Genomic DNA, 1,153,433 nt, shown 5'->3' with positions numbered 1-1,153,433 from the left:
AGGCTGCTGGCGCAGGACGCCTCTTAGTTCCCATCTTGAACAATTACCAAATAAAGAGACGGGCGCTGGGAGCAGGAAAACAAGAACAGAGTTTTATTTCTCATGAGGAGAGCCTGTCATTTCGGACACTCGCATAGTGTCTTCAGGAGGTGCTCTAACAAGTTTCTCTGAGGCTTCGTCTTTTATACACATGTTTATGATGCACAAACATTCCTTATTGCAATAAATACGCTTTGAAGTAGGAAAAAGCATGCTTGGAATCCCAGCTTCAGGCCTATTCCCATACCAGTCGCTCAGATGTCATCCTCCCCTCCTGAATGTAACAAGAGATTGTGATCTCTCAGCCGGACATTCCTACAGGACACGAGGGCAGGAGGGGATGATCAGATCAAAGGTTGGGCAGGCGATAAGATCGGGCACTTCGGTTGGTGTATCACAGTTTTGTTATGTTGGGCAGGAAAAGGGGGGGGGGGTGTACATCCACGAGGCTTGGTCTTAGGACTTGGGACCGGGTCGAAAGGCCAAGTGCAGCTGGGGGGGGGGGGGCTCGTCAGCTGAGGGGAAGGGTGTTCTTGGGAGGAAATGGGGGGTGTGGGTCAAGCAGGAGTGTTACTTCTAGAGCAGGGTCACGCAGAGGGAGAGGGTTTTATGGCCGATGCATGAGCAGTGCGCGCGGGGTGGGGTGCCGGGGGTTTAACAAACGGGCAGAGAGGCCATGGTGCCTAAAATGGCTGTCGTGTACGTGTGTGCATGGGTCTATGCTGGCGGGATAACACAGTCAGTGTTTCACGATATCCGTTCTGCTTACAACAAGGGGTACAGTGAACACAAATGAACGCCGCTTATGTGCATATACATTTCCATTTTCAACAACCATGTGTAATGTAATCTGGTGCTCATGTGAAATGCTCCAATGCCTTTAGACCTTGTTCGCAGTACTCAAAACTACACAACTATTGTACATGTTTTTACAATCTGAGAACAAATAGTATGTCAGCTAAAAAAATGAGTTTAGTTGTCATCTCGTGTGAAGTCGAGGCAAAGCAGCCCTGATTTAGGTTTGGTAGGATTCATGAAAATGCTGTTTGAAATGTGAACTGAGCGATTGACTATTCATTGGCTGCTTGTCTGGAATTTAGGAAATGTGGTATATGGGTATTATTATTTGTGTTAACAGCACATCAGCACATGGAAAAAAAACGCACCCGGAGTTGAACAATCTATTAGGTAGAAATTTTGACAGATGATCCAAGCTTTGTTCAGAATGCTAAAGGACCCCTCTGCTGCAAATGAGTTGCGTTCAAATCAGAAGCACCTTAAAGGGGCTGTAACTGGTTGGAAGGTCAATTACTTCCCCAAGAGGCATATAACAACGGTTCAGGCTTAGCTGGATGGACTGCGGACCAGATTATAGAACATTCGTGGTATGAGTACTAAACTGAAGGAGAAAAAAAATATATATATGCTTACTTTAAAATGTATTTATATTGTGCCCCTGGGGAGGCGTTATACTTTATTTTTTTGCTTGTTCCAATAATCTCCAGTAATAGGCCTGAAATTGCAGAAAAAAAGTCAGTAGAATAATGCTTTTCCAAATGGAGCTGCTGCAGCGGATTCTAACATTTACTGCCAACGGGAAGTCATTTTTAGCCTAAACTTAATTGACACCTCTTTTCATATATCAGACAGGCAATGTTACTGGAATTTTTCTGAGGCGTGCTATTAGGAAATATACGGTCAGATCAATTTACTGCCCTTTGGAAAGACATCATACCAGAGGTTCATGCTCCAGTTGTGCCTTACTACATTAGTGGGGAATATCTGTATTCCTGTACTTGACTCATTGGTAGATATGTGCTCCTCAGACAAAAAAGTTGAATTGTGTGTAGGGAACTCTCCATATTTTTGGCCTGCTGGTACACTTAGAGAGATACTAAACATTCTCACTACAAGATCCATTTTACAGGGTGTGAGACCTAGAACCCAAACAGGGGTGGTATTTGTGCCAGAGAAGAGGGCAAGCAATGAATGGGCCAATTTCCCCCTGCTACTGAAACAGAAGATTAGGTGTCCTCGCCAGTGGCTAAGGGTAAAGGGTCATAAGGGGTCTTGTGAGTTCTGGTTACTCTTGTATAGGTTTCATCTCTGGTTACTAATTTCTCTCCCTCGTTGCCATGGATAATCACAATCTTAGCAGAATTAGGCCACAATGAAGACCCTTGTATTTGAAAGAGACTTAGAATGGTGGTTGAATTACAGCAATTTGTCGAAGGGCACCTTGCTGAACCTAGTCCTTGAGTCATAATAATGACAGATACAAGCAGTTGGGGTTGGATTATAGTTTGGTCGCAGGCAGCTAAGAGCCAAGGGCCAAGAGCTTCTGTAAAGACTTTCCAACTAGAGAGAATTGGTAGGGATTCTTAGAGTCCTTTATGTTTTCTATCTTCATACATAGTCATAGGCATTTAGGTTTGGACAAACAAACATCAATCAATCACGGTTATAAAGTACTGCTACTCACCCATGAGGGTCTAAAGGCACTGGGGGAGTAGGGGGGGGTCGCTGATCCGTCTGAGCGCTGGGGTTCAGTCGAAGAGCCAGGTCTTGAGGTCCTTCCTGAACTGGGTTAATGACATGTATTGCCTAGGATGGAAGGGCAAGGTGTTCCAGGTCTTAGCAGTGAGGTAAGAGAAGGATCATCCTCCGGTTCTAGTCTGTGGATCCGAGGGGCGGTGGTTACAGCCAACTGGGCAGAGCGAAGGCATTTGGTGGGTACGTGGAATGAGAGGCAGTGGTTCAGGAATGCTGGTCCTGCGTCATGTGGGGCTTTGTGGGCATGGTGAGGAGCTTGAAAGTAATTCTTTTGTTGACTGGGAGCCACTAGAGTTCTCTGAGGTGTTTGGTGATATGGCAGTGGCAGGGGATACAGAGAAGCAGTCTACTTGCAGCATTTTGGACATTCTGGAGTTTCCTGAGGAGTTTCTGGGTGACACCGGCATATAGTGCGCTGTCGCAGTCGAGTCTGCTGCTGATGAGTGTGTATGACCATTTTTCTGGATTCATGGAAGCATGATTAGGAGACGCTGTTGATCTGAAGTTCATTGTGAACAAGGAGGCCAGTATGATGCCGAGGCTTTGTGCGTGGTCAGTGAGGGGTGGACAGGGTTCCCAGTGTGGATGGCCACAAGGAGTCATCCCAAGCTGAGGGGGTGGGTCCCCGGATGAGGACTTCAGTCTTGTCCAAGTTGAGTTTGAGGAAACTGTATTTCATCCAGGTGGCGACAGCCTTCATCCCACTGTGGTAGTTGTTTTTTGTCATTGTGGGTTTGCTGGTGAGGGAGAGGATTAGTTGGGTGTCGTCGGCATAGGAGACAATGTTGAGTCCGTAGTCCTTGACGATGGCTGCAAGAGGGGCCATGTAGATGTTGAAGAGGGTGGGTATCAGGGAGGAACCCTGTGGGAGTCCACAACTGATTCCATTGGGTCAGAGAGGAATGGAAGTAGTCTGACTCGCTATGCCGGCATGGTGGAGTCTCATGATTAGGGTACAGTGTGAGATGGTGTTGAAGGTGGCAGAGAGGTCCAGAAGAATGAGGGCTGCAATTTCTCCCCAGTCAAGGAGGGAGCGGATGTCGTCAGTGGAGGCGAGAAGCCCGGTCTAGGTGTTGTTGTTGCTTCTGAAGCCATATTTGGAGATGCCCAGGATGTGGTTTGTTTCGATAAACTCAGAGAGTTGGGGGCTTATGGCCTTCTCGATGACCTTGGCTGGGAAGGGCAGCAGGGAGATGGGTCTGAAGTTCTTGAGGTCTATCAGGTAGGCGCATGGTTACTTAAGCAGAGGGTTGATCTCTGCATGTTTCCAGTAATTGGGGAAGGTGGTGGTTCTGATGCAGCAGTTGATGGTGCAGCAAAGCTCGGTGTGATGCCGGTGGCTGCTCTATGGAAGAAGTGGTGAAGTCATGGGTCCGAGGGGACTCCGGAGTGGGTGCTTTTCAAGGTCTTGAAAGTATTGTCTGTGGTGAGAGGGGTCCAGTTGAGCAGGATCTGTTGGGGTGTCGCGTGGTTGGGTACAGCTGTGTCGGGCTTGGTGGGAAGGTCATGCCTTTCGGTACCTTGCGCCACGTTGTTGGAACGATCTCCCTCGATCTTTAAGAATGGCTACCAATCTGCTAGCCTTTAGAAAGGAGCTAAAGACCTGGCTTTTTTCTTTGTAAATTCTGCCCTTTCTTGGAGCACTGCTATGCTGTATACTTTTCCTTGTTTCTCTCTTCGCCAAAGTGCCGGGACACTCCTTGGAGTAGCCGCGCGCTATAGAAGAGCCATTTTAACATAACATAACATGGGTGTCGATGCTGTCATAGATCTGCCTGATCTTGTAGTGAAGAAGGCGCCAAGTTTGTTGCAGAGGTCTTGGGAGGGTGGGACGTCAGTGGTTTCACTGTTGGGACTGGCAAACTCCTATACAGTGGCAAAGAGTTCTTTGCTATTGTGTACATTGGCATTTTTACTGTCCTAGAGGCCTGTTTTTTGTGGTTTTGAGGAGAGGATGGTGTGTGGTGATTGCAGCTTTGAAGGTTGTGTGGACTTCCGTTTTTGTTTTGTTCCCACCTATCTTCTCTAGTAATCTGCAGGTATGTCTGGACTCGTGGAGGGTGGGAGTGAACCAGCTTGCTTTCTTGGTGTGTTGCTTACTGGGTGGCTTCTTGAGGGGTGCCAGTGTGTTGGAGCAGTTGGAGATTCATCAGTGGAGGTTGCGTGCAATGGTAGTGGCGGATGTTAGCAGTGTGGTAGTGCTGAAGGAGGCAGTGAGCTGTGAGCTGTTCTTCAGTGACCTTGTTCCAGTGACAGCCGGGGGGTTGGTGAGGGCATTGGGGTACAGTGGGTTTGGTGAAGGCAAAGTGTATGTAGTGGTGATCGGTCCAGAGGAGTGGTGGTGTGGCTGTAGGTGATTTTTTCAAGAAAAAGGGATGTGGTGTTCTGGTCCTTGGGGTTTTTCAGGTGAAAGTTGAAGTCGCCGAGTAGAATGTAATCGTGGATGCCAGAGCCTGGGGTGGCGATGAAGTAGACAATGGCTTAAGTGAAGGGTGGGTGGGGGCCAGGTGGTCTGTAGACAAGGGTGCCATGGAGGGTTGTATTGAGTTTGGTCTTGATCTGGAAGTGGAGGTGTTCTATTAATGTTGTTGGGTCGTCCAAGTGGGAGGTCAGGTGGGGAATGTGTTTGTGGACATAGGGAATGCCTTCTCCAGGTCAGTTGATGCAGTCCTTGGTTGTGATCTTATAGCCCTCATCGATGGCAGTGGCGATGTCTGGGTCAGAGCTGGAGTTCGTCCAGGTTTCCGTGAGAAAGGCGATGCAAAAAGAGGCTGATACGAGGAGGTCACAGATATGTGTGGTATTTGTGGAGGGAGCGCACGTTGAGGAAGATGCAGCCGAGCCAGCAAGTCTGCTGTAGGTCAATTGGGCAGCAGGGGGAGCTGGAGTGTGGAGGTGGGAAATGGTGCATCTGCAGTTACAGCAGGAGAAGGGTCCTTGAGTGTCCTCTGGCCATGCAAGGTGGCAGGCGACGTGGCGTCCCTTTGTTGAGGGTGAAGAGGGTGCTGGCGTAGTGTCGGTGGCAGGTCCAAGGACCAGGGTCCATGGTTCTGGGCATGGTCCAGGTGCTGACGGGCACAGACGTGCTGCCATTAATTAGTGTGCGAAGTGGGCTGGACAGGTGGGAGAAGCGGGGAGTGGGAAAGTGGCACTGGAAGGGTCAGGGGATTGCATCAGCAGGTGCAAAGCACAGCAAAAGGGCACAAGGAGAAAAGAGGAAAAAGAGGAAAAAGTGACAAAAGGATGAAAGGAACAGAAAGTAAAGCCAGAAACAAGGAGAGAAAAGAGAGACGTAGGGCAGTCTAGCGGCAGAGCAGTGACGCTCTACCACAAGACCACCAGGGATGAGGGAGAAAAGCAGAAAAGGAAAAAGGAGAAAAAGCAGAGAGAAAGGCAGAAGGAAGGAGACAAAATAGAGAAAGAGGGCATGTGACTGCTTTAGTATGAATCATCAAAGGGAGTACCAGCTCCAGCCACCTTTTAGGTCATGGAACCCTATTCTGGCGGTGACTGGAGCACCTAGTACCCCTAGAAGGGGCTCATGTGTAGAGAAGAGCAATATTTATGTGGATTACCTCAGTAGAGTATTTGTATCACCTCCTGGTTTGTCTTATTCTATAGGCATGTTCAGGTAATTTGTTGCAAGTAAAAACTATTGTGTCAAGTTTTACATGCGACCTTTGAAAGTAATTTGCTGCCCTGTTTTTGGTCTTGTTTCCCAATTCCTGGGCGCCTGGTACAGTTGCCTGAAGAATTTGCTTTACACCTTCCTTACCTAATGTTTTAAACTTTAAGATGCAGTTTTTGTTCAAGCTGCACCTTTCTTGACAATTACTTCATAGTTTTCCTTCAAGTTCAGATGACAGTGCACCTCGAAACTAGTATAACTCACTGGTGTACAGTTCCTAAGTGTGCGTGGGAGTGTTCAGGTTTGTGAAGAAGTGCCCCACACACCCCGAAGGATGTCATGCTTCATCATTGGGTCGGCTCCTCATCGGGCCGGCGCTGCAATGCCCGACGGGCACCCGCGAAGGGGCTCTTTAGCTGAGATCTTTTTTGATGAAGCCGTTAGGTGCATGTGGGTGTGTGGACTAGGTAGTGCGGTGAGTGCAAGGTGGTGTTTTAAATAGGTCTAGGGCATCCCTATTGCCTACATTTTATTCCTAGGGTACACTAACCTAACTAACTAACCTAACTAAAAGCAGGAAGCCCTAACTGGATATAATGGTCCTTAAGGGCATGTATGGTGCAAAAGGTCATCCTTTGGGGTGTGTGAGGGCACTTCTTCACAGACCTGAACACTCCCACCCACACTTAGGAACTGCACGCCAGTCAGTGGGAGTACGTGTGCAGGACCTGTTTAAAAAGGTCCTAGTTCCTCTTGCTTAGAGAAGAAAAAAAGGAAAGTGCAACTAGAAAAGCATACTACATCACGTCGCCCTCCAATAATTTTTCTATGAACCCCTTCTCCCACTACAATGACTTAGATGGTTTGGATGTTAGAGAGGTATAGTTGCAGCAGAGAAGTCTCTCCCGTAAACCTTCAGTTGTGACAAGGGAGAAACAGATGCCACAAAGCTCAAAGACCAGTGCTAAATGCTCTAATAATGTTAGTGGGACACTTCTCAAAACAGAAGCATCTTTACATGGTTTTTGCACACGTAAATATAACTAAGCAAACTTGAGGGTGCACGGTCAAGCGACATAGGACATCACTAAACTGATGTTATCATCCTGAACATTATACTACTCACAGAGGGTCAAGCCATCAAGATAAACGCAAAAATAGGTTCAAAAGCTGTGATTCCATGTAATAAGTACTTAACATTTTGCAAAAACAGTAAACACTCAAGGGGACACATTTCAAGTTACCTACATTGATTTTGAAGGGGCAACCATTTTCATATTCCATCATATGTTGCGGCTTCGGTCTACCGGGATTAAAATAGAGGGAGGGGACCTCTTAGAATGACCCCATTTAAGCCCAGCTCCAAAGTTTACTCAGTGGAGCAGAGTGAAGGAAAGCTTTGCAGGTTGAAAGAGGGTGAAGTAAGTAATGCCAAAGCCTAATTCATACCAAACACGCCCTTTAACCTACCTCACACAACCTGCTACAAAGATTAGTGCTTAATTTCTTTCTTTTTTTTTTTTTTTTAAGAAAAACGCATTATTGCTGGTGCCCAGAAAGTTGTTGCCCACCACCACTCGAACTGCCCAATTCCATCGCTGTCGTGGGTATGAATCTTGATATCACTATGCAGTGTCGACGTAGTCCTAAAATGGCCGTTGTCCCAGCCACGGCTACCAATAAAGGCTGCCATTGCCATCCCAATAATAATGTGTGCTTCTTTCAAGTCTAACAGGATGTGCCATGCCTAAAATCTATTTTCTTCATCTCAGTGACTTTCTGGGAAGATACTATTTTTCTTCTTTATATTTATTTCAGGTCTTCTTCTTCTTTAGACAGTTTCACCAAGTATGTTTCTTTGACATGTGTCTACCCTGCAGGAGAAAAAAACTTGCAGTTCCTTTTTCTCCCCTATCACACCCATGCAGAGCTTGGCCTCTCCTGCTACTCACTTTTGGCTGTGTATGGCCGCTTACATTTATTTCGGAGTCGCTCACGATGAAACTGGTAATTGGTCTATACTCGTGATTGTCAAAGTACGGCCTCCTGACCTTTACATGTGCTCCCCTGGTCAACACCAGCACCGAGCTGCTGTTTACTCAGCTATAAACGGGAATGCATTTATTTATAGGTTAACCCAAGTTATAGAAAAGTAGGTGTCCTGCTCCACTTAACTTTAGGAACACCTTCGTTTTTGAAGAAAATTTTCAGCAAAAATGTAAAAATATGAGAAAGTCTCTTCAAAATTTCAAAAGTGTATTTCATTAACATCTGAACCTTTCACCTTAGTACAGCAGATTATATCAGTGTATTCGGAAGTATTTTAAAAAAAATGTTTTCAAACATGATTTCAAAAGCATTCATGTCACCCCACCTCCGACACAACAATGTCAATAGTGAACTAAAAAGCAAATCAGTTGTTTTATGCACCCTTTAGTTGGCCTCGGATGCTATTATATTTACATAACATTATAGTTTATTAAATCAAATATAGGAGTAGGTTTTGTACAGTGTGCATCCTGAAGTCATGCATTTGAGGTTCTCTTATATGTTATAATGATGAAAAAGGAAAAAAAGAGAAATTTGAGTAAGTGGGGTTGCAGGGATTAATGCAGGTTTTCTGGTTTCACATTATGCAATTCAGTCACTAGGGGCCTCATTTATGAGAAATGATGCATCATTGCGTGAAAGCAGCGATGCGTCACTTCTCAGTGCGCACTCCTTGCCACATACCTGATGCGTCATATTTAATGTATGACGCACCATGTCGCAAGGAGTTACAGCTACGTCAGTATTTCTAACGTATCTGTAAGCGCAAAAGTGACGCATTGCTGGAGTGTGTCACAAAGGTGACGCAACTCCAGCAATGCGTCCTTTCACATGGGGAAAGCCCCATGTGAAAGGGCCTGCGTCAGTCTTACGCCTGCTGTGAGGCAGGCGCAAGATTGTGACGCAACTGCGTCCTAGAAGTGAAGTAGTGAAATCTCATAGATTTCACTGCGTCACTTCTACGAGGCTTTTTGCGGGGGAACGCCCTCCCTGCAAACATTATACTTGACGCAGGTATAATGTAGCGCACGGGTTTATAAAGTGATGCATCTGCTAGATGCGTCACTTTGTAAATAGTGCGGATTCCATTGCTGACGCTGACCCTGTGTGAAGCTCTCGCTTTTCCAGCGAGGAAGCAGCCTCTGACACTGTTGTTGCCGCCAAGCCTCGCCGGACCCGCTGCGCGGGTCCCGCTTCGCGGTGTGAAGCACTTTTCTGGATTTGTGAAGGGGCACTGTTCTCGACCTACCGGCAGGGCTGCGAGCATAGCGGTGGACTCCGAGGACCAGGAGTCCACGCGCGCCCTTACTCCAGCTGGGCTGCTCTCCCTGCCGGTCCCGCCCTCCCGGTAGCTAGCTGGTCATCTTCATTAAGGACCCTCCACTCCCGCAGCGCGGGAGCGCGCGGGAGGGCGCCGGGAGAAGCCCGGGACAAGGGCGGGACCGTCTGTGGCCGTCCGGGGCCGAAGGAGGCCGGGCCGGGCCTACCCCCTTAATCCTAGTCTCCAACATGAACAAGGTAATGCCCTCGCCACCATTACGAGAAACTCCATCAAGGGAGGGGGCCTCCAGTACAGGAACTTTGGACAATTATTTTAAATCTGCTAAGGGAGATGCGGGCAAGGAAAGCTCACTAGAGAAACGTAGGGTGGAGCGCAGGCGCTCCATAGAATCTATGAAAAACAGACTGTTGAGCGACATTACCCCTTACCCCAGTTCTCAAGAGGAAGGTACGCCCCCTAGCAGCTCTAATAATGCGGCCCACGAGGACTTTCCACTTTTGCTAAGGGAAATCCCCTCTACCCCAGGGAGAGTGCCCGGAATAAACATAGAGCCAACCCCCCCAGAGTCATCCCTTACTCCTGTTATTTTGGTAACCCAAACTTCCCCTATGCAAATTGGGAAGAAGAGTATACCAAAATCACATGTTGTAGTAGAGGTGCACAGGCCTCCGCCTAGCAAACGCGCCAGGAAGTCTTATGGGGGACGGGGGAAATCTAAATTATCTCACCTTGATTTTGGCAAGAAACATACTAATATACACCTACCGGGGAAGGCAATTGAGATAGCACCTACCATTCCACCATCTAAGGCTCAAAGCCCCACCATACCTGCTACCACTGAGGAATCAGAGGCTAACACACCGAATATAATCCTTCCACTCACAGCCATAGGGAGTATCGAATTTTTATTCCGCTCCCTTCTGCAGCCCATTAGCGATAGTCTGAAAAAAGTTGAGATTCGGCTCACTTTATTAGAAACATCTCTTACTACCCTGAACACCTTAGTTAGTAAGCAAACTAAGCTAGTGGGAACTTTTCCTTCTGTTGGGGACCCCCCAAAAGTAGGGGCTGTATCAATTGTCAATGAAGCCCCCCCTCATAATGTGCCATCTGCCCCCCCTTTGCAACCTCTTATGGCCACCCCACGTCAGGCACAACACAACAACCAAATTAATAGACCCACACAATTACTAGACCATGCCCTTTATAGATCTCAAGCAGAGACTAATGGAAGCTCCCAAGAAGAGGTCAATGCCCTCCCACACTCTCCAGTTCGGCCAGCGCCAAGACCACGGAGGCCAGACCTCCCGCCAGAAGCCAATAGCCTAACGGTGGTTTTAGAAGGTGCCCCCCATTTAAGATCAGGGGAAAATGAAGATTATCAATCCCTTAAGAAAAAGGTCATCAAATGGCTCAATTGGAATCGACCCCTACCATCCCATTTCAACAACGAGATTATTATGGTGAGAAGGGTCCCTTGGTTAGGGAAGACCAGAAAAACCATAATAGGGGATTGTATTCTGGTAACTTTTAAAGACCCGGGCACTGTTTTGCATATCTGTGGAGGAGTAAATAGATCACTGGATTCCACCATACAGACCCTCCCAGTATCTTTTTTCTTCCCCCCCATTCGCATGCACCAGGTCCCATCCCATGATGAATGGACAAGGGTGGAACGCAGACGTAGACACAAGGTCTACGCACAACGCCCGCATTTTCAACCGCCGGATACACCCTATTCCCATTTTAATCGCTTCAGCTGCTTGAATGGCTTGGACGGGGTTGATTGACTTACTGCACACAACCCAGTGACCTGGGATAATGGCTCCTGCGGACTTTCTGAACCCCCTACCGTGGCCCCTGGCATAACCCCTGGCCTATTGAACGATCTAGTGGCTCTCGACTACGACATCAGAGAATCTTCCCATCCATCCGCTGTTAATGCAGCCATAGCTGAGGGGATAGCCAAGGACCTTTTTCTGGTGGATACTGGTGCGCTCAGACTCTCGGAGTCACTTACACCCCCTGCTGCCCTTGCCCCAGGCTCTGCAACAGAAGTGGGGCTCGGAACTATCTCCCCTAACCCCTATGGCATGGCAATTGACACCCCCGAATATTTGAAGTTAATTTGCTGGAACATTGCGGGATTGGCCAACAAACTGGATGACCCTGACTGGGCAAACTACATCGAGACTGGCGACATATGCATGTTCCAGGAAACCTGGGCCAGAGAGGACTACGGACATCAAGGCTATATATCATTCTCCATCCCAGCAAGGTGGGAAGGCAAGGGCCGCCCATCAGGGGGGCTCACGACGTGGGTAGCATCTCATTTGGGTTGCGTGGCCATACGGTGGCCGTTTAATTCTGATGATATCCTTGTGGTCTCACTACTATGGCCAAACAAAGTTAAACTTTTGCTGGTTAACATCTATTCCAGGCCGATGGGAATGGCAAAGGAATCACCAACCATTGATGAACTTTCGAATTTTTTATCTGAACTGCCGACTGATTCATACTATGTGGTGGGTGGGGACTTTAATTCTCATTTTGAGCCACTCCCCGGCCTCCTGGAAGGGTTTTCATCGGAAGAAGAGGCTAGGTGGGCAGTACCCTTGGTGGAAGCTCCACTCCCGAAAGCCTGGACCCCACTAGCACTGCAAATTACTGCCCTTACTCTAAGGTTCGGACTCAGAGCCTGTAATGGGCGAACAAAATCCGACATACCCAGTAAAAATACTTACAATAGACGGGGGAGAGAGTCCCATCTGGACTATGTCCTGGTCCAGCTAGTGAGGTGGCCGACAATACAGGATTTCAGGGTGACAGAAAGGACCGACAGTGATCATAATGCCCTTGAGCTTGACCTTGTCCATCCAGGCCCCCAAGCTTCAGTGGCTAAAGTGGGAGGGAACAACCTAGTGCTTCTCCTGGATAACAGCAGGAGAAGAATCAGGTGGGAGCACATGGTCACAAACAAGGATAAACTCCCTCTGCTTTACGCGGAGATCACTCCCATCTTGGAAATCGTGGGGAGCATTGACATCGAGGCAAATAATAGAGACTCACAGAGCAAACTGTATGAAGCCCATGAGGAACTAATAAAAGCTGCGGCACCTCATTTTACTTGCAGTCCACGAAAGCCAAGGGAGAGGCGCCAAGGCAAAACACAGTGGTATAATGTAGCATGCAGACGGGCCAAAACAGAACTTCTTGGAGTAATTAAGGAGGGTATAGGAGGGGACCGCCTTAAACAAAGTAGGCGAGACTATAAAAAGCTTCTTGCCCAGGCTAAAGTAGAATGGGAAGAAAATCAGTGGGAAGAACTCACCAAGGCCCTAGCGATTCAAGACCAACGCCTGTTCTGGAGGACCGTCAACGGGGGATCAGGGAGTCTACATTCGGCACTAGAGCCCAATATAGCACCTGGAGTGTGGCAGGCCCATTTTCAGTCCCTATACAGCTCTGAGCCGGGAGAACTCTCCGCTCCTATTGAGGTGGATTGGCCGGGCTGCCATGGGGATCCAATAATATTAGGTGAGGTTACTGCTGCTATCTCAGGTCTGGCTTCGGGGAAGGCGCCGGGATTGGACGGGATACCAGGGGACCTGTTTAAACAGGAGCCCACCGTCTGGGCGCCCTATCTTGCTGCCCTCTTCAACAGTGTTCTCTGCGGGATGGAAATCCCAAGTACTTGGCTGGGGGCTGAGGTGGTCCCTATTTTTAAAAAGGGCTCGCCCCTCCTCCCCGTCAACTACAGACCGATTAGTCTGATAGACGTATCACAGAAGCTGTTCGGCAGGGTTCTGTTGAACAGGCTTCAGGATTGGATGGAGGAGGTGGGTGCCCTTAGTCCCTACCAGGCGGGGTTTAGGAAGGGGGTATCCACAGTGGACCAGGTTTTTAGATTGAATCTGATTTACTGGAGGACAGCAAAGTTCGAGGGCGGCAGTTTGTACACAATTTTTGTGGACCTACGGGCCGCCTTCGACTTGGTTCCCAGGGGGAAACTTTGGAGCGTCCTGGCAGAGATGGGTGTACCCCCAGACATCCTACTGATCTTGCAGAGGCTACATCACAATAATTATGCCCGTGTGAGGTGTGGGAGATCGGGGGAACTGACTGACAGATTCCCCGTGGGCAGAGGGGTAAGACAGGGCTGCGTGCTGGCGCCGACCCTGTTTTGCCTCTTCGTCAACGGGGTAATCGCCCACCTCAACGCCACCGATTATACTGACGCCCCAAAATTAAATGGCAGCAGGGTGTCCGCGATTATGTTTGCGGATGATACACTGTTGCTATCTAAGACCCCCATGGGCTTACAAAGGATACTTGACTCCTTTGTGGCTTTCTGCCTTGTTAGAGGGCTAGAAATCAATGCTAAAAAACCCAAATTCATGGTTTTGAACCCGAGCCAGAAACGGCGCCCGAATCCACACCTGGGAGCCGTCCGGCTGGAAAGAGTAGCCACCTTTGAATATCTTGGCGTGACCCTCAACGAAACCATGACCTGGGGACCCCACCAGAGTAGGGCAAACCTCAAACTAATACAAACTACTGGGGGTATCTGCCGGATGATGACCGGCTCGTCCTACCGCCCTTTGGGGGCTTTAATCCAGATATATAGGGCACAGGCTAGGGGGGCGATTATGTACGGGGCTGAACTGTGGGGCCATATGCCATGTCGGAATCTGTCCCTAACAGAAAATAAGTTTATAAGACAGATAGCCGCACTTCCCCCCAGCACTCCGCTCCTCCCCTTGAGGCTTGATCTAGGGCTACGACCACTTGCTGACGAGATAAGCTTGAGACCCATTGCCTTCTGGCGCAGGCTTTGGAGCAGCAATAATCTCGCCGACTATAGGGCGGAACTGGTCGAACTACTGAATCACCCCAAGGCGCTTATCATTCCCTGGGTCAAAAACATTCAAGTTACCTGTGTGGAATTGGGGCTCCCCGATTTGTGGACCAAGCCGGCGGATGCTGCACCAAACATCTCCAAGAGGTACCTGGCGAATTTGTATCATGAACACAAAAGGGCAAGGGCCCAAACTACCCAGTCAGAGGGGTCCTTATCAACTGTATTCCTGCAAAGCAAGGATCTCTATAGATTTGAGAAGGCACTGGACCCTATATATCCCACACTTGCTAGGAAGTTGTTCCTCCAATGGAGGTATGGCACATTGCCCTTTCGGGCCTTTACAAGTTCTTGGTCATTGGTTCCCTCCACAAAGTACTGTCCTGTCTGTGCTGACAAAGAGGAAAACGACTTTCACGTGGTGTTCTTCTGCCCAGCTTACAAGGCAGCTAGGAAATTCTGGCTCCTCCCCTTGATAAAGAATCTGGGTGGCAGGGAATATGCACCAATGTACAGGATTTTAAAATCCGATGTTTCCGGCCCAACTGTTTTTGCACTTTCCAAATTCTTTACTAATGTTTGGTATACGCGTACTCGCTTCTTAAAAAATGCTGGGTAGTATCTAGAAATGTTTCTCCTTTTTAAGATGTTTCTGTATAGATTATTTTTAACATAAGTACTTAATGTTTTATCTGTTTATGGCAGAGTTACACTGATTTTATTTGTATTGTGTATCTTTTATGACCGAATGGTCGAAATAAAGATTGAAAATGAAATGAAATAGTGCGCAACAGGAAGCATGTTTTACGCCGCCGATGCGTCACAAAAAGTGACGCATCGGAAGCGCAAAACTGACACAAGGGCTCATAAATGAGGCCCTAGATGTACACGCTTTGCGTCACTTACATCGCCTTCCCGCCCTCGATTGCCCCCCTGCTGGCATTAATACGGCCCTGGTCTCATCACAGACAAACCTTTTGGCCCCTGGGAAAATGTTTGCGAGTACCTATGGTTTCTCCAAAAAGAGGTGAGGTAATCTGCGAGGTTGTAGATCAAAAACTAAACAGAGGACCCGATTTACACAGATTTTATTGTGACAAACTCTTGGCTGCCTCATGAAATCCGGAAGTAAACCAGGAGTACTTCAAGCGTAAGTCAAACATACTCAGACTGCAATCTTTGTGAATTGAGCCCAGAGCGTTAAGCAACGAGGCCTAAACCTAAAGTGTGATTATCAGCTTTAAAGCAAGCATGTCACTTCCTGCATGTTGCAGCGGTAACAAACAATCTGTCCCACGAGGCGCTTCCTGCTTCGTTTATTGCTATTTATTGAATGGTGGCAGTGGGACTCTATTTATAGTCAAAGAAAGGAAAAAAACCTCACTGGAGGCAGGAAAACTATGTTGGGAAAGAATAGGAGGAAATGTGCCTGCTACTGAGTCCAGCAATCCGGAACAGCGCTAAACTGGAAAACGACGCCGCACGCCACAGCTGGCATCACAGGGAGGCGTGAAGAGGACCCTTCGTCTTGGGTGTGCATCTTGATAAACAAAATATACATTGGATAGGTGAAGGGGAAAGAAGCAGGCACATATTCATAGCCCTACTGATGGTTGCCAAGGATATGACGTAAGGCTGGCGGCTTGTACGGAGAGAGGGAGGCTCAGTTCCAAGGCCAGGTAAGTGCAGCTAACTTCTCAAAGTGGTTACCACCGGCTCCTTCGAGAAATATGGCCTGATACCAAACGATTTTGTTGTCACTTAATGTTTTAGTACAACTTGCTTGCTCCTGGAATTTAGAAGAAACCCAGAAATATTACATGAGTACCTGACATCTACTCACAGCAAAATGTTTGTGACTCAAACCCCCAATGTTCCAGCCCTGGGGCTTCATTTGTTTTACATAACTGTATAATTTATTTAAACTGTGCATTTGCTTTAATTGTTTGTTCAGTTATCAGATTACGAGGTTTTGTGAAAGAAAGGGTCCATTTCTGGAAATCTAGTATCGTGTTCTTGCGGACGTGTGTTGTAAATCTACAGGAGAAATCAGTTTATGTTTAATATGGAACCTGTCTCGGTGCGAAACTGTGTATTTCAACTAGGAGACAGCTACTGCACACTTAAACATAGAGTTTGCAAAATGAATCAATTTAACTACAGACATACATAGGGCCACTGCACAAGGCTCTGCTGCACAGCAGCGAGAGAATTTGGGCCGGATTTAGTAAGATTTTGCTTCGGGTTTGCATTACTTATTTGTTGCAAAATCCATTTTGGGATTTAAAAAGTTAAAAAGTCATTTAAATTACAATGTGTGTGGCTCTGTAAAAAAAAAAAAGTATTGCAATGCAGGGCATAGTGCTGCCTTTCGTTACCTTGCATCAGGTAGACGTTACAGGGGTGCCGCTTGCACATTCCCATGTATTTTGACACAAACCCATATTTCCAAGGACTTTCAAGCATAGGTGTCTGTCAAAATTCTATGCTTACCCGAGAAGGGCATAATGAGGAGAAATATCTATATTTCTCCTCATTATTTCCTCTCATGTGTGCTGCAGCATGCAGCACACATGCAAAGAGGAAATAGCCTCAAAGGTTAGTATATCATGACCATAAGTCTGGCACCCTTGCACCGTGATACAGGGATGGCTGCATTGGCGCTAGGCAACCACACGTGCACCACCACTAGGAGAGAGCAGAACTGCGCCATATCTTTGAAAAAATGGCGCTGTTCTGCTCTCCAGCTCCTTCACGCAGCACAGAGAAGCGACGACACTTGGGGCCATATGTATCAAGCTAATTAGCATTCGCAAAGGCGAATTTCGGCCTTTGCGAATGCTAATTAGAAAAATGGTATGTATCAAACATGTTTGATGCAAAATAAGGAATAGCAAAATTTGCAATTCCTTATTTTGCGATTGCACTTAAGGAATCGCAAATTTTGCGATTCCTTAAATGCAATGTATCAAACAAAAAATATTCAAAAAATGCCATTAAGGATTCGCAAATTACCACCAACTTCTAGTTGGTGGTAATTTGCGAATTCTTTTCAAAAATCATTTTTCCAAAAAACAAAAGTTGCCATATGACGCCCATACATGCCCTTAGGGCATGTATGTGCGCCTTATGCCCCCAAATGTCTTTTTCAGGGGTGCAGCAGGGTGTTCTTGAGACACCCCTGCACCCTTGAAAAAATTCCTAATTTGCGATTAGCTAATTGCTAATCGCAAATTGCCCCTTCATTCCTATGGGCCTCCTGGCCCATAGAAATGAATGGGTAATTTGCGATTAGCAATTTGCTAATCGCAAATTAGGAATGGTAAGGAATCGCTATTAAATAGCGATTTTGTACATACATACCGTTTTGCGAATTCCAAATAGCGATTCCTTAAAATTCGCTATTTGGAATTCGCAAAACGGAAGTATGATACATATGGCCCTTGCTGCGCCACATTGGGTGAAATGTTCGTAAATATGCGCCTTTGTTTTGCGTGGTGCGTCATCCATCCTTACATTGAGTTCACATCATCAACAGTCTTATAAGTGCAAGAAGGTCTGTGAGGGTTTGGAAGTGGCTGTAACTCTTAAGCCATGGAAAATCCCATGTATTGAACTGAGGTGAATTTTGCTTTTCCGTTATTCGCACTTGGGAATTGCGTTGTTCCAATCGATTCTTTGTGATCATTGGTCATGTAAGGAACTGTAAACCCAACATTTCAGATCAACTGAATGTTGCACTTGCAGTATTATTTTTGTAGGGCATTCTCGTCTATGTATCTATACATTTAGTATAGCGCCTACTACATTTCTTCTAGGCGCTATCAGGAGACCAAGATGTTAAGGTATTCTCTTTGAGGAGAGGGCAAGAGATTAAAACAGAATGTTGCTTTCTGAATACTATGAGGTTTTTGGAGTTGTGTACATGTTAAGGCAGGTTCTTCCACAGGCGAGGTACAGACACTGAAACGCTCCTGTCTCCACGGGGCATGCAGTCCATTTTATGAAATGCAAGGAAGTTAAAGATGTTGAGCAGAGGAACCTGATCCTTGCAGTTCATTCCATTCAGAAACATGATCGCAAGCTTGAAGATGCAGCACATTACACACATCATACTGTATGTTGCACTGAGTGCAGTGGAGTAAAGCAAAAGTAGTCCAGTCCATTGCAAAATGTGGTGCGAGTTTCCTTAGATACAGATTCTGTATCACAGAGTGTGGCTTAGCGGCTAGGGTGGCCGACTTTGAAGCTGAGGAACCAGGTTTGAGTCTGGTGGGAAGTGCAAACATCCTGTTATTCTGAGCAAATCACTTACAGCCTTATTCATCAACGGCCCGTTTTGCGAGCCCCTAATAGCGATTCATAGCGAATCGCTATTAAGGACTTGCAAAACGGGATTCATGTAGGAATTGCTAAATAAATAGCGATTCCTACACATTCCTTATTTGCGAGTAGCAAATTGCTAATCGCAAATAAGGAATAACTCCCCATTCATTCCTATGGGCCAAAAAGCCCATAGGAATGAATGGGGAGTATTCCTTTTTTGCGATTAGCAATTAGCTACTCGCAAATAAGATAGCGATTTAAAGGGTGCCAGGGGTGTCCAAAGGACACCCTGTAGCACCCCTTAAATGCAAATTGAAACAGGTGTTGCGCACACACATGTCCAAAGGACATGTGTGTGTGCAACATGCAACTTAGAAAAATGCTTTTAAAAGCATTTTTCTAAGTTTTTGCTATTTACCGAGAGGTCTGACCTCTCGGTAAATAGCGGCCCAAAATTGCGAATAAGCAATTTAAAAATGGTTGATGAATTGCATTTAAGGAATCTCAAATAGAGATTCCTTAAATGTAATTCCTCGCAATTTAGAGAAATAACAATTAACGATTTTTGCATTTGGGATGATGAATCCCAAATGCAAAAATTGCGCTTGCAAAGGGCCAGATTCTCAGAATCTGGCCCTTTGCGAGCGCAATTCGGCTTGATGAATCAGGCTGTTAATCTCCCCATGATTACAAATGAATGTGTCCTTGTGTAATGCAACTGGTGCTCGTGTAATGCACTCTGATCCCTTTGGGTCAAGTTCATGCTATATCAAACTAAAAATATATATATATACACTGTTCCTAATCTGATCAAGCAGCCTGGGAACTGCAGAGGTCACTTGCACTGCAGGGACCCATGTTGCAATATTTACAATGAACAAGCCCAGTATAAAGGTGGCTTGAGCCTCAAGGCTATGTTATGTCTTTTACATGGAATGTACATTTATCTTACCACAGTAACCACATGTTACATTTCACATAAAAAATGCAACAATGGCGTCCTCTAGGATGCTTCTGCTGATGTCTTGCCTCTTGCGAGTTAAAAATGTTGGAGAAAAATGTCTGGAATTGTTTATATTGGTTTAATAGAAAGTACCAGAGATGGATCGTTGTGAATATGAATAATGTCAGTCGGTGCAGGTAAGAGTGGGGCGGCGGGGGGAGAGGGAGTCGACAGACAACAGAATAGGGAGAAAAAAAAAGAAACAAGTAAATCACTTCCCTTGCACTCGTCGCATCGCTGACTCAGCGATGCTGCGAGTGCAAGCCAAGTGGATTTTTTAATTTTTTTTTTTTTTTCCGCTCTTACCTGCATCGTCCGCGCCCGAATAATGTGTTCCTGATTATGTGTCTTCAGTAACGTTTTTTGAGGAAATCTAATATGACAACTCAATAGCATTGACAATTTAAATTCTTTTTGAATTGATGACCAGACACCCCCGTAAATTTTATAATTTTCCTATCCGCTGCTCTTATCCCTGGCGTGCCTCTCTTTCTCTTCACCCATTTTATGAGACACCCAAGGCCCTGCTTGACAGTTCCAACACCTGTGCTGTTTTATGAGTGATCTGTGCAAAGAACCCGCTTTCTATTTCTCATTCCAATATTTGGTATCTTATGCTATGAAAACGTATAGAATGTTCTTGGCGCTGTAACAACCAAAAGAGAGGGGAGAGAGGGCTCAGGCTAATTAAACCTTTGCTTAAACAGCCATGCCTTCAAAAGCTTCCTGAACCTCAGGAAGTTTAGGTTCCAGCCTGATTGAGGAAGGGAGAGAGTGCCAGAACATGGGGCCCAGTAGAGAGAAGCTCCTGCCCCCTGCTTTTTGCCTCTTGATAATTAAATGCAAGCTATTGTTTATTGTACAGCATGAAAGACATTGGTGTTAGTGGATGCAGTTCTGTGCTTCTGGAGCTCGCAGCTTGTTCTGTCTTTTCTTACTTTCCCAGGGTGTGCTTCACTATCCCTCGTCATCGGTCTTAGCATGACTGTCTTCGTTCTGAATTGAGTTCCTTTCACATTATTTTGTCTAGTAAGGAAATATTCTTTTACACTGGATTTTCTTCATGGACGTTTTTTTCAAAGTGGATTTCTTCGTTGTAGATTTATTAAAGTGCAGTGATCACCAACCTCCAACTGGTAGTACTCCTTTCAGGAAACAACACTACGACAGACCTCCTACAGGACATAAGGGTCAGCTGTAGTAAAACTCTGTGCCTGTGCAAAACAGGCACAGTGGACGGCTGCTGACTATCACTTCCGTCTTAACGCGTGGGCACGCTGAGCAGCTGCCCAGGGGCCCGACGGGCATAGGGGTCTCATGCAGACCAGAATTTGACACTCATTTTCCGTTAAACATTTTTAGTCCTGTGAGTGGTTGTGTAGGCAGGACCCAGTGCACTGCTTTGCCGGGGCGTCCTATAATACTGCTAAGAGGGTGCTGCTGACTTATGCCCATACACGAAGCAGTAGGCAGGGGCCAGGCACAACGCTCCTTTCACAGACATTAAGGGGCAAATTAGCAAGAACCTCGTTAAAATTATCGCCGTTTTAGCTGCAGAAAACTGCCGCTAAAACGGCGATAATGGGCTTGCTAATATCCGTTATACAATTCCAATAGAAGCCCAGGTTAGATGTTCTGCACATCTAACCTGGGCTTCTATTGGAATTCTATAACGCACATTAGCAAGCCCATTATCGCCGTTTTAGCTGCAGTTTCCTGCCGCTAAAACAGCGATAATTTTGACGAGGTTCCTGCTAATATGCCCCTAAGTTCTTTTGCGATTTACAGCCCCAGAGCTGACTCCAGGATGCTGGATCAGGGAGGGCCACGAAGGAGCAAGGGTGAGCGATGAAGATGCTCTAGGAGATAAATCTCAAAAACGCACATAGGATTTGGGAAGACCTACTTTTTTTGAAACAGTGAAAATCTGTTTAGTATGTGAAAATGTGGACTTTGAGAATGTTGGTTTTGTTTTTTGTAAATTTATATTTATTAGAAAATAATCATAATACGTTCAAGTTCATACCCTATAGGTAGGTATTTTCATGCTACCAAATATAAAATCATCTCCTGTTAATATACAAGCCTAAGGAATAGGTTTTTGGTAGTTTTATTAGCATACGAATTTTAAACAAAATAAAACAAGACAAAGAGGATTGTACTCTTGCGAATACATGAAAATTGTGGCACACTAATGTCATGGACACAATATTGAGGGGCAATATATTATGAAATGTAAGTATGCAGTGGGAAATGTAGATTTACTATTCTTAACTCCATATCTATCTAGCTTGAAGATTGAAATAACTTTAAGTTACATACATGTGGGGTTAGGCATAGAAATGTATACATAGTTCACTTTTGGTGTTTTGTCCCTTAGTGTTCTGTTCACCCTATTAGTGTCTCACAAGATCCTGGACTCGATATTCAGGAAATGCACCAGCAAGAGAGAATACGTAATTGGGAGAAAAGGTGATGAGATATAGTGTGTGTATCAGTTTACAGTCACATTTAAAACATGTTAACTCATGCTGTATTAAACATATTCATACAATTAAAAAAATGTATTCAAAATTACATTACACGTGAACCCTGCTGCCACAATAAGAATTTCTATAAACAGCTAATTTAAGACTTGGATCTAATTTTTGAGATACATTATTATAGCTGATTGCCTATTCTTAAAAGTTCTCTTTTGGCTACCAACTCTTGTAAATATTTTTATGAGCCCAGTTATGAGTTGCCCTTTAATTCTGATGGGGTATTAACAAGAGTTAATGACACTGTCGTAATTATATGGTTTATGAATTTATAGAAGGCCTCGTAAATTGTATCTGGGGATTACGGCAATGGAGGGGAAATGAAGGGACACGGGGACAATGGTAAGTTAGAGGAGAAGTGGGATGGCGTCTCACAAATTCCCCCATAATTAATTATTTCTCAGGAAAACCTCAGGGTTCAGCCTGTAATATACCACGACCTAATCTGGGGTACTTGTAATAGGGCCCTTTGAATTGCCATGACAGTTAATTAATTAAGTTGCAACCTGTAGCAGGGTAACCATGTTTTAATTTTCAATTTTTTGCATCCATGATCAACTTAATTCTGTCAAACACCTCAGACCAAACTCATGATGGCCTGTTGAACAAATATGAGGAATGGACATTCCTGTGCTATTGACATTTAGAGATAAAGTTGGCGAACCTCACTGGAATTGTTGGCTTCATCTCACCTCCCCTTGACTCAATCCAGTCCCATCTGCTCCTGTAATCTTTGTTCCTGTAAGGCACAATGAGGGTTAATGTTGGACATAGGACAGCTGTCCCACAGAAGTCACTGGTCCTGGAGTGACAAAGTGAGGTTTGAGACTTGAATGGATATGTTTGAAGGAGTCTGATGCCAATACCCAAGACTCCGCTCCTACAGAGTAACGTGGTTCTCAGACGCAGGAGATCAGAGCAAACACTCTGGATTGCATTAACCCAAGAACTGAGAAGCAGATGAAACAAAATGACACAGCAATTGAGCCAGAGGAATATTAAAGGACAAAACACTGGAGGAACATGGCAACCAAATAGATTTGGAGCCTAACTGATTTGGTTAGATAGCTGTTGAAGGAGCAAGGAAGCGTACGCGCTGGAAGTTTGGGATGCGGGGTGCTGCACCATCCCCAAAAACAACCAGGCTAGACTCCAGAAGGTGAATTATCAATGAAGATGACTTGAAATGTTGTCTTTAATTTGGTAAATTTGCTATGTGTTCAAAGCCAGATTTGAAATGTCAGGCTATGTCCTCCTACGAATTACTGTTTTTTTGTTTAAGATGGAGATTGCTGCTTACCTTTCATTATCGGACAGCAAATGCGAGGATTTTTTAAAGTGGACTATGCAGCAATCTTACTTGAGTACAAGGAGTGTGAAAGAAAAGGCTGTAGGATGTCACTTATTTCTAACACAATAAAATGTAAGTCATGTACATTTATTGTACAAATATTTCGAAATATACCAGCAGTTAAGAAACCACTAATGGAATACTATTTTTGAAATAGTATCAAAACAAATCAAGACACTGTACTGAAAGTCAATTTCCACATGTTGTTTGTGCGTATATATTTTTATCGGCAAAAAACTGAATGTCTGTGACAATGATGCAATGGCCATTTCATTGGAAAATGTGTTGTCTCTAAATGACATTGCAGTACCAAACTATGCACTGTGATTATAATTCATGGGATTCTGTAACCACTCTATAAATGGCAGTCACTAACTTCTTTATAATCTGTGACTTTTTACGCATCATGTTGTCGATTATAAAGAAAAGCCATCAGAACTCGACTATTATAAGGCTATTACACCCAAGGTCTGACATCACAATACTTGCTGCCAGAGCCAGCAGCCGAGGTGAAAGTGTTGCAGGGATTAAGCAAAATCACAGAACTATGCTTGGGGCCATAAAACCTTAGTGGGCATGGACTGAGTTATGCTACCTCCTTAGTACCCATGAGCCCAGGACTGACTAGCTCTAGTGTCTCACTGGCCCTCCTGCTCACTCACAGAGGAACAAGTGATTAGACACCCCAGAACACAACACTCCTGACCCTCTCAGTAATCGCAGTCACATAACACACCCTTTGGCACTCACACTCTTACGTGTCCACAATAAGATCTGACAGAGACACAAGAAAAGTTTAAAATATTAATTTTAACTATTGTGCTCTAGTATGCAGTATAGGTGTCACAGTAAGTAAGAAATTGGCTAAAACAAATACAGTCTGCATTATAAGTAATCCATGAATCAGAAAAGGAGCTGTCATGACATTATATAGAGTAAGTTAACCTCCCTCCCCTTCTAAAGAAGCAAGGTGATTATATATCAGAAGATCTCTGGGTGTTTACAGCAGACCCCATATCTTAGCATGCACAGATGAAAGTTCTACATCTCAGGTGTAGTTGCGATCTCTTCCGTGTAATATCTCTACAAAGTGTGTATTTGCATGTCTGTGCATAACTTTATGTCAAAGTTATGCACAAACTCCAGCTGCATTTTTGTGTTTTGTCTAGGTGCTAGAGCCTGGCCAAAACAGAATAACAAGGGACATTGTTCTTTGACATTGTTTACGGTGTTTAGACTAAATCTCAGGAAAAAACAGAACTCAAAAACAACAGCAAGGGTCTATGTGAAAGTACAGCGTGGCACAAAGCAAAATACACTTATATAGTAATGTGTGCAAAGCAAAGAGCAGCCTGCAACAAGCCCATGCTAACATAGGGGAACCGACAATGGGCCTGCACTGGACCTATGACAAAAGGCAGGACAAGTCTCACAGCATAATTAAAGCAGCTGTTTAAAGCAACAAGTAGAAAATTGCTTTTCTGTCTTCAGCTCTATGTTAAAGGATTACAATGACAAGCTGATAGAATATATTTATTTTTTTGCACTCCTTAACCTTTTCCATGCTTATGACGAGCTGAGCTCGTCATGAGGCACGGTGCTCCGGTGTCATGAGCCGTGGAACGCTCAGGTGCGGAGAGAATTCCACGGGAGCCGATGCACCTGTGACGAGCTCAGCTCGTCATGAGCACAGGAGCGCTGTGCCTCATGACAAGCTGAGCTCGTCATGAGCATGCTGGCGCTGTGCGCGCGCCCCTTCCCCCCAGCACAGCGGGGGAATTACCCCCGCAGCGAAGGGGTTAAATACAGAAAACCTAGAATCTTCCTTCATGTTTCTAATATCTGTTTTCAAAAAATATCTAACACGTTTTTGATGTGTTTAATTTGCACTAGAAATGTTATTTTTATTCCTCATGTTTGGGAGCATTTTCTCTCTTTAATATGAAAGTGTTACGCACCAATGTTTTAAGTGGTTTGTGGGGAAAGTGATGGTGCAACCATGCATTATATGGGATAAAGTACATCCTGGTGTACATGATTAGTATATTGCAAGTCACCTTCGGCTTATTCCTCTATATGGTTATGGAACTCCACAGTGACTCGCAATATCGTTATAATGTATAGCAGGGAGTACTTTATCCCTAATGTATTTGAAACAGTGTGTTCCAAAATACTCCGCCAGCGACATACCACACCGTTACCACTCTCCTGCTGTATGCATGTGGCTCATTTATCGGATTTGTTCTTTGTGAGACGCTTAGATTTTTCACAGTCACCATGACTTCAGTGCTGTAACCCTGATGGCAGTACCCCCACTCTGAAAATTGTTCCTGCACCACTGCGGGAAGCCAAATAAAGTAGACACTGTGGAGGGAGAAAATAAGGAAGGTAAGTAGGAAAACAACAATTCAAAAAAGCAGCAAATGGTGGGCAATAAATACAAGTTTGAGAACCATACAGCACTGCATGTATGAGGCAAATAATACTGTTTCTGATAGTTCTTGACCTCGAAGGCTTGCCTGTTACCGCTGTTCCCCAGCCGCCAATGATCAGCCCTCAAAATCCTTCAATCTCGCTTCTCGCTATCTTTTCCAAAGCATGCCTGTCGCCTGCTCTAGTTGGTCTTCTGCCGCCTAGTACCCCGATCATGGCACACAGCCCACCTCATGATTATTGAGATGGGGCTTGTGAAGCTCCCTTTACCCAGTCGAACTCCATCAAAAAATCAGACTGGTCACAGCTCAAGATAATTCCGTGTTTAGCTGCACCGGAAACCACCAGCACATATGATCTAGGCTCAAGTAATTTTTTAATAGAAATAGTATTTGTATCATGCAAAAAGAACCTGAATACGTGACCTCAACGGACCTATTGTTAGAGAAAGAACAAAAGAGCAGCTGAATGATAGAATATGGTGAAACCATCAGTGCTTCATTCACTGAACCTTTTTACTTCACCAAAATTCCCCATGCGCGATATATGATCTATCGCTTGCACATCGTTGTAGGGCAGGCCATGGTGTGAAATAGCTGCTGGACGGATACTTCTGATTTACCTGATTGTTCATTAACAAACAACTGTAGAATGGAGGTTGGACAGTAGTGCAATGGATATTTCACAAGATATTGACTGCATTGAGTGCCCCCCAGACACATAGATAGCAACTGTCAGTTGGGGGGGAGGGGATGTTACACTCTAGCCTGCATCTTTGGAGACTCAGTCTAATTAACTTATAAAGACTTTTTTATTAAAGCAATGCAAAAAATAAGCTATTGAATTCTCTTTGAAAACATTTTGGCTCTATAATCTGTGTTTACATTTTTTTTTCATATGTATACATGTGTTTTCACGTTATTTGTTTGTTAGCACTGCAAACAGTATGGGGAGCATTTAAATATAAAGAGTAACTCAGATTGTTGCTCAGGTCTGGGTTGTATTGTCTTTTAACTTTTATCAAAGACAATAAAAAGTATAATCTTCATCGGCACATTAATTAAGTCTGTGTGCTGTTATAAACAGTAGGATATCCACTGATTATAGCTGACCGTGGGACATCATCATGTATTTTTTTTCGTGGTCTCAGCCCCAGCAGTCCTGAATGGGCCAGACCCTTGGATTTGTCGTATTATTTTTTCAAACTTTGTGACGCTGCAAGGTTTTAGTTTTTTTATATTTTTTAAGTGTGATGTTATGCTGCATATGACTTCACACGTCTGCACTCCCCTACTTGTAATGGGTTGCCAAAGCAATCATCTGATGATGGGCTTTTAACTAGCTTTGCGATTTCTTTAAATTCTTTGGGCCTCATTTATGAAAAGTGACGCATTGCTGCGTGAAAACAGCGATGCGTCACTTTTCACTGCGCTCTCCCTGCGACATGATTGATGCGTCATATTTATAATATGACGCATCATGTCGCAAGGAGTTACAGATACGTCAGTATTTCTGACGTATCTGTAGACGCAAAAGTGACGCATTGCTGGAGTGTGTCACAAAAGTGACACAACTCCAGCAATGCTTTCTTTCACATGGGGAAAGCCCCATGTGAAAGGGCTTGCGTCAGTCTTACGCCTGCTGTGAGGCAGGCGCAAGATGTTGACGCAACAGCGTCCTAAAAGTGACGCAGTGAAATCTCATAGATTTCACTGCATCACTATTACGAGGCTTTTTGCGGGTGAACGCCCCCTCTGCATACATTATACCTGACGCAGGTATAATGTAGCGCAGGGGTTTACAAAGTGACGCATCTGCTTAGATGCGTCACTTTGTAAATAGTGCGCATCAGGAGGCATGTTTTACGCCGCCGATGCGTCACAAAAAGTGACGCATCGGAAGCGCAAAACTCACGCAAGGCCTCATAAATGAGGCCCTTTATATACACCGTACTCCACTTTTGTTGGAATCCCTTGGCATATGCAATGTTTCTATGTCATGGGATACCCCTTACCACCGCCAGGGCGTTTATTCAACAAATCAGTGCATTCTACGAGTTGTTATCATTTAGCTGAAGTGAACCAACTCAACTAATAATGGTTTGCAAAAAGAAACATGAGGACTGAAAAAGCAGTTTCAGGGTGACATTTGATGATCCTATGTATGTGCCTTGCTATTACACTTTTTTGAGTATAAGACTGTTGTAACATTTTACAAATTAACTCAATGCCCACCAGAACTTTCAGATTGAGAGTAGTGCGAAAACGTGTGTGCCTACTGGTTAGGGAAAGTGGGCAATTTCCCAGGGCGCCCACCTTCCAAGTAGGCCCCGGGAAAATGATATTCTTTTTCTTTATCTCGCTTGTGGCTATTTCTTAGTCTCAACTACTCTCCTCTCCGTCTATTTCTGCCTCTCCCTAACTTTCTCTCTACCCAGTGTAATCCTAAGGATGTGCGAGGCACTGGGCAGGACATATTTCAGCTGTTTTATGTGATCCTTCTCTGAAAATTCAATACTACTTTCCACCATGCAGGATTGATGTAGCAGCAAATGTGAATTACAAATTACAATTCAAAGTTGATTTGAAGAGGGTGCCACATAATGTGTCGGTTGGGCCTCTAAAATCATCAAGATGGCACCTCAAGGGTGGCAAAGAAGTTCACAATTTCTGGCCATTCCCTCATTCACTTCACTCCTTGGCATGTTAACAAGAACTGCATGCAAATGCAGCAATAATACCAGCCGTAAACTGCATCATCTTCTTTCACATAGTGAATATGTCCTACAGGGGCTTTTGTACTGATGAACCTACATTGGTCACATGACGCAGGGGCATGTATGAAGTAATTTTATGTGTCCTCAGCTCTCACAGTCTAAGCACTTCCATGGCACTTTCAGTAGAGACGTTGCAAGGCAATTCACAGAGACGCTCCTATATAAAGTGAGTGCTCTCTCCAACTTCTGTTGCTCTATCTCAACCTCTCCTGCTCTTTTCTAACCACTACTTCTGACTCTGTCGCTCTATTACACTCTCTTCCTACCTGCACCCGCCGACTTCTCTCTGCCTTTCTAGCTACAGTTTTTTCTCTCCTCCGTTATCTCTTACTGTCTCATCTCTTTCAACCTACCTAATCTCACTCCTATTTATGTACCTCGTTAGTCCTTTATTTATCTCCCTCTCCCTGCTCTTCACCTCATCTTCGTCATAAATTCACGTTCTCTTTTTCCTCTCTCTCTACCTTCTCTTTCTACTTCGCCTTTCTCTACTTCACCTCTCTCTATTTTTCTACTCGCTTGCAGCTCATCTCTCTTTATGTCACTAATCCCTAAATCCCACCCGTCTTTCTACCTCACTTCTCAATCTCTATATCTCTTTCTCTCTCTAAACAAATAAATGTCAAATCTCTCTCTCTCTGCTAGCCTTTCCCTCTTTCTCTACCTCAGCTATATTTCTTCCTTGTTCTTCTCTCCGCCTTTCTTCTCATCTCTCTATTTTTCCCTTTCCCTTTCCCTTTCTCTTCATCTATGTGCCTACATTCTCTCTTGGCCTCAACCCTCTCTACCTCACCCTTCCTTCCTCACCTTTCTCTCAAATACTGTTCTCTCTACCTATCTTTTATGACCTTGAGGTACTGGGTTTTTCAGAACCGGTACCGAACCGGTAACCCAGTGGTGTCAGGGTACACACCCAAAGACCTCGAGTACTTTCCTGATTTAGACCACAGAAACTCAGAGTCTTCTAGGTGAAGTCAAGGATCAATTTTATTGGCTGCAACCAAGGTAACAGGCGTCCTAGAAGTACAACAGCACAGGATGTATATTCTCAGGAGACTGCTCAATCTTACAAAACCAGGCTTCTCTTTTTATACAAAATATTGTGCTTCAGGCAAACATTCTTGGATTTACAGTATACCATTCGCATATTTTCACTACAAAGGAAAAAGCAGAGTCATGATGACAAGCCCACATTTCAGTTTGTCCAGCCCACAACAAATTACCCGGCAAGGCCCAACATTTCATCAGATATCGGTGGACCCCCAATAAAAACGGGCACCTCCCCATCATAAAGCAAGTGAGAGAGAAAAGAGCAGGGACAGGTGTGAGCAAGATTCGGCAGGGTGTGTGTGCGATGAAAAGGGTTTATGACATGTTGTGCCTTGATGCTATCTCGTTCGGCCACTGGGAGAGGAACTGACCAAACAGGTTCGGCCTGAGACAAAGGTTTCAGCTTGCCCAGGTCAGAGAAAAGTCAATCAAGGTGTACGCGTCCTTTGATATCGAATTTAGCTGTATTATAAGTCTATGTCAGGGCAACCCACAAAATGGCTGCCGTACACAAAATGGAAGCCAAGGGTTCAAGACGAAAATGACGATTTCGAGGTGAAATCGTCACTCGAATATGACGAAAATGCTTGTACATAGTGTACTAGCCATTTTCGGTCTTTTGATATAAAAATCGTCATGCTATGATGAAGTTTTATTCACGAGTCCAGAATTTTCAGAACTACAAACCCTCCTTTTGCCCTTACATAGGCAATTTAACCTAATCTCATGCTAATCTGAGTCCAGGTCTATATTCCTAAAGTCATTGAGATGTTGCTGTAACATCATTCTAGCACTTAGCTCGTCTCTTGATACAGGTTTCCTTACACATGATGTAATACAGAGGCCACATATTGCAGGAGCACACTGCACGCACAGACAGAACAGGAAAAGAATGGCTAAGACCATCCCAATGACCATCAGAATTTTCCATCCCCAGGCGGATATCAGTTCCCAGAACCATCCCATTAATGACCAATCTCCTTTATCCACATGAATAGATTCGGAAATCTTATGCAGTTTAGAGATGGCCTGGTACACTGTTGGAGCGTTATCTGGAATGAAAACACAGCAACTCGATTGGATCAACCTACATACCCCACCTCGGTCTGCAAGTATGACATCTAATGCGACCCTGTTCTGAAGGGTCATAAGACGATCAGACTGGAGCTCAGCAGTCAAGTTACTAAGGGCACCAGCAGTTTCAAATACGGTGGACTCAACCACCCTTGTCAATTGCCTTATGTTCCTGCTGTTAACCATGGGTCCCCAGAACGGCAGAAAACCCTTTGCGAAGTCCCCAAATTCTTGTCCTGCAGTGTCCTCTTTACTCAAGACACCTCTAACTATCCTTGTCTTGTGGTAATCTGCCGCTGCTGTGTAGGTGGGAGGCAACAGGAACGAAACAAAACATGTGCCCAAAAAGTCAGGGGGCAACCATGTATAGGCTCTATCATGGCAGATGAAATAGGTACCCTTAGCTGCTAAAAACGAAGGGGAAGTCTGGGCTGCAAAAACATACGTTTTAGTGCAGATACTCTTCCCTAACTGAGCTCTGGGATTCTTGCCATTACCTTGCAGACACAGGTGACCCTGATGGGGTACAATTCAAATCAGGGAAGATCTCTTAGCTTGCTGTTTCTCACTCAGAGTAGCTCCATATCCGGTTACGTTCATCCTATGTATACTAGTGTCTCATCTCTCGGGATAGTCTCATAAGAAATATCTTCCTTAATCATGTCTACTGTACCCTTAACTAGAGCACTATTCTTAGGATTGTCTGTTACAGAACGTAGGGGGTAGATTTCATGTGCATATATGAACATGGTTCTGTATGCCCACACAGAACCATTGTGGCTGAAAGGCAGGACCAGATAAGGGATACCTTTATCCATTGTGTGAGGCATAAGACCACACACCCAACAGTTAGTTGTGTTCATTACAAGTTGGTGTTGGTGCAAGAGCTGAACAAAGGAGTTATTAATAAACTCTAATCTCCTAGCTGATTTGTGTTCAGGAAGGGGTTGAAAAGAGTGTGGGGAAACAGTAGAAGGAGGAGGTATAGGCGATGTAGTGGGTGCAAATGTTACTCGAAAAGAGAATAACACATAACTTATTAAAAATATTATCACACTGAATAACATGAAAATGCACAATATCATAAAGCTTTTCTTTGTCATTATTTTACATATTCGGTTTTTAAAGTTCACAGTTTTGGCAGGTCTCTCCATCTCGAAAAACTCCATCCTCTCTAAAGTGCTGCCCGCGATGGGAGGTTGTTTTGCTAAGGAATGCTTCTGTCAGTCCAGGGCAACTCCCTTAGACCAACCAGAACTGTCGACCTAACGTCGTCAGCTGCACCCCAAAGACTTTGGGCAATCGCGGCCCTAGCAGCGGAACCCGGATGGCAGTTCAAAAAACAAAAATAAGCAAGTTTCTCAGATGGGAGAGCTGCGCTTTCAAAAATAGTACTTGGAGGAAAAAAAAAACTTTTATTAGTTCGTATTTCTCGGCCTCAGATTATACCGTTGTTTTCCTGGTATTGTATTATCTTGGAAAAGGAGTTCAGGTTCTGTAGTGTCCAATCGAACTGATGGTGATACAGCTGGTTGCAAAATTTTATCACTCTCTTGTTCAGTAAGTGTTCCTTTTACTCGTGCATCACTGAAAGGCAGAAAACGTGGCACGGTTTCAGTCTCTGAGTCGGCGACACCCTCCTGGACCCACCGGTCATATGGCAGAGGCAGAGGGATCCGCTTGCAGTGGATCCCGTGGATCCAGTTTTTCTTCCCCTCCACTCGAACAGCTGATCTTGTGGAAAGAAGGACGAGGTGCGGTCCGGTCCACCTTGGCTGGTCGTTCTTGGTTCGCTGGAAGTTCTTCACGAGGACCCAAGATCCAGGGTCGATCTAATGACCTGGAGTTTCAGGGACCGGAGGCAGGGTGTCATGGACCTGTTGATGCAAAACACGCAATTTAGCCGTCAATTCGTACAAATAATCAAGCAAAACAGGGTGTTCAACTTCGCTGAACTTTGTGGGCCTTGGCACTCCCCATATGTTGTCGGGCGGCCAAAAACTATTTCGTAGGGACTAAGTCCCACTCGCGAATGAACAGTCATTCTGGTGGATAGGAGTGCTAGGGGTAGAGCATCAGGCCATTTAAGACCAGAGCTCGCTTGGATTTTGGCCAATTTAAGTTTTACAGTGCCATTGTAGCATTCTACTAATCCAGCTGATTGGGGGTGATTTGCAGCGTGGAACTTTTGCTGAATGCCTAGCCCTTCACATACTCTCTTCATCACACGACCCACAAATTCACTCCCATTGTCACTCCAGACCATTTTAGGCATTCCGAACCTGGGGAAGAACTCTTTCACAAGGGCTTTAGCTGTGGATAAGGCAGTGTTGTCTTTTAGGGGATAGGCTTCCACCCATCTTGAAAAGGCACAAACAACAACGAGTATGTATTTTAAATTGTTGCACCTCTCCATGTGGATGAAATCTAGCTGCAAAACCTTGAACGGATACGTAGGAGGTGCAAAATGACCAGCTGGAGTTGGGGTTCCCCTACCAGGATTGTGTTTCAGACACACCATGCAATTCTTGACGACATTCTCTGCACACTTGGGAATTCCTGAATTTTGCCATACTGGAGCCAACAACTTGCAAATCCCTTTCACGCTGATATGAGCCATTCCATGAGCCATTGTAACCACTGCAAGCACATATGCATCGGGTAACAACCATCTCTGATGCTCTGACAATTCAACCCAACAAACATTTGCATCCATTCTACCCGTACTTTCTCTCCACATGTTCAACTCTTTCTCTGTAGCCTCAGCTTGAATAGACTTCACCCTCTCTATCGTGTCTTCACACATTCCAACATCACCAACCCATCTTGCAGGGCCTGCAACACATTCCTTGCAGTTTCTTCCGCGATTTCGTCAGCAAATGCATTTCCACGACCAACATCATCAGTCACCTTCTTGTGAGCACTGCATTTCACAATCGCCACTTGCAGAGGCAAGGTCAGTGATTCAAGGAGCTCATTCACCAACTGACCATGCTAAATCTTAGCTCCATGCGAAGTCAGGAACCCACGTTCTTTCCACAATCGTCCAAAACTATGAGCCACACCAAATGCATACTGACTATCGGTATAGATAGTCACTTTCATTCCTTTTGACAACACACATGCTCTTGTAAGTGCAATCAATTCTGCTGCTTGAGCTGAATTATGTGGAATACGTGCAACAATTGTATGTAAAGTCGTGACAGCATATGCTGCAGTCGCGTCACCATTCGGGAGCTTGAAGCATGAACCATCCACCCATAATGTACCATCACATTCAGCAAGGGGAGTATCTAGGAGATCTATTCTCCCTTTCGTTTCTTCTTCTGTTCTAAGAAAACAATCATGCTGTTCAGAAGCATCTAGTTCCTCTACAATTGGCAACAACGTAGCTGGGTTGAGAGTGTTGCATCTTTTTATGTGCACATGACTTGCTAACAAGGTTAATTCGTAACCTGACAATCAAGCACTAGTTAAGTGCTGTGTCTTGGTTCTGTTTAACAACGTGTCCACTGCATGTGGAACCATCACAACTAGCATGTTATTCATCACTAAACCAGCAGACTGTCGAATAGAAACAGCTGCTGCCGCTGTTGCTCTTAAACAACTCGGCAATGCTTTAGCTACCGGATCCAAAGTCGACGAAAAATATGCACATGGATGCTGCTTGTCCCCAAACAACTGAGTCAACACTGATAATGCACAACCCTCTTTCTCATGGACATACAATGTAAAGGGCTTACTGTAGTTGGGTGTACCTAACACAGGAGCCGAACATAATGCTGTGCGCAATTCAAAAAAACTTTTCTGACACTCTTCAGACCAAGGAACGGGATTGGGTGTATCTTTACACGTTAATGCCACCAAAGGTTTGGCTAATAATGAAAAATTTGGTATCCATTGCCTGCAATATGAGGTAATGCCCAAGAAAGCACGTACTTCTCTCTGTGTTCTTGGCACACTCAATTTCGCTATTGCCTGAATTCTTTCTGGGGTCAGTTTCCTTCCCTCCTTCGATAAGAGATGACCTAAGTAGGTCACTTCTTGTCGACAATATTGCAATTTTGAGAGAGACACTTTGTGGTGCAAATCACACAAATGACGCAACAATGACAGCGTGGCTTCTTTACAGATTTCCTCAGTATCTGCAGCAACAAGCAAATCATCTACATACTGAATAAGAGTAGCGCCGTCAGGTAAAACAATCGTATCAAGCTGTGTTTTTAAAGCTTGACTATATATTGATGTACTTTCACAGTAGCCCTGGGGAGCGCGTTTAAAGCGGAAGCTGCGACCTCCTAAACTGAAACCAAAAATATCCCTGCTCTCCTCAGCAATCGGGATGCTGAAGAAAGCATTCTTCAAGTCAATCACCGAAAACCAGGTGGCAGAAGCTGGAATCATAGTCAATAGGGCAGTAATGTCAGGAACAACTGGAAACTGTGGCACAACTATTTTATTCACCTCTCTAAGATCAATCACGAATCTGTAAAAAAGTGGCTGGGAAGGGTCAGTTCGCTTCAAACAGGCAGAACAGGACTATTGCAAACGTTGCCTCTTGTCTCTTCAGTCACATCTTTTTCAATCAGATCGTAAATGATCGCTAACAACGTTTTTTCACCTTCACTAGAGATTTTGTATTGGGGAATTCGTGGCATTTTAACATTGGCTTTCAATGTTACAACATATGGTGGTATTTCCAAAAGACCCACATCATTAGGACCAGTAGCCCAAAGAATATTAGGGAGAGATGACAATTCTGTTGGAAGTTTATCCCTTGACAAATACATTGGAGAAATCACTTTCTTACCCAGTGTAAGTTGTCCTCCAGAAGGAGAACAGTACAAAGTCGCATACAGTCTTTTCAGCAAATCTAATCCTAGCAAGTTTTCACCACAACCTGTTGTCAGAATAAGGGGTGCTTCGAATTCACAAGGTCCAACAGAAAGGGACAAAGGGTCAGAAATCGGATTTCTAACTGGGGCGCCAGAAAAACCTACTGATACATTCGTTTCGCCAGACAAAGGTGCGCCAGGGAGTTTTGAGTGCATAATAGAACTCTTTGTAGCACCAGTATCCAACAGAAAAGGCTCTGACACACCTGATGTAATCACCTCAACGTATGGTCCGCTCTGATCTACTGGAACTGAAACAACTCCCTCTCTTTGTCTATGGCTGTCCTAGCAATCATTACCTTCCATATGCTCATCTTCTGCATAGTAATCATCAGCATAGTACTGAGCTGTCCTACCAGATGCGTTATTCTGCTGATCAAACCTATTCATAGAATTTTGAGGTGGAAAGGAACGAGCGTTCTGGGGGAAATTTCCACGTCCTCTACCTCTAGATGCTTGTTGAACACCTCGACCTCTTACACCAGAAGCACCATTTGCACGCTGTAATAAAATAGGACAACTATACTTAAAATGACCCTCTTCCTTACAATATGAACACTGATTGGGGCCTACAGGGACACGTGGTTGAGTATACTCGACTCTTTGCGAGTTCCTCTGATACTGTTGAGGCTGCTGATAATTATTCTGATAGTTACTCTGAGCACCACTATTTTGACCACCACGTGGCGGATATGCTTGCTGTAACAAAACCTTCGTTTTCAACTCTTTAGTTTTCTTCTCTGCTCTATCTTTCTCATCTTTGTCTCGATTTTCGTAATATTGTGCAGTAGCCAATATCTGTGCTGAAGAGGAAACTGCCCAAGAACTCTCTGAATCTTTTAACTTTTTACACAACTCGGGAAGAAGATTATGCACAAATTTATCGACGAACAATCGCTGACCACCTTCTGTGCTCATATCTTGACCACTGTGGTCGACAAACGTTTCTTCAAACCTGGTGAAGAAATCTGAGACCGTTTCATCTTTCTTCTGCTTACATGCAGACAACTTATCCCAATTTACACGCATCGCAGGCATTATAGTTTTCATGTAATCAATGATCTTACCAGGAAGTTCTGTTACTAAAGGCTCGGGTTTAGCACCACCAACTTGTCAGGCATCTGCAGCAGTAATATTAGCCCATGTGTCACCTAACTCTTGATCATGATCTGCATGACAAATCTTTCCCCATAAAGGTTGGGGAACAACATTCCCAAACAACATGTCTATGTCAGCTAAATTCATAATGCAAGAACCTGCAGTCTGTGACAATTCCTTGTAATACCCTGTAGGATTCTTACAGGGATCAGGCAATGTCTGTTTAAGGGCCAAAACTTCAGCTCGCTTCCAAGGAACATGTACCCATACACGCTGAAAATGAGGCTGGACAGGTGGGATAGCATTCGCGTCCCCTTCCCTCCATTGTGGGGGAACTTCTCTCATGGGATACTGTCTTCCCTTCTTTTTACCAGAAGAATCAAATTCAAACAACGACTTAGAAACCCCTTCAGTCCTAAGCGACAACAACGTCGCAACTGCTTTCTTAACATCTGAACCCACAATTACGCCTTTTGAAAACTCAAAACATACATGGCTCAACTCGGGCGGATTAGAGTCCAAATCATTTTCTCTAAATCTTCACATAGAAAAACACACATTTTCTCAAAAACGTATCTCTGCTTTGATGCTTCCCACTGGGTGAAGACATCCATAACACATTCTAAATCATATTTTTCCGAGTCAGCAACCCATTTATGTGCCAAATAATTCCACGTTTCTTTCTCCCTAGAATCAGGCTGTTGACTACGCAACTGTTTGCGCTCTGTGTCAGGAGTTACACTCGTTGCACCAAAGAGAGGATGCAAAAAATTAGCGACAGTACTAGCCACTCTCTGACGAACAGAAGGAGAAGTCGATGAAAAGACAAGAGGGAAAGCAGGGTGAGACAAGGCAGATGCAGAGGCAGTGTCAGGAGAAGTACCAGGAGTGGTAGTCGATATAGTAGTCAAAGTTGTAGGAGGTAAAGGCAGAGCAGATGTCAAAGTCGGTGGCCCTTGAGCAGGCTGCACCGGAGGAGCAGGCGCCAGCTGAAGAACAGCTGGTGGGTGCTGTAGAGGAGCAGGGGGCAATGCAACCACGGGTTGCGCCACTAAAGGTTGCGGAGGTGCCGTAGCATTTTGTGCCTAAGGGGGTGGCGAACTTAACAAATGCGCCATTAACGGATCTTTTTCTAGCTCTTTTGCTGCATCTTGCTGAAGAGGCAGCAAAACTGGATAACATTTATCTATTACCATTTTACGTTGCCTGTGCAACTGCTCACTCATCTGTTCTTCTTCATTGTCTTTATACTGCATAGCAGCTTGCATTATCGAAATACCCCTTTCTCTCTTATTTTTCTTTGCTAATTTAATTTCCTTCTGTTTGGCTTCCTTGCGCCATAGGCGGAAAGAGTCAAACATCGCCGGCCGGGCTTTCTTCTTAAAAAGTTTAACTTCGAGATTGTCTAAAATTTCCGTGTCAAAGCTACCATATTGGGGCCATTTTAAAACACCATCTTTTCTGGTGTATTTGATCCACACTTCATTGTATGTGATGGGGCCTACTCCATGTTTCACATACAGTTCATAAGTTGGAGTTCCAATCGGAGGAACCGGACACGAGTCCTCCAATCGGGAGTCCCTATTATTACAACCAAGACAAAACAAATTTCCAAGTCTGCTAAGAACAGGCATCTTCGCTCACTAGTCTAGCTTCAAACTTCAAAGGATTATCGATTACAATATTTGTCGTGAATACACAAGTCCTTCGGTTTTGGCACTTGCAAGTTCCAAAAAAAAAAAGTGATCCCAAAAGGGGATACCCAAACTAAGACCAACTAAGGACTGGGAGACGCTCCACTTATACTTAACTGAGATATCGATGACGTCACCAGAAGACTCGTCTTATCGTTTCGCTCTACCAAACTTCAAGGGTCCAAATCAGGGCGATAGCCAGGGCAGCAGTCCTTTGTAGCCGTCGGGAAGCGGGGAACCTCGCAGCAAAGACTTTCGGACCACGTCGACATGCAGGGGTCGATGAAGTGGTTGGCCTTCCTCCAGAATTTTCACACGAAGCTCCTCACGAACCTCTGGCTGGACCGGTACCGCTGGTATCGCCCCACGTGGGCACCAACTGAGGTACTGGGTTTTTCAGAACCGGTACCGAACCGGTAACCCAGTGGTGTCAGGGTACACACCCAAAGACCTCGAGTACTTTCCTGATTTAGACCACAGAAACTCAGAGTCTTCTAGGTGAAGTCAAGGATCGATTTTATTGGCTGCAACCAAGGTAACAGGCGTCCTAGAAGTACAACAGCACGGGATGTATATTCTCAGGAGACTGCTCAATCTTACAAAACCAGGCTTCTCTTTTTATACAAAATATTGTGCTTCAGGCAAACATTCTTGGATTTACAGTATACCATTCGCATATATTCACTACAAAGGAAAAAGCAGAGTCATGATGACAAGCCCACATTTCAGTTTGTCCAGCCCACAACAAATTACCTGGCAAGGCCCAACATGTCATCAGATATCGGTGGACCCCCAATAAAAACGGGCACCTCCCCATCATAAAGCAAGTGAGAGAGAAAAGAGCAGGGACAGGTGTGAGCAAGATTCGGCAGGGTGTGTGTGCGATGAAAAGGGTTTATGACATGTTGTGCCTTAATGCTATCTCGTTCGGCCACTGGGAGAGGAACTGACCAAACAGGTTCGGCCTGAGGCAAAGGTTTCAGCTTGCCCAGGTCAGAGAAAAGTCAATCAAGGTGTACGTGTCCTTTGATATCGAATTTAGCTGTATTATAAGCCTATGTCAGGGCAACCCACAAAATGGCTGCTGTACACAAAATGGAAGCCAATGGTTCAAGACGAAAATGACGATTTCGAGGTGAAATCGTCACTCGAATATGACGAAAATGCTTGTACATAGTGTACTAGCCATTTTCGGTCTTTTTTTATTTTTATTTTATTTATTGGTGTAAGAAGGTCTATGCACCGTTCATCACATACAAAAAAAGAAAATCACATACAGTGTATTCGCCTACAACCGCTATGGGCCGGCTATGTGTGATCACATCCGAGATCATTCTCAGCAGTTGTACACGGCCCATCAGCCGACATCCAGCGGACCGGCGGCGTGTTATCTGTTAGCTCCCATTTGTATGTCAGTGCCGTACTTGCTTATTTATACATCAGTAAGCTTACATTTTCACATTTTTAGACTTAACTAAATCAAACATAACAGTGTAACACCCAACCTGTACTTTTTCCCTTGTTACAGTCACTCTGCATCACAGCATCCTCCCTCCTCAAAGCCATTAGTATAAAATTTTTCGCTTTATTTTGTCACCTTCAGATGTATACCTCACTCTACTTCCGCTTCTGATTCTGTCGCACCATGTACTAGTAAATAGGCACGCAGGTACCCCCAATAGTCCTTAGGCCTAGACCCGCCCGGCAACTCCTCCTCGTACGTGGTAAGCGTGTCTCGACAATAAACCATATCCTCAATCCAGTGCTTTACTTCCGGAGCCCTCTTGCTGTTCCAGTGGAGAGACACCCTTCTCTTAGCCAGCAATAGCGCAATAGCACAAAATTTACGTTTCAAGGCTCTAAGTTGCGGAGCAATACCCAGCAAACAGATTTTCGCGTCACACAGCATGGAAACCCCAAGCATATCGTTCAAGATTTGTATGACTTGTTCCCAATATCCCGCCACTTTACGACAGTGCCATGCTAGATGCATGAAGTCTGCATCTTCTTGTTTACACCTGCAACATTGTGAATCTTCCCTCAGCCCATATTTATACAGTCTCTGAGGTGTGTGGTACACCTGATGTAAATATTTATAATGTATAATTTTCAGGTTCCCGTTTGATGTCAGCATACCTGTGAGCATGCAGGAGGATTCCCATTCTACATCTGTTAGGGGTTCCGCCAGCCCAGCGCTCCATTTATCCCTGGCCTTGTGTGTATGTTCCCCCACCGCCTCTTGTATAGTTGCATATAGTTTGGACACTAGGTGAGATGCTGTGGGTGTAGTGAGGAGTAGTCGCAGGGGTGCAAGGGTAGGTGGCTCTTCTGGATGTGAAGGGTAGTGTTCCCGAAGTGCTCTCTGCAGCCGATAGTAGTTGAAACTAAAAAGTGGGGATGGGTTCCTGATGTATTGTAGCTTGTCTAGTGTCTGGAATACGCCATCTTTGTATAGGTCCCCCAGAGTGTCTATTCCCGCCCGTCTAAACAGATCCATGCTGACCCGCTCCTGCGTCACCGAAAGGGCCGGGTGATGCGCCATTGGAAGTGTTGGGGCATATAGTGGTAGGCTGTTTGCTGCTTTACCCATCAGTCTCCACGCCTTTGAAGTTGCGTTAACCGGATTAATGTCACGGTCGTGTAGCCTTGTACGTTTATGCGGCAGTATACTGGATAGTGGGATCGGGTCTGCGTCTCCCGCTTCCACGGCCACATGCGTCAGAAAGGGCACCTCGTGGTACCAGAAGTGTGCGTATTGCGCCTGAGCGCATAAGTAATATAAGTAGAAGTCTGGCACTTTGAAGCCCCCCCTAGCATACGGCAGCGTCATGGTGCGCAGTTCCATCCTCGCCTGTTTCCCCGCCCACAGCAAATTAAGTACTAGCGTTTTGATATTTCGGAATACAGCAGCTGGAGGTTTTATCGGAATGTTGTTAAATAAATACAGGAATTTCGGCAGTAGCACCATTTTAACAATTGCTGCCCTGTCTGCCAATGATAGAGGAAGTCTGTTCCATCTTTTAATTTTTTCTTCCAGGGATGAAATGGTCCGCCCGTAATTCGTCCTAATGACCAATTCCGGGTCTCTGTGGAACCATATGCCCAAGTATTTAGTGGGTTCCTCCTGCCATTCCAGCGGATAGTCCAATTTTGTCGGACGTGTGCTGTCCGTCAGGGATAGGACAAGGGATTTATTCCAGTTTATCTGCAATCCTGATTGTTGGCCAAATTTTATGTACTCTCTTAGGAGTGGATTTAGGTGTTGTTCCGGATGTTTAACATATAGCACCATGTCATCCGCGTATAGCGAGATATGAATTGGTCGGGAGGGCATTTGAATCGCCGAATAGTGGTGATGTTGCCGGATTTTACAGGCCAGTGGCTCTAGCACTAATGCGAAGAGCATCGGCGAGAGTGGACAACCCTGTCGAGTACCCCTGCATATTTGAATGGGTTCTGATATGTACCTGTTAACTCTGATGCGTGCCGTTAAGTTGGTGTATAGCATCGCTATCCATCCCAGAAATATCATTGGAAATCCCATACGCACCAGTACTGCTTGGATAAAGGGCCAGCCAATAGTGTCGAACGCCTTAGCGGCGTCAAGCAGCACTGCCACGGCTTTCGTCTCTGGGTCCAGATAGTGCGCCAATGCAAACAGTGTGCGGGTGTTATGCGTGGTGGCCCTGTCGGGGATAAATCCAGATTGATCAGGCCTGATCACCAATGGCATAAGCGGTTTTAACCTGTCCGCCAGCAAACTAGCTATTATTTTGGTGTCTACATTTAACAACGAGAGGGGGCGGTATGAATCACATTTATCCACTTCTTTACCTGGTTTCAACAACGTGATGAGCAAGGCTTCCCACAGAGAGGCTGGTAGTGTCTGGGCCTCATGTGCCGCCCCATAGAGTTGCACTAGGTGCGGGGCTAGCAAGTCTGCGTATGTCTTATAGAATTCCGTTACGAAGCCATCCGGCCCCGGTGCTTTGTTATTTGGTAAGCGCTTAATGGTGTCTGTAACCTCTTCCACCGTTATAGGTCTTTCTAAGTATTTCCTATGCCCTTCAGCTAGCCATGCCATTTCTATATCCTCCATATATTTCAATAAGTCTGCCTGTGAAGGTGATGGGCGTGCCTTATATAGTGCGCCGTATGTGTTCATAAATTCCCTCAGTATCCCCTTGGTATCAGTGACCACCTCCCCGGTGTCATTACAAATGGACGCTACAGTCTGTGGCGTTCTACCTATGCAAATCTTCGCGGCCAGTTCTCTACCGGGTCTACCCCCTTCTCCATATCTTCTAGCTGTTGCTCGCTTTGACACATATCGAAGCTCGTCAGTCGCAAATTTATCGTGCTCCGTTAATAGTGTTTGAATGTCCCCCAATACTTTAGTGTCCCCCGTCTGGGTGTACGTGTGTTCCAGTGTCTGAATGGCCTTTTCTCGCGCGTGCAGCTGCTCTCGGATATCTCTGAGGATGCCTGAGGTTGTACTGATACAGATTCCCCGAATCGTAGCCTTAAAGGCCTCCCACAGCAAACCCGGGTCCTCAGTTGATGGGCCGTTAAGATCAAAGTAATCCACTATCGCCCTCTGTATGGTGTCAACATATACGGGGTCTCGCAACGCAGCTGCGTTGAAGCGCCAAGTGAAGGGTGGCTGGTCGTAATGTGGGATGGCTATTTCCAACAGTACCGGACTGTGATCAGATAGTGTTCGTGGTAAGTGTTTAATATCCACAACCCATGATAGTACTTCTTGTGTGCCCAGCCAGTAGTCTAGCCTAGACCAACTGTTGTTTGCCGCATGTATGTGTGTCGCTATTGTCAGCCCTGGGTTGCGTGCCCTCCACATATCTACCATATGTAGGTCTTCCATGGCGTCCTGCAGCATTGTTCTGGCATTCCCATGTTGCTCCAACGTATGTGCTGCTCTATCTAGAGTGTCTCGCAATGTAACATTGAAATCCCCTCCCCATAGTACGTGAGTTGTCTGCATGTCAGTGATGGTGTGCCATATCGTACTGAAAAACCCCGGGTCATCCACATTAGGACCATATGTGTTCACTAGTAGTATCTTTTGACGCCTAACCGTGCCAGCCACCGCCACGCTTCTCCCATTTGAATCTCTGTGTACGTTTGTGATCTCAAAGCCCGTCCCCTTTCTAATCAATATGCTCACCCCTCTTAAGTAGGACGAGTAATTCGAGTTGGTTACAGATTCAGCCCATTTAGCTCCCAGCGTGGATGTGCCATCACGCACCAGGTGCGTTTCCTGTAAAAAAACTATGTTGATTTGCAATCGGTCAAAGTAAGCAAACAATCGCCTGATTTTTTTCGGATTTCCTAGACCACGCACATTCCAAGTGAGAAATTTTAGCGTACTATTACTTGCCATGAGCATGCATGTGGAGAGTAATCACGCACTTCAGGCATGAAGCCCGCATCCTGCAGTGTGAGTGCGCCGTGTTACATCTTACTGTAGTTGAAAGTGATAGTGGTATACTTTTTATGCTAACATCATTCGCATGACAATGTACGACTAAGGAGTTCGCCATGCGTCTCAGATACAGAGGCTGCAGTTGGATAGATCTCAAACTTCCCGCCCTCCCCCCGCCCACTTCAGCTCCCAAACTTTGCCAAAGCCATCCCGGAACAAACTTTAACTTCGGTATCGAGCACGTTTTGGGGTACACCCTCTTGGGGGTGTCACCAGGTTCACACATCTCCATCCACGTAGTGGATGTGGACGGTCGCATGTAGATAGATCAGTATTGTACATGTGTGTGACTACCTCTAACCCCTCAACCCCCCCCACCCAATCAGCATTGATGAAACAGTACATTGACAGTCTACCATACTCCCCGCATTCACATGTGGTGGTGCATCAGGCATGGGGAGCCGTGTCATGGACCAAGTCTTTCTAGCTAGATGAATTGTATGATGACAGGCCCAGCCAGGGTGCCTGTCACCGGTCAGCGGCCTTACTCCCCCCTCAGCCAGCCCACCCAGCTTCCCTCATTGCTAGTAGCACTGTCGATACTCACACCCTGAGTGTCTTTTCTGCGGCATAGCGCTTTCACGATCCGTACTCACAGTTAGTTCGTAAATGCCTCGCCAGTCTATCATTTGCTACATTCGCAGTCGCCATGGCACGATGTGATGCCCGCCGGTAGGTGCAGTTGCCGCTAGCTGCGTCATGCCTGTGAGCATCGTAGTTCAGGCCAGCCCGTGCACAATCAAATTTAGTCATTCCACATCACTCGTTGGTTCATTCCTATCCTGCTGTTTTCGTCGTTTCCCTTGCTGTTTAACATATTCCTGCGCCGCCTGTACCGTCTGAAGTATGACCGGTTTCCCGCCGGTGATGATTTTGAGTTTCGCCGGATATAACATGGCATACTCCAGGCCAAGTTCCCTCAGCTTCTTTTTTACCGGAGCGAATTCCTTCCGAGCCAGTTGCACCGCCATGGTGTGATCTGGATAAAATTCCAGCGTGTTTCCCTGATGTGTAATTTTACCCAATTCTCTGGCCAGCCTCAAGATCGTGTCTCTATCCCTGTAATTAAGCATGCGGGCAATGACCATGCGTGGGGCAGCGCCAGGCTTTGGGACAGGCGCTAGTGACCGATGAGCGCGTTCCACTAGGAACACAGGGGATAGTTTCTCTATATAGGTCTCCATCTTCCCTGTGTTTGTGGATTCCGGTAAACCCGAAATCCGTTGCGCCTGGACCTGGCTTCCTGGTCCTCCACCCTGGCTCGCAGGCTTTCCACTGTCTTTTCCAGGCCACTGCAGGACTTGGACGTGGTTCTGTGGTCATCTTCCACCTGTGAGATTCGCTGTTCGGCTTCCATAATGCGCCCGTCATGCTGTTCAATTTTCGCCGCCATGTTGTCCACTCTCTGCACCACGTTATCAAGTTTTCCGTTCATTTCCTGCAGGCTCTGCTGGATCGCCCGTAGAACTGACTCCATGCCTGTGCTTTCCGATGGTTCTTGGCCCCCTTCCGCTTCGAGGTCAGGCATAGTGTTTTTGCTCTGTTTTCGCGTTTCGAATTGGAGCTTTGTTTGCTGCCGGTCCGGCTTCCCCATGTCGTGGAGTTGTTTTGGCGTACTGTGCCCGCTCGACTTAGGGCTGCCAGCTGTCGTCGCACTTGTCGCGGAGTTGGCGCGAAGTGTGGTTGCTGCAGCCCCCCACCGCGCCGAACGTGCAGTCATCAGCTGGCAAATGCAGGAGTGGGTATGAGTTTGCCCGCGGCCAAATAGCGCCTTGTAAATATAGCGGGTAGCGTGGCCTAGGGATCCCTTAGAGTGCTGTAGTAACAATGGTCTCTTGCTAGCGTAATGGCTCCCTCGAGATTAGTGGCGTTGGCTTAATGTTATTGGCAGAGCCCACATGACTGTGGCGTGGTCAGGGATACTTTGCATGGCCTGCGTGCTTTATCCTCCGTGTGATGCGCAGATCGTCTCTCCTACCTCGCTGGTTCCCAGTCACCGGCACTTGGTCTAGGGGTTTGACGCGCAGCACAGCTATCAGCGAGGGTAGGGAGCCCCGCTCAGTTACCAACCTTCAGTGGTCCACTTAACCGCCGGGCAACTATGGGGGTCTTCACCACATCCGGCGTCCGGCTCGGTCGATCGCCGCCGCCGGACATTTGCGTTCCACGGGTGCCGCCATCTTACCTCTGGTGGAACGCACGGCAAGTCTCTGCTAATTAACGCCCTGAGTTGGCTTACATCGCCCCACAGCCTTACATGGTGGTCGGCATCCGCATTCGTAACTGTGCCGGGTTAGCTCCCAGCCCCATTCCGCCTGGCCGTCTCTCAAGCGCTGACCAGCCGATCTCCATGAGCGGCCATTTTGAGGCGCCGTTGTGTGAAGGTCGTCTGTCGGGCTGGATCAACCTTATTCAGCCGAGTCGGCTTCTCCTTTGTGCAGGACAATGTCGGCCGTGATTTCCGATGTCCAATGCACCGTCTGTTACTGCATACGTGGAGGATCCAAGGGGTCAAAGGCCGCTAGGCGCGCGACCGTCCGGCGGAGCTGACACACTAGCCAGCCATTCCGCAGTGCGCCCTCTAGCGCCCCTCCATTTTCGGTCTTTTGATATAAAAATCGTCATGCTATGATGAAGTTTTATTCACGAGTCCAGAATTTTCAGAACTACAACCTCATCTCTCCTCTACTACTCTCTGTACCTACCTCGCCATCTAAACATCTTTATACCATTTCTCTCTCTCACCCTCTCTCTCTCTCTCTCTCTCTCCCTCTCTCCAGGTTAGACCGATATTTATATCTCATCTCCCAGACTCTTTCCTTCGTATATTGCACCTCTCGTTCAACCTGTCTTTGTATTTACCTCATCTACCTATATTGATCCCTTTCTCTACACCTCATTTCTCTCTATGTTTATCTCACCACTATCTGTGCCTCATCACGCTCTTCCATGTTGTTCTCGCTCCACCCTAATTCTCTCTACCCAGATCCCTCACCTCATCTTTTTCTACCCCACTTCTCTATCTCACGTTCTAATTGTTTGGTTTGCCTCACCATTAATTTGTTACTATTCCTCTCCACCTCCCCTCACTTCCTATCGCTGTTTACTCTACTTCACCTCTTCCACTACTCAACCTATTTCCTTTCTTGGTACCTCTTATTGCTAGCATTTTCCTCTTTTTATAATCTGTTATATTCTCCTTTCCCTCTCCCTCTCTCTCACTGTCTGTCTCTGTACATTTCCCTAACTCACTCTGCCTTATTTCTCTGTCTCTAACTCAACCCTGTCTCTCTACCTCACACTCTCTACCACTATACTAACCACACACATCTTTCTCTACATCTCTATTTTACCGCTTTTTCTCTCTGTTCTACTCTCCACCACTCGCAGTAGACCTTTTTCTCTATCTCACTATTCTCTTTCCCTGACCTGTCTTTCTAAACCTCGTTTCTCATTTCGATCCTTTCCTCTCCTTAAGTCACTTCTCTTTCTACCTTACATTTCTCTAACCTTGTCTGACCACCTCTCTTCTCTGCCTCTTGTTCCCTTTAACTAGCCTCTTTTTCCACATTACCTCTGTCTACATTTCCTTATTCCTTTCTCTGGTTCTTTCTGCTTCTCTACTTCACTCTAAAACCTTCCCTTTCCCTCTACCTTGCATTCTCAATGTACCGTTATCTCTTTCCATCACTTAGCTTTCTGTCAGGCTATGGTACCTTTATGATGTGTCACTCCCTACCTTGAATATCCTATACCTCATCTCTACCTCTGCCTTCCCTTTCCCTCTGCTCAGGGCGGACAGGCCTTTTAATCCACCAGGCACTTCTCCAGTGCACTGGAGCCCACGGAGGCTGCTTTTTATTTGGGAAGGGAGCTGCTCCTGGTGCCTCTGTCACTTCCCCCAGCTCTCTGAGGTTAATTACAGCAGGCAGGGGTGCTTCAAGAGAGAGAGAAAGAGAAGGAGGGAGTAGAAAGGTTTAGAGAAGGGGATCCGAGAGGGAAAAGAGAGGGCAAGACAGTGGGGAAGCTAGCCCCGGGGCTTTAAGTGTGCCGGGTTTCAAGGGGTCTGAGCACCGACAGTTTTTTAAAGGGGGCCTCGAAACGGGTCTCTATTGGACTCTGTTTTGAGCCCTGGCACAGGCGGTCCGTTTTTTTTTCCGGACTGCAGTGACAGCTATTTGCTGTCACTGCAGTCCTGAAAAATGTGCCAGGGCGCAAAACAGCCCAATAGAGACCCATTTCGAGACAGCAGGCACATCGATGTGCGCTGCCCACACTGCTCACTTCTCACTAGTGGGGAAGTTACGGCATGACGTCATGCCAGGTGAGCGTTGTGGGGCAAGGGAAATCCTTTAAAGAGTCATTTTTTTTCTGGATTTCCCTTCTCTTTCTGAAATGCAAGAGCAGCAACATTGTGGTAGGGTCACTAGGGCTTTTATTGGAAGCTTTTTTAATATTATATGTAACAATCCATAGTTGCAGCTTATTTATCTTATGCAACTAATAACCATTGACAAAGCCAATAGTCCTTACTTGTTGTAGGTATAATGTTACTTTTTGTCCCACATCTCTGAATGCAATGACAGAAACAGCAAAATACAAGTCGGGCGGCACACTATGCTAAACACAGATTTTGCTCATAAGTATGTTAAAGCCACGCCCCTAATTACATTGGCATGCCCCTTTAAGAGACCCCCCCCCCAGTTTTTTTATCCCACTTAAAAAGCCCTGGCTAGCCCCCTAGCTGCCCGTGGCGGTCCCTTTGTTTGCCGCCCTGCGGCGGCCGCAGTGAAGATCGGGAGGGAGGGTGCTGGCGAGAGATTTCTCAGTAAACGCATTGAGGAACATGGGGGTGCTATTGCCAGCCGAGTCAGTAGGTAAGAGCGGGTGAGGTCACGGCCCCCAAAACTCGTGCCGCCCAGGGCAGACCACCCCCTCCACCTAGCTATGCCACTAGGGTGAGAGAATGGATGTAAAGAGAGAGTCTGCGTGGGAAAAAGAAGGGAACACGGCGGGTTTGAACATGTTAGCTAGGTCTGCTTTGGTTCCCCAGCCCGGCTCTGCCTCTGCCTCACATCTCTCGCATGGCCATCCTCATTACCTAATTATTTACAACAAGGGGTGGTGATGGACAGAGTCTCTGAATTAAGCAGAGTACTCTCACCCAGTCAAGAGATCAGGGCTAGATCCAACACCGTTTTTTAGCTCATTGCACCATCCCAGTTTCAGAACCTGGCTGTATGCAAATTAGTCTGTCCCTGGCCAAGTGCATCATGGGAACAGGGCAGACCAGACTACAAAAGCCAATTCTTACACTGGGAAGGAAACAAGCTTCCGGGGACCGGTTTCTGGCATTTCAGCCGTCTTCGGCCCGGCTTGCTTGAATCCTGATGGTGCAATGAGCAAGGGACTCACATCTGAGTATACCCTTCCACGCTTAGGGTGGACAAAATTATTTACAACAAGGGGTGGTGATGGACAGAGTCTCTGAATTAAGCAGAGTACTCTCACCCAGTCAAGAGATCAGGGCTAGATCCAACACCGTTTTTTAGCTCATTGCACCATCCCAGTTTCAGAACCTGGCTGTATGCAAATTAGTCTGTCCCTGGCCCAGTGCATCATGGGAACAGGGCAGACCAGACTACAAAAGCCAATTCTTACACTGGGAAGGAAACAAGCTTCCGGGGACCGGTTTCTGGCATTTCAGCCGTCTTCGGCCCGGCTTGCTTGAATCCTGATGGTGCAATGAGCAAGGGACTCACATCTGAGTATATCCTCATTACCTGTCAGAGGCCACTGTCCAGAAAGAGAAGTTTACAGTTAGACAGAGGAGAGAGAGAAAAGACAAGATATGGAAAGAGAATTGACAAGTTAATTACCAGATTTCACACAATGGAGTGGTGAAACAGTTCAGAACACTGTTTTAATTTTCACTGAAAAAGAACTCAAAGAGTTGATGAGTGGGCGGCTTGTAGTCATCTCAACCAGTGGAAATCACTCTGGGCTGCATTCCACTCCATTGTTTTCACCACTGAAGCCAGAATGGCAGTTGTGAATGGGAATTTATGAATCTTTACGAATATCCAGCGATTAAAGCTGCAAGCTCAAGAGCTATGTGCATGTGTTTCATTTTAATAGCATCCCAGTTCACTAGACAGCCATCAAGCAACCCTCCCTGTGTCTTTCTGACAATGGGAGGAAGCGGTTGATTTGACACTTGCGCCACTTTGTGTCATTCTTCCCATGTCGCAATGACGCAAAAGTGGTTGAAGGGGCTTGTAAATCTGCCCTGAGTTCCAAGACAAATGAAATTGGATCAGCACGTTAAACTTTGTTTTAGTACTGTTTGGTTGATGGGTGCTGAGCCACTAGAAAGTTGAACACATATTTCAATATTGTTTAGCATCATGAGGTCTAGCGTAAGCTGATTATGGGTAATACTTTTTTCTGTACAAGGGGGCCCAAAATATGGTCTTGCTTGGGTCACAAAATATTTTTAAGATGGCTCTGCCTCCATAATGTTTCCTCTGGTAACTGCTTTCTCCTATTGGTGATGAATATATACATCTAATGGTGACTAATTTGAGTATTCACTGTGTTAAAATGTATGTGAGGCAATCTGTCACCACAGTATACCATTTTTCTGTTTTGCTTATCTTTATCTAGGTATGGTGGGGTCATTTGGGTATACCACTGCAGAATGATACTTGTGTTCGACTAGCCGTGGTAACCTGTAGGTGAAAGACTCACTTATTAGCTGCTAAGACTTCCATACTTTCACTAATGCAGAACAAGGAAGCAAACAGCTTGGATTATAGGGAATATGTAAAAAAAAACAAATTCCTGTTTTCAGGAGCAGCATGACTTAATTAAGCTTGCTTAGACACTCATCAGTGAATTACTGATGTATTGAATTACTGGTGTTTTGGCTCTTTCCTTGGCAATACAATCACATCCTTTTTCATAAAGAGTCGACTGGAAATGATTCATGCTATTATTTTTGTACAATAACCATCAGAACAATTACACGTCCTCTTACTGTAATAATACCGCTGGTGAGATAATTGCTGGAAATGCAATAGGGGAAGTATGCGTGTTGTTGTGTTGCAATGAATAGAGCCAGGGCCATGAAGGGTCTGTGTTTGGTACGAGATTACAAATAAAAAAACGTGTCCAAGACAATTCTGAATCAACATTGGCAATGAGAGGCCATTGCAAAAAAATAACATTTGAACCCACTAACCTGTGCAAAAAGGACATATGGAATATAGTACATCACAACGTGATGCATTACATCGCAAGCTTTTACAACGCAGTTGATACAACGCCTACGTTGTTAGTACGTGACGCATTTACATCGCAGGTGATTATAACAACTTGCAGTAGGGGTGTGCTGGACTTAGGAATAGTATAATTTACAAGACTTAGGAATAGTATCATTTACTAGACTTAGGAATAGTTTCATTTACTATTCCTACTCCAGTTTGCGCAACAGTAGAGAAGATGTAGGAATTAATTTCCAATACAACAGTGCCCCCTACAGCAAGTCGTTGTAATGACTTGCAATGTAAATGCATCGCGTACTAACAACACTGTCGTTGTAACAACAGCGTTGTAATAGTACCACGATGTAATGACAGTGTTGTAAACGCTGTTTCCCTCGTAGGACATATTAAATATGTGCCTTGCTTAACCATCTATTTTCACAAAATGTTAGAGACAACCTGCTGAAGACAAGAAAAAAGATAAGCTACTGATTGGGACAACGTGCTGCATGCTTCACCTGTTAAAATGGCATGTAATTGAAAAGCTGTCATTCTAGCAGTTTCAAATAATTTTCATGAACCCTTGACCTATAATCACCAAACCGATCCTTCGCTTCTAGCTGTTGGTAGCGATTTTTCATAATTAAAAATGTTGCTTCAATATCGACATTCACATGTCCACATGCAAACAGCGGTGCAGCAAGGGTGCCATGGGCAGGGTGCAAGCAAGGTAAGTGGCCCAGTTGACTAGTTAATGCAATAAACAGGGTTCAGAGGGCCCCTAAAGCCTCTGGGCCTTAGTGTTACTGCACCTGCTGCACTAGAGATAGCTACGCCCCTGCATACAGATGAATGTGCTGTGTGTCGTTCATGTTTGAATTAACTATATGCCAAGTAGGCCTCATTTTAAAATGGCTAAAGTATGGTTGCCATTTCTTCCATGCCGTGTATCTTTCTCTATTTCAGGAGAAGCTGAACCAACAACTTGGAAAGTTGTATGTTTCAGTTGTGTCTTTTCTCATGTGAAAATGCTTTCTTTATGCAATCCTTGTAGAGTGTATGAACGAGCTGTTGTGATGCACCTGCACAGTGCAAACTAAGAAAGGGTTTCTCGTTGTGTTACAGAAAACTGAAAGTTTGAAGGATGCTCGGAGAAACTTCATTCTGCCTTGGATTGGAACAACAATGAATTTGCTTTATCTGGCCTATCTCTAACCTGGCTGGTTTCCTTCTTGGTCATAATGGGGATTATGTAGCCTTACGGCTAGAGCGGTTGACCTCAAAGCTAAGAACCTGAGTTCGAGTCTTGGCAAAAACGTTCAAGATCCTGTGATTCTTGGCACATCACTTAATCTCCCCGTGCCCAACCAAAATGAATGTGTCCATCTGTAACGCAATTGGTGCTCGTGTAAATCGCTCTGGTACCCACAACTGGTGCCAATGTAAAGTGCTCTGATACCTGATAACTTCGGGTCTAGTTGGCGCTATATAAAACTCTAAAAAAATAGTAATAATAGTGTGTAAGTGTCACAAAACTTTAGAACATTTCTGACTTAAGCTAACGCAATTTAGACAAGAGACCAGCTCTCTCCTCTGATGCGACTAGAAGCTTGTTGCCCGTGTCTGAGGGAAAGCTCCTTTCCCATTGCTCTTGAGCAGATGCCTATGACTGCCACTCAGAAGGTCTCTGCCAGAATTCTTTGTCCTGACTTCTAACCAACTTCTCAGTCTTTCCCATACAGTGTAGGGAGATCTCTTTATGAGAGAACTGGTTTGCTATATTCCGTTTGAGACACATTAATAACAGTTAGTCTTTGCTCTTGTGATTTTTAATTGCTTTGAACATATTGATTAGTGTATTCGTGTATTAGCTACTGAATTACACCTAATGATTATGATTTGAATTTGTAACTTTGCAAACCCTTTAATAAGCCTTCACGGTTTTGGAACTTAACCCTTCTCTGTCTTGCTTGTGGAGCCAAATGTGCTTCACGTTATTCAAATGTACTGATTTTGATGTCTAGTCTCCGTCTGAACTAAAGATTTATTGGAGGGCGCAGTTTGAACCTGAGTTTCCACCAATGTTATGCACAGAGCAAAGTGCCTTATCAATAAAAAACCATGGCCTTTAAAGTAATCTGTGTTGACCATACCTTATCCATCTTTGATTCATGCATCGTTAATAACACTGGTCTTGTAGCTGGTCTGTCCTGACATCCTCAAAAGTCTGGAAAAGGTGGTGGCCCATCAGCTTCAGAATGGTGTGAAGGAATAGGGTATCCTACACTAATGATTCCAGGACCTATGCCAACCAAGAGGGTCTTCATGGCTAACACCTATTACGTCCTGGCACAGGCAGGTGATTGTGGTATGTCACTACTGACTGCAGATTATGTCATCCATTTGGACCACCTCATCTTAGTCACCCAGGCGACTGAATTATCCTTAAAATGGTCCCATTCTTTTTTGGTAGGGCGAGCACAGTAGGCATTAAAGAAGGGTGTCTGTTTTCTCCTCATTGCACAAGTTCATCAAGGTCCCCTGTTTTCTTTTTATTCGTCAACATCTATGTCAGACCAAATAAGAGGCTGCTCAGGGCCCAAGCATTGCAGGCACTGCAGTTCCACACTTGTGCTGAGCACATACCAGTTCATCTTTGTGACTTTGAGATTCAGTAGTGGCTTTTACATGATGTCTTAGGCTTTTGAATAGGTAACTGAGGTTCCGTGAATTCTGAACCCGTTTCATGAAAGGTCATGGTTTCGTTACGAATTTGATGTTAGCGAACCGTAACTAGTTAGTGCGGCAAGTATGAGTGCTTTCATCACGTTAGACCGATGGATTCACTACGTATTTAGGGATTTCGTTTTGAACCCTTGGGTTCCATTTTGTGTATGGTAGCCATTTTGTGGTTGCCCTCACATAGGCCGATGACTGTGGCTGAACTAGTCTTTTTAAGGACATGTACACCTTAGCTCCAGTTCGTGCTGACTTCTGTTTGACCTGAGTGAACTGACCCTGTTGCCTGAAGCTGACCATGTTAAACCAGTTCCTGCCCTTTAGCTGATCAAGATTAAGGATCAGAGCACAGGACATCATAAAGTTTTACTGCACACAAATATGCCTTATCCTACTCTCACCTGTTTCTGCTCCTTTCTTTATGGTCTATTTATGATTGGGTTGTGGCCTTTTTTATTATGGGTTCGTTTGACCTGTCTAAAGAAGAATGTTGGGTTTGACCGATGATTGATCATGGGCTGGGCAACTGAAAAATGGGTTTGTCGTCATGCAATACTTTTGTTGTAGAAACATGTGATTGGTTAAACTGTAAACAAGGAATGTTTGCCTGAAGCATAATGTTTGGCATAAAAAGGGATGACTTGCTTTGTAAAATTGAGCGGTCTCCTGAGAACTCATACCGTGATGATTTCTAGGACTTCTGTTATTGGCTGCAGCCAATAAATTTGATCTTTGACGCCACTCAGAAGTATCCCATGTCTCTGTATTCTAAGATAGGTGAACCCGAAGACTTTGGGCGTGCCCATGGCGCCGCTGGGTTCTAAAACCCGGTTCTTCAGTTGGCGCCCAACGTGGCGCGACTTCAGCGGTACCCGTCCAAGCCTGAAGATCGTGAGGAGCTTCGTGAGGAAATTCTGGAGGACGGCCACCACTTCATCGACCCCGGCATGTCGAACGTGGACTGAAGGTCTTTTCTGCGAGGCTTCCCGCTTTCCTGACGGCTACTAAGGACTGCTGCCCTAAACTGTCACCCTGTCTTGGACCCATTTGTGATGCTTTGTACGGCGAGACGATAGACGGGTCTTCTGGTGGCGTGACTGATACCTCAGTTAAGTATAAGTGGGTCGGTCCCAGTCCTTAGTTTTTGGTTCTTTGGTTCTTAGTTTGTTTGGTCCTTAGTTTTTATTTGAAAATTGCAATTTCCAAAGCCGAGGGTCTTGTATATTTACGAGTGTATCGGTAGAGATAATCCCTTGAAGTTTGAAGCTCGATTAGTGAGCCAAGATGCCTAATCGTGGCAAATTTGGTACTTGGTTTGGTTGTGGTTGCAACAGGGATTCCCGATTGGAGGATTCGTGTCCGATACCTCCGGTTGGAACTCCGACTTATGAGCTCTATTCTAAACACGGCATGGGTCCCATTACGTATAATGAGGTATGGATCCGCTACACTAGGAAAGATGGTGTCTTACGATGGCCCCACCACAGTAGTTTCAATACTGAGATTTTAAATAATTTGGAAGCTGCATTATTCAGGAAGAAAGCCCGGCCGGCAATGTTTGACTCCTTTCGCCTTTGGCGTAAAGAAGCCAGACAACGAGAAATTAAACAAGCTAAAAGAGATAAAAGTGAAAAGGATGTATCAATAATGCAAGCTGCTAGGCAGTTTAAAGAAAACGAAGAAGATAAAGCAATTGAGGTGTCAGATAGGCAACGTTGCATGGCCATAGATAAATGTTATCCGGCCTTGCCGTCTTCTCCTCCGAAAGCGATTGAAGATCTTGAAAAAGATTCTTTGATCTCTCATTTACTGAGATTGCCACCTCCTTATGTGCAGGGTGCTACTGCGCCTCCATTACCACCGGTTGTTCCACCCTTTGTTGTTCAACCTCCTGCTGTTGTTCAGCCACCTGGTGCTCCACAGATGGTTTTACCTTCTCCTGTGCAACCCGCTCTAGGGTCGCCATCTTTGCTACCAGCTTTGCCTCAAGCTCCTTTGCCTTCTACTTCTGTTTCTTCGCCTTTGACTGTTCTTATGCCTACACCTTCTTTGCCTCAGAATACTTGTTCTCCAGTTCTTATGTCTGCTTCTTCTCCTTCTGCTCGAAAACGAATGACCGAGACTGTTGTTAGTCTGCTGTCTCCATTGTTTGGGTCATTGAATATGACCCCTGTTTCGAAACGTACACGGAGTCGTAGTCAGCTTCCTAGTTCCGAGGAACGGACAGTGTTGGATTTGTTGGCTCGTAGATGGATTTTGAATGCTTCAAGGTATAATTTGCCAGCGGTTATGGATGTTTTCTTTCAGTGGGAACCGCCTAAGCAAAGGTATGTTTTCGATGTGATGTGTACTTTCCTGTGTCAGGAATGGGAAGATAATGAGTTGGGTCCGATTCCGCAGGATGTGCTTGATGTTCAGTCAGATTTTGCTAAAGGGATGATAGTGGACACTGATGTTACAGATGCTGTAGAGACAATATTGGCTTTTAGATCTAGACTTCCGTCTCAGACGTTGTATGAACCGGATCCCTCTGTTAGGAGGAAAGTGAGACAGTATCCAATGAGAGAGGTTCCTCCACTTTGGAAAGAAGGAGACGCAACTGCTAATCTGCCTGTTTTCCCTAATTTTCAGCGAATATGGGTACATGTCCCTTGGAAGAGAGCAGAGGTCTTGGATCTTAAGCAGACCTTACCTGATCCTCGTAAGAATCCTGCTGTTACTACAAAGAGTTGTCTCAGACAGTAGATGCGTGTATTATGAATTTAGCCGACATCGACATGTTGATGGGTAATGTAGTTCCGCAACCTTTGTTGGCGAAGATTCGTCATGAGAATCATGCAGCAGAGTTAGGTGATACCTGGGCGAATATTGTTGCTGCAGATGGTAGACAAGTAGGAGGTGCTAAACCTGAACCCTTAGTTGCAGAATTACCTGGTAGAATTATTACTTTGATGAAGACGATGATGCCTGCTTTACGAGTGAATTGGGATAAGTTAGCAGCATGCAAGCAGAAGAAAGATGAGAGTGTGTCTGACTTCTTCACTAGGTTTGAAGAGACGTTTATTGATCACAGTGGTCAGGATATGAGTACGGAAGGTGGTCAAAGGTTGTTCGTGGATAAATTTGTCTTTAATTTTCTTCCCGAACTTTCTAATAAGTTGAAGGACTCTGAGAGTTCATGGGCCGTTTCTTCGTCGGCCCAGATATTGGCTACTGCTCAATATTACGAGAATAGGGATAAAGATGAGAAGGATAAATTAGAGAAGAAAACAAAGGATTTAAAGACGAAAGTTCTTTTGCAGCAAGCTTATCCGCCTCGTCAGTATCAGTCTCAGTTTCAGCAACCTCCACAATTTCAGAGATTGTTACAGAAGCCTGAGCCTTATGTTCAGCGATTCTTTCCTGGCCCAAATCAGTGTGCTTACTGTAGAGAGGAAGGTCATTTCAAGAATAATTGTCCGACTTTGTTACAGCGTGCGAATGGTGCACCTGGTCAGAGAGGTCGTGGTGGTTTTCAGCAAGCGCATAGAGGAAGAGGTCGTGGTGTGATCCCCCAGAATGAGCTTTCCTCTTTCCTACAGAATTCTGCGAATTATTTTGATAGAGTGTTCCGAGTGGTCAGTCTCCTCAGTACTATGTTGAGGATTACTATGTTGAAGGTAAGAGTGTTGGTTATAATGATAACCAGGACAGCCATGGGCAAAGTAAGGGAGTAGTGTCAGTTCCAGTAGATCAGAGTGGACAGTATGTTGAAGTGATTACATCAGGTGTAGTAGAACCTTTTCTTTTGGATACTGGTGCGACAAAGAGTTCTATTATGCATTCTAAACTCCCTGGCACACCTTTGTCTGGCTTAACTAATGTTTCAGTAGGATTCTCTGGCGCCCCAGTTCGTAACCCAGTTTCTAGTCCCTTGTCTCTTTCTATAGGGCCTTGTGAGTTGGAAGCACCTCTCATTTTAACGACAGGTTGTGGTGAGAATTTGTTGGGTTTGAATTTGTTGAAAAGGTTGCATGCAACATTACGTTGTTCTCCTTCGGGAGTACAGCTTACCTTGGGTAAGAAAGTGATCTCTCCGATGTACTTGTCTAAAGATCGGCTTCCACCGGAATTGCTTTCGCTTCCTGAAACGCTTTGGGCTACAGGTCCAAATGATGTTGGCCTTTTGCAGATTCCACCGTATGTTGTTACGCTAAAGTCGAATGTTAAGTTGCCTCGTATACCACAATACAAGATCTCGAGTGATGGTGAGAGAGCTCTTTTAGCGATTGTCTATGATCTGGTTGAGAAGGGTGTGGTTGAGGAAACGAGAGGTAACATGTGCAATAGCCCGGTTTTGCCTGTTCTTAAGCGTACAGATGCTTCTCAGCCACCTGTGTACCGGTTTGTGATCGACCTTCGAGAGGTCAACAAGATTGTCGTGCCACAGTTTCCCGTGGTACCTGATATTACTGCATTATTGACTCTGATTCCTGCTTCGGCAGTTTGGTTTTCTGTCATCGACTTGAAGAATGCTTTCTTCAGTATTCCTATTGCTGAGGAGAGTAGGGATATTTTTGGCTTCTCATTAGGAGGACGAAGCTTCCGATTTAAGAGAGCTCCCCAAGGTTATTGTGAAAGTCCCTCAATTTATAGTCAAGCGTTGAAAACTCAGCTTGACGGGTTTGTGTTACCAGTTGGTTCTACTCTTATTCAGTATGTCGATGATTTGTTGATTACTGCTGATGACAAAGAGATTTGTAGAGAGGCTACTCTTTCGTGGTTGCGATATTTGTCTGACCTTCATCATAAAGTGTCGCCTTCGAAGTTGCAATATTGCCGCCAAGAGGTAACCTACTTAGGTCATCTCTTGTCGAAGGAGGGAAGGAAATTGACCCCAGAAAGAATTCAAGCGATTGCGCAAATGAGTGTGCCATCGACACAGAGAGAAGTTCGTGCCTTTTTGGGTATTACGTCATATTGTAGACAGTGGATCCCCAATTTTTCACTGTTGGCGAAACCTCTGTTAGCATTGACTCTGAAAGATACTCCGTATCCTCTTCCTTGGTCTGATGAATGCCAGAAAAGTTTTTCTGAATTACGTGATGCATTGTGTTTGGCTCCTGTGTTGGGTACTCCAGACTATAGCAAGCCTTTTACGTTGTATGTGCACGAGAGAGAAGGATGTGCGTTGTCAGTGTTGACACAATCTTTTGGGGACAAGCAGCATCCATGTGCGTATTTCTCAGCAACATTAGACCCAGTTGCTAAAGCATTGCCGAGTTGTTTGAGAGCTACAGCCGCAGCTGCCGTTTCTATTCGACAGTCTGCTGGTTTGGTATTGGATAATACGCTGATTGTGATGGTTCCGCATGCAGTGGATACCTTGTTAAACAGGACTAAGACACAGCACCTTACTAGTGCACGTCTTTCAGGCTACGAGTTGACACTGTTGGCTAGCCATGTTCACATTAAAAGATGTAATGTGTTGAATCCAGCTACGTTGTTACCGATCTCTACAGAGACGGATGCTCAAGAACAGTATGATTGTTTTCTTCGTACAGAGGAAGAAACAAAGGCTAGAGTGGATCTTAAGGACACTCCTTTTGAAAATGTTGATGGTACGCTGTGGGTTGATGGTTCATGTTTTAAGCTTCCGAATGGTGAAACGACTGCAGCAAATGCTATCACAACGTTAAATACAGTTGTTGAGACAGCACGCAAACCTCAGAATTCTGCGCAAGCAGCAGAGTTGATTGCACTGACTAGAGCGTGTGTGTTGTCGGAAGGAAAGCGAGTGAATGTTTATACCGATAGTCAGTATGCGTTTGGTGTTGCGCACAGTTTTGGACGTTTGTGGAGAGAGCGTGGGTTCCTTACTTCTCATGGAACTAAAATTCAGCATGGGCAGTTAGTGAATGAACTTTTGGAATCTCTCACTCTCCCAAAGCAGATTGCAATTGTGAAATGTAGTGCGCATAAGAAAGTTGTGGATGATGTTGGTCGAGGGAATGCGTTTGCGGATGAAGTAGCGAAGGAAACAGCGAAAGACATGATGAGCCGTATGTATGTTGCAGGACCAGCAAGATGGGTTATGGCTGGTGGAATGTGTGAAGACACGATAGAAAGTGTGAAGATGATTCAGGCTGAAGCTACAGAAAAGGAAATTAATGTTTGGAGAGAGAGTACGGGTATGTTGGATTCTACAGGTTGTTGGATTGAGTTGTCGGAACACCAGCGATGGTTGTTGCCAGATGCGTATGTGCTCCCAGTGGTTACAATGGCTCATGGATTGGCTCATATAAGTTCGAAAGGGATATGTAAGTTGTTGGCTCCAGTTTGGCAGAATGCTGGAATACCGAAATGTGCAGAGAACGTGGTGAAACATTGTATGATCTGTTTGCAATATAATCCTGGTAAGGGAACTCCAACTCCAGCTGGTCATTTTGCTCCTCCGACGTATCCGTTTGAGGTGATACAGTTAGACTATATTCACATGGAGAGATGCAACCATCTGAAATATGTTCTTGTGGTTGTTTGCGCCTTTTCTAGATGGATAGAGGCTTACCCCCTAAAAGATAATACTGCCTTGTCTACAGCCAAGGTTTTGTTGAGAGAGTATTTCCCTAAGTATGGATTACCGAGAATTGTATGGTCAGACAATGGGAGGGAATTTGTGGGTAGAGTCATGAAGAAAGTATGCTCTGGATTGAGAATCAGTCAGAAGTTCCACGCAGCGAATCACCCCCAGTCTGCTGGACTTGTTGAATGTTACAATGGTACGCTTAAACTGAAACTAGCTAAGGTACAAGCGAGCACTGGTCTTACATGGCCAGATGCCTTGCCGTTGGCTCTTTTGTCAACAAGGACGACTGTGCATTCTTGAGTGGGACTTAGTCCGTATGAGATTGTGTTTGGTCGTCCAGCGAATGTTTGGGGAGTGCTTTGTCCGAAAAAATACAGCAGTATTGAATACCCTATGTTGGTGGATTACTTACATGACTTGACTGCTAAATTACGTGTTCTCCACCAACAGGTCTATGACAGTTTGCCGACAGCTACTACAGATCCAGGCCACATACTTGAACCTGGACAGTACGTTCTTGTGAAGAATTTTCAGCGTACCAAGAACTTGCAACCTAGGTGGACCGGCCCCTATCTGATTTTGTTGGTTACTAGAACCGCTGTTAGAGTAGCAGGCAAAAAGACCTGGGTGCATGCCACCCACTGTAAAAAAGTTCCTTTGCCTTTACCATATGATCAGTGGGTAAGGGATGGTATCGCCGATTCTGATTGTGAGAAGGTCCCTAGATTCGTTCCATTTAGTGATGCTCATTTGACATGGACACGGTCTGAACGTGAGGATGATGATGTTCTACAAGCTGCTGTGCCTCCTCATCTGAAGATTGACCCCACCAATCCAGATCTTCTATTCAAAGATCAGACTGTGCCAGACAAAGAACGCTACGCTTTGAGACCAAGAAATATTGTACATATGGACAAATAAATATTTTCTTTTTTATGTAGTGAATTTACACTTTGGCAGATCAAGAAACTTTTTTGTCTTTTTCTTTTTCGAACCACCATCCGGGTTCAGCTGTAGGGTCGCGGTATAAAGACTTGGGATTGCAAGCCATGTAGACACAAGGTCGACGGTTCATGTTGGTCCAAGGGCGTTCCCTAGACTGACAGGCGCATTCCTTAGCGGAAGAGAACTAACTGCCGCGAACAGCACGGTTAGAGGATGGAGTTTTTTGACGCTGCCCAGAATGTTAGGAAAATGGACTCTAAAGTCCGAATATGTATATTGGTTCGTAGCAAATGTTTTTTAATAATGTGTTTTTTAATGCTTTTAAATATTGCATTAGCTTGTGTGGGTTTGGTTTTCTATGCCACACAACAGCCGTTTGCACCTACTTCCCAACCTATGTCTTTTCCTACTACTGTTTCTTTACATTCTTTTCATATTTTACCTGAACATGAGCAAATTAGAAGGTCGGAATTTGTGAATAATTCCTTTGTTGAACTTCTCCATCAACACCAGTTAGTAGTGAACACCACTAATTGTTGGGTGTGTGGTCTTTTGCCACATACTATGGATAGAGGTATTCCTTATCTGGTTCAGCCATTCAGTTACAATGGGTCCGTATGGGCATATCAGACGATGTTTATTTATGCCATCAAAGTCTATCCCCTGCGTTCCATGAGAAATAACTCAAGTAATAAAGCCTTGGTGAAGGGAATTACAGATATGAGTAGAGATATCGAAACGTATAAGACTATTCCCAAGGATGAGTTACTAGCATATGTTGGTTGGAATGCAACCGGATATAGTATTAGTCTGGGTGAGAAGCAGAGATGAAAAAGGTCACCTCCGATTTGGATTGTACCCCATCATGGTCATTTTTGTCTGCAAGGGAAAGGCAAGAATCCGAGAGCTCAGTTAGGGAAGAGTATTTGTACTCAGGCGTATGTTTTTGCTTCCCAAACTTCCCCACTGTTTTTAGCAGCTAAGGGCACGTATTTTGTCTGCTATGATAGAGCATATACATGGTTGCCCCCTGATTTTTCGGGAACATGTTATGTTGCATATTTGTTGCCTCCTACGTATACTGCTGCTGTAGATTACCACAGAACTAGAGTAGTTAGAGGTGTCTTCAGTAAGGAAGATACTACGGGACAAGAAGTGGGAGACTTTTTCAAGGGTTTCCTACCGTTTTGGGGACCTATGGCAAACAGTAGAAACCTACGGCAATTAACGAGAGTGGTTGAATCCACCATAAATGAAACTGCTGGTGCCCTTAGTAATCTGACCGCTGAGCTTCAAGCGGATCGCCTTATGACATTACAGAATCGACTGGTTTTGGATGTCATACTTGCAGATCGAGGTGGAGTATGTAAAGTGATCTAATCAAGTTGCTGCGTTTTCATTCCAGATAATGCTCCTACAGTATACAAGGCTATTTCCAGACTGCATAAGATCTCCGAGTCTATACATGTGGACAAAGGAGATTGGTCGTTGACTGGATGGTTTTGGGGACTGTTATCCACTTGGGGATGGAAGATTTGGATAATCATTGGGATGGCTTTAGCGATTCTTTTCCTGTTCTGTCTTTGTGTGCAGTGCGCTCCTGCTATATGTGGTCTCTGTGCTACTACGTGTGCAAGGAGACCTGTCCCAAGAGAGGTACTAAGTAATAGGATTATGCTCCAGCAACATCTTGATGATCTGATGAATATAGACCTGGACTCAGATTGACGTGAGTTTAGGTTATTGCCTATGTAAGGGCAAAAGGAGGGTCTGAGGTTCCGTGAATTCTGAACCCGTTTCATAAAGGTCATGGTTTCGTTACGAATTTGATATTAGCGAACCGTAACTAGTTAGTGCGGCAAGTATGAGTGCTTTCATCACGTTAGACCGATGGATTCACTACGTATTTAGGGATTTCGTTTTGAACCCTTGGGTTCCATTTTGTGTATGGCAGCCATTTTGTGGTTGCCCTCACATAGGCCGATGACTGTAGCTGAACTAGTCTTTTTAAGGACATGTACACCTTAGCTCCAGTTCGTGCTGACTTCTGTTTGACCTGAGTGAACTGACCCTGTTGCCTGAAGCTGACCTTGTTAAATCAGTTCCTGCCCTTTAGCTGATCAAGATTAAGGATCAGAGCACAGGACATCATAAAGTTTTACTGCACACAAATATGCCTTATCCTACTCTAACCTGTTTCTGCTCCTTTCTTTATGGTCTATTTATGATTGGGTTGTGGCCTTTTTTTATTATGGGTTTGTTCAACCTTTCTAAAGAAGAATGTTGGGTTTGACCGATGATTGATCATGGGCTGGGCAACTGAAAAATGGGTTTTTCGTCATGCAATACTTTTGTTGTAGAAACATGTGATTGGTTAAACTGTAAACAAGGAATGTTTGCCTGAAGCATAATGTTTGGCATAAAAAGGGATGACTTGCTTTGTAAAATTGAGCAGTCTCCTGAGAACTCATACCGTGATGATTTCTAGGACTTCTGTTACTGGCTGCAGCCAATAAATTTGATCTTTGACGCCACTCAGAAGTATCCCGTGTCTCTGTATTCTAAGACAGGTGAACCCGAAGACTTTGGGCGTGCCCCTGGCACCGCTGGGTTCTAAAACCCGGTTCTTCATAACCAGACGAATAGGCAAAAGACGCTCATCCTCTGGAAATTCACCTAAGATCTGGAACTCACTCCCTAGAGATCTCTGCTGCAACCCCTCGGTTTCCTGCTTCAAACAGGACCTTAATTGAATATATAACTTTACAACGCAAATAATTACAACGCATGCTTTTACAACATGGTTTTTACATCGCAACTAACATTACATCGCATGATTTTACAACGCATGCCATTACAACGCATTTTAAAAAGCTCCCATTACAACGCATTCCATTAAAACCCATACCTTTACAATGCATACCATTACAATGCATAATACTTTTAGGGCAACAGAAGGGCAGGTGTTAGATAGTGTAGGGGTGCAATTACTATTCCCACTCCAGTGAGTGCAACAGTAGGGTAAGTTTTACATAGTGTAGGGGTAATAATTACTATTTCCACTCCATTCAGTGCAACATTAGGGAAAGTTTTCGATAGTGTAGGGGTAAAAATTACTATTCCCATCTACCCCAAAACTCATACTCACCCTAAAACTAAAAAAATCTCCATTACTTACCTTAGAATGTGTTGTAATTGCATGCGTTGGAATGGTATGCGTTGTATTGGCATGCATTGCAGTGACATGCGTTGAAATTACTGCATTGTAATGGCATGCGATCTAAAGGCAGTTGCGATTCAACAGTTGCGTTGTAAAAGCAGTGTGATGTAATGAATGCCTTGTAATGGATGTTTCTCCCTTAAATACCTACTGCTCCCACAAACTGAGCTATGTTACCAAAGCTCCCCCCAAATCCAACGAGACCCGTTGTAGCAGTTGATTAATTGTTTCACCTGTCCACTATGTCATTTACTCTCTTAATTTATGATTTTCTGATGTCTGCATGTTGTAACTATTTTGACAATTTTCTTAGTCTGTAAGTATGTATGCACTTTAATCAAACGATATTGCATTGTTTGTAAAGCTGTGATACCGTCTGATCTAGCTAGTGCTAGGTAAAACCTATACATAAATAAGTGGGCTTTATTTAAAGAGCCAACACTGAAATGCAAGATGCTATTACTATGAGCTCCTTAGCCCAGATGCCATTTACTTCAGTTCTGCTTTTTCAAGTATCTTTTTTGATCAGTGATCTAAAGCCTTGGAGCCATATGAAGCAGTGAGAGGAGCATGTTCTCACAGGTAGCAGCCATGGGAAAGAAAGGTTTTTTTCAGAAAACACAATTGCAGCATGTGCTTTAATATAGCTCTGCAGATCAGCAAAAAGTAGACAAAGGTACATGAGCTGGCGTAATGCTGGAGTACGAAAATGTAGCCGGCTTTGGTCTCCTGTCCTATGGAAACTAAAGACTAGTGACATCTATCATAGGTACCGACAGTGTAGATATGTTTATATAAGTTTTTTGCTCCACACTTTGCTTCTTCAAAAGGAGCCACAGCCCCCTTCTGTAATATGGACCATGCACTTATGCACCTGCACCATCCTGAGGGACATTTTACTAATTTGTCTCCCTAAAAAGTGTTGATGATGGTGATCAACAAGCCCTTTTGTTAGGCTGCAGGCTCCATTTTACATAATTCATCTCTGGGGTGCTCAAAATGTTGCTTCACGACTCATTGGGGAAAAGAAAGTGAAATACTGCCTCCTGCTTGTTGAAAGCCCAGCATTAGTTGGCAGTAAGGAACAGAGAGGCATATTTACATGGGAATTGCGCCACCTGAACGTCACTTTTACCGACGTTTCCATGGTGCAACGCCCTGCTACATATTTACAAAGGGGCGTTAAGCTGCTTTGGATGTATTAACATTGCATTTTAAATATGGTACCCTTTCACGCAGGTATCTGTGTGAAAGGGGCGTGCCATGGGTGTTGCTGTGGGCACTCCACTGCAACACCCATTGCGTTTTGATGCTGCCCCAGACTTACAAGGATCTGTAAATGTGAGGGAACGCCAAAAACTAACGCCATGAAAAAGAAGGCGTTAGATTGGCACAACGAGGAGAAATATTTTCATTTCTCCTTGTTTTCACTCTTTCTATGTGTGCTGCATCACACATAGAAACAGCAAATTTCAGTGAAATAATGTTTATGTGCAGCGCAGCGCGGGCACCCTTGCACTATGATGCAAGGGTGTCTGTGTTGGGTCTAGACAGCTATTTTTAGCGCCAGCGCAAGGGAAAGCACAGGGGTGCACCATATTCTTATGAATACAGAACATCCCTGTGTTTTTTAAATGGTCTAGCGCTGCAAGCGTTGTTGCAACAAAACAACCAGAGATGCCAATACTGATCACTATTAGAACTACTTTAGAGGGCACAAAAGCAACTAGTCAACATGTACCATATTAACTCAATAATCTTTATTTGTATGAAAACTGCATTCTTATTTAGTCTTTTTTTCTTTTTTTGCTAAAATAAAACCGCGCCACATTGACATCAAATGTTAGAAAAATGAAAAACACCACATCTAAAATTCAAACCAAATTGATCAATGTACAAGAAAATATCACACACCAACACATCTATTAATGACTTTCCTCATTAATGCAAGCTTTACTGCAGCATCAGGCTTTGCATTTCTTTGTAAATATACCCCAGGGTATTTTACATAACTCTTGTCTGCCATACTGGAAGCTTCAAGGAGCAGCCCCTCACTCATACCTCTCATCCACCTGTCTCTCTGAAGGTTATGGCTGGATGGTTTTGTAATATTATCCCATTGAAATAAATTGAGGGAAATATGATGATAAGGCTAAGGGTGGTTTTCGGGGCAGGTGATCCCACTGAAGTCGATGTAACCAATGTTCTTGTTTGGATGGTGAAGATGAGCCTAACCAGGGTGACACCCTCCAAACAAATGTGAGGTGCAAGGTATTCACTGAGTACTTCATTTGATTTCATTCTAAATTAGTGCACTGATACCCAGAGGGTTCCTGGAACTATGAATTAACCAAACACATGGAGAACCGTGAGTTTTGGGTTATTTCCTGAAAAGAATGGAGCTCAATATTGGTTTCAGATGGAAAGGAAGTTGACTTTCTTGCAGTCGATTGCAGGTTTTTACTCCAATAAATCTAAAGGAACCCCCTCGACACCAAACTCACCTTTTGTTGGCACTGAGATTTGTAGCAACATATGCCCTTCCAAACGCAATCATCTGGCAGCGTCGTAATGCCTCAATACAACTGGAATGTATATCATGGACCGTATTAAACAAAGTGCCCCAGGGGCACAACAGGTGTTTACGCCCTTGGGGCATTTTGGTATTACTGAAGGGGCCGCAGACGGTTGTGCGGTCCCTTCTGTTATACCGATAGCGCTGGTGCACATAAAGCACCAGCGCTATCTTCAGAGGGCATTACCTCATTTGGCAAGGGGGCATGTCCCATGCAAATGAGGGAATCCTTTTGCCTCTGCACCCACGCCATATTACAGATGCAGACACAGAGACAAAGAATGCTCTTAGGAGGTGCCCCCTGACAACCTCCCTCTGGATAGGGAAAGGGGTCCCATGGACTCTCCAGACATCCCCTTGCAGGTGGGTGCCATCACTGACTGTACCCTCCTGCAAGGGGATCTCTAATTCACTTTAAATGTGCAGGCGGGTTGCTGCCTGCACTGTGAAAAAACAGAGCAGCTTCTTAGCGGCCTATCTGGTTTTCACATGAATGCGCGGCCCTGAATATGATGCATTTATCTTCATTGCCTTGGGCGCACCTTTTAACCACTTCCGTGCTGATGACGGAACCGCTCCGTCATCAGCCACGGTAGCACTGTACTGATGATGGAGCGGTTCCGTCATGGCCCATCGGACGCGCCTGTGCGGCGCTGATTTCGCGCCTACGCGGCGCATTCTATTGAGCGGGCGGGGCCATAACGGAACCGCTCCATCATCAGCACAGCTCAACCGGGGCTGGTGATGGAGCGGTTCCGTCACCAGCATGGGCACACCGCGCGGCCCCCCCGCCCTTTAGCGCTGCGGCGGAATAGCCGCTGCAGCGAAGGTGTTAAAAGGTCTGCCCAGCACAATGAAGGAAAATGTGCTGTGTGAATAATGTAGCCCCAAGTGTTTCTGATTACGATTCATATATAAGGCATAAGCACTTGCATTAAATCCTCTGCTCTTGCGGCAGCCAGTGATGTCTCCTCTGTGCTCTTCTACTGTAGAAAACAAATCCAGCTGCCCCATTCTGCTTCCTTTGCATCTTTACCTTTATCCCTGAGGGGGAATACCTAATAATAAGCCAATACAATGGTCTGCTTTCAATGATACACAATGATACACAAGGAGACTGAAGGGGCGAGATTTTGATCGATACCTTATATCTATTGATCCAAACCTCGATCTGGTCGACTGAACCTTTATTGCCTGTCTTGGAAGGAAACAGTACACCTATCTGCAAGTTAGTTCACCCAATAAAGGACTCTACTCTTAAAGATCACGGACAACTTCTAGGTTTCAAAAGTTTATTGTAAAGATATAATGAGCTGCAAATACAAGCATCTCAGAATGAGATTCACGAGGTACACAGGTCCAATTACATACATGTGCTCTCGAAAAGCCCTCAGACGAGCAACAGAAATCACTAACACAAGTTCTAAAAATAGCAAAGCTATCAGCATAGACGCATATCTCTCCTTCATTTAGGTTGGAGGAAAACAAACACAGGTTAGGCGTCCCTACCCTGTTCTAGATGGTATCCCTACTTAACCAAATCCCAACCTAACAAAGGTGTCAGCAATGAATGACCCCCAAGGGAAGTCACCCACTCTAAGTCTCTTGGTGAAAACCTAAAGTTCTCCAGTCATGACCCCTCACTGCCTACCCATCCGCTCTCTAAAGGGTCCTCAGGTCTCTGCTCTAACTCCACCCAGGGGTGCTGTCCCTAATACAAAATAGTCAACAACATTTGAGACGCCCCTTGCGAAACGCCTCTCACGTGGTGCAACTCCAGGCTTTTTCCATGATGCTTTGTATTGGGCCTCAGACGTTAGAGTTGACCTTGCTTCTCAGTCTCTTCTCCGGCCCGCTGATACCCCTTAAACATTCCAGAACCCTCCTCCATGTCTGGGCCGTCTACTGAACAGGCCTCTATTCATTCACTTATAATTGGATCCCCCCTTTCCTGTTGCAGACAGATATCTGCCGCCAAGAACCCAACTCTCATAGACTTCTAAAAAGGCTTGCAACATTTCTCAGCCCAGACATTACGTGTAAATCAATGCTAAAACATTTCAGGCCTACAATATTTCACATTATGATTATAGCATTCTATTTCTTCATTTAATTAAAGCATGCTAAAACTCTTATTCTATTATTTGGAAAACATTACTCTAAATCATGGCCCATTAATGCAATGACCAAAAACGTTAAACAATCTGTGTCGTGAAAAGAAACACCTTCCCTTTTAGCTCCAGCTCTGGCCCTGAGGCCTACCACGTTCTGCGTTTTACCACAGACCATCTTATATGTTAACAGCTACACGACATAGATTCAAAATAATCACGTCTAATAAAATCATATAATGTCACACATTTCTGTATTAATTCCACTTCTACTTAAATCTCTATATTAGCTATACATTTAGAATATAATTTCAAATACTATTAGCACTCATGGCATTTCTCTTCATGAATTATGCTCTCTATAGGTAAATGTGATGTACTCATATATTTATATCAGTTTGCGCTCTCTCAGTTCCCCCCTTTGATGACCTCTCGGGGTCATCACTAACATTTAAACTGCAGTTATTGCTGGCATTCTCTGCGCTTCCAGAGCTCTCAGGCTCCTGTACTGATTATCTTGTATGGCAGCCAATCTCTGCAACTGTTCTCTTTGGGCCCTTTCTGACCTTCTTGCTCTGTACCATTTGAATACCCTCACCAATCCCCACAATATTATCCCACCGATCAATATTATGATGATAGGCTTTAGGATATACCAAATAAAGCTTTTGCCTAAGGTGGAAAACCACCCTCCAACTGTACTCATTCCATGGCCCACCTTTTCCCAGACATTTTCTCTACTCAAGTCTTCGATCTCTTTGTGTATATTAGTTATGTTCTTAATAACTTTCTCAAGGGGCTTTGAAAGGTCTGGAATGTAAGTGCAACATTCCTGAACCTTCAAAGCCTTACAGACTCCGCCCTCTTTTGCTAATAAGACATCTAATGCAAGCCGATTTTGAAGAACCATAGCCCTTATCGATTGCATCTCTCCTTCTACCAGCATTAAGGACTGAGCAGTGCTGGCAGACAACCTGTCGACAACTGTTGCCAGTCGTCTAATTTTAACATCATTAAGGATTATTCCCAAAAGAGGGAACATAGCTCCAAAGACATCTCCAACCATTTCTGCATCGCCTAAATCTCTCCTTCCCCTCGATGATATCTGGCCCTCATTGATCAATAAGTCTTGTGCATGATATATTTTGGGGAAGACAATTGCCAAGTAACATGATCCATACCAGTTGTCAGGTAGTCTCACGTAAGCATTTCTTCCACATACAAAATACACATTTGGAATCACTTGCATTCCCTTCAGGAAATCCTTAGTGTAGTACTCTAAATTAAAAGCATGTTCACAGTCAACTTCACCCACGTATACATTTTCATAATACGTTTTGGCTCGGTGAAGACATAACTTTCCTTTCTGTGCTTTATCTAACGCTATTGGACCACTACTACCCTTTCTCTTATGTGACTTCTCTTCCTCGGTCCAATCTAATTTCCCTTGTCCTGATTTTTTCAAAATCTTTTGTCTCCTGTAACGATCATCCACCTGCCCTATGAACTTTTTCTCGACTTCGGACACCTTACATGTCAGGTTATTTCTACGGGCATGTGAAGTATCTAAGGTAATCCAAGGAATGAAGAATTTGGCCAATCTGTCTTCACTCTTCCAGTAATCCCATTTATTCATCTGCTTATAATTCGGGACTTCTGGCAACACAGAATCATAATTGGAGAAATAGTATTCAAAACTATCTCTCTCATAAAATATACTAAGCAATAAGCTACATGTAATGCCATATGTCAGAGGGAGGTGATGATATCGAATTCCTTCATCTACAGACGCAGGCAACTGCATGCAGACGTAGCAATCCTTAACCTCCATGGCATCCACGTATTCATACAAAAGTTTAGCATAAGCATTTGACCTAAAGTCTCCTTGGGACTCGTCTACATGTAACCTGCGGGCTTCTGCAGCCAATAACGCTTTCTCTTGAGTGTTTTCCCTTTTCTCACCTGCAACAGTGGGTGTAAGTGTTACTACAGAATTCGCATCAGTTACCTTTACCTCTTCCTCATGTCCCTTTACATAAGAAATTGTTACCACTAAAGCTATTAATATTATCACTCCTACTATTAGTGTACCTATTATACATTTAGCTCTGCGGTTCGGGGTGCCGGCCTCCATTTCGTCAGACAATCTAGCTTTTCCCTTTCTCTTTGCAAAAAAAGTTCTTTTCCTCTCGTTCCTTTACAGTCTCTTTCAATCCTTTTTTATCTTTAGAATCCACACAGCTGGAGGCTGACAGCCTTTTTCGCAAAAAGTCCTTTCACAATTCAAAAGACAACCCTAGCCCTTCTCCATCCACTCAAGGGGTTCCCTAAAATTCTCTGCTTCCTGGGCGCTAGGTAATCTTCTTTTCTTCTGCTTGCTTTATTTACAAAGTCCTTTAACAATCGACTATTAGATTTGTGGTTGCAGCTTCAATAGCATAGTTCAATATTTCCATGCGAAGAGTATGCTCTTCATGTGCTGTTATCGTGGTACCAAAGTCGGGGAATTTCAATTCTGTAAGAAACATGTGTTTTAACTTGCTGAGGCGGGGAGGTCTGGGGAGCACGAATGTTAGTGACCCTTCTTGTTCGACACCGGGTACCAACAGTTGTATTTCCACGGTGATAATGGGCTCAGAACTGGACACCACCACCGCTCGGATCCTCCCTGTCTCCGGTTTCACAGACATTTGTCGCCAGATATGTCCACTCAGGTGTGGAGTATCTTCTGTTAGGCACACGCACTCTTCTTGACCTTCTTCGGTCTGGTGCTTCAGCGCCCTGAGCACCTTCTTCTGGGTCTGAGTCTTCTGATATCGGAGGAAGGGTTGCTTCTGGAGTTGACCTCAGGCTAGAACTTCTTCTTTGCGGCCAATTTGCTTCTCCACGTGCCCTTCTACTCCTTCTCCTTCTGGTCTGTTCTCGCTCTCTTTCAGACCTGTCAGGGTCAGACTCGTACTCCCAGCTGTCTTCTCCTTCTGTAGCGTCTTCTGTTTCGCTGTTGTACTGACCGTCCTCAGCTTGGTCAGACTCGTTCCCTGCTTCCACTGGCACCTCTACAGCTTGGCTAGCCCCCTCTATGGCTTCTTGGTCCTCAGCTGGACGTCCATCCGAGAGAGGAGCTGTTTCCAGAGGTGCTGGAACCCTTTTCGTATGCGACGCGTGTATCCAGTTGGGCAGGCCTCCCACCTTTACAGCTGTACTTGTGATCAGGATGACCTGGTAGGGCCCACGCCAACGAATATCCAAGCAGCTTCTTCTCACATGTTTCTTCACCAGGACCCAGTCCCCAGGATACAGGTCATGGCAAGGGCCCTGGCACGCTGGAACCTCTGCAGCCTGCACCTGAAGGGACACAGAACGCATGGCGTCAGACAGCCCCTTACAATAGTCCAGGATCATATCATCTGTGATATTTAACAGTGCAGTAGCTGGAATAGATGGCAGTCTCATTGCTCTCCCCATTAACACCTCATGTGGTGACAACCCTGTTCTTCTGTCTGGGGTACTACGAAGGCTCATGAGTACTAATGGCAGGGCGTCAGGCCAATTCAGAGTCGTTGAGGAGCAAACTTTCGCTATTCTGGACTTGATCGTGCCATTAATTTGTTCCACAATTCCTGAGGCTTCTGGTCGGTAACTGCAATGGAGCTTTTGGTCTATATTCAGTGCAACACAAATCATCTTCACAAGCTCGCTGTTAAAATGTGTTCCCCTATCTGATTCCAAAAAGGCCGGCACCCCGAACCGAGGGATAAGTTCTCTAAGCAGTAACTTAGCCACTGTGAGGGTGTCGCACCTACGTGTAGGGTATGCCTCAACCCATCTGGAGAACACACAAACAACCACCAGAACATAGCGGAGGCGGTTGCATCTTGGCATTTCAATGAAATCTATCTGCATTCTGTTGAATGGACCTCCAGACCTTCCTATGTGACTTAGTGCAACTGGTGTTCTTTTCCCTACATTCAGCTGCTGGCAGGTCACACAACGCTGGCACACTGCTTCTGCTGCTATTCTAAACTTAGGATTGTACCAAGTCTGTCTAAACACTCTCAGCATAGCATCTCTCCCTAAGTGTACTGGACCATGTATGAGTCTAGCCATTGGACTCACCATCTCATTGGGCAACACTGCTCTGCCGTCTGCTGAGACCCAAAAATGAGTCTCACCCATTACACATCCTGCCTTTTCCCATGTTTCTTTCTCAGAATCAGGAGCATTTTCTTGCATGGTTGACAATTCATCCCAAGTATCAACAGTTTCCAGTATCATGGCTAATTCAGTTCTTACATTTATTCCACCCACATCCACCTCTGTGAAAGAATAACCTTGTTCTGCGCAATACCGCGCAACTTCATCAGCATATCTATTGCCTTTTGAAACAAAGTCCTCATTTTTGGTATGTGCGATGCACTTTACAACTGCGATACTTGCTGGACATTGCAATGCTTCTAACAACAAGCGCACAAACTCTCCATTGCGAATGGGAGAGCCTGAAGAAGTCATGAACCCTCTTTGAGACCATAACTGCCCGTAATCATGAACTACCCCAAACCCGTATTGGCTGTCGGTGTAGATGGTGACTCGAATTTGATTGCCTGCTAAGCAAGCACGTGTTAGGGCAATAATCTCGGCTACCTGAGCGGAGTTTACTCCTTCCAGGCACCCTGCTTCCACAACTCCTTCAATTGTACAAACAGCATAAGCTGCTCTCAACTGCCCAACTTCGTCTCTTACACATGAGCCATCGACAAAGAAAACTTCGTCTGGGTCGGTCAGTGGCTCATCTACGATGTCGGGTCTGGGTTTGGTGCATAGTTCAGTCACATCGAGACAGTCATGGTCTGTATATTCATCATCATCATCAATATCATTTGGAAGTGGCATTAAGGTAGCAGGGTTCAAAACAGAGCATCTCTTGAGGGTCACGTTCTCTGCAGCAAGAATAACTTGCTCATAGCGCGTGAGCCTGCTATTGGTCAGATGCTGTGTTTTGGTCCTGGTCATCAACAGTTCAACAGAATGTGGCACGCACACCTCTAACGGGTGCCCCATGACGATATTTTCACATCTCTCAATGCTGACACCCGTTGCAGCAACGGATTTGAGACATCCGGGCAACGCTGCGGCTACTGGGTCTAAAGTAGCTGAGAAATAAGCAACTGGTCTACGGGCATTCCCATGGATTTGGACCAACACAGACAACGCACAACCTTCTCTCTCACAACAGTAAAGAAAGAATTGTTTATTGTAATCAGGCATTCCCAATGCCGGAGCACGACACAGGTCCTCTCTCAGCTGTAAGAATGCCATCAAACAGTCTTTGTCCCATGGTACCGGATCACTCACCTCCTTGTGCGTCAGTTTTTGCAAAGGTTTTGCTTTCAGTGAAAAGTTCACGATCCACTGTCGGCAATAACCCACCATCCCTAGGAACATCCTGACCTCTCTCTGTGTCTGAGGCGCGTTCATTTTCATGATCGCCTCTATCCTGTCTGGTGACACCTTTCGTTTGCCTTTCTCAATTCTGTGTCCCAAGTACTGTACTTCTGTCAGGCAGTACTGCAATTTTCCCGGGGACACCTTGTGCCCATTGGCAGCTAGGTGATTTAACAAAGCAATGGAGTCTTCCCTGCAAGCTTCTTCTGTTTCTGACGCCACAAGGAGGTCGTCTATGTACTGGACCAGAACTGACTTCTGGGGCAGCACTAGACTTTCAAGATTTTTCTTCAGAAGCTGGTTAAAGATCGATGGACTCTCTGTATACCCCTGAGGGATACGACACCATGTTAGGACGCGATTTTCCAGCTTAAATGCGAAAAGAAAATGGCTATCTTCGTCCAAAGGGATCGAAAAGAAAGCCTGACAAAGATCTATCACAGTGAACCACTCAGCTTGGAATGGAATCTGAAACAGTATCACTGATGGATTCGGTACCACTGGACAACATGAAACGACTATGTTATTAATCTTTCGAAGGTCCTGCACTATCCGGAATTTCCCATTTGGTTTCTGCAGACCCATAATCGGGGAGTTACATGGACTACCCACGATTTCTTTCAGTATTCCCTGTTTAATCATGGACTCGATCACGGGTTTTATGCCTGCAATCGTTTCTGGAGTCAATTTATACTGGGGTGTTCTTGGGAACTCAGCATGCGGTTTCACTACAATTTTCACTGGGTCCACCCCTTTGACCAATCCAATCTCTTCCCCAGTGAAATCCCATACCTCTGATGCCACTGTCTCTCTCAAATCCCAGGGAAGCTCGTCTACTGTCAAAGTAGGGTACAGCTCCACACATATTCTTGAGTTTGCAACTTTGAAATCTGCATCATCATCATTAGTCAATACCTCCACTCCCTGGGGTGTACAATATATAGTACAATTCAATTTGCACAACAGGTCTCTTCCTAGCAGACACACAGGGCTTGAATCGCAAACCACAAATTGGTGCTCATCGCTGTACTTCCCTATTTTCACCTGTACCGGTTCTGTCAATTGGCTGGTTATTCTCCTGTTTGCGACCCCTACCACCTGTATGGTCTCTCCAGACATGGGCAGGTCTGGAACTGCAGCTGATCTGATCGTGGATCTAGTGGCTCCTGTGTCCACCAGAAATGTCGTAGGGCACCCTGCTACTTCTGCTTCAACATAGGGTCCCCTCTGATCTACCTCTAAGGCTGCCCCGAGGGTGCAGTCTTCTCTTTCCACTCTCTGTCCAGTTAATGGGTCCACATAATAGCATTCTTCACCTTCCACAAACAGGGGCATTTGTCTATAGGTCTTACCCATACTCCCTACTCGAGGAGGTTGCGGGAACTGGGCTCGGGGAGGAGCCCCCCCCCCTTTGAGCACCTTTCCTTGGTATGGCGTCGCCCCTCTCATAGGTGCGCTCTGGACCTCTTCCTCCTCTATCTCTTGCTCTCCGATCTCTACATTGTAAGGGCACTCGCGTTTCCAATGCCCCAACTCGTTGCACTGGTGGCACCTAGTCGTTTTCTTCAAGGTAGCTATGTCTACTCTGGGTCTAAAGGTAGTACTCTCCTCATTACCCTTGTTCTGACTGTACTGCTTCTTACCTCCTGTACCTGTCCCTTGCTGCTGTTGTTGCGGTCCCCCCTTCCCTGCTGTCTGCAATTGTACCACCATCAGCTTCTCTTTTAGTTTCTTAGCCTTGGAGTCTACCTCATCACAGCAGTACCTAGCATATCTCAATATTTCATCTAGGGGTCTACTTTGCCAACAAATCGAGTGTTGCTGAATCATTAAACTAATATCCGGTCTCAGTCCCAGGACGAACTTGGACACGAATTGCCCTATGTCCTTTGGATCCATTACATCCAAGCCGCTATACTGTTTAAACGCCTTCAGCAATCTCTCGTAATATTCATGGACTGTCTCTTTGGGTTCCTGTCTCGTTCTGTCTATTCTGACCCAATCTATGTCTTGCATAGGCACTTTTTCTTTCAGCCAAGTCATCACTCTCTCGAATTTTGCCATCACGATCTCGGACGGCCCATTAGTCCTAGCATCTCTCTCTGGCTCCGTTGTGGGCCACTCAGCGCTAACCTTGCATGCTGTCCACAGATCTCCTGGTACTACAATGTCAAACAGCGTGTTCAGATCTATCCATAGGACTTTTGAGATCTTTACAAACCTCTCGACTTGCTTGTACCACTCCACGGGGCTCTCTCGTAACTTGGGGAAAGATGTGGTAAAAGCAGCTAAATCTCCCCTACTCCAAGGGACATGTACATAGCTCCCATTGGCAACTTCACGCAAAGGGTAAGCTTCTATTCCCTGCTGTCCTGGTGTTATACCAATCATGCTTCTCCTGCCGGTCCCTTTCTTGGACCACCTCTCTTCCCATTTATCTAGTGCCCTCCATGTCCTTATTCCAGTAATCAGTTCCCTTATGTGTGTTTTCAGCCCAATCGTTCTCCTCTCATCTAGGTCTCGATCTGAGTAATGTAGCCTGTGGTTACCCTGTAATGCTTTGGTTCTTGACAAGTCCACCATATATTTGCCTGCTAGTTCGACTAACTTCTCATGGACTGCTCTCGCCTTTCGTGTGATGTCCTTTGCCATATACAGTATTTCATCCTGTTCATACATTTCCATTCTTTCCAAAGGCAGGGTACCATCTACCATGTCATCCAGATCTGACCTTAAGCTGGAGACATCAAGTCTCTTGGCTTTTATCTCAGCTCGCAATATGTCTTTTGAAGGAGGCTCACTGGTCTCCCTCCCATCCCAACTTCGAGCTCTGCGTTTGGGCTCGGGAGAGTTAATGGGTGGTCTCCCTCGCTCCCATCTCTCCAGGTCCCATGCTCGGCCATCCGATCTTGGAAGGTGATGGAACACGGGCCTGTTATCCCTACTCTCTCTCTGCCCACTCTCGTCTTCCTCTCTCCTCTCACCGCACATCTCTCTGTTATTTTCCCTCTGGTCGCTACACTCCCTTTGCCTCGTATCGCTCAGTATCCGATACGATCCTTCCTGGTTCCCCATATTCCCTGGGCTGCGCTCATTTCTGTCATCACAGGGACTATGGTGCGACCTCTCACAACTCCCATTCTTTTCTCTGGTGCCAGGTACACAGTGTGGACACTTAAAGCTGTTTCTGTACTCTTGCGCTCTCCTCTCCTCTTCACTGAGTATCGGGCACGCCACCCCTCCACTCCCGGGGCCCCCGTTCTCCAGGTCTGTTCTACCTCCACTCCGGGCCCAATGGGTGACTCCCCTACTCCCTCTACAGTCCCACTCCGGGCTACTCTCCCCAGCCCCGCAGTGAGTTCGTGCTCTGCTGTCCTGACTTTCTCTTTCTGCTTCCGCAGCATTGATGCACTTTTGAGCCTTCACTGCCTCATCCCACTGCTTCATGTACTCATTTAGCTCTTGAAAGGATCTTCGTCCAGATCCCCTCAGATCCATTGGCCATCTAGGGCCCCCAGGATCTCCTCCTGGGTCCCCTGCTGTGTGCATCGGGGTGCTCCACTCTCTGGGTATCGGCATCTGACTTGGGGAATTAGTGGTATCGTTCCTCCTTGCCTGCTCTGCTCTTTCTCTGTCTTTCCGCTTCCGTTCTTCCCCTTTTGCTCTCTCTTGGTCATATATCGATATTATAGGACCTATGGTAACAGGTACCTGTAGTGCATCTGGTAATGGGTAGGATGTGGCGCTTTCCGTTTCCGGCGCTCTTTGTACCACAAACCTACCGACTACCTGTTGCACCTGACTAGGCTGGAGCAACTCTTTCTTTGGCTCAGGATCCCACTCTGTACTGGGAAGCGGTCTATGCTCTCCTGCATTGCCCCCCTTTTCTCCTTCAGTATTCTCGACCTCTCCCCCTGCTCTATTATACGGGGGTGGCCTGTCTGTCAGTAATCTGTTTATCAGGCTGTCCTCTGTTTCGCTCTCATCATCCTCTTCTAGGGGGCTTTTATTTACTGGCGCCTCTAACACTGGGTACAGTTTATTTATTTCCAAATTATGCACTCTCCATCTTTTAGCATCCGCATCCCACCTGGCATCCTGTACTGCCCTTACCGAGCGTTTCACCCTTTCTTGTCGTCTGTTCATATTCCTTTCATGCGCTGCCCTAAGCCATGCTTCAAGGGCTTCAAACTGGGTTGGTCTAGGCAAGGGTCTCTTTGAGGTCATGACTGATTTCAATCGATGTAACACCTCTAATCTGAACGTCCCGTACTTCGGGAACGTCAGTTCCTCGTTTCCTTCAGTAATCTTACTCCACTCTGATATCCAAAGGATCGTATGCAACCCAACATTTACTGCCATATAACGAGCTGGCGTACCCTCCGGCGGGGCTTCTTCCCCTTCATACGATCCTCGCCTCTCTTTCTTAAACAGCGCTTTCAACCATTTAAAACACTTCATAATTATGCGCACAAAATTCAGCCTCGCTACTCTGTTTACTTCCTGATGACAATCCACCAATCCTGTCGCGGCTTTGCTAGCTTGGCCTATCACAGCGCGGTCTTTCTCCTGTTGGCCAATCACGTCGCGACCCTGTATGACGTGTTCGCTAGCTGGCCTATCACAGCGCGGTCTTTCTCCTGTCAGCCAATCACTGCGCGACACCACCTGACGTCTCTTTTCTCCGCTTCGCAGCAGCACCCCTCCTTTCTCAACTCGTCTCCCGGTTATGCATGCGTCCCATTCATACACTGAAAAAATGACTACTTCCGACCAAGCGGTCACTTCTCTCGACTGTACGTCCACAGTCTATCTGTAATTGTCAACACAACTGACGAGATGTCTATCGTCTCTCTGATAGGTTACTTACACACACAGTAACTTCCGACCAGCGTCCGTTACTCACGCACTCACTCTTACGTTCCCCCTATCTCGGTCTCTCGGGTGATCAATGGTACCTCATGACCCCCTTCACACTAGTTGACAATTACTCTGGGTGTCCGATACACCCGAACCACTTAAGCTCTCCTTGAACTTAAGATTTCCACCGGTTGCGCGCGCTCACAACCTGTTCCACAGTCACTCTACAAACATTCAACTCCGCCAGACATTACAACATAGATATAATACAAAAACACCGCAATCTAACACGCATAACCCTTTATACTCACTCTCAACCGATACTGCTGCTTTTTCTGTCTCACGTCATCCGGATCTTCATCTGCGGGCTGTTCTTCCGATCATCGATTTCTAGGGGCCTTGGGGTAAGCTAACCTGGCCTAGGTCACCGTCCTCAAGAAGGCAACCATCCTCTATAGCTACCAACTGAAGGGGCGAGATTTTGATCGATACCTTATATCTATTGATCCAAACCTCGATCTGGTCGACTGAACCTTTATTGCCTGTCTTGGAAGGAAACAGTACACCTATCTGCAAGTTAGTTCACCCAATAAAGGACTCTACTCTTAAAGATCACGGACAACTTCTAGGTTTCAAAAGTTTATTGTAAAGATATAATGAGCTGCAAATACAAGCATCTCAGAATGAGATTCACGAGGTACACAGGTCCAATTACATACATGTGCTCTCGAAAAGCCCTCAGACGAGCAACAGAAATCACTAACACAAGTTCTAAAAATAGCAAAGCTATCAGCATAGACGCATATCTCTCCTTCATTTAGGTTGGAGGAAAACAAACACAGGTTAGGCGTCCCTACCCTGTTCTAGATGGTATCCCTACTTAACCAAATCCCAACCTAACAAAGGTGTCAGCAATGAATGACCCCCAAGGGAAGTCACCCACTCTAAGTCTCTTGGTGAAAACCTAAAGTTCTCCAGTCATGACCCCTCACTGCCTACCCATCCGCTCTCTAAAGGGTCCTCAGGTCTCTGCTCTAACTCCACCCAGGGGTGCTGTCCCTAATACAAAATAGTCAACAACATTTGAGACGCCCCTTGCGAAACGCCTCTCACGTGGTGCAACTCCAGGCTTTTTCCATGATGCTTTGTATTGGGCCTCAGACGTTAGAGTTGACCTTGCTTCTCAGTCTCTTCTCCGGCCCGCTGATACCCCTTAAACATTCCAGAACCCTCCTCCATGTCTGGGCCGTCTACTGAACAGGCCTCTATTCATTCACTTATAATTGGATCCCCCCTTTCCTGTTGCAGACAGATATCTGCCGCCAAGAACCCAACTCTCATAGACTTCTAAAAAGGCTTGCAACATTTCTCAGCCCAGACATTACGTGTAAATCAATGCTAAAACATTTCAGGCCTACAATATTTCACATTATGATTATAGCATTCTATTTCTTCATTTAATTAAAGCATGCTAAAACTCTTATTCTATTATTTGGAAAACATTACTCTAAATCATGGCCCATTAATGCAATGACCAAAAACGTTAAACAATCTGTGTCGTGAAAAGAAACACCTTCCCTTTTAGCTCCAGCTCTGGCCCTGAGGCCTACCACGTTCTGCGTTTTACCACAGACCATCTTATATGTTAACAGCTACACGACATAGATTCAAAATAATCACGTCTAATAAAATCATATAATGTCACACATTTCTGTATTAATTCCACTTCTACTTAAATCTCTATATTAGCTATACATTTAGAATATAATTTCAAATACTATTAGCACTCATGGCATTTCTCTTCATGAATTATGCTCTCTATAGGTAAATGTGATGTACTCATATATTTATATCAGTTTGCGCTCTCTCAAGACAACTGTGGCATGAGATTTTGTCTCGCATGAAAGGGAGAGCCTGTCTTAACAGATGCAATGTGTTGTAGCCGCACTACCACCTGCATTCATGTGGGGCTCCAAGAAGAGTTTATTATGCAGGCCCACACCCAGAGCCTTAGTCCTTGTTGCTGGAGAAGGTGGTTGGCACATACTTATTGGCCACTTAATGCGCTTACAACTTTCCTTATTATTGCTTACCAACAATAGCTCTGTTTCGCAGGCATTAAATTATAGGAAATTATGAGCCACCCAGGTTTGTGTCACCTCACAACAGCCAAAGAGAGGCTTCTGAGAGAATGGCTGCTTCTGATGATTTAAGTATCATTAGCATTAGCAAAACTGTAGCTTGCCAAATGCAGAATATAGTTTATCAGAGATTGCACATACACATAGTACTTGAAAGTTAAAGTCTACTCATATAACAATTGCACATTGTTATCATGAGCAGTAAAACTGCTGCTCATATTACTTACCAGTAATTGCATTACACCAAGTCCTGCTCATTCATACACCCTCCTGGAACGGAGTAGCTGTGTTGTTTTACATGTCCAAGCTTGATAATCACCGGGGTGGGGGGAGAAGATTTCATATGGGAAGTTTGGTATGGGGCATCAAGAGGAAGGACCACCTCACCTGTAATGAATGAAGGATTATGAGGATTACCGCTACCTCCCTCCCTCGCTTTACTTCATTACAGGTGAGATGTAACAAGCAATGACACAATGGACAACTGTAAGTGTATGCAACTATCAATGCTCTTTAACTAAATCAAATACTTCTCTGTGTTGCTTTATAGCGGATAGTACTTTACTACCCAATACATCATCTAATTCAGATTATGTGATGTTTCACAAAAGTCAAAGGGTCGCCACAGTATCAACCCTGCATTTCTCGGCAATCAATGTCCCTTGCAATTCAGCCATCATGGAGGACATGCTCTGAGTAGACCTGCCCTGAATTTCCACTTGGTCAATCTGTCCTCTGCATTAGAAGCTATGGAAATAAGGGCTCTGACCAGTATGCTTGTGGTTGATACCTTATCCCCTTTTCTTGTTGGCCCAAAGTTCACAAACAATAATTCTGTCTTCCCAAATGGCTAAACTATGTCTCTCTCTCTAAATAAACTAGAAGAGCCCTTCTAACATCCAAAGAGTTTAACCTCCATTTCTCAGGTAAAGGAGATGGACACAACTCAGGCAAAATCATTTTGTTTTTATCTATGAAATGTGGAAAAATGTTTGTCACAACGGATGGGTTTACTGAAAGTACCACTCTATCTGGAAACATTTTAAAAAATTGAAACTTGCAAGAAAGCACCCTAAACTCCTCTAAACCGCTAAATGCCTGGCAGAAGTGATTACTACAAAAAAAACGTTTTGAGAGCGAGAGGTTTCAAATCTAGGCCTTTCAAAAAAGCTCAGAGGGCGGTTTAGAGAAAGCATCCAAAACCAGAAGTAAATCCCAGGCTTAGAGGGAATTTGGAGGAGATGGATAAATATTCTTCAGCCCTTTAACAATGTATAGACACCAAGACATTTTCATTCCTTAAATTCCTCCACGAGCTTCTGAATACTCTAAATGCTGCCCACTGGATCCTAAACATAGCAACCTTCAAACCCAATTTAGATCTGTCTTGTAAGAAGTCACATGGAGCAAATCAACTGTTTGGGATCAAGATCTCTAATGGTACCCCAATTAGAAACAGTGCGCCACTGTCTACTATAGGATGTGAGAGAAGAACATCTCCTAGAGGCTTGCACAGTCATTGTCAAATATTCTGGAACACCGAGAAGAGTTAAGTGGATTGTGGCCATGCCAGAGAAATCAATATCACCTTGGCATATTTTGACCTCAACCTCACCAGGAAGGACCTGATTAACAGGAATGGAGGGAGGCATACAGAAGACCTGTAGGTCATACTCACTCGAGAAATACCTAAACACTTTGGCATGCATTGGCGAGGCATAACGATCCAGGACTAGCTGGATACACTTTTCATTCAAAATACTGATAATGTCTGGATGGGGAGACAAATTCTGCTGGGATGGGGGAATCTGCTTACCAAGAGTGTCTGCCCTCTACTTGGATGTTCCCTGAATGTGAATTGCTGTCAGTGAAATGTAAAACCTCTGAGCCCAAAGAATAATTCTTCGAGCAATCTTCACCAAGACTAGGGACTTTCCCTCCCATGATCTTTTATATAGGGATTGGTTGTCATATTGTCCGTGCAAATCCATACTGCCTTGCCCCTGATTCTATGCGAGAAGAACCTGACGGCTAGTCTCACAGCTTCCAATTTCCTCCCGTTCAATGATTTCTGAGACTCGCTTATTTTCCAAAGACCCTGAATGTTATGGTCTGCAAACCACGCCCCCCCAAGCTGACAGGCTGGTGTCCGTTGTGATACCTTTTGGAGCTGGATGAGCCAGCAATACTCCTTTCAAGACGTGGCAACCCCCAACCACCAAACCAGACTCTTCCGCACTCAAGAGGAGAATTGGACTGATGTTGTCAAGACTAAAGATTCTGGGGACCCTATGTCTGTATGGAACCTGGCTCCTTTAAAGTCCATGTCCTGAGAGGGTACCAAATTTGCCTGTTTTCAATTTATGCCATTCATCGAGATAGGGATGTAGGAAAATTCCTTACGAGTGTAGTAAAGCCACATTAGAAGCCAGAGCCTTTGTAAAAATCCTAAGAACAATTTTAAACCAAAAGGAAGGTTCCTGAACTGGCAGTGATCATAGCCTACTGCAAACCTCAGAAATCTCTAGTAAGATTCTTGAATTGGCATCTGAATGTACACATTCTGCAGGTATATGGACGCTAAAAAATATCCTGGCTTTACTAGAGAACATATTATCTGAACGATCACCATGTGAAAATGAATTGTTTTTATCCATTAATTCAACCAATCCAGGTCTAGCCAAAAACAAAATGAACCGCACTCCTTTTTTTATCAAGGACAGAAGGGAGTCCACTCCTTCTACTCTCTCCTCCTTTAGAACTTTTATTATAGCCTCTATACGAAGAAGAGTGTCCATGTCCTTCAAGAGAGCTCGGCGCTTTACCTCTTGTTTTGGTATCTGAGTCACAATGACATCTATTTCTGAAGGGAAACTTGAAAATTCTATGACATACCCATCTCTGACTATGCTCAGTACCCGCCTGTGTGCAACAGTTTTCTCCCAGACCTGAATAAACTGTGAATCTTTCGTCCAAATTGATTCAGCGACCTCCCCTCTTTGATTGTCAGGATGTCTTCTTGGCTTGTCCAGCACCTTTGAAAGAATTTTGCTTTGAAGAATACCGCTTGGATTGGGACTTTCATCTTCTGTAGGTTGATGAGCTGTATTCTATTTTGAGAGAAGACTTGGAAGAAAAGATCAAAATTTGATGAGAGCCAGATTTCTCCTTGTTGGGCATAGCATGCTTTTGATCCTTAAATGCTTCGAAATTCATTGCATCCAATTGTTCTCTATAAAGCATGCTCCCCTCAAATGGTATTTTCAGCAGTCCTAACATTTCCAGTGCCTCAATCTTCCAATCACTCATCCACAGACTCTGCCTTACCCCTAGGAGTGAACCAGAAGATATTGCAGAACTTTCTAGCATGTCCAATGAAAAGCTCTCTAAAAGCCAAGTCTGTTGCTTCATTGCAACCAAAAGCTCTGACCATTCTTGACCCTCCTGAATTGCTATGGCCAGTGAGGCAAAATGGTTCACTAAAGACTGAGCTATATAAGCCTATTAGGTTCCAACTTTAACAGAAACATTAATTGCAGCAAAATATATTTTCATAGCTGAATCCACCTTTTTTTCTGAAGCATCAGCAGGAGTGGAATCTTCCGAATTAATAGAGCTTCTGACATTTAATGCTGACAAGATTGCATCCACCTTTATATTATGAGGAGATAGTCCTCCCTTCCAACATAAACACCTTCCATAAATATCCTGGGGTAGAGGATTTATCACCCTTCTTCCACTCCGTCAGCAACATATCCTTAATTCAGCCATTAAATGGCATTGCCATTGAAGAAGGTTTTACATATCGCTGTTATAATTAATTATCCCTATAATCCAACTGAAAAGGAGGAAAGCCCAAATTGTCCTATCTCTTCTCTTCTCACATATTCCTCAAAGGACGTGGACAGCTTATCCATGTCAGAGGAGTATGGATTATCATAACGATAACCACCAGAATCTGAGTGTCATTTAGGTGTGCGTGCTATAGATTTTGTGACTGCCTCCTCAATCATATTCTTGATCTCACTTTGGGTTTTGGGAGGAGGAACATATTAGCATGAGGAGAACCATCTGCTCATGACTGTCTTGCAGAAACAGGGACCTCATCATCAGAAGAATATGACAGGATATGTGGCTATTTAGCTGCTCACTTCCCATCTATTGTCAAAGAAGAACAAAGGAGAAAAGAGTGGAAATGGTATTCATGGAAAAAACAAGTACAAAGCCACCAATCCCTTGTCCTGCTTGTAGTATACGCAAATCCTAAGTAGATTTCAATGAACCAATTAAATTCATGAACTTGAAGCTGCAAGATTCATACCAATATAAAGTATCATAGCTGCACCCAAAGGGCCATTTACCCTACTGTCGCCACTGCAGAGGGCTGGCAAATCTCATCACTGCTCAAAGCACCTTGAACTCTGTTACTTCCTAAACCCAGAAATGCAGCCCCAGTCACTTGGTAGCTGAGCCTACATGTCACTCACATCCTGACTGTATCGCTGCTCCTAGCCCCGCCAGGGAGCCAAGAGACAAGAGAACAGCCCAGCCGCTACCTGCTTGGCCAAATCACTGAACATCCCGCCATGCTACCATAATGTGTAACATATTACAATGTCTCTGTGATGGTTTGGCACCTCTCTCTCTGGGAGTTGAACCAGAATTACCAGTCACTCAATTAGAATGTCACAAAGTATGAGTCTTTATTCACCAACAGCAGTCCTGACAGTTTGAGTATCTCACAACACAACTCGGGGAAAGAACTACATAATCTAGGTGTACTGTCCATTAGGGGAAGGTTGTCTTCTTCTTCTCCTGCTTTCCTCCTCCCGTACTGCAACCAGGACCGGTGCTTCCCAAAAGGCAAACAGAAACCAAGGGACACTACTGTCGCTGTCAGTCTGCTAAACTTATAGGTCTATAATGTGCTCCCCATCACCAACAAACCTGGGCCACCGAGCTTAGTGCAATATAGTCAGAGGTTGGATGAAGGGCAGGGAAAGTGAGGGTTTGTGTGGGGTTTAACACTCATTCTGGACCTAGTGCTCTATTTGTGCCACAGTCCCCACAAGCCCTTTCCCGCCAACCTCCTCCTCCACCCTTCCCTCCACATCACTTGCCTGGGGCTACGGACCCCCTGGACCGTAGCAGTGGGTATCTCAGTGTCCTGGTGCCTTGAGGGACTACCGGATACTAGCGTGGTGGTTGTTGGGAAATCCTCCCTCTGCCGCTTCGCGCTGCTCTCTTCAGTCCTCCCGTCGGTCTCCTCCGGCCCTCGGGGTCCCTCGCCGGTCTCTAGCTCCTCTTTCTCCATGACATTCTGCCTCTCCGCTTCCTCTCGTGCCTTCCTCCAATCACCCGAACTCCTGCAGCTGGGTAAACCGTCCTTCTCTTCGTCTTCCCGTGACGTTCTCGCCTCTTGCTGTTGGGTGACTAGACTGTTCACCTTCCCCCGTAGGGCACCCAGCCAGGCACCATCTTGGAAATCTCGGCTTCCTCGGTCGGATACCAGCCGATATCACTTTGCCTCTCTTCTGAGGATGGATGATTGGGCCATTCAGATGTAGGGAATCTTGACAGATAATCCACATTTCCTTGAAATTTCCTGGGCATGTGTAGAGTCTGAAAGGAAAATGGCTGTAAAGCTAAGAACCACCTTAATATTTTAGCATTAGTCTCCTTGTTGGTAGCTAACCAAGTCAAAGGGGCATGATCTGTTTCTAAAAAGAAGGTGCGCCCTAACAAGTAGTATTGTAGTGATTCCATAGACCACTTTATGGCGAGGCATTCCTTCTCCATGGTAGCATATCGGGTCTCCCTCGGGAACAGTTTTCTGCTCAGAAACAACACGGGTTTAAGCAGTCCTTGAGAATCCGGTTGGGATAATAATGCTCCAAGCCCCCTATCCGAGGCGTTGGTTTGTAGTACAAATGACTTCTTGTAGTCAGGACAATTGAGTATTGGGGCATTGCACAGTAAAGTCTTTAAAGCACCAAAACTTTTTTCCTGTAACGGGCCACATTCAATTTTGGCTCTAGAGGATTTGTGTCTTAACAAATCAGTGAGAGGACTGGCCACATCTGATAGTTGAGGGATAAATCTACTATAGTACCCCACTAATCCTACGAAAGCTCTTACTTCTTTTCTAGTGGTGGGTCTAGGGATGTTTTGGATCGCCTCTAACTTATTGATTTGGGGTTTAAGGGTTCCCTCACTAATAGTATACCCTAAGTAGTTTATTTGGTGAGTACCCAGTGTGGTCTTCTTTGGGTTCATGGTCAATCCTGCTTGAGTCAAAGTCTCAAATAGGTTCTGGAGGTGTTCTAAGTGAGTCTTCCAGTCAGCACTGTATACTACAATATCATCTAAATAGGCAACTGCATACTTTTGGTGAGCCCGGAGCAAGATGTCCATAAGCCTTTGAAAAGTAGCTGGAGCTCCATGGAGTCCAAAGGGCATTACTTTAAAGTGATACAACCCTGATGATGTTGAAAACGCTGTCTTTTCCTGAGCTGAGTTGGTTAGAGGAATTTGCCAATATCCTTTTGTTAAATCAATGGTGGACATGACTCGAGCTTCCCCCAATCTCTCTATCAATTCGTCCACTCGGGGCATTGGGTAATTATCAAATTTAGAGTGAGCATTTACCTCTCTGAAGTCTATGCAAAAGCGGATGCTCCCATCCTGTTTGGGCACTAACACAATAGGAGAGCACCAATTACACTTGGAAGGTCCAATTATACCTGCCTGAAGCATCTTTTCTATTTCTTGTTCTACCGCCTCTCTTATGGCCTCAGGTATGCGGTAGGGTCTTACATTCACCACCTTTCCGGGTTGAGTGACAATATCATGGGCTACCAAAGACGTCTGCCCAGGGTTGCCTGAGCTGAGTTTTGGATACTGATTCAGCAGTTGTTTTAATTGTTGTCTTTGTTCTAGGGACAACTTAGATCCCATGGAAGGTTGTTCCCTTTGTTCCCTACTCCCAAGTCCCTGGGGTAAGTCTAAGGTTTTATGTATAGTTACGTGATTTATTGCTTGAGCCACATTCTGGTCTTGGGGTTTACTATTGGGTTCTTCCCATTTCTAAAGTAAATTAATGTGATACGTTTGCCCCACCTTCTTAGTATGTGGTACGGCGACTCTATAGGACACCGGTATCACTTTCTGAGTTATTGTATATGGTCCCTGTCAGGTAGCTAACAGCTTCTTGTCAGAGGAAGGAAGCAATATCAGCACCTTGAACCCAATAGTCAACTCTCTCAACTGGCTCTTACAGTCATACTGTTCTTTCTGTCTGCTTTGAGCTTTGTCCATGTTCTGGTGTACAGTGTCCCAGAGGGTGGCTAATGTTTCCTTTAGGGTCTGCATGTACCCTAGGAGGGGCTTTCCCTCATCTTCCTCCTCTGTCCACTGTTCTGCTGCCATGTCTAGCAGAGTACGTGTTTTTCTTCCAAATAACAGCTCAAATGGGGAGAACCCTGTAGACTTCTGTTCATGGGTTCTAATGGCAAACAGCACCAAGGGTAGTTTCTGGTCCCAATCCTTTCCTGTCTCTCCTAATAGTTTCTTCAGGATAGTCTTAATAGTTTTGTTGTACCTTTCCACCAGGCCATCTGTCTGGGGGTGGTACACTGCTGTTCGAATCTGGTGAACTCCTAAAAGATTACAGACTTCTTTCATAAGCTTAGCCATGAAAGGAGTTCCCTGGTCTGTCAGCAATTCCAAAGGGAAACCTACTCTGGAGAAAAAAGACACCATAGCCTGAGCGACCGTTAACGTGGTCATACTAGTGAGAGGTATGGCCTCAGGATATCGTGTGGCATAGTCCACTAGAACCAGTATATATTGATGCCCCCTAGCTGAGGGAAGTAAAGATCCTACTAGGTCCATCCCTACACGTTGAAACGGAACATCAATAATTGGCAAGGGACATAGTGGTACCTTCTTTTCCTTGGAGGGATAAACTAACTAAACTAACTGACATTTGGGACAGGTCACACAGAATTTTGCTGCTTCTCTATAGACCCCTGGCCAATAGAATCTGTCAAGTAAATATTTCAAAGTTAGTTCCTGCCCGTAGTGACCCCCTCCCGTTTGATTATGAGCTAACGGTAAGGATTGTTCTCTGAAAGCTACCGGGACTAGTAACTGTGCCATTTTTCCACTCTGCCCCTCACTTGCTCGGTAAAACAATCCTTTTTTTATGTAAAAATAGGGTCCTACCTTCTCTGGGTTGACCTCCTGCACTTGATTCCAGGCATTCGTAAGGGTGCTGTCATCTTTCTGGGCCGCACGAAAACTCCGGGCTGGAGTGTCTCCATGTTCTGGAGAAGTGAGTAAACATGAGGCAATAGATTGGCAAGCATTTGTATATCTCTCTTTATCTATTCTTTTCTCATTTTTGGATTTTCGTTCTCTATGTCTAGGTCTATCTATGTTTTCACTAGAAAAGGGGGCCTCTTGCAGCCATTCAACCCTAGCATCCTGTTCGGACGCCTCCATCAGATACTCATGAAACTGGGGTAAGTCTGTACCTAAAAGTATATTTTCTGGGAATGTTGGAACCACCCCTACTCTCCGTACTTAAGGATATCCATCTATCTCGAGCAACACTTCTGCTAAAGGATACTCCTTAACATCCCCATGAGCACATGAAACTAGGACTGTTTCTCCCTCGCATACAGAGTTCAATGGGACTAATTCCTGGGCTACAACTGTGTGGTGACAACCTGTATCAAGTAGAGCCTCAATAGGCCGACCGTTGAGTCTAATGGCCTTCTTGTATCTTTTCCTACGTACTCCAGTTACTAGAACTCGTCCTCTGGACCAAACCACCTCCATCGGTTCGGAACCATCATTGGTTAAAGGGCAATTTCATGATATGTGTCCCCACTCTAAACACTGGGGTACCATTTGAGTTTGTGGGACAGCTTTTGGAAAAGGCTTAGGAGTTGGTCTGGGAGTAGAAAAAGGACGTTTGTCCACACTCTCGGTGGAGTTTCTTGATGTAGTTTTGGGAAAAATAATAGGAGCTCTTCCTGTAGGGGCTTTAAAATCTGGAGATCTATTATAAGCACAAGCTAACTCAATGGCAGACTGGGAAGTTAGACCGGGATGTTGTTTTAACCAGGCCCTGGTGTTATTAGGCAATACCTCCAGATATGGCTCTAGGAATATTTGTTCAGTGACTTCTTCCATAGTGGAAGCATGAGGCTGAAGCCACCTATTTCCTAAGTCTCGAACCGGATAGAACAATGCTCGAGGATTATCCCCTGTGACCCATTTTTCCTTACGAAAGCGGGTTCTGTAATATTCCTGGTCACAACCTAATCTTTCTAGGATTGCTCTCTTGATATCTGGATAAGGAGTTACTCCTGCTGTATTGGCAGCTTGGTAAGCCGCCTGTAGTTCTCCGGATAGTAACGGTGCTATGTATTGGCCCCACCTCTCCAGAGGCCAAGTAGCGGTGGTAGCTACCTTTTCGAAGTTTGTAAAAAAGAAATCTAGATCTTCTCCTTCTTGAAACTTCTGCAACACACTGTCAGGTATATTAGGATGTACTCGGGCATTAGAAATAGTATCTGTGAGGCGTAGAATGGCAGTGTCCTGTACTTTCTGGTTGCTAGTTAGAAGAACTGCTTGTTCCTTCATGGCAGCGTGGAAAGATTCCCTTTCTTTTTGAGCATTCTGATTTTGTTGCTCTAATACCAATTGTAAATGTCTCTGCCCTTCTGCTAATTGAGTTATCATATCCTGCACTGTCACAGGTTGTGTCATCTTGTTTCAGATGATGATATTCCACTTCTGACACCACTGTGATGGTTTGGCACCTCTCTCTCTGGGAGTTGAACCAGAATTACCAGTCACTCAATTAGAATGTCACAAAGTATGAGTCTTTCTTCACCAACAGCAGTCCTGACAGTTTGAGTATCTCACAACACAACTCGGGGAAAGAACTACATAATCTAGGTGCACTGTCCTTTAGTGGAAGGTTGTCTTCTTCTTCTCCTGCTTTCCTCCTCCCATACTGCAACCAGGACCGGTGCTTCCCAAAAGGCAAACAGAAACAAAGGGACACTACTGTCACTGTCGGTCTGCTAAACTTATAGCACTATAATGTGCTCCCCGTCACCAACAAACCTGGGCCACCGAGCTTAGTGCAATATAGTCAGAGGTTGGATGAAGGGCAGGGAAAGTGAGAGTTTGTGTGGGGTTTAACACTCATTCGGGACCTAGTGCTCTATTTGTGCCACAGTCGCCATAAGCCCTTTGCCGCCAACCTCCTCCTCCACCCTTCCCTCCACGTCACTTGCCTGGGGCTACGGTCCCCCTGGACCGTAGCAGTGGTTATCTCGGTGTCCTGGTGCCTTGAGGGACTACCGGATACTAGCGTGGTGGTTGTTGAGGAATCCTCCCTCTGCCGCTACACGCTGCTCTCTTCAGTCCTCCCATCCGTTTTCTCCGGCCCTCGGGTCCCTCGCCGGTCTCTAGCTCCTCTTTCTCTACGCCGTTCTGCCTCTCAGCTTCCTCTCGTGCCTTCCTCCAATCATCCGAACTCCTGCAGCTGGGTAAACCTTCGTTCTCTTTGTCTTCCCGTGACGTTCTCGCCTCTTTCTGTTGGGTGACTAGGCTGTTCACCTTCTCCCTGTCGGGCGCCCAGCCGGGCGCCATCTTGGCAATCTCGGCTTCCTCGGTCGTATACCAGCCGATATCACAGTCTCATAGGGTATTATTCATCAGACAATTCCTAAGGGAAAAGGGTGACAATAATTTGGGGAGACAAAGAAACTTTTTATATATAATACCATATATTTAAAGGTAAAGAAAGCACTGTGTTATATTAAATGGCATGTAACCTGTGTTATACTGCGCACAAGTGCTCGTGAAATGGTGAATGGCTCAAGTGACTCTTGAGGTTGTATGTACAGCGAGCACAAAACAAAACCAAGTATATACAAGGTGTATTCGTAGTAATACCAATACAGTAAATGCAAATTAATTCAGGGTGATTTGGATGGATAAACACGAGAGAGGCGCCATAAATTTTGCTGTAAAAAAGTTGACGGCGTTTCAGCCTATGTGCAATGTTAGACCATCATCGGGACCAGGTTACAGATAATGACATAACAGTGTGGCAGCGAGCTAATCGCAGCAGAGATGGAGTGGTCCCAGGCATAGGAAAGAGTTGATCCGGTGATAGTACACCAATAGGGTCCCTTGGATTTGATAGGTCCAGGTAGGACAACTGCAATAAGGGCAGGGGGAGGATAGGAAGCATCAGGGTATGTCCATTGGAAGGTAGAGCATTCCTGTTGTGAGGGTCCGGTTACTGCAGGCCAACCTGGGCGCATGGAGTAAGGTCCTCAGGTAGGAAGAGCTGCAGACGAATCAGTGGTGGGATTGGAGGCTTCACAGCATGTCCATTAGGTCGGTTCAGGGCTCTGAAAATGCGGGGATCCTGTTGCTGAAAGGCTTTGCAGGCGAGTGGTGTTAATCCCAGGATGAATGGGTACAAGCGTTGTGAGTCCAGCAAGTGCTACCTTAATGAGCAGGTGCCACTATCTGCTGCCCGCTAAGGTTAAGCATCTCAGGGATGAAAAAGCACAGTAGAGGTGGCGCGGGAAGGAGTTTTCATGTGGGAAGCTTGGTATTGACTATCATGAAGCGGATCCGCCACACCTATAAAGAATTAAAGTGTTTTGAATATTTTATCTCCTAAGAGCATTGAGCGATTATATGTTCACAGTGCACACCATATACAGAAATAAGATATAGAGAAATAAATAAGGGACAGCAGGCCACTTTCAAGCCATGGCCAGTAGAAGCTGTAAACCAGAGGACGAGATAGCCATAAAGAGAGCATGACTCTGGATCTCGGAGGCCATTTTTACCCTGAACTATGTGAAAGCACAAGAAATCCCAGTTAGGGAAGGCAGCATCAGTGTCAGATTAAACATGTCATCAGCACAGAAGACACCAAGATATGTCCTCATGAATCCTAAAAGTATTAATTTAGACCAGGCGTTTCCAACCTTTTCTGTAACAAGAGCTATTTATGTTCAATGAAAATCCTCCTCAGCTATTAATATTATAAGCAATGTAATAGTTATCACATCAGACAAGATTCTATTAGTGGCCACAGGATGCAAAGAATACCAGCAGTGATCAATCCAGTGCATCAAGCAGTGTTGCCAGGAGTAATGTAAAAATGGGTTGTCAATGTGGAATGCCTTTACATGGGTAATAAAGGACAGTCATTGCTGAAATGACCCTACTACCAAGTTATTATTATTAGGTATAAGTCTCCCCAACACCTTCTGATTGTTATCACTAAATTATCAACTTTATGGGGCAGATTTACAATTACTGGCGCATCCTTGCATGTCGGCAGGGATGCGCCAGTAATTGTGCGCCGCAGCTCCGCCACCCATGATGCGCCGCATTTACAATGCAGCGCACCATGGGGCAAAAACGGCACAGATGCGTCACGCATCTGTGCCGTAAAAGCGGCGCATTGCTGGAGTTGCGTCACAAGCGCGACGCAGCTCCAGCAATGATCAGGGGGGCCCTATGTGCACAATGCTGCGTCAATCCTTACGCCTGCTTCAAGCAGGCGCAGGGTTTTGATGCAGTATGGGCCCAAAAGTAACTGAGTGAAATCTTGTAGATTTCACTCAGCCACTTTTGGGGGGCGTTCCTGTGCCCAAACGCCTCCCCCTGCGATGGTACGCCTCTTCTGGCGCAGGGCTTTACAACGTGGCGCATCTGGGAGATGCGTCACATTGTAAATATCCCGCACCATGGTGCATCTTTTGCGCCGCCGCTACGTCACAAAAGTGACGCAGCGGCGGCGTAAAAGCGGCGCAAGGGGCTTGTAAATCTGCCTCTAAGAATATTTTGGATATTCAACCATTTTTCTCAAAGCATCAGTTTATGAGCTCTGAAAATACACACATTTTCATCTCAACTACATGCTTTATAATTTTGGTATACAAATATAAGTCAACTAAGAAAAAGCTTTTAATTATCTAGACTAGGCTGCACATAGGAGAGCTGCTTCCAAGTAGCTGGAGAGCAACCAGAAGCTCACGAGCTACTGGATGAGAAGCCTGATTTAGACCAATCCCTACTGTCCCTCTTCCTCCAGCAGAAATGCACACATCATGGCAGGCGAAACCAAAAGAAGCAATTAAAACACATTGACACCTGATGTCTTGGAAATATACCAACAGTATGCTGTCCCTTCTCCTCGTCATATTGGACAAAATCACAGAAAAAAAGTAGATCTGTACTCATAGATTTATGGCAACCGATTGAAGAGAAGTTACAAGCATAATGCAGGCATATTTTGTAGTATTTCTATAGTGTTTCCTACCTGTTATTGAGGATAAAAAGCCTTCTCCTACAGGTCGAGTACGCAGTTACCCAATCTTACAGTTCATAGATGAGGAAACGTGTCGGTTACAGTGATGTATTAGTGTTTGTTATGTATGAGGCACAGATAGTGTGCACCAGTTTTTGTGCAGTAGTGTTTAGCAGTGTCTTGGACATGAGGGGTAAGGGTAATATAGTGGATAGTATCACAAGCAGCATCTACAAACCAGTAAGACTTGAGGTCTGTTCTGTCATATTTTGGTGGCATCCAAGTATTTCCTTTGCTATTCTGAATGCAGTTAATGATGACTATAAATTAATAGAGACAGATTTACGTTGCCTGACGCATCTCTGCAAATCGGCAGAGATGCGCCAGGAAAGATACGGCACGCAAGTTCATCCTTGCGCCACCCATGATGCGCCGCATTTACAATGCGGCACACAATGGTGCAGGAATGAACAGATGCGTGTTGCATCTTGGGCGTAAAGTTGGCGCAGTGCTGAAGTTGTGTTGCGTGCGGCACGCAACTCCAGCACTTTTCCAACTTGCCCTATCTTTAACGTGGTGCGTCAAGCCTTACGCCTGCTTCAAGCAGGCGCAGGGTTTTGACGCATCAGCGTTGGGAAAGTGACTCAGTGAAATCTTGTAGATTTCACTGAGTCACTTTTCAGGGACGTTCCTGCGACGGAACGCCCCCCCCCCTGCACCGGAACGCCTACATGAAACCTGACGCAGGTTTCATGTGGCGCAGGGCCTTACACCGTGACGCATCTCCATAGATGCGTCACGTTGTAAATGCCTCGTAGGGATGCGCCACGTTTACGCCGCCTTGCGTGACGCAACAGCGGCTTAAACGTGGCGCAAGGGGCTTGTAAATCTGCCCCATAGTATTCAAGGTGCTCTAGATAATTCTAATTCTTTAAGACCCCATCACACTTATACATTTCTTACTTTCAATCAGAGATTTTGACTGCTGAAAATAGCTGGAATCTCCGTGTGAAAGTTTAGGGAAGAATGAGGTAAGTCAGGGAAATCTGTAAATCCAGTTTCCATTCACAGTGTAATTCCTTATTTCCTAGTGGGCCAATAGGGTGCAATTCATAATGGATACGCTTTTCCCTATCCCTATATTTACGATTATTCCTGCATTATTAACTCCAGTGGTGGACAAAATTTGGTTAATTTCTCTGGGACACTAGTAATAAGTGCAAAAAAGTAATATCAACATTGTAACAACAATTGAGCACCTCTGTATACAAGAGTGACCAGTCATAAATAACAATGCTTTAGGGAAAAGACACAGAATGTTCCCTCTAAACTATTATAATACCCCATAGGTAGGTGTGTGTGCGAGCACCTGCATCCATGTGTGTGTGTGTGTGTGTTTGTCTACTTCACTAGAAGCGGTAGCCCTTATTTTTTAGGACAGAATCCCTAATCCACAAAAGGTATCCTATGCAGGAAAGTAGTATCTGCTTCTTATGGTTAGCCCTACTTTTTGCTGATGTCACACTGTTTTTTGGCCTAGTCTGACTGGGATCCTGCTATCCAGGACCCCAGTCTATCTGCTTTCTCCTGTAAATTGATATGCATGTACTTTAGGTACAATACAGATTGGATTCTGGGGTACCCTGATCAGTCCCTAGAATATGGTGCACCATGTACCCAGGGCATAGGTATCCAAGAGCCCTCCCATGGGCTGAAGCATGTATTATGCCACCCATGAGAGGCTATCCAAATTGACACGACAGGCCTGCTACTACAGACTGTGTAAGATGGTGCTTGCACCACTTACAGAGATATAGGTTCATCATATCTCTCTAAATCCCTAAACTTAAATATCTATCAGTCACCCCTATGGCAGGCCCTAACAATCCTGAAGGAAGGGAGCTGGGTTTTACGTGAGAGGGTGTGCCCGCATGAGCAGAGCCCCTCTGCAGCCTCCGGAGACCATTCTCCGGGGTTGTCTGTGATGCAGCCAGACATATATGTTTAAGTGCATTATAAACTTGCGGTAAATGCTAACTTTAAAACGGCTGCTTAGAAACATGTCGTGTTTGGTGTCAAACACCTTCGAATTCCACCCTTCTAAAGGGACATATGTTGGTCACCGGTATACCCGGTACCAGCTTTCTCGACCTGGGCAGCACAAAATGGATACTACCAGCCACAAACACAATTCTGCTCTCCTGCTTCTGAGCCAAGCTCATGCAGAGGAAGGCATGACAATAGGCATCCTGTCACAGGGAGGTGTAACCACCTCCCAGACAGGATTTAGCGTATTGGGGCTGGGAGGGTGCACTCTTAGAGTGCCAGAAAGTCTACAGTGGAGAAGCGTGGCTCAGTGGTTAGAGGCGGCAGACCCGGAAGCTGAGATCGACCATGGACCAGGGTTCGATTCCCCACCTCGGCGGGTCTCGGGCTCTAAAAAAAAAAAAAAAAAAAAATTCCACGGACTCGACAATTCTCGCTCCGGTGCCTACTCGACTCATGGGGTCACACTCTGCGACTCTGGGCAATAGCTTGCTTAATCTCCACTACGGCCCTTCGCGGCGGGATGCCTGGCTTTCACCTTGTGGACACCCTGCTGGGGTTTCTCACAGGGGAATACCAGGACGGGTTCCCTAAGCAAGCGCTTAGATACCGTGTCGGTGATTTGCGCTATATAAATACATGTACATTTACATTTACACTGGGGTCACATTTGGTGTCCCTGTGCATAGTCCAGCTCAAACCAGTTCCATGGAGCCATTTGCTCCTTCTCTGGCATGAAACTGGACAAAGGACATGGGTGTAGCCACCCCTCCGTCCTGCCCCTCCCATAGGAGGGTCCACAGAATCTTTCCAACCCCTTTCCATGGGTATAAAGTGGATTACCTAGCTACAGGACTTTAGATTTTACCTGGATAAGATTTTTCTAAGAAGAAACCAAGTACATTGACTGCCAGCGCAATGCTGGACGACTGAAGAATCTCCCTTGGAGTAAAGGAGTTACTCCCTTTCAAAAGCAGGCACCTAAATGCATCTGACCTTTTTGCTTCTCCCAAGCTCCTGAGGAATCCAAATATTTCAGCAACACAGGAGGGGGGTTTCCGAAGGTCCCTGAAGCTGATGTGCCCTTTCAGTGACTATGAGACCAGTATCCCTTGTGCGGACCGTGTAACCCGAACCCCTCTGCACTGCGTACTTTTGCAAGTGCATGTGCTTAGTGATGATTCCTGAGCCTGTGCTATGGACTCTGTGTAGTTCTGACCCTGAGCAATATTTGCACTGAAGATTACCGGCCTCCACTCTCCGAGTGTCCTGTGGGCTGGTCCTTTGCAGACTTGTTCGAGGTCTCCTCGCGATCCCTGGTGTGTTGGCCTGTGAGTCCTGGCAAGGGTCACCTTATTAATTCTTGGGCTTACCTGAGTGCTCCAGGTGTGCCCTGACTCTCCATTGCTTGGAGAGTCCCCTGGACCTTGCTTGTCCACACCGTAACCTGTTTCCTTTGACCGTGTGGGTTGCAGTTGCCAAGGTTTGTTAGTGCTCCAGCAGGACACCAACCCCTCAGCCCTCGACATCTTTTGTGGGACACCTCACCTTTGGATTATGGTTGTTCTAGACATCTTCTGGTTCCCGTGGCTACAGAGTCAACTAACCCTTCTTTGCACCTGAAGCACCTGACATCAGTGGGCATTCGACTACCGAGCCCCTTGTCACCAGAAGTGACCCAGACTCTGTCTCCTCTGCTTTCAGGTTCCTCTCATCTTGAATCCAGGCTTGGATTCCACTGGACACTCTTCGCCTTCCTGGCAGCAGTACTTCTTTGCAGCTCTCTATTAAAAATGACAAAGGTTTCCGACGCCACTTGACACCTATGCACAGGGCTCCTCTGGGTTAGGTAACACGAGTACCTTGGTACTCACTGGTGGGTTGGCCTTAGAACCTCCTATGTTCCAAAGGGTTTGCTTGAAGTCCTTGTAGAAGTGTCCTTAAACTTTAAATTTGCAACCGCAACTTTCCCATAGAGTTGTACGGGGCACGCGGTCGTGTTTCCTCACTGCACCCATTTTCCCCTGGCTCCCTGTGTCACTCCTCTGCATGATTCCTTGGGGTCCAGTGATTCTATGTGCTCTAGACACTATGTCTAGACAAGTTGTTGTTGTTATACCATTTTCTTTGTATATGGGTTGGCCTACCCCTGGAGCCCGCTGCGTATTGTGCTATTTACGAATGTTCTGTTGATTCAGTATTGTGTGCTTTATGTCCTAGTCTCCCATAGAGACTAGTAGAGGATGCTATATTAATAAATACATATTTTTATATCAACACTGTGTGGTCCTCCTTTCATTTAGTCATTTAGGAGGTGATATTCTGGTAAAACAAGCTGCTTTACATTCCTTCAAGATTAATCCTGAAGGCTGCTCTCCATAGCTACCACGAGGATAGCTTTCCATAAGGTTATCTTTGATCTCATACATCATAAGGGTTGTGTGGACTGGTACAAGGTACCCCCTTTATTTAGTGGACAGCATATACACACCCACCTTCTAACATTGGTGTGCAGCGGTCGGGATTCAAGCTTCCTATTGTTTTACCAAATAAATCTCATTGAATGATTAACTGAAAACCACTAAAGTATTAGTTACATATAATACAACCAATATTAGAATAAAGTAAGTTCTACTGAACTTGGAGTTGGGTAAGTTAAGGGTCCAGCACACCCTTTTCCAACTGAAGTGAGTTTAGTCTCCACTAGGTTAGGTAGGTGCCTACACCCCATAACACTAGCAGGTCTTCTAGAGAACAGCCCTGTTGCTCTCTGCCAACTAGGTACAAGTGTATTGCATTTTTAGAATTGAAAGCCATGTGTGTGTCTAGGAAGTTAAGGACAGAGAGAAGTGCCAACACTCAACGCCTCATAGAGATATTACTTATAGATGACCTCAGAAAGACCCCAGGGCTGATGAGGTAGGTTAGAGTGGGTGGAACAGGGAATGAGGAAAGGCCAGAAAGTGAAATCTTTTTTGACCTGGACTCAAACCCTGACCAGGAGAATTAAAATGATTCTAACCTGGGCAACTTAGACCTTCCTTTAGGTGGGGGAGAAGGCCCCAGTGGCCCTCTCTTTACTCTAGCGGGAAGAATATTGAGTTTACCTAGAAGATCCAGCACTCCCTCTGTGGATTCTAATCACTCAGGTACTTATGTAGGGACTTCCATATCAAACAAGAGGGAATCCTCTTATGATAATCAGTGCCAATTTCTAGAGCGTGAGAGAGTCAAGCTCAGGCTCAAGGAAAAGCAATTGGCCCTAGACAGGGAATCCCTAGAGCTCCAAGGAGCAACAAGAAGATTGGGACTAGAGTCCCATGGTGACAGCAACAGCATATAACAACCCTCCTTCTCACATCCTGCTTCATCATTGGGCCCTCATCAAGCTGAAATGCCAGTGTGGACTACAACCCTCCTCAGAGGGAAGCCCCTAAAAGAATGGAACAGAAGAGGGTACTTCTTGCGCTCCCACCATGCACAGTTATCAGTGATGTAATTTCCGATTTGCAGTCGTTATCAATGATGACATAGATAATGCCAAGAGTGATGTAATATGTGGATAGTCAGCAGTGCATGGTGAGGTGATAAGGTATATTTCATTTAGGGCATGAGCTATAATTACTGGAGATTACTAGAACAGGTGAATTCCAGTGTTATTGTTTAACTTTAAAACAAAACGTTGTCATTGAAATTTTCACCTTACCATACCAAGGGGCCATTGGGATTATGCGAATGTGTGTCCGCTGTGATTTTTGCATAATTATAGGTTTGCCGCATTTGCCACATAGTGGTAAACATAATGGGGCAACCCGGTGTCCCTCAGAACCTGCGTATACGTGTTTTATAGGCAAAATTGTTCTGTTGGGGTATCAATTACTTAGGACAAGTAGCAACAGCTTACTTATAACCAATATGAAAGATTTACAAAACAACAAAAAAAAGAGATATAACACACACCAAAATTATTTTGAATCAATAATGTATTAGGAGAAAATCAAATAATAAAGGCTGTCACAATTTACAATTTCAATTGCAATGTGAAGTACGTGACTGTGGTGAAACTGTGACATGTGGTGAATGATGCTAAATATAGTCCACTATATACAGAAACAATTGTGCAAAAAACGGGGAGGGGGAGGGAGAAAGATTTCATAAATGTCCTTATTATTAGCACATATGCTTAATGATCCAATGACGAATGAGACTGTGATCACAAGCGTTGTGTAGACATATACAATACAACGACGTTTCAACTCTGTTTATTGTGCAAGAAGTGAAAATGCGTCCAGGCGGGTCTTCCTCAGGGCAGGAGGGGGGAGAGATGGCAGCCCATAAGCAGATTCCTAGGTGGCCCTGTGAATAATTTCTTGGTCAGGTGTAGGTAGGAAAATAATTCATTAGGATCTCCACCAGCCGGTTTGGAGCCTTTAAGGTAAACTGTATTTGACTTCCACCAGTCAGTTGGAGTCGTATTTGTGCCAGTCCGATATGTTTCGTGTCCTGGAATTCAAGCCTCCTTGCATCCGTGGTTTATTTCAGAAATAAACCCTGGATGAAAGAAGGCTTGAATTCCAGATCACCGACGGGTGGAAGTCAAATACAGTTTACCTTTGAGGCTCCAAACCAGCTGGTGGAGATCCTTATGAATTATTTTCCTCTCCTATACAAGATAAAGAAATTATTTGCATGGCCACCTAGGAATCTGCTTATGGGCTGCCATCTCTCCCCCCTCCTGCCCTGAGGAAGACCCACCAGGACGCACTTTCACTTCTTGCGCAACACAGGGTTGAAACGTCGGCATATTGTATATGTCTACACAACACTTATGATCACAATCTCATTCGTCATTGGATCATTAAGCATATGTGCTAATAATAAGGACATTTATGAAATCTTTCTCCCTCTTCCTCCGCATTTTTTGCACAATTGTTTCTGTATATAGTGGACTATATTTATCACCATTCACCATGCCACTGTTTCACCACAGTCACGTACTTCACATTGTAATTGAAATTGTAAATTGTGACAGCCTTTATTATTTGATGTTCTCCTAATACATTATTGATTCCCAAAAAATGTGGGTGTGTGTTATATCTCTATTTTTTTTTTGTAAATCATGCATTTGCCACATAGTCCACCATCTGCCACATATTGTGCAGATTTTAACAAAATAAATGTTGTTTCTAGCTCAAACGCTTCAAATGTTACTAAAGACAGTTAAACAATCCTGAAGGGTCACTGTTCCTATATTGTGCCTTAACAGGTTTCTGTGACTATTGGGACAGTCTGTTGGGCTAATATCCTTAATTGAACTTGATGCCCTCACACACCCATTAGGGTGCCATGCTTAATCATCGGGCTTTGCTCCTCATGGGGTCAGCGCTGCAATTCCCCACGGGCCCTTTGGAGGAGATCTTTAGATAGTAAGTCATGATGGTGAGTGCAGTTGTGTGGGGAGTGATAGGTGGTGAGTTAAAACTACCTCAATGTATTAATTTTATTCTATGGTCCTTGTAGTAGGGTTAAAAAGTGAAGTGCATAGATTGGAAACTCCTCGTAATAGAGAAGGGCAATCTTCTCATATGTGTAAGATCTGGGTCTTATGTTTACGAATACAGTGACACATGTTGCTGCGCAGTGGGAGACCTTTGCAAAGCTGTACTGGTCACCTTTCTTTTGCTTTTAGCTACATTTGGGTCTTAAACTGGTACTTATGATGTGCAAAGAATGCTGAGACAGTGTTACCAAGTTTAAAAATGACAAAAAATGAAGTAAAACTAATACAAAATGGTATGCATTATACTGCATAATTTTACTTTTCTTGCTGCATCATTTACTTAATCCTGCCGCATAATTTGTCCCTCCCCTGATGCATAATTTAGGTGGCCCTGAATATAAACATTGCTTTAGTCACATGAATTTTGGGACCCCTACTATGGTTAATTTAAATGACCGGGGATGAGAGAGGACAATGCACAAATAATACTAATGAAATTCCCCCATGGTCAAATCATAATTTCTTGTGTGGCAAAAACTCACAACAATAAAACGAGATCCTTCAATTACGTACAGGCACAACAAAAATCCCTTCTTTCATTTTGCATGTTTTATTACTTTTTTCGTTAGTTTATCAAAAATATTTTTTTCATTTTTTTGAATCTTTACTTAGTAAACGGGGGAACCACGGGGAAACCACGGGGGAATTTCATTAGTATTATAAACATTGCTTTAATCTTAGTTTTTTCAGGGAATTTTTATAGTTTTTTATAATCGAAAGTAAAATATAATTACATTTCCTAACTCAAATGTCACTTTAACCTTTGATTTCTTCAGTGAATTTCTAGTTTTTGTAATGTAAAGTAATATTTTATTATCAAACTTAACATCAACCACACTCAGTGCACAGGCTTTGGCCATATGCGTCGAGGTGTTTGGCACAGGGCCCAGTAGCATCAAATGCCTCGCAGGCAAGCAACCCCACATTGTGCACAGCCTCCTGGCACCCAACCCCTCGCAGACAAGCAATTCAGTGCTGAACAAGGCTTTTTGGCATGTGCTGTGTGGGGTTGGCTGCAAGGCCTGGCTGTTCAACACCTCACCGACAAGCAACCCCACACTGCGAATGGCCTTCTGGCATATGCAGCATACAATTGGTCTTGCAGGTCCTGCCATACTCATGGAGACTTACTGACTTTGTCCAAGAGTCACAATACCAAAATATTACCAGTGGGCCAATTGGCTTTATCAAGGGGTCAGCATATCTGTATATATAAAGCAGATCCATCACCTTTCTCTGGAAATCACCAATATTATATTTCAGCATTTCACCCATTGCAAAGTTTATTAATATTAAATATTATAGAAAATATAATAAAGTTTTAAAAGTAAAGTATGTCTGTGACTCTTACCATGTATATAGTTTTTAATATTACCTTTCTAGGATGATTGATTCCGGTCCAGGAAAGACATGGTTTGGCAGTTCGGGCTGGACTGGTCCTATGAGGCACAGGGTCAAGGCTGATTTGCATATGACCATGTCTGAACTGGGGTTGTGTGGAGTGCAAACAAACGATGGATTAAGGCCCAGATCTCTGTACTGGGGTGAATGTATGACATTGTTCTGCATTCTGTCCATCAACTGTTGTTTTTGCATTTGTCACCCCAAGTGGGATGGGTATGCTCAGACGTGAGTCCCATGCTCTCCACACCACTGGAGTCAAGCTATCCTGGCTGAAGACGACTGATAGCCAGAAACCGAACCTAGGATGCTTGATTCCGGTCCAGGAAAGACATGGTTTGGCAGTTCGGGTTGGACTGTTCCCATGAGGCACAGGGTCAAGGCTAATTTGCATATGAGCATGTCTGAATTGGGGTGGTGTGGAGTGCAAAAAAAGATGGATTTAGGCCCAGATCTCTGTACTGGGGTGAATGTATGACATTGTTCTGCATTCTGTCCATCAACTGTTGTTTTTGCATTTGTCACCCCGAGTGGGATGGGTATGCTCAGACGTGAGTCCCATGCTCTCATACCACTGGAGTCAAGCTATCATGGCTGAAGACGGCTGATAGCCAGAAACCCGTTTTAGGATGCTTGATTCCGGTCCAGGAAAGACATGGTTTGGCAGTTTGGACTGGACTGTTCCCATGAGGCACAGGGTCAAGGCTGATTTGCATATGACCATGTCTGAACTGGGTGGTGTGGAGTGCAAAAAAACCATGATTTTAGGCCCAGATCTCTGTACTGGGGTGAATGTATGACATTGTTCTGCATTCTGTCCCTCAAATGTTGTTTTTGCATTTGTCACCCCGAGTGGATGGGTATGCTCAGACGTGAGTCCCATGCTCTCCATACCACTGGAGTCAAGCTATCCTGGCTGAAGACGGCTGATAGCCAGAAACCGGTCCTAGGATGCTTGATTCCGGTCCAGGGAAGACATGGTTTGGCAATTTGGGCTGGACTGTTCCCATGAGGCACAGGGACAAGGCTGATTTGCATATGACCATGTCTGAAATGGGGTGGTGTGGAGTGCAAAAAAAGATGGATTTAGGCCCAGATCTCTGTACTGGGGTGAATGTATGACATTGTTCTGCATTCTGTCCATCAACTGTTGTTTTTGCATTTGTCACCCCGAGTGGGATGGGTATGCTCAGACGTGAGTCCCATGCTCTCATACCACTGGAGTCAAGCTATCATGGCTGAAGACGGCTGATAGCCAGAAACCCGTTTTAGGATGCTTGATTCCGGTCCAGGAAAGACATGGTTTGGCAGTTTGGACTGGACTGTTCCCACGAGGCACAGGGTCAAGGCTGATTTGCATATGACCATGTCTGAACTGGGTGGTGTGGAGTGCAAAAAAACATGATTTTAGGCCCAGATCTCTGTACTGGGGTGAATGTATGACATTGTTCTGCATTCTGTCCATCAAATGTTGTTTTTGCATTTGTCACCCCGAGTGGATGGGTATGCTCAGACGTGAGTCCCATGCTCTCCATACCACTGGAGTCAAGCTATCCTGGCTGAAGACGGCTGATAGCCAGAAACCGGTCCTAGGATGCTTGATTCCGGTCCAGGGAAGACATGGTTTGGCAATTTGGGCTGGACTGTTCCCATGAGGCACAGGGACAAGGCTGATTTGCATATGACCATGTCTGAACTGGGGTGGTGTGGAGTGCAGAAAAACAATGGATTTAGGCCCAGATCTCTGTACTGGGGTGAATGTATGACATTGTTCTGCATTCTGTCCATCAACTGTTGTTTTTGCATTTGTCACCCAGAGTGGGATGGGTATGCTCAGACGTGAGTCCCATGCTCTCCACACCACTGCAGTCAAGCTATCCTGGCTGAAGACGGCTGATAGCCAGAAACCGGTCCTAGGATGATTGATTCCGGTCCAGGAAAGACATGGTTTGGCAGTTCGGGCTGGACTGGTCCCATGAGGCACAGGGTCAAGGCCGATTTGCATATGACCATGTCTGAACTGGGGTGGTGTGGAGTGCAAACAAACGATGGATTAAGGCCCAGATCGCTGTACTGGGGTGAATGTATGACATTGTTCTGCATTCTGTCCATCAACTGTTGTTTTTGCATTTGTCACCCCGAGTGGGATGGGTATGCTCAGACGTGAGTTCCATGTTCTCCACACCACTGGAGTCAAGCTATCCTGGCTGAAGACGGCTGATAGCCAGAAACCGGTCCTAGGTTGCTTGATTCCGGTCCAGGAAAGACATGGTTTGGCAGTTCGGGCTGGACTGTTGAGCTTATGTGGAGCCAGAGTGGAGCAAAAGATCAGCAATGTGACAGGCGGCAGATAAGTTATTATTTTTTATGTATTTTCATCATTGGTGATTTCTCCCGCCTGGCTACTCTGCTGTGACACAAGCTGCTACTGGCTCAAGACCTTGGGGCATATTTACAAGCCCCTTGCGCCACTTTTGCATCACTCTTCCCATGTTAAAAGGGATGCAAAAGTGCCGTGAGGGGCTTGTAAATCTGCTACCTTGAATCCAGTTAAGTGCTAGGATAATTTCTGCACAATTAGGGCTTGGTATATCGATGTCGCAGGAGAATAGTAAGTGTAGTAATCACACCTAATTTATAAGTTAAATAGTAGTTTAATAACAAAAAACAAGTTACATATAAAGTGCATGCAGCACAGTAGTTGGTTAACAGAAGAATGAATCATAACATTCCTACAAACCTGCACTGCACAATACATTCCATTACATATGCATAATTCCATTACATAGTAAATATTCTACTAAGCATCTTAAAGAAACATGCAATCACTACACATCCCCCTTCTTAATATAAATGATTAAAATAATAAGAAAAACAATATTTTAAAAACTGACAAAATCATCATATTTCTTTGGAGTAAGAATATGTCTTCCAAATTTACTTAATCTGTTCTCTCCCATGATACCTTCAGACACTGTGTTAAATTGTGCACTAGAGTCTCCCACAGATACAGGAAAATCTACACTCTCACTCCCCTCCAAACTTTGTGGAACTTGTGGAAGTTCTGATGCACCAGTATCAGGTACTTGAACTCCCGACTCATCCCCCTTCTCAAAACTTGGTAGGATATCTGACCACCAATAATCTTTACCCTCATCAATAATGCGTTCTGATTTTGCAAAATAATTTTCCTTTGATAATGCAATACAACTCATATGATGGACACTTCCATCCTCAAATTGAACTGTGTTTTTCATGACTTTGGTAATGACCTTTGGATCCGAAAATGTAGCTTGTAATTTTCCAGATTTTTTCCCTAGTTTAATTCTGATACTTTGTCCCACTTCCACACACACATCTTTGGTACCATGTTTGGTGTCAAAATACACTTTTTATTTTTCCTGTGATTTAATGATGGTCTGCTGCACTCGTTCAGTATCCCAATCGTACCTTTTGCTTCTACCAATCCATTCAGGGTTAATTTTGCAATGAGGAAACCTTCCACGTATCAAACCAAACGGACTTTCTCCTACAGTATCATGTATGGTAATTCTATATGACCAAATCAACTTGTTAAGTACATCATCCCAATTCTTGTTTCCCTTTTTTGCCAGTTGCAAAACCCCTTTCAAAACTCTGTTCACCCTTTCTGCAACCGAGTTGCCCCTACGATGATACAAAGCAGTAAACTTCTCTTCAAAACCCGTAATGTGAAGAAACTTTTTTATTAATTCAGATTTAAACTGAACTCCATTATCGGTTAATATTGACGCTGGAAAAGACTCCCTTAAAAACGTTTTTTTTTTTAAAACTGATGACACCTTCATGACTACCTCAATTTCCAACCATCTAGAATAGAGATCTACAAGGACCAAAATTTATTTGGAGGTTCCATCTTGCCAACAAACAGGTTCCAATATGTCTAACGTGACATTTTCCCATGGTAAATTTGGACAACCAAGTGATGACAAAGGAGGATTTAGGGTTTTTCGTACTTTGTCAGAATTTTCACAATTGATGCAAGAACGTACCAGCCTTTCAATGTCTAAATCAATCCTAGGCCACCAATACAAAACCTTGATGTTTCTTTTGGTGCGAGAAATCCCTTGATGTCCCTCATGGCCAATATCCACAATTCTTTTCCTCATGCCTAAAGGAGGTTCAATTTTCCCTCCCCTACAAATAAAATCCTCTTCAACACTCAACTCATCATGCACTTCCCAAAAGGCCCTCAAATTAGAATCAAGCTTGGACTCACTGGACCACCCATTAATGATCCTGTTTTTGACAGTCACCAAAACGTCATCTTTTTTGTATTCTTCATTCCAAAGGCTTTTAGGTAAACCAGCAGTGTCACCAAAAACACCCGCTACACAAAAATCACTCCAAGGGTCATTGTCAATCTCCTTAAGCGGTAACGAAAACCTACTAAGGAAATCAGCAATAACATTCTTTGCTCCGGGAACACATTGCACTTCTTAAACAAAGTCCTGAATTCTCATAGACATCCTGGCAATCCTTCCTGACACCCTGGACAGACCTTCGGTAGTGAGAAGTTTAGTCAGGGGTTTATGGTCAGACCTCAAAATAATTTTTTTACCCCATATGAACTTCCTAAAGTGCTCCATGACCCATACACACGCCAATGCCTCCCGTTCTATGACCAAATACTTCCTTCAGCTGGAGACAAAGAGCGAGAGGCAAAAGCTATAACAACTTCTTTGCCCTCATCAGTTGCTTGTGTAAGAACACCTCTTAGACCTGTCGCACTGGCATCAGTAGTAACAATGGAAGCAGCCTGTGGATCAAAACCCTGTAGTGTGGGAGCATGCGCAATGGCTTCTTTAATGTTATCAAATGACTGTTGACAAGAATTGCTCCATTCAAAAGTAACCGTATTTTTCAGTAACAAACGCATCTCTTAAGTTTTCTGTGACAAATTGTTGACAAACTTTGCATAAAATTCTGCTAACCCTAAAAAGGATCGTAAGTCGTCCTTAGACTTAGGTGCTGGTGCATTAAGTATGGCTTCGGCCAAACTACTTTTGGTTTTAATATCAAAAGCCCCAATTTCATGTCCCAAGTATGTGACTCGCCTTTCTGAAAATTTGCACTTACTGCCTTCAGCCACCAATCCGTTATTCTTGAGAATGGACAAGACTTCTCTAAGAATAGAATCATGTTGAGCCTTGTCCTTTCCCATGACTAGAATATCGTCTTGGAAAAAAACAACTTCACGAATGTGGCTAAATAGGTTTGACATCAGCCTCTGAAATACTGCAACGGTTGATGCCAAACCAAACGGCATGCGCTTAAATCTATAACAACCAAAAGGTGTACAAAAAGATGTAAGGTGTCTGCTGTTTTTATTCAAGACCACCTGGTGGTAGGCAGCCGAATGATCCAAGGTAGAAAACCATTTAGCATTATGTGTCAATGAGAGAATTTCGTGAATTCTGGGGAGTGGAAACTGGTCGACTAAAATATTGTTATCAAGGTACCTCAAGTCGACACACAAACGGGCTCTTCCATTGGATATTTGGGCTACGACCAATGGAGAAACCCATTCGGCTGCCTCCACAGGTTCAATGACCTTATTTTCCAGCATCTTTTCCAACTCTCCCTTGACTTCATCTTGAATTATAAAAGGAATGTTTCTGGCTTTATGAACTTTAGGGATGGCTCCTTCCTTTAAGTGAATCTGATGGGTGAAACCCTTTAATTTTCCCATGCAACTCACAAACACTTCAGGAAATTCCTTTACATCCATTTTTTAGTGTCCTCTGCCTCACACGAAACTAAGACTTGCTCCTTACTGTTTGGGTTAAGGATGATGTCTAACAATTTTTGATCCCTCCAACCCAACACCGATGGACCTTCCTTAGCAATGTATAACTTTCCAGTGGACTGTCTCTCCTTGAAACGAAAGGTCAATGTTCTAAAACCCAACATATCAATTGCTTCACCCGTGAAGCTTTCAGCAGCTACATCATTGGGTTCTAGCCATCCTCCTATTTTGTTAACAAACTGATTCTTCCACACATCTTGAGAGACAATGGTGAAAGGAGTCCTTGAGTCTGCAGCTAATTGGACAGTAATTCCACCAAAAGAAACAAAGGTTTAGACAAAGACTTACCCGAGATATTCAGTACCACCTTCTTTTTTTGGACAAGGTTAACTTGTACATCATCATCAGAAGTTGATGAATTATCCCCACTCTCGTCTTGAACACACGCAATCTTGCCCTTAACTTTCTTTTTAGATTTGTGGTTACAAACTCTCGAAAAGTGACCTACCAAACCACACTCCATGCATTTTGAGGATTTGGTTGGGCACTTTTCATAAGCTGCCGAATGTGAATAGCTACCACATCTGTAACATATAAGGTTGTTAAACTTTTTCTGTTCCGAATCCTCCGACTTTTTCTTTTCAAAACTGTTAGCTTTCTTTTTGTCAAACTTTACACTTTTGTAATTCTTGTAAGGACCTTTCTTCTCAACAACTTTCCCCACAATTTCGTCTGAACTTTTCTTGTCTTGTGAAAGAGTTACTTTAGCACAACGCTTAGAAAGTTCTGCTTTTTTCACAATAGCCACAATATCTTTTAAACAACCTTCACCCTCTACCCCTAATGTATTCTGTAAACTTCTATTCTTAGTGTACTTGACAATTTAGTCGCGTATTAGTTCATCGTGTAGTTGCGCAAATCTACACTTACTGGCTAATTTCTTCAAAGCTGAAACATATTCTTCTATAGACTCATGTTTTTTTTGTTTCCTGTGAAAGAAAGAATGTCTGGTGACTGCAATACAAACTGAAGGGGAGAAATGATCATCATATCCAAAATTGCTGCTTTAAAAACATCTACATCCCTTTCAGATCTTTCATGTTTATGCATTTCATTAAATATAAGTAACCCTTTAGGCCCCAATGAATACAAAAACATTCTTTTTTCCTTTCAGGAGTAAAGATACCATTCACATCTTCCAAATTTTCAATATAATTAAGGAAATATTCCTTCCAGTCCAACCATGAGACTACAGGTTCTCCAGGAGTCGACAAAAACTATTTCGGAGAATTGATTTGGAGGTTGGATACGTTGGCATCTCTTGATGGGTTGGGTCTTGATGAATTTGCTTCCACCGACATGTTCTAAGATGTCCTGTGGAACTGAGTTCAAATTGAGAATGAGGTGCCAAGAAAGTCACATTGTGGGTGGTGAAGACCAAAAAAAAAAAAAAACTACAGACTGGTACAGTTGCTCAAAAAATAGACCTTGTGAAAAAAATAAACTCCAAGTCACATCAAAAACCACTTCACAAAAATATCGTAAACAAAGCTTACAGAATGAGTTGTTGCATGCACTTGACCAGGATAAGCACTTCCTTACATCCTTGTGCACAACTTTAAGGCATGAAAAACTACTGAACGAGGGCACAAGTCAAAAGAAACATCCTTTAAAATTCTTGTGCACCAAATTAAAACATAGAACACTTACTGAAATGTGGGCAAAAGTCAAACGAAATGCCACCGAAACGCAGATCTTCCTGAAAACGACTCCTAAGAGATGAATAACACACTCGTGAATGCGTTGTCATGGAAATCCAAGATGGCCACCATACGTGGGCGTGGTGACGTTTGCTGATCGTGGGCGTGGTGACGTTTGCTGATCGGGAGAGGTCACTTTTAGATCAGTGCGTCATATGCGTCGGCCACAACTTGGAAAGAAGACATTCTAAATGCGGGACTTGAAATTGTCAGGAGCGTGCAGATCACAGCGTCCGTTGCCGCATGCAAGAGACGGTAAGCGTTAGTCAACAGTTTTAAAATACAACAAAGTTTGCGCTTGACCCTAGACAAGGGTTTTGAAGATTGCCAACAACACGCTTCTGCCCATAAAAAAAAAATCCACGCTATCAACGCTTCGTAATCCTTTCTCCTTTCTTTGTGAATTCTTAGTTCTCCAAAAATTCACAACGACCACCACACGCGAAGGTCACACAGCATACAAGTAGTCCATAAAAACCAATCGTGAAGCTCCTCACAAGTCGAATTGCTTCAGGTACTCACGATTTCCAAACAGTACAGTCCTTGTTCGTGACAGAAACATTCCTTAAAGTTCGTTTCCATCTATTAGGGAGATCTTGCTGTGCCCATCCTCGTCGCCAAATTTGTAGCGATGTCGCAGGAGAATAGTAAGTGTAGTAATCACACTTAATTTATAAGTTAAATAGTAGTTTAATAACAAAAAGTAAGTTACATATAAAGTGCATGCAGCACAGTAGTTGGTTAACAGAAGAATGAATCATAACATTCCTACAAACCTGCACTGCACAATACATTCCATTACATATGCACAATTCAATTACATAGTAAATATTCTACTAGGCATCTTAAAGAAACATGCAATCACTACACTTGGCCCTGTTTAACACACCAATGGGTTGGCCACTGCAGAGCCTCTGCTAAGCGTGGGCTTTGAGAGGCTGGAAGTGGCTGGCTATGCCCCTCTCTATTATCTGTCAAAGATCATTATTGTGTAACATCTCACGAGGGTAACAGTGACTGAGTACAATGTAAATTCCACTCCTTCTCCACTTAATGTTCCTGAGAAGTGAAATAGCAAATTATATTTATGAAAAAACTCACTTTTGATCGAGGTGTAAAAATTGCTCAGTGCTAAATTAGAATGGCGCATTAGCTAATTCTAAATGTTTGCATAATGTAAGTCTTCCAAGAGAATATTTGCTACAGAATATCTACCTCCTCTCTGGAGGATTATGTAATCAAGATATAAAGTAGAGGCTCCTCCTGACCTAGGGGATTAGTTAGCATGGAATTTTATAACAGTTTGACATTTCCATATGCAGGTTATTCCACGTGGTGAAAATTCCATAAAGACAAATTTTACGGATTGGATTACTATAGGAAATCTACCACTTGTGTAGATTTCCTGCAGTGCTGCTCTTGATAACATTTTGAATACTTAGATAGTCAGATATATGCCCAGTAGGAGTAATCCTGTGTGAGGACATTTCAGGCTTTTGACTTTGTGAATCAGGCCCTATTTAAATTAATCAAAAGCACTAAGAAATTCTGCAATTGGTATCTTAAAATTAGGATTTCAGTACAAAATTAAAAACCTGTTTAATTCAGACTTTTTTCTCTGGTGATGAGCCCTGTGAAGGTGTCAAGGAGCTCCTGACCACCAGGACAAGGAACCAGAGTGGCATCCACAGCAACAGTCAAGCATCAGGAAAGTCCTAAAAACTAAGTGGCAAAAGTAAGGGAAAAAACACGTACCTGCACACCGACTGCTTCCTCTCTGTCCTTTTCAGCTCTTTGGTGGAATCCAGGAGCAGGAAGGAAGCAGAAACCAGGAAGCCCCCAGAATCCCCGAGCCAATCACAATACAGCATTACAGCAGCATTATGATTGGTCTGAACGCAGTAGTTCGGTGCCTAGGTAGGGACTGGGAGGCTGGGCATGTTCTCCACCCAGGCTGTGTAATACAGCCAATGGAGAACATGCAAATTGCGCATGACTGTGTGGCTGGCCCAAGACGGCCGGCCAAACCGTCATGCGCATTTAACAGTGCCACCACTCCTCCCCCTGTTCCTGTGACATCCAGCCACACCCTGTCCCTAACCAGCTGAGCCAGGAACAGAAAAACAAAATGATAATAACTTTGAGTTATTATCATTTTATTTTTCCTTTCTCAACTGCTCATAGAGCAGTGGGGCGATGCTCCTCCGCTTTGGCAGAGAAGCCGCCTTTGGCCTTTAATAATCTTCCAAATTTGATTTCAAAGTTGCTAAATAAACAGCTCAGATGGTTTACCCTTTACAAGTTGTCTCGGAACACAAGAGGTTAAATAGTGCAGTTTAGACCACAATTTACCAAATTCACAATCTAAAATGGCATTTGATTTAGAGGTAGTTGTGATGTGGAAAGAATGAAATATTGGCATATTTCAGGGGGCTGATCAATGATACACAAGCAGTATTTCTGTTATATTAAATGCTTATGTTTCTGTCCATAAAATGAGTGTGCTCAAAACAAAACAGTTTATGTAGCCCTCATTACCATTAGGGCAGAATGGGTGAGCTATTGAGCATGTGTGACTATTTAACTTACAAATGAGGCATAACATGTGGAATCAGTATTTAGCACACTATATTCTGCATGTTTTTTTCTTTTTACAAGCTTTTTCCACCATTAACTTTGTGCAAGTTGGAACTGCCGGAATTTATCAGGAAAAAATTTCAAGTGTGTGATAATTACCATACAACTCTGATTCCTAGGCAATAGTGTCTGCACAGAGATCCGCATTTGCCCATGCACGTGTAATCGCACTTTATATGTAATTCAGGTAAACATCTCTGCACTCGGAGCTATGGTGCCAGAGTGAAAGTGTGCATCCATGTAAAATCATGTGTCGAGATAAATAACATCAGTTGTAAAGACGGCGTAAGGATATAACGCACATCACTGCATGTGGATTCCATTTGGCAAATGTTTGGAAACATGAGTATTAATCTCAGTACCGTAGTCAGAAACAGTGAAGCAGGAGTTTCTGATGCTGTTGCATGGATGTCAAGTATGGCAGTCAAGTGTAGTTTTTGTAATACCTGAGGAATTCTCGGCTACTTTTGCATTCTTATCAGGGTGGATCAGATTATTCTACATTTAAGTGGACCTACATTTGAGGCCTCAATAATTCACATTGTCCTCATACATCAAGGCATAAATACCAAATCACAAGCATGTTATTGACTACTACACAAACAATGCAATGCTTCAATACTAATAACTACAACATCCAAGCTATCTTCTAAACAAGAAGTATTCTGGTTGAGGAACCTAACCCATATTTTAGTGGCACATTTCATCATAGGCAACCTCACCGCACCCTAATGTATGGCTATCAGGGTGGATTCAACCTCTACTTGAAGGAGTGTCATATAAGATGGGGCATGGTGATTCAATTGCATTTAAAGAGGAAGTAAAATCACTTTCATTGACTCTAGTTTGATCTGTTCCTCTTGTGGGCAATAGGTCCAGCCACACAAGTGGGACAAGTGGGGAATCGCTGGGTGGAAGGAGTTGTGTGGATCCCTGCTGATTAGATCACAGAAATGAAAGGAAAATGTGCAATTTGAGGCATTGCGTGAGGTTTGTAGGGCATTGTGGGTAAGAAAACCTCCACATAAGGCACAACACCCTTGACTTTCCAGGGTGCCTTGTGTTTAGAAATGTCTGAGTTTGGTGGGTTTCCCTGGCTGGCCACTGAGCCTGGATACAAATACACCAGATACCCACGTTATAAAATCAAGTAATTTTTTATTGGAAATGTTGATGTCTCCACATTGTGCTTTGGGTCCTTTACTGTTCCTGGGGCAAAGCCCACCCACACGATTGAGTTACAATTTTCAGGCGAGACATGGGGAAAACTGGTTGGGAGAAAATGTGTGGATCGACACAGATTCAGAACTTTCCCTCACAGAAATATGACCCAAGCATTGGCAAAGCCAGTAGGTCTGGTGTTGGCCTCCAGCATATTGGCAATTCTTGTTTTGTTTTGTCATGGTTTTTGCAAAGATTTATTTTTCAGGAAGCTTTCTGGCCTACATCACCCTAAACAAAAACATTGGCTACAAGCACAAAATGCTGTTTGGTGTCAATGAAACACATATTGCAATACGACTCCCTGGCACTGAAGGGAACTACTTTGTGTGCTGATGTGCTCTTGGAGAAAGGTCATCAAGCTGTAACTCATGGTGAAGTCAGCCAATGGCTCATGTAGACTGACACATTGCCCCTTGATGCATGCTGGAGTGGTTGGAAGAAAAATGTGAATGGCACAACTACAGGCTAATGGACAACGTTTTTGCTGAAAACCACTATAGGTAACTCTGTTATACACATTATATTAGTAAAATCATAAATTATTGGCTAACAGAGATTGAGAAAATCCAATCAGTCTGGCATTGGCTTCCAGCCTCTTGGCTTTGGGAAACAAAGAAAGAAAGAAAGAAAAAGAAAGAAAGAAAGAAAGAAAGAAAGAAAGAAAGAAAGAAAGAAAGAAAGAAAGAAAGAAAGAAAGAAGCAAAGTGGGAATAGAAGAATGCAGGAAAGAACGAAGGAAAGAGTAAGGCAAGAAAGAAAAAGGGAAGACAGAAAGGAGAAAATAGAGGAAAGACAGAAAAAGAGGAAAGAAAAAAGAATGAACGAGGAAGAGAATAAGGAAGAACGGAAGAAAGAAGAAGGATAGAAAGAAGGAATGACAAAAAGGCATACAGGTTTGAAAAGGTAAAGCACCCTTGTGAGCTTGTATTCAGAGTTCATGTGAGCTGCTGGTGTATGAAAAACAGCAGTCAAATAAACAAAGGCCACTTCTAAAGAAATTTAGAACAGCTGGAATGTGCTCTGTGGTTCCATCTGCAAGAAAGCATCCTATCACATCAAGCTCTACAAACAAAGACAACACTAAAGTAACAATAAAGTGAAAACAAAAACACCGACCTAATGGGATTCACCTTGTGTGTGGATGTGCCCCTCACAAAAGGGCTAAATGCAGTCACTCAAAAGTGAAGTAAGCCCATGTTTGAAGTAGTCTGCTCCATTGCCCCATGCTGTATGCTGTAGTGGGTGGAAGCAAAGTGTGATTGACACAAGCAGACCAATGGATGGAGAGAGAATGTAGCCTTATGGCTAGAGCTGTCGACCCGAAGCTGGGGAACTGGGTTCGAGTCTCAGCAACAACGCTCAACATCCTGTGATTCTGGGCAAATCACTTAATCTCCCCGTCCCTAACAAAAATAAAAAAATTAAAAGAAAATGAATGTGTGCTCATGTAAAGAAACTGGCTCTCATGTAAAGTGTTCTGATACCTGATGTCTCAGATCTAGTTTGCGCTATATAAAACTCAAAAAAAAAAAGAGGTGGCTAAAAGATACTTTTATGTAAATATATTATACATATAATATCAAAAGGTCTTTGCTAACCCCAGACCTAAAAAAGCTTGAATTTTGTTTGGAGTAATATGATGGCTTTAGGTCACGTTTTGGAGCATTTGGTGATGCAGGCGCTAGGCCCAGCCAAACAAGTAGGTAACGTACTTATTGGGAGACGTGTGGGAACACAGAATAGGAGAACATTTGTTATTATCAATTGGATCTCTATGCATTTGTGCCTTCCTAGTGTAAGAAAGTGTGCAAAAAAGAAGACATATTTGCAAAATGCTCTCTAAATCACATAATTGCATGGGTAACCACAAATTCAAAGGTGCACAAATAACCACTGTTTTAAAGTCACTATCTTTGGCACATTTTAGGAATACATATTTCCCTTCAAACCCAATTACATTCTTTACATTTTGCCATAAAAATTGATGTAATAGTGGTGCACAAAGAAAAATAATTTGTAAGGTTCAGCTTAGTTGTTGCCTCTGGATGTTATGTTTTGGAGAACCTACAAGTCCTATACATCACCACAGCCAGAAAGGTCTGTCATATGTAACTGTGTATTGCTTTGGTATTGTAACAGGAAGTAACACATGGAAATGTCACAAATGGATGGTTCTCCTACTAATTTGTTCTATATTTTAATTAAAACTGTTAGTTTCTTTGGGGAAATCTTGAGGGATCAACAAAAATTTCCCATTGCTAAATTCAAAATAAATGTTGCCTATGCATAGCTTTCTGGGATCACCCATTAGGTGGCACCTGTTTCCACCACAAACTGCAAATGGGTTTGGACCACAAAAATTAGCTAAACTCTATCACCTCTTAAAAAAAAAACTGTGGTAAAACGTGTTTATTTATACAACTGTGCATGTTACTGAAAGCTGGAAAGCTGTGAAGATGGTGATCCTAGCACAGCAAACTGTTTGTTGAGTCCATGTTTGTAAAAACCATAAGCTTTCTTGTAGCACTTTTTCCCATTTCTTCACCCAAAAAACAAAACAGAGTTATAACTTGGCTATTTTATTTGTCCCCTGCAAGAGAATCCACAAACACAGGTTACCCTTAGAATCCCCAGGCTGTTGGGGAGATATTTGCAAATTTGGCAATGGATACCTTTCATGGATAAAAAGTTATGAAGATTTACACACGAGCTACCTTTAAATCCAAAAAAGGTCTTAGCAGTCAGGAGGCTAAAACTTTGTGACTGTAATACAACAGTTATGCAGAAGAGGGTACTGCTGTCTGCAAACTCCACAGCAAATTCCCCAGCAAAAAAATATTTAGTTTGACACAATGAAGGAGCTGTTTCCAGACACAGCCCAATTAAAACAAAGTTCAATTCATGCACGTCAATTGTATTCCTTTCTGAGGCGCTTTGCATTGACAAAGGAATTTGTGTTCATTGCTCCAGTGAGACAAAAATCACGTTACTCTCAAATAAAAAAAGGCGGTTTAATGCTCGCCAACGATGTCTTCCAGGCATTTGTTTTGTTCGTCTAAAGATAATTTAAAATGTATAAATATTTAGCTCGGAATGCAGGATTGTGGAATCTTTTTATTAGGAGACACTAATTTTACCCAGTGATAAAAATGAGCTAACAGAATTCTCTGTTGGCCATCAAGGCGATTGTCGGTTAACTGAGGTAAGTAAATGTATGCTACGGGAAGCTGAACATGTCTGACACAGTTGACAGGGGGGAGGTGTTGTTATCGAATATTCTATATGAAAGAATGAACACCCATTTAAAATAAAGCGCAGAAAAAATTAAATTTCCTATGAGCGTAAACTATTGAATGTTACAGTATTGCCATCGCATGCAGTTCCGCATTAAGGGGCATATTATGAAGTTGGGCGAAATGAAATTATTGCAGCTTTTGCGGCCGTTTTCGGCCACAAAGCGGCAATAATTTCATTGCCCTATTAGCAAGCTTCGCTAACATCAGTTAGCAACAGCTTTGAGGCGATAGCGAGTGGTTTGGGGCCCACTTTGCATGTCAGCGATATTTATCGCTAATGACATGCAAAGTGGGCGTACCCAACCTGTTAGCGACTGAAAGCAGTCGCTAACATCGCTATCGCCTATTATCAACGCAGGCGTAGCAATAAAAAAATTCACGCTAAGCGCAAATATCGCTGAAAACAAACGCATGCTCAGACCAGTTCTTAACCTGTATATCCAATGGGAGTTGGATATTCAGGTTAAGACCCTATTGGCGTTAATGCCTGAATATCGCTGGATTCCCAGCGATATTCATGCATTTTGCGGCTATCGCCGGATATTTTATCACTCGTTGCTAATAGCACATTATCTCTGCGATAAAATCCGGCGATGCGCGGCGATAAAAAAAATATCGCTAGTTGTTGATAATATGCCCCCAAGTTCACTAAGACAGATGGTAGTGGGAAGACTACTGGAGACTGTCAACAAATGTCCCATAAAGTTGTTCTCCGCTGCTTGGAGATTAGCCGGATTACAAAAGCCCCATACTCCAGCCCCATACAAGGTGACAGAACACAAGTAGACCGTATAGATATTGATTATTGAATTGATTGGTCTTGAGCCTTGCTGGATATACAGGTTAAGAACTGGTCTGAGCAGGCGTTCGTTTTCAGCGATATTCGAGCTTAGCGCAAATTTTTTTGCGCTACGCCTGCGTTGCTAATAGGCGATAGCGATGTTAGCGACTGCTTTCAGTCGCTAACAGGTTGGGTACGCCCACTTTGCATGTCATTAGCGATAAATATTGCTGACATGCAAAGTGGGCCCCAAACCGCTCGCTATCGCCTCAAAGCTGTCGCTAACTGATGTTAGCGACAGCATGCTAATAGGGCGATGAAACTATCGCCGCTTTGCGGCCGAAAACGGCCGCAAAAGCTGCGATAATTTCTTATCGCCCACCTTGAGAATACGCCCCTTGGTTTTATCCCTTTGTCCTCCTGTACATAAACTGCACCAATTTTACTGCGGTATTCAATTTGGGTAAAGGAGGAGCCAGCTCTTAATCGCGCAATTATTTAAGACTGTTTTAAACTTGATTACATGTGGAAGATACCCTAGGTTAGTTATATAAAAAAAACAGTTGGAGTCAATGGAGCGGGTGGAGCGAACATTCCTAAGACCTAAAAAAACAAATTGAAAAAAGACTTCTTGACCTGTCTAAAGCTGTATAGTGAGCGCCGAGAGATGGTAAAAGAGAGAGTATTGGAACACTCGCTTCTAGTACGTTCCGCAAGTGTTGAGCCTGATCTCTATTCTTATTTCGGTCACACTTAGGGGCCGACTTCGATCTCGGTCGGAAGGGCACCGAATCGGTTTCGGCATTAGTTGATCCGATTCGGAGGCTGAATTTCCGTCCGAGTCGAACAAGGGTCCGGACGTCGAAGTACGATGCGAACAAGCACGGAATCTCCATCCGATTCGTTTCCGGGTTCGAACTGCTCCGTATGACTCGGTCACAAGCAAACCGTGGCGCGCAATGGAGATGTTTCACAACCGAGCTAATACGATGCTCGATCAAGTCGGAGCGTCCGGCTCGCAATAGCTCCCAGAGTTTGACTTCGGGGGTCCACGTCGGACCCCCTGTTACCTGCAGCCTTACGGCTCAGACACAGGGGGAGACCCATGGGTCTCCCCAACACAGGCATGTATGGTGTGGATGGCACCAACGCGTACCCATTGTAGGTGGTGCACTTATCCGCGATCAGTCAATGGGAGCCCATGTACGCGTCGTACGACCGGCACCCATTGACTTCTATGGGAGTCCAACCGAACCAAGCCTGACAGCATACGGCCGCATCGTACTCACTCGGTCGGACTGCAGGAGTCCGGATCGGTCGGAAAACACCCCGGATCCGGCTCGGTAGGAGTGCTTTCCGACCCAGATCAGAATCGGCCCCTAAATTGTTTTATCTTCTTCGATTCAGGTTTGGCATCTCGCACCTTCTGGTTTCTTATCCCCGTAATGCTTATTGTGATGCTAAACTGGATCTTTGTCCTTTTGACTCTAAATCTACATAGAGCACACTTCACTTCCTGTTTTTTTGTCAACTTTATATCAAGCCAAGGCGCAATTTTATTATTCCCCTTTTAACATTTTTTAAATATTAGGAAGTGTGGGCCAGCTCAACATCATCTACAGCTTTTAATTGATAAATTCACTTGTTTAATGGTCTATAGATATATCTCCACAGCTGTCCGTTTATGTAATATTGCTGGGAAATCATTTCTATTATTCGGTTTTTAATGAATTGCTTCTGGATGTTATGGCCCATGGGACAGGGGATTATTACAGAAGTTTGTTATACACTGTTTCTGGTTCATGCTGCTATTTCATAGAAATATTAACTTAATTAATTACCTTTATTACACCTCAATTAGGAATTATCCCTGTCTTGAAATTTATTATACATTGTTTGAATCACATTTCTAATTTGTGATGTATTCTTTTCTGGCTGCAAGTCAGCCGAATAAAGATATTTGACTGACTGAATGAAATTACTTCCCTCTCTTTCCACCATTTACACCTATAAGCGCCACAATACACACCTAAAACTAATTACACAAATACCATAATTAATTGCCAAATAATTAATAAAAATGAATTCACAACAAATTATTAATTCATTCATAATAAATCACCTTACAAATGTAACACTATAATATCTCAATTAAACAAATATTAATCGCAACTAAAAATAATCTATACATTTAATATAATTAAATTACTTCCCACTTTATTCCCCTATAAATCCACAACCTGGTACTGAACTAAAAACGCAAAATTCTAACAAAAAAATAATAACTACTAAAATTTTAACACATATAATCAAAATACAAACAATTCTTATATAAAAACACATCCCATACATATTAATTATATACTAAAATATATAACATTAATAAAAAAATCAATATTTTTAACAACTATATTTTTGAAAATGATATCAAACACTTCGATATTTTAAACATAGATATTACTTACCTAAAATCGATATTCTTGACCACGATATTTCGTCTGTCGATATTTCTGACCCACGATATTGTTACCTGGATATTTGTGCAAGCCGATATTTTTGCATCGATGTTCTGTCTCTGCACTAAAATGACTCATCCCTGTGCTTTGAAAGTGACGCCGCACTGCACAGCCAAATGGCTTGCAGTGCCGTGCTGCATCACTTTCTTGTAAATAAGGCCCATTGTTTTTAAATGTTCTATTTATTTATTTGTAATTTGTTATTTTAAATTGTAATATCTAAGTTAAATTAAATATAACACAATATATGGCAAAATCAATATACATAAAAAAAAATATATATATATATATATATAGATCTATATATATCTATGTTAATGACACGTCATGTGATCAAGCCTCGGGGAAGAGGCGAAACGCATCATGACGGACTGTTGGACGATATTTTATGCATTAATAAAGCACTGAGAAACTACACCTACTTGCGGGTCATCTCATCGTCATTTTCCGGGATTGGAAGTGTTTGTGTGGCGAGAACTTTGTTATCTCTACGTTCCAAGGAGCTTCAGTGGTATGAGTGAAACCCCTCTTCCGTTGCGGGCTCAGCGACAGGAAGCTGTTGGTTCCGGGACCTGGAACCAGTTCAAGGATACTCCGGCGGGAGGCAGTCGCAGATAGCCCCTGCGAACTGTGTGCTAATCCTACAGGACTAAAGGAGTCAGCGTTTACCGAGTCGGCAGACTGAAGGTGGTGCGGGCAGCCTGGTCCAGGTAGGGCGATTTACAGACATCACAGTGAAGAGTGTGTTCGGATTAAAGCGCCGTTATTGTTTCTGACGCTAATATCCGGTTCTCAATGCTTTGCTCAAACGCCATTACAAATCAGCAACTATGTCCGTTGATGTGTTAAGAAACAGGGAGGAAGCGGTGGAATCTGTGTTCACTGACTCCCCGGCTGGGGAGGGGGCCATCTCCAGGCATGTCGAGACAGGCAATGGCAATCCTAACGTAAGGGAGATGTTTCATAATTTGGAGAAGTTAATGCGAAAAGAACAAGCTAAGTGGTGGGAGAACAAGTCACAGTCCTGCTACCTACAGGGGGACTCCGTATTACTCTGGCACCTAGCTATGACAACCCGGACACGGCTATGCTGGTGGAGTGGGCGGAAGCTAACTTGGAATCTTCAACTCAATTGATGGGTATTCTAGTGAAATTTGCGGAGAGCGATCGTGTGAAACTCCAAACTGAGAATGATAACATGGAGGCAGAAATTAACAAAATGGAGACTAATGACCAGATGAAAAAGTGGAGAGATGAAATGATGATAAGATTGGGGAAGGATGAGGACGTTATAAAGAAAAGAAAGGCTTTTAAATTTGAGCGAGACCGGTTGGATTACCAGAACGGACACATTTTTACTTTTGCCCGGAGATACGACAATGTGAAAGCTCGAGTGGGAAGAATAGAACAAAAAACACGTGATGAGGTACCAACATCAGCCTCATCCACAGATCTCAGCTCCGAAGTTGAAAGCGAGCTTGAGGGGGACCCCGCAGGTATACAACGAGTGGGGTTTATCAAACTATCCCTGGCGCAAGAGGTAAGCTGCCTTTGTCGAAATCGCCGGGACACGCTGAGACCCACAGTGCAGGCTGGTAGCAAACTGAGCAACAAAGAGCCAACTACAGGCGGTACCAGCGACGTAAATCACGCAAAAGGAAAGAAAACCAGAGAAAAGAAGGCAACCCGGGGCAGATGGAACAGGTTCCAAAACCGACCCCAACCGTCAGCATCAAGTCAATATTAAATATTACAGATATGAAGTTAACACCAAAAGATGAAGCAATCTTGGGACTGGAACTATCGTATTGTCCACCTTGTAATTTCAATTATGCCAATACACGTATGGGCGCTTTTCGGTTTGTAAGAAAGTTAAAGCTTAGCAAGTTTCATCTTCTGCAACCCCGCAAGAAAAAACAAAGTGAAATACCTAGGAGTCCGTCATTGTTAACGGTGGCAGAGCACCAAAATTGTGAAGATATCTGGTCACTTCAAAACGAGGGCAACACTCTGGACAATATATCGGTGTCTACATCTACAGTTGATGTGGGGTTATGTATGATTCCATTCAAACCAAAGTCAACATTTCAACCCATCATGATACACGACAATCTTGATGTTTACCAGGAGTTAATCATACAGGATCTGAAAAAATTATACATTGCCACAAATAAAAAACACTTTGCCATTAACAAGCAGAATCAATGTTATAGACACATGATTAAAAAGTTGGAATCAGACCAGAATAATATTGTGCGGCAAGCAAACAAAGGTGGGAACATTGTCCTGTGGCCACGCAATATGTATATCAAAGAAGCAGAATCTCAACTGGGTGATCCTTTGTGCTATAAAAGGAGCAACATCATGGTGATAAAGGAAGCTTGGAATGATCAAAAGTCAAAACTGGTGGCATGGAGAAGCGGCAACTTAATTTCAGATGAAGAGTTTCGCTACCTCAGAAAAGAACCTCCTGTGATTCCGACATTTTATTTGATTCCAAAAGTCCATACGGACATTAATACACCACCTGGTAGGCTGATAATTTCTGCCATTGATAGCTCCACTGAGAACATTTCCAAATATATTGACTTTTTTTACAGGATTGGGTGAAAATTTTGAATTCTTTTGTTCAGGATACTACTGATTTTATTCGGAAATTGGAAGATGTGGCCTGGAATTCGGATTGTCTATTGATGACTCTAGACGTGACTCATCTATATACATCAATTAGACATTGTGATGGAATGAAATCTGTTGAATATTATTTGAACAAACGTCCAATGAATTTCTTTAATCACAACAGGATGATTTTAACAATGTTACAGATGTGTTTGGAGCAGAATTATTTTCTATTTAATGGTCAGGTATTCCAACAAATAAGGGGTGTGGCTATGGGGGCCTGTTTTTCCCCCAGCTTTGCATGTTGGCACATGGGGCTGTGGGAGGAGCGGGTCCTCATGGACCAACACAAATAAATCATGATGAGCAACGTTGTATTATACCTGAGATACATAAATGACCTGTTTTTGGTTTGGAGGGGTTCCCAGTGCAGCGCTGAGATCTTTGTGAAAGATGTAAATGACAACAGCTTTAATTTGAAATTTACATCTGAAATTAATGCTAAATCATTATGTTTTCTTGACGTAGAGGTGTTCGTGGATAGTAATGGCTTGGCCACAAGATTGTATAGAAAAGCAACTGCTGGCAACACGGTGTTGCATGCGGCTAACCAACATCTGCATCATCTGGTTTGCAGCATCCCCTATGGGGAGATGCTGCGCATCAGACGAATCTGTAGCTCGGAGTTTGAATGTGCCACTGCGCAAGAAGCTAGCAAAAAACGCTTTTTGGAGAGGGGTTGCTCGGAGGAGATAATCAACAATGCCATTGCAAGAACAAGAAATATTTCAAGACAACAGGCTTTGATTCCCAGGAGCGCTGCAATTAAAATTGATGATTCAGCAGCACAGATTCAGTCGAGAGTCATTTTAACCTATAACAGACAGAATTCTGAAATCAGGAGAATCTTCTACAGAAATTGGAATTTGGTGAAGGGTGACCCTGTGATAGGCGGTTTGGTGGCTAATAAACCCGAACTGACCTTTAGAAAATCTCCTTCGATGGGTAATGCCTTGGTCAGCAGCAACCTTGAGGTTCCAATTTCAAGCACATTGGTGGCGTTAAGTAAGGGTTATAAAAAATGTCCATCTTGTAAGGCTTGTCGCTTCGGTTGCAATATAACTTATTATTCTAGTCCGTTCAAAAGTCAACAATACCCATTAATATAAGATTAACTTGTAAAACTGAATATGCGGTATATGTGTTGCAGTGTCCGTGTGGGCTCAGATATCTGGGCAGCACCTGTCTGCCCGCCCACAAACGGATCCTGCAACACATTAGAGCCATTTCAGGAAAAGATCAAGTGCACCCGGTGGCGCGTCATTTTGAGTTGAAACATGACAGCGACCCCAAATTACTCCAATATTTTTTAATTGACTTGATATTACCTTTAAAACGTGGAGGGGAAAGAGAAGCGAGATTGCGTCTCCTCAAGACACGTTATATATTGGAGATTCCGGAGTTGGGAGCACACCGCTGACCTCTTCCGCCGTATCGCCCCACTGCATCATGGTCTGTGCAGTTCAAGTATTTATAAGAACAGTTCAAAGTTCAATTTTCAAAGTATTTCACCTCAATCGGTGCAAGTAAATACTTGTATTATGATCATCTCTAGACACGAGCCTAGCTCGTGTTTTGGGATTGATTCCCTCATCAGTAGAGATAGTATTCGGGGTTGCAGGACAGGTCGCCAAACATCCGTCACGGGCCTCGTTGCCCCTCTGGCGCGCAGGTGCATCTCCAACAAGCTCGTCAGCTTACATGGCTACCGGGAGCCAAGAAAAAGGGGATTCCGGAGTTGGGAGCACACCGCTGACCTCTTCCGCCGTATCGCCCCACTGCATCATGGTCTGTGCAGTTCAAGTATTTATAAGAACAGTTCAAAGTTCAATTTTCAAAGTATTTCACCTCAATCGGTGCAAGTAAATACTTGTATTATGATCATCTCTAGACACGAGCCTAGCTCGTGTTTCGGGATGGATTCCCTCATCAGTAGAGATAGTATTCGGGGTTGCAGGACAGGTCGCCAAACATCCGTCACGGGCCTCGTTGCCCCTCTGGCGCGCAGGTGCATCTCCAACAAGCTCGTCAGCTTACATGGCTACCGGGAACCAAGAAAAAGGGGATTCCGGAGTTGGGAGCACACCGCTGACCTCTTCCGCCGTATCGCCCCACTGCATCATGGTCTGTGGAGTTCAAGTATTTATAAGAACAGTTCAAAGTTCAATTTTCAAAGTATTTCACCTCAATCGGTGCAAGTAAATACTTGTATTATGATCATCTCTAGACACGAGCCTAGCTCGTGTTTCGGGATTGATTCCCTCATCAGTAGAGATAGTATTCGGGGTTGCAGGACAGGTCGCCAAACATCCGTCACGGGCCTCGTTGCCCCTCTGGCGCGCAGGTGCATCTCCAACAAGCTCGTCAGCTTACATGGCTACCGGGAGCCAAGAAAAAGGGGATTCCGGAGTTGGGAGCACACCGCTGACCTCTTCCGCCGTATCGCCCCACTGCATCATGGTCTGTGCAGTTCAAGTATTTATAAGAACAGTTCAAAGTTCAATTTTCAAGGTATTTCACCTCAATCGGTGCAAGTAGATACTTGTATTATGATCATCTCTAGACACTAGCCTAGCTCGTGTTTCGGGATTGATTCCCTCATCAGTAGAGATAGTATTCGGGGTTGCAGGACAGGTCGCCAAACATCCGTCACGGGCCTCGTTGCCCCTCTGGCGCGCAGGTGCATCTCCAACAAGCTCGTCAGCTTACATGGCTACCGGGAGCCAAGAAAAAGGGGATTCCGGAGTTGGGAGCACACCGCTGACCTCTTCCGCCGTATCGCCCCACTGCATCATGGTCTGTGCAGTTCAAGTATTTATAAGAACAGTTCAAAGTTCAATTTTCAAAGTATTTTACCTCAATCAGTGCAAGTAAATACTTGTATTATGATCATCTCTAGACACGAGCCTAGCTCGTGTTTCGGGATTGATTCCCTCATCAGTAGAGATAGTATTCGGGGTTGCAGGACAGGTCGCCAAACATCCGTCACGGGCCTCGTTGCCCCTCTGGCGCGCAGGTGCATCTCCAACAAGCTCGTCAGCTTACATGGCTACCGGGAGCCAAGAAAAAGGGGATTCCGGAGTTGGGAGCACACCGCTGACCTCTTCCGCTGTATCGCCCCACTGCATCATGGTCTGTGCAGTTCAAGTATTTATAAGAACAGTTCAAAGTTCAATTTTCAAAGTATTTCACCTCAATCGGTGCAAGTAAATACTTGTATTATGATCATCTCTAGACACGAGCCTAGCTCGTGTTTCGGGATTGATTCCCTCATCAGTAGAGATAGTATTCGGGGTTGCAGGACAGGTCGCCAAACATCCGTCACGGGCCTCGTTGCCCCTCTGGCGCGCAGGTGAATCTCCAACAAGCTCGTCAGCTTACATGGCTACCGGGAGCCAAGAAAAAGGGGATTCCGGAGTTGGGAGCACACCGCTGACCTCTTCCGCCGTATCGCCCCACTGCATCATGGTCTGTGCAGTTCAAGTATTTATAAGAACAGTTCAAAGTTCAATTTTCAAAGTATTTCACCTCAATCGGTGCAAGTAAATACTTGTATTATGATCATCTCTAGACACGAGCCTAGCTCGTGTTTCGGGATTGATTCCCTCATCAGTAGAGATAGTATTCGGGGTTGCAGGACAGGTCGCCAAACATCCGTCACGGGCCTCGTTGCCCCTCTGGCGCGCAGGTGCATCTCCAACAAGCTCGTCAGCTTACATGGCTACCGGGAGCCAAGAAAAAGGGGATTCCGGAGTTGGGAGCACACCGCTGACCTCTTCCGCCGTATCGCCCCACTGCATCATGGTCTGTGGAGTTCAAGTATTTATAAGAACAGTTCAAAGTTCAATTTTCAAAGTATTTCACCTCAATCGGTGCAAGTAAATACTTGTATTATGATCATCTCTAGACACGAGCCTAGCTCGTGTTTCGTGATTGATTCCCTCATCAGTAGAGATAGTATTCGGGGTTGCAGGACAGGTCGCCAAACATCCGTCACGGGCCTTGTTGCCCCTCTGGCGCGCAGGTGCATCTCCAACAAGCTCGTCAGCTTACATGGCTACCGGGAGCCAAGAAAAAGGGGATTCCGGAGTTGGGAGCACACCGCTGACCTCTTCCGCCGTATCGCCCCACTGCATCATGGTCTGTGCAGTTCAAGTATTTATAAGAACAGTTCAAAGTTCAATTTTCAAAGTATTTCACCTCAATCGGTGCAAGTAGATACTTGTATTATGATCATCTCTAGACACGAGCCTAGCTCGTGTTTCGGGATTGATTCCCTCATCAGTAGAGATAGTATTCGGGGTTGCAGGACAGGTCGCCAAACATCCGTCACGGGCCTCGTTGCCCCTCTGGCGCGCAGGTGCATCTCCAACAAGCTCGTCAGCTTACATGGCTACCGGCAGCCAAGAAAAAGGGGATTCCGGAGTTGGGAGCACACCGCTGACCTCTTCCGCCGTATCGCCCCACTGCATCATGGTCTGTGCAGTTCAAGTATTTATAAGAACAGTTCAAAGTTCAATTTTCAAAGTATTTCACCTCAATCGGTGCAAGTAAATGCTTGTATTATGATCATCTCTAGACACGAGCCTAGCTCGTGTTTCGGGATTGATTCCCTCATCAGTAGAGATAGTATTCGGGGTTGCAGGACAGGTCGCCAAACATCCGTCACGGGCCTCGTTGCCCCTCTGGCGTGCAGGTGCATCTCCAACAAGCTCGTCAGCTTACATGGCTACCGGGAGCCAAGAAAAAGGGGATTCCGGAGTTGGGAGCACACCGCTGATCTCTTCCGCCGTATCGCCCCACTGCATCATGGTCTGTGTAGTTCAAGTATTTATAAGAACAGTTCAAAGTTCAATTTTCAAAGTATTTCACCTCAATCGGTGCAAGTAAATACTTGTATTATGATCATCTCTAGACACGAGCTGTTGGAGATGCACCTGCGCGCCAGAGGGGCAATTGAGGCCCGTGATGGATGTTTGGCGACCTGTTTGGCAACCCCGAATATATCTCTACTGATGAGAGAATCAATCCCGAAACACGAGCTAGGCTCGTGTCTAGAGATGACCACAATACAAGTACTTGCTTGCACCGATTGAGGTGAAATACTTTGAAATTTGAACTTTGAACTGATCTTGAAATTACTTGAACTGCACAGACCACGATGCAGTGGGGCGATACGGCGGGAGAGGTCAGCGGTGTGCTCCCAACTCCGGTATCCACTTTTTCTTGGCTCCCGGTAGCCATGTAAGCTGACGAGCTTGTTGGAGATGCACCTGCGCGCCAGAGGGGCAACGAGGCCCGTGACGGATGTTTGGCGACCTGTTTGGCAACCCCGAATATATCTCTACTGATGAGGGAATGAATCCCGAAACACGAGCTAGGCTCGTGTCTAGAGATGACCACAATACAAGTACTTGCTTCCACCGATTGAGGTGAAATACTTTGAAATTTGAACTTTGAACTGATCTTAAAATTACTTGAACTGCACAGACCACAATGCAGTGGGGCGATACGGCGGGAGAGGTCAGCGGTGTGCTCCCAACTCCGGTATCCACGTTATATATTGGAGTTCGATACTAAGAACCCGGCGGGTCTGAACACCAGCGAATATTTATACACCTGTCTTTGAAATAAACTGGGTGAACTTAGGATATTATGATAATGGATTGTCAATTGTAGCTTAGCTATGCCTGGAAGGTAGGTCACGATGTGATGAAATATTATTCAGGAGAATGTGACATCTTCATTTCCTGAAATTTTTTTTTTTTAAATAATGAATTTTATATAGACACGGTTCTGGTACTGTAGGGTACTTTGTATTATTACGCACTAGCACATATGTTTGTTTGGGTTATTTTTATCTACAGCACCCCCAGGAAGGTAGGTTAAGAGTGCCTTGTACAAATGCTCATTAATAGCTAGCTCAATTTATAGTTATGCCCACTGGGGCGTGATTTTTGATGGCCATAGGATTATATGATATGTATTTAATCAGTGGTCTAGTGGCTGATTGATTACAGGAATTTAAATACAAATGTGTTTGGACATTGTCATAACATAAAAACATCAAATTAGATTCATGGTGGAAATATGTTTATATGGATTTATCTTTCTGTAAATAATCCTGTATATATTGTATATATATGAAATTAAGCATTATATGGATGATATTTATTTATTTATTATTTGTAAATATGACATTTGAATGAATTTTAGACACTATGTCTTATATTTAAACTAAATGTTTACAAACACTATAGTATTTTTTCTATGTCCATTTTGAGATGTTGAATTCCATTGAGCTGCTATTTCGCGCACTTTTTTGCACTTTAAATACCCTCTTCTATGTTAATGACACGTCATGTGATCAAGCCACGGGGAAGAGGCGATACTCGTCATTGCGGACTGCTGGGCGATATTTTATACCTTAATAAAGCACTGAGAAACTACACCTATTTGTGGGTCCACTCATCGTCATTTTCCGGGATCGGAAGTGTTTGTGTGGCGAGAACTTTGCTAGATCTATGCCTATAGATATATATATATATATATATATATATATATATATATATATATATATATATATATATATATATATATATATATATATATGTGTGTGAAGTATGGAACTATGGGTAGTTTCCAAGTTTAGGTGGAGACCAGCTCAATATAGAGCACCCTACAACACCAGCGACACTCTGAATCTGCTCGCCAAAGGATTAGAGCAGTGCCATCCAAGCCATGCTAGAAAGTGACAAAGTCTCTTGCCATTTTTACAGCAAAGTCTTTAAGCAGAGGATTAGCTACTGCTATCCACGCCAAGCTGAACAATTTCAAAAGTATTTTACCACTCCAGGCATAGTATTACAACTTTGGATGAGTAAAATGCCATCCAAGCCAACCTGTTGGCACTAATCCTATGCCTAACACTTTCCTTGAAAAACAGACATTTGGGGTGAGTGTAGTGTCATGCGAGTTAACAATGACAGAGCACTTTTGGCTCCTGATGAACTCCGTAGAGCTATGACATAATGAATAGAGTGTATTACAGTAAATACTGCTTTAGAATGTTGAGTTTACAGTTACACGCAGGCAAATAAAGACATGTGAAGCAAAGCTCTGTGTGAGGCATAGTCATTTGTGGATACCCCGGCTGGCAAGATGCTACAAATGGCGATGAAATAGTGGAAAAGCAACCCAAAGATTGAACAGTGCTTTCTCAGAGTTTGTCTTGGTCCAGGCAAACTACTATTGCTTGCCACGTGTGCTGTAGCTGGAGTACAGAAATTATGCTGAATGCATGTGGAGTCAAAGCACAGTTCCAGCCACTGTGAAGCTGTTGAAAATGAAATCATTTACAAGACATCTGCATGTGGTTGGTCGAGAACCTCTTGATCAGGCCATATATAAAGGTACCATGCTACTACACAACATAGAACAGTATAATAATGTAGAATAGTATTGAGTGATAGTGCTGCGATTACAAGTGCTGCCAAGCAGAGGTCAACTTGATGTAACAAAGTGCAAAGCGACAGCCAAGCGTAAGATAACGCTGCTATTACAAGTGCTGGAAGGCACTGATCAACAAGGTGTAAGCAGGTGCACCAAAGCGCCAGAAGTCAAGCGGCCTAGATGCAAAAAATGGTTGTATGCCTACCAGAAGAGTCTTCATACTGCAGCACTGGATGTGGCAGCCCAAGGAGAAGTGCCCAGGACTGTGCTTATGGAGCCGTCCATACCTGAAGAGCTGAGCCACCAAAGCTGATGAGTGGGGCTCAGAACAACTCCGCAGTCTTTGAAGAGTGAAAGTCATTGAGGAACCTTGAAAGTGGCAGGTTGTTGTTCCCATGGATACCAAGAAAAAAATCAAGCTTCCAGTTATCATCAAGGATTATCCATGCCTCAGTATGTTCCACACTGGTCTACTATGATGTCGTTTTGTTAAAACCACCATCATCATTCGATACTGCAAAAAGAAAAATATTTGTGACCGATGAACTGCATGGATAAAGACATTTGAAGAAGATTTAATTGATGCACTTGAAGAGACTGATAGCAAAAATACTGCCAAAAATACAAAAATTTTGCTGGTGATGACGTAAAGGAAGTCAGGAAGAAAATGCCATGAACTGATGAAGAAATTACATACAGACAGATTAAAGAAACCTTGAATCTTAAGTTCAATCCAATGCCAAATGTTGGCTATGAAAGATATATTTTCAGCCAAGAATGACAGAACATTGGTGAAACCATTGAAGAATTTGTAAAGGGACTTAAAAATGTATCAAACACTGTAAATTCAATTAATTAAATGATGAAGAGGCCATTTGTCTCAGGGTGATGATGGATTTTTATTTTTTTATTTATTTATTGCTTTCTATAGTGCGAACATGACCTTGCGAGGGGTATCAGAGCGCTTTACATCCGTGTATCAACATTAGCACCATTTGGAAGCATAGATTGCAATTTACAAACTCTATACAACAGTACACTTCAGGGAAGTGTATAAACAAATAATGAATCAGCAATTAAATCAGCAATTGAGATAGTAACGATCGCATTAAGTCACACCACCACATGCGAGAGGCTGGTGGATGACTGGAGGCAAACATGGAAAGATTTGATCCATATGTACTACTGCAAGGTCTTATTGTAGAAATTTTCTCATATAGAATAATTTTTCTTGTCTGATACATTCAGACAGCAAATGCTGGGGAGACTCTCATTCTTAAATGAGTGTTAATGGCTGGTAGAGAAGGCCAATCAGCAAGCTGCTGACATGGAGGCCAGAGGTGCCCAGAATGAATCAGCTGTGTGTGTGAAGAGGAAGTCAAAGCAAAAGACTGAAGGACACATGGTAATGTTTACATGTAAAAAGAAGTTATGTTTTAGATGCGGTTTTTCATTTCCATACAAGGACAAATGTCCAGCCATTGGACAGGTAAAAGGGTTGTGGGAGGGAGAACCATTTTGACGGTATGCAAAGCAAAGGGAAACACAAGTGCATAATGGAGCGAAGGCAAATGGCTACCGGAACGTTCCCAGAAGCAATGTTCGATGCGCGGTTGTATGTCTAAACAACTACTGCCTAAACCACGATTGCCTTAACCACGAAAGCCTAACCACGATATATTTTTAACCACTACCTTTTTAAGCACGACTTCCTAAACCACTAAATTAAACATCTCGTGTTTGGCCATTAGATGGCACTATTCTACTTGCAATACTTCTTGCGTGAACCAATTTTTTTTTTTAAACTGTTCTAAATGTTCTATCTTTTTATGCTTTGACAACGCATACCATTATTTATTTTTAATTTATCCTTTTTTGGGGGGGGGAGACCCCCCACACCCCCCTTATCTTCCCTTAATTATGAGGAGTGATGTTATACAGGACACGTAATACTTCGTTGTTCAGCCGTTCGTTGTTCCGGCCGACGTTGTTCATCAGTGTTCGTTATTCTCTCCTCGTTGTTCAGGTGAGTCGTGGTTAAATCTTCGTGGTTTAGGATGTTTCCCTCGATGCGCACCTACAAGGCTCAGTGGAGACATCAGGTACGACAAATCGACAGTAAATTAAGTCGATTGTCATCTAAATCATTGTCAAACAGTTCCTCCATATCGGTGTCAAGTGAAGAAGATTGTTGTGGCATGTCGATGTTTACTTCAGAAAAGCGCATGCATGTTGGACTGGCCGCATGCCAAGAAAAATCTCAGTCAAAGACAAGTCGAGATGCCATAGCACCAAAGTCACTCAAACATTGTCTGAAAAGTACACTGAAAATAAATGGTTGTTTGACACCTTTCATCATTGATAGTGGTGCGTTCAGGAACAGTGTGCCTAAGGAGAAATATAATGAATTGCATCCCTTACCACAGCTTATGCCATTGTAAACCAAAGTGTGTACATGGGCTGCATCAACACCCTGACAGAGTCAAGGTTCATTTGTAGCGACAATGAATCACAAAAAAACAAAGGTACAAGCACCCATCCAGGTGCTTCAAGGGACCACGTCAAGTGCCTGTCTACAGAGCTTCACCACAGCTGATGATATGGGACTAATTTCCGAGAACTACAACATGAATGCTCACCATGAAATAGTAAGTCAGTTCCCTTCATTGTTTCATGGTTTGGGAAAACTTAAGACTATGAAAGTAAAGTTGCATATTAATGAGGACGTCTATCCTGTAGTTCAGAGACTTTTCATTTCCAATGATGCTTTTGAAAAGGAACTTGAATTGTTACTGAAGCATGATATCATTGAGTGTTCTACTGGGCACACACCATGGGTTTCTCCCATTGTGGTAGTGCCCAAAAAGGACAGTGAAGGAGTAGTACGCATATGCGCTGACATGAGTCAGGCAAAAAAGGCAATTGAACAAGATCGACATTCAAGTCAACACATTGCTGACATGATAACGCAACTAAATAGTGCAAAGGTCTTCCCTCACCATGATTTAAATAAAGGTTAACATCAGTTGGAACTAAAGAAGCTTGAAGTTACATTACAACCTTTTCTTCACATGTTGGTCTGTTTTGATGCAAAAGACTAAGTCATACTGTGCCATCCACTGCAGAACTGTTTCAAGACGTCATTTAATATATCATGCATCCTTTCATGAATCGTTCAATTACAGAGATGACATATGGGTTTTCAGAGCTATGCAAAAAGAGCATGATAAAGCTCCTACCCAAGTATGTTGTTTACTTACTGAAGCAGGTTTGACTTTGAATGCAGACAAATGTGAGTTCCAAAAGACAAAGCTAAAATGTGTTAGCCTGATGAGGGTATGACACCAAATCCTGCTAAAGTACAAGTGCTTTCAAATGCTGATCCCCCACAAGATGTTTTATGGTGTGTTTATTTCTATGCATGTCCTGCTACTGTTCTAGATATATACAACACTTTGCCACTGTAAGTGCTCCATCAAGCGAATTTCCGAAAAATAATGTTTTATGTCAGTGGTCCCATGATTGTGAGAACAGTTTTAAGAAAATCACATAAGCCATTGAGAATGCAAGCAAAATTATTTTTTTCAATTTAAGACTTCATACAGGGGTTGTTGTTGTAGACAATAGCCCAAGTAGGCTATGTCCTATCCTTGCACAGCACAGCAGACACCTGAATACTCGAATGTAAATGTAAATGTATTTTGATTTATATAGCGCACAAATCACCCAGGGGTCTCAAGGCGCTTGCTTAGGGAACCCGTCCTGGTATTCCCCTGTGAGATACCCCGGCAGGGTATTCACAAGGTGAAAGCCAGGCATCCCGCCGCGAGGGGCCGTAGTGGAGATTAAGCAAGCTATTGCCCAGAGTCGCAGAGTATGACCCCGTGAGTCAAGTAGGCACCGGAGCGAGAATCGTCGAGTCCATGGAATTTTTGAGTCCGAGACCCGCCGATGCGGGGAATCGAACCCTGGTCCACGGCTGATCTCAGCTTCCGGGTCTGCCGCCTCTAACCACTGAGCCACGCTTCTTCACTAGCGAAGGCATACTGTGGCATATGCAAGTAGGATTTTGTCCCAAGCAGAACGTGTTTACTCACAACCTGAAAAAGAAAGTTTAGCTGTGGTGTGGGCAAGTGAACACTTCCAAGTATTCTTGTATGTAAAGCCTTTTACTCTGATAACTGATCATCAAGCTTTACTAACAATATTTTGCAATCCAAAGGCCTAGATGCCTCCTCACATTGAACGTTGGGGACTACGGCTACAAGAGCACAATTACAACATTGTGCATCATCCAGGAAAGGATCAGAACCCTGAATTACTTTTTGAGAGTGCCCTTTCAAGGAGATTGCACTCTATATAAGTTAGCTGAAGCTTTTATCAACTTCATCGTAAAATCAAACACACCAGCTGCCATTTTGTTAGCCCAAATCATCACTGCCACGAGCCATGATAGTGACATGCTAAAGTTGAAAGTTATATTTACACATCAGCCATGGAACCACCACACTCAACTTCTCAACAGTGAGGATGAATATCAAAAATATAGAAATGGCAAAGATGAACTGTCCATGACGCAAGATGGATGAGGATCTTGTTTCCGGACAGTCAGCGGCAGAAAATGATTGAACTGGCCCAAGAAGGACATAGTTTGATTTCCATACCTGGATGAGCTAGTTGAGGACGAATTAAAGGCCTGTCATCTATGCAATTGCCTATCTCCAAAAGTTACTCCACACACCCTAAACATGTCAAAACGTCCAAAGCATGCCTGGGAGAAACTAGACATTGACTTTTTTGGTTAACCCTACAACGGACATTACCTGATGGCGATTGTGGACGAATACGCGTGAAATCCATTTATTGAGACTCTCTCATCCACCACTCAAAAGCAAGTCATTTAGGGCCAGATGCAGGTCGCCCAATACCGGTCGGTAACGGCCGAAATTAATGAATTTCGGCCGTTACCGACCGGTATTGGGCTTTTTAGATGTAGGTGGCATTTTCGTAGGATTCTGTATTTTACCGAATGGGTAATTTAAGGATTCGGTAAAATACCGAATTCTTAACATACCGATTCAGTAAATTACCGAATACAGGATGTAGGGAGCACTCAAGTTAGTGCATTCCTCAGTTAAGGATTCATTATTTACCACCAACTACAAGTTGGTGGTAAATAATGAAAAACTTTGAAAAAGCATTTTAGGGCATGTATTGTCTGCAACATGTGAACCCATACAAAATTGAGGGGTGCAACAGGGCGTCAAAGTGACACCCTGCCACCCTTCAATGTTTTCCCCCTTTTACCAAATCGGTATTTACCGATTCGATAATTAACATTCATTCCTATGGGCCTTCAGGCCCATAGGAATGAATGCCAATTACCGAATCGGTAAATACCGATTTGGTAAATACCGAATTTTACAGATTCAGTAAAATTTACCAAAAAATTACCTACATACTATTTACCTATTCTTAAATACCGAATCGGTGTGATTTGGTATTTAAGAATAGGTAAATAGTATTTACCTACATCTGGCCCTTAGAGATTGCATGGCATCTTTGCGCCATGGGGTGTTCCAGACATACTAAAATCAGACAAGGGCCCACATTTTAATAGTTGGGAGTTCAAAGACTTATAGAGCATCTAAGTATAAAGCATCAAAAGACCACTCTTAGGTGGCCGCAGGCCAACGGACTGGTTGAGAGATTTATGGGTACTCCAAAGAATGCAACATGGTACACTTGAGAAGATCAATTTACAAACTGTATTGAACACTACATTGTGAGATTGCCATTCAACACCTCACTTGACCACCTGTGAAAGTCTGGCAACATTGATGTTCAGGAGAGCAATGCCAACCCCAGTGGACCAATCAGAGAGAAAGAGTTGAGAATGCATCTCGTACAAGGGGCTTGTTTTAGAAACTAAAGCTAAAAGCATATGCTGACTGAAGAGGGCATGCAAAACATTTTCTTCCAGAGAGGAGACAGAGTGCTCGCACAGCAGATGCAGGAATAAATATAAAATTCTTTTGATGCAGAACCTTTCCAAGTGGTACCCACCAAAGGACACATGGTGACTGCCCAGAGGTCCGGGAAGCACCCGCGTAGCTAGGGGGGAGCGAGGGGGGCGGTCCGCCCCAGGCGGCACTATTTTCAGGGCGGCTGCCACGTGGCACTAATGACCCATGATGACGGCCTTTATAATTTATTTGGGGACACTGACAGACTGTCAGAGTCCCTAAATAAATTATAAAGGCCGCCGTCATGGGTCATCAGTGCCCCTACAGTGACCGATGTACAGTGCACCCCCACACACACTTGCGGCTGTTACTTGTGCAAAAAACGCGAGACGGGCGCAGTCCGCTGCGGCCCCCACGTAATGCGTTTCAGGCGAGAAACAGTGGATTGGTTGGCTGGGTGCGGCTGAGACGACGGTGTTTCCCCTCTGCAGCCAGTGATCGAGTTGCCGAGGCCGGGTGGCCTAACTGTTTGTTCATTTCGATGATGGGGCCAGCGAGATGGCAGCGGATGGCTGCAGAGTCAGACCCTGGTGAGGCATCCTGCTCTGTGGTGGGAGATCCGGAGCGGGTGCGGAGGCAGTGCCGCTGCCTAGCCAGTGAGGTGAGTGAGGCTAAGGGGCATGCCATAGTGGGGCCCCAGGGATCTGGCGTCAGTGCCTGTGTGCGGCTGAGCGCCTGGAAGATCGTGGCAAATTACTACCACTGAAATCCAGCCTAATGTTAAGAGCCGCACTACCGGCTGGTGGTGCAGCGGCTCTGGATCTGTACTGTGCTGCCTGCCTGGCTGCCCGCACGGGCCTGGATTGCCTTGGGAGGGGGAGGGGTGCTGTGCTGTGCTGTGAACACACGGGTGCCGCAGCGGCGACGTATCCCCGGGGGTGAGAAGGTGCAGTGATTTGCGACATGCATAGAAGTGTGGGAAAGTGTGTGTCTGAGGCCTTCTACCCGAGGATGCATATTTTTTGCCTGCCATCTGAGTGTGCATGTGGGCAGACTCTCGCTACGCTGCAGGGTCTGCACTCAGCGCATGCTGCGATAGCAGGATGCGTTTTCAGTATCCTGCCAAGTTCCAACAGACTTGGGCCCCCAGGAAATGCTGCCGCCAGCCGAGCTTGACTGTGCCCACTAACCTCAACACCAGGACATTTCAGGGCAGCCCTGGGCATCATAACGTGCGCCAGGTTTCCCTCTCCTGACTGTATTTCATTTTACTTTTACATCAGGCAGTGGAGAAGTCTGTGTGCTTAGTATATTACAGTAAGCGATGCAGTGCTGGAGCGCTTACGTTTCTTTTCGAGCTCCATCTGCAAGTCAGAAGCTACAATGGTTCATGTTCTCCCTTCTCTTTGCTCAGGAAGCAATTTAAATGTCAAGATAACTCTCGGGAATAATATTCCTGCTAAAGCCAGATACGCGTTTTGTCTAGTGGCAGTTTCACCCATCATCAAATAGCGCAGATGGTCAATGTACCTGCTGCACAGAACATGTGCCAGACAGATCCCTACACTGCATTTTATGTGGCAAGCTCAGGGGGTTACTACTCTTGTCACAGAGATCCTTTTGTTACTTGAAGTTTATGTTACAATCCTAATATAACATATATACATATGAAACACAATCAATGAGCTGCATCTAAACTGCATGGTATAGGTTAGAAATTAATTTTTCCACCAGGTTTTCATTATCCCAATGTTGCTAACAGGGTTAGGTGGGTAGAAATACATTATTTTTAATAAAACCAACCACAGTGGTACATTTAAAATCCTGCGTTTGTGCCTCTCTGGACCACACACACTTAAAATATACTGCCTGCTAATAAGGGTGATGTGTGATTCCTACAACTTGTAGCGTAGAGCATGATTGTGGGGGTTATTCCCAGCTAGGGATACAGCCGGATGCAAAGAGGCAGTCTGGTTGAGAATGGATCTTACGTTTAGCTTTAGGATTAATACTGCTCAGTGTCTCGAATTGTCTTTTTGAAATAATACAGCATAGATATCTAGCCTATGTGTTCCTCAGTCAGCCTCTTCTCCTGAGGCTTGACCCCCCATCATGCCTCATTGTATTGTAATGTAATTACTTAGACTAGCCATGCAACTTACTTTCAGCCTCAGGTTAATATAGCTGGTGGCGCTGTGCGCAGTGCTGTAATCAACTAATTATTTTTTATTTAACTGCTCAATATGTCTTTTGAAATAAATAGCATCATTATGCATAGCTGCCTAGGTTTCAAATTGCTGTGTGTGACATTTTTAGAATTTCAGTGTATTATGAGTGACATTTCAACAACTGTGAGTGACACTTCTGCGTGAGCTAAATCAAGCAATAAAGATGATGGAAACTTATAAAAATAATAAATTACACCCAAACTATAAGAAGATCTTAAAACGGCTGGAAAGCACCAGAAATGGATGGGCACGCACATAGCTAGGGATCGCAACCCAGGCTGGAAGGTACTGAATGTGGTGATGAGGAATGAGGGTAAAAATACATGATAACGGGGTGGAGTAATGGAGTATGTCAAACGTTAGGACGTAAAGCATGCCAAGAATGTCAGAACACAAAAGCAGTGTGGGATTTCGCGAAGACACTAGGCCTTGTGAGAAATTAACTTCTATATATCAATAACAAGCTGGAGGTTTTTGGCGCAATAGAGCCAAGCTACACTGTTGACTTCATTGGGGGCTCCGGAGCAAATATATCCTTTATTCCCAAGCCCCTCTCTCCCCCTCCCGCTATCGGTCATGGGCGGCTATCTGAGAGATAGCCCCGGGCGCCAGAAGCTCTAGCTACGCCCCTGCCGGGAAGTGTATTGCCAGAAGCTCTTCTCACTTTCGGCATTTGAGTCATCGTTCACCAGATCTGCATGATTAAGGAGACACAAATTCTGAAACACCAATGACTGATGCTGCCTTTTCACCATCCAGCAGATCTTGGATCTTGATTGTAGCAGGTTTTAACTTCACACGACACGATCAGGTCAAACAATTAAAGCACAAAATAGATTAATTGAAGAGATTTAAATGTATATATGTGTATATCTATTGTGTTGATGTTTCCATTTAACAGAGGGGAAGATGTAGTGTCTTGTGAGTTAACAATAGCAAAATACTTTTGGCTCCTGATGAACTCCATAGAGCTATGACGTAGTGAATAGAGTGTATTGCAGTGAAGGTGGCTTTAGAATGTTGGTTCGCAGTTACATGCAGACACATAAAGACATGTGATACAAAGCTCCATGTGTGGTGTAGTCATTTGCAGGTACCACTGCTGGGAAGATGCTACAGTGAGCAGATTCAGAGTGTTGCTGGTGTTGTAGGGTGCTCAATACTGGAGCAGCCTAAGCTTGGGAAAGACCCAGAATTCCTTGTTATTTTTGCATATATATTTATATTCACTGATAAAACAAAGGTTGCAGGGACATTATAGTTAGGCTTAGATTTCAATCGTACAAGACCAATTAAATTTAGCAGTTATTGTTACCTGAGATAACTATAACTTACACCCCCTGCAATGCACTGCTTATGACCTCACATTTTACATCACTCATGACATGGTCAGTGACATCACTGAGGACAGCTCAAATTACATCACTGATGACATCATTCACTGGGTGTAAGTATTTCTTAAACGTTTCTGAGACTTAAAGATATATACTAAGCCACAGCAGTAGTAGACTTTCTGTACTACTAATGGGTGCTACTGTTTGTAACATATGTCATCTGAGTGGCTATGTGATTGTCTGTATCAGGGTGTGAGTGGGTGACTGAGTGACTATATGGTTTTGTGAGTTGGTATGTGAGTGGCTATATGGATGGAATTAAATTAAATGAAGATTATTTTTATATGGGGCAGTACTGCCCGAAGGCTTCTAGATGGAAGAGCGAAAAATTGATGAAAGAAAATCCTTATAAGGGGAAGAAAGAGAAAACATCTATTGATTATAAAGCCATGTTTTCATGGCCTTCCTAAAAGCATGAATATCTGTACATTTCTACATATATAGAGGAAGGGCGTTCCATCTCTTAGTTATGCAGTAAATTAAACTTCTCCCACCCCAATGAATTTGCTTGGCTTTGTGGATCATTACATTCAGGGACAGAGAGGACCGCAAGATTCTGGACAGGTGGTACCAATTACATATCTGTTTCAGATATTCATGGTCAAGGCCATTCAAAGCTTTAAAAGTGATGCAAAGTGCCTTGAAATCAATTCGCTTGCAAATAGTTTGCTAATGAAGGTGAGCTAAGGCTTGAAAGCCGGAATGATGTTTAGGGATCCTGAGTATAATGTGCGCTGCGGCATTCTGCAGGACTTGTAATTTGTTTAAGATCTTCTGCTGCAGGTTATCATATAGTGCATTACTGTAATCAAGTTTCAACAGCACAAGTGTGGATCTGTCACCGGGCATGTGAGTGGTTGTATTGATCTGTCAGTGGGTGTATTGGTCTGTGAATGGGTTTGTGAGTGCTTTTCTGGGTGTGTGAGTGGTTGGATGGGAGTGTGAGGAATTATATGGGTGTGTGAATAGTTGTATGGGTATGTAAGTGGTTATATGGGTGTGTGAGTGGTTGTGAGGTTATGTGAGTGGGTGTGAGTGGTTGTGCCGGTATGTGAGTGGGTGTGAGTGGTTGTTTGGTTGAGTAAGTGGGTATGTGAGTGCTTGTACGGGTCTGTGAGCAGTGTTGTGGGCTTGGAAGTAGGTATGTGAGTGCTTGTATGGGTGTGAGAGTGGGTGTGAGTGGTTGTATGGATTTGTGAGTGGTTGTGTGAGTGGTTGTGTGGGTGCGTGAGTGGGTATGTGAGTGGTTGTATGGATTTGTGAGTGGTTGTGTGAGTGGTTGTGTGGGTGAGTGCGTCGGTATGTGAGTGATTGTATGGGTGTGTGAGTGGGACGTGAGTGGGTTTGTGGGTGGTTCTGTGGATGATATCACAAGTGATGTCATTTGAGATGTCATCAGTGACGTCACGGACCATAGCATGAGCAATGTAATATGTGAGGTCATAGGCAGTGCATTGCAGGTGGCGTAAGTTATAGGTAGCTCAGCTAACTATAACTTCTGATTTTCCCTGGTTTTGTAATAGTTAAATCTGAGCCTAATTTTATCGACCCTGTGACCTTTGTTTTTGTCAGTGAATTTTGGCCGCATTTTAATATAATTTCCTAACTATAACGTCCCTACATTTCCAATATTTTTACATTGTATTTCCTAAGTGTAACCTGTAACCTTTGTGAGTGGGTGTGCCATTGGCTGTATGGGTCTGTGAGTGGGTGTGTGAGTGACTGTATGGATCTGTAAGTGGGTCTATGAGTGGTAGTCTGGGTGTATGAGCAGTTTTCTAGGTGTCTCAGTGGTTGTGTGAGTGACTATGGGTCTGTGAGTGGGTTTGTGAGTGGATATGTGGATATGTGGGTGTGTGAGTGGGTGTATGAGTGACCCTATGGGTATGAAAGTAGCTTTGTGAGTGGCTGTGTGGGTCTGTGAGTGGGTGTGTTATTAGCTATATGGGTATTAGTTGTTGTGTGGGTCTGTGAATGTATGTGAGAGGGGATGACTGGGTGTGTCAGAGGAGGTGTGAGTGTCAGTGTGGGTATATCAGTAGCTCTTTGAGTGACTGGGTGAGAATGGATCCTCTTCTGCCCCTTTATCGAACAAGAGTCTACAGTTGTGCAGAAAGTCTACCCAACAGTAGCATTTCCTATGGGTTAATTAGTAAGTGCTACCTCGTTGGGTATTAACTAGTGCGTATTCTACTAGGAGGGGGTGGGCGCACACTGCCTCACACTCCAGCACTCAGTTTGCCCTGATGCGTCATAATAAATGCAGTGCATGATTACACTTTCTTCGGTGTCAGGCTTTAGTTTCTCACCCTTGTTGGTGCAGCCAATGCTGTGTATCTCTAGACACGTGTTTCAGGATAATTGTCCTTCTTCAGTAGAGAGCAACACTTTTTTTGGAGGTGCTAGAGATTCTGCCCAAAGTCTTCTCAGGTCTCAGTACCACTCGCTGGGCGCAGGTGCATCAACCAGAGATTGTCAGCTCGTTAGCTCAAGGGAGCATTTTCAAATAGGAGGTAGGTGGGCGCACACTGCCTCACACTCCAGTACTCAGTTTGCCCCGATGCATCATAATAAATGCAGTGCATGATAACACTTTCTTCGAAGTCAAGCTTTAGTTTTTCACCCTTGTTGGTGCAGCCATTGCTGTATATCTCTAGACATGTGTTTCAGGATAATTGTCCTTCTTCAGTAGAGAGCAACACGTTTTTGGGGGTGCTGGAGAGGCTGCACAAAGTCTTCTCAGGTCTCAGTACCACTCGCTGGGTGTAGGTGCATCAACCAGAGCTCGTCAGCTTGTTAGCTCAAGGGAGTCTTTTTAAAGAGGAGGGGTGTTGGGCACACAGCCTCACACTCCAGCACTCAGTTTGCCCCGATGCATCATAATAAATGCAGTGCATGAAAACACTTTCTTCGGTGTCAGGCTTTAGTTTTTCACCCTTGTTGCTGTGGGTATATCAGTAGCTCTTTGAGTGACTGGGTGAGAATGGAACCTCTTCTGCCCCTTTATCAAACAAGAGTCCACAGTTGTGCAGAAAAAGTCTACAAAACAGTAGTATTTTCTACTGGTTAATTAGTAAGTGCTACCTCTTTGGATATAACTAGTGCATATTCTACACTAAACAACGTAATGGACCACGAGAAAATGACTCCAGTGACCTTGTGTGTATGTAATTTTGGCAATGTGATTATTCCTCAAGCGTTTTGATCCACAAATCTGTGATAACATGAATCTTTGTCTATAGAAGAGGACGAGGCTTTTAACAAAGGGAATCTCCACCAAACAAGGGTACTACCGCCTAACTATATAAAGTAAGTGCTTCTTTGTATGACGGGAGATGTCCTCAAATTTCTTCTGTATTAAGAATGCGTAACCAAAATCAGCGGGGAAACACACTTGTGGGCCATTTGATAAGATGTCCATCAACATGGGAAAAGCCGAGAATACCTTTGCATACTACTAAGGAAAATGGCCAAATGTGCATACCTTGCAGATGATTTTGGGCATTTGCATAGTCAGGGTAATTAAAAGGGAGAACCATGTACTCTGCTCTAAAGACAAGAAAGAAAACATGTGTGACAGTCACTAGAGATTAGATTGCACTCCAATAGATCAACAATGCGTTCACCTCCATGAAGGGTTTCAGATTGCTTTTCAATGTGGATATGAGAAGGAACACATTTGCTTTGCCTTCGCCAACCCAAGAAGTTAGGATCATTTGTATTTTACAGAAGTGGAGCTTCAACTGGGGCACCTACTGTGTTTATATTTCTAAGTGCTTTCCTTTGAGATATAATTTCTGTGAAATGAGCAACTTTGCCATAACAGACATTTTGATTACACGACGATTCCACAGTTTGTCCAAAAATGTCTACCCAAATGGAGTACTTTCTACTGGTTAATTAGTAAGTGCTACTTCTTTGGGTAAATGTATGATGCATATTCTATACTACATAGTCGAAGAGGACCACAGGGTACTACTGCCTTATTTTAGAGGACGTATGAGTATGAGTGAGTATGTGTTTGCTTTATTGAACAAATGTGTGAGTGTGATGTAGGATGCACTTGGACCATTGTGGTGTTATCTTCACTATGTTTTTTTTATATAAAGTCTAAAATTATATTCACTAAATAAATTTGATATTTTTGGTAATCATTGTTTTTTTTGTACCATATTTTGGAAAGCCAGTTTTATAATGTTTGTGATATGGCATCAGTGACTATTAACACATTCTGACTTTGTACACAGGCAGAGTATTGTTGTTATGACTATAGTTTTAATGTCTCCAGTGTGCTTGTGTGCATTTAATTTCAGCAATGTGATTGTTCCCTGAGCGTCTTAATTCACAAACCTGTCATACCATAGTTCCTTGTCAAGAGGAGACGACTAGACTACAAAGAGGTAAGGCTTCAACAAACAAGGGTATTTCCTCTTTATGCTTGAACTAATGGGGAGGACGATTTTGGCCCTGGGGACCCTATCCTCGGGGCTCAGCTTCTTGAACCTGGGTGTCCTGGAGCCCACCCATGGCACAGAGTGTGCAACATTGGGGACCGCAGGGGTAGCCTCAATGCCCCCTACTGTCCCTGCCAGTGCCCCGCCTCCAGTAAGACACAGCATTGCTTCCACACATAGGGAGCAGCCAAAATGTAAGGAAAGTGTTGTCAGTTTTCCGACCCTCACTCCAATCTGAGCAACAGTAAGGAAAGTGATGGATTTTGGAGGGATCACATTCGCTGGCTCCAATCCTTATTTTTTAAATAAAACATTTAAATGCATGCCATAAAAAAACTAGAATTATAAAATATCTGTCACTTATAAACATAACCCTTAAATCTAAAACAAATAAAATGTAATTGATACATTTTTGTTGCAAATAAAGTCTGAAAAGAAATTGGCAATATTTTAATTTAAAACACTTCCCACGTACTACCCCAAAAATGAACACAACCAAAATAATAAACACATAATATAAAAAAGATCTATTATGAATATTACAAAAGCATTTAAAAGAAACATTTTAATTATTAAAATAAACATAACGTTAATTATCACAGTTAAAACCAATTACATTGATCACCCAATAACAGTTAATTACAAAGCAACAAATATTTAAAACAACACTTAATCAACTCAATCAACTAATTATGTATTTAATTATTTTTCAATTAATTAATATACGTTAAATAAAAAATAAATATAATTTACATGTATTAAAACTTTCTATTCTAATCCCTGAGAAACACTAATGAATTTCCAATTTCTAATTAAATTACAAAAATAAGTACAATTCACATAAACATACAAAATATACTAAAACTAATTAAACACAGATTTTAACAGTAATAATAACGTATTATACTGAAATTAGTATGATTTATCAAATTGGTTTAAAAACATATTATATACATTTTAAGAAAGATATTAAATACCTAAAAAAATTAGCCTAATTACAACTTTGGCTCTGTTGCGCCAGCTGTCTGCCGACAAAGCTGCCCCAAAGCCGCGCAAGACCGCCTGCCTTATTACGAGCTGAACTCGTGTAATGCAGACTGTTCTTTGCTTTTTCCAAAGTGCTGCCTGGAAAACAGGCACCGCCATGGAAACAGCAAAAAAGTTCCAGTACGGCAGGAACGGTGATGCCCATGTCATGCTGGAACTTTGGGGGAATGCAGACAAGGGGGCACATGTTGTGCCCCCCTGTATGTATCCACATGGTGGGGGGCATGAGGGTCCTGTAGGGCTCCCTTTGCTCCTTCACCGCCAGCCTTTTCATGGCAGGGCTTCCTCCATGAAATGGCTGGCGTTGGGGGAACTCGTAATATGCTGAGTGGGGCTGCACCAGTCCTGCTGAGTATCTTACACTGTTAGTAACAAATAGGGCCGGCTCTAATCAGTAAGGCTGAGCCAAAAACGAAATACCGAGAAAGAATTGCCAATACTGATCCTTAAATTCAAGAGAATAAATCAACAGATATAAAGACCACAGTTCAATGTATCTGTGTGCTACTGAATAGCAGTTTATTTGAAAAAAGAGTTTTTTTGGATGAACACACTTTTAAATCAATACTAATGTTCAAAAGACAACACAATAGGAAAGGGAGAATAATCAAAGAAAGGACACTAGAATAAAATAAAAATACTCATTCAAACCATCATTCATAATTTTCACACATCTCACAGTCATACCTGTTACATTCAAAACACAATCATACAGTGCGCTCAGTAGCCACTGGTAAAGGATTTGTATAAACCAGTGGGATGAGTGCTAGGTCTGCTGTGTTACTAATAGATTTTCCTATTATTTGCAAATAAACACTTTAGTACACAAAATTGTAAGGTTCACAATGTCAGTTAATACACGGACACGGACACTAGAGCATTTCTTCACGACCGGTTCAATTCCGGTAAGACAGTGTTGCCTTTCAGAATGTATTTCCTATTATACAGCTTTTTTCATTATTGGACAGTGCCTTCATAGTTTCATTCCTTACCTTCCACAGGCTAGTTGGTTTGAGGAACCCACTTTTACTCTGTGAATTTGATCACATGACCTCGACTCTAGTCACTGATTGAGATAAGACATTACACTGCCCCCTGTAGTACTGACCTCACACTAAAGGGCCCCCTACAATTTTCTGTTTCCCCTTTTTCTTTTCACTTGCGTAGGTGACTTAATTTTTCTTTGCGAACTGATTCAAGATCTTTACTAAAGAACTATCTGGTAAGCTGAGTGGATATTGTGGTGTCGTGGCGCTTGATTTGATTCTCGATTCCGTTTATTGGTATTAGAAATTAGACAATTGTTTTTCCTTTTCCCTACAGAGCTTGTTGGCCCTGATGAGAATCCTGTTAATTCGTGGGATTCGAAACGCGTAGGCTCTTCGGTCTGCTGTTCATGTCTGAGACTTTTGCATTTAGACCTCTGTTTAAACTGTATTAACTGACATTGTGAACCTTACAATTTTGTGTACTAAAGTGTTTATTTGCAAATAATAGGAAAAGCTATTAGTAACACAGCAGACCTAGCACTCATCCCACTGGTTTATACAAATCCTTTACCAGTGGCTACTGAGCGCACTGTATGATTGTGTTTTGAATGTAACAGGTATGACTGTGAGATGTGTGAAAATTATGAATGATAGTTTGAATGAGTATTTTTATTTTATTCTAGTGTCCTTTCTTTGATTATTCTCCCTTTCCTATTGTGTTGTCTTTTGAACATCAGTATTGATTTAAAAGTGTGTTCAACCAAAAAAACTCTTTTTTCAAATAAACTGCTATTCAGTAGCACACAGATACATTGAACTGTGGTGTTTACATCTGTTGATTTATTCTCTTGAATTTAAGGATCAGTATTGGCAATTCTTTCTCGGTATTTGAGTATCTTACACTGTGGCACAGCTCTGCCAACACCAGGGAATGACTGTTCCCTGCCGCAGCCAGTAGTCCTCCACCGCAACAACTTTAAAGTCATAATGCGACGGAGAGTGGACAGCCACTGCTGTGCCACCATGAGTAAGGAGGTCGGAAGACCGCTGCACTCGAAATCAGACTCAATGTTGTTATCTTAGATATTTAGTTCCATGACATCCTTGAAGTCATATTTTGACCAAGCTACTTGTGACCCATTGCATTTTTGATTCGATATTTTGATCAAACGCCCCTCCTGTCCATCAAATACTCACTTTTCCAACTTCTACTCACCCCTCCCTTATGCCCCAGCCTTGCCAGTATAAAAACTGAAAGCATCACTTCCAGACCTCCCATTCTGATGAGCTTCCTCGTTGGCTCTCACAGACCACATAACCCATTTGCTGTGGCTACCAGCTCATTATCAGCTTCAAAATCCCTCTTTCAGCCCTCTTGTTTCTTTTAGCGGACCTTAGAGTCGCATTATTTGTGCCAAGAGCCTTTGTACTTGCCTTTTGCAGGTCATTGGAGACTTTCTCCTAACCATCATAGTCCCTCTAACCCCTAGCTCAGCTTAAAATCCCCTTATCAGTATTCTAAGGTCTTTGCCAGACTAATCAGCCAACACTAAGAACACTACAGCCAGCCTTGACATTCAGAACTTATATCATGGTCTACCAATCACTTATGCACCCCATTATTGTCAACCCTTCAACTTGGCTTCTGAGGTTCACAGACCATTCTAGAGGTGCTCAGACTCTGGACTTGGCTCTCTTTGTTATCACAGTTGGCCATGAATATTCTCAGTTTTTTTATCTAGTCCCTTTGCAGGCCATCTGAGCGCATCCAGTTTCTGCTTCCCTAAGCCTCTGATCTGGTAATCATAGCCTTTTTCTGGTCCTTAGCTGCCTGTTGCTGTTCGCACAGACCCTTAAACCCATTTGTTAGCCCATGACCACATTTTCTAACTTCATCCACAGGGCACCTCTAACTCTTCCTACCATTTCTCAGACCATCATAACCACCTACACCTTCACTGTACCTCTGTACTTCTTTTGCCCCTCTGCCATTTTCAGACCCCTACAACTGGCTTTGTCCATCTTTTATACTCTTTTAGCCCCGGTGTCATCTTCCAGATCACCACAACCACATTTGCTATACTCCTCTGATCCCCTTCTGCAAGTTTCCCAGACCCCGATTCACCATAGATGCAAAGTGGCCTCTTGTTATATGTGATAATATCAGCCAGTCTTGTCTTTTTATTTAACACCACTATGCATATTGTGATTGCTTACATTTGAATTTGTGTGCATACTCATGTGCATAAGTGTGGGGTCTGCCATGTGAGACAACCATTATGTGCAATCTGGGTATTGTGCACAGGAAGCCTGGCACAGAAGAAACTCTTGAAGCGTTGCTGTTGACTTGGACCCGACCGTATAGTATTGGTGGTTATTCATAGATAGGTCGGTAGGATGTATTGAAAGATTTATAGTGCTTTTACTGTGTTATACATATAGACGAAATCTGTTTTAAAGTGCAGTTTCACTGAGCTTACACAATTCAGCAGGGTGTCAAACTAGGGAAAAATATGCACACCTGAATGTTCAGGTTCTAATGACATACATATACACCTTATGGGACATCAAGAATTGTCAATTTTTTCTTGCTCAGCTCATAATCAGATTCCAGGCCTTTGTCCCACCTGCTGGGTCTTGCTAATTACTCTGCTCTCCAGGAGAAAGAACAAAGGCCTCCCCGCAAAAAAAGAGCTATTATCAGTGATTGACCCAGTTCCAGGGAGAGGGAGAGGCAAGCCCATATCTAATACATAGCTGTTGCACTGCACTTGGTCTGGGACAGTCCAGGTCCACTGAACAGAGGAGCCAACACAATGGGGGTTTCCCTTTGAAGTTTTGGTTAGAAAGACTCTGGCAATCATGTCAACTAGGGTTGGAGCTGAGGCCATTAGAGGATCTCTCCACAGAGAAAACTTGATGGCGCCATATTGAATTGTCTAAAAATTCTGTGTAGGAGGGTTGGGAAAGTAAAGAAGAACAATGGTTGTGTCGGAAAACACATTTACATTTAAGATATACTGTATATACAATTGTGAATAAAACGAATTCTAAGGAGAAATAGTGAAAACAAACACCTGACCACAAAAGAAGATATAGGCACATTTTTTGTATTTTAGCCTTCTTCACGGTTTGAATCTTTTGAATCTGTCCAGAACATACAATAAACAAACAAAATGTACACTTGAAAAGTGAGTCGTGACTGGTGACTGGGTGCTCAACGGAAAATTAGACAGTAAACAAAATCATAAAAATACATATATATATATATACAATATTTAAATCTCATGTGTCCACTATTAGTTACACTTGTTTCAGAATGGTTAAATAATTTCTTTAGTTCGTTGTAACTCTGTGAGGACCAATACATAGACAGAACGTCGACGTTTCGACCCTAGATATGATGCGCTGATTTGTCTGCATCTAAAAGCGGGTCTTCCTCAGGACTGCAAAAGGTTGGACAGCCTATGAATGTAAAATATACAGGGTCAGGGTCTAATGCTTGTCAGTGCTTAAAATACGCTCAGTTGGAATGCCAGAACGGCTTACCTTAAAAGAAGACGGTATCAACAAAATGGCTTCAACTGTAGGGAGGAGGATGTCAGCTGACAAACTCCAATTCATATAGGGTAAATATTCCTACGAAAAGAATTAAGCATGGGAAGCTATTAGGGCTTTTCACCGGAGTGGCGAGTCATATCGTATGGTTGATGTGGTAAGGGCTATGCATACCTTCTTTGATTGTAATTGGTCTTTTATTTCTGTGCCGCCTTGGCGATCATCTGAAAGGATAGAGTGCCATTCTCAATCCTCAGCAATAATTACGTCCTAAGATTTTAAAGGTGACTGTGGTGAACTTAAATCGACCCGTGATGACTAAGGGTGACCCACTCTGACCTAAATGACATCATCAATGAAGCAGAGGGCTATTCAGAATCATACTTATAAATATAAAAGAGGCCAAGAGTGCAATCAGGGCTAATACGCGACTGGCAGTGTATTAGCGGGTTTTAAAACGAGTGTCACAGGACATGCGTTTCTATTACTTAAACAACTAATGGTGCAGACAAGACTAACTGCACCTTCAAAGAAGATGGTTGTTTGGAGGCATGTTATTTTAATATCTAGGGTCGAAACGTCAACGTTCTGTCTATGTATCCGCCCACACAGAGTTTCAACAAACTAAAGAAATTATTTATCCGTTCTGAAACAAGTGTAACTAATAGTGGACACATGAGATTTAAATATTGTATATATATGTATGTTCATGATTATTTTTACGGTCTAATTTTCCGTTGAGCACCCAGTCACCAGTCACGACTCACTTTTCAAGTGTACATTTTGTTTATTTATTGTATGTTCTGGACAGCTTCAAAAGATTCAAACCGTGAAGAAGGCTAAAATACAAAAATGTGCCTATATCTTCTTTTGTGGTCAAGTGTTTGTTTTCACTATTTCTCCTTAGAATTCATTTTTGTCACAATTGTATATACAGTATATCTTCAATGTAAATGTGTTTTTCCAACAGAACCATTGTTCTTCTTTAGTTAAACTACCCAGATTCTGATGGTTACTGGGTTACCCATTATGTTTAATGGGAGGGTGGGGAAAGGGCTGGAGGGATGATGTGGCATCCTAGGTTTGGCTAGGTTCACCAGGCATCTAGGACTTTACACCCCCACTTATAAACCCTTGCACAAGGGAGAGACAGAGAAGATCTTGGACCTGGGAGGCAACAACAGTGAAGGAAATGGCCTGCTGGAAAAAGGAGATATGTGATACCCTGCAAGACAAACTAAGTACTTTGGGCCTGATGTAATGGTTGGTTCTAAGCATACTCCATTGCAATGGTGACTGAATATGCTTACCGCCAATGTAATGGCCCACCCGTCCGATTTAAATGTGGGCAGACCTTTTGTTTAATCACAATGGAGACCACTCCATCTCTGCTAAACCCCTCTGATGGTCCAACAGAGTAAGGGCTGTCAGAGATTATCATCAAATATCATTCACCTAATTTAGATGGGCAGAGTTAGAAGCCAGTTTTCACTGCTTGTCACTATCAGGAAAGCCCTGGTGATAACGGGCAGGGAGAAGTGCTAAATGCTCTCCTCAACATGGGAGATAACTTCCATGGCAAGGGGAGAGTTTTATATATATTTTTCAAATAGAAATCCTGCTTTGGGATTTTCTTCGGAAAAAAAATACATTTAATGGATGGCTCCATCATGTTGACTGAGCCCTGTACTAAACTTTAAACAACATTGATGGGAACCGCTGTGACGGTGGATCCTGCCAGTACTTTAGAAATAACCTCCAGCCTGGCTGGTTAGTTCTAAATATGGCAGGTGGAGTAATCTCTGCCAGAGCAAAAGATATTACTCCATTTGCCAACAATTAAATCATACCATTGGTCTGGTGCCTTTTTGCTTTGCCCTCCTAGTCCTGGTCTCCCTGGTCCAAATTCTCCTTGTTATGTTCCTTGGGATCCAGATCACCCTTGTCCTTGTCTGCCTTCTGCTTCTATTCCAGTCACTACTGAAACCCTTGGCCATGGTCGTCCTGGCACTTGCTGTGCTGGCCTACCAGTACCTGGTTGTCTTGGCTACCGGGACCTGGTCTTCTTGGTCTCCATCTTTTTAGTGTTCCTATTCCTGGTCCTCACAGCTCTGCCGCCCATGTTCCTGGTTCTTCTGGTTGATGCCCTGCCAGTTTAAAGCCCCCTGGTCCTCATTGTGCAGGTCCTGATCTCCTGGTCCTTCTGGTCCTGCTTCCAAGGTTCCTACACCCCTAGCCCTCATCCTTTTACTCCTGGCCATGGTACACCTGATGTCACAGGTCCTTTTCACCCTTTCTCTCTGGACCTCCTGGTTTGCCTCTTTCTGGCCCTCCTTGTCCTAATCCTAGTTGTTCTGGTCCTCACCTTTCTGACCCTGATCACCACTGAGCTGGTCTTCCTGGTACTAGACCTCCTCGTTTTGATCTTCCTGGTCCTCCTAGCCCCCATGGTCCTTGTCTTTCTAGTCCTCCAAAGTTCTTCTTACATTCTTGAGACTACTTATCCAGGACTTCTTAGTCCCCATAGTCCCTTTCTCTTCTGGTCATCTGGTATTCTAATCATCCTGGCCCTACCTCGTGCATGCCTCATGTTTACATCCTCTGGGTCCTCATTGGTTCTGTTGATTCTTTTCACAACATTCCTGGTCATTCTCACCATTGTCCACATTGACTAAGTTTCCTTGGTAGTCCTACATTGTTCCTTCTTGTAACATTTATCCTGGTCCTCCAGGCCCTGGCCTCTCCTGGTCTGCATCTGTTACTTCTGGTGCAATTCTTTCAACTACTGTTGCCCCTGCTTTTCTTGGTCTTCTACCCATGGTCCTGGTCCTTCTTCTCCTGTTCCTCATCAATGCCGGACTGGGAAGGCCGGGCACCGGGCAATCCCCCGGTAGGCTTCCAGGGGTGGGGACCGGTTTTTGGTCCGGGGGGCGGTTTTGTTCCAGGGTGGGGCGGGGGGGGGTTGTACTGCGCTCAGTACATACTAGTCACTGCTCATTGCTGCGCTGGCTGCAACAATGAGCATTCATTATTAGAGCGGCATATCTAATAAATGAATGTTTGCTGCAGCCAGCGAAGCAATGACTAGTATGTACTGAGCGCAGTACAAAGCCTGCTGGCCAGCTGGCACGGCATTCACGTGACGTGGTGGAGTCACGTGAATGCAACTACAGTGTGCGCGCCACTTCACTAACAGAGCAGTTAGCCGTCCAGTGCAGGCCTTGTGTCTGCTAAAGAGCCGAGCCTGCAGAGTCATGCAGCCTGCTTCGGTAGACTGGGTTCACGAACGTGTCTGTCCAGTGGGTTGAAATTGAGAAACACGAGGATTACAGCGTGTCTTAGCTGCAGTAAATATGACCTCCGGCCACACCAATTCAATTGCCGAGGGAGGGAGTGAGTTGCGTGGCAACAGTTGGTAAGTCAAATTCACAGAGTTGGTGGAGTGTAATATCGGACCTGATCATCTCTTATGAAGCCCCAAAACACTTCAGTCTCATATAGATTACCAGTCATTGCCCCCCTGCTTGGTCGAAGAAGGTTGTCACATCACACTAGCTACTCTCACCGGCTCTATATTGATATATGGGATTGCACTGTATTTTTGCCTAGTCAAAAGAATACTTGAGCACTTCCAAGGCACTCACACCATACAATTCGACTGATAATAGGCTATCCCAGAGTTATTCGTTTATTTCCCTTTCTGGAAAAAATCACTGTCTCGATATTAGAGCCAGTCTTGTTTAAGGTCGTTTAAGGTTTATCTGGGGTATCTCTGGAAATACCTAGTCTGGTATTTGAGCCATTGTGCTCATCTGATTCTCGGCTGTTTTAATAACGCAATCTTCAGCTGCAGAATTTTTTAGCTAGGATCTTACTTTGCAGAATTCCGTTCTGGTTTCCGGTAGGAGTAAGACAAAGCTACCCTCCTTTAGAGAACTGTGAAAAGTGTATTATGTTGTTGCCTTGCCCACACTGCGTGAGACTTCAGTCTTTTTGCTTTACCTTCTGTTACTTATCGTTCCCCACAGCGCTGTGAAGCCCTTTCGCATGCTACAATACAAAGGGAAGTTGAATTAAATAGGATAACACTTGTAAGATTTGCTATAATATTTTAGGAGACCGTGTAAAGAATGTGTGATAATAAAGGATGTTTCTTAGGAGCTCTGCATGATGTTTGGTCACGAAGCAGGTAACAGGGGCACATATAAGCTGTGGGGCAGCACGACAGGGCTTAGGTGGTGTGCACGGTAGGTGTATTAGGAAGCAGCTACACAATGACATGCAAAGAAGATTACTGTATTATTGTTGGGTGGGGTGAAGCAGTTTGAAAGGGAAGGTGGGAGTATTAAACTGGCATCAACTCAGGCAGGCAGCCTGTAAGTGTTGCCTAAATCAGCTTCCACACTAACTGTGAGGTCCAGAATTGGTCAGTATTGTTCATGTTCATCGTTGTACTCCTGGACAAACCAAATCAATCTCAAATTGTTGCTTTGACTCTCACTCGGCCACACGGGGTTTTAAACAATATTATAATTCATGTTTTCAATACCTCTCCGTTTCCATACCATGAATAACTCATATGTCCACTCCCAAATTTTGGAGTCACATGCATGCTTTACATTTTGGGTGTCTATGGCTCCCCGCCATGTGCAGTGCTCCCACTGACATTCAAGGAGTAACTTGAATAAACTGTGAGTGGGGTTCAGAAGCAGCACAGAAACCTGAGAAGACTCTGAGCAGCATTTGCAAGCATACCCAAAGCCTCATGTGTTATTCTCTGTGGAATGACGTGTCCAGAGATACACAGCACTGGCTGCACCAACAATGGTAAATACTGCAAAGACTTTCTGTTTCAACTAAAGTGAGTGTTATCATGCCCTGCATTTACCACAATGCACTTGGGAAAAATATGTGGTGGCATGCCAGGCTGTGTGCTCCCTTTCTAAATCATATTTGCATGACCTCTAACAGGCGTACAGTTACTTCTACTTCCCAGACTGCATTCTCAGGGTACCATCCTACATTCAACCCAGTAAGTTCCAGGACGAGGCTGTTCTTATCTCCGGAGCTGTGTTGGATGCCCTTGTACGAGTCGCTGAGCATCTTCCATGGGATCTCAGGCTCCCGCCACTTCTCTCACCATGTTCTCTGTCTTAGACCCAGTTCCATACTAGTTCAGAGGAAGAAATGTGAAGATTCTCCATTCACTAGTCCGAGTCTCGCAGGGAACCATAACATACACATAAGACCCAAATGCCTAAGTTTCTTCGTAGTATCAAAACTGTCTCTCTGGTGATGTGCTACTCTGGTTCAGTCTATCTGCATTCTCATAGCAGATGAGTCCAGTTCTCCTGCTTGCCTGATGAATAGCAACTTGCTCACTATGCAAGTTTCCAGAAGAGAACAGGGTAGTCAGTCCTTTTGGCTTCAAGTATTTTAGCAGACTTCAGCTAGGCCCCTCCACCTCTGCCCGCTCTCGCGCCTGTAAAAGACCAGTACTGTACTACTGGTATAGTAAGCTGACCAGCCTGGCAAGTGGACTGTCTCCACATTACATCAGAATAAAACCATGCTAAAATGTGAATATGAAAATAAGGTTTGAATAAGCCATACTACAGATATCCCGGAATCCCTCGCTTTGATGCTGTAAAACGCCTTGGTAAATATCTAGAAATACATATTCCTGAAAAACAATTGCCATGGGTTTGTATGCAGATCTGTTTAAAACATCGTTTGTTGGAATTAAGTTGGACATAAATGCAGTTGTTTCAGTGACTTAAGAAAGGATACAGTTTATTTTACACATTTCTCACCGCCTGCAGCTCATAAAAAACGATTGCATTAAATCAGTCACTAGTGTGTACCGAGGGACTATGCTCCTGTTTTCACCCATTTTGCACGTTACGGTGTACTGTGATAACAAACAGGCTTCCTTGCGTGCTGAAGCGTCGCCGGTTTGCATTTCTGCCGTTTTTGCAAGCGACAGAGACTGAGTCAGTGTAGTGCAATCACTTCTTGTGAAGGCCCCTTTGTAACACTTCGGTCTTGTGCATGTAAAGGACCAGTACTGTAAGACTGGGACAGAGACAGTTGTTCTGCCTGGCAAGTAGATTCTCTGCGCACAACACCCATATCTTGCCATAGAAAACATGCTAAGACAGCTTGTCTGGAGTCACAGTGCACAGAATAATTCTTACAAATGGGTGCCAACATTTGAATATGAAACATAGGATTAGACTAAGCCACTGTACATTGTTACTATGATAACAAACAGGCTTCCTTGCCTGCTAAAGCTTCACCAGTTTGCATTTCTGCCATTTTTTCATTGCCAGGGCCCATTATATGTTCATTTACTCTCCATATGGCAGGCCTGTGATCGGCAGCTGCCTGCAGCCAGTGGGGTGCCAGTCCGGTCATGACGTGTTAAATTCACTCCGAAGTTCTGCATTGGCATGGCTGCAGGCGTGGCTGCTTGTAGAGGCCCAGGCTGTTACAAGTGTGTGTGTTTACATTCTAGCCACCTTAAGTATGCCGTTTATTTCTCAAAACTACATGGGGGTACTTTTAACACGTTTTCAACAGTTTTGGCTATGTTGTATGGGAGATTATTGCCCCAGCCTATGAGGATAATGGAGAATGGTGCTCAGCCTGTCCTCGCGTGAGTCAGCTCACTGACTCTGTGACAGGCAGCTGAGATACCTGGATCCCTGTGTAACTTGTCTTGTTCATGTTGGAGCCTCACACATCCTTCCTGTTGGGCTGGGGGTCCCACGTCACATGGACACAGAGAGGCCCTGGAGTCCTGATTGATTGCTGGCAGGTAGGGGGCCCTAGGCTGGCAATGATTTCTGGTGCTTTGCTGCAGTTTTCAGATTTTCTTTCTTTTCTTGGAAATTCTTGTTGCTCAAATGGGTGTAATTTCAGATATTTATATGTTTCCCCGGTGTTCATTGCTTCATTTTGCTTGCGAAAAAGTGTCACTCATAGTCATTGAAATGTCACTCATAATTACACTAAAATTATGAAAATGTCACACATAGCAATTTGAAACCTTGGCAGCTATGCAGTATTGGGCACAGGACTGCCTCGACCGGGGATGACAACAGGCCTGGTTGTAAGTAATGACTGTGACAGCCGTGCCGCAGGCGGGAATTTGAATGCAGCCCAGCAGGATGCATGGTAGTAGGCAACAGTGAACGAGATCCTTAACGGTTTCCTGAGCCTGCTGGCGGCAGCGCCGGGGCAGGCAAGTCTGCATGGAGCAGAGCCGGCACGCTAGCAACATGACAATGTATTTCAGTGCGGTGATGCGGAACACCACACTGAATTGCGTTATTGTCACGACTGATGCGTGATACTTGGCAGGCCTGGATCGGACTGCCTCTGGTGTGTGCTGCAGGACTCGTAGCAGCACCAGTGTGTAAAATGAAAATCCAGGGTTAAATGGAATTCCAGTGACATGGACTCATCCTGCTTAAGCACTTAAAAAGCAATGTTTTAACGAGCTTTTGAAGAAAGTGATTGCGGCCCTCTATGTTAGATTCATCGTTAACACTCACAGGAAATAACGCTCCATTTTGTTAAAATCATAAATGTTATGTTAATGAAACAGGTACCAAATTTACTAATACACTGGAGATTACTGTGTCCTAAAATGCCAGCTACAATTTGAACTACTGCCATTTAGAAATACACCGAAACCCTTAATCCAACACTAACCTGTGCTTACGTGTTGAAATATCAGTAGTCCCTACAGATCTAATGCTTCCCATCGTGATGCTGAAGTCATGTAAGCACAGTCCGGCCGAGCTAACAGGTGTGTGTGAATTCTGATTGTATTGTTGTAAATGCTTCTTTTTACAGTCAGTCTGATTCTGTAACTCTCAGCGGTGCTCTCAGCTGGTGCCGCGGAAATGTTAGTTAAATAGTGGTTAAAAGGCAATAAGTGAGATCTGCGCTGGTGCCTCTCAGCCTTCTTATTCGGTCCCAGGTGGACAGAGGCTGCCTGGTCAGACGCAGTGATGCGTGGATTAATGGATTGTGACTCCTGCAAGGCGCCTCACACCAAGGAGCTTTGCATTTAAGTAGCCAGCGTGCGCGCTCCATCTGTTACAAATGCCGGTATCTCAAACAGGCAGCAACATTATTTTTGTTTTGGGCCTGGGCCGGGCGGTTCAGCCGAGCCCTGCATCTGTTTTTGCTCCAGCCTCCACTGACTGTAACACGTAGTTTCACAGCCTGGTGCGTGGTAAATATAAGTAATACAGGACCTGGATGCATCTCTTTTATATTCAATTTAGAGCGTCACTTACTGCCTGACTGACACCATGTTACAGCTCCTCTCTGCTCATTGCTCTCTCAGGCTGCACAGAGCAGCGCCGCTCAGCTCTGAGCATGATCCATGTTATTTACTATTGTCTCATGTGATTGAATTATATGTAGGAGTCAGACGCATTCTGCTTTCCGTTTAATTCTGGTCAGGTGATGTCCAACTTTCGAACCAATAGTACATTATATTTAATTACAGCGTAACTGCTCTGCCTGAGCCTGTACACTGCTCTCAGGACGTGCTAGTGTCCCAGACCTCCACTCGGCTGACACAGTGAGTGCAGTCCATACATTATTATTTATTAGAACTAAAGGTCTAAAATATTATTACAGCCTGACTAACCCTGTAGCACACTGACTGAGTAATGTAATTATAATTAGCAGCTGGGATTCTCGCTGGTGCCTCTCAACCTGCTTGGTCAGATATTACATCCGACAGAGCCTGGACAGACTATTTGTCAATTGTTAGTGCCTTTTCATTTCTGGTGGTTTACAGCAGTTTCAAGATCTTCTTAGAGTTTCTTGCTGCTCAAATGAGTGTAATTTATCATATTGATATGTTTGCTTGGTCTCCAATGTTTGATTTTGCTCGCGAGAGAGTGTCGTTGAAATGTCACTCATAATTCCACAGAAATTATGAAAATGTCACACATAGCAATCCGAAACCTTGGCAGCTATGACTTACTCACTGTGAGCTGTACTGCTGCATTTGCTCCTTCTCACTATCTCCTCGCTCCGTGGGAAAAAAATATCTCAGTGGTGGATAAATAATGCAGCAGCAGTTTCAGGGCCATTTTAGAAGGTGGTGAGTGCTGAGACAAGGTTAGATAAGTCCCTGTTGGCCTCAGATTCCTCCAACTTCAAATACAATTTCATCTGCTTTATTACATCAAAAAAGGTAATTTTTGTTGACTCTTAGGGCTCAGTGCACTTCACCACCACTAACCAGTGCTAAAGTGCTTGCCCTCTTTCCTTTCAAACATGGTAAAATTGGCTTACACCAAATTGGCAATTTTAATTTACTTGTAAGTACCTAGAAATATGGTTCTACATGTAGCCAGGGACTGTACATTAAATGCTGCTAGTGGGCCTGCAACACTTATTGTGCCACCCACTTAAGTAGGCTATTCAAAGATGTGTCACTTCAAGGCCAGGGTCTTTGTGTTGATCTTTCATGCTTTCTGGACAGGGTGCCATTTGAGACATTTCCATTGCTGCTATCAGCCTGGGTGCTTATGTGTGACGTTTCCATGCTTTATGGCCTGGGTGCTTAATTATGTGTGCTATTTCCATAGTTTCTGGCCTCAGTGACCTGGAGCTGGAGGCTCATGTGTGACATTTCCATTCTTACTGGCCTGGGTGCTTATGCGTGACGTTTGCATGATTACTGGCCTGGTGGTGGGACCAGGCCTGGCTCAGTGCCTAGGTGCTTATGTGTGACAATTCCACAGTATTCTGGCCTCAGTCAGTGGCCTGTGTGCTCATGTGTGACATCAAATGTCAGTGCTTAATGTGTGATAACACGAGGGACAGTTTTACTATGCTTTAAAAGTTAATACAATCTACTATGTAATGAAAAATGTTTTTAAAAATGCTCCGTTTTGGCCATTCTGTCTCAAATTTTCTTGGGGGGTTACTCCCCCTAGTAGTGGTTGCTCACTGTGCTTGCTCACTACACACCATGTGGGAGACTGGTCACATTTTTACTGTGTTCTCTCTGATTCACTACTTGTGTCTATTTTTGGTGCTCTCTGAAAGAATGTCTATGGGTACATATGACTGGGTGGGTAACCTGGTGCTCTTTAAGGTCATTATCTACTATTTACTGTGCTTTGAAAGTTGATACAATTGAATATGTAATGAAAAATGTGCTGTAAATTTCGCCATTTTGGTCTGTCGTTTTCTAAAATTTTCTTGGGGGGAGAACCCCCCCCAAACCCCCCTATACGTGGTCAGGCTCGCTCGCTGTGCTCGCTCGGCGCCCGACGGGGGCTGGTCTTCAGAAATTTGCCAGGGCTGCTTTCAGATCCCAGTCCGGTCCTGTTCCTCATGGTCTTGTTGCCCTGTACCTGGTGCTCCTTATCCTCGTTCTCTTGAGCTTCTTAATTGTCCCAAACTTGGTTCAGGATCCAGTGCTCCTTCAGGCACTGGTATTCCTCCCTCTAGTCTATCTAGCCCAATCCTCCTTGTTTGTCTGTTCCTGATCATCTGTGTATTGGCCTTCTGGTTGGGTTAATCCTGGTCCTTCCTACTTGGCATAGTTCCCCGATCCTAGTTCACCTGGTACTGGTTCAGGATCCAGTGCTCGTTCAGGCACTGGTATTCCTGACTCTAGTCTATCTAGCCCAATCCTCCTTGTTTGTCTGTTCCTGATCATCTGTGTATTGGCCTTCTGGTTGGGTTAATCCTGGTCCTTCTTACTTGGCATAGTTCCCCGATCCTAGTTCACCTGGTACTGGTGCTTATAGGTCTGGTCCTCTTGTCCCTGATACTTCAAGGTACCCTTGGCCCTGGTTCCCCTAGTTCTACTGGCAGTTATCCCTGGTCTTAAATGTCCTTACCATGCCTGATCCACCTAGTACTGCTGACCTTTCTGGATCCTGATAGCCCTGGTCCTTCTAGTTGACCTTACCCTGGTCCTCTGGGCACAGATCTCACCAGTCCACAGCCTCCTGATCCTAATCCCGAGGTCCTCTTAATCCTCTTGACCCTCCTCTCCCAGGTCGTGGTACTTTAGGTCACTTAGACATGGCCCCACTGTTCCTGACCAGCCTTGCCCTGGTCACCTTGCTTCTGGATACTCAGGACATAGTCCTCCTGGACCTTCTCGTCTTATTCCTCCTCCTCCATCCAGTCGTCTTTGTCCTCATTTCAGTGTTCCTCCTTCTCCGCCTTCTTGCTCCATTTCCCTATCCCTTTGTGGTCAATATAGGTATTGCCTGCATGTCTTTGACTCAAACATTTTTTTATTTGCCTTCTGGATTTTGATACTGAGGGAAGGCCATCAAGGACTGATTTAGATGTCATGGTGGAGACCTGTCTCAACACAGTGTTTTTTTGATTTATGGTAGGAGCCAGCCCATCTAAACAATCCGTATTATGTTAAAAGCAAACCTCCCAGCATTCATTATAAAGGGTTTCGTATTGAGATATTGACTACAAAAACTACAGACACATCGTGATTCCCAGTTGTTGTGGCCAAAACGTAGATAAACAAAATATGAAGAAGGTAGTTCTGAGTAAGTAAGTGTAGATTTACTATTCTTAACTCCACAGGTGTTGAAAATGGTCCTCTATGCACAATACTGATGCCTCAGCATCAGGAAACAGATTAACGTAGGGGAGGGCAGAAATGAGAAGACGAGGGTCAATGGAATAGGCAAGCCCGCACACTGATGTTGCAGTTGATGTATGAGACAGTAATCAGTTGTATTCATTGTTGTTTTTTAATTTCAATAAAAAAGATATATAAAAAAAATGAAAGGAATGTTACTCCGGCATAGGTTATTATTAGCCAACAAGTCTGGTAGCTTAGTGGGCTAATATGCCCACTATAGGGGCCTGTGTTTGACCTCATGGTCACTGGTTCAAATCCCTGCAGGTCCATTCAGCCTTTCATCCTTCTGAGGTCAATAAAAGGAATACCATTGAGTTGGGTGACAATCAACATCTGTTATTCGGCGCCAAGATACCTGTAGCGGTGAACGTGCACTTTACAAATACATGTTATGTTAATATGCAAACACTGTGCCTGCGACCGACTCTGTCAGTCATTAGAGCACCCAAGACACAGATGCAAACTGATGACACTCAGAGATCCTCAGTTAACCCTAACAGATGATCACCTCTCATTACTGGCTCTGAAATTCCGTCCATCCGCACTTTGGGGCACCTCTGCCAACCATCAATGGACAATGACTTCTGCTGGTTGTATCATAGTCCAGCCAAGCCTCTCTGCAAGTCAAGCAGCTTTCAGCTGGCCATCAGATCTTTGGTCAGCCTTCAAGCACTTACGGGCTGATTAGGATAGCGGAGAGTCCACCACTGACAGGCTGTTGGTGGTGGTCTCCTCACCATCCTAAGCAGTTTTTCTGTCTGCCAGATTTTGATGGTGGGCACAAAGCCTGACCGCCACGCATCCGACGGGCTCTTTGAGCCTGCCGGTGCTGCAGAGGGCCTCCCAATCCCTACAAAGGTGGCGGTGCCTACCAGGCACCCCCGTAGGGATTAGGTTGGTCCCTCCTTGCCACCCTTTACATGGTGGTGCACCCGCTGTGGAAAGACTGGAGGGGATCCACATTGGGGGCTCGTAGCAGGCCTCCTTCACCAGGGCCCTTTTCTTTGGGTGTGGAGGAGGCACCAGATCCCGGTACCAAGTGACAGGCAGCACATGGTGCCTGTCACATAGAATAGGGATTTGTTACAAATCCCTTTTTACCACTGCAGCTGGTCCTGCAGCCAGCAGCACCCGCTTCAACGGAAGACCTGTATAATGCGACCACCACGGTGGCGGTCGCATTATAAGTTGGCCTTTGGGACCCCAACACTATGTTGGGCAGTCCCTATCTCCGTTAGGGTCCACCTGCCATTCTAATCAGGCTCTTAGTTCCACACAGACCCGAATGTGCTATCAGTCAGATCCACTTAATTCTCCTCCCACTTACTAGCCCTTTGCTGACAATCACATTACGGGTCAGTTGGCCATCATACCATCACTTGAATGAGTCTTCAGCCTCTTACGCCCACTGTGCTGTCAAGCGATTTATTCCACAACACCTAACATGCACGTTATCATACACCTCCTCTCTGCAATGGGCCTAAATGCCTGCTTATTCAGAGCTGAATGACTGACCATACCGAAAAGTGGACGCAACTTTAGCTGTGTCATTTCTCATGGATGAAATTCTGCAATTGGCCAATGCAAGTAACTTTTGACACAGCTGTCACATGATCTAAGCTCATTGAAGTAAATAAATAGTGTGCAAATGTGCTTATATTTAGCTAGCAACTGGATGAAAAGACATTTCTTTAAATACTCACCCGTTTGCACTCTGGATCCATACAGAAGAAGCTTGTGAAGGGAAGTTCAGTAAGCACAGGTTCTCCCTGCAAGTGACAGCTATCTTCCTCCACAGACTACAGAATTCCTTTCACTGCCCTCCCTGGTTTCAACATCCCTTTTAACTCCGTTTATTCTCTTTAATACTTTCCATCTACAGTGCAATTAGTGACCTACAGCACACTCCAATTTTAACCTGTAGTAGTCAGAACACGTTTATTTTTTTTATCTCTGTTGATGTTCTCTCTTTTCGTTCTACTCTCTTATTTTCTTTTCCGCTTGGGTAGCTCTGCACCATTTTTGTGCATTGTCTGCTTTCTTTTTGCTACACATTTCTAGCTCATTTAATTTCCACCAGTTTCTCTTTTAGCCTTTTCCTCTATTCTTGTCTGTTTTTCTGCCATTGATTGAGCTTGTCATTTTTCGGTCTGAGATAGTGACAGTGATAGTTGTCTCTTGGAGCCTTTAAAAATAATACATAAAATATAACGAAAATCATAACAGAAAGAGAGGATTTCTATCAGCCCGCTTCAGCCAAAGGGATGGAAACGCAAAGGGTCTTTTCACCAAGGTACATTTACACGCAAGTAAATCTACATGTGTAAATTTACTCTTACACAGCATAGTAAATGAATGGCTAATGGTTGTCCCCCATTTCTGAGTGTAAATTTACTACAATGTCTCCACTCCCTGAAATAAGTGGTGGAAGTGGAACCAGTTCTACAAATGTAAAGTTACTACTAGTAACTTTTCACATGTACGCAGAGTTCTCCACCACTTGGGAGCACATTTCACTATGCTAAAGTATAGGGAAAATTTAAAAAGTGTATTAAATTTTAAAAGAAATTAGTAAAAAGATGTTTATGTTAAATATTAATGCAAATTGATTTTCTATATTTAATTTAAATGTAGAACAAAATAAAAAATGCGGCAGCACTAGTAACTTAATTTTCACTTAAATATTTAATGTATTAAATATGATGAATTAAAATATTATTTTCAAGTTTTATGAAAAAATATCCCACTTAAAGTGAAATAACTTTATGACTAGACACGATTTTTGTTTAGAATGATTTTTGGTTGGAGTTTTTAGTTCAATTGAAGGTTTCGCATTCAATTATTGAATGAATATGAAAATAATGAAAACATTTTATTGTGTTTCCTTGCCCTTTTTTACCAGGTTGTTTTTAAGTATGTACGGAACTTATGTTACTTTAATAGGAAAGTACACAACATTGCTAGTTGTTCAGCAGCCAAACCTTATTCATAGTAGGCTGAGAACTCTAAAAAATTTGGTATAGAGATGTCATTGTAAGCTACTTGTTTACTTGGTGTTTGTCATAACATTTTCAGACCCTAACACTATGGGGCATATTATCAAGTGGGGCCGCTTAGCGGCCGAAAACGGCCGCTAAAGTGGCGAAAATACTATCGCCCTATTAGCAAGCTGTCGCTAACAGCAGTTAGCGACAGCTTGCAGGTAATAGCGAGCGGTTTGGGGCCCGCTTTGCATGTCAGCGATATTTATCGCTAATGACATGCAAAGTGGGCGTACCCAACCTGTTAGCGACTGAAAGCAGTCGCTAACATCGCTATCGCCTATTACCAACACAGGCGTAGTGTTGGAAATATTCACGCTAAGCGCGAATATCTCCAAAAACAAACACCTGCTCAGATCAGTTCTTAGCCATTATATCCAATGAGAGGTGGATATAATGGCTAAGACCCTGTTAGTAATAATGCGTGAATATCGCTGTATTCTCAGCGATATTCACGGATTTTGCCGCTATCGCAGGGAATTTTATCGGTTTTGAGATAAACATTGCTAATAGCACGTTATCTCAGCGATAAAATCCTGTGATGCGGGCGATAAAAAAATTGCCGCTAACCCTACTTAGCGATAAATATCGCTATTTGTTGATAATATGCCCCTATCTTCTTAACAGGTGTGCCAATTAATATAATGTTCTCCTGCTGTAGTTTAGTTCTAAACTTCATGTACTATATTCATACCTTTCCTCTTGTAGAATATTTCTGAAGAGTTGCACCAGAAGAATGAACAGGTGCTGTGTATTTACGGCATCAGATGTAAGAGTACCATCACTTACAACATCCAGCTTAGACTACATGTGGCCCATATTTGTTGACAGACAGCACGAGAGCCCGTATGTGCCTTCTCTGCCTCTAAACCTGTTTCTAAGCACATTGTCTATGACTCTGGTACATATCAGTGTATTATCTGTGGACATATCACACAACATACGGTTGTTGCCACAAAGAATGCATTCAAATAAAAAGCCCAGATCTATTGACTTTGCCAATGCCTGTTTAATTTTACACTCCCATGTCTTGCTCTGTCCTCGTTTCCCATCTATTTTTTCTACTTTTCTCCTTTCACTTCCCACTTCTCCCTTTGTTTTCTTCTCATGTTCTCAGCTGCGGGGGAAGTGATAAGTGCACCAGAATGTTCTTCGAGGAGCAGCGGCATTTGAGCTCCTACAAATGTGTCTCCAGCAGCAAATTAAAAGATCCTTTAAACCAGTGGTTCTGAATCTTTGACTTCCATGTACCCTGTGTAGTTAATACTGGAAGCTGGGGCCCCCAGCTTAAGCTATCCCAATGATTTGTACCACACAACAATACACAAAAGTACAGAGACAAGCCTTCACCAAATACACACACATTGACATATTTTGTTTAATTCACTTAATGCAAATATAAAACATGCCACATCCATTTTATTGGGAAGGTTGGAGGTTTTCTAAATTCAATTGAGGCCACACATCATTCACACTATGCTGTTTGTCCCACTGCTCCAATAAATCAGTCTGAGCATACCAGATCAATGTTTAGTCTAAAATATAAAATTCCTTCACATTTACTGAATGTTTTTAAATTTTCATTTTTCAATTTTGCTTCTTTATTTATATACACTTGATTAATCTGTTAATATAACTTTAGTTTTCCAAGCAGCCATAGACACCCTGAGTAGGCAGGCATCTTGAACCCCCGGGGTCTCTGGGCAACCGGTTAAGAATCGCTGCTTTAGACAGTATGAGACACAGACCTGTCCTTGGGGCATACTTGGTACTTAAGGGCCTTTCGAAGCAGTAATTTCCCCTATATGTGAATGTATTCTAAGTTTGATGAGGGCTTAAATTAAACCTGGTCTTTCCACCCTCTATCGCCTCCCATCTGCCTGTTCTCAGCAAATCTATGTTAGGAATTTGACTGTGATTACCGTGAGCTCCATAAATATTGAGTCAATAAATACAAGTGCATTTACATCTACATTTGAGATTTTCATAGGATGTTTTGTGAGTCCTGATTTGCAAGTGGTTTTATGTTTAGCTAGATACCAGGAACCCCTAGAATTGTCTCCTTATCTCTTTTCCCACCCCATATTTTCTTTTGGGTGACAACCATAGCTTTCACGCTGTATTCTGAGACCTGCATTTGTTTTTTTTTACCTTTGTAAGTACAGGTTGGAAATTCCTACAAGCAAAGCATTTTTGCAGGCTGAAAAGCCAGATGTGCCTGAAAGTAGGACAATATGTTTTTTTTGGTTTTCTTCAAAGCGGAGTAGTACTTTTCCAATGCTGTTACTGTTTGATCCTTATGTAAAACCAAATATAAACCCACTACACCTTTGACAACACCATGTGTTTTGAGATTACACTCGAGAATAAAGATTTTCTTTTAGCAAGCATTATTAACAAGCATTACAGGTATAGCAGGGGCATAGCAGTGCTAGCGTCTCTAACACAGCGCAAGCAGATTGAAACAAGTATTTGCAAGGCAATTGGTCTCGCCTTTGGGACCTTATATGTATTTAGCTATGCAGCGCATTAGCTTGGGTGCTGAAACATCTACTGTTCTTTAACATGGAGGGAAAGTAAGCATCAAACTGCGTGACACACCAGGTATGGAAACACATGGAGTGAAATATTGCCTTTCAGCAGGAAATGGTATAGTCCAAAGCTCTGTTTTTAATATAAAATCAGGTCTTTTGGTGGTCATATCACTGAAAATACTAGATTTGTATAAAATATTATTGTATAGGGGTGCTTGTGGAAGACAATTTCTATGGACTGGAATATAGAGAATGCTAAAGTGATTCTGGTGTTTTACTAACCTCTGCTGGTCGTTTTCTATCAAGAAAGTTAAATAAAAGAAGTTGCCAGAAAAATTTAAAAAAAGAAAGTCCTGAAGTAGAAAGCAATTCTAGTATTTTACTGACCTCTGCTTTTCTATCAAGACAGTTAAATAAAGGCAGTTGAACAGAAAACAAAGGGCCAGATGTAGGTAGGCTTTTACCGGTCGGTAATAGCCTTTTCCTATGTAGATGTCATATTTACCAATTCGGTAAATAACAAATCGGTATTTACCGATTCGGTATTTACCGAATCATCATTTACCGATTCGGTATGTAGGAAGCACTTTAAAGAGTGCTTTTGTGCTTTAAGGATTTGTTATTTACCACCAACTATTGGTTGGTGGTAAATAAGGAATTCTTGTGTAAATGCAAATATGTGCATTTACACCTGTGCCATGTGACAGACATACATGCCCTTAGGGCATGTATGAGTGCCACATGTGCACACAAGCACTAATCAGGGGTGCAGCAGGGTGTCAAAGTGACACCCTGCCACCCTTGACTTTTTCTCAATTTTAATACAGATTCGGTAAGGACATTCATTCCTATGGACCATAGGAATAAATGGCAAATATTGAATCGGTAATTACTGATTCGGTAAATAGCGAATCTTACTGATTCGGTATTTTTTACCGAATTTTTATCTACATAGCAATCACCGATTCGAAAATACCTAATCGGTAAAATTCGGTATTTTCGAATCGGTAATTTACAATTACCTACATCTAGCCCAAAGTCCCTAAGGGGAAGCAGGCAAGTCCTAGGGCTGATCTCTAGATCCCACAAAGTACATACAGATGTAAGTATATAATGAGTATATACTAAAGTATATACAAGAGGTTTCGAATGCTCGACCTAAAAAGGGATGTGACAGCGTGGCGCCAGACCATGTGTGTGAGAGTTAGAGAACATGTGCATGTGTGTCTGTGAGAGTGTGTAAGAGGGTGTGAAAGTGCTGTGAGTGTGGGTTTGAGTTCATGTGAAAGTGTTATGAGGATGTTATGCTTCAAAGTGTGCTGCAGGCCCTGATATACTAAAGGTAATTCTTAAAGTTTGGGGGAGGCTACTAATGGCATATGGGTGTGTGGGGTATTACCTGTGTACAAAATGCAAGCCCTAGCATATTGTAGGCATTTCTTGGCAAATCGGGTACCCCATGGAAAAATTATGATTTTTATATATTGGAGATCATTTTTAGTATAAGAGTGGTCACGCATAGCATGCGGACACCATGCCATCATACTGGCCCTTCCATACAGTATTTTATTATTACAATATTGGGCACCCATGGAATATGTGGGCATCCATGGCAAGATTCTGCCAGTGGTATATTGGGTGTTATTCTTGGCATGTGGGTTTCACCCATGAAAGAATTCTCAACTTGGCATACTTAAAGTAATTCCTGACATACAGGGTGATCCCATGTCAAATGTAGAAAATAATGGGGTCCCCTTCTGAGAAGGCGCAAGATTCCTTGACACATCAATGAAGATGTTATGAGTGCCCTTTCACTGTCTATGGCAAGCATATGAGAAAACTGCAATTTAAACTGGAAATTTGAATTCATTTTTTGGTGGGGGGGAGAATTCTTTAAACCCTTCTAGAAGAAGTCTGGCTCACTCATATGGCTCACTCGCCAGAATTCAGGGCTAGTAATATACATCACATGTTTTAAAGATAATTAGGCACCCAGCAATGGCTCATCCTTAAAGGCAGAGGGGCAATGCCCCCACCTTTTAGCCAGCATAAAGAGTGTATATTAGGCTGAGCATACTCTTTATTCGCATACTCTTTATTATCAGGTCATGCAGCCAAGAGCTAGACATACGCTAAATGCAAGGGCTTCTGGCCAGGGGCACAGCTTCAGTAGGGGTGTTTGGGATGTTACACCTCCCCTAGTGCATGTATTTTCTGATAAATAGTTGAGTTCAGGTGCTTTCAGTTGGGTATGATGAGATGTTGGATTTCACCTGGGATTTTTACATACACACAGACAAAAACACACACACAATCTCTCCCTCTCTGTCTTGAAAGTCCTTTATTGGTTATTTTACAAAATGTTATGTTTTCTCTCTTAGTGCTCCTGTCAATCTGCATTTCTCTCCCTTTCTACTGCCTCTTAGGCCCCTCTGTTGCACTCTGCTTGTCACATAATGTATTTAAACATTATGGGCATAATTAAGATGTCGGTCGGAGATGCCTCCGACCAACACCTTTTGTGAAAGGAACCGCCCGGCCATAGTTTGGTGTGTCCGACTACCCCACGTGGTGCGGTCTCAAACTTCCATTTTGCAATATGAGCTTGTGCGGCGGGACTAAACTGTCTGCAGCGCAAGCTCCCATTGAAAAATGGAAGCTAGTAAACATTTCTGCACTGTGTGGCATTAGGTGCCTGCCACACAGTGCAGGGATGTTTAGTGGGTTACCATCGGTGCCCTGAGCCAAATGCGCAGGACTGGGGAAGGGGGCCCTGCTAGGGGGCCCCAAAGTCAGTTTCTGACAGCCAATCCATGTGATAAAGGCCGATGTGGATTGGCTGTCCGAAACCGACATCATAATCCCAAGGCAGAAATGCCATCCTTAAGGGATTATGGTGCAGTTCCAACTCGGAACCGAGTCGGAGTCCCCCGCTGGTTTAAACCAACATTGTAGATTTAAACTCTGATCGCTACATTAGGATGAGGATGGTCAGAGTTTAAATCTACAATGTCGGTCTGAAAAACTCTGACCAATGGTCATAAGCTTTACTAACGGCATTGTAATTAGGCCCTTGTTGTCAGCCTGATTGTCAGAAAATCTGAAGCTCACAACATCCAATCTTACTGGCCAGGCTACACCCCTGCTTCTAGCTGCCGGAGCTGAACTTCGCAATGGCTAAAGATGTCACAGCCCTGTAGACGGGACATCTTCAGCCTGGCAAAGCACCTTGAGGCCATACCCCTTGTGACGAAGGGTAGTGTCACATATAACCTCGGACCTGGGTGCTTCAGTTTTAAGCCAATCAAGAATGCTGGGAGGTGAGACACACCCTGCGGGCAGGAGCACTTTGCAATAGCGAAAAGTTAATGGGCTGATTGAACAGGATAAACAATAAGTTCATAAAGCTTCAATGTAATCTTGACGATTATTTTATTTAGATAATCAATTTTCATCCATGAAACCGTGCGAATTTTACATCGTCTTGTATTTCAAATTATAGGCAAGACAATTTCTCATATCCCAATGCATTTCGGGTCAGAAAAGGACCCTTCAGAAGGGGTCACTTCATAACAAATCGGTGCGCTGCCGTCGATCGCGCTTTTGCGCCGTCAATGCTTCAGTTTTAAACCCTGAGGTGCCACGGGCTAAGTGTCTATCATTGACGCCTCATCACAGAGTGGGGGTAGGGTCAGCAGTCTCAGTGACCACATCGCACTCTGTGATGAGGTAGGAACTGCTTCCTCCTATCATTGTCTGACCTAGTGTGAGCCAAAGAGAGGAGGCGGCAGTCCCAACCTTTCAAGAACCAGGGAGGATTCCCTCCCCAAGATGCTGCAGAAGTAAGTGTTATGTTTTTTAAATGTTTGGTGCTTGCTTGCATGTATGAATATATGTGTATTTGTGAGTGCTTCCTGTGAAATGGTGGTGTGTGTGTGCTTGGAAATAGTGGGTGTATGTGTGCACGCTTGTGAATGCATTGGGTGTGAGTGTGGATGAGTGTAATGTGTGTGCATGTGGCCCGCACCCTCATGCTGGAACTATCGGTCACTTATGCAGACACTACGTGTAAGTGGCAGTGGCAGGGAGCGGAGTGGGTATTATGTGTGAGCAGAGGTTGCAGTGGCAGAGATTTAGCAATGCAATAAAGAGGTTATAATCAATAATTTTGCTTGCATTGGACAAGTGAATAATCCTGCCGCACTGCTATTCTACATGAAATTGTTCACAAATATATATTTAAAACTGGGTGACGTGTGCTGGCCCTCATCCTCATTTTTGTCACAATTATATATTCAAAAGTAGGTGACGTGACCTGGGCTGCACCATCATTTTTCTGAACCTGGTGTCCATACACATTTCAGTGGTACAAACACCCGTAAGTACATCAGCGGAGGGGATATTTGGAAAAGAGAGAAGTCAAAAAGGTAAAAGGTTGGTTAAGGAAGATGGGGGCAATGTAACAGCAGCATTCAGTGTTTATTTGTAATGTGTGAGTGACAATAGTCACCTGGTCACTTTGAAGGTGCAAAACATGTTTATAGTGTTTACATCTGGATTCCAAGCAGTGTCTAAGGATATTCTTTGTGTATAAAAATGGAATAGGTTCCATGCAACTTTAAGCCACAGGGTTCAATACTGTCTGATCCCCTCAGACTTTCAGACTCTTGAGGTCAATATAATTCATAAGTTATCGGTCCTCACCAAAATATGGGAGAAGAGCATGTGGACTAACGGCCAGAGCTGCCGACTTTGGATTTAGGGAACCAGGGGGCATATTATCAAGGGTGGCGATAGGGAATTTTTGCCGCTTTAGCGGCCGTTTTCGGCCGATAAGCGGCAATAATCCTATCGCCCTATTAGCAAGCTGTCGCTAACAGCAGTTAGCGACAGCTTTTAGGTGATAGCGAGCGGTTTGGGGCCCGCTTTGCATGTTAGCGATATTTATCGCTAATGACATGCAAAATGGGCGTCCCCAAACTGTTAGCGACTGAAAACAGTCGCTAACATCGCTATCGCCTATTAGCAAGGCAGGCGTAGCGATGGAAATATTCGCGCTAAGCGCGAATATCTCCAAATACTAACACCTGCCCAGACCAGTTCTTAGCCATGTTATCCAATGGGAGGTGAATAACATGGCTAATGCATGAATATCGCTGTTTTCTCAGCGATATTCACACTTTCGCCGCTATCACGGGAAAATGTATTGCTTTGGAGATAAACAATGCTGATAGCACGTTATCTCAGCGATAAATTCCGGCGATGCTCAGCGATAAAAAAATCATCGTTAAGCCTATTTAGCAATAAATATCGCTACTTGTTGGTAATATGCCCCCAGGTTCGAATCTTAAAGTCGGCCCAACATGATTCTGGGCAAATCACTCAATCCACCCAGGTCTACCAAAAATGTATGTTTCCTACTTTCCTTGTAAAATGAAACCGGTGCCCATGTAATGCGCTCCAAAGCCTTCGGGTCGAGCTTGCGCTATATAAAACTGCAAACAAATACATATGTTGCCCTGGGTCGCCCGTTAACTCCTTTGTCAGAAGTCCTTCAGGTCTGCGTCGCCGAGTTGAGCTCCTGTCAAACAGTCTCCCTTAACTTCTCAATTTCCATTCCGTTTTTTCTCCTTACATAATTTGTCAATGAGTCGGGCCTCTCCCATGGAAAAAGAACGCTCTCTTCCTATAAAAGGTGTTCCACGGCACACAAAGAGCAGAGCTAGGGCGCTTCAACTTTCCCACGGGTGCATGTATTTACACGTTCTTTTATTAAACGAGGGTTGATGAATGTGACGTCCCCTATCAATGATTAAACCTCACGTTTCCATTGCAGCCTTGGTATTTGTGCACGAGCAGCTAGTGGTTAAAAATAAACCACACGTTTGTCATTTTGCTATTTTCGGAGAAAGGCGTCCAGCACCACTTGCTGCTTGATAAAGCTTCGAATTCCATAGGACCAGAGTTAACATGTACAGCAGCTTCCCGGGAAACATTCCACTAAGGAAAAGAAGCAATCAATGAAGCAAAAGGTTGTTTTTAGCAGGTTCTCCGAGTCCCGTTCCAATCCTTACCTGAAATATTGACCTTTCCACTAACCACGAGTGATTCTTAAAGGTACAGCACCAATATGGCCGCCACTATAAAGCCTCACTAGACTTCCTATCAGAATTTCAGCTAACTGTTGGCAAATGAGGCCATATTAACATTCGTGCAATAACACAGGCAAACTATTTCACAGTTTGTGCTGCTTATGTAATACAGAATGGAGTAAACAGATTTTGCTCCAGTCTACATCATGGAAATAGGCAGGTAATTGATTGTTTTTGTGATTTTATTTTTTATTTTATTTTGCGCATGAATACCCGGAGATGTCTTGGCGCTAGGACACAGGTAAGCTCAGAAAAAGGATCTAATTCTGATATAGCCATGTTTTTAGACCCTTTCTGAAAGAGGTCAGTGAGCTAGCATTTCTGATATCAATTGGAAGTGTATTCTATAGCTTTGCTGTGCCGTAAGAGATACCTCGGCCTCCCCAGCATGTGGTTCGAATCCTTGGAACCCTCATAAGTCTGGCGCCAGTGGACTGTAAACTGTCTGACTAGATAGTACCAAGAAAATAGGTTTTTGAGAAAGATTTGTCTGATGTTGTTCAAGGCATTGGAAGCTAAGCAGAACACCTTGGGCCTCATTTATGAGGCCTTGCGTCAGTTTTGCGCTTCCGATGCGTCACTTTTTGTGATGCAGCGGCGGCGTAAAACATGCCTCCTATTGCGCACTATTTACAAAGTGACGCATCTAAAGATGCGTCACTTTGTAAACCTCTGCGCTACATTATACCTGCGTCAGGTATAATGTATGCAGGGGGGGCGTTCCCCCGCAAAAAGCTTCGTAGAAGTGAGGCCGTGAAATCTATGAGATTTCACTGCGTCACTTCTAGGACGCCGTTGCGTCAAAATCTTGCGCCTGCCTCACAGCAGGCGTAAGACTGACGCAAGCCCTTTCACGTGGGGCTTGCCCCACGTGAAAGGACACATTGCTGGAGCTGCGTCACTTTTGTAACACACTCCAGCAATGCGTCACTTTTGCGCTTACAGATACGTCAGAAATTCTGACGTATCTGTAACTCCTTGCGACATGATGCGTCATACATTAAATATGACGCATCAGGTATGTCGCAAGGAGTGTGCACTGAGAAGTGACGCATCGCTGCTTTCACGCAGCGATGCGTCATTTCTCATAAATGAGGCCCCATGAACTTAATACGATGCGCTACCGGAAGCCAGTGGAGTCTTCGAATTTCCTTAGCTACTGACTCGAATTTAGGGAATCGAATTTAGGGTTATTTAGTAGTAGTCTTACTGCAGCGTTTTGTATCATCTTAGTTTTTCCAGGTGCTCTTTCTGCATATTCAGGTAGAGTCCGTTGAAAAACCATATATAACGTATGAGTTGCTCATAAATCAATGAGTTCTCGATATTTTCACAGCAAAATTCCTTTAGAAAAATAGAGCTACCTGATGTTTCACTGTTTGTGCATCAGATGTGATACAAAAACTATGGGGCATATTATCAAGCCTGTGCGATAAAATTATCGCCGCTTTATCGGCCGAAAACGGCCGATAAAGCGGCGATAATGGGCTTGATAATATGCTCAATGAATTCCAATCGAAGCCCATGTTAGATGTGAAGACATCTAACATGGGCTTCGATTGAAATTCATTGAGCATATTATCAAGCCCATTATCGCCGCTTTATCGGCCGTTTTCGGCCGATAAAGCGGCGATAATTTTATCGCATAGGCTTGATAATATACCCCTTTGTGCTTCAAACACAATAGCCTTTCACATTTGAAAATTGGAGAAAAAACTACTCTAATTTGTACAGTGACTGCATAGTAAAATTGTGTATAATTAATTTGAAGAATATTTGCCCTCATGCCAGAAAGTAGTACTCGATCCCTATTATATAAGCAGCAAATGTGGTGGAAAAGGAAGTGCTAGTTTTTTTCATTAGACAGGCAGCTTTAGTTCTCTTGTCTAAGACCTATGCTCTATAGTAAAATACACATACTGTAGGCTTTGGTCAGCCTCTTGTTCGTGACTAGAAGGCTTTCTTTTCTATTCAAGCTCTATGCTCTTTATTTAATTACTTTCTTCAGTTTTTTTTTATCCTTGGAGATGTTGCACGTTAGATCCGGTTCCACTTGTTTTGAGGAACGACATTGCCCCTTATATGTCTGAGGAACATTTATTCTTTAGTAATGGAGCCAAAAGATAAGAATTGTCACAGCAGGGGCAGCTAAACTATGAACTGAATATTAGGATATCAAGCCAGCTTGCCACGAGCGAGCCACTAGAACCCAACGTTGACAGAGAAATTACTTTATTACATATTTTTTCACTTTTCATAACGATGAAAGATTTAGGCCCAGATCTACAAAGCTTTTGCATCGGGTAGAGTTACTTTTTAACACAAGCCAACAGAAAGTATTATGTCGGTGTTTACAATCCAATCTAAACTGTTATTTACGTTGCATTCTAACCCAAAAATAATGCAATTTTGCACAACGTGCTGCCTTGTATTACTTTGCGTCAAGAGGGTGTGCCACTGGTGATGCATGGGTGTTCCCATGCGACCACCCATGGGTTTTTGCTCAAATCAAATTCCTAGCTACAAAGAACTGTAGACGCCGGTTTGCGCCAAAACCGTGTGTCGCCTCGAAGAAGGCATAACAAGGAAAAATGTTTTCATTTCTCCTTGTTACTTCCTTTGAATGTGTGGTGCATTCCACAGCCCTCACACAAAGTGGACAAGCTGCATAATGTGCACAGGGAAAGATTAGACAAGCACCACATCTTAGTACATATAGCACTGTTCTGCTCTGTCCCATTTATGCAACACAGGGCAGGAACTTTACCTCCTTCACTGCGTTACATGATTTCTTAGAAAATCTGGCCTCCGGTCTATATTACATAACAGCTTCTTAACATGAGCGTTAGAAAGGAGCAAACTATATTTTCTCTCTTTCTTTTACAGTTTACTCTACATTCCTCTTATCAATGCAGCATACATTGTGCATAATCATTTTTTTTTCAAATTCATCTTTTCTTGAATCTCTTGTTGCTACATTGGCCCAGATTTATGAAGAATTCATGCAATGAAGCACAGCGACTAAGCTGCTGCTCTGCATTGTGTGTAAGAGTGGGGGCAGAACCATGCTACATCTCATTAGCTATGGTGCTGTTTTTCACTCTTCTTGCACTGGAGATCTTTAGGCTACCATGCGCCAATGGACACACCCTTGCACAATAGTGCAATGGTGTGTGGGTTCTGTAAGAAATAGTTTTTGTATTGGAAGTAGCCCCTTCCAGTACAAAAACTATGCTTTAACCCTTTTCCTGCTTTGTACATGTGCTGTACAATGCAGCACACATGCAAAGAAGGAAAAATGTGAAAACGAGAAGAAATGAAAACACTTCTTCACATTACACATGCCTCAAGGAGGTGTAAGATTTTGGAGCAAATTTCAGTCTACTTATGTTTGTAGATTGGGACTTATGACAAAACCCATGTGTGGTTGCATGGGAACACCCATACGATGCCCATTTGATGCAATGTAACACAAAGCATCTCATAGCACAACTTTGCATTACTTTGGGAAACTATCAAATGCAAATTTTGATCTGCTCCATACATGAGGTTGATGTAAATAGAATTGTCAAAAGGGCAAATTCATCAGTAAAGGTTGCAAATCAGAATTTCACAGGTTGAGCCAGTGATGCAGCTATCATTAACACAACAGGTGCAGTTGCACCAGGGCAGGAGATCAAGAGGCCCACTGCTCCAACTTATGCTTGTTTTGCAGGCTACAGAACAAAGGGATGGCGCCCACTGTCCTTGCTTGCAATACAGCCCATGGAACCCTAACTGCAATACTGGGTTGAGCGGTGCAACATACACTCAAGGAGTGAAATACACAGAACTTATGCCTGACTTTTGAATAAGCATGACTCAGTTAAATCACCTGTAAGCATCAAAGAGGCACATGCATTTGTCAGTAGCACACAAACTGGACAAGGTAGCCTAGACAGTCCCTTCAGTCATATTCAAAAGCCAGGTGTAGGCTTGGAGCACACGTGACCACATTTGCAGAGTAATTGTTGGTGTATCAAGGAGAAGGGTACGCAATGTTTCCAGGGCCCTTTTTAAGCCCCTATTTTTTTATTATCTGAAAGAGTCTCTATGTTCTATTTTTAGGAGTTTCAGCACGTTGTGTAATCTTCAACTCTGAGCTTGCTTACATACACATACAGCTCAGATACACATACAGGGAGCTCAGAGGTTTTGTTTATTTTCCATTGAACTAAGCACAAGGTAGATCAAATGAAAATTTTGAAATGGCCCTGTGGCAAAATGTCTATAAAATATACCTCACTAATCCTAAAACAGTACTGTTCCTGATGAATTATCATCTCCAAATATATATGTTATGTTGCCTCCTGGTAGTTATAGTTAGGTCTGCTTTTCCAAGAGAAAGATAATTTTTTGGTTTGCTGATAAATTAGCCCACATTTGACGAGTCTTCACAAAACGTTCCCAACACAAAGTTCACCCACCTCAGCTTCTTCCTTGGACGCTTTGGGGTTATCCATTAAGCGGGGGCTGAGACAAAAGGGGAATCCCAAAACACAAAATCCTCATGCATTTTCCATGGACTTTTTTAGACAAGGTTACAGTAAAAACTGCTGAATGGAATTACACCAAATTCGCAAGACAGCTAGATCATGGACCACAGATTGTGCTTTTTGTCATGTGGTATAAATCCGTTAAGTAGTTTTTGAGAAATTTAGGGTAAAAAATAATTGTGTAGCTATCAGTTTGGTCAGCGAGAGTCTTGAGAGAGTCTCTTAGGATCACCAATTTAAAATAGAGCATTTTGATTGGTCCAGGGAGCGTTATTTCCCTTGGGCCATTTACCGCCTGCAGGAGTCATACTTCCGCAAGCACTCCAATTGGCTGCCAGCAACATGAGAAAAATGGTGCTGGCAGTCATTACAGGACTCAGAGACTTAGCCTTAGGCCCCAGAGGGACTCTTTCCTGGGTCACAAAGGGAGATAAATGTCAAAATATGCTGCAATCCCACGGGTCTCTTGCAGGATCAATAAATACTGAAAAAAGTCAAAATGTTGACAGGCTGCATTTATTATGTTTATGCCCTAGGGAGCCTAACCTCCGGGCTGATTTCATAAAGGAGAGTGGGACTGCATGGCTCCCCTCCTCAAGACTCAAGAGGCCATAGGAAGACCACCCCTAGGGCTGAAATGTAAGCCTGAAAAGGTCCCAGCCTGAAAAGGTCCTGGGAAGCCCTTCCCCAGGGCCGGTTCGCAAGCTATGTCCTGGGGAGCCCACCCACACCGGAGCGGGAGGAGAAACCTCTGTTTGCTCTCACTTGGCATGAGCATTTTCAAATCTCCCGCCAAGCAGGAGCAAACATCAAGTCCACTTCAGTTGTCAGAAGCTTCAGAAATGCTCCCTCCCCAGTGATGCGGGCATGGAAACAGACCAAAATGTCGCTTCTGCCCACAGGGAGCAGCATTTTATTTTTGCTCCCTGTAGGCGGAAGCAATGCCGGCTCCCGCTGTATGCAGGGGCCAGCTGGGGCCTTGGGGGTGCCTTGGTGCTCCCCCCACAACCCCTAATAACCTTATGGTGGATGCACTGGGCACCCACCTTTTATTACACTGGGCTCCAAGGGCCCCACGGGATGGGATAGGCAGGGCTCATGCCCCCTCACCCTAAAGATAGATCCCGGGCCATAGAGGAATTAGAGCCTTGAGCAGAAATCAGCCCAGGAAGGGGCTGCACGCCCCCTACCCCTAGTAAAGGATGATGGGCCTTGGAGTATAGGGTCCTTGGGGCTGAAATCAGCCAGGGGAGAGGGGCTGCGTTTCCCCTCCCCCTAAACTTGTAACTGGGCTTGCAGGGATGGGGTCCACAGGACGGAAATCGGCCTGAGGTTGGGGGCCACACACTTTCCCTTCCTTTGATTTAAGAGTATGGCCCTGGGGAATGGGGTCCCCAGAGCCTAACTTGGATAGGGGAAGGGGGGCAATGTGGACAGATGTTTTAATATAGCTTCAATGCCTCAAAATCTTATATTTTTATGAAGAGATTTACTTTAACAACACGTTGTACATTCTGTTGTTTTTTTGGTATGTTCAGGTGCCATTTGGGTTACCGATTGCTCCATTTATAGTTGCTGGTAGCTTTGCTCTTTTTGTAATGCCGCTATACATTAATAGAGTGTAGGTTGGTTCTGCCTACTGTGGATTGCAAGGCATTGTGCCATCCTTCCACTGCGTCATTTGTTTTGGCTTCCAGTGCCAAGTTGCTGTCATAGACATTCCACCATGGTATTTGGAATTTGGGTTGGTGTATGTGTCTGGAGCTTAGTTTGTCTTCATTTTTCTGGTTGAAAGGGTGTTCTTTTATCATATTTCACATGGACCTGTTGCTTTGGAGCTCACCTCCTGTTTATGACTAACCATTACTGCAACATGAACATTGGCAGGGTGCAATAAGGTCTGGATGTGGGCCCTGTTCCAAACCTGCTGTTAGCTTCCAAATCTGCACATCACATGGCCATGTAAAGCAGGGGTTGGCTGAAAGGCATGCCCTAGAGCCAGGCCCAGGATGACTAACTCCATGAGCATTCACCCCTGTTGTACACAGCCTTTGGCCATTCACAGCATGGGTTGGCCATAGAGCCTAGACTACCTTGCACACTATATTGTTTGCATGTCACAGAGTCTGGCATGTACACCATAACTCGGACACAAAATACAGCACTCATTACCTCACCCTTTGTGGAAAAGTAAATTTTGCCATGTTATATGTGCCTACGTGTTCCCCATGTTATGTTATATGTGCATGATCGATATGCATGTATTCCCCTCTGATCGATTAAAGACGCAATTACAGTTGTGTCCATCTCTAGTATGCCAGTTCCCAGTCCTCGTGAATACAACGAATATTAGGCCTATGTAAAGCTACGTTGCCACGTTTCACAGTGTGCACGTTAATTCATTGAATTATCCCCGTTTCTAGGCCTCAAAAGGGCCCGGACTCAGATTCAGCTCCTGTTTCCTGAACCCTCTCCGAGGAGTGATACAGCCCCCACCTGTATCCCTGACCCTTAGCTTACTTTCATGCCTCGCAGTGCCCGGCTCGGCCTGGCTCTGCCTCTCAGTCTGCCAAGAGTATGTTATGTTTCTAGTTATTAGTCCAGCCCTCCTTCTCTGCATTCCTAAGCTACTGAATCACATCAATAGTTTCCGTAATGGTCTAGCCTTTATGTCTCCATGTAAGAGAAATACTGTATTAATATTCATAGAATATTCCTCGCACACACACTACATGTAGAATTATGCATGCACCAGTCTTAATGCCTGTTAGCCTTTGCCCTGATAACTTTTGGATTCTATCAACATGTACTCTAAACACCAGATACTAGATATGCCTGGGTACATGTCGCTCTGACACTCCAGACTTTAGTCTCCTCTTCTAGTGCAGAAGTCATAGCCCCCCAGTTTTTCCTGGTAACACGTCATTGTCAGTTTGCGCGCACCACTAGGTTAAAGGTCCCAGCTGCTCAGGTAGCCCCCTCCATGTTTCCGCCCCATTTATGACATATTCTGTTACGTTTACATCACATGTCTATGTATACGCCCTGTACACACCTCTTGTTACACCCACTTTATGCCTTATCTTTCGCGACTGCTACAAACTCCGCCTACTGCTACGCCTACTGTATTGAATGTAATGTATTTGTTTAACTATAAATATTGTGCACTGTTATTAAAAGTTACCCCTTATGCTCCCAGATCCTGCCCCCGGCAGCTGCCATCCTATTCCCATGCAGGCTGTCCTGTTCCCGTCCTTTTATGCTTAATTAAAGCCTGTCAACTCCAGCTACCTCGAATCTTGACTCTTATTTATTGAGCTACCTGTTTATTGGTTATAGTCAAAAAATAGAACCGGTAATTAATTATTTATTTACCACATAATGGCGCCCGAATAGGGACTTGCCCTTTCCCCACGCGCCGGAGAAGCCACGCAGGCCCCCTGATCCTCTGCAGCCGTGACGGAACCATACCGGCCACGTGCAGATATTTCTGCTTCAAGTATCCCTCAGGCCCACGGAGGAGACGGAGGTTGCGGTCCAGCGTCCAGACGAGGCGGTGGAGGAACGCGGCGAGTCCCGACCAGAGCCCAAGCCGAGAGTCCAAGGTCCGAGGTATCCGGAGGCCCACCTGTAACTGAAGTCCGAAGTTCGTCCGTCCGTCGTCGTAGCAGTCCAGACCAGTCCGAGGCCTTCCGTTCTTGCTGCCCGGTGAGTACCGTTGCTGGGGTAGTATCTAGACAGGGTCAATTAATTTGTCTCTGGTCCGTGGGTTTGGGTACACAGATCCAACACGAAGTGTCCACCTAGGTGGATGCGGGTCCTGACGTGTCTCTTTATGAGACCGGTAAGTTTCGTACTGCTTTAGCAGTGCATCTAGCCATTCTAGTAAGTTCTGTTCTCGAGAAATTCATGTGTTCTGTTTTCAGTATTTCAGGTAGTGTTCTGTTCGAACTGTTATTTTAAATGTTATTCCATGTGTTTTCAATGTCGTGGTATGAATGATTCGTTTTTCAGTTATTATTGTGTTTATCGTGTATTGTATTGTGTCCAGACTCCAGTCTAAGCCATGCCTCTGTTCTCAAAGTTACGTCAGTTCAAAACTAGAAAAGGTCTGCTCGAGGAAGCAGTTCCTGTCCCGCCTAGGGACAGTCCAGGTCATTTTATGTATCATAAGCATGGCATAAGTGCCATATTATATCTAGACTTATGGGTCGAGTATACTAAAGATCTAGAAGAGAAATATAGATGGCCTGTATCAGGTACATGGGATGCCGAGTGCATCATGCGAGTAGAAGAAGCATTATGGAAAAAGAAAGCCAGACAGTCCCAGAAAGATGCCATAGAGTTATGGCGCAAAGAATCTCATAAAAGAACCGAAAAAGAAATCAGAAAGTCAGAATTAAGTAGAGAATCCTCAGAAAGAGCCCAAGAAAGGGAATTAATCGAAATAGGTGAACGAGTTAAAGCCGAACAGTCAGACAGACAGAGAAATGCCCTCATTAAGGGTATGTATCCTCTTCTTGCCGAGGGCTTGCCGAAAGCAACCCCGGAAGCACCATATAATTTCCCGCCGCCATTAGTTCCGATTAAGCTACGTCACAAACCGACCGCAGCTGATATTTTTCTCTCGTCCTATTTGGACGACACAGTCCCAGAATATGCAAATCCTGCTCCGCCAGCTCCTGTAAATAATGTAATTCCTGTTCTTCCAGCCACCGGGTCACCTGTTACAGCACCTGTTACGGTACCCCCGGTCCAGCCCATAGTACAAGTTCCCGCTACATCGGTCACTCTGCCAGCACGAAGAGTATCGGTCGACGATTCCAGTTTAGGGGCCGCGGGGGGAGGTCCTCCTGGTACCCCGCCGCCACACAAACGTGTAACATTAGTCGAGTTACATGAACGTGCGTTACAGCGTACGCCCAAATATCAGTCCGTTGCAGATATCAGACGAGCTCTTACCGAATGCCGTTATGATCCAGTCCCAGGCGATGATAATATGGTTATATATTCATTGCGTGTAAGACGGGTGACCGAGTATTTGGACACCCTACCGAATATGAAAGAAGATCTAGACAGAATATATCGTTTCATCCGTACAGGAGAAGACCCAGAAAGTATTGGCGAAATCATGTCTCTAAGGAAAGCCGAGACCCAGCTCATGCTATTAAAATTTTTAATTAATTGTTTAATAAGGGAACAAGATTGTCCGACTAAAGATCCGACCGAAATGAAAGTCCTGACAAGGTGGAGTGATAATATAGCTGAGGGTAGACACAAGACACTCAGTAGTGTAGAAAGTATGTACAAGAAAATTCGTAAGGAAATAATAAGGTTTCACGACAATCGTACAAGAAAGAAGACAACACTGATACTGAAGAGGTAGACGACGAGAATCCTACCAGAATAGCGTATGTAGGTAAATCTAGATTTCCAGACCGACATTCACGCCTAGAACACAAGAACGTTTTTCACCTTCCAGCACTAGAACAAGAGAATCTTGAACAAGTATTTCAAGCTACCGATCACATTCTGAAATCACGTATCGGTTATAGTGAACTTAGTACCATGCATGAACTAGAACTAGCCCGATCAGCAGTCCGATGGACTACTGATTCTACCACTTTTCCAGATGAAATAGTGGCACAAATGTTTCTGAAACTGCCCCCAGCCGAGCAGCGACTGGTGGGTATGTTTATGATCCAGCACCTCATTACACTGTATGAGGGACAACATTCTGATCCAGGTCCGTTACATGATGTTCTGAACGAGTTACTCCAATATAGATGGAAAGGTCTAGGTACCGATTTAATTAGTGTCATTCTAGAACAGCGCCACAAATATAGAATGTTTCTGAACCCGCATTTTGTTCACGTCTCACCTCCAGAAAGTAAACCATTCTACATAGATAGACAGCATCCGTTACGAGAAGTACACCCAGTTAGGACACCGGATGGTGAAATGCAACGAGTATTTGTTTACACCCCTATTACAAAGATGGAACTCTTAGAGATGAAGAAATTAATTCCCTGTCACGACAAAGATCCAGCAGGGTTCCATCGAGAATTAAAAGACATGCTCCGTATGGGAGAATACACATATCCTGATATCATTAAAATGCTAAAGGTCCTGTTGCCCGCAGGGGTATATGAGAAACTCAAGGAAAAAGAATGGGAGGTGGGAGAGAAAAAGATTGATTGGACAGCTCTAGAAGCTGAAGATAAAATACGAGTACCAGGTACCGGTCTTGGGGAGAAATGTAAAGAATTGCCCGAGTTATTGATTCAAGTTTTGCCAAGATTACTAGCCACGAAAAAGGAAGATTGGGATGCAATCTCAGCATGCAAACAGAAACAGGATGAAGACACTAGTGATTTTTATTCTAGATTCGAAAAATGTTTCATTATCAACAGTGGTTTGAAGACAGGTAGCGAGTCGTACCCTCATCTTTTTGTTACTAAACTAGTCGAGAATTCAAGTCCACAAGTTAAAAATCGAGTTTTGAAAGTCGAAAGTACCTGGCAAGCTAGTACCCCGTCACAAATGCTTCAGATGCTCCAGTATCACCAGAATAGAATCAGGGAAGAGCAAGAACACGAAAGGAAACGTATGAAAGATACGAAAATGAAAGTACTAGTTGCACAATCTGTTCCACAAGACAGTCAGAAGAGGGGTCCGAATCAAGCCAGTCATCCTGCAGCTCCCGTTAAAGGGACATGCAATTATTGTAAACAGCCAGGTCATTTTATAAACGGTGTGCAGTTCTGAAACACAACATAGCAACTGGTAAGACTAAAGAAAGACCACGTCCGCCTAGACAAGAACAAGTTTCACCGACTTCTCAGCCACTACAGAATGCACAACAGACAGTTCCAGCACTGCAGCCTATCGCTGCAACACAGCATGTTACACAGCAGATGTACCAGTATGCCCAGACAGAGTATCCAGAGTATCAACCGTATTCATGAAACAGCCTAGAGAGGGAGGTAGGCTTGCCTCTCATCGAGATACCTGTAGATCAAGAGGGTCCCTATGTACACAGTCAAGTATTAGGGAAAGACAGAAAGTTTCTGATTGATACAGGGGCAAGTAGGACTACTATCAGTCATGACGAGGTTCCAGGGGCTCCGCTCTCAGGCTCTAGAAATGTTTCCCTTGGATTTTCAGGAAAGCCTATTGTAAACGAGATTTCAAAACCAGTTTCCCTAGAAGTTGGTCCATTGTCCCGAACTACTGATTTGTTACTTACGAAATCGTGTCCAGAAAATTTGTTAGGTATTAAAACATTGAAAGAATTAGGTGCTGTTATTTGCTGCTCCCCAGAAGGAATCCGATTGTTTTTGAGAGACTTTAAAGGTCACTATGTATTACGCGATTTTGATCCAAGATTATCAAATGTACCACAGCATTTATGGGCGCAAGGTTCAACTGATGTAGGTTTTATGCAAATCACACCCCATCGTGTGACTCTCAAGCAAGGTATAGTCCTGCCACGGATCAGACAGTACAGATTGCCACCTGAGGCTGTAGCAGCCTTATCCAAAATTATTGACGAGCTCATTGCTCAAGGAGTGGTTGTAGAAACTGACTCCAATGTATGTAATTCTCCTATCATTCCAGTCATGAAACGTACTGATCCAAATGCACCTCCAGTATATCGATTAGTGATTGACCTTCGAGAACTTAATAAATGTATCGTACCTCAGTATCCAGTAGTCCCAGATATTTCATCCCTATTAACAGCCATTGATTCTGAAGCTACATTTTTTACTGTAATAGACCTCAAGAATGCATTTTTCAGTGTTCCCATTCATCCAAACAGCCAGTACCTTTTCGGTTTTTGTTTAAATGGAAGGAGCTATACATTCACACGAGCTCCTCAAGGTTTCACAGAAAGTCCTAGTATTTACAGTCAAGCACTTAAGAGACAACTAGACAACATTCACATGCCAACAGACACTGCCCTGCTCCAGTATGTCGATGATCTACTGATCACAGCCCGTTCTGAACGTGACTGCGAGCGAGCGTCACTTACAGTTCTGTATTTCCTAGCCGAGATGGGGCACAAGGTGTCCCCTTCGAAGCTTCAGTTCTGTGTCCAGCAAGTGATCTACTTAGGCCACTTACTGTCCAAGTGGGGTAGGCAGTTGACACCAGACCGTATCCAGTTAATAGCGAGTCTTCCACAGCCCAAGACACAGAAGGAGGTACGTGCTTTTATCGGCCTAACTTCTTACTGCAGACAATGGATTCATCAGTATGCATTTCTAGCAAAGCCACTGATACAGTTAACGACACAGGAGGCAGCCGTATCGACTGTTCTCCCTTGGACATCTGAACATACACTTAGTTTTAATGAATTAAAGAAAGCCTTATGCCAAGCACCTGTTCTAGCTACACCGAACTACAGTAAGCCTTTTACACTTTTTGTCACAGAACGTGATGGTACTGCATTATCTGTTCTCACACAAGATCAAGCGGGACAGTACAAGCCTTGTGCTTATTTCTCGAGCACATTAGATCCAGTAGCCCAGGCTTTGCCTGCGTGCCTCAAGTCAGTTGCAGCCACAGCTCTAGCTATCAGACAAAGTGATTCCATAGTATTAGGACACTCCTTGACAGTACAAGTTCCACACTCCGTGGAAGTTCTTTTAAACCGAACACAGACACAGCACTTGACAATTGCACGTTTAACAGGTTATGAACTGACATTGTTCCAGCCACACATAGAAATCAGACGCTGCAACGTTCTGAATCCTGCTACACTGTTACCGTCAGTTACTTCAAATCCTGCCACACATGACTGTGTGGAAGTCATTAATACTATGACTAAGCCAAGACAAGATCTGACAGACATTGCATTACCTGATCCCGACCTGACACTTTATGTGGATGGTTCATGTATGAGAACTAGTACAGGAGAACTAGTAGCCGCGTATGCAGTGACTACTGAAACTGAAGTTATAGAAACACACCGTATTGACACCCTGTCTGCTCAAGCAGCAGACCTAGTTGCTCTGACCCAAGCCTGCATACGTGCCAAGAACCTGAAAGTAAACATATATACAGATTCACGTTACGCATTCGGAGTTGTACACGACTTCGGAGTGCTCTGGCAGGAGAGAGGTTTCATGACTTCTCATGGAACCAAGATTCAGCATGGTCTCCTCATTCAAGCTCTGTTAGATGCAATACATTTACCGACAGCTATCGCTATCATGAAGTGCAAGGCACATACGAAAGTTACTGACATCATTTCCCAAGGTAACGATCTAGCAGATCGAACAGCCAAGCTTACAGCTCAGACACCAGACATTCCAGTTAACAAGACACAGACATTCATTACAGAACAGACTACATGTATGACAGTTAAGGACCCTACACAAGATGTCATAGACATACAGTTACATGCTACTCCTGAAGAAATCAAGAAATGGTCCGAACAAGGAGGGGTCCAGACAGATCAGGGATGGGTGACGAAGGGAAAAGCCACATGGTTTCTCCCCGACTCTATGGTTCAAGTCATTATCAATACCGCACATAGTCCAGCACATCTAGGAGAAAAAGCCATGTTAGATAGTATACAGAACCTTTGGTTCAACAAGCACTTGCGAGCTGCAGCCAAGCAGAAAGTCCGTACTTGTATGATATGTTGCCAGTTCAATCCAGGTAAAAGTGTCCCGGTGGAACAAGGTGGATTCCAACCTCCTGACCACCCTTTTGAAGTCCTCCAGATGGATTATATTCAGATGGAGCGATGTCGAGGTTTCAAGTATGTCCTTGTAGTTGTATGCGCTTTGTCCAGGTGGACAGAAGCATATCCAGTTCCAGATTACACAGCCGCGACCACTGCCAGGCAGTTGGTTCGTGAATTCTTTCCCCGTTATGGACTCCCTAGGGTCGTGTATTCTGATAACGGCCAGCCATTCTCATCTGAGTTGATGAAACATGTTTCCCTTTTGTTAGGGTACCAGTGGAAGTTCCATTGTGTGCGCCATCCTGAAGCAGCCGGTCTCGTAGAGAGACATAATCAATCCCTGAAAATCCGTATTGCTAAGACATGTAAAGAGAAAGGTGTAGACTGGCTAGTTGCCCTGCCAGTTGCTTTATTCTTTATGCGCATGGTTGCACATTCCAGATCAGGTCTGTCCCCTTATGAGGTCGTATTCGGCCGCCCCCCAAACATGTGGGGTACACCTAGACCCCGCAGTATTACAGATGTTTCCAGTAATATGTTGACAGATTACCTAGCTTCCTTGATGTCTGCCCTACACTCTTGTCGTTCACAGGTTGCCGCTGCATTTCCAGATAATACCGAAGTGAAACCGCATGAGGTCATCCCAGGTGACCTAGTACTGGTCAGGAACTTTGATCGTTCAAGTCCGCTGGAGCCTCGCTGGAAGGAGCCGAGACTAGTCCTTCTGACCACCCGTACGGCCGTGAAGATGGAAGGCCGCAAGGGTTGGGTCCATCTGTCGCATATCAAGAAATTTCATGGAATCCGAAAAAAGACTTTTAATGACAATCCCAAAGACTGTTCCATTTCTAAAGACTGCCTGAAACAAGACTCTAAATCAGACATTAATCTCAATCCCGAACTGATAGTTCCTCTGTTAGAGAAAACTCCGCAGCAGGAGTATAAGTTAAAACTCCGGTCTAGTAAAATAAGTCAGCCAGTTTAATTGTCTAAGTCCCCCTCGGGTGAAACGGTTAGACAGGTATCTGACATGTATGAGATAGACCCCCATAGAGAGAGAGTTAGTCAAAACTCTATCAGATGTATCGTTTTTCTAAGTTTCTTATTGTTTCTAAGTTTGATGGTTACCTGCACAAGTTATGCATTGCATTTATGTTTTCCAATTTCTCATGTAAATAAGTTTTCTAATGCTACAGTAGAGCACACATTTAGTGATCTGCCTCCTCACGAGTTATCCTATCGTCTTGCTATGCGTAATAATACATTCATCAGAATGTTACACTATTCACACCAGACCAGCAATGCCACTAATTGTTGGGTGTGTGGTCGACTCCCCCCTTTCCAGACACCGAAGGGAGTTCTGCCACTCTTTCCTTATCCGTTTTCACATAATGGTTCGTGTGGAGCATGGTCCATGTTAACGTCATCTTCAAATGATATGTCCCTTCTGAATAGAACATGTTTCCCAGACAAGCAAGGTCTCTCCCATAGAACAGGGTTAAATCTAGAAAATGAGGTTTATAATTTAGGTAATTATTCTTCGAATTTTATGGTCCTGAATGTTCAGTCTGATACTACTCCAGACTTACCTGCTATTTCAGTACTACCAGTCAAAGGCGAATTATGTGTCAGAAATAATGGTTCCGCACATGTAGGACATAGTGATTGTACTACTACTGTCGAGTATAGTGACAGTGGGAAATCTATTTTCAAAGCCTCACGTCATTCTTATTTTGTTTGTGGTCAGACCGCATATGTTCGTCTGCCCCTCGATTGGGATGGAACATGTTACATTGCCTTCCTACTGCCACCAGTTTTTCTAGCCCCGTCCGATTATCACAGAAACACACATCTAGTACACGTCAGACATAAAAGGGAGATCGAGTCCCCAATTGTCGATCAAACTGAAACTGCTCTAGAACAGTATACAGATTTCAATAAAGGTTTCTTCTTCTTTATAGGACCTGTCCAGAATAGTAAGTTAATACGTAGATTAACCAGAACCCTTGAAGCAGTAGTGAATGAGACTACTTCTGCTCTAGGTAATTTAACTGAAGAGCAATCTGCTATGAGATTTGTCGTGCTCCAAAATCGTCTCGTTCTTGACGTCATACTGGCCGATAGAGGAGGAGCATGTAGAGTCATCGGATCTAGTTGCTGCATTTTCATTCCTAATAACGCGCCGTCTGTTTATTCAGCTATAACCAGACTTCATAAAATTGCCCATCAGCTACACCAGAATCCAGGCACCTGGACATGGTCCGGTTGGCTCTGGAGTATCATATCTGCCTGGGGATGGAAAGTATTGTCATTCCTAGGTATTGCAGTAATGATCATATTCAGTTGCTGCCTCTGTATACAATGTGGCCCTGCGATTTGCGGCATTTGTGCTACCTCTTGTATTCCTAGTCTTAAATCCCGTTCCAAGACAATTCGAGACGAGCAAATGATGCTATGTAAAGAAATGATAGATGGTATCATGAATATTGATGTTTCCTGATGGAAACGTAGGGCACAAGGAGGGAATGTGGAAAAGTAAATTTTGCCATGTTATATGTGCCTACGTGTTCCCCATGTTATGTTATATGTGCATGATCGATATGCATGTATTCCCCTCTGATCGATTAAAGACGCAATTACAGTTGTGTCCATCTCTAGTATGCCAGTTCCCAGTCCTCGTGAATACAACGAATATTAGGCCTATGTAAAGCTACGTTGCCATGTTTCAAAGTGTGCACGTTAATTCATTGAATTATCCCCGTTTCTAGGCCTCAAAAGGGCCCGGACTCAGATTCAGCTCCTGTTTCCTGAACCCTCTCCGAGGAGTGATACAGCCCCCACCTGTATCCCTGACCCTTAGCTTACTTTCATGCCTCGCAGTGCCCGGCTCGGCCTGGCTCTGCCTCTCAGTCTGCCAAGAGTATGTTATGTTTCTAGTTATTAGTCCAGCCCTCCTTCTCTGCATTCCTAAGCTACTGAATCACATCAATAGTTTCCGTAATGGTCTAGCCTTTATGTCTCCAGGTAAGAGAAATACTGTATTAATATTCATAGAATATTCCTCGCACACACACTACATGTAGAATTATGCATGCACCAGTCTTAATGTCTGTTAGCCTTTGCCCTGATAACTTTTGGATTCTATCAACATGTACTCTAAACACCAGATACTAGATATGCCTGGGTACATGTCGCTCTGACACTCCAGACTTTAGTCTCCTCTTCTAGTGCAGAAGTCATAGCCCCCCAGTTTTTCCTGGTAACACGTCATTGTCAGTTTGCGCGCACCACTAGGTTAAAGGTCCCAGCTGCTCAGGTAGCCCCCTCCATGTTTCCGCCCCATTTATGACATATTCTGTTACGTTTACATCACATGTCTATGTATACGCCCTGTACACACCTCTTGTTACACCCACTTTATGCCTTATCTTTCGCGACTGCTACAAACTCCGCCTACTGCTACGCCTACTGTATTGAATGTAATGTATTTGTTTAACTATAAATATTGTGCACTGTTATTAAAAGTTACCCCTTATGCTCCCAGATCCTGCCCCCGGCAGCTGCCATCCTATTCCCATGCAGGCTGTCCTGTTCCCGTCCTTTTATGCTTAATTAAAGCCTGTCAACTCCAGCTACCTCGAATCTTGACTCTTATTTATTGAGCTACCTGTTTATTGATTATAGTCAAAAAATAGAACCGGTAATTAATTATTTATTTACCACACCTTAATGAAACAGATATAATTATTAATGTTGTAAATCATCTCATAGATGAGTTTACATACCACATTATTCATACCACTTTGACTGAGATAACTATGAATGTAGTATCAAGTGGCAGGAGAGACTGGCATGCAGCCTGGTAGCTCATATTTAAATTATTTTATAATTGTTGTGAACCCTGAAGTTCCCAGACCAAACATTGGCTGGAGATTTGAAAAGAACACCATGAAGAAAAACCTATTGTGCCCAATGTGGGGCTTTTATTTTTACACCTAGGGCCATGGACACTCTGCAAACCTGAGTTCAAGAACTTTCAGCAGACTAGCACATCAGATATCTTTAAGTTTTAGCCCTTTCAATCCCACTGACACATTACGCACACACACACCACACACACACACATATAAATGTGTGTGTGTATAAATATATAAATGCACACACGCATATATGTATATATATATATATTTATATACATATGTGTGTGTACATCTATCTATCTATCTATCTATCTATCTATCTATCTATCTATCTATCTATCTATCTATCTATCTATCTATCTATCTGTATTACCTACTCGTGGTTGCCAGTAGGTAGTTTTGGTTAAGACCATGTTTCCATCGGAAAAGCGTTTTTTTTTACTTGCTTATAACTTTGGTGCCAGTTGACAAATCTTCCTGAAATTTCCCCCAAAAAATGTACTGGTAATTACCCAAAGGAGCTTTGAACAGGACTGCATCCCGAACCGCTGGATGGAATTACACCAAATTGTGGCAGGAAGGTAGATTTCGGTTCACAAATCATGCTTTCAGTTATCCCATGTAAATCCGTTCAGTGGTTGTTGAAAATTTTAAGGAAATTCAAATTTGTATCTGGGATCACAGCTAGTTTGTGATGATTTTGCAATAATTTGCAAATGTGTGCGGCAAGAGGAAAGCCTTGATTGGCTAGCCGCACCTTGAGCAGAGAGTTTCAGCTGCTATTTTAGTTCAACTGAATAGTTCCCAGTGTGGAAACTAAATGACAGAAAGTGGCATAAGGTGTCAGGTTGGACGTGTTCTGACCCCTTGAGAGGAATATAGGGATGTTTGTGGAACCCCTTATAAGTATAATAAGCAAAAAATCCATTTCTCCCCACTCATGATATTCATGAATTTGCTGCGTCTGTCAGCAAGGCCCCATGAAACATTATAACAAATTCACGACTATGCATTGTGACAAAGTCACTGAAAACAATATTTTTATCCACCCACCCTCAGTCTCACTAAGACACTTACACATCCACTTACAGACCCACTCTGAGACTCACAAAGCCACTCAAAACTCATGCACCCACTCACAGACCCAATCAGAGACTCATGGGCCCACTCACAGACCCACTCGTATTCCCTTGCATCCACTCACAGACCCAGTCAGTCACTCATGTACCCACTCAGAGACCCACTCAGAGGCTCACACACCCACTCACAGACCTACTCAGACACTTATGCACTGACTTTCTCACTCGCTCAAAGGGTCATGTACCCACTCAGGTCCACACAGACACTCACGCACCCACTCACTCACCCAATCAGAGGTTTATGCATCAACTCACAGAAACACTCGGAGACTTATGCACCCACTCATAGACCCACTCAGACATTCATAACCTCACTCACATGCCCATTCAGAGACTCATGCACCTACTCACAGACCCACTCAGATACTCTCACCCATTCACAAACCCACTCAGGCACTCATGCACCCACTGATGGACCCACTTAGATACTCTCACAGCAATTTACAGACCCAGACACTCAGGTACCCACTCAGCGACCCACTCAGACTCTCATACAACCATTTACAGACCAACTCATAATCTCTCATACCCACTCACAAACCTGCTCATAGACTCACGCATCAACTCATAGACCAACTCAGAGATTCACGCACCCACTCGAGACCCACTCAGACACTCACTCATGCACCCACTCAGGCACTTACACACCCACTTGGATACATATTCAGACACTCATACACCCAGTCACAGACCATACAGCACTCACATACCCACTCACTGACCTATGCAGCCACTCACACACGCACACCCTCAAAGGTTACAGGTTACAGTTAGGAGTTAAAATTTAAAAAATCTGTAGAAATTAACACAAAAACAAAGGTTATAGAGACATTATAGGTAGGAAATAAGAGTGAAAAATGCAGAATTTCACTTAAAAACACATGGTTCCAGAGAAATTATAGCTGAGAAATAAAATGTAAAAAACCTTAGAAATTCACTGAAAAAATGAAACGTTATAGGGACTATAAAATTAGGCTCTGATTTTACACGCACAGAACAGGTAAAATTTAGCAGTTATAGTTACCTGAGCTAACTATAACTTACGTTCCCGCAAATCACTGCTTATTACCTCACATATTACATCACTCATGACACGGCCAGTGACAACACTGATGACATCTCAAATGACATCACTGATGACATCATCCAGTGAGTGTGTTTCGTAAACATTTTTGAGACTTAAAGTTAGACACTAAGCTACTGTATAAGTTAAATAACTATCCTTTCCTTACTACTAATGAGTGATACTATTTCTAACATATGTCATCAGATTGGCTGTGTTACTGTCTATGTGACTGGGTGTGTGAGTGGTTGAATGGTTGCATGAGTGGGTGCTTGAGAGGCTGTATGAGTGAATAGGTGTGTGTTATTAGCTATTTGGGTAAATAAGTGGGTGTGTGAATAGCTGTATGGGTAAGTGAGTGGCTGTGTGAGTTGCTGTTTTGGTGAGTGGGTATGTGTGTGAGTGGCTGTAAGAATGAGTAAGTGGCTGTGTGAATGGCTGTACGGGTGACTGAGTGTGTGTGTAAGTGGCTGTATGAGAGAGTGGCTTCTTGAGAGGGTGTTTGGTTAACTGAATCAGTGAGTGTCTGTGTGAGTGAAGTATGTCTCTACTTGTATATGTATTTGTATATGTCTTATATATTTGAAGGTCCCTGATGTATAACAAATACGTGTTGTTGCTTTTTTTGTGGTAGGCTCTAGATTGTGAGTAGTAGTAGAATGGTGATGATGCAGCACAAAAGTGTGGTTTAAAAGATGTTGAGATAAGGTATTAGTAATTAGACTACTTTTTATAAGTCTCTAGAGAGGTACAGTTGACATCTGCCACATAATTGTTGGTGTTTGCTAGAAATTGGAAGTTTGTTCTGTGAATTTTTGAGGTGTGCATATTGTTATGGTACAGACATATGAATGCATGTTTTAAGGAATATGATGAGACTTATACCAGTGACGGTAAGTAGTTGTAGAATGGTAAAGCAGTGGCACAAAAGTGAGTTTTGAGATATGTTTGTAGAGATATTATTTATTAAAGTAATTTGTATGAGTTTGTGGAGAGGTATATTTCAATTGTACCGCATAATTTTCACTGTCTGTTTGAAATTTGAAGTGTAGTCGTTGAAGTTTTTAGCTGTGGATGCTGCTGTGACTGAGGTATGTCTCTACTTGCTTATGTATAATGGTACATGTTATGTGTCTGAAGATGATAGATGTAGAAAACATAGGTAAACATTTATCTGTATATTACTTTTATATATGATGCTGCTAGCAAGAGGTACAGACATATGCATGTATGCTTTTCAGAATATGGTGAGATTTACAGTAGAGATATCTCCTCCAAATACCCTGTCAGGATCTTTGCACTCTTCCAGTACCTTTACACATCTCCAATCACTGGCGCACTACCACAGTACTTCTCTCATCACCTAGGCAGTACCGATGTAATTATAAAATCACCCAGGCACTTCCTATGTACTCTTGTAATCCCCCAGATATTACCTTTAACTCATGCAATCACCCAGGTATTACCTATGTACTCCTTAATACCCAAGACATTATCCCTGCACTCATGTAATCGCCAATTCATTAGCTATACAGTAGTTCAATCACCCAGGTACTATCCTTCCACTCCTCCAATCATCCTGACAGGATCTATGCACTCCTCCAATCACTTAGCCAGTACCCATGCACTTATAGGATCACTCAGTTACTACCTATGCACTTATGCAATCACCCAGGCACCACCGTAGTACTCCTAGAATCATCCAGGCACTACCCTTGTTCTCATACAATCACCCAGGCAGTACCCCAGTACTCCTCCATTCACCTAGGCAATGGCCCTGCATTCCTTCAATCACCAAGCCAGTCTCTACTTGTATATGTTGCTTTTTATGTGGCAGGGTCAAGATTGTGAGTAGTAGTAGAATGGCGCAGATGCAGCATAAAGGTGTGCTTTAAAAGATGTTGAGATATGGTATTAGTGACTACACTACTTTTCTATAAGTCTCTAGAGAGGTACAGTTGAAATATGCCACATAAACTTTAGTGTTTGTTTCAAATTCGATGTTTGTTTTGTGAATTTTTGATTTGTGCGTAGTGTTGTGATACAGACATATGCATAAATGCTTTCAGGATGTTGCACTTTTCACTCACTCAGGCACTACCACAGTACTGCTCCAATCACACAGGCATTTCCTAGGTACTCTTGTAATCTCCCAGATATTACCCACAACTTATGCAATCACCCAGGCATTATCTATGTACTCCTTAATCCCCCACACATTGCCTTTGCACTCATGCAATCATCAATGATTTAGCTATACATTGATTCAATCACTCAGGCACTGCCCTTGCAGTCCTCTAATCACCATGTCAGGATCTATGCACTCTTCCAATCACTTAGCCAGTACTGATGCACTTATAACATCACTCAGGCACTACCTATGCAGTTATGCAATCACCCAGGCACTACCATAGTACTCCTTCAATCACCCAGTCACTACTCCTGAAGACCTTTGATCATCCAGCCACCACCTATGCACTTATAAAATCAACCAGCCCTAATTTTGCTCTCCTTGAATCACTCAGGCACTACAATAGTACTACTCCAATCACCAAGGCAGTATCGATGCACTTATTAAATCACCTAGGCACTTCCTATGTAGTCCTGAAATCCCCCAGACATTACCTGTGCACTCATGCAATCACCAGGCATTACATATGTATTCCTCTAATCCCCCAGACATTACTCCTGCAATCATGCAATCATGAATGCCTTATATACACTGGTTTAATCACCCAGGCAGTACCCTTGCACTTCTCCAATCACCCTGTGAGGATCTATGTACTCTTCCAGTCACGTAGCCAGTCCCCATGCCCTTATAAAATCACCCAGGCAGTACCTTTACACTTCACCAATCACTGACACATTATCACAGTACTTCTATCATCACCTAGGCAGTACCGATGCAGTTTCAAAAACACCCAGGCACATCCTATGTACTCTTGTAATCCCCCAGATATTACCCCTTAACTCATGCAATCAGCCAGGCATTATCTATGTACTCCTTAATCCCCCATACAGTACCCCTGCACTCATGCAATCACCAATGCATTAGCTATACACTGATTCAATCACTGGGGCACTATCCTTGCACTCCTCCAAACACCCTGTCAGGATCTATGCACTCCTCCAATCACATAGGCAGTACCCATGCACTTATAAAATCACTCATGTACTACCAATGCACTTATGCAATCACCCAGGCACTACTCTAGTACTCCTCCAATCACCCAGGCAGTACATTTGGTATCATCCAATCACCCAGGCACTACAGACTGCTCTTTAGATTTGATTTGGGCAGCAAAAGAGAAGTCCTTTATTTGTGCTCTGTGATTCTGTTGTATAGGTTGTGATGTCTTCTAATTTTAGGAATTGTGCAGTGTCTGACATAGCTTTGCAATGCAATTAAAAATATTTCTTTATTTATATATGAGAATATTTGTATATCATTATTTTAATAATTTTACATTATTTAACCATAGTATTTAAACTGTTCTTTGTTTTCAATATTCACTATTATTAGTAATAAAGATTAAGTAGTAAAAGATCAAAAGAAAGGAAAAGAAAAAAACAGTACTATTTAAAGGAAAGAGAAAAGCAGAAATTAGATGAAGTACAATATGTGACATTGACGAAAAAGACTTCTGGTAAGAGAACTAAACAATTTGTCAAAAGACTTTTAAAGAATGTAATGACTTTTCAAATTAGGTAAAAGAGAAAGAAAAGTAGTACAACCAAACAGAAGGAAATTAAAAAATTAGAAATTAATGGAAAATCAGGTTATGGGAAAACAATCTATGATGTAAGAAGGATGAAAGAATTTAAAGACATTAGCAAGTGAATGTATAAATGTAGAATGCTACAAAATTGATTGAAAGGTTGCAAACAATATAAAAGAAAATCAGCATTTTACAAGAAAAAACAAGAGATTGAAAGTGTTGTTGAAAAGGCTTTTGAATTGAAAAGAAAATTGTTTATATTTGTATTGAAGTGAATGAAAACATTAAACAAAACAATGCACTTTATGAAGAAGAAAAGCAAAAGAAAAAGATAGGTTAATAGAACTAACTTTTGCAAAACAAATTCGGGTGAATGGAAGCACATTTCTAGTAAGCAATCTTTTTTCAAGGAAGAAAGATATTTTCAACAAAATACATTAGTTCATGCAGTTGATTCCAGTGGTCATTGCTAGGAGGTTAAAAACTGTTGTCCAATTGAGAAGAGAAAAGATGGTTCCTAGAAATGTTGAAGAAGTGATAGCTGAAGAAGTTCAAGGGAAACGTAAATAAGCTCCAGTGTATAAGTGGGATTGTAGTAGTATTTGTAGTATACAATAGGAATCTATTGGTATATTACAAAATCTCTCTCTCTGATGTGTATTTAAAAAGAGGAAAGGAAAACAAGAATAAGTGGGAGCAATTAGGTGCTTATTTGTTGGTGGAAAGTCGTTTTGAGTTGGGTAGTGATCAACGTATTTGTAAATATTGTTACAACTAATTACAAGAGAACAAGATGCCAGCTAGAGCTGTGCATATTTAACCTAGAGTTGATAGCTATTTTTCCAGAACTTGTAGATTTAAATATGTATGAGTCCATTCTTATTCAATATGTGCACCCGTTTCAGGCTATAGTTTGTATGGAGCCTAAAACAGGTAAGCTGCCACCAGCAGATTTATGAAGTGGCTTAAAAGGAAGAGTTGTGTATTTACCTTTAGATTTTAAGAAACATATTGAAACTGTTAGTAGAGAGAGGAAAGTGAACCTGTAGTTATTCTAGTCAATGGTGTATCAACAAAGAGTCGAAAAATATAGCAAGAGTTAGTAGATGTCACCAAACTTCAAAAGGTGACATTATATCTCGTACAAAATAATATTTATTATAAAAATGTATATGTGGAAGAAGAAAAATATCTTTAGTAGATAAAAGAGAAATTTCAACTGGCCAAATAGAAAAAATGGATAACTCGAGGAGTGAAGAAATTTATGAACATTATAGTATACATCCTCCACATTCAAAAGAAGTGTTAGGAAACACTAATGAATTGTTCCAATTGAAGAAAGCGAATGGAACTCCCATGAGTGTATGGGAAAAAAGTTTGGAAGCTCGTCGTTTCCCACAGCTCTTCCCCACTGGAAAAGATGGACGATATGATGAACGACCCATGAAGATTCCAGCTTCAGAATATCGTACAACAAGATTGCTCTCAGAAGACAGTGTATTCCATATTTATTTCATCTTCTGTTTGAAAGTGACTTGTCTGGACTTTCATATGCAGTGAACCACATACTAAAAACAGGAGTTCATCTTACACATCTTTCTGAAAAGGAATTTTTGGACAAAGTTCAACAAAGAGATGATCTTTTAGAATCTCAGTTTATTAATTTGATGGCGTGTCAATGTGGTACTAATGAGTATTGGTATCCTCGTCACAGAGAACTTAAATGTATGTTAAGGAACTTGGGAACCCCTACATGGTTTGTTCTGCTTAGCTGTGCTGAATGCGCATTGGACGATTTACTTGAATTTCTATGACAAGCAAACTCAAATGTAAAAAACATTGAATTGAAGACAGCTGGAAAACTGTGTTCTTTAGCTGGACTGTTTCCATGAGGCACAGGGTCAGACTGATTTGCATATGGTCATGTCTGAACTGGGGTGGTAGAGTGAGCTAAAGAATGATGATGGATTAAACCCAGATCAGTTGACTGAGTGTGAGGGTTTGATTAGCTCAAGCGCTCCATCCATCATCTCCTTTGGTATCGCTTTGTTCGCCCTAAGTTGGCAGGATATGCCCAAACCAGGGTCCCTTGCTCACTTTGCCACTGGATTCAAGCTAGCCTAGCTGATGATGGCTGAATGGCCAGAAACCGGTCCCAGGATGCTTGTTTTCGGTCCAGGGAAGACATGGCTTGGCAGGTTGAGCTGGACTGTTCCCATGAGGCACAGGGTCAGACTGATTTGCATATGGCCATGTCTGAATTGGTGTGGTGGAGTGCGCTAAAGAATGATGATGGGTTAAACCCAGATCAGTTGACTGGGGTGAGTGTTTGATTAGCTTAAGCGCTCCGTCCATCATCCCCTTTGGTATCACTTTGTTTGCCCCAAGTTAGCAGGGTATGCCCAGACGTGGGTTTCTTGCTCACTTTGCCACTGGATTCAAGCTAGCCTGGCTGATGACGACTGATTAGCCAGAAACCGGTCCCAGGATGCTTGTTTCCAGTCCAGGGAAGACATGGCTTGGCAGTTCGGGCTGGACTGTTACCATGAGGCACCGGGTCAGACTGATTTGCATATGGCCATGTCTGAACTGGGGTGGTGGAGTGAGCTAAAGAATGATGATAGATTAAACCCAGATCAGTTGACTGGGGTGAGTGTTTGTTTAGCACAAGCGCTCCGTCCATCATCCCACATTTGGTATCGCGTTGTTCGCCCTAAGTTGGCAGGGTATGCCCAGACGTGGGTCGCTCGCTCACTTTGCCACTGGATTCAAGCTAGCCTGGCTGAATGATGGCTGATTAGCCAGAAACTGGTTCCAGTATGCTTGTTTCTGGTCCAGGGAAGACATGGTTTGGCAGTTCGGGCTGAACTATTCCCATGAGGCACAGGGTCAGAATGATTTGCATATGGCCATGTCTGAACTGGGGTGGTGGAGTGAGCTAAAGAATGATGATGGATTAAACCCAGATCAGTTTACTGGGGGTGAGTGTTTAATTAGCACAAGCGCTCCGTCCATCATCCCCTTTGGTACCAATTGGGTTAGCAGCACACAACATTAAAGGGTATTACATTACATCATTTACTCATGCTACCAGTTGAACATGAAAATAAATTGGAATATCACAAGCTGTCTGGAGAAGCTTGTTAGGAAGTCTCAAGAGTACTAAAGAAAATAAAACTTCTGATCATTGATGAGGTGAGCATGGTCTCAAACTTAATGCATGTTTATGCTTGCAGTATTGGATGATGGAGGAATAGAAATTGAAAACTTGTTTGGACTGGGTTACAGATGGGCTCATAAATGTGAAGAGTGTTCATTTTCTTCTACCACTGAAATAGACACTGAACGATTCATATATTTGACAATACCAGATTGCTAATCAGTGTCTTTTAACAAAGTAGTAAAATCAGCTAATCAAGATATGAAATGATCTCATTATAAATCGGAAATGTTGTCAACGTTATATACAGAAAGATTTGGAAAATATGTCATTTTAATGCTACAACACTGTAGAGCAAATGGAAGAAAACTGGAAACCAAAATTAAAACTTTTGTGGCAAGTCAACTATCAATTTCAGGAAGAACTTTTAAAGCTGTGGCTATTATTTTCCATGATGGACCTACTACAACATCTGGACACTATACTGTGTGTTAAAAGTGTAATAAAGGATGGACACATTGCAATGATGCCCATTTGGAATTCAAATGTAGGTTGCCTTTCGAATGACCAGATTCATATCTGATATTTTTGATGCCAAACGTTTGAAAACTATGGGGCCGATTATGATGGCGGACGGATGCATGGCCGCTGGGCTGGAGGCGGCAGAAAATGTACCTCATCGTCTGCCAGCAGCGGGCCTTCCGTCCGCCATATTAGGAAGGGGAACTGGGCACATTTATCGTCCGCCGCGTAAAAACGTGAACCGCCGCGGGAACACACCAGACACCACGGCGGACGGAGCCAATCCAGGCTCACCGTCGTGCGGAATGAAGTCCTGACCGTCCGCAATATTACGTTGTCGTAAACAAACCAGAACACCGCAACGGAAACACCTCCTTCTCACTGACGGCGGAAGCACCACAACATAGGGGAAAAGCAGTGCCACGAGACCCACCGCATGGAACTGACCGCCATGGACCCAGCCCTACACGCCTTCCCTGTTCCTACTTCACTACCAGAAAGTCATGCACAGTCGTGGACGCCACCGCAGGTACGCAAGCATGCAATACATACATACCACGCCACAGCATGCATGAACACTGGTACCTGTCCACTCCAGCAGTGTCGGATTGGTAACGAGGGCACTAGGGCAATGCCCGAGGGGCCGGTGTCCAGTCCCAGATGAGGGCTGCTCTTTTGGGCAGCCTTGGTGGACCGATTTGGGCGGTTACTGCATTTTCAAACGACCGCCAGCAGCCCAGAGGGTGCCTGAGAGGCCTTTCTGGAGGTAAATGGGCGTCCATTGCCACCCTCTCATCAATGGCAGAGGTGTCACTCCCTTCCTCTTGCTGGGCCGGCCCAGTAATATATATGTATATTGAGCGGTGCAGGGGGCATGATCAAAAGTCGCCTCACTTGTTTTCAGGTGCGCCACCAGTGTTAACTAATCCGTGTTTTTTTTTAACTCACCCCCCTTTTGTAATAAAATTTAGTTGAAGCAGTGCATACATGCCAACATTTTAGGACAGGGACGTGGGAGATTTAAAATAAAGCATCGGGAGAATGAAAATTCCCCATTGATTTATATTGTAGAAAATGCAATTTCAGGCGGGAGACAGCTGAAATAAAGCCATTTGTGGCCTGAAAAATCAGTAGTCTCCCGCCTGAATTGGGTCTATTGGCATGTATGGCAGTGTTTTGCAAGGCAATATGCAAATGTGGGCCACTTTTTATTTGGCTCCCCGGGCCGCTTGTAAATCCCTATACAACCCTGCACACCAGACACCCTGGTGGGGACAGGAGCACACACAAGTGCACCCACACCAGTCCCACCTCAGCACAATCACCCCCCGCATCAGGCACACGCCGCACACGCAACACCGCAGCCAGCCCACGGACATCGTACCGTAGCGGCACACACACCAGAACCCAGGTGTCCAAGATACCAGCCAGGCAGACAGGTGGGCATGGCCAGTCCACTCAGCCCACAGGCCCTTCACCCCACCACACACACAGAAGGCACACCACACACACAAGGAGACATGCAGGAGCATCAACAAGTCCCCCAGCCCCCCCCCCCTCCCAGGCAGCTGCACATAGGCCATCCCTCACCCCCACCCCAACCAGCTGGACATGTACAGAATGTTGGGGTGAACATGAACACAAGACACCCAACCACAGGGCAATGGCAACACAATCACCAAAAGGCACCCCACATCGATGCCAAGTACATTCTGTACAATCACAAATACAACACACACATCGCACATGAACATCAACCACCACAAACACACCACCAGACCATACACAAGCCACCAATACCCACAGCCAGACACACATATCAGAAGCCAGCTGTAATGGAGAGCATGCACACAGATACTAAAAAGCTAAGGGGACACTCAAGAAAAGGCATATGGCCAACACAAAGCATGTCTACAGCACATACAAGAGAAGCAACATAGCACAACACCACCGTCTAGCAAACAACACCTGGATGGCACAGTCAAGCAATGCAAACCACAGTGAACTGTGTGCAACAACAACTCTGGGTGACAAGAAGGCAAGTCTTGCAGAGGCACAAAAAGCATAGGAAGTGCACAAAGTCAAATGCAGAAGATCAGAAGGATGCACATCAGGGTAATGCAAGCCAAAATACACTCACAGCACTGCATGCATGACAAGTTGTGGGAGAAAATAAATAGATGCACAACCGCACATCACAGGGTCACACAAAGTACCTCCACAACACTAAGCAGCACACAGACAACATCACATCCTCGAAGGGTAGTAGTGCCACTGTAGACACGCAGACGACCAGCAATACACTTACACAAGCAAACCTCAGGAACACACAGGTGCCAACAACATCATCAGAGCCCAGTGCAGCAACAATAGTTGGACAGCATACAACCTACAAGCATTGCAAACCAGGACAAGAACCTGACATAAGAGCAAAGGGACAAAGGACACACTGGCACATTGGCCCTGTGCACAGTCCTGCAACACAAACACAGTGGAATAGATTAACTGATGGTGAGGCACACACACTGGCAAGCTAAGGGGATAGGACACACAACACACAAGTGAACTGTAACTCAGAACCGAACAGGTCAACAGTGCACCACACACAAATACAAGGAGCAGCAACACACAAAGGGGATGATGCACATACCAAGAAACAGGATAGAATGAGCACATATCACACATACCATACTGGAGATCAAACACACACAGGTGACACCAGTGAGAGACAACACCCCCCACCATGTCAATGGAATGGAATAGGACTGCACACTGAACACACACTGTGAGCAGACACATATCCCATCAACAACACAGACTTGCCTGTCACACACCCTGCATACTCACAGTTGCCAGCAACAACAAGTAGGTGGACCACAGGACTGCAACGAAACCACAACACACTGCACTACCAGAGCACCCACATGTGCACCCAAGCACAAGACACACAATGCAAACAGACTGGCACACAGCACCTGGCTCATACACTGCACAGCTGCCAAATGTAGGAGCATACACACCATCACCACAAAGTCTTCCCCTCACATCCCATCCCATCACATTTGCACACATATAACTTAGCACATGTGACTAGGAAAGCAGGCCATCACCAGAAGAGCATACATCCACGTTGCTGTACACACATCAACAACCATCACACATACATGATGGACCCTGGACTGGCTGCCTGTCTATGATGGAGATAGAATCCCCACCTTGATAGCAACAAAATCAGTTATTGACACATGTACAAATAGGGAGTGTATGCAAACTGTAGTTGGACTAAAAGATCCCTCTGAGTCCACCTGCCTCTGTCACACAGACAAGACAAAATCTATTGCCTGTTACAGCTGAAAACAAATACAGACCATTGCTCATGTGAAAGTGGTAGACAGGGCATGTTGTAAATCACAAGAAATACACAATGCAAGTACACAACAAGCACGGACACTGACAAAGTACACAACATGAGTAACTGACTTTATTAAACATCACAAAGATAGCACTCTGATGTACCCAGGAGCCAGCCCAGTGGCCAGTACACATTGCAGAGCATATCCATGAGAAGCTGCGCAACCAAGGGGCAAGAAGCAGCACAGTTCCAACCAGGGCAATGAGAGAGTGCAGAGCATGTCCATGAGAAGCTGCACAACCAAGGTACAAGAAGCAGCACAGTTCCAACCAGGGCAATGAGAGAGTGCAGTGCATGTCCATGAGAAGCTGCACAACCAAGGGGCAAGAAGCAGCACAGTTCCAACCAGGACAATGAGAGAGTGCAGAGCATGTCCATGAGAAGCTGCACAACCAAGGAGCAAGAAGCAGCACAGTTCCAACCAGGGCAATGAGAGAATGCAGAACATGTCCATGAGAATCTGCAAAACCAAGGGGCAAGAAGCAGCACAGTTCCAACCAAGGCAATGAGAGAGTGCAGAGCATGTCCATGAGAAGCTGCTCAACCAAGGGGCAAGAAGCAGCACAGTTCCAACCAGGGCAATGAGAGAGTGCAGAGCATGTCCATGAGAATCTGCAAAACCAAGGGGCAAGAAGCAGCACAGTTCCAACCAGGGCAATGAGAGAGTGCAGAGCATGTCCATGAGAAGCTGCACAACCAAGGGGAAGAAGCAGCACAGTTCCAACCAGGGCAACGAGAGAGTGCAGAGCATGTCCATGAGAAGCTGCACAACCAAGGGGCAAGAAGCAGCACAGTACCCACAGAGCCAGTGGGCAGAACAGAGCATGTACATCTGAGGCAGCACAAGTCAGTGCCACGTTGCATCATAACTCAAACAGGGCCAGTGGCCAGAACAGAACCAGGTACATCTGAGGCAGCACAAGTCAGTGGCACACTGCATCATAACTCAGACAGGGCCAGTGGCCAGAACAGAAGCAGGTACATCTGAGGCAGCACAAGTCAGTGGCACATTGCATCATAACTCAAACAGGACCAGTGGCCAGAACAGAAGCAGGTACATCTGAGGCAGCACAGGAAAATGTGGTGCACATACACTGCCATGGACAACAACACAGCCAGGGTGCCTACAATGGACAGTCCAGCCAGCAATGTGCTAGAGATATGGGTGAGGGGGACTTAAACTCACACCAGAGAATAAGGTGGACTGTGTTCTATCGGAAATGCAGATACACTGGCAGCACCTGACATAGGAGACCGAACAACAGACACAGCGCTAGCATCTGATACATGAGAGATAGCTCAATACACAGTGGCAGTACCTGATACAGGAGAGTGAACAACAGATACCATGCTATTATCTCCTACATGAGAGTGAACCACAGATACAGTCCTAGTATCTGAGACAGGAGAGTGAACAACAGACACAGTGCGAGTATCTAATACATGTGAGTGAACAACAGACACAGTGGCAGAACCTGATACAGGAGAGCGAACAACAGGCACAGTGCTAGTATCTGACACCTGAGAGTGGACAACAGATACAGTGCCAGTATCTGACACATGAGAGTGAACTGCAGCTGAGGTAGTGACATCACTGTACTGATGACCCACTGGGCTGTATGGTCCAGGAGGCTGGGTAGCACTGGGAGCTGGAGACAGCTGTACAGGAGAGACAGTATGAGGCTCAGTTGTTTGCGGTGTGTGTCTACGCTTTTTGGGGATCTGTGCGGTCGGTCTGGACTTGATAGGATTGGGAAGTGGTGCTGGCTCCACAGACACACATCCCATCAAAGGTGGATTATGTGCTGGTGGTGGTCTGCTCTCTGGGGGCGTGCTGGACCCTGTAGAACGCTTGCTCTGGCCCTGCCTCCTGCCCTCAAACACCTGTGTAACAGGGGACCCCACAACACTGTACTCCCTCCTCTGCTTCACCGGGCTGGTGTTGGGAGTCGAGGTATGGGGTGAATCTACCTCAGAGACATGTATCTTATGATCCCTCACCAACACCAGCTTCAGGGGAGGCATGGCTGATGGCTGAATGTCCTCGGGGGATGTCTTGTCCTTGGGAGGTGCCTTGTCCGTGGGAGGTGCCTTGTCCTTGGGAGGGGCCTTGTCCTTTGCGAGGTGCCTTGTCCTTGGGAGGTGCCTTGTCCTTGAGAGGTGCCTTGTCCCTGGGAGGTGCCTTGTCCTTGGGAGATGCCTTGTCCCTGGGAGGTGCCTTGTCCTTGGGAGGTGCCTTGTCCTTGGGAGGTGCCTTGTCCCTGGGAGATGCCTTGTCCTTGGGAGGTGCCTTGTACTTGGTATGTGCCTTGTCCTTGGGAGATGCCTTGTCCCTGGGAGTGGACATGGATGGGGATGCCTGAGTGCCCTGCTTCTCATCTGAGGGGCAGCTTACGTCGTGCCCTGCGCTGCCTCTAGCTTTCCCAGAGGATGGTGTCTGTGGCCTGTGTTGCTTTGCCTGCTGCTTGTGTTGGCTCCGTGTGCCATATCCAGAGTGTGAGACAGGATCAGAGAGGTCACTCTCATCTGTTACAGCCTGTGGTGTGGACGCACGGACAGAAGCTGAACTATTTGCATGTGACAGCTGAATGGCTGCCGTCACTTTCCGAGGACAAGGACTGGACAGTCCTGTGTATACCAGCCACATCCCCATGCATCTCCTCCATGAAAGCTACCACCTGGCCCAACTTCCTGTCGTGGTCCAGGAATGCATTTAGCATGTTAGTCTGACCCACAAACAGCTGGCGCAGCAGGTCAACTGCCTCAGCACTGAGGGCAGTTTGGCTCACAGGGTCAGGTGCAGCGGTGCCTGGACCAAAGGACACTCTGCGTCTCCGACTCTGGCGAGCACCGGCAGTACTTGTTGCAGTTTGCGAGAGGGTGGGCTCTGTACCTGTGTGCCGGTAGAGAGGATCGATTTCCCACTCCCTGTGTCACCTAACAATGAAAACTCACCCCCGCTGTCGGATGACGAGGATGTTGGTGTCTCAACACGTGAGCCCTCATGGACACCACTGCCAGCCTCAACGATGCTGCTCACATCTGTCTCGGCCGCATCCTGTGTTACATCAGAGCACAATGCATTGTCACCAACTGCCTCTGTTGTCTGTCTGACACTGCCCTTGTCCAATGCTGAAAGAGAGAGAGATGTGGGTACACGTAAGTGCCAGAGTCCCAAACTTCATAGGCAAGTTGCGGACAGACCTGGAAGGCCAAACAACATGTCGCTATGTGCCTGGCGGGCCCCTAGACTGAATGGGCATGGGCGGTCAATCACCGCCGGGGAACAGCGGTGGGTACCGCTATGTGCCTGGCGGGCCCCTAGACTAAATGGGCATGGGCGGTAACTCACCGCCGGGAAACGGTGGTGGGTACCGCTATGTGCCTGGCGGGCCCCTAGACTGAATGGGCATGGGCAGTCACTCACCGCCGTTCTCCGGCGGTGGGTACCGCTATCTGCATGGAGGGACATACCAACTGCCATTTCACAATGTAGATTCAAATGTTGTGGAAACGTGCCCCGCCCCCGCGGTATGCGTGAACCTCCATCGCGGTGCCGGACACTGGATGCATTTGAAAGATGCACCCTGGTGGCAGCGCACGCATGACCGCGCCAGTGTGTACCCGCCATGGCACCCTATTCAACAGCCAATAGGAACTGCCTTTGTGGAAGCTAAATGCAAGTTTTGAATTTGCGGCAGGCGTGCACTGCCAGCGCAAGGCCAATAATTGCATGGTCAGGCACACATTCCGTGTTGGCAAGGGGATATGGGTGGCAGAGCAGGTACATGGTACCTGCCAACACATCATGCAGTGGCGAAGGGCGCTGTTCAAGGGTGTCCATTGGCCACCATGATCATGCAACAGGGCAGTGCAAACATTGCAAGTTACCCACCTAGACCAGTGCTGTGTGCACATGCCAGGCCAGTGCACATCAGTGACAATGTTGTGATGTGGTGGCTCACATGTGACATGGGTTGTTGGTTAACATTTACACAGTTCAGTGTTACCATGGACCTGCAGATTGTGCTCCATGGGAGTCTGTGCTTGGTCTGTGCAACGACATGTGATGATGTGATGGATGCACTTTGATTTTGTTGCTGTGTGATGTATGCTTGATGGATTGCCCTCTCATGTGTCCATGTCCAGCCTATGCAAGTCTAGCCAGAGGTGCATGACCTCATGGACTGTGTATTTATGTATTGGCGTGGTGCAGCACCTAGATTGGGGCCTGTGGGGATGCAGTTCCCAACGAGGTGTATGTTGCACACTCAGGGCTGTCTGTGCTACATGTGGAAACGTGCCTTTGTGCATACTCATGGCCGTGATGTCATTGTGGGGATGTCAATGTGTGGCAAGTCTATAGGTGTGCCATTGTTGTGTGCCAGGGCCAACCCATGTAGTCTGTGGTACCATCACTGGTGATGTCAGTCATTGTTGTTGCTGTGTCTGTCATGATCACAAATGTGGTACAGCTGTGTTGTGTTTACAATTGACAAGTGCTCCCATCGTAGGAGGGCTCTGAATGTGCACCGTTCATACACTGTGCTGGAGGACATGGTGGCCGACGAGGTGATACACAGATTCTGCTTGGACCGTCCCACATTGCAGATCCTGGTTGCCCAACTGGAGCCCCACCTGCAGCCACGCAGGGCATATCCCGGTGCAATAACACCAATGGCCAAGGTGATGGTGGCACTTCACTTCTTTGCTACTGGCACATTCCAGCACACAATTGGTACAGCAGGGGGGATGTCCCAACCCATGTTTAGTGTGGTACTGCATGATGTCCTGGCAGCCATGATGCTGTTTAAGGATGAATATATCCATTTTCCATGGGCAGCTGAATTGCCAGCTGTGAAGGCTGATTTCTATGCTCTGGGTCGGATTCCACATGTGGTGGGTGCCATTGATGGCACACATATTGGTCTGGTTTCACCACAGGCACGTGAACACATTTATCATAATCGGAAGCATTACCACCCCATCAATGTGCAAGTGGTGTGCCAGGCCGATCAGATCATCTTGCATGTGTGTGCCAGATTTCCAGGCTCTGCACATGACTCCCACATCCTGCAGAGTAGCATTGTGCCCCAACTGATGCCGGATCTGCATCCTGAACGTGCCTGGCTTGTTGGTGAGTTGTAAGTGTCAACCACTGTGGTGTATGTGTGCCCTGCTGACCCCCACCACAGTGGTAATGTTGGATGTGCCTGTCCACCTCGCCCATAGGTGACTCTGCATATCCAAACCGCCCATGGATGTTGAGCCCAGTACGGAATCCCACTACCCCAGGCGAACAGCTATATAATGTGGCACATGGCAAGACACGTCGGGTGGTGGAGCGCACATTCGGGCTGCTGAAGTCAAGGTTCCGCTGCCTGGACAAGACTGGAGGGGCCCTGCCTTACTCACCCGCAAAGGTCTGCAAAATCGTGGTCGCCTGCAGCATGCTCCACAACCTGGCCCTGCGCAAGGACATCCCCCTGATCCTGGACCCTGCAGAGCAACAAGTGGCTCCGCATGCTATCCCGCCCGTGTCCAGTGATGATGATAGTGGAGAGGAGGAAGGTGTGGATCAGAGACGTCAGCTCATTGAGCGCTACTTCCCTTGAAGGTGTGTGTCAGCGTATGGTGTTGACATGGTATGCGGGAGGGGTGGTTGGTGATGATGTCTGGATGTGGGATGCGAGTGCTGCCTGTAGTTGGCTCCGTGCTGGATGCCAATGTGTGTGGGACATGGTAGTCATGCACAGCTCCAGAATGGGTATGTTGTGACTGGTGCAAATTGTGGAATGGGTAGATAGCACGGCCGTGAACTGCGGTGTGGTGTGATGGCTGTGATGCAGTCTCCTGACATGTGTATGTTGTTCTCTTGTTCTCCCTAGATCGCTTCATATTCACCATGAGGTCAGACAGGCATTGCTCCTTGGACATGGTAACGTTTACATCATTGTACACCCTGTGATTAAAACATGGAGTACACACGGACATGAGTGTTTCAAGGGTGTTTATTTACAATAGTGGCAGTGTTAGGGGAGTGCATATTTACAAGATGGGGTGGGGATCAGAAAGTTGAAAGTCATGACGGATGAGAACATTGTGTAGAACCCACATTGTTGTGGGAACGCAGTACAACAGATTTATGCCATGGCCTGGCGGTGTGGGGGAGGATAGTCAGCAGAGTGAATCACAGGCTCAGGGTATGGTAAAGTCAGCGCTGGCTCCTCTTCTGGCGGCTGGCTGGTGCTTTGTCACTGGTTTCACCTGGCTGTTTCCTCGGACGTCCCCTCAGTATTTTGGCCGGAGGGGGGGCTGCTGTAGAGGCAGCTTGCTCGGCGAACACATCCCTCTCTGTGGCCTCAGGGGATGTTTGTGAAATGACATCCTGCAGGCCACTGGGGGAGAGGGAGGTGGTATATGGCCTGCAGGCTGGTCCCTCCGAGCCGCTGCTTGCTGCCCCATGAGGTCCACCAGTTGTGCCATCCTGTTGTCGATGGACCTCAACAGCTGCCGGTGATCCAATGCGTCTTGGCGTGCCTGTGCCTGTGCATGCTCATATACCTCCACGACCCTGTTGATGGCATCCAGGGCCTCGGCACCACGATTGGGTGGGTCTTGCTGGCCACCTACCCTTGCACCTGCCCTCCTGTCCGGGACCTATTGCCTCACCTGAGTCCTGGCCCGGACACTCTCCCTGCTCTCCTGGGATGTGGAGGGTGTTTCATTGTCCAATGGGTCTGGGAGAGTGGCACAGGGAAGACTTGTTGCAGTGGTGGTGGTGGTGGTAGTGGCAGTACAGGTCCCGACGGCAGAGGCCACTGTTGGTATTGTGGTCAAGGTGGTGGTGACAGCAATGTCCTGGGACCATAAAGGCACTGTCAACACTGGTGTACCGGCTTCATCCACAGCATCTGAGGCGTCAAGGTCATCTGCACCGGAGAGTCCATGGTCTGAGGGGGGTGCCTGGTGTTGCAGGTTGCTGACATTTCCTGCCAGTTCACGATCACCTGTTGTACAAAGGATAGAGAGTCATTGAAGTGTACTGCACAGGTTAGTTGTTGTGACGATTGGGATGTCATGTCATGCAGCACAAGATTGACAAACTCATCACATTGTTGTGGTATACAGTACTGGGCATCATGAGGGGGTAGGGTGGCATACGCCACTTGGCTAGGTGTCATACTGTGGTGCTTTACTATGGGACACCTAGGTATTGTTTGATTACATGGTCATGTCCTCATTGTTGATGTGGCAATACAACATGAACATGGACATGTGTACAAACGGTTCGGAATACCCTGGCTTACTGTTGTACATGGGGGAGTCGTTGTCATCTGATGCATGTCTGGCTTATTTCATGTTGTTGGCCTCCATGGAGTTATGTGCCATGCTTCAACGGTGCATACTGGGGCCTGGTATCCGTGCACACATGGCCATTGATGGTGGCTGTATGTCCTGTTAGACATGGTGCACTGACCTTCCATGAATACAAAACAAAAAGGGGACCCTGAACCTCATCAAAGGATACGGGGGAACAACCCACCAGGGAAGTCAATAATAATAACAACATGAACGGGAAGTTTCCATTATTCTAGAGGACAAACAAATTCCAATATAAACAATTGCCCACAGAACAAACTGCTGATGTCAAATTATTTTATTCTCATATATATAATTATTTATATTTCATTACTTTAGAGTTTCTATAAACATACAAAATCAATATAGTGTCAGCCCAGAACAGCAAGGAACAATAAAAACATTTTATTTACAATAATCACTCATACCATCAAGCATACATACATCCAAAAGTCACCACATACATCAAAATACTAAAAACTACAACCACATTCTCAACAAACAAGCAGAAAAAAGCGCCGACGCGCGTTTCGGAACAAGTGCCACCAAAGGTGATTCCTTCATCAGGGCGCAAGTGATTTATTTATATGTGGCCATCGCGGTCTTCCAATTTATCGCGGGGATGAACTTTGACTCGATTCCAGAGTTACTGGGCACACAGCAGAATTTCACAGTGTATCTGTGGGCAAAAACCAGCATTAGGATTTTCTTAAAAAAAAGGAGAGGGGGACAGGTCAAACTTGGAGTGCACTAGAAACATAGTACATATCATACATTAAATAGACATATCTATAGGCAAACCAATACCTCGCAAAGCAAGATGAAAGTGCTGCTATATCTGGGTAATCTCCCATTACACCGAATAAATACAAAAAAAAATTAAAAGAAGAGGGGTAGGAGATTTATTAAGGGGGAAATGGGTTGTGAGTCTGAGTGAAAACGAGATGAGAAAGATAAAGAGAAAGAAAGAAAGAAAGAAAGAGAAGCCACTATTTCTTCAAAAGCTACCATCGAGTGACTAACCAAGGGGTGGTCTTAACATATATTCGCCAATCACATACCGGGGAAAGATCAGAATCTGAACCTTCTAGACTGGAACCGGAAGGTGACTCAAAAGTTAGCTGCTACCTGAAGCAGAAGGCGAATAATAAACCGGATTCTGGGGAGTGAATACAGAAGAACAAAAACCATGTCTAATAATACCTCCATTCCATATAGCTAAGGTGGTAAATGAGGTATGGAAGAAAATAAATAAGAATGAACATAAAAATAAAAATAAAAGCTCCTCACCTATATTTTCACATTGGCATAAACAAGGCCAAAGGACAAGGATGCAGCTGTCCAGATACACTGGGAGAACACACGTACAATAAAGGGGGTGCTGTGGAAAGGAAATAAATGATATGGCACTTCCCGTTAAATTTTATAGAGAAAAAGGTTAGTTAAATAACAACCGAATCACAATTGCAGTTTGAATTAAGGAAGCCATAAGGCACGTATTCACAAGGGGGCTAAGAGAACCTATACAGCAATAAACTGCACAGTGAGAAAAAAAAACACAACACTTAGGGGTCGATTAGGATGGCGGACGGAAATGGGTACTGTCCGCCATGGTGGGGGAAATTTTACTCCCGGCTGCGCCGCGGAGATTCCGCGGTTGGGATTAGGATAATCATGTCACGAAACTCCGACCGCGGCGGACGGATCATAACCAACACCGTCCGCGGTGGGCGGAACACATCCAACTCCGTCCGCGGCGGACGGAGTCCAATGAACAACCACTGCCGCGGACGGAAATGACCGCGGAAAATAACACATGTACCGCCATACCTGTGAATACTCCGTGGCCGCAATTAGGATAAATCCGCCCGTACCACGGAACTCACAGCCATCCACGTCTGCGGCGGAAAGAATGCTACGATAAGCACAGCATCACTGCGGAAGGCCAACACGCACAACATCCCTAGCGGCAAACAAATGTTAGAAAGTGTACCGCAAGTCCAAAGCAAACATACGAACATTGTCAACGCCCCCCCCCCACACACCAACACCAAGCACAAGCCACCATGACACGTCCCAATTATCCAATAATGCACACTAGTCAACACGCCCACCTACCACCTGACTGCCAACAACCATTGAGACACGACTATAAAATGACAGCCACACGCTACCACAATCCTTTGCATCACAGCATTGCTGCTAGCAAGAGGCCCAATTCGAGATACTGCAAACTCACATAGAAGACACCCACCCACCACCCTACCACACCCACCACACAAACACCCACCACACAAATCCTACACATCACACACCACACACCTGCACCCCCCAACTCACTCAACTCACACACTGAGCACCACACACCATGGCACCCAAAAAAAAACCTAAATTCACGGAGATAGAGTTGAGGGTAATGGTAGATGAAATAATCCGTGTTGAGCCCCACATCTTCGGGGCCCAAGTCCAGCAGACGTCCGTGGCGCAAAAGCACCACATGTGGGACAGGATCGTCACTCGGGTGAATGCGTCGGGGACTGTGCCGAGGACGAAGCATGACATTCAGAGGCGGTGGCATGACCTGAAGACCAGGGTCAAGGGCATCCGAGCTAAAAACTTTGCTAGAGCCAATCATACTGGCGGTGGCACACCCCCGGAGCCCATACCCTACACCGATTGGGAGGAGAAGGTGCTGGTGATACTACACCCAGAGAGCCTAGACGGACTTGACGAAGGAGAAGAGACTGGTGAGTACAAACCAAGCACCACGATCAGCACGACATGGTCAGGCTCACACAACTGAGAAGAAACATCTCCTACGCCCCAACCCATGCACGTTGGACACCAACTCACTAACATGTCCATGGCTCCCAACAGGCCCCCATGTTCACGGGGAGGGTGGTGGTGGTGGTGGTGGAGGGTGGGGTGTGTGAGAGGCCCAAACTACAACTCCCAACAGGCCCCCATGTTCACGGGGAGGGTGGTGGTGGTGGTGGTGGAGGGTGGTGTGTGTGAGAGGCCCAAACTACAACTCCCAACAGGCCCCCATGTTCACGGGGAGGGTGGTGGTGGTGGTGGTGGAGGGTGGGGTGTGTGAGAGGCCCAAACTACAACTCCCAACGGGCCCCCATGTTCACGGGGAGGGTGGTGGTGGTGGTGGTGGTGGAGGGTGGGGTGTGTGAGAGGCCCAAACTACAACTCCCAACAGGCCCCCATGTTCACGGGGAGGGTGGTGGTGGTGGTGGTGGAGGGTGGGGTGTGTGAGAGGCCCAAACTACAACTCCCAACAGGCCCCCATGTTCACGGGGAGGGTGGTGGTGGTGGAGGGTGGGGTGTGTGCGACAGGAAACAGAAATGTCTACAAATCTATATAACCATGTAATGTCCACATTACTGACCAGCTCTATCTTGTCCCTCAGGTGATCGTCAACTGACTGGGGAAACCAGTACCCGGCCGCCAGCCTCGCCTCCCACACCTACAGGACTCTCTGGTGACGAGGACACAGGCAGCTCCGGTGCGGAGGATGGAGCGGGACCAAGCACGCAGCCAGGGCCATCTGGCTCACAGGGACTCCCGGGACCGACCAACGTCGCATTTGTGACTCCAGCGACACCTGTCTCTGTGATCTGCACAGTCCCCACCACCACCAGTACCACCACTACCACCAGCACCACGACTCCTGCCGGTGCCACCCAGCATAACCCAGCGCACGACGCTGGTCCATCGGCCTCACACACAAGCAGGGTGAGTGGGCCACAAACACAGGCAACGGGACATCAGCCAATCAGGCGAGCCACACACCGCCGTGCAGAGGAAGGACAGCTACCCCATCCAGTGGCACAGTCCCTACAAGCCCTTGCCAGGTGCCAGGCGTCATACGACCGGTCCCAGGCAAACGCTGATCGTGCACACCAGGACTCAGTGGACAACACCAACATCCAGCGCGAAATCTGTGGCATCCTTGGCCAGATGTTGCAGATCATGGGCCAGCAGGCAACGATGTGGAGGGAATGGGTTGGCCGGAACAACCCCCCCCCCTCCACCAAGTGTCGTAGCGCCACCGCCACCGTCACCTCCGCCTCCACCGCCACCTCCGCCTCCCCCGCCACCGTCACCTCCGCCTCCACCGCCGCCACCACCACCTGTGCCCCTGGCGACGGATGTGGCCCATCAACAACCTGCCCTCCCAGCTGACTCTGTTCCACCTCAGAGACGGAGGGGCCGGCCGAGGCAGGAAGTGGCTGAGAGCAGTGTTGGAGCGCCATCCACACGCTCCAAGAGGGGACGACCATGACAATGTCACTGCCTGTGCCAGACATTCACCCAGCTAAGTATCCTGTCCCACAGACAATCATTCCCACTGGTCTGCTGGACTACCCTGACACCCCCCAATGTGGTGTCAGCACGGACATTTCATCTGCCATTACCTTCAACTCCAACTCCCTCCACCCCACTTACTTGTAAATATTCACCAGCACAGAAGCACAACCTGTAAATAAATTGCACTTACTCACACAATGATGTTTTGCCTCCATGTTTATTCACATGATTGCCTTCAGAAACAGACGTAAACAGGTTCAGGGATCACAGTCGTACATGATCATGGCGCTGCGGGAGTGACCTAGAGAAAATCAGAGACAGCAAACACACGTCAGGAAACAGATTCACACACATCACAACACAATGCACAGCAACATTACACAAACGACAACCATCACAAAAGCATGGGATGAGAGCACACACATCATGGAGACTTGTATGTCCAAAGACATGAAGACACACATATGCAACCATCACAAACAACACACAGCTGATTAACCCCACATCCACACAACACCAGCAAACATACATGAGGCATTGTCAACCGCCACTAGAGGTAGTTACTCACATTCAAGGGAAGTAGCGATCTATGAGCTGGCGCCTCTGGTCCACACCTTCCTCCTCACCACTATCCTCATCAGTCGACATGGGTGGGATGGGAGGCCGAGGAACTCCTTCGTCTTCAGGGTCCAATAGCAGTTCAATGTCATTGCGTACTGCCAGGTTGTGGAGCATGCAGCAGGCAATCACGATCCTGCATACTTTTCCTGGTGAGTAAGGCAGGGCCCCTCCGGTCTTATCGAGGCACCGAAACCTAGACTTTAGCAGTCCAAAGGTACGTTCGATGACTCTCCGTGTCCTTCCATGTGCTTCATTGTACCGCATTTCACCCGCTGTTCTCGGATTACGTAGGGGACTGAGGAGCCAGGGCCGGTTTGGGTAAGCCGAGTCGCCTATGTAGGGGGATGACAGAGACAAACATCACAACAAGATATGGTGGGTACCCCATGCAACACAGAGATCACAAGAGTCCCCACTGCACACTCACCAACAAGCCGCGCTTGACCGGGTCGCAGATTTGCCATGAGTCGTGGGACAATGCTGCTCCGCATGATGTGGGCGTCATGTGCGGATCCAGGAAATCTTGCACACACATGGGAGATGATGTTGTTTGCCAGGCACACCACCTGCACGTTCAGCGAATGGAAGTGTTTGCGATTCCTGAACACTTGTTCCCGTGCCCGTGGTGGAATGATAGCGATGTGTGTGCCATCAATTGAGCCCACAACGTGAGGTATGTGGCCCAGTGTATAGAAATCAGCTTTGACAGCTGGCAACTCTTCCGGCCGTGGGAAATGTATGTAGTCATTCTTGTACAGCATCATAGCTGTTAAGACACCCCGAAGAACCGTGCTGAACATGGCCTGTGACATCCCCCCGGCATGTCCAACTGTGTACTGAAATGTGCCAGTAGCAAAGAAATGTAGTACCGCCATGACCTTTGCAGTGGGTGTAATCGACCCAGGATACGTCCTACGTGGCTGCAGATGAGGAGACAATTGAGCCACAAGCTCCAGCAACCGACGTCGATCCAGCCGGAATTTCCGAATCACCTCCTCGTCAACCATATCCTCCAGCACAGTGTATGGCCGATGAACATTTAGAGCCCTCCTGTGTGGGAGAGAGATGTAACTTAGGTCAACTTACAAACGACGCATACGTGTACAACTCCATCACATGTGAACCTTACTGACAAAACTTCAGTCTTCACCCTAATGTTTAGTAGCCACATCACAGACACACATGCAACTGCATGCACACAAACGGTAATTATACACACGCCATGTCATCAAGCACAAATGCCAACACCAATAATGATGTGCATACGGTAATTACATGCATGGTGACACAACGTACAAAACACATACACGGAATGCATGTGTACCACCACCACTGTAGTCACCTCGCCAGAACAAGACACTGACAACAGATGCATAATTTGGCCACACAGCCGTGATGTACTGTGTAGTTGTGAAGATGTAAGAACGTCTGTAGGGTCACACCCGACGTCAACACGTACAAATGCACATCTGTTGCCCATTGTGTGCCGACCGATGGGCATTGTATGGACACACATGCTATATTGTATGACATATGACCTTTCCCTATCACGCTCACATCCCTCATGACGCAACTGCACACAACACATCACGGTGCAGCGTCTGACAAGATAACATAATTGGCGCCGCCATGGCGGTGCTCAACTTCCGCTACTTCCCAAAGGCCATACGCGGCCAGCGGCCCTCTTCCCATTGGCTGCATGTGCAGGGACCGTCACGGGCACACATCGGCAACCGCACGTGCAAGCCTCAGGCACGGATGCTTCAGTTGCAACAATGTTCTATCACTGGCGCCTCCATGGCGGTGCACGTACTCAGCGGGGGAGGTGCAGGCCTATACACCCTGTAGATGTACTCAATGGACATGCCAGTTCATGACCCCCCTTACAGTCACCTTGCATCATCCACCGTACACCGGCCGAAGCGGCCGGGCCTAGGACGGCCGTGCCCGGCCATGTACACAACCGCCGTGCCCAGCCATGAACACAACCGCCGTGCCCGGCCATGAACACAACCGCCGTGCCAGGCCATGTACACAACCGCCGTGCCAGGCCATGTACACAACCGCTGTGCCCGGCCATGTACACAACCGCCGTGGCCGGCCATGTACACAACCGCCGTGCCCGGCCATGTACACAACCGCCGTGCCCGGCCATGTACACAACCGCCGTGCCAGGCCATGTACACAACCGCATGGCCGGGCACGGCGGTTGTGTACATGGCCGGGCACGGCGGTTGTGTACATGGCCGGGCACGGCGGTTGTGTACATGTCCGGCCACGGCGGTTGTGTACATGGCCTGGCACGGCGGTTGTGTTCATGGTCGGGCACGGCGGTTGTGTTCATGGCCGGGCACGGCGGTTGTGTACATGGCCGGGCACGGCCGTCCTAGGCCCGGCCGCTCCGGCCGGTGTACGGTGGATGATGCAAGGTGACTGTAAGGGGGGTCATGAACTGGCATGTCCATTGAGCACATCTACAGGGTGTATAGGCCTGCACCTCCCCCGCTGAGTACGTGCACCGCCATGGAGGCGCCAGTGATAGAACATTGTTGCAACTGAAGCATCCGTGCCTGAGGCTTGCACGTGCGGTTGCCGATGTGTGCCCGTGACGGTCCCTGCACATGCAGCCAATGGGAAGAGGGCCGCTGGCCGCATATGGCCAATCGCAAGTAGCGGAAGCAGTGCACCGCAACAACAGGGCCAGTCATTGGCCCATTTCACGATCACGCTTCCAGGGCTGACCAATTGCTGGCGACGTATGCCACTGACACGTGCTGAGGGCCCTATATATGTGTGTTGGCCAAAATGACACTTCCTACCCTGGGGACCAGTGCTGCCTGTTCACCTCGACCTGCTGCTGCTGCTGAGCTGACCACCGACTGCTGCCTGTGACCATCACCTCGACCTGCTGCTGCTGCTGAGCTGACCACCGACTGCTGCCTGTGACCATCACCTCGACCTGCTGCTGCTGCTGAGCTGACCACCGACTGCTGCTCTAGTGCCATACTCCGTGATCTTGCCATGTCGAGAGGCAAAGAGATCCGGTCTCGACCCTTCACCGCCGCGGAGCTTGATGTCCTCGTGGACGGTGTACTCCGCAACTATGGACGCCTCTACGGCGCACCAGGACGGGTGGTAAGTGCAGTGTGGGACATGTTGGTGTGCATGAGGGGGCCAAATAATCTGGCCTATTTCTATTTTAGCTGTGTAGTGTGGGCTAGACATATGTTCCTGATTGTGCATGGCTGCTGACAGTTACGTCTTGCCCCTATGTGTGTGACAGGCCACCTGTCCACTGACTTAAACCCTTTTGTCTCCCATCATGGTAGGTCAAGCTGCACCTTCGCAAGGACCTGTGGAGGAGCATAGCACGGGAAGTACGGGCATTGGGGGTGTGCAACAGACGACATACACACTGCCACAAACGCTGGGACGACATTTCCAGGCTGAGCAAGAATGTAGCGAAAGTAACACTGGGCCTGATTCCAAGGACGCCCCGTATGGCCCGACGCTCCATGACCCCTCTCATGCACCGTATCATTGCAGTGACGCATCCTGAACTGGCCGAACGTCTGAGTGCCGATCAACAGCAAACTAGCGGTGAGCATACTGTCTGTGTAGGAAACCTGTGAGTGCTATGCATGTATTGGTGCACAGACACACTATTGAGTTCCGTGTTGCGTATGTATGTCTGTGATGCCATTTTGGTCCCATTGGGTGGTTCTCATTTGACATCCAGGTCCGCCATGTTGACACGCCACTTGCTTAGTAGTTGAGTGTTGAAGCACATCCCCTAGTGGTCCATGGCCCCATGGCAGGAAATGTGAGGATGACTGGTAGAGGTGGGCCATGTGCAGGATGAGGGCTACAAAATCTTTGTCAGCTATGTAATTTGGCAATCCTGTTCCTTCTGTACGTCAGTCTGCCCATGACTCACACATCTTTTATGTGCATTTCAGCTATGACAGAGGACACTCAGCCACAGACGGTGGAGAGTAGTCGAGGAAATGAGTCCGGCTCAGACTTCGCACACACGCAGACTGACACAGAGGAGGCCAGCGCCGGAGAGGGGGACAGGACCGTCCCTGAGGACTCGCATGTGGAGACACCATCGTCCTCCTCGTCGGACACTCTTGGTGAGCCTGCACTGTTGTCACAGACTGGGAGTGGGCACTCATCACCTTCTGTCGGAAGACAGCACACAGGGCCCACACTTCTGCCAACTGCACCATGTACTGTTCGTGGCCGGAGGAGTAGGGGGAGCAGAGTGGCGTTCGGTGCAGGCACTGCTGCCCCTGCCACGGTGAGCCAAAATGCACTGTGTGCTGAGGCCGTTGATCTGCTGCGACAGCTGTGTGTGGGGCAGACCAATATGACAAATGCTTTCCAGGACCATGATAGGAAGTTGGGGCAGGTGGTGGCATTCATGGAAGGGATGCATGGCGATCTTGCAGGTCTACACAGGACAGTGCAGTCATTGGCAAGCAGTGTGTCGTCTGCAATAGTACAGTCGCATGAACAGGGTGATAGTTCTGTTTCCCCATCTACACCACTGGATGTCTCAGGGGATAGTGATTATTCTGAGCAGGACTCAAATACAGGTTATTGCACTAGAAGCAGCGTCAGACAGCACGTCAGGGCACGCAGGGCACAGACCCCATCCCCTAGATCAGCTAAATCTGTTCACGTAGACGACGTCAGATACACTGGAGTACACACACAGGATCCACAAGTGTTGTTGGGGGACATGCCTTCAGGAGCTACACAGGCATTCAACACAAAAGGTACTCCCAAGGCAAGGGATACTCACATGTCCATGGACTGTACCTTGGACAAGGCCAGTGAGAAGACAAAGGCACCTACTAAGAGCAGGGAGACTCCCAAGGGCAGGCCCACAGCAGAGGAAAGGGACACTCCCAAGGACAGTGAGAAGACAAAGGCACCTACTAAGAGCAGGGAGACTCCCAAGGGCAGGCCCACAGCAGAGGAAAGGGACACTCCCAAGGACAGTGAGAAGACAAAGGCACCTACTAAGAGCAGGGAGACTCCCAAGGGCAGGCCCACAGCAGAGGAAAGGGACACTCCCAAGGACAGTGAGAAGACAAAGGCACCTACTAAGAGCAGGGAGACTCCCAAGGGCAGGCCCACAGCAGAGGAAAGGGACACTCCCATGGGCAGGGACAAGACAAAGGCACCTACTAAGAGCAGGGAGACTCCCAAGGGCAGGCCCACAGCAGAGGAAAGGGACACTCCCAAGGACAGGGACACACACAGAGAGCAGGTGTCTACTGGAGACAGGTGCACCACAGACGACAAGTCTGCTGGCAGGAACAGGGCGGCGACCAGGGCACAGGCTACATCCAGAGACAACACTCCACCTAAGGATAAGGCACATCCTACGGACAAGGCATCTAGCATGGACAATGGCGCAATCAAGGACAGGCATACTTCACCCCTGGCTGCACTGAGGCTGATGTTTTCTACTAAACGCCAAACTGATGTCTCCGCGGCGGAGTCCCCCCATACCTCCACTCCCATCCAGGCCAGTCAGAAGCAGAGGAGGGTGTCCCCTGTAGTTGCATCCCCCATTACACATGATTCCGAGTCCAGGCGGCAGGCACAGAGCAAACGACAAGCAGGCTCCAGCACGTCCCCAGAAACCAGATCCCCGGCAGCAGATGCTCCACCTATGGTGGGTGGTGATTCTTTGGAGTCCCCACCACTTGGCAGTCCTGTCCTGTCCAGGGTGCACTCACACATCCCTAAGAAACGCAGACACACACCATTGACACCTGCCAACCCCGATTTGGCTCTAGGTCAGCTATCCCCAGCTCCCAGGCCCACCCTGCCTCCTGGCCCATACAGCCCTGTGGCTCATCATTTCAGTTGTCCCAGTGGCGCTGGTGCAGTTGACTCTCATGTATCAGATGGTGGCACAGTGTCAGTTGTGCCCTCTCCTGTTGCAGGTCCTGGCAGTGTATCTGGGTCTATGGCTCACGTGTCAGTTAGAAGATCTGTGGCTGTGTTGCACACTCCTGTTTCTGGTGCTGGCAGTCTGTCTGGGTCAGTGGCTCACGTGTCAGTGACTACATCTGTGGCTGTGTCTCACACTCCTGTTGCTGGTGCTGCCAGTGTGTCTGGGTCCGTGGCCCATGTGTGTGTCACTCGGGCTGTGGCTGTGTCTCACACTCCTGTTGCTGGTGCTGCCAGTGTGTCTGGGTCCGTGGCCCATGTGTGTGTCACTCGGGCTGTGGCTGTGTCTCACACTCCTGTTGCTGGTGCTGCCAGTGTGTCTGGGTCCGTGGCCCATGTGTGTGTCACTCGGGCTGTGGCTGTGTCTCACACTCCTGTAGCTGGTGCTGCCAGTGTGTCTGGGTCCGTGGCCCATGTGTGTGTCACTCGGGCTGTGGCTGTGTCTCACACTCCTTTTGCTGGTGCTGCCAGTGTGTCCGAGGCAGGTAGTTCACGCAGTCCCCCTGATTCTGTGATGTGAGGTGCTGAACACTTCACTCAAATGTTATTTCACATGGTGTGTCCATTGAGAACTGCGTGGCACTCTTGTGGTTCCTGTGACGGGTTGGTAGGGACACGTACTTGTGCAGCCTATGATGTACCTGCTCTGTACTCTACAATGCCCTGTTGATGCTCTGATACTGCATACTGCCCTCTCGTTACCTGCCTATGATGTACCTGCTCTGTACTCTACAATGCCCTGTTGATGCTCTGATACTGCATACTGCCCTCTCGTTTACTGCCTATGATGTACCTGCTCTGTACTCTACAATGCCCTGTTGATGCTCTGATACTGCATTCTGCACTCTCATGTGCTGCCTTTTATCAACCTGTTCTGTGCAATGGACTGTTGATGCACTTAGCCCCTCTCACGTGCTGCCTCTGATGGACCTGTTCTGTGCAATGGACTGTTGATGCACTTAGCCCCTCTCACGTGCTGCCTCTGATGGACCTGTTCTGTGCAATGGACTGTTGATGCACTTAGCCCCTCTCACGTGCTGCCTCTGATGGACCTGTTCTGTGCAATGGACTGTTGATGCACTTAGCCCCTCTCACGTGCTGCCTCTGATGTACCTGCTCTGTACTCTACAATGCCCTGTTGATGCTCTGATACTGCATACTGCCCTCTCGTTACCTGCCTATGATGTACCTGCTCTGTACTCTACAATGCCCTGTTGATGCTCTGATACTGCATACCGCCCTCTCGTTTAATGCCTATGATGTACCTGCTCTGTACTCTACAATGCCCTGTTGATGCTCTGATACGGCATTCTGCACTCTCATGTGCTGCCTTTTATCAACCTGTTCTGTGCAATGGACTGTTGATGCACTTAGCCCCTCTCACGTGCTGCCTCTGATGGACCTGTTCTGTGCAATGGACTGTTGATGCACTTAGCCCCTCTCACGTGCTGCCTCTGATGGACCTGTTCTGTGCAATGGACTGTTGATGCACTTAGCCCCTCTCACGTGCTGCCTCTGATGGACCTGCTCTGTGCAATGGACTGTTGATGCACTTAGCCCCTCTCATGTGCTGCCTTTTATCAACCTGTTCTGTGCAATGGACTGTTGATGCACTTAGCCCCTCTCACATGCTGCCTCTGATGGACCTGCTCTGTACTGCACAATGCCCTGTTGATGCTCTGATACTGCATACTGCCCTCTCGTTACCTGCCTATGATGTACCTGCTCTGTACTCTACAATGCCCTGTTGATGCTCTGATACTGCATACTGCCCTCTCGTTACCTGCCTATGATGTACCTGCTCTGTACTGCACAATGCCCTGTTGATGCTCTGATACTGCATACTGCCCTCTCGTTACCAGCCTATGATGTACCTGCTCTGTACTCTACAATGCCCTGTTGATGCTCTGATACTGCATACTGCCCTCTCGTTACCTGCCAATGATGTACCTGCTCTGTACTCTACAATGCCCTGTTGATGCTCTGATACTGCATACTGCCCTCTCGTTACCTGCCTATGATGTACCTGCTCTGTACTGCACAATGCCCTGTTGAAGCTCTGATACAGCATTCTGCCCTCTCGTTAACTGCCAATGATGTGGCTGCTCTGGTGCCCACTTTGCCCATGCTCACGCATACACTGTGATTATACCCCTATTTTGTACAATAAAGGTAGTCTATCAAGTCTCGTGGTCTGTCGTTGTCATTCCTGCTTGCGTACTACAAATGTGTATTCGTATATGCTTCTCATCAGTGGTTTCGGTAACATGACACTCCCCCTCCCTACGTCACGTCCCTTGCTGGTATTCCCCTCCAGACAGCCAATGGTTTGTGCCTTACCTGCGTCGTCGTCCATAGTGGGCCATGACTAGGACGTGGTGGATCGCGAAGAGCATCGGGAAAGCGTGTAGCGCTGGGTCCATGGTGGTGGTCAGCTTGCGGTGGGTATCTCTGCTATGTCACCTATGTTCGCTGTGGGGATTCCGCCGTGTTCAGACAGGTTGTTTTTCCGCTGCGGTTTTATGTGTATTTTCCGCCATCTTGATTTGGGGGACGGTCTTAGACGTCAGTACGTACGGCGGGGCCTCCGGATGTGTTCCGTCCGCCACGTGGTCGTGTGTAGTTCGGCGGCGGTGCGTGCTTTTCCGTCGCGGACGGAAATGTGACACGTTTTCCTATCCTGATATGGCGGACGGAGTATCCGCGGCAGGCGGACACGGAAAAGGCTTTTTCCGCCTACTCCAGGGCCGCGGTGGCTCTTCCGTCCGCCATCCTAATGAGCCCCTAAGTTACTCAAAAACCAGCTATGCATAATTACCTCCAAGATTTGCTGAAAATACGTGCGCGCAGGGCAGCCCGGTACAGGTTACATCCACTAGGGCAGGCCGGGTCGAGGGTCGGAATTCGCGCTTTTAAGGGTATTTTCTAGAAAAATATTTGAGAGCGCACAATGTAAATGCCAGGCTTCGTAAGTAACGAAGATCAAACTAACTACAAGGATATGGCATTTCCTGTTTCATTTTATAGAGAAATTGGTAGGATAAACAAGTGAACCTAGCAGTTGAATTAAAGAAAGCCAAAAGGCGCATATTCACGAAAGAGGCTGAGGGAACTTAATCAGCAAAGAACTGCACAATGAGAAAAAAACACATAACTAAGTCTCTAACAAGCCAACTACGAGTGATTACCTCCAGAGTTTCCTGAAAGTAAGTGCGTGCAGGGCAACCCGATACATGGAACGTCCACTCGGCCAGGCCAGGTCAAGGGCGGAATAGCGCTTTTAGTGGTATTTTCTAAAAAAATATATAAAGCGCACAGTGTAAATGCCAAACTTAAAAGGAAACGCTGAATAAAACTGACTACACGGAAACGAGTTTGCTGCCTGGGTGGAACTTACTTGTCAAAGAATGGCGGAGCTCATGAAGAATATCTCAGACCGGGAGGCCCTCTGTTTCAAAATGGAAGGAGTGTCCCCTGGAAAACGGACCGTATATATACTGTGCTTACACTGAAGAGTATGTGTAGCACCTGTGAAAAAACCGGTCAAGCAACACTAGACCGATAACTCCCCTTCCGTATGATAAAGCGACCCGGGAAAGGGGTAGCGCCATATTTAGATGGTGTTTGGACAAGCGAGAGGCTTCACATGGAAACAAAGAAATAGACAGAGGACTCTCAAATGACGGTGAGTAAGTACAACGTCTATAATGGAAGCCAATGAGGCACCAAAAAAGACCCTCCCTCTTTCACGAAAAGTTAATCTGAAGCTAATAGAAAAAAAGGGGTAGAGGATACCCGTTATTACAGGAATTTAATTGTAACTGACAACACACAGAATATTTATGGAGAAATGACAGAAGTAAAGGTACTGGAAAGAGCAAATAGCCCCTTAAAAATAAATCAAACATTGTAGATAACAGAAAGGGGCAAAGAAAAAGGGGGGGGGGCAAAATAATGAAAATAGATTAAGAGAATATACAGAAAGCCTCAATGTACACGTACATAGGACGATAATAACTAAGGGTGTAAAGAGGAATTATAGGTGTAAAAGGACTAGGCAATTACAAAAATGTATTGAATCGCTTTTTCCCATGGAATGTATTCATTTAATCCGGAGACAGCCGTCTCCAGAGTGAAAATCCAGTATACTTCCCTTTTACTTCGCAGGGCGTCAATATTTCCATCTTTCGGACAGTGGATACGCTCAAGAATGAGCCACCTAAGATCTTCAATCTTATGCCCAAGATCCTTCCAATGGGCCACAAGAGGAGCTCCCGGCCGGGAGTTTCTGATGCATGTTTTATGTTCAGAGAATCGCTGACGAAATTCTCTGCTTGTTTCACCCACATAGCCCTTAGAGCAAGGGCAAGTAAGTAGGTAAACCACGTTGTTGGTCTTACAATTGGTCATCTCTTTAAAATGTATGTTCCTTTTGCCCCATTTGAGCTCAAGTGTACAGATAATTTGGTCACAAGCGTGGCATCCGCCACATTTGTGGCTACCCGTAATAGGATTAGTTCCAGTGATGCTTCTTTGGACAGACCCTGTAGACTCAGGTACCGATGCCCTTACTAAGAAGTTTCTTAGGTTCTTATTGCGTTGAAACGCAAAGATGGGTTTATCTAATTTGTCTGAGGTTCTATCTAGATTGAGAAGATGCCAGTGCGAGTTAATTACAAACCTTAGTTTGTCGTTGAAATTTGAGTGAGTAGAGATCATCACAAGTTCATTCTCATCTTTTTTGTCTTTAGATTTTAGTAGACTCTCCCTGTTATAATACTTCGCTCTTTTGTATGAGTCTCTGATGAGCCTCTTGGGGTAACCTCTGTCTATGAATTTCTTTTTCATAATTCCGGCATGGTATTCAAAATTGCTCAATTCAGAACAATTTCGGCGGAGCCTGAGAAACTGGCTGAATGGAATGTTATTTCTCTGGCTCCACGGGTGGTAACTGTCATACAGGAGCAAAGTATTACGAGCAGATGGTTTAGTATAGAGAGATACCTCAATATGATTGTTATTTTCTAAAATCCAGACATCCAGGAATTCTATTTTACTCGAGCTGATATTAGTGCTGAATTTGAGGTGTGGGTCGCAAAGGTTTATCCACAACATCAACTCATTCAATTGTTCTAAGGAGCCTTGCCAGATAAAGAAAATATAATTGATATATCTATTATACTGGGTAACATTTTCGTAAAATGGGGTAAGTTTGTTATAGATATGTTTTTCTTCGAACATCCCCATGTACGCATTGGCTACATTCGGTGCACATGCCACACCCATGCTAATTCCCAGTGTTTGTTGGTAAATGGTTTTATCAAATTCGAAGAAGTTTTCTTTCAGTACTACAGCAAGGCATTCAAGAACAAATAATTTTTCAAAAGGACAGTCAGCACTGTCAAGCATCTTTTTCCCTACTTCCAGTGCCCCTTCTTGTGGAATATTTGAATATAGCGCCTCAATATCCATTGAGACGAGGAGGTCAGTCTGTGGATTAAATTCTAACCCTTCAATCTTGGAAATCAGATGCCCAGTATCCCGTACATAAGCAGGGAGGCGGCTTATAAAAGGGGCAAGGCAGGCATCTACAAACTTAGAGAGCGGTTCTGTTAGAGACCCAATGGTAGACACAATAGGTCTAAAAGGTGGTTCTGTAAGATTTTTATGAAGTTTTGGGAGTCCGTATAAAACCGGTATTTTGTAGAAGGTTTTATTGAAATAGTCGAACTCCTGACTACAAATAGAGCCTCTAGATAGAGCGTCATTGGTGATGTCAAAGATTTTTGTCATAATTCTTCTCGCCGGGTAATTGGTGACCTTTGTAAAGTTTTCTGGACAGTTAAGCATAGATAGAATACGTTCTTTATATGTAAAACTGTCTAACACGGCAATGCCCCCTCCCTTGTCACAAGGTTTAATGATGAGAGAATTGTCCGCCGACAATTTCTTGAGGGCTTGGTACTCATCATATCCAAGGTTGTAAGATGGTTTGGGGACATATTTAGCAAGGCTTTGTATTTTAGTGCCCACCGCTTTCTCAAACACACCGACCTCAGGACCCACCTCATCAAGAGATGGTGTGAAAACCGAAGGAGGTCGGAAACCTGAGATGTTATTCGAGGGTCCGATCTCTCTATTCATAAAGAATTTTTTGAGCCTGATTTTACGGAAGAAAGATTGTAAATCTTTATGTAGTTCAAACAGGTTAAATGGAGCAGTCGGGACAAAAGATAATCCACGGGACAAAAGATCCACAGTGATCTTTTCCATAGGCTTCTTAGATAAATAAAAAATAGGAATGGTGGAAGTATCAGCTGTACTCGCTATTCCCTCCAATACTGGTTCCGCCTGGTTTCCAGAAAACGTGGGGGATTCTCTGCTTGTTGATACCCACTCTGTTGGTATCCGCTCTGTTGGTAGCGTGTGTTCTCCTGGGGTCTGAATCTTACTTGTGACGTGCCTCGACGATTCCCCAAAAAAAGATTTGATCTCTGGGGTCCATTGAATCGTGCACGTCTATTTGAAAAATTCTCACTAGAGCTTGATGCGCCTTCATTGTCGGATTCTGACGTTTCTGAGAAATTCCGAAGTTGTTTATTGGACCAGAATTGTTGGTCTCCCTGTTGTAATTCTCTAGAGGAGTAGTATTGGGCATGAAGGTAAGGATACACTCTTTCTTCTGAGAAATAACGAATATCTTTTTTAAGTTTGTCGGTTTTTCTACGAAGAATGTATTCGCTGAAGGAATCTAGTTCCAAATTAACTTCCTCTAATTTGCGTTTAGCATCACCAACTGCGTCATTTTTAAGAAGCAGATTTTCCATTTCAACAATTTCTTTCAGGAGACTGCTGGCTACTTCCCTGGCTGTTTCGATAATTAATAACATCAGGTCTCTAGAGCAGCGGTTGGCTATAAGGGACCATCTTTCGAGGAACAGGCGGATTTCTGCAAATAGGCCTGGAATATTCCTCACACGGAGGCCATTTGGGATAACCCCGGCTTTAAGATATTGAATCATGAACTCCGCATGAGATTCGGTTCTCTTTGCTTTTTTCTTAAGATTAAGGAGTTTCAGCCATTCGTCGTTGGATCCTTTATTTAATGAGAAGGGTTGTTCTGAGGAAGAGGATGGCCCCATAAGGCGATTAAAATCCTCTTCACTAAAGTCAAATGTTTTAATGGCATCCATTTCGACTCACTTGGACACAAGAATATGACAAAAATTAAAAGACAAAAAGGAAAGGAAGAAATATAATAAAAATAATTTGATATCAGCAGTTTGTTCTGTGGGCAATTATTTGTTTGTCCTCTAGAATAATGGGAACTTCCCGTTCATGTTGCACTGACCTTCTACTACATGTGTTCAGAGTGCTGCCAGTATTTCCCTGATGGCATTTCCATGTACTAGGATGTGTGCAGAGGTGACATGGCTAGTGGATGTGTCACACATTCAAATTGTGGTGGCACCTTATGTGGTCCAATGGTTCTTGGTTGTACACAGGAATTTGCGGTCTGCAGGGACTGTGTACTTACCTGTTTAAGGGTTGTTTTCTGGTTTTGATCCTGACACCTCTAGGATGGTGTGTGGTACTTCTTGCTACAGTGTTGCATGTCAAGGGGGCCTGTTGGGAGTTGTAGTTCTGGCCTCTCAACCAGGTACACCCTTCCCTGTGAAGATGGCTACCTACCTGTATGTTTTGGTGAGAGGGGTTGCTTTGCTAGCACATGGTGGAGAGACTCCACCTTGCTCAGCTGTGGGTGAAGGGGGCCTGTTGGGCGTTGCAGTGCTGGCCCCTCAACCAGGTACACCACTCCCTGTGAAGATGGCTACCTACCTGTAAGTTTGGTGAGGGGGGTTGCTTTGCTAGCACATTGTGGAGGGACTCCATCTTGCTCAGCTGTGAGTGAAAGGGGCCTGTTGGGAGTTGTAGTGCTGGCCCCTCAACCAGGTACACCCCTCCCTATGAAGATGGCTACCTACTTGTACGTTTGGTGAGGGGGGTTGCTTTGCTAGCACATGGTGGAGAGACTCCATCTTGCTCAGCTGTGGGTGAAGGGGGCCTGTTGGGAGTTATAGTGCTGGCCCCTAAACCAGGTACACCCCTCCCTGTGAAGATGGCTACCTACCTGGAAGTTTGGTGAGGGGGGTTGCTTTGCTAGCACATGGTGGAGGGACTCCATCTTGCTCAGCTGTGGGTGAAGGGGGCCTGTTGGGAGTTGTAGTGCTGGCTGTTTAGCCACATGTGGTTGCTCCGTTTGTGGGTGTTCATGGTGGATGCATTGAAGCCCTGGCATTCACACATTTGGATGACTGTGAGCTCCACATGCATGGTGTGGGCCCTAGGTGGAGTATCTTAGCAGTTGTGCAAGGCAGTACTTGGCATTGTGATTGTGGTCATTAGGTTGTACTTACCAGCCTCCAATCCCTCAGCTATTCCTTCCAGCCTCTCCGGGTGCAGGATTCCAAGCACCTTCTCCTCACATTCACTGTAGGGTATTGGCTGGATGGGAATGCCGGCGCCAGTACGCTCTGCCCGCACGCGGTTCTTGGCTCTGATTGACTTCACCTTTGCCTTGAGGTCGTGCCACCACCTCTGGATGTCTCTTTTGGTATGTGGCGCGGTCCCTGATGCATTCACTCTGGTGACTATCCTTTCCCACATTCTGGTTGTGTTGTCCAGTGTGGTCTGTTGTACAAGGGTTCCAAACAGGTTTGGTTCTACATGTATAATCTCATCTACCATGACTTTCAGCCTACTCTCTGTGAATTTAGGCTGTTTCTTGTGGGCCATGGTGTGTGCTGTGCTTTTGTTGGGATGGTGAGGTGTGTGTGTTGACGTGCAGGTTGTTGTGTGGTTATTGGTATATGTGATGCTGTGCTCTGCTGTGTGCCTCTTCCTCTCAGTTCTGCTGTGATGCAAAGGATTGTGGGGATGGGAGGGGCTCCTTTTATTTTCTTATTTGTGTCTGTGTCCCAATGGTATCTTGCAGTCAGGTATGTTGTGGGTGTGGACCCTTGCCTGTCAGGTTTTCCGCCATGGGGGTGTGTTTTTGATGTGGGTTATTGGGGGAGGGATGTGTTCATGGTAGGTTTGGGTCCTGATTTGCTGGATTGCATGGTACCTTGCTGCCGCCATTTGTTTAGCGGTCTGACCACCGCGGTGGATTGGCTTTGGCCCTTCCGCTGATACTTGCAATTGTCGATGTTATTTTCCGCTACGGTCGTGGAGGGTGATTCTTTACGTTACCCTGGCGGTGTTATCCTAATCGTGCTGCCGGTCACTCCGCTGCACTGTCGGCGTTTGGGCCTGTTACCGCGGCCACTCCGTCCGTGGCGGTCGGGTTTTGTATGGTCGTGTCCGCGGTCGGCAGTCTTTGGAGACATCCGTCCGCCGCAATCGGGTTTTCTATGGTTCCGTCCGCGGTCGGCAGTCTTTGGATACATCCGTCTGGCGCGGTCGGCTTTTGCTGGAGGGGAATCCTAATTGCACCGCTGGTTTCCCCACGGTGCAGTCGGACAGTCATTTCCCACGAGACTGGCGGTCCGGACGCTTTCCGTCCGCCATCCTAATGGGCCCGATAATTCGGCCTATTGGGAAAATGTAAACACAAATGAATGAGTTTATTTTGGATATTTTCAATGCAAGTTGATTTGAAACCATTATTTGGCTTTTTGGGAAGATGTGAAGAATTCCTGTTTGGATTATTGTTTGTGCTAATTCTTATTACATTTGCAAAATTGTGTTTGAAAGAAATAGTTTATATATTTGATCTCTTTATTATATGCGATGTAAATGAGAATGTATTTTTCAGAAATGTACTTCAGAGAAATAAATGATTTATTGTAGTTGTAGAATGGTATTTAGAATCTGTAGATAGGTAAACAGATAGTTGAACTTGTAAATATTTTCAACGCAGTTTTTTTGTTTTTTACAATCTCATTGATTGTATTTTTTCCCCACTGTTATACAATGATCTTCATTGAAATCACTGTGTATGGTGAAATTCAGTAGAATCTGAGAACAGCAAAAAGGGGAAACTGAATATGTTATCTAATTCTAAAATGATGTTGTGTTCTTAAAACTATAATATTATATGCAATAACAGTTTTTCTTCTTTTTTACAGAAAGTAATACTAAAGCTTGAAAAGATTTTAAATTCTGTTTACAATAAAACTACTATAAAATAGTTTCAATGAGTTTGGTATCTACTTTAATAAAGAAGGTAATGATGTTACCTTTTGAAGTTTGGTGACATCTATTAACTCGTGCTATATTTTTCGACTCTTTATTGGTACACCATTAACTAGAATAATTACAGGTTCACGTTCCTTTCTCTCTATACCAACAGGTTCAATATTGTTCTTAAAATCTAAAGGTAAATACACAACTCTTCCTTTTAAACCTCTTTATAAATCTGCTGGTGGCAGCTTACCACTCCTTCAGTCATCCAGGCATCATCCATGCACTCCTCCAATTTAGCAGCCACTACCCATGCACTTATAAAATCAGCAAAGCACTATCTAGGCACTCGTCCAATCACTCAGACACTACCCATATACTCCTCCATTCACCCAGACATTACCCTTCCATTCATGCAATCCCCCAGGCACTACCTACACACTCATTCAATAACCCAAGCACTATCCATGTACTCCTCCAATAACCCAGGTACTACCCATGCACTCCTTCAATCACTCAGGCAGTGCCCATGCAGTCATACATGCACTCAGGCACTTCTGCAACACTCATGCAATCATCCAAGCACTACCCATGCAGTCTTCCAATCATCCAGGCACTACTACTGCACTCATGCAATCACCCTGGTACTATTAATGCACTCTTCCAATCAACCAGGAACTACCCATGCAGTTCCAAATGCACCCAGGCACTACCAACACACTCTTGCATGTATCCAGGGATTACCCGTGCACTCCTTCAATCACCCAGACATTACCCCTGCACTCATGCAATCACACAGGCATTACCCATGCACTCCTTCAATCATCCAGCCAGTACTCATGCATTTACAAAAATCACCCAGATGCTACTTATACACTTTTGCAATCACCAGACACTACCAGTATAGTCATGCAATAACACAGACAATACTTTTGTACTCATACAATCAGTCACACATTTCTCATGCACTCCTTCAATTAACTACATATTACCCATGCAGTCGTACAATCACTCAAGCACTACCCCTGCAGTCATGCAATCACCCAGACACTGCCTATACACTCATGGAATAAACACAGGCACTACTCTTGCACTCCTTCAGTCATCCAGGGACTATCCATGGTCTCCTCCAATCAGCCAGACACTACCCATGCACTTATAAAATCACTGAGGTGCTACCTTTGCACTCATCTAATCACTCAGACACTACTCCATTCACCAAAACAGTACCCCTCCATTCATGCAATCACCCACACATTACCCATGTACTCCTTCAATATCTCAGGCAGTGCCCATGCAGTCTTCCAATCATCCAGGTACTACCTATGCACTCATGCAATCACCCGGCAGTACCTATACACTCATGCAATAACCCAAGCACTTTCCATGCACTCCTCCAATCACCCAGGCACTACCCATGCACTCATGCAATCACTCAAGCACTACCCATGCAGTCTTCCAATCATCCAGACACTACCTGTACACTCATGCAATCACCCAGGTACCTCTTATGCACTCCTCCAATCATCCAGAAACTACCCATGCACTGCTCCATGCACCCAGGCATTACCCATGCACTCATCCAATCACCTAAACATTACCCCTGCACTCATCCAATCACTCAAGCATTACCCATGCACTCCTTCAGTCACTCAGGCTGTACCCTCGCACTCGCTAAATTACCCAGACATTACTCATACACTCCTCCAATCACCCAGACATTATCCCTGCACTTATACAATCACCCAGGCATTACACATACACTCCTTCAATCATTCAGGCACTAATTATGTACTCCTCCAATCACCCAGGCACTACCCGTACACTCATGCAATCTCCCAAGCACAACCTCTGCACCCATGCAATAAGCCAGACACTATACATGCAGTCTTCCAATCATCCAGGCACTACCCCTGCACTCATGCAATCTCCCAGGTACTACTCATGCACTCCAATCACCCAGTAACTACCCATACAGTCCTACATGCTCCCAGACACTACCCATGCACTCTTCCATGCACCCAGGCATTACCCATGCACTCCTTCAGTCACCCAGGCACTACCCATGCACTCATGCAATCAATCAAGCACTGCCCATGCAGTCTTCCAATCATCCAGACACTACCCGTACCCTCATGCAATCACCCAGGTACCTCTTATGCACTCCTACAATCACCCAGAAACTACCCATGCACTCCTCCATGCACCAAGGCATTACCCATGCACTATTACATGCACCCAGGCATTACCCATGCACTCCTCCAATCACCTAAACATTACCCCTGCACTCATGCAATAACCCAAGCACTACCCATGCGCTTCTCAAATTATGCAGGTAGTACACATACACTCATACAATCACACATGCTCTACCCATGTACTTTTCCATATATTACACTTGCTGCAATTCAAACAACACATAGAAGTTTTTTTTAACCAAATAGGCGGGTCTAACAAGAACCATTTTTTTTGCTTCTTTTTTTGTTTTATACATGTTTTGTTTTCTTAACTCTTTTTGTATTTTTTATTTTTTTTTACATAAAATGAACAAACAACAGAAAAAACGGAGAATACTTTTGTCTAAAACTTTTGAACTGAAAAAATCATTGCAAAAAAATAATTAATAATGGTGGCTTTTCGCAGCAAGAACAATTGCGTTAACAGACTGCTTACCTTAGCAAATAAGTTGCTTGCATTTAATATATCTTTGTTCTAGACCAGCAAACTCTGGTCTAATATCAGGTCCTCTGCTTGAAGTTGATGTACCAGCTGAGGTGATAGGTCCTGCGTTGTTATCCCCTTGCTGGGCTTGTTGTTCCAGCTTTCGTCAATGTTGTTCTTGTGCTATCCAATGAGGGTGCATGGTTTGGAGGTGCTAGAACATCGACGAAGTACAGCACAAGTATTTTTTCTCAAAACCCGAGATATAATTTGTTCGCAAACAGTGCAGGTCACCTTTCTCGCGTTGATCTTCTTTTCTCCAGGTGGAAAAGTGAAGAAGGCCCAGACGATACTCTCCTTTCTTGTTTTTTTTTGGTTCCTCCAAGTCATCTTCTTCACCAAGGATTTCACCTAGTGGATTTGAAGATGCCATTTTTTGTAGTTTTTCCCAAAAAACTACAAAAAAAATGCAAGAAGAGCAGTGAACACAAAAGGTATGTCTCCTGGCAATGTTGTTGGAGGAATGAGAAATTTGGGTGGGGTGCTGTAACTTCTAGAATACAAAGGTTCTTAACCAGTTAAATGCTTTCTTTTGAGACACATGGGTTCATGCACCCGGCACGAATCTGAGAAAATATATTTAACAATAATATGCCTTTATTGCAGTTACAAATATTTGATATTTACAATTATGTAAAATAATCTCTTGATATAATATATATAATAAAGTAATATACATATACTTTTAAAACTTAAAGATTTGCAATGGATTTGCGCACCTGGCGCGACCCCTAGAAATACATACCTGATGTTAAGCAGGGCCGAGATCCGCACACCCTTTGCATACCGAACGCGCATCCTACACGTCTTACCCAATGTGGCGGCAAAATTCTTGGATTCGCGCACTCACCGAGACATGTACGCAATCGGTACGCAAATCCACTTTTAAAAACAAAAAAAAATTATATTTATATTTTAGAAAAGAGAAAACATTACATTATGTTTATTACAATTAAAAACTAACACAAAGTATTTTTGGAACATTATACTTAGAAATTAGCATGTACCAAACCTTAGAAATTCACTGAAAAAACACATAGGTTTTAGGGGTGTTATAGTTAGTAATTACCATTTAAAAAACCTTAGAAATTCACTGAAAAAAAACATACGTTTCAGGGAGGACATTATAGTTAGTAATTAGCATTTAAAAATCCTTTGAAATTCACTGAAAGAACATAGGTTTCAGGGACAATAGAGTTAGAAACTTAGCATTTAAAAAACCTTTGAAATTCACTGAAAGAACCACAGGTTTCAGGGACGTTATAATTAGTACTTAGCATTAAAAAACCCTTAGAAATTCACTGAATAAACCGTCGGTTTCAGGGACGTTATAGTTAGAAATTAGCATTTAAAAAAACCTTAGAATTTTACAGAAAAAAACACAGGTTTCAGGTACGTTATAGTTAGTTGGACATTTCACTCATAAAAAAACAGAGAAATTTGGCCGTTATAGTTAGTTGAGCTAACTATAACTAGCGCCACGCAATGCACTGCTGATGACGTCACATATTACATCATTCATGACATGGTCAGTGACATTAGATTTCCAAGCTCCTTCACCACCAGGCACCCAAGCACCCTTAGGTGGCCATGCCATATTATGCATACCCTCTGCCTTGTGCAGAAGTCTTCATAGAGTGCCTTCTCCCTCCAGAAGAGCCAAGCTCCACCTACACACATCCTTCACCTCCAGACTGCCTAGCCACATTAGGTTGCCAAGCCCCTCCTATGCACATATGCACACCCTTTACCTTGTACAGATGTCTTCACTGAGAGCCAACTGCCTCTAGACACCCAATAGGCATTAGGTGGCCAAGTCTTTACTACACATACCTGTCACCTCCAGAAATCTAAGCCCCAATAGGTGGCCAAGACCCTACTCCACACACCGCTCGCCTTGTACAAACTCTTCATGGACAGCCCACACCCTCCCAACCCCCAAGCTCCATTTGGTGGGCAAGGCCCTAATATACACACCTTGTGCCTTGTACTTAAGTCTTCATGGAGAGCCCACTCCCTCCACACACACAAGTCCCATTAGGTAGCCAAGCCACTAATATGCCACCCTTAACTCTGTGCACAGGTTTTCATAAAGAGTCCCCTGTGCCCCAACATCTAAGTTCCATTAGGTGGTGAAGCCCCTACTACAAGCCTACTCCCTCCAGGCAGCAGGTCCCTTTATCTGGCCAAACCCCTACTCAGGGCCACTGGAATTATGCGATTCTGCGGCCAGGGAAATTTTCACATAAATATGGATTTTTCGCATTTGCCCACCATCATGTGCTGCACAATATGATGATTTTAACAAAAAAATGGATTCTGGCTCAATTGGATCAAAAGTTACAAAAAATGTGGCTACTCGGGTTCCTGCTCACTGGAACACATTTCACAAAGGTTGACTAATCATTTTTCATTTGCTTATTGCTGTACTTGGGTGTTAAATCGGTACTAATTAAGGTGAATTATTTTCACAGACACTGTTACCAGATGTAAAAATGTCAAAATAACGAAGTAAGATTATAAAAAAATGTGCTGCATTATGCCGTAACATTTGATTTTGTTGCTGCATAATTTATTCATTCCTGCTGCTTAATTTGGTCCTCATCTGCTGCATAATTCCAGTGGCCCTGTCCCTACAATGAGCACCTTTCACCTTGTACAGAAGTCATCACCAAGAGCCCATTCACTCCAGACAGCCAAGCCCCCTTATGTGGCCAGACTCCTACTACACACACCATACTCAATGTCGCCACTGCACTGACTTTCTACAGGCTTCCGCCACCACAGGCACATTTGCGCCATAGCAGAAGGTTGTCTCCATATTGCTCAATATAGTTTATGTGTAGGAAGGGATCCCTCCAGTGACATAATCTACCCTTTCAGACATTTTTCCTTTATGTATACATATATACAAAGAGGAGAATTTGATGCGAAATAAAAGTATTTCTCCTTGTTATGCCAGCCTCAGAGACGGAGTTTTGGCACAAATCCATTCCTACAAGTGATTGTAGATATGGATTTGCATCAAAATCCATAGAAATCCATACACCATCCATGGAACACCACTTGATGCCAATTAATGCAAGGCGGAGCATTGCACTGCATTGAATTACTATTGGCTATAAACCAACAGAAAAAGTGATTTTTGTTAGTTCATAAATAGAAATAGAAACTTTGTGTTGAGTTTGCATTAAAAAAGTAACATAAACCTGATGCAAAATCTTTATAAATATAAGATAAATATACTGTTATAAGTGTTTTGGTTTTACTTACGCTTATAACACTAGCCTTACCTTTATAATATTAAGATTAGATTGCTGTAGCAGACTATCATGAGATACCAACATAAAGGATATACCAACATAAAGATGCATACATGACAAACAATCTGTTTTTTTTCCCTATTTTTAAACCAGAACACGCGCTTCTGAAAAAACAAATACACTTTTTGTAAATTTTTAATGGTTATTTTTGTTAGGTGTTTTAAAAGAATGTAACAAAAAACTGAAAAGGGCATAATAACTTGAAAAGTGTAAAAAAATTGACTTCTTGGCACACTGGTGCTCAATCACAAACTTATTTCGGGAAGAGGTTGATTGCTCCCTGACCAACACTATCTTTTTGCATTTTGAGCAATAGGTGACCATATGCTAATAAACAAGTATGATGTCAGCTACCTGCTGTAGGAATTGTGGTGAGTCACTGTCCCCAGGGCTACAGAGGGTCCAATTGAGGAGGTTGCATGTGTTTTCACATTCTATTTGTGGCATTTAAATAGTTTTCGCAGTACCACAAGATAACAATTTCTTACATATGCAGCACTTCACAGTTTTAGCAGAGAATTGTTTTTCCTGAAGGGATGGTAAAAAAAATACCACACAAATGTCTCTTTGGTGACAGGTGGAGTCTCTTCCTGCTCCTCCTGGAAACCCCCACTGTCCTGATGCCATAATGAGCTGCATTCCCTTAATAAATACAAACAAATCCTAAAAATAAAGGAGGGGCCAGCCAGCATAGCATGTTTTCACAGACAAGTGCTATTCCCAAATGAGGCTAAAAGGGTGGGGAGTTCATGTTATTGGAGGAAGACAGTGATTTTAACCAATCAGATGTCTTTTACGTGTGTTATATGTGTTGCTGTACTCCTGCAATACATCCACAGTATTCCCACTGGATCACAAAAATTGCAAACAAGGCAAATTTTACAGAAAAAAGCTCAAAGATCCTCATTATTTGACACAATAAAAGAAGCTCTAGATTCAAATGTAAGCAGAAATCACTCTTATATACTAAACACAGCTTAAAAAAAATGATTAGGCAGTCAAATCCAGAAACACTAGTTTATTATGCACACATAGGGCCATATTTATCAATATGTCATACATTGCAGCTCAGCAAGTCACCTTACTGCTTTTCTTGACAGGGCAAGGGCAGGTAGCCGTCATATTTATCACAATATGGCACATTCCTGGCTTTTTCCAGCGCTGGTGCACAATGTGCTGCCTAGTGCCAATGCACCATGATGTAGGGGTGCAAGTGTTGTTAGCAGATGTGTTATTGCGCAGGAAGGAGCATGCATAGAAAGAGGAAAAAACAAAAATAAATAAATATATTTCTCCTCGTTATACCACTCCTTGGGATGCATAGCAGTTTTGGCTTATTCCCATGTTTACCACCTATGGTAAATCTGGGAATGCATCAAAATACATGGGATTTGCGTGGGAACACCCATGCACCCACCCATGGAACGCCTCCCTGGGGCAGAGTAATACAACACAGTGATTTGCACTGCATTACATAACTCTGGATTAATCAAACCAAAAACAAGGAGATGATGGACGGAGCACTGAAATGTTTCAGACACTCATCCCCAGTAACGGATCTGGGGTGAATCCATCATCATTCTTTAGCTCACTTCGCCACCTTAGTTCAGGCCCAGCTATATCCAAATCAGTCTTGACCCTGTGCCTCATGGGAACAGTCCAGCCCGAACTGCCAAGCCAGGTCTTCTCTGAACCGGAAACAAGCATCCTCGGACCGGTTTCTGGGTAAAACCCTTCATCGGCCAGGCTAGCTTGAATCCAGTGGCAAAGTGAGCAAGGGACCCACGTCCGGGCATACCCTGCCAACTTAGGGCAAACAAAACAAACACAAGGAGATGATGATGGAGCACTGAAACTTTTCAGACACTCACCCCCAGTCACAGATCTGGTTTGAATCCATCATCATTCTTTAGCTGACTTTGCCACCTTAGTTCAGACCCATCTTTATACAAATCAGTCTTGACCCTGTGCCTCATGGGAACAGTCCAGCCCCAACCGCCATGCCAGGTCTTCCCTGAATGGAAACAAGCATCCTGGGAACAGTGCCAAGCCAGTCTTCCCTGAACCAAAACAAACATCCTGAGAACAGTTTCTGGGTAGCACCCTTCCTCAGCCAGGCTAGCTTGAATCCAGTGGCAAAGTGAGCAAGGGGTGAAAAAGCAAACACAAGTAGATGATGGACGGAGTGCCAAAACTTTTCAGACACCCCCCCAGTCACAGATCTGGGTTGAATCCATCATCTTCCTTTAGCTCACTAAGCCACCTCATTTTCTTTTCTTTTTAATTGAATTTTACACTGACTGACTGGTATACTTACAAAGCGCCCAATTGCCAAGGCATCTCGGCACTGAGGTGAATTGGTACCGATGCACAGACTCACTAATCTTAGCACTTAAGTGAAAAGCCAGGTCTTAACCTGTTTCCTAAAGGTAGACCTATTGGATTGTACTCTAATCCACAGTCAGGATGGAGTTCCACAGCTTGGCTGGTTGGTAGAAAAGCTCTTGCCACCCCATCTAACTTTTTTTATCTTAGGGACCAGTAGCAACCCTGTATTAGCTGACCTCAGACTCCATTGTGGCGAGTACCAGGAACATAGATTTTGGATTTCCATGGCACCTTCTCCATATAGCGCCTTGTGCACAAGGCAGAGGGCTTTGAATTTTACTCACTGAGGGACTGGGAGCCAATGAAGCCGTCTAATACTAGCAGATGTGGGGTGATATTTGGGGAGAGCAAGCAGCACGCGAGCAGCCACATTCTGCAAGGACTGCAGTTTAGCAGTCTGGCCTTTGTCTATATTTAGATATAATGCGTTGCCATAGTCGATTCTAGAAAGAATAAGGGCTCCAATTACTGTTTTCCCGAGAGTTAGTGGAATAAAAGGCAGGATTTTACGCAGGACTTTCAAAGTGAAGAAGCAAGGGGAGGTTAATTGATTCATTTGTTTTCCAAACTTTAGTTAATCGTTGAACATAAATCCAAGGTTCCTGGCCTTAGTCACTGGAACAGGACAATTCCCAGCCTCGGAAGACCACCATAGTTGGCTTCATACTGAAGGACCCTTCCCAAACTCAATACCCTTGATCTTTTCAGTGTTGATTTTGAGAAAGTTTGAGTTCATCCAGGCCATAACTGCATTAAGACAGTTACGAAAGCAGACGGCTGTACTGTCCACCCTCTACATAATCGATACCACTAGCTGGGTATCGTCAGCATATGCGACTAAGGTAAAGCCATGCTCTTTAATTAATGTGGCCAGAGGGGTGACATATATGTTAAACACTGTTGGTGACAAAGCTGACCCCTGTGGAACTCCACACGGGAGGCACAAGTTTGCTGAATTAAGACCATCCCAATGGATCAGCTGTTCCCTGGATGTCAAGAAGGATGATAGTAGGGCTAGAGCCGTCACTCTAATACCTACTGCCTTCAGCCACCGCTGCAATACCATATGGTTAACTGTACCAAATGCTACTGATAGGTCAAGCAGGATGAGGACGGCTCTAACCACCTCCCCCCCCCCATCCTTCAGTTTTTGGATTTCTTCTGTGGCCATTGTCAAGGCAGACTCAATGGAATGTTGTTATCTGAAGCTGTGTTGGGTGGAATCTAGAAGGAGCATTACCATGCCTATCCTTTCCTATGATACATATCAAATTCAAAGGTTTTGTTTGCACTGACTGTTTTTTTTAAGATATACTTTCCAAAATGTGAATCCTTAAAATAGGCACAGCACTTTAAGTCACATGGATGTCTTTGGCTCATATTATGCTTGCCAATTTTGATCTCTAAGGACAGAGTGGCCTGGCAGAAGATAGTCCTTATCTCAACTACTGTCAGTCTGCTGTCCATCTAGGAGGGCAAATGAGGTAAGAAAGCAACCTCACCAACCATAGAAAACAATGAAAAAGTGAAAAGAAGATAGAAACAGGCCCACATATGTCTGGATTGTGTTGAGGATATTTTCTCTCTTTACATTTGATAGACAAGTGTTAGATTTGGGGGTCTCTAGTTGACAATGGTATTCACCTTTGTCCAAATAGGGACCCTTAGTTCTAAGTCAGGATAAGGGGATTACACTCCTTAATAACCCCTGCTCACCCCCTTGGTAGCTTGGCACGAGCAGACTGGCTTATCTCAGAGGCAGTGTGTTAAGCATTTGTGAATATACACAGTAATACAGTGATAACACTACAGATGGACACAGCACAGGTTTTATAAAAATAAGTATTCTTTATATAGACTTAACCCAAGACCATAAACGACAAAAATCCACAATACTACACTAAAGATTACTTAAAAGGTGATTAAAGTCTCTTAATTCGAATTGTTGGTAAATGCGACAAAGTTCACAACAAAGTACCTGGATGCGTAACGCAGAGTGAAAAAGGGTAGGGGACTCGTCGTGAGCCTTACCGGTGCAGAGGTGATGCGTAGATTCTCGGCTTGTGGGCCCGTTGCGATGCGCAACATGGCGTCTTGATGCGATGCGATGATCCGGTTGCGATGCGAGAAGATGGCGCCCTTGATGCGGCGATGCGATGACGATGCGATGATGCCCTGGCAGCCTTGCGACGACTCTGTACTTTGGAGCCACGACAGGCCCTGCGACACGCTTCTCCGGCGATGCAATGGCGACTCTCTCTATGTTGTCACGCTTCTCCGGTGATGCGACAGCAGACGGCTTCGATTAACACACGTTTCCAGGGAGATGCGGTGAAAGCTCGCTTCTCTGGCGTTGCGATGATTTCAGCTGCGGCGGCGACACGCTTCTTCTCGATGCGTCGCGCTTCCAGCTCCCAGCGGCACGCAAGTGTCTGGAGTCAGAATTCCCAGCAAGGAAATTCAGGAGGGAGCTGGAGGTGAAGTCTTTTGTCCCTGAGACTTCAGCAGGAGGCAACCACAGTTCAAGCCCTTGGAGAATATTCTGTAGATGAAAGTCCTTACAAAGTTCCTTCTCCTTTTCCTTGGCAATGAAGCAACCACTGCAGGCCAACCCAGCAAACAGCACACTGGCAGAGGCGCAGTCCAAACTCCTGCAGCTTCCTTGGTTCATCTCCTTGGCAGAAAGGTTTCTTGTTCCAGAAGTGATCTAATTTCTTGGGATCAGGGTCCCAATATTTATACCCCAAAATCCTTTGTTCTCTTGGAGGCAGAGAGGCCTCTGCCTAGTTCAAACCAGTTCCTGAGCACTTTGTTGACATGACTCTCTTCTTCCTTTCACTGTGCAGTGCTGAGACATCAGACGCCCCACAGGAGGTGGAGCCAGCACAGGGGAGGGAAAATACAGCTCTGGAGCACTCTGTTGACATAAATCCTCCTCTCTCCTTTCACAGTGCAGGGCAGAGACATCAGACAAGCCACAGGGGGTGGAGTCAGCATTGTAGAGGGAAGGCCCAGCCCTATTCAGGTCCCAGGTGCATTCCTCCCTCCCATCTGGATGTAAATCTCTCTATTCACCACTGGGCTGTCCCAGCCTGTCTCCTGGAATTCCCCAGCCCTGTCACTCACAAACCCAGACAAGGAATACACAACCCAGCAGAGGCAGGCTCAAATGATTAGGCACGCAAATTCCTGCTTTCTAAAAGTGGTATTTGCAAACACAGAATATTAAAATAAACTTTACTAAAAGATGTATTTTATTATTCTGAGTTCAGGCATATTAAATTCGAATTTTCACCGTGTTCCCTGAGTCAGTTAGGATTATAAGGATGTAATAATCTTAACTGCCAATTCTGGCCTATGAGAACAGGTAGCCTTCAATAGTGAAAAACGAAAGTGGCTGTAATTCACTATTAGAACATGCTACACACATCATAGCATGTCCTACCTTATACTTACAATGCACCCTGCCCTTGGGCCTACTATTGGGATGTCTAATATGAAGCAAAGGGAAGGTTTAGGGACTGGCAAGTGGGTGCACTTGGCCAAGTCGATATTGCAGTGCTAGACTGCACACAGACCTTGCAATGGCAGGCCTGAGACAGATTTTACAAGCTGCTTCTGTGGGTGGCACAATGAGTGCTGCAAGCCCACCAGCAGTATTAAACTTACAAGCCCTGGGCACACATGGTGCACTGTACTAGGGGCTGACAGATAAATCAAATAACCCAATCATGGAATCCAATCGTATATCAATTTAACATGGGGAGCACTTGAACTGTGGCACTGATTAGCAGTGGCACAGTGCCCAAAGCATAAATCCAGCAAAAACATATCAAAACACAAGAGGCAATCCGTCAAAAATGGAAGGGAGACTCACGCCAATGATACCAGGTCTAACACGTGTCCCCTCCAGCTGAAATGTGGGGAGAACTACCCTTCCCCTTGGGAGTTCTCTTCACTAAGGCGGAACAATCTGGACAGACCATCAGCGTTGGCGTGTTCTGTACCAGGGCGGTGTTCCACCGTAAAGTCCATACCCTGTAGGGAAATGGACCACCTCAACAACTTTGGGTTCTCATCCTCATCTGCATAAGGCATCTGAGGGGCCTCTGGCCGGTCTGAACCCGGAAGTGAGTCCCAAACAAGTATGGTCTCAACTTCTTTAGTGCCCAGACCACAGCAAATGCCTCACGCTCAATTGCACTCCACCTCTGTTCCCGTGGAAGTAACCTCCTACTGATGAAGGCTACAGGTTGGTCGAGGCCCTCTTCATTAATCTGTGATAGAACAGCCCCCACACCATGCTCTGAAGCGTCCGTCTGAACAATGAATTCTTTTGAGAAGTTGTGCACATGGCATTCTTCAGGGCATCAAAAGCCTTCTGACAGGTGTCAGTCCAGTTCACTTTCTTGGGCTGCTTCCTTGAAGTCAGCTCAGTCAAGGGTGCAACAATGTTGCCATACCCCTTGACAAACCTCCTGTAGTACCCCGTGAGTCGTAAAAAGGCTCTCACCTGTGTCTGAGTTTTTGGGCGTTCCCATGCCAGGATGGTATCAATCTTGGGTTGTAGGGGCGCCATCTGGCCGCTTCCTACCTGGTGACCCAAGTACACAACGGAGCCCTGCCCGATCTGGCACTTACTTGCTTTGATCGTGAGGCCTGCCTTTCGCAGTGCCAATAACACTTCCCAGAGGTGCTGCAAATGCTCTTCCCAACTGGTGCTGAACACTGCAATATCATCCAGGTAGGCGGCACAGAAATCCTCCAACCCAGCCAACACCTGGTTGACCAACCTCTGAAAGGTGGCAAGTGCATTCTTCATCCCAAAGGGCATAACCTGGAATTGGTAGTGCCCATCTGGTGTGGAGAATGCTGACCTCTCCATAGCCCCATCAGTCAAGGCAATCTGCCAGTACCCAGACGTCAAATCAAACGTACTAAGGTACCGTGCTGCCCCTAACCGATCAATGAGCTCATCAGCTCTGGGGATGGGGTGTGCATCAGTCCTGGTGACTGAATTGAGCCCGCTGTAGTCCACACAGAACCGGAGTTCGGGTGTGGCACCCGGTGAGGCAGCCTTTGGGACCAAGACCACTGGGCTGGGCCAAGGACTGTTGGAGGACTCAATGACCCCTAAAGCAAACATCTTGGAGATTTCCTCCTTAATGTAAACCTGAACCTTGTCAGTCACTCTGTAGCCTTGTGCTTCACAGGAGGACTTTCACCAGTGTCCACATCATGGACGCACCAGTCTGTGACACCAGGAACCAAGAAAAATAGATCTGAGAATTGCCCCAACAGCTGGCGACAATCTTGCTGCTGATCAGGGGTTAGAGAGGCTGACACCATCCACTGACCCATCTTGCTCAGTTGCAGACAGGAGGTCAGGAAGAGGCTCAGTTGCCTCCTCCATTCCATCATCTGTCGCTAGGAGCATGCCCACTTCGGACCTTTTTAAGTGGGGCTTTAGGCGGTTCACATGCAGGACCCGCAAGGGGTTCCTGGGAGACCGCAAGTTCACCAGATAAGTGACCTCTTTCTTTATCATCTTTATTTCGACAACATTGTCATAAAAGAAGTCGCATTACATTCAACAATATAATTTAGCATACTTCTATTCAATTCATTAGATTAAAAACATCAGTCAAGGCATCTCCGTTGAGCTATATCATCATTGTAAAATACAAGAATCCATAAAAAACATTTAAAAACATGATCATTACAGCGCCCCGCCTTTACTTAAAACTCTCTGGGGCTAGATACATATATGTGCCGCTCCCACTGGACTAGACATTCAGATAGTTCCGTCTCTTATTCCACATCGCTGCTAAGAATTTTGTTACAGCAAAGACTATTAATGGAGAAAGATCAGTGTTTAGTATCCGGAATGATTCGGAGCACTGTCTAATCCTCAAATTCTTACAGATTGGAACTATCCACTTTTTCCTTGGAATCTGATATCCAGGGCAGAAAAAGACAACATGCAATTCATTTTCTGTATCCGCAGAACAGCCTGGGCAGTTTTTTGGGGTAGATGGGCACCATTTGCTTGTAAGGGCTCTAATTGGCAAAGAGCCGTGTCTCCATTAGAGATAGAGCTTCCTATAGCCAGGGGGGCTAATATCATTCAGGACAGTCTCCAGTTTATAGTAGTCTTTCGTGATAAGGAATGTGTTAGACAAAGTTCCTATTTGGGCATTCGCAAGGCGGGCAGATAAATTGTGTTCGAAATACAGATTAGCCAGCTGCTTGCGTGATATACTTGAACATGCTTGCTCCGGGTAACTCCACATAAGAGGGAGGCTCAGCCTCTCAAAATCCTGTCTTATGTATTTTAACCAGGAGAGTTTCCATGCATTAGGCATTTTTAGAACCTCCACAAGCTCTTGCCTATAATTATTGAGCTCTGGAGTTACCCAGAGTCACCCAGAGTCGCCTCCAAAAGGTTAGGGGTTTAAGGCCCAATTCCTCATTTAGAGGTCTGAAGCCCAAATCGAGCCTTAGGGGCAGCAATGGCGTACTTGGTGGCAGTGATACCAACTGCCTGAGGAACTTATTTCCAGTGATAACCATCGCGGGGGCACAATTGTGGCCCAACAATTCACCGCCATAAATTAACGCCCGTGCCTGCAATTTATAAATTTCTAATGGTGGTCCAATTGGCTTAACTGTGGCTTTACTTAAAAGTTTGAGAATGCCCCCTGCCTTTTGAGTGAGCTTTAACTGAGATTTTATTTGATGTTGAGCCCAGGTCATACTCTCATTAAGAGTAAGACCCAGGTACTCGAATGTCTGCACTCTTTCAAGCCTAACACCACCGATCAAAGGACTTGGGTGCGTTATTTTCGGTGGATTAAAAATCATAAATTTCGTTTTGGAGGTGTTAATTTCCAGCCTCCGATCGTAATAGAAATTAACAAAACCGTCCAAGACCCGCTGGATACCCATGGGAGTCTTCAAAAGCAGTAGGGTATCATCCGCGTATATAATCGCGGAGACCCCAACCCCAGCGAGCCTTGGAGCATCTCTGTTGGGGACCGCATTCAGGTGGGCGATTATCCCATTGACGTAGAGGCAAAACAGGGTGGGCGCCAAGACGCACCCCTGCCTCACCCCTCTGCGAACGGGGAAGCTGGAGGACAATTTGCCTTCTCTCCCACACCTGACCTGCGCGAAATTGTCAGTGTGGAGTCGGATTAAATTGTGCAGAAGAGGGGCAGGAATGCCCAAATCTGTAAGCACACTCCACAATTTCCTACGTGGGACCAAATCGAAGGCCGCACGGAGATCCACGAAAACAGTATAAAGTGATCCGCCCTTGATTTTAACAGTTTTCCAAAAAAGCATAGTTAGTCGGAAAATCAGGTCCGTGGTCGAGACATTCTTTCTGAAACCCGCCTGATATGGGCTTAAAATTTCAAACTCCTCATTCCAGCCCTCGATGCGGTCTAGAATCAGCCTCGCGAAAAGTCTCTATGAAACATCTATTAGGCTGATCGGCCTTTAGTTGACTGTGACATCACTCTTGCGCTCCACCACCTCATATGGACCGGTCCACCTGTCCTGGAGCGTACAAGGCTCCACAGGGGCCATGACCCAAACTTTCTGTCCAGGCTGAAGCTCATTTAGAGTGGCGTTCTGATCGTACCACCGCTTCATCTCTTGCTAGCTGGCTTCCAGATTCACCTGAGCGAGATCTCTGAAACACCGAGTCTGGTTCCTGAAGGCCAGCATGTATCTATATACATCCTGGGGAGGTTTCCTGGGAGAATGCTCCCAGCCTTCCTTGACCAAACTCAAAGGTCCTCTTACCGGGTGACCATACAAAAGCTCAAAGGGCTGAACCATAGAGACTTTTGTGGCACCTCACGGTAGGCAAACAGAAGGCATGGCAAGAGGATGTCCCACTTACGCCTCTTTGGTTCTTCAGGACCCATGATCATGCCTTTAAGGGTCCGGTTGAATCTTTCAACCAGCCCATTTCCTTGTGGGTGGTAAGGAGTGGTGAACTTGTAGGTAACACCACACTCCATCCACAGAGACCTCACATAATTGGAAATGAAGTTTGTACCTCGGTCAGACACAACCTCTCTGGGGAACCCCTCATGGGAGAAGATCCCCATCAGTGCACGTCCCACCACGGGGGCCGCCACTGTCCTGAGTGGAATGGCTTCCGGGTACCGGGTAGCATGGTCCACCAAGACCAGGATAAACCTGTTGCCCATGGCTGTCTTGGGGTCCAGTGGCCCCACAAAGTCAATGCCCACCCGTTCAAAGGGAGTAATGACTACATGGAAAGGTTGGGGAGGGGCCGTGCGCCTCCTTCCACTTTTCCCACTTGCCTGGCAAGTTTGACAGGTCGTACAATGAGTATCTGAACTCTTCCGCATCTGGGGCCAATAAAAGTGGGAGACAAGACTTTCAAAGGTCTTGTTTTGCCCCAGATGACCAGCTAAAGGAACATCATGAGCAAAACCCAGTAGGAAGGCTCTGAAGCGCTGGGGTACCACCAGCACACGGGCTGACCCACGCTCAGCAACCTTAGGCTCGCTATACAGGAGACCATTCTCCCAGTAGATCCAATGTGATCCAGACTGATCACCTGCTGCCTGGTTTTTGGCCTTTTTGCGTCAAACCCACAAAAGAACGGCACTTCTTCTGCTATTCACAAAATTCCTCCCTGGAGGGACCCCCTTCTTGCTGCCAATGGGTCAGCTCAGGTAGGTTCCCCAGTTCAGAAACTTGCTCCCCTGTAGGTTCCAGGGCTTCCCCTCAAGGTCTGCCTCCTCCTGGACCGTGGGAACAATGGGGGCTGGTTTCCCACGCCCCCTACCTCTTCTCTTTAAGGCAGGTCCCTGGGCCATACTTTCAGGCTCCAGGGTCTCTTGAACACCCTTAGCTGCCATAGACTGAGTGGTCACACATGCCCACTCAGGCAGACCCAACATCTCCAAATGCGCCTTCCTCTCCACCTTAGCCCAAGGGGAGCTTTCTAAATCATTGCCTTACAGACAATCAACAGGCATGCATGGCCTCACAGCTACTTGAAGAGTACCAGAGACCCCCTCACTCAAAGGGAACTTGAGCCACCTTGCAATGGCTCTCTGTGTTGTCAGCGGCAACAACTGGGAAGAATGCATTGGGGACTACCTGCTCTTCAGAGACCAAGTGACACTTGACAGCTGTCACACTTGCTCCGGTCTCTCTGAGAGCCTCCACTTTATGGCCATTGATGGTCACCTACTTCCTGTATTTGTTAGTGTTCTCAGGCAGGTGAGTTTTAGGGACCATCTCAAAATCTCCTAATGAGACAAGGGACATTTCTGCGGGACCCCACCCACTTTGGGCACCCCTCTCCGCCCCACCCAGGGCTACACTGGCCATCTGACGGGGTGGTGCACGGGGGCACATACTGTCCTTTCTGAGGACACTGGGGATCGTACCAACAGTGTCCCACCTGCTTATACTGAAAGCAGGTAACAGGCCCCCTATGAACAGGTTTACCTGTCGGGGTCCTGACTTCTTTTCAGGGGGAGGCTGGGAACCCTTACCTTGGTTCCCTTGGGAATTACTTTGGGGACCTTTTTGGAACTCCCTCTGTTTACCCTTGTCCCCACCACTCTTCTGCTGGGGACCCTGCCCACCTTTGGCGGAGTCTCCCACAAGACCCTTGTGGACTCTGATACTGACCCAGCGGTCCGCCTCTTCAGCAAGCTTTCTAGGGTTAGTCAACTTGCAATAAATAAGGTGATGGCGTAGCTCTGGAAAACAATTAGCAGACAAGTGCTCCCTAGCAATCAAATCATAGAGCGCTTGAAAATTATCAACATTGCTACCCCTCACCCAACCATCCATAGCTCTGCAAAAGAAAGACACATATTCTACCCAAGTGGTTCCCTCCAGTTTCTTATAATTCCTGAACCTCTGTCTATAGAGCTCTGGAGTTAAGCCATACCTTGTCATCAATGCTTCCTTCATGTGGTGATAAGACATCCTATGCTCACTGGGTAGGTCTAACAAAGTATCCCTCCCCTCAGTCAGAAAGCGGCCCCACAACCCCGCTCCCCAATCTTTCTCAGGGACCCGGTGGGCCAACATTGCTATCTCATAGGCTGCAAACCACTGGCCAATATCTTCACCTTTGTGAAAATCTTTGATTACATCCTTGTGAATATGTACCCTGCCTTCTGAAGGCACAGATGGTGCGCTGCCACCAGAGGGATTGATTTCTAAGTCCTTGGCCTTGATCTCTAACTCCCTCAACATCCTCTCATGCTCCATTCTTATTCTCTCTCTTTCCAAAGACAACCTGTTATTCTCTGTTTCCCTCTGACCCTCCATCTTAAGCTTGGCCAACTTCAGCTTCAGTGCCCTATTTCTCTCCCTGTCCTCCGGCTGTCTGGGGGACAGGCCTTTGGAAGAGATGCTGCTGCCAGGTGGGGACGGCACCCCTCCCCTGGCTGGAAACACAGGCCCATCAATTTGCCCATCTGCATCCCCAACTGGCTCCACCACAAGATCAGAGACATTTTTTGCTTCTACCCAGGCCCTCGGCGCCTTTTGGTAGTCTTCCTTTTTAGAAATGCCTGGTGTAGCAACTTTCAATTTCCTGCAGAGATACTTGAGCTGTTTAACAGTGTAGGTTTCCAACCTCTCTTCCTCAAAATCAAGATCCATAGATGAAACAGAGGCTGCTTTACTCATTGTAGTAAAAATTTGGAGTCTTCAGGAAAAACTAACAGTCCAAGGAAAAAGGTTCTATCTAAAAAAGTATGTGGTCGCGTTTGGTCTGCACTCACTAGTAGTGTGCACCAATCACTGTATATGAAACACAAATGCAAAGTCCAAATCCTCACCGCTGACCACCAATTTTGATCTCTAAGGACAGAGTGGCCTGGCAGAAGATAGTCCTTATCTCAACTACTGTCAGTCTGCTGTCCATCTAGGAGGGCAAATGAGGTAAGAAAGCAACCTCACCAACCATAGAAAACAATGAAAAAGTGAAAAGAAGATAGAAACAGGCCCACATATGTCTGGATTGTGTTGAGGATATTTTCTCTCTTTACATTTGATAGACAAGTGTTAGATTTGGGGGTCTCTAGTTGCCAATGGTATTCACCTTTGTCCAAATAGGGACCCTTACTTCTAAGTCAGGATAAGGGGATTACACTCCTTAAAAAAACCCTGCTCACCCCCTTGGTAGCTTGGCACGAGCAGACCGACTTATCTCAGAGGCAGTGTGTTAAGCATTTGTGAATATACACAGTAATACAGTGATAACACTACAGATGGACACAACACAGGTTTTATAAAAATAAGTATTCTTTATATAGACTTAACACAACACCATAAACAACAAAAATCCACAATACTACACTTAAGATTACTTAATAAAAGGTGATTAACGTCTCTTTATTCAAGTTGTTGGTAAATGCGGCAAAGTTCTCAACAAAGTACCTGGATGCGTAACGCAAAGTGAACAAAAGGCTCGCAAAAGGGGAGATGCGTCGGTTCCGTAACCCGGGGGAACAGTTGCGTCCTTCCTCAATGCTTGCGCAGAGTAAGGTACTCGTCTTGAGCCTTACCGGTGTGGAGGTGATGTGTAGATTTTCGGCTTGCGGGCCCGTTGCGGTGCGCAAGATGGCGCCTTGATGCAATGCGATGATCCGGTTGCGATGCGAGAAGATGGCGCCCTGGATGCGGCGATGCGATGACGATGCGATGACGCCCTGCCAGCCCTTCGACGACTCTGTACATTGGAGCCGCGACAGGCCCTGCGACACCCTTCTCCGGCGATGTGATGGCGACTCTCTCAATGTTGTCATGCTTCTCCGGTGATGCGACAGCAGGCAGCTTCGATGAACACACGCTTCCAGGGAGATGCGGCGAAGGCTCGCTGCTCCAGCATGCCATGAGTTCAGCTGCGGCGGCGACACGCTTCTTCTCGATGCACGCTTCCAGCTCCCAGCGGCACACAAGTGTCTGGAGTCATTCCCAGCAAGGCAATTCAGGAGGGAGCTGGAGGTGAAGTCTTTTGTCCCTGAGACTTCAGCAGGAGGCAAGCACAGTTCAAGCCCTTGGAGAATATTCTGTAGATGAAAGTCCTTACAAAGTTCCTTCTCCTTTCCATTGGCAATGAAGCAACCACTGCAGGCCAACCCAGCATACAACACACTGGCAGAGGGGCAGTCCAAACTCCTGCAGCTTCCTTGGTTCTTCTCCTTGGCAGAAAGGTTTCTTGTTCCAGAAGTGATCTAATTTCTTGGGATCAGGGTCCCAATATTTCTACCAAAAAATCCCTTGTTCTCTTGGAGGCAGAGAGGCCTCTGCCTAGTTCAAACCAGTTCCTGAGCACTTTGTTGACATGACTCTCTTCTTCCTTTCACTGTGCAGGGCAGAGACATCATATGCCCCACAGGAGGTGGAGCCAGCACAGGAGAGGGAAGATACAGCTCTGGAGCGCTCTGTTGACATGATTCCTTCTCTCCTTTCACAGTGCAGGGCAGAGACATCAGACAAGCCACAGGGAGTGGAGCCAGGAGTGTAGAGGGAAGGCACAGCCCTATTCAGGTCCCAGGTGCACTCCTCCCTCCCATCTGGATGTAAATCTCTCTATTCACCACTGGGCTATCCCAGCCTGTCTCCTGGAATTCCCCAGCCCTGTCATTCACAAAACCAGACAAGGAATACACAACCCAGCAGAGGCAGGCTCAAATGGTTAGGCAAGCAAATACCTGCTTTCTAAAAGTAGTATTTGCAAACACAGAATATTAAAATAAACTTTACTAAAAGATGTATTTTATTATTCTGAGTTCAGGTATACTAAATACGAATTTCTACTGTGTTCCCTGAGTCAGTTAGGATTATAAGGATGTAATAATCTTAACTGCCAATTCTGGCCTATGAGAACAAGTAGCCTTCAAAAGTGAAAAAATAAAGTGGCTGTAATTCACTATTAGAACATGCTACACACATCATAGCATGTCCTACCTTATACTTACAATGCACCCTGCCCTTGGGCCTACTATTGGGGTGTCTAATATGAAGCAAAGGGAAGGTTTAGGGACTGGCAAGTAGGTGCACTTGGCCAAGTCGACATGGCAGTGCTAGACTGCACACAGACCTTGCAGTGGCAGGCCTGAGACACATTTTACAAGCTGCTTCTGTGGGTGGCACAACCAGTGCTGCAAGCCCACCAGCAGTATTTGACTTACAAGCCCTGGGCACACATGGTGCACTGTACTAGGGGCTGACAGATAAATCAAATAACCCAATCATGGAATCCAATCAGTATATCAATTAAACATGGGGAGCACTTGAACTGTGGCACTGATTAGCAGTGGCACAGTGCCCAAAGCATAAATCCAGCAAAAACATATCAAAACACAGGAGGCAATCCGTCAAAAATGGAAGGGAGACTCACGCCAATGATGCCAGGTCTAACAACAAGGATTAACGTATTGTTCATTAGTAGTGTGGCTCATTGGTTAGAGGCGGCAGACCCGGGAGCAGAAGTCGGCCCGGGACCAGGGTTCAATTCCCGACGCGGCAGGGTCGTGGACCTGGGTCTGCGGACTCGATAATTCTCGCTTCGGTGCTTACTCTAATCAGGGGGTTCCACTCGGCAACTCTGGGCATTAGCTTGCCTAATCTCCACAACGGCCCCATCAATTCCGGGGATGCCTGGCTCCACCTTGGGGACTCCCAGCAGGGACCATCCCACAGGGAAAGCCAGGACGGGTTCCCCAGAGTTATACAGCACCAGGAAACCTATGGACGTATAGCAGTGCGTTTTACAAGCTCAAATACATTTACATTTACATTCATTTTCCTAAACCTGCCTTCCATCCCCACTTTTGGGAGGTAACAGGATACACAACTGTGTCAGTTTTCAATGGAAATCCAAAATTGGAAATGGCATGTAAATCGGAGAAGTGTTTCAAATATTCAACCTCCAGACAGATATGATGCCAAAGAATCTCCTCATCCTCACCCTTTAGCAGCCATACCAAGAAAGGAATTGGCCTGCAACTTCATCTCAATAGTTCATCTGGCAAGCATGAGCATCAAGGTCCCAATTAATATCACTATTAAAGTGTGACAATCATCCACTGACACCAATCATGTCAAAGTCTAAGTGGGGATTGCTTAAATTATGACAACATTGCTATCATCTGTTATACAGTAACCGCACAAGAAAAGCAATCATGTGACAGACACCTTTCATAACATCTGCAGTGCCAGAAATGACTTATAATTAACATCATGACATTCTGAGGGTGTTTGAAGACTTGAAAAAATAAACATTGGTTGGAATGCATTGGCAGAAAAAATGACAACAAAAAGTCAGCAATCGATGAGTGGGTCCTAAAGCACTAAGAGGCTTATTTACAAGGCCATTGCGCCACCAGTGTGTCACTTTTTTGGATGCACCGGCGGTGCAGCGTGGCTGCCCATATTTACAAGGCCAAGTAAAGTTACCCTGTGTGACTTTTCATGGCCTTGTAAATATCGGCTCCTTCCATGCATTACGCTGCATGAAAGGGGTGCTCCATGGGTGTTGCTGTGGGTGTTAACACGCACCATCCATGGAACTGAGGGCATTCCCAGATTTACAACATTTTATAAACCTAGGAATGCATCAGAATCCTGCACCTTCCCAGCGCAGACATAGGAATGGACAACAAGGAGAAATACTTTTATTTCTTCTTGTTTTTTCCCACTTTCTATGCTTGCTGAATTCTGCAGCACACATAGAAAGAGGAAAATGCCATTAATTATTATTTTTATGCAGGAGGGTGTCCCTTCCTGCACAAAAACAATCATCTCCGCCGGACACAGGCACCCTTGAAAAATGACGTATGGGTGTCTGCGTTGGCGCATTACAGCCAAATGTGCACCAGCACAGGGATGAGTCCTACTGTTGTTATTATGACGCATCTTTGTGCTTTGAAAATGACAGCACAGTGCAGCTAAATGGCTGCAGACTCAGCGCTGCACCATTTTCTTATAGTTGAGGCCCTTCATGTCCTCTGGTGGCCATATCAAAACTATAACAGCCACTGTTAGCTCACCCCAGCCGCCACAGCTTCCCAGCAATCTTTGACAGAAGGAGGAAGGCATCAAAAGGGAGACTTAAAAAGAAATATAACCACTGTTGACAAACCCAATAGATCTGCTTTTATATGTAACCGGAAGTGCTTCTTCTTTAATTGGGAAGTTTGTGTGTGGCTGAGTGGAAAGGTCAGTGATTAAATGTGAGAGTGACTCAATGTGTGAATGTTTGAGTGAGTCTTTGAATGGACAATTGGGTGAGTGGCTGGGTGTTTTAATTCATCAAAGGGTGGATAAGGTATTGGATGAATAAGTGAGCAGTGGCAGGATGGTAGAGCAGCTTAGTATCACACAACCCGACTGCATCCATCCCAAGTGATAGTTACTCAGCAATCCATGCACTCATTATTATCGTTGTCACTTATATATCTGTTTGTGAACTCATCCATTTGGCCAACCATCAATCTATGTTCATCATCATCAATAAAGCTTTATTCCATACAATATGGGGATATGAAGTCATTCAAGAATACTGGGAAGGTGTGTTCCTGGAACTAGAGGACGTACTGGGGGTTAATCGACTACCCTATGAATACGCCACGACTCCTGGTGGGGCGGAAAAAATATACACCGCAACGATAAAATCAGGATGTCTATGAGGGTTTTCGAGTACAAACCAATGGTTCTGTAGATACTAGTGTCCATTCTATTTTTGATTATTGACGTACTGGGGGTGGACATACCACGTGACCCTAGATTGGCACTGCTGGGCATGACCACAGAAGTAGACCTAACCCGCCCCTTGATTATCTTTCTGGTATTGGCTTTAGTGGTGGCGAAAAGGGACATCGCACGACGCTGGGGGGCGTCCGAAAAACCAGATTTGGAGGAATGGAGGAGAGGGTTGGATCTGTACATGGCGGCGGAGAGAGTGACTTATAGAGCCAGGGGTTGCCCCAAAAAATTTCGGAAAGTATGGGCTAAGTGGAGACAGTACCATGCACTAGAATGAGACATTGCGGATTAGTAACATGAGGTCGAGGAGCCCTGGACGGGATAGTATGCACGTTGGGGACCCATGTGTGATACACGTGTACTTTAATGCCCGTTCTTATATACGAGATTGATGGGTGCTCCAAAGCGGAGGGGAGAGGGGACCAGGGAGGGGGAAGAGGGAGAGGGGGGTTGGTGGGCTGCTGTTTAGGGGATTATTTTGGTTACTTATATTTTCTTTATGTTGCTAGTTTAAAAGCAAAGTGTTCTACTGAGGGGTATGACATGCAGTAACAAAAGAAAAGTTGCGTGACTGACGGCCAGGGCGGAATGTTGACGCTCTGCCGTATGCTAATTTATTACATTTGTGATACTCCTGATGCAACAATAAAATAAATAAAAAATAAATAAATAAATAAATAAATAAATAAAAAAATAAAATAAAGCTTTATTCGAAAATTTGTCATAAAAGCATAATCCATTACATAAAACAGCCAATAAAACAAATAAAAATGAGTAGTATCTTTCAGTTATAAAACATCTGTATAAAAAGTTATAAAAACACCAGGACTAAAATCAGTAATCACTCATGAAATCCCAGCTCATAAAGGCAATAGAAATGGAACAATAACATGTTATTCATTTAGGGGCCATGATCGTATATACATTCTTATATATATATATATATATATATATATATATATATATATATATATACAAGTCTTTATAAGATTTAGGAACGTATACACAATATACATTGATCATGATGCCACGATTGCTTTAGCTCCTATAATCCATGTCCAGCCTAAATACTTGGCTACGGTGATGTTAAGTGGCAACCACATTTCGGTGCGAATCAATCTTAAAGCCTCATCACATTTCCTTGTCCCCAGTGCTCGGCAAATGGGGGCCATCCATATTCGCCTTGGAACTATATAGGCGGGGCAGGCAAATAGAAAGGGAGCCAAAGACTCAGGGCTTTCATTGCAACTGGGGCAAAGAGTATCCATTGATGCCTCCCACCTTGCAGAAAACAATTTGACTGGAAGCGTGCCTACTCTTAATTGAAACAGGAGCTTTCTATCTTGTTGCTTTGTAATAGCATCCCAGTAAGGTTCTAGTTTTTGGACTGGTTTAGCCATGAGGAATTGACCCGGCAGTGTCAAAGGGTCACTATTCCTAAATGTATTGGCATCCACCCATCCCCAATACATTTCCTTCATTTGCTCTCTGGACGGGAACCGGGCATTCTCAGGGTTCTCCCACAAGGCCACCAGACCAATATTTAACAAAAGCGATCTAACCTGCTGTAACCAAGAAATCTTTTTTAAACGATCACAGCGTATCAGATCTTTAAAGCCCTCAGCATAATGTGCCAGTTCCGGGGTCGTCCAGATTCTCCACCAGTACAACAGGGGGTGTAGTCTAGCACCATCCGATAATGCCTTCCTTCTTAGATCATGGAGCAGGGGCTTTACCGGGGTAATTTGCGGAAGGTTCACAATTTTTCTAAAGAAACTATTCTACGCTACAACCAGTTTAGACAGATTTTTAAAGCCCCAAAGTTCCGCCCCGTATAGGACTGCACTGACAACTTTCATGTTATAGATGGTCAGAGGAGGACTCACTGGCTTGGTAAAAGATGCATTAAATTCAGATAATATGGTACCCGTTTGCTGGCGATGTTTTAATGTAGCCATGTCCAGATGCTTACCCCAATTCTTGTTATCCTGAATAATAACACCTAGGTATGTGAAATCGTTCACCTTCTCCAGGGAGCGGTATTCAATAACATTACTCCTCCTGATGATCTTTGTGGGTTGAATGTCATATATTTCGTTTTTGAGACATTTATCTCAAGACCACGCGTGTGACAAAATTCCTCGAAGAGTATTAGTGCTCGCTGTAAACCACTCGGTGATTTCGCTATTAAGAGGTATCATCAGCGAACATAAGAATCGGAATTCTTATGCCTGCCAATTTAGATACATCTGTTGGGGTATCCTCCGAGAATTTTGCAATGCCATTTATAAAAATAGAAAATGAGGTTGGGGCCATAACGCAGCCTTGTCTCACCCCCCTGCCCACTCTAAATGCGGGAGTAACCTGGTCCTGGCTTCCCCATCTAATCTTCGCATAGGTGTCCTCGTGGAGTCTAGCAACAAGAGATAGTAAGTCATGGTGCATCCTTAAATCAGACAAGACTCTCCACAATATACTTCGAGAAACGAGATCAACTGCTGCCCTTAGATCTACAAAGGCAGCAAACAAGCTACATTTTTCCAAGACCTCCGTTTTCCAATAGAGTGAAGCGAAATGTCTGATTAATCGAGCTTATGCCCGAACGAAAGCCTGCTTGAAAGGGAGATAGAATGTCCTGCTCGATAAGCCAATCCTGGATTTTATCTAATACAAGACGACCCATGATCTTTTGAGTTGAGTGGATTAGACGTATTGGTCTGTAATCCCCCTTTTTAAATATTGGGATGATCTCAGCACCTTTCCAGGACTCAGGAATCGTGCACCCTTGGCAATTTCGTTCATTAAAGTAAAATGTAGCGGCTCCATGTAAATCTATCATGAAGAAAAATATCAGCTGGGATGCCATCAGGGCCTGACGCTTTGCCTCCCTGCAGGGTGCCCAATGCAATATCAACATCCGCTTTACTAAAGGCAGAACCGTTATAGTAGACACATGGGGGATCGGATTGTTCCTCCTCATCATTACTGCACTCATATTGTGATTGAAAGTGCTTTACCCATTGCTCTTGGCTTACATAATTGATTGGTTCTGCATGGGTCCCACCTCTTCCCCATTTTACTACATCCCAGAGTAATTTCTGGTTTTTATTTTCACAGGCGCTTTTAAGTTCCTGCCACCTCTTTTCATCCCAGGATTTCTAGGCAACTTCCTGGGCTTTCTTATATTTCTGCCTAGCAGACCGAACCGGAGCATGTCGCCACATTTTATCGCTATCCCCAGGGAGCTATGGGTCTCCTTACATTCCTTATTAAACCAGACACTTCCCTTCTTCAAGATGGTACCCTTATTTTTAACAGTCTTAAAAAAGTTGGTGCAAAGTTGTCTAAAGAACTCCGCATGAAATCCAATAACCTCCTCAAACGAGGCCCTATTAAGCAAAAGTTTCTCCAAGTCTGAAGTTGCATTAATTGCATCTACTGCCAACATTGCTTAGACTTCAGGTTCAACATCTACATGAAACCTCTCGCAGCCATCGCATGCCAGCACAACCTCAACATCATCTCTTACGCTGACGACACCCAGCTGATCCTCTCCCTCACCAGAGACCCCGACACCGCCAGAACCTGCCTACACGAAGGGATGAAAGACGCCGCCGAGTGGATGAAGGACAGCCGCCTGAAACTGAACTCGGACAAGACGGAAGTCCTCATCCTGGGATCTTCGCCCTCCGCCTGGGACGACTCCTGGTGGCCCCCAGCCCTGGGCACCGCACCCAAGCCAACCGACCACGCACGCAACCTGGGCTTCATCCTGGACCCCTCCCTCTCGATGACCAGACAAGTCAACGCCGTCTCCTCATCGTGCTTCAACACCCTGCGTATGCTTCGCAAGATCTTCCGCTGGATCCCGACCGAGACCAGGAAGACTGTCACCCAGGCACTCGTCACCAGCCGACTGGACTACGGAAACACCCTCTACGCCGGAACCACAGCCAAGCTACAGAAAAGACTCCAGCGCATCCAGAACGCCTCCGCCCGACTCATCCTGGATGTCCCCCGACGCAGCCACATCTCCAGCCACCTGAGGAACCTGCACTGGCTCCCCGTCGACAAGAGGATCACGTTCCGGCTCCTCACCCACGCACACAAGTCTCTCCACGACCTGGGCCCCAAGTACCTCAACGACCGCCTGACCTTCTACACGCCCACCCGCCAGCTACGGTCCACCAGCCTCGCCCTCGCAGCCGTACCACGCATCCGAAGAGCCACCGCCGGAGGAAGATCCTTCTCTTACCTGGCTGCCAAGACTTGGAACTCCCTCCCCATCCACCTTCGGCTGACCCAGGACCATCTCGCCTTCAGGAAACAACTCAAGACCTGGCTGTTCGAGCAGTAGCATACCCCTCCCCCCAAGCGCCTTGAGACCCTCCCGGGTGAGTAGTGCGCTATACAAATGGCATGATTGATTGATTGATTGAACTAGCAGGTTTGCCCATTTCAGACCCCTCATATTATTTGATGGAATTAGATCAAGGGTTATTAGATCACCTTCAGGGTGGGATGTGGCTGTGTCTGCTCTGATTTTGAAAACCACAGCTAATGGGTTGTGATCACTTTCGATACAGTCAACAAAACTCATATCCCTTGGTGTGTTCCATAGCTCATAATTAATTAAAACATAATCAATACGGCTTTGACTAGAGCCAATATTGAAAGTGGGTGCACTGTCTCTGTCTGTCTGGGTTCTGACGTTTATGGCCCTCAAACCTTTCTCCGTACAGAGGGAGTTCATCTGAATTACGGCTTCGGTCCATTTTTTTACTGGAGTTAGATCTAGTTTCGGGATACTCCACAGCTCGTCTTCAGCATCATAGAAATTAGAGTTCCCATTTAAGAGGGGTTCAAAAGTCAGGTTAAAATAACTTGCTATTATTACATCTGTGCCCCTGGAATGCTGGTCAAGCAATGAATCTATTGCTACCAACACGTCCGACTTCTTTCCCTTGGTAACCCTCGCATAGATGTTCTACGCATTGTCCTCACCCCATGATAATGTAACTGCTAGTATGTCCTTATTATATAACTCTAAAACCTGCACCACAAAGCCAATATCTTGGCGGACCCAGACTGATAGGCCACCCGATGGTCTGCCTTTTCCCCCTGTGATCATCGATACATAAAAATTCAAATAGCCTATACAGTAAAACGGTTCCATTGCCCAGGTTTCCTGAAACAGACACACATCATACCCAGAGACAAAGGACTGCCATTCAGGGTAGCAAGTCTTAGAACGCAAGCCCGCTAAATTCCATGACAGCACAGACAGGGAGGTCATTAATGTCCTCCCTGGGGGCAATATAGGCATAACATTTAATGGACCACTAGGTATACCACTAACTCCCCTATACATCGTTATACTAACCTCATGGGCAGTAGGGCTCAAAGACTTATCAAAATCTGTTAGCCCAGAGACTTCCATCGAATACAATAAACTGTTAACTAACGGCATAGTGCTCAAATTGATTGTCTCCTCTCTAGGCTGGTATAAGATGCTACAACCGTTTATGCCAAATTGTATAGCTCTCTGTGGTTCTATATGCTGTCAGTCATTGGAATCAAGGTTTGAGGTGCCTTCTAGGGAAGGAACACCTAGCCCAGCAGAGGAGCCAGGAACAGAAGAGGAACGTCTAAATTGTATTTGAGAATTGTCTGGGGAGGATGTATGAAACTCTAGAGCCAACAGATTCTCGACCAGGTCATAGTCCTTTAGTGTTAATTCAATAGAATCAAGAGAGTTCCCTGGAAAAGAGAGTCTACGTGCTCTGAGTATGTCTTCTCTAATAACAGAACAACATCCCCTGACATGTCGAATCCAATGGATTCCCTTGTTTGTGAGGGAGTCCCCGCTTTCTCTTATATTCCCGCGTACACATTTGGGGACATTAACCATAAAGATCCTTGGGGGCTGGTGTACCTCTCGTTCCACGAATCTACTTAGATCATAGTACCTATATATATTTGTAGGAAACCCTGCACCCGCTGATGTGTGCCTAATTTGATTCTGTAATATGTCTGGTTTTAGGGTAGATGCATAAGTGGGACCACCCAATGGTTTAGGTTCTTTTCTAAGACCGTTTATTCCTCCATTGACTCGGCTAACTTGATGTGGGGCAGTAATCTTAGGCCAGGTATCCTGAGCGGTTAAGGCAGTATGACCTCCCTGGCTAGGTCTTTGATTATGTTGCTCCAAATGATTTGCTCGGTGGATGCAGCTTCTTGAACAGGGAGAAGACCTATGAGATAGAGTCTCAACCTTCAAAGAAAGTTCTTCCAATTTCTGACGTATTGAAGTAACTTCCACTTTTAGCTCAGCCAAATGAGCTGTAGTTCAACAGTATTATGGGTTTGAGGTGGTGAGGGAGTGCCACATGGTATCACTACTGGGTTGGTTGTAATCTCGTCTACCCTATCATACTCCTGCAAATCTGTAAGGGGTAAGTACCTGTTTGTGCAAACAACCCTTATATTCTCTTCCTCAGAGGGACCAGCCTTACTTTCCCCTATAATACTACCTTTCCCGGCCTGTACTTCTTTATGGGGCTCTAACGTATCTACTCTAATCGTTTTGTGGAATATTACAGGTCTTGTTATCTCTTAAGCTATGGTGTTTTTAGCTACAAGGGGTGAACAGGGGGACATATCTTTACTGAGAATTTGGGTAGATGTTTCACTAGATAGGATATCCTCGCATTTACTTATCAGTGAGTCTATCCTATCCAGGGTGCAATTATTTGCCCTTTGCTTTGCCTTTAGCGATTTCCTCACCCTTTTTCCCTTACAGTCTCTACCACTCTGCCCCCCTCCCAGAGCTCCACCGGTCCCATCCATGGTTTTTCTTTTTCCCATACTTGAACTCAGCCCTTATAAAGATAGTATAACAGTCTTAATTTCTCAATCAGTCGAATATGGGCGGGAGACCGGTAAAACAGGATGAGACTCCTTCCTTGAACTGGACAAGAAAAATAATTGAATGCTCCAATACAGCTTCAAGTCTTAGGGAATTACAGAAGAACTCACCCAACTCGGGGGATATAGTACCGACAATTTTCACTGTTCCCACTGCCTTCCAGATGTTGGGTTGCAGAACCAAGAGCCCTGGCCCAGCCCAGCCTCCTCCGGGCGATGACGGGCAAGGACGGGCCTGCCCTTGGCCCACGTGCGTCCCGCACTGCGGGAGCTGTGCAGCGCTTATGTGGCAGTGGCTGCAGGCGCTCAGGTGACGCTGTGTGCCTACGACGGCGGGAGGGGGCTCCTGGGGGTTGTAGTCCCTTCCCCTTGCAGCAGTGAAGATGGTCTCTGTGGCCGTTGCACTCACGGCGGTGCAAGTGACCCAGGAGCCGTTTCCCTCACGGCAGGCGTCAGAATGCTGGTAAGCGCGTCCCGCACTGCGGGAGCTGTGCAGCGTTTATGTGGCGGTGGCTGCAGGTGCTCAGGTGACGCTGTGTCCCTGCACCGATGGGAAGGGGGCTGCTGGGGGTTGTAATCAATCTATGTAATCACTCGCCTATTCATCCATCCAGGAACTCGCTCGCATATTTATCTACCATTCACTCTTGCTAGGTGGCACATTCTTCCATCCATTTTCTTACTGAGTCATCCTCTCATTCACCAACTCATCCATCCATTCAAGCACACACATAAACTCACCAATTGATGAAAAAGTGCTTTCACTTTTAAGTCACAGGTATTGGCATTGTCAATTTTAGTTGTATTACTTTTCAAACACCCGCCTGACAAATGTTTGTTAGTCACATGTCTAATCTTACCTCATGGTTGCTAACATTTTATAAAGCATATCATTTTTAATTTTTTGGTTAATGAGAATTGCTTACATTATGTTCTCCCTTTACTCCTAGAATATGATTCCTGGCACATGGGAAATGTTTCATTATGTATTTTTATTATTTTTGTTTGACTATCAAGTTCATTCGAACGCTCACACGCCATCCTAGGAGTCATACTTCATCATAGTGTTGTCTACATCTGCCCGACAATTAACATAGTGTGGCCCAACAAAATCTAATTTGTGTTGCTGGCTGCAGGTTGTGGGTAAAAGCACACATTTTGGGGCCCAGAGGCATTTTCCATTGACAGAGTTGGACCAAAAGCAAGAGGGAGAAAGACAGAAAAGTAAGAATGAAAGGGGAAGAGAAACCTAGGAAAACTTTTTTTTTTTAAAGGAGGAAGAAGAAATAAAAAAGAACATGCAAGATGGAAATAAAGACACAGGAAGTATAGGATGGTGGAAGAAAAAGACCAGAGGGAGAATCTAGACGAGGCAGAACTGTAATCAAGTAACCCTGCCATTCAGAAGTCGCAGTATTGGTGGGCTACTTTTATTATTATTTTTGCATTACAAGTTAAGCACTAATGTCAGGAAAATATTTTCACGCGGTCAGAGGGATGGAGGGATGGAGGGAAACTAGAATAGCATGCTGCACGAAAAACAACAACAAAGTACAGAAGGCCCCTGGAAGCCAAATACAGCTTTCAAAATGTTAATACTTTCAGGAATGCGCCTGGGACTGCGTGACTGGGATATACCAAAGACTGCAATGAATAGAACGCATTGTAAAAAGAATGTTCGAGCCCGGTGGAAGGCCAGTAGATATTTTAGATGCTGTTGGGCGCGTCCATTTGCACCGCCTATTTTTCCTATAAACGATATTTGGGGTGGGGTGCTTGGAGTCCAACATAATGGCGTTCAGTCTTGCTACTAAAAATAATTTCTCCTATGCATATTTTGTAGGGTGTGCCTGCAAAGTCTCTCTTTACTGCTTGGTATTTTATTATCACTAAATAACTGCAGACCAATTGAAAAGCCGAGGTGCAGAATTCATTATTATATTACAAAGCGTCAGTGACGCATACTCCAATGCATGGGCGAGAATTTATGATTTCTGGAAATTCAGAAATATTGTCAAAAGCAGACTTGGATAGCTAAGGCAATGAGGAACAGGTGTGGCCAGCACACAGGTAAGTGTGGTGGTTTGGCAGGGAGGGGGATTGTAGACAGACTACGGGATACGTAAAATTAAATAAAAAGATTAATAAAACCACTCGGGCGATGCGGCGAGCGCAAGCTAAGTGGTTTTATTTTTTTTTTAAATTTCATTTCATACCTATCCCATCGTCTGCCGACTCCCCCGCCCGCCCCACTGCCACCCCGCTCCACCGCCCGTCTCAGTGCCGGCCCGCCTGTTGAGGAATACAAAAAAGTGATAAGTAGAATACTTGAAGTAATCTCAGCCACTGTAACTACTGAGGGAAGCATCATAGTCTATTGTTTTTTGCCCACTATACCACCACAGACAGGACCCAACCATATGCAAATCAGCCTTGATCCTGCTCCAATGGGAACGATTTAGCCTGTACTGCCAGGTCAGGTCAATTATGAACCAGTACCTTCTTTAGTAGGGTGCATCTTGGTTCCAGTAACACAGTGAGCACAGAACCTACATCTGGCATACCCTTCCCATTTAGACAGAAGCAGGTTCCAACTGTACTACTGGGACTGTGATATGACACCTTCTAGTCCCCCAATATGATATCATATGAAGGACACAACTCTGCTTTGAAAAAAACATTGATTAGTGTCCAGCCATACAAATATTTTTATTTTCTGGAGAAGACATGGAACTGTAGCGTGAATGCCACTGTCACTGTAGTAAAACTAACAATCAAACTATGCAATGGTCTGAAAATAGACCAGCTAATGGTGGCACCCACGGTACTTAACGATTCATTTATCACATAAAGAACAAAAAGGTGATACGGATTAGGGTAGGGATAGTGTTAGATGGAGTAAAGAAATATAACTGCTAAATAGAACAACGTGGAACTCTTTGTAGATTATATTGAGGAGTCGCGGTTGGGCTGTCAAGCGCGAAATTAGAAATAAAATATAATTAAATTTATATCAACTGTTTGCACAGAATTGCAAGATTCGGTTTGCTTCAAGTTCTTTATATTTTTGTTGCACCCATAATTAACAAGCATATATCTCGCGGGTATGCAAAAGACTTATCGAGAATTAGGCTGATGCACTGAGCTGCATTGTTTAAGATGGAGATAAAATCCAGCATTCTTTGAAGCAAGGAGGATTTCTGAGCGATGGAGAAGCGAAGGTATGCAGTGAAATATGTGCTCTATTTACAAAGGAAACAAGCAGACGTGACTCTAATTGACATGTCTTTATTTATTTATTTTATTTATAAAGCACACTTACAAGGATGAACGTTATGGCGTAGCGACAACCCAGAAAAGAAGAAAAACAGCAGGATCGAGGTTAATAGAAAAAAAAGGTTTATAAAGTGTTCCTGAAAGATAGGTTGTCTTCATTGCTGTGCAAAGTCAGCAGATGGTCGTTCCAGAGTTTGCAATATGGTGAACACCTCCTTGCAGGTCATTACAGACACTGTCGCCAGTCCTTCACGTTTGTTTGATAGTCTAATGCATTCTGGGAGTTGTAGTCTTGGTTTCACCTTCACTGAACTAATTTGACTAGCACACCTAAAATCAGTGCTTTACTTTGCTGGCGACTCCATCTTCTTCTGGCAGAGCAAAGTGGGGTTTAACCGCCTGGTTTAAAATTAAGTTTGGTTGCTTAGTTCTACCTATCTATCAGGAACTAGGTGAAGCGCAGGGTTTCTGCCTTAGCTGGAAAGACACGGGCGCTGGGAGTACTATTGATTACATTTTTACATCCTGGAGCATGTCCTGAATTGTTAAAAACTGGGAGGTCCCTGTTCAGACCTATAGCGACCATAACCCCATTTTTGCCAAGATATAGTTGTCATATGTGCAATCCAAGTTAAGTCTCTGCCTCCCCATGACATATCTACCAAGGATGCTGGGCTTAGGGTGGTTTGGCGTACTGCTAACCTGAAGAGAATTATGGTTCAAGTTGTATGCAATAGTACTGATCTGGTGAATAGCTGCAATTGTGTATCTTGTGACCCGGCCCTCATTGTAACTGACTTTTCAAATCTTTTAGCTAAGATAAAAGAGCTCCTTTCCAGACCCAATGTTCAGCCCCGTCGCCATGTTAAATCTTTGTTTGTTTAAGCATGCAGAACAGCCAACGATATCCTACGTAGGGCCCTAAAGCAAATCCCCAGAGATCAGTGTGCTATCAAGGAAAGTAGAAAGTTATACCAGCAAGTTATCAAAAGAAGGAAGTCAGCCATGAAGGAGGAGAAAGGGGAATCTATCATGGGAGCTTGCCATTTGAAAGACCCACAAGCTTTTTGGAAGGCTGTGCAGTCTGTTTTATCCCCTGTATCACCAATAGATAAAGTAACAACCCATATTTCGGCTGAGACACGGGTGATGCACTTTACGGGGCTGTATTCTACCGACTGTCAGGTTGCCGATGCTGCAGTGCAGTTGTCCTCAATGTGCACAAAAATTATTGTTTTTAATGAGGAAGAGGTTCTCAAAGCAATCGCAGACAGTAGATGTAAGAAGGCTCCAGGGCCAGATGGAATCCCACTTGATCTATTCAGGGAAGACCCAGTGTTCTGGTCCCCGATCCCTACTTCAGTATTTAATTCTATCTGAAGTGTGGGGGTGACCAGATCATGGTGGTCATCTATAATCATCCTGATTTAGAAAAAAGGAAACATACATGATGTCAATGTTATCGTCCAATATCCCTTCTGGATTCATCAGTTAAAATTATTGGGAGAGTTGTATTGGATCGTTTACTGGATTGGATTAATGTGAATAGCATACTTGCACCAAGGCAGTACGGGTTTAGAAAGGGGCTCGGGACAATTGAGCAGTACCTCAACCTTCACCTCATTATGGCAAAATACAAATACGCCAAGGGTGTCTCCACCCACTTGGCGTTCATGGACCTGGCCAGCACATTTGATTATGTTTCCCTTTCAAAGCTGTGGGTCATCTTAGAGAACATGGGATTTGACGCGGGGCTTGTTACATTCCTAAGGCACCTCCATCATAACCTTTCTGCCTCAGTCAGGTATGGAAGTGCCGGGGAATGCACAGAATGGTTCAGCATTAGGTGCATGGTGCACTAGGGTTGCGTCCTTGCCCTATCCTCTTTCTTCTCCATATAAACAACTTGGAGAAGACTTTGTTTTCTGTTGGGGCAGAGGTTCCGCTTGTGGAAAAAACAGCGGTGCCCCTGCAGTTTTATGCTGACGATGCCGTCCTCCTGGCAGGGACTGCTAGCGGCCTAAAAAAACTCATTGTTAGTTACGTTCGTTTTATGAAGGAACTGGGACTGGAGCCAAACTTCAAGAAAACATTCACTATGATATGTGGCCCAAAAAACACCAAAACACGATCATTAAACATAGGGGGCAAACCCCTAGAAAAGGTCAGCTCTTTCCCCTATTTAGGCCTGGATTCCTATGAAGTCTGCACGTAGCATGTGTGCACCAAAAATAGAATAACTCGTTACACCCAAGCAGTAGGTACTACCTTCTCGCTTGCCATGTCCATTGGAAAAAAAAACATCGCTCCCTATATAGAATCTTCCTAGGTTCTATCAAAAATCAGTCCAGCAATCACTTCCAGTCTAACTAGGCTCTTTAACCTCTCACTTCTACATTCGTTGGTATCCATAAGGTGGAAGGAGGCCATAGTCAGACCCATTTTAAAGAAACCTAAATCTGATCCTGAACAACTAAACAACTACCGACCAATATCTCTTCTTCCTCTGTTTAGTAAAATCCAAGAGTCTTTGATAATTAGTCAACTAATTAAACATCTAGAAAAAAATAGAGTGCTGGATCCCTCTAAGTCGAGGTTTCGAGCTTTTCACAGCACCAAAACAGTACTACTCGATGTGGTGGATAGCATCAGACTCTCTTTTGACAATCGAAGGTTGGCCATCTTAGTCCTGTTAGATCTGTCAGCCGCCTTCAACACCATTTCCCATTCCATCCTTTTGGAATGCCTGAGAGAAGCTGGTGTCGAGGGCCCCGCATTGGCCTGGTTCAGGAGTTATCTGAGTGACTGCACTTCCCGAGTCCAAATTGGTATTTTCACTTCTAAGAGCCATCCCATAAATAGGGGCGTCCCCCAGGGAGGGATCCATCTTGACCCCTACGCTCTTTAATCTATATGTATCTCCCTTGGCTAAAATCATCAAGGATCACAGCTTTGACACAGTCGTACGCCGATGATACACAGCTGTTAATTACTCTTGGACCCGATGTCACCAGTACTAAACACAGATTCGGACAATGTATGCTGGAGATAAACAACTGGATGTCAACAAACAACCTCCAGCTGAACGCATATAAAACGGAAGCTGTTCTTTTTGGAAATGCACAGACGCTATGGACAAATGATTGGTGGCCTTCTAACTTAGGTACCTGTCCCATTCTGAAAGAATAAGCCCGTAATCTCGGCGTAATGGATGACAACTAACTCTCTATGCGTGATCATGTCAATCAAATAATACGCACTTTTTACGGGATAATGCACGCCCTTCGCAACATTTTTAAATGGGTCCCATTGCCTTCCCATTTGCCATTGATCCATGGTCTGATTGTCAGTCGCCTGAATGATGGGAATACTTTGTTGGCCTCCATAAACACAGAACTCCTTGATAAGCTCCAGGTTCTGCAAAATACATCAGCTAGACTGGTCTTGAACCTTCCCGCCGGCTCTCCCTCTGCACTGAGCCTGAGGTCGCTTCACTGGTAGCCTGTCAAGAAGCGAATAGATTTCAAAATGAGCTGTCTCGTCCATAAACCCCCAAATGGACAGGGCCCTCAGTACCTGGCAAATAAACTGAAGAAGTATCAGCCATCAAGGGTACTTCGCTCTGCAAACAAATACTTACTAATAATTCAGAAGGTTTGAACAGTTAAGCATGGCAGCAAATCTTTTTCGAAATTGGCCCCCAACCTCTGGAACTCCCTGCCAATGCACCTATGTACAGAGACTGAGCATAACAAGTTTCATAAGTCCCTTAAGACCTGGCTATTTTAATTTGTATTCATTCATTTTCATTTTCATTCTTTATTTCGATCGATTAGATCATAAAAGATTACATCCAGAATTAAAAAGCGCAATTAATTATTACAAATCCATTGAGCATGAATTAAAAGAGGACAATGCAGTTTTCATCCTAATATACAGATTCAGGCTGTTACTATAGTTTGCCTATCACAAATCGAAGTCAGATTTAAAAGATCATAACTTGATTGCACTGTATTTCAATTAAGAGTCAACAAAACATAAAAATTGTTGTAAAACTTATACCGAGTCTGTATCAAAATTCATGCAACGGGTACGTATGTGCCACATGGCAGTTAAAAATGTGGCTACCGCAAACACAGTCGGGGGTGATACGTCCGTCTGTAATATTCTGTAAGCAGGCAAGTGATGCCTGAACCCTAAGCTTTTAAGAAGGGGAACAAGCCAATACTTTCTGGGTTTCTGGTAAGCATTACAGAAGAATATGACATGCAAATCATTTTCCTGTTGGTATGGGCATGCTGAACAATGCTCTGGGGTAGGGGGCTGAGACCAGGTACAGCAAAGTGCTCTAAGAGGGAGTGTGCCGTACCTCCACTGTAAAAATAATTTTCTTGTCAGGACAGGGCTAATTCTATCAAGGACGAGTTCCCGGTGATATGAGTCTTTAGATTGAATAAATAAATGTGTTAAAGACCCCAGGCGTGGATTCTGTAGTAAAGATGTTATTTTAGAGTCATAATAGTCCTTTGATAGAGATTTGCGTGAAACCTTGCTACAAGCATTTGCTGGGTCTAACCACAGTTCCGGCCTTCCCAGACTCTGACATGTCTTTTTTATATATTTTAGCCAGGGAATGTTCGTTTTGTTTGGTAAGGATAAAATCTCTTGCAACTCCATCCTGTAGCTCATGAGCTCTGGGGTACTCCAGATTCATCGCCAGAAAGTTAGTGGTTTTAATCCCAGTTCTTCCTCAATTGTTCTTAGGCCCAGATCTAGTCTGAGCGGGAAGAGTGGGGTGCTTGGTGGTAAGGCTACCATCAGCCTGATAAATTTATTCTCAGTGGTTGTCAGGTTTTGGGGGGGTATGTGCCCCCACAACTCCCCCCCGTGTGTGACTGCCCCCGCGCCTGCATTTTATAAATTTGGAACACTGGGCAGAGGGGTTTGTAAGTTGATCTGTTTGCCATCCTGGAGATACCACCCGTTAGCTGCGCTAATTTAATATTAGCCTTTGTCCGATGTGTATCCCAGGTCAGATTTTGATTGATGGTCACCCCTAAGTACTCGAATGTGTGGACCCTCTCTAGTCTCAGTGTGCCTATGGTGGGATTAGGGCGTGTTGAAGGTGGAGGACTAAGAATCATATATTTGGTTTTCAGGCATTGATCTCCAGTCCCCGCTCAACACAAAAGGTTTCGAACCCATCCAAGACCCGTTGTATTCCCATCGGGGATTTGGACATTAGATGGGTGTCGTCCGCAAACATAATAGCGGGCACCCTGCTACCATTAAGCTTTGGGGCATCAATGTCGGCTATCCTAGTCAGGTGGTCGATTACCCGTTAACAAAGAGGCAGAACAGGGTGGGTGCGAGCACACAACCCTGTCTCACCCCCCTGTCAATGGGGAATCTTCCTGAGAGCATCCCATTTCTACCACACCTGACCCGTGCATAGTTCTCTTGGTGCAGTCTTGTCAAGATGTTCAGGATGTCAGGGGGGATACCCATCTCCGCCAACACGGACCACAGTCTGGATCTTGGGACCAAATCGAAGGCGGCACGCAGGTCTACAAAGACCGTATATAAGCTGCCTCCCTCGATTATAGCAGTTTTCCAGAACAAAAGATTCAATCGGAAAATCTGGTCCGTTGTTGAGGTCTTCCTTCGGAAACCTGTCTGATAGGGGCTGAGAAAGGAGAACTTCTCAATCCAGTTTTGGAGGCGATCTAATATCAGCCTGCCGAATAGTTTTTGGGACACATCGATAAGGCTGATGGGCCTGTAGTTGGCTGGAAGCAGAGGCGATCCCTTCTTAAATATAGGGACAATCTCCGCTCCCAGCCAAGTACAGGGCACCTCCATGCCCCTCAAAACGGCGTTAAATATTGTCAGCAGGTAGGGAGCCCATATATCCGGTTCTTGTATGAAAATGTCGCCCGGGAGCCCATCTAGGCCAGGCGCCTTTCCTGAAGCCAGCCCTGAAATGGCCGCCCGTACCTCCACCTCTGTGAAAAGATCCCCCTGCAGCAGTGTACCAGTGGTTGGCAATACTTTGGTTGGGCAACAAAAATACAGAGATACCTCTAGTCTGACCTGTATGGTTTTATCCAGTGATTAAATCACAAAATATTTCACAGAGGCTGCAATATGTAGGAAAAGACTTTTATTTTATTTAGACATGTTATTTTTTTACTTTTCCATTTTTTCTTTTTTATCTTATTTAGTACACATTCATTTCTTTATATAAAAGGATGTTATCCACACTTCATATGGACCAATCTATGTAACATATATATTGTAAGAAAAATCTTTATGATAAGAACCCCATAAAGTCACCATAAGTTCATACCACTCATTCCGTCATACATACTACTTCACTCACTACCCATCCTCTAACAATACTAATCTAACATATAGGACATAAATTAATACACATATAACAAAACTGCTGAGAGTCCCCTATAAGTTTTGCAAAGTCAAATATTCAGAATCTTTCACTTACGTTGTTTATACGTTTTCGATTCTCATTGTTTCTTTTCTTCTTTTTCCTTTTAATATTATGACTCTCTGTGTAGGGGTCTCAGACGTGTACGGCCTATGTACGTTTCGGTGATTGCTATGAATTAGTTCACCTTCTTCAGGGCAAACAAAAGACTAAACAACAAACAAATATATACACTCTATGTAAAAACAGGGGGTTCTTTGGTGTCTCAATTTCAATTCAAGAAGAGATCACTCCATGACCTATTTACGTGCTGAGAAGCTTTGAAACACGGCGGTGGCTAAATCCTGTTTTGAGAAGGGATCCTACATGATAGAGATACTGTTACTGTGGTAGGATTGCCTTTGCCTTTTCTATGCTTCGTAGTTCGCAAATGCTCCGTGTATATCAGTCTTATTTTTATTTAAAATCTGTAGATGAGCAAATTTAAATGTTGCTAAAAGCAATTTCTCTTCTCTTTTCTTTGCGTGCAGGAATCTGCGACTTGCATCGTAACCTGGTTTGGAAAATAACAGCACGTCCCTGGAGAGGCGTCCGGCTTTCTTCACCGCCGCTTTTATCGGCAGGAAAGCACAGATAATGGACTTGATAATATGCTCTATGAATTCCAATCGTAGCCCATGTAAGATGTGAAGACATCTAACATGGGCTACGATTTTCAATCGTAGCCCATGTAAGATGTGAAGACATCTAACATGGGCTACGATTGGAATTCATAGAGCATATTATCAAGCCCATTATCGCCGCTTTATCGGCAGTTTCCTGCCGATAAAAGCGGCGATAATGTAACGCCCCTACTTGATAATATGCCCCTTTATTCTTAGTAAAATTAACGATTGTAACGATTGCCTCGCAGTTGGGAATTTTTTTAATCACACTCTAGTTAAGTGTATGCTGATTTGATGTAAAAAGCACTGTAGCGATTTTAATAATTAATGTTCCTGATATGTTTTTCAAATGATTAAGCCGACTTCAATTTTTAAATATTTTTAGTTATTTGCTATTTTATAGTACCTCCAGGAATCAGAACTAGATTATTGTACAGTCACTTTATTTGATGTTAAATTAGATCTTCTTGCACTGTCTCTTTATTTATCGTATATTAATATGAGGAGCTTATACGTCAAAAATAATGTGGCAGTTCTTAATTTACATAGTATGGACTTTCGCAGGATTTGTACTATTTTCCATATGTGGTTGCCACTTTTTTAAATACGTGAGGCTGTAACAAATCTTGTTTGTTTGTTTTCTTTTATTGTTGTGTATATTTTATGATCTGTCCTTGGAAGATCGAATAAAGACAACTTGACTTGTGACTTGTGATTTGTAGGGGAAACGTTCAGGACTGTTGACAGTGTCTGCAATGACCAGATGTGAGTTGGTCAGTCAAATTTAGATACAAGGTGGCGAAAGTACCTGCCTTCACTAAGAGATTGTTTTACACTTGAAATTTAACCATTACACGAACAGAAGGACGGAGAGAGTGACAGGCTCCATAGTGTTCAGACTGAGGCAGCGCAGAATTTTCTTGCCATAATATATCTTGCAACAGAGAGGCAGGCACTTAAATTGAACTCCGTTTTTCACACACAGCCAATGGAGGCCCTTCAGGCTCAAAAGTGTGTAAGTAACTAACTAGTCTGACTGCAAAACTGTGGAACCATTGCAGAGGGTTGTATGACAGAGACACGTATGCTAAACCATGTGTACCTCTACTGCGTTGCCTAAACAACGAATGCGTCTGATCAACTCATTCCTTTACCACGCATGTCTTAACTGTGCAATTTCATGGTAAAGGGCATGACTGATAAAGGGATGTGTGGTAAAGATCACACCGAGGTCACCTGCCCTCAGCCTTAAAAACTACCCGAGCCCTAAAAAGTACTTCAACCCCCCAGAGCCCTAAAAACTTCCCTGCCCTGAGCTCTAAAAGCTACCTGACCACCCTGAACTCTACCAAGCACACTGACCCCCTCTGAGCCCTTAAAACTACCTGACACCTTTTCTCAGAGCCCTAAAAATGACCCCTACACACTTGAACCAGAAAAACAACCCCAACCCCCTTCGAGCCATAAAACGTATCCCGACCAGCCCTGAGCCCTTACAACTACCCGTCCCCCAGGCCCTAAAAACTACCCCAACCACCAACCCTGAGCCCTAAACACTACCCCAACCGTTAAAACCTACCCCCAAACTTCCTTCACCCCCCCTCTGAGCTATAAAAAGTACCCCAACCCCCCGTAGCCCTAAAAGCTACCCAGACCCCCAACCCTGAGCCCTAAAGCTACCACAACCGTTACAAACTTCCCTCTGCCCCCCAAAACACAGCTCCAACCCCACTAACCAGTTTGCGTACTCTTCTGATCCTTCCGCTTCCTGTGCCCGCCTATCTCAGCATCTAGACCGTGCACTGCCTTAACCATGCATATGCGTGGTTTAGTCATATATGTGGTTAAAGCAAGTGTGGTTCCACTTGCGGGGAAACAGCACACATGGCTCAGCCCACGTAGTTAAAGCCAATTCCCATTGCAGTGATAAAAGCAGGTGTATAGGGTGGAAGAGATATAGACCGTTACAGTACCCTTGTCTAGAAAGTATGCTTGAGGGAACCAGTAGGGCCTGGGGGAATTTTAAAAGGAACGTTAAGGCATTCCATAACATCCAATGTAAAAGGAAGCAAAAGCTCACCACTGAATCTACCTATTTTTCATAAGGAAGGCTGGTGGTCAAAGAAGACTCCGAGGTAAAGTCCTGGGCGATGCACAAACTCATATAAGTAGACCGGTGGGAAACATTACAGTGTTTTGGATTGTAACCAACCAAAAGTAATTTAAGACCTCATTACAATGACGTGGACACCATTGCGGTTTTGGACTGCCCAACCTTAGGTCTGACCACAGAATTAGGATGTGACCAACCATAGGGCGGTCGCAAACATCCATTTTTCAATGGAAGCTTGTGCGGTGGGTGGAAAAGGCCCACAGCACAAGCTTCCATTGAAAAATGGACGTTTGTAAACATCCCTGCATCGTGTGGCTGGCACCATGCGTTGCCATGTGTATAAACAAAAAGAGAGGTAGGGAGAGGTAAATAGCACTCTTATTCCCTGGTTATATTTGATCAATACAACAAAAGAGTGTTGTATGGTTATGTGAGACCACACGTAGGAGCAAAAGAGGAGGGTAACCGGCCACAATTAGGTGGGTTAGGAAGGCCCTCAATCACCACCTAGTGGTGACATGCTTCATCATTGGGCCCCACTAAAGAGGCAGAGTGCCTCTTTAGTGTGCTGCGACGCCAGAATTACTGCAGAGCAGGATTTGTGAGTTTTAGGGCATGTAGTGAAGATAAATTAAATAGTGGTGAGGGGTATAAAAAAGTCTAAGTGTAACCAAAAAATGATTTATTATGTGGTCACTTAGAACATAGATTTAAAATTATGTGTTGGGAAAATCGTCCACAATTAATTGTGTGGTTATTTCCAATAGATATCGTCAGTCAACATGTTTCTGCCTATAAAACGGTGTGAGGTTACCAGGCATTCTTCAGGACTTTAAAAAGTGTTCTAGACCCTGGTGGTATGGACGCGCTAAGGCCCACCCTTACCTAGGGACGTGAAAGTGAAAAATTGGTGTAAAAAAGTGCAAAAAGGAAGAAAATTGGTGAAATGTGTCTTCCTAGGTAACTCCTGGTTTAGGAGGCTTCTACACATTAGGTTTCTGCACTTATATGGTGTAACGAGGGGAAACCATGGGTCACAGGAGGGGGGTGGGAGCGTATTTGGCACACCGCCCTTGACGCTCTGCACCCGCAGTGTACGGGTGGGCCTTAGCGCGTCCCCCTCACCACTATTTAATTTATCTTCACTACACGCCATAAAACTCACAAATCCTGCTCCGCAGTAATTCTGGCGTCGCAGCACACTAAAGAGGCACTCTGCCTCTTTAGTGGGGCCCAATGATGAAGCATGTCACCACTAGGTGGTGAGTGAGGGCCTTACTAACCCACCTAATTGTGGCCGGTTACCCTCCTCTTTTGCTCCTACGTGTGGTCTCACATAACCATACAACACCATGCGTTGCCAGCCACACGGTGTAGGAATGTTTAGGGGGCACCATAGGTGCCCCAGACCCCATAGTAGAGGCCCAGGGGGGTGGTGCCCCTTCTAGTGGCCCCCAAAGTCATTTTCTGACAGCCTTTTCATGTTGGAAAGGCCAACATAGAAAGGCTGTTGGAAACCGACATTGTAATACCAACAGCGGAACTGAAGCTGGCTCCACTCCCAATCAAGGGATTACAATACCGCTCCTCTTCTAACAGGCTTTGTGAGCCCATCGGAAGAGGAGTGGAATCCGCAGCAGGTTTCCCTCCATCTGCTGTTATCATAATACGGCGGTCAGAGGGAAACCCTGGATGTTGGGTAGAAAGCCTCCAACATACTGCCAGATGGATTTCTGCCCAACATCTAAATCGGTCCCCAAGTCTCATTGGATTGAAGTTAAAGACATTTTTAGTCAGATGTACAAATCATATTTGAGGTAAAAAAACAGCCCGATTCAGGGGCATATCATCAAGGCGACACTATGAAATTAGCGCCGCTTTTGCGTCCGTTTTCGGGCAAAAAGCTGCGATAATTTCATCGCCTTATCAGCAAAGACACGCTATTGCGTGTTTTGATGATTTGAGCCAGTTACAACAATGTCCAACTTTGCATTTCTAATGAGATGCAAAGTGGGCGTTCCTCCCCGAAATAACTGGAGAAATGTTGCTAACCGACATTTCTCCAATTATCAAGCTGCACGCTAACAGGCAGAGCGATAAGAAAAGTAGCGCTAATCTCTGTTATCGCTACTTTCCTTACGCCTGCTTGTAATCTGATTTATCCATGTAATCCAATGGGAGGTGGATTACATGGCTAAGAACACCCTGCCCTATCAGCAAGGTATCGCCGGTCGCAGTGCGATCACACTGTTTTCTAGCTAACGTTTGGATTCCTATTGCATTGGAGATATGCGTTGCTGAAAGCACGCTATCTCCGTGATAGAAACCAACGTTAGCCGGCGATAATTATCCTAGCGCTAAGTGCGCTTAGCGATAATTATCGCCTGGCCTTGCTGATGTGCCCCGCACAGAATCAAGCTGTTTGCCACCTCCAAAATGCTTTTTATTGTACTAACCTTAAATTGTGATTCTGTAACTAGTTACCAAATCGCAATTTGAGTTTGCAACTCCCTACCAATTCAGCATTTAAAAGAATGGTGTTTAGGGCACACCTTCCAAATATCGAATGGTTGTGTATGTGTTAATGTTTTGCCAGTATGTATTACTATTTTGTGACCCAATTCTGGTCGCATAGCATTAATATTATAACACCCTTTCAAAGGAGGTCATAACCCACTAACAAATTAGTATGATTAGTAAGATATTTTTAATAGCTGACTGTGGTCCCACAAGCCATTGCCAACTCTTAAAAAAATGAAATTGAAGCATTTAAATTTCTTTAAAAAGATACTTTAATTGAAAGACATCACAGACATGGCAGTCTGCTGAAACCAGCAGGTCACCATTCCTGTGAAGGCAATTAATTCTGGTAGGTCACAAATTGCACAGATTGCAACCTACCTCGTTAATATTCAGGATCTATTTCCGACCACTACAAATCGCTAATTATGAAATAAGGGCCTGTAATAACTTTAGGCATTAGTATTGCTCTGCATCCCGTCTGTCTGATAAGTTAAAAAAGGGAGCATCTATAGGTGTAAGCAGGAGAGAGATGATCCTTGCTAAACTCCGTGAAGAGCTTGGCCCTTAGATCTTTACAGGGAAGTGACACGGTCTGGCACTAATCTATTAGGAACAAGGTAACCAGTTTAACATACTATCTTCTATCTCAGCTACTTTCTGCAAATCATTAAAACAGGATATCAACATCAATGGTATCGAACGCTGCAGGGTAGCCGAGGAGGAAGACTCCTGCAGAACCTCCAGCATCCATGATTCCTCTGATTCCATCAAGTGCTGTGAGAAGAGCACACTCTGTGCCCCTATCAGATTAGAAACCTAATTGCCCAGCATCAATGGCATCATATTGTTCTGGAAATTCAAGAGCTGTGGGACACTATTTGTTCCTGGCATTTGCATAGAGCTGGCAGCAGAGTAATAGGCCGGTAGTTGATAGCATCTGCTCAATCCAGATTGGTCTTTTTAGTAACACTGCTCTTCCAGCAGATGGCTAGAATCTCTTTGTGGAAACTGGTGTTGATAATATCTGTCACTGATCCACAGACGCGAGGGTCGAGCATTCTCAAAGACTTAACAGGACACAGGTCAGCAGGTAAATTCAACGTATTTGTAATAATTCTTCCTAAGGTGACTTCAGATGGGACCTGGATAAACGTGCCTCAGATCAAGCTTAAGCAAGAATTAAGGATTCACAAGGTTTTGTCTCAGCTGTAGAAACTGTCCAGATGATATTATAGATTGCTATTATCTTAAAAAAATAATCTCCCAGGTTATCAAAATAGATCTGGTTAACAGGGGAATTGCTGGAAAGCATTGATGAAGTATTTAAAAGCACCAAACAATTGCTTAGGTTTGTCTCTGGCTGTCCGGATGCCTTCCCATCTGTAGAGAAGTGTGTAGAGAAGAGAATATGCGTATAATGAAGAGGAAAGAAAGCTTCACTACTCAATGCTGCAGTGAAGAACAGATCCCAGTTGTTAGAAGTTAATAACAGATTTACCTTGGTCGTGTATTTCCCCATGGATCTAGTATTTAGAAGCCCCCGCAGGATATGCTGTTGCTGTTTGTCTTAGTGGAGATTTGTGGGTTACTTGGGCTGTTTCTGGTGTTAAGAATAGTGGGGCATATTACCAATGATTAGCGATATTTATCGCTAACTAGGATTAGCAACGATTTTTTTATCGCTAAGCATCGCCGGAAATTATCGCTGAGATAACGTGCTATTAGCTCCGTTTATCTCCAAAGCGATAATTTTTCCGGCGATAGCGTGAATATCGCTGAGAATACAGCGATATTCACGCATTAGCGACTAAATGTTCTTAGCCATGTTATCCATCTCCCATTGGATAACATGGCTAAGAACTGGTCTGGGCAGGTGTTAGTTTTTGGCGATATTCGCGCTTAGCGCGAATATTGCTATCACTAAGCCTGCCTTGCTAATAGGCGTTAGTGACTGCTTTCAGTCGCTAACGGGTTGGGGACGCCCACTTTGCATGTCATTAGCGATAATTATCGCTAACATGCAAAGCGGGCCCCAAACCGCTCGCTATCGCCTCAAAGCTGTCACTAACATCAGTTAGCGACAGCTTGCTAATTGGGCGATAGTATTATCGCCGCTTAGCGGCCGAAAACGGCCGCTTTAGCGGCGAAAATAGCATATCGCCAGCATTGATAATATGCCCCAGTATTCGTAGGCAGCAGAGGTCTGTAGTGGAGGTACCTGCTGGGCGGTGACGTGGGGAGGGGCAGGTTGGGGGGTAGTAAACTATGAATTACAGAGGTTTACAGGTAAGTAAACATATAAATAAATAAAATGAATATTCGTTGTGTGCACTGCATCCCCAAATGCGATGCAGTGCGTGCAACAACATTTGTTTTATTTATTTATATGTTTACTTAACTGTAAACCTCCGTAATCCATAGTTTACCACCCCCCAACCTGCCCCTCCTCCTCCCCACGTCACTGCCCAGCAGGTACTCCTACTACCAACCGCGGCTGATCTTAGGGACTATACAGGTGCATTTAGCGTTGGGGCTAAATTTAGGCAACTCTTTGCTAGAGTAGCTAATCCTCATTTTACCTGGTATAGGGTGTAATCTGAAACCGGAAGCATGGCTGCACTGGCCACTTCCAGGATGCTGATGGATGTAGATGGGCTTGCCTTTGGCGCGTCTTTGGCGCGCACAGTGCACCATCGCACTATCATGCCGCTTAGGTATCCCTCTCTCCTTGATTCTGCTAAAAACAACTAGCCCGCTCACTTTTTATGACCTCAAAATGGACCAGATAGAGCAGGGCGGGTGTAGCACTCACAATTGCTCCTGTCTTCCTTACTGCGCACTACAAGTAGGTACACTCCAGATTCAATAGCACAATTATTTAGTCCAATGTTATTTCAGTGAATATTTCCAGAATACACATTTGAATATATTATAAAACAATTTAAAAGACCCATCCTATTGACTCTATTTCTTGAAATTATTCCCTTCCTTAAGATGCTTTAAAAATGTTTTTTTGCCTTCTTCCTCAATCGGTATTTTAGTATTTAATTTCAATATCTGAAAATAATCTTTCTGCTTGTTACCTGTGCGGTCGCGCTACCATGCCACTTATGTACTCCTCCCTCCTTGATTCTGCTAAAAACAACTAGACCGCTTACTTTGAGGACCCCAAAATGGCATCGGTCAATCGGTTCTGCTAACGCGGGATTTCTGGCCTGTTGTCATTAATCCAGATCCCAATTCAGGTCGACTAAATCGTTGGTACCTGTCATTGAGTAAAAGGCAATCCACTACTAGGTTAATCAAGAAAGAACTTACGCCACTCTAAAGAACCACTTACCACTGGAAAAGGTTTAAAAGTTTATTATAAAACCAAAGCTATCTGGAGATACAGACATCTCAAAATGAGGTTCAAAAGATATACAGGTGTCAAGATAAACATAAAATCCCTAAATGCTCGTAGTCGACAGAATAGAATTACCAAGATCAGCTCAAAGGTCATTAAAGTTGCGAGAATAGCTACGAGTTGCAACTTGAGAGTCATTTACAGAAAGGAAAATACAGGTTAGGCTGTCCCTACACTAGACTAAGTGACATCCCTACTTAACAAGATCTTTACCTAAAAAGGTGTCAGCCGTGGTGACTTCCAAAGAAGATCACACACTTCCCTTAGTCTTTGTCTCAAAGTCGAAGTCTTGCAGTTCCCTATCTGCCTACCCATCCGCTCTCTTAGGTTCCTCAGATCCTCTGCTCTAACTCCACCCCGGGGTGCTGTCCCTAATACAAAATCACTTTTCCAATAGGAACGCCCCTGGAGACGCCTCTCACGTGGTGCTGGTTCTGGCGGCAACTTCCATGCTAGTACTCCTCGGGACCCTTCGTTAAAGTTGACCTTGCTTCCCAGGCTTCTCTCCGGCAAGACGGTACCCCCTAGAAATTCCTGAAGACTCCTACAGGCCTGTGGCAGGCGTCTCTGAACAAAGCCTATTCATCATCTTCCTGATTAAACCCCCTCGCACCTGCAAAAGACACTTTCTCTGTGGTCCCCAAAATTCCGGCCTCCACCATATCTTGAAGTCGTAAACCATTTGAACAGGCTTTACAGTTTGTGCCTAACACGACTTTTCCCTAACGAGCACATACAGATCAAAGAAGCGACTTTATCTATTCAGGCCTACTAAAGTTACATGAAACGGGCCTCTACAATATGCACATTTAATTTCTTTGTTTAAACAGTATTCTAACTAACACACATTACTATAATGTAACACATCTATTTAAAACATTTCAATTCTATGATTAATAATACTTTGCAATAAAATGACATTAGAATCCAAGTTACTTAAGAGTGTAGCAGCATCTTTCGTTTCTTGTGAAATGCCCTGTGACCTACACATTTCCATGGTTTGCAGAATTACATTTCTTTTTCACACAGCCCCATAACGTGAGACTCCAACATCATTCTAACATTTCTACAAATCTCTACATTAGTTTTTCACACTGATATATGTATCCCTATTCAAATTAAACACTCACATATATCTTCACTCTATAAGTTTGACACTCTTCTGTATTCTATTCTAAACTAATACAACGTGCTTGTAAATATGGTGCACTTCTATATTTTTCAGATCTGTGCTCTCTCAATCCCCCCTTTGATGACTTCCAGTAGTCATCATCATCACAACACCCTCTCTAAGGTATAGAGTATCAAACTGAAGTCGTTGCAATATTCCCTCGTTTCATCTCCTCTAGAGCCCTCAGACTCCGGTACTGATTCTCCTGCATCGCAGCTAATCTCCTCCCCTGCTCTCGCATGGATCTATGCAACCTGTTTGCTCTATACCATTTGTACAGTCTCACCAACCCCCACAAGGCGATTACACAAATCACTATTATGATGATAGGTTTCAATATGTACCAAATGATATTCTTTCCCAGGTTGGCAAACCAACCTCCAACTTTACCCATTCCTTGACCTACTTTTTCCCATACTGTTACCTTTGTCAAATCCTCTATCTCATGGTGTATTTCAGTAATGTTTCGAATGTACTTTTCTAGAGGTTTTGAATTGTCTGGAATGTAAGTGCAACATTCCTGGACCTTCAAAGCCTTACAGACTCCTCCCTCCTTGGCCAACAGAACGTCTAGAACAAGTCGGTTCTGAAGAACCATTGCCCTTATCGATTGCATCTCTCCCTCCACCAGCATTAAAGATCTAGCAGTACTGGCGGATAGTCTATCTAAAACTGTTGCCAGTCTTCTTATCTTAACATCATTTAGTGCTATCCCTAAAATAGGAAACATAGCACCAAATACATCTCCAACTACCTCCGCAGCGCTTACATCCCTTCTTCTTCTAGTTTGTTTCCCTCTCTTTTTGGTTTCTAAGTCCTCAGCATGGTATATTTTGGGAAAGACAATTGCTAAATAACATGATCCATACCAATTATCTGGTAGTTTCACGTATGCATTTCTTCCACAAACAAAATACACATTCGGGATCACCTGCATTTCCTTTAGGAAATCTTTGGAGTAATACTCCAATTAGAAAGCATGTTCACAACTGACTTCTCCCACAAACACATTCTCATAATATGTTTGACTTCTGTGTATACACAGCTTTCCCCTTTTCTCTCGGTCTAAAGCTATTGGGCCATTGCTACCCTTCCTTTGATGTTCCCTTTCTTCCTGAGTCCAATCTGTTTTCCATTGTCCTGAAGCTTTTAGGACCTTTTGTCTTCTATATCGATCATCCACCTGCCCTATAAATCTTTTCTCAATTTCGGACACTTTACAAGTCAAATTATTTCTTCGGGCATGTGAAGTATCTAATGTTCTCCATGGAAGGAAAAATTTCTGTAGCCTGTCTTCACTCTTGTAATAATCCCATTTATTGAGGTGTTTATAATTTGGCACCTCTGGCAATACCGAGTCAAAGTTCAAGAAGTAATACTCGAACCCCTCACGTTCATAAAATATGCTCAGCAACAAACTACATGAGATTCCATAGGTCAATGGAAGATGATGATACCTGATGCCTTCATCTACAGAGGCTGGCAACTGCATGCAGACATAGCAGTTCTTCGCCTCCATGACATCAATATATTCGTAAAGCAATTTGGCATAAGCATTTGATTTAAAATTCCCCTGTGATTCGTCTGCATGTAACCTCTTAATCTCAGCATCTAACAAAGCTTTCTCTTTCGCTATGTTTTCCCCCTGTTTGCCAGCCGTGGGAGGCTTCTGTGTTGATACACTTTTTGCTTCCTTTTCTGCTTTCACATCATTTTCATGTCCCACTACATACGATACAGTAACCACTAAAACTATGAGAGAAATCACTACTACTAAAAGTGTGCCTATTATGCATTTTGCCCTGCGGTGCGGGTTGCCAGCCTCCATGGTCTCAAGACAGTGTAGCTCTGTTTTCTTTCACAGTACAAAGTCTCTTTTCATTGCTTCTTCCAATCTTTCGAACCACACCTGGAAACTGAAAACCCCTCCGCAAAAACAGTCTCTAAGTTCTGTAGCAATAGACAACCTTAGTCCTTCTCCATCCTCTAAAATGGAAATCCCTAATTTCTTCTTCTTCTTCTTGGCGCTAGGTTATCTCTCAATCTGTATTTACAAAGTTCTTTGCAAGGTCTTTAGCAATCCGGAATTATGCGTGTTCCAACTACTCCCATCACTTGCTCCAATATTTCCAAACGAAGAAGGATTCCCTCAAGTATTGGACACCTTGAACAGCAAACCGGAAATTCAACTGTGTTTAGGATCAAGTCTCTTATTCCGCTCAGAAGAGGAGGATAGACGATGTTGAGTGTCAGCAGCCCTTCGACCTCCGCTCCTGGTATCAGCAGCTCTACTTCCACTGTTATAATGGGGTCAGTTCTGGTCAGGGTCACTTTCCTCACCCTCCCAGTTCTGCGTGCTTCGGACATTTACAGCGAGGTAGGTCCACTCAGGAGTAGCGTATCTTCTGCAGGGTACCCGCACCCTCCTTGATCTTCTCGGACCTTCCTGTTCTTGTCCTTGTGCACTTTCTTCTGGATCTGAGTCTTCGGATATAGGAGCAAGAGTTTCCTCTCGAGCTGGCTTCAAGCTTGGCCTCCTTTTTCTTTCAGGCCAGGTAGCTGCTCCACGCCTTACTCTCCTAATTTTTGTCCATTCACTTGGTTCTTGATCACTCTGGACTTGTTCTGTCTCTGAGTTGTTTTCACAGCAGCTTTCTCCTTCTGTGGCAACTTCAGTTTCACTGCCGTTCTGTCTTTCTTCTTCTTCTGGATCTGTGACACTCCCAACTTCTTCAGACACCCCCACAGCTTGACTGATCCCCCCTTGTGATTCTTCCTCCACAACTGGATTTTCGTCTGTGAGAGGAGCTGTTTCTTCAAGGGGTGCTGGAACTCTTCGAGTATGGGAAGCGTGGATCCAATTTGGCAGCCCTCCGCACTTCACGGCAGTGTTCGTCGTTAAGATGATCTGGTAAGGTCCTTTCCAGCGTACGTCTAAGCAGTTCTTCCGGACGTGCTTCTTCACCACTATCCAGTCACCTGGACACAGGTCGTGGCATTGATCTCTTGAAGATGGAACTTCTACGGCCTGTACCTGAAGAGACACAGAATGAATGGCGTCAGACAACCCCTTGCAATAATCCAGGATCAGGTCATCTGTAATGTTCAACAATGCGGTTGTTGGGACAGTTGGAAGTCTCATTGTCCTCCCCATCAGCACCTCGCGTGGAGAGAGACCTGTCCTCCTGTCGGGTGTGCTACGCATGCTCATAAGGACCAAAGGAAGAGCATCAGGCCAACTTAAGGAAGTTGATGAACATACTTTAGCAATTCGACATTTCAGCGTCCCATTTATCTGCTCCACGATACCTGAAGCCTCTGGTCGATAGCTACAATGCAATTTCTGATCAATGTTCAATGCAGAGCAAAGCATCTTCACAACTTCGCTGTTAAAATGTGTTCCTCTGTCCGATTCCAGAGAGGCAGGCACCCCGAAGCGCGGTATCAACTCTCTAAGCAACAACTTTGCTACTGTGAGTGTATCGCACCTGCGTGTAGGGTATGCTTCAACCCATCTGGAAAATATGCATACTACCACCAGAACATACCTAAGGCGGTTGACTTTTGGCATTTCAATAAAATCCAATTGCATTCTGTTGAAGGGCCCCCCAGACCTCCCAATGTGACTCAGTGTAACTGGTGTTCTTTTCCCTATATTCAACTGCTGACAAGTAACGCATTGCTTACACACTGCTTCTGCTGCAATCCTAAATTTTGGGCAATACCAAGTCTGCCTGAACACCCTCAGCATGGCATCTCTTCCCAAATGCACTGGACCATGTATCTGTCGTGCCATTGGACTCGCTAACTCCTCGGGTAAAACTGCCCTTCCATCTGCTGAAACCCAAAAGTCCATTTCGCTTTTCACACAACCTGCTGTTTCCAATGCCTGCTTCTCAGATTCAGGTGCATTGTCTTGCATTTGTTTCAAATCTTCCCAAGTATCAACAGTTTCTAACATCATGCTTAGTTCTGTCCTTTCCTGAGCCCCACCTACTTCCACCTCCGTGAAAGAATAACCATGCTCCGCACAATAGCGGGCAACTTCGTCTGCATATCTATTTCCCTTTGACACAAAATCTGTATTTTTCGTATGAGCTACACATTTCACAACCGCAATTGCGGCAGGACCCTGTAATGCTTCTAACAGCAGGCGAACAAATTCCCCGTTTCTGATTGGCGAACCAGAGGAGGTCATGTAACCCCTCTGAGACCACAATTGCCCGAAATCATGAACTACACCGAAACCATATTGGCTATCAGTATATATGGTGACTCTAATTTTACTACCTGCTGTACAGGCACGTGTTAATGCAATGATTTCGGCTACCTGAGCGGAGTGTACTCCTTCCAAGCAAGCGGCTTCCACAACTCCAGTAATGGTGCAAACAGCATAAGCTGCTCTCAACCGACCAGTATCGTCTCTTAAACATGAACCATCAACAAAGAAAATTTCATCGGGATCAGTCAGTGGCTCATCCACAATATCTGGTCTGGGCTTCGTGCATAGTTCAGTCACATCAAGGCAATCGTGATCTTCACAGTCTTCGCTTTCTATGTCATTAGGAAGTAGCATCAGTGTAGCAGGATTCAAGACAGAGCACCTCTTAAGGGTCACGTTCTCTGCAGCAAGAATAACTTGCTCATAGCGCGTGAGCCTACTGTTAGTCAAGTGCTGGGTCTTGGTCCTGGTCATTAACAGTTCCACAGAATGAGGTACATACACCACTAACTGGTGTCCCATCACAATGCTTTCACAACGCTCAATGCTGACACCTGTTGCAGCAACGGATTTGAGACATCCGGGCAACGCTGCGGCTACTGGATCTAAGGTAGCCGAAAAGTATGCAACTGGTCTACGGGCATTTCCATGGACTTGCACTAAAACTGGCAAAGCACAGCCCTCCCTTTCGCAGCAATAGAGGGAAAATGGCTTCTCGTAGTCCGGCATCCCCAGAGCCGGAGCACGACACAAGTCATCTCTCAGCTGTAGGAACGCCATCAAGCACTCATTGTCCCATGGTACCGGATCACTCACCTCCTTGTGCGTCAGTTTCTGTAAGGGTTTTGCTTTCAGTGAAAAGTTAGCTATCCACTGTTGGCAATAACCAACCATTCCTAGAAACATCCTGACTTCTCTCTGGGTTGTAGGCGAGTTCATCTTCATGATTGCCTCTATTCTATCTGGTGACACCTTGCGTTTTCCTTTTTCTATCCGGTGACCCAAATACTGTACTTCTGTCAGACAGTACTGCAATTTGCTCGGGGACACCTTGTGTCCATTCTCAGCTAAATGGTTCAACAAGGCGATGGTGTCTTCCTTGCAAGCTTCTTCTGTTCCTGACGCAACAAGTAGGTCGTCTATGTACTGGACCAGAACCGAGTGCTGGGGCAGTACCAGACTTTCAAGATTTTTCTTCAACAGCTGATTGAAAATTGATGGGCTATCTGTAAATCCTTGAGGGATTCGACACCATGTTAAAACGCGATTCTCCATTTTGAAAGCGAAGAGATACTGGCTCTCTTCATCTAATGGGATTGAAAAGAAGGCCTGACAAAGATCTATCACTGTGAACCACTCAGCTTGGAATGGTATCTGAAACAGTATCACTGATGGATTCGGTACCACTGGACAACATGAAACAACAATGTTATTAATTTTTCGAAGATCCTGTACTATTCTAAATTTCCCACTAGGTTTCTGCAAACCCATAATCGGGGAGTTGCATGGACTTCCCACGATTTCCTTCAGTATTCCCTGTTGAATCATAGAGTCGATCACAGGTTTTATTCCTGCAATCGTCTCTTGGGACAGCTTGTATTGTGGCGTTCTTGGATAATCGACATTTGGTTTCACTATGATCTTCACTGGCTCTACCCCTTTGACCAATCCTATCTCTTCTCCTGTAAAATCCCATACTTCCGATGATACTGCCTCGCGTAAGTCCCAAGGAAGGTCCTCCACAGTCAGAGTAGGATACAGTTCTATGCATGTTCTTGAATTTACAATTTTGAAGGTAGCGTCATCATCTGTCGTCTCTACCTCTACTCCCTGAGGTGTGCAGTATATGGTACAGTTCAATTTGCACAATAAGTCCCTTCCTAACAGACACACAGGACTAGAATCACACACCACAAACTGATGTTCATTCATGTAGTTTCCGATTTTCACTGACACTGGTTCCGTCAAAGGGCTAGTCATTCTCTTGTTTGCGACTCCTACCACCTGAATTGTTTCCCCCGACATTGGTAGATCCGGAACCACTGCTGATCTCAAAGTTGATCGAGTAGCTCCGGTATCCACCAAGAATGTTGTGGGACACCCTGCCACTTCAGCCTCAACAAATGGTCCTCTTTGATCCACTTCCAGAACTGCCCCGAGGGTACAGTCCTCTTCTTTGCTTACACGTTGTCCCGTCAAGGGATCAATGTAGTAACATTTTTCCTCATCTATGAAAAGAGGCATTTGTCTAAAAACCTTTCCCCCTGTCGAAATCTTTGGTGGCTGCGGAAACTGAGCTCGTGGAGCCGAAGTCCCCCCTTTGGCCACCTTGATTCTTGGCACTGTCACCCCTTGAACTGGAACCTCTGGAACCTCCTCCTCTACCTCTAGTTCTCCGTTTTCAGGGTTATAGGGACACTCGCGTCTCCAATGTCCCACCTGATGACACTGATGGCACTTTGTCGTTTTCTTCAACGTAGCAATGTCAATTCTAGGTCTCACGTTTTCCTCACTGTCCTTATTCTGATTGCTCGATTTCCGTCCCATTGTCCCCGTCCCCTGCTGCTGCTGTCCGCTCTTTCCAGCTGACTGCATCTGCACCACCATAAGCTTCTCTTTTAGCTTCTTTGCTTTGGAATCTATTTCGTCACTGCAGTACCTTGCATACCTCAAAATCTCATCTAATGGTCTGTTTTGCCAACAAATTAAATGTTGCTGAATCATCAAACAAATATCAGGTCTCAACCCCAAAACAAACTTTGACACAAACTGTCCTATATCCTTGGGGTCCATTACATCGAGTCCACTGTATTGTTTGAATGTTTTCAGCAATCTCTCATAAAACTCATGAACTGTCTCCTTGGGTTCCTGTCTTGTTCGGTCTATTTTTACCCAATCTATGTCTTGTGGTGGGACCTTATCCTTCAGCCAAGTTATTACTCTTTCATATTTCAACATTACAATTTCAGACGGTCCATTTGTAGCAGCATTCCTTTCTGGTTCTACCGTTGGCCACTTGACACTAGTCTTGCATGCTGTCCACAAATCTCCTGGCACCACAATGTCAAACAAGGTGTTCAAATCAATCCACAATACCTTTGAGATTTTCACAAACCTTTCTACCTGCTTGTACCACTCAACAGGATTGTCCCTTAACTTCGGAAATGAGTTGGTAAATGCAGCCAAATCTCCTCTACTCCAGGGCACATGTACATAGTTCCCATTCGATATTTCTCTCAAAGGAAATGCCTCCATCTGCATTACCCTTCCTTCCGGAGACATCACACTCGTGCTCCTCCTGACAGTACCCCTTTTGGACCACCTCTCTTCCCATTTGTCCAGATCTCTCCACGCTCTTATTCCTGTTATCAGCTCCCTTATGTGTGTTTTTAATCCTGTAGTTCTCTTCTCATCTAAGTCTTGGTCTGAATACTGCAACCTATGGTTACTCTGTAATGTCTTTGTTCTGGACAAGTCTACCTTATACTTCTCTGCCAGTTCAGACAGTTTCTCATGAATTGCTCTTGCCTTTCGGGAATATCCTTTGCTATAAACAGTAACTCATCTTGTTCGTACAGGTCAATCCTTTCTAAGGCTAACGTCCCATCTATTATCTCGTCCAGATCATTTTTTAAACTAGTGACGTCAAGTCTTTTGGCCTTTACTGCAGCTTTCAGTATGCTAGCTCTAGGGGGTCCATTCACATCTCTCCCATCCCAGCTCCGAGTCCTACGTCTAGGCTCAGGCGAGTTACATGGGGAGTCCTCCCATGTTCCCATCTCTCCAGGTCCCATGCAGTTCCATCCTCTCTGGGTGTATGGTGAAACACTTTCCCATTTCTCATAGTCCCACAAGTCCCACCCTTCATGGTTTCCCTAGATGCATGGTAAGACGTTCCGTTATTCCCCCTTTCCTCATCATTTGCCGGTGGTCTCTGATCCCTCGACCCATGGCAAGATCCTTCACTGTTCCCCATGCTCCCACGACTCCAGTGCTGTACATTATCATTAGGTGCATGGTGAGTACATCTAAACCTATCCCTGTATTCTTGTGTCCTTCGGTCTCCCTCACTTGTAATGAGACGGGACGTCTCTCCACATTCTGTACTTCTCTCACTTCTCTCCTGCCCATTTCCACCGTCTATATGACGTATAACTCCTCTACTCTCCGGACTGTTACCATCCCACTCCTGACTGCTTGCGCTAGCCCCGCAGTGAGACAATGTTCCGTTGCCTCGACTTCCCCACTCAGCCCCTGTTCTTGACCTGTCGGTTGGTGCTTCTGTGGACCCATCCCATTCTCTCAAGTCGGCCCTCAGCTCCTTAAAGGATTTCGGCCGCGGTCCCCTCAGGTCCATCGGTCCTCTCTGACCCCCCTGTTCTGCTGCGGGACCCACTGCTGGATCAAATGGGGTGCTCCACGTCACTGGTCCTGGCAATTGCCTCCAGGCATTTGTCATGTTATTTCTTCTTTCCATTTCAACTCTCTCTCTGTCTAACCGTATCTGTTCTTCCTCTCTGTCTCTCTCGGGGTTGTAAATCGATACTATAGGACCTATGGTAACGGGTACTTGTAGAGCGTCTGGCAACCCGTAAGACTCAACCTTCTCAGTGGTTGGCGTCTTCTGTACCACAAACCTTCCGACTACACTCTGTACTGTACTATGTTGAGGTGTCTCCTCACCTTTGGTAGGTGTCCAGTCCGATATAGGGAGTGGTCTATACCCCTCTATGGCAGCCCCACCTTCCCTTGGGAGTTCCTTACTTTCTGTCTCCCCAACGTTCGGAGGCGGTCTATCTATTAGCAATCTGTTTATCAAGTTGTCCTCCGACTCGCTCTCCTCATCCTCTTCCATGAGCCTCTTTTCTCCTGCCACCTCTCTCACTGGGTACAACTTATCCACCTCAATAGCCTGTACCCTCCATCTCTTGGCGTCCGCATCCCATTGGGCATCTCGCACTGCCCTTACTGATCGCTTCAACCTTTCTTGGCGCCTGTTCAGATTTCTGTCGTGTGCCGCCCTAAGCCACGCATTAAGGGCCTCAAACTGTGTTGGTCTAGGCGAAGGATTCAAGGAGGACATAATTGCTTTCAGCCGATGTAACGCCTCTAACCTAAACGTTCCATACTTAGGAAACGTCAGTTCCTCATTCCCTTCCGAAATCTTGCTCCATTCACTAATCCATAGTATAGTATGCAAGCCAACATTCGTTGCCATATAGTAAGCTGGTGTACCCTCTGGCGGTGCCTCTTCCCCGTAATAAGAGTTCCTTCTTTTTCTCTTAAAAATCTCTCTCAAACATTTAAAACACTTCATGTTCAAAACCTACAGAATTTCTATTTTCTCCGCGTTTGTTTACTTCCTGATGACAATCCACCAATCTCTGCACGGTTCTCGCTAACTGCCCTATCACAACGCGGCTTTTCACTGACGTCACACCAACCGCCCTATCACAGCACGGCTTCTCACTAACCGGCCTATCTCAGCGCGGCTCGCGTTGACGTCACTCGTCCCCCTTCGCAGCAGTTCCCCTCCTTACTCAGCTCGTCTCCGCGGTCATGCATGCGTCCCATTCATACTCTGAAAAATGATTACTTCCGTCCAAGCGATCACTTTTCTTGACTGTACGCCCACAGTCTATCTGTAATTGTCACCTTAACTGACGAAATGTCTTTCCGTTTACGTCCAGACAATCGCCTTCTCTGATAGGTTACTTACACACAGTAACTTTCGACCAGCGTCCGTTACTCACACTCTCACTCTTACACTCCCCCTATCACGGTTCTGCGGGGGTCAATGGTACCTCATGACCTCCTTACTCTGGTCGACAATTACTCTGGATGTTCGATACACCCGAACCACTTAAGCTCTACCCCGAACTTAAGATTTTACCAGGTTGCGCGCGCTCACAACCTTCTCACAATCACACTACAGGCATTCAACTCCGCATGACATTACAATACAAATACAACACAAAACACCGCAATCTGTCCACGCATGACCCTTGTTATACTCACTCTCGTCCGATACTACTGCTTTTCTCTCTCCGTCAGCACCTTCTTCGGCAGGCCACCTCTCGATCTCTAGGGACCTTGGGGTAAACTAACCTAGTCTAGATCACCTTCCTCAAGAAGGTAACCATCCTCACTCTTCGACCAACTGCTAACGCGGGATTTCTGGCCTGTTGTCATTAATCCAGATCCCAATTCAGGTCGACTAAATCGTTGGTACCTGTCATTGAGTAAAAGGCAATCCACTACTAGGTTAATCAAGAAAGAACTTACGCCACTCTAAAGAACCACTTACCACTGGAAAAGGTTTAAAAGTTTATTGTAAAACCAAAGCTATCTGGAGATACAGACATCTCAAAATGAGGTTCAAAAGATATACAGGTGTCAAGATAAACATAAAATCCCTAAATGCTCGTAGTCGACAGAATAGAATTACCAAGATCAGCTCAAAGGTCATTAAAGTTGCGAGAATAGCTACGAGTTGCAACTTGAGAGTCATTTACAGAAAGGAAAATACAGGTTAGACTGTCCCTACACTAGACTAAGTGACATCCCTACTTAACAAGATCTTTACCTAAAAAGGTGTCAGCCGTGGTGACTTCCAAAGAAGATCACACACTTCCCTTAGTCTTTGTCTCAAAGTCGAAGTCTTGCAGTTCCCTATCTGCCTACCCATCCGCTCTCTTAGGTTCCTCAGATCCTCTGCTCTAACTCCACCCCGGGGTGCTGTCCCTAATACAAAATCACTTTTCCAATAGGAACGCCCCTGGAGACGCCTCTCACGTGGTGCTGGTTCTGGCGGCAACTTCCATGCTAGTACTCCTTGGGACCCTTCGTTAAAGTTGACCTTGCTTCCCAGGCTTCTCTCCGGCAAGACGGTACCCCCTAGAAATTCCTGAAGACTCCTACAGGCCTGTGCCAGGCGTCTCTGAACAAAGCCTATTCATCATCTTCCTGATTAAACCCCCTCGCACCTGCAAAAGACACTTTCTCTGTGGGCCCCAAAATTCCGGCCTCCACCATATCTTGAAGTCGTAAACCATTTGAACAGGCTTTACAGTTTGTGCCTAACACGACTTTTCCCTAACGAGCACATACAGATCAAAGAAGCGACTTTATCTATTCAGGCCTACTAAAGTTACATGAAACGGGCCTCTACAATATGCACATTTAATTTCTTTGTTTAAACAGTATTCTAACTAACACACATTACTATAATGTAACACATCTATTTAAAACATTTCAATTCTATGATTAATAATACTTTGCAATAAAATGACATTAGAATCCAAGTTACTTAAGAGTGTAGCAGCATCTTTCGTTTCTTGTGAAATGCCCTGTGACCTACACATTTCCATGGTTTGCAGAATTACATTTCTTTTTCACACAGCCCCATAACGTGAGACTCCAACATCATTCTAACATTTCTACAAATCTCTACATTAGTTTTTCACACTGATATATGTATCCCTATTCAAATTAAACACTCACATATATCTTCACTCTATAAGTTTGACACTCTTCTGTATTCTATTCTAAACTAATACAACGTGCTTGTAAATATGGTGCACTTCTATATTTTTCAGATCTGTGCTCTCTCAATCCCCCCTTTGATGACTTCCAGTAGTCATCATCATCACAACACCCTCTCTAAGGTATAGAGTATCAAACTGAAGTCGTTGCAATATTCCCTCGTTTCATCTCCTCTAGAGCCCTCAGACTCCGGTACTGATTCTCCTGCATCGCAGCTAATCTCCTCCCCTGATCTCGCATGGATCTATGCAACCTGTTTGCTCTATACCATTTGTACAGTCTCACCAACCCCCACAAGGCGATTACACAAATCACTATTATGATGATAGGTTTCAATATGTACCAAATGATATTCTTTCCCAGGTTGGCAAACCAACCTCCAACTTTACCCATTCCTTGACCTACTTTTTATATGTATCCCTATTCAAATTAAACACTCATATATATCTTCACTCTATAAGTTTGACAATCTTCTGTATTCTATTCTAAACTAATACAACGTGCTTGTAAATATGGTGCACTTCTATATTTTTCAGATTTGTGCTCTCTCAGTTCCAACCAGATAGAGGAAGGCTGAAGTACCACTGGGATTGCTCCTGCCTTTCTAACTGCGCGCTACAGGTAGGTTCACTCCATATTCAATTGCACAATTATTTAGTCCAATGTTATTTCAGTGAATATTTCCTAAATACACATTTGAAAGTATTATAGAACAATTGAAAAGACCTGTCCTATGAACTCTATTTCTCGATCGTATTCCCTTCCTTAAGATGCTTTAAAAACACTTTTTGAAGTATTTTTGCTATCTTTCCATAATCAGTATTTCAGTATTTAATTTCAGTACCTCAGAATATTCGTTCTGCTTGTTACTTGTTTTAAGGAAATTGTGTTTTTTAAAATTAGATGCTCTTTCAGCAGCCAACAGAATTATTTCCATAAGTCATTTCACTTCCTCATTAGCATTCCAATTTTACCACAAAAACTAGCAGGTGTGGAGGGATGTGCATAGAAGCAGAAATCGGCTACTTGATTCACGCGGCATAGACAGAAGTGCGTGGACCTGCAAGTGAGGCTGCAGTGTGCATGACACATCACAATCCTCACTGTGTAAAGAGATTAAATTAGTTTCCATTGGCGTTGGGGCTTGGTGGGTGGCCCCGGCTCCACTGTGTGAAATGATAGCGGGATAGGTAAGATTGGTATTTACACCACGTAATCTTGGAAAAACTGTGATCTCCGCCATGTCCACTAGGATAGGCATTTTTCTTGAACTGAGGCTGACATAAAAAAAATTACAAAAGCATTTCAACAACAGTGAAGCAAATGTTGCCCCTGAGTAACAACAGAGAGGAGTACGTTTGCAAACACGAGGCTTTGTCAGCAAATTAGTAAAGCTAAAATCTCAAATCAAATCAATTAAGCATAAATCAACAGTAACCTGAATACAGAATATATGAATATAATACAGGCGACTGAAATCGAGAAGTGCATCCTATTAAAGACAGTATAAAGAAATTGAGACAAAATTCTGATCCCATAAAGGGAAACTCCCTAATGCTAAGCTAGGGTTATTGGTAAGTCAGGGATTTGAGAAACAGCAGGTTTCAGCAAATATATAGCATTGAAAGAAGAACCAAATAAAGGTTCCAATAAGAATGAGAAAGAATGTGCAAGGATATCTCCATGAGCAGGAAAATAAGGACCATTGGGTCTCAAAAGAGGAAACGGGCGGCCGCCTACAAAGGTAGATAGTGGCAAATCCTAAGTAAGTCAGCATCGCACAGTTAAAACGTGATTTCCATCTCATGATGTATTCTACAGGATCTCACTGAGAAAGACTAACCAAAAAACAGTATTCCCTCTGTACTTTGTATCAGCCTCCTTCTCATGAATAATACAGTGGCAACTTCTGCCACTATCTCAGCCATCACGATATCACACAAAGGAGTATTTACCTCCACTGCCTCCCATCCCATGCCGGTGCTGAGAAACATCATTCAAGTGATCAGTTGTACCAAACATGGCCTTCCCATAGTAAGCTAGCAGAAACAAATTTTAAATGAGAACACAGCACCTCTGCGGCCTAAATCAAGTGAATTATGCACAGCAAATAGCAATGCAGCGTTTACTTTCCAAAATAGAGTTAGGCACCTCGGCCCACTCTTGTCAATGTTGAAATGTCTGTACCCTTTCTGTAGCTAAAAAAACATATACATCATTTGTTTCACTAAGTTTAAGTGTAAAATAATGCTCGCACATATGTAAGTAATGGTTATGCATGTTACAGATTAAGATTTCATTGAGTTTAAATGAATAATGGTAACACTGAGTCACCAAAATCCAGCATAGCTGCATCCCTGAATCTCCGGAATCCCAGCCCCGAATTATTTCAAGTTACTCCTTGAAATCCCAGCCCAGGTGCTACTTTTGTTTCAATTAAGGCATGGCCAGGGATGGACAGGCCTTTTATTCCACTGGGCATTTCCCTGGGGTGCTGGAGCTAATGGACACAGGTTTTGAAAGCAGAGGGCAACTCTTGCTGCTGCTCTCACTTTTACCAGCTCCTTGTGGTTTACGGATTCAGGAAACAGGAGTTCTCAAGAGAGAGAAAAAGAGAGGGAAGGTAGGGAGAAAAAGCAAAACCAAAGAGAATAATGGACAGAGTGTTGCATATTGCAAGCACTCACCCCAGTCAACTGATCTGGATTTAATCCATCATCATTCTTTAGCTCACTCCGCCACTCCAGTGCAGACATGGCCATATGCAAATCAGTCTGACCCTGTGCCTCATGGGAACAGTCCAGCCCGAACTGCCAAGCCATGTCTTCCCTGGACGGGAAACAAGCATCCTGGTACCGGTTTCTGGCTAATCAGCCGTGAACAGCCAGGCTAGATTGAATCCAGTGGCAAAGTGAGCAAGGAATCCAAGTCTGGGCATACCCTGCCAACTTGGGGCGAAGAAAGCAAAACCAAAGGGGATGATGGGCATTGCAATGTTGCAATGCCCATTGCAATGTTGAACATTGCAAGCACTCACCCCCAGTCACCTGATCTGGGTATAATCCATCATCATTATTTAGCTCACTCCACCACCCAGGTTCAGACATGGCCATATGGCGTAATGCACCCACCAATGCCAAAAGAGTGACATCTTCCCCATGCAGGTAAAATGGGGTCTAGCGAGAAGACCGCGAGTCTGAACACACAGAAAAATCTGCATATTAGCCGTAGACTGTCTGTGTGAACTAGTAGTGGCACAGACTGTGGAACTGGTCTATACATTAGTGAATCAATCAACGACTATGCCCAAACAACATTAGAGGCACTGTAGACATTATAACTCCTAGAGCTCAAAGAAGGTGTCGTAGGAAGTGTAGTGCTTTACTGAGATTTGTAGTAGAGATTAAAACTTGATAAACGGTTTTGAATTTGAAAGGTGCAATATCTAGTTTTGCCTTGATATTAAAGTACTTTCAAGTCACTAAGATAAGCAGAGGGCTGGATAATACCTTATTGTGTCTGATGGTTGACTGTTTTGTTGAGAGTTGTTGTGCGCTGAGAGTTTTCTCTCAGAAATAGAATCAATGCATGATGTTTTCAAATATAAATAAAAACTTGCATTTAATTATGGATATATTTGCTTTATATTACTATAAGCTGCATACGCCCAATTTGTTTGTGATTAATAATCACAATAAAACATAAATAGTGTAAACCTTGTTGGTTTCTTCTTTTTAAAATAATCTGTTCAAGAAATGGTGATGATGAAGCTGGATATATGGTCGCCCAGTCAACTGTTTTGATACTTCTAAAGTCCTCACCCAAAAAGTAAAATTGAATATGCTGAATATGTTTTATTACCTAATATTGACTGCCATAATAAGGAAAAATGTCATTTGGAACTTGGGTAGAAACTCTGCCAGTAACTATGAAATATGCAAGCAATGTAATTGGTTTAGCACCAGGCTACTTTGCCACCCTTTGTGTTCTTTGTGTGGCTATGTTGAACCCAAGTAAATGTGAGGATATTGTTGGTGAGATAGTACCAGTTTCTTCTGTGGAAAGTTTTCTGTTCTATGATTACATTCAAGGAATCTGGTCCATTGAATTGTGTAGCTCTAGCTGTTATTGGAGGGATGACCCTTGCAGTTCATACACAGAAGATCATACATAGGTCAGATTAGAGAATGATGGTACGCATCCACAAGTTTGACTCCATTTATCTTACATTTTTCTACCATATTCTATCTGCACACTTTACTTAAAGATTGTTGTCACATAACATTTCTCATCTACAGAATGCAATAAATACAATATTCACATTCTTTACTCCCTCAAACTCAACTTCTCGTGGTGATTATCCTGACAACATTTCAAATGTTTCTGTAAGTTTCCCCTTAATACATTCTTGAATACCACAGCCACCACTACACCGTTGTAGAAATGGAAGAAAAGTTTCATTGCCAGCCTATGGGACACAGAAACTGGCCAACAGAAAAACTACATACATCTTATTTACATGGAGAAACATAAGAGGTATTGAGACTAAACCTCCACACACATATATCACTACATTTGTTGAATCTGTAGTCTGAATACTGGCTGTATGAAATCAGTGCTACCTTGTTTGTTAAAAAATGCAAAAATATTTTTAAAAAGGATAATCAATACTCACAAGTTTGTAACATCAGCTGCACAAATAGTTCTACAAAAGTAATGCATAGATTCTGCCTTTTAATAATCATATATTTCGAAGTCGGACTATGCAGGATATGTCCTTGATCCAATGTTCCTAACATAAAAAAAAAGGAATTAGACTTGAATGGTGATGCCATCACCAACCATGTAGTTGTTTAGTCATATGGAATACTTACTTGCCAAAGATAGCTGCAAAGGCATCTGACAAAAACTTTAAATTACATTTGTGTAGGTACATGGATTCTAATTACTTAAAATATATAGCTTTTCTTCTGCCATGATATTGGAATGAAGCCTCTCAAATACACTGGATTGGTGATTTGCATAAGGGGCTCTCAGCCCTTGATTGTATTTTGAAAAGATCACCCCAAATATGGGATAGAATCATTTCACTGGAATACAACGTTTCTGTCTTTTGCTTTAAAAATTATTGTTTTTCGGTGTTTTAGTCTGATTTGCTTAATTGACCTGAACAGGAATTACTAATTCCAGAATGCAGTGATTTGATGCATGAAACCTCAAGACAGAAAATAGGTGGTTTGATAACATAGAGCTTTTTTGTAACATCGGGCCTGATTACGATGACGGTCCCTCCACTATTATAATGAAGATTCCCGCCCGCTACATTATGATGGCGGGCAGATGGGTGGCAGTCGTAGAGACTGACCAACATGGATTTGACGGGCTTAAGGAGCCAGTCGCACAATCGGAGGGAACTTCAATCCCTACAATGGTGGAGGTGCCTGGTAGGCACCACCGTAGTGATTATAATGTCCCTCCCCGCCGGCCATTTCATGGCAGTTTACCCCCAATGAAAAGGCTGGTGGAAAGTGACATTGGGGGTCTGTAGCAGGTCCACCTTTCTCCCTGGCCCTCAACTTTGGGGGGCACCATATCCCTACACATCCCTGCACCATATGGCAGGCATTACATGGTGCCTGCCACGTAGTGCAGGGATAAGTGCAATGTCCATTTTTTGTACTGCAGCTTGTGCTGCAGCCCAGCAACCTGCTGCAATACAAAATATAGACATTGTGACAGCCGTGGTGGTGGTCGTGTCCTAATGCCTATGGCGGGTCCGCTGACAGCCAGTCGGGCGGTCCCATGTACGAAAAGATGGCAGTCGGATGAAAGTCAGACCTTCATCATGAAGAGGCCCCTTGTATCTAGCTCTGGTACATTGCCTTGACTTTATGAGTAAGAGACGTACATAGCTGTTAAAGGGTGTACAGCTTTACCTTGTCTTGCAACAAATCTAATCAACTTTATAATTAGCCACGTCCTTGGGTAAACTTAAAAGAGCAGAAGCATTTGTTGAGGATTAGTTAGCTTCATAATGGGCATCCCAGGTTGCTGAATCCTGACCCTTGGTATAATGGAATGGCATTCTTTACTATGTGAAAGTAATTGGGTTAGAAATATTTGAAAATTCTCTTTGATAGTTATTGGGACCTTTAGACCTATAAGGTAGTGTTATTTGGGGAAAATTACATCTAAGACAGGTTTAGCACTATCTTGCACAAGGAGATGGGTGTCAATTGTGTTCTACCTGGTCTGTTGAAACCTGTGGTTGGTATAATAATACACACTTTCCACTGTTTAGACAGAAGGTGGGTTGATAGTGAATTGTCACTGCTATTTGCATGGCTACTCATCTAATTGAGCCTACCGTCTATCACTTAACCAGATGGAAGACAAATAATGAATTTTCTTTGCATATTTGAACAGCTGCTGGATAAACAGTATAGGCTGCCTGGTGAATAATGAAAACTCTTTGCTATTTCCAAAGCTGCCATTCACATAATACAAACTGTCTGCTATTTCTGCTATTCTACATTTGTGCTGCTAATCGTATTTTGCTGCCTGATTCAGTGTCTGTGGCCCGATCTCGCCCTGCATCACCTTGTTGTTGTTGTTTGCTGCCATTTTGTTGTTTTCCTGCCCTCTCTCCTCCCCACTCCCAGCCGCTGCTCCCCCGCGGCCCCACCCCCGCTCCCTACAGCACCTTCTATAGATCCCCTCCCCACTCTTCACCCCGCTCCCGCCTCCCAGCTGCTCCTCCCTCGCTCCGCCCCCTTCACTCCGACAGAGCCACTTACGCGCAGCGTTCACGCACAGCAGACGCACAGCAGACGCTCCCCATGCGCGCCGAAGGCGCGCCAAAGGTAAGCCCGTCTACGCCCGTCCGCGCCTGGACCGCGCCCAGCGCAAGACCCCCTGTCCCCCGTAAAATTCACTCTACCTGCCTAACATACGACGCCGCAACCCTCTCTGTACTTAACACCGGCCGACTCCCCAACTGCCACCAAGCCGCCCCAGGACGCACCCATGGACCCTTCACCTGCCAATCCTGCAAGTTCTGCTGCATCAGGACCCACACTGCAACCACTACCACCAAACAGAGCCCAAACAACAACCACCTGAAGTGCATCCTGCTCAACATGCGCTCGGTCCACAAACACGCCATTGAACTATGGAACCTACTCGACACCACATCACCGGACGTCGCCTTTCTTACAGAAACCTGGATGAACACCTCATCAGCGCCCGACATCGCCATAGCCATCCCGAACGGGTACAAGTTCATCCGAAAGGACCGCATCAACCAAACAGGAGGAGGCATCGCCATTGTCCACAAGAACACCATCCGCATCACGACCAGCTCAGACGACACCCTCACAGTCGCCGAACACCTTCACTTCCAGATTCACACCGACCCCAAGACCACACTTAGAGGCACTCTCATATACAGACCACCAGGACCCCGCACACAATTCAGCGAAGACATCACCGACTTTATCAGTCCACACGCCCTCCCCTCCGAGGACTACATTATTCCTAGGGGACCTCAACTTCCACCTGGAGAAGAACAACGACAGCAACACCACCACCCTTCTGGACAACCTCGGTTATCTCAGACTCAAACAACTGGTAAACACCCCCACCCACCACGCCGCACACACGCTCGACCCAATCTTCTACTCCAGCAAGCATGTTTCCTTCAATCACGCCACAGGACTCCACTGGACATACCACAGCTGCGTCCACTTCAACTTTAGAAAGACCTTGACCCACCACCACCCACAACAAGTCCCCCGCAGAAACTGAAACAAAATTACCACCGACCAGCTCACCACATCTCTAAACGAAAACCCTCCCGCCAAATCATCGTACCCTAATCAAGCATCCATCAATCTCGCACAATGGATCACCCACTCCTCTGCCGAATTAGCACCCCTGAAAAACCATCACAACAACAAAGGTAGCAAAAAAGCCTCCTGGTTCAATGACGACCTCAAGAACTCCAAAAAGAACTGCCGCACCCTCGAGAAAACCTGGCGAAAAAACCCAACCACAGACAACATGTCCGCCCTCAAGGACGCCACCTGCAAACACCACCAGCTGATCCGATCCTCCAAGAAATCAGCATTCAAGGATCAAATCGACAACAACGCCCACAACAGCAAGGAACTCTTCAGCATCGTCAAAGAGTTTACCAATCCCAGCGCCGTCTCCAACGACATCACCCCCTCTCAAGACCTCTGCGACTCTCTAGCCTCATTCTTCCACAGCAAAATCGCTGACATACATAACAGCTTCGGCGACCAGACCACCCCCTTACCACCAAACTAAAGCCCCCCACCACCACCCTTTGCTCCTGGAACCCGATCAGCACCGAAGACACCATCCGCCTGATGAACTCCATTCACTCCGGATCACCAACCGACCCATGCCCCCACCACATCTTCAACAAGGCCGACTCCATCATAGCACCCCATCTCCGAGATATCATCAACTGCTCTCTCAACACCGCTACCTTCCCGGAAAGCTGGAAACATGCCGAACTTAGTGCCCTCCTGAAGAAACCTACAGCAGACCCCACCGAACTTAAGAACTACCGCCCCATCTCTCTCCTCCCTTTCCCTGCCAAAGTCATAGAGAAGGCCGTCAAGAGTCAGCTCGCCGCCTTCCTCGAGTCCAACGACTCCCTTGAACCCCTCACAGTCCGGATTCCGAGCCAAACACAGCACCGAGACCGCCCTCATCGCAGCCACAGATGACATCCGAACACTATTAGACAACGGGGAAACAGCTGCCCTCATCCTCCTGGACCTATCCGCAGCGTTTGACACGGTCTGTCATAGCACCCTAGTACAATGCCTCAGCAACGCAGGGTTACAAGGAAAAGCATTAGATTGGATGATCTCGTTCCTCGCCGGAAGAACCCAGAGAGTCCGCCTCCCCCCTTTCAGATCAGAGGCCTCCGAAGTCATATGCGGCGTTCCACAAGGATCTTCGCTCAGCCCCACCCTCTTCAACGTCTACATGAGCCCCCTCGCACCCATCGCACGCCAGCACAACCTCAACATCATAGCCTACGCTGACGACACACAGCTGATCCTCTCCCTCACCAAAGACCCAAACACCGCCAAAACCAACCTACATGAAGGGATGAAAGACGTAGCCGAATGGATGAAGAACAGCCGCTTAAAACTGAATTCTGACAAGACGGAAGTCCTCATCCTAGGATCATCCCCCTCCACATGGGACGACTCGTGGTGGCCACCAGCACTGGGCAGCGCACCCAAACCAATGGACCATGCTCGTAACCTGGGATTCATCCTAGACTCCTCCCTCTCAATGACCAGACAAGTCAATGCCGTCTCATCATCATGCTTTAACATATTACGTATGCTCAGAAAGATCTTCCGCTGGATCCCCACTGAAACAAGAAAGACAGTCACCCAAGCACTTGTCACAAGCCGACTGAACTACGGAAACACCCTCTACGCCGGAACCACAGCCAAATTACAGAAAAAACTCCAACGAATTCAGAACGCCTCCGCCCGACTCATCCTAGACATACCCCGCCACAACCACATATCCGATCACCTAAGAGACCTCCACTGGCTCCCCGTAAACAAGAGAATAACATTCCGTCTCCTCACCCACGCACACAAAGGTCTCTACGACCTAGGACCCAAATACCTCAACACGCGCCTGACCTTTTACACCCCCACCCGCCAACTCCGATCGTCCAATCAAGCCCTCGCCGCGATTCCACGCATCTGAAGAGCTACCATGGGAGGAAGATCTTTCTCCTACTTAGCGGCCAAGACCTGGAACTCTCTCCCCACCCACCTCCGCCTTACACAGAACCACCTCTCCTTCAGAAAACAACTCAAAACCTGGCTATTTGATAAGTAGCGAACACCCCCTCCCTGCCCTCAAGAGCCTTGAGACCCTCTGGGTGAGTAGTGCGCTATACAAATCTTGAATTGACTTGACTAGCCAATTAAATGGTGCCATTTATGTGCAATATGCAAGGCCACCGGCTAAATAGTAATACATTTCTGCCATTTTGTCAACTGTCAGGTAAATACTGAAGTCGTTTGGCTATTTGTATGGTGATGATCAATTGTACAAAACCCTCCAGACTATCTAGAAATTCCAGTAGACTACTGCTTAAACCACAGAGAATCTTCAAAAAGAAAACCTACAGAGGAACCTTCTCTAGCATTGCCCCGAGAATTTGAAACTCCCGTCCCCGAGCTAATACTGAACCCCTCTCTGACATCCTTCAAGAAAGAAGTTAAATTGCTATTCATAAACAAATGTTTGTCCCAGACCCTAAGAACTCATCTTGTCTAGCATTTTTTGACGAGTCATCTACACTCGGGATTACTGTTATCTGGGCTATGCTACCTGTTTCTACACTGTGGTGTAGTTGCCCTTCCATGGGATGTGGCCGGGCCTGATCCTGATCCGGTTCTGTTCTAGATTATGATATCAGGATTACTGCTTGATTGTTATGGTGTTGCTTTTTTTCTCTATCGGTTTTGACATTTTGGTGTCTCCACCCTCATCTGGGGTGTTGCCTTAACCTATATTGTGCTTGTTTTTGTAATTATTATTATTACTCGCTTGTCATGTTATTGTCTGTTGACCTATCTGCCTTAAGATTGAATGGATCAACTCCTTCTTCTGGGTTGTCACCTTATCCTGATCTTGTTTAGGATGCTATGGGTTCTATACGACTCTGCTCCCTATCTTTTGTAAAGCACTCTGAGACCCGCAAGGGTCCTGTTCGCGTAATATAAAACTTTTCAAATAAATAAATAAAAATAATTTGCAGGTGAAGGGTAAAGTCTCTTGTTCATCTGCACAGCCACTGTACAAATAGTGCCTAATGTTTGCTATTTAGCGGTTGTTTGGGTGAATAGTGAAGTTTATTTGCTATTTGCTTGACCAATGGCCAAACAGTAAATAATGTCTGCTATTTAGCCACGGGCCACATAATTATGAAAGTTTCTTTTCTATTTACATGGCTACTGGCCGAACAGTACATTATCTCTGCCATTTAGCCGGTGGAGAGATAAACAGTAAAGATGCGTTGCTATTCAGATGGCCGCTGGTCACACAGTGCAGAATTGCTAATATTTAGCTAGCAGCCATGTAAATAGTGAGATTGTTCTGATATTTGCATGGCTGCGGGACATACAGTGCAGGATCTATAGTACTTAGCCAGTAGCTGGGAAAATACTAATGTTTCTTTGCCATTTACAAAGCCACCGGCCAAACAGTAAATAATTTTATCTATATAGTCAGTGGCTAAGTACACTTTATAATTTGTAATTGAATTTATTTAGTGCTTACTACCCCTGATGAGGCGTTGAAGCACTTGTACGCGGATAGCACGCTACTCCGGAACCCAAAATAGATTAGTGGTGGATTAGTATAGGGAAATAATAGTTGTTAATTCAATTGGTGGACCATAATCAAAAAGAATTCCACAACATTAGTCTGTTAGTTGGATTGAATAGGATAAAGGAGGGATGGAGGAGGGAAGAGTCTAGAAAGTGTTTTAGGGAGGTCATAATAGTTCAATGAAATCTGAGATGAGTCAAAGGAAAGATACATGGTTATTAGGGGGACCATAGTAAAACAATTAGGTTTGGGATGAGTCAAAGGAGGGATAGAGGAGTAAAGAGTCTAGAAAGGGTTATTAAGGAGGTCATAGTAGTACAATGAGGTTTGGGATGAGCCAGAGAGTGGAAGTAGAGGATAGATTAAAAGAAAGAGGTATAGAATGAGACAGAGTAGTGAATTAGAGGAGTTTAAGTTTTTTGAGAATAGGAGTAAAGTAATAAACATATTCGATACAAAGCCACATAGACAGGTATACATATGTATGGAATTTGATAAAGATATATAAAGTTGTATTATATAAAGCCCCATATGTACATGTATGGACAAATAGTTAGAAACTCAGATGTTCAAGTGCTGCTTTACATAACGCTGATTTATTTATGTATTGTTATTCATTTGTTTTCTATTTTTCTTATTTTTTATGTTTGATTATTTTCATTTAAAATATATAAAACATAGACTCATAAGTATATAATCAAATAACATATGTAAATTATGCAGTGACATATACATCTTAATCATTAAATAACTTTTATATTTGAACAAAAAGTATTATTATTTGTAAAGCAGACCTATAAGAATATCTATACATTTTTAAACCATAACTACTATTTATAATTCTACAAAGAACTGCACATATCTAAATACATGCATATAATCAAATTATACATGTTTACATGCATAGGCATACGCTGTACATGTGTGTTTTGAGCATGGTGGTCATATAAGAAAGAGACAACTCTTGAGTCATTTTTTGAAGATAAGGTAGTTATCCGTGGATCTTATCTTTGAGGGTAATGAATGCCACAGTATTGTTGCTCGAACAGAGAAAGATTCACCACCCATATATAAATAGCAGAGGAAAGTCACAGTTTCCAGTCTAGCTACAGTTCCAATTAGTACACAAACTAGCCACAGTAGATTGCAGATAACCATGTCCTGGAAACACGTGGCAGTTTGCAGATCGTTTCAGTCGCTGGTTTTAAAGGCTGTTGTGATGGAATTCCAATGTACCTATTCATGGCTACTTTTATTTTCCGTTTCGTCCTTCAGATGCCCGCGAACCAGTCAACCGAACGTGCAAATAAATGGCTGGAGTTATTTATAGCACGCCCTTCGATAACATGTAGTGTTTATAAAAATAAAAAAAACTCTTATCTCTGATGAAGGTTTCCATGTTGAGTGAGCACCCAAAAAAAACCACAAAAAAAACCCACATAACAAATGAATAACAATACATAAATAAATCACTAAAGTCATCGGCCAGAACCCAGAAACAAGTTTCAAATATCCATACGACCTATGGCTAAGCTGTGGGTACCAAAAATACCCTTTTGCTTTAAAATATCAGGGCCAGCAGAGTTTTAAAATCGCACATTATCAGCGAGACACATTTCCGACTGAATGTAAACATTTTGCACATATGGCAAGCAGACTTTTCGTCCCAGATTCTGGTTTAACTTGATCAGGCAGAAGACAGGTAAAGCCTTCTCATTGTATATGTGGCCATATGTATCCCTGAATGTAATTAATTCTTTAACGGCTTTTAACTCTATAAGGTGCCTCAGGGTTTACAGTATCATCATACACACTGTAAGCCCATGTTAGAATATTTGAAAATAATTTTGCTGCATTAAAAAGAACATAACATTCATGGTCCAGCGTTGGCAATACAAATCATTATTATGACATTCACTGAATGTAGATTCCTGCCAAGATTGTTACCCCCCAAATGATCTTGACTATAATGATCGCCTGCAGCGCTTCGAGGCCGGCTTTTAAACTCACAGGCAAAGATTTTCGGTATTGCTTGAAATCTAGCACAATAAGTTACATGTTTGTTACTTCATTTTCCATAACACAATTTTGTCATGTTTATGAGCTATAAATAACATTTATACACAAGTTGTCCACTTAAAAATGCTGGAAAACCGAGTCATCCTTACCAGGAGTTGATCTTGTGACCCGGTGCACATTGTGTGTTGTAGTGGTGATCAAGTAACTCACTGAGCCATTCTGCTTGGTGAGCTGTAACTATTAATGCCTTGTGGCAATGTGTGTGCCTTAACGTTGATTGTTTTGTGTTCCAGCATTCTGAAAGAACTTGTTTAAAAATAAACACGCTTTTGCAGTCTGATGGCTCGATTCACAAAGGTAAAATTAGACGAAAGTCTAACTTTGCGACTCTCAATATTCACAAAGGGCATTTACGAGTAGTAAATGCCCTTTGCGAAATCCGAAAGTCGTAAAGTTCGACTTTCGTCTAACTTTGCCTTTGTGAATCGGGCCCTGAGTTTCTTTCCATCTGTTGTGCTCAAGTAACAGCAGAGACCAATCCCAGAGTGTTGTACAGATACACATTAATATTACATCATACCTGGCACAGTTGTGCAGACAGTCAAGTAAAGAACATACTTTACAGCAATGTATCAAAAGGTCAGAAGGTGGTAACCAATCACAGCACTAATATTATGTGAAGCTGTTATTCCTTTCACCCTACAGACACGACTGCAGTAATCCACCACTATCTCTATGCAATTCATTAAATCTACTGCCTTGAATGGGCTATGATAGATTTAAATTAGTCTGAGGTTGAGCTGCTTTGGTGTGATACATTGTCATACTGTAATTCATATTGATAGCGAGGTCCACCGTAAGCAGATCTCCTAACTACCTCTTCATCCAGCCTATACCTAGGCTGATGGCCCGTAAAGAATATAAAAATGCAATTGTTAGAGCAAAGGCCTCACATGTCTCTGAAAGAATTCTTTCAGCCTGTAATAAATCTAAAGAAGTCTTCAAAATTATGAACGACTTCTCATCGGATCACAGAGTTCTCCCCATCCAGGCCCCGACCCAAGAAACCTGTAATGCGCTCAATATCTTTTTTATTCAGAAAATTGTGGATATTAAGAACACCATTTCTTCCCCCATCTCTGCTAGTCTGTTAGACTCTCTCCCTCTTAACCATTGCTCCCTTACCCAATTCTCAGTTATAACCCCAACACTCTCTCGGAGCTCACAACCCGTATCAAATCGGCGTCTCCCAAGGATTGCTGTCCCCCTTCAGTTCTTAGAGCGGTCTTTTCCTCCCTACCTGACAGCATTCTCCCCCTCCTGAACGCCTCTCTGAGTACTGGTACGGTCCCCAGTGCGTTCAAGGAGGCCATATTAGTTCCCCTATTGAAAAAACTGGGAGCCGACCCCGCTAACCCTGCTAACTACCGGCCTATCCCCCTCTTGCACTACATGTCTAAACTTCTGGAGGCCCATGTAACTACATGCCTGTCGACATTCATAGAGAACTCCGGCTTTCTGGAACCTAATCAAGCTGGCTTTAGGCCAGCGCATTCCACCGAGGCGGTTATCTTGAAAGTCTTGGATGTTCTTCGGGGGAATGCAGACAGGGGATCCCCACAGGCACTAGTACTCCTGGATTTGTCGGCCGCGTTTGACACGGTAGATCATGACATTCTTCTCCACCGTGTCGGACAAGCTGGTATCCAGGGCCCTGCCCGTAAGTGGATCAAGTCCTTCCTCTCGGGCAGAGGGCAAACGGTCCATCTAGGCCCCTTTACAGCAACTCAGGTGTCTACGACATGTGGAGTCCCGCAGGGATCCTCCCTTTCACCTTTATTGTTCAATCTGTATCTCCGGCCACTGATCCACTCACTGAGAAATTGGAAATGCACTGTCCTCAACTATGCTGATGACATGCAGATCATTTTCCCCTTGGACTCCCTTGACGCCGCATCTGATTTTCAGGCAGTGGTGCTCCACATTCAGCAATGGATGATCCATAATCAGCTCAAATTAAATCCGGAGAAAACGGAACTCATCCTGCCTGGCAACAGTGTGGCTTACTGGGGCCCACAGTTCTGGCCAATAGAGCTAGGCACATCTCCTAGCCCCGCTGGCTCGGTTAAGAGCCTGGGCGTTACCATTGATTCCGATCTCTCTCTTAAAACCCATGTAGGAGCTGTTTTTTATGCCAGTATGTTTCAGCTACGAAAAATTCGCAAAATCTCCCATTTGCTCTTGCATGAGGCACTAGTGAAAGTCGTTATTTCCCTTGTTCTTCCCCGTCTTGATTTTTCTAACTCCCTTTACATAGGCCTCTCCAAGTCCCTAATCCATCGTCTACAGATTGTGCAAAACCAGGCAGCAAGGCTCATTCATAAAACCCCAAAATGGCAATCAGCAAGACCCTTGTTACACAAACTGCACTGGTTGCCAATTGAACAGAGGGCCGCTTTTAAGATTGGCTGTTTAATTTATAAGGCCCTTCAGTGCAAGTGCCCAGATTTTCTGAAGTCACTCATTGTCACGTACTGCCCGGTCCGCAACCTTCGCTCAGCCCATCTTCACCTTCTGGTCACCCCTGGGGTTAAACTCAAAAAGCTGGGAGGCCGCAGATTCAGTTACTTGGCACCCAAGTTGTGGAATTCCCTCCCCCTGGTAATTAAGACCTCTGACACCCTGATGAGATTCAGAAAGAGTCTGAAAACCTGGCTCGTCTCTAAGTCCAATTAGTCTTTCTGTCGCCTCCTTACAATCATCATTTAGCACCAGGAAACTTATGGTGTCAGTGCGCTTTATAAGTTTAGCTTAACATTAACATTAACATTAACATTAACATACCTCCTGCAGACTATAAACAGATACAAATATCTCGGAATGGACAACTCTGTGCATTGCCAGCTTAGCCGACTGCAATAATAAGAAATACTATAAAGTGACCTGCAGAGCTGATCAAAGCTGCCACCTTAAAGAAAATCATAGACTGCATGCCTGCCTCTCACATTTTTTCATCCATCACACTGCTAAGCACTGTGTCCTATAACACGATAACTGCAACTCTTTGCATGCAATACATGGAAACATTTGCTACATATGATCAAATCAAAGAAAACATCCTTCCAACTAGTGCTCGAATGTCCTACATAGGCATAATAAGCGCTATGTAAAATATGCTTGAAAGCCTAGCAAAATATTTTTTGAGGCTATATGTAAAATAATATTTTAGTGCCTTTGTTCATAACAAGTTAATTGTAAAGCACACTTTCAAACCTTGGGGCCTCTTGACACTGAAACACAGATGTTTATTGTAATGCAACAAAGTTAGTGGTTAAGGTAAAAGAGCATTGTACAGGCTTCTGTGTCCCAAATTGTCGTATTGGGTGCTTAACTTCTGGAGGACTAACAACCAATTGTCACTCCTACAACCAAACTTAAAACTGATCTCAAAGGAGAAGCATTCTCTTAGCATCAAAATCAGATATATTACAACACAGTTCCTTTGTTAGGTCTAGGACTCCCAATTTTTGATAGTCATTCATTACACTCATTTTGAATTCTCGTAGTTTAATCCAAAGAAGAACAGCTATAATCTTCATATATTGAGAACACAAATTCATTATTGTCTATTATATTATGGGCTTTATATAGGCAAGTGTAGTACACATAGCCCAGTCAACGCCTTTCTTCCCCTCATGGGACTTCATAAGAGCTGAAAAAAGAATAATCAAAAGGTTTTACACTATGTAGCGGTCTGGGTAGAAATGGGCAGGAGGCGTGTTTTGGTAAGTGCAGGTTTTATTTGTTGGTATACAACGTCAGTACAAGTCTTCCTGACCGGAGCCCTCCTCGGAGATCGACTTCTCTCTGTTCGGCGTTTTCTCCTGGTCCCCTCCTCCTTCCTCCATACGGGGCTCCTTCGCGCGTCGACCTTGTCCGTCTCCGTGGTGAAGTTCTCTCCGCCGTGAGGGAAAACACAAGAGAGGCCGTAATCAGTCCCGAGTCGGACCACAACACCGGAAATCAGGAAAGGGAGTGAATGGACACCAGTCGTGACTATTTACAACGAAGTGAAGGGACGGGGGTGTAGGAAGGAAAAATCCGGGAATACGTAGGGTATTCGGTCACTGTAAGGACCAACCCCTTCTCCCAACCCAGCTCGTGATACGATTTCGTACCTCGGATAGCCACACACCTTCTGGCGTGCGGCTGGGCGGCTCGTGTTGCCATTGGCCTCCAGGCTCCCGCGCCGCCGACGGGTCTCTCCCCTCGTCCTCCTCCTCCTCCGCAGATGTAATACCGGGTCCTCTGCTCGCCTCTCGCGTTTTTCTCCTCTCGCTCCACGCCGCTCCTCTCCACTCTCCTTCCGTTCCTCCGGTGTACAAGCACACCTGAGTGCTTTCACCTGACGTATTTGAGGCGTAGCCAGGCTCCTCCTCTTCACCAGTCCCAGGCCAGTTAAAGGGCCCGCAGTCGTCTTCTTCAGTGTCACGGCTGTACTGTTCGTCCGGCAGATTCCAGACCTGTGGTTGCGGTGGCTGCAAAGAAAGGAGGGGGGTCACAAGGTGAATACCCACACGGGGTGTAGGGCTCGTAGAGGGAACCGGAGGCGTTCCGTCCCCGTTACACACTATAAATATGATATAGAATATATATATATATAACCCCCTCTTGATTAAAGTGGAAAACAATTTAAATAGAGGCACCAACAATTTACGGTTAGGATTTTGACTTTTAGTGAAAAATAGTAAAAGGTGTAATAAGAAGTGGCGCCCCCAAAAATCTCACAAATATAGAACTCACAAGTATTTCAGTTGGCTGAAAAGCTTAACATATACACTGTAGTAGGGAAAACACTCAGTCAAAATGTAAAGGCTAAAGTGCAACATGCCTCTGCTAAAATTGCGTGAAGATATGTCTCTATCCCCCACATATGCTTGGTAGAAAGGTATCGGGCAGGCCATTGTGAAGGTTTCGCAAGTGTAAAACGAGATTTCAATTTGTAGGAAATAAATGAGTCCTTGACTTTAAAGCTGGTGTCAAAAAGTTATTGTGGCTGGATTGTTACTTAAATTACTGTACCCAGTGCAGTCAAAATTATTTTGTCATAAAGTGCCCATGCAGTGTTGGTGAGTTTGGTAGAGTCAGATGTTTCAACTAAGGCTCTTAGATACATTTCTCCATATTTGTTTCTGTTTAGTTGGAGCAAATACAATACGGGAGCAGAAGCAATACCATCTGTTATGGGGCAAATACCAAGCTCCAAGAACAGGCGGATAAGGGACGTTACAGTCCCAGGTTTTAAGAGAGCTCTTAGGAAATTGTTCTCCATTTTATTCAGTTGTTTGGAATTGCTATATCCCCATAATTCAGTGGCATAGATCGCTGATGCTACAGCTTTCTGCCTCTATATTTGAAGGGTAACACTCAATGAATGACTTCCAATTTTATTTTTGAGCCGCATAATGGAGTTTGATGTATGTTTGTAGATAGTTGCTGCCTTGTGGATTTGGTCACGCCAGTTAAATTTATAGATGACACGAATGCGCAATTAGTCATAAGACACTATCAGGGAATTGTAGCCAACTCTTGGAGAGCTCTGAAGATTAAGACAGTTGTCAAGAAGACACTAAGGGGTTGATTGCAATGCCATCCAGAAAGGCTCAGAACAGCATTCAAATAGTCTGAATCCGATTCAGAACCCGCCTTTCGGTCTGTCCAGTACACATTTCCCAAAGAGCGATTACGATGGCTGAGAAGCGTTCAAGCTGTCCGACTCTGTTCCGAAAGGCACTGGGAGTAACCAGGTTGGTTGGGGTCGAATCAGAGTAGTCTACGGACCGCGTTTCCAGCCAAGCAATTAGGATGTCAGATTCCAACAGTCTTTCTAAATCGGTTGTCCTGAAATGAATTGACTATGGATTCTGACTTTGGGGGTCCATAGCAGGACCCCCTTCACCAGGGACCCTCTGAATCAGGAATATGGTTGTACCCATGGGTCCCCGCTTCCCATGCATACACAGTGTGGCAGGCACCATGGGGTGCCTGCCACAGGGTGCAAGGTTTTCCCCAATCACCCCTTTTGCCAATGGGAGCCTGTGTTCTTGTTCGGAGCACAGGCTCCCATTGAAGTCAATAGGAGTCCGACCAAATGTTATCTGGAAGCATCGGTATGCATCATAGTCGGACTCCCCAGATCCAAGTCATATGAAAAGTATTCTGGAACTAAATCGGTTGGAATTGTATTGTATTGTATTGGAGGTTTTGTAGCGCGCTCAATTACTCAAGAGTATCCTGGCGCGTGGAGATGCAATGAAGATAGAAAAATCTAAATAAATTAAAATGGTAGTTTGAACAAATGAGTTTTGAGTGCTTTTTTAAAGAGAATAAAATCCTGAGTAGTGCGAAGTGATAGCGGCAGAGTGTTCCAGGCCGTAGCTGCCTTCACCGTGATAGACTGGCCATCAAGATGAGAACGATTAAAGCGGGGAACCGCCAACAGATGTTGAGAAGTGGAACGTAAAGTCCTCAGGTACGCAGGTCCTTGCTCGTGGATGGCTCTGTGCGCAAGGGTGAGAGATTTAAACACAACCCTTTGTTTGACAGGGAGCCAATGTAAACTGCGCAAATGCACACGAACACTAGACTGCCTAGAGATATTAAAAAGGAGTCTGGCCGTTGCATTTTGTATAACCTGAAGGCGGTTGATAAGGTAGGCGGGAATACCAGAATAAAGGGCATTAGAATAGTCAAGACGAGAAAGTATAAGAGCCCTTGCCACCGACTCTTTGGCAGCTCTAGGCAGCAGGGGAAAAAACCTACGGAGAGATTTAAAATTGCCAAAGCATCCAGATGTGAGTTTTTTTAATATGCTCCACAAATTTAAGAGCTTCTCCGAACCAGACTCCTAGGTTCTTGGCTAATTTGCCAGTCGAACTCGAGAAAGGAACATCCGGTGGCCATAGGGACTCTCTAAAATTGGGGGGATCTGCCCATAGAGGAGGATTTCAGACTTGTTTTTGTTACATTTTAATTGGGCTAGAGCAAGCCAGGAGAAAACTGAAGAGAGGCAATGCTGGACAACCGAAGTATCCAGATCCCCACCCGGCCAAGTAAACAGCAGCTGCGTATCGTCGGCATAGGCTATTATTTTTGCCCCAAGTTTCTCGGCCAGAAATACCAGGGGGGTCAAGTAAATGTTGAACAGCAATGGGCTTAAAGTATACCCCTGAGGTACCCCTGTAGAAAGCAGTTTGGCCGAAGAAACATAGGAGGACGTCCACACCTGCTGGGTTTGATTGGTCAAAAACGAAGTCAGCCACTCTAAAGCAGATCGAGCAATGCCAATGAATGCCAATTGCGAGATCAGCTGTTGATGTGGCACCGTGTCGAAGGCGGCAGAGTGGTCTAACACAATCAGAGCTGCTCTGCCGCCTCCGTCCAGGCACTCCCTTATAGCTTCGGAGATCTCAACCAAAGCGGACTCAGTGCTATAGGTGGCACGGAACCCAGACTGTGCAGGATGGAGTGCATGTGAATCTTCAACAAACGCATCCAACTGGCGAAATGCTATTTTTTCAGTGACTTTGGTCAATACTGGAAGCAAAGAAATGGGACGATAGTTGGCCAGAGTATTAGAATTAAGCACTGATTTCTTAAGAAGTGGCAGGAGCTTAGCCTGTTTCCAACAGTCAGGGACAGTGGACGTCCTAAACGAGAGGCCAATGATCTCAGCGGCCTCGGAACAGACTACCTCAGCCACGCCACCCAAAATAAGGGCCGGACATGAATCAGTGGGGGAACCGGATTTCATAGATTTAAGAACAGCTAAAGTAGTTGCCTCAGTAGGAGGGGGAAAGGCGTAAAAAGCAGGGGAGATAGGGGGGCAAAGATCAAGGGAATACATATCCTGGATACTCTGATCCGGGCAAATCACACGCAGACTGTCCTGAATTCCCACAATTTTATCCATAAAAAAAGAGGACAAATCCTCACACCATTGGGCGGAAGATGGAATCAGGGGTTGTTCAGCCTGAGGGGAAAGGAAGCTTTTTACAATAGAAAAAATCTCCTTGCTGTTGTTATTTGCCCTAGAAATCCTGTCTGCCTAAAATTCCTTCTTTGCTGTTTTTATAGCATCATAATAAACCCTCTGAGCGGTGCGTAGGGCCTCCTTAGCAGAGGGACAATATGCGCGTCTCCAACATCTCTCCAGCTTTTTACAGTCGAGCTTTAGTGCTTTCAGCGCCTGTGAAAACCAGGGCTTGGAAGGAGTGGCGCGCTTGTTAGGGCCAGAGCCCTGTTTGGCTGAGGCCTGCACCCCGAGCTGATCCAGGTATCAAGTTGCTGCACAGCAGCTATAAGCCCGTGGCCAAGCATAGGACGACTCTGCTGAAGAACATTAGACAAGGCTAACACATAAATCTTCTGATGGCAAGTGAAAGGGAGGGTCGGAGAGGAAAAATTGATTAGAGGCCAAGAGAACCTGATGAGTTTATGGTCCGACCATGAAAGAATTAGGGGGTTGGAAGTAGTCAAAACAAAATTGGAACAAATTAGGTCCAAAAGATGCCCACCCGAGTGTGTGGGTAATTTTACCCACTGGGTCAGCTGGGCCAGACTGAAAGTTTCTAGCAAACTGAGAGCATCAGATGACTCCTTCATGTCAACATGAATATTGAATTCGTCCAGAAGCAGAAACCTTAGAAAACCTCAGCGCTCAGGGTACAATCACCTCTTCTAGTGCCTTAAGAAAAAAAACACAAGGGCCTGGGGGGCGGTAGATCAAAGTGTCGCCCAGAGTAAAATGAGGCGTAAGAGCAAGGGAGAAGTGAAGAAATTCCCCATCTCCCAGTTCGCTAGAAGACTTGATGAAGGACCATGTGTCTCTAAAAACAACCGCCACCCCTCCACCTCTCCCCACTGCACGGTCGGCTCTCATAATTTTGTAGCCCTGCGGAATAGCAAATTCAACCACAGGGGCGCAAGAGCTGTTGAACCACGTCTCTGTGATGAATAAGATGTCAAGGTTGCCATCCGATAGCAGCTCAAATATGTCCGCAGCATGTTTCTCCATGGAGCGGGCATTAAGTAATGAGGCCGATACCGTGTCTTTGATGTTAATTCTAGGAGCAGATGGAGGTGGGGTTGGGGGTAAAGTAAAGTTGAATTTACAGAGAGAGCAGATTTTGTGGGCGCAGTCAGAGACCGCCCATGGGTGTATCCCTTTACTGACATTATGGTTGAGAGCCAAGAGCTATGAGTACACCTTAGTAAACCACCCACAGACAAAGAAGGGAGAAGGGCAGCCTGACCGGTGCTAGGCGTGCCCGAAGCACGGACTGGCGCAGACGGCAGACCTTTGGCTTACCTTCGGCTGGGCGCTCGAAATGGCATGGTCAATTTATGGATGCACGTCCCTCCCCCAGCTAGAACGCTGCCACTGGTCTAGCAGGGTCCGGGACTACACCTCAATGCCTTCCGGACGAGATCGTTATCAACCACTTTGATGAAAGCTACCTACAGGATTCTGGTAACAGAAACAATTAGTTAGACAGAACTATAAATCACAGTCCAAGGCACTGACGAAATCTGGATGATGAGGAAGTAGTAGCTATCAATTAGCATCAGCTACTTGTGGGATGTATCCCTGTCATCTAAGTGTATTCTTGATAACTGCCCTGATGATGGCCCAGATCAATTAAACCATTGGGTTCAAAACACCAACTTCTTCTTTTATTTAATAAGGACTGCATTAAGGGGCCGATTAGGATCGCAGTGAATCCGCATTCTCCGGGCCGGCGGAAGCCACCGCCGGCCCGGAGGATGCGGATTCACCGCTGCGGAGGCTCCAAAGACCCACCACCAGATTAGTATGGCTGGTGGGTCAGGAAGACCGTCCGCCGCTTTTCCGCCGCGGTCGCATTCCGACCGCGGCGGAAATGCTCTGATATGGTGGCGGTGTCTATCAGACACCGCCAGCCATATTAGGATGGGGCAGAAGACATGCTTTTCCGCGTCGGCTTTTCCGCCGTGGAAAAGCATGTGGTCTTTCGTTTTTGGGGGCTCGTTGCGAGCCCCCAGGGTTTTGGGGGTTGGGGGTGCACATGGGGGGTACCTATGGTACCCCCCTGCATATGCATGCATAAAGTGGCAGGCACCGCGCGGTGCCTGCCGCTTTGTGCTTGCATATGCAAAGCATGCACTTTTAACCTTGCGGCGGGCACTGCTTCAAGCAGCACCCACCGCAATGTTAAACATAGGGTATGTGACCGCCAGGGTGGCGGTCACATCCTAATCTGCATGGAGGGAACGCCGCAGCCCCTACGGACGTTACCTCCACCTCAGGGGTGGCGGACGGGCACAGGTCGGTCCGCCATCCTAATAGGCCCCATAGTGTTCAAATTAAAATTAAATTTTCTAGGACGTCTCTTTTTAGACCTATGTTAAATCACCTTGTGATGCAGAATATTATGCAGCCTAATATTTTTACTTGTTTTATCTCTTGTTTTATTGCAATTGTAGAGCACCTTATCCTCACTATTATTGCACTGCGTTGTTACACCATATGCACTGCATTGACAGACTAGCCTGTGTTTGTAATTGATACATTTACTTTTAATTGATTTGTGTAGCTCTTCCTTTTGTTCTTTATTCTGTATAGTTGGGCTTGCCATTTATCTTATTCTATTTTGTTTATTGTTTTCCCTATCCCAGATTGAACCATTGTTATTGATATACTTTTAGGAAGTTGGCATTTTACTGCCTAAACCAAATACACCTTTCTGTCAGTGTGCAGGTTCATATGACTGTTAATGCTATCCTGTGGTGTGATGTGTATTTCTTCCTGACAAGGGTCAAAAAGGGGCCTGGGTGTGGAGGAAGTGAGTCTTCCTGGGAGGTTGGCTGGGGAGGAGTTTTGCCCAACTGTGATTGCACTGCAAAGGAACCTACCTACAGTACACACAAAAGAATCCGACACCAGGCCTGCCCTTGCCTTTGTCCCGCTAGCAATGTTGGAGACGAATCCAAGGAAGAGGAAGAACTATGCAGAATTTTTTTGGTAGTAGGCCAGTGATTGCCTCACACACACATGCTCTCAGTGGGTAAAACATTGGCACCCTCAAAGTCTCTTGGATTTGTGGAGACTCTGAAGAAGGACTACCTTGCTGTCTGAAGTCTGAAGAAAGACTGGGCCTGCTTGCCTTGAACCCAGGACCACAGAAGTGACTCCAAGGGTCAGTTGAATTACCTCCTGCTTGAGCTACAGGGACACAATAAGCTTTAATAGGCCTCTCACTGCAATGTCCAGCTGAAGAATGCCAACTGGGCCTGCCTTAACTCTGCTGGGGAGAGTCCTAAACCCTCAAGAGCTGCCCCCAGGTCAAGAACCCTTGGCTGGTGTTAGAGCATACTCCTCCAACCCTAGAACTGCAAGAACTGCAAGGTGAAAAATCAGAAGTTCTGGGCTCTTTGCTTTGAAAATAACTATCCCTGGTCTCCTTGTGAATGCAAGCAGACTTCACCAAGGCCAATAAATTTCCTGCCAGCATGAAGCATCGATTGTCAACCATCTCTTTGTACCAACGATGACCGCACGATCAACACATAGTTCCGACTGAGGCCTGAGACTTGAGCAACCTGCAATTCATGAGCCCCTCTCCCGACCTAGCTTGCAGCTCAGCCGCCAATGACCTCATGGACAAGTGTTTCTTGCTTGTAAAGTGGACTAAATTAGAAGGTTAACTTTCCTTCAGGATTAACTTGGTTCCGGTATTTGACCCAAGCTCCATTGCGATCAGCCTGAACTTTGACCTGGTCCAGCCTGAACAGATAACAGCTATTGGTGCTTTATCCTTCTAGGTGCTATGTTTCCCTGAAACTTTTTAAAAAGCCATACCACATGTTCTACTTATTAGATTTTCTTTGTTTTGGTGTTATTTTAATCATTATAATTTACTCTGTTTTTCTTAATTAGCTTTGGATTGTTCATTTGTTGGGTTTTTACTTTATTACTCTTTGAGTGCCGCATAAATACCTTAAACATTGCCTCTAAGTTAAATCTGTTTGCCTTTGTCCAAGCAGCCAGAGGGTTAAGCACTGGTTTATTTAGTGACTTTTGCCGTTCTCCCTGACAAAGACTGTGTTTGTTACTTGACAGGGGCTCTTCCTTCTCTCAACTATTAACCCAATTTCCTACACTTCCTTACCTAAACAGGAACAGTATACTGCATAAAATGTTAACTTCCATTAAAACTTAAATAAAGATATGTTTTTGAAAATAAAAACTGCAACTTGTATATATGGGGTATTAAAATATATATTTCAAATAAATTAATATTAACAACATTAGAGTGCATCAATGGAAAATTCAAAAAGCATAAACTACTAACATTATATCTCCTTCAATAAATAAAAATATTAATTAACAACAAACCAATTATATATTATTCACAATTCATGAAGTAACAATTCTAATCAATTCCCACACAATAGCCCAAAAAACAAGCAAGCTACTACTGAAATGTCAACTACTTAAAAAAAATCTAAAAACAAATATTCTGTAAATCATTAACAAATTATGAACAATCATTAAAAAAGTTAATTACAAGACAAATAAATAAACAACAAAAAACAATTACCATGAATATAAAAGCATTTAATATGAACAAATATCACAACTTATATTTTCCTACAAACCCAAAAATAATCAACTAAATTTTAAACATTAAAGAATATATTAAAACTAAAAATCGTACACACTAATATGACTATTAAATAATAAAAACAATTTTTAAATACTAAAAAAATAAGAAAAAGAAAAAATATATTTTACAATTTAAAATTGACCATAAAATTAAATTAATTATAATTGATTTACATCTCTCCCTATTTCACTACAAATCAAACAAGCCACTATAACTTTACAAATTATTAATTTAACTTGAAAAATTAATAAACATTTTTACATTTCAAACAATAATTGTAAAAACAGAAAAATATTCACAACTTAAATTAATATTCTACCTAACACTTCATAATAATGTAAACACAATATTATCCACAACTATATTCAAGCAAACGATAATAAAGAAAATTATATTATTGAAAATTATATTAAATAACTAAACACAATATAATTGATGATGATATTCTTTTACATGCTATTTTTGTTTTAACAATATTCTTGACATGATATTAATGGATTACGATATTTGTAATTCGATGTTTTGAGCTATCACCATCGCCTTTCTACTGCCTCAAAAATAATTTTACTTCTGTCCTATTTACTAGTATTACATGTGGGTTCAACTTCAATGAAACTCTGATTTCCCATTGATATAGACATTTAGTAGTGAAATGCCAGTTTAGCTCTTCAGAAGAGACATTTTAACAATGGACTTGTTGCTGATTTCTGCTTTAAATACCAAGAATATGTTATTTTTTACGTTTTTGAGACAAAAAAACAGAATGACATTCCTCTATTCCAAATTGTGAGTAGCATGTTATTATTTATAAGCAAAAAATAGAGAGGTTCTTTGGACTGCTTCTCTGGTCACCATAGTTGACATTTTAAAATGCAGGGCACTGCAAAGATTGACAATGGCAAGCTAGCAATGCTCAATATTAAGCTTAGTGCCTACCATGACAACCTTGATATCATGATGTGAGGCAGGTTTGCCCTCAACCAGAAACACCCAGAAACTATGAGACTAACATGAACAGGGAAGAGAGTTAGGTGGGGTGTTTGTCGCTAACCATCAACAAGATTTAGACCTTCTAATTATACCTTCTCAGAGCTCCAGGAGAATTTTTCCCACACTCAAAAGTGCCACAATAAAGAGGTCATTTGTAGTGGTACAGACACGAGAAAGGTGCCAAAAATCTGTGTTTTTGCTCTACGTCCCCATCGTAGGTCCCCAGCATGATTTAGAGGTGGACACGCATTTATTTTCCCATTGCGTAGCCTTGGTGGCTCTGTCATCACTAATTCTTTGCCAGTAGTCCATCTACTCAGGGCCGTAGGCTTAATAGTGTCAGAAAGTGGGCCCGCCTCCACTAGACCAGCAAAGACGACACCTACAATGCTCCGGAAGCCTGGAAAGTTCAAGGTAGCAAGCTCACTCTCCCCATGTTATAAATTACACCCTACATTGCAAAATATATTAGAAAAAATTAACACATTTGGATATACTGATGTCATATTCTCAAATGTACATTTTCATATAGTAATATATGAGTACGTCTGTGCCCTGTCACATTTTAATGCTCATTCAGAAGATTCCCTACATATGTACACCCATAGATGAACTAACAGGACAGCCTCCTACTACATAGGAAAGTGAGAGGTAAGCACAGTTTTTTTTCAAAGATCACAGCCTGAGTTGCTATAACTGGCAGAGTGGTAAAAAAAATTCTGTGCTAATTTGCTCTCTGTTGCTATGCAGCAACAATGGCATAATTATACGGGGGTTGTATGTTGTTAAATTTTTTGTATTTTGTCATCTGTAGACAGTTTTTTAATTGTACACATCAAATGAATCAGTAAACTTACACTCCCCTTCTAAATACAGAAATACTATTTTAGAAGGGGACAGCTATGGGCATCCCTGCCAATTACAGACAGATTCGATAAACAAAGCATAAATGTTTTGGTACCAAAATCCATTTGCAAAACATTGAAAAGTCACTGATTCCCAAGATGGAGTGTTAACCCATTCACAAAAGGGAATGGATACCCTTGGGATTCTCTTCCTCTTTATGATTTTTTTTAAAAGTGTGTCTGGTCGAGAAATCACCACAGCAACATTCTCTGATAATTCCATCACAGAGCAAATCTGGCAGCAGCAGGTTTTATTTGCTAAATGGGGTATAGAATTAAATAAACTAGTTCCCATCTGCTACCCAACTCCGCTACAACAATTAAAGCACCAGAGGGCTTGTTGAGAGGCCCGAAAGGCCCAGAACAAAGCCCACAAGGGGCACAAACCAAGAGGGGAGAAAAATTACCATAACCTTCGCCCACCCCGAAGCAGGCAAATACACAGGGCAAAGGAAACTGAATCCAGCCGGAACCCGCCAATGTACGGCATGAACAAACTCAACCAAAGCTAAAACAACAGACAACGGGTGTAGCATCTGTTCATGGAATGTAACCGGCCTAAACTCAAAACTAGAAGATCCGGATTTCATGGAATTTTTCAAACAGCATGATCTACTCCTCCTTCAAGAGACATGGCAGACAAATTGTTCACCAATAGTAGGATACAAAGAATACCTTTACCCGGCCCACAAAGACTCGAAATATGGAAGAGCTAAAGGAGGCCTTTCAATCAACGTCTCGACCCACATCTTATGGCAGGCCTCGGAAGTAAATTAAGAAACAACATGGATGCTATGTATCAAACTAACGGCCTCTAACTTCTACATCTTACTAATACTAAACATCTACATACATCCTTCATCCAAACAAAAGAGATCGAATATCGATACTCTAGCAGCAACATTGGACACTCATAAACTTGCTCACCCACACACCAATATCATTCTATCAGGAGATTTCGACATGAATTTACTAAATCTCAGGAAGGAAAGTCTAACAGGCCATGTTCTACCTAGCAAACAACGTGATACACACGGTAACAGATGCGCATCCCTGCTGGAAGAACGATCATTTGGTGTGTTAAACGGACGAGTAACATCAGAGAGCCTCCCAGCATATACCAGGGTCACACAGAAAACATGCTCAATCATTGACTATACATTAACAGACCTAGACTTTCTCCCACACATCTCTAACTTCGAAATCAAAGATAGGTCAGAAAGCGACCACCATCCTCAAACCTTTACTCTACTCTTAAATATGGCTAACTCAATAACAGATAAATTGATGTCCCAACAAACGAAATGTTACAACCTGAGACGTTTAATTTGGAAAAAGGAAAATATTGGTGACATCATGGCCACATGCACAGCCCTTTTAGAGAGTTTTAAAGTCACGTATAAAGGCCTGGGAATCCTTTGCTCAAGATCTAAACAAAGAATTCTCAAAATAAGGAAACGGCCGTAAAGCAGGCAGACCAGCAGGGGCAGGGTGGTTCACCAATAGTCTAAGGAAACAAAAAAATCAACTGAATAAACATCTAAGGCAATTGTGAACTAAAGGCCCAGAATCCTCTCAGGATATTCTCTCACTAATATCAAAATTAAGAAAAGACCTCAAAAGAGACTCCAAGGTGGCTAAGAAAGACTTCAGAGAACATCTCTGGGCAAAACTCCTCCACGCCAGTAAACAAAGAGATTCCAAGCTCTTTTGGGATATAATTAACCAGCTATCAAACGGCAAGAACCGACATTTCAAGTCGGACGTAATGGAGGACACCTGAAAGCACACATTGATCAAACATATAACAACACCCCACCATCAGGAGCTACAAATCTTGAAATTTCTACTGCAGGAATAGCTCACAACACATCTAAGATTGAACTGCCAGAACTCCCCCCGCAGATTTCACAAGAGCAGGTCCTTAAAACCATAAAAAACCTAAGGCCTGAAGGAGCTCCAGGACCCAACGGATTGCCTAACGCACTATTCCGGCACAACCCTTTATTCTGGTCCGACATCCTTACTCCGTTATTCACACACATACTATCATCAGACACGGTTCCAGATTCCTGGAGAGGAAGCATCTTAAATCCCATATATAAATGGGGCTCACGTTCAGACCCAGCCAATTACTGATTGATCGCACTAATCGACGTTGAAGCCAAGATTTATGCCTCGAACCTGCTGGCAGATTTAGAAGACTGGGTGAGTCACACAAATTTGATGCCAAATACGCAAACTGGGTTCCGGGCTGGAATGGGCACCCTCACTAACATCTCTGCGGTCACACTCCTAGCCAATCAAGCTATGACTAAATCCCATTCCCTCTACGCCTGCTTCATTGACCTCAAAGGCGCATTCGATAAAGTACAGAGGGCAAAGCTATGGGCCAAAATGCAAAGCTTGGGGGCACCAACAAAACTTCTGGAGGCAATTATCAACCTTTATTCAGATACATGGGTCCAAATAAAAAAAGGAGACGGGCGCAGCATAACAAGTAAGATCCAAAAAAAAACGGGCTGAAACAGGTGTGTGCTGGCCGGGAAACATCCTTTACAACACAACTTTTACCACGCATTGCTTTTACATCGCAACTTTTACAACGCAAACCATTACAACGCATTGCGCTGGGGGGCGCTCTAGGATAGGGAATAGATTTAATTAACTATCCAACACCTTCCCTACTATCCACGGGGACTGGAGTTGGAATAGTAAATTAAATTATTCACTATCCAGCACCCCAAAGCGCTATGCGTTGTAATGGTATGTGTTGTAAAAACTGCAATGTAAAAGCATGCGTGGTAAATGCATGAGTTGTAATGTCATACATCCGTGCTGGCCCCTTGCGTCTGCAACATCTATACCGCCGACCTCGAGAACCACCTTCAACAAGTTCAAGCTGACCCCCCAAAACTGGGCAAAACACTAATCTCCAGCCTGCAATATGCAGATGATATCGTCCTTCTATCACAAACACCGATAGGCCTGCAGCGATCAATGACCCAACTAGGAGCCTATACCATTGCAGCCCAATTAACAATTAGTCTCAAGAAAACTAAGGTGCTGTTCTTCTCAAAACAACATAAAAAAGGGTCAAAAGGCAAATTCATCTGGAACCTAGGTGACAAACCAATATCCTAGGTGGAGTCTTATAAATACCTAGGGTTTCAACTTGATCAAAACCTCACCTTTAAACAACAGCTGAATCAAAGGAAAACGAAAGCAAAACAATTTCTCCACGCCTTCAAAACTTTACATAGGAAACTAAAAGGCTGCTCAACAGGGCATCTGCTGAAGGTAATCGCAGCAAAATTTATACCAACAATATCATACGGGTTGGAAATAATGTACACAAAAGACGCAGCCGCCCTAAACCAAGCCCAATCGAGCTTTTTCAAGAGGTTGTTCTCAATCCCTCAGCACATTTCTCAAGCCCAGATTCCACTGGAATACAGGCTTAAAAACCAGAAACCAGCCAGACAAGGGGTGGTTGTCAAATACTATTGGCGGATGAGGCAAGCAGAAGACAACACACTAGCCCACTCTTGCTGGGAAGAAATCGAAAAGCAAGCGAGGCTAAATAATTCCATCGCCACAGTTCTAAAAGAATCACTCAAGGACCTACACCTCGAAGAGGCATGGCATACAAACAACTCTTATTCTGGCTTTAAAAATGCCGTAAACAGTGCAACCAAACAAATCTCACAGCTAATGGACAAAACTACATTTTCAAAGAAAAATCACGCTTGGGCAGTGATTCGTTCTTATCAATCGTTCAGACCACAACCATATTTGTTAGAACACTTTTCACAACATAAAAAGCATTATCTGACAATGTTACGGTTGGGGTCATTCCCCATGAAGGATTTAACCCCAAAATGGAAACAAGTATGGCTAACAAAAGAATGCCGGTTGTGCGGACAAGGAGAAGAGAGCCTTTTACATCTCCTATGCATCTGCCTCTTACTTTTAGAAATTCGGAAAAGGGTCCTCCGTAAGCTGCTGATAAAAAAACAGCTACGAACATGCAGAGCCGCAGTCATACAATGTCTTGGTGGCCGCTCCATCGAACTATCTTGTAAAGCCATGACGCTCTGGAAAATGGCAGCCAAAGAATTAGACAACAAACATGAATGAACTGGAGCGGTCCCATCAAGACTGCTTGGACCTTTTTCTTCTCTTGCACTGACATTATTTCCGGTCTCCTTGCTCACAGCATCGCCTCGCACTGCTCAAAATTGCATTGACTATAAAAGTTCACTTTGTGTGCTATCCATTGATGATGATTCAGTACATGACAGCATCATGTTTTTATGTTTCTGCACCTTTTCAACCCTCATTTCTTTAACATCTTTGTACTATTGTGCTTTATCCACTCTTTTAAGATTTTTAACGAGATCAAATAAAAGTATTTTTGACTGACTGACTGAATGACTGTGTTGGTTAGTACGCGGTATGTCAGTTCATAAAATTCTTTACTGTTGCAAAAATACAGGATGCTAATTTTTGCAACCAGACCTTTGTAACCTGGCCCAAAGTTAGTTGCGAGCTATGGTTATTTTTGTGGCAAGCTACAATAAATATCTCGTTTCATGACTTGTCACCTATTTGAAGCACTTGTATCAACATTTCAGGGTATTTAAAGTACATACATGATTTTTTAAAGTAACTAAATACACTAATTTACCTTTTTTAAACTTTCCTGTTGTATAGTAATTCCACATCCTTCATAACCATAACTGCAGTTGTAAACTGTGTTATTTTTCCTGCAGCCTTGATGCGATAACATCTGTCCTTCAGTGTTTGGCCAGATCAGAGCATAACCTAGGCATTTATACTGAGCTAAACCTGCCTCCAGAAACCTGAATGGATAGAATAGCAGCAGATTTTTCAGTTGAAGGTACTTGAAATAATGTTTCCTTTTGTAGATCCTCGCTTCCCCATATCTGTGATAAATGCTGTCATTTTATCATCCAATGACTACTGGAATTTTGCGTACCTGGTTCATTCAGAAAATGTATCAACCATTAGCAACAAGTATGGAATAGTGCTGCCTGGTGATGTTGCTAGCATCTGCAGAAAAGATCATCTTTCCACCACTATCATCCAGAAGCCAAATATGGAGAATCTTGACTATTCACGTGTTCCCTTCAGATTCTTACTTTTTTGTTGTTGCTTTTATTGCATTGAATTTCTGACATATCTTGACGATGAATAGTGGGAGACTGATATAACCCTCCTGCCTGTGTTCATCCCCCTAAATATTGTCTATAATTGTCAATATTAACTGATGTGTTTGACTTTATGTAAACCCTCTGCCAATAGAGAAGTTTTGAATGGGTGAATTACCATTGCTACGATTATCTCCACTAGCAATAAGACATGCGCTAAAAACAAGTACCTCCACAGCTAAGCTAAAACGATTTAGTTTTGTTTTGAACCTGATAACTGCAACAAAGGTCACAGAAGAAGTATGGAGTTAGCTTCATTGCATCCCAGAGGAGGATTATGATGTCCAGGCCAAGGACACTAATAGCCAGCTACAGATCAGAGGCAACCAGAAGCTCACAGCTTGCTGGATTTGATGCACCTTCTAAGATGGGTGATGTTATATGCCAATATACTGAAGTTGACAGTGAAGACCTGCAATACTACTGTTTCCAGTACATCGCCAGAGCACTATATGCCAAGGTAGATCTATGTTACCTCTTCTTAACTCCACCCATACTTACCTTGGGAGTTAAGTATAAGTAAAGTTAAAAGCAATCAATAGATACTTACCTTACTGTGTAGTGATAGGTTAATATAATGGATGAGATGTTATTGTTATGCAATATAGTGGGATCACATGAGATGCTGTGACCACCCCCAGTAGACCCAGATTAAAATAGACAGAAAAAAACTTGCCAGCATCTTTCCTGGTGGGCCAAACCTAGCAGATCAATCCAGTGGTTTTCTTGTAGCAGTCTAGTGCTTTGTGCTACACTTCTCTAAAGGCCTCCATCATCCATTCCCCATTATACCACTGCTTTTTTCATCAGTTCCCTCCACCAGTTCCTTTTTGTAGCCTGAAGAAGTGATAACATTTTCTAAAGTCATACCTAAAGTAGTCAAAAGGTGCACGTTCTGGCTCAAAATAACTATGAAAATTAAGGCCTTCATCAAAACTACCCAGAGAAGAGCATGGAAGAGAGCTTTCATCATACCTTTCAAACTTGTGTAGCAGGTTGACAGGGTGAGACTCTCAATTTAAGTAGTTCTCTCACAATTTGCTTAAACAAATTCTGGCATCACTTTACATGTCTGTGAGTGTCTGAAAAGTTTCATCACTCCATCCATCTTCTCCTTCTGTTTGCGTTGTTCACACTAAGTTGGCAGGTTATGCCCAGACATGGGTTCCATGCTCACTTTGCCACTGGAATCAAGTTAGCCAGGCCGATGAGGGGTGTTACCCTGAAACCGGTGCCAGGATGCTTGTTTCCAGTCCAGGGAAGACATGGCTTGGCAGTTCGGGCTGGACTGTTCCCATGAGGCACAGGGTCAAGACTGATTTGCATATAGCTGTGTCTGAACTGAGCTGGCAAAGTGAGCTACAAATGATGATGGATTCAACCCAGATCTGTGACTAGGGGTGAGTGTCTGAAAAGTTTCAGCACTCAGTCCATCATCTCCTGTGTTTGCGTTGAATGCCCTAAATTGGCATGGTATGCACAGACGTGGGTCCCATGCTCGCTTTGCCACTGGATACAAGCTAGCCTGGCCACGGCTGGACTGAGAACCAAAACCAGCCATGGCAAAGTGCTTGGCCGGCCCTCCCACCCCCCGGGGGGGGTTGGGGGTGCGACCGCGCTCGTTGCCAGGGCCGGTTTTCGGCCGGTTTTGTTACAGGGCCCCAGAGGCCCAAAACCGGCCCCTACCCTTGCGGCGCACCGGGGGCTTGCCCGGTGCCCGCAACAACCAATCTGGGCCTGAGCCTGGCTGATGAGGGATGTTACCCTGAATCCGGTCTCAGGATGCTTCTTTCCAGTCAAAGGAAGACATGGCTTGGCAGTTCGGGCTGGACTGTTCCAAGAGGCACAGGGTCAAGACTGATTTGCATTTAGCTGTGTTTGAACTGGGGTGGTAAAGTGAGCTAAAGAATGATGATGGATTCAACCCAGATCTGTGACTGGGGGTGTGTCAGAAATGTTTCAGCACTCCATCCATCATATCCTTGTGTTTGCGTTGTTCGCCCTACGTTGGCAGGGTATGCCGAGACGTGGGTTCCTTGCTCCTTTTGCCACTGGATGCAAGATAGCCTGGCTAATGAGGGGTTTTACCATGAAACCGGTCCCATGAGACTTGTTTCTGGTCCAGGGAAGACATGGCTTGGCAGTTCTGGCTGGACTGTTCCCATGAAGCACAGGGTCAAGAATGATTTGTATATAGCAGTGTCTGAACTGGGGTGGCGAAGTGAGCTAAAGAACGAAGATGGATTCAATCAAGATCTGTGACTGGGGGTGAGTGTCTGAAGAGTTTCAGCACTCTGTCCATCATCTCCTTGTGTTTAGGTTGTTCACCCTAAGTTGGCAGGGTATGCCCAGATGTGGTCACTTGCTCACTTTGCCACTGGATTTAAGCTAGCCTGTGAGATGAGAGGTGTTACCCCGAAACCGGTCCCAGGATGCTTGTTTCCTGTCCAGAGAGGACATGGCTTGGCAGTTCGGGCTGGACTGTTACCATGAGACACAGGGTCAAGACTGATTTGCATATAGGTGTGTCTGAACTAGACTGGCAAAGTGAGCTAAAGAACGATGATGGATTCAACCCAGAACTGTGACTGGGGGTGAGAGTCTGAAAAGTTTCAGCACTCTGTCCATAATTCTCCTTGTGTTTGCATTGTTTGCCCTTAGTCTGCAGGGTATGCCCAGACGTGGATCCCTTGCTCACTTTGGCACTGGATTCAAACTAGCCTGGCTGGTGAGTGGTGTTACCCCGAAACTGGTCCCAGGATGCTTCTTCGCGATCCAGGGAAGACATGGCTTGGCTGTCCTGGCTGAACTGTTTCCATGAGGCACAGGGTCAAGACTGATTTGCATATAGCTGTGTTTGAACTGGGGTGGCGAAATGAGCTAAAGAACGATGATGGATTCAACCCAGATCTGAAAAGTTTCATCACTCCGTCCATCATCTCCTTGCGTTTGCATTGCTTTACATGTCTGCCATTTATTTTAATCTGTATATTTATAACACACTAGATAAATAAGTTTGGAATTGATTGACATATTTAACAAAGTAGAGCTTACAAATCCGCTTCATATTTTACTTTTTTTACCAAATTTTAAATAACAACCTGCATGTTGGAGAAATAGCTCAATTAGTTAAAAAATGTATTAGAAGAATATGTTAATGGGCAGGTCACATAACACATGTCTGAATCCTGACATAGCCACCCAGCCTTCTATCTTCCCAAAGTTAACATGGTATTTACAGCACCTGAATCGCTCTACGCAGCAGGGTGGGTGAAGAAGAGTACCTTTATGTAGCTAGGTGGGTAAAGAAGGGAAACAGGCGGGTTTGCAACCCCATCCTGCGGGAGTTGAGTGGAATGGGTTTGATTATATTCAGGTTGGGTTACACCAATGGAGTACATGTAGAGTAGACTCCAAAATGTATTCAGCAGAGGAGATAGAAGCATTTCAGAAAACAAGGATGAGACCATATTAGGCGTGCTCCTATCACAGAGGCACACTTTTATACAAAGTGCAACTGAATGTGCTATGCATGGTCCATGTGTGGTTAAGGGACACTCTAGCGTTTTAAAATCTCCCTTTGTTATGTAGGTGTCAACATATGTCCGGGAGAAGTCCAAATTTTCAGTTTACCAAATAACTAGGTAAAGTTTCATTACGATTAATCATATGAACATGTATCTTATCTGGAAAGGCTTAAGATTGCCAGTGTCTGCTAGGGCTGGCCAGTGACAAAGCAAGAAAACAGAGATAAAGCAAGTACCCTATTGAGTCGTCCATTTCTGTCCTACAACCGCAGAAGGAAAACGAGATATCTCTCTTAATTTCGTCGCTGGTGTCCCAGCACCTATGATACTTTTCATTCCACTTGAAAAACCAAGTTATCGTCACTTCTTACTTTAAAAGTTTCCATGTAAAGCATTTTATTGATTATGTTCCAGGTTAATGGAGCTCTATAAACTGTTAAATAAATATCTTGTAGCCTGCAGATATTGTGAGTCTTGGTCCAGTAAGACTGTATTCATGAATTTGCAAGCACAGAATTCTACTTCAAATGCATTTGCCTATGCCCTTAATTATACAGGCCTCTTATACAGGTTTACTAGAAAGCTTCTTAGGGTGCACCCTTTTTAAAATCCTGAACGTTTTCATCCCACTTATGCACTGGATATCCTGAAACTTGAACATCTGGCATAAATCCTGCCCTCCAGTGCCTACACTGAATGGTCCTGCTTTACAATAAATAAGTTCACTACATGTCAGTAATCACATCAAGGTATACAATGTTATGGCTTGCAAGACGTAGGACAGATGAGAATGCTCCAGCATTCTAGGACGTTCAGCTTTGAAATACTCTCACGGGATGTATTTACTAATAATCCACATTTGTACAGCGCAAAATCACCCGTAAGGGTCTCTAGGCGCTGGGGGCCATCGGGAAATTTAAGCAAGCAATTACCCAGAGTCACATGGTGCTGTGCTAATCTGCCGCCGGTGCCAGGGATCGAACCGTGATCAGCAGATTCCGGAGTCAGTCAGCCTAGCCGCGGCGCCACACCCTTCCTATTTAACACTTAGAGACCATTATAATACATGGGACACTTCAATTTCTGTAGAAAAGCGCATCTCTAATTTCCTTTTCACAGTCTACTTCTTTCATCTCTTGTAGGCTGCCATAAAAAATGACATAGCTGCTGAACTGCAATAAATTATTACAATTATGTTGTGATGTCATTAAGCCTTCTGTAGGAACCATCAGCTGAGGTGAAAACAGTTCACAGATCATCAATACATCCGAATTGTACACCAAAAAAGAATAGGCTATTTTATTTTCTGATCTGTTTTTCTAACAAAATGAGTGAAAAGAAAAAAGGAGAAATTTATGACAACTTGTTTATTTTTCTGCACAATGTAGGACAATACAAGAAAAATAGAATCTCTGAATGTTTCTACATATTCTGAGCTAAAGTATTATTTAATCTGACTTACATTAAACTGCTTCTAATATGTTTTTGCAACAAAATTTTAATTGTTTTTTGGTGTGTTTAATTTCAGACCATGCATTTGTAATCCTCATATCTTCAATCATAGTATCTCTTTCATATGATAGATGCCAAGCATTTAAGAGTTTTGGACCTCGTTCTACATGGTAATAGAACAACCCTGCAGCCTACGGAGTCCATTCTCCTGGGTTGATAGTGAAGCAGCCATTTACAACATATAGGGCCAGATGTAGGTAAAATTATTTTACCACCTCTTAAATACCGAATCATACCGATTCGGTATTTAAGAAGTGGTAAAATATAAGTACCGAGATGTAGGTAAATACAGATGTGCATTTACCGAATCGGTAAAATTCGTTAACGGAGTGAGAGTCATGCGGTAGACAGACCCCCGAGGACGGCCTCTGAAACAACAGAGCAAGAATATCAACTCATCCCTGAATAACTCGTTCGCACAATTGGAAATAGCGTGGCAGCTGAAATAATTGTAGCAGCACCTGGGCCCCCCGCCGCACCTCGCACAAAACAACAACCACCGCGGAACACGCTGCAGTCTTTTAACCAAGATCGCACTGATGTAGTGAAGAACTAGATGAAAATAACATACAAATAGTGGTGAAAACCCAAGTTTACTCGATGCCCCGTTCTGAAAACAGCGTCCTGCATTAACGTGAAACAAGGTACACAGCCCAGCCCTGATGAAGAACCCCATTGATTAAGAGAAGGGTTTGGAAACGCGTCGGCTATTTGGCTGTTGGAAAGAGACGCATAATAGCATAGGGCAATGTATTTAAGAACATATGTACCTGAACAAGCTTTGGTGTACATAACTCACAGATGTTGGTTACATTTGAAAGTCAAAGTACAACTGTTTGTGAATTCTTTCTATTTGTTTTTTCGTTTTAAATGCTTTGAAAACATTGTAATGTATGTAAAAAGCCCTTAAACTGCATCCACAGCTTAAGGAAGGTTTCTTCCTATGAGGATTGAATGAAAATGTAAATATGTTTTGAAATGTTTAATATATGACAAACGCATACCTTCTTGAATCATTGAAAGGAAGGTTTACACCAGCTGAATAAACAAGCTTTGGTGGTTCAAACCCGAGCCCTGGCACCTTATTTTCTTATTAACATAGGAATGATTGGGCATTTACCGGTCGGTATTTACCGAATCGGTAAATACCGAATTTCACAAGGGTGCAGGGGGTGTCACTTTGACACCCTCTAGCACCCCCAAAACGGGTTCAGGTGCCATGTGGCAGGCATACCTGCCCTAAGGGCAGGTCTACCTGTCATATGGCACAGGTGTGCATGCACACATGTGCATGCACACCTGAATCGGTATTTTACCATCAACTTGTATTTGATGGTAAAATACCGATTTTGTAGGGCTTGTGGGACTCAGAAGAGTCCCACCTACATCTCGATTTTACCGATTCTGTAAAAATACCGGTCGGTAAATTTACCGACCGGTATATTTACAGATTCGGTAAAATTACCGAAATGGCCTGTTTTCAGGCACCTACATCTCAAAATCCAATTACCGGTCGGTAACGGCTGAATTCGGCCGTTACCGAGCGGTAATTGGCCACCTACATCTGGCCCATAGAGTGGTTTTATTCAACCGCGTGATTACCAACTCTAAAACAGCTGAAACAAACGTTATCGTGTTTGGTGTCAAACATGTTGGAATAATTCCCCACCAGTAACCGGTGTGGAAGGTATGATTCCACCCCTCAGACGCGAGCTTTGTTGGGTCCCTGGTGTTCCTGATACCAGCCAGTTGAGGTCAGAATAACTCATAGGGGCTGCAATACCTGAACCCCTGTGCACTGCATACATTTGCAAGTGCATATGCTTGTTGGCATTACCTGAACAAGTGCATTGGGCTCTGAGTAGCCCCAACCTCTGGAACCATTTCCTACCAGGAACCCTGGCCTCATCACAGCAAGTGCTCCGTGGGCTGTTGTTTGTTGAAATTGCTTGAGGTCTTCTTGCGACTCCTGTGCCTCCGGCCTGTGGGTCCACTTGAGGGTCAACTTTGCTTTTCTTGAGCTCCCCTGATTGCCCTGCCTCCCCTTGGTGTGGTGCATCTCCTCGACATTGCTGGTCCGAACCATACCCCTTCTTGACCTTCTGCTTGGGTTGCCGTTGCCAAAGCTTGTTGGTGCTCCCGCCATACACCGACCCCTCAGTACTCAACATCCTTTGTGGGACAGCTCCTATCCAACTCCTAGTTATCCTCAACATCTCCTGGTCCCCGTAGCTGCAGAATCAAGAACTCCCTCAATGCACCTGAAGCACCTGACTTCGGTGGGCATTAGTCTACCGAGACCCTGGTCAGTCCTGAGTGACCCAGACTCTGTCCCCTCTGCCTTTAGGTACTCTTTGACCAGAATCCACTTTTGGATTCCAACTGGCAATTTTCTTCCTTTTAGCAGCGGCTCTTCTTTGAAGTCCTCCATTGGGTTCGACGGGGGTTTCCGACGCCCCTTCAGACCGATGCACCTGGCTCACCTGGGATAGGTAACTCGGGTACTGTGGTATCCACGGGTGGGATGGCTCTCCAACCTCCTAACTTCCACAGGGTTTCTTTGAAGTCCACTGGGAAGGGTCCTTAAGCTCTAAAAATTCAGCCGCGACTTCCCCATAGAATTGTACGGAGCACGCCATCATGTTCCCACACTGCACTTTTCCTCCGTGGGGTCCCTACTTACTCGCCTTGGGTGGTTCGTTGGGGTCCCAGCGATTCTACAACCTCTCAACACTGTCTTGACTCGAATCGTGGTTCTTATACCACCATTTTAGTATTTGGTTTAGTCCCCTCCCAGCCCACTGCGTATTAGTGCTGTTTACTATCATTTCTGTGCTTAAGTATTGTGTGCTTTGTGATTATCTCTGTGTAGGAGATATTGTGTCATACTAGATAGTGTTATAGTATTTTTATAACTACTGTGTGGTTCTCCTTTCATTTAGCCAATACTATAAGGTTGCCTTCTGGTAAAACTAGCTGCTTAACATTCCTTCAAGACTAAGCCTGAAGAATGCTCTCCACATCTACCACCTGGATAGCTTTCCAAGGTTATCTTTGACCTCTTAAATCACCATTAGGGTTGTTTGGACCGGGGCAAGGTGCCCACTTTAATTAGTGAAAGCTAACAAAAATATCCCAACTGGATTCAATGAGGAAGACAAATACATAAGCATGTACACGACATTGCAAAAGGAAGAAAGGGAGACTCCTAATTGTTTGTATAAATGTGTTCATGGCATCATATATTTAGAAAACACGGTTTATCCATTACAGTTTCAACAGCACTGTGAGCATAAATTGTGGTGGCAATCAAGGAGACAAAATGCACGTTGTGCTCGTGACAAGAAATTGACGGCGCAAGTGACTAGTGCAAAACACAGCGGGCGGCGCAGAGTGACAAGGTGGCAAAAAGCTATATATTGTGATCAATGGTTCAGCACGAATAGTTCTATACAATGACTGTACAAAGTTTTTAATTTTGGAAGAACCAAAGAGAGAAGTGCAACTTAAGTTGTGCTGAGGGAGAGGTCGACGGCGTTTCGGTCCTATTCATTCAGGACTATCATCAGGACCGGATTGCCAAAGTTAAGAAGTGCTGCGTAACAGCCAAGACTTATCAGGGCTGAAGGGGACCTCGTAGTAGAGCAGCGAGAGGTTCGCTCGATTCCGTGGTAATGTGCTATCAGGAATTCCTTGATAGCCGTGTCTGCAGTGTCGGAGCCCGATCGATTGCAATGGTTAAATCAAGGAACCATTGACAGAGTCACTCGTTTGGTAATGGAAACAACTCAGGAGAAACCATGAGGCAGGGTCGGGTCCCCGATCCGCTGTACCGGTCCACCTGGTGATACCGTATTTGTAGTTCAAGGGCCAGCTCGAATCAATCAGAGATCTGGCAAAGCGCGGAGTGACTCAGGAACTGCCATGGACGTGTGTGGTGTTGGCCATTTTACGTCTTACTCACCCGGATCCCAATCTGGTCTACGGGTTACACTCCTGTTGTTATTTACTACCACTTTAATTAGTGGACAGCATATACCAGGCCGTCTTCTCACAGTCAGAATCTGGGTTATGGGTTCATATGTCTTCAAGTGTATTTTTCCGTCTTAAATCTGTAACTTGCAAATCAATTATTGTTTGCTGTTTGTAATGAACCATTGTACAATCAGGTATAAGAAGAGCTGCCTGTGAGCGGCAATTTGAGAAAGGGTGAGGAAGTATGAAGTGCAGTCCGTGTTGTGTGTATTGAAGTTCTTTCTCCCTGTCATGACAGTAAATAGTTGTCTTTGCATTGCTAAGAGCAGTCTCTGTTTTCCTTTATTTTTGAAGGTTTTTGTCACCTCGCAATAGTTGGGAAGACTGCAGGTACCGGAGGACCATCTACACCCCGGTGCAGAGACAAGTGCACACTTTATCATGAGCAAAGCAGACACTGTGTTCAACTGAAGTTCTGCCTGTGCACGGGGGTTGGGGAGGATCCGGGAACTGCTGTCTTTTAAAGGTGAGGACAGAGCAGAATATATATGATCCTTGTTTATGTGTGTAACATGTTTTTCCTGGCAATACTAAACGTAGATGTAAATATGATGTAAATATGAGGTTATAAGAGACATAAGAGTACCGCATATCAGATTTTGTATTGTGCACGTGTTGCTCAATCGTCAAGTGCCTACATAACTGTTTAACTTGATATCCCCAATATATTGTTTGAAGTGGTCAGTTTAGGTAATTTGAACTTGAAAGCACCAATATGTTTTCCCTTTGACTCCGAGGGATAGCTGAAAAGCTGGTGTCACTAAACTTTACCTCTGGATGAGACCCGAACACTCAAATTACTGCCCTGGACCTAATGACCATAAAGTCACTCCATGGTCTCAAAGAGGTATGGTTTGAAAGGAATCCCTGCCAGTTGCATTTACCGTAAAGCAAAATAGAGATGCGATTATTGCACTAGAGCAAGTAGAAGTTTTTATATTTTTTTGTTAATGGATATATGACGGTACCACGCGTACTTTTACAACGCGTACCGTTACAACGCTACTTTTACCACGCAAGTCGTTACAACGACTTGCGTGGAGGGGCGCTGGATAGTAAATTTTTTAATTTACTATTCCAACTCCAGTCCCCGTGGACTCTAGGGAAAGGAGTTGGATAGTAAATTAATATATTTACTATCCTGGAGCGCCCCCCAGCGCAAGTCGTTGTATCGACTTGCGTGGTAAAAGTAGCGTGGTAACGGTACCGCGTTGTAAAAAATGCGTGGTTACCGTTGTATACCGTTTAAATGAAATGTATGATGTTCTTACGCAATATCATATAATACTCATATTTCTGTTTGAATATACATTACATAACCGAAAAAGTTTGTATTGTAATGTGCCACTTATTATTGGTGAAATAAAATGTAAGAGTTTAATGCACTTCGCATTAGCTTTAAGGCAGAAAAGTAGATGCATTTTTCAGCTTTTAAGATTCATTTAATCTTTTTTGAAAGAAGTGATATTTGATCTGGTAGAAAAAAGGTTAAATTCATTAAGTATTAAAAATATGCCTAATCATGGAGACTCCCTTAGCGCATCTGCAGAAGGTTTTTTCAAATGCTATAACGAAATTACAAAAGTATAAACTAGAGTGGTGTAAAGCCACCCAAAAACGTAATTATCCCTGATCAAAAGATGGAACAATCAATGATAAAATAATTGAGGATGTTATTACATACCTCAGAAGTAAATTTGCATGAGCAAAATTACAGAAAAGGGAAGACACTGTGGGGCATATTATCAAGAAAGGGAACACATCTAACATGGGCTTCGATTGGAATTCATAGAGCATATTATCAAGCCCATTATCGCCGCTTTATCGTCAGTTTCCTGACGATAAAAGCGGCGATAATGTAACGCCCTTACTTGATAATATGCCCCTGTAGCTGTAGGGGGAGTCCTTTGCGAAAAGTCAAAGACTCCTCAAAAGAGAATACCACTAGTACCCCATCTGTTCCCCCACCCCCATATGATCCTATGAGCACCTCTTCCAAGTACCTAGTATCTACCCACTAGTGCAGTAACATGAAGCTGCAGTGGTATTTGAGAACCCTGAAATTAAAACCGCTCCGCACTCTCCAAACTACCCCAATGTCACCCCAAGAACCCCAAAGTCAAAACATGCGAGTACACCTAAGCAGCAAACAAGGGTAGGTGACTCCCTATATTTAAGACAACTAGAAGTGCAGTTCTTACTGCATCTAGATCCATCCCCTCCCAAGCACTGTAAAAGCGTGGAGCGAAGTCAAGGAGATAGTGATGATACCAGTCACTTATATTGTCAGCAACGTCACATTTGCTGCAGAAAAGGGACGCTAAATGAAGGGAAATTAGAGAGCAAGTATCTACCCCACAGCGAGGAGATGCAGATGATACAAGTTGGGATGACTCTGTGGAAAGGGCTCTAGGTATGGCACATAGGAATGATGAGATTCATTGATATTTGACGAAATGGAGGGAGGATTACTTAGACATTTATTAAGAAGGCAGTGGCGACATACGGTCACAATTAGCGGGAAAACGTTGAAAGCGTGATTAAACAGGAGCTGAGAAATGTGTTTTACATAATTCAAATACATACTATTTTGGTACTGAAATGTTGTTCTTTAATTTTTAATTGTAGAAATACCCCTGACGAAGGGCCTTGGGCCCGAAATGCATTGGGTTATCATGATGAAATCTAAACCTCAGTTATCGCCTACATAAAAGAGGCTCTAGGTCTGATTTGACCAACATTTCCTCTATGATATTGTAATAAATTATAAATAACAGGGAACACATCCATATGGTTGAGTGCCATCTCTTTTAAATTTGACATTCCGGGAATGGATTGCTTCTTAACTGACCACTTCCGTCAGTGTGAATATGCAGCTTAGGACTTGGATGAATTGAAATGATGGAGGTTTACCAGTTAGAAACCTGAACTAGAATCTCGGTGGACCTTTTTGCTAATTGTGCTACTGATAACAATACGGGAATTTTCGCCCTGAAGAAGTCCTTTTCAAGGACGAAACGTGTCGGCTGTGCCACTGTCAACAACTGATGTTTATGATCTTGTTACTTACAATTCCTTTTGAAATCTTTAATAACTGACATTTTGGAAAATAATTACTGTTTGGGAATAGATTTAATATATCATTTCCCTTTGTATTGAGTGGTGGTGCACCTGGGCTTTTGTTGTGGAGTTCCCTCGGGAAACAACCTTTTGACAGTGGGGGTGATACAGTGTGCACACATATCCTCAAGAGGATATAAGAGGTTAGAAATATGGAGGGATAGCAACTTAGGTGCTGCCTACCAGAAGGGATCCACTGTCAGGTTCTTTGCTTTCATGTTCACCAGAAAGTGTGCAGGGAATGACAATCACGTAGTATGAGTAGGAGAGATGCAAGTGAATTGAGGAGAGAGGAGTATTACGATGACTTTCCAGGACAAACTCAGGAAAGTATTGGGATGTTGATGTGTATATTAGAATCTATGCATCAGTTTGTGGAATGCATGGGTGAAATGCTTCAAACCCCAGAGGCGATGCACCCTACTTATGAAGTAGATATCCAAGAGAGACCACTTATTGATTTGGACTACACAAAGGTGCACTGAGACTCTCTAAACCTACTAACATGAGAGAAAGAAAGAAGGATCTGCTTTCTAGAGTTAGGAAAAACTGAGCGACAGAGCTTGAGCGGTTGCAATTCCAAGGTACCCATGGCCATCCAAACCCCACAATTGGATCCAGCAAGGCTAGGTTAAGACTCACACTCCACAACTGACCAGAGCAGCAAATGAGTGCTCAATCAATTTTGCGCAGCCCAGATCCCACTCCTAGTGAAATTGTAGCTGAAGGAAAGAATAGCTGGTACAGTGTGGTACCTAATTTAGAAAATCTAATAGACTGGACTGAGTGGTTAACTCCAAAAATGAGTCCATGAGCACAAGAAGGGTCCTTTGACCCATGTGTTATGGTGAATGCTGAAGATTGCAGTCTATATGGTAAGGGATATCCTGACTGGGATTACCTCTACATGAGAAAAAAACTGCGTGAATGGCAAAAATATATGCCAGACGGCACAATACCCATCATTCTACCACCTCCTGCATCACATGCCCATGATACCCAAGGGATCTGGGGCACCTCATTATGGGGGTCATTACGATGGCAGCATGACAGTCTCACCACAATCAGGACTGCCTTCACTGCCCACCACATTAGGATGGGGCCATGTGATGGTGGTCGGAAAACACCAACCACCACGCATTAAATGGGCTCCAGGAGCCCGCTGGTGCGGCTGAGGGCCTTGCAATCCCTGCTTTAGGCACCGCCGTAGGGATTACGGTGTCCCTCCCCGCCAGCCTTTCTTTGGCGGGTCACCTGCCATGGAAAAGCTGGGGGAAAGGGTCAGTGGGCCCCACCCTTTCTCCCTAGCCCCAGGCTGTAGGCATTGGGGGCACCTATGGTGCCCTTCTACATGTCCATGCACCATGGTGCCTGCCACGTAGTGCAGGGATATGTGTGGTGACACCTTTTTGTCCTGTGGTGTGTGCTGCAGCCAACCGCACATGCTGCAATACAAAAAATAGGCCATGCGACCACCTCATTGGTGGTTGCATCATAATTCCTACAGTGGGACTTCCGCCTTGTAGGTGGGGGGGTCCCAAATAGGAAACAGGACCTATGTTCCTTGGCCACAGTTGGACAAGGAGAACCTCAGAAAGTTATTGCCACTGTGTATAGGGGCATCAGGTAAATTGATTAGAGCATTTGAAAATCTAACCACAGGTATCACCAAAGCAGTAGGGGACATAAAGTGTCTGCTTAGTTCCTTCATAGGAAATGAAACAGACACTATATTCAAAAGGCTGGAGTAAGGAATGTTAACCTCACGGAGACCAGATCTGATGGTCTCCTTTTAATTTGGTTAGAACAGTGGTGTGGATCAGCTGAGGAAAATGTACCCTGATAGCCAGACATCGGAGCTCTCATAGCTCAGTCAATGGAGCCAAATGAGAACCCAATGCAGTTCCTCAATAGGATGAAAGAAAAGTGGACCCAGGAAATAGGTCAGGGCTAGGATGTGACAAAAGGCAATGGTGTATTATTTTATAATGTAGATGAGAAAGGGTTGCCTTCTGACATGTAGGGAAGCCTAGATAACATAGTGGAACTGGAAGCCAAACACAGGGGAGGAAATCCTTTCCAGATCAATTATGTGGGAGGATTTACACAATGAGGGTGCCCATAGAATGTTTCTATGCGTCCAGTCTTGTTAGTAACGCCCAGGCCAGATGAGGAGCCCACTGTAATGGTAGCTATCAATGACAAAAGGTATGCATTCCACATAGATACTGGAGCAACTAAGTACTGTATTAGAGAGGGAACACTTCTGATTTCCAACAGATCAATGGACACAAGTATTCTCTGCGGAAGTAATAAGTACCGAACGAGTGGAGATGTTATGTTATGTTATGTTATGTTATGTTAATTAAACTTCTTAAGTGCAATGGTTACCCTGGGGTGTTCTGGCGCTGGAAGTAGGAGAGAGACACATTATTGGCTGTCTATTGTTTTGCCCAGCTACCCCAGCTAATCTGTTAGGAAGAGATTTAGGGGCACAAGCATCGACCCAAGTGGCATGTGTGTGCGCCACATGTCACTTTGAAAAATTCACTTTTGTGCATGTATCACAGAATGCGCTAATTACCATCAACTTGAAGTTAGTAATTAGCGTGTCCTAAATGCACATTTCGCATTTAGGAAAGGCTTGATGCATCGTGTTTAGGGATCACAAATTGTGATTCCCTAAATGCATTCGCAAAAAATTGCAATTACCTAATTTGCAAAGGGAAAGCCTTTGATGCATCAGAAAAGGCCTTTTTGCTCTTTCAAACGGGGTGATTCTGCAAATCGGCTCATTTGCGAGGGCAAAAATGCTGGATGCATGTGGCCCTTGATGGCTAAATTAAATATGACCATTCATTTTGAATCTGATTGCACCATGATTTGATCTCCCCATGGAGTTTCACCTTTCAGAATCATGGCATTAACAGCAGACTCCTCCATCAGAGACAAGATTAGAGCACGACCCGCTGATATGGAGGCCTTTACCACTTTGGTATATATCAGTATAGCTGAGACACCAGAGTTACTGGGAAAAGAGGTTCACTTACTCAAAGAATTCCTTTTTCGTCAGCAGGGGCAAGACTCATAAATGCCTGATGCTGAATTCAGGCTTTAGAAATAACACAAACTTATGGCATTCTGATAGCTAGTGAACAAATTCATGTTTTGTGTGCATGTGTCATCTTTATTGAGCAAGGAAAAATGGTTAGATAAATATTGGTGTTTTTATAATATATGACCAACTGTTTGATGGTGACCCCAAGAAAACAGTTGCAAGTTTTCAAGAGGACATACCATTGTGGACAGTAAGAGCACCCACACCGGGTAGAGCTTTTGATTTAATCAGGGAAGCAGATATGTCACAAGTACCAGACACCTTGTGAACTAAGGGTCCCCATGATGTTGGTCTTATCCGTACTGCCACACCGTTTCAGATTACATTGAATGAAGGTGCCCTCTTACCCAGAGTAAGGCCACATCCCTGCGCAAGGAAGCAGATAGGGCTATGCCACTCATATACAGACGTTGCCGGAGCAAGGAGTGATTTTCCCTGTCTCCTCGCAACATCCCGACTTACCCGGTCAAGAAATCTAGGGGTAATACCTAGCATATGGTTCAAGACCGAAGCCCCCTGAATAACATAGTGGTGGTAGAATTCCCAAATATTCCTGACCCCTCTATCCTCTTGACCAATATTTCCCAAGATATCAAATATTTTTCTGATATGAATCTGAAGAACTCCTTCTTTAGCATCCCTCTCCATCCAAACAGTCACAATCTGACAGACTTCTCATATTGTGGAATTCAGTATTTGTACTCTAGCTTACCCAAAGGGTATTGTGAGTCCCCTAGCATGTTTAACAGAGCAAGAAAGAATGACCTGTCAAATTTCCAATGTGACAGCACCCGGCTACAACATGTCGATATCATATTGATTTGTAGTACCACTGAGAAGCAGTACAGTAGAGACACTATGGGTGATTATAACTTTTGTTGGTGCCGGGGATGTGGACTACCATGCCCCTGCACCACTATGAATTGCTGCCGCCCGCCTGCCAGATTACAAGTAATTTAGTGGTCTCGCTGCTGGCAGGGGGCGTGGCGGTTCCCACAATGGTGCCTTTAAAAAAAGGCACCACAGTGGGGCCGCCTCACACGTTCCTGCACGGCATGGACTGTAAAGTCCATGCCATACAGGAACTGGGGTGTATGCACACAGGGGGCACGTGTTGTGCCCCTCTGCATGCATCCCCAGGCTGCAGGACCCCTTTGGTTCAGCACCGCCAGCCTTTTCATGGAGGAAAGACCTCCAGATTCTAAGCATTTGCCAGCACTTTACTTGTCCTCTCTGAGGCGCTGCTCACTCTAGCTGAATTGAGGAATTTAGATTGTGTGCTATTACTATTTTAATCGCCAAATTTAAAAAAATTGTATTTTCCACTCTGTTTGCACACAGCATACTCATTAGCTGCCTGCACCTATTTTCGCCGCATTTCACATGGTCTCAGCCGATCTTAGGGCTGTAAACCGAGCCTTAGGGATAACATCCCCAACGGCGGCCATCTTGGGTGGGAGGCGACAGCAGTGAGAGCGCTCTAGTCTCCAGTACTTAAGGAGCCCCAGGGAAAGCAGACGCGAGATTCTAAGCGTTTGCCAGCACTTTACTTGTCCTCTCTGAGGCGCTGCTCACTCTAGCTGAATTGAGGAATTTAGATTGTGTGCTATTACTATTTTAATCGCCGAATTTAATTTTTTTTTATTTTCCACTCTGTTTGCACACAGCATACTCATTAGCTGCCTGCACCTATTTTCGCCGCATTTCACACGGTCTCAGCCGATCCTAGGGCTGTAAACCGAGCCTTAGGGATAACATCCCCAACGGCGGCCATCTTGGGTGGGAGGCGACAGCGGTGAGAGCGCTCTAGTCTCCAGTACTTAAGGAAACAGTCGTTCTCCGCGCTAGCGGACGTGTGTTTGCGGAAGCGCCTCGATCCGCGCCGGAGTTACGCCTGAGTCAGCCCGTCTGCGCCCGTCCGCGCCTCGGACGTGCCATAGGGCTATGGCGTTACCAACACCTATTAGTAAGGATCCTTCACAGGTATTACATGAGGCGGAGAAAACTCCGAATATTGGTATTACATATACATCGGAATATATACGATCTTTAAGAATCCCTAGGTCACCTCTTTGCATTTTACTAGAATTAGGAAAAAGAGATGTTTGCCAAAATTGTAATATCACTACTAATCCAGTGGGAACTAAAACTAGTGAAGTCAGAACTTGTAAAACATCCTCTGATAATACATCCCAGTCTTTTTCCTTTCTGAGTTTGAATTGTCGTTCTCTTCCTGGACATAAGACGGAGATTTTTAATCTGTTACTTGATGAGGCACCTGATGCCTTATTTTTGACAGAAACTTGGCTTCAGGACAGTTCTGGTCCTGACATTGCAGCAGCTCTCCCGGGCTCATATGCGATTGTCAGACAGGATAGACCATTGAAACTAGGTGGAGGTCTAGCTATTATTTTTAAGAAAAACTATAATTGTGAATTTAGCACACTTCCATGCTCTGGTTGTGATGTAGTGTAGTTCCTATCATCCCAATAGGCTCTGCGCATTGGAATAATACCTACAGCAGTAAAGGCCTAGACCAGACGTTAACTAGGTCTACTACTGTCGATACTAGACTTAAAGTTTTGGGTTTGCCAGCTTAGCTCAGAGTTCACTAGAAACTTTCTCGAATGTTCAGGAAAGAATTAACTCCCCTGATTAGACAAGAAGGGATTTAGTTTCTGACAACCATAGAACATGACAACTTTGCTCTCCCCTAATCAAGAGTATATCTCGAGAGTCGTGTGAACAAAAGGCAATTTATTTTACTCAGTCAGTACGTGCATTCTTAGTCTCATCAGAATGTAGAGAATAGGAAGAGACGGGCGTGTTCAATAAAAAGGTGTTATTTATTGATCAGTCTCTTTTCTCGTACAAGAGAAATGGATCGATATTATTGCAATACTTATAGTTAAGTAAAGTGCATACATTAAAAGCAATAGTATAAAATAATACTGTAAAAACATTGATATGGTTTCTAAGCCATAAGATGTTTTAAAATGAATAAAATATATTACATACACATATACATTTGACTAAACGTACTCAACTGGTGTTTCTAGATACGCCTACCCCGTGTACCTGACCTAAGTCTAATACGAGGGCGGGAATAGAAAGTTACAGTTTTAAGTTAAGTTTGTTTTTGCCAAGTGAATAACTTAAGAATTCTCTGCGAGGGGTTATTCAGTTCTGTACCTGGAAGTTAGGATGAATGAGGAATGGTATCTCTCTCTCTGGTCTCGATATTCCAGGCTGCCTGCGAGGGCTACCCAGAAACGCCGGGGCTGGATTTCTCGGCAGGAGAAGTCAGCGCGTCTCTCAGCGCGTCAGGAAGGCGGGGCTGCTGCCAGCGGGGTCTGCTCTGCTCTTGGCTTCGGCAAGTATGGCTGCTCCGTCTCGTCACCACGCGTGTGTTTGCATAGGGCAAGATCGGTAATATTTATACCTTTAAGGTGCCGAGATTGACGTAAGGATGGACATAGATACGTCAATAAGGATGTCATACGACTTGCTCGTTAGCACATTCTTTTACTGAAGTTCTTGGTGAAATCAAAACAATGGCCGCAGGGTTTTGCCCAGGTTGTCATAGGTTTGATTTGTTATGAGAACTCCGTATGCCTTATCAGGGGCTGGAGGAATATTGCTTGTCTAATTAGATCGCAAGCGTTATGACCTAATCAGATAACACGTTCCTGTGCCGTAGTGTGACTGCGTCAGATAACGGTATCTGCATCATGGGGATTTTCTGCCTCATGGGCTGATTACTAGTTAACTTGTTAGTTTACTAACCAGAATAGGGTCAGGAATAGGGGGATCGATTCAGGACCTACAGGAATACATCACACCCACTCCACGCTAACTATGTACATATTTACTAGTCTATGCATAGTATAACATAGTACAACATACTATAGAGTATAGTGTATACCTTATCACCCCAAAATACATAAATGCATTTTGAAATTTTTCAAATATACGGAAAAATTGCAGACATATGTATTGTATGCACTCAAGCTGTAGAATAATGCCAAAGTAATCGCATTTGTATACATTATTGCTTATTTGGTATATGAGAATTACACATGAAATGGCTTCTTAATACAGAAAAAAAGTTCGAGACCATTCCATCACAGAATAAAATATTTATGAACGTATCAGCGGGCAGCTAATGTCTATAAGCTATCTAAAATTTAGAAACCTTAGTTCTTTAAGAATAGTTCTTACTTTAAGCAGAAGATAGTGTCCCGAAAAATATGCAAAAATATTTGGGGCTGCTGAAAAATTGCTGTCCGTGAACTGGAGGGAAAATCTGTTCATGTGACTTTATTTTTAAAGTTGAAGGCCGAATTCAGGGAACGCCGTGTGCGAGCTTGCTCAAAAGTCTCTATTTCTGTTCTGGAGAGAACATCATATCATTCAGGCTTTCGAAAAAACTGTCAACAGCTTCCTGGGAAAGTTTAACTAACTCGGAAATAGGTGTAATCATGCATTCTTGAGCATGATTATCTCCATTGACATTCTGATTTGCATTGCTGACAGAAGGTCGTACCTGTTCGATGCTGCTTTCATCTTGAACTTCACTACCCATCAATCGTAGTGGTGAAGCTTCCACGAATGCCGTCATCAGGATTGGTAGCCTTTGAGGGCAGCACAAAGCATGAACCTTGATCGGGCTCAACAATGTTTCTGCATCCATTGGCGCATCCGATTGTAGCGTCAGACAGGTGTCTAACACGCATTCTTCTCCGCATAGCAGACACCTCAATACAGGTAAAACACATCTTTGCCACATTGGTCGAAATGATAGAAACCAAGTCATGTTCAGGTCTCTAAGCCGGGAGAGTCCCAGGATTTTTGATATCCGGTCCCGGTATCCAATGGCTAGGATTGTTTCTTCCCTTGTCGCAAGAGTTTTGTCTGTGACATGGGTTGCCATAACGAAAAATAAGGACTAAGAATAGGATTCCTGCAATTAGTCCCAGGATCAGGGGAAGTCCGCCAAAAATCGAATGGACGAAATCTGGAAAAATACCCAGTATGGCTTTGAATGGTGTTAATGCCATCGAAAATACTGTCTTAAATACCTTTGAGACCCCATTGGTATCAGAAATATTTAAGATTTCATTCAGGATTTCCGCGAAATGTACGGGGGAATTAGTTGATAATAATGTATGTATCTCTGCAGTCGTCCTTGCGACTTGTAGATCATACGTTTCTTTTGATGACGAGAGCCTGGTAGGCGTCTGAAGAAGCACTGTTTTCATTCTGCTTAAAGTTTCTATTCGAATAGAAGTAATTTTCAAATCGGGCCATGCCCTTGCCTCCCTGTCTGGGAAGGAGCTGGGGAACAATGAGCGTCCACAGCACTTGACCTTCGCAGTCGTAGTTACTAGATAAGGAGTCCCGGGCATAAGACTACAGCATTTGCGGTCTACAATAAGAATGTAACTCCCATTATAGAGTCTTTGAAAGAATGGTTCTATTTCTGTTGCAGGTGCGCCTTGCTGGTGACATGAAAGGTTGTATGAATTCCCTTCACAGGCTCCATGCAAACTAATTCCGTTACACAGAAGCGTGCCGCTTAGTGACATCGCACAATTATTGCCACTAAGAAACACTTTCTGTCCTTTATTACTGACACATGCATGTGAATAGGGCAGGTTCCATGTTGTTTTAAGGTATCCTTTTCCCAATTTCTCGTACATGCCAGCCTGTATATATTTTTGGCAGTATTGAAACCTGAAGGTTGAGATTGGAATATTTATTATCCCATGTATTATCCATTCACTGACAGGTCGTTCTGACATTGTCACTGGTAATCTCTCAAGTTTCTCAATGTTCAGGATTGTATAATCAGCACCCTTTTGTGCCATACTGATTTGTCTATCAGTAAGGTTAAAGATTTGGAATAGTGACGTTGTGTTGATTAAACGCCAAGGCACATAGCCTGAACGCAGATTTTGTAACGTCCAGCCAAGCTGTACAATAGAACGCAATTGTGACTGACCGTGTTGTAATAACAGTAAGTCCTGCGATAATATGTCGATTGCTGAAGACACAATGCTGTCCAAAGAAAAAATTCTGGAGGACAGAGTCATTAACCCATTGTCCACTACAGAAAGTGATTTTTCCAAATTAATACGGTCAATTTCCCGTATTCTCTCTGCTGTTTCAATTTGAGTAACCTTCCAGGCCTCATTGTATGCTGCATATACAGAGGCTGCTATGAAACGCTTTTGACGCTGTTTGCGTGGTCCCAAAGTGAAATCACGCAAGTCAGCACCATCAGTAAGTAAAGTTAGGTGTTGCTTAATTTCTGCCAGTGTGGAAGTTTGTAGCCATTGAAGGCATAATTTGCCCACACTGTAGGTTGTTATTATCCCTGGGTGATGTCTTTGAGGATATCTAGGGTCTGGCCTGGTCATTTTGAACCCCTGTGTTTTGTTCAGGAATCTGTCTTGACAGTTATTAGTATCTGTGGGCCAGATCAACCACTGTTTCCAATCAGGATGTGTTCTGTTTTGGTTTAATATATGGTTTACGTCTATCTCTTCCTCTGTAGAAGTGTTGCTAAACATTGTTGGCTTTGGAATAGACGGTTTATTTAAATCTTTGATTTTGGCTAGGCCAAGACAGGTGGTTTGTTGAACAGTGTCATTTAAAAATATCATTTGTTCTGGGATCATGCAGGCTCTAAACAAAGCTTCTATACCCTGTACTTGCCATTCTTTTGTACCCCAAACACTTTTCAATTCAACATTTTTGTCCCAATAATCAAAACCAAAAGTATTCATTTTTTCAAAGAATGAGTCTGAATATAACAATTTTGTGTTGGTTATCATGGTCTTTAGCAGACAGTACTAAGTCAGACATCATATTATTAATGCTTTCGAAGTCCCAATCATCAGCAAATGAGCTTGGTTTTACAAAGTCACTCAAGGAGATCTTAATTTGGTGTGGATATTTCAGGATCTCGACCGGACCATAAATTTCATAGTCAGTGTTGTCCCAAGCTACCCCACCAGGTTTCGGATTGGCTGTGAAGTTGGCTGAAGAAAGTTCTCTTTTCTCGACGTGTGAAGATGTGTGTGGTTTGAGGATCAAGTTGATTTTCTGACTTGCTGTGTCCATTTTAGCATATTTTCCCTCAATGAAGCGTCCCAATGTTAGTATCATGATGAGCCAAAGTATGAGGATAAATGCACCAAAACCCACCCAAAATTCAATCCATGGAGAAATCAGATATGTTTCTTTCAGTTGTTTCAAAAGTTCCTTAGCTTTATCTTTAAAGGTTTTTGATGATGGCTGTGTCTTTGATTCACTGAAGCCTTCAGAGGAATCATCGAAGGTTATGAAGTAGCCGGATGCAGTTCTGTCAATTGTTCCAATTGCTACAGGATTTCTGTTTCTTGCATTTTCGTTTGGTACTTCATTATAGATTGGTGTGTCTCTGCTAAATGTTTTTATTTGGGATTTCAGAGGTCTTAGTTCTATTGCATTGTTGCATAGTCCATGTTGTTCTTCTGTAGGCGTTTCGAATGTGATGAGCCTCTTTGTTAGGACCTCTGTACTGGTAGCAAACCTTGGTGTTCTGCTACTTATTGGGAGTCCACTTGGCCTACTGTTTGTTATCGGCCACATGATTGTGGTTTTACCAGGTCGATGGATACAACTCGGTTCTCCTTTTTTCCAGCAAGTGGCGGTAGTACAACTGATCTTGTCCCGTTGACAGACAAGACAGGAACTGCTTTTCTGTAAGAAGGCCCAAATTCCTTCTTTACCGCGATCTTCTCCCTGACTAGATCCCCGACTTTTGGAATCCAGACAGGTCTTGCTGGGACAGGTGGTGGTTCTTCAGTGGTTGTTGGCTGTTGTTTCAACTTTATGTTGCTCAGGTCTTTTCTTGTTTTGTTTAAGTCCTGCAAAATAGCCAAACGGTCTTTGATGTCAAAGCTTTTTTCTTTCACCACTGAAGTCTGACTATCAATGTCAGAGATCATCATCCTAGTTCCAAATAATAATTCGTACGCACTGAATCCCTTCAGAGAATTTCTTGGCAAGTTATTGAGACTACGTTGGACACTTATTAGATGTTTGACCCACCCAGCTCCCGAACCTAATACCTTAGCCGTTATAGATTGCTTTATGTCACGGTTTTTTCTTTCAACAATTCCGTTCCCCTCAGGGTGAAATGGACAAGAGTACCGCAATTGCACGCCCATGCTGACCATGGCCTCCTTATAAGCCCGAGAGCTAAAAGCAGGACCGTGGTCTGAATGCAGCATGCCAATTGCGTATGTGCCGATAAAGACTCGCAAATCTTTTATAACAGTTCTGGCGTCAGCCGTTCGCTGGGGCCACATCCATATGAATCTCGTGCATGAATCCACTGCGACCAGGGTATATTTATAGTTACCATCCCTTTGTAAGGGACCACAGTGGTCTAGGTAAACACAGGCTAATGGTTTATCCGAGATTAGAAGGGGCGTCTGAGCTGGACGTCTCACAGTTGATACTTTCATTTTTTGGCATATCTCACATTCTAGAACATAGTTCCTTGTTTGTCTTCTCATTTGTGGCCACCAGTATCTCTGTTTTAATAATGATACTGTGGCTGAGACGCCAGCATGGATAGAAGCAAGCCCTTCGTGTGCCGCTATTATTAGTCCTAACCTATGTTCCATGTTTGGAATTGCCCTATCCCCCACTCCAGGGAGTCGAGCAAAAGGAACATTGTTTGCATCAGTTCTGTATGAGTATTTTACTGGAAAGCCTTTCGGGAGTGTTTCTATCGAATCCTTTTCTGAAGCGCTGACAGCTTGTAATATTTCGCTGTCTATTTTTGTTTTTGACCGGGTGATGGCAGCTACGGAAGCCGTTTGCACAGCTGCCTTCGCGGCCTCATCAGCCAATGAATTCCCTGCAACGTGAACGCCATCACGTTGATGACTCAGTGTATGTATCACGTGAGTCTTTGGTAGTTCTTTTTGTAAAATAACTACTTGTTCCCAAAGCATTTTATGCTTGATTGTGCCACCTTTCGCATCCTTGAAACCATTCTGAAGCCAGATCTGCAAGTATTCATTGTAAGACTGAACGCAATAATACGAATCGCACACTATGAGTGTGGGGAATTCTCGATCGGTATTTTCAAGCGCCATCTTGAACGCCAGTAGTTCAGCTCGCTGAGCTGTACAATCTCCTAAAGATTGTGTTTTAGTGATTGCTGGTTTAAATTTTCCTTCGTGCCAGCGACCTTTAACGATCGCGCACGCAGCACTGTAAGCTTGCTTACCCCCCACTGCGGGTTGTGCTGATCCATCTGTATATATTATACAGCCGTAGTGTCGTAAAGGCAGAATGTCGATTGGCAGAGGGTATGGTTTTTCATATTCTAGATTTTCCATTTCTTCTAGTTCTTAGAAAATTGTCAGCCAGGCTACACTTGATAATTCATATCCTACGAACAGGACTGTCAGATGGGCAATTCTGGATTTTTTAAAGTTGAATTTGTAACCCTCTGCTGCGAACCCAAGTATTATGGTGTTCACTCTCTTCAAGTGAGTCTCCAAGTCATCATCTGTTAAGTAAATGTCATCGACATAAGATAATGCTTCATCATCATATAGTTGTAGTAATTCGGTTACTCTCGCTGAGAATACCCCCGGGCTGTTCTTGTACCCCTGGGCTAACCGACAGAATTGTTTTTGAGTGCCATTTATTGAGAACGCAGTTAAATATCTGCTCTCTGGTGCTATGTTTTGACAAAAGAATCCATTAGAGATGTCTAATGTTGTTTTGTATTTTTTGCGCACTATGTTATTCATTAGTGCAGCACTGTGTGAGTTTTGCACTGCAAAAGTTTTGCAACATGTGTTAAGGTGTCGGTAATCCAAAACTAGACGATATGAATTGTCTGGTTTGGAGACCGGAAACAAAGGGTTGTTCATTTGTGAGGTGCAAGTTTCAATCACCCCCTGGTATTCTAGCTGATCTAGTATTTCATTTACCTGTTGTTTAGCTTCTTGCTTAATTGGGTACTGCCTTTGTGCAGTAGGTTGTGATTTTAACTGGATTTTGTGAGGAGGAGAGTCCTCATCCCATCCCACGTGATTTTTATATAAAGCAGGAGCTAGAGCCACTGCCCACTTTCTAGCAAGTGTGTATTTTTTATGAATTGGAATTTGATTTGAGAAGGCAGGCATAATTATTTCTTCGCCATGAGGGCACTCCCTGACAAACTCTGGTGGCCAGTCTTTTTCAGCTAGAAGGATGTCATAGCCCTTGGAGAGATTATCCCAAAATAGTCCCCTTATTTTCCTAGTCTTATCCCCCTCTATACGCAATGTTATTTCGTATATTTTTTGAGGTTTGCTAACTCTGGTGTCCGCAGTTTCCACTTGAAGATATTCATTTGTGTCCACTGTCTCCAGATGATTCATAAGGACTTTGCGAGCTATGCTCACTTCTGCTGCGCTGTCTAGCATTGTCTGAGCCCACTCTCCGTTTTTCAGTTGTGTCCTCAGTATTCTCGGCATTGTTAACTACCTTGATACTGGCTACCTTCTTTTTTGGAAATTGTAATTTCTTTTTTAGTTGAGCAGGTTCCTTGTCTTTGGACTTGGCGTGCTCTTCTCTTTGTTCTGATCGTCCTCTTCTTTCCGATTTCTGCGAGGAAGTCTGAAAAGATTGAGAGGGACGTGTATCAATGTCTTGATATCTATCAGGCTTCTTTATATTATCCCTATTTCTAAGGTTATATCTATTCCCAGAGGGGTCACTCTGGGGTGACCTGTGTCTTTGGTTCGGAGATTTTTCTCTTCGCCTAGGAGACCTTCCTCGGGACTGGAATTTCTTTTCTTTAGGATTGGATTGTTTGTTTCCATCCCAGTTCTTTTTTGGTGATGTAGATTTATTATTAAAAAATATTTTTTCTGGACTTTCAATCAGTTGCGGTTTTACTGGTATTCCACCTAAACTATCTCTACCTAGTTCCTCATAGGATTTTTCTATGATTCTGGCAATTTCCGCTGGTTGGTCTGCTATATCTGTCTCTTTTAACCTCTGGCGGATCGCCACATTTGCTGCTTCACCTTTTATGTTGGCTAATAATATAGCCGAGACCTGCTTGAAGTCTTTCAGTAATTTCATACCAAGAGTTAAAGCGGGTTCTGGACCGTATTCGTCTTGAATTTGTTTTAGCACATCTGGTATTACCGAAATGGATGGAACACCGTGCGTTTTTGTGTAGATGGAAGCAAAGACTGTACCCCAAGTGTCACAGTCCTCAATGTGTGGTGCGATTCCCATTGGACGACAGATAGTCAGAATCCTGTGTTTTTCTAATGGGGTGGTGTCAGGAAACACCGCCTCTATTTGGGTGATTTTTTGTGCCAACCAGAATGGTATTTGTTCCCGTTTAGCCGGTACTTTACCTAGGCAGGACTGGATGTTCTGTGGTGTAATTTTATTTGTGTTCCCCTGGTGAGGGGTCAGCTGTGGGAGTTTAATCGCTGGCTGAATTGTTGAAGTCCGCATCACATACTGGACTAATTGTCTATGTATTTTTATTAATTGTTTTAGCTGTGTTAACAGCTCTGCTGCTGGCATCTCATTGATGTCTGGATGTGGTGTGTATCCGGCTAGGACCGGCCACGTTGCTCCTGGTCTACCTAAAGGACCGAGCCTGGTGATGTGATTATTATGTTTTAGGGCACCATCAAATAAGAGCAAATGCTCTTGAAATTTGAGTGGTACTTCCACCTCCTCGAAAGGAGTGTACTCATTAGGAGGTTCCTCTATTTTGTAATAGTGGAAGTACTTTGTTACAGCATTTGCTGCTGGAAAATGTATCCATGAATAGTATACCTCTGTCTGCCGATATTCGTGTGCCTCAATTACGAATATGACTGTGCCACCTCTAGGTGTCAGTCCATTTTCTATAAGTTTTAAAGTTATAGATCTCCTTTTGATGACTGGGATGAGTATTATATCCTCGTCTGCTGCCTGCATGGTAGCGTCAGCTGCTGCGAGTTCAGTTGCTAATCTAACTGCCTCTCTTTCATCCTCATTTTCTGATATTTTACTGTCCAAAAGGTTATTTTGTTTATTTGCAGATCAGGTTTCTTGTGGAAACAAAGGTTAGATGCACAATATTTTGGAACCGTGTATCCTTCAATGTTGACTTGTACCAAGAACCATACATAGGAGTTCCCTCCTGCGAGGTCTGGCGGATATAACCTTTCACCCACTCCAGACGTCTTTGGAGTATTTGGGAAAAGGGGTCTGAATGAGAAAACACGACTGAGTTACTCTAAATGTCTTACGTTAGTTTTATCGCCCTTTCCAAACGCGTTGGGCGCCATGTAGTGTAGTTCCTATCATCCCAATAGGCTCTGCGCATTGGAATAATACCTACAGCAGTAAAGGCCTAGACCAGACGTTAACTAGGTCTACTACTGTCGATACTAGACTTAAAGTTTTGGGTTTGCCAGCTTAGCTCAGAGTTCACTAGAAACTTTCTCGAATGTTCAGGAAAGAATTAACTCCCCTGATTAGACAAGAAGGGATTTAGTTTCTGACAACCATAGAACATGACAACTTTGCTCTCCCCTAATCAAGAGTATATCTCGAGAGTCGTGTGAACAAAAGGCAATTTATTTTACTCAGTCAGTACGTGCATTCTTAGTCTCATCAGAATGTAGAGAATAGGAAGAGACGGGCGTGTTCAATAAAAAGGTGTTATTTATTGATCAGTCTCTTTTCTCGTACAAGAGAAATGGATCGATATTATTGCAATACTTATAGTTAAGTAAAGTGCATACATTAAAAGCAATAGTATAAAATAATACTGTAAAAACATTGATATGGTTTCTAAGCCATAAGATGTTTTAAAATGAATAAAATATATTACATACACATATACATTTGACTAAACGTACTCAACTGGTGTTTCTAGATACGCCTACCCCGTGTACCTGACCTAAGTCTAATACGAGGGCGGGAATAGAAAGTTACAGTTTTAAGTTAAGTTTGTTTTTGCCAAGTGAATAACTTAAGAATTCTCTGCGAGGGGTTATTCAGTTCTGTACCTGGAAGTTAGGATGAATGAGGAATGGTATCTCTCTCTCTGGTCTCGATATTCCAGGCTGCCTGCGAGGGCTACCCAGAAACGCCGGGGGCTGGATTTCTCGGCAGGAGAAGTCAGCGCGTCAGGAAGGCGGGGCTGCTGCCAGCGGGGTCTGCTCTGCTCTTGGCTTCGGCAAGTATGGCTGCTCCGTCTCGTCACCACGCGTGTGTTTGCATAGGGCAAGATCGGTAATATTTATACCTTTAAGGTGCCGAGATTGACGTAAGGATGGACATAGATACGTCAATAAGGATGTCATACGACTTGCTCGTTAGCACATTCTTTTACTGAAGTTCTTGGTGAAATCAAAACAATGGCCGCAGGGTTTTGCCCAGGTTGTCATAGGTTTGATTTGTTATGAGAACTCCGTATGCCTTATCAGGGGCTGGAGGAATATCGCTTGTCTAATTAGATCGCAAGCGTTATGACCTAATCAGATAACACGTTCCTGTGCCGTAGTGTGACTGCGTCAGATAACGGTATCTGCATCATGGGGATTTTCTGCCTCATGGGCTGATTACTAGTTAACTTGTTAGTTTACTAACCAGAATAGGGTCAGGAATAGGGGGATCGATTCAGGACCTATAGGAATACATCACAGTGAAGGTGCTATTTTTAAGCTTATACTTGCTCCCAACTACACCTTTTCAGGTCTCCTTGTCTATCGACCGCCTGGCGCAGTATCTAAGTGGCAAACCACCTTCTCAGACCTGCTCAGCCCTTTGGTAATGAAGGCGGCAAATTTCACAATCATTGGCGACTTAAATGTACACTTGGACAAAGAGGATTGTATAACTGCTATTGATCTTATTGCCGATTTAGCTTCCCTTAACCTAAATTTGAGAAATACCGGACCCACACATCGTGCTGGTTACCTATTAGATCCTGTCTTTTCCAATATTACAGACATGATTATGTTCCCCGCCCTACCTATTCCTTGGTCTGACCATTTTGTAATTAAATTCTTCATTCAAATAAATACGGAACAAAATGAAAATACATTGAACACTAATCAATACATTAGGAAGTGGAAAAAGTTAGATATTGATGCTCTAAATGCATTCCTTGAAGCACATACCCCATGCACAAAGACAGAGGTTAAAAATCTTTCCCCACTAGTACAGAAATGGCTCATGACAGCCATTGATACGTGCCTGCCCAAAACGAAAATAAGAGGTCACGTCCATCGCCTCCCTGCCCCCTGGTTCAGTGATTTTTTGAAAAAAGAGAAAACCAAATGTAAAAGCGCTGAGCGCAACTGGAGAAAAACCTATTCCCTTGAAGCCAAACAAGAATATAAAACTAAACTGACATACTACCAGATGCTGTGCAGGAAAGCAAAAACAGAATATGTTTGTATGACGATTACGGATGCTCTTAACCAATCCAAAACATTGTTCAATATCGTTAAAGAACTCGCTGGGTCAAATACCGTTCAAACACCTCCTGATTTCAACAAAATGCAATGTGACCAATTGGCTTCCTTTTTTGTAAATAAAGTGGATAAAATTTACCAGGGTATTGAACGTATACAAAAGGACCAAAATCAGTCGAACACGACTATCCTTAGTAGCCCAACCGAGGACTTATGCAATAATATTAATGTATCAGATTCAAGTGTCACTGTTAACATGCACGCTACACTAGAAAGTTGGCCTTTGCTGAGTGTTGATTCGGTCATCGACTTACTAAACACGATCAAATCTGGCTCACCAAAAGACCCTCTACCATGTTCTATTCTAAAGCAATTAAACTCCATGACTACGATCACGGACCTTCTAAATGCTTCCCTTCAGGAAGAATGTGTTCCAGTAGAATGGAAGCATGCAATGGTTCATCCATTGTTGAAGAAAGTTGGAGCTGATCCAAACATGCCCTCAAATTTTAGGCCAATTTCTCTTTTGCCTATTTTTTCAAAAATTTTAGAAAAACATGTTCTTCAGTCCCTCACTGAGTTTATAAGGACACACGATCTCTTGCCCCCGCAACAATCTGGTTTCCGCGTAGGCTTTTCAACTGAAACTACGTTGCTTGGAGTGACAGCGAACATCCGCACCATGATGGATAGAGGAGAAACGGTTGCACTCGTATTATTAGACCTTAGTGCCGCTTTTGATACGGTGTCACACGCGGTACTTTTACGAACACTCTCCTCTATAGGTATTCATGGCGCTGCTATAAACTGGATCAAGTCCCTGCTAAGCAATCGTACGTTTCAAGTCTTCTCCCAGTCTGCCTGCTCAGAGACTTTAACTCTTAAGCATGGAGTACCACAAGGTTCAATTCTAAGCCCATTGCTTTTTAACTTATATATGAGTCCACTTGCCAGAATAGTAGAAGAGGCAGGTTTAAATATGTTTTCCTATGCTGATGATTCTCAGCTCCTTTTCTCTCTCTCTCTTCAGCAGAAAGCGATCATCCTTCCACGTTAAAACTAGGACTGGGTAAGATCGCGGGATGGATGCAAGCTAATTTTCTAAAATTAAACGGCGAGAAAACAGAGCTAATCGTTCTAGGAAGAAATAAAGAACTATGGGGACCCCAGCATTGGCCATCTGAAATGGGCCCTCTTCCGATGCCAGTCCTACAGGCTCGAAATTTAGGTGTCATCATTGATGAATCTTTGAATATGCACCAGCAAGCCGTTAAGACTTCAGCCACCTGTTTTGCAGTCTTAAAATGGCTAAAAAAAATCTGTTGAATGCTACCTGATTGTACAAAAAAAACAGTTATTAATGCTTTGGTAACTTCAAGGCTTGATTATAGCAATGTGCTATATTTAGGGGCAAAAAAAACTACGATCAGAAGGATGCAAATGGTGCAAAATGCGGCGGCGAGACTCTTATTCAAAATCCCTATGTCTTGCTCTACTTCTAAATACATTCGTGACCTACATTGGCTGAAAGTTGAAAAAAGGATTAAGTTTAAATCCTTGTGCTTCATGCATAATATTTCAACTGGCACTGCCCCAAAATACTTGCAGAAACTTGTCCGTCCTTACCAACCATCTAGAACCCTTAGGTCAGCAACAGCCAATAACTTCGTGATTCCTAAAATCAAACTGTCACGCATGGGTGGGAAATCTTTTGTTTTCCTGGGTCCGTCTCTCTGGAATGCGATGCCATATGCATTACGTACGGAGATGAGCCACGTGAAATTTAGAAAGGCCTTAAAAACCTGGCTATTTAACATCTAATATTGCTTGGCACTAGAACGCACTTCTGAATTATCAAGCGCCGGGAAACCCTTTGGTGGGTAGCTGATTTGCGCTATATAAATTAAATAAATAAATAAATAAAATGAAATCGCTGGCAGTCCAGAAACTTGTAATATGCATGTCGGTGCCACAGCTGCACCACCTGCATCTTACAATGGCCCTGACTGCTGCATCGCCACCAGAGAACAGCAGTTCCCTGGCAGAGCCAGAGGTCCAATTACAGTCAGACTGCCCAACTTGTAATATGTTGGTCGGACAACCAATGTGACAGTGGCTGGACCATCACCACCACGCCACCTCGAGTCTGACAGTCCTCGGACTGCCAGACTCATAATTAGGCCCTATAGCTCTTCTAGCCACTCTTGCCCAGAGAGGATACAAAGTAGAGAGGGAGAACATTCAGTATTGTCAGGAAGATGTCCAGTACTTAGAACAATCGTTGTCAGCCTCTGGTCAACGTGTTACACCTGAAAGAGCAACATCATCTGCTAAATGACAGAACCAGAAACTGTCAAAGTAATGCAAAAGTTTCTAGGTCTCCATAATTATGTGAGACAGTGGGTTTTTGATTATGGAACATTAATAGCACCCTTGTTAGCTGCTATCAAACAGGCAAGAGACAGAGAGGACAGAATAACATGGTCACCAGAGATGAAGGAGACTTTTCAAAAATTGAAAAATAAAATAACAAATGCTTCAGTTTTTGGGAAGCCCGGACTCCACCAAGGAGTTTTATTTATTCTGCCATTGCAACGGTTAGGTGATGACAGCTGAAATATACTTTAGGACACAAACCCATTGCATATTTTTGTGGGCTGCCTGGCTTGGGCATAAAAGGGCATTATCCCTGTGAGCAGGCTCTGACCGCTGCTACCTTTGCAGTGCAGTAGAGGATCGCCATTTGGTATGGGGGCACCTTTGACGCTCTCCGGAGAACATGCAGTATTTGCCATTATTCAGAAGGCTAAGACCATTCTGACTAAGCAGAGAGTGTCAGAGTATGAGGTGATGCTGTCACTTCCATTCTTGAAGGTTTTAAAGTGTCACACAGTGAATCCTGTGACATTCTTTGTCCACCCAAATTTAGACTCTGAGGATGATGCACATTACTGTGCAACCTGTATTCCCAATGAATTAAGTCAAGCAGTGGAGGATCCCATACCAGGTAGCACTGTCTATTTTGTTGGCGGCTCTTCCGATATTGGCCAGGGGCCAGGAAATAGACACTCAGGTGCAGCAGTAATCAAAGCAGAACAGCATCATTCTTATGATGAACTACATATATTAGAGCAGTTAACATTATCATCTCATTATTCCACCCAGGCAGCAGAATTAACAGCATTATTAGCAGTCCTTAAGTTAGGAGCAGGAGAAATCATCACAATATATTCAGATTCAGCTTATGTGACAACCACTGTGCTTTCCAGCATCATGAGATAGAGCAAGGGAGGTTTTCCTATGTCGGATGGTAGTCCTGTATTGCATAGAAACCTCCTCAAGGTTCTAATTGGAGCACTCGCGTTACTACAGGTAATGGCAGTTGTGAAATATGCAGGGTACACGATTGGGCAAGATTATGTGTCCTGGGATGATGCACTAACAAGTTGGACAGCTAAAGATGCAGCTAGGTGCATGCCCCAAACTGTGTCATCAGACACACACCCTGCCCCTATTCTGGTGGCTCAGACTACCTCACCGCTTGAGTCTGAATCCAACGCTACCATAAACAAGGACGCACCTCATTATACTGAGACATCACTGATACACCTGACAGAACTTTCGGAGGCTGCTCCTTTGCACGAGAAACATTTATGGGAAGATAGAGAATGCTCTCAGGGGATGACCTAGAGTATAGACAACTATCTAAAGGAAAACCAGTGATGTCACAGGCTTTGCTTGCGATATCTCTGGATCAGATTCATTTATCAGCCCATACCTCCAGAGATTACTTGTCAACACAAATACAACAAGACTGGTTTGTTCCCAATTTGCATGACATAATTAACTTGCATCTTCATAAATGTGTCATCTGTTCGCAGTTCTCCTCTAATCCCACCATAAAAGTGATACATTCCACCATTTCATGACCACAAGGTCCGTTTAAAGCCCTTCATCTTGACTTTGTGGGTATGATTGATAGGCGCAGAAACTACAGGTGGATGTATGACAGAATACCATATATCACATTAGCACGCATACCATGCTGAATATTTAGTACGCGTCGATATAACCAATGCAAAACAGTACTTTGAGTCACAAAATGAAAATTATATCTAAAAAATCCCAATAACAAAAATTTGCACTCTATAGTATTCCAAAACACATTCTACAAATAAACATTATAAATAAAACTCACACAATACGCCTATTGTTCCAAAAACGTGTTCCCAAATACAGCATTTGAAACTTAGTCCAACATTTATTTTAAACCCATATTTTCAGCTTTTCCCAAATTAAAATGGCTCTTTATAACAGGAAATGAAATAAATGTTTTCTTTATACAAACAAAATATAAAACTACACATTCCCAATAAAACTCACTTGAAAATGTTCATTCCAACACATATCTTTGTTTGCATTTTCATCTATCACGCCATACACGTATAAAATGGGCTTCTCCCCATTTTTCATTCACTAGTACACTAATTGCATTTGTGACCTCACAGAGATTGTTACTGAAGCAAGACTTTACCACCACAGACTACCATCTACCGGTCCAAGTAAATAGAACGTTCACAAAAAAGTACTTGCATTTCTATTAGTTAGTTATGTTACATATTGATTCATTTATTTTTCTTAAACTCACAGATTTCTACCACAAAATGTACAAAAATTGGCCAGAAAATCGCATACTGGATTCATATATTTTATATAAATTAATACTGAAGTTTTATAAAATATTATTTTTCTAACATATTATCGGACCGATTATGATGTTGGTCGGAAAGCCTCCGACCACTACCTGGAAACTTTTCCAACTGCAGTCGGAGGCTTTCCGGTCGGATTGCAGTCCATCTGCCCAATTACGATGTCCGTGGTTGGAACGTAAACCGTCCGGTCATTCCAATTCGGTTCAGTCTTCTTGCCAGTCGGAACCACTCAGTAATTCCCTATGGACAGCGTTTCCGCTGTCAGGATTACAATGTCGGTTTCCCACAGCTTTCCGGTGCCAGTCTGTCCGACATGGAAAGGCTTTCGGAAAGCGACTTTGGGAGCTCCAAAAATCATCCTTAGTTCAGGTTCACTTATCTAACAATAAACATCCTTTTGAATTTTTTTTTAAACTATCTGCCTTATGCTTTGTACCTGACAGTGTAGACAAAGACTTTACAGCAATTTCTGAATCAGAATATTTTACCTAAAATGAAAAGAAATTGGTATCCCACCTAAATTATTTCGAAGATACATGAATGAACCATCTAAGCAGGTTAGGTCACAGGAGGAAGCCAAGGTTTCCCATTGAATGGTGGAACTGTTACACGACCTGCTTAGCGGGAGGTGCAAAGACTAACAATGCCATTGAGGAACTGCACAATTCCTTCAGTGAATCTATTGGCAAACTTCACCCAAACCTTTATCATTTTTTGTACATTTTGAAGAAGGAACAACGTTTCCAAGAAATGAGACTTGCACAGTCAGTCTCAGGTAGCCTGAACCCATGTATATCAAAAAAGACTAAAGAAATGTCTGACAGACTATGGGGTCCAATTCAATAATTTTCATTGATAGTGGCTTCAGACTAGCTGGCCAGTATTGGATACATATTACAATATTCATGATTACTAATATTCCCGAAAGTACTTGTCTGTTTTAACAATTGCATGCAATTAAATTGCTATTTTTCTATTTTTTTTTATAAAAATTAAAATAATTTGGGGATTCCTACCTGTGGTTGTCTTTTCTCTTCAACTCTTGGTGACTTTTTCAAACAACGTGTCACCAAGAGTCAACAGTATTCCTATAATCCATATTGACAAATTAAGATCCTCAGAAAAAGAAAAGTCTTGAAAAAGTTTGGTTTTAAATGTAAAACTATCACCTACAACACAATTATTACAAAAGTAAGCATTTTGAGTAGGAAAAAACACTTTTAGAAAGCCAAAATAGATAAACAGTTTTTTCAAATAGCCATTAATAATCCATTCTCCAAAAATGAAATGATACCGCAAAAAAGCCACCAATGTGGATTTAAGTAATACAAAAAAGCAGCATCTGTATCTGGAACCCTGTTATTAAACCCATAACCATAAAAATAATACTGCTTCCAGCTTAGAAATGTCCCACAATAATGCTGTAGTATTGATTAACAACATCCATCTTATTCCTGCAACTGCCTGATCTTTGTCCCATGAATTCTCCAAACAATATAAAAAACACTTAGCTCAAAAAGTAAACCTGTTGCTTTTGTTTCGTATAAGTTTTTTAAAGTTATGTTTCAAGTTTTTTAAACTTACTTTGAAAAAAAAACAACCGTCCTGACGTCAGCACAGGAACATCGCCTTCATGGCAATGGAAAAGTGGTAAAACCACTAAAAACATACAATTTATTTCTATCTCCCATCTTACTACCTCCACCCTGTACCTTAAAATAAACATAGCCACCTCTTTACTATTTAAAATTAAAGAAATGTTTCTTGCCTGCCCACCACTCCTTCTTGCTTGTGATCTAGACCCTGACGCTACACTGACTGTAGGAACAGACAAACAAGTGCACGTAAAAACAGAAAAAGGACAATATTTGCAATTGAATTCAATGGAAAACCATGGCAAAAAACTTGTAAAATGTTTTTTTTAAATGTTATATGTTGTCAAAAAAATTATTTATATTTTTGTAAAATATGTTATATGGCTGATTTTTTTTTAAATGATGTCTATTTTTAACCTATTTATAAATAAATAATATAAATGTCACACCTTTATATTATCTTTATATCTTGCCATATACGGGGTAAAATTGTAATTTTGGCATATAATGTTTTTTTTAATTACTTATTATTTTTTAAATATTTAAATAATGGATATTGGTATTTATTTAAAATGAAAAATGTAATTTACTTCTACCTTTTTCAATTAAATTTCCTTTCATTATTAATATTCAGCTTCTCTAAAGAAAATATCTGAGTGTGAATACACTTCCCGATCCAATAACCCTTCATACCTTAAATACCACCCCTTAACAGTATTTTAAATTTGTTTGAAATATATATAAATGTAATATTAATTAAAATTTGTAAAATTTGCAAACCTTAAACATCAGCATTAAAATATAAAAATTAATACCTGAGTATTAATACATTTCCCTACCAATAACCCTCTTTCCCTTGTATCCCATCCCTAAATAGTAATGTAACAATGTTATAAAATATTTTAAATCGTAACTGTATTACTAGTTTACAACAATTACAAATCTTAAATATTAATAGTAAATTATTAAAATTAATCCCTGAGTATTAATACACTTTCCCACCCAATACCCCTAAATCCCATGCATCCAATCCCTAAAATATTGTATTACAGTTGCTAAAATTAATTTTAACAACTAACATTAACCTGACAAAACATAAATTGCAATATTAAAGTGGAAATACTAAGTAATAAATGAATACCGACTATCAATACTCCTATATCCCTTACATTCCATCCCTCAAATGTATTATCATGTAAATTAATGCAAATGAAATAATTATAAAATTAACATTTAAAAATATCTATAAGATATACTTCCTTATATACTTACCCACATATACTTACATATTGATGCGTAGTTAAAAATATTTGTGGTAAAAAACATAAGTAGTAATCACACCAGTGATAAACAAAATGCATAGTAATGAGACTAGTGGGGCACGTGTGTGATAAATGTCTAGATCTAGAAAACATTGTAAAGTGATGTGTGGTAATGACACCAGAGATAAATAGATATTAGTTGTAAAAAGCTGTGTGGTAATGACTAAAGCATGGTTAAGACTTCATTGTAAAGGTACTTCGTGTTTAGACTGCGTTGTAAATGCTGTTTCCCACTACAGGTATCTTTATAGGGGTGGTCTGCCCGTTTTCCCAAAGGATTGACGCAGGACCATTCATCCATTTTGATGCTACATCAGCAGCTACATTCCTAATTTGTGATGTAATTCCACAACTGGAAATTCGAGCTGGGATAAGATCTGAAAATGGCGCTCACTTTTCTTGTACAATATTTGTGCATGTTACAATACAGTTAGGAATAAAACATAGGTTGTCCTCCGTGTACCACTCTCAAAGTAATGGTATTGTTGAGCGCCTGCACAGCCTCTTGAAGAGTAAGATAAGTAAGTTATATGTTACATTACACTAGAAATGGTTATACTGTTTGCCAATAGCACTCCTTTCCCTTAGCAATGCACCCATTTCAGACCCTCACTTGACACCCCATCAAATAGTGACAGGGAGTTCTATGAGCATCGAAGTCCGTGCCGCTAGGAGTAAACTACAGGGAGAAAGCTCAGCAGAAATCGTGAATGATGAAATGCTCATGTATTTGTGTGAACTGATGAAATGTGCAAGATTCATCTCAAAAGATGTAACAAAAGAAAAGGAGAAGCGTGCCACTGCCGAGGTCAATCTACCTGATGTACATGCGGGAGATCAAATATTTATAAGAAAGTTTGTCCAAAAATGGTGAGACAAACAATTCAAGAACCCCTACACAGCTACCACTGTCACCCCCACAGCCCTCTAGGTGAATGGCAGAAAGCCCTGGTTCCATCGCAGTCATGTCCACTAAACCCAGCACCTCACCAAACATCATGAACAATGTAAATATAACAAGAGGGGGATGAACATTGTCATCATAAAAATGCCCCCTTCAACTCTGCTTTTGTGCTATTTTTTGAAAGAACAACACAACAGATAAGTATTTTTTTATGTCTCTTAATTCTATCATTTCTGCTCTTCGACAGCAACATGCTTTTTTGTTCAAATGTCTTTCATGTCCGGATAGAGCTCTCCAATAACGATGTGACCTGTAACGCCTCTACCCAGTTGTCAGATACTATGTGCTACCAGCTTATGTCAGATATCAATTGAGAAAACACTAATGAATCCTGGTTTGTGTGCTCCCTAATTCCTCATGCTACTGGATCAGATAGGCTGCACATTACCAAAAAGGACCCTCCAAGTACAACTCAATGCTATTACATTTCGACTTGTGTAGGATTAAGGCCAAAATGCAGTTGACACACGTTAGAGTAGTGCGCTTCCTTGTCAATGCCACAAAATGACTTAGTAGAGGAAGTACTATACATTCTCAAAGATAAACAGGACATGAGGGATGAAATATCATGTATGAGGAAGACAGGCCATCCTAGCAGTGCATATTGGACCACAATGGTCCTAGATTTTGGATTTTGTTAGGCGTAACACGCCTGCCCACTGAGTATAACAACTATTTCAAAAGTCTCTCTCCCCAGACTGTGTCTGTAGGCCAGGATTTAGAGTCACTGAGTCAGTCTTTGCCCATGATCAATACCATCCCAATATTGAATTGTCCTGTAGGGCAATAGATTGGGATGCAGGCCTTGTTGTGTGTTGAAAGTCTTTCTGCCTGTCGCAACAGTAAATAGGTGTCTTTGCATTGCCGAGAGGAGTCTGTGTATTCCTTCATTTTTTAAGGTTTTTTCACCTCACAACACATTTGATAGTAAATGTGTTCTTCCCATTGTATCTCACACTCTGACATCCTGGAAGAATCACACGAAGTACAAATACTCATAGCCAAGCAGATCTCATTTAATGGATAGCAGGATTTGCATGTGTATTGCAAAACACAAAACAACAAAATTAAAGTAATAGTCCCAGTTAACCAGAAAAAGGCTTCAAAATTTATCAGAAAATCAAAAGTAATCCCCTACACTGCCATCTAATTAAAGCACATAAAAGCCAGCACCCGGATGGATGCGAGACTTTACAACCCTTTACACATGACTTAAAATGATATTTTTCATAAAAGAAGAGAACTTCACATATGCATGTCAAAGGCTGAGAAGACTTGTCTTTTAAAAGTACATTCCTTGTATCAGGAAGTGAAGGTTTCGGGTCAAGATGGAACCTCCAGAGATAACCAATTTCTGAACCTGATAACCCAGTGTCCCAGTTTACATAGTCTTGAAGGCAATGCAGTCAGTCTTTAAACAAGAAAACATCTCATAAAGAGGAAGTCAATCCATCCTACGGAGTAGAGGTAATGGTTATGTTTGATTTGTTTGCTAGTGGTGGGCACCGGCACGCATTTTAAGAAGAAAAAATGCAACAAGAATATAATAAGAAAAAGAAAAATAATAATGACTTCCCCACTCCAGTGCTTAATTTGTAAGAAAATAAGTACCTGGGCTCTCACCAGGAGGCCACTGCAGCCTACACCACCCACTGCCCTGGCTAGCACTCCAAATGACAGTACCAACACAACTACTAATCACCACACCCTACAAGTGTAACAATTCAGACTATACCAGGCACCCAAACAGGGCCGGACTGGCCGTAGTGGGCACCGGGCAATCCCCCGGTGCGCCGCATGGGTGGGGGGCCGGCTTTGGGCCCCTGGGGGCTGTTTTTGTTACAGGGCCGTGGGAGGGGAGGGGGCGAGCACTTTGCCAGGGCCGGTTTTGGTTCCCAGTCCGGCCCTTGGACCCAAAGCATTAAGATTAGCATGGGCAGCAGATAATAGCCATTTCTAACGTATATTGAATGTGTGAACAACTGTTGTTGTGCTTACTCTAAATCAGACAATCGGTCCACCATGTGGTAGGCTGTCATAAGTGCCCATGCTGAGCTCTGGAAACCACTGGCTCAAATTAAGCACTGCCCCACTCTGCCTTCTTCGGATCAAGTTTTCTTATATTCAGTACTTTTATTGTGTCTATTGAAAAATATTATTATTAATATTAGCATTGCTAATAATAATAATATTCAAAGAAATCTTGTTATTAGGTTATTTTAATATTATTGTTATTATTTGTTATTGTTAAATAATAATAATAATAATAGTAATAATAATAAAAATACCAATAAAAATAGTATAATAATGCTTCTTTTTGTTCATTAAAGAGACACTACAGAATCGAGGAAACTTGATTGGAAGAAGTCATGATGGGGAAGCCTTTATTATTATAACATTAAATATTACTGAATGATAATAATAATAAAAATAACAATGTGCAGATGTGCATTTGCGGCAGCCCTTCTACGTGCATGTAGCTCCTCGATGTGAAGTATGAATGCTTTGGGTTTTGTTTAGAGTTTGGCAGATGGAATATTCCATTACAAACACGGCAGATGTGCCAATGACCATATCACAAGCGCATTATAGCCTATGACAATAGTAATACAGCGGACAAGCTATCTATCACTCGTTGCCAGAGAATAGGCACAATGGTTGAAAGCAAGGATGCAAAAGAATGTGCCACAGTGCGAAAAAGAGACAGGAAGAGCAGGTTGGTAGAAGAAAAGTGTGTGAGATAAAGAGACAGGAAGTGCAGGTTGGTAGAAGAAAAGTGTGTGAGGTGGAATCAAGACAAGGCAGCCTTGGAATTCGGTAAACGCGGCATTTGCTAGCTGGCTCTGAATAAAAAGGTTGGGCCCCTCAACCTACTGTGGATAACCTGGAAAGGAAAGATCACATTCCCATCAGATTAGAGGAACTATGTTTGGAGACAGTTACCCGAGCACATTTTCTTTCATTCAAAGCCGCTTTGATGAAAAGCTTACATATTAGCTTTGAACGTGCTGCAGACACGTCAGCAGCCACCACATGCCCGGCATATGGTGAGCCTCCAAGTGAAATAGCTCTTACATAGGAAAGAAAAGATGCAATGTGTTTATTTGAACTCAGTATGCCAATAATTCGGAGACTGCCGCCAAATGACGACAGAAATATTCCAAAGGTCCGTGCAAAGGCTAAAACACTGACTTCAGATAAGAAGGGTGTCTGACGTCTGCGCTGGGCGGTAACCGTTCCATGCAGTGTGCCACTGCGCATTCTGCGAAAGATATTTGTGGGAAGAAGTCATCTGGCGAATACTTTACGGACCAAAATGTTTTTATGTGCCAGGCTCTAAAAATCAATAGAGTAAACTATGGAGACTTCCTCAGAATTGTTTCTGATGAAATAAGCGTACAAAAGCCAAGGATGACAACAGAAAGACGCCCACCAGCTCTATGTTGAGTAAGAAGTAAATAAGAACAAATTGCGGCCGGTTCTTATCTTTTGACGGTAATTTGTTTTGCACCTTACCATTATTTATATGACGTACACAATTTTTTGAACTTCGTACGCGAGGCAAGTCCCAATGCAAAGCACAGTTCTGAGGCCTACATTCGCCTAATAGCCTAGAAGCCAAACTGGTACCCATGTAAACTATTTCTGTCGACGGCGACACAGTGACACGGTAGGGCGGCTTAACTGGGTATAATAACAGGATTGAGAGGCAGCGACCTCGAAGCAGATCACTCACAGTCCAGCTGCTTAGTGTCGGAGCACATATATAGCGTGATTCTTACATTATGAATCAATGCGATTTAAAAATAGCCAGTTCCACGGCAGGTGCCAGGTGCTTTCTAAAGCTCAATGCACCTTTGTGGCACGTCACAAATGAGACTGACAGACTTCCATCCAGCTTCCTCGGATAGAAATTAGGCCGTCTTAGTTGTGAATTAGAGAAGGTACGCGGGCAATTTGTTAAGAATGGTACTCATCACGGCCGGACTGGGAACTGAAACCAGCCTGGCAATCAGCTCGGCCGGCCCCCAAGGGTGAGGGCGCTGGGGGGTGCGACTGGGAAGCAGCACTTGCGCTGCCGCTTTTGTTACAGGAGGCCGATATTTCCAGACCCCCCAGGATATAGCGGCATGGATTAGCATATTTAGCGGCACAAAAATGGAAATTTAGCGGCACAAATATGGAAATTTAGCGGCAATTTTGCGGCATTTTATTTGGCCATTTTTCCTACAACAAACACAGATATCTTGTTTTTTTTAGTTATTTAACAACATGAAGCTATGTATATTTGGTTTATTTACAATGTAGACACTTTGTTTCCCTCGAAAAGCAAAAGACTGCCCGCAAGATCGCAGACATCCACAACAGCTACAACCCCACGACCGCCCCAACAAACACTGAGACCTCTGTCCCCACGACCACCACCAGCACCAACCGCATACTCTCCTGGACCAACATCAACGACGACGACACCATCACGATCATGAACACCATCCACTCCGGATCTCCGTCAGACCCATGCCCACACCACATCTTCAAGAAAGCCAGCACAGCCATCACACCCCATCTCCGGAAAGTCATCAACATCTCCTTCAAGACAGCAACCTTCCTGGAGAGACGGAAGCACGCCGAGATCAACGCCTTACTCAATAAACCCAAGTCGGACCCCAACGACCTAAAGAACTTCCGGCCCATCTCCCTGCTCCCGTTCCCGGTGAAGGTCATCAAGATGATCGTCAACAAACAACTGACCTGCTACCTCGAGGAGAACAGCATCCGGGACCCTTCCCAGTCTGGGTTCCGCAGCAACCACAGCACTGAAACTGCCCTCATCGCCGCAACCGATGACATCAGAACCCTACTAGACAACGGAGAAACAGCTTCGTATCCAGCTCCTGGAATTACTAAAAATGTTTGGTTTCATAAATCTGCTATGCAAAGTTACCATATGAATACCTTTTACCTTTGAAAGGGGTGTTTAATGCAGAAATTGGTGTTTCTTCTTCAACTGTTGGCAGTTTTTCCCACATTTTATGAGATCACATTTTGCAAGCTTTTACTTGCAAAGTGTGCTCAAGGAACTCCAGCTTCCAGCACCACTGTAACAAGACAGAGATCATAACACTGGATCCAGTACATGGGTGTGCTGATTAGAGCGTTTCATCATTGCATCTTCAGGATGCAAGCCTGCCCTGCTTGGAGAGGTGGTGATACCTACACTCACAGAGGTAGCTTTGGGTGCGTAAGGTAACTTTGTGGATGTCAATTGAGGGTGGTTGAGGGTAGCACGCCTTTAGCACCCGTGGCAGCATCTGCTATCACTGGACTCTACTTCCCAACTCATATATGCAAATGTGTTATTTATTGCAGTAATAGATATTGCAGACAAGTGTGCAGGTTGATGTACAGGCTTGCATTGTATTCCTTACTCCATGCTTAATGTGATTTACTGTAGGTTGACATACGGCCTCACCTTCTATAACGAAGAACGATGATAAACCCCTTCACACGTCACATAACAGATGCGTAATGCCTGAGTAGGACAAATATCATTAATTTCACCAAAACATTACCGAGGCTTTAAACTCTGAAAGTGAAAGACAGTTTTATGAAGTAACACAGCCACTGTGAATGTTTGGTAAAAAAGCATCCTCGTATAAAACAAGACAGCCTACAAGAATACTATCACCCTTATGCTTCTTATGGGGTGTAGTGCTAGATATATTTTATTTGGCGGGTGGGGATTAATGAATGCTTGTATCAGGTGATGTGTAGGCGAAATGAAGAACACCAGGGCGCAGAAGGAATGCGCAGCCCCTAACTGTAGAGAAGCCGCTCCCCCAGGGGAGGTGTTTACAGCTCAGCAGAGTTAAAAACACTCAGCAGGGGCACAACACCCCCTGCATCAGGAGTGGCATGAGAAGTGGGGTCAGAAGTGCACTTCCAACCCCACTGTCAGGTAGGGAGCGGCTGCGAGGATATCTACCCCACATGCATCATCTTCCGAATGCCCCTCAAGTTATGCTCGCCACACACAGGAGGCAGAAACAAGGATAGCAGGGCTGACATCAATATTGTGCTTCTTACCATCACAGCCTCAAGCCCTCCGGGCAGGAAACTTACCTGCACACCAGTTTCACCTCATACTCAACAACCTGGAGACAGCACCTGGCGCTAGCATTTACTCACCTGGGTGGGAACAACCGAATTGTGGGGATGTGCGGTATATCCAAGGAAGAAAGTGTAAGTAAAAGTCTGGGCAGCTAGAAAACTCTACCTGGAGAGCAGATGAGGGAGTTGTGGGTGGGATACATCAGGTGTGTTCGTCGCCCACTGACAAGACAGGGCTCGGGGCATTTTGCTGCATGTTTGCAGCTTCGTGGACCGACATAAGAGTTGTTCTCCAGTCACTATTTTTGAAACCGGTTGGCGCTTTGCATTTCAGCTCCATGCAAAGCGCAGAGTAAGGTAGCTAGACTGTCCAGAAATGCAGCAAGACTGCAGTCCCCCCTAGTGGAACCTTGGAGTTAATCCCATGAGCAGGATTACATCCATTAGACCCTCAGGATATAGCGGCTTTTGTAAAAATGCCACGATTTCTACAAAATTGCCGATTTCGCGGGCTCTTTGGTAAACATCGCGGCATTTTTAAAAAAGTGGCGATTTCGCGGCAAATCGCGAAATCGCGATATCCTGGAGGGTCTGACTGCTGCTAAACCGGTTAACCGTAACAAAACCGTCCCTAACTCTTCCGGCCCACCGAGGAAACGCCCGATGGCCGGTATGGCCAGTCCGGCTCTTATTGAAATCCGGCTTTTCACAGCTGTGATATTACAACAGTGGGAAGCAAAAGTTGTTTAGTACTGTTCTTATGCCACTGGGGCAAGTGCCTGCTTCTCTTATGTTACTCTGCCTCTCCTTTGTCTGTTAAGACCCAGCCAAGGTAGCGGAATGGCAGCTGAAGGACTCACCAGCCATCTCTTGCCTCTCCTGTGTCCCCATAGACCCGAAAAAAGCAAGAGAATTCAGGAGGTGCTATTGCGCACCTACCACCACATTCATCTTTCACTGGGGTCTCTGCCTCAGGGTTGCATGGGCAGGGAAAGATGTAAGGGCTGCAGTTAGTACAGCACTAGCTTCAGGTGAAATGAGCGAAGTCTGCTTTGGGCGGGAAGGAGGTAAGGCACTGAAAATGGGGCTTGGTGACAGGAGGCACAGTATTTTTTCAGTTTCGGCCAAAAGGGGGCATATTCAATGAGGGGTGGCAGGAGGGCAAACATTGAGGAAGTCGAAAGGTGAAACGTTAGGGGGGTCTGCACAATAAACATCAGCAGAGAATGAATCCGCCTGTGCTCTCCGTTTTTTCATTACGGAAAGGCTGCTGAGTTGTGGAACCAGTAGGTAGTTATAGTTACAACCTAGTTTCCACAGGAAAAGCATTTTTTGATTTTCTAATAACTTTGGCGTTGTTTGACGAATCTTTGCGAAATTCTCACAAAAAAAAGTCTAGCCAAGTCAGCTCCTATCCTTAAAGTTTGGGGGTGATTCATCAAGCATGGGCTGAGAAAAAAGGGGGTCCAAAACACGTTTTCCCATGTTAATTTCCAATGGAAATTTTGTGACAAGCTACAGCCCGAACTGCTGAACGGAATTACTCCAAATTTGGCAGAAAGTTAGAGCTTGGTTCAGAAAGTGACCTTTTTTTAATGGTGTAAATCCGTTCAGTAGTTGCTGAGAAATTAGAAAAATAAAAGTTTCGATATCTGGGCGGAGTCTAAGTCCCCTGCACGAGCTTCACTGTGATTGGCTGCCAACAAACCAGGAGGTGTTGGCAGCCATCTTGTGACTTGGTAAAAGCGGAAAACAGAGAAAAAAAGGTATAAAAGAAGAGAAGGGGTAGGGTAGAAACACCCTGACCCCCTAGGCATGCTTAGGGGGTCTCAGAAAGACCCCCAGGGCCAAAGAAAGCATTTTTATAAAAAAATTAAAAATCGGCACAATTCGCGCTGGGATCGCGGGTAACCGCGTTTTTCTAAAGAGACCCTGGGGTGGGCTAGGTCCCGGGGACATTTCTTCAAAAATAATAGCGGGGGCTCGCTGGGGCTGCAGGGGCCCACTGGGGTCCTTGCAGTTCCGGGGTTTCACTCATGTTGGGAGGGGTGTTGCGCGGCCCCTCTCCTGGAGCCCTCCATGTGCTTATAACTTTGGCGTCGTTTGACAAATGTTTATGACATTTTCCAAAAAGTTTCTCTTTTTTGATAAGCTCCTATCTTGAAAGTTAAAGGGTGATTGGTAAAGTGGGGGCTGAGAAAAAAGGGGGGTCCCCAAGCGTGTTTTCTCAAAGCATTTTCCAAAGGAAACTTTAGACAAGGCTACAGGTCAAACTACTGAACGGAATAATGCCAAATTTGGCAGGGAGAAAGGTCTTGGTCCAGAAAGTGTACTTTTGTAGAAATGTTGTAAATCCGTTCAGGAGTTTTTGAGATATTAAAGTAAATATATATATATATATATATATATATATATATATATATATATATCTGGTCGGTGCCTAACTCCAGAGCACACATTGAATCTGATTGGCTGTTAACACTTCAAACCAGGAAGTGTCCTCTGATTGGCTGCTAACACTTCAAACCAGGAAGTGTTAGCAGCTATCTTGTGCTTCGCATCAAGTGAAAATATAAAAGAAAGGTCCCGGGGGCAATTTAATATACCGGAGCTCTGTGTAATGATGATATGGACACAGTGAAGGTTAAGATTTATTAACAATAAAGGAGAATCAGGTGAGCGCCAGGCAACACGACTTCCACTCCAGGACACCAGTAGGAAGATAACCCTTTCACGCTCCCTCTGCCCAACATCACCACTTAGCAGCTATGCCTTTAGAAGCCCGTCCGTCGGCACGCAGCTCCCTACATTTGCGAGCTAGTACGCTGCTGTGCCTCTATGTCTGTGAGCTACTACGCTGCTGTTCCTTTGGGAGCATACGGCCCGTAGTTCTCTCTCTGCAAGTCAAGCCCACGGGCCACAGTTGTCCCTCTGTGAGCCTGGGTGTGAACTGTTCATAAGTCACACTATATGAGCATTGAAAAGCCATTTTGTGATTCAGTCCGTAAGCTGGCATCTGTCTGAGGCATTTCTGAAAATATACCGGAGCTCTGTCGGTGAGAGATACCCCTTTCAGGCTGTGTCTCCCCACATTAGCAGGTAACACACCCTCTTCCCACATCACCAGCATACCCCCAACAACCTTCTTCGGCCCCCATGTGTCGCTCTGTGAACCAATAATAAGAAGATGCTTGTGAGGTTGGACAAATAAGAATCTTAGTCATGTGTGGATTTACATATAAAACATTTTATTAAAACAAAACAACAACAAATAAAACTATGTACAGCCATGGTGTGTCATCGTTGAACCATTTGTGAATCACAGCCTTCAAGACAAAAAGAAAGATAAGATGGTGCGTCATGCGTCCAGCAAAGGTGAAAGAGAAAGAAAGAAAGAGTGAGAGAGACAGAGAAAGAAAGAAAGAGTGAGAGAGAGGAAGACCGAGAAAGAGAGAAGGAGAGAGAAAGAGAGAAACAGTGTGAGAGAGAGGAAGAGAGAGAAAGAGTGAGAGAGAGGAAGAGAGCGAGAGAAAGAGTGAGAGAGGAAGAGAGAAAGAGTGAGAGAGAGGAAGACAAAGAGTGAGAGAGAGAGGAAGACAAAGAGAGAAAGAGGGAGAGAGAAAGAGAGAAAGAGTAAGATACAAGGAAGAGAGAAAGTGAGAAACAGTGTGAGAGAGAGGAAGAGAGAAAGAAAGAATGAGAGAGAGGAAGAGACAGAGAAAGAGAGAAAGTGTGAGAGAGAGACAGGAAGAGATGGAGAGGGAGTGTTAACACTGGAGAAAATCTTCGCAGCTCACCTTTGTGCCACCGGCGTGTCTCCAACCACATGCCGGGACATCAATCAATCAATCAATCAAGGCATTTATAGAGCGCACTACTCACCCAGAGGGTCTCAAGGCGCTTGGGGGGGAGGGGGGCCGCTACTGCTCGAACAGCCAGGTCTTGAGCTTCTTCCTGAAGGAGGGGTGATCTTGGGTCAGGCGGAGGTCGGTAGGGAGGGTGTTCCAGGTCTTGGCGGCCAGGTAGGAGAAGGACCTTCCTCCTGTTGTCGCTCTTCGGATGCGGGGGACGGCGGCGAGGGCGTGGTTGGTCGATCGGAGGTGGCGTTTGGGAGCGTAGAAGTTGAGGCGGTTGTTGAGGTAGCTCGGGCCTTGGTCGTGTAGGGCTTTGTGTGCGTGGGTGAGGAGACGGAAGGTGATTCTCTTGTTGACGGGAAGCCAGTGCAGGTCTCTCAGGTGTCCGGAGATGTGGCTGCGTCGGGGGATGTCGAGGATGAGTCTGGCTGAGGCGTTCTGGATCCGCTGGAGTCTCTTCTGGAGCTTGGCGGTGGTTCCGGCGTAGAGGGCGTTGCCGTAGTCCAGTCGGCTGGTGACGAGGGCCTGGGTGACCGTCTTCCTGGTCTCGGTGGGGATCCACCGGAAAATCTTTCGTAGCATGCGCAGGATGTTGAAACAGGACGCGGAGACGGCGTTGACTTGTCTGGTCATGGAGAGGGAGGAGTCCAGGATGAAGCCCAGGTTGCGTGCGTGGTCTGTCGGTTTGGGTGCGGTGCCCAGGGCGGGGGGCCACCAGGAGTCGTCCCAGGCGGAGGGCGAGGAGCCCAGGATGAGGACTTCCGTCTTGTCTGAGTTCAGTTTCAGGCGGCTGGTCGTCATCCACTCGGCTACGTCTTTCATCCCTTCGTGGAGGTTGGTTCTGGCGGCGGCGGGGTCGTTGGTCAGGGAGAGGATCAGCTGGGTGTCGTCGGCGTAGGAGATGATGTTGAGGTTGTGCTGGCATGCGATGGCCGCCAGGGGGCTCATGTAGACGTTGAAGAGGGTGGGGCTGAGCGAGGAGCCCTGAGGAACGCCGCAGATGACTTCCGTGGCTGCCGATCTGAACGGTGATAGGCGGACTCTCTGTGTCCTTCCAGCGAGGAAGGAGATGATCCACTCCAGTGCCTTCTCCTGGATTCCGATGTTGCTGAGGTGCTGCACTAGGGTGCGGTGGCAAACAGTGTCGAACGCCGCGGAGAGGTCTAGGAGGATGAGGGCCGCTGTTTCACCGTTGTCCAAAAATATTTACAACAAGGGGTGGTGATGGACAGAGTCTCTGAATTAAGCAGAATACTCTCACCCAGTCAAGAGATCAGGCGAAGATCCAACACCGTTTTTTAGCTCATTGCACCATCCCAGTTTCAGAACCTGGCTGTATGCAAATTAGTCTGTCCCTGGCCCAGTGCATCATGGGAACAGGGAAGACCAGACTACAAAAGCCAATTCTTATACTGGGAAGGAAACAAGCTTCTGGCATTTCAGCCGTCTTCGGCCCGGCTTGCTTGAATCCTGATGGTGCAATGAGCAAGGGACTCACATCTGAGTATACCCTTCCACGCTTAGGGTGGACAAAAATATTTACAACAAGGGGTGGTGATGGACAGAGTCTCTGAATTAAGCAGAATACTCTCACCCAGTCAAGAGATCAGGGCTAGATCCAACACCGATTTTTAGCTCATTGCACCATCCCAGTTTCAGAACCTGGCTGTATGCAAAGGTGATGGATCAAGCCCTGATCTCTTGACTGGGTAGGAGTGTTCTGATTAACTCAGATACTCTGTCCATCACCACCCCCTTTTTGTAATTGTTTCACCGTTGTCCAGCAGGGCTCGGATGTCATCGGTGGCAGCGATGAGGGCGGTCTCGGTGCTGTGGTTGGCTCGGAAGCCAGACTGTGAGGGGTCGAGGGATCCATTCATCTCGAGGAAGGCGGCCAGCTGCTTGTTGACGGTCTTCTCGATGACTTTGGCTGGGAACGGGAGGAGCGAGATGGGGCGGTAATTCTTGAGTTCGGTGGGGTCCGCTGTTGGTTTCTTTAGTAGAGCGCTGAGTTCGGCGTGCTTCCAGCTCTCAGGGAAGGTGGCTGTGTCGAAGGAGGTGTTGATGATGTCCCGCAGGTGGGGTGCGATGATGGCGTCGGCCTTGTTGAAGACGTGGTGGGGGCAGGGGTCGGTCGGAGATCCGGAGTGGATAGAGTTCATCGTGCAGATGGTGTCTTCTGTGTTGATCTGGGTCCAGGCGCTGAGGGTGGTGGAGGGGGGCGTTGGTGCGGTCGTGGGGAGCGTTGTTCGTGGGCTGAAGCTGTTGTGTATGTCAGCGATCTTGTTGTGGAAGTAGGAGGCGAGGGAGTTGCAGAGGTCTTGCGAAGGGGTGATGTCGTTGTTTCCGGCGTTGGGGTTGGAGAGCTCTTTCACGATGTTGAACAGTTCCTTGCAGTTGTTTGCGTTGTTGTCCAATCGGTCCTTGAATGCTGTTTTCTTGGTGGCGTGGATCAGTTGATGGTGCTTCCGGGTGGCGAGCTTGAGGGTGGTCATGTTGTCCGGTGTTGGCTCCCTTCTCCAGGCTTTCTCGAGGGCTCAGCAGTTCTTTTTGGAGCTCTTGAGTTTGTTGGTGAACCATGGGGCCTTCTTGCTGCCGGGTCTGCTAGGCGGGGTCCTCAGTGGGGCGAGGTCGTCTGCGCAGTTGCTGATCCACTTTGTGAGGTTATCGCCGGCCTGGCTGGGGTTCGCTGAGCTGGCTGGAGGGTGCTGGCTCAGGGAAGCGGCGAGCTGGTCTGCCGTGATCTTGTTCCAGTTTCTTCGAGCAACCTGTTGCTGGTGGTGGTGGATCGTGGTCCTTCTGAAGCTGAAGTGGACGCAGCTGTGGTCCGTCCAGTGGAGTCCGGTGGCGTGGCTGAAGATGATGTCCTTGCTGGATGAGAAGACGGCGTCGAGTGTGTGTCCGGCGAGGTGGGTGGGGGTGGTCACCAGCTGCTTAAGTCCGAGGTTGGCGAGGTTGTCAAGCAGGGTGGTGGTGTTGCGGTCGTTGTTGTTCTCCAGGTGGAAGTTGATGTCCCCCAGGAGGATGTAGTCAGCGGAGGGGAGGGCATGCGGGCAGATGAAGTCGGCGATGTCTTCGCTGAATTGTGTGCGTGGTTCCGGGGGTCGGTACCTGCCTCTGAGGGTGGTTTTTGGGTCCGTGTGGATCTGGAAGTGCAGGTGTTCGGCGGTTTTCAGGGTGTCGTCGGTGTTGGTCGTGATGCGGATGGTGTCCCTGTAGATGATGGCGATGCCTCCTCCAGTCTGGTTGCCGCGGTCTCTTCGGGTGATCTTGTAGCCCTCTGGGATGGCGATGGCGATGTCGGGCGCTGAGGAGTCGTTCATCCAGGTTTCCGTGAGGAAGGCGACGTCAGGATCCGTGGTGTCGAGGAGGTTCCATAGTTCGATGGTGTGTCTGTGGATGGAGCGGGTGTTGAGCAGGATGCACTTGAGGTGGTTGCTGCTGGTGTTCGGCTTGGCGGGTGCTGGAGCGGGGCAGGTCGGGTTGCAGGAGAATCTGCAGGCGTGACAGCTGAAGAGTCCGTGGGTTCGCCTCGGGGTGGCTCGGTAGCATCCCGGGATACGGTCGGTGTTGAGTGCGTTGAGGGTGGCGGCGTCGTACGTCCGGCGGGTGGGCTGGGGTCTGCGGGAGCCAGGGGTCCTGGCGCTGGGCGCGGTCCGGTCACGGACGGGGTTACCTTTGGCGCGCCTTCGGCGCACAATCGGTGCGCCCGCTGCACGGGCGCACGGTCGCCATATATGGCCAAGTGCGAGGGAGGGCGTAGCAGCTGGGAGGCGGGAGCGGGGAGGGCACAGAAAGAAAAAGGGGCGTGGTTAATGGCGGAGGCGGGAAGCGGGGAGCGAGGAGACCGGGGGGGAGCGTCAACAGGGGGATAGGCGAGGAATCAACAATAATACAATACAATCCAAATACAAAAAACAATTTCAAACAGGAAAAAGGGGCACACAGCAAGGAAACGGGGAGCCTACAGTATCAGAAGCAGCGAGCACAGCGCTAGACCGCAGGAGACCACGCCGCTCGGTGGCAGGGGGCGTGGTCACACGGCGGCGGCAAGGTCAGCGAGGCAGGCGGGTGGCGGGAAGCACACGCAGCAGCTGGTGGCCGTGCGACGCGGGGGGTGTCCTAAGCTAGTGCTCCCTCGAGTTTAGTGATCTGAAAGATAGTATAGAATTAGTCATTGCAGAGTACATACAACTACACACGTGTGATTCTCTGTTTCGCCATTGCGCAATCAGGCTGCTGCACCCCATCCACTCCCACTGCTCGGAGGTGTCTGTGCACTCTTGTGCGACCAGGCTGCTGCACACTATCCACTTCCACCGCCCAGAGGTGACTGCCCGCTGCTGCGGAAAGAAGTTTCTCTGCTCACCTTCTGCCACCGGCGTGTGTGTAAGAGGGTCCACCACGTGCCGAAGCAACTTTCACACGCATTGAGGATGGCCATGCATCATAGCAGATTCTACACGCATTCAACTCTGGTGGTGTTGGGGGGGGGCGTTGATTCGTGAATCACAGCCTGTTAGATAAAAAGCAAGATAAGATTGTGCGTCATGCATCCATCAATGGAGAGAGGAAGAGAGAGAGAGATAGAAAGAGTAAGCAGAAGACAGAGAAAAACAGTGAGAGGGAGAGGAAGAGAGAGAAAAAGAAAGAAAGTAAGAGGAAGACAGAGAGAAAGAGTTAGAAAGACGAAGAGAGAAAGAAACAGTGAGAGAGAGGAAGAGAGAAAGAAAGAGGGAACGAGTGTAAGAAAGAGGAACAGAGAAACAGAGGAAGAGTGAGAGAGAAAGAAAGAGAGAAGAAGAGAGAGAGAAAGAGACAAACAGTGTAAGAGGAAGAGAGAGAGAGAAAGAGTGTGAGGGAGAGAAGGGAAGAGATGAGGAGGGACACTGGGTGCCCACACTGAGGACCAAACCGTCACAGCTCACCTTTATGCCACCGCTCTGTCTCCAACCACGTGCTGAGATCTAGTGGAACTCTCAAACTCCCACATCTGAAAGATAGTACAGAATTAGTAAAGCAGAGTATATACGACTGCGAACGCCTAAATCGCTGTGCCGTCTATCTGCATCCAGGCTGCTGTACCCCATCAGCTCCCGCCGCCCAGAGGTATCTGCCCGACGCTGCGCACCCAGGCCTCACTGCTCACCTTTTCATGGGCAGGGCATCCTCCACATCATGCAGCTCCGCTCTGCAAGCTAACAGGTCTCACATTTGGTACTGAGTCTTGATATCACCACGGCAGAGGACATACTAGTGCTCCTATAATCATCGCAGGTTGTACACCCGCTCAGTGCTTGTGGTGCTACTAACTCAGTGATAAGTGAGACCGGGACGGGCCATCACTGTGGCAGTGTAACTGTGCCGCCGCAGTGCATGTGGTGCAAGCAACTCTAAAATGGCATAGAGCATGTGCGCCTGGTCTTTTTAATTAGTAGGGTCACGTGTCCTGTGACGCCCGTGCTGGATGGGTGTGGTGTAGGTGTATACCAGCCGTGAGGGAGTGGCTGTGGTGGCATGCTAACAACTAGACCTGTGACCAGCAGATCACTACAATGAAAATCTGGGCTATGTAGGTTTGTTGTCCTTCTCTGTAAGCATAAGCGGAGTGGGCTGGCCTGGTGTATGCTAGTCCAGCGTGAGGCTGTGGAGAATGACTGCGGAGCTATGGGCGTGGCTCCGTTGTGAGCTTTATGAGGAATCAACTGATCTGGGTAGTGTTGCCAGATAGGGCTAGATCACGCACAATTGGGCTATATTTTTCCCGGTTCTGCTGTAAAATTTTGGTTTGTGCTAGTTGCCAGATTATAAATATATATACAGCGCTCCAGGAAAGTAGTATGTTAAAGCGCTTTATTAGACAAATATTTACTTGGCAGCCTGCTGCAACATCAATTCCAATGCATTCGCTGCCTGCTTGATGCTGTCTCTGCCCCTCCTTTCTTAAAGTAGCAATATGGGGCTACTTTGGGCTACTTTTTGGTTGGTTTTGGGCTATAGAAAGCTTAAAAAATCTGACAAAAGTGGATGCGGGTGTCCGTGTTGGAGTGCTGCCATCACACGGGTTGCAAAAGCCAAAGTGTCACTCTGTGAGCCAAGTTCCACAACATGGCCAACATGGAAGGTACGGAGAATCACTGACCCTACATTCATCCATAGTTCCACACAAGAAAGATGGTGGAAATGAGACATCTGTGTGCATATGAATGTTTATTGCACATTCAGTGGAGTGTTGCAGCTGTAACAATACAGAAAAATGGAAAGTTGAATTTTCCGTTTTTGGCACATGGAGGGCAGCCAATTAGAGACAAACTCGTTGTCGGAGTTAGGCTGCGCCAACATATGTACTTATACAGTCACTCCCCCAATCCCCCCACGCTTATAAATTCACTATACACTCTCCTTCCAGTACTCTAATGATCCAATCTCTACGGACCTACTTGCACAATGACAGAGTCAAGGTTACATAACTAACGTTTTCCCCCACGGTCAAAGGTAAGATGGTTGCATACTCTGTCCAGAGCACTATGTAATTTGGTAGGGCCCAGGGGCAGCATGTTGCATACATAATGAACATACGGACACAGATAGATAGTGGAACTGGGTATGGGCAGGTGCGCTCGACTCTTTTTTATTACCAGAGTCACATGTCCAGTAACGTCTGTGCTGGATGCGTTTTGGGTGATTGTAAGCCAACCCTCCGGGAATGGTTGGTGCTGGCAACAAGTACAACAGTCATCATTGGATCAGACACAGAGATTCAATTATAAAGGGTTAATGATTGGGGGCGTGGCTACGCAGGCGAACGAAATGGCCGCCTGAATGTAGAGCTCCGCCGAGCGGGCGCGGAACGGGGCCATTCGCAGGAGATCCGGCACTGCGTTTGGGGCGGAAAGTACCTGACACCGACCCCAGACACCATCCGATGAAGCTGGCCAAGTTTGGAGGCCGGGGGACGGCGAGAACGGGCGGAACAGCGGAGGGGCGGTGAGGCCTCCTGAGCCTCGCTGGACGTTACCCTGCAGCGCCGGAGCGCCTGGTGAGTCTTCTGGGTGGCCCCTTTGTTGTTCCCCTCGGCCTTGGGGTTGCTGTTGGGCTCTCCCGGGCCCGCTGCTTACCCCCGGTGGTCTCCGCTGGTGGAGGGACGGTCCCTCGGTACGAGACCGGCCCTTGTGGCCTGGTCCGGCCTTGGGAGCCGGGGCCTCGATTTTGGAGACTGCCCGGGACATGTGGCGGCGGGCGGGGGGAGCGGGCGGCGGACTCCGGGGGTGAGGGGTGGATGACGGGGGGTGCGACCGGCGGGCCCTAAGGCGTCCTTCGAGCAGCTACACATCGCTGCACTCGGTGAGGGCACTTCACCTTCGCCCTCACCGCTAAAACGCACCCCGGACCCGCGCCTGTCCCCCAGCAGGCCCTGGAAATACGCACTCTCCTGCTATCATGCTGCTACAACTAGCCACATTCTTTACACGCCTAGGAACATTTGCATGTCCAGCGAAGACTACATGGCCTGTGTTGCTTTGCCCACTTTCTCTGATGGTGCATCATCGACCTGAATACCTGGTCCCCCTACTACACTGACATTTGCTGCCTACCTAGGTGGAGGCCTGGTCCTGCCGGCTGTTGCTGAGTGATCGTCACGGCCCTCTACTGGCCCTACTTACTGCGAAGAGCCGCTAACACTTTGCTCCAGCCAGGGAGGGCACCCCGACGCGGGAGCCCCCTGGAACTGCGTGACTCGGCCTTGGCGTCCCTGAGGCCCCTGCGGTGCGGAACAGCCCTGACACGAGGGGGTATCGGTGTCCCCTGATCCATTGGTCCCGGCTTGAACACCTTGCTAGCGGAGTACCCTGTGACTGTACTCGACACTCTGGCTGGTCACGGTCGTCGCTGGGTCTTGCGGCACTGGTGATTAGCCCACCTCCATTTCCACCATGGTGAAGAAAGATGTTACCCAGAGGAAGCTGACCTTCGGTGCGGCCTCCCTCAGTACAGCTGAGGTTCCGCCTACAATTGGTGCGGCCACTGGGGGCCAGGCGACGGCGAACGACACCGCTGGTATGGTCGCTGAGATGATGAGTGAGATGCGTGCTGGATTCAAGGCCTTGGAATCTCGCTTCGACACCCTCGAAAAGAAAATGGCGGACATGGGCGCGACGATTCAATTACATGATAGGCGCCTGGATTTGGCAGAATCCAGAGTTTCCGACATCGAAGATGGAGCTGCGTCGACGCTGAAAAGATTGGAACGCGTGGAAAAGATCCTTAAAGACGTCGCAATCAAGAACGAAGATTTAGAAGCGCGCAGTAGGCGCAATAATATTCGAATAATTGGTGTGGCGGAGACGACGGCAACCGGACGCTTTGACACATTTGTGGAAAATCTCCTAATCGAACTATTTGGTCGAGACACGTTCACAGCTGGCTTCATAGTGGAACGCGCACACAGATCGCTGGGGCCCCGACCTAATCCAGGGCTTCCGCCCGCCCCATTATAGCCAGAATCATGAACTTCAGAGACAGGGACGCGGCGCTGAAGGCTGCCAGAGAGGCGGGCGAGGTTAGGTGGCAAGGTGGAGTGCTTTCTTTCTACCCGGACTTCACAATCATGGTCCAAGACGCGCGCCGTAAGTACACTGGTGTCAAGACTGCTTTGCGCAAACTGGGGTTACGCTACGGAATGCTGTACCCTGCCAGGCTCAGAGTGGACGTGGATGGCAGGTTTCGCATTTTTGACTCCCCCGCAGAGGCACAGGAATTTTGTCAAGTCTACAAAAACAGGGGATCGCCTCGAACATCAGGCGATGCACAAAAATCTCCGCCACACACAGACTCGCAGGCTAGTGCTGACCTTTTTGCTGAAAGCGGACAGGGTTGACTTGTGTCTACACCATCTTTTCCATGACAGGCCATCTACTTCAGTATTACGCATCTAATGATGTTGTTAATTTTTGCAGTGTTTTCTATACTTGTTGAGAATTGAATGCTGCCCCGGTTGCGGTACCCGCATGGCGGAACGTCGCCACCCCCCCATGGCACGAGCCGTACTGTTTTTTTCTCTTAAATTGCCTTTATTTTTCAGGTACATTACTAGACAACTGTTTTTGTCTGTTGATACTGGTTTTCTTCTTGGGGATGGGAAAAGCCTCCTAGGGCTTAAGGAGTGGCTGGGTGGTGGGAGGTTGGGAGGGGTTGTTTTATGCTTTGGTGCTAATGTTTGTGTAAATGCACTGTTTTTCTCCATGAATGTTGCCTGTTTTGCGGTAGGGAGGCGGCGGTTATGCACACACATGTTTAATTGCGATTCCTTCGGATTTGAATTGCTAAGGTAGGACAGCGGTCTGGTCCTTCCAGACTTACCCTTATGTCTTGGAATGTCCGAGGTTTAAATGACACGAGGAAAAGAAGACAGGTTCTAAACTACGCAGCGAGACATCGGGTAGATGTATTGTTTCTACAGGAGACACACCTGGTGAGGACTGACTCTTCCTCCTTTGCAAGGGGTTGGGGCATGCATAGGTTCTTCTCTAGCTATAGCAGATAAGCGAGGGGGGTGGCGATAATGATACATAGGCGCGTCCCATTTGTGCACTCTGACAGTATATTTGATGATGATGGCAGATATGTTATAGTTACAGGGGTACTTCTTGGCTTCAAGGTCACCTTTGTTGGAGTATACGGTCCCAATACGGATTCCCCTGCCTTTTTTCAGAGTCTCCAGGATGCTCTGCTCAGATTGGACACCGATATGTTGGTGATGGGTGGCGATTTTAACCTGTTGATGGACCCTTCCAGAGACAGCACTTCCACTTCCCCAGATTGTAAACCCCGTTCTCACGCTATACTAACAGATATGTGCGCACACTACCCACTAATTGACATTGAGGCTCGTTTGCACTCTAACACACCCACCTATACCCATCACTCTGGATATCACAACACTAGTACCAGAATCGACTATTGGCTCCTTTCCCCAGGGGTGGCTGGCTGGGTGAGAGATCATTCAACACTCCCACGCACGCTGTCTGATCACTCCCCCATTGTGCTAACCCTACTGATTCCCAGGCTGGGAGGATACGAGAAACAATGGCGTTTCCCTGGCAAGGCGTTATCTGATCCGGTCTTCAAAGAAGACATTTGTACGGCAATAGAGGAGTATTTTGAGCTCAACACAGGCACAGTGGACACTTGGGCCACATTGTGGGAGGGATTCAAAGCCACTATTAGAGGGGTTTGCATCAATAAACACGTAGGGGCCCTGCGCGAGATCCGTGCCTCCCTGACACGTATCGAGACTGAAATTGCCACACTGGACATGGGCGCGCTCACAGACGCTGACGGTAGGATGGAGGCGAAAAGGTTAGAGCTGCTGCAAGAGTTCAGAGACGCTGCGGACAGGGAACTGACCTATCTATGCGCACAACACTCAGCTAGACAATATGGAGAGGGAGACAGGCCTGGCAAGCTCTTGGCTCAGTTACTCCGTCCTCCCCGCCAGGCTTCATACATCACTGACTTGGTGGATGAAATGGGTGTTCGTCATCAGACCACCCCTGCCATCTGCGATGCCTTCCTATCCTACTACAAAGCATTGTACACCTCCACTCTCACAGACGACTGACGTGACCCAGGCCCCTATATCAACGAGATCGCTATGGTATTCCTGGAAAAATATATGCAGGATTTTCTGGCGATGCCTATCGATCCAGACTGCGTTGTGGAAGCCATAGATGCATTGAAGGGCTCCTCGGCGCCAGGTCTGGATGGCTTTTCAGTCGACTTTTATAAAGAATACAAAGAGGAACTGGTACCGCGCCTGATTGAGGTGTATGCGGAGGCGCTTGAAACGGGAGTTCTGCCACCCACGCTACGAGAGGCGGTCATCATTTTACTTCCTAAACCGGGTCGAGACCCCACGAGATGTGGATCCTACAGACCCCTTTCCCTACTCAACCTTGACTACAAGATTTTAGCGAAAGTCCTCGCAACCCAACTGTCTTTACTTATGGAATCTATCATTTCGCCGGCCCAGGCCGGATTTGTCCCCCACAGATCCACCTCCTTTAATCTAAGGACGTTGTTTTCTGTGCTCCACAGAATAGACCCGAATACACCGGCGGCTGCGGTGTTCTTGGATGCCGAGAAGGCATTTGACTCCCTAGAGTGGCCGTTTTTTCTGTCAGTCATGAAACGGATGGGCATGCCACCGCTGTTTGTCTCCACGGTTGAGCTGCTCTATACCGCCCCTAGGGCACGGCTGCGCCTTAATGGCACGCTCTCTGATAGCTTCCCTCTGTCCCGGGGAACCCGACAGGGTTGCCCCCTGTCCCCCCTGCTATATATCCTGGCCATGGACCCTTTGGTACGGCACTTCCAGGAGCGTCACCTACACCGCGGGCTTCAGTTTCGGACGGGCCCGTTACTCATCTCCCTCTACGCAGATGATACCATTCCATATGTCAGATCTCCGGAGACAAATCTGACGCCCTTGCTGCTGGAGGTGACGCGCTTTGGGAAACACTCCGGCCTTCGTATTAACTGGCACAAATCCGACATCTTTCCACTCACCCCCTCCACAGACCGCTGGGACTGTCCGTTCCCGCTTGAGTGGAATGCTGATTCGGTGAAATATCTCGGTATCCACATCCATCTGGACACGGTATCCATGATTCGTCTAAATTATGGCCAAGCGTTGGACTTTCTGGAGGATAATTTGGCGCGTTGGATTCGCCTCCCTCTCTCGATGGCCTGGCCGTATCGCTATAATCAAAATGATTGTACTTCCCCGTTTTCTATATTTATTTAATAACATACCGATCCCACTCACTAAAATCTTCTTCACCCAACTACGCTCACTGTTGCTGCGGTTGGTGTGGGGGGACAAGACCCCGCGAGTCTCGTGGCGAATCCTGACACTGCCTTATGAAAGAGGTGGCTTTGGAGTGCCGGACTTTTATCTGTACTACCTAGTCGCGCAATGTGCCTATGCACATCCTTGGTTCCATCCGGACGCTCGGATCCCGTATCTGAGACCAGAGGCAGACTTGGTACTACCGCTTGCCCTCAACACGATATTACCCAAAGGCTTACCACGAGACCCTCTAGACATACAAACTGTGTCCACTACGTCGTGGGCTTGGATGCAATTACGTAGACTACTCCAGTTAGACGTGCTGTACTCTCCGGCTCTTCCACTACCGAACCCGCACTGGCTCCCCATCACCGCGGAGACGGTGGTCCGCAAAACGTTGTCCAAATACCAGCTCGCCACGATGGGAGACCTATTCCCAGACGGACATGTTTTTTCGGTGTCCGAGGATCCGCGATTCACGGACCGGACGTTTATGGATTCATTTGTCTTGACCAGACTGCGATCCATGCTTAGAGCGCAGTTTTCCTCGTTCCCGCTTCCGCCAGATGACATGGCTGCCCTAACCTTCCTAATCCAGTCACAAACGGGAGCACATATGGTTTCCAGGCTGTACGGACTCTGTGTGGCTGCTCTCCCTTCTTCGGACGCGAAGGTCCGTGCAGAGTGGGAAACTGATCTGGGCGGTTCTATCACGGACGACCAATGGGCTGCCTGTTGCCACGCCACTAAGGATGTCTCAGTCAACAGTAGGCATAAGCTAATACATTTTAAATTCTTGAGGCGACTATACTTCACACCGGCACTGGCCCACAAAATCGACCCAGCCAGACCTCATTGCTGCCCTAAATGCAAAGCCCCACATGCCGATTTTGCACATCTCACATGGACTTGTCCAAAACTACACAATTACTGGCTGCAGGTACACCGCATCTTGGGCGACATTTTAGAGTGCGAGCTACAACCCAGACCAGAGATTGCGCTGCTTGGGTATGTCGCTGAGTTCCCCCGTGCCGCGCGGAAACTTGCTGCCATAGGTTTCTTGCTCGCAAAACGGGAAATTGCTTTATTTTGGGGGTCCAGACGAATCCCCAACTCCAAGACATGGTTACGTAGCCTTGCTCAATGCAATACCAACAGTGTGGAATACTCCACGCAGGTCCCAACAGCTTCACGCCCAGTCGACATCTGGGGCCCATATCGACAGTACGTTAGCAAGTTAACGCGGGCTACGCAATCACGAGCAGCTAGTTCTATTGTCCCAGAGGGGGTGGGCTAGCGATTTCTAGTAGGACAGTTGAGCGCTGCCTATTGCGTTCTGAAGGGCTTAGCATTCAAATACTACTGGGAAGGGTGAGGTGTGAGCTGCTGATTCCAGAATGGATACTGGTTGAGTATGGGATGTTTTTCTCTTTTGTTTCCTTGCCTATTTGGCCCCGATTGATAATATTGCATTACCCACGTCTTTTCATTTGTTATTCCATCAATCCTCGTCTGCCTCTGCCAGTGCTGCCACCACCTTGCACATACTTGATGTGTTGCTTGTCGCTCTCTCTATCACGAAGGCATGTTCATTTTCGTTATGTTTGAAAGTGGTTATTTCTCTTTGCATTGACATTCCACACGTGCGATTTTCATTAAGAACTGAAATAAGGAAAATAAGAGTTCTAGAATGTTTTGCAATATCTGTAATATTATTGGTCACGTCCTCCAACTACTTATTTTGTATAATGACCACTCGAGTTTTCATTGTAATCAGTTTACTATGTGATTGTATGCTTGCACGGACCAATCTGATGCTAATAAAGAGATTTTAAAAAAAATAATAATAATAAAGGGTTAATGATTTGTGCTGCACTAAGGTATGGGCACCAGATGTGAAATAATACAGAAAAGATTCTAGTGTAAAGGGTTCATGACTTGTGGTACACTGAGAAAGGACAGCAGATGTGAAATTATACACAAAATATTGTATCAGAAAGGGTCCATGAGTTGTGCTGCACTGAAACAGATTCAGAAAAGGGGGAAACAGAGGCATCAGAAGCATTTAGCGTCTGCGCAGCCAGCGATGATGCGTGGTACGGGTGAGCCACACTGGAAGCAATGCCTGTTGCCTCCTGGACTGCGTTATCTGCAATCGCAACTCAATGTGAATTGTGAGCCTTGCTATCGGTAGTGTACATCGAAGGCAGTAGTCAGCACAGACAACGAGGAAGGTTTTTAGTTACTTTCCCTTGACAACGTTTGAAGACATAGAGTACAATTCTCTCTGTAATAAATAAATCATGTTTCAATTTAAATTATGAGCTTTGCTGACCGCAGTGTAGGTGTATGGAACAAAAGTTGAAACATTTATGGAATACACTTAGGAAATCGTGGTTGTTCTGAGTACAGTTGTAAAGTAATGTATTCTGAAGCTAGAATCTGAACTAGTCGTTCATCATATCGTCCACCTTTTCCAGTAGGGAACAGCTGTGGAAAACAACGAGCTTCCAAACTTGTTTCCCACACACTCATGGGAGTTCCTTTTGCTTTTTTCATCTAGAACAATTCAACAGTATCTCCTAATAGTTATTTTGGATGTAGAGGCTGTACGGTATAATGTTCATAAAATTCTTCTTTTCTTGAATTGTCCACTTTTTCTATTTGTCCACTTGAAATATGTGTTTCTTCTTCTAAAGTCATTTCTTTTTGTTCTACATTTACAATTTTATAGTAAATATTGTTTTACACCAGATATAATGTAGCCTTTTGGACTTTCATGACATGTACTAACTCTTGCCATATTTTCCAACTCTTTGTGGGTAGAACATTAACAAGAATGACGACAGGTTCAGTATCCTTTCTTTCTACACCAACAGTTTCAAAACATTTCTTAAAATCTAAAGGTAAATACACAACTCTTCCTTTTAAACCTTTTTGTAGATCTGTTGGAGGCAGCTTACCTGTTTAGGCTGCATAAGAATTATAGCCTGAAAAGTGTGCACATATTGTATTAGGATGGCCTCATGTGTATTTAAATCTGTAAGTTTTGGAGGTATAGAAATTAATTCTAAGTCATTATGGACAACTCTAGCTGGCATTTTGTTTTCTTCTAATTTTTTGTAACAATATTTACAAATACATTGTACAGTACGTAACTCAAAATGAACTTCCACAAACAGATAAGCAGCACATTCTTTCTATTAATCATTGTTTTCCTTTTCACTTTTTAAAAACACATCTACATTCCTAGTTTGAATTTTATAATGACTACGTCGAGAGCAAATACAAACATGGGATTTTCACCAGAAACTACTTTAAACTTTGTTATTTCTTTTTCAAAGTTCACATCAGTACTATCTTCCATCTCTTCTTCAACACATACTCTTATCAAACACTTATTTTCTGTGCACTCCTCTTGACTAGCAAAGAAACGTAACACTATATCATCACAAACTTGTTTTACATCCAACACTGAACCATGCAAAAGAGCTGTACTAATTTCATGTAGACATAATGCAGGAGTTTTCAAGTAATATAATCTTCTAATTAACTTTCCCATTTCGGAATGATGTACTGCTAACATTGTTGAATGATGAAAACGACTTTGACTCACTTTCCTAAAAAGACAAGCCAGAGAATGACCTTGCAACCCTGTATTTTTTCTCACTTTGTAAGGATCTGGTTCTTTTAATATCTTAATCTTCTGTTTCACAGTTTTTTCTCTATATTATCTTAGGAAATGTAGTAAAATATCAAAAGATTGTTAACGTATACTAAAAATACTACTACAATCCCATGTAAACACTGGAACCTGGGTATGTCTCCCTTGAAGTTCTTGAGCTATTACTTGTTCAACATTTCTAGGAACTATCTTTTCTTTTTCAATTGGAGAGACATTTTTCATTTCATAAGAACGACCACAGGTATCAACTGCATGCAGTAATCTATTTTGTTGAAAATAACAAAATATTGTATCATAAGGGGGTCCATGAGGTGTGCTGCACTGAGTTAGTGGCTCCTGAAGCACTCAGTGTGTGTGCACCCTGCGATGATGCTATACTTGATATAAAAAAATGTTCTTGAAGCAAGGATACTAAAAGGATATTATGTAGGCTTTAATCAATCAATCATGCCATTTGTATAGTGCACTACTCACCCGGGAGGGTCTCAAGGCGCTTGGGGGGAGGGGTATGCTACTGCTCGAACAGCCAGGTCTTGAGTTGTTTCCTGAAGGCGAGATGGTCCTGGGTCAGCCAAAGGTGGATGGGGAGGGAGTTCCAAGTCTTGGCAGCCAGGTAAAAGAAGGATCTTCCTCCGGCGGTGGCTCTTCGGATGCGTGGTACGGCTGCGAGGGCGAGGCTGGTGGACCGTAGCTGGCGGGTGGGCGTGTAGAAGGTCAGGCGGTCGTTGAGGTACTTAGGGCCCAGGTCGTGGAGAGACTTGTGTGCATGGGTGAGGAGCCGGAACGTGATCCTCTTGTCGACGGGGAGCCAGTGCAGGTTCCTCAGGTGGCTGGAGATGTGGCTGTGTCGGGGGACATCCAGGATGAGTCGGGCGGAGGCGTTCTGGATGCGCTGGAGTCTTTTCTGTAGCTTGGCTGTGGTTCCGGCGTAGAGGGCGTTTCCGTAGTCCAGTCGGCTGGTGACGAGTGCCTGGGTGACAGTCTTCCTGGTCTCGGTCGGGATCCAGCGGAAGATCTTGCGAAGCATACGCAGGGTGTTGAAGCACGATGAGGAGACGGCGTTGACTTGTCTGGTCATCAAGAGGGAGGGGTCCAGGATGAAGCCCAGGTTGCGTGCGTGGTCGGTTGGCTTGGGTGCGGTGCCCAGGGCTGGGGGCCACCAGGAGTCGTCTCAGGCGGAGGGCGAAGTTTCCAGGATGAGGACTTCCGTCTTGTCCGAGTTCAGTTTCAGGCGGCTGTCCTTCATCCACTCGGCGACGTCTTTCATCCCTTCGTGTAGGCAGGTTCTGGCGGTGTCGGGGTCTCTGATGAGGGAGAGGATCAGCTGGGTGTCGTCGGCGTAAGAGATGATGTTGAGGTTGTGCTGGCGTGCGATGGCTGCGAGAGGTTTCATGTAGATGTTGAAGTGGGTGGGGCTGAGTGAAGATCCTTGCGGGACGCCGCAGATGACTTCGGTGGCCTCGGAGCGAAACAGGGAGAGGCGGACTCTTTGTGTTCTTCCGGCGAGGAACGAGATGATCCACTCCAGTGCCTTCTCTTGGATACCGATGTTGCTGAGGCGCTGGACTAGGGTGCGGTGGCAGACCGTGTCGAACGCAGCGGAGAGGTCCAGGAGGATGAGGGCCACTGTTTCCCCCTTGTCGAGCAGGGTCCGGATGTCGTCGGTGGCTGCGATGAGGGCGGTCTCGGTGCTGTGGTTGGCTCTGAAGCCGGACTGCGAGGGGTCGAGGGATCCGTTCGTCTCGAGGAAGGCGGTCAGCTGTCTGTTGACGATCTTCTCGATGACTTTAGCAGGAAAAGGGAGGAGCGAGATGGGGCGGAAGTTTTTGAGATGGGTGGGGTCCGCTGTAGGTTTCTTCAGGAGGGCGCTGATCTCGGCGTGCTTCCAGCTCTCCGGGAAGGTGGCGGTGTTGAAGGAGGCGTTGATGATGTTCCGGAGTTGGGGTGCGATGGTGGAGTCGGCCTTGTTGAAGACGTGGTTTGGGCAGGGGTCGGTCGGTGATCCGGAGTGGATGGTGTTCATCGTGCGGGCTGTGTCTTCGGTGGTCACCGTGGTCCAGGTGCGAAGGGTTTTTTAGAGACATTGTAGTTAGTTGCCTACTCCACTCTGTAAGTACTGACTGAAAATTCAATTTTAAATGTGAGCCCTGATGATTGCAGTGTAGACAGGAGGCAGCGGTGAGCAAGGGCGCACAGCCACGTGGCGTTGAGTAGAGATGCACAGTATTGGAAATTCAGTGTGTGTGCAGTCAGCGATGATAAGTGGTGCACTGAGTTAGTGGCACCTGAAGCAACAAGCATATGGGCACCCTGCGATGATGCGGGGTCCAGACGGGCCGCACTGGGAGCAATGCCTTTTGTCTATTGAAATCTGCCTCAATAAGGCCACGAGGCGATGACTTATGGTGCAGTGAGTTAGAGGCACCTCGAGCACTCAGTGTGTGCACACCCTGCGATGATGCGTGGTCCAGACGCGCCGCACTGGGAGCAATGTCTTTTGTCTATTGAATTCTGCCTTAATAAGGCCATGTGGCGCTGACTTCTGGTGCACTGAGTTAGTAGTACCTTTGGCGCTCGGCATGTACGTACCTTGTGATGATGCATGGTCCAGGGGGCCGCACTGGGAGCAATATATTTTGTCTATTGAATTCTGCCTTAATAAGGTCATTTGGGAATGACTTATGGTGCAGTGAGGTAGTGGCACCTGAAGCACTCAGCGTGTGTGCACCCTGCGATGATGCGTGGTCCGGGGGGGCCGCGCTGGGAGCAATGTGTCTTGTGTACTGGACTGCATCATCTGCAAACGCCATTCCATCTGAATTGTGAGGCCTTTGAGGCCTGCAGTGTAGATCAAAGGCAGTAGTCTGTACAGACATAAGTCTGCAGTGCTGTGCCGCTGGGTTCGCAGGGGGCCTGTGTCGAGGAGTCCCGCGGTCATGGCGGCAGCCACGTGGCAGGGTGAGGGCTGCCGCTCTTGGAGACGCATTGGCCTTCACACAAGTGAACCACGCCCAGAGCCCTGGCTTATTTATTCATACTCCTACGCTGGAGTGGCGTACGTTGGACCAGCCGACTGCACTTCAGCTTGCAGGGGGGTACAACACAGCTACATGACAGAAATCTTCCCCATTGCGCTGCCTCGGTGGTAGTAGGGAGGGTGGTGGTCCAGGGGACGTCCTGAGGCTGGTGGCAGTGGGTGTCGTGGCCTTCATGGGTGTCTGAGCTGCATGATCAGTAACTCTATGACATGTGTTGGTCTTCAGATGTGCTTCTGGGTTGGGCTTACTTTCACACTGTAGGTAGTCATCCTGGTTTACACCAGTAAAAGGCAAATGTTAGGTTCCTACTGCTATCGCTACTTATTGCCTGCTTTTGGATCGCACCCCAGATTTGGCTGCTCGTTCAAAATATCGGGAAGTGGTGTTTTCGTGTTATTTTTGCACAGGAATGTCTGCTGTGCATATTTTTACAGTTAGTTGTTGCTCTCATTTGTGGCGATTTTTTTTTGTGGAAGCTATTGCTGGAAACCTGGGGATATCGGCTGTTTTCACTAGGTTGAGACTGGAGTGATAATTTAAAATCACTGAAAAAACTATAGCTTTATAGAAGTTTATAATTAGAAATTTGCATTTTAAAAAACATTGAAATTCACTGACAAAACCATAGGTTTCAGGGACGTTATAGTTACAAATTAGCATTTAAAAAACCATTGAAATTCACTGAAAAAACCATAGGTTTCAGGGACGTTATAGTAAGTTGGACATTTCATTCATACAAAACCATTGAAATTCCGCCATTATAGTTAGTTGAGCTAACTATAACTCGCGCCCCGCAATGCACTGCTGATGACGTCACATATTACATGACATGGTCAGTAACATCACTGATGACATCTCAAATGACATCACTGATGACATCATCCACGTGAAAATCTGATGCACCTCCTCATACCCAAATACAGACTGCCATTTTCGAAAGACTAGAGACACCAATACCAGTTACTGCGTATGCATTCACGGATTCCTAGGTCTACACACACACATCATCTCATTCATCCATACAGTCACTCATAGATGCATGACTCATCATACACCTGTACAAACACTCACACACCACCACTTATCCAGAGTTACTCAAACACCTAGTCAGTCATATAAAGAATCAATCACACTTTTATTTACTCACCTATACAGTTATACACACACCACTTCACATTCCTACAGATACTAACATATACTTACTCTCTTATACAATTACTGATACAAGCACACACTGATAAAATGCAACCACTCTCACAATCACTGGCTCTCATGTATAGTCATTTATATACTCCAACTCTCACATGCACTGTGTTTTACATATGTAGTTACTTGGACATGTAGCACTGAGATATGCATTCACTCACCAACACACCCATACATACACTCACCCACTCATACAGGTGTTTCCACATGCACTCTTGAACCCATACACCCAGTGAATGAAGCACTCACACATCTATGCACAGAGTCACACACCTCCTATCCATCCACACATATTCAGGCACCCATACCAATACTCACTCAACCAATCAACAATCCATATAGACACTCATGTAGCTACTCACCAACCAATGCAGCAGCTTATACAGCAATAGATAGACTGATACAGACATTCACACAGTTTAGTCACTAACCCATGCATTCACTAAGATACATTTAATCACTCACTTGCACAGTCAGTCACACACCTACTAAATTCTCCATCCAGACACTTATACACCCACTCATTCTTCAATACATCTTCGCATATATTTATAAAACATATTTAAACTTTACAGAAACACACAGTCATTGGATGATGTCATCAGTGATGTCATCAGTGATATAATTTGAGATGTCATCAGTGATGTCACTGACTATGTCATGAATGATGTAATATGTGACGTCATCAACAGTGCATTGCGGGGGCGCGAGTTATAGTTAGCTCAACAAACTACAACGGCGGATTTTCAATGGTTTTGTATGAGTGAAATGTCCAACTAACTATAACGTCCCTGAAACCTATTGTTTTTTCAGTGAATTTCAAAGGTTTTTTAAATGCTAATTTGTAACTATAACGTCCCTGAAACCTATAGTTTTTTCAGTGAATATATATATATTTTACATTTACACCCATCAGTAGCCGTTGAAAGCTGGCTACTGATGGGTGATTTGAGTGTAGGAGAAACATATAACATAAATTGTTGATAGGGAGTTTATCTCTGGATTCTGACTTTATTATCAATTTAATGTCACTCAGAACCACTCAGACAAACACATCCTCACTATTTACTGTTAACCATCTATTATTCTAGATATTCTGCAACTAAACCTTGTCCATTAAGGCACAGAAATCTGTGTGAGATCTCAAGTATGATGTTCCGGAAAAGTCAAAGTAGCTTCTTACAAAAAGAGTAAGGTTCAGCATCAGACAAAAAAATGATCAGGAACGCATATTTTTTGGGTCACATCAATGATCCGCACGATAGCCTCATAGCCTGCTGCTGAGAGCTATACCTGTTGTTAAAGGCCCTAAACCTGAATTATAGACCTGAGCCGTAGGGCCTATAAACAAGGGTGAGGGTATTTTACAACCAGTACAGCCAGAGGTGGAAGGGCTATTAGTCTATTAGAACATTCCACAAACTTTTGAATGTTCAAGCTGAAGGCTTATACTAGTCGTTATTAGCACTGAGCCACGTTATTATCTTTAATGGACCACTCAGCATGTTTTATTACCATATTAAGGTTCTAGCCCTGATTCACAATGTTTTTTTCTGTGCGTAATTGTATCTTACTCCTGGTGTGACTTACACTTGAAGTTACAGGCCTGGTTCAAAAAGAAGTATCTATCCAGAGGTGTGCTTATTACAGGCTATAGATTCAGTTACGCCTGCAAATTCAGTCCTAATTCTCAAGGAAGGCATTTTCTGTCAGTAGGTGTGGATTACACCAGGCTAAGCATGATTTGCTCATAACTTTCTAAGAGTAATATTCGCTTAATCCTGTTTCTCTTATTCATTATGTCTTACTTATGGAAATACTCACAGAATGCTTTGTGAATCAGGCCTGTATATCCAGGGTTCTTAAACAACATCACTAGTACAACAGTTGCATCACTGATTCTTTTTGTTAATGTAACATTTTTATTGCAAGCATAAGGCAGCCACACGTAGAAGGCAGCATGTTTTCATTTTGTATTCTTTTAATTTTTGCGGCTCATGCCATTACAACAGAGTGCCACGGCCAGACCTATTAGCTTTGGAAAAGCTTGTTTGAATATGGCTATAAATACTAGGCAGATCAAAAGTCAAAGTGGATATCATTGGTAAGCAATTCAAACTACCCACTCAAAGTGTGGGAGGTCTGGGCCATCTATATTGCCTTCTTCCTGGGACATTTTCTGCATAATGATCTGTAATGACCAGAAAATCTAAACCTTAGTTACAAGACCAGTGTTTGGTTTCAATGTCCACAGATATCCATTAGGGGTTCTGTCCTCTACAGTGCCAATGAAGATGGAGAACTGACTTGGTCATTAGTTCCCACCTGTCAACTGCAGTCAGCAAAGAAAGACATAGTGACACCTTTCTTGCTCATGAAAACTGACTACAGATCAGTTTTACACTGTCCATGGTGCCAAAATCTAGAATTGTGTCCCATCTGACATAAACTACTGTTGTTTCCTGAGCCCTCGTGCCCTATTTCTCAAAGAATAGGTGGGAGGGCCCAAAGATCTTCTCAGGAGACTGATGTGGTGGCCGTTGAATGCTGATGTTACTGAATGCCAAGGCTGCATTGTATTGATGCCACCTCAGACCTCTTTCTTACACAGCCCTACATTTACAGCCTCTTTATGAAGCTCTTGCAGATTTTTTCTAATCCCTGCTTTCTGTCTTTGTCACTGCTATTCTATCTTTCTTTTCCTCCTTCATTCTCGCTTTTATGCCTTTCTCCTCTTGCTCTGGATTAAAGTCTGAAGATGAAAACTAAGGACCTGATTTAGAGTTTGGGAATTGATGCGTCTCACAAATGTGATGGACATTCCATCCTTGTTATTAGAAGTGTATGTAATAAGGTGGCTGGGAAATCCATCATGCTTGTCACGGAGTACCCATCCGCCAAATTCTAAGTTAAACCCTAAGTCTTGGTCCCCAAAAATGACTGCAGATGGCCATCACCTTTAAACACTAGCACAAATTCAGCATTATTTAGACCCTCCTGTGAGAAGTTAGCCTGGCATATGATGTCCACTATTTTAGTGGACACCTTGTACCAGTCTAATCGACCCTTATTGATCGTGGTTTTAAAGTCAACCTTATAGACAAGCTATCCTAGTGGTAGCATGGACTAGCAGTCTTAGGCTAATACTTCAGAGAGCATGTGAAACAAGCTGTTTTACCAATTATAATCCCTTCAATACCAAATGAAAGGACACCACACAAGGTATATATCAAATATATATGTATTTATTCTAAACACAACCCCTCTGCACTCTTAATGAGGTCAGAGGTAAAAGTACATCACAAGTTACTCAATTAGCTACGATAAGTTGCACAAATACAGTTATGCCCTAGGGGCCTCACAAACCATATACTAAAGAAGTGGTATAAGAACCACGTGAGAGTTAGACAGCAGGCCTAGGGCCTGTAGAATCGCTGGTACTACACTAAACAACCAAAGGTTAGGAAGTAGGAGGCCCACGGGAGACGCGTACAGTGTATAAACACAGTCACGAGTTACCATTGACTTATAATGGGAAACGAAGAAGTTACAAAGTTACTGTTTTGGGAAACTTCCGGATGGACTACAATAAAACCCCTTTAGACTAGGACACTTCGAGAGTCAAGACCCACGGAAGCACCGGAGTACTCGTGTTACCTCACCCAGGGAAGCCGGGTGCATAGGTGCCTTTTGGTGTCGGGTTTCGTCGTCGTTTTCTATGGAGAGCTGCAAAGAAGTGCTGCAGGCGACCAGAGGAAAAGTGTCCGGGTGGATCCAAGGATGAATCGACGATGTGAAGAACCTGAAAGCAGAGAGGACAGAGTCTGGGTCACTAGCCAGTGACCAGGAAGGAACCAGGAAGGAACCAGGCAATGTTGCGTGCTTGAAGGTGAAGAAGGTGAGCTTGTCTCTTCAGCCATGAGGTCCAGGAGGCATTGACGATGACCAGGTGCTGGATTCGAACTGTCCTACAAAGGATCTAGTTGACTGCATTGTCGGTATCCGGATTGGACCCAACAAGCCTTGGTAACCGCAACCCATGCAGGATGTCAAGATGGGCTCTGTTACAGACCAGCAAGGTCTGTGGCGCTTCTCCTTTGAAGGGAAACTGGAGCAAGCTTGGAGCAATCAGAAAAGCAGTTTAGTTTAAAAGAAACGTCTTCAAGGGGCTCACTAGCCAATGGGCAAGGAACCAGGAAGACACATCAAGCTGAAATGCAAGAGCGGGCCCCACGCAGCACTCGTGGAGTGTGGAGGGCTGAGCTTCGGTGCAAATGGTGCTCAGACTAGGGCTTCCCATACCCCAATGCACAACTCCAAAGGTACCTCGGTAGTTGAGCTGTTAGCAAAATGCAGGATGTCCAGGGTGTCTGGTCCCACAACTCTCGTGTCCGCCAAGGATCTCAGCTTTACTGTGGATGTGGGTCGAAGTTAGAGGAGTCTGAGAGTCCAGTTCCTGTGTCGCTGAGTCTTCGGGTTCTAGCGGGAGCATCAACAAAGCAAACCCGCAAGTTACTGGTGGTGCCTTTTTGCACAGGGTGGTCACTCCTTGACCACAAGGGAGATGTATTTCGTCTTCTAGTCAGAATAGAATGTCGAAGGTCCAAGAGTTCTGTATCAAAGTTTCTTTCCATGATAATCTAAAGTCCTGGGGACACAGCTCCTATACTTCTACTAACCTAAGGGGATGGATTACCTGCCTAGGTCCCTCCTATGGGTGGACCTGAGAAGGGGGTGGTTACATCCCTTTCCCTTTGTCCAGTTTCGTGCCAGAGCTGGGGCTGGAGTGCCCCAGCAACTGGTTTGAACCGGGCTATGCATGGAGCACCTTGTGTGCCCCAGGCAGTGTCTCAAAAAGCATCTGCTGATGCAGCCCTCCCTGTCCCAATACACATCTGCCTGTCTGGGGAGGTGCTGGCACCTCCCTGGACAGGAAACCTATTGTCCAGGCCTCCCCTGCCGGAGTTTAGTCCGGAAGCAGGAGGTCAGACTTGTGTCTGTGGCAGCAGCATCCATTTTGTGATGCTGGGGCTCTGTTTAACTTTAACCGGGTAAAGCAGTAACATACATGCCTTTTCCCTCTAGAAGGGTGGAATGCTACCCCTGGCACCAGAATTGGCGGGGGGTAGTATTCCAAAGTGTTTGACACCTTACACGACATGTTTTGATAAAGCCAAACCAAAGTTAGCATTGACCGCGACGATTATAATGCACTTAAGAGTATATAGTATGGCTATATCATAGAACAGCTATAAGGAGATGGTTCTGAAAGCTGCAGAGGGGCTCAGCTCATGCTAGGGCACCCTCTCACATAAAACCAAGCACTCTGCCTCCAAGATTGTCGAGGCCTACCATAGGAGTGACTTATAGGTGCATATGTGTCTATATATAAGGAAGATATAGGTATACTATATCTAAGTAATGGGTGATTACACCACCTTACCCAAGCTGAGTGATCAGCCAGTGGTGTCAGTTTGGAGGGCCAGCCAGGGGTGGCATAATACATGCTGCAGCCCCTGGTAGGCCTTAGATGCACCTATGCCCTGGCTACCTATGGTACACTATACAGGGGCTCACAAAGGTAACCCAATACCCAATCTGGTATGTACCTAAAGTACATGGTATCAATTTAGAGAGAGAACAGCTGGGCTGTGGGTCTGATTAGCAGGCCCACAGCAACACACTAAAGTCGAAAAACTAGAAAATCACAGCAAAAAGTGGGGGTGACCATAGGACGCAGACCCTACTCTCCTACACAACCCCCCCCCCCCACGCAGGGACATTAAAAAAACCTTGACCAGTTGAGTCTTCATGTTCAAAGTGGAAATATCTTGTGAGTCCATCTGCATTGGCATGGTCAGTCCCAGGTCTATGTTCCACTGTAAAGTCCATCCCCTGTAGGGAAATGGACCACCTAAGCAGTTTGGGATTTTCATCTGATTTAGCCACAGAGGGGCTAATGGTCTGTCTGAATCCTGAGGTGTGTGCCAAACAAGTATGGCCTCAGCTTCTTCAGTGCCCAAACCACAGCAAAGGCCTCCCTCTCAATAGCTGACCAACGTTTCTCTCTAGGGGTCAGCCTTATGCTAATAAAAGCTACTGGCTGGTCTTGACCATCTTTATTCAGTTGTGAAAGAACAGCACCTACTCCCAACTCAGAAGCATCTGTATGAACAATGAATTATTTGGAGTAGTCTGGACTTTGCAGAATAGGAGCAGTGCACATGGCCTGCTTCAGTTCATCAAATGCCTTTTGACAGCTTACTGTCCACTGAACTTTCCTTGGCATCTTCTTGGAAGTTAAGTCATTAAGGGGTGTCACTGTGGAACAATACCCCTTGACAAATTTCCTGTAGTACCCAGTGAGGCCCAAGAAAGCTTTGACCTGTGTCTGGGTGGTGGGAGAAGTCCAGTCCTTTATGGTCTGGATCTTGCTCTTCAATGGTTTATCCTGACCTCCACCGACAAGTTTGCCCAGGTATACAACCTTGCTCTGCCCTATCTGGCACTTGGTAGCCTTGATAGTTAGGCCTGTCTTTTGCAGGGCCTCCAAAACATTGTTTAGGTGGATCAGGTGATCTTCCCAAGTGGAGCTAAAGACAGCAATATCATCTAGATAAGCTGCACAGTAGTCATCCAGACCTGAGAGGACTTGGTTCACCAACCTTTGGAATGTGGCAGGTGCATTTTTCAGACCAAAGGGCATTACCAGTAATTGATAATGGGGTTGAATATTCCGTTTTGGCTTTTGCATCATCAGCTAGTCTGTTCTACCAGTAGCCAGATGTCAAGTCAAAAGTACTCAAAAACTTGGCAGATGCCAATCTGTCAATGAGTTCATCTGCCCTTGGTATTGGAAGGGCATCTGTCCTAGTGACAGCATTGAGGCCTCTGTAATCCACGCAAAACCTCATCTCTCTCTTACCATCTTGGATGTGAGGTTTAGGCACCAGGACTACTGGACTGGCCCAAGGGCTCTCTGAGGGCTCAATGACTCCCAACTCCATCATCCTTTGGACCTCTGTCCTAATACAGTCCCTGACATGATCAGGTTGCCTGTAAATCTTACTTTTAACAGGTAGACTGTCCCCAGTGTCCACTTCATGAGTGTACCAGGTAGTCTGACTTGGAGTCAGAGAAACATATGTCTGTAGGACTGTAGAACTTGTCTGCAGTCCTGTTGCTGTTGGTCAGTGAGGCCGCTTGCCAAGGCTAGACCATCAACTGAACCATCATCAGGGTTCTGAGAAAGCAGGTCTGGGAGAGGGTCACTCTCCTCCTCCTGTCCCTCATCTGTAGCCAGGAGCAAGCCCATTTCTGCCCTGTCCACATATGGTTTCAATCTGTTGACATGAAGCACTCTGTGGGCGCTCCTGGGAGTTCCAAGATCAACCAAATAGTTTACCTCTCCCTTTTGCTCAACAATAGTGTGGGGTCCAGACCATTTGTCTTGGAGAGCTGCTGGGGCCACTGGATCCAACACCCACACATTCTACCCTGTCTGGTAAACATGCAAGCACAGCCTTTTGGTCATGCCAGGCTTTCTGTAATTCCTGGCGAGCCACAAGGATGTTGGATGCCTTTTTCATATACTCAGCCATCCTGGAGCGGAGACCAAGTACATAATCCACAATGTCCTGTTTGGGAGGTTTGAGAGGTAACTCCCATCCCTCCTTCACCAGACAAAGGGGTCCTCTTACAGGATGCCCAAACAGAAGCTCAAAAGGGATGTAGCCAACCCCCTTCTGTGGGACCTCTCTGTAAGCAAATAAAAGGCAGGGCAGCAGGATGTCCCATCTTCGCCTAAGCTTTGGAGGTAAACCCTTGATCATGCCCTTTAAGGTCTTTTTTATTCTCTCCACCAGACCATTGCACTGTGGATGATAAGGTGTGGTGAACTTGTAGTTCACTCCACACTCCTTCCACATAGCAGTCAAATATTCAGACATAAAGTTTGCACCTCTGTCTGATACAACCTCCTTTGGAAAACCCACTCTTGAGAAAACTCCCAGGAGGACTCTTGCCACAACAGGTGCTTTTGTGGTCCTTAGGGGAATAGCTTCTGGATATCTGGTGGCATGATCCACTACCACCAGAATAAAACTGTTCCCAGAGGCTGTTTGGGGATCCATTGGTCCAACAATGTCAATCCCTACTCTTTCAATGGGAAACCCCACCATAGGTAGTGGTATTAGGGGGGCCTTTGTGGTGCCACCTGATTTGCCACTGGCTTGGCAGGTGACACAGGAGCGACAAAACTCCTTGGTGTCTTCTGACATGTGGGGCCAGTGAAAGTGAGGGACACGCCTGTTCCAAGTCTTGTTCTGGCCAAGATGTCCTGCAAGGGGAATATCAGGGGCTAGTGTGAGAAGGAATGCCAAAGGTATGGTCAACCTCCTGGAAGCACCAGGCTTGGGGTCTCTAGCCTCTAAATACAGGAGCCCATCATCCCAATAGACTTTGTGGGTCCCTCTAGCATTCCCAGCAGCCTCAGCAGCAGCTTGCTGTCTGAGGGGTTCAAGAGAAGGGCAGTCCAACTGGGCCTGCCTCAGATCTGCCCTAGAGGGCCCCCCTGCCCCTAGAAATTCAACCTGATCAGGCTCAAGCTCTTCTAGGACAGTTTCCTCCTGGGTCTCACAATCAGCTTCCTGAGAAGGCTGATCCTCTTCCTGAGGCAAGGGGGAAGGCACTGCTTTTACCCTACTGCTTCTCCTCCTGGTAGGCAACTGGTCCATTATTTCAGGATCCAGGGCCTGTTCAGTATTGCAATTTTTGACCTGTGACCTGGTCACAGCAAGGACATATGCTGATATACCTAACATCTATGCGTGAGTCTTATACTCCACTTCAGACCAGACTGAAGATTCTAGGTCATTGCCAAACAAACATTCTACAGGGAGGTCTGAACTAACAACAACTCTTTTGAGACCAGTTACCCCTCCCCAGGAGAAATTAACAATTGCCATACTATGGGTGGTAGTGAGATCACTTGCATTGGTCACTAGGTAGTTGTCACCTAGTGTTATCTGTCCAGGGTCCACAAAGCTGGGTGTCACCATTGTGAGACTAGCACATGTGTCCCTGTAGGCCTGAGCCACTTTTTTATTAATTAAAGGAGTCTGTCTGTACTTTCCCAAGTTACTGGGGCTCACAGTAGAGGACATAGCCACATCCACATCACAGACAAGAACAGCTTGAGTTGGTATTATGACTAGGCCAGAATCCACCTCAGTTCCCAGCGTTAACCCTACTATACCCTTCTGTAGAGAAACACCACTATTAGCTGTACTAGGGGGAACAGTTGCCTTATGGGCAATGGTGGCTGGAGCTGCCTCCTTCTTGGTGCATTCACTGGTCCAGTGAGTATTTGCCTTACATACTTTGCACCATGGTTTCTTAGGACCTTCTTTCTTTTTTGCAGGTTGGGAACCCCCACCATTAGAAGCTTTTTGGGGACCTTGCGAAGACTTCTGGGGCCAGATGTAGGTAAATATCATTTACCGATTCTAAAATACCGAATTTTACCGGTTCGGTATTTTAGAATCTGTAAATGATATGCAGCAAATGATTCAGTAAATTTTACCGAATCGGTAAAATTCGGTAAATACCGATTCAGTATTTACCGAATCGGTATTCACCATTCATTCCTATGGGCCTGGAGGCCCATAGGAATGAATGAGAATTACTGATTCGGTAAATACCGAATCGGTAAAAGGGGGTAGACTTACAAGGGTGGCAGGGTGTCACATTGACATCCTGTTGCTACCCTGTATAGTGCATGGGTGCACATGTGGCACACATACATGTCTGCCACATGGCACAGTTGAAAAAAGCACAAAATTGCTTTTTTTAGGGTTTTCGATATTTACTACCAACTTGTAGTTGGTGGTAAATAACGAATCCTTACAAGTGAAAAGTACTCACTTGAGTGCTTCCTACATTAAGGATTCGGTAATTTACCGAATCGGTATTTAAGAATTTGGTAATTTACCGATTCCTAAATTACCGATTCAGTAAATTACCGAATCCTTAAATTAGGCCCCTACATCTGAAAAGCCTAATACCGGTCGGTAACGGACGGAATTCGGTAATTTCGTCCGTTACCGACCGGTATTAGGCTTCCTACATCTGGCCCCTGGTCTTTTACTTTCTCCCCACCCTTTTGGTCTTGCTTCTTCTGATCACCACCTTGGTTCTGTACCTTCTGCTTCACCCTGGTTCTGACCCTTTTGTCTGCCTTCTTTCCCAATTCTTGGGGAGAGGTCAGATCAGAGTCAATCAGGTGCTGATGCAATAACTGCTAATGACAGTTGTTAAGAATGTGTTCTCTCATGAACAAATTATACACTCCTGTATAGTCATTAACCTTACTGCCCAGTAACCAGCCTTCCAGAGCCTTAATAGCACAATCTACAAAGTCAGTCCAGTCCTGAGTCTGTGTCTTTTAGGTGTCTCTGAACAGCAACCTGTACTGCTCAGTGGTTAAGCCAAATCCATCTATCAGAGCACTCTTCAGGACATAGTAGTTGTCAGCATCCTGCTCATTAACTGTCAGGAGCTTGTCTCTGCCTTTATCTGAAAAGGAGAGGCACAAGATTGCTGCCCACTGACTTTGGGGTACCTGCTGTACTTTGCAAGCCCTCTCCAAAGCAGTTATCCATTTGTGGATGTCATCCCCAACCTGGTAGGGAGGGGCAATCTTGTTCAGGTTTCTATGGTCATGAGACTTTTCCCTATCTCTAGGTACTATGCTGCCACCAGTGGGCTCTAGCCCACACAATGTTCTCTCTCTCGCAAGAGCAAGGGTCTCTTTTGCAAGGGCAACTTCTTGCCTCCTGATTCTAAGCTTGGATTCCCTCATCCTAGCCCTATGCTCTCTTCTATGAGGGGAAGTCATTCTCCCTAGAGCTGAGGCATGGGACCCTACTGAGCCATCAGAGTGGTTGGACTCACTGGATAGTGACCTTCCTCTTCTGTGCTCAGGGTTAGGCCTCCTTGGGGGTCTGGATTGGATTCTTCCTCCTCCAGTCCCAAGTAATCCTAGGTTAACCTGATTCAGTTCCCTGACTTCTACCTGGTTAGCAACCCCATCATCATCAGAATCATCTGGGTTCTCACCAGTGGGATCTTCTGTTGAGGGCTGGCCCCCCTCTGTACTACCTGTTTGATCTGGGGTGGATGCCTTTTCTACATCATACTCCACTAAAATATCTACCAGGTGGTTAAAGGTTGGACTCTGTCCTTGTCTCAGCCTGCTGGCTGTACACAGGCTTCTCAATTCATGAAAAGTGAATGTGTCATATTTAGAAGGTGCCCTGGGAGGGTCAGCTTCTGGCAGAGGCCCACTAAGCCCTTCATCCAAGGACATTTTCTAGTGAGGTGTGGTGTGTGCACCTATCTACACTAAATGTTTTCCTACTAGAACCTCTCTAGGAGTTGTAGTCAGGGTGTGCTAGGCCCTTACCACCTACAACTGCTAAGTTCGGTAGAACTTATGTATTTTAAGAAGTTGATTTATATGTACCTACAGGTACCTTAATGTGATCTATCAAATGATATCTTAAGATTATATGTTAAAACAACAGCAAGCTCTTATCCCATCCGCTGCACACCAATGTGAGAAGTTAGCCTGGCATATGCTGTCCACTATTCTAGTGGGCACCTTGCACCAGTCTAATCGACCCTTATTGATGGTGGTTGTAAAGCCAACCTTATAGACAAGCTATCCTAGTGGTAGCATGGACCAGCAGTCTTAGGTAAGACTTTGTAGTGTAGCTCCTATTTTCCCAATAGGCTCTGCGCATTGGAATAGTACCTACAGCAGTAAAGGCCTAGGCCAGACGTTAACTAGGTCTACTACTGTCGATACTAGACTTAATTTTTGGGTTTGCCAGCTAAGCTCAGAGTTCGCTAGAAACTTTCTCGAATGTTCAAGGAAGGAATTAACTCCCCTGATTAGACAAGAAGGGATTTAGTTTCTGACAACCATAGAACATGACAACTTTGCTCTCCCCTAATCAAGAGTCAATCTCGAGAGTCGTGTGAGCACAAGGCAATTATTTTACTCAGTCAGTACGTGCATTCTTAGTCTCATCAGAATGTAGAGAAAAGGAAGAGACGGGCGTGTTCAATAAAAGGTGTTATTTATTGATCAGTCTCTTTTCTCGTACAAGAGAAATGGATCGATATTATTGCAATACTTATAGTTAAGTAAAGTGCATACATTAAAAGCAATAGTATAAAATAATACTGTAAAAACATTGATATGGTTTCTGAGCCATATGATGTTTAAAATGATTAAAATATATTTACATACACATATACATTTGACTAAACGTACTCAACTGGTGTTTCTAAATACGCCTACCCCGTGTACCTGACCTAAGTCTAATGCGTGGGCGGGAATAGAAAGTTACAGTTTAAGTTAAGTTTGTTTTTGCCAAGTGAATAACTTAAAGAATTCTCTGTGAGGGGTTATTCAGTTCTGTACCTGGAAGTTAGGATGAATGAGGAATGGTATCTCTTTCTCTGCTCTCGATATTCCAGGCTGCCTGCGAGGGCTGCCCGAAAGCGCCGGTGCTGGGTCTCTCGGCTTGAGATAGCAGCGCGTCTCTCAGCGCGTCAGGAAGGCGGGGCTGCTGCCAGCGGGGTCTGCTTCTGCTCTCGGCTTCGGCAAGTGTGGCTGCTCCGTCTTGTCACCACGCGTGTGTTTTCATAGGGCAAGGTCGGCAATATTTATACCTTAAAGGTGCCGAGATTGACGTAAGGATGGACATAGATACGTCAATAAAGATGTCATACGACTTGCTCGTTAGCACATTCTTTACTAAAGTTCTCTGTGAAATCAAAACAATGGCCGCACGGATTTTCCAGGTTGTCATAGGTTTGATTTGTTATGAGAACGTCGTATGCCTTATCAGGGGCTGGAGGAATGTCGCTTGTCTAATTAGATCTCAAGCGTTATGACCTAATCAGATAACACGTTCCTGTGCTGTAGTGTGACTGCGTTAGATAACGGTATCTGCATCATGGGGGCTGTTCTTGCCTCATGGGCTGATTGTTAGTTAACTTGATAGTTAGTTTAACCAGAATAGGGTCAGGAATAGGGGGACTGATTCAGAACCTATAGAAATACACGACAACTTCAGAGAGCATGTGAAACAAGCTGTTTTGTCAATTATAATCCCTTGAATACCAAATGAAAGGACACCACACAAGGTATATATCAAATATATATCTATTTATTCTAAACACAACACCTCTGCACTCTTTATGAGGTCAGTAAGCAAAGGACATCACAAGTTACTCAATTAGCATACGATAAGTTGCCCAAATACAGTTATGCCCTAGGGGCCTCACAAACCATTTACTAAAGAAGTGGTATAAGAACCACGTGAGAGTTAGACAGCAGGCCTAGGGCCTGTAGAATCACTGGGACTACACTAAACAACCGAAGGTTAGGAAGTATGAGGCCCATGGGAGACGCGTGCAGTGTCTAAACACAGTCGCGAGTTACCATTGACTTATAATGGGATACGAAGAAGTTACAAAGTTACTCTTTTAGGACACTTTCGGATGGACTACGATAAAACCCCTTTAGACTAGGTCACTTCGAGAGTCAAGACCCACAGGAGCACCGGAGTACTCGTGTAACCTCACCCAGGGAAGCCGGGTGCATAGGTGCCTTTTGGTGTCGGGTTTCGTCGTCGTTTTCTATGGAGAGCTGCAAAGAAGTGCTACAGGCAACCAGAGGAAAAGTCGCCGGGTGGATCCAAGGGTGGATCGACGATGTGAAGTACCTGAAAGCAGAGGGGACAGAGTCTGGGTCACTAGCTAGTGACCAGGAAGGAACCAGGAGATGTCGCGTGCTTGAAGGTGAAGAAGGTGAGCTTGTCTCTTCAGCCACGAGGTCCGAGAGGCATCGACTATGACCAGGCACTGGATTCAAGCTGGTCCACAAAGGATCTAGTTGACTGCGGTGTCGGTATCCGGATTGGACCCAACAAGCCTTGGCAACCGGGAGGACGCGTTGAGCTGAAATGCAAGAGTGAGCCCCACGCGGCACGTGTGGAGGGCTGAGCTTCGGTGCAAATGGCGCTCGGGCCTGGGGCTTCTCGTACTCCAATGCACAACTGCGAGGGTACCTCGGTAGTTGAGCTGTTAGCAAAATGCAGGATGTCCAGGGTGTCTGGTCCCACGTCTCTTGTGTCCGCCTCGGGTCTCAGCTTTGCTGTGGATGTGGGTCGGAGTTAGAGAAGTCTGAGAGTCTAGTTCCTGTGTCACTGAGTCTTCGGGTTCCGGCTGGAGCGTTGACAAAGCAGACCGGCAAGTTACTGGTGGTGCCTGTTTGCACAGGGTGGTCACTCCTTGACCACAAGGGAGATGTATTCCGTCTCCTAGTCAGAATAGAATGTCGAAGGTCCAAGAGTTCTGTATCAAAGTTTCTTTTCAGGATAATCTAAAGTCCTGGGGACACAGCACCTATACTTATACTAAGCTAAGGGGCTGGATTACCTGCCTAGGTCCCTTCTATGGGTGGACCTAAGAAGGGGATGGTTACACCCCTTTCCTTTTGCCCAGTTTCACGTCAGAGCTGGGGCTGGAGTGCCCCAGCAACTGGTTTGAACTGAGCTATGCATGGAGCACCTTGTGTGCCCCAGGCAGTGTTTCAAAAAGCATCTGCTGATGCAACCCTCCCTGTCCCAATACACATATGCCTGTCTGGGGAGGTGCTGGCACCTCCCTGGACAGGAAACCTATTGTCCAGGCCTCCCCTGCCGGAGTTTCGTCCAGCAGCAGGAGGTCAGACTTGTGTCTGTGGCAGCAGCATCCATTTTGTGATGTTGGGGCTGTGTTTAACTTTAACCGGGTAAAGCAGTAACATACATGCCTTTTCCCTCTAGAAGGGTGGAATGCTACCCCCGCCGCCAGAATTGGCGGGGGGGTAGTATTCCAAAGTGTTTGACATCTTACACGACATGTTTTGATAAAGCCAAACCAAAGTTAGCATTAACCCCGAGGATTATAATGCACTTAAGAGTATATAGTATGGCTATATCATAGAACAGCTATAAGGAGATGGTTCCGAAAGCTGCAGAGGGGCTCAGCTCATGCTAGGGCACCCTCTCACATAAAACCAAGCACTCTGCCTCCAGGATTGTCAAGGCCTACCATAGGAGTGACTTATAGATGCATATGTGTCTATATATAAGGTAGATATAGTTATACTATATCTAAGTAAGGGGTGATTACACCACCTTATCCAAGCTGAGTGATCAGCGTGTGGTGTCAGTTTGGAGGGCCAGCTAGGGGTGGCACAATACATGCTGCAGCCCCTGGTAGGCCTTGGATGCACCTATGCCCTGAGTACCTATAGTACACTATACAAGGGCTCACAAAGGTGACCCAATACCCAATCTGGTATGTACCTAAAGTATATGGTATCAATTTAGAGAAAGAACAGCTGGGCTGTGGGTCTGATTAGCAGGCCCACAGCCACACTAAAGTCGAAAAACCAGAAAATCACAGCAAAAAGTGGGGGTGACCATAGGAAGCAGACCCTACTCTCCTACACCTCCTACATATCTCTTACAGGTTTCCGGACTCAACCTCAAATGCTTGGATACCCTTCTGATATTCCTTTGAGCAATATATTGATATGTGCTGAAAAACACAGCGCAACATGCAGGTTCATCGGTGTTCCTATCTACAGGAAGAATATATCGTTTTGAAAATAGGGAAGGTAAAATTTGGAAAAAGTCAGTAGAGATAGAAAGCATGATTATTTCATTCCAGGTAAACAACAAGGTCCTCCTTACAAGTTGTGTTATTTGACCTACAGTGGTAACTCTGGGGCAAATAATACAATCTCCAGTTGTAAGGTTCAGAGTTAAGAATTATTGGTCTGAAATCTCTGGCCCTAATATGCAGGCCTGGACACACTGGGCCTCCCAGAGAGGCTGCAGGGGCTGAGGCTGCAGCAAGAATTGTTGCATAGGCCCACCTTCTGCCTGTTTCAGTCCTGTAGTTACCAGTTTATGCCTGTGTGTGCAGTTTTAAACTGTCATTTTGGCATGGCAAAACAAACTTTTTGCCAGGCCCAAACCTTCCTTTTTAATACATCTAAGCCACCACTAGGGTAAGCCATGGACAGCCCTGTGGGCAGGGTGCAGTGTCTTTAAAACGTAGGATATGTAATTTTACATTTTGCATGTCCTAGAAGTGAAAAAGCTCTTTCATTTGTTTTTCACTACTACAAGGCCTAACTCGCTCATAGGATGACATTGGAGCAACCTTATTACACTCAATAAGCTGTAATTTTCAAATAGAATTGTTATGTCTTGATATGGTGGCTTAGCAACATGCTCTGCATTCCTTCCTAGGCAACCAGAATGTGTTAGAGTTCTGGAGAATACCAGGCAGAGGAGAGCTGGCAGTTGCTGACAGAGGACGTGTCTGGGGGTTGTTCCTACATACTTGAATAGAGCTCCTACTTCTAAATACGATGTCTGCGCCTCTTAAAAGTGGCGACGAGGATGGGATGTACCTTCCCAGAGGGCAGACTGGTCGAGCAATGGAGTGAGATGACAACCCCTGGACCGATTACTTTTTAACTGGTATTTATTGAGATACGACTACTGACTGTGGTATTACATTGCTGAAGAGAGCACGCCGCTGTGCGAGACCGATACTGACAGGCACCAATTAACAAGAACCTTTCATCATCCACCCTGCAGTAAGGCAACTAAAATCGTGTGAGGAACATCTGTCCACTGGTGAATTGGTTAAGAAGTAACACCGTTCTGCTGTGGATGCCTAAACTATGTTAGTCAAGCATAGTGCGGGCCTGCATCAAGGGAAGTACCGATGCTGCAGGTGTAACCTCGAGGTGTGTAGAAACGGAAACGTTGGAGCTGATTGTTTGAGGTGCCCAACGAGCGGAGCAAAAGAAGAAGGAGGGTCGAGGAGCATTGACTAGGAGTGAGGAAGCCAGTGTCGATATCCTTGTGTACTTGGTTATCTGATTTTTGCTCCGAGACTGTTGCGCGACCAAGAACACAACTTATGTTTTAAATGTGAGCGCTTGTTATTCTTTAAATTTGCTTACCGGCTGCTCCTCGCGATATTAATGCTTCCATTCCAAAGCTTGTGATGCGCGTCACAGTGAGGAGACGTGCAGTTCCTGAACCCTGATGTGTCACTAGCACAAGGCAGTGTGGGTGCCGCGCTGCGTGCTGACGTGCAGCGTAGGCTGAAATCCTGTAAGGAATAGCGTCAGGTTGCCATAACAACCAAACACAAGAGACAGAAACATTGCTGGAGCTGCGCGCCGAGAAGGGAACAGCAGGCAGGAACTGAATACTTCAGCAAGGAAGTAGGAAGTTGTTTTTGAAGGAGAGCAAATAAGAAATTGGGATCTGTGCCCTTTCGGTACAATCCTTAGATTGCTACTATCTACAGCTACATGGACAACGGTGACCACATCAATTTTTTTAGTTTGTTTTTTCCTTTATCTCTTGCAGGTAATCTAAGAACAGGGCCAGTGAACAGTTATTGGTCAGTTACCAGAACACTATAACGTGCATAGCTATTGTTGGCATATATTTTCTGCATTGTTAGGACACTAATAGAGTGTTGATTAAGAATAACAATAGTCATAAGCACATTTTAGATTTCAGTCAAGTAGCACAGTCACTATGGACATGTCATCTATCACTGCTCCACCCAGATCTTTACATAATCCTGGGGAACCCACCTTACCGTGGGAAGACTGGATAGAGTTGTTTGAAACTTAATTAGAGACCATAGGTGGAGAGGATTTTATAGCTTCTTGAAAAGTGGCATTACTAAAACATAATTTAGGAGTAGAAGTTAGGAAGGTTTTGAAAACTCTACCCATTGATAATGATAAGAAACAGGTAATCATTAAGAAGAATACCAGTGAAAATGAGAGCAAAGAAGAAAGCGAAGAAGGGAGAAAAAAAGAGGAAGTGGATGTAAGTTTACAGTATGATGAAGTGATTTTTAGTGATGAATACATTAAGGTGATGAAAGCTCTAGAAGAAGACTACGGTAAAAAGGTTAGCATAGTAGTAGAATCTCTGCAACTCTAACTTTCATTTCTCTCTGAGAGTAAATGGAGCATTTCTCACTTTATGCACACATGGAGTGTTATTGGGCTTTAACACAATGCAGTGTTAACATTTTCTAAACAACCCAATTTCTCTTCAAACATTTTGGGAAATTTGGTGCTCTATTTGTCTTTCTCAATATCTTCAGTGACCAAGACTTGTGGGGATGATTAGGGTCTAAAGTAATGCCCAGCATTTATTTTTTGTTCGCACCAACCCAACAATGCTCTTCCTTTTTCCACCACATATACTTCGCTCGTCGCTACCTTACCCTTGTGAGTCAATGTGCACTTGAAAAAAACTAATAATGGAAGTTTAATACCACAGAATCCCACAGGTTCGGCATCCGACACATTCAACTGATGACATCCTACTTTTTTCCCACATGTTTTTATCTATTATAGTATAGGGGGAGCAAGAGTCTGCCCAAACCATTATTTTGGTTCCATTGATACCTAAGTCACAATAGGGTGGATTGTAGCACTCTGATACATCATTAACAACATCATCACAAATAACCATTACGTCAACTTCCCCATCATTGTCAGAAATATCTTCTTCTGAATTCTCTCTAATGGTATTCAGAGGGCTTTTCAATGTTGGTGTGGATAATGATCCAGCCTTGCACATACATCTTAAGTGACCAATCCTTTTACATTTATAACATTTCTCCTTCACTGCAAAACATTTGTCTGAATCAGCAGTATGTCTAGTACTACCACACCTGTAACATACCCTGTTGTTTCTGGATATAGTGATTTTAGTGTTACTTTCCTTCTTTTTAGGGGGAATTTTTTCTAAGGCACACACTTTGGTGACACTGTTTTTTCCAAGCTAAGTTCTTTGACATACTTAGATGTATTCCCAACACTTCTTGCCACTTAAATGGTCTTCTGGAGGGAAGGGTCTTTCATTTCTAATAATCTTTCTTGGATCTTAGCATTATTTATTGGTCCCTTATAATTTCTTCATGAAGATCTCTGAATTTACAAGTGAAAGCATGAGTTCTTAATACAGAAAGGTATTGCTCAACTGATTCCCCAGGTAATTGGGATTGCGAGAAATTGATTGACTACCATTCAAAATGGCCTGAGGTAGCATTCACTGGAGACATTAAAGCTTCTAATGTTATTGAATTTTGTGACCACATTTTTTGTAGGGAAGGGTGTCCTGAGATATTAGTCACAGATAATGGACCCCAGTTCATAGCGGAGGAATTCAAAAAATATCTGTCCAAAATGGGCATCAGTCTCCACACTACCGCTATTTACAATCCCAGTGAAAACGGTCTTGTTGAGAGATTTAATAGATTTCTGAAAGAATGTATCCAATTATCGGAAGGGTGTGGTGGAGATTGCAAAGAAGCAGTGAAGGAAATGTTGTGGAATTACCAAACCACACCCCATTCTGTTGCCAATGAATCTCCATTCAGACTTCTCGAGGCAGACAACCTGGAACTAGGGTTGTTCCGGGGTGGATGCTCAAAAAACACCAGGAGAAATATGTGCGCAGACACAATGACAATTTGAAAAGGAACAAACGTGCATTTGTTGCTGGAGATTGTGTGAGAACATATCGTGTGGGAATTCAAAGGAACGGTCTATCGAAATGGTCAATACCAAAACAAATAATTAAAGTTGTTGTTAACAATGTTTGGCTAAGTGATGGGAAAGTGTGGAATACTCGAAGTATCACCATGTGCAATGATACTGAATTACACGTTTGGGAAGGGAGAACCGGTAATGATCATTTGGTGAATAACAAACTCATTAGGAAGGTTCTAAGGTGACATAATGATTATATTACCCATTGATTTGCAGGTGTAAGGGGATTAACAGTTATATGCATTCTGTATTATAGTAATGTGTTATTTTTTCACTGCACTATTTGTGTATATCCTTTATGTTTTAACTTGTACAACTTTTAACTTGTATAACTTTTGTTTTGTTGGGTTTATTATTAAGGAAGGGAGATATGTTACGTATTGATATGGTGGCTTAGCAACATGCTCTGCATTCCTGCCTATGCAACCAGAATGTGTTAGAGTTCTGGAGGATGCCAGGCAGCGGAGAGCTGGCAGTTGCTGACAGAGGATGTGTCTGGGGGTTATTTCTACATACTTGAATAAAGCTCCTTCTTCTAAATACGTTATCTGCGCCTCTTAAAAGGAAGGTTACCAGTTCATTTTTGGTGTGTTTTAATTGTAATGAAAAATTCTCTCTCTTGGTAAAATCGACATTAAATTACAATTTTGAAAATGGAACTTTTAGAAAGTTGACATTTTCCTTCTTTAGTCGTTTAGTGCTTGTCGCCTATCTCTGGGTCACAAGACTGGGTGTAGCTGATAGTTGGGCTTTGTTTATTCCTAGACAGTCACATACAATAGACAGCTTAGGTGTGCCTAGATGGGCCATCATTGGTTGGATTAGTCTGGAACCAGGACAGGAAGACAGGATACCTGGGGACTTCAAAAGGAAACCTCTAGATGCTTCTCCCACTTCAAAGCTACAGCTGGGTATAAATACTGGACCTCAGATATCAACTCTTCAGTACACTTATGGACCTGTGGATACTCTGCCAGGAAGAAGGAGTGCTGTGTTGCCAAAAGAGCTGCCACTGTGCTGGACTGCTGCTCTGAAGGACTGCCACCATGCTGTGCTGACCTGCTGCCTGCTGCATTCTTACTTGGGTGAGATGGACTGGACTTGCATCTGTTGAACCCAGGGCCTCAGAGTGACTCCAAGGGCTAGTTGGCTGGCCTTCTGACTTAAGCCTCAGGGACAGAAAACTCCAACCCCTTGACCCCAGGACCTGGACTCTTCCATCCATTAGTCAACCCTTCCAAGTGGTGCTACCCCAGTCTTGGAACCTTGGCTCCCTGGCAAAGACCTGCATCGCATCGCTGCCCATAGCCTCATTGGAACCGTCTACACAGTACAACCTTGGTGCAGGGCCTTGCTTCCCTCATTAACAGCAGCCTCGAGGATAACACTAGACTCCACATTGCAGCCTTGCAGCTCCTTGGAACTGAAGCATAACCCCAGCAAGCACATCCTCAATGCAGGGCTTCACAAATCAAGCCCTAGTTGATGGGATCCTCGACAACGCAGTTCCTGGCACCACATCCTCATTGCATCTTGGAATTAATGCATTGCTTGAGGCATCTTCGACACTGACCCTCGCAATGCTCTGCAAACCACAATTTAAGGTACTTTGTTCAGCGGGCCTAACTGAGGGGCTCACTACAATGGTGGATGGCCTGTCTGGCCTTTGGCCATTGTACTGTTGTTTTCCCCTGCCATATTATGACTGTGGGGGGGGGAATCATTGGGTAAGCATGGCGGTCATAGAGAACGTCCACCACGGTTCTGACAGGCAGTCCTTTTACGACCGTCTGTCGGAACAGAAACATTGCCCAACATTTGGGCGTTGTGCACCGCTGTAGGGATTATGATATCCCTTTTCTCCATTCGTTTTGTGGCGGACAAACCGCAGCAAAACAAATGGCGGAAGTGGATTTGGAGGCCTGTAGCGCCCCCCCCTTAATCCCTGGGACTGGGTCAAAGGCACTGGGCATATCCTTGCACCATGTGGCAGGCACTGCATGGTGCCTGCCGCATAGTGCAGGGATATGCAAGTGCCTTTATTTTTGCATTGCAGCGGGGCTGTTGAACGCATCCCTGCCACAATGCAAAATATAGGTGATGTGACTGCCATGGTGGCGGTTGCATTGTAATTCGGATTGTAGGGAGGCCGCCTCATGGGCGACCGCTCCCAAATCCAAAATGATGGCAGTCATAATGAGCCCCTGAGTCCCTTTAGCTGGCCTGCCCTCAATCGCGGTCAGCCTGAACTTTTGACTTTGTCCCGGTCCGGCGTGACCAAATATTCACAGTTGTTGCTTGGTGTTTTATGGCAGTATTTCTACTGAAATGTTTAAAATTTGAAATCTTCAGTTCCACATGATTGGATTTTTGTAGTTTTGGCCTTGTTTTATTTATTAAAAATGACTATTTTTCTATATCTGGTGGGGGATCCATTTGTGGTGTTTTCTTTGTTTTACTGTTTGAAGTGCTGCACAAATAATTTACACATTGGGGCCGATTAGGATGCCGCCCGTCAAGTCTCCAACAGATGGTCAGAGCCATCCGGGCCACATCGTAATAGGCCGCTCTGTTTACTTTCTGACCACAGCATTACAGTGCTGGTGGTCAGAAAGTAAACCAGCCGGTTGTTCCGGCTGGCTTCCGATGGACTCAAGGAGCCTGTCAGCTATGCAGAACCAGCTCGTACTTCCAAAGGGTGGGCCTTTTCTCCCTTGGGATTACTATGCATGGTTCTCAGCATGGTTTCCATGCCAGCCTGTCTGACATGGAAACCATGTTGGGAAAGTGTGTTTGGGAGACCACAGCAGGTCCCCTTAGGTGTGTGGCCTCCGTTTGGGACTGAGGGGTGTCCCCTCGGTTGATCCTTGCACCCCGTGACAGGCACCTTAGGAATGAACAACACCTGCTATTTCCCTATAGGAGCATTTATTACTGCCAGTTTGCAGCCATAATGCATGCTCCCACATGGAAATGCAGGAATGCGACAGAACACTGTCCGGTCGCATCCTAATTAGGCGTTTGGGACCTCCAACCAGAGATTGGATGGTCCAAGGACCGAGACAGTGTCGGGCAGACTTAAGTCCACTCAACATCGTAATTAGCCCCATTGTGTCTGAGTTAAGCCTGACTATTCCTGCCAAACTATCCAATGCTGGAGCACAGGTTAATTTAGGGTTTGCTTGTTACATAACCCTAACAAGTATGGTGGTATCTGCTTGAGGAGGATTCCACCCCCTATAACAGTAACCCAATTTCTTACAAATGTCCATCATTCCTACCCCCCCACCCCCCAATCCAACATTCTCACCAGCAGTTCAGCTGACGTTTTTACCTGCCCCACGTTTTCTTCACAGAATGGCAAAGACTGCTTGGAAAAGTACTGGGTAAATCCAGGTCTCCGCAGTATTTGTCCATCTTGTGGAAAAAATCAAAATGTTCGGACTTTGCAGTGGAGATACCGGGCACTAAACTTAATTCAGGGCTTCCGGGATCTACTCTGCAACCCCAGCCAACTCATAATGAGGCCCCAAGATATTCCAATGCACAAAACAGCTGCAATAATGATGTGCCATTCACAACCACATGTGCATATTTTATCATGGTTGGAATATTCATAGACCTTTATCTCCGAGTCATGTGAATTAAACTATTTCATTGTTTTTGGGCATGACTCCATATATTTGCAAACAGAGTTTGTATTTAGATTATTGTCATGTACACATTTCCATTCAGTACATTTAGGCTGGATCACATGTTTATTTACTTCCTCAACTGTAGTGCTTTAGATAATCTCCCGTCTTTCCAACTTTCTAAGTATTTACATACTATCTCTTTGAAGAGCCAAACATATATGGCCTCTTGATTGTTCTAACTGTATTATTCACTATTTTTCCTTTCGCATAACCATGTCATTGAAAATCTTATTTAGACTGTAGAGTACTTAAACCTCTGATCAACATTGTACGTAAATTTAGGTTCCTATCTCTGCTTAGACTATGTCTGAATTATATATAGAAACTGAAAAAATGGAAATAAGTAAATAAAAATGGAAATAATTGACTAGCAGGGAGAGTAAAAAGGCGAAATCATGACACTCAGTCAACCGCATGTTGAGTCAGTAAAGTGGACCTCTGCCCCCTTAGGCAATAATGGATTCATATGGCAACCCCAGCTTTCTCCTCCATGAGACTGACGAGGACTGAGGATATTAGAGGAATGGGACAAAAGCATAAACAAGGACCATGGGTCATGTCAGGGGCAGTGCAGTGTGGTATGCTTGTGTGGTATGCTTGTGCAGAACACCAGTAGGAGTACCAACTCCGTAGATAGGAGCAAATCTATCATTGTCTATTGCAAAATGTCTTCTGATGCAGGGGTAGGCCATTGGACAACAGGCACATCCCGCTGAATCTGACTGCCTGGATATTGTCCAACCCCAGTACATATTGCTGATACGGGTCAGAGATGTCCTTTACATGCCTAAGATGTGTACTAAATATGCAGATTTTCCCTCTCGCCCATGGGAAGTCTTAATGCTCCGCTGCTTGCTTGCTGGCAACGCAAGGTAAGTCTGTTGTCAACTGCAGATGATCTGTCTAGGAAACGAGTTCCAGCTCATCTAGTTCTGATCTTGATGTGGTTTCAGAGCATTGGTAAATTATTATTTTGACTCTGCTTTGTAGGCATTCATTTCTAACATCACATTAGCCACCAAGCAACCTACCATGGATAGCAATTCAAGAGTCAGTCAGAGAACTATTCAACAACTGTGCCGCTCCTGACATAATAAAAGTCCCTTTGAGAGACATAGGAACTTTTGTAGTAGTTGGCAGACGGGATCCACTGTCACGAATATGACGGATGGCCAATCATCTGTATTATAAGTGAATTATGCAGCTGATGGGATTTGCTTCACGTTTGATGGAGCATCCTGTGCCCCAAACTCAAAATACGCCCCATAAGCCATGATTTCAATCAAGCTGCTAATCCTATTTTTAGGCGCAAACTCAAATTCATGACTGAACAACATTAAAAGTAAGAGCAAATTGCACCCAACACAGTGACTTCTCTTCACATATTTCACAATATAAAGCCTGTCACAAATTGCAGGATGGGATTTGCACAATAAAATGATTTTGCCCTTCAGAATGATTGAATTGATGTACTATTTGTACATCCTTTCACATTCCAAAGCATCAACTATGGATCTGGTGCATATTAAACACCCACGAACATGGTGCAAATGTTAATTAGGTGGTGCACAGTTTGCATCCACAATCGCAGCTTGATTATAACTAGGGTCAACTTTTTCTGACTGCAAACACTAAGGGGCAGATTTATGAAGGCCTTGCGCCGCCGGTGCGTCATTTTTAACATGGGAAAAAGTGACGCACCGGCGGCGCAAGGCCTTCATAAATCTGCCCCTAAAAACATGTGGCAATGGGGCGGGGCCAGGAGAGTGAGGGTCCAGGCGCATAAAATGAATCCATGTGCCTTGTGTTGTATTGTGTAAGGTCTCTGACTTTTTTGTACGGACACACCAATACTCCAGACAAAATGGTCAAAGAAAAATGTATGATGAACAGCTAAATGATGTGTATCTGACTGGAACTGGTCTGTTGTTTAACAACAATATATATATATATATATATATATATATATATATATATATATATATATATATATATATATATATATATATATATATATTCACTGAAAAAAACATAGGTTTCAGGCAGGTTATAGTTCGGAATTATCATTTACAAAAACTCAGAAATTCATTGAAAAAACCGTAGGTTTCAGGCAGGTTATAGTTAGGAATTATCATTTAAAAAACCTTAGAAATTAATTGAAAAAACATAGGTTTCAGGTGTGTTATAGTGAGCTGGACATTTCACTCATGCAAAACCATTGAAATTCCTCCATTATAGTTAGTTGCACTAACTGTAACTCTCGCGCCTGCAATCCACTGGTGATGATGTTGCATATTACATCATTCATGACATGGTCAGTGACAACGCCTTGTAATTATTGGGGCAACATGTAATGCACCCCTATTGCTCTGGACAGAGATCCATAGCGCTTCTTCAGGGCCAGAAAAATAGTTAGTAGAGGTGTGCAGGTGCCCTCCCTATTGTAGGGTGGTACCACCTATTGGATCATATCTTGAGTAATCCAACCTCTTCTGTATGGGGAAGGTGCCCCCTGGGTTATGGCGAAAAGGTGCGATACCGTCAAAAAGTTTAGGTAGTTTCTTCAGGTGGCCACACCTACCCTTCATTTCATATGCCCATAGGTTGGTTGGGGCACACAAAGCAACTGCCTAACGTTTGTGACAATATTGCACCCTTTCTCTATGACCACGCGGCACTTTTCCCATACAGAAGATGTAAGATTACTCAAGATAGGAATATGAAGAAGTGTTGTCATCTTTTGGTTTTCTATTTTTAAAAACCACCAAGTTACATTTGGGTATTTGGCTCAACTTAAAGCACTCCCCTCCTAGTCTTTGCAGTTCACTTTTTCACCTACTCCCATATCTCTATCACCACACAGTTGGCCCTTGGGTCCAGGACCCCTCCCATGAGTGCCCACTTACTCATTCAGTACAAACTCTCTTACTATGTTCCTCACCTCTCCCCAATCAGCCTTCCAGTAGGTCCATCTCTAAGTGGTTCCCATGTACATCCACAACTCAATGTGTGACTCCCCACTGGCGTTGATGGCTCAAACCACCATGTCCGCCAATCCAATGTCTGCAGTCTGGGAGCTGGCTCCAAGGAGTAAGAAGAGTCCAAGGAGTTAGGCCAAAAATGGCACCATGTCCACGGCTCAGTGGTTTTAGTGGTACTGTGATGGCACCATGTGGTGCTCCAGCATTTCCTCCTCAGGGCTCATTCACTCTTCTCTGGCACTCTGACACAGTGAAGCCTACCCCAGCAACTTCCAATGACAGCCAATAAAATTTTTCCAGTGCCAGCCATTAGTGTAACAACATTGGTCAATTGGGTGTTGTTGAACCAAGCTTAGTTGAGGGGCCTCACCTGTACGGTTCAGGTTGCAGGTGCGTGAAAATGTGAAAGGACGGGGAAAGTCCTCCCTACAGTATCAGGCTGATGCGCAGGTCTCTACATCCCTGTCCTTTCTTAAGCACATTGCCCTCTACATTGCAGTTTTTAGAGGTGAGCTGCTTGCTGGTAAAGTACTCCGCACCGCTGGTGAATAACAACGTTTTTTTTATGAACTCCATGCTCCAAGCCGTGTGCCAAAACACAGCAACCTCCACTGGCAAAGTGGAGATTTCTGCCAACCCTTATTACACACCCAGTCACCAATCCATACAGCCACTCAACCATCCAATCACAGACGCATACAGTCACTCACACCCACTCACAGACCCATACATCCACTCACACTCACAAAACCACTCACACACCAACTCACACACCCAGTCACACATTCAACTTATACAGCCACTCACATACACAGTCAAAGGTTACAGTTAGGAAATCAAATTGAAAAAAACTGAAATTCACTGATAAAACTAAAGGTTACAGTTACATTATAGTTAGGAAATAGAGTTAACAAACCTTAGAAATTCACTGAAAAAAACAAAGATTGCAGGAACGTTATGGTTAGGCTCACATTTCACTCGTACAAAACTCTAGAACCTGTGCTAACTATAACGTATGCACCCGCAATGCACTGCTTATTCCCTCACATATTACATCACTGTTTTTTTCAGTGAAAAAAAAAATATATATAATATATATCCATAGCCAGTAGGTAGTTAAAGTTAGGACCAAAGTTTCTATAGAAAATGATTTTCTTTTTGCCAATGACTTTGGCACCGTTTACAAATCTTCAGGACATTTTCAAAACACGTCCCCTTTATGGTTCAACTGCTGTATTGAAAGTTTCAAGGTGATCTGCCAAGTGTGAACTGAGAAAAAAGGGGGGTCCAAACACATTTCCCCCATGTTATGTCTATGGGGATTTATAATTTTTTTACACTACAGCTGACCAGAGTTACACGAAATTTGGCAGAAAGCTGAATGGTGATACAAAAAGCGTGGGTTAGTGATCTAAGTCTGTTCATTAGTTTTAGAGATAATTAAGTTTAAAATATATAGATACCTTGGGACACGAGTCCTTGCAGTGTACTCATGAATCCTACTAAAACTTGATTGGCCAGGATATGTGTAAAAGGAGTGCTGGGGAGGACCGTATGGCCCACCTCCCCAGCGCATTGTTGATAATGAATGCAGGGGTCGTCCTAGGCATCCCCCATGCCCTGGGGACAACCACCTTCAAGGTGCAAATGTATTAATGCAGAGGGGCCCACAAGGCCCCCGCAGCCCCCGGGACTGCCACCTCTCTGGGGCAATGAATAATAGAAATGCGGGGTGCTAGACCCCCCTCAGCTCCACGGAAAACACCTCCTAGGGGCTATTTGTTAAAGTAGTCCAGCAGAGGCATGCATAGCCTCCTACATAGCCCTAGGGACTGTCACCTCCCCAGGGCTTTATGTACAATGAAAGCAGGGGGCTGTGTGGACCCCTCCCCAGTCCCTATGGCCGCCAAATTCACCTGGGGCAATGACATTGGCCCAGGAGTGGGCTGTGAAGCCTCACTACCCTTATTATTTTTAAATAATTGAAGAAAAAAGTGCTGAGACCCAGGGTATGGGGCCCCCTGGGCCAAAATCAGCCTTGGAAGGAGGCTGCATGGCTACCCCCGCTTTAATTTTGGTGCCAGAGGATAGGGTCCCCAGGGTTGATATCGCCCCGAAGAGGGGGACCACATGGCTCACGCTTCCCTATTCAAAATAGACCTGGCCCCTGGGGATTGGCTTTGCGGGCCAAAATTGGCCCAGGGAAGGGGGCACCACTCCCTAAATTAGCCTCCTGGTGCCCTGATTTTTGGGGGGATGAAATCCCTTTGGATGATGAGGGTCTATGGGGGCCAACAAGCCCTCCTTTAACCTCCAATAAGTCCCACACAGCCTGATTACTGAGAGGACTTCGGAGACAATGCCCGCTTTTTCCACCACTCTGCAAATGCGCCTCCTGCTGGTTGGGGGATGAAGTCCCCTTGTCTCCAGATGGTCCTTGGTGGGCAAAAAGCCCTCCTGTTACTTCCAGTAAGTCACACATGGTGGGATTGCTGATAGGTCTTCGGAGGCCACACCATTTCTCTAACATTCTGCAAAAGCACCTCCTGGTGCAATGCTGGTGGGGATGGAGTCCTCTTGATGTTGAGGGATGTTGGGGGCCAAGAACCCTCTTGTTACCTCCAGTAAGTCCCTCAACGTGGGATTTCTTAGAGCTTGTTGGAGGCACACCCCCTTTCTCCACCCCTCCGCAAACCCCACTACCAGTTAAAAAAATATCAAAAGTAACTAAAAAAACCGAAGGTTACAGGGATGTTTTTGGTAGGATATTGATTTTGATAAACCTTGGAAATTTACTGAAGAAAACTAAGATTTTACTAGTTTTGTACGAGGGGAATCTGGGCCTAACTATAACGCCCCTGTAACATTTGGTTTTTCAATGAATTTCTATGGATTTTTATGTATTATTTCTTAACTATTACATCCTTGCAACCTTTGTTTTTTTCAGTGATACCTATGTATATATGTGTGTGTGTCTTCGTGTATATATATATATCTCATGTGATCAAGACCCGAGTGGGGGTCGAAACGACGCGTAATGGCGGACTGGCTTGGCATTAAATAAATCACTTTGAATGGCACCAAGAATCTGGGGTCCACTTTTCGTCATTTCTGTTCGAGTGAGGCAGCTGTTGGCGGCGAATTGCGCATATATATATATATATATATATATATATATATATATATATGTATATATATATATTACCTACTGGCGGTCGCCAGTAGGTATATATAGTTAGGATTTTTTCTCTATGGGTTTTTTGAAAATTCTATGTCTAATAACTTTGGCGTTTGTGGACGGAATTGGCTGAAATTTTCAGGAAAATGGCACATTTTGTTTCTGAGCAGCCCTTGAAAATTTGGGGGGGGTTCGTCCAGTGGGGGCCGAGAAAAAAGGGGGGTCCCAAAACGTGTTTTTAACATTGAGTTTTCCATAGGGCGGTTGGCCTCACTTTTAGCCCGAACGGCTGAATGGATTTGCACGAAACTTGGCAAAATTGTAGGGACTGGTAGCCCGATGTGCCTTTTGTAGGTCTCAATATATGTGCTCCAGTGGATTTTGAGAAATTAACGTTTAAAAAAAGATATATATCTGTAACAGCGGACCGGGCAGCGCACTGGTTCGCGGACTTTTCGCGCAACGGAGCTTTGTGAAGCGAAGCTGATTGGTTCTCCGGCGTCTGTCAACATTCCAAACAGTCCGTAGCGGCCGCCATCTTGTCTCTCGGTAGGATCGAGAGACAAGAGGAGGTCAAAACAAAGGGGGAAATAACTATAAGGGGGCATAGTACATCCTCGCTGACCCCCTAGGTTTGATGTGGAGGTTTTAAAAGGGCCCCGCGGGGCAAAAAAAAAAAATAATAATAATAATTGAACGGCTGAATGGATTTGCACGAAACTTGGCAAAATATTAGGGACTGGTAGCCCGATGTGCCTTTGCTAGGTCTCAATATATGTGCTCCAGTGGATTTTGAGAAATTAACGTTCAAAAAAAGATATATATCTGTAACAGCGCTCCGCTTCGCGTAACGGAGGTTTGCGAAGCTGATAGGTCATTCTGTCACTGGGCTATAGTTGGGCTACATCTGGCTGATATTTGGGCTACATTTGTTTTTTTGTGTGTCTGGCGGCCATCTTTGGGCTACATTGGGCTACATTGGGCTTCATTGGGCTACATTCGGCTAATTAGCAAATAGCTCATCGCAAACTAGGAATGGTAAAGAATCGCTATTTATTCCTTAAAGTTCGCTATTTAGGAAATGCAAATAACTTTGATGATACATATGGCGGTTCATCTCTAACAAGATAAGAAGCATAGGGATACATTTATGATGACTGGCGCATCACCAGGGATGTGTTAGTCATTTTGTGCCGCTGTTCCGTCACCTATGGTGTGCTGCATTTACAATGCGGCGCATCATGGGGCAAAAACAGCACAGATGCGTGATGTATCTGTGCCGTAAAGGTGGCGCATTGCTGGAGTTGTATCGCAAGTGTGATGAAGCTCCAGCAAGGGTCGGGGGTGCCCCTGTCGCAGGGTTTCTGTTCTCACACAGAACTGTGGACAGAGGATTGGAACCTCGGCGAATTAGGGTGTCCCAAAACTCACGTTAGTAATCAAAAACTCCTTAGCAAGCTAGGTACAGTGTCACATTGGATATAACAAACTCTCAATGTTTAGACAATCCAGAATATGAACTTATAGTACCTCAGGATACGTGGAACTCATGAACAGTCGGTCGTTATAGATTTCTTAGAAACCAGAACATGGAGTTAAGAAGAACAGATGTGCATTTGAAATGTTTATTTACTAATGCCGTCTTCTCAGGCGTAGTATCTTAGATTATACAAGTACACATATTATCAGTAGCAAAATTACCAGCATAGTCAGTAGTACATAAAAAGTGAATGGTGATAGTATGTTAACATGCTGTAAATGAATAAGAGTTAGCAACACTTATAAGCAGCCGTGGGCCGTGGAGGGAGTTACGGTGAGGCAGGGAGGCGGGGAGGGGGAGAAGCAGGGTGGAGAATACAAGTACACATATTATCAGTAGCAAAATTACCAGCATAGTTACTAGTACATAAAAAGCGAATGGTGACAGTATGTTAACATGCTGTAAATGAATAAGAGTTAGCAACACTTATAAGCAGCCGCGGGCCGTGGAGGGAGTTACGGTGGGGCAGGGAGGCGGGGAGGGGGAGGGGCAAGGTAGAGAGGGCTCCACCCTGCTTCTCCCCCTCCCCGCCTCCCTGCCCCATCGTAACTCCCTCCACGGCCCGCGGCTGCTTATATCTCACCCTCCCTAATACACATATTATATTATTTGCTAAGAAGGTCTCTTTGTGTTGGTTTAGGGCGTGCCCATACTTTAGTGTCTTAGATTTGAAGGAATCACATCAGCATACACCAGCTCTCTCTTCATGTGAACCGCATCAACTGTTGTGTATGTGTGTTCGGCAAAGCAATATAAAACCCGCCTCATGCCCAGAATTGGCAGAAGTTGCACTTATGTTATGAGTATGAAGTCGTGGAGATCAGACCTCATAACAATTCTGTATCGTGTTGTTCTTGAAACTTTAGCACTCGCTGTACAGATATAGTTTAACAAGTAAAGCAGATAGTAGACCAATAACATATTATTCTCATGTAAACCACGATGAACTACTAGGTGGAAAGCTAAAGCAACAACTAAGTGTCGTGTGCAGAAGTTGCAAAAAAGGAAAAATGGCGTTTAAACCGGTAATGAGCCCATGCTAACTTAACACGGTGTAAAGATATCCAGGACCTAGATGACACCTCCTCATGATCCGGAAACGAACTGAATAAGATAATAGAAGTGCCATCTCATGAGAGCAGATTGCAAGTTTATATGTGGACGGTCCGCAAGGTAAAGCATTAAAAACTAGGAAAATTTAATGCTAAAGAAAAATAAAACAGCCAAGTACTTTATCGAGTCTTAAGCCAATAGGCAAGGTAAATAATAAAAACTTGACAAATAAGTCAATGAATTGTCAATGAAATGCTAGTACTCAGCATATCAAACATGAAAAAGGTCTATGACATAACTGTGTATGCAAAATAAGCTGCAACAGCCTCCAATAGGAAGTCACCGTCTTCATCCGAAAACAGTTCAGCCATCCAATTTAAAAGCGGAAAAGAACATACGTGCTCTCCCAGCACCGGATCCTCTATCACCATCAGAGGACAGCTCGGTGGGTTTTCAAGAAAGCTCTGTTCCAAGAAAGACTGTGCTGCCGCCAGTAAATTCCAGGGACCAAGTAGTCCATGCATCAATGCCACAGCCATAATCCTTTCGCCAGGACAAACCAACTCGTGAGTAATGATAGGAGTCATCAGCTGATTAAAGTCGACGTCAGGAGAAACCGGTCCGCAGAGACACAAATCAATGGCCCAATCGAAATCACAGGTCAGGCAGTGAAATACAGGCTGGACACAGGTGAAGTAGGAGAACCGAAAAGATAATCCATATGCCGTGCTTAATATCGCCAACGGCATTGTGCCATAATATTCTAGCATGCGATTGCGGAACAGTGTCAGCAGCTGCAGGGTCGGAGGTTGCATAGGAGGGACATCCATATTTAAAAATGTAAAAAAGCACAAGAGCGTCCGCTGGTAATGCAAGTAAAAATGCCAATCTACGAACCAGAGTGCAGAAACTACAATGAAAGGAAGCAGGGATGACTCCAAACATTTTCTCAAATGAAGTCACGAGACCACTGGTAACAACTTTAAAAAAGTGTGCCAGGGACTTTGTGGAGGATGCGTTAAAGATAGTCGGAAACATGTTGCTGAAATTGAAAGGCAAATCTTAATTGAAAAGGGTGTGCACCTCTGTATGGGTGTTCGCTATGTGAAGTACGAAAGTTTCACGGGCCGAACTCAAGGCCACCTCTCTCTGAGACAAAAGAGCTCTTATTCTTGCCATGCCGTTGAAACGTGTCCCAAGGTTGGTATTTGTGGCCAGATTGAAAACTCCCTATGTTCATGTGTGGGAGGAAATAGAACATTTCTGCAGCAAATAACCCGTTCACTTACTGTTACGATAAAAGGAATACTTTTAATTAACTCAGAACAATCTTCATTATTGAGCATCAAATAACTACCATTTTCCAACAACTTGAACGTGGGGATGATAGCAGGAACTGGCGTGCCTTGCAACACGCAAGCCATATTTGGTCGGTGTTTGTTGCATGAACCGTGTAACTGTATGTGCCTACACATTAGTGAATGATCTGGCGTCTCAGTGCATTCCTCTCCATTCAGATAAACTTCTTGATCATCTTTGAAACATCTGTATGTGTATGGAAGCGACCAGACCTCATGAAGAAAAGCACTACCTAAAGGTTCATAACGACCTATTGGTATATATTTCATACAATTTGAAAACTTATATAAAGCAAAAGGCAGCGTTATTAAACCGTGGATAAGGCATGTTGCCAAAAAACCCGCAATCCTCTGCTGATGATGTCACTGAGCATGTCATGAATGATGTAATATGTGACATCATCAGCAGTGGATTACGGGTAATGGTATCTCTAGTTTACTCCCTTATAGCTGTGTTTCTTTTAACATAAGTGTCTGTTTCCTTCCCTTATACTTACTGTTTTTGGTTCGCTTCCGGTTCGCGTACCAGCGAGCGAACTAGGAAGCGAACTAAGAGAAATAGAGGTTGGCACAATTCCAAATATTGTACCAATTTTTTAATAACGGGGAGGTAGTTCTGAAAAGAACTTTTTTTTTTTTTTTTCTGAACATTTTTTTACTGTTTTTGAATTTTTCGGAACAGTTTTATATTTTTTGGGGTTTTTCTTGGAGGGGGCAATGAAAACGATTCATTGTAAAGGGCTCAACAGGAGCAACAAAACAAAAAAAAGAAGTATTTATTATTTTGGGCATTTCGGACAAACTTGCATATGATAGTCAATAGCTCTGTTGATCAGAGTGATGCTTTTTTCTCCGTAGGAAATGAATCCATCGCAAAATGCGCAGATGTGTTTTACATCACCAAATCTCATTTGTATATTTGGCACCATCTCCCTACCCTCTGGTCCCGTTACTTCCGGTACAACAGATCTTCTGGCCATAATAGGGAGATTATCTAGGTCGTTCCGAAACTGTGCAGCACTGTAGTTGTTAGGATGCCACCTAGTCATATGGCGATGCATTGTGTAGTTTCCGAAACTGTATTTTTTGTCGGTCCCTCTGGACAGTCTATCTTGACATATAAGGCAAGTTACGTATCTTGCATTTACTTTTTTCTGACCTTTGGGAATTTTAAAAAATTGCCAAATGAAGTTTTCTTTCCGGTGAGACGTCCTGGGCTGCTCAGGCAAAAACTGCCTCTCTTCGTGCTCGTCCTCCTGTTCCTCTTCTTCTTCTTCTTGTTGAATTAGAACTTGAGCAGGTGGTCCACTCTTCCTTGGATGTGGTGGAGGTGGTGGGGAAGCACCAGCTGAAGCTACTAAAGAAGCCATTGCTCAGTGATCACAAAGGGTCTCTCTCTCACAATGATGAAAGTCAGAGTGAGGAAAGAAGGAGGGATTTTCATCATTTGGGAAAAACAAGAGTTCTCAACCAATCAAAAGTGTTCATTTTAGATTATATGACCTAGTCTTACATCATTAGGAAACCAAAAGTGAAATGAACCAATGAAAAGTGTTATTACCAAGTCACATGACTTGCTGTGTTTACGTTAAGCGCTTTGCAGGGCCTCCCGGTTTGCTTCCAGAAACCTGCGCTTTGCGACTCGCTTCGCGTACCAGTTCGCTAACGTAGCACGTCATATGACGTATCACGCGACAACGTGAAACGTCATGCGGACGGGAGGCGTCACGATGTTGTTTTCTAACGCGGCACTTGCGGTAAAGAAACATTTACCGGCTCGCGGTCTATTTCGCGGCATCAAGGTCAGCTAACGGGAAGCTTCCCGATTCGCGAAGCGGGAACGAAGAAAAAAAAATATTTAAAAAAAAAATTCTTCATAAACATATAAAATATATTTTTGGATTTAAAGAAGAATACATTTTACAGCTACAGATATTAGCTGTTAAAAAACCAATGAAATTCACAGAAAAAACCATAGGTTATAGACCATATATAGTTAGGAATTAGCATTTACAAAACCTTGAAAATTCACTGAAAAAACCATAGGTTATAGACCATATATAGTTAGGAATTAGCATTTAGAAAACCTTATTTTACTCACACAAAACCATTGAAATTCCATATATAGTTAGTTGCACTAACTATATATCGCGCACCCGCAATCCACTGCTGATGATGTCACATATTACATCATTCATGACATGGTCAGTGACATCACTGATGACATCACTGATGACATCTCAAATGACATCACTGATGACATCACTGATGACGTCTCATTTGGCATCATTCTTGTGCTAATACGATAAACCTCTTCAGACTCTAATATAACCTTAGATACACTCAGTGTATACAGACACTCACACACTGCCACTCATCCATGGAGTTACTCACACACCCAGTCAGTCATGCAAAGAAACAATCTCACCTCCATTTCTTCAACTATACAGTTATACACACCTTACTTATTGAAACATATACTAACACATATTTACTCTCTTATACAATCCCTGATACAAGTTCACAATGATCGATACAACCACTCACTCAGTGGCTGTCATGCACAGTTATTTATATATGCCAACTCTCACATGTACTGTGTTTTACATATGTACTTACTATGACATGTAGCATTGAGATATCCATTCACTCATCAATACACTCATGCACACAGTCAACTGCCCATGTAGCTGTTTCCACATGCACTCTTGAACTCATACACCTAGTGAATAAACTGCTCACACATCTATGCACAGAGTCACACACCTTCCAGCCACCCCCACACAAACTCAATCTCCCATAGATATACTTGGGCAACCAATTAATAACACATATAGCCTCTCGTATAGCTAATGATCAACACATGCAGCAGTTTACATCACAACAGACATAATGATGCACAAATTAAGACAGTTTAGTCACTAACCCATGCATTCAGTGAGACACATTTAATCACTCACTCATACAGTCAGTCACGCACCTACTAAATCCTTCATCCAGACACTTATACATCCACTCATTCTTCAATATCTAAGACATATTTTAACTTTACAGAAACATACAGTCACTGGATGTTGTCATCAGTGATGTCATTTGAGATGTCATCAGTGATGTCATCAGTGATGTCACTGACCATGTCATGAATGATGTAATATGTGACATCATCAGCAGTGGATTGCGGGTGCGCGATATATAGTTAGTGCAACTAACTATATATGGAATTTCAATGGTTTTGTGTGAGTAAAATAAGGTTTTCTAAATGCTAATTCCTAACTATATATGGTCTATAACCTATGGTTTTTTCAGTGAATTTTCAAGGTTTTGTAAATGCTAATTCCTAACTATATATGGTCTATAACCTATGGTTTTTTCTGTGAATATATATATATATATATTCACTGAAAAAAACATAGGTTTCACACCAGTTATAGTTAGCTGGAAATTTTACTCGCATAAAACCATTGAAATTCCCACGTTATAGTTAGTTGGACTCACTATAACTTGCGCGTGCAATGCACTGCTGATGACGTCACATATTACATCACTCATGACATGGTCAGTGACATCACTCATGACATCACTGATGACGCCATCGAGTGAATGTGTGTCTTTCTGAAAAATAAATATGAGTTATATATGTATATGTAAAAGTTGATGGAAGAATAAATGTTTAAATAAGTGTTTACATGTTGATTGGTTAACTGGCTTATTAAGTGTATCTTAGTGAATACATATATTAGTGAGTAATGTTTAAATATTTCAATATATGTATTAGTGTTTCACTTTGTGTATAAGTGGCTGCATGGGTTGGTGAGTAGCTCCAGTAAGTCCCTCAACGTGGGATTTCTGAGAGCTTGTTGGAGGCACACCCCCTTTCTCCACCCCTCCGCAAACCCCATTAGCTACATGTGTATGTGTATGGGTTATTACATGTTTTTCTTAGTATCAGTATGAGTGTTTGTATGGTTTGGTGGGGGTATTACCTAGCACATAGATGCATGAATGACTGACTCTCTCTTTGTATGTGTTTTAAAGACAGCATATGTGCAGGACTGTATGGGTGGATGAGTGTGTATATGTGTGTGTTAGTGAGTGAATGAGTGTCTCACTAGTGTCTTTATCAGTAACTACATATGTATTAATCTAGTGTATGTGAATATTGATGTATATAAGTGAGTATATGTGAGAGTAAGAGATTGTAAGAGTTCCTTTTTAAATTAGTATGTGTTTCTATAAGTGATTGTTTAGGAGAGTAAGTATGTGTAAGTTTCTTTAGAAGTAAAGTGGTAGTGTGTGTATAGCTGTATATGCAAATAAATGGATGTTTAATAGTTTATTTGCATGTGTGAGTATGTGTCAGAGTATGTTTTAGATGACTGTCGGTGTGTAACAGGATGTATAGGTGTATCACTACATATGATGAGTGAGTATATGTATGAGTGACTATATAGAACTGTTGGTGAATAAGTGGATGTGTATATAGATGGTGGAATTATTGAATTGGTTGTTGTTACTGATATGGGTAGTTTCTATTATTAAATATGTGTTTCAAGGGTTATATTACAGTGAAAGGAGGTCTGTCACTCTGTCACAAGGATGGTGTCATCAGTGATGTCATGAGTGATGTCACTGACCATGTCATGAGTGATGTAATATGTGACGTCATCAGCAGTGCATTGCACGCACAAGTTATAGTGAGTCCAACTAACTATAACGTGGAATTTTCAATGGTTTTATGCGAGTAAAATTTCCAGCTAACTATAACTGGGGTGAAACCTATGGTTTTTTCAGTGAATTTAATAGGCTTTTTAAATGCTAATTCCTAACTATAATTGGTGTGAAACCTATGGTTTTTTCAGTGAATTTCAAAGGTTTTTTTAATAGCAAATCTCTATAGTTATGAAATGTAATATTTTTATAATGAATTTTATATTGTATAATTATGTAATACTATTTTTTTTATGTTTATTTTTTTATTTATTTTTTATTTTTTTATTTTTTTGCCCGGAGCGCTCCCGGGGCGCGTACCGATGCGCTCACCAGTGAGCGCAGTGTTACGGCGCGCCCCGGGGCGCGTACCGGTGAGCGTCCCGGGAGCACTATTGCCGCGAACGAAAACAACATCGCTTAACGTTTCGCGTAGCCGCGTGATGCGTCTTATGACGCACGGCGTAAACGCACCCGGAATCGCCCGGACGTATACGATCGCGCAACGTCCTGACGCGCTTACGCTACGCGCCCTGGGGCGCGCCCCGAGGCACGTAGCGTGAGCGCGTCGGGTCATGTGACCTGAAAATAACACTTATCATTGGTTGAGATCAGTTTTGGTTTCCAAATGATGAAGGCCCGAGTCATGTGACCTGAAAGTAACACTTTTCATTGGTTCAGGACAGTTTTGTTTTCCAAATGATGAAAGCCCCCACCTATTTTCCTCATTCTCACTTTGTACTTTGAGTGAGGAAGACCTTTTGAAAGACCTCTCTGTACCTATTTGTCTGAAAAATGGCTACAGTAGCAGCAGCTGCAGGAGCATCTGCACCACCTCCACCACCACCACCACAAGGACCACCACAACACCACAGTGGTGGAGACCAAGAAGAGGAGGAGGAGGAGGAGGAGGAGGAAGAGGAGGGCAGGTTCCTACCAGAAGATTCTACCCCATATAAGCCAAAGGAGCACTTTATCTGGCAGTTTTTTTCCATCCCAAAGGACAAGAAGAAAGTGAATGCGCCAAAGGCGACTTGTTTAATCTGTGGTTTTCAACTTTCAAGGGGGAACCCTAACAAAAAATACTCTTTTGGCAACAACACCATGATTCGGCACATGCAACGCCGGCACCCTAATAACTATGCTAGGGCAGAGGTCAGGGAACTTGCCAGAAACCCTGCCCAATCTTCTGCCAGCACCTCCCAAAGTAATCAACCCACCCCATCAGGTCCAGAAGCGAGGGAGATGAGCACAACTATTCAAACCAAGTTTTCCAATTTTAAAATTGTTTGCATATTTTGTGGAGGGACAATATGCTATGGTGAGCAAAGCATTACACTTATCACCCGTGCTTGAGATCACCACAAGTGCCCGAAGAAACATTAATTTTTTCCTGTTTTTTTTTTGCTCCAGTTGAGCCATTTACAATTCCCTGTTTTTTGTTTCTCCCCATAAAAAATACCCAAAAAATATAAAACTGTTCAGAAAAGCCAAAAAAAGTAAAAAAGTAAAAAATGTTCAAAAAACAATAAAAAAATATAAAACAACAAAAAGAATAAAAAAACAGTTCTTTTTAGAACTACCTCCAATTTATACAAAAAATGCTTCATTTTTATAAAACTCTGTCATGCTTTTTTTTCCACGGTACGCTCCCCGGTACGCGTACCAGGCGCTCCCCCCGTCAAAATCGGAAAAAAAAACGTACCGGGACGCGCTCATAGATATATATATTTTTTTAAACCTAAATTACTCAAAATCCACTGGAGCACATATCTTGAGACATAGCAAAGGCACATCGGGCTACCAGTCCCTACAATTTTGCCAAGTTTGGTGGAAATCCATTCAGCCATTCGGGCTAAAAGTGAGTCCAACCGCCCTATGGAAATTAACATGGGGAAAACACGTTTTGGGACCCCCCTTTTATCTCAGCCCCCACTTCAAGAATCCCCCCCAAGTTTTCAGGAAAGGAGCGGACCGGAGCGGGCCATCTTCTTTGAGAAATTCGCAAAAATTCGTCCACCGGCGCCAAAGTTATTCCCAATAGAATGTTGCGGATTTCCTATGGAAAACAATCCTAACTATAACTACCTACTGTCGTCTGGACAGTTCAACCAGAGTAACTTCAGATACGTTTTGTGTGGCAGCATATAATGATAATAGAGAAGGACAGTACCTCACAGTCAGATCCCTCATGCGGGCATCTTAGAACCACAATGATCATGTGACAATAACCAGTTCACCAGTGCACAAGGCTGGGTTCTACCTCATCAAGGCTCAACCCTTGTCCGGAATGGGACATGCATTCCGGATCTGTATGTGGGCATTGAAAGTGGAACTGAGAACTGTATATTAATAATAATAAAATCCAATAAAGTGGGAAAAGGAGAGGTAAAGAAAGAGTGGGGAGAGGGGAAAAGAGAGTGAGAAGTGTTGCGGGGGCGAGTGGAGTGTGACGCTGCTCGGGAGGCGAAGCACTGGAGTGCAAGCGCTGCTGCGGCGAGGGTCGTGTGTCATCTCCCATGGCATGTGGGAGAGGATCAAATTCAACTACAGCCGCCTGAATTTCAGAGGCCTTGAGCTCCAGGACGTGGTGGGTATCTAGGGGTGCAGTTCAAGGTGATTGATCAGTGGGTTTCCAGAGGCTATCTGGATCTGGGGGACAAATGGCATCTTCAAATGGTATAAGGTCCGCAACCTTGGTGGTTGCAGTCTAGCATGCTCCAGTTGGCTTAGGTAGTCCACCAGTGCTTTCCACAATTTAGTAAATTTGGTGTCCTGGATCCGTAGGTGAGCTGTAAGCAGCTCCATTGCCACTGTGCGCCACTGGCAGGTGAACCATACGTTAATCAAAGGCGTTTCTGCTTTCTTCCAATAAAGAGCAATGGTCTGTTTAGCGGCACCGAGCATGTGAAGACTGAGATGCCGATCATGGCGGGTTATGGCACTCAGGTTCACCGACTGGAGGCCCAGGACAATCATGAGTGGGTTTTCAGGTAATGGGTAGTCTAGTACCAGCTTGATATGGCTGACAACTTCCATCAAATAGGTGGTCAAGAGTGGGCAGGTCCACCAAAAGTGTATGAAATCTCCCAGGGCATTAGTGCAGCGCCAACAGAGGCGAGGAGGCGGGGAACATTTTATGTAGTTGTGAGAGGTATAGTACCATTGCGTCATTACATTATAGGCGGATTCCTGTTGGGAGTGCTACGGAAGGTCTTCTGGATGTCACGCAAGAGGTGTTCCCATTGAGTGGGCGCAATATCAGTGCCAAGGATTTACTGCCACCGCAACTGATAAGGGTGGGGGTTGGGGCTTTGTAAATGTTGGAGAACTTGATATGTATGAGATATTAGTACCCTACAGTTATCAAATGCACAGACCAGTCGTTCGAACAAAGTGAAAAGTCGAGTAGCCGCTTGCAATAGGGAGGACGCCTGTACCCAGTGGCGAAGTTGAATATATTGGAACCTCTCCCCCTCCGATAGCTGGAAGTCTCGCTTTCATTGTTCAAAAGTTTTGATAGTGTCACCTGCAAAAAAGGTCCTGAATCGTCCTACCTCCCCCTTCCGTCCACTCTGAGACGTAAGGCGGATGGAGAGCTGGCGGGAAGTGAGGGTTGAGGGCAATTGGAGTGTGTGCAGACGGGAAGGAAGTGAGGCCTTTGTGTATAGCCAATGTGTCCCATATCTCGAGCACAGTCTTAGTACGGACGGTAATGTAAGCGCTGCAAGAGTGTGTTTCACGAGAGAGCCACGCGAGGTCCCAGATAGGGTGACAGGTCACTGCTCTGTCCATATGAAACCATACTTTTTCACTCTCCCATGCCATCCACTCCGAAATAAAGCGGAAATGTGATGCCCAGTAATATTCCAACAAGTTGGGGCAAGCGAGCCCTCCCCTGTCGCATGGGAGCAGGAGTATTCTGCTAGAAAAGCGCAGTCTATGCCCTCCCCATATAAACGCGATGAGCTTGTGCTGAAGGCCCTGGAGGGGGACAACTAAGCAGACAGCCTTACCTGCAGTCACGCCGAGAGCTGCTCCTGGGTGGGGTACGCTGTGTGTCTCGCCGCCGCTGTTCCACCTTCGTGGCTGGAGACTACAGCTCCCAGTGAGCTTTGCGGGCACTTCCTGCCTCCCGCCCTCTTCGCGCCCGGAGGCGCTACAAAGAACGGACGCTCCCTCGGTGGAGCGGGGGGACAACTAAGTAGACAGCCTTACCTGCAGTCACGCCGAGAGCTGCTCCTGGGTGGGGTACGCTGTGTGTCTCGCCGCCGCTGTTCCACCTTCGCGGCTGGAGACTACAGCTCCCAGTGAGCTTTGCGGGCACTTCCTGCCTCCCGCCCTCTTCGCGCCTGGAGGCGCTACAAAGAACGGACGCTCCCTCGGTGGAGCGGGGGGACAACTAAGCAGACAGCCTTACCTGCAGTCACGCCGAGAACTGCTCCTGGGTGGGGTACGCTGTGTGTCTCGCCGCCGCTGTTCCACCTTCGCGGCTGGAGACTACAGCTCCCAGTGAGCTTTGCGGGCACTTCCTGCCTCCCGCCCTCTTCGCGCCCAGAGGCGCTACAAAGAACGGACGCTCCCTCGGTGGAGCGGGGGACAACTAAGCAGACAGCCTTACCTGCAGTCACGCCGAGAGCTGCTCCTGGGTGGGGTACGCTGTGTGTCTCGCCGCCGCTGTTCCACCTTCGCGGCTGGAGACTACAGCTCCCAGTGAGCTTTGCGGGCACTTCCTGCCTCCCGCCCTCTTCGCGCCCGGAGGCGCTACAAAGAACGGACGCTCCCTCGGTGGAGCGGGGGGACAACTAAGCAGACAGCCTTACCTGCAGTCACGCCGAGAGCTGCTCCTGGGTGGGGTACGCTGTGTGTCTCGCCGCCGCTGTTCCACCTTCGCGGCTGGAGACTACAGCTCCCAGTGAGCTTTGCGGGCACTTCCTGCCTCCCGCCCTCTTCGCGCCCGGAGGCGCTACAAAGAACGGACGCTCCCTCCGCGTCGCGGGACGCACGCGGGCGTCGCCGGGCTGAGCCCGGGCAGAGGGCGGGCCGTCCAAGGACGAACAGGGACGGGACGGGCCACGTCCTTTTCATCATGGGTAAGCGAAAACTAGTAACATCTGCGGTGGGGGAAGTGAAAGCTAAAGTCCCCAAGTACACCACCAGCATCATCTCTTACCTGACTACCAAAGTGAACGAACTTTCTACCCAGATTGCGGTCACTGAGCGTGAGCTGGGCCTTGAAAGTTCTCTAGTGGGCTCAGGCACACCTAATACTTTCACCATCAACTGCATACCGTTGGAACCAAGGGTCATTATTGAGTCATGCAGACCGAATATGCCCCAGTCTCTTACTGTACTTCCTATCCCGGAATTGTCAGAAACAGTGATACCTTCTATATCTGTGGTTTCGGGCGATAAAGAGAGTACATCAAGCAGCCAGATTGGGGGTCAACGTGCTATTTACATTACAGAGGAGGGAATTTCGTCTTTACTAGAAAAACTTTTTTCTGACAGACTGGAATCTGCCCTAATTCAGATTGCCTCTGATATAACTGAGACTTTGAAGGATTGTGTTAAGGACCTTTTGGTAAAATGCGACCGTATCAATGATTTCTTAAATAAACAGGTCCCTACACCCTCTACACAAACGGTGTTATGTCCACCAGTTCCACAGGTTTCTGTACCCATGGTTGGCGGTCCCTTGATCAACATGGCCACTGATAATCTTGTGCCCAATAAAGGAAAAGTTGAAAAGGGTAGATCCACGCCTACTTTGGAAGCTGTGCCTAGCTCCACTCCATTGGAAAGGGCACGAGGCTCACAGGGGGGGCGGTCGGTTAGGGTACCCCCAGTAAATCTACCACCAGATGCAACACCTTTCGTAGCAATATTGGTAAATGTGCCCAAACTTGCTGAAGGGGAGGTAGAATCACATGAAACCCTTCTTAATCATATCAAAAAAATGGTGCAATGCGAACTGCTCGGGTGAAAGTAACATTGCAGACAATATACTGACAGGCAGAAGGGTTAATTGGGTGGGCAAAACAAAGAAATGCGTGACAGGTGACTGTGTCATAGTCAATTTTAAATCCCGCAATATAACTAGCCGCCTCTTTTGGGATGCTTCTCCTCTGGACCCAGTAGGAAAGGGTGTCCGTGCTATGCCCCTGGGTTTTTTCTATCCCCCAGTACACATGTTAGTTGGCGGCGAAAAAACTAGGCAGCAAAATAATAACCCATGGGAAGTAGATAGAGAAATTACGCCTTTGCAACCCAACCAATGGATTGTTAAGGAATCCAGGGGTGGCGGTCAAGTAAACACTTCAAGGAACATGCCCAGAGATGATATAATCCTGTCAAATAGATTTATGGGTCTTGCCAATCGGGCAGATATTGACTGACTAGAGCATGATCAAATAAGAAAGAAAGCCCATGGTCATGATAATGCAATTACTATTTCATCTTGTAATGTATTACCTAAAGCTTGTGAAGGCCTAACAGATCCTGGCCGGGGAAATGTCAGGATACTGTCTTGGAACATTGCGGGTTTACGCTCAAAGCAGGATGACCCGATCTGGTTAAAAAAGTTAAAAGAGTATGACATAGTGGCCTTACAGGAAACTTGGACAAGGCACAATGCTTTTTGGTTGGATGGCTATACTTCATTCTTTGTTAAAGCCCAGAGTTCCCCGGTGGGAAGGGATAGAGGGGGCTTGATGTTTCTAGTGTCCGTTAATGTAGCCGGCAGTGTTAAGGAGATTTCCAGCTCCTCACACTATTTTCAGCTGCTGGAAATCCTTCTTCCAGATAAAAATAAGATAGTATTGATAAACTGTTACAATTCAATGCAGGGGGGGCCCCCAAATTTTGTTTTAGAAGGTTTATCTTCTTTTTTAACTGATTATGTCTCAAAACAAACCACTTTTGTGCAACTCATATTAATGGGAGATTTTAATGTTCATTTGTGTGGGTTACAGTGCCAGATAGAGGTTGTTGATGGTCCTGATCACACGACGTTGCCACATTTTGAGCACAGCTCAAAGGGCTCAGCTATGGAAGATTTGTTATCATTTAATGATTTATATGAACCAGGCTTTTTTGATTCAAATGATCGTGTGGTCACATACAACGCAAGGGGAAGTGAGTCGATTATCGATTATATTTTTATGTCACCAGGTCTTCTTCATTATGTATTCTTTTATAACGCTATAGTAAGCGGTTTCAGTGATCATAACCCGGTGTCACTAATCATGGACGGGTCCCTTGGTCTACTTAAGGGGGCCTTGTTGGCCACTTCTGTGAAGGATGTCAAGAGCAAAGATCAAGGGAGGCGACTAAAATGGTGTAGAGTGTGCCCTGAGGACTTTTCATGTCTGATTGAACAAGAACTGGCAGGGGAACTTGACACATGCAGGGATTCAGACATGGGGGGGAAAGAGATTCTCGCCGCTTTGAGGCTATCTGTTCTAGAGTGGAAGACGAGCTCACAGTTTGCCCAAGGAGGGGACCGGCCCCAGTTCATGGTTGGTTTGACCATGCATGCTCTAAAGCCCACTCTGCACTGATGAGAGCGCTTAAACATACCCCTAGAGATAAGTCACTGGTAGCCAAACTGAGGAAGAACTACGCTGAGGTGGTGAAGACAAGGAAAAAAAATTATAAAAGAAGAAGCCTGGGACTCTTTAATGGACTCTACCACCCTTAAACAAAGCTCTAAATTCTGGTCAATAATTAATAACCCTTTATTTTCCCAGTCTCGAAATACAGATCTTGAAGTAAATATCCCTGAAGCTGACTGACTTAACCATTTTTCTGTAATTTACGGGAGTAATGAAGTCTTTGAGACATTTCATATGCCTTGCCACTCCAATTTGCTACCCAAACTAGTATTCAGTGTAACTGAAGTTGAGGTAGCGATAAATGGTTCTGCTGGGAACAAAGCCCCTGGTCCGGATGGGGTTCCTTTGGATCTTTATAAATTAAATCCAGAGATGTGGGCAATGATATTAGCGAATGTTTTTAACTGTATACATGTAGGGGGTTTTCCTAAAACCTGGTCATGCTCAATCATAGTCCCTATTTTTAAAAAAGGGCAAAGAGGTGACCCCAAATGTTACCGTCCTATATCCTTGTTGGATTCTTCTATGAAGATCCTGGGCAAAGTTCTGCTCGCTAGAATCAATAAGTGGTCATCGGATAATGATATATTGTCTAATGCCCAGTATGGTTTTCGTTCAGGAAGAGGTACAGAGGATCAAGGTTTAAATTTACATTTGATAATTTCAAAATACACAAAGGCAGCAAAGGGGTCAATTTTTGTGGCCTTCATGGATTTGTCTACAGCTTTTGACCTGGTTAACAGAGCTCGGCTGTGGTCCATGCTGTTAAAACTGGGCCTTGACCCACCTCTCGTCCACTTTCTGGCTGAACTCCATAAAGACTTAAAGGCATCTATTAGAATGAATCAAGAAGGAAATCGCACAGCTTGGTTTAAATCAAGCAGGGGTGTGCGCCAAGGCTGCATCCTTGCCCCCATGCTGTTCACTTTATATATCAATTCTTTGGAGCAATCTCTTTTAACTGCTTCTATGGACACACCGCGTGCAGGAGATACCCGTATCCCTGTTCTCCTGTATGCGGATGACGCTGCATTAATAGCCCGGACACATTTAGGTCTTCAAAGACTATTAAATACCTTCAGTGATTTTATGTCCTCACTTGACCTAGTGGTAAATAATTCTAAATCGCATGTTATGGCATTTGGAGCTGTTAAAAATAACACCAAATCCTTTTTTTGTAACGGCGAAGCGATCACTAGTGTCAAAGTTTTTACATACCTTGGAATAATTTTTGATACTAAGGGGAGCTGGCTTCCACAAATAATAGCTAAAACTAAAGCGGTGAGGAGCTCGGCAAATGCAATTTTAAGCTTTTCAAGGAGACTTGGTGGGAAACAGAGCGGTGCATTATTAGCCTTGTATAAGGCAAAAACATTAGCAATAGCTAGGTACGGAGCAGGTCTGTGGGGTTACGCGAAAAGTGTAACTATCCAAAGGGAGGAAAACAAGTTTCTACGATCTATGTTAGGGCTCCCCCAGTCGACAGCCACTTTCTCAATTCATCAGGAGCTTGGATTAGGGTACATCTCTGACATTCTTTCAATGGCACCGATTCTTTTATGGATCAGGGTTTGGACTAATAACAACTTAGGTCTGAACCATAAAATACTGATGGATTGTTTAAAACTTGACAAATTCAAAGATATTGATTGGCTATAATATATTCACAAGTGTTCAATAGAACTTGGACGCCCTGAGATTTTTTCCTCCCCTTTGGGTCTAAAAAAAGCAGACCTAGAATGGGTCAAGCTTAACTTTTCTAAACTGAAGAGCTTGGTTCGTGAGGAAAATCAACTAATTAAACCCACGGTCAGAGCCCATTTCTTGACGATTACTTGTTTAGCTATTCAACCGTATCTGGCTGTAGTAAACATTCCTTTTCACAGGTGGCTTCTGGTTAAATTTCGATTCAACCAGATTTATATGGTTCTTTGTGATACCCATGGTTGGTACAAGCCTGAGGAGGCACCTGTGTGTAAATGTGATAATTTTTCTTTACAAGACAATATGCACCTAATGTTGTTCTGTCCATTTTATAATACCCCAAGACAGAAGTATTTGGTCCCTTTACTGAAAGGTAAAGCTTTCTTACAGGCAAAACCAGCTCTCTTGTATTTACAAATGTTAGAATCACCCTTGGTAATGTTTAGTGTGGCTAATTATCTTGTTGCTGCTGTCAGGATCAGGAGGAGGAGAATGTAAATGTAACATCTGGGGTCTGTGTTGGAGGACAAACTGTTTTTATATATGACAATTTTATCTTGTAACTATTTAAATGTTTGTTTTAAATTTTGTATAAATAATGAGATTGTATTGTATGACATTTTTATGAATATGTAATGTCCTTTTTTTGATTGTAGCATGCTTTTATGATTTTTAACTAAATCGAATAAAGTGGTTTTTGACTTGACTTGACTTGACTTGACTTGAAGGCCCTGGATTTGATGCTCTGGGATGGGCGTGGGTAGTGTCTGGGAAAGGTAAAGTATCTTTGGGAGGATCGACATTTTAACTGTATTCAGGCGCCCCAGCCAAGAAAGTGGGAGGGACTTCTATGCCCTTAAGTCAGCTAGCACATTAGTTTTACACTCCTGCCAGTTGGCTTGGGACCAGGTGGCCAGGTTAGGGGTCAGGTTAAGCCCTAGGTATCTAATGGAGCGAGGTGCCCATTAATAGGGAATGAGAGATTGTAAAGCAGCAACTTCGTCCGCCGGGATCGTAAGATTGAGAGCCCATGATTTTGCATGATTATATTTATTTTTTTAAAGCGTGTGGCAATGAGAAGCTGGGGCACTTGGCTGCATTTGTTGAACAAAGCCAGTCGGTTTCTGAACAACCTTTCCTTAAAAAATATATAGGCAGATAGATAACACCCTGAGATTTGGATCTATTAATAAGCTTTCATCTACGTTTTATTAGTGAAAAGTTCTGCGCATTTCAAGACTCTCAAGAACTCAGTAATGCATCAGTTACTTGCTTGATAAGTGTCTTACTTATCCCTTGCAGGCCCTTTCTCGTTTTCCCTGTGTTAGCATGAGCACATTGCAGACTGTCCTCTGCTTTGCACACATAACTCTATAGACATATTTTGCTTTGTGCCACACTGTACTTTCACACAGAACACACCGTTGTTTTTGCGTTCTCTTCTTTCCTGGGGTTATGTCTGAATGTGTAGCCAAGGTTGAACAACAATGCCCCTTGTTTATCTGTTCTGGTCAGGCCCTAGCACCTAGACAAAACACGCAAATGCAGCTGTTGTTTGGGAACACATACTTTGTAATATAGGTATGCACAGATAGGTAACACACACATTTGGAGAGGGATATTTCCAGGGAAAAGATCGTGACAGCACCTGAGATGTAGAACTTTCATCTGTGTATGCTAAGGTATGGGTCTGGTGCTAACACCTAGAGATCTTCTAACATATATTAATTTTGCCTCTGTAGAAGAGGAGGACGGTTATGCTACACTGTTGTATATAATGACAGCCACCATTTATGATTTATGGACTACTTGCAATGCTAACCATAGTGGGTGTTATGTATTTTGCTACTTGTTATGGCATGTATACTGCATACTAGAGCACGATAGTTAAAATAAACATTTGAATCTTTCCTTTTGTCTCTGTTGGAACTTATTGTGGACTAGTATGAGTTTTCGAGCAAAAGGGTATGTCCTATAACCACGATTCCTGAGAGGGTCGGGAGTGTTGTGTTCTGAGGTGTCTAATCACTTTTCCTCTGTGAGTGAGTAGGGGGGCAAGTGAGTCACTATAGCTAGCCGGTCCCGGGCTCATGGGTACCCAGGTGGTAGGATGACTCAGTCCCTGCCTACTAAGGTTCCATAATCCGAAGCATAGTTCTATGACTATGCAGAATCCCTGCAACAACTGCGAGTCCTTCTCCTTCGCTTCAAGTCTATACATTATGAGGCAGTCCTGCCTCCGTAGACACTCCCTCCTTCTTTTACATAAAAAGCCCCTGCTCGCCCAATCCTCCTGTAGGTAAACTAAGCCCAATCAAAGTGTAGACTCTGTTGTACTGGTCAGGACTGGGAGGGTGGGAGGAGTTATGACTTGAAGACAGGGAAAATGACTCAGATTAATGCAACTACCAGGTAAGTAACTGATGCCTGATCCCCAGAATCCCTACTCGTTTCAAGTCTGTACACTGTCAGATCCAGCAACAACTGAAGATTATGCATATACTGCACACTGAATTTATTTAACTTCAAAAACATGGCCAGCAACCCACAGTGAGTTCAATTTACGCCATAGAATCCAACACTTTTGATCCAGACACATCCTCTAAGGAAGTGATGTGATCCATTTGATACCCATAAGGATCATGAGTCTTGCTCTGGCTGTCACTATCACTTCACCCCACACGTAATGGCCCCTGAACAACACCCTTTTGCACTTGCTTTGCTTAACTGGCGCTCCCTTCCCAAACATGCTCTAGAGATCTCCCTGTTACTGGAGGGATCAGACATTGAGGTTCTTTTCCTCACAGAAACTTGGACCAATGACGGCTCCGACCCTGATGTTGTTCGGGCCCTCCCCTCGAATTATGTTATAGTAAGGCAAGACCGGATGGACGGACGAGGAGGAGGGATTGCCATAGTGCATAAAAAATCTATAAGCTGCAGAATAGAGAAAGTCCTTATCCCTGGGGCGGAGTGTATGATGTTTTCAGCCACTCTTTCCCCTACATGCTCGCTTTTGGGGCTTCTTGTCTATAGGCCTCCAGGAGCAGCTGGATAGTTTTGTGAAGACCTGCTAAGTTCAGTCATTAATGTATCCTGTAACACCCCCAATTTTACTATATTGGGAGACTTTAATATCCAGCTAGATAAATCCGATACCCTGATCTGTCAGAACCTGTTGACAGCGTTAAACACGGTTCAACTTAGACAAATTATTCATGGCCCCACACACATAGCAGGACACACACTGGATCACTGCTATACCAATTTAAGCACGCTCGAGTTTACAAATGCGACTCCAATTCCTTGGTCTGATCATTCGCTTCTGTCTCTTTCCCTTACTCACCAGGAACAGACAGGACAGGCTTGTTTTTTTTTTTTAATTAGGCGACCTTGGTCTAAATTAGCAGCTGAGAAATGGACACTCCATCTTCTAGAAACTATACCTGAAATCAGTAATGACCCCTCAAACGCAAACAATTGTTATAACCATTGGTTAGAGGAATCTCTGGACCTGACCCTTCCTAAGATTGAGCTTTCCCATCGTATTGGAGCAAACAAAAAAGCCTTATATACCCCAGAGCTCAGAACCCTTAAACAACTCTGTAAACAGAAAGAGAGGCTCTGGAGAAAAGACTACCTTAAAACCAGTAAAGATATCTATAGGACTGCTTTACGTAACTATAAAACAGCTATTAAATCTACTCAGGCCAATTATTATCAGGAAAAAATCACCTCTGCCTCTAGCTCCTCCAGGGAAATTTTTAAAATATTCAAGTCCTTAGTCACCCCACCTACCCCCATTGCTGACCCCAGTCTTGCATATACACGCTGTAGGGAATTGGCTAATTTTTTTGTATCAAAAATACCAGACATCTATTCTACTTTCCATGATCCCCCGTGGATACCAGCCTCGCCCTCTAGTTCAGAACTGAATCTCCTTGAGACATTTCCCCCTCTAGACTTCCATACGGTTCAATCACTTTTGAGTAACCTTAAGTCAGGTTCACCGGTGGATGTAGCCCCTCCCACCGTTCTCAATCTGGTTTCAGATGTTGTGTCCCCGGTGATTAAGGAGGTGATTAATAGATCTCTCTCAGCTGGGGAAGTCCCCCTCCACTGGAAACACGCAAGAGTAAAGGCGCTATTGAAGAAGCCCAGTCTCAATCCTGACGACTGGGCTAACTATCGCCCTATCTCCTTGCTGCCCACAATTAGTAAACTTACAGAGAAATATGTTAACTCCCTGATTTCCAACCATCTAGAAACCCAGAACTTATTGCATCCAACCCAGACCGGATTCAGGTGCAAGCAAGGCACTGAAACGGCCTTGGTGGCAGTTATTGAGGAAGCAAGAAGGGTTGTAGATGAAGGCAGCTGTGCAGCCATACTGTTATTAGATCTCAGGGCGGCCTTTGACACCGTTAATCATCCTATCCTGATTCAAAGGATGGGTGATGTGGGTGTCACTGAGACCGCGTTGAAATGGCTGCAATCCTTCCTCTCCGATCGGACTTTCTCAGTATTTGAGGATGACATCTCCTCTCCACCTTTACATCTTCACTGTGGCGTTCCCCAGGGGTCGTCCCTCAGCCCGACCTTATTTAATATTTATATGAGGCCTCTGGCTGAGGTCGTGTTGCCTTGGGGGGTGCAACTAGTGACGTACGCTGATGATACGCAGCTTATCATCACCCTCTCTGGCCAGATGTCATCTTATGACAAACTTTCCTCCTGCCTTAGCAAGGTTCGTGAGTGGATGGACGCTTCTTTCCTGAAACTTAATTGAACAAAGACGGAGATCATGATGCTTGGGCATGATGCTCCCTCCGCGGTGGACGGTTGGTGGCCTACTACTTTGGGTCATCCCCCCTCCCCTAAAAAGAAAATTAAAAGTCTAGGGGTTTGGTTGGACCCAGCTCTTAACTTTTTGGTGCAAGCTCAGAAAGTAGCAGCGACCTGCTATGCCCTAATAGGATCTCTCAGAAAAATCATTGGACTGCTTCCGTTCGAAGCAAGGCGGATATTAGTCCAGGCCTTGATCTTACCGCGCCTGGACTATGCAAACGAAGTATATCTAGGGGCACCATTGGGGACATTCAGGGTTTTACAGACTGTACAGAACTGTGCAGCCCGGTTGCTTCTAAAGATACCACGTAGAACCTCTGCTAAACCAGCTCTTCGGCATCTCCATTGGTTGCCAATACAACAAAGGGTCGAATTTAAGGCAATGACTATTGTCCATAAAGCCTTAACCAAGACAGGACCTGGTCTAACTCAACCTCTGTTTCGCCATTATCACACCAATAGGACCCTTAGATCTAGCAGTAAGAACTTTCTGGCAGTCCCACGAATAAGGAGAAGCTGCATGGGTGGCAGACGTTTTTCTGTCCAGTCAGCCAAACTCTGGAACAACTCGCCGGACCCTATTCGGATGGAGGAGAGCCATCTTAGGTTTAGGAAAATGCTAAAAACCTTCCTATTTCTGTAATCTCTCTGGGGATGAATGGGACCACTGCAGCGCTGGGATGCATCCGGGTAACCACGCGCTATACAAATGAGTAATCATTCATTCAATGATTAACAAAGCTCAAAGGGGAGCCCCAGGTGACTGCCCTCCAAATCCCATTTATCATGCACCTTGCAACTCCCCTACAGATGTAGACATTCTTCTGGTTGATCTACTCTGAATACCTGGGTAGGTACCTGGGGTACTGCCTCATAAGCCATGGAAATCAAGGTTTTCGGACAACGTGGATGACTTACCACCTCTTCTGAATGGCCCCCTAGAGAGGATACTGTATCCAAATAAATCAGTAAAGCCCTTCTGACATCGACTCAATGAAGTCTAGATTCTTCCTCCAAAGACAGATTAGGATAAAATGCTAGCAAAATCAATGCCTGCTGCCTATGAAAGGGGGAACACACATTCGGAATAAAAGATGGTAACAAAAGTTAGCACAATCCTGTCCTGACATATTTTACAGTATGGAGGTTTACGGGAATGTCCACCTAACTCTCACAAAGAGGCATGATTCAAATTTAGCCCTGGTGCACGTATGTCACAGAGGCCAAAACTGCAATTCAGGGGGAGGGGTCATGTCCGCCATTATCCAAACTTCAAACTTGCAGCTTTGGGGCTCAACCAGATCTGCAGTGAACTACAACTAACTTAGGGCCATATGTATCAAAATACCACTTAGCGAATCTGTAAAGCAATTTTTAAGAAATTGCTATTTCAAAATCGGTAAGTGGTATGTATGAAAGCAATCGCAAAAAATTAGCGATTCCTCAAAACTCGCACAAACATGTGCGATTCCTACAATAGCGATTTTTTCCGATACAAATCGCAATGTTGCGATTCCTTAACGGAAGAAATAGCAACTTTGCGATTCCTTAACGGGAAAAATCGCAAATTTGCGAATTTTCGATTGAGCCAATCAGAAACACAGGTGCAGATTGATGACATTCAGAAAAGGGGGTGGTGATGGACAGAGCATCTGAATTAAGCAGAACACTCATACCCAGTCAAAAGATCAGGGCTTGATCCATCACCGTTTTTTAGCTCACTGCACCATCCCAGTTCAGACCCTGGCTACATGCAAATTAGTCTGTCCCTGGCCCAGTGCATCATGGGAACAGGGCAGACCAAACTACCAAGCCAATTCTTTACTGGAAAGGAAACAAGCTTCCGGGGACCGGTTTCTGGCATTGCAGCCGTCTTCGGCCCGGCTTGCTTGAATCCTGATGATGCAGTGAGCAAGGGACTCATGTCTGAGCATACCCTTCCACTCCTATAGTGGCCAAAACGATTCAGAAAAGGGGGTGGTGATGGACAGAGCATCTGAATTAAGCAGAACACTCATACCCAGTCAAAAGATCAGGGCTTGATCCATCACCGTTTTTTAGCTCACTGCACCATCCCAGTTCAGAACCTGGCTACATGCAAATTAGTCTGTCCCTGGCCCAGTGCATCATGGGAACAGGGCAGACCAAGCTACCAAGCCAATTCTTTACTGGAAAGGAAACAAGCTTCCGGGGGCCGGTTTCTGGCACTGCAGCCGTCTTCGGCCCGGCTTGCTTGAATCCTGATGATGCAGTGAGCAAAGGACTCATGTCTGAGCAAACCCTTCCACTCCTATAGTGGCCAAAACGATTCAGAAAAGGGGGTGGTGATGGACAGAGCATCTGAATTAAGCAGTACACTCATACCCAGTCAAAAGATCAGGGCTTGATCCATCACCGTTTTTTAGCTCACTGCACCATTCCAGTTCAGAACCTGGCTACATGCAAATTAATCTGTCCCTGGCCCAGTGCATCATGGGAACAGGGCAGACCAAACTACCAAGCCAATTCTTTACTGGAAAGGAAACAAGCTTCCGGGGACCGGTTTCTGGCATTGCAGCCGTCTTCGGCCCGGCTTGCTTGAATCCTGATGATGCAGTGAGCAAGGGACTCATGTCTGAGCATACCCTTCCACTCCTATAGTGGCCAAAACGATTCAGAAAAGGGGGTGGTGATGGACAGAGCATCTGAATTAAGCAGAACACTCATACCCAGTCAAAAGATCAGGGCTTGATCCATCACCGTTTTTTAGCTCACTGCACCATCCCAGTTCAGAACCTGGCTATATGCAAATTAGTCTGTCCCTGGCCCAGTGCATCATGGGAACAGGGCAGACCAAACTACCAAGCCAATTCTTTACTGGAAAGGAAACAAGCTTCCGGGGACCGGTTTCTGGCATTGCAGCCGTCTTCGGCCCGGCTTGCTTGAATCCATGATGATGCAGTGAGCATGGGACTCATGTCTGAGCATACCCTTCCACTCCTATAGTGGCCAAAACGATTCAGAAAAGGGGGTGGTGATGGACAGAGCATCTGAATTAAGCAGAACACTCATACCCAGTCAAAAGATCAGGGCTTGATCCATCACCGTTTTTTAGCTCACTGCACCATCCCAGTTCAGAACCTGGCTACATGCAAATTAGTCTGTCCCTGGCCCAGTGCATCATGGGAACAGGGCAGACCAAACTACCAAGCCAATTCTTTACTGGAAAGGAAACAAGCTTCCGGGGACCGGTTTCTGGCATTGCAGCCGTCTTCGGCCCGGCTTGCTTGAATCCTGATGATGCAGTGAGCAAGGGACTCATGTCTGAGCATACCCTTCCACTCCTATAGTGGCCAAAACGATTCAGAAAAGGGGGTGGTGATGGCCAGAGCATCTGAATTAAGCAGGACACTCATACCCAGTCAAAAGATCAGGGCTTGATCCATCACCGTTTTTTAGCTCACTGCACCATCCCAGTTCAGAACCTGGCTACATGCAAATTAGTCTGTCCCTGGCCCAGTGCATCATGGGAACAGGGCAGACCAAACTACCAAGCCAATTCTTTACTGGAAAGGAAACAAGCTTCCGGGGACCGGTTTCTGGCATTGCAGCCGTCTTCGGCCCGGCTTGCTTGAATCCTGATGATGCAGTGAGCAAGGGACTCATGTCTGAGCATACCCTTCCACTCCTATAGTGGCCAAAACGATTCAGAAAAGGGGGTGGTGATGGAAGGAGCATCTGAATTAAGCAGAACACTCATACACAGTCAAAAGATCAGGGCTTGATCCATCAAACGGTGATGGATCAAGCCCTGATCTTTTGACTGGGTAGGAGTGTTCTGCTTAATTCAGATACTCTGTCCATCACCACCCCCCTTTTTGAATCGTTTTGGCCACCACAAGTGTGGAAGGGTATGCTCAGATGTGAGTCCCTTGCTCACTGCACCATCAGGATTCAAGCAAGCTGGGCCGAAGACGGCTGTAATGCCAGAAACCGGTCTCCGGAAGCTTGTTTCCTTTCCAGTAAAGAATTGGCTTGGTAGTTTGGTCTGCCCTGTTCCCATGATGCACTGGGCCAGGGACAGACTAATTTGCATGTAGCCAGGTTCTGAACTGGGATGGTGCAGTGAGCTAAAAAACGGTGATGGATCAAGCCCTGATCTTTTGACTGGGTAGGAGTGTTCTGCTTAATTCAGATACTCTGTCCATCACCACCCCCCTTTTTGAATCGTTTTGGCCACCACAAGTGTGGAAGGGTATGCTCAGATGTGAGTCCCTTGCTCACTGCACCATCAGGATTCAAGCAAGCTGGGCCGAAGACGGCTGTAATGCCAGAAACCGGTCCCCGGAAGCTTGTTTCCTTTCCAGTAAAGAATTGGCTTGGTAGTTTGGTCTGCCCTGTTCCCATGATGCACTGGGCCAGGTACAGACTAATTTGCATGTAGCCAGGTTCTGAACTGGGATGGTGCAGTGAGCTAAAAAACGGTGATGGATCAAGCCCTGATCTTTTGACTGGGTAGGAGTGTTCTGCTTAATTCAGATACTCTGTCCATCACCACCCCCCTTTTTGAATCGTTTTGGCCACCACAAGTGTGGAAGGGTATGCTCAGATGTGAGTCCCTTGCTCACTGCACCATCAGGATTCAAGCAAGCCGGGCCGAAGACGGCTGTAATGCCAGAAACCGGTCCCCGGAAGCTTGTTTCCTTTCCAGTAAAGAATTGGCTTGGTAGTTTGGTCTGCCCTGTTCCCATGATGCACTGGGCCAGGGACAGACTAATTTGCATGGAGCCAGGTTCTGAACTGGGATGGTGCAGTGAGCTAAAAAACGGTGATCGATCAAGCCCTAATCTTTTGACTGGGTAGGAGTGTTCTGCTTAATTCAGATACTCTGTCCATCACCACCCCCCTTTTTGAGCAGATTGATGACATCACATCCAGGAAGTGAATCTACCCATGCTGCACCTGTGTTACTGATTGCCAGAGTGGAGGAGTGTTGGAGACAGAACACTGCAGTGCACTGTAAACATGCAGGACACAGGAGACATGCCCAGCCAGGACACCCCCCAGCAGCAGCAGCAGGAACAGCAGAGGAGGAGAAAACCAAAATTCTCTGAAGCACAGCTAGAGGTCCTGATAGAGCAAATGGTAACAAGCCATGAGCTTCTGTTTGGGAGGAAGTCACTGAGGGTCCCTGAAACAAGAAAACGGCGCCTATGGGCAGACATTCAGGCTAAGGTGAATGCAGTTGGGGTGACACACCGGAGTGTGGAAGACATCCGCAAAAGATGGTATGACATGCGGCAGCGCTCCAAAGAAAAGTTGGCTACCAGGTTGGAGCAAGCAAGGAGGACCGGTGCAGGGACTTTCACTGCCACAGATTCTACACCATTGGAGGAACTTGTGGAGGCAACACTACTGCCAGAGAGCGTCATAGGAGTGGCTGACCTGGACAGCTCAGAACCCCAAGCAGCAGGACAAGGTAAGAGGTATGCTTTCACACCCCTGACCCATCCCCAGCTACCCTCACATACCCAGCAACGACCCTTGGGAAGTAAGAAATGAGAAAGTAGTAATCCAGTGCAGGTATACAAACACAAACTGCAATGCATTATGGGAGATGTAGTCACGTGCACATTACATTGGTAGTCTGACACCCAGCCACACCCCAAAAGCATATGTGCATCAGGAAAGTGAGACTACACAAAAGTGTAATTCTCAGACGTTGAATTTATTTATTTACAAGGGCAAATCAGAACAGAAATTAAATGTATGCCTTTATGTCCACAGCATCTAATACTAATCAGGCAACAGGCAGTGGGTGACAGGGCAAGTCCCCTAACAGACCAGCAGCAGCGCAGGAGCAGGAAAGGGACGATGGGGCTAGTCCAGTCAACCCCCCCCAAGCGCCGCAGGAGGATTGCAGTGAGACCTCTAACACCTTTGGAGGACGAGGGCCAGGACACTGATGGGGAAGGCCAAAGCAATGACACACAGCCTGAAACACAACAGCACCGCCATGCAGAGCCAATGCAGGAAGTCAGGAACAGGCGCAGGTCCCGTGCTGCAACAAGTGCTGGAGATCCTGGGGATGGGTCGGTGTTCGCCGGGTTTGAGCTCAATATGTTGCAGGTCCAGCGCCTACAAGCCAAAAACATCAAGTTACACCAAAGGAAAGCCAGGGCAGGCTTCAGGAGCTTAACATGTGCCATGGAGGAACTCTGTGGCGAACTCAGGGCTGACCGTGCAGCCAGGCGTAGGGAGATGGAGCGTCTGGACCTCTACACACGTGCTGTGAAGCCCCTGGCCTCCTCAAACAACATACTAGCTAGACGCTGCATCAGTATCCAGCGCGAGTTTGCGCACAACAATCAGGACGTTGGAAGGGCCCTGCTACAAATATCTACGGCTGTAGATGAACTGCGCGCGATCCGCACCACAGGGCCAGGAGTCCTAACTCCAAATGATGATGATACCCTATCAGTAAGGAGCAGCGCAACCCCCCCGCCCCCCCACCAACCATGGATAGGCGCCGTAGTGGACGCAACTGTAGGGCAACTGATATGAGTCAAGGAGGCAATGTGCATCCCCAGTTAGGAGCTTCCTCCCGCCCCCGCCGCTAATAAGGACACTTCAATGGAGCCACTGCATTGGTGCAGCTAACCACTGTGCAGGGACACTTGACCATGAATGGATACATGCACTGTGCATCAACATGTGCTAGACATTATAAAGGACATTGCTTCCCAGTCAGCCTGTGTGTCTTTTACATTCCTGATGTTAAGGAATAAACACAGTATGTCAATAGTAAATTAGCATTGTGTCATTTTTCTTACCTAGAAATAGTTGCGCGTAATCTCATCCCACCTCTGACGGCCAGCAGCTGCACCTGCTACTCCGGCAGGCATGCGTCCTTGAGCTGGGCCCTCCACATCAGATGTGTCATATTCACTGACCTCCACCGGTGTGCCTTTCCTGGTTACAATGTTGTGTAGGATGGCACATGCGATGACTATTTTGCAGCACGTTTCTGGGCTGTATTGCAATGCTTATACAAAACAACCGGGGAGGGGAGGGCCCAAGGGGGAGACCTAACACTGCTACAGCCCCTAAGTCAAACTATACACAAACACAGAGTAACAGTGGGTCAATGAATAGCTATCTCAAAAAATATATGTGTCTAGACCTAATAGCACTCATCTAGGGAGACTTAACCTCAAACCTACATATGAATACACTATCAAAGTGTAAGGTATCTTTCCCATGTGGAAAAATACCCATCAGTTGCCGATCCTTGACGCCCTGTTCATCATTTGGGTTCTTCCATACCGGGAAGATAAGGTTTTCTTATGACCACCACTGAGGACAAACCATTGCCATTACAGTGGAACCTAGTGAACATCAATTAGTATCAGGGTGTGAATGGACAACTGTAGAGCAGTGCAAGTGAAAAGTGAGAAAGAGTGAACTGTGAACTGTGAAATGGACAGGTAAAATTGGGTAGTAGGAAGGATGAAAACTTTATTAAAGCCTTAATACTCCCAAATCATTAAAATGCGTGCGATGATAGTGATTTCAACAAATAATCACTAATACTAGTGTGTGGTCGACATGTTTCTGCAGACTTAATTGGAGCCTAAAGGTATCCTGCTGCTTTCTTCAGGACCATAATCGCGACTGCTCAGTGAAAAATGTGAAAAAGAAAGAGAACTATCACCTGGTTATTCAGTAAAACTTCATTCTCCTCTTTGTTGCGATGCCCCTCCACTTTTGTGGATGCACCTGAATCTGCTTTTGAGAATACCAAAGGTCCTCTCTATGGTGCCTCTTGTTGCAATGTGTGCCCTGTTGTACCGCCGCTCTGCTGCATTTCCTGGATTGAGGTAGGGCGTCAGAATGAAGTCACGTACTGCATATGCACTGTCACCTGAGGGGGGGAAGGTAAATGGTTAGCCACTGTCCAGCACATGCAATCCTTGACAAGTGTGTATACTGTGCAAATGCATTCACCTAGCAAATAGCCATCGCCAAAGTCCCCATTGAGCAGCCTACTGTGTATCCCACTGTGGCGGAAGATGTAGGAGTCGTGCGTGCTGCCAGGGTATTTTGCAACAATGTCCGTTATTATGTGTTTAGCATCACACACCACCTGTATGTTCAGGGAATGGTAGGATTTCCGATTCCTAAACACGTACTCATTGTGGGAAGGGGGGATATTGCAAGTGCGTACCATCTATGCACCCGATGACATGGGGAAATTGGGCCATTTGGTAAAAATCCTGTTTTGTCTGATGCAGTTCCTGTGGGGTTCTGGGAAGGTAAATGTGGTGTGGCATCCTCTGTACCATGGCGTCAAGGAACGCATGGAAAAAACACGAAAGGGCACTTTGTGACACCCCTCCTGCTGTGGCTATCACCCCCTGAAAACTACCTGAGGCCAATAGGTGTAGTGAACAAAGGATCTGGATGTGAGTGGGGATGGCTATTGTCCTGCGTGTGGGGTGTTCTAGGTAGGGTCTGAGTTCTTCTATTAAGTCATCAATACTGTCTTCATCCAGTCTGTAATGGGTAAAGATATCCTCATCAGTGCGCTGGTCCATAGTGACGCGCAAACGGAATATCCTCTCCTGGCGCCTCCTCCTCTGGGCAGCAGCTCTCAGTCGCATCCTCCTGGCTATCAGGTAAAGCCCCGCCATTGTGGAAAGAAGTCTGTTGCATTCTGTTGCTGCTTAAATAGGTTGCACCTGCTTACCACCTGCTCCTACTTGGTGGTAATTGCGATTCTTTAAATTGCGAATTACATCAAATCGCAATTAGCGATTATTTCATACATACCATTGCGATTTCTAGTTTTGCGATTTTTTAATTGCGATTATCGTTAAGTAAGAAATCGCAAATCTAAGTATTCGCAGGTAATTCGCAGATTTATAATTTTCGCACTATTGGGAATCGCATTTTTTGCGATTCCTTATTTTAGTACGGATTTTCCTACATACATCCCTTCTTGCTAATTCGCATTCGCAAAGGCCGACATTCTGCGAATTTCGGCCTTTGCGATTGCGAATTTCAATGATACATATGGCCCTTAGACTTTTGCATGCAGGTGTTCTTTCTTCTGAAGCAAGAGGCATTGGTCCAACATCGAGGGCCACATTTTTCTCCATTTGTAGTTGACAAACACCCGGGCAGATGGAAAACCAATGCACTCTATCCTCATTATTAGCAAACTGCAGGGTCTGACAAAGGGTTGGACCTAAGATTTTTGGGGCCCTGGGCAGAAAGGGAATGTGCAATTTGCATAGACAAGACACATTCAGAGCTGTTTGCATCTCAATAGAATTCCCTGCTCCTGACGCGGCATCTCCTTACTTTATGCCACCGACAAGCACTTCTTAACAGCTCATCAAGGGCTGAAGGTGTGAGGGGCAGATATACAAGCCCCTTGCAACATTTTTGCACTGCTGTGTCATCACTTTTTGTGACGCAGCGGTGGTGTGAACAATGCGCCATGTTGCGGGCCATTTACATTGTGACGCAACTAGGGAAATGCGCCACCTTGTAAAGCCCTGCGCAACATAATACCTGCATGAGGTATATTTCCAGTTATGCATGCATTCCTAGCTCGAAATCAAGCGCCCGAATACCGTTGTCATGTTATGTATATTTATATTGAGCTTTTAATGCCCCTTGCAACCCTCATGTACAGTTCATCGAGTCTGCGAGCCCTCGTTGCAGCAGGTTCAAAAGGTGCTACATATTGTTTCAAAGGTGCAGCATACTTGGTACAATAAGTGCCAGATTTTCAAAGGGTCGTGCAAAGTGAGGCAAATGGGTGCAAACCCATGAAAGGGTAATTTCTTTCCAGCGTATTTTGCGCTGGAAAGGTGCAATATTCCCAGCGGATCTATGACATAATATCGACAGACAGAATATCTACATACAAAAATATCGACACAAAAATATCGACATCAAAAATATCGGTTATATCTTCATAAAGGTAAGTACAAAAATATCGAAAAAATAATATCGTAGTACAAAAATATCGAAATTAAAAATATCATTTTTTTAAATGTATTAATAATAATGTAAAAATAATTTAAAAATACATATCATTTTACAAATATTAAATAAAAACATTAAAACATATTTAAAAAAATATAACTAATACATATACATTTAAAATAAATTAAAAACTCTACATATAAATTAATATATATACGTACTCCACATATTGCAACAGTAGGAAAAGCGTTGGATAGCGTAGGGGTAAAAATTACTATTCCCACTCCAGAGGGTGCAACAGTAGGGAAAGCATTGGATAGCGTAGGAGTAAAAATTACTATTCCCACTCCAGAGGGTGCAACAGTAGGGAAAGCGTTGGATAGCGTAGGGGTTTAAATTACTATTCCCACTCCAGAGGGTGCAACAGTAGGGAAAGCGTTGGATAGCGTAGGGGTAAAAATTACTATTCCCACTCCAGAGGGTGCAACAGTAGGGAAAGCGTTGGATAGCGTAGGGGTCAAAATTACTATTCCCACTCCAGAGGGTGCAACAGTAGGGAAAGCGTTGGATAGCATAGGGGTAAAAATTACTATTCCCACTCCAGAGAGTGCAACAGTAGGGAAAGCGTTGGATTGCGTAGGGGTAAAAATTACTATTCCCACTCCAGAGGGTGCAACAGTAGGGAAAGCGTTGGATAGCGTAGGGGTAAAAATTACTATTCCCACTCCAGAGGGTGCAACAGTAGGGAAAGCGTTGGATAGCGTAGGGGTAAAAATGACTATTCCCACTCCAGAGAGTGCAACAGTAGGGAAAGCGTTGGATTGCGTAGGGGTAAAAATTACTATTCCCACTCCAGAGGGTGCAACAGTAGGGAAAGCGTTGGATAGCGTAGGGGTAAAAATTACTATTCCCACTCCAAAGGGTGCAACAGTTGGGAAAGCATTGGATAGCGTAGGGGTAAAAATTACTATTCCCACTCCAGAGAGTGCAACAGTAGGGAAAGCGTTGGATAGCATGGGGGTAAAAATTACTTCCCACACTACTCCCCCTTTAACACACAACACACTACACATACAAAAAACACAATTAATATACATTTCAATTAATCAATTAATAACAGTTAATATTACTAAATTGATGTAATTATAAATGAACTAATTAACACATATTAATTACTAATTATTTAACAATAAATACCAATAAATAAATACAATCTCTTTAATTAATTACATTTAATTATATCACACCCTATCCCCCTATAAACACACAACCCACTACACATAAATAAATCACATCATTTAATCACTTAATAATTATTAATTACCAATGAATTATTAATTAACAATAACAAAAAATTAAATATATTAGCACATTAACTCTAATTAATTTAATTAAATAATTAATATTATTTAATTACCAAATAATTATTAATTAACAATACCAAAAAATTAAATATATTAGCACATTAACCTTAAGTAATTTAATGTACTAATTAATATTATTGTATTACCAATTAATTAATTAACAATAACAAAAAATTGAATATATTAGCACTTTAACTCTAATTAATTTAATTAACTAATTAATATTATTTAATTACCAATTAATTATTAATTAACAATAAAACAAAATTAAATATATTAAAACATTAACTCTAATCAATGTTATTAACTAATTAATATTAATTAATTAGCACTTAATTATTAATTAAAAATTTTTACAAAAATATATTAATTAATTAATTATTATTAAATTACTTCCCACCCTATTCCCCTATAAACCCACAACCCGCTCTGATACTAAAACGCAAAATGTAAACAAAATTACTAATTTTCAAACATACATTACAAAACATATTTAACAAACATATAAACAACATAATAAAATACATAACACTAAACAAAATTTCGATATTAGTAACATACATACCTTAAAAAACGATATTCTGTCTGTCGATATTTTGCACATCGATATTCTATACCATCGAAATTAAAACATCGATATTATTGTATATCGATATTTTAATTTCAATATTTTGTCTCACTACCATTCTCAGCATAGATAGTGCATTGCGCTGCCTTAACTAATTTACGTCAAGGGGATGTTACATGGGCAGATAAGCACAAGCACCAATAGTTTTTGATGCAAAGCCCGATCTACTAAGACAGCCATCCAAAACTTTGGGGCTTATTTACAAGAAACTGATGCATCTGTATGGATGCGTCAGTTTCCACGCGCCTGCGTGTGAAACCCTTATGCCACCATGGATGTGTCGTATTTACAATACAGCGCACCATGGTGCAAGGACTGACGGATGCGTCAGAAATGTTGACGCATCTGTGGGCGCAAAGTCACGCATTGCTGGAGTCGTGTCGCAATCATGATACAACTCCAGCAATGCATGGGGAAGCCTGTTTCTAATACACTGCGTCACTCCTTACGCCTGCTTCAAGATTTCACTGCTTCACTTCTAGGAGGCTTTCCAGCGTGGGAACGACTACCCTGCATACATAATCCTCTGGGTTCCCGTGTTATGGTATTTTTTCTCCACATTTCCGTCTGTATTTAGCCATATTTATTTTTGCTCAACTTTATCTGTATTTATCCATATTTATTATGGGTGTTGTGAAAAGAAAAATAAAGCTGGAACTGGTATATTTCTACATTTATTTAACCAATAAATATGCAGTCAAGCTTGAATGCTTGCCAGGTTTCAGAGATATGAACACCCACAGAAGATAAATCAATGCACGTATATGAAAATATGAATATGTCAGTATCTGCCTTGTGCATATCTACTGCTGTTTAAGTCTCTTTACTAAAATTCATTTTTTTAACCCCCTTATCTATCAATCCACACAGTTATCGGCCTGGCAGTCATTGCAAAGTGTCTTAAGAATCACTCAAAAGACACCCAATTTCCGTTTTTATTCACATTCAAAATTAAATACAGACAAGAAAATAAATGGTTTTCTGTTTGTATTTATTTGTAAAGATCAGTAAAAACGGGAAACAGGGAGCCTTAATTTTCGTTACAAAAGGGGTTAGCCCTAGAGTCCCAACCAATCACTTTGTTCGAGCTGTGCGATCAGTTGCACAACACACACCCAAGCTTCCTGACATTCCTGCCCAGTGAGCTGCCAGCTTGTGACTTTCTTGCTGGTTGGTGGCTACTGGGTGCAAAGAGAGAACGCCGTCTGCGCCAGCGGAGTTTTTTTCAAGGAAGACAATAATGATTTTCAGATCCCGGCCGCCCCCCCCTTGGCGTGGCTGCGGGGTCTGTCAGCGGAGGGGCACGTGACCAGCTGAGGGGCACAGCCCGGCCACGAAGGAAACAGCTGCTCTCTGCACGCGCTCACAGTTGGTAGCTGCGTGTGTGGAGGGAGGTGCGAGCGCGCGGAACACCTCGGCGCAGCAGAAGCACAGTGAGTGACCGGGGCATGGCCCTGGCATGCGTTGTATTTTGCCGGTACACCGTGGGAGGGTGGCGGGGCACGAATGATTGAAACAAGTGTCTCTGGTACTAACTGAATTTATTAATTTCTTAAGCAGTGTTTCTAGTAAAAATGGTAAATCTCACTTGGTCACAGTCTGTAATTTGAAGTCACGTTAAGCTATTGTGGTTATTATGTGTTATGTTACATTATATATATTTTACTGTATTGCTATTTGTCCCCCTTAGTGCCTTCTTGGATAGTCCATTTGTATTATTTATGTATTGTTCGCTTCATACCCCCTGGCTAGGTGGCGAAGCGCTCCGATTTGCTTCAAGTTCCTGTGTGCCCAGAGAGTGTTATGTTATGCCATGCTATGCCATGATATGTCATGGCATGTCACGCCAGGCTGTGTTATAATGGTAATGCATGGCGTTCTGTGATATGGAATATACCAGTTGCGCTTGGCAATTCAGCTACCTCTACTGAATCTAGGGGGTTTGGCCCCACCATCTAAGCCGCGAAGGACCCGAAAGTTGTCCTTTCACAACTAACTTTGCGGTTCGATTCGGGCCCTTATGGTCGCCGAGTGTTGTGGTTATGGGTTTGCAACTGAGTCAGTCGGCGACGCTGTGAAAGGGACTCCGGTGAAACTCAACAGCTGTCCCTTCACAGCCAATCCACGTTTTGGTGGTTCAGTTGCAGCAACAGAAAGACACTCAGTGGACAGTGGTGGATCGAGCTAGGACACGTGCACGGGGCATCGCCGTGACTAGAAATATATGATGTAATATATAACGAGTCCGCACAATGCACGTTTAAAATGTGTTTTATCCTGTCTTTTTAGATTGGGAATGGTATATATTCTGTCCCGTTACTGCTGCCGAATAATTAGCATACATTCTATTGTGGTTTGCAAATGTATCGATAATGAGCCAGACCTAGGAATTTAAACCCATCTAGGGGCGAGACTCATGTTTCTATTTTATAGCATGCTAAAGCAGTTGCTTTTCATTTTGATGCATTAATATTACAATGAAAACGTTTAATGAAGCAAAGAGAAATCAATTAGTTTCTGAGACTTGTATTGTGTTGTGTTGTATTGTATTGTATTGTGTACTGCCTGATAGAGGCTATGCACTTGTCACCATACTCTATAGCTCTCAAAGTCACGCTCAACACTCATAGTATGCACTACACATACTTATGCTGCATAGTGCTTTAGGGATCCACAAGGTAAGTAGAAAACCTGTTGTTGTTGGAAGCGATCTATGAGTGCATCTAAATTTCAGGTACGGTCAGTGTTTTGGGATATTTAAATCGTTTTCAAGGCTCATCCCTCCTGGAACGCTCACTGTCCACCCCCTATAAAATTACATCATAGGGATGTAATAATGTTTGATAAAGGTAAATTAATTTGCTTCACATTTTGGCAGTAATATTTTTTCAATTTTTAGTTTTTGTGAAATTCAAAGCAGGCCCCTAGAGAACTATACACAGCCCACTATTCCCACCATCTCTTCAACCTAGGGACTAACATAATCAGCAGGGAACTCACTAGCACCCTCAACACCTCCATCTCCACCGCTACTTTCCTGGACAAATGAAAAGACGTAGACATCATACCACTTCTAAAGAAACCCTCCGCTGATCCCAGCAGCCTAAAAAATTACAGACCCATCTCCCTGCTCCCCTACCCAGCCAAAGTACTCGAGAAGGTCATCAACCAACAGCTCACTGAATACTGGGAACAAAACCACCTACTAGACAGCTCAGATCATTATTTGGGCCAACCACAGCACCAAGACGGTGCTGATTGCCGCCACACATGACATCAGAATGCTCCTTGGCCACAGAGGAACTGTGGACCTGATCCTCTTCGACCTATCCACTTCATTCAACACCGTCTCCCCCCACAACCTCATCGCCAAACTCTACAACATCGGCATACAACAAAACACCCTCAAGTGATTGCATCCTTTCTCACAGCACACACACAGAGCATCCAACTAACCCCCTTCACCTTCGCACACAAGAGCATCATTTGCGGCGTTCCCCAAGGATCATCCTTCATCCCCACATCAACATCTACATGACCCCCTTCCAGATGTCAAAAAGTAATAAATAATAATCATACCACCATTTGTAAAGTGCGCAGCTACTTCAGGCGAGGTGTACCGGCGCTGGGGGCCGTCGGGAAGATTAAGCGATCTATTGGCCAGAGTCACAAGGTGCTGGGCTAACCTGCCACCGGTGACGGGGATTGAACTGTGAGCCCCCGTGGTCTGGAGTCAGCCACCCTGGTCGCTGCACCATACCTCTTCCAGATCCCACGGACTAAACTTATTTTCTCGCTCACCGATGACTCCAACAGTGCCAAAACCAGCTTCTGCAATGCTGTGACCAATTTGGGCAATTGGATGAGAGACAACTGTCTCAAATTAACTCCAACAAAACTGAAGTACTAATCTTCAGACAAAACTGAAGTACAAAGCTTCTGAAAGAACTCCTTCATTTGGGATCACAGTTGGTGGCCAGCAGAACTTGCACCAACACCCACACTGACAGACTGTGCTGCAACATTGGCATCGCCCTCGTCACCCAACTGACAATGAAACAACAAGTAAAAACAGTCGCTTTCTCCTGCTTCTACACCCTTTGCATGCTCAGCTAAATTTACAGATGGACCCCAATCAAACCTAGAAAGACCATCACGCAGGCCTTTGTTACCAGCCCCCTTGACTACTGCAACACCCTCTACATGGAATTCCCACCCAGCACCTCAGAAAACTCCAGGCCATACAGAACACCACAGTCAGACACATCCCGGACCTCCCTATAAGGACCCACATCCCTCCCCATCTCAGAAACCTCCACTGGCTCCCCGTCCAGAAGGACTGCCAGTTAAGGAACCTCATGCACACATACAAAGCCCTACACAACCATGGACCATCCTACATCAACCATCGACTGAACTTCCACCAGCCTGCAAGACTCCAGTGCTCCACCTCAGTCGCACACACCCCCCACGTCCACATCAGCCAGGGATGCTCCTTCTCCTATATCACCGCAAAGTCCTAAAATGACCTGCCCCTCCACCTCCGAATGGCACCTTCCCTAGCGGACTTCAGCAAGAAACTCAAGCCTTGGCTTTTCAACTGAGACACAGCACCCTCAGTGCCTACATACCCCTAGGGGTGACAGTGCTGTGCTTTGCAAATACTGATTGATTGATTGATTGATGGATTGATTGATTGATTGATTGATTGATTGATTGATTGATTGATACTGAGAAAAAGGAAGGCTTACATTCGTAAAGAAGAATATTGCAGAGTAGAGGCAGAAAAGTCACCACATTCATAGGGAGAGCCAAGCCTGAGTCAGATCAAGGTCTGACTTGGCACTAAGAGACAATGCATGAGCAGAGTGAACTATGTGAAGTCACAGAACACTGAACTTAGCAAATGTGCATACCCCTTCTCTATAGATGCTGGCTTCCCGGTATGCGGACATCTAAATCTTGCCTCCACGTCCGGAAGAGCGCGCTACAGATTACTGTGGCTCTCATAACTGTATATCCTCGGGTCCCTCTGGGTTCATTTTGCGCATTGAGGCCACAGCACTTATGTTGCTGCCCTTTTCGTATCTCCGCTTAATTATATGAAGAACTTGTACAGCGGCTTCTCCAACTACAACCTTCAGGCTCCATTGGGATCCTGGTCCAGGTTCCCTCACCGGTCTACTCCGGCTATTTTCTCAGGCATCTCTTGACCTTTCAGTCCTGATGAGGATCCCATAACCTTGTTGGGGATCGAAACGTCCTCCGCACCCACATCTTGACTCCCACATGTATTATTGATTTATGCGAAGCATACGATGTCTTTTTGATTGTGACTAACTGATTGTTTAATTTTACCACTAAGTCACTTTTTTTCATGTCTGAGGTAAGGAAATCGGCTGATTTCCAGTTACCCCGTCACGTTCAGCTCTTTTTATGTTTTTTGTATTATCTGTGTGTTTATCTTTGGTAATAAAATTGTAATACTTGCTGCATCGTACCCAACTAGACCCAATCCTGATTTCAGCATTGCGGCTACACCTTCTTATTCTTTCTTGAAAGGGACCATTGCCTCTGAAAACTCAATATTACCCTTGGTCCCTTTCGTCTATAAGGGTTCCCTTGTTAGTTGTTGTTAAATATCAGGAGTGCAGCTCAGTGAATCATGCTGGGGGTATGTGAGTGTGAGATTTACCAACAAGCAACGAGTTGCACCCAACTAAAATGGGTAGGGCTGGCTGGGGCCAGCGAATGGTGGTAAAGGACAGGGCAAGGAGTATTTGGCCTCAGTAAGATAGACAGGACTATGTTGTCCACTATAGTCCAGTTGCTCCGCACAACAATGTAGGGTAAAGAGGCCAAGAACAGTAGCCTTGAATATGCGCATACCTAAGATCAACAAACCGGGCTTAGGGTGGACAGGGAGCGTTTGAGACAGATGTAGGTGGCCCAATACCGGTCGGTAACGGCCGAAATTACTGAATTTCGGCCGTTACCGACCGGTATTGGGCATTTGGGATGTAGGTGGCTATATTTCAGATTCGGTAATTTACCGAATCGGTAATTTAAGGAATCGGTAAATTACTGATTCCTTAAAATACCGAATCGGTAAATTACCGAATCTGAAATGTAGGGAACACTCAAATGAGTGCTTTTCCCATTTTAGGATTCGTTATTTACCACCAACTATAAGTTGATGGTAAATAACGAATACCTTTGAAAATGCAAATCTGTGCCTTTTCAACTGTGCCATGTGGCAGACATACATGCCCTTGTATGTGTGCCTCATGTGCACACAAGCACGATTCAGGGGTGCAACAGGGTGTCAAAGTGACACCCTGGCACCCTTGAATATGTCCCCCATTTTACCGAATCGGTATTGCCATTCATTCCTATGGGCCTCCAGGCCCATAGGAATGAATGTCAATTACCGAATCGGTAAATACCGATTCGGTAAATACTGAATCTTACAGATTTGGTAATTGTACCGAAAAATTATCTACATCCCATTTACCTATTCTTAAATACCAAATCGGTAAAATTCAGGGATTTAAAAATAGGTAAATTGAGATTACCTACATCTGGCCCTTGGTCTTTTAGAGCCCAGGCCTAGCAGCAGACCTCGCTTGGAAGTAGAGAAAAGTCACGGAGAGCAGGTTAGGGGAAAGCTGCAAAAAAATTAAAATGCTGCAGAATAACTAGCATCTTGTAATGATTCAAGGCACCTAAAACTCTAGGAAAAAAAAGCTTGAAACTACCCGGACCATAAAACCCTTGTAAAATGTGGCAATCTACACAGAGAAGAATCAGTAATCCCTCTTTCTTTCTTTCTCCTTTTTAGGAGCCATTATAAAAATGGTATCCCCAATTTAAAGATTATACCTTTGGATGTGTATGCTCGAAGACATTGCCTTTTTTGTTCTATTAGGATATGCAGTAGTCCTTTGTTTGGCTTCAAATGGTTGTTACATTTTGAACTACTATTCCTAACTGTAGATTTGATGTCATTCGGGGTGTGCGAGGGCCCTTGTTCCTAAAAGGAGCACTCCTCTCAGCTGACCACTCTTTAGACCTTGATACCCCTATAGGAACAGTACACTCCCTGTTCTCATACTTTGAAATAAACTCATAGTGCGTTCCCTGATTCCTGAAGTGATTCCTTGGATTTAACACTGATGACAAGCAAACAAGAACTGGTCAAGGACCTCAACATATGCACACTTCATTCTCTGTTCCATTCAAATTGCATTGGCATACCTTCTGGGCCAAGCCTGTGTGGAAAGTGGGTCAACTTTCATGTACTTACAAACGTTTACCGACTTTGTTTTATCTCTTTGGCCTGTTTGGATTTGCTATTTGGCATTTCGGCCGTTAGTGTGCAAGATCATATCTTTCTAGCTTGAGCCCTGACAGCGCGTTCTGCACGTACATCCACGGCCCTCGAAGCATGGATTGCTGCCAGTGTGCAGCGCAGGCTTTTCTCCTCTGGAATGTGTGCCACACTTACCAACTGTTCGGCAATTTGATTTCTTCTTGTCTCCACAGTTCATTGTGTGAAGAATTGCTATCCATGCCCAGCCGACGATGCTTGGTGTCTTCTGATTAGGGCTCGCGCAGCAGTGCTCGCGCAGCAGTGCTCGCGCAGCACGAGTCTTTTAGAAGGTGAAAAACAGGGTTTGGAAGCTGCCCTAGGAACCGCACACGCTTGTGCGTGTGCTTTTTCCTTTTGTGGCCAGCTATTGGCCTTTGTGTTTGTTTTTTTATAAAAGACTGCATGCAATTGGCCATAGGCGGGCGCATTGCTCCGCCCATGGCCTATTGGTGTCTATTATGCGCTTGGCGCGCGTAATAGACACCAATAGGCCATGGCTCGCAGTTGTGCATGCGCACGCACCACTCGCGTTTTTCTGGTTTTCTTTGGATCCATTTCACTTTGAAGCAACCCGCAGGAGCCGGCTCCCGAGGCAGCCTTCAGCAAGGCGCAGAAATGGATCGAGGTGAGTGTCGGGCTGAGTGGGCAGTTTTGTAGCACTATTTTTACTCTGAAATTGTGAAGTCTGTGTGGCACTATCTGTACAAAATATTACAAGACTGCTTTTGGTATGATTGGAATTGTCATGATTAGCTACTTTGGCATTTAACTATAGCCATGTTTGAGCAAGAAGCGACCATACTGTGTGGTGAAAAGGCACTGCCAGAAGCATTCTGAACTCTCCTACGTATTACTAGTTCCTTTGCTGAGGGCACTTCGTGTAAGAGTGGTAAGGGATGAATGAGCTGTATTCTGATTGCACTGAAATACCTTTGAAGCCCTGAAGTTCTTAAATTGTGCCAGGCAGATTAGACTGAAATTAAAGATGTGTAGTGCTGCCTGTTTACTGAAATTCTTTAAAGCACGTCGCCACCTCGGCTCCCCCCGCTCCCCTCTCCAACCTGCTGTCTCGGGGCGGCAATTCCCCCCATCCCAATCAAGCTTCAATCGGTCGCCGCAGGGCTAGCTATGCCACTGTTTCATTGAGTGAATAAATACCCTTGAAATGCCGAAGGCCTCGCGCCTCCCATACCTGCCCTCTTCACACGAGCGCGTTTGTGTGCGTTAGCTGTAATTATTCATTCATTAGTGTACAATCCTGCTCCGCAGATATTGACTTACCTCATCCGAATATTATATTATGACTCACTTCGCTGCTAAACTGTTCAGGTGCGATGTGTGCCAGGAAGGGTTGGTTTCTGTTCAAGTTAGTCATGGTACATAATAATAACATGATACAATCCCGCGGAAGGACGGGCGGCTGAGACAAACTAAACGCATTTCCTGTGCAGGTTTGGGACACTCCCCTGATGCCTTTGTTGTTTTGTGTGTGTGACTTTGGACAGTGGAATAGGGACACGTTTACACATGCCTGTAATGGTCTGTGTAGTAGCTGATGGGGGCAGTAGTGCGAACTCCCAATGACTGCAGTCCTCATGCAGTTACCAATGCGGGGCAGTTGCCTCCTGTTCTATACCTTGAGAGACGCTGTTAACCAACGCCCAGCTAACTCCAGGGCCTTGGCGTTGAGGACCATAATGGATGTCGGTGCTGTCCAAATTAAGTAAAAGACAAAATATGCAGCACATTTTGTGGTAGTATTATTTAATTACTGTCATTTTAAAAATGATTAACACTGTTTGGATGCAGCTTTCACGTCATTAGTACCAGTATAACATCCAGATGCAGTAATAATAAACAGAAAGGTGACCAATCAACCTATGCGAAGGTAATTCCACTGCACAACAAAACGTGTTGCTGCATATTTGGTAACTTTTGCTGATTATGCAGCAGATGGTGGTTTATATGGCAAATGCGGTAAATTACTATGTGTATGCGGAAAACGCAGCCGCTGCGTATTCACATAATTCCTGTGGCCAATCTTATATTTGTATCTTTCACTTCTGTGTTAGTGAGATTATGGCATAGTTTGTTCTAAATCTCGCTCGAAACTCTATCTCTTTCTATTGCCCTGCATTGCCAGTTCCGACCGAACCATCGCATTATTAAAGTTTGAGCTATTGGTGTTGCATTATTTACCAATGCCAATAGCTCAAACTATAATAATGCAAGCCCTATTGTATTGCAAACACTTGTTTTTTTCTTCCCTCATCACGTGATGTGGACCTGTTTGGTACTCAGCTGCTTGTAACTTTCCCTGCATCATGTGACACAGGCCTGTATGGGACTTGGCTGCAATTTTACTTTGGGAAAACTCATCAATCTTCAAATACGATTGCTACAAAGAAGATTTTAAATATGTTTGGGTTTTTAGCACTGTTTTCTTTTACGGCGGTAAGGTTTTTTAAGTATCACTGCGGATACTGGTGGTATTTTGTTGATGAGTTACTTGGGTATTTATTTCGAATACCAGTGCAGTCATTTGTATGCATATGTACAGTACTGTTATTTTTTATATGTATAAGTCATCTCAAGTATCACTATGGAGACTGGTGGTGCTTGGTTGAGGAATTCTCAGGTACTTATATTGAATACTGGTGCAGTTATTTATATACATATGTACAGTATTGTTATTTAACTATTTCTCCTCACTCTATAACTCAGTCTTGACTTGGATCATATTTTAACATGCAGAAGTAAAATCACCTAATTTTTTCCATTCTGTTCCTAGTAATCCACCCATACAATAGCAGAAATGAAAGAAGGTATTAAACCATTATGCAAGAGTATGTGACACTTCTCTTAGTGCTGAATGCAAAACGTCATTGTTATTGCACTGTTTAGGTACCGAGGACAGGAAGTCTCTCTGAAGAAATTGGATTTGCATTATCTTCCTAAAGTTAGTATGGCTCTCAACCATTGCCACTTAGGGAAGAGAATGCAACATTCTGGGGAATCTGGGGAGCAATACATTACTGAATTGCATAAACTGGCTTCCACATGCAACTTTGGGGTTTCAATGAAATGCCAATAGTGTGACCAGTTCATACTAGGATATGCATTGGAAAAAGCCAAAGAAAGTATGCAGCAAAAAGACAATCCATCCTTTTAGAGGTTATCACAATGACGAAGACATAGGAACATTCTAAAGCTTATGTTGATGTCATTTGTAAGGATACCATCCACTATGATAGTGGGGATGATCCTCCTGTTAGACATATGGGATAAAAAGTACTGTACCTATTAAGAATGTGAATAGATTCCAAGGTAAATGCTTCTGATGTGGGATAATAGGTAATCTTGTGATTTTTAAGATTACCCTAGCTGAAAAGTATATTGTAAAACTTGTGGAAAGAAGGGTTATTTCGAAAATGCTGTAGAGCTGAGCATGAATCTTAGAGAGTGAAAGAAGCTCATTGTGTATTAGAAATGATGGAATGTGAAGAAGTCAATTTACAAATCAAGGAGGAGGGGAGTGATGGTCCATTTGAGGTTGTGGATGTGAATGGTGTATCAGTCAGGATGCAGTTTGACTCAGACGCAAAGGTGACTTTGATCCCTAAAGATTTTTATGAGAAATATTTGAGAGGGAAAGTTAAAGTGTTGAAGCCGGACGCAAAACTGAAAGGTTATGGAGGTAAAACCCATAGAGTTATTGGATTATTGGGAACCATAGAATTCAAGGAAAGGATAATTCACATAAACATCTATATTTAAACCAAGAGTGACTTTTTAATACATTGGTTTAATCAAAAAGGATTGTTAGTGTATTTTGATTCCAACAAAACACCTTCAGTTAAAGTTAGGAAGTCTGTTGAGGATAGTGAGATTTCCGTGGCATCTAAGAATTTTGTCAAACCCAATTCTCAACCTAAGGTTGCGAAGGTTCGCTATGTTCATTAACACCTTGAATGCTAAGGCTTTTCCCGCTGGGTGCTGATATTGTTGTTTTACCATTGTTCATGACAAGGTCAGCTCGTCATAAGCACAGCTCCAGTAAACTGCATGACGAGCTGACCTTGTCATTAGCATGGAAGAGGTTAAAGGGGGAGAGATGGTATGAAGAAGGACTTAGAGAAATTGGTTGATGGTGGAATCATTTAGGAGATAGAGGCGACAGAGTGGTTAGCTCCCATGGTTATTGCATGAAAGGACAATGGCGAAGCAAGGTTATGTATTGAACTTAGGCACCTGAACAAGTCTATGTTCATAGACCATTACCCCCTACCTAATATTACAGAGATGCTGTGTTAACTGAGCGAAGTCAAACATTTTTCCACTCCGGTTCTGATTTCCACCTACCTTCATATCAGGTTACTTCCCTTATCTCAGGAACTAGCTAATTGCATTTGTAACGGAATGTCTACGTTTTTGAGAATGCCCTTTGGGTTAATATCTGCTCCTTCAGTCTTTCTAAGAGCTTTGGAAAACGTGTTTAAGGGTGTTGAAGGAATCGAGATCTGATGTGTTGGTTTATGGGAGGAGTTTAGAAGAGCATGACAGTAGGCTATGTGAGCTATTGAACAGATTGATGGATAGTGGCTTAACGCTGAAACCCAAAAAGTGCAAATTCAATGTGGTGGAAATAGAGTACCTTGGACATTTGGTAATTGGTAGTGGAATCCTCACCAAAGAGGAACTTGTAAATACTATCCTGAATGTACTGTCTCCAAAGAGTAAGGACAACTTGGTAAAGTTTCTGGGCATGGCTAAAGTCTACAGTAAGTTTGTGCCTGAATTTGCTGAAAGGAACAGTTTTGTGACAGGTTTGCTAAAGAAGGATAAAGAGCTTTTTTAGTGTCAAGAGTGGGAAAAGGAATTTGTTGACATTAAATATTGTTTGGACAAAGCCTCATGCCTGAGTAGTTTTGAATCCTGTGATCAGACTATTTTGATGACTGATGCCAGCTTGAAAGGATTAGGTGCTATTCTCTTGCAGAAATCTGAGGGGCAAATGAAAAATATTTGGTTTATCTCTCCTGGATTGAGAGGAGAAAAAACGTAGCTATTACGTTATGAAAAAGGATGCCCTTACTGTATACTTAAGGAAAAGAAGGACCCGGTCACTGTATTGATCTGCCTCTATTTTATTTTGCGCAGAATCACACCCTAAGGTATTTAATCCTTGGATGTTTTTAACTTTCAAGTGCTTACAAATTTCAGCACGTTTTTTTCTGAAAGTTTGAAACAACAGTCTGAGGTTACGTCGTCGTGCACAGAACATATATTTACAAATACTACAATTTTCCTCACAATGAACACATTCTCAATATATACAAAACATTTATCACAAACAATTAATAATAACTTCAAGGTTGTACCCTACTAAATGATTCCACCAGGTTTTAAACGAAAGAACTTTTTGAATTTAGTGCAAACCTGGTAACACAAAGGCTTTTAAGCTAAATGCACATTTTTTATGTCATTGAGCTCATGGGAATATTTGACACAGCCTTTTGCGAAAAAGCATTCGTTTTTTGTGAATGTCTCAAGCCGACGCGTTTCCAAGTCCGTCGTTCATTTATCGGACTTTTCTTCAGGGCTTAATAGCTGGGTACCTTCTTGTGCTGTGTTGTCGAGTCTATTGTATTTATCTGAGACTCTTGACTGGCGTTTAAGCTTTACTATTTTTCAATGACTCCCATTTCTGCCACGTGTCATTTAAACTGGTCCGGTGCGAGTTTGGAATGTTGCGAAGCTCAACAAGTGTGCTGGCTTTGCTTTATTTAACAGGGCGTCTTCATTGTTTCAGGGACGCTACCTCTATCGTTTGGTTCTTGTATTTCCACAGCCGCCGGTTGTTCGCACTTTTGCAGATTATCCGGACTTCATCTTATTAACGAGGGGATCACAGTCACTTTCGTTTAGTCGAGTGTTGGTTATCACGGGCGCTGCAGTGTTTTCATGTCGCTCTTCACATTTAGTCTGGTATCTATCCACCGGAGTAGATACCAGACTAAACGTGAAGAGCGACATGAAAACACTGCAGCGCCCGTGAAAACTAACACTCGACTAAACGAAAGTGACTGTGATCCCCTCGTTAATAAGATGAAGTCCGGATAATCTGCAAAAGTGCGAACAACCGGCGGCTGTGGAAATACAAGAACCAAACGATAGAGGTAGCGTCCCTGAAACAATGAAGACGCCCTGTTAAATAAGGCAAAGCCAGCACACTTGTTGAGCTTCGCAACATTCCAAACTCGCACCGGACCAGTTTAAATGACACGTGGCAGAAATGGGAGTCATTGAAAAATAGTAAAGCTTAAACGCCAGTCAAGAGTCTCAGATAAATACAATAGACTCGACAACACAGCACAAGAAGGTACCCAGCTATTAAGCCCTGAAAAAAAGTCCGATAAATGAACGACGGACTTGGAAACGCGTCGGCTTGAGACATTCACAAATAACGAATGCTTTTTCGCAAAAGGCTGTGTCAAATATTCCCATGAGCTCAATGACATAAAAAATGTGCATTTAGCTTAAAAGCCTTTGTGTTACCAGGTTTACACTAAATTCAAAAATTTCTTTCGTTTGAAACCTGGTGGAATCATTTAGTAGGGTACAACCTTGAAGTTATTATTAATTGTTTGTGATAAATGTTTTGTATATATTGAGAATGTGTTCATTGTGAGGAAAATTGTAGTATTTGTAAATATATGTTCTGTGCACGACGACGTAACCTCAGACTGTTGTTTCAAACTTTCAGAAAAAAACGTGCTGAAATTTGTAACCACTTGAAAGTTAAAAGCATCCAAGGATTAAATACCTTAGGGTGTGATTCTGCGCAAAATAAAATAGAGGCAGATCAATACAGTGACCGAGTCCTTCTTTTCCTTAAGCATTACATGTTGTCCTACCCGGCCACATTATAGGACACAACCCCAATATTTGATACTTACTGTATACTTGGCAGTGAGGAGGCTTAGAACATTTCTAAGGGGACACAAACTTTAAATCAAATCTGATCTCAAACCTTTCAGGGAAGTTTTCATGAAAAAGGATGTGAATTTTATTTCCAGCAGAATTCGCAAATGGGTTCTGGCTCTCCAGGAGTTTGAATTTGTGCTTTCGTACATTCCTGGTATGCAAAATTCAGTGGCTAATTGTTTCTCAAGATGGTGCCAGTCTGATAATGATGGAACGTGTGATAAGTTTTTTGAAGGTGAGGTTTGTGATGTGGAAATCGACGTTTGCTTTATCACAAGGGGCATTGTCCAAGAAGAAGAATGGAGGAGAGAGCTTGATGGAGATCAAACTTTATAGAAAGTGAAGAAGATGATGACTAAGAGTTGGTATAAAAAGGGCTGTGAGGAGCATCTGAAAGCCTTTTGGCAAGTCAAAGAGTAAGTCATTCTTAGTCATGGGTAAGTCATGAGGGGTAGTAGGTTGGTGCCTTCACATAATCTGAGAAAAAGTTTGATAAGACAATGCTCATGAAAGTTACATGGGGACATCGAAAACCAAAGAAAGAGTCCAGGAAGGGTGCTGGTGGCTGGGCATGGACTTGTTGGTAGAAAGGATTATGAGAGATTACATGGAAGGTGCTAGTAGTGATAAAGTGTTGAAATGCGGGGTTCAGCCCATGGCGGTATGAGAACCAGCCTAAGGACCTTGGGTGGATATTGCTCTGGATATTCTGGGTCCCATTAGGATTACATCTCTGTTTAAGTATGTCCTTGTTTGCATGGACATATATTCCCTTTGGCCAGAGATGAAATTAGGGAACTCTATTGAAACTAGCGAGGCGATTAACTTTCTTGCTGAATTGTTTTCCCTCTTTTTTGCTGACCAACCATAGCGTCCAACTTACAACCAGAATAATAGAGGAATTTCTGCCTGCAAGAGGCGTAAAGCATAAGAAAACAGTGTTGTATCATCTAGAAGCCAACAGAATGATTGAGTGCTTTAATAAAGTGCTGAAAGATATACCTCTGTCCTTGATGTGTGGTGCAGATTGAAAGGTTACATTGAAGAATAAAGTGAGAGAATATAGGCTCACCCCACATTCCTCTACTGGCGTCACACAGTTTTCATTGTTTGGAAGAAGGACGGGCAACAGTGTTCTGTTTCCCCCATGGGTGGATGACAAACGTGGGGAAGTGGACAGCAGTTTTGAACCTGGTGATGAATGTAGATAGAAAGAGTGTAGGAGAGGGAGAAGATGGTAAAGAGGAAAGACATGCCTAAAGCAGCAAAAGTAATTGATCAGCAAGTTGGGAATTGAGTAAAGATCAAGTCTCCAAGGAAAGATGAAACTAACATTTAAAAATTAGTCAACCACTGAAAGTGATTAAAGTGTCTAAGAATGTGGTTAGGACTGTTGATCATAGGATTTGGAATTTGGGAAGGGCAGCCAAATGTCATCCTGTGCATCCTGAGTTTGACATGCAGGTGCAGCTGAAGGTATGAGGAAGAGCCAACCTGCGAGAAAGAGGCCTTTTTATTTATGTGATTAGGTTTAGAGGATGTACTATGTTCTCAAGTTAAATATGTGTTGCTGGTGTGTGGGAACGAGGTTCTCTTATTTATGTTTTCATTGCAGTAATGTTTTCTATTTATTCGCTTTGTGTAAATATTATATATTGTATGAGGGAGAGGTGTGGTATTCTAGAATTTTATGAGGTTGTTGGATATTAGAATGGTGAGGTCAGATAGAAAAGGAGCAAGGAGGAGTGAAGCTGAGCTCTGACTGGCAGTTGGTGTATGGGGTCTTTGTCAATGCTTTCTACTTAAAAAAAACCTCAGAGTGCTTTCCCTGACACCTGAATTGTTTCCTTGGATTTCACGACAGGGAGAGGAGATGGCCTAACGGCTAGGGCGGTCGACCTCGAATCTGGGTACTTGTGACAGAGCTTGGCAATGACGCTGAACATCCTGTGATTCTGGGCAAATGACTTAATCTCCCCACGCCTAAAAAAAATTAATGTGTCCTCACGTAAAGCAACAGGTGCTATGTAAAGTGCTCTGATACCCAACTCGAGTCAAGTTTGTGCTATGTAAAACTCTGTAAAATAAAATAAAAGTAAAAAACAATGGTCATCTGGTACAATTCCATATTTTGACTCCTGGATTCTGATTTATTTTTAGACTACTTCTTGTCATGACATGACAGACTAGAACTGCCAAGAATCAAATGTTTACAAGTGCTAAAACTAATGTGGGAAGTAGGTGGTTGCTTTGTAGAGTTAAAACTACATTCAGGTTCTCACAGTCTCAAACAGTCAAAATACCCATTGTACAGATAAGGTGCTTTTCCTTAGTCTGTGCCAAGGCACGCCTTCAACTGGATTTGCTCGACACAGACTACCACAACAAATGTAGTGTCCCAAGTATAGCTGCAAAACTCACAACTGTCCTTGATCAGCGCATTAGCGAAACATGGACCTTCTGTGTGAAGCCAGCATCTGCTTTTTACTGTGCCGGCAGTGATCCTGCCAGCATTGGAAAAGGTGGTGGAAATGTCCTTTCAAAAGCGTACAGTGAGTGACTGCACCTGCCTGCAAGGGGAAATTATGACATCCATGGGACCTCCTCTGTTCCATTTCAAGGGGGCGCTCTTCAGGGGGACACTGACTGTGCACCACTTCAATGTTGAGCAGTTAGTCCAACCTCTGAAATCACGTTTGATTTTGCAACATGCATGGGGCCATTCACTGATACAAATGAAGAAATGCACCATTAACATTGTGGTGGCACTACATGTGCACCAGCATGATGTGTATTTCAGGAGGTGCGGCACAAGCATCTGCAGCCCCTTCTGTAATATCAAAATATCCAGAGAAGCAGAAAGCATGCACTCATGCCTGTTGCATTCCTGTGGCACTTTTAATAATGCAGCTCTTAATGACAGTTCTGTGACATCTGTTATATAAATAAATGCATTAGTTTTCTCCTCCATTTTGTTCTTCCTATGCTTTTTCTTATTAATATTTTTAATAATTTTCTTCTTCTGCCTTTTCTTCTCATCTGTTTTCTTCTTCATTTTCTTCTTCTTTTGTTTGTCTGCTTCTTGTTCCTCATTTTCCTTTATTTTCTTTTTGTTTGCCTCCTTTTTTCTTCTACATTTTCTTCTTTTTCTCTTTTCCTTCTTCCTCTTTCGTCTCCATTTCTTCTTCTTCTTCTTCTTCTTCTTCTTCTTCTTTGTCTTCCTTTTTCCTTCCTTTTTTAATTTTTATATTAGTGGTAGTTGTAGTAGTCACAGTATCAGTAATATTATTATTGCTACTAGTGTTACTGCTAATACTACAACTCTTGTACATAGAACTGCACCGTGAAAACAACAAACTATCTCTCTTTGATTAGCTCTGCTTATGGGTCACCTACTCCCCAATCCCTCTGACATCATTCACCATGTTTTAACTTTCAAGTTTATCAGTTATTTGATTTATGCTCTTAAAGGCATACTGTATTTTTAATCATTATTTCTATTGTATGTGTCACTTTAATACTATAAGCAATCAGTTCTAAAACATCTACAGTTAGCATCATTGTGCCACCATCAACAATAAACTTTGTTTAAAACTCCTATAACTGTAGTTAGTCTAAAAACACATGCTTAATTTTTTACATTTCCAAACATTTAAACATATTGTTAAAAAGTGCTCTGTTTGATGCGTAGAGTAGTGTGCTGACAATTGAATTTGTTATCTGCCACAAGAGATAGATGAAGAATTCTCAGTTTTCTAATAATCAGTATTAGAACACTGGAATGTTGGGAGCTCCATTGAAGACAATGGAGGGCTCCATGCCTTTACGGGCCAGTAAAGGCCAGCAAAGCAACATTCCAATGTTGTTTTCAAAGGCCTCTCAGAGCCAGAGTGAATTTAAACCCCTCGAACTCCGAGAGGCCTTTGTTTTACCAATGAGGAACAGCTTTTCGTTCAGGACTTGTCACTAAGTAATATCTGATATTGTTTTAACATTGTATTTAATCGTGATCTTATGAGGTTTGCTTGGTTATCCACTTTAACCCCTTCGGCGCTGATGACCAGTTCAGCTCGTCATCAGTTGCGCCGCTCCCACGCTGATGACGAACTGAGCTCGTCATCTAACGCGGCTTTTTGAAAAAAGCAGCGTAGCGCGAAAATCGCCGCAGCGCGCATGCGGTTAAAGACTTGCTCCATAGCTTCCTTGACTCTGACCATTCCAGATTTCTATCTACAAAAATTGAAATTTAGCTATAATTTACATATTATTTATTTCTAGTTTGGATCAGGTGCAGACACTATATGATTACATATCAGATATCTAAAGGAACAAGTAAGTGCTGTTTTGACACTGTGCCATTAGTTTTTGAAAATGATGTTTACTAGGACCTAATTCGGGTTGGGCGATATATTCCACTCCGACGGCGGCATTGGTGGAATTTGACCACTCATAATGTGGAGTTCCAGCAAATTTCTGGTGAAGATTTTTCTCTTGTGTGGCTTGAAAACGGCAGGCTGGAGAGCGAGATTTGGCATCCCTAGTGCGATTTTTGATCGCTTGGAGGGTACCCAGTGAGATTTCTCCAATGCAAGCGGTCACAGGTGGTCATGACTGTTTGCGATCAGAAAGTTGCTGCTCAAGTAGAAAATCTAACTACGTAGCAGCAAAATCAACTCGAGAAGGTGCGCCCTCTGGTGTGCCGTGTGGTGCAGTTCTTGCTAATTTGTCAGCATGAAATGAGCTCCTGGTGCTAAATCACAGCACAAGCTGTATGATGTGCCCATTTCTGCGCATTTGCGCAATTCCACGGAATCTCACAGAGTTTTTTTTTAACTTTGCGGTATTCTGGGTAGTAAAACTCCATGAGTTCCACCAAGTCTTAATTCGTAATACATTCTACTCCGCCGGCAGAATTGACGGAATTGTGGCCACTCGTAACGTGGAGTTCCAGCAAACTTCTGGCTGAGTTTTTTCTCATGTGTGACTTGAAAACTGCAAGTTGGAGAGCAAGATTTGGCGCTGCCTGGTGCAGTTTGCTCAGAGGGCACCCAGTAAGATTTCTCCTACGCTGGCAGTCACAGGTGGTCACGAGCATTCATGGGCAGAAAATTGCTGCTCGAGTATAAAATCTACTCAAGCAGCAGAAAATCAACTTGAGAAGTTGCAACCTCTGGTGTGCCACGTGGTGCAGTTTGTGCTGATGTTTAAGTGTGGAATGAGCTCCCATTGCTAAATCACAGCGCGAGTAGTGGGAAGTGCCTACCTTCTCCCACTTGTGGAATTCTACGGAAGCTCACATATTTTTTGCAACTCCGTGCAATTCCAGGGAGTAAAACTCTGCGAGTTTCGCCAAGTCTTAATTTGTAATACATGAGTTGGGGATACTTAAAAAAGGCCCATCCTCATTTTTCTACAAATTGAAGTTTGGTATGTTCTTTTTCCCTCAAGAAAATCATATACTAATGATTTTTGATTCACAAGTCCACTGATCATGTAGCTTAAATGCTGAGGCCATCATTCATTGGTTAACCACCCAATCAATAGCTCCAAACACAGCCTTAACCCCATGGTTCAACAGAACTAATATGTCAATGTATTGGGCTGATGTCCCCTTCGCTGGCCCAAGCATTATGCTACTGCGTAGAACGGTCACTCATTCAGTTCCTCATTGACAGATAAAAAACACAATAAATACATGCAGGACTAGATTATGTTATCTTATTATTCTAATAGAATTTTTAGATTATGTATTCAAAGACTATTGTGCAGTTGCTGACAATGTAGTTCAATGTTGCACTTTTAAGCAGAATACATCAAAGAACTGAATAATATACACTTTCTAAAAAAATGTACTCACCACTATTCACAACTTTGCTCTGTCGCACATTAACCAGTAAATACTCTACTTTGTAAACATTGGCATCCTACAAACTATGGCTTTGATTGTACTTTCTCAGCCATCTGTACTCTGCACAGCATCCACTTGCACCTTGCAAGAATATTTAGCATGACACTATCCTAAAGTCACTCAAGAAACATTGTGAAATGGCTGTTAGTGGTGGCTCCTTCGCTAAGGCGAAGGCGTGTCGCCCAGTGAAAGAAGGGAAAAATAGAATGATAATAACTTGATGTTATTATAATTTTATTTCTTCCTGCTGTGGCAGCATTAGGGTGGGGCTGCTCTGCTCACAGAGCAGGGGAGGAGTGGTGGGCACGCTGAAGTCTCGGGCCGGACAAACCGTCCTACTCAGTTAGCATGTTCTCCACCCAGGCTGCCTTTACAGTTTGGGTGGAGGACATGCCCATGCTCCCCCAGTCCCCGTCTGAGCGCTGAACTACGGTGATCAGACCAATCACAATGCTGCATTGCAGCATTATGATTGGCTCAGGGGAGGCTGGCTGCTTCCTGTTCGGCGGCTGCCGAGGAGAGATGACATGGGACAGAACGGCGAGAAGGTAGGTGCCTTTTTCTTTATTTACACCCCCTTAGCCCCTCACTCCCCAGCCCACCACCCCAGATCCATGCTGGCTGCCACTGATGGCTGTGCCTGCCTATGGAAATCCAGCATTTACAAGAAATCACTAAAAGGATCACAAAAGAATACTAATGAAATGGAAACATGGCATGAAATACCGTCTACCAACCCATCAGACTGCCTTTCAAGAAACCCACTGCAAATAATTCCTGAAATTTCTGCAATGGATTGCTGCATTTCTTATGTTTTTTAATGTATCTAAACAAAAATATTTATAGGAACCACAAACACTCTCTGATCATTGTTATTACTACTGTTCTTATTATTGAGAATTAATTAGAACTAATAAGAATTCTCACCCAAACAGACAACAGTCCTACAAACAACCACCCATTCCAGTCTTCTTGCATATATCCATCCTAACTTCACCCCAAAACACAATCAGAAGATCATGAGACTGAACTGTATTCAGTAATGGCATGCTAACTAATCTCATCTGACAGCACATCACAGGGCACATATCTACTGCCTTCACCCTTCAGATATTTTGGAAATCAGCTATTTAGAGTGAAAGTACTTTCCACTGTATCATAATAGATAATCACACGGCTATTGAACACGCATTGTTAAAGCCAAGCAGGTCTGGCCTTAGAAATGTGGTCTGATGGTTTACTTTTAAACATTTTTACTGCAAGCATGTTCCCCAGAAATAAAATGAGAAAAAGAAGGGAAAAAAGTCAAAGCAGAGTAAAGTTGGTGGCAATATGCTTACAAAAAAATAAAATAAAAAAATAACAATCTCATATTATTTTAAAGTAACAATGTAGGTGATTCATAGCTGTTAGTGAATGTAGGAGTGGTAAAGAAACCCTATATAGTTTCAATGCACATCTTAGGAAAATATGATTCTTACTGGCATAAAAGTAACTTAAGGCTTTGAATAGCAAGCAGAGTGCATGTACAGGAGATCGGGTGCCAGGCCCAGCCTTCAGACACTGTTACGTTCTCTTGCTTTCTTTTTTAGGTCTCTCCTGGCATTGCAGCGCATATGCGCTGCATGCTCTGCGAGGGCTTCTTGGAATCAATACGGTTTCAGAAGATGACTTTCGGCTCTGCCCGTAATTTCCATTGGTGTGCATCATTTGGCGTCAATAATTATGCTAAACGGAGTGTGACAATTGTACTGGAGGCTTTTTAGTCCCTCCTGGTTACCACCCTGTCCACTTTTGGCCTCGCCCACCTGGACTGGATCTTTTACTCCTCTGCGTGACACAGTGTCTTCTAATTACTGGGTGACCACTTTCTTGTTTCTTTGGCATAATGGCGTGGCGACAGCTGCTTGTGTTCATGTTTACTTACTTTTTCGCGGCGTCCACTTCAGGGACACTGTGCTCTGTTGGTGGGTTCTTTTTTACTTTAAAACTGAGCGTGGCGCCGCTTTACGGACACTGTGCTCTTTTTATTTATATATTTCTTAACTTTAACACTGAGCGCAGTGCCCGCTTCAAGGACACCGCACTCAGTGTTAAAGTTAAAGAAAAAACGAGTGCGGTGTCCTTCAAGCGGCGCCGCGCTCAGTTTTAAACTTAAGCATTTGCAATGCAATCGGAACTATTAAATTGCAAATGCTTGTTAAACAAAGTTATCAGGCGCCCTACAACTCACACACTGGCACATGCACGCGCGCGCACTCGCAGCCTTAAAATGGCAATATTGTATGTTTGCACTTGAAACAAATACCGAGAAGGATCCCACTGCTGAAAAACAAAACATACAACGTAACAGGTCCAGGTGCAGGTGTGGACACCGCTTTGCCTCACACGAATCTGAGTACACCAATAGTTGTGTTAGGAGAAGGTTGTGAAGATGTGGGGAGGCGAGTGGGCAGACATTGGTGAGTTTACCAGATCCGGAGACAGCAACATTGATGCCCGTGTGTACCTCCCAGGACCATGCTACTCCCAGAGTTCCCCACTCTGTGGATCGCTAGTGGCCCCACAGTGTGGTGTGAGCTAGGCCCACATACACCCTTCTCCTGGAAGCCTTCTCCCACTGCAAGGGGTCCTTATAGCTTTGCTTTCAGTTTTCACGCCTGCAGTCAGCAAATTTGCCTGGGGAAACTAGGAGGAAAATGAGAGAGCTGTAGAGGACAAACAATAGTGAGGCAGAAAAATGTGCAGACACCAACATTCTGTCTCCAACCCTCCGCCCACGCAGTTCGAGGCCTCTCCCGTCGGTATCTGCACCAAGTACAGCTTCTCTTCTTTCAGCCTGCAGCCTAGTTTGTGCAGCTCTGGAAGAATGGTTGGTGTTCTTCTGTTCCTACCCAGCTTGTGGTGCACAGTGTGGTGAAGATGGGACCGGGGCACCATGAGATCCCACGGTTTGTATGTCATCACACAACTTGGCCAACTCGGAGCGCAGGTACCTGTTGGTAGGCAGCAGGGCATTTCTTTCCCTGTTCCACCAGTGTTTCTGGGCGTTGACTGGCATTAGTAAGGCTGTAGGTTTTATGGGACTTGTGCTTCTCTGGATGTGCATTTGGGGCAGGGTGTGCGTGCATTTGTTTTTGCATCGTGATATCTGACTGCCTGTTATATTCTTTCTGTCTGCTTGCATTTCTACGTCTTAATGTAACTGGGTTTCTGTGAGTTTAATTCAGTGCTTGTGTGTATCCCGCATGTATCCTTGTTTGTGTGTGTTGTAAATACATGTATATATGTGTGTTCCCCTCTATTCTGCTGTATGGACACCGCTGTGCATGTTGTAGATGTCCGAGTATTCGTATTCATGTGGTGTCTTTATATGACTGGAAGCTGGGTTGGGTATTTTAATGATTACAACACTGTTTTTGTGCCTATGAGTATGTGTGCATCTCTGGGTACCTGTGCCCCCATGCACCGGTCCGTGCATGCTTCTTAATCTTGGTATTCTTGGTGTGGGCATTAATGGCTGAGTCCTCAATTGTGTGTGATGTATGTCAAAATCTCAACATTCACCATTAGCTAAACAACACCAACGCAATGCCACCACCACCAACACCAACAACATAACACTACCAACACAAACTACCAACACAACTACATCCATATGCCTCATACTACTCTTATCCACACTCACAAACATTCTCGCACACACTGCTCTTATCCTCATCACTCTCAGTCCTTCTGCATCACACTGCTCTTCTCCTCCTCCTCCTACAATCTCTCTAACACTGCCCTTCTACACCATATGCCTAATACTAAGCAACTACTCTTCTACTTCTCACACTCCTTTCATATCCCTCCTACTACTCTTCTACTCCTCTCTCCTTCATTATGCCTCATACTGCTCTCCACACTTTCCTTCCTTCAAAAACATGCTAATCTCCTCCTTGCTTTTTTCTTCTCCCTCACACTACTCTCCCCACTCCCCTTTCTTCTGCCTCATGCTACTCTCCTCCTCACTATACTTCATTACACTCATGCTATTCTTCTACTCACTCTCCATCCCAAATCTTAAACACTGCTCTTCTCCTTCTAACTCAATGCATTAAACTACTACACCCATATCAATTACAATTCAACCAACATAAAGGCACAACATATCACATACAAACACTCAAAAAGACATAGCTAAAATACAATACCATTAGCAAAGCAAATAGCTTTAACTTAAACAAAGGCGAGACCTATTGCGTTTCCAATGCTTGTCTCTTTGTTTGACAGAGCATGCCCTTTGTGATTTAGGCAGTGATTGCGAGGCAGGCAGACCCTTTCCAGCTCATGGTTAGGAATCTCTGACAGAATATCGAGGCTGAAAATATCGACAGACAAAATATCGACGCTGGAATATCGAAGGCAAGTATATCGACACCCTATCTACAACATGGTAAGTACAATAACATCGAAACAAAAATATCGATGTTAAAAATATCGTAATTAAAAATATCGTTTTTTAAAAAAAAGGTAAAATTAAGTAAATAGTACTTATATATATTTTAAACTTATGTTAAAATGTGTTATACTGTTTAAAATGAATAAATAATACATATTTACTATTAAACATTTAATTAAAATTAATAATTATATATATAATATATACTTAATTAATTATAATATATACATTCTTTTTTAAATAATTATAAAATATTAACAAATACTACAATTTAAAAATACATCAACACTCATAAAATAATAACATAAATAATAATAAATAATTATATTGAATAAATAACAACAATTAAATATACTTTCAATATTTTTAAAATTAATTAAATACAACTTTATGTAACATCTTAAATACATAAATAAATATAAATAATATTGAATAGCATAAGGGTAAAAATTACTATTCTAACTCCAGAGGGTGCAACAGTAGATAAAGCGTTGGATAGCGTAAGGGTAAAAATTACTATTCCAACTCCAGTGAGTGCAACAGTAGGGAAAGCGTTGGATCGCGGGTATGTAAAAATGACTATTCCCACTCCAATTAGTACAACATTAGTGAAAGCGTTGGATAGCGTAAGAGTAAAAATTACTATTCCCACTCCTGAGAGTGCAACAGTAGGGAAAGCATTGGATAGCGGGTGGGTAAAAATTACTATTCCAACTCCAGTGAGTGGAACAGTAGGGAAAGCATTGGATAGTGGGTATGTAAAAATGACTAATCCCACTCCAATGAGTGCAACATTAGGGAAAGCGTTGGATAGCGTAAGAGTAAAAATTACTATTCCCACTCCAGAGAGTGCAACAGTAGGGAAAATGTTGGATAGCGGGTGGGTAAAAATTACTATTCCAACTCCAGTGAGTGGAACAGTAGGGAAAGCGTTGGATAGCGGGTATGTACAAATAACTATTCCCACTCCAATGAGTGCAACATTAGGGAAAACATTGGATAATGGGTGGGTAAAAATGACTATTCGCACTCCAGTGAGTGGAACAGTAGGGAAAGCGTTCGATAGCGTATGGGTAAAATTTACTATGCCAACTCCAAAGGGTGCAACAGTAACAAAAGCGTTGGATAGCGTAAAAATATTATTTAATATTCCAACTCCAAAGGGTGCAACAGTATGGAAAGCGTTGGATAGCGTAGATTGGCTAATTACTATTCCGACTCCAGAGGGTGCAACAGTAAGGAAAACGTTGGATAGCGTAGGGGGAAAAATTACTATTCCCACTCCAGAGAGTGCAACAGTAGGGAAAGTGTTGGATAGCGCAGGGAGAAAAATTACTATCCCCACTCCAATGAGTGCAACATTAGGGAAAGTGTTGGATAGCGTAAGGATAAAAATTACTATTCCAACTCCAGAGGGTGCAACAGTAGGGAAAGCGTTGGATAGCATAGGGAGAAAAATTACTATTCCAAATCCAAAGGGTTCAACAGTAGGGAATGCCAATTAATAAATATTTACAACATATATTACACCTAAAAAATTGTAAATATTTACAATTAAATTACTTCCCACCCTATTCCCCTATAAACCCACAACCCACTCTGGTACTAAAACATAACATTTATTAATAATTAACAATAATTACCAATTAAATAAATAAATTATCAATTAAAATAATTAATTGCCAATTAATAATTAAATAAAAAATTAATTATTTACAAATTAAATTACTTCCCACACTATTCCCCTATAAACCCACAACCCGCTCTGCTACTAAAACATAACATTAAATAAAAATTAACATTATTTTACCAATTAAATAATTAATTTATCAAATAAAATAATTAATTGCCAATTAATAATTTCTATTAAATTACTTCCCACCCTATTCCCCTATAAACCCACAACCCACTCTTGTACTAAAACATAACATTTAATAATATTTAACATTAATTACCAATTAAATAATTAATTAATCAAATAAAATAATTACCAATTAATAATTAAATAAAAAAATAATTAATTACAATTAAATTACTTCCCACCCTATTCCCCTATAAACCCACAACCCGCTCTGGTACTAAAACATAACATTTAATAAAAATTACCATTAATTACCAATTAAATAATTAATTTATCAATTAAAATAATTAATTGCCAATTATTTATTACAATTAAATTACTTCCCACCCTATTCCCCTATAAACCCACAACCCGCTCCGGTACTAAAACATATAATTTACTTAAAAATAAATGTATTAATATATAAAAATAATACACATATAATATAAATTAATTTAAATACTTAACAAAAACATAACACATACATAATACAAATCAAAAAAATTATACAAATATCGATATTAATAACATCGAAATTAGTTACAGCGATATATATGCTATCGATATTACTAACTTCGATATTACTTACATCGATATAAATGATTTCGATATTACTTACCTCAGGGTCGATATTCTGTCCTACGATATTCTTGACATCGATATTCTGTACCTTCGAAATTTTAAACACGATATTTTGGTAGGTCGAAATTTTCAACTCGATATGTTGACTGTGTACCCATGGTTAGGCATATTTTCCAGGACATTAACACCTACAAGGGTATCCTGGTGCTGAGCAGGTGTGAGCCTAGGCCCACACATGGCCTACTGGGACTACTCTAAAAAAGCCAGGTATTCAGCTTCTTGTGGAATTCAAGAAATGAGGAGGATGTCCGGTCATCTGTCACTCGCTCTTCTTCTTCTTGGGAGCAGCATGCCAAATATGATTTAACTGCAATAGAGAAGATAGAAAGATGCACCCCAGCTCTTAGGTCAGCTCGTGGGACATTCCCATGCTTATCTACACTTCTTGGCCATCACATTCACTCAGGCGCATGGGGCTGGGCTTCTCTTTGCAGTGTCTTCCTGAAGGGTACCTTCCAATCCTATGTCTCACCAGGCCATACAGGCTCATGTGCCAAGGCAGTCTCAGAGCATCTCCAACAGCCCCTTGTGGTCTTTCCAGGTGATGTCCCCTCACCAGCCGTGAATCTCAGGAGTTTCTCTGGTATTCTGAAGAGTATGAATACTTTGGTTAGTGAGAATTCTGGAGCAAAGTTGAGAATTTTAGTTCTCTTTCAATTGCCATGTTGATTTCACTTTCTGTGTCTTGAAACCAGTCCAAAACAGTTTCCTCTTCTATTTCATCTCTCAAAGTGGAGAAGTGTGGCTCAGGGGTTAGAGGCAGCAGACCCGGAAGCTGAGATCGGTCCTGGACCAGGGTACAATTCCCCGCCTCGGCGGGGTCTTGGGCTAAAAATTCCACGGACTCGATAATTCTCGCCCCGGTGCCTCCTCGACTCACGGGTTCACGCTCTGCGACTCTGGGCAATAGCTTGCTTAATCTCCACAACGGCCCCTCGCGGCGGGATGCCTGACTTTCACCTTGTGGATACCCTGCTATCTCACAGGGGAATACCAGGAAGGGATCCCTAAGCAAGCGCCGGGAAACCCACTGCGGGTAGCTGTGCGCTATATAAGCTCAACTACATTTACATTTACATTTACATTGCAGCAAAGTAGACACAGTCTTTGCTTCAGGTGACAGTTTCCACAGCAGGTGGTGACAAGGAGTGTCTCAGATTGGAATTTCGAAATCATGAGCATTATTATGAGTGCATAGCTTGCACCAGAAAGCAATCAGTCTTTGCAAGTAGCCTCTGTGTGAGAAACAGAGGGGCTGGCACTGCATGTTTGATTCAGTCTGCACAACAAAGCCCACGGTCTCCATCTTCCCACACACTCCATAAAGGCAAATGCTGGTGTTCAGGAAGAGACAATCAGCAGGTCTCTGTTAAAAGGTTGTTGCTCTAAAATTAAAGCAGACTTGTATATTTCCTTCCACATCCTACTGTCTGGTAAAAAATCACATGCTCTGGAATGACAGAGACACAGATTTCTAGTCTAGAGAGCCCGCCTCTCAGTTTTTTTTAAGCTTGCGGCATGCTTTACTAGGTTAGATTGAAATGGATCCCCTGGCCTCACAGTCATTCACTTGCATTCAACATGGAGTCCAACTAGTAATCACCATATCTATAATCCACATGCACATGCACCACTAATTCTGGGATGTCAGTGCAGTGTCTGGGCCCATCGTGGCAGTAGAAATGTACTCAAATGAGGCTGGTAGGCCTTCCACTCTTCAAGAACAGAAAAGAGACCTGTCCTGTGCTACAGATCAGAAGAATAGTATGCTGTCACCAATGCTCTAGGAAGTATCTCACAAAACAGACGGAAGACCCATGTTCTCGAAGGAAAGCATGATGCACACTTCCAGTCCACAGAGCAACGTTCTGGGTCTAAGAACCTTTTTCACAGCTCAGATTTTGGTGCATCCACATGAGTGTCATGCATACTAGGCACTAAAAAATCAGGACACCACTGAAAACAACAGCTGAGTTTACTGAGGGCTGGCAGGCAGGACCAGCCGTGCATGTAGTATGACAAGTTTCTTCGGAGCTCCCAGCAAGACTCCCGGGTCTGGCCCCTTCCTGTTCTTAAATTGCACACCCGGGGATGCAATCAGGGAGCAATCGAGGGGTGCTAGGTGGCGATCTGATGGCCTGTGAGGCACAGCTGGGCCATGCCTCAGCTAATGGGCAAGACTAAGATGGCTGCTCCTGTCCCGGACCTCCCATCTGGAGGGCTCTGAAAGCGAGACAATGAGCTGCCACGGCCTGCGCATCTCTCTGTGGCCCAACACTCTACACAGAAGTGGCATTAAAGAGGGGGCAGCGAGGAATTCCTGGTACTGCCTGACATGGTGCGGATGGGCCTCCGCAGGCTGTTGTAAGTTGAATTGTAACAATAAATCCACAGGAAACCAGTATGTAGTGAAGAGGTATTTAATGGAGCATCCACCTCCTGAAGATCAGCAGCATAATTGAAATCAAGCTGACCTACAGAACATGGAATAAACACACATATTCAAAGATATACAAGGCAATTACAAAGATGCACTTCAGGGAACATTCCAGGATGGAGTTAACAAGAACAATTCTAAGAAGAATTCTCAAACAGTTGACATTCTGTATAAAACACAATCTATCTCAATACTACACATCTCCTTCCTTTATGAAGAACAAGAGAAACACTTTTAAACAAACAATTATTTAAATAAACAAAATCATCAAATTTCTTTGGTATACGTTTTTGTCTCTTGGAATTAACAGGAGAATTAACATGGAAGTGACCTGAGGAAGTAGTAGGAAAATCTGAAACATTTGAATCAATTACATTTGAATCAAAAACATCATATCCTATTCCTTTTTCTAAATCAACATAATCACTTGAAAAATCAGGTCCTGAAGAACAAGAAAAACATTTACTAATGAAAGAGTAATTAACTTTGGCAATTTTAGAAATATTCCACCAAGAACCATTATCCAAAAGCACAGAAGTTTTTCCAACTTTAAGAACAGCAAAAATATCTGAAAACTTGAACTGACCTTTTTTAACAAAGACAGGTAATTTGATTTTAACTTTGACTCCCACATGTATGGTGGAATCCCTTAAAGGAACAAAAGTATAAGAACAATCAGAACTTTGTTTGGCTAATTTATATATAGTTTTCATGTCTTTTTTAAAATCAACATTTGTGGCCCAAGAAAGAGAAAGCTCTTGTTGTTGTTTCCATCCTTTAAGTAAAAGAAAAGGTGAAACTTTTGTGGTACTATGTGGAGCACATAAATATGACCAAACCAAATCTGCTACATGAGCCTTTACATCAATGCGAGCTTTGATTGCTGATTGTATACCTTCCACTAAGGTTTTATTACATCTTTCTACAAGACCGTTCATATTAGGAGAATATAAAGCAGTTTTAATATGTTTGATGTTAGCTTTCTCAATAAAAGAATTAAAAATATGGGAAGTAAATTGTGTTCCATTATCAGACACAAGAATTGAAGGTAAACCTTCTCTTTTAAAAATCTCTTTAAGAAAATTAACAACAGAGATAGAATCAGTTTTTGCTAACCATTTATATTCAACCCATTTTGAGAAGTAATCTATAGCCACAGCAATATACATCCTTTGTGATGAAATTCCTTCATAAGGACCCAAAATATCAATTGCTATTTTTTTTCCAAGGAGAGTCAGGAATTTCAACTTTCACTGAATTAGAATGTTGAGGTTTCAAAACTTTGTCAGAATTGGCACACAGTGAACATTTTTTTACAAAATGAACTATACAATTATCCATATAAGGCCACCAAAAAATATCTCTGATTTTTTTAATCGTACTAGATTGACTCAAATGACCTAAATGAGCAATAGATATAATCTTTTGTCTAAGAGTATTAGGAAGAACAAAACAATCTACTTTTTAAATCAAATTTTCATTAATCAAAGGTTCGTCTCAAATTTTCCAAAAAACAGCAAGATCTTTTGAAAGATTTCTCTAAAGTGGCCAACCATCCTTGATATATTTACGTACCAAAATGAAATGATCATCCAAATCCATCGCTTTTGACCACTCATCTTTCGAAATAAGATCTGACATGGAAAGAATTACATCATCCACTGACACCACCACACACTCATCAAAATATTCAGAATGATTAGTGAAAGTTACCTCAGGTAATAATCGAGATAAACAATCTGCTCTTGTATTTTGAGATGCTGGAATATAAACAATCTCAAAATTATATTCATAAAGTTTAGAAAGTATCCAAACCCATCTGGCAGATGCTTTCCCTACTCCATTGTTTGACAACAAGGAAATTAAAGGTTTATGATCTGTATTGATTTTAAACGATTTTCCCCACAAATAAGTTTTAAAGTGTTCAACTGCCCAAGAACAACCTAAGGCTTCCCTTTCTATAGTAGAGTATTTTGCTTCAGCTTGAGATAAAGGTCTAGATGCAAAAGCGATGGTAACCTCATTATTAGCTTTGATTTGACTCCATACCGCACCAAGCCCAGTAGCACTTGCATCCACAGTAATCACATTAGGCGCAGAAAGAGAAAGAGGATACAAAGGTTTACAATCAATAATGGCAGATTTTATTGACGAAAAAGCTTGAGAATGCTCATTCGTCCATAAAAACTTGCATCCTTTTTTAAGTAACAATCTTAAAGGCAACACAATGTCAGAGAAATTCTAAACAAATCTAGAATAATATTCACACAACCCTAAAAAGGATTTAAGTTGATCTTTATCTTGGGGATTGTTCATATTCTTAATAGAAGAAAGAAGGTCTCTTTTAGGAAAAATACCTTTCGCTTTAATCATATGTCCAAGATACTCAACTTCAGATGAAAAGAATTTGCATTTGTTTAAACGAATCGTCATACCTCTGTCATCCAAAAATGATAAAACTGTATCAAGGATTTCTTTATGATTTTCTACAGAGTCAGAGAAAACTAAAATATCATCCTGAAATGCAACTACATTTTCGGTGTCTTTGAATAGGCAATTCATTCGCTTTTGAAACACTGATGCTGCAGAAGAAAGTCCAAAAGGCATTCTAATATATCTAAATGTACCATCAGGTTTGATAAAGGTTGTAATATCTCTAGACTCTTCAGTCAGTTCCACTTGATGATAAGCGGACTTGAGATCTATGGTGCTAAAAATGTTTGCACCATCAAGTTTTGCTAATAAATCCTGAATCTTAGGCAAAGGATAACATTCCATGACAATTTACTTATTCACAGACCTTAAATCCGTGCACATCCTAAGCTTGCCATTCAGTTTTTTAACTAAAACTATGGGAGAGATCCATTCCGATGCATTAACAGGCTTCATTTTATGTGAAAACCCTTTCACTTTTCCTAGTTTTTAAAAAAAACATTTTTGGGTTTGTCAATAATATTTTGCAAAATACTGTCATTAACCTTGCATTCATCCTTAACAACATGTAAACCTTCAACAAAACACACTTGAGTTTTTGCATTGGGGCGTAAAGTAATATCAAATTTTCATTGATGTTTCCAACCTAATACTTGTAGACCATCAACAGCCACATAAACCTTTCCACGAATGTTTTTTTGTTTAAATTTGATATCAGAAATGAAATAACCCAACGTTTCGATTTCCTTACCACCAAAACCAAAAACTCAAATGTTATTGGGTTCTAAAGTTTTATTTGCCCAAGACTTGTAAAAGAAAGCATCAGAAATATTTGTGTAGGGAGAGCCAAAATCAGCCATGACCTCAATATCTTCACCTCCAATGGAAATAGTACACATAGGAGGAATGTGAGGTTCAGAATCAATGTCCTCATCATTTTGAGACACTTGACCTAATCGATGAACCTCTGTAATAGAGAGAATTTCATTCTCAAAGTTAGGTTCTGTAGGTATTTCATCTTCAATGTCTATGTTGGAAACAACTGATACTCTTTTATTTGATAGACAATATGTCCCAAAATGGCCAATTTTCTTACATTTAAAACATTCTTTACCCCTAGCAGGACATTGTTTAAACTGAAAAGAGTGTGTCTTTAAACCACAACGGTTATAAAACAGTTTCCCAACATTAGAGTATTGTTTAAAATTATTCTGAGCACTTTTAGTGACATTTTTGTTTTTAAAATTAACCTGGGACTTGACATTAGAATCTTTCAAATTAACTGCAGCAATACCAGTGGTAACTTTATCAACATAAATGCTGTTAAATGATATGATGGAACGTTCCACACTTTTAGCAATTTGAATAGTTTCCTGCAAAGTCAGATTACGTTGTCTAAGTAGTTGCTCTTGAATTTTCTTATTAGGACAACGAATAATTAATTGATCACGAATATATTTGTCAACTTGATCCCCAAAATCGCATTCAGCAGCTTACACTCTAAGACATTCAACATAAGTATCAGCTCGTTCATTAATAAGTTGATGTCTTGTATAGAAATTGTATCTTTCAATAACAATGTGAGGTTGTTCCGTAAATCTCTTGTTAAGTCTATCAATTGCCTCTGAAAAACAATCATAATCGCCACTGTCCATTCCAGAAGGAGTAGGGGATGGTGGTAAGTGTATAAAAACATCCTCAGCATGACCGCCTAAAGTGTTTAATAATATAGCTTTTTTTCTCTCAGAACTAAATTTGTTACCATCAATAGTTAATAGATAGTTTTTAAACTGCCTATACAATTTTTCCCATTTCATGCTAGGTTGATTTGGTCCAGAATAAAAAGGGGGTGGAGGAGTGCCACACACTGTACTCATTGTATCTATCTATAAATATAAGTTAGACTAAATAAATAGCACTTAAAACACTTAACATGTCAGAATTCAAATATACATTCAAAAATAATTACCACATGCGAAGTAAAACACTTTTTAAAGTTGCCTGCGAAGAAAATAGAAGATCGTGAACAAGTTGTCAAGGTAACTGAAAAATACACAAAATGGCCGCAAAAGCATGGTGACAAACAACGTGATGACGATGTGCACGTCTAACGTGTTCGAGGTGTGCGTGTCACCGAAGCACGCCGGAACAACAGCGTAAGGATCTCGAATGAAGATGAAGAAAAGTTCCGATGGCCGAATACAGGAAGATTCCTGGATGGAAGGTAAGTTCGTCGTCTAAAATAAACAGTTTCCGTTTATGTGATGGATGATCTATGCCTCGATGCAAATGGCTGACAGTTCCCCGCAAAGGCAGCGGCCGGGCAGCACCAATCACAACAATGCCCAAAATTCTGTTGTGACGTACAACTTACGGCAATGACAGTCTCCGTGCCATAAAACAACAGCTTCTCCGGCAAGACAATTTTCTTTGTCGATCTTTGCTCGAGGGTGCGGCAAACAAAACGGACAACAGGTGCAATGCTTGCTTCTCACGTCGAAATGTCAATCTTTCTGACAATGAGATCCAAAAAAAATTAACATTTCAAATTCTTCGCAAGAAGTAATGTGAAGCTGAACAAATGAAAATAAATCCGAAAGCTGTATAACAATTGTAGAGTACACTGCAGGGAAGTTCATTTTCCAATAAAATATTTTTGCCAAATGTTCCTCGAATGAGAAAAATAATAAAACTTCCCAAAATCGATCTGTGGATGCTCCCATACAAAGACAAAAATCCCAAAACTTCGCCAATAATGTTGTAAGTTGAATTGTAACAATAAATCCACAGGAATACAGTATGTAGTAAAGAGGTATTTAATGGAACATCCACCTCCTGAAGATCAGCAGTATAACTGAAATCAAGCTGATCTACAGAACATGGAATAAACACACATATTCAAAGATATACAAGGCAATTACAAAGATGCACTTCAGGGAACATTCCAGGATGGAGTTAACAAGAACAATTCTAAGAAGAATTCTCAAACTGTTGACATTCTGTATAAAACACAATCTATCTCAATACTACACAGGCCCAGGAAGGTGAGCGGCCCGCGTGACGGCCTGGGGGCGAGCAACTGCAGTGCTCATTCAATATTTAGCACCCGCCTGAGATAGGAGAGAGGTTGGGGCTTCCCTACCCTCTGCCTGGGAGAAATAAAATGAAACAAACTGAAAAGCTGTGCTGCCGGACTGTGACCCTCCCCCTCCCCCCCCCCCCCCCCATGGCCACTACTGGTGAATGGCCTGTCGGGGCCTTGGTATAACGGTGTACAGAAGTGGCATTCCAGTGGGGGTAGCGAGGAACTCCTGGCACTGTATGAAGCTGTACAACTCGGGTAGCTGGGCCATCGTGGGTCCTGGAAGGTGAGCGGCCCTGGTGATGGCCTGACAGGGTGCCACGGACGGCCCATGACCAAGAAAATGCCATGGAGAGGATGCCCCGGGGGAGAGCGACTGTGGTGCTCCTATGATATTTAGCACCCACATGAGAGAAGAAAGAGGAGAGAGGTGGGGGCTGCCCCACCTCACCATGTGGGAAAAAAAATAATGAAATGAAAAGGTGTGCTTCTGGGCTGTGAGCCCCACATCCACTACTGGTGAACGGCCTGTGGGGGCCCTGTTCTGATGTCCTGGGGTCTGGAGGTGGTGCCCCCTGCAAGTCCTTGCCGCCACCCTCTGGAGCCATGAGCTTTCCTTCACTGCCTCCCTGCGTGGGGATTCAGGGGGAGGCCTGGACCTTGAGAGGGTAGATTTGCCCACCCTTGTTGGGGGTGAGTCCTACTGCCCAGGCGTAACACATGCCCCCGCAGCCCCCACAGCCCCCGCAGCCCCCGTGGTGGGTGAGGCCTCCGAGCTGCAGGGGAACCCCTCAGCACAGTACTCTCGCCCAAGAGCTCCTGATAAAATCCAGAGAGGGGGCCCTCCCTGCACCTTGCAGGCGGGCCGCCTCAAATTTTGTTACACCACTCTCCTGCCACCTTGCTGTGACCTCCCTACCTGCTTAGACCCAGGTGGGCCTACTACGCTTTGGGCCTGAGTGAGACTGCTGAGAAGAAGAGGCAGGGCCCAGGCCTTTGCGCAGTCTTTGTGACCACAGTTCTGTTGCTGGGGTGGCCTTCAGGGTTGGTGAGCTACAGTGGTGCGGAAGGGATGTGCCGATGTAACCTGTTGGGACATCATATGACCTACTATGGAGATACATTGGGAAGCACTGCTGTTGCTGGTGGCCCTTTCCTCCTGCAGATACCTCCCTCAAAGGCCACAAAGAGATTTATCTAGTGGTAGGTCTCCATGGACCATGGCTGGCATTCTTTACTTCGACAGTGATTGGTGGAGGGCCATGGTCACCTGGACTGGGTGACAGTTTTCTCTCGCTATTGACAGTCTCTATCCCCCTTGGCCGACCCATCAATATGCAACGTCATACCTGAAAGAAGGGGACCTAGGGGCAAGGGATGGAGAGTCCCCCATACCCACCTGGAAAACTGGGACATATACCCCTTGATTAACTGGATTCTATCCTACTAGCCATCAAAGACTAGAAAGAAACATTAGAGCATAAAATTGATACGATGATAGTAGATCTTGGCCTCCTGCAGGCTGATCACCATGAGCTGAGTGAGCAGCTTACTGCATTCAAACTTACCCTACAAGAGGTGATCCCTACAACAGACGGTCTAAAGGCTCAGATGGCCGATGTACTGGAACGGGTCCGGGTCCTAGAGGCCATAATGGAGGACTCTGAAGGTAGGGCTTGCAGGAACAACATCTGGGAGGTGGGCCTTCCCAAGAAGGTGGAGGGTATGTATATGGTATCCTTTGTGGACAACTGGCAATGATCAGCAGTGGCAGCAGAAGGCTTCTCCTTCTTTGCGTTGGAGAGGGCACACAGAGTGTCTGCCCACCCGCCACCCCAGTTGACATGCCCAAGTCCGTCGTACTGCCAATGCTACATTTTAGGGATCAAGACCACGTCCTCAATGTGCGAAGGAGCTGGCAGAACTTTAAGTTGAGAATAGCAAGGTGAGGATTTTTTCCGACTTCACAATGGTATTCCTGAAACACAGAGCCGTATTTCTGGAGGCCAAGGGATATGAACATCAAATATGCTATGCTTTACCCAGCACGCCTGTGCATTGTCACTGATTTTGTGGCATTTAGGGCCTCTAATATTGTTTCTTGTGACCTGCGCTTACTGGGCTTGTGTTAGGACATACCCGCATATAAAAATCTAATTGCATCGCTGTTTAGCGGGACGTTAGCTGGTACCTTGGGGTGGGAGCCATCTTGGGGGAGGAAGTGCCGGGTCTGGACGCCATCTTTATATGCAGGCTAGTTGCTGCCTGACGCCCTCGCACGTTCGGGCGCTACTTAAGACAATCTCACTTGGGTCTCTCCCTGTTAGGTAAGCGCCGCGACTATTGAAGGCTGCTTGATCATTTTAAATGCTGGTGAACTAGCGCGAGTACTGCGCTTTTTAACGCGATAATTCTTTTATTTGGCATTTAGGGCCTCTAATATTGTTTCTTGTGACCTGCACTTACTGGGCTTGTGATAGGACATACCCGCATATAAAAATCTAATTGCACCGCTGTTTAGCGGGACGTTAGCTGGTACCTTGGGGTGGGAGCCATCTTGGGGGAGGAAGTGCCGGCTAGTTGCTGCCTGACGCCCTCGCACGTTCGGGCGCTACTTAAGACGATCTCACTTGGGTCTCTCCCTGTTAGGTAAGCGCCGCGACTATTGAAGGCTGCTTGATCATTTTAAACGCTGGTGAACTAGCGCGAGTACTGCGCTTTTTAACGCGATAATTCTTTTATTTGGCATTTAGGGCCTCTAATATTGTTTCTTGTGACCTGCGCTTACTGGGCTTGTGTTAGGACATACCCGCATATAAAAATCTAATTGCACCGCTGTTTAGCGGGACGTTAGCTGGTACCTTGGGGTGGGAGCCATCTAGGGGGAGGAAGTGCCGGGTCTGGACGCCATCTTTGTATGCAGGCTAGTTGCTGCCTGACGCCCTCGCACGTTTGGGCGCTACTTAAACCTGCCATATGCAAGCGCGCAGCACACGCACGCAGCGGGCGCGCCGTGGGCACGCCGGAGGCTCGCCAGAGGCAAGCCCATCTGTGCCCATCCGTGACCAAACGGGACCCGGGGCCACGACCCCTGCTCCGTGTCTCACTTATAACAGAGGTGAGTTGTGGGAAGATAATCTAGGAAACACACCTCTTAGTCAGGGGTGTGTTGCCATACTCCGCCAGGAAGGACTTTTGAAAGTACCTAGGTTATATCCTGGTCGGAATGACGGATACAAGGCTCGTGGCTTGCACTACGGTCTTCTTAACACGCGCTCCCGTCAGCGACATCATTTGGAGGTCTTTACTCTATTGGAAGACAGGGAACTGGATCTATTAGGAGTAACGGAAACGTGGTTAGAGGACTCCTCGATGCCTGATCTCGTAGCTTCTATGCCAGCTCACTTCTCGGCGCTGTGTCATAACTGAGCGGATACCAGGAGAGGGGGTGGTGTGGCCCTTCTCTATAGCTCTCGCCTACGGGGCGAAAGACTTCTGGCCGAAAGTATAGGAGGTGCTGAGGTGTTGGGTGTTAAGTTGAAGCTGGGGACAGATTGTATGATCATTCTTCTAGTCTATCTCCTTCCGTGGGCATCGCCGGATTTCCCGGATTTGTTCCTGAGACTGGTCCAGGATACACGTTCAAGATATGATAAAGTGGTCATCAAGTCCCGAAAGAAGGACAAGCTTTTCAGATTGATGAGGCATTGACATCGCTGGATTTTGTCCAACAAGTGAGGGGCCCGACACATGTCAAGGGTCATACCCTTGACCTGGTCTGGATGACAGTTCCAGCGCAAGGTTCGGTGGTTGTCCAGCCGTGCGCATGGTCCGATCACCATTTGGTGAGGGGCGAGATCCTGTTGGATGAACAAAAAAGGAAGTCCAGGGAAGGGTGGAAGGCGGTTGGAAAATGGAGAAACATCGATGGAGATAAAATGGTGGATTACCTCCGTTCTTATCCACTATCTAACAACCGGAAAGAGAATACAGATGTCCTTTGCAAGGAACTATTGGATAAACTTAGGAAGGCCACGGATAGTGTGGCACCAATCCGTAGGATGAATTTAGTGGACAGAGGTTCCGGGGCCCCATGGTATAATTAATCACTTAGGGAGAAGAAATGGGGGTTACGGAAACTGGAAAGAGCTTGGCGGAAGGACTATAACTCCAACTCCCGGAGTCGGTATACACAGGCACTCACTAGCTATAAGCTAGGAAAGCCGAGTTCATAGCTAGGAAAGCCGAGTTCTTCGAGGAGAGGATTGTAACTGCCACGAACCCCCAGAAAGAAATTTTCAGAGTCCTCACGGAACTCAGGAAAAACAAGGAGCAGACTACGGAGTTCATGCAGGAGGACTGCCAAAAATGTCAAGACTTCTTTACTAACAAGATTAAGGATCTTATCTCTGAAATTGTTGCGACCCCCAAGATTGACTGCCCGTCGCAGACTATGCCTGCTAGGATGCCAGTGACTAACCCATTAACTGCCCTACCCTTGATTACGAAGGAGAGGTTGACATTGCTTATGGGGCGGGTCAAATCGGGTTCTCAGGCAGATCCGTGCCCACCAGAAGTGCTCAAACTGGCACTACCTGGTATAGAGGAAGACGTGTTGAGCCTTTTGAATTCATCCCTACAGACAGGACAAGTTCCGTCTTCCTTCAAGGAGGCTCGGCTGATTCCCCTGCTGAAAAAAACGGGGGCGGACGTGAAATGTCTGAAAAATTTTAGGCCAATCTCTCAGCTACCATTCCTAGCGAAGGTGGTGGAGCAACATGTATTACCATTCTGTCAGAGCACTTGGAAAGTAACGTCCTGCTTGAGCCGAATCAGGCTGGGTTCCGTGCGAATCACAGCACGGAGCTCGTTATGTTGTCTATTTTGGACGAATTGAGGAACAGAGCAGATAAGAAAACTCCAGGTGCCCTGGTGCTGTTGGACCTCTCTGTGGCATTTGACACCGTTTGTCACATCCAACTATTGTCGCGGTTGAGGGATTTCGGCATTCAGGGCACAGCACATGTCTGGTTCTCCTCTTTCCTTCAAGGGAGGACACAGAGAGTGCAGCTTGGTGACCTGCTTTCCACCACAACATCGATCACCTGCGGAGTGCCGCAAGGGTCCGCTCTGTCACCCCTTTTATTTAATATTTATTTACAGCCTTTGATTCGGCTGCTTAACCGGATGGACTGCCAGGTGTACAATTACGCGGATGACACCCAGATCATCATCCAATTGGATGATGGTCTGGATGCTTTCGCAAGATTGCAAAACATCTTGAAGTACACAGCCAATTGGATGTCCATGAACTCCTTAAAGATCAACCCTGATAAGACCGAGGTGTTGCCAATTTCCATCGCTGGCAACCCATGGAATGATCAATTCTGGCCAAGGGAAGTAGGGTCACCCCCGGAACCGGCGGCCGTTGTTAAAAGCCTGGGCATCCATGTGGATGGTAAGCTGTCCATGCAGAAACAAGTTATGGCTATGGTGGGTACTTGTGTCGGCCTTCTTCGACAACTTAGGAAAGTTTCCTCGTTGTTGTCCTTTTCCACCTTGAGGCGTGTGGTCTCTGCTACAATCCTAGCTAGGCTAGACTACGGTAACTCGTTGTACATAGGGCTGCTGCAAAAACTATTGAGTAAAATGCAGGTTGTCATGAATGACGCGGCAAGACTTATTTATAAAAAGCTGAGGAACACGCATGCATCCCCCCTCATGCGAGAACTGCACTGGCTGCCAGTCAAGCAGAGGGTAATGTTTAAAGGGTTGTGCATTGTGCACAAAGCCCTTTATGGCAGGGCGCCAAGTTATTTGAAATCCCACCTGACTCTCTATAGGCCAGGTAGGGTGCTACGATCTGCAGAAGCTACCCTCCTTACTCAACCACGCTGCAGACTGGCTACCGTAGGTGGTTGCGCCTTTTCCTTTACTCTCCCAGCTTTTTGGAACAAACTGCCAATGGAACTGCGGAAGGAAACCAATTTGTTGTCCTTCCGAAAGAAATTAAAAACATTGCTCTTTCAGCAAGCGTGGGGTTGCCTGTAATTTATGACCAGCCGTTTTTCTGTACTCGTATGTGTGGATCCTGACAAAGCGCTTAGAGACCCCCGGGTTATAACGCGCTATATAAATCAAATAAATAAAATAAATAAATGATCAAGGGGCTAATTTCTCTTCAGAGCCAAACAAAGGGGGTAATTAGGATGTAGAGCGGATTGCCACCGCCCGCATGGCGGCGGCGATCCGCCCTACATCCTTCCCCACCCGCCACCCATTTACCCCCGCCATATTATTTTGGCAGGGGATACCGCGAAGGACAAGTCGACCAGGCGGAAAAGGGTTTAATATGGTGGCAGTGTCTGCTAGACACCGCCATCCATATTAGTATGGGGCGGAAACATGCCTTTCCGTGGCGGTGTTGCCACCATGGATAGGCATGCGGATTCTGCTTTTGGGGGCCTGTTGTGGGGGGGTGCACATGGGGGGTACCATACATTGTCATGGACATGGTGGCAGGCACCTCGCGGTGCACGCAGTGCATTCCCAGCATTGTGGCATGCGGTGCTGTGAGCACCGCCCGCCACATTGCTGGGAATGGAGAATGCCACCGCCATGGTGGCAGTGGCATCCTAATCGCGGCCGGGACCGCCGCACCACTGGCCGCCCGTCCCATCACCGCTAGATTGGCTGGCGGACGGCAGTACGCCCGCCATCCTAATGAGCCCCAAAGTGTGGAACTGGCTGGACATGGAACAGGAAGAGCAGGAGGACACACATGTCCCTGGAACAGCCGGGGACATAGGGGTGCACCATAGGTGGAGCAGATGCAGAAGGATCACCAGAGAACAGTGGACACAGCTGCCAAACTCACAGTCTCTAGCCTAGAGCAGCTCACACAAGAAGATGAGATAGCCTTAATAGAGCAGGACACAGGCACAGAGTATGATTCTACCTTGAATACTGACCGGAGTAGTGATTTACCAGTGGCCACGCCACTAACAGCTGACATTGTCAACTGATACTTTGATGCTGGACTGTTCTCTTTCTGAGAGGGAGGAGGTCCTTCTCTATGTTTTCTTCTCCAGAGCTGAGTGAATGGAGGGAAACTCGTGTTGCTTGATGATCAAGCAGAGACTGCTGCCTCTCGCTCCTGCCTTATATGGGCGCAGAGGTGCCTCACCGGGGCTCTTGTACATTTTATAGGGAGTCCACCACCCCTTGAGAGGTGCTGTAGGTGTGTTTCTGGGTTGTATGATGGTACAACGCATTCCGTTGCAACGCATGCCTTTACCACGCGAGCATTACAACGCGAATACCTGTAACACGCATAACCTTTAACACACTTTTTTTACACATATAACTTTACCACACTTGCCTTTGCAACAATTTTAGTTGTAGAGGCATGTATGGTGTAGACCTTTGTGAGATAATGGTTTTCTCTGCCCCCGCCTCATAAACTGGTCCCCATTGCCCCCTCCACAACCAGCGCTCAGCCCTTCTTAAAATACCCTAACCTTCCCTGAACCCTAAAAGTATACACCAGCGTGCCCCCTCACCCCTTTTTAAAAAAGCATTTTCAATGCAATCAGTCTTGCTTTTGGGATCTTATATGTATTTAGCTATGCAGCACGAATTACTGAAAGAATATCGACGTCCAAAAAACGGAAGCAAAATATCGATGTCAAGAATATCGAAATCCTATCTAAATCATGGTAAGTACAATAATATCAAAAAAAAGTATTGTCAAAAATATTGTTGTTAAAAATATCGTTTTCTATGTTTAAAAATAATGTAAAATAAAATAAATAAAACATATATTTAAAATAATCATAGCTAAAAATATGTTTAAAATTATACGTAATACATATAATGTAAAAAAAATGAAACATATACATATAAAATCTAATATATATACTTACTTAATAATATTTACAATTAATTATTATAACTTAAAAATTGTTAAAAAACATGTTATAAATTATAAATGCATACATACACATACAACAATAATATAAATAAAAATATTAAAATTATATATAATAATATTTTTTAAAAATTAAATAAATGATACAGTACATTAACTAAAACAGTAAATATTGGATAGCGTAGGGGTAAAATTACTATTACCACTCCAGAGAGTGCAAAAGTCGGGAGAGTGTTGGATAGCGTAGGGGTAAAAATTACTATTCCAACTCCAGAGAGTTCAACAGTAGGGAAAGTGTTGGATAGCGTAGGGGTGAGATTACTATTCCAACTCCAGAGGGTGCAACAGTAGGGAAAGTGTTAGATAGCGTAGAGGTTAACATTACTATTCCAACTCCTGAGGGTGCAACAGTAGGGAAAGTGCTGGATAGCCTAGGGGTAACAATTACTATTCCAACTCCAGAGGGTGCAACAGTAGGGAAAGTGTTGGGCAGCGTAGGGGTTAAAATTACTATTCCAACTCCAGAGGGTGCAACAGTAGGGAAAGTGTTGGATAGCGAAGGGCTTAATTTTACTATTCCAACTCCAGCGGGTGCTACAGTAGGGAAAGTGTTGGATAGCGTAGGGGTTACAATTACTATTCCAACTCCAGAGAGTGCAACAGTAGGGAAAGTGTTGGATAACGTAGGGGTAAAAATTACAATTCCAACTCCAGAGGGTGCAACAGTAGGGAAAGTGTTGGATAGCGTGGAGGTTAAAATTACTATTCCAACTCCAGAGGGTATAACAGTAGGGAAAATGTTGGATAGCGTAGGGATTAAAATAACTAACTAATAATTAAAATATTTATTTTAAATAAATAATAATGTAATTATTAAATAACAATAAATTACCTAACTATACCAATAAATATTTACGTAAAAATAATTACCAATTAATAATTAATTAACAATTAAATTGATGATAAATACAATTAAATAATAGTTATAAAAAATGAATTCCCAAATAATCATTAAATAAAAACGAATTAATTTTCAAAACCCATAGACAATAATTACAATAAATATCTAGCAATGAATAATTAATTAACAATACATTATTGATGAATACCAATAAATTATAATTAATCAAATGTAATTGCCAATTATTAAATAATGAACAATCTGAATGTAATTGCCAATTATTAAATAATGAACAATCTGTTCATTTCCCCCCAAAATATTAACTATTAAAAAGTTATTACCAATTAATAATTAATTAACAATAAATTAATGATCAATAGTCAACAATAAAATAAATAATTACTTAATTACAATTAAATTACTTTCCACCCTATTGCCCTATAACCTCACAACACACTTCAATAATAAATTAATACACTTAATGTAATTATCAATTAATCAATTAATAAAAATGAATTACCAATTAATAACAAATAATTACCAATTAACCATTATTTAACATAAAATTAATTATCAATACCAATAAATAAAACAAATATTGACTTAATTACAATTAAATTACTTCCCACCCTATTCCCCTATAAACCCACAACCCGCTACGGTACTAAAACGCATAATTTACTTAAAAAAATATTACTAACTTCTAAAAATGTAATACATATATTCTAAAACTAGTACAATAATTAACAAAAAATATAAACACAAACATATAAAATACATAATAAAATACATAATACTAATAATAATATCGATATTAGTAACATCAATATGTTTGCTATCGATATTAACAAAAACAATATTTCTTACCTTCAGGTCGATATTTTTGATTTCATTATTCTGTTCCTATGATATTTCCAACTTGATATTCTTGTACTTCGAAATAAAACAATCAATATTTAGACTGCCTATTATGCAGCATATTAGTGAGGTATGGGAACACATAGGGAGAAATATTGCATTTCAGCTGGAAATTGTATAGTCCAAAGCTCTGTTTTTAATATAAAATCTGGGCCTTTGGTGGTTATATCACTGAAAATCCAAGATTTGAAAAAAATATTATTGTCTACGGCTGCTCGTGGAAGACAATTTCTATGGACTGGAATCTAGAGAATCCTAAAGTGATTCTGGTATTTTACTGACCTCTGCTGATCGTTTTCTATCAAGAAAGTTAAATAGTTGCCACATTACATAGAATAACGCCTACGGTTCCAGAAGTCGCCATGCTGTTGGATGCGGAGAAGGCATTCGACTCGCTGGAGTGGCCTTTCCTATATGCTATACTGGGGCGACTTGGGGTGCCAGAACGATTCCTGGTGGTGGTCAAACTGTTTTATAGGCAGCCCACGGACCGCATCCGAATCAATGGGATGTTAACTGAGGAGATTAAACTCACTCGGGGTAAGCGGCAAGGGTGCCCACTACTATTTGTTGTCGCCCTGGACCCATAAGTGTGGCATCTACAAGACAAGTATAGTCACAGTGGGTTACAATTTAATACAGGACCCCTTCTCTTAGCACTATACGCGGATGATTTTATCCTCTACGTTCGACAACCGGATGCAAACCTGACTCCGTTGTTGCACGAGGTGACCAGATTTAGAGCCCTATCTGGGTTACATATCAATTGGGAAAAATCGGAGGCCTTCCCCCTGACAGTGCCCCCTTGTGACAGATCGAAGGAATACCCACTGACCTGGTGTGAGGAGTCAGTGAAATATATTGGGGTTCACATTCAGAGGGACAAGGATCGTATTTTGCAGCTTATGGTCCAGTCATGGAACAATTGGGGCGCAATGAAGAGATTTGGTTATCTCTTCCGTTATCAATGGCCGGAAGAATAGCCATAATAAAGATGGTAGTTCTCCTGCAATTTCTCTACCTTTTTCATTATTTCCCTGTACCACTATACAATGTGTTCTTTACCGAGCTCCGTACTCACTTAATATGGCTAGTGTGGGGGGGGTAAAAAGTCCCTGCATTTGTTGGGACACTTTAATGCTCCCGCATGAGAAGGGTTGATTTGGGGTCCCGAACTTCAGGGTCTACTACCTGGTAGCGCAGGCCAGTTTTGCACACCACTGGTACCATATTGATGTCAGGATCCCTTATTATAGGCCAGAGAAGGATTTGGCACTGCCGACGCACCTTAACACCTTATTACCAGCAGGGTATCCTAGAGACCCGCACGACATTCAGATGCTGTCCACGACTAGTTGGGCATGGATTAACCTCTTGAGCGCTCATGATGAGCTGAGCTCGTCATGAGCCACGGCGCTCCAGTGCTCATGTCATGACCGCGCCCGTTACTTGGAACGCTCGAACGCTGGGCTGATTCCCCTGCTGTGCTGAACGTTCCATTGGAACGGGCGCGCTCGTCATGAGCACCGGAGCGCCGCGGCTCATGACAAACTGACCTCGTCATGAGCATGGGGGCGCTGTACGCGCCACCCCCCGCCCCCCAGCACAGCGGGGGAATCCCGCCAGCGGTGAAGGGGCTAAGTTGAAAACTTTGACTGGATTTTATATTTTATATTCTCCAGCAGTGTCATTAGCTGGGAACGGCTGGATTCCTATATTGCGTGAAGGGTTGGTTAAACGTACACTGGCCAAGTTCCACCTGGTGACATTTGGTGACCTTATTCCTAAGGGTCACGTGTTTTCGCGCACTGAGGATCCCTGTTTCCGTGAAACCACGGTCATGGACCATTTTGTGCTATTAAGATTGCAGAGAGCTCCGAGAGCAAACCTCTCCTGTTATCCATTAGAACCACCAGATTTCACATTACGCACAAATTGCTTCATTTTAAATTTGTATGGATGGCTTAAATGTCAACCGGAAAAATGCACTGCATAGATCCCTCTCATCCTAACACTAGCCCGAGATGTGGCAGCACGGATGCCGATTTTGTGCACATTACTTGGACGTGTTCCAGGATAGTGACCTATTGGCAAATAGTACATGTGGAACTTTCCTGTATGGTCGAGATGGTGGTCACTCCATCACTCCTTGTGGTGCTAATGGGCTACACACATAACTTTCCTAAATCTAAACAACACTTTGTCGCCATAGCGCTCCTGATTGCAAAGCATGAAATTACTCTTAGCTGGGGTAGTAAACGTGCACCAACATTGCAGGGTTGGTTACGTAGTATGACATACTACAACACCACAAGCGAAATGTATGCACAACTGCAACCACCGGCTGCACGCCCAGTTGGGGGCGTAATAGAGCCCTTTTTAAAAATACCCGACTCCTGCCCTGAGCCCTAAAACCACCCCCATGTAGTTTTTAGATTAAAAAAACACCCCCAGTCTAAAGCCCTAAATTGATGCCCAATCCCCCATACCTCGGTAGATGAGGTTCCTCTTCTTATGCGAGCCATGGCACAGATCAGCAAGAGGAAGCTCCACGCCAGTTCCTTTACCACAACGATGCCAATAGGATTTCAGTTACTTGAAAAGCCATTACTACGTATGTCGCGTTGTAAAAAAAAAGTGTGGTAATTACTATGCATAGTAACAGTGCATGCTTTGTTATGCATGTGTGGTAAAGTTACTGCATGGTTACATCCGCGTTGTAATGGCTGTTTCCTGTGTTTCTGGGATACAGACCTAACTAGTTAAGTGTTGTAGTTTGGATGGAGGGATGTTGCCTTGCTGTCCTCGGGAGGGGTGTTGATTTGTTTGTATGGTTATTGTTTTTTATTGGTGGAAACCTGCAGTTGTTTGTCTGTGGCTCCCTCCCGCCTGTGGGAACTGTGGCTTCCCCTCCTGCTGCTGTGTCTGAGTGGATATGAGGAGGGTTTGATGACGTCGAATGGGGGATAATGTGAATGTAATGTGAGGAGTTTGAATAGCATGACTAAGCTCTACAAAGTGTTGGCATATATGAAACGAAGAGGATACCCACTTGGACGCCAAAGAAGGAGCGGCCCCATGCAAAAGATGGAGAGGACAGGGAATATATACCACATACTCTGCTTTTGCCAGGTGTACATAGGATTTGGGAGAGATGGGGAGCAGAGCCGCAGTTACTCCGCAGCTGTCAGTTCCTCTAAGCTGCCACAGACACGTGTGCTCTACCCTTTCGACCTTTCACAAGCGTTGGGAAACCGACCTGGGCTCCCACCTGACAGACAGAGACTGAGCTAAGATAAAGGAGCTTTCACCCAAGATTTGTCGGAATTTCAGGCTTTGGCTCATACACTTATCTGTACAGCATGAAGCGTACCTAAAGCCCAACCCCTTTAGTGCTAAGGCAATATTCTTCTTATTCACTAATTTCCATTGAAATGAATGGGCAGTGCATGACGAGTTACCCTTGTCATTAGCATCCAACTGGTACATAGCATTATTTCCTGCCAAACAGCCGGCGATGCCATGACGACCATGGAAATATTCTCCAGGTGCTTTGGAGCTGCCCTCACTTGGTCCCATTTTGGTCTGAGGTTGTGCACAAATTACGAAGGCTACGGAGCAATCCTTGACTCCCTTGTCTAGCCTCTTCCTTTTGGCCCTCTTTCCTTTCCCTGTCAGGCATAAAGTTACTTATAGGTTTATTGACCGGGCTCTTGTGCTTGCCAAATGTCGGATTACGATGCACTGGAAACGGCCTGAGGGACCCCAGGCTGGAGGATGGAGGGCGGATGTGTCACTTTGAGTTGCCTGGAAGGGAGTGGCACTGCTGCGAGAGGTACACCAAGGCAGGTGACCCATAGAGTTTGCGCGAGCGTGGGACACAATTCTGGCTGATTTCCAGGGGGAAGAGATGATACTGATGGAGATGGCACTGGCTGGGATGCCCACTGGAGATTAAGCCCTTGGTTTGGGGCTTCATGACCGAGGTTTATCCCTACTTATGGCCCCGCTGTTTTCACTGCCTTGGCAGGCACCCAGAAGGGGCTCAAAGTGTGGGCCTGTCCAAGATGGACTGAACTATGGTAACGCACTCTACAGAGGAATTAATGCGCAACCAGGACCAACTTTAGCATTGGTGGCGCTTGTTGCGATGATGTTTGTTGGCGCCCCCCCCTCCATGGTGGAGGTGTTGACCACCTCCACCACGGATTCCCTCACCACCACCTTTTAACAGTGCCCCTCAAGTCTCGATATCCCCTCTCTCTCTCATTCAGATGCATTTAATAAGTTATATATATTCACTCATACCAGTGTAAGTTGTCGGAGCACTTTCTATTACACACATTACACAGAAACAATCAATCAATACGTGTGTAAATCAGCATATAGGAAATGTTACACAAGCCATAGGACTACAAGGTGTAGGAATGACACGTCATCCATACTGGTAAGCAGTATAGTTTAAGAGTGCTTGGTTGGAGAAGCACAGACTCAGAATTGAAAACAGAACACCATAGTTAGGGGTTCTTATTAATAATAAGAATTGATTTCTACCCAAATGAACCCTTTTTAGGACTCGCCCTGCGATTGCAGGCCAAAGGCCTGCTGTCGCAGAGCGAGTCTTTTGTAATCGTTTCAGGCTTTTGACTTTCAAGGACTAGGCAGAGCGGACAAGAGGCTGTTACGCGCACGCAGCCGGCCGCAATCGGATCAGGTCGCGCGCTCACCCTCTCCTGTCTCTTCTTTCTCTCCTTGGAAGCCTCATGCATACACACACACAGCCACAGCCCCTGCTTTTCGCACAAGCACACACACAGAGACACACACACGGGCACACGAGCGCACATACACACACACACATGCACACATACACACACATGCACACATACAGACACCTCCCCCCCCCAAGGGTGAGATGTTCCCCCCCTCTTTCCTCGCACTCACCTGAGAGGTCGGCGCGGGCCCCGTCGAGCAGCAGGAGGCAGGCGGTGGGCAGCAGCGGCGGCTCCATGGCGCTCGGTCCGTCCGTCTGTCTGACTGCCGGCGCGTGCGTAAGAGAACAAGGACCAGTGCGTCCCTCCTACGCACTGAGCGAGCGCGTGCCCGCCCGCCACAGAAAGAGAGCAGGACAAGGACCCAGGTTTAATGTCAGCTGCGTACGACCCGAGCCCGAGGACAGGGGGCAGACCAGGGCCATGGAAGTATAAGAAGGACAAGGCCCGCGGCCCGCCTGCGCTCGTGTATCGCTTTGTGTGAGCTGCCAGGTAACAGTGAGTATTCCCAATATTCGGCGTTGCTTTGGGGGTGCCCAGACACTCGCATAGCTGCCAAGGTTTCAGATGTGTATGTGTGACATTGTCCGAATGTCAGTGTAATAATGAGTGACATTTGAACGACCAGGAGTGACACCTTCTCGCGAGCGAAATCCAGCAATGAAGACGAGGGAAACATAATAAATTAAATTAGAGCAACAATAAATGCCTCACAAACACGGGCTCCACCTTCAAGAGACACCCGCCAGCCTCTCCTGAGCGCCGGATTTAATTGCCTCATGAATAAAGTAAAGCACAGTCTGAGTTGTTGGCTGGCCCACAGCGAAGGGAAAACGAATTGCGGCGGACTGCAACATGCACGCCGGGCATTTGGGGCATGGCAGCCTGGAGCCAGTGGGTAATTATATGGAGGATCATGTAGACATTAGTAGATGTCACGTGGGTTTTTATGCGGCACAGAGAAATCGTGTTACATTTGCGGAGCCGGCCTGCGAAAGGTGTCATGCTGTAAATGTTATCTGTGCACGCGTGTCACTGACTGGCCACTATGTGAAAGTCTGTGTGTGGCTGCGAGTGCGGAGAGTGGCGCGTGTTTGCATTGAACTTGTCAGAATTCAAAGCCGGAAGCACAGCTAATTTGCATCTTTTAATTATTGCCACTGCGAAGTACTCTTACTTTACGCCCCTCTCTAACTTTGGGGCTAGGCACACACACTTACTTGAAAAGAGTCGAGCAGAGCTGCATTTCACGCGGCGATGCCGGCCGCCTAGCTCACCCCTCCCTATGTTGTGACCGGCCGCCCAAATCAGGCTCGCTCGGGCCGGCCGGCTCAGCTGCACAGTTGTTGGTGCTCTGGAGCCGTGAAGCAACCACTCTGACCGCCGCAGTCTGTCCTGGTGTTCTTAAGTGACTCTGCCACCGACCGGGCCGTGGTGAGAGAGCTGGGTCAGGCGCGTATGATACAGCGGGCGCGGGATTCATTACGGCGCTGCCTGTGACCTCATCAAGACCAGCCTGGAGCCATTTCTAAGTTCAGTAAGTTGCTGCCCGGGCCGTGAACTCTTAAAAGTGAAAGTATACCGCGCTATCGCAGTGATTCAATACAGTAATTACATTATAGCAAGCGCTGCGCCGCAACTCAGAACCCAGACACCAAGAAGTCTCCCCTGCAGCGCGAGCTGCCTGCCTATATACCACTGATGCTAGTGTTTTATAAGAACAGCGCTTGATAGGCACAGGCCCTTATATGTCTGACATCGCATTTCAGTGCGGTGATGCAGACCACCTCACTGAAATGCGGTAGCGTCACGCCTGATGCGTGATACTTGGCAGGGCTGCACTCGTCTCCCAAGCTCGGGTGTCTTTTTGCCGCAGCTCAGGGCACTGCTTACACTCTTTATTTTCAGTGCGCACTTTGATTTTCAGCAGACCTGCATCCCTGTGCTATGGCAGTAGCCGCCGCATATACCGTGACATGTGCAGAGACGGCGCCAAGTCCACACAGTTATTTATTTAATGCGTTTTTATATAGCGCGGACTTTACCCGAAGGCGTCAGAGGCTTCACAATAGAAACAGAACTGATACTTGTTTAATTTACACAGAGAACAGTTAAACCTTTACTTTTCGGATTACACAATATGTTTGTACAGTGTATTTAGGTGCTCGTTATTTCTGTTTTCTTCACTGAGTTTTGCACTTTCTTTGCTTCTGACAGATTCCCCGAACGCCCTGTTTTATACTTTGGTGTAGGCATGTTTGAATGCCCTGCTCTGCTTCCCACAATGCCCCTGCTCTCCTGGTGTGCCTCTTTGGGAAAAAACCTGAACCTTCACAGATGTTACATACTCATGCCTGTTCACAAGCCTTGCTTCCTTTACCATGCTACGTTAATATTGAGATGCACTCGCCAGTGCAAACAACACAAAGATTGACCTCGCCACCCATGATAGTTTTGGAAACGGGTTTCTTTAAAGAGGACAGAAGAAGTTCAGACTAACTGGGACATTGAACTTCCAGCACACTGCTGTTTACCTTTTTTTTAATATTCATAAGTTAATAATATTTAAATAAACTAGTCACCAAGTGACTAATAGAGCAAATCTAACGAGTCATCTCCCACTGTAAAGACAGGAGCACCTTGCAAGAAATGTTTTGTACAATTGGTTCAAGCATTTTGCACCACAGTCTACCATATATGAGAAGTAAAAAGAACTAACCTTTTAGAGTGCATTCCGCTGCAGAACCATGATAATGGCATATGTTCCCTTCACAATCAAGCTGTAATTGCCAATAAAAATCATTTTTGGATAGTTGGAAACAGATTCTAAACTAGTAGACATGCATGTCCCTGGTGGAAACCATAGATGAATGTGATAAAGGAAACCTTGCTTTAGTGACTTCCATGGGTACATTCTTCAAGAGGGCGTCTTTCTTTGCAGATCGAGCATTGCCTAAAGCTGCTGTGGTTTTCCGGAATTGTCACATATGCTCCTCCCAGCACGTGCATACTTAAGGAGGAAGGCATGGGTCCTAAAACTACACCACAAGAGGTGTTTCTCCTATGCTGCTGCTTCTTCAGCTTCATGGCAGTCACTAAGGGGCTTATTTACAAGCCCCTTTCGCTACTTTTGTGACACTTTTAACATGGGAAAAGTGACACAAAAGTGGCGCAAGCAGCTTGTAAATATGCCCCTAAGTTTGTAAGCTAATTGGATACAGAGGCAAAGCCACAGTTTTGCGGGTAGAATTTGGGATTTTTCTTTTAGCGCTTAACCATTATCCATTAAATGGATGCTGTTTTTGGCTTCCCATTCTTTAAAGATTCTGTTGCAGAACCTCTGTTGAAACAATTGCCACATAGGACTCTCCAGCTTTCATTCATTTCACTTTGCATATTTCTCTATTTTATTACCTGCTCACTCTCTTTATTCTTTGATACTGGGAAAGATTTTTTTAAGAACTTCAGCCCATTGGTCAAAGATGTAAGCTACCTTAACCATGATTCTGATGTTTTAGGGGTTAGTCGGATAAACATAAAGTACTTTGGGAGAAGCTGTTTATTCAGGTTTAAATGAATGCATTTTCATCTAAAGAAGGCCAGACTTAATGACTTTGTCAATGCTTGTTTTAGGTCAAGCCTAGTAAAATCATGCGCTGCTCTGTAAGGCATGCTGTATTGAGGTAGGGACTTGATGCTCCGCCCACTCTCCGCCCACATTTTTAATTGGCTTGTCTCATTGTCCTCTGTAAAATATGGCTATTCATTGGTCAAAAGGCTTAGTAGTCCCTCCTTACTACTGCCATGTCTCATTTTGTAGCCTTCCATGGCAATATACCCCGTTAAGTGTGTTGTTGCCGGGTAGGCTTTTACTACATCCTCCGAGCACTATTTTCTCAAATAGATTTGTCCTGCCGGCTGTTGCAGGCAGGACACGCTGTCTCCTGAGGCTTTTAAATTTTTTTTTATAGTAAGCATTTGCAATGCAATAGGTCTCACATTTGCGAGAGTTTAGGAGCGGTTTGGAGAACCCTGGTTTAAGCTATTAGCATTAAAAATAACAATGCCTTTTATTTATCTGTTTTAAAAGCAACACATAAAAAAAGGCATTGGCATTTACAATGACAATAGCTCAAACTCTCATAAATGCGAGGCCTATTGCATTGAAAATGCTTGTTACAAATGTAATCTATGCTCTAATCTATACTTTGCAGTGTGCATGCAGTTCACTGTTCTATACTAGGATTTTAACTTATGAACTGCAAGTAAGAATAGGCTGTATCTTAACCCCTTCCCTGCGCCACGAATTCCGCCACGTCGCGGGGGGGCTAGGGGGAGGCGTGGCACTTCGGTGCTCATGACGGTTCTTTTTGAACCAAAATGAACTTGCAAACTTGGCGCCTCCTAAAGTCACCACTCAGTGAGGTGGCACTGGTCACACCGCCCTAGAGCCAGCCATGTGTGCAACTGACTTTAAGATGCTAAACCATACAGAACTCAACTGCCAGGCTCACAGTCGCTCCCCTGCACCCATACCACCCTGCACCTCAAAGATCTCCACGGGTTCCCGGCCAAGAAACAGTCACTCTTCAGACTCCTGACCCACACATTCAAAACCTTGCACAACATCGGCACAACTTACATCAGCAATCGCATTACCTCTGTTCAACCAAACTCCTTTTTGCACACTTCCCCTTCACACAGAGAACGAGATCCAGTGGCTGTTCCTTCTCCAACCTCGCTCCTAAAGCCTGGAATGATCTATGTACATCAGAGCTGCCTGATCACTGCTTGAATGTTGAAAGAAACTAAAGACATGGCTCTTCGCCTTGTCTCGCGCTTGGCTCGGTCAACGCCACTCCTGCTTTTCAGCACCAGGATACTGACCTGGTTGAGTCATGCACTCTACAAATACCCATGACATAACATAAATCAGCCACTAATGAAATCACATATGGTGGAGTTTACACCATGATGTTTTATGCCGGTGGATAATACAATTACAATTCAATACAATACAATACATAACATCCCACCAAGGACAGAATTACTGCATCCACTGGAGTTTGACTGATTCTCTGTTACCATAAATACGTAAACTAGGCCTGTTTTCATGAAGTGCAGGTTTCTCTAAAACTGTTTGCTTTTAAATAAGTAGGCTTACGTGCTTTTTTAAATCACTGACACAATTAGGTAGCATTTGATTGAGTTATACATTTTTTCAAGAGCATTCTAATAATGAGCGTTCTCCTGAACAGTTGTATTTAATGTTCATGTTCTTTCACTTCCTCCAGGCACCTCTATTTCCTAGGCCAAGGTTCCCTCTATTCTTTGAATGCAGAGCAGGCTCAACAGGAAGGAATGAAAATAGACCTTCTATTCTTGTTCACTTTCTTGGCAGGCCGGTTCTGCTTTTTTAAAGTTTCATTTTCTTTGCTGTTGCTGTATTACTTAGGAACACTCAAACAAACGGCTCAATACTGTACAATCATACCTCCGAAGCAGCACCCCACGAGCATGTTTACAGGTTGCCCTGGTTCAAAACTAGGGGTTCCTTCGGTTCATGTTTATTTATGGATATCTGGTAGTGTTTTGCCAAGTTCTAAAATTCATTTTCTATCAATGTCCGCAAATTCATCTTCCAAAAATGTGTGCCTATTTAGCAAATTGTGGGCCCGATTCACAAAGGTAAACTGAGACAAAGTCTAACTTTACAACTTTCGGTAGTCACAAAGAGCCTTTATGAGTAATAAAGTTAGACTTTTGTCTCAGTTAAACTTAAGTTTTGGTCTTAAGTTTAAATGAGACCAAAAAGTTCAACTTTAGACCAAAGCTTAAGTTTAACTGAGACAAAAGTCTAACTTTACTACTCGTAAATGCTCTTTGTGAATACTGAAAGTCGTAAAGTTAGACATTTGTCTCAGTTTACCTTTGTGAATCGTCCGGGACCTATATCATTTTTTGGAGTGCTTGTAAAACATGCATATTTCATTTGCTAGCCATAATATACTATGGTGTTGGTAACTCCACCATTTGTGATTGTATTAGAGGTAATCCCGCCGATAGGGATTCACTGCATTCACTGGAAATCTGAACATTTTACATGACATTATTTCTTTTACTAGCTTTTTCAATAAAGCAGGTTGCATAAAGATACTGAAATGCAGAAGTGTTCATTTATTTAAACAGGAGGGGAGGAGCCTGCCCATCATGGCCGCTCGGAGCTGATGCGCCGTACTGAACCCTCTTTCCAACTCCTTGAGCGGCTTCCCTGCATCTTGTTCCCCCCCCCAGAACATCAATTCCCATACCGAAATACAGGCTGGTTACCCAAAGCTCATTTTTGCCCTTCTCCGATATAGCATCGCGGAGAAATGAGCCGTAATGTTACCGACTTGGAACAAGCTAAGATGGCGTCTGAAGAGCTGAGAGGACGCGCCTGGTGCTGAAAGAAGTGCACCGTGAGACCTCTGGCCGCCGTTCGCACCAAGAACTCAACTCCCCTAACACTTTAACAGCATCGTATTTTGAGGGCCAATCTCTGCGGGGAAAATCATCTTGACTGACTGGGCGTCGATTATGAATGGCCTCTGGGAGCAAAGGTGAGTGCTCCACCCATGCCAGTGAGAAGTGGCGCGCTACATCTCCTCTTTGCTTCCTAAGCGCTGCCACACTGAGCGGGGATTCATCTGACCCCTTACTTAGCTTGAGTACCGGTGGTATCTTAGTCCCCTTTCACCCCCCCCCCCTTGGAACTGGGGATGATCCCAGTGAGCTCCTAGAAGCGTGCGCCTGACCCTAAGATGGCTGACTGAGTAGGGTCGGCTCAAATCAGAGACACTGTGTCCAAATGTGGACCGAATAAGCAAGGAAGGAACTGTCCAAAGGGTGATAGGGGGCTGGAACTGAATCTCATGCTTAGCTTCCTAGAGCCCCCCCCCCCCTTTTTCAATGTGGCTACCCCTGGACTTTGTGATGCAGTAATCCAAATCTGGGCTGAGGTCTGGAAGCAGTGCCTGACCTAAAATGGCACCCGAGCCAGGGCTACTCGGCGATCCCAGATCCCTACGTCCGGCGATCTGGGAGTGGGATGGAGCACAAGGCAGTTGGCGCCTTCCAATTACACTGGGACTGATGCCTCTCTATGGAACTACGATGATGCCAAACGGGCTGTAACTATATTTATGTGTACTTACCGCAAAGACTGAGTACTCTTGGCCGCTGCCAGGTGGAGCTGCTATATGCAGCTAAAGCAGAGTCTGGCTCTGGTTCACCCCATTGGGGTGCTCAATTACTCTAACTGGTTACACAGAAGTTTTTATATTCTAAATACAAATGAAGGCACACTTAGAATGTGATATGCATGAAATCACGTTTTTATCACTTGTATAGATTCAAAGAGGTTGTGTACGGTGAAACACAGTGACTGGAATTAATAGGGCCATGTATCAATATCTCCATTTGGTTTTTTGATCCTTCTTGTTTGTACTCTAGGTTGGCTGCTTTTCATCTTTAGTAGGTTTTCTGATATACCTTGTTTAGTTAGTTTGGCCCATAAAAGTTCTCTGTCAACACAGTCGAAGGCAGATTTAAAGTCTACGAAACACAAATATAGGGGTTGTTTAGCTAGAATTGCTTTTTCGATTAATATTGTTAATGTTAAAAGATTTGTGGTCATACCAAGGCCTTTGACGAAACCTGTTTGTTTTGGGGGTAATACCTGATTCTCTTTTGCCCAGTCAGTTAGTTTCGCCAATAAAATTCCAGCAAACAGCTTTGCGTCCGTGTCCTGTAAGGTAATTAAGCGATCATTTTCTGGTTGTTGCCAGTTTCCTTTCTTAAATATGGGGGTTATAAGTGATCCTTTCCATGATTCGGGGGTTTGTTCCCTCTGGACCACTTCTTTAAAAACATCTGTTAGATAGCTTGACCAGAAGTCAGGCGCTTCTTTGAAAAGTGCAAAAGTAATGCCATTTGGTCAGGGGGCGCCATCTTTTTGCTTTTTTCTCAGGCTTGCCACTTGACTATTGGTTATTAGAATCTCACTATCACCTTCTGTGTCAACTTTTGTGGAACTTGGGTCGACCGAACCTTGTATCAAAGACGGTTTGTTTGGATTTAAGTGTGCTTTAAGGAACGTCACCCATTCTTCTTCGGATAGACTGGTTCCAATTCCGTATTTATTTGGTCGAGCTAGGCCGTTAATTAGTCTCCAGAACTCCCTTGAGTTTGCCAAGGTGCTTGCATGGAATATTTTTGTCCACAGTTCTTTTCTGGCTTTGCTTTTTTTATTCCAAATCAATTTCTTTAATCTGCAGCTTGTATTTCTCAGTAAAGAAGCGAATTCGTTGTTGTGTGGGGACTTTGTTAGTTGTTTCCTCAGCCGATTTCGTGTTCATCTGAGTTTCCTTACAGCATAAGAAAGAAAGATGTAATTATCAGTGACTACTTTGTGGGTGAAATTATCCCATCTTTCCATGAGGTCTATGCTTGTTTCTTCATCCATGGATTCTATCACTAGTGTTTTTGCCCATCCGGTGATCTCATCCGTATTTTTGGATTTCCATATAAGTTTCTTGTAATTAATGGTACAGATCTCACCAGGGGTTGTCTGGAAGGTCTCGGATTTCGGGCACAATATATTTATCACAATAATTTCCTGGCTATGATCACTGTCCGTGACTTTATTCAAGGTATAAGATGTCTCCTTGTTAAAGGTAGATAAAGACGTCAGCGTGTAGTCTATTCGCGAAGTACAATTTTTAGAGTGGAATGAGCAAGCCGGTGGAGAGTCTGTTCGAAATCTACCATTCAATATTCTAAGTCCCAGTGCTTCCATATCCTTCACCAAGTTTATCCCTATTTTATCTTGACGAGTATCGGTTTTCGGTCCCGTTATTGGGTCAGGGATTGCCCATTGGTGATTTTGCGATTGAACAAAGTCGCTCCATACCATAGGCATTAGCAAGTTTGTATTGAAGTCCCCTGTTACAATATAATCTGCCAAAGGGTCTTCCAAAATTTGCTCCAATAAAAGATCATTTAGGGCAGTAATCAGCTCTTTCTTTGAGGTCCGTTTTGGTGGAATGTATACATTTACGAGAGTCATGGTTTTGTAAGGCATACTTTTACAAGCTTTATAGCGAATTTTTAATACGAGAAGGTTTGGGTTGTTTGTATGAATTAACTCATGTTTTGCTTCTAGATCGTTTGATATAAATATTGCTAACCCTCCACAAGGGCGTCCAAATTTCTGATGTTTAACAGCTGGTTCAAAGTATCCCGTGTGATGTTTCAACATAAATGGGTCTATTGACCAAGTTTCCTGGAGTAATATTATTTGAGTTTCAGTTGAAAATCCTTGGATTTTGGCTTCCTTCCATTGTCCACAGATCCCATTTATATTCTATGAGCATATCTTCAATTTTGTGAAGGCTGTGGTGCTTGTTCTTGTCAGTTAACCTTTGCTCCATGGAGAGATTCCATAATCCAGTGTTTATTTGCCTCTTTTGTGTTCTCTTTCTCTACTGGTATCGAGCAGAATCTAACTTCATTGTTTGATTTCCCCAAGGGATTTTTTAATATGGAGAAAACTGGGTTCCTCTCGCTAGACTGTTTTTTTTTTGTATTGCTTCCAGTGTTTAAAAGGTGTGTTGGATAGACTATTGGCGGGAGTTGACTAATCAATATACCCCAATCACGAAAGCATCCATGCTTTTTCAGAATAGAGTCTGCTATTGGCCCGGTGGGTACTGTTATCAGTATTAGTGGCAGTGTGCCATCAGGATTTGCCTGAAAGCCCACTGTTTCAATATCTTCTGTTGTTATTCTTGCAAGAGATGGTAGATTTTTCATTAGTCGGAGGACGTTTCCTCTATTAAGAATGTCATGAGGTCCTCTTGATTCATATAATGGCTTAAGGACTAGTTGAACGGTCCTTTTTTTATATGGCATTACATCACTTATATTTTCCCTTTTTCTTCCGTTTTCTGTCTAGGTAATCTGCCTGCTCAGGCCTCTTTTTACAATAACTAAATTATCTTGCATTTTTTCATAAGTAAACCATCAGTTATTTCTTTCTTTATGGGGCAGTTTGGCGTTAGTCCAGAATTCCCCATTCCTTTCCATTCGGGGAGAACATTTTGTATGTTACAAGTTATGGGTTGACTGAGCAAGTTTTTTCGTGCCAGTCATTCGGAATCTGCATCGATGGACGCATATGCCTCTGTGCGTCATTTTCCTTCGACTATATAGTTCCAAACTCCTGTGACGGCCTTACTCTATTTCCCTCAGTCATACTCTGGGTTTTGTTGCTTTGAATTCCTGGAAGAGTAAGATCATTTATTATACAGCCATTAGCATTAATTTTATTTGTTGTTTGTGCTGCCTTTTCTATTTTTTGCTCGACATCCCTTGGACCGATGGTTAAGTCAGAAGTTTCAGTTAAACTAGTGATGTTTCTTTCGGTCTGTCTTTGTTTGGACCTGGTTGCGGATGGTTTAGAGAAGATGTCGTAATATTTCTCCTCTCCTTCAGCGTTTTTTGCCACTTTTGATTCGGGCCTCACGTTGACCCCTCCGTTAGATGTTTTATTCTTTTTTCTCTTTTTGATCCATAGAATTTGTAGTTCCATTATGTTTGAGTTCTGGAGTTCTTTCTGTTTCTTTAAAAGGTTTAGTTAATACTGTTTCTGATTGCGTAAGGCTTTCCTTTTTTTCCCTATTTCTTGCTTTCCTCAGTTTCTTTTTTTGTCTTTTTGTTAGTTCGAAAGCCCCCAAGTCTGCATCTTCTTTGTCCTGTTTATTTGAAGAGTCTCCTGATTTTTTTCTTACTTTGTTTTCACTTATGTCATGAGTTGTTTTCTCTTGATTAATCACATTTGTCATTTTACTGTGTTCAATAGACAATTTTGTCAGTTCATCCTGTTTGTTTTCTGAGGTTGATTTTTTATTAATTTGGTATCCGTCCTCCTTGCTATTACCCACTTTCTTTTTTTGAATAGCTTCTTTAGCGTCCTCCAGTATTGTATTTATAACTTCCGGTATGAGTACTAGTTTGTTTATTATTGGTGCACATGTGCATTCTATGCAAGTTGGCGTTTTTTCCTTTTGTGCTTTTGTTATTAGGTTGTTTAAGTCCAATAATTTGGTTTCAATTCCTGCAACTGTGTTGACCATAAGACCTAAGATATCTATTTGAATGTCCATTTTATTTGACTGTGCGGCTAAGGCTTCCAAAGTTAATACTGAAGTTTGATAATGTATATCCCATATTGATCCCGCTTCCATTTTTTCTGTTTGCTTTGCATTGTGATTGAGATTTAGTTGATTGATATTTGTAGTGGTGTTGTTATCTTCGTCGTTTCTTTTAATATCAGGAATATCTTTGTGTGTAATTGACAATACGTGTTTTGGAGATAAAAGTCTCCATTTGGTAGGAGCGCTTTCCTTTATGGATGCAGGACCGTTTGTTGGTAAAAGTTGTTTTTTGGTTGCTAGATCATTTACAACTGATGGATGTATATTGCCCGCTCTTTCAATATTTGTATTTGTATTTTCTACGGTCTGTGGATGAATAATATTTTCCTGCGCAATTGCCTCTTGTGGGTCATAGGTTTTCACTAAGGGTCGTCTTTTTTCGTCTTTATGATGATTTCCCAATGATTGGTAACACTTTTCGTCCAGGGCATTTTGGCGCTCTGGGTTAAGTAACGTATGTGGTTGAGCCTGATTTTTTATGACCACATTGACCTCTACGGGTGTTCGAGCAGGTTCATTATAGGCTGCCTGTGTATTGTGAGGTAGACTTTGGGCCTCTGAACTTTCCATTGTTTTACTTTTCGTCTCCTGCACAAATATTTTATATAGTGGATATTCCGGTGGTAAATCCAGTCGTAGATCTAGTATCTCTGAGTTTTCATTAGGTTTGGCATCTAGGTCTATTCCCACTTCAACTTCCAGATCCAATCCCCCTTTTGTACCGTTTATTGGTTTGAGTGGGGACTGTAATGATTTTAATTCTTGCTCCGCTTGCATAGTCATAAGTGCAGTTGTAGGATCTTTCATGAAGTCAAATTTCTGTGGGATTTTAGTTGATCTCTCAAACATTCTTGCTATAGGTGAAATTAGCGACTGAGTCGATCCCTTTGTTTGCGCTTTAACACTGATCTTTTTTTGTGAATTGAGTGCTTGGTTTCTTCGAGCTCGTTTCTTGGGGGAGCCCACAGTTCTCTCTTTGCCAGAACACATTTTCTAGTAGCTAACCCTTCTCTTTTAGGTTATTGATGTTGTTGACGTTGGTACTTGCTACTTTGCTACTGGTTTAATTATTTTTCCAATAACCGCTTTCCTAATAGATATTAAGAGGTATGAAATTTGAGAGACGGCAAGCCAAAAGCTGACACTGCGTCCCCCAATGGTAAAATGGTGAGTTGGAAAAAGGAAGAGGAAAATCCAGAAGGAGAGCAGAGAGGTATGATCGTCAAGTGCAGGCTCACCACAACAAACACGAACCCTGCTTCTCTCAAAGGGCGCTATCTGCTAGCCCCAGCCAGGGCCCGCCACCGATAATCCAGTGATACTGGTTTAATCCTTCTAAATGCCCTTGTGCCTTCTTAGGGGTTGAAAGGTCTTTCATGATGGCTAATTAGTTATTTGTGCCACTCCCAGGTTTGGTTCTTTAACCGGTCTGGTTCTTTAGCAGGGTTATCAGGGTTATCAGTCCAAAGTCTCAGGGCTCTGGGTTAAAATAACAATATTTCCAACAATATTTCCCTCGGTGTCTACAGCACCCGCGGCAACATTCCAGGCAATTTCCTCGGCTCCGGGCAGCTCCCGAGGTAACTCCTACAGCCCTCCTGTGCACTCCTACCTGCACCTGTGCCGCCCGTAGCACTCGCGGCTTCCGCGTTCGCGGCACCTCCACTCGCGGCTCCTGCGCCCGCGCCCGCGGCTCTTCCTGCTGTTTACCCCCGCTCACCCCACAGTGCTGGGCGCTGGGCACCGGGCTGAGGTTGCCGGGTCCCGCCTGCCACCTGGTCGGAGTTGCACGCTGGTTTTCGCCGCCTCCCTGCCGCCGAGTCTACTCGTCTCCTCGTGAGTCACTGGTCTCTGGTTCCTGCTCACTGCTGCACTCTAGCGACCTCTACTGGGCAGCCAAACTTTACCACTGGTTAGCCGAGAACTTCCCTAAACTTTTCCTGGATGACACTTTCTTTAACCCCTTCGCTGCTAGGCCTTTTCCCCTCCTGTGCTAAGCCTTTTTTTGGCGATTTGGGGTAGTGCGCGCTTAGGCCCCTGTAACTTTTTGACCACATAAGGTATCCACGCCAAATTTGCGTCCTTTTCTTCCAACATCATGTGGATTCTAAAGGTGCCCAGGGTTTGTGGATTCCCTTGGAGGGGTCCCAGAAGTTAAGCAAAATACAGTGAAATTTTAGTTTTTTTCAGAAAAATGGGAAAAACGGGCTGCAAATGAAAGCCTCTGGGTTTTTCCCTGCAAATGTTATCAAAAAAGGGTTTGTGGGGCTGAAATCTCCATTTTCTCAGCTTTTAGAGAATGACAGTCTTTTGTCAGAGAACCAACATTTTTCACACAGTTTTGGCATTTTTCTGGGACATAGCCTATTTTTGCTATTTTTAGAGCTTTCAACCTCCTTCCAGTTAATGGTAGAAATGAGTTTGAAAGCAATAATGGATCCTGCGAAGCTATACATTTTCGAAAAGTAGACAAAATTCTAAATTCAGAAAGGGGTCATTTGTCTAAATCCATGAAGGTTTCTTTATAGAAACTAACAGTTAAATATTGGAATAATTGAACATTTGTTGAAAAAAACAGCCTTTTGTCTCAACGTTTTCACCTATAACTTCTTGTAATTTTGACAGCTCTTGGAAAGCAATATACCGTTACATCCATTTGACCTTCCTGGTTGTGGGGATATATAGGACTTGTAGTTTCACCAAGAACCCGACGAACCCAGAGCCAAAAACTGAGCAGCAACTTGCAATGGTATTTTATTATTTACTGGGTATAGAGCACTTATTCTTGGAAAATGTATACATGAAAAATCGGAATGAAAGACACCTATGTATTTCTGAATTTGGTACAAATTATAGAATTTAGAAACAGTATATATTTGCACATTTTCAAAATTGGGAATACTCATACTAGCATGATAATTATTGGTCATTTTTCAAAAAGATTTTTTTTTTACACAATGTCTTTCATTGAGAAGGGAGAAATGCATGAAAACTCAATAGGTAATAACAGTTGATTTACAAATCTGAATTACCTTAAGTCTCCCGATAAAAACGGTACCTCACTTGTGTGGGTCGGCCTTGTGCCTGCGACAGGAAACGGCACAAAATGCAACGTGGTCACACCTCAATTTTGCAGTTAAAAATTGACCCTTTTATGGCAAAGTGCCTAGCTGTAGTTTTTGCACCCTAGCTCTGCGGGCACCTAGGGAAACCTACCAAACCTATACATTTTTGAAAACTACACACCCAGGGAAATTCAGGATGGGGTGACTCGACTGCCTCCCACCAGGTTCTGTTACCCAGAATCCTTTGCAAAGCTAAAAAATTGACCAAAAAAAGCATTTTCCTCGCATTTCTGTGGTGGAAAGTTCTGGAATCTGCGTGGATCAACAAATTTCTACCCACCCAGCGTTTCCCCAGGTCTCCCAAAAAAAATGGTACCATACTTGCCTGGTTCTGCCTAGTGCCTGCGACAGGAAACAGCGCAAAACGCAACGTGGTCGCACCTCAATTTTGCAGTGAAAACGTGCCCTTTTTTGGCAAAGAGCCTACCTTTTGTTTTTTAACCCTAGCTCTGCCGGCACCTAGGGAAACCTAGCAAACCTATACATTTTTGAAAACTAGACACCCAGGGGAATTCAGGATGGGGTGACTCGACTGCCTACCACCAGGTTCTGTTACCCAGAATCCCTTGCAAAGCTAAGAAATTGACAAAAAAAACACATTTTCCTCACATTTCTGTGGTGGAAAGTTCTGGAATCTGCGTGGACCAACAAATTTCCACACATCCAGCGTTTCCCTGGGTCTCCCAAAAAAATGGTACCTCACTTGCCAGGGTCTGCCTAGTGCCTGCGACAAGAAACAGCGCAAAACGCAACGTGGTCGCACCTCAATTTCGCAGTGAAATTGTGCCCTTTTTTGGCAAAGAGCCTACCTTTTGTTTTTGAACCCTAGCTCTGCCGGCACCTAGGGAAACCTAGCAAACCTATACATTTTTGAAAACTAGACACCCAGGGAAATTCAGGATGGGGTGACTCGACTGCCTACAACAAGGTTCTGTTACCCAGAATCCTTTGCAAAGCTAAGAAATTGACAAGAAAAACAAATTTTCCTCACATTTCTGTGGTGGAATGTTCTGGAATCTGCGTGGATCAACAAATTTCCACCCACCCATCGTTCCCCCGGGTCTCCCAAAAAAAATGGTACCTCACTTGCCTGGATCTGCCTAGTGCCTGCGACAGGAAACAGCGCAAAACGCAACGTGGTCGCAACTCAATTTCGCAGTGATATCGTGCCCTTTTTTGGCACCTTTTGTTTTTGAACCCTAGCTCTGCCAGCGCCTAGGGAAACCTAGCAAACCTATACATTTTTTAAAACTAGGCACCCAGGGAAATTCAGGATGGGGTTACTCGACTGCCTCCCACCAGGTTCTGTTACCCAGAATCCCTTGCAAAGCTAAACAATTGTGAAAAAAATGCATTTTCCTCACATTTCTGTGGTGGAAAGTTCTGGAATCTGCGTGGATCAACACATTTCCACCCACCCAGCATTCCCCCAGGTCTCCCGAAAAAATTGGTACCTCACTTGCGTGGGTGGCTCAAGGACCCGCAACAGGCAAGGGCCCCAAACCTAATGAGGCAACATCAAAATAACCTATCACTAACCAACCTGGTTTTGCAAGGGGGTTCCCATGAGTTTTTGGTCCGGTGCTCAGTGGCCATCTAGGGAAACCTACCAAACCCACACATTTCTACAATGTAGACACCCGGGGGCTTCCAAGGAGCTATGGCTTGGGTGGATACCCCAATGTTCTCTTACCCAGAATCCCTTGCAAACCTCATTTGTTGCAGAAAAAATCATTTTTTTCACACATTTTTGTGTGGGAATGCGTGGCACCACTGGGCTCACACAAATTTCTTCCCACCCAGTGTCCCCCCCGGTCTCCCGATAAAAATGGTACCTCAATTGTGTGGGTGGCTCATTGACCCGCGACAGACAAGGGCCCCAAACCGAAGGAGGCGACATCAAAATAACCTATCACTAAACAACCGGGTTTTGCAAGGGGGTTCCCATGAGTTTTTGGCCAGGGGCTTGGCGGCCATCTAGGGAAACCCACCTAACCCACACATTTCTGGAAACAAGACACGCGGGGGAGTCTAGCGAGCACAAATGTCCTACAGCCCAGTGCTCCCGAGTAAAATGATACCTCACTTGTGTGGGTGCCCCAAAGCAGAACAGGCTAAAAATGAATTTTAAAAAATTGTAGTGTTTGGGATTGACAAATTAAGCACCTCACCTTAGTCACAGGCCTTTGGCCCACCTACACAAATGAGGTATCATTTTACTCGGGAGAATAAGCGGAACACTGGGCGGTAGGACATTTGTGCCGGCACGGAGATCCCACGCAAAAATGTATGAAAAAGTGTTTTTTTAACCAAATTTTAGGGTTTGCATGGAATTCTGGGTAGGAAAACCTTGGGGGACCCACGCATGCCATAGCTTGCTGGACTTCCCTGGGTGTGTAGTTTCGAGAAATGTGTGGGTTAGGTAGGTTTCCCTAGATGACCACCGAGCCCCGGGCCAAAAACACATGGGAACCCCCTTTCAAAAACAGGTTGGTTAGTGTTTGGTTATTTTGATGTCGCCTCCTTAGGTTTGGGGCCCTTGCCTGTCGCGGGTCCTTGAGCCACCCACACAAGTGAGGTACCATTTTTATCGGTAGACCTGGGGGAACACTGGGTGGGAGGAAATTTGTGTGAGCCCAGTGGTGCCACGCATTTCACCACAAAAATGTGTGAAAAAAAGATTTTTTTCAGCAAAAAATGAGGTTTGCAAGGGATTCTGGGTAAGAGAACGTTGGGGGATCCACACAAGCCATAGCTCCTTCAAAGCCCCCGGGTGTCTACTTTGCAGAAATGTGTGGGTTTGGTAGATTTGGTAGGCACGGAGATCCCACGCAAAAATGTATGAAAAAGTGTTTTTTTAACCAAATTTTAGGGTTTGCAGGGAATTCTGGGTAGGAAAACCTTGGGGGGCCCACGCATGCCATACCTCGCTGGACTCCCCCGGGTGTCTAGTTTTCAGAACTGTTTGGGTTTGGTAGTTTCACAAGTTTGCCGCCGAGCCCCGGGCCAAAAACTCAGGTGCCCCCCCAAAAAGAAGGTAGTTTTGCTATAGGTTATTTTAAATTCTCCACCGTACGATTTGGGCCTTTTCCTGTTGCAGCCACTATGACTACCCACGCAAGTGAGGTACCATTTTTTCCGGGAGACCTGAGGAAACGCAGGGTGGGTGGAAATTTGTTGATCCGCGCCGATTCCCGAACTTTTCACCGCAGAAATGTGAAGAAAATGCATTTTTTGTCAATTTTTAAGGTTTGCAAGGGATTCTGGGTAACAGAACCTGGTGGGAGGCAGTCGTGTCCCCCCATCCTGAATCCCCCTGGGAGTCTAGTTTTTAAAATTGTACAGGTTTGCTAGGTTTCCCTATGTGGCAGCTGCGCTAGGGCCCAAAATCCACAGGTAGGCATATTGCTAATAACAAATCTGTGCCTAGTCGGCTTTCTGCTGCCCTGTGTGGGTCGGCCTTGTACCTGCGACAGGAAACGGCACAAAATGCAACGTGGTCACACCTCAATTTTGCAGTTAAAAATTGACCCTTTTATGGCAAAGTGCCTAGCTGTAGTTTTTGCACCCTAGCTCTGCGGGCACCTAGGGAAACCTACCAAACCTATACATTTTTGAAAACTACACACCCAGGGAAATTCAGGATGGGGTGACTCGACTGCCTACCACCAGGTTCTGTTACCCAGAATCCCTTGCAAAGCTAAGAAATTGACAAAAAAAACACATTTTCCTCACATTTCTGTGGTGGAAAGTTCTGGAATCTGCGTGGATCAACAAATTTCCACCCATCCAGCGTTTCCCTGGGTCTCCCAAAAAAAATGGTACCTCACTTGCCAGGGTCTGCCTAGTGCCTGCGACAGGAAACAGCGCAAAACGCAACGTGGTCGCACCTCAATTTCGCAGTGAAATTGTGCCCTTTTTTGGCAAAGAGCCTACCTTTTGTTTTTGAACCCTAGCTCTGCCGGCACCTAGGGAAACCTAGCAAACCTATACATTTTTGAAAACTAGACACCCAGGGAAATTCAGGATGGGGTGACTCGACTGCCTACCACAAGGTTCTGTTACCCAGAATCCCTTGCAAAGCTAAGAAATTGACAAGAAAAACAAATTTTCCTCACATTTCTGTGGTGGAATGTTCTGGAATCTGCGTGGATCAACAAATTTCCACCCACCCATCGTTCCCCCGGGTCTCCCAAAAAAAATGGTACCTCACTTGCCTGGATCTGCCTAGTGCCTGCGACAGGAAACAGCGCAAAACGCAACGTGGTCGCAACTCAATTTCGCAGTGATATCGTGCCCTTTTTTGGCACCTTTTGTTTTTGAACCCTAGCTCTGCCAGCGCCTAGGGAAACCTAGCAAACCTATACATTTTTTAAAACTAGGCACCCAGGGAAATTCAGGATGGGGTTACTCGACTGCCTCCCACCAGGTTCTGTTACCCAGAATCCCTTGCAAAGCTAAACAATTGTGAAAAAAATGCATTTTCCTCACATTTCTGTGGTGGAAAGTTCTGGAATCTGCGTGGATCAACACATTTCCACCCACCCAGCATTCCCCCAGGTCTCCCGAAAAAATTGGTACCTCACTTGCGTGGGTGGCTCAAGGACCCGCAACAGGCAAGGGCCCCAAACCTAATGAGGCAACATCAAAATAACCTATCACTAACCAACCTGGTTTTGCAAGGGGGTTCCCATGAGTTTTTGGTCCGGTGCTCAGTGGCCATCTAGGGAAACCTACCAAACCCACACATTTCTACAATGTAGACACCCGGGGGCTTCCAAGGAGCTATGGCTTGGGTGGATACCCCAATGTTCTCTTACCCAGAATCCCTTGCAAACCTCATTTGTTGCAGAAAAAATATTTTTTTTCACACATTTTTGTGTGGGAATGCGTGGCACCACTGGGCTCACACAAATTTCTTCCCACCCAGTGTCCCCCCCGGTCTCCCGATAAAAATGGTACCTCAATTGTGTGGGTGGCTCATTGACCCGCGACAGGCAAGGGCCCCAAACCGAAGGAGGCGACATCAAAATAACCTATCTCTAAACAACCGGGTTTTGCAAGGGGGTTCCCATGAGTTTTTGGCCACGGGCTCGGCGGCCATCTAGGTAATCCCACCTAACCCACACATTTCTGGAAACAAGACACGCGGGGGAGTCTAGCGAGCACAAATGTCCTACAGCCCAGTGCTCCCGAGTAAAATGATACCTCACTTGTGTGGGTGCCCCAAAGCAGAACAGGCTAAAAATGAATTTAAAAAAATTGTAGTGTTTGGGATTGACAAATTAAGCACCTCACCTTAGTCACAGGCCTTTGGCCCACCTACACAAATGAGGTATCATTTTACTCGGGAGAATAAGCGGAACACTGGGCGGTAGGACATTTGTGCCGGCACGGAGATCCCACGCAAAAATGTATGAAAAAGTGTTTTTTTAACCAAATTTTAGGGTTTGCATGGAATTCTGGGTAGGAAAACCTTGGGGGACCCACGCATGCCATAGCTTGCTGGACTTCCCTGGGTGTGTAGTTTCGAGAAATGTGTGGGTTAGGTAGGTTTCCCTAGATGACCACCGAGCCCCGGGCCAAAAACACATGGGAACCCCCTTTCAAAAACAGGTTGGTTAGTGTTTGGTTATTTTGATGTCGCCTCCTTAGGTTTGGGGCCCTTGCCTGTCGCGGGTCCTTGAGCCACCCACGCAAGTGAGGTACCATTTTTATCGGGAGACCTGGGGGAACACTGGGTGGGAGGAAATTTGTGTGAGCCCAGTGGTGCCACGCATTTCACCACAAAAATGTGTGAAAAAAAGATTTTTTTCAGCAAAAAATGAGGTTTGCAAGGGATTCTGGGTAAGAGAACGTTGGGGGATCCACACAAGCCATAGCTCCTTCAAAGCCCCCGGGTGTCTACTTTGCAGAAATGTGTGGGTTTGGTAGATTTGGTAGGCACGGAGATCCCACGCAAAAATGTATGAAAAAGTGTTTTTTTAACCAAATTTTAGGGTTTGCAGGGAATTCTGGGTAGGAAAACCTTGGGGGGCCCACGCATGCCATACCTCGCTGGACTCCCCCGGGTGTCTAGTTTTTAGAACTGTTTGGGTTTGGTAGTTTCACAAGTTTGCCGCCGAGCCCCGGGCCAAAAACTCAGGTGCCCCCCCAAAAAGAAGGTAGTTTTGCTATAGGTTATTTTAAATTCTCCACCGTACGATTTGGGCCTTTTCCTGTTGCAGCCACTATGACTACCCACGCAAGTGAGGTACCATTTTTTCCGGGAGACCTGGGGAAACGCAGGGTGGGTGGAAATTTGTTGATCCGCGCCGATTCCCGAACTTTTCACCGCAGAAATGTGAAGAAAATGCATTTTTTGTCAATTTTTAAGGTTTGCAAGGGATTCTGGGTAACAGAACCTGGTGGGAGGCAGTCGTGTCACCCCATCCTGAATTTCCCTGGGAGTCTAGTTTTTAAAAATGTACAGGTTTGCTAGGTTTCCCTATGTGGAAGCTGCGCTAGGGCCCAAAATCCACAGGTAGGCATATTGCTAATAACAAATCTGTGCCTAGTCGGCTTTCTGCTGCCCTGTGGGGAAGATTTCGGGGCTGGGGTTGCCCCGATATGCTCCCAAGGGGGGCAGAAACATTGTGGCTATAGTTTTTTGGGGGTTGGGGGCATTGGTATGCCCATTCTGGGCAGCCCCCACCGCCACACATAAAAAAGCCAGCGTAATCGTTGGCGTCAAGTGGGCTTTTTGCCCCCCCCGGGGGGGCAGATTCGGGGCTACTGCCCCCATCCTCCCTCCAGGGGGGGCAGAAAGGCTGTCATTGTTGCGGGTGGGGGGTGGGGGCATGGCATGCCCATTTTGGGCAGCCTCCAACCTAAGACAAATGTGCCAAAAAATCCCGTGTTTTTGCCCCCCCAGGGGGGGCAGATTGGGGCTACTGCCCCATCTGTCCCCGGGAGGGGCAAAAAGGCTGTAATTTTAGCGGGGGAGGGGGTGGGCATGGGCATGCCAGTTTTGGACAGCCCCACCCTATTTCAAATTTGCCCCCCCAAAAAATCCCTGGCGTCTAGTGGGCTTTTTGCCCCCCCGGCAGGGCAGATTGGGGGTAATGCCCCCATCTACCCCCAGGGGGGTCAAAAAGTCCACTAGACGCCAGGGAGTTTTTGGGGCAAATTTTGATTAGGGTGGGGGCTGCCCAAGACGGGCATGCCAATGCCCCAACCCTAATAAAAATGTGCCTAAAAACACTCCCTGGTGTCTAGTGTACTTTTTGCCCCCCCCCAGGGGGGCAGATTGGAGGCTACTGCCCCATCAGCCCCCAGGGGGGGCAGGAAGGCTGTTATTTTTGTGGGGGAGGGGGTGTGGGCATAGGCATGCCCGTTTTGGGCAGCCCATCCAAATTCAAATTTGCCCGCAAAAAAATCCCTGGCGTCTAGTGGGCTTTTTGCCCCCCCGGCGGGGTAGATTGGGGGGTAATGCCCCCATATGCCCCCGAGGGGGGTCAGAAAGACCACTAGACGCCAGGGAGTTTTTTGGGTAAATTTTAATTAGGGTGGAGTCTGCCCATAACGGGCATGCCAATGCCCCCAACTTAATAAAAATTTGCCCAAAAAAATCCCTGGTGTCTAGTGGGCTTTTTGCCCCCCTGGGGGGGGCAGATTGGGGGCTACTGCCCATCTGCCCCCCAGGGGGGGCAGGAAGGCTGTCATTGTTGCGGGGAGGGGGTGGGGGTATGGGCATGCCCGTTTTGGGCAGCCACACACTATTTCATATTTGCCCCCTCAAAAAATCCCTGGCGTCTAGTGGGCTTTTTGCCCCCCCTGGCAGGGCAGATTGGGGGCTAATGCCCCCAACTGCCCCCCAGGGCGGGCAGAAAGTCCACTAGATGCGAACGAGTTTTTGGGGCAAATTTTGATTAGGGTGGGGTCTGCCCAAGACGGGCATGCCAATGCCCCCACCCTAATAAAAATGTGCCTAAAAAAATCCCTGGTGTCTAGTGGGCTTTTTGCTCCCCCAGGGGGAGCAGATTGGAGGCTACTGCCCCATCAGCCCCCAGGGGGAACAGGAAGGCTGTTATTTTTGTGGAGGAGGGGGTGGGGGCATAGGCATGCCCGTTTTGGGCAGCCATCCAAATTAAAATTTGCCCGCAAAAAAATCCGTGGCGTCTAGTGGGCTTTTTGCCCCCCGGCGGGGCAGATTGGGCGGTAATGCCCCCATATGCCCCCCAGGGGGGTCAGAAAGACCACTAGACGCCAGTGAGTTTTTTGGTAAATTTTAATTAGGGTGGAGTCTGCCCAAAACGGGCATGCCAATGACCCCAACTTAATAAAAATTTGCCCAAAAAAATCCCTGGTGTCTAGTGGAATTTTTGTCCCCCTGGGGGGGCAGATTGGGGGATACTGCTCCATCTACCCCCCAGGAGGGGCAGGAAGGCTATAATTGTTGCGGGGAGGGGGTGGGGGCATGGGCATGCCCATTTTGGGCAGCCACACACTATTTCATATTTGCCCCCTCAAAAAATCCCTGGCGTCTAGTGGGATTTTTGCCCCCGCTGGCGGGGCGGATTGGGGGCTAATGCCCCCAACTGCCCCCCAGGGTGGGCAGAAAGTCCACTAGACGCCAGGGAGTTTTTGGGGCAAATTTTGATTAGGGTGGGGTCTGCCCAAGACGGCTATGCCAATGCCCCCACCCTAATAAAAATGTGCCTAAAAAAATCCCTGTTGTCTAGTGGGCTTTTTGCCCCCCCTGGGGGGGCAGATTGGAGGCTACTGCCCCATCAGCCCCCAGGGGGGCAGGAAGGCTGTTATTTTTGTGGGGGAGGGGGTGGGGGCATAGGCATGCCCGTTTTGGGCAGCCCATCCAAATTCAAATTTGCCCGCAAAAAAATCCCTGGCGTCTAGGGTTTCCCCCCTCCCCGGCGGGACAGATTGGGGGGTAATGCCCCCATATACCCCCCAGGGGGGTCAGAAAGACCACTAGATGCCAGGGAGTTTATTGGGTAAATTTTAATTAGGGTGGAGTCTGCCCAAAACGGGCATGCCAATGCCCCCACTTAATAAAAATTTGCCAAAAAAAATCCCTGGTGTCTAGTGGGCTTTTTGCCCCCCCAGGGGGGGCAGATTGGAGGCTACTGCCCATCAGCCCCCAGCGGGGGGCAGGAAGGCTGTTATTTTTGTGGGGGAGGGGTGGGGGCATAGGCATGCCCGTTTTGGGCAGCCCATCCAAGTTCAAATTTGCCCGCAAAAAAATCCCTGGCGTCTAGTGGGCTTTTTGCCCCCCCCGGCGGGGCAGATTAGGGGGTAATGTCCCCAGGGGGGTCAGAAAGACCACTAGATGCCAGGGAGTTTTTTGGGCAAATATTAATTAGGGTGGAGCATACCAATGCCCCCAACTTAATAAAAATGTGCCAAAAGAATCCCTGGTGTCTAGTGGGCTTTTTGCCCCCCTGGGGGGCAGATTGGGGGCTACTGCCCCATCTGCCCCCCAGGGGGGCAGGAATGCTGTAATTGTTGCGGGGAGGGGGTGGGGGCCTGGGCATGCCCGTTTTGGGCAGCCACACACTATTTCCTATTTGCCCCCTCAAAAATCCCTGGCGTCTAGTGGGCTTTTTGCCCCCCCTGGCTAGGCAGATTGGGGGCTAATGCCCCCAACTGCCCCCCAGGGCAGGCAGAAAGTCCACTAGACGCCAGGGAGTTTTTTGGGCAAATATTAATTAGGGTGGGAGCTGCCCAAAACGGGCATAATAATGCCCCCACCCTAATTAACATTTGCCAAAAAAAACCCTGACCTCTACTGGCCTTTTTGCCCCCCCCCTGTGGGCAGATTGCGTGCTAATGCCCCATCTGCTCCATCGGGGGGCAAAAAGGCTGTAATTTTTGTGGGGGAGGGGTAGGGGCATTGGCATGCCCATTTTGGGCAGCCCCCACCCTAATTCAGATTTGCCCCAAAATATCCCTGGCGTCTAGTGGGCTTTTTTCCCCTCCGAGGGTACAGATTGGGGGCTACTGCCTCCATCTGCCCCCCGGGGGGCAGAAAGACTGTAATGGTGGCGGGGGGTTGGGGCATTGGCCTGCCCGTTTCGGGCAGCCCCCACCCTAAAAGAAAGTGCACAAAAAAAATCCCTGGTGCTTAGTGGGCTTTCTGCCCCCCGGGGGGGGCAAATTGGGGGTTACTGCCCCCATCTGTCCCCCAGGGGGATAGAAAGTCTGTAATGGTGGCGGGGTGGGGGCATTGGCGTGCCCATTTCGGGCAGCCCCCACCCTAAAAAACAAGTGCACACAAAAAAATCCCTGGTGCATAGTGGGCTTTCTTCCCCCTGGGGGGGCATATTGGGGGCTACTGCCCCCATCTGTCCCCTAGGGGGGGCAGAAAGTCTGTAATGGTGGTGGGGGGGGTGGGGGAATTAGCGTGCTAGTTTCGGGCAGCCCCACACCCTAAAAAAAGTGCACAAAATAAAATCCTTGGTGCATAGTGGGCTTTCCGCCCGCCCGTGGGGCAAATTGGGGGCTACTGCTCCCATTTGCCCCCCAGGGGGGGGCAGAAAGGCTGTAATGGTGCCGGGGTGGGGGCATTGGCGCGCCCATTTCGGGCAGCCCCCACCCTAAAAAAAGTGCCCCCAAAAAAATTCCCTGGTGTATAGTGGGCTATTGCCCCATCTGCCCCCCAGTGGGGCAGAAAGACTAAATACTATAAATGTATTTATGGGGGGAGTGAAGGCCCTTGCCCAAGGGGCCGCTCCCCCCTCCCTGGTGTCTAGTGGGTGGATCCCTGCTTGGGGATCGCCCTCCATTCCGTCATGAGCATGGAAGGGGTTAAAAAGGAATCGTCCCTGGTAGCATGGAAATGCACCAGGTACTTGCTTATCCTCGTTATTAATTCAGCAAAGAGCTGATGCCCTCCTTATTAGAATGCAGGTTGCTGAAGGGGCCTTGAAAACTACCATACATGGCCCTGTATTTAAAAACAAATTGACAGAACTCAACCATGAGATTGCTGAGCACAAGGAATTTCTGATGAAGCAGAAGGTTAGCAAGCTTCAGAAGGATATAAGCAGATTTAACAAAGAAAAAAGATACCCCTATCTGAAAGCAGACTATACCAAGAGCAGCACTAGCTATTCTTCTGATGAAAATAGTGAATCTGACAGAAGAGACTCAGCTAGCAGTGACTCCAGCAATGGGAGCTGGAAGGGTTTGAATCAGAGGAGAAAGAATTATCCACAAAACCCCCACTACCCTGTACAGAATTTGCAAGGCTGCAGCCTCCTTTTTGGCCTTTCCAGATGTATCCCCAGGGCCAACCGCAATACTTCCCTGCCAGCAAGCCACCTTTTTTAGGCAGAGACTGGGGCTGAAGAAGAGGGCGCAAAAGGGGAGGACAAAAACAAGTCCAGTGACAGGACCAGGAATCGAATATGATGGAAACCAGGAGCAAAACACAGGGCAGGAGAGTCTAGTGGTTAATTTGTCACATAGACAACTGACACCTATGGAACAAACAGTACTTGAGAAAGGCCTTGGCTATGTCCCCACCCCCATAGAGGACAGTTTTCGGGAACAATGCAAAATCCAGAAACTGTTTAGAAAAATACGCCTTAAAGCCCACTTCGATGGTACTGAGGAACCAGCCAGACTGGATTCAGGCCTTCGCAATCCCTCCACCTTCACACCTACCATTTGCATGGTACCTGTGGAGGTAGTGACCTTTGAGAAAGCTGTCTTAAAAGAACTGAAGAACCAGGACACCAGAGTTCCTTTCCATAATCTCTCTAAACAAGAACATGCAGCGATTAGATCATTGACTGAGGACAAAAGCATTACAATAAAGCAAGCTGACAAAGAAGGCGCCACAGTCATACAATCCACTTCGGATTACAACACCGAGCGTCAACGCCAACTACGGAATAGTAAATTCTATACTCCAATAACAACAAACCCCACCATGGTCTAGGAGGCAGAGAGTAATGGGTGGATCAGTGGTAAAGAAGCTGATTTCTTGATTACCAAAAATCCCCAAACACCCTATTTTTACACTCTGCCGAAAATACATAGGGGACCACCCCTGTCCCGGGCAGACCTATAGTCTCAGGAATCGGCTCACTCTTGAAGCAGCACCTGTAGTGAATGGAGGAGGGTCCCTGACCATCACCCGTTCTCACCACTGAGATCACCCGAGAATATCTGATGCACAAAGGAGGCTGAAGTGGCGGGACTGATGGTCTAGCTGGTCAACCTTGCACACCGAAGCTCAATCTGAAAAGTAGACGAACACAGCGCGGGCGGTTGTGGCCCCCTTCCCGGTTGTTGTGCATTGTCTGACTACAGCAGAGAGGAGTCCAGATTTGGAAAAGGTGGAGGAAAGGGTACTGAAGGAAAACCGACAGGCCGATGGCGAGTCCTCCCGGCTCGCTGGGTAGGCGGCGGGGACTACCTCGGGACATCCTGTATTCTACCATCGACTGGTAAGACGTGGTGTGCACATGGCATCGAGCAAGGGCCCTAAGGCCAACGCGCAGAACAAACTTGCAAAATTCACCTGGAACAAGGCGGGAGAGGAGAGAGACACTTATCAAATGGAAAAGGCCAAGGTACAAACTGCTCCCAAATCGGGGTCGGAGCCGACGCTACACGACGTAATCACTGCAATAAACGGACTACGCACCTCGCTGGACTCATCAGAGAGAGCAGACTTTCGTAAAATGGATGACAGGGTTAAAGACCTTAAAATCGTTACTACGGCGTTGCAAGTGGACACATCCCAGCTCCAACAGCAGGTGACTGACTTGCAGACCAAACAGGAGCGAATGGCGCAGCAACTTGATGATTATGAAGGAAGGGCGCGTCGCAATAATATAAGAATCCTAGGCGTCCCAGAGCGAGCTGAGGGGCCTGCAGCTGACCTGTATGTAGAAGAGTTGATAAGGCCACATTTGCAACCCAAGACCCTTTCACGCAACTTCTCGATAGAGAGAGAGCATAGGGGCCCCCCCAAGACCCCTCATTGCCCGTGTCTTCAACTACCGAAACAGAGATATATTACTGCAGACGGCAAGCTCAGGGCTGCAGCTTTCAGGCAGTAAAGAAGGAGCTCCGAGCCAGAGAGGTGAAATACGCCATGCTCTTTCCGGCGAAACTGAGAGTGGAGTCCGATGGCAAAACATGGTTCTTTATGTCGCCGGAGGAAGCATGTGACTGGCTGTAGGGATGGCGAAGGTGGGGGTCCAGAGAAGAGATCGTACCAGCAGACCTAGACAACAGAGGGGGACCATGGACATTTTGCCAGAGAGTGGCTCAGCGGATAGAAGTGAGAAGACAGCAGAGCCTGGATAGACTTTTGTGACACGGGGTGCCAACTGGCAGCTCTGCAGAAGCTCAAGTATTGCTGAGTGGGGGATTAAGTTATTAGGGCCCACATGTATCTGTGGCTGCTTGGAGATTTGATTGATGTATGTTTAGCTATTTTGCACCTCACTGTGGGAGACCTTCTTGGGACACTCAATGGTTACGGACAAAGGTTGAAATGCGACAGACAAGATGTAACGTGAAACTAGCGGGGAGGGGGACTAGCTAAGCCTGTGCTCTTTCAATATGTTGGGGGGGAGAGAGGCACTCTGCCTAGTTGGGGAGTGGGTAGTTTTACATCCACAGGCAGGGAAGCCGGGGGGAGGGTGGGGGAATGGAGGGGGGAGGAGTGTTCATTTGTTCATTGTTTTATTGATTTGAAATGTAGCGATTGTAGGTTGGTCTATGCCGATTTTCACACTGGTCTCAGAAGCGGGGAAAACACGCATGGAGAGGTTATTCATGCTCAACTGGTATTAGGTGACAAGTATCCATTGACATTTTTCTACTGTATTGTGTATTTCATAATGTTTTCCGATGGGGCTGATAGAGATCGATAAAATACAAAGGGGAATTGTTCAACAGTATTTGAAGAGGCACTCTCCATGCTTGGTACTACTTCAAGAAACTCACCTGGTTGGTTGCAAAAGTACAGCCCTTACTCGGTGGGGATACAAACTCCTGGTACACGCGGACTATACAACTGGTTCTAGGGGTACAGGGATCTTAGTGAAAAGAAGTACTCCCTTTATAGTATCCAAGACGTGGGCGGACCCTGGGGGATGATTTGCTGTTTTAGAAGCCCAGTGGAAGGGGGGGCACTTAATGTCATCTCGCTATACCTGCCACCGGCATTGTGCAAGACAGCCCTGGTGGACCTTGGCAAAGTCTTAACCGACCTCTTAGAAGGCACCTTAATTATGGGTGGGGACTATAACATGACAATGGATGATAGGACGGATAGGCATCCACAGCGGCCTGGAGCTAGACCAAATGAACTCATGGCAGAATTCACCATTGGCACTAGGGCTCACAGACGTGGGGCGTGAATTACATCTGGTTAACACACAATGCATGTATTTCTCTGGTGTTCACAAGAGCTTATCCCGTATTGATTACTTTCTAACATACACAGCCTCGTTTGGCAGTTTTAGGAACTTCCAGGTCCTACCCAGAGGTATCTCAGACCACTCCCCAGTCAGAATTGACTTCACACACTGGGAACAACAGCCACGCACCACCATCGTCCTTAGCCAGTGGCTGCTGACAATACCTGATATTAAAGAGGAACTGCGTACACAAACAGGGAACTACTTTAAAGAAAATGTAGGATCGGTTGATTCTGCTCAAACCTAATGGGAAGCATATAAAGTGGTTTTAAAGGGAGAGACCCTGTCTTTAAAAACGGGGTATATTCAAAAGAGGCGACGGTTTTCAGTGCAGATAGAAGAAGACCTCCAAAAGCTAGAAGAGGGTCAAGCACACAACCCCTCTAGCGACACAGACCACAGAGTGATCCTTAAACAAGGCGACTATAGACTTAAAGCTCGAGAACACATGAGGCCAAACATGGCAATACCAAACACAGGTTATACGAACTAGGCGACAGGGCTGGCAAGACCCATGCGTGGTTGGAAAAGAGAGAACAGGGCACGAGATGGGTACCCAGATTGCAGATGCCGGAGGGAAAGATACCCGCACATCCTAGGGACATTGCGGAGGCATTCGCTGACCACCTAGAGAAGATATATTCCCCTTCCACCGCTTACACGATGGAAGACTCACGTCAGCTCCTCGCGGACAGTGCTGTGCCAACCCTTTCGGTATCTGACAGTGACACCCTAGATGGGGACCTGACAGATGAAGAGATTCAAAAGGCCATTGGTCAAATTCATTCCGGGAAGGCGATGGGGCCGAATGGCACCGCCATTGAATTTTTAAAAGTTATCACCTCCCAAGTAACCTCGCATTTACGAGCCATGTATGAAGAAAGCTATGAGAAGGGACGGTTGCTGGAAGATCAACGTCTGGCCACCATTGCGGTTATTCATAAGCCCGGGAAACCGGCAGACAGGTGTGGCTCATATAGGCCAATTTCATTGATCAGTGTTGAAGCTAGGATCCTAGCAATGGTTCTTGCCATGCGGCTCATGACAGTGATTTTATCCCTAGTGCACCTTGATGAATCAGGATTTATGCCCGGGAGAAACACGGCTCTTAACATACGCCGTCTCCATAATGTGCTGGCGCGCAGTGACGTTCTGGAAGAAGATGCAGTTATATTATGTTTGGATGCCTCTATGGCAATTGACTCTATAGAATGGCCATACTTATTTGAAGTCCTTACCAGAGTAGGACTGGGTCCCAAATTTATCGGAGGGATGAAATTGTTATACGCCGACATCCAGGGACAAGTCAGAGTGAATAAATATACGTCTCGCGCGTTCACGCTGCGGAGGGGCACAATACAGGGGTGTCCTCTGTCCCCACTGATATTCTCTCTTATGCTGGAACCCTTGGTGGCGTGAGTACATCAGGACGCAATGATACAAGGCTTGCGATGGACAAAGGATCAGGAAGATTGAATATCCTTGTATGCCAACGACATACTATTGTATCTCTCCTCCCCCTATAAATCCATAAATGCTGTTCTGAACATATTGACACATTTCGGGAAATACTCTGGGTATGCGATTAATTGGAGCAAGTTGGTGTTATTCGTGCTTCATGGACAGATCCCCTGTCTTCCAGCAAACTGTCCAGTAGAAATAGCTAGAGAAGGATTCCGGTTTCTGGGGGTTTTTGTTACGTTGGACCCTGCCCTCTTCTACACTCTTAACTTGGCGCCCCCGTTCGCTAGGCTGAGAACAGATGTAAAACACTTGAGGTCACTGCCTTTGTACCTGGTGGGTCGAGCTGCCGTTTTTAAAATGTTGGTACGTCTGCGTTTTTTATATATTCTTCAAAACTGCCCAAACTGAGTTCCAGACACTTATTTCGGAGCGGTGGAAAGTGAGGTCCGCGCGCTGCTTTGGGATGATAGGGCCCCTAGATTGGCACTGAAAAAGCTGACAATAAGTTGGTATGATGGAGGTATAGCATTACCGGATCTCAAGCTTTACTATTGGGCCTCGCAACTAGTGAATCATTGGCTATACCACCCACCCACAGACCTGGCCTATGCCCTAGATAGGTACCAGACAGATCGTTCGGGGTACTTGGGGGCCCTATACTCAGATACTAGGAAAAAGGGATACGTTGGACCCACCTTGCACACAATAGGGCTCTGGCGCCAGGCAAATTCCAGGCTGGGCTGGGCCAACACACTTACCAAAGTAGCGCCACTATGGTACACCCCAAAATTAGGCATGCTGTGTTATCAACCAGGGTTCGATAAGTGGGACATGATTGGGATCTCAGTAGTGAAGGATCTGGTTAAAAAGGGCTCGATTATTAAATTTGAGGAACTCCAGAGACACCATTAAATAGCTTGCGGGGAAATATTCCAATACATGCAAATAAGGCATGCCCTGCAAGTGGCATTTTCAAACCTCGAGAACATACCTAATCATCACTGTTAGAAGATCGCTTGCTAGATGGGCCAAAGCCATATCCTTAACATATAAAAAACTCAGCAACAATTTGCCAGATAGTTTTGGTAAGCTCAAGGAAAAGTTGGAGAGAGACCTGGGTTCAATGGATGAGGAGGATTGGCGATCAGCTCTTATTTCCCCTAGAGAAGCAGTTATTACACTCCGATTTAGATTAATACAATTTAGGATTCTACACAGGTCCTGTATGACGGGGATAACCCTGGCCAAAATAGGCACAAGATCAGACGACCTATGTTTGAGGGGTTGCCGACAGCCAGTCACCTTCTATCATATTATCTGGGATTGCCCGGCGATTCACCATCTCTGGGAGGAAGCCACCAAACACATACAGACCGCACTAGGTAAGGAGGTGATACTGACACCGAAACTGGGATTACTGAATATCTGGGCCGCAAATGACCTTACTGAAATTGAACAACAGTTAGTGATGTTAGGGTACACATTGGCAAAACGGGAACTGGCAAGGGTTGGGGGGAGAGACTCCACCTTTCACTTCTTTGTGGATGAAAGAATTAGACAGATGCATGATAGCGGAGAAAGAAGTTTTCATAACCTGAGGCTGCCCCAGAAATGGGACAGCAAATGGTCCAAATGGAATGTTTATCATGGTGACATCTGTGTATACCCAATGGTAGAGTTGGAACGCGTAGAGATGCGAATAGAGATGTACACAATTAACATAATTGTTCTGATGACCTCTATACACTGTACTAATGAGTATGAATGAATGAATGAATAGATTTATTTGTGGTTACTCAAAACCATTAAAATAATACAAAAAACAAAAATAGAGAAGAACATTCCATTATTATCAAAAAGATTAAATAGTTAAAAACATAAGCATTGTTAAAATCTAAAATTCATTAGTCCATTTGTGCTCACCCTTCAATCTTGCCTGGTCTAAATGGGATGGGCTATTAAGTCTCGATGGTGTGAGAAATCAGTGCAGGTACTGGTCCAGTTACCTAGCTGGGGGAGTCCATCAATTTCCAGCGTGTCTGTTGTATGAATTTGCTGAACATAGCCATATGTTTCACTGTTTCCAGTATGAACAGGTGATAAACAGCCTCCTTTGTGGATCTGAGCCCTTGTTGTAGTAAAATTGGCTTAAGGTAAAGACTACGCTCAGAACACAAGACCGGGCAGCAAAATAGAATGTGGGGCAAACTCTCATGTTTATATTTTCAGTACCCCATCTGTATTGACCTCGAGGGGTATAGTTCTTTAAGGGGGAGAGGATGTAATCTGTACGCTACAATCCTATTTAGGGCTTGTCTCCCCACCGCCTGGGTAAGATGGAGTTTGGAATTATGTTCTGTATGTGGGAGGCTTTGGGACTCGTGAAAGCCTCCTATTTCCAATGATTCCAGGTCAGAGGTGCGCAAGCAGAGGCGAACCTGTTTTTTTATCGCACTTTTAATGGCGGTGTACTTAGTTAACTCGGGGTCCCAGTGATATGATATGAGTAACCAGTCAACTTATTAGTCTGCAATGTTTGTATGATTGTCTTAAATTTCAATAAAAATAATTTAAAAAAGAAACACATCTTCCTCATGTTTAAAACAGGCGCTCATCTCTAAAGATGTGGTGTACCAGCACAGACATAGAGAATACTGAAGGCAAACACATACGACCAAGGGTGGAGCCACCATTGCTAAAACTATTTATAAAAGACATATGAAAATGAGTTGCGCTAAAAAGATTAAATTCACCTCACTTAAATACTTAAAAGCACTGCCCACTCCCAAAAATCCCTCAAACTGTGGTTTTACTAGATAATTGGATGCTAGAAGGTGCTCCTTCCAGCTGTTCAGGAAAACAATATCACAGCAGAAACAAAAACAACAATACACTATTTACAGATTCATGGTCACTAGGCCCGGGCGGTGAACTTCGCTCAGCTCATGGAGTTTGCGGAGTTTTCTGCACTCCGCGGAGCTCGCGGAGTGCAGAAAACTCCGCTTCGTGCTGTGCAGTAGAGTTTTTCCCCACTCACGCTCGCGAACGGTAGGTTCGCAATCACGAATGGTAAGCTCGCGAGCTGTCGCTCAGGTAGAATTTCTACCAGAGCGGCAGGAATACCAGCACAAACTGCAGTACGCACTGCATTCCACCACTCGCGCACCTTCGCTGAGTTTTTTTGTAACTTTGCGGAGTTCCGCCTAGCAAAACTCCGTGAACTACGCCCAGGCCTTGGTCACATTGCGAAATATGCTCAATGAAAGGTTTGGTGTGAAACTTGGAAATATTGCATTACCACATCTCCAGACCACCAAATATGTCACAGAACACATTAGTATTGTGATATCAAACAGTTCTTCTCCCAGAAAATTGAAAACTCAAGCACTACATTAACAGCACCAACAAAGTGACAATCATGCCTTTGTAACCTGGGCCTGTACCCAAGCTCTGAGCAACGATTATGAATAGCTATTTATAGACTATAGAAATATCAGGTTAGAATTTGTCAAAAAATTATGAATCTCAAGTAATATAAAATTTGGAATTAAGTGTTTATGACCACATTACAGCTAAAAATTGAGAGGGGAGGGTGGTAAATATTAGTTATTGATTTTACCTTGTACCTAAACTCTGTAATCAGTTCTAATGAGCTTATTGTATGAATTCTGGTGCCACTTTCTCTCCTATAGTCTCTTGACACCACCATTCTATAGAGACTCTGCAGCAAGGCATGATCCAGCATGGATACCTGCACTATGCAAAACACATATCATGAAGATGCACATCCAGTACTTAATGTGTAAAAGAATGAGTGTTGGTGAGCAAAGCTCTGCTAAGAAGTCCACTATTGGTGTTAAATGTTGTTGCGCCGAATGCCTAAGCAGTGTAGTCTTAAATTCACCTCATGCCTCTTTAATCCACTAACAGACACTCCATGATCCTTTATCTCAGTCATAGAGATTCCTGATTTTTAGGTCGAGCTGACGTTAGCATTCATGCGAAGCATCAATGCTGTCAGCTCGACAACTAATGTGATCCGTTTTTAGGAGAGTGGACACCAAAGTGTTACGAGCGTTTTCAGTGCCGGATTTCACCTCGGGAGCGCGCAGCATTGTCTGCAGTGGCAGTGTCAGTTTCGCTTTTTTATTACTTTCGTTTTTCCCGAGGCTGGCTGAGGCTGGCTTGGAATGAACAGGCTTGCCCCCGCGCATGTGCAGAGTAACTCACAGCCCTTGCTTTTACAGACGCAGGCAGGCAGCCCCCACCCCTCTGCATGCACGCACGCACGCACACACAGGCGAGCGCATGCACACGCAGGCACACACATACAGGCACACAGACACTCGCTCACACACACACACCCCCCTCCCCCACAGTCACACGCACGCACACATACATACAAAGCCCGCCCGCCCGCACATGCTTTCCCCGCGCCCCCCCTTCCCCGCGCCTCCCCCTTCCCCGCGCCCCCGCCTCCCCCTTCCCCGCTCAGCAACGCACTCACCGGCTTCCTTCGTGCGGCGGCTCTCCTCAGCTGCAGGGCCCGGCAGCAGGACTCTTCTTACCTCCTTCTGCACCGGGGCGCAGGGTAGGCTCCTGCCTGCTCCGGTGCTCCAAACACGGCGGCTCCGTCCAATCGCGGCTCTTCCGTGGGAGGCGGGGTAGGCTCCCGCCCTCCTACTTCCTGTTTCCTGTTGACGCGCCGGCCTGCCTGACTTCCTGGTCGCAGGCCGGCAGAGTGACGGCAGTGATTTGCGGTATGTATTTAGTTAGTTATTTATGCATTTTTATATAGCGCGGACTTTACCCGAAGGCGCTATTTATTTATTTATTTTTTGGGGACGCTACCTTTTTATTTAGTTTTAAACATTGATGGCTGAATTTTATGGCACTGTACTTCTGAAGTCCCCTCGAGTTTGGTTACAATACTTTCTATCCAAGCCGATAGCGTAAGGCGTTTGGATATGTACTGATCCTGGACCCCATATCTGAACCGAGTCATCACATAATTCATAAACCGATCGAGCACTCGAAATCAAGACACGGCCCTTTTTTACACCCTTTTTAGTTGAAGTCATTTACTTTGTCCATTACCTCATAAACCGGCTTTAATAATGTTACCGCTCTTTAGGGGCTAACATGCAGAAACCCTGCAGCCTTTCGGGGGGATCCTATTCAGCCCAAGCTCATTACATATCTGCGAGGCATGCTTTATACTCAAGAGCCTCGGGGCCTCTTCGCATTCTGCAGGGGGGGCATCATTTTGCGCTCCGCCACAGCAGGCTGCCTCTCTGTGCCCGTTCTGCATTGGCGAAGGCTTGTACCCCAGCTCTCAGGCAATTCACGGGTGCTCGGACAACGGCTTTTTAACTAATTTAAATGATAAGGTTTGCGGCTATCACTTGTTTGTTTAATATTACGGGCATGTGGGTTGTGTGATGCTGCATAAACAGATGCGTTTGGAGTTTATTTACCGATCCGCTATGGAGGGGCTTTTCTTTAATCTGTTGGTGGCTGTTTTTTTTTTTTTTATTTATATTGCGTCTTCATGTACACATGATGTTTGACTTTTTTGAGCAATTCGTTACGTTGGGCTTTTGTATAATTTGATACTAGCTGTTATTTTATTTATATTGCGTCTCCCGATGGTTGTGTGATGCTGCATAAACAGATGCGTTTGGAGTTTATTTACCGATCCGCTATGGAGGGGCTTTTCTTTAATCTGTTGGTGGCTGTTTTTTTTTTTTAATTTATATTGCGTCTTCATGTACACATGATGTTTGACTTTTTTGAGCAATTCGTTACGTTGGGCTTTTGTATAATTTGATACTAGCTGTTATTTTATTTATATTGCGTCTCCCGATGCTGTGTTTGCCTGCCCCGCCAGCTCTCCAAGGTTGCTATTTGTTTCTTTCCCATCTGCGTACATCACTTGCGGGATACAGGTAAATCTGCATTCTAGAGTTGCCTTTATTGTTTTGAGGCCGGGCGCAGGGGCTGCTCCGATGTTATCAAGGCTGCTATCCCACTGCTAAGGCGGTGCTGCACTCACTGCCTTGTTTATATTTGTTTTAGTTCCGTGATGCTCCGATCTTTGCCCCTTCCGAGTGGAGCTTCCGAGTGGAGCTTCCGAGTGGAGCTTCCGAGTGGAGCTTCCGAGTGGAGCTTCAGAGTGGAGCTTCCGAGTGGAGCTTCAGAGTGCAGAGTGGAGCTTCAGAGTGGAGCTTCAGAGTGGAGCTTCAGAGTGCAGAGTGGAGCTTCAGAGTGGAGCTTCAGAGTGGAGCTTCAGAGTGGAGCTTCAGAGTGGAGCTTCAGAGTGGAGCTTCAGAGTGCAGAGTGGAGCTTCAGAGTGGAGCTTCAGAGTGGAGCTTCAGAGTGCAGAGTGGAGCTTCAGAGTGGAGCTTCAGAGTGGAGCTTCAGAGTGCAGAGTGGAGCTTCAGAGTGGAGCTTCAGAGTGGAGCTTCAGAGTGGAGCTTCAGAGTGGAGCTTCAGAGTGCAGAGTGGAGCTTCAGAGTGGAGCTTCAGAGTGGAGCTTCAGAGTGCAGAGTGGAGCTTCAGAGTGGAGCTTCAGAGTGGAGCTTCAGAGTGGAGCTTCAGAGTGCAGAGTGAAGCTTCAGAGTGGAGCTTCAGAGTGGAGCTTCAGAGTGGAGCTTCAGAGTGGAGCTTCAGAGTGGAGCTTCAGAGTGGAGCTTCAGAGTGGAGCTTCAGAGTGCAGAGTGGAGCTTCAGAGTGCAGAGTGGAGCTTCAGAGTGCAGAGTGGAGCTTCAGAGTGGAGCTTCAGAGTGGAGCTTCAGAGTGGAGCTTCAGAGTGCAGAGTGGAGCTTCAGAGTGGAGCTTCAGAGTGGAGCTTCAGAGTGGAGCTTCAGAGTGGAGCTTCAGAGTGCAGAGTGGAGCTTCAGAGTGCAGAGTGGAGCTTCAGAGTGCAGAGTGGAGCTTCGGAGTGGAGCTTCGGAGTGGAGCTTCAGAGTGCAGAGTGGAGCTTCAGAGTGGAGCTTCAGAGTGCAGAGTGGAGCTTCAGAGTGCAGAGTGGAGCTTCAGAGTGGAGCTTCAGAGTGCAGAGTGGAGCTTCAGAGTGGAGCTTCAGAGTGGAGCTTCAGAGTGGAGCTTCAGAGTGGAGCTTCAGAGTGGAGCTTCGGAGTGGAGCTTCGGAGTGGAGCTTCGGAGTGGAGCTTCGGAGTGCAGAGTGCAGATTCAGAGTGCAGATTCGGAGTGGAGCTTCAGAGTGGAGCTTCAGAGTGGAGAGTGGAGATTCAGAGTGGAGATTCAGAGTGGAGAGTGGAGCTTCAGAGTGGAGCTTCAGAGTGGAGCTTCAGAGTGGAGCTTCAGAGTGGAGCTTCAGAGTGGAGCTTCAGAGTGGAGCTTCAGAGTGCAGAGTGGAGCTTCAGAGTGCAGAGTGGAGCTTCAGAGTGTCAAGAGCAATGCCAATAGCTCTAACTTTAACAAAGGCAAAACCATTGCATTGTAAATGCTTGTTATTTTACCGAATCACATGCTCATGCTGCTGCCTGGTTTGTCTACATGCACACAGGCAGAATCACTCGGTACAAAATGGCTCCTGTTCACTCGTCAGTACGGTCTTGCGCCGCCCCACCTTCCCCCTGCCAAATACATTCATTCCAAATACTGCTTATTTTCATATCAGACTGACTTCTCACATCTGGGATAGCAGGGGCACCTTCCACAGTGATTAGTGCTTCACAAAAAATAATTCTCGGCTAGCGCTCAGAAGCCTTGAAGCTTTGATTGAATGACACTGCAGTTTGATGCCCCGCTCGTTTTTTGATGCTATGCGTTCCAGACACTGATTTTATTAAGACTCACTTGGAGCTCTAAACTGTCACTTGATCTTTCTTTGGGTCATTTCGTTTGCCCGGAAGGACTAACATATCTGTGAAACCCTCTTCTTTTATAGTTTGAGCATCGTCTTCGTTTAGCAGGATAACATTATACATTTGAAAATACAAATATCCGGGAAGAGCAGAGAGCAAATCTCCGCGATGTTGGGCATTCTCCTATCATAAAGGAAGCGTGTTGGTGGGACCTGTGGCATCTAACGCATCATTTAACCCTATATGCGTGGGCACCTACCACAATAATGTATAGGATGAGTTTGTTCCGTTCCCGTTTTTAATTTGATGTAAAACTCAAATCACTGCACACTCTCTACTACACACTCTCTACTACACACTCTCTACTACAGTCACTACTCTCTACTACACACTCCCTACTACAGTCACTACTCTCTACTACACATTCTGCTACACACTCTCTACTAGTCACTACTCTCTGCTACGCACTCTACTCTCTACTACACTCTACTACACACTCTCTACTACACACTCTACTACACACTCTCTACTACAGTCACTACTCTCTGCTACGCACTCTACTCTCTACTACACACTCTACTACACACTCTCTACTACACACTCTACTACACACTCTCTACTACAGTCGCTACTCTCTACTACACACTGTACTACACACTCTACTACAGTCACTACTCTCTACTACACACTACTACCCACTCTCTACTACAGTCACTACTCTCTACTACACACTCACTACACACTCACTACTACAGCCACTACTCTCTTCGACACACTCTATACTAGACACTCTCTACTACACACTATCTACTACAGTCACAACTCTCTACTACACACTGTACTACACACTCTACTACAGTCACTACTCTCTACTACACACTACTACACACTCTCTACTACAGTCACTACTCTCTACTACACACTCTACTACACACTCACTACACACTCACTACTACAGCCACTACTCTCTTCGACACACTCTATACTAGACACTCTCTACTACACACTATCTACTACAGTCACTACTTACTACACTCTCTACTACACACTCTACTACACACTCTACTACACACTCTACTACACACTCTACTACACACTCTACTACACACTCTACATTACACACTCTACATTACACACTCTACATTACACACTCTACATTACATACTCTACATTACACACTCTCTACTACACACTCTCTACTACACACTCTACACTACACACTCTACACTACACACTCTACTACACACTCTGCTACACACACGCTCTACTACACACTCTACTACACACCCTCTACTACTCTCTACTACTCTACTACACATTCTCTACTACTCTACTACACACTCACTACTTTCTACTACACTCTACTACAGACTCTCCACTCTCTACTCCACACTCTCTACTCCACACTCTCTACTTCAATCTCTCTACCTCAATCTCTCTAATTCAATCTCTCTACCTCAATCTCTCTACTTCAATCTCTCTACTTCAATCTCTCTACTTCAATCTCTCTACTTCAATCTCTCTACTTCACATTCTGTATTACACACTCTCTACTACACACTCACTACTCTCTACTACACACTCTCTACTACACACTCTACTACACTCCCTACTACACATTCTCCTACACACTCTACTACACACTCTACTACACACTCACCACTCTACTACACACTCACCACTCTACTACACACTCACTAGTCTCTACTGCTCACTCTCTACTACACACTCTCTACTACACACTCTCTACTACACACTCTCTACTACACACTCTCTACTACACACTCTCTACTACACACTCTCTACTACACACTCACTAGTCTCTACTACACACTCACTACTCTCTACTACACACTCACTACTCTCTACTACACACTCTACTACTCACTTACTACTCTCTACTCACTCTCTACTACTCACTACTACTCTCTCTACTACTCACTATTACTCTCTACTACTCTCTCTACTACTCACTCTCTACTACTCACTCTCTACTGCTCATGACAATGCCATTTATTTATCTGTTTCCAAAACCAACACATAAATAAAACATTTGTCATTTACAATGCCAAAAGCGCTAACTTTTGCAAAGGCGAGACCGTTGCATTGTAAATGCTTGTTCCCTTTTTGATGGCTTTCCCTCTTTCTCTCCCTCCTTCTTACCCCTTTGTGTTATTTATCCTCTGTCGCTCCCAGAAAATGTCAGATGATGAAAAATAAGTGCTGGTCCCCAGAAACTAGTGCTGTGGGGCTCCACTGCCAAACACCAGCTCGCATTAAGCAATGTGCACACAATGATCCAGGCACAAGTGCAGGTCATGGCAACAAATCCATCTAGGGACTAAAGAGAGTCCGAGTGAATCTCCTTCAAAACACTCTCTGACCACACATAGATTCCCAATGTCTTTGGAGAAGCATTAAAAAATATTGAGAAATAATGTTAAATAATGTGCAAAGCTAATGAGACTTGAAACATGCATTTAATGTGAAATTGCACCAGACAATCATACTTAGACGAGCCTAATAGCCTACTATGTTGAGACACTCCCATATTGAAGTTAACAGAGCTAGGAAATTGTAAATCCAGCATTTGAACTTGATACTGACCTTTTATTTTTAAACAGGTTTTCATTAACATTTTATCATGCAGTAATCCACATACAATATTAGTAATTTCTCCATAACATAGTGTCCACAACATACATGATACAATCGACCTTGGAGAAGAATTATTACAAAGGTCAGTACAGTAGCCAAATGTTCCGGATCATAGTCATATGAACATTTAACTGGTCCAGTAGGTATGTATACCAACAGCTAGAGGGTCCCCATTCGGACATTGCAGGACCCCAACTTTAGGTGTCTGCTCCTCTGCCTCCCTGGTCCCATATAAGCATACATTCTCAGAAGCATGCCAAATATTTATATCTGGGTATGCAGAGTATCCACCACTTCATCACCCTATAGTCATAGTAAGAAAAAAGGGAGCGGAAGGGGGGCAAGCGGGGGGAGAAATGACCCTCCCCACCAGTCATTCCCGCAGAACAAACTCAGCTCCCCTAATGAGGGGGGCAAAAGAAGAAAAGGAGGCGGGGAGAGAAGGGTTGGAAGAATCCACTCCAATCAGTAATTCCCTCCGGACTCCGGGGGAGTGTCTCTATCTCCACTCGTGGCATCTGGGGAGTCCAAGTATTCCCAGGCATGTAATATGGACTCTCCACTGGTCTGCTATCGGATGCAGTTGCAGCCCCCTCAATTCTTCCCTACACAGCGATCTCTCTTCTGCCCCAGCCCACGTCGTTACCTCCCTCCGCCACACAGCTGCCTGCGGTCCCGTAGGTGCTTTCTATATGATTGCTATGCGCCGTCTTGCCAACGCCAGGGCCAGATCTATGAACTTATTTCCAGCTTTATGTTTGGGCGGCCTAGGAAAGAGTCCCAGCAGACAGGCAGCCACAGTGCAAGGAACCGTACAGTCTAATGTAGCATTGAGAGCCGGGAGTACTACATGCCAAAATGCCCGTGTGACCCCACATGCCCAGGTCACATGAAGGAAAGCTGCATCCTCCCAGTTACATCTCGGGCAATGCCTTAATTCTCCCCCAAAAATTACAAAAATCCGGTACAGAGTTAAATACTTAATGTGCACGTAATTGAATTGTATATGCTTAAACCTTGTGCGCCGTGCTACTTTCTTAGGGGATGTCATGATCCTGCCTCATTCTGCGTCTGTGAGGTCCCTCCCCAAATGACTTTCCCAATTCTCGCGCAGGTGGGTCAAAGGGTCAACGAGGCCTCACGCAAGGACGCATAGAACCATTTAATTTGGTGTCTCGCTGTGCCCATTGACCATTACCTTTTAAAGTGACTTTTTTTCCAATAAATAGTTTCTCTGCGACATCTTTTTTTCTCATTGTTTAATAGATTGTTTACTAGATGTTTCATCTCCTGAAAAGACCATTGTTAGCTAATGAATAAACTTGTTATTTAGAAGGTTAGGTGATGAAGTTTCCCACGTAGGAATGTAGACCTGAGTTTTAGAAAGTGCTGTCTGAAGAATCTTGTGTTACTCTTAGAAGACAGAGAGTGAACTTGTTCCCATGGGCACATTGGAAGCTGATTGGATCTATAGAAGAGAGAAAGAGTTGCATGAAGATTGAAACAATATTTTTGTGGCGGTTCAGAAGGAGGGACTCGGACAACAGAGCTAGGTAGGTGTGGTTTTATTTTTATAAAGGTTTTTTCTTTCTTTGAGTCTGTCTTTCTCGGGCCAAAGTAGCAGGGTCCAAGGTATCGGCTAGGGCTCGGAATCTGCGAGGGCTAGTCCGTCTTCTTTCTTCCTCAGGGTCTTCCAGGCTTCTATCTCGGGACGGGTCCCAGCGCCACATGCGGGAGACAAAGAAAGGCTTTTAGCGCTCTGCTGTGTGAGTTGCTATTCCCCTTGGGGCCCTCGGGTAGTGTGGACACCAGTGACTTTGGTGCTCTATCTCTAGACTGTGCACGGTTGGTGGAAGGAAAGAAGGTGAGGGACGTAGGATAGGGGGGGGTGGAGTGAGGAGGGCGGAAAGAACGTTTTTCTACAGTATTTACACGGCGTTACCACGCCGACCCAGCCAACCCATTACCCGGTCACGCACCTGTGTGAGCCACACTCCTCCGTGGGTGTGGCTGGGCGGTGCTTGGGAACGTTGGCCTCCAGGCACAGCTAATCCCGGTCTCCGCTCCTCCGCCACGTCCTCGCTCGGTCCTTCTCTTTCCTCGGCAGCCTCTCTCCGAACTCCGCGCTCCCTCCAGGTGTCGAGGCACACCGTCCTGTTTCCTTCCGGCCTTTTGTTTTCACCTACGGACGACACGTCATTCAAGGGCGTGCATTCCTCTTCCAAAGGGCTCGCTTGGCAGAATAATTCAAAATAAGGGGGAGTGCTTTCGACGTCTGCCTCGGCGTTCTTAAAGGCACAGTCCTCCGTAGGTGCTTGTAACTGACTCCACCACGCCTCGGACTCCGTTTCCCAGGTGTCCTGAAGCGATGAAAGAGAGGGGTTACTATTGGCAGCGGACCACCAGTCTTTGTTAGCTTCGGTCCCCACCACCCCGCTACACTCCTCCCCCCTTAGATTCTCCCGGTCGGGGAGAGAACTGAGTCTGGAAAGAAAATCAGCATTGCCATGGTCTCGGCCCTTCTTGTGTTGTATGGTGAAGGAGTAGGGCTGCAAGAACAGGAACCACCTTAGGACTCTCTGATTGTGGGACTTCTGCCTGTACATCCACTGAAGTGGGGCATGATCGGTAAAAAGGGTGAAATGTTTCCCCTCGAGGTAATATTTGAGTTACTCAACAGCCCAGCGAATTGCTAAACACTCCCGTTCAATGGTTGGGTATTTCATTTCTCTGGGATGAAGTTTCCTGCTGACATACAGCAGTATGTGTTCAAGTCCGTCTTTCCCTATTTGAGATAGGACCGCCCCGATTCCCTTGTCGGAGGCATCCGTAGCCACAAAAAACGGTTTGTCAAAATCTGGGGCTATTAGGATGGGACTGGTGGTAAGGGCTGTTTTCAGTTTTTGGAATGCAGCTTTGGCTTCCTCAGGAGGAGACTGTATTTGCTTTGGGCTCACCCCCTTCTGAAGGAGATTAGTCAAAGGGGCTGCTACTTCCGCAAAATTAGCAAGGAACCTACGATAATAACCGATAAGGCCTAGAAATGCCCTGAGTTCTTTCTTGGTGCTGGGAAACGGTGTTTCTCGTATGGCTTTCACTTTCTCCTCTTGGGGTGCTTTAGCCCCCTCACCCAACATATACCCCAAGTATTTGACCTTCGTGCAGGCTGCCCGGGGCTTTTTGGCGTTTATGTGCAGACCGGCCTCTCTCAGGGTCATCAGTATGGTTTTCAGGTGCCTCAAGTGGTTCTGCCAGGTGTCGCTGAAAATCACGATGTCGTCCAGATACACCGAACAGAACCCTCAAAAAGGAAGGAGGACTTTGTGCATTAACCTCTGAAACGTAGCTGGTGCCCCGTGTAACCCAAACGGTAACACGTTGAACTCAAAGAGTCCTTCGTCAGTAGAAAAGCAGTTTTGTGTCTGTCCTCCTCCCATAGAGGCACCTGCCAATAGCCCTTGGTTAGGTCTAACGTTGTTATGAAACGGGATTCCCCAATGCGCTCAATCAACTCATCTACCCTTGGTATCGGGTAGGCATCAAAGGTGGAAATCGCGTTGAGTGCTCTGAAATCCATACAGAACCTTGTGGATCCGTCTGGCTTAGGCACCATTACGATCGGGGAGGACCAGCTGCTCCGTGACGGCCTGATCACGCCTAGGCGTAACATGTCCTGTACCTCTTTCCTTACGGACTCCCTTCTGGCTGCGGGTATCCGATAAGGCCGTAGCTTTACCATCTTCCCTGGCTCTGTGTCTATTCTGTGTTCTATTAAGGACGTACAGCCGGGTTGATCCGAGAACATCTCAGCAAATGGTTGTAGGGTGTCCTGCAACTCCTGTTTCATGTCGGCACTAATCTCCTCATTGATAGGGAGGTCCTCTAGAGTGGTGGTCTTCGCATGTGTTGGTAAGCTAAACTGGGCGTTTCGGGGTTTGGGTCCTATCCACTTCTTTAGCATGTTTATGTGAAAGCATTGTTTTCTGGCAGGGGATATTCGGAGTCTATAGGTCGTTGAACCCAGTACCTCTATCACCTGATAAGGACCCTTCCATTCCCGCTGGAACTTATGAGCGGTGGCTGGCAGTAGTACCAATGCCCAATCACCTACATCCAGGGTTCTCCACTTTTTCCCTCGATCATAGGCTTTTTTCTGTCGTATCTGGCTAAGTACAATGTTGGAATAGGCAAGGTCCCTTAACTTGCCTATTTTGCTACACAGTGCCTGCGTGTATTCCAGAAGCGATCTTGTTTCTTCCTCTTCTTCTCTTTCCCAAGCATCTCGAGTGATTTCAAGCAGAGATCTGGGTTGTCTACCATAGAGCAGCTCAAATGCAGAGTATCCGGTGGAACTCTGCACTTGGGCTCTCAAGACGTACAAAGCCAAGGGAAGTAAGCGGTCCCAATCTTGGTTTTCTAGGGACAACATTTTCCTCAGTGTGGTTTTGAGGGATCGGTTGTAACGTTCAACCAAGCCATCGGTCTGCGGGTGGTATGCAGAGGACCTAATCTGCTGGATGTTCAGCGTCTTGGTGACCTCTTTTATCAATTTGGAAACGAAGGGAGTCCCTTGGTCCGTTATGACCTCTTTGGGGAACCCTACTCTGGAGAACAATTCCAGAAACTTCTCAGCTATGTTCTTGGTGGTAGGTGATTTTAATGCGAAGGCCTCGGGGAAGCGTGTAGCATAATCCACTATGACCAGCGCATAGGTGTTTCCTTTGGAAGAACGCGGTAGGGGGCCAATGAGGTCCATGCCGACTCTTTCAAATGGTTGACCTATTATCGGCATCGGCTGTAGGGGAACCGCTGGGGGTCTCTGTAGGTTTTTCTTCTGACACACCTCGCAGGTCCGACAAAAAGAGGCTGCTTCCTTATAAAGGCCAGGCCAGAAAAACCACTTCAATATATTTTGTAATGTTTTCTCTGCCCCGATATGGCCAGCTGTCAAGTGTGTATGGGCATAGTATAGGACCTGTTCTCGGAACTCTTTCGGCACTACCAGTTGTTTAGGGTCCCCTTCTTTACCCTCCCTGTACAGTAGATCCTTCTCTATGATGAACCTGGGATATGGCGTAAGAGGATTACCCTAACCTGAGTGTGCCGCCTCCCAAGCATTAAACAGGGTGGCATCGTTTGCCTGGGCGAACCTGAAGTTGCGATCAAGCGCCCACGGTTCAGACGTCAGGAGTGCATCTGAGGCTGGTTTCTGGGCCTGTTTTGATAACATAGCTACAAAGTCTGGGTTGTCAACCCCGAGAATCAGGTCTTCAGGAAGCATCTCTATAGCCCCTACCCTCACCTTGCAGGGATCCCTACCCACTGGTTGTATCACCATCTCGGCCACCGCATAGGGTTTCACGTCCCCATGGACACATCGTATAAACACCTGAGAACCTATCAGATATTGTTGGGGTAACACCAGGGACTTCTGAATGACTGATTGACGGCAGCCGGAATCCAATAACGCCCTAACCCACTTCTGCTTAACCATGACTCTTACGTAAAAAGAGGGGCCCATTTCCGCTGTATACATGACGGCTCTGGGTGCATAGCCCACTTCCAAAGGTTCTTCAGTGGGTTTTCTTTTCAGGCACATCCGAGCTATGTGGCCCCACTCTCCACAGTCGAAACACTGAGGCCCCCTCATCACTGGGGGCTCTATTCGAGGCGGTTTTAGTTTAAGGGGCTCCTGGCCGGGTTTCCCTCTTCTCTCGACCTTGTTTGTTATCAGGGATTTTGTTTTTTCAGCTTCCCAGGGGTGAGTCTTTGGTTGGGCCCTATTGTATGTAGAGGCCATTTCAATTGCCTGAGCCGGTGTTAGTCCTGCATGTTGTTTTAACCACCTCTGAGTACCATAGGGTAGTGCCTCCATAAACTGTTCCAGATATATGCAATCCATAATCTCTTCCTTGGTCTTTCCCTCAGGCTGTATCCACTTATCCACCGCATGTTTCAGGCGGAAATACAAAGTCTTAGGGTTTTCACCAGGCATACCCTTCTCCTTGCGGAAGCGGACTCGGTAGGCCTCCGAGTCCAGCCCTAGGTGATCCAGGATTATGTTCTTTATTTGTGCGTACAGCGTGGTTCCGCTGGAGTTTGCTACTTGGTACGCCGCCTGCGCTTCTCCTGACAATAGAGGCGCTAGGAAGAAAGGCCATTTGTCTTCCGGCCACCCACAAGCCCTGGCTGACCTCTCGAAGTTTGTCATGAAGGCATCCGGGTCGTCTCCGGGACTGTACTTCTGTAGCGATACCCCAGAGGGATGTGGGAGCAGTGGTCTCCTATCTATCAGGGGGACACTACCAGGTTCCTTCAAAGCTCTTTGGAGTCCCTCCATCTGGGCAGTCATTGCTGCCTTGAACGATTCCCTGTCGGCTTGTGCCGACGTCATCTGGCATTCGACCGCCCATTCAAGTCTTTCTTGTCCTTTTATTATGTGATTTATTAGTTGATCCATCACTGCAGACGGGATGGACGGCTCTGATCCCACTTCTGACACCAGTTGTGGCGGTTCAGAAGGAGGGACTCGGACAACAGAGCTAGGTAGGTGTGGTTTTATTTTTATAAAGGTTTTTTTCTTTCTTTGAGTCTGTCTTTCTCGGGCCAAAGTAGCAGGGTCCAAGGTATCGGCTAGGGCTCGAATCTGCGAGGGCTAGTCCGTCTTCTTTCTTCCTCAGGGTCTTCCAGGCTTCTATCTCGGGCCGCGTCCCAGCGCCACATGCGGGAGACAAAGAAAGGCTTTTAGCGCTCTGCTGTGTGAGTTGCTATTCCCCTTGGGGCCCTCGGGTAGTGCGTACACCAGTGACTTTGGTGCTCTATCTCTAGACTGTGCACGGTTGGTGGAGGGAAAGAAGGTGAGGGACGTAGGATAGGGGGGGTGGCAGAAAGAATGGTTTTCTACAGTATTTACACGGCGTTACCACGCCGACCCAGCCAACCCGTTACCCGGTCACGCACCTGTGTGAGCCACACTCCTCCGTGGGTGTGGCTGGGCGGGGCTTGGGAACGTTGGCCTCCAGGCACAGCTACTCCCGGTCTCCGCTCCTCCGCCACGTCCTCGCTTGGTCCTTCTCTTTCCTCGGCAGCCTCTCTCCGAACTCCGCGCTCCCTCCAGGTGTCGAGGCACGCCTTCCTGTTTCCTTCCGGCCTTTTGTTTTCACCTACGGACGACACGTCATTCCAGGGCGTGCATTCCTCTTCCAAAGGGCTCGCTTGGCAGAATAATGCGTCATACGGGGGAGTGCTTTCGACGTCTGCCTCGGCGTTCTTAAAGGCACAGTCCTCCGTAGGTGCTTGTAACTGACTCCACCACGCCTCGGACTCCGTTTCCCAGGTGTCCTGAAGCGATGAAAGAGAGGGGTAACTATTGGCAGCGGACCACCAGTCTTTGTTAGCCTCGGTCCCCACCACCCCGCTACACTTTTGCATGTCTATAATACTACATGCTCATAGAGAAGATCCAACACTCCACCCACCCACCTAATTTCCATATTCTCTTCAGACTTTGTCTATGCTGCTCTGAAACTGTACTGAGTTTTTTGAACCACTTTTACAAGAAGTTATGCTTTGATTGATTATTGATTTATTGAGCTGACTTTTAATGCTGAAGCTTTATGCTTTATGATTTCTCTCAATATAAGAACTCTTTATGGGTCTGTGAGACTGACACCTTTCCCTTCGCATTCTAAGAGTAGGAATTTTCTTTCCTTTATGGCACACGCTTAATGCACTTTATTGCGATTTATTGATTAATTATTCCTTATTGACTTCTAATGAGATTCTAATGACTCAGATTAATGAATTTAACTTGTGACTTTAATAAAGATGGCTTACTAAGAATTTGAATGATAAAACCCTTTAAATCATAACAAACTCTTTTTATTGCCTGGTATAGATAGAAGTTGTAATCATTTTAATGTGATGTACAGCTCCTAATCTTCTCTAAAACAAGGGCAAAGATTCATCAACTAGAGTAGAAAAGTAAGACAGTGGGGATTAGCCAATGATAGAAAACAGACACTCTGATTGAAATCATCCCCACTCTAGCAACTTCAAAGCCACCAATTACAAGGATGACGGCTTCCCATAAACCATCATGAAATCCCTCTCTGGGGAAGCCCTCATAGCCCTCTTCAATTTATTATTGTATGTTCCGCACATCACTAGAAATGGAACGAATATATACTTCTACATCGCATGCATTGTAAACGCATGTGATTACAACGTGGTCGTTACAAAGACCGCATTGTTACATCGGTTGCCAGAAGGTCCACGTTCAAGCTGCTTTATATCTCCCACAAAGCAATACATGGAATGGGACCACTCTTCATCAGGAATAAAATCACCAAACACATTCAACAAAGGAACCTCCACTCTAAAGGAGCATCTCGCCTCAAAATCCCACCATACAAGAAAAAAACCATTGGTGGCACATGCTTCTCTGTTAAAGCAGCCAAACTATGGAACTCCTTACCCCCCAACATAACGTCCACCAACAACCACCTTATCTTCAGAAAACTACTCAAGATTTGGCTCTTCCCCTTATAAACACCATACGCAAACAGAAATTTACAGCATATCCCTCTGTATACAAGCATTTGTTTTCACTATAGATATGAACCTATATTTGTGTATTACTTTGTATTAACATGTAAAATAATTATGTTGTTGAGAGAAAAAATAATAATAATAATAAATAAATAAAAATCATCTTTGGTCTACATGTACATACTTCCATTGTGCATCTATGTACCTTCCATGTACTTGGATCTGTGTGTTACTTTTCTCCTGAAAAAGCATAGCCAATGCACTACCCTATTTCTCATCCTGTGCCTCTATCAATATCTTTAATCTACATATACTTACTCCTTTATGTATCTATATACTTTCAATGTAATTATGGATCTACATATTTATCACTTTCTTCTAATTTAGCATTTCCAATGCACTACCCTATTTCTCAGCCTATACTTCGCTCAATATATCTTCTAGCCCAACCTTCTGACTCATCTCAAACTTCGTCTACTACTCCTTCCAATGCACTACCCTATCTCTCATCCTATACATCTATCAATATATCCTCTACATCCACTCTCTCATTTATTCCAAACCCCATACCACTACTATGATTGCCAAAATAACCCTTTCTAGACTCTCTCCTACTCTACCCCTCCTTGCATCATCTGACACCTCTTTTACTATACTGATCCCCTAAAACAAACCTTTCTAAACTCTTCCCTCTGAGTCCTGCCCTCCAAAACTCCTTTTTACTCATCCAAAAGCCTCCTCCTACTGCTAAGACCTAACTATATATATATATATATGTATATATATATATATATATATATATATATATATATCTCCTCCAGTGCCGGTTAGTGCACCTTGGGCTGTCACGGAACGGTCCTGGGTAGGCCACCGACAGGCCTTCCAAATATACCTCAAATATCTCTTTTTGCCGAAATAAACCAGGACACCCGGAATCAGTATGCAGAATTTATTCAGCAAAGTGAAAAAGTGCGACGCGTTTCGCCGATAAGGCTTGCTCACGCTCGTCTAGATTACATTGACGGACATTTTTAAAGTGCTCAAAAACACACCCCCAAGTGTATACATAACATTACCTTGGCACTGTGGGATGACATATTGTAAGAGTATTTATACATTATATTTCACTACTTATTTATATATACAAGTGCTGATATCAGTAATCATCGCTGTGCCTTTGTTATATATCATCCCAATTACATATTTGTGTTGTACAATGCCACATGTCAACAAAATAAAATAAAATATATAATTTTAGGACATGCTCCTGGATATCAAAAAATTAACATTCACGACATAATTAAGTCTGAAAATAATTTGCACCGATTTGTGTTGTGCCTTATATCGCTAAACTTACTGCAACATACGTCGGGTATTCAACGCGATCATGTGATGTACGTGAATATGTAACCCATTTGCTCATTGGTTCGTCAATAACCGGCATATGTAAGACCTGATGTCATTGGTTCTGGTTGCTAAGATACGTAATGCCACATTTTGTAACGACTAATGCTTCAAAATACAACTCGTCTAGCGAGTAAATATAGCAATTTACGAACCAAACATTTGTCACGTATCTGTTTCAAAGTTCTTGCCCCAATGGGCGTCGGCACCTTATTCCATATGTGAATTATTAAATTATTGAACATGTCCTCGCCCAAGTGGGCTACACATTGTACTGCTGGGTTCTGATCATGGTAAGCACATAATGTCCAAAACAAATTCAATGTAGTGATCAGTAATTTCATTGTATCCAACAGTTTCCCACAATGCCTGTGAATGAAAATTAAAAATTAGAACATTTAAAATATAGACAGCAAATTATCAAATTCATGACAGATATATGTACATAATTATTCTTCGTGCAGATGTACTGACAGTTCCTCACTGGTATTTAACCCTGAAGGCGTTAGACATTGAAAGTCAATTATATATTTGGACTCGAGCTTTCTCATGGACAATTCCTGATTGCCACCACGTATTCCCAGATCAACACAGTCAATAACCACCATGCGTAGTTGAGTCTCATCTTGCATGTGGCACTCAAAGAAGTGTCTTGCGACTGGGTATTGTTTGTTATGATTTCGTATCGCTCTCAGATGTTCCAGTACTCTCTTTTTAGCCTCATGCTTAGTACTACCAACGTACCATTTGTCACATGGGCATATTAGTAGATAGATACTGTACGTAGTGTTACATGTAAGTCTCTTTTTGATTGTGAATTCTCTAGATGTTTCTGGTATCGTCAAGTTCCTACAATCTCTGCTAAATTTGCAGGCTTTGCAATTTCTGCAGCAGAAAAATCCAACATTTGTAACAACATCTGGTTGACCTTTCTCTGTTACATAATTCTGACTAAGCTCATCCCGTAGGGATCTACCTTTACGGAACGTGATCTGTGGATTATCGCTTAGATACTTATTAAGATGTTCATCAGTACCTAAGACATGCCAGTGTTTTTTGAGCACCTTTCTCACATCATGAGATTGCCCCGAAAATGTTGTAATGAATCTGATTGTTTCAGATTCATTCTTGTGCAATTTAGGAGCTAAAAGTTCATCCCTAGTTCTGGTGTTACTGCGTTCAACTGCTTTAGCAATTGTTTGATTACTGTACCCTCTCTCTTTAAACCTCTGACACATCACACTTTCTTCTCTTTTGTATCCATCTTGTGTACTACAGTTGCGCCTGGCGCGCAGCAGTTCCCCATAGGGGATACTGTACACAAGACTTTTGGGATGGCAGCTTGAGGCTCTCAACAGACTATTTCCAGATGTGCTCTTTCTGAAGAGTTTAGTGGTCAGAATATTATTGACTACTTCTACTTCCACATCAAGGAATTCCATCTTAGTCTCACTGATGTGTTCAGTTAAGATCAAGTTCAATGTATTGACATTCAATTTGTCAATGAACTGTTTTGCAGAGTTTCTGTCGCCATTCCAAATGAAAAAAATATCGTCAATGTATCGCAGCCACAGGGACACCTTGTTGAATTCAACCATTTCTTGGACAACCTGCTCCTCCCACCAGCCCATGAATAAATTCGCGTAGCTGGGGGCGAAGCAGGTTCCCATGGCTGTGCCCTGTGACTGGCGATACATGACGTCATTAAAATAAAAAAAATTGTTATTGAGGCAGAAGTCTATCATAGACAGGAGCATACGGGAATGTGAAAACAGTGAAATCGACCTGGTATTTAAGTAATGTTTAACAGCCTTCAAACCATGTTCATGTTGAATACTGGTGTAAAGGCTGCCAACATCTAGGGTGACCAGAGTGAAATTACTCTCCCAATGGATCCCATTGATGACACTCAGGAATTGGGTGGTATCCTTGACATATGATGGTAAAGCCACCACAAAAGTTCTCAAATATATGTATATATAAAATCCTTCACTCTTTTATCCCTCCACTGTCCTTTTCAATCGAAATTAACAGACTAACATGTTCACTTCTCAAATTCCATATTAAACTATACTAATATACTACCCAAATAACTGAATAACATATCCACTACTCAAATTACTTCATATTGTTTACTATACTAACTTTCAACAGTAATCCTTTATGGGTTCCGGAGTGGCGTGCTACTCGCCAGAAAAGCGCTTCAACACCCATCAGGGGTAACAAGTGCTATATGAATGCAAATCTTTCTTCCCCTTATATTCCTCCACTATCCTTCTCACTCCAAGTAACTAACTAATATCCACCACTGAAATTACTTCATATTTCACCATATTAATTCACCACTAATCCTTTGTAGGCTTCCTGAATAGCATGCTTCAACAAGCGCTATATAAATACAAACCTTTGTCCTCCTCTATCCTTCTGCTATCATTTCAAATCCAAATAATTGACTAACCTATCCACCACTTAAAATGTACTTGCATGTTTCACTATACTAATTCAACACTAATCCTCTATGGGTCCCAGAGTAGCGTGCTACTCGCCGAAAAAGCGCTCTGACGCCTCGTCAGGGTAGTAAGCGATATATAAATGCAATTACAATACAATACAATACGTTAGGAACAGCGACTTCTTCATCATAGCTTTCCTTCATCTCTGTGTAGTTTTCAATACCATCAACCTTCAATCTGATAGTCTTCTGATCAACTTACTTGGTATTTGATGACACTGTACTTCTCAGGTTCACCTCCCCTTCTGGTTCACTTCCTCCCTGATGAACTCCCATTTCCCTAACACATACCAGTGTGTATGCGGTACCCCAGAGAATCCATCCTCCCGCTGTTGATCTTTAACCTGTTAATGGAGCCACTGAGAGGCCCTCCGTTAACCTCAGTATCAAAATGTACCTGTAGACCACGCAACTTGAAAAGAGATGGCATCAAGTGACTTAGAGGCTGTCTCAAACTCATCCATGCTAGAATATCAAATAACTGTCTGAAACTAGCCTCTAGCAAGGCAGAGTTCACCCTCATCTTCCTTGAAATAGGATAGTTAGCCTGCTGGCTTAGGGCCCGATGTAGGTCGGTCGGTAACGGCCGAAAATCGGTATTTTCGGCCGTTACCGATCGGTATCGAGCAATCGGGATGTAGCAGTCCGAAAACCTCACAAATCGGGGAAAATACCGAATCGGAAAAGTTACCGATTCGTTAGAATACCGAATCGGACATTACACAGATTCGGTAAATATACCGAATCGGTAACAAACCGATTCGGTAAAAATAGGGATTCGGAAAAATCACCGAATCGGTAAAATACCGATTCGGAAAAAACACAGAATCGGAAAAAAAAAACGATTCGGTAAAGTCATTGAATCGGTAAAATTACTGAATCGGTATAAATCCGATTCTGTGCGAAAAACTGAAGATTGAGATGTAGGAAAGCTGTGAAATACCGAATTTGCGTCAAATTCGGTATTTAAGAATCGGTAGTTACCATAGATTGGAATCAGGTGGTAACCAGGTGCAACCTATAAAAATTGACCCAAAATGCAATTCTTCTTGCACCATGGCGGCATTTTATGTCATTGCAAGACGGCTACGGCTACAGCAGGAAAGAGAGAGGGAATGGCTGAGACAGGAGCAGGTGTATAGACAGCGGATCACCCTGGTCATGCTGACAGATGCAGAGATCCTACAGAGGTACAGGCTGGACTCAGAGACCATCTTAGAGCTCATTAGGGACCTCCAACCCCTGTTGCAGCACACCACCCCAAGGGCACACGCAATCCCAGTGCACGTGCAGGTGCTATGCAGCCTGCACCTGCTTGCGTCTGGCAGCTATCAAAGTGTAGTTGCTGTGGCAGGAGGGGTGACCCAGAGCAGCCTGTCAAGGTTCTTCCACAAGTTCCTTGACGCCATGATACAAAGGATGGACCAATACATTTCCTTCCATGCAACCCATGCCGAACTGGTACAGACAAAAGCAGACTTCTACCAGATGGCAGGATTCCCCCACATCATTGGCTGCATAGATGGCACACACATTCCGATTTGCCCCCCTGCTGACACGGAATCCGTATACCGCAATCGGAAGTCACGGCACACCATAAATGTGCAGGTGATTTGTAATGCGAAGTGTGTCATCACTGATGTGGTAGCAAAATTTCCAGGGAGTACCCATGACTCCTATATCTTTCAAAATAGCGGAATTTATGCACGGCTGATGGCAGGGGAATTCGGTGAAAGATACCTCCTAGGTAAGACACAGTGTCAGACCCCCAAAACCTCAATAGCAGTGTGAAGTACATGTGAGTAATGTTACCCCTTTTCCTTCTAGGCGACAGTGCATATGCCCTCCGCTCATTCATTCTCACCCCCTACCTCAACCCCTCAACACCCAGCCAAAGGAGGTATAACCGTGCGCACAAAAGCACAAGGAATGTAGTCGAACGGACCTTCGGCATCTGGAAAAGCAGGTTCAGATGCTTGCACTAGAGCGGAGGTGCAAGGGAATATACCCCCATCACCTGCTGCAAGATAATTGCTGTCTGTGCAATGTTGCACAACCTTGCGGTCAAGAAGGGCACAGCGGTAGAGTTGTCTGACTACGAGGACCCTGACGATGACATTGCTGTGCCACAAACACAACCTGCTGGAGTGTCTACACCAAGTGATGGCAGGTTCAGACGTGAGGAGATAACAGACAACGATTTCTGAGTGAGTACAGATGCACAGACACGTTATGTATGTGAAGAAAAGCAATTTTTAATTTTTGGTACAACGTTACAGCACTGATGTGCAACACATGAAAAGATAAACTACAATGTGGGAACAGGAAATGGGCCGGGTTGCCTCACCCACACTGGCAGTGTCATTTCCTGCTGCGCTTTGCAGACCCACTGGGATGCGGCTCCCCCCCTTCTGCATGTCCGGCTGCCTCTGCGGAGCGCCTGGAGCTCCGGCGCGGCTCGGACACTGCGCTGGCCGGACTGCTGCGGCTGCTGCTGTCCCCAGCCTCGGCCACGTCCAGGGCAGGATTCACCACTGCGTTGGAAATGATGAGTGTCTCCATGGCACTGGTGATGCGGGCCATGCCCCTGGTCACCTCCGCAGTGTTTTGAGTGAGGCACTCTTCCATATTTGCCCCTCTGCGGCATAGCAGGGCTGTTGCTGCGGCAAGCCGGTTAATTGCCCGGTTTTGTACACGGGCATCCCTGCGCCTTATGTGCTCATGCTGGTCCATCTTGGCACACAGCTGTGTCATGGCAGTTGTCATTCGACCCATTTCTGTAGCAATTTCCCGGTTACTTGACACTAAAGCAACAATTCCCTTTGTCAACTCCCCCATCTACAGGTTATGTTGACGCAATTGCCGGTGGCAAGCGAGGATGGACTTGGCCTGCATCCGCTGTATTCGGACCATGCTCCCCTCAAGCCCTTGGAAGACGCTGCCCTCCCGTGATGGAATTGCACGGCTGGAAGTGCGTGGACGGGGGTGATCGGTGCTGGTCTGCTGGGTGGCCTGCTGTGCCACAGGTGTCACAGGTGTGGGTGCTGGTGCCTGACCCGCAGCTCCCTCCGTGATGGACAATGGGGCCACAATACTCCTCCTGGCTGGAGCTGTGGCAGGTGCTGGCTGGGACCTTGTGGGTGAGTTCTCTGGTGAGAACTGCAATCTTGGGGATTGTGACAATTGGGGGGAGTGGGCAAATAAGAGGGCATGTCCTGAGTCATCCTCATTAGCCATGGCACTGCTGTCCTCCACCTCCTGCGAGTCATCCATGCTGCTTGGCCCTGCCACCGCACTGTCCGCTGTTGCTGGAGCTGACACTTGTGCAGCTGCTGCTCCACTACCTGATGGCGCCCCTAGGCATAAAGTAGCATTTGTCAACTGTGTCAGGCGAAGTCTTCCTCAGGGTCTGTCGTGAAGTAATAAGGACCCACCTCTCGATACCTCCAATTCCGAATGTAATAATTACACAGAATCTTGGAGTGATCAAGCGGGGGGGAAAAGGGAATTGGGAAGGGAACAGCAGGGAAGGAGATCTGAAAAGGAAAAGTTAGTAACACATACTTCTAGCTAAAAGTCTGTCTTTGACCTTTAACCCCAAACTGGGAATTTTCATCAATACAAGCCACTAAACTTATTACTCTAAGTTTCCAATAGGCTTCTTGCAATTCTAATCATTACACTCATTCCTATTCACTAATCTGTTTATTCCTTTTGTTGTGAATAGCGACAGATTCTTCCCTTAAAAGAAATAGTAACATACTTTAGTAAATTGACTCCTTTACCAAAGATTGTACAGGACACATAAAATATCACAAAGTTAAGTTTTCATAAACTCTGAAAAAACCACCTTTTGCAGAAATCTTAATACTGAATTGCGCCAAAATCTTCAGTGATTAACCTTGTAATTACGCGTCACAGTTAGCATTGCGCACCACGTAAAACATTGAACAACCATTGCCTGCAATGAGAAGCATTACGAGTGCCAAACAGAACATGAAGAGCCAAAGATCTTTTGTGTATTCCAATACTTAATCTATAATTAGATTAATTGCCTCTTCGAAAATCAGGAATTTTACCATAAGGTTATATGCGCAGCTAACACAGAATTCTTCTCCCCTACCTGTAGAGTACGACCTACTCTACTTTCGGTGAAGGTCTCTACGATCCCTCTGGGCTCACGAAATGACTTTTCTCCTCAAGGATCTGCAACACGGAGGAAGCCGGAAGCTGACACGCCCCCTGGATTCCTCACCGAAAGCCTCCGGTGAAGACTTCTTCCCAAAGCCAGGATCTGCAAAGACACCAAAACGGAGCAAAAGAAACCACCTGCTGCCTCCTAGAATTGACTGGAATAGTGAGCGCAGGAGACTGGGCGCGGTCGCGTAAGTGAACGTGACCACGCCGCTCACGCATGCGACCAGTCAACGAAAGCTCACGCATTAGGCGGACGCTTTCCAAGTGCCAAACCTCACGCATTAGGCGGAACAGCAATAAACAGTGTTTTAAAGAATGGGAATCAACACAGACAGTCTAACAAGGTTTCAAAGCAGATGTACAAGCAGTTTTAAAGCAGGTCAGCCACCAACGCCCTCCCAAGGACGACTGATGCATTTTGCCACACAGGAACCCCTGTTTGCAGAGTGGGGCGGGCCCTAGACCGCAAGCCACCCTAGCCCTGACAGTATTCCCCCCGCCCAAGAGCGGTCTAGGGCCCGGCTTCAGAGGGTGAAGGAGGTGGAAACGGCGCAACAAGCGAGGGGCATGGATGTTGTCAGCCGGCTCCCAGGAATCATTCTCAGCACCGTACCCCTTCCAGGAGACAAGATACCACAACTTGGAGCCCCGACGTTTAGAATCCAAAATGCTCTGCACCTCATATTCCCAATTGCCATGAACTAACATCGGTGCTGGTCGGGGAGCCAGGTTTTGATTAGCAGGCTTTAGAAGGGAAGTATGAAACACCGGATGAATACGCAGGGACCTGGGCAACAGCAGTTTGAATGTCACAGGATTCACCTGACGTAGGACTGGATAAGGACCAATGAACTTAGGTTGGAACATACTCTTGTGTTTAAAGTTCAAGTTCTTTGTGGACAGCCAAACCTTGTCTCCAGGGGCATACTTAGGACCTGAACGATGTCTTTTATCATACTGTTCCTTATACTTTCTTTTGCTTTGTAATAAGCGATCTTGAACCTGGCGATGAATCGTCTGCATAAGCTGTACAGAGTCTCTAACTGCCGGCACACCACTCACATCATTGGGTAGAGTCAACGGAATGGTGTTAGGTACATAACCGTAAAGAGCCTCAAACGGAGAGGATCCAGTCGACGAATGAGGCGAAGTATTGTATGCAAATTCAGCAATCCAAAGTAAATCTAACCAAGATCTCTTAGAGTCCGTAACATAACATCTCAAGTATTGCTTCAAAGTTTGATTCAGTCTTTCAGTCTGCCCATCAGTTTGAGGATGATAACTGGTGGACATATTGGAAGCAATCTGTAGATTTTTACACCATTGTTGCCAGAACTTGGAAGAGAACTGAGAACCACGGTCTGAAAGTAAGACTGAAGGCAAGCCATGTAAGCGCACCACATGTTGCAAAAATAACTGTGCTAATTGTCCAGCAGAAGGTAATTGTTTACAAGCAATGAAATGTGCATATTTAGTTAAACTGTCCACAACTACAAGAATCACAGTATGCTGATTGATTGGTGGCAAATCAGTAATGAAATCCAATGAAATATGTTTCCATGGTTCAGTTGGTGTTGGTAGAACCTGCAAAAAACCTTTTGGTTTCGTGTGATCGGATTTAAATCTTGCGCAGACTTCACAATCATTAGCCATTTTAATTACATCTTTTTGCAGCGTTGGCCACCAAAACATTTTTTGTATTTTCTCCACAGTCTTTCTGGGGCCTGGATGTCCAGCCATAGGATGTGAATGTAACCAGTTGAACACAGTTTCTTGTAATTTCAAAGAGGGCAGATATACTTGTTTTCCATGGAAAGGTATTCCTTCTTTGATAGTTTGATCACCTTTGGGGTTCAACCATAGTTTCCACTGAGAAGGAGGGAAACTTTCATGAATATTCTCCAGGAATTGATCTGCTGAGAGTACACTGATTACCTTGCCAGGATCTATTATAGATTGTGGTGTTCCTTCAAAGCGATGCAAAGAAGAGTCTTTTCTGGACAAGGCATCAGCTTTCTTATTGTCTTGACCTGGACGAAAAGTTACTATGAAATCATACTCGGCAAAGAACATCATCCATCTGAGTTGTCGCGGGGTTAACATCCTAGCTGAACTCATGAACTGTAAATTTCTATGATCAGTATAAACTGTCACAGTAAATTTTGCTCCCATTATGTAATGTCTCCATTCTTTAAAGGCTTCAAGTATGGCAAGTAGTTCTTTTTCAGCTATAACGTAATTTTGCTCTGCTGGATTTAATTTTCGAGACATGTAAGCAACTGGATGCATTTGACCAGTAGTGTGATGCCTTTGAGAGAGAATGGCTGCAATGGCTACATCAGAAGCATCAGCTTCAACGATAAAAGGTTCTTCTACATTGGGATGCATGAGAACGGGTGCTTCAGTAAAGGCTTTTTTTAACTTCTGGAACGCATTTCCAGCTTCTGAGGTCCATTCAAATTTCACCTTCTTCCTCAACAAACGTGTGATGGGGGCTACCACAGCAGAGAAGTGATCAATGAAGCGACGATAAAAATTCGCAAAGCCCAAGAAGCATTGTATGTCTCGAACTGATGTTGGAGTAGGCCATTCAGCAACTGCTTTAATCTTTCTATCAGTCATTTTCATTCCAGTTGGTGTAAGGAGAACTCCCAAAAATTCAACTTCTCTAACATGAAAATCACATTTAGATAGTTTACAATACAAGTTGTGAGACTGAAGAGTGCTCAAAACCTTTTTGACATGTCCTTCATGTTCAGCTTCAGAATCGGAATAGATCAAAATATCGTCTATATAGACGATAACAAAAAGATCCAAAAATTCTTTTAAGGCATCATTCAAGAAAAACTGGAAAGCTGCTGGGGCATTGCACAGACCAAATGGCATTACCAAGTATTCAAATAATCCGTATCGAGTCTTGAAAGCAGTCTTCCATTCATCTCCTTGTCTAATACGAACCAAATGGTAGGCCCCTCTAAGGTCCAATTTAGTGTAAATTTCGGCCTTTTTAACTTGGTCCAACAGAACAGGGATGAGTGGTAATGGATATTTATTTTTGACAGTGATTTTATTCAATGCCCTATAGTCGATGCAGGTTCTTAATTCCCCATTTGCCTTTGGAATGAAGAACAACGGAGATGCTGCCGGGGACTTGGAAGGGCGGATGAAGCCATTCTCTAAGTATTGATCAAGATACTGTCTTAAATGCTGATTCTCTTTTTCTGACAAGGCATAGATGCGACAATTTGGGACACTGGAACCAGGTACGAGATCAATTTGACAGTCATAGCTACGATGAGGAGGAAGGAGGGCTGCCTTTACTTCACTGAAGACCTCTGCGTATTCCTTGTACATTTTAGGTAAAAGTGTCTCTTTTTCTTCTGCTGTGGCCAATTGACTTAGAGTTGTTTTTGAGGTGTTTAAACAAGAAGAATGGCAGAAATCAGATAGGAAAACCAGTTCTCTCTTCCGCCAATCAATAAATGGAATATGTGAACAAAGCCAAGGCATTCCAAGAATAAAACCATATTGAGGTGCTTGGATAACGTCAAACTGAAGCTCTTCCTTATGTAATTGTTGCTTAGCATCTTCACAGAACATAACGACTTTGGAAGTTTGCATGGTTACTGGACCTCCAGCTAATATTTTTCCATCCACTGCTTGAACAATTTCTGGAGTCTCTTTTTGTTCACAGATGATTCCTAGGCGTTGGGCAGTTTCTAAATCCACAAAATTACCTGTAGCTCCAGAATCAACTAAAACTTCCATTTGACATGTTTCATGAATTAACCTGATTTGCACTGCTAATCTAAAATGTGCTTTGTAGTTAGAGACACATGAGTTCACAGAAGGGAAGGCAATGGTTCCCAAGAGATCTCCCTTCAAACATCTTGGGCAAGCTAGTTTTCCGACTTTTGATCAGTTTTTTCCAAAGCTGCTGACTTACTAGGGTTAGGAAATCTTCCTTTAGGCTTAGTCAAACAGTCCTTCACGAAATGACCTTTCCGTCCACAATAAAGGCATTGTCCATTTTTGCGTCGATTGTCTTTTTCTTCTTTTGACAAAGGTTGTCTTAAAGTCCCAATTTCCATTGGCTCAGAACTAGCTTCAGAGTTTGCGAATTGAGGTCTGGATTTAGTTTCAGATCTCCAATTAGGTTTGTCTATTCTTTTTTTATCTGATCTTCGTTCAGAGAGTCTGTGATCTAAACGCAGAGTTAGATTAATCAATTCAGAACACACAGTTGGTTGAGGGTCTATTTGCGCCAAAACATCTTTTAGATCATCTTTTAAACCTTGATAAAAAAGAGCTGCTCTTTTTTCCTCTGGCCAAGAAGTTTCGGCGATCAATCTGTTGAAGTGTGACAAATAAGAAACAAGGTCCCTGTTTCCTTGTTTTAACTGAAGCAGTTCTCGATCTGCTGATAAAGTTACAGTACGTCGATCGAAAACCTTTTCAAATTCTTCCACAAAGCGTTTCCAATTATATAACAAAGTGTCATCTTGTCTGACCAAAGGAACTGCCCAGTTTGCGGCATCTCCGGTCAAATAAGAAATCAAGAACGCAATTTTAGACTGAGGGGTTGGAAACGCAGCTGGTCTACAAGCAAAATGTAATTCAATCTGGGTCAAAAAGATTTGCACCTTGGAGGAATCCCCAGAAAAACGTTCAGGAGCTGCGAGAGGAATCTGGGGAGGAACAGTAACTGCTATGTTCGTAGTTGCCCTACTAGTACCAGTTTCCTGTACATCTTCTGGAAGAGGAGTACTCTGTAGTTGAATATTGTCTACCTTAGCCGCTAACAAGGCGGTTGCATTCATGGTTTCTTTTAAGTCTGCTTGCATACGCATAATTGCCGACATTAAATCATTGATGGTAGTCATTATGACTTCACGTACAGACCGGGAGGAAAATTATTCGTGGGCTCACTATTCTGTCAGGCGAAGTCTTCCTCAGGGTCTGTCGTGAAGTAATAAGGACCCACCTCTCGATACCTCCAATTCCGAATGTAATAATTACACAGAATCTTGGAGTGATCAAGCGGGGGGGAAAAGGGAATTGGGAAGGGAACAGCAGGGAAGGAGATCTGAAAAGGAAAAGTTAGTAACACATACTTCTAGCTAAAAGTCTGTCTCTTGACCTTTAACCCCAAACTGGGAATTTTCATGAATACAAGCCACTAAACTTATTACTCTAAGTTTCCAATAGGCTTCTTGCAATTCTAATCATTACACTCATTCCTATTCACTAATCTGTTTATTCCTTTTGTTGTGAATAGCGACAGATTCTTCCCTTAAAAGAAATAGTAACATACTTTAGTAAATTGACTCCTTTACCAAAGATTGTACAGGACACATAAAATATCACAAAGTTAAGGTTTCATAAACTCTGAAAAAACCACCTTTCGCAGAAATCTTAATACTGAATTGCGCCAAAATCTTCAGTGATTAACCTTGTAATTACGCGTCACAGTTAGCATTGCGCACCACGTAAAACATTGAACAACCATTGCCTGCAATGAGAAGCATTACGAGTGCCAAACAGAACATGAAGAGCCAAAGATCTTTTGTGTATTCCAATACTTAATCTATAATTAGATTAATTGCCTCTTCGAAAATCAGGAATTTTACCATAAGGTTATATGCGCAGCTAACACAGAATTCTTCTCCCCTACCTGTAGAGTACGACCTACTCTACTTTCGGTGAAGGTCTCTACGATCCCTCTGGGCTCACGAAATGACTTTTCTCCTCAAGGATCTGCAACACGGAGGAAGCCAGAAGCTGACACGCCCCCTGGATTCCTCACCGAAAGCCTCCGGTGAAGACTTCTTCCCAAAGCCAGGATCTGCAAAGACACCAAAATGGAGCAAAAGAAACCACCTGCTGCCTCCTAGAATTGACTGGAATAGTGAGCGCAGGAGACTGGGCGCGGTCGCGTAAGTGAACGTGACCACGCCGCTCACGCATGCGACCAGTCAACGAAAGCTCACGCATTAGGCGGACGCTTTCCAAGTGCCAAACCTCACGCATTAGGCGGAACAGCAATAAACAGTGTTTTAAAGAATGGGAATCAACACAGACAGTCTAACAAGGTTTCAAAGCAGATGTACAAGCAGTTTTAAAGCAGGTCAGCCACCAACGCCCTCCCAAGGACGACTGATGCATTTTGCCACACATGAACCCCTGTTTGCAGAGTGGGGCGGGCCCTAGACCGCAAGCCACCCTAGCCCTGACAACTGAGTGGAAATGTCTTCCTGTCACTACAATAAATGCATTGCACATGTCATTTTCATTACTGTGATTCTTTCGTTAGGTGCATTGCAGTTTATGTGCACTGTTAAATGTTCCTACATTAGCTGTCTACATTTCCCATCACGCATTGCTCATTTATTTTGCTAGCAGTACTGGACTGGGGTTTGCCTGTACATGGGGGCCAATGAGGAGGTGTCTGGTAGGGTGTGTCATGCTGTGCATGCTTCTTACCTTTAGCTTTGGCTCTGGCTGAGCTGTCCATGTCCCCAACTCCAACCACACTCTCCCTCTCAATCGTTGTGGACACCAGTTCCTCCAGTTCAGTGAGGGGGGGGCGCGGGGTTCCTGCCGCCACCGGTCAGTCCTGCCTGCTTGTTGATCTCCGCCAATTTCCTCTTGGTGAGGCTCCGGATATCATAGAACCTCTTCTTCAGGTCATCCATGCTCCTGGGGGTCACACCAACAGCATTGACCCTCTCACTGATGGCACTCCACAGTTTCCTCTTTGTTGACTCAGGGACTGTGAGGGACAGCCTCCCATACAGCTGCCTGTGGACCCTCACCACCTCCTCCACCAATACTTGCAGCTCCATGCTGCTGAACTTGACCTTGCGCTTTCTGTCAGCCTTCTGGCTCTCAGAGCTGCTTGCCATTTCCACTGTGTTGACAGATCTCCAAACACTATCTCTGCTGCTCACTCTCACTGCTCAGCTCTGGCTGCCTCTCCAGAAAGTTCTGATGAGTTGCACCTGCCTGGGTTGCCACTCCCTGCTAGGGTGGGGGAGGGAGCTTCCACCTCATTGGCTGCTTTCATTAGTTTCACTTCCTTGTTTGCCGATCACGTGTTTACCGATTCAGTATTTACCGAATCGGTATTTACCGATTCGGGAAATACCGAATCGGGAAATACCGATTCGGTAAATACCGATGCGGCTTTGCCAATGCATTCCTATGGGCCTTTTGGCCCATACGGTTGTATTGCCATTACCGAATCGGTATCTACCGAATCGGTCAATACCGAATCGGTAAGTATCGAAACACGATACCGAATGTTACCGATTCGGTATTTTACCGATTTTTTTTCTCTACATATCATTTTCCGATTTCAGAATACCGATTCGGTAAAAATCGGTATTTTAAAATCGGTAAATGACATTTACCTACATCGGGCCCACAGTTGCTTACCTTCCATCCCAGACAACATGGCTCTAATTGTGGCGTTGGCACTTAAAAGAAAATCATGTGGATTTAGGCAAATTGCTAGTGTGGTCTAATCATGCAAACACAAATTTACAGCCCAAACAACCCAAATATTGCACATGATTTTCATTAAACTAATCAAGCTAAGCAAATATTTGCAGCCCAGACAATCCAAAAATGACACATGATTTTCATCAAAAGAATGCCTACGTTGAATGGAAGACATGATGCTACAAATGAGTTTGATGAAAAAGTCTGTGACTAAGTTTGGGTGAAGTATCAAAAGCTATCACAAAAACACCACTAAGTGGTGTTTAATGGCAAATCCAGAAGCACTTGATTCAGACCATCAAAGTTCCAATCATCAACAAATAAGAGTGAATCTCTTTGCTGCTTGCCATGTTCTGCCTCACAATAAAAAATAGGATTTCATTATTATGAACTTTCTTTTCTAGTAGGCTCTTCTCCTTGTACTGATGTCACACAAAAGTATCTGTACGAAATTGAATTTCCTGTCAAGGAGGCAAAGCTCTTTTTGCAGTTTGGCATCATACGCATAGTGTATTGTGTTCTTTTTGCTGTTACGATCTTCCTTGGAATTTAGAGGGGCGTGGTAGTGGGACTTACAAAACAGGAGAACACGGTCTGAAACCGGCAACTAGTTGTAATGAATATGCAAGAGTAAATCACAAGATCTCGTAGGTACTATGAATAAGTGCAAGCAGAAAATGAGCTGAATGGTTGAGCATTGCACTTCTGATCTGCCGTCACGTTATATGTATCTATGACTTATGTTTATGGCTGGTGTTAGCAAAGATCTTTTGATTTAAAAATATATACATATATGTACAATACACCTATTTACAGGGCTTTCAGCCCGCTTTCTTCACACATTGGTCTGTTGGTGAGTCATTCGCACTTTGCTACTGCCCACTAGAGTATACAGTATGAGGCAGGGGGGCAGCCCACTTCCGTCACTATATAACTTCACTTTGAATGACTGAATGTTGATCCTTTACAGGGAGAGCATCCACACACACACACACAAGCTAGTTCTCACCAGTGCCATTTTTTTTTTAATTTATTACTTTGATATTGCCTTTTTGTGTTTAGAGTCTGATGTGACAGCAGGGAGCTTTGTCAGATGTAGCACCGGCCATTTTCCATGCTATTTAGGTTCCTGTCTCCTGCCAATGCTGCTGTAAATTACTTTTGGAGCGTCCTTTATCTGACTGCCGGTACTTCAGACTTCCGGTATTTCACAGCAATACAGATTGCATCCATTTGAAATTGTTCTGTATTAAATTATGGAAAGCTTCTAGTATGCGTGTGAATTATTCGGCGGAAAATTCTTTAGAACACGTTTATTCTGGAGTCAATTTCCCTAATGGTTCTTTAATAAACTTTGCCCAGCATCAGTAGTGACTTTGCTGGGACCTTGTCTTCGACTTTGTGGACATTTGGGGAGTGAAGCGGGACTTCAACTCCCAGGAGCCCCGCAACCACCAACACCTGTGCTCCTCCCGCTGCCGCTTGAAAACTGCTTGCGGCCCCCGTTTCGCGGGCGACGCTCGTAGCAGTAATGACTTTGCTGGGACCTTGTCTTCGACTTTGTGGACATTTGGGGAGTGAAGGGGGACTCCAACTCCCAGGAGCCCCGCAACCACCAACACCTGTGCTCCTCCCACTGCCACCCACAGCCTATATCAGTGCGCACGCTCCGCGCATCGCGGGACGAGCGCGGGCGTGCGCCGGGCGTAGCCTGGGCCAAGGGCGGGCCCGTTTGTGCCCGTTGGAGACCGGGGGAGGCTTGGCTGGGCTGGGCCCCCCTCTGACAATATCTGTTCTCCAAATCCTGCTTCAAGTCGAACCTGAAGTAAGTGGTGTAGTGATTTAAGATTTGTTATACTTGTCTGAAAAGATGCCTGCTCAGGAGAAAAAGGGGAAGAAGGTCACAGGCGTTGGATACGTGGCCGGGACGTTGGATCAATTTATCACGAGAGCCTCGTCCGTCCTAGAGCACGAAATTGCCATAACTGAACGGCGCCTTTCTATGGACCCAATTTTTAACAAACGTTCTTCTCTGGGGGGTCTAGTGAGTGCACCATCCCCTGTGAAAAACTTACAACTGGCCCCTATCATTTCGGTACCAATAATAGGTACCGGTGATCCGTGTGTTGTGAATACTGAAACAAATTTAGGTGGGGCGCAGGCACAGACTGCTTTACTCCTGAATGGCACAATAGCAGAACCGATTAGGGGCCCTGCGACACGTGCAATGGAAGCCCACAGAAACCAAACGCTTCCCTCTGAGCAGACATTGGGAGCTATTCCTAAGAGGAAGTGTGGCGGCACACATCAGAAGGGGAGAAACCAAAGTCTCACAAGCCGAACAAAGTGGTACAAAAGGGGGTGGTGATGGATGGAGCATCTGAACCAATCAAACACTCACACCCAGTCAACAGATCTGGGTTTAATCCATCACCGTTCTTTAGCCCACTCTGCCACCCCAGTTCAGACATGGCCATATGCAAATCAGTCTGACCATGTGCCTCATGGGAACAGTCCAGCCCGAACTGCCAAGCCATGCCTTCCCTGGACCGGAAACAAGCTACCGAGGACCGGTTTCTGGCGTTTCAGCCGTCTTCAGCCCGGCTTGCTTGAATCCAGTGGCAAAGTAAGCAAGGGACTCACGTCTGAGCATACCCTGCCAACTTCTGGTGAACAAAGTGGTACAAAAGGGGGTGGTGATGGACGGAGCATCTGAACCAATCAAACACTCACACCCAGTCAACAGATCTGGGTTTAATCCATCACCGTTCTTTAGCCCACTCTGCCACCCAGTTCAGACATGGCCATATGCAAATCAGTCTGACCCTGTGCCTCATGGGAACAGTCCAGCCCGATCTGCCAAGCCATGCCTTCCCTAGACCGGAAACAAGCTACCGAGGACCGGTTTTTGGCGTTTCAGCCGTCTTCAGCCTGGCTTGCTTGAATCCAGTGGCAAAGTGAGCAAGGGACTCACGTCTGAGCATACCCTGCCAACTTATGGCAAACAAAGTGGTACAAAAGGGGCTTGGTCAATTCCCCCTCCCAATATTTATCCCACAAGGAGGTGGACACCCCTAGTCTTGCAGTTTACAACCTTAACTTTGACTTACTCCTTGAGGGCATGCAACGGGCGTTTTTTTTTTTTTTTTTAAATAAACAGTTTTTATTTGCATTTCATCAACATACAATATGAAACAAACAAGTGCAGTCCCATTCTATTACAGCAATCGCAAAAATTATGACCCGGCAGTTTAAACGCAGTAAGGTTACTGAACAGTACATCCATTTTGACTATCCCACTACTCATTTACCCCCCCCCCCGCTTCCCCCCTCTAACGTCCTCAGGCGTCCATCCCGCTTCTACCTCAGGGATCTTCCTTTTTCATGGGCTGTTACGAGGTGTCATCTCTGCAGATGGTGGCTCACATATGTTCCCGCGGGATTCATTCAACGGGCGGTTTATTGAGATAGTCCGGGACATCCCACCTATCAGTCAGGTGATGTAGCATCAACAATTGACTATTTAATGCTCAGTTTGGAGGTCTGGCATAATGTGGTTGATTTCAGAGTTAATCTACGCCCTGAAAGCGACCACAACCCACTAATTATGAATATGGCCTTCCAGCTGGCGGGAGTGGCTATCCACGGAGAGCCCGTGCAATGTAACAATTTGGAAGTTGCCCAAGAAGGGAGACGGATTAGGTGGGCAAAAATGTATCATTCCCCGGAAATTTTGTCCAAGCTTTACACAAGCATTATTCCATTGCTGGAGAAGGCTAGCGGCACAATGGAGAATAGACTGAAATCAGGCTCCGACAGTAAATTCGGAGAAATACATCTGGAAATGGTCCAGATTTTAGGAGAGTTCTTTTTTGACAGCATGCCACAAAACCAGAAACCCGGTGCTGACAAAAAATCCTGGTATGGCAGGGATTGCAGGGCTGCGAAAAAGGCTTTGTTGCTCGCACTTAAGGGGAAAAATAAGGATTGTATCAGGGAAGCAAGGGCCGATTTTAGGAGAATAATTAAACAGGCTAAACTAGAATGGGAGGAAGATAGATGGCAGGCCATTAAGACTGCTTTAGATTCTAAGGATAGCAAATCCTTCTTGAATTTGGTCCACACTGGAAAAACCGAGTGAAGGACCATTATTGACCCTAACATCGATGAACAATCCTGGCACCTATATTTTAAAGAATTGTATTCTAGTTCGTGCCCTGCCTCGAATGATAGCAAGGCATCCCAATATCATTTTAATTCAGAAGTGATACAGGAAATACCTCCATTCACAATGGGTGAGGTATTATTAGCTCTAGCAAAGCTCCAGCTCAACAAGGCACCCGGTTTGGACAGGATCCAAGGGTACCTGTTCAAAAACGAGCAGACAGTATGGGCACCATATTTATTATTGCTTTTTTTTAACTGTTTTTATTATTATAATTCTTAGCATTGGCAAGACAATCAGCATGTATATAAACATAAGTTACAATATACAGAAACAGCTCTGGACATAAATCCTCGTCATCCATCACCTCCCACCAGCTATACAGTGTAGTACTCAAAATTGGCCCTATCAACCCACCTCCCCTAATCCTCCCCAAGGTCTTCATCTGAACTTCCCTCATCTGAGTCTGGTATTGGTTCGCAGATGTCCCCCCTGTAAGCGTTCCATGCTGCCCATACTTTGGTCCATTTCCGGGGGCATTTCCGGTTCGTGTACACCATTCTCTCCGTCAACATAATGATGTCCATGTCCTTACACCATGCTGCCAACAACGGCAGCTCAGCCGCCCCCCATTTCTGCGCTATTATTGCTTTTTAATGAAATACTTCATGGCCTTCCAGTACCGCCGACATCGGCAGGGGCGGAGATTGTCCCCATTTTTAAAAAAGGGTCACCGATTGAGCCTGCAAACTACAGGCCAATCAGTCTTATTGATGTTACGCAGAGAATCTATGGAAGGATATTATTGGGCAGATTACCGGAGTGGATTGAAGACCGAGATATATTAACTCCACTACAAGCAGGATTTAGCTCTAAAATTTCAACTACAGACCAATTGTTTAGGCTCCAGTTAATTTACTGGAGCATGTAATTTTGGAAGGGGGGAGCTTGTATCTTACATTTGTGGACTTAAAGTCGGCGTTTGACATGGTGGATCGTGACCAGATGTGGAATATCCTGCTGGATAAGGGTGATCTGCCATATCTTTGTCAACAACTTAAACGCCTCCATGAGAACACATACGCCAGGGTAAGATACGGTAAGAATGGTCAGTTAACAGCGCTTTTCCCCGTTGGAAAGGGGGTCAGGCAAGGCTGTGTATTAGCCCTGACCCTCTTTTCTTTATTCCTAAATGGTCTAAGTGATGATCTGCTTGCCGCTAAGGATCTGGACGCTCCGAGAATATCGACATCTAAATTCCCCACGCTAATGTTCACGGACGACACCCTGCTTCTCTCAAAGTCATCGATGGGGATGCAGAGGGTGTTGAATGAGTTTGCCCAGTTCTGCAAAAAGCGAAAATTGGTAGTCAACATTAATAAAACAAAATATATGGTCTTTAATGGCACTACCACTAACTGCCCACATCCTTCGATGGATGATAGACCATTAGAGCAAGTTAAATTATTTGATTATTTGGGCCTATCATTAAACGATAGGATGGGATGGGGACCCCAAATTGGGAAGGCCAATCTGAAATTGACCCAGGCATTAGGGGGACCAATGAAAGTCCATAAGTCTTGTGTGGTAAAGACCTTAAGCCCATTGCTTGAGATCTATAAAGTTCAAGCTAGGTCTGCTGCCCTTTACGGGGCGGAGTTGTGGGGACATTGTTCCCCTAATACCCTATCACTTACTGAAAATAAGCTTATCAGAAATATTTTAGCTCTTCCAGTAAGTACGCCCCTGGTGCCGCTACGAATGGATCTGGATATTCTCCCGATAGAGGACTTAACTTCGGCATGGCCACTGTTATATTGGCGGAGGGTGTGGAGTACACCCGAGTTGAGACACTATAGGGATGAATTGAAAGTGGTACTGTCACTACTGGGGGCTGTAGGCCGTATACCCTGGCTGTTGTTCATCAGGGATTCCTTCCACGCCATGGGTAGAGAGGACTTGTATTCCACCCTGAGGAATCATGTTTAGCTATTTCCAAAAGTCCACTAACTAAAGCTGTGAAAGATCATAAACTTACCAGCTTAATTCAGGGAGTAGCAACGACCAGTCTAACGTACGGGTTCCTTGATATTAAGTCACTGTATCAATTTGAACATGTTTTAGATCAGATTAAGCCGCCTCTAGCTAGGAAGCTGTATTTGTAATTCAGATATGGGACACTCCCGCTCTATGCAGTAACTAGCAAGTGCATATTCGACGAATATGTGGCATATGAATTGTAGAGGGCACATAATCTTTGTATATGTTGCATCCCTTCTTTTATGACACAATTATTGTCTGCCACTTGTTTGGTTTTTTGTATATGTTTTACATTTGAAAAACCAGGCTATTATGTGTTGAGCGCACTATTTATAATACATTTTTGATATTTTTCTAATTATTTGTTGATAATTTTTTCCAAGTTCTCATCCTTGACTCCTTTTGTGCTTCCTTCCTCTCCCCTTTCTCTCTCCCCTTTTCTTTTCAAAATTGTATTTTTGTTGTCTTAATTGATTTTGTTTGAATTGTGATTTGTTTATCGCCTGAACTGTTGTTTGGAATATTTAGTAACTAGCAAGTGGGCGGGGGTATAAAGTCTTTTTGCCCAGGATGTATGGTGGAGGAGGAAACAGTGACCCATGTAATGATATTCTGCCCAGCTTACAAGTTGATTAGGGCAAAATGGATCATTCAACTGTGCAGAAATATGGGCATTAGACATTCACGAGACTTTTTTAGGATCCTAAAATCTGATACTGCATTAGTACATGTTGTGGCGTGTTCAAAATTTCTTTTCGCCATGTGGCTTAAACATTTGTTTCTGCTAAAGAAAGCGATCTAGCCACTGGTGACTGTTTTTATTTTTAGCTTATTAAATTGGGATGCCTTTCTAACAATGTTTGCCAATTTTAAAAAGATAAAGTTTTTATATGGGCTTAACTCTAAATTATGTTTTACAGTAACTTTTAATTAATATAATTGATCCCCTTGTTATTCTACCTTCATCCCTGTGTAAATTGTTTGAGCTAATAACATAATGAAACTGCAATCCCTTATGCTGCTATTGATCATATTTTATTGTATTGTCAACATGTATATGTGCTTTTATGGCTGAAATAGCCGTAATAAAGTCGATGTATGTATGTAAACTTTGCCCAGGAAGAAAACTAGCCTTTATTTTGTTTAATTTACAGCACTTGTAACACTATTTCAATGCCCTTTTTCAGTTCTTAATTCTTTGTTCCTTCCTTTTTTCTTTCTTTTCTGATTGCCATTTTCCTTCCTTTCCTTCTTTCTTGCTCTCTTTTTTCATTTTTTCATTCCCTATTTCTTGCTGTTTTCTTTCATTCCTTCTTTCCTGGTTTCTTTCGCTCTCTTGCCTTCTTTCCTTGCTTCTATACTTCGTTCTTACTTTCATTCGCTCTTACCTCTTTCTTGCTTTTATTCTTTCTTTCTTGCTTTCATTTCTTCTTTCTTGGTTCCATTTTCTTTTTTGCTTTCCTTCCTTATGTCCTGCTTCTCTTGTTTCCTTCCTTCATTCTCTCTTTCTTTCTTTCTTTCTTTCTCTCTTTCTTTTTCTTTATCTTTCATTCTCCCTGTTTCTTTCTTTCTCTCCTGCTTTAGTTTCTTCTTCCTTGCTTTAATTCCTTCCTTGTTGCTGTCATTTCATCCTTTTTTCTGTCTCTTTCTATCCTTCTTCTTTCTTGCCTTCTTTCTTTTGTCCTTCTTTTTTGCCTTGTTTCTTTTGTCCCTTTCATTCTTGTGTTCTTTCTTTCCTTCGTTCTTCCCTTCCTTATTCCTTGTCTTCTTTCTTTCTCGCCTTCTTTTTTTCCATCTTGCCTTCTTTCTTTCCTTTTTTCCTTCTGTCCTTTCCTTTTCTTTCTTTTCTTTCTTTCCCTCTTTCCTTCTTTCTTTTCTTCTTTCGTTCATTCTGTCCGTCTTTCTTTCTTTCTCAAATGCTGATATCCATTGGCACAAAGAATGGCTTCTTTTAGGTCTGTGTTAGCAAATACCTTTTTATTTTACTAATATTCTGTGTATGACATAGTTACTGATAGGGGGTTTTAGTCACTCGTCATCCATTTGTCTGTGGTTGTGTCATTCACATTCTTTTCCAACCCACTCGAGAATGCATCAAGGGGCAAAGCGTCACCCCCACTTCAGTCATTGGGTGACTTCACTATGAGTTATGGCATCTGTAGTTAATGTTTTTCTTTTAGATTGACAAACTCTCGGAAGCTTCCCAAATAAAAAAGTTTTGCAAAAGCCATGACAAAAAAAATACCAAAAGGCTGGGGGACGACGCCTATTAGCTTTGCACTGCTTTCTCCTATTTGAGATGTCATTACATATCATATTGTATAATTGAACAATACTGTGTAGTCTCTTTAGTGCAGATGTAAAAGTAATTTCCATCTTAAAAATAGGCATCACTCATGGGACATGACCATTTTTGTTTATTCTAAAATTATGGCCCTGAATTATGATTTTAAAAAATAGGATGTAAATAAACTTCGTTAAAATGAGCAGAGTCCGAAAGGGAAGGAAGAGCACAATTGAAAGAAACAGCTGCAGCATAATTCCGATTTTTAGCGTGAAATTGTGCTTGACCCAGGACATCAGATAAAGCAGAAATAGTTGAGCCATGTGACATGTGACAGATGAACAAATGTTTACTGGGGAAGCAAAGCATTTATTTATATCACTCAGTTTTTAAACTTGCAGAACAACCCATGGTGAAAAAAATGGGCACATAACCATGGAAAATGGCTCAGATATAATTAAAAATCAATGGGTGTCTTGTGTACCAGTCGCCAAACAAATTCCATGATGCAACAACGAGGAGACTGACGGTCTGATGGTCTTTACGACAGTGATCAGTGTTACACAACAATAAATCATGGGGACAATTATCTTTTGGTGCAAATCTTCAAAATCTCGAATCTCCCTTATTCATCCCAGTACTTCCATCAGTGAGGCACAAGGTTGCAAGTGCAACTAATGGACAGGTGAACGTAGCCTTTGTCTGAAATCTGTAGAATTAGCCAAACTACTCCTAGGTTTAAGTTCATATCTTCTATAGGTGCTGTGGTGCCTCACTGAAATGGGTGTGGTGGTGATTGAGGGTCAGTACTGGAAACTGCACAAAGTATTACATGAGGGTTCCTGCTGCGCCATTGGCACTAGTTTCAGACAGACTGTCTTTGAGTTGGTCGGATATGGTGAAAGCGGTATGGCTCTGTTTGCTATACCTCATGGCTGTCACTGACTGAGAGTTATGCTCAGTAATGATGTGCCTCTAGAACTCATAGCCATCTCAATACCATCTAGAAGGACTAGTACCATAAATATCCTCACTCAGGGACCACCCATGAATTATTGAGCAATGGTGATAATGCAACATCATTTTGGAATATTCGATGAATACGGCCAGTGGATTGTGGGAGACCTAGATGATGGAACTATACAGGTGCAGCATCAACATTAAACTTCTCATTATCTGGCAAGCAAAAATCCAGAGTATATCACAACAGCAAGACTGTTATGGCATACCTTCGCCTGCACACCGTTTGTCCCAAATGTTTTTAGAAATGCTCACTCTTTTGGATCAACCGAAAAAATCCAAATCTATACATAAGCTAAACAAAGTGAGTAGAACAACCAGAAATACTTGCAAGAGTCTAGCAAAATTTCGTACACATCTTAATGCTTTTAAGCAAAATTGCAACACAATTCTTGACAGCAAACGATCATATGATACACAATATTCTTTCGGATTGCTTTTCATAAATTTTATAAACAATTTTCCAAATAAGACAAGACAACATGTCCAAGATGAACAGCCTACACGTTTCATCTCCATTCGCTTGAGACTTCTTCAGGGCGACATTCTGTGTAGTTGAAAGCCTTATCTGTAAACACCAAATGCCTGCGTAATATTTCCCATCCACTCATTAAGACCTCATATAATTCTTCTATAGCTTCAAGATCTGTTGTGCACATCAACAACACAAACAATTTCTTCAGTGGTGTCTCGTTCCTTTCAACACTATTTTTCTGAAAACTTCTTGTCCTCTAATTCCAAACGGGTTTTAAATATAGAGGTCCTCCAATTTTTCAGGCCTCACTTCTATCGGTCCTATCACGCATATCTGCCACCAGCAAAGCGAGTAATACTCTCCTGGTTTTCGCTTGAGTCCGTTACCAGCAGTGTCCATGTCCAATAAAAAAAGAAAAAAGTCCCTAGTGAATAGGGACGACACGCGTAGGCTGTTCATCTTGGACATGTTGTCTTGTCTCATTTGGAAAATTGCTAATAACATTTATGAAAAGCAATCAGAAAGAATATTGTGTATCATATGATTGTTTGCTGGCAAGAATTGTGTTGCAATTTTGGTTAAAAGCATTAAGATGTGTAAGAAATGTTTTTAGACTCTGGCAAGTATTTCTGGTTGTGTTCCTCACTTTGTTAACAAAAAGCCAGAGTGACAGGTTCCAGGAGGGCCAGCTTTAGCGTTGATAGTGCCCGGTGTAACAGTCTTTGTTGGTAGCCCCCCAATGACCCTCTTCACAGATTCCCTTATTACCACCCACCAGTGGTGCCCCTTAACTCTTATTAGCTCCTCACATTCGTTTACTTTATAATACTTCTTATCTCAGTGTAGACCTCTTTATATCACAAATATATTATACAGAGACAATGAGTCACACAAGTGTGTAAATCAAATTATATGAAATGTTACTTAAGACAATGAGGACTAGAAGGTATAGGAGTCACATGTTGTCCATTCTGGTAGGCGTCATATTTCTGAGGGTATTCTGGTGCTGAGCAGTTGTGAGTCTAGGCAAATCTAGGGCATAATGGGAATACTCAAAAAACAAGGTCTTCAGCTTCTTGGCGAATTCAAGAAGTCAGGAGGTGGAGGCTCTTCTGTGTAGCTGCCGGTCTTTCCACACTTTAGGAGCAATGTAGGAAAAGTTTCCACTGCTACACATCTGGCTTTCTGTATTTGTGAGATGTGTGCTAGTAGAAGTACGGCTGAACAGTGGTGTGTGGAAGGTATGTGAAAGCTGATTAACTAGATGTTTACGGTGCACAGTGAATGAAGTTGCATGAAAAGGAGAGAGCAAAACAGCACTTTTGCTCACTCCTCTAGTGCTGGCATGTGTTAGGTTACCTCATGCCAATGCACACACTCCTACACCAAAGTGCAAGCGTGTTTGCATGAGGTCAAGGAAGCTTAGGTTTTATACTAGAAAGGGTACCCTTCAAGCACATTGTGCCATTGCACACACTCTTGCACCATAGTGCAAGGGTGTTTGCGTGAGGTCAAGTTTAGGTTTTATACTGGAAAGGGTACCCTTCCAGCACATAATTCTATGCTTTGACAGAATTTAACACTTTGTCAGCAGCACACAGGGAAATTTGGAAAGGATTGGAGAAAATAATTATTTTGCCCAACTTTACACCTGTCTCAAAGACGCATTGTTTTTTTTATGCCAATCCATTTTCACCAAAGTTAATAGTTAGAGATTATTATCAACATCCATGGGTGAGTGCATGTGACCATCCATGTACCGCCTGTGGTATGTCTCCTTGACGTAAAGCGTTGCTTAGTGCTGCTTTGTGTCACTTTAGGGCTAATATTCAGTGCAACTCAGGATTTGCACTGGAAAATAAGCCACAAAATAACACTTTGCTCCATGTTTACATCACTTTTGTGATGCAAACCAGGTGAAAAGTGTTCATAAATCCACCTCATGTCCAATGACAGGAGTATCACACTAATAACATTGCATTGCTACCAAAGGAACCGTTTATAGGGACCTTAGAATAATGAAAGTTTAAGGGGAAAAAACAATAAGGTTCTAAAGCTATGACTTTCAATTTGCATGCAGCACTTTGATGCCAATACATTGCTCAATGTGCTATATTAGAACTGTTACTTATGAACACCAAGTATCATAAGTATCTCGGCGACATAAGCAATAACCCACTCAGCTTTTGCCACAGAAATAATAACACTCTATGCTACTATATAATGAGTCAAAACTGTGGCTAGACACCACGAAAGTTACATACAGTTATTATCACCTGAAAAATGTCAGGCACACAAAGGTCACTGCATGCTGCTCTCATCTCGGTTCATGCACACAGCACCCTCTTGACCTTGACACCTGTGCAACGCAACTGGGCGCACCACGCTGAAGCCAGCACTGGTTTCCAGAGTGGGAAGCCAGAAATGTAATCTTTTCAAGAACAAAAGGGAATGCAGACACTAGGATTAGGGGGAAATGAAACAGCATACCATCTAATTCAGAAGCTCTATCAGAAAGTGGAACAGAATTAGTGATGAAAGATATTATTTCGGGCCACAAATCACCTTTCGTTATTCCAAACCTCCTGCAGATGGCAGTGAAGATGAGCAGGGAATCCGGAAGTCCTAGAAGTGCATAAGGATTTGTCCTTGGCTGCACAGGCATAATCTACAGGTACGCAAAATTTGCTTAGTTAGCATTTGTCTAATTAGGTGAAATGTTGTAAAAAATTGCACAAAATAACATATCTGATAGAGACTACTAGCCGTTGATTCTGTAACGTAGAATTATCACCAGGCGTGAGACTGCATCCGGAAAACTTTTCTGCCACATCATCCCTGCGCGCCTGGGGGACGTCACCACGCGACTCCACCTTGACGTCGTCCGCGTCCGTGACATTAGCGAGGATACATAAGCCCCACCCCGGCGCGCCTATGTCAGTTTTTTCTCTTTTCCACGTGCAACGTGGATCCAGAGTGTGTCCTGGCCTGTTTTCAGGCCTTCTCTTCTTTATCACGCTTTGGCGGTATTGGAACAGTGTGCGAATGCCTACCTCCTGTGCACGTCCCATGTCAGCGACAGACCCTCAACCGATTTGCATGTGGTGCCTGGGTGGTGCCTGCGGGAGCGCCGGGTGAAGTTGCGGCGCTTCTGTCCCGGTCGGTGTCATCCCAGCGTCTTTCTTCTACCTCGGAGGCAAGTAGCCGCCGGTTTCGTCTGCGACATCGTTTCTCGCCATGACCCCAAGAGCGTGGCTCACCGGCTGGTAGGTCCTTCAGTTTGTCCCTGAGGCCTTGTCCTCCTTCCGCGGTGGGCGCTAACTCCCCACTGGACATGCGCCCCCGCTTATCGCCTTCCCACCCGCCGTTTCCTGGCGCAGGGGCAACTAGGGCCCAAATGACAGCCTACGCTGAGGTGCTGCAGGCTTTTTTGGTCCTGCCTCCACCTCCTGAACAGTCCGCGGATCCCGTGCCTCGCGCGGGGACTTCCGCGGAGTTGCTGGCGGCTCTGGCCCCGTCGCTGAAGGTTTTGGCGTCAGGTCGCAGGAGTGGTGTGGTCGAGGTGCGGTCCTTCTGGCTCCCCTCTTCGGTGCCTGGCGTCCCTGCCTCGCCACAAATCCCTAAGGGGCTCCCTGTGGTGTCGCAGGAGATCGCCGGGACTCCGGGCTTGCCTCTGAGTCCCCCTCGGTCCTCTGAGCAGGCGGCTGCCTCACAGAGGTGTAGCCGGTGCCGTTTCGGTGCCTGGGGCCTTCCTCACCGGCTCCGGTGGAGTTACAGGTGAAGGCCGGGATCTGGGGCGCTTTCCCGAGTCCCTCTCGGTCCTCGACGCGGGCAGCTGCCCCGTCTGTGGCCATTCCGGCATCGACCCGCCTCATTCTACTGGAGAGTGCGTGGTGGCAGAAGTTGAGCCTGCGCCACGAGTGCCCACTCCAGTGCCGATTGACGCCGATCAGGTGCTGGGGGCGGACTCCAGGGAGCCGCCCCGGCGTCTGGTTCTCAATTCATCTCCTGAGGTCCCCTCTTCTTCAGAGGTCTGTCATCTGTTGGTGTGTTCCTCCCCATTGACAGGGCGCCGTATTGTTGCCTTTTCACCGGCATCTTCCAGGGAAGGCTCCTCGCTGTCCTCACGGCCTAAATCCTCGAACCCTTCTTTCCATGGCTCGAGGCTGGATTTTCCACTAGCCTCTCCACCTTCCCCTGAGGCCCCTCAGGTTCCACATTCATCTATGGATCCTCCACTATTCCGGGGCTGGCCGCGTCCCCCTGGAATTGGGGATGGACGGCTTAGCCTGCATCCCTTGCCCACAGAGGAATTACTTTCCCCTCTGCGGCACCCTACTGAGGACAGTGTTGCCTTTGTACAGGCTATTTCCACAGCCACTGGTATTCTGCGGATGGGTGAACCTGTCACTCCATTTCCTACAGACAACCTTTTGGAAGTTCTCCACCAGGGCTCTGGTGGACGAGAGTTGTTCCTTCCTTTTGAAGCGTCACTCCACAATTCTCTTATGAGGGTTTGGGGGTGTCCTGCCACGGGCGATCCGGGGCCCAGGCGCTCCTGCATCACCACCTTCCCGCTCCGCACGACCCTGTCTGTCTTTCCTTCCAACCTTCTAATCAAGTCTCTCTTTTGCGGAATGCCTTTCCGTGTTTGATTGTAGTGTTGTTTCCTCCGTTTCGGGAGGCCCAGTGGTTGGATTCATGGGGGCGTAATGTCTTAGCTTCTTCCAGCGCTGCCTTGCGGGCGATTAACACTTTGTGTGTGTTGACCAGGGCTACCTCCAGCCTGTGGGACACTGTTGAGTCCCTTGTTTCTCATGTCTCCCATTAGGGGAGCTCGCGCTGATCTGCGGGGCCATTTATTGGATGGTAGGGAACTGGCCGCGTTTATTCTTCGTGCAGCCTTGGATGTTGCTGATGCTCTCGGTCGTGCTATGGCTACCTCTGTGGCTCTCTGTCGCCATGCTTGGCTGCGTGATGTAGTTTTTCCCGAAAAAATTAGAGAGCGTCTGGTTGATCTGCCCTTTGATGGGGTCCTTCTGTTTAATACTCATGCAGACTCCGCCATTAAGCGTCTTCTTGCGGGCCTCCGTCCTCCTCCTCCTCCTCCTCTGTAGGCTGGTGTCTTGATCCTCAGGGACTTGATGGGAGGTGTTATCCAACTTGCTCCTGGACTCTGGTGTTAGGAATGACTATTACAATTTCTGTGAGGGTTTCTGTGCCCTTGGGTCCCTTGGTTGGCCCGCTTCTTTAGTTGGCTGCTGGTTCAGCCCCCCATTTTATGGCAAGAATATACTTTTTGGCTGCTTTCTAAGCCTTCTGTGGTTTCTGCAGCAGGTTTATAGTTTGTTCTATGATGCGGGATTTCTTCCCTAAGAGTGGTTCCCATAATTTTCTTGGGACATGTCATACACCATGTGGGGTACTTGTAGCTTTTGCATAGCTCTGTCTTTCGCTGGGAGGGTGTGAACTCTCCTTTGTGGGTTCTTGCCTCACCTGGTGTTGTTGTATTCCGCTGGTGCGGCTTCTTTGATCATTATCTGATCGTAGCTGGCGCTGCTTCAGTTCTGTCTTTCTAGGTATCTGATGTATAAATTGACTGGCTTGGTATGCCATCTTCGGCGTTGTGCTGCTGTGTTTCACCCTCCTGTCTGCCTTTTTGGCCTAGTCCTTTGTCTGGTGTTCCAGGGGGGCATGATTTCCTGTGTTAATGGCTGGGTCCGTCCTACTTGTTTCTCCTCTTATCTTCCGTCTGGTCCCACTTTTTTTGTGGGTTGGTTCTGTCTGGAACAGTCCCCTTCTTGGGGCCATTCAAGATTTCCCTGGCCCTTGCCCTTGTTTGGAGCTCTATGTGGTCTGGTGCTTGGCCCGGGCGCTTGTCTGCGATCAGTGGCACCGCTTGTTCTGCTGGTCTTCACCTGGGGAACTTGACGTGTGTCATTGTGCTCTTACCTTTGTTTTCGCTGGGGCTTTTCGAGACTACGCCTTTCTTCCTACGTCTGCCTTGTTGCCCGAGGCGTCATTCCTGCCTTGCCCATTTACTTCGGGCAGTGTCAGGTTAAACTGTCCCTTTCCTGCATGTTTGTTCAAGTGGAGGGCTTTGCCTCCATTCTGCCTCTTCTCCATGGCGTTTTGGGGTGATTCTTCTTCCTTGATATTCCTCTGCCGTTGTCTATTCCTCTGGACCTCTGGCAGGGGTTCCTGGAGCTTTGACAGGGTTGGGATGTACTGTCCTCCCTTTGTCTTGTCTTGCTTTCTTCCTTGTGGCCCACACCTCTCATCTCCTCTCCTTAACAGATCCTCTGTGGGGCGCTGTGTTCTTCTAAGCTGGTGAGGTCCTCTTCTGCCTGGAGGGGGACTGGGGTTCTCCCTGTCCCTTTGACTCATCCCCTGTGGGGCCCTGTATTCTTCCAGGGTGAGGGTGTCCTCTCGCAGCCCCTCCTTCCCTTGGGTATGGCTAGGGTATCTATTCTACGTTAAGGAATCTGCGGCTAGTAGTCTCTATCAGATGTACGAGTTACTTACCTTCGGTAACGATGTATCTCGTAGAGACGGTTCTAGCCACAGATTCCTCCACAACCCCGCCCTTCCTCCACAATTCTGAGAGGACCCTTCTTGGTCTTCTGCACTCGCCTGCCTCAAGGCGGGTGTCCTCTGCGAGTGCCCTTTTCTTACTCCCTCCCTAGGGGGAGGCTTACCTCCATTCCTTCCTTCCGGTGATTGGGTGATGAATTTCTGGGTACTTCTGCGCCCCTGCACCTTGGTCTCCAATGAGGGGTTTGCTCGTGCTCTGCTTCTTTGTGTGGCTTGCACTTCTGACTCTCACAGTTCTTGGGGTTGAGGTCCCTTGGCTGGGTCTCGACCCTCAGTTATTTTAGGAGATCCTTCCTGCTGGTGTTGTTTGGGGGTGAATTGTCGTTGCTCTTCCGTTCTGGCCCTGTAACCTTTCTTTGTTTTGGGCAGTGGTTGCAGACTTCTTCGTCTGTTGTGCATTCTTTCTTATGCTTCCTGCCCCCTGGGGAGGCTGTTGTATTTGTTTACAGGCTTGCTTTCAGTGGCTGTGCTCTGTTCTTTCATTCCGTGACTTGGTGCCTTATTACCTGACACTATTCTGGATGGTGCTGTTCCTCAGGATTCGTTTCTTTCCCTTCTGTTTAGCTGGATTTTCGCACACTGTTCCAGTATTCTCACAGTTTTGTTTGGATGGCTCCGCGTTGTGGTGCGGAAAAGTTCTCAGAAGCAAACTGACGTAAGCGCACCAGGATGGGACTTATGTATCCTCGCTGATGTCACGGACACGGACGACGTCAGGTCGAAGTCACGTGGTGCCGCCCCCCCCCGGCGCGCAAGGATGCAGTGGCAGAAAAGTTTGCCGGATCCAGTCTCACACCTGGGGATAATTCTACGTTAAGGAATCTGCGGCTAGAATCGTCTCCACCAGATACATTGTTATCGAAGGTAAGTAACTCCTACATTATTAAGTAAAAAAACAAACATATTTTAGCACAAAATGCATCCTTGTGTCCAGTTGTGGATACAAAGAGCATTCCATACAACAAAAAAATACAGCAAAAAACAGAATCATAGTGAACAGCCGGTTGCGTTCCGTCATTTGCTTTGTTTCCATGCTCTTACAGTAAATTTTTACAGTGCGCACGCATAATTAAAATTAAGCATAGCAAAAAAAAAAATTGCATAGCAGCATAAACAAGAGTAATAAGATATTACAGAAATTACGCAAGTGTACCCCACTGTATCAAATTTCGCCCCTGTCCTAGTACTACCCCCCACTGGAAATATATCCCTGAGAAAGATACGAGGTGAAGTGCAAGCAAGGAAATTATATTTGAACTTCTGCTTCCCACAGCTAGGCAGGTCGACCAGCACCGTTCAGAGGTACGGGGACACGTGAGGTAAGGGATAGGATGTGGGAGAGGGGAGGATACAGGGAAGCGGTTATGAAAAAATGAAATTAAAATTTATAATCGTACCTTTTTACGGCTTCTTCAACCGTCTCTCCTCCTTAGTCCACCCTCGCTCGGCCACAGGAAATACACCCAGGCTCCTAGTCAGCCAATCATAACACTGCCTTAGCAGCATTGTGATTGGTCGGAGCGCTGTGTTTCGGCACTCAGACGCTGACTGGAGGCCTGGGAATGTTCTGCACGTAGGTTGAAATGCAGCCTGCATGGAGAACATGTGAAGTGCGCAAGACTTCTTTGGGCGGGCCGAGAGGGCCGTAAAGTTGTCATTGCACACTTTAGGAGGGTGCTACCACTCCTCCCCTGCGTCCGCTCACGCAAAGCTGTGGGCTGAAGGAGGAGAAAATAAAATGATAATAAGGTGAGTTATTATCATTTTATTTTCTCTGTCTTTCACTGCAAAACAGCATTGGGGCAATGCTCCTCCGCCTTAGCGTAGGCACTGCCACTGCATCAAGGTGGAGTATAGCCATAGTCTACAGCACCCATTTGCAGGTGTGTCCAATGCACTCTAACATTACATACCATGTGTATTTGAAAAACATATGTTCACCCAAGGGTATCTTGGTGCTGAATCACAGATATATATTGTTACCCAACTCAATGGTACTCATTTTTTCGATCACAGAACGATGACGGGCAGAGTGGACCCACCCGGATTTGAACCTGTGACCATGAGGTCAAACAAAGGCCGCTATTATGGACACATTAGTCCACTAAGCCAGCAGACCCAGCTCGGTAAACACACTTCAAAAAAGCAAGCAGACTGTTAAAAGACTAACAAAAGCTCCACACTGTTTAGTGGTTGCTACAGAAACATGGTCACAACTAAGGATAAATGGGAAGTAGCATATCACTTATCGCAGTCTGCTGGAAGGGTACCTTTCTTGGCCAAGTCTTGGTCCCACTTAAGGAGATCAGCTAGACATCCTCTTAACTTGGGGACACAAGCCTCAGGAAGGAATATTGCACCTTTCTGTAGCATCCTCCTCAGCCCAGGTACATGCAAATGATAACGCTATGCACGAAATTTGGTATTACGCGTCTTTATTCCTCAGCAGTTAACCATTAACTGAAGATTCTACATCGCTACTTCTGTCACCCACAGTCATGCACTTGAGTCACTGTTCTATAGAGTTTGTCAGGAACCAAAAGAGTCATGTCATCTATAACTCTCAAGACACAACATCTCCCCCTTTAGGTAATAAATTGTACAAATAATACATTTATACATCACAACTCCCCTATAAGTTGTTTTAGTGCTCGAATCACTCAGATCTGGTCGCGTAAGGTTGGTGAGATGCTGGAAAAGTGTCCATGACTGGCACTGGTGGCAGAGACATTGGCACAGTTGTTGGGCTCTCTGGATTCTCAGGTGGATATGTCTCACTTCTGACATCTGGAGTTGGCGAATGTCGAGGCAGGTGCTTGAAATGTGAAGAACCTCGCATAATGCGCTTTCCAGGATGGTTAGCAGTCACCATGTGTTCTTTACTAGTCACAACCCTCAATAGGTTGGCCTCAAAAGAAGCATCCATTTCTGCCTGACAATAACTTGGTCTCCTCTTTTGGACACAGTGCTCCGAGCACAGCGGTGTCTATCCGTGTAAGTCTTAATTTTGCATTTGTGAGGCGAATCAGTGGTGCCAGGTTTATCACTGTCAATATATATTTCAGCAGTCCACTTGGGCAATTTGGTTCATATGGTTCTAGCAAACATTAAGGTGGAAGGACTTTCACCTGTGGTAGATTGGGGAGTTGACCTGTATGCATGAAGCGTACACTGAAGAAACTATTTGAGTTTAAGCTTTTCCAGAGCAGGGCGCTGTATGGTCTTTTTGAGGGTGCCCATACATATCTTGACAATACCATTCAACTGTGGCCAGAGAGATTTGCTTTTCTGATGCCTGACATTTAGATGAGTGAGAAAATCTTTAAATTCTCAACTATTGAAAGGCAGGCCATTGTCAGATTTCAAAATCGAAGGAACACCCCATGTTGCAAAAATACTTTCTAATCTCTCTCTGCATTGAGTAGTTGACAACAGATCTTCCACAAGGGGAAAACAGAAACATTGAATTACAAGTAGATGATGTCCATTGTCACAGTGTCCAAAGAAATGTTATGTTATGTTATGTTATGTTATTTTATTTTATAAAGCGCACAGATGCCGCAGCCAAGAGGCGTCCCGGCGCTTAAGGAATGGTAAAAAACACAACACGGAAATTAAAAACCAAAAGGAGAAACTAGACAGTGAGAAATCAATTGTAATCTTCCCAATGAATGCTTTGGAAGATCAGACATGATAAATGGATGTGTGTTTGTTTTGTATGAGAAGCGCTTGCACAATTGACATGCCCATAACTCCATTTCAATTCTTTCATTAAGAGGAGGGACCACACTCAGCCCCATAGATCTCGTTTAGTAGCAACAACTCCACGATGCCCCTCATGGGCCAGTTCAATCACATGTTGTTGCAGACTCTCAGGTATGAGAATTCTCAACCCTCGTAAGATGATGCCTTCTGGTGTAACTAAACGTTCATCCAGCACATTTCTGAATTTCTAGTATTCAAGGCCATCATGAAGAGGTCGAGTATTTTTTCACCACGACTGATGTGTAATAATGTGTAATAATGTCTCTGAGTATTAGAAAATCTTTGTCAGTGATCGTGGCAGCAATGATTTGTTCCACCGATATGCCAGCAGGGGTACTGGATTTCACGATGAAGTTAACATAAGCGTCAGCCACTTTCGAAGTAGTGCCATGACACAGTATTGGTACACGTGAGAAGTAGTCAGCAAGGATTTGATTGTTACCTAGACAATGCTGAATCGTGTAATCATACACCTGAAAATGCGAACCCCACCTCTCAATGCGAGGGGGTATCTTGGCTTTAGGATTGCCGTTTGGTGAGCAGTACTTGGTGGTCAGTGACAATTGTGAAATGCTTTCCATACAGGAACACATGAAAATGCTCACAAACCCATACCACAGTGAGGCTTTTGTTTTCAGGTTGTGAACAGGCATGTTTCGTCGATGACCAACTTTGGCTCGCATAAGCCACAATGTGTCTTGGGGCATTGGAATGTCCAGTAAGCTGGGCAAGGATGGCACTGACCCACATGTGCCTGCATCAACAACAACCTCCAGCTGCAATCTCAAATCAAATTATTCCATTTCAGTGGCATTCTCAATTGAATGCTTGATTTTCTTGAAGTTTTGTTCACATTCACATGAACATCAACATAGAACATTTTGATTTGATAAGTCTCTTAATGGGGCACGTACAGTGGCAAAGTTACTTATATACCTTAACTTGCAGCTGGCTATACCAAGGAAGGATCACAGCATAGTTACATCCTGTGGGGAAGAAGTGGCTGACAAGGCTTGTACTTTATTTGGATCCAAAGTCATTCCTCCATCAGAAAAGATATGACCAAAGAACTTGAGTTTGGTTTTATGAAACTTACACTTTGCCACACTTAAAGTGAGCCCTACATCAGCAACTATAAGAAACACTTGTGTAACAGCATTATCAGGTTCCTTCACTTGTGTATGAGCATTACAATGTGCTTTATCGTCTTGTTTCGTGTGGCCCAAAAAGCTAGTATGTCATCACAGTAATTGAAAGCATTTGTGACTGGCTGTATTATGCAACAAATTACATCCTGAAAGAGTTCTGCCGCTGATGGCACTTTGAAATGTAGCCATTTATATCTAAATAAACCAAAATGAGTCGAAAAAGCAGTAACATACTTGCAGTTTTCTTCCAGTTCAAGTTGGTGATACCCTTTGTTCAAATCAAGATGGGAGAAGACTTTAGCTCATTTCAGCTGCGCGATCATGTCAGCAATGTGCGGACCTGGATATCGCTTCTTTCAATTGCCTTGTGTGCTTGGCACATATCAATGCAGACGCACACGGCTTCTCAACTATCCTTCTTCCGCATTACCAGGAAGGATGATACATTGTGTCAGATGAGTGGATCGCTCAATGATGTCATGCTTTAACAGTGTTTTTGGAAAAGGGGGGTGGTGATGGACAGAGTTTCTGAATGATGCAGAATACTCTTACCAAGTCAAGAGATCATGGTTTTAATCCATCACCGTTTTTTAGCTCACTGCACCATCCCAGCTCAGAACCTGGCTATATGCAAATTAGTCTGTTCCTGTCCCAGTGCATGATGGGAACAGGGCAAACCAAACTACCAAGCCAATTCTTATACTGGGAAGGAAACAAGCTCCCGGGGACCGGTTTCTGGCATCACAGCCTTCTTCGGCCCGGTTTGCTTGAATCCTGATGGTGCAATGAGCAAGGGACTCACGTCTGAGTATACCCTCCCACACATAGTGTGGATAAAACCGATTTTGGAAAAGGGGGGTGGTGATGGACAGAGTTTCTGAATGATGCAGAATACTCTTACCAAGTCAAGAGATCATGGTTTTAATCCATCACCGTTTTTTAGCTCACTGCACCATCCCAGCTCAGAACCTGGCTATATGCAAATTAGTCTGTTCCTGTCCCAGTGCATGATGGGAACAGGGCAAACCAAACTACCAAGCCAATTCTTATACTGGGAAGGAAACAAGCTCCCGGGGACCGGTTTCTGGCATCACAGCCTTCTTCGGCCCGGTTTTCTTGAATCCTGATGGTGCAATGAGCAAGGGACTCACGTCTGAGTATACCCTCCCACACATAGTGTGGATAAAACCGATTTTGGAAAAGGGGGGTGGTGATGGACAGAGTTTCTGAATGATGCAGAATACTCTTACCAAGTCAAGAGATCATGGTTTTAATCCATCACCGTTTTTTAGCTCACTGCACCATCCCAGCTCAGAACCTGGCTATATGCAAATTAGTCTGTTCCTGTCCCAGTGCATGATGGGAACAGGGCAAACCAAACTACCAAGCCAATTCTTATACTGGGAAGGAAACAAGCTCCCGGGGACCGGTTTCTGGCATCACAGCCTTCTTCGGCCCGGTTTGCTTGAATCCTGATGGTGCAATGAGCAAGGGACTCACGTCTGAGTATACCCTCCCACACATAGTGTGGATAAAACCGATTTTGGAAAAGGGGGGTGGTGATGGACAGAGTTTCTGAATGATGCAGAATACTCTTACCAAGTCAAGAGATCATGGTTTTAATCCATCACCGTTTTTTACCTCACTGCACCATCCCAGCTCAGAACCTGGCTATATGCAAATTAGTCTGTTCCTGTCCCAGTGCATGATGGGAACAGGGCAAACCAAACTACCAAGCCAATTCTTATACTGGGAAGGAAACAAGCTCCCGGGGACCGGTTTCTGGCATCACAGCCTTCTTCGGCCCGGTTTGCTTGAATCCTGATGGTGCAATGAGCAAGGGACTCACGTCTGAGTATACCCTCCCACACATAGTGTGGATAAAACCGATTTTGGAAAAGGGGGGTGGTGATGGACAGAGTTTCTGAATGATGCAGAATACTCTTACCAAGTCAAGAGATCATGGTTTTAATCCATCACCGTTTTTTAGCTCACTGCACCATCCCAGCTCAGAACCTGGCTATATGCAAATTAGTCTGTTCCTGTCCCAGTGCATGATGGGAATAGGGCAAACCAAACTACCAAGCCAATTCTTATACTGGGAAGGAAACAAGCTCCCGGGGACCGGTTTCTGGCATCACAGCCTTCTTCGGCCCGGTTTGCTTGAATCCTGATGGTGCAATGAGCAAGGGACTCACGTCTGAGTATACCCTCTCACACATAGTGTGGATAAAACCGATTTTGGAAAAGGGGGGTGGTGATGGACAGAGTTTCTGAATGATGCAGAATACTCTTACCAAGTCAAGAGATCATGGTTTTAATCCATCACCGTTTTTTAGCTCACTGCACCATCCCAGCTCAGAACCTGGCTATATGCAAATTAGTCTGTTCCTGTCCCAGTGCATGATGGGAACAGGGCAAACCAAACTACCAAGCCAATTCTTATACTGGGAAGGAAACAAGCTCCCGGGGACCGGTTTCTGGCAGCACAGCCTTCTTCGGCCCGGTTTGCTTGAATCCTGATGGTGCAATGAGCAAGGGACTCACGTCTGAGTATACCCTCCCACACATAGTGTGGATAAAACCGATTTTGGAAAAGGGGGGTGGTGATGGACAGAGTTTCTGAATGATGCAGAATACTCTTACCAAGTCAAGAGATCATGGTTTTAATCCATCACCGTTTTTTAGCTCACTGCACCATCCCAGCTCAGAACCTGGCTATATGCAAATTAGTCTGTTCCTGTCCCAGTGCATGAAGGGAACAGGGCAAACCAAACTACCAAGCCAATTCTTATACTGGGAAGGAAACAAGCTCCCGGGGACCGGTTTCTGGCATCACAGCCTTCTTCGGCCCGGTTTGCTTGAATCCTGATGGTGCAATGAGCAAGGGACTCACGTCTGAGTATACCCTCCCACACATAGTGTGGATAAAACCGATTTTGGAAAAGGGGGGTGGTGATGGACAGAGTTTCTGAATGATGCAGAATACTCTTACCAAGTCAAGAGATCATGGTTTTAATCCATCACAGTTTTTTAGCTCACTGCACCATCCCAGCTCAGAACCTGGCTATATGCAAATTAGTCTGTTCCTGTCCCAGTGCATGATGGGAACAGGGCAAACCAAACTACCAAGCCAATTCTTATACTGGGAAGGAAACAAGCTCCCGGGGACCGGTTTCTGGCATCACAGCCTTCTTCGGCCCGGTTTGCTTGAATCCTGATGGTGCAATGAGCAAGGGACTCACGTCTGAGTATACCCTCTCACACATAGTGTGGATAAAACCGATTTTGGAAAAGGGGGGTGGTGATGGACAGAGTTTCTGAATGATGCAGAATACTCTTACCAAGTCAAGAGATCATGGTTTTAATCCATCACCGTTTTTTAGCTCACTGCACCATCCCAGCTCAGAACCTGGCTATATGCAAATTAGTCTGTTCCTGTCCCAGTGCATGATGGGAACAGGGCAAACCAAACTACCAAGCCAATTCTTATACTGGGAAGGAAACAAGCTCCCGGGGACCGGTTTCTGGCAGCACAGCCTTCTTTGGCCCGGTTTGCTTGAATCCTGATGGTGCAATGAGCAAGGGACTCACGTCTGAGTATACCCTTCCACACATAGTGTGGATAAAACCGATTTTGGAAAAGGGGGGTGGTGATGGACAGAGTTTCTGAATGATGCAGAATACTCTTACCAAGTCAAGAGATCATGGTTTTAATCCATCACCGTTTTTTAGCTCACTGCACCATCCCAGCTCAGAACCTGGCTATATGCAAATTAGTCTGTTCCTGTCCCAGTGCATGATGGGAACAGGGCAAACCAAACTACCAAGCCAATTCTTATACTGGGAAGGAAACAAGCTCCCGGGGACCGGTTTCTGGCATCACAGCCTTCTTCGGCCCGGTTTGCTTGAATCCTGATGGTGCAATGAGCAAGGGACTCACGTCTGAGTATACCCTCCCACACATAGTGTGGATAAAACCGATTTTGGAAAAGGGGGGTGGTGATGGACAGAGTTTCTGAATGATGCAGAATACTCTTACCAAGTCAAGAGATCATGGTTTTAATCCATCACCGTTTTTTAGCTCACTGCACCATCCCAGCTCAGAACCTGGCTATATGCAAATTAGTCTGTTCCTGTCCCAGTGCATGATGGGAACAGGGCAAACCAAACTACCAAGCCAATTCTTATACTGGGAAGGAAACAAGCTCCCGGGGACCGGTTTCTGGCATCACAGCCTTCTTCGGCCCGGTTTGCTTGAATCCTGATGGTGCAATGAGCAAGGGACTCACGTCTGAGTATACCCTCCCACACATAGTGTGGATAAAACCGATTTTGGAAAAGGGGGGTGGTGATGGACAGAGTTTCTGAATGATGCAGAATACTCTTACCAAGTCAAGAGATCATGGTTTTAATCCATCACCGTTTTTTAGCTCACTGCACCATCCCAGCTCAGAACCTGGCTATATGCAAATTAGTCTGTTCCTGTCCCAGTGCATGATGGGAACAGGGCAAACCAAACTACCAAGCCAATTCTTATACTGGGAAGGAAACAAGCTCCCGGGGACCGGTTTCTGGCATCACAGCCTTCTTCGGCCCGGTTTGCTTGAATCCTGATGGTGCAATGGGCAAGGGACTCACGTCTGAGTATACCCTCCCACACATAGTGTGGATAAAACCGATTTTGGAAAAGGGGGGTGGTGATGGACAGAGTTTCTGAATGATGCAGAATACTCTTACCAAGTCAAGAGATCATGGTTTTAATCCATCACCGTTTTTACCTCACTGCACCATCCCAGCTCAGAACCTGGCTATATGCAAATTAGTCTGTTCCTGTCCCAGTGCATGATGGGAACAGGGCAAACCAAACTACCAAGCCAATTCTTATACTGGGAAGGAAACAAGCTCCCGGGGACCGGTTTCTGGCATCACAGCCTTCTTCGGCCCGGTTTGCTTGAATCCTGATGGTGCAATGAGCAAGGGACTCACGTCTGAGTATACCCTCCCACACATAGTGTGGATAAAACCGATTTTGGAAAAGGGGGGTGGTGATGGACAGAGTTTCTGAATGATGCAGAATACTCTTACCAAGTCAAGAGATCATGGTTTTAATCCATCACCGTTTTTTAGCTCACTGCACCATCCCAGCTCAGAACCTGGCTATATGCAAATTAGTCTGTTCCTGTCCCAGTGCATGATGGGAATAGGGCAAACCAAACTACCAAGCCAATTCTTATACTGGGAAGGAAACAAGCTCCCGGGGACCGGTTTCTGGCATCACAGCCTTCTTCGGCCCGGTTTGCTTGAATCCTGATGGTGCAATGAGCAAGGGACTCACGTCTGAGTATACCCTCTCACACATAGTGTGGATAAAACCGATTTTGGAAAAGGGGGGTGGTGATGGACAGAGTTTCTGAATGATGCAGAATACTCTTACCAAGTCAAGAGATCATGGTTTTAATCCATCACCGTTTTTTAGCTCACTGCACCATCCCAGCTCAGAACCTGGCTATATGCAAATTAGTCTGTTCCTGTCCCAGTGCATGATGGGAACAGGGCAAACCAAACTACCAAGCCAATTCTTATACTGGGAAGGAAACAAGCTCCCGGGGACCGGTTTCTGGCAGCACAGCCTTCTTCGGCCCGGTTTGCTTGAATCCTGATGGTGCAATGAGCAAGGGACTCACGTCTGAGTATACCCTCCCACACATAGTGTGGATAAAACCGATTTTGGAAAAGGGGGGTGGTGATGGACAGAGTTTCTGAATGATGCAGAATACTCTTACCAAGTCAAGAGATCATGGTTTTAATCCATCACCGTTTTTTAGCTCACTGCACCATCCCAGCTCAGAACCTGGCTATATGCAAATTAGTCTGTTCCTGTCCCAGTGCATGATGGGAACAGGGCAAACCAAACTACCAAGCCAATTCTTATACTGGGAAGGAAACAAGCTCCCGGGGACCGGTTTCTGGCATCACAGCCTTCTTCGGCCCGGTTTGCTTGAATCCTGATGGTGCAATGAGAAAGGGACTCACGTCTGAGTATACACTCCCACACATAGTGTGGATAAAACCGATTTTGGAAAAGGGGGGTGGTGATCGAAAGAGTTTCTGAATGATGCAGAATACTCTTACCAAGTCAAGAGATCATGGTTTTAATCCATCACCGTTTTTTAGCTCACTGCACCATCCCAGCTCAGAACCTGGCTATATGCAAATTAGTCTGTTCCTGTCCCAGTGCATGATGGGAACAGGGCAAACCAAACTACCAAGCCAATTCTTATACTGGGAAGGAAACAAGCTCCCGGGGACCGGTTTCTGGCATCACAGCCTTCTTCGGCCCGGTTTGCTTGAATCCTGATGGTGCAATGAGCAAGGGACTCACGTCTGAGTATACCCTCCCACACATAGTGTGGATAAAACCGATTTTGGAAAAGGGGGGTGGTGATGGACAGAGTTTCTGAATGATGCAGAATACTCTTACCAAGTCAAGAGATCATGGTTTTAATCCATCACCGTTTTTTAGCTCACTGCACCATCCCAGCTCAGAACCTGGCTATATGCAAATTAGTCTGTTCCTGTCCCAGTGCATGATGGGAACAGGGCAAACCAAACTACCAAGCCAATTCTTATACTGGGAAGGAAACAAGCTCCCGGGGACCGGTTTCTGGCATCACAGCCTTCTTCGGCCCGGTTTGCTTGAATCCTGATGGTGCAATGAGCAAGGGACTCACGTCTGAGTATACCCTCCCACACATAGTGTGGATAAAACCGATTTTGGAAAAGGGGGGTGGTGATGGACAGAGTTTCTGAATGATGCAGAATACTCTTACCAAGTCAAGAGATCATGGTTTTAATCCATCACCGTTTTTTAGCTCACTGCACCATCCCAGCTCCGAACCTGGCTATATGCAAATTAGTCTGTTCCTGTCCCAGTGCATGATGGGAACAGGGCAAACCAAACTACCAAGCCAATTCTTATACTGGGAAGGAAACAAGCTCCCGGGGACCGGTTTCTGGCATCACAGCCTTCTTCGGCCCGGTTTGCTTGAATCCTGATGGTGCAATGAGAAAGGGACTCACGTCTGAGTATACACTCCCACACATAGTGTGGATAAAACCGATTTTGGAAAAGGGGGGTGGTGATCGAAAGAGTTTCTGAATGATGCAGAATACTCTTACCAAGTCAAGAGATCATGGTTTTAATCCATCACCGTTTTTTAGCTCACTGCACCATCCCAGCTCAGAACCTGGCTATATGCAAATTAGTCTGTTCCTGTCCCAGTGCATGATGGGAACAGGGCAAACCAAACTACCAAGCCAATTCTTATACTGGGAAGGAAACAAGCTCCCGGGGACCGGTTTCTGGCATCACAGCCTTCTTCGGCCCGGTTTGCTTGAATCCTGATGGTGCAATGAGCAAGGGACTCACGTCTGAGTATACCCTCCCACACATAGTGTGGATAAAACCGATTTTGGAAAAGGGGGGTGGTGATGGACAGAGTTTCTGAATGATGCAGAATACTCTTACCAAGTCAAGAGATCATGGTTTTAATCCATCACCGTTTTTTAGCTCACTGCACCATCCCAGCTCAGAACCTGGCTATATGCAAATTAGTCTGTTCCTGTCCCAGTGCATGATGGGAACAGGGCAAACCAAACTACCAAGCCAATTCTTATACTGGGAAGGAAACAAGCTCCCGGGGACCGGTTTCTGGCATCACAGCCTTCTTCGGCCCGGTTTGCTTGAATCCTGATGGTGCAATGAGCAAGGGACTCACGTCTGAGTATACCCTCCCACACATAGTGTGGATAAAACCGATTTTGGAAAAGGGTGGTGGTGATGGACAGAGTTTCTGAATGATGCAGAATACTCTTACCAAGTCAAGAGATCATGGTTTTAATCCATCACCATTTTTTAGCTCACTGCACCATCCCAGCTCAGAACCTGGCTATATGCAAATTAGTCTGTTCCTGTCCCAGTGCATGATGGGAACAGGGCAAACCAAACTACCAAGCCAATTCTTATACTGGGAAGGAAACAAGCTCCCGGGGACCGGTTTCTGGCATCACAGCCTTCTTCGGCCCGGTTTGCTTGAATCCTGATGGTGCAATGAGCAAGGGACTCACGTCTGAGTATACCCTCCCACACATAGTGTGGATAAAACCGATTTTGGAAAAGGGGGGTGGTGATGGACAGAGTTTCTGAATAATGCAGAATACTCTTACCAAGTCAAGAGATCATGGTTTTAATCCATCACCGTTTTTTAGCTCACTGCACCATCCCAGCTCAGAACCTGGCTATATGCAAATAAGTCTGTTCCTGTCCCAGTGCATGATGGGAACAGGGCAAACCAAACTACCAAGCCAATTCTTATACTGGGAAGGAAACAAGCTCCCGGGGACCGGTTTCTGGCATCACAGCCTTCTTCGGCCCGGTTTGCTTGAATCCTGATGGTGCAATGAGCAAGGGACTCACGTCTGAGTATACCCTCCCACACATAGTGTGGATAAAACCGATTTTGGAAAAGGGGGGTGGTGATGGACAGAGTTTCTGAATGATGCAGAATACTCTTACCAAGTCAAGAGATCATGGTTTTAATCCATCACCGTTTTTTAGCTCACTGCACCATCCCAGCTCAGAACCTGGCTATATGCAAATTAGTCTGTTCCTGTCCCAGTGCATAATGGGAACAGGGCAAACCAAACTACCAAGCCAATTCTTATACTGGGAAGGAAACAAGCTCCCGGGGACCGGTTTCTGGCATCACAGCCTTCTTCGGCCCGGTTTGCTTGAATCCTGATGGTGCAATGAGCAAGGGACTCACGTCTGAGTATACCCTCCCACACATAGTGTGGATAAAACCGATTTTGGAAAAGGGGGGTGGTGATGGACAGAGTTTCTGAATGATGCAGAATACTCTTACCAAGTCAAGAGATCATGGTTTTAATCCATCACCGTTTTTTACCTCACTGCACCATCCCAGCTCAGAACCTGGCTATATGCAAATTAGTCTGTTCCTGTCCCAGTGCATGATGGGAACAGGGCAAACCAAACTACCAAGCCAATTCTTATACTGGGAAGGAAACAAGCTCCCGGGGACCGGTTTCTGGCATCACAGCCTTCTTCGGCCCGGTTTTCTTGAATCCTGATGGTGCAATGAGCAAGGGACTCACGTCTGAGTATACCCTCCCACACATAGTGTGGATAAAACCGATTTTGGAAAAGGGGGGTGGTGATGGACAGAGTTTCTGAATGATGCAGAATACTCTTACCAAGTCAAGAGATCATGGTTTTAATCCATCACCGTTTTTTAGCTCACTGCACCATCCCAGCTCAGAACCTGGCTATATGCAAATTAGTCTGTTCCTGTCCCAGTGCATGATGGGAATAGGGCAAACCAAACTACCAAGCCAATTCTTATACTGGGAAGGAAACAAGCTCCCGGGGACCGGTTTCTGGCATCACAGCCTTCTTCGGCCCGGTTTGCTTGAATCCTGATGGTGCAATGAGCAAGGGACTCACGTCTGAGTATACCCTCTCACACATAGTGTGGATAAAACCGATTTTGGAAAAGGGGGGTGGTGATGGACAGAGTTTCTGAATGATGCAGAATACTCTTACCAAGTCAAGAGATCATGGTTTTAATCTATCACCGTTTTTTAGCTCACTGCACCATCCCAGCTCAGAACCTGGCTATATGCAAATTAGTCTGTTCCTGTCCCAGTGCATGATGGGAACAGGGCAAACCAAACTACCAAGCCAATTCTTATACTGGGAAGGAAACAAGCTCCCGGGGACCGGTTTCTGGCAGCACAGCCTTCTTCGGCCCGGTTTGCTTGAATCCTGATGGTGCAATGAGCAAGGGACTCACGTCTGAGTATACCCTCCCACACATAGTGTGGATAAAACCGATTTTGGAAAAGGGGGGTGGTGATGGACAGAGTTTCTGAATGATGCAGAATACTCTTACCAAGTCAAGAGATCATGGTTTTAATCCATCACCGTTTTTTAGCTCACTGCACCATCCCAGCTCAGAACCTGGCTATATGCAAATTAGTCTGTTCCTGTCCCAGTGCATGATGGGAACAGGGCAAACCAAACTACCAAGCCAATTCTTATACTGGGAAGGAAACAAGCTCCTGGGGACCGGTTTCTGGCATCACAGCCTTCTTCGGCCCGGTTTGCTTGAATCCTGATGGTGCAATGAGAAAGGGACTCACGTCTGAGTATACACTCCCACACATAGTGTGGATAAAACCGATTTTGGAAAAGGGGGGTGGTGATCGACAGAGTTTCTGAATGATGCAGAATACTCTTACCAAGTCAAGAGATCATGGTTTTAATCCATCACCGTTTTTTAGCTCACTGCACCATCCCAGCTCAGAACCTGGCTATATGCAAATTAGTCTGTTCCTGTCCCAGTGCATGATGGGAACAGGGCAAACCAAACTTCCAAGCCAATTATTATACTGGGAAGGAAACAAGCTCCCGGGGACCGGTTTCTGGCATCACAGCCTTCTTCGGCCCGGTTTGCTTGAATCCTGATGGTGCAATGAGCAAGGGACTCACGTCTGAGTATACCCTCCCACACATAGTGTGGATAAAACCGATTTTGGAAAAGGGGGGTGGTGATGGACAGAGTTTCTGAATGATGCAGAATACTCTTACCAAGTCAAGAGATCATGGTTTTAATCCATCACCGTTTTTTAGCTCACTGCACCATCCCAGCTCAGAACCTGGCTATATGCAAATTAGTCTGTTCCTGTCCCAGTGCATGATGGGAACAGGGCAAACCAAACTACCAAGCCAATTCTTATACTGGGAAGGAAACAAGCTCCCGGGGACCGGTTTCTGGCATCACAGCCTTCTTCGGCCCGGTTTGCTTGAATCCTGATGGTGCAATGAGCAAGGGACTCACGTCTGAGTATACCCTCCCACACATAGTGTGGATAAAACCGATTTTGGAAAAGGGTGGTGGTGATGGACAGAGTTTCTGAATGATGCAGAATACTCTTACCAAGTCAAGAGATCATGGTTTTAATCCATCACCGTTTTTTAGCTCACTGCACCATCCCAGCTCAGAACCTGGCTATATGCAAATTAGTCTGTTCCTGTCCCAGTGCATGATGGGAACAGGGCAAACCAAACTACCAAGCCAATTCTTATACTGGGAAGGAAACAAGCTCCCGGGGACCGGTTTCTGGCATCACAGCCTTCTTCGGCCCGGTTTGCTTGAATCCTGATGGTGCAATGAGCAAGGGACTCACGTCTGAGTATACCCTCCCACACATAGTGTGGATAAAACCGATTTTGGAAAAGGGGGGTGGTGATGGACAGAGTTTCTGAATGATGCAGAATACTCTTACCAAGTCAAGAGATCATGGTTTTAATCCATCACCGTTTTTTAGCTCACTGCACCATCCCAGCTCAGAACCTGGCTATATGCAAATTAGTCTGTTCCTGTCCCAGTGCATAATGGGAACAGGGCAAACCAAACTACCAAGCCAATTCTTATACTGGGAAGGAAACAAGCTCCCGGGGACCGGTTTCTGGCATCACAGCCTTCTTCGGCCCGGTTTGCTTGAATCCTGATGGTGCAATGAGCAAGGGACTCACGTCTGAGTATACCCTCCCACACATAGTGTGGATAAAACCGATTTTGGAAAAGGGGGGTGGTGATGGACAGAGTTTCTGAATGATGCAGAATACTCTTACCAAGTCAAGAGATCATGGTTTTAATCCATCACCGTTTTTTACCTCACTGCACCATCCCAGCTCAGAACCTGGCTATATGCAAATTAGTCTGTTCCTGTCCCAGTGCATGATGGGAACAGGGCAAACCAAACTACCAAGCCAATTCTTATACTGGGAAGGAAACAAGCTCCCGGGGACCGGTTTCTGGCATCACAGCCTTCTTCGGCCCGGTTTTCTTGAATCCTGATGGTGCAATGAGCAAGGGACTCACGTCTGAGTATACCCTCCCACACATAGTGTGGATAAAACCGATTTTGGAAAAGGGGGGTGGTGATGGACAGAGTTTCTGAATGATGCAGAATACTCTTACCAAGTCAAGAGATCATGGTTTTAATCCATCACCGTTTTTTAGCTCACTGCACCATCCCAGCTCAGAACCTGGCTATATGCAAATTAGTCTGTTCCTGTCCCAGTGCATGATGGGAATAGGGCAAACCAAACTACCAAGCCAATTCTTATACTGGGAAGGAAACAAGCTCCCGGGGACCGGTTTCTGGCATCACAGCCTTCTTCGGCCCGGTTTGCTTGAATCCTGATGGTGCAATGAGCAAGGGACTCACGTCTGAGTATACCCTCTCACACATAGTGTGGATAAAACCGATTTTGGAAAAGGGGGGTGGTGATGGACAGAGTTTCTGAATGATGCAGAATACTCTTACCAAGTCAAGAGATCATGGTTTTAATCTATCACCGTTTTTTAGCTCACTGCACCATCCCAGCTCAGAACCTGGCTATATGCAAATTAGTCTGTTCCTGTCCCAGTGCATGATGGGAACAGGGCAAACCAAACTACCAAGCCAATTCTTATACTGGGAAGGAAACAAGCTCCCGGGGACCGGTTTCTGGCAGCACAGCCTTCTTCGGCCCGGTTTGCTTGAATCCTGATGGTGCAATGAGCAAGGGACTCACGTCTGAGTATACCCTCCCACACATAGTGTGGATAAAACCGATTTTGGAAAAGGGGGGTGGTGATGGACAGAGTTTCTGAATGATGCAGAATACTCTTACCAAGTCAAGAGATCATGGTTTTAATCCATCACCGTTTTTTAGCTCACTGCACCATCCCAGCTCAGAACCTGGCTATATGCAAATTAGTCTGTTCCTGTCCCAGTGCATGATGGGAACAGGGCAAACCAAACTACCAAGCCAATTCTTATACTGGGAAGGAAACAAGCTCCTGGGGACCGGTTTCTGGCATCACAGCCTTCTTCGGCCCGGTTTGCTTGAATCCTGATGGTGCAATGAGAAAGGGACTCACGTCTGAGTATACACTCCCACACATAGTGTGGATAAAACCGATTTTGGAAAAGGGGGGTGGTGATCGACAGAGTTTCTGAATGATGCAGAATACTCTTACCAAGTCAAGAGATCATGGTTTTAATCCATCACCGTTTTTTAGCTCACTGCACCATCCCAGCTCAGAACCTGGCTATATGCAAATTAGTCTGTTCCTGTCCCAGTGCATGATGGGAACAGGGCAAACCAAACTTCCAAGCCAATTATTATACTGGGAAGGAAACAAGCTCCCGGGGACCGGTTTCTGGCATCACAGCCTTCTTCGGCCCGGTTTGCTTGAATCCTGATGGTGCAATGAGCAAGGGACTCACGTCTGAGTATACCCTCCCACACATAGTGTGGATAAAACCGATTTTGGAAAAGGGGGGTGGTGATGGACAGAGTTTCTGAATGATGCAGAATACTCTTACCAAGTCAAGAGATCATGGTTTTAATCCATCACCGTTTTTTAGCTCACTGCACCATCCCAGCTCAGAACCTGGCTATATGCAAATTAGTCTGTTCCTGTCCCAGTGCATGATGGGAACAGGGCAAACCAAACTACCAAGCCAATTCTTATACTGGGAAGGAAACAAGCTCCCGGGGACCGGTTTCTGGCATCACAGCCTTCTTCGGCCCGGTTTGCTTGAATCCTGATGGTGCAATGAGCAAGGGACTCACGTCTGAGTATACCCTCCCACACATAGTGTGGATAAAACCGATTTTGGAAAAGGGTGGTGGTGATGGACAGAGTTTCTGAATGATGCAGAATACTCTTACCAAGTCAAGAGATCATGGTTTTAATCCATCACCGTTTTTTAGCTCACTGCACCATCCCAGCTCAGAACCTGGCTATATGCAAATTAGTCTGTTCCTGTCCCAGTGCATGATGGGAACAGGGCAAACCAAACTACCAAGCCAATTCTTATACTGGGAAGGAAACAAGCTCCCGGGGACCGGTTTCTGGCATCACAGCCTTCTTCGGCCCGGTTTGCTTGAATCCTGATGGTGCAATGAGCAAGGGACTCACGTCTGAGTATACCCTTCCACACATAGTGTGGATAAAACCGATTTTGGAAAAGGGGGGTGGTGATGGACAGAGTTTCTGAATGATGCAGAATACTCTTACCAAGTCAAGAGATCATGGTTTTAATCCATCACCGTTTTTTAGCTCACTGCACCATCCCAGCTCAGAACCTGGCTATATGCAAATTAGTCTGTTCCTGTCCCAGTGCATGATGGGAACAGGGCAAACCAAACTACCAAGCCAATTCTTATACTGGGAAGGAAACAAGCTCCCGGGGACCGGTTTCTGGCATCACAGCCTTCTTCAGCCCGGTTTGCTTGAATCCTGATGGTGCAATGAGCAAGGGACTCACGTCTGAGTATACCCTCCCACACATAGTGTGGATAAAACCGATTTTGGAAAAGGGGGTGGTGATGGACAGAGTTTCTGAATGATGCAGAATACTCTTACCAAGTCAAGAGATCATGGTTTTAATCCATCACCGTTTTTTAGCTCACTGCACCATCCCAGCTCAGAACCTGGCTATATGCAAATTAGTCTGTTCCTGTCCCAGTGCATGATGGGAACAGGGCAAACCAAACCACCAAGCCAATTCTTATACTGGGAAGGAAACAAGCTCCCGGGGACCGGTTTCTGGCATCACAGCCTTCTTCGGCCCGGTTTGCTTGAATCCTGATGGTGCAATGAGCAAGGGACTCACGTCTGAGTATACCCTCCCACACATAGTGTGGATAAAACCGATTTTGGAAAAGGGGGGTGGTGATGGACAGAGTTTCTGAATGATGCAGAATACTCTTACCAAGTCAAGAGATCATGGTTTTAATCCATCACCGTTTTTTAGCTCACTGCACCATCCCAGCTCAGAACCTGGCAATATGCAAATTAGTCTGTTCCTGTCCCAGTGCATGATGGGAACAGGGCAAACCAAACTACCAAGCCAATTCTTATACTGGGAAGGAAACAAGCTCCCGGGGACCGGTTTCTGGCATCACAGCCTTCTTCGGCCTGGTTTGCTTGAATCCTGATGGTGCAATGAGCAAGGGACTCACGTCTGAGTATACCCATCCCACACATAGTGTGGATAAAACCGATTTTGGAAAAGGGGGGTGGTGATGGACAGAGTTTCTGAATGATGCAGAATACTCTTACCAAGTCAAGAGATCATGGTTTTAATCCATCACCGTTTTTTAGCTCACTGCACCATCCCAGCTCAGAACCTGGCTATATGCAAATTAGTCTGTTCCTGTCCCAGTGCATGATGGGAACAGGGCAAACGAAACTACCAAGCCAATTCTTATACTGGGAAGGAAACAAGCTCCCGGGGACCGGTTTCTGGCATCACAGCCTTCTTCGGCCCGGTATGCTTGAATCCTGATGGTGCAATGAGCAAGGGACTCACGTCTGAGTATACCCTCCCACACATAGTGTGGATAAAACCGATTTTGGAAAAGGGGGGTGGTGATGGACAGAGTTTCTGAATGATGCAGAATACTCTTACCAAGTCAAGAGATCATGGTTTTAATCCATCACCGTTTTTTAGCTCACTGCACCATCCCAGCTCAGAACCTGGCTATATGCAAATTAGTCTGTTCCTGTCCCAGTGCATATGGGAACAGGGCAAACCAAACTACCAAGCCAATTCTTATACTGGGAAGGAAACAAGCTCCCGGGGACCGGTTTCTGGCATCACAGCCTTCTTCGGCCCGGTTTGCTTGAATCCTGATGGTGCAATGAGCAAGTGACTCACGTCTGAGTATACCCTCCCACACATAGTGTGGATAAAACCGATTTTGGAAAAGGGGGGTGGTGATGGACAGAGTTTCTGAATGATGCAGAATACTCTTACCAAGTCAAGAGATCATGGTTTTAATCCATCACCGTTTTTTAGCTCACTGCACCATCCCAGCTCAGAACCTGGCTATATGCAAATTAGTCTGTTCCTGTCCCAGTGCATGATGGGAACAGGGCAAACCAAACTACCAAGCCAATTCTTATACTGGGAAGGAAACAAGCTCCCGGGGACCGGTTTCTGGCAGCACAGCCTTCTTCGGCCCGGTTTGCTTGAATCCTGATGGTGCAATGAGCAAGGGACTCACGTCTGAGTATACCCTCCCACACATAGTGTGGATAAAACCGATTTTGGAAAAGGGGGGTGGTGATGGACAGAGTTTGTGAATGATGCAGAATACTCTTACCAAGTCAAGAGATCATGGTTTTAATCCATCACCGTTTTTTAGCTCACTGCACCATCCCAGCTCAGAACCTGGCTATATGCAAATTAGTCTGTTCCTGTCCCAGTGCATGATGGGAACAGGGTAAACCAAACTACCAAGCCAATTCTTATACTGGGAAGGAAACAAGCTCCCGGGGACCGGTTTCTGGCATCACAGCCTTCTTCGGCCCGGTTTGCTTGAATCCTGATGGTGCAATGAGCAAGGGACTCACGTCTGAGTATACCCTCCCACACATAGTGTGGATAAAACCGATTTTGAAAAAGGGGGGTGGTGATGGACAGAGTTTCTGAATGATGCAGAATACTCTTACCAAGTCAAGAGATCATGGTTTTAATCCATCACTGTTTTTTAGCTCACTGCACCATCCCAGCTCAGAACCTGGCTATATGCAAATTAGTCTGTTCCTGTCCCAGTGCATGATGGGAACAGGGCAAACCAAACTACCAAGCCAATTCTTATACTGGGAAGGAAACAAGCTCCCGGGGACCGGTTTCTGGCATCACAGCCTTTTTCGGCCCGGTTTGCTTGAATCCTGATGGTGCAATGAGCAAGGGACTCACGTCTGAGTATACCCTCCCACACATAGTGTGGATTAAACCGATTTTGGAAAAGGGGGGTGGTGATGGACAGAGTTTCTGAATGATGCAGAATACTCTTTCCAAGTCAAGAGATCATGGTTTTAATCCATCACCGTTTTTTAGCTCACTGCACCATCCCAGCTCAGAACCTGGCTATATGCAAATTAGTCTGTTCCTGTCCCAGTGCATGATGGGAACAGGGCAAACCAAACTACCAAGCCAATTCTTATACTGGGAAGGAAACAAGCTCCCGGGGACCGGTTTCTGGCATCACAGCCTTCTTCGGCCCGGTTTGCTTGAATCCTGATGGTGCAATGAGCACGGGACTCACGTCGGAGTATACCCTCCCACACATAGTGTGGATAAAACCGATTTTGGAAAAGGGGGGTGGTGATGGACAGAGTTTCTGAATGATGCAGAATACTCTTACCAAGTCAAGAGATCATGGTTTTAATCCATCACCGTTTTTTAGCTCACTGCACCATCCCAGCTCAGAACCTGGCTAAATGCAAATTAGTCTGTTCCTGTCCCAGTGCATGATGGGAACAGGGCAAACCAAACTACCAAGCCAATTCTTATACTGGGAAGGAAACAAGCTCCCGGGGACCGGTTTCTGGCATCACAGCCTTCTTCGGCCCGGTTTGCTTGAATCCTGATGGTGCAATGAGCAAGGGACTCACGTCTGAGTATACCCTCCCACACATAGTGTGGATAAAACCGATTTTGGAAAAGGGGGGTGGTGATGGACAGAGTTTCTGAATGATGCAGAATACTCTTACCAAGTCAGGAGATCATGGTTTTAATCCATCACCGTTTTTTAGCTCACTGCACCATCCCAGCTCAGAACCTGGCTATATGCAAATTAGTCTGTTCCTGTCCCAGTGCATGATGGGAACAGGGCAAACCAAACTACCAAGCCAATTCTTATACTGGGAAGGAAACAAGCTCCCGGGGACTGGTTTCTGGCATCACAGCCTTCTTCGGCCCGGTTTGCTTGAATCCTGATGGTGCAATGAGCAAGGGACTCACGTCTGAGTATACCCTCCCACACATGGTGTGGATAAAACCGATTTTGGAAAAGGGGGGTGGTGATGGACAGAGTTTCTGAATGATGCAGAATACTCTTACCAAGTCAAGAGATCATGGTTTTAATCCATCACCGTTTTTTAGCTCACTGCACCATCCCAGCTCAGAACCTGGCTATATGCAAATTAGTCTGTTCCTGTCCCAGTGCATGATGGGAACAGGGCAAACCAAACTACCAAGCCAATTCTCATACTGGGAAGGAAACAAGCTCCCGGGGACCGGTTTCTGGCATCACAGCCTTCTTCGGCCCGGTTTGCTTGAATCCTGATGGTGCAATGAGCAAGGGACTCACGTCTGAGTATACCCTCCCACACATGGTGTGGATAAAACCGATTTTGGAAAAGGGGGGTGGTGATGGACAGAGTTTCTGAATGATGCAGAATACTCTTACCAAGTCAAGAGATCATGGTTTTAATCCATCACCGTTTTTTAGCTCACTGCACCATCCCAGCTCAGAACCTGGCTATATGCAAATTAGTCTGTTCCTGTCCCAGTGCATGATGGGAACAGGGCAAACCAAACTACCAAGCCAATACTTATACTTATACACATAGTGTGGATAAAACTCATTGCACCATCAGGATTCAAGCAAACCGGGCCGAAGAAGGCTGTGATGCCAGAAACCGGTCCCCGGAAGCTTGTTTCCTTCCCAGTATAAGAATTGGCTTGGTAGTTTGGTTTGTCCTGTTCCCATCTTGCACTGGGACAGGAACAGACTAATTTGCATATAGCCAGGTTCTGAGCTGGGATGGTGCAGTGAGCTAAAAAACGGTGATGGATTAAAACCATGATCTATTGACTTGGTAAGAGTGTTCTGCATCATTCAGAAACTCTGTCCATCACCACCCCCCTTTTCCAAAATCGGTTTTATCCACACTATGTGTGGGAGGGTATACTCAGACGTGAGTCCCTTGCTCATTGCACCATCAGGATTCAAGCAAGCCGGGCCGAAGAAGGCTGTGATGCCAGAAACCGGTCCCCGGAAGCTTGTTTCCTTCCCAGTATAAGAATTGGCTTGGTAGTTTGGTTTGTCCTGTTCCCATCATGCACTGGGACAGGAACAGACTAATTTGCATATAGCCAGGTTCTGAGCTGGGATGGTGCAGTGAGCTAAAAAACGGTGATGGATTAAAACCATGATCTATTGACTTGGTAAGAGTGTTCTGCATCATTCAGAAACTCTGTCCATCACCACCCCCCTTTTCCAAAATCGGTTTTATCCACACTATGTGTGGGAGGGTATACTCAGACGTGAGTCCCTTGCTCATTGCACCATCAGGATTCAAGCAAGCCGGGCCGAAGAAGGCTGTGATGCCAGAAACCGGTCCCCGGAAGCTTGTTTCCTTCCCAGTATAAGAATTGGCTTGGTAGTTTGGTTTGTCCTGTTCCCATCATGCACTGGGACAGGAACAGACTAATTTGCATATAGCCAGGTTCTGAGCTGGGATGGTGCAGTGAGCTAAAAAACGGTGATGGATTAAAACCATGATCTATTGACTTGGTAAGAGTGTTCTGCATCATTCAGAAACTCTGTCCATCACCACCCCCCTTTTCCAAAATCGGTTTTATCCACACTATGTGTGGGAGGGTATACTCAGACATGAGTCCCTTGCTCATTGCACCATCAGGATTCAAGCAAGCCGGGCCGAAGAAGGCTGTGATGCCAGAAACCGGTCCCCGGAAGCTTGTTTCCTTCCCAGTATAAGAATTGGCTTGGTAGTTTGGTTTGTCCTGTTCCCATCATGCACTGGGACAGGAACAGACTAATTTGCATATAGCCAGGTTCTGAGCTGGGATGGTGCAGTGAGCTAAAAAACGGTGATGGATTAAAACCATGATCTATTGACTTGGTAAGAGTGTTCTGCATCATTCAGAAACTCTGTCCATCACCACCCCCCTTTTCCAAAATCGGTTTTATCCACACTATGTGTGGGAGGGTATACTCAGACGTGAGTCCCTTGCTCATTGCACCATCAGGATTCAAGCAAGCCGGGCCGAAGAAGGCTGTGATGCCAGAAACCGGTCCCCGGAAGCTTGTTTCCTTCCCAGTATAAGAATTGGCTTGGTAGTTTGGTTTGTCCTGTTCCCATCATGCACTGGGACAGGAACAGACTAATTTGCATATAGCCAGGTTCTGAGCTGGGATGGTGCAGTGAGCTAAAAAACGGTGATGGATTAAAACCATGATCTATTGACTTGGTAAGAGTGTTCTGCATCATTCAGAAACTCTGTCCATCACCACCCCCCTTTTACAAAATCGGTTTTATCCACACTATGTGTGGGAGGGTATACTCAGACGTGAGTCCCTTGCTCATTGCACCATCAGGATTCAAGCAAGCCGGGCCGAAGAAGGCTGTGATGCCAGAAACCGGTCCCCGGAAGCTTGTTTCCTTCCCAGTATAAGAATTGGCTTGGTAGTTTAGTTTGTCCTGTTCCCATCATGCACTGGGACAGGAACAGACTAATTTGCATATAGCCAGGTTCTGAGCTGGGATGGTGCAGTGAGCTAAAAAACGGTGATGGATTAAAACCATGATCTATTGACTTGGTAAGAGTGTTCTGCATCATTCAGAAACTCTGTCCATCACCACCCCCCTTTTCCAAAATCGGTTTTATCCACACTATGTGTGGGAGGGTATACTCAGACAGGAGTCCCTTGCTCATTGCACCATCAGGATTCAAGCAAGCCGGGCCGAAGAAGGCTGTGATGCCAGAAACCGGTCCCCGGAAGCTTGTTTCCTTCCCAGTATAAGAATTGGCTTGGTAGTTTGGTTTGTCCTGTTCCCATCATGCACCGGGACAGGAACAGACTAATTTGCATATAGCCAGGTTCTGAGCTGGGATGGTGCAGTGAGCTAAAAAACGGTGATGGATTAAAACCATGATCTATTGACTTGGTAAGAGTGTTCTGCATCATTCAGAAACTCTGTCCATCATCACCCCCCTTTTCCAAAATCGGTTTTATCCACACTATGTGTGGGAGGGTATACTCAGACGTGAGTCCCTTGCTCATTGCACCATCAGGATTCAAGCAAGCCGGGCCGAAGAAGGCTGTGATGCCAGAAACCGGTCCCCGGAAGCTTGTTTCCTTCCCAGTATAAGAATTGGCTTGGTAGTTTGGTTTGTCCTGTTCCCATCATGCACTGGGACAGGAACAGACTAATTTGCATATAGCCAGGTTCTGAGCTGGGATGGTGCAGTGAGCTAAAAAACGGTGATGGATTAAAACCATGATCTATTGACTTGGTAAGAGTGTTCTGCATCATTCAGAAACTCTGTCCATCACCACCCCCCTTTTCCAAAATCGGTTTTATCCACACTATGTGTGGGAGGGTATACTCAGACGTGAGTCCCTTGCTCATTGCACCATCAGGATTCAAGCAAGCCGGGCCGAAGAAGGCTGTGATGCCAGAAACCGGTCCCCGGAAGCTTGTTTCCTTCCCAGTATAAGAATTGGCTTGGTAGTTTGGTTTGTCCTGTTCCCATCATGCACTGGGACAGGAACAGACTAATTTGCATATAGCCAGGTTCTGAGCTGGGATGGTGCAGTGAGCTAAAAAACGGCGATGGATTAAAACCATGATCTATTGACTTGGTAAAAGTGTTCTGCATCATTCAGAAACTCTGTCCATCACCACCCCCCTTTTCCAAAATCGGTTTTATCCACACTATGTGTGGGAGGGTATACTCAGACGTGAGTCCCTTGCTCATTGCACCATCAGGATTCAAGCAAGCCGGGCCGAAGAAGGCTGTGATGCCAGAAACCGGTCCCCGGAAGCTTGTTTCCTTCCCAGTATAAGAATTGGCTTGGTAGTTTGGTTTGTCCTGTTCCCATCATGCACTGGGACAGGAACAGACTAATTTGCATATAGCCAGGTTCTGAGCTGGGATGGTGCAGTGAGCTAAAAAACGGTGATGGATTAAAACCATGATCTATTGACTTGGTAAGAGTGTTCTGCATCATTCAGAAACTCTGTCCATCACCACCCCCCTTTTCCAAAATCGGTTTTATCCACACTATGTGTGGGAGGGTATACTCAGACGTGAGTCCCTTGCTCATTGCACCATCAGGATTCAAGCAAGCCGGGCCGAAGAAGGCTGTGATGCCAGAAACCGGTCCCCGGAAGCTTGTTTCCTTCCCAGTATAAGAATTGGCTTGGTAGTTTGGTTTGTCCTGTTCCCATCATGCACTGGGACAGGAACAGACTAATTTGCATATAGCCAGGTTCTGAGCTGGGATGGTGCAGTGAGCTAAAAAACGGTGATGGATTAAAACCATGATCTATTGACTTGGTAAGAGTGTTCTGCATCATTCAGAAACTCTGTCCAAAACCACCCCCCTTTTCCAAAATCGGTTTTATCCACACTATGTGTGGGAGGGTATACTCAGACGTGAGTCCCTTGCTCATTGCACCATCAGGATTCAAGCAAGCCGGGCCGAAGAAGGCTGTGATGCCAGAAACCGGTCTCCGGAAGCTTGTTTCCTTCCCAGTATAAGAATTGGCTTGGTAGTTTAGTTTGTCCTGTTCCCATCATGCACTGGGACAGGAACAGACTAATTTGCATATAGCCAGGTTCTGAGCTGGGATGGTGCAGTGAGCTAAAAAACGGTGATGGATTAAAACCATGATCTATTGACTTGGTAAGAGTGTTCTGCATCATTCAGAAACTCTGTCCATCACCACCCCCCTTTTCCAAAATCGGTTTTATCCACACTATGTGTGGGAGGGTATACTCAGACAGGAGTCCCTTGCTCATTGCACCATCAGGATTCAAGCAAGCCGGGCCGAAGAAGGCTGTGATGCCAGAAACCGGTCCCCGGAAGCTTGTTTCCTTCCCAGTATAAGAATTGGCTTGGTAGTTTGGTTTGTCCTGTTCCCATCATGCACTGGGACAGGAACAGACTAATTTGCATATAGCCAGGTTCTGAGCTGGGATGGTGCAGTGAGCTAAAAAACGGTGATGGATTAAAACCATGATCTATTGACTTGGTAAGAGTGTTCTGCATCATTCAGAAACTCTGTCCATCACCACCCCCCTTTTCCAAAATCGGTTTTATCCACACTATGTGTGGGAGGGTATACTCAGACGTGAGTCCCTTGCTCATTGCACCATCAGGATTCAAGCAAGCCGGGCCGAAGAAGGCTGTGATGCCAGAAACCGGTCCCCGGAAGCTTGTTTCCTTCCCAGTATAAGAATTGGCTTGGTAGTTTGGTTTGTCCTGTTCCCATCATGCACTGGGACAGGAACAGACTAATTTGCATATAGCCAGGTTCTGAGCTGGCATGGTGCAGTGAGCTAAAAAACGGTGATGGATTAAAACCATGATCTATTGACTTGGTAAGAGTGTTCTGCATCATTCAGAAACTCTGTCCATCACCACCCTTCTTTTCCAAAATCGGTTTTATCCACACTATTTGTGGGAGGGTATACTCAGACGTGAGTCCCTTGCTCATTGCACCATCAGGATTGAAGCAAGCCGGGCCGAAGAAGGGTGTGATGCCAGAAACCGGTCCCCGGAAGCTTGTTTCCTTCCCAGTATAAGAATTGGCTTGGTAGTTTGGTTTGTCCTGTTCCCATCATGCACTGGGACAGGAACAGACTAATTTGCATATAGCCAGGTTCTGAGCTGGGATGGTGCAGTGAGCTAAAAAACGGTGATGGATTAAAACCATGATATATTGACTTGGTAAGAGTGTTCTGCATCATTCAGAAACTCTGTCCATCACCACCCTCCTTTTCCAAAATCGGTTTTATCCACACTATTTGTGGGAGGGTATACTCAGACGTGAGTCCCTTGCTCATTGCACCATCAGGATTGAAGCAAGCCGGGCCGAAGAAGGGTGTGATGCCAGAAACCGGTCCCCGGAACCTTGTTTCCTTCCCAGTATAAGAATTGGCTTGGTAGTTTGGTTTGTCCTGTTCCCATCATGCACTGGGACAGGAACAGACTAATTTGCATATAGCCAGGTTCTGAGCTGGGATGGTGCAGTGAGCTAAAAAACGGTGATGGATTAAAACCATGATATATTGACTTGGTAAGAGTGTTCTGCATCATTCAGAAACTCTGTCCATCACCACCCCCCTTTTCCAAAATCGGTTTTATCCACACTATGTGTGGGAGGGTATACTCAGACGTGAGTCCCTTGCTCATTGCACCATCAGGATTCAAGCAAGCCGGGCCGAAGAAGGCTGTGATGCCAGAAACCGGTCCCCGGAAGCTTGTTTCCTTCCCAGTATAAGAATTGGCTTGGTAGTTTGGTTTGTCCTGTTCCCATCATGCACTGGGACAGGAACAGACTAATTTGCATATAGCCAGGTTCTGAGCTGGGATGGTGCAGTGAGCTAAAAAACGGTGATGGATTAAAACCATGATCTATTGACTTGGTAAGAGTGTTCTGCATCATTCAGAAACTCTGTCCATCACCACCCTCCTTTTCCAAAATCGGTTTTATCCACACTATGTGTGGGAGGGTATACTCAGACGTGAGTCCCTTGCTCATTGCTCCATCAGGATTGAAGCAAGCCGGGCCGAAGAAGGCTGTGATGCCAGAAACCGGTCCCCGGAAGCTTGTTTCCTTCCCAGTATAAGAATTGGCTTGGTAGTTTGGTTTGTCCTGTTCCCATCATGCACTGGGACAGGAACAGACTAATTTGCATATAGCCAGGTTCTGAGCTGGGATGGTGCAGTGAGCTAAAAAACGGTGATGGATTAAAACCATGATCTATTGACTTGGTAAGAGTGTTCTGCATCATTCAGAAACTCTGTCCATCACCACCCCCCTTTCCCAAAATCGGTTTTATCCACACTATGTGTGGGAGGGTATACTCAGACGTGAGTCCCTTGCTCATTGCACCATCAGGATTCAAGCAAGCCGGGCCGAAGAAGGCTGTGATGCCAGAAACCGGTCCCCGGAAGCTTGTTTCCTTCCCAGTATAAGAATTGGCTTGGTAGTTTGGTTTGTCCTGTTCCCATCATGCACTGGGACAGGAACAGACTAATTTGCATATAGCCAGGTTCTGAGCTGGGATGGTGCAGTGAGCTAAAAAACGGCGATGGATTAAAACCATGATCTATTGACTTGGTAAAAGTGTTCTGCATCATTCAGAAACTCTGTCCATCACCACCCCCCTTTTCCAAAATCGGTTTCATCCACACTATGTGTGGGAGGGTATACTCAGACGTGAGTCCCTTGCTCATTGCACCATCAGGATTCAAGCAAGCCGGGCCGAAGAAGGCTGTGATGCCAGAAACCGGTCCCCGGAAGCTTGTTTCCTTCCCAGTATAAGAATTGGCTTGGTAGTTTGGTTTGTCCTGTTCCCATCATGCACTGGGACAGGAACAGACTAATTTGCATATAGCCAGGTTCTGAGCTGGGATGGTGCAATGAGCTAAAAAACGGTGATGGATTAAAACCATGATCTATTGACTTGGTAAGAGTGTTCTGCATCATTCAGAAACTCTGTCCATCACCACCCCCCTTTTCCAAAATCGGTTTTATCCACACTATGTGTGGGAGGGTATACTCAGACGTGAGTCCCTTGCTCATTGCAGCATCAGGATTCAAGCAAGCCGGGCCGAAGAAGGCTGTGATGCCAGAAACCGGTCCCCGGAAGCTTGTTTCCTTCCCAGTATAAGAATTGGCTTGGTAGTTTGGTTTGTCCTGTTCCCATCATGCACTGGGACAGGAACAGACTAATTTGCATATAGCCAGGTTCTGAGCTGGGATGGTGCAGTGAGCTAAAAAACGGTGATGGATTAAAACCATGATCTATTGACTTGGTAAGAGTGTTCTGCATCATTCAGAAACTCTGTCCAAAACCACCCCCCTTTTCCAAAATCGGTTTTATCCACACTATGTGTGGGAGGGTATACTCAGACGTGAGTCCCTTGCTCATTGCACCATCAGGATTCAAGCAAGCCGGGCCGAAAAAGGCTGTGATGCCAGAAACCGGTCCCCGGAAGCTTGTTTCCTTCCCAGTATAAGAATTGGCTTGGTAGTTTAGTTTGTCCTGTTCCCATCATGCACTGGGACAGGAACAGACTAATTTGCATATAGCCAGGTTCTGAGCTGGGATGGTGCAGTGAGCTAAAAAACGGTGATGGATTAAAACCATGATCTATTGACTTGGTAAGAGTGTTCTGCATCATTCAGAAACTCTGTCCATCACCATCCCCCTTTTCCAAAATCGGTTTTATCCACACTATGTGTGGGAGGGTATACTCAGACGTGAGTCCCTTGCTCATTGCACCATCAGGATTCAAGCAAGCCGGGCCGAAGAAGGCTGTGATGCCAGAAACCGGTCCCCGGAAGCTTGTTTCCTTCCCAGTATAAGAATTGGCTTGGTAGTTTGGTTTGTCCTGTTCCCATCATGCACTGGGACAGGAACAGACTAATTTGCATATAGCCAGGTTCTGAGCTGGGATGGTGCAGTGAGCTAAAAAACGGTGATGGATTAAAACCATGATCTATTGACTTGGTAAGAGTGTTCTGCATCATTCAGAAACTCTGTCCATCACCACCCTCCGTTTCCAAAATCGGTTTTATCCACACTATTTGTGGGAGGGTATACTCAGACGTGAGTCCCTTGCTCATTGCACCATCAGGATTGAAGCAAGCCGGGCCGAAGAAGGGTGTGATGCCAGAAACCGGTCCCCGGAAGCTTGTTTCCTTCCCAGTATAAGAATTGGCTTGGTAGTTTGGTTTGTCCTGTTCCCATCATGCACTGGGACAGGAACAGACTAATTTGCATATAGCCAGGTTCTGAGCTGGGATGGTGCAGTGAGCTAAAAAACGGTGATGGATTAAAACCATGATCTATTGACTTGGTAAGAGTGTTCTGCATCATTCAGAAACTCTGTCCATCACCACCCCCCTTTTCCAAAATCGGTTTTATCCACACTATGTGTGGGAGGGTATACTCAGACGTGAGTCCCTTGCTCATTGCACCATCAGGATTCAAGCAAGCCGGGCCGAAGAAGGCTGTGATGCCAGAAACCGGTCCCCGGAAGCTTGTTTCCTTCCCAGTATAAGAAATGGCTTGGTAGTTTGGTTTGTCCTGTTCCCATCATGCACTGGGACAGGAACAGACTAATTTGCATATAGCCAGGTTCTGAGCTGGGATGGTGCAGTGAGCTAAAAAACGGCGATGGATTAAAACCATGATCTATTGACTTGGTAAAAGTGTTCTGCATCATTCAGAAACTCTGTCCAAAACCACCCCCCTTTTCCAAAATCGGTTTTATCCACACTATGTGTGGGAGGGTATACTCAGACTTGAGTCCCTTGCTCATTGCACCATCAGGATTCAAGCAAGCCGGGCCGAAGAAGGCTGTGATGCCAGAAACCGGTCCCCGGAAGCTTGTTTCCTTCCCAGTATAAGAATTGGCTTGGTAGTTTAGTTTGTCCTGTTCCCATCATGCACTGGGACAGGAACAGACTAATTTGCATATAGCCAGGTTCTGAGCTGGGATGGTGCAGTGAGCTAAAAAACGGCGATGGATTAAAACCATGATATATTGACTTGGTAAGAGTGTTCTGCATCATTCAGAAACTCTGTCCATCACCACCCCCCTTTTCCAAAATCGGTTTTATCCACACTATGTGTGGGAGGGTATACTCAGACAGGAGTCCCTTGCTCATTGCACCATCAGGATTCAAGCAAGCCGGGCCGAAGAAGGCTGTGATGCCAGAAACCGGTCCCCGGAAGCTTGTTTCCTTCCCAGTATAAGAATTGGCTTGGTAGTTTGGTTTGTCCTGTTCCCATCATGCACTGGGACAGGAACAGACTAATTTGCATATAGCCAGGTTCTGAGCTGGGATGGTGCAGTGAGCTAAAAAACGGTGATGGATTAAAACCATGATCTATTGACTTGGTAAGAGTGTTCTGCATCATTCAGAAACTCTGTCCATCACCACCCCCCTTTTCCAAAATCGGTTTTATCCACACTATGTGTGGGAGGGTATACTCAGACGTGAGTCGCTTGCTCATTGCACCATCAGGATTCAAGCAAGCCGGGCCGAAGAAGGCTGTGATGCCAGAAACCGGTCCCCGGAAGCTTGTTTCCTTCCCAGTATAAGAATTGGCTTGGTAGTTTGGTTTGTCCTGTTCCCATCATGCACTGGGACAGGAACAGACTAATTTGCATATAGCCAGGTTCTGAGCTGGGATGGTGCAGTGAGCTAAAAAATGGTGATGGATTAAAACCATGATCTATTGACTTGGTAAGAGTGTTCTGCATCATTCAGAAACTCTGTCCATCACCACCCTCCTTTTCCAAAATCGGTTTTATCCACACTATTTGTGGGAGGGTATACTCAGACGTGAGTCCCTTGCTCATTGCACCATCAGGATTGAAGCAAGCCGGGCCGAAGAAGGCTGTGATGCCAGAAACCGGTCCCCGGAAGCTTGTTTCCTTCCCAGTATAAGAATTGGCTTGGTAGTTTGGTTTGTCCTGTTCCCATCATGCACTGGGACAGGAACAGACTAATTTGCATATAGCCAGGTTCTGAGCTGGGATGGTGCAGTGAGCTAAAAAACGGTGATGGATTAAAACCATGATCTATTGACTTGGTAAGAGTGTTCTGCATCATTCAGAAACTCTGTCCATCACCACCCCCCTTTTCCAAAATCGGTTTTATCCACACTATGTGTGGGAGGGTATACTCAGACGTGAGTCCATTGCTCATTGCACCATCAGGATTCAAGCAAGCCGGGCCGAAGAAGGCTGTGATGCCAGAAACCGGTCCCCGGAAGCTTGTTTCCTTCCCAGTATAAGAATTGGCTTGGTAGTTTGGTTTGTCCTGTTCCCATCATGCACTGGGACAGGAACAGACTAATTTGCATATAGCCAGGTTCTGAGCTGGGATGGTGCAGTGAGCTAAAAAACGGCGATGGATTAAAACCATGATCTATTGACTTGGTAAAAGTGTTCTGCATCATTCAGAAACTCTGTCCATCACCACCCCCCTTTTCCAAAATCGGTTTTATCCACACTATGTGTGGGAGGGTATACTCAGACGTGAGTCCCTTGCTCATTGCACCATCAGGATTCAAGCAAGCCGGGCCGAAGAAGGCTGTGATGCCAGAAACCGGTCCCCGGAAGCTTGTTTCCTTCCCAGTATAAGAATTGGCTTGGTAGTTTGGTTTGTCCTGTTCCCATCATGCACTGGGACAGGAACAGACTAATTTGCATATAGCCAGGTTCTGAGCTGGGATGGTGCAGTGAGCTAAAAAACGGTGATGGATTAAAACCATGATCTATTGACTTGGTAAGAGTGTTCTGCATCATTCAGAAACTCTGTCCATCACCACCCCCCTTTTCCAAAATCGGTTTTATCCACACTATGTGTGGGAGGGTATACTCAGACGTGAGTCCCTTGCTCATTGCACCATCAGGATTCAAGCAAGCCGGGCCGAAGAAGGCTGTGATGCCAGAAACGGGTCCCCGGAAGCTTGTTTCCTTCCCAGTATAAGAATTGGCTTGGTAGTTTGGTTTGTCCTGTTCCCATCATGCACTGGGACAGGAACAGACTAATTTGCATATAGCCAGGTTCTGAGCTGGGATGGTGCAGTGAGCTAAAAAACGGTGATGGATTAAAACCATGATCTATTGACTTGGTAAGAGTGTTCTGCATCATTCAGAAACTCTGTCCATCACCACCCCCCTTTTCCAAAATCGGTTTTATCCACACTATGTGTGGGAGGGTATACTCAGACGTGAGTCCCTTGCTCATTGCACCATCAGGATTCAAGCAAGCCGGGCCGAAGAAGGCTGTGATGCCAGAAACCGGTCCCCGGAAGCTTGTTTCCTTCCCAGTATAAGAATTGGCTTGGTAGTTTGGTTTGTCCTGTTCCCATCATGCACTGGGACAGGAACAGACTGATTTGCATATAGCCAGGTTCTGAGCTGGGATGGTGCAGTGAGCTAAAAAACGGTGATGGATTAAAACCATGATCTATTGACTTGGTAAGAGTGTTCTGCATCATTCAGAAACTCTGTCCATCACCACCCCCCTTTTCCAAAATCGGTTTTATCCACACTATGTGTGGGAGGGTATACTCAGACGTGAGTCCCTTGCTCATTGCACCATCAGGATTCAAGCAAGCCGGGCCGAAGAAGGCTGTGATGCCAGAAACCGGTCCCCGGAAGCTTGTTTCCTTCCCAGTATAAGAAGTGGCTTGGTAGTTTGGTTTGTCCTGTTCCCATCATGCACTGGGACAGGAACAGACTAATTTGCATATAGCCAGGTTCTGAGCTGGGATGGTGCAGTGAGCTAAAAAACGGTGATGGATTAAAACCATGATCTATTGACTTGGTAAGAGTGTTCTGCATCATTCACAAACTCTGTCCATCACCACCCCCCTTTTCCAAAATCGGTTTTATCCACACTATGTGTGGGAGGGTATACTCAGACGTGAGTCCCTTGCTCATTGCACCATCAGGATTCAAGCAAGCCGGGCCGAAGAAGGCTGTGATGCCAGAAACCGGTCCCCGGAAGCTTGTTTCCTTGCCAGTATAAGAAGTGGCTTGGTAGTTAGGTTTGTCCTGTTCCCATCATGCACTGGGACAGGAACAGACTAATTTGCATATAGCCAGGTTCTGAGCTGGGATGGTGCAGTGAGCTAAAAAACGGTGATGGATTAAAACCATGATCTATTGACTTGGTAAGAGTGTTCTGCATCATTCAGAAACTCTGTCCATCACCACCCCCCTTTTCCAAAATCGGTTTTATCCACACTATGTGTGGGAGGGTATACTCAGACGTGAGTCCCTTGCTCATTGCACCATCAGGATTCAAGCAAGCCGGGCCGAAGAAGGCTGTGATGCCAGAAACCGGTCCCCGGAAGCTTGTTTCCTTCCCAGTATAAGAATTGGCTTGGTAGTTTGGTTTGTCCTGTTCCCATCATGCACTGGGACAGGAACAGACTAATTTGCATATAGCCAGGTTCTGAGCTGGGATGGTGCAGTGAGCTAAAAAACGGTGATGGATTAAAACCATGATCTATTGACTTGGTAAGAGTGTTCTGCATCATTCAGAAACTCTGTCCATCACCACCCCCCTTTTCCAAAATCGGTTTATCCACACTATGTGTGGGAGGGTATACTCAGACGTGAGTCCCTTGCTCATTGCACCATCAGGATTCAAGCAAGCCGGGCCGAAGAAGGCTGTGATGCCAGAAACCGGTCCCCGGAAGCTTGTTTCCTTCCCAGTATAAGAATTGGCTTGGTAGTTTGGTTTGTCCTGTTCCCATCATGCACTGGGACAGGAACAGACTAATTTGCATATAGCCAGGTTCTGAGCTGGGATGGTGCAGTGAGCTAAAAAACGGTGATGGATTAAAACCATGATCTATTGACTTGGTAAGAGTGTTCTGCATCATTCAGAAACTCTGTCCATCACCACCCCCCTTTTCCAAAATCGGTTTTATCCACACTATGTGTGGGAGGGTATACTCAGACGTGAGTCCCTTGCTCATTGCACCATCAGGATTCAAGCAAGCCGGGCCGAAGAAGGCTGTGATGCCAGAAACCGGTCCCCGGAAGCTTGTTTCCTTCCCAGTATAAGAACTGGCTTGGTAGTTTGGTTTGTCCTGTTCCCATCATGCACTGGGACAGGAACAGACTAATTTGCATATAGCCAGGTTCTGAGCTGGGATGGTGCAGTGAGCTAAAAAACGGTGATGGATTAAAACCATGATCTATTGACTTGGTAAGAGTGTTCTGCATCATTCAGAAACTCTGTCCATCACCACCCCCCTTTTCCAAAATCGGTTTTATCCACACTATGTGTGGGAGGGTATACTCAGACGTGAGTCCCTTGCTCATTGCACCATCAGGATTCAAGCAAGCCGGGCCGAAGAAGGCTGTGATGCCAGAAACCGGTCCCCGGAAGCTTGTTTCCTTCCCAGTATAAGAATTGGCTTGGTAGTTTGGTTTGTCCTGTTCCCATCATGCACTGGGACAGGAACAGACTAATTTGCATATAGCCAGGTTCTGAGCTGGGATGGTGCAGTGAGCTAAAAAACGGTGATGGATTAAAACCATGATCTATTGACTTGGTAAGAGTGTTCTGCATCATTCAGAAACGCTGTCCATCACCACCACCCTTTTCCAAAATCATGCTTTAACAGTGTCTCATGTTCTCTCTCAACAGTCTCTTGTAACTGTAATGCATTTTGTCAATGTTGTTGAGCAGCAGGATGGATGTCCTCATTTATGTGAAGTTGCATTTTCATTATCTTAAGTCTTCCTAGTCCATGAACAGCAGAGGAAACTGATTCACCATTTCACGCTAGGCATTGATGTTGTAGTTTACAGAAATCAGCCTTATGTCAGCACCAGTATTGAAACTGAGTAAACATGCAATCGATGATTTGCCTTGCAGGTCATGAATTGGTGCTTGTACTTTTGTCTTTATTGCTTCCCAGTTGGTATGAATGAACCTAGACTTTGCAGTGGCATTGAGGCAGTCTACATGTACACTTTGGATTTCAATGGGGCACTTGAGACAGTTCATTGTACTTTTCCTCTGTCATAATGTTTATCGACGCACCACTGTCTTATAATAAAAGGTATGGAGCACCCATTCTCTTTCAGTGTTATTTTGGGGCAGTGTCCAAATGAATTTCACACTTTCAATTGTCGATCAAGCTTTGACTAGCATTCTTCCTAGCAAGAAGCTAATCCCACACGCACTTTATTCAGCGGTCAACATTGACATTGCACATCCATCTTCCTCACTGTTGCTTGACAATGACGGTGATGATTTTTTTGACGAGTAATTGGATGACAATCAAGGTAGTTCAGTTCCTACTTGCTTTAGCTGGTGTTGCCGCTTGGCCTTGAGGGTGTGGCTGGAACGTCTCCTGAAATTTCCGGCATCCATTTTGATTTCTCGAAGTGTCACACCAGATCTTTCCCTCGCTTCGCAAATCATTCCCAAAATGGTTCTATTTCCTGCAGACTTTGAATATATGTCCAATAGCGGGACATTGACCTTCATGTGGAAAGGAAAATCTACATAGGAAACACAACTTCTTCTTTGGAGACATTACTTTAAGACCTTCTACACTGTGTTTCAAATTACTTTTAACACTCAGCGCTGATCTGTCAACTCTTTCTTCTGCTCTAGCAGCCATGAGTAATCACTCTAGGATGAGTGTTTCTTTCAGCATTAGTCCTCTGAAGGAATCAGAGAGACAACTGTCTATTACTCTGAGACGCATGGCCTCTTCATCGTTGAACTCGTTGAACTTGCAATGCTTGATGAGCGAATCAAGTCTTTATACAAACTCACCAGCTTTCTGCCTTTCTTGGTTGAAAATGCACCTTTTATAATTTACATTTGGCATCAAATTGAACATGGTGTTCAGCACCTCTTTGATTTGACGGTACGTCACTTCACCACTGGATGGAATTGTCCTTATCACTTCTTTTACTTTTTCACCTGCCTAATTCTTCAGATACTTAATGATCATTTGATCCTTTTCTTCTTTTAGTGCGTCAGTAACATCAGAGAAGGTTTCGATCCAAGCAGTCCATCTTTCACCAATACTTAGCTTTTGGCAGCATGGAAAGGAGGCAGTGGTTTCAGGAAGGCAGCAACACTATATTTGACCCTCTTTTCAGCAGCCTTTGGAAAAGAAAATGTCACTATTCTGACTGCCGCTCACAACCTTTCAGTCAGTTAGAAGTTATTTGTCAGCCTTATAAGCACAACCCTGTTCTTCTGCTTGGGTTGTTGCACCTGGTACTGAGGTCAGATGACTCTCTTTATTCAGGTTCTGGTAAGCCTGATCATATTCTCTATATATCTGGCTCCAATGTTTCCCTGCATTTATCTGCTTCTACTCACAGCGTTCTCTTGCACCTGGCTTTCTGTACTTGGTTGCCACTGCCTTTAGTGTTTCTTTGTGTTAGAAATGTTTTCCGCTTTTAGTGCTTACTTGTACTCGTGATTACTGCCTTTGGCACTTCTCTCTACTTGGTTGTTGCTGCCTTTAGCGTTGTTGTACTGTATGCTTGACGGCTCTGTGTTATGCTGTGGCGCAGTATCTCTTGACTTTACTAGCAACTTTCTAGCCAACAACAAACAACCTTTCTGTATAGCCTTCACTTTCTTCACAGGCCTTGCACTGGCTGGAATGGCCCTGTTACTTCACATGCACCAACTGTCGACTTTCACTTCGACTGAGGCACCAGTGGCATGCACATGCAGTCTGCTGGACCACAGCAAACTCTCTGGAAGAGCACTCTCGGTTCTACAGGCTGCTGGGTTACATCATCCTCTATCTCATCACCAGTTGAGGCATCCTCCCCAGCCGGGGACATGCAAATGATCACGGCAAAACAGAGCTTGGTATTACATGTCTATAATCCTCAGCATGTAACTGTTAACCAAACATTCTACATCATGAATTCTATCACCCATATCGACACCTACATCACTATTCTACAGGGTCCCTCAGGAACCAAAAGGGTCCCGTCATCTCTAACTCACAAGACACTACATCTTCCTTGTCTGGAGGAGCCCCCCTTATCCAATCAGTTCTAGTTCCTGGGTAAGTTGAAGATAGGATATCTTGTTGATACTTAGGGTGGTCTTCCCCAATCCTTTTGCCTGCTTACATCCTCTATTTGCTGTATCTTTTTGTTGGCCTTCCGACTCTGAGCACTTCAACACTGCAAACCAGTGTTAAAGTCCATGTGCTTCCCCCCTAAACATGGTGACATTGATGTATATATAAATTGCATATTTAGTATCCTATAAGACCCATGTAAAGTGGTATATACCATATACTCAGGACCTGCAATCTAAATGCTACTAACGACCCTGCATCACTGGTTGTGCCACCCAAACAAGTAGTCTTTCAAACCTGTCTTAGATCTGCTACTGCAATACTTGTGTGTGCAGTTTACTGCCACTTCGACTTGGCATTTAAAACCAGTTGCCATACCTTAAACTCCCCTTTTATACCAATAAATCACTCCTAAGAGTAAGCTCTAAGTAGCCTTAAGGGCAGGATGCTGTGTAGTAAAAAGGTGGGACTAGTACCTTTAGTAGTACCCGTCCTTACATGTTTTACATGTCCTGGTAGTATCAAACAGCTAAATTGTTTTTTCACTGCTGTGAGGCCTACTCCTCCCATAAGCTAGATTGGGAATTCCTTAAAACACTTTTTGCTGTAATTCCTTATTAGAAATGAGTAGCTGCATCATGTTTCATGTACTCCATAGTAGTAAAGATGGATTTAACATAACTATTTTCTAAATGCCACTTTTAACAAGTGGGCATTTCTTTGGTCTTAACTTAGCTCTGTGTGCCTGCAGCTTGTCTCCAATACACGTCTGCGGTGGGTGACACCTTTGTGCATTCCCTCATGACAGCCACTGACCCAGGAAGGGTGGGTGTGACAAATAACTCATCTGCATTCAAATTCAAATTCAAATTTTTTATTGTTTGATTAATTAAAATCATTACAAAACCCCCCTGGAAAAAAATAAAAGGACTACATAGGCGATAGCATTATCGTGCAGTAAAGGAAAGGGTACACATCGCTTTTTTGTTAATACATGGCAATAAAATTCAAATATAGAAAAAGACTTGCGTTGGCGATTTTTATGCTCAGAACAGCAGAATTAACATGGTGTGAACCCCTTAAAGAGGGTATTGGTGTAATTTTACATGGATTTGTATTGGGTCTCCGTCGGCTTGCCGTAGAAGTCTGCTAACTGATTTCATGTATTTAACTCCTCGGCATGCCAGGATGTACGACGTGCCCTCTAACCAGCGTATCACTGCTTGCCTGCTGGACCGAATGTTCAGGTCATTATAAAATGATTTCAGATAGTATCTCCTTTGGTGTTGAACGGCTGGACAGGCGCATAATGGATGGATTAGGGTTTCTTTTTTGTAGCCGCATAGTCGACAGGACTCTGATTTAAAGGCCTTTTTCCATAAAGGGTGTAAGTCCTTTGAGTCGTGCACACCCATTCGAAACTTTATGAAGCTCATTTTTAGCTGCGAGCTGAAATGGGCGGATAAGTATGCTTGTGGCTTTGTAAACCTGTAGGAGTTTATAACTGTCCACCCATGCCGCCTCTTGGTGAGCGCCATTTTGTCCTCCAGCAAAGATTTCTTTTTGGCTGCGAAGTTTACTATTTCGCCAAAGCTTCCTCTGTCCAACCCTTTGTCCCATGCTGTTTGTAGTTCCATCTCAGCCAGAGAGTCACTCAAAAAGCTTCCCCAGGAGTTGGGCGTTCCCAGCTTCCCCTGAAGCTTAATTTCATCCCAGCATAAACTGTTCAAGGAGCCCGGGTCTGAGGAGCGAAATATGTGACAAAGTTTTATAAAGCTGCTCATTCTGATGCTGGACGCCGAATTCCAATCTGACCTGGGAGGGCGAGGCACATTTTTACAGGTCGAAGACAGCTTTGTAGATCTTTGTCTGCAACTCGTTCAATAAGCGCGCGTCTTTGCCGCACCAAGGGGCCAAGCAATAGGACAAACTGGGCTGGATTTGGGCGGCCATTACTTTTAGCAAGTGGGAGTAATTCGGGCAGTCCATTTTTTGCGTATTAATCTGTAAGCGTAAATTAATGATTGTGCCTTGGCTTTCAGTGCCAGTTTGTGTTCTTTATGAGTTGCACCCTCCCCGATTATTATGCCCAGATATTTCTATGAGCTAAGTTCTTCAACATTTGCCCCTTTGGCCGTCCATTTGAACTTTGGTTTTTTACAGTCCACTAGACGGACAATTTTTGTTTTCTCTTTATTTAGCTCCAGCTGTTCCTTGTCCAAATAGGCTACGAGATTGTTTATTGATCTCAGTAACCCAATGGGGGTTTGGCTCAGCAGAACTATGTCATCCGCATATTGTAGGATGGCAATTGGAGCGTTGGCCATTTTCGGGGGGTGAGAGTCTGGTTTTTCTATATGTGGTGTGATATCAGATAAAAACAAGTTGAATAAGCTGGGAGCAAGGACACAGCCTTGTTTCAGGCCCCTTTGAGTGTGAATGCTTGCAGTGGTACTCAACCCGTCGCCCAGCTTGACTCTTGCCCAGGTATCCGTATACAAAGAGATTATAGCGTTAAGCATTGTGCTTGGCAAGCCCCATGCATTGAGTTTCTTCCAAAGCTGGCTCCTGCTCACTCTGTCAAAAGCAGATTTGATATCCACGAAGCAGGCGAACAGACGGAGTTTCTTTTTTTGCGCTTTTTCCGTTAGAAGTGCTAAGATGGCCAAGTTGGATATTGTGATATATAAGAAAGGGACCCTCTGAAACTAGTGGCAAGTTCCTAGGTCAGGGCACAATATTTATAAAAATAGCAAATCCTAGGCAACTATGGGGTCCTGAAGGATGTCAGGTACAATAACACAACAGATATAAGAGCACAGCAGATATGGGCTAATGCAGTGTACAGGAAAAATTAACAATGAAAACAAATAAAAGATATATAGTTCATTTATTCTCCAAAGTATACATCAAGTAAGTTAAAAATACAAGACTCATTAGTATTATCACAATTGTTGACAAGGATTTCAACATATATGTTCAAAAATGTAACAAATCATTATCATACATAAATGGTAAAAACATATACAATTATAAAAACAACCAAGTGGGTTAGTTAATAATCTCGATGCGCGTTTCGGCGTGACACACGCCTTCTTCGGGAGAACCACTTGAAGATTCTAAAAAGGAATAATATACGTATTACATAAAGGATAGTCCAGTACACTGCAATAATTCACAAATGTTACATAAAATAAAGTAGAGGCTAACATTCATGTATCAAAGCTGGCGAGTGCTAAAGGGAGGGGAAAGAGTCCAACCACCAAGTTTAAGGATTTAAAAATTAGGTGAAACTGGGAGGACAAGAGATGTGCCTAGTATAGAGAAAGTGATGCTAAATGGAAGAAGATAAACTTAGACATACATGGAGTCCCAAAGTATTATTGTGATTTGAATTAAAGTTCAAAAGGACACCTGTGGGGCAATGTCAAGAATTAATCAATGAGCCCTTACCTAAAAATTCTAAGAAATACGAATTAAATTACAGGAAATATATGACGATATTCATTATGCGTGGAAGGAACAGCGTCCTTAAGAAAATAAGAAAAACAGGGATATGTTATTACTGTGGGGGTGAGCAGACTAAATGCTATGCTGTAGCAAACTTGCATGACCTACAGTGTTACCTGTAAGTAAGCTGCTCTTTAAGGAGCTGGGATTGATTCCTGGTCTAACAGTGCAAACCGAAGGATAGTTGGTGGCGGCACAGGAAAAAGGAAGCAGTGAAAATACTCTCGCTCCGCTCCTAGGTCAGGATAAAGACTGCGGGGGAGATGGTAAAATACACGCAGGATGTTCAAAAACATATATTATGAGCCATAGTTTTAGGCGCAAAGCTAACTTTGGAGAACCAGGTTTACCTGGTTAATTCTCCACACCTGGACTGCCAGAGGATGGTAGATTTAGCTACTTGTGAAGCTAGAGTAGGGTTGATATAATATAGTAAAAAAAGTTTATAAACACTTGCCGGGCAACGTTATACAATCGCCTCAGGCGGCAAGTAAGTTCTCCTGTTTTCATCCGTAGTATTCTCCCCTTCGGTGCCAGCGAGCACAATAATTCTTTTATTTGTATCCGATATGTCCTGCACTTATTTTTGAAAAACTACGAGTGAATGCAACCATTATGGACGCTCCCTTTTCCGTCCATTTCTTGCAACATTAATGTGTTTGCTATTCTGCCTAGGGTTGCACTTCCAAATGGGCCCGCAATATTGTCTCATTGCCATATATTGCCCGTTCCGATAGTCTTGATCCTGATTTGTAATAACAGAGAGCATGCAACAGGCATTTTAAGTAAATACATCTAGACGTAACTCCCTATTTGATTTTCTTCACAGTTATCCACATTGGATTTTAGTGGCCATCCATGCCCTGAACATATCCATTAAGATTAGGATCTTTATCCTGTTACGGTAACTGTGTATTCAATCCCTTATATCATTATCGAGTGGAACCTCAATAGATCCCTGATGTTATCCTTCCTTTTTTTTTTACATGTCCTTCTGAGGCGATTTTATAACGTTGCCCGGCAAGTGTTTATAAACTTTTTTTACTATATTATATCAACCCTACTCTAGCTTCACAAATAGCTAAATCTACCATCCTCTGGCAGTCCAGGTGTGGATAATTAACCAGGTAAACCCGGTTCTCCAAAGTTAGATTTGCGCCTTAATCTATGGCTCATAATATAGGTTTATGAACATCCTGCGTGTATTTTACCATCTCCCCCGCAGTCTTTATCCTGACCTAGGAGCGGAGCAAGAGTATTTTCACCACTTCCTTTTTCCTGTGCCGCCGCCAACTATCCTTCGGTTTGCACTGTTAGACCAGGAATCAATCCCAGCTCCTTAAAGAGCAGCTTACTTACAGGTAACACTGTAGGTCATCCAAGTTTGCTACAGCATAGCATTTAGTCTGCTCACCCCCACAGTAATAACATATCCATGTTTTTCTTATTTTCTTAAGGACGCTGTTCCTTCCACGCATAATGAATATCGTCATCTATTTCCTGTAATTTAATTCGTATTTCTTCGAATTTTTAGGTAAGGGCTCATTGATTAATTCTTGACATTGCCCCACAGGTGTCCTTTTGAACTTTAATTCTAATCACAATAATACTTTGGGACTCCATGTATGTCTAAGTTTATCTTCTTTCATTTAGCATCACATTCTCTATACTAGGCCCATCTCTTGTCCTCCCAGTTTCACCTAATTTTTAAATCCTTAAACTTGGTGGTTGGACTCTTACCCTCCCTTTAGCACTCGCCAGCTTTGATACATGAATGTTAGCCTCTACTTTATTTTATGCAGCATTTGTGAATTATTGCAGTGTACTGGACTATCCTTTATGTAATACGTATATTATTCCTTTTTAGAATCTTCAAGTGGTTCTCCCGAAGAAGGCGTGTGTCACGCCGAAACGCGCATAGAGATTATTAACTAACCCACTTGGTTGTTTTTATAATTGTATATGTTGTTACCATTTATGTATGATAATGATTTGTTACATTTTTGAACATATATGTTGAAATCCTTGTCAACAATTGTGATAATATTAATGAGTCTTGTATTTTTAACTTATGTGATGTATACTTTGGATAATAAATGAACTATATATCTTTTATTTGTTTTCATTGTTAATTTTTCCTGTACACTGCATTAGCCCATATCTGCTGTGCTCTTATATCTGTTGTGTTATTATACCTGACATCCTTCAGGACCCCATAGTTGCCTAGGATTTGCTATTTTTATAAACAAATTGGATATTGTGCCCATTCCTTGCCTAAATTCATGTTTTTTTCTTCCATCCAGCCTTGCAGCTGAATTAGCAGGCACGAGGCATACAGTTTTGCTTCTACATCTATCAGTGAGATTGGTCTATAGTTTCCCGGCTTGCGGTGATCTCCCTATTTGAATATGGGGGTGGATGATATTCCCCTTCCAGGAAGCCGGGATGTTGGACTGAGTGAAGATCTCATTGAAGAGTGGGGTGAGGATGGAAGACCACAACTCTGGGTTGTTCTTAAAAATTGCGTTGGGGATGCCGTTTGGCCCAGCCGCTCCCTCAGACTTTAATTTCAATATAAGTCCACCTAGCTCTTTCGCATTAGTCAGGGAGTTTGGCTCGTTGGTGAGTGGGTGTGGTTGTAATGAGCTACCTTCCGCGAGATCCTGGTTTGGGGAGGCTTCTATTTCTTTCTGGTCGGGGTCTTGCCCGTTGGGCATTCCTTCAGGGCCCGTCTCTGCCTCTGCCTTATTGTACAGGGATTGCACATGGGCGATCCATGTGTCTGCATCAATTCCTGCTTCTTGCCGAAGCTTTGGGCCGGATGATAGTTTGTTTATTATGCCCCAAAAAACGCTGCTGTTGTGCTTTTTGCTGGCAGATAATAATTGCAGCCAGATGGACCATTTATACATTGATTTTGCTCTCCCCAGATTCCCGCCTTAGTGCGTGCAGCTTTGTTTTTTTTAGTTTTTTACCCTTTTTTCCGGCTTGAAAGTGGCGTCACACTTCTCTCGCGATCTCTCTTTTTTGGTTTCTGAGATCTTGGTTAAACCACGGGTCGCATCTGGTAACTATTGTTGAAGTCTGTCCCGGGGGGACTGGAAATTTAAGGACTAAAAACTGGGCCAACTGCACCCAGTTGCTGATGCAATCGTCCTCTGGTAGGGGACCTTGATTTTCCTGAAAAGCCTTGACTGTCTCCTGAATGGATTGTGGAGCCACTCCCCGCCATTTTAACTTGTGAAGGTTGAATGTTTCGGGCGGTTGCATGATGGAATTGATTTTTTGTGGACACTTGACTTTGTTATTCATGTTCAGAATGAGCGGGAGGTGATCACTTTTGGCTCGTGGAATGATTCTAAATTTGTTAGTTTGTGGGAGCAAGTTGTTGCTAATGATTGTAAAGTCAATCGTTGAGGAGACTTTTCCGCTCAGGTATGTTACGGCGGCTGACATGTCCCCCGGAACATTGCCGTTCAGGATTGTCAGGTCGAGAGCTGCTAGTTTACACACTAATTCTCTGGCGCGCCAGGGTAGCTTTGCTATTACTTCCCGCTGAGTCTCTAAAAGGTTACTTTTGAAATCACCTGAGATCACTAGTTGGCAGTTCTCGTGGCTTTTCTGCAATGATGTTAATAATTTTGTTAGGGTTACGTGTTTTCCCTTCTGCTTTTTTCTTTCTGGGCGGATGTAAACGTTAATTAATAGGAGTTGTCTCGTTGATTCCTTGCTGCTTACTTTGGTCGCTTGAATCCAGTTGGCCCCCGTATCTAGTTCTTCCGTTGCCCAATTCAATTTTTGTGTAATGAATGTTGATAGGCCCCCTCACGGGTGTCCAAAACTTGAATGTCTTTCTGCCAGGCAGTGATAGTCTAAAAAAACAGGAATTGGGCTTGCCACCAGGTTCCAGGTTTCCTGGAGCAGGATTATGTTTTGTTGCATGAAGAACGGTACGGTTTCGTGGTCTTGCCCCATGTCGTTAAATCCGTGAACATTCCACGAGCAGAGCGAGGTGTTAGCTGTACACAAATCTTCCGCTGTGGGGGCTATCCCCCTTACTGTTATTTTGCTTTTCTTTGCTTGGTTAGGAATGCTTATTGTTTAGTATTCTGGGGATCCAAGACCAGTCCCTTATTTCCTGTGAACTGCCCTCTGTTTTACCGGGGCTTACTCTTGTGGGGTGTCTGTTCTTGCTGGAGGGAACTACTGGTGAGTTGGAAACCGCACCTCGTACGCAAGTGGACTTGTTTTTTCCCAAACTTTGCTCTTCTTTTGGCTTTTTAAGGAGGGGATGCGGGTACCTTGGTCATTGGTGAGCCTTTAGCTTGATTCCCCATGCTCCGAACCTTCCACTCGCTGCTACTATTCCATCCACCAGGTCCTTTGATGACCAGGTTGGCTGGGTCTCTTCGACTCCCCTCCCGATTGTTTCTTTAAATTACACCAATGTTAGGTCACACAAGCGGATTCCTTTTAGTTCTGGGATTTCGTAAAACAGCCTCAAAAGATTTCCCCTGTTTAAAGTATCTTGTGTTTCTTTTGTCGGGTATTCGGGGATGAAAGACAATTTCAGTTCAAACTCATCCGATTCGATTTGATCTTTATACGAGGGGGATTCATTTACCTTTCTTCCACCGTTAAGTGTTGAAATTAGTGAGATGTTTTGTCCACGTTGTGGCTCATCCTCAGGGAAGTCTGTAGTTGACACCTCTGATCTCAATTTAGGTGACCCCAGGGATTTTTGGCCTATTTTCCCAGTTCGCAGCTCCGCTTGAACCTGGTTGAGGAGCTAGCAGTGGCGATCCTTTCCCCTTATTGTTACAGCAATACATTTGGGGAGGTTTTGAGGCTTGAATGGTGGTGGGGCTTCCAACGTATTCACTAAAGGAGGAATGTGCTTTTCTAAATCCGACCCCTTGTTTATAGCTTCTTGTAGAAAAACACATTGTTGTGAGCTCGCGCTTTTACAGCTCCCTGGGCTTCTAGTGCCCGTTGTGTGCCAGATATTCCTTCTTCCTCCTTCGCCCTCTTCTTTGTTAGGAGATGTATATCCTCCTTGTTGCTGCCCTACCGGGGTGGCTTTTAGAGCGATTTTGTCCTCTAGAGGGTGGCTTCCATCCCCTTGTATGATTTGGGGAGAGATAGATTTGAAATATGGGGGCTAGGCTGGAACCCTGTTGCTTTGGGGTGGGGGACTGGATGGCTTGTGGTTGGTCACTTGCAGAGTTTGCCGCCCCAGACAGGGGGGACGTATTTTTTTTCTTTTCCCTGGGTGATTTTACAATGAATAGCGGAAACATTTTTTCCGGGGCGGGGCTGGGCTGTTTGTTGTATTTGAGCTGTGCCTTTCTTGCGCGCTTTCTTTCCCGTTTTGTGGGTTTGCCTACCGCAACTGCTGGTATATGAGGGTCCTCTGGGTCGTCTGGTTGAGGGTCTCTTAGATTTAGTTGTGCCACAGGCTCTGTTTTCGCGAATACATCGTTGGTGTCATTTGTTCCTTCAGTTTTTGCTTTGCTGCAATTTGCTCTTGCCTCTTGATCGGCGCATTTTTGGGAGATTACGTACTGCTTGCTGTTGTAAGATTGTTTTACTGCCCCTAGGACGTCTTTTAAAATTTCCGGGAGGGTTGCAGTTTCTCGATTATGGGGCTGCAACAGCAGATGGATAGTTGATTGTTTTTGTGTCTTTGTTGATCCAAATTTTCTCTTTTTGTTAATAGTGATGTTATTAAATCTATTTTACTGTTTACGCCAGAGATGAGACTGGCGAAAAGATTTATAAGATCGATTTGGACGTCCATTTTGTCTGACTGAAAATTTAAAACACTTATAGCTTGTTCGAGGGCCTGGATCAGTGTTTGGGCCCATTGCATGTTGGAGTAATCTTCAATGTGCTGCACCGGGGCCTCCGACCAAAGGCTTGACCCACTTTCTCAGGAGATGGTTATTGGTGAGGGAAGAATTGGTTGCTTTTTTGTTATGGAGCTGTGACCGGCCTCCGCTAGATCTGAGTACTGGAGGTCTTGTTCGCTCTGTGGGCTTAGAGGAGTAGATGAAACCAATTTGGATCTCCTTTGTGACGTTCTTTTCCTTGAGCCGGGGCTTTGGCGTTCGTTATCCTGACCGTTCCATTCTAGTGATTCCAGGATTTCAATCAGATTAGAGTCGCTTATGTTGGAGAATGATTTACTACACGCTGCTTCCTTTGGAGCTGCATTTGCTACGGATTTAATTAAATTAATTTTTTCCTCCTTGGTCCATTTTGTGTTTGATTGGCCCGCTTCCTTGGGACCGGGTGGTAGTTTACCGACCTTTGGATTTGCAGCGGATGTTAGTCCCTTCGATGCAGCTTTTGATGAAAAACTGAAGTTGAATTTTTCACGTTCACTATTGTCCCCTCTGGGGTGCTCGGACTCAGTTGCTTCCGCTGGTTTTCCGATTGTAGTTGATTTTATTCCTGTCACATTGAGACTTTTAGCAGACGCTTCTGTTTTTGTGATGAGGGTTATGACTGGAGTTTTGGATGCAAACTGATGCACCTGAGCTGTTGTTGTCACTGAATTCCTGACACCTGTATGAACCAACTTTTTCTCCGACAATGATTCATTCTGCGATGCGATGGCAAAATTTGCAGAGGTGCCTAGAGCAGTGGCTTGTGATTTATCCGGCTGCATTGGGCTTGGTAGCAGGGAGGATTCTTTCGAGGGAGCGTAAATTGCCGCCATTGGGTCTTTTAGAAAAAATTATTTTCGAATCCCTGTTTGATTATTCGGAGTTGGCTTTGTTTTTGATGTTGGGCTGGGTGCTGAGATCAGCCTCTCCCTTTGGCCCGATCCGTTTAGTGTTTTGCTGGATAAGGAGTCCTCCTCTTTTGATGAATTGAATTGGGATTTTTTATTTGTTTTTTTACCTGGTTTTTTGCCTGTCGCCGTTTGACGGACTGTTCCTGATCTCATTTGTGCAGAACCCTGGTGCAATTTTCTTAAGGGCTCTGGGGGCTCTGTAGCGGTTGGGGGATTGGTGGACTGGGGGGTGGACTGGTTGGCTTGAGGATTTGAGGCATTTGCTTGGGGCCCTGCTTTCGTCCCGGGCAGTCTTGGTCGTGCGGCTACTACTGGAAGCAAACGGTGGTGGGACCTGCACCGCTGGCCATGGCGCCCTCGCCTCTCTCCTCACCTCACTCCTCCTTCCTCCCTCCCCTTCTTCTTCGCCTTCACGTGGCTCGTGGCCCCAGCTTCCACCCTTGCCGCCCTGTTCACCGCTGCGGGTGTAGCTTGCTTAAGGGGTCTTAAGGGGGCTCGGGGGGGGGGGGGCTTGCTGCAATTTGAACCAACGGAAAACGGTGCTTTGGGGCTTGAAGCTCAGCTCTTGGGGCACCGGGGGCCAGATGGTTTCTCTGTGGCCCTGGGAGCCACGGCTTCAAAGCGCCACAGTCTGCTATCCCCCTAACAAAACTGCCTCACCTGCTTCACGCCGTGGCGCAGGCGATGCAGCCCCCGGCTCGGGGTGATGCGGGCGGTGCGGGATATATCCGTGGTTCTGCTTGGCCACCAAACTGCTGTTTTTCCGGGCTCCCGCTGGGCGACTCCAACCACTCGCCGCCGATCTGGGCGCGCGGGGCCAAGGCTGGCGGGAGAAAGCTCGCGGTCGGGGACAGCTGTGCGTGGGCCGAGCGCTAAACGAGGGCGGGCCAAATCCCCGCGGTCTCGAGCAGCACGACAACCTGCGGCCACCAGCGCACCTCACACCTCGCTCCGCTGGGCTCGTCAACTGGCGAGCCGGCTCTCTGCAAACTGCACACTGGATCACCACCAGGATGAGGTAGGTGGAGCTGACACTGACTAATGAACCTATTCTTTACTAGGTCGACTTAGGTCTCAATAATTTAATCCTGAACTCAACCCTTAGTAACTGTACCTCAGACCAGGCAGACATATCTTAGGAGAAATGTTTACAACATTTTATCTGTAACAAAACACGTAAAAAGTAGAAAACACAACACAATAAAAATCCCACTCCAATTATAAAAGAAAAATAATTTTAATGAACAAATAGACACCAAAATGACAAAAATCTGATTTAAGGAACCAGCAATATGATTTTTCAGAAATGTCAATAATTTTACCCACAAAAAGCACAAAGCGCCAACCAGAGGTATCTGGTCACACTAGACTGAGACAAAGTTGAAATCTAAGGCCAAGATTGATGGATCATGGGTCAAATACAGGGACCACATTCATCTCGGTGGATAGTTTACCTTTAAATTTACCCTTTTTTTGAAAGAAAAGTCCTTGTCATTGATGTCGCTGGCAGGTCCTGCTGCAGGATGGACCTAAAGAGAGACTGTCAACATCAGCGAGCTAAGGCATAGGTCCTCGGTGGAAACGTCAGATCAGATGGGAAGTTCAAGGCTCTTGACCTCAAAGCTGTGAAAACTCTGGGCAGGTGAAGTCAGAAGTCATGGCCCAGCAAGACTTTGTCATCATGGTCGTCGGAGTGCTGCTTGATTTTGGTCCTGGCGAAGTCCTCTACGTTGGGACTTAGAAACCATTCTAGAAGTCAATATCCTCTCAGCAGTGCAAACAAACAAATTGAGTCAGACGTCAGCAGCTGTAGCTTGGCAGCATTTTGTGGTAGTTTCTGTTTTTTGGAGAAAAGTTCAGAAGAAGATTCTATGTCCAGGCTTGTAAATTTGAAGCGGGGAAGTATATACTCTAACACCAGCCTGACTGCCTAGGACCTTTTGGGCACCTCTTGGGGTTTAGAACACAATCTCCCAGAAGCCACCAGTAGGGTCATAGCAAATCCAGTTGGAATTGGACAGCTAAACTCAGCAGAGATGTTGGCTTCTATTAGCTTTTGTGTACCCGAAGCTTAACAGAAAGCTAGCCAACTAGCCCTTGAAGTCCACTCTTCTGTCCCTGGCACAGGTGGGAGAAGTTCTGACACTGGGGGTTTATCTACACGGGTTTAACAGGAGGTGAAGTCCTTCCTCTGTCTTCCACAGGTCCAGAAATATTATTGAAGGATATGCTTGGTAGGGGGACCTTTATGCTCGGTGCCAACCTGTGGGTGGGAGAAACTCCTGGCTCCTCCATAGTCAATGTGACAAAAGTACCCAGAGGTGATTTTATCCACTTTGCAACAATCCCTCTGTGTTTTAATGTAATGTATTCCACAGTACCCCTCTCTACCTAAAACCAATACGGCAGAACCGTTCTTCCCTTGGGAAAAGCTTCCTGTGTCCACCTAGGGGTGTGGCTAGTTTAATAGGAAAAGCATCCCCTGTGGTTACTCTAAACCAGTTTTGGGGGCCATCCCACTAGGAATGATGCCAGGTTAGCTAGCAGGACAATGAAGGGGCAGGCCTAGGTGTGAGTTACATTTGCTTGTGACAGTGTAGGCACCTTCTGAACTGTAATACATCCCTTGGCACAGCCCTAATGGCCCTCCTGTCAGAGGAAAAAGCATTTACTGACACCCAAGCCCTTTGTTTGCTGCCTCGAAGTGGCACTAACAGTCATGTAACACTGGCAATGGTGGAAAGGCACATTTGTGTTAGGCATAGAAATGCCAACTTTCTAAAAGAATACAAACAAGTGATGAGTGTGTGAAGGGTATGCCCAGTCAGGTCTGGGCTCACTGTGACACTGGAATCAATCTATACCTGACTGGAGAGCCCTAATCAGGACAAAACCAGTATTGGGTTGCTTGTGTTCCGGTTTAGGGAGGACCTGGCTCGTCATTTTGAGCAGGACTGTTCCTATTGGAGCAGGGTTCATGAATGATTAGCATATGGCTTTGCCCAAACTGAGGTGGCACGGTGGGCAAAATAATGATGGGTTGGAATGCTACCACGAACGATTTTCAGTGGTTAGACTTATTGCAAATCTTTCTCCCATCACCTTTTATGTATTTAACTTTCTAAAGGTGGGAAAATAGTAATTTAAAATCCAACGTGATCATTCACTTGGATTTTAAATTACTATTAATTTGAGTCCTTGAATCATTGTTATAGCTCTTCCCAAACAATGTATTCATTATAAGGTGTCATAAAGTAACCCAGTGTTTTTCTATGGGACAGCCACCCTTGCCACAGTGACAACTTTGGGGATGTTTTTACTGCCAGGACATTAAAAATTCAGATGTCCTACTTTTTAAATACCTTGCATCCTGCCTTTTGGGCATTTAGGGCCTACATTAGGAGTGACGTTTAAGTCTTAAAAAGGAACGTTTAGGCCTGGCAAAAGGTTTATTTTGCCAGATCGAATTTGCTGTTTTGATACTGCACATTCAGGTTGCAGGGGCAGGCATTTAAGACATGCTTAGCATTGTCACTTTAGTGGTAGCACGTAGATGCTGCTGTCCACTCGTGAAATTTAACTTACAGGCCATGGGTACACTATGTACCATATACTAGGGACTTATGGGTAAGTTAAATGTGCCAATTAAGATTTTTAGGGGTCAGAGCACGTGCACTGAGGCCTGGTTAGCAGTTTTTCAGTGTACAGAGTCCAAAAATACAGCATCAATTAAAAAAATGGGGGTGATCATGCAAAAAAAAGAACTTTTTAACACAAACAATGTATAAAGTCTTTAATAGACAAGGTGACAGTACAAAGTAGCAAAAAAACAAAACATTATTTAAAAACATTTTTTATAAATATTGGATGCAAGAGAAAGTTTCTAAGGCCATTCAATTAAGGACAGACAATATGAATATTATTTAAATCCTTGAGGCCAATTCAACTTGCTTAACAAATTATTTCAGAGGCAGTCTTCTTCTTATATGGTCCTTTTATCTTTCAGGTTGGGGGAATACGCAATAAGAAAATGAAACAATATTGACGGACCCCCTTGTATAAGCGTGGTTCCATCAATTTATATATTGCAGACACTACAATAGCCATAAATCTTTATTTTACAAGAAGCTAGTAAATTTCAATATATCTTTCATACATTATTTACTATTTGGGTTATAAACAGATTCTCGCTTGGAATGTTCCAGTTGAGAGTAGCATGATATAGATTCAAGAAGAGACTTGGGATGAGTCCACTTAAGAGACTATGGGGGTCATTTATATTTGGTGGATGCAGTGTATCCACCAAAAATTGGTGGAGGCTCCACCGCCAGGCTTGCTGGTCACGTGCCCCATTTAGAGGTAGGTGAAGTGCTAGATTTCGATTGTTAGAGCCTAATCTGAGTCTGCTGTTAGATGCCTTTGGTTTTCACCCTACCTACCACAGGGTGTTTGGTGGACGGGCTGTACTTCAGAAGGCCCACCCTATTTGAGGGCGATGTTGTCTGACATACCTGTTTCCCACCAGGTAAGGAGAGATCTCCAAGTATGGTGGGAAGATCTTTGCTAGGGGAGTGAAGGCAATAGCTTACAGGATCTTTATTTGGTTAAAAAACGATAAAAGAAACCATACAATTCATTGTAATGATTGCATTATGATTGCAATTAAAACTTCCAAATGTTAAATTCTCCATGATAAGTCATCTGAAATAACTTACCATTAAACCTTGTGCTAATATCCCCTCAAAAATGGCTGCAGCTTTCGTCATCTTATGGTTGTAGCGAAGATGTCTCAATAATAGATGTACAGAATTTACAAGAGCAGCTAACACAAGTAGCATAAACAGTCTCATTCCGTAACATAACTTATATTCTGTGCATAATGCAACTCCCAAAATGTTCTTCCATCAATAGACCATGGGACAATAAAGAAAGGGACAACTTGATTCTTTTATGCAGCTGGAATGTATACCTAATTATAATTACTTATCCACTACTATACGCAACCTTGCTGAAGTTGTGATAAATCTAGTCTTTCCTTTAGTCGGTACATGGCCATAAAAATACATAAAAACACATGATTATTTCAATCAGTTAGTGTTTGAATAAAAGGCTAAAAGAATCATCCCAACAAGAACAACAATTTACATACAAAATGTGTGAAAATCAGACTGCAATGGAACCAGTATCCCTGGACTGCAGATATTTGGACCTTAATCTCCACCTGCATAGCAAAAACAGTGAGACTGCAAACACTATGGATTGCTTAGAATCATTTCTTAAACTCCTAATTACTGTTCTATAGTCTCATATGCCCGGGAGCTGGCAAAGTGGAAATATCCATTTTCCCTGATATCCCCTGTAAGCTGGGCATAGGGGCAGAACATGTTTGAGGGTTTCATAGGATCCAACACAAAGAGGGCAAGTTCCTTCCAGGTCCCTGGAAACTCGCCACCATTTAGAAGTAAAATAACACAAAGGAAGGGTCCCATAACGAAATTTCAAATATAATGTCTTACCTGATAGGGGCTCGACCTCATACAAAAAGTGTTACAGTGTAAAATCTACTTAAATTCAAGAAAAACAGAAGCTAGGGAACCTAATCTTGTTTTCCCAATGCAAGTAAATGTCTTCTGCTGCCAGCACGAGTTCTTAATGGCAGCCTTAGTGACCCCACTAAGGTCTGTTGGGGTGGTCCATAGATTCACACAGCCTAGCCTCCACTGACAGGCAGGCGAGCGGTCTGCCCACATTTTTCTAAATGACCCACATCCCTAAAATAATAAATAATTGCACAATGGCTGTCTGTTGCTTTTGTTAAGGCCTTCCGCTATCTTATAAAAAAGCTTTATACTCTATACTTTCTGCTTGTAACATGAAGATCATGTCTTACAGCTTGTCGGGAAGAAAGTTCTCTATATTTTGCATTTGCGAGACGATCAAGGCTGTAGGTAAGGTAGGTAATGAGGCCAACAAAAGTATAACAACTCACTCCAAATGACCTATTCCAAAGACTCATGCGACTCTCAGAATATTTTCGGGGGTGAAGCAGCCTAATGCTTTCTAATACCATCTTTAACAAGACAATGCTGTTTTCTACAGTGTTCGCAAAAATTGCTGTAGCCTTTCGCCACACTCTTTAAATACGTAGTGCTAGTTTTCATATGTCTCACATTTCACAGATTTGCTGATAACCATACACTAATATATTTAATACATTGAATTTTGCCGAGTCATGGCTCTTCTTTTAACTTAAAATGTAACTCCCTAGTCAAGTGTGTGGATTGAATGATTTAAACATGTTCACTCCTTCATTTATAAGGTATATGTTTAGATGTCAGGTGTAATGTCTGGTGTTTAATCAAGGGCACTAGGACCTCCTCGGCTGAGGGGGTATGAAGGGGGCGAGACACGGGTAGAGGATGTGCGCAGTAAGAGTTGAGCAGTGGGTGAGACAGGACGTGGAAAATAAAGTAAGCGTATAACACTATCCGGTGTCCGTGTCTTCTGTAGGCAAGACACTACAACTGGCGACGAGGGTGTTAACGGTCCATGCGGCGTGGGTCGTCTGCCCTGTGGAGTAGTGAAGGCACTGTGCTAGTGCGGGCACAGTCTGGTGAGAATCGGCGTGTTGAGGCTCCGACCGCATCCACTGCTGTAAATCGCGATCTGGGTGCCCACCCCAGTCGCGTCTGGCTCGCCGAGGACTACGGGGTTGTGAGAGCCCCCCCGGGGTTGCTGTGGCGCAAGTAAGCGTGTGGGGCTCTTGTGACCTCCCCCCCCCCCCGCAACATTGAAGCATCGTGGAGGTCCCGTGGTGCTGTGCTGGTGGAAGCGACCTGGGAGCCCACCCCAGTCGCGTGTTGCTGAGCCCCTTACCTGGATGAGTGCCTCCTCTTCGTTTTCGAGTCACCTGGAGTGTCCGGTGGCTGGGGGAACAGCTACTGGTGAAGAATAGGCCAAATCTCGTGGAGCGCGAGAGTTCGTGGCGACCATCTTTGAGTCAGGCGCCTGCACCAATTCCCTATGAGGAAGTCCCGGTGGCCATTTTAAAGCCAGGCAGAACATCTAACAAGCATCAAGCACTGGTAAATGCACCAGAGAAGTGGTCAACAAGCATTGGCAAATCCAACTGAATGATTCATCAAGCACTGGCAAATGCACCAGACAAGTTAAAGTGTTCACCAAGCATTGGCAAATTCAACTGAACGATTTATCAAGCACTGGTAAATGCACCAGACAAGTTCAAAGTGTTCACCAAGTATTGGCAAATTCAACTGAATGATTCATCAAGCATTGACAAATTCAACTGAATGATTCATCAAGCACTGGTAAATGCACCAGACCAGTTTAAAGTGATCATCAAGCATTGGCAAACTCAATCGACAATAACTAAAATTCGTCAGGCATTGTTAAAGTTCAATCAAATCTGGTAAAATTGTCAAACGTTGGCAAATCAAGTTCAAGCACGTCCAGCGGGGATCTGGTGTGTGGTGTGACTGAAGCAATAAAGGGAGCCGTCGTCTCTGTCAGTGGTCAAACTTGAGAGAACATCACCTTATCACTATGTCTAACTCACCTCATTGTCAACCAGGTCCAGCGCAAGCCAATGCTGGACAGATGGGGGTGTTTGGAGTGTCGTTTCTGCGTCCACCTGAACCACTGGTACTCGAAACAGGAGGAGGTATGGGTCTTCGCTGGAAGGAGTGACTCGAAGATTTTGAAGACTTTATGAAAGGTTCGCATGTGATGGACGCAGGTCAACAGTTGATTGCACTATGGAATCTAATAGGCAAGTACGTCAGCCAAATTATAAAGGAATTACCCACAGCTGACGTAGCATCTTATGCCACCGTGTGTGCAGTGTTGAACCAGAAATTCTTGCACAAAAGAAATATTGACTATGAGAGATACACGTTTAACCTCGCCACTCAAGAAAAAGAGGAGCCCATGTGCATTTTCATCACACGTCTCAGACGACTGGCACGGTACTGCGAGTTTGACTCGTTCTCGACAGAAGATGCTTTTCGCCTGAGGGTTATCGAAGGCTGTCAGTCCGAATCACTGAAGCGGAAGCTGTTAAAGAAAAGTTACTCACTGGATGAAATTGAGGAGATGACACAAGTGCATGATCAGGCTGAAGAACATGCCAAAAAGATGGAAGCTGGGAGAAGTGAAAAGCGTGAACAAGCTTTCAGGACTCAATCTACCAACACACGCAGGTATTCTCCGGTGAAATCGAAGTCATCTCGGTCCAAAATGCAACAGCAACCTGTAAACCAACGACATCGCAGCTCCAGTCGAAACAACAGACGACGTGAGCGACTGCTCAAATGCTACCGCTGTGGCTATGACTTTCCTCACACAGACGGATGTCCCGCCATGGGGCTAAAATGCAGGAAGTGTGGTGGGGAGAACCACTTTGAGAATGTGTGTGGAACATACCGGAAGGACAAACCGAGGGATCATGAAAGGTCCTCTCGACCAGCAGCATGCGTCATCATGCTAAAGCAGTACGTGATCACAGAGACTCCTCGACGGGATCATCCTGCTCTAGCTGCCAGTCTCGTCGGAGCTACCGATCCCGTTGCACATCTTCCCCAGAATCAGGGTCACTGTCTCCCATCTTGCAGGACAGTGATGAATACATATGTATGGTTGCTGATCCTGACCGACTGAAAAAGTATCCTAGACTCAGCATTCAAATTGGCACGCATTGGACAAAATTTGTGATGGACAGTGGTGCATCTCTCAATTATATCCCAGTAGCGGAATATCAGAGGATGAAGTCACCACCACAACTAACCCCTGCTCATGTGAGAGTCTACATGTGGATGTCAAGAAAACCACTACCTTGTTTGGGAACATTTTCAACGCACCTCACATATCAAGGTTGCACCATTCCCGCATACATTCACATCATTAAAGGGCCTCAGGCCGACTGTCTTCTGAGCCTCCCCACTGCTGAACGGCTGAGATTAGTGGACATTCTGTACAAGGTGGATGATAAATTGGATGCAGTTCAGAAATTCCCAAAGTTATTTGCGGGCCTGGGGAAAATGGCACGTTGTCAAATTCGACTACATATTAATGAGCAAATAAATCCAGTAGCTCAACACCATAGGCGATTCCTTTTCATCTACAACAAGTAGTCAAACAGGAAATACAAGATTTGCTCCAGGCTGACATTATTGAACGGACAGATGGACCTACACCCTGGGTCTCTCCGGTGGTAGTTGTGCCGAAAAAGGGTGAGCCTGACAAAGTTTGCCTATGTGTCGACATGAGGGCACCCAACACTGACATTGAGAGGGAAAGACACCCCGGACCACATATCAGTGATATGATTGCGTCACTCAATGGAGCTAAATTATTCTCTAAATTGGATCTCAACAAGGGCTACCACCAATTACAACTACACGAGCAGTCTCGTTACATTACAACCTTTTCAACCCATGTTGGTCTTTTCAGGTACAAGCGACTCAGTTTTGGCGTGTCCTCAGCTGCTGAAATTTTTCAAGAAGCCATCTGAAAAACGATCCATCACATCCCCAATGCTCTAAATTACAGTGATGATATCCTGGTGTAGGAGTCAACGACACAAGAACACGACACAGCTCTAGAACGGGTCTGTCATGCGTAAATGGACGCTAATCTCACGTTAAATAAAGCAAAGTGTGAATTCCATAAGTCCACGCTGAAGTTCTATGGCCACATCTTCTCACAGGTGGGGATGAGACCGGATCCAGACAAAGTGGCTGCCTTGAACGATACTCCCAGCCCTCGAGACGCCTGAGATGTTCGCTCTTTTCTAGGGATGGCCAGCTATTATGCCCAGTATATTCAGGACTATGCAACCATTAGTCATCCCCTGAGACAACTAACAAAGCAAGGTCACCCGTTTCATTGGTCGGAGGGCTGTGAACAAGCATTCAATGACATAAAAGCAGCGGTAGAATCAGCTGACAACATGGCGTATTTTGATCCTAAGAAGAAAACAGAGATCACCGTTGACGCCAGTCCTGTAGGGCTAGGAGCTATTCTAGCTCAATATGACTCTGACAGTGACCAGCGGTATATAATTGCATATGCCAGCAGAAGCCTGACTGAGACGGAGAAAGCATACTCGCAGCCTGAGAAGGAAAGTTTGGCTGTTGTGTGGGCCTGAGAGCATTTCCACATTTTCATATATGGGAAACATTTCACCCTGATCACTGATCATCAGGCCCTCGTTACTATTTTCGGCAACCCCAGAGCCAAAATGCCACCGAGAATGGAGCGCTGGGGTCTTTGTCTCCAAGAATACACCTATACGATTGTGCACAAGCCTGGAAAAGCAGAAAATCCTGCTGTTTACATGTCAAGACACTGCAAAGAGACAACCAAGTGTAGACCGTCCGTGGCAGAGGAATACATATGCTTCGTGGTAGATCAAGCCCGACCACCAGCTGTCCCACTAGAAGCCATCCTGGACGCCACTCTTAAGGATGCCACTCTGCAAGATTTGAAACGCCGAGCATACCTAAATGACTAGAGGCATTTGGATGTCAACCCTCACGACAGTTCAATTGAGAGACAGGAACTTGCAGCTTTCAAGCATGTCAAGGAGGAATTATCGGTTGCCACCAACGGTTTGCTCCTACAAGACAATCGAATAGTCATTTCAAAACTCTTACGGCAAGGCATCATTAATTTGGCACATGAAGGCCACCGAGGCATCATTGCAACTAAAAGAGCACTGAGGGAGAGGTTCTGGTTCCCAGTACTAGACCAAATGGTAGAGCTCACATTAAAGGATTGTCCCCAATGTCAACTGGTCAGTCGACCTGATCCTCCCGCACCACTACAAATGTCTCCGCTGCCGGAGGGTGTGTGGCAGCAAGTGGCGGTAGACTTCTTTGGGCCATTCGAAACTGGTTAATACATCCTGGTCATCATGGATGAGTACTCTCGTTTTCCCATTCCCCATCTCATCGCATCCACAAAAGCATCCAGCACAATACCTGTTTTGGATGAAGTGTTTGCTGCCTGGGGCATTCCCAAAATAGTACAGACAGACAATGGGCCTCCATTCAACTGTCAAGGCTTCAATGACTTTGCCAAACATCTCAATTTCAAGCATCGCAAAATCACACCTCTGTGGCCTCAAGCAAACGGAATAGTGGAAAGATTTATGTTGACCTTAAAGAAAGCCATTCAACAGGCCGAGCTGTCGCGGAAAGACACTCAAATGGTCTTAAATGAAGTTCTGCGAGCTTACAGGAACACGCCCCATTCCACTACTGGCAAGTGTCCAGCGACCCTAATGTTGGGCCGGCCGGTGTGCACCAGAATACCAATGATTGATTGGCAGGAAAAAGCAGTGTCTCAAGACTCAGTTCTAGAGGACATAGCTGTTACTGACCGGTTGCACAAGGAAAAATGAAGACTTATGCAGATCGCCGTCGGCGAGCGGCAACGTCCCTGATTCAAGAAGGTGACTGGGTACTAGTAAAGCAAGAACAACAAAGGAAAACAGACTGTCGTTATCAAGAAATTCCACTAGTAGTCACCAAACAAAAAGGAACCATGATCACTGCTGAATCGGATGAGAAGAGAATCACCCGGAATGTGGCGCATTTCCAAAAATGCAGTCCTCAAGTAAAAGAACTGCTCACTGGTCCTGGTGGTGACGAAACAAGACCTAGTGAGACTGAAATCAGTGACCGGATGTCGAGGGCAACCTCTGATGGAAGAGAGTCTGAGGGTCCGGATGTTCCTACCTGTCCTCACCGAACTATTAAGAGACCGAGCCGTCTAATTGAGGAACTGTAACTAATTGATATTTTCTTGGATATGTGACAAAATAAGTATTGCTTCATTCATTTGTTAAGAGAGGGGGAGATGTAATGTCTGGTGTTTAATTAAGGGTACTAGGACCTCCTCGGCTGAGGAGGTATGAAGTGGGCGAGACACGGGAAGAGGAGGGGCGTGTGGAGGATGTGCGCAGTAAGAGTTGAGCAGTGGGTGAGACAGGACGTGGAAAATAAAGTAAGCGTATAACACTATCCGGTGTCCGTGTCTTCTGTAGGCAAGACACTACATCAGGCATCACCAGGCCTTAAAATGAAAACCTACATAATCAGCAAAACACATGAAATGTATACAGACACAGAATTGACGCGCAGTGTTGCATAAAACTCACCTTATATTATAATGAGTTATTCCAGAGAGAAAAAAATGAATATTGGCACGTAGATACTTCCAGAGGGTTTCTTTTTTATGGGAAAAATAGCGAAGTGCACGGAAAATGCTGGCTTCAAATACAAAAGACGAAACTATTGATATCTCCAAAAGGTTATAGGCTGTAATCCCGCATGGTAAGCAGATCCCACAGCACAGCAGTGAGGAGATGCTCTGCAGGATACCAGGGATACTTGAGCCCTTCATTTTGGTGGTGGGTCAGGAAGCAATTCTACTGGAGCCCTAAGACGCAGGGGAAACAATGATTGCCTCAATGTATTGTTATTTCTGGAGGTCAAATCCTGGTTACGATTGGTTCAATAATGCCTATTGTCTAGACTCCAGCCCAGCCTGCGATATGCCAACCAATAAGATGCATTGTATACAGTACTTGCTATTTCATTTTTGCCATTCTATATCACTGTATATATTAGGTGTTGCAATTAACCAGTTTGACGGTATTCTTTTTAATAACCACATGAAGGATTAAAGAATGACTTGGCACTGCCAGGATTCAGTACTGAGATCAGCATGTTACATACAGATCTCCCAGCTGTGGGCTTAACTTATTAATCAAAGACATAATGAACACAAGCAATAATTACACCCAAGTCCCAGACTGGCATTAACATGAGCCATGAACACAAATGTTGGACTAAGAAAAGCTTTAGCCGGCTATGGACAGTAAAGAACTGCTAAACTCATTATAAGCGGGAGGGAAAGTGAGGAAGAGAGTTGTGGCTTACTTCCTCTGTTTGGAGCAGGGTTTCTACCCTGCTCCATGTGATCAGTACAGGATGTATCCATTTCTGGTCTATTGTTGGACAATCTGATGCTTTCTAGGAGTTACTATTGTGATACCTTCCCGTTTAACCAATTGAATTAATACGCATGTTAACAATAACATATTACAGGAAAGGAAGGACAAGGGGGTATGGTGTTACAAATGACATGGACAAGCCGTGTTTTGGGGCAAAACTCATGCATTCAGATAGCTCCGAGCTCAGTCAGAGGGTTCCAGCTAAATAGGTGTCAAATTCATGAAAAACAAAGTAGCAAATATGCTCTTGATGGTGTTTTCCTACATTTGGGGAAAATGTGCAACATTTTTTAAATTCTCCAAGATAGGAAATTGTGACAGTTGCAGTTTTCCAGAAATGCGTACCTTTCTACAATAGTAAATATTTCGAAAAATGTAATCTGCAATGTGAAGTTTGATCTGCTTATTTCTTTGGGGATAAACCCCCTCAATTTTGGGGTGATCGCTCCAGTTCCCATATAGGCCTTCGATAGGATCAAATATCCAACCACACCAAAGGTGGAAATTTGCCTTATTTAAGTTCATGAATACACACAAACTCGCATACTTGTAGGTGTCCGCACTGTAGAATGCACTGAATTTCAATTGACGAAGGAATTTTGTCCTCGGAAATACAAATAATTGCTTTACAAAGTTCTATTTAGAAATGCAATTGTTGTTACTCGGTTCCAAAGACAATGCTTGAAACAAGCATTTGCAATGCAATAGGTCTCGCATTATTTAAGTTTGAGCTATTATTATTGTAAATGGCAATGTTTTTTGCTTTATGCTATAGTTTTCTTATGTACATAAAAAGCTACATATAAAGTATTTGTTGTTAAAATTATTTATGCAGTATTTAAATTTGTTTGCATAAAAGATTACAAGAATATCTTAGCAAAAAAGTTAAACTTTTTAATGGTAATTGACTAAATGTCCATTTGTACATTTTAATTTCAAATAGGTAAGTGTAAACATCACAAATATATTGTGCAAACAGTGCAAAATATTTTAGCCATAAATATTTTTGTTTTACGAGGTAGTTTGTAAGAAAATGATTGTAAAAGGCAAACACTGTAATTAAAATGTAACATATAACAGTACAGTTATGGCTAGTAAACATACATTAGTAGTATAGTATAATTGTAAACAAGATGTAAATAAGACTACAGAAATTAGCATGAATTATCACTTTAACATCAACTTTACAAACATTTTGAAAACACGATCACAGCTGGTAATCATGCATTGGCTTGTTATTACAAGCATTTCATTTTAATAAATATTTCTGATTCCCAAAAACAAATATGACAGTCTCTCAAAATAATGGCTTTTCAGTTTTAGTTGTATTTTTGATCTCCATGTCATCAAGTACTCATGAATATTACTGCCCCATGGACAGAGTCTGGCTTTACATGTCTACATATCAACATCCAATTCCTTGAACACCCATCGCATGCCAGGGATGACCATCACCGCTGGTGAAGAGAAGCACAATTGGGTCAAGAATGCCCACAATACGTTGTGGTCCCATTATACCAGGGATGGGCTCAATAATGCCAAAGATGCCAACATCATGCCAAGCATTGCTAGACTAAAAGTGGGAATAATTCTAACAGGGACACCACCAATAAATTAAGAAGGAACACCATTACGCTAAGGCAAGCATTACCGCCTTCGGGTAAAGTCCGCGCTATATAAAAATGCATAAATACATGAATAAAGAAATACCGCCTTCGGGTAAAGTCCGCGCTATATAAAAATGCATAAATACATAAAAAAATAAATACCGCCTTCGGGTAAAGTCTGCGCTATATAAAAATGCATAATTAAATAAATAAATACATACCGCAAAACATCCTCGTTACTCTGCCGGCCTGCGACCAGGAAGTCAGGCAGGCCGGCGCGACACCCGGAAACAGGAAGTAGGAGGGTGGGAGCCTACCCCGCCTCCCACGGAAGAGCCGCGATTGGAGCCGTGTTGGGAGCAGGGAACACCGGAGCAGGCAGGAGCCTACCCTGCGCCCCGGTGCCGAAGGAGGGAAGAAGAGTCCTGCTGCCGGGCCTTGCAGCTGAGGAGAGGAAGCCGGTGAGTGCGTTGCTGAGCGGCGGGCGGGCGGAGGGAGAGGAGCATGTAGGCGCGGGGGGGAGGCGGCCTGTGTATGTGTGTGTATGTGTGTGCGTGCGTGTGTGTATGTGTCTTGGAGTGCGTGTGTGTGACTGTGAGGGAGGGGGTGTGTGTGTGAGCGAGTGTCTGTCTGCGACGTGTGTGTGTGTGTGTGTGTGTCTGTGTGTGTGCATGCATGCATGCGCGGTAGGCTGGGAGGGCGGCGCATGCGCAGTAGGCTGGGAGGGCGGCGCAGGACGGAACGTGCGCGTTCGCGCAGCCAAATCCGACTGCTAAAAATCGTGCCAGTTTTGTGTCCCTCATTCCCCGGCATCAGACAGCTATAGAGTCTCTGTCCCTGTTCCAGGGCGAGACCTAAAAAGCAGAGGGGGACTCCTTGAGCCCTTAGGTGAGGGCCCCTTGACGAGAGACTCTGCCCCATGGAAGCAGTTTGCTCCCTCTGAATATATGCTCCAAAGTGGAAATCAGTGAGACAGAAACCCCCTGATAAACATACACGCTTCCTGCTTTCCTGCTGCTTCGTGTTTGCATCACATGATGCCACGATTCACGATCCTCATTCCAGTCAATGCTATTGTGGACACTAAGGGGGCATATTATCGAGGAGGGCGATAAGAGATTATCGCCGCTTTAGCGGCCGTTTTCGGCCGCTAAGCGGCGATAATTCTATCACCCAATTAGCAAGCTGTCGCTAACAGCAGTTAGCGACAGCTTGTAGGCGATAGCGAGCGGTTTGGGGCCTGCTTTGCATGTCAGCGATATTTATCGCTAATGACATGTAAAGTGGGAGTGCCCAACCTGTTAGCAACTGAAAGCAGTCGCTAACATCGCTATCGCCTATTATCAATGCAGGCGTAGCTATGGAAATATTCACGCTAAGCGCGAATATCTCCAAAACCTAACGCCTGCTCAGACCAGTGCTTGGCCTTTATATCCAATGGGAGGTGGATATTCAGGCTAAGTCCCTGTTAGCGAGAATGCATGAATATCGCTGGATTTACAGTAATATTCACGCATTTTGCTGCTATCGCCGGAAATGTTATCGCTTCAGAGATAAACGTTGCTAATAGCACGTTATCTCTGCGATAAAATCCGGCGATGCTCGTCGATAATTTTTTTTTCGCTAAGCCTATTTAGCGATAAATATCGCTAGTTGTTGATAATATGCCCCTAGTTTCTTCCAAGATCTGCTTCCGACAAGAAAACCACTAAACTGGAAAACAGATTAAAAAAATATATATTTTGTGTTTATTTTTTGTTTGGCCGAGCATCACCAGTGAGATAGGAACAGCGCCACGGACCCTTTTGCAAGTCAGGAAAATTGATCTCTGACTGCTCTGTAGGTCATCAAATACAGCAATATTCTGAGTTTAGTGGGCCATCGAGGCTCTGGGCCTCCGTGCCACTGCACTTACTGCACCAGTGTTAACAATGCCTCTGAGCAAGAAGACGCCCATTTAATTGAAAATTAGGAGAGATTAACTGTTCCCAAGAACGGGTGATTTCCCCGAAATGTTACACGGGAATTTTGCCAAACAATTGTCTGTGATCTAAGAGAGTTTTAGCTCCTACTTCGTTTAACTCGTTTAATTCCTCAACTATTTGATTATGATTTGATAGTTAGGTGTTCATAAAGAACTACATGCTGCCAAAGCCATCCTCAGAGACACCAAACTGCAAATCAAAGTACAAAAAACAGCTAAAAGCTGTAAATCATTCAATGGAAACTAAACAGATAAGTTATGAAATAACAAAGCAAATGGCAAAAGAGCAAAGTTCAGAAAATTAGCCCTGGTGAAAGTTGAGCTCTTCAAGCACTTTAGGATACATTATGCACTTGTCATTGTCTCTGATTTTAAGTAACTAATTTCAGGAGCCGGCCACGATTTTAATCTTCTTGTACCAAATGGTTGGTGATTACTAATTTCAATTTTCTACATTATATTTTTCTTTGCTGCAGAACGTAAAGTATACCCGAATATCAGTGTGCATTATCACTAAATGAGGCACAATCTTGCTTTGCCCTGTTGGAAAGTTCACCATCCCAAACTAAGCCCTGCCTCTATGAAACTCCTTATACCCTAATTACTTTACTAGGTGCTGGTTAAAAGTTGAGGGGCCTCATTTATAAGGCCTTGCGTCAGTTTTGCGCTTCCCATGCGTCACTTTTTGTGACGCATCGGCGGCCTAAAACATGCCTCCTGTTGCACACTATTTACAAAGTGACGCATCTAAGCAGATGCGTCACTTTGTAAACCCCTGCGCTACATTATACCTGCGTCAGGTATAATGTATGCAGGGGGGGGCGTTCCCCCGCAAAAAGCCTCGTAGAATTGACGCAGTGAAATCTATGAGATTTCACTGCGTCACTTCTAGGACGCCGTTGCGTCAAAATCTTGCGCCTGCCTCACAGCAGGCGTAAGACTGGCGCAGGCCCTTTCACATGGGGCTTGCCCCATGTGAAAGGATGCATTGCTGGAGTTGCGTCACTTTTGTGACACACTCCAGCAATGCATCACTTTTGCGCTTACAGATTCGTCAGAAATACTGACGTATCTGTAACTCCTTGCGACATGATGCCTCATACATTAAATATGACGCATCAGGTATGTCGCAGGGAGTGCACACTGAGAAGTGACGCATCGCTGCTTTCACGCTGCGATGCGTCATTTCTCATAAATGAGGCCCGAGGTATTTACCACATCCAGTAAAAACCGATACACCAACACACCCCTCATATCACTCATTTTCCTTTAGAAAATGCAACTTACATGCATTGATCCAAATTTACAACACCTTTTCCCGGGTACATTTCAGCATATTTGATTTACTGAAATTCACCAGAGGAGAACCAGGGGCAGTGATTGCCACATTACTCAGAATTATGGGGCATATTACCAACCAATAGAGAGAATTTTTGTCTCTAACTTGTTTAGAGACAAAAATTATCGCCGCAAATCGGCGATTTTTATCGCAGATAAACCTTGCTATTAGCAAGGTTTATCGCAAATGCGATAAAAAACGGCCGCAATGCATGAATATCGCTGAAAAGTCAGCGATATTCATGCATTATCGAGCAAATGCTCTTAGCCATGTTATCCACCTCCCATTGGATAACATGGCTAAGAACTGCTCCTGGGCAGGTGTTAGCTTTTGGAGATATTCGCGCTTAGCGCGAATATCTCCAAAAGTTGGTAATAGGAGATAGCGATGTTAGCGACTGTTTCCAGTCGCTAACATCTTGGCACGCCCACTTTGCATGTCATTAGTGATAAATATCACTGACATGCAAAGCGGGGCCCAAGATGGTCACTATCTCCTATTAGCTGTCGCTAACTGGTGTTAGCGACAGCTTGGTAATAGGGAGATCATTTTATCTCCGCTTTCTTGGCTTTTAAAGCCAAAAATGCAGAGATAAAGCCCCTTGATAATATGCCCCTATGATCCTTGCACGTGTATCGGAAGGCACCCCCACTACATGTACAGCACCTTAGAAGAAAGACAGTCTGCATTTGTATTTTACTTTTTGCAAGTTTGCTAAAGGCTTTGTTGTTAAAGCTCCTTATTCAGGTTTAGTCAGTACCCGAATTTCACCTATGTTTGACTTGCATTTACAGTAAGATATCTTAAAGTGCACAGGCTACTGCGATGAAGCAACAACCTTGATCTGAATTGCATTAGGGCGTCTTGAATGTTGACAATGGTGAACGGTCACAATATCGAAAACAAATATCGATTGGACAGAATATCACGTTTTTTAGATAGAATGGACAGAATATCGAATTGCAAAAATATAGTGGTGCAGAATGTCGAAATTCAGGTAAGAAATATCAATTTTCATAATATCGAAGTTAGTAATATCAGCAGTCTAATATAGTTGTTAAAAATATCGATTTTTTTATAGTGTTTTAAGTGTTAGTATATGTTTTAAAAGTATGTTTTATTTTTGGAATGTATGTTTGAACTTTTTTAAAGTAATGAATTTTATGTTATTTTATTTTTGCGTAGTTTAATTCCGTAGCGGATTGTGGGTTTATAGAGGAATAGGGTGGGTAGTAATTTAATTGTTATTAAGTAATTATTTATTTTTATTTATTGGTATTGATAAGTAATGTATTGTTAAATATGTATTAATTAGTAATTGATATTTATTAATTGGTAATGATTTTTTATAATTGGTAATTAATTTTTATTAATTGATTAATTGATAATTATATTAATTATATTAATTTAGCGGGTTGTGGGTTTATAGGGGAATAGGGTGGGAAGTAATTTCATTAAAATTAAGTAATTATTTAAATTATTTGTGTGTATTGATAATTAATTTACTGTAATTAATTATTAATTGGTAATTTTCCTTAGTACTTATTAATTTTGGTATTGAAAAATAATTGGCTGTTAAATAATTAGTAATAGGTGATTAATTTTTTATAAATATTATGTATCGGTATATATAATTAATTAATTATTAGATATTTTGTCATTGGTAATTAATTTTAATTATTTTTTTATTTTTATTGATAATTAAATTATTTTTATTTCAATATTAAATCATTACTTTCCCTACTGTTGCACTCACTGGAGTGGGAATAGTAACTTTTTACCCCTACGCTATCCAACACTTTCCCTACTGTTGCACTCTCTGGAGCGGGAATAGTAATTTTTACCCCTACGCTATGCAACGCTTTTCCTACTGTTGCACTCACTGGAGTGGGAATAGTCATTTATACCCCTAGGCTATCCAACACTTTCCCTACTGTTGCACTCTCTGGAGTGGGAATAGTAAATTTTACCCCTACGCTATCCAACACTTTCCCTACTGTTGCACTCACTGGAGTGGGAATAGTCATTTTTACCCCTATGCTATCCAACACTTTCCCTACTGTTGCACTCACTGGAGTGGGAATAGTAATGTTTACCCTCCTGCTATCCAACACTTTCCCTACTGTTGCACTCACTGGAGTTGGAATAGTAATTTTTACCCTCCTGCTATCCAACGCTTTCCCTACTGTTGCACTCACTGGAGTGGGAATAACAGTTTTTACCCCTGCGCTATCCAACACTATCCCTACTGTTGCACTCTCTGGAGTGGGAATAGTCATTTGTACCCCTATGCTATCTAACACTTTCCCTACTATTGCACTCTCAGGAGTGGGAATAGTAATTTTTACCCCTACACTATCCAACACTTTCCCTACTGTTGCACTCACTGGAGTGGGACTAGTATTTTTTACCCTCCTGCTATCCAACGCTTTCCCTACTGTTGCACTCACTGGAGTGGGAATAGTAATTTCTATTCTTTCGCTATCCAACGCTTTCCCTACTGTTGCACTCACTGGAGTGAGAATAGTAATTTCTACCCTCCCGCTATCCAACGCTTTCCCTACTGTTGCACTCACTGGAGTGGGAATAGTAAATTTTACTCTCCGGCTATCTTATACTAAAAATATTTTCTATTAAAGTTGAGTATATATTTTTATGTATTAAACAAAAATGAATGTTTTTTTTACTTGCATTAATTATTTATTAATTTTAAGGTCATTTATGGAATTTTTAAGTATGTTTTAGTTACTTATATTTATTATTTCAATAATTTTGCATTACTTTTAAGACATTTAAAAAATTTAGTATTTTAACAAGCTTTATTATTTACAACGATATTTTGAATTCGATATTTTTGTACTTACCTGTTTGTAGATAGGAATTCGATATTCCGGCATTCTATATTTTTTCCTCGATACTTTGGCAAGTCGATATTTTGCTCCTCGATATTCTGTCAGTGATCCGTTGACAATGGAAATGTGTAATTGAAGATTGGACATAAATATGACAATTACAATGTCTAAGACTCTTGAAGACCATGGACACTTGTTCCCAACTGATTATTAAAGCAATTGACTTCATAAAAAGCAATTTGCCACAAAAAAGTTGACGACAGTCCATTATGAAATATATACCACTCATAAGAATTTGATTTAATGATCTAGACAGTTCATGCCAGCAACTAGCTTAGTGCAGAGGGACTGACCTTTATCACAAAGGACCATCTTAAACAGTTTTCTATAGCATTAGAGGACACTTCTTTCACGCTGCTAACATCACACGTTGAGAGAATGTGTGGTAACAAAGTCATCAATATCATTGTGTGCAACAATCTGGGACCTCACTCATGAACTCAGGTCAGAAACACTTATTCACATTCTAAAAAAAACAAAAAAATATTTCACGTACTCATCAATGTTGAAAATGTTTATTCATGCTGTTACTTCATCATCGACACATGTGGATCCAAACAAGTTGACGATAACCACGTTAGCTAAGACAGTCCTAAACATGATAGACATGCAGTCAGGGCCAGATTGGCCAGTCTGCTGCTCTTACATTTCCCCGGTAGGTTACTGGCTCGGGGTCTGCTTTCAGAGCAGGATTGGCTGCAGTGCTCTAACTTTGACCCCATGCCTCCATTCTAGTCACAGCCTCCTGCAATGGGGGTCTGGTTTGAATTTTTTTTACCTGGAATCATTTTGGTTTCCAGTCCCGCACTGTCTGTATTGGGCTCCATCATATGTGTGTCTTTTGCTTGTTCGCTCTAAGTGTGCTGGGCATGCCAGACAAGGATCCCAGGCTCACTGTGCCACTGGATTCAGGCTAGCGTGGCTGATATGGGGGTGATACCCCGAAACCGGTCCCAGGATACTTGTTTCTAGTCCAGGGAGGTCCTGGCTTGGCAGTTTGGTCTGGACTGTTCCCATGAGAAGCAGGGGCGAAAGTTTGATTTGTTCTGCAATCTGTTCATCATTTGTGTGTCTTTTCCATTCTAGTTACAGCCTCCTGCAATGGGGGCTGGGTTCATCATTTTTACCCGGAATCATTTTGGTTTCCAGTCCCACACTGTCTGCATTGGGCTCGTACTATAGTTAGAGTACAGTAGTAGATTTAGTTGTACGCCATGCTTTGGTTTAAGAGCTGGGGCCACCTATGCTAATGTAGGTTTAATATACAGCTCAGCTGGCGTACAAAAATGCAGTTATAAAATCAAGGTTTGTGGTTTGACCACTAATAGTGTGTGCTCCAAATTAATATACTGTGTCAAATTATAAGTTCCTTCTTGTTTTGGCTTAACCTCTTTTACCTCTCTTATGGTGTAGTAAGATAAATGTTAACATAGCGTCAGTCTCACCTTTAGACTAGAACAGACTAAGAGTGCCTTCATGCAGATCCCTCTGCCTTGGACGTTTTTCTCACTCCCAACTGTGCAGCAGAATATTCACTCTCCTTTCCGGCAGAAACCTCTTCTTCAGCACAGCAGTCATGTTTTATGAACAAGCAATGGGAGATGCTTCACTAGTGTTAGAATGCAAAGGAGGTAAATCATATCTACCCTGATGTCATGACGTGACTGCCTGACCCCTGTCTGCGACAGGACAGGCAGGAGAGGAAGGGGCGTGGGGAGGAAAGGAAGTGGGAAAAGGAAAGTCAGTATGAAGGTGGACACGGTAAAATAAAGACGTGTTACATCACCTTCGTGGCTCCTGTGTTTTCCTTTGGGGGAGCGCGACACTGGCGACGAGGGTGGGATGTGAATCATTCCCCACATCGCTCGAGACCCCTGCCTCCTGTGAGCGGCCGAAAACAGAGAGCTCGCAGCCTATGTCGAGGCGGTGCGCGTAGAGCGAGGGAAGAAGTAAAGCGCTCGCACGCTGCCCTCGGCTGCTGCCAGAAGCGGGATCCAGCGTCACAAGCTGCCCGTCTGAAGGGGAGATACGCCCGGCGCGACATTGCCACAAGCAGCCAGAGGTGCGGCTGGAAAGTAAAAACAGGCGCGAAAACGGCGCGAAGATTGAAGAGCACCCGGCGATCGACTGCAACGATCGGACGTGAAGGGGTGAGTCCCAGAAATGAAGAAATGGCTTGTTTAACTCGGCGGACCCCATAAATGTTGTCAGGCACCCGGCAGAAAGCATTGGAAGCTGCAAGTACAGACTTCAACTGAAGCCACGTGTCCCGAGCGGTGGCCATCTAAAGTCAGGCATTGCACATAGACTTCTATTAGGAAATTTCGTGTCGGCCATTTTAAGGTCAGTCATTTTGAATAAAGGTGCAGTTTACATTCAAAATTACTGGAAAAAAAAAAAGAAAACCTAAATAAACAGAAATGTCAGTCACCAGCTCATCTAGTGGGACAGGAGGAGCACCAGCAGCACAAGCAACTCCAGGCAATCCACCAGTGGTAGCCCCAACACATCCCACGGTCATGGGAGTGCCATACTTGACACCACCAGAACCCCTGGAACTGACGTCAGGTAGCAGCATGGGACCTAAGTGGAAAAGTTGGTCCCAAGATTTTGAAGACTACATGACTGGGTCACAAGTACAAGACCCCAAACAGAAGCTGATAGCCCTACGTAATTTGGTGGGAAAGGATATCGCACAGATCATTAAGGAACTGCCAACGCGGCCACCGCCCCATATGATGATGTCAAGGGAGCTCTTGACCGGAGATTTCTACACAAGTACAACCTAGACTACGAGCGCTACACATTCAACCTAGCCACTCAGGAGAAAGATGAGCGAATGTGTGATTTCATTGTACGCATCAGACGGCTAGCCCGCCACTGCGACTTCGACGACTTCAACACCGAGGATGCACTACGACTCCGCATAATTGAAGGGTGTCACTCTGAGTCACTACGTCGACGGCTGCTGAAGAAGCACTACACCCTTGAAGAAATTGAGGAAATGACGTGCATAAACGACCAAGCGGAAGACCACGCAAAGAAAATGGATATCAACAAGACCGATAGGAAGGAACAAGCTTTCAGAATGCAAGTACACAAAGAAAAGAAACATCAGACCGATCGCCACAGATCAAGCAAGCCAACACAGTCCACATCCTCTCGGAGGCCAGCTGCGAGTTATGAATCGCGTGAATCGCGACACACCAAGTCCAGCGGAGCGGCACCCGCATTCTACAGGTGTGGCCAGGACTATCCCCACTCAGGACAATGCCCAGCCATCGGACAACGATGTCGCCCCTGTGGCAGGGAAAACCATTTCGAGACTGTTTGACAAACCCAACGCTCAGGGCGAAGATCATCAAAACCTCTATCTTCCAAAGAGCATCACGCCCGTGCAGTAACGGGGCGCGAAACACACTCCTCCAGCTCCACCCGGTCAAGTGTCCAGTCCTTAAGCTCATATCGATCGCGAAAATCAACTTCCAACGAATCTCCGTCACGCACGCCGGTGTCACAAGACAGTGATGAGTATATCTGCATGGTCTCAGATCCAGACCGTCTGAAGAAATATCCGAAGCTGGACATCCGAATAGGAGACCACCCGGCGAAGTTTGTGTTGGACTCAGGAGCTTCATTAAATTACATCTGTGCACTAGAATACCAGAGCGTGAAACCACGTCCCAAACTGGAGCCAGCAGCTGTGCGAATATTTACGTGGATGTCCAGGAAGCCGCTACCCTGCCTAGGCCGCTTCAGCACGACTTTGTCGTACAAAGACCGACAGATCCCAGCCTACATCCATGTTGTTGAAGGCCGGATGTGGCTGACTGTTTACTCAGCTTGCCGACGGCTGAAAGACAGAGACTTGTGGAACTTCTGTACATGACTGAAGATGCCCCGGACATCATCGCAAAATTCCTGAATCTCTTCAAAGGACTAGGAAAGTTAAACCACTTCAAGGTTAAGCTGCATATTGATGAGCGTGTGACACCAGTGGCACAACACCACAGGAAGGTACCGTTTCATCTGCAACAAGCTGTAGATGACGAACTTCAGGAGTTACTCAAAACTGACATCATTGAGCGCACGTCTGGCCCAACTCCGTGGGTATCGCCTGTGGTGGTCGTTCTAAAAAAAGGACAGAACAACAAGGTGCGCCTGTGTGTAGACATGCGCGCACCCAACATAGCAATTGAAAGAGAACGCCACCCCGGACCACACATCAGTGACATGATTGCCCGTCTCAATGGATCCACAGTATTCTCAAAAACTTGACCTCAACAAGGGCTATCACCAGCTTGAACTTCATGACAAATCCCGCTATATTACCACATTCACAACTCATCAGGGACTCTTCCGATATAAGCGCCCAAATTTCGGCATATCCTCTGCAGCCGAAATCTTTCAAGAGGCTATCAGGCGCGTAATCCAAGGAATCCCGAATGCATTCAACTATAGCGATGACCTGCTGGTGTTTGGAAAAGATCAAACTGAACACGATACGGCCCTCGACAGAGTATGCTATGACCTACTAAATGCAAATTTGACGCTGAATGCAGCTAAATGCGAGTTTCACAAATCAGCCTTGAAATTCTATGGCCACATCTTCTCAAGAGACGGCATGGCACCTGACCCTGACAAAGTCTCAGCCCTTGCAGACACACCAACGCCGCAAGATGTTAGTGACCTACGTTCTTTTCTCGGCATGGCGAGCTATTGTGCTCGCTACATTTTAGACTTCGCCACTATCAGCCACCCTCTTCGAGAGCTCACTCGACATGGTCAGCCTTTTACATGGACAGAAGCATGCAACCCCTCTTTCCACAAAATCAAGCAATCCGTCAGTTCCGCCATCAACCTGTCCTACTTTGATGCTAAGAAACGAACTGAAATTACTGTTGACGCCAGCCCAGTGGGCCTTGGCGCCATCTTAGCACAATATTAAGAAGACTCAGACCAGCGTCACATCATCGCCTATGCCAGTCGCAGCCTCACCGATACTGAGACGCGGTACTCGCAGCCGAAGAAGGAGAGCCTGGCAGTGGTCTGGGCCTGCGAACATTTCCATCTGTTTGTCTATGGCAAACATTTCACTATCATCACTGACCACCAGGCACTCATTACCATTTTTGGCAATCCTAAGGCCAAGATGCCTCCATGTATTGAGCGCTGGGGCCTACGTCTCCAAGACTACATTTACACCATTGTCCACAAACCTGGGAAGTCGGAAAATCCAGCAGACTACATGTCACGACACCCTAAGGCTACCACCAAGGAGATGCACTCCGTGGCTGAGGACTATATACACTTTGTCATTGACACGGCGTGCCCTCCCACCGTCCCTCTTGAAACTATTCGAGAAGCATCCATCCAAGACCAATTCTCCAGGACGTCACGGACCGCATCCGCAACAACTCCTGGCGACATGTGAAAGATGATCCAGGCCTAAAGTCTCAGGAGATCATGGCGTTCAAACACATTCATGAAGAACTATCCATCAGCAAGGACGGCCTCATTCTGAGAGGGGGGAGGATTGTCATTCCTCAAAGACTGAGACAAGGAGTGATTAACCTCGCTCATGAAGGTCACCGAGGGATAAGCGCCACCAAGAAGGCTCTACGAGAGCGTGTCTGGTTTCCGAAACTAGATCAGATGGTAGAAACCACCCTCAAAGACTGTATCTCATGCCAGCTAGTAAGCCGGGACGACCACCGGCTCCCCTACAGATGTCAGAACTACCTGAAGGTGTGTGGCAACAAGTTGCCATTGACTTTTTCGGACCTCTGAAATCAAGCCAATACATCATCGTCATTATGGACGAATACTCCCGCTTCCCATTTGCACACCTAATATCATCCACCAAGGCAACCGCAGTGATTCCAATACTCGGCGAAACATTCGCAGCATGGGGCATCCCGCTGCGAGTTAAGTCGGACAACGGACCCCCATTTAATGGTCACGAGTTTGCGGACTTCGCAAAACACCTTGACTTCAAACATCAAAAGATCACACCACTATGGCCCCAGGCCAACGGCATGGTAGAACGATTCATGGGGACCCTGAAGAAAGCAGTGCAGCAAGTGGAACTGGCCCACCGAGACATCCAGCAAGCACTGAATGAAGTGCTGAGGGCATATCGCGCCACGCCTCACAATACTACCAATCAATGTCCAGCCACTCTGATGTTGGGAAGAGTCCCGCGTACCCGACTACCCGATCTGGACGACACAATTCAAGTCCGAGCTCCAAACATTGATCATGAAACACTAGTTAACATTGACTATGAAAAGAAACTGAAAATGAAAACATACGCCGACCAACGTAGGCACGCGAAACCCACGGATATCCAGGAAGGAGACTGGGTGATGGTCCGGCGTGACCGAAGGACAAAAGCAGACAGCCGCTACCTCACCCATCCCTTGAAAGTCAGTCGCCGGAAAGGAACCATGATCACAGCACAAGGCGATCACAAGCAGGTCACCCGAAATATTTCACACTTCAAGAAGTGCAACCCTCAAGGAAGACATGCCAGTCGACACTGGGAATCCTCCACTGATTCAGAAAGTCAAAGCAGGAGCAGTGACCACAGTCATTCCAGTCCGACAAGATGAGATCATCCCCTGCCCCACCGAATCAGAACACCAGAACAATCTGATCGACCCAGACGGCAAACCCGACGGCCGGAGCGTCTCATTGAAGTGATCTAAGACACAGTGAGACTTTATACAAACGGGGGAGATGTCATGACGTGACTGCCTGACCCCTGTCTGCGACAGGACAGGCAGGAGAGGAAGGGGCGTGGGAAGGAAAGGAAGTGGGAAAAGGAAAGTCAGTATGAAGGTGGACACGGTAAAATAAAGACGTGTTACATCACCTTCGTGGCTCCTGTGTTTTCCTTTGGGGGATCCCGACACCTATAAGTATTTTCTTCTCGTTACAAGGATCATCTGTCCTGATATTCTTACAGATTTGCTTCTCCATGCCAAGTCCATGGCTGTTTTGGAGAATAGCAGTTCTGTCAATGTTATAATATCATATGCAAGCTCAGACTTCTCCCAGCATTGACATCTGCTCCACCAGCGAGGTGAACAAAGAGATTAGAAAATGATTCCTCTCATCCCCTGTCAGTGCTGACTGAGAACACTCTTTCATTCAATCCGCTGGTAAACTGGAGGCTCGTCAGTTTTAAATAAATTGCTTGATTTGGGCTTGCGATTTGTGCTACACAGATTTATGACACAGTTCCACGAAATTGTGACCTCTCTCAGCTTCCTCACTTCAGCCTATCCTCAACTGTTCCTGTCTGTAACTTGATTGCTATGTCCTACTCCTACTCGCTTTTAACTGGTTCTACACTTTCTAACTGAATTACAAATCACCAACACCTCCGTAAACCAAGATGGAAGCTCCACTTAAAATTAGTGTTTATTATTATACACTGTTGTAAAGCTTATATGGCTAAGAAAATATATCTATTGCTGTTAGCTTCTGCACTCTACCTTTTAGGCAATAAACCACTTTAGTGTATAGTGACAACACAAAGAAGGCGCCATAACCTACATTTTCCAACAGCAGTCTAGCTATGCCTTCTTTAGGTCGAACAGTGTAAGGGGCCAATTATGATGACGGGCGGACTTAGTCCGCCCGCCATCATATCGGGACCCGGGACCGCCCGCCATAAGGGCGGGGGTCCCGATCAGGGCATTAGGATGCGCCCGCCACACAGGCGGGCGCATCCTGTATGGTTGCCATTGCGGCGGGCGGAGTAGAAATCTCCGCCCGCCGCAATGTTAAAAGTGCACGTTGTGCTTTTCAAAGTGCAACATGACAGGCACCGCGTGGTGCCTGCCATGTTGCACTTTGAAATGTATGGGGTACCATAGGTACCCCCCATGTGCAACCCCCCAAACCAGGGACTCCCAGGGGGCCCGCAACGAGCCCCAGCAGGAAGTCTCCGCATGCCTTTTCGTGGCAGGAAATGCATTGGTGAAAGCTCATTGTAATATGGCGGGCGGTGTCTAACAGACACCGCCACCATGTTACTCGTTTTCCGCCCCGGCCGCAAGGCGACCGGGGCGGAAAACATGCAGGCGGTGTTTCTCACCACCGCGGTCCCCCCCGCCATACTAATATGGCGGGGGGGGGGAATTAGGCCAGCCTTGCGGAGGAAATCCGCCCGACATCATAATGGACCCCTAGGTGTCTGGTTTGCTAAAGACATCTTAGTGACTTTCAGAAACTTGACCTAGGAATGTATTCCACCTGCTGATTACCATTGGCTTTATGATTTGTAACCCACATTTTCTTGCTTTCTATTTGCTGGCTTTATTTGCTTTAGGCTCCCCAGGTTCTGTTTGTCCCTTCTGTTGCCTAAACTGTGTTTACTGTATTCTTCCACAAAACTCCCTTTCTGTAAACAGGCTTTTAAATCTTGTTCGTATCTCATCACATTTGTAGTGCTTTTAAAAACTGAGGTCACATGTCAGGCGATGTCTTCCAAGGGTGATTGTTTACTTTACTTTCTCTGATTTCAAAGTGAGAGGATTTATGTGACAATCTTGCTGGATACTGGGGGTAAGAAAGATATTTTTTCCAGCACAAAACAACATTTAAATGAACTGTGCATGTATTTCAGAATATATCAGAATTAGGAAGACAAATGAAGCACATGTTTTGTTATTTCTGAAGTGTGATGGAAACAAATAATTTCATTTGATCATAACAAATCATTATACAAGGTGATGCAATTTCCACACATTTTTGTTGGTGTACTGTATAATTGTATTAGTAAAACTGTGTGTCTGTGCAAATGTAATGGCCATTTCAATTCAAAATGTGTTGTCTGTAATGGCAGTGTACATGCATACGCCACTCTTCTCTGCACCACTCCACACCTCTACATTCTACCCTGCACCACTCCACATTACACCACTCCACTCTATGATGCTGCACTCTATGTCCCTTCACACTATGCTTCTCTACTCTACTCTGTACCACTCTACTCTATGCCAATGGACCTTTCACCAGTTTACTCTACACCACTGCACTCTTCGCCACTGCACTCTACACAACTCCAGTCAAGGCCGCACCAATCTACCCTGCACAACTTCACTCTACGCCACTATACTCTACGCCACTCTGCAACACTGAACTTTATGCCACTGCACTCTACACAACTTTACTCATTTCCATTACACTCTAAGCCACTCTACGCAACTGCACCCTACCCCGCACCATTCCACTCTCTGCCACTTCACTCTACTCTGAAACAATCTTCTCTACACCACAAAACTCTATGCCACTGTACTCCACTCTGCACCACTCCTCTCTATGCCACTGCACTCTACTGCACTCTACTCTTATTCACTGCACTCTTCGCCAATGCACTCTACTCAAATACACTCTATGTCACTGCACTCTATGCCACCTCACTCTACTCTGTATCACTGTGCTCTGCGCCACTGCTTTCTATGTCACTGTACTCCATTCCATACCACTGCACTCTGACACTCTACTCTGCAATACTGCACTCTCCACCACTGAACTCTATTCCACTCTACTCTACTCTATTCCTCTCTACACTGCTCCACTCTATGCCACTGCACTCTATGCCACTGCACTCCACAGCACTATACTCTACTCTGCACCACTCTATGCTACTTTACTCTGCACCACTCTACACCACTGCACTCTATGCCACTCAACTCTACTCTGCACTCTTCACCACTGCACTCTATGCCACTCAACTCTACCCTGCACCACTGCCCTCTGCATCACTCAACTCAACGCCACTCCACTCTGCACCACTCTACGCCACTCTGCTCATAGTTTCTCTACTCTACACCACTCTACTCCGCACCACTCTACTCCGTGCCACTCCACTCTGTGTCTCTGATATCTACTATGCACCACTCTAATTTATGCCACTGCATTGTACGATGCTGCATTGTACGCTCCTGAATTCAATGCAAATGCACTCTACACTACTATGCTCTGCAACACTACACACCAATGCACTCTACTCCAGTACACTCTACACTATGCCAGTCTATGTGACTCTACACCACCAAGCTCATCATAGGGCTTAGATCGTTCACTCTTACACTTTGGGGCTGGGTGGATTTAAAGAAGGGCATTCAACGGTGGACCACTGTTTTGCTCTCTGGAGGGTCGCGCGGAAGTCGATAGAGCAGAAGGGTAGTTTATTCTGCTGCTTTGTCGACTTCCGCGCGGCATTTGACCTTGTGGGTAGGGAGCAGCTGTGGTCAACCTTGGTAAGTTACAAAATACACGGTGATCTGCTAGCCCTTATACAGGCCTTACATACAGATAACTGGGCCCAGGTAATCTTTGATAAGGAGGGAGGATTGTCTGGGAGGATCCAGATTGGAAATGGCCTGAGGCAGGGGTGCGTATTGGCCCCTTTGATTTTTTCCCTGTTCATAGCCGACTTACCCCAGAAATTAAGAGAGGTCAGAGGGGCTAGCGCAAAATTAGGAGGTAACCATATATCCTGCCTGCTATATGCAGATGACTTGGTGATTGTGGACCAGACAGAGATAGCTCTTCAGAGAAAATTAAACATGTTTAATGAATACTGCTTAAATAAAAAATTAGTAGTGAACATGGAGAAGACCAAAATATTATGTTTCGGGAGAAGCAAGCCTAGGTTCCCTTGGTGTCTTGGCATAGAATTACTCGAGAGGGTAACAGAATATAGATACCTGGGAAAATGGTTCACGAGCAACCTGAAATGGTACACCCATCTGGAAGCTTTAAAAATTAGGGCATCGGCTTCTGTGAAGGGGCTAAAAAGATGCAATAGTGTTTATGGTGAAATGTCAGATAGGCCGGTTATACAGGCCTACCTAGCTATTGTCCCTGCACAATTTCGATACGGGCAGAGGTACTTTATCTAAGTGGAAAAAAATGTTGGGATAAAGAGGAGGGAAATATCCTAAAAAGCTTTTTCTTGTTGCCAAAATCATCAATGGTACAAGCAGCAAGATTAGGGCTGGGAATTACCTCTTGGGCAGTAACCGCCAGTATGGCCCTAATACGTTTTTGGCAGCGCCTAAGGTCAGGGGAGCCCCCAAAAATTTCCCAGTGGTGTAGAGGTGAAATTGCCATAAGTGAGCTGTCCTGGGCAAAAGAAACAAGAGCCTCATTAAGAGAAGTGTATGGAGTGCTGGGATAAAGTTATGCCCGCAGCTAGGACATGCAAGAATAGGCAAAAAAGAACTAAGGACACTGGGATCCGACATGTCCCGTATATATGACCGAGAGTATCTTGTGCGGAAAACATCGGTGTCCCATATGACCCAGGCTTGGGAATCAGAAGAACAACAGTATCCCTATTTAGACAGGTTACCGAACTACTGTCTAAGACGTGAGGTACTAAAAGTGCGAATTGGGATAAACCCTTGCTATGCGAATAATGGGGTTAAAAATTTCATGATAAATAGTGATGGAAACTGTATTTGTATGTTAGGTACCCCCTGTGATATTGTACATATTTTACTAGACTGTACGATGTTTTTAGATATACGAAAGGAGATTTTATGCCCGATATTAAAAATATATAGGATTATTAATAGGATGCAAGCTGCTAACCTTCTAGTGGAAATGACAAACTTAGATATAGCCTGTGCTTTGGGGAAATTTATGAGCAAAGTTAGGGTGTTTCTTCAGTGTACAGAGTAACAAGTGCAAGTAGTTCCCTTAGTATACAATGAGATTTCGTTTTTAAAGGTTAATAGTAATGTACGTATTTTATTGAAAGGATTGGATACATATGTATGAACTATTATGATTTTAATAATTTTAGGAGGATACTTGATTGGTACCTAAAGGAGCTGCGCTATCTTTTGTTTAATGACTATCCCCCAGATGCATCAAGCACCCATTCTGCGAATTCCAATTTGCGAACAATACCGAATCGCAAATTGGAATTCGCAGAATGGGATGCATTAAAAAATGCGATTTGCAATCGGCCGCAATCGCCGAATGCAAATTTCCCAAAATCGCTGAAAATTCGCAGAATCTCCTGTTTTCCCAACCTGAAATTGCGATTTCGCAATTACCGAAATCGCAAAACAGGAAGTCGCAATTTGAGCACAATGATGACATCAGAACCAGGAAGTAGGCAGTTCCCTTACTCATTCTGAACACAGAGCTGGAGAGAGAAGGAGGCACAGCCCTGAGCTCTAGAAGACACACCCTGCAGCCCCACAACAGAACAGACATCCAACACCAGAATGTCCCAGGATGCAGTAGGAGCTAGTGAAACTGGCAGGAAAAGAAAAATTACGTTTTCAGAACAGGAGCTGGAGTTCCTGATTGAGGGAGTCAGCAGGGACTATGATAAGCTTTTTGGGAAGCTATCCAGAAAGGTGCCCGAGGCCGACAAAAGGCGCATTTGGCTGCGCATCAGGGCGAAGGTAAACGCCGTAGGAGTGACCCAGCGGTCAATTGATGACCTAAAGAAGAGGTGGTATGACCTCAGAGGGCGTGCCAAGGAGCGCATAGCAGAGAGGCTGGGGGAGCAACATGCCACGGGAGGAGGAGACCCCACAGTTGCCGCCAATACACCACTTGAAGACCTGGTTGAGGACACCATCAACCCTGCAGCCTACGTGGGGGTCACTCGGCTGGACACCTCCCGACCCACACAACAATCACAAGGTAAGAGCCATGCAACTGCGACCCCGTCCCCTAAGAATGCCCATGCCCCTCGAGCTAGCCATTTGACAACCCCAGTAATGCAGTCCCTGCACAGCAGAAACGCACTATTGCATTGTGGGACCTGTAGTGTGACAATAGTTCCCTGATAGCCACACACAGCCAGAACTGTCAAGCGAAACATATCCCTAAAGCCAGTCAGGGAATGCAAGCCTGCATGCATGTTGCAACATCCCATGTGCAAGATTCATATCAATAATCATGCACCCATTTACATCACAGGTGCTGCAGAAGCAGAGACCACAGAGAGCGAGGCACTCCATATCAAGGAGACCCCAGAGGAGACAGAGGGAGAGAGCCATCCTGCCCCACAACCTGGACCGTCACACACACCTGCACCTGCACCAGTACCACCACCTCCACATGCGGACAGGGCCACCCCTGAAGCCACAGGAGGAGTGCAAACACCCCATGCGTCACACATGGCAGTGGAACAGGCCCCACCACCCCCCAGGAGGCAGACATGCCGCACAGCCACTGTGCGGTCGCAGGCAAGCGGCCGGTTGAGGCAGCAGCGCAACGGGGGCACACAAGCAGAGAGGGAGCAACAGGCCCAAGATCCAGGGCTAGGGATCGAACGCAGGATGCTAGCTGTGCATCAAAAGCAGGCACAGCACATGGCAGCCATGCAGCTGCAGCTGTACAAGACTGCAGCCAACGTAAATCAGCTCACCGAAAGTGTGCAGGAGTTGACTGCTGCAGTGAAGGAGAACAGCCAACTGATGGTGTCACAGTAGGACATCACCCGCCGCCGCCACCGCCAGCTGCTGACCCGGCTATCAGCATATACCAGGTCAAACCACCTGATCGGGAATGCAACATCCCAACTGTCACGCCGGTCCCTGGCAATGCAAATTCAAATGGTGCAATGCAGCCAGGATGTTGCAAGGGCCCTGGAGCAGGTCACCACCGCAATCTAAAACCAACAGGTGTGTGGCCATGCCCATGCAAATGGGGGGTGATGATGCCAGTGAGGGCACATCCAGCCTGAGCAGCCTGTCTGTGCCGGTGGCACCAGAATGGCGCCGCAGTACCAGGCCCAGTGCAGTATCACGGCCGGACACTGCCGACGTGGATTTGGAGAGGCAACAGGGTGCGTCCGGCAGGAGGCGCCAGTGAATGGCTGAACATTAGCAACAGTGCCATGCTGATGTACCAAGCACGCCTGCTCTGCATTCAAGAGGCTGTATGATGCAATACAGCAGTTATGTTGTTTGTAAAATTCAAAAAAGTTCTAGATCTTGTTAAAAAAAAGAATGAGAATTTATTTTGAACTCAAATATTACTCATGTCATTATTTCATGTGGCATGCATGAGTGCAGTGTTGTGTGAGGGGTATGGGTGCACTAGAAATAGTTCAGTGTAATGTTGTTACGGCGCCCGTGTCCTTCTGCAGGATTCTACCCGCGTGCATGATGCACATGTGCAGGTGGCCGGTGGTCCCCCTCCGACTCACGACCAGAGATCTCCACAGGTATCCTCCGCTTGGTAGCAATATTGTGGAGTATGGCACACATGGCCACGATGCGGCAGCAGACCTCAGGCTGGTATTTGAGGGCCCCACCAGCCTTGTGTAGGATGCGGAATCGGCTCTTTAACATCCCAAATGTACGCTCAATTACATTTCTTGTGTGAATGTGCGCAGCATTGTAACGCCGTTCCTGTGGTGTTGCAGTCTTGAGGTATGGGGTGAGGAGATACTCACGGAGGCCGTAGGCGCTGTCACCTGAAGGATGGGAGCAGAGGGTCAGTGCCTGTTATGCGCAGCTACATGGTCTTGACATACTGTATGTGGGCATGTGTACTTACCTAGGAGATGTCCTTCGCCAAAGTCACCCCTGGCTAATGGGGTGTGTATGCCGCTGTGCCTGAAGATGAACGAATCATGCGTGCTCCCTGGGTATTGGGCCACTATGTCGGTGATGAATGTCTTTGCATTGCTGACCATCTGGATGTTTAGTTAGTGGTAAGGCTTGCGGTTCCGGTACATGTATTCTGTCTCAGCGAGTGGGCAGATGTGGCTGTGGGTACAGTCAATGCAGCCAATTACATGGGGGAATTGCGCGGTGTTATAGAAGTCAAGCTTTGTTTGGTTTAAGTCCTGTTGGGTGGTTGGGAAGGTTATGTAGTGGTGTATCTGGCTCAGCATGGCGTCCAGGAAACTCCATAGGCAGCGTGACAGTGTGCTCTGGGAGATCCCCCCTGCATATGCAACTATCCCCTGGAAGCTTCCGGAGGCCAGGAGGTGCAGGCAGCACAGGACCTGGACATGGGTGGGCACGGCATTCGTCCTCCTTGTTGGGTGCTGCATCAGGCGGTCACGGTCTCGGATGAGCTTAGTTATCATTGCCCCATTCAGCCTGTATTTGAAGTAGATCTCCTCTTCAGTCTGGCCCAGGAGTGTTATCTGCAGCCGGAAGATGCGCTCCTGGATCCTGCGTTGGTTCCGGGCTGCAGCCTGGAGCCTCAGCCGCCTTGCTACGATATATAGACCACGCATTGTGAATGTCCTCATGCTCCTACTGTGTCTCCTTAAGTGTGTTTGTTTTACCCCGCCCCCAATTTTTTTTTTTTTTTTTTTACAAATTGAACTTCATGGTTACCACTTGGTTTGACTTCTCCTTAAATTGCGACTCGCATTTAGCGATTTGTTTTTTTTCCGCAATTTGCGATGTTTGATGAATTGAATTTACGATTTATTTGCGAATTCGCGAAATAATTTGCAGAAAAAGTGGAAAATCGCTGTTACAGATTCGCTACGGGGGTTCCACATTTATTCTGCGAATTTATGTTTGCGAATTTGCAATTTACTGGTTTTTTGCTTAATGAATTGTGGGAGCGGAAATTGCGATCGCAATAGCTGTTTCGCAGCTATTGCGATCGCAGTTCAGTTGATTAATCTATGCCTAGGTGTTACATTTTTTATGACTTTATCATGTACATGTTTTTAAAAAGGTTTGTAAAATGTAAAGTGCATACTTTTATGGTTGTAACAAACCAAATAAAGTTTCATTGACTGACTGACACTTTGGGGCTAAGATTGTTAATGCATCTCTCCCCTAAGGCTTGATTTTGGATTGCTTAATGATAGGACATTCATCGCAATCTTAAAATAAATGCAGACTTGTCTGACCTTAACAATTTCCGCCCAATTACCAACATCCCGACACCTGCACAGTTACTAGAGAAATGTGTGCATCTACAACTCTGCAAACACATTTAGGAGTTTCATCTCCTTGACCACTGCCAGTCTGGCTTCAGGGAGGGTCATAGTACTGAAAAAGCTCTAACTCACATTGTTGATGATGCTCTGAGATTGCTAGATCAGAACAAACCTTGCCTGCTTATTCTGCAGAATCCCTCATCTGAGTTTGATACGGTCAAACATGAGAACATGATTATCCTCATGGGGAATAGGATGGGTCTATCCTGTCCCATTCTTAACTGGTTTGCCTTGTTCCTAAATAATACAGCTCAAAGAATCAAAGTCCACCAAACTCTTACTCCGATCTCGATAGGAGCACTTCAAGGAACCGCGCTGTCACCCATGTTATTCAACTTGTTCATGAAACCTCTTACCGAAATTATGAAGCTTTCAAACATTCAATATCACATGTACGCTGGCAATACATAATAATTATTTCCTCTCCTGAAGATATCAAAACTCTCAACTCCACCCTACTGAGAACCCAGCAATAGTTAACCAGCAAACACCTTCTGCTCAACACATTCAAAACGGAATTCCTCTTATTCACCCATCACAACTAATTTGATGGCTGTGGCGTTTCAGCAAATTAAGCAGCCAATATTGCAAAACACTACACCCACATGTAAATATTAGCATTATATTCACCTCTATGTCAACAATATCTATTTATGGAACTCTCACCCTGTTTCTTAACTTCCCAGGCTCTCTATCTGCTCAGATGTTGACTTGAAATTCATGAAGGACAGCGTCGCAAATCACTCTCAAAAAGCAATATTTTCTGTATTTTTTTGCTTTTAAAAGTAAATACAGACAGGAAACACATTGCTGTCTGTCTGTATTTATCTATAAAAATCAGCAAAAACTGATAACTGGGAGCCTTAATCATAACATTGCCATCGACTTGGCCAAGAAACGTAAACTGTCTGGTGGTAGTCGTTCCAGAAGAAGCGCTAACTTCCTACTGCTGAAACCTAAGAAGTTAAATAAGAAGAAATCTTACAACCGCTCCTTCTCTGGTCTAGCCCCAAGAATATGGAACGCATTACCTATGGAAATCAGATCAAACCCCTAGACTACCTCCTTCAAAAAAGAAGTAAAAATGCTTCTGTTGAACAGATTCTATGAATAGTTGCTTCGAAGTCACTTTAGCCTACCATTCCCTTGAACACCTCTGGAGCCTGAATCGGCCGGCAGCTTGTATATAACTCTGTTTTGTTTGACATTTATTGTTGTTTACATTGTACCCTTTTATGTTTGATTATTTGCTTGATATATAACTTGCATTTTCCAGTTTATGTATGACTTGTTTGCTTTTATGTACAGTGCCCTGATACCTATATGGGAGGGAACAACCTTTACAACGCAACTTTTACAACGCACTACCATTACAACGAAACTTTTACAACGCAACATCCATTACAACGCATGCATTTACAACGCCACCATTACAACGCATGACACTACAATGCACACCACTACAACGCATGTCATTACAACGCAGTCATTACAATGCATACCATTACAACGCATAGCATTACAACACATAGTACCCTTACACTATCCAACACTTACCCTACCGTTGCACCCCCTGGAGTTAGAATAGTAATGTTTACCCCTACACTATCCAACACTTACCCTACTGTTGCACCCCCTGGAGTTAGAATAGTAATTTTAACCCCTACACTATCCAACACTTACCCTACTGTTGCACCCCCTGGAATTAGAATAGTAATTTAGTCCCCTACACTATCCAATACTTACCTTATATGCAATGTAATGTTATGCGTTGTAATGGTATGCGTTGTAAAGGTAGTATGCGGTGTAATGGAATACGTTGTAAAGGTAGTTTTAAAAAATTCGTTGTAAATGCATGCGATTTAAAGGAATGCGTTATAATGGATGTTGCGTTGTAAAAAATGCTTTGTAAAGGTAGGCGTTGTAAAAGTATGCGTTGTAACGTCATACATCCCCTTATGGGTCATGTTCACGCTATATAAAAGACCTCAAATACATACATATGCCACTCCAATACACAACACTCTCTGCCACTCCACTCTACGCCACTCTACTCCACACTTCGCCATTGCACTCTGCAACACCCCACACAACTCTCCTCTATGTAACTTACTTTTACCCATGCTGAACAGCAACCACGCTGGTATACAACATGGCTAAAACACATTGGCAAAGCCAATATCTCTTGCATAAGAGCGTCCTATTGGCATTGCCAATGCTTGTTTTCATTTTCTTTAATCCAGCACCGCATCATGTGGTGATTTAATCTCTAGGGGAAAATAGTACAAAGTAGTATATTTGATGATCTTTGAAAAATTGACTTTGAGATTCTCCACTGGGCTCTGAAGTGTGAGGTTCACCTTTGGATTCTCAAGTTAGAAGATGGGTGATAAGAACTTTGCATTTTTGTCCATAATATCGAGCTTCTTATCAGGTTGTTGAAATATTATCTGCAAACACTTTAGGCCAGTGGTTCTTTACCTTTTGACTTTTGTGCATTCCCAGTAAATCTTCCTTCCGCGGAGCCAGGGAATCCCCTCTAATGGACCTAATTGGACCCTCAAATCAATGCACAAACATACATAAACAAGCATACATCAAACAAATACACAGATAATGAAATACTTTTTTTGACAAAAGCAGTAAAATATACAAAAGTCATTATTTTAATTTTAATTGGACGGTGGAGGTTTTACAAAATGTGTTTCATTCTAAAAGACAAAGCAATTAGTTAGACTCTTGCATAACACCTTTTTTTTGCTCTTAATGAAAGCGCTTTTTTGTTAGCACATACCGTTGCTTCAACCACTAATTATCCATACCGTACTTGTGCTGCTCCCATGAATTAGGTTAAGGATACCAACTGGATTTTTCCCCTCAATTTCAAATTCCTTTAGATTTATGGAGTATTTTAAAATGTCCAATGTTACATGTGGCCTTTTTATCTTTATGTGGTTTATCAATCTGATAATATTTCAGTTACTAAGCAGTCACAGGCCACTTGAGTAGGTGTTGTGGTTCTTAGGGGTCGGTGGAGCCCAGGCTGTAAACCGCTACTTTGGGCTACTCAGTAGAACTCTAAAAGAGTTTAATGACTGTTTGATGCATCAATAGTGTCTCATCTGGGTCCAAGGCCCAGATCTTCTGGGTAAGACTAGAATCAAATCAAGGTTCTTGGGGCATTGTTTGCCTCTCTACTTTGCGTTCATGGAATTATACAACCTCCAACCATGTTCTCTAGAGTATCCCTAACAATATTCAAACTTACAGATCATTCATTTATAACATAGAATACAGAAATACAGATTAAAACGCTGGTTAGACAGTCAGAATGCCTCTTTTACTGGCAATAGAAAACATTACAGGTCCACAAATAGAGCACTGATGAATGGCCAGCTCTCAAAATCCTCATTGTGGCAAATAGGGAGCACTGCAGGAGTATGAAAAGCCCCCACCTTCAGTGGCGTAGCATGTTTTGCCAGCTCCTGGGGCAAGGCAAGTGTTGTGTAGTGCAAATTGCGCCTCCAATTTTGTGCCCCTAAAAATGTTACGCCCGGGGCAACCGCTCCTGTGCCCCCCCCCACGTCATGCCACTGCCCCCCTGAATCTGTGGCTCCATCCTCCCAGGGCACTCCCTCTTCCTATTGCAACTGAACTGCTTGCACACAGATTGCTATGTGGCTCCACCTCTTGCTTTTGGTGAAGGCAAGCTCAATCCGCCAAAAAAAGAAGGAAGCCACGGGGGGGGCATTTCAGGCAAGAGGCTGCTCATGCTCTGCTAACCTTCCCTATTGTAAATGTTGGTGTATCTGAGGGGGGTGGGCTAAAAGTCTTAAATTGCCCACAATTGTAGATCAATAACAGCTGTTAAAAATTAAGTGAAGCTGTGCTTGAAATGGAAAAATAGAAGTGCAGGTACTCTGTACCAGAGTCCTTGTACACAAAGGAGCTAGAGGGGTAATGAACTTCATCAGTGCGTGGTTACTGTCACTTCACCCTGCACCAATTTAGTTCTTATATTTGTATTCCGGGATAAAGTCCATTCTGGGCATACCTGTACCCCTCTGGAAGACTGTGCTCAGTCACTCTTGCACTACTTATCACTTGTACTGCCACCGTCAGTCGTGATTCAGCCGGTAATGTATTTTGACTCAGCCACCCAGAGTACCTGCTTGTTTCTGAAAATTGCCTGTACTCTCTAGTTAAAAGTATTACGGGGCATATTAACAAGGCCAGGCGATAATTATTGCTAAGCACACTTAGCACAAGGATAATTATCGCCGGCCAACTCTAAATTTTATCGCGGAGATAGCGTGCTATCAGCAACGCTTATCCCAAAGCGATAAAATTCAGAGCGCAAGCTGCCAATTGTGAGATTATCGCTGGAAATACAGCGATAATCCCACAAGGTTTGGCGATAGTTTACTGATAGGGATAGACATACTTAGCCATGATCCACCTTACATAGGATATCTCTGGAACGCCCCCTTTGCATCTCATTAGAGATGCAAGGGGAAGCGTAGAGTAAAGGGTGCTAACATACACATTTCCGTGTTAGCACCCTGTTGCTGATAGGGCGCTAGTTTTATCTCTGCTTTTTTGGCTTTTAAAAGACAAAAAACAGTGATAAAGCCCTTGTTAATATGCCCCAAAGTTTTTCTTGAGCAGTGCAAGTATTCTCCCTCTCAAAATAAAAAAGTGCTAGTACTCAGTACCTCACAGTACAGGCCCATTTAAAAGCACTGAAGTGAAGGGTAATTAACAATCGTATTACCCGCCAATGTGGGCAATAATGCTTAATCAGAACAGTAGAATGTTTGGAGCTTCAATGATGACAATGTAGAAGTAGGGAATCAAGCTTTTGCGCAAACATTACAATGTTTCTCTTTTGATGTTTCCCTAAAGGAATTATGATTTTGCAACCAGATTAGTTAGGTATATTGCTCAGAAAGGTGAACTGGGTTATAGTAGTGTTTCTCTATTTTTTTCTGTGCCAATAAACGTAATTAATAGATTTATTTGTAAGCTTTGAACTGAAAATCTCTCAGGAGTTTTGAAGCGGGTATTAGAACGATGCAACTTGTTTTCTTTGTGTGCACTCAATGATCAAAGTGAAAACGAAGTGTGACTGTTTTTAAAGTTACTTTGCAATGCATTCTAATAACAAAAGTGTCATGGACGAAGCAGTCATTGGTGCAACAGGTACAGTGGAACCAGGCACGTGGGTGGAATCGGCTTCACTGCAACAGCAGATCCAAGCCCTGGTCCCCAACAATGAGTGCTGGTGGGCTCCTACTCCAACCATTGGCGCAAATTAAGCTCTGCTCTCCTCTCCCTTCCAATTACCACATTCCTACTACCTCTTACTGGCTGGGAGGTCCCTATCTATCACTGTGGACACTGAGCGGCAGTGGTGTACTGACTTGAACAAGCTGGCTAGCATATTTATCATGGATTGAAATATTTTTCAAATTCATTTTTGTTTATTGGAGAGAAATTATTGATTATACCTAGTAATAGCAGCAGAACAAAACTAACGAAAATTAAATCTTGTATACAGTACACAGTTCTATATGAACAGGCATGAGAAAGAGTGATGATAAAAAATGGGTAAACCTATGTTGTTAAGCAGGCCAAACAAAATCTGTCACCTGTTGATCCAACTAATTAAACATAGGACACAATATATTTTCTACTACAATGAGCAGTCGATAGTGCGTCTTTGTGTGGGTCCGACCCTGATGTCCGCAAGAGTCAGTACATGCAGGGAAGAAGGAAGTAGCAATGGAGCTGCGGTGAGACGAGAAATTGTGATGCAGATGCTATGCTGCCGAGATTATGAGTAGCACAGAGCTGTTTCGGTGGCAACTGGAACAGGTATTGTCAAAGCAAGTAGGCTTCGTCTATTCGAGATCTATTGGCTATGTCAATGGCTTTTTTATATGTGGCACAGCAGTGTGAGCTGGTGTGCTATATAATAGCTTAAAGTAAAAAAAATCAATATGACGTGGCCAGACCGCGTCATAGCGCTTTTGTTTTACTTTAAGCTATGCACGTACAAACAAGTGAAATGTGTTATTTTCCCTGAACCTAATATAAAGTTTATATTCTTGAACAAATGCCCATTGTAGTTACTAGTATATCAAAGTGTAGCTAGCTTGAACACTGCATGGAGAGTGTAGCATCCTGCTACAAATAACTACAGACACACTTATTGGTATTACTGGAGCTTTATTATATTGCAACCAGTCTCTCTCCTGTCCCTACTCTATCTGCCTCTCCCTCGTCCGTCACCTCCCCTTCCTGTCCTCCCCTGGGCTCCACCCACAACCACTAGCCTGCTAACTTCATAACATCTCCCCCCTTTGTAACAAAACAAATAAACACACTGACTTCTCAGTCCATTTCTTCAATAAGTCTTTTGGGTGGACGTGTGTCGCGATGAGGTCGTGGTGACCTGGCTCTCGGACTAGTATGGTTCAGTGTCTCATTGACCGGACCAGTGTTCTCACAGGCAACTGAATGTGGTTCTTCTAAACTGGGAATGTCCACTTCACTCAGCCTTGTTCCAGTGGTATCTCGTGACAACTTCTTAAAGTGCGAGATATTTCTTGTGACTCGCCGCTGCTCTGATTCCGCGGTCAGCATAGTTCCTTTCCTTTTCGTGATCAGCAGCGGCTCATCCTTGAACAGGCAGTCGGTCTTTCTCTGCTGCTCTTGCTTGACGATCACATGGTCCCCTTCATGTAATGACAGTGATCTCGCTCTTCTCCGGTGGTCTGCATATGACTTCATTTTGTCTTTACTGCGCTTGTCTGTTGTCCTCCTTTCTTGATGATCTCGTGCGGATGGTGACGCTCGCAAAGCCCCTTCCCACGTTGGAATGCGATTCATCATGGGACGTCCCAGCATGAGTGTCGCCGGGCACTGCCCAGTTGTTGCGTGAGGAGTTGTCCTGTAGGCTCGGAGGACCTCATTGAGGGCCACTTGTAAGTCTTTTCCTTCCGCGGTAGCATGTTGAAAGGTCTTTTTAAGCGTGGCCATGAATCTTTCAATTGTTCCATTTGCCTGTGGCCAGAGGGGCGTAATCTTGCGATGATGAAAATCCAGATGTTTCGCGAACGCTGCAAAGTCTTGTCCATTAAAAGGGGGTCCGTTGTCCGTTTTCACCTTTGTGGGAACACCCCAGGCTGCAAAGACTTCATCAAGTACTTTGAGAGTACTCGAGGCGTTTGTGGACGGTACGAAGTATGCAATGGGATATCGAGAATGCTCATCAATGATGGCCAGCACATATTTGCCCGATGACAGGGGTCCATAGAAATGAATGGCGATCTCTTGCCACACTCCAGGTGGCAGAGTGGTCATGTGCAAGGGTGCTGGAGGATCACTTTTACTTGTGAGCTGACAGAGATGACAGTCCTTCAAGGTGGCTTCCACCAATTGATCAAGATATGGAAACCATACTCGTTCCCTTAACGCGTGTTTAGTTGACACAATCCCCCGATGCCCTTCATGTGCAAGGGCAACCACTCCTTGTCTCAGTTGAGTGGGGATCACGATTCGCTGGTCTCGCAGCAGTATGCCATCCGTGGTGGCTGACAGTTCACCACATACATGCCGGAAGGCCTGCATTTCTTGTTTGATAATGGGATCAGTCTCTTCATCCTGAGGATCATGTCTCCACCTATTGTTTCGAATCCTGCGATGGACTTTCTGCAGGACGACATCTTGGGCCGTACTCTCTCGGATGGTATCCATGGGGATAGCTGGAGGTAGGGCTTGGTCAGTCACAAAATGTATGTCCTCTTCCGCAATGGATGAATTAGAGACTGACGACGCAAGTGGGTGCCTGGACATGTAGTCAGCCGGGTTTTCCGACTTCCCAGGCTTGTGAATAATGGTGAATGTATATTCCTGTAGCCTTAGGCCCCACCTTTCAATCCTCGGGGGCATCTTGGCTCGTGGATTACCATAAATGGTGACGAGAGCTTGATGGTCTGTGATTAAAGTGAAATGTTTACCGTAAATGAAGACATGAAAATGTTCACATGCCCACACCACGGCAAGACTTTCTTTCTCGGGCTGTGAGTATGCCCGTTCCGGGTCAGTCAGACTACGACTCGCATATGCAATGATACGACGTGGATCTGAGTCATTGTCATACTGTGCTAGGATGGCTCCAAGCCCAACGGGGCTGGCATCCACCGTTATCTCAGTCTTTCTTTTTGGGTTAAAATATGACAGGTGATCCGCAGATTCCACCGCCCTCTTGATCTCCTTGAAGGATTGCTCGCATTGAGGAGTCCACTCAAACGGTTGGCCTTGTTTGGTCAAGATACGGAGGGGATGACTGATTGTTGTGTAGTCTCTGATGTAGCGAGCACAGTAACTGGCCTTTCCGAGGAACGATCTGAGCTCACTGACATCCTGGGGACTCTTGGTGTTGTTCAGAGTCACAATCTTGTCAGGATCAGGTTTCATGCCAGCGCCTGAGAAAATATGGCCAAAGAATTTCAGCGTGTCCTGATGGAACTCGCTTCTCTTTGTTTAGAGTCAGGTTTGCCTCCAATAAGGCATGGCAGACACGATTGAGTGCGATATCGTGCTCTCGTAGATCCGAACCATATACAAGGATGTCATCACTATAGTTGAGCGTGTTGGGAATGTTTTGGATGACTTGCCGAATTGCTTCCTGAAATATTTCGGCCGCTGAGGAAACTCCAAAACACAGTCTCTTATATCTGAACAACCCCAGATGGGTTGCGAACGTGGTGATATATCTTGACCTTACATCTAGTTCTAGCTGATGGTATCCTTTATTTAGGTCCAACTTGGAGAACACCGTTGCCCCGTTGAGAGCTGAAACCATATTGCTCAAATGTGGTCCCGGATGTCGTTCTCTTTTGATTGCAGTATTGGGCAGGCGCATGTCCACGCAAAGTCTGACCTTGTTGGCCGTGCCCTTCTTGGGTACAATAACTACTGGGGACACCCACGGTGTTGGACCATCTGAGCGCTCGATGATATCAGCAGCTAGTAAATCCTGGAGTTCTTCCTCAACTGCAGTCTGGAGATGGAACGGTACCCGTCGAGGGTGTTGAGCGACGGGTCTGACTTGTTCATGGATATGTAATCGCACTTGGCAGTCTTTCAATTTGCCTAGTCCTTGAAATAGTCTGGGAAACTGGCGGGTCACATCTTGGTTGCCGCTGACTTTGAAAAGGATTTCCACCAGGTGAAGACGTTCAGCTGTAGGTAGATTCAGCAGACAGTCCGCTTCGGGGCCCTTGATAACATGGATGACTGCTGATATTGTTGTGTCGTCATGTTTAAGGGTCATCGAGAACTTCCCAAGGCAGGGAAGTGGCTTCTTAGCCATCCACGTGAAGACTCTGACTGGTGCAAAGGTCAGAGGAGGACGCGGACTCATTCTTTCATATTCGGTGACTGGAATATAGTTCAGGGATGCACCGGAGTCTAACACGAACTTTGTGTCATGATTGCCAACTTTGATGTCCAGCCGAGGATATGTCTTAAGTTAGTCCGGATCTGCTGCTAGGTTCAGGTATTCAATGGTGTATGTTGAGTCTCTGGAAGACGGTCTAGATTCCTTGGATGGTGACCTCCGTTCCCACCTGGACCGACGTGACTCTCGGCTAGAGTGTGACGACCCAGAGGACTGCTCAGTTTGTTCTTGGACAGCTCGGGCGTAGTGTCTTCGGGTGTCGGACCGGGACATTCTCGGGGCACCTCTTCGTGTGTCGGACTGGGATATCCTGGTGGCACCACTTCGTCTCTCCTTGTTGTAGTCCCCACACATCACTTCAAAATGATTGGTTCGACCGCACTTCCTGCATCTCTGACCCATGGCAGGGCAGCTATCCACATGAGGGTAATCATACCCACATCGGTAACATTTCCTCACGCTCTCAGGTTTTTTCTCCTTCTTCCATGATTCTCGCCTCTGATATTTTGACTGTTCCTTACGAGAGGACGGGCGTGACCTCCATTGCCTGTCTCTCGAACTCCTTCGACTATCACTTTTGGCATGCACACGTCGCACTTGTTCGCGACTTCCTTTGTGTCCCGTTTTGATATCAGCTGCATACTCCTCGGCTTGATCATAGACTCGTGTCATCTCCTCTATATCGTCTAAGCTATGTTCTTTCCTCAATAGTCGCCGCCTCAGTTGGTCGGAGTGACATCCATCTATTATTTGTGACTTTATTGCAGCATCTGTTGAGAAATTATCAAATTCACAATGCTTGGCTAGTCTCCGCAGACGCATCATGAAGGCACTCATGGGCTCTTCCTTGCCTTGACGAGCCGAGTGGAATGTATGGCGTTCGTAGTCTACGTTCTTTTTGTGCAAAAATCTTTTGTTCAATGCGTCACGCACTTTGTCATAGGTGTCCGCCTCAGCAGCAGGAAGGTCCTTGATTATTTTGACTATCTCCCGCCCCGCCAGGTTGCGCAGGGCAATCAATTTCTTTTTGTCCACAATCACTTCCGATCCTTCGATATAGTCCTCAAACTCTTCTAGCCATTCTTGCCATCTGGGACCCAGTGGTCACTTTGAGAGGTTCGGGTGCTCGCAGGTGCGACCCACCTGCAGCCTTGGGCCTGGCATCATCCAGTGGCAGCGGATTGCCATCGTCATCAGACACCATTTTGCAGTCGGTGTATCCCGCTTCCTATTTGTCTCTATGGAATGTTCGCTTAGGCGTGAAGTCCAGTGCTTGTTTGTGTCTGTGCCAGCCTCACTTGGTCTCACCAATGCTTGTTCGTTTGTCAATGCTTGTTTACTAGCCAATGCTTGTTTATTGGCCAGTGCTTGTTTATCTGCTCTCGTCAATGCTTGTTTGTCTCTACGCGCCAATGCTTGTTTATTTGCTTTTGACAGTGCTTGTTTCTTTCCATTCGCCAATGCTTGTTTATTCCTAGGCGCCAATGCTTGTTTATTCTTTATGCCTGACTTCAAAATGGCCGCTCTATGAAGATCAAGGGGTCTGTCCCGAAGAGCGCCTGACTCCAAGATGGCCGCCGTCACTGCAGTCACACGAGGCTTTCTCTCCTGATTCAGTCACTCTAGACTCACCGGCCAGCAAATTCGGGGCAGCACACTTCAGGATTCACTTTCCTTTGGTCACCACAGCTACCAGGTGAGGTTGGGGTGGGCTCCCGCCTTACTTTTCGCGTTCCCGCACTTTTTCCGCGATGGCTTGCCAACTCTCACGCATCACGCGTGAGATTTTCACAGTCGGCAGGGATTCAGGTCCGGACCTCCCGGCGCTCGGTCGCTCTCAATGGAGGGTCTTCGTGGACGTCGTCCTCGACGCTGGGGGCACTTCTCCCTCGATCTGGGGTGCGCAGCAGGGTCGGAGTAGGCTCCCGATCTCTGCACTGCCAGGACTCACTCCCAGCACACGCTTCTGGTGGGGTCGCGCTTCGGCGCGATCAGTTTCTTTCTGCTCGAGCAGTTCAGCGCTCGAGTCCACAGTCCCTCTCAGCTCCCTCACAGTCCTCGGAGGGGCAGGGTCACTTGCTGCTGGCTTCTTCTCCTTAAGCAGCAGCTCGCAATACTCGGCAGCGTTTTCTTCTACGTTGCCTGGGACAGGGTGTCTCAGTCTGGTTCTGCAGGCAGTGGGTTTGATCATCCCACCCTCGTCGCCAGTTGTAGCATCCTGCTACAAATAACTACAGACACACTTATTGGTATTACTGGAGCTTTATTATATTGCAACCAGTCTCTCTCCTGTCCCTACTCTATCTGCCTCTCCCTCGTCCGTCACCTCCCCTTCCTGTCCTCCCCTGGGCTCCACCCACAACCACTAGCCTGCTAACTTCATAACAGAGAGGCAGTGACATTATGGCCAGAGCTTCTGACTTTGGAGCTGTGGAACCAGCTCAACATCCCGTGATTCAGGGCAAATCACTTAATCTCCCCCTCCCTGTAAAAATGTGTACTTGTGTAACATAATTGGTGCTCATGTAAAGCACTCTAAGTCTTTCAGGACATCTTTACACTATAAAATACAAGGTATGTGCTGTGGGGTGCAGAAGGAGCCTGCAGTGACGGGAATGAGGTGGCGGGAGGGACAGCCCAGCAATGAATAAGACAGGGGCATGCATGGACTAACTGAGGTGGTGGCAGTGACAGGCAAGCAACAAACAGAATGCAGAATTTGGAAAGTAAAAAAAAAAAATACTTGGACGTACAAACAAGTTAAAATTGTTATTTTCCCTATACTTAATATACAGTTTACATTCTTGAACAAATTCCCATTGCAGTTACCAGTGTGCCAAAGTGTCGGTAGCTGGAACACTGAGCATGGACAGGTTGTAGTGTTACGGCCAGAGCTGCTGACTTTGGAGCTGGGGAACCAGGTTTGAGTCTTGCCGCCGGCTTAACATCCTGTGATTCTGGGCAACTCACTTAATCTGCCTGTGTCTGTAAAACTTAATGTGCCCTTGTGTAATGTAACTGGCGCTCATGTAAAGTGCTCCAAGTCCTTCCAGTAGACTTTGTGCTTTATAAAACAAGCTATGATGGAGTTAGGAGCGAGGCAGCTAGCGACAGGGTGGGAAGGAATGGGAATGCAGTGAAGAGAGAGAGGTTGCGGTAGGGATAAGCCTACAACTAACAGGGAAGTGGCAAGCGGGGAAGGGTCATACTGCGAAAGAAGTGAGGTGGTGGTAAGGACGGGTAAGCAACAAACAGAATGCAGATGCTGCAAAGTAAAAAAAAAAAGTATGTTACAAGAGATTGAACTGCGGAAGAACACTGGCCACCAGAAGCAGTACTTGGTCAAAGCTCCACAGCAAGGATGAAGACGTGAAGTGAAGCAGGAAGCTGGAGGAAATGCCAACCAACAGGAAGAAAGGAAACCAGAGTGAAATGAAAGCTAACCAATGGTAAGTAAAGGTAAGTAACGGGCGGCCTCTAAGTCCCTTTTAAGATTTTTTTTCGTTACAAGAGATTTTGCAAGCATGCCATGTAGAGGAAACCTAAAAAGGAGAACATAGGAAAAAGTGGAAGGCTTGGCCATTCATAAGTGTGTGGAAGAAGGAGCAGCAATAGTGTTGCAGTGAGACACTGAGATACCACTGCAATGTTATGATTTCGAGAAGTGTGGAGTCATTTTGGCCATTTTAGTGGAAACGTCAAAATAACATTAAAGCATCAGGCAGCTTCGGCATCAACACCTTTTAATATTTTCCTTTATGCTCACTGTAGTGTCATGTAAATAAAAGAATTGTTGGAACTCTTTTGGTTCCCACTGTACACCGTAGGCCTGTGACATAAGCTTTGGAGAGATGAGTTGAAGGCAGGCGTAGAATGTTGAGTTCTGGCTTACACGCATCAGAGTAAAGATGTGTAAAATTGCTCTCCATGTGTGGTGTGGTTATTGGTGATTACCTCCGTTGGCAGGACAATACACTCACCACGGTCCCTGGTTTACTGCTGCCCTCTCTGCATAGATCCATTCGAATCCTGACAGAAGTGACTGAAGGGTTTGGGGGTGGAGAGTAAACTTCTGCTTTTTCAGCTAAAATGTGAATGTAAAGCACACTCTGTCAAGAAGGGGGGATACCTTATGAACAAATGCACTTTCTGGGTGCAGCTTGTTGGGTGGAAGTGAGGTGAGAGCAGGTAGTTTCACATTTCAGCAATTTCACTCTATTTGTCTATCATCAGCAGATGGGGAGCTGCAACTTGTATAAATGATGCCCTACAGCCTAGGTAATTCTAGATGCAAATGTAAACTGATTTTTATTCCTGGTTCGGTTAGGTATCGTTAAAAACAGAAAACAAATTCTGACCTACCACCAAAGAGGAAGTATAGTCCGGTTCAAAAAGGTGAGTAGTGATAAAGGTCATGGGGTCAACATGTTTCACGCCCTGGTGGTCCAGACAGGATCCTTAGAGTTTCTCCAGGACCACGTAGAATTTTGAAAATAGTTAATGTGCAAAAATGAAAGGGAACAGGGGAATAAAAAAACCTTGAATAGCAAGTCTCAGTCAGGCTTGTTATGGAGTTGTTGAAAAATATTTGGTTCAACAAACACCTGAAATTAGTTATCATCCAGAGACCTATCTATTTTTAAATCATAATTTCATTTCTTCCATCCCTTCTCCTAATAAATCCGTAGCCTAATAGGCCGGATTCCCTCCCTAGGAATAGTCACCCTCCAGTGGCCTTCATAAGTGTTCTTGGGAGCATGGGTACTGGACCTCCATTTCTTTGCTCCCTGTCTCTATCTTTGTGAATTGTGCAACTCTCCTTTGCCCTCATGGAGGCACCGCCTCTGGGAAAAAGGGACAGCTGGCTACAGTAGAGAGGTGCCAATTGTACTCTCTCTTTGAAATGGGTGAGCACTTTGATCAACCAGCCACAGAAATCCACAAATCAGATCACAAGTCATTTCTCTCATGGCCTTCGGTTCAGATACAAGGAATTAACTCTGTGTCTGTACAAAGCCCACCTGCTACAACTTCATCCACAGTTCTGTCTATACCTGCTGGGCTACAACACTATTAGAATATGCTAACAAAAATTGTCCATTTTAGCTCATCAACTGTTTGAGATTATTCTAGCAGAAATTAGGGGGTTTAAGACATTCCAAAGTCAGGCAATGTCACAATTGCAGGGCATTTCAGTAACATAGATCAAAAAGTCTCAATCATTACTGAGAATTTAGAGGAATTAGAGCAGACGGTTCTGACTTAGAGACCAGGGCCACCATCTACAGAAGAATTCTGTGGAAGATGGGTAACAAATCAGATCATTAAAAGATAAACAAGATAACAATCAATTCAGCTGTTGCAATCTTAGGTTTGTAGGAGTCCTTGACAATTGTAAGAAAGAATGTGGAATGATTCCATTGATAGAGAGACTAATACAAAAATATATCTTGCCAAATGCAACCTCTAGCTTTACTTTTATGAGGGCTCATTGGGGGACTAGTCAGACCCGCACCCCACTTTTCAAGTTTCCATGCACAATTCTTGTTAATTATTTTGACTGCCGCATTAGGGAACAGATACTAACCAATGTAATTCTCTGCACTTTAAGGGGTTGGCAAGGTACTACCCGTATAGACGCAGTGGGCAGAGGGAGGGGACGGGACAGGGAGAGTGGTGATGGGTACACAGGGGATGGTGTTAATAGAGATTAGGTAGCAATTGGAAGTTACTTTTTTTCTTCTGTCAGTTATCTCAATGTCACTTTCCATAAGGGGGTTATCTTGAGTGGGTAGTTGTAGTTTTATTGTGTAACATAAATGAAATCAAAAATAAACATATTATGCTACCACAAGTAGATCAGTACCTTGGGCCCAGAGGTACTGTTACTATAGGAAAACAACTCAACATCTAATAATAATAAATTATCTACTATTCATATGGTCTCTCAACATTTGTTTTGCTTCTAATAGTGCTGCCAATAGAGAAGTGACTATTATTTTAAAACGTTCACTTAATTGCGGCAGAATTGATTCCAAAACTGACCCTTTAGGAAGATGACTGTGGGTCTCTGCAGTTATAGGTATGATTGACCAGGTTGAAGTTCTGCAGCAATTGTCTGTGCTGGTGGCACATTCTGATAGTCCTAGTATTATGGGACATGATTTTAATTTCATTCATGTCCCTGAGCTTGATACTTCAAGGAAGAGAAAAAATAAATCCAAACCAAAGACTGCATTATTATTTTCTACTTTTGAAATAGTCCTTGGCTTGTTGGATCTTGCGTACAGTTACCCTCTCAAAAATATTTTTAAAATTTCAGCTAGATTTAATTATGCTTCTAGATTGGATTTCTTTTTGATTTCTCAATCTTTAGTAATTAGCGGATCCTCAATAATTGCTAATAGATGCTAATATATGTTTAGACCATACTTTTATCTCTGTGGAGTTTGAAGTCAATTTTGGTTCAATTCCGAATAGAAGGTGGTCCCTCAATAAATCTTTACTCTCAGAGTCAGAATGAGTCTCATTGACTCACAACTTTATTACCAAGTTTTTTCATATCAATTTAGAGTCTGCTTCACTTTATGTAGTCTGTAATGCCTTCATAGCTGCATTAGAGGACAATATACTTAATATTCAGTTAAAATGGGTGAAGCTAGGAAAGCTAAGAACTAAATTCTTCAAGAGTGTGCTGAATGGCCACTATAGCAGTCCACTCTCTCAATTCAGAAATGAATCTTCAAAAGTTGGTTCTAGCAAAACAACATTTATACTACAATAGAACTTTGTTGCAGGGTGACTTAAAAATAAAGAAAAAGACAGACTCCTCTTGGCAAGGTAAACAGCTCTTTTCTGTTGCGGCAGGATGGGTGACCATCTCCACCCAGGTAAACAGATAGTCTCAATTTGCTGCTTCACAGACAGCTACTTTTATACTTAGTCGGACAATGCTTGTTACAAAAGATTAAACATTAAGGCCCAGATTTACAAAGGCATTTAGCATTTCTTAAGGGGTCAAATCCCTATTTTGGCTCCTTAAGAAATGCAAAATGGCCTTTTCAGATGTACAAATGGCCAAAACCGGTCGCACATTGTGATTCTGACACTATAGAAATTGGAAATAGTGACCGCGATTTAGGAATCGCAAATAGGGCTTCCCTATTTCCGATTCCTAAAGCACATGTACAAAGCATTTCCTAAATGCAAATTGGCATTTAGGAAGTGCAATTACCATTGACTTCAAGTCGATCGTAACCATGTGTAAAATAAAAATAAAGCATTAAAAATGCCTTTTTTAATTGTGAAATGAAGCACACATATGCCCCTAGGGCTTATGTGCACTTACAAGTGCACTAGGAAATTGTGGTGCCTACAGGGGGGCCTCAAACCCAGATACACCCTTGGCTTTGCATTTCTTAAACTGCAATTTTCTATATTATCTACTGCAAACCATTTCTTATTTCGCCCATAGGTGGGAATGCAATGGCATTTCCTATTTGCTATTCCCAAATAGCAATTCCTATTCTGTAGGAACCGCTATTAGGGACTAGCAAATGTTTTACATATAAGTTTGCATTTCTTAAATAGTGATTCCTACAGGGTCGGTGTATAAGAAATGCAGACAGGGACCTTAGTACACCTGGCCCTAAGTAACTTAAAAGTTACACATTGGTTACAGAAACATTTCATCATCTGTTTTCTTAAACTTTAACCTAATTCTCTACACATCCTTTATTGCAGTTCTAACAATGCTTAACAAACAAACCATTCTTCTACTCTTGAATGCATGTGTATTTGCGTTGAATGAATGTGTATTTGCGAATGTGCTTTATCATTGTGCTCCCAAGACCTCTTATCAGATTCCTTGTGTTCTTGGCTAATTCATTCTCCTGCTCCCATTGTTTAATAATTTTTAATTTGCTGAGACACAGAATATGTGCCTGTGTGCTAATGCCGTAAATTCCTTCAAGCTTGCCAAATACAAGTTTCTTTTAACTACTACCTTACAGGTCATGCATTCTATTTTTTCAAGTGAACTCTTCACCTTTCTCTCATCAGCACAAATTTTAATCATGCACTGCTCTTTCGCCACATACACTTTTCTACTTGTGTCTGCTGTAGAGTAATTTCTTCATATTTCATTACCTCTGTAACACTACCCCTCTGGTTGATATTTCAATCACTGGGTCCAAACCTTGGTCTGCTCTTGGTACTAGGTGATATATATTGCCTTGAGCATCTACTACTTAAGGTGGTGTCCTAACTGGAAACATCTCTCCTGCCTTTGCATCAATCCTTCTACAACATGCTAAAACTTTGGATAGCACAATACATAACTAATAGGGCCACAATAGCTGTCAACAAGGATCCCAACAGTCCCGACATCCAGGGTGGAAGAAAAGATCACCACCTGTTTAACTAATTATCTGGGGCACCTCCTTTATCTATCTTTTTCTTCTGTAGATTATACAAAGTATGTATGGCCTCTGACGAAGATCATTTGTCTACATCATTTGACGGTACATAAGTACAATAATCAGTTCCTATATTGCCACACACCCCTCCTTCCATGGCCATCATAAGGTAAAGTACATAAGGGTGGTGCATTATCATAATTCACATAGCACGCAGCTCTTCCTTTATGGCATTAAATCCATCTTTTGTAGTGTTGATGTACTTGAGGAGTTGCCATCAAGTTATCTGAAGCCATCAAGCCATTACCTTAGCTTGAACAAATGGCAAAATGCTTCCAAAGAACAGCTGTGAATCATTAAACAACCAATACTCTTGAGAAATATCATTCAAAGTAGAAGTGCAATATTATTCTGCAGTTCTCTTCCTTTGATGATGATGTCGAAAAGTCGTTCAACAGCTCATGGGTTGTTCATGTAAAACGGATAGATTGACTCCAGGAATTAACAAAACAGAGGTGTGCAAGGGGACCAAGATGCAGAGGCCTCTCCAGTTCAGTGGGAACTGGGCGTACAGTATTTATCCACACTGCCAATATTAGTCCATGAGGCTGGAGGTGCCCCCCTGCATGTTGGCATTATCTATTGTGGCAGTACAGTTAATATTGTATCCTGCATTAACAGTGCTGTTTCCTCTGAAAAATATAGAAACAGAAGTTAATCTCATGACCGTCAGAGGTCTTACTGTACTAACTATTCAAGTGTAATGCACAACATTATCATCCCATATACATGCACATATTTTTTTTACTACATCCTGACTAACAACAGTACCATTCCATAAAGACATGACCCTACAGGAAAATTCAATATCAGATTGCCATTGATCTTTGGCAAAAACTGGTTTGGTAACTCAAAAAACCTGACCTATGGACACAATCTGGGGTAGAGGATTTACTAAGTAACTATTACACTTGGTGGGCAGGCATATTACGTCTAAACACCCTGGGCCTCATTTATGAAAAGTGACGCATCGCTGCGTGAAAGCAGCGATGCATCACTTCTCAGTGCGCACTCCTTGCGACATACCTGATGCGTCATATTTACAGTATGACGCATCATGTCGCAAGGAGTTACAGATACGTCAGTATTTCTGACGTATCTGTAAGCGCAAAAGTGACGCATTGCTGGAGTGTGTCACAAAAGTGACGCAACTCCAGCAATGCATACTTTCACATGGGGCAAGCCCCATGTGAAAGGGCTTGCGTCAGTCTTACGCCTGCTGTGAGGGAGGCACAAGATTTTGACACAACGGCGTCCTAGAAGTGACGCAGTGAAATCTCATAGATTTCACTGCGTCACTTCTACGAGGCTTTTTGCGGGGGAACGCCCCCCCTGCATACATTATACCTGGCGCAGGTATAATGTGGTGCAGGGGTTTACAAAGTGACGCATCTACCTAGATGCGTCACTTTGTAAATATGGTGCAACAAGGCACATTATTTACGCTGCTGGTGCGTCACAAAAAGTGACGCACCGGCGGCGTAAAAGTGACGCACGGCCTCATAAATGAGGCCCCCTAAACCTAAGGCCATTTGTATCCATTCTGCAGTAGTAGGACGACCTGTTTACTTCATTAGTGCTATCTCATCCTTAATGCCTGGTCTATTTCTAAGAATTTATAAAACCTCTGCTGAACAGTCATTTGTTGTGGTATTAACTAGAAATCGTGCTACTTTAACATGTGTTAGCTGAATTTGGGCCTTGATCCTACACAAGTAGAGATGCACAAGACATAGAGCTGTGCTTAGTGGTACTTCTTTAGTTGAATGTAGCCTATCTGATCCTGTGGCATGAGATATTAAAGAGCAGACAAAACATAATTAGTTTCTGAAACTGTGTCTGACATTTGCTGATACCACATATTATCTAATAGCCTAGTATGGATACTTTGGGATACATTGGCATGAGTAGAGAGTTGTCTTCACAATTGTGTGAGCTATAGGAGCTAGAGTACGTATTATGAATGAGCAATAGTAAAAGTGATAGTAATAAGAGACAAAAGAGTAAAAAGGAAACAAGAATACATACCTTTCATTCTGTTAATCCAAAACATTTTCCAAAGGCAGAGGTGGAGGGGGATATTTTCACGATGACAATCTTCTCCCCCCCTTGTTCATCTACAATGTTGACGATCTTTGGCATGATGCTGGATTCAGAATAATATTGGTGAGGTAGATCCAAGGTTTCCTGCCATCTACCTTGAGGTCACCTTGGTCACTGGAAATGGTTTGGTGTACTTGGGCTGTCTCCATTTCTGGACAAAATTGCATGCGAAGAAGTGTTACCTATGTGCTCAAGTGGGAGGTCGAACCTTAGTTGTGGCACGCTTCTCTCTCTCCTTGGTTAACTTTTCAACCTTGATTAATTCACAAAGGTAACTAAGCATTTAATAATTTAATATTTCTGCTGTACTTTCTCCCAGTACGGTATTTCTGATGGCAGGTATGTGTACAAAGCAAACGCAAGGATATGATGGACGGAGCGCTGAAACATTTCAGACACTCACCCCAGCCACAGATCTGGGTTGAATCCATCATCATTCTTTAGCTCACTTTGCCACCTCATTCATGGGTCTTCCTGTCACTATCTGATGGAGTGCCAGGTGATGATCAGAACTAGGCATATTCCTAAGGGAAAAGAGTGCCAATGGTAGGCAATACAACCACTTCTCATGCAACATGGCACATAGCTTTCTTATATGTCTGATCTTATTCTTCAGCAGGTCATTTAGGTGCTAAATTATGCTATTGCTTTGAGAATGATAAACAGAGGATAATTTATATTTTATCCCTAACATTGTCGTAAAATGTGTGAAGATTGCATTAACGCCAGTGTCAGATCTTATCCCTTCTGGAATTCCCCAGCGTGGAATCACTTCATGAATCAGAAAAGTAGCAGCTGACTTAGCATCACAATAGAAGCACGGTCCTGCTTCAGTCCATCGGGAAAAAAGACACACTAAAACTATAAGATACAAATAGTTGTTACACCTCTCTACAATGTCTATAAGGTCAATGTGGAGAGCTAGAAAAGGACCTTGTGGTCATGGAATAATAGAATCTATCACCTTCAATGTGGGATTGGTAGAGAATTGTTGGCAGACTGTGCAGTTATGAAGATACATAGTATGCATATCATCCAAATTGTGAATAAACCAGTCTTGTAGTTGCATAGATTAGTGATCTAATGGAATATGAGCTGGTAAATGCAACTGATCAAGAGCTATCATAAGTAAAGCCTGAGGCATTTCTGGTTTGCCTGTAGATATTTGTCTATATATTAAATAATCCCCTGACTGGGAGAATCCTCTAGCCTCCCATAACCGTTTCTCATGTGGTGGAGCAGCTTCCTGCAATTCTCGAAGATGTAAATGTGCTGTCACAGCATAATGGGAACAAAAGGGGTTAGGTCCTTAATGTGGTGAGGGCTAGACCTAATAACATTAGTAAACAACACAAAATGCCCAAACCACAGTTACTCAATACAATTTTTTGATATAGGGTAAGAAACACTTTATTATCGCTTCCCTGGACACCATTATTTTGTGTCAATCATTTTGTATTTTCTATAATTTGAAAAAATTACTGACAGAAAAAAGACATTGATTGCAAATATTTACAAGGCTGGACTAATGTTAGCAAACATTAAAGGCAAAGACTATTTACACATTTAGAAATCATTAGAACACACAATAGAAAATATTCTCACATCAGACATTATTGAAGAAATAATAATACAAACATATCAATTACGAACAACAAAAAGCTAACAAACACTGAATGAGAGAAACTAGGGGTTGGGAAGATAAATGAATAAATATCTTGTATATTTTAGTGCTCGACCAGCCGGTCCTAGCTTTAGTGCAACAGTAATACTTTATATCTCCCAACCAATACTGCCGACGCGTTTCTAGACCAGACTGGAGTCAGATCAGTGACTCCAGTCTGGTCTAGAAACGCGTCGGCAGTATTGGTTGGGAGATATAAAGTATTACTGTTGCACTAAAGCTAGGACCGGCTGGTCCAGCACTAAAATATACAAGATATTTAATCATTTATCTGCCCAACCCCTAGTTTCTCTCATTCAGTGTTTGTTAGCTTTTTGTTGTTCGTAATTGATATGTTTGTATTATTATTTTTTCAATAATGTCTGATGTGAGAATATTTTCTATTGTGTGTTCTAATGATTTCTAAATGTGTAAATAGTCTTTGCCTTTAATATTTGCTAACATTAGTCCAGCCTTGTAAATATTTGTAAATATTTGCAATCAATGTCTTTTTTCTGGCAGTAATTTTTTCAAATTATAGAAAATACAAAATGATTGACACAAAATAATGGTGTCCAGGGAAGCGATAATAAAGTGTTTCTTACCCTATATCAAAAAATTGTATTGAGTAACTGTGGTTTTGGCATTTTGTGTTGTTTACTAGTCAAAGCATAATGGGGCATGAGATTATCTGTAATAGAGTTAGGCTCAGATTCAGATGCCGAGGCAGTCTGAGCCACCTATACAGATGCATGTTGTGAACCTGATGGCATAGTCAGAGGTGTGCACCTAGCTGCATCTTGAGCTACCCAGTCCGCTAGTGCAATACCCCAAGACACAAAATCCTGCCCATTTGTATGTGCTGCACGTTTCATAACTGCCACTGCCAGTGGTAATGCAAGTGCCTCTATTAAAGCCTCTAGGAGATTTCTGTGCATGACAGGACTTCCCTCTGACTTAAGGAAATCTCTCCTGCTCCATCTCATAATGCAGGAATGAACAGTGGAAGTCACATAAGCTGAATCTGAATAGATTGTGATAACTTTTCCCACTCCTTGCTTAAGAGTTGCAATCAAGGCTATCAATTCTGCTCCTTATAAAGAATAATGTGCAGGTAGTGTTTAACTGCTATTCTATGTGGAGTGTGTTGAGGAATCATGCTGTTGTGCTCTATCTTCTGCTGTACCTATGTATCTCACTCTGGTATCCTGGTCATTAGTAGAAGAACCATCAACGAAATAGACAATGCTTCCTAGTATAGGATCCTCTATTGCTTGACTAGATTAATCAGAAATGTAAGTTGCACAGTAGTGCGCATCATCCTCATAGTCTAATATAGGATGTGCAAGAATGTTGTAGGATTTACCACCTGACACTTCACAACCTTCAAAGATGGTAGTGACAGTATCACTTCATATCCTGACACTCTCTGTGTAGTCATAATAGTCTCATCTTTCTGAATGATATCAAACACTCCAGGCTCTCAGCGCTCACATAACGACCATAATGCCCTTTGTATGCTGCTACCTGATGAATTACCCCCAGCCCAGGCATCTTATGGTGATAGAGACACAGGCTCCCTCTCATACACCAACAATCTTAGAACAATTAGATGGGACTGGGTGATTGAAAACCCAGAAGCACTGGAAGTGATTAAGAATAGTGTAATTGTCAACTACGAGTCCCTATCGAAGCTCACTCTCTCTTCTAGAATAGAGAATTTTGCTTTTTTTATGTTTAATAAAGTTTTATTGAAAATTTTGCAGAAAACAGAATACATGCCATAAGTGAACGTATTATCATCATGAATAGGAAAAAACAATCAGGCATAGTATGAAATTATCAAGGATAACAAAAAGGGATGAGCAGGGGAATAGATAGGGGGAAGAAGGATAGAAGAAAGGAAGAAAGAAAAGAAGAAAAGAAGAAGAAGGAAGAAGAAAGAAAAAAGAATAGAGAAGCAAATAAAACTCATCTAGCAGGAGTAGCAGAGGAAAGATAAGAAGTAAAGGGAAGCCATAAAAGATCAGATTTAATTTTTTGAGGGATGGAGGAGGAGGAAACAGTGGCAATCCTATGCTCATCACAGATAAAGTTCCACCACATGGTCAATGATAATTTAGAATTATCTTTCCATGACGATAAAATAACCTTAAAAGCTAGAGCAATAAAAAGGTCAAACAGCTTAGAACCGGTAGTAGCTATATCCATTGCAGACGATAAGGAGCCTAGAAAAACATGTATAAATGATATAGCAGTATTAAACTTGAAAATTGACATGCAAATCTTCCAAACTGAATTCCAAAAGGAAGAAACAGCAGTGCATTCATATAATAAATTCATTAGTGTTCCTGTAGCTTTAGAGCAAGACCAACATAGGGGAGAGGAAAGAGGAGAAAATTTACTAATGCTGACAGGAGTAATAATCGCTCTATGATAGACAAAATATAAGGATTGAGTTATACGCGCAGCTGCAGAAACTTTAAATAGCTTAGACCAAAGTTTTTCCCACAAAATAATAGGAAAAGAAACAGATAAATCAATTTCCCAAATAACTTCAACATTAGATTTGGAACGCATTTGAACAGTAGATAACAATAAGGTATAAACAAGAGCAGCCTTAGGTCTGTGGGTAGAGAATAAAGGACATAACGGAGTGGAAGGTGTGATGGAGGGGAAATCAGTTGGAAGGGAAAATGTAGCTAAATGAGATTGGATTGCAGTAGTAATAATAGTATATTCACTAAGAAGTGTGTCAGGAATTTGATATCGGAGTTGAAAATCTTGGAAGGGAATAATAGTGAAATTATTGAGGAATTGATAAACAAAAGATATATTCTTTTCCTTCCAATATTTGTAGTAAAACGATTTACCTTTGTATTTAAGAAATGTATTGTACCAAATAATGGAGGATAAAAAACATTGCAAGGGGTAACATCTTTAGAAAAGGTATTTGAAATGAGAGTCTGTGAATATTTCAAAATGGGATATTGGGAAAAAAAGGAGCAATTGGACATAAAAGCAACATGTGTAAAAGGGAAACCCTTTAAAAGTGAACGTTCAAAGAGAACCCATCTAGGGACCGGCATGGTTAAAAAATCATAAGCTAGTGAAAACGATTGTTTGATCAGAAAAGCTGAATGATAAGCTTTAAAATTAGGAAATCTGACACCACCTTTAGCTTTAGGACGAATAAGTTTAAGCAGAGTAATACATGGGTGTTTATTATTCCAAAGGAATTTTGTACATAAAGAGTTTATGCGGGGAAAAATACACATTGGGGATTTTAATTGGAAGCATAGACACAGTATATAATACATGAGGAGTAATCATCATTTTAATAGTGTCCAATCTGCCCCACCAAGAAAGAAAAAGTGGGGACCATAGAAGGAGAAGAGATTGAAGTTTTGTGATCAAATTATTAAAGGTGAGTTTGAGGGTATCTGTTAAGGTGGATGAAAACCAAATACCCAAGTATTTAATTTTGGAAGGGCACCAGGTAAATTCAGTATCGGAGAACATAAATTGGGAGCAAACAGAGTTTAAGGGGAGGACTTCAGTTTTAGATAAATTAAGTTTATAGCCAGAGATAGAGGAGTAGAGTTGAACTTCATTCATAAAATGTGGCAATGAATTAACAGGATTGGACAGAAAAACTAAGATAGCGTCCGCATAAGCGGAAATTTTGGTGTCGACAGAAGAAACCTGTAATCAAGGGATTATTGCGAATACGTTCTAAAAATGGTTCAAGGCATAAAATAAATAATAGGGGAGAAAGGGGGCAACCTTGCCTTGTACCACGAGATAAAGGAAAGTATTTAGAAAACTGATTATTGATAAAGATACTGGCACGGGGAGAGGAATATAATAATTTAATAAAGGAGATAAATGAGGGTCTAAAACCAAACCATTGAAGGGTCCGAAACATAAATTGCCAATTAATTCGATCAAATGCCTTTTCTGCATCCAGAGAGAGAGCAGCAAGGGGGTCTTTACATTTCTTACTAAGGGAAATAATATTAGCAAACATACATGCATTATCAGATGCTAGCCTGCCCTTTACAAAGCCAACCTGATCAGTTTTAATCAAAAGGGGAATAATGTTATCAAGGCGAACAGCAAGAATCTTGGCAAAAATTTTACAATCATAATTATTTAAAGATATAGAGCGGAAATTTTTGCAATAGGAATGGTCCTTATCTGGTTTGGGGATAATAATAATGAATGCGTCCATAAAGGATCCAGAAGCTTTGGCTTCAGTAATAAAAGAATTAAAAAGTTGCAGGAGTTTAGGGGCAAAAATCGAGTGGAAAGTAGAATAAAATTCAATAGGGAGGCCATCTGGACCGGGTGCTTTAGATTTTTTCAAGGAGTGAATGCCAGTAATTACTTCTTGGAGGGTAATATCCTTCTCTAAATTAGCAAATTCATCAGGGAGGGCAGGAGGAGGTGGGAGACCAGAAAAAAAAGAGGCAAGGTTTTGAGTAGATGGGGAAGTGTCATCTGAGTAAAGAGACTGATAATAGTTTTGAAAGACATCCGCAATATCTTCATCAGATGACACTAATTTGTTGGTAGATTCGTTAAGAATGGGACCCACGGTTTTGCGTTCGGACTTAATTTTCAAATAATTAGCTAACATCTTGCCTGCTTTGTTTTGACCACCATGGTATTTAGATTTGATTTTAAGTAGAACATTACAGGCCTCAACAGTTGCTAATTTATTTAGTGCCGTTTTTGCTGCAATGAGGTCATGAAGGGCGTTGGGGTCTTTGGAAGTGAAGTAAGTGTGTTCAAGCTGTTTGATATTTTGCAATTGAACCTCATAAGTAGCTTTAGCAGCTTTCTTCTTCTTAGAGACAAAGGATATAACAAAGGCACGCAAAGCAGCCTTAAAGGCATCCCATGTATTAGGAATAGATGTATCCGAGGGAACATTAAATTGGAAAAATTCATTATTAAAGGTGGTGACATTTTTGATAAAAACTGGGTCAGATAATAGGTAAGTATTACATTTCCATCGACTAAATTTCAAGGAAGTGAGGGAGAAATCAAGTGAAGCATAAACAGGGGCATGATCTGACAAAAAAAAGAACCAATTTCCGATTTCTGAATGGAGGGAAGCAGGGATTTACTAACTAAAATGTAATCGATTCTAGACCTAGTATGATGCATATTTGAGAAAAAAGTATATTCAAAAGAGTCAGGATTGCACAATTTCCACACATCATAAAATGGACGTAAGGCAATGGCTGATTGGAATGATTTGTGAGTTTTGTCAGGTTGAAATTTACACTTAGATAACCTATCAGAGTAAGGGTCCAACCATTGGTTAAAATCCCCAGCCACAACAATATTAGGGCAATCGATGGAGGATAGGAGAATTTTAACATCCGACCAAAATTTTGGATCTGGACGAACAGGGCCATAAATATTCAGGAGAACTAGCATCTTGTTCTGGACTATAATCTTAACCATTACCCATCGTCCATCATCATCATGTTCAGTAGATACAATTTGTACTGATAAGGCTTTGTGGAATAATATATCGACACCACCTTTTTTGTTAACAGCAGGGGAAAAGACAACTTGACCCACCCAATTACGCTTTAACTTTAACGACTCAACATCAGAACAATGTGTCTCTTGGAGAAACGCAATTTGAGATTGAAGTTTAGATAAATGTGACAATACCTTTTGACGTTTAACAGGGTTTCCAAGACCACGGACGTTCTACGAGACAAGATTACACATAATGGAGGATTGGAGGGATGGAAAACATGTGAAGGGAAGACACTTCAGGAAGGAGACTACAAAGGAAAACACAGCAAGCAAAAATGTTACAAAAGGGTAAATTATCAGGAAAAACGTCATAAACAAGACAAGCAAATTCCGACACAAACAGCAGTATGAATAATAAAAAAGAAAAGGAAGAACATAGTGACCAATAAGTTAAAAAGAAGTAGGAAGCAGGAGGCGAAAGAGGGGAAGTAAGAAAGAAGAGAAAAAAGAGGAGAAAAGCAGGATAGAGATAACAAAACAGATCAAGGCAAAAGAGCTAGGTCTGAGAAGAAAGATGTAACCAAGACATCGGGGGTATGAGACGCCACTGAGGACAGGGTCTCATCAAGCACCAGCAGAGCAGAGACGGGCAAAAAAAGGAAAAAAAAGAGGAAAAAGAAACCATGAAACCTCAAGATAGGAGATGACACAAAGACAACATCATGACATAGCTAGAGCAATCAGAGAACCAAAGCAGCTTCAAGTATGCAAAAGATAATATCAAACATTAGTGTCCATATCAGATGCAGAGACAGATTGAAGGTAAGCGTGAAGTTTCTGAGGATCATCAAAGGATCTAGTATGGCCATTATGCGTGATCTTGCACAGACACGGATAGAGGATACCATACTGGATATTGAGCTGTCGCATTTAAGGGCGAAGATTCAAAAACTCCTTACGTCGGGCATTAGTTGCGAGAGAAAGGTCCTGTGAAATAAAAATATTATGCCCTGACCATATGAGACGACGCTTAAGTCTGGCAGCTTTGAGGAAATTCATTAGCTCAGTAAACTCAAGAAATAAAATGATGAGGCCTCGAGGCTTGGAGGCGTTAGAATTGAGGCGTCCTAAGCGGTGAGCACGCTGGATATTGAGAGGATTGGACGTAGGCTGGGCGTCCAAAAGTTCATACAAGAATTTTCGGACGAAGGACACCACATCCGAACCCTCAACATTCTCCGAAACACCATAAATGCGGAGGTTGTTTCTTCTGTTACGATTTTCAAGGTCCTCTGTGCGGAAGTGGAGCAATTGAATCTCTTTTTCCAGTTGGGGGATTTTGGATGAGATATCCTGAATGTCACTGACATGTTGTTCAAGATTAAGGACTTTACCTTCCATAGTGACCCATCTCCCCTCAATCTGTTGAAGCTTCTCGTTAGTAGCAGACATAAAAGGTTGTAGACCCCTAACCTCCTCCAAGATGGAATCCAAAATGGGATTCGGAGATGAGTGAATAGGAGAGGGGGGATCCTTTTTGGGTCTCTTGGGTTTGGTGCCTGTGAGGTACGATTTAACATTACCCGCATCCTGAGACATCATGGCACCAGGAGGACACGACACATTCCAGTTGAATATGGAGTCCACTGGGGTAAAGGATGCGAGACTAGCAGAAATCACAGAGAGAGGAGCACAAAAACAGGAGATTGAAGAGCACCCCACGAAGGTACAAGAGTATAGGTAGCTGCAGATCACTCCTTGAGTAAAAGACCAAGAAACGCTGTGCACAGGGCTAAATCCCACTCATGAAAGGCAGGAAGCTCTGAATCAGCGATAATATCATGACGAGGAGTAGAGATGGGAGAAAGTAGCAAGGTGAAAAGATTCCTGGTGTAGAATTACATACAGGGCCGCAGATTGCGCAGAGAAAAATACAGTGCTATTCCTCATCCTAAAATGGCCGCCAAAGCCTCAAAGGAAGAAGCGCTGAAGAGACAAGTCATTAGTAAGGCATGCTGGAAGGTGTGCTCATTATTATACCTTTGGAGAGTCATGAAAAACGAAAATCGCCACCTTACTGGAAAGCTGGAGGGAATAACGCCGACATTTGAAGAGAGCTGGAAGGCTGATGAAGGAACACGGGCACAGCGGCTCCAAATGGCGGCCGCCCGCGTTCGTTGATGAGAGGAAAACGCCAGGAGTTCGTTACTGCTTAAAAATGGCACAAACAGCGCCGAAACCGCTAGCAGTAGCTGGAGCCCATAGTCCACCACATGTACCTCTGAAAATCAGGTATCCATCGGTGAGCATTGAGGGATTCATGACAGGAAGACGCCCGGCGCTCTACGGAGCTTACGGGAGATCCGTCTTCTCTCAGCGGCGCGTAAGCCACGCCCCCCCAGAGAATTTTGCTTTTAATCATGAAAAATTAACAACCTACATCAAAGAGGTATTGGGAAAACAAAGGCACAGGGGAAAACTGTGCCTGACTCTGATAATTGGTACTATGGTGACTACAGTAGAGCTAAGAACAAGCTCATTGTGGCTATTAAGACAAAAACACTGCCAGATATATCTAAGAAAGGAGGTTGTATCAGTAAGCGATACACAAAGCTAAAAGAGAGTGGGAGAGCTCCCTATGGACTAATTTCTATGAAGCACTTTCCATCAAAGACAAGTGATTTTGGAAAATAGTTGCTGGTTGCCTCAATGGTCATAAACAAACCCTTGATTTCTAGATCCAGCATCAAGACTGGATGGCATATTTTGAACAGCTTTATTCTCATAAATGTGTCACTACAGAGAGCGATGTAGAGGCTACATGAATCAGTCTTACCCCTAAGTCTATAAACCCGACCTTTTTGCTTAGCAAAGCAGTAACATCTATTAATTCCTGCATTCCCAGTCATAGTACGGGGCCAGACAGACCGCCCAACAATTTATATAGTGAAAACCCAGGAACTTGGGGGCCATATGTCAATCTGCTTTCTAATATAATCCTAGCTGGTATGGAGATTCCACCCTCCTGGAAATTAGTGGAAATTATTGCTATTTAAAAAAAAAGGGGACTGGGCAAATTTAGGCCTATAAGTCTGACCGACTCCCTAAAAAAATCTTTTGGAAAGAGGTTTTGGTTCATATACAGGAGTAGATTAGGGACAAGCGATACTCTTGGATTGGCAGGCGGGTTTTAGGCCAAATGTGAGTACTATGAATCACAAATTTTTGTTTTGCTTGCATGTACTTGAGAGAGCTGATTATTGGCAAGGGCAAACTTTATGTTGCCTTCGTTGATCTTCGTGCAGCATTTGACTTTGTTCCCCTTGTCAAGCTCTGGAGGGTCATTGAGGGAAAGGGGCTACCAACTCCCCTGTTAGACATCCTTGTGAGGCTTCATGCTGATACACTTGCTCAGGTAAGGTGGGGGTAGGACGGGCCCTTGACCAACCCCATCCATATTAATCGGGGTTAGGCAGGGGTGTGTTCTGGTACAATTTCTCTTTACATTATATATGAATAGTGTAATTGCCTTTTTGGATAGAGATTGGTGTGATTCACCCAAGATAGGGAGGCAGAGGGTTCCCGCACTTCTTTTGCAGCCGGCACTTTGTTAAATTTTTAAGTCGCAGCAGGGTCTGCAGCAACTCCTGAATTCCTTTCAACTGTTTTGTGTGGAGCGGTTCTTGAAGCTTAACAGCTCCAAGACCAAATGTATGATCTTCACTAGACAGACATCGACTTTCTGTAAGAGGAGGATGTTACTGGGTGATACAACTCTAGATGTAGTGTCCAGCTTTGAGTATTTTGGTATAAAATGAACCAAGAATTTATGCTAGTCATCGCAGGTGGAAAAAGCTAATTTATCTTTGATCCAACATAATGCGGATATAGGGGAAATCCACAGACAAAAATCATTGAGAAGGGTGGCTTCAGCATTGGAAATATATCATGTAAAGGCCCTTGGGGCGGTTCTATATGGTGCAGAGCTGTGAGGCTATACACATCCAGAGTGCCTTTCCATAGTGGAGCAAAGGTTTTTAAGAACCCTACTGAATCTCCCTGTAAGTACACCATTGATCCCCCTATATTTAGACATGGCCCAAAAGACAATTGCCCACAAGATTGAATGCAGAATGTTGACCTATTGGTTTAGGCTATGGACTACACCTACACTCGATTCTTATCAGGAGGGAATCAAAGCTCTTTTGGCCCCACAGTACGCATGGAAAATACTGTGGATCTGTGCCATTAAGGCCCTACTACACAGATTGAAATTAGACAATTGCTCACCCGTATAAAAAAGGTACTATTTTTGATAAGTGTGGCAATTGATATTATTAGACAATGCAAGGGCTCCTTATCTGTGTCTGTCTATTGATAAAATTGTTCCTCCATTAGCAAGGAAACTCTATCTTCAATTTAGGTATGGCACTTTACCTATAAAATCATTTACTTGTAGATGGCAGCAGGAAAATGGTCCATACAATGATCTGTGTGCAGGCTGTGAAGAATGTTCTGAATTGCTTTTCCATGTTCTTTTTTTTGCCCCTTTTATAAACACATACGTGCAAAATGGATTGCTCCCCTGTGCAAAAATCTGGGTTGTAGGGAGCTTCAGGAAACGTTCAGAATATTGCAGTGTGATAATAGTCAGATTGTAGTTTTTGTCTGGCTATGTTATTAAAAACATTTTGGATTAAGCACACTAAATTCCTACAGTCTGTTGCTTACCTTTGATAAAGAAGTGCTGGATGAATGTGAGGTTTCATGGTGGGGCAATTATACACTTTAGATTTTATCTGTGATTTCTGTCTTTTTATACGGGTAAATAGTGGTTTGTGCCATTAGTTTCTGTGGTTTTTATACTGTGTTTTATAAAACATATTTTATCAATTGATATGTATATTTGCACTTTCTTTTATGTGTCTGTGTATTGTGGTTGTCTTGTTTGTTTACACTTTTATGATCCACAGAGATCGAAATAAGGTTCTATGGTATGGTATAGAGCATCAAAGGAGTCCGCATGACAATGGGGGGTGCTCTTCTGCACTGCAAAGGCTGCAGTGGCAAGATCTTGCTTGCAAGGTTAATGTCCTCTCATCACTGCATCCAGCAGTCCACTAAAATATGCAATCGGTTTGTGTCCTAAAGGATATTTCTGCGCAAAGAAAACTATCATCACTTGACCATTGCAATGATAAAATACATAAAACTCCTTGGTATAATCACGAGTTCCAAGAACTGGAGCATTTGTTATCTCAGTCTTCAATTTCTGAAATGGCTCCCTAATCTCTGATGTCCACATTACCTCGTCATTACTATTTTTTGCTTTTTTGTTAAAAGCCAGCAAAGGCTCTATTAAAGGGCTGTAATCAAAAACCCATTGTGTTGCATAGTTACAGGGACCGAGAAACTTCTGCATTCGTTTAACAGGTTCTGGCTCAATCATTTGACGAGTAGACTCTGGTCTCTCAGGGGTTACTCATCGACCAGAAGCTGATAGTAATTGCCCTAAACAATGAACTTCCTCCTGGCAATATTGGACTTTGTCTCTCTCAACCTTGTATACTGTCTGTGCAAGAGTATCCAGAAGAGATATAGTATCTTTCCTACACTGCTGTTCTGTAGGACTACAAACTAGTATGTTGTCGACATACTGCGGCAAAGTAGTGTCACACTAAAAGTTTGACATCATTTTTCACCACTCAGTTGAAAATGCTTGGGGACTCACAATACCCTTCTGGTTAAAGAGAATACAAGTACTGAGTCCTGCAATAGGAGAACGCTGTCAAATAATGGCTATCCGGATAAAGAGGGAAGCTAAAAAAGGCATTCTTCAGAACTATACCAGAGAAATATTTAGCATCCTAAAGAACATTTGTCACAATAATGGCGGGCTCAGGAACAAATGAAAATTCTGGGACCACTACATTGTTCAGGGGCCCCAGGTCTTGAAAAACACAATAAGATGATGGACGGAATGCTGAAACATTTCAACCACTCACCCCTAGTCAACAGATCCAGGTTAAATCCATTGTATTTTTGCTCACTATGCCACCCCAGTTTGGACCCAGCCATATACAAATCAGTCTTGACCCTACTTCTCATGGGAATAGTGCAGTCTGAACTGCCAGGCAAGATCCTCCCTGGACTTGAAATAACAACAGGTCTTGCACAATATGCCAAGAATTACCCTTAGACTTCTTAAATCGGGGTGTTACAAGGAGATACTCAAGGATAGATCACTCCTTGCTCTAGTAGTGCCTGTATCACAGGGGTGACTGATGCCCTCATCTGCTTCTTTGGAAAGAAGATACTGTGATACCCTAGGTAGAATATCACATTCATTTAATGTAATTCAATATAATGTAGCAGTTTGAATAAAGCTTACATCAAGGGGACCCTTAGTCCACAAGGTGTCTGGTACGTCAGAAAGATTTGCTTCCCTAACAGAATCAAAGGCTCTGCCTAGTGTGGGTGTCCTTACTTCTAAAGCTGTCCTCGACGGTATGTCATCCTGAAACACTACAACTGTTTTGTTCGAATCATCATCAAACAGTTGATCATCTAATATTTCCCTAACAATTTTACCTGTCTCAATGAATATAACACATGCCTATAAAACATGATTATAGTCACTGGCTATCAGAGGACCATAGGTTGGTGTTATCCCTAAGGACGCTGTTTGCAATATTAACTCCGTGTCAGGCAAGAATAGAAACCTTGTCACCTGAAAAGGAATTCTTTGGGTAACTGGATCTCCCTTCCCAATAACTCTGGTGTTTCTGCTATGAGTGTATACACCACTATGGTGAATGCTTCCATATAAGCAGGTCACACTCTTATTTGATCTCCAGTAGAATAATTTACTGTTACTGCCATGATCCTGGAAGGTGAAACTCCAGGGGTAGAACAAATGGTATCATCACACTCAAAATGAATGGTCCTTTTTAATTTGGCCATAAGATCTCTCCATAACACATTGGGTAGGGCAGCTGAAGAAAACAGTAAACAGCCATCAATGTACCTCCCTCCTATTTCCATCTCCACTGGTTTAGTAAATGGAACCCTCATTACTTCCCCAGAGAATCCTTGTGTGTCCATTGATTTATTAGAGATTGGAAAGTCTCCCTCTCCAATACAAGATTGGGTTACTCCTGAATCTAGGTGGAATGCATACCTCTTGCTATTGATAGCAACCATCACAGTGGGTTCCTCATCTGGCCAGTGCATCACTGACAAATCTGGATACATGGAAATACTCCGTGTGTACCTTAATGTGTTTATACTCCTACATCTTTTGTCTGCAAGGAATTTCCTCCTCTTACAATTACACCTCCATGTCCACTTTAAGGTAGAGACACCATGGCGGTGTTAGATAACTTTGATGTGGCTGCATTGTTGTGCTTGATGCATTACTGATTGCTGCACATTTTGTGATTGTGTCTGAGGTACATATATTATTTGTGGGTTGGACTGTAGCTGTACTGCTGTATTTCCTGGCTGATTGTAAACTCCTGTCCTTCCTCTGTGTTCATCGAATCTCTTAGCTCTGCAGTCCCTAATAAAGTGTACATATCTGTGACAGTAATGACATACCCAGTGCTTAATTTGTAAAATATTAAGTGCCAGGGCTCTGAGCAGGAGACCACTGCAGCTTGCACCACCCATCGCCCTTGTCATCACTGCCAAAACAACTACTAACCATCTTTCTCGTATTTAAATGTGATAGTTCAGATTATACCAGGTCGCTAAAGGAATGGCTGGGAAACCAGGTATTGTATTCCTAAACAACCGTTGTTCTGCTTATCTCTAAATTAGATGAGCAGCGCCACCATGTGGTAGACTGTTGATTGTATGGTGTTGACAATTAGATGCCGGTGCCAAGCACCTAAAACCAATTAAGTGATGGTGCTTAGCACCGGAAAGCCCTGGCTCAAATTAAGCCCTGTACATACTTGATTCATACTTTGGGGACCCACTCTGCCTCTTCCTAATTCTCCTTATCCTCCTTTACTAATTCCTTGTGCCCTTACACTATCCTGCTGTTGTGGGTACTGTTGTTGGGTGGTCCCTGGGACTGATCCCACAGACATTGCAGTCTTGTCAGTGGAGGCTGCTACTACAGCTCCTTCCAGTGCTCCTTTACTCGCCAACTTTTGCTACACCAACTTTTCTGTTGCTTTCTCTGTCACTTCCTACTTGCTTGTCTCTTTCTTCTGCTTCTTCTTACAAAAATGGATTATATGTGCCTGTATCTCTGTCCAATTCTTGGCTTCCAATGCCACTAGATTATCAAGATCATCATGTACATCAGAGGTAACCCTTTTCTACTAAATTGTAAAATAACACTGCATTCCTCCTATTACTTGACAGCTGTTGCAAGACTTAAACATTCTTGAACTTGGCAGCACAAGAACTTGAAAAGAAGGACTCAGGGACAAAAGAACTTGGAAAGAAGGATACATGACTGGTACTCGATCGTGCAGTTTAGTCCTTTCCAGAACTTTTAATCTTCACTTTCCTTCTCTGCCCTTCCACTTTTAAGCACACGCATTTTACTTGAAATAGGAGGCACAGATATGTCTATTCTTGAACTTAGAAGTACAAGAACTTGGAAAGAAGGACTCAGCGACAAAAGAACTCAGAAAGAAGGACAGTTGACGGCACTCCATCATGCAGTCGGGCTGAGTCCTTTCCAGAATTGTATCTTGCACTTTCTCTCTGTCCCCTTCCCCTTTTCAGCACAAGCACTTTACTCGAAATAGGAGGCACAAATATTTCTATAACTAATGTTTTAAGTCTTGTAGTCGAAGTAATTTATCACAAATTCTTGGACCTGGGAACGAATTACACCATGTGCAGGTAATTATTGCAAAATGTTTTATTGAAATCTTTTATCCAGTACATCTGTGTTACATTGCAAATCTCATGGCGGTATGTTCCACCCTTTTATGATTTTAAGAAAATCAATTAAAAGTACATTATTATTACTATTACTTGCCAACTCTAACCTACTTCTTGGGTGCACTTTTCTTTCCTACTGCTGAGAAACTGAGCGGGGTCCTCATTTGGCTGCATGGATTAAACCATGAGGGACCCAATGTCTGGCCTATTAAGATGCATTTTCCTCAGCTCATCCAAAACTACTAACATAACTAGGTTTAATGGAGACCCATCATATCTAGTCTCAGTGAGTGTAACATTTCTTACTGCAGCCTTCTGAAAAACAATGTCTGTTTCATCTCCTATAAGAGAGCTAATCAAACTTTTTATGTCTTCTACTGCCAAGGTGATGCCTGCAGTTTGCTTTTCAAAAGCTCTAATCTATTTCCTTGCTTACTCTGTAAGTGGTGATATCAATTTCTTGTGATTCACCTAGTCCATTTGTGGCCAAGGAACATAATGAGGTGCCCTTGGGCTCTTGCGTATCATGGGGATTGTGCTGTCTGACATATTTTTGCCACACACACAAACCTTCCCGCATGTAGGTATAATCCCAGTCTGGATATCTCTCACAATAAAGAATGCAGTCCTCAGCATTTGCCATATCACGTTGATCAATGGAACCTTCTTGTGGCCATGGACTCATCTGTGGATCTAACCCTTCAGGCCATTCTGCCAAATTATCCACATATGATACAGCATTTTAACAACTATTCTCTCCTTCAGCAACTATCTCATTAAGGGTGAGATCCATCCATCACAAAACTGATTGAACACTGATCTGCTGCATTGGCCTATCAAGTAGTGTCAATCCTCCCATAGCTTCACAAGATCCCATCCTGGGGCTTGGCTGGCCATGTGTTACCTGAAACCGCAACCACTCAACCTCTGTTTCTCAGGGTTTCCTAGCTTTAGAGAACATATCCTGCTCTCCTTCTCGAGTGTTAGTGTGATTAGGCAACCCCAGTTCACCCTTTGTATGATCAAAATTAATAAGGGGCCTTTCTTGAGTGCTACTGTCATAAGTGGAGTGTTTAGCCTTTGTGATCTAAATATTTCACCCATGTTATCTACACACCTATGTATAGACTCTTCTCTATTTGCCATCCTCCCAAAACTTTCCGAATGTGTCCTGAAATGACATCACAATATCTTACTCTTCTTACGTCTCTTGCATCTCCCCTACCAATGCTTTGTGGCAACCATTCCTGAACACTCTATGGTAAAACTATAATGTTCACTTTCTCCTTCTGCCAAGGTCATAGATTATCTTCAGTCATATCTCTTTCTTGGGATGCTGGCCATCGCTCCATACTAGCAGCCCTAACTACATTGTCAGTCTTTCTAGCATATTCTACATCTCTTCACTGTGAGGTTGACATTCATTCCCTAACTACCCTTCCTGTTGTGCCTCTCTTCCGTAGTAAGTGTGATGTGGCTGATGAAACATGTGACTGATCCTCCTTGTTTCCTGTACTCTGCTCTTCACCTATATCCTCCTGAGGAGACGCTGAATTTATCCGCATCGCTGCGGCAGCTATCCCGCCGCAGCGCTAAGGGGGCGGGGCGGCCACGCGGGGGCCGCATGCTGGTGACGGAACCGCTCCGTCATCAGCCGCGGTTGGGCTGTGCTCATGACGGAGCTGTTCCGCCATGGCCCCGCCCGCTCAATAGAACGCCCAGCGCAGGCGCGGAATCCACGCCGCGCAGGCACGGCGGCCGGGCCATGACGGAACCGCTCCGTCATCAGCACAGCGCCACCGCAGCTGATGATGGAGCGGTTCCATCATCAGCATCGAAAGGGTTAAAGCTTGTGTAAACTGCGCCTCTAGTTGTCCTGAAAACTGAGAGTCACCCACCCTTACTTGGCTTCTGGGAGTGCTCGTGCGTCTTGGCTTTGACATTTGTTGTGCGACATTAGGGAGTCCTTTTGAGGATTGTAAAGGAGTCTCATAAATAAATACCAGGTACCTTGGGAGAAGTACTCGTAGGGTCCCATTGAGGTAGTGGTTGCAACTTTTGAGAAGTCTTTAGACTTCTCACAAAAGGCTCACCATAAAGCTAAGTTGGCTTCTCACATCTGCAATTTGGCTCCTACATATTTACTTTCAAGATGCTTAACAATATGCTCTAATATTTTATCATCAAATGTTCCTTCCTTTGGCCAGGGATATGCATATTTCTGGGTGGCTTTAAACCACTTTTGACAGTATTTTTGTAATTCTCTCTGATATCCTGGAAAGTTCTTTTTACATGTAATCTAGGAAGGTCTCCATAATCTCATGTATTTCAAACAACTCTTACAATTAATTTTTACCTGTCTGGTCAACATTACTTTTTTCTAATTACACACAAGTTCTCATACACAAGACAATTTGTCAAATAATAAATCATATCCTAAACCTTATACATCACAACAACATTATGCAACATTATACAACAAAATCATTCAATGGCTACATTTCCATTCAGGTAGAAATAATGAGAGGTACCCCTTTAAATTAAAATCAAGGGAAGTAGGGTTAACCAACCAATAAACAAAGGATATTCCCTTGAAAAATATACAGTGAAACAATTTGAAACTCCAAGCAAGTAGTTCAATACATGAAATCAACAACAATTATGCAAAAAAAATTTTTTGTATTACAATTTATTTAAAATACCAAGTGGACAATAGCACCACTTACACAAATAAAAACAGTTAAAAAAATTAATAAGACAAATGATCAAAATACATGGGATTCAAGATTGACCTGCAAAATTGAAACAAATTACAAGGACAGACAACAGTGAGACATTCAATTGTGCAATACTGAGTGTATATTCAAACTCTATCCGATCCCCATATGTTATGCACAGTCTATTAATGTGTCAACACAGGTGTCCGAGTTGAAGAATTATACTATGAAATGCGTAGACGCGTTTCGGTGGTACATATGATTCTGGGCCACCTTTGTCAAGACACTACGTTCGGTCTGTCGAGTTTCTGGGGTCAGTTAGATCACCCTTAAAACTATCCGTTGGATATTATCATGTGGGGGTCTATTACGGCGTAGTGATTTGCTTCATTTTTTGTTTACTCTCCTAAATTTGAGCAGTCTGTAGTTTGTTAGGTGTCCTGAAATGGTAGGCGAGCTGTGTCTTCAAACACTATTTCCTTGTCTGATGGCAGGTTTTCTCTTTAAAAGCTTTTTGTGGGACCAGGGGCGCTTTCGTCATGTCCTCCCGGTAGAAACAATCATTTTACTCTTTTACCGTGGAGAACTGCCTGCTTCTCTGGTCCTGTTCTTTTTACATGTAATCTAGGAAGGTCTCCATAATCTCATGTATTTCAAACAACTCTTACAATTAATTTTTACCTGTCTGGTCAACATTACTTTTTTCTAATTACACACAAGTTCTCATACACAAGACAATTTGTCAAATAATAAATCATATCCTAAACCTTATACATCACAACAACATTATGCAACATTATACAACAAAATCATTCAATGGCTACATTTCCATTCACACACATGCATTCTCATTACCATTTTTAAAATATGAATAGGAATCAGGATTGTTCTAACCCTAAACAGTAAATGCAGTTGGCAGCCACTGGCCACTTCCCTCCATGCTTAGATAGGATAGCCATCAAACTATGCATCTCACAGACCATGAAATGACTTCTGGACATTAGGACCAGGGTGGTAATTTCAATGTTCAGGTCATACTCAAGGTACATTTTATCAACTTCAGCCTTTCAGCCATCCCTCTATGTCAGATATTGGAACATATATTGGAAACTCAACCTAAAATCAACCACATTAACCACTTCTAACTTTATATTGGGAAAAACACGTTGACCAACTATGCAGCACCTTAACTTAATATTGTGCAACACATGTACACATTCCTGCATGCAATAACCTCATATCTCTTATATCCACATCTGTGTTTACCATTGCTAGAGAGACAAGTCATACAATATATACAAAAACATTGAACGAAGTCTGCATTGTCCTCAACTTAAAAACTGCAATCACCAGGTCCAACCTGCCCTTGTGAATAGGCAGAGATTTAGAGAACACAGTGTCTGCTTACCTCATCAAAGATGCACAATTATCTATGCAGCAAAGGTAGGCGGTATTCTGGTGGCAGCAATCGGATGAGAGCAAGAGGGACTCCTATGCTGATTCGCCAACAGTTGCAGTTAAAACTAAAGAAAACTAAAGAAAAAGATAGACTATGCTTGGCAAGGTAAAAACAGCTCTTTACTGTCGCAGCAGGGAGAGCGACTATCTCCACACAGTTGTCAGTCAGTCAGAAAATTTTATTTCGCCAACACAAAGTAGGCAGAAAAAGTGAGCTACATATAAAAGACAGTTCACAACCTTACAACACGTATAAGAAAAAATCATTAGTTAAAAAAAACACAGATACAAGTTCATGATCATTTACACTATCATAAAATCATTTTGTTTTATAAAAAAATTGTTTCAAGTAGTTATAGATCTCTTTTTTAGTGCCAGTAATAAAAAAGATGCTAAAGAGAAACAGATAAAAGGATCAGGAAGAAGCTTGAGATAATAAAGTGCCACGCAACACTGTTTAAAATTCATTTTTTGCATAATAGAGATAAAGAAACGTTTCCTTTCATTATAATAAAATTTACAGAAAAACAAAAAATGTATGTCATCCTGCGTAGATTGATTAACACATGTACAAACTGGGAGCTCAGAAACAACAAAAACGTTGCGAGGAGTACCCAGCATTAACAGAATATAATTTAAACGAAACCTCACCAAGACATACCTATGTTGCAGATTAGTAACGAAAGTTAGATATGTTCTATTTGAGTTCGTTAATTCTATAATTGGACACGCCAGGTAAGATTTAACTGTTGGGAGCTTAATATTTTTAATCTCCCTTTTTATCTGGCGATTCGAAGCAGTAAAGCTTTTAGGTCAGTTTTCGATATAGAACTGCAGTTAGAAGGTTCCAAGAAGAGGTAATGGAGCCCAGCCTCCTTCAATGTTATTTCGACATAAGTTAGCCAAGCAATATTACCTACTCCATCTAGTTTCAGAACATCTTTGATAATCTCTCTTGTCAAGACAAGGGACTCCTTTCGCCATATTGAGTGCCACATTCGGATAGGGGCCATTGCAATTATATCAGTTATATAAGGGGCACCTAGTTCCACAAAGCACTTGTAGTTGGCATATGACTGTGGTAACGCAAGAATCCTTTTTAGGAAATTATCTTCAATAATCTGCAGTTTTGTACAGTCTTTCATGCCCCAAACAGCTGCCCCATAGGTAGCAGTAGATACAGTCTTGGCTTTGTACACTGTTTTTATTAGATCTATTGGTTTTAAACCAGTTTTTTTATAAACCTAGTTAGAGCCTCAATGTTTTTTTCCATCTGCGTTCCTCTATTGGTAATCATCTGTTGCCATTTTGTTTGAGAATCAAACATAATCCCTAAATAATTAAAGGAGTCGACAACCCCCATTTTTCCCTCTTCAGTAGTGATTTGCGGATATTTTCGATATTTTGAACCTGCTACTAAAATAAATGACTTTGAATAGTTCACTTTCATGCTTAAATTACACATAAATTGTGTATAATCCTGGACTAGATGACGCAGTGCATTACTAGTATGAGCTAAGAGTACAGCGTCGTCGGCATATAATAAAATTGGCACTTGCACTGAATTAATATAGGGGACATCTGGTGTAGAACCCAACAATGCGGAATCCACACCATTAGTGTAGAGTGTGAATAAGAAGGGGGCAAAAACGCACCCCTGCCCCACGTCTCTTGCAATTTTAAATGGCCTTGTGCACTCACCATTCCTCCCATAACGAACACAGGCTGAAGCATCTTTATACAGGTCACGAATAATATTAATAATCTTCGCATCAATGCCCATCTCCTCCATGATCTGCCACAGCCTAGGCTGTGCCACGCAGTTAAAGGCTGCGGACAGATCCATGAAGGCTAAATGGAGATGACCTTTTTTGCAGCCGTGTATTTCGCCATAATTAGACTCAGGTTCAAACACTGGTCTACCGTACCTTTCCCTTTTCTAAAGCCAAATTGGCATAGGATAATAATATTCTTTTCCAGTGCCCAGTCCTCTAATCTATTTAAAATCAATCTGCCCATTAGATTTGCAGTAGAGTCTATTAGGGAGATAAGTCTATAGTTTTTCGGAATCGACCTATCCCTTTTTTTTTACATGGGAACGTTTACTGTTGTTTTCCAAGATGGTGGTGCTTTTGATTGAGCAATTTTGTTAAAAACATTTGTTAAAAGTGGCGCTCATAGTTCTTGATTATCTAAAAATAAGTCTATAGGAACTCCATCTGGCCCTGGAGCCTTTGCTCGTTTACATTGATTTAAAGAATGTTTTGTTTCAATGAGTGTAAAACTGACAGGAGGCCCCCCGTGTCCCCCTTTTCCCACTTTAAAACAATACTGTTCTCTCTTGCGTTCACAGGAATTATAGGAAGTGTATATGAACACTCAATTTCCTTAGTGTTTTGTATACAAAAAGTTACTGCACCATGGTCACTAAATGAATAAAACGAGATCCTAAAATTAGAAAAAAGGCCTATCATTGTATCAGAAACTAGGACATAGTCAAGAGTAGAAGACGAAAAAGGATTTTAAAAAGTACATTCAAACTGACCAGTTGTGTTATCAACAACATTTAAAAAAGCAAGATTAGTTATCGTTACTAATCTATTTAGGGTATTACCATATTCAGTATGGCAGAAGTGGAGGACACAGTCTCCTTCCTTATCCTGTATTCCACAAATTAATGAATTGAGTTTATTAGAAGGATGAGCACTGAAATCCCCAAGCCAGATTGTATTACAAGTTTTACTGGATTTATCCTGTAGCTCAATAACATCTCTTTCAAGCGTAGCCAAAACCGCTGATTGGTTACTACCAAATGTATTATTGTAATAATTAATAAAAAGCCAACAATAATCCAGAGAATATTCAATTAAGATAATATGGTAATAAGGAGAATCATTTAAAAATGCCTTCACCTTAAACGGTAAATTATTAGAGAACAATGTCAGAAGCCCGCCCTTAGCCCGACCAGCAGATGACGGAGTGGCTGCAGTATAAAAGGAGCGGTACCCATTCAGATATATTGGAACCCTTTCCCAGGTCTCTTGTAGAGAGACTCTATCAGTAGAATTTAACAAGGAAAACCAATAATTATTAGACCTTTTTTGATTATAACCAGCAATGTTCAAAGACATGACCGATATGAAACCGGTAGAGTTCCCTCGCAATGTCTGACACTGAGACAGGTTATGAAAGGTCACTAGAAGAGTGACCGAAGTGATAGTGGGCAAGGGAAACCTTTTATACAGATCTAAAGGAACATTCCCACTGGTTGGCATAGTCTGAAAATCCAGTCAATCACAAAAAGAGAGGCCTTCTAATACGATATATCTATTTTTTAAGGGAAGTGGGGGAACTAAAGTAGAGTGAGGTTTATTGAGTAGGTATCGGGGAGGCCTCCAGCTAATTTGCCAACTAAAATGTGGCAACTGTGACATCTGGGGGATAGAATGAGGTTTATAACAAAAAAAAAAAAGGTAAAACAAATATCTCGGAAAGAAATGAAGACATATTTGGAAGAATTGATAATAAATTGCCCACTATATGGGAATTATCAAAATTTACTACAATACAATCACTTTTGATAGTTTTAAGGGCTCTCCCTACCCAGGATACCCTCCTCGCCGTGATGATGTTATGATGAAGATTTAAATTTTCACCTAGGCATTTAAATAACCAATGATGGGATTTATTTATAAGCTGCTCCGTGTTTTCTATTGTGTTGGGGTTGAGTTCTGGGACGTTAACTAAAACCATGATATAGGGGCAGGCAGCTGGAGGGAGATCTAATGTTAACTTAGGCTACCTAATTTCATCTTGATACTGAGAGACTCTCCTATTTGAGCCTAAAGGCTGTAACCCTCCCTGTAGCCCACTCTCCTGACAAGTCGCAGGTGTAGGTCTATTGGGCATGGGAGAGTAGTGGCAGAACTAGCGTATAATTGTTGTTTGCCATATAGCCTTGAGAGACCAATATTCTCAAAATTGTCTTGTAGCTTGCCTTTTAACTGTGTCTGCATTTGGGACCCATCATAAGCTCTTGGATTATTAGCAGAACTAGAGTCACGGACAAATCCAGAAGGAACAGAAGAAAGCCCAGTGGTTTGTTGCTGGGCAGTGTTTCCCATCCTATCAGTGACAGCATTAGACCCTACAAAGGGGACTATGCTTAGCTGAGAGTTAGATCTAGCTACATCAGTTATTACATCAGTTATTACAGTGGTATTGGGCTAGGGAGCAGAGTGAATTGTAAGATAAGAGCTCTCCAGAGCTGTTAATTTATCCTCAATTTGAGACAATTTATACAATACAGGATTCAACAAAACAGTCATCATAGTTTCTAGTCTCTTCATTAAATCCGAGTCACAAGAATGCACCGCCCCCAAAACAGGATTATTAACATTTTCGTTGTGTCAAGCACATCTAGTAGATCTTAGCTGCAATGAGAGACATGAGTCCAAGTTATTACCCCCGGTATCTTTCTCCTTACAAATCCCCTTTGTAATTCTTTGCTTTACGGGACTACCACCTTTTCTCTTTTTCATGTTTGAATCTGGTAGGATTATTCCCACTTGGTTGGTTGTTAATTGCTTGTGGGTAATATTGGGGTTTCCGTCTGTGATGTTATTAGGTGGCAAACATGGATCCACAGTGGAATCTCCAACAGTACCAGATTCGCTAAAAAGGTGGCTCGGGTTCAATCGATCAGCGGCAATTGCTAAATGCCCTTGACCTAAGGAAGAGCGCTTTTGCATGTTCAAGGTATCCAAGGAAAGCCTTCTCTCCATGAGTTCAATTTTGTGCGCCAAAACAGATTCTGCGCTTGTCAGAAAGGCGTCCAAGGTACCAACATGATCAGTTCCTTGCTTCTCCTTGGGGTTCTTTTTTTTTTCATTGTTGCCCTTATATATTGATTTATTCATCTATGCAGATCTCCCAGAGTTACGTTTTTAACTTTCTTAGCGGTGCCTTGACTGTGCCACAGTAGAATAGATATAGGATATAGGTAGGTGTGATTATAGGGACCACCACCTCCCTACTTTAATCTTCAAATTGGTAGCGGTAGCGGTAAAAAAACGACGATTTTTCTGGTGACATGGAAAGAGGGTAAGCACTGTACAGCCTCTTCTGGCCCCACACGGGCATGGGCAGCCACAGTATCGCAGTACAATGTGATACAATGGGGAACCGGCGTTGCGTTGGCGCCTCCTGCCCCTGGCGCAGCAACAAGATCTCTTGTGCCCCCTTCAGGCAAGGCAAAGCAAAGCAGCAGTAGCAGAATCAAATTATGCCAATGCTACTTAGTACTTTATACTGCTTGGTGCTGTAATGCTACAATGCTGCGCTGTTCCTTAGTGCTGTGCCTTAGCTCCTTTAACTCTGGCTTAGTCCTGGCAATGAGTGGCACATGTTTTTTTATTTCTGCGCAGCCCCCTCAGTGCGCCTTCTATTGTGAGCAGCGACCTATCTCAGCCTCAGCATCAGCCTCTCTTGCGCCAGTAGTTACCAGCAGTTACCACAGGCTGAGAGCTGAGAAATGAGTTTTAGGCATGGACATGGGCTAAGGACTGAGCAGCGTCTTTTCTTTTATGAAGCCGGGACTGAAGATATAAAGGGGGGGAGCGAAGTGGAGTCTCTGTGGCCAGCGGTCAGCTAAAGCGAGTGACCCGCTAGCTTTTCACCGCTCACGCTCACCTTCAACCCACAGCCGCTCGCAGACACAGCCGCAACCGCAGCATCTGCTGCAACTGCACACAGCCCTCCTCCGTCTCTGGTCTGCCCGTTTTCTCTGCAGTTCTTGCACCCAGCTCTACTCTGCAGCTCCACACCGGTGGGCCTTGTCCTCGTCCGTGGCCTGTACACCGCCTGTACACCGCCGCCTCTGCTCCAACGATTCCCTGCAGCTCTCCGCTCTCCTGCCTCTCACACCACGTGACTTCCGGGCATTGTCAATCAATGCTTGATGTCAAATCAGACTATGAGGCTCCCCTGAAAAGAATCACTACCCAGTGTGCAGTTCGGGTAAACAGCCAGTTTACTTTGTCTGCTTTACAGGCAGCTACTTTTAAAAATAGTCAGACAATGCTTGTTACAAAAGATGAAACATTAAGGGCCAGATGTAGGTCACCAATTACCGACCGGTAATCGGTTTTTGAGATGTAGGGGGCCCGATTTTTACCGAATCAGTAAATTTACCGAATCGGTAAATTTACCAATTTGGTAAAATACCGAATCGGTATATGTACCGATTCAGTAAATCCAGATGTAGCCGGCACCTCAAAGAGTGCCACAGGCCCTTTAAGAGTCTGTATTTACCACCCAATCCTATTGGGTGGTAAGATACCGAATTCCAGTGTACATGCACATCTGTGCATGTACACCTATGCCATGTGACACACAGACATGCCCTTAGGGCATGTATGTGTGCCACATGGCACACAAGCCTGCAATTGGGGTGCTACAGGGTGTCAAAGTGACACCCCGTTCCCCCTGCCAGGATTCAGTATTTACCGATTCTGTAAATACCGAATCGGTATTTCCCATTGATTCCTATGGGCTTCAAGGCCCATAGGAATCAATGGGAAATACCGATTCAGTATTTACAGAATCGGTAAATACCGAATCTTACAGATTCGGTAATTGAAAAATATAAATTACCTACATCTGCCTACTTCCAATTTACCTACTCTTAAATACAGAGGGGCAGATTTATGAAGGCCTTGCGCCGCCGGTGCGTCACTTTTTCCCATGTTAAAAATGACGCACCGGCGGCGCAAGGCATTCATAAATCTGCCCCAGAATCGGTATGATTCTGTAATTAAGAGTTGGTAAATCGGAATTACCTACATCTGGCCCTATGTTATTTAAATGTTACACATTGGTTACAGAAACAAGTCATCATCTGTGTTCCTAAACTTTAACCTAATACATGCTTATTGCAGTTCTAACAATGCTTAACAAACTAACTATTCTTCTACTCTTGAATCCATGTGTATTGGTGTTGAATGCATGTGTATTTGCATGTGTGATTTAAAATTGTGCTCCCACGACCTCTTATCAGATTCCTCGTGTTCTTGGCTAATTCAATCTCCTGCTCCTATTGTTAAATCATTCTTACTTTGCTGAGAACGCAGAATAAGTGCCTATGTACTAAAATTCCTTCGGTTTTTCCAAACACCAGATTTCCTTTAAATACAACCTTACAGGTCATGCATTCTGTTTTCAAGTTAACTCATTACCTCTCTCTAATCAGCACAAGATTTAGGGCCTGTGCTGCTCTTTCACTATGTATAATTTTATATAATTTTCTACTGGTGTCTGCTGTAGCATCATTTCTTCATATTTCGTTACCTCCAAAATAACGGCTAAACAAGAAAAATAGAAATCAGAATTCCTACAAGGAGAATGAGCATGTTAGTAAATTATCTGCAAGGTCTGCTAAAACAAAGTCCAGTATAAACTTAATAAAAGGTGTTATTAATTCAATAACTAAGCTATTTGTGTTGGATATGGGCCCCATACAGAAGGTTTTTCTAGATCATTATAAAGTAATTTATCAGTTCAGTGAATTCACTGACTGAAACTTAATTAGAGATTTGTTGGAAAAAATAAATGTTTCCAGTCTCTCTGTTGAAATAAACAAAATATCCATAGCTGATCAATTTGAAACTATGCAAGATTTTGCTCCCGTAAAATGTTATTGCTGATGGTGTCCATATATGGGTCCACATTATTGTGGTTTCAAGATAACACTGATCTAGTAGTGGCACATCCCCTGCGAACGTGGGGCAGCAGGCTGTGCCAGAGGAGGGAGGAGGGAGTTGGGGAGGGTTCGGGGACAAAAATAAAACAAAATTAACTTACCTTAACGCTGCCGTCTCCCGCCGTATCAGGTCGTCCTGCTTCTGGCCCTGGGCATAGGCTCCCAGCCTACCCTGCAGGCAATCCTGAAATTGCTCTCGCATGAGAGCAGCTTCATGATTGGCCTGAGCGCCGGCAATTTGCACTCTCAGGCAGACTTGCAGCCTGTACCTGCTCTCTCCAGCCCCAGCAACGAAGCTGAGGCTGGAGAGAGCTTCACTGCGCATGATGGGTGTTGGCCAGCCTGAGACGGCCAGCCAAACACCTCTGCGCAGTGAAGGGAGTTGCCACCCCTCCCCCACCAGCAGTGTCATCCCCATGACCCACCCCCAAGACTCGTCAGAGTCCTGGAGGCGGGCCCAGGGGATTAAAATAGAATGATAATAAAATGGGTTTAAATCCCGTTTTATTTGCTAGTGGTGGTAGGGGGCTCTAATGGAGCGGCCGCTGCTGCACTGATCTTTCAAATTGGGAAAACACTAAATGTAGTTAAATTACACAAATGACTGAGATAATCCCCTGTGGTGTTTACATCAATGCATAAAGCACTTTTCAAACTAGCACAAAGTTCGCAAAGATTTCATAAAGCCTTCAAGTTGGCTTTGATTTGTTACTCTACTTCCCTCAGTGAATAATAATATTTGGTTTCTTAAGTTATTTTCACGAAACATGAGCTGACATGGAGGAAGGTGATAAAGTGTATACTGACATGGCTTGAGAAAACAAAACATGATGGGTGGAATAGTTGAATTATTCCCAGCTATTTGTAATTGCTCTGGGCGCACATCATTCTTTTTAGCTCTGGGTGTCGGGAATTAACTTTATACAAATCAGACTGCTCTCAATAGGCACAGTCCAGACCAAATTGTAAGCATCCCTCTTCCAACTTTCCACCCCACAATGGCACCAAAGGAGCTCCAGGCAGTTTATCATTATTTGGCCTCATCAGATCAGTCAGCTGCTGTTTGATTCTTACGGCACTAGGCAAGTATTTTGAGGCTTTCAGTAGCTAGCTGGAGTATGTCTCCACTTGTTAAGGGTCTTGAAAGTTTCACTGTCATGTTAAAAGCACCTGACAACCCGGCATGCAAGATACAGCACTTCTTGGACCTCCCCACTCTCCCTTCCCAGTCTCATTCCCATGAGCAGGGACTTAGTGTGTGTTGGATGCAGGGCCGGACTGGGAACCAAAACCGGCCCTGGCAAAGTGCTCGGCCGCCCCCCCCCGCCCCCTGGGCGCAAGGGGGGCGAGCGCTTTGCCAAGGCCGCTTTTCAGCCGATTTTGTTACAGGGCCTATGCTGCAAAAACGGCTCTGCAACAAAAACGGCCCCCAGGGCCCAAAACCGGCCCCCACCCTTGCGGCCGACCGGGGGATTGCCCGGTGCCCACAACGGCCAGTCCGGGCCTGGTTAGATGCCTTGCTTTGCAGCTGCCACCTTGCCTTTGTCTGCTGTGAAGGAATCAACATAATGAAGAGCAATATACACTGATATATTGATGGAATTAAAAATTTAGGACAGGATTGTGTGTTGCTTGGATATCAATTTACCTTAAATAAATGAAAATACAAGAGGCATTTGGCAAAACAGGAACAAGCTGGTTTAATTAGATGCTGTGGCCGGGAGAGCCTGGACAGTGTCTGTTCATTTTATACAGTTCTTGAAGTACAATAAAATGATCTCTACATTCCTAAAGAGCATTTTAGTTGCAAATCAATCAAATGTGTGCATCTGATAAGGACATAGATAGCTCTCGACCTCGAGGAGAGCTATCGTGTGCCAATGTGCCTGTGTCCAGATGTCCAGCATGAGGAGCGCGTGATCACTATGTGTGCTGTGCATGTCGTGTCCTTGTTGGTTGAGTGTTCCTATCTACTTGTGGTATCTACTTTTGTGGTATTCCTGGTGAACGCAAGTTTTTGGCAGAACGGGTTTTATTGGGGTCAATTACCTCAGACTTGTTTTTGATGCAACTATCTATCTGTGGAATCAATCAGGGTTTTCCCTGAGTGCGTGTATTCCATTAGTTTATGGGAGGCACTGCCTGCGCCATGTTACTCGATAGGTGGGGGCGTGGGTCACTGGATCTGCCTGACCACGTATCTCTGACTCGAGGTTGATGGGGAGGTCACCTTGGGTCAAAGGTCAATCCGACAGCAATGTTGTAAGTTCTGTGGAACTCCTAAGAATAATATGACTGCCAATGGTATCATTTTATTCAACATTATCAAATTTGCGCGTGGATGTATGACATTACAAGGCATGCTTTTACATCGCATGCCTTTACAACGCAAGTATTACAACGCAGTCCATTACAACGCATAGTGCTTTGGGGTGCTAGATAGTGAATAGTTTAATTTACTATTCCAACTCCAGTCCCGGTGGACAATAGGGAAGGTTATTGGATAGTAAATTAACCTATTCCCTATCCTAGAGCGCCCCCCAGAGCAATGCGTTGTAATAGTTTGCGTTGTAATGGTTGCGTTGTAAAGGCTCTGCGATGTAAAAGTTGCGTTGTAAAGGTTGTTTACCTTGCGCGTACATTCATCATCTTGTACATTGACATTGTTCTTACTTGGATTGACAAAGTTATGTCTGCTTTGGTCTGAACGTATATTGACATTGTTCTTATTGGCAAAAATAATATTATTATACGAGTTTGGATTATGATATACATTGGTATGTTTGTTATCTGTGCTGCTGTGCAGGCACAAGTTACGGTACACATTGATATTGCATTGATGAGCACTGACATGGTTATGTGGGCACAGGCTTTGGAACATTTTCACATTGCGTTTACTGCTATTGCCGTTGTCAGGCCTGCACATATCATGACATTCATTAACATCGTATTCACCCATTCCAACACGTTAATGACCACCAAAAGTGCTGCACAATGGTTTCAGCAGCTTTCTCAGTAAGCAATAGAGGTGTGTCACTTAAGGAATACCATGGTACATGCATACACTTCAAGGTATTCATAAAATACACTAAACATATACATTTTTGTATGCAATACTGCTGACTCAGTGGAGGAAGGAATAATATTTCTAACCACCAAGAACAAATCGAATGATTCCCTTAGTCATCATTTCAGCCAAGCAGTATTTTATACTAAACGTACACTGTTTGACCTAGCCCTCTCTGCAGGATCACCCTTCTTCCCACCTATGTTTTCAGAATTTATTTTTGTTTGCCTTGGGACTCTGTGCACTTTACTACTGCTAACCAGTGCTAAAATGCTTGTGCTCTCTCCTTTAAACAACAGTAAAATTAGCTTACACCCGATTGGCATATTTCGTTTACTTATAAGTCCCTTTTAGAGTGGTATACTATCGACTCAGGGCCTGTAAATTAACTGCTACTCGTGAACCTGTTGCACCAATGAGCCCCAATAGACAATTGCAGAAATAAATATTAGTGGTCTCAGGCAGTGCCCAGGGATGGTAATAGGTATTATCATCCTGAGGCAATATTGAGCTCAATTGTTCTCAGGCAGTAATGAACCTCAATTTCTGAAGCCAATAATGAGTATCAATGTGCACGGCCGGTCAGAGCGCAGAAATATGGGCCCTAGGCAGTAATGAGTCTCAAAGCCCCGAGAAACTAAAAGTGCTTAAAAGGCCCAAGCCATGAACAGTGTCACTGGCGCCATACACTACTTGAGTGTTATTGTCTTTACCTGCTGGCAATAATGTCTGTTAACTACCCTACCTACTCTTATGGTTCCAAGCCCTAGGCACTGGCGCATAACAAGGAATGTATCTAACTAACATGATATTTCTGTGCGGGTAAGACCAATAAGACTATATGCACACCCTGCCCCTAAAAAAGTAGGTGTTTCGGGAGCAGAAGTTGCCTCTTACCTGGAAAATAAGTTGAAGCAAATGGCCCCATTTTTTCTGTGGGGCCAAGAAATTGTAGAAAAGCATTTTTTAATGTTTTTCTACTTTTTTTAGCTGATCATGCTTTACCAATGCTTGTCTGTTATCTGTGACTAACATTACCTTTGGTTATATACATGTAAAAAGTGAAAAATCCTTTTAGCTTCCCCTTCCTTTTAACTCCTACCCTTCTTGACCAATCTCCACTAAATTTTGCAAGATGAAAGTGAGCAACTGGCTTGTGCTTTTACAAAGCTCCTGGGAAATGGTGAATTAAGAAAAGTTATTAACCATGCAAAAATGTATTTAACTAGAGAGGTTTGTGTTAACCTTACCCACAGACGGGCAAATGCTGCTGCCATAGACGCACATCGCACAGTCGTTCGGTTAGCTCTGCCATTGTGCAGACGCCGGCTGTATCCTCTGGATTGTCCGAAGTCACACGGGTAGTTCAAGAGCCAGCATTATCTGAGCCTTGAGACGAGTTGGCCACATCGTTACTAAAGAAAATCACCTCACCTGCAGCACCACCGAGTGCTTGGAGGTTATTCTGAACCCAAGTCTTAGTTTGGGAAACAACAGCGAGACTGTGTGCTACATTTACGCCATATCCAGTAATTACAGGGGTCCCGGCTGGGATCTCTGTAAGTTGCTATTATTCACCTTCCTCACGGTGTCACAATCACCATACGCAAATCGCGGTAGAACTTAGCAGGTGCCCCACATTCATTCAGTCCTGAAGAGACCTTTTATCCTCATAAGGTCGAAACGTCGTCGACAACTCTTAAAAGAAGCGGACCGTTCTTAAAAATAAGTTGCCGCTATTGGGCAACTTTTTGCATTTATTTGGAAATTAACATACAGGTCACTTCTTTTCCTTTGCAAAAAACGAATCCATGTTAGGAACCTCATGTCACTTTTTTTCATTATTATTGGTTGGAATATGTTTAGTTTTTTGTTAAAATGTATTCACTTGGGACACGATTACACTGTTTTGAAATTGTATAAATGTATATAAATGTGTGAATTTTTTACATGTGTATCTACTGTTGCTGGTATTTAATATATTCTTCCAGTGCATATACCACCTACTTGCCTTTTGTCTTCTTGTATATCACTCATATTGCCATTGTGCATTCATATTACTGTAACTTGTTAAGTATTTACCCACAGGTGCCATTGTTTTTGTTTGGCTGCCATAATATAAGGCATGGAAATGGGCTTCTGCTGTTACACATTTATGTAGGGAGTGAGGAAACTTAAACATAATAAATCATTAAAAGCAAGAAAATATCTGATTATGGCACTGTGTGGACATCCTCAGTTTAAGGTAAATTGGACACTCTGTTTTGTAGGAAAAGGGGATGCCAAATTACACATAATATCAGTAGACTATTGAATTTGATCTTGATGATGATGACACTAAAGAGGCAGTAGTTTATCCATTAGTTCTGTTAGAAATTGTGCTATTAGTCAAGAGTGGGTGACTACCCACCTTGAATAATAAGGCTGAACCCTCAAAGTCAAAATATTAACCTCAGCAAAACCCCCAGTAGCTATGGCTCAGATCAGATAGACTTGACTTAGGGCAATGTGAAACGTATTTAAGTAGTACTAAAACAGTAATATAGTCAAAACAGACCATAATAAAAATCCCAAACCGAATTTGAAAAGTAGCGTAGATTTTAATGCATAAAATGACAAGAAGATGACAAGAATCCAATAAGGGGAACTGGAGATATCTTTTTTTTACATTTTTTAATAAAAATAGCACTAAAAGGCGTTAATCTCCAACAGCAGTCATTTGGTCGCAGTAGACCGGACCTAGGTGCGATTTAAGGACAACCATGATGAAGTGCAGGTCAGGTACAGAAAGCTGGTTCGACCGGGTCGGTGGCTTTACAATGAGGCTCCACTAGGTCAGAGAGCCATTGGGCAAGGTTCAGTGGAGTCTATTGGTTCTGGTAGGGAATGCTCAGAGCCGGAGAAATTCGAGGAAAGTCCTCTCTCCAGCCAGGTACTTTTGGTGCCTTCACCTAGTCAAGACTTCTAAATTCTTGCTTAGTCACTTTTGCAGAGCTCAGAATCCTTCAGGAACAGCACATGGAGGTCAAGACTCACTCCTGTCGAGGCTAACAGCAGAGTCCAGGGCAGACCCAGTTGGAACTGAACAGCTGGGCAGTTTCAGGAAAATGTATGTTGTAGCTTGATGGGTCCTAATAGCTTGAATAAGAGGTCAGCCTTATTGTCCTTGAGTCCACTTTTGTGTCCTTGGTACAAGAGGGAGCAGGTCCAGTCCTTTAGGGCTTCTCTCAAGTCAAGTCCTGAAAGTTTTCTGAGTTCTGAAGAGGGTACCAGGGCATGCTATTTTCAAGTCCGGCACTAGCTTGTGGGTGTGCTTCTAGGCCCTCCATAACCAATGGGGTAAAAGATACCAGGTATAACCCTACCCACTTTGCAGCTGTTCCTGTCAACCTGATTGAAAACAATCCAACTGGGCCCTCACACCTAAAATCTAAAATGTTGAAAAGTTTCTCCTGTTGAACAGAGCCTATATGCCCATCCAGAGTTGTGGGCAAGGTAATGAGCAGCCCCTCCTCTGTGGTCACTACAAACCTGTTTTGGGGGCAACTCTCACTCTACTGGGTTTGGTGCCTGTCTGACTGGTAGGACAAAAAGTTCCACCTGACATCTACCTGTGGCAAGGGGGGACCCTTCGAAGTAACTTAAGCTTCTGAGCATAGCCCAAATGGTCATCTTCTCAGTGGAACAAAAGCACCCTCCACACCTAGACCTTTGTCTCTGCTCTGGTAGATATTTCATATCTCATTAGTCTCCAGATGCTTTAGGTAGGGAAAAGGTTAGTTAGGAAAAGGCTTTCTAAAAGTTATGTTTTCATAATATGTATTAAACTTTTGACTTCACCGTTGAATTGGACTTTTAGTAAATATTCGAAATAGTTGTTGGGCTATATTTTTAGCTGTTCTTTAACTGGAGATAGCAAACCAATATTTAATATTGCTTCCCGGTGTTTCTCTATGGCCTGGTAGTCAATCTTCCTACAGTGAAAACTGCTTTTGGATGCTGGTAACTGTAAGGACGTGTTAAAATTGAATTCCAAGGGTCAACTTACTGGAGGTTTATTATAAATATTTAAATGGGAGGTTTAGATCTTCCAAAGGGGTTTATTTTGACTGCTTGAATTGCAGATTTTACATTGCTATAGTCAGGCTACAATGGTTGGCATGAAGCCATGTTTTCACTGCCACTGCAGTGGATGGCAAAATATGTGGTGCAATCCCGTAGTGGCAATTATCTTCCAGGCCCTGGGTACATTTGTCACCATATGCTATGGATTTATATGTGTGTTAAATATGTCAATGAGTAATATGCTAATTCAACCATGTTGAAAGGGGAGCGTAAGCCCTTTACTATTGGTCAGCAAGGGTAAAGTGCACAGAGTACTACTGCCAGCAAAACAGGAAAGGGCCAAAATTCAGGGATTACACAACATAAAAGATGGTCATTTTCTGCGAGATTCAGCTGGGGACTTGTCCCTATTCAAATTAGTAATGAGTAGAAATGGCATATAAGGCAATGTTCTTACTGTGGTGGTGTCTCGTTATGAATTGTCCAGAGCACTGGTGATCACCAATGTGTTTGTATCGCTCCCATTCATATTGCCTAGCCACTTCAAACAGGAGTGAATGCCATTCCAACCATCCCCACAATACCATCTTAACTTTCGACTCTAACAAAAACATCTCTTGACAAGATAATGGCCATAAAGGTTGTTAAATTCAATTGTGTTGTATGTGGAGTGGGCTCCCTGAAAGGCTGACAGCCCCACCTCTTTCGTCTAAATGATTTCCTTCTCAACCACTCTGCAGGATATATGCTAAACCTGCTTTTCCCATGCGGCATCAATAACTTATTTTTAACTGTTGAATAGCTGAATTTAGATCAAGTTCTGTTACCTTATTACCCTGTCCTTCCATATTTCTGAATGAGTCTGAATTTGAAGCATTAACTTACACTATTCAATAGCTATTTTCCACCATTATTTCTAGCAACATGCGATACACCTTCGAGTATTTGTGAAATGATAAAATCATATTTTCAAACACCAATAAAAGTCAACATAGAACAATTTTGATAATATATTATAGTAACAGCTTAAATAAAAATAGTTGCAAAATAACATTTTAAAAATAAATTTTAGATTAAGTTATTATTATAATGCATCTTAAATGTACAATACAAGGTAATGCTTGGAGCCTAGATTAATTCAAAATGACAGACGAACGCTGCAATAAGTAACGAAGGATACAATTGAGAGCTGCATTAGCCAGGGCTCAAACTACTCCAGGGAGCTCTTCAAGTATTTTGGGTTTTTACATACCTGGGGTGTTAAATAATCTAACACTCTCAAAACCTGATGACTTTCTTTGAGAATAAGGTCAAAATGATCTGATCTCAGAGAACTTGGAAATGTTATCTGGCATATGTACTTGACCCTCTAATATAAATGCCATTCTCCTCGGTTGCACCATTGAATCCTGAGAAAGTGCGCAAAGCAGCTGGTAAGCTGGCATCCCAGTTGAGCTGTCCTTCAATGTACCATGGTAGCTAATCAAATTGGAATTGGTTAATTCCCTCCAAAGCAGAGGTTGTCTATCTAATATGGAGATCTGGTAGGGATCTTCAAAGTGCCCTCTTATTTTCAAAATTTTCATGAGACCATTTGCACAAGTAATTTCCAATACAACCTTCAATTTCAAATGCTTGCAGAAGACATCCAACTACACATTATGAGGTGCTGCCATAGAGATTGTCACAAAAATGTCACCTAATAACTGCAACACATACATCTTGGATGAAGGAAAGCTACCTCTGCCTGAATGACTCAGAGACTAAAAATCTTAGAGCGATTTAACCATCAGATCATAGTTTACAATTTGTCTGGCTGGCAGAATTAGGAGCAATGCCCAGCTCTGCTGAAGAAGATATTGATTTCAAATCCTAGCTTAGCTAAAATACCCACTTTTACTTCATGTATCTAGGAGCAATCCTCACTTTCATTCAGCTTCTAAACCGAATCAAACTGACTAGAAACGTGGTGATATTGAAAATGGACTTCTGCAACACTGTCTTGGCAGGAAACCTCAAGAAAACGATCATGAAAGTACAGAGAATACAAAACCAGCTAGCTACACTCTGCCTTAACTTAAATATATCAGCCTCCTGGTAGCCCAGATAATAACATTCTAATTTCCCTGTACCGTTTTCAATCATGTTAATGCCACAACCCAAAATGCTTAGATGTACTTTTTCACAGATGTGCACCCAGATGCCTGATCTCAGTGGCCAGTTCCAGTTTCAGTGCAAGTCACCCAGAAGCAACTTTATCCAGGTGATAGGAGCACAGATCTGTAATGGAATATACCCAAACGTATAACCTAATTACCTCTAGCTGCCTTCAAGACAAAAAAATGAAAACATGCCATTTCAAAGAGATCTTCATGTAATGAAGGAGGCTAATGGTATAATTTAATCAGGTTTATTGAAGCAATATAGGATAAACAGGTGAGCGCCAAGGAGCAGCTAATAAAACAGCCTTGCTACTCTGCAACCGCTGCGCTCATCTAAAGATGCACATTCTACATTCTCTGCATATACTTCCACCACTACACCACCAAAGGACACTCTACATAAAGGTTTCCCTTCTAGCGCCTCATCAGATATGTTGATGACACAATTACCTCTTACATTCTTTACCCATTCTAAACCTTCTTCATCCTCCTCAACAATCACCTCTTCTTCATCCCAAACATACTTTACATTGCTGCGTTTGCGGCACATTTTTGAAAAATGTCCAACTAACCCACAAATTTCACATTTCTTATTAATAGCAGGGCAGGTCCTGCTAAAAGCTAAGTGTTCCTTGCTATCACAACGATAACATCTTCTTTCTTCTCCTCCAGTATCTTTCTTATGAAACCTCGCTGGTTGGCTATTCCATCTTCCCTGTGGGTTCTGACGATAACCTGTCAGTCCCCTTGGACTCTGTTGATACTTTGTCTGGGTCTTGTTTTGTTGTAAAATTTTGCAAACTGCGCCTGGGGGTTTTTCATGTTCCGTCTCTTTAATTACTGTGGAACATCTACCCGACATCTCTGCTTTCCTCATGATGGCTAAAACATCATCTAGTGACGCGTCCCCATTAACCCATAGTCTATCCTGCAAGGTCGTATTAATATTATGCATAACAAGCTGATCGCGAATCAACTCATCATTGATTGCGCCAAATTTACAATCAATTGCTAACTTCTTCAGGTCATCAATCCACTCTGTTTCCTTTGAAAGAATTTGTGTCTGGTTACTCCCATGCACACTTTAGGTGCGAAATATTCATCCATGTTATTTATGCAGTTTTCAAAAACATTAAGATTAGCATCTTCCACTTTCCTCATACGAGAATGAGTCTTTAAACCAATTGCTCCCAAAGAATGTAACAATATTCTCTTTTTCTGTTCCGGTTTCATTTTTTTCTCCTCATCAACAGCCTCTATGTAATTTATAAAGTATTCTTTCTTTCTGGTTGAGTACCAGTAGCCCAAAATGGTTGAGGAGCGCTAATGCTGAAGTTTTGTTGTGCCATTCTTCCTTCTGTGTTCACTGTAATAATATTTGTATCACTGCTTCCACTCGAGTCTCCTTTCTCCATAAACTTCCTTTTTTTTTTTTTTTTAAAGAAGACTATTTACTTTCACTTTAATTACCACTCCCCGACAGCCTCACCTGTAAATCCACCGTATAAATTGAAAGTTCCTTTCATAAAATAATTTTCGGACTGATTCTTCTACAGTGTACCGACTTATTGCTTCAGTCGTGTACATGAACTTGCCATTGTCTCAAAACATTGACTTGCTTAACCAAAATGGCCGCCACGTAAGGTTACGCAGCGTGACCTTGCTCCACGACGTCCTCAACAGTGACGCAGCACGGCTTGTTAGTACGCCTCCTTCTCGCGCACTCCTCGCCCGGAATCCCACCGTCTGTTCGAAAGACGCAGCACTAGGGATTCAACGGGCAACACGCGCTGGCATAAAATTGTTTGAAATGCAAGGTACGTCGCTCCGATTTTCTTTTTTTTTCTTACTTCCCGCTTACCGCAAAATGATGTAACTAGTAGCAGTCCGTATGTGAAATTAGTTGGTAATTTCAGGAGTCTCGACTGGATCTCTCACCAAGTGATTTCTAAGTTTCTTGGGTCCATCTTCTTAACGTCCCATCGTCGCCAATTGTAATGAAGGAGGCCAATGGTATAATTTAATCAGGTTTATTGAAGCAATATAGGATAAACAGGTGAGCGCCAAGGAGCAGCTAATAAAACAGCCTTGCTACTCTGCAACCGCTGCGCTCATCTAAAGATGCACATTCTACATTCTGAGAACCTCACAGCATTCCTACCACGATGCAATGTATCTTAAAGGTACATAACAAGGTACAACATAACAAGGTACAACATAACACTTCCCTACCCATGATGATGATGAAACAATCCACAGAACCCAACGTCATGCTTCCCAGGATCGGAAATTCCATATAAGGTTCTTCATACATCACAGACACAGATTCACACAGCATGCTTTGGTGCAGCCTTAGCATTAGCCATCATCTACACCACCAATGCTGCAAATTGGCAACTGTCACAAATGATCACTTTATAGAACATTTAAATAAAGAAATAACCACATATTACAGAAGAGATGTCAGGCATTTAGGCTCTATCTTATGTGATAACTACTGAACAGACACCAAGCAACCAACACAATACAAAGTAAGTGTTCCATTACTAGCTTAGGGTCCGGCCCACATTAAAATGCCTTGACCAAATGCTTGTTGTATATATTAAAAAGACAGTGTCAAGTAGGCAATGTAGCAATGGACTAAAGGGAGGAGCTATACATGTAGGCCATCACCTGGGTGCCATTATGGATTTGGCAGATATAGCCATAAGGATGCAGTAATGACCCTTTACTCCGTTAGGTATAACCTGTGGATTTAGTTTAACCACACCTAAAATCTGCAAATTATCGCCATTCGTTACCTGTTTTCCAACACAAATCCTTCAAAATGTACCTCATGGAATTTGTGTTGGGAATACTTCAACAGTGGGGTGGTGTCTTGCAACTTGATTTTCGACTTCAGGTGGAAACTCAGTTTGCACCTAAATCCGCACTTCCATTGTGCTCAGAATAAGGCTGTGATTCTATAGTCCTTAAGCAGGCCATCAGGTGAATATCACAATATGTCTCAAAACCAAGGCAGGTGCCATCAAACAGAGGAACATTGCAGAATCCATATCCATATTGTTGGAGATTGTTAGTAATCAAGCCTGGGTAAAGAGTGCTGGCGTTTTTCTCTTAACTAGATGGTCTGTAAGACCACTGTGGGAACTCAAGTAATAACTATCAATAATTACTTAACAGAGTCTATGGTAAGATGAATCTACCAACATGTCTGTCTTTTATTGCCTGCTGAATTTTAGACTGTTTTTTTTCACAGACAGGTGCAAACATTGTGCTTCATTGAATTCAATAATTTAGAAAAATTGGATTTGACCTTTCAGTTGCGATATAATTTAAGGCGAATATACGTGAAAGTTTTGTTAAATCTAAGTAAGTAGAAGTCCTAGGTTTGGCTCACACAGGTTTTGCATTTGGTCATGCCAGTGGCGGCGAGTGACATTAAGAAATGGTGAGGCAAGCAATTACATTATTTTGACCCAATGACAAGCACTTTGAGGAATCAGCAAAGCCCTTAGGGTCATCTCCAAATTCTCCATCATGGCTTATTATAAACAGTGTTTATAATGCACTGTAACTAAGAGCTCTGGGGATGAGGCTGAAGGCAGTGTTAGTTTCGCAGTACCTGTCAGTGGGTCATAAAGGAAAAATAAAATGTGTACTTACCCACTGGCTTACCTCCACCAGTCTTCGGCGTTCTTGCAGTTCATCCAGAGCGTGGTCTCAGAGCCACCTCCCCATACCAATCCAGAGGCCGCTCTCATCCTGCTAATAATCTTAAGCAGCATGAGAGAATCGCCAGGATTGGTTGGAGCTGTCTGGCTGAACGCCCCTTCAGGCACTGGGGGCCTATGCATGCTCTCCACCAGGCTGTCTAAGACCGTTTGGGTTGGAGAGGTTTAAAGTGTGCATGTGAGGCTAGTCATCGCAAGACAGCTGGCCAAAGTGTCATGCGCACTTTTAAATGGAGTGGGCACCACTCCTGCCCTGCTGCAAATTAGCAGCAATGGCCTGCCCCGTCACACACTCGGCTTGGAGCAGTGAAAAATAAAATGGTAATACATTGACTTTATTACAATTTTATTTTTTACCTTTGCTGCGCTCACAGGAGGGGGCGTGACACTCCTAATGGAGGAGCCGCCACTAGGTCACACACAAAAAAAAAATAATAGCAATTCATACCACTCTGTAATCAAACAAGGCACACAAAAAAGAGCTGCAGCTCTGGCTGGTTCATGCATTCTTCATACATATGAGTGGCTCCGACCTTTCATGGTTTTTTAAGTCCTTTTATAATGAATCATCTAAGAAACAGATTAGCAAATAATTTAATTCACATGACAATCACATGAAGTATACTTAAACACTGATTCTTTTATTAGATATTTATTATAGTGTGAACTTTATGGATTTTGTCAGTGTTGCCTTTATTCTTGACACATAACGCCACATGATCCTAACAGGTACAGTATTGTGTATATCGTCAAACTTTTTTGCTTAAAAAAGACATACTTTTTGTTGCAACTCCTTTCGGGCAAAAACATAAACCTTAAAGACTGCAGAAAATAATTATTCTTTCACGCTCTTCTTTCAGAGTTATGATGACATTAAAGGCAGAAAAAGAGCGGTAATTCTTTCGCGCTAGAAGATGCATCTGAGGCTTTGGCAGTAGATGAAGGGAAATGGGATCCAGCACGCTGGGAAAGGCTGCCTCTCTGGATGAACTCTTACACACGTGCATCGGGATGTTCGGTAAGCACGTCTGCCTCATGTTCAGAACGCTCTCGAGTACGTAATAAATGTAATATATCTTATTATATATATTGTATATATTATATATCATATATATTATTTATATATATATATATATATATATATATATATATATATACAATAATCAGATATATTATTATATATAATATATATAATATATTATAATATATATATATAGATATATTATTATATATATAATATACAATAAAAGTAAGAAATGGTGATGCAAGCAATTACATTATTTTGACCCACTGACAAGCACTTTGAGGAATCAGCAAAGTCCTTAGGGTCATCTCCAAAGTTATCCATCATGGCTTATTATAAACAGTGTTTATAATGCACTGTGACTAAGAGCTCTGGGGATGAGGCTGAAGGCAGTGTTAGTTTCGTACTTTATTTCATATAAATGTGTGCCCTTCATCTACTAAAGGTTGTCCCCAAATTATGATTTCATACATCTGGCAGAGTGTGGAATATAGTTCACTCTGTATATGTATCATTAACATAATACACATAGTTGTGATGTGGTAAGGATGCGAGCTCGCCATGTGCCGGTAATAAGCCATAACCTGAGAATGCGCAGTACAACACCTCTCCGTATTTGGGCTTTTGCCTCCTTAAAAAGGGCAAGTGTTGCTGTTGGCAGCAAGTGAGCCTCAAAAAATTAAGGCATGCCAGAGAAAAGTGCAAGAGGTGGATACTATCATATTTTGGTTGTCTAGGCCATTTCGCATCTCACGTGGGCTTTACTGTCTACGAGTTGCATGAAAAAGGAGGCTGTGTAGTGTTAATCATCATGTAGTCTCTTGGTGGGCTTTGACTGAAGGATTAGGTCGGTCATACTTGAGGAGAGGGAGTCACTGTGCACTATTATGGTCAAGTTAGTGCTGTCTTTGTGCACTGGCCAACATGCACACTATTTCATGGCCTTGTCAATGCTTGTTTTGTTTATTTGCAGTTTTTGTAAAACAGCAATGTTGGGGGAGCTGTCAGGCGCTCATCAATAAAACAAGCATTTTCAATGCAATCGGTCTCACCATTTGGATCTTTTAAGTGTTTAGCCATTCAACACATATATGACATCTTAGGAACAACGTACTTATTTTTAAAATATGCATTGAATTGCTGCTACATTGGGCGGCTCTTTGTGAGTTGAAGAGGTATAAGTGTTTCTCCCATTGTCAGGCAACATGTTTCTGAGACGCTGGACTCAGAAAAGTACTGAACGCTTGCACCCCAGAAACCACCATGGTTTCACCATGCTCATGGTCACCCAGAGGGGTGCTCCTCAAGTTTCCTGGAGTAAGGGTGTAAGTGGCGTTTGGATTATGAAAAGCAACACTGATGGAACTATGTCAATCTTGAGCTTGTTCATTTGCCATGCAAGTGTCATGATGTCCAGAAAGGGAGCATAGACAAACCTTATAATTTGTAATCTCCTTGATGCTGGTTTACCTAGAGAATATTAACAGAGGTTACCCATGCAAGAAAAGGCAGAATATATTCCAGCCATGTCAGTTTCCATTAGTACCATTAAGAATCAGGCACTTTCGAAAGCAAGGGTGAATCACAACACATTTGTTCGCCTATTGTTTGTCACATGCATCATCCTTTTTTGTCCCTAAATTGTGCTCTGTGAAGTTAGAACGCTCTACAGAATGCCTCTTCTCAATACCTTTGTATTACCTTTTTCTCCTTTCTGATATTAGCAGGAGTTTGGTACCTTACTAATCTTTTTGGTACCAATATTCATCCTCAATCAGACCTGACAAAGCAGATTTTTTAACTCTTTGTGAGCGTTTTCCTTTTAGCTGGAGAAATTTAAGAAGACACATTGTCAACTTTTACTTATATTAGATCTGCTGTGCAGAGAGGCACTGAGGCTACTGAGAGGAGTCACCCTTTCTTCAGTCAGTCAGGAAGCGGACACCCCAGACCTTCTCGGCGACTCCTCGCTGAGACACTTACTTAGCCAAGCAATTATATAGAAACAATAGGAGGCACATCCTTTTATGAGGGCAGGGAACTCAGAGGTGACTTGAACTACTGGGGAATAACCTAGTCACATGGCTGGACTGGCCACTGCGCCACTCTAGCATGTTCCAGTTGGCGTGTGGGATAGAGGGGCAACTTTAAAAATTGGATACACTGATCCAACGACGAAAGCCTTGTGGACACTGTTGTGTTGGGGGCCTTAGGCCCTCATTGTAGTAATGACTGGATACAGACACTGCGCAGTATGGTGGGTTAATGAGCCTGGAGCACGTGCGCTCGGCTCCTTTTATTATCTGTGTCACGTGCCTCGTGACATCAGTGGTGGGTGGGTGTTTAGTGTAGGATTACACGCTGATCAACTAGAATGTGTCCAGCAAGACACAACATTCCTCCCAAAATTTAATAAAAATTAAGGAAAGACAAAAGTCCGAACCTGTGGGAGGAAGTACATAAATATACACTAATTACAGATTTACATTGAGTCTCTTCAGCTGCTTGCTTGATGACGACGGTGGAAATTGCTGCTGAAATATTAATTCTTCTTGGCTCGACGTCCTGGTTCTCGGTGGGCGTGCTCTTCTGCACTTACGCTGTGGAAGTGTGTTGGTCAGTCCACTGAGATCTTGCTTTTGAGGGTGACGCCAAACAGGATGACCAGATGTTAGACTTGAAGGATGTTGTCTTCTACTGGTCCGTCGGTTTCTTCACTGTAGGCAGCTTGGCTTTACATTACAAAGGATGGAGTGTTTGAAGGACATTCTTCTCACTAGGACTACCCTGACTCGGGTGTTCTCCTGCCACGAGATGTTCCGGAAGCCCTTTTCATCAGGTTTCCACTGGGCCGGGTATTCTTCCACAGCGTTGCTCCAACTCCACAGTCTGCGTGTGAATGGAGGAGACGATGAGGGTACTACCTCACAAAGTCCGTAGCTCCACCTGAAGGGTAGTTGTTGACTGCTGCCTTTGCGCACAAGTTCCTCTTCTTCCTGGGACATGCAGGTTAGGCGGCGATGGATCCATCTCTCTTTCGGGACCCTCTGCCACCGGTGTCCCTGAGGCCTTTGCCCCTTGGATCTCCACGGGCTGGTGAGGATTGGTCAGTTCTCCTTGTTCAGGCCGTCTGAGCTCCCTCCGCATCCAGGTTTCCGCTCGATCCCAAAGGTGGGTGTTGCCAATGGTCCGGCCTGTGCTCTCCTGTAGTCGACTGGTCATCGGGGTCCTGTGAATAGGTGCCTGTTCTGTTCCGGGTGCCATCTGTGTTCTCCTGGACGTGTGGGTCACTGTACACGATGTTGTGGTGTGTGTCACCTCTTCTTGTTGTAAGTGTGTACATTTATTACACCTCTCCTCACCTTTTCCAGATGTTGTTCTTGGCGTCGTGCCACATGACTTCTTTCTTCATTCTTTCTTTTCACGACACGGTGCGGTCACGTTTCTATCTTAGTCTTTCTGACCAGGCTTCTTCAAGCAGCGTGCACTCCGCCTGTTTCCCTCTGGTCTTGTCCTGGCTTTAGGACACTGTCTTCTCTCCACTCTTCTGTGACTGGACCGGTTGTTACGATCTTTTCTCTTGCCTCCGTTTTACTTCTTTTCTTCAGGTCGGTGTCATCAGACTTCTTCGTGGTCCCATCCCTGGACCTCTTCTTGATCTTCACATCGGACCTTCTGACATGACATCTTCAACCTGACTTTCTGGCAGAATACCTTTGCTGCGCCTTTATGGCGGGTCAGCATTCTGGCGACCTATTGGCAAGTCGGCTTTCTTCTTTTCCTTCTCGTGCGGTCAGATCATCCTTTTCTTCTTGGGCGATCTTCCTTGCTACCAGAAGGGGTGGACAGCTTCCTCTTCGTGAGTCTTCTCGCTATCCGCAATCGTTGTGATCGCCATGTGCTTCTGCTGCAGTGCTTTTGCGTTGGCGCAGTTTCGCCTGCGCTCTTCGTGTGCTCTGCTGTTTCCGGAGGGTTACTTCACCGCTCCATGGACCTTCTCCGGTGGGTGCACTTCTCGTGCGTGCTGCCGGTGAGGCTCTTTAGCTTCTTGGCGTGGTGATCTTGCGCCACTCTTTCATTGCACATCATTGTGCATGGCAGTTGCAAGTTTGTGCTTCACTTCGTACCGTCGTGGTACATCTTCAGTGTCGCTTTGTTCCTTGCGCTTCTGTATCTTCCAGTACTTTGGGTACTTGCTGCGTACTTCTTCTAGTACTTGAGGTGTGGCTTCCTTACTGTCAGGCGCTGTCCTGTACCGTCCACGTCCGGGGTACACTTGCGCTCTTCCATCAGTTGCCTTTGAACCTTGCTGCTTGCGGTAGACGTTGTGAATCTCCCTTGCTGTCCAGCGTGGTGATGTTTTCTCTCCTGCAGTTGCGGTGAGCACCTGTGGCCACAGGCGTCACTTGAGCAGTGATGATGGGTCTCCGTCTTCGTCCGCGTCGCTGCAGGCTTGTTTCACCTCTGTAGGCTTTCCCTTGGCTTGTCTTGTGCTTGTTTGGTTCTTGTTGGGGTGGATGCAGTTTGTCCACTTTTATGCTTGGCAGTCTTTCCTGCTTGGCAGTCTGTCTTGCGCTGCAGTGAGTCTGTTGTGCAGCCACTTGCCGGTCTCGCGTCACTGCTGGTGGTACCTCCTTTTGTGTGGGACTTGACTGCTGTGGATATGTGTGCTGTGGCACTGGCGTCAAGCAGGTGTGAGCGCTTTTCCTGTGCAGGTCCACTCCTGCTTGTAACTGTCCCCGAGCACCCTCCTTGCTCATCAGTCTCTCTCTTGGACACCTGGGTACACTCTACGGGCTGCCTCCACACCCATTGACTTGGCTCGCCCCCTGGGACTCACACCATGCAGCAGGGCTTCTCCTCCTGCCACGGTGAGTCAGTCCTTCGTTATTCATTTTTTTTTTTTATTTAGGAGGTTGGGGCTTCTCACATTAGCCGGGGGCGGACATGCTCTGCCTTCTCCACCATCCCCCTGACACATAGGCTCTCAACCGGCCCCGGGCTGCAGGCAGTCTTCTCTTCGCCCACAGCAGCTCTTTACTTCACCTGCTGCGGGGGGGGGGGGGGGGGGGGGGGGGGGGTGAGGGCAAGTCGGTGCTGGTGCCGGCGCCTTCTATGGGACAGTGCTTTACACTGCTAGCGCCCAGCAGCTCTCCACACGCTGCGGGCGCTTCCTCGCCACTTCGAGTCCCCTTCTCCCCTCCGCTGCAGCTTCACTCTGCTCTCGTGCTGCGCGAGGGAGGGTCGCTGGTAGAGTTGCTCCCGGAAGTGGCGGGTGGGCACCGCTTTTCTCCTTGTCTGCGGCTGAAACTCTCACCCTTCAGACCGCAGTGGGTGGGCTCCGCTGCTATCGCTGCGGGGTGGGTTCCCGCCATCCCCCTCGCTCTCCGGACATTTCGCACCTCACCTTCGGGCTGGAAGCAGTGGGGTGGGCTCTCGCTGTGCCGCCTTCACTTGGAGAGTCGCTCTCGGCCAGTGGCCCTCTTCTGCCATGCGGGTGGGCACCGCGTGGCGGGGACTCCTCACGTCGGGGTTCTACTATTGCGGCCACCCGGGTGGGCTCCGGTCGGACCGCTTGTTCCTTTGGGGGCACTTCTCACGCCCTGCAGGCTTCCCACACGCTGCGGGCGCTTCTCCCCTCAGTTCAGTCACCCCGGCGCCACATTTCACACACGCTGCGCGGCGGGGAACGCTGCAGGCAGGCCGCGGGTGGGCTCCGCCGGCGCTGCTTTATTCTATTGTTCATAGTGTGCCGCCAGAGCTCTGCCAGGAGCAATGACTTCGCGGGTGGGCTCCGCTCGGTATGCAATCGTACGAGGGGGGTCGCTTCTGGCATGCGCAACCCCCGGGCCATTCACCGCACTCAGGCTCACCTCCGGCCTACGGGCCTTTTCTTTAGCGCTAGTGAGCACCGCGTCAATCTACACTCGGTAGGGGCTCACTTGCGGCCGACACGGGTGGGCTCCGGTCGGTCCGCTGTGTCCTCATACGCCTCCCTCAGCCCGGCAGCACTCTGTTGGGCCAGAGAGGTGTGGGGTGGGCTCCCGATCACCTCCTCATGAATGACTAGGCCCGGGGCACAGCACACGCCCCATGGGCCTCTCGGCGGCCGGCGCTGCTTCCTCGTAGGGGGCGCCCATTGGCAGGCTGCATTCGCCCCCCTTTTCTTTCAGCAACAGCTGCACGCCGGGGCTCTGCCAATCCTCGTCACCATTGTTGTGTTGGGGGCCCTAGGCCCTCATTGTAGTAATGACTGGATACAGACACTGCGCAGTATGGTGGGTTAATGAGCTTGGAGCACGTGCGCTCACTCCTTTTATTATCTGTGTCACGTGCCTCGTGACATCAGTGGTGGGTGGGTGTTTAATGTAGGATTACACGCTGATCAACTAGAATGTGTCCAGCAGGACACAACAGACACATTCTAGTCTTGGACCACTACTGCAGTGTGGACTAGGGCTCTTTCTGCACTTTGTATTCCTTAAAACACATGGGTCACTGCCTCATTTTGCTTGAATGTCACTTTTGTCGACTTCCTCCCTTCCTTCTATAGCTGTCAACAGACCCATTAATAAAAATAAAATGAATAAATAAATCAATACATTTTCTAAGAATTGCCTTTAAGTGCGGTCTTCCTAATCAGTCAGTCCTTCGCAGAAGGCAGTCACCAGGTCTTCGCGCTGCCACGTGGTGTACTTAGCAGCTGGACGCGAAGCGACACACAGCATTTCCAATGCTTGTAAGCAAAACGTTTTGCAGCCAGGTGCGTTTTGAACTGACCTAAAAACGGGGTGTAAATCCACTCTGATCAAGTTGCCTGACAGGATTTTTCCCTTTTTTCCTACACTCAGCATATGAAGAAACGCATCAGAATAGCAAAATAGTTATGCTAGAGCGTACAGTTTCCTTCCCAGCAGATAAGCCTTAATTATCCCCCATTTCTTTTTAAATTACTTGCCTTCAAACTGTACCCAGCAATGTCTTTTTGAAAAAGTATTTAACGTTTTTCACTGGATACGTGTTGAGCGAGGATTTTTTTCAGACAAAACAGAGGAGATTGATATTTAAGCCTGGAACCTACACATCAGCAAGATACGAGGGAAAGAAATGTGCGTAGCCCTTATTAAAGTAACAGGGGTGCCCAAACCAGGGGTGGGGGGGGGGCGTAAGTCCTTGCACCAGTGCTAACCGAAGCTCGACTGCAAGTTTAGAAAGTGCGCTGGAATACACTGAACATTAGGGTCGCTTGGCTTGTTGATTCTCTGAAGAGTTTTTTTTTGCCACCTGCACATTTTAATGTGATGATTACAACAGGCCAAAAATGCATTATTGGAAGAACAGCCTATAAATGAGACAATTACCAAATGAAATTAACAAGCGCTTGTGGCTAGGGAACCAAGCCGAGCGTCTTCCTGCTGTGAGGGCAGGGACGGCTCTAGGCTCATGGTGGCCCTGGAGGAGGGGGTCCGGGCGAGGCGGATCGCGGAGGCCAGTGAAGGGGGGGGGGGGGGGACAGGGTGTTTGGAAGTGGAACAGAGCCGGAGGCTGCAAAATACCTGCCAGGGACTGCAACGCAGATATGTATCCATCCTCCAAGGATTATTATATTAAGGTTATATATTGGCGTGGTGGCCCTGTGCAGGTGCACAGCTTGCACATGCCTATGGCCGCCCCTGGTGAGGGGAGCCGTCTGTGCCTAGGTCATGGTTGCTAACATTGAAATGTGAAAATGACAGCACCTGTAGAGGCCCTACAGCCAAGCACCTCACCAAATGTCACAAACACGTAATTGCAGTGCCAGTGGCGGCTGGTGGAATTTGAAAGTGGTGAGGCGTAAAGCTTAATCCTGAATTTTGGGGCATACGCTTAATCCTGGATTAGTGTGTACGAGCAAGTGTAGTTAGCGAGTGCAAATGTCACCATGGGACTTCATTGGTGAGTGTCTCAAAGTGTATAGATTTTGAATTAAGGATATTAAATCTATATATAGCTATTCATACTTAACTGAGGTATATTTTGGCAGTTGATAGTCTACCTAGATTACTTCTGTAGCACAATAATTTCATGGATGGCATTCAGAAATAAAATACCCCTCTTTTGTACCCTAGATGCCCTTCTATCCATCCATTACTCTGTTCCTTTCTCTATGCCCTGCCACACCAAGCTAGTTTATTCAATTCCATTTCAATTTCTGTAAGGGTTGTATTCTTAATAGGATTTCCTCTACCTGTTCCCATTAATACATATCACTTGATTCCGCCTTTATTCTCCTTGTCCTGCTTTATCTCCATCACTCTTCTCTTCTTTTGCTACGTATTACTTCAATTTCCTCACACTGATTGGATTGGATTGCAATATTTGTGTAGCGCTTACTACCTATGTGGTGCTTTGAAGCACTTGCGTACATGGGTAGCACGCTGCATCTTGTAAGGTGTGCGGTTGAAGTTTGTTTCTTTTGTTTTGTTCCTATGTGAGAAGTGTTTTCGTGTCTTGCTGGAGGTCTGCCGTGGTGCTATCTTGTTATGGTACACATCACTTAGCAAAGTGATGGATGAAGAAGTGGGAGAGACAGGCACCAAGTTCAGTTGGATCCATACAAGTGCAGAATGACAACCCCCTCTACGAATTAGTTGTGACACTCCATCAGTATGCAAGCACAGCATCCTTGGATACAATGAGTTATCTTACAGTTATGTTTCTATAGTACAACACCATACTGCACACTTTACACAATTTGTATGTTGTTTCCAATCATCAAAGTGGATACTATATTTACTGCATTAAAACATAAAAATGTGAAGAGCAATGTTTCTGAAATAAAATACTTAAGTGGATAAACTGCAATTATTTGAAATAAACCTTTGTGGGGAGTGGAAAACCTTCAACATTTAAATGCAAATTCCATTACAAACTCAGTACTAAATGTGTTTTCTAGGCAACTGCGACAGCACATTTGAAAAAATAAAGGTCCCTCAGGTATGCCTTAATTTATTTTTTTAATGAAAACTCTGCTCAGCTCACTATTCCTGTGAGTAGCAAAGTTGACTTTACTGAAAAGCAATGAACTTTTCAAGGCACGCACCTGCAAGGCTGACATGGTGCACTTGAAAAATTTAACATGCCAGCGCACTGAAGTAATTCTATATTCCACGTTGTGCTGCTGCTTTGAACAAATGACTTTCAAAGCAGAAATATAGAAACAGGTCACCTACCCCGTCCCTGGCTACCAATTAATTACCTGGCCACACTGACCCAATCCGATCTCGAGGACGACTACAGAAGAGTGCTCAAGTGGCACAAACAAGTGGAACCAAACGCGTCGCAGGGAACAGGCAGAGATTCAAAAATGTAACTCCTGGGCTCCGTGTTTGAGATTATTTAAATTTCGTTCTCTCAATCCAAAGTGCTCCACGAGTTGCCCGCAGGTCGTGACCCTTCGTCCTGCAATCCTGGCTTCCTGTTACCAACTCAGAGTGAGGTGGGGGAAGGCTGGCTGATTCTATTACAGGACCGGAGGCTTCAGATTATGCTTCTCAATCTTTACTGCATAAAACACAGCAGCCAATGAAAATGTATATTTTCAGTAAACATTAACAATAAACTTCATTACCCATGAACACCCATGAGTATAGGCACGCCCCCACAGTCCATAAGAACCCCTTGCGTGCTCCCATCATCCTCTTTCTTTGCTGCTCACAAGCCAGAGTTAAGTGTACCTTCCCTGTCCCCTCACTCTGCTTGTCGCTTTGGGGGTGTCTTGGGAGAAGTTTATATGTATTAACTGACTAATGCGGGTGGTTCCGCTTATGGATTGAGGACTGGGGTGCTCTCTGGTGTGATTTATATTTAGTTTGTGTAATTATTGGCCGGTTCGAGCGCTCACCTTGCGCTTCCTTGATTGGGCCGTCTTCTTCCAGGGGCTGCTCCCGTGGTGGAGCGAGCGCCTGTCAGCGCGCGGCTTCCGCTGTGAAGAGCGCGGCTTTCAGCGCGTGTTTTCACGGTCTTTGACCGGCGAGGGGCATTCCGCATGCATCACTGGGGCCCGGTACCGGCTGCCTGAAGGCGCGTAGAGGCTCCCCTAATGCGCCCTGCGTTCAGGCCGGGTGGCTCACGGCCGACGCGCGCGCCCAGAAACGCTGACCATTTGGGCTGGTTTCTAGTAGGATTTGGTCGCGTTTTGGGCGGCGCGCCTCGGCACGTCTCCCTGGCTTCCTAGAACGCGCGTTTTGCGCGTTCTACACACCGGCTTGCCTCTTGTTCGATCACCTGTGCTGGGTGTGTTATTTTGAGTGTCCAGAGTGAGCACACGCTCCATAGATTAAGGACCTTGGCCACTGGCCTTATTGACTACAGCTTTGCTGAGGGGGTTTGGGTACAGTTGGTGTGATAATTACTTGTTGTGTGCAGTGGGCTGACCCCCCCCACCACCCCCATATACTGCCAGGGTTGTTCCCCTTGTTCTCTTATCATTTCAACACCATGGAAGAATGGGTTCAGTACCCTGAAGATGGAGAGGCAGATGGGGAGGAAACTAATGAAGGACAGCAGGAGGCTGTCCTCGAGGATAACATTGTAGAAGCCTTGGATGCCTCGGTCCAAGCTTCAGTGGATAAGGCCTTGGACCGGAAGGTCCCCCAGACTGTGCAGCAGGCACTGGCAGTGGCCCTACGCCCCATTCAAAAGCAATTGAAAGGTTTTGCTAAGCGCCATGGTTATGGGAAGCGCAAACAGCAGAAGCGCGATGTTCCCTCTACCTCGGCTTCAGTTCCTGAGGAGCGGCAAATGTGGCCGCATGCGCAGTCCTTAGCTGCCCTACCGGTCAAAGATGTCCCTACTCAGCCACGTTCTGGAGGCAAGGCTACAAGTAAGCGCCTGGTGGTAGTGGACACGGATACCACCACCACCACGAATACAGATACCACTACGGATACTGATACTTCGGAGGAGCAACCTCCGCCCCCTAAGAAGGCCAGGCCGGCTCCCAAAGCGGTGGAGGATAAGACCCCTAAGGCCTTTCACTTCGATCCTTCGGACATAGTTCACCCTCGGTCTTCGGACTGGGTTCCTCCACCTGATGTGTCGGATTATATTCATGACCACCTCCGGAAGAGCTTCACCCGAGAGGTGCGCAACCGACTGCGGTCGGAATGCCCGCGTCCTGATATTCCGGACTGCGTCGCTGACACACCGGAAATAGACGCAAGTATGCTGACATTCCTTAAGAAATTTTCCAAGGATCCTAAAAGAGGGCTTGACAGGGCCTGGCGGGGCTGTCAGGACAAAATGCTTGATGTCATAGGGCCCCTAGCGAAAATCCTAGAAATGGCCTTGGCGGCCAAACAAGGGGCGACTCCAGTGGATCCTGACATCCTGGCTGAGTGGACTCAGCGCGCCATTTGCTTCCTGGGCAATGCGAATTGCGCTGTATCTTCGGAGCGGCGCAAATCCTTGCTGATGCGCATGGACAGCAATTTAACGGAACTGGCGGAGGCAGAACCGGGCCCTCTGGCCGGGGGGTGTCTCTTTGGAGACAGGTTCGTGAAGGATGTCACCAAGTATGTGGGCACCTTCACCGCATTGGATAAAGCCCAGAGTGGTATTAAACGAGCCCTAACACAGGGTGTTTTCAACAGGGCCGGGCGAGGCGGGGGTCGCTCGTCAGGCCGAGGGTTCCAGAGAGGCTCCCAGAGAGGTGATTTTGGCCGTGGCCGCGGCGAGTGGGACTCTACCCGCGGAGGAACCTTCTACCCATCGCGAAGAGGCTTCAACAAAGGCCGTTTCCAGTCGGGAAACAACAGGGCGAATTTCAAGGCCCATCAAAGTTCCGGTGAGTCTGACAGATGTGTCTTTCCTTCCTTTGGGGGGTCGCACCCAACATTGCCTGCCTCAGTGGCGAGTGTTGACCCAGGATGTTTGGGTCTTGCAGACTGTTCAGGGATTCAGGCTGGATTTCTACTCCCCGCCTGCGCAAGCGTTTCCCCCGCCACCTCTCCATTTTTCCCAACTAGATCACAGTTTTATAGAGGCAGAGGTGGCAGACTTGCTGAGGAAGGGCGCGATCGCTTTTTGTCAGAGAAGTCCTCGCGGCTTCGCCAGCAATGTCTTTCTGGTCCAAAAGAAGGGAGGGGGCAACAGGCTTGTGCTCAACCTCAGAGATTTCAACCAGTTCCTGGTGTACAGCCATTTCAAAATGGAGGGTATCCACATGTTAGCGGATTTGTTACAGGAAGGAGATTGGTTAGTGCGTTTGGATCTAAAAGATGCATATCTTTCTATTCCAATTTTTCCTCCACACCGCAGATTCCTGCAGTTTCAGTGGAACGGCCGGTGGTACGAGTACTTGGCTCTTCCTTTCGGTCTCTCCTCGGCTCCCTGGTGTTTCACCAAGGTAATGAAACCAGTGGTAGCCTTCCTCAGGGAGAGGGGTGTGCGCATGATCATTTACCTAGACGACATTCTGATCATGGCTCAAGACAGGTCAGTGTTGCAACAACAATTGACCATGACTATTTCCTTGTTACAAAGCCTGGGGTTTGTGATAAACCTAGCGAAATCAGTAGTGATTCCATCTCAGGTGATAGAATTTCTGGGGTTCACGGTCAACTCCCTCACGGCGCAGCTGCTTCTTCCGCAAGCGAAGTTGAGGGACCTAAAGAAGGAGATCAGGAAACTGTTGGACAGTCAATTGGTCTCGCTCAGAACTTTGGCCAGGATTGTGGGAGTCCTGGCGTCCTCTATCCAGGCAATTTTTCCAGGTCCTTTGCACTACAGAGCCCTCCAACGTCTGAAGATCAAACATCTTCAGAGGGGTCTCTCGTATACGGACTCGGTTCCGCTTACGGACGAGGTTCGGCACGAACTCCAATGGTGGCTAGGCCACGTGGATGCCTGGAACGGCAGAGCGATCTTCGGGTCGCGACCGGATGTGGTAATCGAGTCGGACGCCAGCAGATGGGGCTGGGGCGCGCGCTGTGGAGAGGTTTCCACAGGCGGCAGATGGTCATCTCAGGATCTAGAACTTCACATAAATTGTTTGGAATTACTGGCAGGATCGTTCGCGGTCCGCACGTTATCCCCGAAGCAGACGTCATGTTGCATCCTCCTGCGCCTGGACAATGTGTCCGCAGTGAGGTATATCAACAAGTTGGGCGGCACGAGGTCGTCTCTTCTTGTACAGATAGCCAAAGAGTTTTGGCAGTACTGTCTACAGAACCAGATATCAGTCATAGCGGAGTACATCCCGGGTCAGGCCAACCAAGTGGCAGACTGGCATTCCAGGCACTTGAGGGATTACAGCGACTGGAAGCTGCTTCCCCAGGTCTTTCTCTGGTTGCAGGCGATTTGGGGTCCTTTTCAAACGGACCTGTTCGCCTCCAGGTTGACGTATCAACTTCCCCGGTTCTTCAGCTGGAGACCGGATCCGATGGCAGAAGCGACGGACGCATTTCTCCAGGATTGGTCGGAGGGGACCCAGTATGCATTTCCCCCCTTTCTGTTGATTCCCAGAGTAATGACTCATGTGATACGGCAAGCGGCGGAAATTGTCATGGTGACTCCGTGGTGGACATCACAAGCGTGGTTTCCCAAGTTGTTACAGTGGAGCTGCGACCGCCCCCGGCTACTGCCGGATTTGAAGTGGTTGTTGCAGGGCCCTCGTCAGGAACAGCACCCGTTGCTGTTGGAGGGCAGGTTATCCCTGATGGCATGGAGGCTTTCAGGGAACAGTGGCAAATGCCAGGAATTTCGGACAAGGCTGCTGACTTTATCAAGCAGGCTTGGGCACCTTCCACCAGGAAGCGATACTCCGCTGCCTGGAAGAACTGGGTGGATTGGTGCGTGGGATGACGTCTGGATCCCGTGGGGGCAGGATTACCCCAAGTGTTGAACTTTCTATCCGAGAAGGCGGCAGGTGGCCTAGCGTATCGTTCGGTCAACAACTTTCGCTCAGCCCTCTCGGCGGGGCATGCCCTGGTGGATGGTAAACCAGTAGGCATGCACCCGGTTGTTTGTAAGTTGTTGAAAGGCATCAGGGTGGCCAACCCTCCCAAACCCAAGTATTCAGGTTTGTGGGATGTCTCAGTGGTGATTTCTTTGCTCGACAGATGGCCGGTTAATTCTCTCCTGTCCAGGAAGCAATTGTGGGCTAAATTAGCCATGTTGCTTTGTCTATCCTCTTGCAGAAGATCTTCAGATGTCAGAGCGCTCGACGTAACAGGTAGAGTGTTTACCCCAGAGGGGGTTTCTTTTCATATTACAGGTCGTACTAAAACAATGTCTCGACATATATCTTATAATGCTTTTCCTGACAATGAAAAACTATGTGTGGTCCATTGTTTGAAGACCTACGAGGAATGTACGAAGGCCTTGCGGCCGCAGGGCTGTTCGCAATTGTTGATTTCTATTCAAAAGCCCTTTAAACCAGTGGCGGCTGCCACTATTGCTAGATGGCTTCGGTTCATTATGAAGGAAGCTGGTGTTGATACGAGTATTTTTGGTGCTCATTCAGTTAGAGGCGCGATGGCGTCCAAGTCATATGGTTTAGGATCCAGTATCCAAGATATTATGCATTGTGCAGATTGGTCCTCTGATTCAACGTTTAAGACGTTTTATTACAAGCCGGTGGGAGATATTACTTCTGTGGTATTTAAACAGCGTTAAACTAGCATAATCTGAAGCCTCCGGTCCTGTAATAGAATCAAAAATTTGCTAGCATTCGCGACAAGAATTTTCAATTCTATTAAGGACACGGAGGCGAGGATTATCCCACCCGGCTTAATGTACTGTATGTATTAAGCTTACCCACCCTTTTATGCAAGAATTACGGGGTGTTGTTTCCTTTATTTCAGGATCAGATAAGAAGTCGGATTAATCGACTCCGGAGGTCAGGATGTTCCGCCTGAAGATGTTCTTCCACGTTGGAGGATTGTGACTGTTCAAGTTTTGTTGGACTTGTTTCGCCTCAAAGAAAGAGGATGATGGGAGCACGCAAGGGGTTCTTATGGACTGTGGGGGCGTGCCTATACTCATGGGTGTTCATGGGTAATGAAGTTTATTGTTAATGTTTACTGAAAATATACATTTTCATTGGCTGCTGTGTTTTATGCAGTAAAGATTGAGAAGCATAATCCTCGCCTCCGTGTCCTTAATAGAATTGAAAATTCTTGTCGCGAATGCTAGCAAATTTTTGATCCACCCGACTCTGTGAAGAGTTGGGAAAGGCAAACCCTCGCTGATTGACGTGCTGTTTTGGAAAGCTCAGGCTGCAGCCTTCAGCGCCCAAATGCAGACAGTCAGTGAGGGTGGTGCACTTCGCAAGGGAGGAGTGGCCCTTCACTCGAGCACGTCACAGAAGCAAAGGCTGAAATCAAGTACGCCCTGAACATTCTGCGACACCGCACATGCGCAGTGCATGTGCCTGACAGTGCTGCTGTGACTGCCTGACCCTCGCGCAGAGCGAGGGTCAGAACTTTAAGATTAGATGAAGGATCACTATTTAGGGCAGCAGGTAGGATGCATTCATTTTATTACAAAACGTATATACAGAGGCAACAACTAGGGGGGGCGGAGCCCCCACGCCCATACAAAGAAACCGCCGCTGTGCAGTGCCTTTCAATGTAAAGTCTGCCCTACGAGGCCAACAGTTCAAGGAGCATGTTTGTATTTGTGTATTTCAAAATATAGATTACAAAGAGGGTTTGCTTTTTTAAGAAAACATTCTCCACAATGTAGCACATTACGACTTATAAACTAATAAATAGCTCTCACTCTAAGACTGTATTTTAAGAATACCAAAAACTCACGTGGATGATTTCTTTGTTATTGTAATTTATTCCCAGTGATATTTCTTTATTATACATTCCCCCCTTGCAATTGTTTTCTCTGCATGATGTATACTGTTCTCATATCCCATTTCCTGTTTCTTCTCCCCCCCCTTCCTTTCTGATTTTCTTTTTTCTCAAATAAAATCAAACTTAAAAAAAAAACTCACGTGGACACAACTTCCTGTCTCAGCTGCATTCCTGCCCTGGTTTTCTTTGCCACGTTTCACAGGCGTGTGAGGGACTCAACAACGGCCGAGGGGTTGAGTGCTTTGAGGCCACTTGTGAATAATGTGTACACATCGCATGATCGCAGCCCCGTGTCCTGTTCAACGACTGACTGCTGCATGGGAAGTGTGTTCACTAAAACAAATGAAAGCTTCACTCGGGAGTTGAAGTGCTTAGACGCCCTCGCGGAGAGGACAGGCAAAGCCGTAAGCAAGACTGCATCTGCCACACGATTCGCACGACCTTGAAAGTGAAAGTGTCTGCACGACAGCCGAGGAGTGAATTTGTGCACCCATTGTCACACGTTTTATCAGTTGCCTCTTAAAACACTCACGTTTTAACAAAAAATAAAGTTTGCGTTTATATCGTATTTATTTGTAGAAAACTTAACCCTAAAGAACGTGCCACTATCGCCAGCGCCCTTCCAGTGGCGTAACAAAACTTGAGGGGCCTCCCTGCAAAGCACATGAAGGGGGCCCCCCACCCCCCGGCGGCCCGGCCCACCACCTACCACTTTGCTCTACCACCCAGAAATCTAGTATATTTTGATTTGAAGCCTCCAACATTTAAATGGAATGCCTCTATATTGTCTTTCTCTAAGTTCTAATGAGAAAGTGGGAAACACTCTTATCATACAAGCTAAGCCATTTGTAACAATAATGTGATTAGCAGATGATTTAACTGAGGCAGCAATCAGAACAATGCCAAGGAGCGATCCTATTGTCTCAGGAACTGCCTCTGGCTGAAGAACAAAGAACAACTATGCAGGGTCTGAAATAGAATTGACAATACCTTGAAACTTTGAAAGACAAACACAAACCTGCAATTCCATAAAAGCTCGACTGACAATGTACATGAGAAGTACACAAGATATAACTCTGTATTCTGCGAAACGGATGTATGACGTTACAACGCATACTTTTACTCCGCGTACCATTACAACGCGGTATTTACAACGAATACCGTTACAACGCATAGCGCTTTGGGGTGCTGGATAGTGGTAAGTATAATTTACTATTCTAACTCCAGTCCCCGTGGACCCTAGGGAAGGTGTTGGATAGTAAATTAAACTTACCTCTTATCCTAGAGCGCCCCCCAGCGCAATGCGTTGTAATGCCATGCGTTGTAATGCCCGCGTTGTAATGGTAGTGCGGAGTAAAAGTTGCGTCGTAACGGGTGTGTACCCTGCGAAACTCAAGAGAAATAGACTGGTGAATTATCTGCATGTAACAAACTAGAAAATGTCAAGGGTTGTGCATGATCATAACGTGAACTGAGGAAGCAATTTCAATCAATAATGTGTTGATCCTGCAACAAACTTCCAGTCTTATGATTAGGGTTGCCAGCTCATTATTTTGATGCCCCATACAGCACAACAAAAATAAGCATTCCCCTAAAGACGTATTTTCAGCAATTATCTGTGCATACTTCGAATAGAAAATATAAATAGAAAACACTTTTAATTGTGTTCTAGGGCAGCCTGAATGATCCATGACTGATAATTAAAGGGAACAAAGACAAAGACAGAAAGTCACATTACAAAGGGAAGCTGCTGTCCAAGGGCTCAATATAAGGGGCCAATAAACACACTGCATAGATGCAGCTATGTTTCTCACCACACAAGGTGGTGATAGGCCAGGTGGTATGTTTGAGGGAGAAACCAGACATGGCTTGTTTAAATCCAAGGGTCAGGGTCAGGGTCAGCGATCTCCGGCCAGTAACTATAAAGTCAGTGCATTGGCTGATCAGATGTAAGTAAAGGCCAAAGTATCTTTGAGACAGGAGACTGGCAGACCGCACAGAGTGAACTAATTAGCACCATCACGTCTCTGCCGCCTCGGAAGCAGAGGGCTATAAGTCATTAAGAGAAGATGGGAAAGATGAAGGTCGGAATAATGAAAACAACTGTCTGTTCAAGTCTGGGGCTCTTTTTAATTTATGTGTTGTTGTCTGGTGAAGAGCTGCACAATTTCAATGCCTGTTTAATCTGTTTCTCTAAAGAAAATGTATTGTTTTTACTTTTGCACAAGTGATGGGTAGTCAGTGTTTGTGAAGCATGAAGGCTCAGAATTTTGAAAGAATAAAATAAGATCATAATACATCCTGGAGGCATCATTCAGTGTAGTTGGGGCACTTTGCATACACAAAAATGACCTGGTTGTACTTAGACGTACCTTGGGTGGATTAGCCCAAGTACCCTTTAGATTTTGATCCTAAGCCGATCTACTATGATAGCCAGACAGGGCTTTGTGTCAAGAAAAATAAACCTTCCTTAAGCAAGGGCTAACAAGGAGAAATGTATTCATTTCCCCCAACAAATCAACTCATTGCATATTTGTTGCACTGAACAGCATGCATAACTGTGTGGAATAGGTCAGATTTTGTATAGGCTTAGGATTTTGTACTGAAAGGGGAAGACCATCACACCTTTGTATCATAGTGCAAATGTTGTGTGTGGTGCTAGGCCTCTTTTTGCTCCAGGCAGGCGTGGTAAGCAGCAGCAAGTCATTTTTAAAAAATATGTCTCCACACTGCTTTTTCCCCTTGTGTAATGCAGTGCAGCAACTTGGGTTTCATTCAATGACAGTGGCATAACAAAGGCCTACCCAGCTCCCAAAGTGCGGGGGCTAGAGCTCCAGAGGCCCCCCTCAGCACAATAATCTGGCCTGAAAGCTCTTGATTGTGTGCGGAGGTGGGCCCTTCATGTACTTTCCAGGTAGGCCCCCTCAAGTTTCATTATGCCACTGGTCGATGACACACACCCTTGTTGCCACAATCAACAATTTACAGCAGCCTTGTGCTCTGCCAACCAGCCCTCAGAGCTCTTAATGTACTGTAGTCCTAAAGGACAGTAGAATTTTTAAACTAGCATTGACGTATTTCCGGAGCTCTATTAACATTCCTCAAACCTAACACATTATATTCCTTCCACTGCGGCAATGGCACATATGCATGGCTCTCCCACTGTACCCTATTCCTATAGTCAAGCAATCTTGTTGTTTATGACATACTCACACAAATAACTCTGTCACCGTACCTCAATCCTATAGAAATACCACATAAATAAATACATACAGGTCTGTATTCTGCTAGCTGTTTAAAAGCTCTGTACAGCCAAAAGGTAAACCATAGCGTTATACAGTCTCAAAATAAATATTTTATTTGCACCAATATCTGCTTCCTTGATAAGAGTAGCCTCTTGAGTAGAGATGGGAGACATTCAGAGTGAAGTTACTGTGCCTTGCATTATGAACTAGGTACAGTCCAGATAGCGATTTCAAGCCAAGTGCCCCTATAGTAGAAATGTATCTCTAAACCAAACCTACTTAAAGTAATAAACACAACAGCAGGAACACAAAGCAAACGGGACTCTAGGAGTTTTCACTGCTTGTGCTTCTTTAGCCTTACCGCATCCGAAAAAAAGGCTGCTGAATTGCTAAGTTAGAAGCAATCCTAAAATGTCAACTGTGTTAAGAGTCACTGAAATCATTCTTACCGTACTTAGGGCCCGATGTAGGTAAGTTCATTTTTCCGGTTCTTAAATACCGATTCATACCGAATCGGTATTTATGAATCGGAAAACTGAATGTAGCTAAAATATCTGTAAAAAATACCGAATCGGTAACAATCGGAATCCACACTCGGTAAATACCGAATCGGTAATCTCCGAATCGGTAATCTCCGAATCGGTATCACCCATTCAACCCTATGGGCCTCCAGGCCCATAGGAATGAATGGGAGATACCGAATCGGAAATTACCGATTCGGAGATTACCGATTCGGTATTTATCGAATCGGTGAAATCCGATCTCGAACATTCGAATAGAAGACATGTGAGCCAGTTAACCAATCAAGGACACCCACCACACCCCACAACAAAGCAACTGAGAAATCAACCAATCAGATGCAAGTACCACACCCCAGTACCTGGAGGTGGCCACACCCATGAAGGTGCAGAGCTACAGAACTGTTTGGAGGGCTGGAGGGAAGACAGAGGAGCAGGCTGCACTGAGACCAGCAGAGCATCACCATGGAGTCCCAGGAAGGCCAGAAGGATGGAGGTGATAGAAAAAGGAAGCTAAAATTCAGCACAACTGAGCTCCAGGTGCTGGTGGAGGAGGTAGTGCAGCATTACAGCCAGCTTTTTGGGAGACAGTCCCTGCAAGTAGCAGAGTCTGTCAAAAGAAACACCTGGCTGGCGATCCAGAGCAAAGTAAATGCCCTAGGGGTCACACATCGGGAAATTGAAGATATCAAAAAAGGTGGTATGATCTGAGGATCAACACCAAAAAGAAGATTGCAACCCAGAGGAAAGAATCCTTAGCCACAGGTGGAGGGAAGAGCCGTGCACCAAGCCTCACTAAACTGGAGCAGCTGGTGGAATCCACCATGTAGCCGGAATGCATACACGGGATTGGGGATGCTGACAGCTCAGCCAGAGCTGCCAGAAAGAAAGGTAAGATGCATGGACATGAATCCTCACCCATTCCCTGGTCCCTTCCCCAACGTGGGTGACTGAATCACAATCCAGAACACATGTCAGTACTCACCACCAATGCATCATGGTAGTCGTAGTCATAGGAACATACATCAAAGCAGCCAACACAGAATTCAGCATGCCATGCCACACTCCCCATACACAAGCAGTTGAGGCGTAGGAAATTGTGTGATAGGAATGTGTTTAATGAAGACACACAGGTGATCATTGTCCATGTCTGCCCACAGGAGAGTCATCGCGCAGTGCAGCGCTGGGAGGGGAGGCGAGTGCACCAGCAACGGCTGCGAGGGAGAAGCCTTCAGACACATCAGGACCCAGCACTGTCCCTGAGGACACTTCCACAGCGCAGGCACCCACAGCATTGGAGGAAGACACCACAGCACAGCCACTGTCACCCCTGCTGTTTGGGACACAGACTCCGGAAGCACCTGCAGGTGCCACAACACCAACCTCAGGGTCCACTGTGCATGTGAGGCCAAGGAGGCAGGATGTTCCACCACTCAGGATCCTAGAAAGCTCTGATGAAGAAGAGGTGGAGGTTCACACACCTAGCACTCCACCACTGGCTGGCAACGCAGGGCAACAGGGGTCATCAGGATCTGTGCGTGCAAGTGTCCGTGGTCGTAGGGCACGCGAGCGAGACGAGGGGCAGGGTATGCAGGGGGTCCTTGCTGGTTTGGAAACCACTATGGTGAAGATCCAACGCATGCAGGCGAAAGGGATCATGGCAGTACACAGATAGGTGCGCATCCTGCACAGCAGGATGTCAAAAATTGATTGGGGGATATGCTCCATGGCCCTAGGAATGGAGTCCATGGGAAAAGGAATGGAGTCCATGGCAGAGTGGGTGAGGGAAATGGGTGTGCGCATGGGTTCCCTCTGTGACATGCTGGAGAGTGACCAGACAGAAAGGTGCTGGAATAGGCACGTACTTAAGCAGCAGAATAACGCCATCAACCGGCTGGCAACTGCAACCACCCTGCTATGCCGCCGGTCAGTGAACATGCAGACTGACATTGTGCACTGCTGCAGTGACTTGTCCAGGGGGATGGGGAGAGTGACCTCTGCTATGGAGGTACTGCTGACAAAGCAGACAGCCACTGCTGGTAACACGTGTGTCGGGAACACAGAGGAGTCCACAAGCAGGAGTGGATCCAGCACGCCTGTACAGGACGTTCGTTGGAGCAGCAGGCTCCATGCAGAAGACCCTGGCACAACTGCGCAAGTTGACCTCCTGCCCCGTAGCTCCCACACCATATTGCATAAGTGCAGGCATTAACAAATAATCCTGCACACAGGACATGTCACAGTGATGTGAACTTTGGCCACCCAGTGTGAAATGCGGATGTTGTTTGATTCATGTGGTCTGGTACATGTGAAGTGCAGTAGTGCATATTAAACTGAGTGCTTCAGGAACTAAACATGCCTGTGTCTCCTCACTCTATTAGAAATATCTGGCTGTGATTTCTGCGCGTCTCAGTCTGCCATCTGTTGCTGGCGCTGCTCCTGCTGCATTGTGATCGGCTTGTTCTGTCCCATCATCTATGTCCTCATGATATGTGATTTCTACCTCTGTGCCCTCCTTGGTGGCAAGATTGTGCAGCATGGCGCAGGTCGCAATAATTTTGCAACAGATCATTGGCGTGTACTGCCGTGCACCTCCACTCTTATGGAGGACGCGAAATCTGCTTTTAAGCAGTCCAAAAGTGTGTTCCACCACGCAACGTGTTGTTCTGTGTGCCACGTTGTAACGCCTTTCACTCCTGGTAGATGGATTCAGGTAGGGGGTGAGGACAAATGAACGCAGGGGATATGCACTATCACCTGGGTGGAAAAAGAAATAATGATTAGTCACATACCCATGATTGATCCTTCTGCATTGACTATCAGGGTGTCTCACAGTTATTTACCTAGCAGGTATCCATCCCCAAAATCACCAGCAACAAGGCGCGTGTATATCCAACTATTCTGGAAGATGTAGGATTCGTGGGTACTCCCTGGAAATTTGGCAACAATGTCGGTAATGATGTTGGCAGCGTTGCAGATCACCTGCACATTGATTGAATGCGTAGACTTCCAGTTTCTATAAATGTGTTCTGTTGCTGCAGGAGGGCATAGTGGGATGTGCGTGCCATCGATACAGCCTAGGATGTGCGGGAAGTGTGCAAGTTGGTAGAAATTGGTTTTGGTCTTTGCTAGTTCAGCAGGTATGTCAGGGAACTCAATGTAGTGTCCCATCCTCTGCATCATGGCGTCAAGGAATTTCCTGTAGAAACGTGAGAGGCAGCTCTGGGACACCCCACCTACCGCAGCAATCACATTCTGGTAGCTCCCAGAAGCAAGAAGGTGTAGGCAGCACAGCACCTGCACATGGGGTGGGATGGCGTATGCTCTTGGGGTTGGGTGTTCCAGATATGGGTGGAGGTCCCTGATCAAGTCCAGGATGGTTCTGGGCTGTAGCCTGTACCTTTGCAGGATCTCTGGTTCAGTCAGTTGGAACAGGGTGATCCTCTGCCTATACACCTGCTCCTCCCTTAGCCAGACCCTCTCTCCTGCTGCCTGTATCCATAGCCGCCTTGTCATTATGTAGAAAGCCGCCATTGTGGTTGCACTGTTGCATTTTGGGGTCTTCTTTTATATCCTGCACCTGGTTTCCACCTGCTTGCATTCCGTGGTAAATGCCGACTCTTAAATACCGATTCGATTGCACTGCGGCTGCGCAATGCGCATTGCTCATGACAATGGCATTGTGCCCCCCCAAAGACTGCGCACTCGCGTACAAGCGGAGACAACTGCGTAAATATGAACAGAGACGCGGCCGGGGCCCGGGCGTGCGCAGTGCGCACCCCCTTTATCAAGCACTTCAGAGGTTGGCAGCCAGGGCATGCGGCGTGCGCATTGGGCGCCAACTGCACCATTTGATTAAGAAGAGGCCCTGGCCGTGATGCGCGCGGCGCGCACCGTTTAATTTATTGGGAGGCTGCCGTAGTCAACTGTGCGCACCATTCAATTCATGCTTGAACTTTAATCATTAATTAAATGGTGCGCACAGACTTGAGGCTTGCTTGCTGGCTGGCTCTGCTGTGTGAGGCCCCCCCCGCACTGCGGGGGCTGCATGGGCCTGTGTTACGCCCTTCGATACTGCTAACATGGCTGGCGCAACTCCCTCGTCGCATCCTCCCTCTTCCCCATAACGGCGGTGTGTGATATAATGTCGCTTCCTGTGAAAGTCTTCTCTAACCTGGTGCGGGCAGGGCGTGGCTGAAGAACTGCTGCAAAATAACTCTCACTCTGATATAAGGGACCCGCAGCACCATTGCAGACAATGGCAACATAGCTTTCCCACGCATGTGTAAGAGAGACGTTTGTATTGCGCACGTGATTAGGACAGGACAGGGAAAATATGGTGCAAATTCATCTACCAATCACATGACAAACAAGCATTAAAAATGCAATAGGACTCCTATTTACAAGAGACCTATTGCATTTTCAACAGAAGTGCAAGCATCAAAGATGGCAAGAGTGGGAGGGGGTGGGGGGATGGTTGTGGTCCAAGAAGTTACGGACTGCAGGAGGGAACGGGGAGAGGCAGGGAAACAAAACGTTTTTTAAAGTAAAGGGGCTGATAGCCTCGGAAGAACAAAAATGTCGACATGGCCGCCAGGAGGCGGGACTAACAAGCCAAAAACCAATCATAGTGCAGAGTTTATGATTGAAGGTAATCAAAAATATGGCCGGAAAGTGGGTGGAGCTTCCCCCACTATAGTGAATACTACATGTCTCGCAAAGCGAGCAGCGCGTTGCCCTGCAACGCTATGCGAGACCTACAAAATGGCCTAAGCTTAAGTATGTTTTAGGGAAATAGGCACATATTACCTGAGTATCTATTGGCACTTAAGGGGACTACTTTCTGTGCAGATGTGTTCTTTGTAAAAATGCAAAATGCCAACACACACGGTGAAGTTAGCCAGCGCGTGAAGTTGACTGACCCCTTGCCCTGTGCTGTATGGCTGGACGACAACTGTGAACGACACAACAAAAGACCAATGAAGGAAGAGGGCTGGCTGAATGCCCTCATAAGTAAGTACTTCATATATGAACGAGTTTAGTAAAACCAAAGGCCTTTGCTATCAGAAACCCTAAAAAGTGGACTGTACTTGCCTTATGCACTCCCGTGGCTACTTGGCATCCATGGCCTTCTTTGTCATCTCTCTCCTGTAATTTGCGGCCATTCTCAAAAGCCTTGATGCAATTAGTCCTGTGGGCTCTTGTTGGCAGTTCTTGCTGAGGATGTTGTACCTGCTGGTTCTATTTTATATTTTGTTAAGTCCATTTTTGAGGACAACTGTTACCCCCACGTGGTATCCTGGTGCAATAACACATGCTATGGAGTGGCACTCTTTTAGTAATAGACCTTACAATGGAAACTGATGTCACTACCTTTTCGGGGTGACTTTTACAGACTATTACAGATAGTGCCAGAATGCTGCTATGACTAGTTATCCACAAACCCGAAATATAATGTCTATCTGACATATGTTCTTCTGTGGTTCCTCTCTTTCTTTGGTAATCCAACAACTCCCATTTCAGTCATCTCTGCAGAGTAATATTGCAACATTTTAGTCAATCTGCACGCGGCACAGTGCCAGCAGTAGACTCAAAATTAGTCCATTTGACCTTGAAACAGTATTGAGGAATAGATATTTGGTATTGCTTTTTAGGCCTATTGTGCATTCTTCTGAATATAAAAAAGTTTGGAGATTTGTCAGAACTGGAATTACTCAAAATCTGTGCTCAAGCTGATTAATTGTATCCAGAACTACCCCTTTACAAAGAGTACCAAAAGCATCCTTGTTAGATTTGGGGGTCTCTAGTTAGCACAGGTAGGTACTTGGAACAAATAGGGACCCTTGCCTCTAGTCAGGGTAAAGGGGTACACTCCTAAAATAACCCCTGCTCACCCCCTTGGTAGCTTGGCACGAGCAGACAGGCTTATCTCAGAGGCAGTGTGTAAAGCATTTGTGAACACATACAGTAATTCAGTGACAAAACTACAGAAGGACACCACACAAGTTGTATATTAAAAATAAGTATCTTTTATATAGATTTAACACAAGACCACAAACAACAAAAATCCACAATACTGTACTTAAAATGGTAGAATTAGCTTAGTTCTCTTTAGATCTTAAAATGCGACACTTTGAGTCAATGTACCTTAAAATGCGACATGCAGGGCAACAAAAATGTTGCAAAGATGATGATGCTTTGATTCCTTACTGCGTTTCCGGGGCGATGCGGCGAGCAACTCCGCGATGTGATGAAATTTTGGTGCAAAGAAATAAAGACGTTGTTTTCTTCTTGATGTGGCACGCTTCTCCGATGTTGCGAGAAGTCTCGACTCGATGCGTCAGCTGCAGTGGCAAAACCCTTGTTCCGTGATGCGACGACAGCGGCTTTGGCGGCGACACTCTTCTCCGACGATGTGAGACGCTTCCGCTCGATGCGACAGCTGCTGCGGTGACACCCTTGTTCCGTGATGGGACGACAGCAATTCCGACGGCGGCACGCGTCTCAGTGGATGGAAGGTGCTTCTCTTTATGCGGTGCAATGTGACAGCTAGAGCGGCGACATCCACAATGAGACTGCAGCAGCTGTGACGGCGACACTCATCTTCTTTGTTGCGAGATGCTTCTCTTGATGCGGTGCAATGCGACAGCTACAGTGGCGACATCCATGATGCGATGCCAGCGGCTGCGACAGCAACACGCTTCTTCTTCGTTGCAAGACGCTTCCAGCTCCTTGCGACACGCAGTCCCTTAGAAGGCCCAAAATAGCAGCAGCCACGTCCAAATAACTCTTGGGGAGCTGGGGTTTGAAGTCTGTTGTCCCTGAGACTTCAGCAGGAGGCCAGCTCTTCTCTCAAGCCCTTGTAGATCCTTTACAAATTGAAATAAAGCACACAAAATTCCTTTCTCCTTTCTTTGGCAGTCAGGCAACCACTGCAGGCCAATCCCCCAAGCAGTACTACAGCTTAGGGATAGTCTCTCCTCAGTTTCTTCAGGTTCCTCTCCCCAGCAAAGTTTTCTTCTTCTATGTCCAAGAGTGATCTAAATTCTTGGGATCAGGGTCCCAATATTTATACCCACAAATCCTTTGTCCTCGAGGGCAGAGGGGTCTTTCCCTAATCCAAACCAGTTCTGGTCAGTCGGGGAGCACTCTGTTTACATGACTCCTTCCTTCCTTTCACCAAGCAGGGCAGAAACATCAGACGCCCCACAGAAGGTGGAGCCATCATTGTGGAGGGAAGGCACAGCCCTGGAGAACTCTGTTGACATGACTCCTTCTCTCCTTTCACAGTGCAGGGCAGGGACATCAGACGCACCACATGGGGTGGAGCTGGCATTGTGGAAGGCAGGCACAGCCATATTCAGGTCCCAGGTGCATGGAGGTCTCTCTATTCAGCCCTGGCTGACTTACCCTGTCTCCTGGAATCCCCCCGGCCCCTGTCACTCGAACTCCAGACAAGGAATACACAACCTAGCAGAGGTAGGCTTGGATAGTAAGACAAGAAAATACCTACTTTCTAAAAGAGGTATTTTCAAACACAGAATGTTAAAACCAACTTCACTAAAAGGTGTATTTTATCATTCTGAGTTCAGGCATACTAAACTCGAATTTCTACCTAGTTCCCTGAGTCAGTTAGGATTATAAGATGTAATAATCAAACTGCCCATTCTGGCCTATGGGGAATAGGTAGCCTTGCAATAGTGAAAAACGAAAATGGCTGTAATCCACTATTAGGATATGCCACACACATCGGGGCTTGCCTGCCTTATACTTACAATGCACCCTGCCCTTGGGCCTACCATAGGGGCGTCTCATATGAAGAAAAGGGACGGTTTATGGACTGGCAAATGGGTGCACTTGCCCAGTCAGCATGGCAGTTCCAGACTGCACACAGGCTCTGCAATGGCAGACCTGAGACACACTTTTACAGGCTGCTTCTGTGGTAGGCACAACCAGTGCTGCAAGCCAACCAGCAGCATTTGGTTTACAGGCCCTGGGCACATGCAGTGCACTGTACTAGGGGCTGACAAGTAAACCAAAGCAGCCAATCATGGAGTTACTAATCCATACATCAATGTACATTAGGGAGAGCATATGCACTTTAGCTCTGATCAGCAGTGGTAAAGGGCCCAGAGTCATAAACCACTTAGCGCTAGATATCCTTTTCATGAAGTAGGGCAGCGTTTCCAGGGTTTTGGCGGTGAGAGACTGCTGTACCCTCATTCCCAAGAACAGTAGGGTTATTAATAGCAATGCCAGTGATATCACTAATATATCTCTTGACATCAAAGCTTTAGAAGAGCATGGCTTGTGAAAAGCGTTAGGTTCCTTGGTTATTGGGACAGGAAAGGAGTTTAGTCATTTTGGTGAATGGATCAATAGTTTGGGAAGTGGTATGTTTAGGTGGCTGAGAACCCCTGTAATTATTGTGTTCATTTGTGCAATTGTCATATTGCTCTTGTTCAATTCTCTGAAATTATGTTTCGAAATTGTGTGTGTAAGGCAAAAAGAGGTTTGTCAAAGAAAAAATGAGATGACACTGATACAGAGGATGGCAGAGATTGAGGGCCGTATTTATGAAAAGTGAGGCATCGATGCGTGAAAACAGCGATGCGTCACTTTTCATTGCTCCCTCCATGCAACATGCTAGATGCGTCATATTTACAGTATGATGTATCATGTCTCAAAGAGTACAGATACGTCAGTATTTCTGACGTATCTGTAGGTGCAAAATTGACGCAGTGCTGGAGTGTGTCAGAAAAGTGACGCAACACCAGCAATGAGTCTTTTCAGATAGGCAAATCACATTTCAAATGTGCCTGCATCAGTCTTACGCCTGTTGTGAGGCAGGTGTAAGATATTGACACATTTGTGTCCTAGAAGTGGTGCAGTGAAATCTTATAGATTTCACTGTGTCACTTCTATGAGGCTTACTTGCGTCGGAACGCCCTCCCTGAATACATTATACCTGGTGCAGGTATAATGTGGCGCACGGGTTTACAAAGTGACGCATCTACCTAGATGCGTCACTTTGTAAATATGATGCAACACTGCCCCTTTTTTTACTCCGCTGGTGTGTCATAAAAAGTGACGCACCGGCAGCGCAATAGTGACTCACGGGCTCATAAATAAGCCCCTGAGTTTATAATCAACTGAAGCTGTTAGAGGAATTGAATCATAATAACTGTTAGATTAATGGTTTTAGTTATTATAGAATATTTGGGGGTTGATTAAGTTTCTTTGCATTTTAAATTTATGTTTATTATTAACAACGGGCAGAATATGAATTTACTCTTGATTTTGCACATAAACACTGATTTAGTGCTAATGCATTTTAAACAATTTTGCTATGACATATAAAAGTGTGATCTTCAGACCTACACTAACTAGGCCTCAAGTTAGGCCCTGACACCATATGTTCAAAATGGATTTCTCCTTCTGCAGGTGCACTGTTGATTATTTCTGCAGCATTCAATCAAGCAGTCATGTTTGTTTATTTCCATTGACGTTGTGCTTACTGTTCTTAAAGAAAACTTTCCATCAAAGTCATAATAATGTTTCTTTCGGGAAAGCCCTTCTGCTAGCTCACTGTACCCCATTAAACCGTAATAGTTTGCTGTTGTTGTTCACATGACAAGTTTGTCCTTCCATCTATGGATTAGGTTAGCAGACAGTGGATATAATTGGTATTCATGTAAATGGAATGTGCTTGGATGCTAAAGCAATATGAATTTTTAAAAAACTGTGCAATGATTTTCTAAGATGACTTCATTCTTTTGCTCCCAACATTATGTTTTAGCAGGAATTGATGATTTCTTTGTGAGAAATTATATAGAAACCCTTAGTTTCTGGGGTGAGGCAAAACTTTCCTGAAGACTTTCCAGCGCTAATAGGGATGCTGGCTATTTGTCCACTGATTTTGCTACTCATTTGAGACTGGGAAATATTCAAATTTTGCATTTTATTTGTTACGTTCGATTGACTGCGAGTATTCATTTCAGTGTATTTATGCATTTGCTTTTATGATTCCAGTGCTCCACCTTTTGAATTTTTCTAATAATTTCTTAGTATGTATTCCTGTTCTACAGCTCAGTTATTGAGCCTGTCCTTACTTTGACTGTATTTTTGAGGGTGAGTCCCAATTCTATTGTGAGGTGCATTATCTCGGGGACACATTGATTCCTGAAATTGAGGTTTAATTAACACTGTCTCCGATTAATTGAACTGTGGATGTACAGTTGAGATAATATTTAGGGTGTAAAATATTAAGGGGTTCCCGGCGCCCACATAGCTGATGTGAAGATTACTGATAGTCTGAAGTTCCTTAAAGTTAATTTTGAGGAATGGCACATTGTTTTTAGTTAATGACATCAAGAACTTCATTGTAACATGAGACCATTTCTAATGATCCTAATTTTTTTGCAGGGTGTTCTGTGTTATGGATGGATAAATGATGGACTTCTATATTATCAGGAAATGTACTTAATTTTCTGGTGCATTCTTTGAATAGCTGTGCAAAAACATTAATGGTCTGTCATCTTCCTTGTGCGAGGCATTTTTTGCTATCTCCAGACTAATCATTTGCTTAGCCCGTGACCAACATTTTGACCATCACTATGATGATGATGGAAACCTATGGCATGTGTGATGGAAAACTACGAAATGTGTGGCAACACTTGTAATGCCACATTTTTGGGCAAAACTCGTAATAGATGATAATTGCTGTGCATGATAAATTCGGTTTTTATTTTAACGATTAAACAAATTCTGGGTGTTTTATGTACTTTAGCTTAAAAAATGTTTCTTTCACATACACATGTGTGAATATCAATGACAATTTCTGGTTTTCTATTGAGTACCCCAAGAACAATGAGTAAATTATTCGCCAGCTGTTTGTTTACAGTCTGTTTTTATCTGTTTTTCACAGATCACAAGGGGAAATTAGGCAGCAGCCAGTTGCCAAGAATAGTTCTGCTAATGCACAGATGGTATCTGTCTTCCAGTGAACTTGCAAGCAAACTTCTCTTCATATATCCTTTTTCACCTTGTGAACTTTAGTTCTTTAGCTGCTCGATATGAAATATCTCGAATACCATGAAAGTGCTTATTAAAGCATTAGGCTACATTGGATTGGTTAATGTCACGATGCCCCCACACAGTGCGGAACACAGCCCTGAGTTGCTTGAGCTCTTTGTAAAAGATTTTATTACATCAATGTTTTCGCTCATGTTCTGTTTTATTCCTGTAAATATTTTTAGCTCTGATGATGTCAACATGTCTGCTGGGCATGATGCCTCTATGATGTCCGCGGGCAATTCAAAGGCTGTTACACTGCCCTGACATCTAAACTCAGATCACAAATCTTTGAGTTGAATAGAAATATTTAGAAAGTCGTTCAAGAGGGCGTGATCTTTGCATGACCAGTGTATTTAAGGAGCAAATGGTAGTGATCACAGTAGGTTTATTGTAATTGACACAGGCATTTGAAAGGTCTCTAGATTTGGTCTTGAAACATAAATTGCAGTGGTCCTTTTCACCAATAAAAACATGAAAGTAGGGGGCGAAGATTTTAATCTCCGCCTGAACATACTTTGATGATTTTAGGTATTTCCAACATTCTGAGTAGTATGCTTGGAAAGCTGCGTCATCATGCGACTATGCAAGCTGGCTCCAACATCAGGTGACTATTCCTGCAGGCTTCTATTCTGTTTGCAACATTTTGGGGCCCAACTGTAAAGAGTGCACTAACTAGTTTAAACATTTTTGGAATACGTGAGAACCAAAAATGTTAACTCCATGGAAGCAGAATTTTATGTCACCCCTTCTGTGCTTCGCAAATTTAAATATATATATTTTTTTAAATCGCAAATAAAGAGGCCTATTAGGATGGCGGACGGACCTGCGTCCGTCCGCCACCCACGAGGTGGAGGGACCGTCCACAGGGGCAGCGGCGGTCCCTCTGTTGCAATTAGGATGTGACCGCTACCCTGGCGGTCACATCCCGTATCTTTAACCTTGCAGCGGGTGCTGCTTGAAGCAGCACCCGCCGCAAGGTTAAAAATGCATGATTTGCATTTACATGCACAACGGGGCAGGCACCGCGAGGTGCCTGCCGCTTTGTGCATGTAAATGCAGGGGGGTACCATAGGTAGCCACCATGTGCATCCCCCAGTCCCCCTTCACCCTGGGGGCCCACAAGGGGCCCCCAGAAGCAAAGTTCCACATGCTTTTCCACGGCGGAAAAGCCGCCGCGTGAAAGCATATTTCAACACACATCCTAATTTGGCTGACGGTGTCTTGCAGACACCGCCACCAAATAGCGCTCAAAACCCCGCGGATCAGAGGCGGACGGACCTGCCGTCAGCCACTGTTCCCACCGCCATCCCACCGCCATCCTAATCTGGCGGTGGGTGTTTTCTGTGACCGCGGCGGTGAATCCGCATCCTCCGGGCCGGCGGTGGCTTCCACCGGCCCAGAGGATGCGGATTCACCGCCATCATAATCGATCACTAAGAAAGGGATTATTTATAATGGCGTGGGTACCTAAGTAGCAGAATAATCTTTATTGTTGATGGTACTTGGGAAATGAAAAAAGGACTATGCTACTGGAAGCAAGTTATTTCACCCATTTGTATATAAAATGAAATGGCAGACGGAACTGGGATGACCATAGGCTCAGAAACACCTGATTTACATATTTCTCAACAACAAAACTGTTTCCACCCAAGGTTAAACCTTATGTGTAACACAAATGGCACAAAAACTACAAATACAACAGGTAAACTCCAGCGAGAAGTTGTGTTATAAAAAATATATATTTGTCTTAACCGTTACACTTATCAGAATGCCAGCGGGGAAAACCGTAGCGACCTTCGTCTGAAAATCTGTTACTTTATGAGGTATGGAATCCGATAATCTAATTCTTGAAGAATTTTAATTTTATTTAGAGATAATTGTCCGTGACAGGCTGTGCAGCAAAAATTGCATTTAATGTACATACAATTTACTGAAGCGTTAGACCATCTAGGTTGATTGATATAAGTGAAGGACTAGTCCGCAGCCCACTACCAAATACTCCCTTAAAGGAGTTGTCACAAAGATCAGACACATACAAAATGTTAAGAAATAGAAAGGCTTTATGTGTTGAACGCCAACAACATAAAAAAACAACTTGAAGAAATGCATTGGAATTAAAACCACTTACAAGTAAGGTGACCAACTGGCATGGGTGCAAATTCAGGACAGTGAGTCTAAAAATTCAGGACAAAGGGTCAAAATTCAGGACAAAAATTCAGGACAGAAGGTCAGAATTCAGGACAAAAATTTGGGACAAAAGGTACATTTTACCGACACATCAGAGGAGGTCGCGCAATATTACATAAGTAAACAGACAATCAACACCAGCCACGAATTTTGTCGGCGCACTGCATCGCCTTTGGTGATGCAGTGCACACAACAAAATTTGTTTTCTTTATTTATATGTTTACTTACCTGTTAAAGTCTATAATCAATACATTACTACCCCCCTCCCCACGTCACCGCCCTGCAGTTACACCTACTACCAGCCGCGGCTGACCAACACAAGTACAAATCAAAATAAGTTTATATTGGATTGAGAGAACCTTGCACTGCATACCTGAGAAAAGTTTGCAAAAAGAATGGGCAAATGGTGCCTTTCCAAGATTATTTGAGAAAGCAAGAAGGTTAATAAAAGCAATTGTGAAAGTGTAGGTATTACATAAATATGAGATTTGACGTAGGGAACCGCTTATTTAGTATAACCACATAGCTGTTAGCTTGTCTGTCACGGCTGCCCATCTCTCTCTGCCCTGGCTCCTCTCAAGTCCCAGCCTCTATCTTCCCTCCTGCCAGGCCCTACTGTTTTTGTGCTCTCCCTTATCTCCACCTAGTTCCTAGACAGTCAACCCCTTGTGCTGATTGTGCTCCTTCGGTTCCAGCACATTGTTTGTTTGCTAGAAGTCTCCTGTGCTATCGTTTGACACCTTTACAATGCTCGTATGCTCCCTTTCCACCTGATGCTCTTTCTGGGCCATCAGCCTCATGTGCCTACACACAGGCATGCATCCACCTATCCCGGCCATGGGCCCACCATTCGCCATCTCTCCAGGTCATATCCACCACCAACATCCATGCATTCACCTGTCCACCCACACCAAGTCTGCATGTATCAGTCCAACAATACAACTGCTTCAATCTCCCCACAACACTGTAGACACCCACAGCTTTGAACTGCCTACTCACCCTTCTTTACACAGCCATCAATCCACACATTCATCCAGCTGTCATATAAATATGACTGTATGGGCACTTATATGTGTTGTTTGACTGAATGCATATCTAAATACATTTCTCTGTGCATTTCTGAGTGTATATGTGCATCTTGGGATTATCTAGTGCATATAGGGAGCTTAGATGTGTTTTTTCTGTTCATGCAATATACAACCTTGTTAGTGATGAACATTCAACACATAAACCTAAACAAGCGGTACCTATTGGCTTTGCCAGTGTTTATTGGTAGTGTGTCATAAGCAGTAACCCACCCCCCTCTTGTGATGTGTGGTGTTTGTAACAAAGCAACCAAACAACAATGCTGTTAAAAATAAAAAGAATTAAAGGAATACATTCATCTTAATAAAATGGGGAAGGAATGGAAAGTGACAAAAATCACAGGGATAATACTAAAATATACCTACCTACACAACTAGCAAACATGTTGCAGGTTACCAGTATGTTTTCCAGTAGATTCATGAGAAGAGTTGGATATTGCTCCCTGCTGTTGGTACGGGAATTATTCCAAGTAGCACACACACTGGTTTAAGATGTCTCCTGTTCTGGCCGAGTGCCAACCTTACATCTGAGAAAATCTCCCAGAGTTCATTGTAAGCAAAATCCAACGTGGCCCAAGTCATCATTATCAAGACAGAGCTCTTCACAAGGTTGCCCTCTCCCAAGTACAAAGGAATTCCAGTGCCTTCTATAACTGATCCAAACAGGGCATACCACAGACAAAAAGCATGTGCAATGCAATAGGTTTCGCATTTACGCGTATTTGAACTATTCACATTGTAAATAACAATGCCTTTTCTTTTTGTTTTCGTTTTAAAACATAAATATAAAGCATTGTCATTTACAATGCCAATAGCTTAAACTCGCGTAAATGCGAGACCTATTGCTTTGCAAATGCTTGTTATTCATTCCTTTGCTCTTCCAGTCGTCCACTGAGTAGTAGTTCCACTACACCCTAACAATGCTGAGAGAGTAGGAGGCACAGCATACAAAGCTTCACTGGCCCCTGATTAACTGAAGCCATTAATGGAACCCCTGAACCTTAAAGATGAAAGTGGCATTGCAGTGGCAGCTGGTAACACTCACTGAGCAATGCTGCTGCACACACGATTGATCCATGAGAAGAGCAGTGAGTGAAAGAGGAGGTCCAGCAAATGGTGTCACTGGCCAATTATCACTCTGTATGTGATAATTAGGCCAACATACAGAATGATAATGGGCCTGATAGCAGCAAGCAACAGGCCACTGATCACAGCAGGAGCGCAAGCTGCCCCCTGCTGTGACATTTACAGGACTCTCAGCCTGCTTGCAGAGGGCAGCTGAAATTATGAACAAAAGGCGCCCGTGAAAGAATCCTTCACGGACAACGGACAAGAGGCCCAAATTACGGGCAGTCCGTGAAATTTACGGACGGTTGGTCACTCTACTTACAAGTTTCCGATCTTACATTTCTGAATGCTGCTACCTGGTCGGCTCTAGATATGGCTGTCGCTTAAGGAGAAATGTCTCTGACTATTTACTGGTAATCGTAATTATTCTTAAACTTAATTTGTAAAAAAAAAATAAAAAAAGTAGGTGCCAGGGCCATCATAGGAGGCCATTGCAGCTTGCACCGCTCACTACCGGTGCCAGTGACAGTACCTGTAAGTGTATGTGACAATTCAGACAATTTAAGGCCCTCAAAACTATTAGAATGGCGTGGGCGGCAGGTATTAGTTGTTTTTATCATTTAATGAATCAGTAAATAACTGTTGTTCTGCTCATCCCTAAATACCACTAACAGCGCCACCATGTGGCAACTGTCATAGGTGCTGGTGTAGACAATTGAGTGCCGTGGGAGCACAGGAAACCACCGGCTCAAATTAAGCACTGCTAGTCCCAGCATCCTCATACCATTCAATACTTCTGAGGTAATTACCCCAAGACAGGAGAAACAACCAGGAACATTCTGTGAAACAAGTCCTTCCTATTTACTACCTAACCAGGGCCAAGGGTGGTGGGCATTGTTCCTTTTTGCATTTGGGCCTATGCGGCTCTTACTACGCCACTTTTTATTTGCCGCCTAACTATGTCAAAACTTTACAAATTTGGGGACATATAACATCGGAAGGATATCAAATATAAAAACGGTGTTAAGTTTATGAGGAATAGTAGCAGGTAATTAATGTATCCTGGTTTATATAATTAACACAGCAATATATTTGCCACACATTAAAATTGTTCCAAGGCAATTTAACTTTAACACTTATTGCCTTTTACCTTTGAATTAATTCTTTAGATTAATTCCAGAGAGAAAATCTGTGCATTATCCAAGTGCAAAATATAACTAGCAGCAAATATAGTATAAGTGGAAAATTGTGTGATATTTGTAAATTTAAAATGCAATTTCTGTGAAATTCTGCATTTTACGCTTTTATCCAATACCCATTGTCATCATGTACACATTTGTTCACATCATGTACCACTGTTACACAAAACTCTGTTGTTTCTCTGTGGTGCAATGCTTAGCTTCACAGTAAAATGTCATATATTGCACAAGCACAGTCTATAATATCATCAACACTTTGTAATATAAAGCGCTGCATGATTTTTTACAGTTTATCCAATGAAGTGCTACAGATTTTCACCCAGACCTGACCAGCCTTTTAGTAAAATCTCGACAAAAGTTTGGGATTCATGGTTAAACTTTTGCCACTGGGTAGTTAAGTTATGTCAGCATTTCCATTGGAAAAGCCTTTTTTGTTTTGCTTTTAACTTTAGCAGCGTTTGACGAATCTTCACAAAACCTTCCAAATAGGCACTCTTTTTTGCCTAGTTTGCAAATGGAATTTTTGGGGGTTATCTGTCAAGCAGGGGCTGAGATAAAAGGGGGACCCCAAAACGCAAAATCCTCATTGATTTTCAATAGACTTCTTAAGGCAGGACTGCAGGAAAGAAATATGAATGAAATTACAACAAATTTGGCAAGAAGCTAGATCTTGGTCTGCAGATTGTGCTTTTTGTGATTTGGTTTAAATCTGGTCCGAAGTTTTTGAGAAATGAAGGTTAAAAAATAATTGCATATCTGGATGGTTGGGTCCGCGAGAGTCTCTCAAGACTTTTCCAGAAGTGCCAATTTTAAATCGGAGTATTCTGATTGGCCCAAAATGCTTTTTCTTACCTTGGCCATCCTGCTCCTGCAGGAGTCTGAATCCTGCTGGAGCAAGTGCTCAGATTGGCTACCAGCAACATGAAAAAAATAATGCAGGCAGCAATTAAAGGACTCAGGGACTTAGTCCCACGTCCTGAAGTAAAAAAAACATAAGGTAGCAGGGAAGGGATACCGTAGCCCTGGGGCCAAAATGCAAAAATATCAGCAGTTTTTAATGCAATCCCAAGGGACTCCTGCGGGATCACTGCAAAAAACTAAAACAAAAGATGGTGGCCTGGAGCTGCATTGGTCAATTAAGGGGAGGGGGGCACTCCTTGAGACATTATAGGCCACAGGGTGCCCACTCCGGGGGCCACATTCCTCCCTGAGCCATTATTGTTAAAAAAAAGATGGAAGGGGCATTGTCGCCCCTCATTGAGCCTTCAAAGGCCATGGGACCCCATTTCCCATGGTCAATTAATTTAATTAAGGGTAGGGGGCACACAGTCCCCCTCCCTGAGCCTTCAGTGGCACCGGGTACCCTATCTCCAGGGGCCGGCTGACATACTATGTCCCAGGGAGCTCGCCCCTAGGACACCATGGTTTACCTGCCTGACTCGGTGTGGGCAGGGAAACGTATGTATGACCCCATCTGGCAGGAGCATTTTTGAATTTCCCAACAAATGGGAGCAAACACAAAGTCTGCTTCCAGTGGGTCAGAGCTTTAAAAATGTTCCTGCAGTTTGGGAACAGTATTGAAATTTGTTTCCCGCCCTCACTATTGCAGGCAGGGAAACAGATCAACAGATTGTTCCTGCCTGGTCGCATAAATAGCTGCTCCCCCTGGGCAGGAGCAATGCTGGCTCCTGCAGCATGTGGGGAGCCGGCTGGAGCTGAGTATGCAAAGGTTCCAAATCACCTACAAGCACCTCCCATTTGGCCCCACCCCTTTTACGTTAGTAGTATTCAAAGATGCTCCTGCCATATTCCAGGCTGATGGACAGCTCAACTCGCAAAAGTAGCCTGAGGGCATTTCCCACTGATTTTGATGGTGCTTTTGACCCATTTAGCCCTGCACCATCCACTTTAGTAATATGCAACGGTATTCCTGACATTTTTGAGGCTGTTGAAGAGCTCAACTTACCAAAGTGACCCAAGTTCATTCCTGCCAATTTTGAAGGCGCGGTCTTAATGCAGAGGACTATGAGGACATTTCCACCAAACAAAGAAGCACTTACTCTATACAATGAAAAGGTGGAAATTCAACTGTTTGTCTGTAGTCTCATCGCCTTCTCTATTCGAGGAATTATGTTGTCACTGATTTCTGTATGAATACGCTCGAGGAACAATCACATTGCCCAATTATATATACACAAGGTCACTGGTGGCAATACCTTGTGGTCTTTTACACAGCTGTAGTGTAGAGTATGCACTACATATTCAACCAACTAAGTAACACTCACTAATTAACCTGCAGAAAGCATTCCAGTTGGGTAGCCCTTTTATTTAAATTTTGGCGCCAGGCAATCGGGTCCTCGGGATCTAATTATGGTCGGGGAGAGGAGGCTGCAGGTCACCCTTCCCATATTTTTTATTAGATTTGGTCCTAGGGAATGGAGTCCCCAGGATCCAAATAGGCTCTGAGAGGATGATGCACGCCCCTTCCCCCCTTTATTTATATTTTGGCACCAGGGGATGGGGACCATAGGGCCAAATTAGGGTGAGGGATGGGGGTCAAGCACCCCCTCCCTTTATTAATTACTCGGCTGCAGGGATGGGGTTCCCAAGGCCTACTAAGGCTCAGAAAGGCGGGCCTCATGCCCCTCCCCTTTTTATTGGAACTGGGCCAATTAAGCATTGGGGAGCGGGCTGGATGCCTCCTTCTCTTAATATATATATTCTCTGGCCCCAGCTGATAGGGTCTCTGAGGCCCGAAGGCAAACCCCATGCTGTGCACGCCAAAGGCTGTGCACAGTGTATGGTTTGCAGTCTGCTGGGGGTTTGGCCACAGGCCCTGGCAGAAGGCTAAACCCTGTAGCCACCTACCTGCTGTGCACAGCCAAAGGATGTGCATAGCATGGGGTTGTCTGCCTGCAGGGAGTTATAAGCAGGGCCTAGCTGCAATTCTAACCTCACACCACGCACAACCAAAGTCAGTGCACAGCATGGTGGTGGCTGTCTCCGGGTGGCTGCTTGCAGAGAGTTGAACGCAGGTCCTGGCTGTAAGCATGCAGTGAAAGGCCATGTGCATGGTGGGATTGGCTGCCTGCATGGGTGCCTCTGGGTGTGTTGCGCTCAGGGCCTGGCTATATATATCTATATCTATATAGATAGATAGATAGATAGATAGATAGATAGATAGATAGATAGATAGATAGATAGATAGATAGATAGATAGATAGATAGATAGATAGATAGATAGATAGATAGATAGATAAATAGATAAATAGATAGATAGATATGTTACCTACTGGCGGTCACCAGAAGGTAGTTATAGTTAGGATGTAGTTTCTATAGGAAGAGCTGTTTTTCATCTGCTAATAACTTTATCTTCATTTAAGGAATCCTCCTGAAATTCTCAAAATGATTTTACCATTCTCTTCAGCTTCTGTCCTAAAAATTGATGATCCGTCACGCAGGGGCTGAGAAAACTTAGGGGTCTCTAAACATTTATTTCCCATGATAATTTCCATAGGAAACTTTACACATGGCTACAACCCGAACTGCTGGACGGAATTGCACCAAATTTGTCAGAAAGGTAGCTGTTGGCACAGAAAGTGCCCTTTTTGTTAAATGGTGTAAATCCGTTCAGTAGCTGTGGAGAAATTTGAAGAGATTTTCAGTTGTATATCTTGGGACACGGAGGATCCGTGACCTCTTCCTATCTTGTGCTGAGATCTGAATGGCTGCCAACATTTCAAACCAGGAAGTATTGGCAGCATCTTGTGACTTGGGTGAACCGAGTCACAGGAAAAACATAAAAAAACATTTTAATCACCTCTGACTATTTTGTACAATAGCTGTGAATATTGTTAAATAATTGATGGTCGACTTTAAAAATTGTGGAAACCAAGCTTTAAATGTCACTAATTTGTCACTCATGTTTTTTTATGGTTCCATTAACACAAGGGACACAGAGCACTATTGTTTTTCCTTTCCTGAAATATTTCGTATAAATCTTGTAAGGTTATAAAACAACCTTTGTTAATACATACAGAGGTGTCCAGGATCTTCTTTCCTTCTGACATCATTATAACCCTATATGATTGCGATCGAGGTTTCTTGGGGGCTCAGAACCCCTCCTGTTACCTCCAGTAAGTCCGACACAGCAGAATTACTGAGAGCTGGTCAGAGGCCCTGCCCCCTTTCTCCACCACTCTGCAAATGTGACAACTATTAAAAAAAACATACAAATACACTTTAAAAAAACAAAGGTTACAGAGCTGTTATAGTTTGGAAATAAAATTTAAAAAAAGCTTACAAATTCACTGAAAAAAACACAGGTTACAGGAAGGTAGTTAGGATCAGATTTCAGTTGTACAAAACCAGTGAAATTTGGCAGTTATAGTTACCTGAGCTAACTATATAATGTACGCCCTCGCAATGCACTCCTCATGACGTCACATATTATGTCACTCATGATTGCTGAATAATCACAAAAGCCTTTTACCACTCCAGGCACAATATTACAACTTTGAATTTGCATAATACAATCCAAGTGAGCCTGAAATTAATAAATGCAGTCCCCGACACGTGTTTCACTCTCCTTAGAGCTCATCAGAAAGACATAGCTTTGTCCAGATACAAGGAAGTACCAAAAATAAGTCTAAGCAATTCCCTTTCAGGCTAAGAGTTGGGGTGGATGGCTGTGGTATTTGAAGTTGCACGGTAGCCAGTAGTTTAGGTGAAAGAGGATCTGATTAATTCTTAAGGTAGCAGTCACAAATCACAGATAAAGTAGGTATGGAAGAAGCCAACCATGAGCGGCGTCCTTGCTGCTCAGCCCAAGCACTCAACTGAAACTCTCTCAAACCATGCCCACATCAGCACTCTAATTACATCATTATCCCTCTGGCATAGCAGCAGAGGACAAAACACTATGTGAAGACTGCATGGCATAGATGAAGGTACCCCAGCAGCACTTGCAGAATTTGACTCCGCAGTTACATAAAAACTATGCAAGATTCTGCAGAGTTCCACCAACAGGTGGAAAGAAGTATGTCGCGCTGCTCGTGCTGGGATTTAGAGCCAGTAGCACAGTCCGCACTGGAAAATCAACACAAACAGCACCATGTGATGTGCTAGAGGGCTCAGCCACTATAGTTGATTTTGGTGCCGTCCGAGTAGATTTTCTACTTGAGCGGCTGCCTTCTGACTGCAAACGGTTGGGATCACATGTGACCGCCCGCATTGAAAAAATCTCACCGGATGTCCTCCAAACGACATGAAATTGTGCTCGGGGATGTCAAATCTCACTCATGCGCGCCAGCTTACCTTACTGGAGCTGCGTATGAGAAAAAACTCTGCCACGCAGTGATTGGCGGATTCGGTCAGGACTCCCCTTTACAAGATTAACGCAGAGTCACCAAAATTCCACCAATTTCACTGCCGGAAGAGAACACTGGATAGTTTCCTTGTTTTAGGTGCAGAACAACTCCTTTTATAGGGAGTGCTCTACAACACCACTGACACTCTAAAACTGCTCAACTCAAATATGTTTTTTCAGCAGGATTTTTAAACACAGGATTAGCTTAGTGCCATCCACCGCGAGTTAGAAAAGCAACAAAGTCTTTTGCCATTTTTACAACAAACATTGTAAGCATTGGATTACCTAGTGCCATCCATGCTGAGCTGAAGAATGACCAAAACATGTAACCACTTCAGGCACAGTTTCACAGCTTAGGATTGCTAAAATACTATCCCAGCCAGCATGTAATAAATAAAATCAAACCCTGACTCGCGTTTCGCTCTTTATAGTGTGTTTTGTGTAGGTGTCTTCTTTAGGGTAATCTCTTAAACCTGATTTTACCAAATATCATTCATGCTGTATGTAGGAGAAAACAAACTGAGCTTGAGATTCCTTAATTAAAATTGCAGGGAAAAAAACATGTTCCTGTAACAGATAAATACTGCTACCTATCACATAGTTCTCATTTACAATAAGCAGAGATCCCTTAAGCTAAGAAGCTGAGCCTCCAATGCAGCTCCTTAGTTTGAAGACTTTGGGCCTGATTTATAGTTTGGCGGACAGGTTACTCCGTCTCAAATGTAACAGATATCCCTTCCACCAAATTTAAATGTGCATTATATCCTATGATATTTGTAATAAGGTAGATGGGGTATTCATCACATTTGTGACAGCGTAACCATCTCTGCAAACACTAAATCAGGCCTTTATTTCTTTAGATTTTCGAAACGAACAAAACGTACTCAACGGAAGGCTCCAAGATACCTGCTTCACATTGATCAGTGAGTACTGGCAGCAAACTCATGATGTTAGTTCCAGAGTTTTATATACTATTTCTTCCAGAACTGCTAGGGAGCATATTCTCACCCAGAAGAATAATTAGAGGCCACGATTACAGTTTGAGTAATGACAAGGAATCTCAAAATAAATTAAATAATTTTGAAATGTGATGTCTTGGGTTTGAATATAAAAAGTATTTTCATGTAAATTGAGTATGCAGTATGCATGAATGTGGAGGAGGGTGTGGCCCCTAAGCGGAGAAAATGTGTTCCTTCAGGTGAAGTTCAGAGGCAGCTATACAAAGGAGAGTTGTCTCCTGTTAAAGCTAACACTATGAACGTTGACTAAATATGTGTACCAAATCTTTGACCCTGAACACACTCCAGTTTTTACAGCTGTTAATATTTTGTTAATATTTTGGGTATTGTTTGGATTTTAGATACTGGATACTGGAGTTCCCAGCTGAATTCAATCTGGACCTTGGTTTAATAGGCCTGACTGAAGAGTTTCGTGAAGTGGCCAGCCAGCTGGGATGTGAAGAACATATCAAGCTGATTGACATCTCAAGCATGTAAGCTCTCAGCTTGCTATGTTGTGGTATGAAAGCCTGATGAACTATAAAGAAGGGTCCCCATTCCTTACCTGTTTTTTACTCCAAACTATGCCTGTGAATGATATAACCATCCAAAACATTAACTCATCTTGATTTGCGACCCTCCATGAACACATCACAGAGCCAATATTACAGTTGGCTATTTAATGGAACTGGATGGTGGAAGTCTATGGTGAGAGTCTAATTGAGGTGTTCAAATAAAGCTGAATAAACTGCGTCCTTCTTCCGTTCAACTATTTTGGAGTACTTACTTACAAATGGGTAATCACTTCATTTAAAGGCATAGGCCACTACTAAAATTATTTGTTTTGTGTATTCATAAACATTGAATTCATAACAGTGTTACTGAGCAAACACTATAGCAAGATCTGTGTGCAGCTCCTTGTCACAGTCTGTTGAATTTAGAGGCAGCTATGATGACCCGTGAAGGCATGTATTGCATTCTTACTAACAAAAGGAATGTAGGGGTATGCCATTGACCACATATTTTTTTATAAAGACGAATATGTAAAAATTGGGTCTTTCATGGGCCCTTTGATTTACTCAGAATCCAGCCTCATTGTTATCTTTCCATTTGTGATTATTTTGTTGCTGCAAATAAACCACATGTCTTCAGTCACCTGCCGCGCCTTGCTACCCTCATGGGTGACAAGCAGTGCTCTACAAATCGACTGATTGATTTATTGTTTTTAATACACTATCGTCCGCATATGTGGGTTACTATCTCTGCCTTTACTTCACTGAGTGCTTGTGGAACAATGGCCACTTGTAGAGATAGCGAGAGTGGTCCCTCCACCTAAAAGTGGCTTCTGTGGTCTGTGTCAACATCCCATGGGAGAGGAGGAGCTTGGCGGGCATCCGAGATGGCCGCGTGAGCACAGCGCTCCCCGGACCCCCGCCGCTCCCGGCATAATATCCTGTATGAATCCTGATTTTTCGCGAGGATTTATATAGAGGACGTTGGGCTGATCTACCTGGACCTTTCAGAAATTGATTTGGACACCGGGTGCCTGAGTTATGATGAATTGAACTTTTGGGCTCCGCCCTTGAGGTGCGCCCGGGACTGGGTGAGGTTCGGTGGCCGTCTTGGAGTTGAACAACAACGGCAGGGGGATTTGACTGGATGGTCCCCTTCTTAAGTTTCGGTTTCGATTCTGCCTCAGACTGGGACATTGGTGAGAGGCTCGGGCCAGAACTGGTGCCAGGACACACGTCGGCTGTCGGGCCTTTGGCTGGACTGTTTTCCTCGTTTGCTGCCTCTTTCCTAGTGATACCCCTCTGGAGGTCCTTTGGTCCCGGGGTCTCCATTTCTGGTGCCCGGTCTGTTGACCCTGCTGAATCTTCTTGTGACGCATCTTCAAAATGGCGGGCAGAGGGGACCGGGAGACGCGCAAGACGAAGACACCTCTGCGCGGGGGTCCGGTCCAATCTAATGTTATGGACCGTTATACCCACTCTAAGGGGTCCCCCGGAGCTGTCCTGCCCGGTCCCAGTGCGTCTGACCACGTAGTGGATGCGTCGACGGAGCCCTCCTTGCAGGACATCATGGGCGCCATTTCTGGCATGAGGGAGTCAATAGGCCAACAGTACGAAACCTTGGCCCACAAACTTGACACTGTGGCAATCGAGGTGAATCTGATTCGTGCCGATCTCTCCAAAACGAACGAAAAGGTGAAGTCATTGGATATCAAATCATCCAGCCTCACGACGGACGTCTCTGAGATACAGACGGAGATTGGCAATCTCCGTAGGGTGAACGATTTCATGACCCGGCGCTTGGAGGACTTTGAGAACAGGGCACGTCGCTGTAATGTTCGCGTGGTTGGTGTGCCGGAGAACCCAGAACCCCACTCGATTGATCTCCTGGTTGAAGACCTGATCCAGAACCACCTATCTCCATCTGGCCTTAGTAAATTTTTCACAGTGGAGCGTGCACATCGTGTTCCGGGGGGCCAGGGTAAGCCAGGCGCCCCGCCGAGACCTATTGTTGCGAAGCTTTTCCACTATAGAGATCGGGACGCTATCCTGCAGGCTTCGCGGGTGAAGGGCCCGGTGGCCTTTGAGAATGCCACGGTGAATTTTTATCCGGACTTTTCCCAACAGGTCCAGAAGCAGCGGATGGGATTTCGTGGTGCCAAGAAGCGTCTTAGGGACATGGGGTTGCGTTACTCTATGCTCTTTCCGACCAGGCTGCGGGTTGAGTATAATGACCGAACTTTCTTCTTTGATCGGCCGGATGCTGTGAATGACTGGCTGGACTCCCTGCCTAGCCGACCTCCTGAGACTGAGTCCGATGCCCACCCGGGCGGTGCTGAAGGTGGTGTAGAGAGCTGAACATTTCGTCTATACCTGGTGCCTTGTTTTGAATAACTTTTCCAGGGGTGTACGCCTATGTTCCTCTACTGCTTATGTGTTTGATGTATGTTCTTTTTCTCGTCATGGGTCTTGATCGGGGGGCGGGTGGGACGGAGCCTTTCCTCCTCTGGGGTCTTTGTGTAGAATAGGGGTTCTTGGGCGACAGGCACACTGCAGGTTGGGGTGGCTTTTTAGCTTTTTGCAGGGGTGCAGGGTGGGGGGTGTTTTCTTGTTATTTGGGGGGAGGGTGGTAGGGAAGTTTGTTGTTTGTGTGTTCTGTTTTCAAGGCGACTTTATCCTGTATTTGAAAATGTTTTTGGTGTCATGCTCATTGGTGGGGGGTTTTGGCTTTGTCGGGTGGGATGGGGGGTAGCGGGTTGAGATTTGTTTCGTGGAACGTTAACGGTCTGGGAGATCGTATCAAACGAAGTGTGGTGTTGAAATGTATACAACGTTTATCTCCTGATATTGTTTTCCTGCAGGAGACTCATTTGGTAGGCAATGTTTGTCATGCAATGAATAGGTGGGGCTATCGCCTCGTGGCACATTCGGGGTTTACCTCGGGTTCTAGGGGTGTGGGTATCCTTGTTCGGGCTTCCCTCCCCCTAGCTATTGATGATGTGATTCAGGATGACCGGGGGCGGTACGCTGTCCTTGTGGGTCGCTATGAGGGTCGTGCCCTCTCCTTATTCACTGTTTATGTGCCCCCGGCTTACAGACTTCTACCTTTTCAGATTTGGGCCGTGTCTTGTTGGACCTCCCTGATAGTACTCTCTTTCTGGCTGGTGATTTTAATTCGGTGTTCTCTGGTCTCCACGATCGCCACCCCCCTAGAGATACTCCTGCGGCCCAACAGTGGTTGGGTGGATTTTTGGATACCTTTGGCTTGGTGGATTGCTGGAGGCTTTTGCACCCCACTCAGCTTCAGTACACCTTTCATTCTGGGGCCCATGGGAGTCTGTCTAGGCTGGATTATTTCCTGATGCCTGCGGCTCAGTCGCCAGCGGTGCGTGAGATTGTACACCTACCCAGGGGTATCTCTGACCACTCTCCGCTCTGGCTTCGTTTTGAGGTTGGAGTGGAGGCAGTGGGCCGGGTGGCTCCCATCAATCCGTGGTACCTTACCTCCCCCGAGACCCGCAGCCTTTTGCTTAAATCTTTGGACGCGTATTTTCTGGATAACGAGGGGTCTGTTTCCTCAGCTGTGTCCCTATGGGAGGCCTTTAAGACGGTGATTCGTGGGCAGGCCCTCTCCCTTATTGTTGAAGCTAAGAGGGCGAGGAATAGAGAGGTGGTGGATCTTGAGGGAGAGATCTCTGCATTGGAGGATGCTTTGGAATCTGGTGTCACGTCTGCGAAACTCCATGCCCTGGGTCTGAAACAATTTGCCTATAAGTCCATGGTCACAGATGCTGCTAAAGTGATGTTTCGGGAGCAACAGGGACGTTTGTATGATGTGGGTGACAAAGCGGGTAAATTGCTGGCATGGCTGGATAAGAAGGAGAGGGCTAATCGTGTGGTACCCGTGATTCAGTCTTTGAGTGGTGAGAGTGTGACGGACCCGATTGGAATAGTTGACCGTTTTGCTGAGTATTTCCGTGTGGTGTATACCCCTGTGTCTGTGAGAGATGTGGCTGACTCTCGCCTTCTATTGCGTGATATAGCTCTGCCCAGTGTTTCCGATTTGGATCGTGTGGCGTTGGACTCCCCCTTTACTGTTGATGAGATAGCTACTGCCATCCGTTCACTCCGTTCGGGCAAAGCATTGGGCCCGAACGGGTTGCCAATTGAACTGTACAAATTGCGTCCCGACAGGGTGGCTCCGTATCTTCGCGCCATGTTTCTAGAGTCCCGGGAACGGGGTATTCTCCCTTATGATCAGCGACTGGCCACGATAGTTGTCATCCCCAAGGATGGTAAACCGCGAGATCTTTGTTCCTCCTACAGGCCCATATCCCTGCTAAATGTTGAACCCAAGGTATTGGCGAAACTCCTGGCGTCCCGCCTCCTGACGGTCATTAGTGGCTTGGTCCATCCAGATCAATCCGGATTTATTCCGCATCGCAACACGGCTCTGAACCTACGTCGTCTTCACGGCGCGATTGCGAGGGCGGGGCTTCTGACGGTGCCGGCCATTTTGGCATCGTTGGATGCCTCAATGGCTTTTGACACGGTGGAATGGCCTTATCTTTGGGCGGCTCTTGAGAAATTTGGTTTCGGGCCTGAGTTTATTGGTTGGATCAAGTTATTATATGCGGAACCTCTGGCACAAGTAGTGGTCAATGGTAGGGTTTCGGCTCCTTTCACCCTTGGTAGAGGTACCCGTCAGGGATGCCCCTTGTCTCCGTTGCTTTTTGCACTCGCCCTGGAACCATTGGCTGCTTGGCTTCGGTGGGAACCTTCGCTCAAGGGGATTCGCTGGTCTCCGGACTTTGAGGACCGCGTTTCACTTTACGCGGACGACATTCTTTTATATCTCACCTCCCCGCGCAAATCTCTGTCTGTTTTATTTGACGTTCTTGCTTCCTTTGGTGCCGACTCAGGCCTCGTTATTAACTGGGCCAAGTCCTGCGTGTATGTTCTTTCGGGTGTTTTGCCCCCGTTGCCGAGCAGACTTCCTATCCAGGTGGTCCAGTCTGGCTTCCAATATTTAGGGATCTTTATTACGTTGGACTCCTTGCTCCGCTTTGAGCGTAATCTCCTCCCCCCGTTGCTTAGATTGCGACTGGATGTGGCCCGTTGGCGTAAGCTTCCTTTGTCTCCTCTGGGCAGGGCGGCCCTGTTTATAATGATGTCCTTGCCGCGGTTCCTTTACGCTCTCCAGAACTCCTATGACGCAATCCCCAAGACCTATTTCCGAGAGATCGAGAGTCTTCAAAGGCAATTGATTTGGGACGGGCGTCCACGTATTGCCCTCGCGAAACTCACCATCCCTTGGTACGACGGGGGCATGGCGCTCCCCGATATCAAGCGATATTACTGGGCTTCCCAGTTGTCTGCTATTAATCACGTGATGTTTTCACCGGGTCGGAATCCTGCGTTCGAGATGGATAGACTTCAGCTGCCGGGTGGGGACTTTAATAGAGCGCTTTATTCTCGATCAGCCGGGCGCCATCTTGTGGGCCCATCCAGGATTGCAGTAACTGTATGGCGAGCCGCGAATGTGAGTTTGGGATGGGAGGATCGACTGACGCTGGCGACGCCGCTTTATGCCTCGGAACGTTTGGGCTGTCTCTGGTCTACCAAGGGTTTCGACCGCTGGGATATGATTGGGATTTGTAAGGTGGGTGATGTATGCTCGAAAGGTAGTGTGAAGTCGTTCCAGGCCCTCCAGGCGGAATATGGTTTGAATGGTAGGGAATTTTTTCGTTATCTGCAGGTCCGGCACGCCCTCGCCTCAGTTTTGACTCCTGATGAGGCCCTGCCCGAGTCTTCCCCCCTCGAAGATCGTGTCCTTGATGGGCACCTGCCTGATAGCACTATTTCCCTGATCTATAAGAAGCTGATCAATACTCGGGCGGACTTATTGGCCCGACTTCGGGAGGCTTGGGTCAGCGATGGGTTGGAACTGGACGACGAAGATTGGCAATCGGCACTCTCTTCTCCCAAGGAGGTAGCCATTCCTGCCCGTCTCCGTTTGGTTCAACTTAAGATCCTTCATCGAGTGTATGTCACTGGTCCGCGTCTGGTGACGATGGGCTTTTCCTTGGATGGGTTATGTAAGCGTGGTTGTGGGTCGAGTGCTACCTTTTTACACATTCTTTGGGAGTGCCCGGTTGTGGCGGCTTACTGGACTGCTGTGCTTGAGGTGATGACTGACGTGACTGGTGTGGCCCTGCGGCCGGAGCCTCGACGATGTCTGTTGAATGTGTGGGAGCCCACTGACTACTCTGTGGCCCAGACCAGATGGGCTACCTTGGGTTACATGATTGCGAAACGGGATGTCGCGCAACTCTGGGGCGCTTCCAGGCCCCCTGAGATCTCGAAATGGGAGGATAACATGGACTGGTCCATGTTTCGTGAGAAGACTGTTTATGTGGCCAGGGGCAGACCCAGGGCGTGGACGAAGATTTGGGGCCAGTGGAATGAATATCGTGGGGATATTTGTACCCCTCCCCTTGTAGGCACTGCTGAGGTTATCTTATCTCCCTAGGCGAGCGTTCCCGGAACCCTTTCATGCTGTTTTTTGCATTTTCGATTCTCCCCGCTGCTCCCCTTCCCCCCCGACCTTGTTGGAGCCTCGGGGCTCTGGGTATGTTCTCCTGTTCGTGGACCATCCCCTCCGTTCTTTGGGCTGACCTTAATTACCATGCATTCGCCTTTTTAGTGTTTGTTTTGCTTTTTGTATAAAATACAAATTCAAAATGCTCTGTGACATGTGAGGAGTAATGCTTTGTGCTGGATTTGTACCTGACCACGGGTGTACATTTCTAATTCATGCCTTGTGCCTTATTATTAGCGGCCAGCCCGTGAGGTTGTAGGCCCATTCTTGTATTTTTCTATGCTTGCTCAAATAAAGGTTTTTGAAAAAAAAAAAAAAAAACATCCCAAGGGAGGATTGAGTTTTCTGGAAAACGCAGAAACTCCATTGGACTGCACCCTGAGTGCAAACTCAAGATAATGGTTTCTCATGTTTGGTGGTTTAATGTTTCTCACCACCGGTAAAATTATGTTTTTCCAGCAATTATCCCAACCTATGTGTGACATATCTTACTTTAAGATAAACTTGGATTATCATAATAGCTCTAGTAGATTTAAAATACTCCCTCGAACAGATGAATGCTAATTAGAGCCACAGAAGAAAAAAGATGAGGCATAGGTGTAGAATTAATGAGCAAAATTAACGTGTCCACTCTTAAGAAACACTTACAGGATCCCTTATCTTAGATACCTTCTATGAGCATCTTCTAATATCTGTCATGATGTTACATTCTATCAGCATCTCCAATATCTATCATGATGTTTGCCCATGCCATCATACTGGAATTGCTGATCTCTTGAATAGCCTCCTAACGGCACTGCATAAGAGAGAATTTTAAATCAATTCCACCACTCTCTATAGCATGCCATTAGATTAAAACTTTATAGAGAAATGGGCATTGGTAACTCCAGTTTCTGTGTCTACTCATTGGGAGATTCATTGCCTTTCCATCCAATCATTGCCATTCATGTAAGTCCTCTTCGTACTGACTCTTCATACTTGAACCTTCTACTTCACATATCAGATAATAAGCCATCATTATCAACACTATTCCTCTGTTCACACAGCTTCTTTTCAGAGCACTGTATAACAAAGTAAAGATATGAACTATATATGCCAAATTGGGATTCTGAAAATCCAGCGCGCCTACTATATTTCTTACCATTCTCAGCATGTCATTCACATCAGCTGGTGTTTGATTAGATTTCTTTACCAGCTCTATTGAATTATGAGTGAATCGAAATTTGCCTAGCTTAGTAATGGTAAGTTTCAATTCTATTAAGGACACGGAGGCGAGGATTATGCTTTGCCTTCTTCGCTCCTTATTTTAGTACCAAAATACATCAGCCCAGAAAAGCTTAAATAAATGCTTAAATCCAAGGACAAAGGGAAAAAGCATTAAACCATGAAAAAGTACACTAAGATCTGGAATAAACAAACTACAAATCCCATCAGTCCATTAAGGCAGTGCACAGAATTAGTCCTTTGACAGTGTCCATGACAATTAGATAGGACGTCCATCTTGTGTCAACTTCCTCTTTCTTCGGTGCTTCGCGGCCAGTTAAGTTGTTAGTCCTTTTCTCTGCTTGAGTTATGTGTGTATAGACGATTTGGTTCCATCTTAATGCATTATTTGCATTGTGTGGGGGTTCTGTAGTGCTAAAGTGAAGTTATCTTTGTGCCTTTTTTTTCTTTCAGAGTCCCTTTGATCACGGTAATGTTCTTCGTTCCTCACGCGATCTTCCCGGTACTTGCGATGCCTTTTTGCCCGTTAGGGAAAGCCACGGCGTCTCGTTGCTCCTCAGCGCGGTTTCTCCTTACACGGAGGAGCCGCGCTGGAGAGAGTGACACGCTGGAGCCTTGCCCCTGCCGCCTCACCTGAACGCCCAGGAGATCTGGGTCTGTACCTTGCCCCGCATTACTTTGAACGCCCCGCGGGTGTCCGTACGGCGGTTTTAACCGCGATTGACTCTTGCGGGCGATTTTGAAGCACTAATAGCGGTTTATGACCGTGTGAGGTACCTGCGTTAGTTAGGCATTTTTCTAACCTTCTGTGGCAGTGCGCAGGGAGGCAGCAGTGATCCAGTCTCTGGAAGAGGGTCAGCGCGCTCAGAGGCCGATGCTGCCTCCATCTCTGGTTTTCAACCGGTTCTGAAAACTGACGGGCCTGCAGCCTGCCCATATTTGGTGCTGTTCTTCACAGCCTTTTTCCCAGTGCCTCATTTCTGCTTGTGGCCTGGTATTACAAGTCCCAGATGTTCCCTAGGATGGAGCAGGAGGGTTATTATGAGGAGGAAGAAACTCATCAGTACATTAACGATGATGAGTTCTTCAATGCGGTGGATAGTTCAATTTACCAGTGCGTCATGGAGATTGTAGGCCCCATGGAGGAGCGCCTGTCCACCCGTATTGTGGAGGAGTGCGTAAAATTGGTGCAAGCACATTTAAGGACACCTGTGAATGCCCCCCCTCCCCCCCCCATAGGGGACAATCTCCCAACCCCCAAGAAGGTTTGCAGGGAGGGGCATTCTGTAGCGACGCAGGGTGTGGACAGGGATGCCTTTGAGCGTTTGCATGACGCTTTTTTGGCTAAGGCGACCGCTCCCACCCCAGCGCCTCTGCCGGCCCCGATCCCTCAGTATCTATGGGTACAGCTCCCTCATCTACTGGGGGGTGTCCCCGACAGACATGGACCATGACGAAGGGTCAGTGCGTTCTTGGTGTCCGTTGGGCTCCACCGCCGAGCTACCTCAGGACAGTTCGGGCATGCTAGACCCAGATGAAATAATTCATCCGCAGTCTGCAGCTTGTATCCCGGGGGACAAGGTGGCGAAGTTTGTGGTGGGACGCCTCCGCAAGCCCTTTGTGAATGAGGCGAGGAGTTGTATGCGTGGGGAGTGCCCTCGGCCCACTTTGGAGGGGAAGGTGGCTCTAACACCAGAGTTAGACTCGAAAATGGCCACCTTCTTTGCGAAGTTCGTGAAAGACCCTCGCAAAGGCATTGACCGTTCCTGGCGCTCCTGTCAGGATAAATAGTTGAATGCAACAGGGCCCATCATGTAATTCCTTGACATGGCGGAGGAAGCGAAAGTGACAGGTGCCGCCATTTCCCCCGAAGTTCTGTTGAATTTGGCGCAAAGGGTGGCCATCTTTTTGGGGAATGCCAATTGCGCCCTCTCAACCGAATGTTGGCGATCACTCCTAATCAAGTTAGACCCGAAGTTGGGTAACTTGGCCTCCTTGGAGGCAGGGGCGGTGGCCCAAGGGTGTCTCTTTGGAGACCCCTTCATTAAAGAGCCAGGTAAATTTGTTTCCACCTTTACATCCCTAGACAAAGCCCAGTCCAGTATAAAAATAGTGTTTCAGCAGCGTTTCTCTCGAGGGGCCAGTCGTGGTGGGGGCCGCACGACCGGCTGTGGTGGTCAGCAGTTTGCCAACAAGGGTCAAGGCTCTGGGCGAGGTCAATACAACACCTCTGCTAACTTAACAAACTTCTACCCTACTAGAGGCCAACGCTTCAGAGGTCAAGGTGGCTTTAAGAATACCTCTAGCAACAACAGTTCCAACTGTAAGTTTTATCCCTGCGGACCAGGTCCGCATTGGCGGCCAGCAAGAATTAGGGGGACATGGGCATAATCTGGTATTATTGCCATCATCTCTTGTATCTCCAACTTCAATATGTTTGTGAAATCTGATTTTTCTAAAACATATAAATACATCTCTAATCAGCTCAAATGGGATCTATGACATTACAACGCACGCTTTTACCACGCATACTGTTACAACGCAGTTTTTACAACGCATGCCGTTACAGCGCATAGCGCTTTGGGGTGCTGGATAGTGAATAGTTTAATTTACTATTCCAACTCCAGTCCCCGTGGATAGTAGGGAAGGTGTTGGATAGTAAATTAAAACTATTCCCTATCCTAGAGCGCCCCCCAGTGCAATGCGTTGTAATGGTTTTCGTTGTAAAACCTGCGCTGTAAAAGCACTGCGTTGTAAAAGTTTAGTTGTAAAGGATGTTTCCCGCTCAAATGTATTGATATGTTCAATGGAATTGAAAGTAAAACATTCTCTTGGAATGGCTCTTTTTGTTTGGAGACTATGGGAGCACCGTAGCCGTGCTGGGACTAAGCGCCAGTGATGCGGCGGTCCCGCACTGGCAATTAGGATGCCACAGCCCCCACATACATTGCATTGTGGCGGGCGGTGCTGGAAGCAGCACCCGCTGCAATGAAATATATGCTTGTCTCACATTTGCATGCACAATGTGGCAGGCACCGTGCGGTGCCTGCCACCTTGTTCACCCTCATACCCCAAAACCCTGGGGGCCCACAACGGGCCCCCAGAGAAAAAAACGCATGCCTTTCCATGGCAGAGTCACCGCAATGGAAAGGCATTTCTCCACCATCATAGTAATATGGATGGTGGTGCCTGAAAGGCACCACCACCATATTGCTCTGCTTTTCCGCCCTGTAGGATTGCTGACCGGCGGGAAACCGGCAGTCGGTCTTCCCGTCCTCCGGGGTCCCCCTCGCCATCTTAATGTGGCGGGGGATAAGTCATGCGGGTGGCGACTTTTGGCGGGCAAATCGCCACCGCCATACAGGAGGTGGCAATCCACCCGCTATACTAATCTCCCCCTATGTTTAGAGATATTAACTCATGGAAATGTTTGTATCTGTTCTGCTGTGCCTTTGTCTCCTTGTTTATATCTATTTCCTTGAAGGATCCTGGAGTTGATTCTAGTTATAATCGCATCCCCTCCTTCTTTTCCTGTATTTGACCCTTTTTGACCATTTAAATGTAGTAATCTATGTGCCATACTTTAAATTGTTCTGCTGTTTCTCCATCAGAGTTGTTACTGCGTAGAGAGGATTCAGAGATGCTGCAAGTTTTCTTGGTCTAACCCATTTCTCTGATTGTCAATACCAGGCTCCAAATTGATTAAACATCTTGTAATGATCTTGTTTTGTATATAGGTATGCTCTCTCTTTTGAAAAGAGGTTTACATTCTCTTTTAACTTGTATATTTCTTTTGTTTAGCAAATCTCCCTCCAATGTTGATATTTCACAATGTACTGTTTCTAATTTCCTTTTACTATCTCTTAATGTAGTGTTGCTGAACATTTTCTTTTCCAGTTTTTCTGTCTCCGTCATAAGCACTGCCAGAATCTCTTCTTTTGTTTCATTTATTGAGACCATCCAATCTCTAGAGCTTTTGTTGGCTATGTATGTACATCTCTCTGTAAACCGTTTATTCTCCACAATCAGACCTGGATCATGTTTAACTGGTAAACCTTAATGCTTCTGCCCTGCAGTATGCTGTCAGATATTTTAGCTAAGATTAGGTTCTCCCTTTTTTTTTTTTTTTAGATTGACAACTTTTTTCCATTGTTCGCTATTCGCTATTATTGGCGGTTTACAGTAGGTAGTTATAGTTAGGACCTATTTTCCATAGGAAATCAGCAACATTCTATTTGGAATAACTGTGGCGCCGGTCGACGAATCTTTGTGTAATTTCTAAACCTGGTGGGGCGCTCTGGTCCGCTCCTATCCAGAAAGAATTGGGGTGATTGGTGAAGTGGGGGCTGAGAAAAAAGTGGGTCCCAAAACGTGTTTTCCCCATGCAATTTTCCATAGTTACCGTTCATCACGGCTACAGCCCGAACGGCTGAACGGAATTACACCAAATTTGGCAAAGTTGTAGTCCTTGGTTCAGACTCGTGCCTTTTGCTTAAATGGTGTAAATCCGTTCAGTAGTTCCTGAGAAAATGTCAATTAAAAATACATATATATCTATGACCTCGGTGGATCTGCGTATCTTGCGCGCTCTCTAAGCGCACCGTCCCGATCACGCACTGAATGCTAAATGGCTGTCAAGTGGTTGTTAACATTTGAAACCAGGAATTGTTGGTAGCCATTTTGTGCCTCGGTAGAAGCGAGGTTGAAGAAGTCTGTGGAAGAAGTGTGGAAAACGCATAAAGGGGGTAGGGTAGAAACACCCTGACCCTCTATAGCTGCTTAGAGGGTCCCACAATGACTCCCAGGGCCCCAATTTTTTTTTCTAAAAACGGTAAAGTGTGCTTAGGGTGTGCGGATCATGCCATAAACAAACAAATAAAAGGAAGCACAGGCTTTAATAATTAGCTACCGGGGGCCAAATTCCGCAGGCAAAAGGTTTACATTTTATGGGGTCCTATAGGGGCTTCCTAGCACCGGGGATCGCCCCCTTCCGGGGCTAAAACATTAATGGGTGGCGGGGGTGGCTCAACCGCCACCCTACCAGTAAAAAAGATGTGTGAGGGGGACTTAAAGGCCTGCTACCCCCTGGGGCTTTTTTAAAAATAGTTGAGGGGGTTCAAAGGCCCCTCCAGTCTTAGGGACTGCCATTTATGTTTGCTGTGGCTCTCTGGTGTGCACGCGTTGGATGCACAACTCTAACGCGTCGGGTGCACGACTCCAAGGGTTAAAGAAGTAATATTTTTCAGATGTACATGAAGCTTATGTGTTTAGATTTTGGGTGGCTCTAAAAAGAGCCCTTTTGTTTATTGAGCGATTTTAGTACTTACAAGTAACTACCTATGCAGAGTCTAAAGTTCAAGAGGAAGACTCTGTTACCCTCATCTGTAAAATGTACACCATCTGTCCTATAGATGCCATCCATATTGAAACGCAGATTATTGTGGTAAATCCACCCCATTCTATAATCTCGGAGAAAAGCAGAAACAGATGTATTGACATGTTTCCTAGCTTTCTCAATCTGTGGACAAAATTGATTGGACCAGTTCCATTTCTGCCTTTGGCATATGTTAGAATAGACAAAGGCAGTTTGGGGGAAAAGTGACATCAATTCTCCAAAGGTGTCCTTCATATGCATTTCCAGACCTACCCCAGTCAAAGTGCCTAGGTCATTGCCACCACAGTGCACATTTAACTAATGGAATCAATTGGTGCCACTTTATCCCTCACTGTCCAATCCATTTAATGTCTACGTTTGGTAAACCTAGGTCTTTGTCAATGGCTCCATTTTCTGCGTACCTTTGGCTCCAGAAAATGTAGCTGTGTCCCACAGTCCATACTGTAAGCATCTTGCAAGGAGGTCTGGATGCGCTGAGATGGGGTTGTATGACGATCCATCGTACTTAATCGCATCGCGGTAATTTACATCGCCGTCACTACATCGCAATTGCAGTCACATCGGCAATTTTAACATCGCACGATGTTGCAACGCAAATGCGGCCATGCAATAGGCAAGGGTGTCACATCGGCAACCTTACATCGCGCGACATGACAACGCGATGGTTTAGCCCGCACGTTCAAATTCGTTCAACCCTGTCCATTTGAATAATCTGACTGGCGCTGACTGCGTCCACTGGGAAGCACCCAATGACCATATCTCACCATTATGAAACGTGCTGGGATTTTTATTTGGCTGAGTTGCAAAAGCACGCACATCAATGTCGGTTTCAGAGTATAGGAAATGAAGAAGTGTGTCCTTTTAGCACCTTAGAAATATTTGAATGAGGAGTGGCAGCTTGCAGAGGAAACGCGAGGGGAGCAGGTCCAAAGAGACTCAGCGTCGAAGACACACCATCACCATTTTTGGGAAAAGTGTAATTGCCCGCATTTGACGAAACAGCAGACAATTTAAAAGAGTATAACGTGTAAAAAAAAGCTAAAGACCAGATAAAGATGACAGCTGCCGTTATGCTCGCAGAAAACCACCCTCCAGGCTCGAAAGCAGAGCAGTCAAGCTGCCAACTTGTCTTCTTTATTGGTTATGATATGGTCCGTGACTTAAGATGCTTTTTTTCTTGGCACTATTATCTACCTTGATAGTGTTAAAGATGTGTTTTGTTGCCTTAGCCACTGATGCCGAGTTCTGCTGCTCGCTCATTGGAATGTAACATTTGTATCCCTCTATATATTGTGGCGGCCAATTTTTGAATGGGCATCTGCTGAATAGGTTTATCTGCTACCTTTAGTCAGTTCCATAACGCAAAATAATGGCAATGAGGGGCACCCGAGTTTCCCATATCCCACGGATATTTATTGAGCTTCAGCTGAATGGGGCTCCCTTCGAATGTCTGGGGGCCCACCTGTGCTCCAGGGGCTGCAGAGGCCTGCCTTCCACCCTTCACTATTACTTATATTCGGGTGTTGCTTTCGTTGGTCGTTGGTCCACGCAGTCTCTGCCCTGTTGATGTAGTGGAGTGCTTGCGTCCTTTCTCTTTTTTACCTTAATCTCTAGCGAGAGTGTGTTTATTTTGGCAGTATCACTTTGGATGGCCTCACTTTTTAGCTCTCTTTTATACGTGAGCTTTGTAAGTTCCCTGGAAGAAATAAACAATAGTTTTGTTTATGATCACAGCCTTCTCTCCTGAACTAACCCCTTCTTTAAATTTAGTTAGACCCTCTTCTAGTCCGAGTGCTCTCTTTATATCAATCGACCTTAATGTGTACCTATTTCTAGGCACTCTCGAGGAAAGTGTTACAGTGCACACGAAAGGGGCTGGGACACAGTAATTCTGCATGCGGGTGGACTTCTTGGGAACTCTCTGCTATGTTTTCTCTGCTGTTTAGAAAATGGGTTTTCTTTAATGCGGTTAGTAATACTGGCACTATTATCTACCTTGATAGTGTTAAAGATGTGTTTTGTTGCCTTAGCCACTGATGCCGAGTTCTGAATCGACCTTAATGTGTACCTATTTCTAGGCACTCTCGAGGAAAGTGTTACAGTGCACACGAAAGGGGCTGGGACACAGTAATTCTGCATGCGGGTGGACTTCTTGGGAACTCTCTGCTATGTTTTCTCTGCTGTTTAGAAAATGGGTTTTCTTTAATGCGGTTAGTAATACTGGCACTATTATCTACCTTGATAGTGTTAAAGATGTGTTTTGTTGCCTTAGCCACTGATGCCGAGTTCTGCTGCTCGCTCATCCATGGATATCTACCTCGAGCCCCGTTACACTCCCCGCATCGTCCTTGTACTCTTTCTGGCTCCTCTGCTTCCTTTGCCCGACATGGACCTGCATAGGACAACTCCTGTCCCTGCCGGAGCCGCCCCAGAGGAATATGCAGCCTTAGAATATGCAGCCTTAGCAAGTGAAATTGCGCGCTGTAAAGTCTCTTAAATATGCCGGAGCCACCCCAGAGGAATATGCAGCCTTAGAATATGCAGCCTTAGCAAGTGAAATTGCGCGCTGTAAAGTCTCTTAAATATGCCGGAGCCACCCCAGAGGAATATGCAGCCTTAGAATATGCAGCCTTAGCAAGTGAAATTACGCGCTGTACGCATATGCGCTCCTTAAAGAAACATAATATATCCCGATTCACAATGTAATCGTTAACGATGTATAAGGAAATGCGATGCACTTGCATGCGTCCTGATGACATGCGATGTGATGTCGTCTACGATGTAACAGCCGCGATGCAATGTCAGCGCGATGCGATATATCCGATGTAAGCGGTGCTTCCCCTGAGATGGTCTCTGTAAATGAAAAGTAAGATTTTTCTAAAATGGTGTATAAGTTGTCGTTTTGAAAAAACAATAGAAATGATTGGCTGTTTAAAAACATTGTAGTCTGAAAAGAAGGGTGCATGTTTCTGGGTCTTAAAGGCATATTTCTTATTGGTTATGAGAAACTGTTTGAATGGAACATTACATTAGATTAAGTGATATTTTGAAAAGTCAAGCACACTTGCTGTTTGCATTAGCAACATTGTGTGCTGTACTTGTGACCTGTGTGCTTAGTTTAGTGTTGCATGTACTGTTACCGTGGTAACAGGCAGTAAGTAGATTGAGGGTAGGGTTGAAACTTATGTCAATTGGAAAGGACTGAAATGTGTAACCAATAGAAATGTGTGTTAGATTTTGTATTAATGTGGGAAGCAATATGATTTGATATTTACATGCATATGTGTGCAGAATGACCGGGAAACTTTTCCATTTTTTGGTTTTGCTAAGTAGTGCAGTACAGAAATTCTGTATAAGAAAATCTGGTGTCTTACTGACATTCTGCTTAATCTACAAATCAATTTGAAAGGTAAATTAGTAATTTGTGAAGAGTTTTATGTGGAGTTTTTGTTTTTAAGATAATTAATGCGTTTTTTCCTGGTAAAATCCAGGTAGTAGTGTTGCTTGTCTAGAATTACAAGTGTGACTGCTGTTAGGATCCTGCATAAACCGCAATTAGCGAGAGTTTTGGTATCGTTCCTCAAGTGCAGGGTTACCTTGTAAATACAACGCTATTGTCATACTCCCCTCTTCCATGTTCTATTGGTTTTTTTTGGTGTTTTTTTTTTTATTATTGAAGTTCTTGTATCATGATTTCAGTATATAGAAAAAATAACATACATTGGCAACCAAAAAGTACAAAATCATAGTTCATAGAATACAGAAGTCCAATATTACTCAAAATACAATTTCCAAATTTTATCACATTTCCTTGTCCCACCAATTCGCTGTGCATAACGAAGTTTGCTTGTTCTAACATTTCTCATTTTCTGAAGCCAGGTATTAAACAAAGGAGCTTGTATTAATTTCCAATTCTGAAGCACCAGGGACCTTGCTACTGCCATTACAATAAATAATAATTTTACCATCTGTTCTAACAATCCAAGATCAGAATCATATCCAAAAAGTATTAATTTAACGTTGTAAACAATCTGGATCCCACAATACTTTTGTAAATATTCGAAAATCTCGTTCCAAAAAGGCACAATTTTATCACAGTGAGCTATAGTGTGAGACCAATAAGCAGAAGTATATTGCTGACATCTGGAACAGTTGGTACTAATATTAACATACATTTTAGAGATGGCGGCAGGAGTGCGATATAGGAGCCATTTACTGAAAAAAAACATTCTCCTCCAATTTGATCCTCGGAGGACACTAAAATTCAACTTATTTATACGTTTGCATGTATTCATAGGAAGAACATGATTCTCCTGTTCTTGCCATTTTTTGATGGCTTTCGTACTAAGATCTAACTCAATGTGTTGAGCTAAACAACGTTTCCATGCCCCTGGCTTCCTCATCTGGGGAATCAAAAACAGATCATCCCACAACTGGCAAGGAGAACCAATAATTCTTGGTTCAACTTGTTCTAGTGTTTTGAAAATCGAGATATAGGAACCTAATAACATAAAATTCCCTGAAATTAATTGCTGCATCTCTCCTGGTAACAACCAAACCCCTTCTCTTAAAAAATCTGATAGGGTAGAAAACCCAGCCCATTCCCATTGTAAAGCAGTATCCGCTCCAATTTTCATTCCCATGAAAATGAGAGCATTCTTTAGGGGAGTTCTAGAATTAAACTGCGGGAGAGAATACCTTTTACGAAAAACGTCACGACGTTTAAAAAACCAATACATCATTTTATACCGGCTGAGCTTTGGTGATTTAGGGATGTGCAAAGGAACTGGGGGTTGAACCTCTTGGCAAATTTGTTCAAAAAAGAAATTAATAAACAATTTTGGACACTGCATTCTGAATTTAAATCGTTCTAAATATTGGGCGAAGTATGCGCTATAATAATCTCTAAGATTAGGTACAGATAAGCCTCCCAATTCGCTATCCGCATAAAGTATCTTCATTGCTATCCTAGGGCGTTTTTTTGCCAAAATAAACCCTGAAAATAATGATTCAACTTTTGAAAAAAAGCTACTAGGCAAAAAACACGGAATAGCTGAGAATAGAAAATTAAACAATGGAAGTATTGACAACTTTATAAGTGCCACCCGTCCCATAATAGTAAATGGCAATGAGTCCCATCTAGTGAACAAAGATTGTACCTTCCATAAAAGTGGATCAAAATTCAACATAGCTAATTCGGAAATCAAAGTGGAAAACATAACCCCTAAATTCCGTTTCGGTCTTGAATTAATACAGCCAACTAAATCATTATGTAAGTCCACCTCTCCCCCACCGCAAACTAGCATTTCGGTCTTATTTTTATTTATTCGGTAACCTCCCAAGGCCTCGAATTCTTCTAAAAGCTGTAAAGCAGCAGTCTGGGATTGGATATCCGTCTTAATTATCAGCATAATATCATCGCCATAAAGTTTAATTTTTGCCATAGAAACAATCGGTGGCGGGATATTTACAGATTCACAAATTGCTGTGGCTAACGGTTCAATAAAAAAAGCAAAAAGAATAGGGGATAAGGGGCAACCCTGCCTGGTGCCCCGTTGGACCGACACTGTGCCCACCATAACAGAATTAATAATTATGTTAGCTCTGGCATCTGTGTATACATTTTGAATTAAACTAATAATTTGTAAAGGAAATCCGAAATGTTTTAAAATAATAAATAAAGTTGACCATACCACTAAATCAAAAGCTTTCTCAGCGTCTAATAATAAAATTAAAGCCGGGATTTTTTTTATCTGAAAATAATCTAAAGCCTCCGTGAGAAAATGAGTATTGGTAACTAACTACTAACTGCCGGCCTGCAAACAAAACCATTCTGATCTAAATGTATAAGATCCGTTGCAATGGAATTAAAACGTATTGATAGTAATTTCGTGAGGATCTTATAGTCAGTATTAAGTAATGTGATAGGCCTGTATGAGTTAGGGTCTTTTGAATCTTTGCCTTTCTTCGGGAAACTAACAACTGTCCCCTCCCCAAAAGAGTCTGAGACTTGGCCACACATTAACATATAATTTAATAATTGTAGTAATAGATCAGAAAAAACACTAAAGAAAATCTTAAATTCAGCTGGAAGGCCATCCGGTCCACAAGCTTTACCAATTGGTAAATTCTTGACCACTAATTCTAATTCTGATTTAGAAAATAAGCGCATCATTGAATCACTGTCTGCCTGAGATAGAGAGGGCATATTATATCTAGATTAAAAATGTGAAAGCCTGGAATGATCTATTTTTTGCTATTTACTATAAATATGTTTATAATGAGACAACATAATAGTGCCAATAGTATCCGCCTGTGATACTTCTACTTAAGTGACAGGGCACTTTAAAGAGTGGATCAGATTTGCGGCCGCGTGCTCTTTTGCCTGCCATGCGAGGAGTTTACCAGAGAAATTACTCTCCTCGTAAATCCGCTGAGATTTTATCAAAAATTGCTGTTCACTCTGTGTAAAGAAAAATGTATTAAGTTCACGTTTGGCCTCATTTAATTATTTCTATTGTTATAGAAAAACGTACCTTGCCTCTGGGAATGCCTACATTGCAACTCATTGGAGATACGAGGCGAGTCGTTACCAAACCAGCTGCTAACATGCGTTAATGCAGCTTATCGCCACCTAGTAAATAGGGCGATATAATTTTCACCGCATTTTTGGCTTTTTAAAAAAAATTGCAGCAAAATGGCACTTGTTAATATGCCCTCAAGTTTGTTATGACAATATCGACATTGCCTTGCCATAGCAAACAGCAGTGATAGTGTCCCGGGGGTACGCACCCCGAGATACAGTAGGAGCCGTCCCAGGGGAGTGGTGTTCCCCAAGGCTTTCGACTGCTCCAGAATGGGGGCCACGTGGCCTCTCTCCTACAATATAAATAGCCATGGAGGGTGGTGATCAGCGAGTCTTAGAGGGACCTTTGAGCCCTCCGGATCATTGTTTTTCAAAACCTTGAAGAGTAGCGGTTCCCGGAGCTGGACGGGGTTTTTAAGGCCGACCTATCTAAGTATTTTTCTGGGGAGTACCTTTGAGTCTCCCCACACATTTGTAAATGTAAATGTAAATCCAGTACTTGTATAGCGGACAAATTATACCCGAAGGGGTATGTCGGCACTGGGGGCCTTTGGTAAGATTAAGCGAGCTATTGCCCAAAGTCGCATGGTGCTGGGCAGGCCCCTGCCGGAGCCGGGGATCGAACCGTGATCCCTATCGTCCAGCATCAGTTGCCCTAGCTGCGGCGGCACACCTCTTCCCCATTTATTTTGTAGCACTGAGGAATGGCGGTCCCTGGGCTACAGGGCCCCTCTGAACCTCAATGAAATGTAATATTTTAGTCCCCGGGATTTGGCCCTCCCCAGGTAGCTAATTTTTAAACAAGCACAGGAGCCCGCGCTTCGTTTTTTTTTTTTTTTACGCCGGATCCATGCACCCACCGCACATTTCTCAGTTGTTTCTTTTAAAACATGCTTTAGGACATGGACTGTTTTAAACTCCTATACACTATTGGGTAGATTTATAAGTCCCTTGCGCCACTTTTGCATCACTTTTTCCATGTTAAAAATTACGCAAACGTGGTGCAAGAGGCTTGTAAATAAGCCCCCATGCATGTACTGGTCTAATCACCTTTACAGTTGTGTTTCAGACCTACAATTCTCTAGTCAGTATACCTACACTACAGCAAACACCTTGTCACTGCTCTTGCTATGCTATAGTGAATCTTTCAGTACTATGTTTTAATCCATTCAGTAAAGTAAAAATTCAAGTAGTTATAAATTCACTTAGTATCTTTTCTTGTACTATTCTAATTATTCAGTTAGTATGCATGTACTCATATAGTGAGCAAGGCTTTATGGCACAGGGTGCATGAAACTTCTATGCACTATGCATGTGGTATAGTGTAGCTACTTTCACATTTGTATTTAAAGTATACAATTTCTTTGTCAGTATCTATATAGAATGTGTTTTCATAGTAATAGAAAAGTATTATTTATAAGATTAGTAATATACTTTTATTTATGTTTATTTTTAACATATATTGTTCATCATCATCAAAATAACGTTCTCATGCCTGAAAGAGGTCGAAAAAGAAAAAGAAAGCTAAAGGATATTTACTTGAAGAAAACTCAAGAAAACCCAACAACAAGTATTGGATGAGCAACATAATGTGGCCGGCGGCCGACAAGTCCCAGCGGCCCGACGTCAGTGAAGCCCCTGCCACTAAAGCCTTCATGATAGAACTGTTTGCAGCGATAAAGGAGGACATCAAGGAACTGCATTCCTAGCTTACATCGGATTTGAAAGAGGTGCGACGTGATGTAGATGCAGTAGGGGAGAGGGTGGCGACGTTGGAGGAGCATGATTTAGGGACTGCTGAGGATGTGCATCGGCTTCAACAAGATGTTCTACGCCTTACTGAGCAAAATCTGGATCTGCAAGCGCACACGGAGGACTTAGAGAACAGATCTCGCCGCAACAATATAAGGATACGAGCGGTCCCGTGGAAGGGTGAGGGTGCGGACCTGCGGGAATACGTCGAGGCTCTCTTCCGGCACTTCTTGAACGAAGAAGATCTGCAGGAGATCCAAATGGACAGAGTACACAGGGTCGGTCTGCCCCGGGGAGCCAAAGCTCCTCCTCCATATATTTTGGTATGCGTCCACGATTTTCAGCTCATAGAAAGGATCTTGAGGAAAGCGCGTAAGCACACCTCCCTCGAATTCCGAGACCATCAGCCTGTGCTGTACCAAGATCTGGCGGCCTCTACCCTGGCCAAGCGGAGGGACTTCCAGCCTGTCACTAACTTTCTGAGGGAGCAAGGGGTTCCCTATTCATGGGGGCACCCGTTCAGGCTTATTTTTAAATGGGACGGCAAGCTGATCCAGGTTCGGTCGCTGGAGGCGGCCCGGGAAATCTCAGGGCTGGATCGGCCCGCTACCCCGACTAGCACCGCAGCTTCCCCTATCCGACAACGGCGCCACTCCTCTGAGTGGCAGAAGGTTGGCAAGCCGGCGAAAACGAAAAAGCCCAATCTGTCAATTAGCCTGAGAGAGAGAGGAGCGGCAGTAGCTTCTGTGGCGCAGGTGAAGGAGGCCCCAGCGGGCACATGAAAACTAGGTCTTTTGCCCGACCCCGCAGGCCAATAGCTGGTGCTGGAGGAGACTGTCTGTGGGATTCAAATGGGTAATGTTCCATCGTCCTCACCATGGGGGATGTCCTGCATCAGGACTTGGGTAAAGGAGGGGTTCGGGCCATGTCCCCCTGCTCTTTGGGCCTGTCCGACGGACTATTGTTCCCCCTTTCTGCTTGTTTCGATTGGGGGTGCGGTCACACTGTTGGGGTTTGTGTTCTTAAGGAGTTCTTATTTGGTGGGAGAGGGGGGTGGAGGGGATGGAGAGGGTCAAGGGGGTGGGGGGGCTCCGCATCAGTCTCTAAGTGCTCTCAGTATGCTGTTGATTGTGCTTACGCAGGTGAATAGCGCAGGGAGGGGACCCTCTGGTGGTTTGTATCGTGCTTGTCCTGCAGCGCTGCTGAGGAGTTGGTCTCTGACAGTGATGGGCCCCAAGGATGGGGAACTCGACGACTCTGTGCAGCGAGCCGCGGGACTGCCATATGGGGTAGGTCCCGAGCAGGCCCAGGTGGGTGGGGCCTCAACAGACACGTTTAAGGCTTTTAGTCCTGTGACAAGACAATGGGGAAAGACCTGAAGATTGTTAGCCTGAATGTGCGGGGCCTCAACAGCCCGGTTAAGCGTGCTGCCATTTTATCGCTGTTGGAGGGTGCAGAGGGTGATGTATGTTTGTGGCAAGAAACGCACCTCCTCTCCAAGGATACTAAGAGGATGAGGGATAGGCGTTTTCCAAAACAGGTGTGGTCCTCTTGCGCTGCGAAGAAACAGGGGGTGGCTATAATAATCAGTGCCAAGGCTCACTGTAAGATCCTGTCCCACGTAGTTGATATTAAAGGGCGCTTCTTGGCGGTCAGGATTCAATGGGGGGCTACTCTCCTTACAGTGGGCTCCATATATACTCCAAATGTTCACCAGGAACTATTCTTGACATCGGCGCTTGCGGAGGTTTTAGCTTCCCCAGATACCTGTGTGTTAGTGGGGGGAGATTTGAATGTGGTCATGGACTCGAAGCTAGACAGGTCAGAGGCGCGCTCGCATCAGACTGGGGCCATCTCCCAGGGAGGGAAGCAGTGGCTACAAGAAGGGGGGCTCCACGATGTATGGCGCACTCACCATCCCCTAGAACGCGACTACACCTATTATTCCGCGGCTCACAAAACCTACACGCGCTTAGACCATTTCCTGGCCACCACCGCGCTCATGCTCCATCTTTCTGCTGTGGAGATCGCCCCGCGCTCCTTGTCCGACCATGCCCTTATTTCCGTGCGGGTTGCCGGGAACGAGCAAAAGCAATCATCGGCGGGGTGGCGCCTTCGGGATTCCCCCCTCAATTCGGATTCGGTAGTTGACCGCATGCGGTCTACGATTATTCAATACTTCGCGGACAACGACAAAGATGATATGCCGCCGAGATCGGTGTGGGAAGCGCTCAAATTAGTGGCTAGGGGGGACTTCATAGCGGTTTCGACGTCACTGGCTAAACTACGTAGGGAGAAGCGTGAAGAACTGGAGAGGGAAGTGGGAGGTCTGGAGGTGATCCATAAATGGACGGGGGCCCCACGTGTCTGGCGGAAACGAAGAGGCACATGCTTAAACACCTTGACCTCGACCGCGCGGAGTATGCCCTCTTGTGCTTACGCCACAAGTTCTATCTCAGTGGGGACAAGGGGGGTAGAATGTTGGCACATCGACTGCGGGCTGCTGTTCAGGCCATCCGCGATACGAACGCAGTGGAGCAGACAGCGGATGCCCGTATCGCGGATGCCTTTCAGCAGTTCTATCACACGCTGTATACCCAGGAACCGTCAAACCCAGACCGGGTGAAGGCATATCTGGCGGCATGTGGAGTCACGCCCCTTGCACCGGTATCGGCAGAAGCTCTCGATGCGGAAATACGCTTAGAGGAAGTCATTTCCGCGATCTCGCGGTAGAAGTTGGCCAAGTCCCCGGGACCGGACGGTTTCTAGGCCATTTTTTATAAAATATTCTGCAGCGAGTTAGCGCCCTTTCTAACCCGCCTCTTTAACTCCTTTCGGGAAACTGGGGCAGTGACACCTTCTAAGTCGGAGGCGGTGATCACGGTCATCCCCAAGGCAGGGAAGGACCCAATGGAGTGTAGTTCATATAGGCCCATCTCACTCCTCAACATCGATATGAAGTTGTTCGCTGGCGTCTTAGCTGCTCGACTCAGTCCATTCATGAATGGCATTATCGAGCCCGATCAGGTTGGGTTTATTCCCACGCGACAGGGGGGAGAAAACACGAAGAGGATTTTGCACCTCATGGACTCAGTGCACCGCTCCCGTAAGCAGGCCCTGTTGTTATCCATAGATGCCGAAAAGGCATTCGACCGCGTCGACTGGTCATACTTGTTCGCGGTTCTGAAGACCTTCGGGCTAGGGGACACCTTCGTAAACTGGGTGCGCTGCTTCTACGCCTCCCCGCGGGCGGCGGTACAGGTCAATGGCTGCAAATCTGCCCCCTTCCCCATCACACGTGGGAGTCGCCATTGCTCTTCGCGCTCTATATGGAGCCCTTTGCTCAGCGTATCCGGGATAACGCGGCCATCCACGGGATTCGTTTTGGCGCCGAAGAGCATAAGGTGAGCCTATATGCTGGCGACGTGATCCTCTTGCTTACTTGCCCTCACACCTCCTTACGGCACCTGTCGAACAAACTGCCTGACTTTGGTGCAGTTGCTGGCTTTAAGGTGAACTTTCTCAAGTCCCAGGTCCTTAACATCTCGGTGCCAGGTTCGGACGTGCAAGACCTCCAGATGGACTTTGATTTCCAGTGGGTTCACTCCAAAATCCCATACCTGAGAATCCGCTTAGCCCCCACCATAGAGCAGACTGTCTCCCTCAACTACAAGATCCTGGTTGAGCAAACAGCCAAGTCGCTGTCGGACTGGTCCCGTTTGCAACTCGCCTGGTTTGGTCGCCTGGCAGCAGTGAAAATTACGGTCCTCCCGCGCATTCTTTACCTCTTCCAAATGTTGCCCTTGAGTCCTCCATCGGGTACCCTAAAGAAACTACAGGGGCTGCTTACTAAGTTTCTATGGAACCACAAGCATCCGCGACTTGCATCCTTGTGGATCACGATCCCGCGGGCCAATGGCGGCCTGGGCTACCCCTCCATTGTTGCGTACTATTAAGTGGCATGTCTGCGCTTTATTCTTGAATGGAATAGACCGCTCTCCAGCAAACACTGGCTATTCATGGACCAGGCAGTGGCGGGCTGCAATATTTGGCGTGAGCTGTGGATCCCTCGTAAACACAGAGCGTGGGGTTTATATTCGTCGCCGGTAACTTCTTCGATGATGAAAGCATGGGACCAACTGGCACGATGAAAGGGCTGGACCACCTTTCCGTCGCCCATGACGCCCATTGTAGATAACCCGGATTTCCCCCCGGGCTGCGCGTCCCCAGTCTTCCAATGCTGGAGGGAGCTGGGCTGCAAGAGGGTGGGCCATCTCTTTGACCTAGATGGTCTGATCTCATTTTCTTCATTGCGCCGGGACCACTTTGCCCTCGCAGAATCTGACGCCTTCCCCTACAAAATAGTGTCCTACTGGTACCATACCCTGGCGAGGATTCACGCATGGGATCCTAAGTGCTCAGGTCTTTGCTGGCGGGGCTGTGGTGCACCGGGCACCTTGACGCATCTACTCTGGCACTGCCCGAAACTAGAGCGGTACTGGAAGGCGGTCCTGGACGATGTAGATGAGGCCTTCCACATCACGTTCTCCAGGGCTCCGGAACACGTGTTACTAGGGCTCCCACACTCCAAAGTGTTCCCCTTGCGTTCTATGTGGGGTAGGCAGATAGCGTTAGCTTTGCTCGCCGCGCGCCTGGTTATACTTACGCAATGGCGATCCCCTGCTTCCCCTGACCCGAGGGATTGGATTTGACGGCTGTGGCACTTATTGGCCATGGAAAGGCTGTCGCTATGTGTGGATGGCAAGGGTGAGATGTATGCGGAGCTGTGGGAACCTTTTCTACACATTCTATCTCGCGATTTGCGCGAGGTCACATGCCCCAAGTATTTGCAAATCTTACAACTTATCCCACTGGTCCCACAGGGTACAGTCAACTAGGATAGCGTGGTCTGATGTGCGCTGTCAGTAGGGAAGGATTTTGCGTGCATGGAAGCGTAGGTAGTGCTGATGCGGAGGAGGGAGGCGGGAGGGGGTAGGGCGGGGGTGGGGTCGGGAAGCGGGGGCGGGAAGGTTTATGTTTTTGTTTCACTGTTTGGTCTTTCTCTATAAATTGCTGTAATATTGAAACTCCTGGCTGTTCTTCTTGGCTTTTTGTATGTCCTCGCCGGGTCGCCCCCCGGGGTGTAGGCTCTAAGGCTGTGTTCAAATATTGCTAGACTGTGCTCTGCCGGCCGATGGATGTAGGCAGCCAAGCTGTGTTACAGGATAATATGCTGCTCAATAAAAACGATTGATTCTAAAAATGTTGAAATAAGTGATGACGCTTCAACGAGAAAAAAAAATCGAAATAATAGGAAACGAAAAAAGCAAATGTAGAATCAAAAAAATCAACTTTTGGTAAAAGAAGAGAAAATCTGTATAAAGAGATTCGAGAGAAAATATTTTATAATAGAGTAGTACATAATTTGCTGAAAGATTTGAAGAAATATAAAAAGAGATCACTATTTTATAAAAAGAAGAAGCATATTGAATCCATTGTTGAAAAGGCTTTTGAAGTACAAAGGAAACTATTTATTTTATTTTTTAACAGAATTCGATCACTAGATAAACCAATCCATTCAATGAAGGCCAAAAGTAAGAGGAAAAGAGTAATTAACAGAACTAATTTTTGTGATTATTTGGGGTGAATGGAAACACAGTTCAAGTTCAGAGCCTTTCTTTAATGAAGAGAGTTATTTTTAGACCAATGATTTGCAGTTGACATCAGTGATCGAGCTTATGAGGTTAGAAATGGTTGTCCAATTGACAAAGAGAAAATGGTTCCCAGAAATGCAGAAGAATTGATAGCTGATGAAGTTCTAGGCAGACGTGCTAAAGCCCCAGTGTACACGTGGGATTGCAGTAGTATTTGTAGTGTACGACAAGAATCTATTGAACTTTTACGCAATTTCTTACGAGAATATAGTAACAAAAAGTGTTAAACAAAAGCTTAAGATGTTGCATGGACTACACCCTTGCAGAGTGAGAAAAAATACTGGTTTGCAAGGTCATTCTCTGGCTTGTCTTTCTAGACAAGTATGTCAAAGTGTTTTTCATCATTTCAGGATGTTCGCAGTACATCATACTCAAATGAGGAAGTTAGTCAGAAGATTGTATTATGCAAAAAGTCCAGCACTAAAGGTAAATGAGTTGAACAGTGCTCTTTTGCGTGGGTCAGATTCAGATGTGAAAAAGATTTGTGATGATATTGAGTTTTGTTACTTTGGTCCTGCATAAGAGAGTGAAGAAACTCAGACATTAATGGAAGAAAATGATGAAGAGAATGTTGAACATAGTTGTACAAACAATTTTGAAGGCGAAATTGCAAAGTTTAAGGTGATTTCAGGTAAAAGGCCAAATTACTCTTTTATTTGTTGCCGGCGAACTCACTATAAAAATTAGACTAGGAGTGTTGATCTGTATTTAAAAAGTGAAAGAGAAAATAATGATAAGTGGAAGGAATTTGCAACTTATTTGTTGGTAGAGAATTGTTTTGATTTGGGTTCTGATCAGTGTATTTGTAAATATTGTTATAACATATTAGATGAGAATAAAATGCCCGATAGAGCTGTCCATAATAATCTAGAGTTGGTTGCTATTCCTCCAGAATTGATAGATTTCAATAGCTATGAGTCTATTCTTATTCAATGTGTGCACCCGTTTCAGGCTATTGTTCGTTTGGAGTCTAAAACAGGTAAATTGCCTCCTTCAGATTTACAGAGAGGATTAAAAGGAAGAGTTGTATATTCACCTTTAGATTTAAAGAAAAATGTTGAAACTATTGGTGTAGAGTGTGTAGAAAATGAACCACTAGTGATTCTAGTTAATGGCGTTCCTACTAAGAGTAAGAAAATCTGGCAGGAGTTAGTGGATGTTAGGAAAGTGCAGAAGGCGAATTTGTATTTAATAAAAAACAATGAGTACTATAAAAATGTGTATATAGGAGAAGAAGAAATACTTTTAGCAGAAGATACTGAAACGTCAAGTGGACACATTGAAAAAGTGGATATGTCAAGAAGTGAAGAAATCTATGAACATTACAGGGTACATCCACTTCATTCAAAATAAGTGACGGAGAACACTATTGAGTTGTTTCAAATAAAAAAGCAAAGGGAAGTCCCATGTGTGTATGGGAAGAGGGCTTGGAAGCTCGTTGTTTTCCGCAGTTGTTTCCAACAGGAAATGGAGGACGATATGATGAACAACCTGTGCAAATTCCTGCATCTGAATATCGGACAACAAGATTAATTGCAGAAGATCCAAGATTTAGCCAATGTTTCCCTTATATATTTCATCTTTTGTTTAAAAGTGACTGGTCTGGACTTTTATATGCAGTCAATCATATATTGAAAACAGGGGTACATCTGCAAAATGTTTCTGCTAAGGATTTTATGGATAAAGTGCCCCAGAGGGGTGATCATTTAGAATCTCAGCTGATTAATCTAATCTAATGGCATGTCAGCATGGTACTAATGAATATTTGTATCGTCGTCATGGAGAACTGAAATGTATGCTACGGAACTTAGGAACTATTACATGGTTCCTTACCCTAAGCTGTGCTGAGTATGCTTGGGATGATTTACTTGGATTTCTTCGAGAGGCAAATTCCAATATAAAAAATATGAATACAAAACACCTGGAGAATGGGGCTCTTTGGATACTGTTAATGTATGCAGGTATTTTAATCATAGATGTGAAGCTATTATGTCTTTATTCTGCAATAAAAAAAAATCCTCCTCTTGGAGAAGTTGTGGATTTCTTTTGGAGAAAGCAGTATCAAGCAAGAGGTACTTCTCATATAAATATGCTGTTATGGATCAAGGATGTCCCAAAATTTGGAACAGATTCAGATGATACTGTTTTGTCTTTTACTGAAGAATATGCCACATGTGCTGTACCCAAAAGCACAGAAGAAAAAAACTTAAGACAAGTCATACGATTCCAAAGCCATCGATATGAAAAATACTGTAGACGAACGTACAAGTCTAAGGACAAGTTTTATACCAAATGTCGGTTTGGATTTCCACGTTCTCTAATATTCAAAGGAGGAGTGAACAGTTTTATGTGACCTATGCGACATGTCATCACAAGAAAGCCTCCAAAAATACCTACAATTTAAGATGAAGCGAAGAGTCAAAATACATAAATGACTACAATCCGGTTATTCTGTCCATGTGGAATGCTAACATGAATATTCAATATGTTGCAGACAATTCCATTGCTGTTGCTCGATATGTAACGTCCTACATTACAAAATCAGAAAAGACGGAATTGAAAGAAATGTGGGGAGAGATTTCTCCAGAAAAGAGTCTAACTAAGAAATTATACAGTTTCAATTTGAAGATGTTATCCCATCAAGAAATTGGAGCACATGAATGCTCAGATCAGTTATCATCTGCATGTCTATACTCCAAATCTAGGAGAATTATTGGGTGAGTCTAGGTCTTGCTGCAATGCGAAATCGGGTACTGAAATCTGTGCAAGAAATTGAATATTTAGCAGGAAAAGATCCAGAAAGTACAGATATTTTGAAAATGAATATGTTGGACACATATTACCCAAACAGAAGTCATCATCTTGATAACATGTGTCTCAATGAAGTGCTGCAAAACTACACTTTTAAAAGGAATACTACTGAGAACATCAATGATGGAAAATATGGAGTGATTGGATCCGAAGGATGATTGGTAAAACAAACTAAAGGAAATTTGATTAATCACAGGAAGCTGAGTTGCGATACTGTTGGTAAAAGGGAATTTTACTATTTAGCTCTTGTGCAACTGTTCAAACCGTGGCGTTCAGAATTGGAATTACTTGGAGATTTTAGGAGCTATGAAGATTCCTTCAATGATTGTAAAGATAACATACAATGTACTGCTTTTGCAAATTATGTGAAAATGTTGAACGATGAAATTGATCAAGAAGCTACTATTGCAGCTGAGACAGGTCTCAGGACAGTCAAATTCTGCTGCGCTGAGTCAAGATCCACTAGGACAACCAATTGTTGAAAATGAAGCAGCAATTGCCATGAATGAGGTGGAAACAGTAATGCATCAAGCTCAAGAAGATGTAACGGACTTAGCAAACTTGGAAGAACAACTAAATGTTAAACAGAAATAAATATATCAGCAAGTGAGACAACAGATTGATCATGGATTTCTTCATGAAAAGAAAGTAATCACCAGTTAGCTACAGAAAACAACATAATCACATTTGGCTTGTGTTGTAACTGCTCCAACTGAGTTAGCAGCACAAATTGGATTATCACAAGCTATGTGGAGAAGCTTGTTGTGAAGTTTCAAGAGTGCTGAAGAAAATGAAACTTCTGATTATTGATGAGGTAAGCAAGGTCTCAAACATAGGGGTCGATTATGATGTCGAACGGATTGCCTCCGCAGGGCTGGCGGGGTCAATCCGTCCGCCATTCTCCCTAAAATGACCCCCGCCACATTAGGATGGCTGGGGGGTCCGCGGCCGACTCCAAGACTGTCCGCCGCTTTTCCGCCGGTCGCCGAAAAAGTGCTCACATATGGTGGCGGTGTCTGCGAGACACCGCCAACCATATTAAGATGCTGGCAGTACAATGCCTTTCCGCCGTGGAAAGGCATACGGTCTTTTCTTTGGGGGCCCGTTGTGGGCCCCCAGGGTGAAGGGGGGCTGGGGGGTGCACATGGGGGGTACCTATGGTACCCCAGTTGCATGCACGATGCGGCAGGCACCGCACGATGCGGCAGGCACCGCGCGGTGCCCGCCGCTTTGTGCATGCAAATGCACAGCATGCATTTTTAACTTTGCGGCGGGTGCTGCTTAAAGCAGCACCCGCCGCAATGTTAAATATACGGGATGTGACCGCCTAATTCCTACCGAGGGAACGCCGCTGCCCCTGCGGACGGTCCCTCCACCTCGGGAGTGGCGGACGGACGCAGGTCCGTCCGCCATCATAATCAACCTTTTAATGCTTGCTTTGGTGCATTTTGGAATGCAGCAAACTCTTAAAACAGAGTATGAAGTGTTATTTGGAGGAACTGCAACTTACTCCCGTAAAAGGACAGCCAGTATTTAAAACACTTGCGCATGAAGACACCAGAAAGTCTCTGGGTAGTGTTGGAAATGTAAATATTCGGTCATATTTTGAATACAAGGAACTCATTACAAATATGCAACAGGCAAATGATATTGATTATGGAACTATTCTTAAAGATATAAGAATTGGCGTACTGACACAACATGGCAGAGAAGCTTTGCAGAGTCGATTACTTTCCAATTTGTTTCCAAATGAAAATGTAGTTCCTGAGAAAATATATAGGAAAATTGCAGAAAAGAAATCTGTAATCTGCTTAATGCCAACTCTGCATGAGTGTTCTATATTGAACGAACAAGTTTTGAAGCTGGAAAATGAAGAAATAATAAAAATGGAAGCCATTGATAAAATTGAGCATGAAGGAATCACTATTATTTTGACAGAAAAGTTGAAAACAAAATAGGATTCTTCAGAAAAATCGATATCTAAAACTGCTGGCTTAGAACATAATTTATATGTATGTAGAAACTGTCGGATAATATTAAGGCGTAATTTGGATATAGAAACAGGTTTAGTTAATGGAGCAATGGGCAAAGTTGTGGATTTTGTTAATTATCCGAATAAAGATGGTATTGAATTTTTAAAAATTACATTTGATCACATTGAAGTAAAATAAGAAGTAAAACAAATTGGTCGTTGTTCAGTTCGCTTTTTACTTGTTAAAGATTTATATGTCCGTAGAAAACAGTTTCCAGTTTCTCTGGCATAGCAGTGACTATTCATAAATCTCAAGGTTTAAGTGTAGAAAGTGCTTTGGTGAACATTGGAAATACTGTATTTAAAGAGGGTATGGCATATGTTGCTTTGTCGCAAGTCAAATCTTTATCTGGTTTGTTTTTGATTGATTTTGATGACACAAAGGTTACTGCAGATGCAAACTCTGTAAAAGAGTATAATAGGTTAAGAAGAGCGTATGCTCCCAATTTAGGTCAATATCCTGTATTTGAAAAGCGTGTAGTAGGTCGAAAAAGAAGATATGAGAAAAACTGTAGTGAAGGTATAGAGAAGGTAAAAAAACAAGATACTGGTGTGATTGCAAGCAAAAAGAAAAAGGACACTGTTGAAGAGATTGTTGGTTATCAGTTTAAAAATAGTTCAGGTGTCAACTGCTATGCTTGAAGGTTTGCAACAGCAAATTATAGAGAATCGGGAAGAAAGATTTTGTTCATTGTTCTATTGCGTTTATGAAAAATAGTGAACTGATAAAAGTAAAATACAAAGGGGGTCATTAGGATGATAACGGGACCGTCCGCCATAAGGGTGGGGGTCCCGTGGGGGGAATTAGTATGCACCCGCCACAGTGGCGGGCACATCCTGTATTTTTAACATTGCGCCGGGCGGTGCTGCCACAATGTCAAAAATACATGTTGTGCATTTCAAAGCACAATGTGACAGGCACCGCACGGTTCCTGCCATGTTGCCCTTTGAAATGCAGGGGGTACCATAGGTACCCCCCGTGTGCACCCCCCACCCCCTAGAGTCCTTGGGGGCCCGCAATGGGCCCCCAAAGTAGACTCAGCAGGCCTTTCCGTGGCAGCATTGCCGCCACGGAAAGGCATTGGAAAATGATGTCATTTGAGAGGTCATCAGTGATGTCACTGACCATGTCATGAATGATCTAATATGTGACATCATCAGCAGTGGATTGCGGGTGCACGAAATATAGTTAGTACAGCTAACTATATAGGAGCAATTTCATTGGTTTTGTATGAGTAAAATGTCCAGCTAACTATAACACCACTAAAACTTATAGTTTTTTGAGTGAATTTCAAAGGTTTTTTAAAAACTAATTCCTAACTATATAACTCCTGAAACCTATGTTTTTTTAGTGAATTTCAAAGGTTTTATATGCAGTCAATCATATATTGAAAACAGGGGTACATCTGCAAAATGTTTCTGCTAAGGATTTTATGGATAAAGTGCCCCAGAGGGGTGATCATTTAGAATCTCAGCTGATTAATCTAATCTAATGGCATGTCAGCATGGTACTAATGAATATTTGTATCGTCGTCATGGAGAACTGAAATGTATGCTACGGAACTTAGGAACTATTACATGGTTCCTTACCCTAAGCTGTGCTGAGTATGCTTGGGATGATTTACTTGGATTTCTTCGAGAGGCAAATTCCAATATAAAAAATATGAATACAAAACACCTGGAGAATGGGGCTCTTTGGATACTGTTAATGTATGCAGGTATTTTAATCATAGATGTGAAGCTATTATGTCTTTATTCTGCAATAAAAAAAAATCCTCCTCTTGGAGAAGTTGTGGATTTCTTTTGGAGAAAGCAGTATCAAGCAAGAGGTACTTCTCATATAAATATGCTGTTATGGATCAAGGATGTCCCAAAATTTGGAACAGATTCAGATGATACTGTTTTGTCTTTTACTGAAGAATATGCCACATGTGCTGTACCCAAAAGCACAGAAGAAAAAAACTTAAGACAAGTCATACGATTCCAAAGCCATCGATATGAAAAATACTGTAGACGAACGTACAAGTCTAAGGACAAGTTTTATACCAAATGTCGGTTTGGATTTCCACGTTCTCTAATATTCAAAGGAGGAGTGAACAGTTTTATGTGACCTATGCGACATGTCATCACAAGAAAGCCTCCAAAAATACCTACAATTTAAGATGAAGCGAAGAGTCAAAATACATAAATGACTACAATCCGGTTATTCTGTCCATGTGGAATGCTAACATGAATATTCAATATGTTGCAGACAATTCCATTGCTGTTGCTCGATATGTAACGTCCTACATTACAAAATCAGAAAAGACGGAATTGAAAGAAATGTGGGGAGAGATTTCTCCAGAAAAGAGTCTAACTAAGAAATTATACAGTTTCAATTTGAAGATGTTATCCCATCAAGAAATTGGAGCACATGAATGCTCAGATCAGTTATCATCTGCATGTCTATACTCCAAATCTAGGAGAATTATTGGGTGAGTCTAGGTCTTGCTGCAATGCGAAATCGGGTACTGAAATCTGTGCAAGAAATTGAATATTTAGCAGGAAAAGATCCAGAAAGTACAGATATTTTGAAAATGAATATGTTGGACACATATTACCCAAACAGAAGTCATCATCTTGATAACATGTGTCTCAATGAAGTGCTGCAAAACTACACTTTTAAAAGGAATACTACTGAGAACATCAATGATGGAAAATATGGAGTGATTGGATCCGAAGGATGATTGGTAAAACAAACTAAAGGAAATTTGATTAATCACAGGAAGCTGAGTTGCGATACTGTTGGTAAAAGGGAATTTTACTATTTAGCTCTTGTGCAACTGTTCAAACCGTGGCGTTCAGAATTGGAATTACTTGGAGATTTTAGGAGCTATGAAGATTCCTTCAATGATTGTAAAGATAACATACAATGTACTGCTTTTGCAAATTATGTGAAAATGTTGAACGATGAAATTGATCAAGAAGCTACTATTGCAGCTGAGACAGGTCTCAGGACAGTCAAATTCTGCTGCGCTGAGTCAAGATCCACTAGGACAACCAATTGTTGAAAATGAAGCAGCAATTGCCATGAATGAGGTGGAAACAGTAATGCATCAAGCTCAAGAAGATGTAACGGACTTAGCAAACTTGGAAGAACAACTAAATGTTAAACAGAAATAAATATATCAGCAAGTGAGACAACAGATTGATCATGGATTTCTTCATGAAAAGAAAGTAATCACCAGTTAGCTACAGAAAACAACATAATCACATTTGGCTTGTGTTGTAACTGCTCCAACTGAGTTAGCAGCACAAATTGGATTATCACAAGCTATGTGGAGAAGCTTGTTGTGAAGTTTCAAGAGTGCTGAAGAAAATGAAACTTCTGATTATTGATGAGGTAAGCAAGGTCTCAAACATAGGGGTCGATTATGATGTCGAACGGATTGCCTCCGCAGGGCTGGCGGGGTCAATCCGTCCGCCATTCTCCCTAAAATGACCCCCGCCACATTAGGATGGCTGGGGGGTCCGCGGCCGACTCCAAGACTGTCCGCCGCTTTTCCGCCGGTCGCCGAAAAAGTGCTCACATATGGTGGCGGTGTCTGCGAGACACCGCCAACCATATTAAGATGCTGGCAGTACAATGCCTTTCCGCCGTGGAAAGGCATACGGTCTTTTCTTTGGGGGCCCGTTGTGGGCCCCCAGGGTGAAGGGGGGCTGGGGGGTGCACATGGGGGGTACCTATGGTACCCCAGTTGCATGCACGATGCGGCAGGCACCGCACGATGCGGCAGGCACCGCGCGGTGCCCGCCGCTTTGTGCATGCAAATGCACAGCATGCATTTTTAACTTTGCGGCGGGTGCTGCTTAAAGCAGCACCCGCCGCAATGTTAAATATACGGGATGTGACCGCCTAATTCCTACCGAGGGAACGCCGCTGCCCCTGCGGACGGTCCCTCCACCTCGGGAGTGGCGGACGGACGCAGGTCCGTCCGCCATCATAATCAACCTTTTAATGCTTGCTTTGGTGCATTTTGGAATGCAGCAAACTCTTAAAACAGAGTATGAAGTGTTATTTGGAGGAACTGCAACTTACTCCCGTAAAAGGACAGCCAGTATTTAAAACACTTGCGCATGAAGACACCAGAAAGTCTCTGGGTAGTGTTGGAAATGTAAATATTCGGTCATATTTTGAATACAAGGAACTCATTACAAATATGCAACAGGCAAATGATATTGATTATGGAACTATTCTTAAAGATATAAGAATTGGCGTACTGACACAACATGGCAGAGAAGCTTTGCAGAGTCGATTACTTTCCAATTTGTTTCCAAATGAAAATGTAGTTCCTGAGAAAATATATAGGAAAATTGCAGAAAAGAAATCTGTAATCTGCTTAATGCCAACTCTGCATGAGTGTTCTATATTGAACGAACAAGTTTTGAAGCTGGAAAATGAAGAAATAATAAAAATGGAAGCCATTGATAAAATTGAGCATGAAGGAATCACTATTATTTTGACAGAAAAGTTGAAAACAAAATAGGATTCTTCAGAAAAATCGATATCTAAAACTGCTGGCTTAGAACATAATTTATATGTATGTAGAAACTGTCGGATAATATTAAGGCGTAATTTGGATATAGAAACAGGTTTAGTTAATGGAGCAATGGGCAAAGTTGTGGATTTTGTTAATTATCCGAATAAAGATGGTATTGAATTTTTAAAAATTACATTTGATCACATTGAAGTAAAATAAGAAGTAAAACAAATTGGTCGTTGTTCAGTTCGCTTTTTACTTGTTAAAGATTTATATGTCCGTAGAAAACAGTTTCCAGTTTCTCTGGCATAGCAGTGACTATTCATAAATCTCAAGGTTTAAGTGTAGAAAGTGCTTTGGTGAACATTGGAAATACTGTATTTAAAGAGGGTATGGCATATGTTGCTTTGTCGCAAGTCAAATCTTTATCTGGTTTGTTTTTGATTGATTTTGATGACACAAAGGTTACTGCAGATGCAAACTCTGTAAAAGAGTATAATAGGTTAAGAAGAGCGTATGCTCCCAATTTAGGTCAATATCCTGTATTTGAAAAGCGTGTAGTAGGTCGAAAAAGAAGATATGAGAAAAACTGTAGTGAAGGTATAGAGAAGGTAAAAAAACAAGATACTGGTGTGATTGCAAGCAAAAAGAAAAAGGACACTGTTGAAGAGATTGTTGGTTATCAGTTTAAAAATAGTTCAGGTGTCAACTGCTATGCTTGAAGGTTTGCAACAGCAAATTATAGAGAATCGGGAAGAAAGATTTTGTTCATTGTTCTATTGCGTTTATGAAAAATAGTGAACTGATAAAAGTAAAATACAAAGGGGGTCATTAGGATGATAACGGGACCGTCCGCCATAAGGGTGGGGGTCCCGTGGGGGGAATTAGTATGCACCCGCCACAGTGGCGGGCACATCCTGTATTTTTAACATTGCGCCGGGCGGTGCTGCCACAATGTCAAAAATACATGTTGTGCATTTCAAAGCACAATGTGACAGGCACCGCACGGTTCCTGCCATGTTGCCCTTTGAAATGCAGGGGGTACCATAGGTACCCCCCGTGTGCACCCCCCACCCCCTAGAGTCCTTGGGGGCCCGCAATGGGCCCCCAAAGTAGACTCAGCAGGCCTTTCCGTGGCAGCATTGCCGCCACGGAAAGGCATTGGAAAATGATGTCATTTGAGAGGTCATCAGTGATGTCACTGACCATGTCATGAATGATCTAATATGTGACATCATCAGCAGTGGATTGCGGGTGCACGAAATATAGTTAGTACAGCTAACTATATAGGAGCAATTTCATTGGTTTTGTATGAGTAAAATGTCCAGCTAACTATAACACCACTAAAACTTATAGTTTTTTGAGTGAATTTCAAAGGTTTTTTAAAAACTAATTCCTAACTATATAACTCCTGAAACCTATGTTTTTTTAGTGAATTTCAAAGGTTTTTTTAAATGCTAATTCCTAACTATATAAGGCCTGAAACCTATGGTTTTTTCAGTGAATTTCAAAGGTTTTTTAAATGCTGATTCTTAACTATATAAGGCCTGAAACCTATGGTTTTTTCAGTGCATTTCAAAGGTTTTTTAAATGCTAATTCCTAACTATATAAGGCCTGAAACCTATGGTTTTTTCAGTGAATTTCAAAGGTTTTTTAAATGTTAATTCCTAACTATATAAGGCCTGAAACCTATGGTTTTTTTCAGTGTTTTTTAAACAAAAAATGATTGGTTAACTGGCTTATTAAGTGTATCTTAGTGAATACATATATTAGCGAGTAATGTTTAAATATTTAAATATATGCATGAGTGATGTAATATGTGACGTCATCAGCAGTGCATTGCAGACGTGCAAGTTATAGTGAGTCCAACTAACTATAACGTGGGAATTTCAATGGTTTTATGCGAGTAAAATTTCCATCTAACTATAACTGGTGTGAAACCTATGGTTTTTTCAGTGAATTTCAAAGGTTTTTTAAATGCTAATTCCTAACTATAACTGGTGTGTAACCTATGGTTTTTTCAGTGAATATATATATATATAAAATTTCTACGGCAAAATGAAACCCCTCATTTTGTTCCTTTTCAAATTAAATGTATTAAGTGTTACCACTTTATTCCAATCAAGATGACTTCAGGTGTGCCATACTTTTGTCATAAGTAAGACTGTTAGCGTTCTAGTTATTCATTAGAACACTCTGGGACATTCGGTCATTGGGCTATAGTTGGGCTACATCTGGATGATATTTGGGCTACATTTGGGCTCTTTTGTCTCTGGTGGCCATCTTGGGAGACTGCATATCAGAATTTTGTTAATGAAATATAAGAGGATTTGAGAAGTCACTCAAAATGTGCCCTAATTTTTCTTTCTTCAGCACTAATCATAATTTCTATGGCAAAATGAACCCCCTCATTTTGTTCCTTTGCAAATTAAATGTTTTAAGTGTTAACACTTTATTCCAATCAAGATGACTTCAGGTGTGCCATACTTTTGTCATAAGTAAGACTGTTAGCGCTCTAGTTGTTCTTTAGAACACTCTGGGACATTCTGTCATTGGGCTATAGTTGGGCTACATCTGGCTGATATTTGGGCTACATTTGTTTTTTTTTGTCTCTGGTGGCCATCTTTGGGCTACATTGGGCTACATTGGGCTACAGTTGGGCTCTAACATATATATAGCCCAATGTAGCCCAATATATATTTTTTCAAAGTTAATTTTCTTAAAAACCACTGGAGCACATATCGTGAGACATAGCAAAGGCACATCGGGCTACCAGTCCCTACATTTTGCCAAGTTTGGTGGAAAACCATTCAGCCGTTCGGGCTAAAAGTGAGTCCAACCGCCCTATGGAAATTAACATGGGGGAAACACGTTTTGGGACCCCCCTTTTATCTCAGCCCCCGCTTGCCGAATCCCCCCCAAACTTTCAGGGAAGGAGCGGAGCGCCGCGAGGCAAAGTTAAGGAAAATTTCAGGAAGATTCCTCAACCGGCGCCAAAGTTATTCCCAATAGAATGTTGCGATTTCCCTACGGAAAACAATCCTAACTATATATACCTACAGGCTATCGCCAGTAGGTAATATATATATATACCAAACATACAGTTCAAATCCTCATGAACAGCTCCTCAATTAAGGACACTCCAGTCATTCTTCGTAGTCCCATTGCCATATTTTAATCATAGCGTTCACATATGCCAAGTCAACAAACGCGTTTCGCCGTTGCCGTCTTCGTCAGTGTTGACTGACTGAGACATGTTGTGTATTTAAATAAAGTTACTTCGTGACACAATGTCATGTGATTAAAAATAAACATAAAAACGGCACTTCAATTTCATTCATTGTTATGTGGCGGCCATCTTACAGTGTCTGAATACTTCATGGAAACTATTAGGGACTGTACAAAGACAGGAGTCAAATATGACTGTTGTCAAATGCACCTTGCCTACATATGGCTACATGGGCAGCCATATTAATATTATGGAACTCAATATACTATTTTTGAAGGTAAAGACCTCAATATTGTGATAATTACTATGAAACAAACAAAGGGAATTGGCAGCAACAAAAAAACCTAAACGTTCCAACACTGACAGATAGGGAGAAATCTCTCCATCTATGGCCTTACCACCTAATATGTCAAATAGCCAGAAGTTTTTTTTTAGAAAATAAAAGGTATTGCTCATGTTACAAGAGAATAAAGGTAATAAAGATAGGGTAGGAGATATTGACGGTAACAGTATGCATTTTTAAAAGTATATTATATTCATCAGCGTGAGATGCAGATTAATTGTGCAAAGAATTATAAAACATTTTTGTATTAATACCCCTATGTTTATATCTCTTTTTTATAAAGGTCATTTTATTCTATTTGTTATTGTTGCACCTGCGTTCAAACATTTGTGTTAAGAGACTGATTAACAGCAAAAATAACAGATCAATATATGTGCATTGCTAGGTATTGAATTGTTACATTTCATTCGATTTTACTATGCCGTGAGATATTTTGCACCAAATAGATCAAGGTGTGTCCTTTTACTCTGTACTAAAAATGTGGAATTGTGCTCCCCATTCATGAATTTTTATTGCAAGTCCAGAAACTTGTTTCGGGACTAAGGCTTGTTCCAAAGGGCTCGCTGAACAAGAAAGGTGCTGCCGTATTACACAACAGAAAACAAATTGAATTCATGGATAATAAAGCATATTTGTTAAATTTTTGCTGCTCATTTAGGTACAAAATGTGAAATGTGGCAGAGCAGACTATGAACCCCATTGTATAAAATGCAGCCCCTGTATGATGTGCTGTATGTAATGCAAGAGCCACAGTTTTGTGTTATGCAAGGGTTGTGTTGTAAGTAAATACCTCACCAGAGTCCAGGTAGTTATTGCAAGAAGTATATTTATTCAGGTTGAGGTACAAAGGTGGTAGGTAAGTAGTACAAGGTAGATGGTAGGCCAAGATGTAAGATGGTAATAAGAGCCCCACCAGGAGCTGTTTCCTTGAGCTCAGCCAGGAGTCAACTGTCCCAGATGAGTCACACCACATTCCGTGACATCAATGAACATTCTAAGTGTTCCTAGGCTGAACATGACAGGAAGACAGGGTGGAAAGAAGGAAGAGTGGGAAAGACCTTATAACAGGTTGCAAGACCACATTTCATTTAAGTCTGATGCAGAGGTATTGTTGCACCTAATGTGAGTTCAAAATGGTGAATACCTTGGTCGGATCCCCATGCACAGCTGTGAAATCTTCTCGGCTTGTGCGTTTCAATTGTGAAACATGCACTAAGACAAGCTGCCACCCAAAGAAGAAGAAAAATGTTGCTCCATAGTCTATATTTTGCTCCTCTCCCCATGTAGGGGTGTATTTATTACCAACTCAATCTCCGAGTAGGTAAGTAGTCTTGCATTACGATTAAGCTGATCTGTAGCTTTCTTGGTGCAGAAGCCATCAGCATGGCCAGTCAGGCTTCTACTGCCCAACTGTTTCCAAGAGACCCACGCAGGGTCCTTTGGTGTCGGACTTTGCGCCCCACAACATTAGAGTGATATTGAACTTACTCTTGTAAGACCCAACTCTTGTTAGACCCACTTTCAAAGGGCTTGTGTAATCATGCTGTGATTGTCTGTTCTTAATACACAGTGCAGTTTCTAACTGTCAAAAAAAGCTCCATGATATGGATTCCAGAGTCAGGAGATATTAATGTTCTCTACTCCTTCCTGCATAAGCATAAAAAACAAAGCTTCGAGAATTTGTTATTTTGGTTCATTTTTCTAAATAGCTCACTAACTACTGTTAGCTAAACACATAGAAATCCTTACATATCCTCCCTGTATTAGTAGTTTAAGGAAACAAAACTACTTTATAGACCAAAGGATATAAAGACTAGGATTTGTAATTTGACTTCAGAATGACCCAGATGTGAGGATAGCTTTATTAGAAACATCTGGTGACACAGGATGGTTCAAATACTACTTATTGCAACATACATTAGACTCCTGTGCTCCCCCTTCACCCCTCTCTCTCTCTCTCTCTTTCTCCCTTCTTGGTAGGCCGTTCTCTCTTCTGCACTCTTTGTGTGACAAACTTAATGGCAGGAGCTGTGTGACTCCTCTGAGCAGGTGCCTAGGCCCAACCACTCTTACCTGTCATCGGTCATCCAACCCTGCCCAGCATCACAAACCCTGGTCCAATCGCCCCTAGCTATGCGCCAGAGCACTACTTTAGTTGCTCGACCCGGAACACCTCTCCTCCCGCTGCTGCTGCACCCCACACCATGGTAGGAGACGTCGCCTGCCCCCACTTCTGATTAACCTGCAGCAACCTTCTACAAACATCCCATGCCAGTACCAGGAACACCATCAACACCTCCACACAACACAATATGCTACAGCAAACCAACATCCCAACACTTGCTCATGTGACCGAAATCTGAGACCTCCTGAGCTGCGACACACCAGACTGCCTCTTCCTCATGGAAACCTGGCTCAACTCCACATCGGCACCCAACATCGCCACAGCAATTCCAGCAGACTCCAAGTTTCCAAAACAGTACTGTCTTCACAAGCCAGGAGGGGAACTCACAGTCATATCAAAAGACTCAATCAAGTGCTCAACTACCACAGAGCGCGCTACCTGATTCATGGAACATCTGCACTCCAAGTTATAAATCTCTGAAAATTCACCCTAAACAGAACCTTTGCCTACCAACCACCAGAAACGAAAGCTCCCTTCCCCAGCCTCATCACTGACTTCATCACCCCTCTCACCATTGACTCCAAAGCCTTCATACTCCTACGTGACTTCATCTTCCACCTAGAAAACAGAACAGACCCCTGCTCCACAGCCCTCCTAGAAAACCTGAATATTAGACAAACCAAGCTCATTACAGAACCAACACACATCATCAGGCACATGCTGGATCTCATCTTCACCATCAGCAACAGCATCAAATACAACTCAACCTCACCCCTCACATGGACTCACCACTCCATAATCCATTACCAAATCAACACACCGCAAGCCAATGCACCCACCAATGTCAGCCTACCCAATTGCAGCCTGGGCAATATCTCAGAAGCAAACTCACTCAAAGCCTACTGTATGTATCATTAACGAGGAAATCACCAACTTCAACAACTGGATCTAGAACTGCTCATTCACACTCATCAAAATCAACAAGCAAAGGAGAACCAACAAGCAGGTTAACCTGTACACAGAGGACCTTTGAGACTCCAAATGCAAAAATGGAGAGCCAGACACAAAATCACCAACAGAACCAACTACAAAGTGGCACTAAGACTACCACCAGCAACTGAGAGACACCAAAAATAGAGTGCTAGCTGAACGCATCAAAGAGAACTCCAACTGCTACAAGGAAATTTTCTTGATCATCAAGGACTTCACTACTCCCACAGCCTTCTTCAACAGCATTACCTCATGCCAAGAACTTTGCAATGTGCTGTTCATCTTCTTCCACAGAAAAGTAATAAACATTTAAAGCAACTTCACTCACCAACCATACCCTAGCGATTTCATCACCAACCTGCCCATCACTAAGCAAGATGACTACGTGACGGCAAGGTAAACACTCATCACAGAGGAAAAAATGGTTCCACATGACAGCACAAAACAACTCAGTTAGCTCCGTCTGCTTCCACATGCTACATATGCTGCAAACAATCTTCAAGTCGCTGCCACAGAACACCGAACGAACCATCCCACAAGCCCTTGTCACAAGCAGACTGGACTACGTCAACACACTCTACGCTGGAATCTCCCAACAGCTCCTGCACTTACTTCATACCATTCATGATAAATCACTGACAAATTATTGACGGACCGAATATTGACCTACAAGATTATGGAGTACAGAATATCGATGGACAGAATATCAACATCCTATCTCTACATAGGTAAGTACAAAAATATCGAAACCAAAATATTGTTGTTTAAAATATTGTTTTTTTAAATGTCTTAAAAATAATATTAAATTAATTAAATAATACATATAATTAATAAAAACACAGTTAGAATATTATTTGAAAAGTTGAAAAATGATAAATAGTAAATGTAATATAAAAAATGAAACATACATATTTAAAATATATATATATATTGACCTAATAATATTAATAAATAATTATTTTATTTAATTATAAATTGTTAGAAACATAATAAAAATTATAAATACATATATATATATATACATAAACCTGTAATATAAATATAAAAATAAAATATATATATATAATGAATTACATTATTACAATCAATATTTATTTGTAAAAAAATATTTTACATTAACTATAACAGTAGGGAAGAAGTTGGTTAGCGTAGGGGATAAAATTCCTATTCCCACTCCAGAGAGTGCAACAGTAGGGAAAGTGTTGGATAGCGGAGGGGAAAAATTTACTATTCCCATTCCATGGAGTGTAACAGGATTGAAAGTGTTGGATAGCGGAGGGGTTAAAATTACTATTCCAACTCCAGTAATTGCAACAGTAGGGAAAGTGTTGCATAGCGGGAGGATAAAAATGACTATTCCCACTCCAGTGAATGCACCAGTAGGGAACACGTTGGATAGCAAGTGGGTAAAAACTACTATTCCCACTCCAGCAAATGCAACAGTAGGGAAAGTGTTTGATAGTGGAGGGGTAAAATGTACTATTCCTACTCCAGTGAGTGCAACAGTAGGGAAAGTGTTGGCTAGCGGGTGGGTAAAAATTACTATTCCCACTCCAGCGAGTGCAACAACAGGGAAAGTATTAGATAGCGGGGTAAAATTACTATTCCCACTCCAGTGAGTGCAACAGTAGGGAAAGTATTGGATAGCGGGTTGGTAAAAATTGCAATTCCCACTCCAACGAGTGCAACGGTAAGAAAAGTGTTGGATAGCGGGTGGGAATAATTTACTATTCCCACTCCACCAAGTGTAACAGTAGGGAAAGTGTTGGATAGCGTAGGGGAATATTTTACCATTCCCACTCCTGCAAATGCAACAGTACGGAATGCGTTGGATAGCGGAGGAATAATTTAGTATTCCCACTCCTGCAAAATAATTAACATTAATTAAGAAATAATGAATCGGTCAAAAATAATTTACCTCCCACCATATTCCCCTATAAACAACACCACCAATATTGTAAAATAATACGCAATTAATAAGATTAATTTACAAATAATTAACAAGCAATTTAAAAAACATCAAAAATAAATAATATCACACAATTTACACTATAAAATAACTATAAAAATATATTATATAAAAAATAAAAAAAGAATTATTAAAATTAAATGACTTCCCACCCTACTCCCCTATCAATTTACAAACCATCACCTAAAACAATTACACTAATAACATATTTCCCAATTAATTATTAATAATTAATATCCAATTAATAATTTTTTTAACATAATTAACAATATAAAATATCTTTAAATAAAAATTGTATACAAAATAATAATTTTTTTATTAAAATTAAATGACTTCCCACCCTACTCCCCTATAAAACCAAAACCCGCTCCTAAACAAATTACACAATTAACATATTTACCAAGTGATTATTAATTATTATTAACCAATTAAAAATTAATTAATAATAAAATAATTAACACAATTAACAATATAAATTATTAAATACAACAATATTATTTAATACAAGTATTAATTAATTATTTTAATTAGATTACTTCCCACCCTATTCCTCTATAAACCCACAACTCGTTACAGAACTAAAATACATTTTTATTTTTTTATTAATAACGTCTAAACAATTATTAATTAATATATTATGATTAAATTACTTCCCACCCTATTCCCCTATAAACCCACAACCCGCTACAGAACTAAAATACGCAAAAATGAATTAACATAAAACTAATTACTTGTAAAATATTCAAACATAAATTAGAAAAATAAGCTATACTTTTAACACATATACTAACATACAAAACACCCTAAAAAAAATCTATATTATAAACAACAATATTTTTACTTACGATATTACTGACTTCAATATTAAGTAAAACTATTTCTTACCTGCATGTCGATATTCTTGTTCATGATATTCTTGCAGGTTGATATTCTGTCACATCGAAATATAAACATCGATATTATGGCATATCAATATTTAAAAATCGATATTATGTATGCATACCATTCAGAATGCCACCGCAAGACTCATATTCAACCTTCCATGCTGCATCATCTTCCCACCTCACCTCAGAGAACTCCACTGGTTCCCCATTCACAAAAGCAGCCATTTCGAACTCGTCACGCACACCTACAAAGCCTTAGACAGCACTGGACCAGCGTACCAGACCAGCCACATACACCTTCACTAGCCAGCCAGACCACTACACTCAGCTGCACTCTCACTCTCACACACCACCTGCATTCACAAAAGCAGAGCAGAAGGTTGCTTGTTCTCCTACATCGCACCCAAAACATAGAACAACCTCCCACAACACATCAGAGCATCTTCCTCACTTTTTGAGTTCAACAAGAAGTTGAAGACATGGCTCTTTTAACAAGTCTGCTTGGACCACACTCCGACACACCAGCTCAAGATTTAGCATAGGGTTCAGTGACTATTGTTTCTCTTTCTGCTCTGGTACTGGATGGTAAGACTTTTTGGGTGTTTCTCAAAATTGCTATCCAAATCCTTGATAACTGCATTGTATAAAAAGTGTCTATAGAGTTACACATAGGTATAGTCTTTGTGAATGTAAATTTAGGGTTGAGTGTACTTGCCATGGTCCATAGTATGAATCCTGAGTTCCATTGCTGTTGTGTAGAGTTCTACTAAAAAGCAACATAAGGGCAGACACAACACAGTGTTCTGATCGTTGTGCACGGCCTCCTTGAAAAACAACCGTTGAATCAGCCTCAGACTACCAACATATCAGTCCATCCTTTATACCCTGAAAAACAGGCTGGCTAGGAACAGAGTAAAAGTTCATAACTTGTACATAATATATATTTAGCGTGTAAAATCCGTTTTTGACTAAAAATGTGCCAGGAATGGAACAATTCACCCTTATGGCATTTTCAGCACATTCTGCTGTTTGTGCAAATAAATATCTCTATGATTTGTATTTTAACTTACTGTAATGAAGTTCATTTATATATGCTGTGCATTGATGTGTTCCCATGTTTTGTAAACATTCAAAGCTGCCTCTTTCCTGGTTTTTTTAGCAGAAGTGAAAGCACTAAGGCAAGAGTACAGCATGTGCATTCTTTTGCCCCATGTGATGTTCTAATGCCACCGGGCAACTGATGACTAGATTGTACAGAGGCACTTACAATGTTGATCATGTCTGCTTCTCTGTTGCAGCCCCTCATACGACTGGATGAGGAGAGTCACCCAGAGAAAGCGGTCTTCGAAGAAGGGGAAGGTGTGCCTGCTGTTTGACCATCTAGAGCCCAGGGAGCTGGCTGAACATCTCACCTTCCTTGAATATAAAGCCTTTAGAAGGATTTCTGTAAGGAGTCCGCCATTTCTTTCAATGCAGCTATGTTTTAGTTGGATTTTAGTGGTAGAAATACTTTAATGAAAAATTCAGAACGTAACCTTTTCCATGAGTAATAGTAATTTTGCTGATAGGTGGGGGGGAGGGGAGGAAGGGTACTTTGACCAGTCAACAGTGCTTAGCGGCCACCTCTTATTTACCAGTGTTCTTAATTCCCTGCTTCCTACCTACTCATTTGGCTCCCATTTTCTACAGCCAAGGTCTAAACTAGTTTTACAAGACACTTCAATAAGTTCTAGCAATCAATCAATCTATCAAACATTTGTAGAGCGTGCTACTCACCCGTCAGGGTCTCAAGGCACTGGGGAGGGGAGAGCAGCTACTGATCAAACAGCCAGGTCTTGAGGAGTCTCCGGAAGTTCAGCAGGTCCTGGGTCTGTCGCCAGTGGATGGGGAGGGTGTTCCAAGTCTTGGCGGCGAGGTGGGAGAAGGATCTGCCGCCGGTGGTTGTTCGGTGGATGCGTGGGACGGTGGCGAGGGCGAACTCAGCAGAGCGGAGCTGGCGTTTAGGGGTGTAGAAGGTGAGTGGCTTGTTGAGGTATGGTGGTCTGGTGTTGTTGAGTGCTTTGTAAGGGTGGGTGAGTTGCTTGAAGGTGATCCTCTTGTGTACGGGAAGCCAGTGTAGGTCCTTCAGGTGGGCAGTGATGTGGCTGTGGCGGGGGATGTCGAGGATGAGGCGTTGGAGTCTCTTCTGGAGTTTGGTTGTGGTTCCCGCGTGGCCATAGTCCAGCCTGCTGGTGACGAGGGCCTGGGTGACTGTCCTTCTGGTTTTGGTGGGGATCAATCTGTAGATCTTGCAAAGCATACGGAGGATGTTGAAGCAGGAGGAGGAGACGGCGTTGACTTGTTGGGTCATTGATAGAGAGTAGTCCAGGATGAACCCCAGGTGGTGTGCGTGGTTGGTGGGTGTCGGTGTAGCTCCCAACGAGGCTGGTCACCAGGAGTCATCCCAGGTGGAAGGGATGGAGCCGAGGATGAGGACCTCCGTCTTGTCCAAGTTCAGTTCCAGGTGACTGCTCCTAATCCATTGGGCGACGGCCTTCATTCCAGCATGGAAGTTGGTTTTGGCGGTGCTGGGGTCTTTGGTGAGGGAGAGGATAATCTGACTGTTGTCGGCATAGGAGACTATGTTGAGGTCTTGCGATCGGACGACGTTGGCGAGTAGTGTCATGTAGATATTGAAGAGGGTCGGGCTGAGGGATGATCCTTGGGGTACGCCACAGGTGATCTTGGTGGCCTCGGATTGGAATAGAGGGAGGCGGACTCTCAGGGTTTTGTCGGTGAGGAGGGAGGTGATCCAGTCCAGGGCTTTGTCATGGATCCCCACCTTGTAGAGGCGTGTGCGAAGGGTGTGGTGGCAGATGGTGTCCAAGGCGGCCATGAGGTCCAGGAGGATGAGGGCCGTGGTTTTGCCACTGTCCGGCAGGGCCCTGAAGTCATCGGTGGCGGCGTTTTCGGTGCTATGGTTGCTGCGGAAACCGGATTGGGACAAGTCCAGGGTGTTGTTTTCTTCGAGGAATTGGGTCAGTTGTCTCTTGACTTTCGCCGGGAACGGGAGCAGGGAGATGGGCCGGAAGTTCTTGAGGTCCTTTGGGTCGGCCTTGGGTTTCTTGAGCAGGGCATTGATCTCTGCGTGTTTCCAGCTTTCCTGGAAGGTGGCGGTCTTGAATGAGTTGTTGAATATCTTGCGGAGTTGGGGAGCAATGATGGAGCTCGCTTTGTTGAAGAAGTGGTGGGGGCAGAGGTCAGATGGTGAGCCGGAGTGGATGGTGTTCATGGTCTTGATGGGGTCTTCATCATTGACGTGGTTCCAGGAGATCAGGCAGCCAGTGTGACTGGGGGGCGGTGAGTCTGGGGTGTCGGTGGCTGTCGGAGAGGTCTGGGTGTTGAAGCTGCCGTGGATGTTTGCGATCTTGCGGTGGAAGAACGTAGCTAGAGAGTCGCAGAGGTGATGGCGGGATGGCGTTGGAGCTGGGGTTGGCGAGTTCCTGCACGATGTTGAAGAGCTCTTTGCTTTTGTGTGCGTTGTTGTCGATGCGTTCCTTGAAGGAGTTCCTTTAGGCCGAATGAATGAGTTGGTGGTGTCTGCGGCTGGCGTAACTGCATTTGCTGATATTACTTTGTAGGATACATTATTACCTATCCTCCATATGCTCAAGGTAACTAGTGCTAATTTCATGAAGAATATTAATTAGAATTATTGCCTTGAAAAACCATACTAAGCCAGTATTTACATAAAAGAACATCAGTAAAATCACGGGTCCCACCACGGAAAAAGGGTTTGATCTTCTAGCACTACATTCTGCAACAACCATGATTTGGCACCCTCCCAGCATAGTAGACATTTATACTTCCTATGTCTCTCACAATCTAAGATGCCAGTGGGTTTGGATAACATAAAAGGACCAGACTGTCAATAGGTTTGGGGAGAAGGGAAGGGGAAAACATGCTTTACATTAAAGCCTTTACCCCAGAGGTAAGTAACACAGAGGTAAGTATTGTCACCTTTACACGTATGCCTTTACCACGCAGGTAAGTACTTTTTAAAAATAACACAGTTATTATGTTTTTGAAATAATGGGTTCAGGGCAGGAGAGGTAAGGGTATTTTTATGGTTTAGGAGCGGTTGGTGGAGGTAAGGGTAATTTTAGGGTTATGGGGTGGGTAGTGATAAAGGAAGGTAAGTGTCATTTTAGGGTTTAGGGGAGGGTAGTGGTAAAGGAAGGTAATGGTAATGTTAGGGTTTTGAGGGTTGCTAGTGATAGAGAGAGGTAAGAGAGAATTATAGGCTTTAGGGGTGGGTATTAGTAAAAGGAAGTAAGGGTAATTTTAAAAGTTTATCAGTGGGTTATGGTAAAGGGAGGTAAAAGAGGTAAGGGTAAATATATGGTTTAGTAGGCACAGTGGTAAAGGGCGGTCAGAGTAATTTTAGAGTTTATGGGTGGGCAGTGTGCAGTGGTATAGGGAGGTAAGGTTAATTTTAGCATTTAGGGGTGAGTAGTGGTAAAGGGAGGCATGGAGTAAATTTAAAAAGTAGTGTCACCGCTGGGTAGTTATAGTTAGGACCACTTTCAATAGGAAATTGATTTTCTGGTTTGCTAATACCTTTAACGCTGTTTGACAAACTTCACAAAACATTGCAAAATAGTCTCATCCACCTCAGCTCTTTCCTGGGTTGTTTCAGAGTGATCCATCAGGTCGGGACCGAGAAAAAAAGGGGGTCTCAACACACAGTTTTCTAATGCAGCTTCCTATAGGAACTTTAGACACAGCTACATCCAGAATGTCTAAATGGAATTACCAAATTTGGCAGAAAGCTAAATCTGCACCCAGAAATGTGAGCTTTTTGTGATTTGGTGTAAAATCCATTCAGTAGTTTTTGAGAACTCAGGGTTCAAAAAGTATGTATGTTTACCACCGTGGATGATCCATGAACCAGACAAATGATAAGATATCATCTGATTGGCTAAGAGCACCATTTTATGAATCGGGGACTCAGTCCCCGTGCCCTGAAAAATATATAAAAACTAAACGTATAGGGGTCAAGGTAGGCATACCCAGCCCATAGGCCTGATGGGCTACAGGGGGCCTCACTGAGCCCCCGCAGCCAAAAACATATATTTTTTTGTAGTAGCATCGATCCGCAGAGGATCTGTGGTAAAATTTAATAAGGTCGACCTCCTGCCCATTTCAAATAAAAGCCCCATGAGGTGGGCTAGGGCCCTGTTGGGGTTGGTGAAATGTGAGTCTATGGGAGGGGGCTGTGTGGCCCCCATCCTCGACCCGTTCCAAGGCACTAGGGTCCACGTAGCCCTGGGATGATCAGATCTCTTTTTTTCTGGGGAGGGGATCAGGCATTCCCCTCCTCTAGCCTTTTTAAGGCCCCAGGGACCACATTCCCTCAGGGCTCGGGGAGGAATAGTATTTTGTGCAACCCATCCATTTGAAGGCCCCACTGACCTCCCCCCTGTGCCTTTTGAAAGCTCTGGGGACCCATTATCTTCGGGCCCACTGAGATATAGTGTCCTGGGTAAACCATCCCCAAGACACTCTTGATTTCTTTTTTTTGGCAGAAGCAAAAGAAAAGCTGCTCCAGCAGGGCGGTAGCAAAATTGTGATGTTGGCTCCCACTGACACCATGAATGTGGGCTGACTGGGCAGCCGGAGGAGCCTTGGGGGCCGTGGGACTCCACCTGCGCCCCCTGGAATGTAATAATAACTCTTATTGTGCTCTGCTTATGACGTCACATATTTCAACACTTATGACAAGTTCCATGACATCATTGATCCCATCACTGATGACATCTGTAATGACACCATTGATGAAACTACAGTGCAATGTGAGGGCGAGTTACTTCAGTTAACTAAATTTGGTGAATTTCTGTGTTTGTTTTAGTTACAACGTTTTAATGCACATTTTTGCCTAACAATAAAGTCACTTTAACCTTTGTTTTTTCAATGAATATATAGATATTTAGGGCTTAAATAAAGTTATACGTACCTTACATTTACTCACCATGCGTGGTTAAGGTAAACGTGATAAAGACAAGTGTGGTGAAGGTATCTGCATGGTAAAGGCTGCATGGAAAAGGCATGCACGGCAATTGCAAGTATTGTAGAGATATACATGTATTGGGAAGTGCTTTGCAGATCGGTTCCCTACTTCTCTGTAAGTTTGGTTCAGGTCCTGGTCCTTCCTCTTAACTTGCTAACATCTAGAAGGGAGAGAAGAATGATCTGGTCGTCAGTAGTTCATGTAGTGTCACAGCTTTTGTCCCTCATTATTAGTTGTGGCAGGAGGAATACAAAATTCTTATATAACATCAGGGTGAGTACGCTTTGCAGAAGCAGAGGAAATGGGCGCTGAGCTTTACCCATATAGGAAGCAATGTCAAAATGTCAGTGTTTGTTGAGTTGTTTCAGGGGGGTATGGGCCTCAGAAGATCTCCCCAACACTAAGAGACGTGATTGTAAAATATAAATGATTTCACAGAAATTGTTATCTAAAATTAAATATACTTTGACCCAACTAAAGTAAATACCATTAGATCAAAAAGAAGCCATTTTCGCAAACATAATTTGAAGGTGAATGCAATACAAAACAAGTATTTGCAATGCAATAGTTCTCGCTTTTGTTAAAGTTAGAGCTGTTGGCGTTGAAAATGGCAATGTTTTTTTCTTTTGTTTTTTATCTGTAGTGGAGTAGTTATATTTACATAACGCTATTGCAATTGGTATAAAAATGAAAAGTAAAAAACATTATCATTTTCAACATAGGCGTAGAGAGCAGTGGCATAGAGTGCAGAGATGCAGAGTAGAAAAGAGTTCATAGAGTGCAGTGATGTAGAGTATAGTGGAATAGTGTGATTTGGTGCAGATTAGATTGGTGGAAAGTGTATTGGTTTTGAATAAAGTGGTAGAGTGCACTGGCATCGATTACAGTGTTGCAGAGTAGGGTTGCACAGAGTGGAGTGGTGTAACGTAGAGTGGAGTGGAGTGGGGCAGAGAAAGTGTGCATTGACGCAGAGTGGAGTGGAGTAGTGTGCAGTGGTGCAGATTCTAGTTCAGTGGTGTGGAGTGGTACTGAGTAGAATGGAGAGGGGAAACGCGGAGTATGTATGGCATGGTAGCGTTCTGCTATCACAGTTGAATCAGAGCAGGGTAGAGCCAGTTGTGATAAATATTGGGATTTGTGTACAGATCATTTTTGCATGCATGGAAAATAATTGTTGCTCTGTTTTTTCCTTACACTTTCTTTGCCTACAGTCAGTAAACAGTAAACTTCACATCAAATGCATGAAGCAGCAAAAATGAGACACATGTGAGACAGATGTTAAAGTCTCTGCGGTTTTTAAGTACCAACATCAGGACTTTTAGGCCACAAATTAATGCTGAGAGGGCAAACATAAAAGCAGCTGAGTGGCACACTCTAAACTCACCAACGAGTACACCTAAGGATTTCGCCCCCCCCCCCCCCCGGGCCAAAGGTATTTTGTGGCCCCTGTTAAGAACAACTTTAAATGTATTATTCAGTTTCAGCTCTCTCACCCTGTCTTTGGCCAGCTCACTGACAGTCGACAGGCACACTTATGTACATTCTAAATGTGTTTACATCTCACTAATGTTTAGAGATAGTTGCAAGTGTTTTCGATACTGTAACACAGCATCAGCTCAGTAATATTACTGTAAATAATGTCTGTGGCAGTGTCACATTTCACATAGGTGAAGTCCAGATTTGCTAAAATGCATTTTTATGGCTATTGCATGAATCCTACACAAAACATTGTTCCTGAAAAAGGTCTGTGATAGACTCTTAAACAGCAACCACAATAAAATAAAGGAAATGGCAATTAAAACAATCTGTATGAGGTCATTAGGGAAAGGCTCTATGCAGAACAGAGCTAGCACTATCAATAAGCTCCTTGAAAGGCTGGAGACCTGCGTCACAGCCCACTTTGCCCTGGCCTTAAAATGCCTCGGCCTGTAGGACACCAACGCTAGGCACTTAAAGAGGTTCTAGTAACAGTGTCTGAGGTTAATGGACACAACAGTAAATTAAGAACACAGCAGGCTGCAAATGAGGTACACTGAGGGTTCAAATGAGTTGCACTGCGGAGACACTAAACTCAGTTACAAGTACACGAGGGACACGGGGACACCAACATTGAACACATGACAAATGACACTGAGCCAAAGAAGCAAGATTCACAGATGCATTCAAAGTAAGGAGTTTAGAACAGGAGTAATTCTGAAACACAAGAAAGTACACATATCACGGTCATTAAATTAATAAATGGTGGGCACTGAGGAAACCAGATACTCCTCAAAGGGCAATTAGGACGATAGAGTAAAGTCAAATTGAGAAGCATTTGACCAAAAAGAGAAAAATACTAAATGCACTGAGAGTTCAGAATGCAGAAAAACGTAAAATCAGACAAATGTCCTATTCAAACGTGTAGAGTGTGCTCCCCAGGGGCATAGGAGACACTACATTTCTGGGGGGCACAGGGACAACCTTTTGGACTTTCCAGTGCCCCGATTCAAATCGACTGTTGTCTGGGAACCGTACACTCCGTTAAAAGAATACAATCGCATAGTTTTGTAGTGGAACATTGATGAAGGCAGGCATGTAGTCAAAGTTTGCAAGTATGCTTCGATTCACAAAATAATTAGACCAAATGTGAAAACACATGTTTTTGAATCTCACATCTTCATGCACACAGTAAACAAAGATGGGACGAAAAAGGAAGAATAAACTGAATGCTCTTACGACATGTGCATGATTCTGAGGGACTGTACAATTTACTTGTGAGGAAGCACATCTTTAACAACGGTCAAAATCAGCAACTGCATCAGTACATGGTGGACTCAGATCTGACCTCTCCCCAAGTATTGGTAAAGAAGGCAAACTAGTGGGTCTGTACCAGAGTGCAACAAATGTCTCATGGTAGTGCTGACCAGAAGAAGCAAGATTATTCTAAGGTCCACAAGAAAGGTGGGGAGAAATCTAAAACCTCTTCCTACTCTAACAAGAAACCTTGGTGCTATTTGTGTAAGGAAAAAGGTAAAAGGGCAAAGGATGCTGATTGCTCTAAGTCTAGCACCAATACTGCTACTACTACTCCTAAACCTCCTAGTGCCCCTAGCAATAGCACTGGTAGGGCCCCCAAGAGTTTAGCTGGGTTAACCTTGTGTACTAAAGTGGGCTCTGGCCTAGTCAGGACACCCACTCAGGCTGTTTTAGTTTGTGCTGGTGGCACTGACCTCGCAACCCTTTTTGTAAAGTCCCACTTACTTAGGCAAATGCAGACAACAGCCTCTCATCAATGGTCAGGAAGCTGTGGCATACATGGACACATTGGGCCATTGTCACTATGGTGACAGAAAAACTTGTCTCTACTGAGCAAATTCTATTTGGACAGATTTACCAAGTGACCAATGCTAACAATAGCAGGACAGATCATTCCATGGCAGATGTCGATCTCAGCTGGGGAGGGGTAACTGGCCCAAAGAGAGTTGTGGCATCCCCTGACCAACCTGTGGACTACCGGGCAATCATTTGGAAACTTCAGCCTGGTCTAAAGTGAAGTTCATGACTCATGTAGAAATGATGGGAATTTCAGCCAGTGTATTTGCTGCCACTAGGGCTGCGGCCAAGAAGTTAGGCACAGTGGGAGCCCGGGATCCTGAAGAAATGGACCAGCCAGCTCCCAACAGATGGAGCAAGAAGGTTAAAGATGTATCCTCCTCTCATACCTACGATGAGAATCAGCCTCCTCAGGGGCATGTTCTCAGTACTTGTGAAGGAGCTGTACTAGAGGAGCTTGGGCCAGACAAGGCAGAGCAACTAGGGTCAGGGGTCCTTCAACGGAAGACTTCAGTCTGGAGCAGAAGGAAGCAGGACATTTCAGCAGGTCCCACAGGACTTATCAGGAAGAAGGGCTCCTGTTTTCTGTAAGTAGAGACCCCAAGCCTGGTGCTACCAGGAGGTTGGTCATACCTACGAAGTTCTTATTGGCCCTGGCACACAACATTCCCCTTTCAGAACATCTTGGGCAAAGCAAGACTTGGTGCAGGCTTGTCTCTTACTTTCAGTGGCCCCACATGTCTGAGGCACCAGGGAGTTTTGTCAGTCCGGTGTCACCTGTCAAGCCAGTGGTAAGTCAGGTGGCACTACACAGGCCCCCCTAATCCCTCTGCCAGTGGTTATGGTTCTCTATGAGAGGGTAGGGATAGACATTGCAGGTCCCTTAAACCCTCCAACAGCATCTGGAGATAGTTTTATCTTAGTGGTGGTAGACCATGCCACAAAATATTCAGAGGTTATTCCCCCTAGGACCACTACAGCTCCTGCAGCGGCCAGGGCTCTCCTGGGAATCTTTTTCAGAGTTGGGTTCCCTAAGGAGGTCTTGTCAGATAGAAGTACTAACTTCATGTCTAGTTACATCACTGCTATGTTGAAAGAGTGTGGTGTAAACTATAAGCTTTCCACACCCTACCATCCACAGGACAATGGGGTTGTTGAAAGGTTCAACAAGACCCTCAAAGGTATGATCATGTGACTCCTAGAAAAGCTGAAGTGAAAATGGGATGCCTTACTACCTGCCTTCTCTTTCCCTACAGAGAGGTTCCTCAGAAGGGGTGGGCTACAACCCATTTGAACTTCTGTTTGGACATCCAGTTAGGGGTCCATTATGTATGGAGCAACCTCTCAACCCTCCTAAACACAGTAGACTATGTTCTTAGCCTGCGTTCTCACATGGCTGAGCATATGAAGGTGGCCCACAAAAACCTTGAGGCCAGACAGGAGCTTCATAAAGCTTGACATGACCTAAAAGCTGTACTTACTGTTTACTGGCCAGGACAGAAAGTGTGGGTGTTGTGGCCTGTGCCCACAGCAGCTCTCTAAGACAAGTGGAGTTGCCCCAAGTTGACCTAGATACTCCAAGAAGTCCCCACAGGGTACTTCATGTGATACGCCTGAAACCTTTTGTTAACAGGGCTGACATGAGCTTGTTGATGGCCACTGATGAGGGACAGGAGAAAGAGAGTGACCTTCTCCCTAATCTCCTCTCTCAGGACCCTGTTGACAGATCAGTTGAAGGAGTAGCCTTGGCAGACAGCCTTACTGATCAACAGCAAGCTGATTATAGACAGGTTCACAGATTTCTGGTCCCTTTTCTCAGACACCCAGTCAAACAACCTGGTGTACCCATGAAGTGGACACAGGTGACAGCATGCCTGTGAAAAGTAAAATATACAGACAGCCTGACCATGTCAGAGACTGCATCAGGACAGAGGTCCAAAAGATGCCAGAGTTGGGAGTCATTGAGGCTTCAGATAGCCCTTGGGCTAGTCTTGTAGTTCTTGTACCAAAATCTCACAGCAGGGTGGTAAGAAAGAGATGAGTTTTTGTGATGACTATAAAGGCCTCAATGCAGTCATTAGGGCTAATGCCCATCCAATTCCAAGGGCAAATGAACTGATTGATACTTTGGCCACAGCCAAATATCTCAGTACATTTGACCTGGCTGCTGGTTATTTGCAAATCAGACTCAACCCTAAAACAGCATTTTCAACCCCCAATGGACATTATCAATTTATTGTGATTACTTTTGGTTTACAAGATGCACCTACCACATTTCAGAGGCTGGTGAATAAAGTCTTAACATGTCTGCAAGCTTGTAGTGCAGCATATCTAGCATTTAGCTGTCAGAAGGCAATTTTTAACCTGAAACAATCAATGTGCTCTGCTCCAATTCTGCAAAGTCTAGACTACTCCAAACCATTCATTGTCCATATAGATGCTTCTGAGATAGGGATAGGTGCATTAGTGTCACTATTTAATGCAGAGGGCCAGGATCAACCCCAGCTTTTATAAGCAGAAAGTTGACCATCAGGGAGAAACGTTGGTCAGCTATTGAGAGGGAGGTCTTTGCTGTGGTCTGCTCCTTGAAGAAGTTGAGGCCATACCTGTGGCACTCACTTCATTGTTCAGAAAGACCATACACCCCTCTTATGACTAAAACTTTTGAGGTGGTCCAGTTCCCTACAGGGGATGGAATTTTCAGTGGAACACAGACTTGGGAGTAAAAATGGCAACAAAGATGGTCTTTCCAGATATTTCCACTATGACAATGAAGCCTCAAATGGGAAAGGTTAGCCTCATCCTTATGTTTGGGGCAGGGGTATAGGAAAGCAGGATCTGCTTTCATTGTTTTTTCCTGGGGTCAGTGTGTTTTGACTGTAGTCTGCTGGGATCCTACTAATCAAGACGTCAGCAACTGTGCTCTCTGCCCAAAATTGGCTCTGGTAAGTACTTTAGTACATCCACAATTGGCTACTGGTGTAACATTATACGTCGCTAGTGTATGCCACTAAGGTACCCAGGACATAGGTACACCAGAGGCTCCAATGGGCTGCAGCATGTATTTTATCACATTGGGTAGTCCACTTAAACCTGACTACAGGCCTGCCCTTACAGTCTGTGTGAGATAGTACTTGCACCTCTCACAATAGCTATAAGTTCCTTATATCTGAGGTCACTGCACTTAAAAACTATGTCACCCCTAAGGTAGGCAGGATGCTTGGTTCCAAATGTGAGGGTGCCCCTACATGAGAAAGACACCCCTACAGGCCCCGGAGTTGCTTCTCCAAGCTTTGGAAGAGCAATCAGCCATTTTAAGGTATATAGTGGACATCAGTTATTATGAGATGTCTAATTAAATAACGGCTGCACTGGACCGGGTCATGTTTTGTATCAAACGTGTTGGAATCATACCCCAACAATTACTCTGGTGCTAGAAGAATGATTCCAAGTACTGGAGGCTCCTTAGATGACTTCCCTGTACTCCAAGTAACAGCCTTTCAGGGACTGCCAGCAACCTAGTGCTGCTGACCACAGACACGATTCTGCCCTCCTTCTCCTGAGCTGAACTTGAGCAAGGGAAGGTAGAGCAATAGGTTTCCTGTCACAGGGAGTTGTGACCACCTCCCAGAGAGGATTTATTGTATTGGCCTGGGGTGGGGCGCTTGCCAGTGGCACCAGACTACTTTGAAGGGCCATATTTGTGCCTGCCTTGCATACTTCTATTTGAGACAGTCCAGGAACCCCTGGTTTCCACTCTGGTGCAAAACTGGTCAAAGAAAAGGGAAGTATTCTCCCCTCTGTCCAGCCCCTCCTCTGGGAGGGACCCCCGAGTCATTCCAACCCTTTCCCTAGGGTACTTAAGGGTGCCCCCGTGAGTAGGTCCTCAGCTTCCTTGTGGAACAAGACTCACCTCTGAAACCAAGACATTCTTGTACCGTTTGGGCACTTGGACTTCGTCGGACTTTGACTGGACCCGAGATTGCATCAAGGAAGACTCCTGCTGTTCCTGGTCTCACTGTTCTTCAAGTCTTCTGCTTCGTTTGTGTCTGTGCATCACTAAAGTTCTCCAGAAGGCCTTTGGGCATCAAGGACATCCGATGTAATCTCCCTTGGCGTGAAGGATTCACTCCACTGCATCTGCAGGCACCGCAACAAAGCTGACCGGTCTGCTGCTCCTGTCATCCAATGGACTTCCCGCAGCCTAGCAACACAGGTGGTGGCTCTTCAGCCCCTAGAGGCCTGACCTGTCTTCTCTGCAATTTTGAGGACAGTATAGCTCATCGAAGTCGTTGGGATCAAACTCATGTGCATTCCGATGAATTGCTGTTGCCAAGGCTTGTTGGCGCTGCACTCCAGAGATATTTGGGCTGCAAGCTGACTCACCCTCTAGCACTTCATCCCTCAAAGATCAACATCCTCACTGCATCCTCATCTGCACCGTGGGCCTCCATCTTTTGTGAGCTGCCTGAGGACCTCTTGCAACTCCTGTGCCTTTGGCATGTGGGTCCTTTCAAGGGTCTCCCTTTGCTTCAGTGGGCTCCCCTGCTTGCTCGGGGCTTGCTCTGACTCTCCTGCACTTGGTGAGTCGCTTGGATCTTACTGGTCCCAATGTTTGCATCTTTTTGCTTTCTGCGCCATTTGTGGCTACCAAGGCTTGTTGGTCCTCCCGCTAGACACCGACCACGTGAACACCGACACCCAATATGGGACAGCTAGTGCATGGCTCCTGGTCTTCCTCAGCATTTCCTGGTCCTCGCAGCTGTAGAAACACGGTCACCGTCTTCACTCTTGAATCTCCCACCATCGGTAGGGATTGTGCTTCTGTGCCTCCTGGTCACTTCTGAGTGGCATAGACTATATCCCCTCTGCTTTCAGGTTCTCTTCTTCAAGAATCCATTATTGGATTCCACCAGACTCCTTCACATGCTTCTTCAGAGGGATCGTACTTGAAGTCTTCCTTTGTCATCTATGGCAGGTTCCGACATCAATCCACCCCTATGCACCCGTCTTCCCTGGTGCAGAAAACCTGGTTCCTGTGGCATCTATGGGTAGGATGACTCTCCTACCTCCCGAACTTCAAAAGGGTTTCTTCGGGGTCCTCTGGGAAGGGTCCTTCTTCTGTAAAACTACAACCGCGACTTCTCCATTGACTTCCATCGGGCATGTGGCTGTGTTTCTACTCTGCACACAGCCCCTTGAGGTTCCTGGGTACTTACCTTGGGTAGTTCCTTGTGACTCCATCTCCTATGAGTTTTCTGGTCCAAGTCCTGTTCTCCTTGAAGTTTGCATACCACTTTCTTCGCATATGGTTTGGTCTTCCCCTGGAGACCAGTGTAGATTAATGCTACTTACCTCATTATTTTGAAGTATTCTTGTGTGTATTGTTGATATCTTTGGGTAGGAGATATACCAATGTGTTAGTGATTGTGTTGCATAATAAATAGCCTTATTTTTATAACCATTGTGTGGTTCTTTTTCATCTAATCTATACAGTTGATTAATTGTGGTAAAACAAGCTGCTTTACACTCCTTCAAGAAAAGCCTGAATGCTTCTCTCCAAAGCTACCACTTTGAGAGCTTTATATGGTTATTAAAGACCACTAAAATCACCATAAGGGTTGCCTGTATTAGTGCACGGTGCATCACTCCAGAGAGTGTGCACCATATCCCAGCCTGCCTCCCACAACCGCCAACACCAGTTCTCTAGTATACATCTCCCAACAGGGCACAAGTCCTAACAAAAAGTGATGGACTCGAGGCCCAGCAGCTAGTCTAAGCAGCCGTGCACCCTTGGTCTTCTGACAACAAGCCTGAGGACCCTCGAAGGAGCAACCCTCAGATACAGGAGAGGAACAGCACGGGCCTTCACCAGAGCATCCATCACAGGAAATTGAGGCAAAGCACTGTGGCTAAAAACACAGCTCCTGTCTTTTGGTTTGAACAAGCCTTCCTTGTCTCGCCGTTTTTCATGCCTTTACGTTTTATTGTGAACAGTCTGCTTGTCAATGTTTTTACTTAACAGCCTGCCCCCTTTACACCGCTATTCTGATCCATACTGTCTTACTTTACAGTGGTAGACAGTCTGCCTGTGCCTATTTACACTGCTCTCCTACTACCACAGGCCTATCAGTGTGTCAGGGACCCCAGTGAAAGAAAGAAAATGGGCCCTTCAGGCCAGTGGGTCCCAGCAACCCTGTGTGCTGTGTACAGTATGCCCTCACCTCTCTTTACACTACTCTTCTGGTTTACAGTCTACTTGTGGGTCTACACTGCTATCCCTTATATGCAGTCTATTTTTTGACCCTCTTTACACTGATGTAGCTTGTCTTCATTTAGACTGCTGCTCTGGTGTGCACAGTCTGCCCTGTACCATTTTTCCGCTACTGTCATGATGTGTACAGTCTGGTATGGACTTTTTTATGCCGCTTTCATGCATATACAGTCTGCCATCCAACAAACTCAAGTGGCCAGGATATCAGATGTGGCCTAACGTATAGAGCTTCTGACTTTCCAACTGGGCACTCAGGTTAAAGTCCCGGCGTATGCTCACTATGCTGTGACTCTGGGCAAAGCATTTAATTTCCCCATACCTGGAAAAAACATGAATCTGACTTGTGTACTATAATCTAGTGTTCACATGAAGCACTGTGATACCCTTCGGCCAGGTTTGCGCAATAAGAAAACTACAAAAGTGGATAAAATGGTGGGTGGACACCCTGGGACATGTCTGAGTGCCCAGACTTCCCCTCGCAAGCCAGGACCTTTGTAATACAATCTAGCCTTTCTAGCCACCAGTAACAGGCCTGCCACCCAGGCATCGTCTAAGCAGGCAGACTGTTAGGCTATTAGGCAAAATGTTACTGCTAAGAAAGCATAGCAACCGAACATATCCTCCCACTCAAGAAGCCACTCTCCATCCATTTCACCACTGGGCATCTGTGCTCCTTTGCTTCGTGAAGGTCTGATACACAAGGGCCTAACCTGCTAATTCTTTGTCTTTGTGACTTACAGATCATCAGATGTCATTTTTTTGCCTTTCATTCTAGAAGTCTCATTGGTTTAAGCACCGTGCACTTTCTGTGCTTCATGTAGCCTTGCACCTGTCACTGTGTGTGCCGCACAATGCCTTTCAGCAGTGTGCACCTAATGCATTCTGGACACCTCTTCATATTCCTTTACTTTGTGTGCTTCTAGCCCAAATACCTTTCTTGTTTTCAGGAATGCAGTAAATAGCACATTTTAAATCTCATGTGCTCAGAGCGCCATGAATCTGAGTCCCTTAATAAGCATTACACCACCATTGTTTTCCCGCATAACTCAAAATAAAAAAGTTTGTTGGGACACCCACAGAGATGGTCGCACTGGGCGCAACCAACTCTAAAGCTGGCCCTGCAGTCAGCAATCAACAAACTTCCGCTCTTCCTTGACCTGGAAATGCAGACTGCAAGCAACGGTGGCAAGGGAGAGGTGTGAAAACAATCCTGTAGCTTTTGCTGCATAATAAAAGGGAAGGTCACAGGTCAAGTACAGGGCCATTAGCACGTCAATGCACTCGCGCTTTGACATATTAATGGCCCTGCCACAGACAGGGGAGAGGGGGGAAATTCTTTCGCCCTCTCACCCTTGTCCCCCGTGTCCCCCCACTACAAAATCGGGGGGGGATATGTCCCCCGCATCCCCCACACTTCCTACGCCCATGGTGCTCCCTTTCAGCATTTGTAGGCCATCTCTGCTCCCACTTAACGTTCGCCTCTTTCCATCGCCATACCACAATTCTGCCTTCTCCTACCTTAAAGCAGCCGTCCATCATGTGTCCTGCGCTCAAAGGGTGGCCCTAAGAAAGCCCCCACAAACAAAACAGCCAAAAATAAGAGTAGAGAGGACAAACAAACACCCGAGGACAGCAGCAAGCAGATGGCAAAGCCATCGAGGGTGGGCTTGTTATCTCTCTGGTTTATGTAGAAATATCACAGCGTCCCATAGCCTGCAGCTGTGCGTTGGAGTCCCAACGGTCGCGCAAGAAATGAAAAGAGAGACTAAAGTAGCATAATTCTGTTGTGTCTATTTAAAAGCAGACAAAATGATGGTCCAACCCAAAAAAGGGAGGCAAAGACATTCCATAGAAGGAGGTGATCGCAGTCTTCATTCTTCCCCTCATCAGCAGACGGGACGGGCCAGGCCTGTGGGCTATATCTGTGCGGGGCAGGGGATTGACAATCCAGGTGAAACATGGTAGCCAGGTCTGCTGTGTCTCGCACCACCTGGCTGGGAGGGGGAGCGTTGTTGTGCTGAGAGGTGGAGGAAGGGGTTGTTAGCTGCTAGAGACTAGTTAATCAAAATCACATTTAGCGAGCGACTGTTACAAATGTTTAAAAACCTGAGCTGTGTTGAAAGAAAGGCGTGTGTTGCCTTTGTTAAACTGAAACATAAGAAGCTGTCAACAAGCTTTACGAGCGCCTTATTAAATAAATACATTAAAAGCCACAGCGATAGCGAGCGACTGTTATACATTTTTTTAAACCTGAGCCATGTTCAAAGAAAGGCATGTGTTGCCTTTGTTAAACTGAAACATAAGAAGCTGTCAACAAGCGTTATGAGTGTCTTATTAAATAAATACATTAAAAGCCATGGTGATTGCTCTTTAATGCTGTTTGGGAGGTGGGAGGGGTATTCGTTACAGGAAAGCATTACGGCCTACGGGTGCTATACTTATTTTTTTTTTTTTAAGATAGTCCCTAAATAAAAAGATAAAAGCAAAAGTGTAAGAATACTGTAGTTGGCCCACACTCCTCGCTTACAAACGGAAGTGATCTATCGGGAGCACCGGCCAATAAGGAACCAGAAAACAAGAGCACTAGAATTTTTAACCAATGGTAAGAAGCAGCTGTAATAGCACTCGGTATAGTGATTACAGCAGGTCTTGCAGACAGCGCATGTGCGTTGATGCTCGACCTAAAAATGCAGAAACAAGATGTCTCTAGAGGTTTGGAGTAAAACCTTGCCGGTTCTTCCTCCATGGAATTCTCATTCTCTGTCTCTTGCACTGAAAGGTGATTTTAAAATTGTAAAAAAATACTTTAACCTAACGTTTCTGGCAAATTTATTGTCATCTTTGTAGCAGTCCATCTCAGGGTTGCAGTGTGGTCATTGCATTCAAGACAAATACCTTTTTTAAACAAAGACTGCCCGCCATTGAGGTGGTGAGTGGAAACAGCCACCTGATTGGCGGCTGTCATGCACGTTAAATTACAATGCGACCGCCACCGTGGCAGTCACATCTACCATCTTTGATACTGCGGCGGATGCTGCTAGCTGCAGTACCCGCGCAATGTTAAAGAGGCACTGTTTACATTTACCTGCACTACGTGGCAGGCACCACGTGTTGCCTGACACTCAATGCTGGGAAATGCAGATAGGTACCATGGGTACCCCCCCCAGTGCGCAACCATTTCCCCCAGCACAACGGGGACCCACAACGGGCCCCCAAAACCAATCCCCGCCAGCCTTTCTTTGGCAGTTTACCCACCTCGGAAAGGCTGGCTGCGGCCAGCATCCTAATCTGGCGGATGGTGCCTGCTTGGCACTACCACCATTTTACTGATGCTGACCACTCCAAAAAGCAATCGTAACGATTGCATGTAGCGGATCCATGGCGGGTGGTCTTTGCACCCACCACGGTCAGATTCCCCCGCCATTGTAATGTGGTAGGGGAAAATTGCTTTCCGATGGTTGAAGGCCTGCCACCGCACTGCTGGCGGTGATGGGCCTTCTGCCATCGTAATGACACCCAAAGTCTCTATCTTCCACAGGTTGGTTGGTTTTGGCACAAGGCGCACATCTTGATCTATTGGTTGCTGTTGAGTAAAGGTAGATGTATTCATTTTCTTACCTGATTGGAAAAGTATACAGTGACAAAGCTGCCCTTATATTGTCTTACAAATCTGGAGAATAGTTCCCTGGCAGGCTTAGGCTCCTATGTGGACTCTGGAAGACAGGGCACATCATCACACATGCAAATGCCATCACAAATGCAAGGGATTACTGTCTGTACTCACTAAACCCTCAGTCACTCCACCTCATTTAGAGATGGAGCAGCCTCAAGTCTTCTGTTTCGAATTCCCATTGGCTCTGTCGATGGAATACTTTTTCCACTGGCCCTACGGGCTAGGGCACACTGGAGAAAGGACATTATACCATCCAGCCTATGTCAGGTGGGCAGTGTAATTCCTTTTCTCCTGGCCAGCACTGTCAGGAAAAACCTGATGGTGAGAGACAGAAAAAAACAGTAATGACCCCAACACCATGGGAGGAAACTCCAGAGCTATGCGGGGGTTCTTTATTTTTTTGTTTTTTCCAAATCTAACTCCCGCTTTGGGAGTTTTTTTTTGATAAACAAAAAATATGAAAAGTTTTGTGTACAGGTGTCAAATCTGACAGTAGCCTTACACCAAACTTTAGTATATTAAAAGGAACCACCATTAAGGCAGTTCCTTTCAATATGTAGAAATTACTACAGGGTGGGCGGTCATCTGTATAATTTGGTGAGTGGAATATCAGTGAGATTACAGAGGTAATGTCCACTTACATCCCAAAGGACACTACTCAGTTCGCTAAACCAAGTCCTTAGTTATCTTGAGTACTATGATAGATGAAATAGTCACGTTATTCAACTCCTAAGAGGGAATTAGTTTTATTTCAGTAAAATGACTAGCTAAAAGTGACCTGAAATACATGAAAGTTTGTCTGTGTATTTAGTAAAAAGTCTTCTGTCGAACTCACTGCACTGTATTTGCGCAGCAAGGATGATTTTATTTATTTGGATGGATTTCCTGACACAAGATTAAGAACAGAACCAAAAAAAGTAGTGGTTGTGTTTTAACTACGTTAGGACATTGAAAGGTTGTAAAGGTACTGCGAGATGAAACAAATGTAAATTAATATATATATATATTATATGCTTTATTCTCCAGGGCTTTTAATGCGTGACTGACCTTTATTCTATATTACAAACTGAATGTATTGATATTATGAAAGTTCTATTAAAAAGTGAAGAATTATGAAACTGCAACCCCAACCTATTCTTATGCCTTGATTATTAGTGGGCTGTTACATTTAGATCCCTGCTAAGCAGGGGCATGGTGAACCCCCACTTTAGCAGCTACAATGGGGGTGGACTTTTTATGGGCCCTGTTTTATCTGTCACTTGGTAGATAAAAGTTTATAATTAGCACTAAAGTGAATAAATAAGGATGGGTTTATAGAAAAGGGAAAGAAGGATAGACGAGTGGATGGATGAGTGGGTGAAAGTATGGGGGATAAAATAATGGATAGGTGAGTGGGTGAAAGGATGGATGAGTTGGTGAATGTATTGAGGTGTAGTGATGGATGAAGTAAAGGATGGGTGGGCGAAAGTGTGGATGGGTTGGTGGGTAGATGGATTGATGGGTAAAAGGATGGATGGTGGGTGGGTGAAAACATAAGGGATGACTGGGTACAAATGATAGTTGTTTGGCTACTCCCTTGCTGCTAAACTCCTGTGTGGACAGGGCTTGAATTCTGTAAGTTTAGACAGGCAAACCAGCTGAAATTGTCCAGGTCTAGTATATGGTGCATACTTTGACATATGTACAATTTGTGGTGATTTTACCTGTTTTAATATTGAATGTTTTTATTTACTTTAGGGCTTTTATTAAGACAGTGGTAACTTTCTTGGGAATAGTGTATTTCATTTGTTTAATGACTATGTTACCTGCTTATGGTGTTTGTATAGTTTATGTTTCAAACAATACAAACTGAAATTTATTGACAGATTGATTGAATGCACATTGCTGGCAAACCTTTTCCTGATGACTTGTGTTGTTTTTTAGTGTTCTCTTGCACCATCTAATTTTCCGGTATCTGATCATGCATTTATTCCTCCAGGAGAGTAAAAGTGACCCTGTTGATTCCTCATTTGTTCCTTCTTCTTGTATAAGTTCTTTAGTTGCCCACTCATGTGTTGCATGTTCCTGTATTTGACCTTTGTCTTCTTCCAGCTCACAGATTACCAAAGCTATGTGATACACGGCTGTCTGGAGGACAACCCAACCTTAGAGAGGTCCATTGCTCTCTTTAATGGCATCTCCAAATGGGTGCAGTTGATGGTACTCAGCAAACCGACACCCCAGCAACGTGCAGAAGTTATCACAAAATATATCCATGTTGCACAGGTGAGGGCAGCCATTTCGACATCTGGAATACAATCAGGGAAGCAATGTTGTTTGTAGTCTAATTCACAGAGCCTCCGTTCGTTTATAGCAGCTTGGCATCATAACGTGACAGATGTGACCTGAAGCCAAGACAGTCTGTATAGAAAAAGTTGAGCAAATAGCATCACGAGGAGGCAGTAGGGTAACAACACCAACTAGCTTAGGATTATAGTGGAAGTACTTATTCAGTTCTTTGCAATGTTAAAATTTAACATAGAATTTATACGGGTCACCCGTAATATTGAATGGTTTAATGTCCTATTGCAGTTGTTTTCCATCAGTCTTAACACCAACAAAGCCTTACATGTTTTCTGTGTGTATTTATTTTACTACAGAAGCTTCTTCACCTCCAGACATTCAATACACTGATGGCCGTGGTGGGTGGACTAAGCCACAGCTCAATTTCTCGTCTCAAAGAAACCCATTCTTATCTATCAGCAGAAGTAACAAAGGTGAGTGAAAGATGTGTCACAGCCAAATTAGGACCACAGAGAATGACTACCATAGGCTTTATTGCAGCCATTAAATATGGGTATTTACAATTCGAGCCATAATTAAATCAGCATTTCTGCCAGCAGACGATATATAAGGAGTAAAGACCAATCTTCTTTTTTTGCACCCCTTTATTCCACGTTTGAAAACTGATAAGAATAAATGTTTGACATACAACTTTGGTAAAAAAAAATTAACATTCCATTGTGGCATGGACATTATTGAGACCATTTTCTTGACAATGCCAAATTCAAAATGGTGGTTAAGTTGTGCCATGGTTAGTTCTATAATCTATCATGTAGAGACTGTGGCTTACAGCTGTATGGATGATAACTATTATAGCCCACTCAATATAAATGTACACAAATATTTCATTTTTCTGAATTTCATATTATGAGTGCACAAAAAAGTTAATGCTAGTGAAGATGTCTATGGAGTGATAGATAGCTGAGAGCAAAGGCCGTTTGGCAGTCTGCTTATGACATTAAAAAAGTTCTTAGATCAATACTCAATTAGATATTTCAATAATAAGCATGATTTGGAGTGATGGTGAGGAATTTTAATTTACATTTTGATATTGGAAAGCAAAAGGCTCCATAGTTTTCAAATGTACAGCAATGGAGAATCTTGGCATCTAGTATGTTTGAGAATGACTAGTTATTTACTTTTAGAAAATACCATTTGTGATTTAGTGGGGTATATTTTTTGAGTGATCTCCAAAATTAAATTGTTGGATGTTTACCAGGTACATAGCCAGTGGCGGAATTAGAGAGCAATAGTGTATTAGATCTATCCTACCCCTCATATTAAAACTAAGTTCTAGTTCTGGCTGAGAAGAATAAAATACCAAAATTCACTAGTTAATCATAGCAGTGTACAAACTATACGTAATAACTCACGCCACGCGACATGCTCATAGTACCAATTTCCAATGGCATTGGTGGTGCGAGGATTTTTATATATCAGTCTTTGAGAGCAATCACTAAATAACCCCCGCCATAGGTCATATGCACCTTTGGTCATAGGCAAGGGGGATTGAGAAGAATCAATCATTTACTTCAAACCACATAAACAGTGAATTCCTTTTGGGACCTCACAAGAATTACTAGAGAGATGGTGTGAGTTAAAGGGTTTTATTAACCACTTTGATATGTTTAAATAATTTTACTCCGTAAAATATTAATCTTTCCCTCATTCTTATTACAATTTCAAATAATCCATTAGTCAGTGTTTCAAAACCAGGTGAAATACCAAGTTAGTAAGTATTGCAGACAAAATAGAGATAATACTGCAAACATTTTCCATAACGGAATTCACAATTCCCTAATATCCCATTAGCATGAGCATGGCAATGTCTTCAATAAGCAAGAAAAGGTTTCAGTTCAGAAACCCAAATGAAGAGTTCTGATGAGAGAATAGGAACATTGTGATATGAAGTTTAATATTTAAGCAATAGATAATTTTGCAAGTTGGAAAGTATTCTCAGCTATAAATCAACAGACATATACATAACAAACGCCTTTTCACTAACAGAAGGCTTGTGGAAAGTTACAGCATTTGCACCGGAAGAGTAAAAACATCTGTTGCAAAACAACTGTCAATATGAAAAACAGGCCTTTCAAACCTAATATATAAATCAATGGTAATATGGCATTAGAAGGTAGGCTAACTTAGGATAGTGCGTTATTATTTCTTTTATATGCTTGTAATGCCTAATTATGCGTACAGACCACAATTTTGTATTAATTATATGTGTGTTAAGTAGTATAAACTTTGACACTTTCCATTTAAATGTGTTTTTTCGCTCCATCGCCCTCTCCATCTGACAGTAAGAACAGCCATCACTTTTTTATCACAAATGAATTTCTAAGGAGCACCTTCCTTTTGCTGAGTCATATATTTTATTTTTTCAAGTTTCCACCTCGTTCAAATTCTTGTAAGCCTTATTCTTTCTTTATTCCATTTGTATTTCTTCCCTTTTCTTTATTTCTTCTGACTGTTAGGTAAACATAGATACATATCAAATAAGCATATTAAGCATATGCCAACAATCAATATAGGCTTTAATATGACCCCTAAAAGTCAACTCCCAATATTTCCAAATCAGTTACTTATAAGTTAGCTCCTTTGCCTATGGTTTCTAACACACTTGTTGTCTATAAAGTCCTTAGTTTAAGTTTCAGGTCAGAAAAGTTATTTGTACCGTCATCTTACTGTCATGAGATAGATCTGTTTGAAAAACAGTGTTGTGCCATGAACCACTTACAGACTCCACCCTTCTCTGCCAGCAATGTATTTACAGCTATTCAATCTTGTAAAACCATTGACCTAATAGCTACTAATTCTGTATTGACTGCTAGTAAAGCACCAGATGTACTAGTGGTTAACTTATCGACTGCTTTAGAAACATTTCTAATTTTCCTATCATTTAGAACTACTCCTACTGGGGGAATGATTGCCCCACAAATATTTTCCACTAATTGTGTCTCATCAATGGTACTGCATTTATGTGTGTAAGGTTGATTCGTTGTTAGAGCATCTATGCTGTGTATATGGTGCGTTATAGGGATTAATAATACTAAATAACAAACACTCTCCCAATCAGCAGGCAATTGGAAACATGCATCTTTCCCATAAATAAAATGTACTCCAGTGATAACTGGGTCTTCCCAAGTTCATATTTTAACATTCTCCAAGACCTTCAAATGTACGATCACAGCTACTTATCCCTGTGTTTCTGGTCCTGATTTTATCTCTTCTCTAATAAATACATTTCCCTTTCTGTTGTCTGTCTAACTTCAATTTGAGGTATGTCATTTTCTTTTTAAACTCGTCTTGTTCTTCTTTCCACACATTTTTTAGAACATCTTCTTGTTTTGTTGTCTACTGAAATATGTGAGCCCTCCTTTCCTCCAACACCTGAATACATTTATTTACTAATGGCATCACTAAACATGTCAAATATCGTTCATATGCTTTACAATTGGCTATCTTTGTAGAGGATTTAAAGAAATGTCAACCTACCTCCATTACCTTAGCTTGTTGATGAGGGTTCATTCTTTGGTGAAGTGGAACATTAGAAAGGATAACAACATAATTAGAAAAATAATATTCAAAATGATTCTATATATAAAATAAGCTAAGTAATATACTACATGTAACTGTATGTGAACAAGGATTATGATGGTAAGTTACATCCTCTGCAGCTGAAGAAGGTAGATATACACAAACATAACAATTATTAATATCTAAAGCGTGTGTGCATTCCTGAACTAATAACTTCGGATGTGAAATCTACATTTGAAGTATCTATGAATTAAGCTTTTGCTTTTCTCCCATCTATTGTATGTGCAGGTGATGTAGGTGCAGATCTAAGGTGTCTGTCTCTGGGTAAAACTCATACCAATTAAAAGAATTATAAAGGCTAACATAGCAGCTATTAGTGTGACAACAATTACTAGTGCAACTATATAACAAAGGAGGGAGGGAGAGAAACAGTGGATTCAGTCTCCCTGGGCGATTACAAATAAACAAATTGGAATCCACTTGGGGGTTAGTGGTGGTCCCTACTGTGGTGGGGAGCACACCGTGTTGTTTAAATACCCCTCACACACCAACAGGCCCCTTGGTGTCATGCTTCATCATTGGGGTCTTTGCACCCCTCTACGGGATGCGGCGTGCTGCGACCTACCGCTACGTGGGAGCACTTCCTGTGAACTATGTGTTAAAGTGTGTGGGGTATTATATGTGAGTGGTGGAGTGGTGATGGTGATAGTTAAAAAATACCTGGCTCGTGGGGAGAAAAAAAACTTTAAATTAGGCCCCGGCTGGTATTGTTAAAAGGGGTGCAGTGTGAGGTTAATGTTGTAGTATTATGTACAATAACCTCTAAAGTGCGTCGACATGAGTCATGTTTCGGAGTACAGAACTCCTTCTTCAGGACGGGATTCGTACAAGTTTATCCCACCTTACTCACATGAAAAAATGTTTATATTAAAGTGTATTATACAAAAATTAGTGAACTATAAGTGTGTATGTTCCTAATTAGTAATTCGAACACGTAGTCTTATCGCCCCATTGGCGTTTTAGTGAAGACCTGGAGGGAGAAAAAGAATTCACTAATTTTTGTATAATACACTTTAATATAAACATTTTTTCATGTGAGCAGGGACCACCACTAACCCCCAAGTGGATTCCAATTTGTTTATTTGTAACAATTACTAGTGTACACTAAGCCTTTGTAAGAAAACACAGGTTTGTCTACAGTCAGGCCTTCAGTACAATGTAGCAGTAGGCAGTTTAAATGTTCTGCATTGTCTTTTACCTGTGCAAATTGAGCCAAACCTTTGATGATTAACTTGCGGTTATTTCATTCAGCTTATAGACAATAGCCCTCTTGTGGCATCCATAGCCCTACTCCTTTTTATTCTAAGTATGTTATCCTTACCGTTCTACTGCAACCTTGGCCCTAGGGAATTCTTCTTAGCTATTTTTATTTGTCTTTGTTAGAATTTATTTTTCATGTTAATTTATCACTGTCTTTATTCTAAAATGTAGACACAGTTCATTTTTGTAGAATCAGATACCAGTAAATTGAATCAATTAGGTATCAATTGCCAAGCCTTATTGTATAATCTCATTTTAAGTGTTTGAATCAAATACTTTTAGTGTGGCTTGTAAAGTGAACTCTCCTCCTGGGAAGGCATCAATCCACAAATATTCAACAATCACACCTCAAGCACCCTGAAGGCCAAAATGACCAATGCCAATCAATCTATAGAACCAGTACCACATCAGTATTAAAAGACATCAAATTGAATTCAGATATTTTCATATAGCTTTTTCCATTGTGGATTTGAAAATGTACAAGGTATATATAAAAAATATCACACTCATGATTATAATAAATATGTCAGTTAAAAATAATTATTACAAGAAAGACAAATACGTGTATGTCTTGCAATTAAAACCTTACAATACAGCACTGTACAATTTAAAACAATAAGCATAACACCAAATATAAGTACTGTAGGGATAGACAAAGAGGACAGCAGCAATTGTCTATGCAAACATACTAATCCCTTTGACCTATATATGTAATAATTGGTATGGTGTAGCAATCACCATCTCTTGTAAACACGATAGTTCACAGATTCAGTACTGCCAATTTCGTCGACGCGTTTCAGTGGGTCTCACTTTTTTGCCCAACTTCTTCAGGACACACACAAACATATGATAAATCAACATAACTATAACCTGTATGGAAATGACATACATATTATATTCTTCATAATAAATTAGAAAATAATTCATGACACTTTAAATTTTGCATAGTATTAACTCCACTACAGTTGCCCTTCAGTTCCTCACATACTGCCAGGTACTGTAAACACTACAGCATCACATAATCTCCTTAAGTAGTAGCTCCCCTTCTTCCATGACTAAAATCTTCATCAGGAGATGTGTCTATACCAATTTGTGAGACGTCAGCAACTTGCACAAGTAAGGACTTCTGTTAAACATCACCCCTCTCTGGTCCTTCAGGACACATGGGCTCAGGAGGTTTCGGACTTAGCTGAAATGCCACCTCCTCATCAAGCTCAATTTCTGGGTGTGGGATGCAGTGTTACTCATTACACAGTGTTAGTAATTAAGGTCAAATGATAAGCCCCTTTCCATCTTGACTCCCAGAAGGCTTTTCAAATGTGTTTTTACAAGGGCCCTGATGCTGGGATAGAGATCGTGACACCGCTTCTGGCTAGTAGTGGCAGTGGCAGCTCTATTTGGTGAGGGACAGAGTGCACCACATCAGCTAACCCCTTGCGATAGTCAAGAATGAAGTAATCTGTGATATTGACAAGCTCATTTGCAGGGTGATGAATTGTGTGTTTTCTGAATTCAAATTGATTTATTAACCAAAAGGGCGAGGTATTTCCCTAAGAGTGTGCCCCATTTTGGCTGAGATGGAGAGTCAGTTTGTATGGCCGCCGTATGCTGGTCCATCATATTTATACATAGGACGCTCAAATGTACTCCAACTGATGTCTATCAAAAAAGAAACGGCATCTAGACGTCCACGAATAGAATTGACTTTAATGTACTCTGTTTAAACTGCTTTTTAGGTTCGTAAAGTTTTAGTACATGAACAAACTATTAACAAGAATGCCATTCTTCCATCCAATACTGTGCACTGCACTCTGCAGACAAAGATGATTTCTAACCTATAAACTTCCAATTGCAGTCATGCCTTTTTCAACACCAAGAAAACATTTTCCTTTTAATGCGTTTTTCTGTGCCAAACATTCACTGTGATGAAGTGGAATTCCCCCAAAAATGTGTGCCTCAAAATTATAGACAGTCATGTCTCGTTTTCATGAAGAAGGGTGTCTTCCCTTTTTCTCTTAAAAGTGCCCCAAATGATTTAAGGTCGTAAAACTGACTGAAGGTGCTTAAACGTGCACGTCTTTAATGGATATTTAAACCATGCAGCTGACAGGATGGATGAGTTAGCTGTTCATCGATACTGCCAGCTGCCGCCAGGTATGTTCTGCCTCTCTGCCCCAGCGAGGTTGCACTATAAAGTATTAAGGGTCATATTTACAAGGGCTTTATCTCTGCTTTTTTGGCTTACAAAGCCAAAAAAGCGGAGATAAAACAAGCGCCCTATTTACAAGAGGGTGCTAACATGCATAATCGCATGTTAGCACCCTTTTCCTAAACGCCTCCCTCCAATGAGATGCAATGTGGGCGTCCTTGTAAATATCGCTGATGTTTACATCGCGATATTTACAAGGCAGCCCACATGATTTTAGCACACATTAGATTTTGGCGAAAACTGCCATTTTTGCCAAAATCTAACGTCTGCTAAAATCCTAACTTAAGGGACTGGGAAGGCTTGGGTCCTGTCACTATCCGGCCTGGACCACTCTCAATAAAGTAAACAAACAAAGTGGCCGGACAGCTTGTGTTGAGATACTAATGCAGTACCTAGTACAATGAATTACCAGGTTGAACAGACATGTGTCTGAAATTACTTTTTTATTTTATAAAAAGATTAGAAAAAAGCTTTCTTTATATCCTAACTTAGCCATCCCTTACATAGGGGGTGGATTATGCTGATCTGACCCTGTGGGTCGTATCAGCAAGGTTATCGCCCTTTTGCAGGGAACATCACTGGAAAACCAGCGATGTTCCCTGCAAAAGGGCGATGACCTCCCTATCTCTGGAATTTTTATCAAAACCAGAGATGGACGGCGATAATAAAACTATCGCTCAGCACGGCCAGCGATGATTATCGCTGGCTGTTGTTAATATGCCCCGAAGTTTTCAGCTAAGTGGCCCATTTTGGAAAATACATTGCGATAACGTAATGAGGCCCTTTTCAGTTTAAACGTGCAGGCATTTCCCTTGGGCCTGTATTTATTAAGCGTGCTTCTTTCCTTTTGTACACATGGCAGGTTTAATTAATTTTTCCATGTATCCGACATTCTGCACAGTATAGGCAAAACGTATACAAATGTTTCCCTTAAGCGCACGAAAATGACAGAGGTCTGTTGTGACTGGTGGCTGCCATGCACACGCTCCCCTTTAGCGAAATGAAGCCTTATCTAGCTCAAATGTACAAGCTCTCCCCCAGGCATTGGTTTAGCGCAGACTGGGGCATATTATCAAGGGGGTTTATCTCTGCTTTTTTGGCTTTAAAAGCCAAGAAAGCGGAGATAAAATTATCTCCCTATTACCTAGCTGTCGCTAACACCAGTTAGCGACACCTAGTAGGAGATAGCGACCATCTTGGGCCCCGCTTTGCATATCAGAGACATTTATCACTAATGACATGCAAAGTGGGCGTGCCAAGATGTTAGCGACTGGAAACAGTCGCTAACATCGCTATCTCCTATTACCAACTTTTGGAGATATTCGTGCTAAGCGCGAATATCTCCAAAAGCTAACACCTGCCCTGAGCAGTTCTTAGCCATGTTATCCAATGGGAGGTGGATAACATGGCTAAGAGCATTTGCTCGGTAATGTATGAATATCGCTGACTTTTCAGCGATATTCATGCATTTCGGCCGATTTTTATCGCTTAGGAGATAAACCTTGATAATATCAAGGCTCCTAAGCGATAAAAATGGTCGCTACACTGCGATAAAACTATTGCCGCTAAGCCAACCTAGCGATAATTATCGCTAGTTGTTGGTAATATGCCCACTGTTCCTTTTCACACGTAGGGCTCTGCAAGTTTTACTTTTGTCTAACACTGCAGAGGTTTCTTGGCTAGTTTCACTGAAGGTTTTCTTTTTAACGCTTGCATTAGATAAAGGTCTGTTTCTGAATGGTGTTGTACAACAATACATAGCATGATGTGCTTTTTCTTTTGACTGTTTGACCATGTATTTTGGTAGTAAGCGCATCCCCGACAGGCTATGTCTTATTATGCCGCAATGCGTAATACTTTGATCATCCCAAGCACCACGGAGATGGATTAATTAGTGCACTTTGTGGTTAATCTTACTGATTGTAAAGTCACTGTATGGCATCCCGAATACTCTAGTAGCACACCCAACGCACTTTCCCATGGCACGTTGTCCAATTGTTTCGCCTTTTTGAACCAAATTTGAAACTGGTGTACAAATTGTGACCCAATTTCTTCAGCCTTCTTCAGCCACAGGTTATTGAGCGACCTGGGCCTTAACTTCCTGTTCAACACTAACATCATTGAAGATATCTGAGTAAAATTGTATTTTGAATCTCTCTGCAGATTAAAAAAAATTCTTATAAACATGACTCCACAGTTACCTTAGGAACAGAGGTCCGAGTGTTCTTGTCTCCTCTCTTTCTTTTACAGGAGCGTGCACAGCCCAGTTTTTATATCCACAGCCAGAAGCAATATAGCTGTTTTTACTGGTAATTCATATATATTTTTGATCTTTTGATAAATTTCTTTACCACTACGCACCACCTAAGTAACCTCATCCTACTGTCCTTAGGTGCCCACTCCCCTACCCTCACCTTGGTCCTGATGAAGACCCTGTTCACAATGCGCAAAATTGGTCCTTTCGTTTAGGGGTCGAAACTTCGACATTTTCCTTTGTTTGTATTGTCAGACATATATGAGAGAATTTATATCTGTAATTATGTTATGATTTGTCATTTAATGCATTTGGCAGGCAACTGTCTGGATAGTTGTTTATCAATTTATTGATGTATATATATGCGCACTACTGTCCTTCATCACAATCCCCCCATGCACCTACCACCTCACTTTTCTGTGCACCTTTTTGCTCGAGAAATACCCACGTATGCATTGTATTCTACTGTATGTACACTGATTAACTTCAATGTTGTGAAGAAATAAAATCACACTCATTTGGTTGTTATATTGTATAGTGGTGCTTGACTTTGTTCAGATACAACGGATTAACTCTTGTACACATCTATCTTTCTTAAATTGCTTTCCACGGGGACATTATCTTATTGTACCATTATCTACCCAGGCCCTTTACTTAACTCATTTGCAGGCACAGCAGGCAGTCACATAGCACGTTCCATGAGTATAGTATGTGGCAAAAATCCTGTCCTTCTGTCAGTGGTGCTTTGGAGACTCATCAATACTAATGGCAAAGCATCTGGCCAGTTGAGAGAAGCAGATGTGCCAAAAGTGATTTCAGTGTTCTGTTAAGCTGTTCAACTAAACCGAGAGGTTCTGGACATTAGCTACATTGCAGTCTCTGTTCCACTTGAAGTGTCACATACACCATTCTAAGAACTTTATTATTAAACTGGGTCCCTCAGTATGACTCCGGGGAAACCAGAAGTCCAAACCTGGGTATGAGTTCCAGCAACAGCAGTTTAACTAGAGAAAGGCTTTCATTCAACCCAATGGGAGAAAATGCCCACTATAACTAGGATACTTCTCGGCCTGTTAGAAACAGACATTTTGATAAAACCAGATTGCATCCTATTAACCGGATCCTCCTGATTTTCCTATGTGGCTCAATGTTACGGGAGTTGTTCTCCTTACATTCACCTGCTGACCTTTCACACATCTATGGCATAGTTCTTCAGCTAGAACTCTAAATTGAGGCCTAATCCAGATCTGCCTAAGTGATCTCACCATTGCATTCCTTCCAATGTGTACAGGGACATGAATATGTCTCATAAGGGAAAAAAAGCTATCTGGCAACCAGGGTCTTTCATCAGCTGAAACCCAAATGATATTTACATTTTTAAAACATTCTACTACATTTTCTTGTGATAATTGTAATGCTTGCAAAAATCTCATCACATATTTACCATTCCATCTTGGAGATCAAGATGTAGTCATAAATCCTCTTTGTGACTACAACTGTCCAAAATCATAAACCACACCAAAGCCATACTGACTATTCGTAAATTTAGTTACCCGCAGTTACGCTGAAAAATAGCAGGCTCGGCTAAGAGCAATCAATTCCTCCATTTGTGCAGAGGTAACACTTTGAAGCCAGTACTTTTCTACCACTTCATGAATTGTAAAAACAGCATAAGCTCCTTTCAAAGTCCCCTCATTATTTCTTAGACATGAGCCGTCAACAAAGATTACATGATCGGGCTCATCAAGAGGCTCATTCTTAATGTTAGCTCTTGGCTTGGTGCATAGATTTGTAACATCGAGAACGTCATGTTTAACCTCTTCCCCATCAATTTCATTTTCGGCAATAATAACTGCCTTAAGTACAATGTTTTCCACTGCAAGAATCAATTGTTCCTATTTTGTAAGTCTACTGTTTATCAAATGTTCGGTCTCAATAGTAATAAGTAAACTCCTGATGGAGGGAGGGGCCCTCACTGTAAGAAAATGTCCCATGACTATGCTCTCACTTCTTTCAATACTAACACTAACTGACACAACTGCTGTAAGGCAGTCGGGCAGTCCTGCAACAACAGGATCAAGATTAGTTGAACAATATCCCACAGGTCATTTTAGAGTTTCCATGCAATTGAGTAAGCACTGAGAGAGTGCAGCCCTTCCTCTCACTGCAAAACAAAGTGAACGTTTCAATGTAATCAGGCATTCCCAGTGCCGAGGCCTGATAGAGACTTGCCCTCACCTCTAGGAGCACTTTTAAGCAGTTATTATCAAATGGAGGCAGGTCAGGCACATCTATTGCTTCAACCTCAGTAAAGGCTTGGCCACTAGAAAAAAGTTGGGCATCCACTGTCTACAGTAGCCCACTATTCCCAAAAACATTTTGACCTCTCTCTATGTTTTGGGTGAATTCATTTTCAAAATTGCTGTGATTTTCTCTTGTGCCGCCTTTTTTATTCCCTTTTCAACGAGATGTCCTAAATACATAACTTCTATTGCAGGTATTGTTAACTTATTCAGGAACATTTATGTCCATTTTGAGCCGAATGATTCAGCAAAGCAATCATATTCTGTTTACAAGCTTCTTGTGTACTTGACCCCTCAAATAGGTTGCCAATGTCCTGTACAAGAACGGAGTTACAAGGCCTTTTTAAAGTCTCAAGTTTCTTTTTTAAGATCTGATTAAAAGCCGAAGGGCTCTCTGTATACCCTCATGGATCTCAGCACCATGCCAAAACTCAGGGCCTGATTTAGATCTTGGTGAATGGGTTACTCAATCGTAACGGTGACAGATTTCCCGCCTGCTGATATATAAACCCCATTATATCTTTTGGGTTTAATATTTTGGGAGATGGCATATCAGTCGTTGTGACTGAGTAACCCATCCGCCAAGATCTAAATCAGGCCCTCTATCTTTGAACACAAATGAGAACAGGAATTGACTGTCCTCATGTAATGGAATAATGAATAAGAATTGGCAAGAGATCCACAACAGTAAACCATTTTGCATCACAGGGAATTTGAAATAATATTGTAGCTGGATTTGGTACCATGGGACAACATGGAATGACAATGCTGATAATTTTTGCAAGTCCTGCACAATCCTATACTTGCCAGGACGTCCAACTATTTCTTTCAAAATTCTTTGTTTTAACATTGATTCAGTCATTGGAGTGATTCCAGCCAATATCTCAGGCATAAGATTGAATGGTGGCGTTCTTCGAAATACTGCATTCAATTTTATTGTTATTTGGACAGGTTCTACAGCTTTGATAAGTCCGGAGAATCTCGTACAGATTTTACAGTATCACGTAGTTGAAGAGGTATTTCCTCGACCGTTCTTACAGGGTACAACCCCTCAGCTGTTTCTTGTCTGTCTATTTTAAATTCCACATCTTCATCATGTGTTTAAAATTCAACGCCATCCAGTGTACAGTAAAAAGTCCAATTTGCAGAAAATATCCCTTCCTAACAGATCTACAGGACTTGAGTCACATACAACAAATTGGTGATTTTCCTCCAATGAGCCTATTTTCACAGGAGCCTTCTGTAAAACAGGGTTAGTTATTTGCTCATTTGTAACACTTACAATTTGATACACTTACCTGAGAGGTGTAGGTCTGGGACTTCTGTTCTTCTAACAGTGGAACTGGTAGCACATGTGACAATTAAAATTGCACTTCATAGCTATTTACCTCTCCTTTTACAAATAGTCCCCTCTGGTCTACCTCTAAGGCTGTGTCAAGTACGCAATCTTCCTCCCCACTCAAGCATCGTCATTGTGAATTGTCAGAGACAAAGCTCTTTTTATCAAATATGGCAAACTGCTGCAATGGGTTCTGATTTTGGAAAGGATTTGATTTAGCTCTTGATGTTTGATTCATATTAAACCTGTGGTTACCCATATTTTGTGGCTCCATTGGAGCATGTGGGACCTGCATCATAGTGGCTTGTGACTAATTTGGTATCTGTTTTCTCTAAACTGTGGCCTGAAGTGGAATATGTTAAATCTGTGTTAGAGACACACCATGCAATTGCCCATCACCACTTACTCAATTAGGATTCTGCCTACACTCCCTCTTCTAATGCCCAAGATTGTTACAATAGTGACAAGGAGACTACTTCTTCAACAGGGCAATATCTGCAACTGAATTAGGATCAATCAGAACACCTCAACATCTTCCTTGTGAAACACAAACTCCAACTTGTGAGGTTTGACATCCATTCTAAAAACCAACATCTTGCATTCCACCAACCTTCCCTATTTTTGAAAGCCTTTCGAAGACAGCTTCGTCTGGGACAGCATACATTTCTTTCTAAGCCGTTTATGCTTCATCTCTTGTTCATCACTTCAGTATTTAGCATACCTCATAGACAAACTTGGCAGTACATTCTGTTGTATGCACATACTAATCTCTGGTCGCAGCCCAAGAATGAACTGTGACACAAAACTCCCCATTTCTCCCTTTTGAGGATTATCTTGTCCACTGCTCTGTTTGAACACCTATAGAAATTGTCCAAATTAAGCATGCACTGATGATTCAGCTTCCTGTTAATTTTCAACCAATCAATGTTTTTTGCTGGTACCTTTAGCTTCATAAAGGTAATCACCTCATTGTATTCTGTCATCACCATAGTTGAGGGTGCACAGGTACGTGCACCTCTTGTGGGCTATGTACATGACCATTGCACAGCTATCTTACATTCAGCCCATAAACTAGTATCACAATGTCGAAAGTATTCAAATCTGTCGACAGAACCTTCAAAGTTTTCATGAACCTATCAACTTTTGTGTAGGATTCTCTCTCAATTTCGCAAAGTTGTTCCTGAATGTTGCAAGATCACCTCAGCACCATGGTACATGAACATACCCTACACCTATTATCCCTCTCATACGGAAAGTTGGTGCCTCATCCTGGGGTACTGGTGGCAGCTTACCATTTACCTCTGTAGTATCTGATTGTCTCTTTTTCTTTCTTTGTTTCCTCACTCATGTGTTCTATATTCTGTTATAATCACTCCATGTCCTAATACACTTTACCAATCCAGTAATGTGCAATCTCATTCCTGTAGATTTTTCAGTCGCGATCACTTCATCATATAACTGCGCCCTAAAGCTTTTCTGTAAAGGAATACATTTGGGGAGGTCTACTTCTGCCAATTTATCTTGTGTGGCAGATGCATGCCTAGCAATTTGCCTACTCACACATACCAGCCCTTTCTCCTAGTAGTCATTCAAATGTGAGATATCTCAACATTTCCTAATAATTTCTTCCATTTTCATCTTCAATTTTGGTACACCTAAAGGTCTCACCCTTTTTTGGCTCATAGATAGTCTCTCTGTATTTAATGTTTGTTTATACTCAAAGGGTTCCTCAAACCATCGGGAAATAATCTCATTATTGGATGGCCCTGTTTCCCTCCTGTGTAATTGAAGTTATATACACAATTCTCCCTTTCCTTAAAGTATAGATAATCTGTGGTGGGGTCCAAGAAGAAATTTGCAAATTCTCTGATATTGGGCTAAACCCTGTTGTGGCTAATTTTCCTACAACTTCTGGAGTAACAATATTTAGAGCAGTGTTTAGAAGTGCAGTTTTAACAGGAATTGCTAATGTCTAAGATGATACAATCTGTTACATTGGCGCAGTAGCAATCACAATAGATGTTGTAACACCTAATAAGATTATGCTCTGAATGAGCCTTCATCAATCAAATCTTTGTGACCACCACAATCATTTACCTGGCTTCCTCACACAAGTTTTGTCACTAAAACTAAACAAAAAGAATTAAACATGACAACCGCCATCTTGGAATGTACAACCTTAAGCAAAGATTGGTGGAGTCAAGCACCAAGCATTCTTGCATGGTGAAGCCAGGTAAATGGTTGTGGTGGTTCACAAGGATTTGATCGATTACGGCTCATTCAGAGCATAATCTTATTAGGAAATGTTCTCCAATATTTGGAACGTTAACAACTGCTCATCCAGAGCAAGGTGTGTATGCTTGTACAGATTACCATGATCAAACGTTATTGTGTGATTTATAAGGTAATGATAAGTATGTAACGATCTATTTAGATCTAAAACAGAGAGATGGTATCTGTACCAATATGGTGCTTGTATCCACCATGATTTGCTGAATTCTACACGTTCCAAGATGGCCGACGTTATGATTGAAATCTTTTCTTTTTTATTGTAGAATCCTCTTTTTATGATCAAGCCTACACAGGATGTTGAAAAATGTGTATATAAAAAATGCGGAAATGCACTAAATGTTGACAAAGGCGCTTGCCGAAACACGTTTGTTGCTTTAGTAACTCGAAAATAAAGACAGATTATTTTCTTCCCTCAAGAGTGCTGTCTCTTCTTTGGAAGTCTGGAGCCACATATTTATCGCAGTTCCACCACCACATTTCTAGACAGACACCCACTCCGGAGTGCTCAGCGTCCTTGGTGGGTTTCGAACTAGAATATATATATATATATATATATATATATATATATTCACAGAAAAAACCATAGGTTAGAGACCATATATAGTTAGGAATTAGCATTTAAGAAACCTTTTTTTACTCACACAAAACCATTGAAATTCCATATATAGTTAGTTGTACTAACTATATATCGCGCACCCGCAATCCACTGCTGATCATGTCACATATTACATCATTCATGACATGGTCAGTGACATCACTGATGACATCACTGATGACATCTCAAATGACATCACAGATGACATCACTGATGACATCTCAAATGACATCACTGATGACATCACTGATGACATCTCAAATGACATCACTGATGACATCACTGATGACATCTCAAATGACATCACTGATGACATCACTGATGACATCTCATTTGACATTACTGATCACATCACTGATGATATCATTCATGTGATAATACGATGAACCTCTTCAGACTCTAATATAACCTTAGATACACTCAGTGTAAACAGACACTCACAGACTGTCACTCATCCATGGAGTTACTCACACACCTAGTCACTCATGCAAAGAATCAATCACACCTCCATTTCCTCAACTATACAGTTATACACACCTTACTTATTCAAACATATACTTACATATATTTACTCTCTTATACAATCCGTGATACAAGTTCACAATGATCCATACAGCCACTCGCACATTCACTGGCTGTTATGCACAGTTATTTATATATGTCAACTCTCACATGTACTGTGTTTTACATATGTACTTACTTTGACATGTAGCACTGAGATATCCATTCACTCACCAATACACTCATGCACACAGTCAACCGCCCATACAGCTGTTTCCATATGCACTTTTGAAACCCATACATCTAGTGAATCAACTGCTCACACATGTATGCACATAGTCATACACCTCCCAGCCACCCACACACACACTCAGTCTCCCATACAAATACTTGGGCAAACAATCAATTATCCATATAGATACTCATATAGCTAATGATCAACACATGCAGCAGATTACAGAACAACAGACACAATGATGCACAAATTAAGACAGTTTAGTCACTAACCCATGCACTCAGTAAGACACATTTAATCACTCACTCATATAGTCAGTCATGCACCTACTAAATCCTTCATCCAGACACTTATAAATCCACTCATTATTCAATTTGTAAGACATATTTTAACTTTACAGAATTATACAGTCACTGGATGTTGTCATCAGTGATTTCATCAGTGATGTCATTTGAGATGTCATCAGTGATGTCATCAGTGATGTCATCAGTGATGTCATTTGAGATGTCATCAGTGATGTCATCAGTGATGTCATCAGTGATGTCATTTGAGATGTCATCAGTGATGTCATCAGTGATGTCATTTGAGATGTCATCAGTGATGTCATCAGTGATGTCACTGACCATGTCATAAATGATGTAATATGTGACATGATCAGCAGTGGATTGCGGGTGCGCGATATATAGTTAGTACAACTAACTATATATGGAATTTCAATGGTTTTGTGTGAGTAAAAAAAGGTTTCTTAAATGCTAATTCCTAACTATATATGGTCTCCAACCTATGGTTTTTTCTGTGAATTTTCAAGGTTTTGTAAATGCTAATTCCTAACTATATATGGTCTATAACCTATGGTTTTTTCAGTGAATTTCAATGGTTTTTTAATAGCAAATATCAAAAGGTTTAAAATGTATTCTTCTTTAAATCAAAAAATATATTTTATATGTTTTTAATACAATTTTTTATGTATATATATTTTTTAAAAATTTTTTTTTTGTTTCGCTACCGGTCCGCGCACCGGGTAGCTTCCCGTTAGCTCAATTTGGTGCCGCGACCCGGTCCGCGAACCGGTAAACGTTCCGTTTGCGCAACTGCCGCGTTCGAAAACAACATCGTGACGCGTCGCGTCAGCGTGACGTATCGCGTTGTCGCGTGATACGTCATATGACGCACCCACGTTAGCGTACCCGGAAGTGAACCGGTACGCGAAGCGAGGCGCGAAGCGAGGCGCGAAGCGCATCTTCCCTGAAGCGATCCGGGACGCGGCGCAAAGGGCGTAACGTAAACACAACAGGTCATGTGACTTGTTAATAACACTTTTCATTGGTTCATTTCACTTTTGGTTTCCTAATGATGTAAGACTAGGTCTACCTCCCCTTTATAAAAAAATTGCTAGAATGTTTAGCACTCTGGCAACCTCTATTTCTTTTGGTTCGCTTCCCGGTTCGCTCGCCGGTACGCGAACCGGGAGCGAACCAAAAAAAAAAGAAAAAAAAAAAAGACAGTAAGTATAAGGGAAGGAAACAGAGAGTAATGTTAAAAGAAAGACAGCTATAGGGACTAAACCAAAGATACTGTTTAATAGATCTATTTAACGAAGAAAAGATGGAAGAGGGTATAATTGTGAAAAACAAAATAGATAAGGAAGTGAAAGAAAAAAAGGAGAGTAGAAGAATAACAAACAAGAGTTTCTTAGAAAATGTGACTGAATGATCAAATTAAGATTAAAACATTGGAATAACAGAGAGAAAAAACAGAATGCAGAAAAGAAGAAGTAACAGAAAAGGAATGATTGAAACAGCAAAGAAATGTAAATAACATAGGGGCATATTATCAACATAGGCGATAAAAGTTTCGCTGCTTTTATCGGCAGAAATCTGCCGCTAACGCCGCTTTTGCAGCAGTTTTCTGCTGATAATGACTGCTTTTATCGGCAGAAAACTGCTGCTAAAGCCGCTTTTGCGGAAGAAAACTGCCGCTAAAGCCACTTTTGCGGCAGTTTTCTGCCGATAAAAGCAGCGATAATTTTATTGCCTGTGTTGATAATATGCCCCTTAGTGTGCTTGAACTCCAGAGAGAAAGCATAATGAACAAGTAGTGAAAGAGTGAACAGTCAGAGACAGTGAGAGTAATAGAGACGGAGTGAGTGAACAAGAGTGAGGAAGTATGAGAAGAGAGGGACTGAGAAAAAGAGTGGAAGGAGTAGAGTAAGTAAGTAATAGAGAAAGGAATGAGGGAAGTAGCAAAGGCAGGAAAGTGAGGGTTAAAGAAATGAAGTAGTGGAACTAATAGAAGTTAAATGTGATAGAAATGTAACGAAAAGAGTACAAAACATTTACCTTATAATTGTCGTTAACTTAGTCACTTGTTATTTTTATACTTTCAATCTGTGAAAGAGAGAACAAACATTTGAAAAATATTAAAACATGTATTTAAAAATTAGAAAAGACAAGGGAAAAGATTGAAGGACAAACAGTTTTTCAACAACTTTGACACTTACAGAAGCCTCTGCTTCTCCATGCCCCTTACACAGTCCTAAAAATATACATTTTAAACTAACAGTATCTTGATGCAGATGAAGTGAGGCCTATCTTGCAACATGGTGCATCTTTTGCACTGCTGCTGTCTCACAAAAGTGACACAACGGCAGCGCAAAAGAGGTGCACAGCCATCATAAAACTGTCCCTAACATTTTAAATGATTGTTTCAGGATGCCAATAAGGTGTGTCCTATCCAGAGGTTTGTTTGAGGTGAGGCCTACTCAGGGTTGCAGATGAAATTTAGAGTTGTTGAAGAGTACAGAGGAGATAATACATGTGCAGGCCTACCAATGAAGTGAGTCATGTCCACTGCACTCTTGAACAAAGGCCAGACCTCCTCTGTTTCCCTGGACAGGCCTAAACTTGATCTGCACAATGTGATTCGTAATATTAGGAAACACAGGTGATGTAATTGAAAAACGTGCAATTTCTTTTGCTCATTTCACAATCACATCACTTGTGTTTCCTTTGCTTAGGTATCTCATTGTGCAGATGTAGTCCAGCATATGAAAGAGTACGCAGAAGTGCAGCACTGCATGCAACAACTTTGACACTTACTGAAGCCTCAGCTTCTGCATGCCCCCTACACAGTCCTAATTATATACATTTTAAACTGACGGTATCTTGCTGGAGATGAACTGAGGCCTATCTTGCAACATGGTGCATCTTTTACACTGCTGCTGCGTCACAAAAGTGACGGAACAGCGGCGCAAAAGAGGCGCACAGCCATCATAAATCTGCCCTTAACATTTTAAATGATTGTTTCTAGATGCTGATAAGGTGTGGCCTATCCACAGATTTGTTTCAGGTGAGTCCTACTCAGGGTTGCAGATGAAATTTAGGCTTGTTGAAGAGTACAGAGGAGATAATACATGTGCAGGCCTACCAACGAAGTGAGTCATGTCCACTGCACTCTTGAACAAATGTCAGACCTCCTCTGTCTCCTGGAACAGGCCTAAACCTCATCTAACAATGTGATGTGTAATGTTAGGAAACACAGGTAATGTAATTGAAAAACGTGCAATTTTTTTTGCTCATTCCACAATCACATCACCTGTGTTTCCTTTGCTTTGGTATCTCATTGTGCAGATGTAGTCTATCATATGAAAGACTACGTAGAATGTGAGCACTGTATGCAACAACTTTGACACTTACAGAAGCCTCAGCTTCTCCATGCCTACTACACAGTTCTAAATGTATATCATAAATACAAAAAGTACAGAATTAATTATACATGTTAAATGGTTTATTTTTGCTGTTCTCAGAATTTATCAAATTTCACTAAAAACAGTGACTTGAAGGTATTCATCATATAACAGCGGGGAAAAAAAACACAATCAAAATGATTGTGTTTAAAAAACCCATATAACATAACCAATCAGAAATCAGAACTCCTGAAAAGTAACCATGACGTCGAAGGATATCCTATGAACAGCTTACACTCTGTTGTGCTGTTATTATTTTCAGCCCGCCACTTTCTGAAAGAAAAGCTCCATCGTTTTGACAAATATGTTACATACAATAAATGACTTCTCGCTCTCTACCGCACTTTTCCACAAGGCCAAATCGTGTAAGAGCCATTTATAACTCTTGGTATTCTTCTAAGCAAATCCCGTCATTTTGTATTTCCGCAACTTTCAGAAAGAAAACGTTCAAGATCACTTTCACAATCCTGTACTAGTAATATCTCACCCTTCTTGCTCACTCATATTTCACATTTCCTATGACACTGATACTGCTTACTATGAAGCAGACTTACACTACCTCTATGACTACTACAATTATTTAATTCTCTACATCACTTTTAATCACAAAGCAATTTAAAACAGTAGATAAAATTATATCAACCCCTAGAATCATTATAGGCCAGTTACCTACCCTAAATTCTCTTTTCTGAAAACAGAAAGTAAGAATATTTTTAAGTAAAAAGGCAACATTGTATCGTAGTCAAATGGGAATCATTTCCGAAACAGCAGCTTTTTTTACATTTTCAATAAGCTGTGTAATAAGCGGATCTTGTCAAAGGACCATCATGTCATATAATAGCTGCAGTTACAAATGTTCTTCCTAAAATCAATGACTGTGTAGCCACAACATTTGTAATTAAAGTTGAAGACTTACTTTCATCAGGTTTATATAGTTGGAATTTTAAAATGACATTATAACCAAAAGTTTGGTCAAATAATCTAGACAGCATTGCAGACTTACATTACCTCTACTCCATGTTTTCATTGGCTGCTTGAATTAGCTTATAAAAAGAAACAGTTTTTCTGAACTCATTCAAAGTGCAGTTATTTTTCCATGACGTTAAGTGTTATGGTAAGAACACCGTTTGCTTTGGGAAATACTCTGTTGTCCTTTAACTAATCCGTGCCCACGACTTTCTGTAAGAAAACCTTCTTTTTTTCCAGGAACTCTTTAAAACTCAAAAATAACTTTTGACTCTGTACTACACTTATCCTCAAGGCCAAATAGTGTAGGAGCCATTAGAACCTCTTGAAATTCCTCAGAGCAAATCCCGAGATTCCTTCCCTAAAATTTTGGTTTTAAAAACACCAGGTAAGAATTTTTAAGGTCAAAAGGCAATTTTTTTTTGAAAGTTAAAACAGAATCATTGCAGAATGACCAGCCGTTTCTAGACTTTAAATAAGCTGTGTAATGTCCTGATGTTGTTGAAGGACCGTCATGATATATAATTGCTGCAGTTACAAAAGTCCTTCCTGATATTGACAACTGCGGAGCCACAAAATTTTTAATTAAAGTTGTCAATTTTGTTCCATCAGGCCTACATCGTTGGAACATTAAAATGACATACTGGCCATATGTTCGTATAAATAATGTTGACAACATTTCAGACTTACATTGGCTACACTCCATGTTGTGATCAGCTGCTTTTACTAGCTTATTAAAGGACACTGATTTACTGTCTGGCAAAGTTAAATATATAATTTTTTCTGATTCTACACTAGTACTACCTGATACCCTACAGTTCTCGCAGTCATGCTGCCATTGATAAGAAAGCCCAAACAGGTGATCTACATCTACACCTTCATCATGCAATACATCAAGCATATACATTAAAAACTCCTGACAATCTTGCTGAATATTTTGAGAGAATTGGGTTTGACCTGAACATCTGTCTAACAGATTTCGAATTTCAGACACACTTTCTATTTTTGTTCTATCAGTGCTACATTTCTCTAACACAGAATTCAACAAACTGCAAAATCTTTGATCCGAATTGACCACAATCTCTTCTTTTACATTTTCTAGAGAAAACAAAACATTAACCACTACATTAGCATAGCAGTTGACACCAGAACTGTTTTCAAATTGAAAACCAACAACATCTTCAACAAAATCCTTTTTCTTTCTGCTTATAATTTCTGGTTCATCGACTTTTTGTCTTTTTGCTACAACCTCCCTACTATTGGTCACATTTCTTCGTTTCCGGCCTACCACACGTTTCTCAAACAAAGGATATTGAGGCAAATGTGGCGCATACTCTCTTATTAACCTATTGTATTCCTTAACACAATCTAGATCCGCACAAATGTTTGTGACATCACACTCAATCAAGTACAATCGCGATAAAGTTCTGACTCGTGACAATGCCACATATGCCATACCCTCCTTGAACACAGAACTGCCAATATTCACCAATGCACTGTCTACACTTAAACCTTGCGATTTATGGATTGTCACCGCATATGCCAAGCAAACAGGAAACTGCTTACGGCGAACATATAAGTCTTTCACAAGCAAAAACCTAGCAGAGCAACGACCAATTAGCTGTACTTCCTCAATGCCATCAAATTTAATTTTTAAAAATTCAATTCCATCTCTATTTCTGTATTTCACAAAATCAACAACATTACCCATTGATCCATTTACCAGACCTCTTTCAACATGTAAATTCCTTCTTAAAATTATACGGCAATTTAAGCACACATTCAGAGTCTTTTCAAAACCTGCAGTTTTAGATATAGTCTTCTCTAATGAATCCAATTTTGATTTCAAATTCTCAGACAAAATAATTGTTGATCCCATATGCTCTACTCTGTCAATAGCTTCCAGTTTCACAATCTCTTGGTTTTCTAAATGCAACATTTTGTTGTTGAAGATGGCACATTCTGCAAGAGTTGGCATCAAACATATTCCAGATTTCTTCTCAGTAATTTTCTGAAAAATATTCTCAGGCACAACGTCTTGTTCTGGATACAAATTTGACAGTAATCGTGCATGTAAAGCTTCTTTCCCATGCTCGGTCACTTTTCCGATTCTAACATCTTGTAGAATATTCTTGTAATCTTCATCCTTCGCCTGACGCATATTTTCACGCAGTTCAGCATAATTGAAGTTTAACCATATATTAACGTTGCCAATGCTCCCTAGGCACTTCCTGGTATCTTCATGCGTGAGCATTTTGAACACAGGTTGTCCTTTCACTGGTGTCAGCTGCAGAAGATCACCGAAAACAATGATGTGTTTGCCACCAAATAACACATCATACTCTGTTTTGAGAACTTCTTGCATTCTCAAATGCACAAAGGCAAGCATGACATTGGAAACCATGCTTACTTTGTCAATGATAAGAAGTTTCATTTTCTTCAAGACTCTTGAAACTTCACAACAAGCATCTCCAGATAACTTGTGGTATTGTTATTTGTTATCATGCTCCACTGGCAGCATCAGTAGACGATGCAAAGTAATACCTTTAATGTTATGTGCTGCCAGTCCAGTTGGAGCGGTGACAACACAAGACAGCGATGACTCAGTCCTTTTCTGCAAATAACAAGAAATTGCTTTAATGAGGAAACTTTTTCCAGTTCCCGCTTCTCCACTCACGTACAGTCGGACAGGTTTCAACGACGTACATGAGCACTCTTTCTTCTCATGACTTAATCCATGATCAATTTGGTTGGTAACTTCTTCATATATTTTCCTCTGCTCAACGTTGAGTTGTCTTTTCAAGTCTTCTAAGTTAACCGCATCCTCCTGAGCATGTGCCATGGCTCTTTCCACTTCAATCATGGCAGTGGCAGCTTCATTTTCGATAACTGGTCCTCCTAGTGGATCCTGACTCAATGAAACAGAACTCTGACTGTCCTGAGAACTGTCTCTAGCAATCTCGGCTGCAATCGTTGCTTCCTGCTCGATTTCCGCATTCAACATTTCTAGATATTTGGGAAAAACAGGACATTCTATGGTCTCCTTGGCGACATTGAAAGAGTCTTCGTAACAGAGGAAATCTCCAAGCAGTTCCTCTTCTGCACGCCAAGGCTTGAAAAGTTGCAAAAGTGCTAAATAGAAAAACTCTTTTTTTTCAGGAGATTCGCCACTCAATTTTCAATGGTTTACCAAGTGGCATTTTCTTTGCTTGACCAGACATCCCTCACTTCCAATTACAGCATACACTCCTTTATCAATATCTTCTTTGATGTTCCTCTTGAATATGTAATTTTGTAGAACCTCATACAGACAAACATTCTCGAGGTGACTGCTTCTATTTGGATAATATGTATCCAACATGTTGGTCTTCAAAATATCGGTACTGTTTGGCTCCTTTTCCGCCAAATACTCAATTTCCCGCACAGGTTTCAGAACTCGATTACGCGTTGCAGTAAGACCAAGACTCGCCCAAACGATACTCCTGGATTTGGCATAGAGACTTGCTGAAGACAACCGGTCAGAACATTCGTAAGCTCCGATTTCTCGATGTGACAACATCTTCAGACTGAAACTGTACAACTTCTTACTGAGGCTCTTTTCATGGGAAATGTCCTCCCACATATCCTTCAATTCTGTCTTTTCTTTTTTGGTGATGTAAGATGTCACATACCGAGCCACAGCCATACAGTTATCAGCCACAAACTGTATATCCATGTTAGCATTCCACATGGACAAAATCACTGGGTTGTAGTCGTTGATGTACTTGGACTCTTCGTTCCTTTTCAAATTGTATGTGTTTTTAGGTGATTTCTTCATCACATTATGTCGCAGTGAAGACATCAAACTGTTCACTCTTCCTTTAGAAATCACCGGTCGTGGAAAGGCGAAACGACATTTGGTGTAGAACTTGTCCTTGTTTCTGAATTTACGACGACAGTACTTTCCACAACGATGGCTTTGGAAGCGTAAAACTTGTTCTCTTAGGCTTTTGTCTTCCTTTGTGTTTGGAACAGCACATGTAGAATACTGTTCTATGAAACTCATCACTAAGTCTTCTGGATCTGTTCCAAATTTAGGTGCATCCTTGATCCACAGCAGCATATGTATATGAGGAGCACCTCTTGCTTGGTACTCCTTTCTCCAGAAGAAATTCAACACCTCTCCAAGAGGTGGATTTTTCTTGTTCATGATGAAAGACATCATAGCTTCAAATCTATGATTGAAGTACCTGCATACATTCACTGGATCCAAAGAGCACAGTTCTCCGGGTGTCTTGAATTCGATATTTTCAATGTTTCCATTTGCCTCTCGTAGAAATTCAAGTAAGTCTTCCCAGCCATACTCGGCACAGCTGAGAGTGAGGAACCATGTGGGAGTTCCTAAGTTCCTCAGCATACATTTTAACTCACCATGACGACGGTACCAGTACTCATTAGTACCACGCTGACACGCCATGAGATTAATCAGGTGAGAATCCAAAATACTGTCTTGCACATTGACTTTATCCATAAAGTCACTTGCCGAGATGTTTTGCATCTGTATACCACTTTTCAAGATGTGGTTCACTGCATATGACAGTCCAGACAGATCGCTTTCAAACAGGAGATGAAACAAATACGGAATGCATTGTCGAATCCTAGGATCTTCTGCATACAATCGTAAAGTCCGGTATTCAGAAGCAGGAATTTGATGAGGTCGCTCATCATATCTTCCTCCTTGACCTGTTGGAAATAGCTGTGGGAAACACCGAGCTTCCAAACTTTCCTCCCAAACACTAATGGGACTCCCTTTGGCTTGTTTCATTTGAAACAACTCAATAGCATTCCCCATGACTTCCTTGGAATGCAAAGGATGAACACTATAATGTTCATATATTTCTTCACTTTTAGAGGGTTCTACTTTCTCAATTTGACCAGCACACAAATCGCTATCCTCTTCTTCACTTACTTCTTCTTCTGCAACATATACATTCTTATTTTATTTTTTTTAGTTTTTTTTTTAAAACCTTTATTGATATCAAAAGAAGACAAATCGAGGCCCACAACCAAGCCGGCCGGCCGCAGTGTACAAAACAGTCAGGAGTCATCAGGCAAATAGTACATAATCAATCAATACAAAGCAGAGGCCGTACAATCGCAATAGGGGAGAAGAAATAGAGAAACTAAAGGGCTAAAACACAGGAGTAAAGAAGGCTTAATTTTACAATAAGGGGAGAGGACATATGACAGGCACACTTGCAATACGGAGGCATCCGACATCCCGTAATCAACCTCAACATTAAGAAGGGGGCGTGGGGCAAAATATCAGGGGGACAACACAATGCAATCAAGAAATCAGGATATGTGAGATACAGTCAGCCCCTGAGCATTATCCTCGTAACACGCCCACCACCCGGGACACTACCAAGCCAGAACAGAGGGATCGGAAGACAATGCATGAAAACCCGCCCGTCACAGTACCCTCTGGGACGCAGGAAGGAAAAAGGGGAAGGGGGACTAGGTAGGGGGGGGAAGAGGAAGGGAAAGGAAAATGGAGGGAAGAAAAACCAAACAATAAAAAGGAAATAAGGAAATATGAAAAAAGAAAGGTAAAAGACACGCCGACACGGCTCCCCGTGGTGGGAGGACAGGAGACAAAAGGATTAGCGGCCCAAGTGGGGCATGGCAATCGGATGGAAAGACAGCCAAAATGTAGCAGGAGGAGTAACGATGCCATACCCCCACCCGAAACACACCATAGGAGGTCGGGACAGACGCGGCCTCACGAAAAAGAGATACAAAAGGGCCATAGAACCAGAAGACAAACAAAAAATAGAACCCAACCCACCCGTCCCACCCTGCACCCCTATAGAAGGCTACGGCCTACCCTTCAAACAGCGTGCCTGTCGCCCTAAACCAGAACCCGAAATATAGCAAGAAGAAAGAAAGAAAAACGAGACAAAAAGGCCACAAAAGCGGAGAAAGAAAACAGGAGGGAGGAGCAGAATAACTATAATACAAACGGTAGGCCACAGCCCTCCGCCCAACCCGACAAGTACAATCAAAAACAGACCAGGACGACACCCCATCACGCGCCACAAAATATTAGGAGAAGGGGACCTCCCACCCCTCTACAATCAGAGACAATTGTGCAATGAAATCGCATACCGGGAATCAAGCAGAAGTCGTACATTTCACCCCCAACCCTTCCGAGCGACAAACCCCACCCACCACATGGCAATGTACAACCACATACTAAATACGAAATCAGCATATAATCGAGTGGAATGGTGACTAGCATAGCTACGTGGGGGGTAGATAGATCGACAGGTGAGCAGTAGTCCAAACTGAAAGTATCGATGCATCAACAATCGAAGCACGAGCCATGAGAAACAGGAGTTCAGTTGCGCCACTGGAGCGGGCGAGGTGGTCCCAATTTTAAACACAGGCAAAGTCATCGAAGCAGGCGCAGGAGGAAGTCCGCCCATAATTCCAGGCAACAATGTCGAACAGGGTCGCAGTACAGCATCCGAGTCCCCGGGGTCCGAACCTTGAAAAGCAGGGCGCCCCAAAGTCACCAGCACACTACACGATCTTCGATCAGTGGTGGAGACACTCAGATCAATCGAGGGGGGTGAGGCAATGGAGGCATCGAAACAAGAGGGCGACAAGAAGAAACGGCCGCCCAAAATGGCGGCGGATCGTGGCGGACCCACCGAGACGCCCAGGGCCAGGGAAGCGTGCAGGGATCTGAGGGCTTCCAGGATATCTCTGACTGTCGGCTCACGCCCACCAGATCCGATCCCCTCACAATCAGGCAACTCGGGCCCGCCGCCACAGGGTGACTCTCGTTCCAGGGGGCCGGCCGCCATTTCGTGAATCAGCCCAATCGCCGCCCACGAGGACCCCCGGAAATAACAGTTCTCAAATGTAGGACTTTACAAGCGCCGGGGGTCCCAGCAAGGGCGGCTTCGATGCCAAAAGGATGTCCGCCCAAAACGGGTCTCCGCCCGCACCAGCACCGGTGCCCCAAACAAGCGAAGTCCGGGCCCCGAGGACCAGGGCCGCCGGATAAATCAGCGGCGGGGGGAGACCCCCTCTCAGAATCAGGTCCCGGGGCTTCTCACCCACGTCGGCCACGCGACCAGCAGGGCAGGTCCGGGTCAGGATCGCCGGGATCTTCGCACATCGGCTCCAAACACTGGTTCTCGCTCTCGGCCGGGGCCGAGAGCCGTCGGATCCCACCGGCCAGGTCCCGGTCCAAGTCTTGCAGAGGCCCCGATCTCTCGGAGGCCAGAACTCCGGAGCCACTGCACGTCAAGACCCCGGGGTCAGATGGTAAGTACAAACAAGCCGTAATGTTTCCAATTCCCCAAAAGTGTGCCGTCCCGGGACAGGATAAAAGACAGGATAGGCAGTCAGGATGGAGGGCTGCGGGAGCCGAGCTAAAGGGCGACCATCACGGCCGCGAGCTAGGCTCCTCCCCAACATATACATTCTTATAGTACTTATTGCTTTTTTTCAAATACAATGTTGCCTTTTTGACTTTCCTAACATCCACTAAATCTTGCCATATTTTCTTACTCTTTGTCGGAACCCCATTAACTAAGATAACCAGATGTTCCTCTTCCACTTTTTCTACTCCATTTGTATTAATGTTTTTCTTCAAATCTAGAGGCAAATAAACAACTCTTCCCTTTAATCCTCTCTGTAAATCTGATGGAGGCAATTTCCCTGTCTTTGGCTCCATTCTTACAATAGCCTGAAAGGGATGGATACTTTGAATCAAAATAGATTCATAAGTATTTAAATCCTTCAATTCAGAAGGAATCTCAACCAATTCCAGATTATTATGAACCGCTCTAGCAGGCATCCGGTTTTGATTTAATTTGTTACAACAATAAGTACACACACGTTTATCCAATCCCAAATCAAAACAATTTTCTACCATCAAGTATGTTGCGAAATCCTTCCATTCACTATTATTTTCCCTTTCACTTTTCGCATATAAATCCACTAACTTAGTCTGATTCTTATAATAAGTGCGTCGACAACACACACAAGTGAAATTAGGCCTCTCACTTGATTTCACCTGAAACGTGGCAATTTCCTTCTGAAAATTATCTGTACTGGAAACCTGTACACTATCTTCCACATTACCCTCTTCTTCTGGGTCAATTTCAACATTCTCCTCTTTACTTCCAAAGTAACAAAACTCAATTTCTTCACAAATATTCTTCACATCTATTTCAGAACCATGCAAAAGACCAGTGCATAATTGTTTAAGCATAATTGCTGGACTCTTAGCATAATACAACATTCTAACTAATTTCCTCACTTTATTATGATGCACTGCTAGCATCCTGAAATGATGAAAAACACTCTGGCATACTCTCCTGGAAAGACAAGCCAGTGAATGACCATGCAAACCTGTCACTTCTCTCACTCTGCAAGGATCTAATTCTTGCAACAACATCATTTTCTGCTTCAAACTTTTCTTATTAAATGTCCGTACAAAATCACAAAGCAAATTGATGGAATCCTGTCGCACACTGCAAATACTACTACACTTCCAGGTGTACACAGGTCCCTTAGGATGTCTTCCTAAAACCTCATTACCTAACACCTCTTCTGCCTCTGTTGTCACAAGTTTTTCTTTTTCAACTGGACAACCATCTTTCACCTCATAAGCTCGACCACTGGTGTCAACTGCATGCACCAAATCATTATCCTGGAAATAACTCTCCTCATTAAAAAATGCCTCACAACTTGAACTATGCATCCATTCTCCTGAAAAAACTTCACAAAAATTACTACGATTAACTGTTCTCTTCCATCTACTATTTCTTTTGAAATCATAAATTGCCTTGTTTAGCTTCCTAATTCTATTGATTATCAAAATAAATAACTTTCGCTTAATTTCAAATGCTTGATCAATAACTTTCTCAAATTTTTTTTCTCTTTTAAAAAAACACTTTCTGTTGACCTTTCTTAATATTTTTTAACAAATTGCCAATTATCCTGTTGCGGAACATTCGTCTACGAATGTCCCTAAACTGATTTTTCCTTCTACTACCATGCACAGAGTTATCTCCTGCTCTAGCAGTAACATTTTTGATTGGCCTTTCCTTTCCGTTTAAATTGCTTCTCTTTTTCTGGACTAAAACATTTTCTGTAGTACTACTTTTTTTTCTACAAATGTTTCTTATGAATGATTTCGTTGTCTTACCCGGAGCTTTCTTGGTGACTTGACGAGTTTTTATTGTAGAGGACTGCTGCAAGAATTCATTAAGCTGCTGTCTTTGACGTTTTGTAGCCTTTCGGTTTCGTTCTTTAGACGGCATTCTTTAATTTTGAAATGATCTGCAGTTGAATCTGTGGTAAAATATAATAAAAAATGTTATTAACCACTATTAGCAAACAGTAAATCAATAACAGTCGTCAAAAATTTAACACACTACTTGTCATTTTTACATAGAATAATTTTTAGTGCATTGAACATTTAGTATTCACAAATAGTAGCAAAGAAATGGAATGCTTCTACATTGACCTGTGCTGTTTTATATGTGAATCTGAACTAATTTTATGAGCATATTTGACTATTTTATTAAAGACACTACACACAACCTGTTTTTGAAGTTGTGTTTAATTTTAAATGAAACGGTTTACATTTTTACTTTTCATTTCCAGTAACTTTTAAAAATAAATGTTTATAGTTCCATAGGCTCAAGCAGGTCAGCTTCCCACCCTATGTCATACAATTCTGACAAATCGGCATCCTCATCATGTTCTTCATCATCCTCAGGATTTAAATCATCCAAGGGATCTACTTCACTGATGTTTCAATGACAAGTTCAATGATAAGATCGAGATCAACAGATTGCTCATTATCACTCATGCTTGATGTTGTCGTTATCTTTAAAGAAAGAGAACAACAATGAGATGTTGCAGAGTAAGAGACAAATCTCAGAGACTATAATTGTACATTTTTTTAACAAGAGTAACATTTTGCAGATATTATTTAACCATGTCCAGCGATGCTGCGGAGGTGAGGCCTATGTCCAATTTTTCAGTGAACAGGACTCATTTCTTCTTAACCTTGGATAAGCCTCACCAACTCTGTGTCCCCTGCTCATACTTAAATGTAAAGGGGCAGATTTATGTTAACAGGCGCATCCCCAAGGATGCACCAGTTAACGTGCGTTGTTGTTCTGCCACCCATGATGTGCCGCATTTACAATGTGGAGCACCATTGAGCAAAAACAGCACAGATGCGTCACGCATCTGTGTCGCAAAAGCATCACATTGCAGGAATCACGTCGTAAGAGCGACATGTCTACTGCAATGCACAGGGGCAAGCCACACATTGCATGGTGCATCACTCCTTATGCCTGTTTCAAACAGGCGTAAGGATTTGATTCAGCAATGCCATAAAGCTGACTCAGTGAAATCTTCTAAATTTCACTGTGTTAGTTTTACAGGGCTTTCATGCAAATGAATGCCCACCCTGCAACAAAACGCCTATATGAAACCTGACGCAGGTTTCATATGGCACAGGACTTTACACCATGACACATCTGCCTAGATGCATCAAGTTGTAAATATGTCGCAACATAGCACATCTTTTGCACCACCGCTGCGTCACAAAAGTGACGCACAGCGGCGCAAAAGAGGCACACGGCTATCATAAATCTGTCCCTAACATTTTCAAATGATTGATTCTTGATGACGATAAGGTGTGGCCTATCCAGAGGTTTGTTTGAGGTGAGGCCTACTCAGGGTTGCAGATGAAATTTAGGCTTGTTGAAGAGTACAGAGGAGATAACGATTTCATGTGTCTTAGGGCATTTTAAGTCACTTCCCGATGAATGTAGGTATATAATTGCTTTACATGATGTGTTTAAAAACGTTTTTTGAAATCAATTAGTTTTCTGGATATGTACTGCTAGAGTTTCATAGGTTGCTTGGGGCATATTTATAAGGCCTTTGAGTCTCTCTGATGTTATTTTTCCCATTTTAATTTAAGACCTTTCCCCGTGGTGCAAGGTCCTTGTAAATATGCCCCCATCTGTGCTTGGCAAATTTAGATTTTGATTCTTTGAGTTACATAGCCATGTTAAAAGTGACCCAAAAATGGTGCAAGGGTCTTAAAAAAACGCATTTATGTGTCTTAGGGCATTTTAAGTCATTTCCCCTTGAATGTAGGTATATAATTGATTTACATGATGTGTTTAAAAACTTTTTTTAAATCAATTAGGTTTCTTGATATGTAGTGCTAGAGTTTCATAGGTTGCTTGGGGTATATTTAAAAGGCATTTGAGTCCCTTTGATGTTATTTTTCCCATTTTAATTAAAGACATTTCCCCGTGGTGCAAGGTCCTTGTAAATACACCCCCATGTGTGCTTGGCAAATTTAGATTTTGATTCTTTGAGTTACATGGCCATGTTCCATACAGTGCTCACCTTCTGCGTAGTCTTTGATATGCTAGACTCCATCTGCACAATGAGATATCTAAGCAAAGAAAACACAGGTGATGTGATTGTGAAATGAGCAAAAGAAATTGCCCATTTTTCAATTACATCACCTGTGTTTCCTAACTTTACGAATCACATTGTGCAGATGAGGTTTAGGCCTGTTCACGGACACAGAAGAGATCTGACCTTTGTTCAAGAGTGCAGTGGACATGACTCACTTCATTGGTAGGCCTGCACATGTATTATCTCCTCTGTAGTCTTCAACAAGTCTAAATTTCATCTGCAACCCTGAGTAGGCCTCACCTCAAACAAACCTCTGGATAGGCCATACCTTATTGTCATCCTGAATCAATCATTTAAAATGTTAGGGACAGATTTATGATAGCGTGTGCCTCTTTTGCGCCGCTGTGCGTCAACATTTAGGACTGTATGTTGCGACATATTTACAACATGATGCATCTAGGCAGATGTGTCATGCTGTAAAATCCTGTGCCACATTAAACCAATGCAGCAGTGATGCAAAAGATACACCATGTTGCAAGACAGGCCTCACTTCATCTCCAACAAGATATCGTCCGTTTAAACTGTAAACATTTAGGACTGTGTAGGGGGCATGTAGAAGCTGAATCTTCGGTAAATGTCAAAATTGTTGTATACAGTGCTGAACTTCTGTGTACTCTTTGATATGCTAGACTCCATCTGCACAATGAGAACTCCATGTCCCCTACACAGTCCTAAATGTTTACAGTTTAAACGGACGGTATCTTGTTGGAGATGAAGTGAGGCCTGTCTTGCAACGTGGTGCATCTTTTGCATCACTGCTGCATTGCTTTCATGTGGCACAGGATTTTACAGCACAACACATCTGCCTAGATGCATCAAGTTGTAAATATGTCGCAACATAACGCATCTTTTGCGGCGCCGCTGCGTCACAAAAGTGACGCACAGCGGCGCAAAAGAGGCACACGGCTATTATAAGTCTGTCCCTAACATTTTAAATGATTGATTCAGGATGACAATAAGGTGTGGCCTATCCAGAGGTTTGTTTGAGGTGAGGCCTACTCAGGGTTGCAGATGAAATTTAGGCTTGTTGAAGACTACAGAGGAGATAATACATGTGCAGGCCTACCAATGACGTGAGTCATGTCCACTGCACTCTTGAACAAAGGTCAAATCTCTTCTGTGTCCGTGAACAGGCATAAACCTCATCTGCACAATGTGATTCGTAAAGTTAGGAAACACAGGTGATGTAACTGAAAAATGTGGAATTTCTTTTGCTCATTTCACAATCGCATCACCTGTGTTTCCTTTGCTTAGATATCTCATTGTGCAGATGGAGTCTAGCATATCAAAGACTACGCAGAAGGTGAGCACTGTATGGAACATGGCTATGTTACTCAAAGAATCAAAATCTAAATTTGCCAAGCACACATGGGGGTGTATTTACAAGGACCTTCCACCACGGGGAAATGTCTTTAATTAAAATGGGAAAAATAACATCAAAGGGACTCAAATGCCTTTTAATATACCCCAAGCAACCTATGAAACTCTAGCACTACATATCAAGAAACCTAATTGATTTCAAAAAACGTTTTTAAACACATCATGTAAATCAATTATATACCTACATTCAAGGGGAAATGACTTAAAATGCCCTAAGACACATGAAAGCGTTTTTTAAGGCCCTTGCACCATTTTTGGGTCACTTTTAACATGGCTATGTAACATGGCTATGTAACTCAAAGAAACAAAATCTAAATTTGCCAAGCACAGATGGGGGCGTATTTACAAGGACCTTGCACCACAAGGAAATGTCTTAAAATAAAATGGGAAAAATTACATCAAAGGTACTCAAAAGCCTTTTAAATATACTCCAAGCAACCTATGAAACTCTAGCACTACATATCAAGAAAACTAATTGATTTCAAAAAACGTTTTTAAACACATCATGTAAATCAATTATATACATACATTCAGGGGGAAATGACTTAAAATGCCCTAAGACACATGAAAGCGTTTTTTTAAGGCCCTTGCACCATTTTTGGGTCATTTTTAACATGGCTATGTAACTCAAATAATCAAAATCTAAATTTGCCAAGCACAGATGGGGGCGTATTTACAAGGACCTTGCACCACAGGGAAAGGTCTTAAATTAAAATGGGAAAAATAACATCAGAGAGACTCAAAGGCCTTATAAATATGCCCCAAGCAACCTATGAAACTCTAGCAGTACATATCCAGAAATCTAATTGATTTCAAAAAACGTTTTTAAACACATCATATAAATCAATTATATACCTACATTCAAGGGGAAATGACTTAAAATGCCCTAAGACACATGAAAGCGTTTTTTTAAGGCCCTTGCACCATTTTTGGGTCACTTTTAACATGGCTATGTAACTCAAAGATTTAAAATCTAAATTTGCCAAGCACACATGGGGGCGTATTTACAAGGACCTTGCACCACAAGGAAATGTCTTAAAATAAAATGGGAAAAATTACATCAAAGGAACTCAAAAGCCTTGTAAATATGCCCCAAGCAACCTATGAAACTCTAGCAGTACATATCAAGAAACCTAATTGATTTCAAAAAACGTTTTTAAACACATCTTGTAAAGCAATTATATTCATACATTCATGGGGAAGTGAGTTAAAATGCCCTAAGACACATGAAAGCATTTTTGTAAGACCCATGCACTATTTTTGCGTCACTTTTAACATGGCTATGTAACTCAAAGAAACAAAATCTATTTGTAAAACACTTGACACAAAGCAACATTTTAAATACACAACTTTCTTCATAATTTTCTCCCTAAAGCATACTATTCTCTATCTAAATTAAATTAATCTTTTCTCACCTTAGCAAATACTTTATGAGTTTCAAAACAGTCTCAGACACACACCAATTTGTCTTTAGCAGAGCAAAAGGTATGCACTCCAGAGTCTGCAAGCAACAATGCCACAGAAATGCTGTAATTCATCACACATATCGCTCATGTCACCCAATCAAAACTCTTCCCTCACTTTTTTCAAATCAACACCCTTCCCCCCTCTGCCCTTTCTGCCTTTTTTTCCATAGCAACCACCTCCTGAAAGACCTCTGATGTTTGCAAGTTCACACAACAATGTTTCAATTGAACTCTGAACTCTCAGTACACCTGCATATCCAGTGCAATCTTTCATAAAATGATTTTTTTCTTGACCATTCAAATTACATCTTTCAAAGAACTCATCCATGCACCCTAACTTTCTGTTTTCAGCAATCAAAATCCACCAATCACTGCTACTGCTTCATTAACACAGAAACTCCACCGTTTTTTTAATTTTAAACTCTATTTTTTCAACTGCCATTTCATTGCCACACTTCATCTGACTGCAGCAGAACCTTCTCTCACCATGTTTTCTGTCTGGATTGTTGGACATAGTTACATCTACTGGGCTCAAAGGTATGCTGATAACAGAAATTTACCTAACCTCAATTTACAAAATGTGGAAATTAAGTGGATTGGCCACAGAGGATTAAAATGTCACCAATTGATACCATTGGTGAAAACCTTTATGCATTTGCCAAAACCTGACCTGTTAATTGTGCACTGTGGAGGAAATGACTTGGGCACTTTGACTGGGGTAGGTCTGGAAATGCTTTTAAAAGACACCTTTGACCAATTGATGGCACTTTTTCCTCAAACTGCCTTGGTATATTCAAATATATGCCAAAGACAGAAATGGAGGTGGTCGAACCAATTTTGTCCACAAATTGAGAAATCGAGGAAGCATGTAAATAAGTCTGTTTCAGCTTACATGAGAGACCATGGAATGGGCTCCATGTACAACAATAACTTGCGTTACTACATGCAAGATATCTACAGAGGAGATGGAGTTCACTTCTCAGATGAGGGGAACAGAATTTTCATTCTGAATTTAAGACTGTGCATTGGTACCTACTTATAAGTACCTAAATCTACCATAAACCCAAAAGCTCTTCTCAGAGCTACCCTAACTATGATCACCATAAACAAATTTTTCAATGTAAATTTTTTTTTACTAATCTTCACAATTTACGCTTTCTAGAGCGCTACCCGGTATGCGCACCGGACGCTAACCGGGCGAAAATTTGAAGAAAAAAAAATTTTTCTCGCACATATGGGCCTCCTCAGCCACCCTCAGAAAACCTAGGGGGTCAGGATATGTCTACCATGCCCCCTTCTACCCATTCTGAACATTATTTGCCCTCCAACTTGTATCTCAATTCTACCGAAACACAAACTGGAGGACTCCCGTAACGCTGCCGGTTCACGTACCGGGGCGCTCACCGGGAAGCGCTCGATTAAAAAAGGTGGGAAAGTAATTTACAGAAAAACCACTGGAGACAATTTCACCAAATATAGATTAGCTCATACTACATACCAATCCCTACCATTTTCACAAATTTGATTGGAATTCCATTTAGCCATTTAGCCTGTAGACCTCTCTAAATACCCTGAGGTAAATTACTTCACAAAACACATCTGAAGTGTTGGAATTGACAACCAATTAAAATGTTACTTTCATTTTCTACTTTTTTTACCTGACATTTGATTGGTTATGTACCTGAATATATATAAAAAAAAAGAGAGAGAAACACAGCCATTTTGACTACTACTTCCTGAACTACATTGCAAGATCATTTTCACTCACAACTTAAACTTGTTTTTAAAAGGTAAGATATTATTTTATAAATTTGAAAACATTTTCAGATAGTTATATACTATCCCTCTGTAAGAGTTACACATTGAGAAAGGCTTGTTTATTATAATTATGGATTGATTTAGGTTTCTGTGGTATAATTATGAATTTACTTAGGCTTTTTCACAGGCACTTTTTAATAGTACTACTTCACGCCTCAAAAGTACCTGTGTGAACTTAAACACAACAGTGCCCTATCTCTACTGATATATTTATTTTTTATTCAAATTTCAGCACAAAAATGCAAGGAGAACAGAACGTTTCCTTTGAAATTGTCCTAGACATGAACAATGAGGAAATCATTGAACCCATTGACTTGGAATTCATGGATGAATCACGAGACCATGAACTTCTACAATGTGTAGAATCTGTGGATTTCTTACTTCAATATGAGGACGGTCAAATGTGGGAAGATATGTTCAGTCAAAAAGAAGACATATCGGACAGTCAAATGTTAGACGTTCTATTAAATTTTGAAAAAGAATCAGAAAAATAAAATTATATTTAATATTAAAAAATTGTTTGAGTCTTTAATCATTTTTATATGTAATTCATAAACTAGTACTAAATTGATTATAATGTAAAGTCAGACTTATAGTATACTGTGCACAATCCCAAAAATAAATTTATATTTAATAATCATAAATACTGCTACTTAAATAAAAAAAAAACAAAAAAAAACAACAAAAAGAACAATCAATAAACATACAATATTTCAAAATATCATAGTCTATCATTCTTTTTTCCTTATAGTACGCTCCCCAGACCGCTTCCCGGTGCGCGTACCGGGCGCTCCCCACGCAAAAAAAAACAAAAAATGTATTTATTTTTTGCCCCGCGGGGCCCTTTTAAAGCCTCCACATCAAACCTAGGGGGTCAGGGAGGATCTACTATGCCCCCTTATGGTCATTTCCCCCTTTGTTTTGGCCTCCTCTTGTCTCTCGATCCTACCGAGAGACAAGATGGCGGCCGCTCCGGACTGTTTAGAATGTTGACAGACACCGGAGAGCCAATCAGCTTCGCTTCGCGAAGTTCCGTTACGCGTCAGGTATGCGAACCGGGGCGCTGCCCGGAGCGCGCTTACAGATATATATATTTTTTTGAACGTTAATTTATCAAAATCCACTGGAGCACATATATTGAGACCTAGCAAAGGCACATCGGGCTAACAGTCCCTACAATTTTGCCAAGTTTCATGCAAATCCATTCAGCCGTTCGGGCTAAAAGTGAGGCCAACCGCCCTATGGAAATTAACATGGGAAAAACACGTTTTGGGACCCCCTTTTTTCTCGGCCCCCCCTTGACGAACCCCCTCCAAATTTTCAGGGGCTGCTCAGAAACAAAATGTTCAGTTTTCCTGAAAAATTCAGCCAATTCCGTCCACAAACGCCAAAGTTATTAGACATAGAATTTTCAAAAATCCCATAGAGAAAAAATCCTAACTATATATACCTACTAGCGACCGCCAGTAGGTAATATATATATATATATATATATATATATATATACAGAAAAAAAACAAAGACTACAGGGAAGTTATACTTAGGAAATAGAATTAAAAATCCTTAGAGATTCACTGAAAAAAACAAAAGTTATAGAGACATTATGGGCCCGATTCTGATGCGGGTAGGAAAGCATTCGCACCTAAGTCCCGATAACAATGCGCTTTGTAAGGCCTCCTAATGGCATTTGTTCTTTCCAAATCAGACCAGGAAAGTGTCTTCCCAACCGAGGACCAGATTACGTTGTGGTTAGGAACATAGGCTCCCATAGAAGTAAATGGGAGCCCAAACAAATCGTATCTGGAAGCATCCGGGTGCCTCATACTCGGTTGGTAGGACTCTCCTGATCCGAGTCGGTCAGAAACCATTTCCAAACCAATTTAATTTGGAAGATTCCCTAACCGCATCAGAATCGGGCCCTATATAGTTAGGCTTACATTTAACTCGTGCAAAAACAGAGAAATTCAGCAGTTATAGTTACCTGAGCTAACTATAACTTAACCCCCCCCGCAATGCACTGCTTTTGACCTTACATATTACTTCACTCATACAATGTCAGTGACATCACTGATGACATCTCAAATGACATCACTGATAACATCATCCACTGACTGTGCATGTTTTCTCAACGTTTAAGAGTGGTAAACCTATATACCATGGTACTACATAAGTCAAAATAGTATACTTTCTATATTCTTAATGAGCAATGCTATTTCTCACATATATTATGTGAGTAGCTGTGTGACTGTGTGTATCCATGTGTGAATGTGTGTCTGAGTGTCGGTGTGGGAGTGTAAGTAGGTGTGTGATTGGCTGTATGGGTGCGTAGGTGTGTCAGTGGCTGTATGCATGAGTCAATAACTGCGTGAGTGTCTTTATGTGTGCATGAGTTGGTGTGTAAGTGACTACATGGGTGAATGAGTGAGTGTCTGAATGGTTGTATATGTGAGTGACTGGCTAGGTGAGTGGTTGTTTGGTTAAGTGAGTTGGTGTGTGAGTAACTGTATTGTAAAGTAAGTGTCTGTAAATGGGTGTATGGGTGAGTGAGGGGATGTGAGTGCTTGTATAGATGTGTGAATGAGTATGTAAGTGGTTGTGTGGTTCTGTGAGGAGTGTGTGAGTGCATGTATGGGTGAGTGAGTGGCTGTGTTGAGAGGCTATATGGGTGAGGGAGTGGGTGTGTGAGTGAATGTATAGGTGAATATATGGGTGTGTGAGTAGCTGTTCAGGTGAGTGTGTGAGTCTGTGAGTGGCTGCATGGGTAAGTGACTGGTTGTATGAGTAGCTTATGGGTGAGTAAGTGATTTTGTGAGTGCCTGTATGAGTGAGTGAGTGAGAGTGTATCTGAGTGGCTATATGGATGAGTGAGTGGTTGTGTGAATACTTCTAGGGGTCTGTGAATGGGTATGTGAGTAGTTGTATAGGTGTTTGAGGGGATGCATGAGAGGTTGTATAGGGGTATGAATGGTTGTGTGAGTGCTTCTGTGAATGAAGTAATCAGTGATGTAATCAGTGATGCCATTTGAGAATTCATCAGTAATGTCATCAGTGATGTCACTGACCATGTCATGAGTGATGTAATATATGAGGTCATAAGCAGTGCATTGCGGGCGTAAGTTATAGATAGACCAGGTAACTATAACTGCTGAATTTCACTGATTTTGTATGAGTGAAAAGTGAACCTAACTATAACATCTCTGGAACCTTTCTATTTTTCACTGAATTGCTAAGTTTTTTATCCTATTTTCTAATTATAACATCCCTGTAACCTTTGTTTTTTCTGTGAATTTCTAAGGTTTCTTTTAAATTATATTTCCTAACTGTGACCTGTAACCTTTGAAAATGAGTGTGTGAGTGAGTGCATCAGTGTCTCAGTGGGTGTATGACAGAGGGCTTGAGTGTCTCAATGTGTGTGTGACTGGGTGTGTGAGTAACTGAGTGGGTCTGGGTGTACATGCACAAGTGTCCCACTGGTTGTATGTGTGTGTGTGTGTGTGTGTGTCTGACTCGGTCTGTGAGCGAGTGCATGAGTGTCTGAGTGGGTGTATGAGTGTCTGAGTGGGTATATGAGTGGGAGTCTTTGAGTGAACTAGTGAGTGGGTGCATTAGCCTCTGAGTCGCTCTGTGAGTGGGTGTGTGAGTCACTGCATATGTCTCAGAGTAGGTCTGTGAGTGGTTGAGGCAGAGTATTAGCAAGTGGGTGCATCGGTGTCTGACTGGTTCTGTGAGTGGGTTTATGTGTCTCAGTTCATCTGTGAGTGGGTGCATCAGTGTCTGAATGGTTCTGTGAGTGGCTGTGAGAGTTTTTGAGTTGTTCTGTGAGTGGGTGAATGAGTACCTGAGTGGATTCTGCTCATTCTTTGCTTGTTTTCTGCCCTTTTTTCTGCTGCTTTCAGCCCTTTATTTTGCCTCTTTCTGTTAGTTTCTGACCTTTATTTTTCCGCATTCTGTTTATTTCCTATTGTGTGCAGACAAAATATCAAGGAAAAAATATTGAGTTGCACAAATATCAAGTAATAAATATTGTAGTTCAGAAATATCGACAGCAAGAATATCGTGGTCAAGAATATCGACTTAAGGTAAGTAATATCGGGTTTAAAAATATCGAAGTGTTAAATATATGTTTCCCTACCATTACACTCACTGGAGTGGGAATAGTCATTTTTACCCCTCCACTATCCAACACTTTCCCTACAGTTGCACTCACTGGAGTTGGATTAATAATGTTTACTCCTCCGCTATCCAACACTTTCCCTACTGTTGCACTCACTGGAGTGAGAATAGTAATTTTTACCCCTCCGCTATCAAGTACTTTCCTTAATGTTGCACTCAATGGAGTGGGAATATTACATTTTACCCCTCTGTTGTCCAAAATGTCCCCTACTGCTGCACTCACTTGTTTTGGAATAGTAATTGTTACCCATCCGCAATCCAATACTTTCCCTACTGTTGCACTTATTGTAGTGGGAATAATAATTTTTGCCCTTCTGCTATCCAACACTTTCCCTACTGTTGCTCTCACTGGAGTGGGAATAGTACATTTTACACCTCCGTTATCCAACAATTTCCCTACTGTTGCACTCACTGTAGTTGGAATAGTAATTTGTACCCCTCCCCTATCCAACACTTTCCCTACTGTTGCACTCACTGGAGTGGGAATAGTAATTTTTACCCCTACGCTATCCAACACTTTCCCTACTGTTGCACTCACTGGAGTTGGACTAGTAATTTTTTACCCCTCCGCTATCTAACACTTTCCCTACTGTTGCACTCACTGGAGTGGGAATAGTAATTTGTACCCCTCCGCTATCAAGTACTTTCCTTACTGTTAAACTCACTTAAGTGGAAATAATTAATTTTACCCCTCGGCTCTCCAACACTTTCTCTTCTGCTGCACTTACTGGAGTTGGACTTGGAATAGTAGTTGTTACCCCTCTGCTATCCAACACTTTACCTACTGTTGCACTCATTGGAGTGGGAATAATTATTTTTGCCCTTCCACTATCCAACACTTTCCCTACTGTTGCTCTCACTGGAGTGGGAATAGTATATTTTCCCACTTCGCTATCCTGCACTTTCCCTACTGTTGCACTAAGTGGAGTAGGACTAGTAAATTTTACCCCTCCGCTATCCCACACTTTCACTACTGTTGCACTCACAGGAGTGGGAATAGTAATTTTTACCTATCCGCAATCCAGCACTTACCCTACTGTTGCACTCACTGGAGTGGGAATAGTCATTTTTACCCCTCCACTATCCAACACTTTCCCTACTTTTGCACTCACTGGAGTGGGACTAATAATGTGTACCCCCCCCGATATCCAACACTTTCCCTACTGTTGCACTCACTGGAGTGAGAATAGTAATTTTTACCCCTCCGCTATCAAGTACTTTCCTTACTGTTGCACTCACTGGAGTGGGAATAATCAATGTTACCCCTCTGCTATCCAACATTTCCCTACTGCTGCCCTCACTTGTTTTGGAATTTTAATTGTTACCTCTCGGCTAACCAACACTTTCCCTACTGTTGCACTCATTGGAGTGGGAATAGTAATTTTTGACCCTCCGCTATCCAACACTTTCCCTACTGTTGCTCTCACTGGAGTTGGAATAGTAATTTTTACCCCTTTACTATCCAACACTTTCCCTACTGGTGCACTCACTGGAGTTGGACTAGTAATTGTTACCCCTCTGCTATCCAACGCTTTCCCTACTGCTGCACTCACTGGAGTTGGAGTTGGAATAGTAATTGTTACCCCTCCGCTATCCAACACTTTCTCTACTGTTGCACTCATTGGTATAGAAATAATTATTTTTTCCCCTCCACTATCCACCATTTTCTCTACTGTTGCTCTCACTGGAGTGGGAATAGTATATTTTACCCCTTCGCTATCCAACACTTTCCCTAATGTTGCACTAAGTGGAGTAGGACTAGTAAATTTTACGACTCCGCTATCCCACATTTTCCCTACTGTTGCACTCACTGGAACGGGCATAGTAATTTGTACCCCTCCACTATCAAGTACTTTTCTTTCTGTTGCACTCACTTAAGTGGAAATAATTAATTTTACCCCTCCACTATCCAACACTTTCCCTACTGCTGCACTGACTGGAGTTGGAGTTGGAATAGTAATTGTTACCCGTCCGCTATCCAACACTTTCCCTACTGTTGCACTCATTGAAGTGGGAATAATTGTTTTAACCCCTTCACTATCCAACACTCTCCCTACTGTTGCTCTCACTGGATTGGGAATAGTATATTTTACCCTTCCGCTATCCAGCACTTTCCCTACTGTTCAGACCCCCCAGGATATAGCGGCATGGATTGGCAAATTTAGCGGCACAAAAATGAAAATTTAGCGGCACAAAAATGGAAATTTAGCGGCATTTAGCGGCATTTTATTTTGGGGTTTTTGCAACACCAAACACAGATATCTTACTGTTTGAGTTATTTGACAACATGGAGCTATGTACATTTTGTTTATTTACAATTCAGCCCATTTGTTTTAGTTAAAAGGCATGTTAATCTTGGCCACGTACGTTCAGTTCTTCCGAGCACTCCAAATCTCCCTCTGCTCTACCCCCCGACTTACTGCCCTCCATTCTTTATTCCTACATCCACCCCCGCTCCATGCTCTCCCTCTCACGTTGAAACCCCCCCTGAACCCATCGAACAGCCTAACCTTGTAGAGTAAAGAAACTAGGACTGTACTAATTGCTGAGCATATATTAATTAAAAAAATTTTTATAACAAAACGATGTCACTAATTTTTGTTTCTTTTGCAGGTGACTAGCTTGCAAGTAGGGAGAAAGCAACATTAATATCCACATTTACAAAAATCCTTTAGTCCTGGACACATACTTTTTCGTAAGCCTGGGTTTATGTTTTCCTTCATGCAAAACTATAAATAATTGTAAAAGGAGAGACAAGTGGTGGGACACGTCAGGACCGCACAGTTGCCAGGTTTTAAAATATACAGAAACCAAGAAATGGATGTGTGGTATGAATCGTCCAACAGCCCTTGCAGAACTCTTGAGCACACAGAGTAGATCAGTGTATGCCTGTGATTGGAGGGTGTGCCTTTTGTAACATGCACACACCACTCTGCCCTTGCAACACACGGCTGCTACCTCTCACATGTTTTTACCTTTGATACTTGCATAAGTGCCACCTTGCCCACGTAACGCTTGTTCCTGTGCCTGAGTGTCTAGCACTTATTGCAGTACTATACCTCAAATTATACTTGTTTTCTCTTATAACTGCACACTTGTCACTTTCATCTCCTCTTGTGCACTTTTGACTACCTCATGCATTTTTGGTTGCTCACAATTTTTACTCAAGTATTTTGTTTGCTCACGATTGTTACTATTACCTTTACTACCTCATGTATTTTTGGTTGCTCACAGTTTTTACTACCTCATGTATTTTGTTTGCTCACAAATGTCACTATTACCTTATGTAAGTAACGTATGTTTTTGCAATCTGTTCTTTTGTAATGTTTCTCATTATGTTTCATCTCTGTTCCTAATGTGAAGCGCTCTGACGCCTTCAGGTAAAGTCTGCGCTATATAAAAATGCATAAATAAATAAATAATAAAAACTTTACCCAAGGCCGGGCGAGGCCTGCAATAACAGCTTTTCCCTCTCTCCTCTTCCACATCTCCACTGCCCCCCTCCCACCCGGGCAGCGCTTCTTAACGAAGCTGGTTTTAAACTTGCCTACGGACGGTACCTGTCAGTGTTCTGTTCGCCGCCGGCCGGCTTTCCTCCTGCTCCGACGAGTCCGAGTCTCTGAGGAATGAGGAAGAGTCTTCGTGTGTGTCACTGCCGCTTAGTGCTCTCTCCCCCTCTTGCTGGTGTGGTGCTGGTCTTCTCCCTCGCTCGGCCGCCGTGGTCTTCTCCCTCTCTCGGCCGCCGTGGTCTTCTCCCTCTCTCGGCCGCGCGTCCTCGACCGCAAATCAAATGGAAAATGGGTGCCTCGCTCCTCTTCGGCGGAAACGGCAAATTTCGCGGGCTTTATGCCAAATATCGCGGCATTTCCAGAGATCGCGCGATTTCGCGATTTTTTTGCAAATCGCGAAATCGCGATAAGCTGGAGGGTCTGACTGTTGCACTAAGTGGAGTAGTAGTAGTAAATTTTACCCCTCCACTATCCCACACTTTCCCTACTGTTGCAGTCACTGGAGCGGGCATAGTCATTTTTACCCCTTCGCTATCCAGCACTTTCCCTACTGTTGCACTAAGTGGAGTAGGACTAGTAAATTTACCCCCCCTGTTATCCAATACTTATCCTACTGTTGTACTTTGTAAAGTGGGAATAGTAATTTTTATCCGGTGCTATCCAACACTTTCCCTACTGTTGCACTCTTTGGAGTGAGAATAGTAATTTTTACCCCTCAGCTATCCAACACTTTCCCTGCTGTTGTACTCACTAGCTTTGGAACAGTAAATTGTATTTATCCACTACCCAACACTTGCCCTGCTGTTGAACTCATTGGAGTGGAAATAGCTATTTTTACCCTTTTGCTATCCAACAATTTCCCTACTGTTGCACTGATTGTATTGTGAGATTCAAGTTTAAATATTGTTGAATAATTTAATGTTTTAATTTATTATAGATTTTTGTTTTTTTATATTTTAAATCATTAATATATATATATTTTTTTAACGTTTACCATGAATTAAAAATAATAGTTTATTAATTGTTTTAAACTAAATATATGTGTAAATTATTATGTTTATGTGTTTTTCTTACTAAGTTTATTTGTTACTTTTTTATTAAAATGTATATTGCATTTATTTTATCTTGTTAAAAGTATATTTAACATTTAATATATTTAAAATATATTCTTTTTTTATATTTATATAAAAGTCAATATTTTATTCATCTATATTTTTACATCAATATTTTTTACTCAATTTTGTTGTACTTAACTGTTTAAGTGTAGGAGTTGATATTTTTGTTGCCTATTATTTACTCAATATTTTTAACATCAATATTGTGTACATCGTTGTGTCAATGAACCATTTCTGATCTCTATTTTACCTTTTTCTGCTCATTACTGGCCTTTATTTTGCCTCTTTCAGCTAGTTTCTAATCTCTATTTTGCCTCTTCCTGTTCGTTGCTGGCCTTAATTTTGCCTCTTTCTGCCCCTTTTTGACCATTATTTTGCCTCTTTCTGACCTCTGTTTTGTCTTTTTATGCTCTTTTTTACCTTTAGCTTACCTCTTTCTGATCATTGCAGACATCTATTTTGCCTCTTTCTCTCCATTTCTGACTTTTATTGTCCCTCTCTCTGTGTGTTTCTGACCTCGATTTTGCCTCTTTCTGAACGTTTCTCACTCTTTTTTGCCTTTTTATACTAGTTTCTGACCTTTATCATGCGTCTTTCTACTCATTGCTGACCTTCATTGTGCTTCTTTCTGTTCCTTTCTGACCTTTATTAGGCCTCTTTCTGTTTCCTTCTGACCATTATTTTCTAGTTTTTATTAGTACAGTCCCATTCCCAAGCTGTTTTCAGCCCCTTGGACCCCAACCCCTGGGGTCTGGCCATTAGACTATGAGGAGGAGGGCTGCATGACCCCCCCCTCCCTGGGCCATTTTGGTGCGGAACCCCATCCACCAGGGCCCAGCCATGTCACCTGGGTGCCCACTGCTCTGACAGACAGGGGGCTGCTGAAAGGTAGCTCCCTGTCTGTCATAGCAATTTGTATCTGTTTCATTGCAAGTATATTCGTGTGCAGGAAAACAGGTGAAAACTACACTTTCTGAAAGCTGTACCTATTTGACAGCTCCGGCTTGCAGAAAGCAGAGCCATGTTTGCTTTTGCTTGGCGGGAGCTGTCCCCTCCCATCAAGCAAAAGTATACAGCTACCTCCAGAGGATGGGCACCTTGGGAGGTAGCAGGAGCTGGCCCTGGGGGTTGGAGGTACCTAGGGCCATAAATGGGTCCTTGAATGGGGCCATGCAACCCCCTCCATCATAAAGCTTTGTGCCGGGGAGGTTGTGGTCCTTGATGGACCCCTACATTAATTTATTTTAGCCCTGGGGAGGTGGCATCCCCGAGGCTGCAGAGGCCCGTGCAGGCCCCCTATATTGGTTTTATGTTTTTCCCCAGGGTATTGGCGCTCCCCGTGTTGTGGGCGTATATATTTTCGTTGGTATCCTGGGGCGGTGGCAGTCTCTGGGGCCGTGTGGAGGGGCATGTAGGCCCTTTGCTTTAATTTAACTTCATTGCTCCTGTGAGGTGGCAGTCCCCGGGGTGAGGTCAGGCCCAGCGAGCCTGCCTGCACACATATTTTAAAGTGCCCCAGGGAGGTGGCAGTCCCCGGGGCTTTAGTATTTCAAAGGAGGGGGACCTGTGCACTCCCCTCCTTTATGCATTTGCTCATGCTTCTGAGACCTGGCCCACCCAGGGGCTCAACATTTCAGAAGCATGGGAGCCCTGCTTCTTTTTTTGTATTTTTTGCGTGAAGCCACAGATCCACAGTGACTCCTGATGATTCTTTTAAAATGCTTTTTTCCCAGGAGCTCCCCAAGAGACATAGGGGGTCACGGTATTCCTACCCTGCCCCTTCTCTTTTTTTTAAATTTTTTGGGGAACTTGGCTGAAGCAGAGTCCCAAGATGACTACCAAAACTTCCTGATTTAAAGTATTGTCTGCCAGTCAGAATTGAACATGCAGACTGTGTGTGTCACTCTCCCCTGGTTGTCACAGCAACGAAATCTCAGCAATGGACATAGACGATGAGTTACGGTTGAGTATACATGACAACGCAAAAACCAAATGGAACCAAGTGCATGTAAAGTAAAAACTAATTAGAAACAAAGGCTTGCTAATGTTTGAGAATTATCACACTGGCAATCAACATAAATGTAAGAATAAGTGGATATGATAAAAAAGCTTCTGACCTGGTCACCCTTGAATAACAGTTACGTGCGGAATGTGTAACAGCACTTAATGGACATAGACGTTCACACCATTCATGTCTGTGAGTTCGGGCATAAGCAATGAAGTGCCCTAATTCGGGATCTGCGGGATCGATAGCTCTTGGGCTCGTAAATAGGTCATAACTACAAGGTAATGTCCCTCTAGTAAACATAGACACCCGAAAACAATATACCCTCCAGTGTACTAGTCCGTTTATCCTACGCTTCCTAAATAGAGAATGCGTGTTATTGCCATGAAATACAATCGGAGAAGTACTGGTGTAAGTATTGTGGCGGTTGATATGCACAATTCTACTTGTGGCAGAGAATATTGTCCAATGCAGAGCAGTCAGGCCCCATTGGGCGAAATCCCACCTATTTCCGACCCGCCCGCGGGGAGAGTGCCCGCAGGAAACGGAGGGCGTGACTTGGGTGGAGAGAGGCCTACGATACCTTGGCACCACGATCTTCCACGACAGGGCCGATATCCTTGAGGGGAATATCGGGTCGGCGATCAGGCATGCTAAAGGGAACTTCGACTTTTGGGGCACGCTCCCGCTATCACTCATGGGGAGGGTGGCGCTGCTCAAGATGGTGACCTTACCACGATTGCTCTACTTCTTCGGGACCCTCCCGATCTGGATCCCGGCGAGCTACTTTCGGCAACTGCGATCGATGGTCATCGGCTTTTTGTGGGGGGCAGGCAGGCGCAGGGTGGCTCACGCCACACTTCTCCGCCCTAGAGCGGATGGCGGGCTGGCACTGCCGGACTACGAGCTCTACTACTTGGCGGCACAGCTGCAGTGGCTGACGCAATGGGTAGCACGGGCCAGGAGAGGGACAGACGGATCGGGAGAACCGGCGGGTCCAGTCCAGGTGCTGTCGCGGATCGTACTGGGTCTACCGATGGGGGATTTCCACCTCACACAGGAGTTTGCGACGGCCCGGAAATGTTGGAACAGATATCGCCGGAGGTGTGGTATTGCGATTCCGTACGCACCTGAGATCCCTCTTGGGCTCTGCGGGGCACTTCCGCATGGGGGCTCGTGGCACGGGCTAGAAGGATGGGACCAGCAGGGGCTGTCATCCATGGGTGACCTGTACGAAAACGGGGCGATGTTACCCTTTGATCTCCTCCAGGACCGCTTTGGGTTGGCAGGCGGGGACTTCCTCCTTCATGCGGCCCTAACGGCGGCGATCCGCAGACACTGGAGAACGGGCATGTCGGAGCCACCATTGTCTCTGGGCTGCCAGTACATCGTGATGATGACAGGGACGGTCAAGGCTGTCGCGTGCCTGTCTCGTCGCATGGTCTCGGAATCTGTCGCTCCACTGCTGGCCTTGAAGGCGAAATGGGAGGCTGATTTGGCGATTGAGATCCCCGAGGAGGCATGGAAGGGAATACTGGAGGGGGCCCGAAATAGCACACGCAACGCAAGGTTCCAGCTGGTGCACTTTTATGTCCTGCATAGGGCCTACCTGACCCCTGATAAATTGCATACATACTTCCCGGCCCACCCGGCATCCTGCCCACGTTGCCCGGCAGATCCTGCCGACTTCCAACATATGTCCTGGTCGTGTCCCGAGCTGGGGCCCTTTTGGGAGGAAGTAGTGGAGGTTCTGAGGGAGGTGACGGAAAGGGACCTGCAACTCACCATGGCGCATTGCATACTACACTGGTTCCCACACACTTCAAAAAATAAAGTCACTAGCAAGTTTCTGGACTTGGGGCTTCTCCTGGCGAAGCGAGCCATCACGTCCCAATGGAAGGCGTCCCGGGGCCCTGTGATAGGGCGCTGGAGGTCTGAACTGCATAAGTGGGCTAGATGTGAGGGTGAGGTTCGCCTGCGAGCCGCGCTCAGGGCAGGCAACGACACAGCACTGGAGAGGGCCAGGGCGTGGGAGGGGATGGTCCTGGGACTCACTCTCGTGGACATGGAGGAGGAGGACTCCCCGGGACATAGTCCGGCTCCGGCGGAGCGCCCTTCCGACGGGGGGACGGTCTAGACCTGATTTGCTGCTTCCCTACCTTTGAGTTCCACTGTGAGGACTTACGAATGATAGCTGATAACTCCTGGTACTAAGTTCCGGATCTGGTCCTGTGATTGGGATTAAGATTCTGATTGGACGATACTCTGGCACGCCTGGGGGGGAGGGGGGTCTGGCTAGGGGTGGGAGGGCTATTAGGGGTGGTCCTGGGCGAGGGTGGAGGGGTAGTTGGGGTTGAGGGTGTTGTGGGAGAGGGGAGGGGGTTTGTTCAGGTTGGGTGACAAGAGGCTCTTGGTTCACCTGGCTTTGGGACAGGGAGTAGAGAAGGTTAGGACCAAAAGCGGCCATGTTATTCCTCCTCCGATTGGTGGCTACGGGCATGTACTGAACGCCCCTGTTAGATTTTTCTTCCCAACGTGTTATTGCCGCTCGACCTCTGGGTTGTGAGCTGAATGGCTGTGTAATACTGGGGGGAGGGGCGACACACCTCAGGCGAACCAAGGAGAGACGATGGAACATGCTGTTTGATTATATGCTCTTGCTGCAATAAAAAAATATTTACAAAAAAAAAATGCAGAGCAGTCAGGCCCCAGTGGGTATAGGAATGGGTGTATGGATTGTCCATGTCAACAAAATGAAAATTAAGCTGGACTAAGGTTCTAGGGTCTCACACAGGACAGGATTAGTGCCGGTCATAAGTGGAGAAAAGTGCATATTTACAAAAAAAATTAAAACTAAGAGAGAACTTTAAGCTGTGAGGAATGGATCAGTCACGTGGCATGTTTAGGCATTAGGTTATAAATGTACATTTAGCGCTTCATCAGCAGTCATCCCGTGTGGGATTTTGGAGTTAAGGAGGATGATATATCTTGACTCCAATCTCCTTAATGTCAATTGTCTGTTACCTCCCCTCGTATTCTTTGGAACAGTGTTGATGACAAAATAGGAAAGGTCTTGCGCTTTACCCGGATGGCATGATTTGATATGCCTAGCTACCGGGTAGGATTGGTCATTGTTCGAGATGGCCCTCGGATGCTGCAAAATGCGGACATGTACAGGGTGGATAGTGCTCCCTACATAGTGTCTGTTGCACATGTACTGCAGGACATACACAGCAAAGTCCATTTTGCAGTTGTAACTGCCACGTACTTCATAGGGTGTTCATCTGAATGGCAATTGAACTGTTTTTGTATTTTCTCCATGTATACATGCTTTGCATCTACTGTATTTGGTAAATCCCTTTTGCCGATTGTAACCAGTTTGGTGTCTTAACAATTGCTGGGGCATTACGCACTAATTCCTGGCGCATGGATTTTGCTCTTCTGAAGCTAATTGAGGGAATTTTGGTGCAAGTGGGGCTCAGAATCGGGTCATTACGTACCGTGCCACAGTGTTTGTATAATATTTTGCGCAGGGAAGCATGGTAAGCATTTAAGCCTGTGATCAATCTAGGAGTGCCAGGTTTGGTTTTCGGGGTTTGTGTCTTGCTCTTGTTGTTAAATAGCAGATCTTCCCTTGTAATCTGTGGAAGAGGTCATCAGCAGATTTTTGTAAACCCTCTCCCGTGCTACAGTTGCACTTCATGCGTAAGCACTCTGCATATGGGATACCTTCTTTTACACTATTGTGATGGAAACTATTAGCATGCAGAATAGCATTTTCTGCTGTAGGCTTTCTGTATGTTCTGGATTGTAAGCTGTTATCTTCTGCGTATATTTCAAAATCCAGAAACTGTATATAGAAATATATATATATATATATATATATATATATATATATATATATATATATATATATATATATATATATATATATAAAATACCTACTGGCGATAGCCAGTAGGTATATATAGTTAGGATTTTTTTCCTATGGGATTTTTGAAAATTCTATGTCGAATAACTTTGGCGTTTGAGGACGGAATTGGCTGAAATTTTCAGGAAAATGGAACATTTTGTTTCTGAGCAGCCCCTGATAATTTGGGGGGGTTTCGTCAAGGGGGGGCCGAGAAAAAAGGGGGGTCCCAAAACGTGTTTTTCCCATGCAATTTTCCATAGGGCGGTTGGCCTCACTTTTAGCCCGAACGGCTGAATGGATTTACACCAAACTTGGCAAAATTGTAGGGACTGGTAGCCCGATGTGCCTTTGCTATGTCTCAAGATATAGGCTCCAGTGGTTTTTACGAAAATTAACTTTGAAAAATATATATTGGGCTACATTGGGCTATATATATGTTGGAGCCCAAATGTAGCCCAATGTAGCCCAATGTAGCCCAAAGATGGCCACCAGAGACAAAAAAAAACAAATGTAGCCCAAATATCAGCCAGATGTAGCCCAACTATAGCCCAATGACAGAATGTCCCAGAGTGTTCTAAAGAACAACTAGAGTGCTAACAGTCCTACTTATTACAAAGGTATGGCACACCTGAAGCCATCTTGATTGGAATAAAGTGGTAACTCTTAAAACATTTAATTTAAAAAGGAACAAAATGAGGGGGTTCATTTTGCCATAGAAAGTATGATTAGCGAATATATGACGAAATCCCGCATACCATCAGTCCGCAAAAAAAATCCTGCATGTACTATTAGGCCGCAAATTAAAATAACGAAAACTTTTAGAACGAATATGCCTTTAGCATACACTAAACAACTAAACTACCCTAAACCCTAAAACACTACCCCCAGCATGACCCTACACTACACAAACAGTACAACACTACCCTAAACCCTAAAACACTACCCCCAGCATGACCTTACACTACACAAACACTACAACACTACCCTAAACCCTAAAACACTACCCCCAGCATGACCCTACACTACTCAAACACTACAACACTACCCAAAACCCTAAAACACTACACCCCAGCATGACCCTACACTACGCAAACACTACAACACTACCCTAAACCCTAAAACACTACCCCCAGCATGACCCTACACTACACAAACACTACAACACAACCCTAAACCCTAAAACACTACCCCCAGCATGACCCTACACTACACAAACACTACAACACTACCCTAAACCCTAAAACACTACCCCCAGCATGACCCTACACTACACAAACACTACAACACAACCCTAAACCCTAAAACACTACACCCCAGCATGACCCTACACTACGCAAACACTACAACACTACCCTAAACCCTAAAACACTACCCCCAGCATGACCCTAAACTACGCAAACACTACAACACTACGCAAAACCCTAAAACACTACACCCCAGCATGACCCTACACTACGCAAACACTACAACACTACCCTAAACCCTAAAACACTACCCCCAGCATGACCCTACACTACACAAACACTACAACACTACCCTAAACCCTAAAACACTACCCCCAGCATGACCCTACACTACGCAAACACTACAACACTACCCTAAACCCTAAAACACTACCCCCAGCATGACCCTACACTATGCAAACACTACAACACTACCCAAAACCCTAAAACACTACACCCCAGCATGACCCTACACTACGCAAACACTACAACACTACCCTAAACCCTAAAACACTACCCCCAGCATGACCCTACACTACGCAAACATTACAACACTACCCTAAACCCTAAAACACTACCCCCAGCATGACCCTACACTACGCAAACACTACAACACTACCCAAAACCCTAAAACACTACACCCCAGCATGACCCTACACTACGCAAACACTACAACACTACCCTAAACCCTAAAACACTACCCCCAGCATGACCCTACACTACGCAAACACTACAACACTACCCTAAACCCTAAAACACTACCCACAGCATGACCCTACACTACGCAAACACTACAACACTACCCTAAACCCTAAAACACTACCCCCAGCATGACCCTACACTACGCAAACACTACAACACTACCCAAAACCCTAAAACACTACACCCCAGCATGACCCTACACTACGCAAACACTACAACACTACCCTAAACCCTAAAACACTACCCCCAGCATGACCCTACACTACGCAAACACTACAACTCTACCCTAAACCCTAAAACACTACCCCCAGCATGACCCTACACTACGCAAACACTACAACACTACCCTAAACCCTAAAACACAACCCCCAGCATGACCCTACACTACGCAAACACTACAACACTACCCTAAACCCTAAAACACTACCCCCAGCATGACCCTACACTACGCAAACACTACAACACTACCCTAAACCCTAAAACACTACCCCCAGCATGACCCTACACTACGCAAACACTACAACACTACCCTAAACCCTAAAACACTACACCCCAGCATGACCCTACACTACGCAAACACTACAACACTACCCTAAACCCTAAAACACTACCCCCAGCATGACCCTACACTACGCAAACACTACAACACTACCCTAAACCCTAAAACACTACACCCAGCATGACCCTACACTACGCAAACACTACAACACTACCCTAAACCCTAAAACACTACCCCCAGCATGACCCTACACTACGCAAACACTACAACACTACCCTAAACCCTAAAACACTACCCCCAGCATGACCCTACACTACGCAAACACTACAACACTACCCTAAACCCTAAAACACTAGCCCCAGCATGACCCTACACTACGCAAACACTACAACACAACCCTAAACCCTAAAACACTACCCCCAGCATGACCCTACACTAAACAACCACCACAACTCTACACTACACTAACACAACACTACACTACACAACACTACACTACACAATCACTAACCCACGAAAAAATTAACACAAACCCACTTACCTCTCTCGTCATCGTGGTTTTCACAACGCAAATGCATTTACCATACATGCCTTTAAAACGTAATTCTTTGTAAAGGCATGCGCGATAAATGCACGTGCGTTTTGAAAAAATGCGGGATAATGGTATGCGAGGTCAATGACCTTGCGGGATAATGGTATGCGGACTGAAAGTCTGCGGGATAAAAAATGCGGGAAAATGGCTGCAAACCATGATTAGCAGCAGACTTCCCTGGTGAGCACTAGCTTTACTACAGTGATCTAATGAGCAACTAGAGTGCTAACATTCAGAATTTATGGCAAATGTGTGACACATCTGAATGCCTTCTTGATAGAACCAAAGTAAACAAGCATTGAAAATGCAATAGATCTCGCCCTCGTTTAAGTTAAAGCCATTCTGTTTGTAATGAGGTGGCTTTTTAGCTTTGCTTTTATTAGTGTTTTTAAAACTTTCATGTAAATAACATGCATATGTATGCATATATGTATATGTATGCATGCATTTATATTTATATAGATATGCAGATTATATATGTTTATATATGTATATTACCTACTGGCGATAGCCAGTGGGTATATATAGTTAGGATTTTTTCTCTATGGGATTTCTGAAAATTCTATGTCTAATAACTTTGGCGTTTGTGGACGGAATTGGCTGAAATGTTCAGGAAAATGGCACATTTCGTTTCTGAGCAGCCCCTGAAAATTTGGGGGGGCCGAGAAAAAAGGGGGGTCCCAAAACGCGTTTTTCACATTCATTTTTCCATAGGGCGGTTGGACTCACTTTTAGCTCGAACGGCTGAATAGATTTACATGAAACTTGGCAAAATTGTAGATATGGTTTGCCCGACGTGCCTTTGCTATGTCTCAATATATGTGCTCCAGTGGATTTCGAGAAATTAACGTTTAAAAAAATATATATATCTGTGACAGCGCTCCGGTTAGCGCCCCGGTTCGCGTACCTGACGCGTAACGGAACTTCGCGAAGCGAAGCTGATTGGCTCTCCGGTGTCTGTCAACATTCTAAACAGTCCAGAGCGGCCGCCATCTTGTCTCTCGGTAGGTTCGAGAGACAAGATGTGGTGAAAAAAGAAGGGGGAAATGAAGGAAAGGGGGCAAGGTAAACCCCTCCTGACCCCCTAGGATTGATGAGGGGGATATTAAAGTCCCCCGCGATTTTTCGCGGTAGAGGCGCTTCCCGGTACGCTAACCGGGCAGCTAACCGGCAGCGTAACGGGAGTCCGCCATCTTGTGTTTTTGGAGCGTCCGGTTCGCGTACCGGGTAGCGTCCCGGTAAGCGTAACAAGGGGAAAACCAAGAGAAACAGTAAAAAAAAAATGAAGGGAATAGATTTCCAGCAAAGTTGGCAAAATTGTAGGGACTGTTTGTTTGATGTGCCTTTGCAAGGCCTCAAGATATGTGCACGTGTGGATTTTGTCTAATTAAGGTTAAAAAAAATATATATATCTGTAAGCGTGCTCCGGCACGCTTACGTTACGGGTTTTGTTTGCGCTGCACAGCCGATACGTCACGGTTATGCGACGCGTCATGAGGCGTCTCACGTGGCTACGTGATACGTCACGTAATAAAGAATATATTTTACAGCTATAGATATTAGCTTTTAAAAAACCAATGAAATTCACTGAAAAAACCATAGGTTATAGACCATATATAGTTAGGAATTTGCATTTACAAAACCTTGAAAATTCACAGAAAAAACCATAGGTTAGAGACCATATATAGTTAGCTGGACATTTTATTGACATAAAACCAATGAAATTCCATATATAGTTAGTTGCACTAACTATATATCGCGCACCCGCAATCCACTGCTGATGATGTCACATATTACATCATTCATGACATGGTCAGTGACATCACTGATGACATCACTGATGACATCTCAAATGACATCACTGATGACATCACTGCTGACATCTCAAATGACATCACTGATGACATCATGACACACCAATACCAGTTACTACATACGCACTCACTGATTCCTACGTCTACACACACATTCACTCATTCACCCATACAATCACTCATACATACAGTCACTCATTATTACAACACTATCATATGCACTCATACACCTATGCAGACACTCACACACTGCCACTCATCCATGGAGTTACTCACACACCTAGTCAGTCCTGTAAAGAATCAATCACACTTCCATTTCCTCATCTATACAGTTAAACACAGAACACCATACTTCAGTGACATCACTGATGACATCACTGATGACATCTCAAATGACATCACTGATGACATCTCAAATGACATCACTGATGACATCATGACACACCAATACCAGTTACTACATACGCACTCACTGATTCCTACGTCTACACACACATTCACTCATTCACCCATACAATCACTCATACATACAGTCACTCATTATTACAACACTATCATATGCACTCATACACCTAGTCAGTCCTGTGAAGAATCAATCACACTTCGATTTCCTCATCTATACAGTTAAACACAGAACACCATACTTTTTCACACATATACTAACACATACTTACTCTCTTATACAATCACTGATACAAGTACACATTGATATGCACAGAGTCACACACCTCCCAGCCAGCCACACACACACTCAGTCTTCCATACATCCACTCATTCTTCATTATGTAAAACATATTTAAACTTTACAAAAACACACAGACACTAGATGATGTCATCAGTGATGTCATTTGAGATGTCATCAGTGATGTCATCAGTGATGTCATTTGAGATGTCATCAGTGATGTCATCAGTGATGTCACTGACCATGTCATGAATGATGTAATATGTGACATCATCAGCAGTGGATTGCGGGTGCGCAATATATAGTTAGTGCAACTAACTATATATGGAATTTCATTGGTTTTATGTCAATAAAATGTCCAGCTAACTATATATGGTCTCTAACCTATGGTTTTTTCAGTGAATTTTCAAGGTTTTGTAAATGCAAATTCCTAACTATATATGGTCTATAACCTATGGTTTTTTCAGTGAATATATATATATATATATTACCTACTGGCAGTCGCCAGTAGGTAGTTATAGTTAGGATCGTTTTCCATAGGAAATCCGCAACATTCTATTGGGAATAACTTTGGCGCCGAATGAGGGATCTGCCTGTAATTTTCCTTAACTTTGCCTCGCTGTGCTTCGCTCCTTCCCTGAAAGGTTCGGGGGGATCCGTCAAGCGGGGGCCGAGATAAAAGGGGGGTCCCAAAACGTATTTTCCCCATGTTAATTTCCATAGGGCGGTTGGACTCACTTTTAGCCCGAACGGCTGAATGGATGCCTGCAGACTATTACATTCTTTCTGCAATATGCCCGGCAGGTAAAGCTGGGGGAGGAGTAGCCTTTATCGTTAACAAGAAACATCAACTTAGACAACTATCCTCTTTACCCTTACCTAATGTGGAAAATATAGTCGCTAAATTAGACACGGCCAATGGAACACTAGTATTGGTTTTACTATACCGGCCGCCCCAAACAATGGCCACATTTCCTTCTCTCTTAGTAGAGCAACTGGCTATGTTGGCCACGAACAACTCTAAACTACTTTTGGTAGGGGATTTGAACCTTTGGTTCGATAACATATCATTAGACCCCCAAGCAGCCTAGATGAAGGACCTTCTGAATGATATCAATTTGACACAAGATATTGATACTACAACCCATCAGAAGGGCCATAGTCTCGACCAAATCTGGTCCCTGAATCTACCAGTTTCTTTTATCGATATTAAACCCTGTAGCTGGTCTGATCACTTTAGCATTAGTTTCTCTTTTTGTGTTGATAAAATCATTCAATTTAAGCTGCAATCCAGTAACATTACGCGAAAATGGACTTCCTTGGATATGTCAGCTTTTTTAGAATTTTTAACGACCTCTCTACCTTTACAGAGTTCTAATGTGAAGATAGCAGATAACAGGCTCAGAGAATGGCTAAATAATGCCATTGACATTTATGTTCCTCTTACCCGCTTTTGCAATTCGCATGGAGCGGACGCACATAAATGGTTTACGCCGGAGCTAAAAAAACAAAAACTGGAAGTGAGGCAACATGAGAGAATTTGGCGAACTAATTATTGCCCTCAAGCAAGGGCCATCTACTGTTCAATCAGGAAAACTTAACAAAAAACTCTACACAATCACAAGACTGTCTATTTCTCCACTAAAATTATAAATGCGACTAACAAGTCGAAAGAAATATTCAGGATTGTGACTGAATTATGCAACGATGACAGAACCTCGCCCCCAGTAGTTCCCTCACAAACACTCTGTAATTCCTTGAATGATTTTTTCAGGGAAAAGTTACTATTGATTAAGGATGATATATCCAAACTTCCAGCTTGCGCCCCTTTGGATGATATTTTCTTTAATCCTTTAACACTACACTCTTTTCCTTTAATTGATAAAAACAATTTTTTAGACTTACTAACTAGAGTCAAGTCAGGATCCCCTGAGGATGTCTGCCCCTCTCAAATAATGAGAGAAATTGGCCGGAGAATTCCGGACAGTATGATTCCATTGCTTAACAACTCCCTTACCTCGGGGATAGTTCCCAACAGTTTCAAACAGGCCCTTTTGATTCCCCTGACAAAAAAATCAGGTATTGATCCATTAGACCTTTCTAATTACCGGCCTATATCACTTCTGCCCTACCTATCTAAGATCTTGGAGGCTCATGTCACCAATAGCCTCTCAAATTTTGTGGAAGACTCTGGTTATTTACAACCTAACCAGGCAGGCTTTCGGCCTGGTCATTCCACTGAGGCAGTAATATTGGCCGTTCAAAATACTTTAAGGTCTAATGCCGATAAAGATCTACATCAGGCTTTGGTGCTCCTGGACTTGTCTGCGGCGTTCGACACGGTTGACTATACCATCTTGGTCAACCGTGTCGAACAGGCCGGCCTTCGGGACTCGGCATTGGCCTGGATGAAATCCTTTATATCCGAACGCACCCAGTCTGTCAGACTAGGATCTTTTACAGCCTCCAAAAATAATTCCTTCTGTGGGGTTCCTCAAGGTTCTTCCTTGTCCCCCCTATTATTTAACTTATATATGCGGCCTCTTTTGTTCTCTTTAAGAGAGCATAAAGTTACTGTATATAATTATGCAGATGATCTGCAGCTGGTTTTTGCATTAAACTCAACCAATGCTGCAGAGAATTTTCAAGCAACCATGACCTTTATTCAAAGTTGGATGTCCCTAAACCATCTTAAATGAAATCCAGGGAAAACTGAACTGATCTTGCCTGGGAAGAGCGAGATTAGTTGGAGCCCACATTTCTGGCCTTCTGACATGGGCTCTCCTCCAAAAAAATCCCTAACAGTAAAGAGCTTGGGAGTGACCATTAATGAGGACCTCACCTTAAAATCTCAGATTGGAACTGTAGTTTCTTCTGGTTTTTTCCAATTGAGGAAAATTAGAAAAATCGCACACCTCCTGACTGATTCGGCCTTAATTCAGGTAGTCAACGCCCTAGTTCTTTCTCATATTGACTTCTCAAACAGTCTTTATCTGGGTTTACCGATTGGTCAACTTAGAAGACTGCAACACTTGCAAAATCAAGCTGCCAGACTGATTTGCAAGGTGCCTAAATGGGAGTCAATTAGATATGGCCTTGAGAATTTACACTGGCTGCCTGTGGCACAGAGAGCCACATTTAAGGCTGGCTGTATTATTTTTAAGTCCTTGCAGGGCAAGGGCCCAATGTTTATCAGACAGCTTATCGGAAGATACAGTCCCCTACGTAATCTGAGATCAGCTCATAAAGATTTACTTGAGGTTCCCCGTTTTAAGAAAAAACGACAGGGTGGCAGCTGTTTTCATTTTTTAGCTGCCTCTTTGTGGAACTCCCTCCCTTTGACCCTGAGACAGAGTAGCGACCTCCTCGCCTTTAGGAAGGCATTCAAGACTTACCTTTTCGCACAGGCCTATCTGAAATAGCGACTCTTTTTGGTACTTCTCTGTTATGTTTTTTTATCCTCTCTTCAGCGCCAAGAAGCTTTTGGGCGTACGTGCGCTTTACAAATTTTAAATAACATAACATAACATAACATAACATAACATGGATTTCCACCAAACTTGGCAAAATTGTAGGGACTGGTACCCCGATGTGCGTTTGCTATGTCTCAAGATATATGCTACAGTGGTTTTTACGAAAATTTACTTTGAAAAAATATATATTGGGCTACATTGGGCTATATATATGTTATAGCCCAAATGTAGCCCAATGTAGCCCAATGTAGCCCAATGTAGCCCAAAGATGGCCACCAGAGACAAAAAAAAAACAAATGTAGCCCAAATATCAGCCAGATGTAGCCCAACTATAGCCCAATGACAGAATGTCCCAGAGTGTTCTAAAGAACAACTAGAGCGCTAACAGTCTTACTTATGACAAAAGTATGGCACACCTGAAGTCATCTTGATTGGAATAAAGTGGTAACACTTAATACATTTAATTTGAAAAGGAACAAAATGAGGGGTTTCATTTTGCCATAGAAATTATATATATATATATATATATATATATATATATATATATATATATATATATATATATATATATATATATATATATATATATATTCACTGAAAAAACCATAGGTTTCACACCAGTTATAGTTAGGAATTAGCATTTAAAAAACCTATTAAATTCACTGAAAAAACCATAGGTTTCACACCAGTTATAGTTAGGTGGAAATTTTACTCGCATAAAACCATTGAAATTCCCACGTTATAGTTAGTTGGACAAACTATAACTTGCGCGTGCAATGCACTGCTGATGACGTCACATATTACATCACTCATGACATGGTCAGTGACATCACTCATGACATCACTGATGACATCTCAAATGACATCACTGATGACATCATCCAGTGAATGTGTATCTTTCTGAAAAATAAATATTTTTTATATATGTATATCTAAAGGTTGATGGAAGAATAAATGGGTAAATAAATGTCTAAATGGATTTTTTTTTGTAAAATTGATTGGTTAACTGACTTATTAAATGTATCTTAGTGAATACATATATTAGCGAGTAATGTTTAAATATTTAAATATCTGTATCTGTGTCTCACTTTGTGTATAAGTGGCTGCATGGGTTGGTGAGTAGCTACATGAGTGTGTATATGGGTTATTAGTTGTTTTTTTGAGTATCAGTATCAGTGTCTGTATGGGTCGGTGGGGGATATTACTTAGAGCACAGATGCATGAATGAGTGACTCACTATTTGTATGTATTGTGAAGACAGCATGTGTGCAAGACTGTATGGGTGGATGATTGTGTGTATGGGTGGGTTAGTGAGTATGTGTTTTTATAATTGATTGTTTAAGAGAGTAAATATGTTTCCGTTTCTGTAGAAGTATGTGTAGTGGTATGTATATAGCAGTATAATCAAGTAAATGTTTTTTTGATAGTTTATTTGCATGTGTGAATTTGTGTGTGAGTAACTATATGGATGAGTATTAGTGTGTAACAGGATGTATAGGTGTATGAGTACATATGATGAGTAAGTACATGCATGAGTGACTATATAGAACTGTTGGTGAATGAGTGGATGTGTATGTAGATGTTGGAATTACCTAATAAATTGTTGTAAATGGTATTGGTTTCTCCTTTTTTAAGAAAATGTTAGTTTCTATTTTTGAATGTGTGTGTCAAATGTTATTTTATGCTGATAGGAGGTCTGCCACTTTGTCACAAGGATGTTGTCATCAGTGATGTCATTTGAGATGTCTTCAGTGATGCCATGAGTGATGTCACTGACCATGTCATGAGTGATGTAATATCTGACGTCATCAGCAGTGCATTGCACGCGCAAGTAATAGTGAGTCCAACTAACTATAACGTGGGAATTTCAATGGTTTTATGCGAGTAAACAAATAGATCTGGTGAACCAACAAACCCAGACAATAGAAGGCAGTGATGTGACATCTAAAACTAGGGATGATATGTTAGCACAACATAGGAAGGAGGAAGACACCATTAAAAAACATAAAACCTTTAAGTTCCAACGGGAGAAAAATGATTATGATAATGGGCAAGAATTTACCTTTGCTCGCAAATACGATGTGGTAAAAGTTACGCATAAGGGAGTCAAGCCCAGGGATTACAAGGGGGTTACAGCTGGTCCCAGTCATGAAATACAGGCAACATCATCATTGTCTGACCTAAGTTAACTGTGGAAAGTGGATCGGAGACAGAATACCACACGGGAGCAACAGGAGGAGAATTATCACAAAAGCAAAAACATACGCTTGCCGAGGTACGTAGGGGCATATTACCTGGGTGGCGATAGGCAATTATCGCCGCTAAGCGGAGATAATTCTATCGCTCTATTAGCAAGCTGTCGCTAACTGATGTTAGCGACAGCTTTTAGGCGATAGCGAGCGGTTTGGGGCCCACTTTGCATGTCAGCGATGTTTTTCGCTAATGACATGCAAAGTGGGCGTACCCAACCAGTAAGCGACTGAAAGCAGTCGCTAACGTCGCTATCGCCTATTAGCAAGGCAGGCGTAGCGATGGAAATATTCCCGCTATCGCTAAAAACTAATGCCTGCTCAGACCAGTTCTTAGCCATGTTATCCAATGGGAGGTGGATAACATGGCTAACAGCATTTTGTCGCTAACAGCTGCGGACGGTAGTGGGAGTACCGGCCGGGCGGTGACGTGGGGAGGGGGAGGGGCACGGTGGGGGTAGTAATGTATGGAATCTGGACCTTAACAGGTAAGTAAACATAAAAATAAATAAAACAAATTTTGTTGAGCGCACTGCATTGCATTTGGTGATGCAGTGTGCGCAACGAAATTTGTTTTATTTATTTTTATGTTTACTTACCTGTTAAGGTCCGGATTCCATACATTACTACCCCCCACCCTGCCCCTCCCCCTCCCCACGTCACCGCCCGGCCGGTACTCCCACTACCGGCCGCGGCTGGTCGCTAAAGCGTGAATATCGCTGTATTCTCAGCGATATTCACGCATTTCGCCGCTATCGCTGGATATTTTAGCACAATGGAGAAAAACATTGCTAATAGCATGTTTTCTCTGCTAACATATCCAGCGATAGGCAGCGATAAAAAAAACGTCGCTAAGCCTATTTAGCGATAATTATCGCTACTTGTTGGTAATATGGCCTGTAATGTTTTATGGGAAGAACAGCGCCAAACACTGCACCCCAGGAACGCAAACTCCAGATTAAACAGAGAAGAAATGCAAGACGGCATCAAAGAAGGCGAAGAAGGAGCAAAAACTCCCGGAACAAGAAACTGGACAACAAAGGCTGGACATGCAGGTGATCCAAGACACACCCTCTGCCAACACCATCATAAATCTATCAGATATCAACCTTGGCCACCCTGAACAACAACTTTTAGCGTTGGGGCTCTCATATTGCCCAGAGAGCAATTACGACTATTCCCAAACAAGGGCGGATAATTACAAGTTTATCAGAAAGCTAAAATTAAAAAAATTCTATCAGTTAAGAAAAAACAAATCAACAACACTGGTGTCAGGGGTTATTTCTCCAAGCATCGCCACCCCACTGGCAGCTTCGGATGTAAGACTCCTTTGTGAAAAGCGGCACAATTAGAGTCCACTCAATCACTCATGGAACTACAACAAGTTAATATTACTGCCGCTCTAAACATAGGATTTAAACCAAAATCCACTTTTGTACCAATCATGCCCAGGGATTCCATCGACACGTTTAATGAACTGATAACGGCAGAAGTAAAGAAACTCTACTATAAACCTCAAACAGATAATACAAATCGAAACACACAACAGTATAAATACCATCAATTAATCCAAAAACTTTGGGATAATGACTCAGTAGTTGCCAGGAACTCGGATAAAGGTAACAATGTAGTTATCTGACCGAAAAAAATATATATGGAGGAAGCTATGTCTCAACTTAATGACCGCAATTGCTACAAGTTAAGCAATTAACAAGTCATCACGGCGGTATAAAATGAGCTGCTCGCTAAACTCTTGACCTGGAAAAGTGCAGGATTAATCAATGAAGAAGAATACAGGTTTCTTAAAATTACTATGAAATGAAATGAAATGAAAGAGACATTTATAAAGCGCATGGCTACCCGTAGGCCTCCCAGCGCTACCTTCTGCCGTTATCAGTTCATTAAACGTGCTCTCCTTAATCCCTGATGAAAACCTTCCCTTTCTTTCAAGATGTCAATATGGAATCAATTTTATAATTAGCACTTTTTTTGCCCTTCATTTGTGTTTATTAGGCTCTCAGGAGCATAATTATAAACAAAACCAGCACTTTGATAGCTTAGCACTTTGCGCAGATCAACGCACTTTATAGCAGCAGAATAAACGCCACTTGGGCAGTATTCCTTTTTGCACATTGCTTCAAGATTGTTCTCTTTTCTTGATTTTCAACATTCTTTTAGCTCTGTATTTTGCAGATTAAAAACTAAAACAGGAAAAGTACATGAATTTATTATACAGCAACGCCAAACATATAGATGTTTTAACTGTTTTTTATGTACGTTGAAATGCTTTTAATAATGTTATTAACCATGTGTGCTATATTTAATCGTATTCATACAGGTAATTTGCATATTTTGCACATGTCGCCCAACTGCCAGATCAGTATTCTATGATTTTTAACATTCTTTTAGCTCTGTATTTTGCAGATGAAATATTAAAACAGGAAAAGAACACAAACGTATTATACAGCAACGTCAAAACATATAGATGTTTTAACTGTTCCTTTTGTACTTTTAAATGTCCTTAAGAATGTTGTGAATCATGTGTGCTACATTTAATCGTATTCAAACTGGTAATTTGCATAATTTGCACATGTCTTCCGATTGCAAGATCAGTATTCTTGAATGTGACATTTCGCTGCTATATTGTATTGTGATATTGGAATTCAGACGGGTAGTCTGTTTTCCATATCTATTTGGCACTTAGCACTTTAAATGTGGGGAGGACGTGTAAGTACGACATGTGATCAAGGCCTGCATAGGCCAAAACGCGTTATGGGGGCAGAGCGCACAAATTAAAAAATAAACAAAAAATGTGCACAAAGAAAGTGGATTCTATTCCGTTTCTAATTCCAGGTCGTAGGGTATAGTTATGTCATAATTTGCATTGGAAAAGCTTTTTTTGATTTGCCAATAACTTTGGATCCATTTGACGTATCATCATAACATTTTCAAAACTTTTGGCCTGCTCAGGTCAACTACTGGCTTGAAAGTTTCAGGGGGCTCGACAAAAAAAGGGGTCCCAAAATGTGTTTTCTCCATGTTTCCATGGGAAACTTCCGACACAGCTACAGCCTGAACTGCAGAACAGAATTACACTAAATTTGGCAAAAAGGTAGCTTTTGGTCGAGAAAGCACGCTTTTTCTTGAAGGGTGTATATCTGTCCAGTAGTTTTTTTAGATATTTAGAGATTTACGGATATCAATATTTGAGAATTGTTTGATCTGATTGTCTGAAGCCTCCCGATCACAAGCCTGTTTCTGATTGGCTGCCAACACTTCAAACCAGGAAGTGTTAGCACCCATCTTGTGGCTCGGTATGAGTCACAGGAAAAAAGGTGAGAAAAACATTTTTAAAAAAGAAGAAAAGGGGGCAGGGTAGAAACACCCTGACCCCTAGGGCTGGTCAGGGGGTCCCACAGGGCCCCCAGGGCCAAAGAAAGCATTTTTTTTATTTTCAGTGCGTGAATCTGGCCAAATTTTTTTTAATAAATGAAACGCGCTCTCCGGTGCTTCATTTTTTCAAACCCCCCAAGTGGGCTAAGTCCCGGGGGGCAATCCTGGTTTATGTAGCAGGGGCTCACGGGGACCACCACCTCGTGGCCCCATGCTGCCCCAGGGACCGTAACTTCCCTGGGGCATTGCTGATTATGGGCAGGGGGGCCTCGTGGGCCCCCCAAAACCTGGGCACCACCACATCCCCAGGGCTTAAATAAAAAAAAGTGTGGGGGGCTCCTGCCCCCCCCCACACTGCCCCAGGGGCCGCCACCTCCCCGGGGCATCCAGTAACTTAAACATGGGGGTCCATAGCGGACCCCCGGCCCTGGGTACCACCACCTCACCTGGTCTATATGCATGTTGGGAGGGGGACCATGTGGCCCCCCTCCTGGAGCCCTCCATGTTCCTGGGGACTGCCACCCCCCAGGGCCGGCTCCAGCAATGTCCCAGAAGCTCACCCCTGGGTCATTGCAGTTTGCAATCACAGACGGGGAGCACTGCTCCACCCTGTCATTGCAAACACTGCTTTGCTTTGTGGGAACGGAGCAGAATTGCTTTTGGACAAGGAGAGCTGCATGTCAGCAGCTCCCCTTGCCCAAAAGCAATGCCAGCTCCCGCAGGAGGCGAGAAGCCGCTGGGACCATGGGGGCATCAGGACTCCCCCCCAACGGCCCCCAACAAAGAGGCCAAGCCCCAGGGGATCTGGTCCCTGGGGCCAAAAGTGGCCCAGGGAAGGAGAGCCACACAGACCTCCTCCTGTACAAATGTTTTTTTTTTAAACAAGGCCATGCCCGTGTTATGGGGTCCCTGGGGCCGAAATAGGCCTCAGGAGGGGGGTCGCGCTGCCCCTTTTCCGTTTTTTTTCTCCAAATGGGTCTTAAAATATTGAGAGAAGGGGGGCACACAGCCCTCCTTCTAACACTAAAATAAAATGCCGATGCCGGCATCTCGCCTGAGGCCCCACCCCCTCCCTGCCTCTTGGCGAGTTCGGGATTGTGGGATTAAGTCCCCTAGAATCTTAAGGGGCTTTAGGGGTCAACTAGCCCACTAGGTACCTCCAGGCCCCCCAACACAGTGGGATTGCTGAGCTGTGGTCTGAGGCCATGCCCCTTTTTACACCACTCTGCAAAAGCCCCTCTTGGCAAATTGTTGTAGGGGCAATGAGGTCCTCTTGTGCCCTGAGGACCCCAGGACTAAAGTGGGCCTTCATCCCCCAAGCCGCAGAGCACCAGGAGGTGCATTTGCAGAGTGGTGTAAAAAGGGGGCGTAGCCTCGGACTACTCTCAACAATCCAGCTGTGTGGAGCTTACTGGAAGTACCTAGTGGGCCAGTTTGCACCCAGAGACCCTCAGGAGGCGCCCAACCAAGAGTGCACCAGGATGTACCCTTACAGAGTGGTAGAGAAAGTGGGGGTGGCCTGTGTACACGTCTCAGCAGTCCCACTATCTAGGGTTTACTGAAGGTGTCAGGTAGGTTACTCAGCCCCTAACGATCCTCAGCAGTGAAAGGGACTTTAATCCCCATCCAAGAGTGTGCCAGGGAGCGTGTTTACAGACTGGTGGGCAAAGGGGACATAACTTGTGCCCCCGCAATGCACTACTGATGGCGTCACATATTACATCACTCCTCACATAGTCAGTGACATCACTGATGACAAGTCAAATTACATCACTGATGACATCACTGATGACATCATCCACCTACTATCTGATGCACCTCCTGACACCCTAATATAACCTTTCATACACCTACTCTAAAATACAAAATACTATTCTTAAAGCCATAGACACACCAATTCCAGTTGGTACATACCCACTCACTGATTCATAGGTCTATACACACATCCACTCACCCATAGTTACTCATACATTCAGTCACTCATCAATATAGCCAATGATATATGCACTCATAAACCTTTACAGATACTCCCACACCGCCATTCACCCATAGAGTTACTCACACACATAGTCAGTCACTGAAATAATCAATCACACTGTCATTTACTCATTTTACAGTTATACACACACCACCAATCATTAACTCATGTAGACACTCATGAAGCTTCTCACCAACCCATGCCACTTACACACCAACTGACAGACTGATACAGATATTCACACAGATCAGTCACTCACCTATGCATTCAGTAAGGCTCACTTATACAGTCTGTCACCAGCCATCAGCCATTCAGTCTCTCATGCACCCACTCATTCTTCAATGCACCTTGGCATATATATATATATATATATATATATATATATATATATATATATATATATATATATATATATATATATATATATATATATATATATATATATATATATATATATATATATATATATATATATATAAAACACAGTTAAATGTTTCGGAAACACACAGTCACTTGATGATGTCATTAGTGATGTCACTGACCATGTCATGAGTGATGTAATACGTGACGTCATTAGCAGTGCATTGTGGTGGCGCAAGTTGCAGTTAGCTCAACTAACTATAACGGCCAAATTTATCTCGTTTTGTACAAATGAAATGTCCACCTAACTATAACGTCCCTGAAACCTGTTTTTTTTAGTGAAAAAAAAAATATATATATATATACACAAAAACCTAAGGTTCCAAGATCGTTAAAGTTAGGAATTAGCATTTGAAAAACCTTAGAAATTCACAGAAAAAAACACAGGTCACAGGAACATTATGGTTAGGCTGACATTTCACTTGTACAAAACCTGTGAAATTCAACCGTTATAGTTTGCTGAGCTAACTATAACTCGCGCCTCCGCAATGCACTGCTGATGATGTCGCATATTATTTCAAACATTGCTCAGGGGAGGTGGTGGTCCCCAGGGCTGAGTGGGGGGGGCACATGCACCCCTGCTTTCCACATACATAGCCCCAGGGAGGTGGTGGTCCCTGGGGCTGCATGGGGGCAGGAACCCCTCAAGCATTTTTTTTATCACTCTAGCCCTGGGGAAGTGGGGGTACCCAGGGCTGTGAGGGGGTGCCTCACAGCCCCTCCGCATTCAACGAATAAGCCCCGGGGAGGTGGCAGTCCCAGGGACTGTGGTGGCCTGTGCAGGCACAAGCATTTAATTTTTTTATTGCCCCCACGACCTGGCCCATCTGAGTGCTTAAAGGAAACGAAGCGCGGGAGACCACACTTCTTTTTCTTTTTAAATTTTTGGCCGATTCCTGGATGCAACGCGCATCCCACCAAATAAAACATATATATATTATTTATTTGACCCTCGGGGTCCCTGTGGGACCCACTGAGCCGGCCTAGGGGGTCTGGGTGTTCCTACACTGCACCCTCTTTTCTTGTGACTCGGTTCAACCAAGTCACAAGATGGCTGCCAACACTTCCTGGTTTGAAGTGTTGGCAGCCAATCAGATTGCAGACACACGATTGGGAGTGTTCATGGATCCTCCATGGCCACAGTTGTATATGTGATAAATCTTCAAATTTCTCAGGAACTACTGAACTGATTTACACCATTTAACAAAAACAGTGCACTCTGAACTAAGAGCTACCTTTCTGCCAAATTTGGTGTGATTCTGTTCAGCAGTTCGGGCAACAGTTTCCTATGGAAACCAACATGGAGAAAAAGCATTATAACAAATGGGTATCATTCACTCCCTTTAGCGAGCTATTCTCCATTAAATGTGGTAGCCCCTATAACACACACTTTAAGCCTTGCACACAATTTGTCACAAAAAGCCGACTCGCTCCTCACATCTATGTCCAATTGGGTGTGCTAGCCCCTGCTATGTACACCCAGCACCTTGTACAGAAGTCTTCATGGAGGACCCACTCCATTCATACTTATGTCCCCTTAGTTGGATAAGGCACTTCAATGCACTGTTTACTCCTTGCACAAAAGGCTCACAGTCAGCCTACCCCTCCACACATATATGTCCCATTAGGTGGTTATGCTGCTACAAGGCACACCCTACATCTTCTAAAGAAGATCACAAGTACAGACCACTTCCTTCAAGCAGCTACGCTGAATTAGGTGTGTTAGCCACTACTAAAGTTACACTGTATGCCGAGCAGAATTCGGGCTGCAGCGTTTTGGACTGATTGTAGTTTAGTTAAAACGTGTTCTTGGGTGTTGAAGAAGAGAGCGTTGCCATAATCCATCTTGGAAAAAACGAGGGTGGTGATCAATGTTTTTCCTGCAGCTGGAGGAAGATATGGCAACAGCTTCTTGATCTTCCTCAGCATATAGAAGGAGGATGCGACCACTGCATTCACGTGGTGCTTGAATAGCAGCTTGTCATCGAACATAACACCGAGGTTTCAGACCTTGGCAACCGGAGTGGGAGGAGAACCCATTTCAATGGGCCACCAAATGGAGGACCATTCCGGCGAAAGGTTGCCAAAGGTCATCACCTCGGTCTTGTCCGAGTTTAATTTCAAGCAGTTACTTGACATCCATGAACCGATGGCCGACATCCCCTTCTGGAATCTTGCAGCAATGGCTGGTCCATCCTTATGTACCGCCAACACCAATTGGGTGTCATCCGCATAGGTGGTTAAGCGCAGCCCGTGTGCTTTTATAACCCTCACCAAATCCGCCACATATATATTAAATAGTGTGGGGCTTAGCGAGGAGCCCTGGGGCACCCCGCACGGAAGGGTGAAGGTAGGCGAGTAGAAGGAGCCCAGTTTCACCGCCTGCTTGCGGTTGGCCAGAAATGAGGCAATGAGGTCCCTGGCAAGATGGGTGACCCCCAGGGATGTGACACGGTTGATCAAGATGGAGTGATCGACCGTGTCAAAGGCAGCGGACAGATCTAGGAGTATTAGGACTGCCGCCCCACCCTGGTCCATTATAGTCCTAATCTCGTCAGAGGCCTTTATCAGAGCGGTTTCTGTGCTATGGCCCTTCCTAAACCCGAACTGGGTATCATCTAAAAGTTGGTGAATGTCAATGAACCCTGAAAGCTGTTTATTCATGACTGCTTCAAATATTTTGGCCGGGAATTGGAGGCAGGCGATGGGTCTGTAACTAGCTGAATCAGCGGGGTCCAAGGACGTTTTTTTAACAGGGGCTTGATGACTGCCTTTTTCCAAATTTCAGGATAAATGCCTGTCTGGAAGATGGAATTACATAAGTCCGTGAGCGGGGGAGTAATACCCTCAGTGAGAGCGCTCAGTATTATTATGGAGATCTCACTCCCCCCTCCTGACAGGTACACCCAATATCTAGGAGAGCTGCAACTACACACACCCTATGCCTTGTACACATTTTGTTACAAAGAGCCTACTAGCTCCTCACACCTTCACCCAATTAGCTGTGCTCGCCTCTACTACATAAGCTCAACTCCTTGTATAGACGTCTTCAGGGAGAGCACACTCCTGTCGTATACGTTTGCCTTCTTAGTTGGTTAAGGTACTGAATTGCACAGTATGCTCGTTGTACATAAGCCTTCATGGAGAGCCCACTCCCTCTGCACACATGTCTCATTAAGTGAGTACACCACTGCTATGCACACCCTACACCTTCTGCAGAAGATCCCAATGTATAGCTCACTCATTTCAGAAAGCTACGCCCCATTAGGCTTGGTAGCACCCTACTACGCAATTCTATGTCATGTACACATTGTTTTGCAGAAGGACCAATCCCTCCTCACACCTAGACCCAATTAGATGTGTTAGCGTCTACTATACACACTCAGTACCTTGTACATAACATTTTACTTATAATCCAGTCCTTCCAGAGAGCCACAACTTTTTAGGTTTGGGAGACACTTGCACACACACCCTATTCCGTGTATACATGTCTTTATGAAGAGCCCAATTGCTCCTCTAACTAATTTACACCTAATTAAATGTGTTAGCCTCTACTATGTACACCCAATACCTTGTAAAGAAGTGTTCACGGAGAGCTTACTTCCACCAGATATGTACACACCTTTAATTGGCTATGCCCCAACTGTGCATACACTTTAGAGGTGCATACACTATAGAGGTCTTAATGAAGAGCCCTTAAGGCACCCATGTCCATGAGGGGGTCAAGTCCTATTATGCACACCTCAAATCTTGTATACAAATGTATCCAAGAGTATGCTCTATCAACATACATATGCGGCATTAGCTAAGCCTGTCTTCGTCTTGTACAGAGCTGTTAGACAGAGACAAGTTCTTTCCCATAAAGAAGCCCCATTACATAGACATGTTCCTAATATGCACAGGGTTTGTTATTTTGAGGGGGAGGCTGGGGAGTAATGCATTTTTTTAATGTGAAATTGGTCCCACGGTACTTCTGCATTACTAGTTAAACACCTGTAAAAATGGGTTATTTTGTGGGAGTCCCACTGGACAGTAAAATGTGGTTTACATTTTTTTCTTTAAAATAATTTCTATGATTGCGTCACCGGGCAACAGAAGACATGTGAAAACAGAAGTTGTGGTTTATTGAGCCCTTTCCATGGTCATGGATAAAATGCTAGAATTTCTTTGTTGACATGTTTTCAGGATTTCTCAATCTTTGGGCAAAATTGGAACGATCACATTCACTTCTGCCTTAGACATATGTTAGAAATACAGAAAGGCAGTGTGAGGAAAGAAAGCCATCTGTGACAAGGTATCCTTCATTCGAATTTTAACAGCAACCCCTGTCACTGTGCACACATTGTTGTCACCAGAGTAGACAATCATCAGATCAGGGTGCTCACAATTGATAATTCTTTCAACCATACATAACAATTGAGATCATTTCATACCTGTGTGGCTAAGCCAAGCAATGGGCTCTTGGGTAAACCATAGATCCTTGTCAATTCCTCAATTTTTGGCATGGTTTGTAGCCCAACCGAAAATACTGTCGCCCACAATCCACAGTGGAGGATGATCTCAGTATGCTGGAGCTAGTCCCAGAGTCCGCAGCAAAATGAGCAATATTCTAGAAGACCTTGCTGTGAGAAAAAAGCTTTTTTAATCTTTGCTTTCTGATTGGTTGCTTTTAGTGGCTTATGACAGTTAAGGGGTCAGTGGCTGCTATTTGTATTGTGACTGTGTGTAGTGCTTCCTGCTACTGGGTTGCAGTGTCTAACAGCACACGTGGACCGCCAATGACAATGCTCTGTGAACTTTTAAACTGCTGCCCTACTTGTATTCAGTTCTAAATAAGTTGCCCAGGACACTAATGAGAATTGGCAGAGGTGGAAGTGTTTATTGTATGACATAAGTGAAGATATCTTTACCAGTTAACATGTGCATTTACCTCAATATGATTACTTGAATTTTAGGGCCAGATATACAAAGCCATTTTGATGTCGCACATCGTTTGCCACTACAAAAAGGCTATTTTTGATGTATCAAACCCAAATTGCTATTTGGTAACACATTACTAAAATGCAATTTGGGTTTTCAACCAATACTGATTCGATATTTGTAAGAACCGTGTTTAGGCCATCCATTCAAATTACTGATTCGCAGTGGTATGTAGAGGACCCATTTCCCTTTGAAAATATAAAAAAATGAAAGTTAAACATTTCATTTTTTAAGTTGAATGGGCTGCTTTAAAAAAAAAATAGATTGCTTCATTAAAAAGCAATTACAGACATGGTGATCTGCTGACCCCACCAGGCCACTATCCCTGTGAGGGCTTACATTCTTAAATGGTCGCAAATTGTGAACTACCTCATTAACATTCAGGAGGTAGCTAGATTTGCAACCCCCTAGTAATCACAAATTTAAAAATAAAAGTTTAATACATTAGGAATATCGATTTTTTCATTCGGATTCTGAGAAAATCGCAATTTGGAAGTTGCTGTTCCCAATGTTAGTATTCCTGGCCCTTAGTTTGAAATATCTCATTAGCAAACAATTCTCTGTGTTCAAGGTACCAATTATACACATCAATATCCTTCTTTGAAAAATATATGATATGGGTGGGCAAGCATATAATAAGCATACTCTACACCTTTGTTAAATGTTGTCAAAGTCCATTCTGTCCAAACACCCAAGCCCCCATTAGGGGATGAAGCCCTATACTACATCCTGTGCCATGTACAGCAGACTTTTTTAGAGAGAGGCTACTCTCTCCAGACTCCCAACCCCCATTAGGTGTCTGAAGCGCTATTACACAAACCCTACTTCTTGTACAGAAGTCCTTGTGAAGAGCCCACTCCCTCCAGACATCCACATTCTATTAGGTGTACAAGTGACAACTATGCCCACTCTTCACTCTCTGCAAGATATATTCAAGTAGGTGATCTCTTGGATGGAATTAAAGAGATGTGAATGGACAAGCTCCTACAACACACAGCCTACATGTTGTTTGTATATCTTGACAGAGAGACCACTCCTGCCAAACTCTCATTCCGCTTTAGATGGACAATCTTTTACTGCACACACCCTATGAAAGCCACTTTGTCAGAACAGCTAAGTCACATTATGTAGAAAAGCTCCTACTTTGCACATCTTATTCCTTGTTCATAAATCCTCTTGCACAGTCCATTCTTTCCAGACACTCAGGCCCCCTTAGATGGCCTAGTCTCTAGTACACTTAGTTCATGCCTTGTTCAAACATTCTTATGGACAGTCATATTCGTGAAGACATCCAAGGCCCTTGGGTATCCAAGGGTCTACTATGCACACCCTTCACCATGAAGAAAGTTCCTTATGGTGAATCAAAACCAAATTCCCCTGCCTTTTCTATAGATTTTGTGGGACTCTTGCAGGAGTTCTGTAGACCAAGCCATACGCTTTACTGCTTGATGCTTGCGACTTGGTTTAGCTGGACTCTCACAGGAGTACACAGGTCTGCGCTGAGGCCCAAGGGACCTAAGTGGGTGACAAAGACAAATGCTCTAGAGCATTGGGGAAATGTCACCAGCTTCCCCCCATAAGCAAAAGGGGTCCAGACAATTGATTCTTTGGGTCTTCATTTTGTATAACGTACGTTTTAGGCTAGGGTATTACCCTGCAGTATGGTATCTTTGGAAGCAATGCTGTACTGCAGATGTGTTTGGTGTAATAGAAGGCTGGAGAGGGGTTACAAGAATTTCAAACAATGGTTCCATTTTATTTTTGAAAAAAGCTTCAATCTGATTGGGTACTGGAGTTGAAGCTTTGGAAAAGATGTATCCCATGCAAAGGCTCCGATGGCTGATTTTGTCTGGTGGTGTGCAGGTGAAGGAGGTGAACTCTCCTTTACTTCTGCTGCTCAGAGGTGCCCTGTTTTGAGTGTGCCACAAAGTGCTTCATTCATCGGTTGTCAGAGTATAGTTTCTTTCACAGGTAATTGAAGATAAAGTGATTGTAATTGTTAGTGCATTTCAGTGAGCACATAATTATTAAGATAGAGAATAGTGTAAAAAGTTATATGTGAACTAACATTGCACTTTTTTCTTTCTTGTTTTTCCTATACAATAATAGCAGCAGTATATAGTAGTGTCTACCCTCATCAGGGGCATATCCAAGTTTTAAAGTGCCCAGTGCTTCAAAGTCAGTATTTGAAACTAGACTCTAATAAAAATGCCATAAGATCAATACAGAGGAGAGACCATTCATTATTACAGATAAGTAATAAAATACAATAAAATAGAGCTCATAATCATTACACTGTTTTATTTTAAAAATTACATTGCATTTGTACCAAACTGTGTAAAAAAATGTACTAACAACTACAACAGTTCTTTGAGAGAGATCATTCCTTAGGATCCTAAGGGCTGTCTGGTAACGTGTAATCCCCACTTCTCGACAAATAGGAAGAATCCACCTCCTATGAGGGGAGGAGTACACTGGGCAGAAAAATAATAGGTGTGACTTATTTTCAACACACTTATTACACATTGGACCAGACAGAGTTGACTGTGCTATATTCCATTTGTGAGTAAATGATCTTACAGGTAGTGCCCTCTGACGAAACAGTATAAAAAGGTTTTTAGGAAAAGCGAAGGGTATAGATTTAAAATCAAGAAATGTAATGTTCAGAGATCCCACAGAACTTCTTCTTAATATACCCTCATTGATAAAATCCCAGTAAGTGGTTTTAAGTAAATGTATATAATTTTTCTTTAATTTGGTAAGATCAGCCCAGAATCTATAGAGCCCTAGCTTTCCCATGCATGAGGACACATGTTTGATCCATGAAAGCGATCTAGCACCTGGTAGATTAAGTACTTCACTCAAGGAATCCCTATAGTCAACAAGCTCTGGTGTATACCAGAGACGGACGGAGTAAACCAATATTTTCAGAGCCACCAAGTCAGTTACTTTCTTTAATATCAATTCTAAATACAATGGGATAAGGGGTATACTCTGAGGTAGAGATAATACTTTCCTAGCAAAGCTGTTTTCTACCAGTGCCAAATGCAGAGTGTCAACATAACCCCAGACTTCAGCTCCGTAGAGAGCAGCCCCTTGAGCCTTGGCTCGAGAAATCTCCAGAACTGGGGATACTACGTGAAACACCGTTCTCTTTTGCGTCCTCAGAATGGCACTTGACCTATGCTCAATAAGAAATGTACTTTTCGAAATCTGGTGTAGCCACTTAAAACTGCCGGACGACTGTTGGCCCTCTCAATTGGTAACAGCTCCTGTTCCCAAGCAATCTGTAAAAAACCTAGGTCTAAAGTTGGACCATACGATGACCATGAAAGATCATAATGCTGCCACTACCAGCTCCTGTTACTACAGTCTACGTTTGCTTCGAAGAATTCTTGCCTATATGCCTACCACCCATCATAGAACTTTAGTTCAGGCAATGGTAATCAGTCGTTTGGACTATGGAAATGCTCTGCTGGCCGAAGTGGGAGAGACCTTGCTTGCTAAATTACAAGTAATACAGAACACTGCGGCTAGAATGTTTTTAAATCGTCTTGCAGGCTCCCCCTCGACTCCTGTGCTCAGGCACTGCACTGGTTACCAGTTAAAAAAGATCTTTTTTTAAAATCTGCTATTTAACTTATAATGCTCTGAAAGGCAGAGGTCCCCTCTATTTGCAAAACAAACTCATAAAATACTCACCTTGCAGAAACCTCAGATCCAGCGCACTAGGCCTTCTTCAGGTTCCCCGAATTCGCCTGACTCGCACATGGGGCAGAGCATTCTCATATCTTGCTCCAAGATACAGGAATAAGCGCCCTATGGCCCTAAGCAACATTTCCAGCTATTGTATCTTTAGGAAACAATTAAAAACCTTTCTGTTCTAATTGTTTCCTTTGATTCGCTCTGGTCCTTCCAATCCTCAGGTTGCTATTTCTAGGCAGCGCCGAGATGCCCCAGGGTGAGTCGAGCGCTATAGAAATTAAGCTAACATAACATTACAGAAATCGTACTCCTAAGTAATAAAATTTTCAACCCTCTTGAGGACCTCGTTGCCCACCCGAATAGTTGTTTTACCTTTCTTGGCCCCTTTGCCCAATATCATGAATTTAGTTTTATTAACATTGAGCTTGAGTCCCCTCTTATAGCAAAACCCTATGAATTTGTTTACCAGCGCCTGCAGCCCATGGGAGACTTTTAAGTGAGTAGTGAATTATCGGCAATTAATAAGATCTGAACCTTCCTATTATTCAGCATTGGGGAATCATTAACACAATTTTCCAACACCTTGATCAAATCATTTAGGTAATGGGAAAACAATGTAGGGGCGAGTACACAGCCCTGAGTAACTCCCTGTTCAATTGGAATGCGTTTGGTCAGTTCACCACTTGGTCTCCAACGTACCTGGGCATAATTATTCTCATGTAATTTACTCAGTAGTTGAACAAGGTCTCTGGGGACTCCTATGTTGAGTTGGACCTGCCACAGATTAGAACGAGGTCAAAGGCAGCTCTAAGGTCTATAAACGCAACGTATAGCATAAACTGACGTAAAAGCATGGTGTTCCAGTGCAATAGTGTGAATCAAAAAATCGGGACAATAGTACTAATTTTTCTTCTAAAACCAGCTTGGAAGGGAGAGAGAATTTGTTTTTCGTCCATCCTTTCCGTTAGTTTATTCAGGACTTTCTGACTAAAGATTTTTTGAGCATTATCTAACAGGCTTATAGGCCTATAGTTGGCTGGAATATTAACATCTCCCTTTTGAAATATAGTTATTATCTCAGCCCTCCTCCATGAATCAGGTACAGCTCCCCCGGTCGAGATGGCATTCGATAAAAGGTTAAAATAAATTGACCAGATAAGCGGCTCTGACTTAAAAAGGTCACCCGGAATTTTATCAGGCCCAGGTGCCTTGGCTAATTTAAGAGAATGTATTGCACTATTTGTCTCTTCCAAGCTAGACAAGATAAAAGTATTATGCAACTTTTGCTCTATGAGTGGTATAGTTGTATCTTCAGCTATATTAGTCACTCTGACTCAGTCATCAGGCTTTCTTAGCGAATAGAGTGATGAAAAATGGGCCACCCAGATTTCCGGTGAAATATTAAAACTCTGGTACTTCACACTTTCATTGTGGCTGTGCGCTACTAATTTCCAAAAGGATCTACTATCCTTGGTTTTAGTTACTGCAAGTAAGTCCTGCCAGTACTTATCTTCCCAATCTCATTTAGCCTGTCTAAGTTGGGATTTGTAAATTCCTCTGGCAGTAAGGATTTTGGCTCTATCACCCTCGATAATTGCAGATTTGAGTGAATTCTTAGTTGCTTTACATGCAGAGTCAAACCAAACATTGTCCCTAGAATGTGACAAATTAGTATAATTCACCTCTTTTTAAAATATCTTTTGAAGTTCACCAAACAACTTGTTATGAACTGATAAAATAGGTATTCCAGCTGGGTCTATTCCCTCATATTTATCAAAGGAGCCAACAAACTGTTTATAGAGTTCTGAATAGATTTCTGGATTTGCCATAACTTTGGGCCATTTAACAGTACAACGATTGTAGGTTACTGGAGGTGCGGGACAACCGTCTGCAAAACAGCATACCCTTGACGCAAAGGCTCTCCAACAGATGTCACCTCAAGTGAATTATGATCACTATCAGACCTCATATCAATGTTCATATCAACTAGTAAGGGCCACATTCTCACATCAGTTAAAACAATCAATTACACTGTCACATATACCTCTCTTAAATGTTGGCGCATGCAAGGGTCAGAGGTAGTACAACCATTAAGGGCTCACAGACCTCTACCAATGACCAACAAGACTAATTGTAATGCACAGGAGGTGAGATTTTTTCTTGGGGGTACTGTCAGTTTTGAATTCCCCAATACTCGTCTTCCTTTGCTGTGACCTCTGTTAAAAAGGAGCATGGTTCAAAGGGGGTATCAACATCTCCTGCTACTATTATTCTTGTATAAGAGGGTAAATCATCCAATATAGTATCTAATAATGCTAAAATAGTGGATGTGTCATTGTACTTAACTGATCTAACATAATTAATAAATATTGCCTGGGAAAGACCAGAGGATAGGGTGACTAATGTCCCCAACAAGCCTGGACAGTCTATTTCCAAGGCAGTTAAAGTGCTGAAACGCCTGTTCTTTAACAAAGTTAGAAGCCCTCCACTGGCTCTGCCAAAATGCAGTGCAGGTTTAGGGTCTACACTAAGGCATATATACCCATCTATATAGACTCTGTATGTAGCCCATGTCTCCTTTAACAGACACACATAAAAACTTGATATACCTTAACCAGTCATGGTCACATAGTTTCAGATGTATACCTGCTACATTCCAGGACAACAAATTTAAACACAGTTAAGTATTAGGACCATGAGCTATGTTAGTGATAAGATTAAGCCCTTTAAGGCTATGTGGTCTTGTATATTCACCAGGGGTCATAAAGTATTACAATCACCATTGTCATGTATTTCGGGTAAACTTGGGGGCTCATCTTGCAGAGCAGCCTTATTGTTATTGATACCTAAAGGAGACAATTGATCATTGGCAGAAATTGATCCACAGTTAATCATTACATTCCCTGTTGCCCTAATACTCATACAACCTTTACTGTTACTTAGACACCCATGCCTTTCATGCAGCCAATCCATTGCGTTCATGGGAAATGGAGGAGCACAAGAACGAGAGTTAGAAACATTAAAAACATCAGTGACGTGGACAGAGCCCTCATTCCGTTGACCCATCCGATCTCTCAGTAATGGGGAAAATGTTTTTACTTTTATTCTCGTTTGTTTTTTCCCAGCATAATCACAGGTACGCAATTCAAAATAATCTGGTTTTCAGCCAGAAGATTAGAACATAGAACAATGTGAATGTGATCATAATGTGAGGATGGAGTTGAGCACCTTCTTGCAAAAACAATGTCGGATCTTATTACAGACAGGTAGTTCCACTCATGTCTTAGCCAACAGATCACCTTGTTAAACAGCTCCTCAGTATCCTCCCTGGCATCAGTGTTCAATTTGGGAACCCGTACCATGTGTATAGACCTATTAATATTCTGTTTTTCTCTAGATGATTGGAGAACAGGCTTCGGGGGAAAGCTCATTGTAGGAGAACAGGGAGCAAAACCAGTAGACAAAGTATAGGGGGAGGGAAACCCATGGGAGACCAGATGATGCAATGGTCTTCTAGTGGAGGACTTACTCACTATTGTCTGGTTGGTGACCTATTGGGGCAGAATTGTGGGGGAGTTCACAGATACAGATTGGGAAGTCCCTCCGGTGGAAAGTGGTTCCCTACGCCGATTCGGTTTTACTGACGTTAAATAAGTATTGTTATTAAGGGTACTGGAACGAGTAGGGCCCTCAGTAAACCCTTTCTCCTTGCCCCTTATAATATAAACATAAACAGAAGCAAACTCTGTATCCCTGGCCACCCCAGATAGCTGAGTCTCCCCAGTGTGACACTTCCCAGAGCTCCTACAACTGCAACAACAAATGCACAAAAGCTTAGAATGCAAATCTCATTCATTTTACTATACAACATTTCATTGTCCACTTGATTGATCATCACAACTGCGTGTGCACTTTGCGGTCTTATCTGCGATGTAGAGGGGAGAAAGTCCTGAGCTAGGGCTTCCGATGTTTCAACTCCCACCAGTTCATCTATAGGTTCAATAGGGGTAAATCGGTTGAAACAGGGCACATTCGGGATCACTGTAATGATTGGATATAGAGAGCATGGGGTCTTATTAAGTTGATCAACAGTGACTGTATCTGCAGGCTGAAGTTCTGTAGGGGGCTGGTATAAAACAGAAGCAGGCCCAATAGCTTGACTTTCTAACTGTGGAGCATGCAATGTACAAAGTTTCTCAACCAAGGTCGATGCCAAAACAGGAGCCTTAGGGGTACTTGATGACTTAAACATAGCCGGAACATTCACCAATTTTGCCTTTTCTCTAGTGTTACTCGATGTATGCAGCTGCTCAACCTCATCAATCAGTGTATCAATATCTGCCAATGTGGTTTGATCAAGACCAACACCCTCTTTCAGACCCCATGCTTGTCTGAGCCTGATTTCTTAATGTTGTGCTCATGGTTCGCACCGTCCCCTGCTTTACGTTTTCCCAATATTTATCTCAAACAACCAGGTCAAAAAATGGCACAGCCGTGTCACACAGTACATTTAAGAATGCTTCTTAATCCTTGTGTTGCAATTGTCTGAGGGGTGGTCTAGCCCAGCCTCTTACGGGTTCTGACGGGCGCACACAGGCCCACCAAAAGCCCGGACTTTGCCCGGCCGCACTGGCGCGCGTCCCACGCCACGGGAGCCCTGTGCCGCTTTTGAAGCGCATCCTCGTGCAAAATGATCGGCGGCAGCTCCTGGCCGCAAAGGCAGGTGGGGATGGAGTCCCCGTATGGCAGCAGGCAGGTAGGCCAGATAACAGAGAAGGGCTCTGTTATCCTATTGCACTACTAAATGTTCATATTTAAAATGTAATGGTGTACATAATGCTGGGATTAACGTGTTCTATATTTGAGACAGTTTAAAACATTTACAAATTAGTATATTAAAATATAAAATTATGTACTGTATGTTTCATAATGTTTCATAATGTACTGGGAACTACTTGAAATGATGTCATTTCTTTATATGAGATTGCACACAGTATACATTTACTTTATTAACCATATAATATTCAAAACTGTAAGCACTTTACATTGGGAAATAACTGACAACAAATGGTACATTTTGGTTCGCCCTATGTAGTAGTTATTATGCTTGGTTTTGGACTATGGACGTCACATGAAATTTAAGTGCCGTATATTCCAACACTGTAGCTGTGATTGTACGGCAGTTGATCTTTTATGGAATAAATACAATTTAGAGATGTTTTTGATTTGCTAGTTATAAAACACAGTGTACAAGATTGTGAGGAGCATAGGTAAATAATGTAGATGTGAAAAGCAGTTTGCATTTGTAAAGAATGCTTATATTACATAATTATGCGAATTATTTAGTAAAAGGTGCTTATACCGACTACCGACTAGGTACTTTACCAAACCTTGAAAGCTTATCTGTGCTTTAAAGAGTGGAAAATGATACCCAGCGTGATGTCTTAAGGATGTTATGTATGCTACAGTATGTTGTTAGGCTTGTGTTAGGGTTTCAATGGTTTGAAATGAAAAAGTGTATCACGGACGATATACAAATGACATACTTTGGTCCTGAAAGAGAGACTGAAGACAATTAAGTGGTATTGGAGGGAACAATGAATGGATAACTGAAGAGAATGTGTCAGATAGTTTTGGGAATGAAATCAGCAAACATTCCTGACAAAGTTTGTGTTTGTTGGACAAATTACAAGGCACAAACAAAAAAGTAGATATTTGTGAAAAAACGGAAGCTAGAGATCTAGTACAGTGGCTCAAACTTCCCTTGTACTTAATAGCTGAGAAATAATTTAATGTATGTTTCACCCTAGCCGTGCACATGTACTGTATTAGCAAACTGTATGATAATTAAATGCCAGCAAGGAGACGCGTCGTGCGAGTGGTAACTGCAAACACAACAATGATGGACAGAATGTGGATCAATGTCACACATTCACCCCAGTCAAAAGATCTGGGCCCAAATCCATCGTTTTTCCACTCCACACCACCCTGGGTTAGACAATGGCGATATGCAAATCAGCGCTGACCCTGTTGCCCCATGGGAACAGTCCAGTCCGAACTACAAAAGCCATGTCCTTCCCAGAAAGGAAACAAGCATCCGAGGACCGGCCCGGTTTCGAGGTAACACCTCTCATCAGCCCGGCTAGCTTGATTCCAGTGGTGTGGAGTGTCTGGGACTCACGTCTGAGCATCCCCAGTACACTTAGAGCGGTAACTGCAAACACAACAATGATGGACAGAATGAGCACGCCAGGAGACCTTCAGACCTTCAGGCATCGGGACTCGGAGTCCCAGCAATCAGTGGAGCCGCGAGCAGGAGCGGCAGCCCCTCCCCCCTTTTTACCGGGGACCATATTTACAACTCGCGCCTCCCGCTCCGCCTGAGACGCTTCGTGCGAGTAAGCACGCCAGGAGACCTTCAGAAACTGGCAGCGGGGGCAGGCATCGGGTCTCGGAGTCCCAGCAAGCAGTGGAGCCGCAAGCAGGAGCGGCAGCCCCTCCCCCTTCTTGCCGGGGACCATATTTACAACTCGCGCCTCCCGCTCCGTGGGAGACGCTTCGTGCGAGTGAGCACGCCAGGAGACCTTCAGACACCGGCAGCGGGGGCAGGCATCGGGACTCGGAGTCCCAGCAAGTAGTGGAGCTGCGAGCAGGAGCGGCAGCCCCTCCCCCCTTCTTACTGGGGACCATATTTACAACTCGCGCCTCCCGCTCCGCGGGAGATGCTTCGTGCGAGTGAGCACGCCAGGAGACCTTCAGACAACGGAGGCGGGGCAGGCATCGGGACTCGGAGTCCCAGCAAGCAGTGGAGCCGCGGGCAGGAGCGGCAGCCCCTCCCCCCTTCTTACCGGGGGTATTTAGCCACATCCGGCCTTCTGCGATGCGGGACGCGTGCGGGCGGGCGTCGGGCTAAGCCCGGGCAAAGGGCGGTTCGTCTGTGCCCGTCTGGGACTGTTCGGGGCTGGGCTAGTCCCCTAACAACTAGAGCTAAATTTCAATTGTACCCTGCAGTGGTGAGTGGCACATTTTACTTTAGGCACTTTTTGAAATTTGGGGGGTTGTGACATCATGGGCAAACGTAGCGCCACTACCCCAGCATGCAAAATTACATCCATAGATACTATGCTGAAACAGGCAATGAATTTGGTTAGCAGCGAGATTAAGCTAACGGAGAGAAGACTGTCCTTGGGCCCCTTAAAATCTCAATGCGTAGCTCAAACTGATACTACAGATATAAGCAATGCACAGGCAGCGAGACACAGAGTGACTGAACATTTGCCACAAACTTCCACTGGAGAGAATATGCTGGGCATGGAAGGTCATGGCTCTACAGGAATAACTGCCGACCTTGGAACTGGGTGTAGCCTAATTGAACCTTCGACCACATCCAATCCGGATTTATCCCCTAACCCAGAAGTATGTGGAACAAGAAAGAAGAGGAAGGTGTTGAAACCAGCCTGCCCTAAACCTAAACGGAGACAGCCCCCACGTTTGAATTCACAACGTACAACGTTAAACACATGGATTAAGGGTCCTATGATTCCTGTAGACCCAATTCCCAGTAGTGAACCAATTAACTTAATTGATGTGGATACCCAAAGTAATTCCACTCAGTCGAAGTTCACGCAGACCGCGTTTTCTAACTTCACACTTGGGGACAGTGCTATAGATATCATTGTTTTTTTTGTTTTTTTAATATCTTTATTAGCATTTTCAGTGCAAAACAATAAAATAGGCATGTCATCATTCCTCCACAGTTCCAAACCCAGAACCCCCCAACATAGATATCATTGTTGACACATTTTATGATCGTGTTAAAGGGCTTGTGGATAAAAGTTTTGATAAGTTATGGAAGCGATTAGACCGCCTGGGATTCCTAACTACCAAGGTAACACCACTTTGTAGGGAACACATTGAGGCAAATCGACAGGTTAGCATCTTGGACAATTCCCCTCATAATGTGCAACCTGTACGACAAGTGCCCCAAACTGTAAAAGTCTTGCCCGTTTCCCTTGATTCTAATAAAACAATGCGACCCGGATTCGCCCAAAATGTAAACCTTGGCGATGTACAAGGTGGTCCGACAGTATGAGTACTGCTGACATTGGCACCAGGGGGCATGTTGAACCAAATAAGGATGTTTTAAATTTACCCTCTGCATCCTGCCCATACGTGTTAACTCTTGCAGGGGTATCCCCACTAGAGAAATATAAACCTGAGTCCTGGGAACAACTGCGGAATACATGTGTAGACTGCATGGCTAAACATAAAGGGTATAGGAGGTCTGATATGCATGAAATCTTATTGGTACGAAGGGTGAGTTGGGTGGGACCTGCAGTGAAAACTATTAGGGGTGATTGCATTGTTATTAATTTTTCCCAGCCTTGGACTGTTGGATCTATATTAGCAGTTAAAGAGACCAACAGCATTTCTTCTACAAACATCTGTGCTCTACCCCTTGGTTTCTTTTATAAACCACCACCCACACAGCGTCCACTTTTCAGCCCTTCCTATCAGTGGGCAAATAGATTTTCGGCTATCTCTGACTTAGACACCCTCGATTGACCCCTATCCAAAATTCACTCTACTGGATTGGTCTATACGGTAGCTGAGGAGACTCCTATCAACAACGCAGGGGTGAAACAGACCCAACTAACTGATTGTTCTGACTCTACATTGAAGGTGCTGAGTTGGAATGTGGCAGGTTTGGCCTCAAAATTAAACATAGATGATTGGGTAAATTTGATAAATAAATTTGACATCCTTATGTTTCAAGAAACCTGGGCAACTAAAGAGCTATATTTCGAAGGGTATGAGTGTTTTAATATCATCCCCCCTAATTCTAAATATGGTAGACCTTTGGGGGTTTATCAATAAGGGTCAGTATCGCCTCAGGTGGCAGAGTCAAATCAAACCCCACTGGAAATGTTAACTTTCAAGTTCTGATCTATACACAGGGGCCTCCATTTTGTTTCATTAATTTTTATAATAATGACTTTTTAACCACACCAAATGTTAATTTCGTTCACCTTGTTAACTTTGTTCAGGACCCGGATAATTAATTTGGAAAGTACAAACTGGCAGGGATATACCTGGGGGGCGATTTCAACGCAAAGATAGGAGAAGGAATTACTGTGAATTCCTCACAGTCTATTCCACACAATCCATGTAAGAAAGGTTATGAGCTATTAGACCACCTATCAAACTGCAGTCTTCTAAATGTGATGGATATTGCAGCCATAAATACTAATGATAACCCACCTCCCACCTATAGAGGTTTAGGACGAGCCTCAACTATAGATTATATCTTCATATCCCCATCATTACAAGACCACTTACTTGGGGCAGAGGTCAGGGCATGTACTTTTGGAGACCATAACCCCATTGCGGTCTCATTAAGGGTAGCCCCGCGTCCTAACATTAGAAGGGAATTGGGAGCGGGAAATTTAGGACTCTCGACAGCTTAAGAGTTAAATGGAAAGGTATGGATTGAAGGGAGACCTTCTTGAAGATGGTAAAAACTTCTCCATCTCTCTGTGAGACTTGTCTTACCTTGGCAGACCCCAACCCAGAGGTAGTTTTTGCTTTCATTCTATTATGCGCAGGCATTAAAGAACTGATTTCCAGACCGGCAGCCCCACATAAATCCGATCCTAGGTGGTTTGACAAAATCTGCTCCAGGGCTAATAGGGATCTCAGAGCAGCTTTATCAGTTTCCCCTAGAGATCCTACCCTTATTAGAACTTTAAGGCACAATTATAAAAGTGTAATAAAATTAAGGCGAGACACGGTCTTAAAAGAATATTGGAATAACTTGTCCTGCGCTGCTAAACTCAACAACACAAACAATTTTTGGTCTGCCACTAAGTCCCTGAGAGCCTTTGGGAATATATCCACCCCCCCTAAGCTGTAATATTACTAGCAAAGTGTGGGTTGCTCATTTCTCGAAAATATATGCTTCCCCGCCCCAATGCGAAGACATTCTGGAAAATGTAATGCCCAGCCAAATTCGAATGTCTTTGAGCGAGTTTGAGGAGGCAATACTCCAGACTGCGGGAAATAAAGCCCCAGGCCCGGGCGGGCTACCAATCGACCTTATAAAATCCAAGCCAGAGTTCTGGGCTCCTTTGCTACTGAATGTTTTCAATAACCTAATCACAACAAAAATTCCAAATACATGGTCAACTTCTGTAATTATCCCCATTTTTAAACAAGCATTTACAATGCAATAGGTCTCGCATTATTAAAGTTTGAACTATTGGCATTGTAAATGACAATGCCTTTTATTCATTTGCATCGGTGCGTAAACAAGCACTTTGCACTTATAGTCCATGCTTATGAGAAGCAAGGCTGGCAGTCTCTTTTACTGCCAGCCTTGCTCATCGTATGCAAGGACTATATGTTCAAAGTGTGTGTTTATGCACCGATTGCAGGTTTTAAAAACAAATTAATAAAAGGCATTGTCATTTACAATGCCAATAGCTCAAACTTTAATAATACGAGACCAATTGCATTGTAAATGCTTGATTAAATATGGGGATTGGTGTTTACAAATTCCTCTCACTGTGCAGCCAGAAAACGAAAAGTAAAGTGAATTATGTGATGGTCTAGCAAGGGTACAGAGACTGTGAAAGGCTGTAGGCTGCCATTTTTTGTAACACACCACAACATGTAAATACCTGTAAATGAACTGTACACATTCAGCAGTTATGACAGCAACTATGAAGCACATGTTTTGTAAATCTGAAGTGTGATTAAAACAAAGATTTTATTAGGATCAAACCAAACAAATCAAGACAACTTTTTTGGAGATGTTCAATAATAATTATTTACTGACTCTCAATAGCCACATATTACCATTTGTGTGAAATATAGTTTTATCAGTAAAACTGTATGTATGTAGATGACAGGGCGTTACCACACAATGCATTAATGAAGTTACAAATTGTCTTCCTCATGTCCATTAAAGCTTGGTAGGTTGTGAAAGTTTATCATGAAAAAAATTAGTCGTAGTTCTAAAAAGTTTGGCAAGCACTAGCCTTGGGTATTACTATGAATGGACAGGGCTTTCCGGTACTCCGCACCGGCAGTTTTAAAAAGCAGGTGCTGAGACGGGTCCCTATCGGGCTCTCCATTTATGCCTTCACCCTCAGGGTAAAAAAAAATCTGAACTTTGGAGCAGTGCCTGCCACCCTGCACTGCCTGTGATGTGACTTCGAAGAGACTTGTTATAGTACTTTCAGTCTCATCATTTCAGAACTGAAGCATTTTCGATATTATATACAACGAAGACATCGTTTTTGCTTATTTATCTTATGCAACTAACAACATTTGACAGAGCCAATAGTCCTGGCTGTTAGGTATAATATTACTTGATGTATTATAGATCTGGGTGCAATGAGACAAACAGCAAAATATCAGTTGGGCAGCACACTATGCTAAGGACGGGTTTTAGCTGCGGTGTTTTAAGCCACGCCCCTAATTATATAGGCCACGCCCTATTGAGAGACACCCCTCCACCCAGGTTTTTCATCCCTCTTGAAGCCTTGTAAATGGAGTAAATTATAGTGCTTTGTTTTGGTGCAGCGCACACCTCGAGCTGATGTATTAAAAGGTGCTAGCACATAATGATGAAAGGAAAGAAGCACTGTGGAAAAAAAGTAGTTGCCTGGGATCACACAGTGTGGTCAGGTGAAAACTAGGATTGATGCAAGGTTTCCTGGTTTCACTTTGTCCAGTTTTGCTACTACATTGTTATCTCTATCTCTTGCCCATTTTAGATGAAAGCTTAAAACTTTGTGTTTAATCATTTGAGATGGTAAATCACGTTTCACAAGGATTGGTGGTAGTACTGTTTTGGAAGGGTGATGTTTTAATGCACAAGTTAAAATGAAACCACAGCACCCACCCGTGGTCAGTTCATTGAGACCATTTGCTCCACATAGATCATCCACCCATCTAACTATTTATTCATTAATTCATTCATTGAGCCATTCCCATCCGTCCATTCAATGATTAGACAAGCTTCAATATTTAAAAAATGTGTGGTTAAACGCACCATATTTTGGATTTGCTTCGGGTCGGAAATTCTTTGGAGGAAGAACCTCCCCAAACCAGCGACATCTTAAGGATTTTGGGGGCCATGGTCGAACACATTTTGGGGGCCCCTGTTCGGAACTGCTTTACATTTATGATCCAGTTTCAGCTCTTTCATGCCCTCTTTGGCCAGGTCACAGACAGTGCACAAGCGCACTAGTTCAAATTCTAAATGTTTTTATATTTATTATTCAGGGATAGTGATGTGTGTTTTAAATATTATAACCCAGAAGCATCTCACTATTATTACTGGAAATCATTTCTGTGACACCCTCCCATTTCTCATATATGAGGTCCTGTTTTTTTTTTCTCTAAAAGAAACTGTTTTATGGACGTTGCACGAAATATAAACACTACAATTGTCTGCAAAATGTCTGCAATAGACAGACTTTCATGCATCACCCACTTAAAAGTAAATTAAAGGAAAACGCTATTTAAAACAATCTGTTTAAGAATTAAATGAGGCATCAGGGCAAGAGTCTCTCCAGGAAAGAGCTGACTCTATCGGTGGGGGGAAATGGGGGGGGGCTAAAAGGCACAGCCCAGTTTGCCCATGCGTTAAGACGTCTCTGCCCCTAATCCCTTTTGCAATGGCCGGGCAGGCTGTGCTCTAGCGCTACGCGGTACTGGCCCTGGTCTAACGCAATGTTGCCAGTCCGGCCCATCCCACGCTGGACATGTGAAAAATACAAACCGAAAGTAAAACTGGGCGCTGCTTATAAATACTCGGGCTGCGTCAGAGAGAGGAGTTTCATTTCACCCTTCGGAGACCGTTTCTTCACTCTAGCTGCGATGTCCCGGTATTTCAGTACCCAGGTAAGAGGAGCGGCCGGGTGGGTGCCTTACATTTTTGGGCTCTGGCGCCACTGCACCAGCTGCACTTTTGATGGCGCACCACCTGTTGTTATACGGAATGGGCTAGTAAGTATATTAAAAACAGACTGAACTCGAAATATAAAGATTTGTTTACAGTGAGAAGCTGTTCTTCTGAGTGATATTTACCAGGGCTTTAAATGGAAAAAGAGACTTCTCGGCGGTATCTACCAAATTGATTAGAGTGGGGGTCTGGTAGGGGCATATCTGGGAACCGGGCTGCGAGACAATTTATTTAACTATATCGGCATTTTCTTCTTCCACATAAAGCGCCCTAGTTCGCTGCCTTCGGCCACATTCGGCCACATTCGGCTCATATGAGCAAGGCATAGCCAGTGCTTATTTTTGCAGCTTAAGATAGCACGAACTTGGCCGGAGGACATAAAGCGCTTTACACGAGGTGCAATGTTTTACATGAAGGCATAATTTCTGTTATGGCGTGGGGAGACTAAGTGAAAGACTTTGAGCAGACGCCGGGAATGTGAGCACCCTGTGCCATAAAAACAAAAAAAAATTATGCTTTCATGTAGAACTTTTGGTGCTCATGAAAAGCGTTTTAATGACCTCATGGTAAGTTTGCGCTTTATAAAAATTGATTAGAGTGGGTCGTGGGGGTCTGGTAGGGGCGTGTCTGGGAATCTGGCAGCTGGGCAAGTATTTTACGATATCGGCATTTTCTTCTTCCATGTAAAGCGGCAGTGTGCTGCCTTTGGCCAAGTTCAGCACATATGTGCAAGGCATAGCCGGAACTTTTTTGCAGCTTTATATAGCGCGAACTTGGCTGGAGTACAGTAAATCACTTTAGATGATATGAGATGCAAATGTTTAACATGAAAGGATAATTTCTGTGTTTATGGCTTGGGGAGATTAGGTTAAGGAGGCTGAGCCGACGCTGGGATGTGAGCACCCTATGCGATAAAAACAAACAAGCCGCGCTCTGATGCAACGTGACTGCGCGCGTCAGAACACAATGGCAGCGGGAAGGCCCGGAGCCGAGACTGTGACCTTGGCACTCACCCCGTGCGGTTCATTCCCAGCGCTCTGCAGCGCCTGCTTGTCTTTCCGCACGTTTCTGCCAGTATTTTAACAAGCCCGTCAGAGGTCCGTGAACTCTGCTGCTTCCGTCTTTCGGCTTTGCAATACCGGCGTGGTCTGCGGCTCACGAAAGTGAAAGCGTGCTCGTCATCGCAGAAGAAAGGTAAAACTCACGTGAACTGTTCACGAGGCGCGCGTCGTGATCGGATTCTATAACTACGGTAGAAGCTCACGCGCGCGACCTCTCCCAGTGACAATGCTGTGCGCGTGGCCAGCTCTTGTCTCCACTCGTTGTCGGTTGAGCCGACGACTATAGTTCTCTGGCGAGAACGCGCTTCGCGCGCTTCTAGCCGAGACCTAAAAAGGAGATAGATCTGATCCAAGCTGCTACAGGCCTATTTCCCTAATCGATAACACTCTTAAAATATTGGGGAGAGTTCTATTTAACAAGATAAGGACCTGGGCAGAGGATGAAAATATATTAAATAAATGTCAGTTGGGTTTTTGTAGTCATCTTGGTACTGTGGAACAGTGTTTGAATATCAATTTAATCATAGGGAAATATACAATCGCCAGAAACAGTCCTTTCTACCTGGCATTTATGGACCTCTCGTCCGCTTTTGATTTTGTCAATAGATCAAGGCTTTGGCAACGCCTCTTAAATTATGGAATAGATAAAGATTTGGTGTATTTTCTAGCATATCTGCATAGAGACTTAAAGGCCCGGGTAAGGATAAGTATGGATGGGGCAGGGTCAGGAGACATAGTGGTCGGTAGAGGCGTTAGACAAGGGTGCGTTCTCGCCCTACTTTTATTTATTTTATATATCAATGAACTTCATAATGTTTTGTCTAACCAAACCACCGACGTTCCTATAATTAATGGTAACAAACTGCCCGCCTTACTATATGCAGATGATGCTGTTTTAATGGGTCGAACACCTAATGCTCTGAGAATTTTAGTTAGGGGATTTGCAGATTTTATCAATAGTTTGGATCTTTGCACACATTTTTTAAAATCTTTTTTAATATGCTGTGGCCCTAAGAAACACTCTATTAATACTATTATTTTGGGCCAAGATTCTTTGATATGCACCCGCACTTTCCCTTATTTGGGCTTACAATTTTCCAATAACGTGTCCTGGACACCACATTGGGCTTATGGACGGACTAAATTCTTAAGAGCCATAAACTCAGTATTAAATCTCCCCCAACCAAAAAGAATTGAGGTGGTACTGTCCCTACTTAAAATCTATAGGACACAATGCGTAGCAATCATGACCTATGGGGCTGAAATTTCGGGCCATGTAAACTTGAAAAGTGTTCAGGTCGAAGAAAATAGATTTTGTAGGAGGCTTTTGGGTTTACCAATTTCATCATCCACCTTTGTATGCCATAATGAGCTAAGAATGCCTTACTTGGAGGATTAAATTAGGTCTCACCCTGTCCTGTTTTGGCTAAAGGTTTGGAAAAATCCAGCAGCCACTTTAACAAGGGAAATTTTGGCTGATTGCCTAAAATGTGATAAGGGCGGTGACATCCCCTGGTTGGCCCAAGTACGGGCGAATTTGATTGCGGTTAATCTTGGCCATATCTTCAATAATCCTGAGCAATTAGATGGAATTGGTGGAAAGACAATCCGTAAAATTTTGTATAAATACTATGGGGATGTAAGATATGCTCAGGAATCAGCCAAAGTATCCGTGAAACAATATATTTTAATGACAGGCGAGGGCGGACCTCCTTTGTGCTCACCCATTAGTTACCTCTTAAAAGATATTACACGCTGGGAGCGAAACCTTCTTTTCCGTCTCAGATCAGGATCAATAAAGTATTTGTTGTGTTTCCCTATAGGTTATCAACCTAATATTGAGAACTTGGACTGCCCATGTGGTAACCTAGGGAAACAGTCTATGTTAATTTTTTTGTTCTTTTGTTCCTTTTATCAAAAATACAGTATGCACCTATTGATACCGTTTTTTAGGGCAAAGGGCATAACGGATTTTATGGTTGCATACAAAATTATTTTCCAGCTCAAAGATGATGATATAATATATTGAGTGTGCACCTTCCTGAAAATGGCCATCCGCTCACGTTCCTCCATGAATTGATGATTGCTGGATTAAGCTGTACCATATGCATTTATTGGTTTTTGTATTGCTGTATTTATATCTTGCACTATGCACATTTGCACTTTTATTTAATGCTGCTAATTGTAACCCATCTGAGATTTAACGACCTGGCCATTCCTAGCTGCTCTTCTGCGAAACACTGTACTTTGCACATTGTCACTTTAACATCGTCGATGATATCAAAGATATGGATAATTTAGCAATATTTTAACTGAATATTTTAACGCTGAGTTTTATTTTTTATGATGTTGGACTATGTTTGTGATTATGTGTAATGTTTGTACTTTTATGGATAATGCACATCCGAATAAAGATTAATGAATCTGAATCTGTATCACGGACGATATACAAATGACATACTTTGGTCCTGAAAGAGAGACTGAAGAGAATTAAGTGGTATTGGAGGGAAACAATGAATGGATAACTGAAGAGAATGTGTCAGATAGTTTTGGGAATGAAATTGCTGGATTTACTGCACCATCAGCAAACATTCCAGACAAAGTTTGTGTTGGTTGGACAAATTACAAGGCACAAACAAAAAAGTAGATATTTGTGAAAAAACGGAAGCTAGAGATCTAGTACAGTGGCTCAAACTTCCCTTGTACTTAATAGCCGAGAAACAATTTAATGTATGTTTCACCCTAGTCGTGCACAAGTACTGTATTAGCAAACTGTATGACAATTAAATGCCAGCAAGGAGCGTTAACAGTAACTTAGAAATCTCACCAATTCCTGCAGAGCTTCAGCAGCTGAATGTGTATCAGAGCATTGTTATTCAAACTGCGCACTCTTTCCAAGCTATAGTATGAATGCATTCAAATATTACCACCATCAGGGATGCTAAAAGGCCTAAAAGGGAAAGTTGTATATCATTCACTAGATTTGAATGAGAACATTGAAACGTTTGGCTTAAACCGATAAGCTGAAGAACCACTAATAGTCTTATTGAATGGTGTGCAAAAAGAATTGGCAGGAAAATCTTTCAGATAGATAAGGTGTAAAAAGTATTACAATATTGGAAAGTAGAAAGCACATTATACAACGATGTTGAGGAAAATTTGAGTTCACTGGGCACACATCCTTCAAACTCTAAAGTAGATTCTACAAAAACAGAAGAAATGAATGAACATTATAATATTCACCCTCTACACCCTAGAGATGTGATGGGTACTGTTTCAGAATTATATCAAACGAGGTAAGCAAAAGGGGAGCTCAATAGTGTATGGCAAAATCATTGGAAAACCATTTGTTTTCTGCTTCTCATCCCATTGGGGAGGGAGATCGGTATGATGAATGTGAAGTGCAGATTCATGCTTCAGAGTACAGTTCAACCAGACTGTATTCTGAAGATCCAGGTTTCAGGCAGAATATTGCATACATGTTTCTTCTTTCTGTTGAAAAGTGAACTGGCTGTTGTGAGCTCTGCTGTAGCCCATGTACTCAACGCAGCTGCACAACTCCTCAATATTATGGAAAAGGTGAAATTCTTGAGTGCAACCTCATAAATCTCAGGCGGCTCACCAAGGGCGTCCTGTGGGGCAGGGCAGGGGAGGGGCAGGGTGGGGGGGATTTAGTAAACTCCGGCATATGCGCCAACGCGGCGATGCAGTGAGCACAATGTAAATTGTTTTATTTATTTATTTCTTTACTTAACTGCATACCTCCGTATGCCGGAGTTTACTACCCCCCACCTTGCCCCTCCCCACCCCACCCGGCAGCACTCCCTCTGCGAGCCACCACTGATCTCATGGTGTGTCAACATGTAACAAACGATGGTTCTGTTGGCAAGCTGAGCTAAAGTGTATGTTGCGTAACTTGGGTGTACCTTCCTGGTTTGTGTAACTCTGAGTTGTACTGATTATTCTTGGGATAATCTTCATGCCTTCCTAAGGGAAGCTAACTTAAATATTGTTGGTATCGATTTTAAAATGCCTGAACACTTGTGTTCAATTGATCCAGTAAATGTTTGTAGGTGTTTAACCATAGATTTAAAGCCATATTTCGTTTCGTCTGCAACAAAAACAAATCTTCCTCTAAGTGAGGCCATCGAATACTTTTGGAGGAAGGATCACCAGGCTAGAGGTTTTCCAATAGACACATGTTACTGTGGGTAAAAGATGCACCACAATTTAGATAGGATTCCAATGAGTCAGTATTGTCATTTTTTGAGCAGTACATTAACTGTGAGAGTCCAAATGAGTCTCAGAACAGAACTCCTAGGCTGCCTGTGTTGCGATTCCAGTCCCATAAATGTAGAAAGTGCTGTCATCACAGATGCAGAGCCAAGGATAAATACTACACAAAGCTTTGCTTTGGACTCCCTAGCTTTGTTATCTCTAGAGGAAAAATGAATCGTTTCATGTCCGCAGTCAAACATAAAGTCTCTGTTAAATCTCCTAAGAATATATATAATCCTAAGAGTAGTGAGACTTACAAACGTATCAATGACTACAACCCTGTTATTTTAACATTGGGGAGTGTGGAATCCGTTTGTGGCAGGTAGTTCCATTTGTGATGCTCAATACATCAGAAAAGACTGAAATGAAAGACATAAAAAGCTTTCGCAATGGAATATCGGTTCAGATGAGGCTGTGACAGATTGCGCTCTTTCTAGCTTATATGGAAAGAGCAAATCCATCCTTTGGATTAGTGTAGGCCCAGCTTCTCCCCGGAAAGGAGTGTTGAAGTCATTTCCTGAGAATCAATATCTTGCTCACTCTGATCCTGTCAGCACTCAGATTGTGAAAACCAATATGATGGATACTTACTGTAATTTAGAAAACCTGTGCTTGGATGGAGAAATTCATTTCGACATAATACAGAACCAATGACAAAAAAAACATTGAAGCTGGCAGTTTGCTGTCTCTCGCTATAAAGGGTGTTTAGTGAAACACAATAAAGTGAGTCTCATCAAACAGCACAAACTCAGTAGCCAAACTACGGATAGGAAAGAGGTCTTCTATGTGTTTTTATGCAATTTTTCAAACCTCGGCATACGACTGCTATAAAGATCCTTAAAATGTAATTTAAAAAAAAAACAATGTCCTGTGTTTTCTACATATTTGAAAATGTTAAATGACAAGATTTGACAAGAGTAATCAATAATAACTGAGGTTGCAAATGTAGTCAAGATCCTCTTGCTAAGGATCAAGTAAGGACTCATTTATTGAATTGGGAAATGTAGTAGCTCAACTAAATGAGGAGCAACTATATATTTACCAACAAATAACAACATCAGTTGACTAGGGAATTTTATACACAAAATCTGCATGTGTATGCACTACATTCAAGTTTACATGTTTGTATGTTAGTGGTCAGGGAGGCTCTGGGAAATGTTTCCTGATTTAACTGCTTACTGCATATGTCCATAAAAAGACAGCTTACAACCTTTCAACAACCTTGAGTACCTCTAGTTATTCGGTGATGCCTGTTTCGAAGTCTTGAACTTAAAATGTTGAAGGTCATTGATAAGGTTAGAATTATTTAAAACTTATTGCTAGCCTTTGATCATCTCAGATTGCAAGAGGTTCTCAGAATTGGCTATGTTTTTTGGCAGACACGTCATAGTCTTTGGGGACCTTCTTCTGCTGACCCCTGCAAAACGCCATCCAGCATTTTACAAACTGCTCCATGAAAAAACAAGAAACTCTTAGGCCATATTGAATATGTTAACATATGAATAACTGCCAAGTTTTCAGTTTGCTTATCGTTGGCATTCCCATCTTTGCAGTGCCTCTATGTCACATTCAAGGCCTAATGAATGACACTTTACTTTGAGTGAAACAATGCATGTTAAGAGAAACTTTTCAGAAATGAAACCCTTTTCTCATATGTGAATGTCTAAAAGGTGCTTTATAACAGCTGCAACAGCATAAGACGCAGGAGAGAAAAACATCAGCATATCAAACTTTTACCATGAGCTGGAGTGCATTCATAAGCTGAAATTGGAACCTTTCCTTCTGCATCTCTGTCTGTAATAATTCAGACACAGGGGAAGCACAGAGACAGTTTAGAGGAGCAGGGCAGAACGATGTGGCTAACAGCACAAATCAGTGAATACATTGCACCTCAACCCTGCTCCCTTTAATTCCTCTTCCTCCCCAATCTCAATCCCGTTTTCTCCCAATTCTTTTGACTTTCTGTCCTTCCACTCTCCTTTCTCTTGTTTTGCTTCTTCACCATTCTCCCTCTATTCACGTTTTCCTTCATCCCAACTTCTTCTTTGTGTGCTTCAATATTTTCCTCCTTCCTATTCTTTTTTCTTCTCTCTTCTCTCTTTTTTGTCTCTACCTCCTCCTACAACTTTCATCCCTGTTTCTCTCTCTTTGCCCACCTTTCACATGTCCTTATTCCTTATCTCCCTTGCCCCTCAAAACACATTCCTCTTACTTTTGGTTACACTTTTACTTAATTCAAGAAATGTGTTTTTTCTCTCCTATAAATTCCTTCCCTCCTCATCCCTCCAGTTGGATGTACCTGCTTCCATCTACTCATTCTCCTTTGTCGTTCTCTCTATCCCCTCCCTTTTAACCCTTTCTTTACCCCCTTTGTATCTACCTCTCTAGTCTGTCTCCTCTCTGAATCTCCAACTCTTCCTCTCACACTCTCTTGCTCCAACTTCCTTTTATCCCACTTCCTTCAGCATCGCACCACTTTTATACCTCTTTTTGTCTCTTCCACTGTCTCAAGTCCTTGGCCTGTTTAATGCTTCTGCCTCTTTTAATGTAAGAGGCCCTCTAATATATATATATATATATATTACCTACTGGCGGTCGCCAGTAGGTAGTTATAGTTGGGACCTATTTTCCATAGGAAATTCGCAACATTCTATTCCCAATAACTTTGCCGCCGATTGACGAATCTTCGCGAAATTTAAAAAACTGATGGCCAGCTCCAGTCCGCTCATATCCTGAAAGTTTCACGGTGATTCGTCAAGGGAGGGCCGAGAAAAAGAGGGGTCCCAAAACATGTTTTCCCCATGGAATTTCCCATAGGAAACTTTAGCCACGGCTACAGCCCGAACTGCTGAACCGAAGTACCCCAAATTTGGCGAAGAGGTAGCCCTTGGTTAAGAAAGGTGCCTTAAATGGTGTAAATCCGTTCAGTAGTAGCTGAGAAAATCAAAAGCAAAAACACATATATCTATGGCAGCGCACCCTCCGGATCATGAGCTGTATGCTAATTGGCTGTCAACAGTCCAAATCAGGAAGTGCTGGCAGCCATCTTGTGCCTCGGTAGAGGCACAAGAAAGAAAAGAAAAAAACACGCAAAACACAAAAAGGGGGCAGGGTAGAAACACCCTGACCCCCTAGGCCTGCAAAGGGGGTCCCACAAGGACCCCCAGGGTCAAATTGTTTTTAAAGTTTTTTTTAAAAATCGGCAAAATCCGTGCGGATCGTTGATATTTAGCCCCCGGGGGCAATAGTGTTATGTAATGGGGAGCCCAGAGGGGCCCCCCGGCCCTGGGTACTGCCACCCCCGGGGCTTTGTAAAATTATGTGGGGGGCTCAAAGCCCCCCCCCCAGCCCCGGGGACCGCCACCCCCCGGGGCTTAAAAAAACATGGGTGGGGGCTCAAAGGTCCCCCCAGCCCCGGGGACCACCACCCCCGGGGCTTTTCGGAATTATGTGCGGGGGGCTCACCGCCACCCCCATGGCTTGTGTTTAAAAAAAAAAGAAATAGCCTGTGTGGGGGGACTCGAGCCCCCCCTACATGCCCAGGGACCCGCCACCTCCCCGGGGCTCTACATATTCAAAATTAGGGGTCCGTAACGGACTCCCAAGCCCCGGGGACCACCACCCCTGGGGCTTTTCATTAAGTGGGAGGGGGCCATGCGGCCCCTCTCATGGAGCCAATGATAGCAAACTTGGTTTGGATTTTGGAAGACAGAGCAGGAAAACCTGCTCTCTCTTTCAAAATGCAAACCAAATTGCTTTTCCACACGGGGAGCTGCGTCTTAGCAGCTCCCTATGTGGGTAAGCCAGGCCGGCTCCCGAGGAACGCGGGGAGCTGGCTGGACCGTACGGGGATTGGGGACCCCCCACGTGGTCCCCAACGGAAAGGGCCAGCCCCGGGGGATGGGGTCCCTGGGGCTATTACTGGCCCGGGAGGCCTCAAATAAAAAAAATATATAAAAAATAAACGAAGTCCGGTCCCGGGGGATGGGGTCCTCTCCAAAAAAATAAAACATAAAAAAAGGGCCATGCCCCGGGCGATGTGGTCCCCGGGCAGATTATGGCCTCGGGAGGGGGGCCAAGCGGCCCCCTTCCCGATATTTTCATTTAAAAAAAAAATTCGGGGGCAGACCCTTGGGGGTGGGGTCCCCAGGGCCAATAAATTCAAAAAAGAAGGGGGCTACACAGCCCACCTTCTTAAAAAAAAAAGACCGGCATCGCGCCGGAGTCCACGCCCCCTCCTTGCAGCACTCTGCAAGCGTGCCCCCTGGTGCATTTGCAGATGGAGAACAAATTCCCTTAGAATACTGGGGGTCCCTGGGGGCAAACTAGCCCACCAGGAACCTCCAGTATGTGCCAGGGGGCTGCGTTGCAGAGAGGTGTTCTGAGGCTACGCCCCTTTTTACACCTCTCTGCATCGCAGCTCTGTGACGGTTAATGGATGTAGCTGGTGGGCTAGTTGCACCCCAGGGACCCTCAGTATTCAAGGGGATTTAATCCACCAACTTAAAACGCGTCACGGGGCGTGTTTGCACAGTGGAGAAGGGTGGGTGGGGCCTGAGGTGACATGTGTGCAAACAAGCCCTGTGGTGCGTTTTAAGTTGAGGAATTAATACCTCTTCAATCCTGAGAGTCCCTGGGGGCCAACTAGCCCACCAGGTACCTCCAGTAAGCGCCACAGAGCTGCGTTGCACAGTGTTGTAAAAAGGGGCGTGTCCTCTGAACACCTCTCTGCAACGCAGCTCTCTGGTGTATTCTGGAGGTACCTGGTGGGCTAGTTGGCCCCCAGGGACCATCAGGATTGAGGAGGAATTAATTCTCCAATTCAAAACGCACCACATGCCGTGTTTGCAGACATATCACCTCAGGCCCCACCCCCTTACTTCACCATAGTGCAAACGCCCCCGTGGCCAGTTGTAAGTTCGGGAATTAATTCTCTTTCAATACTGAGGGTCCCTGAGGGCCAACTAGTCCAACAGGTATCTCCAGTATGCGCCAGGGAGCTGCGCTGCAGAAAGGTGTTCAGAAGCCATGCCCCGTTGTACAGCTCTCTGCAACGCAGCTCTGTGGCGCTTACTGGAGGAATCTAGTGGGCTAGTTTGAGCCTAGGGACCCTTAGGATTCAAGGGGACTTAATCTCTCAACTTAGAATGGCCACAGGGTGCGTTTACACAGTGGTGAAGTGAGGGGACGGGGCCTGAGGTGACGTGTGCAAACACGCCCTGTGGCGTTTTTTAAGTTGGGAAAATAATTCCCCTTCAATCCTGAGGGACCCTGGGGGCCAACTAGCCCACCAGGTGCTTCCAGTAAGCGCCACTGCGCTGCGTTGCAGAGAGGTGGTGCAGGCCGTGCCCCTTTTTACACCTCTCTGCAGTGGCGCCTACTGGAGGTACCTAGTGGGCTAATTTGCCCCTAGGGACCCTCAGGATTCAAGGAGACTTATTCTCCCAACTTAAATGGCCACATGGCTTGTTTACACAGTGTGGCAGGGAGGGGACAGGCCTGAGGTGACGTGTGCAAACACGCCCTATTGCGCGTTATAAGTTGGGGAAATAATTCTCCATCAATGCTGAGCGCCCCTGGGGGCTAACTAGCCCACCAGGTGCTTCCAGTAAGCGCCACTGCACTGCATTGCAGAGAGGTCGTCCAGGCCGTGACACTTTTTACACCTCTCTGCAATGGCGCTTACTGGAGGTACCTAGTGGGCTAATTTGTCCCTAGGCACCCTCAGGATTCAAGGGGACCTATTCTCCCAACTTAAAACGGCCACAGGGCGTGTTTACACAGTGGGGAAGGGATAGGGCGGGGCCTGAGGTGGCGTGTGCAAATACGCCCTATGGCGTGTTTTAAGTTGGGGAAATAGTTCCCCATCAATGCTGAGGGCCCCTGGGGCTATTAGCCCACCAGGTGCTTCCAGTAAGCGCCACTGTGCTGCGTTGCAGAGAGGTGGTGCAGGCCGTGCCCCTTTTTACACCTCTCTGCAACGCAGCTCTGTGGCGCTTACTGGAGGTACCTCGTGGACTAGTTGGACCCTAGGGACCCTCAGGATTCAAATGAACTTAATCAGCCAACTTAAAGCGGCCACAGGACGTGTTTACACAGTGGTGAAGGGATCGGACGGGGCCTGATGTGACGTGTGAAAAACTCCCTGTGACGCGTTTTAAGTGAGGTAAATAATTCTTCTTGAATCCTGAGTGCCCATGGGGGGCAACTAGACCACCAGGTGCTTCCAGTAAGCGCCACTGCGCTGTGTTGCAGAGAGGTGGTCCAGGCTATGCCCATTTTTACACCTCTCTTCAACGCAGCTCTGTGGTGCTAACTAGAGATACCTGGTGGGCTAGTTGTACCCAAGGGACAATCAGAATTCAAGGGGACTTTATCCACCAAATGAAAACGGCCACAGGGCGTGTTTGCACACGTCCGCTCAAACGTGCCCTGTGGTGCATTTTAAGAGGTAGTTTTAACCCCCCTGCCCTATTATATACTAGGGGCTTACAGAGGAGGTCATGCTAATAACAGGGGTACCCCAAAGCATAGTGTTCCCTAGTGTATGTGAGTGTTTTAACTGTATCCTAAGTGTCTTTTAGCATAGCACTGGCTCTAGGACTGGCTAGTCAGAGTCAGTTACCACCAGTACCCATCTGAAAAAGTTGAGGGTTACAGGATGATTTTGCAACAAGGCCTCTTTCTGCTCCTCTGTTTGTTCTTTCTGCACGTCTTCCTTCTTCCTGCACTTTTCTTCGTCTTTGAAGACTTCTGTTGCTTCTTTCTGCATATCTTTTTCTTCTTTCTGTGTGTTTTTTCTTCTTACTTCACATGTCCTACCTCTGTAGGCATAGTTAGAAACTAGCATTTAAAAAACCTTTGAAATTCACTTAAAAACCATAGGTTTCAGTTACGTTAAGGTTAGAAATCAGCATTTAAAAAACCTTTGAAATTCACTGTAAAACCATAGGTTTCAGGCATGTTATAGTTAGGAATTAGCATTAAAAAAAAACTTAGAAATTCACTGAAAAAAACATAGGTTTCAGGGGCGTTATAGTTAGCTGGACATTTCACTCGTACAACACCATTGAAATTCCACAGTTATAGTTAGTTCAGCTAATGCACTGCTGATGACGTCACATATTACATCACTCATGACATGGTCAGTGACATCACTCATGACATCACTGATGACATCTCAAATGACATGGAGAGAAGAATGTGAAATTGATGAAGAACTCAAGGAATTATCCTCTCTTATAAATAATGGGTGGTTTAAGAAGGGTCAAGGAGTTTCAGTGAAATATTGGAATGTGAGGGGTGAGTTGTCCATGTTTGATGGTTTGATGTTTCGTGTAACTAGACTAATTCCACCTATGTGCTTTCAAGAAGAATTGATTAAACTTGCTCATCAAGGTCACCAAGGATTTTCTAAAACCAAGAGTACAACCAATGGTCATAAGGGATAGACCTAATGCACCTTGGGAAGAATTAGCCCTTGATATATTGGGTCCTGTGAAATGCAAAGATGGTGAAGCTTACATGTTTGTTCTTATGGACCTATTTTCAAGGTGGCCTGAAATTAAGATCACCAAATGTTTTGACACAAAACATGTTATTTCATTTTTAATGGAAGTTTTCAATAGAGAGGGTCTCCCAGGATACCTTCTTACTGACAACGGAGTACAATTTGTTTCTAAAGAGATGGGAGAGTTTTTAGAGAAATGTTCTATTAAGCACAAGCGATGTTCGTTATATCATCCGGAAAGCAATGGAATGGTGGAAATGTTTGTACGGGTTCTTAAAGAATCCATATCACTATGTAAACAAAACAATGTAGCTTGGACGGAGGGAGTCAACAAAATTGTCAAAATGTATAGAATTACACCCCATGCAACAACTGGGTGTACCTCCTTTCTTCTTCTGAAAAACAGACATCCTAATACTTTGGTATACAACCGTTTCAACGCCACTTTTACGACGAACTACTTTTACAACGCAACTTTTACAACGCAGGATCCATTACAACAAATGTCTTTACAACGCATGTTTTTACATCACAGGTGCCTTTACAACGCATGCCATTACAACGTAAGTATTGGTAAGTATATAATTATATTAAAAATTTTATTTAAGTATTTTTATCAAAATAAATAAATAATAATTAATTATTATATTTAAAAATAAAATATTATTTATTTAAAAAAATAATTTATGTAATTCTATTATTAATTAATATTTTTACCTCTACACTATCCAGCACGTACCCTACTATTACACCCCCCTGGAGTTCGAATAGTAATTTTTACCCCTACACTATCCAACACTTACCCTACTATTACACCCCTTGGAGTTAGAATAGTAATTTTTACCCCTACACTATCTAGCACTTACCCTACTATTTCACCCCCCTGAAGTTAGAATAGTAATTTTTACTCCTACACTATCCAGCACTTACCCTACTATTTCACCCCCCTGGAGTTAGAATAGTAATTTTTACCTCTACACTATCCATAACTTACCCTACTATTACACCCCCCTGGAGTTAGAATAGTAATTTTTACCCCTACACTATCCAGCAATTACCCTACTATTACACCCATTATTTTAAAACACATAAATTATTTAATAAAAAATATATATATTTATAAAAAAATTAAAGTAAAATTAAAATTTAATTAAATTAAATTATATTAATTTAATTTAATTACATTTAAAAAAATCATATACTTACCAATACTTACGTTGTAATGGCATGCGTTGTAAAGGCACCTGCGATGTAAAAACATGCGTTGTAAAGACATTCGTTGTAATGGATCCTGCGTTGTAAAAGTTGCCTTGTAAAAGTAGGCGTTGTAAAAGTATGCGTCGTAACGTCTTACATCCTAATACTTTCATCACTCCGTTCTGGGTGAATGAAGAAGTTGGCTAAGAGTAATGGTGACAAGTCTTCTCATGTGTTATGGAGAAAAAGAGAGCATGACAAAGTTCTTGAACTGAATTTGAGGTTTGACAAAAACAAAGCTGTTAAGAAAACACATGTTAATGTAGGAGACTTGGTAATGATTAGGGCACCATTAGGTCGCAAGTCCTCTGATCTATTTAAAAAAGTTCATAAAGTTAAAAAAGTCCTTACTAATGCAATTAAAACGGAAGATTCTAGGATTTGGAATCTCAATAGGGTTGTGGTCATTAATAATACTTTGGTCAATAATGAAATGGAAAAACCCAAATTTGATTCTGGTGTTAGGTGTCCTTCAATTTCTTCGAGACAAAAAGGTCGAAGGATTGTGAGAGCACCAGCTAAATTCAATGATTATATTAGAAACTAATCTTTTTACATTATATATTTTTTTCTCTTGTTTTGTTTCTTTGATAATGGGACAGGAAGATGCGTAATAATGTGCTTACTTATTTATGTATTTATCTTGTACATAGTAGTGTTGGTCCTTTAAGGATTAGTTACAGGTAAACCTGTTGTTCCTTGAGTAGCTCCATGGAGATGGAATACTGTGAAGTGGTCAGAGAGTCAGTTGCACCTGACTTATTGAACAGGATGGATGAGATCTTTACTTCTACAATAAACTTACTTTATTTCCAACTCAATCTGCACCAGCAATCTTTTATTACCAATTTTTAAACTCCCACCCACAGGGAGCAGCTAAAAATGCTTCTCCCTGTGGGTGAGAGCAATGTTTCCCTGCCTGGTTTAGTGTGGGCAGGGAAACAGATGAAAAGTTCCCTCTCAGCGGGTAAGAGCATTTTTCATGCTTCCACCCGCTGGGAGAGGACTTAGAGTTTGCTCCTGTTTTGTGGGAACTTTTTACATTGTTCCCTACTAGCAAGAGCAAACACAGGTTTCCCTGCTCCCCTCAAGATATACCTGGAGCAGGCCCTGGGGGATAAGGACGTCAGGGCCATTAATAGCTCTGCAAGGGGGGACACGTGTCCACCCTCCCCCTTTTTTCACGGTCGGGTCCCGAAGGTTGCGTCCCCGAGGCTACAATCGGCCTAGGAAGGGAACCGCGTGCCCCCCCTTCCCTTCATATTTCACAGCCAGATCCCAGGGTTGTGGAGGTCCCAGAGGCCAAAATCTGCCCGGGAGGGGGGCCACGTGCCCTCTCCCACTATGAAATGAGGCTGGGTCCCAGGAGATGGGGTCTCCAGGTCTGAAATCAGCCCAGTGAGGGGGGCCACATGGACCCCTTCCCCTTCTTCTACTCAGCAAGACCCCGGGGGATGGGGTTCCCGCAGCCGAAAGTGACCCAGGGAGTGGGGCTGCAAACACCCCCTCCCTTATATATTAAACAATGAATATATATATATATATTCAGGAGGGATGAGTCAGTTCCGAGGATGTATTGAAAGGTGTCAGCTTTCACTTCGGCACACCCACTGCGGTGAGACTTTTACTATTGAGGATACGACAGGACCCACTTGGGTTTTTATTTCAAGAGACCACATCTACCAGCATGCAACCACGCATACGCCCACTGGGGTGGGATATTTAACTATGCGCAGGTGGTTCCCTTGCCTTCGTATCCTGTTGCCAGTGATCAAGGGCGGTGGTTACGCCCGAAACGCGTTTGGCTCTGTACCTGTGCTGGGAGTGTTTAGCTGACTGCAATCCCTGGATTAAATGGTTTCAGCTCATCTGGTGTGGCTTCCTCTTTGTGGGCAACCATTTCGTTTTATATATATTTATATATATATATATCGCCAGTAAGTAGTGATATTTAGTAACTAGTTTCCATTTTCCATAGACAAAGCGTTTTTTGTTTTGCTAATAATTTTGATGACGTTTGAAGAATCCTCAAGAAATTTTTAAAACTAGGATGCCAATCATTTCAGCTGCTGTTTGAAACGTTTAGGGGCAATTCGTCAAGTGGGTGCAGAGAAAAAGGGGGATCCCAAAAAGCGTTTTCCCCATGCAATTTCACATATGGATTTTAGACACAACTTCAGCCCGAACCACAGAACAAAACTACACCACATTTGGCAGAAAGCTAGCTCTTGGTCCAGGAAGATCCTGTTTGTAATTTGGTGTAAATCCGTTCAGTAGTTTTAGAGTTATTAAATAAAAATGATTTATGTATATCTAGGGACACGGACCCTCTGCGGATCCAACAAATCTCATGGTGAGATCTGATTGGCTGCCACCACTTCAAGCTGAAAGTGGAGGCAGCCATCTTGGGACTCGAAGTAGGTCGGGGGTGGGGTCCCACAGGGACACCTTCAGAGGCTAAACAAATTGTTTTTTCATTTCCAGCGAATATGCGGAGAATCCGCAGGAAAATGTAAAAAAAAAAACACAAGCGCGGTTTCCAGCGCTTGTGGTTACTAGCCCTCCGGGTGGGCCAGGTCTCCGGGGAAACATATATATATATATATATATATATATATATATATATATATATATATATATATACATATATATATATATATATACATAATTCACTGAAAAAACCATAGGTTTCAGGCCTTATATAGTTAGGAAATAGCATTTAAAAAACCTTTAAAATTCACTCAAAAAACTATACGTTTTAGGGGTGTTATAGTTTGCTGGACATTTAACTCATACAAAACCATTGAAATTGCTCCTATATAGTTAGTTGTACTAACTATATTTCGCGCACCCGCAATCCACTGCTGATGATGTCACATATTACATCATTAATGACATGGTCAGTGACATCACTGATGACATCTCAAATGATATCACTGATGACATCACTGATGACATCATCCAATGAATGTGGTTTGCTTCGTTATTTAAATATGCATTATATATATAGCAATTTGCATTGAAGAATGAGTGGATATATAAAAATAAATATTTGGATGGAGGATTTAGTAGCAGTGTAATTGACTGTTTACTTGACCAATTTATACTGTCTCACTAAATATAGTGGATAGTGACTAAACTGTTTGAATATCTGTATCACTTTGTCAGTTGTTGTGTAAACAGGTTCTCCAGTTGGTTACTAGCTATGTGAAAGTCTATATTAGTTATTGATTAGTTAACTGAGTATTTGTATGGGAGAGTGAATGTGTGTGTGGTTCGGTGGGGGGTGTGTGACTGCCCAAAGATGTGTGAATAGTTGATTCACTAGATATATGAAGTTAAAACTATATGTTCTAACATTTGTTTGGGTGAGTGAATATCTTTATGGGTGTGGTGATGAGCAAATATACATGTCCAACAAACTAGAAAAATAAAAGGCAGTGTATGTGTCAGTTGTTGTATATAAATAAGTATACATAAGACTCAATGATTGTGTGAGTGACTGTATGGCTAACTTTATACTTGTAATAATGATTTTATAATTCACTAAGTATGACTTACTATCTAAATGAATAGATGAAGTTGTGTTTGCATAAGTGTGTAGCTAAGTAAATATGTAAGTATGATCCATTGTTTGCATAAGTGAGTAGGATGACTTCATATGTGAATAGGATGTGTGCTGGTGCGTAATGTCGATTTAGGTGTATAAGTATTTTTGATAGTGTTCTATTGTTCATTGACAGCATGTATGAGTGAATCTACAGGTAAGTGATTAGATGTGTGTATACATCTATGAATCACTGAGTGGGTTTTTAGATACTTGTATTGCTGTAACAATGGATTCAAATATGATACTCTGTATTTTACAAAGAGTGATGAAAGATTTTACTAGTGTATGAAAAGGTGTATGTGATTGTCACGTGGATGATGTCATCAGTGATGTCATCAGTGATGTCATTTGAGATGTCATGAGTGATGTCACTGACCATGTCATGAATGATGTAATATGTGACATCATCAGCAGTGGATTGCGGGTGCGAGAAATATAGTTAGTACAACTAACTATACAGGAGCAATTTCAATGGTTTTGTATGAGTGAAATGTCCAGCTAACTATAACACCCCTAAAACGTATAGTTTTTTGAGTGAATTTTAAAGGTTTTTTAAATGCTAATTCCTAACTATATAAGGCCTGAAACCTATGGTTTTTTCAGTGAATTTCAAAGGTTTTTTAAATGCTAATTCCTAACCATATAAGGCCTGAAACCTATGGTTTTTTCAGTGAATTTGCAAGGTTTTTTAAATGCTAATTCCTAACTATATAAGGCCTGAAACCTATGTTTTTTTCAGTGAATTTCAAAGTTTTTTTAATGCTAATTCCTAACTATATAAGACCTGAAAGCCCACCAGGAATCTCCAGTATGCGCCAGGGGACTGCATTGCAGAGAGGTGTAATGAAGCCACGCCCCTTTTTACACCTCTCTGCAACGCAGCCCCCTGCCGCGTTTGCAGAAGGGGATCTATTTCCCCTTGCATACTGGGGGTCCCTGGGGGCCAACTAGCCCACCAGGATGCTCCAGTATGCGCCAGGGGGCTGCATTGTAGAGAGGTGTAATGAGGCCACACCCTTTTTTACACCTCTGTGCAACGCAGCCCCCGTGCATATTTGAAGAGGGGGAACTAATTCCGCTTGCATACTAGGGGTCCCTGGGGGCCAACTAGCCCACCTGGAACCTCCAGTATGCGCCAGGGGGCTGCATTGCACAGAGGTGTAATGAGGCTATGCCCCTTTTTACACCTCTCTGCAATGCAGGCCACTGGCGCGTTTGCAGAGGGGGGACTAATTCCCCTTGCATCTGCCCAAACGCCGATATTCCGAACGATTGAAAATGACTTTTCTTGAGAAACATTTGGATTTGGATTATCATGTCCTATACTTTGAAATTTTTGAAAGACTGACTTTGAGGATGCTATAAATTACTCAAGTCTACCTGAATTGTGTGGGTAAAATTGATACCTAGTCACTTTGAATAAGAATGTACTTATGTCTCGTCTAACATTTGGAAGAAATATCTAGTTATATGACAACAGGATACCGACATAACTTGAAGGAAATAAGAACGCCCTGAAGAAGTTCTGTTGTACAGAACGAAACGTGTCGGCTGGCTGTGGTACATGAACCTAAGGAAAATAAAAGCATTTGAATATACACCAAGATTCAGCGCTTCAATAAGGACTCTAAGTGATATGATTTGATTGGACTTATTGTGCAAGTGGTGCTGTGCCAAACTTTGGAATATTCTCCACTACTCTCTACTACTTACTCTCCCCTACTCCACTACTCTCTAATACTCACTCTCTACTACTCATTCTCTACTACTCTCTACTACTCTCTCTCTACTACTCACTCCCTACTACTCACTATCTACTACTCTCTACTACTCACTCTCTACTACTCTCTACTCTCTACTACTGACTCTCTACTACTCACTCTTTACTACTCACTCTCTACTACTCTCTACTACTCACTTTCTACTTCTCACTTTCTACTACTCTTTACTACTCACTCTCTACTACTCTCTCTCTACTACTCACTCTACTACTCACTCTCTACTACTCTCTACTACTCACTCTCTACTACTCTCTCTCTCTACTACTCTCTACTACTCACTCTACTACTCACTCTCTACTACTCTCTACTATTCTCTCTATCTGCTACTCACTCTCTTCTACTCTCTACTACTCACTCTCTACTACTCACTCTTTACTACTCTCTACTACTCACTCTCTACTGCTCTCTACTACTCACTCTACTACTTACTCTCTACTACTCTCTACTACTCACTCTCTACTACTCACTCTCTACTACTCTCTACTACTCACTCTACTATTCACTCTACTACTCTCTACTACTCACTCTCTGCTACTCTCTCTACTGCTCTCTACTACTCTCTACTACTCACTCTCTACTCTCTATTACTCACTCTCTACTCTCTACCTCTCTCTACTTCTCTCTCTACTAGTCTCTACCTCTCTACCTCTACCTCTCTACCGCTACACCTCTACCTCTCTACCTCTCTACCTCTCTCTACACGCACACATATACACATATATATATGCATATATATGCATATGCATTTATATATATGTATGTGTATATATATATATATACATACATATATAATCTGTATATCTATATAAATACAAATATAAATGCATGCATACATATATGCATACATATGCATGTTATTTACATGTAAGTTTAAAAAACACTAATAAAAGCAAAGCTAAAAAGCCACCTCATTACAAACAGAATGGCTTTAACTTAAACGAGGGCGAGATCTATTGCATTTTCAATGCTTGTTTACTTTGGTTCCATCAAGAAGGCATTCAGATGTGTCACACATTTGCCATAAATTCTGAATGCTAGCACTCTAGTTGCTCATTAGATCACTGTAGTAAAGCGACTGCTCACCAGGGAAGTCTGCTGCTGGTATTCAAAGAGCATGTTTCAGTCTGCATGTCAGAATTGTTTTAATGAAATAGAAGAGGATTTGAGAAGTCACTCAAAATGTGCCCTAATTTTTCTTTCTGAAGCACTAATCATACTTTCTATGGCAAAATGAACCCCCTCATTTTGTTCCTTTTTAAATTAAATGTTTTCAGACTTATCACTTCATTCCAATCAAGATGGCTTCTGGTGTGCCATACTTTTGTCATAAGTAAGACTGTTAGCGCTCTAGTTGTTCTTTAGAACACTCTGGGACATTCTGTCATTGGGCTATACTTCGGCTACATCTGGGTGATATTTGGGCTACATTTAGGCTCTTTTGTTTCTGGTGGCCATCTTGGGAGACTGCATGTCCGAATTTTTTAATGAAATTGAAGAGGATTTGAGAAGTCACTCAAAATGTGCCCTAATTTTTCTTTCTGCAGCACTAATCATACTTTCTATGGCAAAATATACCTCCTCATGTTGTTCCTTTTTAAATTAAATGTTTTAAGAGTTACCACTTTATTCCCATCAAGATGGCTTCAGGTGTGCCATACCTTTGTAATAAGTAGGACTGTTAGCGCTCCACGTCCTTCTCATTACTATCAATCCTCCCGGGCACGTCACTACAGCAAGGCCACCCCTTCCACTCCATATGACCAATCACTACCTTCCTACATCAGCACACCCCTGCTGACGCCATCTCCCCGCCCCAAACCCTCAGTCCTGACTCCGCCTCAACGCGGAAGTTAAACAGCAGTTTTTGCCGGGCTCGGTTCACAATTGCTTCCTGATTTGTGAACGCCACGGACGTCGATTAACTCAGGTAACCCCTGGCACCGGCCCAATCCTTCGCTCCATTTTTAACCTTTTTAACCGTAGCAAGCTGCTAATACCGACCCTCCCTTTCCCTTCCAGTGCATGTGAAGCACGGCCGATTCCTAAAGCCGGCGAGAGCACTGAGTCAACCAGCTAGGTACGTGAATTAGATACCTTGACCCTTTTCCTTTACCATGCAACACGATGTGTGCCTAACACTCCTTATCTGCCCAATTAGCAATGTCCCCTCACCTCCTCTCTCCCCAGCTCCTTCGCACAGCCTACAGACGACCCACTCTGGGGCTCCATAAGTCACCCTGACATCTCCCAAGACTGTTGCTTATAAGGATTCTACTTACCCAGGATCCTCCCAGGTACTTTGATTACTCCCTTTGCCCTTTCTCCTCTCCTGCACCATGGGCCCCCCCTAAATCTCCGCCCTCTCTTTACAGCACTCCTTCATCCAGACAACCAGTCCTGATGATGATCCGAACTAACCCGGATCGAAACGCCGTCGACCCAACAGCCTGATCTATAGTCACACTTCTTCCTTGTGGCTCTACATTTAAATCAAATAAATTAATTGTGCCTGCTGTGATATCACAATGTCACATGCGCCGTTAAGCCACTCACTGTAAATAGTTTTCACCTTATGCACAGTGCGCCGCCAACGCTGCTCACTTTTCACTTGCGTCGCCACTTGCACTTTTGTACACGTTGTTTGCACCAAGTTCATGCAGTTGTCATTAATTCAATTTATGCAGTGCTGTTCTTAACTGTATACGTCTGACCTTGGAACTAATGTAACTATATAAAGATGAATAATTATCTTTTGCCTTAAAAAACGAGTATTCTCCTTCTTTCCTGCTCAAGTAATGCTATGTGCATGCTGTTTATAATTGTCTACTGACTTCCACCTTTCAGGACACTGTGTTCTTGTTGCATCTTACCTACCCAGTCCTGAACGGGTCTACGGGTTACACTCCTGTTAATTATACTAAATATCTCAGAGTCCTCAGAAAGGGGTCCATTCGAACGCCACGGGAAGGGGTGGGAAAGGGGGGGGAAGGGGGGTAGTTCAAGGGAGGGGGCAGTTGGGGTTAGGGAGGAGTCAGAAGGGGGGTTTGGGACAAGAGCTCTAATATGCATTATTTTGCAAGGTATTACCAACACCAACGTGCACAGACACCTGGCATTTATCCCCAGGGATCGGCCTCCTGATGCGAGAACGGAAACAGGGGGCTGCAGACGCATTTTGTGTTGTGATTGTCCAAAGGTTGCGATGTCTTGTCTAAATGAAAATAAAAATAAATTTGATAAAAAAAATAGTAGCATGCACCCTAGTTTTCAATGTTGAATTTACAGAAACCACCAATCATTTATTCTTTTTCAAGTGCACTGAATCTCATCCACATTTTTTCTAAACTCCTACTTTTCAAACTGCCATTTCATTTCCAGAGCACATCTGAGTACAACCAGATCTCCCTCCAAGATGCTTAGAGTGTGGATTGTAGGACACAGCAATTTTTCTGGATTGAAAATTATGCAGCAAATAGATGCTTTCTCAACCTTGACTTACCAAATGTGGATATTATGTGGATTGGCCAGAGAGGATTGAGATGTTACCAATTGATGCCATTGGTAAAATCCTTTTTGCATCTCCCACACCCTGACCTCATAATTGTGCACTGTGGTGGCAATGAACTAGGCACTTTGACTGGGGTAGGTCTGGAAATGCTTTTAAAGGACACTTTTGGGCAATTGATGTCACGTTTTCCACAAACTGCCTTTGTATATTCTAATATATGCCAAAGGCAAAAATGGAACTGGTCCAGCCAATATTGTCCACAGATTGAGAAAGCAAGGAAACATGTGAATAAGTCTGTTTCTGCTTTCCTCAGAGACTATGGTATAGGTTCTATATACCACAACAACTTGCGTTACAACATGCAAGGCATTTATAGAGGAGACGGTGTACATTTCACAGATAAGGGAAACAGAGTCTTCCTCTTGAATTTTAGACTCTGCATCGGTACTTACTTGTAGGTACAAAAAACACTCAATAAACACAATGGCTCTTTTTAGAGCAAACCAACATCTAAACACTCAAACTTTAACTGTATTTTTTTTGACGTGCGCGCAACGTGCGCGCACCTCGCAAATGTTTGCCTCGAGGGTGCGTGCAACGTGCGCGCACCTCGCGATTTTTTTCCCCCCCAAAAAAAGGGTTTTTTTGGCCTTCGGGGTCTTTCAGGGACCCCCTGAGAAGACCTAAGGGGTCAGGGAGTTTCTACCCTGCCCCCTTTTCACGTTTTCCACTTTTGTTTTTGTCTCTCTTCTGTCTCAGACACAAAATGGCGGCCAACACTTCCTGATTTCGACCAATTGGAATGTTGACAGACGTCTAACAGAAAATCAGAATTCCGCTCGCGCACACCCGATTTGCGCACCGTAAGGGTAGAATAATCAATTTGTTGTTGTCTGTCCTTATTTCTTATGTCTCTGTTGGTGGATTTGTATAGTTGTTTTAACTCTTTGGTTACGCAGTCATGAAATGTATCAATAGCATCTCTAATTGCCAAGGGAACACAACTCGATTTACCTTTGAACGGAGATAGTCCAACTCCCTTTTGCAGTTTATTAATTTTATTAAGTCTCGCTTGAGTACTCAGATTCACGTCAGGACCACACGGTTGTGAGACTGTCGCAGCTTCCAAATCATGTAGAGATAAAAAAGTGGAAACATCTCCTGCCGTGATACCACCTTCCTCCAGTGTAGCATTCAGGGGACGGTCATCAGATTCTGCATTGGTTTTTAATTTCTGTATGGAGAAGAATTTTTTAAGTTTTAGTTTTCTGATAAACCGAAAGACGTCTATCCGGGTTGCCGCATATTTGAAGGATTGTTTGGGGCAAAAATTTAAGCCCAACGATAATAACTGCTCCTCCGCCTTGGTCAATGTATATATATATTCTCGCTCTATGTTGCACCAGGATCTCATCACTCACGGACGGGTGCTTTCTGTGGTGGCGCAATATCACTGCTCCTTACTCTCTTCTTCCAAAAAAGTCAAGGCACTCACGGAATGATACCCTGAAGAAAGCATACCCCAACGCGTTTGTCTGTTGTTGTGCAATAAACAGCAACAAAATCTCTCCGTGAGTGCTTTGACTATTTTTTGGGAGAAGAGAGTAAGGAGAGCGATATATATATATATATCAAAAGCCAAGTGGTTTCTAACTGCCACCAGAGCCCTGAGATTGTACGTGCTTCTTCAACGCTGCCCTAAACACAAATGCATCTGAACAACGCATTCTTTTACCATATATGCCTTCACCACGCATGCCTTTTCCACAAAATTATGTGGTAAAGGCATGACTGATAAAGAGATATGTGTGGTAAAATTCACACCGAGTCCTCCAATCTACCCCAACCCACCCAGCCCTAAAAAGTACCTCGAGCCCCCCAGCCCTAAAAAGTACCCCGACCCTCCCTGAGCCCTAAAATGATGCAGATCCCCCCAAACCCTAAAAACTACCATGCCCCACCATGGAACCTAAACCTACCTTGACTCCCCTCTGAGCCCTAAAAACTTCACAGAGCCCTGAAAACTACCCTGACCCACCCTAGGCACTAAAAACAACACAGACCCCTCCTTAGCCCTAAAAACAACCCTGACCCCAAGTCCTAAGAACGACCCCAACACCTAAAAACCCGGCTCTAGCCCTAGCCCCCCTTAACTCACTGCATCCTCTCCCGATCCTTCCTGTGCCTGAGCCATCCCATTCCAACATCTAGACCATGCATATGCCTTAACTACCCATATGCGTAATAAAGGCATATGCGTGGTTATTGGCAAGCGTGGTTGCGCTTGCAGGGAAACAGTACGCATGGCTTAGGCCACTTTGTAAAGGCTGTTTCCCGTACATGAGCAAAGAAAAGAGCCAAAGAGTATTTCATAAACATTGCTTGATCCTACAAGCAATTAAGACAAATACTTATGAGTAGGTCAGTCATTGGAATCAGCATAAGAAACAGGGTAAATAGATGAGCAGTAAACATTGTTTTTAGTTTTTCTATATGCATCTGCCACAATAGAGGGTGAGATCATGGGTATTACATTCAGTGTGTGAGTTCTGTTTTACATAGCTGTTTGTCTATCCTGTGCAGTTCATATTTGTATCACAATTAATTGCATTACTTATTTCTGTCTTTTATGCCCAGTTTTAACAGATTTTGCCCTGTACTTTCTCGCCATAGGACTGGAATGAAATGACTGAGCTGGTCTCATCCAATGGAAACTACTGCAACTATCGAAAAGCCTTTGCCGATTGTGAGGGCTTTAAAATCCCCATTTTAGGGGTTCACCTAAAAGACTTAATAGCCGTTCATGTCGTCTTTCCAGATTTTATAGATGAGGACAAGGTGAACATTGTGAAAATGCAGCAACTATATGTAACCCTCAATGAACTGGTTTCCCTACAGAGCGCATCTCACAACTTAGAACCCAATATGGATTTGATCAACCTTTTGACGGTAAGAGCTGCAGCCGTTTCTGTCACATGGGCACACACTGGCTGTCACTATTATGGGTTATGCTAACATGATACACTGTGATATATCACGTACACTTGTGAAGGACTTCTCTAGTACCAGTGGCCAATCAGTGCGGACCATAAATAGAGCAGTAACTATTGAAGAAACTTAGATAGCGAAATGGTTGAAAGCATCACCTGCTATCCATTATATTCAGTTTCCAGGTCTACCTTTTTGTCCTTTGCTTAAATCCCCCCCACACTTTGAAACTCCCACTTACCCCTCCTTCACCTGTAATCCCGTTTTATGATGTTAATAGAACCCTGAAAGCTCGCGTGTTCCACATGGCATATGGGCAGTATTCGTTTCTGAACTGATGTTTCCCCCTCTATATGCACACATGTCTGTTTCTATCCTGCCCTACCAGCTCTGGAAGCCTTTCAATACATCCACAGCCCTTGCCCTTCACTGTCTATAAAAAAAGTTCAACTTGAGGATTAGGTTTCTTGTGTCTCTAGCACCTTTGGGCCACTACGGATGGGGTGGTTTTATTTCCACCCCATCAAATAATAACATGTTTAATTGTGATATGGCATCTGGTGGACCTCCACAGAATCCTCTGAAAGAAAAAATTTAACACAATTGCACAGTATCAGGAACTTGGTGCTGCACGAAGGTGCAAGAAATGTGTGGTACAAAGACAGTAATTGAAGATTTTAGATACTGAAAATGTATTAAATTTGTTCGAATCATTTTACTTCAGAGGTCACTGTAAGCCAATCATTGTCTGGTTGCAGTCTCTCTGTATTCTGTTGTGGTTCTATTGAAATCCATAAGACTGTTGCACAAAGTGACTCGATGATGAATATTCCTAGGCCTGCTTTGAGCCGTTGATCCAGAAATGTGTTTCAGGTAGACCAAAAGAACCCTGTCTGAAATAAAACTTCCCAAAGATGTTGCTTGTCTTGTTCAAAAGCAAACCTAACGAGTTAGATCTCGGCTCAAAATGTAATGACAGCAAAAATCAGCATTACAATTAAAGATTTGTACCAGAACTGCTTTCCCATACTGCATTGACATGCACAGGATTGTCCATCATTGGGCCGGGGAACAATATTCAGCCAGATTTTATAGGTATTATCATGAGACAAAATGACATGCTAGTAATATAATTCAAAATAATGTACCCCATGAGTGACTACATAATTCACGCCATGAGTGCCTAGCATGTAAATGTGAAATGAAAGGCCTCACATGTACCGATGTATGGGTTTATGCATGGGCTAGTGATTCTTGGCCTTGTCAATTAATATTATTTTTCAATGTAGTAGAATAAGTCAAAACAGCCACAATAGATGGTGCTTATAGGGTAACCTGGCTGGATGTGCTTAACACTTTTACGACTGGAGTAAGGCAGGGTTTGCTGTAGTGTAGTACTAGGATGCAAGAATGTCCTAAGTCAACAGTATGTTTAAACTGTACACTTATCCAGAAAGGTAGCTTTTCTGGCTTTGCGGAACTTGCTTAATGCACCCTTGCAGCAGAGGAAGAGGGGATTAAACAATTTTGCATAGACTTGGGTGAGAAGCGTATAGTTTCTGATGTCCAGTACCTAATTTGTACCGCAGTTTGCCAGTGAGCACCACTGCCACTTGTTTCAAAGGATCAGGACTCTTTTACACCTCCTGCAGTATCCCACTCCTGGGGCCTCATTTATGAGGCCGTGCGTCACTTCTACGCCACCGGTGCGTCACTTTTTGTGACGCACCAGCAGCGTAAAAAATGTGCCTTGTTGCACCATATTTCTAGATAGATGCGTTACTTTGTAAGCCCCTGCGCTACATTATACCTACCATGTGTATATAAAAAACAATCCTATTAAACAGACGGGAAGAGTGCTCGCAAAGAGAAAGGCTTCAAAATAATTCCAATATAAAAATTCTAATCTTTTTAATAAGTATTCATGTTAAAAACAAAACATTGTATACACCAAAATTACATAAATTGACATACATAAACAAAATATACACAATTAATACAATATTATCATGAAATATAAAAGGAGCAAAAAAAGTGGCAATCAATACTCTCGACGCGCGTTTCGGCGTTTCTGAAAAACACCTTCTTCAGGAGCCACAAATAAATCTGAAATACACAATAAATAAACATAAAAATACAAACACTTACATTTGGTAAAAGAATCTATATCGATTCGCATTAAAACAACGTATAGCACATAGTTAATACAACAGATTTAAAACAATTTTTCCTTTCTTTACAAAACAACTTCCCTACTTGTTATAGCAGTATAATAATTGCTAATCAAGTTACAAACCTAACATTTTTATATTTGAGCAGCTGTTCAGTAATTAGATAAAAAAATATATATAAAAAAGACCCCAATGGGAGATGACCATCCCAGATTAACATGATACAAGGGCAATAATATCTAAAAGTGGGAAGACCAGGGACATTTGATTACTGGATAACTTTTGCCCCATTTATATGTCCCAAAAAAACTATGTGACAAGGCAATAATATAATGTAAGGAAGACAGTACTTACTCTTAAAATGTCATCACATTGGCTAGTACCAACTTCTAATTTCTCAACAGTTCATGGTTTGGTGTTGTATAAGATATAACACTAAGTTACTGTGGGTGGAAGAGGACATGTGTTAGATGTCAATATAAGGCGAAAGTACAGCCCAAGTAACTGATGATAGACACAACATAAATAGTTCAGCCAAAAGACTCAGATAGATGGTTCTAAATGGGTCTGGAAGGTTCTAATCGTCGTGTACATAGGGACCACATAGCCACATTTCTAATTCTAAATATAGTTTCGTTTTTTAAGATATCATTTGGCGTTCCTAATAAAAACAAATGTATTCATATTTTTATAAAGACGACAATCCACTCAATAGGATTAGTCACTATTTAATCTCTTCCTCACAATTACCGTTCGTCGCATTTATAACTAAAACCATGGATTGAACAAATGCTTACCTATGAGTAAATACAGAACATCCGTTATAATATGGGGTTCAACTGGGACCAATACGTTGCCCTTAGTTATTTGCTTCACGTCTGGTCTCTTAAATGTAACTAAGGGAGGGTCGTGAAAAAAGGGTGAACAAAAAGAAATAAATCTCGTATTAGTCCTAAATTTACCTACTTTCTATCTTGACTCTCCCAACAATATTACAAAGATCTAGAGTATTGATTGCCACTTTTTTTGCTTTTTTTATATTTCATTATAATATTGTATTAATTGTGTATATTTTGTTTATGTATGTCAATTTTATATAATTTTGGTGTATACAATGTTTTGTTTTTAACATGAATACTTATTAAAAAGATCAGAATTTTTATATTGGAATTATTTTGAAGCCTTTCTCTTTGCGAGCACTCTTCCCTTCTGTTTAATAGGATTGTACTTTGTTTTCTCCTGTAACCTGCACACATGTCACTTTTTCTTTCTGTATTGCACCGTTTGCTACCTCATGTATTTTGTTTGCTCACAATTGTCACTTTTGCCACATGAAACTTAACGTTTGCTTTTGTAATTTGTTCACTTGTTATTTTCTCCTCGTGTATCATTACAGTTCTTATTGTGAAGCGCTCTGACGCCTTCGGGTAAAGTCTGCGCTATATAAAAACGCATAAATAAAATGTTGGGGCTCGAGGACCGGCTACTGCAGGAAGGGCTGGGGGAGAGGCCCTCTGAATGTCTCCCCCTGGAGCGTTAGGAGAGGCAGGAGAATGCCATCCATCACTGTGGATACAGGCATGGGCAGCGCTGCCTCTGCTTCCGCATTCTGCCTCCCAGAACAATATGCTGCTGTGTGCTCCGACAGTTGCTAATGTTCACATGGGGTGGTTTTATAATTAGATTCACTCGTTATCGAGGGTGGCTAGTAACTAGTTTCCAGATATTTTGGATGAATTCTTTTTCTCTTTCCCAGATCTGTGCAGATTACGTCTAAAAATGTTGCATGATGCTCGGAGCAGTTAATGTAAATTGCAGTCAATAAATTCTAAGATCGAAGCAGATTATGCTTAATATAACGCATGCCGTACTAAGCAGGAATGTGTTATGCAGTTAATTCTGATACGTTTAAATTAATGCATGCAGTTCAGAGCAGGAATGACAATTGCAGTTGATTTTCTTAAAAAATGAACTTCAAGATTAGAGTAGATTTCAATCTCACTATTTCAGTGCGAGGAGTTGGTCACTTTCTTTTCGAAGAAGGTGGCAGATATTCAGGTCTCCTTGTCTCCCACACTGAAACATTTCTCTCAAACTGGAATAGGTTCTTAGAACCAGCTCAAGAGGAAGAATGTATCCTCTCAGCAACCGGACTAACCCTACTTCAAGGAGCCATCGAAAGTCATTACAGCGGACCCACATTTTGCTATGTGAAACAAGCTTGTGTTCTGAGGCGTAAGTGAGAAATGTTTTTCACCTCATACAAAACCAGCCTTGACAAAGCTGGTAGATCTGGATTTAATTAGCTAAATTATGCTAACACAGGCATGTACAGAGTGTGTTGGCTTTGTCAGTGCTGTGGAAAAAAGTAGCAAGGAGTGACTTTCTATATAGAATGTACATAGGAGATAAAGAATTAAATGTCACAATATGATGAATGAGTATTCTTTTGAGATGCAAAGTAGTCACTTGCGCTTTGCTAGAGGGTGGATTGATGCACCATACTTTCAATTAAATGAGGCGAGAGAGAATTACTTTGCTGTGGGGAGCCAAGCACACACTATGTATAGTTCATAACAGACAGGTGTACTCTCAAGCCAGACCTAAATAACAGCCAAAACCAAAGGCAAACACCTTCTATTGAGCGGAGTCTGCAGAGAGGGCAAGAACTGAATGGGTCACTAATATACAATTACTATCCTTGTTCCTGGCTGAGGGAACTTCACCTTCATTGGTGCTATATGTTATGTACTTGGTTGTTCAAAAAAGAAAATAATTTTGGTAGATTTCATACTATTGCTCGAATCAAAATGTTTGCACTAAAACTAGTTTACTACAAAAGATTTACAAACAAAAAAACGTTTGCATCGGAGCATGATTTTTCACTACATACAGTGTTACTGTCCACATTATAGTTGTAAGGAAGTTTGATTTGAGACCTCCCTCACAAAACGGTCTCCTTTGACTGGATTGAGAGACAGTATTTCTGTACCGAGCGCACCTGTTTTGAAAACTTACTGTACAGCGGACTGTTTCTGATTACCAGCACCTTCATAAAAGACTTTAAGCATGCGTCTATTTACCATAATCTCATGCAAAGCGTCAATAATTTCTTAATGTAAAGGACCACTTATCTCTCCAGCCGCGCTTGTTTAGTGAGACGCCTCTTACAACAGCCACCCTGAATGGCCGCACCAGAGGCCTTGCCGTTGCCTTTGCTGGGGCTAGCGCTTGTGGTGAGCTTCAGGGCTCTGGAATGGATCTCAGACTGGGCGCAGCTGTGGTCACCGGCGGCGGCCCAGTACGTGCCTTTGCACGTGAGAGATAAGATGCAGACATTGAGCAATCGGATTTCACTGCAGCGGAACTTTTAATTAATACCCGTTGTCGTACCTCGTCGAATCTGAATGCTTTGTAGTTTTGTTTAACTAGTTATCTTCTCTACTTAGAGCAACGTTTCATTCATGATTTTTTTTTTTAGTTGGGGCCGGTATTAATGTGTCCCAAATTAATGTCAGTAAACCAAACTAAATATGGGTTAAAGGCTTTGTTACAGTGCTGTTGGAACAATTTTCTGAGTAGACGGTGCTGCAATCAACATAACATTACAATAGTCGTACGGGTTATAAAAAAAGTTATGAAAAACTCACCTTCTTTGTGCACATTTCAGCTCTCAGCTCTTAGCTCTTGGAACCTTTGTATCCCTCCTCACCACTACTCAGCCAGGCTCTACGCTCGACCCATGTCCCCCTTGGTGCTGGGTAAAATGAAAGTCAAATTTATGAACCTGCTCACCCTCCGACTGCCATGGGCAGGAAACAGGAGCCCTCGTTGCCTGGCACAATGAGCCAGGAGGCCGGGCTTCTGGAGAGCATTAGCAGCCCGCGCTGTTTACACCTCTAAAGAAGCAGATGGGTTTTTAAAACGTCAGGTCCGGGAGGCACGTCACGACGTGAGTGATGTTTAGAACGTCATTGACGTCTGGATGCCTAAATCGTAGCCTAATTCGGACAATAATCTTGACACCAAACTGCTAAATAATATTACTGTCTGTCGAACCTTACCCGGCCCCCGGCCAAGATTATTGTTGACACGGACCATGGTGTCACCCCTTTTGATGGTCTCACCCGGTGCGGTCCGCACCCCCCGCACCTCCCTAGTGTTTATTACTGGTACACTTCTTGTGTCCTCGTTGAATTTTCTAGTTGCAGCACTCTGTTGCCCTGTGACGAGGCCCACGATAAAGACAGGTCTAATGAAAAAATGCTGAGTGTTGCTGAGTTTCCTAAACATTAACACGAAGTTATGTGAATTGCTTTATATCATCTCAACAAATAGGTGAAATTTAAATATCAGAAAAGTAAGTGAACAGTGATCAGTATATGTAAAGTCTGTTCAGAAAGGCAGCATGTCAAGCAATGTGTGCAATCTACTAAATCTACGCCATTGCATCGGACTTCTTGCAAATTATTAAAGTTTCATTTAGGCATAAATACAGCCCTCGCCCTTGTACTGTTCAGATAGTCCAAGATGGCTGATTTTTTAAACTCTTAGTATAATCAAACCAATTAGTACAAACCTAGAGAAGGAATGTATCAAATATGTCAGTCTTGCGGCTTAAGGAAGGTGGAGTCCTATTATGGAGTTGCTCTAAAAGTAACAGCTGAATAATATTTATTATCTTCTCTTACCCATAAAACTGATCCCCTGGTAAGATCTTGTTGCACAGGGCGGCTGAATCTCCTAGATGCATACGCCAATTATTGTCATTGCCCTTGAATTAGAAACCTACAAAGGGTAAATGTGTTTATCAGTAGAAGTCAAGATGATCCTTATTTCACTGTGATTTCTCCTTTACATTCTTTGTTTACGCAGCTTTCCCTGGACCTGTATCACACGGAGGATGACATCTACAAGCTTTCATTGGTGCTAGAGCCAAGAAATCCAAGATCGGTGAGACATTACACATTTCTTTATAAACGTACGTAATTCATGGATATTAAGTGGGAGGAGAGGTACAGAGGTATTACCAATCTACCATAAAGCTAACATGTTTGTGAAGGTTAAATGTACATGTATGTGGCTCCCAGAACATTTCGCAGTTTTCTAGTAAGTATGTGTATTTCTCTATTTACTGCGTCAGATAGCATTAGGACATATCTAAAAACGTAGAAGCCTAAACAATAATGCTTCCTTAATGCTTATGGCCAAGTAGACAGACTTTTTTTTATTTCAAACCCCACTCTACAGATACTGGTGCAATGTTGGTAATTCTTGCCAAAATGTTTCCCGCCCCTAGTAAAATTTTGGCCATAAAATAGTCCTGGGAACCCTTTGTATAATGTAGGCTTTCATCATATAATGGTATCTCTTTCTGGCAATGTGTTGTAGTCTTGACAGAAGGGTGGTCATTACTGACATTGGGTACACCCATGGCACTGAGGTGCCCACCCATGACACAACAGTGCACTTACAGTATAGTGGCTATTCTTCACATATTGTGGGCATCCATTGCACAATGGGACCCATCCGTGGCATATCATTCACTCTGGCACAGTAGTGGTATTTCCTTTATTATTTTAAGCATCCATGGAACAATGATGCTTTTGACATTATGATGATAATTACTGTAATATTGTGGGCATATATTGTGCAACTGGGGTAATTCTTGACATATTGAGGGCATCGATGTCACCCACACCTGCGAAAATGCTGGCTATCTAAGCATTGCCACCATTATGCCAGAGTCTGATATTTACCATTTGTCAAGATTACCACCATTCTGACAGGGCTGGCACTTTCCCTGGGTGGAAATGGGCAGCATCCCATGGACGTTCACAAACTGACAAGAATTGTGATCATTGTGCCAGGGGGACCTTTTTACCATGGTGTGCAATTGGCATCATCCCATGGATTACCATAAGCTGCTAAGAACTATTGCCATTATGTGTGGGCCAGAATTGTACAAGTGGTGAGAAATCGTATCATCACATGGATGCCCACAAGTTTATAATACATACACATATGCACACAAACGAACACCCCACACACACACAGACTGGCACTCAGCCACGGCCCGTACAGGTAAGAGTGGTGGGGCCCGGGGGGGGGGGAGGGGTGATTTCGACGGACAATGACGAGGGAAAATTAAATAAATAATTAATTTTCCATTGTTGATGTTGCTTAAATCACTGTTAAAATGTCTATGCCAACCTTGGTCTGAGATAGGGTTACCTCCAGATTCCTTAGAAGGGTATGATCTGTAGCACAGCAAAGTTTGATGCACAGTTTCTTTTAATGTGAATTACTTCACTTTTATGGTCCATGGTGCTTAGCACAGACCAATGGAAGCGTGTCTCTGAAAGACAGCCACCTTACTAGAACTTAAATTCCTTTTTTTGACTTTCCTTCTAAATCTTTGAATCCATTCAGGCACTAATGTTTGCGGTGTAAATTGTAAGTTGAAAAGGGCATTAAAACTGAATCCTACACTGCTTTAGTGCGGGAACTGAAGGATCAACTTTACATAATGAAAGTAACAGGGATCGGGTATTGCTGTGCAGGGGAGTCGCCTAAACAACTTAAGTGTGTGTATGTCACACGTTGAAATTGCTAGGTCCAAAGTGCTGTACTGCAACACAAGCCAGCCACCGGCTGAAGAACCATTCACAGGGAACAGCTCTGTTGTACTTGTGTGGGTAAAACATTTTGGAGTTGATTATGATGTGTAATGATTTATTAAAATATGTGTTTTGTTAAGGCACTGCAAGAAACATTTCTGCTTGCAATACATAAAATGAGATACAAACTTTGTATCGAACAACGTTTAAAAGAAGTAAATGCTGCACCACAGAATTTTCTGTGAGAGAGTGAAACTTGCATTCAGCTGTACAAAATGTGATTAGAACATGAATCGAATTTTGTTGTTAATTATATTAATGTAACCTAAAAGTGCTAAGAGAAACCCATCACTAGGTATGTTTTGTCTTAAACGTGTCCTTTCCAGTCCAATTGAGATAACTGCATGTTTTCGTCCAAGGTATTTTAGAACACATGAGTAAATATAAACCACTATAAAGGCTTCACTTGCTCAACCTAATGTAGCAAGTAAACTCTCAAACGTATGAAATCCGCAGCAAGGATTATATTTTTTAGCATGGACTGTGTTATATAAATCACAGCTAAGCAAAATTACATTAAAATGCACCATTTTGCATTTTTCTAAGTTAATGTTAAATTGTGTGTTCAGTAATGTTCTACCCTGGTCAGGTGATTAGAAAAGCCAATTATATTTTGTGATGTAAATGTTTTAATGTATAGGTCTTCCTGTGAAATATCCATTGTTTCACTGACAAATAACCCAGTACTATTAATAGCCCATAAATGATTATGTGTAGGAATTGAAAAATATTGAAACCCATTTGAACCAGAAAAGTAGTTAGATAGTGTTTTTGGGCACTATGTTTTAGCTGAAAACCCCATTGGAAATGTCCAGGGTTATTTGAAAAGTATGGGCCATATTATCAAGGAAGCTGCGGTAGTTTATCGCCGCTTTACCGGCAGGAAACTGCCGATAAAGCGGCAATAATGGGCTCGATAATTTGCGATTCGAATTTCAATCAAAGCCCAGGTTAGATGTGTGAACATCTAACATGGGCTTCGATTGAAATTCGAATCGCATATTATCAAGCCCATTGTCGCTGCTTTGTCGGCAGTTTCCTGCGGTAAAGCGGTGATAAACTACTGCAGCTTCCTTGATAATATGGCCCTATATTTTTATTAGGCTGATTTGTAATCCAGTGCTGTGAGTGTACATGCTGTCAAATTTAATAAAACCAGAAAAAAGAGGAGTATTCCTTGTAGAACTTCAAGGCACTATACTGCCTTGATAATGTATCTAGTTTCAAATAGCATTCATATCATGTTTAGCTTCTGTCTTCCGAGAATATTAAGCTTGTACTTGGGGGATCACTGCTTAAGGAAATGACATGTGGAACTGAATTTTATCCCACCCCACTTAATTTCTGTACATGACTGGAGCCTGTTTTAAAAGCACATTTGCTTAACTATTTTGGTCTTGAGTTATTTCAGTACTAAGGAGGAATAAATATTATTACCTCCTCACTTTGAGGTGCATTTCTTTATAAACACTGGAAGCCAGGCAACCTCTGCAAAACATTATGTTAAAAAACATGTTACAAACATCAGATAAATGCGTCCAGAGTTTTTTTTCTTCAGTTTTGTGTGGTCTGCCCACTACAATGTGTACATGGTTTAGTTAAATTTACCCCAGATGTTCTGCACTAGTTCAGAAGCGCTATTTATAGACTGATTGCATGTATTGTATGTATTGCATATGTGCATATATTGGGTAGGTCCGGGATGAACAATCCTTATAAAAAGTCATGTTGTATATGACCTATTGTGTAAGTCGCCTACAGATTAATACTACTTAATTCAGTAAGTGTGTTACTTGTGAAAGCATAAAATGTGTATGTCAGCACACTGTTGAATTCCAGCCAACACAAGAAAAGAGACTCATTATTTAGCAAACCCCATTAACATTTTATGGTGTATGGGTTCAACTACCTCCCACAAGGTGCATAACCCTTTCAGCAGCTCCTCCAGCAAATACAGTTGTGGTACTAATGACAGCTGAAGGTGAGCACCACCACCACTAAGGCATGGATATCAAATTACCCCATATTTGGTACATCCAACAGTCCTTTGCCCAACCTTTGAGACAGAGGCTGGGGCAGAAGCCGAGGAAGAAGAAGAGAGAGAACAAACAAGTTCAATGGCAACAACCAGGATCCCAGATACAGACCAGGAGCCAAACAGCCAAATAAAACTAGTTATAAACCTTTTCACAAGCATCCCGACCAAGGATGGAGGTGAGGTCCTGCAAAAAGGTCTGGGATGTGTACCTACACCACGTGAAGACCCGTTCCCACTGACAAATGAACTCCACCATTTCTTTCGTAAAATTCGCCTTTTGGTGTTTTTTCAAGACAGAACCATCCTGATCGTGAGTACTCAGTATTAAGCAATCCATCAAAGTTTACACTGACTGTGGCAATGACCCGAAGTGAAGTTCTAACCTTTGAGAAAGTTGTGCTGAAAGATGTGGCATAAATGTGACCTCCTCAACCATATGAAAACATATCATCCAGACAACGCCAGGCAGTTAGGTACCTCATGGACGACCCTATAGTAACCATCAAAGCAGCCGACAAGGACAGAGAAATAGTCCTCATGAATACAACAGGCTATGACCAGGAATGCCTATGACGATTGGCGGATGGCTGGTACTACCTTCCAATTGAATCCAATCCCACCGAAAGACACAAGTCGAGGATCCAGTAGATGGTGACAGCTGCAGAGGCCCATGACTGGATTACCAAACATGAAGTAGACTTCTTGGTTAACCCATCTCCGTGGACACCCTACTTCTACATTCTACCCAAAGTACACAAGGAGGTTCTCCCCCCACCCGTGAGACATATTGTGTCAGGGATAGGCTCCTTGCTTGAGTCACAGAAAATTTTGTGGCCACTTTCTACAGCCACTGGTCACAAAGACTCCATCCTTCTTAAAAGATACCAGGGTTGTGCTGAACCTGATTGCAGATACGAACCTTCAAAAGGACATATACTTCCTGGTAACACTTGATTTAGAGGCTCCTTACACCAACATGCCTCAAAATGCCACCATTCAGGTCAGCAAGGAAACCCTTCGCGTAGAAGTCTGGACTTCAGCCACCCCCATTGGCTTCATCATCAAGTGTGCGACAATCGCACTGAAGAACAAGTTCTTCAAGCTTAAAAACCAACTCTACCATCAGATACAAAGAACCTCTATGTGGAGTACCTTTGCCCCGATCCTGGCCTGTCTGTATATGCTTAGTTTTGAAGGAGACATATTTTCACAGACAGAAATTCCTACAGGCCAAAAATTCTGTCATGGTGATGCTACATTGATGATATTCTCACCTTCTGAAAGAGCAATACCACAGTCTGTCAAGAAGTGTGCCTATGGATCAATTCTCTGAATCCATTCCTGAGTTTTACCCAATTGTCTCAGATAACAATTAACGTTCCTGGACCTACTGATCTCCATCAATCAAGGGATTTTATCCTTCAAGAAAAACATGGACTGCAACAGTCTACTTTTGTTTGACAGCCACCACCCCAAGGCCTTGCAGGAAAACTTACCGAATTACCAATTTCTCCACGTCTTGAGAAATTGCAGCATCTTAAAGGACTATGACATCCAGGTCAAATATCTGAACACCAATCTTGCCTCCCGCAAATTACCCTCGAAAGCCATCAATCAGGGCCCACAAGAGTGCACAGAATAACCACTGTGAGGCCTTGCTCTAGACCAACACTCGACCCATGGAGGACGTTCTGACCTATGAAACCACCTTTACTCCCAATTCCAACCGCACACAGCGCATCATCATGAAACACTGGGCTATTTTACAATCAGGGTCCCTGGATATCCAACGTCTATGATTTGACTTCCAATGTACCCATAATTTGAAGGACCTCTTAGTACACACTAGACCCAGGACCAACCCCATACTAAAACAACACTCTCTTTTGACTCTACTTCCAGTCATGGGCCATTACCCAAGAGGTTCTTGTTAGGTATGCCTCTTGACAAAATTAACCAAAGAGATCCAACTGAGCCAAGGACAGATTTGGACACAAAGGAGTAACACTAATTGTAATACGAAGAATCGTGTCTGTCTTATAACCTACCCATGTAACCTACTACACGTGGGAATGACTACTAGACCGGTAAAAACGAGAATGAAGGAACATCGCAGCAATATTCGCTGCAAACGCAGCACCACGAAAATGTCTGCCCGCTTCTGCAATTTCAATCACACTCCTGATGACCTTAAGTGTACTATTTTGGAGACTAACAATCTATGGCATAGCATGACACTGTTCAGAAAAGAGCAGCAATGTGTTTTCTGCATCTTCATCGATGCTCAGGGTCTAAATTATGATATCCCATGGTGTGAGGTGTAACCACTTGCAGTACAGAAGTCCCACACAGACATACGGTTATGTCTGTAGAACCACCCATAGAGGAGGAGTCTCCCAATAGGCTACTGCCCAATTAATATCACATTTTGTAGTGACACTATAACACCATTTAACAATTCAATTCACTAACACCTCCCTGAGTTATTTTATGTTGGATAATGAAAGCATTATAAGGTGTTTTTTCAGCATATATACACATATAACAATAATTAACTTATCTTATTACCTTTCGGCGTATCCAAGCCCATACTGTGCACTTTATACAATTAAACCCCATACTGATTGGTCTTCAATGCTGGGGCTTCTTGGCCTAGAACCACTTAGATGTGGATATTTTTATATACCATTTGTTCTCTCCACATGGCAACCCAGCCTTTCCTAATATAGCGGCCTTATTCGGACATCGCTGCCGATTTATTAAACATGCATTGTTGCGCACGCACATATTGGGCTACCATCACACTGATGGACCTCATCAGGCAGCAATGGCTCGCCTGTATACAAATGATGTATCATTATCTTCCATACAAAAATGTGAAATAGTTATCAAACCACCTCTTACAGTGGCCCCATTATAAATCTGTTCCCCTTGCTTCACATCTAATAACATCTTTCCTCCAAGATATAAGCTGCCAAGTATACGGGTCCCGGACTCAGATGGGACCCAGACTGTTTCACCTTTGTATGACACACACCGAAAATGGCTGCCTCATTCAGAGTTTGGTGTCTGCACACTATGCCCCCACACATGCACATACTGCGCCTCAGCTACCCTAATGGGACTCCCCTGGGTAGACAATTAGACTTTCTCTGCTACATTTCTGCTACCACATATACAGCTCAGTTGGGGCTCAGACCGCTTCGCCATTCTTACACTATGTATCCAACGTCGGGCCTCATTTGAATTTAGCTGTCCATACATCATGAATGCACCTTCTCGCATGCAGATACCGGGCCTCAGTCAGGCTAATGGACCACCCCAGGGCAGGCGGTTGGTCCAAGGCAGATACCCCCACTCACAACATGGCGTCCTTTGCCAGGTGTCACTACCTGGCTACAATTATGGAGGCTGGCTCAACCATAAATACCTCGTGCTTGCCCCTTTCATTACCACTCCAGGCAAGCAAAGGTGGGGTAGGTCTCAGGCACTCTCCTCGCAGGACCACGTGAGTAGATTTTGACTTTAGACTTTCAGCAGGTAAAACTTCTCTGCATTACCAGAGGGCTTCTAATGCTTTCTTGCTGATACTTTTTTACTGTATCTCACAGTCTTTTAGCAGCTGTGCGCAATCCTCTGCTTCTGAGCGGATGTATGACGTTACAACGCAGGCTATTACAACGCCTGCCTTTACAACGCGGTTTTTACATCGCATACCATTACAACGCATAGCGCTTTTGGGTGTTGGATAGTGAATAGTTTAATTTACTATTCCAACTCCAGTCCCCGTGTACACTAGGGAAGGTTATTGGACAGTAAATTAACCTATTCTCTATCCTAGAGCGCCCCCCAGCGCAATGCGTTGTAATAGTTTGCGTTGTAATGACCGCGTTGTAATGGTAGTGCGTTGTAAAAGTTTCGTTGTAAGTGATGTTTACCCTTCTGAGCTAAGGGGCCTGAAAGATTGTTTCAACAGGGTAAGATTCATACTCTCACCTACGGGGACTTCACTACCCTTTTCTTGTGTATGTCATATGTTGTACTTCTTTAATACATGTTTTTTAACACATATGGTCACTTGCCTGGCCTGCTGTATATAGGAACACTTACCACTTTATAGCTACATTTTAGCACGTTTAAAGCATGAGTAGACTTGAGAAATCAGTGTGCTACACTAAGCAGCATCTACTTACAAATGTTATAAAGTCTGCATTTATAATGTCTTTCTACTTTTTCTGTCTAGGTTGTACAATCCTATACTGAGGTATTTTCCTATTAGGGGAGTATCTGACAACAAACATCACTCTCTAGGTGTAGGGCAGGGATCTTCCTGGTCCTGAAGAAATGCTCATTTCAGACTCACATACACTTTAAGGCTATCCAGGTTCATTAAGCCGTCATGATAGCCCCTTTTTCATTGTTTTTATCTCTACCAAGGATCTATTATATTAAAATTAATTGTATATCCCTTAGACAAAGTTAATTCGTTGGACACTTTATTTGCATTCACTCCCCTCTCCACATTCTGCATCCTCACATGCACCATCATTACTAACAAATACTAAAAAGATCTCCAATAAAGAGCCCTCTTGTGGGGCCCGAAAGGCATTTCAGGGCCAGCCCGTCAAGGAGCCTATGATGAAGTATGACATCCATTCGGATGTGTGAGAGCACCAAGGAATAATCACAATGATTCCCTGGGGTTATCCATTTCCAACCCAGCTTCCTTCCTTCTTCTACAGGAACAGTACCTTCTCGATTTACTGGTATGGGGCAATTGACCACCAAACCATGTCTGGTGTTCATGATGTCTCAAAGAGACTTCAATGTCTCAGTAGAGTACCTATGTATCTACAAATTGTGTTAGTCTATATCTCTAAAAAAAAACAGTGTTATAAACTATATCCTTAAACTCCACAGCTCCACCCATAAGTGAAAATATTTGCAAGAGGAATGCAGCAAATTAATTTACAAATATTTCAAAGGGATATGCAGCATGTCCCTTCATCCTCTCTTCCTATTCGGAACACATCCAGCAAAAAGATATGTGTGTACCGTGAAATAACTCCTCTCACAATAGAAATTACTTGCGCCATGTTAGGAAAGAGATTCAATAAACATGGGACACAGAAGTCTAATGGGCAATAACCTTTTATCAGTAAAGCACTTAAGAAACCTTTGTTAAATGGTGCTCCCTATTGAACAGTTAGAAGGTAACCTGTAAAATTGGTCTTTTCAGTGTGCAATCAGAAACTAGTAAAAAGTCTAGAAAAGCCAAACATTGAAGCACCAATGTTGCGTAAACTGAGTCTTTGGCTCAGCTCTACAAGGTTTATTTTTACAAGCATGGGTGACAAGAGTGAACTTAGGTCAATGCACCCGCTCTGAATGTGTAAGACAGGTTATGATAGGCCCACAGAACCCCACCCAGTACATAGTTGAGGTAGTGTTAATGCTTTTGGGTTACTAACAGGGAGAAGTTTTAATCCAAACAATCGTTCATTAATGATTTACACACTCAAGAGCACTAGAAAAGGAATATGTATTTCAACATATTTATTTTAAAATAGTTCTATAAAAATGACCCGATGAAGTGTACATAATATATACAACATCACAGAAGATGAAAAGCAGCAAAGCTTTTCAATAACAAAACAGGGAAAACAGTACCAATATAATTTATATTGCTTAACACCCTCACTGTGCTATTTCTAAGCACGGTGCTATATCAAGTAGATAAATACAAAATAAGCCTGAGTTTTGAAGGTGGTGCACATACCTGGACAACAGGATTTGTTGCCTGGATGGAATAGTTTGTCGCCCATTTCGAGCACAAGCCTGAGTGCTAGGAGATTGCATCTACGCAAGAATACAATCAGGGCACCAGTTTGTGAAGGCAAAATGGAATGCTTCACAGAGTCTCAGGAGTCAGGATGGAATCTGGTGCTGTGCTGTGCCCAGCTGGATCTGCGATTTATGTCTTCAATGTGGGTGAAGTTTCTTTCCTAAGTGGTCTAGTGGCAGTCCTGATATTCTGTATCTTATCTGAGATGGAATTTGCTATGTCACCTTTGGAATGTTGTGACATAATCATATACATCAGTGGGTGTACCAATAAGGTAAAAATACATCAATATAGACATGTACAGTAACTTGTCTTCACATTGAAATGAAAAGGGGTCTCTGAGCTGAAAGACACGATCCTTATACATTATCCTGTCTAACTTTATGTAGTAGATAGGGCTTTGTGTCAAAACTCCTGGGTGGTTACATTAGAACAGCCATGTCCCACCCATGGAATGCCCCCTTGATGCACAATAGCACAAAGTAGTGTGTAGCACTAAATTGTATTACTTTAGGACACCCCAACACAGATCAGGATATTCATTAGGAACTAAATCCCAACACCACCCTTTGCGCTGGGCTTGCGTCACTTTTGTGATACAAACCTGGATCAAAGTGTCAGTAAATTTCCTCTGAAGTAGCCAGTCATAATCTTGAGACCCCAGTGTCCATTACTGTAGTCTCCTTGTGGTATTTTCACAAGATTGTACAGTTATACAGTTTTTTTTTCAGATTTATAGCATGAGAAGTTTCATTCAGTCAACCACAACATTCTTATCGCTATTTCTAAATCAGTAATCGAGAAGAGCCTTTCCTCATGAACTCCATAGTCCTAAAGTCAGTTGAGGGGAATGGTAGGGTAGGGATGATAGTCAATATAGAATGTAAAATATATTCTGAAATCCTAGAAAGAAGAATAGAAAAAAAATCCTACCAAACTTAATCCACCAATTACAAACAGGTTTTATGCAAGCAGCAGCATTCAAGGAACAGCACATGGTTATTATGCCAGATCACAGAAAAAATGGTATTGTTACAATTACCTACAGAGGCAGTGCCACTTAATGTGGAGAAGGCATTTGATAAATGTATACATTCAGTGCTATTTCAAGTTGCTTCAAAAACAAGTTTCATCAGAGTGATTTTAGTTCTATATCACAAGCCAGTGGTGAGATTGAGTGTTCTAGGTATTTCTATTAAACTCTTTTTGGTTGGGCCAAAATACATGACAGGACTATAGTTTTAGCCCCTTATTATTCCTACTACCCTCAGAACCCTTCCTCTTGTCAGTTAGAGATGAAAAGAAAATTATGGGTATAAAACTCAGTAAGTACATAAATAAAGTGGTAGTTTGTCCATATAATGCCCTCATTATTACTGCAGATGCCCAAACCTTAGTTCCTGTAATACTGGACATTATTATGAATTGAATATACCCTTAAAAACAAAGCTGAAGTCAGACTATTGAATATTACTTGCACATCAGATGTAATATACAACAAAGGCTTATGATGGCAAACGTAACCACTTTTGAGTTGGGTTTAATGGTCAGTTAATAGAAACAGCGAAATTCTATGAAAATAGATTTCAAACAAGGTAAAACAACCACAAGAAACTTTTTAGCAATATCAGCAACAGGTCACTTATTTATCGTAATGATAATTTGTGTATTAAAACTCTGAAAATGTGTGGATCTTTTTTCCTGAAAAATTCAGTTTTATCGTCTTTTCAGGCTAGTCATCTTATTTTATCTAAGTAGTAGAACTTGAGGTTTTCTCTCTCTTCTTGATTGGATAGGGTTAGTACAATCTCTCATTCTCTTTCTAGCATCAAATTGGTTACATGCTTACTTTGAATTTTCCTACAGTAAGAAGTTAAGGTTTTACTTCGACCACAATTATAGTGGTGGCCACTATCTTTAGCCCAGCATCTCAGTTTTTTAAATATATTTCCTTTTTCATACAAAAGCTTTCGTTCCCAGTGTCTCTGTCACCGTCCTAATGAAAACCCTGAAATGAACCTTAAGCTGGGGTCAAAATACCAATAGTTCCAATACTTTGGACAGTGTGTACACTCTTTGAGAGGGACCTTCAGGCGATAATTATTATTGGATTCACTCGAATCTCATTTTATTTACAACTCTTTCTGGTAGCCCCATCACTTTTTCATATATGGTTCTATATCATAAAATCGATGGCAACAATATTGATTTGCAGGGGTGTGGTTTAACATAGAATGTACTCTAGCACTTCTCCCCGGAGGCCCCATGGAATCGCCACATATCGTGCAGCAAATAGCAGCAACTGTGCTCACGAGCTCACTTGGGAGCATGCTGGGGAAACCATATTTTGGCTTAATGTTCGGCCTGAGCTGAGAACGGTGGATAAGGGGGAGGACCTGAATGGCAGCCATGCCCTCAGGCAAGATGGCAACAGAGACGCCTAGAGGCAGGGAGTGACAGACAGGGGAAGAAGATGGTAGTGGGCTATGACTCACCTTCTGGCAGACAATTGTTTCAGAAAGAGGATGATTTTCACTCTATTAGAACACAGGGGTATATTATCAAGGACAGGCGATACATTATCGCCGCTTTTATCGGCAGGAAACTGCCGATAAAGCGGTGATAATGGCCTTGATAATATGCTCTATGAATTCCAATCGAAGCCCATGTTAGATGTGAACATGCCAATACTGATCACCATTCACTCATACCTTCTTTCAGAGATAACACAAACCAATTGCTATGATCCAAAAAATTAATTGTTATTTAATTTCTTAATTTCAATGTTTTGTTTTGTTTGAATACAGGTACTTAGACATTTTTGATACATAGAAAGATTTTGTAAAATGTAAACATACACTGGAATCACAAAAAATTAATAACATACAAATCACATTACAAAATACATAAACAACACTAGGACCAAAACGTACATACAAAACAGTTATAGCTCAGGTTCTGTACAGTTTTCAACTTCAGTGATATCCTAATACCCGTGACTATTATCTTACTAGATAAGGTTTTTTAATTTTTTCAGAGGTAGAGGCCAAATAGTGACCCTACTGAGCTCCCTCTAATCTGTTTACAAGAAAAAACTTAGAGGGTTCTCCGAGGGACACAGAACATTTGGAGAACTCCGTCCTTAAGTGACACTCAAATGTGATTTCTTTCAACATCAACCTTTTATAGACAAATGGAGACATGTATACACAAGAAGGTATCCCCCAGTTAAATTGAGGCCTAAGAGGAGGGGGGGGGAGTTAATACATATAGACCAGTGACTACACATCTGGGAGTCCTACTCAAGAGCCAAAAGACAGAAAAAACAATTGTTAATACTTTGAATGAATTTTAGGAATGTCCAACTTTGATTCTTACAAATACTATGGGTATTAATAATTAGTAGGATCTCAGTTCAGATGTCTATTTTATTGTAACTGTTGTGTGGTTTGATTGATAGTATGTATGAGTAGAATGAAAGGTGAGAATGAAAGGATGATGATGTTGTATGGGGGTTTTCAAAACTGAGCTCTACAAAACTGAATTGTTAAAATTAAGAAATTTGATTATCTCAATTGATCCTCAACTCAAATGCTCTTATGAAAATTGTTTCTATGTGTAAACGTTTTTATGGAAATACAGAAAAATCAAATATGTTCAATATATAAAAAAATATAAATGTTTTGATAAATAAAATAACCAAAAGAAATCAGTTCTTGTAATGAAATATTGTCTATGGGGAAATGTTTTTCTTATGAGTAATCACCAATGTGAAATTAGAAAGGTCAGATAAGAGGTTTCTCTATATGTATAGACAAATGGAGACTCCCACCAATTACACCTATTTTGAGGGAACGCCCAATCACTGGACTCGCACCTCTTCTTATTTAGAAATGGTGTTCCTTGTTGTTTTTGTGTGGTCTTGCTGAGATCAAAATATCAAGCCATGTCGTCCATTCTTGCAGAGTTGCAAGTGATCAAACCTATGGCTTTCCCAGGCAGGTGGACCATAGTGTTGGCAGGGAGTGAACGCTGTCGCCATTGCGATGGAATTCCCTTTCTGCCAATATTTAAATCAGGCTAATAGTTTTTTTAGTATGTATTTAGAAGTCAATGAGTAGGTAAACTCTTTAGAAACATTATAAAACTTTTTATAAGTATAAATTACATAGGTCCCTGGATTCACAAGTGCATCATATATTTATTTTATTTATTGAATTTCCCTTTCTATAGCGTATGCATTGCCTAAGTGTGTTAGTGTATTTTATAGTGGGAATTCATGTACAGGACAACAGATAAAGATGAATGCAAATACAAAAAAATGCGATACAAATAACAAATCACAGTAAACAAGTGTACAGTAAAAACAGGAGTGGTAGGCATTGCACATAGGTGTTGGTTCAGGGGTTCAGGGTTAAGGCAGGAAGAGGTCCACGAGTAGTCATTAAAGCTAAAGAATAGTGGTAAAAGCAGCTCAGAATGTGCACTGCAAACCTAAGCACACAAGAGGGATTTGCGGTTATCAAAAAGGCTCACACTGGGGTAATGTAAGGTAAGCTGTGGAAATGACTTTTGTATAGAATAAGGAAGTGAACCTAAATTCTTGTGGCACAGCTATAGTAAGGTTGCACTCTGGTGCAATGCTGGCCATTTCAGGAGGAGTGTATTTAAAATAGATGGGTGACCTCCACAGATTGTATTTTTTGTGTCAAGTAGAAGGGGGTATGTATATTTACCACTTTGTGACTCTAGTAAAGAGTCATTGCCATGGTCTGGTCTTGAAAGAACAAGGGATTGTTTGAAAGATTCGAGGTTGTTCTATTGAATGAATTGTCGTATTCCCCACAACAATCTCAGATGGAATATTGCAATGTTAGCATTAATGTGTGATTATAGGATGTCTTAATTCCTAAAGATAGAAAAAAGTCAATCATCACCGGATTTCAGACCAAGACATTGAAGGAGTCAATGCAAAATTAGATCTTGATTGTGTGCGAGATAAGGAGAACCTTAGCTTTTAAGGGACTATACTTGATGATGAATTGAAGTTCACTCATGAATTATATGCCGGATATGAGTGAAGTGAGGAATGCTCTCAGGTGAACGATGTTCAGATACATCTGAGTTTCATCAGCATGTCTGAGGTGAAGGATCTCCAAGTTCTTTGACAGGGCACCAAGAGTGTAAGATAAAGGTTAGGAATGGTCAGAGCTAGATTGAAACTACGTTATAGTCACAAAAGACACTTTACAGATAAAGGAGTTGGATATAATAATCTGCTGAGTTTGATTTGTCCGATGTGATGAAAACCACTCAAAGAGTATTACACAAAGGCTTGTATGTTCTTTTACGATGCCTAAAAGAGTATGAATATACATGTTTTTGAAATCGGCAGATAAATTAAGGAGAATAAGAAGAAATTCACTGAAGAGATTGTATCCCAGATGTGTAATTTCAATAGCCTTTATAAGGAACAAAGTGGGAAGGGGAGAAGCTACTAAGAGCCTCCGTTTCTTCGAAAGAATGAAGAACTCACCAATTTTAAGGAACTTCAGTAAGACACCTTGCATAAAAGATACAATTACGAGCTTGGTGAAATAGGGTTATAGCTGGTAATAATAAGACTTTAGTGACGTGACTAAGGAGGAGAGTTTCGCCTTACCTATTGTTTTCACTGTGAGAGATTTCTTGAACTTGCAGCCCATTATCCCCAGATTTGTAACTGTTAGGAACAAAAAGGTGAGAGGCTTTGACTTTCTCAACAGAGAGAAAAGCAAGTTCTTTGTATTTGGACCTGTTAGATCTGGGGGTCTCTACTTGGCAGAGGTAGGTACCAATGTCCAAATAGGGACCCTTGCTTCTAGTCAGGGTAAGGGGGATACACTCTTTAGATAACCCCTGCTCACCCCCTTGGTAGCCTGGCACGAGCAGACAGGCTTATCAAAGGCAATGTGTAAAGTATTTGTACCAACACTCACAGTAACACAGTGAAAAAACCACAAATGGACTCCACACCAGTTTAGAAAAATAAAGAATCTTTATCTAAAGTACACAAGACCAAAACGACAAAAATACAACATACACAGTTCAAGAATATGATTTTAAAAGAGTTCTAGGGTTTGCGTCAAAATAATCCACAGTTGCGTCATGTTTAGCCCAAAGTACCTGTATATGCGACAAAAGTTCCAAATGAAAGCTGCAGCGTTGAAAACAAGCGATGTGTCACTCCTGAGACCCTGGGGAGGCAATGCGACAGACCCGCTGGATGCAGCGAGCCTGTTGCAATTAATCCGGTCTGTATGGGGAGGGATGCGATGCCTTGTATGGATTCCGGTGCGCAGGTTCGGTAGGAGGCATCTCGCACAGGCATGATGCCACGATCTTCCGGACGGCAATGATCTCAGGTGCGGCAGTGATGCGCAGCGCAGCGTCGATCTCCTCTCGCGGCCCCTTGATGCGATGGCTTTGCGACGATGTTCGCAGCAACGTGATGCGATCCACAAGCAAGTGGTGCGGCGATCTCACCCACGACGACTGGCTCTGCGACGATTAACAGGGAGCCTACTCTTCTCAGGCCCTTGGAGATCTCTTAAAGCAAGGGGACAGAGCAACAGCAAAGTCCTTCCCCTCTCCTTGGAAGCAAACCAACTGCATGTCAGCCCACAAACACACAGCAGGACAGTCCTTCCTCTTCAGTCTTCCAGCTTTCTCCGTGGCAGGGGTTTCTTCTTGATTCCAGGATGATCTAACTTTCTGTAGTCTGGGTAGCCCTTTTTATACCAGTCTTTCCTTTGTTCTCTAGAGGCAGAGAGGCTTTGGCTTGGTCAGAACCAGTTCAGGTCAGTTCCTGAGCACTTTTTTTCTGTCTTCTCCTTTCCTTTCAGAGAGAGGGACAAGGTCGTCAGCCGCCCAGCAGGAGGTGGAGCCAGCATTGTGAAAGGCAGGCACAGCCCTATTCAGGCCCAGGTGCTATCCCCTCCCACCACTCAAGATGCAGATGCAGATGCAGTCATTCAGCCTAGGGATGACTCATCCAACATCCTGGGGGCTCCCCAGCCCATGTCACTCACAAACCAGACAGTCAATTCACAAAAAGCCAAAGGCACACAGACAGGTCAGACAAGAAAGCACTTTCTAAAAGTGCCACTTTCAAACACAGGATTTAAAAACCATCCTTCCTAAAAGATGTGTTATTAAACTCTGAGTTCAGGGATACCTGACTTCAATTTTTCATCTTGCTCCTATGGGAAGATATGCAGGTAAACATTATACACAGCATTCCCCATTATAGCCTATGGGCAAGATAGCCTTTCAATAGTGAAAAACGAAAAAGGCTGTAATTCACTACCAGAGCATTTCACCCACACTAGTACATGTTCTACCTTTCACAGGCACTGCACCCTGCCCAGGGGGGTACCTTGGGCCTTCCATAGGGGTGTCTAATGTGTACAGAAAGGGAAGGGTTAGGCCTGGACAGTGTGGACACTGGTGAGGTCAGCATGGCAATTAGCAACTGCACGCAGGCACTGCGGTGGCAGGCCTGAGACATCATTTTAGAGCTACTCATGTGGGTGGCACAATCAGTGCTGCCGGCCCACTAGTACCATTTGAATCACCAGCCCTGGCACACTCAGTACACTTTACTAGGGACCTACTGGTAAAACAAATAGGCCAATCGGATAACCAATCACAATAACAATTTATACGGAGAGCATATGCACTTTAGCACTGAACAGCCGTGGTAAAGTGCCCAGAATCCTATTGCCAACAACCACAGGTCAGGAAAAACAAGGGAGGAAGAAGCACAAAGTTTGGGGATAACCCTGCAAAAAGGGCCATTTCCAACATGACCTTAGATCTTTAACTATAAAAAGCAGGTGGTGGATTATTGGTCAGTTTTGCAACTTCAGAAAATCGACTCTGTTGCTTGTTCATAGCATTGATTACCGACTAAGAATATTGGGGCATATTATCAAGTAAGGGCGTTACATTATCGCCGCTTTTATCGTCAGGAAACTGCTGATAAAGCGGCGATAATGGGCTTGATAATATGCTCTATGAATTCCAATCGAAGCCCATGTTAGATGTCTTCACATCTAACATGGGCTTCGATTAAAATTCATAGAGCATATTATCAAGCCCATTCTCGCCGCAAACTGCCGATAAAAGCGGAGATAATGTAACGCCCTTACTTGATAATATGCCCCATTGTGATTTGAATTTGATGGCAAGTACCTCCTCATTTCCTCCACTCGTACCCATACTGAAACGTGCTTACACTGCTATCACCAGTAGAAGAAATAATTGGTCTTTATACCAATAAGGTGATGTTAATATTTTTGGTATTGAGAAACCATGTTATCACGTTCTTGACCAAATGTTTTGCTATTGGTGAACACTGAGAATAAAACGAACTTCAAATGGCCTCGCCAGGCAGCCTTGATTTGGTCTTCAATTCTGAAAAATCTTTTTTGTGTACTATTATAACATAATTAGAGTGTTTTCAAGTAAATCGGGTTAAAACAATGCTGTCTACATTCACTGTCAACTAAGAAAGAGGAAAACAAGTTGACTGCAGTGTCATTAACATTTTCACTGAAGTGTCATTAGTTTGCACATTTGTACTACTATCTGTGCGACCGTCTGTTTTTCCCTTACTTTAATGCTATGTTAGCAGGTGCACAAATCTGTGCTTCGTTTCATTCTTGATACCTCTGGGGCTTCAGTGAAAACAATTCTTGCATATATATGTTGGGCATGATTCACATAAGCTCAGGTATAAAAACCATAAATGTACTCCCAAAAGCTTTTGCCTCCATCTGAAGTACATCACTGGAGAATTTGGAGAGCCCAGGGAATTTCTGGAGTGCTGGTACTGTTGATTACCTAAAACACTCAAATGCTTCCTTTTTTACTCACATGCAAATGTAACGTGTACTTTTCCGCATGCAAAGTTTGCACTTTTTGTGTCGGGACAATAGTTTCCCTATGTAAAAACCGCTTTACAGCCCCCTACAATTTCCATCATTTTTAGAGGCTCATTTACCTCCCTCCTCCTTCCTTGGCAGGAGTGCAGTGCAAGACTTTTCAGGGCAGGAAATTGGTGATTAATTTTCAGAAGTAGGAAAATACTCTGAGGGAAAAACAATTTGTGATTCAGAAAGCTTTTTTTCTGTGAGTAAGCATGTCTTACTCCTGGAAGTACAATAAAAATAGCACAAGTGCTTGGAGTAAAGCATAACTGCTCACAGGAAATGCTCAGTGAATTATAGCAGGAAATTGTGAAGCTGTTCCTGTCTCAAGCAGCAATAAGAGACATCCCCTTACAAAAACTTTCTTAATCTGAACCAGAATATTTAGCATCATAATCACTCATAATTGAATTCAACTATAATAAAATACTGGTTTTTGCAAGAGTGTCATGGACATGTGAAAAACACGATTTGTCAGCTTGGCCTTAAGTATTGTAAATAACAATGAAGAGTGTGAATAGCAGGCCCTTGAACTGTTACATCATCACTCCCTACAGAGGTTCTCTGTTGTTAATCAATAAATACTGACATTCCACATCGTCAGAATGCTGCAGGTAATGAGAATGTGTGTGGCGAAACATGGATTTCATGTCATAATTCAAAAGTGCAGTCACTCAGGAGGAAAGAAGAAGGCAAAATAACAGATTATGCATCTTTGGATGTTTTATACGGCTAATTGTGCGTGCCTGCATGCATGTGTTCACACCACAAAGAAAGGGGAACTTTGTGTTACTTATATAAGGCTGCCTCTTGGTTGGCATTAGTTGCCAAAACACCAGGGCGGTCTACTCGCTTATTCAATTAATCTAATTAAGTCTAAAAGTGTGTCACCGAATAGTACTTAAAAACACAGAAGAGGAAGTGTTTTTTTGTAACAAACATGAGAGAAATAGGCCCTCATTACAGTGGCCCATTTTGGGATACAATAATTATCGCACCTGGTGGATCCGACACCGATGTGTTTGAATTTTCACTTATTACAAGCTCTGCCCTCGAAATCGGGCATAATGCCTATTCTGGTGCTTACAATAAAAATATTCATGTCCCCGTATTTATCGGGCATTTTATCTTCATTGGATTAAAAAATACCTTGACTTCCTGAAAGGTGTGAAATGAACTGCACACGGTAACAACCCGGTGTCATAAAAATTGCAGCTCTCATAATTGTGATAAGCTGAGATCGCAGTTCACAGAGCCACTTAGAACGAGCTCATGTAGGATGATTAATGCTAAATCCTGTGAGCTCCCTGTTGCAAATCCTGGGTTCTAAGACACAGGACTCCAGGGTTTGGGTTCCTAAGCCACAGGTGTAAGGTCTTAGGGGCATAATATCAAGATCAGGCGATAAAATTATAGCCGCTTTATCGGCAGGAAACAGGCGCTAAAACGGCAATAATGGGCTTGATAATATGCCCTTGTGAATTCCCATAGCAGCCCAGGTTAACACCAGAACCTGGGCTTCTATGGGAATTCACAAGGACATATTATCAAGCCCATTATCGCCGCTTTAGTGACAGTTTACTGCCGATAAAGCGGCGATAATTGTATCGCCTGTTCTTGATAATATGGCCCTTAGTTCACTGCACCCTCACTGAGTTAGAAAGTCCTTTTTAACTTGAGCCCCATACAACCCACCGAGCATTCCTGCAAGCATGATGTTTGTGTTTTCTGGGTTATTAAGAATCCCATAAAGGCAGAGGTGTAACAAAGGCCCCCGCAGCCCCCGCTGTTCGGGGGGGAAGGGTGTGAGCTCCAGGAGGCCCCCTCATCACAGTACCATGGGCTGAGAGCCCCGTAATAAATCCGGAAAGTGGCTGTTCCATGCACTTTGCAGGGGGGGTCCTCAAGTTTTGTTACGCCACTGCATATAGCCTTCATGACACAGTGGTAATTCAAAGCCGATTTCATTTATAGACTAGCAGACACCAGCATGACACTAAGAAAGACATTATGTATTTTAAAGTGTTTAACAGTTTCATTCAGTTGATTACACAAATAATAACCACGCAGAATATAATTAAAACAGCACTTGTGCATGGTATTAGCAGCGAGAATAAAATAAATATTTCTAACATATTTTTAGAATGTACCTAGCAGCCAACCACCCTAACGGCTACTTCTGTGTTCTATACTACGAGAGCACGGAATAGTTAACTTGCCTCTATAGTTTCTTAGGGTCTTGTGCACTGCAAACCTTTGCACAGTGAATCAGCTGTGCTTTCAGAGAGAGTGTTCCTTCAGAAAGGAAACACACAAAAGCACGGCTCAACTCCTCTTACGACTGGATCAACTCTTGGTATAAGAGTGGATGCTCCGGTAGTCTAGCAGGACCTCTTGGACAACATGGTGTGAAGGCCTCTCCAACTCAGAGTTGAAATCTAATGGTTTATATAGGCCATTGACCACTAACTTTTAGCCTGCATTGCAAAATGTAGTCAGACTTTTCCAAAATCCAAGATGCAACCGGTCTAGAAGATCAAGATGAAAATACGTAAACTCTGACAAAATGTTTACTTCTCATGTCTACTGTGAAACCTTGAGATGTACATATTGAGGAGTTTGTGTCAGACGTGTGTTGTCCAAGGTAGTAACAAATTAGCGTTCAAATTAAATGACATATTCACAAGTTCTGCGAAAGATAATGGCATGCTAAATTTGGACTAAAGGCAGAAAGGCTAACTTAACTTTTTGAAAATGGAGTCGTACTTGGGAGTTCATGACATCGCAGCAGGAGAGGGATGTGACCCACAGTTTGTAGGATCTAAATGCATTGCCTATTCAGCACATTCTGCATTACCAATACAATCGTATAGGCCGAAATAAGTGGAGTGGTGCTGTGGGTGACCTCAGATGCTTGTGACCATGTGTAGCTCATGCCCTCGGCACAAGCAGCTCAAGTGGTCCACCCTCACTCTAGAGGATTAAAGGGCTCTGTGTTTTTTCATGCCATAGAGTCTGTGTATCTCTGTACCATGGGTTTCCTTGTGAACTGATGGGGCGGTCTGAGTGGTGGGAGATTTGTGTAATGTGTTCTTTGTTGCTCTCGCTGAAAGGCTACAATTGTTGAGTTTTTTGAGGTGGGATTGCACAGAGGTAAGTTTTAGTCTTGGTTCAATGCAGACAGTCACTATAGGCTGCTAGATGGATTTGAAGAGGCGAGGAAGATGAGGAGCTCAGGAAGAACAATTAGGTTAGCAAATAGGGCTTAATTGGGTTCTCGCTATGGCTGATCAAAAGAAGGTGGATGGCTCCTTAGGCCTGAGATGGTGGGTTACATTTGCTGTCAGGAGACCATGCAATCTTATTCTTGATGCAATGTTTGTGAGCGGACAGCTATTATATTAAAGTACCTTTTTTTCTCATCTAAAGAAATGTTAGTGGGTCATGTTGGCCAAAGGTGTTAGTCAGTAGATGGGTCTTCCAACTGAGGATGCTGATAATTGATCATTTTTTAAATAGTTTAAATATCATGATTAGTTCTGTTGTCTCTGATTAATCTATGTGACTGCTGAAAATATGGACCCTGCACAGGGTTCAGATGGGGAAATTGTCAAGTACATCATCAATGATTTAAAAATGATTTCATTGAACTTTCTGTCAACAGCCAACATCACCAACAACTCCTAACAAGCCAGTGGAGCCATTAGATTGGGCCTCAGCAGTGACTCCTAAGCCAGACCCAACGATCCTCAACAAACACATCAGGAAATTGGTTGATGTAAGTATTAGGAGATATGGTGCCCATAGCGAGAACTTGTTAAAAAGAAATTCCTCACAGGCAATATGAGTTGAGTAATATTTGGAATATCTAGTGCCAACCATTCTCGAGTGGCATTTGCAATTGTGATTTTAAAATAATTGTTGATTAGATTTCCAACAGCTGTTTTATGATGACGGCTCCTACCTCCGTAAAGTGCCAGCACGAGTAACCAGTTAACATCATTGCCCTTGTCACTGTCACAGTGTCTGTATATGTGGTTAATCTTATTCCTTAATTTAATAACTTGAAGATTCCTTCGTTTAAGGCCCAATCCACATAGACCATTCATCTTTCTCAGATGTGTCGATAAAGGCCTAGGGGCATATTACAAAGAGGTCATGGAATGCAGGGCAGCAAGTAGAGTTGCTGCGTGGTACTGGGTTGTGTGAATGGGAGAGAGCAGAAAAGCGCATATCTACTTGGAAGTGGTGCAGTTCTGCTCTCTCCCTGCTCAGGCACACTTGTGGCTACCTTGCAGCAATGAACCTTTGCATCATAGTGCGAGGTAATCTGCATTGTAGTCAGTATAGCTGACTATGCCTTTAAGGCATTCTCCTCTTTGTATCTGTGCTGCAGAATACAGAGAATTCTCATTTCACTTAGATAGGATTTTAAGCCGACCATATCATTAACAAGGTGTGATGGTTCCAAAATAAATATGACGGGGATCGTGGTAGAATATAGCTGAAGTAGGGACGCCAGACATTCATGTATAAGCGATTAAATGTATTGCTGATAAAATCCCAGCAACAGAAGAACAGTTCTTCAAAGAAAGCCGGGGAGCAACTGACTTCTCAACCAAAAGAGCTACAATTTATACATGAGCATACATGTACGCTGTTGGCAATAAGCACACGAGTGCTTTAAAATTAAGCAATACAAATTTTAGACAAGAACATGCCTCAGGAAGCATGTAAAAGAAACTGACAAAAAATCACAATGGCTGTAAGTAATAAAAACAAACAAGGACAAATACATCACCAGACTAGCCTCATAGCCCCGTGTCAAGGGCTATACCACTTGTTGAAGGCCCTTAAGCAGAGTTATAGGACCGTTCTTCAGAGGAGGGCCTATGAGCTCGCAGGCCTTTAACAAGCAACATCACCCAAGCCAGAAGGGCTAAAAGCTATTGGATGATTCCACCTACTGAGGATACAATGTTCTAAATTAAAAATCGGAGGAGAAATCCCATTCCTGCCATTACTGGTCCTGAGCTATTTCATTGTGTTAAATGGAGATCATAAAATTCAAATGTTGTAATACGAAATCTAGAATGTGAGCAAGCTACCTCAATGATCTGTGATTTTATAGGAAGTCAGTATTAGGTTTATCTTTAAATCCCAAGCAGTCACTAGCTCAAAGGAAAGCTGTGATGAAGATCAACAGAGGAGCATGCTATAGTGGTCAAAATGTTACTATTGCTGATATGTCTTGCAGCTTCAAAGATATTGTAAATACTTCGTTGACTACCAAGTTTTAGAATAACGATGATATCAAGGTGACACAATAGGCTGAGATTATGTGGGAAGAACAAAATGCAAGGGAAGTAAACACAGTAACTGAACAAATGGAAAATAAATCAGTCTGGTAGTGTCAAAGCAATAACTCCTTCACAGTGTGTGACTCCTGGTGAAAGGGAATATACTGTGTATAGATTGCATGTGATTCTGAGGTGCAGCGTTTAAATAGCATGTGATGATTGTGATTAGGGCATGGGAAATTTGTACTTAATAACCACACCTCTTAAGTCACACACAATCCGTCCCGCATTTCCCTTCCCAGGACTCTTGCAATGAGTTTAAGCATATTACTCCTTGCCTTTCTGTTGTTCTGGTCAGATACGCCAGATAAAGCTGCCGCTGTCACCCCTTTTTTCACACTTTTTATCAAGCCATTAGTAATCAGAACCAAAAGTGACTCTACTCTGGTTAGCTGTGTCCTTGATGGAGCGAAGACCAATGTTTATGCTGACGATAGTGTGCTTTATTTAGATAACGACCATACAAGAATAGAAAGGACATTGAGTCCTATTTCTGAATTTTTAATGGTTAGAGGATATAGAATTGTTAGAACTGGGGGTCTGTAGTTGGCAATGGTATACACCTTTGACCAAATAGGGACCCTTGCTTCTAAGTCAGGGAAAGGGGATTACACTACTGGATAACCCCTGCTCACCCCCTTGGTGCTTGACATGAGCAGACAGGCTTATCTCAGAGGCAATGTGTTAAGCATTTGTGAACACATACAGTAATACACTCAAAACACTACAGATGGACACAACACAGGTTTTATAAAAATAAGTATTCTTTATATAGACTTAACACAAGATCACAAATGACAAAAATCCACAATACTGTACTTCAAATAGACTTAAAGATGGTAGATGTCACTTAGTTCAAGTTGATGGTAAGTGCGACACAGTTCTCACAAAAGTACCTGGATGCGTAAGGCAAAACAAACAAAAGCCTTGCAGAGTTGGAGATGTGTTGGTTCCTTGCTTCGGGGGAGACAATGTGTCATGCCTCAATGCTTGCGCAGACTAGGGGATGCGTCTTGCTCCTTACCGGAGAGGAGGTGATGCGTAGATTCTCATACTGCAGCCCGTTTACGATGCGGCAAGATGGAGCCGCGATGCGACAATCCTGTGCAATGTGCTAAGATGGCACCCTTGATGCGACGATGTGAAGACGATGCGTGCTCACAAGGCGGACTTGCGGCGAACTCTGTAACTTTGAAGCCATGACAAGCCCTGCGACACGCTTCTCCTGTGATGCGACGGCGACCCTTGCGGTGGCGACACGCTTCTCCGGAGATGCTTCAGATAACAGCTTTGACGAAGGCACGCTTCTCTGGTGATGCGGCGGCGACATCTGCGGTGGCGATACGATCCTCTGGCGATGCGATGGTTACAGCTGCGACTGCGACACGCTTCTTCTCGATGCGTCGTGCTTCCAGCTCCCATCAACACGCAGGCTTCTGCAGGCAGAATTCCCAGCAAGGAAATTCAGAGGGGAGCTGGTGGTGAAGTCTTTTTTCCCTGAGACTTTACCTGGCAAGCAGACGTTGGGAGCGAGGCACAGGGGGAGTCTTGAGGAGCCGCGCCACGCCGGATAACTTCACAAACAGCGACCGCCGCCACCAGGCACGCCGCCGCCGCTCCGGGACTTCAAATCCCGGCAGCCTTTGCGGCGGCGCGTTCCCTGACGCGCTAGACGCGCCAGGAGGGGCTAGAAAATCAGCGAGCCCTCAGCGTCGCGGGACGCCCGGGGCTAAGCCCGGGCAAAGGGCGGGCCCTCTGTGGCCCTCAGAGGCACGAAAAGGCCAGGCAAGGCTATCCCCCTGATATCTCCTTCATTGAGCAGCTAAGGTACTGTACTCGTTGTAGAAAAACATTGTGGATCATTGCTGTACAGTGTTAGCGAACATTCTTGGACCCTGGCTGCTTATATCTGGTCCATGTCTTGATTGGAGTAAGAACCTGCCCATCGTTGCATGGTTGAATCTTTCCCTCGTCTTATTAGTATTGTGTAATATCTTCAGAGTTAATTCCTTGAGTACCTTTTAGACTCCTGATAGCATCTTAAACCCTGCTGTAAACATGCCTAAGAAATTGGCTCCTTCAGTTACAGAGTCACTTAACACCTTAGATTCTTACTTAGTACAAGTGGTAAGTAAGATTAATAACGAAAGAAGGCAATCCCTAGGTTTGAGCCAATCACCAACTTTGCTCCCTGCGAGTCCTTCCTCTAATGCACTAATGTCTGACACACTATCACTAAATCCCACCATATATATATCGGATCTTAATTCTCAAGACATTGGCAATGATGATGAACGACTTAGATCTGCTAGTGGACTTGTCAGCAAATGCAGCGCCTGACTCTGATCAACAGCAAAATATGGTCGATGAAGTTCTATCTCCCCCGTTGCCTGTAGTACGGGCCGTGAGAACTTGTAGAAAATCTCAGCCAAAACGTGGGGGGAAACAGCAAGGAAGAGAAAAGCCGACCACACCACCTAGGTGCAAAGGGAAAAATGTGGAGTTTGATGTTGACGTTGAGTCAAGACACATCATTGATGACGACCTATTCAATAGGATCTCAGATATGATAGATATGAAAATCAGGACTATCATTAAGCCATTGATTGGGAAATTAGACAAATTAACTGCTGAGGTGAAAAAGTTGGGTGGGTCACAAAGTAAGTTGGCTGATGAAGTGGAGAACCTAGTTACTCATGTCACAAAACCGGTGGCCACAGTTGTGGAGGACACTGGTGCGGACATGGGTCCTACGGAAGGTCAAATACAGTCCATTCCGCTAGGGCAGCTACCACCATCTGCGCCTAGCCAGGAAGTAGTAAGAGAGTCCCCCACTGTACCATCTGTCGTGCCAGCGCCACTACAATTAGGGGATGACTCATCACAATTCATTATGGAAGCCTCATCAGTAGTACTTGTATTGGCCAATGTCCCTGCTCTATCACATGATAAAATAGAATCTATTCAAGGACTAAAAGATAAAGCTTTACACTGGCTCACTAATAATATGCATATGGCATATCAGGGGTTTGACCAACTAGCAGGGGAGATCGTAATGACAAGGAGGGTACCATGGATTGGGAATAAGCCAAAGAAGTTTAAGGGGGACTGCGTAATATTAAACTCCCAAACATCTTGTCCAACATCTTTCCCCCTCAACGAAGAAGTGGTTCCATTATCCCCCTTACCCTGGAATTCTTTTATAGTGAGAACCAGATTGCGACCTTCTCAAACATTCCTAGACCTAGAAGAAATACAAAAGCCACTAACTGGGGAGGGGACTCTAGACCCAGATATAATAATGACCGTTTCCATCCTATGATCAGTCTTGGGACAGGACAATGTAACTATTCGACTGAGCCAATTGCTAGAACACCAAGGCTAAATGGGCCCATCACAAACAGATGGGGACCAAGCACCCCGGGTTATGACCATAGAGGTCAGGGAAATGGTTTTATAGCCCGGATGGGATATGAACAGCCCCCGATGCGTCCAAATACCCCACGACCCATGTGGAATACTACAGCTAGCGGATGGGGTCAGGTGGCCACCCCTTTTGACTGGGGATTTGAAATGGGGAATAGGTATGGAGTCTTATCCAATTTAAATGACTGCGACTGACACATGGAGGACATTGAATTGGTAAAAGATGCTTTGGATTTGCCACCAACCAAGAGCAGCCAATTCATTTATGGCCTAGATCCCAGCGAGACCATCTATCAGACAGGGCAAGAAGGCCAAGTTATATCAAAATATGAACATCTCCCCACCCTAAATCTGCCTGAGCACTGTGCGAACCAGAGCCTTGCCAGTGATAACCCGCAGAGCCTTCCGAAAGTGGGAATTAATGAGGGGACCCAATTGTCACGAGCAGCTGAAGGGGTATCGGTGCGGTACCCAGAACCTAAGAAACCTATAGATTCTTGCAAGATGATAAGCTGGAACATAGCAGGGCTAAATGCCAAACGACAGGGTAAGGCATGGTCAAGTTTTGTTTTAGGCCACCATATCATTGCTCTCCAGGAAACCTGGGACACATCCGCCAATCTTTGGTGGGATGGGTTTACTAGCTTTACCAAAGCAGCTGTTCCCAGTCGTATGGGGAGAGCCAAGGGAGGCCTTTTAATTCTGTTCTCCTTAGACTTGAAGGGAAGTTATAGGCAGATTAGCACCGATTCCCATAATATCCTAATGGTAGAAAGAGTGATCAACAACACTAGCAGGACTATATATATAAACTTTTACAACTCAGGGAACAGTGACCATAGAGGATGTAACATTACTAATTTAGATATCATTTTAAAATCAGCCAGCCAGAATATCAAGCATGACTTAGAGTATATTTTATTAGGCGATTTTAACATTCACCCATGTAATCTAGCCTGTAGGGGAAGCAGTGATGACGGGGACGAAGGACTAGAGGGACCCCATTTTGAACATACTACTGAGGGAGAGGAGTTAGAAGAATTTCTTGCTAACTTCGACTTGCACAAACCAGATGGTGGCCCCAGACTGCCAACTTTTACTGGTGCCCACCAAGGTACAATAATAGATTATATCTTTGTTTCCCAAAGTATTTTAAACCGGGTTATGGACTATCGTACGGTACAAACATACCTTAGCGATCATAACCCGGTAGTACTCGAAGTGGCTTGGGGAGCCCATATGGGAACATCCCCAACAATAGTAAAGCCCGTTCACCCCCTGAGGATTTCTGACCAAGGCAGGCGAGTGAAATGGGCAAAGGTGATCCCGGAAAAATTTTATGCAGAAAATGTCTTTAAGATCAAGGACCAGGTAGAGATTTGTAAAAACCCTTGTGCGCAGGGCCAAGAAATTGTAGAGGCATTCGAGGTAATATGTGGCCAGGTGTCACAGGATCTTTTAGCTAAGCCAATAAAAGGAATCCCAGGTAACAAGCGCTGGTTTGATTCAGCATGCTCTAAAGCTCATAGATTATTGCTGGCAGCCCTAAAAAATACTCCTAGGGTAAAATATGAGATTACCAGACTAAGGAAAACTTATAAGCTAGCCATAAAGAAACGAAAGGACACCATTAAACGTGAAGCGTGGGAAAATCTCCTCTCAGTGGCAGTCCTGAAGGACAGTAGGAAATTTTGGGAGATTATTAAACAGCCCTTCTTCTCAGATGATAATAATGAATCCATGGACTGAGTTATCCCCGACGAAAAATGGTTGTCTCATTTTAAAAATGTATACGGGGATAATGACGAAGCAATTAAAGGTGTTCCGTCGGTAACTGTAGCCGCCCGTCCTATTCTTTTTAACTACCAAGAAGTGGAAAAAGCTATCCTGGCTACTACAAAGCACAAGGCACCCGGCCCTGATGGAGTCCCTGCTGACTTTTTTATGTATTCACCAAAACTGTGGGCAGAGGTATTGGCAAACGTGTTTAACGCAGTTAATGGCAACCCAGCACCTGCCTCATGGGACACTTCTACCATCGTCCCCATTTTTAAAAAAGGCCAGCGGGATGATCCCGCCTCCTATAGGCCTATATCCCTCTTGGACTCATCTGTAAAAATCTTAGGTAGAGTCCTTTTATCTAGATTGAGGGAAAATGTTGAGAGCTGTGGCGGGTTGTCTGAGATACAATATGGTTTTAAAGAAAGAAAAGGGACCATTGAACAGTGCGTTAACTTGTACTTGCTTATCTCCAAATATACCGTGGCCAAGGAGGGGTCCGTGTTTCTTGCATTCATGGATCTCTCCTCGGCTTTTGACTTGGTCAACAGGACAAAGTTGTGGGCCATCTTGTTGGAGATGGGCATTGATGAGGCTTTGGTCTCGTTCATGGCCACTCTGCACCAGGAGCTCTTTACAGCTGTACGTGTAACGAATGAGGGTAGACGTACCCCCCTTTTTAAATCTTTAAAGGGGGTACAGCAAGGCTGTATATTAGCCCCCTTGCTCTTCACCATTTATATCAATGGCTTGGGCGCACACCTAGGGGAGCAGGAAGCCGACGTCCCGCATGCAGGAGCCGTCAAAATCCCAGCGCTTCTGTATGCGGATGACGCCGTACTGATCGCTCGCGCGGGTGTTGGCCTTCAGCACCTTTTGAATGCCTTTGGTTCGTTCATGGAGCGTTTGGATCTTAAGGTAAATGTAACTAAGTCGCATACAATGGTGATGGGGCGTGAGTGCAGTAAGAAGAGAAATAAAACATTTACTAGCAGGGGGGACATTGTTTCTAGGGTATCTACATTTCCCTATCTAGGCGTACTGTTTGATCAGAAAGGGACCTGGGGCCCGCAGGTAAGAGCAAAGAGGCTGGCTGTTATTAGATCATCATCAGCACTCTTGGGCTTTGCTGGTAGGCTAGGGGCTAGGCCTATGGAAGCTCTGTTAAATATCTATAAGAGCAAATCTGTGGCCATTGCGCTATATGGTTCCGCATTGTGGGGGCATGTAAATTTGGAATCAATCCAGAGAGCAGAGAATAGATTCATTAGAACCCTGCTTTCTGTACCACAGTCGACCCCAACCTATTCCATCCACAAAGAAGTGGGCCTACACTTTTTGTCTGACACGTTGAGCATGGCCCCTCTGATCTTTTGGTTGAAAATGTGGATGAATGAAGAACTTCCTTTAAATCATAAAATCATGTCTGACGTCCTGTCTCTGGACAAATCTAATAAGATCCCTTGGTTGGCCTATTTGGCTAAGGAATTCTTAGATCTGGGACGTCCGGAGCTTTTTTCCTCCCCTGAGAACATTAAGGCTCATGACATCGATTTTGTAAAAAAGTCTTTTATGGGAAGGAAGGAAGCATGCCGTGAAGAATGTGAATTGGCGAAACCGTCAGTAAGGGAACATTGCCTACTTGTTAACTCATCTTCACTTGCACCTTACCTCAGTTTCGTTACAATTCCCTTCCACAGGTTCCTTTTAACCAAGTTTAGATTTAATTTGTTACATTTTTATTTAGGCTCTTTTAAAAGCTGGCAGAAGCCGGAATTAGCTCCGCCCTGTAGCTGCGACCAGTTCTCTGTACACGATACAATGCATTTTGTCATGTTTTGTGGGTTGTATTTAGAGCCAAGAAAAAAATATTTGTTCCCTATTCTTAAAGAGGCTGGCTTCACTCAAGTGAGACCGGCCCTGCTCTTTTTACAATTATTGCCCAATCCCCACATTACCTTTTGCATAGCTAATTTTCTGGTAGCCGCCTCAAGGGTGAAAGCTGTCTGCCAAGATTCGCCTTAAAGCAAATGTTTTATTACTTATACTCATTTTCTGAATGTAATACTTTCTTAACCGTTTGTAAAACTTTTTAATTGTCTATTTATATTTACTGTTTTTTAAGAAAAAGGAAAAAAAACCTTGTATGAAATGTTTTTAAATTTTTTCTCCACTTTGTATGGCTTTTAATAAGTCGAATAAAGATATTCTGTCTGACTGACCCTGAGACTTCAGCAGGAGGCAAGCACAAGTTCAAGCCCTTTGAGTAATATTCTGCAAGATGATGAAAGTTCTTTAAAAGTTCCTTCTCCTCTCCTTGGCACTGAAGACACCACTGTAGGCCAACCAAGCAACACAGCACACTGGCAGGAGGCAGTACAACTCCTATAGCTTCCTTTGTTCTTCTCCTTGGCAGAGGTTTGTCTTGTTGTTCCAGAAGTGATCTAAAGTCTTGGGGTCTGGGTCCCCATATTTATACTAGCAAATCCTTTGTCCTCTGAAGGCAGAGGGTCCTGTTCCCAGTCCAAACCTGTTCTGTGCAGTCCTGGAGCACTTTGTGTACATGACTCCTGCTTTCCATTGGCAGGGTGGGCCAGGGTCATCAGACACACCACAGGAGGAGGAGCCAGCATTGTGGAAGGCAGGCACAGCCCTATGCAGACCCAGGTGCTACTCCTCCCACCCATCTGCATGCAGATCGTTTTTTTTTTTTAGCCTTGTGCTGACTCACCCTCTCTCCTGGAATCCCCAAGCCCCTGTCACTCACAAAACCAGACACACAATACACAAGCCAGCAGAGGCAGGCTGGATGGTTAGGCAAGAAAATACCTACTTTCTAACAGTGGTATTTTCAAACACAGAATGTTAAAACCAACTTGACTAAAATATGTATTTCATCATTCTTAGTTCAGGCATACCAAATTCGAATTTCTACCATGTTCCCTGGGTCAGTTAGGATTATAAGATGTTATAATCAAACTGCCCATTCTGGCCTATGGGGAACAGGTAGCCTTGCAATAATGAAAAACAAAAATGGCTGTAATTCACTATTAGGACATGCCACACACCAGGGCATGTCCCACCTTATACTTACAATGCACCCTGCCCTAGGGCTTACCTTAGGTGTGTCTGATATGAAGAAAAGGGAAGGTTTACGGACTGGCAAGTGGGTGAACTTACCAAGTCGACATGGCAGTAGTAGACTGCACATAGGCTCTGCAATGGCAGGCCTGAGACACACTTTACAAGCTGCTTCTGTGGGTGGCACAACCAGTGTTGCAAGCCCACCAGCAGCATTTGATGTACAAGTCCTGGGCACACATGGTGCACTGTACTAGGGTCTGACAAGTAAATCAAATAACCCAATCATGGAGTCACTAATCAATATATCAATTTAACATAGGGAGCACTTGCACTGTTGCACTGAATAGCAGTGGCACAGTGCCCAAAGCATCTAACCAGAAAAACAGATCAAAAACAGAGGAGGCAATCTTTAAAAAATGGAAGGGGGACTCATGCCAATTATACCAGGTCTAACAAGAATAAATCAAAGTAAGACTGAAGGCCTCTTATTTAAGTCTGACCCAGCTACTCGACCAAGAGCTTGAAGGCCATTGACTTGATTTTGTTACATTATGGCCCCATATTCAGAATGAAATAAAATGTTGAATGCATTATCATTTACCTTAGTGGGTAAAGTCAATGTGTTTAAAATGACAGCACTATTGCTGTGTCTCTTTCTATTACAAGTGAGTTCTTGCCAAGAGGTTCTTGAGCTCTTTCAATAGTATGAAAAATAAATTCAACTAGGCAGATGAATGCAATGAGATGAGGTGGAAACTGTGCTTCTTTCTTGTGAGTCATGGCTCTTTCCCACACTCAACAGTAATAAAAAGTAGAATATTACACTCTGCACATCTGCATATGTTTAATGTCCATGGTCCAACTTTGGTCCACACAAGTTAGATGTATGCAAAGGATCACACTGGCATGTAGGGTGATTAGACAGTGCCCAACATGGTTTGGCATGTCAGAGCGTGGCCATTTTATTACTGTTTGTGGGCCTGTTTTATGGTCTGAAGACTGGATTTTACGAATGTTTTCCTTGTTATTACCATAAACATTGCTTGCTAAAAGCACAAATGCATGCAGTCTTCCACTCCTTGCAAAACACTTATATAAAAAGCCTTTACAAGTTCAAAACTACACCAATATGGAAACGAGGACTACCTTTTAACTTTCTAATTCACTTTTATTATTGTGCCCAGGCCCATTTTCTGTTTTTGTCACACTACAATGTGAGGAAACATTGCGCTACAATGTGAGGAAAGCCAAATCAGATAGTTTTATAGGAAATTAATATAGATAGGAGCTGGTTACTCTAAACGCAGGGCCTCGGGGCACTGTATAGACATCTTTGGATAAGCCAGGCCTCTCCATCTTAGACAAAGTAGTCCCTAGAGTTAAGAGTTAATTTAGAAGTTCAAAGAAGCGCTCATGCCTCTCCATATTATAATAAAAATATACGTTTATTTATACCAATGCCTCATCATAATATATAAATGTATGCACAATCTCGTTTGATAACGCTAAGAAAACACAGGTAAAGCATGTTGTTAAAAAGTGCCTGTCTATCTACACTCATACAACTAATTCATTGAACCATGTATCCAGTGCTGGGGTACATTGCACTATTGTGCATTAATTATATCAGATATAGATGATGGAACAAATACATTACTGCCCTCATTTAATATCAATGCTTTTTCTTGATAACATCAACAACCTTGAGAACAATGTTTTGCCTACTCTGTTATGTTTTTTGCCTTCAGAACTCGTGTTGAGATCCTGACACAATAAAAACAATTCATACAGTTATAAAGTGAAGGTTGTGGGGTTTTTTATGACCTGGCTTCCTCACTTTAGTTGTGCTTCATAAATATTGTGATGGATAGGCAAGCTAGCTAAATTAGGAACACAGCCATCTATGATTAGTCAGGACATCTGCCATGGTTCTGCCATTGCTCTGGAGCAAATCATTCTATTGATAACCCTGCACTTTTTAAGGCAAGCCTGTTTATAAAAGGAAGGGTTGTGCTCCATTCTTGCAAGTAAGAATTTTACCATTGACCATAGGTATATGTGCCAGGTTCATCAAAGAAGGTAATATATTTCTAGCAGATTTCTTGAAGAATTGAAAGTACAGCAGTGGTCTTGGTTCCATTGCTCCAACAAAAGTATTTCCAAGGGCCTGATTTAGATCTTGGTGGACGGGTTACTCCATCACAATGTTGACGGATATCCCGTCCGCCGAACTACAAATCCCATAGGCTAGTCCCCCAAGATCTAAATCAGTCCACAAGTCTAGAAGACTACAGTTTTCATACTGCCAACATATAATGGACTTTGGTGACACTTGGTGTTATTCCTGAGGCAGTTATATGTGGGGGTCGCAGCTAGGGTAGGATGCGGCCTTTAATGGAGAATGCACTAAGTCGTTTCGCATGGAGAGGGGTGTTAGACAAGGTTGCGTACTGGCCCCATTCCTCTTCCCTTTATATACCAACCTCTTGGAGGAGGAACTGGTGGCCGGTGCAAGAGACCCCCCGAAAAATTAACAACAAACAGATTGTCTCCCTGCTCTACGCTGACAACGCAGTGCTGATGTCAAGAACCCAACTTGGTCTTCAAAGGGTGCTTGCTACTTATATTAATTTTATGGACAACAGAGGTCTGAAGCTTAATGCGAAGAAGACCTTTGTAATGTCCTGTGGCAAGGGGAGGAATAAACAGTGTAACCTAGTAATGGAAAATGGGAAAATGTAATCTACTAAAAAATGTTCTTATCTAGGTATTCTACTAGAGGACATGGGATCGGGGAGATCGGCGATTAAAAATAGGACCCTTCTTTTTAAACGATCGACCGCGGCTGTGATACTATTCTCGCAGAAAATGGGCAAAAGGCTCCCAGGGATCCTGCTAAAAATGTATCAAGCTAAATGCTTAAGTATAGCTATGTACGGGGCAGGAATCTGGGGGTTCTATGATGTTTCCCCTATTCAGGTATTAGAAAATGTTTTTTTAAGATTTATACCAGCTGTCCCTCAAAGCACGTCTGTTTTTAAATGTCACGGCAAACTGGGGATTTCCCACATTGCCGATCTGATTAAAATACAGCCTATGCTGCTTCGGCATAGAGTCTGGACGTCGCCACATTTGGCACTAAATAGAGAAATCTTAACAGACTCTTTGGGACTAGAACAGTCTGGAAAAATCCCCTTGTTAAACTACATAGGAAAGCTGTCTAATGATCTAGGGAGATCAGATTTTTATACTGATCCGGGTACAATGTGCACAATGACTAGAAAAGAGGGTTTTTGTTTAAACCACTTTGAGTCTTTAAGAATTGGGTTGGAAATTAATAAAAGTACTGTGCTTCGACATCAACAGACCTTGATTTTTGGCTCGATACAACCATACTTAGTAGTGTGTCTAGGTGGTTATGAAACATACGTCCTGACTAGATTCAGGTTTGACAGTTTTCACCGCTTAGTATCTTTCCCAACCACAATTGATTGGTCTAGACAGCTCTGTCTATGCCCGTGTGATAATCTTTCTACACAATGTACAATGCATGTGATCCTTTTTTGTAAATGTTATACTAACGAACGTGCTAGATGGATTATCCCTTTTTTAAAACAAGGAGCGTGGAAGCAATGTCGACCAGCCTTTTTATTCTTACAATTATTGGAAAATGTGTATGTTATTGGAATCATTACCGTTTTTTTTAAATGTATATTAAGAAAAAGTAGAAGTATAGTTTTTTTTAACTTTTGTATAATTGTAATAATTAATGTACTTTTGGGGCTCCTGCTTTGATGTATTTTATTTGTTAAAAAATGTATATATGAATTGTTTATGGTATTTGCTGCTTTTATGGTTTTATATAGTATTTAAAATTGAATAAAGCATTTTCATTCATTCAGACACTAAAGTCCAAAGTTTACTCTGTGGTCACCGAAGATGCAAACTGCAACTTTCACAAGAGGGAAAGAAAAGGTCTTCCCTATGTATAGAAATCTACCTCTTTGCACTTGATTAAGTTTTAAGTTACATGGTTTTAAAAATCCTAACTTACATCTAGTTGCCCAGGTATACTAATATTTCATGAAGTGACCTTCCTTCTTGAACTTATACTTTGATAGCCTTTCTGAATATATTGGCTAGAACCTTCAAGCCAGGAAGATACAACTCACATTTCTTTCTGTTCTTGCAGTCTGTTTTTAGGAACTACGACCATGACCACGATGGTTACATCTCTCAAGAAGACTTTGAAAGTATTGCAGCTAACTTCCCTTTCTTGGATTCCTTCTGTGTTCTGGATATGGACCAGTAAGTTAACCAAACTATTAGACATTTAATATATGTGACTAAAAAAAATATTACCCCTATTCACCATATTTCCCCACTACTCAGCATTCTTTGGTCTTTCATATAAATGGTGAAATAAATGGAGTTTTAAAGAAAATGGAGTGCTGAGTTGCTTTGACTTACATCAGTGCATCTGCTTCCCACTGGCTTGAACATTTTTGGTAATTTGTGATTACCGAACAACAATCTACATCCTGTTGATTCTCTAATCTTCATCCCACTGTTTATAATGTGAGCAACTCGTGAGACGGGTCCACCATTGCCTCTGTGGAAGCAAATGACAACATCTAAGCTCCTCCATCTAAGTGGCAGTGAGTGTAATGTGTTCTGCCTGGTTAGAAAAATCACAGGGGCTGCTTCAGAAGAATGTTCTAAGAAGAAACATGGGTGGCTTGGAATGTCTGGGATTAGAAATAGAATATCAGGGAATGAACATTACAGATCGAGACATCACTTCATGACCAGGGGCCAGATGTAGGAGCCCTAATACCGGTCGGAAACGGCCGATTTCGGCCGTTTCCGACCGGTATTAGGGTTTTCAGATGTAGGGGGCTTAAAATTACAGAATCGGTATATTTACAGATTCGGTAAAATTACCGATTCGGTAAATACACCGATTCTGTCATTACAAATGTAGGTGGCACACTTTACAGTGCCACAGGCCCTTAAGAGTCGGTATTTTACCACACAATCCTATTGTGTGGTAAAATACCGAATTCAGGTGTGCATGCACAGCTGTGCATGCACAGCTGTGCAATGTGACACACAGACATGCCCTTAGGGCATGTATGTGTGCCACATGGCACACAAGCCTGTACTTGGGGTGCTAGAGGGTGTCAAAGTGACACCCCCTGCACCCTTGCAGGATTCGGTATTTACCGATTCTGTACCGAATTTTACAGATTCAGTAATTCAGATTTTAAATTTACCTACATCTGCCCCCTTCCCATTTACAGACTCTTAAATACCGAATCTGTAAAATTCGGTATTTAAGAATCTGTAAATGGGAATTACCTACATCTAGCCCCTTGTTCCTTGTTATTATTGTTACGAATGTGAGGGTAAATCAAAACAGTGTATTTTTGCTTCCCCCTGGACCAAAACAAAACCATGCCAAATCAGGAGCTGCATTCTACACACAGGTATCTTTATTTACCAATAGCATGTGATCAGGCATGTAGCACCAAAGAAAGTAAACTTTAATCCACACTCACTGATTCTGGATCCCCCATGGCAAGACTGTAATAGGAAATAAAGATAGAGGAATAGTTTCTTGTTCACCAGATATCCTCAACAGAGGTACTCTTTGTACCTGCTTGAGATATTATTATATTTTTTATTTGGGGTGTTAGGTAGGGCTACTAACCACCTTACTGTGTGTTCACTCCTGTATGTGCCTTTAGGTAACAGCACATACAGGAGTAGACGTTTTCAAATTAGAATCATTTCAGTAAGTCATTCAACATGGAAGTAGAGGTTTGGTAGGTATCCACTATCAAATATGTCCTCAAAATGATGGCGGACTCTTGTGAGGAGTGAAAGTCCTGAAATCCACAATGAGGAGGAATAGCAGGTCCAATGCATCTGACAGGTTAAAAATTCGGAATTGAACTTTAAAGAGGGTAATTTACATGGTTGATCAAATGTCCATGTGAAGAAGTGGATCTTTAAGGATCTTTTGAATCTGAGATGGTCATAGTCCAGTCTCAGTTATGACAGTAGAGAATTTAACAGGAAGGGTGTGAAGGGTTTAAGAACTGTAACACTCATATATAAGGAGTACATTTGTTAATACACCTGATTGGAGGATCAGAGACTTCTCGGCAAATAGCAGCAATGCTTTAAATGGGCCAGTACTCACCGGTACTGAGTACCGGCACTTCTTAGATTTATCACTCTGAGTACCGACACTTCTCTACTGCCGAGGAGAGTACCGGTACTCATGAAACGCTGGTGCTGGCAGTCTTTCTTTGATAGCCAAGGCACTTCTGTAGACCTGAGCCGAGCCAGGCTGAACAATTCAGCGTGGGCTTATTTGCATACCGTCCAGGTGTTCACCATCATGCTGGGTTGCAAACACAGTCATCGAGGCAGCCCGGTGAAAGCGTAATTAAGAAAGCCGTGGGAGGTAACCAAGTTCAAACGGCTTTAATCTCACCTGATTCTTTTGTTAAGTGTCTGTTTATGTTTGTCTGCTTGCCTGTGATTGTTTTTGTGTGAGAGAAAAACGAGAGAAAGGGGGAGAGAATAGAGACACTCTTGGAAGTTATATTAAAGGAAGTGTGTGGAATGCTTTGTGTGTGCATGTCTACATGTTTCTTTCTGTGTCACTCGAGAATATATAGAATTGTGCCAAGCAACAGCAATCAACAGTATTGATGTTGCACATATTACAAAACAAGGAAATGTTAATATATAGCCACGTTTGGCTTTCGTTTTGTGTAATGAGTAAACAAACCTGCTTTGTTTATTTAAAGACATTTCTCATGTGTTTTGGTATGTGCTGCAAGTAGTATCAAAGTCAATAAGTGTCGGCATGTCATGTCCTAAGCCCCACCCCCAAGCCCCACACACTCACCACATTTAAATGAGTACCTGCACTATTTTAGCCCCATTTAAAGCACTGGATAGCAGGGGTCAAATAATTTAGCAAAATATTATGAAGAGTGGCCATGTTGTGATCTGTGCATGAGGTAGAGTGTTGTGAAGCTATTGGTGGGCTTTTGTGCTGGTGTGATGCAATTGCGTAGTTTTAGCCCCAAACAACAGCAGATAACATAATTATCGACTCTCAAGAGTTTGTAGAGTGATATACTGGGGAGAACTGTGCATAGGCTATTGTAAAAGGCCACTAGGAACATGACTGTTCTAATAGTAGCTGCATTTTGTAGGAGCAGTGGAGAATCATCAGAACACATTTTAGCCAAGTGGCAGAATGCTGATTTGAAAGCCACCTTTATTTGAGAGGTAAAAGATAGACCAGAGTCAAAAATCGTTCCCAATTTTCGCACTTGTTAAATTGGGTCGGGGGTGTCCAGTTCCTCGGGCCAAGGAAGATGTCAGGGAACAGGATTAACAAGGTCAAGAAGTAAGGGGCATATTATCAAGGACGGGCGATACATTATCGCCGCTTTTATCGGCAGGAAACTGCCGATAAAGCGGCGATAATGGCCTTGATAATATGCTCTATGAATTCCAATCCAAGCCCATGTTAGATGTGAACACATCTAACATGGGCTTCTAACTTGTTAGGAGCCCTAGGACTCTAACTTAAAAGGAGGGTTAAAAATGTGATAGATAAGCACATAGCTAATGTCCACATAAATGACAATCTCCTCTTACACTAAGCTAAAGCTCTTATTACAAGTCAGCCGGAGCCTTACCTAGTAAGGGAATAACCTAGTTTTACCAGGTCGATTTCCGTACTCAGTAAAATCAGCCGAGGGGTGGGGTGACATTTCTACATGCTTAGAGCTCGTCAAAAATGTGACATCCTCAGAATCGGTAATCTACATGTGGCGAAGGACCCAGTACTCTTGGGCACGCATGTTGTTCCCCATTACCTTCACATTGGCTATTCTTCTGTGAGTATCCATATTCCTGCTTTTTTATTCCTAAATTAAAGGCTGCAGACTATCCGCCATCCTAGCTGATTTTCTTTGGTTCTGAGGGTGCAAATGTACCCTATTCTTTGAATTATGATCCGGAAACAATAGTTTTAGAAGACATTTTTAGTTCACCTTAATTAAATGTAGATGCACAAAACAATGTGAGTTGCCTAGTGCTTAATTAGAACCGGTGGTGTTAACATCAGTACTTATGACAGCTGCCACATGGGGGCGCTGTTTTTGCAATTTAAACATGATCAGCGCAACTGTTGTTTTTTTAATTCATTATACATTAAAAACAGCTAATACCTGCCACCGAAGCTATTCTTATAGCTTTGGGGGCCTCAAACAGTCTGAGTGTCACACTTGTAGTCGTGTGAGGGTTAGTAGTTTTGTAGGTATTGACACTGGCTGTGCTGGGAGCGGCAATGGGAGGTGCAAGCTGCTATAGCCTCCTGAGGACTGCCCTGGTGCTTACTTTATTTTATAAATTAAACAGTGGAGTTCACTCTTTTTTTTAGGCAACCAATAGAGTCCTTCTTCGCAGCACTACTATAAAACCAATAGTTTTTGACTTCTCCACATCTTTATGAGAGGAGTGGTTCAGAGGTGGAGAGGTGTGGTGCAGCTGCCAGGGCATCTGACTTCGGAGTACAGGGTTCACGGTTCGATCACGGCTAGGGACACCGACGGACAGAGCGGGATCTCATATATCCTGGTCCAGGAAGAGGTGAGGTCCACTCCCCGGACACACTGGTACATATACGACCAGTTGCCGAAGAGAGGAGTTGAAACAGCTGAGGGAAAATCATATCCTTTACTGGTTTTTTTACTTGTGTGTTTTTTACACATATTATTTTGTTTAACACTTTATTCACTAATTAATGCAGTAGTATTGTTATAGAACAGAGACCCTGACGAAAGCCGAAGGACTCACCCCTGAGTGGCTGAAACATGTTGGTCTCCTCGCAGCTATTTGTTGGGACTGCGATGATGATATTACACTGTTCTTGTTTTTAGGAAGGAAGGGGCAAACAATTATTAAAGGTTTCTGGGTTGAGCTCCCTATCCTTTTTTAAGATCACCACTTTTTCTTTGTCTACACTGCACTTCCCATCACATCAACATCATGTGGTAGTACCGAGTGATTGTGGGTCGCTACCCCATATCTGGTTATCGGGGTATGCTGGTCTCAATGATCTAGAGACACAATACCCGATTAGGACTACCAAATGATAATATTGATCATTACAAGACTGTTGATGGGAATCCTACACCAGTGGGGACTCACGTTACTGGTTCTTCACATCTTGTGATCTGGTTTGTTGGTTTATTTCATTCACACCCTTGTACTTTAGACAAGGTGTAGATGAGCAGAGGACTACGGCTGAATCCTCAATAAGACCCCTAAGTTTGTAGTTGTTAGTTCACGGTTCGATCCCCAGCTCTGCTCAGCACCGCTCACCTAATTTCCATGACCGTCCTAAGCGCCTTGACACCTGTAAGGGTGAGTAGTTCGTGCTATACAAATACAGATTTTATGATCAACTTGGACATTATCAGACAAAGGTTTCATTTTAACTTCAAGGACACCCCAGCTCAAATGAAAAGTTGCAGTGACTACAAAACTTTCCTAGGACATTTGGGACTTTAGAGAAATGTCTGTCTTTATTTGTCAAAGTCCCATTTAATGTTACACTGCCCCTGTCACATAATAGCGCCTTGATTATGGGGTGAAATCATTTGCCTGCGTTTGGTGAGTAGTATATAAATAGATGGTCGCGGGGCATGCTTGGGGAGTTTTTCGATTTAAATAAAAGACTTGAATAGTTTGAATGGCGCCTTAAAAGCAATGACCACTCCTGAAGCCGTGAGTGGCCATAACTTGTGATGCCGTAGGACATGTCAGTCAATGTGGATGCTTTTGTGAGACATTTTAGGAACAAGTCATGCTTTTTGGAGAACACATAAAAATGAAGAATAGAATGCCAAACATCCACCAGCGTGTCATCATGAGGTTATCAGGAGACAGTCGCACATGTTGCCAGACAGCGTGCTCGGCAGCCCAGCACAGAGGCCTCCTGTTCATTAACTGTGCTAGCCACATGTAGACGCGTCCAATGCGCTCATTGTCAATGATGTCATGTTTTTTAACCTCCAACCCCACACTCTGTAACTGTCTTCTTTCAACAGGGATGGCCGTATCAGCAAAGATGAAATGATGGCTTACTTCCTGAGAGCGAAAACTCAACTACAGTGCAAAATGGGACCCGGCTTCCTCCATAACTTTCAAGAGATGACCTACCTGAAGCCAACTTTCTGCGAGCACTGTGCTGGATTCGTAAGTCTGAACGCCATCCTCGTAACTTTTCAAGCGTTCATTTCTTATTCAAGGAAGGAGTTCTTCTCAGCACCTAAAATGTGCCTGATATAAAGTTGTGCCCTCCCTCTCATTTGCTGTGGTTGCTGCAATTTAAATTGAAAACAAGCAATGAAAGTGCCAATTGTTCGGGGCTTAGAGCACTAATGTACAAACATAGGGAGCATACACACGCACATCGTAATGGAGTGGGTGTTAATCATGCACACACAAAATAGATGGTTGCTGAATTGTCATCCTACGTGAGACTTTGTGTACAGCTCAAAGCACCACTGTGTTGAATCTGTGCTGTGTCTGTATGCGGTTCTTGCACACAGCAAATGCTATTCTTTTTAACAATGTATATATACCACTGGTGAGTACGAAGATGTAATTTTCAGCTGGTGTAAAACTCCACGAAGGAAACTGCCGTTTGTTCATCTACTCACCCCAGCTCTGCCTTCCGTTATGGTACACAGTGACCGTGTAACACAAAATCGACTGTTTCCAAAGACTCATTGAAACTTAGGTAATAGTAAGCATGTTAGTGGAAGTGGAAGGACGGCGCTCATGTGTGTGTTTGTGTGTGTGTGCCCATCCCTACTTTACAACTGCAGTCTGTGCTTGTCATTGATACAATTATTTTTACATGTATCATTTCTTCTGTTCAACTACATACACCTTGTTACCTCCCTCTCGTTGGATGATAATAGTGGCTGGTGCAATCATGGCCATTCCAACAAGAACAAGGTTTAACAAAAGCAACCATTTTGGCTTCCAGATTGCAAAACTATTTTACCAATCTTCACTCAAAAACACAGACACAGCATGAGCAGCAGTAGTGCAAGCTTGCCTACCCCACGGAACAGTTTCAGTTTAAGGACACAGACACACACAAACAGACACTCACGCGTGCAGCAGTGTAAAGCATCCCTCACATTCCGAGAATGGTGACAGCACAGACAACAGCAGAGCAAGCATCCTGTACACACTGCTTCATTTGCACCAAGGTTCTCCATTGTTTTGCGGCTGCCCCTGGACATTTTTGGAGGTATGGCTAAGCGCAAACACTTCACAAAGGTCAGAAGGAGAGCAGCAAAGAAGGAGCCCTTTCAGACTCCCTTTCAGAATCCTTAAACATATGACTCTTCTAATGGTTTGAAACATTAGAATTAGACTCACATGGTGCCCCAACCAAAAGAGCTCCTGGGTAAAGGAAAGTGGAAAGAACTTTTTAGAGAACAGTGAGGAGACATCTGTGTGAGTGTATGTATGAGTAAGTGGATAGGTGAGTGGATTAGTGTAGTCATGTTCCAGTGGGTCGAGCAGTAGGTGGGTGGGCAAATAGATTTGCGAATTGGTGGATTGAATAGATGGATGAGTGAATAGCTTGATGGGTTGCAAAATGGATCCCTTAGTGACTGAGTCAGTTGATAAGTAGGTTGTTGTATATATGGGTAGGTGGTTAAAAGAATTGACTAGTATATAGGTATTTGGATGAATGTCTAGGTCAATAAATGTATGGTTAGGTGGATAGGCAAATGGATTGGTGAATTGGTGGATGAATATGATCATGTTGGCAGTTGGGTAGGTTAGTGACAGATGGGTTAAAGTTCTTGAGCGGGTATGGATGCTCTTAAAGCCTTCAATGGAATTGGCCCGATCACGTGAGGAAAAAAGTTCAAGTGTTATGTTCCTACAATGACTCTTCCGTCCACAGAAGCAAAACAAGTTCTAGTTCCTCCGGTCAAAAAAGCCAGTTGGAGATGTAGGAGTTTTATCACCTGCGCTTCTAAGGCCTGGTATGATCTTCCTTTCCATCTAAGGAACTCAACAGATCTCCTCTCCTTCAGAAAGGGGCTGAAAACATGGCTGTTTACCCAGTAACACCTTCCAATCTCAATAACCAGCAGGTAGTGCATAGCGCCAGGACACCTTAGGGCAGAGGTCTTCAAACTTTTGTAGGTTGAGCCCCCCCAGCTGAATTTTTTTAGATGTTGCCCCCCCCCCGCCACCTGACAGAAATTTCTGGAATCTGGTACACTACATAATTGACCATCGCGTACATATCAAGGGCCATATCCGGCAGACTCACAATACTAGGCTATGTGTGTCACTTCCGATGGTCCTCCTGCTGCCGCCTGCATTTCTTAACTTAAAATGAGCAGGTCCTGCTCCTCCTGAACTCGCCGCTCTGACCGCAGATGACCGTGGTATTTCCAACAGTAACTAATGCCAGCTGCGGCTGATTTTCACCCTTGTCAATGCAGGACACCGTCGACAGTCTGCGGTAAAGATGGCTCATGGATGGTTCCAATGTGGTATCGGATCCCACTTGCACCAGTCATCCAAAGTCAGGGCTAGAGAGGCTGGCTGGCTCACAAGTCAGGGTCACCGTGCAGCGCCGGGGGAAAGTGTGGGGGGGTGGGCAGTCGCAGTGAGAGTGGGTGCAGCAAGCTGCTGTGCTCATTGGTTGCAGCATGACTGATGGCACATCGGTGGCGGTAATTTATCATGCAACTGGGAGGGACCAAGCCTACCGGGCCGCAGCCGGGCTCAGCTGCTGTCCAGTGACGACCATGAATAATTATTAAGTTCTTGATAGAGCAGGTAATCTATTAACTAAACTGCAGTTATCAATTACATCTTTTTAAACACTTATCCGCTGCAGCCGTGAATAAATTGCTGTTACAGTTTTTTTTAGCTATGTGACTAGGTTAGTGTAGTACTAGTAGTAGAGCAGAAAAGTACCACGCCCTGGAAGAACACTACCACAGCATGGGGGATTTTAGTTTAGGATGGGCTCACCACCTTCTACTTTGGTAGGCCTACAGTCAGGAACCACAAGTGATGACAAGAACACCATGCTGGCATGGCTAACCTGCAGCCATGATGTATTTTTTACCCATGTATGTATGTGTCTGTTTGTGGCGACGAGGCAGCAAATAACTTTATAAGGCCCACAGTCTTTACTATCCAATTGACATACAGTGGCGTTAGGCCTTTTCCACCTGCGATCCAAGTGGTAGTGAGCAGGATGGCACACAAGTTTACCTGAGTGAGGTGACAGGAAGGAGGACTGTGCATGGGGGTAAGAAGAACTGTGAATTAAATACCGCCACGATCATACAAAGCTTTTGAATTTCGAAAATATAATCAAATAGGAATGCCAGTGGCAGCATGGTAACGGAAAACAATATGTCACATTTAAAAGCCATTCAATATTCTGAATCTCTCAGGTAGCTTGTTCGTAAATATATTTAGCCAATTATGACTTTCAAGTCAATGTATGATTCTGTCATTAAATAACAGAGTTATCCTATGGAATAAAAAGCCAAGCAACACAATGCAAATTTTGCTATTACAGAATTTTTTTTAAAGATCTGATAACTCACATAAACTCTGAAGCCAAGGGGTCTAGAATTTATGCAAGTGAATTAATTGAATTAATGCTCCAATATGTGTGTCAGTTCAGTTAAGTTCAAAACGCTTTATTCGGTTTGCAAAGCACAACCATATAAGCAATCACAAATACACATATTAAAAACATCGCAAATACATGGGTGTCAGTATTATTATCCATCCATATTAAAACAACACCAATCATTGACTTCAAACAATAAACTTGGACATATTATTTAATACCATAATATCATACAAGCTTTAAAAACAAGTGCCTCTTACGACCTAAAGTACATAATGTCGCTATACAGTATCTAATAATTGTTCTGGTATCAAACAAATTTCAGAAGTGGCAAATGCTCTCAAACAGATAACATCATGTGCAAATTACGCGATAAAGTGCCCTGTACACTCTGAACTCCACAATGTGCACATTTCGCTGTATGCTACCTCCAATAAACAATATAGTGCAATTAAATTTCCTAAAGTAGCATGTGTGTCATTTCTAATGTGTATATACATTTCCCTCGTCAGCTTGATTTTGCTTGCGAGAAAAGTGTCACTCAGTGGTTGAAATGTAATTCATAATTACACTGAAATTATAAAAGTGTCACACATTGCAATCTTAAACCTTGGCAGCTATGTAACAGTTATTTCAGCTGCAGTGGGAGGCAAGGAGTCTCCTCTGCTCTGAAATCGAACGCAAAGGAACAGGACTGTCTATTCCTTTGCTTTCGGTTTTAGCAGAGGAGACGTCCTACCTCCCACTGCAGCTGAAGCATTTCAGCGCTACCAATTAACCCCCTCCTGGGACGGTGAACTGTTAGCACTTAGTTGACAAAAGCATGGGCGCGTCGTGCCCAATGATTTCCCCTCCCTCACCCCTCCAACCCTCTGTCACCAGGAGTTCTCTAATGAAAGAAATTCCCATTTGAAATGGGTGAAGGCTTGCGCCGCAGAGGACAACAAAGGTAAGATTTTAGGGTTGAGTGCACGCCCCCCCTGGGATGGTGTTGCGCCCCCTGGGGGGGCGTGCCCCACAGTTTAAAGAACTCTGCCTTAGGGTAACCGTTGCACTCTAAAAGTTCAATAAACATAACATAACATTTCCTCAAGGAAACCTGTCAATCAAGGGTGGGTGTGGCAAAAACAGACTTTATTAGCACCTTATGCCTTCAGAGACGCGTTTCGGCAGTAATAGCCTTTATCAATATAACACATTTGATTACAGTCCATGCATGTAAAAATCATTTCTGTAAAAAAAAGGACGACACCCATTCTCATTTTTAAACTCCCCGCTGGCGTCCTGGTAAACGAAATCCCCAGCTGGGCAATCAGTGCAGTCAGTGTTCAAATAGTGCATAAAACAAACACGCTGGCAGGTCTTTTTTTTCCCAAGGGTTGCCACTCACCCTCCACTTCCCTGCTTCACGCAGAGCCCTGCTCCGTAGTCCTGAAAAATGCGGGCAGGCAGAAGTCAGGCTTCACTCCAAGGTGCCTGATGATCACACTTGTGAGGTTGTAGTCCACTTGGCGCCGTGGCGAGCACCTCGTGCCTGTCTTACACGCCTGCCACAGATACAGGTACGGGGGCTAGATGGTTGCTACTATGCTTCTTCCTCCTGAAGTGGTCTGCCTTCCAGCTCCATATCTCAGGTGGTGCTCATGAATGACGCTACCGCTACGCGCACTTATATCCACCAATGTTCCTTTTCATTCCCTCAAGGAATCCTGTCACTGAAGGTGGGTGTGGTAAAAACAAACTTTATTAGCACCTTAAGACTTCAGAGACGCGTTTCGGCAGTAATTGCCTTTATCAATGCAACGCATTTGATTATAGACCATGCATGTAAAAATCATTTCTGTAAAAAAGAGGACGACACCCATTCTCATTTTTAAACTCCATGCTGGCGTCCTGGTATATGAAATCCCCAGCTGGGCAATGAGTGCAGCCAGTGTTCAAATAGTGCATAAAACAAACACGCTGGCAGTTCTTCGAAAAACAATGCTTTAGATCTCATCTTGTTCTCTTTGTTTTTCCTTCAAGGGTTGCCAGTCACTCACCCTCCACTTCCCTGCTTATCAGTCATTACTGAGTAGTTATAGTTAGGAGCATGCTTCCATAGGAAACTGATTTTTTTGGTTTGCTAATAACTTTGTCGCCATTTGATGAATCTTTGCGAAAATTTCCAGAAATACAGTTTTGGGGTGATCCAACAAGTAGGCTCTGAGAAAAAGAAGGGGGGTCCCAAAACCTGTTTTCTCCATGCATTTGTTTTACAGGAAACTTGAGCAGTGATACCACAAAAACGGTAGAATGGAATTACACATAATTCACCAGAAAGCTAGTTCTTGATCCAGAAAGTGTGCTTTTTGTGATTTGGTGTAAATCTGTTCTGTAGTCTTTGTCAAATTTAGCTTTAAATATGTATGTATACAATAAACAGAATTGATCTACAAAAATGTATGTATGATATGGGGACACAGATTCTCAGCTGATCTAACAGATCAACAGGTAAGATCTGACTGCCTGCCACCACATCAACATAGCTGTGCCGACAGTAGTTTTAGGACTTGGGGAATCAGTGCCCTGTCCTCTAAAAGAGTTACAAAAAACATATAGTGGAGCAAGGTAATAATAGTCATAATCTCTAGGCATGTTGGAAGTGGCTCTAGAAAGGACTGTGGATCCACGATCCCATACAAAAAAAAAAGGACTCCTGCCTTTTTCAGTTTTATCCCCCCTTGGGAGGGCTATGGCCAGGGGGTTGATTTTTAAAAACTTTTTAAAGAGAGGCGTGTAAGCAACCATCCTCTCCAAGCCATTAGGAGGCTGTGGGGACCCTATCCCCCTGTGGCACCTGTCCTTTTCATGGAGGGGGGCATGCACCATGGGCACTTAGTCCCACTCGGGACATTCACATCAACTGGAGGCCCTAGGACCCCGGAGGAAGGCCCATGGCCCTCGAAACCTCTACTGGGTCCCATGCCTGTGTTCATCTGATGTGTGGCAGGAGCCGGCTGCATTTTTTGCTACCACCTGGTGGGAGCAACTTTTGTTTCTGCTCCTGCTGGTGAGGAGCAATCTGTGTTTCCTGCTTGCAGAGTGCATACAGGGAGCTGTAGATTACCAATGGGCCCGAGGGATTGGAGCTCCTAGAGCCATTGGACAGCTCCGGAGGTGGGACCCCATGCCTCCTCTCCACAAAATAGGGAATGGAGTTCCTGGGCACGCTATATGCTTGTGGAGGGGGACCTGGGAATGGAGTCCCTGCACCAATTATGTGCCTCTGGGAGGAGGACCCAATGCCCCTCCAAACAAAATCAAATTTGGCCCCAAGGATGAGGGTCCACAGGGCCCTTTGGTCCCTTCAGGAGAGATGGCCCATGCCCCACTCCCCCAAACAAAAAGCTTAGGTCCCTGGGATGGTGCCCCTGTGATCCATCGAGGCTTGGGGACACCCCTCTTAAAAAATGAAATATACATCCGCCCGGAGATGTGGTTATTGGAGCCTCGAAAAAGCTCGGGAAGTTGTGGCCGCATGCCCCACGTCCAATTAAAACAGGAAATTGGGCCCTCTGGCATGGGTTCCCTGGGGCCATGATATGGCTTGGTGGGGAAATTTAACTCCACCCTCCCCAAATAAAAAACAAATAAAGCAGCAAATGTGAAATGAGCAAAATAGCCTCTCTGTTCACTTCCACTACTCCAGCTGGGAAGTGGCCCATAATGCCCTGTAAGAGTTTTATTTTAAAAATATTTTTCATGCTCGTGGTGCCCCTAGAAGCTTTTTTTAAATATTGTGGTGGATGCTGGGAGCACAGCAGCCCTCCTAAAAATATAAAAGAAGCAGTAAGCCTCTTAAGTCATTGTCACCATGACCCCATGAGAGCTTACCATTATTTTCAAAGCTGTCTGAGCTGGAGCTCTATGCTCCACAACTGAAGTGGGGGGACCCTTTGAGGTTGGTTCTATGGAGAAAAAATATGTTTAAAAAGATTCAAAGACATGATAATATATTTTCAAAAAAGCTTTATTGTAAATATTTAGTGACCATCACTATTATTATTGTTATTAGTGACTTTTTGACAAAACAAATATGTCTGCTTTACATATGTTGATTCTACTGACCTCTTAATAAAGCCAATAGGCCTGCTTTTTATATTGTTGTGTTCCGACACTTTTGGCAAAGCTAGTGGCTCTGCCTTACTTAAAATGACACCATTTATATTATAGCATGACATATTCAGCCATGCACGGTGGTGGGGTTTGGGCACCTAACCCAACGCCATGCACGGCCAAGGACATGTTAATTTATGTTAAAGAAACATGGAATTTCACTGAAAAACCCAAATGGTAAAGTGATGGTATAGTTAGGAATTGTATTAATATCTAACTGTACATTAAAAAAATATTTGAAATTCACTTGAAAAAACATATGCGAAAGGGATATTATGGTTGGGTGAAACTGTCAGTTAAAACATACCTTTTAAAGTAACAAAATTCCCCAGAGATTGTTATCCCAAGTAAGTATAAATCATGCACTAAAATAATTATAGATCGCACCCTCGCCATGCATTAATTATTTCCCCTATTACATCAATCACAACATGTTCTGCAACAACATCAGTGCAATATTTGAAATGACATCATTGATCATATAGATATATATAGTTAGGACCTAGTTACCATAGGAGATTCCGAACATTCTATTGGGAATAACTTTGGCGCGATTGAGAGATCTGCCTGTAATTTTCCTTAAATTTGCCTCGCTCCGCTCCGCTCCTTCCCTGAAAGTTTCGGGGGGATTTGTCAAGCGGGGGCCGAGAAAAAAGGGGGGTCCCAAAACGTGTTTTCTCCATGTTAATTTCCATAGGGACATTCTGACAAGGCTACAGCTCGAAAGGCTGAACGGAATTACACCAGATTTGGCAAAATGGTAGGGACTGGTATGCAGATGTGCCTTTGCTATGTTTGGTGTAAATCCCTCCAGTAGTTCTTGAGAAAATTGAATTTGAAATTTTTCAAATGGCATTTTCTATGGGACCTTTAGACACGGCTACAGCCCGAACGGCTGAACGGAATTACACCAAACTTGGCAAAATGGTAGGGACAGGTATGGAGTAGTGCCTTTTCTATATTTGGTGAAAATCCCTCCAGTAGTTGTTGAGAAAATTGAATTTGAGCAAATTATATATCTATATGTGCTCACCGTACGCGCACCGTACGTGTACGGTACGCGTACAGTACGCGTACGTGCGCGTACCCTTTCTGATTGGCTGGCAGTCGACTGTCAACATTCCAAACTGTTCAAACCAGGAAGTGTTGGCCACCATCTTGTTTTTCAGGAGAACTGAGGCACAAGAGAGCCCAAAACAAGAGTGGAAAACATGAAAAGGGGGCAGGGTAGAGACCCCCCAACCCTCTAGCCCTTCTCAGGGCGTCCCAAAAGGACCCCCAAGGGCAAAAAAAAAAAATTCAAAACAATCGCGGGGTACGCGCACCGTACGCGTACCGTGCGCGTACCCCACGATTTAAAAAAAAAAATTGTTTTGCACTTGGTGGTCCTTCTGGGACCCCCTGAGAAGGGCTAGAGGGTCAGGGGGTCTCAACCCTGCCCCCTTTTCGCGTTATCCACTCTTGTTTTGTGCTCTCTTGTGCATCACTTCTCCTGAGAAACAAGATGGCTGCTCAGGTGGTCCCAGAAGGATAATAACATATATAAACGTTATCCGCTAATAGAATTAGCATTTACAAAACCTTTGAAATGTATTGAAAAAAAATATAGGTTTTACGCCTGATATAGTTAGGAATTAGCATTTAAAAAACCTTGCAAATTCACTGAAAAAACCATAGGTTTCAAGCCTTATATAGTTAGGAATCAGCATTTAAAAAACCTTGCAAATTCGTTTAAAAAACCATAGGTTTCAGGCCTTATATAGTTAGGAATTAGCATTTAAAAAACTTTGCAAATTCACTTAAAAAACCATAGGTTTCAGGCCTTATATAGTTAGGAATTAGCATTTTAAAAACCTTGCAAATTCACTTAAAAAACATAGGTTTCAGGCCTTATATAGTTAGGAATTAGCATTTAAAAAACATTGAAATTGCTCCTATATAGTTAGTTGTACTAACTATATTTCGCGCACCCGCAATCCACTGCTGATGATGTCACATATTACATCATTCATGACATGGTCAGTGACATCACTGATGACATCACTGATGACATCTCAAATGACATCACTGATGACATCACTGATGACATCTCATTTGACATCACTGATCACATCACTGATGATATCATTCATGTGATAATACGATGCACCTCCTCACACTCTAATATAACCTTTGATACACCCAGTGTTAAATACAGACTACCATTCTTGAAACCATTGACACACCAATACCAGTTACTACATATGCACTCACTGATTCCTAGGTCTACACACACATTCACTCATTCACCCATATATTCACTCATACATACAGTCACTCATCAATACAACACTATCATATGCACTCATACACCTATACAGACACTCACACACTGCCACTCATCCATGGAGTTACTCACACACCTAGTCTGTCATGCAAAGAATCAATCACACTTCCATTTCCTCAACTATACAGTTATACACACAACACCTTACTTATTCAAACATATACTAACACATACTTACTCTCTTATACAATCACTGATACAAGTACACAATGATCCATACAGCCACTCGCACATTCACTGGCTCTCATGTATAGTCATTTATATATGCCAACTCTCACATGCACTGTGTTTTGCATATGTACTTACTTGGACATGTAGCACTGAGATATCCATTCACTCACCAACACACCCATGCACACAGTCAACCGCCCATATAGCTGTTTCCACATGCACTCTTGAACTAATACACCTAGTGAATCAACTGCTCACACATCTATGCACAGAGTCACACACCTCCCAGCCACCCACACACACACTCAGTCTCCCATTCAAATATTTGGGCAACCAATCAATAACCCATATAGCCACTCATATAGCTACTGATCAACACATGCAGCAGCTTACACAACAACAGACATACTGATGCACACATTCAGACAGTTTAGTCACTAACCCATGCATTTAGTAAGACACATTTAATCACTCACTCATACAGTCAGTCACGCACCTACTAAATCCTTCATCCAGACACTTATACATCCACTCATTCTTCAATATGTAAAACATATTTAAACTTTACAGAAACACACAGTCACTGGATGATGTCATCAGTGATGTCATCAGTGATGTCAAATGAGATGTCATCAGTGATGTCATTTGAGATGTCATCAGTGATGTCACTGACCATGTCATGAATGATGTAATATGTGACATCATCAGCAGTGGATTGCGGGTGCGCGAAATATAGTTAGTACAACTAACTATATAGGAGCAATTTCAATGGTTTTTAAATGCTAATTCCTAACTATATAAGGCCTGAAACCTATGGTTTTTTAAAGTGAATTTGCAAGGTTTTTAAACTGCTAATTCCTAACTATATAAGGCCTGAAACCTATGGTTTTTTAAGTGAATATATATATATATACACACACACACATTTACATATATACATAGTGGTGGTAGCCGCACTGTAGTTATATTTAAGGTTACCCAGAGATATGAATTCCTCCGATTTAAGCCCCCATAATAACTTTGAACCTGTTTGACAATCTAAACGAAACTTTGCAGGGCTTTTGCGCCCATTACATTGGTGGAGGATTGAAGGTTTTAAGGTGTTTGGTCAAGGGAATGCAAAGAAAAAAGGGGGGCCCAAAACACACCTGCAATCCAGTGCATTTTACATAGAATTGTATATCACGTGGCGTGAAAATGTCTGAATGGATTTACATGAAATGTATATGAAATTTAGCAGTATTAGACAATATGGTGGGCAGATGATTCTTTTGGGTACTACAGGTAAGTAGAATAAGTATTTTTAAGTTCTAAGACATTTTAACTTAGTAATATCTGTTGTTGCAGTATTTTGTGAAATGTTGTGGTATTCAATGGCAGTACCACAGTAAATAGCAATGGCAAGTCATTTAATGATTGGCTAATGACTGTCTTTGCAAAAGTTAAAGGCAGTCATGTTGTTTTTAGGCAAAAGACACACAAACTGGGTGGTGTGGTGAGCAAAAGAATGAAGGATTAAACCCAGATCCTTGTGACTGGGGGTGAATGTGTGCATTGTCCAGCATTCCGTCCATCAACTGTTTCTTTTGCATATGTCACCCTAAGTGGGAAGGGTATGCCCAGACGTAGGTCCCGTGCTCACTACACCACTGGATTCAAGCTAGCCTGGCTGATGAAGGGTGATGCCCTGAAACCGGTCCCAGGATGCTTGTTTCCGGTGCAAGGAGGACCTGGCTTGGCAGTTCGGGTCCAAATTGAGGTGGTGTGGTGAGCAAAAGAATTATGGATTAAGCCCAGATCCTTGTGACTGGGGGTGAATGTTTGCATTCTGTTCATCAACTGCTTCTTTTGCATATGTTGTTTTTAGGTACAGTTGCCTGTGTTCTGCGCAATGCCTTCAGATCTAGGTAAGTATTAGGTTTGGTATTTTTTCCCTACCTATTACTACTTTGTCATAATAGGGAGGGAAAAATAGATATAATTTTCCACATATTTAACAAAGAATATATGGAGTACCTCTGTACTACCTCTGGAGTACCATTGTACCAAAAGAAACAAAATGTCAAATAATTAGAAATACACTGTAATACACTATACTTTACAAATATAGTGTACCAAAGTCTAATTTCTATGTTTTACCTATTTAAATATGCAGAAAAAACTCTGCAGAGTAGCATGTTGATTCCTACAAATTACAGTGCTACTTCAAAATAATTTGCTGTTCTCCCTAGGCTGCTATAAAAATAAAAATCTCTACCGATTGACACTCAAATAAACTGGTAATAGTTAATGAACAACTATAAAGCCTGATACTTACCCATATCTAAGACCCTAACCCAGAACGCAGTGAAACGCAGACCCCAGCAAAACTGTGATAAAAACTACATGGCTGCCCTGTACCTTTGGTAAACATTGCCATTAGACAATCACATACTCCCCTCTCACCACTATGTACCACGGAATACCGCAAACCTACCACGGTATACTTCAGCACAGTATAGAACTAGGGGGCATATTTACGTCTTCTGGCGCATCTCTGCAAATCAGCAGGGATGCGCCAGAAGTGATGCGTCATGCAATTACCTCCTTGCGCCACCACAGATGCGCCGCATTGTTCCTTGCGCCACCACAGATGCGCCGCATTTACAATGCGGCGCACCATGGTGCAAGGAAGGGCAGATGCGTGACGCATCATGTGGTGTACGGGCGGCGCATTGCTCGAGTCGCATCGCAAGCCCGACGCAATTCCAGCAGTGCTCAGGGCCACCCAATACTTAACATGCTGCGTCAGTTCTTACGCCTGCTTCAAGCAGGCGTAAGGAATTGACGTAGCAGCGTCGCAGAAGTGCCTGCGTGAAATCTTGTAGATTTCACGCAGGCACTTTTGCGAGGCACACAGGCGCCGAAACGCCCACCCTGCGTGGGAACGCCCCCATTGTGGCGCTGGGCTTTATAACGTGACGCATCTCCCTAGATGCGTCACGTTGTAAATGCCTCGCAGGGATGCGCCACGTTTACGCCGCTGTTGCGTGACGCAAGGCGGCGTAAACGTGGCGCAAGGGGCTTGTAAATCTGCCCCTAGGTTTTTAAAACTTATACGTTTAAAAAAAGTTTAATACTACTTATACTATTTTCACATACCTCTAAAAATGAACATTACCCATCATAATTTATATTACTGGCACATACCATTTACAACCATTCAGACACTTTCACACTATGTCTGTTTCAATTAACACACTCCAATGTACACCACTCTATGGCACTCAACTTTACGCCACACCACTCTATGCTACTCCACTCTACGCCACTCCACTTTACATCACTCCACTATACACCAATATACTGTAAGCTAATCCACTGTATACCACTACACTGCACTCCCCACCACCCCACTCTATGCCACTTTACTCTCCGCTATTATGCTGTATACCACTCTATTCTTTGATACTGCAGCCTATGCCACTTCACTGTACACCCCAATACTGTATGCTATTCATCTGTATGCAACTCCACTGCACTCTACACTATTGCACTGTATACCACTTCACTGTACTCAACTACAGTATACGCCACTCTACTGTACCACAATCCACTATATAACACTACATTCCATACCACTCCACTAAACACCACACCACTGTACGTCCCTACACTCTACGCTCCTGCACTCTATACTATTCCACTGTATGACACATTACTCCACACTATTCCACTATATACCACTCCACTGTTAGTCACTAGAATGAATGCCACTAAACTCAATGTTATTCCCCTCAATACTACTCCACTATATCGCAATCCACTGTACACCACTCCACTCTATGCCAATGCACTCAATGTTATTCCACCCTATGCAACTACACTGTATGCCACTCTACCCCACTTGCGTGTACACTATTTCGCTGTACATACTCCACTCTATGCCACTACATTCTACGCTATTCAAATTTACCCCACTACACTGTACCTCACTCCACTCTATGCAAGTCCACTCTACACCACTCCACTTTACACCATTCCACTCTATGTCACTGCACTGTATGCCATTCCAGTATACTCTATTCCATTGTATGCCTCTACACTGTGTGACTCTCTAGTCTTTGGCAGCCTACTGTCAAGTCAAGTCAAGTCAAGATTTATATAGCGCGCTACATACCCATAGGGTCTCAAGGCGCTTGAGAAAGGGTGGGGAATTACTTGTCGAATATCCAAGTTTTGAGTTGCTTTCTGAATGCTAGGTGGTTCTGAGTAAGGCGAAGGTGGGTGGGGAGTGAGTTCCAGGTTTTAGCTGCCAGGTAGGAGAAGGATCTACCACCCATCGTAGTTTTGTTGATGCGAGGTACAATGGCGAGGGCTTGGTTGGAGGATCGTAGCTGACGGGAGGGAGTGTAGAAGGACAGTCGTGTGTTGAGGCATTCGGGTCCAAGTTCGTAAAGTGCTTTGTGTGCGTGGGTTAGGAGGCGGAAGGTGATCCTCTTATTTACGGGAAGCCAGTGGAGGTTTTTCAGGTGACCAGAGATGTGTTCTTTACGCGGGATGTCTAGTATGAGTCTGGCTGATGCGTTCTGGATGCGTTGGAGTTTTTTCTGGAGTTTTGCGGTGGTACCGGCGTATAGGGTGTTTCCGTAGTCCAGGCGGCTTGTGACCAGTGCGTGGGTGACCGTTTTTCTAGTTTCGGTGGGGATCCAGCGAAATGTTTTTTTGAGCATGCGAAGGATGTTGAAGCAAGATGATGAAACGGCGTTGACTTGTCTGGTCATCGAGAGTGAGGAGTCCAGGATGACGCCCAGGTTCCGTGCGTGATCCGTCGGGATGGGTGCTTTTCCAAGGGCCTCTGGCCACCAAGAGTCATCCCAGGCGGAGGGGGAGGTGCCTAAGATGAGGACTTCTGTTTTGTCTGAGTTCAGTTTCAGACGGCTGTGCTTCATCCACTCGGCTACTTCTTTCATTCCTTCGTGTAAATTGGTTTTGGCTGTGTTAGGGTCTTTGGTGAGTGAAAGGATCAGTTGAGTGTCGTCAGCGTAGGAGATGATATTGAGGTTGTGTTGGTGTGCGATGGTCGCGAGGGGACTCATGTATACGTTGAAGAGGGTGGGGCTGAGTGACGATCCTTGTGGCACGCCGCAGATGACTTCAGAGGCCGCTGACTTGAATGGTGGGAGGCGGACTCTCTGGGTTCTTCCGGTAAGGAATGAGGTGATCCATTCCAGTGCTTTTCCTTGGATTCCGACGTTTCTGAGGCGTTGCAGGAGGGTGCTATGACAGACTGTGTCGAAGGCAGCGGAGAGGTCGAGGAGGATGAGGGCGACTGTGTCTCCATTGTCCAGTAGAGTTCGAATGTCGTCTGTTGCTGCGATAAGTGCGGTCTCGGTGCTGTGTTTGGCTCGGAAGCCAGACTGTGAGGAGTCGAGGGATTTGTTGGCTTCGAGGAAGGTGGCGAGCTGGTTGTTGACAGCTTTCTCGATGACTTTGGCCGGGAATGGAAGAAGCGAGATGGGGCGGTAGTTTTTGAGTTTGGTGGGGTCAGCTGTGGGTTTTTTCAGAAGGGCGCTAAGTTCTGCGTGTTTCCAGTTTTCCGGGAAGGTGGCGGAGTTGAGGGAGCAGTTGATGACATCTCGGAGGTGTGGTGCTATGATGGAGTCTGCTTTGTTGAAGATGTGGTGAGGGCAAGGGTCTGTGGGGGATCCGGAGTGGATGGAGTTCATCAGGCGGATGGTGTCCTCGGTAGAGATTGGGTTCCAGTCGTTAAGGATGTTCAAGGGGGGTGAAGGTCCTGCAGAAGGTTGGGTGGGTTGGTCTTCGGGTCGGTTGTCGAAGCTGTTATGGATGTCTGCGATTTTGTTGTGGAAGAAGGAAGCTAGGGAGTCGCAGAGGGCTTGGGAGGGGGTGATGTCGTTGGAGTTGGCTGATGGGTTGGTAAATTCTTTGACGATGTTGAATAATTCCTTGCTGTTGTGGCCGTTGTTATCTAGTCGGTCTTTGAATGCGGCTTTCTTGGCAGACCGGATGAGTTGGTGGTGTATGCGGGTGGCGTTTTTGAAGGCGTCTCTGGAGCTGGTGTTTGGGTCTTTTTTCCAGGCCTTCTCAAGGGAGCGACAGAGTTTCTTCGATTTCTTAAGATCATCGTTGAACCAGGAGGCGTTTTTGCTGCCTAGTTTGATTTGACGTTTTTTCAACGGTGCTAGGATGTCGGCGCTGTTGGATAGCCATTGGGAGAGGTTAATTGCTGCTTGGTCGGGGTTTGAGGAGTGGGCAGGGGGGTTTTGAAGAAGTGATGAAGAGATCTGATCGATGGTGATTTTGTTCCAGTTTCTTCGCATAGTAGGTTGAGGATGGTTGTGGGTTGTGGTCTTCTTGTAGATAAAGTGAACGCAGCTGTATGTCACCACACAATATGCCAGTCCACTGTACCCTATTCGACTGTATGCCACTCCAGTGTATGCCACTCTACTAAACGCTATTCCTTTGTACAATACTCCACTGTATGACACTTCACTCCACTGCACTCTGCTCTACTCTGTCCCACTGCACTTTACGCCAGTCCAATCTATGGCACTCCACTGTACGGCACTCAGCTCTATTTAACTCCAGTGCACCTCAGTCCACTCCACTCCATTCCACAACACTATACTGTACAACAGTACCCTTTACAACACTATCCTCCACTGTACTGTACCACTACTCCACTGGACAAAAGTATATTGTACGATTAAAACATATTTTATTAAAAATTTCAAAATCATTCAAATTTCATGTAAAAAACAAAAGTTAAGTGTAAGTTATAGTTAGGAAAAAAATCTTCTTTCTACACAAAACAAACTTAACCTACACAAACATTAGAAAACCTAAAGCTAAGTTATAACTTACATTTATGATTTATGCACTAATTTCAAATGACTATAAGTCAAAGTTATAACTCAAATTTATACTTAAGCACCACCTTCAAATTACTATGAGTGGTGCACGTCCATACACATACTTGTAACCTCACTCACCACACTACATTAACTATTACTCACCTCTTATCCATGCAATTGTAATGCCCTTGTTTATTACATAAGTTATAGCATGTGAAATCATAGCATTGATAACAACACTTAGTATATCTGAAATCACATGATTTTTCAGAACACAGTGCATGGTAGAGTGGCAAGTTATAGTTAATGTAGTGTGGCAAGTGAGGTGACAAGACTGTGTATGGAGGTCCAAGACTTATAGTCATTTGAAGGTGGTGCGGAAGTATAACTTTGAGTTACAGAGCTCCAAACCCTTGTGAGCAGCCAATCCATGGCCATGCTCGGCCTTCTGGCATGTGCATTGTCCAGTTGGTCTTGTAGGTCATGGCAGTACTCAGGCAGACTTACTGACTTTGTCACGTTACCAAAATATAAAAAAGGGAGCCTATTGGCTTTATTAAGGGATGAGAATATCAATATATATAAAAAAACAGACCTATCATCTTTCTCCAACAAACACCAATATTTGTAATCAAAGGTATATTTCAGTAATTCACACAATGCAATGTTTAATAATAGGGATTATTCTAAAAATGTGTAACAAACTCCCTGCAGCCCCACCCCCTCCACAACATTAAAAAAAATATGGGGTGGTGCTCTGCCTCTTCTAGGTGTACCATAATCATGAAAATGTTTTTGTTAAAATGCCCTTCGGCATTAGGGAAAACAAAAGACACACAATTGATGGACGGAATGCAGGACAAATCCAAACATTCACCCCCAGTCAAGAGATCTGGGTTAAATCCATCATTCTTTTGCTCACCATACCACCCCAGTTTAGACCTGGCCATATGCAAATCAGTCTCGACCCTGGGCCTCATGGGAGCATTCCAGCCTGAACTGCCAAGCCAGGTCCTCCCTGGACCAGAAACAAGCATCCTAGGACTGCTTTCGGGGTTTGACCCCTCTTCAGGCAGGATAGCTTGATTCCAGTGGCTCAGTGAGCCCAGGAGCCACGTCTGGGCATACCTGGTACACTTAGGGCGAGAAAGCAAAAGACACACAATTGATGGACGGAATGCAGGACAAATCCAAACATTCACCCCCAGTCAAGAGATCTGGGTTAAATCCATCATTTTTTTGCTCACCCTACCACCCCAGTTTAGACCTGGCCATATTCAAATCAGGCTTGACCCTGTGCCTCGTGGAAACAGTCCAGCCTGAACTGCCAAGCCAGCTCCTCCCTGGACCGGAAACACGCATCCTAGGACCGGTTTGGGGTTTCACTCCTCTTCAACCAGGATAGCTTGATTCCAGTGGCACAGTGAGCCCAGGACCTACGTCTGGGCATACCTGGCGCACTAAGGGCAAAAAAAGCAAAAGACACACAATTGATGTATTTAGGCCCAGATCTCTGTACTGGGGTGAATGTATGACATTGTTCTGCATTCTGTCCATCAACTGTTGTTTTTGCATTTGTCACCCCGAGTGGGACGAGTATGCTCAGACGTGAGTCCCGTGCTTTTCATGCCACTGGAAGAAAGCTATCCTGGCTGATGAGGGCTGACAGCCTGAAACCAGTCCTAGGATGCTTGTTTCCAGACCAGGGAGGACCTGGCTTGGCAGTTCGGGCTGGACTGTTCCCATGAGGCGCAGGGTCAAGACTGATTTGCATATGGCTGGCTTCAAACTGGAATGGCATGGTGAGCAAAAAAACGATGGATTTAGGCCCAGATCTCTGTACTGGTGTGAATGTATGACATTGTTCTGCATTCTATACATCAACTGTTGTTTTTGCACTAGGGCATTAAGGGGCAATCCTTACTAGGAGCAGTGAATATAGAATTAGTGGCCCTTGCTGCTGATATATTATTCTCTTTTTTGTTTTGATTTTTAGTATTTTGGGTGTCCCAGTGCCCACCCGGAAAACCCAGATTTGTTTTGTCTTCGGGGGCATAGGGATAGTCCCAGGGATGCAGCTGCCATTCCGGCTCCCCTGCTAGCATTCAACTGCAATTCCGCAATTCTTTTCTCTTTAAGGAGAGAGGCCTGTGTGGGCCCCCTGCATGAGCCTTGACAGGTCCCGGGGACTGCATCCTCCCAGGGACATGTTGTTTTTTAAGGGGAGGATGCTGGCCATATTGATTTGAAAGGAGAGTGAGGAGCGCAGCTCCCACGCCAAACCTTTAAAAGCCCTGGTGAACCCATCCCGTGGGGCAATATTACCTTAAAAGGAGGGGCATGCAGCACCCCTCCCTGATCCCTTGCGGACACCACAGACCCCATCCAACAGGGCCTTTTGTAAGGAGAGGAGCACAGCGAATCCCACAGTGCCCTGCTCTCCCTAAATCCCAATTTGGGGAACTCATATCCCTTTGTGCAGAGCCTGTGTGCCCACCCCAATGGTGTGGCTAGGGAAATTAGCCACACCATTGTGGTCACTTTAAGCCAGTTCAGGGGGCAGCTCTTTCTGTATAGGGATTGGAGCCTGTCTGACGAGGGAACAAAGAAGGGGCCTGCCCAATGTAATTTGACATATGTCTAGGACACAGAAGCCTTGAAGGTAATTGGGCCCTGACCAAATGGTAATCCTGCAGGAGAAAGCAAGAGCAGTTTTCACACCAGGGCTTGAGCACTCTGAGGGATGCAGTTGGAGGTTAATTCACATTAGCCCGCAGAGCATTAGGCAGGGGAAAAAACATTTTCCTTAACATTTATTAGAAACCTGTATTCACTAGTGAATTGGGCTTTTAATAAATATTACATAGGGTCCAAGAATGAAATTTCAAAGTGTTTCCTAGCTTAAGATGTCATTATTAAATCTAATAGTGCATCTCAGTGTTTCTCAGCCAGCCTTGCTGCAATGAAAATAGCGTTTACGTATTAGTCACAGTAAGGACATGTTTATTATTAACTATCTACATCTCCTACTTTTACATATCATGCGCCTTACCATATGGGCTACAAGGCCTACTTAGGGATGACTTAGTAATATGTAAAAGGAAGGGTTATTTTGACAGATCAAATTGCAGTTTTTAAACTGCCACAGTCAGTCTACAGTGGTAAGTCTGAAGCCATGTTTACACTATACGTAGTGGATGGCACAATAAGTGCAGAAGTCCACTAGTGACATTTAACTCACAGGCCCTGGGTACACTTTCTACCCTAATCTAGGGACTTATAAGTTAAATATATTTAGTGGTCATGCACATGCACTGGGGCCTGGTTAGCAGAATCCCAGTGCACCGTCAAAAAAGCACATCAGCCCACAGAAAAATGGGAGTAACCACACAAAAAGAGACACTTTCCTACAGAAATCGACACTTGTCCAGTCTATTCTCTCAAAATTAGTACAATATAAAAATCAATCACAAATACAGAAAATATACCAAAGGCCGAATCTAAAACCCCTGTAAACAGCTTGGTTGTAATAGATGTGTTATTTTGGAGCTATTTAAAGATTTTTTGTAGGTGTGGCGTCTGCGGTATTTCTTGTATTTTCAGGTGATGCTGTGCTGATTTTGAGACAATAGACTAAGTGTTGGGAAAGGGTGTACATCGAACAACTGTTCTGCTTCTGTTTTCTAAAGTGTTATCCTGCAATACCGATTTTTCAGTATAAATAAGGAATTTCTTAAGTTGCATGAACATTTTGATGTAAGATCCTAGCTTGTTCATTACAATATTATTCTATTGAAGCTCCACCATCTACAATATCTTATTATTTGTGCCTTCTATGATGCATTGTGCATTGGAGTTGGTGATGTTGTTGGGAGACATTTGCATGGTGTATTTTGGGGAAATGAATGAACAGGCAAAGTTTGTAAGGTTTCCATAGCAATACAAGAAATAACAAATCAGTATGGAATGAAAATTCTCCTGTTGGCAGCAATCCAGCCAGTCTTACAGCAAGTCAATAGCTAGCTAACAATCATCCAGCACATGTGCACTAGTCAGGCGTGTGTACGCTACTATGTATGCAAGTATGTGTTATGTATTTAGCCAGCAAAACATTACAGAAAGAGCAGCAGCTTGAGATCACATTTTAACTGAAAGAGGAGAAAATGCAGGAAGTGATGTGGTTCAGGACAGCTTTTTGTAATAAGCACTTAACAATGGAAATAGTGGAGAGGAACGACACAAACGTGCTAGCTGCTACACAGGTCTATGGACCAAAACCGACTAATTAAAGACATCTTCAATAGTAAACTTAGATTGAACAGTAGCATCACATTGCATATGGGGTAATAGAAATTGTAATTATTGAACGAATGTCCAGTAAGCACTAATATGAACACAATCAGGGTCTCAGTCTCATAAAGGCTTTTTCTTTCCAAGGGCAGTCTGATTTAGGAGCGAGTGAAGGTGGAGACTAAGAAGACTCGCCTGGCTCTACCACCAGGCAAAAAAAAGGGCAGATCTAATAGATCTAGCAATTGCTTTTGCGCTCTGATTGTAGTTAGTTAACAGGACTGAAATAAACTCGTCTGAATTTTTGGGTTCTTCTTCTCTTGCCATATGTGGCAGTCCAAATCCCAGCAGGGTCGCATTTTTTGGGAGAATAGAAAGGTCTAGACTCAGTGTGCACCAAGTCCTTAAGCATCTTTGAGAAATACCAGTGTGCCGCAGTTAGCCCATTGAGTGTGTTGATTGGGGCAGTAGGGGACATGCTTTTGTATGTGTCTCATGATCCTGGTACTTCCATTGAGAGAAGATGTGTGTATCGTAGAATGCTCCTCATGATATGACTGTGTGAATGGTGCTGCTGTGGATTGTGGTGTGCAGTCCCGGCTGGCATGACTCGCGGGTGGGGGACGGGGGCTCGCGCTGGGAGGGGGGGTTCATTTAATTTTTTTTAAAAATCAACATACAATCTCCTCCGGTCCTGCGTCGCCTCTCCTCTCTCAAGCTGCCTCCCTCCCCTCCCCTAAGCCAATCACAATGCTGCAATGGCAGTGTTGTGATTGGCTAGGACGCCAACCCCACTGGCGTCTATGGGGAGGCCATTTTCTCTATGTAGGCTACATGCAGTCTACATAGAGAAAATGCAGAGTGTGTATGACTAGTTTGGGCCGCCCTGGGGCCGACCAAACAGTCAGCGCGCTCAGAGTGGGCAAGACACTCCTCCCCTGGACTCCTGCTGGACCGCCCACCCACCCTTCTGCTTTCTCGCAGTGCGAGAAGAAGAAACATAAAATGGTATTCAAAACACCATTTTATGTTACTGCTTCTGGCTCTGAGAGAAAGCAGTGGGGCGACGCTCCTCTGCCCACGTGGAGTAGCCGCCTTGGTGTTGTGTGAGTTCAGTGTGGCGGTGATGCATGGTGGCTGAAGCTGGGAGTGAATAGAAGCCAGCGCCCTTTGGGGTGTGTCTGATGGGTACTCAATTTACATGTAAGGATTTGTTTATAGTTATACTGCCTAGTTTCTGGCAGGAGGCTAGTGATTGTGCGGTCTAGAAGCAATCAACAAACATTTATTTTGACGATTGCTCACTTTTTTCATTGCTGTAATCTTCTCTATTCATACCCTTTAATGGTTATTATGCAACGTGAATGTAGGTCGATAAAATACAAAATATTGGTAGTGAACAATTAAAAATATGAATAAAATTAAGAGAGGTCAAAATCATTTTTTTAGGCATATTGAGTAAAAAGAAAATCCGTATCCGAAACATATAAAGGATGAAGATAGGATGACTTCATAGCACTTTTATTGTACATATTTTTCCTTTCACTTTGTGTTTTTATCTAAAACACTTTCATGTGCTCTTTCCCAAAGTCTGGCACCGAGCGTAGCACTTCTATTAACAACAGCCAATCTATTTCGGTTTTAGAAATGTGTTTCAAGTAATAATATACCCAAGAGTGTTCTTTGAAGGATTTTGACACGATGGCAAGTTGCTAAAAGCTCGCTGACAACCCGGGTATAACTATGCGAAGTCTTTGCGATGTGTCTGCACAGCTGGCAGTCACACTGGTTGAAGGAAGGGAGCCAAGAGTCTTGTTTTTGGATGTAAGTCACTTTCTTACGGTCCAGTCACTGTCGATTGGCCTCCGCTTTACTCCTATAAGCCTTCTGTTCATCTGAGAAAACATACAGATTCATGATATAGGACCTATATCATGAATCTGCATGTTTTCTCTTGATTCACTGTCTCAAGTCGCTAAAGAAGCAAGAATATGTTATCTGGTCCATTTAGCAGCTCTGCCAGTGAACATCACTTTGTGTGACTTATGTCCAATGAGTACTGCTACTCTCTCACTGACCATATTTACAAACAAATCTGAAGTACATTCTCATGGATGGTGCTTGTTACCCAAGTCCACACCGGCAAACAAGTGCAGCGAAATAAGGACCTGCACTGCTTCACATGCGGCAGAAACAGGCATTAAACCAAACTTCACTTCTAGGATCTACCCAGGGTTCGATCATCTTCACTTCTGTATATCATCAATCATTTATTTTTCTCTATTGTATCATATTTTATCTTGATATTGTCATATTTTAAAATACAGATAATTACTTATATTATTGATCATCTTCATCAAAGAATGTGGAATACTTTTATTTTTACGGTTTAATTGATTTATATATGTTATGTCTCACAAGCTATTGGGGTGGGAAGAATAACGTCACTTTGTCCTACTTTGTGAAGTTCATTTTCATAACTTTGCACACTCCACAAAGTTCCTTCAAGACATAGCACCTTGTATTGAAAAGATAGTCTTCCAGTAGAAAGCTTATGTTAGATAGCGAGGTGGTGCGTCATGCAAGACAGCCTTGTAGAGCGCAACAGATGACAGCAGCAGCAGGCAAATCTTAATAAATGTGGTTCTTAGTGTGCTTTCCTCTTATGCAATGCAGCGCAGCGAATTTAGAAGCTGTGCTGTTTTGCGTTAAAGAGTAGTACATCTGCCCCTCATTGTTGACCCCACTTTGAGGTACCATGGGCCTCATTTATCAAAGGTGATGCATCGCTGCGTGAAAACAACGATGCGTCACTTTTCACTGCGCCCTCCTTGCGACCCCAATGATGCGTCATATTTACAGTATGACGCATCATGGCGCAAGGAGTTACAGATACGTCAGTATTTCTGACGTATTTGTATGACGCAAAAGTCACGCATTGCTGGAGTGTGTCACAAAAGTGACGCAACTCCAGCAATGTGTCCTTTCACATGGGGCAAGCCCCATGTGAAAGGGCCTGCGTCAGTCTTACGCCTGCTGTGAGGCAGGCGTAAGAAATTGGCGCATTTGTGTCCTAGAAGTGGCGCAGTGAAATCTTATAGATTTCACTGCGTCATTTTCATGGCCCTTTCTTGCGTCAGAACGCCCCCCTTGCATACATTATACCTGGCGCAGGTATAATGTGGCGCAGGGGTTTACAAAGTGACGCATCTACCTAGATGCGTCACTTTGTAAATATGGCGCAACAAGGCGCATTTTTTAAGCCACTTGTGCATCACAAAAAGTGACGCACCGGCGGCGTAATAATGACGCACAGCCTCATAAATGAGGCTCCATGTACTTCTTTGCTTTTGCATTCCAGGGCATGCTAATATTTTTGTTGTATGACAACACGTGGTTGCATTACAGCTGGGTTTATCGTGGCTGCGTGGTTCCCTTCCACAGGAAGGGTGTTGAGCTGTTGCATCCTGTTTGTACTTGTGACGCTATTGCTACTTCCTGTCTAACGACCCTTGTTTTCCTTCGGCTTCCCCTGACATTCTTTTGTCTTTCCTTGCAGCTCTGGGGCATAATCAAACAAGGATACAAGTGCAAAGGTAAATAACAATCACGGCTTGTTTCTAAAGCCTAAGCTCGGCTCTGTTTTGTATAACACTTATGTCATCAAAGACTCAAATGCGTCAACCCTAATTTGGGATCATTCAGGCAGAAGCGGGGTTGAGTAACCGTGCCACGCAGTTGCAAAATGTTATTGTTAGTTGCATGAACGGAAAGAACTGGAGCATTGAATGTACTAAGATACTTACTGTGCTATGAGCTAAAAAAATCTCAAATGCGTCGAAGATATATTTTAAGACAATCAGCAGTAACATTACACTCTATTATTTTCTGCCAGATTGCGCTGTAGTACTTTGTTATCAAGTGCTATGTTATGCTATGTAGTTAATTTATGTAATTCTGCAGCCTGTTGTGTTATATCGTGTTACGTAATTTTATGTCATGCTCTGTTATGTTGTTAGGCTGTTATGTTATGCGGTTATGTTTTGTTATGGGTATGTATCCTGTGCACGCATAGGTGTACTTCTTTTCTTTATTTGATACACTAACTTGACTTCTATTAAATCTTGAATTTATTGCTATTGAAATTTCGAAAGTATAAATGCATCACTTAAAATAATAGTATAGACCAGTGCTAGTAAGGCCCTAGTGATTATGCATTCACTCCACTCCAACAGAGCCTCCTCAGAGCTGGTTGAGGGTTGAGAAGTAAATGTGAAATCTAAAGTTTTCCTCGTAGCCGTCTTATCAACAGATGGTTAGAAGATGTCCCTGATAATTCACTGGCTTCTCCTTGCTGCTGAATGGGATTCCTATTCCTTATGGTGACAAATGAGCAGGTGGCAGCTCATTCTCAACTTTTCAAGTGCATAATGAGCATGGAATTGTTGTAGGTCTATGCACTATGCAATTACCCCCAGGTCCCTCTAGTCCTCGTCCCCTTCATAACTAATGAGATAGTCCCATCTCGCACACAGAAAAAAGAATGAAGGAATGCTGGACCTACCCCTCCCCCTCCCTCTGGGAGCACATAAGCATACAGGTCCCAGCATTCCTCCTGTTCTTTTTTCTGTCTTTAACCTACAGTTTGAGAACGTTGCAGGAGCGTGGACGCTCCTGTCTTTGCTGGTGTACTTACATGGATACTGCTGGGCTTGAGTTTTCCGGTGCCTCATCCCCCCCCCTGCCGGGTTTGAGGGGTGTGGTTCGGGCCCCGTTGCTGGTATGCTGGGGTCTTCTGGCCACCCCTCCTGGCTTGCTGGGCTTTGCCGAAGGGGGGGCGCAGCGGTGTGCGGACGGCGGAAGGCCGATTGCTGTGGTTCTGCCTTCCGGGTCGTGTTGCCTGTCTTCCATGATCGGTGGTGCGGCGGAAGTCAGGCGGTACGTGGCGGCTCCTTCGCTTGGAGAATTTAGGAGCCCGCGGGCTGTCGCTGGGGCCTCATTTCTCCTGCCTGGGTGTTGTTTTCTGTGCCTTTTGGGTAGTTGACGCTGGTGCGCTCCTCATTCTCTTTGGATTCTCTAGGTTTTGGAGTATTCTGAGTTGTTGTGGCTGTCTCCCTCCCAGGTCTCTGTCGACATGGGGAAGCATTCGCGGAAGAGCCGCCATAGGGAGCGCTCATCTTCCTCTGATTCCTCGTCCTCCTCCCCTTCTTCTGCCAGGTCTCGGCGTCGCAGGGAGTGCGGTGATGCCAGGCTTAAGTGTCTCATAAGGGAGACTCTTTGTGAGATGGGAGGTGATGGTGCTCGGTCAAAAGGCGCTGGTCCGGTGTCTTCTGGTTCTTCTGATGGCGAAGCTGAGTGGTTGGGGGACTCTGAACACAAGGGGAAGTACGTTGATAAGGACATGTTGGCTGGGCTGCTGAAGCATGTCAAACCAAACATGGGGTTTCCGGACGATGAGGCTCCAACCAAGGCTGGTGGTCCCTTGTTATGCCAGTTTCAGAGCTCTGCCACTGTGGATGTGCCTATTCATCCTTTTATTAAGGATGTCCTGCAGCGGGAGTGGGTGGATCCCGATCAGATCTTGCTTCCTCGTTTTATGCGAAACTTTACCCTTTGCAGGATATGGTTACGGATCTGCAGGACTCCATACCTATTGACTCCTTTGTGGCCAGTCTGGTGAGTCGCACTTCCTTGGTGGAGGATGCTGTGATGAAGGATCCTGTTGACAAGAAGGTTGATTCCTCCCTCAAAAAGATGTATTCTGGTTCTCATTTGGCGTTGAGGGCTGGCATCTATGGGACTTATGTTTCGCAGTCCTTGCTTTCGGATCTCAAGTCCCTGTACCAGTCCATGGATGACTCTACTGACTGTTCCGGTCTTCTGGAGTATATTGAGAGACAAGTGGAGTTCCTCTCGGATGTGTCCTTCGATGTGGTGCGGGCCTCTGCCCTTTCCAGTGGGGCCTGTGTGGCTGCTCCTTGCAATCTTGTCTTGCAGGACTGGAAGACTGACTCTGCCCAGAAGGCTTGCGCTTTGCGTCTGCCTTTCAAGGGGACAATGATGTTTGGGGGGGAGTTGGAGGATAAGTTACATAAATTGTTTAAGGAGAAGAAGCATTCTTCTTCTTTTAAACAGGCCTCTGCTGTTTCTGTTTCCTCTAGGCCTAAACCTTTTTTTCGGCCTTCCTGTCGTAGACAGTTTTCTGGGAGTCGGGGGAGGTTTTCTTCCAGACGTGGCCGGGATAGGAAGACTAAGTCCCCTCTCCCAAGCCGCGTTCCTGAGTATATGGCTGGGGATCACGGATCATTGGTAGGAGGTCGGCTGCGCTTCTTCCTGCCGGTGTGGCTGCAGTCTTGTTCAGATGCTTGGGTGTTGGACATCATTCACATGGGTCATGTCATAGAGTTCTCCAGTCCTCCTCCGGACCCGGGGATACGTCCAACTCCTTGGCCGTCCTGTCTGTCCAAACAGTCCGAGCTGTCTCTGGGGATCGATTCTCTTCTCCGGAAGGGTGCGATTCAGGTGGTTCCTCCTCTGGAGGTGGGACTGGGGTATTACTTTCAGATTTCCATGGTTCCCAAGGTGACAGGGGGTTCCGCCTGGTTCTGGATTTGAAAACCCTGAAAACTTGGGTGGTTTGTCTGCCTTTTCGTATGGAGACTCTTCAGAGGGTGATCCCATTGGTGATTCCAAGCCATTTCATGTGCACCCTCGATCTTCAGGACGCGTACTTTCATCCCCTGTCCCGTCGCTTCCTGAGGTTTTGTGTTCAGGGGCGTCCCTTTCAGTTTCAGGTCCTGCCGTTCGGCCTGAGGTCTGCTCCTCATGTGTTTATAAAGGTGGTGGCTCCGGTGGTGGATGTTCTGCATCTTCGAGGTCTCCTGGTGTACCCTTACCTCGACAACTGGTTGATCCACGCTCCATCTCGGTCCCTGTTGTTGGAGGCTCAAAGGGTGGTGTGTTCTGTGTTGAGGGATCACAGGTTTCTTCTGTATCTCCCCAAGTGTCAGCTGTCTCCCTCCCAGCACTTGGTTTTCATCAGAGCCCGGTTTCGGACCGATCTCGGCACGGTGTTCCTGCCCGTGCCTTGGGTATTGACGTTGGTGTCTCTGGCTCGGCGGTTCTTGGTGGGGTGTTCCTTTCCGGTTCGCCTCTGGTTACGTCTCCAGGGGCTCATGGGGGCGACGGTGTTTACTGTGGCCTGGGCTCGTTTTCACCTCCGTCCTCTGTGGTTGTACCTTCTGTCTCGATGGGATCCTGTGTCACGCAACCTGGATTGTCTTCTTCCTGTGTCCCCTTCGGTCCTCCCTGCCCTTCTTTGGTGGACGGTGTCGGCCCATTTGTCGCAGGGTCTGCCTCTGCAGCCGTCCCCTCCGCTGGTCGTGACTACGGATGCCAGTTCTTTAGAGTGGGGTGCGACCTTGGGTTCCCTGTCCCTTCAGGGTTATTGGTCCCTTCGGAGAGACGTCGTTCGTCCAATTGGAGGGAACTGTCAGCAGTGCCCCGGGCGGTGATGGGTTTTCGGGTTCATTTGCTCGATCGCCATGTTGTGGTGAGGTCGGACAACACAGTGACGGTTGCCTACCTCAATCATCAGGGGGGTGTCCGCTCCTCCTCCCTGAACACGGTGGTGATCCCCTTGTTCTGTTGAGCGGAGGGTCATCTGTTGTCTCTGTCGGCGGTTCATATTCGGGGTGTGGACAACGGTGTAGCGGATGCCCTCAGCCGTTGTTTCCCTGCCTCTCTGGAGTTGTCTCTGACTCCGGTGGCTTTTCGGCTTGTTTGCAGGAGGTTTGGTCTTCCATTTCTCCACCTCTTTGCTTCCCGGCTCAATGCCCAGCTGCCCCAGTTCTGCTCCCGGGATCCTCGGGAGGGTTGCTGGGGGGTGGATGCCCTGACCGTTCCTTGGCCGTCCAGGCTCCTCTATGCTTTCCCTCCTCTGGCTCTGATTCCCAGGTTTTTGGCATGCCTGTGTCGGGAGCATCGGGTGGTGGTTGTTGTGGTTCCGTTTTGGCCGCGGAGGTCTTGGTTTCCGACTCTGCGGTTGTTGGCTGTACGGGGTGCCTGGTTTCTTCCTCTGTTTCCGTCCCCCCTGCGGTCTGCTCCATCGCTGTGTCTTCTGAGGTTGCGTCTGTCGGTGTGGATGTTGAGAGGCAGGGTTGGCATCTGCGGGGTTTCCATGAGCATTTATCGGTGGCTCTTCAGGGTTCCCATCGCCCGTCTACTCTCAAGACTTATGACCGTCATTGGGGTAATTTTCGCCGTTGGTGTTTGGCTCTGGATTTGTCCTCTTTCGTGTGCCCTTTGCAGGTGGTGTTGCAATTCCTTTCGGAGGGTTTTGAGAAGGGTTTGGCTGTTTCCACTTTGTGTGCTCAGTAGGCTGCTGTTCGGGCTTTCCGTTCCCCTTGGGAGAATTTGTCTGATACCGAGGATCTGGTTTCACGTCTTCTTAGGAGTTTTTCTCTGTCTCGTCCGGTGGTGCGCCCTTCCTTTCCTTTGTGGGATCTGCCTTTGGTTTTTCGTGCTCTCCGTTTGAGCCTGTGTCTGAGGTGGATGTTAAGTTTGTGACTCTCAAGATGGTTTTTCTTGTGGCTGTCACTTCTGCCCGTCGCCTGGGGGAATTGGGGGCCTTGATGGTCCGGGAACCTTTTTTGTACTTTTCCGCGGATGGTGTGGTTCTCTGTTTAGATTCTGCCTTTGTTCCAAAGGTTTCTTCCCAGTTTCACCATTCTCAGGAGTTGGTGTTGCCTGCCTTGGGGTCTGATCTGGACTCTCCGGGGGATCCTCCTTGGTCTTTGCTGGATGTGTGCAGGGCATTGTGTGTCTACTTGGACCGCACTGCCGTTTTTCGTAAGTCTGACTCCCTTTTTGTTTCCTTTGGTGTTTCTTCTCGTGGGGGGAAGGCTTCTTCTGACTCCATTGGTCGCTGGCTGAAGCAGGTCATTGCTTTGGCTTACTCTCTTTCTGGGTCTCCTCCTCCTGCGGGGGTTCAGGGGAGGTCTACACGTGGGATGGCTCCTTCCTGAGCTGAGGTTGGTGGTGTTCCCCTTTCTGAGATCTGTCGGGCGGCCACTTGGGCGTCCTCTAATACCTTTATTCGGCATTATCGTCTACAGAATTTGTTGGGGGATGATGTTAATTTTGGTTTGGGTGTACTGAATGCTGGGTGCTCCTGAATTTCTTGTGTCTACTGTTCAATAAATCGCTGACCTTTTGCATTTGGGTTGGTTTTGGTGGTTTATTGTTGTTGAAGGCCGGTTGCTGCTTCGGTATTCTCATTAGTTATGAAGGGGACGAGGACGAGAGGGACCTGGGGGTAATGTCCTATTACTTACCGGTAATCTTCATTACTCCGGGTCCCGTTGTCCTCATCCCCTTCATGGCTTCCCTCCCTCCCTCCCTGACTTGCCGGCATTCATCTGGGCTTGGTATTGTCAGGAGGAATTCTGGGACCTGTACCCTTATGTACTCCCTGGGGGAGGGGTAGGTCCAGCATTCCTTCGTTCTTTTTTCTGTGTGCGAGATGGGACTATCTCATTAGTTATGAAGGGGACGAGGACAACGGGACCAGGAGTAATGAAGATTACCGGTAAGTAATATGACATTACTTCAAATGCATCCTCATCCCTATGAATACATTCAGAGTGTGACCACTAGGGGCAGAATGATATCTGTGTAGATCAATAAACCAATAATACTCACTGACACCGCCCCTCCAACAGGGGTCACTGGATTTTAAAGGAAAGCTGTATTCTGGCCAATGGCGAATAACAGGAAGACAAAAACAGCATTAGGCTGAAGTAATATTTGAGAAAATGTATCAGCTATACTTTCTTAAATGTGAATGACACAGAAACATCCAGCAAACAGAAAACAAAAAGACCTAAAAGAGTAGAAGAAACTGAGAAACTGGAGCCCCAAAAATCTATCTGTCAGCAATAATAAAAGATGCACGGGTGACAGCACTACAAATTTAAGCAAATTCTTTCTTGGGGTTTGATCATCAGTAATGAACTAACACATTGCAGGAGTACGGTATGTGGGAGACAACAAGTAGCGAAGATGACAGCCATGAATATATTTCTTTAACACATTATCTTTTAATTATTTATACAGCCATTCACAGAAAAAACGTAAATGGCTAGCATTTTCTACCAAGACAGTCCTCCAAGCCAATCATGGGGTGCGGTATCCTACATGGGAGAAGCTAGAGGTGTGTAAGCCACTAAAGGCTGCTGGGCTCTGGCTCAGCTCAAAGACCTCTCTCGAGCCCAAAATTACCTGAGCCTGGCTATCCCAATCCAAAGCTACAGAGCACTTGGAGCTATGTGAGTGCATTTGTCTTTGTGTGGATCAGTGTTAGATTCTATGTCAGTGAAAATCCACGGCTACGTGTGTATGTGAGTGCTGGAGCAGGGTTTTCTATATTTCAGCATTTGAGTCTATCTTTAAATAATCCCTGACACTGGTCATATGGACCTTTGTTGGTCGACCAAGAGAATTGAAGAGCAATCATCTACATAATCAATAATCATTAAAGACTTTTATAAATAGCCAATAAAAAGAATTGGTGTGAGTGAAGGGGTTCCATTTTCAAATCTTTTAGTTTTTCATCTATTTATTCATTAGACTTTAGATTTCTGCTTTAAAAGTTAATATAATACATCAATCGATATTTGATTATAAAATAGAACAAAATATGTGTTAATATCACAGACAGTATATTAATAATACTACAATTCTGTTCCCTAAAGGAAACTTCCTATTCTAAATAAACCAATATAATGAGAGAAAAATGTGTCAGTTCAGAAACCCAATGAAGAGTTCTGATGAGAGGGATCAATGTGCAAGCATAAACCCCTTGCAAATAAGGCTGGAAATTATTCATAGTCATAAATCAGCACACATCTAGAATTAGTCTAAATAACCTCTCATGTAGAAAAGCCAAGAATATCTGAGATGAGTATCTAACCAGAATGTCGGGGAAAGGAATCCGCCCTACTCTAGGAACATGCACTAATATAAACCCACAAATTCTATGTTGCAACATTATTTTCATCTTCTTGATCCACCATTAGAATATCAGCAGACAACTGGAAACAGGTTCACTCCCCATACTCTCACCGTACCATAATAAACTTTCAGACATTAGTCCTTGAAAAGTTCCAACGTTGTTTTCTTGTGGTCCTAAAACCACTTCCCATGAACCATTTGTTCTGTCATTTTGTTTCCTCCCATAGAGAACCTCACTGTCAGTTGTCTAATACAAAATAAGGGCCTCATTAGGATGGCGGACGGACCTGCGTCCATCCGCCACCCCCGATGAAGAGGGACCGTCCGCATGGGCAGCGGCGGTCCCTCCATGAAAATAAGGATGTGACCGCGGTCACATCCTGGATCTTTAACCTTGCGGCCGGTGCTGCTTGAAGCAGCACTCGCCGCAAGGTTAAAAAAGCATGTTTCACATTTACATGCGCAAAGCGGCAGGCACCGTGCGGTTCCTGCCGCTTTGTGCATGCAAATGCAGGGGGGTACCATAGGAACCCCCCATGTGCACTCCCACCCCCCTTTACCCTGGGGGTCCGCAAGGGCCCCCCAGAAGCAAAGGTCCACATGCTTTTCCACGGCGGAAAAACCGCCGCGGAAAAGCATGTTTACTCATGCTTCCTAATTTGGCTGACGGTGTCTTGTAGACACCGCCACCAAATGGCCCGTAAAAACCCGCGGATCAGCGGCGGACCGACCTGCCGTCCGCCGCTGGTCCCACCACATTCCCACCGCCATCCTAATCTGGCGGTGGGTGTTTGATGTGGCCGCGGCGGTGAATCCGCATCCTCCGGGCCGGCGGTGGCTTCCGCCGGCCCGGAGGATGCGGATTCACCGTCATCCTAATGAGGCCCATAGTGTTTATTCACTAACTAATAGTAGGCTTCTGTAGTTGCAACATCTGCTCCAAAGAGAGGAAAAACGTCTTGCACAAACAACTTATTCAATGTGAAAAAAGGCCTTTCTGTGTTAATGTATCATTTTCCTATATAACATGGCATCGATAGTTAGGCTAACTTAATTCAGCACTTTAGTAACATTTAGATATGTTTACCATAAAACAAAATTTGCATTTAGCATTTGTCATATTCAAACACAAGCTTGAGCTTTTTAATAATATAGGTGTTTTTTTTTTTAAGCAAATAAAATGTGTGGCAACATAAGTCTTTAACACTCACAGTCCTTATCTGTGCGCACAGCATTTCAAATCTTCCCTTCTGTTGGCAGTGAACATAGTAGCATAAGGTTTACCTTACTTGCAGGACAGTGTATACGTAATAACCAAGGGCCACATGCACAAAGCATTTTTGCAATTGAAATCGGCCGATCAGGCCATTTCCGACCAAAAAAAGGCTTTGACAAATGTATAGAACACAAATTGCGAAAAGGTCACAAGTTACTGAATCACAATTTGTGTTTCTGTTTCGGTATTTGGAAAGGGCTTGTTTAGGGTGTCCCTTCCAAATACCAAATCTGAATGGGATGTATGAACATTTTGTGACCAAATTACGGTCACAAAACATTCCAATTTTACTGACTACTTGAAGGAGGTGGTAATCCATTCACAAATGGGAAGGGGTCCACAAGGGGCCCCGTCCCCTTTGAGAATAGAAAACAAATATTTTTTAAGAGCAGGCAGTCCCATGGATCACCGCCTATTTTAAGAAAATAAAAATGCAAAGTTAAACGCATCCCATTTTTCTTTAAGTAAAACGGGCTTCATTTAAAAATAAAAAAGACTGCTTTATTTAAAAGCAATCACAGACATGGTTGTCTGCTCACCTCAGCAGTCTACCATCCCTGTGATAGTAATGATTCCTAATGGGTGGCAAATTACGACCTACCTTATTAATATGCATGAGGTAGGTCTATTTGCGACCCACTAGGTATCCCTAATGTAACTCAAACGCATTTCATATATTAGGAATACCGATTTCCTAGTTGTGATTTAGAAAGAATAGCAATTAGGCAATCGGTATTACTAATGTTAGTACATTTGGACCATCATTTTTCCTCCGATGGGCCAATGCATAAAGCATCACAAAATCTTTCATCTTGCAGGACAGTGGAAACACAATTACACATATTTTGCCATCAAAGATTACTGCACAGAGAACCAAAAATGTGTAACCTTGAATCTTATAGCCTGTTAAGAATGTCATTTCTGCATTTGAACACGGTGGTTACGAAGACCTTTCAAGTGAGAGAATAAAAAAATGCACTCCAACTCTTCAAAAGACACTTCCAGGATACATACTATAAATCAAGTGCAGGTGCGGCTGGCACCTCTCTCGGGTGGGGCCTGACGCGTGTGGGGGGGCTTTCAGCTGTGGGCTATATTAAAAAAGAATAATAGATAAAACCTTGCCGCTGCCGGGTCCCGCGTCCTCTCTCCTGCTTCCTGTGTCCGACTCCAGGTCGGAACAGGAAGCAGGCAGCCAGGCTCCCACCCCTAACCCAATCACAACGAGGCAAGGCAGCGTTGTAATTGTTCTGAGCGCCGTGACACAGCACTCAGCCAGGGGTTGGAGGGGAGGCCATGTTTTCCATGCAGGCTGCAATGCAACCTGCTTGGAGAAGGTGCAAAGCTTGCATGACGGGTTTGGGTGGCCCGAGAGGGCCGACCAAACAGTCACTGCGCATTCAGGAGTGGGCAAACCACTCCTCCTCTTCCCTGCTCCATAAGCAGAGCAGTCCCGCCTACACGCCCAACGTATAAAAAAAAACATAAAATGGTCATACTTAAAAGTTATTGCCATTTTATGTTTTTGCTTCTCGAGAAAGCAGTGGGGCAACACTTCTCTGCCATAGCGGAGGAGCTGCCACTGATCAAGTGCAGATCTAATGTAGCACAGCAGTTTCTCAATTAATATATTTGCCCTTTCTCCATCTTTTTACCTCAACACCTTGTGTCTGAGCCATCAAAACAGCTCTTACTAACGTATTTATCCTGATGGAAATGGAGGATTTCGCTCCTCAGTCAGAGTGAACAATAAAGGCTGTTTAAAAACTCTTCATGCAAGATATCTTTTAATACCCGGGGGACCAGCGGAATTTATGGATAACTCCAAGCACAGGCAGGAAAGATAAAAATGGGCATGTACCTTCTACTGGGGAGGATAGAAGTTTCAATAAGTGCCGTTTTTTACAACCTCCACGGGGCATAATACCAAGGGCAGTATCGCAGCTTTAGCGGCAATATTTTTATCGCCCTCTCTACAAGGTAGTGCTAACATGCATTAGCGCATGTTAGCACCCGTTTTCCCGACACCTCGCTTTGCATATCTAATGAGATGCAAAGTGGGCATCACTGGGCGTACCCCTGACGGACTACCTTGTAAAATATCGCTAAATGTACATCGTGATATTTACAAGGTGGCCCACGCATTTTAGCAGATGTTAGTTATTGGCAAAAACCGCGGTTTTCGCCAAAAACTAACATCTGCTAAAATGATGACTTGCCTATACCTAACAATGGGGGTGGATTATGCTGATACGACCACAGGGTCGTATCAGTAAGGTCATTGCCGTTTTCCATGGAACATCCATGGAAAACACCGCTATCGCTGGAAAATTATCGCCATTGCGCTATGCGTTGTTAATAGTGATAGCATGGCGATAATTGCCAGCGATAGCCGGCGATAAAAAAGTTCTTGTTAAGAGCAGCCAGTGGTAATTATTGCTGCCGCTTGATAATATGCCCCATCATTCTTTCCCTGATCGAGAGGCAGGTTAGTATCGCCCTAAAGGCATTTTACATTTCAATCACCTCCTAAAGAGAGCTTCATTTAAAATCTGCTCCCTCTCCTCCACTCGGACGGCAGAGGGGTAGTATTCATTTTTTACTCTCTCCTCCACCCTCACCTGCAAGCCTGCCCAGGGAGTGCTTTAAAATAAGTGATGCACCTCAGCATTTACCTATTTTACCTAAAGGAACTGGCAGTCATTCAGCACAACAGGAAACACAATTGGGTAAAATAAGAAATTCATTCCCTAGTTTTTCTCACAATCACATGCTTTTAGGATTAACATGACACTTTTTTGGTAGGCTCAGCTTGTGATTTGGCTCTCAGTGCCAAGCCGGCCCCTGGCTTGGCTTTGGTTCGACTCTTCCCCTGAATTCTCTAGCTCGCCCTCCCCGAGTAGAAGCTACAGAACGGTCCTTTACAATGCCCACAGATACACTCGAAAAAACAAAACAAACTGGCCTCAGGAGGCGGGTTGATATACAATTGGCCCCCTTCCATGTGTCAATGGCTCACTGACTAGGATGGTCAAAGAATACGCTTCACCATCTGCCTTACTAAAGCTGTGTTAGCATGTTTATCAGCTTTAAACCCCCTCCCCCGTATCCCCACCCCCTCCACCCACACAGACACAGAGCGATGCATTATTAAGTAATGGATGAGCATTGGTATAATACAATACTTTACAACCCAAAAGGATGGAATGAAAAGTGAAGGGGAAAACACAGGATAAAAACAGCCTAGCCTGGTCTCTGCTTTCCCAATGCTCCTACCCTTCTTCACCTTCTCATTTCTTTGCCTTAAGCTGTGTTAGAAGCCATTTCCTTTGTACTTCTTTACATTTATGTTTGTTTTGCTGCTATAGTGCACACACCAGAACTATTGTTTAAGTTTCTACTGTAATTCTTTTTACAGATTGTGGTGTGAATTGTCATAAACAATGCAAAGACCTGCTGGTGCTGGCATGCAGAAGGTTCTCCAGAGGAATGTCATTTGGCAGTAGCCACGGTTCTTTGCCAAGCAGTCCATCACTGCCTCCAGGTAAGAATTCAGCAGCTGAAAGGTGCACTGCTTTTTGTAAAGCAGAGCTTTACCGTTGTGTACAACAATACCAATAACATGTAATAAACCTATTATTTTTTCCAATCATATTAGAATGTTTACAGAAGGCCTCTTTTTGTCTGGACTGGAGCTCACCCCGCTCGGAAACTTTACACTCCCCTATGAGCGTGGTGGTCTTAGGGTGCCCGATTTTTTACTATACCATTTAGCCGCTCAATGCCAATACACTCATCGCTGGTATCACCCAGATGCCCCATCCCATATCTCCGTCGTGAACAAGCTCAACTGGATGGACTTCTACACTCACAGATACTGCCGCTAGGGGTCAAGGACATTCAGATTGTAACTATAACATGCTGGGCCTTGTGCAGGCTACAACGCCTCCTGGGCAGAGATCCCCTTTACTCTAATGCCCTCTCCTTTCATGATAACCTATGGCTTCCACACACATGGGAAACATCTGTCCAACACACACTACGCCAGCATAATCTATCCACCATGGGTCACCTGTTCCTAGATGGCCATGTTCTACGATTGGCTGAAGACCCACAGGCACAGGACCCCCATATATGGACCTTTTTGTTTTCCGGCGATGCTTATGCCCTCCTATCTACTGTCCCCTGAGGATTTCACACCTCTGATGAAAGCAATCACTGATATAGACAGAGACCATATGACATCCAGACTATACAGTTCATTTATTGCCCTGAAACCAGACACCACTGCATGGGTGCAGGAGGTCTAGCGGCAGAACTGGGGGTGCCACTAACTAATAAGATCTGGACATATTGCTGTACGCAAATCCAACGTATCTCTATCAGCCACATGAACAAGCTACATTTTAATTTCATACACTGCTGCTAACTCTCCCCACTCAATATTGCCAAATTCGACCACACCAGATCTGATCGATGCATGAAGTGTCAGGCTCCAGGGGCAGACTTTGCACATTTAACTTGGACATGCCCGGTGGTGGCCACCTACTGGGTAGGTTTTTGCACACATATCTGCCATGTTTGAAACTGAGCTGTCTCCTGACCCACCAGTAGCACTCCTGGGCTACAACCAAAATGTCACCTCACTTCCCCGGCACTATTGCTGGGCAAGCGGGAAATTGCTCTGCACTGGGAAAGTGCCAGGTCTCCTGCTCCCTGTAAGTGACTAGGGAGCATGAATGGAAAATACTTTATTTGATTTGTAAAAATCATATAAGGGTGGATCTTACCACCATGTGATAAACATCAACATCTTTGAGTCAGCGTAAAAACAGCATAAAATGACATAATAAAACGAATGAAAAAATGACACAAGTCGTTAGCGACTTTACATAAATATACAATCAAAGATAAATACAAAAATAAAAAATAAATTTAAAAATTTAAAAAAACAACAGGTAGGGAGCATGAGTTGGTGTGAGAGTATTGGCGAAGACTATGCCTGCTTTCAGCCCCTCACCTCTCGTCCCAAAGATATTTAGCTACCTTCCAGTTCATATCTTTACACTCTTGAACAAGATACCACCGACTGACATCTCTTTCCATTACATCCATTGGTAGATATCCTATGTCTCGGTCCCCACCCGTTCATGCTCCCAAATCTCCAGGCATGTTGTTCCGCCATCTTCATGTGATGACAAACTAACTCCGTAAGGATGTTTATTCAGTGTGACTTGATGATCTAATATTTGACAGTATGCAATTGTTAATTGTTCATTGCTAACTGAAAATCTAATAAAAACAATTTTAAAAAGGCCACTTTAATAGTGAATATACTAAGTGGTGTACCTTTTGTTCTCTTAGTATTTGGGTCGTGCACTGGAAACATAGATGTTTCTGGCATTGCTTTCATCACGCAAGTCTCTGTAACTGTCAGTAAATATTTTTAGCTGAGGTCTGTGTCCAACAGGAAAAAATACAACACATACTGTAGCATTCTCCCCAGTCCAATTAGATCTCTTCAATGAATCTTTGTGGCGCTTGGATCATACATCACAACCGTGTGTTGGAAACTGGGGACATGCAGTAGAAATGTCCATGACTGAGGGGTTCTGCACTAGTCCTTTTCAACTCATGTCTCTGCAATGACATCAGTGCCTGATGAGTGATAAGCCACATGTTGAAAGTGCAAGGAGCCTCGTGGAATGGACTTCTTAGGAGTCAAGGCATTCACCGTCTGACTTTTGCTGGTCATAACATGAAAGGGTTCTGCATTGAAAAGAGCATTAGACTCATTTTATATGCTGATGAGCAAGCAATCGATCTCCTCTAGCGAACATGACATGACATCTTTAGCATGTTGACGCTTGCCTGCATAGGCCTTTATTTACCTCTTAAAATCCAAGGAGCATATTTACAAGGCCCTTGCGCCACTTTTGCGTCATTTTTAACATGGGAAAAGTGCCGCAAACGTGCCGCAAGGGGCTTGTAAATCTGCCACCAAGTCTTTCATGTGTGTTTCTTCCTTGGTTGGTCCATTGAGTTAACTTGGTTGTCATGGCTCTCCTGTACATCAAGGTTGCAGGGATTTCACCTGTGGTTGAGTGAGGGGCCGAACTGTAAGCTCAAAGTATGGAATTTCAGACAGCTTTAAGTTCGAGCTTTACTAGTACAGCATGCTGGACAGCTTTCTTTCAAGTACTCATGAAACGCTGGACAAGGTCATTGTTCTGTGGCCAATAGAGGTGTGTTATCCTGATGATTCACACTAAGATGACAGAGAAAGTCTCTGGATTTTTGACTGTTGAAAGGTGGACAGTTGTCAAACTTTAAGATTGCATGAACACCTAAAATCGTTAAGACGCTGTCTAATTTCTGATACATTCTTGAATGATAAATGAGAGATCTTTGATCAACAGGAAATGGGAATATTCATCAACGATCACCATCAGGGGATGTCCGTTGTCAAGCGGGCCAAAGAAGTCCACGGCACTTCTTTTCCATGCATGCATTGGCAACTCTGACATGTTTAATGTGTGTTGAGTATTTTTCGATGGCTGATGTGTTATAATGTCTTTCAGTTTCAGCATGTCACCATCTTGATAAGTGGCGGTGACAATTTGTTCCAAAGAAATAGCAGCTGCGATGATTGATTTCACTATGAAATGTATGTAAGCTTCAGCTGTCTTAGAATGGGTACCATGTTTTTATAGAGGCATTCGTTAGAAGTATCCAGCAGGGTTCTGATCTTTTCCTGGACAATGCACAATGGTGTAGTTGTACTCTTGCAATCGCAGACCCCAACATTAAATGCGAGGAGGCATTTTTGATTTTGGTTTGCCAAAGATAGCCAATAATGCTTGACGATCAGTCACAAGCGTGAAGGGCTTCCTATATAAGAATACGTGGAAATGTTCACAAGCCCACACCACTGCCAAGCTTTCTTTCTCTGGTTGAGAATACGTACGTACAGTTTGGGACAAACTTCGGCTTGCATACACGACAATACGCCTTCAAGAATTTGGGTGTCTGCTGTGCTGGGCAAGGATGGCGTCCAACCAGACAGGGCTAGCATCAACAACAACTTCAGTATGAAGCTTTGGATCAAAGTATGCCATTTCAGTAGCATTCTCAATAGCATGTTTTATATTCTGGAAGCTTTGCTTGCATTCAGGTGACAAAAGAAAAGAAAGGAAAATGCTACTTTCCAGTATGCATCTGTTCTTGACATGTAGAGCTGTAGATTTGTATACTTGTGCATAGATCGCCATCTGGTGTCGGGCTCAGATGTTTGCACTTTGTTTTTGTCTTGGAAGAAGTCTTTTGTAGTCATGAGGTAGGTGACTCCTCCTTAGGACGATAGTGCGCATGGGCATCAACTCCATCACCAGATTGTTTTGCAATGGAGGGTTATGATGGAGTTAGTAAGAAATAGAAAATGATGTCCATGTGTAATGTATCTAAGTAAGATAGTACTGGTACAGATAGAGGTATCCGGGGAGTTGGGTGGGCGTATATGAATCTACAGCTCTACATGCCAAGAATAGATGCATACTGGTAAGTAGCATTTTCCGTTCGAGGCATATGAGCTGTAGATCGCATACTGCATAGACTACACAGCAGTTACCTCCTTAGCGGTGGCTACCTGTATCTGTTGCAGTGGTTTGAAAAAGTGTTCTTAATACAGCCTGGCCTACACTAGCTTGTTGTTTTGCTTGTACGTCTACACAATAGTGTTTTGTGAACGTGTGTGGTGTAGACCAAGATGCTGCTTTGCAGATGTCATCTAGGGGAATGTTGCCTGAGAATACCATGGATGCCCCTAGTTTATGTGTGGAGTGGCCTCTGGGGAGAATGATTAAGGGGCGTTTGGATTTAACATAGCATATTTGGATGCATTTAACAATCCACCTTGCAATCCCTGTTTTAGAGATAAGATTGCCTTTATGAGGTGGGGAGAAAGCCACAAAAAGTTGTTCAGTCTTTCAAAAGGATTTTGTTCTTTCAATGTAGTAAAGTATCGCTCTTTTTACGTCCAGCGTGTGAAGAGCCTGTTCTGCTACTGGTAGAGGGAAAAACACTGGGAGTTCTACAAACTGGTTAAGGTGGAAAGCAGAGAACGACTTTAGGTAGAAATTTTGGGTTGGTCCTAAGAACCACTTTGTTATGATGGATTTGGAGAAATGGTACTTGTATGGTTAATGCCTGGAGTTTACTGACTCTTCTGAGAGAGGTGATGGCAACCAGGAAAGCTACTTTCCAGGTGAGAAATTGTAATTCTCATTTATGCATAGGTTCAAATGGGGGACCCATGAGCCTGGTAAGTATCACATTTAGGTTCCATACTGGAGAGGGTGGAACTCTAGGTGGAATTATTCTTTTAAGTCCTTTCATAAATGCCTTGATAGCTGGTACCCTAAACAAAGATAAATGTTGTCTGTTTTGGAGATAGGCTGCTATTGCTGCAAGATGTAGTCTAATGGATGTATATGCTAGGTTACAGTGTTGTAGATGCAAAATATAACAGATGATGTTTTGAATGGAAGCATATAGTGGGTTGATTTTGTTATTTGTACAGTAAATTACAAATCTTTTCCACTTTGCGGCATAGCAAGCTCTAGTGGTAAGACGTCTAGCCTTTTTAATGATGTTCATGCAGTCTGACGGGAGATTAAGGTAGCCAAACTCAAAGACTTCAGGAGCCAGATCGCAAGGTTGAGTTAATTGGGATCTGGATGTCTTATCTCTCAATGGTTCCGATTAAGAAGTTTGGGTGAGAGGCGTAGCTTTTGATGAGGAACTACTGATAGTTCCAAGAGGGTTGCGAATCATGGTTGTTGGGCCCATGTTGGAGGTAAATGAGTGGGAGAGGCGGAAAAGCGAAAGCAAATTTGCCTGATCAGTTCATCCATAGCGCATTGCCTTTGGACAATGGGTGTGGATACCTGGATGCGAAGCTTGGGCATTTTGCTTTTTGGTGTGTGCCGAACAGGCCTATTTCTGGGTGACCCCACATTTGAAAGAATGAAAGCAGAACTTGAGGATGAAGTTCCCATTTGTGGATCTGCTGTTTTTGGTGAGTAGATCCACAATTTTATTGTGTACTCCTGGGAGGTGTTCTGCAAGGAGATGTATGTGTTTTGAGGAATGGCCCATCTCCATATGCTTTGAGCTAGGTGTGAAACCTGGAGAGAGTGTGTGTCCCCTGTTTTGTATATGATACATTGCTGTCATGTTGTCTGTATATACTAGGACAGCTTTGCTTAAGAGGTGGAGTTGAAAAGATTTTAACGCTAGAAAGATTGGCAACAATTCCAGGTAATTTATGTGGAATTGTTGTTGTTGAGGGATTCATATGCCCTGAATCATATGGGTTTGAAGATGAGCTCCCCAGCCGGTGAGCAATGCGTCTGTAGTTAGCACTATCTGTGGAACCGGGTCAAGGAACAGCTGCCCTTTGGAAAGGTTTTGTGTGTTCCACCACTGCATAGCGCGATGGGTGCGGTCACCTATTAACACCAGATCTGTTAGCTGACCTTTAGCCTGGTTCCACTGACGTGCCAAACACTCCTGTAAGGGACGTATTTGGAGTCTTGCATGAGGGACCATGAGAATGCAAGAGGCCATCATCCCAATTAATTGCATGAACACTCACACTGGTAGTGAGTGTTGAGGTTGACATTTTGCTATTAGAACTTATATGGTGCTTATCCTGACTGCGTTGGGGTATGCTAGAACTTTTAAAGTGTCTATTGTAGCCCCTAGATACTGTTGTATGTTGGATGGTTGGAGATGGGATTTGATAAGGTTTTCCGTGAATCCCAAGGTGTGAAGCAGTACTATTGTTTTGTGTGTGTGTTGCACACAGCTGCTGTGTGACTTGGCTTTTATGAGCCAGTCGTTCAGAAAAGGGAAGACATGAATGTGCTGTCTGCTTAAGTGGACTGCAACTACTGCAAGGCATTTGGTGAAGACTCTGGGTGCTACAGTCACACTGAATGGAAGGACTTTTTACATCTAGCAGGGACCTGAGATATTTTCTGTGAGCGGAGTTAATGGGAATATGAAAGTAGGTGTCCTATAAATCGAGAGTGGAGAGAAAGTCGCCTTGTTGAAGTAGTGGGAGCACATGTTGGAGAGTGACCATGTGGAAGTGATCGGACTGAATGTAGAGGTTTAGCGGTCTGAGGTCCAATATGGGCCTGATAGATCCGTCCTTTTTTGGAATTAGGAAATAGAGGGAGTAAGCCTATGTGCCTTCGTGAGGCAAGGGGACTGGTTCTATTGCATGTTTTTGTAATAGAGAGAGAACCTCTTGTGTAAGAAGTGTTAGATGTTCCGAGGACATTGGATGTTGTCTGGGAGGAATGTTTCTGGGATAGAGGTGAGTTCCAGGCAGTAACCATACTGGATAATTTGTCTTACCCACCTGTCTGTTTTGATTGAATTCTAGACAGGTAGGAACTGTGAGAAACGTCCCCTGACAGGAGTGGGATGATTGGGGGAAGTGCAGGGAGGTCACTGTTAGGTGGTAGGGGAGGTGTGGTTATTGTTGCTGCGACCTCCTCCTTTACCATTGTTTCCTCTGTAGCCTCCACAAAGTATCCCTTGGAGGACGTTTGAGTGGGGTTCTTGTGGAAGGAAGAGGGATGTTCTGAGCCAATGGTTTTGGAGGCAGCTCTGTAGAAGGAGCGGCGAAAAGAGCCTCTAGGGTAAAGGAATTGTAAGGCCCCCAATAACTTAGCAGTTTCTGTATCTTTCTTCATCTTTTCTAAAAATGTGTCAACTGCAGGCCCCAAAAGATGCTCTTGATCAAAGGCTGATTTAGGATAGCAGATTGCACCTCCTGTTTGAATCCGGAGACCCGGAGCCACGCGTGCCTGCACAACAAAACGCTAGTCTTAATGGCGTGGGATGCGGTATCCACCGCGTCAAGCGCACATTTAATTGAGGTGTTTGTTATCAGTTGTCCATATTGTATAAGGTTTTGGCCTTTTGTTTGTACTAATCAGTAAGGTGTTTCATGAGCTTTTCAAGCTCATCATAGTAGACCCTGTCGTATCTGGCCAATAAAGCTTGGGCATTGGCTATCCACAAATGATTTGCACCTTGTGACGCAATCCGTTTACCAGATGTGTCTATTAATTTTGACTCCTTATCAGGAGGGTTGGTGTCGCCTGTACTCTGTAAGTTTGCCCTTTTGCGTGCATTAGACCCCACAAGAGAATCCAAAGGGATTTTACCTTTAATGTAAATTGGGTCATTGGGAGCTGCCTTATATTTTGTATCTATCCTGGTGTTGAGAATCCTGGCTCTAACAGGGTCTTTAAAAACTTCTGGGGCATGTTTGAGCATGCCTTTTTAACATTTGCAGGGTGTGTGGATTTTTGCGAGGAAGAAAAGGCTTCAAGTAAAAAGTTTTCCTCTGAGGGATCATAATGTAATTGTACCCCACGGTGCTGGGCATCCCTATTTATTAATTGGGCGAACCCAATATTGTCATCTGGTGGTGATGGCCTAGATGGATAGAGGTCCGAGTCATTGTGTGGGTCGGGATCTGTGTTGTAGTCATCCCAAGGGTCTACGTCATGTAGGATGGTATGTGCATCATCATCCCCATGTGGATCTATATTCCCTCCCCTGTCAGTATGATCATCCTCAGCACCCGATGTTTGAGGTGAAAAGGTATGTTGTGGGAAGTGAGGTGGAGAAACCAGAAGATTTGAATCAACTGAAGGAGTAGATTGATGTGGGGAGGTGTTAGTACTCATCTCCTTTCGCTTCAAAGGTATTTCAGACTCCTCTGAAGTGTCCAGTTTCCTTTTTTTTTTAGAGGCTTGGCGATGACTTTGACAGTATCTGGGCCAATAAAAACATTTTTGTTTTGGATCCGAAAAATCAGGTACCTGTTGTGTGGGTAAAGTGTCTTTTTTCGGTGCCGAAGATTTTGAATCAGAATGTTCTTTGGACCGAGTTTCAGAGGCTTTGTGTGGGGTTTTGGTCTTCGTAGGTTTTGTTATAGGAGTTTGTAAGTCTGAGACTTTTTTAGCCTCCGACGATTTTTTCGGCTGCGAAGACTTTTTCGGTTGGAAATGTTTTTCTTTGGTATCCCGTTGAGGCTATTTTCGGTGCCGACGAAGAAGGGCGTGGCACATCTTTGGTCTTGTGCTTCGGTGCCGAAGGTGACTTTTTGATGCCAGAATGAGGTTGGCTCGAGCCAGAAGGATTCTCTTTATGTTTCATAGCCAGGCCCGAGGGCGGGGCATCTGAGACATGTTGCCGGTGTTACCGGAGCCTTAGGTTTGTTTTTTGGGTGAGGAGTTTCGGTACTCACGGACCTTTTGACGTCGGAGTCATCCGCCTCGGAGACGGAGATGTCTTCTTCATCATCATCACCTTGTTGCTCCGGTTGGACATTGTGATCTGCTTCGGAGATGTCCGGAATTGAGCTGCTTCTGTGATACATTTTGCAACGTCAAGCCCAACCATCAAGCATGGTTTTCTTCGGCCTGAAAGATGAGCAGGCCTCCCGGTTCTTGTCTTCGTGCTCTGGGGAGAGGCAGAGGTTACAAACCTTGTGCAAGTCCATGTGTGGGAACTTAGCACCACACAGGGGCATTTTTTTAATGGAGTCCTTTCCATTGACTGCAGGCACAATCGGCACGGAGAGGCCCAATGGCCCGCGTCGAAGGTTGAGGAGTTTGTTTTTAGATGCACGTCAAAAGGGAAACGTGATTGAGACAAAACAGTCGAGTGTAGAGGGATTGCGCGTCAAAGGGGGGTTCGAAACCGACCCAGAGAGCAGCAAATCACATCTGAATCCGATGGCAGAAAAAAACAATCTGGAGATGTAGTCCATGCCCATGTGCACTATCATCCTAAGGAGGAGTCACCTACCTTGTGACTACAAAAGTCTTCTTCCAAGACAAAAACAAAGGGCAAACATCCCAGCCCAAAACCAGATGGCGATAAATGCACAAGTATACGATCTACAGCTCATATGCCTCGGACCATTATTTTTCGCCTAGTCTCTTAATGACGCACTGACAGTGGCAATGTCTGGTATATATCTTGGGCTATTCCTGGCCATGCCAAGGAATGAACTTAACATGAAAACATCTTATGGGGGACTGGCAGTTGACAGCACTTGCACTTTAGCTGGATCGGGTGTCGTGGCCCAATCAGAAAAGAAATGGCCAAAGAATTTTAACTTATGGAATTCACATTTCTCAATATTCAAAGTTAAGCTGGCATCAGCGAGCAACTGACAGACTTGTGTGAGAGCTTTGTCATGCTCCTTCTGTGTATCTCCGAAAACAGCTCATGACACACCAAACCGTTGTCTCTTGTAACGGAAGAAACCAAAATTGGTAGAAAAGGTTGTAATGTACCTGCAATTCTTCTTGAGTTCCAACTGATAATATTCTTTATTCTGATCCAAGCAAGAGAATACATTTCCACCTTTCAATTGTGTTATCATATTGGCAATGTGGATGTCCTTCTCTTTCAGTTGACTTGTTTGCTTGACGCATATCCATGCCGATGGGTACAACTCATTAACTGTCCCTTTTGAGTACTACCACTCTGGGAGAAACCCATGGAGTTGGCCCAGTGGAGCGCTCAATTATATTGTGTTTGAGTAAGGATTCAGTTCTTTTTCAACAGATTCCTGTAAGTGTAAGGCAATATGTTTGTGTCTTTGAGCAATAGGGCTGACGTCCTCATTAATGCGTAGTTGAACTTTCATAGTCTTGAGTTTTCTAAACAAGTGAAACAATGATGGGAATTGACTTACTATTTCATGATGATCATTCATGTTATAGTCCATGGATTACATGAGAACTAGCTCTGGTTTAAATTGTTTGTATGTCTGCGGGTGGAGGAAAACCATTAGGTTTTATGAAGGCCCTCACCCACCAACCTAGTTGGTGGCATGCTTCATCATCGGGCCCCACCTGAGGTACGGAGTGTACCTCAGGTGTGCTTCGACGCCAGATTACGGCAGAGCGGGTTTTTTGGTTTGTGAAGGCGCTGTGAATGTGCTCTGAGTGAGGTTTAAAATACTGTCCTGGGTGTTCCAAAAACTGTTTTAATGGTGGGCCCAAGGCAGTCAATAAAAACAAAGGCTTTCGGATGTGCACGATAGGCTTATGGCCTCCGACGTCCTGTGCGGTCAACTAGTTTCAGCCAGGCCTTTTCTTCTACTGGCTTTCGTCAGGACCTTATATGTGTAGGGTGCAGCCGCTACAAGGAGCCTTGACTTAAATGTTATGTCTGTCCTGTTTTATCCCCCTCAGGTACAACTCGAGAGGAAACACCTCTGGCACATATAAGCACCGTAGCGTGTGCTTTACACACAGGGCACTGACAAACTCATACAAACCCCTGTAACACCCTACACTCACAGCATTTTCTTTATGACTTACTTTACACTTTCACAAGCAAGATGCTTAAGGTACTTGATAATCTTCTTGATAACTGCTTCTTCAATCACATCAATGAATTCATCAAATGTCTCTATCCAGGCAGTCCATCTGTCATCAATATTCAGCTTTTTGGTGGTATTTATTGGTGGTGGTGGTTTCAAGAAGGCTGCAGCATTGTAACCATTGGTGGAACCTAGTAACGTTAAGACTATAATGCACACCAACACTGCTCGGTGATCTTATTTATGCAAAACATCTCTGAGGTTTGCAATGTGCTGGCCTCTGGATCATGACATAAAACAGGACCCCTTTCTTGGTCTCTAGTGGAGAAGCAAACTGTCATGATTCCGATTGCCGTTCTCGGCTTTCTACGCTTTGGAAACCTTTGGAGTTGTTCTGAGCCACACTCGTTAGGCCACTGATATCAGCTATACAACACTTGTCTCAGACTCAGGAGCTGCTCTTGTCCCATTGCTGATGTTGCAAGGGCTCCACAGTAGCTAAGTACAAGAAACTCTGGAAGCATTTTATGATTAGGCCCACAAATGGCACAAATGCTACATTGGTAGGTAGCCTAGGTACCTGGAATTGCAGTCTTGGCCAGATTTGCAAACTGTTGTCAGTCATCTGATATAGGAAAAAATGTTTACATCACATGCACTGCAACGGATGCGATTACAACAAGGTTGTTACAACGACCGCTTTGTTACAACACAAGCCATTACATTGCAAGTCGTTTCTACGACTCGCTGTAGTGGGCACGCAAAACGAAAGAAAAGTATAATTTACTATTACAACACCTTCCCTGCTGTTGCACACGCTGGAGTTGGAACAGTAAATTGTTAGAGGCATGTGAGCTGTAGTTCACATGCTGTGCATAGCCCGCCGTCTGGTGTTGGTTCCGGATGTTTGCACTTTGTTTTTGTTCGAAGAAGACTTTTCCAGTCACAAGGTAGGTGACTCATCCTTTCGGTGATAGTGCACATGAGCATCGACTCCATTGTTATATTGTTTTTTTCCGCCATCAGGCTCGGATGTGAATTTCAGGTTTCCTTTGACGTGCAATCCACTACTCTCGATGGTATTGTTTCTTGGTCGCGTTTCCTATTCTCCGCATTTTGTTTTGAACCAAGGGGCATATTAGCAAGGGCAATATTGCCGCTTTAGCGCGACTTTTTCCCGCGAAAGCGGCGATATTTTTATCGCCCTATTACCATGCTGTCGCTAACAGCAGTTAGCAACAGCTTGTAGGCGATAGCTACAGGTTTGGGGCCCGCTTTGCATGTCAGCGATATTTATCGCTAATGACATACAAAGTAGGCGTACCCAACCTGTTAACAAATGAAAGCAGTCGCTAACACAGCTATCGCCTATTAGCAAGGTAGGTGAAGCGATAAAAAAACTAGCGCTAAGCGCGATTATCGCTAATACCTAACGCCTGCTCAGACCACTTCTTAACCTGTATATCCAATGGGAGGTGGATATTCAGGTTAAGTCCCCATTAACGATGATGCCTGAATATCGCTGGATTTCCAGCGATATTCACGCATTGATCAGCTATCGCCAGATATTTTATCGCTATGGAGATATACGTTGCTAATAGCACGTTATCTCTGCGATAATATCCGGCAATAAAAAAAAATGCGCTAAGCACATTTAGTCATAATTATCGCTATTTGTTGCTAATATGCCCCCAAGAGTCTTCGATTGTAAAACTCGTGGAGGGCCGTTGGGCCTACCCGTGCCAGGCTCGCTAGCAGTCAATGGAATGGACTCCATTCAAGCTCTGTCCCGGGTGTTGCGCCAAGTTTCCGTGCACCGACTTGCATGAAATGTGCAATCTCTGTTTGTCCCCAGAACACGACGAAAAAGGCTGTGACGCGTGCTGATCGTTTTGATCAAAGAAGAAGCTCTGTGACCATTGGGCTCAACGTCAAAAAATGTACCAAGAAGGCGGCTCCGTTACGGACATCTTCGGAGAAGATTCCGACCAAGAACACACTCAAGGAGCCAAGGAAGAAGAACATGTCTCCGTGTCCGAAGCCAACTCCGACATGGAAGAAGAGGAGCAAGTTACACCGCGTCAATGTACCGTGAGTACAGAAACCCCCTTGCCCCAACAACCAAAACCTGTGGTCCTTCCTCTGCCTAAGGGCCAAGGTCGGCACAGAGAAAAAGTTTCAAACACCCCGCCCGTGGGCCCGGCGTACGGGATCGAGTCGGCACCGAAACAAAATCCTCGGCGCCGAAAACCAAGCATGTCCATCCTCCATCTTTGTCCAAAATTAAATCTTTGGTGCCAAAGAGTTCGGAGCTGAAACTCTTGATGCTGAAAACTACAACTAAAGAGAAAAAGACTCCAACAAAAGATTTTCGGTTCGATGTTCCACCTCTGGATCCGAAACAAAAGGAACTGGTTATCAACCCAGATACTGAACATATTCATGCCAAATTACCTGAAAAAGGAAATTGGCACATCAGGATGAGCATCATATACCTCTAAAGAAAAGGAATATGGGTACAAACCCATCACCACCTGATATTCCACCTCCTTCACCTACTAATACTCACCTACTTATTACCCCCACAAATTCACAACCACCACTATCACCTGACCCACAGATAAGGGGGATGAGGATGAGGATGACAACAGGCCACAAGATGTTGATCTATGGGAGGATTATAATACTGATCCACATACCGACACTGACCCTGATACAATTGTATACATCCAGGCCATCATCTCCTGATAATAATATAGCTTATATCGAGCCTCTTAATAGGGCTGCTCACTATCATGAGATGGAATTACATACAGAAACTTTAGAGGAGGACTTCTTATTTGACACATTAAGCTCCACTCAAAAAACAACACACACTTTACCAATGCTTAAGGGGATGCTTAAGCATGCAGATGAGGTTTTCAAAGATCCTGCCAGGGCAAGAATAATCACGCCCAGGATTGAGAAAAAATATAAACTAGCACCTGCCTATATCAAAGGTCAACTTACTTTACACTCTTTGGTGGTCTCTAAATTCATAAACAACAGGTGAAGCCCCTGCTCCTGATAAAGAGACCAAGTTAATTGATGCCTCTGGTAAAAGAGTAGCTTCTCAGGCAGCTAATCACTGGCGCATTGCCAATGCTCAGGCTTTGCCAGACAGATATGATAGAACTCATTGTGATGAGTTGGAAAAACGTATCCAATATCTGCCTAAGGATCATAAAGCTTAGGCAAATGATCTCATACAAGAAGGAAAACTCATTACCAATACCTCCATCAAATGTGCATTAGATGCAGCAGACACAGCAGCACGTACTGTAAACACAAGTGTGTTGCTACGCGGACACACATGGTTAAGAATATCAGGTTCTGGGGGCCTGGGGGGCGTGACCAAGCTCATGGCTAGGTGAGACGCACTGAGCATGAGCTCCTGCCAGAATCCCTAATCATTCATTAATCCTGCAGTACACAGGGACACTTTAACCCCTAAATGATGGTCTAGGTGTCACCCCATATGCTGCCGACTGACGGATCCCTCATTTGTGCCTGAAACGAAGCGACACAACGATATCGTGGCTGGGATCCAGTACGAGCGGCCTTGACAAGATGGCAGCCCGCAGTGCTGAAATGACTAATAAAGATTCCCGGTTTCGCAGAGGAGCCGGCGGAATGTACTGAGACTGACTGTGGTGGATTAAGCCCTCCTGCCTCTCCACTTTGAGAGACATTTGAGGCCTGATGACGGAGCGGGACTGGCTTTGGGAACTCGTCCCTTCCTCCCTGAGTGGCCCTGAGGTGAGACCCGGGCAGCGGAGGGTGGCCCGGGGCCCAGAGGCTGGGTCTTAGGATGCACGGAGAGACCGGGTTTCTACTGTTGCCCGGAATGCTGTGGACGACTCCCTCAGAAGCTGGACATCCCTCTGTGGCAAAGTGCCAGCCGACACATGGCGGTGGTGGTGGTGGGCCGGGAAGGCCTGGGCAGTGTTGTGGACCACAATTGGCTCAGCAGCTGCCAGCAAAAGCCACTGCACAGAGATACTGACAGCTCCCCCCGCATTATCCCTGATCGGGGGGCTGTGGCTGCACTTACGAGGTAGCAGGGACCTGGGGCTGGAGACGGAGGTGAGGCACGAAGGGGCCCAAGGCCTGGTGGTCTCGGCTGGGGCCTCAGGCGTGCAGAGTCCACCTGGCTGAGCCTCGCCCTGGATGAGGGACCGGGGGGTAATAACCCAACATGTGCAGCCTGACCTGATTTCCCCCGGTGCCTGATATTGTGTCGTCCCTGCATAGAGGTGTGGGGATCGTGAAGACAGTACCAGCTGGCGCCTGATCCTGCGTGGAGGTCACAGATAGGATCCTCCCTCCCTGACCGACGGCATTCCTACTGTGTGGAAGGCACCTGTGGTAGTGGTGGTTGCGAAATCCTGTACCTCTTGGGAGCGTTGCACCAACAGCCTGGTTGAGGCCCTGGATGTGCCCTGAACTTGTCGTGGATCCTGAGTGGGGGTGGAGAAATACTCGCTCCTGCTGGTACTGAGGGCTACTCGTGACGAAGTGGTCGACATGGCCTAACATATCCCAGAAGGGGAGGACCTGAACCCTGTCCCATAGAAGACCGGCCTGGCTTTGACACCGCAGAACCAACGGACTGACACACCAGATTGAGGGTGACAGCCATTCCTAGTGAGTGGGAAAGCGCACCCGAGACGCTGCACCTGGACACTAATACCGTAGGGCCTCCTCCCCAGGTAGGAGATAGAGGGTAGGATTGGCGAGGTGTGTTCAGAGGTCTTGTTGCTTTGACAGGATCTTCGTAAGCTGTTGGAGAGGGTGACGGAGGCCAAGACCGGGGTCTCAGAAGTAGAAGACGCAGTCAAAGACCTTACGAATGGGATGAAGAAGATGCACAACACCACCGTGGATAGGTTATGGAGGATTGATGATGCAGAAAACCCGGCCTGGAGAAACAAACTCCGCTTTGTGGGCTTTATGGAGGGTGTGGAGGGATCCAACGTGGATGCCTTCTTGACAAAATTGTTAACCGGTATCATCCCAATGGATCAGTTCTCCCATTGTGTCATCATAGAACACGCACACCGCGCTTTAAGTGCTAAACCTCCTCCCGGAGCCCCGCTAAGACACATTATTGTGAAACTGTTGAACTTTCTAGAAAGATACATGATACTTAGGGAGATGCACTGCAAGGGGGAAGTCTGCTACGACAGCTCAAAGATCATGACGTTTCCAGATTACAGCCGCGAAGCGCAGAGACAGAGCCCCACCTTCGATTCTGTCAAGATCAAACTATGAGCCCTCCAGCTCCCGTACATGCTCTTGTTTCCGGCAAAGTTAAAGGTACTGTTTCAGGGGAAGGCTTTCTTCTTTCAGACTCCCAAGGAGGTATGGGCATGGGTGGAGGAGAGGCTGGCGCTCCGACCTCGGAGTGAGCCGTCTCCAAACGCCCGAGGACGAGTGGTCGGAACTAACGAAGATGGGTCTCTTCGGAGATGGAACCGCACAACTACGGGATGACCACGTAGAATAAGCAAAGGAACGCCATATTCTAGAAAGCAACTCATGCCCACCACAAGGAGTCAAGACAGCGGCAAAGAGGACAACACTCCATCTGAAACGGACACCGAGAGGAATTCGGCACCCGCAACCAGCAATCAGACTCCGATGATACCGACAGGTCCTCTGGACCAGCATCTAGTCATCCATTAGAAAAAGCAATTCTGGCACTTGAACAGAGTGGGGGAGACGAAGAACTGAAAGAGGAAGCTCCACCCACGGATGGCGATCCCACTGATCTGGGTGCTGCAAGCTGAACTCTGGTGGAGAAGCCCCATGTACCAACGCTCAGCCCCCCTCTTTTCTTCCACCCTTTTTTTTGTTTCTTTCTTTCTCTTCTGTCTCTTTGCTAACCTATACCTTCTGTCACTGTCTCTTATTCGAAGAGTGCTGGACCTTGAACGACAGTCAGACGGATTACCTGAGCATAAAACTGTAAGAGTTGGGGGCTTGGGGTTTATGAATGGGAGGGGGGAAAAGGATCGACAGACCGACCTATCCACACCGACCAAGGGCCATTCTCAGAAATGGGGGGCATGAGGTTCGATGGATATGGAGCGAGGTGGGGTTTCATACAGTTGGATATTAAAAGTTTATATTTTTGTTTGCCAAGGACAAGGATCACAACTATTTTGCAACAGGAGAGAACTGGGGACATTCACCCCCTCGACCGTAGCACTCTCGATGTAATGTCGCCAGAGGTAACATGACAAGGAATCCCAACCTGACGGTTATGACTTGGAAAGTTAATGGACTGGGGGACAAGATCAAACGTTGGCTAGTATCACAGCATATAAAACGACTCAAACCAGAGGTGGTAATATTACAGGAAACACATCTCGGGGGTTCGCAGGGGAAGGTTTATTGCAGATTTATTGCTTATGGGGCTCGAGGGGCATACAGGGTTCACCACCGGGGCGAGGGGGGTAGGAAACCCGATACGGAAAACCGAGGCTCATGGCTGGAGACTGAACCCATGGGACCTACAGAACACCAAAATTGCAAAGGGAATTAGAACAGACACTGACGTTTACTTCCTAGAAAACAAGGACTCTGTCTCAGCTGGAGTGACGGTCTGGGAGGCCTATCATACGGTGCGACGAGGTAGAGCCCAGAATCGTATTGCATGGGAAAAGCGAGCGAAGGACAAGTGCCTGACAGACCTGGAACAAAAAATAAATGACCTAGATAGACAGGTTGTCCAATGTAATGATCCTGAGCAGTCCCGTAAACTTGCATCCCTACGACTGGAATACAAGGAGCTGGCCTCCAACGCTGCTAGGAAACTGCACCTGGTGACCCTACATCGCCTTTATGAAGTGGGTGATAATGCTGGGAAGCTCCTGGCCTGGCTTAGCAGGGGAGAGGTTCAAAATAGGTGGGTGGCAGAAGTGATAGAATTTCAAGGGACCAAACAATGCACAGACGAGGGTGTGGCAATGGCCTTTGCTGAATACTACAGGGCCCACTATCGGGCGCAGCCACAAAAATCCCAGGCCGAGATACAAGAGAACTTGGGGACAATCCCCATCCAAATGGTAGAAGAGGTGGAAACTGATGAGGACTTCACACTAGCGGAGGTTCAAGAGGCGGTGACAAAGTTGCGCACCGGGAAGACCCCTGGTACCAGTGGGTTACCCGTGGAATTTTATAGACGGTACGCAGACATTCTCTGCCCCCACCTTTTCAGGCTCTTTCTAGATGCCCAAACAGAGGGGATTCTCCACCAGGACCTGAGGATGGCTACTATCGTGGTCATATAGAAGGAGGGCAAGCCCCATGACCAGTGTGGGTCCTATAGACCCATCTCTTTACTAAACTTGGAGGTCAAGATCTTGGCAACCATACTGGCGACTCGCCTGGTGGGCATGATCGGGAGTCTGATTTACGATGATCAATCTTGATTCATGTCGGGTAGATCTATCTGGCTGAACCTTAGACGCACACACAACTGGCTTATAGAGGTGTGCAACCGTTAGAGCCTGCAGGTGTTTTTGTCACTGGAAGCAGAAAAGGGGTTCAACGCTGTCAACTGGCAGTTTCTCACGGTCACTCTTGCCAAATTTGGACTAGGGCCAAAATTCCGAAGCTGGGTGGCACTTTTCTACAAACGACCCATGGCTGCGATGCATGTCAATGGTCTGTGCTCTACTCCCTTCCCTATCGAGATAGGGACGAGAAAGGGCTGCCCCCTGTCACCTCTCCTCTTTGCACTTACTCTGGAGTCATTGGCCTGCATCATTAGGATACATCCCTCTATTCAGGGATTCCACATCACGTCCGCGGACACAGAGGAGGAAAAAATACCTCTTTACGCGGATGATACCCTGCTGTACATCACGTACCCTGAAACGACCATACCGGCCCTTTTTAACTCGATTACCGAATATGGACAACACTCAGGGTACAAAACTAACTGGATTAAATCTACAATATACTGCCTGACTAACACACCATTAGATTGCTCTCTACCTGGAGAACTGCGAGTTGTGTCAAGGGGCTTTAAGTATCTGGGTATCTTTGTCACGCCCCACGCAGAGGTGTGTAGACGAGAGAATCTGGGCATCATCCTGGGCAACTGTAAGGCCGATATAGAGAGATGGAAGGACCTTCCTCTCACCCTGCCTGGTCGAGCGGCTCGCTTTAAAATGATCACTGTGCCACAACTCTTGTATGCCCTCTAAAACACATACTATCTTCTGCCCAAGGCTATCTTCACTGAGATAGATGGCAAAATTAGATCATTAATATGGCAGGACGGGCACCCCAGAATTGCACTACAGACACTGCGGCGCAACCCTTACAACGGAGGGATTGACCTCCCTGATATAGAGGCTTACTATTGGACATCCCACCTAATCTCCATAAATGAATGGACACACAAACGTGGAGACCACCCCACATACTGTCTTGAGAGGGAGACAATGCAACCTCACACACACCTACATTATCTATATGGGGAAAGGGCTGCTCACGCCTGCTACCAGTGACTCAAGTGACCCTGTTGGCATGGAATCGAGCTAGCAAGACCTTGGGTTGAACAAAACGGATTACGCGGTCCACACCGCTTTGGGAAGGGACTTGGCTTAGGGGAGTGTAAAAACTCACAGGGTTCGTGACCTGAGACCTCCACGATAGGGAATATAGTTGTAAAAGGAGAGCTTAAAATATGGACTAGATTTAAGCAAAAATATAACATGACTAATTCCCAATTCCTTAAGTACGCAAGATTGCGACAATCTTCTCGATGAGTGACCTCTGACCCTGCCAGCAGGTAGGTCGCTCCCCCAGCTGCCACACGGTCCTCCTGATTGTGCCCCCGCTGCTGCTGCTGCCAAGTAAGTCCTGTGTGCCTGTCGCCTCCCTCGCTCTGCTGCCTGTGCCCTTGTGACCCCTCTCCCCCCGTTTTTCTTCTGTGCCCCTACTCCCTGGTATCCCCTTCGTTTTTGCTGCCTGTGCCCTTGTGACCCCTCTCCCCCATTTTTCTTCTGTGCCCCTGCTCCCTGGTGTCCCCCTCGTTTTTGCTGCCTGTGCCCTTGTGACCCCTCTGCCCCCGTTTTTCTTCTGTGCCCCTGCTCCCTGGTGTCCCCTCCGTTTTTGCTGCCTGTGCCCTCGTGTCCCCCTCCCCCGTTGTCCTCCGTTCCACCTTCCCGCTGCTGCGTCCCTGCGGCCCGCCCCCCGCTGTCCCATTCGCCACCCTGCTCCTGCCTCCCAGCTGCTCCTCCCTCCCACTACCCACTTAAATGGAGGCCACACAGCGGCTGCGGGGCGGGCGCGCGCAGCGGGCGAGCCGCTGGCGCATCAAAGGCGCGCCTAAGGCAAGCCCGTCTGCGCCCGTCCGCGCCTGAATCGCGCCCAGTGCCAGGAGTCAGGACCCCTACCCCCGCCGGAGCCAGTCCACCCGACGGAAATACGACGCCGCCACCCTCCTCGCACTCAACACCGGCCGACAGCCAGCCTGCTACCGAGCTACCCCGAAACGCACCCACGGAGCCTTCACCTGCCATGCCTGCAAATTCACCTGCCCTCGGACCTGCACCGCGCCCGCCAGAACAGGCGCCAACAACAACCAACTCGAGTGCATCCTACTCAACACCCGCTCCGCCCACAAACACGCCGTTGAACTCTGGGACCTCCTTGACTCAACAGCACCGGACGTCGCCTTCGTCACGGAAACCTGGATGAACGCCTCCTCAGCCCCCGACATCGCCATAGCCATCCCGGACGGCTACAAGATCACCCGGAGGGACCGCGTCAACCAAGCCGGAGGTGGCATCGCCATTGTCTACAGAAACACCATCCGCATCACGACCAACACCGACGACACCCTCACCGCCGCCGAGCACCTTCACTTCCAGATACACACCGACCCCAAGACCACCCTCAGAGGTACCCTCATCTACAGACCCCTGGGACCACGCACACATTTCAGCGAAGCCATCGCAGACTTCATCACGCCGCTCGCTCTCGCCTCCTCCGACTACATCCTCCTAGGGGACCTCAACTTCCACCTGGAGAACAACAAGGACAACAACACCACCTCCCTACTAGACAACCTGGCCAACCTCGGACTCAAGCAACTGGTCAAAACCCCCACCCACTACGCCGGCCACACGCTTGACCCCGTCTTCTCCTCCAGCAACCACATCTCCTTCAGCCACGCCACCGAACTTCACTGGAAGGATCACAGCTGCGTCCATTTCAACTTCAGGAAAACCACGACCCACCGACGCCAGCAACAGGCCCCCCGAAGATGCTGGAGCAAGATCACCACTGACCAGCTCACCACCTCCCTGAGCCAAAACCCACCCACCAACACTACGGACCCCAAAGAAGCAGCCCGCAACCTCACACAGTGGATCACCGACTGCGCCGATGCCCTTGCACCACTGAAGAACCCTCTAAACAACCCCGCCAGCAAGAAAGTCTCATGGTTCACCAACGACCTCAAAGACTCCAAGAAGTCCTGCCGCGCCCTCGAGAAAGCCTGGCACCACGACCAGTCAACGGAAAACATGACAGCCCTCAAGAATGCCATCCGCAAACACGACCAGCTGATCCGCACCACCAAAAGGTCATCTTTCACAGAACGACTGGACAACAACACCCACAACAGCAAGGAACTCTTTAGCATCGTTAAAGAGCTCTCCAACCCCAACGCAAGCAACAACGACATCACGCCATCGCAAGACCTCTGCGACTCACTCGCCACGTTCTTCCACCGCAAGATCGCCGATATACACGACAGCTTCAGCGCTCAGACCACGTACCCACCCACCGAGCCAGCACCCCCACCACCACCCTCGGCACCTGGACCCCCGTCAGCACGGAAGACACCACCCTCGTGATGAACTCCATCCACTCAGGCTCCCCAGCCGACCCCTGCCCACACCACATCTTCAACAAAGCTGACTCCATCATCGCACCCCAACTCCGGGACATCATTAACAACTCCTTTGCATCCGCCACCTTCCCGGAGAGCTGGAAGCATGCGGAGATCAGCGCTCTCCTGAAGAAACCCATTGCAGACCCCAGAGACCTCAAGAACTTCCGCCCCATCTCGCTCCACCCCTTCCCCGCAAAAATCATCGAGAAAACCGTCAACATTCAGCTGACCACCTTCCTCGAGACGAACGGCTCCCTCGACCCATCACAGTCCTGATTCCGCGCGAACCACAGCACCGAGACTGCCCTCATCACAGCCACCGACGACATCAGGACCCTGCTTGACAACGGGGAAACTGCCGCCCTCATCCTACTCGACCTATCGGCTGCTTTCGACACGGTCTGCCACCGCACACTGACAACCCGCCTCCACCACGCCAGGATCCATGGAAAGGCCCTGGAATGGATCACCTCCTTCATCTCCGACAGAACCCAAAGAGTCCGTCTCCCGCCCTTCCGCGCAGCGGCCACCAAGATCATCTGCGGTGTACCCCAAGGCTCCTCGCTCAGCCCCACCCTCTTCAATGTCTACATGAGCCCCCTCGCAGCCATCGCACACAAGCACAACCTCAACATCATCTCCTATGCCGACGACACCCAACTGATCCTCTCCCTCACCAACGACCCCGCCACTGCCAAAGCCAGCTTCCAGGAAGGAATGAAAGACGTCGCGGAATGGATGAAGCTCAGCCGTCTAAAACTGAACTCAGACAAGACGGAAGTCCTCATCCTCGGCCCATCCACCTCCGCCTGGGATGACTCCTGGTGGCCCCCTGCACTGGGCACCGCCCCAGCCCACGAACCACGCACGCAACCTGGGATTCATCCTTGACTCCTCCCTCACGATGACCAGGCAAGTCAACGCCGTTACATCTTCCTGCTTCAACACCCTCCGCATGCTCCGTAAGATCTTCCGTTGGATCCCCACTGGAACCAGGAAGACGGTCACCCAGGCCCTCGTCACCAGCCGACTGGACTACGGGAATGCCCTATACGCTGGGACCACTGCCAAACTACAGAAAAGACTCCAGCGCATACAGAACGCATCTGCACGACTCATCCTGGACATCCCCCGACACAGCCACATCTCTGCCCACCTGAGAGAACTGCACTGGCTCCCCGTCAGCAAGAGGATCACGTTCAGACTCCTCACCCACGCACACAAGGCTCTCCACGACATGGGCCCGAATACCTCAACAACCGCCTCACGTTCTACACACCTTCCCGCCAGCTCCGCTCCGCCAGCCTCGCCCTCGCCACCATCCCACGGATCCGCAGAACCACCACCGGAGGAAGATCTTTCACCTACCTGGCGGCCAAGACGTGGAACACCCTCCCCACCCACCTACGACTGACCCAGAACCATCTCTCCTTCAGGAAGCAACTCAAGACCTGGCTTTTCGAGCAGTAGCGGCACTCCCCCTCCCCCCCCAGCGCCTTGAGACCCTCGCGGGTGAGTAGCGCGCTCTATAAATGTTCCTGATTGATTGATTGATTGCTAGGTCTCTGAGCAAGGTGGGAGAGGGATGTGGGGTCCTTGGAAGATATCAACTCGGAGGCAGCATAAATAGTGGTTTTAGAGGAAACAATGGTAAGGGAAGAGGCCGAGGCAACTCCACACGCATTTCCCCCGCTAATAACAAACAGTGACTTGCTTGCACTACCATCTGATCATTCCACTACTGTCGGGGGACGTCTCTCTCAATTTCTCCCTGTCTTGAACACCATCACCTCAGACAAATGGGTTCAACAAATGATCCAATATGGTTACTGCCTGGAATTTGCAGACACTCCCCAAACATTCTTCCAAGATCACATGCAATGTCACAGGAACATCTCATCCTTCTAAAAAAAGAGGTTCAATCTCTGCTAGAAAAAGGAACAATCGAGCCAGTCCCATTACAACATCAAAGAACTGTAGTATACTCCCTATACTTCTGGATTCCAAGAAGGACGGATCTCTCAGGCCCATACTGGACCTCAGAGAACTCAATCTATACATTCAATCTGACCACTTTCACATGGTCACTCTAGACTTAAAGGATGCCTATTTCCATATCCCAATACATCCTGCTCAGCGCAAATACCTAAGGTTCGTTGTGGCAGGACAGCATTATCAGTTCAAGGTGCTCCCATTGGAGTAACAAGCGCACCCAGAGTTTTCACCAAGTGCTTAGCAGTAGTCGCAGCTCACCTTCGAAGACAACACATTCCCGTCTTCCCATATCCGGACGACTGGCTCATAAAAGCCTGCTCGTAAAAAAGCTGTCTCTGTCACACTCACAGAACAGTACAGTTGCTCCACGATCTTGGATTCACAGTAAACCTGTCCAAGTCTCATCTACAGCCATCCAACACACAGATATATCTGGGAGCCACAAAAGATACACAAAAGGCTTTGGCCTACCCCAATCCAGCCAGAATCGGCAACATGCAGACTTTTCTATGCCAGTTTCAGCCTCATCACTCATTGCCAGCGCGAGTGTTCATGCAGTTACTAGGAATGATGGCGTCTTGCATACTAATAGTCCCTCACGCAAAACTTCACATGTGTCCCCTTCAAGAGTGCTTAGCACGTCAGTGGAACCAGGCTCAGGGTCGGTTATCAGATCTAGTGTTGGTGGACGGCCGGTCCCATCGGTCTCTGCAGTGGTGGAATACACAAAACCTTTCAAAAGGGCCCCCCTTCATCGACCCGGTTCCACAGATAGTGCTAACAGCAGACACATCGCTCACTGATTGGGGAGCTCATCTCCAAACACATAGAATTCAGGGCTTGTTGAGCCTGCAGCAAAAGCAGCTCCACAAAACCATCTAGAGCTACTAGCAATTTTTCTAGCGCTCAAAGCATTTCAAGTTCATCTAGTAGGCAAATCTGTCCTGCTCTGTACAGACAACATGACAGCAATGTACTAGTTACAAAAACAAGAGGGGACACACTCTCTCCAGCTGTCACAACTAGCACAGACCATCTGGAGATGGACCATACATCACAAAATATTTCTCCAGGCAGAACACCTTCCAGGAGTAAACAATCGTTTTACAGAGACAAAAGATCCATGAATAGGAACTCCATCCCCAAGTTCTCCTCCCATTCTTTCAAATGTGGGGCTTTCCAGACATAGATCTGTTTGCCACAAGCCTAAACGCAAAATGCCCAAACATCGCATTCAGACATCCACACCCATTGTGCAAGGGCAATGCACTATGGATGAATTGGTCAGGGATATTTGCCTACACTTTTCTGCCTCTCCCGCTCTTTCCATTAGTGGTTCTGTAGCTCAGACAGGCATCCCTCACATTAATCCTAGTCGCTCCCACATAGGCTCAATAAACCTGGTTCACAACCCTGTTTGAGCTCTCAGTAGTTCCTCACTCCCAATATGCTCACTCAGAGCCATGGAGAAATAAGACATCCAGATCCCAGCCATCTCAACCTTGCAATCTGGCACCTGATATCTTAGAGTTTGTCTACCTTAATCTTCCGCCACACTGTATAAATATTATCAAAGAGGCTAGGCGTCCGACCACAAGTGCATGCTATGCAGCAAAGTGGAAGCAAATTGTGATATACTGCAATAACAATCAAATAGATCCTCTGTACACTTTAGTTCAGAACATCATGTGCTATTTACTACATCTGCAGCGTTCCAATTTAGCGTACACTTCCATACACTTACATCTTGCTGCAATAGCTGCATACCTACAGAACAGACTACATCTTTCTCTTTCTAGAGTGCCTGTCATCATAGTATTCATAGAGGGACTTAAAAGAATCATTCCTCCAAGACTCCCACCTGCTCCAGTGCAGAATCTCAACACTGGCCTCCCTTTGAACCACTGCATAAATGTGAAATACAATTTCTTGCGGAAGGTAGCTTTCCTCCTAGCTATCACATCTCTGAGGAGAGTGGGTAAGCTTCAGGCACTAACCATAGAAGAACCATTCTTACAAATACATCAAAATAAAGTAGTTCTTCGAACCAACCCTAAATTTATACCAAAAGTCATTTCTGCCTTTCATATCAACCAATCTGTTGAGTTGCCTGTGTTCTTCCCTCAACCAGATTATGTGGCAGAGCGTGCTTTCCACACATTAGGTGTGAAAAGAGCTATATTTTACTATATAGAAAGGACAAAATCTTTCCCCAAAACAAAGCAACTATTTGTCGGTGTTGCTCCACCACATACAGGCAATCCAATATCAAAGTCAGGTATTGCAAGGTGGATAGTCAAATGCATTCAAATATGCTATGCAAAAGTAAAAATAACTTTAACAATTCCACCTAGAGCACACTCCACTCACAAACTAGGGACTTCTATGGCATTCCTAGGAAACATACCTATGGATGATATCGGCAAAGCTCAACATGGTCTACACCTCACTCATCCACAAAACACTATTGTGCAGATGTGTTAGCAAGACAGCAAGCTAGTGTGGGCCAAGCAGTTTTATGTACACAATTTCAAACCACTGCAACAGCTAAAGGTTAGCCACCACTTTGGAAGATAACTGCTTTTTAGTCTATGCACAGCATGTGATCTACAGCTCAAATGCCTAGAACGGAAAATACTACTTACCCAGTATTCATCTGTTCTTGGCATGTAGAGCTGTAGAGACACATGCGCCTACCCGCCTCCCCGGGGGCCTCATTTATGAGGCCTTGCGTCAGTTTTGCGCATCCGATGCGTCACGTTTTGTGACGCATCGACAGCGTAAAACATGCCTCCTGTTGCGCACTATTTACAAAGTGACGCATCTAAGCAGATGCGTCACTTTGTAAACCTCTGCGCTACATTATACCTGCGTCAGGTATAATGTATGCAAGGGGGGGCGTTCCCCTCGTAGAAGTGACACAGTGAAATCTATGAGATTTCACTGCGTCACTTCTAGGACGCTGTTGCGTCAAAATCTTGCGCCTGCCTAACAGCAGGCGTAAGACTGACGCAGGCCCTTTCACATGGGGCTTGCCCCATGTGAAAGGACGCATTGCTGGAGTTGCGTCACTTTTGTGACAGACTCCAGCAATGCGTCACTTTTGCGCTTACAGATACGGCAGAAATACTGACGTATCTGTAACTCCTTGCGACATGATGCGTCATACATTAAATATGACGCATCAGGTATGTCGCAATGAGTGCGCACTGAGAAGTGACGCATCGCTGCTTTCACACAGCGATGCGTCATTTGTCATAAATAAGGCCCCGGGTACCTTTACCTGTTGCAGTTACATCTAACTTAGATAGATACATGCATGGACATCTCTTACTACTATTACTAACTCCATCATCACCCTCTGTGGCAAACAATCTAACAATGGAGTCAATGCCCATGCACACTATCACCGAAAGGAGGAGTCACCTACCTTGTGACTGGAAAAGACTTCTTCGAACAAAAACAAAGTGCAAGCATCCGGACCAAACAGTAGATGGCGGGCTATGCACAACATGTGACTCTACAGCTCTATATGCCAAGAACATATGCATACTAGGTAAACAGCATTTTCCATTCTATTCCTAAGTCCAGCGCACCCCCTTCAGCAAGTCATAGAAATGACTTGTGAGGTAATTGCTTGTGTTGTAAAAATGTGGTCGTTGTATTGACCGCGTTGTAATCGCATGCATTGTAGTGCATACAATGTGACATCACATATTCTCTGATATACACAAAATACAGGCGACAATAATAGAAATGAATTTCTTGAACTGATCCCTCATCAGTGAAAAGATGTGATTCATCGTTATGTTTTTGACTGATGTTCTTTCACTTACTTACTTCTACATCATATTTCTGTAAATGCTCCACTACACACCATGTGCTGGACTACTTACAAAATGCCAAGAAATGCTTATCTGTACCAAGGGACCCTTTAGCAGTATACTACATGTTGTAGTGGTGTGCAATCTTGCTGCATTTCTTACTTCAGTTGCTAGTGACGTTTTGAGTCATCAGAGAAAACTATTGGGGGTTGGCTCTAGTCAGTAAGGCTGAGCCGGAAAATCAACTAACAACAAGAGAGTGCCAATACTGATCAAAACAATTTCTGAGATACTAAATATACATCCTAAGCACGAGAAGAACTTCATGAGAGGGTATTGACTAATTAATAGTTTTTTATTTAAAGTATTTTTTAAACAGATTTCACATTTTTAATACATAGTGAAAACAATTTTTGCTTCTTCCAACAAAACATAAATATAAATATAGATGCAATCAACATACACCCACTCATTCATTCAATTCCACAGGCATATCACATATAGCCAGATTCAAATCAAACAATTGCACAAAAGAAAATATCCAAAGGAACTACTAGCGAAAGAAGGCCACAATCTACAAAAGCAGTCTAACCTGGTGGTCCTAATTTTGTACATTACCGTTTCCTTTTCTATTTCAAATAAATCCACAAAAGTGATTTGAAATTCAGGAATGTACGTTATATATATAGAAAAAGTGTTTTACTGTATATAACCTTTTGTAGATTGTGGCCTTCTTTCGCTAGTAGTTCCTTTGGATATTTTCTTTTGTGCAATTGTTTGATTTGAATCTGGCTATATGTGATATGCCTGTGGAATTGAATGAATGAGTGGGTGTATGTTGATTGCATCTATATTTATAGTTATGTTTTGTTGGAAGAAGCAAAAATTGTTTTCACTATGTATTAAAAATGTGAAATCTGTTTAAAAAATACTTTAAATAAAAAACTATTAATTAGTCAATACCCTCTCATGAAGTTCTTCTCGTGCTTAGGATGTATATTTAGTATCTCAGAAATTGTTTTTGATCAGTATTTGCACTCTCTTGTTGTTAGTTGGTTTTGAGTCATCAGCAAAAAGCATTGTTTGCATTTTGTTTGTGAGACCAAATAAGAGCACTGCTTTTTTGATGGTGCAAAGAAACAGAAGGTAATGCAAAAATATTTGCAACAGACTAGCACAGAGTTGCTATTTCTCACTACTATTCCATATTGCCAGGGTGGACTGTTTTGGGGGTTGGACTTGGCATCTTTATCGTGCTTTCCCCTGACTTTTTGCCTCTACCTCCTGTGTTTTTGATGCTGTGCTGGATTTCGTTTTTGCTGGCTTAGATGCTTTATGGCACTTTGCCACTGCTGATCAGTGTCAAAGTGCAAACGCTCCCTGTGTAAATTGTTATTTCCATTGGTTCTCCCTGATTGGCATATTTGATTTACGAGTAAGTCCGTAGTAAAGTGCACTGAGTGTGCCAGGGCCTGTGAAACAAATGCTACTAGTGGCCCTACAGCACTGATTGTGCCGCAAACATGAGTAGCCCTGCAAAGATATCTCAGACCTGCCACTGCAGTGTCTGTGCGCAGTTTTGAAATGCCATGTCGATTTGGCAGTGCACCCACTTGCAGGCCCTATCTAATGTTTCCTTTTTGTACATGTAAGACACCCCATGATAGGCCACAGGTACCCCCATGGGAAGGGTGCTGTGTATGTGAAAGGTAGGACATGTAATAGCGGGTGTGACATGTCCTGATAGTGAAATACTGCCAAGTTCGTTTTTCACTATTGGAAGGCTATCTGCGCCATAGGATAGAATGGGAAATACTTTGTAACATCTTACATGTATAACTTCCCATTGAAAGCTTAGGATCTCTGAACCCATAATTTAATAACACATGTTTTAGTAAAGATGGTTTTTGAATTGTATGTTTGAAAATGCCACTTTTAGAAAGGGCATTTTTTCAAGAAGACATCCCCATCTTTTGAAGTTGACTTTTAGAAAGTAGGCATTTTCTTGTTTAATCATTCGGTGGGCCTCTGCCTGTTTGTGGATTGATTGTCTGGTTTTGGAGTGACAGAGTCAGGGGATGTGCATTCACTGTAGACAGCCACTGGGGGGGGGGGTGCGGTGTGCCTGGCCCTTCCTGGATGATTCACAGCTGAGCTGAATGGGGCTTGGCTGCATTTAGAGTAGTGGGAGGAGATTTCCTTTCACCTGAATATGGCCTCTCTCCCTTGCACAATGCTGTCTCCCAGAACGGGGTTGCTGTGTGCTTAGTGGGGTTGACCTGCAGTTGCTGTTTCTGCCAAAGAAAGGACAAAGACTGGAACTTTGCTGTGAACCTGCTTGAAGAAGATCCCCAAGGGCCTGTGAGTGCATGCCTCCTATTCTGAAGTCTCAGGGACACAAAGACTTCACGCCAGCTCCCCTGAACTCTGCTGCTGAGAGTTCTGACCTGCCAGGAGGTGCCTATTCCAGTTTTGGGCCTCTGGAGATTGTTCCTGCAGTTGGGAGCTGGAGGAAACCTGAAGAACTGAAGAAATTGATTCATCGCAGTTCTTGTGGCTGTTGTCCCCGATGCAGCACCGTCATGCGAGAAGAATCTCCACACATGGCTGTACCGCTGCAGAAACGACGCACCGGCTGTCGCGGCTGCAAGAACCAATGCATTGAGGAATCATGGCTGAAGTAACTGATGCAGCGCCGCTCAACGCTGCTGCAATGATCGCCGACGCATCCCGGATTTCCATGCATCAGACCTGTGCAGCATGTCTTCCCAATGCATCACCCGTGGACCAGAACAGTCTTCAACGCATCACTTCTCCTGTGTGCAGCAGAACTGTTGCATCGCTTTCCTAAGGTCTCAGGAACTGACTCATCTCTTTGTTTCTCTACTCTTCCCCTCTCTGCGGCTGTTTGGCCTTGTGAATTTTTGCCACGTCTGCAGGTAATTTGTGTAGAATCACGCATTCATAGTTTTTTATGGACCAAGTTGCTTGAAACCTTTTTTAAAGTCATATTCGTATTACAGGTATGTTTGATTTTTGTTGTTTTGGTCGTGTTGAGTTTAGATAAAGATACTTTACTTTTCGAAACTGGTGTGGGGTCCATTTGTGTATTACTGTGTGGTTTGAGTACAAATACTTTACACATTACCTTTGGGATGAGCCTGTCTGCTCGTGCCAGCTACCCAGGGGGTGAGCAGGGGTTATCTAAAGTGTGTATCCCCATTACCCTGACTAGAAGCAAGGATCCCTATTTGAACACAGGTTCCAACCAGAGACCCCCATTTCTAACAGGGGCCTATTAAAAATAAGGAGGAAATATATGCAGAGACACCAGGAGGTTAGAATAAATGATGTAGGTCGGTATCTGTGCACCTGTTTGCACCTTTTATGAATCACTCTTAAGAAGCAGGGAATAACTGTCTGGACCCGGATTACTTTTGTGGAATTCTTCATGGAATTCCTGATTCCATGGAGTTTAACACACACATTTCCCGCCTTCTCTGGGCAGTTGGTAACTTTGTTTTAAGAGGTCATTGCAGTGGTGGAACAGTGCAACAGAAGGGCTTATAGGTTCCAACTTAACCGCATGCGTGCGGGCGGAATTCCGCCCGTACGCTGGGTTTTTAAAAATCGCACTTTACGTGACGAGCTGGGCTCGTCATGAGCGTGCGAGGAGGCTACGCCATGACGAGCCCAGCTTGTCATGAGCGTCGAAGGGGTTAAAAACCTTCTTGGCAGGGAGAACCATCCCACTACCTCTAGTAACAACCTCAGGGTCCAGGATGGAACTGAGTACTGACGGTAACACTGGAAGTCAATAAGTGGAAGGAAGGAAAAAAAACTAGTGCACAGAAAAAATTCTTCCAGCTACTTCAGGCCAGTGAACAGGACGAAGCGATACAAAAGGGGATGATGGACGGAGCGTTTGAGCAAATCAAACACTCACCCCCAGTCAACTGATCTGGGTTTAAGCCATCACCATTCTTTAGTTCACTCAGCCACCCCAGTTCAGACATGGCTATATGCAAATCAGTCTGACCCTGTGCCTCATGGGAACAGTCCAGCCCGAACTGCCAAGCCATGTCTTCCCTGGACCGGAAACAAGCATCCTGGGACCGGTTTCGGATTCATAATCCTCATCAGCCAGGCTATCTTGAATCCAGTGGCCAAGTGAACAAGGGACTCACGTCTGAGCATACCCTGCCACACTTAGGGCGAACAAAGCGATACAAAAGGGGATGATGGACGGAGCGTTTGAACAAATCAAACACTCACCCCCAGTCAACTGATCTGGGTTTAATCCATCACCATTCTTTAGTTCACTCAGCCACCCCAGTTCAGACATGGCTATATGCAAATCAGTCTGACCCTGTGCCTCATGGGAACAGTCCAGCCCGAACTGCCAAGCCATGTCTTCCCTGGACCGAAAACAAGCATCCTGGGACCGGTTTCGGATTCATAATCCTCATCAGCCAGGCTATCTTGAATCCAGTGGCCAAGTGAACAAGGGACTCACGTCTGAGCATACCCTGCCACACTTAGGGCGAACAAAGCGATACAAAAGGGGATGATGGACGGAGCGTTTGAACAAATCAAACACTCACCCCCAGTCAACTGATCTGGGTTTAATCCATCACCATTCGCTTTGTTCGCCCTAAGTGTGGCAGGGTATGCTCAGACGTGAGTCCCTTGCTCACTTGGCCACTGGATTCAAGATAGCCTGGCTGATGAGGATTATGAATCCGAAACCGGTCCCAGGATGCTTGTTTCCGGTCCATGGAAGACATGGCTTGGCAGTTCAGGCTGGACTGTTCCCATAAGGCACAGGGTCAGACTGGTTTGCATATAGCCATGTCTGAAATGGGGTGGCTGAGTGGGCTAAAGAATGGTGATGGATTAAACCCAGATCAGTTGACTGGGGGTGAGTGTTTGATTTGCTCAAACGCTCTGTCCATCGTCCCCTTTTGTATCGCTTTGTTCGCCCTAAGTGTGGCAGGGTATGCTCAGACGTGAGTCCCTTGCTCACTTGGCCACTGGATTCAAGATAGCCTGGCTGATGAGGATTATGAATCCGAAACCGGTCCCAGGATGCTTGTTTCCGGTCCATGGAAGACATGGCTTGGCAGTTCGGGCTGGACTGTTCCCATAAGGCACAGGGTCAGACTGATTTGCATATAGCCATGTCTGAAATGGGGTGGCTGAGTGGGCAAAAGAATGGTGATGGATTAAACCCAGATCAGTTGACTGGGGGTGAGTGTTTGATTTGCTCAAACGCTCCGTCCATCATCCCCTTTTGTATCATTTTGTTCGCCCTAAGTGTGGCAGGGTATGCTCAGACGTGAGTCCCTTGCTCACTTGGCCACTGGATTCAAGATAGCCTGGCTGATGAGGATTATGAATCCGAAACCGGTCCCAGGATGCTTGTTTCCGGTCCATGGAAGACATGGCTTGGCAGTTCAGGCTGGACTGTTCCCATAAGGCACAGGGTCAGACTGATTTGCATATAGCCATGTCTGAAATGGGGTGGCTGAGTGGGCTAAAGAATGGTGATGGATTAAACCCAGATCAGTTGACTGGGGGTGAGTGTTTGATTTGCTCAAACGCTCCGTCCATCATCCCCTTTTGTATCGCTTTGTTTGCCCTAAGTGTGCAGGGTATGCTCAGACGTGAGTCCCTTGCTCACTTGGCCACTGGATTCAAGATAGCCTGGCTGATGAGAATTATGAATCCGAAACCGGTCCCAGGATGCTTGTTTCCGGTCCATGGAAGACATGGCTTGGCAGTTCCGGCTGGACTGTTCCCATAAGGCACAGGGTCAGACTGATTTGCATATAGCCATGTCTGAATTGGGGTGGCTGAGTGGGCTAAAGAATGGTGATGGATTAAACCCAGATCAGTTGACTGGGGGTGAGTGTTTGAATTTGCTCAAACGCTCCGTCCATCATCCCCTTTTGTATCGCTTTGTTCGCCCTATGTGTGGCAGGGTATGCTCAGACGTGAGTCCCTTGCTCACTTGGCCACTGGATTCAAGATAGCCTGGCTGATGAGGATTATGAATCCGAAACCGGTCCCAGGATGGTTGTTTCCGGTCCATGGAAGACATGGCTTGGCAGTTCGGGCTGGACTGTTCCCATAAGGCACTGGGTCAGACTGATTTGCATATAGCCATGTCTGAAATGGGGTGGCTGAGTGGGCTAAAGAATGGTGATGGATTAAACCCGGATCAGTTGACTGGGGGTGAGTGTTTGATTTGCTCAAACGCTCCGTCCATCATCCCCTTTTGTATCGCTGTGTTCGCCCTAAGTGTGGCAGGGTATGCTCAGACATGAGTCCCTTGCTCACTTGGCCACTGGATTCAAAATAGCCTGGCTGATGAAGATTTTGAATCCGAAACCGGTCCCAGGATGCTTGTTTCCAATCCATGGAAGACATGGCTTGGCAGTTCGGGCTGGACTGTTCCCATAAGGCACAGGGTCAGACTGATTTGCATATAGCCATGTCTGAAATGGGGTGGCTGAGTGGGCTAAAGAATGGTGATGGATTAAACCCAGATCAGTTGACTGGGGGTGAGTGTTTGATTTGCTCAAACGCTCCGTCCATCATCCCCTTTTGTATCGCAGTGAACAGGACGAGCAGAAAGATGCCCATTACACTGGACAAGAGGCTAGGAAAAAGCTGGAAAACGAAGATAGAACCAAATGAGTCCAATGAGCGAGCAAGCATGTCAAGTTACAATGCAACACGAGCACAATCAAGTAATCCTCCTTATATCTACGTTTTCCAGGAAATTAACCTGCGAGGAACAGGAAGTAGAAACCCACCGTATTGATTGGAATATAATGCACAGAATAAGGAAATAATAGCAATTTTCCAAAATGACAAAATTGTGGACTGGCCTTCCTAAAACAGGAATGTGTACAAGAATTTCATCCAGGTATCTGCGTCGTTACAGAGAGGCTGTAGATACTGGATCATCTGAGCCCCCCGTGTGCGGCATTACAGAGATGCAGCACTTGAAGGGAGCCTACAATAACCTTATAATGCCGAGTGTAGAAGGCCACGCGAGGTCCAATAGCGATCAGAAGTACGCTGCAGTGGAAGACCAGCAAGAGAAAGCTAGCATGCAGCAGGAACCTACCCATGGAGGCGCAGCACCAACGCTGTGGTGTTTCTGTAGTAGCTAAGGAAAGCCAGAGCCTAATGGAGGGTGGGCAACAGAGGGACGATGCTGCCTGTCAGGTGGAGCATTGCGGCGCCCAACCATGACTTGGACGTGGAACCAGGCCCGGATAGCCCATTCCCAAGTCGTTTTTCCTGGCTGGATTTTCCAGCCGGTAAAATCGGGTCTGATGTTCCCACGTTTGTAAGATCACTGGTCCATTCATAATTTAGCAGAGTGGAAATCTATCATGGACTTCTGCTGCTCTCAAGTTGTTAATTGGAATTCTTTTTTATTTATTATAATTTTTTTGTTTACATGTGGGCAGTGATCTTGTCTTAGTTTTATCTATGGCGACAAAAACACACGTTGGTTCTTGCTACCGAAAAACAGCACTCGTCAACACACAAAAAGTAAAATAGCACACTTTGTAAAAAATCTAAGGGGCATATTAGCAAGGGCCATATCGCCCTATCAGCAAGCGGTCGCTAACAGCAGTTAGCGACAGTTTTCAGGCGATAGCGACCGGTGTGGGACCCCCTTTGCATGTCAGCGATATTTATCGCTAATGACATGCAAAGTGGGCGTACCCAAACTGTTAGCAACTGAAAGCAGTCGTTAACACAGCTATCGCCTATTATCAAGGCAGGCAAAGCGATAAAATAAATCGCGCTAAGTGCGATTATCACTATAATCTAACGCCTGCTAAACACATGACTTACCTGTTTATCCAATGGGAAGTGGATTGTCAGGTTAAGTCCCCATTGGCGTTAATGCTTGAATATCGCTGGATTTCCAGCGATATTCACGCATTTCGCCAATATTGCTGGATATTTTAGCACAATGGAGAAAAACGTTGCTAAAAGCATGTTTTTTTTTCTCTGCTAACATATCCAGCGATAGGCAGCTATAAAAAAAATGTGCTGAGCGCATTTTGCGATAAATATCGCTATTCCTTGCTAATATGCCCCTAACATCCTGTTGAAAAGCAATAAAGTGCAAATTGAAACAATCTGGAGGGTTTATGTATAGCAGCCCCAGAAGATATGCGCTTGTTACAGTGTCAGTCAGGAACCAGCTTTTCGAAATTTGAAAAATAAAGATTTGTCAAAGGCATGCTCCATTGTTCCTTGTGAGGATGTATGAGCATAGGCCAACTTAACACTAGCTGAGTATCAGGGTTGTAGCTATTACTCAAAGCATGGTTGGAAAATTACCCCGGCAAACGAGCCATCTTAAAGATTTATATTCATTATGGGGCATATTATCAAGCCTGTGCGATAAAACTATCGCCGCTTTATCGGCCGAAAACGGCCGATAAAGCGGCAATAATGGGCTTGATAATATGCTCTATGGAATTCCAATCGAAGCCCATGTTAGATGTCTTCACATCTAACATGGGCTTCGATTGGAATTCCATAGAGCATATTATCAAGCCCATTATCGCCGCTTTATCGGCCGTTTTCGGCCAATAAAGCGGCGATAGTTTTATCGCACAGGCTTGATAATATGCCCCTATATGCATTAGACGCTTTATTTGGAGCTGCTCAGTAAAGGAAACAACATAGCGAAATGTGTAAGCCATTAATTGTTTCCTATTGTGAAAACAGTGCCCGTTGAGATAACTGCAAAAATGTAATTTGTCTTTGAGAGCATATATGAACCTTCACCAAATGTTAATAAGGCATAGTTGTCATAGTATAATGACAAATTACATTATTGGTCCATATTTGAAACTTTCTTTGGCTGTCAAAGCCCTGTGGATATATTTAAAACATGGAGCACATGTCTGTCTACAACATGAAAAACGGCGGTAGGTTGACGGAAACCGTTATTGGCATTTTTTTAAAAAGAAATGAATGTTATTACAGTGGTGCTGAACGGAACTGACAGTAAACACACAGGCAACATTCTTGATCAACTGACCCAAAACACAAATGTGCTAAGTGCTCACTTTGGTTTTCTGTTAGACACTTCATCGTACCAAACCTGTACTTTTCTCCTGATCCAACATGTGTTCTATGCTCTATTCCACCTTCAACATAGGCAGATCCCGCTTGGTTTAACAAAACAGGCTAAAGAAAATGTAAACAGTTTTAAAGGTGCCTATATTTGTTCTTTTCCTAACGGTTACTGATTACTGCATATCACACAAGTCAACTCATAGCCAGTAAAACAGCGCACTAATACAATGTCCTTACACAATGGTGGACGTTCTCCACTCAGACTTGTGACCCTATGCAGGCATGTGACTTTGAAACCAGGAATGGGAATGTTCGGTGTCATCAGCAACACTTTCCTGATCTTGAGACTGCCATGAGGACCCCTCGGGCAGTTGAACCGCTGCCTGCTGAATATACAACTGACGCCACTAGCGGTTTGCGCTTGCCTGATCTGATGTTCTGCTATAAATACACATCTTAAGCATTCATAAAACCTGCCTACAACATCCCACTTCTGGCTAACCCCGGAAGTCCATCCAGCTGTAACTGGGAGTGTTCATCATCATCACGTTCGTTCTTCAAAGTGTTTCCCTGTATATTTCTTCTTTAACTTTATACTATCTTTACTTATCTCTTGTAGTATTATTCATCACTTAACCTTTATTGTGACTTTTATTCTTTAGCTATAGGCAGTTCCTATCAAACGTAAATGTAAACATTGGATGAGAACACCAATGGCACAAGCTTTGTGTAGAAAATGAAAAATCAGGTGCAGAGTTCTTGCTGTCAGTTTTCCACTTAACAGACCTTATGGGAATAGCAACAAGTCCGCTAATTTTTTTATTTTTACACAGGAAAAGTTACATAGGCAAAACAGTGCAGCATGGGGCAATAGCATCCGCAGAAATGGGCAAAACAGAAGTTCAAGCAAGCACGCTATTTATTCTACAAAGATTGCAGTTTGTTATAAAATACTTTACTCAAGCTGAATTTGTTTCAGGGTGTTTTTTTCACCAATAACTGCCTCCAACCTTCCAATGAAATTATTTATGTCCAGTCCATTCAAGGTGGTTATGTTTAGTCCTTCTTCTAAAAGAAAGGGTTGAGGCACTTCTCGATGTAAGCTTCAGTTGACAACTGGAGTCAGGGTCTAAAGTCATGCCATCCACCAAGGAGGTTCCTTACTTGAAAAAATATAAAACTGATGATAAATATATGCAGATTTAAGATTTCTTTTCACCCTGATTGTGAGGGAAAAAATGGAGAACCCAATAAGGACCCGACTCAGCACCTGCTTATGAGAAAGCCCTGGTGGAGCCCTCATAGTTCATTGGATAGGACTGTTGAGCAATCCAGTGTAGGGTATGTCATATTCCTGCTTACAAGATGGCGGAAGAGTTTTCAATGAGTGCCAAGCTCCATGCCCACCAACCCCCCCCCCCCCACATCATTCCTATTTGTGAAACTGTGGGACAGATTTACAAGCCCCTTGTGACACTTTTATACCAGTGTTGCGTCACGTTTGTGGTGCAGCAGCTTCGTAAACAATGCGCCACGTTGCGACACATTTACAACGTGGCCCAACTAGGGAGATGTGTGTTGTTGTAAAGCCCTGCGCTACATTATATATATATGTATATATATATATATGTATACAGAGTGGGCGTTCCGACACAAGAAAGTCTTGTAAAAGTGACACCACTGCGTCAAAACCTTACGCCTGAAGGCGTAGGATAAGGAATGACGCACCACAATAAGTATAGGCATTCCTGAGCTTTGCTGGAGTTGCGTCGTGCTTGCAACACGACTCCAGCAATGCGTTGCCTTTACGCCAACAGATTCATCACGCATCCTTGCGCCAAGGTGCGCCGCATTGTAAAGGCGACGCATCCATGGTGGCCCAAGGTTTTTTTTTTTGCGCAACGCAATTGAAATGACTCATCTCTGCTAATATGTAGAGATGCGTCAGTTCTTGTAAATCTGCCCCTGTGTTTTTGGGTTATGTTTAACGTGTATAAGAGAGAGATGAAGAATTGTTCGGCTGTCTTTTCTGCATGACAGCTCTCGGGAAGGGAAAATAAGTTGCTTCCATTTTGTCAGACTGCTTCTGCTGATGAAAGGGTAATCAAGTTGTCCGTGATTAATTCTTTTTGACGGAGACAACAAAACAAATTGATTTCTAACTGAGCCTCGGACTCCTTTCTAATTTAATGTTTTTTTATTCTGTTTGTCTTGAGACTTGAACTCTCCCTGCTGAAAAAATACAGCAACAAATTAGGAGCAACTGTTACATAAAATAATTTATTCGTGTGTGTAAAAAAAAGTACAAAATGTGGCAAGAGATTTTTTCAAAATATATTTCTTTAGATTTAGAGTTATAAAGGTGCTGCTCAGATTAGCAGAAATACACCTTAAAATTAAAAGATGTAATCATAGATGACTGATGACTCGTTGCATCTACTCATTGTAGGCAACTTGTTATAATGAAATATTTGGGTTACAAACTGTGGAGTAAATATTGTCACTGGGTCTAGCATCCCTCTAGCTCATTGGCCACATCTCTATATGTGGGTGATTGGTGTCCGCTAAGGCGTGGTCTTTAGCCCTTATTCTGTTCCCCTGATTCAACCTCATTCTACAATACAATCTCCTCAAGTGGTTTCTCCCACCAGCTCTTGCTGATGAAACTCATATCTTTCAGACTTATTATGACTGGCTACCTATTTGCCAGAGGGCCACATGTTTCTTGGGGCCCAATTGCACGTTGCACAGTACAAGAGGGGTGGAAACTCAACACCCTTAAACACAGGTTCCATGCAGTAAAACCACACCAATATCCTAACATTACAAATTAATCCCTATGAAGTGGGGAATAACTGTGCAGACCAGTTTATTTTTCAGGGTGAAATTTTGCATGTAATGCTTACTTTCGTGGGATTTAAGGTTGCCATTTACCTCCTGCTCCTGGTAACCCCAACCTTAAATGTACCCAAGCACATTTCACAAACAATTAAGAAGAAAGCGGTGGCCATTTATGACGAACTATGCAAGTTTACGAAATCACCACTGGCACGGAAGTAGGAAAAAAAACTTTACCACTCTTTTATAATCAGGGGCCACCTACTGTTAACTGTGTTGTGGTCCAGTCAGAGAGGTAGTAGAACACACAAGGAGTAACAGTTCTCGTGGACCCATATCAACCAACAATGCATCAATCTGTAGTGTGCGAGAAACATACTGTTTTCATATAGACCGCTTGTCAAGAGAGGTGAAATTAAAATCAAGCACGGAAAACATACTGGGTCTACCAGAATAGTAAAACGATAAAAAGGTTTTCACATGGATTGAGCACCAGATCCTATAAACTAGAAATTTGCTAATAATCCAAAATTATCGCAGAGACTTTCCTATCCCCACTATTTAAGAAGCTAATCTTTAAGGGTATACTGTTCTGAGAACGGTAAGTGATGGAGCACATCTGGTGGGAGAGTAATCACTGAATATAAAAGTTGGATTATGTAATAAAGAGAATAATTAATTGGGGTAGATGGAAGTCACCCACGAGTAATACATTTGCTAACTTGTTAGGTCCAGTCAAATGTTTCAGTAATTTATACCTGAGCACACTGGCACACAGCAGACAGGCTTAATTTAAAAAAAATGTCTAAAGCATCTAGAATTACAAAAACAGTTAAAAAGTCAAAATCCACAACAAGATAAAAATCCACCCCACCCCACCTCGGATTAGCTTGGGTGGTTGGTCCCGGTCCTTCAGAGGTATGGAAACCCAAAAATCCAACATTTTAGAGATTTTAGAAAAAGTTCAGTTAGACACAGACAAGGGTCCCATAACCTCAGGAATAGCACAAGAGTCACTCCAGCAGAGGTCACCCATAGGGTCCAGTCCAGGACCAGTCTCTATCGGTCAGAAGGGCAATTCAGGGAAAGGCTTCTTGCAGCTTGTTGCCTCCCTGTGGCCACACAGAATGTCAGCTTAGAATCCACTTCCTAATCCTGGGTACAAGTGGGAGCTTTCCCAGTCCATCAGGGCTCCACACAGGTCACAAATAGCAGGTGCAGTCCTTCTTCAGTGTTTACACAGGTCCAGATAGTGTTCCCAGGATGCTGCTTTCAGTTGCCACATTTATGCTTGGCACCAGCTAGTGGTTAGGGGGGCTCCCTGCTCTACTATAATCAATGGGGTAAAAGATACCAGGGGCAACACTACCCACTTTTACAGAAGTTCCTATGTGTAATTCTGCAAGCAATCCCACACGGCACCTTACTCCCAAGAATCCAAGATGTGGAAATCCTTCTCCTGTTGTGCAAAGACTGTGTGCCCACCCAAAGGTGTGGCCACAGTAATGAGCAGTCCCCTCTTCTGTGGTCACTCAAAACTAGTTCTGTATTAGCTCGTCTCTCACTGGTTTGCAGCTTCCTGACTAGAGGGACAAAGATACTCTTTCCCAGGTGTCACCTGAAATTTACTTGTCACTGGGCAGGTCTATTTGAATCTAAATAAATTGTTGGGTCCACCCCGAATGGTCTTCCTGCCAGGGGAAGAAAAACATCTTCAAACACCCCGGACATTCCGTCTACTAGGGTAGCAATGGTCACACCTCCTTTCAGCCAAGCACTTGTTCGGCAGCTTCTGGGGAGCTAATGTGAATGAGCCTCCAAGAGCTTCAGGAAACGAAAAAGTAACTTTCTAAAAGTTACATTTCCTAAAAATTTCTTAAAAATCCAACTTCACAATTGAATTGGGTTTTATTAAATATTAAGTAGTGTATTAAATTCCTAGCTGGTATCAAGCTTGAGCTAGCAGAATTGATATGTTAATCTGTACTCTAGTTTTCTAATATAACATCCATGGCCTTCCACAGCAAAAAGAGCTTTTGGGTGTATCTCACTGCAGAAGCATGGTAACATTACATTTCTACAGGCTGATTCACAAAGTTAAGGCACATTTTTGAGTAGGTTGCCAAATTTCTTCTTCCTCATTTTACCTGTCACTGTGGTGCTGTTGCTGGCGGTTGGAGGGGACACAACGCTTTTCCCTGCCTCACACTGCTCGAGTGCTGGTCCTGCCACCGGACTCCCTCTGGACTACATTCCCCGGCGTTCCCTGAGTGGCGCGTCCTTCCAAGCATCACAGGGAAAGTGCCAGGAGGCGGCTTATAACCTCGTAAGGGCTCCTGCAGCGCGTTTTGCTGGATTTCTTCTACCTCATTTTACCTGCCACTGTGGTGCTGTTGCTGGCGGTCGGAGGGGACCACAACGCTTTTCCCTGCCTCACGCTGCTCGAGTGCTGCTACTGCCACCGGACTCCCTCTGGAGAACATTTCCCGGCGTTTCCTGAGTGGCGCATCCTTACAAGCGTCACAGCGAAAGCGCCAGGAGGCGGCTTATAACCGCGTAAGGGCTCCCGCAGCGCGGGACACACGCGGGCGTGCCCGGGCAAAGCCCACGCCATGGGCGGGCCCGTCCGCACCCGTCAGCGGCTGGGCTGGGCCATCCCTCTAACACCTTTACTGGAATCTAAGTAAGCCTTTGTAATTGACTTTGGACATAAGGGGGGGCTCTTCTCCCATTTGGCAGGGAGTGACTTGTTAACGGATTGAGTTGTCAGTAATGCTAGCTACCTATCTTGCAAATTGTCCAGATTTATACCTGAGGATATAAGTAAAGCTTCACGCAAGGGGGGGGTAGGGTCTGGAGTGGTGGGGACCCTAGATGCCTGTCTCTTACGGGCAGAATCCGTGTTAATATATGTGATTGAGCTATTAGAACAGAGGCTTTGCTTACATCCATCACATCCATTCATAGGGCACTTTCCAGTGCCAGAGTCTCCAGCCAATATAGCCATTAGCCCCCAAACTTCGCCTGGGACGGTATCTAGTACACCGTTGGGTACCTCCCATTTTTGCCAAGTGGTAAACACCCTTTGTTCGACCCCCCACTCTCCTTCCATTATGCATACTAGGCAGCAAAAGTTATCACAAGCTCCCAAAGTAAATGATCAATCAAAGAAAAGGAAAGCGCGTAGTGCCCCCAAAGCTAGCCATCAGGTTTCAAAGCAGGCAAGATGTAGGAATGTAGCATCTGGGGAGAGAGGGTCCAAAGTTCCACCCACCGACACTGATAACACAAAGGGGGTGCGAGGTTAGCTCTGTTCCACCTGCTTCAGCGAACGGACACCCTGACCCCTTAAGGGTTCAAGATGAACTCTTAAAACAGCTGGAAGAAAAGCTTTTAGCCTTGATCAATCCTGTTATGTCCAAATTAGAAGTAATTGACCAGAGATTGAGTTACATTGAGAAGCACATATCTAAGGACAGACCCGCCATTCCTGGGAATAGACAAACTGTAGACTTAGCTACCAGTGAGACGAGAACTTCATCTAGATCACCACGTCCTAACGTGGCCCGCCCTTCGTCTTCCACGGTAATCCCTCCGAACCCTTCTACATCACATGCACCAACTGGTAGGGAGTGGCCAAAGGGCCCAGTAGGGAGACTACAGGGATTGGGAGGGGCTCTGGCAGCAGCTATCTCCTTGCATCTTCCACCCAAGGCGACTCCACACACCATCATACTAGCAAATGTCCCGAAACTCCAACCTAGAGAAGAGGAACATTGGTCCTCACTCAAGAATAAGGCCCTCCATTTCTGAATACCAAGACAGGGCTTGGGAATCATCTCTTTGCAGAGTTTAGGATGGTGAGAAGGGTTGCTTGGGTAGGACATTCTGATAAAGGTTTGGACGGTGATTGTGTAGTCTTAAGCTTCAGGTCCTTGAACATGGTTCGGTGTATTTCGGATCGGGCAGCCCCGTTTAGGGCTAGCATAGAGGCTATTAGTGTTCTCCCGTTGGGATACTTTTATCAACCTGGTACACATCCCAGGGTTGCAAGGGAGAGGACAATCTCGAACTCGCCAGGGCCTCATAACCGTGCAGTTCTGACCTCCAATAGATTTGAAGTGCTTAGCACGCTGGAGAAAAACGATTGACTACATCCAAAAACTGACTCTAATACCTATGTGGAAAGTGTACCCAAGGGCTTAAGAGATAATATAAATATAATGACTAACCAGAGTCAAGGAGGCCCACTACCAATATTAATCAATGCACCAGAGGGCCCAAACAACCGGAAAGATCCATTAGGGGTGGTGCACCGTGTAAGTAAGGTCACAAAGAACGCCGTGTGCTCAGTGCCGGGCAAAACTGCTACCAGCTTAACTCCTGGTGTTAACCGGCTTCATCAGAACAGCAATCCTAGCCCAGGTCATATAAAGTTGTCTTTGGTTTCATGGAACATTGCCGGGTTAAAAAGTAAACTAACGTCACTAGATTGGCTTTCTTTTATTGACAATAATGATGTCATAATATTTCAGGAATCGTGGTCAGTGGAGACGGAGTTTAGACAAGGTTATTTAAACTTTTTTAAGCCTGCCATTCCCGGCCAAACGGGGCAGACCAATGGGGGGGCTTAACTATCTGGGTAAGACAGGATGACAGGTATAAAGTCAAACTGATGGACTCAGAGAGCAGTGACATTCTAATAATCAAAATCCAAACCTCAAGGACCTCAAGGACCTCTTTATTTTCAATATCTATGCAAGAGGGAAGCCTAGGGGGAAAACTTCGGACATTGTTGCCTTGTTAGATTCCTTTCTTGATTATTACAATGGAATGGGGAACATTGTAGTAGCATGAGATTTCAATTGCTGCTTCGAACCTCTAGACAGCAACGATGTAGATCTTGCCCTTGAGGAAGACCTCTCTTGGGAAATCCCGCAACTATTCCTACCTCCTATTAAAAAGTGGACGGAAGCTGAATTGCAGCTCAAAGTATTATGCCTAGAACAAGGGTTAAGGGCAGCAGATGGGAGGACGAAATCTGACAAGCAGAGCGCTCCCACGTTCAATAGTGGATTGAGAAGCAGTCGCATAGACTATATACTTTTTAGCAAGGAAAATTGGTCATTTCTCAAGGATATGGTCGTCATGAAAAGGGTGGAAAGTGACCACAATCCCCTGGTATTGTCTCTTCACCTGCTAGGAAGTTACCCCCCAGAGGTTTGCCCACTGGGTACCGAAATACACCTTAGCAATGATATGAGGAGAGTAAAATGGTCAAACTGCCTTAATAAAGAGGATCATTTAGTTGCTCTGAATGAGTTTGTTTCTGAGGCTACAGTAGACCTCCAAAACTGTGTTACGTACCAGGATATGGTGTCTAAAGTTAGCTCCATCCATATCAAAAATTGTAATAAGCTCAGGGGCTTTTTTACAACCAAAGTAAAAAATCCTAAGAATAGGGCCAAACCAGGGGTGGAAACATGGTATGGGAAATCTTGTAGGGAAGCATATAAAGCACTAGCCAGGGCGATAAGAACTAAAAACAGGGACAAGATCAAAAAGGCGAGGGTGGAATATAAGAAAGGGCAACACAAGGCAAAAAGGGAATGGGATGAGCAGTATTGGATTGAGCTGTACCATGCCAGCAAAGATAGGAACATGGTTGAATTTTGGAATCTGGTTAAATGGGGTAAGGGGAAGCCTAGTAAATCACCATCCAATCATGTAGCACCCGAGTTGTGGGTATAGCATTTCATGACCCAGTTTGCTTCCCCTGTTCGAGACTCTGAGTTGTCCCTTGGTCTCCCCCAATAGCCCTATAGACACCGCACCCTTACACTTCACCAAGCTGGAGGTTGAAAGAGCACTAAACATGGTCCCGAGGGGTAGAGCGCCCGGGTTGGACTGTGACCAGCTGACTTGTTTTTATATGATAAGGAAGTATGGGTGACTTACATTCAGTCCCTGGCTAATGCCATTGCAAAAGGTTCCCCTATACCAGACTCATGGAAGGGTGCCGAGATCATCCCGATTTTTAAAAAGGGAGATTGTTCAGCCCCCGGAAATTACAGGCCCATAAGTCTAATTGATTGAATCCAGAAGGTGACTGCTAGGCTCGTATTGAGCAGAATGCAAGGCTGGATCGATGAGTTTGACATTTTGTCTCCTTTACATGCTGGGTTCTGCTCACACACGGGCATTATCAATCAGGTTTTTAGATTTGTTTTAATTTACTGGTGTGTGGTAATCCTTAGAGGCCGCACGCTTTATGCCGCGTTTGTAAACCTTAAGCCGGCATTTGACTCAGTGCCGCGTGCCAAGATGTGGAGTGTTTTTGCCGAACAGAGCATGCCCCTTGATCTATTGGCTTTCTTAATTAAACTCAATGATGCAACCTTGCACAAGTACGCTGGGGACAGCAAGGGAGGGTAACTGAGAGGTTTCCTATCGCAAGAGGGCTTCGTCAAGGGTGTGTACTTGCGTCAACACTCTTTTCCTTGTACATCAATAGGGTGAGTCAGCATTTTACGAATCATCCTACTGACTCCCCCACACTTGGCGGCAGGAAGATCCCTCTGCTAATGTTTGCAGATGACACCTTGTTAATTTCCAAAACGCAACAAGGTCTCTAGAAGGCTATTGTGCGATTTGAGGTGTTCTGCAAGGACCATGGGCTTATTATCAATGTGAACAAGACAAAGTTCATGGTCTTACATAAGCACAAGTCGGTAAGAGGGAGGGTGGTCATGAACGAAGTCACGCTAGAGCAGACCCAAGTCTTTTCCTACCTCGGTATAACCTTAGGCTCCAAATTAGACTGGAAACCTCATACTGATCAGTTGGCTGTCAAACATGCACAATTAGATGGTGCCTTAATAAAGGAACAGCGCCTCTCACTCACAAAACCGATTGCCCCCGTGCTCAAAATTTACAATACATAAATTAGTGCGTCGGTCCTGTATGGGGCCGAACTGTGGGGGTTCAGTAACCTAGCAGCAATTCCGATCTCCCAAAACCAGTTTGTGAGGGGAATAACCGGCCTCCCTCCATCTACGCCACTATTGCCCCTCTATTAGGATTTGGGATTCCAACGCATAGAGGATGTGGCACGTTACAGACCTGTGGCCTACTGGAGGAGGTTGTGGGTCACCCCTGAGCTCTCCCAGTATGCTAAGGCTTTTCTTGAGGTTAGAGATGCCGACAGTACATGCACAATTTCATGGATTAATGAGGCTAAGGCAACCTATAATGTAATGGGCTTAAAATCTCTGTGGGAGAACCCCGCAGCTCATTTTTTCCCGCCTAGGAAGGCCTTTAAGGAGCTGTACTGGAACATGGTCTCCATGAAACGTTTTAGGATTTTAACCAGTCCTTCTTTAGCAAGAGATTTCCTGGCGATTAAACATGACAATGCTTATTAAGGGTACTGGGATTTTATTACGCTTTCCTGCGATAGGAAAAGGTATCACCAATTTAGGGTGGGAACCCTCCCAGTTAATTCATTTACTGGCAAATGGTGCGCGAAGGCTAGCACGCGATGTCCATTCTGTCCGTTACAGCAGGAAAGCATTGCACACATCTTGTTCATATGCCCAGTGTACAAACATCCGAGGCACACCTAGTTGAAGCCCATTTGCCTGTTGAAGGGCATCAAAACCGGCAAAGAGGCGCTATGGATACTAAAAACAGATTGCACAGAACCCATAGCCATTGCTGTTGCTGTTGCTAAATTTTTACATTGGATGTGAGCAATCCGTGCACATAAGCTAAGCCTATTATAAAAGCTATTCATTAGTATAAATATTAATCTAGTCATATCAATTCTGTGATACATATTGCACTATAGGGTGGGATTTTCTATGTTTTTAAAAGTTTTATTCTGCTTTTAGATTATTATTCTGTATATGGATGGAGTAACTTGTTGATTGATTTTTTCTTGCTGCACCAGTCCTGTCTTATGAGAATGAAATGTCCAATTTATTTATTTTAATGTATTGTCTTTTATGATATGTAAATCAAAATGAAGACTTTTTTAATTGAATTGAGTAAGTTTATACTTTATAATAAGTTTACCACTTTCGATAGTCACAAACTCTGAGTGTAAACGTATTACAAAACTTTTAGTTATATGCTTGTTCCCCAGAGTACTCTAATTTGTTTACTCTTGTTTAGGTGGGTGACATCGCTACCTAATCCCTTCTTTCTTCTCCCCAATCCCATGCCCTTTAGGAGAAAGTCTACCCCTTTTCCCCATTTATCACAAAACTCTATATTTATATGTGCAGAGACTCTGTAGTTGGGGCTGAAAATTCCTCACATATAAGTACATTTTGTAGTACATTTCATGGTACTAGAGAATGTAGTAAAAAGTGTGGTTTGTGAATCAGATCCTAGGTGTCCCAATTTTAGAATCAAACATTTTATTGTGCGGCCAGGTAACATCATACACAGCCCAGCTGCCTACATCGACTCGCCGGCAGGGTGTAAGCGAATAGGAAGTTAACACAGCGTTTGGACCAACAACCCGGAGGGCGGTCCCGCGTAGTAAAAAACTTAAATACCCTCAACCGGCAATGCAGGGTCCTCAATTTTCATAGAAGAGGAAACCAACAAAAATCAAAAGGAAAACAAAGACCCCCCCCCACCCTCCCCACTCCGCATCCACTATCAGCCAAGCTAAGTGCAGCACACCTAACCTCCTAACCCCGACAGATCCCTCTCTAGGCACTAGGACACCGGTATGGCACCCACCGGACTCAGGGGAATGAGCTGCAGGATTTGTAAGTACTTCGGACATGTAACTTCTCTAAGCTCCTTAGACAAAAGACACAAGAAAGGGGCCCACAGAGTAGTATATTCAGACCCTCTGCCATCCACAGTCAAGGACAAACGCTCCATCGCCAAGGTATGCCAAAGGCGCGTCAACCAGTCACGCACATCAGGGACATCTGGGGAACCGCAGCGCGCTAGCAGAACCTGCCGTGCAGTCAGTAGTCCTAATGCAATTTGTCGTCCTATCAGAGTGCGCAGAGGAAAGCAAGAGGGATGCGGGAGGCCCAACAGTGTGTGCTCAGGAAGCCTAGGCAGTGTGATCTGGAACGCAGCGTCCAATTCATCAAGAACCGTGGTTCAGTATCGCTCTAACTTGGGGCAGCGCCATAACAAATGCAGAAGATTGCCTGATATACCACACCCCCTCCAGCAGAGACTGGATTTGGCCTTGTCCCAGGATGCAACGCGCGGCGGGGTATAGTACCAGTACGTCGCCAGTTTGTAGGCTGACTCCGTACCCGCTGTGTTAGCAGTAGTATGGTGTGCGCGATAGAATACCTGTTCCCACTCTCTCTGCGAGAGTGGACGCCCCAGCTCTGTCTCCCAACGCACTTACGCTTTTGTACGCTACCGCCGCGAATCACGCAAAATCATGGCATACAGTTCAGAAATAAGGCTCCGATCGTCTTTCTTGCGCAAAAGCCATTGCTCGATGGCCGTGAGGGGGCGCGACATCAACGCAACGTTAGCCGGATGCATCACCCAGTGTGCCACCTGTGCGTAAGAAAAACCGTCCGACACGTCCAGAAGGGAGTGTTCCGACCTCAGCTCCGAAAAGGGGAGAAGCCCCTCCAGATCAAAAAGCATACCCACTTGCTTACAGCCCTTCTCCCGCCAACGATGAAAGATCGGCGATGCAAGGCCAGGGGGGAAAGAGGGGTTGTTCACAATCGGCGTCATAGGCGAGGGGAAGGTCGTCCAACCCTTGCGGAGTGCCAACCGGTCCCACACCTGGAGTGTGGGGGACGTCACCGGCGAGGAGTATAGACCCCATGCCCTGTCTTTGCGAGGTAGCCAGAGTTCTAGCCAGATGTTGCAACCGGCCACAGTCTGGTCCATAAACAACCAATGCTTACTCAATTCAGGTCTTTTCCATTCAACCACATAGCGAAGGCAGGAGGCCTGGAAACAGGCCAAGAGATAGGGGAAGTCCAAACCACCAGCCGATTTCAGGAGTGTAGTTGTTGCAAATGCTGCGCGGGGCCGCTTATTGCCCCAAAGAAACTTATTCAACAAGCCCTGGAGTTTCTTCAAGGCACCCCGCGGTGGTATGAGGGGCAGCATTTGAAAAACATAAAGTATTCTGGGCAGAAGTGTCATTTTAATAGCCGCCAGCCTGCCAAACCAGGCCAGGTTGAGGCGCGACCATGCGGAAACAGATTTGGCGGTGTGGTCTATCAGTGAGTTGTAGTTTAGGGAGAGCGTCTGGGACACAGTCGCAGCAAGGCGGATGCCCAGGTACGTAATGTCAGATTGCGCCCAGCGGAAGGGGAAGTCATGCTGCAGGTCAGCCACATCCTCCGGCGAGACGGAGATGTTCAAGATTTCAGATTTGGTCAAATTAACCTTAAAGCCCGCCGCATCATGGAAAGCCCTAATCTTCGCTGAAAGGCAGCGTAAAGAGAAGGCAGGGTTATGTAGAGCTAAAATAACATCATCAGCGTATAAGCTGATTTTATGCTCGTCAGCGCCGAAGTGAATGCCCGCTATGTCGGGGTGGGATCTGACACGCTGGGCGAAGGGCTCCATATAGAACGCAAATAGGAGCGGCGAGAGGGGGCACCCCTGCCGCGTCCCCCTAGAGATAGAGAACGGTGCCGACCGACAACCATTGACACGCACGACCGCCTTCGGGGACGCATATAGGGCCTGGATCCAGCGCAGAAAATTACCTTTAAGACCAAACGCCTGTAGTATTTGGAAAAGGAACCCCCACTCAACCCTGTCAAAGGCCTTCTCCGTGTCGATGGATAAAAGGAAGGCCTGGGTCTTTGCGCGATGCACTCCGTCCAGCAGGTGCAGCAATCTCTTAGAGTTGTCGCTACCTTGGCGAGTGGGCACGAAGCCCGACTGATCCGGCTCAATCACTCCATCCAGGAGAGGGCTGAGCCGCGCCGCAAGGATGCCCGCAAAGAGCTTGGCATCGACGTTGAGGAGGGAAATCGGCCGATAAGAGCTACAGTCAGCGGGGTCCTTGCCAGGCTTAAGTATGACCGTTATGGCGGCGTCAGACATAGAGGGCGTAACCGAGCCCGTGTCTAGGAACGAATTAAAGAGGCAATTCAAAAACGGAGCCAATTTCCGGCAAAAAGTTTTTTTAAAAAGTGCCAAGAAGCCATCGGGCCCGGGGGACTTAGCCACCTTTAGCCGGGCAATGGCAGATACCACCTCCTCCACGCGGATCTCCATGTTTAGGTCCTCAGCAGCGTTCTCAAATAAGGGCGTAACGCCAGCTGCCGCAATGTACTGGTCCCCATCTGTGGGCGACGCATCCTCTTTTGTATACAAGGTTTGGTAGAAACGGCGGAAGGCCGCAACAATATCAGAGTCAGCGGTACGTGGCACAGACTGGTGGTCACGGATTTCCGTAATGGCATTGGATTGGGCCTGGGCCCGCAAACGGTGCATGAGCATTTTACCCCCTTTGTCTCCGCTCAGGTCGAATTTATGGCGCAGGCGCAGCAGCGCATGTTCCGCCCTATCAAGATCCAGGTGTTTCAGCATGCGCCGCTTGGCCTCAAGCTCCCTCCAAACCCTGCGCGCTCCAGTACGTTTATGAACAGATTCCAAACCCCTCACGTCCTTCTCCAAATCCTCTCTTTTATCTCTGCGAAGCTTGGCATACGTGGCAGCTAAGGCAATAAAGTCCCCCCTAACCACTAGCTTCAGCGCCTCCCAAACAGAAGCTATCGCCGTATCCCCAACTGGATTATCGGCGAAATAATGCGTAATAGTATCCCTAATCTTGGCCACTACAGAGTCCGCGTTAAGCATGGAGTCGCGCAGCCGCCATGCAGCTGAGGGAGGTCGCATGCCGCGCAGGGTCATCATGACTGTCAGGGGCGCATGATCCGAAAGGGATCGCGGGGCTATGTCCGCGTCTCGTAGGTGGGGGAGCAGAGCCGAAGAAGCTAGGAAGTGGTCAAGGCGCGCGTATGTCTGGTGTGTGGCCGAGTAACATGTGTAGTCGCGATCCTGGGGGTGTTGTATCCGCCACACATCATGCAAACCGCCATCAGTCAACCATTGCCTCCCCTCTACAGACCAGGTCCCAGAGTTATGCAGTTGATTCGCCGACCTATCAAGCGTCTCATCCATGACAAGGTTGAAGTCCCCCCCCCACCAAGAGGAGAGCATCAGGGGAAGTAAGGACCTGGGCCAAGGCCGTGCGCAGAAAAGGCTCCTGTCGGGCGTTCGATGCATAAAAGTTGTATCTCCCCACTGCACTCCCACCGCCAGGAACCTCCCCCGAATATCTACCAATGGGGACAAAACTTTGCACCGCAGTCGGGAGCTGAAGAGGAGGGCAACTCCGTTCTTCTTAGCCGGGCCCGAGGACCACAGCTGAAGGGGGAATCGTCTGTCCCGCATTCGACGCTCATCCTTGTGGAGGAGATGCATCTCCTGCAGTAGGCAGATATCGCCCCCAGACTGCTCCAGGAGGGACAGGACAGCAGAGCGTTTCACTGGATTGTTTAGCCCCCGGACATTGAGGCTCACCACCTTCAGTTCCCTAGCCATTCCACATCAACCAGACCAGCAGCATGCGCCCTTCAAAACACTTCCAGCACACATGCCCGGCACACACACCAAGCGGCACAAAGGGGAGTAGCAAGGATGCACATTCAAACACAAGTGGTCTAGAACGAATGCGGAGTCCCCCCCTATGCACCCCCCCTCCCTCTCAACATACATACCAAACCCCCCCACAACAAAACAAAACAAGAGCAGAAAAGGACAAAGTGAGATACGAAAGTTCGTACTACAGGCCTCAAGGGCAAGGGGAAGAGGCGCCAGTCCACAACCTTCCAGTTCCTGATACGGCACTCACTCATCCAGTAGGACATACTAGAGTACCGTCAGGGGATACCCCCCTCCGACGCCGGCAATGTACCTTCCCAGGCCTCACGGCACCTCCGGAACATCATCTGGTGATGCCTCCGTAACCAAAGCCACGGAGGCAACGGCTGCCCCCCTCTCCTGGAGACATACCGAAGGATCGGGCCCTTTCTTGGGTGCAGCACGGCCCACCGTCTGCCAGTCCGCCGAGCGCCTCCGTCGTCTGAAAGTACCCCTTCCGCCAGTAGACTCCGTTTCCGTGTGTTCTATACCGCGGAGGTCCATACCATCTGTGAGCGAGCAAACCTGAACCAGTTTGTTTTGCCAGCAGAAAATGAGGCGGAACGGGTGACCCCACGATGATGCGATGTTGCGTTCCCGCAGATGTGACGTGACCGGTTTGAAGTCCCTACGCTTCTGCAACGTGGATGCCGCAAGATCCTGGAAGAGCATCGGCTTATGTCCACGGAACTGCAGAGGGACGATCTCATGCGCCATCCTGAGTAGGCGTTCCTTCAGTTGAAAGTCATGCACGCAAACGAGGATGTCCGGCGGCGGGGCCTTCGCGCCTTTCGGCAAACCCACACGGTGCACTCTGTCCATACGAATCTCCGTCACCTCCTCGTCTTGCAAGATCTGTTTAAAGAGGGCCTCGACGTACTCACGCAGATCTGCTCCCTCACCCTTCCACGGCACCGCTCTAATTCGGATATTGTTGCAGCGGGACCGGTTCTCCAAATCCTCCGCATGTGCCTGAAGGTCGAGATTCTGTTCGGTCAGCCTAATGACGTCCTGCTGAAGCCGATGGATGTCAGCCCCCGTATCGAGATCATGCTCCTCCAGCGTGGTCACTCGCTCTCCTATGTCATCCACGTCCCTTCGGACCTCCTGCAGGTCCGCGGCTAGCTGGGTACGTAATCCCGCAATGTCCTCCTTGATAGCATCAAAAAGTTCAAGCATGAAGGCGTTGGTCGCAGGTTCCTCCATCAGACCCCGACCCGGGGACTTGTCAGCTGTCGGGGACGTGGTATGAACCGCACCCTTCGGCAGGCCATCCTTGCCCAGCTTGTCCTTCTTCAGCCGAGCCGCCGCCATAACAGACCACAGAGGGCCCCACCGTCCAAGAACACTCCTAAGCCAGGGAAGACAGCCGCTCCACCCGCACAGCAAGGCCCAGGTGCCCACCAGTTCAGCTAGGCCTCAAACCGGACCAGTCTAATACACTTCCCTTCACCTCGAAGCTTCCAAGCGCAGCACTCACCGGGCAGGGAGTCCGACCCTGGCCACCCCTCGCGTCAACAGGGGACTCCGTGGCCTCAACAGCCACCCGGCTGGACAAGAACCAGGGCCAGAGCGTGAGACAACACCACACCGCAAGAGGGCACCTGGCAGGCAGCGGGGGCCTCCGTAGGCCCTAAAAGTCCAATTTCGGGACGGGCAGCCCAACACTACCACACGTAGGGCAGCGCAACCGGGGTGCACCACGCGTCCGCCCGAGTGACTGGGCCCAGACCTAGCTCACACCGGCTAGGAGAATTCGGCAGTTTAAGCCCGAGGAGCCGCTCCAAGTAGTAGCAGGCTAGGTATGGGGCAGACTGCACACGTGCTCACGGCTGCCGGTACCCACACCCGCCAGAGCCCCTCACTGGGCGCCGTGCAGCAGCTCACTCCGCTCCTCCTCCCAGTCTTGTCCGGGCCGCGCAGGCCTAGAAGCCACGGACTCGCGTAGGTTGCCGGGCCGGGGGTCGCGCTCCCTCTGCGCTGGGCGTCCGTCTCCACACTCTCCCTGGGTCGCCGCCACAAAGCACCGTCCAGCACAGCCCTTTCCTCCGGACGCCGCTCCGTTCTCAGCGACGGGACCTCAGGTGCTCACCCGAGCCGCGGCCACACACATCAGCTCCCCGCCGCGGCTCGATTGTACAGGCCGATGACTGCCACGGTGCGGGCCGCACCATTCACATCCCCCGAAACCTCGTCGGCAGGGCAGCGGAGCACCGGCAGCAGGGCACAGCTCCTCAGGGAGAGGTAAGGGCACCCGAACAGCGGCAACCGAGGCCCGGGGAGGGTGCTATACAATGCTGTTAAAGGCCAGGCGCCGGAGGGACACAAAAGCACGTCCTACTCCGCCGCCATCTTGGCCACGCCCCCGGCATCCCATTTTTAAATACTAAGTGCTCTACTTTATGAGCTACCGGGCCTACTGGGGTGACCCATTAATATTTAATGGAAGGTTTTCCCCTGTCAAAAAGGTTATTGTGACAGGTCTGGCTGCACATTAAAACTTAAGGTGTCAGACTAGAGTGGTAGGCCTAAAGCCAGGTTTTCCTCATCACATAAGTTGATGGCATAAGTGCTGCAGTCTAGAAGTGACATATAACTTACTATGCCATAGGTGTATTTTCTGCACCATATACTGCGGTATTATAAGAAAGTTAAACATACCAATTAGTAGTTAGTCAATTTAACCATGTTTTAGGTGTCGGAGCACATGCACTGTGGAACAGTGGTGCCTCACTGCAGAAGGTAAAAACATGAAACACCAGTCCAAAAAATAGGGGTGACAAAGTGAAAAGGGGCACTTTCTCACATATTGTGAGTGTTCCCCTCACCATTCTCACCCCAAAGGGACAGTGAAATCAATGTCATAATAGCACCAACACCATTCTGATCTGCAGCCCCCTGGCTACTGCAGTGCCTTCTGTTCTAAGGGGCTGATTCACAAAGGTTTTATGAATATGCCACTTAATATTTACAAAGAGCTCTCTGGATCTTATGCTGTCCTCGCCTGGATGTCAACCCCTTTGCAAAACTTAGTGAGAAGCTCGCCATCTTTTTCTATACCTAGGTAATAAAATCAAAGAGCATAGTTTGTCTCTTCTTTTTCTTTAGCCATCTGAGGCATTCCCTTCTTTGTCTGATACTTGAATGGTTTCACTTCTTTATTGGGACCAGTCTTCCACCCACTTAATAACTTGAAGTTCAGATGGTCTAGTGATGCCTACCAGTGGCGTTTCAGATATCTTGCACCTCTTGTCTCAGCCTAGACCAACACCCTCGGTGATTTTTTCACATCTGGAGGGGGTCCAGTAGAATGAAAGCTTGTTCCTTAAAAAACATACTGAACCATCTGAGCCCACAATTTATCATAATATTTTTCTCCCACCCACTGCATACAAAGTTCTGACAGCACGCACTTCTAGCCATCTCCAGGGCTTTCTGGGAGCCTGGTGCTGCTTTGTCAACTGTTGCTTCAGGTGGCCATTTGCCCTCACCATGGCAACGAGTAGGGCCTTGCAGCAGGTGGCAGCACTGTCAGGGCACTGATTCTTTTAGATTTGTCAGGGGCATTCCTGTTCAAGTACATAGCTACCGTAACTGTACCATTATTGATTGTCTAAAGTCTTCTTCACCTATCTGTCCCCACCCCATCACTTAGGAGAGTGACACATGTGGTGTACCTCAGTTCCTCCTTGTCGCCCAGTGTGTTCAGTGTTTTTATTTTATTCAGTTTTATATGGAACAAACATGTCCGAAGGGCATTAGAGCAGTTTACATGAGAACCAGATTATGTAATACAATTTTTTAGACAAAGTAGAATAAATAATTTGCCTAAAATAACAGGAACCACTAGTTCACCGTATCTGGTTCCGTGGCTTCTACTTCACTTTATTGGGTCCCATGGTTGGTCTTTACTGAATATATTTTACACAATTCATTGATGGAGAAGATGACAGCCTTTCTCATATACTTAGGGCCTCATTATGAAGGTCCTGCAAACCCTGATTCGGCTGTAAACTTAAATTTGCTCCTCAGTCTGGAATTCAAACCAGGCGCCAATTGCACACCCTGCCGGTGTTTGCATGCTTTTCACCAGGTCAAACCTGTGAAATGTATGTTGGCAAACAGCACGTGTTAGTACAGATGAGAGTGGAGAAAAACGGCAAGCGCGTCACCCCAAAAACATGAATGGGTAGATAGGCTAACATTTTGCACTGGGTTGGCGTCAAAGAAAGTGACGCTAACCAGCACAATTGGTTTTTTTTCCAGATTTACATCCCAGTGCAAAACTTTTTTTGTGCAGGAGAGTATCTTGAAAGTAACACAAAGCAGCGCGCTACTTTGCATTACTTAGCACCAAAGTGCGCGTTACATGGTCGTTCCCATGAAACCACCCCTTCCTTTTGACGGAAAATCCAATCTACAAACAATTGTAGACAGGGTTAGGGCCAAAACTTAAGTCAATAAGATGGCGTGAAGATAAGAAATGTTTTTATTTCTCCTTTCTTTTCTGACTTGAGCACGTAGCCTGGCACTATGGCACTAAGATGTGTGCCTGGCGCATGGCAGCTGGAATCAACGCCGGCGCTAGGGAGAGGGGAGAACAGAACCATATCTTGGTAGATATGACACTCTCCTTCTCCCTCCCTGTCACACAGCGCAGTGCAGCATTTTTGGCTACTGCGCTGCAGTCCTGACATTCTATGTGTATCTGGGTCAAAATGCCCTACCAATTGCACACCCAGTAACCACCGGACCCTGCGGTAATGCTGTTTTACCAGGTGTGCAATTTGCACCTGAAACTGCATCCTCATCAGAATTGGAGTCTTACTGGAAACCAAGGGGCATATTACCAACAACTAGCGATAATTTTTGTCTCTAACTTGTTTAGAGACAAAAATTATCGCCGCACATCGGCGATTTTTATCGCAGATAAACCTTGCTATTATCAAGGTTTATCGCAAATGCGATAAAAAACGGCCGCAATGCATGAATATCGCTGAAAAGTCAGCGATATTCATGCATTATCGAGCAAATGCTCTTAGCCATGTTATCCACCTTCCATTGGATAACATGGTGAAGAACTGCTCAGGGCAGGTGTTAGCTTTTGGAAATATTCGCGCTTAGCGCGAATATCTCCAAAAGTTGGTAATAGGAGATAGCGATGTTAGCGACTGTTTCCAGTCGCTAACATCTTGGCACGCCCACTTTGCATGTCATTAGTGATAAATATCACTGACATGCAAAGCGGGGCCCAAGATGGTCGCTATCTCCTATTAGCTGTCACTAACTGGTGTTAGCAACAGCTTGGTAATAGGGAGATAATTTTATCTCCGCTTTCTTGGCTTTTAAAGCCAAAAAAGCGGAGATAAACCCCCTTGATAATATGCCCCCAAATGTTTCGAAAAGGGGCACAACAAAGTAAAAAAAAAAATCCATAATTATGTATTTCTTTTGGTGTTCCCCTTTTAAATATTTTTGGAAGCACATTGTCTATGCTCAATGTGGCGTCATGAATTGTCAGTTATTGAGTCTAAGCTCTTGAATGTTCTTATCGCTGCCTGATTGAGACGACTTCTTGCTTGATGACAGCTGATTGGAGCAGGCGAGTCATGTGACTGAACAGCAGCACCTTCTCTGTTCACGCAAAATGTGACAATGGTACAGGTGATGTCAGTGGCGCAGCAAGAGGTCCATGGGTTCTAATGCCAGGAGGGGAAATGGTCCTCCTGTCCCAGTATGGGACGGAAAAACAACCATCATTTGGATGTAGAGGGGCCCCCGCAATCCTGTGCCACTGTACTTGCAGCACTGGTGATAGATACGCCCCCAGATCATTTCTAAAAAGTACAACCAACCAGGGCCTGCAAGGTTGGTTTTAGTGAGTCGAACGTCACCTGCAGATGTAATTGGAGAAAACGAATTTATCAATACCTCATTTGTATGCAATAAATGAATGCTTTTAAATGCAAAAGGCGGTAATTGTTTGTTTAAAAATAAAAAACTAAACTAAGGAACCATGGCTTTCAAGGCCTGCATTCAACGCCTCGCGTCGCAGGGGGTAGTAAGCGCTGTATACATTCTTTTGGTCTGTTTTCGATTTTAGACTATACGATGCTCTGAAACACAGTGGTTGGGGTCCACACAATATAAGATAATATATAAATAAACACAAGCTAGATCAACTGCAGCACTTCTTTCTAATGAACTACCCAAGTTAACATGAATTCAAAAAAATGTCTATGTTAGAAACATCTCAATCTTATCCCCCTTATATGCAACAATACCCCAAAGCTCCAACTTCCCCGTTAAAATAAAAATGCCAATGATTTTATATTGTTTTTTAGCGATTTAAAGTATTTCATAATATCTGCATTTAATTGATGTATACTTGTTTCTCTATTTTGTGTTGTTTTGAGATTTAAATCGCAGACATTGCTTAGTTTGTGGGTATCAGACTTCCTGTAGTGATTCTGCGAGTTCCATAGAAGTAAAAAGGTTAAGATAAGAACCAATGGACTTAGGAACATGCCCTTAATGATAAAGCAAATGGACTATTTGCTAGACATTTGGGAATTGAAGGAAGACAGAGCACCTACTTCTTGCTCCAGTCCAATGACACAACTGGAAGTTTCGTTCATATAAATATAGAAAACTACAAAATATCACTTCAACAGATACACACACCCAAAAGCACAAGTGGATATAATTTATTTAGGATTTTACTGGATATTAACAATTAATCTGGTCTCACAGAAATGATTATCAGCACCCCAGTCTCGCTGAACTTTTCCAGAAGTAGATCAGATCTTCAGGGGTGACGTTGCTTACTTATGCCAACATTGTTTTTCATTTCACATTTAGACTTTTTAAGATACAACAACACAGATACTGATTTATATCATTTCTTCATGATTTCTTTTTTTGTTTTTTGTTTTTTCAGTAACTTTCCGTCATCATATTTGTATCCATTTTGTATTTGATACAATCATATAAAGTGCATCATTTTGTAAAAAGGATTCATAATACAAAAAATAGAATTATATGCCTAACACAATTACATAACATATTGCCCCTTGGCTTATAAAAACACAACAATGCTATCAAAACTCCACTCACTCGAAGTCATTCACACAAATTCATACCCTTTCACACAGACCATATGTATCCAGTATCTGTACAAATCTTGATATCAAGGGTAGGAGAAACCTCTACCCTATTATTGAACCATAGAATGTTACATTAGGCTCCACGCAAGGTCAACGCGCGTTTCGGTGGGATTTCGACCACCTTCCTCAGGACCTATACAGATACATACACTTCAATTAGTCAAACAGCCAGGGGATCTGAAATCACACAAAAAAATTGTGTTGTGTAAATATACAAAATATCAATATTAAGCTCATTTTTCATATACATATTTAATTGAGCCAATTGACAGTCATACGGATACACCGCCCCCACTGAGTGGATACCTGCATCTGGTCACCTAAGCCCCATTCAATCTAAAAATTCCACCAACATCTTTTTCAAGGGAGCAATCACCCATAGAGTTTGAAAAAAAGAAGAAAGAAGAGAGTGGAAAGGCCCAAACTAAGACAAGTTCAGTAAAGTGTTAAAAAATTCCTACACTACTAGTTCACAAATGAATATTCTGTACAGAGGATGGAAACGGGTCACAGTTCCCTTCTTATTTATACCGTTCCATCAACTTACTTTTGACCTGTAATTTCTAATCCCAAATTAATGGTGCCGATATTTTCATCTGTTCGGGTTGTTCAAATATGGTTATTAACTCTGTTCCTAAAACACATGCAGGAAAACAAATTCTCAGGGGACTGTACTAGTTCCCTAGTATTATGAATTATTTTTACAAAATGATGCACTTTATATGATTGTACCTAATAAAAAAATTGATAAAAATATGATGACGGAAGTTACTGAAAGAAAAAAAAAAAAATCATGAAGAAATAAAGATATACTGAAGAAATGATATCAATCAGTATCTGTGTTGTTGTATCTTAAAAAGTCTAAATGTGAAATGAAAAACAATGTTGGAAAATTCAAAGTAGATAGGTCATGAGGGAATTTTTCTAGTGTTGTTTATCCTTTTCCCCTCTTTTCCCTGACCTCAAGTATTGTTAGAGGGGTCCCCTCCGTTATGTTGTTGCTTACTTATGCCTACATGAAGGAGGCAGGAAGCTTTGTTTACGAGTAGAGCCCTGCCCCAGTGAGTCCACCCTGAATATCCAGGTCTGGTTCACATTTTCTATGAGACTCCCAACGACTAGCCAAACAATAACAAATTCCAATCGTATTATTGCTCTAAACCGTTGTTTTAAAATTTGCAAATTAGTGCAAATTCCAATAGAAATTAACGTTTTGACGGTTTCAACCACTTGAAAAAATGTGCTTTGATTGTTCAAAGCATAATTGACCTTTTGAAATATAAAGTAATGTACTGTTTCATGAGCTGTGAATATGAATTAGGAATCTAGCAGAACAAACTGTATGCAAACGACAGTTTAATAACTAACAGCAAGCAATACCTACAAAAAAGAGCTATTTATGTTTTGTGTAATACTTAGTCGTGATTCCATTCCTGCTTGAGAATGTTGCATTGTATAATTAAAAGAAGTAAAAAAAATATAGAACTCTGAAAACTAAACGCTCTCCCGCCCCTTTGCCTGCAGCTCAAGATGGAGTCTTTGAATTTCCCACTGTGACGACAGAGAGCCGGGGCCTGGACAGTCGCGGCATCACCCTGGTCACGGGCTCCTCCAAGAAGATCTCTGTGCGCCTCCAGCGGGCCACCACAAGCCAGGCGACGCAGACTGAGCCTCTGTGGCACGAGCCGGGCTGGAGCGACTCCGGATCCCACACCTTTCCGAAAATGAAGAGCAAGTTTTCTGGAAAACTGGGCAAAAGTAAAGGTTTTGCCAAATGGGAAAATGAGAAGTCCAACATGCAAGCCAATGCCGACCTTGCTGTGATGCAGATTATAGACTGTGGTGTTGATCAGAATGTAACAGAATCAGGACAAGAGAAGCAGGAAGCTGAGGTTTGTTAAAAACACTAAAAACGTTTGCAGAATAGTAAAACATGACCAGGGTTTTGCAGACTTAGAAATACCTGTTTGTTAGATGTTATTTGCCATTTGTAGTTCTGGAGATTAAGGTGCTTAAAGAGTAATGAACACAGCTAGGGATAGAGATGGCTGCATGGCTTTGGGGAAGGCCGGGAGGATGGTGTAGAGTACCTTGACTATGTCGATGGTTTTTACTCATACAGGTCCCGCTATATGTCCTTACATTGCTTTGCTAGGTCAATCAATCAATCAGGGGTTTGTGAAGCGTGCTTCTCGCCCATGTGGGTCTCAAGGTGCAGGGACGTGCAGCTCCCGATCAGCCAAAGAGCTAGGTCTTGAGGCTCTTCCTGAAGGTGTGCAGATTGGAGGAACATCTGATGTTGAGCAGGAGCTTGTTCCAGGTCTTTACCGCAATGTAGGAGTAGGCATTGCCACCCGCTCTGGCTCTGCACATGCGTGGGGTTTTGGCAAGGGCGAGGTCAGTGATGTGGAGGTCTCTCTTGGGTACGTGGAAGAAGAATCTTTCATTGAGGTATGTATTCCTGTGTTGTGGAGGGATTTGTAGGCATAAGTGAGTAGCTTGAAGGTTACTCTCTTCTCAACGGTGAGCCAGTGGCGGTCTCGAAGGGTGAAGTGTTCATGTTGTGTGATGCCGAGGACGAGTCTGGCAGCTGTGTTCTGGATGGTTCTGGATGGTCTAGGTGCATTCCTCCCTTTATTTTGATGACCAAGTGTTCTTCAATCTGTTGATCCAATCATTCCCCAAATACTCCTGCTGCTTCTTTGTGGTACTTTGTTTGAGGACAGACGGCTGAACACTCCGGGGGATAATGGGAGGAATCTTCAGCTGCCATACACCATATTTTAGGAGTGCATAACAATTAATTTTGGAGGTTAGTCAGGCGAAAATTGCAGTATAGAAAGGTCTATGTGTTAGGGTTACTATATAGACATATAACGCAATAGCGGAGGTTGTAGAGCCTTCTTTTGGTTTGTGGGGCAAGAGTACAATTCAGCATGCAATCTCAACCAAGAGGCCCCACTTACAGGCGGCTAGGTTCCATTCTCCAGAGAGTTTATTTAAAGGGTAACTATTGCAACTAGGTAGAAATTTAATAAAACAACCAAGGCTTGCTTGGAATCCAGGTGGACAATGCATTTGGGGAGTACATCAACGTCCATCCTGCACCTCATTTGGCCCTTTGGCTCCCACACATCAATAAGGGAATGTATCATCTTTACTGCCATCTGAAGAGGCACATAGACTCGTCCAGGGGTTATTGTGGCTGCCAGGGTTCCACCTAGTTGAGACAGTGGCTCTGTAAGCAATAAGGCGAAAACTAATCATTTATGCAGATATTGGTGTCAGACACCCCTCTTGCCAAATATTTAGGTAGATCCTTAAGGGTCTATATTGGTTCAATCTAGACTCGCTGGTTGGGGAATGTATGGCATTTAGTAATGACAGTAACCAACTCTTTGCAAGAAAACAATCCCTCAGGAATCCAACACTTTCCCTGTGCCCTGTGTATTGGTAGTAGCCATTATTGTTGACTCAGTGTGTATCATCCACTTGCTGCCCACCATGGATCTGATAGTTTGATTTTTCATTTTATAAAGCCCTCGAATGACCTGAGGCGTCTTCATGCCGCTGCTATCATGACTGAGGAATGGAGGGTTTGCCAGATCTGCTGGGTCAGATCTGCCAAGCCCTCACCTTCCTTTTCTCTTCAATTCAACTTAAAGGATGGGCTGCACGATGCAGAGAGCCCAAGCGCATCTGGCTGCTGGCGAACAAAAAGGCCTGGCAGTCCAGCTTCTGGTCCCCATGGATCCTCCTGTCTTTCCGGCCAGCCTGAGGGTGCTGCAATACTAGGCTTGCTCCCTTCATGGATGATGATAATTCCCTGCCCATCTTTACTGCCATGGTGGGGCAGAGGTCAAATAGGTCTGGTCAAGGCGCTGAACCCATGAGTGCTGCTACGTTCTCTTGAGAGACCAGATCTTGACTTTTGCTGCCAACTAACTACATTACACATACCCTCACGCTCAAATGACCAGCCAGTCAGGTTGCAGTTGTTCTCCAAGTCATCCAAATATGCCACATCGCAGTAGCTCTTACATCATCCTTCCTTCAATCAATCAATCAGGGAATTGTAAGCACACTACTCACCCATGAGGGTCTCAAGGCGCTGAGGGGGGGGAGGGGTCCGCAGATCTGTTTAGCTGAAGAGCCAGGTCTTGAGGGTCTTCCTCAAGGTGTTCAGGGAGGGGGCGCGTCTGATGTCTGCCGGTAGCTCATTCCAGGTCTTGGCTGCAATGTTAGAGAAGGATCTTCCGCCTGCTCTGGCTCTGTGGATGCGCGAGGTTTCAGCCAGTGCGAGGTTGGAAGATCGGAGGTTTCTTTTGGGTACGTTGAAGTTGATTCTGTCATTGAGGTATTTGGGTCCGTTGTTGTGTAGGCATTTGTAGGCGTGAGTGAGGAATTTGAAAGTGACTCTTTACTCCACGGGGAGCCAGTGGAGACTTCGTAGGTGTTGACTGATGTGTTTGTGTCGGGGATGCCGAGGAGGAGTCTGGCAGCAGTGTTCTGTATTGTCTGGAGTTTGCGGAGTGGGACTTCTTGATGCCGGCGTAGAGTGCTTTCCATAGTCCAGTCTGCTGGTGATGAGTGGCGTGGGTGACTGTCTTCCTTGACTCAGGGGGGATCCACTTGAAGGTCTTGCGGAGGATGCGGAGGCTGTTGAAGCAGCTGGAGTTGATGGGCTTGACCTGTCGGTTCATGGTGAGTGATGAGTTGAGTACGATGCCAAGGTTTTTGGCGTGGTCTGAGGGGGTAGGTGGGCTTCCGAGGGCAGTCGGCCACCAGGGGCTGTCCCATGCGGAAGGGGTGGTACCGAGGACGAGGACTTCTGTCTTCTCAGCTTTGAGCTTCAGGCAGCTGTTGGTCATCCAGATTACGACGTCTTGCTTTCCTTTCTGGAAGTTGAGTTTGGCAGTGGTGGGGTCTTTGGTGAGGGAGAGGATGAGCTTGGTGTCGTCAGCGTTGGATACAATGTTGTGGCCGTGTTGTCGGACAATGGCTGCGAGGGGAGCCATGTAGATGTTGAAGAGGGTGGAGCTCAGGGATGAACCCTGTGGGACTCCGACTGATTTTTGGGGGGTCGAGAGGAAGGGTGGGAGTCTGATCCTTTGGCTTCTTTCGGTGAGGAATGATCGGATCCAGTCGTGGGCTGTTCCTTGTATGCCTGCATCGGGTAGTTTAGCGACAACTGTGCGGTGGGAGACGGTGTCAAAGGCCGCTGATAGGTCAAGTAGGATGAGGGCTGTGGAGTGTCCTTGGTCCAGGAGGGTGCGGATGTCGTCTGTGGTGGTGAGTAGGATGGTCTCTGTGCTGTGGTTGATTTGGAATCCGGATTGGGACGGGTCAAGGACGGCGTTCTCTTCAATTAATCGTGTCAGTTTCCTGTTGACTGTTTTCTCTGCCACTTTGGCTGCGAAGGGGAGGAGCGAGATGGGCCGATAGTTCTTGAGGTCAGTGGGGTCAGCTGTGGGCTTCTTGCACAGAGGTCTGACTTCTGCGTGCTTCCAGTCATCTGGGAAGGTGCCTGTTTTGAAGGTGGTGTTGATGGCGCGTTGTAGTTCGGGTGCGATGGCTGCCGCAGCTCTGTGGTAGATGTGAGGGGGCAGGGGTCAGTGGGGGCCCCCGAGTGGATGCTTTTCATGGTTGAAGCGGTGTCTTCGGCCGTGATCGGTGTCCAGTTGGAGATGGTGGCCTGGCTGGTGTTTCTGGGGGCCGGGGGGCCATTTGTGGCGCCTGGTGAATGGTCGATGAAGTTGTTGTAGAGGTTTTTGATCTTGAGGTGGAAATAGGTTCCAAGCTTGTCGCAGAGGTCTTGGGATGGGGTGATGTCTGTTGCTTCGCTGCGTGGGTTTGTGAATTCTTGCATGACACTGAAAAGTTCCTTGGAGTTTTTGGAATTGGCCAGGATTTTGCTGTGGATGAAGTTCCTCTTGGTGGCTCTGACCTGGTTATGGTAGTCCGTCATGGCGTCCTTGTAGGTGGTGTGGTTTTCGGTTGTCTTGGTGTTTCTCCAGTTCTTCTCCAGGCGTCTGCATGTGCGTCTGGCTTCTTGGAGAGCGTTGGTGAACCAAGCGACTTTCCTGGGTCATTGTCTGTCAGGGTTGCGTAGCAGGGCGAGCTTGTCTGTGCAGTCGGAGATCCAGGTGTGGGGTTCTCTGGCTGCGTCGTTTACGTCGGGTGCCCAGGTGTGGTTGTCTTGGGTGAGGGTGGAGTTAAGTTGCTCGTCGGTAACCTTGCTCCAGTTCCTTCGTGGTTGGTGTGGGGCTGGTTTGGGTGCCTTGGGTTTGTTGATGGCGAAGTGTACGCAGAGGTGGTCAGTCCATGGCGGGTGCGTTGTGTTGCTGAATTGGACGCTGTTTCCTGAGGCGAAGATGGGGTCGAGGGTGTGTCCTGCTCTGTGGATCGGTATGTTGACGAGTTGTTTAAGTCCGATGCTGGCGAGGTTGTCACGAAGGATAGTGGAGTTGGGGTTGCTGGGGTTGTCGAGGTGGAAGTTCAGGTCTCCAATGGGTATGTAGTTTGTTGAGGCGATGGCGTGGAGTGCGATGAAGTCGGTGATGGTAGTGGCGAAGGGTGTTCGGGGGCCGGGGGATCTGTAGACGAGGGTTCCTTGGAGTGTGGCTTTGGTGGTCGTCTGGATCTGGAAAGGCAGGTGTTCGGCAGAGGGGAAGGGTTCCTGGCGCTGGCCATGGTCGGGTCAAGGATGGGCGCAGACGGGCTTGTCTTTAGCGAGCCTTTGGCGCGCTGACGCAGCGGCCGCCATTAAGTAGGGGAGGTGTGAGGGAGGAGAAGCTGAGAGGTGGGAGCGCGTCAATTCCGGGGTGGGGGATTCACGGCGTGAATTCTGGTGGGAGGAAGGGCCGCAAGGGCAGCAGGAGCTAAAGGCGAAAGGAACAGGCAGGCACAAGAAAATAAGAACAGTGGTGGAATCAGAGCAGGACACAGATGGGCACAATAACAGTGGCACAACAGGGAAAAATTAAGGGAAAAAACAGCTGAGAAAGGTTATGGTGGTTGCAGGCAGTCTGGTCCCAGTTGGAGCGAGCAGCAGGCGCAGAAGCAGACAGCAGCCTCGAACCTCCCAAGGAGGAGGTCAGGGTCTGGAAGCAAGAGACGGCACAGAAGAGCTGCCGGGAGAGAGTGGACCTAGACCGAGGGTAGGAGCTACATTGTAGGAGCTACATTATCAGCTTCATCCTAGGCCTCAAAACACTTGCCTTTTCTGGTGCTCAGCATGCAGTGCACTTGCTGCTGTACTCACTCAAATATGCACACACAAACATGCCTGCAGAGAAGTTGGAACTTCATCACCATCTACCCACACAGACAAATGTCTGTGCCACTTACCATAGCTCTATATGGCATTGGCATTTGTCCTACCGTCAAACAGCAATGGGACCTGCCAAACCTCAAAAATTCTTTGTTATGCACTCCTAAAATATGGTGTATGCCGGGTGAAGATCGCACCACCAACCCCCAGAGTGGTCAGCCATCTGTCCTCCTATACCCGATGCCATGTATCTTCACATAAAGGCGAAAATTTACAAGCCCCATGCGTCATTTTTGCGCCGTCGTTGCTTCAGTTTTTGTGACTCAGCAGCAATGTAAAAATGTGGCCCAGTTACGTGACGCATCTAGGGAGATGCGTCACGTTGTAAAGCCATGCATCACATTATACCTGCGTCAGGTATATTGTTTGCAGGGTGGGCGTTCCCAACCAAAAATGCTTTATAGAAGTGGAGCAGTGAAATTTACAAGATTTCACTGCGCCACTCCTAGGACGCCACTGCGTCAACGCAGGCGTAAGGGATGACACAGCACAATGAGGATAGGCCTCAACATGCATTGCTGAAGTTGGGTCGTGCTTGCGACACGAATCCAGCAATGCGTAACTTTTGCGCCAACAGGTGCGTCAGAATTTCTGATGCATCTGTCAATCCTTGCACCATGGTGCGCCGTATTTACAAAACGGCGCATCCTTGGTGGCGCAAGGGTTTCTAGGGGTGGCGCAGGGAAAGTGATGCATCTCAACAGATGCTTCACTTTCTTGTAAATCTACCTCAAAGAATCTTGGGGCATATTATCAAGACAGGCGATAAAATTATCGGCGCTTTAGCGGCAGAAAACTGCCGCTAAAACGGCGATAATGGGATTGATAATATGCTCTATGGAATTCCAATTGAAGCCCATGTTAGATGTCCTTCACATCTAACATGGGCTTCAATTGGAATTCAGCTGCTAACTGCACTTTTACATCTTAAAGATCGCGAATGTGTTGACCTTTGTGTGTGTGTTTTTTTTAATGTTCTCAGCTGGGTATTTCCATCTCAGGCCGTGTTTATGTCATTCATGCAGTACTTTGTGAGAAACGTTGAGGAGGCGAAGATAGGCTCGAGTGTGTTTCTTAGATATCTCTATTTACCCTTTTACGTGCCTTAATCGCATATTTATGTGGTGCGATGGCAGTAGCGCGCCCACAAAAAGGAATGATCAAACCAAAGATAACAATCAGAGAAGGCAAAAAACACCCAAAGACGGCTCCGAGCCATCTGCAACCGTGTCACATGAAAACCACCTGGACAAATGCTAAACGTTTTTGTCGGAGGATGTGCTATATGAAGCTATGTTTTATGGAATAATGCTGCCATCTAGTGGTACATTTGCAGAAATGTTTGTTGTATAAAAAGATTAGTCTTGAGCCACAAAAAAGGCTTTTGTGTTTCGCGACTTTCTCTGTTCTTTTCTAGGGAGAAAAAGATCTTAGAAAACGATAGGGTGTGTTGTAAGAAGGGGATTGTTTCCCTGGGGAATATAAATATTGGGGCAGATTTATGAAGGCCTTGCGCCGCCGGTGCGTCACTTTATTTGACGCAACGGCGGCGCAAACAATGCGCCCTATTTACAACGTGACGCATCTAGGAGATGCGTCTCGTTGTAAAGCCCTGCGCCATCAGGAGGCTTTCCGGCGCAGGGTGGGCGTTCCGGGGCAGGTGCGCCTCGCAAAAGTGGCTGAGTGAAATCTATAAGATTTCACTCAGTCACTTTCAGGACAATGCTGCGTCAAAAGCCTGCGCCTGCTTGAAGCAGGCATAGGTCTTGACGCAGCATTGTGGAGATGGGGCCCCCCCGAGCCTTGCTGGAGCTGCGTCGCGCTTGCGACGCAGCTCCAGCACTGCGCCTCCTTTTCGGCACAGATGCGTCACGCATCTGTGCCGTTTTTGCCCCATGGTGCGCCGCATTGTAAATGCGGCGCACCATGGGTGGCGGAGCAGCGGCGCAGGATGACTGGCGCATCCCTGGGGATGCGCCAGTCATCATAAATCTGCCCCGAAGTGCTTATGACCAAGTTGGAAAGCTGTTTGTAGCTGGGCAGGGTAGTTATGCTTCTCACTGTTAAGAAATGTCTGCGGTCTATACGACCAATTTTTGTTTGCAATAGAGATGTTTCCTATTTAATTTGTTTCATACATATATATGATCAAGGTCTGAGTGGAGACCGAAACCCGTTGGGTAACGTCTTTGCTGTGAATTAAATAGATGAAATAAAAATTTCGTAAACCTGACTTCCTGGGAGTGCACCCGTTTATTGGGCTTCATTTATGAGAAATGAGGCATCGCTGCGTTGAGGTAGGGATGCGTCACTTCTCAGTGAGCACTCCTTGCGACATACATGATGCGTCATATTTAATGTATGACGCATCATGTCGCAAGGAGTTACAGATACGTCAGTATTTCTGACGTATCTGTATCAGTGGTCGAAGTGGGGGGGAAAAAAGTAGGGGAACTGTGGGCGGAGCATCAGGGGGTGGAAATAACGAGAGGATTGGGTCGGTGGGCGGAGTCAGAGGTGTAGCTAGAAGGAGCAAAACATACCAATTTTTAGAATATTTGGTATTTCACTGACCAGTTACACCGTAGAACGTTATTTAATGCAGCCAATAGATACACGTTTATTTGAGGATTAATATATGAATTATTGACATTAAAATACATTTACAATGTGGGTATTTTTTCAATCACAGAATGTCTCAAATACGCTTATAAGTGGAAACATAAGCCATTTGTCTCCGAGCCATGCAGTTTCTTTCATCAGCACTTCTCTTCCCTTTTTCAAACCATTTCTGAACGAAAGATTTTGGTTTAAATTCTATGACAGGAGACCCTACGTTATGGGGAGCACTATTGTTTATATCATTCTCTGCACCACGGTCAATACAAAATTGTAGACCTACATTTTGTATGTGCTTCACGCAACATGTCATGAAGCCAGCATTAGATACCTCTTATTTCCTGTTATTGTATCTAGACATAGCACACAAAAGTGAATATATACACCTAATACAACCCTGACATGTTGGTTTTGCAGATGCTTTAAGCAGTATGAGATACAACTATTATATTAGTAGTTGGTGTAATTACTACTCGAGGTAGTTAACATTGAGAATTGCAAATGTATCAACTCTGGAATTATCAGTGTAGGAAGCTGGCTCTGTGTACACTATACCTTACTTTGGTAAAGTATATACAGAGTCCAGTGGATCCCCAAAGGCTTACAAAGGTAAAAGTAGATAATACCTTACACTTTATTTGTGGTAGTGTGGGCGAGCAGTAATGCTTTATCGGAGGGTAGTGGTGAGCATTTATTGTACACACACAGGCAAGAAATGATAGCACACACTCAAAGAAGAAACTCAGACCAATTGTTTGTATAAAAACACTTCTCTTATTGTATTTTATTAAGCAGGACTTAGTCATGGAAAGTTGGTACAATGCTTAAAAACAGTTGTATTTACTTTTGGATTACTTTGTGATTACTTTTTAGGTTACATTTTCTACTTAATGTGATATACGTAGAAATCACACTGGGACATTTCCTAGACAAAGGTAAGTAAAACGCTTTTACATTAAAAACACAGTTACTTAGGTTTCCATACACACACAACTGAACATTGACATTTTTCAGAGAGAAACAGTCCATGCAATCCTATGGAGGAAATTTTGGTTATCGGTTTGCAGGTAAGTAATCGGTCTTGAGGGCCTAGTTTCAGGGGATAGAACAAGGAATCCCCCAGGGTCAAGAATGAACTCAAAAAGCACCCTCAGCGGCATGAGGGCAGCTGGGTGCAGAGTGTGATGTCCAATGTTAGCCTATGGGGCTAGGGGGGCCTTTGGTTGGTGGCTGCTCACGGGTAGGCTACTCGGTCTTGGGAGCCAAGCTCCTAGGGTTAAGGTCAGGGCTAAGGGGGTCCCAGGTCCGCACTAAGTCCACAACATGAGCAGTTGCCGGGGCGGCCGAGTACAGAGTGCTTAGGATGGGTCGGGAGCCCAATGCAATCCTATGGAGATTGCCTGTTTTGTTTTTTAGCTGCAGGCTCGGTCTAAGAAGTCTTCCAGGAGGAACGAACAGCTGGGAAGGTAAGTTTGAGGGCTCGGAGATGTAGGTCCACCTCAGGTCCTCTTCTCCAGGGTGCAGGGCAGCCGAATGTAGGGGTACCTTTAGAGGTCGGATTTCACCTTACCAGGCCACTCAAGGTTGCGGGGGGGGTCTCCGTACAGAGGCTGCAGGCAATGTCAGGGAGTCCTGGAGTGGTCAACCCATGGAGGATTTGGACTCTGGAGGGACCTTCCTGGGACTGGTGGGCTTCTTGGACTTGGGCCGAAGGCGACGGGTGGAGTGGTGGTTCCAGGCATCGGGTTTCTTTGTCTTCAGCAGGCTCAGATTCTTTCTTTGGGGATTCTTTTGAACAGAGTTGCTGTTCCCAGGATATCCTTTGTTGAAGGCAGGCAGTCCTCCCAGGGGTTCTGGAGGTCTCTGGCTGCAGTACAAGTATACTTCTGGCGCAAGACCTCTGGAAACTGCAGATGGGCTGGTAGGGCTGGGGCCAAGTCAGTTCCCCTCTGCTGTGCATCTTCTATCGTTCTTCTTCGTAGGTTGTGGGAATCTCGCTTCTGGGTCCAGGGCAGCCCCCAAATCACAGTATTTAGGGGGCATTTTAGGGGGTCTCAGACTAGTAAACAATAGGCTACTGACCTTGGGGTGACTGCACCCTTGGTGTGATCACCCCATATGGGGGAGTGGGCACAATCCCTAACCCTGATTGGAGAGGGCCTACCATCTGCAGGAAGGCAGGCACTGAAGAGTGGGCTTCACCCCGCCTCCCCCACTTGAGGGGTGGCGTTGGCAGAGGTGGGCACATCTTCTAGGCTGTCCTAATTTTGCCCGCCTGTCTTCCTGCCGAAAAGGAGGTGAGGCAGGAAGGGGGCCTGCTCCTGATAGCAGGAGAGGCTGGAGGTGGCGTTGCAAAGGCGGCAAGGCCTTTGAAGCTCCCCTGCCACAGATGGCTCTTCCTGACCTGTGGGAGGTGTGAACTCCTCCGTCCAGGAATCACTTTGTTTCTGGCCTCAGAGAGCGAAGGCTCCCACCCCAGGGGCCCAGAAACTTGTCTTGTGGTAGCAAGCTGGTGTCTACCAGCCAGGGAACCCACCAGAGGCCAGTTGTTTTTCCGGTGGCATCTCTAAGATGCCCTCTGAGTGTAATCTTGAATAAATCCCACACTGGCATCATTGTACCTTTCTGCACAAAAGAACCCTTTTTCTATGTGTGCTGCACATATAGAAAGAGGAAAAAACAGGGAGAAATAAAGATATTTCTCCTTTTTGTGCCTCCCTTGGGGAGGCATAATATTTTGATGCATTCTCAGGTTAACAAGTCCTTGAAAATATGGTAATGTGTCAAAAAGTATATAAGTTGAGTGGAAATACCCACTGCAATGCATTCCTTGTGCAGAGTAAGGCAAAGCAGCGATTTGCGCTGTGTTGTATTACTCCATATTTATGAAACCATTCAATGCCATGCAAAGTGGCATTGCGTGGCTTCATAAATATGATGTTCCATGGTGGAAGCATGACGCAAGGCCCTCGTAAATATGCCCATTAGTTTGGTGTGCGTGCAAATCATGCATTGCCGATCCCTGGTGAGTTGCCCTACTACTGCTGGAACAAGGCCAATGGAGGCACCAATGGGTAAGGCCGACTGGCCTCAAGTGTCCTGTAACCTCAATGACAATGTCTCTGTTCATCTAGGTTGTGCTGCTTTGTAGGCCCGCCTGCAAGACTGGAGGTGAACCTCAGTATAGATTGTGGCGGAGAGGCCTTCAAGGTTAACCCACACTGGCCTCCAATAGGGTCCACCTGCTGGTGCTAAGAGACCAGGGCTTCTATGATCTACGGTCCAGTGGGGAAATGTGCTCCCTCAGGATAGTGGTCTGGGTGACTGGTCATAATGCCTGATCCTGGTTCCCCAGTTCCAAATTTGGTAGCTCTGGTCACAGTTCAACATTCTCTCCCCCCTGAACACCTGTCTGCCCCACTGAGGGAAACATGCACTGCCTTCAGTTACAACCCAATTGTGCCCTGTTATAAACGCCTAGATGTGACTCAATTCAATTTATGCACCGCCTAGAAAAAATAACAACATCCTGGAAAAAGCAAAGACTTATAGGGAATACAAGATTTTGTAAAGCATGCGAAATATAAGCATGAACAACATGGTTACCTTAACTCTTTGATTAACAAAAGCAGACGGCCAGCAGTAGCCTACTGTCTGACGTTTGTGATAGAGTGGCACCTCATAGGTTTATTAATAAAACCCTCACACACCAACCTGGTTGGTGTCATGCTTCATCATCGGGTTCCAGCCAGGCAGCCGAATGCTACCTGGCTGTGCTGCGACACCTGGTTTACAGTGGAGCGGGTTGTTTTTTGAGGTGGTGTGATGTGCAAATATGTGTGTGAGTTTACTATTAAAAATACCTCCAGTGTACTACCATATATTTTTATTCTTGGAGCCCTGGGGTATGATTAAAATTACAATAGAGAGTAGACAGTATATTCCAGTTACTATGTGTAGCTGCGAATGGTGTCAGTTGGTCGACATGTTTCAGCCCTGTGAAAAAATGGGCGGGCTTTCTTCAGGACCTCTCCAAAAAATGAATGTAAGTGCAGGAATTAGTGAGTGGTAAAAAATTACCACGTGTATGGCATATTCACACTCGCGCTAAGGAGTGTATATCATGCTTAGAGGACTGCCCGTTTAGTGTCCTCTAAAAATGTGTAATACATATGTCCAGTGATAGATTTTCTAATCTTGTCCCGGGGTGTGGGGGAGTAACGGAGGGGTAAAGTTGCCTCCTAGTAACAATTTGTGCATTGAAACGCTCACGCTGAATAACCTGTTTTGCTTCCCCTTAACTCTTTAACACTCACTGTTCAGAAATCAATGAGTGTTTTTTGCCAAAAACATTGAGGACGCGAATACAGGCTACTCCGGTGTCCCTTATTTGCTCTTGTGGACAGCAAGGAAGGGGTTAAGTAGGGCTCAGAAGATAAAGGGACTCTTCAGGAAAATCTGATCTTCCTCACAGAAACCCACAATGGCTTCTCCACATTCATGTCAGCCAGCCAGCTGCTCAAACATCGAGATTATGTATTCAAGTGTCCTGCAAAGGATACCTTTTGAAGTGTCTGGCTTGGCTAACTCTCCTTCGCACAAAAAACTTTAGTTCTTGAGAGTAAAAGGCAAAAATGTTATTTTCATTTGGGAAGTGAAGGATACATCTAAATTTGGGGGGTGACACTATAGTATGTTATTGATGCTGAAAAGCGTTGCTAAAACAATTCACAAACCTAAGAGGTCCCAACGCAAGACCCATTGGCTTTGCTAATGCTTGTTTAGATATCTAATTTGCTAAATCTGGCACTTTTAATTTGGTGCCAGACAGGGCTGAACTGGAAACCCAAAGCAGTCCTAGCAAAGAGGTCTGAAAGACAAGACCAATTGGCTTTGCCACTGCTTGTTTTTATATCTGATTTGCTAAATGGGGCACTTTAATTTGGTGCCACACAAGTCTGAACTGATAACCCAGCGCAGCCCTGGCACTTTGTCCATCCCCTGTACGGTGTGTCGCGAGCCTGACCACTATAAAGGGGACAGGGGAAGAGTGTGTTCTCTAGCCAAGAAAATTTAGAAAAAATTACATAAAGTGTGCATTCTACAACACATTTTTATTATATATTCAATTGTATTGGCATTTAGAGCACAGTAAATGATAATCTTACAGTGAACCAGGATACGACAATCTTGTTGGGGCTCTTCAATGTTTCCCTCACTATCACCCTCCAACACTGCCCCTCATCTCTCCATAGCCGCTCTCAAGTGTATTTAATTTGTTTTATGTAGCACCTCTCATAACAGTGTAGCTTTGCGCGATAGGGAGGGAGCAAGAGAACGCCATATTTTCAGAGATATGGCTCACTCTTTCCCTTTCCCCTGCGCCGGCGTTCATTACAGCTGCCCTGCGCCACACACACACCTTAGCTCCATAGCGCTTGGGTGTGTGAGTGAGTGCAGCATAGGTTTTGTACAGGAAGGGTACCCTTCCTGTACAAAATACGATGCCCAGACACATGCAACCTTTTTCCCACTTTGTATGCGTGCTGCACAGTGCAGCACACATACAAAGTCGGAAAAGGAGGGAGAAAATAAAGCATTTCTCCTTCCGCACGCCTACTTGAAAAAGGCGCAGTTTTCTCACGCTAAACCCAATCTAATTCATTTAGTAAATTGGGTGTAGCGTGAGAAACCCTGGGTGGGGGCCTGTGAACACCCATGCTCCACCCTTGATACGCAACCATGATGCTAAGTAATGCGAAGAAGCGCAATGCGCAGCTTCGCATAACTTTTCCGTTATTTACAGCGCTAAACAAGTTTAGCGCTAAAAAGTAAATTGGGAAAAAAAGATTTTGCGTCACTTTTGTGATGCAAACAGTTCAAAATCTTTGTAAATCTCCCCCTTAGTGTGCTGGACTGCCCTGCTGGTTTTGTTACTGTGGGACAGTTTTGCAGCCCCAGTAACAAAAACAGCCTCCCACTCCTCCAGCCTCCATCCCGATGCCCATTAACCGCATGCGCGCTAGCGGGTTTTCCCGCTGCGCGCTGGATTTTTTAAAAACCTGCGTTACGTGACAAAGCCAGCTTGTCATGCGCGTAGCGCAGGTAACGCCCATGACGAGCTGGCTTTGTCATGCGCACTGAAGGGGTTAAGCCAGTCAGGCCTTGGTGCCTGGGCCTATTTGTTTTCACAGTCGGACCCTGGATGGGGTCAACAAGGGGCTCTGGTGCTCGGGTGCCTCAGAACTGGACACCTCGGGTTGCTTTAAAGTTGTATCCTTAAAAATGGTAAACAGTATTTTTAAAATTACCACATCCCTAAAAACAGAGCAGCAGTACACAATCTATCAGATAAAATAAGGAAGAGATTAAACGTTTTTTACAGCTTTTTTTTTTTTTTTTTAAAGCACCAAGGTTAGGGAACAGTCTGCCACAAATTCCACCTTGGAGTCCTCTTCCTTTTCTTTTGGCGTCGTCAGTCTGGGTGAGGGCGGGCCGCCGATGCATCCTGAGGTGACAAATGGTATTAGTCACAGTGGGTTGCAGGCAGGTAGCATCGTCTAATTGAGATGTAAATCATTGCAGCAGCAGGGGCATCATTGGAAGCCACTTGCTCATGCTGCTGGACGGCTCCTACAGTGTTCCTGGGCAGGCCCCTTCCCACAGACACAGAGGGGAAGGGGGAGGAGGTCCCACAACTGCCAAGGCCGTTCTCAATGTGCACCAAGCAGGGCTCCAATATTTTTCAAGTGCGGACCATTCCCGCCGTCCTGGGACGCATTTTAAAAATAATGAAGTAGGGGAACGGACTTAGTTAAATTAAAAAAGTAGGGGCACGCCGTGCCCTTCCGATCCCATCCACTTCTAACACTGATCTGTTTGTGCAAAAGTGACGCATTGCTGGAGTGTGTCACAAAAGCGACGCAACTCCTGCAATGCGTCCTATCACATGGGGCAAGCCCCATGTGAAAGGGCCTGCGTCAACCTTACGCCTGCTGTGAGGCAGGCGCAAGATTTTGACGCGACGGCGTCCTAGAAGTGACGCAGTAAAATCTCATAGATTTCACTGCGTCACTTCTACAAGGCTTTTTGCGGGGGAACGCCCCCTCTGCATACATTATACCTGACGCAGGTATAATGTAGCGCAGGGGTTTACAAAGTGACACATCTGCTGAGATGCGTCCCTTTGTAAAGAGTGCGCAACAGGAGGCATGTTTTATGCCGCCGATGCGTCATAAAAAGTGACGCATCGGCAGCGCAAAACTGACGCAAGGCCTCATAAATGAGGCGCCAGGTGTCTTTCACACTACTTTTGAAAAAAATAAATATATATATATATATATATATATACATACCATACATACATACATACATACAGAGAGAGAGAATATTAACGTGGCTCATCACCTTACTTAGAAAAATCTACTTACACACGAACAGGGAGCATTGATAGCTAATCTAGTGACACCAAGAACTGAGGACTAACCATCACACATAAGCTTAGACATGTGTTCTTTTGCTAACATCAGAAGATGTTGACTGAAAAAGTAAAGTTAAGGTATTAAAGTGAATTTCTCTTGCAGGGCAGCTGAACTCAGTGAGCCAAGAGCAGTCGCCCTGAAGGAAACACTGGGAATCCTGAGACTTTTTCCGAGTTGAGACGGCGCAGCATTTCACCCACAATGCACTTTTAGGTGGGTGGCCTGATCACTGAAGACAATACTTGTAGGTCTCGCTTTCAGGGACAGAAGACTTGATCGACCAAATGAAAGAGAAACAGAGTGTGCTGATCCAACATCTAGATCCAGAATATGTTCTCTATATTCATGGCCGCTGTTACTGCTTGATGGGGATGATGTGATGAACTATCTTCTTACAAAGCACAGTGGAATCCATTACAGACACAATGAAAGAGGTATTTTTAATCTGCACTGCTACAAGGACCTGGTCTCGCTTCGGTGCATTGACAAGATGTTTGTGAAGGACCTTGTGGTTTTGGACAAGCTGTTTATGAGTGGTTACCTCGGTAGTCCCTTCAGAGCATTTGATGGAAGGCCTGTTGACTTAACGTTCTGCTTAACGTGATCAAACTCTTTAAATCTTGTATGCCAGACCACACGATGTAGCCTTGTCATTGGATGGTTACTACACCTACATGCGAGACGTGTATGGGCTGCCTTCTTCACAACTACTCTCCATTGCTGAAGGCTTCCAACAAACCCTCAGGCTTCAAATGGACAATGTAACAGTCTCTAGCAATAGGCAGATACTACAGCAAGACCTGTAAATAAGCTATAACCCCAACGTATGCACTGCTAACCTATTTGGTGAGACTTGTGCCTAATGCTAAAATGTTTTCCAGCAACCATGTATCAACTATTGATCAATGTTATCTTAACAGTTTAAATCATTTTCTTTATTGGTTGCTAATGTAATATTTTGAATGACTTTCATCAAAATTCACCTTGTGGGTGCACACTCTCTACATGCTTGCATTCGAGATGCAATTTGAACACTGGCCAATTCAAACAAAAATACTACAAGAGAAAAGACACGTTGTGCAAACTTTGAAACAGTTTTTGTTCTTGTAAAACTGCTTGTCCTCCTAAAACACAGTAGGCTCGATTCTAGGAAAGCTACGCCCATTGACATAAGCCTATGATTGTAATAGTTTTAAAATTCTTTTGGGATTTAGAGGATTCTAGAGGTGCCTTTCGGGAAGTTGCAACAGTCACAGGTTCCCAGGAGTAGTTCTTTTGTTTATGTTTTGTGAACTCCAGGTTACTGTGGAAGAAGTTGTGCATTCATAAATGAAGGTGGTGTATACTTATACATGCGTAAATATGGTACCCAAGTTTAAGTATACGTCAAACATTAATTTAGTTTCTCAACCTAAAAAAGATTTTCCTTTTGGGGGAAAATCCCTCACTAGCAACGATGGGGGAAGTATTTCCTCCTCACTCCCACCCTGGGTGTGGATGTACACATGGCCTTGACAGATGAATATATCCAACCCCATCCAGGATGCAATGTGTCTGGCAAATGTTTCTGAATACCCACAAGTGTATATTTTGTGGATGCCCCATCTCAGACAGACATCATTGCCATGGAATGTCACACAGCCCATCCCTGGAAACAAATGTACTCATAAGTAAAACTGAAACATACTGCTCTAATATTACAGGTGAGCAAATTCATTTAAAAGAGTAAATTGAGTTATCTGCACAACTGAGTTCCACTTAGCTCTGCAAATTTATGAATTCAGTCCAAGAAAGCTAACTGCCACTCAAGAACTTTATATTGTTGCTGGATGTATGTAAGTCTGTGTGTGCATATATACATATGTGTATGTATGTATGTGTGTGTATATATATATATATATATATATATATATATATATATATATATATATATATATACACACACACATATATTAACATGTAAAGAGAAAGCAAGTGAAAAAGATAGAGTGGGGAGAAGAACGTGAGAAGTGAGAGGGAGCGATCGAAAGAAAGAGTGCATAATGGGCAACCAGGTAGAATCTTGTTAAATCGGATTTGTATGCATGGGCCCAGTTGTTCGGTCTGCAAACAGACTGTAACATGGGAAGGTGAGTAGGTGAGGTCATGATTTCTCTAGTTAGACTATACTGTGGCAAAAACATTGACATTTGCACTGCAGTGATAATTGTATGAATGCAGATGAGTTAATACACTGTATTTATTGCGGCACATTTACTTTCACTGGCATGGCATAAATAATATTCAAGGTGTATATTAATTGTCTTAGTGTCTAACTGCACTGTTAGTAGGAAAGCCAAGCAATAGAGGGGGTCATTTTATCTAGCCCTATCAGATGTGTAATTGATATTTATTTACACAATACACCTTGAGTAGCAGGCTCTACCCTAAGGTGATTGTCAGAATTAGAATGCTCGAAGTTTAACATTAATAATATAGACTGGTGCTAGGATGGGTGACTGAATTAGCCTTTTTTTAGATAAAAAACCGCGACAAGGACATAAGATGTGCCCAAAAACAGCATGCAATAGTGTGAGGCGAGTACAAAAACAAATACTGCCTGCACAACCTGTGCCTTAGCCATAGGACCATTGCTCTGGTCAATGATATTCTCCCACTTCTGTATGTTAAAGTCTGCTATGATGACTGTTGAATGCATCACTCTTTCTTGTACTGTCTTCTTGTTTTTATCTCCTTGATTGTGTTTAATCGTCATGCTTTAGGTCAAATTAATTTCGTAATAAAAACGGAAGAGCCAAACAAAGCAATAAAGAGAGAGTGCCAGTCAGTTTGTCTTTGGATGAGCTTTGGGAACAGTGTTATTTTTATTTATGTTGTGTTTGTTTTATGAAAACAATGTGGGATGTAAAGAATTTACCAAGGGATGGTTTTAACCATTCGCCACACACAGAGGTTTCACAACTCAAAAGGCCATCAATTGATCAACACCAAGACCTTTCCTGAGAAGAGGTTTCAATATTCTCACTTACATGGACTTTATCACCATATTTGAGTTAATTTTACCACTAATGGCCTTTTCTTGGTGGAGGAGTCGGTGAAATGCTATCATTGAATATTCATATACAGAATATTAAAACCAAAGCTCGCAGCTCAGACCGGTTTTAAACACTGGATGTCAGAAAATTGTATTTATCTAATGCGCTGAATCCACACATCATGAAAATAAACAATTCCATCAGTACTTATGTTTGTCAATTTTGTAAGGGATGTAGTTCTGTGGTTTTATTGTCATGTCTGTGGTGCTGCTTGCTTACGATTGTATGTTTAAAAATGATTATGGGCCCTAATCTTGAAGGTATTTTCGGTCATAAGCGTACAGTTTTTTTTGTGAAAATTTCATTATTATAACCAATAAGTGATACAGTCATACAATTATCTCGTCATCAAATTGGCATACTTTAAAAAAATTATACATCCGACTGCACATTTATTGACTTATCTTCCATTTTTCTTATTGTAGATCACCCTTCTGCTGACAACTCCCCCCCACCCGGTCTCCTTTAGCACTTTTCAGTTCGCACACATTTTTATCCTCTTGACAAAGTCAAACATCTCCATACATCTGAGTATTGTACACTATATGTTAAACATCTCTGCTCTCTGCGTACGTGGTGTCTCTCGTGCAGGCTCCGCCTTCCTTCTGCCTCGCTGTGCCATCGCTCTCCCCAGCTAGCATAATGACAATATATTGCAATGCAAACACATATCTCATTGCGGGCAGGCCAGTGCCTTATACCTTATATCACTAGTCTTGGAATGAGTCAGGACATGCCTCAAAGTCTGCTAACATTGTGTCCCATTCTAGTGAGATGTGCGTTTTCCTTAGACCTCTTCTTTCCTCCCTTCGTAGTTCCATCCCTCCTGCCCTTTCCCACGCATCATCTCACTATGCCAGCCCTCCACATCCGGAGGTCCTGCCGACTTCCAGCGCATCGTTATTAACCTCTTCCCAAGCAGCAATGCCAGATCAGCGAAGCGGGTAGCTGCGCTCCTTTTCTTTTCTTTGTAGCCTATACCTAACAAGCTGAATAGCGGTGACATGTAAGGTCTACCCGGAGCAACAGCCTCTAGAGTTTTGTGGATTGTTGCCCAATAATAGCTTAACTTTGGGCTGTCCCATAACATATGTAACAATCTGGCATCGTCCGCTCTGCACCTAGGGCATGTATTCGCTGCGTCTGGGAACATGACATGCAATTTGTGGGGAGTGAGATATGCCCTGTGCATTACCATCAATTGGATACATTTGAATTTTGGATTACGAGACACCCTTTTAGGGAACCTGAGTATCTTTTCCCAATCCTTATCTCCAATTACTTGTCCCACATCACCTTCCCACCGTTCCCGTGTGGGCTGCAACGTGATCGCTCTGCCATTTCTGATGCCGGCCGCCAACCACCTTGTCAGGTGACTGCCCGTCCCCATCAGGTACTGCATTGTAAGGAGCGAGTTCGTGGGCGGTTCTGTCCCATCCCGTGCCCAGGTCGAGGTTATGTATTGTGCAACCTGCACATGGAGCAAAAATAACGTGTCAGGGGTATGATGTAGATGCGTAAAGTCCGCGTGTGTCATGAGAGCGTTCTCCGCAAAGAAGTCTCCCACTTGTAGAACACCTGCTTGCTGCCATGTCCTAAGTTTTAGCTCCGACAATATACCGTTTCCCAGTGGAAGCCCCAGCAGGGGTATAGTGGGTGCATAGGACGATACCGCATCAGTGTACTTAACTGCGTTCTTCCAGTACTTGACAGCTAGTCATAGGAGGTGAGGTGCTGTGGCTGGTAGTCTAGCATTTGGCAGCATTAGCCTGTGTATAGTGCCCCTGTTCCTGTCTACCTCAGTCATACCTATTTCATGTAGGTTACGCCCTGCTAGCCAGTAGGCCAACCACTGGAGTTGACAAGCGTAACCGTAGGCGATCAGATCTGGTACTTCATAAACGTACAGTTGTGGTCAAAAACAACTCAATTTATGCCTGCTAAAAATTCATAGAAGGATTCCTGGCAGGTGTAAATGTATTTATTCAAATAACTTAGTTACTGATCATGAGGATGTATAGAATATACAGGTCTCCAACTTTTCTTGGTGCTATGCTTCTTTATCAGGTTGTGCCCCATGCTGGGTGGGTTGTGCAATACCCAACAGGCTTCCTAATTGAGCTTTTTTTTTTTTTTTCTTGCGATCAAATGACCCACCACTGCTGCGGTGTCTTGAGATCTGTTTTTTTGTAACAGAGCTTGATTAAAGATAAAGGATAAAGGTTAAAAAAAAACAAAAGCAGACTTGCAGTAAACAATCCATAAAGTCCTTAATTAGAAGGTGGTCGACATGTTTCAGCCTTATCAACCAGTCAGGAGCCATATCTGGATATGCTCTAATCTAAGTCAAACCCTTTTAAATATTACAGAGATTTTTATAAGTAATGTGCAACATAAGTAAACATACACACAAAAGACATAAATAGCACATAAGTACAGTTGTACTGAGCATTGTACTCTCGACTCTTTTCAGAGTTGTATAAAGGTAATAGGACATGAATCCTTTTAAAACAGCCCATAAATAAACATTGTCGTACTTACTCTAGGTAGCATAAACAAAAATTCTAAATCTCTTTAACCTAACCACAGGTAATTTTAAACATTAATCAAGACTCCTCTAAAAAGATCTGAAGACAGCGACGCGGTATGGGCCTTTGATCTAAAAAAAAGATCTCTAAAAAAGGAGCTCCGCTATGGAGCCCATTGGGGATTGCACAAACTACCCCACTTGGCACACCACCCAATAATAAAGCATGTCACGTAGGTGGGTGACAGTCTGTTGATCTGATAAACAAGATCTTCAGGAGCTGCATCTAAATTACTTACGGAAAGAATTGCCTGAGGTACTTTGCACGGTATGTTCCAACTGTAGGTCTAGTTCCACTCATTTGGGAGGACATGTGATGGACCACAAAAGCCCTGCCACTCTCCTTCTGTGTTATGTAAATGAATCTACTACTGCAGATAACTAGGCCGCAAGTTAGATACTTCCACAGAAGCAAATCCCACTCAAGGGCTGGTCTTCGGGAACGCCCAGAAATATTTTTTGAGGTGCAAGGGAAAGATTTTCTCTAGGGGTAAAATAGTATTTCCTTGTAGGAAAACACATATTTTTTTGCATTTGCACAATTTACTCCTTTTTCCCAGTGTTGAATTCTATGCTATGTACAATTCCACACAGGGTGACTAAAACCCCACAGGGATGTCACATGACATCCCTAGAAGTAAACCTTGAAACCTGCACATAGTACAGCTTTCCAAACGTACTTAAGGGAATATTTTTATAGTGAAAAAAAATAAAAGTGTGCTCAAGCACAGATGTAGCTCTCCTGTGTAATTTTATATTTTTGTCTTGAGTAGAACCTTATAAAGTTTGGTGGCCATGGCATCAATATACTAAAATGAAAGGGCTGGTGAAAGCACAAACTCACTGATTCCAATTATGAAAGAGGACAAAATCAGCATCTCAAAGTGAGGTGACATAACGCCTAAAGTGAGGTGAATAACCCTTAATCTTAATGGCATCACAGTAAATGAGTTGGTGTGGAATAGTACTACTGAGGCTTTCCCCCAATAAGTCCCCATTGTCCCCGACCAATGCTGACCCTTTTCTGTGATGTTTGAGGCCCTTTGTGCCTAAGTCTCCATAACTAATTCCCCCAAAGGTATTCAGGCCAAACTTGCAACCCTTTTCCCTCATGTTAGGGGCTCTGGAGGTACCCAGGTTTTTTGAGGGAAATATGTGGTATGCAAGAAAGTGCACATTTTGATTTTCTAAAAATGGCATCTTCTCATCTTTCAGAAACAGGTAGAGTTGTAACGTTTACTATAGTTGTTTCATTTCTCTAAGTGGTAGTTGATGTCCTCTGTTTGTAGCTTCTACCTACTTGCAGTTTGTGGTGGAAACTGGAGGAAGAGCCGTTTGTGAACCCAAAAAGCTATATATTTCTGAAAAGTAAACAAAATTCAGAATTCAGCTAGGGGTCATTTGTTTGGATCACTTGTGCTTTTGCCAAAGTGAATAATCATTGAAATAAAAAGATATTGAAAATAATAGGAAAAAATAGATATAGGGAATGTTTTCATCTGTAATTATTTGCTTTGGTGACCAATTCATAACAGCAAAACATTGATATGTCCAGCAAACCATTCTGGTTGCAGGGCTATATAGTGTTTATGGTTTGTCCATAAATACATCAGAGCCAACAACTGCATTGCAGCAGTAATGCTTTTTCATTGTGTTCTCACAATACATCAAATCACGTGGTAAAATCTAATGAATGAAACATGGGTATGAACGAAACCTTTGCGTTTTTTAATGCCATGTTCTATGCATCATTTATGACATCACTGATGACATCTCAAATGACATCGATGACATCAGTGATGACATCATCCAAGCTTCTTTTGTACACATTGGTCCATAAACAGGAATAGCATTAGAGCTCTGAAAGTAAGTAAAAAATAGCTTCAAAGAATATGAGGCATCATTAATGCTATCACAGAAACAACTTCCTTAGGTTTAGAAAGCATAGGTTATGTTCTATAACATGCACTTCACAGGTAGTATAGTCTACATTAACATTCACCCACAGATATATGGGAAACCCTCATTGAATACAGTTTTTAATCAGTATACAAAACTGTCTAGAGAGAGCCAAGTTCATAAAAATACTGAATATATATATATATATATCCAACAAAGCAGGTAAGCCCACAAAGTCGAAGTTTAATAGGCACATTCGAAATTTGCATCCATTTAACAGCTCGCTAGCAGTACAACACACAACTGCAGTCTTTTAAAAGATATTGTCTGCCTGACGAGTTTCAGGATCGTCTCATCCTTTCATCAGAGGCAAAGTTTCAAGATAGTTAAGAAGCAGTTTTTCTTCGCGCACCTTCAAATATATTCCTGACACATGCCAGAGTGGGCATGGCGTTTTGCAAGGCCTTCTGGACAATTCAGTGTGCTGAACACTCCTCCCCAAGTGGGGTAGCTTCCCAAATCTTTCAAATTAAAACTGTATTTAAGTTCCAAGTGGAAAAAAGTACCACAAAAGGTGCTGCCAGCCCCGCTTTCCAGCAGTGAAATCCGTGCCACAAAACAGCACCATCCTGCAATGGTGCTGTTTGTCTTCATTTCATAACTGCAGGCAGCAACTGTAAGCCTGCACGGACCCATGTCCAAACGGTGAGCTATACTTCACAGCTGGGCAACAGCCGTCAATACATCCAACAAAGCAGGTAAGCCCACAAAGTCGAAGTAAAGCCACACGAAGTTTAATAGACACATTCGAATTTCGACTTTGTGGGCTTACCTGCTTTGTTGGATATATATATATATATATATATATATATATTATATATATATATATATATTACCTACTGGCGGTAGTAGGTATATATAGTTAGGATTTTTTCTCTATGGGATTTTTGAAAATTCTATGTCTAATAACTTTGGCGTTTGTGGACGGAATTGGCTGAAATTTTCAGGAAAATGGCACATTTTGTTTCTGAGCAGCCCTTGAAAATTTGGGGGGGGTTCGTCAAGGGGGGGCCGAGAAAAAAGGGGGGTCCCAAAACGTGTTTTTAACATTGAGTTTTCCATAGGGCGGTTGGCCTCACTTTTAGCCCGAACGGCTGAATGGATTTGCACGAAACTTGGCAAAATTGTAGGGACTGGTAGCCCGATGTGTCTTTGCTAGGTCTCAATATATGTGCTCCAGTGGATTTTGAGAAATTAACGTTCAAAAAAAGATATATATCTGTAACAGCGGACTGGGCAGCGCTCCGGTTCGCAGACTTTTCGCGGTACGGAGCTTTGTGAAGCGAAGCTGATTGGTTCTCCGGCGTCTGTGAACATTCCAAACAGTCCGTAGCGGCCGCCATCTTGTCTCTCGGTAGGATCGAGAGACAAGAGGAGGCCAAAGCGAAGGGGCAAATGACCATAAGGGGGCATAGTAGATCCTCGCTGACCCCCTAGGTTTGATGTGGAGGTTTTAAAAAGGCCACGCGGGGCAAAAAAAAAAAATAATAATAATAATCGAACGGCTGAATGGATTTGCACGAAACTTGGTAAAATATTAGGGACTGGTAGCCCGATGTGCCTTTGCTAGGTCTCAATATATGTGCTCCAGTGGATTTTGAGAAACTAACGTTCAAAAAAAGATATATATCTGTAACAGCGCTCCGCTTCGCGTAACGGAGGTTTGCGAAGCTGATTGGTTCTCCGGCGTCTGTAAACATTGCAAACAGTCCGTAGCGGCCGCCATCTTGTCTCTCGGTAGGATCGAGAGACAAGAGGAGGCCAAAGCGAAGGGGCAAATGACCATAAGGGGGCATAGTAGATCCTCCTTGACCTCTTAGGTTTGATGTGGAGGTTTTAAAAGGGCCCTGCGGGGCAAAAAAAAAAATAATAATAATCGAACGGCTGAATGGATTTGCACGAAACTTGGCAAAATTGTAGGGACTTGTAGCTCGATGTGCCTTTGCTAGGTCTCAATATATGTGCTTCAGTGGATTTTGAGAAATTAACGTTCAAAAACAAGATATATATCTGTAACAGCGCTCCGCTTCGCGGAGATAAAATTATATCTGTATTACCTAGCTGTTGCTAACACCAGTTAGCGACGGCTAGTAGGAGATAGCGACCATCTTGGGCCCCACTTTGCATGTGAGTGATATTTATCACTAATGACATGCAAAGTGGGCATGCCAAGATGTTAGCGACTGGAAACAGTCGCTAACATCGCTATCTCCTATTATCAACTTTTGGAAATATTCGCGATAAGCGCGAATATCTCCAAAAGCTAGCACCTGCCCTGAGCAGTTCTTAGCCATGTTATCCAATGGGAGGTGGATAACATAGCTAAGAGCATTAGCTCGGTAATGCATGAATATCGCTGAGTTTTCAGCGATATTAATGCATTGCGGTCGTTTTTTATCGTATTTGCGATAAACCTTGATAATAGCAAGGTTTATCTGCGATAATTTCTGACGATGCTTAGCGGTAAAAAAATCGTTGCTAAGCATCGTTAGGGATAAATATCGCTTAACTTTGGTAATATGCCCCAACGTCTGTTAACGTTCGATTCGAAGGAAATCAGGAAGTGTTGAAAAACATTGTCTGCGCCATCTTGTCTTTTTTCAAATGCCACACTTTTGTCGTGCACGGCAGTCATTTTAGATGCCTTGACCAGACCCACTCTGTGCACGCTGTCGATCCTTAGCATGGCTCCCCACCCTCGCAAGCATCTCCCCCAGGCAGTGGTCACCCCCGCTCTCTGTCTTATGCATGGGTAATAAACCTCCCCCCATCTGCGCTGCTCTTCCCTGAGAATCACACCCTGTGCCCGCCCGACACCTCCCTTTCGCCCTATTCACTACCGCACCCTCTGACACTCCTTTTCCTCTGTGTCCGATTGTCCAGGCCGGTCCTAGGGTATCAGCTAGCCCTGCAGATGTAGTTTATGGCCCCAGCTGTAAAGAATCACCCCTCTTCAAAGGAGTTATAGTAGATCAAGGCCCACACTCGATGAGATCCGTCACAGCAGACGCGTTCCTATTATCTGAAAACCATCCTGTATTGTGATTGGGGAGGGGACCGAGCCTGAAGCGGAAGATTCCAGGGATGACTCTTTGTACATCAAAGTTTTTACAATTATGTGTCACATTAAAAATATATAGCACTCTGACAAAGTAGTAAGATTATAAAACTTTAATAACTTATAAATATATACAAGAAAACAAAAACAGTAATAACATATAAACATTTTTAGGGAAAAACAACCAAGTAGCGGTCGGCTGTGCGAATAGTCCCAACGCAGCACAACGTCCAGATTTCTGGCGTGGGGCGTCGCGGGGGGTGGGTCATCAGTAGCAAACTGTTGTGCGAATAGTTCCAAGGCAGCAGAACGATGGCACCAAGGTGATGTCCAGTAAGTTGCCGCACTGGTTTTGGTATCCTACAATGCTGCTCCGAATAACGGCGTGGGGCGCCCCGGGGGAGGCGGCGTGAACGGGCCTCTCCAGGTGGAGTCTCATCTGTTGTAGTGGGGCGCCCCTTTACCGTTTCAGTTGCCATTCCGTCCGTTTTTGGTCCACTGTGTCAAAAGCCGCAATTCAGCTGAGTTGCGCCCACTCTTGCGGTGCAGCGATAGGCGGCTGTCACAGGACTCTCAAAATGGCGGCAGGCTGTTTCCTTTTTGGGCCTGGTCCACTGAAATGGCCCTGGGACACCTTGGAAATCGGACGCTTGTCTGCTAGGTCTTGGACCCCATTCTCGAAAGCGTCCCCTCCGCCTTGAGGATTCATCAAACGTTTTGGGGGCCCCCGACTCCTGTAGGCTTCTGGTGGGGAGCGGCTGCCATGATTGCTCGCGGAATGACCACGACGGAGCTACGAGATGGTGGTGCTCTCATGCTGACGCCAGCTTCAGTCTGAAACATCCAGAAACAAGGTGGGGCTTTCATCGTTTGGGAAAAAAAAAGTTTTCATCCAATGAAAAGTGTTGTTTTTAGGTCATATGATCAAGCCTTCCATCATTAGGAAACCAAAAGTAAAATGAACCAATGAAAAGTTTTATAAACAAGTCACATGACCTGTTATGCGGCATAGGGTATAAAATGCGGAGAAAATACGTTGGCACGTGAGGCGGCGTCAGTAGCGGACCGATGTGCGAATAGGCCGAAGGCAACACAACGCGCCAAGATCCGGATGGCACCGAGGTGGTGTCCAGCAAGTTGCAGCACTGGTGTGGCCATCCTACAATGCTGAAAGTCGGCGTGCGGCGCCCCGTTGGCCTGTGAGTTTGCGTCAGTAGCGGACCGATGTGCGAATAGGCCGAAGGCAGCACAACGCGCCAAGATCCGGATGGCACCGAGGTGGTGTCTAGTAAGTTGCCGCACTGGTGTGGCCATCCTACAATGTTGAAAGTCGGCGTGGGGCGCCCCGTTGGCCTGTGAGATGGCGTCAGTAGCGGACCGATGTGCGAATGGGGCCAAAGGCAGCGCAACAATATTTTCGGAATAGAAGACACCACAAGGCGCTGAGATGCCAAGATCCGGATGGCACCGAGGTGGTGTCTAGCAAGTTGTGGCACTGGTGTGGCCATCCTACAATGGTAAAAGTCGGCGTGGGGCGCCCTGTTGGCCTGTGAGAGGGTGTCAGTAGCGGACTGATGTGCGAATGGGGCCAAAGGCAGCGCAACAATATTTTCTGACTGACACCACAAGGCGCTGAGATGCCAAGATCCGATTGGCACCGAGGTGATGTCTAGCAAGTTGCTGTACTGGTGTGGCCATCCTACAATGGTAAAAGTCGGCGTGGGGCGCCCTGTTGGCCTGTGAGATGGTGTCAGTTGCGGACCGATGTGCGAATGGGGCCAAAGGCAGCGCAACAATATTTTCTGTATGGAAGATACCACTAGGCGTTGAGATGCCAAGATCCGGATGGCACCGAGGTGATGTCTAGCAAGTTGCTGTACTGGTGTGGTCATCCTACAATGCTGAAACTCGGCGTGGGGCGCCCCATTAGCCTGTGAGATGGCGTCAGTAGCGGACCGATGTGTGAATAGGCCGGAACCAGCACAAGGCGCCAAGATCCGGATGTCACCGTGGTGGTTTCATAGTTGAGAGGCACTTCATCTGCAGTGGGGCGCCGAGATCCGGATGGCACAGAGGTGATGTCTAGCAAGTTGCTGTACTGGTGTGGTCATCCTACAATGCTGAAACTCGGCGTGGGGCGCCCCATTAGCCTGTGAGATGGCGTCAGTAGCGGACCGATGTGCGAATAGGCCGAAGGCAGCACAACGCGCCAAGATCCGGATGTCACCGTGGTGGTTTCATAGTTGAGAGGCACTTCATCTGCAGTGGGGCGCCGAGATCCGGATGGCACCGAGGTGATGTCTAGCAAGTTGCTGTACTGGTGTGGTCATCCTACAATGCTGAAACTCGGCGTGGGGCGCACAATTAGCCTGTGAGATGGCGTCAGTAGCGGACCGATGTGCGAATAGGCCGAAGGCAGCACAACGCGCCAAGATCCGGATGGCACCGAGGTGGTGTCTAGTAAGGTGCACTGGTGTGGTAATCCTACAATGTTGAAAGTCGGCGTGGGGCGCCCCGTTGGCCTGTGAGATGGCGTCAGTAGCGGACCGATGTGCGAATGGGGCCAAAGGCAGCGCAACAATGTTTTCTGAATAAAAGACACCACAAGGCGCTGAGATGCCAAGATCCGGATGGCACCGAGGTGGTGTCTAGCAAGTTGTGGCACTGGTGTGGCCATCCTACAATGGTAAAAGTCGGCGTGGGGCGCCCTGTTGGCCTGTGAGATGGTGTCAGTAGCGGACCGATGTGCGAATGGGGCCAAAGGCAGCGCAACAATATTTTCCGAATAGAAGACACCACTAGGCGTTGAGATGCCAAAATCCGGATGGCACCGAGGTGGTGTCTAGCAAGTTGCTGTACTGGTGTGGTCATCCTACAATGCTGAAACTCGGCGTGGGGCGCCCCATTAGCCTGAGAGATGGCGTCAGTAGCGGACCGATGTGCGAATGGGGCCAAAGGCAGCGCAACAATATTTTCTGAAGAGAAGACACCAAAAGGCGCTGAGATTCGGTTACCACTGAGGTGATGTCTAGCATGTTGCCGCACTGGTGTGGCCATCCTACAATACTGCTCCGAATAACGGCGTGGGGTGCCCGAAGGGGGGGGGCGGCGTGAACGGGCCTTCCTAGGTGGAGGCTCGTCTGCTGTAGTGGGGCGCCCCTTTACCGTTTCAGTTGCCATTCAGCTGAGTTTCGGCTGCTCTTGATGCTACAGCGACAGGCGGCTGCAACAGGACTCTCAAAATGGCGGCCTGTTCTTTGGATTTGGGCCTGGTCCACTAAAATGGCCCTGGGACACCTTAGAACTCGGACGCTCGATTTTTTTTTCCTTTCCTGTACATGCAAAAAAAGGTAAATGCCCGGTACGTTACACGCTTTATCTGCCACGATGAACTCTCCAGAGGAACCGAAAAAAAATATAGTTATGGTAACTATACCATGCATCGTCATATGGAGAGGTGGCACCAATTAATTATAGTGCTGCATAAAAGAGAGATTTGGAGGAGAACCCCTGACCTGCTAGTACATTCATCAAAGAAGTGGCACTGACAGCATCAGAGGCAAGGGAAACGGTCCCAAATATTTAGAAGAACTTTGGAAAGATTAAAATGACATGTTTAGATTGTGGCAAATTAATTTCATGTGGACAGATGAGTGTTACTCTAATAAATACAGCATATGAACATCATCATAGTCGATGGTTGGTAGAGACATTTTGACTATATCCTGGACCTGCCCGTCCTCGCCCAAAATGGCGCCGGAATAAATGGGACTCGTAACTCCTTGTTGTGTACTGGTTGCAGAACCTTGAAATCACGAGATACGTATGCAGTTTTGAAGCACATGGCGGGCGGGGACGAGAATTGATTGAATATTTCGACATCCCTATTGATATTAAGTTCTGATGTGTTATTGATTACTGTACTATTGAAAGTTCGAATTAACGTCACCCATGGTACTTGCCCGCAAATGTATATCTAGATAATTTTATTGTAACTGGCCCTGTCGTATTTTAATTATAAAATGTACGTCCACCGATTCCGTAACTGTTAGACACCTTAGTTCTTGCAACCTAATGGCCCGCCCATTACGTTCCTCTACAGTGTAAATGTCTACTCATCATATACGATTACAGTTTGCTCCGTGGCCGGCCCACGTGGTTATAGGCTCGTATTTGTATAATGAAATTTTCACAATAAAGGTTTTTAAAAGAAAACATGGTAGTAGTATATACATTGGTAAAGTTTTTAATAATAGTCACTGTTTTAGAATCATTAAAAGGCAAGTGAAATAAAGCAGACCAATTACATGAAGGGTAAAAGGTATAATACGAAGGAACGCAGTAAAGATAAATGGTCAAGGGCTGTTGTGTTTTCTATTCCTGCAACATAAAGTGATCGATAAGAATCTCATATTCAGGCGTATCGGCGACTAAGACAGCAGGTCGACCCTCTTTTGCTCAACGGCTCCGTCATGGGACGAAGAAACGCTCTTTTTCTCGAAAAAAGAATATATTTTACTTGCAGGACAGTTGTAAATTTTCCGGGAAAGTACATTAGCCTGGAACATTATAACATATATTTAAGAAAAAATAATGTTCGGAAGTAATAAAAAGCGTAATTTTTAGGTCATATGACCAAGCCTTTCATCATTAGAATAAGAAAAGTAAAATGAACCAGTGAAAAGTTTTATTAACAAGTCACATGACTTGTTATGCTTACGTTACGCGCTGCGCGCCCCGGATGACTTCCGGATGCGCTAACGCGGCACGTCATATGACGCATTACGCGACAACGCAGGTCCAGAATATAGTCAAAATGTCTCCACCAACCAGCGGTCGGAACACAACCCCTTTCAGCAGGCTAAATAGTTCTGTTAAATGACAACAGAAGGGACAGGCAACAAGAACCATTAGTCAAAGAGGGGAGGGCTAGTTCTTCTCTACCGGGTTACATTGGGGCGCTACCGGAACTGATCGAATTGGTAGTCTACAGTGTTTCTGGATGTTTCAGACTGAAGCTGGGGTTAGCATGAGAGCAGCACCATTTCGTAGCTCCGTCGTGGCCATTCCGCAACCAATCATGGCAGCCGCTCTTTATCGTTATTTTGGGCGGGGTGGGTGGCGGAGCCGAGCTGTTTTGCAGCCATCATTGTGTGGAGTTCAGTTCATTTCACTAGTTTTGTATTTGTCATGAGGGGTTGTTCCTAATGTTTCTATTTTAGCGAGGTCTAAAAGAGATCCCATTAGTGGCCTACTGATTTTGCTCGATTCCTTTTCTTTTTTTTTTTACACGATTTTTCGTTATCTGCAAAGACTAAACAGAGTATTGCGACTCTGTGTTTGTTTGTAAATAGAGAATGAACCAAAGAGAACCAATTCTAAAACAGTAAATACTTGGATAACAATCAATCAAATGGAGAGAGAAGCAGGCACGACGTATTACAACGGGGGCAAAGGCCTGCGTTAACTACCCTTCACTATGTGCAAAGAGAGAGTACTCCTAATAGAAATGAGGGGGGGGCACCATTCAAAGCAGATCAGTGTGCATAAACACGAAAATGTTTTCACTTACCACGTACTTGACATTCGACAGCTTATGATATTTGCTATTAAAAAACCATTGAAATTCACTGAAAAAACCATAGGTTATAGACCATATATAGTTAGGAATTAGCATTTACAAAACCTTGAAAATTCACTGAAAAAACCATAGGTTATAGACCATATATAGTTAGGAATTAGCATTTAAAAAACCTTATTTTACTCACACAAAACCATTGAAATTCCATATATAGTTAGTTGCACTAACTATATATCGCGCACCCGCAATCCACTGCTGATGATGTCACATATTACATCATTCATGACATGGTCAGTGACATCACTGATGACATCACTGATGACATCTCAAATGACATCACTGATGACATCACTGATGACATCTCATTTGACATCAATGACCACATCACTGATGATATCATTCATGTGACAATACAATGCATCTCCTCACATTTTAATATAACCTCTGTTTCACCCAGTGTTAAATACAGAGTATAATTTTTGAAACCATTGACACACCAATACTAGTTACTACATACGTACTCACTGATTCCTACGTCTACACACACATTCACTCATTCACCCATACAATCATTCATACATACAATCACTCATCTTTACAACACTATCATATGCACTCATACACCTATACAGACACTCACACTCTGCCACTCATCCATGGAGTTACTCACACACCTAGTCAGTCCTGTAAAGAATCAATCACACTTCCATTTTCTTGTCTATACAGTTAAACATAGAGCACCTTACATTTTCAAACATATACTAACACATACTTACTTTCTTATACAATCATTGATACAAGTACACATTGATCTGCACAGAGTCACACACCTCCCAGCCAGCCACACACACACTCAGTCTCCCATACAAATACTTGGACAATCAATCAATAACCCATATAGTTAATCATATAGCTACTGATCAACACATGCAGCAGTTTACAGAACAACAGACATAATGATGCACAAATTAAGACAGTTTAGTCACTAAACCATGCACTCAGTGAGACACATTTAATCACTCACTCATACATTCTGTCATGCACCTACTAAATCCTTCGTCCAGACAGTTATACATCTACTCATTCTTCAATATGTAAAACATATTTAAACTTTACAGAAACACACAGTCACTGGATGATGTCATCAGTGATGTCATCAGTGATGTCATTTGAGATGTCATCAGTGATGTCATCAGTGATGTCACTGCACATGTCATGAATGATGTAATATGTGACATCATCAGCAGTGGATTGCGGGTGCGCGATATATAGTTAGTGCAACTAACTATATATGGAATTTCAATGGTTTTGTGTGAGTAAAATAAGGTTTTTTAAATGCTAATTCCTAACTATATATGGTCTATAACCTATGGTTTTTTCAGTGAATTTTCAAGGTTTTGTAAATGCTAATTCCTAACTATATATGGTCTATAACCTATGGTTTTTTCAGTGAATATATATATATATATACATATATATATACATATATATATATATTTTTTCTTTTTGACGAAGCTTTTTCAAGCGAAACGCGTTTGTTAGGGGTGACGGGGTTGCAATAAAATTACATCAAATCGGATACCTGTGTGCGGGCCTGTTTTCAGCCTTATTGGAGTGAAAGAGTGTTCAAATATATATATATATATATATATATATATATATATATTACCTACTGGCGGTCGCCAGTAGGTAGTTATAGTTAGGACCTAGTTTCCATAGGAAATCCGCAACATTCTATTGAGAATAACTTTGGCGCCGGTGGACGAATCTTTGCGAATCTTTTCAAAGAAGATGGCCTGCTCCGCTCCGCTCCTTCCCTGAAAGTTTGGGGGGGATTCGTCAAGTGGGGGCTGAGATAAAAGGGGGGTCCCAAAACGTGTTTTCCCCATGTTATTTTCCATAGGACGTTTAGACACGGCTACAGCTCGAACGGCTGAATGGATTTATAAGAAATTTGGTAGAAAGGTAGAGTCCGGCTTGCAGATTACGCTTTTCTTTGAATGGTGTAAATCTGTTCAGTAGTTGCTGAGAAAATTAACTTTGAAAAAATATATATTGGGCTATATTGGCTATATATATGTTAGAGTCCAAATATAGCCCAATGTAGCCCAATGTAGCCCAAAGATGGCCACCAGAGACAAAAAAAACAAATGTAGCCCAAATATCAGCCAGATGTAGCCCAACTATAGCCCAATGACAGAATGTCCCAGAGTGTTCTAAAGAACAACTAGAGCGCTAACAGTCTTACTCATGACAAAAGTATGGCACACCTGAAGTCATCTTGATTGGAATAAAGTGTTAACACTTAAAACATTTAATTTGCAAAGGAACAAAATGAGGG

The 1,153,433-nt window shown here is 44.3% G+C and overlaps 1 protein-coding gene and 1 pseudogene across 2 annotated transcripts; both read left to right on the top strand.

The window, feature by feature from the left end:
* Positions 1-464,650: 464,650 nt before the first annotated feature.
* RASGRP3 (RAS guanyl releasing protein 3) lies at positions 464,651-1,137,138 on the top strand. 2 transcript variants are annotated; one of them, XM_078648770.1, is made up of 17 exons: positions 464,651-464,922; positions 743,239-743,396; positions 773,941-774,043; positions 775,850-775,912; positions 786,357-786,488; positions 833,981-834,128; positions 854,082-854,255; positions 854,630-854,746; positions 970,869-971,144; positions 978,230-978,307; positions 1,000,554-1,000,667; positions 1,014,731-1,014,846; positions 1,020,687-1,020,834; positions 1,045,641-1,045,677; positions 1,057,789-1,057,914; positions 1,118,904-1,119,271; positions 1,134,920-1,137,138. In XM_078648770.1, the coding sequence occupies exons 2-17, from the start codon at positions 743,327-743,329 to the stop codon at positions 1,134,950-1,134,952; spliced, it is 2,103 nt and encodes a 700-aa protein (XP_078504896.1). In that variant the 5' UTR covers positions 464,651-464,922; positions 743,239-743,326; the 3' UTR covers positions 1,134,953-1,137,138. The 2 variants fall into 2 exon arrangements, with proteins under 2 accessions (XP_078504896.1, XP_078504895.1); XM_078648769.1 differs by lacking the exons at positions 464,651-464,922; positions 743,239-743,396; positions 773,941-774,043 and adding an exon at positions 785,857-785,919 and having other exon boundaries at positions 775,853-775,912; positions 1,134,915-1,137,138.
* On the top strand, positions 534,439-534,511 carry LOC144765456 (small nucleolar RNA SNORA17; annotated as a pseudogene).
* Positions 1,137,139-1,153,433: the final 16,295 nt, after the last annotated feature.

The sequence above is a fragment of the Lissotriton helveticus genome, chromosome 6 (assembly GCF_964261635.1).
Source record: "Lissotriton helveticus chromosome 6, aLisHel1.1, whole genome shotgun sequence".
NCBI lineage: Eukaryota > Metazoa > Chordata > Amphibia > Caudata > Salamandridae > Lissotriton > Lissotriton helveticus.
Note: the sequence above shows the minus strand (reverse complement) of the source record. Positions and strands in the feature narration are given on the sequence as shown.

Coding starts and splice junctions, on each gene's coding strand:
- RASGRP3 (XM_078648770.1), top strand. CDS start 743,327: ATGGGATCCAGCACGCTGGGAAAGGCTGCCTCTCTGGATGAACTCTTA. Junction 834,129..854,081: donor AAGCCTTTAGAAGGATTTCT/GTAAGGAGTCCG, acceptor GTCTTCTTCCAG/CTCACAGATTACCAAAGCTA. Junction 1,045,678..1,057,788: donor ACAAGGATACAAGTGCAAAG/GTAAATAACAAT, acceptor TTCTTTTTACAG/ATTGTGGTGTGAATTGTCAT.